The following is a 1,153,433-nucleotide window of genomic DNA, read 5'->3' as shown; positions in this document are numbered from 1 at the left end:
GTCATCATCTGAGACTGCTATAACATGAAATATATGGTAGACTGTGGGTAAAACACAGAGGAGGAGACATACAATTCTCCTCTAAGGATTTCAGTCACAGATGTAATTAACATATTATTTCTTTAATGAGCATCATCAGCATGGAAGCATGTCATCTGTAGTGGTGGCCAAAGCATGAAGGGCCATATGAATGTTTAGCATATCTGGCACGTAAATGTCAGCTAAAGAAATTCCACGCAAAAGTCTGTTCTCACTTTCAGGTGACATAAATAAGAAGTGGGCAGCATTATCTCCCATAAATGTAAACAAATTTGTTTCTCTTAGTGATTGACTGAACAAGAAGTAGGACTAAGTGGACTTGTAGGCTCTAAAATTTTACATGGTTTTGTGTTTGAGTGCAGTTACATCACACACAAAAATCTACATTTGTAAACTGTGCTTTTATGATAAAGAAATTGCACTATATGAGATTGAAAAATACTATTTCTTTTTATCATTTTTACAGTGTAAATATTTGTAATAAAAATAATGTAAAATGAGTACTGTACACTTTATATTCTGTGTTTTAATATAAATCAATATATTTGAAAATGTAGAAAAAATATCCAAAATATTTAATAAGTTTCAATTGGCATTCTATTCTTTAAGAGTGTGAATAAAAGTGTTATTAATTATGATTATTTTTAATGACAATTTTTGAGTTAATCACATGAGTTAACTGCAATTAATTGACAGTTGTAATTATTAGACTTACAGAGATAAAAACACACATCACATTTTGTTCTGGCAGAGAAGGACTTTAATTCTTTAACTTCCATCTGCACTCTGAGAGTCTGCCATGAATCCGTTACATTGAACTGTACAACTACATTTGTGTATAAAGTAAAAATGGGATATGGACCCTCAACAACAGAAACTCAGACACCTTTTGCTTTGTCTGCAAAATAAAATGTAACTCAGGAACTACAAAGAATAGAGAAGACTGGCTACATAGAACAAAATGACTCCTCACAATGAGTATGTCTAAATCAGGGTCGGCAACTTTTGGCACGTGGCCCATCAGGATAATCCGCTGATGGGCTACAAGACATTTTGTTTACATTGACCATCCTCTAGGATGTCCCCATGCAGCTCTCAGTGGCCACAGTTCACCGTTCCCAGCCCATGAGAGCTGCGGGAGGCTTGCCTGTGGACGGTCAATGTAAACAAAATGTCTTGCAGCCCGCCAGCAGATTCAGTGCATTCTGTCACAGTGCAGATGGAAGTTAAAGAACAAAAGTCCTTCTCTACCAGAATGGAAGAAACACAGCCATTCAAAAATTGAAGCTTAAAGTAGCAAAAAGTTCCATTCCAAGAATAGATACACCCATTTTCACAATTTAGAAGTCTGCAGGTACACGGTGGAATGTCACTAGCGTATTCAAGTAACCAAGTATGGGACTGCTTTCTTCAAGTACGTCATCAAACATAACTTAGGTTCTGTAAACTGTGCACTCTGAAAACATTATGGCTAAGTATGTTCAGACAGAACTGACACAGGTGAACCAATCTCTAGTAGCGCACTAGGAGTTAACTGTAGGTAGCTAAATTTGTCAAGTTGCTGTATAAAATTTTACTTGTGCCACAGTTTAGGGGAAAAAAATGATTTTTTTTTCTGATATGGCTTCTCAGCTTGTTTTCTCTCAACTTCTTCTCCAGCTATGGGAGTGAAGAGCATGCAGTAGTATCAAGGTAAAGGACTGAAGCAGTGCCCTATGGGAAGGAATAGGAGACTTGTGGGAAGAGGCAACTGCCACATGGATCTTCCTCTACTTAGCCTCCCCCTATTTCAGCACCTTGTGCTGCTTCCTACTTTTTGCTCTTCCAAATTAGGATCCACACAGGTTATCAAATGTGTTGGTAATAATCACATAATTTTGAGTTTGCTGTAGAAGTCAAAGGCCAAAAGTTAATATCCTACCTAAAGTCTGTCCCCTTGTGCATATGCATTAATATGTAGCTTTAATATTACATGAGCATACACTATTATTCTGAACACCCTTTTCTCAATCATCACTCAGCCTGCAGGCTGCGGACCATATTGTACCTATATGCTTCATGGGTGTGTGAGAAGCCCTCTGCCAGCTTGTGCAGTAGTGAGACAGTTAACAGTCCCTGGGGTACCGGGAGTCTTCCCTAATTATGGCCCTTGGGACGCAAGAAACCTCAGAGGAAGTAAGGAGGAATAGAAGTCAAGGCTACATCCTTCCTGTGCCCTGGCCAGAGGATGCACTCTCCCTGAGGTGGGTCATATCATCCTTATCCTTACTGGAAAACTGTATCTTAACAATATAATTAATCACTGAGGATCAATGATTCTGATGCTCTTACATTGAATTGTACCTTACTGCATGTGTGGAGTGGAGAGCTCTTATAGTGTAAGGTGTAAATCAGTATTAATAAGAGTGTTGAAATCTTGGCCTGGATGAAGGAGGTATGCCAAAGAAATTATAGCTGATGATCATTTAATTAGAGTATAGCATTATGCATACACTGTAGGGGTCTCAACTGAGGTTTGTATGTAAAACATTAACTGCAATCATTACTTTTAAGTATTTCACTCTGTAATTTTAATGTTGTCTTAACTTAGTTTTTTGTGTGAAATATATTATAAAATAAATATGGAGAGAATAACTTTCCGTTAAAAAAAACCCATATCTTTCTCCTTGCAGTTTTAAGAGATTTGCACAAACTGATTTTTTTTTAAATTGAGATTTTCCCAATTCAATATGTGTGTGAAATGTTTCCAAATATATGCCAAAAAATTTGAACCCTGGATGCTTAAATTTGGCACCTAAATCCATAGAGAGGTATCTAAAGGGGACCTAACTTTCAGGGGCGTTGAGCAGCCATAGCTCATGTGACCACCTATGTAATTTCAATGGCAGCTGTGCATGGTCGGGTGCTTAGGCCCCCTTTAGATACCTATCTATGGATTTAGTTGCCAAATTTAAGCATCCAGGGTTCAAATTTTGCCAACTTTCGGTATCTAGCTTCGAAAATTGTGGCCAGTTGGCAATGTTGCTAACTCGTGATTTTATCATGTCTCACAATATTTGGTATTTTTCTTGAAAAAACCAGCTCTTGGAATTATGTTGTTATGTGAGAATCTAGGCTAGTTAATTTCTAGCTCTGATTGTTGTGGAGAAAAGCTTAAGAATATAAACACTAAAGGTTAAAAACTCAAATAAGGCAAATAAAACCCAAGTAAGGCAAATAAAAATAACTCAAATTATATTATGTTTTAAAATTTCAGAGCTATTCTCATGATTTGGCTTGATCTGTTGTTTTTCAAAGCTTGGCCTGGATAATACTGAAACTATTTCAGGCCATGCTGAAGATGAATCTTTTACCATTTATGAAGCTCATCAGCTCTCATTTGCATCAGATAACAAATTCTGTTTCTTTTACCCATAATTTCATAGTGCAATGTATGGCCTTTTAGAAAGCAGTAAAAGTAATAAGGTAGAATGGATGGGATCCCAGTTTCCCATGAAAGAGAGAGATCAGAAAAAAACCAACAACTTCAGGGCCAAATCCTAACCTAAGTGTTCACAGCTCCCCTAGCCTTTGCTGGGAGATGCAGCTGCTTAAACCAGCACTAAATTTGTTCCTCAGGCTTTTTTGCTCTTAAAGTCTGTATTTTAATAAACCATTGTATGTGTTCAGTTGGTGGGTTTTGTTTTGTTTTGAAGATTCACTACATTTCCTAATTTCACTTGCCTTTTCTCCGCTTTATTTTAAAGCTATAGTCAGCTTGTTAGGGGTGGTAATGGCTTATTACTTTAAAATAGGTATCCTGTGCTCCTCTTTTTCATGTAGTTGGCCCCATACCCTGAAAAACACATAGCTAGTTATATTAATTATAGTTCCAAAAAAATTTTGATTTTGACCTTAAACAATGATCAGTAGGGAAGCTGAAATGAAGCTGTAAAAAAACAAAACAAAAAATCCCACACCACCCGCTTTTATAGAGATCGCAGACATTACCCAAACACATTGCAATATATACCTTCAATTAAAAAGGCAAAAGGCTTTGTTGTGAAGATAACAGTTGAAAATACTAATAACATAACTACAGAATAAACCAAATTGTTTTAATTATAGCATGTGGGCTTGATCTGAAACTTGCTTGCAAGTGGCAGTGAGTGTGCCTGTGACGTTTAGGGGACTAATCCCAAGCTCACTGAAGGCAATGGCAGAATGTTCATTGACTTTAGTGGGAGCAGAGCAGGGAAACAGATGTTTTTCATGCAAAAGGTGCGTGAGGAAATGCAGTCTTACCTAGATAGGGGGAGACTTTCAAATGTGTCTGTCAGTTTCAGAGGAACTGCACTTCTCTCTCTCCTTGTCACCACACCATTCTGGGAGTGTCATGTCAGGTCTCTGGTCTTCCGCTGTCCCAGTCTCTGAGTAGGGATTCTTGATCCACTCCTTTCTGGGGGAGAGGAAGGGATTGGGGAGGGGGTTAAGGCTGCATAGCTCTCCCAGCAAGTCTGTCTACCTAAAAGACAGCACCTCTTATTTGCTTTCTCTCTCTCAGGGCTATGAACAGTGTATCACCAACAGTTACAAGTTACCACACAGTTCCCTATAAGCAAGAACATTTGTAAGGTGAAAGCATTACAGAGAAAACAAAAAAAATGTTCTTGCACACATGCTAAAAGCTTACCAGAAGTCACCCATCAGTCTCATGTGGCCGTAGTAGACCAAAGTATTTCCAACCCTTCCAAAAGTCTCCCCCACCCCCACCTTGGATAGAAAGTCCTCTCAATTTGTTGGATCAGAAAGATGGTCCTGACTCAGTTTAAACCCAACCTTTTTATATCAAAAGCCCTTTATGTGCTGGTCTCTAGAAAAGCCACTTTTAACCAGTAGTACCTCTCTTGAGGTGTTTACAATATAAGGCTAGGTCTACACTGGGGGTGGAGGGTAGACCTAAGATACGCAACTTCAGCTACGCAAATAGTGTAGCTGAAGTCGGGGTATCTTAGGTTGATTTACCTGGCCGTGAGGATGGCGGTGAGTCAACCACTGCCGGTCCCCCGTCGATTCCACTTCCACCTCTGGCTGCGGTGGAGTTTCGGCGTCGATGGCAGAGCGATCGGGGATCGATTTTATCACATCTACACTAGATACGATAAATCAGTCCTCAATAGATTGATCACTACCCGTCAATCCAGCGGGTAGTGTAGACGTACCCTAAGTGATTCATCTTAATCCTCCCCATCCACACACTGTTTTTGTTCCCTGGAAGAATTGTGATAACCCTCACCACTAGAGTTGCATGCAATCCCTAACCCATAGAGATACATACATTTAATACAATATGGTCCCTGAAGATATTTCATGTTGTTGCAGTATCTATCACCACATGCAAATGACTGAGGATCCTAAGAGAAGGAGATCGACTCAGAGGGAGCTGATAGAAACACATCTATCTGTGACTTTATTGTTTGTCAGGCAGTAAAACTGAAACTAACATGAAAGTGAGGCTTTGCCCTGGGTAAGAAGGAGTGTTCAAACATTTAAAGGGACAAGAGATCACATTCTTCCATCCTACTTTAAAAAAAAACTTTCCATATATAATATATATTATCATTTACATGAATAACATGAAACACTATACACTAACTTAAAGTTGTATATGGACCACTGCAGGCTCTTAAATGTCAAAGGATTATTCTGCCCTGGAATAGCAATTTACTAGCTAAACAATTTATAAACTCAGGCTTGTCGATTTGTAGCAGAATAGCATGGAGCCAAACATAAGTGCTGAATTTAATTTGAAACTCTGAACAGAAATGAGGTCTATTGTCAGTCACTATCTGTAACAATAAATCAAATTGGTTAAACAAGGTACAAAAATGTCCAATGGTCTTGATAGGTGTAGTAGTAGTCATTCTGAAACATATGGCCATTTTGAATGGGTGTTGGCTATGACTAAAAATATATTAAGTTGTAAAGGTCTGCCAAATGCTGTGTGAAAGCACGTCCAAGGTATAGATGAGCTGGGACAGAAGAATGCTGAATTTTCTGACCTGTAGTATAGAACTTTGCCTTCCTCTCAATGTCTTTGTGAATCCTCAGCCACCAGACATAACTTGGGACTGTGGCCTTCCTGTGTACCATGCCAAAATGACCTTTGTGAAGAGCTTCCAAAACCTGAGAGTGAAGTGATTTTGGAATGATCACTCTCATTCCCCACAAAATGCAACCACAGTTCACAGATAATTCAAGTTGACATTACAATAATTTTGTAAACTGGGGATTCTTATGATCCAAAACTGTTCCTTGTAGTACCATTCCTTTCACAAGAGAAAGCTCGTCATCCTTAGCAGATTCTTTGCTGATAATGTGGTAGTGGTAGGTAACCTATCCATCAAACTGAGATAAAACAGCTTTGTCTGAGGTTTCTTTGGGCTGATTGGAGCTTGGGTACGATATGCCTGATAGCCCATCAGCATTGCAGTGCTGAGTCTCTTTATGGAATTTAATAGTACAGGAATGAGCTGAAAGTAGCAATGCCAACCATTGGATGTGAGCAGCAGCTAATGAGAGAATTCCATGCTTCAGTCCAAACATTGAAAATAATTGATGATCAGTCAGTAAGGTAAAGTGTCTACCATACAGATATAGAACTTTCAAATTCCAAAGATAATGTTGAGAGTTTTTTCCTGTGTTTGCATATAGTTTTTGTTGGGGTGGTGAGTATTCATGAAGTGAAGGTAATCAGTTTCTCCATGACACCAGGAAAAATATGAGAAAAAAACCACTCCATATGGTGAAGCATCAAAAGCTAATTACAATGGTAGCAAGGCATCAAAATGCCAAGAACATTGGCTGATGACCATAGTTTCTTCCTTAAATGCACAATCACACTCATTGTTCCATTTCTATTTTTTCTTTGCTTGTACCGTGGGAAGGAGTCAATTCATCACTGGTGCCTCCTCATGACCGAGTATGGCACAGCAGCGCTCTCTCCAGTAAGGTCTGCTGCCGGTGGCTGCCCCACCTCTGTAGTGGCCTGCTTCTTCCTGATACTTGGCTCTCTGGTCAGGTCACTTCAAAGTCCCTCCCTTTTCAGAGTAGTCTGTGAACAAAAAACAAGGGAAACTAATTCAAATTATCTGAAAGATAAAGAGGAATGGCTTCCTCTCAAGGTGTGTCAAGATCTGACCCTATCTTCTTTTATGGCAGTGCCTTCAGGCACTGGTTGTCTGGGAAGCTCCTGCCTTCAATTAGCTCTTTCCTCAGGAACTGAGGGGACAAACTTCCCTGCACCATGCTCCATTGCCTCCATGGGGGCTCACAAATATGTTTGGCACTGGGTCCCCAAAAGATTAATTTGGCCCTAATGGCCTGCCAAGATGGCTGCTTGCTTCCCCCTCAGCTCTGGCAGTAATTGCAGAACACATCTTCTTTGTTCTATCTTAATTTGCTTACTTCCCCTCTCTTGCTAGCTGGCTCATGCTGTACCTGAAGCAAACTGCTGCAGCAGTCTTCAATTTTGTTTCTAGGTGAACTTTTCCCCCTTTATATAAACAACATGCATTATCTGCCTATTGTTTCTTCTTCTTGGTCAGTCAGTCTGCACAATGGAGACTCATGGGATAGAAAATTCTTGTCGCCAGTATGTTATATTTGGACCCAGAAGTGGACAAGGCAGAGAAACATAGAGGGAACTAGGAGAAATACAGGTGTTTGGTGTGGAGTCTTTACTGCTCTTTTGGCATCGAAAATGAGGCTTTGCATGAGGGAGGGGAGAATGATCAAGTATTTAAAGGGACAGGATCATACACACCACTCAAGTGTTGATATATTCTCTCTCCCTGAGAATCTATTAGAATCTTTTCTTTCTCACTAGGAAGTATCCTGAAATGAAAGAGCATACATTTTATATCCCTCTCTGTGTATGTTGTAAAGTGATAACTGCATGCAGTCATGGATTGTTATGTGGGATTACATGTGGGGGTAAATTTTCAAAAGCACCTAAATTACTTAGAAGCCTAAATCATATTTTCAAAAAGTGAGTTAACAATTAAGAGCTTCAATCCCATTGACTTTCAGTGAAACTCAGACTCCCAAATCACTTTTGAAAATGGGATTAAGGCTCCTTAATTAATTTGGCACTTTTAAACATTTTACCAGTGCTCTTTTTATCTTATTTCTAGTCGGGTTTTTTACCAAAGTTCCTCCAAGAGACGTGAGTTTTGATTGAAGCTCTGTACTGTGGTCACAAGTACAATGTTTTAGATCCCTTGTAGATCTTTCTGAAGATATGGGCACAATCTAAATCGGCAATATCTGAAGAATACTGTTAGTTTTTCTCTTTGGATTGCTAGCCATCTTATTACTGTAGAATAAGTTCATTTTTGTATAAATGACAAAATTGTAAGTGGCGACTTTCCATCCAAGGTCCTTTCTAGAGGTTTCTCCTGTTTGACTTAGTCCTCCCATCCTTATCAAAGTGTTTTTCCAAAGGGGGCTGATTTTGACTTGCTAGTCAGTGCCACTTCTGATTATAGGTTACTTAAAGGCTCCATTCTCTCTAGTTCAAGGATCGGCAACCTTTGGCACATGGCCTGTCTGGGAAATCCACTGCAGGAAGCAGCACAGGCCGAGGGATGTGCTGGCCATGAACCATGGCCAGTGGGAGCTTTGATCAGCCAAACCTGTGGACCCTGCAGGTAAACAAACCATCCCAGCCTGCTAGCGGATTTCTCTGATGGGCCGCATGCTAAAGGCTGCTGTTCCCTACCCTATTTGATGAGCATGTTCCTTCCACAGAGTTTCCAGATCTTCTTGGTTTGTGGAGTGAGAAATAAGAAGGAATCCTGTATTTGGATTCTGTGTGTGGCAACTCAAGGATCAGTCTGGTCCTATGTTCTTTATTATTCATTATTTTTATAAATGACTTAAGTATTGCTTGCAAGTGCTCTAATATTCAGCTTCATGCAAATGACACAATTATCTTTTAGAATGGTCATAATTGATATGATTATTATGTCATTTGCAATGTGATTTTGTCCATATTTGGAGCTTATGATGATTTGTTTTTATGTGGTAAGGAAAGGTGCTTCAACATCACTCAGCTGCGACCCAAGGTTGGCCACTACTTGTTCAGGGAAATTCCCTGGCAGTCCGAGTAGGTTTGTTTACCTGTCACGTCCACAAGTTCAGAAGATCGGTGCTCCCATTGGCTGCAGTTCACCAGCCCAGGCCAATGGGGGCTGCCAGAAGGGTGGCCAGCACATCCCTTGGCCCATGCGGCTTTCTTCAGCCCCCATTGGCCTGGTGCAGTGATCCGTGGCCAGTGGGAGCTGCAATCGGCTGAACCTGCAGATGCGGCAGGTAAACAAACTGGCCCGGACCGCCAGGGGCTTTCCCTGAACAAGTGGCAGACTGGCTTTGAGAAGCACTGTTGTAGAGAATACTGCTACACTGGCATTGACTAGATGACATAATATGTCTCTTCTATCTCCAGCTCTCTTCTGATTCTTTGATACTAGGGATTACATGTGTTTTATTATTAATTGAGAGTTAACTTACAGTAGCACTCAGATCTTAGTTAAACTCTGGAATAAGTTTCCAAGGGAGGTTGTAGAATCCCTGTCATTGGTAGGTTTCAAGAATAGGTTAGACAAACATCTGTCAGGGAAGCAGGGCCAGCTCCAGGGTTTTCACCGCCCCAAGAGGGAGAAAAAAAAGCCTCGATTGGTGGCAGTTCCACCGCACCGCTTTCTTCTTCAGCGGCAGGTCCTTCCCTCCAAGAGGGACCAAGGGACTTGCAGTCAAAAAGCCCGACATGCCGCCCCTTCCCCTTGGCCGCCCCAAGCACCTGCTTTCTGTGCTGGTGCCTGGAGCCGACCCTGCAGGGACGGTCTAGGTGTACCTGGTCCTCCCTCAATATTGGGGGCTGAACTAGATGACATCTTGAGGTCCCTTCTAGCTCTACTATTTCTATGATGTTCATTTAGTCCTCAGCAATTGACTCTCTTAAGTTTCTGTACCACATGTTTCACCAAGCATGTCTGATGTAATTCTAAATCACACTAAGATAAATAATTCTACTCCAGTATATTATTATAGTCAAGAAGACCTAAGTGTAAATGCCCTGCAGGAGGAATGAGTCTTTTGTACAGGAATTCAAGGTGTTATCCCCTATGTAGACCTTTAGTTTTTGGCTCAGCTTAGGAGTAGGGCCATGTCTTTCCTTCTGTCTCTTTGTGCTCTATGCAGGCATGCAATCCAGTACCTAAGGTATTTAAAAATCAATCTTTAAAATGTCCTTGGGTTTAAGAGTTAATATCCCATTGAGAAAAATAAGGATATTTCGCACATATTGAGAAGTTATTTCTATCTTTCTGAGTGCTACTTTGGTTCACATTTTGAAGGTTTTCTTTGCAATCAAAAGATCTAGAAATTGATTTATTTTTAAAGCATAGAATCTTATATTCAGCAGAATCTGATTTTGTCATCAGGACACTACAAATTCAGCAAGCAGGCTAGATTTGGCCTGTGGAACTGGTGTTCGGCACCAGTGTTCTACTGTAACCTTAAAACATACTTTAGTCATTATTTTATACTGTGTATAGTACTGTAGTTAGAAAATTGCTCCATGTTACCAAGTAGCAACACTTGAATCCCCATTTATTAATATATATATCCTATTTGAAAGATGTTAGCAGTTTCCTAGTGAGACTGTGAGGAGGGAGGTGTTAAACACTTCATGTGAGGCCTTCATTTTATCACAGAGCATAACATGATGATTTAAGGTGTTCTGTCATTCAGCATCAGTGATCATGGGATCATTTTAATAATTCTCTTTATGCCATGCTAGAAAATTTGCTAACTTATTAATATATTATCTTATAACCCCTTCCCGGAGATCTGAAATTTTGTGCAAAGTAATTCATTAGAATTGCCCTTTCTCATTTTTATCTTTGAAGGTATTAGAGATGAACTATAAAATCTTATCACTTTTTTGTTAGTAGTAGTTGGTTAAAGGAGAATTATTGTTTTTAAGACTCTTAGTCATTACTATTTTATTAGAGATACCTAAAAAAACACACTGAATCCTATTTCAACTTCTATTAGCCAGTAGACAGAGCTAAATAGACTTAAAGCACAAAAGAATAAGTAATGCTCAACTGAACTAATCCTGTATGAGATGAATGAAGGATGACATCTTCAATTACAATATGAATTACCTTTTTGAGCAAGAATGTGATTTAATGGAAATCTGATACTCAATAAGCCAGACTTTCTTTATGATTTGTAGCAACTATCCGTTGGTGACCCAGACTTAGTGAGATATATTATTTTCTGACTTGCTCCCATGTAACAGATCTGAATTTGGTCTATAATTCATTGACCATCAACTGAAAGTAACAAAAAGTATCAGTATTTCTTTATTCTGATTCTTAGAGATGAAACATACTTAGGGTGATGTTTGGATAAAATACATCTCCACAGCAGCCCACTCTTGCTTCATTAACATTCTGGGTTACTTTAAGAAATAAAGGAATACAATGATTTCCAGCATTGTATGTGCATGCAAGCCGGTAAAATTCATTAACTTTTGTTGTGGATAACACAGAACACTGAAAAAAAGATATCACTGGAAATATTTTCATGCAGGCTAATGCTTATATTGTATTATCTGACTTTTGTGCTTTAACAGTATCTGATCCTAATTTAAGACCCCTGATCTGATCAGAGTTTATTATATATAGTATTATTAGAGCTGCATCATAGTTTCTACTTGTACTAAGAATAGACACATAACTATGTACTTCTTAGCTGAGATGACCCTATTCTAGGGAAAAAAACAAACCAAAAAAAGTTCAATTTGCAAGTTACAGTTCTTAGGGAAAAGTGCCTATCTATTTTTTTTTTGTTGTTGTTGCAACTCTATTGATTAATTGCCTCTATAGCAGAGACTCAGCCATGCCAAGCATATACATTATGTTCTTTTAAAAATAAATGAAATGACTAAGTGGCATATTTATTAACTTAAAACCCTTTTTTCACTTTCTTTATTGGAGAATGTCATAAGTAGCTATATTACCCAGCTCTCTGAGATATAGAAATTGCTGTCACTACAGCTGAAATTCCTGGGGTGTGTGTATGTTCTTGTAGTAAGTTCTAAAATAATGGAGATCATTTACATTAAAAAATTCTAGTGTCTACTCTAATTAAGATTGGCACATCTTTGCTTGCTCTTAAAGAATTCTCCCATGAGATGTACATCTGTTTTTTTTTATTTCTTCTGACAATAGCAGTTATGTCAACTTGTTCTCACAACTTCCCTTATGATAGAGAATTCAAACTGCAATTTGCAAAAGGATCTAGCTATTCTCTATACATCCATTATGCATAGTGTAAGGAAAATTCAAACTAACATCACCACATGCTTATCATTTGGCATCAGTACAAAAAATGTAGCTATTAGAAACGAAACACTGTTAGGTACTGAGCTCTGCTGCATAGGTTAAAACATATCTTAAGTAAAATGGAATAGGGCTTTTGGTCCTATTGTTAGTATGAGTAAAATTATTATTGCCAATAATGTTAGTTCTGTGGCTGCAGGTCTGCAAAATGACCTGTTCTTGACATTATGGTTGGAGGCAAAGATTTAGAGCAAAATTTTCAAACCTGAGAACCTAATTTTAAGCTCCTAAATCCATCTACATACAACTGATCTGATTCTAAGAAATGCTTAGAACCCAGTCATCTCAATGAAATCATTGGTAGCAGTAAGTGCTCAGCACTTTTGAAAATTAAGCCACTTTTATTTAGGTGTCTAGCTGTGGATTTCAGAGTTCAACATTTCAGCACCCAGGTTTAAATTCCAGACCTTTCCTTCTCTCACAAAGAATGTATTTTGACCTCCTTATCGCTGAAGCAATCTTCATGTTGTATTGATTTATAAAGTAATACAGTAACTCCACTTATTCAGATACATGAAGGCTCCAATACTGCTAAGCACAGAAGACCACCTACAAGGTGTAGAGATCTCTCAGCCCTCAAGCCAGTGGGAGATGGAGTGCAACACTTTGCATAAAGTGCTGTACTGGTGTCTCACAGCATCAGGCTTCTAATTGGGATGACTTCTGTATTGGGACGTCTCCCAGGGAATCAATTTGGCCTAATGATGAAGCTGAATTGCTGCTTCTTAATCAGGACAAAATTAGCATAAAATCTGCTTAATAGGAACACATTCCATTGATGCCCAGTCGTATCTAATAGATGTTAAATATAGAGCTCCAATCTTATAATACAGTACTAGTATTGGCACAGACTATAGATTCTATGGGAAACAATGGTTTTCAGCAGTTAATTGCACATCCAAAATTAGAGGTAATTTTGGAACTGAAATACTGAATTACATTCCTAATGTTATTTAATATTTTGGTAGTAATCAATTTATCCCGTGTTTCCAAAATCTAGCCTTTCCTAAAATAACTCCAATCCAATTTGTCTTCATTACACCTATGTGGGCAATGAAGAGATGATCTTGGTTTTTTAGACATTCATTATAAGTATCCACAGCTACATGCAGGTATTGAGCATTATAATCAAAGGCACATCTGTAACCTCAGTTCTGATTATTTGGCAGTTCAAGGCAGGGATGATACAGAACTATTTATTTTTTGAGACAGTAGCAAATACAGCATACTGAAAAGCTCTGTGATGTCAGTCATATGCTCCTCATTATCTTTGTTGCATTTGGAATTTCCTTTATGAACTGAAATGCACTTTCTGTAATTACCTAGAATGGATATTTGTATATTTCCAACTTTAACAATATTCCATTGAAAGTCCAAATTCAACACATACATGGTAGATTCACATGGAGAGAATCAAATTTCAATAGCTCAATTTTAATAGTCAAATGAAAACATTTGTGAAGTATCAGAGGGGTAGCCGTATTAGTCTGGATCTGTAAAAGCAGCAAAGAATCCTGTGGCACCTTATAGACTAACAGACGTTTTGGAGCATGAGCTTTCGTGGATGAAGTGGGTATTCACTCACGAAAGCTCATGCTCCAAAACGTCTGTTAGTCTATAAGGTGCCACAGGATTCTTTGCTGCTTTAACATTTGTGAAGTTTCTTCTCAGAGAACAGTGAGGTACTTTTCTAACTTGCTAAGCAGACATGAAAGAGGTGAATAGTTTTGGCTGAGGAAAAATGATTTCTTGAAGTTAGTGGTCCTTGCCCCTCCCCCAAATTCTCCAAGAATTCCTGATTCCTGCAGGGTGCAGAGCTGGTCCAAAAACATGGAACTTCCACATGACCAGCTGCTGATCCCTTAAGATCTAGAGAGATAGGGGCAGCCCCCAGACCTTTTCTTTGGAGGGTAACCCCACCACTCCAATGAAATGATGTGGGGGAGTCTCCCAGTGGGAACACCATGGATTTTTTCCTGTCCAATAGAGCTGATATGGAAGAGGAAGTATCAGTCTATGTCAAGACATATGGGGAAAATTGACTCTGCAGCTTCTCAGTCTTATGAAAGTGAGACTCAGAGAGACTTTGAAAAAATAAATAACTTCAATGAAATTAAAATATTGTTTATGATGAAAGGTTTCATGACAGCCATTGAGGGGTTGAATGAGTGGGTGGGAGGAAGAGTTACAGGCTCCCTCTCCAAAGACAGTCACAAACTTCATTGAAGTTACAGGCTGTTCAAAGCATTCTTTTCTCATCCCGGTGGTAAACAACTCTGCAAGGCCCTGAAATATGACTTCCCTCTCAGAGTCATAGGGTTTAAGGTCAGAAGGGGCCACTAGATCATCCAGTCTGACCTTCTGTATATCACAGGCCACCAACACCACGCAGCACCCAAAAACTGAAAAGAGATGCACAGGTGACTAGACTATTCTGTGCCACAGACAGAAAATACGAGGAATGGAGGTGCACCAATGTTCAAGGTGCCTGCAATAGAAGGGAAATGATTAAGTGAGATATATCTAGATAATTTTGACAAGTGACCCACATCCATATACTGCATAGGAAGGTGAAACCCCCTCAAGGTTATTGCCAATCTAACCTGGGGGAAAATTCCTTCATGAACCCACCTATGGTAGATGTGGTATATCTTGACTGTAGTAAGGCTTTCGATACTGTCTCACATGACCTTCTCATAAACAAACTAGGAAAATACAACCTATATGAAGCTACTATAAGATGGGTGCATAACTGTTCCCAGAAAGTAGTTATCAGTGATTCACAGTCAAGCTGGAAGGGCATATAAAGAGGGGTCAGGGATTAGTTATAGTTCTGTTCAATATCTTCATCAATGATTTAGATAATGGCATAAAGAGTAAACTTATAAAGTTTGTGGATGATACCAAGCTGGAGGGGATTGGAAGTACTTTGGGGATAAAATTAAAATTCAAAATGATCTGGACAAAAGAAGAGAAATCGTCTGAAGTAAATAGGATGAAATTCAATAAGGACAAATGCACTTATGAAGGAACAAATCAGTTGCACACATATGAAATGGGAAATGACTTCCTAGGAAGCTGTAATACTGAAAGGGATCTGGGGGATCACGAGCTAACTGTGAGTCAACACTGTTGCAAAGAAAGCAAACATCATTATGAGATATATTAGTAGGAGTTTTGTAAGCAAGAAATGAGAAGTAATTATTCTGCTCTACTCCACACTGATTAGGCCTCGGTTGGAATATTGTGTCCAGTTCTGGATGCCACATTTCAGGAAGAATGTGGACAAATTGGAGAAAGTCCAGAGAAGAGCTGTAAAAATGATTAAAGGTTATAAAAGATGCCCTATAAGGGAAGATTGAAATAAATGGGTTTGTTTAGTCTGGAGAAAAGAAGACTAAGAGTGGACATAACAGTTTTCAAGTACATAAAATCTCCATCACTGGAGATTTTTAAGAGTAGGTTAGACAAACACCATCAGGGATGGTCTAGATAATACTTAGTCCTGCCATGAGTGCAGGGGACTGGACTAGATGACCTCTCAAAGTCCCTTCGAGTCCTATGATTCTGTGGTGATCAGTTAGATCTTGAGCATGTGAACAAGAACCAGCCAGTCAAGCACCTGAGACAGAGAAGGCTTGGTGCCATCTTAGAGCCCCACCCACTATCCCATCTCAAGTTGTTGCCATCCCTAATGCTTCAGAGTAAGGAGATTAAAAAAACATCCCAGAATACACTGGGGGGAATCCCTTGCTAACCTCTTCCAGTGGCAGGCTAAACACCTGAAGCGTGAGCGTTAGGAGCATAACACACAAACTGGAAGTGAGCTCAAGGGCTATTGAGCCCACCACCCCACCATCACAAGCAACCCTCAATTCCACTCATAAATTTTTCCAGCTCTCTCTCAAAACTAATTAAGTCATTTGCCCCCACATTTCCTAATGGGATGCTGTTCCAGAACCTCATCCTTCTGATGGTTAGAAACCTATTTCTAATTTCCAGACTGAATTTGTTAATGTCCAGTTTATATCTATTTGTCCCTGTACCAACATTGTCCTTTAGCTTAATAGCTCTTCACTCTCCCTGGTATTTCTTCCCTAATGGTTTTTAAAGAGTGCAATCATATTCTCACTCAACCTTCTTTTTGCTAGACTAAATAAGCCAAGCTCTTCCAGTCTCCTCTGATAAGATAGGGCCTTCATTTCCCTGATCATTCTAATACAGGGGAGGGTCACCTTCGGCACACGGCTCATCAGGGTAATCCGTTGGCGGGCCATGAGACAGTTTGTGTACATTTACAGGCACACCCCTTCCCCCCCACACAGTTCCCAGTGGCTGTGGTTCATCATTCCCAGCCAATGGGAGCTGCGGGAAGTCATGGACAGCACATCCCTGCAGCTCACACCACTTCCTGCAGCTCCCATTGGCTGGGAATTGTGAACTACGGCCGCTGGGAGCTGCTATGGGCCATGCCTGTGGACAGTCAATGAAAACAAACTGTCTTGCGGCCCACCAGTGCATTACCCTGATGGTCTGCATGCCGAAGGTTGCCAACCCCTGTCCTAGTAGCTCTTCTCTGCACCTGTCCCAATGTAAATTAATCTTTCTTGAACATGGGTGACTTGGCCTAAAGGAGGAACAATATTCTAAAGTAAAAGTATAATTGACACTATGAATAGTTTCAAATTACATAAACTCTGTGGCCTGTACTTATTTTTTTAATGGGCCCAATTCTACCCTCTGATATTATCTGATTTCTATTGAAGTCACTAGAGAATTTTGTCTGTGAGAATAGTACAAGTTCTAGACAAATTGCTTCATCAAGTGTTGTTTGCATATATTTAAAAAGAGACTATAACTCTTAGTAAAGGAGATAGCATGAGGATCGGACACTCACTTGCAGGTTAGCAGACCTGCTTTCTATTGCTGGCTCTGCCACTAATCTGCTTTGTGACTTTTGGCTTGTCACTTCATGTTTCTGTGTCTTGTTATCTTTCACACTTTGTCTGTAGGCTCCTCAGGACAGGGACTATCTCTAATGTCTTCGTACACTCTGAGCACAATAGGGTTCATATTTTGATTTCGATACTCTAGGTGTTCCTGTAAAACAAATGATAAATGTTTTTTTAAAAAATACATATCAGTGATAATTAATAAAAATTGATTCAAGCTTGATAAGCAAATCAAGACTTTCATTCAGGCATGCAGACCTTTCCTCAGTACAGATCATATCTTGTGAGGAACAGCTGCAGCTCTAATTATGATATTGTATCAGCTGCAAGATAGCTAACATCCCATCAATATGAAGGAGAGAAGGTGTGTGTGTGAGGGGGGAACAACCAGCAGAAGACAGTAATGAAAAATCCTAAAAAAATAGGAATAAGAAAGTAACTTAAGGTTAAATGATATCTGCCATATTTAACTATCCCTTTTTCATGATGCATCATCTTGCTGAGATTCATAAAATAGTAGTTCTTTTTAAAATTTGTAACAAATTGGCCATTTAATTCAAAAGGAAATTCAATACTGCAGTGATAATTTATACATGTAATGGTCAAACTTTTTCTGAATGAGTTAAAAGAAAAAAAGAGTGTAGATAATGCATTGGAATAAAGAGAAATTGGCTTAGGTAACAAATTGGAATAAAGAGACCAAAATATCATTGTTTATATATATTAACCCCCCCAAACACACAGAGGTCAAAATTCACAATATTGATTTCCATGACAGCTGCCAGTTCTCAGTGCTTCTAAAAATCACGCTGTCTATATAGGTGTCCAAGTCTATGATCCTTTAAACACACAAATGCTTAACTTTATACTTACGAGTAGTCCTGCTGACTTTGTTGTGACTATTTAGGTGTAAATTAAAGCACATTAATAATTGTTCAGAGGACTGGAGCCTAAAAATGGAATTTGGTATCTAAGTTAAAGCATCCACATCTGAAACAGTCTGTCCCTAATTACTAGCATCTCCATAATCAAGTTTCACTTCTTGACTTAATTCAAAATATCACTTCTCACCTCATATCTCAGTTATGTAAAAGTTTTCACAATATGTATCAGTCATATGTATAATAAGTGCATGGGAATAGTGAACTAAAATACAAAAAATGAATTAAGATCTATTACTTCTGAATAGTTTTTAAGACAACAAACAAAGAACACATTTCTGTCTTTCCATCAGTTTTAGAAATATTTACCAAATACATGGGTATGGGGGGAGGGAACATTATATTTTAATGAATTGACGTTTGCAAGGCTTTAATCCCTGAAACAGATACATTACTGTGGGTATTCTAGAGGAAAACACTGTTTAAGACTTTTCATTGTGAAAGTTGACCGTGCATGTATTGTATTTTAAATATGTTCTGTTAACACAGTAAACTGATCGTTCATTTAATGAAAAACTTTTCTGTGCAGGAATATTTTACCTAATGTCTTTACCACAGAACAAACTTTTATATTTTATATTTTATCACAAAACCTATTTTTACAGTAGGTGTTTTCTCAACTTAGGGATGTTGCCCATGAATAGTGCCCTTATTATCAGTCAACATGGTGATATTAAAGTATTTTACTGAAGGTCATTATTTTTAATAGAAACTGTATGTAATATCTCATCACTGGAACAAAATGCACTTTAAAGTGGTTGAATTGTGATTGAACAACCTTAAAGTGTGTTCCATTGCTTCATTTTATTTCACCAGATTATGGGCCAAATCCTGGTCTCCTTGCTCACATGGATCTTCCATTTATAGAATACCAGTCATTCCACATGATCCCAAATTACTATCTAGTTTATCATTTAGTATATGTACACTGCCAACAGAGCATTCCAACTTCATGAGGTGAAGATAAATGCATAATTATTTGCGAGGAACTCCGAACTTTAGGTGATGGAAGCCGTTTTAAGTACCTAGCTAGAGACAGTTTGAAGCGATTTATAGACATATACGAAGACAAAGTCTGTGCCCTGAGGAGTTTTTCACCTACACAGATAAACGCAGGAGAAGGAAAGCCTTGTAAGAGATGGAGAGAGAGCTCCACAATTCTTTTATGGATTACTCTCTCATACTCACGTCTTTACAGTAGGTTAGGGAGGGCTGAAGTGAGCAAGCCAAGTTTTACGAGCCTTCTTTAAAAGTACATTTTGAGGTGGGATTGGGGGGGCAGGGAAAGAGGAGGATTGGGTCATAGTGAATTGGGTCAGGAAGAGAGTATAGAGCCACGTGGAAGAAGACTGGCAGATGAGAGTCGGAGGAGAACACAAAGGGTCTGATCCAAAGCTCACTGAAGTCTTACCATTGACTTCAATGGGCTTTCGACCAGGCCCAAAGGGTATAGCTAGCCATGCATTTTTGGCACTGTAAAGTGGAGAAGGTTGCAGATGAAAGAGATGATTGCAGAGAGACAGGCAGGAAGCAGGCAGTGTAGGACTTTGAAGGTGAGGACAAATGGGATAACATTTATTTTGGGCAGTGAGGGAATCTAATTTATTGCAACACTGAAAAAGGTACAGCTTTCTTTCCTTCCTACTTTGTGCTGACTCTGCAGGCCATAGTATTGGGGGTTGCTAGCTCTGATCTCTCTTCAAATCAGGTTAAAAATAGTGCATTTTTTAAAAAGTCCCCCGTAATGAATTGCTTCATGGCTGCTCATAGTCCTGAGTAGTGAGGCAGATGACAACGTCAGTGCTCCTCATGGGAACACTTGCTACAAAAATAATGCTGTAGTGAGTGGAAGCAGTAAAGAGGTTAAACTTCCTTGACTCCTGCCTACTGATGGTCATTTAAATTTGCATCATGTACAAGCCATGGCAGTGTCGACCCCCTAATATTTTAATTTTCCCAGTCAGCATTGTCATCGCAGACAGATGAAACATTTTAGAATGTCATCTGAGTAATATAAGTGATCCACTGAGATTCATCAATTGTATTTCATGTCAAATGCAAGCAGTCATCTGTCTTGTCCAACTTGATAGCTTATGTCTGAAGCCTGAACAGTGATGCTGGTAGCACCTGTGATCTTATCACACTAGTCAGCACCTTGACAGTGGTGTGATACTCTTTCAATGTGTATATTTTTCAGCGGTTTCAACAGTACTGTGCATAAGCTATTCCAGGGTCAAATCTCAGCTATCAAATCTGGATCCAGAGATGCACAGAAACCCAAGTGCGTCCAAATTACCTCAGATACATTCCCATTCCATATTTGTTTGAAAGATAATTTCTTTATGTAGGATATTTGAGAGTTAGTTTTTATTCCCCACTGATAACTCTGCTGTCACAAATACCAGTAAGTCTTTCTCACTGACTCCTAAGTACAGTGTCACCTTTTTTAATGATAATCTTGAATTCACTTCAATAATAATGCTATCCTAGACTGAGTAGTCACAGAAAGCAGGCCCTGTTAACTTAGTCTTATTCCTACAGTCGAAGGAAGTATTGGTCTCTGCAGTATAATTTGCAATATTTTCTTCAGGCTAGATAGCACTAAATTTAACATTAATACATTTTTTATAGCATAGGGGTTTTTTTGTTGTTTTTTTTAGCAAAAGTTGAGTGTTCAGCCAGATGCTTAGATGTTTATGTTCATCAGCAAACCCAAGTGGAGACTTTTGAAGCTGGAAAATACTAAATGCTTTGTTGCCACCCTTGGTTCACAGATGAATAATGTTGAAGCCATTCAACATTCTTTTCTTGCCATTTAAAAATAAATCACAAAACCAGCTTCAAACATTGACAAAATCACATTGTAAATAAGATGATAATCATATAAATTAGGCTCATTCTAAAAGATAATTGTGTCGTTTCAGCTGAATAGTAGAGCACTTGCAAGCCATAGTTAAATCACTTATAAAAATGGAAGATGGGGCACTTCTGCGCTCTTTATTTTTTTAGCAAGAAATACCCACTCCAAATGGGAATATTAAGAAGTATTTTCTGCAAAACTGAATGGATTTCAGTTATTGTTGTGGGTGCTCATAATTTCACGGGATCAGGCCCTTAGTTACTGTTGAGCACTGATTACTCTTGCCTCTCGCTCCACCGATATGGTCACAAGGTGCCCGTTATCTACCGGGTAATGAGCGTTGGGATAGGGCGGAGGCTCGATCACTGGATGTCCTCGAGAGGGGTGACAAGTGCCCCCGAAGGTAGCGATGGGGATAACGCAAACAATGAGTCGTGGGGTTAAAATTGAGAGTTTATTGAATGGGTCACAAGTGCGGATGAGGAACAACTTAATACTAGTTACAACTTGGGCCTACAATATAATACTAGAACAAATAATAAAAATACTGCAATCACAAACAGAAGCTGACCCTGGTACCGCTCTAGGTCCCAGTAGTTATTCAGGTCCTTCCAAGGGTTAGTAAAGGTGCTGTTGGTGCTATTATTAAGCATAAATGCAATTACTCATCTAAGTAAAAAAAATGCAGTAAGAGAGTTAAAGATTGCTGTGAGACTCCGGCCAATCCCCCTTGCGTTCAAGGTTTCCTGGTTAGTGGGTTTCCCCTCGCAGGAGCCTTGGGGCGGCTAGAATCGGCTTTCGTCTCCAGCTTACAACAGACGATTACAGGCTCAGTTAGTTAGCAGAATTAGCAGCTAGGCATACTTACACACACAAACCACAAAAGTTTCATCACCACCGGCAAACGGGTAGGCTTCTGAGAACACGGAGCCGAGGGAGACCTCGAGTTGATCAGGCTCGGTTACGGGTACGGGTTTCTGCGTTTCTCCCTGCCCACCGCTTGCACGGTGGGCAATTTATAAGGGTAATGACGTGTTCAGTTTTTTGGCCAGGTTTCTCCTAATTAGGAGATTTACAGATGCCTCGTTACCACCTTCAGGGGGGAGGTTCCTGGAACTGGCTGACCACAAAATTTGCCTAGCCCCAAAGGTTACTTTCGGGAAATGCTTCTCGTTTGAGAGTACGTGCATGCTCGTTTCCTGAACATGGAGGCCAGGGCAAAAACTGCCTAGGGCTGTGGCACTAACATGCCCCCATGCCCTGGGCTCCATGTGAACATTATGCCTATACCTTAGATTTATCATCCGACTCACCATCCCCTTCTACAAGAGGGCGTGTGTCGGGGAAAGAGGCAATGTAGGCCGACCCAATAACGCGATGGACGCAGGCTTTCAAACAGGCACAGCCAAGGCAGAGCAGGATACACCCAACCAGGAGGGAGATAAGGAGAGATTGGAAATAAGCCTTGTAGGCTCCGAGACCTAACCAGTCGAGCCAGGACCAAAATCGGAAGGTCTCCCTGGACTCACGCACAGCGGTTCCTAAAGCCCTGAGGTTATTAATTACTTCCGTTAAATTTCCAGATACAGAAGAAACAGAGACACAACACTTATCCTTAAACTGTGGGTACATGGATATGAGGGTCTTACAAAAATCCAGTGATTGCAGCAGAAATTGTATCATTAATTGGTTCTGAAAAGAATAATCTGATAATTCCATTAGCTGCTGATTAACTAAATTAAAACCCTTTGTGGTGGTATTTGCCAGTGTTTCAATAGCCAGTGATTGGAATAATACTTGCTCAGGTAAAAACATATATCCAACAGGGTTAAACGAGACCACTGAAGACACTACAGAGGACAGCGCACCCTTTGCCTTCTCCCACCAACCCCAGGAACGTCGAACCCGTCCGGCTGAGTTGGGATGCCAGGTCTTAACATAAATACCACCCCCTTTTAACAGGATAGAGCCAATGGTACATATGCCTCTAGGGTTAGGGGGGAGGGCCGTATAGGCTGCCTCGCCACACAGCCAGAAGTGACCAGGTCTGGGGGACCAAGGGGAAAAGGCAGAGTCCTGGCATGCCGAGCCTCCCTTAAAAACTAACTTCTTAATGTGGCTGTGGGATAGATATGTGTGTTTGAGGGGCTGGTAGAATCTTTTGCCGCTATAAGTGATGTCGCCGGACCTAATTTTCCGGCCGCGGCTATCGCATAAAACGGGGGGTGGGGACGTACGATTGAAAATAGGGCTGCTGGACGTCTCATTTCCGTCCACAAGCTGCCACTGGGAACAATTGGGGTAGGCCCCGACCCAAATGGTTTCTGTTTGATTATTTCCCAAAAAGGCCCAACAGTGGGATGCCATGGGCCTTCCTCCGGGTGACAAGGGGAGTGGGCCCATACGACGTACCCTACTTTCATTAAAAATAGAAAAAACAGGGGGGGAAATGGGGTCAAAAAGATCGTTTGTGCAACCTGTCCATTGTACGGTGGGGAGCCACTGAGCAAAGGGGGAGGAGCAATTAAGGGGACCATTAATGCTACTAAAATTAAACACTAAAGGCAATAAATCAAACAAAGGCCTATTTACAGACAGCCTATTGGAACATGCAAGGCAGTTATCAGGGGTCAGTGAGGATAAGTCGCTGTTTCCTCCCAGGGCTTCCTGGATCCAATAGGCTGCGAACATAAGCTGATGGGTATTTTCGCCCACAGGATACGGATGTCTCAGGTTCAGCAGATCTGGGCCCTTCTGATCGTCGTCCCGGCTTCCCGCCGTTATGGCGAGCTGCAAGACAAAGCAGAAGGCGGCCTTATTGGCCCCTGTTAGTTCGCTCCTGATTCGGAACGTTTGCTTATCCAGTTATGGTGGACCAAGGTGTGATTGCCCTGGACATCTACAACCGTATAGGTATTGGGATATTTGCCCGCAGTTACAATTTGTGCGGCATAGGGTTCCCGGTGACCTGAGGCCTGTGGCTCAGCCACCCAGACAAGTTGGTTAGGGTGATATACGGGGATCCAGGGGCCTCTGGGCCTGGGGCTGATTTCGGGCCAACGAGAATAGTTTGCCTTGAGGGAGATAAGAACCTGTGGTAATAGCGTACTCCAACCCTTATAGTCAACGTTGGGATTGACTGAACGTATCATGGTTTTTAGAACCCCGATTTTCCGCTCTACAACGCCATTACTTTCGGGGTGATATTTTAAGTGAATATGGAGGGAGGCCACCCATCCCAACACCAATGCTTCAAAACGCTTGCTGGTAAAAGGGGGTCCCCCTTCTGCTTAAACTTCAGAGGGCACACCCCATGCCGCGGCCACCTGTTGCAGTGCCCCAGCCATGGCCGTCGCCGTGGTGGTATTCAGGGGGATGCAGTGAGTTTGACGGGAGCCCAAATCCACCACGATGAGAGCTTTTCGGTGGCGATGGGCTCCGGGTAGGGGTCCCATTAAATCTATTTGCCACACTGCGCCGGGGGGAAAAAACTCTGCCGCGTACGCCCACCGCTCGTAACGAGGGTGGTTTTGGGACTTGATTTGTGCACACTTAAGGCAGGACTGTACTATTCTTTCGCAGTCCTGCCGCCGTACCTCGGGTTTTTCCTGAGCACCTAGGGCTAACTGATTGTATAAGCAGCCGCTAGGCAAATGCCCCCAATCCTCATGAAGCCATCAGAGGAATGGATCGGTTTTGAGCTGGGGCTGTTGCCCCAGACACACTTGGGGCGCTTGAATTTCCCTTATTTTTTGGTCCAATTTGGAGTGGAGGGGGTTAGAATTAGGACAATGCGACGGGCAATGGGTTATAAACCAGGGCCGGGAGAACTTACGTACAAGGCTGAAAATAGTGTCCCACAGGGGCGTAAATGCTGTGGGGTTAGCCTCTCCCGTGAGAATGCCGAGACAAAATTGTGAGTCTATGCCCAACACAACTTGAATAGAAACGGAATGGGCCTGGGTAACGTGCTGGGCAGCGAGAAGGACCCCATGGACTTCGCTATGCTGGGCCGATGAACCCGGCGGGAGGAGATCAACCTGGAAGTGGTCGCATTTAGCACAGAGGACTTCTGCCTGGGGGGTCGGGGAAGTGCCCCCATCGGACACAATCCAGGGGTCATATTTTGTTTCTATACACAAGTACTCCGAGGCTGCTGGGAATCGGACATCGTTCGGCAGCGATTTAAGCGTCCATTCCCGCCACGTGATTTCCCCCAAATAACACAGCTGTTGCCAAGTTAGGCTGGTCCCATGAAAGCTGGGGGCCCTTGAGCCGTAGGGCCCAGTTATAGACCGGTTGCCCGTCTTGTGATACTGAGTTCCCATAGTGATGTTGTGTAAAGAAAAGGGTAATGGTAAAAGGTGAGTCCCTTTTATATCGCGCCAGCCGTGGGTTAGAGGCAAACCAGGCGGCTATTTGTTCCAGGCTCTTTTGGGCCTCAGGACTCCATATTTCCCGTTTCCATTTCGACGAGAAGGGTTCCTGGATCGTTTCAAGGTCTACGAGGTGTTTATCCGGGATGAAGTGTCGGTGATAATTAGTTAGGCCTAAAAGTCTCTGTACTTGCTTTTATTCTCGGGCGGGTCTGTTACCCAAGGGTCTAGAAGTCCCGAGGTAGGTTGGCCACAGTTGTAGGGGTCATAATGTTGGCCTAAGAAGGAAAAGCTTTGAGAGGACACGAGGTGGCTTTTTGTCTCATTAATTCGCCACCCATTGGCCTTTAGCTCAGCTACCACGGTGTTAGTTACGTGTTGGACTATGTGTTCGTTGGGCCCAATTATGATTATGTCGTCCACATAGGCTAAAATGGTGGTGCCCCCAGTGGTTTCTACCCCTCTTAAGGTTTTTGCAAGAGCGGACTTGGCCAAGACGGGGGAATTACAGAACCCTTGAGGGCACACCTTCCACTGGTACTGTGCGCCCTGGAACGCAAAGTTTAGGATTTGGGGTTTGTCCTCTAACGGGATTTGATAGAACATATCCTTTAAATCCAGGGTGCAAGCCCACCTCCCACTGGCATCACTTAGCTGCTGCTGTATTTCGGGAATGGTGGCCGGGCCCGCAAATGGAAGGTGTCGGACTCGGCTGTTTGCTTGTCTATAGTCGATGACCAATCGAAATTCAGAGGGGTTGCCGGGCTTGGGGATACCCCAGCCGGGCGATAGATAGTTTGACGCGGTTGCCTGCGCTATCCGTCCCTCCTTTAATAATTGGTTGAGCAGTTGATTAATGAGGAGGATGCCTTCAGGCTTCGTGGGAATAGGGGAAAATTTCCATGAGCTGTTATTAACAAGCTCGGGGCTATAAAGGGGGGGAGGCGTCGGGCGACAGGGTGACGGGCAGGGCCTGACAGACCTGTTTTTGTAATCGTAGTCGTTTTATATCCCCAACCCCCAGCAAATTTGTTCCTCCCAACAAAGCCTTAACCTTCCGCTTGTACCCTTTATGAATTAGAGTAAAGCAGACTACGAGTTTTTCTTCAATGCTGTTAAGACCCTGAATAAACATAGTAGAACTTGTGGGTATATGCGGTACATTGGGTTTAATAACGGAGATTTGAGCTCCGGTGTCCAACAGGAAAGATACAGGGGTGTGAAGGGGTTTGGGACCGGCTACCAATAGGGTGTGATATGGTCGCTCATCCCATGTCTCCATGGAGGCCAGGGCGCACCCGGCCTCTACTCGTTTTTTGTTCTTAAATAATCGTCCCAGTCCTTCCATCCTAACTGTTTCCCCAGGTCTTGTTGTTGAGAGTTAGACATCTTCTGCAGTGCTTCCTTGGGCACCCCCTTATGTAACAGGAACCCAAAAAGCGCCCTTTCAGCCTTGGTACATTCAGGGCGCTGAGGTTGACCCTTATTAACAGGGTTCTCAGCTGGAAGGGCTGAGATGGGGCTCTTGGGGGCTTGTGGCATTCGAAGACGGGACATGGCCTCATATAGAGTAATAAGAGGTTGCCCAACCCAACCATGCAGCAACAGGGTTCCCCCTGTGTCAATCGGTGGGGCGCCGTCTATGGCTAAGTCCACTGCATCCCTGTTGACCGGGATTTGGGTCGGGTCCCCGACATAAATGAGCGGCGTGTTGGATTGGGCTTGCTGCGGATTCAAGTTCAAGGGCACCGTCTGTGGGTCCCACATTACGATGGATGCCCCGGCAATAGCCCATATGATCTCATGGGGCGTATTTATGCTGCCGGGAGGTATATACATGCCCTTAAAACTGCCCTTCATGGCTAAAGAGGCTGCGGCTGGTGTAGTAAGTGGCCAGACCCCGTTTCTTAAGAGGTTATGGCCTGAAAATCCTCCCGACCAAGTGGACGTTTTGGCCAAGAGACTAGCCTCCTCCTTGTCCACTACCTCTGCCCCGTGATCCAGGGCCAGAGGGCCGAGCCAAACGAGGGCGGCCTCGCTCTCTCCACGCCTAGTGTCTACCATAAACTCTTTCAATTCTGCTTTAGTGCGGGTATGATATTCGGTGGTAGTAGTAATTTGGCCTGTATTAGAGTCCACCTTGCTTTTTGTGATAGCGACAGGCATTGCCTCTATCCGCATCTCCTTCTCAGGAGCAGGTGGGGCTGAGGGGAGAGCGGGATAGATCGAAGGGGGGGGGCTTCAGAGGGGGGTGGGTTTCCGCCAAACTGACTCCCGTCCTCCTCCTCCTCGCCACTCATCTCGCCTTCTGCGCTATCGGTGCCGTTCGCGGCGGCCTGTTTAGCGGCAAACATAGTGCTTCCATGAAGGACCGCACAGAGGTCCAGCGCTTTGTTTAGTGCGCTGAACAAGACCGTGGACATGTCTTCCGACTTATACTCGTCTGGTCTAAGTTTCTTCGACCGCTTGGTCTGTTCTAATTCCTCCATTAATTGGGTTAGCAACCCGTGTGCTGGGTCACCCGGCTGTACCCGGGGCGGGGGTATGAGTTTAGAAACGGTGGCCCCGGATTTTTTAACGATACGGCTACACTCCTTCCAAATGCCGGACGGTGTCTCAGTCCGACTAGTATCCGCGACCCCCGTGCACTGGGGCTGCAGGGAACTATCGGCCAGCTGACATTTAAATGTAGGATGGCAATGGAGGAGACACCCTACGGCGGTCAGGGTTAACGAGGTCGTATAGCTTTTTGACCCTGACCCTGACTCTATAATGCAAACCCAATCTAGGGTGGGCCTCTCAGATTGTCTGCTGGCCACTTCGTGAAATTGGAGGTGTTGAAATTGCTCGAGCTCAGACTGTTCACGATCCCCACTACGCCACGGGCACTGGCCCTCCCGAAGGCATCCTGTTCATGACACCATGTTGATCACTGATTACTCTCGCCCCTCGCTCCACCGATATGGTCACAAGGTGCCCGTTATATACCGGGTAATGAGTGTTGGGATAGGGCAGAGGCTCGACCACTGGATGTCCTCGGGAGGGGTGACAAATGCCCCCGAAGGTAGCGATGGGGATAACGCAAACAATGAGTCGTGGGGTTAAAATTGAGGGTTTATTGAATGGGTTACAAGTGCGGATGAGGAACAACTTAATACTAGTTACAACTTGGGCCTACAATATAATACTAGAACAAATAATAAAAATACTGCAATCACAAACAGAAGCTGACCCTGGTACCGCTCTAGGTCCCAGTAGTTATTCAGGTCCTTCCAAGGGTTAGTAAAGGTGCTGTTGGTGCTATTATTAAGCATAAATGCAATTACTCATCTAAGTAAAAAAAATGCAGTAAGAGAGTTAAAGATTGCTGTGAGACTCCGGCCAATCCCCCTTGCATTCAAGGTTTCCTGGTTAGTGGGTTTCCCCTCGCAGGAGCCTTGGGGCGGCTAGAATCGGCTTTCGTCTCCAGCTTACAACAGACGATTATAGTCTCAGTTAGTTAGCAGAATTAGCAGCTAGGCATACTTACACACACAAACCACAAAAGTTTCATCACCACCGGCAAACGGGTAGGCTTCTGAGAACACGGAGCCGAGGGAGACCTCGAGTTGATCAGGCTCGGTTACGGGTACGGGTTTCTGCGTTTCTCCCTGCCCACCGCTTGCACGGTGGGCAATTTATAAGGGTAATGACGTGTTCAGTTTTTTGGCCAGGTTTCTCCTAATTAGGAGATTTACAGATGCCTCGTTACCACCCTCAGGGGGGAGGTTCCTGGAACTGGCTGACCACAAAATTTGCCTAGCCCCAACGATTACTTTCGGGAAATGCTTCTCATTTGAGAATACATGCATGCTCGTCTCCTGAACATGGAGGCCAGGGCAAAAACTGCCTAGGGCTGTGGCACTAACAGTTACCAGCAAAACTGCTTAAAAAATATAGCACATATTTCTCTTTAGATGCACGGTTACCTGGCTTGCACATGACTGCAGAGGAATTAATGTATGTATTCAAAGACAGAACACGGCCCTTTACACAGTTTCTTAGTTCTGAGTATCTTCATTATACACGTTTTCTGTTTAAGGTACTGAATCTCTTTCTCTCTCTCTCTCTTTCACATATAAAGCCCCATTATTCCTGGTCTTGTGAAAATCAGTGGGACTTTTGTCATTGACTAGTAAGGGGCAGGATCAGGCCAGCATATCTGCCCCTGGTTACATCATTATTTTTCTATATCCTCCTTCAGCCTCACCCTTTCCTGGCAAAACAAGATCAAGTTTTGTTACTTGGCTCATCCGACCCATTTTCATAATATAGTTAAAATACCTAATCATGCTAGCTGAACACTAACTCCATCACTGGAGATTTTTAAGAGCAGATTAGACAAACACCTGTCAGGAATGGTCTAGAGATAATACTTAGTCCTGCCTTGAGTGCATGGGATTGGACTAGATGACCTCTTGAGGTCCCTTCCAGTCCGATGATTCTATAAAACTAAACAGGTTTGGTTATATGTCATGGCTTATGTGTGTGACTGAGTGAACAGTGTAAAGGATACCCATGCATATTTATTTTAATGTGAAGACAGGTTTTGATTTTATCCTTTTTTATTCACTTTTTGAGCTCTCGAGCGTTACTCATGCAAGTACTCTTAAAAATTGAATTTTAAGCTTGACTACTCAGATTCACTAAAAGTGAATTTAACACTATACAGTTTCCATTTATGATGTGCTATTTAGTAATGCAAGTAAGGAGGTATTGTTCCTCTTGCCTGATTGGATGTCTGATGTAACAAACAACATGTATATTGACAATAACAAATCTTAGAACTAAGTACCCAGTTTGAAATTCTAGGTGTCCTGGTTAGCTGTGTCAGTCATCCAATCAGAACGGAAACAGTACCATGTGACTTACATAACCAACCTTCAAAAGGTGAACTACAAATATGAATAATGCCCTGATCATTAACAAACTGCAAATCAAAAAAATATTCAGAGAGGAATTTGTGAATATTTTTGAATAACTAGTAAAATTCATGATTTCTTTGTGGACACACAAAGGCAAAATTAATTGAATTAACTATTCCTTGAAAATGAGTTGCAATTCTGCAGGGGTGGCCATTATATTTGTTGCCTTCTTTGTGATAGGTGGGACTTAATTAATTATGCTAATTTCTCTCTCCCTGAGTTGCACAGAGCCTGCTCAAGTGGCTCTGCACCTGATAGAAGAGACCCTGAACTGATGCTATTCATCAGTGGGGCTTAAATCTGATTCACATCCCTTTTGTGCCAGGTGTAGGACAACAATGATTAAGGTTCTCAGTTGTCTTATCTGGAAGTTCTTTCCTGCAAACAATATACGTTCTTTCCTTCCCCTAGGGAAAAAAAATGATTTGAGAAAAGCAAGTGGTGTGTATGTGTTAGAGCTTTCTGTAGCAGATGTAACTGTATTTGTTTTATATGCCATTGTCCTTTCTTATTTACTCATGAGGATTATAGATCTAATCTTGATCTTGTGCTCATCCAGCGAATTGATCCTATTAACCCACCTTAGGTTCAGTTACTTTGTATTTGCAATAAATTCAGCAACATTTCTTAGAATCCATCACTATCCTTATCTTGCTCAAGTATTGTATACCAGAGGCATACCCATCCAGGCATTGAAGGGTTAACAAAAATCAAATTGCAATATAAAGGGAAGGAAAAAAAGTAACCCTAAATTTTATAAAGTTAACCTACATGTGCAGCAATTTTGCTTGCTCAAAAAAAATTATATTCTATTTCCCCAGACACAGAAACTGAAGCTTACTTTCCAGAAAGGGATAATTTATTTGTTCTAATTGTTATGCATAAATGTATATTTTCCTTTCCTTTAAACTTTTATTACAAAGTTCAAGTAATAACTTGTAAAGTCTATGTTCATAGAAAACTAGCACCTCCCTTAAATTGATCTAATGCTTGTGAAAGGTGCTGGACTGACAGTGCAGATGACTGAATCCATATCTTTATCCACCAAAAAAAAAAAGGCAAGAACCTCCCTACATTTGAAATACTGACCTGGAAGTGAAAGGATTCATAGACTACTTCTGTAAGTGGTCAAGGGCTCAAATCTGTGTGGTTCTGGGAGCTGATTTCAGTGGTAGTTCTGGGACCATTAGCATCTTACAGATTTGGTCTTTTAAGTCACCTGAAAATAAACACACATGCGATAACAACTCAGTTGAATGCTATTAGACTACCAGTTTCATTTACTAGAGAATTCAGTTAATTATTATTAACAGGGAGTCTGGTGGTTAGACTTATGAACTGATAGTCATGATTCCTAGTCTGTACCCACCATTGGACCTAATTCTGCAACTCTTACACATGCTGAATAGTACCATTTTGCAAGTACTCTCAAGGTTATTAGGTACTCACATTGATTCACCTTTTTCATGTCATTCAATGGGATCTGGATACCTAACTACCTTAGGCACCTTTGAAAATCTCAGCCTGTATGGCTATGGCAAAGGTGCAGTCTTCCCTATGTTACTCATCATAAAATAGGGATGATAAATTACTCCCTCATAGTGGTATGGGAAGACCTAATTATTCATGTCTGTCAAGCGCTTTAAAATACTCAGGTGAACATTGCTATGCAGATCTAAAGCATCATTGCTGTGAGCACTGTGCTCACATTTGAAAGTATAAAGAATATATAAACCATATATATGAGAAAGGTCATCCATTGAAACTAGACTTGACCACTTCCCCTCCCCACAAAATATATACATTTTAATTACTACAATCCTGTGATGATTTTGTCCCAGGATCTCCTTGTCTTTTGGAAGAGTCATAGAAATTAAAACAGCCATTTATTTGACTAGCTGAACAAAGCTGATTTATATTCTTATTTCCTTTTTTTTTATTTTGTAAAGAATGGTTAAACAGTTAGCTCCCAAAATTCTGACTTGAGCTCAACTAATGAGTATAATAATTATAAGGCAGCATTCCTGCTTGCAGTAGCGACATATTTATATTCAAGGCAATGCTTGGGACCTGTCATTATTTGGAAATGGTTCTAATTAACTTATTCTCCAGCTCCAGGATCCTATTAAGTAAACAGAAACTAATTATGAGCCTGTTACAACAGAATTAATCTCACCCATTTCATTTAGTGCGCTTCCTTCTCACAAAGTAACTCACTCTTACCAGGCAACAAAGATATCCTAGGAAAGCTCAACCCCCTTCATAAACCTTCAAGGGCAATATCTTTCTCCTTTTCTTTTCAGGAAATAAAAACCCACTTTGACTCTTGATAGCTACATATTTCTCTGGAATAGGCAATTTATACGTTTTATAGTAGTGGATTCTTTGTTCCTACATTAAACTTCTTCTCATTTATACTGAGACACTTCCCCTCCCTCAAAGCTTCTAACCTTACACAAGTATTTACATGTGATACAGTCATAATGCATATTATTCATTAGCTATGACTGATCTATAACGCAGAGAAACCTGTGTGGGTAAATTTTGCTTTCACACTGATTGATGGGCTTTTATTTTAGATTCTTTGTGTATCAAGCTTCAAACAAAGACAAAAATAATCTTATCTGTCCTATTTGCTGTGGCAACAGAAAATTCTATAAGCCTTTTCTCATTCTGTAGGTCTGTAGGCATGGAGGAGTCAGAAACAATGTAGATGAAAACAATGATGAAAACGGAATTTCTCATCAGGGCAGAGAAGGAATTATCTCTTTTTCTTTACCCACACATGCTTGATGTAGATACCTCCTATGAGAATCACTTTGTTCGCCAGGTTACCATATACCGCCCACAACCTCACTCATAATCAGAAACAAGCTCCGCAGAGACCAGGACACACCAACTCAAATTGGCACCAGACCCTGACAGAATAACAGACATAAAAGCTGCAGAAATATCTCCACTGCTATGATGATCACTATTTTCCACAATGCACCTTTCAAGATCCAAGGGTCCTACAAATGCCTAACACATCATGTGGTGTACCTAGGTTTGCCAATTTTAGTTGGATATATTTTTACATATTCCTGGAGGTCTCATCACATGAAATAATGTTTAATTAAAGATTAATCTTTCATTCCTACAGACTCCAGGCCAATCCGGGAGAGTTGGCAACCGTCGGTGTACCTCGTCCAGTACACTAAATGCTCCAATAACAATCATGTGGGTGAAACTAGAGAATCGTTACGCTCTTGAGTAACACAGGAAAATGATAAAAGATGAATACACACTATCGTCTATGACTGAACACTTGTCATGGAACGATCACTCTATATCTAACCTCATCCTCAAAGGAAACCTGCACAACACTTTCAAAAGATGAACCTGGGAGCTTAAATTTATAACTCTGTTAGACACCAAAAATTATGGTGTTAATAAAGACACTGGATTTATGGTTCCTTACAACAATCTGAAACCCACTAACCCGCCTTTGTCCTATGACTATACAGATGTTAACTGCCCACTTCACCTTGAATGGTCTCTTCTTATCTGTTCATCATGTTTTCTCCTTATCTGTCCCACTTTGTATTTAGCTGTGACACACATTTCCCAGATCTGAAGAAAAGTTCCATGTAAGCTTGAAAGCTTGTTTCTTTTACCAACAAATGTTAGCCCAAGAAAATATATTAGTTCAGTCACCTTGTCTCACTGATTAATTCACTCAAAGATTAAAGAAAATTCTGTAGTGTGCAAAGGGATTTTGGTAGTGCAAAATACTGCAAGAACATAGAGCCAAGTTTTGTGCTGACTCGCCCCTATGCATCTTCTTTAAAGTCAGTGGGGTTGCAGAGGGGTTTAAATGAGCAGAATTTTGCTCCAAGTTTTTATTGTCCCTTTTTGGTCTTAAAACTGACTTGTAAATGTTTCACACTGTCTTGACTATTCAGATTAGCTTTGACTACTGCAGGTTGGCTGCTATGTAAGAGTCCCCCATCTGTTCAGACAGTAAGGAATTATGCAGACCATACCATGTGTCATCACCTCCATTTGGCACTCTGACTACTCCTGGACAATAAAATAACGGGCAAGTCTATATGTTCTCATTTTGTAAAGCATGAGAATTTCACACAAGGTCAAACACTACCGAACAGCCACAATATTCATTTTTTCACAGAGAAAAGTTGCACAGTTCTCCAGAATATGAGCCAAAGGGCAATGTATAAGTAAAGAACACACATACACACAGAAACCTTTCAAAAATGCCTATGTGATCTCCAAATCTACATACAGTCAAACCTCACAATAATGCGCCCCCCCATAATGTGAAATCGCATATAACATGATCACAGGTTGGCTCCCCTTTAAGGTATAATACAGTACGGTACTGTACCAATGGTCCCCAACACCATGGCAGGGGAGAGCAGTTGCAGCCCCGCACCTGCTGGGGACAGAGAATTCCAAGTCTGCTGGCGCAGGAGCTCTCTGTCCCCAGCAGGAGCGGGGCTGCGGCTTCTCTCCAGCATCAAGAGGAGCCACGGCCCCCCACCTGCCGGGGACGGTGCTCGCAACAGGAGTTCTCTATTCCTGGCAGGCGGGGGGCAGCAGTTTCTTTTGAATCTGGAGAGAAGCTGCGGCCCCACGCCTGTCGGGGACAGAGAGCACCGGTGCCTGCAGCCCCGGAGTTCTCTTTCCCTGGCAGTCGGGGAGCTGCAGCTCCTCTTGAAGCCCGAGAGAAGCCTTGGCCCCGCACCTGCTGGGGAGAGAAAGCACCGGTGCCTGCAGCCGGAGTTCTCTGTCCTGGCAGGCGGGGAGCCGCGGCTCCTTTTGAAGCTGGAGAGAAGTTGTGGCCCTGCGCCTGCCGGGGACAGAGAACACCGGCGCCCATAGCCCCGGAGTTCTCTGTCCCTGGCAGGCAGGGGGGCCGCAGCTCCTCTCCCCTGCTGGCACTAGGCACCAGGGGCACTAGGCAGTGCACCTCAATGCACCACTTTGGGGACCACTGGAAAACTGACTGGTTTGAAACCCCTCTATACCGCGACCCAGCATTTAGCGCGATGCAATTTTTTGGACCCCAAAGGTCGTGTTATAGCGGGGTTTCACTTTACTATAATTTTTCATCTTCAAAGCACTTTGCAGATATTAACCAATGCATCCTCACCCCCCTAATCTTACTGTACCATCTTTTACTATCAGCTGGTTTCTGGGCTGCACTCAGGGCTGATAGATCCCATAGTATTAGCATGGTTGCAACACCTGTACTCTAGGAATTATGAAGTTTATTTTCATTTGCTAGGGAATTCATCATCCAACTGCAGGTGGTTTCCTATTAACTGCACTAGGTTATGGATATGAAAATGTTTCTGGAGAGAGGTGTGCTTTAGTGGCTACACACCCTGTATCCGTTGCATGTTCCCTTCTACCCCCATTCCTTGGCATTCTCTTCCAGTCTGTCCTCTTATTCTTATTCATATTATTTAACTTTTTTTTTATTACAGCAATACAGAAAGGCCACAAACAGGTTTTGACCCCATTATGAGAAACACTGTTCCTGTTTATCTCTGTTCCTGGCCCTCCTTCTCATGCTGCTTATCGATCTCCATTCCAGTCAGGCCTCTTCCTCTTTTCCTCACTGCCTGGAGTCCGGCAAGGTTGCAGAGAACGCAGCACTAGAGCATGCTCAGTGAGCTCAGTGTGAGTGGAGCATACTCACTGCAGACAGAATGTTCAGAGGATTTTGTTGCCAATCTCTAATAAACATCTGCTGAACAGGTGCAAATGGTGGTTTTCATGGGCTTATAATTAGGGTGGATTTTCATGGGGATGGTAAAATACACATTCTGACACCCAGTCAAACCCTTATCAGATTTCAAGTCCCTTCTCAAAAGCATGGAGGTTAGAGTTTCTTAATGGAATAGTTATAAGAATATTTTAACATGGGCAAAACAACATATTTTCCCCAGCCTTGTTCTTGAAAATAGTTGCACTTTTTTGCTGATTTTTTTTTGCCTGAGTCAGTCATATGGCATGGGAAATTTCAGCCTGGGTAAAGACACCGTAGTTTGTACACATGCATACTTGGCTGCTTGCATCAGCACTACATGCACTCATCAGGAGCACTAATGTTGATGCAAAATACCATGCACCATGGATAGGTATTCCATTTTCCACATGTTGCCCTCCTTCACAATACATTGTAAGATACTTCAGTCACATAGGGGGAGGAGGAGGACTTGAAGCAGAGTCAAGTTCTCATCATGCAACTTTCTCCATGTCATATTACCATTCCTATCCATATTTTTTGTGCCTTTTTAAATATCCTGCAAACCCACATAGCACTTGTCACTGTCTGCCATCTGAGACAGAAGCATGGAGCCCACACGGTTCTGTGCTATTGTCATGAACGTTGCTAATATAGGATGCAAGATCCTCCTCTATTTGCAGAGCTGCAGGAAGTAACTCAACATCAAGGGACGTGAAGACTTCTTTGAGGTCAGATTGCAAAGGACCATAGCAAAAAACAATTCAAGGTTGTTGGCGGCATTCACAGAACAGCTACAGACAGTAAAGACCACTTTTTGGCCCACAAAATGAGCACTGACTGGTGGGATCACAACATAATGCAGGTTTGGGAAGACAAGCAGTGACCACAGCACTTTTGGATGTGAAAAGTCACATTCCTGGATCTGTGTGCCGAGTCCACATGAGCTCTCCAACACATAGACACCAAAATGAGAGTTGCATTGACAGTTTAAAAGTGAATGGCTATTGCACTGTGGAAGCTTGCAAGGCGAGATTGCTAGCTGTCAGAGGGAAATCAAATCCACAATGGGGGATGCTGTCATGCAAGTGTGTGGTATCATTAAATATATTCTGCTATGCAGGACTGTGACTCTAGGCAACATGCTGGACATCATGGATGGATTTGTAACTATGGGTCACATTTAAACGTTTTAAGGCAGAATGCATTCATAGGCTTACCTGAAGTTCCTTCCACTGGATCAGCCTCATCTGTGCTCAACTGGTAGGACTGGTTATACTGCAGTGGCATCTCAAAAAGATTCTGGCTCACAGGATAGGTGGACCCCCATGCAATGCATCCTTCCTCTTCCTCATTGTTCACCACAGGGGTCTCTGTCTCAGTCTCCTCTGAGGTATCCATGGAGCTGGTCGAGTCTTTGCAAAGTATGGCATGCAGCTCATTGTGAAAGTGGCAGGTCAAAAATATGCATTGAAAAAATGTGCAGGAATTTTAAAGGGGATGGTGACTTCCAGTTTCCATGCCTCCTGGGGAGCGGAGTTCACAATTGTGATAAAAGCAGTCACTGTCAGGCATTGTGGGACAGCTGCCGGATTGTTAGGGTCAACATAGGTCATCCAGGGTCTACGCTCGCACTTCTTTGACCGCCGTACATTGACCATTATTCAACACTGTTCAGGAAAATGGTATTACTGTGTCACCAGAATAGGGTGCTTAAGTTGGTGGGAGATAAATTTTAGCATTTATACATGCATAGATAAGTCAATGCGAGTCAATTTAAAATGTTGACCTAACTTTGTAGAGTAGACTAGACCTAGGTGTCACTGCTGTCTCCAATTATAATAGATAAACAGCTCACTTTAATCTTTCCTAACAGTCCCCCCAAGCCATTGATTATTTCTGTTGGTTCTCTTCTTGCTGTGTGTTAATGTTTGGAACTGAGGCCTTGTCTACATTACAGAATTAAGTCAAATTAAGTTACATTGACATACAGCCACCATAGTAATTAAAGTGCTTTTGCATGTCCACACTATGCTCTTGGGGTGCCAGTGCGTGTCCACAGTAACAGTGCTTGCAACAATGCAGAGGGCAGTGCACTGTGGGTAACTTTCTCATTGTGCACCTTGAACTCTAGCATGGGGTGTTTTGGGAAAGGTTTGCAATGCCTTGCAAATGAGTTATGAAGAAGTGTCTGGGAACATGGATTCAGCATCCCATGATGCAGTTTTATCTATCCGATCATTCCATTGTCATCCTATTATATTCTGTGCTGCTTTTCAAAAGCCCTGCTAGCCTCCACATCCATCATCTCTGTGAGAAGCATGGATCCAGCACTGCTCTTCAGTATTGTGCTGAGCATTAGAACACAACACGCCTGAACATGCAGTATTTCATGAGCTGCGAGTCTGATGATGATGTCTTGGTGGCTGTCTTGCTGTGTGCCATGGAAATAAATAATTAAATATTTCTGTTGGCATTCATGGAGCATCTGCACATGATAGACTGCTGGTTCTGGGTCAGAGAAACAAGCACTGCGTCATGTGATTGCATTGTTATGCAGGTATGGGATGATGAGCAGTGGCTGCAGAACTTTCGGATGCACAAGGACACATTCCTGAGACAGTGTGGGAAGCTTGCCCCAGCCCTCTGGCACAGCAACACCAAAATAAGAGCTCCACTCATGGTGGAGAAGTGAGTGGCAATTGCTTTATGGAATCTGGCAATGCCAGTCAGTCGGGAATTGGTGGAGTTGGTAAATTCACCACCCAGGTTTCTGTGATGCAAGTATGCAGGGCCATTTGTCATGTCCTGCTATGAAGGACTGTGACTGGGCAATGTGTGGGAGATAGTGGATGGTTTTGCATCAATGGGGTTCCTGAACTAAGGTGGGGTGATAGATGGCACCCATATCCCTATCTTGGCACCAGACCATCTTGCCACAAAGCACATCAACTGAAAGGGCTACTTTTCTATGGTGTTGCAAGTGCTTGTGGATTGCTGGGGTCATTTCACTGCCATCAACATGGGCTGGTCAAGGAGGGTGCACGACACATGCATCTTTAGGAACTCAGGCCTATACAGAAAGTTGCAAGCAGGGACTTTCTTTCCAGACCAAAGGATTATCATTGGGGATATGGAAGTGTCAACAGAGATTCTGGGAGACCCTGCCTACACCTTACTCCTGTGGCTCATGAAGCCACACACTGGTGACCTTGACAGCATCAAGGAACACTTGAACAACAGGCTCAGCCAGTGCAGAATGACAACTGAATGTGCTTTTGGGCACTTGAAGGAACACTAGCGGTGTTTACTCAAGATATTAGACCTCCATGAAGAAATTATCCCCCTCACCATAGCTGCCTGCTGTGCACTTCATAATATCTTGAAGCAAATAGGAAGATGTTTCTGCAGGAGTGGAGCACAGAGGTGGATCTCCTGTCTGCTGATTTTGAGCAGTCAGATACCAGGGCTATCAGAAGAGTTCAATTGAGGGGGACTGTTTAGCTAAGCCAGGCTTTGAAGGACCATTTAAACAATGAACCATAGTAATGTGTGTTACTGTAGTGTGCTGTGCCATGCACTGTTTTTTTGCACCAGGCTATGAACATTGTAATGAGTGATGTGTGTATATTAATATAACAATTCAAATGCAACTGCTGCTGTTATCTTTGAATGTTTGCCGCAGACACCATATGTTGGAGACTAATAAAGATGAATTAAGTTTTTAAAAATAGATTTTTATTCCACAGTCATGCAAACATGCCTATTTAAAGCTGAAATAAACTTTGCACATACAGATAAAAATATCTTTAACAGGAAAGGAACAGGGAATTCACAAATGCATACACAAACACAGTCTCTGACAACTGGGTGTATGTGCGGTTGTCATTGTGTGTACTCTCCTGTGGGGTGGAGTGGCTGGGATACTGCTGTAGCCCCAGAATATATGTGGAATATTGGGGGGGAGGACTGTAGGGAGGTCCTGGAATGCAGTTGTCTATGGGATGCAGGGGGAGGTGAGCACAGATGTGTTCATCCTGGGACTGCAGCATGTCTGCTCCCTAAGCAGCGCTATCATCTCTTGCTGCCCGTTTCTCACGTCCTTGCTATCCCTTTTCATTTTGTCATTGATCATGACTCTTCAAGCCCTCAGTTTGCAATCCAAAGTGTCAGAGGGTACGTCTACACTACGGGATTATTCCGATTTTACAGAAACCGGTTTTTTAAAACAGATTGTATAAAGTCGAGTGCATGCGGCCACACTAAGCACATTAATTCGGCGGTGCGCATCCATGTACCGAGGCTAGTGTCGATTTCCGTAGTGTTGCACTATGGGTAGCTATCCCATAACTATCCCATAGTTCCCGCAGTCTCCCCCGCCCATTGGAATTCTGGGCTGTGATCCCAGTGCCTGATGGGGCAAAAAACATTGTCGCGGGTGGTTCTGGGTACAGCCTCACCCCTCCCTCTGTACAAGTAGCAGACAACCGTTTTGCGCCTTTTTCCCTGGGTGAACTGTGAAGACGCCATAGCACGGCAAGCATGGACCCTGCTCAGCTCAAGACAGCAATCATGGACATTGTAAACACCTCGCGCCTTCTCTTGCAGTCAATGCTGAACCAGGACCTGCAAAACCAGGCAAGGAGGAGGTGGCTACGGCAATGCGGCGACGAGAGTGATGAGGACATGGACACAGAATTCTCTCAAACCCCAGGCCCCTGCGCTTTGGAGATCATGCTGGTAATGGGGCAGGTTCTAGCCATTGAACGCCGATTTTGGGCCTCGGAAACAAGCACAGAATGGTGGGACCGCATAGTGTTGCAGATGTGGGACAATTCCCAGTGGCTGGGAAACTTTCGCATGCGTAAGGGCAGTTTCATGGAACTTTGTGACTTGCTTTCCCCTCCCTGAAATGCAGGTCATAGTGGATGGCTTTGCTGCAATGGGATTCCCTAACTGTTGTGAGGCAATAGATGGAACACATATCCTTATCTTGGCACCAGAGCACCAGGGCACCCAGTACATAAACCTCAAGGGGTACTTTTCCATGGTGCTGCAAGCACTAGTGGATCACAAGGGATGTTTCACCAACATCCACGTGGGATGGCCAGGAAGGGTTCATGATGCTTGTGTCTTCAGGAACACTACTTTGTTTAAATGGCTGCAGCAAGGGAATTACTTCCCAGACCAGAAAATAACAGTTGGAGATGTTGAAATGCCTGTAGTTATCCTGGGGGACCCAGCCTACCCCTTGATGTCATGGCTCATGAAGCCATACACAGGCAGCCTGGACAGTAGTCAGGAGTTGTACAATTACAGGCTGAGCAAGTGCAGAATGGTGGTAGAATGTGCATTTGGCCATTTAAAGGTGCGCTGGGGCACAATACTGACTCGCTCAGACCTCAGCCAAACCAATGTCCCCTTTGTTATTGCTGCTTGCTGTGTGCTCTACAATCTCTGTGAGGGTAAGAGGGAGACCTTTATGGCGGGGTGGGATGCTGAGGCAAATCACCTGGCTGCTGATTACGCACAGCCAGACATCAGGGCGATTAGAAGAGCACACCAGGAAGTGGTGCGCATCAGAGAAGCTTTGTAAACCAGTTTCATCACAGGCCAGGATACGGTGTGACTGTTGTGTTTGTTTCTCCTTGATGAACCCCCCCCTTGATTGACTCATTTCCTGTAAGCCACCCACCCTCTCCCTTCGATTACCGCTTCCTTTCTAAGGAAATAAAGTTACTCTCGTTTAAAAATCATGTATTCTTTATTAATTATAAAAAGAGGGAGAGAACTGACAAGATAGCCTGTGTGGGGTTTGGGAGGAGGATAGGAGGGAAGGAAAAGGCCACTAAAAAAATTTCAAAATAATGACAGCCTTTTGGTTGGACTGTCCACTGAGGTGGAATGGGCGGGTGCACGGAGCCTCCCCTCACGCGTTCTTAGTTGTCTGGTGGGTGAGGAGGCTAAGGAACATGGTGAGTGGAGAGGGCGGTTATACAGGGGCTGCAGCGGCAATCTGTGATCCTGCTGCTGTTCCTGAAGCTCCACCAGACACCAGAGCATGTCTGTTTGATCACGCAGCAGCCCTAGAGTTGCATCCCGACACTTCAGATCTTCCTGCCGCCACTTCTCAACTCGAGTGTCTCTCCTATCCTCACGTTGGTCCCTCCTGTCCTCACGGTCACTGGCATCTTTCCTGTACTTTGATACCACGTCCTTCCACTCATTCAGATGAGCTCTTTCATTGCGGGCTACTTCCATGATTTCCGAGAACATTTTGTCTCGCATCTTTTTTTTCCACCACCTTATCTGAGATAGCCTTCGGGATGGAGGAGGGAGACTTGAAAAATTTGCAACTGCAAGAGGGAGGGAAAAAAGGGAGAGAGGTATTTTAAAAGATACATTTTACAGAACAATGCTTATACTCTTTCACGGTGAACAACACTATTCACCTTACATTGCACATGTGATCTCACTACAAGGTCGCATTTTGCATCTTAATATTGAGTGCCTGCGGCTTTGGTGTTAGAGATCACAGACGCAGGTCCAGGCATCAGAATTCGGCTTCCATGTGGCCATGGTAAGCCATTGTCTTTCGGCTTCTGCAGCCTTCATAAATCCAGTGCCCTCCTTTCCCAAATAGTAAGCAAAGCCCGTTGAGTGCTGCTTCTTTCCTGTTAACATGCAGCACCAGAACCACCTCCATCCAATTCTCTGGGATGATCGCTTTACCCCTCCCCCCACCACATGGCTGGTATCATGGAAGATCTCTGCTAGCCACCCTCCCCCCCACCATGTGGCTGGTAGCAGGGAAGATCCCAACTAGCCAAACACAAAAAAGCTCAGCGCCAATCACACACCTCCCCCTCCTCCCGCTGCTTGGCTAAATGCAGGGAAGGATTTCTTTTAAGCCACAGGCAAACAGCCCAACCATCTCTGTCCGCTTAAATAAATTCCCATATTTCAACCAGGTTACCATGAATGATATCACTCTCCTGAGGATAACACAGTGAGATAAAGAAAAAGAACGGATATTGCTTGAATGCCAACAAACACCGGGACCATACACAGCTAGACTTTGTCATGCAATGATACCAGATTACTTGCTACATGCATGGCATGGTCAAGTGTCCTACCATGGAGGACGGAATAAGTCTGCCCTGCCCAGAAACCTTCTGAAAAGGCTTTTGGAGTACCTCCAGGAGAACTTCATGGAGATGTCCCTTGAGGATTTCCTCTCCATCCCCAGACATGTTAACAGACTTTTCCAGTAACTGTACTGGCCGCGAATGCATCCCAAGTCCTCAGGGCAAATTAATCATTAAAAAAAGCTTGCTTTTAAACCATGTTTTATATTTACAAAGGTACACTCACCAGAGGTCCCTTTCTTGGCTTCATTGTCTGGGATAGTGGCTTGGGAGGGTTGGGAGGGTACTTCTGTCAGGCTGAGAAAAAGCTCCTGGCTGTTGGGGAGAATGGAGTGCTGTGTGCTCTCTGCAAGCTCGTCCTTCTCTTCCTCCTCCTCATCTTCCCCGTCCGCAGAATCCTCAAGCAAGGCTAAGATTACCCCCACCTCGGAATCCACGAACAGGGGTGGGATAGTGGTGGTGCAGCCCCCTAAAATTGCATGCAACTCAGCGTAGAAGAGGCATGTTTTCGGCCCTGACCCAGACCTTCCGTTTGCTGCTTTGGTTTTCTGGTAGGCTTGTCTGAGCTCCTTAACTTTCACTCTGCACTGCATGAGTACCTGCTGTGGCCTCTCTCCATCATAGCCTTGAAAATTTTTTCAAATGATTTTTCATTTCATCTTTTGGAACGGAGTTCTGTTGGCAAAAAATCCTCTCCCCATACAGCAATCAGATCCACTACCTCCCGTGCGGTCCATGTTGGAGCTCTTTTTCGATTCTCAGACTGCATAGTTACCTGTGCTGATGAACTCTGCGTGGTCACCTGTGCTGATCAGCTCTCCACGCTGGGCAAACACAAAATGAAATTCAAAAGTTCGTGGGGCTTTTCCTGTCTACCTGGCCAGTGTATCCGACTCCAGATTGCTGTCCACAGCAGTCACAATGGTGCACTGTGGGATAGCTCCCGGAGGCCAACACCGTCGAATTGCGGCCACAGTAACCCTATTCCGAAATGGCAATACCGATTTGAGCGCTACTCCCCTCATCGGGGAGGAGTACAGATATCGATATTAAGAGCCCTTTATATTGATATAAAGGTCTTTGTTGTGTGGATGGATGCAGGGTTAATTCAGTTTAACGCTGCTAAATTCGGTATAAACCCGTAGTGTAGACCAGGCCAGAGACCTGCAAGACATTAGGAAGACATTGCCTTGTCCTCCTCTTTCTCCTCATCTGGCTCAGCTGCTCCACTGGTATGGAGGGAGACTCTCAAGGCCATTTCTGCAGCTGCTAAAGAAACAATGGACAAAAGTACTATTGTAAGTGCATTCACTCCCCTTGATTCACACAAATTACAAGCACAACATTCTCACTTCCCCTTGGGATTCTTAGAGCATGGCAGAAGTACCTGCCATGCTGAGTCTGGCCCATAGAGCAGGGGGTGAGTCAGAACAATAAAAAGGGTATAGCACTTGAGCATCAATACAAGTAGACAGAGCAATTGAACTGAATTCTGACCATTCTCCACAGGCAGTGGTGATTTTAGCTGATGGCTTACTCACAAGTGTCACCGAGACTGAAAGGGAATGGCTCCTGCACACATCTGGAGGCAGACTGGGACTGTAAGATGCTGGCATGTGTGCTGCAATGGTGCCTGCTGAAGCAATTTCTGACTGGTGTGGGAAAGTGTCCTACCATGGGGGGAAGAAATAAGGCATCCCTTCCAAGAAACCTTTGGAAGAGAATTACAGACTACCTCCAGGAAAGTTTCCTAGAGATCTCTATGGAGGATTCATGGGACATCCCTGTGCACATAAACAAACTATTCTGCAGGGCCCCTCTGGCTAGTTGATCAGGGGAATGAGAAGCAGATAGCAACTGTGCCTCCATAGGTTATTTCACTACCTCTTCTAGCCTGATTAAAAAAATTGTATAAGAAAATATATTTGTCCCTGCTGTATTGAAGCAAATGGTGTACTTAGCAGATGTCCCCTCTCCTGCATCAGGCTCTCCAGTGCTGGACTGCTGGGAATGGCTTGACTGCTCAGGATTCAAAAACAGGACTTGTCTTGCCACACCACTGGATCCCCTGGTCTTTTCTCCCCCCACAGTTCTCCTCTTCTTCCTCATCCAACACCTTGTCTTCAGAATGCACCGCAGTGATCTGTGACTCTAGCTTCCCCAATGTATCCATGGAGTGCTTGGCAGTGGAGGTAGGGTCGCTGCTGAAGATGACATGCTGCTCCCTATAGAAGCAGAATTTCTGCAGCTCACACCAAAGAGACAGTTTGCTCCCCTTGGCTTCTGGAATGCCTGCCTCAGCTCTTTGATTCTGATGTGGCAGTGCTGCATGTCACTTTCATAGTCTTTCTCCACCATGCCCCAAGCAATCTGGCCATAGATGCCTAACTTACTATGTCTGGATTGGAGCTGTGACTGCACAGCCTCCTTTCTCCACAGACCCAGGAGATCCACCACTTCTGGTGTACTTCAGGCAGGAGCGCATTTGCTGTGTGGAGCCAGCAAGATCAGCTGGGCAGTTTCTATGTTAGCTCTCAATGCCAAGCAAACCAGAAATGGAATTTCAGAAATTCCAAGGGCTTTAAAAGGGGAGTGACTTGCACCTGTGTGCCTGGGCCACTGGACAGTGAAGTTCAAAAAGGTGACCAGAGTACTCATGGTAGGACATTGTGGGACAGCTCCTGGAGGCCACTAAAGCTGATGTAAGCAATGTGGTGCCTACAGCGACACTGCATTGCTCTAAGTATGTTGCCCTAAGTGCTACGCCTCTCACCAAGGTGGATTTATTAGGTCACCATAGAAGGAAGTTACAGCAGCAGGAGGAACATTGTAGCATAGATACCTACATAATTAGATTGATGTAAACTTCTTAACGTCAACCTAATTCTGTACTATAGACCAGGCCTCAGTCTTCAAAAACTGAATCACTCAGCCAAGGAAGGCATTCAGGATGGGGCCTTATTCCTCTGCTTAGCAGAATCAGACATGGGATCAATCTAGTCATAAGTGTACATGCTTTCATTTTCCACAGTCATTTCTTGTGTCATCCTTTTTTTGAACCCTCAAGTTCTTGAGCTCAGTGATGTCTTGTGGCAGGGAGTTTTACAGATCCGTTACAAAAGCATTTTCTTTGATCAATTTTAAATTTGCTGCCTTTCATTTTCATTGGCTGACCGCCTAACTTACTTACTTACCTCCTTTCTTACTCTGAGAATGGAATTTTCTATCTGACTTGTCTAAAACATTCGTTATTTTGTATACCTCTAATATGTCCCATCTTAACAGGGCCAGCCCACAATATTTTGGCAGGGAGGCGGGGAGTTCTAATCATGCCCCCATACTCCCTTGCTTGGGCCAAAACTTTGAAAGGTGTCAATTCTGCCTTCTTCCTGTTCTACTCCTCTCATGGTACTGCTCTGCTGCCTACCCCAATAAAGGAGACTTAACAACTTAAAATACCTTGTTCAAAATATTTAAGTAACATTTAACTTTCAAATGCCTGAACAGCAAAAGTAACTTATTTTGTCTGCATAGAAAACACTGGCATTTGTATCTGTTTGAATAATCAAAGTGATGCTTTCTGTGCCTTCTTTGTCGCAAAGATTTGAACTGCTTCCTCAAGATCCACAGTCGGGCCAGCTCATGCTCTGTTGAGATGGTTGCAAGGCCGACCAGCCTCTCCTGTGTCATTGTGGAGTGTAGATGTGTTTTTATTAACTTCAGCTTGGAGAAGCTGCGTTCACCACTGGCAACTGTTACTGGAAGTGTTAGAAGTACTTACAGAGCAACAAAAGCATTTGGAAAGAGGGTGGTCATCTTATTTGTGCATATATATTCCAGAACAGCCTTTGGAGTTGATCCTTCTGAAATGTATCTTGCAAGAGCTTTCAGTTCATCACCTAAATCACTCGCATCAATATTGCGCATGTCATCATGTGTCAACGCTGTCTCTAGTGCCCTGCATTGCTGGTGTAGGTCTTCTTCAGGTATAGTGAGGAGTTTTGGAATATCATACAACATCCCAAATATACTGCTGCGTTCCTTGAGCTGCATGAAACGTTCTTCAACTGACTGTATTGCACAATCTAGCACCTGGTTAAAGAATTCAACTTTGAATTGTTGCTTGTGGTCTCTTATGAGATTATCCCGTGTCTCATAGTCAAAATGTCATCTTCTTCAGTGACTCTTCTATTCTTGAATGGGTGGGAAAATAGCTTCAGTGTGAAGTTCCTCTGCCAACTTCTGTGCATTCTTCAGAAAGTTTTGAAATCCCTCATCTGATCGGTAAGACTGTAGGTATGACTTTGCTTTGTCCAGCTGTTCCATTGCTCCAGATATATCAAGGTCAACACCTTGGAGTCTCTTGCTTACAACATTTAGTTCAAACAGTATGTCATGCCACAACACTAGGCCACACAGAAATTTGAAGTTATGTATGTTTCTGGTGATTCCATTTCCCTCTGCCACTGTTCTCCCACGAACAGTTCTTGTCATACCATTATCCTCCATAATGGCAACTATGGCATCATCTATCTTCCCAATTTAGTGTTTGATAGGCTTTATCACCTCCACTCGACTTTCCCGTCATGTGGCACTCAGAGGTTTCAGTGTCAGAGAGGACGTTCCCAGATGTAGCTTCAAAATTTGCCATTGATGAGTTGATGCAGAGAAAAACACATAGATGCTTTGAATTACATTAAAAAATTTAGCAGCCTCACTAGAAGCTGATGCTGCATCACTGATGACCAAGTTCATTGAATGAGAACTGCATGGGACAAAAAAAGCTCGAGTTTTTAACTCTCAGCTCTGTGTCTTCGCTCTTCTGTTCTTTCCTCTCATGTTGGCACCATTATTGTAGCCCTGACCTCTCATGTCAGCTATCACAATTCAAATATCTTCCAGTTTTTTAAGAAGCACATTTGTCATGTAGTATCATCAATGTCAATAAATTCTAGAAAATGCTCTCTGACAGTCACCATTGCAGGGACATTTTCATTAGGTTCTGTTGTTGTTACAAAACACACACAGTCATTTGTTCTGTATGGCTGATGTCAGGTGTACCGTCCAGAATAACAGAGTAATATCTTGCTGACTTCAGATCTGCCACAGTCTTCTGTTTGACTTTTGTTGCCAGTAACCGTATGATCTCATTTTGAATTGTTTTTCCAAGGTAGTGGAGGGTGTACATTTCTTGGGTGGTGACTCTCCTTAGATGGTCCTGGAGTACAGCATCAAACTCAGGCAACAGCTCCACAATTTTAAGGAAGTTTCCATTGTTTGGCATATACAGATGATCTGAAGTGCCACACAGTGCTAGGTTTTGGGTAGCAAGCATTCTCACAATGGCAATAAGCCTTTTCAGAACATTTTGCCAGTAAAGAGATTATGATGCACTCTTTTCTTGATGCTGATCATCTGTGGTGGCCTTTAAGCTTAGTCTCATCTCAAGCTCTTTCCACCTATGGAATGCTCTCTGGTGATTTGCTGCCTTCTCATGGCATGCCAGATTTCTAGCCAGATTTTTCCAGTCCTTTGTTCCTGTAGAACCCAATGTGGCTGCAACATTAGACTGGAAAAGTTTGCAACAAAAATAGTATGCAGCTTTCTTGGTTTTTGAGTACATAAGCCATGGCCTCTCCATTTTGTCACTATTGGGGATTTCAGGCCAGCAATGTATTGGATGGAAACTTCTATTTTCATTGTCTTTGGGGAACATGAAGTTTTTCACTTGCTGTGGCCCATGCAGTACAAGGAAGTCCCTCAGGCTACTGCTCAAGTGGGTCCACAGTCCTGGATCATCTAGACTTAAGGAACTAAACTCAACAGCAGCTGTTTTGTGCACCTCCACCACACTCTTCTCTGATCTACACTTTTCTTCAGGAATGTGCATGGTTACATCCATTTGAGATGGAGATATGGATGCTGCAGCAGCTGCCAGGTCACCTGCACTCTGACTAACTGGAAGATCAGGCATTTCCTCACCACTCACATCATCACTGGGGCCAGAATGCTCACCGTGAACATTTGTGTCTGTATCCTAGGAGAGCTCCTTCCTGCTTAGATAGAAAAGCTTCCTTTGCTTTCTTTGTTTTTCTGAATGCTGCCCCAGAGGGGTGTTTTCTTCTTTCACTCATGACTGCTGTTCTGTGACAGCTATAGTGGCTCTCAGTGCTCAGTTGAAGGGGACAAATAAGCAGGCTGGTAGCAGAGCCTGAGTGAAGGAAAATATCAGCTTCTTAAGGCCTAACTGGCTCCTACTACTTCAGTTAACTGCCTGTTCTCCTCAAGTTGGTTCAGGGAAGCAGCAGGAAACAGGAAGCTCCCTGAGAAGTTGATGTTAATCAGTTCAGGCTTTTGGGGGTGCTAGAGAGGTACATAAGAGGCTCCTCCTCCTTTCTCTCCCTGCAGCTCCTGCTGCTTTCTGTTATTCCCTCTCACCTTTTCTCCTGCCTGCCTGTTATGTGCCCTCCTTCCTCCAGCAGAGCACTCTACCATGTCTGTGCATCTAGGGCAGAGAGAATACATATGCACCAGCAGCAGACACAATTTTCTACTCTCTGGGTCCTAGTGGCAACTCCCTCGCACCAGTCTGGCACCTGAGGTGGCAGCCTTAGTTTGCCTCATGGTAAGGCCAGTCCTGCATCTTAACATGTCTCTGAACCTGTCTTTTTTCTCTCTCTTCATAGGAAATTCTTTACTCTCTCTCTTTGCCTTCATGGTTCAAATCATATTTATCAAAATATTGTTAAATGTAATAGTTTAAGTGGAAAGACATTTATAATTAGAATATTTGTATTGCATTATGGTAGCTAATAGAGGGTCTAGCTGTGATTTTTCCATAAAATTCCATAAAACATGCAGTAAGGAACAGCCACTACTCTGCAGGGCTTGCAATCTAATAAATAAGATGGAAGGTGAGAGAAAAGGAGCATTATTTCCGTTTTACAGATGGAGAACTGAGGCACAGATTGAGACTAGTTCAAGATCACACAGGAGGTCTGTAGCAGATCTGAGAATAGGTACCTGATCTCCCGACACCCAGTCTGATGTTTTAACTACAAGATCATCCTTCCTCCTTTTATTGTTTTATTTAAAAAAAAATATAGGCCAAATATAAATTGGACCCTGCTTTCAAATGGAATAGATGCAGATCCCTTGCCTTCAGTGATGGTATATTAGAGTGTTCAGAACATGAACTTTACCTCTACCACAGAGGCAACTAGCTCCTTAAAATGAAAAGTTTTCACACTTGTCTGGCTGGCCAGAAACAGATATTGGAATGTGGAAAATATATAAATTGTTAATAGCATATATTTGTTAAAAAGTCTGTAATTCAGTTACCTTATCTACATGGATCCAACCAACATTTCCAGCTGGGACTGGGAAACTTCTTTGCTCATCTCGCCTCTTGGCTGCCTGCTGAGCACTGAAAATGCCAGTGTGCAAAACCCACCTATAAACCACTGGCTTCAAAATGTGCAATGTTTTTAGTTTAATAATGTTTATGAGGTGAACTGGCTAAGATGTTCTAATCTTTGTTGTTCAACAAATGCCATCACAGTAACCCTTGCCAGGTAGAGCAGGGGTTCTCAAACTGGAGGTCAGGAGGTTATTACATGGGAGTCGCTAGCTGTCAGCCTCCACCCCAAACCCTGCTTTTCCTGCAGCATTTATAATGGTGTTAAATATATCTAAAGTGTTTTTAATTTATAAGGGGGGTCACACTCAGAGGCTTGCTATGTGAAAGGGATCATCAGTACAAAGGTTTGAGAACCACTGAGACAGAGTTTTCCTTTTAGAATGTTAATTTATGAATAACTATTTGCTCTGTTGGGTGAAATGAGAATTACTCATGTATAGGGTCTATGACACACTATTCACAGCTAATGCAGAATCTGCTTTGACTCAAGGGGTAGGGGGCTTGTGCTTTCTCAGAAGAAGGCTTTGAGTTGGATCCCCACTGCCATGATGAAGTTCTGAGTGGCCATATGGTTCACTCAATGCCAAGTGCGAAGTCCTGTACTCCAGATGGCTACATGTCTGGTATAATATATATACTTCTTGACTGCATACTGTAATTGTTCTTAGAATGATGAGGTAACTAGATGACAAATATATATGAAACAATCTAGATTACATTGCTATGGTCAAACCACTTTGCTATCAGATAAAAATTGTGCAGTTAACTGATATCACCAATACATATAGACATACTCTATTTTTAAAGTACTACCAAACAGCATTAGAGTTGCAAAGTGAAACCTTCCAAGTCTAGCATTACCAAAGTTAAGTTTGAGTGTGTAACTGGCCTGGTCTACACTGGGGGCGGGGATTGATCTAAGATACGCAACTTCAGCTACGAGAATAGCATAGCTGAAGTTGATGTATCTTAGATCGAATTAAAATTACTTAATTTGAGTCCTCGCGGCATGCTGCGGCTCCCCCATCTACTTTGCTTCCGCCTCTTGCCGAGCTGGAGTTCAGCAGTAGACAGCTACACTACACATGATAAATCGATCCCCGATAGATCGATCGCTACCCGCCAATCTGGCAGGTAGTGTAGATGTACCCTTTAACTCAGATCCCTTGTGTATTTATATTACAATGTAGTCTTTCCTTCCATTATCACATGTTATTTCCAGAAGACCCTGTCTCTCTATGAGGGCAGGACAGATGGTTGGACAACCCAATGTCTAATGGCACTGATCCAGCAATGGAATCTGCTGTTGTGGATTCCTAGGGCTCTGCATGAATAGAAAGATTCATACTGGTGGATCTATTTTCAAAGGGATAAGAATTTAGAAATATTAGATAGGTTCCAATCTTGCAAACAGAAGCACTTGTTTAAAAAGTATATGTGTGGGGTGGGGGCAGGATTTCAAATAAATAGGCATAATTTTAAAAAGTATTTTTTCATTCACTACTCTTTCCTCTGAACCTTTAAAAATAAATTGTCTTCAGACAGGGATCAGACACAAATATATTCAGCCTGGTAGGGGAAGGTTTGGAAAAAGTTATAAACAGCTGAAAAGGGGCCTTTAAGAGCCTAAGCACTTGGGTGATCTTCAAATAGCTCTTGTTATACACTACAAATATAGTACTAGAATAGTCTGACGTAATTTCTGTACACAAATACCATTGTTTTCTGCATGGATGAATGAGGTAGATAAATTCACATGGTTCAATCGTTCTGGCCAAATTGCATCTATTAAAAAAAAAAAATACCAGTCACAAATATTTTTTCCACTGCTACTAAATTAACCCACTCCTTCATATATTGTTACTTTCCTCTACTGGACTAGCACAACTCATGTGTATTCACTGAAGTACATATACTGGAAAATAAAGCACACAAACCGACCCATAACAATCATTTTTATTTTAATTTATTTTACACCACATGCATGAGGCTATCATTTGAAATTCTGTTTAAAAATACAGCCAGTCCTACAACTCTTCAAAATGAATGACAGTCTTATGTATACACCCTGACATAAGGAGACATGTCTGCATCATCCTAATCAGAGTCAGAAGGCATAGGAGCATAGGAATTGCTATACTGGATCAAACCTGTTGTCCACCTAGCTCAGCATCCTGTCTCTGACAGTGACCAGCATCAGGTACTTAAAAAGGGCAATACTTAATCCCTGGTAATTAACACTTTGTTTAAATCCGGAAGCAACAGGTTTAATATCTCTCCCCAAATTTGTTGGAATTAACTATATCAATTCTATGTATTCTTGCTGTGCATATATATGTCTGATCCCTTTTTGAATCTTGCTAAATTCTTCTCTTTAATGTCATCTTGTGGCAAGACGTTCCATAATTATTCATTATGTGAAAAAGCGTTTCCTTTTATTAGGTTTGATTTTGTTACCATTTACTTTCACTGTGTCCCCTTGCTTTTGTGCTATGAGACAGAGACTCCTGATCTATTTTCTATACCTTCCATTATTTTTACATAATCTTATAATGTTCCCCTTATTTGTCTCCTTTCAAAGGTAAACAGTCCCAATCTTTTCAATCTCTCTCCACTTGAGAGATTTTTCTATGCCCCTGTTGATAAATTGCATAGTCAATTGCTTGACTACACTTTGGTTCGTTATGACATACATTCTCAAGGCCAAATAAGCTGTATCAGTCAGGTTTATTGCTAAAAGCCAATAAAAGTATATAAAAGTAAAAAGGCTCATACCATACAAGTTTTCGGGAAGCAATCTCATGTAGCATTATTAAATTCCTTTAACATAGAAGTAAACAGGATTATAGAATAGATAGGTCAATTCAAGCCATACACTATAAATTGATATTGTGTCCTTAATGCATATCAGTATATGTGGGATGAATAATACATATTAATAATGTGATGTATATAAAAATATTAGTCCAGCATATGTTGGTCAGCACCCTAATAACATTCATCACCTTTCTCTGAACCTCTTCTAAGGACGAAGGGTTTTTATTATTATTATTATTATTATTATTATTTTAATTTTTGTTTAATTTTTGTTTTTTTTGTGTGTATGATGAGGTGACCAGTATTGCAAAAGAGTATTTTAGATGGGATTGCAACACTGATTTATATAATGAAATTATAATATTTTTGGTACTATTCTCCATCCCATTCTTTATGCATCCTAACATCTTTTTGTTTTTGTTTTGCCTGCCATTGAAGGCAGAACTGACAGCTAAGGATGGATTCAGCCTTACTTTGGAGTTCTGCCTCAGTAATACATGTAGATTTGGTTCCATAAAGATGTGACAATTATTGTATGTCTGGATTCTGCTGGCAGGTTGTTCTCAGTCAAGAGCCCTCAGCTGATTTCAAAGACCCAAATGTCCTTTAAGGCACAAAGCAAAGCTGTTCTCTTTACTTAGGCTTTGTGTGAAGGGATGTTCTTCAGTTCTTGGTCATGATATTTGAAGTCATGTCAGTATAATTTTTTTAATGCAAAACTATGTGTGTATACACACACACACTCTCTCATCATGCATCTACTATGTGGAAAATACAACAATAAGCAAATAAGTATCTTTTAGTTTTACTGTTTCCAGAACATCTGTTAGTCTGTAAGGTACCAGAGGACTCTTTGCTGCTGTTTCCAGAATGTTATCTTTATTTTACATGAATTCTAGGTACTCTTTCCTAATACTATCGCTACAACTATGATGGAATATATATTTGTAGAAGTTGTGATGATAACATGCTGCATTCACTTGTGGTTACTTGCTAATCTAGTTAGGAGGATTAAATAAAAAAGGTGTGGGTGATATACAGTCAAAAGTAGGTGAGTCTCTTCCCAGAAAGGAAAAGGAATGTTCCTATTTATTTTTAAAGTGTAAAGTCATAAAACCAGTTCTGATCAAGCCATCACTTCCTCCACTCAGCAATAAGGAGAAACTAGATTCCTGAAGATCAATATTTCCTGCCTCTCTTCTCCCCACAGCTCTCACCGCACACACCAGCTCTTCCTTTTTACGAGAAACTGTTCCTATTCTTTTAGAAATCATCTGTCATTATTTCTCTTTACTTCAAAAAATTCTCCTCATCCAACCTATGCCACAAGTATAAATGGCACTTTCCTATTCTTCTTATTAAATGTCCTTGTGTATAAACTTCAAATTGTGGTGGTATCACTTTGTCATGTACACACTCACAAGAACCCAAAGTGGCTGTACAGATGGGGAGTGTGCAACTCTTTTGTCACTATGGTAAAACAGACTTTATGGGCTGGACTTTCGGTGTGTGAGGGACAAGGAAGGGATTCACAACTCCAACCCATGTGTAAAGCTACATTTTAGTCACGGGTATTTTTAGTAAAAGTCAGGGACAGGTCACAGGCAGTAAACAAAAATTCACAGGCCATTACCTGTCCATGACTTATTCAATATACCCTAACAAACTTGGGTTGGTATTCAAGGTGGGGGGGTGGGGTGGAGGGTGCCATGGGTGCTCTGGGAGGGATGTTGCCTGGGGAGTGCTGCGGGTTCTCTGAGGGGGGGGGCGGTCTGTGACCCCCGCTGGTGATGGGGGGTGGGCAGGCAGTGGTATGCAGCCTGGGACCTCTGCTGCTGCAGGGAGGGAGGGAGTGGGGTGCTGGCAGGCCCTTTACCTGGTTCCACATGGCTTCCCAGAAGCGGTGACATGTCCCTCGGCTCCTAAGTAGAGGTATGGCTGGGGGACTCTGCAAGCTGGGAACCACAGCCAATGGGAACTGTGGGGCAGTGCCTGTGGTCAAAGGCAGCGCGCACAATCACCTGGCCACACCTCCACCTAGGAGCTGAGGGAGGAACATGTCACTAGTTCCAGGAAGCCTCCCCAGGTAAACACCACCCAAAGCCCTCATGCCCTTGTGCACCCTAACTCCCTGTCTCAGCCCAGAGCCCCCTGCCACACCTAAATTCCTGCTGCTGCTGTGGAGGGCTCAGTTGTCTGAGACTGCCTCAGCAGCGGTTGGCCCAGTAGCTGCCTGAGTTGCTCAGGCAGCCCCCAGCCCAACTGCACCGGCCGCTGCAGAAGTCACATGATAGACTTGCAGCCTTACCCATAGGGTATAGGGCAATTCTCCAAGTCCTGGGTTGACATAAGGACTACTCTCCTTACTCAGCACTTTGCATTAAGGCTTGTGGCCTCCTGAGCCACATAATCTTTCCTCAGTATTTACTTCTTTATATGTTTTGTGTGTGTGTGTATCTCCCCACTGCCATTAATTCTCCTGTACCCTGAACTATGTGGATCTAGCATAGATTCCAGAATCCTGATCCAACTTGCACAGAAGCCTCATTGTGAGATACAGTTGAGGGTGGGGGAAGATACTGTAGGACATCTGTTCTGACTTCTATGATCTATTGTATAACCCTTTTGAGGAGCTGTTTTTTGTTATTGTTGCTTTCTGTAAGTGTTGTAAAGTGATTATATCATGGGATATGAATGAACTAAACTTAACTAAAGTTAAGTTACTGCCTCTTTAAAACATTATTTTTTTTGTAGTTTTAATTTGTTTTAGAGTTTTTGTGTAGCTTTGTGGATGCAGCAATAATGCAACTTAATATCTTATTTCCTTTGTGGAGGTGTTGGTGGGTTTGTGTGCGTGTGCCCATGCCTGTAATTTTTTTAAAGTCATTTGACAGTTCAGCTTTCCAGGAATTTGTAGTGACGGTAAAAAGCAGAGTTGTTGGAGGATTTATTTCTCCACCGACTTTACTGACAGACATTCTGTACTTTTAGGGTCCTGTAGTGATGAACTTTTAAAAAGAAGGATAGGAGGAAATGCAGGTCTTTACAAATCAAACCAAACCAAATCAAGATACTGTTTTAGCAGCTACTTTCTTTTTTTTCTTTCAGTTTTGCACATCTATAGAAGTCAATCACTATATAGTAAGGTTGCATCTATGTTTTCTATTGTTTGGGATAATAGAAGGATTCATGCATTTTCATAAGAACATAAGAATGGCCATAGTGGGTCAGACCAGTGATCCATCTAGCCCAGTATTTTGTCTTCCCACAGTGGTCAGTGCCAGATGCTTCAGAAGGAATAAACAGAATAGGACAAATATTATATGACATCCCTGTCATACAATCCCAGCTCCTGACAGTCAGATGCTCAGGCTGATGTTGTATGGGATAAAACTGATCTCTGTGTGCTTGGAAAATTCACTGTAATAGCCAGGATGTTTTGGTTTTAGCAACTTCTTCCATTAAGTTCTAGAGGGAGCTGATCCAGTGGCCAGTACAGTCAGGGGAAAGATTCATGCGTGGATTTTTGAAGAAACCTCCAGGAGAGAGTTAGGTATCCAAATTCCATTGAAATTCTCTGGTATTTGGGTGCCTATCTCCCTCAAACATTTCAGCCTTGTTGATTTGACAATACTGGGCATTGGATTAGGACCACAGAGAGGTCAACAAGACAAACTCATGGTCATGTATGCCCTCTGCTTATTTAGGTGAAGAAAATGGAAAATGTAGTTTATAATCAACTCATTGTCCAGCTATATCATCAGATGTAAAAACTGCCAAACAAAGGTATAATTTCAACTCCTTCTAAAGAGATTTTTTTCATTGTCAGTAATCCATCACTTAACTTAATTTTTAAATCACTCCAATATTAATTATTTTCAGTCCTTTAACCATACTAAATTGTTTTGTCTGTCTAAAATGTTTTTAATCTACTAATTAAGGCAGTGTAACAGGACCAAGCTCAAATTTTCTAACTATAAGAGGCAAATACTATGTTTTTCATTACACTTAACAGTCCTTACTAAAGTGAGGATACTGCCTAAGTTAAATTATTGAGGTCCACAAGATTTCATCAAGGCACAGCAAACACTGTTTGAAACCAGGAGAAGCTAAAAAAGCATTCCTCACTGAATTATCCAGTTAATGAAGTGTGAAAATTATGACATTTAATATCTTATATGATAGTTGCTTCAGGGAACCTTTCAGCACTTAAGAACTGGTACCTGGTAATTTGAGTGTACCTGAGTAAACCAACACTGCAGTATAATTGATTTGTTTTTAAAACTTTTCTAGCCAGAGCTAGAGTTTGTAGGACTGGTTTGTAACATGTGAGAAAGGGTCTCTCAGAGTGAATCTGTGAAATAAGGTTTTGGAATTTTCTAACTGAAGTCATCTTGAAGCAGCGAAGATGCCAATGGCCAGAAAATAGCTGCAATTCAACAAAAGTGAAGGCATACCTTTAAACAGACAATAGTCTGTAGGGTCTACACCCAACAGGAGAAAAAGTATTTGAAGACATGTTACTTTGGCCTCATATTTCAAAACTGAGAAAAGTGGGGGCTAGATCTTCATACCTCTTTAATGTCATTCATGTCACCTGAATGGGGCAAAAGGCCTGTCAAACTCCCCAAACAGGGCAGTTTAGGATTTTTGGACATCAAGGGATTTCTTGGATGGCACATACCTGGCTTTGTGCTACTTGCCAGCTCCATCAAGTGTAAGGAGGCACAATGGAGCTGGAGTGTGATATGCTCTTTTGATCACTGGCTGATAGAATGGTCCCTAGGGAACCATACTAGCCTGTGCAAATTAGAGCAGTTCTGTGGCTGCGCTCACTTGTGCTGAAGGCTGATTCTGTCTCTGTCTGACCAAACGTCAGGGGAGTCATGAAAGTGTCGTAGGACCACATGTACTTCTTCCCTTCACTCCTCTCCCACTGTGCCAAGCATAAGCTCAATAAAGACAGGGAAGACTATCAAGTAGAAGAGCCAGCTTGACAGACTTGAGTATCATGGACTGCAAAGAAAAAGTAGGTACATACAAAATTTCTTCTGGAATAGAGAACCAGGAAAAAAAGTGATGCATTGAATAAGCAGGAACAGCTACATAGATGCAGTAGGAAACTCTGAATGTTTCATAAGTAGGAGATTGCCAGCCAGAACAATAAATAGGAGAGCAATATCTCTTTGGGGGACTTAAGTGTTAGAAGAGATACGTTTGGTCTATACATTCTGCAAACAAGAAAGCTCAAACTCCCTCTTTTCACAAGGAGTGACACCATGGACGATTACTTCATGTTTGTACCTTTTGAAGTACTGCTGAAGTCCATCCACTAAAAAAAAAAAAAAAATCACCAGCATCCAAAAAAATCACATATTTTTTTTAAAAAAATCTAATTGGCATCTTAGCTTTTTCCATTAAAACAAATTTTTAAAAATGGCAATATTTCTCTTTGGAAAATGTCATATTTCTACCTGGTTAAAAAAAATAAAAGTGTTTTGCCCAGGATGAGACACGCAAAGGCATATTGCTACTTTCACCACAAATGACTGGAGGAAAAGAGATAACATTTGGATCATATATATGAACATGGATGAAAATATTTTGCTGGTAAAATAAATAGTCACAAAGCAGAAACTGGCTGTTTCATGCAGCTTTACTACTCACTTGTTTACATTTACATCTGTGGGCTGTATGGGGGACCTCTTCAAACTCAGAACATCTGTAGATTCAGAGATGAGCTAATTTGGACTCATTTGTGTGAGACAGGCAGAAGGACTCCTGGATACAGTGTGTTTTAAAAAAAAGTGAACGAGGTCAGTGGTTTCTATCCTAAATGAGGAAAGAGATTCAAGGAATACATTCAAAACTATCTGCTTTATTCATTGTTTAGTAACTCTAGGACAAGAGAGAAGTAATTCCAGGACCGGTTTGAAAGTGATCTTTGCCTCAGTGTGTGGGGGCAGAGGGAGCATACATGGGGATTTCATGTCTCCAACACACATGCTCCTTGTCCACCCTCCACAAGGGCCTGTGACAACCACAATTACTTTAATTTGGGGAATCCAAGACCCACCCACTCTGTACCACTCTCAGGGGCACACATCATCTCAAAGGAGGGCAGGGAAAGACAGACATAGGTGAGTCTATGATGCATAAAAATGCAGCTGTGTTATTTTTTAGGAAGTATGTGGCTTCAATGGGACCATCCGGACTGTTTGTTTATCTTAGATGTTTACATCATTGTTAAACCTCTGGATCTGAAAACCATGTCAGATCCCAAAAGATCAGAGATTTTTAAAATGGCTTTTTTCCACCTGCTACTGGGAATCCTTTGGGTTGAAAGGGAACTCAGGAAGTCATCTAGTCTAACTCTCTGCTGAAAACAGGACCAATCCCGAGGTAAGTCTTTGGCCCAGATCCCTAAATAGCCCCCTCAAGGATTGAGCTCACAAGCCAGGGTTTAGCAGGCCAATGCTCAAACCACTGAGATATTTCTCCCTGTTTTCATGTTTTCAAGGGCTCTTTTAATTAACAGTTGAGATACCTCATCACATGAATCCAGGAACTGGGACTTTCAGAAAAGCCACAAATATATTGATATTTGGAATAAAATGGTGAGAGTTGGCAATTTTGCACAACCTTAGCACCTGTCTTAGTGGCTTCTGAGAATGGTAACTAACTAAGAGGATTTCAACCATGAAAATATGTATTATCTCAGTAAATAGAGCCTCAAATTGTAGGCCCACAGAGTGCCTTTACAATTTGTTGTGACTGTTATTGTTTTCATTTAATGTAGTTTCATGTGTTCTATTTCTGTTTGCATTAAAACAGATTTCTGTTTACTTATTATTTTCAAAATGAAACACAGAAGCCAGCAATGTCTACTGTACCAGAGAGACACAAGAGGCAATTCAGCTAAAATAAGAACTCATGTATTTCTGATCTGTCTGGGACCAGGCATACAGAAAATCTTGAGAGTCTATTTTTACAACCATCCTAGTCCAATTTCTAGACCCAAAGAGGTTTGCATTAGCTTCAGATAATCATCCAAAGTTTTGGAAGCTTATCCAAACCCCACAGAAATTCTGAGCCTTTTGAGGTCTGCCCATCACTAATTTATAAGTGGAAGAAATTAGTACACACAGCCTCGAACAAATCCTTGGATGCAAAGAAAGCACACTTATGCCCAAATAAGTAACATTAAGCAGCTGTGACTTGTGTAGAGAATCTATACTGAAACAAGTCAGACAGAACATTGATTTTGGGGGAGCTGGCAAGGATTGACAAGGAGTATCACTACATGGAATCTAAAGAGATTTTATATTTTAACTACATATGATCCAAAAAGACGAAGCACTATACTAAGAGTTGTTTTCAATTGTCTACTTGTTTTAGCCCAACAGGCTCTCACAGTGACAACTCTTGTTAATGAATTGTGTCTACTTTACTTTAAATATATGACTCTTTCCAGCCATCAATATTTGTCATGCTAGTTTCACAATTTTAGACCTCTTGTATATAAAGATATATAAAATATAAGGATTTAGGATAGAAAACGTGAGTTTTCTCAATGACTCGGTACTTTTTAAATGAAGCAATGTGCAAAGGGTAACGGAAGAGATCATGTGAAGGTTTGTATGTCCAGTTAGTCTTCCAGGATTCAGAAGAATACTAAACAGCATTGCTTTAGTGTTCTTTAAAGGCACAAGAATAAAGTATGAAGTATTTATTTTAGGTCTCCTTGTTTGCATAATTTGGCTGCTGGGTGTTCTACTAAGTATGGCTGGGGAAACTACAATAGGAACTTAAAATTATGACTGACTTATCAAGACTAGATAAGGACTTAAAGATCATTCTCCTTCCTTGGTAACAAAGATTTCTGTTAAGACTGTGGGAGTAAAGACTTACAATTTGTTCTTAAAAATAATAAACACAAAAACACTCTACATGCATTAATTGCAAATATATTCCAAAGGTCCTTGCAAATATGAGCATTTATCAGCACATGCAAAAAAATGTACTTGTATTATGGTTGTGTCTAGAAACTCCAATCAAGACCAGAGCCCTCTTTCGCAAGGTGCTGTATGTATGTATAATAAAAGACAATTCCTAACCTGAAGAGCTTGCTATCTAAATACACAAGGCAGACACAGTGTAGAAGAGAGAAAATATTATCTTCATTTCATAGATAGGGAACCAAGGAACAGAGAGGATGTAGGTCCTTGGGCAAGTCACATAAAATGTGACAAAGCTGAGAGAACTGAACCTTGATCTTCTTCTGAATGCCAGTCCAGTACCTTCACCATAAGACCATTCTTCCTCTCAAAATGTACTAACCTATCCTTTACTGTGATGATGATAATGACAAAAACTAGTATTTCAGTAGCCCAACCAAAGAAATTATTTGCCCTACATGATTGGTCAAGTAAAATTTTGCAAGGCTGCTTTATACTTTTAATTTGTTCCCTCAGCCAGATATACCCACTTTAAAGGTGAAAGACACAACAACATACGAAAGCAAAACTTTCTCCTCTAACTTTTAATGGATGAGAGAGAGCTCAGTTGAGAGACAAAAGTGAACAAAAAGTATGAACAAGAGTCAATATACACAGTAAAGATCCCATGGCAGCACAAATAATCTCTGCCAAGGCAGTTGTGACAACATTGCTCTGGCACTAATACAGCTGATTAAGCGTACAGATCCCCCGTAAACAGTTGACAGCCATATTTTCAGCTATAATTAAAAATAAACATGATGGCAGTAACATCTACATTTCAAATATTGACACCTCCTGCTTAAAAAAAAAGTTTAGTGTGCCTACTTTCCTCTGAATCTCTTTCCTTATCTTGATATGAACATACATTACTTCAAGATGCCTTCTTCAATGATACCACCATTTTGTTCAGGGGGTAACAAGGCTGAAACAGTCAGCACTGTACTGCAAAACTGAAGCACGGAGTATCTAAAAGAGTTCAATATCATCACTATGACACCATTTCAATTTATGCAGCAATTTTAACTGCAAAGAACATTCATGGATATATCAATTCATTTTGATTTTTTATATCATAGAGCAGTTTCACACAATATACCTGACACTTAGTATATTCATTTAGAATATGTTTCTAAGAAAGCTTTGTGTAAATTTAGGGATTACTTTAAACAGAAAATAGAGTAACATTTTTTCTCTTGTTTTGTTCTTTAAAGTATATGTGATCATTTTAAAGTATTGAAAAGACATTTTGGTACATTTACAATTCAACATATTTTTCAAATATAATTTCTGCATTTTCATTAATTTCTTAGACAAATTACCTCATGAACATTCCATGCAGCATAGTGAAAAATGTCAGATGTATATTGGGAAGCATAAGGCTAAAGCTAATTTCCTCAGGAATCCATCCACCCACTCACACATGGATTCTGGAGATACAATATGACACAATAGCACATAACATGAAATGTGTTGTTGTACTTGCAAAGTTTTATCATTCTTAATAAAAAATCTTAAGTTAAACTAGTTGTTTTAAAGTATACCTTCTGTAGGGGTGTATGGCTGAAAATAAAAGCAGAATTTGGCCTTTTATATTAGTAAATCAATATTGTTCGACTATACCGAAAAAAGGACAGGAGACACTTGAGATGGTTTTAATCAGGCCACAACTTTATTATTAGATGTCTGGGACTACCTGGCAGATAAAAGTGTACCATGCAGCTAACCCTATGTTCATTCAATAGCTACCCAGGGGGCTTCCTCCAGCCCCATTCTTTTTCAATCCAGGTCCCCCAGCCAATCCATTGCAAGGACCTTACCATACTCCCCCCCCTTAAAGAGGATTAAAGTGAGCTACAAGAATGGGGGTTGATTCCTTGCTGGGTCAGTCATAGGAGCCCTTAACCCCGCTCCCCATTCTGTTCCTTTAACCAATACCTCCTTTTAAAGTCCTTTACCAAGCTGTTTATCTGGCTGCTGTATCCCTTCCCTATGGAGCACCTGCATTGGACATCCACCCTACTCTTACATAATGAGTTGTGACATATTAGCCTAACTCCCTTCACGCCTCACATAAACAAAGCCCTTTGGGAACCCACTGTGGGGACAGCAGAAAACCCCACTCCACCTTGGCCAATCTGTCGGTGAGGGAAAAATTCCTTCCCAACCCCCCTATAAAAAACAGCTAGCATGATGCCCACAGAAGGGGCTGCCCAAACCTGGTATTTTACCACCTCCAAGGGGAAGGAGGATGGGGTTACTTCACCTGCTCTGGGAAAAGGGGCCTAGGCTTGCCCCTTTTCAACTCCTCAGCCCTTGTCGTCCTAGGAGTTGAGTCAGTGTCGCTATGCTGACCCACTTCCCCTTTTGTAGCAGCTTCTAAGCCTCTCCCCCCACCCCCAGCTGTAAAGAACTGTTCCCTCTCTCTAGGCAAGCGGACAACACCCCGTCCCCTCTCCACGCTCCCCCTTAAAGGTACAATGCGGTCAATTTTCTTTATTGACATCCTTGCAAAATTCCAGATGTGGTAATTACATGCTACTTACCTAATTCCTCCTGCAGTTAGCACTCAGATACTATGGTGATGGGGATTATATGAATTAATAAAAATTCTAGCTAGGTATTACTTTTCACTTGTAGTCCTAAATTGTTATTTAGCCATTATTTTTGTTTCCTTCTCATGTTATAGATTTGTTTTGGGCTTACTATATTCCAACCCAGAGTTGACTGCATTTCAGTGCTGAGTGAATTGATTCCTTTCTCTGGATAGTTAATAAAGTTTCTGAAGTACTTTGGGATCCTTCAGGATGAAAAGAACTGTATAAAAGTAAGATAATATTATCATCATAATCATTCTATTAGAAGTTAATCTCATTTTGTGCAATATTAATATATTCATTTATTTCACTTCCATCATTTTTCTGCTGGTCAGGAGTTTCTAAGTCATATATTCTCTTGATGTTCTCTAGTGTGAAACTGAGCATATATTTGAAAATGTCACAGTTTTGTCTCTCACAGCTCTGGCATTTAAAACTGACACCAGGACATGGGCAGGGAGACTAGTGGAGATATTTCAAAGCAGCACCTTAAAGCTTCTTCTGCTATTGCAAAATATGGAGGTTCAAAACATACAGTTCTTTTAAAATGCCACCAACTCCCTCAAGCCTGCGTGATCCCAAGCCTGTGTTTCTCTACCACAAGATGTGAAAAATGGCTATCCTGCAGAGAGATTCTTGAGGGATGGAGTTCATAAGAAATGTATTGCTTACTTGCTTGCATTGTCTTTGAGAATAGTGCTGCCTACTTCTAGCATTTACACTATTGTCTGTTCTGTGTGCCCCTTGATCATACCTCTGATGATGGTTAAAATGGAACCTTTGAATTTCGTTCAGTAGCAGTTGATAGAACTACAGCATTTCAAAGTGGTCATGGCAACTTTGAGTAAGATTGTGAGGGCCTGACAAGTACTCCCTACCCTTTCCTTCACGACTCTGCAGATGCATCTGTTTTCAGTAATACACCAGGAGAAGGAGAGAGTTGTGAGTTCCTAGCCCTTCCTTACAAATGCACTCCCACACATGGAGTCAGTGCAGAAGATAACAACATCATTCTTAGAAACTGCAAATTTCTAGGGCCTGATTCAATTCTGTTACCCAGTTTTATGGTGGTATAAATCCACTGATTTCAGTTCAATTATATTGGCCTAAAGCTGGAGTAATTAAATGGTAAATCAGGCCTATAAATATTAAGTATTGGGGTTTGTAACATAACCTAAGGGAGTTAGGCACCCTAACCCCTATTTGTTTTAAATATCAGTTGGACATGTAATGCCTTTAGGCTCCTTTGAAAATCCTAGCCTAAAAGAATATAGTGGAGGTTGCCATTAATGCCTCTAAGATGCAGATCAGTGTTAAGTGGGTTCTGTTTAATTAAGGCAGTCTGATAGTAAACCAAGGGGAAGTGTTTTATCTAAACATAGCCAATTCTTAACAGGCCTCTAAAATTACTGGGCAGAGTGCAGAGTTGGGGCACGGAGACTAACCTAGTGACAGTTATGCAGGCAGAAATCTGAGGCAGCAGAACAAACTTAAGAGCACATAGAAGCATATTTCAAAATGACAGAAAACTAAAAATTCACTGGACAACTGAAAAGAGTGTCTCTTGTTTTCTAGATCTGCGGCTGGACTTGATGAGGTCCTTTGTAGCCTTATATTTCTATGGGTCTGTGATTTTAAAAGCTCTCTTATTTAGAACTACAAATAGTTCCTATAGGAAACACCCAACCTTAAACAATCAAAGACATTTAATCTTTGAACGTAACTTTAGAGGGCTACAAAATAATTAAAAATACTTTGCATTAAGAAATGTGTATAGAAAGTAATAGCTAATACAATCATTAAAACTGCAAAGTAAAATTTATGGGCCAGATGCTCCATTGACTTCAGTGCAGCTATGCCAGTTTATATCTCCTGAGATTCTGGTCCTATGTTATGTCCAGTTCTATAGTCCTTAGGAACAGGAAGTTTGTCCTTATGGTGAAAAAACCACCCAGAAGCCAAGGTTCTCCTTTTCCTTCAAGTAGAGCTGGCAGGGGGTGGAGGAGTCTGAGGGGTTGGGATTGGTACAGGAGTTTCTTCAGAGGAGGATAAGAGCAGTGGAGGACAGTGGTGAAGTCAAGGGGATAAGGGTTTATAGGAGACACAGGGGAAAGCAGCAGGGTAACGGACAGGGGCAGGAGCTGGGGAAGGAGAGATAGTAGCAGAAGGGGACAGGGAGAAACTTGGCAGGAGCAAAAAAGGCAGAAGGATACATACCCACTGTAGCACAGTCCCCTACAGAATTTGGAATTCAACCTATTTTTCCCAAATCTTCCACTTTTCTTTGTGGTATAGCAAATAGCTATGAAAACCGATTGCAAAATGTGTCTCCATCCACCTCTAACATCAGGTCCGGTAGAGAATAACAGTCCTCTATAGCTACCAGTTACTCTGTTTAACGTAAACAGTAGAGGAGTGTGCTATGAGTTGAGAGGTCCAGTTGTGTGGGTTCCATACGATGAAAATTTTGTTTTCTCAATTTTTATTTTAAAGAAATTACATAAGTGTATGCTAAAAGGACATTAAGATTGCTAAGTGAAGCACTCAAAAGTATGGAAATGCCTGAATTAAAGTTGCCCGGATGTATTATGATACTGCGTTCTAAATGAGGCAGTAGTCATCTGGAAAAAGGAGTATGGGATCATGTATTTAAAGATTGTATCATAATGCAGACATACTGTAGAGGTGAATTAAGGTTGCATGGACATTTGCTATCTTTTGAGTGCTTGACTTTTCCTCCTTAACATTCTTTAAATGGTGGAGTGTTTTTTAAAGAGTCTGTAGATTATATAACTGTACAATAAAATACCTTAGTGGTGTAATTCATATATTCAGTACAAAACAAGAAGCAAACTTGAAGTTGGTGTCAGCATCCTGGCATGCCATTCCCTCACTTTCAAACAATAGAATTTCAGTATTCCTTCAGAATTTCAAATATTCTTCCTTTCAAATGTTTGTTTTTGATAACTATAACATTCTAATCATGTTGTATTTAGTTAGCCCCTGACTGTACAGTTTGATCCACCCAGGCTTAAGGGTTCAAGATTGGAAGGGACTTTAATGGGTAACTCTTTATGAACAGCCTTTCAATAAGTATTTCTGTTGTGATTATACCCTTCGTTGTGCACGCACACAAATTTGAAAATTCCATGAAAACAAATGACAAAAGGTTTTGTAGTGTTACAAACATATAGATTTTATTACGGTCCAGAGCTTCAGCTGGTATAAGCAGCATAGTGCCACTGACTTTGAAACAGCACACCGAACATGAGCTCTGTGGGCTGTCCAATCTCTAGATAAAAGATTCCTACAAAATATATTTTTTAAAACTTACAGAGTGCTTTAAATAGTTTGATGTGCAGATTGTAAATATATAAGCATAATGCTGCTTTTTTAATATTATGGTCTACTGTTTTATGTTTTTTCCCTAGACCTAATTGCCTAGCTGCTAAAACATTCCCCATTTTATGTGTAAATCATGAAGTTCAGAAAACAGCATTGCTTACAATAGCCAGAGGAAGCAGAAAGGGAGGGAGTGTACAGAGTAGTACTCCTCTTAAGAAAAATACTACTTATTACTCACTGTACACCTATGGTATTTCCCTTCCACCCACTATTTCAGAGACCCTACCCAGATCAACCTCTTCCATGCATATGTGCTTTGGGCACCCATCATTCTACACACTTTCAGAACATGAGGACACAAAACACTGTAGTAATGCTGTTAGAAGCTGATGAACTGCTTTGTACCACTATTATAGAATGTCTGTATGATTTAACAATAGAGAGATGGGAAAAAGTTCTACTTGAGGCTTCACAGAACTTTCCCCAACGTTAGTGGCTGTGGTGGGAAGGAGGGAGGATCTTGCACAATCCCTAATTTGAATATCCCATTATGCCTTTAGGGAAGAAATCATAGGTAATCCTTAAATACCAGCAAAATTTGCATTTACTTCACATTGTCCACTCCCCATGGGAGGACACAGGTACCCAATGGCTACACAGCAGCTGAGGGTGCTATGCTGTCAGAGAAGAGTGATGCTCACAGAAAAGCACAGATAGGCAACTGTTCCATGTAGGTACTCCAGGATTTGCTAGGTCAAAGCTGCCTTTCCCTATGGATTGCACAGGCTTTGGAGACTGGGCTATATGCACCCTTTTTAGGCCATAAATTGTTTCCTCCTGTAGGGAGTACTAAGTAGAAATTCAGGGCCAGATCCAAAGCTGATTGGAAAGGCTCCTAGTGATTTCAAATTGCCTTGGGAAAGGATCTCAATTAGTTGAACTTTAGAACTGTTTGACACACACTCCAATGGGGAGGAGGGAGGTTAGGAGACACAATATAGCCTCTTGTATTTGCTGCTTAACTTGTTAAGATAAATGAGGCCCTCTTCATTTCAAGCTATTTCTTTTAACTCGTGGAAACTATGGTGCTGCTGGCTTATGATAATTATTCTCTAGGCACCAAATTAATTATATAAAAAGCATCCACCATCAGGAGACATTTAATTAACAAGCCAGAGTGAGGAATCATGTAAAGCTTAATGCACTACAGAGAAGGATGACTGATTAGTGCATAAAAGATTAGATTTCATTGCTTGGACCACTGGCTAAAAGTCCTCAGGTTTGGTGGTCCCAGGTCAGTGGAGGCAACATGGTCCAATCGATTGGGCACTGTACAGGGAGTCAGAAAATACGAGTTCTGCCACTGATCTACTGTGTTACCTGGGGAAAGTCACTTCACTTCTTTATGCCTCAGTTTCCCCATGAGTAGAATTGAGTTAAGGATATAACTTTTGTACAGTCGGTGGAGTTATTCTGTTTTATATTCGGTATAAATGAGAACAGAATCTGGTTCTAGTAACTGAAGCTCTTGGGTCCAGCTGTTCTAGTGCACAAGACCATAGAGTTCACCTGTGCATATTCCAGCATGGGGCTCCAAAGCATCAACTGTAGCTGTACTTCATTGAGTAGCCTGGAATCCTCTGGACTGCACTAAGGATCACTTGAAAGTCCCCCTAATTGAAGAATAGGTGGTAGCTAATTCATGTTACTGTATCCCACCTAAAATGCTGACGTGCTACTGCCATGAAATCAGGTCCAGAGATAAATTAAGAGGAAATAATTTTAACTTGAAAAAAATGTTTAATTTATATCAGTGTGGTCTGTTAACAAGATATGGCAAGATCTTATTATAATGGTACTTAATTATTTTAAAAGCACTGCAGTTTATTTTTAAGTTCATAGGGAACATATGGAAACTAGTGTATTTCAGATTAAAAAAGAATCAGCACAATGCTGCTCCTTGTTAATGGTAAGTCAATGAGTGTGAGATATTTAAGAAGTATCTTTCAACCAAATTTAGAAAGAAATAATTATATTTAATGAGATGATCGTCATGTCTATCAAAAGACATTTCCTGTTTATTTTGTTACTAAATAAATGCTTTTCATATATGGCCACAAACAATATAGTTAGCATTATATCCAACTGGAGTATGTTACCCATTACTACAGAATACTGTAGTCTTTTTGTAATAAGCAGCTTGTTGGCTGCATCATGCAGCATGTCTGCTGAAATGCAGCTATCTATCATTGTATGTGTGGCAATAAAAAGAGAAACATTTCTCCTTTACTGAGCTCTGGAATCATCCTACAAATTGCTTTAAAAATTTGGATGGGTTTGTCAACACATAATGAATTTTGGCCCTCATAAATCTCAGATGCCTTCACTGAGTGAAAACAAAAATTATCACAGTTTCATAGCCTAAGCTGCCCTTGCCATATGGTGAGTGCAAATGTTTCTAAAGCAGCAAATGTTCTGTCAGGGGTTCTCAGTGATGTTTTGATTGGATTGCTCAATTATCTGAACGAGTCTGCCAAAAGAAAGCACCTGCACAATGAAAAGTGTGCAGAAGCTGCCAGTCTGTAACAGAGGAAGGATAGTGAAGCATGTAGTGACAAGTTACCTGTCAGCGGAAGATATGCTGAATAGGTTATGATAGATGCTCCTGCATACATGATTTCTCACAATGTCTCCTGGAAAAAGGGACTGCTTTAGCTTCAGTAACCTTGTGTCCTTGAAGATGCTATGTCATAGCTTACTGCAGTGTAACAGCAGCTTAGAAAACAATGGAGTCATCAGTGGCTTTTCAACCAGACTCTTTCAGAGAGGATATCAAAAAACTAATTAGCGGAGAAGTAAGATATGCTTTCTTTCACACACACTCTCTTTTTTTTGTTTTGTTTTTTAAGATGCCAAATATGTATATAGAATTTATTTTCTCTTGGATGATCTAGCCTGGAATGTATAATTCATTTATTGTAATTGATGGATGAATTTACAAAGCTTTTTAAAAACCTAGCAAAGTGCACATTTTTTTCTACCATGGAGAAACACATTACAAAGCATCCTTAAAAAAAATCACGTACGGCCCACAGTATATTAGTCTGACTCCAACTTGATTAAAGCTGTATTACAGGGATCATTATTCAGGTGATATGAAGAGTTCAAGTAAGGATTCACTCACCTGCAGTCAGGGCTAATTCAGGGCCTATAGAACCCATAACTGTCATCCACATCCTTGAGTTTTGCAGACATGGGATGATGCTGTTCAAAGAACATAGATTTCACAGCCACCCAGGATATATTAAATCTGGTTATATTGCACCCATCACCATTTCTAAGAACTAAAAATCTACCCTTCTCACCACTAGAAGACTTCTAAGATTGTCAGGACCTCCTGTCTTTGTAGTTACTTGGGTCTTCAAGGGAGTGTTGGGTGCCTGATCCCATCTTGAATGTTTTTGGGGTGATCAGGAGAGACTACTGTGACCTTTAGTTCAGAAAGGTCTACAGAGTATTAGGACAGGAAGTGATAATCAGCACTAGAAAAAAGCAAGGAAAGAGTTCCAGTTCTACTGTAGCAGTTTAGAAACTACACAGGAGCAGATAGAAACCCATGACCAAATTGAGTGTAGCTAGTGTCATGATATAATTCCCAAATCTGAACCTTAGAGTCCAAAAATATGGGGTACCAGCATGAATTTCTCTAAGCTTAATTACCAGCTTAGATCTGTTAAGTTGCCACCACCCAAAAATATATAGTGTTTTGGGGGACTCTGGCCCCACAAAAACCTTCCCTGGGGACCCCAAGACCCCAATTCCTTGAGTGTCACAACAAAGGGGAATAAACCACTTCCCTTTTCCCTCCTTTCTTCTTCCCAGTTCTTTCCCGCCCTGGGTACACTAGGAGATCACCGTGATTCAAACTCCTTGAATCACCACACAGAGAGGAATGTTATCTCCTCCCCCCTCCTCTTTTCCCCTCACCCAGAGGCAATACAGATTCAAACTCCGTGAATCTAAAACAAAGAGGAAATTCACCTTTCCCTCCTCCCACTGCTCTCTCTCCCTTCTCCCCACCAATTCCCTGGTGTGTACAGACTCAGTTTCTTTGAGCCTTAACTAGGAGAAAAAAATCAATTAGGTCTTAAAAAGCAACACTTTTAATAAAAAGAAAGAAAAAAGGTAACAGTTGTCTCTGTAATCTAGATGGTAAAAGTTACAGGGTCTTTCAGCTTATAGAAACCAGAAAGAAGCCTCCCCGCCTCCAGCAAAAATCCAATTTAAAATACTTCCAGCAACTACACATTTGCAAATACAGAATCAATCAAAAGACTATAACCGCCTTTCTTACTAAAATACTCACTATTCTGAATACATAAGAGACTGTAGCAGGGAGATTGGCAAGAAAACTGGTTGCCCATCTAGTCCCTTCCAGGACCCAGAGAGAACAAAGCCAAACCCAAAAAACACAAACAAAGGCTTCCCTCCACAGAGATTTGAAAGTATCTTGTCTCCTGATTGGTCCCCTGGTCAGGTGTTTGGTTCCCTGTTTGTTAACCCTTTACAGGTAAAAGAGACATTAACCCTTAACTATCTGTCTATGACAGCTAGTACAATCTAATTATGACCCCCAAAGCCATAATATCTGAACACCTTACAACAACCCTATGCATGGGGCAAGTATTAAACCCATTTTAGAGATAGAAACCAAAATTAATAGTGAGATTTTCAATGGAGTTTAAGAGATTTGAGCACCTACCTCCCATTAAAATCCATGGAATTTGGTATCTATTTCCCATAGGTTCCTTTGAATATCCCAACCTAAGTCACTTGCCCAGTGTCATGCAGAAAGCATTTGTCAAAGCTAGGAAGTGAAACCATGTCCCCTGAGTCCCAAACCAGTGCCTTAAGTATGACACCATTGTTTCTTTCAATGCCATTGCTCTTCTCACACCACAGGGTAGCTGTGAGTGTTGTGGCATATGAAATATTTTAGGTAAGATTCTAAGTGTGCAAAGTGTCCAAAGACCTTCTGTGGAGATCATTCAAATGCTACATATTCTGGACCTTGCTGTAACAAACCTTGGCCACCTATAGATGCCATGTTCATCAACAGGGATTGAATCTGGGACCTGTGCACCATCCGTATAAGCTCTTATTTCAACAAAGCAAGTAATTTTGTTACCCATTAGTGAGTAGCATGCATTTATTCTCCCTGGCACCGGCTAACAGAGGGAACATCATTACATGCACTAAATCAGTGTATTATATATTCACACTATTAACTAATCGAACCCCAAATTTCTGAATGATGTAAAAGTTCAGCTCCTATTTGGGTTGCTCCTTTGTCACTGGATATGTAAAGGAACCACAGCTGCCATCAGAGACCCAGCCCAGGGCCTTCAGCACCAAAACTAAAAGCTGATACTGCACTAGCTAAAACAGTAACTGTTAGTTGTCAGTAAATAGTGGGCTGTCATCTGTTCCAGGGCTAGCTGGTAGTTATGATCTAAGGCACTAACCCAATGTAATACCTTCCCTTCTTCTGACACCAGTGCTACCCTTCTGCCAAGTGGTAGCCAAATTGCAAAGCCCTCCAGGTTGGCTTGCCAGTGGAAGAGAAATCACTGACAAGGAGCCTGGATATATTTATACATATACACTGGTCCTGGAACAGAGGCTATCACAAACAGCATGCAGGCAATTCCCTCTTCCAGAATTCTGAGCCCAAACACTAGTGCCTGGTATGCAGGAAGCTACTCTGACTGTAGTTAGAATGATTAAGGCACAGAACAAACTCTCCTGTTGCTAGGCATGGCTTCTCTCAAAGGGCCCTTACATAATCAAACTTAGACAACAGTATAAGCATTTTTCCCAAGAGTTAATAAAAAAATTGCTTCCATGCTTAAAAACAGAAATGGAAGACTGTGTGTAGTACCACAAGCTGGCCTGGTGAGAGCCCATTAACAGCACAGGCATATCTAATAGCTGAAGAGACTTTTGTAGGGCTGGTTGGAAGGAGAAGATACAGATATTCTAGATACAAATTCTTAGATGGATATGGAAAAGATAGTTTAGTTCCTGAGGGTATATCTACATTTTGAGCTGGAGGTTCAAATTCTAGCTTGAGGAGACATATATACACTAGCTTGATTAGAGCTTGGGTAGTAAAAATAGAGCATAGCTTTGGCAATGTGGAGGCGAAAGGGCTAGCCACCCCACATGCATGGCTGTTACAGTGCTAAATACTATTTGGGTGGCTAGCCCCTCATGCTGCTCTTGCTGCTGAACCTAATCTCTAGTTTCAGAGCACTAACTCAATCAGAACTAGCACTGGTATGTCTCCTCAAGCTGGAATTTACATCTTTATCTTGTAGTGTAGACATGCCCCAAAATTCTAGGAGGATTATATCAGGCAGTCACAAGGATTATCTTTCCTATAAGTTTTCTGGGATTGTATCTAGAGGAACCTTCCTCTTCTGGAGATATTCGAGATTTCGGTTTTGGGCCTATGATCATGGGCGGCACATAATGTAGGCTGTGGGGAGGCTAAACCTCCCCAAATCTTGTGCCACTTTGTGGGGGGAGTCACAAATTTGGGGGCCCCAGAAAAATCTCTCTGTGCCATGGAGTGGTCTTTGGCTGCAGCAGGGGAGAGGGAAAGTAGCAAGTGGGGAGCAGGGTCTCAGGGGGAAGAGGCGGATTGGGAACAAATGGAGGCAGCTTCCCAGAGCTCCAGCCAGAGCCAATAGCCCTGCCGTGGTCCCAGCCAAGGCTGAGAGCTTGACTCCGGACGGGGCCAAGTTCTCAGCCCCTCTCTGTGGTCCTATCTGAGCTCTCAGCCCCATTCTCTGCTCCAGCAGGGCCATGGGGCGGGGGCAAGAGCAGTGAGCGGGGGCATGGCCTCAGCCATAAGAGGCAGGCAGAGAGCTAGCCTCCCCAAAGGGAAGCTTCACCCGCTGCCCATGCCTATGATACAGGAGCTCCCAGTGACCTTACTGGGGCGTTCTCTTCATTGTCTCATAATGTGTTATCATTAATGATCTGGCTGATTGGATGGATTGCACCCTCAGCAAGTTCTCAAATAACATTATGCTAGGGGTAGAGGTAGATACGCTGGAGGGTAGGGTAGGGTCCAGAGTTACCTAGACAAATTGGAGGATTGGGCCAAAATAAATCTGATAAGGTTCAACAAGGACAAGTGCAGAGTCCTGCGCTAGGATGGGAGAATCCCAGGAACTGCTACAGGCTGGGGACCAACTGGCTAACCAGCAGTTCTGCAAAAAAAAAAAAAAACCTGGGGATTGCAGTCGACGAGAAGCTGGCTATGAGTTAACAGTGTGCTCTTGTTGTCAAGAAGGCTAATGGCATACTAGCTGCATTAGTAGGAGCATTGCCAGCATATCAAGCGAAGTCATTATTCCCCTCTATTCGGCACTGGTGAGGCCACATCTGAAGTATTGTGTCCAGTTTGGGGGCCCCTCATTACACAAAGGATGATGACAAACTGGAGATAGTCTCGTGGAGGGTAACAAAAATGATTAGGAGGCTGGGGCATGTGCCTTATGAGGAGAGGCTGAGGGAACTGGGCTTATTTAGTCGGCAGAAGAGAAAGGTGAGGCGGGATTTGATAGCAGCCGTCAACTACCTGAAGAGGGGTACCAAAGAGGATGGAGCTAGACTGTTCTCAATCGTGGCAGATGACAGAACAAGGAACAATGGTCTCAAGTTGCAGTGGGCGAGGTTTAGGTTGGATATTACGAAACACTATTTCACTAGGAGGGTGGTGAAGCATTGGAATGAGTTACCTAGGGAGGTGGTGGAATCTCTATCCTTAGAGATTTTTAAGACCCGGCTTGGCAAAGCCCTGGCTGGGATGATTTAATTGGGGTTGGTCCTGCTTTGAGCAGGGGATTGGACTAGATGACATCCTGAGGTCTCTTCCAACTCTAATTTTCTATGATTCTATGATTCTATCAATGTCAGTAGCCTTGTGTTCTCTATTTGGTACTTTTGGCCTAAGGAGAACTGTGACTACAAGTCAGTTTGGCTTATAACCCGCTTTGAAGTACCATGTGTGGCATCCCTATATATGGTTTCTCCCACAAGCATGTTCTACTATCACCTTTACCTGGGTCCTCTGTTCTGGCTTTTACCTTGTCTTTGCACCACAGCTGCTCCACAGATGGAAGATTTTCATGCTAGTACTTCTAAAGATACGCAGTATCTGAATGTGTTTATCTCTCTACTTTGCAGACATGGTTAGCCCTTGTGGTCATTTTCAGAGGGCACAAAATTAATTCAGTTAAAGAGCTACAGAGAAGATATTGAGGAACTCTACAGGGACTTAACGAAAAAAGGGCCTTTAGCTTGGGCCTCCCACATCACAAGGGAGTGCTCTAACCACTGGTCTATTGGCTATTCTAGGGTCTGTGTGATTCTCTTTTTCGTGGAAAGAATTTAGAGATCTCAGTTTTTCCCCAATGTGGAATGAAACCAAATCTCAGAACCTCATTTTTTGTTTCACAAAACAGATTTCTTGCTCTCTGGCCAATGTCACCTAGGCTATTTTTTTGTTCAGTTCTGGTTCAGTTTGGGTCATGCTTTCCCCTGATTGCTCCTCTAACTCAGAAGTGTGTAGGGGAAACCCGTCTTCTTGGATCACAAGCACTCATATGGTGCCTTCTCTCTCCAAAGCCATAAGTGGCCTTCAGAAAAACAAAACTGCAGGGAGGAGCCAATGATACACTGAAGCTGACCAAGAAGCTGCACAAACAGCTTAATCAGGGACTGATAGACACTGATAATATTTTCCACAGTTTTGGCTAGGCTTTCTCTGCCCCCTGAGATAGTTGGCTGTTTGCTCTAACCCCCCTCCTGCACTCTTTCGTCCACCCCAACCAAACCTATCTCCCCCCAGAATAATGACATTAACAGGAATGTTTGCCACCACCATCACATTTGCTCTACTTGTGTGTTATAACCATTTCCCCTATCTTTAGTCGGACTTATCATTGGCCTGACTTGTCTATTTAGACTAGGGATTGGCAACGTTTGGCCTGCAGCTCACCAGGGTAAGCCCTCTGGCAGGCCAGGCCGGTTTGTTTACTTGCCGCCTCTGCAGGTTCGGCTGATTGCAGCTCCCATTGGCCGCGGTTCACCGCTCGAGGCCAATGGGGGCTGCGGGAAGCGGCGCGGGATGAGGGATGTACTGGTCACGGCTTCCCGCAGCCCCCATTGGCCTGCAGCGGCGAACCATGGCCAACTGCGATCAGGTAAACAAACCGATCAGGTCTGCCAGGGGGCTTACTCTGGCAGGCCACTTGCCAAATGTTGCCGATCCCTGCTTTAGATTGTAAGCTCTTTAGGGGAAGGACTGCCAGCTCCTCTGGTTGACTGGTGACTAGTACAATGAAGCTCCAATTTTGGTGGATTCCTAGGCATTACTGTAATAACCCAGATTAATAATGGTCCCCCTCTACCTCACCTTGAAAGGAGATAGAAGAAATAGAAAGGATTCAGAGACAGTGACAAAAATTGCTCTAGGCTTGCAGAAACTTCTCTTTGAAGAGACATTGAAAAATATTAAGAGCTAGATTTCTTCCCCTATTACAGCCCCTTTGCTCTACCAAGGTCTAGCCAGGCAGCAAGCCAGAGAGAATCAACCAGCTCCTGGAGAGCTACCCACTCTCTTCTACACAGAGCAGATCTCAGCCACAACAGGGAAATCTGGTCCTACGTTAGAGAAAAAGCAAATAAAAGATGATATGGCAGAGATATGTAAAGTAATGAAGAAAGTCAGTCAGGTGCTCCTGATTACCCTTTCTCACAGTAGAAGAACAATGGGTCATCCAATTAAACTTAAAGGCCATCGATTTATACCGAAAAAAGTGAGTACATTTTTACACAGCAGTTAATTATTTTGAACTCCTTGATACAAGATTGCATTGGGTCCAAGAGCTTAGCAAGATTCAGAATATAACTAGAAATGTGTACGGTTAAGGAGAACATAGTTATATATGATAAAATAAAACCCCGAAAGAGTATATAAACACTCAGGCTTCAATTCATAATCCATCCTCTACATGACAAGGGTTAGGGAAAAACCTTCACTACTGGGCACGTTATCCCATTGTTTTCCTTTGTGGGGATTCTGGCATGTTTCTCTGAAGCATCTCATATTGACCACTGTGGGAAACTGGAGATGAGTCTGTAGTGCTCACATGTAATTGTGTTTTTTCCATTTTAAAAGATTCTATCACTTTTGCTCTATTATAAAGGGAAATTTGGCTGGAATTGATATACTACAGAGCAGAAGAAACAATTGTGACTAGAGCTGACTAAATAACTGATTTTTTGGAACTGTGGCAATTCTGAAAAATTGAAAAAAAAAGTATTTGAGTCTCTATCTTTTTTTAAAAATGTTTGGTGAACTGAAAGTTTGTTTGGGGTAAGGATTTAAACCTGGGTCATCCACAGCTTAAGAAAGTGCCCTAACTACTGAGCTAGAGGCTATAACGGGAGATGAGCAGCTCCACCTTCCTCTCTTTCTTTAGCTGTTTTGTGAATGGCCAAAACTATTTTTCTCAAATTTGAAGATAATTTTGAGTCAACTAAAACTGCATTTTTTTTTAATGAATAAACTATTCATCTGAAAAAATTTGCCCAGCTCTAACTGTGACCACTGTAAATGGATCAGTTGTCTGATTCACTATGATGAGTTCTTTCTTTCTAAGATGCCTAACAAATTAATAATAATAAATAGTACAGCAGTGCAAGCATCTGGCACCATGCCAGTTTCTCACTGTACCTAGCCAGATTCATCAGCTGTCAGATTTAGATTAGATCACTTAAGTGCAAGTGTAACAGGGGGCTTGTAGGGCCAAGCAGCATAGTGGTTGGAAATCTTGACTTCTGGGCCCTTGCTTCCCTGGTTGAGGTGCCTCATTCTTTTTGGCAGTGAGGTAGGGGAACCTGAGCCTTCCCACTCCACCAGGGTCCTGTGTGAGTCAACCCCAGAATAGGAGACCTCCCGGCAGGGAGTCCACATCCACTGCACTGGGTTACTTCCTGCCACTGTCCTACAATTTGGTGTATGGCCCTTATAATCCAAGTTGCTGTGGTGGCTTGTCTCTAGTAGTGACCCCTCACTGACATTGGGCGGTGCTCTGCTGCAGTCCCAGTTTCCTCCAGGCAGAGCAGCTGTAAGTTTGGCTGGGCTGGAACCCCACAAGGTCTCTGTGCTTTGGTCAGTTATCCCTGAGGGAGGTTGCTCCTAGTTTTTTCCACAGTCTTCTTTATCAAGGGGGATGGTGCTTATTTCCTGGTGGCTGCCTTGGCTGGCAAGCTAGTGTTCCTTCACCTCAGGGAGGGAGGTGGCTAGCTCCCTCCCCTTCACCAGTCAGCCTTGAACTGAGCCAGGTTCTTTCCTTTTCTCCTCCTTCCAGGTCTGGCATTGGCTGCAGGAATATCGGGGAGGGACTATTTGGCCAAAAACCTTTGTTTAGTCACTTCTGGGCTGGCGGGCTGTTTCTCTGCCTTACCACAGCAAGCTTACACATTTACTCTAGTTGTTTTAAAAAATCCCACACAACTTCCAATGGTTCTTTCTGTGAGAATGATAAACATAATAGGAAAAAGTTTTTTTTCTTTCCCTCTGACTCTTTAATTCAATTATATCATAAAAAATCATTGTGTACTTCAAAAATAAATTAACTCAAGATGTTTCTCTACTCTCCATCTGCTGCATTGCCTTAAATGTATTCCATGTACTTCTGGATCACTTTAAGTGATTTTCCAACAAAAGCCACAGGCCTTTTCTTTTCTTTTCTTTTCTTTTCTTTTCTTTTCTTTTCTTTTCTTTTCTTGTCAACCGTGTTTTTGTTTCAGAAACTACCTCATAAACTCAGTGTCATCTTTTCTTTTTATCTTTCTTCTCTTTCTCATACTAAAGGAAAACATAACTGTGGAATGCAATTATGTGCTGTCTTTTTAAATCTACATTTCTCTTGTTTGTGTGTCAACCTTCCTTTTATTTTCTGTCTGGAGATTGTCTCTCGCTTTCGAAACACAAAGATGCACAGTTATAAAACAGATGATCAAAGTATAGTGGCATTGTTGTCCCGTGACACAGAGAAGCAGAATATTGCTATGGTGGGAAAGAGGCATTGAAACAACTATTGCTTTTCAGTCTGAGTTCTCAAGCATCGCTTCTGCAGAGATAGCCATTCCTTTCCAGACTGGGTTTTTGCCATGGTGTCAATTGTAATTCTAGCCTCTCTTAGTTTATGGCTACTCTGTAAAGGCCGTGCACAGGCTAGTGTACCAGAGCTAGCTTCAATCTATCTAGTATGGCTAACAATAGCAGAGAAGACCATGCAACGCGGGCTAGTGAGCAAAGAACATACCCTGGTTCTGTGCCAGGCTTGTGCTACTGGGGCTGAAGCCCAGGTTACATGGTCTTCACTGCTGTTGTTACCTGCACTAATTGTATTCAAGCTAACTTGGGTGGGCTAACCCACACACAGCTATTGCTGTGTTTACATACTCCAAATGAATAGTTGAGGGTGTCATTCTAATGGAAACTGTCCCATCCACTCTTTGTGACATGAACATAATTGAAACAATCAGAGGAAGTGGGGGAGTACTGTTGTTTCAGGGTTTTCCCATAATCTCAAAAGCCATCTGCAGTCTTAGAATAGCTTAATGTGCCTGCTAAAATAATAATTCACAGTTATACCTGTTTAAAAAAAAACAACAAGGGGAAAAACAGCAAGCTGTTTGAAATTGTTCATCAACATTTGAAATTTCATTAAAATTCAGAAAAATTGGATCATCATTATGGCTGGTCAAAAACAAACAAACAAACAAAAAACAAACTACCAGCTCTGTTCACAATATTGACATTAACATTGACATCATTAGGTTTCACAGATGATTTGAGTCTTGTTTCTCACAGCTATTGCATTCAGTTTTCAAAAGGGTATCAATGACTTTGGAGCCTAAGTCCCATTTCCAAAGGTGACTTGCAACTTATAAGCCTAAGTCTCATTGAAAGTTCAGTGGGTCTTAAGTAATGAAGTATCTAAACCCCAGGTTTTTCGAGGTACTGAGTTGTTGCTGTGCTCAGTTTTGCAATACCTAAATGATTTAGGAACTTAAATCTCATTTTCAAAGTGAGACTTTTTGAAAATGAGATTTAGGCTGAGCACAGCAACTCCTAAATACCTTTAATAATCTGGAGCTTGATCACATTTGAAAATGGGACTTAGGCTCCTAAATCTTTGAGGAGCTTCTGAAAATGTTACTTACTGTTTCTGTCTCTGTATGCTGACTCAGGAATGAAGCACAGCATCCAGACTACTTTCAGAACATTTAGTCTGCAAACAGAAGCAACTAAAACATAATTTTGCTATAAATGTATAAAAGGTTAAATTTTGGGAAAAGAAATCCCCCCAAAACACCCTGATGGAGCTAGAAGATAGAGGCCACTATGATTTTACTGGTCATTAGTAATGCCACCTGATTCAGGAATAGTTGACATAAGAAGAGTTTTTCAGGATGAATTTGAACAATGTGCTCATCCCAGCATGACTGAATTTCCAAGATAACTGCAGCATCTAGTATCTTTGATAAAGAGCTTAAACTCTATAAAATAGTCATGAGGTTTGATGCTAAAAATCTTCAAGGCAGTGCATATGGAAGTCATCAATCTTTTAAATTTGAAACTTTTAAGGAGCACAGGCCTGAAAACCATACAGCAAAGTGGTTAGTGGGACTTCCCAGAATACTGTTTCTTGCTTAATAAGTCCTTCATCTTTTCAGACACAGATTATTTCTATTTTTAGCTGCAGATATCCCCTATTTAATAAAGGAGTATGTTTTGTATCCTACTGCTTCAGTGCACTTTCTGCTCTGGTACAGAATAGTCACTGGAACTTCAAGCATTTTACAGTGACTTGTGCTGCCATAAGATAAAAAAAAGACATCAAATACATGTCTATCCTTTGCACTAATCTGTCATATTTAATGTGTTGTAATAGATACATAACCGGGGCTCAGTTGCAGACTTTGAAGCTGGACACAAATTGCCCCAACAATTTCAGAGATGTTTGCATCTAGATTTTTGATTGGACTCATTTCTAACATTATCATGGCTGTGCTACAATTACTCAAAAAAACCACTTGCTCATAGTTTGGCCCAACACTCACAAACCAATCAAAAACACACTCCATTTGAGTTAAAATGTGGTTGGTCTTTCTAATGTGATCTAACTTTGGAAATCTATGGTCCTCACCATTGTAGCATCTAAGCACATCCCAGGTGTTTCAAACAAGAACCAACGTTAAAAATAGTTATCTCTCTCCCCTCAGCCTGCCTGAGAAATAATTAGAATTATAGGGCTTTTTTCTGTGAGTGGGAAGAACATACTGAGGACAAACTAAGTCAGAGAACTGAGTTTTGCATTTAGTTCTGACAGTGGTTAGTTTTGTGTTCATCCTCGTCTCTTGTGGGAGTGAGTTCCATAGTCTAGATCCACTATAAAAGTTCTGCCTTCTGTACTCATGAACCTCCTCCTACTTGTTGACAGTTTTATTGTTCCAACAGAAAACCGTGGACATGGGATGTCAGAGTTGTTTTATTTGGACCCAGCAGAGAAGGATATAGACACAGAGAAGCTCATTTAAGAACAGCTGGCTGCTGGGGAAACTTTTATCATTCTTGCAGCAAAACTGGAACCAACCCAAAAGTGAGGTTTTGCACTGGGGAGGAGGTAGTGATTAAAGATTTAAAGGGGGTGGGATATCACAATGGTCATGGAGGGAGACACACAATCCCATGTACCTAGGGCCAGTTCCATAGAGGGATTTGGATATCAGGGCAGAGATTTTGGCCTTACTTGTATTAAATGGGGAACCAATGAAGAGAGTAGAGCACTGGTGTGATGTGCTAAGTAGGTAGAGTACTGTATTTCCTACTAGCTGGAGCTTCTTTAGAGATCCTAGACATAAAGGGTAGATCTGTTTGAAAATATTTTGACAAACGTTTTCTATTGGAAAATGCAGATTTGTCAAAATCAAAATGTTTTGTGGGAATGTGTCAGTTTTGACAACATTTTCGAAAGGAAAGTGTCAAAACCAACCATTTAGATTTGATTTTATTTCATTTTGATAATATCAACATGTTTCAGTTTGGTTTCATTTCATTTTTTTTCTCTTTTATATTACGTTATAATTTAATATTATATATACATCCTATGCTAAGGTTTTGACATTATCAAAATGTAACATTTTTACCTTATAAAAACAAAATATTTACACATTATCAAAACAAAACTTTCAGAAATATCAAATGAAAATACTTCGTTGTCCAAATTAAATGATTCAACATTATCTGAGTGCATTTTTTAAGAATACCTGCTCCATTAAAAATTATACATTTTACATTTTTTGTTCCAAAATTTTGAAGTGTCAGATATCCTATGGGCCAGAAATTCCATTTCCCAACCAGTTCTAAAAAAAGTTGCAATAATTAAGCATACAAGTCCTGAATAAATGGATCATTGCCACCAGAGCTGTGTGGCAATGATCCAGATATCTGTTCTTTTGTAGGAATGGATGTGTGTTCCCACCATTGCTATTTTGGGCATCCAGTAGCACTATGGAGTCCAAAAGAACCTCAAAGCTGAGAGCAGATGTTATAGAAGAACCATGTCTTTCAAAATATTACTTTCTTCTTGCTAGCATCACTGAGTCCTGCCTAGGTCCAGCTTGAGTTTCAGCTGCTCTTCATCCAGGCTGACTGCAATAGGTCACTGAGAAATTTGTGAGAAAGTACTGTTTACTTTTAATATGAAGATCTTCAAATTGGGTGTTATCCATATGCTGTGGGCACTTCAGCCCATTTTGTCTCACTGTGCTTTCCAACGGCTTTATATAGCTGTTGAATCATATGAACCTAATGGAATTTCACATGGCTGTAGCTTTATTGACTAAAGAAAATAGATTATTCCATTTGCAATATTGAGAAGAATGGGGAATTTGAACTTCAGAGTGAACACCCTTGATCTATATAATATGAAATGCTAGATCAAATATTGACTTGGATAATCTCTAAAAAGCTCGCTTTCCTATGTACTATACAGGACAGATTCTCCACTCTAATAAACGAGTAAGTGGATCTCATCAGGAGCAAAATAGTTATTCTTCCACCCAGTGAAAAGTACCAAAGTCTCCATTGCGAGATATGACTGTGATGCTGGCAGACCAGGTGCCAGCTCATGCTATGGCCCCCAGGTTTCACTGAACACTGACAAATGCATAGTGGGAAGCCAATCTGATTCACCTGTCTGTTGGCATTGTTAAAATAGATGTTAAACTGATAAGAATGTTTTTAGACATGCTGAAATTCTGGTATGATGCTGCATATATTGCTCTCACTTATAATAACTGTAGCCCATGGTATAGATATATTGAGTGTTTGCATTGTAAACTTCTGTAATTGTGTAACTCACCAAATGGAAAAGAAGGATTAATTGATGTAAAGTGCTGGTCCTGCACACAAAAAGACCGACTGAAACCAAATGAGCCATTGTGAAACTTCAAAGGATAAAGACTTTGTTGATTGTCTTCTCCACCCTCAACACACATTTATGAGGAGAAGGCAGGTGCCATACTTGTTTCATCGGTTTGAATTGTGGAGGAAGAGAATAAAAATCTCTGACCAGAAGGATCTGTATCACTGTGCTGCTTGGGATTTAGAGAGGCCAATATTTCTAAGCATAGTAAGAGATCCCAAAGCTGCTTGGCTTAGGTTAGCTCTAGAGGACATAGAAAGCTTTCAGCAGTTTCTGTTACCTTTAGGAACCTAAGACTGTAACTCATTTGTGAGTGCGTTTATCTGCTTTAACCTTGTAAATAACTAATTTCTTTTTCTTAATAAATCTTTTGTTATTTTATTATAGGATTGGTGACAAGCTTTGTCTTTGGTTTGAGATCTGAGACACAACTGACCTGAGTTAAGGGACTGATCCTTTGGGACTGGGAGTAACCTGAATATTGTGGTGATTTTTGGTGAAAGGGGCCATCTATCACAAAGGCAAGCTTACCTAGTTGGCAAGATAGAGCATACCCAAGGAGACTGTCTGTGAGTCCACGTTAAGGCTGTTGTAGTGTTTTAGGAGTTCACACTTGATACTTGGTAAAATCTAAGTATAGAACACACAACCAGTTTGCCCTGAGGCTGGCACTCATGATTGTGAGCCACTCTAGAAAGAATGACAGTAATGTTCCTCATTTTACTGTACTTACCAGTATTGGAGGTAATTGTGGCACTTAAATATTGTGAAAATTAAATGAACATCTTTATTAGCACACATCAGATGTCTTGGCAGCCAGTCATTGGTACATCAGCGTAGTGATGATAGGGTTATCGTCCAGAATGGCCACTTTCAGCTGTGCATTGATTATTCTTGGTTCCCTAGGGTTGTATGACAAATTACTTCCCAAATGCTGGTGTTAGGAAGGATCACTACACCTTTACTGTTGTGTGGGGGTGCTGTGCACAGCTGCTTCACTGAACTCCACATGTGGCTACATTTCAGAGATAACTAAAGTGAGCTCTGGGCAGGAAGGAACTGTTGTTGTGCATATGAAGGGGGAAATAGTGTTGTGTAAATCTAAAGTAAAAATTTAAAAATAGGGAGTATGCAGTCATTAAATAATGCTTTTAAAACCATTCATTTAATAACATTGAATAGTCTAAATATTCTGAGGTTGAGTCAAATTTTCTGACTGGGAAGTTAAATTTTTGGAATGAGTGGAGGGAGGGGTTCCAAATAGCACAAGTTATAATTTAACTTCCCAGTGTAAAAAAAATACCTGACCTAATTTGGTCCAATCCCAAAATATTTAGATTTGGAAAATGAATATGACTGTGGAGTCTCATGAGAGTTGTAGACTGCTGACTAATACTCCCTTTCTCTTCTATGAAGTAGACTCCCTATTCAGATTATATATCCCATGGTGCACTACAGTCTCTCCTCTTTATGGGGAAAAATGGTGCAACATAGGAGAGGATGGCTCATAGGGGAAACTGAACTACAGCTGTTATGACGCACTGTGGTGGCATATCCAAATCAAAATATCAAAACATTTTGCAGTGGGGGAAGGTGGCAATGAAAAAAATACTTCCACAGAAAGCAGCCATTTTTCACAAAAATAAATGTTTAATCAAAACCCAATTTTCTGTGAAAAATAGTATCAGTGGTAAATTTTTGACCAGCCTTAATTATAATATTAACATTCACAAATAGGTACCCTATTTGTACGTTTGTCCAGCAAAACATACATGTACCTGTACATCATTGCTATAGAAACTTGTATGTTGCAATGTTGCCATCATATTGTGTCAATGGTATCATATCAGTAGAAAGTGTAATAATGCAACATTGTGAGGTGATGAAATAGAGCTGGGCTTCAAGGTAGAGTTGTAAAACATGGGTTTGCCTTGGGGTTAAAACAAACAAACAAACAAAACAGAAAGGTTGATTTTATAGCTTAAGAAATGGACTGGAAATCAGGAGAGATTAATTCAACTCCTAGCTCTGCAACAGACTAAATAAGTCACATAACTTTTCTGAATTTCAGTTATGCGTGTGCACACACACATATGTAATATCAGATAACAATTATCCACTAGTCAGGAAAAATTCATTTGTTTGTGGGGTGCTCTAATATTATGACAATAGGGGCCAGGTAAATAATCTGGTTACATATTGATATTGCAGCAGGAGAAAGTTTGTTTTCTTCAGCTATGTCCATACCATAGAAAGTGCGCCAGCATAACTTATGTCCAGGGGAGTTTTCCCAAATCCTGTATGTGAATCTAATTTGCTGAAGAATTTAGATCTGGCTATCTCAGAATAAAAATTGTTCCTGGCGGGGAAATGAAAACATTCCATCTTAATGTTCTTGTTCAGCTCCTTTGGGTCTGTGCAAATGCTGATTCTGGTTCTTTTTTTTTTTCCTTTTTCTTTCTTTCTTTCTTTTTTATCATTACTAAAGAGTAAGGTTGATTGGAAAAAAAATGGAAATGAAATATTTTCTCATTGAAAAACGGGGTTTCACTGAAATTTACTACAGGAAATGATCGAATTTACTACAGGAAATTTCCATCAGGTAAACCCAAAACAAAATGTTTTGATTCAGTGTTTTTGACCAAAATGAAACATTTTGACATTCCCAAAATGAAATATTTTGTCTTCTGTCTAAATTAATCTCTGCATCTGCTTGAGTTGCCATGGTACCTCCCAGGCTTTTGTTCAGAGTCGTTTATGAGTGTAGCTGCGCCACCATCATGCATCTTTGGAGATATGATCCAGCTGTGGAGCAGGGCCCATAGGGTAAAATGGGAGTCTGAGATAGCCAGACTGAAACATTTCCAAGATAATTTTTTAAAACTTTTCTTTCTGCAAAATATCTCTATAATTTGTCTTGATTTGGGATAAAAGTGTAATGTGGAAATATCAAAATTTCCTACTGAATGGAAATTACATTTTTCAGTCAGTCTACTAAGGAATAAAATCAGTCTGGTTCTTCTATTGTATGAATGATGCCAACTGCTCAGCTTCTATTCTTTGTAAAGATTTGTAGAACATTTTAGGTGTAATTATTAACAGGATCTACATCCTCCCTTAGCTTTATTTTGTGTGTCACTAGGAGACACTTGTCTCTTGCAAACACATTTATATATGATGCAATTAGCCTATTTAGGTTTGTACCAGAGCTATTATGATAACTCTGGTATACATGGTATATGTATATTCTTTTGACTAAGACAAGCACCTTGCATGTATAAACCCAAGATTTGTTGCTTTCCTCATTGTATTGCTAAAAACACTTATTTTAGTATTTTGCCTATGTATCTGAGTCCATTATTTCTCATCTAGGAGTGGAATTTGTTCTTCACTATAGGATTTCAGTCTCACCTGCTGACTTTCCAAGCTCTGTACTGTTTTAAAACTACTTCTTCAGTTCCTGTTATTATCTTCTCTTCTGCTAACCTGACTTTTTTTAATGCCATGTGACTACCATAAGTACATATTTTAATTAGGGCTGTCAATTAATCACAGTTAACTCAAGTGATTAACACACAAAAATTAACTAAATTAAAAGAATAGTTGTGTTAATACCAATTTACATTTATTATAAATATTTTGGATGCTTTTCTGCATTTTCAAATATATTGATTTCAGTTATAACACAGAATACAAAGTGTATCATGCTAACTTTATATTTATTTTTATTACAAATATTTGCACTGTAAACAAAGATAGAAAAAGTGCAATCTACAAGTCAAAGCATGAAGGGGCATATGAAGCTTAGCAAATCTGGCATGTAAATACCTTGCAATGTCAGCTACAACAGTGCCACGTGAACACCTGTTTTCACTTTCAGGTGACATTGTAAGTAAGAAGTGGACAGCATAATCTCCTGTAAATGTAAACAAACTTGTTTGTCTTAATGATTAGCTAAACAAGAAATAGTTTAATTATGTGAAAAACAAATAATTTTACATTTGTAAGGTGCACTTTCATGATAAAGAGATTCCATTACAGTACTCGTATGAGGTAAATTGAAAAATATTATTTCTTTTGTTTATCATTTGTACATCCAAAATATTTGTAATAAATTTAAATTGGTATTCTATTACTGTTTAATAGTGTGATTAAAACTGCAATTAATTGCAATTTTTTAAATTGTTTGACACCCTAATTTTCATTGGTCATTCATTTTGAAGTTGCAGCTCCTTTGCTTGAGGAATCCTCATGTTCTGACTTTAAACCATACATTTTCCTGCTTTGTCTTCATATTTTTGCCAAGTGGCTAGGTCTATTATAATTTCTTCATTTTTTCCCTGAATGCTGGACCTCTTCTGGAATCATGTCAATTGACACATTGCTGACATCATATTTTTGTTTGATTTTTTCTTCACCGTTTTACTGTCAGTAAAGTTTCTCCTTGTTCAGATACAGTGAGTAGTCATGTGCTCTCTGCGTCTCTCTGGAGTTTTTAGCTCTACTTTTTCTTCCACTGCTTACTGTTATGCACCAAGGGCTCGATCCTATAAGGTGCTGAGCATTCTGGTACTGATGCAGCAGAGCATTTTAGTATGTATTTAATTTTAAGCATGTGAGTAGTCCTATTGAAATAAAATTTGGAATATTTATTAAAAAAATACAGTACAGTTGCTCGACCTACACACACAAAATCACTTTTGTTACCTTGCAAACTCCTTATCATTCATAAAGTGTTTTATATGTTCAGGGTAAAATTCATCCTTGTAACTTCAGAGGAATGAATTCTCCAAGAACAAATTTTGCTTTAAACATGTTTGATAAACTGTAACCCCAAATATAATTCAAAACTCATGAGGTGTGACATGCATGAAGTGAAACCACAGAAAAGTTTTCCAAGAAACTGCAAAATGAAACCTCTGAATTTTGTGCAGCTCTGCTAGAGAGTCTCTTTAAACAAGCAAACAAAACAAACAAACAATTAACTGGGTCTTCATTATGATTTACAACCTAATTCTCTGTCAAGAAAAATAGTAGCCCAGAAGCAATGCTGAAACTGATGCTGAAGTGAATACTAATTCATTTTTAAGAGGTCTGTACCTTTTATGAAAAGTAGTATACATATAATGAATTCTGCCTTCAGTCCCACTCATGCAATCCCATTGACTGAGTGTATAACTGAAGACTGGAATTGGACCACTATAGATTTGTTTTAGAATATAGCTACCATGTTCAAATATTCATATTTTTAAAATAAGTTCACTGCATCTGTTTGTTTTCCATGAAGATTATAATGAATGTCAGGTTGTTTGTTGAGTAAGTGAGTTTTAAGCAAATTCTGAAGAATATTCATGGTGAGTTTTGAATTCCTAAATATAGCTGGACAGGAAATGGTTTTTCTGTCCCATGATACTTTTGATATTTCAAAAAATTTCCTATTCTACGTTAGGATGAAACCATTCAAAGTTTTTCATGAAAAACCCAAGAGATCATAACAGAAACTCCTCCACCTCTGCATAACTAATAGTCTGATATGTAGGATACTCAAGTGGAATGTGAGATACCAAAGTACCATTCTCCCACATCCCAGATGAGTGTCTTTATCAACAGACTACTCAGGGCCAGCTTTAAGCTGATTCCCCAGAATCGGGCCCCGCGCCTACGAGGGCCCCGTGCCCATGCCAAAGAGGGCCCCGCGCCTTAGGTGTATTTTCCTTTTTCTTTTTACTCATCCAGCAGCAGGGGGCTCCACTCCGGGTCTTCGGTGACATTTCGGTGGCAGGGGGTCCTTCAGTGCTGCGGAAGATCCGGAGCGGAACCCCTGCCGCTGAAGTGCCACCGAAGCCCCAGACTGCCGCCAAGTGTTCAAATCAGGCCCCACTCTTCATAAGGCCGGCCCTGAGGCTACTGGCTCTTCTGGGGTGAGTCTCACTCAATTAAATATTTGTTAGAGCAGAAACTTTTACCTGGACCTTCCAAATCCCAGGTGGGGGCCCTAAATACTTGATTTTTGAGTCACTCTCTCTCTCTGTCCCAATGAATATTTAATTATTTATACAAAGCAGAACAGCTCTAACAGAAGAAACTGAGCAAAATTCACAGCAGAACAGCCAATAGCATAGTCTATAGAGCACTCATCTGAGATGTAAAAGACCCAGGTTTAAGTCCCTGGTTTAAATCAGGCATTCACAAAAAGTTTCAGTTTCAATGAACCAGCATTTCTTGATGAAAAATGATTTTGTGGAAACATTCATGACTGGCACTATTCATAAACTTGATTATAAGAGTTATGTTGATTCAATCATGCAAGACCAAACATATTATATGATCCAGAATATGAGGTCAAAACTTAACATCAGCATTCAGATTTCCAATTTAGAATATCACAGCATCAATGTAGCAGATATCATGAAGAATAGGAAAGCTCAGGCTCACACTCTTTAGTCACTTAATTGTTTTTATTTAGTCTGGCATGTGCATGATTCTTCAGTCCTGGAAACATTAGCTGTTTTTATTCAGGGATCATTTTAGACAGGCATACGAGTTAAATTGTCTGTTTTTAATCCTCATTCCAAGTGAAAAATCAAAATGTCTGAAATTTTGACCTGTTCTAGAATCCAGCATGTTTCAGTAAAGCCTTCTTGCTTAGTAAGCCTAATTTTTGTAACATTTATTTCCTTGTAAAAGATTGCTATATGACCATACTTTAAAATTGATCTTTCCCTTTATTTTTTCTCAGAATTAGATCTAACTAGAGATAAAGCTCTTGGAAGGAACACAACCTAGTGGTAAGAGCAAACGACTGTGTGTGAAATCCTGATCCAATTGATATTAATGAAAATTTTATTATTAACTTCACTGAGGCCAGAGTTTCTTCCAGAGGAGTAAACATTGTAGGATTCTAGTGCTTGGTTCGCATCTGATTTATTGTTTGAACTTGGGCAAATCATGCAATCTTACTGTGTCTCTAGTTGCTCTACTACAGAGTGTATATAATAATTTTGTACCTCTTGTGAGGATTATGATTCTTAATTTATTTTTGTAAAGGATTTTGTCGTCCTCAGAAGAAAGGTTATGTACAAGTGCAAAGTTTTTTTATTGCACCTGAAGGATATATAAGTATGTATACATACTATTTTAATACGTCCCTCACAAAGACAGAAACATGGGCCACTGAAAAGCCATTTGAAATTGAAATGAATGTTCGTGCACCTTGTTTTACACCCAGGTCCAGTTACTATAATGAGGATACTGAATAGATGGGAAAGGTAGTCTACAGGAGCAGCAGGTCAATATTATAATTGTTTTTTATATAGTTACTGCAATCAGACTTAACTAGAGTTATATAATATTTAGGTTTCCTCAGAACAGGGCTTTTAAGTTTTAACTGTAAATGTTAATTAGTCTCTCTATGTTTTACTCCTTTCAGAATTCTAAAGTTCTGTTTTGTTTCTTGTACAGGGAAAGCCCCTACTTCTATAAGTCAGGTCCATACAGCTTAGTGAATCTTCTGTTGCATATTAATGCTTTATCTTTCTGTGTAAGTCCATATTCAAGTAGAATTTTCAAGTGTGGGGGTTGCTGCAGGTGAGTGTAGTGTGTATGAATACTCAGTAGACAGTAACCATATGTCTAGAAACCACTTTTGTTTGTTTTGTTATGTACACAGTGTTTACAGAAAAATAACTCATCAGCTACTTCCGAGATCTTAATCAAAACCAATCTGTTGTAACGGGTGGGAGTTTTCTTTATCCAGCAACTTACTACTACAATCTGGCAGCTCCTAGAAGATTCAAGATTAAAGTCGCTGTTCCTTCAGACTGTTCCCACATCCACTGGTAGGTTTGAAAGAATTGCCAACAACCCTTGAGGAAATATATGGCCTAATGATAAAGCCCACTGAAGGCAATGGGAATCTTTTTGTTGACAACAGTGGGTTAAGAAGTAGGCCCCTATAGCATACTATAAACTCAATTTGTGTTTGAAGAGCACCCCTATATCCTTGAATCACTGAAAAATGCCCACAATTAGGAACACTATCCTTTCTTTGTCCATGTTCCATCTCCAACATTTTGCTGTATACTGAGTAGGCAAGTAATCTGGTCCATATCAAGAACCATATTTCTTGGTTCACCTGTCTGTTCACATCTTTTTTGGAGCAGGCCAGTTTTTATGGGCCTACTGATAACCTCAAGGTTTAAAACTCTACAGATGAATTACAGTGATCTCTAGCATGTTATGGAACAGGGCTTATTGATCTCGGTTTGGAAAATACATGAGCAAATCTAGATGTGCTTCAGATGCATATATGGTAAATCTTTGTTTCATATGAAATATTTCTTTAAGTGTAAATTATTAAGAACAAAAATAATGTAAACATTTTGTGTGAAATGTCTCTTCCACTATTGCATTTTGAAAATTATTTATGCTTTTAATACCCCATTGATGAAAAAATTCATTTATTGTTTCTTAATTGAATGTATGTAGGACATTTCATAAATTGAAATATGCTCTACCAAAAAAAAAAGTTTGAATAAAAGTAAATTGAAAATATGCCAGAATTACAACAAACTGTAAATTCAATATTATAAAAATTAAGAGTAAGTGGATACTGAAGTACAATATAAATGTTTAAACAAAAAGTTATTAGGGAAAATAGTAAAATTGAGTTCATGATCTCGTCAGAGAGAGAAATAGAGATGAATATGCAGAGTGCCTCATCTCTCTAATACAGATAGTTCAGCTAATATATTGGAAGTTCTTGTACATCTTCATAATAATATTAAATAACTTGTATATATTTTATATCACATTTTTATCAGTGGATCTCAAAGCACTTTATAAATACAAACAAGTTTTATTAACCCCATTTTACAGAAGGTGAAACTGAGGAAGAAAAAGGTGAAGGTACTTGCCTGCTCCAACAGGCTAGTTGTAGAACTGGGAATAGAACTGATGTCAACTGAGCCTCAGTACAGTATTTTAGCCACTAGACCATATGGCCTCTCCTGCTAGTTATATATGTCCGGAATAACTCCACTGAACTTAACGGAGTTATATCAGTTTAGAACCAGTGAGGCCATTATGTCAAGAATTTCAAAACTAGGTGATTAAAGTTGGTCTTTAAACTCCCTGTTTAGACACTTAAATAAGACCCCAGTTCCACAAGACGGTATTAGTAAGCCTCCTATACCTGTGCAAGTCTCTAAGATCTATGTAAGCTCATATGTCCACTTCTGGATGTGACTTTGTGAGATCAAGACCTAACTAACCTTTTTTTTTTTTTTTTTTTTTTGGCTAGCAGTGCTATATAACCCAACTTGACTGTCAGATCTTAGGTTGAGCTTGCAGAGCTAGCAGTATGGGTAGGGGGAGAAAAATCTTTCTGCTTGTAAATGTAGTATGTTTTATATGGAAATAATTTAGGAGGAAGATACAAGGCTTTTTTTTTAACAAATGACTTTTCAGAACACACAGACAAAGGGGTTATGTAACTTTAATGTAGTCTGTAGTAAATAACTTGGAAAATTCAATTCTGAATGGTGGGACTGATTCATACTTCCTGAACTGCTGGAGACTTATTAATTGAGGACACTGAAGGAATTAAAAAATCTCCATCTATAGTGGAGTAAGAGAGGATTGCAAAGGCAGGATATTGGGGACAGAGGAAGGAAGGGTATGGAGACAGAAAAACTTACCAGCATCCAAGTGGTCAGCTGCTGGGGAGTAGCTGAAGAATGGCTTTAAAACAGTTCCCATTCCAGGAGAAAGGAGAGCATCCTGAGACCAGATTGCAATGTCCAAGGAGCCCGGAATAAAGTTCAGTCATGGTGAGTGGGTAGTATCCTGCTTCAACTGCTGTTAGGTCCTGGGGAGCTTGTAGACATGGCATCAGAAAGGAGGAAAAGAGATGAAGGAAGCCTAAACATCATCCTTCAAGACTTCAAGGGACTGCTATGCAGCTGATGTTTTCAGAATGCCACACCAGCTGAGGATTCCTGCTCCTCTGGAATGGGAGGGAAGTAAAATGAGGTTTAGATACAAGCCACTAGATATTAAAAAATAGTCTTGGTTGACTGCCTGGGCTGGGATGATCAAGTGTTAAAATGTATTTAGTTTCTGCAAGGCAGCCTCAAGCACATCTCATGCACTCATTCCTTACAAGGTCTGCAGGATTCAATGTGAGCAAACATGAGCATAATTCTGCCTCTCTGTTGGACTCTCTGCCATGACAGGATTTGCAACCTGTCAGATCCATCCCTGTGGAATAGGCTGCTTTGCCAATACCTTGCAAGAAATGTATAACAATTGCATAAATGAGAATTTATCATCAAATGAATGACATTCTTAGCAGCAGTTAATCAGAAAACTCCATGTTTAAGAAATGGTTAAGCAACTGAATCTGATGGGATTTAAGCTCTGATTTAACAGACGGTTCAAAGGATAGAACTCAGGAAAAGCACTCCCAAACTCCTAGATTGCAAAATATGAACCAGACACTAATTTAAAATTGCTAAGAGCATTTATAAGAAGTAATATTCAAAGGGAAGAAAACAGAATCCTTGTTTTATCCATATTTAGTATGAGAGACTCCCTCCTCTCTATCCCAGGCAAATAAGACACAAACCAGAAAAGAACAGGAATACTTGTGGCACCTTAGAGATTAACAGATTTATTTGAGCATAAGCTTTCATGGGCTACAGCCCACTTCATCGGATGCATGCAGTGGAAACTACAGTAGGAAGTTACACACATATATATATATATATATATATACACACACATACACACACAGAACATGAAACAATGGGTGTTACCATGCACACTCTAATGAGAGTGATCCGTTAAGGTGAGCTATTACCAGCAGGTGAGGAAAAAAAAAACTTTTTGTAGTGGTAATCAAAATGGTCCATTTGCAGCAGTTGACAAGAAGGTGTGAGGAACGGTAGGGGAGGAAAGAAACATGGGGAAATAGTTTACTTTTAATAGTCCCCATATTTCCCCATGTTGATCCCCCCCTTACTGTTCCTCATACCTTCTTGTCAACTGCTGCAAATGGACCATTTTGATTACAACTACAAAAAGTTTTTTTCTCTCCTGCTGATAATAGCTCACCTTAACTGATCACTCTCATTAGCGTGTGTATGGTAACACCCATTGTTTCATATTCTCTCTCTTTGTCTCTCTCTGTGTATATATATTTAGCTTCCTACTGTGTTTTCCACTGTATGCATCTGATGAAGTGGGTTGTAGCCCATGAAAGCTTATGCTCAAATAAATTTGTTAGTCTCTAAGGTGACACAAGTATTCCTGTTCTTTTTGCGGATACAGTCTAATGCGGCTACTACTCTGAAACCAGAAAAGAGTTATCTGTGCATCATCTGAATTACTTAAATCCATGAATCCCAATGAAATCACCAAAGGATAGTAGCAGCAAACCAGAAAGGAACTTTGGTTCTATTGGGACACCAAAATACTTGGTTTTTTTCTCCAGCTGCAGTTCAGAAGGAAATGAACACTGATAGTAGAGTGAATTAAATAGTGGAATATCAGGAATGGAAGAGTTGCTGTTCCAAACAAATACTGAAATAGATCAAAATCATGTAGAACTCAAGGAGCAGTGACCCTATGTGGAAACAGGACCACTTAGCATTTCCTGTCTCTGCCACACATCTGGTCAGTCTTGCCATGTAAGCAAATATTGGGGTTGCCCACAGGTTGATGTTCAGACTCCAAATATGATGATGGAAATGTATTGGAAAACAATTATTTGAAAAAATAAAAAAGGAACTCTGAGGATAGAACACATATGTCATGGGTAATATATGGTAAACTCCTTAAGGCAGGGACTGGCTTTTGGGGGTGTATGTGTGTGTGTTTGTGTATGTGTATGAATACATGTACATACAGTGCCTAACATAATTGGGTGCTGGTCTATGACTACGGTTCCAAGGTACTATGGTAATACAACAATAAAATAATAGATGTGAGGATTGGAGCTTTTATTTCTCTCCGATAGCTTCCTAAGTCTACTGAGGTCAGTGCTCGCTGTCTTGAAGTTGCATCTGGATTGGAGCTGGGGCAAAGTCTCCTCAACCCTGGGCCTCCTGCCTGAACATGTCCACCAAAATTACTCTCCATTTCTCTTCAAAGTTCAGTGCAAGGACTTCCTGTATAGGTCATTTGTAATCATCACCTCTCATGGTGTCTCTCCAGTGGACAGCGGATAAACAAGACCACAAATTGGTTGCTCCCATGGAGTATCTGGAGTCCTTTTTTGTTGCACATCAGTTCCCAGTAGCATACTAGCTGAACCAGTCCCAGGCAAGTGCTGTAGGTGATTCAGTGGCTAAGGTTCTATGGGCCGTAACACCTAGCAGGTCTCATAAGTCCTAACCCCCTGCAGGTTCCAATGTGCAAAGTTCAAAGGAGTCCAATAAAACCCAAATTCTAACAGACAAAGCCACCATCAAATCATGGAATCATAGAACTGTAGGGCTGAAGGAATACCGAGAGGTCGTCTACTCCTAACCCATTTCCATATAGTTAGAAACTATTTCCTAATCTGTAACATAAATTTATCTTACCGAAAAATAAGATGATTTACTTCTTGTCATACCTTCAGAGTATAAAGAGACCAAATGATCACTGTCCTTTTTTATAACAACCTTTTACCTAATTAAAGACTTCATTTCTGTTGATTAAACTTGTACAATACTTTCAAACCTTCCTGTCATGTTTTCTAAATCTTTTATTTATTTATTTTTTGCTGTCCTCTGGATTCTCTCCAGTTTGTTCATATTTTTCTTAAAGTGTGGTGCCCAGAACTGGAACAATTACCTATGTCTTACACGTGACGGGCTTAAAAAAAAAAAACCCACACAACTCCAGTTCTTATTGGATGTCTGGAAAGAATCTAGCTTATGATGGGTGCAATAATAAACGTACTAATAACATACATTAAAATCTAATATCTAGTCATCCACATAAAACATGATAAATGGGGAATGGACCAGTCAACACTGACAGATATTTTCAAGAACAACATTCATATTTGTTATAGACCATAGCAAGTAGATGAAGGTGACAATCCACATGTTAGAAATGGAGCGAAAAGCAGACCTTGTTATGAATCTTCTATCACAGTTGCAGGGTCCCTTTCCCCACACCCTTCTGACCAAGGGTTTTTAAAACAGCTCCCCTGCATTACCATCCTACATCTCCAACAAGTCAATCTACCTAATTGCCAGTGCCTGTGCACTGAGGGCTCTGAAGAGTGTATTGCCAGCAGTCTCAAATTACCACATAGCTCCTTCTAATAAAGCACCTTTAATCTTAAGGTAAAAAACATTACAGAGAAAACTTAATAAAAACAATAAACAAATCTAAACACACACACTGAACATAATATGAGTCACCCATCAGTTTAATGGGGCCTTAGTAGGCCAAAATTCTTTACAATCCTTCCCACAAGGGTTGGCGTCCCCATTGGACAGAAGGTCCAGTCTGAGTGTTGGATCAGAAAAGAAGGCCCTGAGTCAATTTTGATATTAAAAAGTCTGTATTTAAACACCCCCTTGTTTTTTTGGTTGGTTTCTAGAGTTTGAACCAGTATATGCAAGTCTCCCCAGGAAGGGGAAGGGCAGGGAGTACCTTTCTGGAAGTGTTTACAATCTGAGTGATTTCCTTTAATCATTCCCCATTGTTTTTGATTCCTAGAGAATTTGTGGTAACCCTCTCCCTGGAGTTGAATACAGTCCCTAGCCCACAGTGAAACATAATCCTAATAAACAATATAGTCCCCAAAGATACTGCATATGGTTGCAACATCTGTCACATCTTATATCATGACAGAACGGTGCCAAAGAAAACCTCTCTGGAGCAAGTGTTCCAAAATGGCTAAAATATCCATTTCTAGCATAATTTTTATGACCTAAACCAACAAAAATTCACTGAAATAAATCTAATTCGGTTCCTCTGCAAAGTCACAGGTTGAAGTTTCTTCTTTTCAATAAAAATCCTTACAATTCAATAATAAATTAAACAGAGGCCTGTCTACACTACGCGTTTAAACCGATTTTAGCAGCGTTAAACCAATTTAACGCTGTACCCATCCACACTGCGAGGCCCTTTATATCAATATAAAGGACTCTTTATATCGGTTTCTGTACTCCTCCCCAATGAGAGTAGCGCTAAAATCGGTATTACCATATCGGATAGGGTTAGTGTGGCCACAAATGGACGGTATTGGCCTCGGGGCGGTATCCCACAGTGCACCACTGTGACCACTCTGGACAGCAATCTCAGCTCGGATGCAGTGGCCAGGTAAACAGGAAAAGCCCCGCGAACTTTTGAATTTCATTTCTTGTTTGCCCAGCGTGGAGCTCTGATCAGCACGGGTGGCAATGTAGTCCCAAATCCAAAAAGAGCTCCAGCATGGACCATATGGGAGATACTGAATCTGATCGCTGTATGGGGAAACAAATCTGTTCTATCAGAGCTCCATTACAGAAGACGAAATGCCAAAGTGTTTGAAAAAAAAATCTACAGGCTACACAGTGCTGCGTGACAAGCGTAACGGGAAGCCAGAGACTCAAACGGACGCTCATGGAGGGAGGGAGGGAGGAGGTATTGAGGACTCCAGCTATCCCACAGTCCACAGCAGTCTCTGAAAAGTTTTGCATTCTTGGCTGAGCTCCCAATGCCTGTAGGGTCAAACACATTGTCCGGCGTGATTCAGGGAATAGCTCGTCAATTTACTCCCTCCCCCCCCCACATGAAAGAAAAGGGAAAGAAATCGTTTCTTGACTTTTTTCAATGTCACCCTATGTCTACTGAATGCTGCTTGTAGACGCGATGCTGCAGCAGTGAAGAGCAGTATCCGCTCCTCTCCCCTTCCTGGTGGCAGACGGTACATGCTTGATGACTGCTGAATACTCTTGGCTGGCCTCAGGGGCGCCTGGGTAAAATAGGAATGATTCCTGGACATTCCCAGTAGATGGTACAGAAAGGCTGGTAACCGTCTTTATCATAGCCACGGGGGGCTGAGCTCCATCAGCCCCCTCCCTTTCTGGTGTAAAGAAAAGATTCTGTACTGCCTGGACTATCATAGCACGGGGAGGCTGCTTCCCCCTCATTTTATCTCACTAACAAGTCACTGTTTCTTATTCCTGCATTCTTTATATCATGACACAAATGGAGGGGACACTGCCACGGTAGCCCAGGAAGGTTGGGGGAGGAGGGAAGCAACGGGTGGGGTTGTTGTAGGGGCACCCCCCCGTGAATGGCATGTAGCTAATCACTTCTGCGGGACCTGATACGGAGCAGCTGTACTCTCTGATACACTGCTTCTCTAGTACACTTGCCTCAAATTCTAGGCAGGACTGACACTATTTTTAGAAACCATAAAGGAGGGATTGACTCGGGGAGTCATTCCCAGTTTTGCTTTTGCGCCCCCGGCTGACCTCAGTCAGGGGCACCCATGATAGCAGCAGACAGCATAGAAGGACAGATAACTGTCATCTCATTGCCAAATTACCCTGGCAGCAGACGGTACAGAACAACTGGTAACCATCTCTGCTATCATGCAAATCAAATGAATGCTGCTTTGTAGCACTGGAGTATTGCCTCTGTCCGCGACATCAAGTACACATACGGTGACTGTAAAAAAAAGAAAGCTGAACGGGCTCCATGGTTGCCATGCTATGGCATCTGCCAGGACAATCCAGGGAAAAAGGGCGCGAAATGATTGTCTGCCGTTGCTTTCCCGGAGGAAGGAATGACTGATGACATTTACCCAGAACCACCCGCGACAATGATTTTTGCCCCATCAGCCAGTGGGCTCTCAACCCAGAATTCTAAGGGGCGGGGAAGACTGCGGGAACTATGGGATAGCTACAGAATAGCTACCCACAGTGCAACGCTCCGGAAATCGACGCTAGCCTCGGACCATGGACACACACCGCCGAATTAATGTGCTTAGTGTGGCCGCGTGCACTCGACTTTATACAATCTGTTTTATAAAACCGGTTTATGTAAAATCGGAATTATCCCATAGTGTAGACGTACCCAGAGATATTCCCTTTATCATACATTGAGAATAATGGGTGGTTTTAGTGCTCAGTTTTTTTTTTCAACAGAAAAAGATAAGTGAGCATTTGTTGCTTGTAGAAATGAAAGTGTGATAAAGCAGACAATCACAAAGTTAGTGAAAGAGCAATGAATAGAGGAAACACTTTATTCTGAGGTTGAAAAGGGGCTTTTTCTCTGAGAGAGAACAAAGCACATAGCAAGAGTGAGGGGCTTTGTCACTTTGACAAGAATAAAGTGAAGTAATGTTGGGCAAATGAATATTTATACTTATCACCAGCCCCTATGTACTGAAATTACAGAACAATATAATTTATTTCTTAGTTCTTAATTAAAACAACTATTCTGTGCCCAAGAGAATCTATGAATAACTTACTAGTTACTTACAGTTTGTTTCTATACCTTTTCTTTCAATTTGAGTTAATATTATGCATTTGGTGTGATTATATTTGCTTTTATTAAAATTAGTGAATGGTAATCATTGTGTACTGGAGTGGGGGTGATAAAAGACATCAATAGTGAAAACATTTATACGGTTTCAGATAAAGTATGTTTCATGTTTTATTAATGTATATATTAAAACAGTAGCTTTAGGTAATAATTTCTGTTGCATAAAAAACAGTAAAACATATTCCGGTAGAGAGGAAGATTGCTTTAATAGTTAAGGTATTGATTGGAATTCATAGAAATCATAGAATCATAGAACTGGAAGGGACCTCGAGCGGTTGTCTAGTCCAGTCCCCTTCACTCAAGGCAGGACACTTCCTTAACTACACTTTTTCTAGTGAAACCCTCTTGAAAAAGAAATGCACAAACAAAAGACAACAACCTACCATGACTTGGAAATTAAAATACAAAAAACTTCACTGTGAAAGAGTTAATATAATTGACCTGATGCAAAATGACAAAATCAAGGAAACAACAAGTTAAGCCATATAATGTTTCATACCTTTTACTCTTCTATCCACAGGCATGCTTTTTACTATTACCAAAGTTACCATAATCCTGGAGTAGTCAATAGGTGGACTGCAGGCCAAATCCAAACCGTCAGACACTTTTGAGTGGACCCAAAATCTTTTTTTATTTACCTACTATTTTCATTATCGTTATTTTTTATTATTGTCTCTGGAGTCTGGATCTTGACTATATCTTGACCAAGAAATTTGGATCTTGACAAAAATAATTGATTACCCCCTGAATACTCCATGGAACATGCACTGCAATTTAGGGCATGCCATCTTTCCATAACCTACTTTACCGCATAAGTCCTCCTAAAATACCAACCTAGTAACTAGACATCCAACATGCAATAAACGTATGATTATGTAGTTTTAGTGTTTGTGTCCCCACATTAGATTAAACAGATTTTTAAAGACACATTTAATTTTTTCTCCTCCCACGCCCCCCATTATGTCACCATATGACAGAGTTTAAGGTTGCTTGGGTGGTCTGAACTGTTTTAATATGTTTTGATTTATTTTAAGTTTAATCTTAGCTTTTGAATTTCCTGCATCTATGATGATTCATTTTGGGATCATTACAACATTCCTCTGATGTATTTTGCCCATAATAACTGATATATGCTTTCAGCTCCATTCTCATATTAGCATAGTTTTTTGTTTGAGAATTTTAAACTGTTTTTATTTAAAAAGTCATATATGAGCTCTAAACAAGAAACTCGGAGAATGGTACCAGTAATATTTGAAGATAAGAAATATCAACCTTAAATCTGTTTTTTTTAGATATTTAACTTTTATGGTCAGACTCACCAATATGCTTTGTCTGCTTCATGACACTCTGGAGTACCTCAAAGTATACTGGCCAGTTGAGATGGGCTGTTAGGAGGGTAGGGGAGGAGAGAAGAGGTAAACAATTTTTCACAGGAGATGAGGAAGCAAAATCAGTTGGTTTTTACCCTCCTCCCTTCATGTGAAAATGGTGTTGCCTCTTTTGCCCCTGCCCCTACTTCAAAACTTCTCTGGGCTCCTGAGGGGAGGGGAAGAGAGCTTCATCTGGCTCCTACTGCAGTTGTGATTGGCTATTCTTCCACAGGGGTGGGGAAGTCAGCCCATCAAAGGTGCTTTCCTGTGGGCCATCTTAAAGTCATGTGAGGGCTGGAACTTCTCATGTCATTCTGGGACCAGTTCCAGCAGGGGCCAACATTGTGTTATAAATCAGAAGGGTTGGCAACACCCTTAGGGGAGGAGTCCTCCTATTTAATGCTGCAACACTAATCCTGGAACCAGGGAAAGGACAACCCTCTGGGAGTCGCCTTTCCCACCAGGCCTGGGGAGAGGGTGAAGAATCAGAGATATGATTGAGGATAAGAGGTAGATGTCAGGGAAAGAAGGATGCAGAATTGCTGCGTGTTTGGGTGGGTGTAGCAAATGTCAGGACCTGGGAGATACAGCATTAATGGATATAAAGATGGGATGTGTGTGCAAAGATGATGTGAGGTCTGGGATCCAAAATGAATTGTTTTACGGAGGAAGTGAACAAAAATATTTTTCACTACAAATTTGCAATAGTTGTCACACACACTCTATTGTGGTGGTGGAGGTTGAAAATCAGAAGACAGCTCAAATAACATATTTGTTTTAAAAGCCTAAATTACTTGGGGGCCAATTTCATGATTTGGGGGGGGATCTGTCATAATTTTTGAACTTCTGGAATGACAATACTTGCATACCTCATTGTGCCCTCTGAGCAAATCTGGTGAAATAGGCAGCTTTTGAAAATAAATGTATAGGATTAATAGTCATTTTTTCTGTTATCTTTCATAACTTAGTTTCTCTCTGCAGAGGCTGGTGCATCAATCTGCTCCTTCACAAAACTTGCAAAGAATTGCCTTCTTTCAAAATGGCTGCTATCTCTGATTGTTCTCAAAGGGATTAACTTCATAGTATGACATCTTTCAAAATATCCACCCAGTTGTTTCCAGTTAGAGAGATGATGGGGGTTTTTGATGCTTCTAGGATGCAAACACAGTCTCATTGAGCACATTAGGGGAAGGTGGCAGCCATTTTGAAAGATGGCAATCCTTTGGCATTCTCTTTCAAAAAAACATTGTTTGTCATCCTCTGGTGAAGAAGACATTTCTAGTTATGAATAACAGAAAAATTATTACCAATTAGTCTTTTAAAAAGGTAAATAAATCTTCAAATGTAACCTCCACACATATCAGTGAGCTTAAGCTATATAGAAAATCTGAAGTGTCTGCATTATTCTTTTACTTGGATCATTTGGGGGACAAAAAATCTGGCAAAGGACACTAAATTTCTTAAAAGATCAATTTTAAAATTAATTTGAACACCTGCACTAATTAATAGATTTACTTGTAAATTCTCCAAATATTTATTCTATATTCAAAGAGGACATGCTGTAATTTTAGGGAGAATTTGCTATAGTTTTCCATATATATAAATGAAATTAAGATATCCAACAACATAGAATTCAAAATACTCTCCAGCTACTAGAATAAATACTATTGTTGGGAATAAGCATCTCTCTGTTAGAAATATATTACCACTGTAGAATGAATAAAAATAAACAATTGACTGGATGAATTTTCCAGACAAAACTATGCTAATTATAGACAGATTTATGATAAATTTTCCCCATACGCCACAATACGGGGGCACCAAGACTGTTGTGCCTTAGCTTATTACCTGATTGGTATATTTACATATTCATCATATGGGATATATTTTGTCTGAGTGCCAGTAGGAAAGCCAGGTGCCACAGCAGTCTCTATTCTGTTTGTGTTTGTCTTTTGTTTGTTTGGGAGCTTGCCACTGCATTTGGATGGGAAGCAATTTTCATAGGCAGAGAAATGTGAGTGTGTATGCATGTGACACTTAATGAATGGTTTAGGAGTCTTTGGTGGCTCTCTTTTTTGGCTGTATTTATCATCTGCTGCTGTGGATTACTGCTGGGTGAACAAGGCCTGCTGGGGTACTATAGCCTCATGCATCTGCTGGTGGAGAATTTTGCTGGTTGTTCTTGTGTGCTTAGTTAACACAACTACTTTTAGAGGTTTTTCTTTTTTGTCATTTTGTGGGCATTACTAAGAAGCTTTATGACTGAGTATTTTTCAAGTTCCAAAATGGACAAATGGTTGCATCAGGCTCATGCTAAGCATTGTCATTTCTTTCAGAGAGTATTTTCCCCTGTGGAGTTATGAATAATTTTTTATAGTCCAGGGAACTGCAACACACTGACAGTTGACTATGTATGCATGTGGGAGGGCAAAAGTATTTGATGAATAGATATACCGTTGAAGCCAATGCTCATGCTGCCTTTGCTGCATTTTGCTGCTCTGAACTAGATGGAAGTCTGGTTTCTGATTATGGCCTTCATGTATTGTTGTTTGTGGGGATTCGGGTTTCAGTTTATTGTGTGATCAAGATAGGAGATGTGCAGTGATAAATTGTCATTTTATAAAGGTATGTGAAATTTCTATGGGACTAAATTATGTCTGGTCCAGCACAGATATTTGAGCCTCTGACCCCCTACTCTCACAGAAGACACCCATAACTTAGTCCTGTACATGGTGCAGTGTGAGGGGAATGAGGTGTGTGTGGAGCAGCTGTTGTTGTACAAGGATTTGGGTGAGAAGGCAGAGCCCAAATTTGCCTGCCATTTTTCCAGGGAGAGCTCTGGATTACAGGGAGCTGCAGACATAACAAAGCACCTGACCAAGAGCTGATATGTGACAGGGCCACCACTTGTTACACGTAGCCCCTACGTGAGTCATCAGCAGTGGTACTGAATGTGGGATCTCTGGGTCTGAAAGCTGAATCTCTACTGCCTGAGGTAAAACATCCAGTTCTCTTAGCCAAAGCTAGATTATCAATAGCTATCTGTGTCTCCTAGAGAGGAGGAAAGTGCCAGACTGAGTGGATGTGGGTTACACAGACCATAGTCATTGCCAGATTCTGATTGCTGTTATAGAGTTATGTAATGTTTAAATAAAAATAGGATAAGTGTTAAACACAAGATCTCTGCACCTTATTAAGGAAAACAACACAGAGTGGCTAGTGCTGCCAGCCACACTGAATATCTCAAGTGGGCTGTATCTTGATGCATTTCCCATAGCATGCAAGAAAGGCATTACACCTCCAGGCAAACTGCTCAGGTATTTCACCTTCTTCTGTCTCCTGGCATGACTCTGCCTCTTAATCGGTATAATCTAATCTATGGTGTATATTGGTGATTGAATTATAATCTTGAGGGTATGAACAAATTTTATATGGGGCAACCTGGGTTGTTAGAGAATAACCTTTTCACTTATTAACTTATTCAAATTTGGGTATAAGTGACAAGTGGAAGTAAGTTATATTATCTAATACAAATCCCCATTAGGGGACATCAGAAAACAAATATAATTTGGTATGATTCACATACTCTTTTTATAGAGCCATCTGTTTATTTTACAGATATAAATAACTCCTATGAATGAAGCTAAGTGCATTCCTAAATGTTTGTAAGATGGAATCCTTCATTTTCAGCTATACGGGTGCCAATAAACTTTATAAAATATGACTTTGTCCAATAATATGGTCTAGGAAGAGTAGACAGTGATGGCTATTGAGGCAACACTAGAAGTGGCTGAAGGAGAAGAGGTGAAAAAGAAGATGGTTGGATGCAGATGCTGCAGGATTTAATGGAAGCTACTGATGCATGAAATGCTGCCTGATAGACCTCATGGCAGAGAAAAATCAAGGATTAGACACATCGTTGGAGACAAAGATGGAATTCAGATGGGTATTTCAAGGTATAATGCAGGAGAGAAAAGATGGTACAGATAACTCAAGATTTGCAGACACTTGCCGAATGAAAGGACCTGCAGTGAGGACTGCCAGAAGATGAGAGTGATCTATAGGTGAGAGTGACCATGAGGTCAATGCAGAAGGAGAGACCAGTCAGTTGTGGTGAAATTAAAGTTGAATAACGGGTTTGATGCCCTGGGGAGTGTGGAGGTGAAATAGGCAGTAGACAGGATGGTGAGGAAGAAAAAGAAGGAAAACCAGTTACTACAGAGCCTAATGAAAATGAGGATGATGTATAGGGAACTGTGAACGAGAACATAAAACAGATGCATAACAACAAATCTATGTGATCAGGGACTCCATACTCAGAAGAATTGACAGGCCTGTCACCAGACCATAGCCAGAGAATGAAAGAATTGTTGTTTGCCAGGACCAACGATATGAGATAAGGATCTGAGACTGAAGAGGATCCTGATGGAGTGGAGAAAAATCCACAGATTCTACTCCATATTAGGAATAACTCTACTAGATTCCTACTAGAATGGATCAAGGATGACTATGCTTAGCTGGGTAAGATGCTTGAAAAAATGGAAACTCAGTTGATTTTCAGTTGATTACTTCTGGTTGCTAGAGAAGGAGAGCAAAGGAGTGACAATATAATGAAGATCAAGAGATGGCTCAAGGATAAGTGTTATGAGAAAGGTTAAAAGGATTAACCATTGGGAGGCATTTACAGAAAAGGGTCTTCTCAACTGATCGATGCCACTTGAGTACCTAGGGTATTAATCTTCTGAGATCAAGACTGGCATGATTGATAAGAAGGGCTTTAAACTATGAGATAGGGGAGATGGTTGGGAGAGACCGAGATTATGCAGATATAGTAAAAGATAATGAAACACCGCAGTGTAGAAAACTGGGCGAGATCTGAGGGGAAACAACTGAAATGGTTGTACACAAATTCAAGAAGTTTGGGCAATACAGTGGAGAACAGGAACTACTGGTGCAGGGTGTCAAACCGAATATTATAGGGATTACAGAAACATGCTGGAATAACACTCATAACTGGAATATAGGGCAGATGTTCAGGAAAGATAAGAATAAAGGTAAAGATGGTGGGGTAGCATTGTACATCAATGAAGAACAAACTGTAAAGAAATACAAAGCGATGGTATGGACAAAAACAGAATCTGTCTGTGTCAAAATCACTTTGGGGAACAATTGCAAAAGAGATTCTGTTGGGGTAGTGTTAGTGGTCTGTTATAGACCACCAGGGTCAGACTCAGATATGGATAGTGACCTCTTTTATATTATTAGAAGAGATAAATACTTTAGGGAACTATGTCATAATGTGATCCTTTAACTTTCAGAATATAAATTGGAGAATAAATGCAAGTAATACTAGTAGGGCTCTGTTATTCCTTGATATGATGGTTGGATATTTTCTTCATCAAATCATCACTGCACCAACAAGAGGGATGCGATTTTGGGCTTGGTTTTAGTATGTCCTGAAGGCGTCATAGAAGAGCTGGTTGTAAGAAATAACTTTTGGTGATCATGAGTTGATTCATCTTTGATGAAATGAAAGGATAATCAAAACCAGGTTGTCAACTATGATTTTTCAAGTCAAAAGACAAGACTTGCAGAAATTTAGGGAATTGATTAAAAAGTCAGCTGGACTGAGGAGCTCAGGGACTTAACTGTGGAAGAGGAATGGAATTTCCTCAGAGCAACTATCCAAAAACTCTCTTAAATTTTGATCTCAAGAAAGAAGGAAAAAAACGTATAGGGAAAGGTTTGAGGAATAATCACCTCAAAAAGGTTATTAGGAGTAAGCAAAGAACCTTTAGGGAATGAGAAAATAGGTTGATCAGCAAAGAAAGCTACACTGTGGAGGTTAGAAAATGTAGGAATAAAGTGAGAATTGCTAAAAGTCAAGCTGAATTAACTCTTGTCAAGGAGATTACAGTAAATAATAAGAGCCTTTTAGTTATATAAATAAAAGGAGAATAAGATGAGGTTGGGCAACTATGCAATGTGAAGGGGAAGGAAATGAAAGATAATCTAGGTATGTCCCCAGAACTAAATGACTATTTTGCTTCAATTTTCAGTAACAATGATAATATGGAGTATGTGCATAAAGGCAGTGCAGCTGATGGAAAGAGTGTGTAGAAATGGAAATTACTACATCTGAGATGGAATAAACAGTAAAGAGCTTAATACACTCAAATCAGGGGGACTGGATAATCTCCATCCGTGTACTAAAAGAACCGGCATGTTTGATTGCTAGTTCAGTAGTAAGAATTTTTAATAATTCTATGTATTCAGGGGTAGTACAATATGACAGGAGAATAGCTAACACCCTATCTATTTTTAAGAAAGGGGGAAAAAGTGATTTAGACAATTACAAAACTGTTAGTCTGACATCACCAGTCTGCAAGGTTTTAGAGCAAATTGTAAAGGAAAGGATACTTGAATTCATAGATGTAAAGGGGATTGAATGCAACATGGATTTAACTAGGGTAGAGCAGGCCAGACTAACCTGATTTCCTTTTTTGAGAAAATAACTGAATTTTTAGATAAGGGAAATACAGCTGATTAGTACACTAGGATTTAAGTAAAGCATTTGACTTAGTAACACATAGGAAATTATTAGTTAAATCAGGGAAGATGGGATTAGTCAAAGTATTGTAAGGTGGATAATAAACTGGCTAAAGCGGAGAAGGCAATGACTTGTGCAGAAAGGTGAATTATTGGACTGGAGAGAGGTTAGTGGAGAGTTCTTCAAAAATTGATCTGGGGACCAATTTTAATATTTTTATTAATGACCTTGGCACAAAAAGTAGGAATGTGCTAAAGAAATTTGCTGGTAATACAAAGCTGGGAGACGTCATAAGTGCAGAAAATGATCAGAATATTATACAGGTCGTTTTGGATGACCTTGAAGACTGGAGTGACAGAAATGGGACAAAATACAATATTACAAAGTGAAAGGTCTAATAGTAAGAAATTCTGATTGAAGCTGGGTGCTCATCAGCTGGAAATGACAGAGAAGAAGAAAGATCTGGGAGTTCAGGTCAATCACAGGATGATTGAGACACCAATATGATGCAGCTGTGAAAAAGGCAAATATGATCATAGGATGTATTGGGCAAGGCACTTCCAGTAGAAATAAAGAAATGTTAATGCCACTGTACACAGCAGTGTTAAGACCTCATTTAGAATACTGCGTACAATTCTGGTCACCCATGTTCAAGACAGATGAATTCAAACTGGAACAGGTCCTGAGAAGAGCTACGAGGACAGTGGTGGGCAACTTGCAGCCCGCGGGCTGCATGCAACTTGTCAGGGTACTCCACTAGTGGGCCGTGAGATATTTTGTTTACACTGACTGCCTGCAGGCACGGCCCCCCGCAGCTCCCAGTAGCCATGGTTTGCCATTCCCGGCCAATGGAAGCTGTGGAAATGGCGAACCATGGCCACTGGGAACTGTGGGCAGCCATGCAAATGTAAACAGTCTGGTGGCCCACCAGCAGATGATTCTGACAGGTTGCATGAGGCCTGTGGGCTGCACGTTGCTCATCACTGTACAGGGGAATGGAAGGAGACTGGAAGATCTTGTCTTGTTCAGTCTCACAAAAAGAAGGTTGAGAAGGCATATGATTGCTCTCTATAAATACATTATGAGGGTAAATACCAGGGAGGGTAAAGAGCTATTTAAGTTAATGGACAAAGACAACACAAGATCTAACGGGTATAACTTGGCCATGAATGAACTCAGGCTGGAAATTAGAAGTTTTCTAACCATCAGAGGGGTAAGGTTCCGGAATAGACTCTCAATAGGAGTTGTGAGAGCAAACAACTTAATTCGTTTTCAGAGGGAGGTGGACAAATTTATGAGTGTAATTGTTGTATTATGGGTTGCTTATGATGCTGGAGGCAGGGCTCAACACTCCTGGGGCTCACTTCTGGTTTATGTCATGTTCCTAAAGTTCATGTATGAGGGGGTTTCAGCTGGCCATCAGCAGTGGTCAGGAAGGGATTCTCTCCTCCACTCTCCAAAGTATTCTGGAATTTTTTTTTCCTCTCTCTTTCCTCTGAAGCATCAAGGGTGGCTGGGTCTGTAGATGGGACACTGGGTACAGTGACCCAGGGTCTGGCCTAGAGATGGCACTGAGTGTTCTCTGTTTCAGGGGCTTGGTTGGATTGTTCTTGCTCACATGTCAGCGTCTAACTGATATCCATATGTGGGGTCAGGAAAGGGTTTTACCACAGGCAATACAGGCTGTGACCTTGTTTTTTTTCCCACCTTACTCTGAAGCATAGAGTTAGAATTAGCTGGGTATATCTCATTTAATCATTTCCCTGCCATTGCTGGGGTCCTGAGCACTGGTGTATCTCAGTCCCCCCTATTCTCTGCTTGTGGCACATAATTGTCTAGTCTCCTATTGGCTGTAATACTTTGGCCTAATTCCATTGTAGGGTTTGATGTGTGGGTGGTATTGGTGGCCTATGATATTCAGAAATGGGACTATATGATTGAGTGATCCCTTCTTGCCTTACTCTCTATGATTATGACTTCTTCCTATGATGTCTGACACAGCAATGACTGGATTGAATTAAATTTATTTTCCAAGGGGGAAACTTCTAAACTAATTAACTTCACTACTAATTTAGTGCTTTCCCTTGCTAACACTCTCCTTAAGAGCCCCGAAACTGCATGTTATAGCAGGAAGCATGACATTAAGGAAAGTTTACAATCTGCTTTAGTGGGCTTGGAAGCCTTATAATAGAGAAAAAGAAGAGTGCAATATTTGTTTCTCATAAACCACTTATAGCTGCTCTAAAATTGCCATTTTATGACTCTTGAATGAATGATATACAGTTCTCGGTATTGTTTACTGAATAAGTTTGTGTTTATATTTCCTATTCTAACATGCAACTTCTATTCAACATGATCTCCTGGAAGTCAAGGTAGATAAAGGTTTAGTTTAACAGAGAAAAGAAATGTTTGCACCACCCAACATGAATTCATCTTGCATTCTTACTGTAGGAGAGGGAGTCAGGTCATCTCAGCAAAATCGTTACTGAGATCTCTACTGACATCACATAATTTAACACAATTCATCTCTAAATGGAAAATCAAATACCTGTTATCCTAAGAATGGCATCCATGTTTGGGATCAGGGCTGATAATATAGAAATATGAGAAAAAAAATGAAGTTATTTTTTTTTGCTCCCATATCTGGGTTGTTAACTGAAGTGTTTAAAAATACCTCTAATAAAAATCAAAGCATCTATTCTCAGGGACCTTTTCTGCCAACAGTTATACAATGTATAGCCCTGATTTAAAATTATGTGTGTGTATATGTGTATTTTTTCTTTTAAATAGAAATCCTATTAATAGGATTCTTTTCTATTCAGGTTCCTCTATTGCACCTATTACTGTCATGTCAGAGGATTAATCATGCTCAGTGTGGGTTAAATTGACTAAGATTTTCAGAAATTGGTGCCTAAAATAAGACGTCAATATCCTTATTTAAGCACCTAACTAAATGGCCTATTTGGGGCATTCTGCTGCGTACACAGCATTTTGTAAAGTCAGGCTACTTAATTAGATATATAAATAAGGATACAGCAATCTGTTTTTTAAAATATCTTGGTTATTGTCTTTCAGTAAGGACAGAGGAGATGCAATTCAGACTATGGGCACTAAGCTCAGATTTTACATCTTGTTTTCATTGAAATCCTGTAATTTTTTTTGTTAACTCAAAGTTCTGCTTGTGTTGACTGAAGAACCAAGGATGTTAAATGCCCTTTTATGGAAAGGAGAAAGATCAGGGCCTCAAAGTGTTTGGTCTGTCCTCCATTTCCTTTCCCTGTTTTTTTTCTTTTCATATTCTTCGTCTTCTCCATTATAGCATAGTAATAATAACTTTGTTTATATCACACTTCCTTGGCAAAATGCTTATCGTGCTGTTCAGTAGAAATGTTAAAGATATAATAACCATGCTGTAAAATTCAAATACATTGAAAACAAAAAAATAAGTTGAAGAAACATTGACGCACAGGTAAATGCAGGAGAACACAGCTCCCCCTCTGCTCCACTAAAAACAGAGAGCTCCACTTCCTTTTCTTCTCTAAGTCTTCAAGGAGCTCGGCTCTCTCTCTCTCAACTCCTGCTTCCTCATGACTGGTAAGGTGAGAAGGTATCAGGCTGCAGAATCTGGAATGAAAATAACAGGAGGAGCTGGTTCCTGGTTGGGGAGCTAATAGGCTCCAAGCCTTCCCACTAATAAGTACAGCATCCCTGGCATCTGGTGGACAGGAATCAGGGAGTCCACATCTGCAGCTGTCTTCCTCTTAGCTAGCTAAAATCCAAAGGAAATGGTCCAGTAATTTTCATCTGACCACCTACCTCTCAATAGTTGGGGGTGAGCAGTACAGGATGAAGAAGTGCTAGAGGGTGGTTTGGAGAACAAGGTTTGTTTCCTTACACAATACAGACATGCATTCACACTGCCTGTGCCCATTGTTTGGCTGGCTATAGGCCTGCTTTGGGACTCATATTTCTTTCAGATACTTTTATTCCTTAGGCCTGATCCTCTTCCCCATGCCATGTCCCATCACACAAGTTGCTATGTCACTTTACCATATGATATCAAAAGCCACAATGACATAAAACAATCTGAGTTGTTGGGCTCCCTTTTCTATTTTTAGTATATATCAAATTATTAACCACTGGGGCTGAGCCAATAACCTCAAAGAAAACTATGCTTTCCAATCAGCCCAGAAAGCTACAGGACCTGAGCCAATGATATCATAAGACTCCTGTGCCTTGACAACAACCAAACAAGCTAGAGGTTTTGAGTTTGTGAGCTCATAGAAGCATTTGACTTGATATCAGCCTAGCCACCTAGAAAAGCTGAACCGGAGTTAAAATAAGGGGGGCACGTGGGAATGCAGCTCTCCCTCCTCAGTTGAATGTAGAGGATGAGTGTGACAGGGTTTGGACTCACCACCATGGCACCTCCTGCTGGTCGCTCTGGGAATTAGCTCAGTCTTTGGCAAAGCACCCTCTGCTGGTGGTGTCCCATCCATCATCTGTTCCTTGCTGGTGTCTGGACTCACGTTGCTCCCCTTTCAGTGGCATCCTCTTCAGGCCACTGTCCTCCGGCAGTACCCCCAGTCCATCCTCATCCCCTTCCAGGGGTGGGGACTAGAAACAGTCAGTTCACTGGCCTCAGTGGCCAACCACAACCTCCAAAGTCTAGCCCCTTGTCTCAAAGGCTGGTTGTAGTTTGTTTCATCCACCCTACTGCATTGCCAGGTGAAGTACAAGGGGAAAGGGGGGAACGCAGACCCACCCACTACTCTGGGTCCCAACCCAGGGACCCTTTAGTGACAGCCTCCCTGGCCTCTTTCTCTCCCCTTGTCCATCTGTCCCTGGGCCTGTCATAAACAGATAGTTAAGGGTTAATGTCTCTTTTACCTGTAAAGGGTTAAGAAACAGGGAACCAAAAACTCCTGACCAGAGGACCAATCAGAAAACAAGATACTTTCAAATCTTGGTGGAGGGAAGCCTTTGTTTGTGTTTTTTTGGGTTTTGCTTTGTTCTCTCTGGGTCCTGAAAGGGACTAGACGTGCAACCAGGTTTCTTGCTAATCTCCCTGCTACAGTCTCTTATATATTCAGAATAGTGAGTATTAAGTAGGAAAGGAGGTTATAGTCTTTTGATTGTTTTCTGTATTTGCAAATGTGTAGTTTGCTGGAAGTATTTTAAATTGTATTTTGCTGGGGGGGGGGCTTCTCTCTAGTGTCTATAAGCTGAAAGACCCTGTAACTTTTACCATCTAAATTACAGAGACAACTTTTACTTTTTTTCTTTCTTTTTATTAAAAGTTTTGCTTTTTAAGCCCTGTTTGATTTTTTCCCCTTGTTGAGGCTCAAGGGAATTGAGTCTGTACTTACTGGGAAAGTGGTGGGAGAAGAGGGAGAAAGAAGGGAGAAGGAAAGGGGGAATCCCTTTGTTTACATTCACGGAGCTTGAATCTGTCTATCTTTCCAGGATAACCCAGGGAGGGAATGCCTGGGAGGGGGAGAGAAGGGTGGAAACCAATCTGATTTCTCTGTGTTGTTCAAGGAGTTTGAATCACAGTATCTTCCAGGGTAACCCAAGGAGGGGAAGCCTGGGAGAGGCAACGGTGAGGGAAAGGGTTTACTTTCCTTGTGTTAAGATCCAGAGGGATTGGGTCTTGGGGGTCCCCCGGCAAGGTTTTGGGGGGACCTGAGTGTACCAGGCACTGGAATTCCTGGTTGGTGGCAGCGTATCAGATCTAAGCAGGTAATTAAGCTTAGAGGAATTCATGCTGGTACCCCAATTTTTTGGACTCTAAGGTTCAGATTGGGGATAGAATACCATGACAGGGCCACCTCCCCTTTGGCCCCTTTGCACTGGCTAGGCCCGTCCCTCAGGGCCTGTAGCCTGGTAGGCAGTGGCTGGAGTTCCCTTCTACTCCCCTGAGCCTGCCCAGCACTGCACTGTCCCAGGTGCTGTTCTCCTGCTCTGGAGACAAACCTTCCCCCATGAAGGCCTGGGACAGACTGCTTGTTGCTCTTCTCGGCAGCCTTTATATATGGCCAAGCTGAGCCCCGATTGGCTGTCTCCAATCTCAACCCTGATTGGCTCTCAATAGGCCCTTCTCTGATTGGCTGCCATCCTGCGCAGCTGCTCTGGCCTACTCTAGACCCCTCTCACATGGGGGTGGGTCAGCTGCTCCACCACAATGAGTTTCACATTGACTTCCAAGTGAGCTTCCTCTCCACTTGCTGGTGAAAAATGGAGCATCAGGCGGGAGAATATGAAGGGGCAGCAGGAGAAGCTAGTGTCTGTCAGTTTGTAGGGCTTACAAGCCTTTCTGTGAGTAGGTGGGAGTAACCCTGACACCTGATGGAGAATAGGAATTGTCCAATGAGAAATTCTCTGTGTCCTTTCTCTCCCAGGGAAGATCTCTTATCCATATGTGATTCCTGTTAGCCTCTGGGGAGAGGGCAGGGAGAGAAGTAATGATGCAGATCTTGTTCCCTCTAGCTACCTCTGGGAAAACGTACTGACTCTATCAATTCCTCCTCCTCTCCGGTGTTGATCCCTTACACAAATATTCTGGTATGTGTGTGTAAAGCTCTTTCTCTCACAAACATCTGACTGTTAGAGCCATGCTTAGTACATTGACTTTATTACATCACATTTACACTCTTGTCTCTCAGGTCCTCTCTGTGCCGTGTTCCATCACACATGATAATGGAATGTCACTTGGCTACATGATGTTATCACTCGGGATGACATACAACCACCAGAAGTGGTACTTTCACATCTTATGGAGAAAAAACACAATTGATGTGATTTGTAGAACTGTCCACAGGAAAATAAACCACCTGTTCAATTCACTTAGGCTAGAAAATAGCCTTGAGTGGTGTTTAACTTGCAATCGCTACTGACGTGGTCCAGTAACTGAGAGGTAGAAATGTATCCCCTCCTCTACCTCTCCCACACCCTGATTACAAAAGCTAACCTTTTCTTGAGAACTCTTATCCCCAGACTAATTCGTAATACTTTATAAAATTCAATACATTTAATAAAACAAAAGTTTTTGTCTTCTGATGGGTAGAACATTGCCATGTTACAAAGGTGTTTCCTAATGCATCAATTAGAAAAGGGGTTCTTCTAAAGAAATGCCATCTTGTAAAGAAACAAATTTGCCTTGTGGAAAACAAGTTTTCTTTTTAGTATACTCTGGTTTTACTGCCTGAGTCTATAACATTATCTTTTCAACCTGCCCTCTAAATATATTAAAAAAATGAGACACGTCATTCAGAGATAAAGATCTGTAAATTAACTTCTTTGTGTTTTACAAGGGAAGTAGCCCTGATACAGCATAACAAAGATGGCACAGGGCAATAATGCCACCAATACTTTTTTACAGGCTGTTGGGTATATCCAGTGATAGATATACTGATATAAAATGTCACATATTTGATTAAGTAAACAGCAAGCATAATTTGTACAATTAATGTCTTTTTATTAAAAGAAAATAGATAATTTCACCAATAGCCATAGGTCACATGGGATTGCAGCCTCCAGTATTGCTTGGGAATAATAATATATGGCTTCACTTGCAGTTCTAGCAAACCACTTTAACTGTTGTACTATATAGTCTGCACCCCACTACTGAGTAAAACCGGTAGCTTTTTTTTCTGAGGTTGTTTGGTGATGTGCAGAGGCACATTATTGCCTGAAGGTTGAATGAAAAATACTCAAACTTAAATAACTGATTGGAAGGAAAGAACAACACACTTCAAATGGGAATGAAAAATTAAGGGTCAGATTCATTTCCTGGGTCTTGCTAATGGAACTGAAGCTGCAGGCCTCTGGCAGCAGAAAGTCCACATTGAGCAGCATATGTTACTTTGGTCAAATCTTGTCCTCACACCCTCTTCAATGGAATTGACTTTTCAGTTCTTTCATTTCCTGATTATTTATTTATTTGATACTTTAAGGGGCTGATTCTCCCCTGCCTTGCATCTTTGACAGCTATTTACATCATAGCAAAATGGTTACAAAATGCCACCAGTCTGATTTGGTAACATTTTAAACCCATTTTGAACAGATATACATGACTATACAAAGTGAAGTAGAAAGTCGGGCCCGAACTCTGTAAGCTTAACATTGCTTCAGGAAATGTTTTGCAGTTTCTTCCTTTCTAGAACAAAACATTCCCCAAAATGAAATAGAGGGGAAATGTATTGTTCTTCTGCTTCTGGAGCTAAAACAGTCTTTTAGTTCCACCAGATGATTTTGTCAGCTGCTTGCTCCAGAGCTATTTGGTTTCTGTGCTTTGCAACTATTCATAATTTGATTTGATAAACTCTTCTCTGGCACACACTTCCCAATGAGAGCTACTGATAGTCAAAATTTTAAATTTTAAATTTCAATTTGTAGACACTCCTGCAGTTCTGGGGGGGTGTTGGGGGGCAGAATTGGATGTTGCCACAATTTTCTTGAAATGAGAAAAACATTTGGCCTTTTTACCTTCTAAAACACGCAAAAGAATCTGATTTACATCTTTTCTTAAAAGTTTGGTCCAGAGCTGAGATATGTTACATTTCACTCAAAATTCAGATGCCTCAGAAAATTATGCCCAAATGAAGAAAAAAGGGGTTAAAAGGAAGTGGTTTTTGTAGCTTGACCTGCGCTGGTTGCTGGTGGCATAAACACTGTCATTTAGTCACATGTATGTATTAGTTAATTTCTCTGATGCCTCCAGTGCAAGACTATATTATTTTTATCTGATATCAGTGAAAGTGACGATGCTCACTGGTTTCATTGCTTCTGCCAAATGTAATAACTCCTCTCTCATCATGATATGAGAAAGATGTACACCAAACAGGATGGACATTGAAATAAATCTGAAAAAATTATATTGACTCCTTTCACTAATGAAATATATGTAGGTTGCGCAAACATGTTGGATGCAGGGCTAAGTTCACTTTCAGCTCTCTTCTGACATTTGTAAACTTCATAAGTTGTGTGTGATACATTATACCTCAAAATGGCATCTTGTTCATCATTCATATATGGTTGTAATATTTCATACAAAGCATGCCATGTAAGATATCAGATGAAAGGTCATGATCTGCTGAAAATTGTTGGTCTGTCCAAATACGTATATCATTAGTATGTTTGAAATTATGAGATTTTGCTGTATGGTTGATCCTGAAATATGCTGTGAGTTTGCTAAGGACATATAAAGGACCCCACCCCTGAGGGTTTCCAATGATCATTAATTAGCAGGGGAGTTGCAATCAAGGAATTTACAATTTAATGACAGCTGTCCAAGCACATACAATGGGGATTGCTCAATGAGGTTACTTAGCAAAGCCCACCAGGACATGTCTGGGCAAGTGTCTTCTAGCCACATAGGCTGAGGGTATAAAAATAAGAGATTGTGACATTGTGCCTTTGTCTTTCTCCTCCTCCACCAACACTGGAAGCAACAAGAATGCTGGGAAGACGAAGGCTTCATCCGAGGAGACTGGTCCAGGCTTAAGAGGGAAACTTGTGTATTACGAACTGTGACATGCTGTGGAGGGCAAAAATTGCTTGATCTAAATACTGCCTAGTTTAATAAGGTTTAAGATTTAGATTGTGCACTTATATTTTATTTTCTTTGGTAACTATCTCTGACCTTTTATGCTTACCACTTATAGTCACTTAAAATTTACCTTTCTATAGTTAATAAATCTGTGGTGTACTTTGCCTAAAACAGTGTATTTTACAAAGTCTGGTGCGTGACCTTTCCAGATTGAAGGAGGAGTGGACAGGGTAATCCCAGCTCACGAGACAGCTCATGGTGTCCGACGCCATCAGGTGGTCCAGAGACATTTATATCGAACACATCACCGGACACCACCAATACCACACTGAGTAATTGAGACAGCCAACCAGGGAAATAACCCACTTCCTTCCCTGAGCGACCAAGGGACGCACCCCACCCATGTACCTATCCACTCCACCGATACTGACTTGGACTCCTTATTCATTCCATGGGGGGCGAACCCGAGCCTACTTATTCACTGACACTTTAAAAACTCTTGCACCCCAATCTGGGTCTATGCCAGTTATGCGATATGTGTGTATTTTTTCCACCCTTGCAAACAATATCTGTAACCCCCCATAACCCAAGCCTGACCCCAGATGTACAGTACCTTCCCTCTCAACCTGTGTATATTTCATTTCAAACATTTATTTTAATAAAATTTTTAAAACTTACACTGGTCAGGCTTCTGACCAGCGGGACAGTACTGTTCTGGGTTGTAAGGCTGGAGAGCTGGGGGGAATTGGCTGGTGCCTTTCTCTGTGTGATTTGTGAGAGGCTCTGGGAACATTCATGCAATCTAGCTGAATGTTTGGCTCCACATGTGGTTGTGCTGAGTTATAACAGCACCTGGAGGGGTTTGCTGGTTGTCACTAGCAGACCATTGTGAGAGACAGCCCAGGCTGGAGAGTTAAGGGGCCACATTAGTACCCCAGTTCCAGGTTGTACCCCAGGAATCCTGTCACACTGTGTTCTCATGGTTTCTGATGTTGCCAGAGCCCCAAAAGTGAATAGCAGTATTTGCTTTGATTGCAGGGCAGGTATTCTGTATAATTACATAAGACCTAGATCATGCAGACACTTGTGTTCATAATTAACTTCAAACATGTGAGTACTCCCATTGACTTCAGTAAAAGTACTCACACGCTTAATGTTAAGCATGTAGTCAGTGTTTGCAAAAGGTGGGGGTAAGATTGCATTTCTCCTAAAAAATTTCATACATATACATGAAGAAAAAGGATGTTTAATTACTGCACAAAATTCTGTGATGGGCTTCTTATAATAAGCTAAACTGGTTCTTTTGTACGCTATGCTGCTAAATAAAGGGCAACTGACTTATCCTTCTTATTCTGAGTGAAAGAAAAACATATATAGGCATATTTCAGGACTATAGTATCTGCCACCCCTGCAATCAGCAGGTAGCAGTGTATTTTCCTGCAAAGAGTTGAGAACTCAGCAGATCTGCTAAAATCATTACTATTTTTTCTTAAGCAAGAGAGAACCTGAAGCTGTGTTTTGTGTTCATTGCACTCAGCAGGATTTTGTTTGGGCTGAAATGAGACAGACATCCTAAGCCTACTGTGCATGTTTCATGACTTTTGCTAATGAGCCAATCAGAATGAAGTCATTACTTTACTAATGTAGTTTGTTGCAGAATTTTAAGATGCTGTAGCTGATAACATATTTATTACATTGTAAAACTAAGTCTGCAGGAAGAAGTTCACATGCTGACTCTATTTCAGGGGTTAAAAACATGGGCAGAAAGTAACAAATGTGATAATACTGCTGGGGGAAAACTGTCCAAAAAGTAGGCAGAAATCCTGTTGAAAGTATGACAATAAATTAGACAACAGGTTGTAATGTGTTTTGCAGTGCTTGTACAAAAGCATCTTCCCATGGATCAGGGAGAAAATAGGACTTTTTTCATAAAAGTATTGCACTTGGACTGTTTTTTATTAATTTCTGAGCAGCATCCTACCAGAAAGATATTGACAAATTTAGAGACAGTTCACAGGAGAGCAACAAAAATTATCAGAGAGTGGAGAGATTGACTTATGAGAAAAAGATTAGAATGGCTATTTGTATAATAGTTACACACACACACATGGCATTAAAAGAATGTAAAGGTTGCAAAGTAAAATATTCAAAAGTTATGAAAAATCAAAATTAAGGCTGTACTTGGAAATTTAATTCCCCCTCTCTTGTCTGTATACATTATCATACAGTCTTTAGTTACATGATCATGTACTGTTTTTCCACAGATATTCTGCCTCAGTCAGTGCAAAGGATAGAAAATACACACTGAATTGGGAGCTATTCAGAATTTCATTTTATCTTCATCATTCAATGTATGGCCCTCTGGCTTACTTTCTGCACACTATTAAATGATGCACTGAATACAAAATTGCTAATTTCTTCATGGACTTTTCTGTGGTGCTCATCATCATCATGTGAGTACTTTATAAACATTGATGAACTTATCTTCATAACATCCCTGTGAGGTAGGGCGACATTGTCCTTCTCATCTTACAAATGTGGAACTGAGACACAGAGTGATTAATGTGAACATTGTCAAAAGTGCCCTCTAATTTTGGGTGCCTAACTTGAAATGCCTAGGGTATGATTTTTCAGAGCACTTAGCATTTTTATAGCACTTAATATGTTCAACACACAACTCAACTTCACTTGCAGATGTCAGTGCTCAGCACTTATGCAAATCTGGCCCCAGGTGTGCACAGTGACCTGTGAAAAGTTTGGTTTAAGTTACTTAGCATCAAATGGGAACTCTGGGGCAGAGGCAGGGATATAATCCATTTATCCAGGGCAGTAACCGACTATTTTTTCTTTTCCTGTTCTCCTCTGCCTCATTCACTACACATCTTCCAACTCTGACAATGGCCTCATTCTCTATACAACCCTGATTTATCCACAGAACAGGCCCCCTCTGTGAACTGAATGAAACAGAGCTAGGAAAAATGGTATGTGATCATGTAATTAAAAATTGTGTCATAATGCATGTGAACAAAGGTGGCAAATTAAAGATGCACAGGAAAATTTAGTTCTGGTATTTCCTTACTTTTTTGTGCTTGATTTTGCAAACTTGACTGTCTTAACATAATTTTTAATGTATATTTTGCATTAAAAAAAAACCCTTGAAAACCAGAAATTCCATCATGTGGAAGCATATTTCCTCCCCACATGATTTATCTGCAGGGTTGGTATGTTTGGTGAACAGTAAATACCTCTACCACTTGAGCTAATGGAATAACTAATTATTTTTTAATCATGATTAATTTTTGTAATCACTTGACAGCCCTAGAAAGTAGACTGGATGAAGCATTAGAATTTGTATATTACTGTAGAGAGTAACCCTGCATTGTGTAGGGAGTGATCCATCTCTCTATCCTACATTTCTAATGCTACCATATATATGATGATATAATAGTCATTTTGTATCTCTTTTCTGTTGTTTGTTCACATTTCTGAGGCATGGTTTAGCCCAGGGGTCTCAAACATGCAGCCTGAGGAGTTATTTCCTATCACCTGCCATAGCTCCCCTCACTCCTCCCCCCTGAGAATGCCACATCCCAGCTCCTCCCCCTACCTCCCAGCACTTCCCACCACCAAACAGCTGTTTGGTGGTGCTTAGGACTTTCTGGGAGGGAGGGAGGGGGAAGGAGCAGGTACACTTCACGCTCAGGAGAGGAGGCAGAGAAGGGGCGGAGTCAGGGCAGGGATTTGAGGAAGGGGTTGGAATAGGGATAGGGAGGGGACAGAGTTGGGTTGGGAATAGCTCAGTGGTTTGAACATGGGCCTGCTAAACCCAGGGTTGTGAGTTCAACCCTTAAGGGGGCTGTTTAGGGATCTGGGGCAAAATCAATACTTGATCTTGCTAGTGAAGGCAGCGGGATGGACTCAATGACCTTCAAAGTCCCTTCCACTTCTATGAGATAGGTATATCTCTAGGTGTTCTCTTTGAGGAAGAGGTTGGAATGGGGGAAGAGGCAGGGCCTTGTGGAAGGAGTGGGGCTGGGAACAGATGGGGGGCTTTTGTATGAAAAGGTGTCAATGAGGCAGCCCTCAGGCCAATGTAGTAGTTCTCATGTGGCCCTCGTGCTGATTTGAAATCCCTGGTTTAGCATATGCATTAGGATGCATAGAGCCCTATTACTTTATAAAACTTTGGGGTTACTTTGAGAATGAGTAGTTATAGGTTTGTTCACAATAAGCCAACTGGAGCATTTTCTTTTACAAAGTTGACTCTTGATCTTGGTCAGAAGTACTTTCCTAGGTAACCTGGGATGAACAAAATGTTTGTCCTGTAAAACCTGGCTTCTGATTTCTTCTAGGAAAACCTGTGTATATTACACTACTAGTAAATATTTTGGATATTTTTAGTAGCTGGTTCTAAAAAGACCATAGACCTAATTCTGTTCTTAGTTGTAGCCATGTAAATTGTTGATTTCCATGACGTTGCACAGGTTTAAATGAGAGCAGAACCAGCTCCTTGACTGTTTATATTAATCAGTGGTACAGCATGCTTCAGAAAATCCTTTCATTGAATATGCCTGTAGGGGACCTCGGAAGATATTGTTATGATCTAGATAGGGCCTGCACTTTCTCAAGGAGAGGTTATTAGCGGACACAGTGTGCTAGCAGCTACTGCTTATAACCGGTTAGAACTGCCCTGTGTGGGAAGCCCCGGTGTTTTGGGGAACTGCAGAAAGCCCCTGGCCAGAGGCCAGGGGAGGCAGACATTGCTGTTGGAAAGTCCCCCATTGCATATGTATGTGCTGCTTTGCATGATATTAGCATGATGCTATAATTGCTGTGGGCCACGGATTGCGCAGTGGACTTCGCACCTGGCCGAGCTTTTTGGGCGTTGGACTCCCCAAGCCAGTGGCAGCAACGCGTGGAGTCCCCGTTGTGGGTGTGTCACTTAACCTTCATTAAAGCCAATTAACTCACCTGTGTGTGGGCCTCGTCCTTGCAGAGCATCCAGGCACGAAACAATGCCTCATGTAGAATATGCCTCGTTGAATATGCTTCTACAGCCACGCCAACGTAATAGGATCTAGTTAATACTAATATAAGATGTTCCATATTGTCATGGAATGATCTTAGCACAAATGTAGTCAACTCCTTGGCTAGCATCAACTGAGTTCTTAAGTTAATTCAGAGATATGTTGCATTCTCTTAGCAATATGGGGATCTGATTGTGATGGCTGCAGACATAAGAAAAAACTTTATCCTTTTAAAGCATATCCTATATCAACTGAAATTTCAGTTAGACCTCTGAGATTTTCATAGATATATCTAGGTATTTATACAGTCCCCTTCACCATAGTATTTGAAAACCAATTTCAGTAAGATGTGGCAACATGAAAAGGCTGGTTAAAGCTGGAATAGATCATTACATAGTCTCGGAAGATATGATTTCAGCTGTTCTACCAGGCATTATAGAGACTGATTTATCTTTATCATATAGGGCTCACAGGTGGCCTTTTCTTACACATCAAACATTGAAAGAATCATCCACTTCTGAAGACTGTATATAAAACTGGGATGATTTTTTGTTTAGATTTTGATAGTCAGTGCATGTTGACATCAGTTTGGTTTTCCTTCTGAAAACCAAGGGAGGAAAAGAATAGGGATTCCAGATTTTTTTTTCCGTCAGCCTTTTCAGATTACTATTTCATAGAGCCCACTTTCTGAAATCCTAGGCCTCTCACAGTACAGATGAAGATGTGATCTCTGCCCTAAAAAGCTTAATGTTTTCAAACATTTGCCTAAGATAATCTCATGCATTTACATCTTTCATGAAATAGGTTAGGGGTGGCCAAACTTATTGACCCTCTGAGCCTTATTCGACCCTCTGAGCCTCATCTTCAGAAGTTCGAGAGCTGGGCACACCTGCCAGGGCTCAGGGCTTCTGCCCTGTGTCAGGGTAGTGGGGCTCAGGGCTTCAGCCTCATGGGAGGCACCTGCCAGTGCTGGGGCTTCAGCAAGAGTGAGGCTGAAGCCCCGAGTCCCAGCAGGTGCCTCCCATGGGGTTGAAGCCCCTAGACCTCTTCCCCAGTGAGCAGATTCTCTGAGCCTCACTGCCCCGCACAGGGCAGAAACCTCGAGCTCTGCCCATAAGTCTGTTAGGTGGAAAATGAGGAGGGACATGGGGGACTCCACGAGCTGCACTTTAACTGTAAAAGAGTCACATATGGTTCACAAGCCACAGTTTGGCCAACCCTGAAATAGGCAGTAATCACAAATTTTAATACAATGATCCATTTTCAAGGCACACGCTACTGTTCATGCAATGAAAGGACACTTGTTTCCTTCCCAATGCTCTCTCATTAGAGAGACCCTCACCACTTATATACATAAGGTAGTCTTCAGATTTGATTTGCTAATCATCCAATTTATATCCTCTGAAATATTTGATGACAACAGTTAAGTCAGAAGCCAACCATATTCTTGTCCAAAGTCAAACCAAAATATCATGTCAGTTCATTATGTATTGTGATGGACTTCTTTTCAAAAGTATTGTCAGGGTATTATGGCCACAATCACTGAAAATAAAGCTAGCAATGATTTTGTAGATTCTCAGTTGTGGGTTTGTAGTGTAATTATATTGAGACACTTCCTACAAACTGAGGAAATTCTGTGTGGTGGCCTCCATCCAGAAACAATATAATAGACCTTTATCTGATTCCACAAGAAAGAACTCTGATGTCAATGAGACAAATTTCCTCCTGAAAAAATGGGACATAAATTGTCAACCCAAGTAAGACAATTCTCAATTATACAACCAAACGCCAGGAGAATTTTCTTTACCTCAAATATGTGTTCCTGCTGGATCAGTGCTCAAGCCATATGCAGCCCTGAGGAACCTGATAAAAATGACTTCTGTAGATTTTGACCACCTCTTCTGATCACATTGTGTCTCAGACACTCAGACGTGAGACAGATGCAAAGTTCATCATGTCATTTGTGACTTCTTCCAGCAAACCTAGCTTCAACTTTAAATACACTGTGAGCAGAAACCTAAAAACGTTGTGGATTATCCCTTAGAGCAAAAACATTAAAAAGTTTTATGAACAGTTAATAGGTATTTAGGTGAATCCAGGAGCCCACAAACACATACTGAACTCATATATTTCTGTCTGACATAGCCCTCACTACAGAGTAAATATGGTACATGTGGACAGTGAATCAAACAACATCTGGCATGCATGTAGGCTTTTTTCCCCCTTCCCAGCATATACCAAGAAAACAGAAATTAAGAAAATATGTAATGAAAGACAATTTTCTTTCTCAACTTGCATTTATTCTGGCAAGATTTACCTATTTACTAGGTGACATATTGTCATGGTATAAACCCCCACTCTGAACCTTAACATCCAAAAGATGGGGTACCAGCATGAATTCCTCTAAGCTCAATTACCAGCTTAGTACTTGTAGTGCTGCCACCAACCAGGAATTCCAGTGCCTGGTACACTCTAGTCCCCCCAAAACCTTGCCCAGGGACCCCCAAGACCCAGGCCCCCTGGATCTTAACACAAGGAAAGTAAACCCTTTCCCTCACCGTTGCCTCTCCCAGACTTCCCCTCCCTGGGTTACCCTGGAAGATCACTGTGATTCAAACTCCTTGAATCTTAAAACAGAGAGGAAAATTCACCTTACCCCCTCCTTCTCTTTCCCCCTCCCAGACTCTCCCTAAGAGAGAAAGTAATCCTAACACAGAGAGAAAATTAACCTTTCTCTCCCCCTTCCCTCCTTTCTCCTCACCAATTCCCTGGTGGATCCAGACCCAGTCCCCTGGGTCTCACCAGAATAAAAAAACAATCAGGTTCTTAAACAAGAAAAGCTTTTAAATAAAGAAAGAAAAAACAGTAAAAATTATCTTTGTAAATTTAAGATGGAATATGTTACAGGGTCTTTCAGCTTTAGACACTGGGAATACCCTCCGAGCCTAAGTATACAAGTACAAATTAAAATCCTTTCAGCAAAATACAAATTTGAACTCCTTCCAGCCAAATATACATTTGCAAATAAAGAAAACAAACATAAGCCTAACTCGCCTTATCTACCTAGTACTCACCATTCTGAGTACATAAGAGCCTGTATCAGAGAGATTGGAGAGAAACCCGGTTGCACGTCTGCTCACTCTCAGAACCCAGAGAGAACAACAACCAAAAACTAACAGCACACACACAGACTTCCCTCTCTCAAGATTTGAAAGTATCCTGTCCCCTAATTGGTCCTCTGGTCAGGTGACAGCCAGGCTCACTGAACTTGTTAACCCTTTACAGTCCAAAGAGACATGAAATACTCCTGTTCTATTAACCCTTAACTATCTGTTTATGACACATATATATATAAATAAATCTTATTTTATTCCACTTTCTATGTTTGCCTGCGAAGAATGTGAATTCTGCATTTCTCTGACTTGCCAGAAAAATTGTGCTTGACAAAGATGCAGAACTTTGTTTAGGGCCGGTTTTTAATATTTCTCCTTTCTGTTGCCAACTGTAGAATTTATGTTCGTAGCAAAAATAATAATGGAGCTATACATTTTTTAGGTATTGATGGTCTTTTCTTACTTTTTAAAGAGTTAAGGACCTGTTCCCTTCTATCTCTTATTTTAGTTTTTGTTTAGATTATTTATTTAAAAGGTTCACTGACAAAGGGTTGTCTCTGCACTACCTCCTCAAGAAAAAAATATTTGTCTAAATGTTCCTTCCTACTGAGACACTTGGGAGCAGCTGGAAACGTAATGGTATAGGCTGAGGATAAATCTAACACACAACTTGATGTACTGGGCTCTTAGTAATCTCTGTGTTTTTGCAGAATGTGTTTGTGATTCCTAATTTCCTGTTCATGGATTGAAGTTTATTATGAGTTGTTGTGTGTTTATCACATTTGTGGTAGTCACGTATTTCCGCCTTTTTATAAACATTTTCATTCTTGTAATAAAATAACACTTTGAAATGAGCAAACTACAAGTGCTTCTTTTATTTCCTTCCACAAATTCCTCAATAGAATTTCGAGGAGAGTGATGGTCTGGGTGGTAGATTTTGACATCTCCTGGAGAGTGACTGAAACAATTTAACAAACTATCTCTGTTGATAGACTCCTTTATTTGGATTGAATATGTGTGGGTAAAACTGATAGCTTAGTGTCCATAGTATCATGTAACAGGGATGTGAGAATGAATTCAATTAGTTTTCTATAGTCACAAGTTGGAAATGTCCTAATTTTACTAAACCATTTGCAAAGATATATTGCACATCAACTTCTCTGGTTTCAGTGACACCATCAATATTTCTCTAAAATGATATGTACGATTAAGTCTTCCACAAGTCTGATGGTCTCACAAATGTTTGTTGTGTTCAAGTAAATCTTCATACCCCCACCTATCAGTGTAACATCCCTGTAAGTATATAAATTGAGGGAGCCAAGATCTCAGAAAAATCTGTGAAATAACAGCAGGAAGGACAGCAAGATCTGGACTGGCAATAGGAGAACATGGATTAAAAATAAGACCCTGGGCAGAAGTGTCTGGAAATGGGGCAGAAGTGCATGAAAGGGGAAAAAAATACATGGTCTGGTGGCATTTGCCAGAGTAAGAGAGTGACTCAATAGGGATGTTAATTTGCACACGACAAAGAGAAAGAGACCTTAGGAAAGAAATGAAAAGAGAAAGAGCTTGAAAGGAAGGTAGAGGCACAATGTCAAGGACACTGAAAAGCACCCAGGAGTCTGCTGTGGGAATCAGACTATGTTACACTGCAAGATCTAAAAACATCTTCCACAGTCTGGATTGATTTCCATTTATAAAATTCGGGGGTGGGGGGCATTGTGAAAGAGAGTGCATTTTCAGAGTAGTTTTTAATATGTTCTTTAGCCAATTTCCTTCTAATAACAAGACTACAACAATGTACTCTAACAATATATACCATACATGTATTCTCAGAATGACACCTGTACATATAAAAAGTCAAAAATGATTCTGGCCCTGTCACAGGACCATGCTGTACTGGTGTCAGAGCCTCTTGGGGTGGCCTCTCGATGAGCCTCAGCTTCACCTGACTGGTCCCCCCTTAGTCCTGGTCTACAGTATGCAGTTATTTCAGAATTAGCCGAGTTAATTCAAAATAAAACTGATTCCGTCCACACAACGAAACCTTTTTTTTCAAATTAAAGGGCTCTTTAATCCGATTTCTGTACTCCACCTTGGCTAGTGGAATAGCGCTAAAATCGAGATCACAGTTTTGGGTTAAAGATATTGTGGACGTAATTCAACATTATTGGCCTCCGGAATCCCAGAATGCTCCCTTGTGACCGCTCTGGACAACACACTCAACTCCGATGCACTAGCCAGATAGGCAGTAAAAGCCCCGGGAACTTTTGAATTTCATTTCCTGTTTGCTCACCATCAGCACAGGTGACCATCAGCACATCCACCATCACAGGCGACCATGCAGAGTCCATCATCACAAGAGACCACACAGTCTCAGATTCGCAGATGAGCTCCAGCATGGTCCGAATGGAAGATACTGAATCTCATCACATGTTGGGGAGACAAATCTGTTATGGCAGAACTACAGTCCAAAAAAAAATGCAAATACATATGCTAAAGTCTCCAAGGCGATGACGAAAAGAGCTTACTCCAGGGACACAGAGCTGTGTCATACAAAAATCAAGGAGGTCAGGCAAGTGTACCAAAAAGCCAGGGAGGCAAATGGGAGCTCTGGGTCACAGCCCCGTACATGCCACTTCTACAGTGAGCTGCACGCAGTTATGGGGGGTAACGCCACCACTGTCCATGGACACCTGCAAGGGAGGAGTTGCATGGAGTGAGGAGGATGAGTTATTGGAGGATGAAAAAGAGGAGAAGTAGGACCGTGCACAGGTGGCAAGTGGGGAATCCATTCCCACCTCTAGCCAGGAACTATTCTTAATGCTGGAACCAATAGCCTCCCCCAACTCCCATGGCGGGCTCCCAGACCATGACCCTGGAGAAGGCACTTCTGGTGAGTGAGAGCCTGATCGGAGCCACGCCGTAGGGGTTGGGGGGAAATCCAGCTGCACTGAGCTGTCCGCGTTTAGTTTAAAGGGCTCATTTCTGCTCAGAGCCTCATCAGAGCCATGCGGTGGGTGCAGGGAGGGGAGTGTTGTGTGAAGCGATCATCCCAGAGAGCCCACAGGCCCCCCTTTTATGTGGCAAACCCACCAGGCATTGCTTGCTGTGGGAAAGGGGACCTGGAAGCTTGAAAGCATTGAAATGAATGTGAAAGAAGCAGAACCCCGCGTGCTCTGAGGGCTTACCATGGCTGCCTGCAAGCTGAATTCTGTTGCCTGGCCACGTGTGGTGGTTTACTCACACCAAAGTGGCAGGTGCTTCAGTATAAGAGGCAAAATGCAACCTTGTACAGAAAGAACATGTGCTGTGTACTATGAATTGCCTGTTTCACTGAGAAGGAGTGTCCCCTTTGTTCTCTAAAATGTATCTTTTAAAATACTACCCTCCCTTTTTCTCCTCCTGCATGTGCTAGTGTCTCAACACGGCCCCTATCTACTCCATCCCAGAGGCTGGTCCAGATTAGAAGGCAAAAAAAATGAACTCGGGATGACATGTGCACCGAGCTCATGCAGTCCTCCCGCACTGATAGGGCCCAGCTGAATGCGTGGAGGCAAACAAATTGCGAAGTCCCATAAAGCATTACATGAACATGAACAGAGGAGGGACGCATGCGATGAGAGCAGGCAGGACATTATGGTCAAGCTCATGGGAGAGCAACTGACATGTTCTACTGTATGGTGAATCTAATGTGGGAAAGGCAGCAAGACCACAGACTGCTGCTTCAGCCCCTGTATAACCACCCTCCCTCCTCCCCAAGTTCCACAGGCTCCTCACCCAGACTCCCAAGAACACGGGGGGGAGGGCGAGGGTATGGGGACCCACACACTCAAGCCCAGAGGATTTCACAAGCAGCAGAAAGCTGGCATATCCAAAATTTTGATTTGGTTTCTGGACTTGTCCTTCCCTCCTCCTCCACCTCCAAAACCCAATACCCCCTCCCCCTGGTCTACCTTCTGATTTCTCTCAATGTGTTAAGCAACACATAATAAAGAATGTTTTTTAAACAATTGTGACTTTATTTCCTTTCATATATATAAGGGGTGGGTAACTTCAAGAGAAACAAACACAACTGTCACACCATACCCTGGTCAGTCATGAAACCGGCTTTCAAAGCTTCTCTGATGTGCAGCACACCCTGCTGCGCTCTTCTAATCTCCCTGTTGTCTGGCTGTGCTAAATTGGCCACCAGGCGAGTTGCCTTAACCTCCCACCCTGCCATAAATGTCTCCCCCTTACTCTCACAGACATTGTGGAGCACACAACAAGCAGAAATTACAATTGGAATATTGGTTGTACTGAGATCTAACCAAGTCAGTAAACTGTGCCAGCGCACTTTCAAACATCCAAATGAACATTCTACCACCATTCTGCACTTGCTCAGCCTATAGTTGATTTGCTCCTTACTATTGTCCAGGGTGCCTGTGTACGGCTTCATGAACCACGGCATTAAGGGGTAGGCTGGGTCCCTGAGGATGACTATAGGCATTTCAACATCCCCAATGGTTATTTTCTGGTCTGGGAAGTAAGTCCCTTCCTGCAGCTGTTCGAACAGACCAGAGTTCCTGAAGATGCGAGCGTCATGCACCTTTCCTGGCCATTCCACGCTGAGATTGGTGAAATGTCCTTTGTGATCCACCAGTGCTTGCAGCACCATGGAAAAGTACCCCTTGTGGTTTACATACTGGCCACACTGGTGTGCCGGGACCAAGATGGGGATATGGGTTCCCTCTATCGCCCGCCGCAGTTAGAGAATCCGAGCGCATTAAAGCCATCCATAATGGTCTCCACATTTCCCAGAGTCACTACCCTTGAGAGCAGCTGGTCAATGATTGCATTGGCTACTTGCAGCACAGCAACCCTCACAGTAGATTTGCTCACTCCGAACTGATTCCCAACTGACTGGTAGCTGTCAGGCGTTGCAAGCTTCCATGGTGCTACGGCCACTCACTTCTCAACGGTGAGGGCTGCTCTCATTTTGGTGTCTTTGCACTTCAGGGCAGGGGAGAGCAAGTCACAAAGTTCCATGAACGTGGTCCTATGCATATGAAAGTTTCGCAGCCACTGGGAATCATCCCATACCTGCAACAGTATGTGGTCTCACCAGTCTGTGCTTGGTTCCCAGGCCCGGAATCGGCGTTCCATGGCATGAACCTGGCCCAAGGCCACCAGGATCTCCTAATCACCACATGCTGTGCTTCTAGGAACATCTGTGTCCATGTCCTCATCAGGATAGCAATCATGCTGTCGTCGCTTCCTCGCTCGGTTTTGCAGGTACTGCACATACTGCTGGATACTGCACGAGGTATTTACAATGGTCAAAACTGCAGTGGAAATCTGAGTGGGCTCCATGCTTGCTGCACTATTGTGCCTGCATGGATAATCCTAGAAAAAGGGTGCAAAACATAGGAGAGCAGAGTGGCAGCGGAAGAGGTGCTGTTTGGTTCACGATAGCCAAAAGAAGGCAGGAAATGGTTGTTTTCTGTAGCTTTCACGGAGACAGGAGCCCAGGACAGACAACATGGAGAAGCTTGGTAGCACGACAAGAGCGAGAGAAGCAGCAAAGAATCCTGTGGCACCTTATAGACTAACAGATGTTTTGGAGCATGCGCTTTCGTGGGTGAATACCCACTTCTTCAGATGCATGTGGTGGAAATTTCCAGGGACAGGTATATATATGCTAGCAAGCAAGCTAGAGATAACAAGGTCAGTTCAATCAGGGAGGATGAGGCCCTGTTCTAGCAGTTGAGGTGTGAAAACCAAGAGAGGAGAAACTGGTTCTGTAGTTGGCAAGCCTGTCCTGTCCCTGGAAATTGCTCCAAAATGTCTGTTAGTCTACAAGGTGCCACAGGATTCTTTGCTGCTTTTACAGATCCAGACTAACACGGCTACCCCTCTGATACATGAAGAGCGAGAGAGCAGAGTTGGCAGTGGAAGCTGTGCTGCTCGGTTCATGATGGCCGAGCAGAGTTGGCAGCGGAATCGATCAACGAGGACGAGAAAGAGTAGATACTAATAGCGATTACATAGAAAGACGAGAGGAAATGTGAGGTGGATTCACAGTACCAGGAGAGAAGCGGTGCACCACACTGCACCGTCTGCTGAAAGCACATCTGCATGCCAAAAAGGCACGAAATGATTGTCTGCCATAGCTTTCATGGAGAGAAGAGCGACTGACAACACACAACCAGAAATACCTGCAAGATTGTTTTTGCCCCATCGTGCACTGGGAGCTTAACCCAGAATTCCAGTGGGCAGTGGGGACTGCAGGAACTGTGGGATAGCTACCCACAGTGCACCGCTCTGACATTCAGTGCTAGCCTCAGTACTGTGGATGCACTCCACCGAATTCATGTGCTTTAGTGGGGACACACAAGACCAAATGTATAAAATTGCTTCCGAATATTTGAATAGAATAATTTCAAAATAATTTCATACTCTAGACGTACCGTTTGCTTTCAAAGAGGTCAGTGTTTGGAGCCTCACCTTCCTTTACTGCTCTTAGCCCTTCACTTCTGAGGCTAATTTTCTCTTCCAGTCTGCTGGCTGTTTTCTTAGAGGCATCCTGGCACAGGGCTGTCAACACCTTGCTACCACAGGCCTTTCTGCCTTCCTTTCCTTCTTCGCACTCTTCCCTTTATAACAGGCCCTGTTTCCTTTATTGGTTGCAGCTGTGGGTGACTGCCTCCTTGATTGGCAGCTGTGGCAACTGTGAGGGGTTGTGACAAAGCTGCCTGCTTGCAAAAAGGAGGATCTCACCTCCCCACTCTATTTATGTTCAGTATGGGGTTTGTAGACCTCATTATCGCTGGTATATGTTGGTATTCTGTCTGTTTTTCCATAGTTTGAATACCTCATTGTAAGAGTTTGCCTTTAAAATGATGGGAGGGGAAACAAGTCTGTTGTCTCTGTAGAAAAATATCCCAGGAAAAGGATGAAAGAAGCTTATCTTATTGTTTGCTATACTTTCTGCCTTTGATTTCTTAAACATTATATTATAACAGCAGAGTGGTGAGCAGCTTGAATTATTAATTGTGAATAATTTATCTGATAAATTTGCGAATACAAGTTTTCATTATTCGTCCAGTTGTGCAAATGGTCAAATCCTATTTAGTGAATAATATATTTGACAAGTGATTTAAGTCAATTGTGAAATAAATTATTCACAAATACGTTATTTCATTCTACCAGCTCTAGTTTAGAGGAATTGAATTGAACCATAGTTACTCACCAGAGACTGCTCCATCTTTATGAGGTACATCCCTGAGTGTGCGATTGCCCACTTAACTGTGAATGTTCTTGCGATATGAGACATCGCTGGTCCTTTTTGCCATTCCATGTCTCCTTCCACTCCCGCAACACAAACACCTTAAGGAGCTATAAGCTTTTCTCATTGACTATTTATCACATTCAAGATTTCAAAAAGGGACTGTACAAGATTAAAAAGGGAATTAAAATGTATTCAGTTATGCATGCAGTGTGATTTGAAGAGTTAAAAAAGAATACAGAAATAACCTTTCCAAAAATATTCACACAGTAGGCCAGTGGCTCATACTCAACTCAAGTGAGTAAAAGATGCACAAGCCTGGCTTTTCCTTGATTTTAGTATTTATTTCTAGAAGATGAACAATTCTCTTAGACTATACTTGCATTTCAGATTAATTCTACAGCATATTTTAGAATTTCTGAGGCTTCAAATACAATTGTGGTATCTTAAGATTTTTTATTGTCTCACACTCTCTTTGCATAAAAACAGGCATGGTTAGAAGTCTCTCTTCTATTACTATGCTGTGCAGAGGAAACCTTGGAGATCACCTCTTTCCCATATCTGTCTATACTTCTTACATTTTCAGTAGTTTGTCAGCTGTTTCCCTACATTGGCCAAACCCGTGACACAGGAACAGCTTCACAGGACTCCTGTGTTTCTCATTGCTCTAGCACTCAATAACCATTATGGTTACATCTGGGCACTGGCTTTATCTGTGCACTGATCACACGGCAGTCATAGAGCCTGGCCCCAGGGCTCCACTTCCATTTGGAGAAATCATCAATACCCATTACGTGCAAAGTGCACCACTGAATTGGACATATCACCTGAGTGGAGAAGAGCCTTTGTAAAGAGCCATAAGAGAGCAGAGGCTTAGTAAAGGTGCATTTTTGTCACTGTTGTGAGGGGTTATTAGCTCATGGCACTAGTATATTATTTGCTGTTGGCCTGATTCTGCTGCCCTTATGTTGACTTCTGTCTCACTATAAGAATATTCTGGAACTACTCTGTATAGGGAAGAGTAGCAGAATCATACCTTGTATGATTTATCTGAAGCATTTGATTTGTTGTTTGCTTTTATTAACAGCTTTAACCTAAGCCTTTTCAACTATTTTCAAATAGATATTCAATATCTAACACCAATGGGCATTGTAGTAAGTATGTAAAATAGCAGCAAATCCTCTAGCTGTCTCAATGAACAAAGATTTTTCTCTAAATATTGTGGCACCACTGTTGAGTGGTAGTGTGTGTCAGGGCCTTAAAGCTTGGCTTTCTGTTGGAGGAGAAATAATTGACATGGAATCTGTGTGTTTTCTCGGTGTAACTTGTTTATTTCCCAGCACATATACCCAGTCCTTGAACAGAGGTGTTCAAATGGAATGCAGATAGGCCCCTCTTTCAGAAAGCTCAACCCAAACAACTCTGCTTCAAGAATTGATGCTGAGTAGGAATCTTAAGGGCAGGAGCAGACTTTCCTGCTCTTTGCCACAGTTTACTTGGAAAGCCTATGCAGCACAAAAATAACAGTACAACATTTCTCTAAACACTGTCTGCTGCTGGCAAACTAAAGAAAAAAATAAAATAAAATACATAAATAAAACTTGTAAGACTATGTATAATATTTCCCCTCTGATGACTCTTGCTACAAAAATATCTTTAAAGAGACACTGCCAAATATATGTAAAAGGCACAAAATATAGGTTTTGTTAAAGAGAAAGAAAAATCTAATCTGAACAAAATTGTTTTCCTGAGTGTTTTTTAACCATAGTAAATATTTATTGTGGATGTATTTGTTTTCTGAAACAACTGGAACTCCAAAAACAGCTTTCATTTTTCAAGCTGAGTGAAATACAAAAGAAAATGAAAAGCATAAGTTGTTTAAAGTAACCTAGATTTTAAATTCTTCCATTTTAATAATCTAAGGTTTTATGTTATTAGTGAAGTGGATAAAGATTTTTTTAAAAATGTTTCTAATTTTGACCATATCTTTTTTTTTTTTAAATGGGGGAAACTGGACAACTGTGAATGCCTGGTATTATAGCGCTGAAGAAGTACTTCAAGCTTGTTGAGAATTTTTAACATATGCTGGTAACATCCATAAAATCTTTGGATGAATGGTGCTATAGATGCATGCTAAGTATAATTACTATTCTGTTCTAAAGGCAATGCTCACTATGTGCTTCTGCATAGTTAAGTGGTACATTTTTAAACTGTAAGACTTCAGTGGGACTACTCAGGTAAGTGCTGCAGGGTCTAGGGCCATATTTATTTTATTAGCTACTGTCCAAAGGTGGAGATGAAATTATCTGCCTGTAAGGCATAAGATAACATTTTCAAAGGATCCAAAGTCTCATTTGCAAAATGACTTAGACATTTAGGATGGAATTTTTAAAAGTGCTCAGCATTGACATAATTCTGCTCAATTGACATTAATAGAAGTTTGATAGGATCAATAGTGAGCCCTTTTGAAAATCCCACTCTTATTAAATAAATGCTAATCAACAATATGAGGAAAAGGACTGTTATGGCCAGGGTGGGCATGGTGATGAGCTCCCCAAACCTATAAAATGCTTATAAAAGGCCAGCATCTTTGATAGCCTCTGACAGCCAAACTTCCCGTCACTTCCGTTCACGTGATGGGGGTGTTTTTGCTTAAAGTGGTGGTGTGAAAGGTGGTTATCTGGTGTCTTTAAATTTCCAGATAGCTCAGGTTGGGCCCTTTAGCGCAGAAGGGAAGCCTAATGAAAAGAAGGAAAACTCTGGTCTTGGTGCTGTTCAATCTAAATGCATACATAGAAAAAGATATGAAATGTGTTCAAGAAGATACAGTGTGTGAGTGGTACTATGAATGAGGAGGTTAAAGCACTATTAGGAATTTGTATTGCCAGCCAATGGATGATAACCAATAAATGGTTCCTAAAGAGAGTGAGTCATTTGGTTATGTACATTGGTGGTGGAAACAAAACCAGGTTGAAATGGTGAGGAAATCTCAGTGGATGAGTTATGGACTGCAAACTGATACTAGCGAGACAATAGTGCCGCAGTACAAACTCTTTGTGGCCAAAGTTACAGTAGAGTGTTGGACAAGGAGAGAACAAGTCTCAAAAGAATGTGCATTGCGGCAGTGGAAAAGGTTTATGGACAATACAGATGGAGAAAACCAAAGGAAAGTTGAGTGGTTGCAGACCAACAAAGTGAAAGCAGCACTTCAAAACAATCAACTGTAAGTGAAAACTAATACAAAGGATTAAAGTGAGTTGCCATTTAGGCAGTGAAGAAGGCCAAAGAGAGTGCCCAGAATGATTTGTATGCCAATCTTGTAAGCAACCTACAGCCGACTGGCAAGAAGATTATATTCTTGCAAAAATTAGATGCAAAGAAAAGAAGGATGGTATTAACCTAATTTGTAAATGATGATCAGGGAATACTGCTAGTAACACCTGAACAAGTGGAGAGGTGAAAACAATACTTTGAGAGTCTCTTAAATGAGGCAAATCCCTTCAGGGAGCAGGTGCCAACATGAGATCCTAAAATGGTAACTGAAGAGGAGGTGAGAAATGCAATCCAGGAAATATACAATGGTAAGGCAGTGGGACCAGATGAAGTGACAGCCAACCTGGTGAAAATCGTGGGCAAGAGAGGCATAAAACAGATGAGCCCAATGGATAAAGCCATATGATGAGACAAAAGAATTCCCAAAGCATGGTAAAAGTCTATCCTGGTCCCAATACATAAGAAGAGAAGCATCCATAAATGTGGAAACTATTGAGGGATAAAGCTATTGTTGCATGGGCTCAAGATGCTGGAACATATTCTGGATGCTAGGAGTAGGAAAATGGCAGAACCTCTCTTCACACAAGAACAGTTCAGCTTTAAGAAAGGACATGTCATGTTTGTAATTTGGCAATGGATAGAGAAGCAGCTGGGGTACCAACAAGATACCTTTGAGGCTTTCATAGACCTAGAAAAGGAATAATATAAAGTGGACAGAAGAATCCTCACACCAGTGCTATGGAAATATGGCGATCAGTTAGACCCTGAGCATATGGGCAAGACCCATCAGCCAGACAGATTGGAAAGAATTCTCTGTAGTAACTCAGAGTCCTCCCATCTAGTGAGAAAAGGTGAGAAGCTGCTATATACTGATCACATAGCAGTAAAGATGCAGAGGAAAGATTTAATTTTTTTATTAAAGCTAATGTTAAAAATTATATAATACATAGTTTGAGAAAAGAGCGTCTGCACATCTGGGTATAGCACTTAGATTATCCACAAATACAGAGTTTGTTTTTAAATGTCATATGATATATAGAGTACATAATCAGCAATAACCCAAATTTAGGTGAGTAGATTTAACAACACAGTTTAGATATTAGAATCCAAATACTCAGAGAAAGTGCTACAAAGACACACTGAGAGCATGTCTCAAGAAAACTGATGTGGACATCACAAGCTGGGTGGTGCAAGCCACCAAAAAATCTCAGTAGGCCACATCTTCCATTAGGCAGTGGCCCACTTTGAGGGCCTTCGAAAGTGAAATGAGAGAGAAGAGGAAGGAAGAAAGAAAGAACTTTCTCCTGGTAGACAGCTGACCTGCCAGGAAATGTCTGTACGTACTGAGGATGGATCTGTGGTTCCAGGATTGGACTCCTGAGTCATCTCAGGACCCGTATGTAAATCTGTGGTAGAGATAATCCTCAAATTGAGGGCTTGCGGATAATGATGGACCATTTGCCAAATGGATATAGGCAAATCAGTTCTGATGTATGAACCATTTGCCATAACCTACACCAAACTGAATCCAAATGTTTTGAGATCTGAAAAGTTTGGTTAGGTACTTAGGCTTAAAAAACAAAATAAAACAAAACCCAGTATGTGTGTGTGTAGAAACAGCACAAGGGAGTGTTCTAATCCAACAGAAACCAGAAATTCCAAAGCAAATCAATTCAGTTTACTATCCAAGTCAAACTGCCTAACTTGTGGAGTTTACATCACTATAAATAACTTCTATTGGAGAAAAATATAAAACCAATATGGATATAGAAACCTATAGTGATATTACATAGGTGTTCCAAACCACTTAATTGTGATCTAAGTATTTGGTGAAATGTCATATCAATCATTTGATATACAATTTGTGTATTTTATGTCTATTCAATTTACTTCTGCCTGTCATTTATGGTACCTTTCATGTTATCATGGCAATGTATTCTGTGCCTGCCATATAGCTTTTTATCTCATCTGTCACATGTCAAGATCAACATTATGCAACGTAATGAAACATGACGTAAAGCCATGAAAGCACAAAACATTGCAAATGTCATCCAATGTGTCATAAATGATGTAGTTCCAAACTATTGCTGACTTCCAATCTGAGCCTCAAATCCCGGTGTACTATATCAAATGGCCATTCAATGACTTAGTTTTATGCAAGTTTCTTACCTTTTAAAAGAATAACAGGGCTGATGTGGACAGCACTCCCCGCTTTGTCATGCGACTTTGTCTTCTCATTCTCTGTGGATTAAGGCTAATTATACTGTGCATTTCAAATATATCAACACCACTTTTGTAATTGCCTTTATTTTTTTAAAAAAATCACCTCTTTGTAATATTGGATATGGTTCCCTCCCAAAGTGATTGCTACTGAGATTAGAAGGTAATCATGCATTATTCCTAAAGCTAACAGAAGATAAACCCCCAAATGAAGGAATTTCTATCAAATGGCTGTGTAAAAAAAATCTAATAGAAAGGAAGAGACTTTCTTAGAGAGTAGCAAATGACCTTTGAAGAAGTCTTTTAAGCATAGAGACTGTCTGCTTAGGTTCTTATGTAGTGCCCATTCCCACAGTATGCAAGCACCTCACAAACATTAAAGAATGTATCCTCATCACACCCCCATGAGGGAGAGAAGTATTTTGTATCTTGATTGTTTTTTCCCCTACTAGCTAGGATACCCCTCCCTAATGCATTTTGCTGCTTCATAGTGAGTGTATTTGGCATGTTTCTGGAACACCTTCTCGTTTACATCCATATACAAGTGACATATGCCCCTTTTAATGCTATCTATACAGAAGACAGTACTTTAAATGTTGCTTTTTCCGGGCGCACCATGAATACTGTTGCTGTATGTGCAATAACTGATACAGGCTCTAGGGTAAATTTTTAAGAGTTAAGTAAAAACTATTTTTAATTTATATATGAATGATCATGCACTTGGTAGTATAAATATACAAAGATAAATATTTCATGTATTATTTATGTTCTGCTTATCAAAACACACACATAGTGTAACATCACAAATGTATAGATGCCTGGCAATACATCTACTGAAATGATTGAAGCTTTGCAGGCAGAACATTGGTAAATGTCATTAACTTCTGAAAATATTATCTCCATTTTATGAGAATGTCAGTAGATTTGGAAACCCATGAAAAAAGTCTGACAGTCAAGTTTATGAGATGGCAAAAGTCACTTTGTTCAGAAACATTAATATTTCCTTAAGTGCACCTAGAGATTGTGACAAAGGCAAATCTAAATAAACAACTCCGAATATTTAGAAATCATTTCTGACTATGAGTATTGTTACATCTGCAGTCCAGACAAGAAGCACATATTTTCAGTTACACTCAGGCAATAAAAAGCCATTCCATCTCTAGGCAGCAAAGGCCAAGTCCATGATTTGTGTATCTAAGGAAGGAAGGAGCTATCAGTGTCTCTTTTAGCTGATTTAGCAAAGGATACAACATGATGTATGAAGAATTAAACATCTGTTCTGCCCAATAACCAGGTGCAGAGGATGAGAGAAAAATTCCTGAGATTATTGTCTAGGGGAGTTCATATAAAAAAACCAAAACAAAACAAAAAAAGGAAACCTGAAAAAAACAACTCTGCAGCAAATATCCAAGTCACTCTCTTCGTAAGAATTAACAGACCTGATTCTTAGAAAGAACATAAAATATAATAAGAAAATATTATGGGTCATAAATAACCCAGTGGACTGTAATTGCTCTGTATCTTTGTGAGATCTGACTTTGACAGCTGGTGATAGTCGATATTTAATTCAGAGGTGTCAGTGCACTATTAAATATTTTATTCTCTGTAAAGCATCTCTCAGATGTTGAACAAGGGGTAGAACACAAAGTGATTATTTTTATTATTATTCATCAACATGATCCAATTCTTGCCACTCATATTCTCCATAAAGAAACTATACACTTTGTTAACTATAATTTCTGTTCACTTGGTCCTGACTCTGCATAGGGGGCTGGACATAGTGACTTCACGAGGTCCCTTTCAGTCCTACATTGCCATGATTCTGTGATTTTTCTATCTGTTAGATGACATTCCATTGTATTGACTTGTCACACTTTTTATATTACATGCTCTATGTTTGCCTACTGAAAGGTTAGCAAATTTTCTAGTGAAATCAGCCCTGAGTTTACTGGAATCTGGACCATGTTTTCAGTGAATCTTAGTCCAGCTCCTCTTCTCCTCCAAATGATCTTCTTAAAAGTCACTGCCATTCCTCATCCGGTGGAGTCTTCTGGGCAGAGTCCCTTTGGACATTTCACCTCAGATATTTTGGCTACCCCCCACTCTCTTCTTGGGTTATTTGGAAATAGCTGGCTCATCTGGTACTCCATTTTCCATCTTCAGGGGCCTCAGCAATGCAAACCAGCTTCCATCTCAGAGGTGTTCTGAGGAAAGGTTTACCTGCCTGCTTTCTTACCCTTCCACAACAGAGGGCCCTACATTGCTCTATCCTTTGCATTGGTGTGGCTGCAGTAGCTGCTTCCCCTCTTTTGGAATTGGAGGTCTGTACTATCAAAAAATTGCCATTGTAGGAAGATATATGAGACATTATGAGCATGACCCCTCATCCACCTCTAAAAATATTTTGGCATGGGGACTAAATAGGCAGATACCAGTGGAAGAGGGCGGTCTTTCTCCAAAAGGCCAAAAGTTATAGGAGCAGGAGCCCAGACCTTATGAGGGAAGTGGACGTTCCAAGAGAAGTCAATATTTTGAATAAAAACTGAGAAAAGTGATGGTGTCAAATAGTCTATAGAGGAAATGAGGGTAAGTGCAGTAAAACCCAGGGAGTGCAAACTCACATAATCTGAAACTAGAAAGAAGTTTTCTTTTGGTACAGCTGTAGTTATGACTATCTCCAAATAACTTACCTTAAAAATCAGTGTATTAAACGTGGTAAAAGGCAACTTTTGTGACAGATTGTATGTAGTTTGACTAACTGTAAGCCTGTTTGCATATTCAAGAAGGAGATGATGTGTCCTTTTATCTACTTGTACCTGTCAATGAATGAGAGAAATTGTGTGACACCAGTAGAAATGAATTTTCTATTATGACTGGCAGTATTGCCTTCAGCTACAAGTACCTAAAATAGAAAATTTTATTTTACATCATCATCTGAAACCAAACCAAGATTTTGAAAATACTTCTTATGACTCACACTTCTTACTCTCTCCAAGCTATATTCTCTAGCATCTGTACAGTATTAAGACGAAAAAAAAGAAGGAGCTGATTTCCATTATATTAAAGAGTAAAGCTGCTTTTTGGTTAGAAAGTATACAGATAAAAGTCAGCCTCATTTTAAGAGCATATTGGCAAATAATTTGAAGCTCTGTGTTTCTTAGTGTTTCTGTGAAAACAAGGTAAAGAGACAACCTAATATCTTTTTCCCATATTTACTGTTGTTCTATGTGATTTGAGTCCTGGCTATCTCTCACCTCAACTTGTGTGGTATCATAGCTCTCATATACGGACGTGCAGCCCCCAATGATAAATGGGAATCAGATTGCCGAACAACTTTTTTCAGTGAGAGGCCCTTTTCTCTAGAATTTGCTCCTTCTGTTGGTTCAAGGTAACCTGACCCTGTTGACATTCAGGGCTGATTGCAAGGCCCATGCATTGCTTCCCAGGATGTTGCCTGAGGAGATTAGCTAGCCAAGTTTGAATTCATTGTTTTTCAGTGTCAGTATTTGTTGGTTAAGTCCTGAAAATTGGCTTTATGTCAGTATGTAAAAACTGTTATTAATGGATGTATTGTTTTTAATTGCTCATGTGCCGATGGAATGTGCTGGTGGGCACATTTTATAAACTAGAAAAATAAGTAAAAATAAAAAGCCAGAAACCCTCCATATTTCTAAAGTCATTGCCAAAAGCTTTTCAGCCTGAGGTCTTTTTTTTTTTTTTTTGGTTGTTGTTGTTTAGATATTTTAATCACAGTATAACACAGCCATGATGAGCCTCAGGAATGGTGAGTTGGAGATTAGGTATGTTTACTAATCTGGGATGTAATTAAAGAATTCTATGAAGGGATGGAGGGGGAAGGATTCCTTATAATCAAAGTGTTCTAAACAAAATCCTGCTTGTTGACATTATTTTGTGTCTTTTTCTCTGAGGAGAATCAGTACGCAGTTTAAAATGAAGCCTTTTGAAGTTTTGCTGTTTCTGACCATTGAGATATAACAATAATTACTATTATTAATAATAAAAACTGAGGACAGAACTGAATTAAAAAAAATTTTTAACAAAGCTTCCTGGTTTTGACAACATTCCCTGTCTCAGTCTTTATTTCCAAGTCTCTAGCATACGATATGTTGAGAGAGTTCCATAATAGCATACCTTAAATTCATTTGCAAATTTGACACCATCAGCTCAGGATTGAACAAAGACTGTGAATGGTTAGCTAACCACAAAAGCAGTTTCTCCTCCCTTGGTGTTCACACCTCAACTGCTAGAAGAGGGCCTCATCCTCCCTGATTGAACTAACCTCGTTATCTCCAGACTGATTCTGGCCTGCATACTTATACCTGCCTCTGGAAATTTCCATGACATGAGTCTGACGAAGTGGGTATTCACCCATGAAAGCTTATGCTCCAATACGTCTGTTAGTCTATAAGGTGCCATAGGACTCCTGTCACTTTTTACAGATCCAGACTAACACGTCTACCCCTCTGATACTTGATACTTTAATGATGTGTGGGAATACTGCCAGCTATTTCGCCTTTATCATCCACTCATTTCCAACAAAACTTCATGAAGCCGAATGACAGTTATTTACTTCTCCAGATCCCAGTATCTTGGGGATTATTCCCTTTCCAATTTGACCAGTAACCCCTATGTGCTTCGAAGGAATACAGATAGACTATCTGGTTTTGATACTGTAATGATAGGGGTTGACTCTTTGCTCCATTCTAGCTCTATGATTCTATGATTGCAAAGAATGTTGAGGACTCTCATCAGCTCATAGGAGATCCAAGCTTCACCAGATTGAACCTCTGTCCTTTGATACTGAATATACTTACAACAATTGAACCATCTCTATTAAGACTGATCAGGAAGTTTTTCTAAAAAATTATATCAAACTTTGGTGCCAAAAGAATAATCCTTAAATCCACATGTCAGTAGGTAACACTGTGGTTGAATTTTCAGAGATGCTGCATACCCATATATGCTCCATTTGACATAAATTGTATTTACATACCTTGTTTTAGCCACCAACATCTTAAAATTTCAGCCATAATATCCACTTGTAAATATTACAAACAGACTTTATTAATCACTGAGAAATGTTATGTGAACTTATTTGTGGTAGCAATTTTTGTGAGTCTAAATCATTTTTAATAGTGAAACATATTGATTAGATGGCATGGCATATAATCCTTAAAGACAAACAGATTTGGAAGCTTTTGTCCAAATAAACCTGTTCGACTTTAAGGTGCCACCGGACTCCTCGTTGTTTTTGTGGGTACAGACTAACATGGTTACCCCTCTGATACATGGCATATGATAAAAACAACAACAAGTCTAGTAGCACATTAAAGACTAACAGATTTATTTGGGCATAAGCTTTTGCGGATAAAAAACCCCACTCCTTCAGATGTATGGAGTGAAAGTTACAGATGCAGGCATTATATAATGACACATGAAGAGAAGGGAGTACCTGATCAACACTCGTTCTCCACATATGAGGTAGTCCCTTCTCTTCATGTGTTCCCTGATACATGGTATATGATGTAACTTTATTCACCCTGCCATCTTAGCTGCACAGTGGACATATTGGTTGTGCAATATGTCAATCAACTGATTCTCACTTCTGCTATCCCCAACTTTTTAATTCAATGACATGAGAAATATTTTCATTTATCACTTCCTGCTGCTTTTTTTTTTCTTCCAGATTTAAACATTAATTTATTGCCTGTGAAATGGTGAAAGATTAATGTTTCTGGAAAATGAAATTCTCACTTAATCCACAAAACATAAACAGAAGCCACACAACCTTTTCCTATACCATTCTGTTATTCTTGCATCAGTTTTGTTCTGGGATGGAAATGCAGAATATGGTTGTTGGGGATAGTACAATATAGACTGATCTTCATGCTTGAGCATGGCAGAGACAATCACAAAAGGTAACAATGACAATTGTGATGCGAAATATTCAACATGAGTAAGGGTAGTAGATTCTAGCACAGTATATTCTATCTTTAATTTTAGCTTCCAACTGCAAATAAGTTTTGTTTTGCTTCAATTTTCAACTGAATATAATCTTTTTGACCTTATATTTTAATATATTTTCCCAGAGATTTTTAAAAAGAACATTCATTTTGTCATATGTGATAACTACCCCATAGATATTTTTTTCATCTCTTGAATGCACTGACTCTTTTGTATGTTTGCATATTTTTCTTCAAGAGCTTTCCTGTTTGTTTAAAGATTTTTTGCTTTTTTCCTGTGGTTTGTGTTTTTCCTTGTTACATGTGGTTGCACCCAATAATTGTATACTTTCCCCCCTAAGGTATATTAGCTTTTCATGTTTTCTTTTGACTTCATTTTCATCACAGTCTTTGCAGGCTATCCTTTGGAGGTTGTAATTTCATAGTTCCCATTTGACAAGACTCATGCCTTTATCTATTGTAGAAGCTGCTATGTTTAAAACGCACAGTGTTTTGGAATAGTTTTGGCTACCACATATTGTGCTTCCAGTGTCATTAGGACATAACTTGGTTAAATGTGTAATAAAATGCATATTGATATGAATGTTGTATTAAGGCCTGGTCCAAAGCATATTGAAATCAATGGAAAAAACTCCCACAAACATCAATAGATTTAGATCAGGACCATAATGAAATAATCATTTTAACAATTATAGCTGTAGTTTTTCTTTTAACTGATTAAAATGAACACAGGTTGTGTAGTGGGGCCAGAAGGAGTTTTTTGGCACCTCTAACTAGAATATAAAGTGACAGTAGTTTTGCATCCCATGCAAACTAGGTAGTATTGCACTATTACAAAAAGTTGTGAGAATGCAATTGTATGTGTTTGACAAACTTGCTATAAGATGGTAAGTTTCTAAGTTGTCATAGCTCGATTTTGCAGTGCATTTTTTATTTTGTTACAGTGTATTGCCTCATGATTTTGTGATCAGTTAACAATTGTTGGAGAAAAAACTTCCACACAACACTACAGAATTTTAACATTAGTACAGAAATCAGGGAGCATGGCTGACTAACATAGATCCAAATAGCAATAGAGTGTGTAGAATAATATAGGATGTTGCCTAGTATATGTATTGTTTTACTAACTTCTGTGACTCTGATATTATTTCTAACAAACAAACAAACAAACAAAAGATAACCAGACATGCTGGAAAGAAAAAAAAAAGAAAGGAATGGTATGCAAACAAATATTGGCAAGTTGGGCTTTCCTAGAGCCTGAGTTGTCAAATTGAGAGCAGAAATATAAATAAATTCAGATACTTTGTGAACACGCTCCCTTTTCCTTATATCTAAATGGAGTGCAGAGGATCCTGCAACTTTTTCGTTTGGTAACATGAGATCACAGTATGTATGGAAAGGTTGAGAACCACTCTTCTGGAGCACTGACCTACAGTCTGACAAGCTGACAAGCTGATATACAATATGCCATCAGATCTGAAAAAGAGATAGAAAAAAGAAATTGGCAATGCTGTAGCTATTTTTTTCTTTTACAGTAAAGATGTTTGGGGGCTGGAAAAGACCAACAACATCAGGTGGATTCTCTTGGGCATTCACAGGACTTTCCTCCGTGGTGCTAATGTGTGTGTTGAGATGTGACTAGATAAGATAGACTCATTCCTTACGTAACTTGGCAAAGAGCTATTTATCCTAGAGATACGTTTCTTCAGTCTCTTGTAATTCTCTCTATGTAGTTTGCAGCTTTGGGAGGAGATCATTAGTTTTTTAGTTTAGGTAGGAGGCTGTGCCAAGGACTTTTCCTCCTGCTTTCCAGGTTATAGATAGAATCTTAGCTTCGGTCAGAAAGGTTTGCTTGAAATCTGAACTTTGCCATTTAGTGATGTGCATTTCAGAGTGCCCAAACCTGGTACTCTTATGTGCAAGCTTTCTAAGAATGATTCACTTCAAACAAATGAATCTAATCTTCTCATCTTAGATGTTTATTGCAGACATCAGAATTAGGATATTGACATCAAATCAACGATATTACCATTTTCTTTTTCAATGAGGGTGAGCAGTGTAATTTAAACAGTTGATGATAAATCAGACAGCTAAAGCATATGATGACTTACAGCTGCTTATACTGAACCATTGGCACAGCACTCCTTAATTTTCTGTTGGCATGGTATTTGTAAGCTAATTAATTTGTACAGAAAACAAGCAGAGCCATGATTTTTTTTTTTTTTTTTTGCAAATCACGAGTAGCATGGATATCTGGCCAAATGCAAAAAGCATTAATACTCATTGGAAATACAAGTTGATTTACTCCCATCCCCCTCCATATTTCCACTCAATATCTTATCAAATATAATATATGCATTGCCCAATTGGCTCATTCCCTTGTTATCTTATTAAAATATTTAGTAAGCTAAAGAGTGAACAGAGAGGAGAGAGAACTCTTCAGTGGGACTCTCTAAATTGCATTTATTTTCTATGATGGAACATTTCACAAGATGGTTATTGAAAAGTATTCAATGGCTGCACAATATCAGGGCTTTTTATTGTTGTTGTTTTATTTATATGATGGTAAGGAAGTGCATTGCTGTGAAAAAATAAGGTCCTGTTCCAAAAAAGCCTACACTCTACTTAGAAGCCTACAACCTAATTCCTTAAAGATGGTCACATGAGTTCACCATCTACAATTTTATTACTCAAAAGTGGATTTAATGCTGTTGAAAACTCTAGAGATTAAAACACACAACACAAGTATATAATTATTCGGTTTTACAATAATGTCTAGAATGTTCATTTGTCATATGTGCTTTGTTGTCAGGGTCACCCCCAGATATTTTTCATATGGTATGCACCGTCCGCCCACCAGCCTGACCCTCATATTCCCCTTTTAGGTGTCTCAACCCACATCTAAACTCTTCCAGCAAAATTGGTCAACAGCCCCTACACCTAATCCCTTCCAGAAACCTTAGCTCATGGATCCCCCATTTCTGAAGCCCTTGTGTCCCCCACCCAGGTACATACTCCTTACCCTTCCCTGCTGGTGAGCTTTGGGCCCATCCTGCTTCCTGGTACCGAGAGGAATCTCAGCATGCAGGAGTCAGATGTGGCCCCACAACTCCTCTATCCTGCCCACTCTCTATTGTGCAACTGCTGTACAAATACTGATAATGTCTCCACTCCCAAGATTTGATAATCTAAATAGACAAAGACCTAGTGAAAGGAAGTACTATTATCCCCATTTTGCAGATGGGTGACTCTGGCACGTAGAGATTAAGAGACTTGCTCCGAGTCACACAAGAAGTCTGTGGGCAAAGACAGGAATTGATGACTGATCTTCTTAGTCCCAGTCCAGATCTACACCAAAAAAACTGAGGGTACCCCATATCACCACACCATTGTACTTCAGTTCTAACTTGGAGGAATGATAGTTTGGCTTACATGAATAGCTCTTGATCTTTTTTCTTTGTATGCACGCGCGCGCGCATGCGTGCGTGCGTGTGTGTGTGTGTGACTGCTGAACAAAGTTGCTGCTCCGTTTCAACTATGTTGGGCTTTTTTGTGATATGGACTCTGGTCCACTAGGAACCAGACTCAGACCATCAACTCATTTCACACAGGCCACAGAACAGCTGTTAAATGATAATTGGTTTGGGGATTGCCAACCCCAAGCTTTCAAAAATCACGAGTCACAAAAATATAATGAGAATGACTTAAAAATCATTAAAAAAACCTGTCATTCATTTTAGTTGCCTTCTGGTTTTTGAATCATTTTTAACGGTATATTCTGGTCACATTTTAAAGTTTTTCTTTCAGCCATAAGGACTAGAAAAATCTTTTCATGTTTGTTTTAAATTAAAGTGGATGTTCTCAGATAACCAAATGACACAAGGAGCTGGGGCTTTAAGAAAGCCAAATATCATGATACTCATAAGAGAATCAACAATCACTATCAACCTACATGGAATTTAAAGGAGTAAATTAGAAATGAGGTACATAGCTGATTACCACATATGTATCTAATCCTTGCAGTTCATGTGCATGTATTCTAAACTCAAATACATCTAATTTCACATATGAAGTACCATAGCTTTTATACTATTGCCCCCACATTTTTGTGCTGTCCATATTTATAAAGATGAATTTACAATAATTTTAGAACACTTCCTACCTCTCTGCCCTGTTAAATCCCATCAAGCAGCCTCATCTATGATAGACATCATTTCCTCTGTCAATGTTGATTATTTTTCCAGATTAAATGATGTCCTGCTAATGAAGAACAAACTGAAAAAATGATTTCTTTCTTTATTCAGTAATTTGGAAAACCAGAACATGGAAAATAATGATGTTGCAGCAAACTGAATGTAGTGAGTGCAGTTATGTGGGAATTGTGCTCATTGGCTCTCGTTTTGGCTTACTATCTCATGTTGCTGTTTTACCTCATTACCAATCATCTTACTCTTGTTGCATGAATTTAAAACAGCAACCAAAAAATAGCTATCTGAGTATGGAAATAGTCCTAGCAGATATACATTTTCATTCTGAGGATAAAAATGAATCAAAGTAATAATAAACGGGCCTTAGGAGATGACAATCTTAAAAAAATACCCATGCCCAGAAAAAAAAAGCTATGGCTGATAAAACTCAACTGGTCCGGAAAAACAAAGCTAATGTTCAGAGTCTGCTAAAACTGCTGAGCTGCTGCTGCCTTTTTTTGTTTTGTTTGGTTTGGTGTTTAGTTTCTTTATTCAATTTACACACACATTTTTGTAATGTAACCTTACGCCAAACAGTTAAATTTTGTATTTTTAAACATATTTGTCAATAGCTCATGCTGGTATTTGTTTCTTATGGCTCTCCTGTAGTTTCTGCTTGTAATGGTTCATTCTTAGCTAGGCTAATATTTATTCAGCTCAGGTGTGTGTATGTACAATGTGTGTGTCGAGGAAGAACGTGCCTGTCGGAATAGATTGTTTGAACCTAGCATCTCAATCACACACCCAAGCACACACTGAAATAGATGTAATTAGAGATATCCATGCTATCCAGAAATTTTTCAGGCACTGGAGCTGCAAACTTGAAGTTTTTTAACTCCTGGTTTTGCCGCCTTCGTTCTTTCTAGATAACATAAGTGGAATCCTATTGGATGTGTGACATAGGATTTTGCTTTTATTTTCTCTTATACTTGAGGTGACTATATTTTCAAAACTACAAATACAAATTACAAAATTACAATACAGATGTTGTCCATTTTATGAGTATTTCTTTACCTTAAAATAATGCACTGAAAGCACATTTTCTAAATATGTGTTGCTAAAAGCCAATTTTGGCTTGGAGCACGTTTCTCAGAATGGAGGATATTTTCCTGAGTAATTTAGGTTTGTCAATGAGTTCATCATAAAACACTGATCTACACTACGAGTTTATATCGAATTTAGCAGTGTTAAATCACATTAACCCTGCACCCATCCACACAACGAAGCCCTTTATATCGATATAAAGGGCTCTTAATACAGATATCTGTACTCCTCCCCGATGAGGGGAGTAGCGCTCAAATCAGTATTGCCATTTCAGATTAGGGTTAGTGTGGCCACAATTCGGCGGTATTGGCCTCCGGGCACTATCCCACAGTGCACCATCGTGACCGCTCTGGACAGCAATCTGAACTCAGATGCACTGGCTAGGTAGACAGGAAAATCCCCCCGAACTTTTGAATTTCATTTCCTGTTTGCCCAGCATGGAGAGCTGATCAGCACAGGTGACCACGCAGAGCTCATCAGCACAGGTAACAATGCAGTCTCCCGAAAATCGAAAAAGAGCTCCAGCATGGATAGCACAGGAGGTACTGGATCTGATTGCTACATGGGAAGAGGATTTCACGCTAACAGAACTCCGTTCCAAAAACCAAATGAAAAAACATTTGAAAAAATTTCCAAGGGCATGATGGAGAGAGACCACACTAGTGACTCAGTACAGTGCCGCGTGAAATTTATGGAGTTCAGACAAGCCTACCAGAAAACCAAAGAAGCAAACGGAAGGTCCGGGGCAGGGCCAAAAACATGCCACTTCAATGCTGTGCTGCATGCAATCCTAGGGGGGTCCGCCACCACTAACCCACCCCTGACCGTGGATTCCGAGGTGGGGGTAATCTCAGCCATGGCTGAGGATTCTGTGGACAGGGAAGATGAGGAGGAGGAAGAGAAGGACAAACTTGAGGAGAGCACACAGCACTCCATTCTCCCCAACAGCCAGGACCTTTTTCTCAGCCTGATGGAAGTACCCTCCCAGCCCTCCCAAGGCGGTATCCCAGACAATGAAGCCATGGAAGGGACCTCTGTTGAGTGTACCTTTGTAAATATAAAACATGGTTTAAAAGCAAGTGTTTTTTTAATTATTAATTTGCCCTGAGGACTTGGGATGCATTCATGGCCAGTACAGCTACTGGAAAAGTCTGTTAATGTGTCTGGGGATGGAGCAGAAATTCTCCAGGGACATCTCCATGAAGTTCTCCTGGAGGTACTCCAAAACCCTTTCCAGAAGGTTTCTGGGCAGCGCAGCCTTATTCCATCCTACATGGTAGGACACTTGACCACGCCATGCATGTAGCAAGTAATCTGGTATCATTGCATGACAAAGCCTAGTTGTGTATGGTCCCGGTGTTTGCTGGCATTCAAGCAACATCCATTCTTTTTCTTTATCTCGCTATGTTATCCTCAGGAGAGTAATATCGTTCATGGTAACCTGGTTGAAATATGGGAATTTAATTAAGGGGACAGAGGTGGCATTTCTACTGGGCTGTTTGCCTGTAGTTGAAAAGAAATCCTTCCCTGCAGTTAGCCAAGTGGGGGGAAGAGGGGGGTGACTGGCACTGAGCTGTTTGGCTAGCAGGGAGCTTCCCTGATACCAACCACGTGGTATGCTGGGTGACTAGCAGGGAGCTTCCCTGATACCAGTCATGCGGTGGGGGAAGGGGTAAAGCGATCATCCCAGAGAATTGGATGTGGGGGGTTGGTTTCTGCTGCTGCACATTAACAGGAAAGATGCAGCACTCAGTGGGCTTTGCTTGGTATTTGGCCAAGGAGGGCACTGGATATTTGAAGGCTGCTGAAGCCGAAAGACAATGGCTTACCATGGCCACATGCAAGCTGAACTCTGTTGATCGGACCTGCGTCTGTGATCTCTAATACCAAAGCCACAGGCACTCAATAATAAGATGCAAAATGTGACCTTGTACTCAAATCACATGTGCTATGTAATGTAAATAATGTTGTTCACCATGAAAGAGTATAAGCATCATTCTGTGCACGGTATCTTTTTAACTACTTCTCTCCCTTTTTTTCCCTCCCTCCCTCCCGCAGCTGCAAATTTTTCAAGCCTCTCTGATTCGTCCCAAAGGCTATCTCAGATAAGGCGGTGGATAAAAAGGACGCGAGACGAAATGTTCACTGAAATCATGTGTCAAGGTTTTTTCCCCCACTTTGAACTTTAGAGTAAAAATGTGGGCGACCTGCATGGACCCTCCTAAGCTTAATTCCTAGCTTAGATCTGGTACGCTGCCACCAGCCAGAAGTCTGTGTCTGGCACACTTCTGTTCCCCCAAAACCTTCCCTGGGGAACCCAAGACCCAAACCCCTTGTGTCTTAATACAAGGAGAATTTAACCATCCCCTTCCTTTTCCCCCCACCAACCCCTGGTGAGTTTAGACTCAATCCCTTGGATTCTACAACAAGGAAAAATCAATCAGGTTCTTAAAAAGAAAGCTTTTAATTAAAGAAAGAAAAGGTAAAATTTATCTCTGTAAAATCAGGATGGAAAATGCTTTACAGGGTACTCAGATTTATATAGACTAGAGGGACCACCCCCTCAGCCTGAGATTCAAAGTTACAGCAAACAGAGGTAAAAAATCCTTCCAGCAAAAAGACACATTTACAAGTTAAGAAAACAAACATAAGACTAATCCGCCTTGCTTGGTTATTACTTACTAGTTTGGAATATGAAAGACTGAATCAGAAAGATTGGGAAAGCCTGGGTGTACGTCTCATCCCTCTCAGTCCCGAGAGCAAACAACGAACAAAAAAAAAAGCACAAACAAAGACTTCCCTCCACCAAGATTTGAAAGTATCTTGTCCCCCTATTGGTCCTCTGGTCAGGTGTCAGCCAGGTTTACTGAGCTTCTTAACCCTTTACAGGTAAAAGAGACATTAACCATCTGTTTATGACATGCCCCCCAAATCTCAGACAGCGTGGAACCATGCTGGCGGTGATTTCTTTCTAGAACTTTAGAATAAACAGATTAATAAAACACATGCACCTTTACATATACTACTAATTATGTAAACTACAAGACTTTTCACATTTTGGATAATTTTTAACCAGTTGATTCTGGGAAACTTTCATGGGAGAGTGCATCAGGTACTTTGTTAGAAGCTCCTCAAATGTGTTGAATTCCAAAATCAAAATCTTGGAGAGCTAAACTCCATCAAAGCAATTTTTATTGTTTCCCTTGGCAGTATGAAGCCACTTAAGCGCAGCATGGTCGGTTTCTGGCTGGAAATGCCATCCCCAAACGTATGAGCGTAGCTTTTCCAGGGCATACACAATGGCGTAGCATTCTTTTTCACTGATTGACGAGTGGCTTTCCCTCTCAGACAGTTTATTGTTGAGAAACACGATAGGATGGAAGTTTTGATCTGGTCCTTCTGCATTAAAACTGTTCCCACACCACGCTCAGATACATCTGTGGTTACTAGGAATGGTTTGTCAAAGTCTGTGGCCCTTAGGACAGGGTCAGACATGAGCGTTGCCTTAAGTTGGGTAAAGGCCTTCTGACACTCATCAGTCCACTTAACTGCATTCGGCTGGGTCTTTTTGGTCAGGTCTGTTAGTAGGGCAGCGATTTGGCTGTAGTGTGGTACAAATCGCCTGTAATACCCGGCCAAGCCTAAGAAGGATTGGACCTGTTTCTTTGACTTTGGGACAGGCCACTTTTGGATAGCATCCACCTTGGCCTGTAGGGGGTTTATTGTTCCTTGAACCACCTGGTAAGTCCAAGGTAAGTCACTCTGTTTTGGCCTATTTGACACTTTTTAGCCTTAACAGTTAGTTCTGCCTGCCTGATGCGCTCAAAGACTTTTTCCAGGTGTTCCAGGTGTCCTGCCCATGAATCAGAAAAAATGGCCACATCTTCAAGCTAGGCAACTGCATATTCTCCCAATCCAGCTAGGAGACCATCTACAAGTCTTTGGAAGGTGACGGGTGCATTTTGCAGCCCGAAAGGAAGCACATTAAATTCATACACCCCTGCATGGGTGATGAAGGTGGACCTTTCTTTGGCGGGTTCATCTAGCGGTACTTGCCAGTACCACTTGGTGGGAAATGCTATGAGATAGTTAACAGCTCCCAGGCACTCTTAGACCGTGAATGGCCCTTCCCATGACTCTTCCATCTTATGGGCCTGTTGTACCTTCAAGACCATAACCTGGTCTCCTACTTTGAAGGAATGCTCTCTGGTATGTTTATCATACCAGGCCTTTTGCTCTTCCTGAGCATCCTTTAGGTTTTCTTTAGCAAGGGCTAAGGAGTGTCGGAGGGTGATTTGTAGGTTGCTTACAAAGTCTAGAATGTTAGTTCCTGGAGAAGGCGTAAACCCCTCCCATTGCTGCTTCACCAACTGTAATGGCCCCTTAACCTCGTGGCCATACACAAGTTTGAATGGTGAAAACCCTAAACTGGGATGTGGTACAGCCCTGTAGGCAAAAAGCAACTGCTGCAACACTAGGTCCCAATCATTGGAGTGTTCATTTATGAATTTACATATCATGGCCCCCAAAGATCCATTAAACCTCTCCACCAGGCCATTGGTTTGATGGTGGTAAGGGGTGGCAACCAAGTGATTCACTCCATGAGCTTCCCACAGATCTTTCATGGTCCCTGCCAGGAAATTAGTTCCTGAATCTGTAAGGATGTCGGAGGGCCAACCTATCCTGGCAAAAATGTCTGTTAAGGCCTGGCACATAGTTTTAGCCCTGGTGTTGCTTAGAGCTACTGCTTCCAGCCATCGGGTAGCAAAGTCCACAAAAGTCAGTATGTACTGCTTTCCTCTGGGGGTCTTTTTTGGGAAAGGACCCAGAATATCCCCAGCTACTTGCTGAAATTGGACCTCAATTATGGGGAGTGGCTGGGGAGGGGCTTTGACCTGCTCTTGGGGCTTTCCCACTCTTTGGCACACCTCACCAGACCGGATATAATTAGCAATGTCCTTGCCTATCCCCTCCCTGTGGAAGGACTTCCCCAACCTGTCTTTGGTTCTGTTCACCCCAGAATGGCCACTGCGATGATCATGGGCTAAGCTTAAGAGCTTTTCCGAGTACTTATCTGGAACTACCAACTGTTTTTGAGGATGCCAGTCTTCCTGGTGTCCACCAGAAGGAGTCTCCTTGTCTAAAAGTCCTTCTTCTACAACAAACCGGGATCGGTTAGAAGAGCTGAGAAGCGGTGAGGTGCTCCATGCCGCCGCCCAAGCTTTCTGAAGGCTGTCATCTGCTTCCTGCTCAGTCTGGAACTGTTCCCTTGAGGCTGGAGACACCAGTTCCTCCTTAGACTGTGGACTTGGGCTTGGTCCCTCTGGAAGCGATGTAGGTGATGGGATTGTTTTCGTTGATGGTGAACCGCTTTCCGCTGGTTCACTATGCGATATTTCAGGCTCTCGCTGAGCCTCTTGGGTAGGGTTGTTTGCTGTTTCTGCCAGTTCAGGCCCGCTCGTGCCCTCTGGCATTGAAGTGGTAGATGGGTTTGAAGCACTGGCGTCAGTGCTGGCAACGGTTCTGGTGCTGGTTGCTGTTCCAGTTCCGGTTCTGCGACTGGACGCACTGTGGCTGTTGCAGACATTGGCAGGGGATCCGGGTCCATCACCCCTGTCTGGGTCTCTGGTAACACAGACAGGGCCCTTGTAGATGGCTCACGTACAGGGACGGGTCTGGAAGCTTGCCTGGCTTGGCTGCATGTAACCATTCCCACCCTCTTGGCCCGCTTCACCTGGTTGGCCAAGTCTTCCCCCAGTAGCATGGGGAAGGGATAATTGTCATAGACTGCAAAAGTCCACATTCCTGACCAGCCTTTGTACTGGACAGGCAGTTCAGCTGTAGGCAACTCTACAGCTTGTGACATGAATGGGTAAATTGTCACTTGGGCCTCTGGGTTGATGAATTTGGGGTCCACTAAGGATTGGTGGATAGCTGACACTTGTGCCCCTGTGTCTCTCCATGCGATAACCTTCCTTCTGCCCACCCTCAAGGTTTCCCTTCTCTCCGAGGGTATTTGAGAGGCATCTGGGCCTGGAGATCTTTGGTGTGATGGTGATGTAATGAACTGCGCTCGGTTGAGGTTCTTGGGGCAGCTGGCTTTTATATGTCCCAGTTCATTACATTTAAAGCACCGCCCAGCTGACTGGTCACTGGGCCGAGATGGGTTGCTGGAGACTGATGAAGTGGGACAATAGGGTGTCTAGGGCTTTCCTTGGGCTGTAGGTGGGGTCTTGGGTTGCCCTCGGTGATAGGGTTTATTTTCGGTTTGCCCTCTGTGATATTCGCTCCCCTTGCTAGTGGCTTTTTTCTTTTCTGCCACTTCCACTCATCTGGCTCCAATCTCCCCCGCCTTGGTTACAGTTTTGGGCTTCCCATCCAGGATGTACCTTTCTATTTCCTCCAGAACACCCTCTAAGAACTCTTCCATTTGCATTAGGAGGGACAGCTCTTCCAGAGATTTAACATTTGCTCCTGATATCCAGGAATTCCAATTCTTTCTAATGTGATAGGCGTGTCGGGTAAATGACACATCTGGTTTCCACCTTAGGGCTCTGAGCCGCCGACCGGCATGCTCAACTGTTAGCCCCATTCTGATTCTGGCCTTGGTTTGAAAAAGTTCATAATCGTTCATGTGTTACTTAGGCCTTTCAGCCGTCACCTCTGCTAAGGGTCCACTGAGCTGTGGCCACAGCTCTATCATGTACTGGTCTGTAGAGATGTTGTACCCATGGCAGGTCCTTTCAAAATTTTCTAAGAAGGTCTCAGTGTCATCACCTGCCTTGTAGGTGGGGAATTTTCTGGGATGGGAAACAGTACCTGGAGAAGCGTTGTTAGGGTTGGCTGTTCCATCCAGCTTAACCTTTGCTAATTCCAGGGCCTGCTGGTGGGCCTCCCTCTGGAGCTCCAAAGCCCTGCGGTGGGCAGCCTCTTTGGCTTGTTCTTCTATTTCTTTCATTTCCAGCTTCCTCCTGTGGTCAGCCTCTTTGGCTGTCTCTTCTGCGTCCAGCCTAGCCATTTCCTGTTTAACTGCTTTCTTGGCACTCATTTTTCTGCTTTCTTGTGCTGGCCGCACTACCCTCTGCAGCTCAGGCTGCTTGGTTAATAGAGATTTTCTAACTAGCTATACCCAAGAGGTAGAAAAAAAAACAATTTAACTTGTAAATGCCTTCTGCTGGCTGTCTGCTGGCTCACAGCTTGAAGCCTCCTCTTCACAAAGATCCTTGTTAAAAAAACTTAACACCTCTGCCCTCAGACTGCTTTCCAAGCAGCTAGAAAGGAGAGAGAAAAAAATCCTACTGGCTTTTGGTTCCTAGAAATCCCAACGCTGCTCACCATTTCAAGGTTTTTTCCCCCACTTTGAACTTTAGCGTAAAAATCTGGGGGACCTGCATGGACCCTTCTAAGCTTAATTCCTAGCTTAGATCTGGTACGCTGCCACCAGCCAGAAGTCTCTGTCTGGCACACTTCTGTTCCCCCAAAACCTTCCCTGGGGAACCCAAGACCCAAATCCCTTAACCATCTGTTTATGACATCATGGAATCGGCCTGCAATGAAAGAGCTCATCTGACTGAGTGGAAGGACATGGTATCAAAGTACAGGAAAGATGCCAGTGACCATGAGGACAGGAGGGATGAACATGAGGAGAGGAGAGATGCTCAAGATGAGAGGTGGTGGCAGGAATATCAGAGATGTCGGCAGGAAGATCAGCGGTGGCAGGATGCAATGCTGGGGCTGCTGCGTGATCAAACTGACATGCTCCGGCATCTGATGGAGCTTCAGGAACGGCAGCAGGATCAGAGAGTGCTGCTGCAGCCCCTGTATAACCACCCTCCCCCCTCACCATGTTCCATAGCCTCCTCACCCAGACGTGTAAGAACGCGTGGGGAGAGGCTCCGTGCACCCACCCACTCAGGGCCAGTGCAAGGATGTTTTGCAATCTAGGTGAAACTTCCACCTTGCGCCCCCTCCGTGCCCCCACCCTGAGGTGCCCCCCCCATAGCAACTCCCCTCTCTGCCCTGAGGCACCCGCCTTGCAGCAGCTCCACCCTTAGGCACCCCCCCACCCCAGCTCACCCCCTGCTCCAAGCACAAGCACGCCAGGCATGCCGTCACTGCTTCACTTCTCCTGCCTCTCAGGCTTGCAGCACCTAAGCTGATTGGCGCCGCAAGCCTGGGAGGTGGGAAAAGTGAAGCAGTTCACTCCTACCCCCGGTGTGCTCGGGGAGGAGGTGGGGCAGGGGTGAGCTGGGGTGGGGAGTTCCCCTGCGTGCGGCCCCCTCCTTACTTGCTGCAGGCGGCCCTCCTGTGCTTCCCTGTCCCAGCTCCTTCTGCCTAAATGCCAGCGACGACTAGGGCTGCTGAAGATCCAGTCGCCTCAGTCGCTGCCTAAGAAAATGGTGCCCCTCAAGCCCCAGTGCCCTATGCAACCACCTAGGTCACCTAAATGTTTGCACTGGCCCTGCACCCACTCCACCCCAGTGGACAGCCCAAGCAAAAGGCTGTTATTAGTTTGAACTTTTTTAGTGGCCTTTTCCTTCCCTCCTATCCTCCTCACAAACCCTAGCTAGGCTACCTTGTCAGTTCTCTCCCTCTTTTTATAATCAATTAATAAAGAATACATGATTTTTAAATGAGAGTAATTTTATTTCCTTAGAAAGCAAGCTGTGATCGAAGGGGGAGGGTGGGTTGCTTACAGGGAATGAATCAATCAAGGGGGCGGGTTTTCATCAAGGAGAAACAAACACAACAGTCACACCATATCCTGGCCCGTGATGAAACTGGTTTTCAAAGCTTCTCTCTTGCGCTCCACTTTCTGGTGAGCTCTTCTAATCACCCTGGTGTCTGGCTGTGCATAATCAGCATCCTGGTGATTTGCCTCAGCCTCTCACCTCACCATAAAGGTCTCCCCCTTATTCTCACAGAGATTGTGGAGCACACAGCAAGCAGCAATAACAATGGGGATATTGTTTTGACTGAGGTCTGAGCGAGTCAGTAATGTGCGCCAGTGTCCCTTTAAACATCCAGATGCACATTCTACCACCATTCTGCACTTGCTCAGCCTATAGTTGAACAGCTCCTGACTACTGTCCAGGCTGCTTGTGTATGGCTTCATGAGCCATGGCATCAAGGGGTAGGCTGGGTCCCCCAGGATAACGACAGGCATTTCAACATCCCCAACTGTTATTTTCTGGTCTGAGAAGTAATTCCCTTGCTGCAGCTGTTTAAACAGAGTAAAAGCAGCAAAGAGTCCTGTGACACCTTATAGACTAACAGACGTTTTGGAGCATGAGCTTTCGTGGGTGAATACCTACTTCATCAGATGCATGTCGTGGAAATTTCCAGGGGCAAGTATATATATGCAGGCAAGCTAGAGATAATGAGGTAGTTCAATCAGGGAGGATGAGGCCCTGTTCTAGCAGTTGAGGTGTGAAAACCAAGGGAGGAGAAACTGGTTCTGTAATTGGCAAGCCATTCACAGTCTTTGTTTAATTCTGAGCTAATGGTGTCAAATTTGCAGATGAACTGAAGCTCAGCAGTTTCTCTTTGAAGTCTAGTCCTGAAGTTTTTTTGCTGCAGGATGGCCACCTTAAGGTCTGCTATGGTGTGGACAGGGAGGTTGAAGTGTTCTCCTACAGGTTTTTGTATATTGCCATTCCTAATATCTGATTTGTGTCCGTTTATCCTTTTCCGTAGCGACTGTCCAGTTTGGCCGATGTACATAGCAGAGGGGCATTGCTGGCATATGATGGCGTATATTACATTGGTGGAGGTGCAGGTGAATGAACCGGTGATGGTGTGGCTGATCTGGTTAGGTCCTGTGATGGTGTCGCTGGTGTAGATATGTGGGCAGAGTTGGCATCGAGGTTTGTTGCATGGATTGGTTCCTGAGCTAGAGTTCCTATGGTGCGATGTGCAGTTACTGGTGAGAATATGTTTCAGGTTGGCAGATTGCCTGTGGGCGAGGACTGGCCTGCCACCCAAGGCAGGTGATGGTCACAGGTTTCTCCTCCCTTGGTTTTCACACCTCAACTGCTAGAACAGGGCCTCATCCTCTCTGATTGAACTACCTCATTATCTCTAGCTTGCCTGCATATATATACCTGCCCCTGGAAATTTCCACTATGTGCATCTGACGAAGTAGGTATTCACCCAGGAAAGCTCATGCTCCAAAACGTCTGTTAGTCTATAACGTGCCACAGGACTCTTTGCTGCTTTTACAGATCCAGACTAACACGGCTACCCCTCTGATACTTAAACAGAGTAGTGTTCCTGAAGATGCGCGCGTCATGAACTTTTCCCGGGCATCCCACGTTGATGTTGGTGAAACGTCCCTTGTGATCCACCAGTGCTTGCAACACCATTGAAAAGTACCCCTTGCAGTTTACGTACTGGGTGGTCTGGTGCTCCGGTGCCAAGCTAGGGATATGGGTTCCATCTATCACCTCACCACAGTTAGGGAATTCCATTGCAGCAAAGCCATCCACTATGACCTGCACTTTTCCCAGAGTCACAACCTTCTGCAGCAGCAGCTTAATGATTGCTTTGGCTACTTGTATCACAGCAGCCCCCACAGTAGATTTGCCCACTCCAAATTGATTCCCGACTGACCGGTAGCTGTCTGGCGTTGCAAGCTTCCAGAGGACTATGGCCACTCGCTTCTCCACTGTGAGGGCTGCTCTCATCTTGGTATTCTGGCTTTTCAGGGCAGGGGAAAGCAAGTCACAAAGTTCCATGAAAGTGCCCTTACACATGCGAAAGTTTCGCAGCCACTGGGAATCGTCCCATACCTGCAACACTATGCAGTCCCACCAGTCTGCGCTTGTTTCCCAGGCCCAAAACCGGCGTTCAATGGTTACAACCTGCCCCATTACCATCAGGATCTCCAAAGCACAGGGGCCCGCAGTTTGAGAGAATTCTGTGTCCATGTCCTCAGCACTCTCGTCACCGTGCTGCCGTAGCCGCCTCCTCCTCGCCTGGTTTTGCAGGTCCTAGTTCAGCATAGACTGCAAGATAACACAGGTGGTGTTTACAACATCCATGATTTTTGTCTTGAGCTGAGCAGGGTCCATGCTTGCTGTGCTATGGCGTTTGCCCAGTTCACCCAGGAAAAAAGGCGCAAAATGGTTGTCTGCTGCTTTCACAGAGGGAGGGGTGAGGCTGTACCCAGAATCACCAGCAACAATGTTTTTTGCCCTATCAGGCACTGGGATCTCAACCCGGTATTCCAATGGGTGGGGGAGACTGTGGGAACTATGGGATAGCTACCCACAGTACAACACTTTTAATTAATTAAACACAAATTAATGTGCTTAGTGTGGCCGCATGCACTTGACTTTTTACAATCTGTTTCCAAATATTGGTTTCTGTAAAATTGGAATAATCCCATAGTGTAAACATACACTAAATAAGTGATGTCAATATTCACTTTGATTTAAAATAATAGTTCTGAGAGTGCATTTGTTTTTACTCAGACTCCAAACACTGTGTGTCACTCTGAGTTCTTGTTCTACTGAACTGTGTGCCTGCTAAACACGGAGCAAATCTAAATTCTTATAGCAAATCATCTTCAGTACACATTTTGTAGTGATCAAAAACCTCATCCCTTGTTTTGACTTAAATGTCCCCGTCGTTCATTTCAGTTTCCCAAAAGAAGTTCCTTGGTACACTAAAACATCATATAAAAGATGCTACTGTCTAAGCAAAACCAGCATATACAGTCACTTTACTTGAACTGCCTCACAACATAAGTGTGTTCAGTGCAAAATAATCAGATGTTTACCATCAAAGCAGCAAGGGAGAATAGTGCTTAATCATACTGGGCCACGTTCTTCCACCCTTTCCCCAAGAAACACCTTATTCTATGAGTAGTCCCATTGAAATCAATGGAATAGAATAAACAAGGAATAAGCATGAGTAAAGATGGTGGAACCTGGTCTGTGGCTGGATTGTATATAAACTTCTGGGAAAACTCACACTGAATTCAGTAGCAGTTTGCCTGAGTAAGGGCCATAGTTCCATAATCATTGTATTTTTTTTAAGGTGGGAGAGAATATGTAAGAATAAGAGTTTGCAAATTTGTGCTGCACGGTTCCTCAGAGCAAATTTTCTTTCAAGGTTTCTTCCTAGTTCTGGTGTGGCTGATATTTTTAACACTTTAATTTTAATTTCAAGTGGGGAGGGGCTTGAAAATGAAAAGAATAAGGAAAGAGTGGCATATAACTATGTTATTCCTTTGTTTTCTGTGTTTCCACTCACTTAAGTGCCTAGGAATCTAGAGTATGCTAAAGGCACTGCCATTTTGTTTTCATTTCTTATTTATCCAGTTGAAGAGCACAAAATCCACTGTTACTTTTCTCCTTCATCTAAAATAAATACACATCTTGTTACACTAGTAAAGACTCAGAGTTGTTTTCATCTAATACTGAACAAGGAATTGTATTTGGATAACTGAGACTTCCCTTTCTCTGCTTCATTACAGAGCTTCAGACTTTGTTATTCATGCCTGGTTTCCTCCTGTAGATTTAAGAAACTGCATACCCATGCAAATAGCACAGGTGTGTGATTTCTCATTGAATTTAGAACACATAACATAAGGCCAGAAGTTATCTGCACCTGGTTATAGTATTATAAAAGCTTTAGATCAAGCGTTGTTCAGGGTTTATCTGGTATTTTCATTTTTATTTTACTTTAATCATTTTGTCTGTCTATAATTGAGAGTAGTAATTGCTTCTTTCTTTCTGAATGAACAATTCCTTAATGTTGAAAATGAGGCCTGGTCTACATTACGCGTTTAAACCAAATTTAGCAGTGTTAAACCGATTTAACTCTGCACCTGTCCACACAACAAAGCCCTTTATATCAATATAAAGGGTTCTTTAAACTGGTTTCTGTACTACTCCCCGACGAGAAGAGTAGTGCTGAAATCAGTATTGCCATGTCAGATAAGAGTTAGTGTGGCTACAAATCGACGGTATTAGCCTCTGGGTGGTATCCCACAGTGCACAATTGTGACCGCTCTGGAAAGCCGTCTGAACTCAGATGCACTGGCCAGGTAGACAGGAAAAGCCCTGCGAACTTTTGAATTTCATTTCCTGTTTGGTCAGCGTGGAGAGCTCACCAGCACAGGTGACCACGCAGAGCTCATCAGCACAGGTAACAATGCAGTCTCCCAAAAATCAAAAAAGAGCTCCAGCATGGACCGCACAAGGGGTACTGGATCTGATTGCTACATGGGGAGAGGATTCCATGCTAACAGAACTCCGTTCCAAAAAACGAAATGAAAAAACATTTGAAAAAATTTCCAAGGCCATGATGGAGAGAGGCCACAGCAGGGACTCAGTACAGTGCCATGTGAAAGTTAAGGAGCTCAGACAAGCCTACCAGAAAACCAAAGAAGCAAATGGAAGGTCCTGGGCAGGGCTGAAAACATGCTGCTTCTACGCTGAGCTGCATGCAATTCTACAGGGGTCCGCCACCTCTACCCCACCCCTGACCGTGGATTCCGAGGTGGGGGTAATCTCAGCCATGGCTGAGGATTCTGCGGATAGGGAAGATGAGGAGGAGGAAGAGGAGGACAAGATTGCAGAGAGAACACAGCACTCCATTCTCCCCAACAGCCAGCTCCATTACCATCAGGATCTCCAAAGCGCAGGGGCCCGCAGTTTGAGAGAATTCTGTGTCCATGTCCTCAGCACTCTCGTCACCGTGCTGCCGTAGCCGCCTCCTCCTCACCTGGTTTTGCAGGTCCTAGTTCAGCATAAACTGCACGATAACACACGAGGTGTTTACAACGTCCATGATTGTTGTCTTGAGCTGAGCAGGGTCCATGCTTGCTTTGCTATGGCGTTTGCACAGTTCACCCAGGAAAAAAGGCACAAAACGGTTGTCTGCTGCTTTCACGGAGGGAGGGGTGAGGCTGTACCCAGAACCACTCACGACAATGTTCCAAGGGGCGTGGGAGACTGCGGGAACTATGGGATAGCTATGGGATAGCTACCCACAGTGCAATGCTCAGGAAATAGACACTAGCCTCGGTACATGGACGCACACCACCGAATTAATGTGCTTAGTGTGGTCACGTGCACTCAACTTTATACAATCTGTTTTACAAAACCGGTTTCTGTAAAATCGGAATAATCCCGTAGTGTAGACGTACCCTGACACTTTTAAAGGCTAGTGTGAAGTTACTGTCATAATTCTCTAATTTGGAGATGGGATGATCTCTTATGTTCCTTCAGTTAATAGGTAGCAGTTTCAGTAGTGAATGTTATCATAGTTTCAGACTTATTTCATGTATAATATCAAAATAATGCCTTATGTAATAAACATGATAATTATACTGCCTTATACTTCCTTGTAGAGGCTTGTGAAAAAGGTGCTGCTTACTATTAAAAATACAGTAATTTCAAGGCAAGGAAGTTGTACCCACACATAGAAGTTTAAGAATGTTTGCCTTGGTACATAAAGAAAGGAAAACCTAGTGTAATAATACAGAGATTGAAACTACCAGAAGTGTGAAAGTCACCAAATGGTGAACCATCTATGCTCAAATATCTGAGTGATGTGACAAACAAACAATGATCATAAAGAATGAGATACTTCCTGAATTATGTGAGAAGTCCTGACCCCCTTTTTAAAGAATGAGGGATGGGAGATCCAGTTTCTCTCTCCTCGCTGTGCATAATCAGGAGGATATGGATAACAAAAAAGGAATGAAAAAAGTGGGGAATCCTCAAGAGCAACAAATAGAAAATTATCACAAAGAGAATTTGGTAAATGAAAGTATCTGTGTTAAGAATTCCTGCTGAGGAGTTAGTTACCACTGAGAAATAATTAGCCAACTGAGTATTGGTAGAAGCACCAATTACATTAGGAGCGGGAGTTAAATGGAGATACTTAATCCTGACCTGCTTCTATAAGCAGGTTGATGTTTATTCGTTGCTACTTGAATTTCCAAACTATTGCATGGAATTTACAAAGGGTGCTTTTAAACAACATCTAAAATATTGACAATGATGAGTGAATCATGGACATTTTAGAGGTTCATTATGTTTTGGATTTAGCCTCCAAATTGTTCAGAAGCTTTTTCAAAGATTTATCCTAACATAGTTTGTTTTGGGAATTTGGCTGAAAATCTCATGAGAAACAGGTTCTAATGAATTTTCAAATAACATTTGTCTCTTTAATGAATTGGAGATAATGACACGAGTTGCTCTTTTTGTAGTATTTCTGTTTAGGAACCTGTGGGAAGCCAGGAAGTTTACAGGCTTATAAAAATGTAAACAAAACCAGAAAATATAACCTTTTTTTTTTCCAAATCTCCAAAAAGTTTGGGATTCTTTTCTGTTCTAATTTTAGGTGATGTTTCTAGTAATTTTTTACCTTATTCAAACTGATGTTGTTACAGCTATACTATTACTTTACCAAAGAGACTTGACAGATTGACAGATTAATTTCTTTTTTCTAGTCTGATTATTTTAATTCTCAGTTTGTAAGCATCCCTGAAGGCTACTGTACCTCTCATCTTAAATTCATTTCAAATACAATGGCTCAAACCCTTGCTGGGACTAGTGTTTGCCATCTTATCACTCCCATCCTTAAATCTCCCCATTGCCTCTCAGTAAATATCATATTGAATTCAAGATTTTCATTACTTGCTTATAGAACCCTTTAATCATAAAAACCCAATTTATCTCATAGACTTATTGCTACAATATATTCCTAGCTGTTTACTCAGATAAGCAACTGATATGTCCACAATGTAGACAAGTCCTTGGAGCTCTGAGTTTTCAGCTGCTCTGTTTTGTGTCTATGGAGTCAATAACCGAGTTTTCAAGTGAAGCAATTTACATCAGCTTTTACACCAATTAATGTTGTTTGTTACCACCTGTAGTTCTTACTTTGTGTGCTGTATGACCATAGGTAAAGAGCATGCTAAATTACAGAATAACTATGCCATTGCACAACATTAGCAAAATAAGGTTATTTTAAAATTGCAGTATTTTTATATACTGCTGCACTCTGACCTACCTCAAAAATACCCTAATGATCCTATTTTCTATGTAGTTTATTGATGTGACAATGGTTAATCATTTTTAACTGAGTTTAAATGAACTCCCACATTAATCATTTGTCACATAGATGAAATAGTATATACATTGTTGATTTGTCATCGTGCCCTAGCATCTCTGGCGAGGTTTGCTTGCCCCTAGAGCTGAGAGAAAATGGAATTTCCATCCTGTGGGAAATTTTGGCATTTTGACACCATGTTTAGTGTATGTTGGGCCAAGGGGTGGGGGGAGGAGTGTCTTACATTGAGCAGAATAGTAAAAAAAAAAACACATATTTTTTAAAAACATAAAATTCTGGGACAAAAATGATTTTGAAATGTAAATAAGTCTTTTTATGATGCTTTTGATTGAATGAAAATGTTTAAGATTGGTTAGTTGACCCAAAACAAAAGATTTCATTTCAGATGGACATCAATCTTTGTGCGTGTCTGAACTGCCATGGTGCCTTATAGAAGTTGTAGTTCTGTGTCCCTCTTGCCCCTTTCCCACTAAGGGCCCAGCTCCCTGGCCTGTCTGCATCTCCCATTATGCACTTTGTTTTTTCCCTCTGGCTGAAGCACCAAGATCTATCCCGGGAATATATTTATAATGGATTTATGGTAAAAATCGTTGCAGTCAATTTAAATATGGAGAAAATGTGGCCCAGAGAGAGGCAAGTGCCTACAAGGAACTGTGATCTAGCGAATTAGGTAAAGGCCTAGACATTTGCCTTCTGATCCTGGTTCTGCTAGGGTGGCCAACATTGCATTTCAAAAATAAGGAACTGTTTTCTTAGCACTTCTGCCCCACTCCTCCTCCTGATTAATAAAATAATAGTAATAATAATAATAATAATAATAATAATAATTACTCACCTACATTCACCAGGGGTATTTTTTGATGTTTTTTGCAGCACTCAGCAACTCCTGATCTTGCTATACAGAGAGGAAAAACAAGGGACAACCCTTGTAATAAGGGACTATTGGCAATTCTTGTTCTGACACTTACTTGATTGGTGTGTGTCTGAGCCTTAGTTTGCCTATCACTAAATGGGAACAATATATAACTACTTCATATATGCTGTTAGTGTATGGCAAAGGAGGTAGAAAGAAAACTCAAGGACTCTTGGTCTCCTAGACTTGTGCTTCACCCACTAGAACATATGGCTTTTGAGGGTCACCACCTCTCTCCCTTGCAGAATTTTGTAATATTCCTGAAAAAATCTCTGCTGTTTCTGCAAAATTGTGGTGCAAATAAGATCTTTTGAAGCTTCACCTTCCTCCCTGCATTGCAGCTGGAAGCAGTGATGAGCTGCCAAAATCTTAACAACTGGTTCCCTATAAAAAGTTCTGATTTAAGGGGGAGGAGCGGGGGAGGGGCTGGGCCAGAGGAAGACATACCCGTGGGTCCGGGGGCACCTGCAGTGCCTGGGGAAAATTGCCCCACTTGCCCCCCCCCCCCCCCGGCATCCCTAGAGCTTGCAGCCCCCTCCCCCCTTACCTTGCCAGCAGCTCAAAGCAGCAGGAAGACTCAGGAGCTCAGCTGAGCTGCCCAGCTGCTGGCCATGCTGCAGTTCTGCGGGGGGGGGGAGGACTGGGGGGAGACATCTTCGTGGGGCCAGGGGCCCAGGGAAAATTGCCCCACTTGTCCCCCCTCCCCGCAGCCCTGGAGCTTGCAGCCCCCTTACCTTGTCAGCAGCCCAGAACTCAGCTGAGCTGCCCAACTGCGGCTCTTCGGAGTGGGGGGAGAAGCGGGGGAGGAGCCGGGGGCGACATCATCGTGGGGCCAGGGGCTCCTGCAGGGCCCGGGCCAATTGCCCCACTTGCCCCCTCCCCTCCCCTCTGGCCAGCCCTGGAGCTTGCAGCAGGACACCCCCACAGACCTTGCCGGGCCTCTCTAAAAGCGGCAGCAGGACAAATTCGGAGCTCAGCTGAGCTGCCCAGCTGATGCCATGGCTGGCCACTCTGCAGCTGGGGGGACTCGGGGGAAGGGCCGGGGAAGCCTCAGCCTCCCCAGCTGGGAATCCTGGGAGCAACAGGATGGTCCGGCCTGCAGACCGGAGTTCTTTGCCCACTGCCAGACCCTTTAACAACCGATTCTCCATGGAGGTCTAATTTTAGCAACTGGTTCTTGGGAACGTGTGGGAACCGGCTCCAGCTCACCACTGGCTGGAAGATTTATTTTTACTCTGTTTTAAAGCATAATAAATTGATGAATCCATTTAAATTAGCTTGTAAATTTGTAACACCACCAGTATTTTCCAGTGACTCATCTGTTGTATTTCCAGGGCCCCTGGAATTCTGCTGCATGTCAAGGCACTCACTTTTGTTGCAATGTTAACTAAATTCTCTAGCATGCCTTTCTACAACTCTGTGGGAAGAACAACTAAATTATTTGACAGGTTGTAATAGCAGGCGAAAAAAAACATTGCCAGTTTCTAAATCAGCAGATTTTAAACACACACTGTAATAAATATAATAAGGAACATCATACATTAACAAGGCAATAGGTAATAAACATAATGCTGCTTGGAGATATTTGCTATTTAATACCTTGATACCACAGTTCGCTTGTGTTTAGAGCTGAACAAACAAAACAAAACTATTTACATGATAGGCTTTTGTGAAAGTTCCTATTGCTTTTCTGAGTAAATTATTTTCTGTAACCTGAAGCTACTTACAGTACCTGAAGAATTAATAATGGTGTTGGCATAGGTCAGCATATATGCTGCCAGTCCTCTTTCACATAGAGCGCACACAATTATGAATACAGTACGTCCAAATCCTGTGAGATTTTATTATGTTTGCTGATAATGATGGTTGCACTAAATCTTAAGTGCATAGCAAAGCAGGATGGGGCTAAGAAAGGACTCAGCAAAAATATATATAATGGTGATCAACAGAAGAGCTACACATTCAAGTTGCTGTTTCAGTAGCTGCGGCATGTTTGACTTGCAAAATGTTAGAGGTATCAGGCACCCTACTAATATAACTTGAGGTAAGAGTTTAGTTCCACCATGTGACTAAAAGAAAATGACAAAACTTTGAACCATTTTTAGCTACCTGAAAGCTTAGAGAGAAAGGGAGAAATACCCATGTAAACAAAGATGGTATTTTGTAGGCTTTTGATAAGTTAGGACATCTCTACACTGCCCCATAGTTTGGACTATGTGTGTGTGAATAGCTATGTACACCAAAATGCTATATTATAACTCCCTTGCGTGGGCGCTGCAGGCACAAACTAAAAGGTTCCTAGTTTGCATTAACATAGTCCTCTTAAAACAGGACTACATTAATGTGAAGTATGATCCTTTCTGTTCACGACCGCAACGTCCAAATCAGGGAGTTGAAGTACAGCATTTTGGTGCAAACTGATGTTCACGCCCCCGTAGTCCAAAATGTGGGGCTACCATAGACATGTCCTTCAAGTGCAAATTGGGTATGGAATTATCCTTCTGAAGAGTAGGAAAAGTTAAGTGATATTATACTGGACAATATCTCAGAGAAAAGATTCTGTCTTGTATTTGTGGAATGCTACTGCAAGGTTTCGTAGGAAAGATTCAAGTGCTTGCACTGAGGACAATTTTATTGTTGTTTGTTTGTTTGTTTATGTTGCCATAGAACTGAGATGCCAGGGCTCAACTGTGTTAGGCTCTGTACAAATACATAACAGGAAGAGCTTACATTCTAAAAAATAATTTAACATTTTAACACAATTAGCTTAAGTTATATAAATGAAATGATGGAGAAATGGATGAAGGATGCAGACTTCCCCTTTGTTCATATTAAATAATATAATAGTCTAAGTATTATGGTGTTTAGAGGTATGTGTTTGTTTTTAAATATCGATAGTTTAAATTTCTGCAACTATTTACAATAGTAAATATTCTTATGTAAAGCATTTCTATTCTTTTTTCTTTTCAGATACCTTCAACAAAGTGGTACAATTTTAAAGTGACAGACAGTGGGATATAATAAGTTACCTCAATAGTTCAGGTTATATATAGAAATAAATTATTTTTATGACAACATAAGATGACTTTTTCTTCAAACATTGAATTATTTTGCATAACAAATAGTCAAGCCTTTCTTTAGATAAACCCCCTACAAGCTAGGGCCTTTTTTGGTATTCAGAAAGCAAATTTCAGTGTCTGATCACTCTCAAGACCGGTGAATCAAATGTAAATACTCCCTAGAGATACTCATAAGAGTTTAGCTTAGATCAAGACAGCTTCTGAATCCTTAACTCCCTCATTTCTGTTTTATCCACAGTGGGATAATAGTTTAAAGTAGTTCTGCAAACACTGTTTCTTACTCAGGACTTGTCGTCACTACCAGGGAGATTGATGTTGCTGCAATCAATGCAACTGGTGTCAGTTTAGCAGGTCTAGTGAAGACCCACTAAATTGATGTCAGAGCACTCCCCAGTTGACCCCAGTACTCCACATCTCCGAGAACAGTAAGGTAAGTCAACTGGAGAGTGTCTCCCATCGACGTAGCACAGTGAAGGCATCAGGGTAAGTCAACTTAAGCTACATCTACTCCAACTACTATACTCATGTAGCTGGAGTAGCATAACTTAGGTCGACTTATCCCGATAGTGAAAACAAGCCATCAGTACAAACAGATCCTTACGTCCTGAGTGATACTACCCACATTCCTGTCTCTGAGAGAAAACAAACTTCCTAACAAAGACAAAACTATAAGATACTATAATGATAAATAGCACCTCTAACAGTCGGTAGTGCTGCACTTTTACATTAAGGCGAAAACATTATAGTCCTGTGTGCATGTATGATTACTGATATAAAACAGGTAGGCTTGAACCATACTCTAAATTTTACAAAGTTTATATCTGGATCCAGATCTGAAATTTTTGTCTTGGGCTTATTTCCAGTTTTGAAACAAATTTTCTGCCAGAGGTTCTCACTTGTGTCTGTGTTTCAATGCCTTACATTGTCACCAATAAATTTCTTCCATCAAGGGAAATAATTGTTGCAACTAGCAAACAATGGAAATTTACCAACTTTTATTATTATGCCTTGAAGCACCAAACAGGATGGAGGCCCCTTTGTGTTAGAGGAATACATTTTCTGTATCTGAGGTTTCCATGTGGTATGTATTACTGTAGTATTGAGTTCCTCAAAATCTTTCATGTATTTATCTTCATAACACCTCTGTGAGTTAGGGAACTAATACTTTATAGATAGGGAAACCAAGGCACAGAGAGAGAAACCTCAAGTGGAGCATGCAACTGAACAAAGGTCTTCTGAATCCCAGGCCAGTGCTATAACCACTGGACAACATTTCCTTTGGCCAAATACCTCCTCACTAGAAGAGTTTATGTAGATGACTGTGGAATTTGGGAATGCTTAACACATGCTGAATTATTAATCTCTCTGTCAGAGTGGTCTGAATAGGGAATTAAGTATCTGGCAGTATTTTTGGTGATGCAAAGGCCTTTTACCACCAGCTTCTCAGTGACTGTTGATTACATAAGGAGTTAAGTAAAAATTCATATAGCCACTCCAAAGAAGGACTAGCTGTTTGAAATTGGAAGACATAGAATGCCAGGTAATTCCAAGCAGGTGATCTCCCACATAATCATGTTTCTTTTCCAGTGACTGTTGCATATAGCTGTCCCTGTACTAGCAAATAAGAGATGGTCCAGGTGAAGCAAAACTTGGTGCACTGAGTCTCAAATCAGCTTTCAGAAAAGTGCCTCTGCCCAAAGACAAGTGAGGAAGGAGCCCCATGTGAAAAGTCTGTTTACAGAAGATTTAATGGGCAAACTACATGATCTGTTGGTGAAGAAGAAAAGAAAATACTTGCTAAGTCTATGGATCAGATGGTTATGTACAGGGTTCTGAATGAGAAAGCAGAGAATGGTGTTCCCTTAAATTTTTCATCTGTTAATTCCAAACCTCCTGCTAGGTTAATCTGAGCAGTATATTAAATTATTCGCCCTAGTTATTTGTCTACAAACATAAAGTATCTTCATGTTAACTTATTCATAGATTCTCTTTCATGGGACAAGAGAAATTAATTTTTAAATGCAACCCAGGCCAATGGATTAAGGCCACCCAAAATAATTGTCTAACTCAAGAGCATGGATCCCTAAAGCTAAAAGTTTTACTAAGAGTACCCATCTACACTGAGTGAGTAGCTGTGCTAGTGTGTGATAGTACGCCTTCATCAGCAACTATTCAAATAGCACACATAAAAAACTATGTGTATGGCAATGCTAAACAGAAAACCACAATATTTACTGGACTAAGCCCATAGTAATTCTACTAGTTTACAGTAAGAATTAACTTGGCAGAGGACCCATTGATGAGAACATAATAACATAAGAACGGCCGTACTGGGTACAATGGTCCATCTAGCCCAGTATCCTGTCTACCGACAGTGGCCAATGCTAGGTGCCCCAGAGGGAGTGAACCTAACAGGTAATGATTAAGTGATCTCTCTCCTGCCATCCATCTCCACCATTTGACAAACAGAGGCTAGGGACACCATTCCTTACCCATAGACATTCATGGACTTAACTTTCATGAATTTAACCAGTTCTCTTTTAAATACTGTTATAGTCCTTGCCTTCACAACCTCCTCAGGCAAGGAGTTCCACAAGTTGACTGTGCACTGTGTGAAGAATAACTTCCTTTTATTTGTTTTAAACCTGATGTTCATTAATTTTATTTGGTGGCCCCTTATCTCCCTTCATTTCCTTATCTACTTTCTCCACATCACTCATGATTTTATACATCTTTATCATATCCCCTCTTAGTCTTCTCTTCCTCAAGCAGAACAATCCTAGCCTCTTTAATCTCTCCTCATATGGACCCATTCCAAACTCCTAATCATTTTAGTTGCCCTTCTCTGAACCTTTTATAGTGCCAGTATATCTTTTTTGAGATGAGGAGACCACATCTGTACACAGCATTCAAGATGTAGGCGTACCATGGATTTATATAAGGGCAATAATATATTCTCCTTCTTATTCTCTATCCCCTTTTTAATGATTCCTAACATCCTGTGTGCTTTTTTGACCACCTCTGCTCACTGTGTGGATGTCTTCAGAGAACTATCCACGATGACACCAAGATCTTTTTCCTGATTTATTGCAGCTAAATTAGCCTCCGTCATATTGTATGTATAGTTGAGGTTATTTTTTCCAATGTGCATTACTTTACATTTATCCACATTAAATTTCATTTGCCATTTTTTTGCCCAGTCACTTAGTTTTGTGAGATCTTTTTAAAGTTCTTCACAGTCTGCTTTGGTCCTAACCATCTTGAGCAGTTTAGTATCATCTGTAAACTTTACCACTTCACTGTTTACCCCTTTCTCCAAATCATTTATGATTAAGTTGAATGGGATTGGTCCTAGGACTGACCCTTGGGGAACACCACTAGTTTCCACTCTCCATTCTGAAAAATTACTATTTATTTCTACCCTTTGGTCCCTGTCTTTTAAGCAGTTCTCAATCATGAAAGGACCTTCCCTTGTTCCCATGACAACTTAATTTACATAAGAACCTTTGGTGAGAGACCTTGTCAAAGGCTTTCTGGAAATCTAAGTACACTATGTCCACTGGATCCCACTTGTCCACATGTTTGTTGCCCCTTCAAAGTACTCTAATAGATTAATAAGACACGATTTCCATTTACAGAAACCATGCTGACTTTTGCCCAACAATTTATGTTCTTCTAGAGGTCTGACAATTTTATTCTTTACTATTGTTTCAACTAATTTGCCCGGTACTGACATTAGACTTACCGGTCTGTAATTGTCAGGATCACCTCTAGAGCCCTTTTTAATATTGGCATTACATTAGCTATCTTCCAGTCATTGAGTACAGAAGCCGATTTAAAGGACAGATTACAAACCCTAATTAATAGTTCCACAACTTCACATTTGAGTTCTTTCAGAACTCTTGGGCTAATGCACCTGCTCCTGGTGACTTGTTAATGTTAAGTTTATCAATTAATTCCAAAACCTCCTCTAGTGATGCTTCATTCTGTGACAGTTCCTCAGATTTGTCACCTACAAAAGCTGGCTCAGGTTTGGGAATCTCCCTAACATCCTCAGCCGTGAAGACTGAAGCAAGGAATTTGTTTAGTTTCTCCGTGATTACTTTATCGTCTTTAAGCACTCCTTTTGTATCTTGATCATCCAGGGCCTCCCCTGGTTGTTTAGCAGGCTTCCTGCTTCTGATGTACTTAAAAAACATTTTGTTATTACCTTTGGAGTTTTTGGCTAGCCATTCTTCAAACTCCTCTTTGGCTTTTATTATTACATTTGTACACTTAATTTGGCAATGTTTTTGCTCCTTTCTATTTACCTCACTAGGATTTGACTTTCACTTTCTAAAAGATGCCTTTTTATCTCTCACTGCTTCTTTTACATGGTTGTTAAGCCACAGTGGCTCTTTTTTAGTTCTTTTACAGTGTTTCTTAATTTGGGGTATACATTGAAGTTGGGCCTCTATTATGATGTCTTTAAAAAGCATCCATGCAGTTTGCAGGGATTTCACTTTAGTTACTGTAACTTTTAATTTCAGTTTAACTAACTGCCTCATTTTTGCATAGTTCCCCCTTTTGAAATTAAATGCCACAGTGTTGGGCTGTTGAGATGTTTTCTCCCACTGCAGGGATGTTAAATGTTATTATATTATGGTCACTATTTCCAAGCGGTCCTGTTTCAGTTACATCTTGGACCAGCTCCTGCGCTTCACACAGGACTAAATCAAGAGTTGCCTCTCCCCTTGTGGGTTCCTGTACCAGCTGCTCCATGAAGCAGTGATTTAAAGTATCATGAAATTTTGTCTCTGCATTTCATCCTGAGGTGACATGTTCCCAGTCAATATGGGAATAATTGAAATCTCCCATTATTATTGAGTTCTTAATTTTGATAGCTTCTCTAATGTCCCTTAGCATTTCATCATCACTATCACTATCCTGGTCAAGTGGTCGATAATAGATCCCTAATGTTATATTCTTATTAGAGCATGAAATTACTATCCATAGAGATTCTATGGAACATGTGGATTCACTTAAGATTTTTACTTCATTTGATTCTACATTTTCTTTCACATACTGTGCCACTGCCCGCCCTCCCTCCCACCAGCATGACCTGTTCTGTCCTTCCAATATGTTTTGTACCCCAGAATGATTGTGTCCCATTGATTGTCTTCAGTCCACAAGGTTTCTGTGATACCTATTACATCAATATCCTCCTTTATCACGAGGCACTCTAGTTCACCCATCTTATTATTTAGACTTCTAGCATTTGTGTATAAGCACTTTAAAAACTTGTCGCTGTTTATTTGTCTGCCCTTTTCTGATGTGTCCAATTTTTTATGTGAATGTTTCTAGTCTGATCTGGCCCTTACATTATCCTCTTCCATCCTCTGCTCCTGACTATAAACTAGAGACTCTCCATCAATAGACTCTCCTCTAAGAGACGTCTCTGTCCAATCCACATGCTCTTCTGCAGCATCTCCTAGTTTAAAAACTGTTCTGCAACCATTTTAATGTTAAGTGCCAGGAGTCTGGTTCCACTTTGGTTTAGGTGGAGACCATCTCTCTTGTATAGGCTCCCCTCATCCCAAAAGTTTCCCCAGTTCCTAATGAATCTAAACCCCTCTTCTCTACACCATCATCTCATCCACGCTTTGAGACTCTGAAGCTCTGCCCGCCTACCTGGCCCTGCAAGTGGAACTTGGAGCATTTCTGAGAATGCCACTATAGATGTCCTGGATTTCAGTCTCTTCCCTAGCAGCCTAAATTTGGCCTCCAGGACATCTCTCCTACCCTTCCCTATGTCATTGGTACCTACATGTACCACGACCACCGGCTCCTCTCCAGCACTACACATAAGTCTATCCAGATGCCTCGAGAGATCTGCAACCTTTGCAGCAGGCAGGCAAGTCACCATACGGTTCTCCTGGTCATCACAACCCCAGCTATCTATGTTTCTAATGATCGAATCTCCCATTACTAACACCTGCCTTTTCCTAGTGACTGGAGTTCCCTTCCCCAGAGAGGTAACCTCAATGCAAGAGGATACCCTAACACCATCTGGAAAGAGGGTCCTAATTATGGGAAGGTTTCCCTCTGCTCCTGTTGACTGCTCTGCTTCCCTGGGCCTTTCATCTCCCTCAACAGCGCAGGAGCTGTCTGACCGGAGGTGGAACAATTCTATAGTGTCCTGGAAAGCCTCATCAACATACCTCTCTGCCTCCCTTAGCTCCTCCAGTTCAGCCATCCTGGCCTCCAAAGCCGTATGCAGTCTCTGTGGGCCAGGAGCATCTTGCACTGAATGCACACATATGACACCCGCTCACAAGGCAAGTAAACATACATGCTGCACTCAGTGCAATGAACAGGATAGCGCCCACTCTGCTGCTGGGCTTCTGCCTGCATTGTCTCCTGCAGCTACCTAGTGAATGAAATAGTTTTGTTTAAATCAAGAAGTTTGAATGTAGTTTAGTTTACAGATTTTAAAAGATGGCAAGTGAACCTTGCTCCCTTCCCACACCTCTTCCAAACTCCCTTGCGAAACTCCCTGATAGCAGGCTCTGTTCGCAAAGCTCCCTGGTCAATTGTGCACTGCTTTACAAAGCCCTGGCCTTCTTAATAGCCTCACCCACTGACTAAGGCTCAGCCAATTAACAGAGCTTCAAACCTTTCTTTGAAGCTCACAGCTTCCAACTGCCAGCCACAGCACACGATCCTCCAACCAACCAACCAACCAGACAGACAGACAAACACAAGTTCAGCACACAGCAAGTAACCCCCAAACACAAATACACAGCCACTTACCCCAAGGGTGCTGTATTTGCTCCTCCTTCACCTGGAGAACTCCCTTGCAAAACTCCCTGTTAGCAGCCCCTGTTCGCAAAGCTCCTTGGTCGCTTGCACACTGCTAACACAATGGGTTGTCAGCCAGATGTGCAATAGCTCATTTTTGGAAAAAGGATAGTTCCAAAACATTTGTGGCACAGAGAAATAAAGAATGGCAAATGATTTCAGTATGAAAAATATCTGACAGTCTCTTATACGATCAAGTAGATTTTATAATGTATGATTACTGTTTTTGGAATATGAACAAAATAAAATGCCAAGGGGTTGACTAACTACAAATGTAATTTTTTAAAGAAATACCTACAGCTTATGAAAAAGATTTCGTAATACTTGGATGGAAAGTGAATGTATATTAATCAGGACAAAATAAAAAATATATGTTAGTGGGATGAGGTCAGGTTATAATGTGACACAGGTTTTTGTTTAAGGCTTTTTTCTTTAGTGCACTTGGGCTGACGAGTATTTGACTTGTCATGTTGCAGTAACTGTTAGGTTTTTTTTAAATATATTTTTACATTGTTAGCAATGTACCTGAGAGTACATTATGGTAACTCTAAGTTAGTTTAATGTGTGGGGAAAATCGCAGAGCACATTAGTGCAATGTGCTGCTTGTGTCAAACTCCACTTAATAGGGTGAACTGTATTCAGCAGAATTCTGTTTTAAGCTGCTTCAGAGGAAGAATTCCACATAGGAGGAATCAACATGACTAGCAAAAATGTTCAGCTAGTGAAACATTAGAATATGGGGGCAAAGTTGCATGTTAATGTTGTCTCACAAACTCACAGGAACCAGGACTCTAATGCAATCCATTCAGTAAATGATTGAGCAGACTCGATAGTATCCTCAGTAAAAAGGAATGAAAGACAGCAATTCAAACAGCTGTTTCTACAAATACCAACATGTTCTAAATGGAAAGCTAAAACTGAGCAGATATGATTGAGTGCAGGATTGGACAGTCCTTAAACACAAAAGTGTTCCAGTGAGGTAGGTCATATAACAGATGCCACCTATCATGCTAGCTAACATTAAAAAAAAAAGAGTTATGCTAGAGAATGGTCTCACCGAGCAATCTATGTCCCACAACTGTAATTGTCTAGAAGTTCTATGAAGACAGAGCAATGTGTGTTTAGCATAGGAGATAGTTGCCAGTTTAAGGCAGGCAACCCACACCTTAACATAGCTAACAGCTTGACTAAGATGGCAGAAGCAAGAACATTTAGCAGTATTGATTTGGTGCCTGAATGCCATCAAACTGAAATGGTGAAGGAAGAACAAGAAAAATCTCTTTGTGACACTCTAGAGATTGTTCTAGTATCAAAGGAAGGCCATTCCGCAAGCTCTTTGGGACAGGGACTGTCTTTTTGTTCTGTTTGTACACAACCTATCAAAATGAGGACCTGGTCCATCACTGGGCCTCCTAGGTGCTATGGTGATATAAATAATAATAACAGACTGAAGAATGTATCTGTGTGTTCCATTAGGAAATTAAGAGTCTATCCAAAGTCTTGAAAATTGGAGACACCTGCATCTATGCAGATTACTTAATTTGTTTCAATCAGTGCTGATTAGGAATTTTAAGTCAGAGATATTTTCCAGTGGAAAATAGAAGTGCTGAGAGGACATTTAGTCCAGTCCCCTGCACTCATTGCAGGAATAAATATTCTAGACCATCCCTGACAGATGTTTGTGTAACATGGGTTTAAAAATATCCAATGATGAAGATTCCACAACCTGCCTAGATAATTTGTTCTAGAAAAATTAGAAGTGATGGTGTAGTAAGGTGGCCTGGCTCCCAGCCACCCCAGAGAGGGACGAGCCCTTACAGATGCCAAAGTGGGTGGAGCCACAGGAGCCTGTGCCCGCCCCCCAGAGGTCAAGGCGCAGGGCAGGAAGTATAAAAGCCCAGCCCCAGGGCTCAGAAGCGGCCTGGCCACCGGAGAGGCCAGATGCTGGTGCCTTAGCTCCTGCTAGGGAGACTCCTGCCGCCTGCAACCGACTTGAGGACTGGCTGGACCTGCGAAGCCTGGATGCCGACCAGGCGCTGGAAGAGCCCCGACACTGGCCTGTACAAAGGGACCCCTAGGAGCTGCCCAGTTTACCCCTGGCTCAGTATCCTGAGGAGCACATGGTGTGGGACACTGCGGGAAGTATGGCCATTTACAATGGGACTGCACAGCGATGGAGTGCCCCAGATGGTGGCTCAGGAGCTAAGGGAGGCGTGCAAACAGTGGCTGCAGTCCAAAGACGAACTCCGGAGGAGCTCACTGAACAAATCGTGCTGGAACAATTCGTCCACATACTCCCACCGTGAGGAAGGGCCTGGGTCGTCCGCCATCTGCCTGCGATGCTAGCCGCCGCCATCGCCCTGATGGAGGACTTTCTAGCCACTGAGACACCGGTGGGTCCAACTATCGAGCAGTCCCACCCGGGTTGGGGCACCCTAACCCTGAGAGGAGGGGGGCTCCCACCCAGGCTGACTCATGAGTTTCCTGCCAGGGTCCAGAGCCCCAAACCCGCCCAGAAGAGGCCCCAAGGAGACAAGCTCCAGCACCTTCTCCAGTCGCTCGAGGGATCAACCAGATCCCTCCCCGGGGAGCCACAGGAACAAGTCCACGGCTGGGACGGGCGGATCTTGGGCCCTGTTTTTCCTGCGGGAAGTATGGCCATTTACAACGGGACTGCACAGCGATGGAGTGCAACTTTGGCCAAGTCTGCTCAGGGGAAGCTCGTGCCCAACGTCCACAAGCCGCCAAGATCACAGTGCCCGTGGTCATTGAGGGTTACCCAACGGTGGCCCTCCTTGATTCAGGCTGCGGCCAGACGCTGATCCGCCAAAACTTAGGCCCCCAGGCCAACGCCCATCTGGGGACAATCCGGCTGCTGTGCAGCCACAGGAACATACGGCCCTACCCCAGTACTTGAGCCCAGCTAACAGTAGATGGGGTTACCCGAGTGATGGTGGTGGGTCTCGCCCCGCACCTTGCATGTCCAGTGATCCTGGAGCGGGACTGGCCAGAGTTCCCAGAAGTCCTCTGCTGCAACACCGTGGAATGCCCGAGGGTCATGCCAGTCTTGGAAGGAGACCCCCCCGAGACCAGGGAAGGGGAAGGGGAAGCACTCGGCCCTACTGAACCGATGCAAGAATCGGAGGGCTCTACCCTGGAAGCTGTTGGGGAGCCCTCTCTTCACACTAACTTTTGCCGTGATCAAAGGGCTGATCCCACGCTCAAGCGGGCGTACAAGCAGTTGGCCACTGTCGATGGCACCGTCATTGATCCACACCAGGCGACCCAGTGGCCACACTTTGAACTGCAGCAGGAGTGCCTTTATCAGGTGGAGAGGGACCCCTGCACAGGGGAGTCCCAGACCCAACTCCTCGTGCCCCAATGCCATCGGCGAGCCGTCATGAAACTAGCCCACGACGTCCCGGCGGTGGGACACCTGGGTCACGAGAAGACTCTGTCCCGGATATTGATGTGCTTTTTCTGGCCGGGCATACACCAGGAGGTAAGGAACTAGTGGAAGTCCTGCCCAGACTGCCAGTTGGCTGCACCTGCACAGACCCCCAAGGTGCCCCTGGTCCCCATGCCCTTGATCAAGACCCCCTTCGAGCATGTGGCCATGGACCTGATGGGGCCTCTCCCCAAAAGCATTGCCGGGTTTCAGTATATACTGGTCATGGTGGATTATGCTACCCGGTTCCCCGAGGCAATACCCCTCCGAAACATCACAGCCCGCAGCATTGTAGGTGAGCTTGTGAAGATCTTCGCCTGCGTAGGCCTGCCCCAGGAGATTATCATGGACCAGGGCACCAACTTTACTTCTTGGCTGCTGCAGCAGGTGTGTGAGCTCCTGGGCATCAAGCAGCTACGTATGTCAGTCTACCATCCCCAGACCGACGAGTGGTCGAACGATTTAACCGTACCCTTAAGGACATGCTACGCAAGTTCCCCAAAGAAGATCTCCGCCGATGGGACCAGTTACTTCCACCTCTGCTCCTGGCGGTTCGAGAGGTTCCTCAGTCGTTTACAAAATTTTCCCCTTTTGAATTACTGTACGGTCGTCGCCCATGGGGCCTATTGTACCTAATGATGGAGACATGGGAGCAAGCCCCGTTACCCACCCAGGGCCTCTTAAAATACGTACTCCAGCTCCAGGAGTGCCTTACGCAGGCGGGGGCCCTGGCACGCAAGAATTTGAAGGCTGCCCCAGAAGCTCAGGTCCAGACCTACAACCGGGATGCCAGGATTCGCAACTTCCAACCTGGAGATCGGGTTTTGCTCCTCCTCCCCTCAAGCGAATCAAAGATTCTGGCCTGGTGGCAAGGGCCTTATGAGGTGGTCCAAAAGATCAGGCCTGTCACGTATGAGATCCACCAGCCCGACTGACGCAAGAAAAGGCAACGCTATCATGTGAACCTTCTCAAACTTTGGCGGGAGTGAGAGGGACTCTTAGTTAATCCATACCCGCTGGAACCTGAGCTAGGTACCCAGGTAACACGTTCGGAGGACTCCGGAGGGCCCCAGCTTGGAGAGACACTGACTGAGGAACAACTCAAACAGACCCAGTGTCTCCTACATGCTTTGCCCCGCACCTTCACAACCCAACCGGGATACACCACCCTCGTCCAGCACACCATTCAGACAGAGTGTGGGGTGGTGATCTGGGGCGTGACCAGGCCCTTGCCATATCACATGTGAGAGGTTGTCGAAGAGGAAGTACAGGCCATGCTGGACTTGGGAGTCATCAAAGAGTCACAAAGCAAATGGCACAGCCCGGTCGTGCTGGTACCGAAGCCCAATGGCACCTGACGGTTCTGCATCGACTTCAGGTGCATCAATGCGATCTCAAAGTTTGATGCGTATCCGATGCCTCGCGTAGATGAGCTACTCAGCCAGTTGGGAGAGGCCCACTACATTACCACCCTTGATCTGAGCAAGGGATATTGGCAGATCCCCCTCGAGCCAGCCTCCAGGGAAAAGACCGCTTTTGCCACCCCTATGGGTCTGTATCAGTTTACGTGGACGCCCTTCAGCCTCCATGGGCCCCGGCCACATTTCAGCAGCTGATGGACTGCCTCCTCCAGCCCCACCGGGACTACGCTGCTGCCTAACTGGATGATGTCATTATTTATAGTCGCCAATGGGAAAACCACCTAGAGCAGGTAGCCGCAGTCCTGAGGTCCCTGCAGGCAACCAGACTAACCAGCAACCTAAAGAAGTGCTGCATTGGCTGACCTACCTGGGGTATACCATAGGGACTGGACAAGTAAAGCCTCTCGCGGGAAAAGTTCAGGCCATTGCAACCTGCCCACTGCCAGCCACAAAATGCCAGGTACACCAGTTCCTGGGACTGGCCGGCAATTATCGGCGGTTCATCACCCAATTTGCGGTGATTGCAGCCCCCTTACCTGGACTGTTGACCAAGGACAGCCCGCGGCAAGTAGTATGGACCCGAAAGTGCGATAATGCATTCCAAATCCTCCAGGCAAGCCTCTGTCGTGAACCGGTCCTATATAGCCCTGATTTTGACCGGGCGTTCATCCTCCAGACAGACGCCTTGGAGGTAGGACTCGGGGCTGTCTTCTCCCAAGAGGTTGACGGGGAAGAGCATCTGGTCATCTATATCAGCCAGAAGCTGTTCCCCCGGGAGAGGAACTATGCGGTAGAGGAAAAGGAGGCCCTTGCAGTAAAGTGGGCTTGTGATGCATTGCGATATTATCTCCTCGGAGTCCCATTCACATTGGTCACCGATCATGCCGCACTCCGATGGCTGGCCCAAATGAAAGACCATAATATGAGACTACAACAGTGGTACCTGGCGTTACAGCCCTATGCCTTTACAGTTCGCCACAGGGCCAGGAAGGACCACTCTAATGTAGACCTTCTATCCCGCTTCGGAGGCATGGAAGGGTCTGGCCCCGCCGAACGGGAGCTAGACTTGAGTAGGGGGGCATGTAGTGAGGTGGCCTGGCTCCCAGCCTGGCTCCCAGCCGCTCCAGAGAGGGACAAGCCCTTCCTGTGTCCCTCCTGCCACCCCACTCACGGATGGCAGTCTCCCCCTCACCCCAACGCTCCAGCCCAGAATCGTGGGCTTAACACACTGAACTGTGTGCTCAGCCCCTGCCTGAGGGTCTGAGCCCCTGAACTGTTTTTTGTTGCCCCGCCCTGACCTAGGGCCTGGGCTTAATAGACTGAACTGTTTACTCAGCCCCTGCCTGAGGGCCTCAGCCCTGAGCTGTTGTTTGTTGCCCCAGGTAGTGAGGTGGCCAGGATCCCAGCCACCTCAGAGAGAGACAAACCCCTACAGCAGACCTCTACAGATGGAATGGATGAAATGGAATCTGTTTGGATCAAAATCACTTTGGGGAAGCAAGATAACAGAGATTTCAATGGATTAGTGCTTGAGATTTGCCATATAAATAAAAAGACATCAAGGAAAGAAGACGTGATACCACTAAGCACTGAGAAAGAGTTGGAATTTAAAGATAATCTAATTATGACCCAACACTTAAACAAATACTTTGCCTCAGTTTTTTAAAAAGAGTAATGAGGAGCTTGGCATATTTGGCTGGGGGTCTAATGGGAAAGAGAAAATGAAAGTAGAAATTACCACATACAAAGTGGAAGACAAACTCAAACAACTTAATGGGACTAAATGGGGGGGCCCGGATAATCTCAATCCAAAAATATTAAAGGAACTGGCACAGAAAATTACAAGCCAATAGCAAATATTTGTAGTGAATCTGTAAATATGGAGGTTGTACCCTATGACTGGAGAATTGCAAATATACTACCTATATTTAAGAAAGGGGAAAAAAAGGCGACCTGGGAAACTACAGGCTTGATATTTTGATCTCAATTGAATGCAAAGTCTTAGAGCAAATTTTAAAATAGAAAGTGGTTAAGGACTTAGAGGTAAATGGTAGATCATGTTAGACCAACCTGATCTCTTTTTTTGAGATAACTGATTTTCTATACAAAGGAAATGCTGTAGATCTAATGAATCTGGATTACAGCATGGAATCTGATATTATTCCTCCTGGGTAATTATTAGTTAAATTGAAAAAGAGGAGGATTAATATGAGAATCAAAATGTGGATAAGGTTAAAGGGGAGACTACAAGAGGTCATGCTGAAAGGTGAGGGAGGCTGGAGGGAGATTACTAGTGTAATTCTTCAAGGATTGGTCTTGGGACCAATCTTATTTTTCATTTTTGTTAATAATCTTGGCAGAAAAAGTGGGATTGTGCTAATAAAATTTGCATATGAAACAAATTTGCGTATGAAACAGAAGAGGACTGGAATATCATACAAGATTTGGACATCCTTGAAAATTGGAGTAATAGAAATTTGATGAAATGTAATAGTAAAAAGCGCAAAGTCATTCACTTAGGGACTAAAATAAAGGTATTTTGCTATAAGGTTGGAATTTATCAGCTGGAAGAGAAAGACCTGGATATATTGATTGATCACAAGATGACTATGAGCCGCCAATGTGATGAGGCCATAAACAAAGTTAATGCAATCGTAGAATACATTGTCTGATGCATCCTATCTCCAGTAGAGTTAGGCAAGTGCTGTTACCATCATAAAAGGCACTGGTGAGACCTCAACTGGAATACTGTTTGCAGTTCTGGTCTCCCATTTAAAAAAAGATGAGTTCAAATTGGAACAGGTGCAGAGATGGGCTACCAAGATGATCAGAGAAAGGAGAACCTGCCTTATGAGAAGAGATTCAAAGAGCTTGGCTTGTTTAGCCTAACCAAAAGAAGGCTGCATGGAAATATGATACTCTCTATAAATACATCAGAGGAATAAAAACCAGGAAGGGAAAGGAGTTATCTAAATTAAGAGCCAATGTTGGCAGAAGAACAAATGAATAAAAACTCCCCATCAAGAAGTTTAAGTTTGAAGTTAAACAAATGTTTCCAACTGTCAGAAGACTGAAGTTCTGGAACAGCCTTCCAAGGGAAGTAGTGGGGGCAAAAAATACAAACTTGTTTCCCAAGTGAGCTTGATAAATTTATAGAGGGGATGGTCTGATAAGATTGCCTACAGTGAAATATGTCCCATCCATGACTGCTGTTAGCAAAGATCTCCAGTTGGAGGTGGAATGCTAGAGGATGAGTGTGCATAGTTACTACAGAGAATTCTTTCCCAGGTGTCTAGCTGGTGGGTCTTGCCCACATGCTCAGGGTCTAACTGATCACCATATTTGGAGTTGAGAAGCAATTTTTCCTCATGCCAGATTGGTGGAGACCCTGGGGGGTTCACCTCCCTCTGCAGCTTGGGGTTTGGGTCACTTGCAGGTTTGAACTAGGGTAAATGGTGAATTCTCCATAACTTTAAGTCTTTAAATCAAGATTTGATCATTTCAGTAACTTGGCCAGAGGTTACAGGTCTAGTACAGGAGCTAGTAGACAAGGTTCTGTTGCCTGTGATGTGCAGGAGGTCACACTAAATTATCATAATGGTCCCTTCTGGACCAGAAATACAGGGCACACCACCTCTAACAGCTCACCTGCAAGGCTCTTGTCAATTTGTCTTTCTGTCTGCAGGGAAAAAGTGAAATGGGTAAACTTATTCAGGTGGACTGCCAGAAAAAGAAAAAAAATCCATTTTGGTTCTCCCCAGGTTAAATTTTTTACAGGAAGGGATTTCTAGAAAAAATTAATGTTTTAGACGTTTTGCCACTCTTTGAGGTGATTTTTTCCCCAAAAAATGTGATTATTTTTGTGTGGGAAGGGATTTCCATTTTCTGTCCAGCACTAGTTTCCATAAAAATTGGAAGCAACATCTTTTGGGGGCTTAGAGAGATCTATTTCTCCTGAAGGAGTTAGACTTTGAACTGTTAGGGAACAAATGTCATTTAGCATGATCTCACATAAACTTTCTTGGACAGGAAGTTGAACTAGAAGAGTCCTACAAACCTAGAGGAAGTACAGTGGTTTGTAGTTCTTCATGGCTTCTACAGATTTGGGAAAATTTTGCTGAGTGAAGAAGACCAAAGTGTCTCTTAGAAAGGCTGCTAAATCATACAGTGTTTAAACTCTCAGACCTAACCTGTTCACTTGTGGGAATATGATATATCAGAGAATTATTTTAGATTTGTATTTGAGTGGATTGAGCATGGTGCTGTGACTACAGATAGTGGTTTAGGGGAGTGAGAAATTGAGTGTAAGACCGAACAAGTATTCATCTATGGATGATGTTGGGATATTGTGGAGGCACTCAAGCATATCATCCATAATTGCTAGTAACAGTATTCATAGGCTATACAGACCACAGTACTCTACAGTGACCCCTGACAAAGCAAAATCCTGAAGAGATTTTAATACACTTTTATAGTTCACTAGAAACCTGGAAAGTATAAAGTGGTTCCAGATGCACTTAGTTAAGGAGGTGCAGTGAGAAAACACTCTGATTGGTTTAGCTCATATTCTTCCAAGAACAGTCTAAGAATTCTGAGGTTCTTCCAGTACATCAGTTCTACTAGAAGAGACACACACTTGGGAATATCAACAGAGTCCCCAGACATGTCATTCATTAATCTTGCTACAAGGGTCCTTGTGTATTAAGGTAACAGAATTGTCTTGCCACTAAACTTACAGAGAACAGTGCTGGAATATTTTCATGGTAACAATGTTGCCAACTCTTGTTATAATTCTTTAAAGCCCCAGCTCCTAGGATCTTGCAATTTCATGAGTATTTTGGGTTTCATTTTAAAAAAAAATAAGGTTCTTGCTCTCATGAGTACAGATAAAAGCTTGAAAACATGCCCAACAAGCACCGTGAAGGTTAAAGTGCCAAAAGGCAAGTATAAAGAACCCCAAATTTATCATTTATTAACCTTATGCTTTTTAATCTCAAGATTTTGGGGGCTGGGTCATGGTGAATACTTGGGGGTGGTAATACTGTAGTAACAACATAGCAGATCACATGTACAATGAAAAAGATTGAATCAGAATATCACATTCTTCTGGCTGGTTGTTGATGAAGATGTTCAGAATTGAATCCTTTCATATTTTACATCTCAGGAAATGAATTTACTAGAAAAGATATTTTGTATGCCATCGGCAAATACCAATTTGTGGCACTAAGTTCTGTGTACCTTTGCTTCCTGTTAGTTTCCTTTTTCGCTATCTGAATACAGGCCAATTGCCTATTTGTATAGGAGCAAAGGGCCCTGCTCTCTCTAGCTGTGTGAACAGCAGATCACAAGAAAATGTGGTGTATGCAGATAAAAAAACTAATCAGGAAAGCAAGTGAGAGCTAAATATTGTGTATTGTTGCTTGCAAAGACAACAAAAGATATCTTCACATCTCAATCTTGCTGTTTTTTCACCAAGTCATTGAGTTAGAAGCAATGTTGGGATTTTCACTTGCCTTTTAATTGCACAATGTGAAGCCAGGTCATCATGTTCTAATACTTACACCTATAGGTTGCTTTAGCTGGTATCAAAGAATTAGTTATGAAACAGGAAATAGCACAAATTATTGTAAAAGGCAACTCACCACAGGATATTGACAGGCTAACTAGGAGAAAGGTGTCTAATGGCTCCAGTCCAACTGTAAGAGATGTCTCAATGGCTATCCATGATCCCTTCACCTATGTTGACAAACTATATGTATCCCTAGTTTAGGAAGGACCCTTCTGTATAGGTTTAGAATGCAGATTAAATAAAGGAATTACATGTGTAATGGAAACTGTCAATGGTATCTCTAAGTATGAGTGGCTTTGTATGTTTGCTAGTTAGCTCCATTTCTAAAAATGCACCCATCCTACTGAATTAGGTATATGCAGAATAAAAATGGCAACAAATCTCACAAATGACCTGACAGCAGGTGATTAGCTCTCTTCATTCTTTTATCCTATCAGGAACAATATGTACCTCCACCTTAAATATGTTGACATCTAGCCCCTTCTGAAATGCCTGTGAAAACAGTTAAGCCTGTAACATTCTGTTCGCTGGTATTTCTGCCTAAAACACTGTTGCTGATTTTGAAAGACGAAATTCCTCTTAGGAGATTTCTCCTCCATCTCTGCATTACATAAATACTTTTTTATTGAAGTAGGTGAGTATTGCAGTTCAATTTAAAACACATTTCATAAACTATAAGGAGAGATACGTGAACTTTTAAGTCTATCAGCAAAGCAGAGGGAGGCAGTCATGACGTACTGCATTTAACTGATGAACAGGAAGGAGCACATCAGCTAGAGTGAGCAATGACTTTTGGGTACTATGTAGGAAAAAAATCCATTTCCATTTTTAAAAAAATGAACATTTCAAGCCCTTCTCTTGTGAAGATAGCCTTATAAGTGTATGTATGAAACCAATATAAATTATTATTGGGATGAAAGAAACTAGCAGCTGGGCCACAATTCTGCAAGAGGAGTCTGAATTTAATAAACACACTCATACAATTACTTCGAATGTAAAATAGTTATGTTTCAGTGCTTCTTTTATAATTGTCTTCCAAACTCTTTGCACAGTTGTGTGCATAACAATGTGATCAAAGCAGGAGGGATAGTTTTGGAGGCTCACACAAAAAAGATAATCCTGTCTCTGGTTGTAGACTTGGATTGAATGGCTGCTGTTCACTAAGAAAGTTGCAAACACACCATTTCCCTTCCTGCATCCCTACCAGAAGGCCACGAGGGGAGTGCCCTATCAGCCTTGTCTTCACTGTGAAAATGGTGTGTCCTTAATTCATAGATTTATAGTATGAATCTATGAATTTAACAGGAACAAAAGACGTGAATCAATGTGTATATATATATATATATATATATATATATATATATATAAACCACCACCAACCCACAAATATGTGCTATTAAATACAAGAATGTTAGCTCTAGAGGGAGATCCTTTAGTGGCTTTTGAAAGCACGGGTAAAACTTGCAATTCAATAGTTGTGTCTCTTCCTCAAGCATTTATTCTGCATACATTCAATACTTAGTGATGTTTACCACCCCTTCTATAAACTGCTGCTTTCGAAATGAAGCAATTGTGGTTGCAAGCTAGAATTGGAAGGCAGAAAAAAATGTCCTGGGGAAGGCCCTGCCCATTAATTGTATTTATTGCCATGGTCAATTTTGACAAAAGGGACATTTAATTGAAGCCATCATACAGAATGTGTGGCATGTGCCTCAATTTCCCAATAGCACACAGTTACTTGGAATAAGAAGGATCTAAATTTTCCTTTCTTCTTTATCAGAGCTGATCTCCTCTTCACTTTATTTGGAATTCCAAGCCATAAATCTGTTGTATTGACAGAAAACTATTCATAAAACGTAGAGATTTTGCTGTACATTCTGGAGGAAAGTCAATGTTGCAAAGTGAAGTGTAAAATTATTCCTGTCTCAGTGTTATTTTGAATCATATATCTTTACCTTTTATGAACAGCAGGCATATTTGGAAGAATTATGTCTGAGTCATAAATTCCTATTTGCCTGGGACATGACTAATAGGTATCTTTAACTCAGTAAGATGATATTGCTGTCTTATCTTGCATTTTTTAACCTCAGAAGCACACAGAAGACAGATGAAATTTAAATAGGACAATGACATTAATACAGTCTGTTGTAAAATGGTTACCAAGCTCCTTTTCTGGTCCATTGGGTCCAGCAAACTAATACTGTAATATGTAAGAGTTTCCAAATTTATTATTTCAATATTTAGCAAGGAAAATTGGCCTGTTTGCTTTTAGAACTTATAGATGGTTATGAGTTGTGAGAAAGATGGAATAAGCAGATCAGGGAAAAGAGGGCATTTTTTGGCCAAGTTTTACCTCACACAATATTCAGTGAAGCTGTAACTGAGGAAAAAAAGTCGATTTAGATGAATTATGGTGAAAAACCTTTCCAAATAGTGCTACTAACAAGCGTTCGTCTGTATTCCAGAAGGATTTACCTGTGTTACAATAGCCAAGCATCTTCAATGCCATAAACAAGATCTTTATGAGCAACTTGCTGTCACCTGATGTGTTGCTGAAAAAAGACAGAGAACAGTAATGACAAAGAGAGAACAGTAATGAAAAAAGATCTCTAGGTCCCACTATACTGCCTCCTCCTAATTTCACCTCCTCAAAAATAATAAATTATACTTGTTATACTTAATGTTGCTAGTTTAATAATAAATCAGACAATGAATGCAGTCTTTCTGTTAGCAAATTGTTTCTGAATATATCCAGAATTTAGGGCTGTCAATTAACCGCATTTAACTGACATGATTAACTCAAAAATATTAATTGTGATTACAAAAACTAATCATGATTAATCACACTTTTAATTGCACTGTTAAACAATTGAATACTAATTGAAATATATTAAATATTTTAGATGTTTTTCTAAATATATGTTATATATAAATATATTCTAAATATATTTCAAAATATATTAATTTCAATTACAACAACGAATACAAAGTGTACAGTGCACACTTTATATTATTATTTTATTACAAATATTTGAAGTGCTAAATGATAAAAGAAATAATATTTTTCAATTCACCTCATATAAGTATTGTAGTGCAATCTCTTTATCGTGAAAGATAAATTTACAAATGTCAATTTATTTTTTACATAATTGTACTAAAAAAACAAACAATGTCAAACTTTAAAGCCTACAAGTACATTCAGTCCTACTTCTTGTTCAGCCAATCACTAAGACAAACAAGTTTATTTACATTTATGGGACTCAATGCTGCCTGCTTCATCTTATTTACAATGTCACCTGAAAATGAGAACAGGTGTTTGCATGACACTTTTGTAGCCAGCATTGCAAGGTATTTATATGCCAGATATGCTTCAGCCTCCATTTCAGAGGATATGTTTTCATGCTGATTATGCTCATTAAAAAAATATGTTAATTAAATTTATGACTGAACTCCTAGGGGGAGAATTGTATGTGTCCTGCTCTGTTTTACCAGCATTCTGCCATATATTTCATGTTATAGCAATATCGGATGATAAGGCAGCACGTTGTTCATTTTAAGAATATTTTCACTGCAGATTTGCCAAAATGCAAAGAAGGTACCACAATGTGAGATTTCTAAAGATAGCTGTAGCACTTGACCCAAGGTTTAAGAATCTGAAGTGCCTTCCAAACTCTGAGAGGGATAAGGTGTGGAGCATGCTTTTATAAATCTTAAAAGAGCAACACTCTGATGCAGAAACTACAGAACCCGAACCACCAAAAAAGAAGATCAATCTTCTGTTGCTTATATCTCACTCAGATGGTGAAAATGAATGTGCAACATTTCACACTACTTTGGATCTTTACCGAACAGAACCCGTCATCAGCATGGACGCATATCCTCTGGAATAGTGGTTGAAGCAAGAAGGGACCTATGAATCTTTAGCACATCTGGTACATTAATATCTTGCTACAATATTGCCATGCAAACACCTGTTTTCACTTTCAGGTGACATTGCGAACAAGAAGCAGGCATTATCTCCTGCAAATGTAAACAAACTTGCTTTTCTGAGTGATTTGCTGAATAAGAAGTAGGACTGAGTGGACTTTAGGCTGTAAAGTTTTATATTATTTTGTTTTTTTGAGTGCAGTTTTTTTTTGTACATAATTCTACATTTATAACTTGCACTTTCATGCTAAAGAGATTGCACTATAGTATTTGTATTAGGTGAATTGAAAATATAATTTCTTTTGGGGTTTTTTTTTACTGTGCAAATATTTATAATAAAAAATAATATAAAGTGAGCATTGTATACTTTGTATTCTGTGTGGTAATTGAAATCAATATATTTGAAAATGTAGAAAACATCCAAAATATTTAAATAAATGGGATTATAATATACTTTAGCAGTGCGATTAATCATGATTAATTTTTTTAATTGCGCTATTAATCATAATTATTTTATAATCGCTTGTCAGCCTGTCATGGTATAAACCCCCACTCTGAACCTTAACGTCCAAAAGATGGGGTACCAGCATGAATTCCTCTAAGCTCAATTACCAGCTTAGTACTTGTAGCACTGCCACCAACCAGGAATTCCAGTGCTTGGTACTCTCTGGTCCCCCCAAAACCTCACCCGGGGACCACCAAGACCCAGTCCCTCTGGATCTTATCACAAGGAAAGTAAACACTTTCTCTCACCGTTGCCTCTCCCAGACTTCCCCTCCCTGGGTTACCCTAGAAGGATCACTGTGATTCAAACTCCTTGAATCTTAAAACAGAGAGGAAAATTCACCTTCCCCTCTCCTTCTCTCTCTCCCTCCCAGACTCTCCCTGAGAGAGAAAGTAATCCTAACACAGAGAGAAAATTAACCTCTCTCTCCCCCTTCCCTCCTTTCTCCCCACCAATTCCCTGGTGAATCCAGACCCAGTCCCCTGGGGTCTCACCAGAATAAAAAAAAAATCAGGTTCTTAAACAAGAAAAAGCATTTAATAAAAGAAAGAAAAAACAGTAAAAATTATCTTTGCAAATTTAAAATGGAATTGCTACAGGGTCTTTCAGCTATAGACACTGGGAATACCCTCCGAGCCTAAGTATACAAGTACAAATTAAAATCCTTTCATCATAATACAAATTTGAACACCTTCCAGCCAAATACACATTTGCAAATACAGGAAACAAACATAAGCCTAACTCGCCTTATCTACCTAGTACTCACCATTCTGAGTACATAAGAGCTTGTGTCAGAGAGATTGGAGAGAAACCCGGTTGCACGTCTGGTCACTCTCAGAACCCAGAGAGAACAACAACCAAAAACTAACAGCACACACAAAACTTCCGTCCCTCAAGATCTGAAAGTATCTTGTCCCCTGATTGGTCCTCTGGTCAGGTGACAGCCAGGCTCACTGAACTTGTTAACCCTTTACAGGCAAAAGAGACCTCATGTACTTCTGTTCTATTAACCCTTAACTATCTGTTTATGACACGCCCCCCCAAATCGCTGACAGTGTGGAACCTCACTGGTGGTGATTTCTCCCTAGAACTTTAGAATAAACAGATTAATAAACACATACACCTTTACATATACTACTAACTATGTAAAACTACAAGATTCTTTACATTGTAAGGACAATTTTTAACCAGTTGATTCTGGGAAACTTTCATGAGAGAGTGCATCAGCTACTTTGTTTGAAGCTCCTGAAATGTGTTGAACTTAAAAATCAAAATCTTGGAGAGCTAAACTCCATCGAAGCAGTTTTTTGTTGTTTCCCTTGGCAGTATGAAGCCATTTTAGCGCAGCATGGTCTGTCTGTAGCTGGAACTGCCGTCCCCAAACGTATGGGCACAGCTTTTCCAGGGTGCACATAATGGCGTAGCATTCCTTTTCACTGACTGACCAGTGACTTTCCCTCTCAGACAGTTTTTTGCTGAGAAACACGACCTGATGGAAGTTGTGATCCGGTCCTTCCTGCATGAGAACTGCTCCCACACCACGCTTAGATGCGTCGGTGGTTACCATGAATGGTTTGTCAAAGTCCAGGGCCCTTAGCACAGGGTCAGACATGAGCGTCGCCTTAAGCTGAGTAAAAGCCTTTTGACACTCATCAGTCCACTTAACTGCATTTGGCTGTGTCTTTTTGGTCAGGTCGGTCAGTGGGGCAGCGATTTGGCTGTAGTGTGTTACAAATCGCCTGTAATACCCAGCCAAGCCTAAGAAGAATTAGACCTGTTTTTTGGGACTTTGGGACAGGCCACTTTTGAATAGCCTCCACCTTGGCCTGTAGGGGGTTTATGGTTCCTCGACCCACCTGGTGTCCCAGGTAAGTCACTCTGTTTTGGCCTATTTGACACTGTTTGGCCTTAACAGTTAGTCCTGCCTGCCTGATGCATTCAAAGACCTTTTTCAGGTGTTCTAGGTGTTCGGGCCATGAATCCGAAAAAATGGCCACATCATCAAGGTAGGCAACAGCATATTCTCCCAATCCTGCTAGTAGACCATCTACCAGCCTTTGGAAGGTGGCGGGTGCATTTTGCAGCCCAAAAGGAGGCACATTAAATTCATACACCCCTACGTGGGTGATGAATGCTGACTTTCCTTGGCGGGTTCATCTAGTGGTACTTGCCAGTACCCCTTGGTTAAGTCTATTGTAGATATGAATTGGGCACATCATAACTTTTCCAATAGCTCATTGGTTCGTGGCATAGGATAGTTGTCGGGATGAGTTACCGCATTTATTTTATGGTAGTCCACGCAAAAGCGTATTTCCCCATCTGATTTGGGTACCAGAGCCACTGGAGATGCCCATGCACTCGTAGATGAGCGGATTATACCCATCTGTAGCATGTTTTGGATCTCCCATCCTATAGCAGCTTGGGCATGAGGAGACACTCAGTAAGGTGGGGTTCTAATTGGGTTAGCATTACCTGTGTCAATGGAGTGGTATGCCCGTTCAGTCCATCCTGGGATGGCTGAGAACAATGGGGCGAAGCTAGTGCACAGCTCCTTGATCTGTTGCCGCTGCAGACATTCCAGGGTTGTGGAGAGGTTCACCTCTTCCATGCCACCGTCATTTTCCCTTCATAGTAAACACCGTCAGGCCACTCAGTGTCATCTCCTCCCTGGGCTGTAAACTGACAAACCTGTAAGTCTCTGGAATAAAAGGGCTTGAGAGAATTAACGTGGTACACTCTGGGCTTTAGGGAGGAATTGGGAAATGCTATGAGATAGTTAACGGCTCCCAGGCGCTCTTGGACCATGAATGGCCCTTCCCATGATGCTTTCATCTTATGGGCCTGTTGCACCTTCAAGACCGTAGCCTGGTCTCCTACTTTGAAGGAACACTCTCTGGTATTTTTAACATACCAGGCCTTTTGCTCTTCCTGAGCATCCTTTAGGTTTCTTTAGTGAGGGCTAAAGAGTGTCGGAGGATGTTTTGTAGGTTGCTTACAAAGTCCAGAATGTTAGTTCTTGGAGAGGATGTAAACCCCTCCCATTGCTGCTTTACCAACTGTAATGGCCCTTTAACCTCGTGGCCATACACAAGCTCAAATGGTGAAAACCTTAAACTGGGATGTGGTACAGCCCTGTAGGCAAAGAGCAATTGCTGCAACACTAGGTCACAGTCATTGGAGTGTTCATTCATGAATTTACGTATCACGGCCCCCAAAGTTCCATTAAACCTTTCCACCAGGCCATTGGTTTGATGGTGGTATGGGGTGGCAACCAAGTGATTCACCCCATGAGTCTCCCACAGTTCTTTAATGGTCCCTGCCAGGAAATTAGTCCCTGAATCCATAAGGATGTCGGAAGGCCAACCTACCCTGGGAAAAATGTCTGTTAGGGCCTGGCACACAGTTTTAGCCCTGGTGTTGCCTAGAGCTACTGCTTCCGGCCATCGGGTAGCAAAGTCCATGAAAGTTAGTATGTACTGTTTTCCTCTGGGGGTCTTTTCTGGGAAAGGACCCAGAATATCCACAGCTACTCGCTGAAATGGGACCTCAATTATGGGGAGTGGCTGGAGAGGGGCCTTGACCTGGTCTTGGGGCTTTCCCACTTTTTGGCACACCTCACAAGACCGGATATACTTGGCAATATCCTTGCCCAACCCCTCCCAGTGGAAGGACTTCCTCAACTGGTCTTTGGTTCTGTTCACCCCAGAATGGCCACTGGGATGATTATAGGCTAAGCTTAAGAGCTTTCCCCAGTATTTAGTTGGAACAACCAACTATTTTTGTGGATGACAGTCTTCCCAGTGTCCACCAGAAAGAGTCTCCTTATATAAAAGCCCTTGTTCTATAACAAACTGGGATCGGTTAGAAGAGCTGAGAGGTGGTGGGGTGCTCCATGCCGCCGCTCAAGCTTTCTGAAGGCTGTCATCTGCTTCCTGCTCAGTCTGGAACTGTTTCCTGGAGGCTGGAGACACCAGTTCTTCCTTAGACTGTGGACTTGGGCTTGGTCCTTCGGGAAGCGATGTAGGTGATGAGATTGTTTTCATGGCTGGTGAAGCGCTCTCTGCTGGTGCACCAGGTGGTATTTGAGGCTCTGGCTGAGCCTCTTGGGTATGGTTGTCTGCTGCTTCCCCCAGTTCAGGCTTGCTGGTGCCCTCTGGCATTGGGGTTGAAGATGCGTTTGCAAGCGCTGGGATCAGTGCTGGCAATGGTTCTGGTGCTGGTTGCGTTTCCAGGTCTGGGTCTGGGACTGGAGGTACTGTGGCTGTTGCAGTTGTAGGCAGGGGATCCGGGTCCACTACCTCTGTCTGGGTCTCTGCTAACACAGATGGGGCCTCTGTGGACTGTTTAGGAACAGGGATGGGTCTGGAGGCGTGCCTGGCTTGGCTGCGTGTAACCATTCCCACCCTTTTGGCCTGCTTCACCTGGTTAGCCAAGTCTTCCCCCAGTAGCATGGGGATGGGATAATTGTCATAGACTGCAAAAGTCCACATTCCTGACCAGGCTTTGTACTGGACAGGCAGTTCAGCTGTAGGTAAGTCTACAGCTTGTGACATGAAAGGGTAAATTTTCACTTGGGCCTTTGGGTTGATGAATTTGGGGTCCACTAAGTACTAGTGGATAGCTGACACTTGTGCCCTCGTGTCTCTCCACGCGACAACCTTCTTTCCACCCACTCTCAAAATTTCCCTTCGCTCCGAGGGTATTTGAAAGGCATCTTTGCCTGGGGATTTTTGGTGTGATGGTGGTGTAATGAACTGCATTCGGTTGGGGTTCTTGGGGCAGTTGGCCTTTATATGTCCCAGTTCATTACACTTAAAGCATCGCCCAGCTGACTGGTCACTGGGCCGAGGTGGGTTACTGGAGATTGGTGAGGTGAGAGAATAGGGCGTCAGCGGCTTTCCTTGGGTTGTAGGTGGGGTCTTGGGTTGCCCTCGGGTATAGGGTTTATTGTCGGTGTGACCCCGGTGATATTTGCTCCCCTTGATAGTAGCTTTTTTCTTTTCTGCCACTTCCACCCATCTAGCTCCAATCTCCCCCGCCTCGGTGACAGTTTTGGGCTTCCCATCTAGGATGTACCTTTCTATTTCCTCCGGAACACCCTCTAAGAACTGCTCCAATTGTATTAGGAAGTGCATATTATCCAGAGATTTAACATTGGCTCCTGATATCCAGGCATTATAATTCTTTCCAGTGTGGTAGGCATACCAGGTGAATGACACATCTGGTTTCCACCTTAGGGCTCTGAACCTCTGACAGGCATGCTCAGGTGTTAGCCCTGTTCTGATTCTGGCCTTGGTTTGTAAAAGTTTATAATCATTCATGTTCTCCTTAGGCATTTCAGCCGCCACCTCTGCTAGGGATCCACTGAGCAGTGGCCTCAGCTCTATCATGTACTGGTCTTCAGTGATGCTGTACCCATGGCAGGTCCTTTCAAAATTTTCTAGGAAGGCCTCAGTGTCATCACCTGCCTTGTAGGTGGGAAATTTCTTGGGATGTGGAACAATAACTGGCGAATGGTTGCTAGGATCGGCTGTGTTCTTCTGCTTAGCCTGTTCTAATGCCAGGGTCTGCTGGTGGGCTTCCCTCTGGAGTTCTATCTGTCTTCTGTGGGCTGCCTCTTTGTCTTCTTGTTCTCTTTTGTGGGCCACCTCTCTTTCTCTTTCCCTCTCTTCCTTCTCTCTTTCCCTCTCTTCCTCTCTCTTTCCCTCTCTCTTTCTTTTATCTCCAGCTCTTCCTGTGGGCAGCCTCTCTTTCTCTTTCTCTCAGCTCCATTTCTTTTTCTCTCAGATCCAGCTCTTTTTGTTTTATTGCTAGTTCTTTTTGTTTCTTTTCCATGTCTCGCTTGTGGTCTGCATCTTTGATTTGTTTCTCTGCCTCCAGTTTTGCCCGTTCCTGTTTCAGGGGGTCCTTGGTAGCCATGGTTTCTGCTTTCTTGTGTTGGGGTTCTGGTGTTTACTGTCTGAAATGCTGCTTTTCTGTTGCCTTCTTCGGGTTGCTTAGCAACAGAGTCTTTTTTTTAACTCCTTCAATTAGCTATTCCCGACAGAGTTAGAAAGAAAAAAAAAACATTCATTTGCAAATGTGTTTTGCTAATGTATGGTGACTCATAGCTGGAGTCCCTTTGTTTAACAAAAGACCCTTGTTAAACTTAATGCCTCTGCCTTCAGGCAGTCTCTGCACAAACAGAAAGGAGAAAAGGAAAAAATTTTCTGGCTGCAGTTTTAAAAACCCTCTCTCCTGCTTACAAACAGCTAGCAAAGAGAATAGAGAAAGAAAAAATCCTACTGGCTTTTGCTTCTAAACCCAAACCTCAGTCTGCCTGCAGATAGCTAGCAGGGAGAGAAATAAAAACCTCGCTGGCTTTCGGATTTTATCTTATCTATCTATCCCACATGCTGCACACCATGTCATGGTATAAACCCCCACTCTGAACCTTAGCATCCAAAAGATGGGGTACCAGCATGAATTCCTCTAAGTTCAATTACCAGCTTAGTACTTGTAGTGCTGCCACCAACCAGGAATTCCAGTGCCTGGTACACTCTGGTCCCCCCAAAACCTTGCCCGGGAACCCCTAAGACCCAGTCCCTCTGGATCTTAACACAAGGAAAGTAAACCCTTTCCCTAACCATTGCCTCTCCCAGGCTTCCCCTCCCTGGGTTACCCTGGAAGATCACTGTGATTCAAACTCCTTGAATCTTAAAACAGAGAGGAAAATTCACCTTCCCTCTTCCTTCTCTCTCCCCCTCCCAGACTCTCCCTGAGAGAGAAAGTAATCCTAACACAGAGGGAAAATTAACCTCTCTCTCCCCCTTCCCTCCTTTCTCCCCACCAATTCCCTGGTGGATCCAGACCCAGTCCTCTGGGGTCTCACCAGATTAAAAAAACAATGAGGTTCTTAAACAAGAAAAAGCATTTAATAAAAGAAAGAAAAAACAGTAAAAATTATCTTTGCAAATTTAAAATGGAATATGCTACAGGGTCTTTCAGCTATAGACACTGGGAATACCCTCCCAGCCTATACAAGTACAAATTAAAATCTTTTCAGCATAATACAAATTTGAACTCCTCCCAGCCAAATACACATTTGCAAATAAAGGAAACAAACATAAGCCTAACTTGCCTTATCTACCTAGTACTCACCATTCTGAGTACATAAGAGCCTGTCTCAGAGAGATTGGAGAGAAACCCAGTTGCACGTCTGGTCACTCTCAGAACCCAGAGAGAACAACAACCAAAAACTAACAGCACATACAAAACTTCCGTCCCTCAAGATTTGAAAGTATCCTGTCCCGATTGGTCCTCTGGTCAAGTGACAGCCAGGCTCACTGAACTTGTTAACCCTTTACAGGCAAAAGAGACCTGAAGTACTTCTGTTCTATTAACCCTTAACTATCTGTTTATGACACAGCCTTACCTGAATTCTACAAAAGTTTTAATTATTTACACTGGCTCCCCATCAGCAAAGTGTCTGAGTGCTATTATTCTGCAGTATTCATTATGGGTCATTCATTAAGGCCAGTGAACCACATTCATTGACTTCTGGTCCCAATAGGCCCTAGGTATATCTATGAATGCTAGCTGCATTGTCAGTTGGTGCTATACCAATTTTCACCAGCTGAAGATGTTGACCACACCCTGTACAAACAAAATTCAACCCATTCATTGTTCATGAGTGATTAATGTCATATATATCTGGAGCTGGTCAAAAAAAATTGTCAATAGTTTTCCACCCAAAAATGTCAAATTCAACTAAACCAACTTTTTTCATGAAATATCATCTATTTTGACATTTTCCCACAAAAGTATTTTAGAAATGAAAATATTCTAAATGTCTAACACCATATTATTGAAAACAGCAGTGCCTCTAATTAGGAGTGTGAGTGCTTTTCTTATTTTCTATATCAAAGCGTAAATGTCAAACTGTTTCATTGTATTACAAACAGGAAACATTTTGATCTAGAAAATAAAATGAGATATTTTAATCAGTACCAAGTAGCAGCTATGCTTAATCATTTTAAAAATAAAAATTTAAAAGAAATTAATGGAATTTTTCAACTATTACGTTATGTCAAGACATGTTATATTATGACCTGTCAGTACTCTATAATCCTAGTGATGTGGTGAAATAATATACAAATAATAAATGAAATAATAAAATGAAAAATCATAACATGAAATACATTTTAAATCAAATTTTATTTTGAAACACGATTTCAAAAATATTTATAAAATGAAATGTTTCAAAAACTATTTTTGTCATTTCCTTTTCATGGGGAGTTTCAAAAGTAATTGTTTTTGTTCAAAATTAGAATGAAAATGAATAGTTAAATGTCAAAATTTCCCATGAAATGGAAATTCTGAGTTTTAGCCAGTTCTAAATATATTTTCAGTTGTTTGATACATAGTATTCTTGGTGTACTATTTGTCACCTGAATCACATTGTATTTTCTGCTATCTGACTAGAAGACTGAAAATTCTTAAATAGAAGAATAACTACTAAGAAATAAGAAACAAAGGGTCCTGTGGCACCTTATAGACTAACAGATGTATTGGAGCATAAGCTTTCGTGGGTGAATACCCACTTCATCAGACGCATGCTTATGCTCCAAAACATCTGTTAGCCTATAAAGTGCCACAGGACCTTTTGTTGCTTTTTACAAATTCAGACTAACACAGCTACCTCTCTGATATTAAGAAATAGCAAATAATGAAGCATGACTAATGAATAATGCAGCACTGGTTGGAAGGTAAATCACTATTCATGCCAAAATTCACGTAGCCTTCAGCAGTCATTAACATTTTTATAAATTAAAATTGGTTGTCCATGTAACCTACAAATAACATGACCCCACCACTAACAGCAGAGCAAACTCATCACATGTATTGCAAAACTATCCACAAATTACATTCTGTGCTATGTGGTCAGCTCCAATTAATTCTAAATATGACTCAGGAGAGATCCAGTTCTTCTGAACTGATTATTAGCAAAGATGAGAGCTGGGTGGTTATAATTTCTTTGCTCTCCAACCTTCAGGAAAATGAAGTAAGAAAGTGATCTGTGTATTCAAATATGACACATAAAAGAGACTCTATGCTTCTGACTAGAGAATGTGTGCAGTTTTAAATATTTTTTTCCTGCTTGGGTTTTAAACAAGAAACTTTAAGAGATATCACTGTGTAGTCTAGAACATAGGAATTGACATGCATGTATTTTAGATGCGGGCACATTAACATCTACCTCCAGATGAAGCATGCTTGAGGTTATTTAGCTTAGTACCAGTGAGGAACAATTTCTTTACATTTATATTCTTTACACTGAAAGATGATTTTGTGAGCTTCGGGCTCTGCTGGAAGAATAAATAGCATCTTGAGGTTCCAAACAGTACATGTTTAAAGACAAAGAGCTGAAGTGACAGCAGCTGCTGCCTCTGGGCTTATCAAACTAGGGACTTGAAAGAATGATTTTATTCTTTTGCTATGAAGACTGTCACTTTCTAATTTAAACAGCAAACCGATATTAAATTTCTTCTTTAGCGGTAATAATTACAGCGACCACTCCCCAAATGGGGGAAAAAAAGCAGCATTGGTACAGCTGCCAACCTCTGAAAGCTGCAAGTAGGAACATTTGCTTAGAAAGATAGAAACACCTTTTAAACTCTATTGAAATCCATTGTAGTCAAATATTTTTTTGTGGGGGAAAATGTCAAACATTAAACAATTTGTTTTTAAAAAAATCAATTCTGAGCCATCCTCACTAAAAGGAGGTGGGGCTGATTAGCTTTTATGTTTAGTTTGCTGAGTAACTCTTACTGTATTAACTTATACTTTAAATGTCTAAATAAATAATGAGAAAAACAGACATTTCACAAAATTCAGAACTTTACTACTCAAAAAATGTAGTTCTCATGCAACATGTGAGCGTGACAGGCTTAGAGACTGGAATTCTAGCTATTGAACAGGATGAAACAACAGTTCAGGCCTCTCTAAATTCTCCTGCCTCAACCTGAGGCCAGATGCAATACCTCTTTATATAGTAACATAAGAATTACTATACAGACGCTCCTCGAGTTATGCAAGGCGTTCCATTCCGGAATGCCTTGCATAAGTCAAATTTTGTGTATGTCGGGAACATATACCCAATAATTATGCAACAACAACAAAAAAAAAGCTTACAGAACTTTTTCCATAAGTGTGGATTTGCCTAAGTCAGGTTTGCATAACCCAGGCAGCGTCTGTAGTGGTAATTCTAAACCAGTGATTCATCTAGTCCACTATCCTGTATCCAAGAATAGCTAGTATTAGGTGCTTCAGAAGAAGACATAAGAATCTCCATAACAATTATAGAACAACATGCAAAAGTTGTTTGATTGGATTTCATTAGTTAATAATTAAGTTACATTCTTAAGAATGGAGAACAGTATCCTTCCTAAACTCCTAGCTCCTGTTATTTTAGATATTAGTCATATTGATGCCAATCCTTTTATGAATCATGCTACATTCTTTGCCTTAATATGTTGTTGCAATGAGTTCCACATATTACATATTCATTGAGTTCATTATTCATTACTATGATTATTTGGCTTTTACCACTATCATGGTACCTTCCATGGTATCTTCTCTCTAAACCAAAATCTTTTTAATCTAACCATTATCACAATGGAGGATAAGGTAGTTAATTTTCAATACCTATTCAATCCTTAGCCTCAGTGGAAACTGCAATTAATGCCAATATTAGTGAACTTGGGTTTTTGTATTTCACGTCCACCATGCCCACATTCTCCTCTATGTGCCTGGTTCCCTGGGAGACTACATTTCCCCTGGAGCATTGCAGTGGATCAGCAAGAGAGGAGACAGTGGTGAATGATGGGAGATGTTGTCCAGCGTTGTATTAAATTAGATAGAATAAATGGGCCAAAGGTGTTAACATAACCCAGTCATGGTCCAATATTATTGTTTTTGGATTCTCCCATCACATCGGTAGATGAGTGTTCAGCACTGTTGACTTGACTTTTGGGTTTGTTTTTATGGCATTTCACATTTATTTTATTTTGACCATTGAGTTAGTTGACCAGCCAGGAACAATAGCCCAATGGGCTGAGAAGGGGGCAAGCTGTGTTTAGGGTTCCTATCCAGGAGGGCAGGTCCAGATGCATCACTGGTACTGCCTCAGTAATACAGAGACCAGCTGGCTTCAATAGATGAACTGGGTCCCTAGGGACTCCGGGCCAGAAGGAGACATTTCTAATACTGAAGGATGTCTTTCCTCTCTTACTTGTGGTCTCCATTTCTGTCAGGCCCTGTGGTACTCAGACATTCTTACCCTGGAAGATGAACCGTTGCTGCTGTTACAGGAGAGAATGCATTCCTATCCATCACACATGAGCACTCTGGTACTGATGGTACCATCGCTTCTAATGTAAATGTCTTCAGACTTGGGGGAGTTAGGGGAAATAGCCCCACCAATGTTTCTGAGAAGGCACAGGACCCCAGATAGAGATCCAAGGCACCAAATTTTTCTGCTATGTTGCCCCAGGGACACCTGTTATCGATTCCCATGGGGACCTCCATGACTGACAGATCCCTCCTTCTGGTTGTACTGGGGCCCCTGGGATCCTTATAGTGGATACTTGAAACTATTGCAAGTGTCCTACCACTCTTCCCCCTCTCATCAGCTGGTTCCGAAAGTAGATGAGGAGGAAAATATAGACCCTGAACACTGTCTCCTGGACATCTTACAGCCACAGGGACTATCCGGGGTAGCCCTTCCAAAAAATGAGGCCATACTGGAACTGTACAGAATGGTTTTCCTTGCACCAGACAGGTTTTATGTGATGAGTACCCTGATCGCTCACATTACTCACAAGCCCCAAATTATGGTGCATCACTGTCTTTCCCTCTTGGGCTTCATGCACCTATGTGACACCTTTTGCCAGACTCCACTGGTGGTGCCTAAAAGCTTGGCTCCACTCAACCTACCGACTGACCAAGGTTCGCATCAATACCAGAGTCACTGTTTTCTTTGGAGTTCTCATCTCTCTTGCTTGGTGGTCCAGTCCAAACAGGGTCATGCTGGGGACCCCCTTTAGCCTTCCCATACTAAGGGTCACTATTGTGACGGATGCCTCCTTTAGAGGATGGGGCACTCATTTGTACATACACACCTCTAAGTGTACATGGACACCACAGGAGGTCAGACTGAATATAAACTTACCAGACCTTGGAGTAGTCCACCTAGCTTGCAAGGCTTTCCTTCCTTTCTTATTCTCACTCCACATGCAAATCCTATCAGATAAATCTCTACAGTGATATATATAAACAAAGAGGGAGGGGTAAGATCTTATTCCCTCTGTCTGGAGGCAATCACACTGTGGAACTGGTGTATCAGAAATCAGTTTATACCTCCCAGATTCTCAGAACTCCCTAGCAGACAGACTAAGCAGAAGTCTCTCCACAGACCACAAATGGGAAATACATGTTCTGACCAATATCTTTACACAGTGGGGTACTCTTCTATGGGACCTCTTTGTGTCCCAGACAAAAAGAATGCTTCTTGTGTATTACTCCAGGGGAGCTACAGGCAGTGACTCAGGGCAACGCTCTCCTGCTCCCTTTGACATATGACCTCAGATATGCCTTTTTCGCCTCCCCCCACCGATACCACAAGCTTTCCAGAATATTTTTTCACACACAGACACCGTCATCTTCCTAGCACCCTACTGGCCCAAATTGTTCTGGTTTACAGATCTCTTAAGGATGTCTACATGCCCACCAACAAGGATTCACTCATTCTCAGATCTCCTAACTTAAGACCGCAGAAGCCTCAGGCACCCCAACCTGACCTCACTCCACCTCACAGCCTAGTGTTTGGATGGGTATCAGAAATAGAATACTCATGCTCTACCTTGGGCTATGAGATCCTTTACCAAAGCAGAAAAGATTCATCCAGAGCATGCTACCAAGCTAAATGGCATTGTTTCTTGGCTTTGGCACTACACCATCATTGTTCCCTCAACACAGTGAGCATTACAATTATCCTTGACTAGCTCCTTGCCCTAAAGACATCAGGTCTAGCCCTTAGCTCACTTCATGTACGTAAGAACTTAAAAACACATTTTTTCCAAAACCCCATGTTTCTCCTGAGGACAAGAGACTGCACTCCCTCAACATCAGACATGCTTTTGCATTCTACCTGCAAAGAACCAAGCTTTTAGGAATCTCCGATACTCCTTGTCACCATGGCAGGAAAGCCATATCCTCACAGAACATTTCTAGAGTTGGTCTCAGGATGCATATTAGAATGTTATAAAATAGCAAAGCTTCTCCCTCCTGGCCTGGTGTTACAGCTCACTCCATATGAGCATGAGCAACCTCCATAGCATCCTTACCAGATGTCCCGTTGCAGGACAGTTTCAAAGCCACAACTTGGAGATCAGTCCATGCATTTACAGCACACGACACCCTGACTCAAGTGGCAGCTGCAGACGCAGCAGTAGGAATGGCTGTATTACAAGCAGCTCTGTATTACAAGCTGTATTACCAGCTTCCTTGCACCTACCTCCATGCTGATCACTGCTTGCCAGTCACCATTAGGTGGAATACACATAGGGACTGGAACTCAAAGAAGAGGAGGAGGTTACTTACTGTAACTGGAAGTACTTTGAGATATGTGGTCCCTATCTGTATTCAATTACCCATCCTCCTTCCTCTGCTTTTGACTCTATTGCATTATGGTAAAAGAAGGAATTAGAGAGGCATTGACCTGCACCACCCCTTGCACCCCTGGTTGGAAGTATAAGGGGAGATATTGCTCATATGCAGGTCAACAGTTACTGCTTGGGAAAACTTCCAGACTCAGATGCATGGAGCACATGCATACCACAGGTGTGGAATACAGATAGGAATCACACATCTGAATGAACCTTTAATTACAGTATTATTGAAAGCAACATGACTTACTTTTTATTAACATTTGCTGTTATAGGTTATTGTAACGTTTATGAACTTTCATACAATTTTTACAGTTGAGCTTACAATGAGAGTAAATTTTTAGGTCTAAATATTGCAACATCAGCTAGGGAGCTTGTCCCATAGAGGAGAATGGTGGTATATGATATCCAAAGTATCACTCCCATGAAGCTCCTTAGCAGCATTTCCAAGTTGAAGTATTTGGTTTTCAGATGAAAATTTTTGGCCAAAAAATTTCAGTTGGGAATTTATTTTTCCTGAAAAGCTCAAATTTTCTGCAGAAAAGCAAACATTTTCCAGCCTGCTTTATCAATAATATTTGATATGACCTATCCACTGAAACTTGGACTGAGAGTCCTAATGCATTCTGCATAGATTACCGAACAGCTATCAGATAGTAACAACTTTGAATCACAATCAAGTCAGACTGCACGCAAAATGGGTACCCAGATCTGAAAGACTCCATAGCTCATTACCAATCTCCTGAGCCATTCAGTCCCTCAATTAAAGAGGTTATTATATTTACTGAGTTGTCAGTCACAGATTAGAGCAGTAAACAAGCTCATGGACATTTATCTTGTCGTCTTCCTGCCACAAGACTTTTTGATTTAAGCCTCAAAATGCATCTAAAACAGTCTCCTGAAAGTTGTCCTAAGAAACCTGTGAAAAATTCAAATTACAGTTTCTGAGCATTTAAGATAGTGAGATCATACTACTGAGTGAACAAGGAGCAGGTATTTAAATTCAAATTTCTGAGAGCAAGAGGAGAGAGAAGATAGCTTTGCATGATAAGTTGAAAGCATTATCTTTTTATTCTGCTACATTTTATATATAATTTTGTCCTGTGACCAGTCAGGGAAAGAAAGATTTTGTGAGAAGAGGACAAAAATAAAACCACATTAGTTAAGCTATGGTTATAGGTAGAATAAAGTCTAGGCAAAAATGTCACCATCTTACTGAATAAAGCAACTTCCTGCTTGTCCTCCAAATGTAGCTCTGCTCTGTACTGACAAAAAAACAACAAACAAGCAGCCCTGTCCTATACTGCTAGCACTACAGAGACAATACATTGTGGAAAATTCAGATGGATTTTTCTGTGTGGTGCACCACCAAGAAAATTGTTAGGCAAAATTCCAGAAAGTGGTGATGTAAGAGGCAAGAAAAGAAACACAGCTTGATTTTTGAGGTTCTGGGCAGAATTTCCAATATTGGCAATTAGAAATACCTTGTGACTCCTAAACATATCAAATTTTACATTCAAGTAACTGAAAAGGAATAAGTATGAAACCCCCCAATGTTATTTTACAGTAAATTTACTGATTAAGTCGCAGTTCAAAGTTTAAATATTCAAAGCAAAATTGAGAGCATTTTAAACTCCCCCTTTTTTCCAATTCTCATGGCTTCCACAAACTTGTAGTATTTTGTATATCATTTTTCTTAAAAAAATTTAGGGCAGCACTGGCAGATAATGGCAATACAATGAAGTGTTTCTGTGCTGTTGTGCCACTTATTATAGAGAACTAAGGTAATCTATGATAGTGATCCAAAGCATTGTATTTGACAATAGTAATATTGCACAGTTTGTAGAGATTAATATGTAGCAATTTTTACATTAAGGTAAAAGTGCCAAACCTCCCATACCTGTCTCCCCCCACCAGTCCAAAGTTGGATTAGATAGCAGTAGGTTTGCCTGATTGGAAGTGGAGTGGGCCTGCCATGTAGCAAAAAAACCTGGGAGAGGCAGAAAGCCATCTTTTCTTTCTCATGTCTAAGATGACGACAACAAGTAGGGATGATAAATATTTGCCAGGGGATAGATCTGTTGCAAGGGAAAGGGGATTATGTGGGTCTCAATGAAATCAGAGAGTTGGAATAGACATTAAAACATCTGGATGCTTATTGAAACAAAAGCTTTTTAGTCTCATCCATCTAGCCCCACCACATGGTAGATTTGTGTGTAATTTTGCTAATTGTAGGCCACTTAATGCCTGCTCATGTATTTTTAGAGTGGCAAGACTAGTTCACTTTCTACTGTAATAGTTCTGTTTTTCAAATTTAAACAAATGCTCCTTTTGGGTAATTTAAAATAAACTACTCTATTTCCTCTGTCTTGGAAATAAAGACAAATTGATTGTTATATAGCCCTCTGTAAGGCATTATGGATATCGTGGGCCCAAAAGTCAGCAGGAACTAGCCACCTACTTTGAGGGACGTAAGGTTTTCTCCTGAAACTGCCTCTCACAAGGAGAGAAGCCCTCCATAACTATCAAAGTATTTTTGAAAATTTTAAAACCCCTGTACAGAGGCAGTTCTTGTTCTGCCAGGTTATACAAATGTCCAAAGAATGATACAATCATAAACATGTAGGACTGGAAGGGACCTCAGGAAGTCATCTAGTTCACTACTGCACTGAGGCAGGACTAAGTATTATCTAGCCTATTCCTGACAGGTGTTTGTCTAACCTGTTCTTAAAAAGCTCAAATGATGGAGATTCCACAACCTCCCTAAATAATGTGTTCCAGTGCTTAACTATCAGTTAGGAAGTATTTCCCACTGTCTATAAATCTTCCTTGCTGCAATTTAAGCCAATTACTTCTTGTCCCATCCTCAGCAGTTGAGGAGAATAATTTATCACCATCCTCTTTATAACAACCTTTTACATACTTGATGATGATTGTCATGTCCCCCTCAGTCTTTCTCTTCCACAGAGTTAACAATCCTTTTTTTAAAAAAAATATTTTCTTGCAGGTCATATTTTCTAGACCTTTAATCATCCTTGATGTTTTCCTCTGGACTTTTCCCAATTTGTCCACATCTTTCCTGAAGTGTCATGCCCAGAACTGCACGTAGTACTCCAGTTGAGGCCTTATCAGTGCTGAGTAGAATGGAAGAATTACTTCTTGCATCTTACTTACAATTCCACAACTCTCCTATATCCCAGAATGATATTTTCTGTTTTTTGCAACAGCATTACATTGTTGACTAATAGTTTATGCTCCACTATAATCCTCAGATCTTTTTCAACAGTACTTTTTCCTTGGCAGTCATTTTCCATTTTGCATTTGTGCAATTGATTAGTCCTTCTTAAGTGGAGTATGTTGCATTTGTCCTTATCGAATTTTATCCTATTTATTTCAGACCATTTCTTCAATTTGTCAAGATCATTTTGATTTCTAATCCTGTCTTTCACAGTGCTTTCAACCTCTTCCAGCTTGGTGTCATCCACAAACTTTATAAGTGTACTCTCTATGCCATTGTTCAAATCATTTATGAAGATTTAATAGAACTGGACCCAGGATAGATTCCTGTGAAACTCCACACCTTCAGCTGGACTGTGGCACACTGATAACTACTCTCTAAATAGTTTTCCAACAAGTTGTGTACCCACCTGATAATAGGTTTGTTCAGTCTATATTTCCCTAGTTTGTTTATGAGATATTATCAAAAGCCTTATTAAAGTTGAGATGTATCATATCTACTGCTTCCTCCATTTCCACAAGGTTTGTTACCCTTCCAAGAAAGATATTAGGTTGGTTTGACATGATTTGTTCTTAATAAATCTATGGTGACTGTTACTTATCACCATATTTTCTTGTAGTTTCTTACAAATTGATTGATTATTTGCTCCATTATCTTTCTGGGTAACCAAAGTTAAGCTGATTGGTCTATAATCCCCTGGGTTTTCCTTATTCCCCTTTTTATAGATAAGTACTATATTTGTCAATTTCCAGTTCTCTGGGATCTCTCTTGTCCTGCATAAGTTCTCCAAGATAATTGCTAATGGCTCAGAGATCTTTTCAGCCAATTCCTTAAGTATTCTAAGATTTACTTCATCAGGCTCTGCTGACTTGAAGACCAGTAACTTGTTTAAATAATTCTTTACATGTTTTCCCTCTTTTAGACTCAGATCCTACCCCCTTTATACTGCTGTTCACTGTGTCAGTTTTTGAATCACTGACAATCTTTTTGGTGAAAAATGAAAGAAGGCATTTAACACTTGGGCCATTGCTGTGTTTTCTGTTATTACCTTTCCTGCATCATTGATTAACAGGCCTACCCTCTCCTTGGTCTTCTTCTTGTTTCTAATGTATTTATAAAATGTTTTCTTGTTACCCTTTAGGTCCTTAGCTAGTTTAATCTAGTTTTGTGACTTGGCCTTTCTAATGTTATCCTGATGCAGTTGATATATATGTATAAATGTATACCTATATATATATATATTGGTAATTTGACTTAGTTTCTACTTTTTGTAAGACTCTTTATTTTGAGTTTCAGATCACTGAAGATCTCTTGGTTAAGTCAGAGTAGCCTCTTAGCATGCTCCCCATTTTTCCTATGCAGTGGGATAGTTTGCTCTTGTGACCTTAATAGTATCTATTTAAAAAAAAGCTGCCATCTCTCCTAAAGAACAGTACGGTTTCAGTGCCGAGTAAAACAAGGATACAGTTGAGGAGTACCAAGGACCACTATCCTTTCCTCCAAGTCTTCCTCAGTCTCATCTCTTATTGAAACTGTAAGAATGCAATAATATGTTACATATTTGGTACCTTCTAACTCCAACCAAAGCTCTCTCCTATACAATTATAGGAAATGTGACAGTAACATAGAGATGTTACTGGTAGATCTGAAAATAGTGACTCTGGTTTTCAAAAAGTCCATTTTAGAAGAAAGCAAGTGATAACAGGCCATCTTCTGCCTGAGCAGTTTTTCAAAAACCTAGTAGAGAATGGGTAACTATCAAACATAAAATCAAATGTCTATCATGTGCCATAATTTGTGTCCTGAATTTGGCCTCCCTTTTTTGATTCTTCATTAACTTAAAACAAGCTTTCTCTAGCATTGAGAGATAACAGAAGGTCTAAAGAAAAAAATTGTTTATTCACTCAGGCAGATTTCCCCCTCTTAATTACAGCTTTATTTATTAGCTGATGCTTTCAATTGTGCCTGTGTTATATTTCAATATCCGGCACCGGTAAAACAATACTTTGGGATACTGCATATCTGTATCATCACCTTCACATTGTATCATTGCTCTAAGTCTGTCTTTTGGAAGAAAGTAAACTTTATTGAGGGAGAGGAGGGGTACAGGCTGAGCACTCCAACAAAAGTAATTTCAAATGCTGACTTTAATGTGATCGCATTGTCAATGAAGCATAGAACTACAGTCAGGGAAAGAAGGAAAACAAATTGTTTTGACTGTTCTAAGCCTTCCTCTGTATAGTAACTGGTTTCCTAGGAGCAAACACTTACTGTAACAATTGTTTTTTAAAAAAGAAAAATACCAAATGCCACCATTCTAAATGAAAGCATCAAGTCAAAATCTCATACTTCAGAACTTCAGAACAGCTTATCACTATAGGGGTCAGAAAGTAATGTCCCTTTATAGACAGGATAGAACAATTGGCCATGTGCATTATAAAATCTTTTCACTTTCCTCTGAAACTTCAATTACTGGCCACTGCTGGAGGCAGATACCATATCTGGAGCATTTTTTTTTTTAATAACAACCATAGTATCCTGCAATAATAGCTCCACAACCCATTGTTGTATCTCTGTTGTAAACTCTAGTAATTAGGACCCTTAGTGTAGAATATTGTTGTAATTTTAGAAGATAGGATCAATATTCTGATCAGTATGACAATCCTATATTTCTATAAAACTAAAATACATACAGAGAACTGTGTTTATACCATAAGACATTTTCATTTCTTCAGTAGGAGAGTGAGATAGTGCTGTGCATAGCATGTAGCTGGTGCACACAGGACAGGTCCTGTACATAGCTTAGAGATAGGTATTTATTTGCTTACATTCCCTCCCCCAGTTAGAAAGCCAATCAATCTTAGTGATGAAAATTATTAGGATGATTAATCTTATACATTACAACATAAAAATATTCTTAACACCTCATAATACAGATAGAACATGTTCACTACCCTGTGGAACTATTCGTAGTCATGGCACAATCAGAAGGAGTTGAAAAAGATCAATAATTTTTTGGGGAAAAGTAATAACTTTTTAAGGTGTTTTCTTAATTGAAAATTTAATTTCTTGACAACTTTTTTGGTAAAAAAAAATTAAATTCAGAAAATTTCAACTGGCTCTACAAAGTCATCAGCCATGCAACAGTGAGTCAGCTTGCCTTGGCCATGGCTGTAGTAGGTAGATACAGGATATTAGAGAGGTGTTTTTGGTTTTTTTTATGTTTTAAAGCAGGGCATTTATTACATCAATGGTCAGCAGAATGCACATAATCCAGATCCTACTAAATATTCAGTGATAGTGTTTCAAATGCTCCTCTACACAGCTTTTTTTTTTAAGTAGCACATCACCAGGCCTACGTTCCTGTGTCAGAACTTCCCTGCTATTATCTATTCCAGAACACTTCCTTCCTTAGAATCTGGAAGGTGGGGAGAGCAGTTCATTATATTCTGATGTTTATATGGTATATTTTAAATGTATGAAATATGCACCCAGAGCACTGGAAGGGCCTACACAGAGGTTTCCAGAAAAATTTTTAAAAATAGCTAAAATATAGGAAAACATATTTTCCAATATATTATGATATAAATATACAATTTAACAAGATTTTGTGTATAGTTTCTACTCCTAGAGTTTAAGGCCAGAAGGGGCCACCAGATTATCTTGTCTTATCTTCTGTATACCATGGGCCACTAAACACCACCCAGCCATCTCCCACTCCCATCTGAAGCCCGACAACCGGACTTTGGTCAAAGTATTGCAGCCCTCAGAGAAATCCATTATTGTGTGCTACTGGCAAAGAACAGGATGGATTGAGGTGCACCAATGCTCATGGCCCTTACAATGACAGAATTGATTTAGCAAGATATACAGAGAAGATACTTTTCTTTCCTATATTTAGCAACATGATCATAGGCTTTTCCAATGCCTTAGAAAAAATATATATAATTTGCTTTTGGAAGAGTGAGATTTTTTTTTTTTGGTTTTATTTCCCATCTATTTTGTTTTGCATCTATTGGTATTACCCTGTGTTCAGTTGCAGAAAGGGATGCCCTAACCCCTATCCATCAGCAATAAACATAGTACAGAAATAAGTCCCCATCAATAGATGTTTTGTGAAATGTGAACATACATTTTGTGGGCGTGTATGCCGGAGGTCCCCTGGTGTTCCTCATGCATCTTTGTGGAGAATGTGAAATAAAATACTGCTATATCACATGTGGCATTCAGGTATCCAGTTGGTGATTAACTGTACCACCTCTAAAAAGCTTAGGAAGAGTATAATATATTTCAGGGAGATTTAGGGTACACTACCCGCCGGATCGGCAGGCAGTGATCGATCCAGCAGAGATCGATTTATCACGTCTAGTCTAGACGACTCACCACGGTGAAGTCCACCACGGAAGTCACGGTGAAGACACCACGGAAAGTCCATCTAAGTACTTCGACTTCAGCTATGTTATTCACATAGCTGAAGTTGCATAACTTAGATCGATTTTCCCCCACACACACCCAGTGTAGACCAGGGCTTAGAGGTGTTCCAGGAAAGGAAAAAAAAAAGGATACTTTGACATGAAAGATAATTTATGATGGCGCACAGACATGAATGTCCATAGACTATAAAGAACACAAACACACAGTGCGGAGCCCTGCCAACTTCCCATTGACTTCCTTGGGGCTATGATTTTTCTCCAGTGAATATACACTCATTCTCTGTGTGATATCTACACTGCATTTAAAAAAGAAAACAACACGTCAGCGAGTCTCAAAGCCCAGATCTACAGACTCAGGCTCATGCTACAGTGCTAAAAACAGCAGTGTACACATTGCGGTTTGGGCTGGAGCTCAGGCTCTGAAATCCACTCCTCTCCCAGGCATCAAAGCCAAAACTCCAGCCTGAGCCACAACATCTACACAACTACCTGTAGTGTCATAGTGTGAGTCTGTAGACCTGTGCTCTGCAACTCATTGCGGGGTTTTTAAAAAAACAGTGTAGACATACATATAGGTCTCTGAAAAATGGGCTGCCAGGGAAATCTCTGATTGCTCGGCCGGAGAAGTTATCATTGATTTCTTTGCACGTTCAGCCAGTATTTCTTTTGTCAGTCATCTTCTTGTGTTTCAGATATTTAAGGTGGCCTCAGACCAGAACATGCATAATGGTAAGTAACATTCACTCCCATTTTACAAGTTAGGTAAATGAGCCACAGAGATTAGGTAACGTGGTTAACATTGGGAAGTTTGTCATAGAGTTGGGCATAGAATGCTGATTTCTTATGCAGTGATAATAATAATACTTAGCTCTTACATAGCACTTTGTATCAGTAGATCACAAAGTGCTTTGCAAAGGAGATAAGTATCATTATCCTCATTTTACAGATGGGGAAAGCAAGTTACTGGGAGATGAAGTGACTTACCCAGGAAGCCACTGGCAGAGCTGGGAATAGAATCCAGGCCCATGAGTACAGTCCAATATTCTAACCATGTTTTTTCCACAGTGCCTCTCAAACAAATGCTTTATATTTCTCAGCACCTTCAGAGAAATGGTGCTACTAATGCTTTGTAAAGTGATTTACTAGAACGAACCACTCTATTGAGATAAAGGCTCTAAGTGCACAGTAAACTCCTTACCCTCTTTAGATGCACATTTGTGAACAGCTGTTAAGAAGTGCTGTTCATGTAGAAACACACACACGTCTTCATGTCTTTTTAAAGAGTCAGTTTTCAATTTACTTTTCCAGCTGAAAATATACAGCTAACTTTCAAATCAGTAGCAAGCAAAGAAAAATTCCATAGACAGATTCTTACATGAAAATTTTTTTAAAAAGACAGATTAACAACATTTTAAAGGAAGTATTTCCATTACTCAGAGAAAATATTATTTGCACTTTACTAAGAAGGACTGAGGATAAGTACCATGGAAACTATAAATTTCCCTATTTAGTATACAAATACACTTGCTCATTAGAGACAAGTAAAACATGAAGTGATCATAAATGGACACTATTAATATGTCTCTAATGCCATTTTTTGAGAAACAGCTTGTGAGATATTAAATCACAATTTACAGAAATCTCTGTTCTCAAAAGAAAACAATGATATATAAGTATTGACAACATTATCAAAATACGTATCTTGAAGAACAGAGTGCTTATCATTTAAAATTATAAGTCAATATAGCTATACTAGATCATTCTGACAGTGAAATTAGTATAGGTATACAAGAATAAGAAGAAAATGCTGCATAGAATCACAGAATGTAGGGCTAGAAGGGACCACAAGAGGTCATCTAATCCATCCCCCCATGATGAGGCAGGACCAAGTTTACTTAAACTATCCCTGTCAGGTGTTTAACCTGTTCTTCAAGAAACTTCCAGTGACAAGGATTCCACAATCTCCCTTGATAACCTATTCCAGTACTAAACTAGCCATACAGTTAGGACATCCCCCCCACCCCGTAAAAATCTAACCTAACTCTCCCTTCCTGAAGAGTAAGCCAATTACTCCTTGTCCCACCTTCAGTGGACATGGAGAACAAGTGATCACAGTACTCTTCATAACAGCCCTTAACATATTTGAATACTGATATCAGCCCTCTCCCCTCCGCCCCGTCTTCTTTTCTCAAGACTAAATATAGCCATTTTTTAAATTTTTTTCCTCCGGGTAAGGTTTTCTAAACCATCTATCATTTTTCTTATACTTCTCTGGACTCTCTCCAGTTTGTCTACATCTTTCTTAAAGTGTGGTACCCAAAACTGGATACCGTACTCCAACTGGGGTCTCAACAGTATTAAGTGGACCTATAGATTCATATCCCCCATTCTGTATTATTTTCCCTTCCTAAATAGTACTTTGCACTCGTCTTTACTGAATTTCAACTTGTTGATTTCGAATCAATTCTCCAATTTCCCACAGTCATACTGAGTACTAATGATGTCTACCAAAGTATTTTCAATCCCTCCCAGTTTAGTGTCTTTGCAAGACCCCAGAGGGATACAGCCTCCCAGTCTGACAGTGAAACATTAATAACTACTCTCTGAATATGGGTTTTCAACCAGTTGTGTACCTCCTTTCCTGTAATTTCATCTAGATCACATTTCCCTAGTTTGTTTCGGAGACTGTCCTGTGGGACTGTGTCAAAAGCTTTACTAAAATCAAGATATACCACACCTGTTGCTTCATTCATGTGTACCTAAGGGCCCAATCCTTCAAACACTGACTGCTGGACATAGTGCTTACTACTAGAGTTGGTTGGGGAAACAATGAATATTTTGAAATTGTGATCAAAAACAAAAGCAAGCAAGAAAAATGCTGCTCCTACTAACTGGAGGGAAGAGGTTGATTGGTGGGGCTGAGAGCGGTGGCAAACCCTGCAATGTAGTGGGAGACCCAAGAAGAGAGCAAGTTCTGCTGTATTTTCACGTGATCTCTCCTTTTCCTTTCCCTTTCCCTTCTTCACAACCGGCATGTGGGGGACTGCTGCTTCATGTTTAGTCTCCCTTCCTTATTTTGCATGGCATGCAGGGTAGGCAGGCTATGCTGCATCTAGGTAGGTCCCAGCTTCTCAGCTTGTCCTGCCATTTCACCTGTCATTGGGTAGTGGGGATGATGTGAGACCAAGTGACTCGCTCTCATCTGTTGGTGGTGTTGGGCAACGGGGTGATACGGTTTGCTTCTAGGGCAGAGTAGCAATTGTCAGTTTCATGCTTCAGTCCTACCCTTCAGCTAGTTGCTGTAACTCCTGTGATGTAGGGGTGATGATCAACGGTTTTGGGGTCTGGAGGAATTTTTTTTCCATATGCCAAAACTGTCTAGCTGCTGTGTTGGGTTTTCTCATTATTATTACCATTATTTGTATTTATTTATTTATATTATTGTAGCACCTTGGAGCCCTAACCATGCACTAAGACTAAGGCACTGCACATAGACAGAACAAGAAGATAGTCACCCACTTGGGATGGAGTGGGAGGGTGATATTTAAATGATAATTTTTGAAGCATTGGCTGGTTCCAGTGTGTTGGCAGGTAAGGAATGGTTCAGTTGAAGTCCCATAAACCACTGGCTGCTTGGATATGGGTCCTAGGTAGTCACGTGGCAAGATGAGGGGATTGCATATATGTTTTACAGGCCTTGCATCTACTCTCATATCATCTCTCCTATCTGTGGCATGCAGAAAGGGAGGGGTTTCCAGTCAGGCCGGCTGAGGGTGTACAGGTCGGATGACCCTCACCCTCGGCTGATTGTGCATTGGGGATCATTGGTACCAGTTAAGACCCACGTTAGAACAACCCTAGTGAGCAGTTTGGGGTGGTTACCCAGTTGGTGTCAGCTGATGATAAAGTTACGGCCTTTGCACTTAACCACGTTATGTTGTCTAAGTCTCATTGTTTCCATGTCCATATCAAATATTAAATTTTATTAAATGAGATGGCTCAATAGTTATAGTGAGGTGAAGGTTGGGTTGAGAGAGAAAAAACGGTTGAGTCTTTAGGATTAAACAGAGATGAGCAGCAGTAGGAAGGGCATGTTTCAGGGGAAGCCTTTTCAGTTTAACTTCCCAGAAATAGGGCAGGCAATGTGGAGAATCGAATGCCTAAACCTTCCTTGCTGCAATTTAAGCCCATTGTTTTTTGTTCTATCCTCAGAGTTTAACAAGAACAATTTTTACCCTCTTTCTTGTAACATTTGATATATTTGAAAAGTGTTATCATGGTCGCCTCTCAGTCTTCTCTTCTCTAGACTACACAAATCTATCTTTTTTAATCTTCCCTCGTAGGTCATGTTTTCTAGACCTTGAATCATTTTTGTTGCTCTTCTCTGGATTTTCTCCAATTTGTCCACATCTTTCCTCAAATGTGGTGCCAGATCTGGACACAATACTCCAACTGAGGCCTTATCACCACAGAGTAGAGGGGAAGAATTATTTCTCATGTCTTGTTTACAACACTCCTGCTAATACATCTCAGAATGATGTTCGTTTTTTTGGATATATCAGCAGGAGTGTTATAAGCAAGATGTAAGAAGTAATTCTCATGGTAAGAAATTAGAGGAGAGAGATAGGTGTAGGCTTTAAAAAAACACTTCCACCTCCTTTCTACCTCTAGGTCCCCGAAAGAGTGATGTCTGCGAGCAAATCACTTAACAACGGCTGTGCAGTTGTATGCTGTGACAAATGTTTAATATATTTAGCATAATCATCTACATTTTACCTTAGGATCACCCATCAGTTTATTGCATCCACCAGTTGTCTCTCATCTTATATGTAATGTAAATTCATTGGGGCAGGAACTGACTATACAGTACTTTGTATAATGGGACTTCAGTCCCTGAATGAAGCCTCTAGGTGCTACGATAATACAAATAATAATTAATAATTATCTGTTGGTGCTACATGTTTTTTTGTAACAATTTAAGAAAACTTTTCAATGAAAGATTTTTAAAAACCAGTGTAAATCTGATTTTAAAAATGAACATCCTCTGCAATGATTGATGTATGGAGCATAAGTAGAGATTGAACTAAAAATATAATTTTATTACATGACAAGTAGTGGTAATATTTTCAGTAACATGGTGTTTTTAGTCTACATTTTAGGATTTGTTTTTGTTTGCAACCCCCAAACTCTTGAATATAACCATAACGAAAAAATAGCTCAAACAAGCTCCAGCATGCAGTAGGTGCACTTAAAACGTTCCCACTGGTTCTAGAGATATCAGATTTGGTGGTGATATTCCCCATGTAATGTACAGGAAATATCCCTGGAGCTGATACCATCTGTAGAACTGGAATGAACTTTTAAAGGGCACCCATGTATCTTGCAATATTGTGAAATTATATAAATATGTTTCCCCCAACCTCATGAAATGGAGACACTTATGCTGAAAATAACACTTATGTATGATCTCACACAGCCTGTGTAAATGCTAGACCATAAACTCTACTCCTCACTACACTTCTCCACTGCAGTCAGCTGCACATACTTTCATGCCTTATTCACATGATGGAAAGGAAAAAGAAATTGTTTAGCTCATTGGGTACCCTGGAGTTATTTGAGTTTATCATGACACAGAGGGCTCTCTTCACACCAAATACTCCAACATCCTTTGTGGTTGTTTCAGAAGAATGCATTTCTGGACATTGTAGAAGGACACATTAATGGCTCTGGTAGTCAACTCAACATAGTCAGGAGGTGGCCTGTTTTGCATGGTGACATATTACCACTGTTAAGTACAACAAGAAAAGTGCTGCTGAGAAGGGTGCACACTGAGGCATAGGACACACATTTACCTTAGACAATAACCCTCCTCCTCCCATGCCTGTGATGGTGGGTGTGGAGTTTGGTCAAATTGACAGGGAGATGACTAGTCCTGAGGGGACAAGTGGGTAAGAGTACTCACATTCTACTACACTGGAGCTCCATACTTACCCCCTGGCCCCTGCCTCTCTTTGCGCTTCAGACTGTACATGGAAAATGTGATGCAAGGGAGGGGAGAGCTTTCTTTGCTTCCATTAGGACCCACTGGCTAACTTGAGGGGGAAGGGGCATTGGGGGACCAATTAGCTCTGATAGGCCACATTTAAAGCCCTCCTAGACATCCAGTGGCCATTTCATTGCTGTTGCTGAACCTGTCCTCCACCCTGTAGTTGAGGCACTGCTGAGCTGCATTTCTGACCAGATTGACAATTTTGGGATCAGAAAGGGATTTTTTTTCTAAGGGCCAAATTGACAGGGTGTCCAGAAGGAGGGGGATGTTGCCTACCTTGCGCAGCAACCTGAAGACCACGTTTTAGGTAAACAGCAATGGAAGTAATTGAGAATACCTCATTCATTGCAACTCATGACCAGCGTTTAGTGCAGCTAAAAGACTGAAAGGGCTGTTTCCTAGGGTAAACATGAACGAGAGATCCCAGCTGTCTGTTACTAGCCTATCAAGAGAAGGGGAAACCTTAGGTGTTTTGCAGATGGTGTAATCCTCATTTCTCCTTGTGGGTGGAGAAGTGAGAATATTTAGAGGCTGACTGAGTCCTTATTGGTTGTATATTCTAAGGTTGTTTAACCTCTCATTGCCATGATCATCTGTGTATTTTGTCATGTGCAGCATCACACACTTATTAGCTGAGAGCTAAAAAAAATGAATGTGTCTTTAAAAATCAGTTTAACTAATCTGAGACCACAAACCTTAAAATATTATAATCATAAGGATATATTTATTGCATAGGGACACTATAGGGCAGAATTAAGGGTCTTGGGATTTTTTTCTCTTTCAATATAGGCCAATTTTTAAAAAATGGGTATGTAAAGTTTGGCTCTGAAAGTTTTGCACCTAAGTGGCCTGATTTTCTAAAGTGCTGAGCATCCAGCATCTCCTACTGAATTAAAAAAAATCTTGCATATAAAATATATTTCTATGCAATCCAAAAGCAGTTTCCCTTCATACATATCTTATTATAGCTGTGTGTGCACTCATATGGCATACACTTGCTTTCAGGATTACAAATATGAGGATAAGTTTTTTTATATAGCTCCAAAATGATTAATTCCAACATTTTGGTTCAGCAGTTTTAGACTGTGTTATATTAGTAGATGGAATTGATAAATGTGTTCATAGAGTTTTGGTTCGGTGCTCTAAAAAAATCAAAGTAAATAAATATCAAAAAATGCACTTATAGAATTTGCAATAGGGTCCTGGAACTGGATCTTTGAAAAAATGTCATCATATTTTGGACAAGTTTCTTTGTCAGAAATCTACTAATGCTGAAAGGAGGGGAGAAAATACCTCAGTATTGATGATAAGCCAATGGCAGTTTGATGCGTCTGCAGTTTTTATGATATTTGGAACCTAATAGATTGCAGACATTTCAGAGCAGCAGCAGCAGCTTTTTGGTCAGTCACTAGCACTTTTAGAGCTTTTAGGTTTCACTCTGTGGAACTAGACCAGCTTTAAAGATTCCAACTGGGAATATTTTGGTCAGTCAGGGATTTTCTGAAAAACAGAAGAAAATGCAAGCTGAGGGGAGTGCCAAAAGAACAGGTTAGATTTCAAGCAATGGGTTAAAATTACTTTTCACAACTAATACAATTTCAAATGCATGCTGTGTATTTTTGAGGGAGGGGGTGACAGAAAAGGAATCCTCAATACCAATTGGCTAGACTCTATCAGCTGCAGTTGAGCTCAAGCTGCTGCTAAAGAGCAGTATTGATCTGAAGGGTAAATGTTTAGGGACCCATAGAGAGAGATACAGTCATTTCTGAGAAGGGAGACAACCTCTTCCAGTAAGAAAGTGGTTTCTACCTGTCTGCCTTGCCTGTAAGATCCTTTGTGAATGAAAGGGAACACCAGAAAGGGCAGTTTGTTTCCACAGTGATTTTGAGAAAAAAAGGCATTACCTCAGTACAAGCTACTGTGCCTGCTGCTGCTGCTGCTCTTGCTGTTGCTGCTGCAGTTTCATCTAGCAGGTAAGGCTTTTTTGCCTTTTTTTTTTTTGGTGTGTGATTGAATCTTATGATTGCATCTGTTATTATGTACAGGATTCATAAACAATGCATAGAAAGAGGTTGAGTCTCTTTAGAAGCTGGAACAGCATACACAAGAAATCTAATATCTGAATTAGCAGGTTGTTTTTCCTTTGCTTTTGTTGTTTGGAATCATAAAACTTCTATAAGTTCTAAACAAAGTGAAAAAGTCTTTGGTCTCCAGGAGATGATGTTAAAGTGAGGGAAGGGAGAATGAGATTTCTCTGCCCCTTGAAATCTAGCAGGTGCTTAACTATTAAAGGGTTTGCTAAGTGGCTTTAAAACACATAGGTATGACACACACACCTATAACTGGTGGTGAGTAGAGCACTTCTGCCAAATATTAAGATACTGTTCAAAATCTGTTGGAAAGTATATATAAATAAAATATAGTGCAAAACTTGAGTAGCTCAGGATTTCATATATTTTTTAAATTCTGTCTCTTTGGGGGTTGGAGTGGGGAGGAAAGGGGAAGCTTTAAATTGATATCTTCCATTACAGGAAGAGGGCAAGACAAAATAATTTGACTTGAAACAACTTTTGAAACAACCAGATAAATCTTTTGTTGTTTTTTATTTTATTTAGAACTATATTGCAGAATTAGAACATGGCAAGAAATTAATTCAGCCTTGGTGAATAAGGTATCAAAAGGCAAGCTTTGATTTATTATGGTCTATGTTTCAAAGTGATCATGTACAAATTAGTCATGTGGTGATAAGCAAAATATACATAATCCTTAAATAAACATTTAAATTAACAGTTTAGTACTGAATTGCAATTCATGCCTTTTAGATACAAGCATGCCTTTCAGGTACATTAACATGTTTTTTCCGTATCTTTCTGGATAAATATTTCTTGAATAATTGGTGTTTTTTTTAATGAAAAGTAGAAATGTGATGAGTTTAGTGACTTTGGTATCTTAGTTCTAAAATGTTTTCTAGATTACATTATGAAACACACATGTCTGTCATATTTGGAACATGATTTTCAGTGCAGGGGTAGGCACTGTTGGACTTTTGTGCTAATTCTGTGATCTTTTGTGATGGCTTGCAGATTTTTTTCATATATTGTGAAACATATGTACAGAGAGCTAAATAAAAAAAGACACTGTTTCAATGCTGGATAACACCCAAAAGCAATTTTTGTTTGTTTCCCCTCCCCCTAACATTTAAATTGCACTGTGTATTACGAAAGCATAACAATTCAAGCATACTGAGCAGGTGCTATAGTGCACATGCTCATCAGATTTCAGATAAAAATTATGTCAGAAGTAAAATATTTCAGTGAAACAAGGGGTTTAGAATTCAATCTTTGAGATTCATGAACTGGTCAAGAAGTCTTTATTTCATTCCTGCCAACACCTTATTAGCCATTTCACTGATCACATTTTACTGTTGAGCAGTTTCCAGGATTCTTACAAAATATCTCCTCAGACAGAGAGCCAGATGGTTATACTACAAAGTCATAAGCAGTTAATTGCTGAAATTGATTTGGAGTGCTCAGGTACATATCAGCACATAAACTAGGGGCTTACATCTTAACTAATCAAACTAGTTGCCTTATGATGTTCTGTGGTGAGATCAAAGTGTCCTTTCTGGAGAAGGTATGGAAAACGTATACTCTCTCTTCTGATAAGAAACAAAATGCTTTAATGTGAAAAGCTTCCTTGGAAAATAGCTCATTTGCCTTTCTCACAGCTATCATTAAATTACATATTTTGCTGCCTAAATTTTACTTGATTTGGATACATTTGCCAAAAAAAAAAAATCTGTATTTATTGCTAAATCTATGGCTTTTGGTGGATCGCATAGCAGTTGAAGATTATCCCACCGTGTTGTATTCACAAACAGTAGAAGGAAGTTTTCCCACTGAGAATGTTCAGATCCTACTACCTCACCACTTTTAGAGCCATATAAGAAAAAAATTATATATAAAGATGTGCCAAATCTATGTGACAGGATTGCACTAGTTTATTCAGCTTCATATTCTGGACCCATCTATGGGGCTGTTCTCTTTCTAAACAAATCCTACTAACAACCGTACATATTCAGTGGTTAGAAACCAGTTTTCAGGTAGGAAAACAAATATCCATTCATATAACAGTTTTTTTTCAAGACTTAAATAACTCATCACTTCAATGGTGGTGCTGGAAATGGGAGTGAATTCCAAAAGTTTATGGACTACAAAGAACGTAAACTACTCCCAAATAATCTTTTGGTATATACTCTTTTTTTCTCCCCAATATTTAAATGATTGCAATGACCTGATTCCCATGCGTTCTCAAATATACTTGGGAATGTTGAGAGAGAGAGAGAGAGAATGTATGTTTTTAGAGAGACGGTGTGTGTGTGAGAGAGAAGATTCTAAATTTCAACACTCATTATTTCCTTCCAGAGATTGTAGTATTATGGTCACACTTTACATTAAGGGTACATTTATAAATATTTTATAAATAGTTAATAAATGATTAATAGATGTTTTAATAAATAATTATTATAGAATTGAACAGAATAGGCTGCAAGTAACAATGGTTTATAACAATCTATAACACATGACTCATGTTTGTAACATGCTTATCACAACTATTAATCATATATTAAACCTTTTTATATTGTTCATAAATATGCCTTTAGTATAAAGTATGACCAGTATAACCTGCAGGATGTATTCAGAAATGCATTATTGAAATAAATTTTCAATAACTCTAATACTAGAACAAAAGACTTGGAATTATGTTAACTCTCTTCACAAAACTTTGTGTGTTGATGAAGCGAAGATATGTGGGCACATATCTGCGTCTGTTATACATTAACACATGTAGCCAGCTATAATGATTGGTAGTTGTGTGTGTACACACACATAAATGTCATTTATGGACCTGATCCAAAGTCCATAAATGTCAATTCAGAGACTCTTGTTAACTTTAGTGAGCATGGATCAGGCTCAATATACATAAGAAGTAATTAAATCTGACAGTCTGAAAAATATGAATATATGGAAGGCAATATTTTGTCATGCTAAGGATAACTGGCTATGAACATTAACTTTCTTTGAGAAGGATGCATATAATAATAGAATTTCTAGATTTGTATAATCCTGAAAAAGACAATATCTGCTCAAACAAAATACCCCACGTTGTTCTTGAATATTTTGGTGAGAAATGTGTGTATACGCTATACATATCTATTTCTTGGACAGATGTCATGTACCACAATAATTTGAAACTGCCATAATTAAAAACAAAAATGCTCTTACATTAAAACAGATTTTCTCTTAAAGCTATTTTTGTGGGTTTTTTTCCTAGTGGTCTTCACAACATATGCTGACATTAACAGCAAAATTCTGTGTGCACTGCCTGATAATTCCAAGTTTGATTAAAGTTAAGAGCTATCTCTGTGAATATATTACATAATTATATGTAAATAGCATTGGAAATACCAGATTTCAAGCAGGGTATGAAACCATTTTGTGCTTGGAACTTCCTGTTTGACTTTGGTAATACAACACAGCTGTCCAATTTGCACGTTTTTTTAAAGAATCACAACTTTTACCTTTAGTGCTGTTTCTGATAGGAAATCATATTGTTTCTCTGTCATGAACAGAAAACTGTTTTCTTACTTTCTTTGTTAACAAGGTGATAATAGCCAGACTGTGATTATAATTTAAAAAAATATTGAAATACCCGCAGTGTAGATCTCATCAGCTCATAGAAATCTACATTAAACATCATTAATTAAATTACAATCCAAACAAGTGGGGAAGAAAAATATTCTCTAAGAACTAAAATGTGTTTTTAATTAAATACATTGGTAAATTTTAATTTTTCTACTCACCTAATCAGACACATGTTAATTTCATTTCCACATTAGATCATTTATTTATGACAGGAAAAATATTTGAATGTACAAAGTGCAAACTGTTAAAATTCAGAGAAAGGTGGAAGATGGAAAGAGAGAATAAATTAATGTAGATCCAGTAGCATTTGGATTTAATTGTGGCTGTTCTGCTCATTGGTAAATGAAGAAAATTGTAATACGCATACACGTATCCACTGCTCTTAAATTATGTTAATGTATCCACAGAATCACTGCAGTACCAGTTTCTAAACCATTGCTTTGTAAAATGCTTGTGTATGACCGGTGCTTTATAAAGCCAAATTCTATTCTACTTCAAAAATTACTTTGAACATTTGTCCACTTAAAGCAGGGGTGGACAAACTATGACCCGAGGGCCACATCCGGCCCTCCAGGTGTTTTAATCCAGCCCTTGAGCTCCTGCCAGGGAGCGGTGGCCTGCTCCGCACAACTCCTGGAAGCAGCTGAATGTCCCCCCTCCGGCTCCTATGCATAGGGGCAGCCAGGGGGCTCGGCACACTGCCCCCACCCCATGCGACAGGTCAGCATGCACTGCCTGGCTGCGCCTCCGCTTAGGAGCTGGAGAGGGGACATGCTGCTAGTTCTGGAAGCTGCTTGAGGTAAGGGCCGCCTGGAGCCCACACCCCTGACCCCCTCCCTCAGCCCAACTCCCTGCCCCAGCCCTGAGTCCCCTCCTGCCCTCTGAACCCCTCAGTAGCAGTCTGGAATCTCCTCCTGCACCCCCAATCCCTTATCCCCAGCCCGAGCCCAGAGCCCGCACCCCCAGCCGAAGCCCTCATCCCATCCCGCACCCCAACCCACAATTTTGTGAGCATTCATGGCCTGTCATACAATTTCCATACCCAGATGTGGCCCTCAGGCCAAAAAGTTTGCCCACCCTTGGCTTAAAGTATTGGTGTGTATAAAGAAGTATGTGTGTGTATACCTATAATTAAAGTGGAGACACATACACTTTAAGTGGAGACTTTATGAGTCATTTTTTAAAGTAGAATAGAATTTGGTTTGATAGAGCACCTATCATACTCAAAGTATCACAAAGCATGCTGGTAATAGAGGCTGAATAGACAAATGATGTTAAGAAGGCATGTAGTGTAAGGCACTGGACTCTGAAAAATGCCACATGATCTTCAGCTTTTACTTATGAAGCTGACAATCAGAGGCAGGCCATCATGGGTTAAACATGTATATGAAGAATCACACCTCCAGCAGCACAGCCATGTCCCCTTCCCTTCCATGAACATCCATGTTACGCTGCTCTAAAGGTATTGTATAGGAGTCCAGGCCCTATTGTGACAACGACTTGTCACCATACACTCAGTCAGATTGGCCTACATTTGAAAACTATATGGTATTTTAAAATATCATCATGTTATAGAAGTAGTTGTGTCCAAAAAGTAGGACAACTGATGTGTGTGCACATGTACATTCACATGATCATGTGTTGTGATTCTGTCAGCTCTCAGAAAACACTGTTGACTCCTGGGTTAGATGGGAAGCATCTAAGGAAAACCTAGATATTTTAAGATGAGATAATGGGGACTCAGTCAGTATCCCTCTTACATGTGAGCAATTTTTTAATGCAGGTTCCACCTCAAGAAAGCATGTTCTTAAAACTGATCCCTATTCAGTACACCATTTAAGTGTGGATTTAAAAATGTGTGTTTAAGTCTTGAAGTCTTGAATAGGGAGGCTTTCCTGAGTTTGGGTTCCCAGTCCCCAGCGTAGTGCTAAGGGACTCTGAGCTGCAAAAAGTGCTATTATTTCAATGAGATGCAAAACCATGGTCCTAACCACTTGTGATCACTAAGGATCACACAGTACTCTTTGAAATAATAGTAGTGTAAAATCTGATGTCCTGGAAAAATGTCGTCTTAAGTAATCCTGGCCAATGTTTTTTTAATTTGTTTCACTTGGACAAGATATTCGTCTCTTCCTATCCAAAGCTATTGATGGACACTCTTAACTACCTGCTGTGTTCCACTCCAGAGGTGGTTGCATTTCACTGATGTGTCATATGACAGTATGCATATCATTTGGTTGTGGTTATAAAACACTTTCAGTTCATATACATTTTACATCTACCATTTCACTGTATGTTGAATTCTTCTATATTTTTATCTGTTTTGCCTGTGTGGAAAAATTCCTTCTACCTGCAAAGTCTGCCTTAGGCATCAGCTAAGTATTCAGCTGCCTAGAGCATGACTTCCAAGGGGGCACCTCGGGGCTAGTCACTCACCAGTAGGCTTCTCCCAATCTATGTTCTTCTGGCTGCGGTATTTTAACCTGTGATCCCTCTCCACACTCTGTTTCTGCTCATTTTTGTCCGGGTCTCCTGTGCATTGTGGAATCTTTTGGTATCACTGCAGTCAATGTGAAGGGTTATGCAATGTGTTGAGAACTGAAGATGTCCCTGCACATGACTGAGCTGAATGAGAGAGACATTTTTGAAAGAAAATAAAAATGGCCTGGATTGAGTGGGTTGCTGAGCTGGGCACATGGATGGGGGGAGGAGGGAGAGGAAGTAGAGGTGTGAGTTCGGGAAGGGACAGGTCTAAAATACCTTTTTAGTATAAAGACTCCGGCTGGAGAAGTTAATTAAACGTGATCAAATTCAACCTGGTCATCTAAATATTCCTGGAACTGATGGAGACAGCCTACCCTGGCACTGAAATTATGTGAGTCACTAAAGAGGCATCACAATTAGTAACAAGTACAAGCCTGATTCTCCAGTACCTCACACTTTGTGTTCCAGCAGTAATCATTGACACCTATGCCAACTGGACCACACCTTGAGCCCTGATTCGCTTACTTTGGACCATTCTGGAAGCACAGAGCAGGCAGAAAGGTGACTGAACCAACTTGCTGGGGATTTTCTTTTCATTGGGGAATCCTAAAGCATTATATCCAGCTGTGTTTTTGGCACATGGTAGGTATTTGTCTAGAGAAAGAAAACATGGCTAGAATGCTGCTGTTGTGCCCTGATAATCCCTGCCTGCTGGAACAGCCCCTAGTAGAGTTTTTGTAACTCCTGCAGTGTAGGACAGCCATGAGACTGCCCTCTTGTGAAATTTCTGCTGCTTCCTTCTCTGGGCTTAGCTGGATTGATGTCTGAAAATGAAAAGAACCGTAATTCTAAAATTTAGCCAAAATTTATTCACTTCAGAGAAGATTCCGTTTAAGGGTTGGGCAAGGATTTGGACCAGTACTTTATCCAGTCTAGTTAGCCTTTCTCTCTCCGTTGGTTTCACTTAGAAAATGCATTTTAGATTAAGCCCCAGATGTCCCATCATGCATTCTTTCTCTTTGATCACAAATAACCATTAGGTGGAATATTGTGGCCTAATGCTGTACATTTGGAAAACTGGGAGGCATATTTTCACAGGCAAATGCAGGACTTCACATATGATGGTAGTGCACACACATTTTGTGAGTGCACTAAATGGAGGTCCTTTGAAACTGACCTTCAGGACATGGAGATTAAAGGACCTTTTTTGTGTGTGTGTGTACCTTGCTGAAGTGCAAAGTTACTTGCAGTCAAATGTGCCAACTGGACAATTGTAAATGCAAAGGGAGTTAGGTCCTTAGGTAGCTATTTGCAGATGCAGGTATCTGTTTTCTGCACGCAGTTGCAGATGCATTTTGCCGACACATCTTTCCTGTGGGGATATTTTGAAGATGTGGACCTTTAAAGGTTGTTCTGATTGTGTGCACACCTGTTTACATACTGAAAACCTACATTTACATTTACCGTTTGCATGTAAAAACTGTGTACTATCAGGACCACCCAGAGGATTCAGGGGGCCTGGGGCAAAGCAATTCCGGGGGCGACTTCCAAAAAAAAAGTTGCAATACTATAGAATACTTTATATTCTCCTGGGACCCCTACAGGGCCTGGGGCAAATTGCCCCATTTGCGCCCAGCCCCACCCCCCCCCCGGGCGGCCCTGGGTACTATTGTCACGAATGCAATTGGTTAAATCAGGGGTTGGCAACCTTTCAGAAGTGGTGTGCCGAGTCTTCATTTATTCACTCTCATTTAAGGTTTCGCGTGCCAGTCATACATTTTAACGGTTTTAGAAGGTCTCTTTCTATGTCTATAATATATAACTAAACTATTGTTGTATGTAAAGTAAATAAGATTTTTTAAATGTTTAAGAAGCTTCATTTAAAATTAAATTAAAATGCAGAGCCCCCCTGACTAGTGGCCAGGACCTCGGCACTGTGAGTGCCACTTAAAATCAGCTCATGTGCTGCCTTTGGCACGCGTGTCATAGGTTGCCTACCCCTGAGCAGGGCCGGTGCAAGGATGTTTCGCTCCCTAGGCGAAACTTCCAACTTGTGCCCCCTCATGTCCCCTCCCTGAGGCACCCCTCCCCGTGGCAGCTCCCCCACCCACCCTGAGGCGCCCCCCTTGTGGTAGCTCCCCACCCCCCATCCTCCACACTGAGGCACTCATCCCGCTCCAGCTCACCCCTGCTCCATGCACAAGCACCCCAAGCACGCAGTCTCTGCTTCACTTCTCCCGCCTCCCAGGCTTGCGGCGTCAATCAGCTTAGGCACTGCAAGCCTGGGAAGCAGGAGAAGGGAAGCAGCCACAGCGTGCTTGGGGAGGAGGCGGGGCAAGGGTGAGCTGGGGCAGGGAGTTCCCCTGTGTGCTGCCCCCCTCCCCCCTTACTTGCTGCAGGTGGCCCTTCCCGGGCCCCTCTGCCCCAGCTCCCTCCACCTAAATGCCGGCGGCGACCAGGGCAGCCGAAGATCCGGCCGCTGCAGTCGCTGCCGAAGAAAATGGCACCCCCCAAATCCCAGTGCCCTAGGCGACTGCCTAGGTCGCCTAAATGGTTAGTGGAATGTCTGTTTGCACGTGGTGTTGGAATTGTTGCATGTGTAAATAAATGTGAGCGTACAAACTAAAAAGAGACCTAGAGAAACTGTGCACTTTAATGCATCAAAAATGTTGGTTCTGTGCTTGGAGTTCGTCAGGATTTTTTTTTTTTTGATGAACCCTTTTTCTGTCAGAAAACACCAATTCCTGAAACTCAAAGCTTTCACAAAAATGTATGTTTCAATGAAGGTTTTCTGGGAACTTTTCTCAGGTTCAGAATGGAATTTAGGTCTAACTGAGAGAAAGGCGCATCAGCTCATCATCCCAGAATAGCCCATAGCCCAGTGATTAGGACAGAGAGAGAAAATAGAGACTGGGACATGGGTCTCCCACAACCCAAGTAAAGTATCTAACTGGTGGCCTGGTGGCTATTCTGGAGTAGTAGGTGTCTCTCTTTTCTTGCAAAATATTTCAAAAGACCCCAGTACAGAACAAAAACAAATTCTGAAACCCTGGATTCTGTTTAGTTATTTCTTTGCGGGGGGGGAGGGAAGAATTCTTGATTTCTGGCTAGCCCTATCTATGATCCCATTCCTAAAAATTCTTTATTCTGGAGCTATTTCTGCAAATGACATCACATCATATCTGTGTCTGCTGAGTATTAGGAACACATATGTTGTCTAATAATATCTACAGTAATAATAAACTGCCATCAATGTGGAACTATAAAAATCTTTGTGGCAAAACTTTCCTCGTGTCAAGTTTTGTTACTAACTTAGAACTCATCCAGGCTCTTCAGAAGATAATGTGAACCTTTCAAATGAAGCTGGACCTGGTCTTGGGCCAATTCTTGGTTTCCTGTTCTTGCACTGTCAGAACAGTTGAAAATTGGAGGCTTTGATGAATAACCTCCCAACTCAAAGCAAAACACAAGAGTGAAACCACACTGATTAAAACCAAAGAAGAGTCTGCATGAATCCCTGTGAGCCTCTAGACCAGGGGTCTCCAAGCTACGGCTTGCTGGCCGGATCTGGCCTGGGGCTTCCATTTGTCCGGCCCCCCCACCAACAGGGGAGAAGCAAACAGCTGAGTAGGCACATGGAGCAGGCAGGGGGAGAGGCCGCCAGCAGCAGCTCACGCAGGGCGGCAGCACAGCTGAGCTGTGCAGAGGGGTGAATGCCCCTGGGAGCCAGTGTCCCCCCATAAGGGGAGCCAACTTAGGGGAGAGTTGCTTCAGCAGCTGAGCAGGCACAGACCCCTGCCTTAGAGTAAAAATACAAGCCAGATGCTTAATTACATCTCCAGTAAATGAAGTAAAGAAGATGGAAACTAACACTTTCATAATGGTTACATTTTAACTACAGCACTAATAGAACCAAACAGTATTTGTATGATACAAATGTGAGTTTTTAGAAATAAAATTAAAAAGTGAAATGATTTTGAATGTATTGACAAATATTTTGTGTGATTTCACAGTACCTGCATCGATTAACTTTTGAACCAGGTTTAGAATGTAATGCAACACTGACACAGTCGTGTTGTTTTTTTTAATGATTTTGCATATATTTGCATATATTTAATTTCTTTCACAGTCGCTTCGGCCCGCGAAGCCCCTTCAAGAATCTAATATGGCCCTCGTCTCATAAAGCTTGGAGACCCCCTGCTCTAGACGATACTGAGCTCACATAGGTCCCAGTTCTTCAAGCTGCTGAAGCTCTTGCCTAACAGTAAGCACTTGAATGGTTCCATTGGCTTCACTGAGACTATTCGTGTACCTCGCTGAATCAGGTCCGTATGCCGACACGTCATAGAGGATGGATTCAGGGATTGGGCCATGCACAACTAATAACATTAAATCCCATTGCCACATGTGCTCCCTCAGTCCTCTCAAAGTGGATGCGAGGCTTTAGCTCTATACCCCATCCAAAGTTGCTTTAGGCTAATGAGGCAGATTCTGTATCCCACTCAAAGGCTTTGGAACAGGAAGCTATCGGGGGAAGGTTGCAGCTTCCTGATCCTGAACCATTTTACCCTGGTCCAAGATAGAGCAGCAGGTGAGTATCTTTAACCTCCCCCATTGAGGACAGAGTGTAGCTATGCTCTGCCATGTCCTCACTCTGCACTTTCTCTGCATTGAGGTTATGTCTATAATCATGGGGAGTGTGTGCAGCTCTAGTAGACATACCCAGGCTAGCTTTAATGTAGCTAACTTGAGTCCCAGAGCAGTGAAACCATGACAACACGGGCATCAGCACATGCTGTACTAGCTTGCCCAAGACTGACTTTTTTAGTACTTGCTGGGATAGCCGACACTGAAGCATGTGCTGTGAGTACTTCACTGCTCCAGGACCTGAGCTAGCTAGACGACAGCTGGCTTGGGTATGTCTACTAGAGCTGCACACACGCCCTTTGATTGCAGTGTAGATGTACCCTGAAGGTGAAGGGGTGTGTCGGGGTCAGCTAGCGCAGAAAGTGGGGAAGCTGACTGGGAAGGGACAGTGACTACTCCATTAAACACTGCTGGCTGTTTTAAGTCTATTTCGTATACTTTGCAAATTAGTCTTAGCAGACAGGAGAATTTGGCCCATCTCACCACACATATTGCAACCTAAATGTTCAAAGGTAAATAAACTCTATAAATAAAAGTTAACAATCTGGCTTAGTTGTCTCATTATTAATGTAAGTAGCATTTCAGTTAGGTTAACTCAATATAAGTATAAGCTAGGTTTTGAAGTCAGAAGAGAGGCAGGCACAAGTACATACTCAGGTTTCTGAGATCCATGCAGAACCTGTGAGTGGTGCACAGGGGTTTATCGTGCACATGCAAGCTATTTCATTGTTTTTGGCTGTGGGTGCCAACTGTAGGATTGTTGAAGGAGTGAATCCAGTCCCCTAAGCATGCATGTTTTATTATGTTCTTGAAGCTACAGGTGGAGAAGAAAATTGCTCACCCTCGTTGATAAAAGCAGCCTGGCACAGTGAATTTCAATCCAATAGGTAAAATTTTCAGAGGAGCTTGAAGAAGAATAAAGGGAAAGAAGTGCATGGTGAATAGAAGAAATATATTTGATGGGGAAACTAACAAAACAACTTGTACAGGAGCATTTATTTATTTATTTATTTGGTGTTGCCTTAGAAACCTACAGCCAAATAAAGTCTGCCCCTGCATTGATGTCCTGGAAAGGGGAGAGTGTTCAAGAAGCCTCTTACCTCCCTGCCCGTCTACTCAAGGACAGTCATAATGGAGTTGACTGTGTTGGGGAGAACAGAAGGGGTCTGCCACCACTAGCAGGCTCCGGAGAGAGGGGGGAGTTTGTGTGTGTGCAAGTAAAAAAGCAAAGGAGCAAGGTGGGAAAGAACATGGATTACTATTGTTATGTAGGAATTTCTGCTGCCCAGCATGCTCCCACCAGCATTCCCTACATGGGGAAGGGCACCTCTAGTCCTGTAGCCCAACATGTTCCCTTTAGGCATCAATGTGTGGTCAGTGCACCGCTGCTGACTCTCAAGTGCAGCCCTACCTCCGTTGAGACAGCTGTGTGTGTAACTGTTGCCAGTCATCTCATTCACTTAGCATCCAACATGTAAACAACTTGAGTGTTTAGGTGTCATCAAGATGAAAACAAAGACTATAATTTGGATTGCAAGGCCAAATAAATAATTAATTTTATAAATTGGAGTTCAGAATAATTTAGAAGAGAAAGAATCCTCTCTTCATTCAAGACTCAACACACTCTGAGTGTAATGGCCCCAATTCTCTGTATTGTCCACAGTTAAAATAAAACTCCCATGATGGACTGAAAAGAAGAGGAAATCTTTGAAAGGTTTGGCTTAATTGGTTCTGAGGCTCAGTCCTGTTATCTGAAATGAACAGAGAAGAATCAGATTTAACACCTGGACTAATGTCTATGCAAAATCCAGAGTTCCTAAAGTAGCAATTAAATGGCTTAATCTTAAGGTCCTCCTAGGTTCAATTCAGTAGATCTGTTCAGAAGGGCAATGCTAATTCTGCATGAATTGCTGCTTCATATTAACTAGCTGTGCTTTAATTTCCACCCCATGTCAAAGTCTCTTCTGAACACCTTGCACTGTGAAATCCTGGAAGGAGTGGAAACTTTTTTCCAAAAGGTGAATTTCTTTCTTCTTTTTTTTCCTATACAAATCCTAATTTACTATTATACATAAAAATGTCTGTCCATATACTTATGTATATCCATAAATAACATGAACACGTTTGAAAAATGGCTCTGAAGTTAAATAAATCATGTGTTTCCCATCTCTCCTCCTCCTTTCCCCCACTCTTAGAGTGCTTACAATTTTACTTACACTCAGACTATATGTTCTAAAAGAACATAAATCCTTGGAGTATTAACAAATCTCTGAGTTTTTAAACTAGATTGTGACCTGTTCATTTAGAGGGCTACTTCAATAAAGCAATGGATCACTTAGGTTAATGATGGATCATGGTGCGATTTGATTTGCAGAGTGCAGACTTGCCCATTATCCCTTAGTGTTTGTGTGGGTCATGTTATCACATCCAAATAATGAGTCATGCCACCCTTTGTTCCTGGAGATATCCCAGTGATTACAGGAAAACTCGCTATGCTAAGTCCATAAAGCCTGGAGGGTTCTCCTAGCTGCTGGTGAATTATTATTTTTGGCCAGAGTATGAGAAACCAGGCAAGGGTCAGGTTTTTCTCTGACTGTGACACCTGCCTCTTGTGGTTCCATTGGGCCATCTGGCTGAACAGACGGGCTGGACATTAGCAAAAATCAGATCTTTGCCTCACTCTGTCTTTTGCTCCCTCTTTTCTCCAAAGGCTTTTTATTGGTTATGGGTGTCACATAGAACTAGGGTGACCAGATGTCCCAATTTTATAGGAACAGTCCTGATTTTTGGGGTTGTGTCTTATATAGGCGCCTATTACTCCCCACCTCCGTCCCAATTTGTCACACTTTCTGTCTGGGCACCCTATGTAGAACAGTCCTGAACTGGCACAAGCATTGTGAGGAAAGTTTTCTAACTGTGAATACACTGCAGTGCCAACATGAGATTTTCTTTTTCCGGTGCTGTCACATAGTCTTTTACTCTGCAGGACTCCTCAGAGAGGAACAGTAATCTGAAGCACTCTTAGTGACAGGAATGGATAAGTGAAAATTTGTAGAAGTATGTGAATGTTCTTAAGGTTTACCTCTTCTTCTTTCTTGTTTGTGGATAGTCTGGCTATTCTTGCCAACCACTGCATTCACACACGGTGACCATCCAGCTGCTCCAGGACTGAATCTTGTTAAATGCTTCCAACAAAAGTGCCATAACCTCATTGGCACTAAACCCTGGCTAAACATAATACAGACTGCAGCTAAAATATGAATGGCCAGAGAAATAGGTTCATTATGTTTTCTTACCTTAAATGTTATGATCAAGGAGTGAGGGATCAGAACACCAAACATCTTTGTTACCAGCTCCATAAGTAACCCTGATAAAGGAGTGATTGTTAGATATGATGCTCAATCTCCAAGTGAATTAGTTTTGTTTTTGTTTTTAACGACGCTGCATCAGTTTCTGTCACTGGGGGGGACAGAGAGAGAGCCAGGGAGAGAAATATTACATGGTACAAAGATGTTTTCCTGAGAAAAGCAACTGATTTTGTAAAATCCAAATGGAAAACCTCTGTTAACATTGTTCAGCTTTCCTTGTTGCTAGACAATGATAAATGTAACTGCAGAGAGACAAGTGTTCATTAGTGGCAGGACAAGTAGCCAATTTTTCTTCATTAATTTAAACCTGGTAATACCCTCTCCCCCCACACACCCACATCCATACATACAAGTTTCATAAACCTTGGAAATATGCCTGCTTTTTCCGGCTATGTAGATCAAAATCTGGAAACATAATTCCATGTGATCAAAATCATATTCCCTTGATGTATGGGGACTACGAGGAAAAGTTGGGGATGCACAACAAATGAATGAAGTCCTTTTATTCCTTTTATAATGCATTCATCCCTCATTATGTTATGTTTTTATTCTAATCTAAATTCATTATGCAAGGACTCTTCCTAGAAATATTAAAATATCAACATTTTAAGCAGATTTTCAAACTAAACTAGATTCCTCAGCTGCTTAATGGTACATATTTACAGTGAAATAAGAGAAAATTTTTTTGACATGTATACCACATCAAAATGATGGAATTTTGTATATTCTAATTTGCTAATAGTTGCAGTTCGTTCAGTTCTGGAAAGTCCTTCACAATGTTTATCTCTGAACTTCAGTAGAAAGGGATTTTTCTCCCCCGTACATGAGCAGCATAATCATTTTTACAGATCAATAAGTATTCACTCATTTTGAAGTTTACAGCCCATGCTAGTTTATTCTCTCAAGTACTGTTGATATTTAAGCTCTATCCTATATGGATTACTTAAACTTTTATACAATATTCAAACAGAGGTTCTCCATGCCACTTTGTGCAGGCCAAACCCCCTACTCCCAATTTCTATCTCCTGTTAATTACTGTCTCCAAGAACATTCAGGATTTCAGACATGATTGAGATAATTTGGAAAGTTTTCAGACTCAGTTCACATTATGATTAATGGCATTTTACAACATTTCCAAGGCTATCTAAAAATCGCTCGAGGGCTCCAGGAGCCATTTTGCAAGCAAAGCACTGATTTTCTCAGTGAATAACCACAGCCTTAACTCTGTCCAGTAGTTTTACAGCAGTGTACTTCTTACGTATGTTTTGTAACTCTGTGTTTTGGAAGTTTTTATTAATGTTAATAAACAAAGTGAAATTGCATAATAGATAATGGAATCTCTGTGAGGTAGGGAAGAACCATTAATATAATTTTACATATGAGGAACTGAGGGACCAGGAGACTAAAACTATGCCTACACTGAATTGTATTTCCAAATCTGTGACACTTGGGTTTCTGGACCTGGTTTTTCCAAGCCCACTCTTTAGTGTCCACGCTGCTCTGTAAACCTCACTTACAATTGCTGGACCAGTCTCACAGCTGTGCTAATGCGTCCATACAGCGCTACACAGACTCATGTCTGCAGCTTGAGCTGCATCTACACTATAAAATGACAGAGCTTGGACTTGAGTCACAGTGGGACTCAGGCTCTGACTCACTCCCCTAGCAGGGTCTTAGGACTTGAGACCTGAGTGCTTGCCAACCCAAGCTGGACTGATTGGTGTGAGGATTGGTGGGGGCTTGGCCTCAAAACAGAGTCAGAGCCCAAGCTTAGTGTGCTCTGTAGACATACTGTAAGTGTATGTTTACATTGCAGTAAAAGACCCACAGCACGGCTGCAGCTGGGCCTGGTCAGCTGACCTGGGCTCACAGGATTTGAGGCAAAAAATTGCAGTGTAGATATTCAGGCTTGGGCTGGAGCCCAGGCTATGAGACCTTGCAAGGGGAGTGAGTCTATAGAAAGATCTAAGATCTACAGAATGATTTGTGGCATTTTAATGTGTATATTGTGTGCGATTATACACTTTAGATATCACTACCCTGATGTTGTCTTTGCTGGGATAGAATTAAGGTTGTGCTTGTTATTTGAATGAGAGTTGGTGTGTTTTTTGAGATGCACACGCAGCCTTTGGAGGGTAGTGTACTGGAGAGACGAGGTGCTGGGAGGGAAACAATCTGGGATGAGATTTCCACTAACCCTTCCTGTGGATCTCCCTGATGTCAGCAGGAATGGAGTATCCCCACTGAACGTTAGAATGTTTGTTGCCCACAAATTCTTATGAGTCATAGGATGCCCTTTGGCCTAAATGGAACAGAAGAACAGTTGGTGAAAATAATTATTTTTCTACTCTCAAACTTTCCTAGTGATTGGTTTACATTTTGAAAATTCTGTGCAGAAAAAGAATTATTAGACAAGTTGGGTGAAATATCTTTTATTGGACCAACTTCTGCTGGTGAAAGACAGGCTTTCGAGGCAAACAGAGCTATTCTTCAGGTCTAGGAAAGATACTCAGAGCATCACAGCTAAATCCAAGGAAAAGAGACAGGCTTTTTGAACTCTGGTGAACACCTCTATTTGAAATATATAATAATTCAGGAACCTCTTGTCCATTTCACTTCAACTTTAGTAGAAAAGGTAAACCTCTGCCTGAGATCTTATTTGCCAATTTTGAGGGCAGTGCGACTTTTTACTGGTGTACTTTGGAATACAGGTGTGGGGCAAAATTAAGAGTGGAACTGAAGTTCTATTATAAACTCAACTTGTGGGTGGCTACTTTCACTCCAGAATTTCAGTGCAACTTCATTTTATACTCAGTTAATGAAAAAAAGGCACAAGTACCATAGATAGATAAACTTAGCATAGATCAATTGGCTGTTGACACTGGCATAACACAGCTGTTGCTGATGTTCTATGCATAATTATTTCACCTGCCAATTTCTGCATTCTGATCTTTTATAACTGTTATTTTGTATCCCACAGTTCTGGTTAAGTCACCCAATTGCAGCAATCAGAATTGGCATGGTGGGATACGAAATAACAAAAGAGGATGAAAGCATCAAACCATAAAAATAGGAAGATAGAAGGTATTCCACATTAAAAAGGGCATCTAAAACAACCAGATCCATATGCAAGAGACTGGATCCTGGTTTGGAGGGGAATTTTGAGAACAGACTCCCATGAAGATAACAGTATTTAGTAGTTGCATGCCAATGTGTATATTGAAAGCACTGTTAAAGTGTTAATTAATGACACTGCTGTAGGTTTATTAGGTAATCATGTGTTATTCTCCCCATTTTACAGATGGGGAAGTTTATAACAGGTGGCAAAGTGAGTTACCCAGAGTCAGACAGCACTGTCATCATTAGCAGAAGTTGTGATAGGGCTAATCACAATTTGTTAAAAGCTATTTTTAGCGGGAAAACTAGGATTTTCAGTAAACAAAATGTTTTGTGAAACGTGTCCTCTTTCTGTGGAAAATTTCAACTTTTCGAAAATCAAAATCCCAAATGCCTGAAACAAATTATTTCAAATTGGAAATGTCACCACGATGCATAGTGGAAATTGTAGATCAGTTGTCTCATGTCCCCTTTCTCTTCTATGGGCTAGGCTTCCCAGATAACATTCATTTCCCATGATGCACTCTGGCCATGGAACTCCTATGCTGCACTGCCTCACCTCATTATGGTGCATCATGGAAACATACTCTGACCAGGGCACCCAGTCTGTACAAGAGAAAGGGATCATGAGGCACCTAAACTACAAATCTCAGGATGCACTGGAGTTGCAGCTGTGAATTTTGGATTTTGGCTAAAATATCTCCATTTTATTTTTTTCCTCTGAAAAATGAAAATTTTTCACTGGAAAATTCTTCTTTACTGACCAGCTTGAAGTTTTAGTACTGAGGAATTCCTGACTCCAGACTCTGTGCTTATTTCTTTAGACCATGCTGACTCCTGGATACATTATATCTGTTACTGATAAATGTGATAGGATGTGGGGTGCTGTCTGGCTTTGTTCTATAGAGGACTTGCTTTTAGTTTAGTCAGCATTGCATTCTACTCCATTACTGTTCAGTCCATGCCAAGTCTTAGGGGAACATTGTGTGAGGACAATAGGCAGCCTAGGCTGTGCTAAATTCATGCATGACTTAAAGATCCAGGGATAACTATTGCACCTCAGTCTTTGGCTAGCATACTAAATAATTACCTGAGCATCAATGCCCTGACTCTCTTCCATACCCTGTGAGAGCATTGCACAATTTCATGATGGCAGACTGCTTGGGAAGATGTAAGACCATGAAGTTCTTGTAACAGCTCTGGTTAATTGTTTTCCATCCTTCCTTGAAGTCATGATTAGCTAGTTAGCTTAAAGTCTTTGTGCTTTGTGATTATCCGACAGGTGGCCATAAAACCTGATGAATTTCCCTGCCAATGAAGCAACATGTGAACCCCTGAAAAAGTTTGCAATTCCTAATAACATAGATTTGATTGATGCATGGTATGCAATTTAATTACAAGAATAAATGAGGAAGGGGAAATTTGTCACTTCCCCATTCATTATTCCTTAATTAGGCTACAACTAATCAGGATTCCTGATTGGCTAAAATAACTCCAGATATAATTTACTGCACTTGTCATTGCAACAAGATAAAGAGTAAATCATGAATTATCTCTAAGGGATAAAATATCACAAAGAACAAGGAGACAAGATAGACCTTAAAATACAGTAAACATTACTGTGTCTGCAATCTGTCAGAAAAGTAATTTATTACAGTAAATTAAATGCTTCTCTTGTAGAATGACAGAGTACAATTTTTTCAATATGTAATATTTATGCATATTCTATTTCTGAGTACTGAGTGGATCAATACTGCACCTGAAAGCAGTGCATTTATCTTGGTATTGGCTTGTATAAAATACATTTTGCATACTTTGCTTAGCATGAAAACACATCAAGTCGGACAAATGGATGATGATGATAACACATCTCTGAAGTCATTGCAGCTTAATTGTGGAGTCTAAATGCTGAGTACAAAATTTAATTTTGACTTTTTTTTTATATAAATCGATTAAATCTTACCAATTTGGTTGTGCTGTGGTACCTGCTGTACGCTTATGTTCAGTGAAAAAGCTAATCTGTGTAGTTTTAACAGGAAAAAAGAAAAAATTCTGCCTGTTTCTAAACATGTGATGGAGTCTTCTATCGAGTTCAATGGATGAGTGACAGTCACTTATTGTGGGTCCTGAGATGAGACCAAAGATCAATTTCAGACCTGCAGTCCTGCCCACAAGTGCCACAGGGGAAGACAATGTAGATGAATGTGCTCTGCTTTTAGCTTTCTGCCTCTCATGTCTCTCCTGCAATTTGCAAACTCTTGAAATCTTTCCACCTGATGTGGCAGAGCTGCTACTGTCTGATCATGTCATGGGCTGAGCTCCCAGGTGTTGAGGTCAACATTGCAAGACTGGCCTTGAGAGTGTCATTGTAATGTTTTCTTGGTCTGCTTCTAAAACAAGTTCCAGTTTGCAGTTCTCTTTAAAGGACAGACTTCGGTGTTCTGCTGTCAGGCATACATGCCACATGACCACACCATCTCAGCTGCACTCTCACTAGAAAAGTTTAAATGTCTGAGATGTTGCAGCAGTCAAAGACATTGGTGTTAGGAACCAAATCTTGCCACTTAATTCCAACTATCTGCCATAGACATTACAGGTGGAATTAGTCCAAGCATTTTATGTGGCGTTTTAAAATAGTCCACATATTGCAGCTATAGAGAAGAGTGATTCTGAATACATAGTTATGCACTATTCACTCATGTAATTTCGTTGAAGGACCGATGAAGTTTGTTTAGTGGAGTCTCAGATGCACAACAAATGCAAGAGCAAATGCACCCCCACTTGCATACCCTCAGAGTATTCGTTTGCACATCTGAATCAGGTAACTGTGCAAACAAAGGATGTATGTTCATACAGATACCATTTAGCTGATGCCTTGCACAGAAATATGCATTGCAGATCATATGTAAGTAAGCATTAACAGATAAATAGCTACCTTGGACAAACAACAACATCCCATAGTTCACTCTCTTTGAAAGTACGTTATACTGCTGGACACAGAAGCAGGTCCTGTGTGTAGGACTGAAGGCTAAATCAGTAAGTCACAGGCCCCCGTTTCTTCCCATGGCACCAGCTAAAGTGAGAGAACATATATGACCTAGGCCCATGGAGCCATCACTGCACATACAAAGATGGTCCATCTGCCAATCTATTTTAAATGAGGCTCCACTAAAAATGACTGGAAAAGTCTGTTCTGGAGCACAGTCTATTTCTGAGTTAAGTGAAGTTGCCATTTTGAGCTGATTGTCTGTCTGGATTGGTGGCTTATCCTTGATACTTTAGTTCACACCTTTTCTGGTAAAGCCCACCTGGTGATTGTTGCCTCTCCATTTTATTTGCTTGTTTTTCTGCCTATGTATTTTTCTTCCTTTTTTTTTCCTTTACTTTGTATTTCTCTTTGCTTTTTAAATTTTATACTTTTTTGTTCTCTTGTTTTGTCTGGCCAGCTCACTGTTCCCCAGCAGGCAGAAGACTGCCTGGTCTGGTAGGTGGCGACATCTGCTGTTGTCTGGCTTTATGGTAACAGGTCATACATGAATTTGTAGTGTAACTGAGTGCTATGGGAACAGAGGAGAGAAACATGGGTTGCTGGGCTGTGGCATAATCCAGCAGTCCTGTCACAGACTGCATCAGGAACTTCTGTGTGAGCAGGGATGGAATGTGGATCTTTCATGGAGGCACATGCTGCTTTACCTGCAGCCACATGAGCATATTTGAATTTGGGTCAAGGGATGGGTAGTGAGGGACAAATCCAGGATCATTTTTCTTTAGTGTTACTGTTCTGTGCCCTAAATGATCCCTTCCCACTAAGATCAAGCCTGCCTCCTCCAATCCAAGTTGGGAAACATTGATTTGAATGAAAATGAAGAACTTCCTTATTGCAGCTAGCTGACAGTACAATACAGTGTGTGAGAGAAAAATTCTTCCCTAAACTTCTCAGCTGATCTGTTTATGCCTTGAAGCATGAAATTCCATTTCCCTTATATCTACTGTTTTTTAGATTGTACAGCTGCAAATTTTAACAGCATGGAGAAACATCTAATCCTTTCAAAAATATGTACAAGGATACATGATTTGTCTTAATGGTCTCCTGCGGTAGTGAATTCTACAAGTTGATTATATGCTTCATGATGAAGTATTCTGTATGCTTAAAATGGTTGTCTTTTAATTTCATGGAACCTCCCCTTATTCATGTAAAAAGGAGCATCTGAGGCATTATTCAATATAAGTGAAATTCACCCCTAAACACCTCTTGAATGCCACATAAGCCCTACTTTGAGCATCTAAGTGGTGGTTAGGCTGTGCACTGACCTGTGAAGAGGTGAATTGCACCCTATGCTTTTGACAAATTTGGGTACCTTGTTTAAATTTCCTCTGACTCCTCACCTTCTAGGAAAAAATACTTTGTAACCTCTCATCATGTGTGAATCCATCCCTAATGTAAATAATAATAATTAATAATAAATAATTAATCTAAATTTGCACGTTTGGATCTTTGAATTAGAACTATATGGAACTTCCTGTTTCAGTCAGTGACCAGCAGGTGGCAGCTGACTGTTGTTTTACTGCTGGTAAACTCTGAGCTTCTGAGGGTATGTCTACAGCTACAATTTTGCAGAGCTGGTTGTTACAGCTGTATTAGTACAGCTGTATAGGGCCAGCGCTGCAGAGTGGCCACACTTACAGCAACCAGCGCTGCAAGTGGTTTTAGATGTGGCCACACTGCAGCGCTGTTGGGCGGCTTCAAGGGGGGGTTGGGGAACGCGAGAGCAAACCGCGGGGAAGCAGGTCTCCTTCCCCGGTTTACTCCAGTGTTCCCCGAACCCCCCTGCAAACCGCGGGGAAGGAGACCTGCTTGCAGGGAGGGGGTTCGGGGAACGCGAGAGCAAACCGCGGGGAAGGAGACCTGCTTGCAGGGAGGGGGTTCGGGGAACGCGAGAGCAAACCGCGGGGAAGGAGACCTGCTTGCAGGGAGGGGGTTCGGGGAACGCGAGAGCAAACCGCGGGGAAGGAGACCTGCTTGCTCGGGGGTTCGGGGAACGCGAGAGCAAACCACGGGGAAGCAGGTCTCCTTCCCCGGTTTACTCCAGTGTTCCCCGAACCCCCCTGCAAACCGCGGGGAAGGAGACCTGCTTGCGGGGAGGGGGTTCGGGGAACGTGAGAGCAAACCGCGGGGAAGGAGACCTGCTTGCACGGGGGTTCGGGGAACGCGAGAGCAAACCGCGGGGAAGGAGACCTGCTTGCACGGGGGTTCGGGGAACGCGAGAGCAAACCGGGGAAGGAGACCTGCTTCCCCGCGGTTTGCTCTCGCGTTCCCCGAACCCCCCTGCAAACCGCGGGGAAGGAGACCCGCTTGGGGGGGGGGGGAGATTCGGAGAACACCGGAGCACCGTGGGGAAGGAGACCTGCTTGATTACCAGAGAGGCTTCCTCAGGTATGCTGGGATACCTGCTTATTCCACGGAGGTCAAGAAAAACGCTGGTAAGTGTCTACACTTGATTACCAGCGCTGGATCACCAGCGCTGGATCCTCTACACCCGAGACAAAACGGGAGTACGGCCAGCGCTGCAAACAGGGAGTTGCAGCGCTGGTGATGCCCTGCAGATGTGTACACCTCCTAAGTTGCAGCGCTGTAACCCCCTCACCAGCTCTGCAACTTTGTGATGTAGACAAGCCCTGAGTTGTGTGTGGTGCATTCTTTCAACCGTTTAGCTAGTGCTAACAATCATCACTTCTCCTAAAAGCCATTATTGTTGTGATTTTTTTCAACCTCTGCTATGTTTTTGGGGCTGAGGTGATCAAAACTGATCACAGCACTCAAGATACAAATATACCTCTCTACTATATTCTAGTTTGTAATGCCCCCAAATGTATTGTTTGCTATTTTAATCACTGTTGAGAATTGTCCAGACATCTTTCCTGACCCATCCATGAAAGCCAGATATTTTATCTCAATGAGTGGATCTAAAGTATTTATTTCCATCTCTATCCATGTACACATGAAGATTATATTATATTTTTAGACTATATTACCTTGATCTTATATATTTTCAATTTATTTTTACAATCATGTTATAAAATCAGCTAGTATAGTTAGATCTTTTTCACTTTCTCAGAATCCACTTGAGGTTTGTTCTGTGTTTGTGCAGCACTTAGCACAATGGGGTCCTCAGGTTCCTAGGCACTACAGTGATAAAAAGTAATAATAAGAATAGGTTTCACTAACTAAATAGATTTGCATCATCAGGAAATTTTGCCAACTTGTTCTTTACTTTTACCTGGAGAAAACACTAAGTGAAGTACTTTCTCCCACATAAAATTTCACTGTAGCTAAAGCTTAATTTTTTAGTCTTTTTTCACTTCTCTTCCTGCATTTGCAGAGGCAAAACGATCACTATGCTCCTGCCGCAGCCTGCCAGGAAGAGCTAGAGCTATAAAAGCCATTTCTTTCCCTATTGCCCTGGCATCAACTTTCTTTTACACTTCATCGCTGAAGGTGGACAAAATTACACAGTGAGGAAGTGCTCGGGCCATGGTTCTGAGGTAATTTTCAGTGCCATCCTGATGGAGAAGGGAAGGTGCCAAAGACACTCTGGCACTACAAAGGAGTTGAAGAGTTGTCCTAACAAGCAGCCGGACTTCCTCCTGCTGAAGGGAGGAATATCTGAGTGTTGTAAAGCCAGCATAGCCAGTTCCATCCCACCCCACTCTCAACCTTGCTCACCTTCCCTCCCCACAGTAATAGGACTTGGTGCCAGAGAAACTCAGGCAGTGCAAAGGGAATCATGAGTTGTCTAGTAGGGCAGCTTTATGCTATTGTCATAACATTTCTTCCCAGATCTGGACCTTAGCGTCCAAAATACGGGTGTTAGCATGAAAACCTCCAAGCTTAGTTACCAGTTTGGACCTGGTAAAGCTGCCACCAGCCAGGAATTATACAGTGCCTAGCTCACTGTGGTCTCCCAAAAACCTTCCCTGGGGGACCCCCAGACTCAGATGCCTTGAGTCCTACAACAAAGGGAAATAACTCCCTCCCCTTGTTTCCTGGTTACTTCCTCCCAGGCTCCCCTCCATGGACGACCCTAGGAGATTCCCTGCTTCCAGTCCTGGAAACACAAGTACCGAGAGAGCTAATCTCTCTCCCCCGCCCTCACCCAGAGGGTATGCAAAGTCAGGCTTAGTAAATCTAACACAAAGAGATTTTCCCCCTGACTTCTTCCTCCCACCAATTCCCTGGTGAGCTGCAGACTCAATTCCCTGGAGTCCCCACTAAAGAAAAACTCCAACAGGTCTTAAAAGGAAAGCTTTATATAAAAAAGAAAGAAAAAGACATTAAACATAGTCTCTGTATCCAGGTGACAATGTACAGGGTCAATTGCTTAAAAGAAAAATGAATAAACAGTCTTATCCAAGAAGAATACACTCCAGCAACTACACACATGTAAATACAAAAAAAAAACAATATAAACCTATTGTCTTACTATCCTTGTACTTACAACTTGGAAACAGAAGATTAGAAAGCCAGGAAACAGCAAGATCAGTCTCAGAGCCGAGAGAGTCAGACACAGGACTAAGAACAAAGAACTCACACCCAAAACTTCCCTCCACCCAGATTTGAAAAAGTCTTGTTTCCTGATTGGTCCTCTGGTCAGGTGTTTCAGGTTACAGGTGTTACCCCTTTACAGGTAAAAGAACATTAGCCCTTAGCTATCTGTTTATGACAGCTATAGAGGGGAATTTCCAGGTGCTGTGAAGCTCCATGCCACCTATTCTCAACTCTGCACCCCCTTCCCCTCCCCAAGTATAGGGGGGGTTCCTATAAACGTGAGGGGGTGATCGCTGGGCAGCACACCAGCTTTTAAAAGGACTAGCCAAAATAATGTAGAACAGTCTAAATGATGCTGTAAGTTACACTAGGGATCAATTAGAACCTCAGTTGCTCTTTGAGGCACAGACAGCAGAGGTTGCCAAGCATACTCTTTTTACCATCTACATCTGCTGACAAGATTGTGTGCCCTGTACCCTCAGATGCAGACCCCATAAAAGTAGATTATGCCTTTGTCATCTTGAGGTTAGATTATTGCAATGCACTGTTTATTTAAAGCTATTCAGAAATTGCAATTAGTACAGAGCATAACTACCCATTTTCTGAACGATGTTTTCATGTACAGAATGCATTGGATGTGTGCTCTGTCATCTGCACTTACTTCTGGGTGAAGTTAAGATGTAAATTGTGATTGAGAGGCAATCAGTGAAATACTGTGGCAGTTGCTATAATCTGAGATGCCTGAGCTACCAGCCCCTGGTTTGTTAGGGAGGGGCCAATGGCAGGAGGATGACCCTGAGAGATCTTGGGTTCTGGAATTAACTTCCCCTTCCCACCTGGTTTGTCAAAACCTGGATTTTGGTTACCTTCATGGAGTGCTGCAAGAGTCATTCTCTCCTCTGTGCATCCCCTGCTTCCCTGCCCAAGCTTTTAGTGGATTGGGTTGAGAATAGGGGGTGGCCATGAATGGGAGATGGGATGGAAGCCATTTGGCGGTTGGGGAGTATTTTTAAGAGTTCTGTAATGGATATTTGATAAATGTTTGTATTTTAATTTTTGCTATGGAGTATGGCATGTACAGAACTGAAAAAATCTAAATAAATGAATAACACGTACTCACGTATTACTCATTTTAGGGAGACTTCCACTGACTTCTGTGAGAGCTGGATCAAGTCCATAGTGAACCATGGCTCTCAAACATAAGGTATTCTGAGGAAGTAGCCAGAGATCTTGTCCCCAGTAGCCCCCAAAGGAAAGAAAATATTTTGATGAAGCTACATTTGCAGCATGTTTCTTTCTTGGCAAGGATGGTTTTTACCTTTTAGTCAAGGAAGGTTTCTGGAGGATTATTTAATTGCTGCATGTATGGGTGCTATTCATGTGCAACAGAAGACAGGAAGACATGGACAATCTCATTTTGTATGTCTGTAAATACAACAAAAGCTTTGTGTAGTGAGGTCTGATCTATGAGGAAATTATTATTTTTATAAAAGCAAGGAAACTCCTGAATATGTATAATCAATATCATAATTGGATTTCTGGAGAGGTGCTGATAAGGTTTTATTGTGCCAATCTGTATCTTAATTTAATTTGGATGACTATTAATGCATTACACTTTATGATGACTCCTTTACTGTGGTAGAAATACTTAGCAAAGAAATTACTTTAGTGGAGAACCACTTGGATACTTAGGCAGCCAGAACAAAAGAAGTCAGGGAGTCTGTGGTCTAGACTGTTCCTGCATTCTTAAGGGAGCAGAATTTTTTTTATTATTATTTTCAAGAGTTGAAGCCACATCCTGTCTGACTCGGACCAACTTTTGTTACCTACAGTAAATAATTTTACAAAGTATTATCAAGAAAACCTCTGTGTATGTGTAAAATTTCTGCACACATTTAGGTTTTTTTCCCACGTGTTGTTATTTCTGATATTCTGTTTCTCATAGAATTTAAGCTTTCTATGTCAAACAACAAGGTTTCCAACAAATCCAATTTCAACAGAAATCTTCTGAATGTGATGCAGATGCAGGACTGTCTTCTCAGAAACTGAAACAATAGCTCTGCAAGTGGTGCCATTTCCCTGCATTTGTCCAAATGAGGTGTTATCTTTGAAACATAATGACGACATTAAATGTCAAATTAACTATATAATTGCTGAATATATTAACAGCAGATGTACTCATAATACTGTAAACTACTGATCATCATTCTTGACTAAAATGTGTATGCAGTGTGGTTGAATATTTCATGGTTTCTCAGCCTAGGGATGATGAGAACAGGTGTTGGCATCACAACCACACAATCCTTTCCATATTGCTATATCGGATAAGAGTTCCGGATAGATGGGAAGGGATGTCCTGGGATGGAAAGTGTTGAGATCCACTAGAATATTTCATTTGTTTGAAAGTGTGTTCCACTGAAATAAGACTCTTAAGTTTTAAAGAAGCAAATTAATGTTCCATCAGACATGTGGGTTGATTTTTTTTTCTTAGGAAAAGAAAAATGCTTTTGTAACCCACACATCTTCTGGGTGTGGTTTTGTGTCCCATCTAGTGGCACCAAACCACTTAAAGAGATAAAATGAGTCTGCTCTACAACCTTAGCTAACAGGCAGTTGGCTTTTAGCTCATGTTGTAGAGCAGGGATCAGCAACCTTTGGCACATGGCCCGCCAGGATAAGCACCATGGCAGGCTAGGCCAGTTTGTTTACCTGCTGCACCCGCAAGTTCAGATGATAGCAGCTCCCCCTGGCCGTGGTTCGCTGCTCTAGGCCAATGGGAGCTGCGGGAAGCGACAGCCAGCACATCCCTCTGCCCCGCGCCACTTCCCACAGCCCCCATTGGCCTGGAGCGACGAACCGCGGCCACTAGGAGCCACAATCAGCCGAACCTGCGGATGCTGCAGATAAACAAACCAGCCCACCAGGGTGCTTGGATTGAACCTGTAGGCAGTAACTCTATGCTTAAGAAGTTATTTAGTCAGAGAAAGACTAAGAAATTGAACAAGACAAAATTCAGCTTCTCTAAATAAAAGTACCACAGCTAACAATAAGAATTTTCCAGGATATATTTGTCTGTACACTGAATTAAACATAATGTGTGAAACTCTTTGTAGTGGCCCCACCTGGCAACTCTCAATACTATTATAATTACAATGTATTGAAAACCAGGTTTTGTCCCAGTTTCAATATAATCAGAAGGTTCCCAGACTGACTAACCTCCCCATGCTCATGAGTCCTCCCTTCCAGCCACCAACCTTGCAGCAACCAAAGCCCCAGTCAACTGCCATCTCCTCCATTGTGCACATAGGGCTACAGTGAACATGGTGCACAGCCTGGGATTTGGAAGGCCAAAATTCGTATTGCATATTCATTTCTAAATGGAAGACAGGCAAGTAATGCACGAAGCCAGCCAAGGTAAGGGTTTGGTTGTGTCATTTGTCCTGATTCTGCATCAAGGGAAGCATCAGGAAACACATTGCCTCCAGTGCACAGGGGCAGAACCATGACTCCAGTTATTACTCATCCTTACTGTCGCCCTTTGAGATACTGTACCATGAAATACAAAGAGAATAGAACTGAACCAGTTCCTGCACACACTCATGAGCACACAAAGTGGAATTCTTTCTGCCTCTTGTGTGACCTGACCAAAAGGGTGAAAAGTCCCTTATGCCCTTATACTGTGCACTTTTGTCAGGGTCAAGCCTAATCTGGCCCCAAAGTAGAAATGGAATTCAGGAGAAGAGAGGAGAAGGCTGGAAAGCAAAGGAATAAACATCACAAGGGGAAGGAGTCTGGAAAGCCAGGCAGTGTGAATAGTAACCCTGGCACAGTGACACGCAGCCTTAGAAACTATTGTCCTCATTAGACTACACACTCTTTGTGTTCCCCCACACCCTTCCGGTGACTCTTGTGGGCTTTGGACAGTTGGGTGGGTTTCTTTTTTCCAGTAACCCTGAACCTTGCTCTGCTAAAAGGGTTACTTCAAAATAAAATATTTTCTACTCTCATTAGGAAGCCCAGATTGTACTATCTCTGCAGGGCTCCTAACACTTGCTGCACTAAGGGAGTAAATAATTGGATCTGGAAACAAAAACTTGGTATCTCAGGTGGAAATGTGATGCACTCTCCACAGACAGCCATTAGCCAATCTTTTGGCTATTCAAATAACAGACACAAATTACCTTAGACATGAGAGAAACAGTGATGTGTTTAGCTCTGTGCTACAAACTCACATGTAGTCTTTTTGATTGCTTCCTCACTTCTGGCTTTCTAATAAAAGGCATTATTTTTACCCTTAGGTCTCTAAGTAGTCTCTCATGAATCCACATTTTTCCTTCTATCATTTTCAAAGGAAATGCCATCTGTATTTTCTTATAATCATATAGTCTTGTTATAGTCTATCCCCTCGGCCCCCCCCTTTATAATAATTATTTTTATTGCACCTTAATCACTAGAGTTCTTAATTCCTACAAAAAGTGCTTTTTTGAAACCTAATTCATTTGTGATTTTGTTGTACACTGAGCCCTTTCCTTACTATAGTGAAGTTGAATAGCTCATAGTGACTCCTACCAAGCTGCTTAGTCAGTTCCTCTCTGTCATTAAGGAATCCATCCAGGACATGTTCATTCCAGCTGGTTATTTTATATATGATAAAGGGATGAAAAAGATCAGGGTAACACTGGCACCACATCAGGGAAATTACTATTAGAGCGAGGTTCGTTCCAATAACAAAAGTAAATAAATTAGTTCATTCATTAAGAGCCTGGGATGTTTAATTTTTTTAAGTTATATCATGAGGCTAATTTAGGGGTTGTCAAGTTCTGGAAGAGTAAATGAAATTACGTGGATCTCATTTATCCTGAGTGGACATACTGTCTATAAAATCACCATATATTATTTAACTTAACTGAAATCACAGTTTTGAAAGACTTAGAGACTTTAAAATGTAGGGTCTGATTCTGTCAATGCTTACATTAGTTTTACAACAGTAGCACTCTGTTGATTTAAACTTCTGGTTTAAGCTAGCGTAAGTGAGATCAATACCAGGCCCCTGAGATCAAATCTCTGACTAGACATGTCACTAAGGGTATGTCTGAACAGCCCATGGCAGTGAGCCTTCCAGCCCACGTCCGCAGACTCGGGCTAACAGGGCTCACACTAGTGCTGGAACAATAGCTGTGTAGGTAACTCTTTGAAGATGAGGTTCAGGCTGAAACTTGGGCTCTGAAGCCCACTTCCTTCTCCACCCCCAGGCTTCAGAACCAGAGGTCCAGCACTAGCCACAACTTCAAAGCACTGCCTGTAAAACTATTTTAAAACCACTAGTATGAGCCCTCCTGGCCTGAGTCTGTCAACCTGGGCTGGGAAGCTCACTCCAAAATGCTGTGTATACATGCCCTAGGAGCCTGGACTGTCATTAATATGCTTTGAAGCTCTATTTGCAGGCACTGCCAGTTCTCTCTGAAATCCCAATACTATCATTACCTCAGAGCATGGTCCCTGTCCCCACACTTTTCCACTTTTTAAATATAGATTTGTTTCATTTCAGTTTATACCATGTGTCTATCAAGACACACATACACACACACACACACACACGTGTGTGTGTGTGTGTGTGTGTGTGTGTGTGTGTGTGTGTGTGTGTGTGTGTGTGTGTGCGCACGCGCTTCTGCCATCTTAACACAGGCAGAGAGTCCTATGGATGGAAAGTCATCAACTTTCCCCAGGCAAAGCCTGTAAACAATTAGGGAAACCTCAGAAATCAATGGTGCTGGATGGAGATGGAGCACAAAGAGGGATTCTTGGCTAGAGCTCTGCAAACAAAGGATTTTTCAGTTAATTACAGTTCCAAAAAATTGTAGGGGAAAAAAATTGTTTTGGCTTAACCTGAAAATGGTTTCTTTCAAAGTTTTCAGTGAATTGAAAAGTTGAAAAAAAACTCATTTTGGAACAACTGAAATGTTTTGTTTGATCAAAAATGAAATGTTTCATTTCAGTTTTAAACTTTTTTTACATTTTTGCATTTCTTTTAAAAAGGAAGGAAAATCTTTGGGAAAAAAGTTAAAATGTTTCATTTTGAAAATGTTGAAGTGAAATGTTTAGGCTTTTTTCAGATCTGTTGTTGTTTTGTTGTGTTTTCCAAAATGAAAAATTTGGTAAAACTGACATGAATTCACTTGATGCCGAATCTCCATTTTTCATTGGAAAAAAGTTTTGGCTGCAATTTTGTCCAGCTACAGTCCTGACCACAGTTTAAAGCTGCCCTCCTCTAGAAAACCCAAAGGAGGGTGGCAGTGAAAACATACTCCTGGGGACACATCTATCCTTGAGCCTGAGAAGTGTGTTTATTTGTATACCAGGTTGGGGAGTTTCCCAGGATGGAAGAAGGGATTCCAGGCCCTAGCCACACACGTCTGCACAAACACAAGCCCTCCTTCCCAGGAGATCAAAGTTAACACCTGAAACAAGCACCACACTTAACAATAGGACAACACTATTATCTAACCCAGGCAAAGCCAGGAGTAGATCCAGGTCAGAATCTCTGGCAGAAATTACACAGGCACGCTTGCCCTGGCACAGCATACAGCAGAACAGCCCCACAACAATGCAATCCCCGGAGCTCAGCCTGTCCAATCACTTTGCGCCTGGTATGCATTGTGAACTCAGACTGATGGATCTTGCTCTCCTGTCAGCTCCAGGCTGTGTGGCTGTAAGTGTCCCCTTCTGCAAGAACTAGCTGGCTCTCCTCCAAGCAGCTCCTAGTTCAAACTCGGCCTCAGCTCAATCAGTGCTGCTGCTTCTGCTGCTGCCCAGCTCTCTTTGTTGTCTCCCAAAACATTACAGGCTTCTTTCCTGTCCAGCCCCCATCTATTCTTTGGCTAAAACTCTCCCAGGTGAGTCCATACTTATTGCCATATCCATGTTTTGGAGTTACACTCTCCATCTTTCTCCCTCCAGCCAACTGGATTTACGCAGAGTAGCTGGGAGTGGGAAAAAGGAGCAGGAAAGGAAGAAGTTGGTGCTCTCTACCCAGTCCCACATATGGCTGGATTAAGCCTTTAGGTTAGGCCCTTAATATGGTCCCAGCATATAGCTGTGCCACTGCAGGAGAAACTCTAGGAAGAAACTGTGCTTTAGATACAACTCTTTGAAGCACAATTACTCCCACACAGCCATTTTATATTGAAATGGCGAGAGTGCAGCATCAGCAATTTCAAAGACTTAACATACTTTCCCTGTGAAATTGGTCGAGCTCCATTGGCTGGAGTGTCATGTGCAGAGCCATGGCTATGCCTATTTTCTGCTTCTATATACTCACTTCCTCAGATGGAGAAGCATGTCAGGAACACAGCCCATGGCCTTTTCCCCAGTCTGTACCAAAGACCTTGGTAGGTCCTCCGCAGCTGTGCAGGGAGATGGGGCAAAGGGAGGGGCTTTCTCCCCTACTTGTCCACCTAGGGCTAGGGTACGATCTAACCTCCAGTTGGTAATGATTCTGCACTCTATGGAATAATAGTAACAACTCAATAGCAAACTATAGGACAAACTTTTTAAAGCCAAGCAAAGTAATATACTGTCTGTATGCTTTATACTTAGTCCTCATATTTCAATCAATATAAAAGGGCAGCGAAGAAAAAAAAAGTTCTATCTAATCTCGCTGTTGCTGTTATTTAACTGCAGATATTTACAAGGAATTACAGTATATATAGATTCAACAGAATGTCTTCTTTTCTTCTGTTGGATACATTGGAGTGAGGAGAAGAGGTTTGCTTGATTACATTTGTTTTTATGATACTTAGTAGCACTGTGGTACTTTTTCCGCTTCAAAGCACATTACAAGCGTTAGTTAATCTCCACAATGCTCCTGTTGTTGCAAATAGTCTTATCTTTATTTTACTGCTGGGGAAGCTGAGGCAGAGAGGATAAGTGACTGGTCCAAGACCACAGAAGGAGAAAATGTCAGAATTAGTATTAAAATTCTTGACTCCCTGTTCTCTGCTGAACTCTCTACCACATATTGTTATTTTGGTACCCACTTGTTTGTGGCATCCAGACTTTGGTTTGTTCATTCCCAGACTTTAGCTCAACTAAAGACTTATTCAGACAGTTGCTGAGGATAGTCAACCCCTTTATTTTGGAGTTCTTTATTTTTCTTTTTGGCTCCATTAACTGTCTCTTCCATGGAACTCCCCTAATGTGCTGCTTATCCTTTGACATTCTCAGAGTACTCCCTCTTTATATCTCTATCAGAACAGGCAGCACGTCTCTCACGTCACACATAGGACTGGAACCCAACCACACGGCAGAACCTTTGGCAAACATGAACAGATGAGATAGCTTAACCAGCAGTGGGTAGGAAAGCCACACACACACACACACATGCAAAATACAACTAGCTAGATTTCCCCAACTACAAACTTATTCAAATGACTCTTCCTGGACACACATGCTGAACTTGAATTTAAAGTTATATTTCTTTGACACTATTGGGCCCAATAATTAAGTACTTAAATTTATTTTAGGAGAAAAATTCTGTGTTGGTGTAATTGAACAAAGGTCCACTTAAGTCACCAGCAGAGAACTTGATCCTAAATGGTTGATTCAATCCCTGGGGCCAGGCTCTAAAATAGGTATTTAACTGCCTAACTAGCCTCCAAAGTTTGAAAAATGGGTCTATTATTTTTGTAATTTTCAAAAGCCCAATTGGCAGTTTACAAGGCCACTTTGAAGGTTTTGTTGTTTAAAAAAAAAAACAATTCAACTTTTTACATGGAGACACAGTACTAAAAGAAATGATATTTAAAAGGCGCTTACTGCTTAATAAGTACATTCATTCTTATTTCAGTGAAAACAGCAATAAATTTGTTGGAGTGGAGGTGGACAGATTTGAAATGGAAGTGACAGGCAATTCATTGGTTGTCTGAAAGATCTTAACATGGGCTGAGTAAATAATGAAGCAGATACAAGTGTTTACTATGTTAGAGAATATACATGCCTTTCAGCTGAAGGGCAACTAAAGATTCTTCTCCCTCTCTCCCCCAAAAAATGATTGTTTTTCTTACATAGAAAGGAGAATCATGAGAATAAAAATTTAACTTTCTAATCAACTTCAATGCTAACCAGCAATAAAACAGTAGAATGTTGTATTAAAAATAGTAACACTTGTTTCTTCTGTTATGACAGAACAGTTAAAGTAAGAGCTGACGCTTTCAGTTTAAATTAGGGCTGTCAAGTGATTAAAAAAAGTAATCACAATTAATTGTGTGATATCATGTGATTGAAATTAATTATGATTAATTGCACAATTAATTGTGCTGTTAAATAATAATAAAATACCATTTATTTAAATATTTTGGATGTTTTCTACATTTTCAAATATTTTTATTTAAATTACAACTCAGAATTTGAAGTGTATAGTGCTCTTTTTATGTTTATTTTTATTACAAATATTTGCACTGTAAGACACAAAAGAAATAATATTTTTAATTCCCCCATTACAAGTACTGTAGTGCAATCTCTTTATCATGAAAGTTGAACTTACAAATGTAGAATTATGTACAAAAATAACTGCATTAAAAACCAAAACAAACAATGTAAAACTGTAGAGCCTACAAGTCCACTCAGTCCTACTTCTTGTTCAGCCAGTTGCTCTGACAAACAAATGTGTTCACATTGGCAGGAGATAATGCTGCCCGCTTCTTGCTTACAATGTCATCTGAAAGTCAGAACAGGCGTTCACATGGCATTGTTGTAGCTGGCATCACAGCATATTACGTGTCAGAAGTGCTAAAAATTCATATATCCCTTCATGCTTCAACCATCCTTCCAGAGGACATGTGTCCATTCTAATGATGGGTTCTGCAGGATAACGATCCAAAGCAGTACAGACTGATGCATGTTCATTTTCATCATCAGAGTCAGATGTCACCAGCAGAAAGGTTGATTTTCTCTTTTGGTGGTTCAGGTTCTGTAGTTTCCTCATCAGAGTGTTGCTCTTTTAAGACATCTGAACGCATGCTCCGCACCTCATCCAGCTCAGATATTGGAAGGCGCTTCAGATTTTTAAACGTTGAGTCGAGTGCTATATCTTTAGAAACATCACACTGGTACCTTCTTTGCATTTTGTCAAATCTGCTGTGAAAGTGTTGTTAAAATGAACATTTGCTGGGTCATCATCCGAGACTGCTATAACATGAAATATATGGCAGAATGCAGGTAAAACACAGAGCAGGAGACATACAATTCTCCCTCCAAGGAGTTCAGTCACAAATTTAATTAACACATTATTTTTTTAATAAGCATTATCAGAATGGAAGCATGTCCTCTGGAATGGTGGCTGAAGCATGAACAGGCATACAAATGTTTAGCATATCTGGCATGTAAATACCTTGCAATGCCGGCTACAAAAGTTCCATGCGAACACCTGTTCTCACTTTCAGGTGACATTGTAAATAAGTGGACAGCATTCTCTCCTGCAAATGTGAACATACTTGTTTGTCAGAGTGATTGGCTGAACAAGAAGTATGACTGAGTGGACTCGTAGGCTTTAAGTTTTCCATTATTTAGTTTTTGAGTGCAGTTATGTAACAAAAGAAATGTAATAAAAATAATATAAAGTGAGCACTGTACGCTTTGTATTATGAGTTGTAATTGAAATAAATATATTTGAAAATGTATTTAAAAATACAGAAATATTTAACACATTTCAATTGATATTCTATTATTTAACAGTGTAATGAAAGTTGCAATTAATCCCAATTCATGTTTTTAATCACAATTAAGTTTTTAATCATGATTAACTTCTTAATGAATCACGTGAGTTAACTGCAATTGATCAATTGACAGCCATTTTTAAAATACGTATGTATATTGTAACTACTGCAGAAAGGGCCAACTTCTGTTGCCTTGTGGCAGACAGTAGAATCATTCCATGTGCAGAACATTCTGTGTAAAAAACAAATATGGAGTATATCACACAAAGACTAAATATATTGCAAAATATGAAGGGGTCAGATTGACTCTTTGTGTGATTCTATTTATTTCAAAGACTCCCCTATTTCACTTCCAGCAGGGATGAATCTATCCTTCTGTAAATTTAGCAAGTTATTAATGGTTTATTAAAATTAGAGCTGGTTGAAAATGTTCATCATTTACAATTTTTTAATGAAAAAAGGTATACGTTTGGGTTTTTTGTTTTGTTATTTTTACAGAACTGTGCACCTTTTTTCTGACCAATTCTCATTACATTTACATATCACAGGCAGCTCCTGCTATCATTTTTTGTTTAGTAAAACTTAGTTAGTACTTTATTACAGGATACAAAATCTTAGTGAAAACTTGCTTGATAAATCCTTTGTCCCACACTGCAAATCATTTACTCAAACTGGTGAACAATTTACTCGCATAAATAATCCCATTGACTTCAATGGGACTATTCATGTCAGTAAGGGATTTACAATCTGGTTCAGTTTTACTAGTTTCAAGTTCTTCCACATACACTTAAATCGCTGAAAATTATTCAGGATGTGGGCTCCTGAATCAGCAAGGTTCTCATTCTTGAAGCAGGTGAGCAGTCCCATTGACTTTGATGGGATTCCATACACAGTGAATTTCAGTTTGAGATCTGTTTCTATGACTGAGGATGACTCTCTGTGTGTGACAATGCTGTGCATTTTAGGAGGAGCTCTGAAATCTCTTGCAGAGACATATTAGTCTTGTGTAGTAAGTCTATGATAACGACGAAAATATAGATAGAAAGGAAGTCACCACAAAAATGGACAGAGTGAAAATGTGTTCAGATGGGCTGATTTGTAACATGTATTTGAAAACATGTGCAGTGTTAGACATTTCTGTGCACTGCCCCAACCCTTCTTTATTTATACCATTAGGCCCTGATGCTGCAATCAGATCCACTGGGATATACCCCAGAACCCATGCAGAGTTCCATTGGAGTCAATGGTACAACTCAAATAGAGTCTCTGATTGCAGCATCAGGGCCTCAATTAACTATGGAGTCAGAGGACTTTAATATTCATGTTAATACACTACGTAGAAATGTTCAGATTAAAGAAAAAATGGTAATTTTAAAGACTATGACAATTTTATCTCAAACAGATCTTTAAAAATAGCTATAGGCACATTCTTATTCATGCACTTAGATGTGGTCTAATTACTGCACTGTAAATAAATTATGTAATGAGCTTAACACCTTTTTTTTCAGTTGTGAATCATTCATGAGTCAATCCTGAATGTTGCCATTACATTAATGATGGGTAAGTATTTACTGAAGAGTTGGCCAAACAATACTCATCATGTGGGTTGTTTGTGGAAGGTTCAATTCAGCTGTATATTCTTTACCATTTGCTATCTAATGCATGTAATTGATCATGTAAGTCACATGGTATTGTTTCAGCTCCCTGATTAGAGGACTGAAACCTTTTAGACAAGAGAATAATTAATAGTGAATCCTTTACTTTGCACATAGACACTTTGTTCATAGATGAATGCTTATTTGCATGAAGAGTAGCCATTCCCCAGACCTCTAGTTGAACAAATACCTTTTTGAGAACAGCGTATAAGAAGAGGAACAAACCTGTTGAAATCAAATAGCCATTACCAACAAATATTTCAGAATGTTATTTTTGAATTATACCACAATCTCCAGTGACCATATTGCATAAGCTACACTTTTAGATTTCTAGATCCAGGACTGACAACCACATACACTCAGAAATCATGAGTTAGGCCTTTCAAAATCATAAGATTGTCTTAAAATCTTGAGAATTTTTTTGAAATAAGGTGTGTGTGGATTTCATATTTGCCTTATGTGTCTTTGAAGCTTTAGGAGGAAACTACCTGCCCTTAAAATATGTGAGATCTTTTAAGCATCAAAATCCAGCCTTAAATTGACATTCAAAATTTTGTCCTTCTCCATGGCTGCTCAAAAGGGATTGCTCTTAATTTCTACTACTTCCAAAGTAAGGGAGCTGTCATTTTAACTCACTCCATTTTCCACCCCATTGCTATCCTTTGTAACCTCTTCAGTCTCTTCCTGTATCTCTTCACTCTCCTGCCTACTTATTATATTAACCTTTTCCTTCTTAGTCTCCTCTTGCCCCCCTCAGCCTCCTTCCTGCCCTCATAACTCTTGCTAAATCTGCATTCTGCCCTCCCCCAATCGCCTGATGCTCCTTTTACATTGTCTTTGCTGGTCCTCACAGTCCCTGTGTCCAAATAGTGTCCTATCTGCACCTTGAACCATCTCTTTTGCTCCTTGGCATGGCTTTGGTCAAATTCAAAGCAGTGGGAGATGGCTTCCATCTTTATTAAGGGCAGCATCACTTGTGGCTAGATTGGCAGCCATCTTGCTGGCTTCAGATCTGTTGACAGTAATAGGGGATGATGGCCATTCTGTGTAAGGCAAAATTAACATGTTTGTGGCCTTTTATTGTATTTTCATGAGACAGGTTAAAAAAACCCTTAAAATTGCTGGAATTATGATAAAATCACAGGGATTGGCAACATTGTAGACTCAGAAACAACACCCTTTTGGATAAAATATGAAAGAAAAACTGGTCAGATCTTCACAAAAAATTAAAAGTATTTGGTGATTCAAAACATTTCATGTCACAATAAGTTGTGCACCTCTACTGTTTGTGGCTTTGAGTAGAGCCTCAAGTGGAAATATTTTAATGTAACTGAGATCAGACTCCGGCTCATGGTATTTTTGACTTGCCTTCAACCAGGAATTAGTGTATATTTCATTAGAGCATAAGCAGCAAAGAGTCCTATGGCACCTTATAGACTAATTAAAGAGTCCTGTGGCAGGTGCCACAGGACTCTTTGCTGCTTTTGCAGATCCAGACTAACACGGCTACCCATCTGATACTTCACTAGAGCATGTTCTTTAGAGAGCTGTACCATGATTTCTTGAGCACTTCATTGTTTTCCATAAGTTCATGTAAGCATCTTAATTTTTGTTGTTTATCCAATCCAAACCAACGCAACTTTTTGAGATGTCCATTGGTAAGTAGAGTAATGAATTTTGAGTTGCACAAGGATTCTGGAGGGGGAAGAGCTTTTATTGTGGTTGAGGATTCATCAGGATTATTATGAGAGGAAGGATATGAAAGTGTTTTTTTTTCTTTCTCTTGGTTTTCTGCTTCTCCCTTTCATCCTGCCTTATCGGTCTTTCTGCCGTGGTGACACTACAACTGGACAGGTCTGTTTGGAGTAATGCTGAAGGATAAAAGGATGGTTCTTGAACCCTCTCACATTTGGATAAATATCCATTTACAAACTTTTGACCTACCTCTGCTGAGCTCCATGTCAGATACAAAGGAGTTGGGCCAAAGGTGAATTTTTACTGCCTAAACAAAGCAGAGAATACTGTAGGACAGTCAAATGTACAGCTGATTTTGGTTGAGATATGTAGATAAGCAATAGCTGCTATTATGAAACCTAGTCAGACAGGAACTCATGTAGCCTCTGTGCACCTGACCCAAAGGCTATTGAAATGAATGGCTTTGGGTCAGCTCTATAAACATAAATCATCCTTAGATATGTGAAGTGAATGAAATTATGCCGATTTACACCAGCTGGTGATCTGGGACACTGAAATGAAAAAGTATGCTGTCAAACCTAAAGGCAACCATTTCATAGGTTACAATATATACTGGACATCAGAAAAAAATACATTTCATTCCTTGACAGACCAGTTTGTGCTTGCTGAATAACATACTAATAGGGTATATATTGTTGCAAGACCAGCTCTGGAGTCAATCAAATATGTTCCATTAGAGAGATCCACATAATGTATGTAAAGGAGGCATTCTTGAGGCCATTCCTTTCACTGTAAAAACTTCTTGTAGTATCACTGTAGTTTTGCAATGCTTATTCAAACAGAGATTATTTACCATACAAATTTTGAATTTTGTATGATACTGCACACCAAGTGAATCAGATGTGGAAAACAGTTGAGCAGTCTTTACTGAGAATTTCACCTTGGACTTAATACACAGAATTGTCCAGCTGGAGCTATGCTGGATTTAACAGGACTGCTAATCTTTACAGCTGTCTGCTCTGAGTCAAAACTAGGGGGGGAGGGGAAATCAGTTAGCGTGTTTTTTTCTAAGAGCTTTAATTTTTAAATAAAAATTAAAAAATAACCAAAAGGTCCCTTAATAACAGAGAACATGCTGGACATGAAATAGTTTCAAAAGAAAGCTGGCATGTAGTGTGAAGTTTCCAAAGCACTGAATAAAAGACCTCCCCAAAATTATGCAGAATATGCTGTGTATCTACATGAAAAATCAGTGGAAAATTTGTTGGAATTAAATAGCTGCATTCAATATGCTGTACATGTCTCCTGATTTACCCAAATACCAAACTCATTCCAATTGACTCTAAAAAGAATGTTGAAGGCATTTGAACTAAGGGAAATTTTTACTTCTTTATAGCACAATGTAACATAGCTAAATCACCCTTGCATAAAAAGAAGGGTAACCCACATTTTCCCCCTGGCCTTCAAAGATAATAAATCATGTTTTGTTTTAATGCAAAGATCTAGCTAAAATCTCTCAACATGTTTTCCTGTTTTATAAGCAAAGCCTTTGCTTTATCTTAGGTTCCTTTTTTATCTTCATCCTTTCATTTTCTACATCCATCAGTTAAAATGTAATGCATCAGTTAGCTAATTTGTTATTAATATTGTGATCTTAATTCTAACTCCTCTTGCAGCCTCTTTCTTACAAGCCAGGTTCATGTTTAGCTCTGTGATTAATATACCAATTATGATTGTTCTTTTAAAGCACATAGTTGCACCAGGGTATATGGCATCAAAGGTCAGGGATACCTGAACTATAACATTGATTAAAGTGTTGAAAATCATCTATGGACAGAGATGTTGCCTTCTAAGATCAAGAGAACAAGGTGTCATTAAGCTGTCCTCTTTGATTCTTGTCACTGAACTATTTATTAACCTTAAAGCACCAAAGTGAGGTCATTTTAGATTGAAGATTGGAGGGGAAAATTATCCTGAATTTTAATCCAGTCAGATCTTGTCTGTTCCATGATTTTTTTCCCGTATATTGACAATAAATTTGGTATTGTACATAGGTGGTTTGATACTGTGATGATGAGGCTATGTAAATACCTAGACAGATACAGTGTTGTACCATTCTGTATTGCATTTTGGCAAATATATGTGCTATCTAACTTAACGACTTGTTGGTTTCAACATGTTGTTTCCAACATGAGTGAGCTGAACAACTTAGTCTGGAGCATGTAACTCTAAACATGTAAAACTTTAGTGATCCTTCAGGAAGGTTAGGTCATTAGGCTAATGCAGTTTGTTTTACTTTGAAATCAGAGGACTCTTCTATTTTGTTCTGTCCCATCTGCTGTATGGTACCAAAAGAACCAAAGCAGTTGAATTCTACTTCATTGGGACTAAAACTGCTGGAGGGAAAGAAATAGAACCAACATGGGACTATCTCCCCTTCCATGCAATTCTACTAGAGTTGCAGGTGGAAACGCAAGCTGTGAAGGGTTGTTCCCTGCAGCAGGTTCTCATTTGATACTTGTCATTTGTTCGCATGTGAGATATGATCTTCTCTTTATGTCAAAACTCCTAGGAGGCAACATTTTGTTATTTGCTCTTTATCTGGCTCACAGACATCTTGTGCTGGATTACTTCCTATGGATTCACTCACTGATATTACTTCTGTGTTTGTGGAAGCTCCCTGTTAGCACTTGCTTGTTGGTCACAGGCCAGGCTAATATCTATCTTTGGTGTCTTTTCTCTCTCCCCCCCTCAAGGGTATAATATGTTTTGTTAAGGGCAAGGTTGGGAGGCTCCATAGACATTGTTTCTCTGCCCTACTACTCTTCCTGGTTACCTTATTCCTCTATATATTTCCCTCTTCAGCATCTAGAACTTTGTCTTCAGTCACATGCTTGGTCTCAATCTGCAGTGTTCCTGACGGTGCTTTGCTTCAAAAGCCATCTGATTTGGCATCCTTGATTTCTTCCATTGATCTTCACTGCTGTTCCGTGAAGATGGATGGAGAAGAAAGAGTCACAGTGATAAGAGTTAAAATTAAATTTGGCCAATAAGCACACCACTTAATAAGGTAATGAAAGTTTAAAGAGACAGTTTCCCCCTCGAGGTACTCCTCGCCCCTCGGGACACAATAGTTTTTCTTTTCACTGTAAAGTCCGGTAATAAAGCAGATGATTAAAATGCCATCTGAGAAGGCTCAAATTGCTGTGCAAAACAGCTGAAGAGCAAATGGGAAACCAATACTGAAATTTTTTTTCTTGCATGTGAGGCATGTCATTATAGTATCCGCCCATCCTTTGTTCCCACAATCAGGTCACACCAAGCAATGTGCCAGCCAACCCCCTTCCCCGCCCCCACAAAACCACAACCTTCTCAGTAATGGAGCTTTCTTATGCAAATTGATCCTAGAGGAAGACTTTTGGCTGGTAGATTGGAATCTCATTCTTTTTCTTTCTCTCTCTCTTTTTTTTTTTTAAGACCACAGACCTCAGTGTCCTAAAAATTGACTCCGATAGTTAGGGGCTTAACCACCCTTCATGTTATACAATGAACCAGACAAACTGTGTAGTTACTTCATAAAGAGAAATCTTCTTTTAGCATTTAAAATATCTTCAGTGTTTTGTTTTATCATCCGATGATACTATAGCAGCACACAAATCTGGGTTATTATAAAACCATAAAGCCCATGAAATGTTGTGTCATCCATGAAATTAAGATATTTGAAGCTCTTTTGTGAGAATATGTAAACTCTAAAATGTTTTCCAGCAACAAAGCCTCAGATGCAGTATTAACTAAAATTCTTATGATTATATTTAATTTTCTTCTGTCAAATATAAGCATTCTAGTTTATATTCATAGTCTGAAGCTGACCTTAAATTAACAATAAAATGTATTGTTCATTGATTTTTTTTATGTTTTACATAGTTTCTATTTTTTTTTATCTTAACAGACATTTGTAAACCACCTGTGGTACCTATCTATCCATCTGAAGTACTTATGATGGCCCCAATTACTATAATATCTGATCCCCTCACAATTTTAATGTATTCACGTAAGGTAATTTGTCACAATAACCTGTCAGACGGAGACGTGGTATTATCTTCCTCTCTTTCAGATGGAGAATTGAGGAACAGAGAGACTAAATAGACTGCCCAAAATCTGACAGGAAAGTTGTGGTACAGCAGGGAATTGAATCCAGGTCTCCAAATGCTAGGCTAGTCCCCTAACCACTTGACCATCCTTCCTGTGCATCCATGCTTGTGAACCCTCCCTGGGTACTTATATGTGGTATATGAGAACTTCAGGATCATCACTGGACATATCCTCTGTAATGAGGATGGGGAACTGAAGCACTCAGAAGTTAAATGTCTTCTTTAACTGAACCCAGGTCTCCTGAACTCCAGATCAGTTCCTTAAATACAAGCCCATAGTTCCTTCCTTTTTCTGTAGAGTTCAGTGAGGTTTTGTTTTTTGTTTTGTTTTGTCTTTAAATTTATTTATGAAGAATATTTCATCTTAAAGGTGAACTGCAAAGACTTTGCTAAAAGTTAAATTGTAAAGGAAAATATGTATGCACATGTTGTATAAAACTAATTAACACTAATAATCAAATTTCCTCCCTTAGATCCTGTGAAATATTAGTAGCAGGTGTTCTATGTCTCTCCCAGAATGAGTGAAATCACTATATTATTTTAAAAAGGAATGAAAATGTGGATATAGAAGGTAATGGGTATTTCAAAGCTTTGTTTAAGCTACTTCTGATACCACTTTGGCAAAGAACCCATGAAGCAAGCTGCTGCTATACCCCAGGATCTTAGAGAACAGGTGATTTCTCAATGTTTCTTAAAATAGAGAATGGGAGGAGGTTGTTTTGTTTTGTAATAAACATGCACAAGACATGCACATAGTGTATTAGTACAGTTATGTGGGGACAAAATCAGAAGGCTAAGGCACAAAATGAGTTACACCTAGCAAGGGACTTAAAAGGCAATAGGAAGAGGTTCTCCAAATATATGAAGAGCAAGAGAAAGATAAAGGAAAGTGTAGGTTCTTACTTAGGAAGGAAGGAGAGCTAATAACAGATGACATCAAGAAGGCAGAGGTGTTTAATGCCTATTTTTGCTTCAGTTTTCACTAAATAGGTTAATTGTGACCAGATACTTAACACAATTCATAATAACAACAAGGTGGAGGAAACACAAGTAAAATATGGAAAGAATACATTAAAGAGTATTTAGATAAGTGAGATATATTAAGTCAGCATGGCCTGATGAAATTCACCCTAAAGTATATAAGGAACTAGCTGAAGTGATCTCCGAACAGTTAGCAATTATCTTTGAGAGCTCAAGAAGAACGTGTGAGGTCCCAGAAGACTAGAGAAGGGCAAACATAGAACCGAGCTTTAAAAAGGGGAACAAAGGGAACTAGGACAATTATAGACAAGTCAGATTAACGTTGATACCTGGAAAGATACTGAAACAAATTATTATTGTTATAAAGAATAGCCAACATGAATTTGTCAAGAACAAATCATGCAGTCCAAACAATTTCTATCTTTGACAGGATTATTGGCTAAATGGATATGGGGGAAGCAGTAAATGTGATATATCTTGATTCTAGTAAGGCTTTTGCTGCATTCTTATAAGAAAACTAGGGAAATGTGGGCTAGACCAAATTAGTGTAAGGTGAGTGCATAACTGGTTGAAAGACTATACTCAAAAAATAGTTGATCGATGTTTCACTGTCAAACTATGGGACATATTTAGTGGGATCCAGCAGGAGTCTGTCCTGGATCTGATATTACTCAATATTTTCATTAATTAATCGGATAATGGTGTGGAGAGGACACTTATGACATTTGTAGATGATACAAGCTGGAAGGCAAGAACAGAATTCAAATTTATTTTGAGAAATTGGAGAATTGGTCTTAAACCACAAGATGAAATTCAGTAAAGAAAAGTGCAAAGTACTACATTTAAAAAGGAAAAATTGGATGCACAGCTACAAAATGGAGATATAATTGGCTAGACAGTAATCCTGCAGAAAAAGATTGGGGCGGGTATATTGGATCATAAATCGAATATGAGCCAACAGGACTGGGGGGGAGTATATTGGATCATAAATCGAATATGAGTCAACAGTGTGATGCAGCTGCAGAAAGGGCTAATATAATTCTGGGGCATATTGCCAGGAGTGTCATATGTAAGATAGTTGTTCCATTCTACTCAGGACTGGTGAGGCCTCAGCTGGAGTGCTGTGTCCAGTTCTGTGTGCCACACTTTGAGAAAGATCCGGACAAATTGGAGAGATTCCAGAAGAGAGCAGCAAAAATGATAAAAGGTATAGAAAAACTGACTTAGGAAAAAAGATTTTAAAAAATGGGCAAATTTAGTCTTTAGAAAAGAAGACTAAGGGGGAACCTGATAACAGTCTTCAAATATGTTACAGGCTTTAATAAAGAAGATGGTGATCTCTTTGTTTCTCCATGTCCTCTGAAGACAGAAAAAGTAGCAATGGGTTTAATCTACAGCATGGGATTTAGGTTAGATGCTAGGAAAAACTTTCTGCCTTGTGGATTCCCTGTCATTGGAGGTTAAGTGGTTAAAAAAACAGCTGTCAGGGATGGTCAATGGTCTTGATATTGAGATATACCTATCTCATAGAACTGAAAGGTCATTGAGTCCAGCCCCCTGCCTTCACTAGCAGGACCAAGAACTGATTTTTGCCCCAGGTCCCTAAGTGGACCCCTCAAGGATTGAATTTATAACCCTGGCTTAGCAGGCCAATGCTCAAACTACTGAGCTATCCCTCCCCCTCTGGGCCATAATCATAGTGTTTCAGCCAAACTTGGCTGACCATGGGACAGATTGTGCTACTCAGGAAGAACCAAGAGTAAGGGATGGTGCAGAGCCATGTGGCCCAAGGGAGAGAAGAAAGAGAGAATTTCTCCAGAAATCATTGAAGGAAGCTTACTACATCCATTTATAGGGTGCAGACTCTTTCCCACTACACATAAAAGTAAGAAAATCCTCAAAACTCAGGTTGAATGCTCAAGCATAACCCTGCCTACTTGTGATGTGCTATTAAACATGTCAGATAATACAACAAAATGTAAAATACAGATTATAACTTCTACTATAACCTTAAGATACAAGGCATATCAGAAAGAAAGAAAGAAACCCACTAGTAAGAGGCACCACAAATATGCGCTCAGAACCCATTCCAGCAAAACACTTAACTGTAATCATGTGAATAGTCCCATTGATTTCAAATTAAGCATGTGTTTAAGTGCCTTGCTGAATTGCATCTTCAAATGGTTTTGGAACTGCTGCATGTCTGTAGTCATCATCTTTGCTGAGGGCAAAAGATGCCAATAGGAAATTTGTGGTATCCATCTCTGATGTGGGTATTGGATGAGCTGTGGAAATGGCAGAGTAACAGGCCTTAAGAATGGAAAGCAATGTATGTGTGCATGCCAAAGGCACACAAGCCTCTAGCACCAACAGACCCTGGGTCAGAGAAAGGGAAAGCCATCCTTCATGGACAAGGGAAACATAAAGCCCACGTGTGAAAAGTATGGATTTGTCCAATAATGGCTATAGAAGAAGCTGATGTTGAATTAGAGGATGCTGAACACATTTACAATAAGTGGAGAACAGCTCACAGCAAATCATAAATGCAGTGCACTGAGAACAAACTTGTAAGAGAAAACACAACTATCGAAGCTTACCAACAGCACTCCTTTGCATAAACTTGTGGAAAACAAAAGCAGTACAAAAACTGATATACTGCAGAGGAAATTGGAAGCCAAAATGAAGAAGCTGGAAGACGCATTGACAGAGCAGAATCAAGGCTTCAAGCACTTTTGGATTGAAAAGTAAATCCTTGAAAGGACCTTTGGAAAGAGCAGGAATAGATTAATGGGTTTCCAAAAAAGGAATAGTAAAGCATTGTTAAAACATGCACACATTCAGAATGTCAGTGAAGATTTGGTGGCAGATAGAGAGAAAGGAAAAAAATGAAACTGCTCTAGGAGGAACTCTGAATGTGTATTGAAAGTTCAATAGACAACAGGTGGAATCAGGAAGACACATACATCTTGCCTTCCTTTCCAGGTCATTTAGATAGAGACAGGAAAGGAAAATAAGTTCTTTAAGCAGGAAAGCCACAAATTATCCTGAAGAAGACCTAAAGAAGAGCTCTGTGTAGCTTGAAAGTTTCTTTCTTTCACCAACCAAAGTTAGTCATATAAAAGATATTACCTCAGCACCTTGTCTCACAAATAATCCTGGCAGACTGATGGTAAAATGATTCCAAATCACAGCCATTCATTAGAAAAATTTGAAAAGCAGACTCCCTAATACAATTACAACTATAAATAGAAAAACATTTTAAATGTGACCATGGTGAGAACACAATGATCTGTGAAAAAAGCCTTTAGGACAGTAATAGTGACAGTGCTTTGTACTCGTGAGCTACAGCTCACTTCTTCGGATGCATAGAATGGAAGACACAGACAGGAGATATTTATACATACAGAGAACATGAAAAGGTGGAAGTATGCATACCAACAGGACGAGTCTAATCAACTGAGATGAGCTATCATCAGCAGGAGAAAAAAAACTTTTGAAGTGATAATTAAGATGACCCATAGAAAGTGTGAGGAGAACTTAACATAGGGAAATAGATTCAATTAGTGTAATGACCCAACCATTCCCAGTCTCTGTTTAGGCCTGAGTTAATTGTATCTAATTTGCATATTAATTTGAGTTCAGCAGTCTCTCTTTGGAGTCTGTTTTTGATGTGTTTTTGTTGCAAAATTGCCACCTTCAAGTCTGTCACTGAGTGGTTAGAGAGGTTGAAGTGTTCTCCCACTGGTTTTTGAATGTCATGATTCCTGATGTCAGATTTATGCCCATTTATTCTTTTGTGTAGAGACTGTCCGGTTTGGCCAATGTACATGGCAGAGGGGCATTGCTGGCACATGACGGCATATATCACGTTGGTAGATGGGCAGGTGAACGAGCCCCTGATGGCATGGCTGATGTGATTAGGTCTTATGATGGTGTCATTTGAATAGATCTGTGGACAGAGCTGGCATCGGGCTTTGTTGCAAGGATAGGTTCCTCGGTTAGTGTTTATGTTGTATGGTGTGCGGTTGCTGGTGAGTATTTGATTCAGGTTGGGAGGCTGTCTATAAGTGAGGACTGGCCTGTCTCCCAAGATCTGTGAGAGTGAGGGATCATCTTTAAGGATAGATTGTAGATCTTTGATGATGTGCTGGAGAGTTTTTAGTTGGGGGCTGAATGTGGCGTTCTGTTATTTTCTTTGTTGGGCCTGTCCTGTAGTAGGTGGCTTCTGTGTACTCTTCTGGCTCTGTCAGTCTGTTTTTTCACTTCAGCAGGTGGGTATTGTAGTTTTAAGAATGCTTGATAGAGGTCTTGTAGGTGTTTATCTCTGTCTGAGGGATTGGAGCAAATACGGTTGTATCTTAGAGCTTGGCTGTAGACAATGGATCGTGTGGTGTGTCCTGGATGAAAGCTGGAGGCATGTAGGTAAGTATAGTGTTCAGTGGGTTTCCGGTATAGGGTGGTGACTATCACTTATTAGCACAGTGGTGTCTAGGAAATGGACCACTTGTGTGGATTGGCCTAGGCTGAGGTTGATGGTGGGATGGAAATTATTAAAATCACAGTGGAATTCCTTGAGGGCTTCTTTTCCATGAGTCCAGATGATGAAGATGTCATCAATGTAGCGCAAGTAGAGTAAGGGCATTAGGGAACGAGAGCTAAGGAAGCGTTGTTCTAAGTCAGCCATAAAGATGTTGGCATAGTGTGGGGTCATGCGGGACCCATAGCAGTGCCACTGATTTGAAGGTATATATTGTCCCCAAATGTGAAATAATTGTGGGTGAGGACAAAGTCACAAAGTTCAGCCACCAGGTTAGCTGTGATATTATCGGGGATACTATTCCTGATGGCTTGTAGTCCATCTTTGTGTGGAATGTTGGTGTAGAGGGCTTCCACATTCATAGTGGCCAGGATGGTGTTTTCTGGAAGATCACCAATGGATTGTAGTTTCCTCAGGAAGTCAGCACTCTCAGCTATCTTCGAGACACCACTGACTTCCTGAGGAAACTAATGCCCCTACTCTACTTGCGCTACACAGATCTTGAGAGACAGGCCAGTTCTCGCCTATAGACAGCCTCCCAACCTGAAACAAATACTCACCAGCAACTGCACACCATACAACATAAACACTGACCCAGGAACCTATCCTTGCAGCAAAACCCGATGCCAGCTCTGTCCACAGATCTACTCAAGTGACACCATCATAGTACCTAATCACATCAGCCACGCCATCAGGGGCTCATTCATCTGCACATCTACCAATGTGGTATATGCCGTCATGTGCCAGCAATGCCCCTCTGCCATGTACATTGGCCAAACCGGACAGTCTCTACGCAAAAGAATAAATGGACACAAATCTGATATCAGGCATCATAACATTCAAAAACCTTTGGGAGAACACTTCAACCTCTCTAACCACTCAGTGACAGACTTGAAGGTGGCAATTTTGCAACAAAAACACGTCAAAAACAGACTCCAAAGAGAGACTGCTGAACTCAAATTAATATGCAAATTAGATACAATTAACTCAGGCCTAAACAGAGACTGGGAATGGTTGGGTCATTACACTAATTGAATCTATTTCCCTATGTTAAGTTCTCCTCACACTTTCTATGGGTCATCTTAATTATCACTTCAAAAGTTTTTTTTCTCCTGCTGATGATAGCTCATCTCAATTGATTAGACTCGTCCTGTTTGTATGCATACTTCCACCTTTTCATGTTCTCTGTATGTATAAATATCTCCTGTCTGTGTATTCCATTCTATGCATCCGAAGAAGTGAGCTGTAGCTCACGAAAGCTCATGCTGAAATAAATTTGTTAGTCTCTAAGGTGCCACAAGTACACCTGTTCTTTTTTCAGATACAGACTAACACGGCTGCTACTCTGAAACCAGTGCTTTGTATGATAGCGACACTTGAGAGATGTTTATCTACATTTGGCGGGATTTGAAAGCATTAGGAAGAGCTATAATGATTTTTCTTTTAAAGTACACCATGATATTATAGTTTGAGAACCCTAGCAGGTGTGGTGGTTAGTCTGATGCTAGTTGCCCTGGTGTATGGCTGTTAAGTTCATGTTTTATGTGCATTTGTGTGGATTTACTCTTGAAAGGCGCTGCACATTTTTCACATAGAACTAAAGAATGAGACCTGTATGGGATATCTCTTGGCCCCATTTAAGTCAACGAGGGATTTCTTAGCATTAAAATTCACCATTGAATTGCTGCATAATGTACTAGGTTCATGGTGATGTTCTATTCATTTCAACTGTATAGCTATTCAAACTGGCAAGATATGGTCCACAGGTGAGTCCATGTTTTGCTGGATCTTTTGACAGCGAGCAGTGCTTATTTATGTATGACTCACCACTTTCTCCTAAAAAGAGTAAAAACCCTTTTTACAGAATTTTCCACGCATCTTTCAAAAAGTGTACGGAAGCAAGCTGATACTATTACTAAAATGTTTCCCAAAGACCACTGCTATTACTAAGCTCTCATTCAAGGTTTAATAGACCTTCCCTTCAGCAGAGCAGAGCCAAGAGTCTTGCTTTGATCCCCCAAAAAGTTCAAATTAATGGGACTCAAACACAACTCTCATTCTGTAAAAAAAAAAAAAAAATCAATCTATTAGTTTAATATAGAAGTGGAGAGGGCAAACTGGAAATACAGTTATCCTTGGATCACGTGGAGTTGCATTAATTTACGTTACCAGAGAATTTGCTTCACTCCCCATTGTTTAATATTTAACCATAAAAATGTCACTCACTCATCTGATGGGCTTAATTCCTGGACTTTTCGTAGATGTCAATCCACAGGAGGCTCCCCAAAAGACTGATTGACTACAGCAATACTGTAAATTTAATGAGGACTTGAGCACTTCAACATGATGAGTTCTATAGCAAGCAGGTAATAAATCCAAGATAGTATTAGTCATAAGAACCATTACTCTTGGTGACTGTCATCAGCTTCAGTAACAGTTAATCCAACTCCAAATGGCATTGAATTTTACTGGGTTCAAGGACTTCTAGCTTTTTGGGGCTTTGCTGGCTGCATGGGGATACCAAACTTGAAGTAACATACCTGTCTTAGTCCTAAAATGAGATTACTGAAACACTTTGCATACATCAAGAAAACTTTTTTTATTATTTAAAGAACCAACGCTGTAATAATCTTGCATTTGCATGTCACTATTCAATCCAGAGGATCTCAAAGAGCTTTACAGACTACTCTACAAAAACAACATTTTATCTACAACTGAAAACCATATCTTGGAAAAAAACACAGACACTATCTAACAGCACACAACATAACCATTATGACAGGAAAGGAAAAACACTTTCCCCATTTGACATTAAAGAATTTAGTGAGGAAGGATGTAATTACCCCTGTTGGGATTTAGCCTAGAACACTGTTGTTGACACTCTTACAAAAAGTGCCCTGAGGACATTTAGTGGATGGTCAATGCTGTGGAACTAGTTAATTACTAGTTTACAAGAAATTGTGCCACCTACTGAATCACCAACACCATTTCCTAGTAAAACCTGGGATTTTTCCCATGTAAATACTTCCCTATCTTAACTAATGCAAAGAGATATGGCTATGGACAAAAACAGAACTCCAGAAGATAATTTTGAAAGTTACATTTTATTTCAGGAGAAGGTTGTCACTCCATTTAACACATGCCAAATAAGTTATTTAAATTATTAGTAAATTCAGATAACAATTAGCAATATGCCATGAAATTCAGCTTTAGTGATTAACACCCATGGTAGTCATTCATATCATGCAGTTTATGGGTCAAAAAATAGAATTCCAAATATTTTCCTTCTAGTGCTGATGTTCGCCCTTGTGTTCACTTATCAAGAGGCATTTGGTTGCAAAGAAATAATGTCTTTGCTTTTCTTTGTTCTCAGTGTGAAGAGATTTGACTTGAGTGTCTCTTGGCTACAGATAAGAAACATTGCAGCTTGTGAGAATGCTAGTTAGATCCAGTTAAAGTAGGACTATCCACAGCCATATCTATGTGTGTACATATATACGTATACATCACTATATAATATTTATGTATATTCACCTACCATAGTGCAAATGTGGTAGCAATAATAATGTGAGAAATAGCAGAGCCATGTAATTAAGGCTCAGGATGCTATGGTCAGGAGGGGAGAGGCGCTGTGGTCAAGAGACTTGCCAGCCAGGGATATAGGGGGAAAAGATAAAGGGAGTTGCAAGGCGGAGCCATGTGCTCACATGCATCCCCTCTCTGCCCTTCTGGCAGCATACAGAGGCGGCTCTAGGCATTTTGCCACCCCAAGCACAGCAGGCAGGCAAGCCTTCGAACTGCCTTCGCATCGACCGGCAGAGCACCCCCAGTGTCTTGCTGCCCCAAGCATGTGCTTGGCATGCTGGTGCTTGGAGCCGCCCCGGCAGCATGACACCTGCAGTGCCGCACTGGTCCACCTGTTGCTCACTAAGAAAGAAAGTTTGCTCACGGTGCCATTTTTCCTTAGACTGATCCTGTGTATCATGGACTTTTGACCCCACCACTTGCATTGTGCCCACTATCCATCTCTGCAAGGATTTATTCTTATGTTCCAAATCTACCAACATTAATCCCCCTCTTTCTCCACGTGTCAGTTTATCCCATTAATTGTGTTTACCCAAGGCCCAAGGATGGACACTATTCATACCAGTGACAAGTTTAAAGATTGAAATATCTCAGGGGTGGGCAACCTATGTCACGGGTGCCAAAGGGGGCATGCGAGCTGATTTTCAGTGGAACTCACACTGCCCGGGTCCTGGCCACCAGTCCGGTGGGCTCTGCATTTTAATTTAATTTTAAATGAAGCTTCTTAAACATTTTTAAAACCTTATTTACTTTACATACAACAATAGTTTAGTTATATATTATAGACTTATAGAAAGAAACCTTCTAAAATGTTAAAAGTGCATTACTGGCACGCAAAACCTTAAATGAGAGTGAATAAATGAAGACTTGGCACACCATTTCTGAAAGGTTGCCGACTCCTGAAATATCTCATGATCTCGCAGGGAAGAAGGCAGTTATCAAAACAGGTCCTGAGTGCTAAGCTTCCTGCTCCTTTATTTGCCTCTGTAGAGCTGTGAGCTGCAAGCCCATTCTGGTGGCCTTTTGATATGTCACTGAGAGGAAGGGATTGTGGGGCTGGGCCCCGGCCTTCTTTGCCTTTTCTGAGCTAGGCAGTGGTCTTTTACTACTTGGATTAGGGAAAGAGGCTACTCTCAGGGCAGAAGGTTCCTTTTCTTTTCTGTCCTACTTCCAAAATTACTACATATATTTTCAGTATTCTTATGACTTGGTGGCGATAGTTTGGAATGTGACAGTGATCTATGATACAGAGCAATGACACAAATCACAGTTGGCATTCTTAATCTGCAATTTCTTTACTGCTATGGTACATTTTATAGTCAGATAAGAACAAAACAAAAAACCTCGAAGAAGGAAAAATACCATCAAGTTAGAAGGAGTTGAATACCATCTTGCTGTACAAGAAAGGGGATTGAGAAAATCTTAAGAACTATCGCCCTGTATGCCTGCTCTCTCATATCTATAAACTCTTTACAAAGGTGATAACAAACCGACTTTCACAGAGTCTGGATGAACAACAGCCGAGAGAGCAGGCAGGGTTTCAAAGAAATTTCAGCACGATCGACCATATATTTACCCTTAGCCAGCTCCTAGAAAGAGCAAGGGAATACAAACTCCCGCTGTGTATTGCTTTCGTCGACTATGAAAAGGCCTTTGATAGCGTCAAGTTGAACTCAATATTAAAGGTTCTCACACAACAGGGCATTAACATGCAGTACATCAGCTTGTTGAAGGAAGTGAATACTGGATGTACAACAGACGTTACTCTCCTCGAAACTCTCCTCTGCATCCCAGTCGAGAAAGGCGTAAAGCAAGGAAATAGTATTTCACCAAAACTATTTACCACCTGCCTTGAAATGGTTATGCACAAGATCAATTGGAGGAGTGGTGTTAATATAAATGGAGAACGATTATCTTATCTCAGATTCGTGGATGACATCATATTAATTGCTAAAAGCACCAACCAACTGCAGAGCATGCTAGGAAGACTCAACAAGAAAAGCAGTCAGGTCGATCTTAAAATGAACCATTGCAAAACGAAATACATGTGATCAGACATCTTATGAAAAGCCTGAATAATGTTAACAGGAGAAGAAATTGAAGAAGTGGAACAGTACATATATTTGGGCCAAGAAGTTAATATGCACCAAGACATGAACGGAGAACTCTAGCGAAGGATTCAGGCAGGATGGTGTGTGTTTAATTTCATCAAGGACATCCTCAAAGGAAAAATTGACAAGACCACACGTACAAATATCTTCAATTCAGCAGTACTGCCAGCCATGCTGTATAGCAGTGAAATGTGGGCACTGATGAAGAGAGAAGACCAGCGGCTGTCACTAGCTGAAAAGGCAATGGAACGTGCTATGTTGGGAATTTCCCTTCTGGATTGTATTCCAGACGAAATATCTAGAGAACACAGTGCTGTGAAAGCTATTGTTATGGAAAGCAGATAAGATACAATGGGTGGGCCACATAGCACGGTTCATGGACAATAAGTGGACTGCAATCATTACTGAGTGGTACCCATGAGAACAGAAAAAAACACCTGGTCGGCCTCCAAGACGATGGGAAGATGACAATGTAAAACGTTTTGGACGAACATGGAGAAGAAAGGCAACAATGCAAGAAGAATGGCGGATGTGTTGTGATCGGCACAGTCTTAACAACAGCTGAAGACCGATTGATCAGGGTGATCCAGGTGAAGAACATTCCATAACCTAGAACATGTGAGTGATCTACTGTCTGACTTCCTCACAAAATTAAACAATCTTTACCTTGAACTCTTTTTTAAGTTACTGCAGCAGATGCAAAATCTAATACTATTTTAAAAAGTTAAATATAAGCCACTATATTTCATTAAATGCTATTATGTTACAATATCCATATTAACACGGTGTATATAAAATTACATACAAAATATATATAGACTGCCAGAGCAGTCTATATATATTCTTCATTCAGCCCTCTTTGTGTGTATGCATTATAATACAATCTTTTATTTCATGCCTGCATACTATTTTTTCCTAGTTTTTAAATAAAACTAAAACAGAAATTCCATCGTGTGGGGTCATACTGATACCCGTATGGGTCATAGCAGGGTTGGAACCTTTAGATCGCAGCACAGACTTCTGCTATTTGAGATAACAGAATAACTGATAGAAATAGTAGGATCAATGGCCAGGATGGGCAGGGATGGTGTCCATAACCTCTGTTTGCCAGAAGCTGAGAATGCACGACAGGGGATGGATCACTTGATGATTTCCTGTTCTGTTCATTCCTTCTCGGGCACCTGGCATTAGCCACTGTTGGAAGACAGGATACTGGGCTAGATGGACCTCTGGTCTGGCCATTCTTATGTTCTTATCATTTATAGGCTCCAGTCAGAAAGGGAGGATGACAGAAGCTTTGCAAGGGGGTATCACACGTTTGCTGACAGCAGAGGAAAGGTGAAACTAGTGGTAACAGACCCTTCCTCCCCTCATAGACTCAGACCTGACCCCTACTGCTTGAGCCAGTGCTCTCTACCCCTTTGCCAGCTTCACTTTTGCCCCAAGCTTGTCATTCTAGTTTCAGTCTTCTCACCTTGGGCTTTTTATTACAGAGTACCATACTCCCTCCCTCCATGTGTCATCTCAGTCTCCTTGTCCAGCCCAGCCAGGTTCTCCCCATCCTTCTACTCATCCAGTCTCAGTCTTTTACTCCCCACCATCCTGCCTCCCTACCACTGGCTCCCAGTTCCCCTCCCTCCTCAGCTTACTTAGCTATAGAAGACAATACCAGGTCCATCTGTACAGAAGTCAGAGAAAATGAAGTGACATTTTAAATAAATAGATACATTTCAATGTGGTTTCTACAAAAAAACTATGTCTATACCTGCTGTCCCTGTAGAAATTCTACCTTTGCTTGTGCAATTGGTTATTCACTGTGTGTATGTTGAGTAATAGTCTTCCTGCCTCCTATTTACATGTGGTCTCCTGATTTGTATATTTATAGATGCTTGGATACACATGAGAGTTTTTCAGGCACAGTGGGTAGGATAGTTTATAGTTCCACACTCTGGCATTAAAACCTAGTCAGACCTGTCTTAGTACACTGCACATAATGTAAGCATCCTGCAAACACTCACCATATAAGTGCTTACTTTTTAGATGTAATTACATGTACTTGATAGTCATCATATGCCACGAAAGTGTAGGTACATCTCTGTACCAAGAATTTGACTGAATTGTAAACACAATCTGTCATACTTTCTGAACTGCCTTATTTTCAACTAGATCACGACACAGCCCCTCAGTAAGCGGCCATGAGAAGCTTCACCACCTCATGGGAAACTTGAGGAATGAGAGTGCTTCGAGGAGCCAAAATCTGTATCTGAGCTTCTAAATGCATAAAGGTAGTCATCCTTTAGGATGTACTAGCCTGATAAGTGAGGTGGTGTGGAGGAGTGGCTGGGGCCAAGGTTCTTGCTGAGATCTTCCTCTCCCCAATCCCTTTGGGACCACAGGCATCCCCTTTAGGAGAACACAGTGGGATACTCCTGTGCTCCCTTTAGCCATTGTGCAGGGTGCACAAAATGGAGGGAATGCTCTGGGCATCTTCATCCTCACAAGGGACCGGGACAATCTCCTCCTGCATTTATAAATATACTTGGTTATTTTAGCTAACATCCAGTCTGCTGGAGTACCATGTCATTACAGGTACAGATAGAATCTGGCGATATTTTGTAAACAAAAGTGTGCTTATTACATTTGTAACAACACTATAGCACTGAGACTGGACAGAGTGTGTTTTATTGATCAATTAATGCACATTCCGGGTGCATTGTGTGGTTGAGTGCTTTTTAACCACCTGAGATGTGTATTAATGCACCAATAAAACATGCCCTGAAGTGCCTTAATTCTATTACAACATGGCTCTTTAAGCTTCAATTAATTTATTTAAACTATCTTTTTTGTGGGGGAAAAATCACTCTCTGTTTTTTTTTAACATAACTTTCCACAATGTAAAAGAAATCTTAGTGGTAAGAGGATGGACTAGAAAAAGTTTTTATTGCTGTAGTGTTTGTTTGTTTGTTTCAGCTCTTTATAATTTCTTATTTTAAAGATCTCTTAATTTGAATCCCCTATTCTGTTTTTCATCTGAATACTAAGTCTTTTCCTTCCTCCTCTCTACATCCTTTTTTCCATGTCTTCATTTCCTCTCTACTTCTAATTCTTTACATATTCCCTGTCGTTCACACTCAGCAACAGTACTTTATTTAGTGCATTTCCCCCCCTTTGAGAACATGCTCATCCTCTATATGCATCATTGCTTGGTAAATTGCTAGGCTGATTTTAGTGTTGAGTTTTCAAAGTAGTCTGAATCTGGTTTCATAGGATCCAATCCGGAAAACATACACACAAACACAAGGAATATTACATAGGTGATTAAGCTCATACAGTTCAATGAGACTATCTATTTACATAAATATTTACTGTGTCAGGATTATAGTTTGTGTGCCTAAACTCCCACTAGTTTGAGGATATAAATGTGAGCAACCAAGTTGTGAATCCGCAAAATGTTCATGAACTGATACTATTGTGCTCAAATCAGTTACAGTAGTTAGATAATTTTCAATTTAGGTGTAAGTACCACTTGTGTGTGCAATGAATAATCCAGCCTGAATGCATGAAATGAACAAAACAAAGCAAAACATGATGATGCCATTTTAATTCCAGAATATTAGAGGCTGTTTTTAAAAGTGCTGCTCTTTAAAGTGTGACTATGACTTTAAGAAATAAATCAGGAAATCCCGATTTCTCTTTTTAAGTCATATCAAAACTAAAAAAAAAAAAAAAGTATCTTCACCACTTCTGAATTGCTAATGAGTCAAGCAGCTGAACTTCAAAGAAAATAGCCACCTAGTTCAAGAGTCCACCAGCTGCAGTGTTTCCTAGACAGCTAGGCTGCAGGAAGGTTTGACTTTCACCAGAGAAGTTAAATTAGTTTTCTCTGAAGTGCTACAGCCAGGTAGGAAGGGCAGTTTCTCTTTGAAGTTTGGCCACTAGCATTCTCAAGCAGCTGAACTTCAAAGAGAAATATTGTCTCTATCCCTTTTCGGCTTCTGTACTCAGTAACATTTGAGATGCAGCTAGGCTATTTCTGGAGTTTCACTGAAGGAAAAAATAGATGCTTTTGATTTATATAAAAATTGTTAAGTTCATATTTCACACCAGCTTCTCCACATGAAGAGGCACTTACGGTGGAGGGAATACAACATACTTTTAAGTGTGTAATTTAAAAAATAATTGAAAATAAGAAAGAGAGAAAATGAGGGAAAAGAGACAGTAACTGTCTCATTTCCCCATTTATCCACCTCCTTTACACTATTGGATACCCTATTGGCAAGCACAGAATCTAAACATGGAAAAGATTTATTAGGCCATCTAGTCCATCTTGTGCATGTTTTATCCAGTACACTTTTAAACATGCTAAAACATTTATTTTGGGATACTATTTCAGAGGCTAATAATCTCACTAGGGCAGATTCTAATCTCAAATGCATCGGTGAAATCTGGAGTATGCAACTAACTTCTATTGAGTTATCCTTGATTCTAATCTATGTAAGAGATCACAACCTGCTCCATGGTAGGAGATTTTCCTGATATTCATACTTGGGTCTTAATCTCACTGCTACATCTCTCAAAAACTCAGGCATTGGGCATACAGATTCTATGAAAATCTTAGTCTTAGCCAATCTCTCAATGATTTCTTTTTCTACAAGTTCTGTAGTATATTCTGAATCATCAGTTGTAATTAGACTCAGCACCTTTCAGATCATTTCTCTTTACCCTGCCCCCACCTGTCTGTTCAGAGTTCCTATTATCACTTCTATAATTGGGTAAATAAACATGCTGATTTAAAAAAAAAGAATTAAATTCCAATATTTATTTATGTCTTTAAATCAGATAGTTTTTTTTATTTACGTATTTCTAGTTCTTTACTTTCTTCACTTTTATCCTTTTGTAGTCTTAAATTTGCTACAGTGGAAGTTTTATTTTTGTTTCTTTAATTAGTTTCCTTTATGTTAGTAGAATTTGAGATTTTACATAGCAATTTTTTTTTTCTGATTAGGCATTTTAAATGTGAAAATTTCTCTCTCTGCTGGAAAAGACAAGCCTGGGGCCTAATTAAGATCCTTTCTGTGATAAAAATGCAAACTCAAACACAAAGTTGATAAGCAAGTAGTCCATACTATGTTAGCTAGGAACATAATCTTCTAATATATTGATCTTCCACAAGTCAGGAAATCCCTTTTTTCTGTCCCAAAAGGTCTCTAGTAACTATTTTGTCTCAAAATCTGGGTGACAAGAAGGAAATCTTTAAAAATAGTCCTCTTTCTTTGATTTGGATAAGAGTTTTTTTTGCTGTAAATAATGGGTTCTGTTAGAGTATTAATTAATGAAACATTAAATAGTAAACTCAACCAAATTTATTAAATGAGGTTTCGCTGACTAAAGAAAATGACAGCACATTACAGAGAGCCAACAGCTTACCAACCTCTGAGGCCAACAGGCTATCTGCATGCAGTGGGCCACATGACAACAGTTTTAATGGACTTTTATAGACAAGATCTTTATCCCATATTACAATTTGTGTCTATCACAACATGTGGTGTACCTCCTCCAGTGTACTAAGTGCCCCAGTAAGATCTATATGGGTGCAACCAGACAATCATGCTGCTCTTGAATGAGCTCACACAGGAAAATAAGAGACAAAAACACCGTATCACCCATGGATATGCCATCATATGCCAGCAATGCCCCTCTGCTATGTACATCGGCCAAACTGGACAGTCTCTATGGAAAAGGATAAATGGACACAAATCAGATATTAGGAATGGCAATATACAAAAACCTGTAGGAGAACACTTCAACCTCCCTGGCCACACTATAGCAGACCTTAAGGTGGCCATCCTGCAGCAAAAAAACTTCAGGACCAGACTTCAGAGAGAAACTGCTGAGCTTCAGTTCATCTGCAAATTTGACACCATCAGCTCAGGATTAAACAAAGACTGTGAATGGCTTGCCAACTACAAAAGCAGTTTCTCCTTCCTTGGTTTTCACACCTCAACTGCTAGAACAGGGCCTCATCCTCCCTGATTGAACTAACCTCGTTATCTCTAGCTTGCTTGCATATATATACCTGCTCCTGGAAATTTCCACTACATGCATCCGACGAAGTGGGTATTCACCCACAAAAGCTCATGCTCCAAAACATCTGTTAGTCTATAAGGTGCCACAGGATTCTTTGCTGCTTTTACAAATCCAGACTAACACGGCTACCCCTCTGATACTTGACACCCGTGGATGGATACTTTTCACTAAATGATCACTGATTTCTCAGTCCTCGTTCTCCAAGGAAACCTGCATAACACCTTCAAAAGACAAGCCTAGGAGCTTAAATTAACTTTGCTAACTTTGCTAGATGCTGAAAATGATGATCTTAGTAAATACACTGGATTTAGGCTTTATTACAGCAATCTGTAATACAATAGCCCCTCTTTTTTGTCCAATGATTGGAGAGATGTTAATTGGCCACTTCACCTTGCGTGGTCTCTTACAATTTTTGTTAATTGTTAATTGTGCATGCCATACAATCTGTTCCTCCTTGTATTTAGCTGTGACACTCTGAATGCCTTTCCCAGACCTGAAGAAGAGCTCTTTGTTGCTTGAAACCTCGTCTTTTTCACCAACAGATGTTGGTCTCATAAAAGATATTACTTCACCCATCTTGTCACTCTAATATCCTGGGACCAACATTGCTACAACAGCACTGCAAACAACTATGGAAAATGTCATTCTCTTAAACATATTTCCACTTAAGAAGCAGATTTGATTCTATTTGATAATAATTCTGTATAAACTCTTTTAGCATTACATTTTGCAAAGCTTCATGGGAGTTCTTTAGCATTACCATGATAAATGCCTAGGCTTTAGGTCTTACATAGCCTGTGTTGGGATTTGGTGGTTCCCAGTGAGTCTGATGCTGGGTAGAAATCATGGGACTTCGATCCAATGCGATTCAATTCAATTCAATAAAGCTTTATTCGACATGTGCACAAAGAGAGCCCCTGGTACAAAGAATCAGGCAGAGTCCCTCAAGCAAGGAGCCCCTCCCCTAGCTACTGTATAGCACATGGTGCTTATATAACAAGTTATATAACAACTTACATAACATGAACCTTAACCAATCAGAGTTAAACAAACACATATATGGGTTTGTTTATCACATGCTCATTGTGCTCCAGTCCACATGCTGAGCTCACACCCCTCCCTATGGCCTTCTCCAGAATGTTGCTAGGCCGGTGAGCCACAGCATGCTTCCCTATGCATAAGCACCTTGTAAACCACATTTAATTTGAAATAAACACAACCATACCCTTCAGCTCCCCCATTTGGTTTTGGGGCTAAGAACAAATCTTAGACCCCACTAACACCACTTCCTTGTATTTATTAGGAGCAATAATTAGCTTACTTAAGTATAATTTTAGGAACAAATAAACTAATACATAATATTTACAATAAAATAATAAGTCCTTATGCCATTGCGAGAACACAACCCAAATCCATTTCCATTTGTTTTTGTGTTTACAATGGCAAACCTTTTTATTCACTGAATCAGTGTAACTGCCCTACCACTTTTTTCAATATTTGTTTTAAAAGGCTTAACACAATAGGAAGAACTAGATATTTAAGCAAGGCTTGCCTGCCAAAGTTAACCACTTACATTCACACCAAATAGTAGAGTCCTTCCTCACTGCTATATCATCCATTAACTTACATTACATGCATTATTAAGTCAGGTCCCAACTTTTGAGATAAGGCTTGTCCTGACTTCAGGTTTCCCATACACAAAACCCATCCTCCTAGGATGGAACATTGGTCCCGTGGGAAAGCCATGTAGTTATCTCCGGCCTGTATGTTACACTGGTGTCTGTGACATGCAAAAGGAAGTGGGTGCCCTGGCTAAGCCTCCAGTTCAGGAATTAACATCCCTTCAAGGATGCAATGACCATCTCAACATACCCCTGTTATCGATAGGGACCACTCCTCTGCCACCATTCAAGGTGAAGACGTTCAGTTCTCAAGAACCACAGCTGTCACCCAACATGGCACTTGTGGCACGAGTGAGTCTCCTAGCAGGGCTGCAACTTTCATGTTGAACACCAGGGTGTTACCATGCCAGGATGATAACACAATTTTTCCACATGCCTAGACCAATGCTTGCTCATACATTTTAGTAGTTCTTAATAGATGGCTGAGTACAGCAGTGAGGACCTGACCAACTGTTGCTGAGTTAAGGTAATATCTAACTTGATTAGACGTGAACCCCACTTTTACCACAGTAAACTGTTATTTCTGCTACTAACAAATTTTAACCCAGTCCCTAGTATTAGATTTGAGTGATGGCATTTACAACTGATCTGGTGGCTCCTCCCCAGGTAATTAGGTCAATAAAACACTGAGAGCTACTGCAGCATTATTAAGATGACACCGCTTAAATAAACTTTCAAGTTTCAGAAACCACTTAAACAATTAGTAGACTACAAAATTCCTACATTAATTTTAAACTGGGAATATCAAATGCAAACACTTAACAATATTAAGAATGGCTTTCCAGGAGTCCATAGAGTAAATAGGGATTATTGTGCCCCATATTGGGTTTCTCCCTTGTATACTTTTACACGTGACAGGTGCACCCAAACTGGAATTCCAGTGACCCGGGCTGCTGAAGGAGTTACTAAGAGAACCGTGTGAGGCCCAGTCCAGGCTGGTTCAAATGTTCGTTTCCTATAGGCTTTCACCATCACTTGATCACCAGGCTGCACCTCACATATGTCCTCTTCGCCGGCCTTTGAGTCTGGTTCGGTTCGGGGGTCCTGTGAGACACACTGCGATAACAATTTGCAATATTCAACAAGCTGGTCACCCATGACATACAATTCCCCCCCTCCAATGCACAAATTTCCTAGCATCCTCATCGCCCGCCCTGTCAGCATTTCAAAAGGAGATAAGGAATGTGGATTAGTAGGACTGGCTCTCATAGACATGAGAACCACTTGCAGGTTGGTGACCCAGTCTTTCCCTGTAACAGAAAACATCTGTTTGGTTAATTTGTTTTTAATGGTTCGGTTAGCTCTTTCTACTAGTCCCGAACTTTGGGGATGGTAGGGACAGTGGAATTTCTGTTTGATTCCTAGTGCCCTACATACAGTTTTCATCACCTTTCCTGTAAAATGAGTACCTTGGTCACTATCAATGAAGCATGGAAGTCCCCATCGGGGAATTATTTCAGTCATCAATATTTTAGCTACATCAGCTGCAGTGGCCTTGGCCACTGGGAAAGCTTCTACCCATTTAGTAAAGTGATCTATGATCACCAGAACATATTCTTTCCCTCTGCACTTTGGCAGGGGACCAATGAAATCTATTTGTAACTGCTCGAAGGGCTGTGTTGGTCTTGGCTGATGTCGCATTCTCACTTTTATTGTGGGAGCAGAATTACATTGAGCACACGTTACACACCTTCTCACATAATCATGCACGTTTGCATTAAGCTTAGGGTGCCACCAGGTGTTTGACATACGGTGAATCACCCTCCGTGCTCCATCATGTCCCAACATGTGATACACTTGTATCATAGTTCCCATTAGCACATTTGGTAACACTAATGTGTTCCCTGGACCTCTCCAAGTGTTATCATCACACAGTTTGCCCCCATTATCCATTCATAACCACTTCTCTGCCCTCGGTGCAGTATGCTGAATGCCCTGTAATTCAAAAAAGTTTGGGGTTTTTATGAGAGGCTGTGTTGCAGCTATTTATTGGGTCTCTTTACTTTCCACTGCTGCTTGTTTAGCTAGTTCATCTGCCCTTCAGTTCCCCTTGCTATGAGGATCTGTCCCTTTTGTATGGGCCTTTACTTTTATTACTGCTACTTCAGTAGGTTTCTGCATGGCTGCATGAAGTTTCTGCACTATCCCCCCATTTTGTATTGGGGATCCTGTACTTGTCAGGAATCCTCGATTTACCCACAAGTTAAGGTAATCATGTACAACCCCAAACGCGTATCTAGAATCAGTATATATGTTTATAGCATGACCTTCCGCAGCTTCACATGCTGCAATTAATGCCTGTAGTTCTGCTACTTGGGCCGATGCTCCAGGTAAACTGCCATGCTCCACCAGCTGCCCATCTTGAGTACAAATAGCCCATCCTGTGTGTCGCTTGCCGTTGACATAGAAGGAAGAACCATCCACGTATAAGCAAGGGGCATCAGGTATTTTAGTTTCTTTTATCAATGGAAGGTCCATGGGCTCTACCTTAAGGCAACCATGATGCGGGTGTCCCTCATCTGGGCTAGGAATGAGGGTGGCAGGGTTTAGCAATGATGCTCGTTGCAGATGTACTGAAGGCATTGGCAAACTCATTTCCCATCGAGTCCATCTTGCCACATGGACTGCCGACGATTTCTTTCCTGATAAAATAGCAAGGACAGCGTGAGGCACAACAATATTTACATCCTGTGCACCAATAAGTGGTAAGGCCTGATTTAGGGCCACAGAAGCTCCTTCCACTGCCTGGAGGCATGGTGGCATTGCTTGAGCGACAGCATCTAGTTTAGAAGAATAGTATGCTACTGGGCGCTGTTTATCCCCATGTTTTTGCGTTAACACTGCTGCCATATGTCCCTCACTGACATGTGTGTACAATGTAAAAGGCATTAATGGATTAGGAAGTCCCAACCCTGGGGCAGTACTTAGCCTCTGTTTCAATGTGGTAAATGCCTGTTCACATTCAAATGTCCATTCAATTGCATCATGTGGTCCACCAGCACCCTTTAGGAGATTATTAAGGGGCTGGACAATTTTTGAATAATTTGGGATTTGAGTTTGGCAGAAATTGAATAGCCCCAAAACTTTTCTTACTCCCCTGACTGTAATCGGTCGTGGACATGCATTAATAGCCTCAATGCGGTCAACAGTTAAACGTTTGTACCCCTTGGATATTAGATACCCCAGGTATGATACTTCCTCCTTTGCAATTTGAGCCTTCTTAGCATTACACTTTACCCCACTGTCTGCCAAGTGTTGCAGGATTACTTCTAAGTCTTTCATGTGCGTTTGGCAGTCTGGTGAGGAGATAAGAATATCATCAACATACTGTACAACACAAGAAGCCATGTCTGGCAGCTTTGCCAGCACATCAGCTAAGGCTCTATGAAACAAAGTAGGTGAGTTATGAAAACCTGGCTTAGGCGAGTAAAGGTATATTGCTTTCCTTTAACAGTAAATGCAAACCAAAATTGACTGTCAGGATGCACAGGAACAGACCAAAAGCCATTGCTAATGTCCAAGGCTGAAAATACTACGTGATCATTAGGTACAGTAGAAAGAACAGTACTGGGGCCAGCAACTAGGGGGGTGAGCCTGTCTGCATGCATGTTAATATTTCGATAATCAATGGTAAGCCGCCATGATCCATCTGTCTTCTTAACAGGCCAGACAGGCGAATTACATTTTGACTGTATTTCTTTTACAACTCCCCTTTTTATTAACTCTTTGACTGTACTTTCTACTGCTGCCAGGGCCTCTGTCTTAATTGGCTAGGGACGTGCGGGAGGGGGAGGATTTCCTGTAATCACCACTGGTGGGACATTCATCAGACCACAGTCGAGTTTATCGGCTGCCCACACTCCCTCTGGTCCTGGCAGCTTTGGGAGCACCTGCACAATGCACACACGCTCACCTGGAGAAGAATAGATTAGAGGCACATTAGCACTAGACTTTTGAGATGGTATTTGCAATGAAGGTGACTCACCCAAATTTAAATGACACTCTAATATTCGTAACATGTCAATTCCCATTATTGCACTTTCGGCTTGTTTTGGCGCATAATAAAATCGCCCTATCCAAAAACATTCATCTGTTTCGATCAAGAGGGGCTTTGTCAAATATGCTTTTATACTTGCTCCCCCCAACCCTGTTAGAATAGTGAATTTAGATGTCAAAGGTAATCCTGGAATATCAGTAATAGATACTGAAGCTCCCGTATCTATAAGGATTTTACACGACATGGCCCCAACCCTAGCATTTAGATACGGACGTGCAGATGAGCCACACTGGCTCGCTGCAATGGGGGCCGAAAGCCCCTAATCAGAAGATTTTTTCATGGACTTGAGGATTTGTATTAATTGGTCCCGAGACATAGTCTCAAGAGGATCTTTACCCTTCTTACTAGGGCAATTCTTGGACCAGTGCCCTGTCTGGTCACAATTTATACACTGATCAGCTTTTCCACCTCCTTTTTTGTAACATTCCTTTTTGTCATGGCCCAACATTCCGCAGTTACTACAATTAACACCTTTCACATTTGCTGCTTTAACTGCAGCAACAAAGCTATTTTCCAAACTCATGTTCAGTTTTCCTTTTCCTTTTAGTCCTCGGGTTTGCATTCTGTGCACCTTTTCTCCTGTATCCTGTTCCTGATTATGTCTGCTAATATTTGAAGCCCATGTTAATAATTCAGCATAACCCAGAGGCTGAAAGCCAGTTTTCAGGGCTGCCTTATATGGGCCACAAACCCCATCAAGTACCCCCTCTATGAATACAGCATCTTCACGAGTAGCATTCTGTTGCCCCCCATACTGTTGATATAACTCAAACTTGTTTTCCACATATTTTTCAAGTGGCTCATTTGGCTGCTGTTTGCGGTTAGCATATAATGAGTACAAATTAGTACCCGGCCCCAAAGCCATCATTACAGCCTGTCGGAAATTCCACACTGCGGTTTCCATATCAGCTGAAGAGGCAAAAACAGCAGTTGCCCATGCAGAGTTATTAAAACCACCAGCAATCCTACTCCAGGCTGTACCAGGACATTTTGCTTTTACCATGGTGAAAACATCAAAAGCATGTAAGCCCTCCCACTACCATCCACTCTTGTACCTTTTCCCAGAAGGGTAGGTTTGGATTATTAAGCTGCAAAGATGGCAATTCCTTTAACATGCTCCGCAAATCAGATGGGCTTATAGGAGTATGCTCTAGACGACTAACAATAGCAGGATTCCCTTCCTCTTGATTAGGATTAGGGACAGTGTGCACTCTCACTGGAGCCATGAAACTAGACTGATAGCCCCATGTCCCATATGTAGGGTCCAAAGGTGCTGAGGGACAAGATCTCTTTCCCTGCAAGTCTGCTTCTTTATACCTTTTTGCTTCTGCTTGCAGTTTTTCTACCTCTGCTTCTAACTCTTCTACCCTTCCTTTTAGCATATCACTCTTTCTAACCAGCTGTTCATAATCAACAATTAAACACATACCAGCCATTTCATCCTTCTCTTTGCTGTTTTTTAACCTTGTACACCAACAAGCAACATAATAGGGATGTTTAGTTGGATAATCATCATGTGTTGGATATCCTTGTTTCAATGCCTTGTCATACTGAAACAGGACAGATTTCACAGCCAGCAACCTTACATCTACACTGAGGACATCATCTTCCTCAGATAAATATTGTGGTTTATGCACGAAATCAATGTTGCCCGCCTGTAATGGGGGGTGGTCATCCTTTATTTTAATCATACAGCCAAAATATCTCCACAAGAAAGCTAATAAACTTACAACTACAATAGTTATAAAAGCACTAACCATATACTCTTCATATTGTGGATCATTATATCCCTTCATCTTTCCAAATTTATAACTACAATTCTGTTTACAGACTAACAACAATTTATTCCAATAAAACACACCAGACTGAAATGCTCAATCAGCAGATAAATCCTTTTTCCAATTTATTTGATCTGCACAATTACAATGTCCAGTTAGGAGATCTGGGCCTGCCAACACATCAGCTAGAGGCACTTATGGCTATACCTGCCCCTACACTAACTGTTGGTCCTTACAGCCTCTTTGATTTCCCACTTCAACAGCACTTAGTCAGAGGAACTTACAGCTTGGCCAGCCCCCACACTAAGTACAATGCCTTAAGACTGCAACAAATTCCAATTAGGAGATCTGGGCCTCCCAACACATCAGCTAGAGGTACTTATGGCTATACCTGCCCCTACACTAACTGTTGGTCCTTACAGCCTCTTTGATTTCCCACTTCAACAGCACTTAGTCAGAGGAACTTACAGCTTGGCCAGCCCCCACACTAAGTGCAATGCCTTAAGACTGCAATAAACCCCCTGAATTCCCCAGCACCTAGACTTGCTTACTACAAAAGGTATGAGAGTCACCAGTCAGGTCAGAGACACACAACCAAATAAAAAATGAATAATCTCACCCTCTAATTTGTTTGTAGGTCGTGATCCTGAAGGATATTTCAAACCCTGCTCGCTGCGCCAAGAAACTGTTGGGATTTGGTGGTTCCCAGTGAGTCTGATGCTGGGTAGAAATCATGGGACTTTGATCCAATGCGATTCAATTCAATTCAATAAAGCTTTATTCAACATGTGCACAAAGAGAGCCCCTGGTACAAAGAATCAGGCAGAGTCCCTCCAGCAAGGAGCCCCTCCCCTAGCTACTTTATAGCACATGGTGCTTATATAACAAGTTATATAACAACTTACATAACATGAACCTTAACCAATCAGAGTTAAACAAACCCATATATGGGTTTGTTTATCACATGCTCATTGTGCTCCAGTCCACATGCTGAGCTCACACCCCTCCCCATGGCCTTCTCCAGAATGTTGCTAGGCCGGTGAGCCACAGCATGCGTCCCTATGCATAAGCACCCTGTAAACCACATTTTATTTGAAATAAACACAACCATACCCTTCACCTGTTTAATCATTGTGAGAAGACGTCAACAAAAATTTTGAAAAGTAACTTGTGATGTTGGGCGTCCAACTTGAGACACCTTAAAAGAGCAACAGCACTTTCTGAAAGTCAAGCCCCTACTAAGTATGTCAAGTTTAGCACCCGACATCATTAAGTCCCTTTGGAAAATCTTGGCCATCCCATTTCTTCCTGTAACATAACCACTGTAATTATTAATAATTTTTAAATTTTAGATTGTTATATTTATTTAATTAGAGCTCACTGTGCTAAGTAGTTGAGAAAAATGTGTAGACCTTGTCTGAAAAGCTTAGTCTAAAATTGCACAGAAAACACACACACACACAGAACCAGAATAAGCGGAAGGATCAAGGGTACATCTACACTACCCACCAGATTGACGGGTAGTGATTGATCTATTGGAGATTGATTTGTCGCTTCTAGTGTAGATGTGATAAATAGATCCCTGATCACTCTGCCATCGACTCCTGTACTCCACCGCGGTGAGAGGTGGAAGCGGAGTCGACAGGGGAGTGGCAGCAGTCGACCCCGTGCCGTGAGGATGTGAGGTAAATTGACCTAAGATACCTTGACTTCAGCTACGCTGTTCTTGTAGCTGAAGTTGCGTATCTTAGGTTGAACCCGTCCCCCCATCCTGAGTGTAGACCAGGCCAAAGAGTAAAGGAAGAAAGGACTTGGGTTAGATAATAAGACTATGTGGTGGTGTGTTTTGGCTGTGCATGTTTTCAAAGGCGTCCAGGTGAATTTGATTGGTTTTAAACTCACCCATTGTTAAGAACTAATATTGTTGACAGTGATTATGATTTAGGGGACTGAGTTGTAGAAAGAAGGGAGGAAGAAGCTGTGTTATTGGTGAGAGAGGAATTTGTGTGTATAAGGAGGGGAAGAGAAGCATTAAAATGGATGAAGCTAGGCAGATAAGTAAAGTGAGATGCAGGGTGGGAGGTGTGAATAAATCTAGGCAGTGGAGGGGAAAAGGAGATTAAGGTAAGGTTGACAGTTTTGATTGGACCTATTCCTGAAGTTTTAATTATATGACATAATTTTTAATTAAAGATTAATCTTTAATTCCTGGAGACTCCAGGCCACTCATGGAGGGTTGGCACCGCTATATTAAGGGCATGGCAGGAAGACAATAATTAAAACTACTCACAAGGTGAATGGTTCAGTAATGAGCCCAGAGAAAACTTCCATTGATTTCAATGGACTTAGATCATGCCCAGAAATTGGGGGCACCTGGTAGAGTGTGATGTTGGGGAATTCCTGTGGCAGTGTGCATGAGAAACTACCACATTGCTTAAGTCCCTCGCTTTTTTACAAAACTGATTTTTCTTCCACTGTTGCTAGTTCTCAAGACTTTATTATGAATCTTGTGATATTTGATGTTTTACTTAAAGCTCAAGCTCCTGAGGTCTTGAAAAGCTCAAGTTTTCATAATTAACCACAAATAAGGTTTCTAACCTCATGACAGCAGAGAAAAAGGTTAAAAGTCAGAAAGCAAGTGAAACAAAACAAACTAACTAAATATATAAAACCACCACAAAAAACGGAATTGATTGTTTTCAGTCTCACTGTATTTTGGGACTGACTCATGATTTTTGAGTTCTAGGGTTGGCACTGTTGCTCCCCTCAATTGGTTTATGCAAAGTTCTTGTATCTTATTTTAATATTTAGCTGATTATTAGTGTGCACTTACATATCCGTTTTCCTCTTCTTTCACTGTATATTTCACTGTAAAGGAGTAAGACCAGTGTGTGATCTTAAGTGATTTTAAAAGATGTCTCATTAGCTCATTCATTGCCTTTGAGACCTTTAGAAAAAAAGCATTAATTACTGTACAAATAGAGGTAGGCCTTTTTGCAGGCCATAAAATATTAAAACCACCTAGACTAACCCATTGTAGCGGATCCATTTTATATTGGGCAGGCTAAACACCATCTGCCACTTCAAACAGAATAAAGAGGAGTTTGTCATTAATAGAGCCAGTTGGAAAATCTCTGACTAAACAGGGCTTAAATAGTACTTATAGGCCTTGTGCTTGGTCTGTGCATAGTCATGGATCTCTCCCATTAATAACATTCTGAAATTCACCAGAATGCACATACATTACAGTGGATGGAGACCTAGTGACTTCCAGACATCTGGCCTAGCTGGAGAATTATTGTTTTGTGTTTAATAATTATGATCCACTCTCATTAGAAATAGATTTACAGCCTTGAAATAATATTAATTATACCTCGTTCTTATATAGAACTTTTCATCAGGGTTTTGTATGGAATGGTTAGGATGTAAAATAATATAAAAACTTTCATAATAAACCCTTTTTGATCCGTCATGTATGGGAACAATGAGAGAGACACTGGATCTCTTAGGACCTAAAAACCACTGATATTGATGGAAAAACTCTCACTGATTTCAATGGACTTTCTAATAATGACATCTCCAGTGTGGTGGATGTAAGTGGGCAAAGCAACCTGTGCTACCTATGGAGTGAGCATGCAGAAGAATTTTGGCATAGTGAATCCCTAATGAAATCAGAGTGCTTCAGTCCCAATTTTTGTTTGTTTGCTTTTGATGGAATAGGAATTCTTCCAGATTTCTGGGTTTCCTTGTGAGCAACCAACATTAAAAACAAGGTTCAACTTTCTCCTACATTCAGAAATACCCTAAACTGGATGACACTATTGTGAATGTGAAAACAGTTAAGGAACAAGCACCAAAGTGTGAAGAAAGGTTTGCTTTGATTTCTGTAATTTGAAAAATTTGTCCATTCCAGTGTCTAAATCCCGTTAAAACTCTATGGAACTTAAGACTCCTAAATCACATAGGTTCTTTTGAAATGTTACCCATAGTTTTTAAGAATGACTCCAATAGAATTGGCCATAGATTTTTTTTTTAAGGGTAAGATTTTCAAAGACTTCATTATGACACATGAAATAATTCAGCAAGACCAGTATAGTCACCTTGTATTTTGTTTTTCGTAGGAGTCTCTGTTCCATTTTGCTGTTAAATGGCCAAGAATGTGATTCATTGAGCTTTGACATTTCAAGAAGGAACCTTGTCAACCTGTATATAGGTTTGCCTGCTGGTATGGTTGATTCACCTGGAGAGGGAGGATTTGGAAAGTTTGGCCCTCACACAAATTGAATATTTATTTTTTCCCCTCCAATCTAGTTCTTTTACATAATGCTTCACTGATTTGTAAGTGTCCAGTGCCTTGATTTTATTCTGTAAAATATTTGCATTTTGGACAAAATGATTGTAAAGTAAGGCATTGTTTGAAGTGGAATTAAGAGATTTTTTCATATGGCAGGATTCAGGAGTTGGCCTGAACACCACCTTGTCTAGGTAAAATGAAGATTTTGTTGCTGAATTAAAAACATGCTGAGATCTCCTATGTCTCTAGTTCAGTTATCAGTCACAATGAAAGTCAGAGTTAAATGATCTGATGGCACAACAATTAGTTCTGAGGACCATCAAATTAAATTCCACTGGCTGTTTGTTGGGGGACAAGACCTACCTATCTCTAACAGATACCATGAAATATGGAGAGAAATGACTGTCACCATAATATTTTGGTAATAGGGACTCTAATTTAGCAAAGTAGTTAAGTATGTGAGCAATACCCTTTGACATCACTCAGACTCCTCACATGCTTTAGCACCTTGCTGAATCAGGACAAGAGCTCTGAGAGAAGACACTTAAACTCAAAGATAGCATTATTATTTGTTAACTTCAGTGCTATACGGAAGACAAACAGTGACACAGCCCCTGTTTCAAGGAGCTTGCTTTCTAACACTCTGATCCTTCAAGAACATCTGTGCAGACAGAACACTTTATCTACACTGAAGTCAGTGAGGCTTTGCATGGTGCTTTAAGGGGGATCAGGGCCCTTATACACTATAGAGATGGCTGTAATTAGATTTGTTTTAAATGAGACAAAATTTCATATTTTGACAAAAAAAGAGTTTTCATGATTTTGGGGGTGTTTTTAAACAGTTGTAATGGACAACACAAGTAGACACACAATATGCCTGGGGAGGTGCTGTCTTAGAGAAGAGATTTGTTGGTTTGTTTCTTTCACAAATGTGAAGTGATTTAAAAAAATGGTAGTAATGATCTTAGGCATAGGAATTGGAAGAGAGCAGCTGTGTGTTCCTGGTGCATACTACATACGCTTGACACAAGTGTTAACTGCTTACACTAATGAAATATGTCAAACAAATGTCGCTTATTGGCGTCATAATATTGTGCTGAATCGTGTCACCTCGCCAAAGTCCCTTAATGGGAAATGGAATAATATGATTTAGCAGAGACATTGTTGCTTCAGAGAAGTCAGTGTTATACAGTAGGTGGCTTGAAATGAATGCCAAATAGCATAAAAAAACCAAGAGCAGTTTATAAGCTTATGTTTCTCAGAATGAACTTTAAAGGTGTGACACATTGGGTTTTGGTTGTCAGCAATCTTGGTTGCTGAAACAGTTTTTTGCCTTGTAACACTAAAGTTGTTTTTCAGAAGCTCTATGCCTCATTAATCCTTGCTCGAAGCCACATAATTAAAACCTTGCAAGGTGTTCTCTGGTAAAATATGTGTATTTTATACATGATATTACACTGCAAATCCCCCTCCTAATACAATGGACCTTCTAACCTGGCACTTATAAAACTGAGATGCTGCCAAGTAAATTGGCCAATACTGCTATCAGCATCCTGCAGTGTTTTTGTTAATTATCTTGCCATAGCGTCTGATGCAGATAGCAATCTTTCCAAAAAAGCAGACAGATTTAAAGAGGCAGAATTAATTAAAATTGATTTGTGCAGTCTGTCATGTTGAGATCTACTGGGAGACTTTGCCCCCCGCACCCTCCCCTCTCTGATTCATGTTGTTTTAATACATGGAACAGGTAGGATCCTAACCTTGGAATACTAATTATGATGCTTGAATGGGATTTGTCTGTGTGATAGACAGTTCAGCACATGAAAAGCCATCAGAATTTTGTTCATTTGTGCAGTATCCAGGGGGAATAGCTCTTTCTTCCAACTTCTAGTATTGGAAAGAAAGGGGACTAGAAAGCAACCTCCAAGGTTATAAATGTGCCACTGAGGTCATACTTTGATTTCACACTTGAAAAAGTATATGGTTGTAAGTGTTCATTTCAACTAGGATAACAATTGGTGAGGTGAAAAAGCAGAATAAGAGGGAAAATATACAGAAAGTTGCAGAAGAACCAAATATGAAAACAAAAAACTATTGTCATCTATCTATGACTTGCGCGAGCAAGGAGTACTTTCCACAAGGCGTTGAGCTCCATCAGTCAACCCCACTGCTTGTAGTTGTCTGCCTATACTGGAGATGGTCAGCTGAAACCACTCTGGAAGACATCAGTGGTTGGATTAATCTGTGACCAACTATGGCCAAGATTTCTATAAGTGCCTACTGATTTTTTGGATGTCTAATTCAAGGTGCCTGATTTTCAAGAAGTGCTGAGCTCTTTTAGAGTTTCAGGGTTAGCACCTACAATCACCAGTCACTTTTGAAACTCTTAGCCTATGTCCCTATATAATCACACATTGCAAACATCTTTGGAAGATTTTTATAAATTGAGATATGATATTTTATATATGTATACAATTAAAACACATGAATATAGAAACAAATTTCTCTTTGACTATAGATATACTGTTTTCCCTAAGGAGCACTCTATGTCTTTAGAAAGAGTGAAACATTTAAAAAGAAATATGTTTGAACTGGAAGGTCATAGGGTAAAATTTAGTGTTAGGAAGTTAATTTTTAAATGACATATCTTAGTTTTCCTTTATAAGAAATCCTTTTTTTTTTTTTTTTTAAGTCTGGCTAGCTCTCCTTGAATCTTTCTCATGCTTGTGTCTCTGGTGCTGAGGTTGGAACTCAGAACTCAGATATTAATATCATTGATCTAACTTTGAAGAGGGATTATAATTTGTATTTAAAATGAGAATTTGGACATGGAGCGTATTAGGCACAAAGTTACTTTCATGTGGCACCACATTGCTTAAGCTGAAAAAATCATTTAAAAAATGAAGTGCCCACAGCAGTCAGAGCTGAAATAGCAACAGTTAAGATACCAGGAGACAGAAAAAAAACTATATTAGACAAAATACTCACCTTAAGAATGATGAATTAAATATATTTGCATAGTGACTTCGCTGGCCAACTTCATCTCATTCTATTCACTGCTACAGCTACCTCTCTCCCTCATTCTAATAACAGGATTGTTCCCCATTTTTTCCAGTGCAATTTCTTCAGGAAGGATTCATCATCAGAAGCTAAATTCTCCCATTTGGTACACTTTCACTTCAATGGGAGTTGTACATCTTTACCAGAGAACAGAATCTGGCCATAAATATAGTAATTCATGAATCCTGGGCCTGATTCTCCACTACCTTACATCTTCTCTGAGTGGCTGAAAAATGCCTACAAATTAGATTGCTGTCTTCCTGCACCCTCTGTTCATGTTTAGGTACAAATTATTAAACAAGGTACAATATAGTAGGAGATCAGTTCACATTGTTTAAGAACTAAATGTGAGACCAAAAATAGCATATTTTCTTTTATGGTTTGGTGTTTGTTTAAGAGATTTTATGAAAGTTCGAGACAGGACTGTGGTGTTTCTGGAAGATTTTTTAAATGTACTTAGCAAATTATCTCCTTTCCCAAGAGCATCTACAATAATATATAATATTTGTTCTCTGGTAACAGAATACTCAGTGTTTGATCCTCTCCTGCTTTGCATGTATGCATCATGTAGTAGAGAGTCAGATCTTTAAACACTGCCCCTATTAATGATAAAAAGATCTATAATCGCCTTTTTATATTCTCTCCAGCAAACTCGCATGTAAATCAATGGACTCTCTTGACATTCTGGGCAAACTGTAGGGACCAGCTCTTACTGCCAGTAGTGAGAGAGGGAGATCTTGAGGCACTTTGTATCTTGGCATCGGCCATTTAGTACTGTCAGGTACTTATGGTGATGGCATTCAAAGTGGGCAGCATTTTCTAAAGTGAAAGGAGTATGGTTTACTGATTTGAATGTGGGATAGTGACACAGGAACTCCCGAGTTCTAACCATAGCTGTTACACACTGAAAATGTAGTTTTTAGCAATTCATTTAGCATTATTTACCTCATCTCTACAATGAGGGTAATGTACATTTGTACAGCATGTAGAAGGTGGAAGCTCTATATAATTGTGGAGTATCATTATTATTGTTATTAACATACCCAGGAATTTATCCACAAACTACTGAGAACTCTCATCCTTTGCCCATTGCAAGCAAAAACACGAGTGGTAAAATTCAAGTCTCAACTGCATCTATGTGATCCCAGCCAGTGGAGTTTCATGCATGAAAGGAAGGGGTAAATTTTGCCTCATACACTTTTGAGACTTATCTATTTGAGGTTTTCCTGTCATAGGTCTCTACCTTCTGGCTCTTATTAGTATGCTTGTGGAAGAGGAATGCAATTAATAGTAATGTTAAAAAATCTTTTCTTATTGTTAAGCTCATGCTTAGTCATTTATGTAATGTCTCCATCGCTCCTTCCTTTTTCCTTTTTTATACTTGCTGCTTTTCTTGACTAAAATAACAATGTAATTGCAGTAAAGGAAATGTTCATCAGGACCCACATGAAAAAAGTTAACTACTAGGTGCTTCAAAAACCATTTTTGTGTTCTGATCATTTCTTGCTCTCTCTTTTTTTAATGTGTCATAGGAATTATCTAACATTTTCTCTTTCCTTTGCTTTCAGCTAGATTTGGAAATGCAAAACCCTTAAAAATCACAGAAAAAAAGAATAGCTTAAATATAATCTGCTGAATTTACATCCAAAATATCATTCATTTTGATGGACACCTCTCATTTCAGACCCAAATTTATCTCCAACCCACATGATGCTAGTGTTCTTCTCATTTATAATTAACAATAATACTGTTTGTTTTTATGTACATTCCATGGACAAAAATACATTTAAAAGGAATTAATGTTGATTGTGACATCCCTCCAATTAAAAATAAAGTCTTTCCCATATTTTAACACTCAGACATTCCCACTGACAGTGGCAGATTTCACCCATTTACAAGGAACTTTTTTTGGTGTTCCAAGAGGAAATATGCTACAGACAACACATAACTCTCTCATGTTATAACACAAAATCTAAATTGTCACAGGGGCATAGGTTATGTGTGTCGTTTGTTATATGTAGAGATGGGTGAAATATTTTATTTTGTTTTTGGCCAAATCAGAATGATTCTATAGTCCAAAACTATTTGCCAAATTCAACCTGAATTCAATAAACGGTTTAGTGGAGATTTTTAAAAAGAGTTTAAAAGTTTTGTTTTGACCATTTCGATACATTTCATTTAGACTGTTATGTTTCAATAATGTTGAAAGTTTTGCTTTGACTTTTCTATTTGAAATCAAAACTAAAAACAAACAAACAAAAATGTTTCGAGTTGAGCAAACTGTTTGTTTTTTTAACTCAAATCCAAGCAAAACACCAAAAGATAAACTTTTTTTTTTGAGTTTATGATTTGAAAAAAAAAAGAAGTGTTTTTGGTTAGAATTGAACTGACTTTTTTTGAGTTTGATCCCCGAACCAAAACTCCATTATTCGCTCAGCTCTAATTATGTGTTTGTGTGATCCTAATAAAGGTTATGTGTAATATTGTGAAGGAGGGTAGTTTGTGGCACATTGTGCATTTAACTATTGGAGTCAGAAGTAAGTTTCTTATGAAGAAGAGAAATCTGTCACTGCCAATGTACATGTACTACATGGGTTCTAAGTGCATCTTTTCAAACAGGATGAAAACATTGGTGAAATTGTTGGGAAGAGTATATACCAGACTCAACATGATTGTCTATACCAATGTCTGTCCACATTAGATAGTGAAACTGTGTTGAAACCATGCTACCTACAAATGTGTTTTAAAACAGTTATCAAATCAAAGTACTTATATTTGGCTTAAGGACTATTGGCTTAAGAACTATTCCCTTGAAACTTTACCCTCTGCAAATCTAAAATGTCTAGTGTGCTTAAAACTTTCCACGGTGTTATTACTGGAGCGGGGAGAGTTTGTGTGTGTGGGAGGTTGGGAGCGAGCACAAAGTCTATGCTGCTGCCGCAAGATCCGTTCACTGATCCAGAATCACACACTTAGCTAGTGGCAGTGCAACTGAATGACCAACAAGCAAACCATTTCAAATCAAAGGCTATGCTCTCTTCCTTTCAAACTAGGACCCGCTTGTTTGTTTGTTTGTTTGAACAACATAAATATCAAGATCTGCTCAAAATCCCCAAAGAACTGTCTGATTGTAGTTGAACAGTCAGGTACTAGCTGTCATGTTCACAATGAGGTCATTATGGTTTATCACACTACAGCCACACAAATACTGTTAGATGGAAATAGAGAACAGTGGTGCACTGAGGATATTTTTGAGATAAAAAACTGGATGCAGTTTGTGACTAGCAAACTGAGAACAGAACCGTCTACACAATTAAACAATGCAGTAAAGTTTCACTTTGGGGCCAGATCCCCAACTGATGTAAACTGTATAAAACGCTATATAAATACATTTATGATGCTTTTAGTAAATTAAAACTATTCTCTCTCTTTAACTGCAGCTATATGTTTAACAGCAGTTTTTCAGCTACACTCTCACCTAGATTAGCTTCAGAAAACCTCATTTCTGTATCTCTTCTGTAGCACAGAGAAACATTTTCCCAATTCGTACCCTTTCAAACTTCAGGAAGTTGAGGAACAAGTTTAGTGGTTTAAGACCTAGACTGGGATTCTGGAATTCTGGATTCCATTGTCATCTCAGCTACAGATCTCCTGAGTGTCCTTGGGCAAGTCACTCTTACTATGTCTCAGTTCCCTTCTGTAGGAGGATAACAATATTAATTTTCTCCTACACTTTACTTTCCTTCTCTATTTCGATTAAGGGCTTTAGGACATGGATTGTCTGTTACAATCTGTTTGTACAGTGACTAGGATAGAAGTTGGATCTCAAAGAACTATTGTAATATAAATAATAAAGTTTCTATCCTGAATTTAGGTTCTTCAGAGGATCCTTGTGTAACCCATATCTCTTCAACATGACTGCCCATTCTAGAGGCTGGATCATGTAGGAGAGAATAGGATTTTTAAGGTGTTGAACAACAAGTAATTTTATGTCCAAAACTACCATCAGTGTACAATGTAGAACAAGAAATAGCAGGCCAAATCATAAGGATTCTCTATTTAATTCTCTCTCATAATTTGGAGTTTCATTTATGTTAGTCACATAGTTTGCTTCTCACCATGCATTTAGGGGACTTGAGAATTAAGTACAAGCAAAGAATTGTGATGATCTGGGTGAAGCCTTGTTATGGGTCAAGTTAAAACCTCCCTGAGATTGATGGGTGTGAATGCATACTTCAATTAATGTAACTGTAAGGATATATTAATCACAAGTGCCCTCCCAAGGCAAAAGGGGTTGTGAAGCTTCCCAGGTGTTTGGAGTGAGTGAGCAAAGGGTTTTTGCTAAGGTGTGTGTGTGTGTGTGTGTGTGTGTGTGTGTGTGTGTGTGTGTGTGAGAGAGAGAGAGAGAAAGAGTGAGAGAGAGAAGGAGGGAAGGAAGAACACACAGGAACAGTGAACAGACAGAACACAGAGAGGCAGAGGCACAAAGCAGTAAAGCCAAACTATCGCTAGCAAGCACGGTGTGACCCTGGCAAAAACTGGAGGGAGCTTTTGGCTCTGTTGATTAAAGAGGACTGGGGCTGTAAGCTATGAAACTCCTCCTTTTGTTCTTGATTCCTTCTGCGTTCAGAGAAGCAAGACTTTGTACATTCCTTGTAAATTAATTAGATTTTATCAAAGGAATACCTGACTCTCACCTATTTCTCCTCCTAACTAGAATATCCCTGGGACACCAAACATTTACTAGCCATGTGGGTCAAAAAGAGACAACAATACTCATATTATTAACCATGAACTTTTATTAATAAAGAAAGGGAAAGAAAAAGAAAACAAAACACAAGCAGCAAATAGTGGTTACTTCAATTACAATCTTTTTGGTATGGCTTTATGTGAAGAGTTTTCAATAGAGATTATACATTGGAGGATGTCTCCACCATGGTGGGGACACACTACTCCAGGTATATGAAGACCAAATTCTATTATTTCCAAAATTAGCAGTAAGCCTGTATTAAGGTATCATAAATAAGCAAAACAGTTTATAAATGGGCAAAGATAAGAGATTGTACTAGGCCCTATGAAACTGCTGGAAATATTTGTCAATTACTTAAAAGAAGTCATTCAAGATCTCTTCAGATGAAATAGCAGTTTCTATAACCCACCAAATCACTTCAAGGAACACAGTCTTTGAGACAGGCAAACTAATAATTAATAAGAATCCTAAATTCAAAATCAAGCCACTGTTTCTCTTTGTTCACCAAGATTAGTGTATATTGCCTCCAGAGAGATTGATCTTGTCTTTCTGATTTTGATGCGGAAGTTGCTTAAAAATTTTCAGATAATTAATTAATTAATTTCCACATTAATATTAATATTTTTGTACTCAGATCGTTTTTATATTAGTAACAGCTATGTTAACATCATTTAATTTCACATTGGTGTAAAATCACATTATTCACAGAGCAGTAGTATCAGAAAGTTATTATGTTAGATGTATAGCTGAGCAAAATTTGGAATTTCTGGCCTATGAGAAATTCTGATATTTCAACATTTGTTTTCATCCTAAATGAGAGGGAAAAGGAATTAAGTATTGTGGGTGAGGTTTTCAAAGGAAACTATCTCCTCTAGATATCTTTGAAAAGATTTCTATTTTCGCTAAACTAAATTACCTTATAGGTACATGAGTTTAATTTTCTAACTTATTGCTTTTTTTCAGAACAATAAGCAGCTTTTGAGATATTAGCATGGAGTATGATTTAATGCAGCTATTCTCAAACTTTAGCAACCTGAGGAAACCCATTTTGATTTAAATTTTTTCACAGACGCCCAAGCCGCCTTTTAATTTTCCCAGGGGTGCTCAACCTCCACTCAGCCCCAGGCCCGCTCCCACTTCAGCCCTTTCCCCCAAGGCCCCATCCCTGCCCCACCTCCTCCCATCCCCACTTCATGCCTACCCCTCCTCTTCTCTGCCTCTTTTCACCTCCTCCCCTGAGTGCGCCCCTTCCCCATTCCTCCCCCTCACTCCCAGCACCTCCTGTACGCCAGTGAACAGCTGTTCCATGGCATGCAGGAGGCGTTGGGAGGATGGGGGAGGAGTTGATCATCAGAGCTGGTGGCCCTGGCTATGACTCGTGGACCCCCTGGATTACCCTCATGGACCCCCAGTGGTCCAACGACCACTGATTTAATGGATACAACCACTGATTTAATGGATACAACCAGGGCAGGTTCCAGGCACCAGCAAAGGAAGCAGGTGCTTGGGGCGGCCAATGGAAAGGGGCGGATGTCCAGGTCTTCGGTGGCAATTCAGTGTCGGGTCCCTCTGGGAGCAAAGGACCTGCTGTCGAATTGCTGACAAAGAATGAAGCGGCACAGTAGAGCTGCCACCGATTTCAGCTTTATCTTTTTTTTTTTCCCGCTTCACCGCTTGGGGCGGTAAAAAAGCTGGAGCCGGCCCTGGATACAACAGTAGATGGAGACCCAAAAGACCTGGGATCATGGGTTCAGTTTTTAGGTTTACTGCTCACTGAGTGAATTTGGGTGAGTAATTTAAAGAGACAATGTCAACCTGAATTTAAACTAGCATTTACATTTTGTAAAAAATAAGCTTTTGTAAACCTATGATCAACAGAATGGTAACTACCCATATGTGTAAAAGCAGCAAAGAATCCTGTGGCACCTTATAGACTAACAGACGTTTTGGAGCATGAGCTTTCATGGGTGAATACCCACTTCGTCAGATGTATGTTGTGGAAATTTCCAGGGGCAGGTATATATATGTAGACAAGCTAGAGATAATGAGGTAGTTCAATCAGGGAGGATGAGGCCCTGTTCTAGCAGTTGAGGTGTGAAAACCAAGGGAGGAGAAACTGGTTTTGTAATTGGCAAGCCATTCACAGTCTTTGTTTAATCCTGAGCTGATGGTGTAATAATAATATCTGATATTAGGAATGGCAATATACAAAAACCTGTAGGAGAACACTTCAACCTCCCTGGCCACACTATAGCAGACCTTAAAGTGGCCATCCTGCAGCAAAAAAACTTCAGGACCAGACTTCAAAGAGAAACTGCTGAGCTTCAGTTCATCTGTAAATTTGACACCATCAGCTCAGGATTAAACAAAGACTGTGAATGGCTTGCCAATTACAAAACCAGTTTCTCCTCCCTTGGTTTTCACACCTCAACTGCTAGAACAGGGCCTCATCCTCCCTGATTGAACTACCTCATTTTCTCTAGCTTGCCTGCATATATATACCTGCCCCTGGAAATTTCCACCACATGCATCTGACGAAGTAGGTATTCACCCACGAAAGCTCATACTCCAAAACGTCTGTTAGTCTATAAGGTGCCACAGGATTCTTTGCTGCTTTTACAGATCCAGACTAACACGGCTACCCCTCTGATACTTGACATCTGTGTAAAGTTACTTACATGATTCAGAGTTTGCAGGATTGGAACATAAATATTTGCACTCACACATTCTTCTTTTGTCAATGAATAAATTATTATAGTGGTTAAAAAGAAGAAAGTTGCTGTCTACTGAATGCTTTTAGCAAATTATCCAGGTAATGATCCAGGATAGGAAAAGATACAAATAATTCATGGTAATTTAGGGACTAATCTTCAAAAACAGTCTTAAATTCAGATATCAGTAATTACAGGCTCAGATGACTGAATAAAAATATTTAATTTTCCTGGTTTGTAAATTCAAATAATATTGCATATGAGGTTGCACTGTGCAAATTGTTTTGTGCTAGGGAGACTGAAATTAAAATCTCACATCCCCAAACATTTCTAAACCTTAAGAGAGTTCAGATCCTGATCCATATTTACAGTGTCCCCATCTTGGCTTTTCTTTTTAATTCAAAATAGGTTTCACTTTCTTTATACTGTTGAGATAGTGACTGTTAGTTACATAAAACTAGAGCAAAACACATTGCATGTCATAAGCCGAGACCATTGTTTTCTGTAGTGTGGCAAAGGATTTGATGGAGAATGGATGAAGGTTCACTTAAGCGCTATTTCAAGGGACAACAATAATATGTGTTACATATTTCACCCGTATATCTCATTGTTTATTTTAGAGTGGTGGCTAAGAGTTATTATCTCTGTTTTCATGAAGGTTAAGTGAGTTGCCTATGACACACAGTTTATTTCTTAAATCCAAATTGGTGTATAAAGTTTATAAAATCACCCTCACTATACGGGATTTATAACCCATCTTTTATATATCAGTAGTTGTTCCAATTCCACCACCCAGTCTTGTAAATCAACGTGGCATTTTATAGTTTATTCTTTTTTTCATGTATCTTGCATGAAGATTCTTTTCATTTTTTTTTCCCCAGAGAGAACAATTTTAGCTGAAGGAAAAAACATTGTTGTGCTGTCATCGATCAGACTCTTTTTAGGCTACCTGCCGAAGCATGAACAACTGCCATGCCATACTTCTGTTCAACTTCAGGTCCAAAGACCACACCACCTAGACTTACATTTCCTTTAAATTGAAACTTTTTAGTGTTGCTCATTAACAAAGTGGCAAGGTGACCTTATTATTTTTCTTCATTTTTATTTTTATTGTTGTTGTGGGACTGGAGATAATTGGCACACTTCCTAAGAGTCTCCAAAGACCAATTAACAACAGGGAGTCATGCACTGAGTCAGCCTGTGTTTCAATTAAATGTCTGCTCCAGGAGGAGCTAAACTGAAGAATAGCTTTTGAACAACACTTACATTATTGATACAGCTGAGTGCACTGTGGAGGACCAAGGTTCTTGCTTCATGACAGATGGACTAATGCTCCAGCAATTAATATATTTTCATGACTTTTTAAATCTTTCTGACCTTTTGCATTTCTCTGACTGGATTAGTAGGGTTGAACTTTATTAGGCAGAATGGAAAGTTTGAAGGCAACATTTACATTTGTGGTTTCTTATCTTTTTGGGTTACACATAAGGAATCTACTTCAGGATTTTATGTAAAGAACATTGTTAAAATATTAAATTTAGACATTACTAGATGATGTGGAGTGAACATGTGCACTTGATCATTATCTGTTAGGTTCACACCACCTGGGGCACCTGACATTGGTCACTGTCAGCAGACAGGATACTGGGCTGGATGGACCTTTGGTCTGACCCTATATGGCCATTCTTATGTTCTTATCAACTAGGGAAGCAGTGATATTACTTAGATTATGAACTTTCTGTGGTAAGGGCTGTCTTTTTGTCAGGCATTTCTAAGGTGCCTACCACTGTGAGATCTTGACTCATGACAGGGGCTCCTAGGTGCTAACTCAATAAAAATACATAAATTAATTAATAATTATAATTAATATTCAAGACCAAGGTGCAAGATTACATAAAAGTCACTTACTACTTTATTGTTACTGCTACGTTTCTAGGATGTCTATCTATCTATCTATCTATCTATCATAAATATGTGATAATGATGAAAATATCTCCTTGAAAAGTTCCAATGTATCTGCAAAAAAATAACATGCAACAATTGTTTAACTCTAATAAAATTAGTAATAATTAAGGAAAATGGATTCCCCATAACATTGTCTTTAAAGATCATTGTTACAAAAGTTGTATATTGGCCAAATCAAGACATTTGTAAATTTGCCTCTCCCTCTCTCCATTTGATCTGGGTGACTACTTAATTTTCTTTCAGAAAAGTCATTCACACCAAATAAAAATAAGAAATTGTTATGAACAGAATATACCTCCTCCAATAGCCAATGGTCTAGTTTGACACACTTTATTCTGGTCAAACTGTTCTAACCTGGATTTCTGAACTACATTTATTTTTAGGCTCTCAATGAAAGAAGTTGCTTGAATCTCTAAGATGAGGAACACCTACAAGTCTAATGGGAACTGTGCTCAGCATCTGTGAAAAATCTGACCTCTTCTTTAAATATCTACAAACATAAGTGCCAACTCTGTGGAGCATCCACAAAAAAAAATAGTGGATGATTAGTACCCACTAGCAGGCAGCTACCCTCCTTCCCCTCAGCACCTCCCACCCACCGGTGGCCCTGCCCATCAATTCCTTCCCCTCCCTCCCAGTGCGTCCTGCCCACCACAATCAGCTGTTTTACAGTGTGCAGGTGGCACTGGGGGGGAAGGAGAGGAGCAGGGCTGGGGCACATTTGCGGGAGGAGGCAGAACATAGAAGGAAGAGGCGGGGCAGGGGTGGAGCGGGAGCAGGAAGATGCAAGGGGAGTAGGGGGAAGGAGTTGAATGAGGGAGGCGCCTGGGTTGAGAGGGAGTTGAGCATCCCTAGGGAAAAAAAGAAGCCAGCACCAGTGTCTACAAATGTTTGGGAGAGTGTTTAGAAGGGACAAATGGCAATTAGGCACTTAACTCTCACTGAAATGTCATGGGAATTAGGTGCCCAAATTATATTTGTGCCTTTTAAAATCTCCCTCTAAATGCTTTATTTTAGACTCCTTATTTTGGAAATTTTGGTTGCTCTTCCTTGCCCTCACAGACCAGAATTATTCATTCCTTTAAAGAGAAAGATAGAACCAATTGAGCAGTGTATTTCATTTTACATAGAGTATATGACTAAAATAACATACCCTTTTTTTTTCAAATTATATCCAAAGCTATGCTATCCAAATTGCAAAGTCATCTGAAACATGGAATGTCATGAAACAGTCAAAATTATATATAGCATTTCTGCTATTTATGGACAACAGAAATGTTGTCAAATCTTTTAAAGTAGACATTTATATTTCAAGATCATTAATGATAAATCTAAAATCCCTTTCTAGTGCCTTCCTTGATTCCCCACTTTGTCATTTGTTAACATCAAAGCTTTAAATTAGTTTAAATTAACTCGTATTATTATCAGAGTTTGCTAATATATTCTTGACACAGGATAACTCCAGTGAGACACATGAGTGACTAGAAAGACTGAAGTGAGAGTCACAAAATGCTATAATTGTTGGTATTGTGCCACAAAATATTAATTAAGGACATTATTTTGTATTATGCACATTTCTAAAGCACCCTGCTCATGCTGATCAAGATAATACTGATTCCTTTATGTGAGAAAAGTCTTGGACATGTTAAATAATGCAGCCTTGCTAGCGGGTTAAATTCAGTTCTCTATAAGTGGGTACAGGACTGAATGTGACCCAAAGATGTCAGGTGGAGCAGGTCAGAAAAAAATCAAAAGAAATATTTTTCGTTGAAATTTTCTGATTCATAGAAATTGAAATGTGCCATGAAGGTGGTTTGATTTTGACAAAGTTCCAACAGAACCCAGGCAGGTTTCCACCATAAATCTACCTGAATCCCTGCCAGTCCTAAGAATCCTGGCTTCCAGGCTCATGGCTCCTAAGTAGCCCAACCTTTCAGGGCTCCAGGATCCACAGTTTTGAAGCATTCTGTCTGGCAGACCATCTCAGAGTCAGAGACTCCAAGGGGTCTCAGTTCTGTGGTCCAAGACACCCCACTGGGTGGTCTGCTTCAGAACCAGTACTCCATTTCTTTTCATGGAGAATTTCCGAAGTTTTATATTTGCTCAGAATCAGAATGAAAGCAAATCTGAAAATATCAAAATCCGCTATGAAATGGAATAACCTTTCTCTGCCTTATTTGATGAGATAAGATGGGTTACGTAATTTGTTGGACCAATTTCTGTTGGTGAGAGAGAAAAGATTTTAAGCTTACACAGAATTGTTCATCAGGTCTGGGAAATGGACTCAGTGAATCACAGCTAAATACAAGAGGGAATAGATTGTTTAGTGTAAGTAGTTAACACACATTTCAAGAGGCCATTCAAGGAGAAGTGGCCAGTTAATACCTCTCAAGTCACCAGCAGAAAACAGAAAAAAAATGGAGAGGAGGGGTTAGTGGGTTATAGATTGTTGTTATAAGCCTTAAATCCAGTGTCTCTATTCAGTACATGTTTTTTAGTGTCTAACAAAGCTATACATTTATTTCCAGACTCATCTTTTTGAAGGTGTCATGTAGGTTTCATTTGAAGGTGAGGACTGAGAAGTCAGATATAGAGTAACCATTTTGTGAGAAGCGTCCACCCATGGGGGATGTGTTGTTTTTGTATTTTATCAAATTTCTGTGTGAGTTCATTCATACATCTCCCCCCTATAATGTGACCTGATATAACATGGGTCTGCATATAGCGGGGTAGCAGCGGGGCTCCAGTGGCACTTTAAAGGGTCCGGGGCTCTGGCCGCTGTGGGGAGCCCAGGCCCTTTAAATCACTGCTGGAGCCCTGCTGCCGCTACCCCGGTCCTGCGACAGTGGGGCTCACTGGTGAATTAAAGGGCCCAGGGCTCTGGCTGCTCAGGGAGCCCCAGGCCCTTTAAATTACTGCGGAAGCCCTGCTACCGCTACTCCTCTGGCAATTTAAAGGGCCTGGGGCTCCCCATGGCTGGAGCCCCAGGCTATTTAAATCACCACTGCAGCCCTGCCACCGCTACCCCAATATAGCGGTGTTTCACCTATAAACCGATAGGGATTTTTGGCTCCACAATGAACCCACTCAATCAGTAAGGAACTCAAAGATACACATAACAAATGACACAAAGGTCTATGAATAAGGGTGAATTATCATCTGGCCCATCACAGTGTAATAGTCTTGAAGTTTTTCATGCTTTCAAGGGCTGGCTCTCCCACACAAATAACATTCTTAATGTTAACTACAATAGCCTCAAGATATGCCTGCGATTGTCATACCTGTCCTGCCAATAAGCTAGTATATTTGGATATAGTCTTATCTCATATGAGTTGTTTTTTTGCTTATTTAAAACACCTTTCTGATCCTCTCAGGTTGCCTCCATTCACAGAGCTTTTCTGACTCAGTTAATCTTTGTTTTGCCCTTAAGAAAACTTAGATAAGGTGTCTGTAAATTGGAACAATTTTTTAGAGTTTGTCTTTCAAATTATCTTTGTGTACAGTTTCTATTAACCGCCAGAGATTACCTTGTTCACTTGTAAGTCTGTCATCTGCTTTCTATAAAGTTACTTGTCATCTTGGGCTCAGTTGTCCTTGACTTTACTTTTATCTTTCATAGTGGTGAGTATTTGGGCAGTGGGAAATCGAACCGTTTTACTCTTCATCCATTCTTTACCCTTTACACTCTGTGATTACTGAATTGAAGGAGTCAGTTTCTACTGTATACTAAACTAAATACACTGTTAGTCAAAGATATCAGATTAACAGCACTAGAGTCTGAAGTCCTTTGTTTATCCAGAGCAGTGCTTCTCAACCCATGCACGCCCCTTGCAGCTCAATCAGCACACAGCTGCGGCCTCAGGGACATCTTCAGGGCCACACAGGTAGTGTGGATGCGGACCACATAACACATAGAGAGTTGCATATGTGGCCCACCATGGTAAGTAGGTTGAGAACCACTGATCCAGGGAACACTTATAGCACAGGCATGTTAAGTGAACATTTCCTATCCTGCCCCACCAATAAGCTTCCCCTTTCACTTGGATGTATTGCATCTGCAGGACAGAGAGCGGAAGTCCGTGTTTAAAGCCTTTTCAAGACATGTCCCCTGTGCTCAGACTTCTATCCAAAATGCCAGGTCCTTATGGTGGTTTTATGGTGCTTGGGAGTTTTGTTTGGGCTTGTGTGTACATATTTGGAAACCTGTAGAGCGCAGCAGCAGGGTCCATATGGACTGTTAGCAGGTGGCACATTATTATTCTGAAGATTTATACCCCAGCTTGCCATGCACTAATGCTTCATCTAGACAAGCCCCATGGTTTTTTTTTTTTTTTTTTTTTTTTAGGGCTGGAGGGGAGTTAAATGATTGATACTTAAAACTAATGTGATATATGCCATCATGTGTCAGAAGTGCCCCTCCGCCATGTACATTGGCCAGACCAGACAGTCTCTAAGCAAAGGAATAAATGGACACAAATCAGACATCAAGAATTATAACATTAAAAAAACCAGTAGGAGAACACTTCAATCTCTCTGGATGCTCAATAACAGAATTAAAAGTGGCAATTCTTCAACAAAAAAATTCAAAAACAGACCAGTGAAAAACCGCAGAACTAGAATTAATTTGCAAAGTGGACACCATCAAATTAGGCCTGAATAAAGACTGGGAGTGGATGGGTCACTACGAAAACCAATTCCCCCTTGCTGATACTTACACCTTGTCAACTGTTTGTAATGAGCCACCTTGATTACATTGGCCTCTTTAGTATTCACCCCTTCTTGTCAACTGTTGAGAATAGCCCACTTCCACCTTAATTGAATTGGCTCATTAGCACTGATTCCCCCCACACTTGGTAAGGCAACTCTCATCTTTTCATGTGCTGTGTATTTATACCTGCCTCTGTATTTTCCACTCCATGCATCTGATGAAGTGGGTTTTAGCCCACAAAATCTTATTGCCAAATAAATTTGTTAGTCTCTAAGGTGCCACAAGGATTCCTCGTTGTTAAAGCAGGAATGCCATCCAAAACTGAGAGCAACTCCAGATGGAGTGCATCACTCCTTGCCAACCTTTAATCATGTCTTATGTTTCTGTGCTAAGTTTAATACCTTTTCAGAGGACATTTCACTTGCAGAGCACTGGCAGCTGAGTAACAAAGTGTGTGTCAAAAACAGAAATAAGTTTACTTACAACATATTACTGTGGATCAAATAAATATTAGTTTATAAACAGTACTGAGCAGAATACAGAACAGTAGAGAAGTCTCTGTTTTTGAAAATGTTACCACTCTCATATCATTTTGTTAAGCCACACTTGTTTTGAGCTTAAAAATTTTCAAGCCTAAAGATAAGCTCAAGTATTCAAAAGCTACACGTGTTCAAAGCTTACAGATGGTCTTTTGTGTTATCTCCGGGTTCTGTATAATTATGTGTGACACAGTGTTTCACTGGGAGATGTTGCAGCGTACAGATAAATTATAATTGAAATGTTCCAGGGGGCTTTCCTTAACAGTTATTATCATCAATTTTTTAGGCTATGCACCAGAACCTCTAGGGCAAAGATTAAGTTGTTGGGCATTAGCTTCTACCTGATGCTGCAATATTTTCAGTATGGGGAAAGTCTTTACTATTAGGTTAAAAGGAATGACTGAAGACTTTTCCTTTTCTCCCTTGTAGAAAAGTCTCATAAAATTCATTAGAAAAAAATATGCTTTAAATTTTTCAAAATACTCTATAAAATGTAATAGAAAATTATCTCTCCTTACTATTTGTAAAGGGTTGTACAAAATCATATACATAATAGGTTAATTATTTAATTCAGTACATGTGAATAATTTGTATGGAACCATTTCATCTATATTAAATTGTATAGGTCTTTTTCCAAAAGGGAATAGCTGATATTATCAGATTTACTTCTAGCAGAAGTAGAATTTCCTTTCCTCCTCCCACCATAAGTAAAATAAACTAGTATGCTAATTAGTGGTTACCCCCATCTTACCTGCTTTGCTTAGTGGAGTAAAGGTGAAAGAGTTAAATGCATTAGTGCAGGCTGTGAGGATGATTGGAGAGGTCTGTGGTGAAATTTCTTATGGATAAGGAATGAATACCTGAGGATTGAAACAAAATGGAAGAGAACTAGCTTGAGTAATTTATTCTCCCAGATTTGAAACCTCTTTTCTCAAAAATATATTTTTCTATTGAATAACTAACCAATTCCCAAAGGGGTCTGTGCTGACAGTGGAATCTTATTAATTATAACATAAAGGATACGGAGGATCTTTTTTAAGCAAGCAAAACACCATACAGTATATAAGAAGGAAGGGGTGGGGGAAGGCAATGTTCCAGGCAATCTTAAATTTAAAAAAAAAAAAGGAAAGGGAGAGAGATATGCAGTGTCTTGCTTAATGCATAGTAGACTATTTTAAAGTTTCAAATCTCAGGATGCATGGGATGAATAGAGAGTAAAATACCCAACTCTTCTTTAGTTTTACTGTTGCTTGGTTATTTCTCTTTTACTACAAAGCATATATAGCCACTGTGTTGTAACCATATAATTATCCGGTAACTATTAATCATTTGTCTAAATAGTTAATTACCAGAGCCAGTAACAAGAGGACAATTAGATGACAGCTTCTGCCTTCTAAACCAGAAGGCTGGAATGAAATGTGAACACTGTTGGGAGCATATTTGTCAGCCCCTACTTGTGCATCATTCTCACTGACACTAATAGGAGTTATCTGAATGTGGAGAGGAAAATGGGCCTGGTTTTACCATCATTATTTCTAAAGCATCCTCCCAACTTCATGTTTAATTACTCAAGTCTTTGCTCAATAAAAAGTAAAATGAAAATAAATATTGGCAAAGTCATTAGAGTCTTAGGAACTTTCTGGTCAGTTTGTATTTAGACTTTACTAAGGGACACTCCTATTCAAACTGATTCTGATCTCACATGCTGATTTTACACCAGTGTGACTCCACTGACTTTCTTGGGGCTATTTCTGGTGTTCACTGAAGTGGGATCAGAATCATCAGGTCCGCTGACTGCACTGTGAATTTTGGCATCTTTTATTTTTAAAAAGGTGAAGAGGCATTTCAGTATAAAGATTTGCTCAAATGTCTTCACATTTTGTAAACTCACTATTCTTGCAATAACTGTAGTTATTTTGACAGGTTCACTTCAGCAAAATTCCAATGAAAAGGAACAAAAAATAGTTTATCCTCACTTCTCACCTAGTTCTGTGTAAGTATTATATACTTATCCAGTTACTTTAATTTGATTTTACAATTGAAACAGATCATTACAGTTTAATACAAGAGGGAAATTCAAGCTCATGCCAGATTTGTATTGCCCTCTAGCATAATTGCTCCTTTAGAATTTGAGTCTTCATAAATGAGTACATTGAGTAATTCATGGCATTAATGGAAACATTTCCATATATTCCTGGTTTTTTTAAAAAAAAATTCATTAGGAATATTTCCTGTAGAGCTGGTCAAAATCTCAACAAAGTGGATGACATTTTCATGAAAACTCTGTTCTGTTCTTTGAACTCTAGCTTGCATTAATATATCCAGGGTCAGACCCTCAGCTGGTGTTAAATTGGCACTGCTCCAGTGATTTAGATGATGCTATGCTGTTTTATACCATCTGAGGATCTGGTCCATAGAATGGGATGGATCCTAGTGAAGGCCTTCTGTACCCTGAAGGGTCTAATCTTGCAAACACTGTCCTCTAAAATCTTACTTACTTGCTTGCCTTTGTGCACTGTGGGACTAAGAAGTAAATTTGCCAAAGTGCCCCAGTGTCTGCTGGAATAGGCTCTAGAAGTGGTGTTGAGATTTCACAAGTTGGAGCTGCTGATGGAGTGTTTATCGTTAGAGCCCCTGCACACCATTTTTTCTGTGGCAGCTCCATGTGGACCTGAGGCTGGGATGTGGATCTGAGGCTGAAAAGGATTCTAACAGGAGCGGGAAAGAATCCGTTGATTGTTCTTCATGTGGGAACGAATGATATGGCTAGATTCTCGCTGGAAAGTATCAAGGGAGACTGTGCCAGACTGGGGAAGACGCTTAAGGAAATCGAGGCTCAAGTGATCTTCAGTGGGATTTTGCCTATTCCTAGAGAAGGGCAACAAAGGTGTGACAAGATTATGGTGATCAACAGATGGTTCAGGCAGTGGTGCTAGAAGGAGGGCTTTGGTATGTACGGCCACTGGGAAGCATTCATGGACATAAGACTATTCTCTCGAGATGGATTTCACCTGAGTAAGGAGTGAAATAGGCTTCTAGGATGGAGGCTGGCACAACTGATTAAGAGAGCTTTAAACTAGGAATTTGGGGGAGATTGTTGGGAGATGTACAGGTAATCTCCACGCTGGAATTCAACATTGAGAGGGAAGAAAACAAAGTAAGAGAAGATACAGCCCTGGGCAGAAGAATGGACATAAGGAGGAAGAGTAGTGTAGATATCAGTCTAATGGGTGATACTGGTGGTAGAATGTCTGTGCCTGACTCGATAAAGAATGTCAGTGAAGCCAAATGGCAAAAATTAAGATGTCTGTACACTAATGCGAGGAGCCTAGGTAACAAAATGGAGGAACTAGAGCTACTAGTGCAGAAAGTGAAACAGGATATTATAGGGATAACAGAAACATGGTGGAATAGTAGTCATGACTGGAGTATAGGTATTGAAGGCTATGTGCTGTTTAGGAAAGACAGAAATAAAGGCAAAGGTGGTGGAGTAGCATTGTATGTAAATGATTAGATTAACTGTAAAGAAATAAGAAGTGATGGAATGGATAAGACAGTCTGTCTGGGCAAAAATCACATTGGGGAACAAAGCTACTAGAACCTTCCCTGAGATAGTGCTTGGGGTGTGCTACAGACCGCCGGGATCTGATTTGGATATGGATAGAGACCTCTTTAATGATTTTAATGAAGTAAACACTAGTGAGAATTGCGTGATCATGGGAGACTTTAACTTCCCAGATATAGACTGGAGGACAAGTGCTAGTAACAATAATAGGGCTCAGATTTTTCTGGATGTGATAGCTGATGGATTTCTTCACCAAGTAGTTGAAGAACCAACAAGAGGGGATGCCATTTTAGGTTTGGCTTTGGTGAGTAGTGAGGACCTCATAGAAGAAATGGTTGTAGGGGACAACCTTGGTTCAAGTGATCATGAGCTAATTCAGTTCAAACTAGATGGAAGAATAAACAAAAATAGATCTGGGACTAGGGTTTTTTATTTCAAAAGGGCTTACTTTAAAGAATTAAGGAAATTAGTTAGGGAAGTGGATTGGACTGAAGAACTTATGGCTCTAAAGGCAAAGGAGTCATGGAATTACTTCAAGTCAAAGCTGCAGAAACTTTCAGAAGCCTCCATCCCAAGAAAGGGGGAAAAAATCATAGGCAGGAGTGGTAGACCAAGCTGGATGAGCAAGCATCTCAGAGAGGTGATTAAGAAAAAGCAGAAAGCCTACAGGAAGTGGAAGATGGGCGGGACTAGCAAGAAAAGCTACCTGATTGAGATCAGAACATGTAGGGATGAAGTGAGAAAGGCTAAAAGCCATGTAGAGTTGGACTTTGCAAAGGGAATTAAAACCAATAGTAAAAGCTTCTATAGACATATAAATAAGAAGAAAACAAAGAAAGAAGAAGTGGGACCGCTACACACTGAGGATGGAAAGGAGGTTAAGGATACTCTAGGATGGCCCAATATCTAAATAAATACTTTGCCTCAGTCTTTAATAAGGCTAATGAGGAGCTTAGGGATAATGGTAGGATGACAAATGGGAATGAGGATATGGAGGTGGATATTACCACAACTGAGGTAGAAGCCAAACTTGAACAGCTTAATGGGACAAAATCGGAGGGCCCAGATAACTTCATCCAAGAATATTAAAGGAACTGGCACATGAAATTGCAAGCACATTAGCAAGAAATCTTAATGAATCATTAAACTCAGGGGTTGTACCATATGACTGGAGAATTGCTAACATAGTTCCTATTTTTAAGAAAGGGAAAAAAAGTAATCCGAGTAACTATAGGACTGTTACTTTGACATCTGTAGTATGTAATAATAATAATGATACTAGGAGATATACCAATCTCCTTGAACTGGAAGGAACCTTGAAAGGTCATTGAGTCCAGCCCCCTGCCTTCACTAGCAGGACCAATTTTTGCCCCAGATCCCTAAGTGGGCCCCTCAAGGATTGAACTTGCAACCTTGGGTTTAGCAAGCCAATGCTCAAACCACTGAGCTATCCCTTCCCCCCAAAGGTCTTGGAAAAAAATTTGAAGGAGAAAGTAGTTAAGGACATTGAGGTCAATGGTAATTGGGACAAAATACAACATGGTTTTACAAAAGGTAGATCGTGCCAAACCAACCTGATCTCCTTTTTGAGAAGGGAACAGATTTTCTAGACAAAGGAAACACAGTAGATCTAATTTGCCTCGATTTCAGTAAGGCATTTGACACGGTTCCACCTGGGGAATTATTAGTTAAATTGGAAAAGATGGGGATCAATATGAAAATTGAAAGGTGGCTAAGGAACTGGTTAAAGGGGAGACTCCAACGGTTCGTACTGAAGGGTGAACTGTCAGGCTGGAAGGAGGTTACTAGTGGAGTTCCTCAAGGATCGGTTCTGGGACCAATCTTATTTAACCTTTTTATTACTGACCTTGGCACAAAAAGTGGGAATGTGCTAATAAAGTTTGCGGATGACACAAAGCTGGGGGATATTGCTAACACAGAGAAGGACTGGGATATCATACAGGAAGATCTGGATGACTTTGTAAACTGGAGTAATCGTAATAGGATGAAACTTAATAGTGAAAAGTGCAAGGTCATGCATTTAGGGATTAATAACAAGAATTTTAGTTATAAATTGGGGACACATCAGTTGGAAGTAACAGAGGAGGAGAAGGACCTCGCAGTATTGGTTGATCACAGGATGACTATGAGCCACCAATGTGATATGGCCGTTAAAAAAGCTAATGCAGTTTTAGGATGCATCAGGTGAGGTATTTCCAGCAAAGATAAGGAGGTGTTAGTACCGTTATACAAGGCGCTGGTGAGACCTTATCTGGAATACTGTGTGCAGTTCTGGTCTCCCATGTTTAAGAAGGATGAATTCAAACTGGAACAGGTTCAGAGACAGGCTACTAGGATGATCCGAGGAATGGAAAACCTGTCTTATGAAAGCAGACTCAAAGAGCTTGGTTTGTTTAGCCTAACCAAAAGAAGGTTGAGGGGGGATATGATGGTTCTTTATAAATATATCAAAGGGATACATAACAGGGAGGGAGAGGAATTATTTACGCTTAGTACCAATGTGGACACAAGAACAAATGGATATAAACTGGACACTAGGAAGTTTAGACTTGAAATTAGACGAAGGTTTCTAACCATTAGAGGAGTGAAGTTCTGGAGCAGCCTTCTAAGGGGAGTAGTGGGGGCAAAAGACATATCTGGCTTTAAGACTAAGCTTGATAAGTTTATGGAGGGGATGGTATGATGGGATAGCCTAATTTTGGCAATTAATCAAAGATCAATTGCCAAATTATCAGCAGGTAAGTATGCCCAGTGGTCTGGGATGGGATGTTAGATGGGATGGGATCTGAGTTACTGCAGAGAATTCATTCCTGGGTGCTGTCTGGTGGGTCTTGCCCACATGCTCAGGGTTTAACTGATCGCCATATTTGGGGTTGGGAAGGAATTTTCCTCCAAGGCAGATTGGCAGAGGCCCTGGAGGTTTTTCCCCTGCCTCTGCAGCATGGGGTACAGGTCACTTGCTGGAGGATTCTCTGCAGCTTGAGGTCTTCTAACCACAATTTGAGGACTTCAGTAACTCAGACATAGGCTAGGAGTTTGTTATAGAAGTGGATGGGTGAGATTGTATGGCCTGCATTGTGCAAGAGGTCAGACTAGATGATCATAATGGTCCCTTCTGACCTTAAAGTCTATGAGTGTATGAGTCTATAAGCTACTACACTGGAAGGTGGCTAATCTTTTTATTTTTTTATTTTTATTTTAATTCACAACTGAGGCAGTCCCAAATGATTGGAGTAAAGAAAATACATTGACTAAAAAATTATCCTGGCAATTTGTGAAGACCATTACATATCTGGAAGATAAGGAACCAGAAACAATGAAAACAGTGGATTTCTAAAGCATAGATCTTTCCAAACAAACTTTGTGTTTTTAATTAACTTTTGACAATTATTAGAGGAAGGGAACACAATAAGTGGAACATTTCTAAAAGCATATGAAGAATTGTCAGTTACCTCCGTTCACTTGAGAGATCAAGTCACAGAAGCTAATGTTAGATTCCTCAGTGGTTTCTGAATGATCACTGCTGCTGTGTGGACAACACTTTTTTTCCCGCTATCTCTGCTAGGCTAGAAAGTTGGGGCCTTTCTTTGTATGCACACTTCACTTAAGTTATTCACGCTTTTGTCATCTCTTAATTAGGCAGTTCTAACTTGCTCTAAGTGCTGGGATTCCTGAAGATAATTCAGAAAATCTCAACAAGTGCAAATGTAATGGCCTACGTTCTTATCGGTACTTTAAACATATTCTGCATTGCATCAGTGCTCCAAGATCTTCACTAGCTTCCAATTCATTTCCAAGTGTATTTCCAAAATATTGATTTTTGCTAAGATGGCCCTAAATGTGTTGAGATCTAATTACCTGAGAGGCCACCTCTCTCCCTGTGTGGCAGCTTCATCTGACAGTCTTCTTGTCCAGTTATGAAGTGGATGATAACTCTTCAAAAGTGATCATCAGTTCTGGGTTGACAGTCTGGCTGGATTTCAGGTTATGCAGCACAATTTCTCTCATTCCCCAGGCTTCCAAAAACAAGGGAAGGAGGGGAGAGGTATTTGACTGCCCTGATGGGATAACCAGTTAAAATAGTCATATCTTTTTTGTTTGATATTATTACTGTACCTGATATAGCCTTTTAGCATATAATAATCATTAAAAATTGATACTGCTTCATGAAAGCTCACTTGGAAATATCCTGTTACTTGGAATACCACTGTCATATGGGCCAAAAACTGTCTGAAGCACTTTAGAGAAAGGGGACCTATAAATCATGTGTTGTGTAATTGGGGAGAGGAAGTATCTAGTAGTGTACTGCAAGAACTGTTATTTAATATCTTCATTAGTTCTCTGGAAAAGGGAATACGCATCATAAATTTACAGATTTACACATTTGCAGTTAAATTTACAGATTATACACAACTGAGTGGAGTTGCCACCACCAGACAGGAGAGGGAAATACTAATCATAATAAGATTAGACACCTGTATAGAAAACAGGATGAGATTTAACTTGGACAAAAATACAGCTAATAGACTTGTGGAAAATAATCCAGCATGCAGACTTTCAATGGGAGGGAGGAACCTGGAAACTGTTTATACTGTAAAAGAGCTGGCCATTATAGAGAATGTCAAACTATACATTAATTTGCAATGTGACAAAACAATAGAAAGGTGAACACAATGTTGAACTATGTACACAGCATCACCAATTAACATGGAAATAATAGTTCCTCTGTAGATGATCCTGGTATGATCGCATCTTGCTATTATAGACCATATTTGGACAGAGATAAGTAATTTACAGTGTAACAACTAGGAGTAAAGGACTAGAGGTAAGAAGGGGAAAATGTAGGCTGGATATCAGGGAAAACTTCTTTACAGACAGGTTTTAAACAAAGGATTTTTCTCTCAAGTTAAGTGATGAAAAGCCCATACTTTGCTATTGTCATAGGTCTCACCCCCCACTCTGAACTTTAGGGTACAGATGTGGGGACCAGCCTGGACACTTCTAAGCTTAATTACCAGCTTAGATCTGGTCTCATTGCCACCATCCAGATTTCTGAGTACCTGGAACACTCTCTTTCCCCCAAAAACCTTCCCCTCCCTGGGTAGCCTTGAGAGACTCCTCCACCAATTCCCTGGTGAGTCCAGATCCAATTCCCTTGGATCTTAAAAACAGGGAAAAAATCAATCAGGTTCTTAAAAAGAAGGCTTTTCATTAAAGAAAAGAAAGGTAAAAGAAAGAAAAAAAACAACAACCCTGAGAGACAGCATACCAGCTAATCTCATAGACAATAGATAGAAAACACAGGATGTTCCCCTGGGCAAAACCTTAATACACACAAGAATACTCAATTTGATAATTCCCCTAATTGCACTAAGACAAGTTACAAAAAGAAAATAAACATAAACTTATTTATTCCTTTCTAAAACTTACTACTCTGATAAGAGGCTGGTTTCTTGATCTTTTCACTCCTGCTGAAACTGAAACTGTCTAAACAAAGGAAACTTCCCTCCTTCCTTTTTAAACATCTTGTTCCCTTACTGGTTCCTCTGGTCAGGTGTCAACTAGGCTAGGTGAACTTCTTAATCCTTTACAGGTAAAATAGGGATTAACCCCTAACTATCTGTTTATGACAGCTATGTTTAAAGAGACTTGACTAAATACTTGAAAAATATGCTGTAGGGACCACTCCACTGTGATAGAGTCTTTTCCATCTCTAACTCAGATGACTGTGGAAATAGAGCATAGTCACAATATTGTACATACTCAATTTATATGTTCATTGTTTAGCTAGCACCATAAGGGTACAGGCTCTATTCTTGTCTATGCTGTGGGATGGCTATGCCTTTAGACATGCCTAGTCCTATGCAGGTAGGGATTTCCCTTGTCCACTATGCCACCCAGCCTATCCCTGCAGTCTTTTATGCCATTTCCCCAGCACAGTAGGTAGCGGTGTTGTGAAAAGGATGGTGATGGGATTGATATAGAGCTGCTCTACTTGGGGGAAAGTTTAATTCCCTAGGTTGTTGCTGGATATGAAGGTCTGGCCCAGCCTATTTATAAAACAAGAACCTCCATCTGGCCCTTAGAGTATTCAAAGTGTTCTCCAGGTTAAGAAGCAAACGTTTTGGCTTTCTCCCTTATTTCTATAAAAGTGTCTCACTGCTAGCCTCTCCTTTCTACTGTGAATAGTAAGATCCTCTCAGACTGCCATGACGCTGTTTTCTTAAATCAGGTTTACCCTACTTGTGCTGCTCAGACGCACACTAAGCATTTCTGTCATGCAGGCTCAGTTTTAAATCCCTTTTCCCATTCTGGGTAGAACAAAGACCCTGCCATCCCCACCCCGAGTCTCTTCCCCCAGCCAGTCGAAGTGCTCTGCTAAGTTGAAAGTCTCCAAAATTCCCCTCACTGGAAAAGCAACTTGACAATAAAAACAGCTAGCAGCCACAGCCACCTCTCGCCTACATCCTGCACATGCACAGTATGCTCTGAGGGTGATTTCCCAGCACATGCCTTTATTGTATAAAACAGTTTAACAGCTCAGTCTTTACTTAGCAGCTTTTCAAATAGTTTCTGCTAGCGTGAGGTCCAAGCCATGGTCACAAAACCCATGGAGTGAGTAAGTGCTGCATGCCCTTTTATTCTCCACACCCCAAGCAGGTGTTTGGAGAGTGTCAGGGAAAACATAAGAACCGCCACACTGGGTCAGACCAAAGGTCCATCCATCCCAGTATCCTGTCTGCTGACAGTGGCCAATGCCACGTGCCCCAGAGGGAGTGAACCTAACAGGTAATGATCAAGTGATCTCTCTCCTGCCATCCATCTCCACCCTCTGACAAACAGAGGCTTGGGACACCATTCCTTACCCATCCTGGCTAATAGCCATTAATGGACTTACCCTTCATGAATTTATCTATTTCTCTTTTAAACCCTGTTATAGTCCTAGCCTTCACAACCTCCTCAGGCAAGGAGTTCCACAGGTTGACTGTGCACTGTGTGAAGAAGAACTTCCTTTTATTTGCCCATTAATTTCATTTAGTGGCCCCTAGTTCTTATATTATGGGAACAAGTAAACAACTTTTCCTTATTCACTTTCTCCACACCACACGATTTTATATACCTCTATCTTATCCCCTCTTAGTCTCCTCTTTTCCAAGTTGAAAAGTCCTAGCCTCTTTAATCTCTCCTCATATGGGACCCGTTCCAAAGCCCTAATCATGTTAGCTGCCCTTCTCTGAACCTTTTCTAATGCCAATATATCTTTTTTGAGATGAGGAGACCACATCTGTACACAGTATTCAAGATGTTGGTGTACCATGGATTTATATCAGGGTAATAACATATTCTTCATCATATTTTCTATCCCTTTTTAAATGATTCCTAACATCCTGTTTGCTTTCTCGACTGCTGCTGCACACTGCATGGATGTCTTCGGAGAACTATCTATGATGACTCCAAGATCTCTTTCCTGATTACTTGTAGCCAAATTAGCTCCCATCATATTGTATGTATTGTAGGAGTTATTTTTTCCCAATGTGCATTACTTTACATTTATCCACATTTAATTCCTTTTGCCATTTCGTTGGCCAGTCACTTAGTTGTGAGATATTTTTGAAGTTCTTCACAGTCCACTTTGGTCTTAAGTATCTTGAACAGTTTAGTATTGTCTGCAAACTTTATCACGTCACTGTTTACCCCTTCCTCCAGATCATTTATGAATAAATTGAATTGGATTGGTCCTAGGACTGACCCTTGGGGAACACCACTAGTTACCCCTCTCCATTCTGAAAATTTACCATTTATTCCTACCCTTTATTCCCTGTCTTTTAGCCAGTTCTCAATCCATGAAAGGATCTTCCCTTTTATCCCATGACAACGTAATTTATGTAAGAGCCTTTGGTGAGGGACCTTGTGAAAGGCTTTCTGGAAATCTAATTACACTATGTCCACTGGGTCCCCCTTGTCCACAGGTTTATTGACCCCTTTGAAGAACTCTAAAAGATTAATAAGACATGATCTCCCTTTACAGAAACAATGTTGACTTTTAGCCAACAATTTATGCTCTTCTAGGTGTCTGACAGTTTTATCCATTACTTTTGTTAATTTGCCTGGTACTGATGTCAGACTTAGTGGTCTATAATTGCTGGGATTACCCCTAAAGCCCTTTTTAAATATTGGTGTTACATTAGTTAACTTCCAGTCATTGGGTACAGAATCTGATTTAAAGGACAGGTTACAAACCATAGTTAGTAGTTCTGCAATTTCACATTTGAGTTCTTTCAAAACTCTTGGGTTAATGCCATCTGGTCCCGGTGACTTGTTTATTGTTAAGTTTATCAATTAATTCCAAAACCTCCTCTAGTGACACTTCAATCTGTGACAATTCCTCAGATTTGTCACCTACAAAAGCTGGCTCAGGTTTGGGAATCTCCCTAATATCCTCAGCCATGAAGACTGAAGCAAAGAATTCATTTAGTTTTTCCACAATGACTTTATTGTCTTTAAGTGTTCCTTTTATATCTCGATCATCCAGAGGCCCCACTCGTTGTTTAGCAGGCTTCCTGCTTCTGATGTACTTAAAAAACATTTTGTTATTACCTTTTGAGTTTTTGGCTAGCTGTTCTTCTAACTCCTTTTTGGCTTTCCTTATTACATTTTTACACTTAATTTAGCAGTGTTTATGCTCCTTTCTATTTACCTCACTAGGATTTGACTTCCACTTTTTAAAGGAAGTCTTTTTATCTCTCACTGCTTCTTTTACATGGTTGTTAAGCCACAGTGGCTCTTTTTTAGTTCTTTTACCATGTTTTTTAATTTGGGGTATACATTTAAATTGGACCTCTATTATGGCATCTTTGAAAAGGGTCCATGCAGGTTGCAGGGATTTCACTGGGAAAAGTCCAAGACTTGGCTTCATCTCATCGCCTTTACTGATCAGCACAATTCAGCCAGTACAAATTGTTATAATCTGATGCTGATAGGTGGGTAACAAATAGTTACTTCCTTCAGAGCAAGGAGGAAACAAGAGGAGAATTGTTGTTCAGAGAAGTGTGTGAAAGTCACTCTGCCTCCTGGGGGTACTTCTAGGTTGGTACTCAGAGCTGTGCTGAAAGGCACAATCTACCTTACAGGGAGGTGAAGAAGAAATGATTTATAAACTATGTGTGATAGAGTGTATTATTTATGTGGCAGTATGTGACCATATCCTCACCATGCATAAGCACAGGGAAACAAAATAAAGGTTATATGTTCTTATAAGATGCAGGAAATGAGTTTTATTATTACTTATTTGTACTGCTGTGGCACCTAGAATCCCAAGTCATGGACTAGGTACTGTGCAAACATTGAACAAACACAAAGCTCTTGAAAAAAAAAGCCTCATTTATTGTTCATTTTATTAATCTTTCATTTAGCAGTGAAGTAATCTAACAACGTACATGCAGAATACTCTACTTTTCCTCTGACTGTTGGTAAAAACTGCTAAAATCATGTCACTTGCACTATTCATATATAAAATACAGTTCTCAGCCTTAGAACTCAGTACTATCAAAACCACTTCACAGGACCCTCAAAGGCATTTCCTCTTTTATATGGCATTCTTCTGTACCAAATTCCAGCTTTCTGCCCTAGTCATTTAGCTGCTAGACTTTTTTTTTTTTTTTTTAAAGTCACTAGAATTGTTGCATGGCAAAGTGAAGGTTTTATTTTGTTTTGTTTTGTTTTTGAGACTCTTCAATCTAAAAGTGTTGACAATTTTTGCACAAGTGTGGTTTGTTTGTTTGCAGTTGGGCCTAACCTGAAAAATGTCATAATGAAAGATGAATGCTTTAGAAAACTATAGATGACTGAAAACAGGCAGTGAGAATGAAGAGGCTTAAGCAACCTTAACTACTGTGGTTATCAGTGCTCCTGTTTTTTTTCTGTGAACTTTAAAATATTTCAGTTGTAAGAGTGTTCTACATGAAAAGATCTTGCAGTAAAAGACATAAAATAGGTATACGTAGTGCCTTAGTTCTCACATTTTAGGACATGCTGATTGCCCTCAAGCACCAGGAAGCAAATATCAGAGGAAATCCCTTTTATTTGAACATTTTTAGTATCAATTGGAGAGCTCAGGATTAGAAGTAGATGAATATTTTTGGACAAATAGTTTATTTGCCAAAAAATACAGTTTATGTTGATTCAATTTTAAGAAATTTTACAATGACATTTTAAAAATGCCCAGAAACAAAATGATTTGGATCAAATTAAATGAAATTTCACTAAATCAATATAGTCTATTTTGGGTCATATGCAAAATTTAATTAAACCCAAAATGGATTTTGTCAATTTGCTGAAACTTTTGAAAACTTGTGGTTCCAAATCTAATTTTATTTCAACCTGAACCATTTTTTCCCCCCACAGAACTGCCAGAGAACCAAAAAAATTAATTATTCTCCCAGCTATACTTGTGACTTTGAATGTTTTCTTTTAAATTTCCTGCTAGAAATTGCCAATCACTGATAAATGGCTCTTTGTTTCTCTCTCACACATGAACATTTCAGAAACATAAAGGAATCTTTGTGGCACAGTTACTGTAGGTGCCACACTAAATAATGCCAATGATCCCCATTTTCTAGCTGAAGAGGAAGAATTACTCTGGCACAAGCATTTTCCATCTGTTAGGGGTATGCATATACCCACAAACTCTCATTTCCATAGGCTCCTTTAATTAATGGCTTCTGGAAATAGCAGCGAGTTCTCGCTGTTCTAAGCTTTTTCAACCTTTGTGTTTCACCTGCATGTGATCTGATAATACTTTCTAGAGAGAGAAAGACACACACACACCAACACACAGGCTTTTATGAAAAAGACACAATTCAAACAGTATATGCAGAAATCCCCATGCTCAGCACAGGGAAATGCAAGCAGCCAGTTGTAGAATGGGTTGTGGTAGTCATTCTCTGCCAGCAATATTGCACAGTGCCAAAAGCAGAAAGGCTGTTGAAGAGTGCATGATTCCACAGCCTCATGAAAAAGACCACTGAACCCATGTGATAATTAGTATATTAAATCACTTGCCACATGGTAAAGCCATCTAGTAGACATGCAACGGTTTGGAGATGAAAATTATATAACTACCTATGTAACTCTAAGAAAACAAAAACCTCACATTAAAATGCAGCACTCCAAAAATGTCAAATCTCATTCTCTCTTTCCAGAGTTATCCTCTAATATTTCTGAATGGGCAGAGAGTCATATCATTTCATTACACAATGCTAATCTAACCTAGTTGGTGGTAATGTCCCTTTTTCTTGGGCCAAACAACCCCCAGTATGTTTCAGCTACCTCTCATGTTCCTGTCAGAGATGGATGAAGATACTAGAACATTCACAAACATGTATGAACATATGAATGAATGTGTTTTGTGTGATGCACCATTTGAATTTTTCAGATGTTTTCATGGGATATTGGGAGAACATTTCCTAAGTGAAGCCTGTGAAAACTAGTGAGAACAAATCTTTTGAATGATGTTTCGGCCAGTAGATGTAGTGCACATTTTTTAAGAGACTGCAAAAATTCGAGGAAAAGGAACACTCCTATGGATGGTGTAAGGATTGTGCTAAGAGCTGTCCCTGCCTGCAGGTATATGGGATCTTGGGGAGCAATTACCACACAGGTGGGGTGCCAATTAATTTCTTTATTAAAGAAAAAAGGAAGTGGTGGGAATTTAACAATGAAATGCAATGGGATGGGGTGTATAAGGTGTTTACAATAGACAATGATAAGGGGGGGGTTCTTCTTGAACAGTGTAGGGAGTTTTTACAGTGGGGTACAGTAAGTGGGGTTCAGCACAATGGGATACAGTACAGTCAATAAGCAACTCAACTTTATATAGGAACAACTCTAGATACAGTGTGGAATGCAAAATAAAATGGTAGCTTCTATATAAAAATGGTATACGAAGTATATTAGAAAAATGGAGGCAACTAATGGGGTGTTAAAGCAGCAAAGAATCCTGTGGCACCTTATAGACTAACAGACGTTTTGGAGCATGAGCTTTCGTGGGTGAATACCCACTTCCTCAGATGCATGTAATGGAAATTTCCAGGGGCAGGTATATATATGCTAGCAAACAAGCTAGAGATAACGAGGTCAGTTCAATCAGGGAGGATGAGGCCCTGTTCTAGCAGTTGAGGTGTGAAAACCAAGAGAGGAGAAACTGGTTCTGTAATTGGCAAGCCATTCACTGTCTTTGTTCAATCCTGAGCTGATGGTGTCAAATTTGCAGATGAACTGAAGCTCAGCAGTTTCTCTTTGAAGTCTGGTCCTGAAGTTTTTTTGCTGCCACAAGTAAAATGTGAGTCACAGTTCAATAATACAATATGGGCGATAAGTAAAATTATGCAATGTAGAAAATTACTGACTTAATTTGTGAGGCTGTGATAGCAAGCGTGTACCTAAAAGCTGGGTCAAGAAGAGGGAGTGGAGTGAGTGATTAGTGGTAACTAATGAGAGGAGAGTGCAGCTGCAAGCAGCGAGAGACTCTGAAGTCCAGAGCAGCAGTCTTCAGGAGCCTGCGGGCTGGAGGTACGGGAGACAAGAGCAGCTGGAGCGCACTTAAGGGGAGTCTGGGAGCAGCAAGAGGGGAGGGCGCTTAATGTGTAAGCGATGGGAAGGCACGTGGAGAATGGGGGAGACGGCTGAGGGAAGAAGCAGGTTGCAAGCAGCGGAGAGCACTTCAGGGAAGTTGCGGAGCGGCGTGGTGAAGACAAACGGAGCAGTGTGATGGTGATCTTCGGTAGGGGAGGAGCAGCGGAGGAGCGGGGGCACGAACATAGGGGATACAGGGAGAGGCAGCAGAGAGGTGTAAAGAAGAGCTAGAGGGACACCCCCCCCCAAAAAAAGGGAAAGAAGCGGCAAAGGGTTTGGGAAGTTACACGAGGGGGGGGAGCAGCAAGGGGTTACCACAGGGAGACACGGAGAAGTATACAGAGGGGGAGATTGGAGCGGGGGAAAAACAGACACGGGAAAGTTCAGGGAGAGATTGGGACAGCGGGAAGACGAATTCAAGCAGTAAAAACCTTATCTATCCTCTAACTTAATTAAATTTATATAAATTACAAGCAGCTTATACAAAGTAATAAAACAGGTACAGAATACAACCAGGCAGTTTTTTTTAAAATCTATCTTAATCAACAACTAGGCAAAACAACAAATATCACAATTCTAAGCAAACTATAACAAGCAACTCTACAGAGCAACAACACAGCAAACTATAACAAGGCAGGTGAAACTTACAAGCTCTACAATCTTAGCAAACTATGACTTCTTAAACTAAAAAGCAAAACCTACGGTGCACCTTATGCTATGGGGAAGTCACAGAGGGCAGAGTGGTATGTGCCCAGGATACAGCTCCCAAGGCAGCCCCCAAGGAAGCCAAGGGATGGTGGCTGCAGCAGTGGATACAGCTGAAAGCAGGGAGCAGAGCTTAGCAGCGGCACAAGCTTATTTTTAGCAGCAAAGCCCCCCGGAGTTTAAGAGAGGTTTTAAGACACAGACCAAGGTTTAGCTTGAGTCTGTGTGCTAGGGAAACAGAGCCAGCAGCTAAAGTAATAAAATAAAAGTATGGAAAGTTTTACAGAGGGATTCTTACCAGTCCCTAAGGCAGCAGCAAAGGCAGAAGCATCAGTAACATCAGAAGAAGTAAGGAGGGCTCGGTACGGTCTTGATAATCAGGAGATCTCTCAGGCAGCAATTCATTCTTCGTGGGGGGGAGGTTCAAAAACCAGAGGTACGCTCAAAAATAAAACGAGAGTGGAGAAAGGACCCCCCAGAACCCCTGGCTGATCAGACCAGGCAGCAATGCAGGAACCTTTCTGACGTTTGTTTCAAAAATGTCTGTTTTTAAAGGCAAATTCAGGCAGTTGCCGGCCAGTAATCCTGATAGGTTCCCTCTGTCACAGGGGAGGAGGCACAGGGAAAAACTGCAAGTGAGCACAGAGACATGCCTGGGCAGAGTTCTGTGCAATAGCACTCAAAAGCACATGAGGCCTATGACTCATGCCCAGGATCTTAAAAACACAATAGGTCTTGCAGCTCTGGACATTGCCTGCCCTACCCCAAGCCCAGGTTCAACAAGGTGATAACAGGACTAACCCTTTGAACAGGGCAGTGGTCCCACTTAGCACACAGCACAAGTGGCCCTCCCTTTGAGAAGGGCAATGGCTCTTGGTAAACAACTTAAGGGGCCCTCCCTTTGAGAAGGGCAGTGGCCCTGGTAAACAACTTAACAGCCAGGGAAGGGTGGCCCCAGGAGGAGAACAAAAACAAAATGGAGTATGGGGACAGCTGTAAGTAACGAAATGGAATAGGGGGATAGCTGTAACAGACAAGAGCAAAGGTCCTCTGTTCTATTCTAACAGCTGTCACTGTCTCACATTAATATAGTATACAATTTTCAAAGGCTCCTAAATGACTTAGGAGCTTCAGTGCCATTTTGAAAGGTGACGTAGGCATTTAGGAGCCTAAGTCTCATTGAATGTCAATGGAAGTTGGTTTCCTAAGTACATTAGTCATTCTGAAAATGAGACTGAAACTCCTAAGGCATTTAAGCACTTTTGAAAACATTACCCTTTAAATTTACACAGTATTCTCAAAAAACTCAGTTATTATGATGAATGAAAATATAACTATAGTCCCATAGCAAATTAATGGGAGAGTCAAGATTAAAGTCCCACTCTTGAAAGCACTTAAGCAAGTATATAGTTTTGTGGCAGAAATTGTCTTGTATTATATGTTTGTACAGGGCCTAGCACAGCAGGATGGGTCCAGGCTGGTCAGGTCCTTTAAATTCTATCACAATAGAAGTGTTAGAAAGTAATTCCCAGGAGTAAAGTTAAGTAGGTAGGTAAGGGATTGCAGTTTTGGGGTCTGTGTCTTCTGGAAAACAGGTCCATAACTAATCCTTTTTCTCCTTTGAGAGATTTTTCAAAACTCAAGAATTTTCTAATGAATGGCTTAGCATTTGCACTCAATCACACGACAAAAATATTTCCCATTAAATTTGGTCCAAAACCTGTTTTTGTTTAATTTAAAAATAAATGAAATTTTGTGAGGAAAAAATGTGATGAATTTTTGCCCTTCATCAGTCCCTATGTAATGATGGTGAAAGTAATTAATTGCCACAAAGAGAGGCAGCTAACAGGAGAGTTTTGGAGGGAGTAACTGGCAAATTCTAGTACAAATTCTGGTATTTTCTATAGTCTAGAATCAAGTTAAATAAGTTGAATAATCCATCCCCCAAGAGATGTCTACACTTACTGGAGGATCAACGCATGGCAATTGATGCATTGGCGGTTGATTTAGCAGGTCTAGTGAAGACCTGCTTAATTGACCGTAGATCACTCTCTTGTGGACTACTGTTCTCCACTCGAACGAGGGTATGTCTACACTACCCACTGAATCAGTGGACAGTGATCGACCCCCAAGCACTCTCCCGTTGACTCCTGTTCTCCACCTCCACGAGAGGCACAGGTGGAGTAGACATGTGAGTGGCAGCAATCGACTCACCACAGTAAGTCAATCTAAGTACGTCGACTTCAGCTACGTTAGTCATGTGGCTGAAGTTGCGAAACTTAGTCAATCTCCCCCTGTAGTATAGACAAGGTCTAAGTGTCAGAGGTTCTCTGGCCAGTATCGCTACAATCTCTCTTGCAGGTGGTTTTATTTTGCAGAATGGGCAGCGATGCCACTGTAGTGCTTGTAATGTAGATTAGCCTAATAAGAACATAAAACTGCCCACTAGCTTTTTCGTCTTTGCACTATTAAATTCTTCATTTGCTTATTCCTATACCACAATAAAGTAGATTTAAAACAATGTGGGAGGGGAAAGGGACTAGGGTTGAGGGAAAAGATACAAGGCCACCAGTGGCGCTGGAACTGTTTTTGTAGTCAAGGTGTGGAGTTGCACCATTCTTACCCCTGTCTGCGCCCCATACTGCCCCCTAGAGCTGCGGCTGGGAGCATGGTCGTGGCTCCGGGAGGGAGAATGCGAACAAGGGTAAGCAGGGATGGTGCAACCCATTAGGCGACCGAGGCGGTCGCCTAAGGCACTGACATTTGTGGGGCGGTGACCATGGTTTTGGCCACTGCGGTCGTCAGTAGTATTTCAGGGGTGGAACCTTCCACTGCCTCTGTTGGGGTTGCCATTTTGGTGGCAGGACCTTCCGCCACCTAGGGCGCCAAAAAGTTGCTCGTGCTCCTGGGGGTAAGGCAGCAGAGGCTGTGGCCACAGCTAGGATCAGGTGCGAAGCCTCAGACATGGAGCCAGTGGCCGGGCAGGACTATGCATATGGGGCCAGTGGACAGGACCTCAGGACCGGTGATTGGGACCCTCGGGCTGGCAGCTGGGCAAGATGCTGTATGTGGGACTGGCACTCAGGGCCCCGGGGCTGACGGCCGAGACCCCACAGGCATGGCCTGCAGCTGGGACCATGGGGCCGAAAGTGGAGTCCCCAAGTGTGGGGTTGGCGGCCAGGCGGGACTCTGGGGCTGGCAGCGGAGCCCACAGTGCTGGCAGCCATGCAGGACCTGGGAATTTCGGTGGAGCCCCCGGTAGCAAGAGTACGAGGGTGGAGGCTGGGATGCCGGGCACAAAACCTGGGGGTGCAGCCTCCACACCCTACTTCCCATGGCTTTTAGGGCCACACAGTACTCAGTTGCTCAGAATTTTCATTGCAGTAGTTCTGTTAACATTGCTCTGAAGTTGCACCAAGGTAAATGAGAGTTGATTTTGGTTCTGAGTACACAGCTGTTTAGTGTTGTTTTCTCATTATTATTCACTGTTGGTAGAGCTGGGCAAATAATTAATTTTTTGATTTGGTAGCTTGAATTGAAAACCATTTCCCCCCAGGTTAAATGAAACATCCATTCAACGTGAAATACTTTGCTTTTCAAGTGTATTTTAACCCTTTTATGACAAAAAAATCTAGTTCAAATCTAGTTTCAAAACAAAAAAGTAGAATGCTGCATTTCAGAAATTGAAATGAAATTTGTAGACCTGAAAAAAATGGGATTTTTTTTCCAGCTGAATGTATTCACCAAATATTGATGCCAAATTGTGAATAGTTTTGGTCAACCGGGAACTGCATTTTTTAGTGAGTAAATTATTCATCTGAAAAATTTCACCCAGCTCTACTTGTAGGTGAAATTCAGAACATGTGCACAGGCATGAGCAAATGTGTTTTGTTTAGTGACCTCTGTGGGGTGAGGGAGGAGGAATCTACTGAAGGGTAGGAGCATGGGCTATAACACAGCAACTTCCTTGCTCAGTGACTCTACATGGAAATTGCATAAGCACAAATCCATTAATACCCACTTTCTTCCTTGAACCAGCTAAGCCAGGACCAGCATGAAGAATACCTACCATGAATGCAGGTGATATCCTTCCCCCACGCCTCTCCAGTGTGGCCTATTTATAACCATCCCCTAGACAAATCTACCACAAGAGTTGCATTGCCTTGCATTTCTGAGTGCTTTCTATGAACCCTCTGTGGTAGGGTTAATTTCATCTTAGCTATACAGCAAACATTTTAACTATAATATTCTAATAGAGTTTTTGAAGGTTTGTGCTGCTTTTTATTCACTTTAGGAGTTTAATGTGGAGTACTTCTCAGATTTGAATTAAATATTAGATTCTTTTTTTCCCTGCCCATAGGGAAAGTATATGCAAATCAGTTAGCCAGGATTAACCTCAAATTAGGATGAAACTAATTAAAAATATTGTCTTTCCTGTTGAGAGAATCTGTTCTCTGAGCATCAACTTATTTTAACTTGTAAACTTTGTAAAAAAACACATGAGTAGTTTTGGCTTAAAGAAATATGCAAACTAAAACCAAGATTTCTTTACATTAATATCAAAATAATTTTTTTAATACCTGTGTACTTGTGCTCAGAGTAGATAAAAGTATGCCTGTGTAAAGTTAGATAGCCCTTAGGAATACCAATGTGAATCAGTCATTCATGTATGTTTTTCTATTTTTTGTCATCCTAAATCCTTAGCTATATATTTTATTCACACTAGAGAATCTAATTTTGAAGTTCTTATTCACTCCTGACACAGGAAAATTTCCCATTGAAGTCACTGGGATGTTTGCCTGAGTAAAGACTGACTAAAGATTTTGAATTGGGGACGATATGAAACAAAAATATTGCATAAATAATAATTCCACATTAAAATTGTATACAGTTAATATCACAAAAAAGGCAGTGAACACAAATTTTAAGTGTCCAGAACTATAATTAATTATCTGTATTACACTTCCTGAACAGATTCTGTCACTGATAATGAATTTTGTATCTCTCTCTCTATATATGCTTATTGTTAGTTGTGATGCAGCTGTCTGTTTAGATGTCATCACCACTATAAGTTGGTTCTTTCTGTCTTATTCTATCTCTCCGGTAGAATCATTTCTTAAATGCAGAGCTACTGCTCCAAAGATACCATGCAAGAAAAATAATTTTATACATATATGTATCTATATATAAAATTATTTTTCTTGCATGGTATCTTTGGAGCAGTAGCTCTGCATTTAAGAAATGATTCTACCGGAGAGATAGAATAAGACAGAAAGAACCAACTTATAGTGGTGATGACATCTAAACAGACAGCTGCATCACAACTAACAATAAGCATTTCTCCAAACTCTAACTACATACAACGTAAAAGCAGAGAAAGAATGCCTGAGTTTGATTATTTTATTGCTTAGTTAGTCCTAACACACTTGCAGTTCTCAGAGTAGCAGCCGAGTTAGTTTGTATCCACAAAAAGAACAGGAGTACTTATGGCACCTTAGAGACTAACAAATTTATTTCACCATAAGCTTTTGTGGGCTACAGCTCACTTCTTCAGATGCATAGAAGTGAACACACAGACAGGAGATATGTATATATACAGAGAACATGAAAAGGTGGAAGTATACATACCAACTGGAAGAGTCCAATCAATTGAGATGAGCTATCATCAGCAGGAGAAAAAAAACCTTTGAAGTGATAATTGAGATGACCCATAGAAGGTGTGAGGAGAACTTAACATAGGGAAATAGAGTCAATTAGTGTAATGACCCAACCATTCCCAGTCTCTGTTTAAACCTAAGTTAATTGTATCTAATTTGCATATTAATTTGAGTTCATCAGTCTCTCTTTGGAGTCTGTTTTTGAAGGTTTTTTGTTGCAAAATTGCCATCTTCAAGTCTGTCACTGAGTGGTTAGAGAGGTTGAAATGTTCTCCCACTTGCAGTTGTTTTGCTGGACAGTTTTCTCTTTTCTCCTAGATTGGTTTAGCTGAGAGGCATCCTATTTTATTACAGTGTATTGACAGTTTTGTGGGGTAAAAAAAGCTTCAAAAAAGACTTAGAGTTTGAAGAATATTGAATAATGGTGAAGTATCAAACAGCCCACAGAGGGAATCCAGTTGAATGAATGTATTTGAGTCTCAGTTGATTCATTCAAATTCTGCAGATTCTAAGCTCTCATTTAAAAAGAGTGTTCTTCTATGAGTGCTTGCTCATGTCAATTTCATTGTAGGTATGTGCACGCCCACGTGCACAGAGACTTTTGCCCTTGCAGTATACGTAGGGTCGGCTGTGGCACCCCCTTGAGTGCTGTGCTTATGTGTCAGTATATCAGGCGACTCTGATCCTACACTACCTCGGTTCCTTCTTACCACCTGTGATGGTTGGTCAGTGTGCCTTTTCTTGCACTGCAAGAGCATTAGTGGATCTTTCAACCCATTGTTCTGTCTCCTTTGTAGTTTGTTGTAGGTACTTAATTTTACCATTAAGTTTAGTGTTAGATAGTTTTAGTAATTAATGTCCTGTCTGGAACTTTGCCATGGAGTGGGGTATGCTCCATTCCTTAGGCTTTAAGCCATGTTCATCATGTACCCAGACAAAGCCCCTTAGTGACCCCCATGATAACTGTCTGAAGGAATCACATAGAAAAGGCAAATGTAGGATCTGCAAGAACTTTCACCCTCAAACTCAGAAGGAGCAGGATATCCACTTGAGGGCCCTCCTCATGGAGGCTGTGCTTTGTCCTGCCTTGGATCCCTCCTAGTCGGACTCCAAGCCTAGTACTTTTGTGTTGACACGCAGCGTACTGCTGACACCGGAACATGCCCAGCACTGTTCCCCTTTGCTGGTGCCCAAGAAGTGTCTGAAGCCTAAGGGCCTGTTAGCATCGCAGGACAAGGACACTTCGGGCAAAGGGCTTGTGTTAGGCCAAGTGCCTGCTACAGAGCTACATGGGGATACTGCTGTGGTCAGACCCATGAGCTCAGCCAGGGTTCCGCCTCTGATTCCCAGGAGAGGCAGGGAATTCTGGCCCCTCATAGGGCCACCTGTACCCAAGGTGCCCTAGCAGCCAAGGATCAAGTAGGCCACCTGGCAGTTCAGACATCAAGCCAGGCGATGGACCCGGTTAAGGCCCAGACCTCTAAGTGCAGGCCGGTTATGGGACGTTCCTCCAAAGTGACGGAGCCTCCCATGTCCGCAGGCGTCGATCCGCATCACTACAGCCTAGGTCCTCGGTGCCGCAGCCTTGATCTCTGTGTAGAAGACCCATGTCTCTAACACCAAGGTTGTCACTTACGAGGCATGAGACACCCGAGCCATGACACTGATCCCGTACCCATGGGCCTCTCACCAGAGATCACTGTGGCACAGATCCCCATCACCTAGGCATTCCTCCCCCCGGTATTGATCCCCCTTGGTGCGGGATTACTCCCAGTTGCAGCATTGGTCTCTGACTCTCCAGTACCACTCTTTGGGCACTTCCTTGCCTTTTCCTTACCGGTTGCTGACAAGAGCCAGCCAACAGACTCAGGTATCTACAGCTCTGCCCTGGTCGCCAGAAGGGCAGTGGTCCAAGCTGGAGGGAGAGTTCAGCCCTTCACCTAGGAGAGCTGAATCACCAACAGCCCAGAAGATGGGCATGGCCCTGGGGGGGGGGCAACGTGGCAGCAAAGGCAGTGACCCACCCAATGTCAATACTGGAGCTTGTGGGTTGTACTCGTCATGCCAGTCCCATACTCCGACCATACCTCTCAGGCTGCATCAGACAAACTGCCTCCAGCTGAGCTGGCATCAGAGCACAGTGCCGAATTGGACAAAGGAGCAGTGCAGCAGGCCTTGATGCCCAAGGAGCCATCCACGAACAAGCAAGGGAAGCTGCCCCTCCCCTTGTGGTACAATCATCTTTGTTGTCTCCAGATGAGGCAGTGGAGGGCCCCTCACAAGCAAGCAGTCCCCCTGATGATTTCAATGAGCACCAACCATTGCTCAAAAGGGTGGCTGCTTACCTGAACCTGGAGGTCAAGGAGCTAGCAGAGGAGGTCAACGACCTCTTCAATGTCATACCTTCCTCGACCCTGGCCAGGTCGCATTGACCGTCCACCCAGGGGTCCTGAAAATTGCCAAGTCAGTGTGGCATACCTCATCTTCCATCTCACCTACCTCCAAGAAAGAGGAAAAGAAATATTATGTCCCGGCAAAGAGATTTGAATACCTGTATACCCACCCTCCTGCAGGGTCCCTGGTAGTGTCTACCATCAAAAAAGAGACAGGCAGGAACAGGCCAGTGGCACCTCAAAAAATAAAGATGCCAAAAGTCTAGACTTATTTGGCAGAAAAGTTAATTCAATGACCAGCCTGCAATTTTGGGTTCAACTTCTAGGTCCTGCTAGGCAGGTTCAACTTCAGCTTGTGGGACTCCATCAGCAAGTTCAAGGAGGGCCTTCTGCAGGACCAAGCCCAGGACTTTGCCACCTTAGTGGATGAGGGAAAAGCGGTGGCAAGAGGTGCCCTCCAGATTGCCTGGGACGCTACAGATTCAGCAGCCAGGGTTATCATCTCTGCAGTGGTCATGTGGCACAGCTCCTGGTTACAGTTCTCCGGGCTTTCCCAGGAGATGCAGACTACCCTCAAGGATCTTCCATTTGAGGGAGAAGGGCTTCTTGGAGCTGACCTATGCACGGCTCCACTGCCTTACAGACTCCTGTGCCACCCTTAGGTCCTTGGGTCTGCACACCCCTCAGACTAGAAAGCCATTCCAGCCACCATCTCCTCTGCCTCTATCCAGGTCGTGGGATGTCCCCCAGTCCAGCTCCTACAGAAGGAAGGAGAAAGAAAAGGGATTTAAGTGATGGAACCCTTTGTCTTCCCACTCCTCTGCCCAGCTTGGCCATTTTTAGATCAGTGCAACCAGAAGTGGGCATTTTGAGGATGCGGCCAAAGACAGCACCCCAGGCACTGCCCAGAATCCTCCTCCCTGCTTTTTCCTCAACTGTCTATGTCCCTTCCAATCAGCCTGGTTGCGGCTGACCTCTGACTGTTGGGTGCTCAACAGTTTCTTACGGCTTCACCCTAAAATTTGTATTAAGGTATTTGGCCCAAGTGGGCTTCGCTGCACTTAATCCTGGACTATCTTCTGCACCTCAGGCTTTGAGACCTGTTCCTGTCATCCATTAAGGTCCATCTGGCTGCTATTTCGGCTTTCCATCTGCTACTAGAGGGCAGTTTGATTTTTGCCCACGGCATAACTGCTAGGTTCCTCAAGGCCTTGAGTGCCTCTACCAAAATGTCAGGGACCCAGTCCCTCCTTGGGACCTAATTCTCATATTATCCCAGTTCCTGGCACTCCCTTTCAAGCCTCTGGCTTCCTGTTCTCTCCTCCTTTCTTGGAAGGTTGCATTTCTGCTTGCAATAACTTAGACTCATAGTCTCATAGACTTAAGGTCAGAAGGGACCATTATGATCATCTAGTCTGACCTTCTGCACAATGCAAGCCACAGAATCTCACCCACCCACTCCTGTTACAACCCCCTGACCTATGTTTGAGTTACTGAAGTCCTCAAATCATGGTTTAAAGACTTCAAGGTACAGAGAATCCTCCAGCAAGTGACCCATGCCCCACACTGCAGAGGAAGGTGAGAAACCTCCAGAGCCTCTGCCAATCTGCCCTGGAGGAAAATTCCTTCCCGACCCCAAATATGGTGATCAGTTAAACCCTGAGCATGTGGGCAAGACTCACCAGCCAACACCCAGGAAAGAATTCTCTGTAGTAACTCAGATCCCATCCCATCTAACATCCCATCACAGATCATTGGGCATATTTACTTTGGCCCACAGGTTCCCTGAGATTAGAGCACATACCTTGGAACCACCCTGTACAGTCTTTTTACAAGGACAAGTTCCAACTGCGTCCACACCCCACCTTCCCACCCAAGATGGTCTCCCAGCTTCATATGGGGCAGGAATGTATCTGCCCATCTTTTTTCCAAAGCCCCATAAGTCAGAGGAGCATTGGCTGCATTCCCTACATGTCAGAAGGGCATGAGACTTCTACACTGATCAGACCAAGCCAGTCCACAAATCCATGCAGCTGTTCATTGCAGTGCCCAACAGAATGAAAGGTAATCCGGTGTCTGCTGAAATAATTTCTTCTTGGATCACCGCCTGCATTCCCTACTGCTACGATGAGGCGAAGGTGCCACCTCTGGCGATTGTCACCATCCATTCAACCATGGCGAAAGTCTCTTTGGCAGCTTTCCTAGCCCAGGTGCCAATCCAGAACATCTGTAAGGCAGCCTCCTGGTTATCTGTCTGCACATTCATGTCCCATTACGCACTTACTCAGCAGGCCTGGGCCTGGCTTTGGTAGAGTAGTACTGCATTCCTCTAGGCTGTCAAGTCTGTACTTACCTCTAAGGATACTGCCTCTGAATCACCTAGAATGGAACTGACATGAGCAAGCACTCTAAGAAGAAAAAACAGTTACCTACCTTTTGTAACTGTTGTTCTTCTTCAAGATGTATTGCTCACGTCCATTCCATTACCTGCCCTCCTGAGAGGGCATAGGGTAGGTGGCACCTGATATACACTCTAGGGAGCGCCACAGCTGACTCTATGGATACTGCTAAGGAAAAGGTCTCTGAAGACTGTGTGTGTGGGCGTGCACACACCTAGAATGGAGTGGACATGAGCAACACATCTCAAAGAACAATAGTTGAGAAAGGTAGTTAACCATTTTTTCCCCTAGTTTTCTTGTTTTTAAAGAGAACCTTCACAATGTGTAGTGAGTGTAACTGTTGTAAATCTCTCAGTCTGCTTGAGTCTGCAGCAGTCTGAAACAATTCTGGACTCCCTTGCCTCCTTTATTCTATTTAGAATGTTAATTTTAAAGCCAAATAATCCTTTAAAGTAAACATTAATTCTTGAGCATTTTAGCTTATGGAGTGTGGAAGGGAGTGAGGCCCATACGGATGGGTATTGGGAAATGCTTCAGGAAAGGAAAAAACAAACAAACGGACAACATAAGGAGACACGCAAATAGTGTAATTATTAAAAGATGAAAATATTGACTAACTGAGCCATGCAGAATGTGTCAATTATGTACTGCACAAATAATAACTCTTATAAGTTTACTATACAAAGACCAGATTCCATCTTTGATGTTTGTACAAATCTCCCTTTTACATCAGTGACTAATCCACTGTAGACAGAGGTAGCATTCAGTCATAAACATATACCCTCACTCACGATTAAAACTGGAATTCATCCTTATCCATTGAATGACTTTGACAACCAAATAATACAACTAGAATATCATGCTAAAATTGCAGGATCCTTGACTCTTTTCCTTGCTTGTGATTTCCTCCTGTTCCTGATATGAGGGCAAGAGACTTTTCTGTATATTCTGTGAGACACATACATTGACATTCATGCACACTGTTCCTGCTCTAATCCCTCCTGGTCTGGTTTGTTCAACTCTCTTCCACCACTCTTGGCCTTGACTGCAGCCTGGATTTGTCTTAACTCCCCTACCTGAGGTTAGGTTTAGCACGGTCTAGCTAAGCCTGATTCAGTTCCCCTTCTTTTATCGTTTATTTTTCTGAAAAGTTGATGCTGATGTCACTTCTCCCACTCTCTCTGTGCCTTCATTCAGATCTACTGCTCATCTGTGGCTCTGCAGGCATCTTCTCCAAATTTGGGGCTGAGGCAATGAAATCTCTGTATAGCCACACGAGATACTGGAAGTAGCAGTATAGATGTGACAGGGACCCCTAGAGGTACTAATTCAGTGGAAATGGATCAGGGACCTGTTAAAAGCTCAGTTGAAAAGACAGCTGACATTTAAACAAATCTGTATTTTTTGCACCACTGAACAGTGGTGTCAAAGTCATTACAAGATAGCAACTCAGCAGTAGCGGAGGGCATAAGGATGAATCCAAGATGGCAGTAACACAGATTTCTGGGTCAGAAACTATGACTGAATTCCCACTGTCTGCTTGCCACAGTGGTAATATAGCCCATGACTATGGCTACTAGGCATTTTGATAATACAAATAATTAAACCAGAAAGTGCTGATCCCAAACAAAATAAATAAAGGTTTAGAGTTCCTGAGGCTCAAATACAGTGCAAGATTGGTGCAGCCCAAAGTTTTGGGGCAAAAGTGTCACCATGTCCATGTGGCTTGTATCAGATACATCAGAAGCAGGTGTGTCAGGGCAATGACCCCATTTCTCTTGTGTTTTATTTGCCAGGCTCCTACTTAACAGGAAATGTGTACATGTAGAGGTCAGACTGTACTTTACATAAATGTATGGTATTCTTTCTGTGTTTAACATAAAACCTTCCTTTCTGTCTCTAAACCTTGAAAAAGGCCTAGAAGGTAGGAAGTGTCATGGTTCTGTACTTCTGTTGCCAATAACTAAAACAGTAAAATGTATCAAGTATTCTGATTCTGAATTCTTTCTAAGGGGATTAACGAGCACTTGAATGCCTAAAGGAGCTGACTTCTTGTTCAGTATTAAACTCTTGTACATGATGATCTCCATATTATATTTCCCATACCTTACATCTCTCAATTTACTTAAAGTACTTAAAATATTAATAATTATTGTTAGTAGCTTGCTGCGATATTCAAGACCCAAGATCCGGATAAGTTTAATGAATTTGGTCATGTCTGACTTTATTTTCAAGATCTCGAGTATGTGTAAACAAATTAGGGAAATGAGCACACATCAGCACATGCAAAGAATTACTCATGCATTAATACTGTATTTTAAGCAGGTAAACCCCTGTGTTTAAAAGTCCTATAGAATGTAATAGGGAGGAAACCAAGTGTTCTAAGCAAGTTAACCAGGAGGAAGTTGTAGGTATTAGTTAAAAAACTTTGTAGGGTTTAATAAAAAATTGTATCCATTCTGTAAAAGTTTTAAGGCAACCAGCAGAATTTAATATAATGTTACAAAACAATTCTGTAGCTTGGTTTAAAAATGTGATGGGTTATCATTCTCCATTAAATTCTTAAGGGTTTTCTATAAGGGAACAGTTTGCCTTTCAAAAGAAAGTGATTAGTTCTGTGTCACACAAAGAAACTGTGGCAACTTGAGTGGGTAAAGTGACTATAATGGTATTTTTAGATTTCAATAGATAATTGTTGGGGCAGGTTTTATTATTGGCAGGCAAACGTAAACTGCATTTACAATGTATTTTAAATATTTTATTTTACAATATACTCTTTATAAATTAAAGCAAGGCTTCTACAATTTAGCTGCTGAAAAGTCTGTGGGCATTTGGAACAATGATAAAATGTCACAAGCTACATCCCACAGGGAGCAAAGTGAAACAGCATTAATCCCATTTTGGACCTCATTGAGAGAGGTTTAGATAGATACAAAACCACATAATTTTACCCTTTGTTAGAGCAGCTGAAAACTCAGATACCAAGGAACCACGCAAATTTCACAAGGGACAATGTGTTAGCAAAAGGCTTATTTGTAAAGCTGGTCAAAATATTTGAGAACTTTTTTTTCTGTTGAAATATGCTGTTTTGTCAAAACTAAAATATTGGTTCTGATGACAATATGATCAGGAAGGTTTCTCAGGTCCAGGATGTATTTAAGGGAGGGAGGGAGAAATATTCAGTCCTGGTCCATGACTAGGGCTTCAAAGTACTGTGGTGATACAAATAATTAATGTTAATAATAGAGTACTTGCCTGGGAAAAACTCAGCTTCAAGTCTCTATGCTGCTTGATGTGGAGCCAGAGATTGAACTTGAGTTTCCCCCAACCCAGGCCAATCTCTTATGCATCAGAGAGTGTTTCTCTCTTTTTTGTTTTGGTTCCATATTGGCATGAAAACAAATTTTGAAACATTTTACAAAGTGGAATTGCTTCCTGGCCAGCCCTATTTATTTCTATCACTAATTTCTGGTTGATCTTAGTAGCGGTAGTAGTATTTCCCTTATGCTGCAGCTACACTGAAGTTTTGTTTGTTTGTTTTTTAAATCTCCCACCTCTGCACTCAGGTTGATACAGTACCACCAGTGTTAGTAATACTGCAATCAATAGTGTAGACTGGGAGCTGATGCATGTACCAAACTCGTCTACAGCTGCTCTGAGCAAACACCGGCTGGTTAAATGTGCAAGCAGTTAGTTTATACTAGTACTCCTACAATTATTGGCATTCTACTGGTGCTAGCGTAGCAGTGGGAAGATGTCCTGAAAATTGTTAATGGAGAAAGCAGGGCTCTAGATAAACAACTGCAACAGGGAGCCATGTATGAATTTTACTTAAGACTTGATACTTTTCTATCAGATGTGGCAGCTCTAGATTTTATGGAGATATACACAGCTTGAAAATAAGAGGTTAGAAAACTTGAAAAGCAATTAATTCCTTTAAAACAGTCTAACCATGTCTGATGGCAAAAGTCTCTAGGCTCAGGTCAGCCAAATTAATTGTGTTTAAGATCTGTGTGAAGGGTCCAATGTAATAATACTTTAAAATATGTGTATAAAAGAGATTTACCCTGCAGTATTATCTAAGCATGGCCATGATTTTTAATGGGATATTTAGTTTCATATATGCTACCAGCTAACTCTAAGAGTAAGCAAACATGGCAAATAACTGTAGTAATGGTGGTGAACCATTCCTACTCCTGGTGTAAGTACTGAGGAAGCAGTATGATTCAACATGACTGAACAGCACTGCGTAGTTTCTTGGGTACAAAGGACTTCCTCTTGATTTTGCACACCTGCCACCTTCAAGTTCTATGGGTTGCTGCCCTTTTTTAGCTGAGGAGACAGCTGTTTAGATCCTTTCCTGAGTAGAACTTCTACCTTGTCCGGAATAGTCTCTGGACAATATCATAAGGTACTCCTGGGACTGATCATCCTCCTTTTGTAGCATTACCTACTTCTTCAAGTCCAGAAAGTACAACAGAAAATCAACTGTCCATCCAGGGCCATACTTCTTAGAAAAAGCGCTTCAGTTATAATAACCCAATTCAACTACAATCTGCCTAACTGAGACAAAATATGGGCTTAACACTTTGTTTCACTTAAAATCCTGCCTTATTCATTCTACGTTTTTTACATATAGGGTCCTGATTGTGTAAAAAAAACCAAAACCACACACAACACACTTATCAAAATGGGATCTGAGCACCTCAGATAGTGTAATGAATTTATCTGCCCAACAGTCTTGTGGGGCAGGAATTGTGATAAATTTCCTCCTCTATCTTGGTGGGTCCTGCGCTTATTGGTGGATTTGCTCACCTCAGAGATTCACCATGTGGGTGAGGAAACAGCCCAGAGACCTTCCCTTCTGGTAGAACCCACAGTCCAGGTCAATTCCTCCTGTGTCTGATCAGGAGTTGGGAGGTTTGGGGGAACACAGGTCTGCTCTTTACTCTGGGTTCCAGCCCAGAGCCCCGTGGACTGCAGCTGTCTAGAGTGCCTCCTGGGACTGCTGTGCGACAGCTACAACTCCCTGGGCTACTTCCCCCTGGCTTCCTCCCAACACCTTCTTTATCCTCACCACAGGACCTTTCTCCTGGTGTCTGATAATGTTTGTACTCTTCAATCCTCCAGCAATACACCTTCCCACTCTCAGCTCCTAGTGCCTCTTGCTCCCAGCTCCTCGCATGCAAGCTACAAACTGAAGTGAGGTCCTTTTTAAACTCAGGTGCCCTTATTAGCCAGCCTGTCCTAATTGATTCGAGCAGTTTCTTCTTAATTGGCTCCAGGTATCCTAATTAGCCTGCCTGCCTTAATGGTTCCAGCAAGTTCCTGCTTGTTCTGGAACTGCTCCTGTTACCTTACCCAGGGAAAAGGGATCTATTTAATTTGAGACTAATATATCTGCCTTCTAACACTCTCCTGTAGCCAGCTGGCCTGACCCTGTCACAGAATGTAGTACCTTCATTTTACAGACAGGGAATTAAGAAAGACTAAGTAAAATTTGCAGAAGTGCCTAAATTCCATTTTCAAAACTTAGTTGTCCCCCTAAGTGCCCAAGTCCCATGGACTTTTAATGAGACTTAGACAGCTAAATGCCTAAGTCCCTTTTGAAAAATGGAACTTCGGCCTCCTATGTTACGTAGCTGTTCCTATGGTCACCCAGGAAGTCTATGGCAGAGTGCAGAATTGAACCCAGATCTTATTAATCCCAGTTCCACATCTTAATCAGAGTGTTTTTGTGTGTGTGTGTGCTTTCCTTTTTACTTACTCTGTTTACCTCTTCATTTTCTTTTCCTTGTGGTTACTCCTCCTTTCTTTGTTGCCTTTTCCTTTCAGTAAGATTAATGTAATGGGTTTCAGAGTGGTAGCCATGTTAGTGGCACCAAATACATTTCTTAGTCTCTAAGGTGCCACAAGTACTCCTCGTTAATGTAATGATACCTTTCCTGTATTTCTTATTTTCTCACATCCCCCTAGATCAGGCATTTAATTGGTGTGCAGGCAAAGAGAAACTTTTCCCTTCCCAGAGGTTGAAAATGGATAACTGATTATGATGCAACTCTTCAAAACAACCTGGTTTTGTCCTGAGCCAACAAAAGTGCTTTCCAAAATTACTCTGTACATCACTTGTCAGCCTATCATTACTTTCACATCTGCTGCTCCTGACATTGTCTTCTGCATTGAAAACAGACACTTGAAATTGAAGTTGCATGCAAATGTCAGGACATTCACAAATATGATAAATGAAAACTGGCAGTAAAAGTTGCATTCAAAATTCCACAGTATGGACTCAATCTTGCAAGATGCTGAGAACTACCTCAGCGGTAAGGACAGGCTGTGCTCTCTAGGGGGATACTCAACACCTCACTAGATCCAGCCCTCTGTAAATGAAGTGGTGAAGAACTTCCCTCCAGAACTACCTGTGAGAAAAAGCTTCTTTACTTCATAGCAGAGAGAAACTTTAGGAGTAGGGAGGTGGCACAGGATTAATATGGATCTTTCACTTGGAAATACAGCTCTATTCTACCCTAAGACTCAAAATTAAACTGTGGATGTTAGCTACCTTTTGTTTTTGATGTCCTAGATGGTTTTTCATTTAATTTCAAGAGAGTAAAAAGTCATGTGTGATTCTTAAACTACTCTATGGACCAAATTCAGCCCTGGTTTAAGTGTGCACAGCTCATATGGAAGCCAAGGAGTTGCACCTGCTTATGCTGAGGCCGAATTTGATCCTAAGTCTCCAATAGCAAAACTAATAACTTTCACTAAGTCATGTTACAAAAGGTGAGTAGAGCCATTACCATTGGACTGCTATCTAAAGAAAGTACTACTTGGTCACCATTCTATTTGTAACCTCTATTTATCCTCTTGAAGTTTAGTCTCTTCTTAGTCATTTACTTCCAGTACTGTATTTGTTTTATACGCGTTCTTAATTGCAATTTCAATCCACGGGTATTGTTCCGAATTTTTTGTATGTACTTTGCTATAGTACCAGTTGGTTATTTAATCATACACAGAGATACTAGAGTTATATATACTTAATTCTGCATCACCCATTCCATTATAAGTCTCTGTTTTCAACTGCTTCTCCGCCTAATTTTAACCATTCAGTCAGAAATTGTTCATGTTTGTTGTCTTTGTCCGGTTGATTTTTGTGTGTTTCAGTTAAAATGATTCAGCCATTTCAGAGATTAGAGGAAAATAGGTAGTTTACCAATACTAAAAATATTTTCCAACTATTTCCATCATAATTAGGGGGAGACATTCCTGTAGTCATGGAGATGATGTTTGCCATGAAAATCCATTCAGATTTAGTGAAGTGATAAATCTGTCCTCTAAAAATCACCACTTGCCTGTAGTAGACCTTTATTACAAGCCTGATGCTAATATTTGTGACCATTCCATCTTCAGTGAACATGCTTCAGCCCCCAGCGAGCCTCATGCATGGTAGGCATGTAATTAGACCCCTGGGGAGGGATGGGGGGTGCAACTGCAGTCCCTTTGGCCTAGGAGAAGGTGTTGTGTCTGAGAGGAGACAATTAGTTTTAGTTTCAGCTCCTCCAGTCACTGCTGTTGATAATTCTGTGTACTTCAGACATTATTGGAAAGGTTTTATGCCCTAACTTAGGAAGCAAGCATCAGTCCCTAACTTTTACAGATGAGGTGATTGTAGAGAATTTGAATGCAAATAGACCCCCTTACCTCCAATAAGGGTGACCACAGCCTAATTCTTTGAACCATTTTCTTTCAGTGTGTTCATGGCAAATCTATGCTATCAACAACCACTAGACTGTATTTTCCTCCAGAGCCAGGAAAAGAACCCAGAATTCCTGATTCTCAGCAATCCTCCACTGTCTTGGAAATAGTTGTGTACCAAAGGAAAAGTATATTGGGATAGCACCATCTAACGACTGGTTGACAGAGTATATTACTGTAGTACTGCTCCCAGATATTCCAAGTTCAAATGGTAGAGGTTTGTACTGCGAATCTAGAGGCTTTGGGTTCCAAATCTGCTGACTACTCTTGCAGAGCAGGGTGGATAGAAGGAGAGCCGTAGATTTTCACATAAAAGGATTTATTTGTTCAGTCTATTTTCTAAAAAAACCCACACCCTAGGAATTAAACATATTAAATTTTCAAAGTTGAACACTAAAGAGTAGGAAAATGCCAGAATTAAGGTTACTTGTGCGATTCTAATTTGGCCACTTTGTACATATTCATTTTGCTATCATCATTAATAACATGCTCACATATTTATTCTACAGAGCCCCTCATTTGTTCACTATACAGGGTGGATAGTTATTCTGGCAGAGGGTTGTATGAAGAGAAAGACTCGTTACTGAAACCCAGCAGGATGGGTCTCTTGTTTCTTTCAGAAACTGCCTAAGTGATGATGGCCAAGACTATTTTAATTCATACCCAAATGAAGGCTTCACAGACAACTTGAGTCCTGTCATTTTGGCATTTTGCAACTTTAATCAAGGCATTTAATCCTTGACTTTGAAGCTTTAATGTTCTGTTGACAAAGGGGTTTTTTTCTGTGTACATGTGCGCTCTCACACACACAAACGTGCACTACCATTCTGGGAGGAAAACATGCATTTCCAAAGCACCATGCTTTTATAGATATCAGAATGTTTTATAAATAGTAAGGAATTAATCTTCACATTGTCTCCTTCGAGGCAGGTAATAGTCTCATATCACAGATGCGGAAACTAAGACTCAAATGCCTGGCCTAAGGTCACACAGCAGTTTAGTTAGTATCACAGCCTGGACTCAGATCTTCTTATTCCCAGTCCCATGATTCATCCACGAGACAATTCTTAGTCCCAAAGAATGAAACCGCTGTAATCCTCTCCTTGGTTTTTAATAAGCAGCTATCCTCACCTTTGTTCTGTATTACTTTTCTCATAGAGTTACTATTTCATCACTCAGCCTGTTAGTGACTACATGTGGGAGAAAGAACTAGAATGAGGGACAACTCCACCCCCCCTCCACACACACACTCATCACAGAAGTAGCAGGAATTAGGAAGTGAAGATTATTTTCCTTAACATTTCCTGAATCATGCTCATAACAATAATCATCTCAAACTAGGTTTGAGTGTGGGAAGGTCAATGACAGTGAAGAGACAAGAACGTTGGAGGGAATATATAATTCACAGCCTAATCAAAACATAATGTGTGCCTTCAAAAGCAGCATGCCCTGAAAAATAAGGGAGGTTTTAACATTGTCAAAATGCAAAGCATAGCCACTCAGCACTTCTGTAAATCAGACACCAGGGTCTCAAGTCAGGCACTCCGAAAATGAGGAACACACAACTAGTGTCCAATTGTGAAATGTTTGGTGTAAGTGACTTGTTCAGCATCGTATAGGAACTGAGGCAGAAACAGGGATAAAATCCAAGACTCCAGGGCAGCATTCATCTGTGTTAAATATGAGTCCATCCTTTCTCTTCTAGCACTCCCTTGCTTTCCTTTGTGATAAACCCAGTTTCTGCAGGGATCTTACAGGTAATAGTCTCATTCAGCATAGAGCCCTGAGTCAGCCTCAGAGCATATTCCATCTTGTGCACTAGATGGGGTCCTAAGGAAACAAAATAGTTTGTCATTAGAGCTGCTTGAATAATTGTGGGTGGTTTTTTTTGTCTGTTTGGTGGCCAAATTGAAAAATAAGAAGGAAAGGAAACAACACTTTGGTGGACCCTAAATACAAATTGTTTTATGTTGGTTTTGGGGTTTTTTTGTTCGCACCAAAACCAAAACAAAATAAAAACAGTTTTGTTTTCATGGTTATTTTACCCTTTTAAAATAATGACTTCTAGCTGATTTTTAAATGAAACGTTGTTTTAAAACAAAGCAAAACATTTTGTTGTGAAAATGTCAAAATGCAATATTTGACTGTTTTGAATATTCTTTTCAGCTGAAACAATTTGCTGTATTTGATCCAAATTGGTGAATAATTTCAGTTGAATTGAAACTGCACTTTTCAGCGAATAAACTGTGTATCCAAGTATTTCACCCAACTCCATATATGATCATGAAAGTAATGATTCAGTTGTAATGAATACACACAAGGGGGATAGGCTAAGTTTCTCCAGGTTTCTAGCTTGATTAAGGCCATCAGGTCCTTGGACTCTCGGCCTGCTACATTGTAGGTAAATGCCCTAACTACTGAGTTACTGGAACCTATTACTGCTGAGATTTCATCTTGGACCTATGAATTCTTTCATGATGAATGATTTGTTGAAATAACTGTTTCCGCAGAAAGTTTCAGTTTCAATCAATAAGCATTTTGCAACCAAAAACAATAAAGTAAAATTCCAACCAGCTCTACCTGCAGTCCTCCCCTCATTTCTTCCCCCATGATGTCTTGGTGCCAAGAGGAACAGGAAATAGCACATCCCTAATGGCAGGAATGCTCCCCCTACCCAGTATATTTAAAGTCTTTGCTCCTGTGCAAGAAAACACACATGTTTCTCAGTAAAATATTTGAAATATAGTAACATGGACAAACAATGTATTTTCCTCTAATCAAGTTCTCTCAAAAAGATAAACATGTTTTTGCTGAAAGCCTCCCCCCCACCCACCCCAAGAAAAATAAAACAGCCTGAAGAGGACATCCAGCCTGAAAAATTTCAGCCCATGTACTTAAAATTTGGCAGAATTTTAAGCAACTGAAAATGGGTTTTATAACAGAGAATGTTGGGCAAGCTTAACTATTTGCCATGCTACCAGTGTTATACCAATACAATAAAAACCAGCAGGATCTTATTAAGAGGGATAAGGCAAAGATGCCACATTAATTGTAAATATAATAATAAGGCAAAAGATAAAAGCAAACAAAGTTGTTTTACTACTTATTCCTATCACTACTTATTCCTTATACACACACACACATATATATATATATATATATATATATTCATTCACACAATCATTCATTCAGGTTCTGTATAGGTGTTATAGTTACCAGTCTAGAAGTTGCTCATGCCAAGTTACTGGCCAGGTATCTTGGTCATGAGGATGGAGCTGAGTCTGTGTCAGATGCACCTGATGCTCCTGGAGGTCGGCAGCAGAACCAGGGACTCAAAATCCTCAGTTTTTAGAGTCCATTTTTATAGGAATTAACTCCTATGTTAGTCTATGGGAATCGTTTCATCCTGCTGTTGTTGGCCCAATTAGCAGATGGCACATTCCTGGTGGCTCCACACTGTCTAAAGTGGCACATTCCTTCCAGGCATTTGGGGTGGATCCCAGTTTACCCTCCGGGAGTTGTCTGGTGGTCCACATGACACATTCTTTGGCCGATGGTTCCTTTCCAGGCTGGCACCTCCCTAACCATTCATGTACATCAAACATTCATCAACATACATTCCATATCTTAACCATATTTTAATGTACTGTCTCCACCACTTCTGGTGTGTGTGTTAATTCCTATGAGATTCCTGGCCCTGTAATCACAGAGGGTGGAGTCTGTTTGTTTACATTGTATCAATTACAGCTTAAGGCTAGCATAGTGTTTACTTCAAGAACAAAGCCAATTAACTTGTTTGTAAGTTTTACATAGTAATAGAGTATCTTTCACAGGACAGATACAATCAGTGTTTTCTGCAGACAGGAGCTTACAAGTTTTAACATAAGAACTTAAAAGATTTTTGTACTTGGTGAACCTGGGGGGATTTTTGTACTTGATGAACCTGGGGCATCACTGTCACTTGGGGGAATCACTGTTAGTACCTTCTTTAATATCCGTACACCAGATCTGCCTGTATTAATAAAATATAATCTCTGCCCCCAAGATTTTACAATCAAATTAGACAGACAAGAAGTGGGAGGAAAGGAAATATTGGCCTCATTATCCAAACAAGGAACTGACAAACAGAGAGATGCAGGCCTGGAAGTTAATATACTGTGGGGGATCAGGGGCCTGCCCTCACAGAACTCACTGTGGTATCATGGTCTGAGTGATTTTTCCTATTGTGTTAGAGAGTCTTTGGCAGACCTGAGAGTTGAATCAAGTTCAGTGCTTTAATTACAAGAACATTCTTGCTCTGTAATCCAAAACTCAAAGCAAGACACACTTGATACTGCAGAGTTACATTAACATAACACTCACTGTTATCTCAAAGCCACATGAATCTCATGTCATACTGAGGCCTTTATTATTTTCCAGTGGTTCTTGTAATAGGTCAGGGTCAAATTCTCTATTGACTTTCACAAGGTGTTAATCAGTAGGAATTACAGTGTGTGTAAATTACATGTGTTCGGCTCTTCAACTTTAGCTTCTAGCCAGCACTGGAGATGGCACTACTGAACTACAATAAGACTGCCTCTTTAGTAGCAGTACTAGGGAGTATTTATTATTTGTATTGCAGTGGCACCTAGAGGCGAGGGCCCCATTGTGCTAGGCACTGTACAAACATATAATAAAGACAGTCGCTGTCCCAAAGAATTTAGACTCTAAGTTACTTCTGTTTGCAATGCAAGATCAATGTTGCAGACGCTAGAGATTTGAGTCCAGTTTGGGCAGAACATCCCACTTTCAGGTACTTATTGGAACTAATCTTTGAACTTTTTGAGATTCACATATCACTCATTTATATTTACCTGCACAGTAATTTTGTGATGGTATATGTACATACACTTTACAGTACATACATTGTTTACCCCTCATTCTTTAAAGATTTACCGCTCCAGCTCCATTAACTGTAACATCAGCTCCTTGTATCTATCATCAAGTGACATCTCAGTGGTTTGAGCAGTGGCCTTCTAAACTGAAGGTTGTGAGTTCAGCTCTTGAGGGGGCCATTTAGGGAACTGGGGTAAAAATCTGTCCGGAGATTGGTCCTGCTTTGAGCAGGGGGTTGGACTAGATGACTTCCTGAGGTCCCTTCCAACCATGGGTGGCTTGCCACCCTAAGCGCACCCGGTTCCGCAGATTTGGCGGCAGGCCTGCGGGAGGTCCGCTGAAGCCGCGGACCTTCAGCAGACATGCCGCCGAAGGCAACCTGCCTGCCGCCCTCGCGGCAACCAGCAGAGCACCCCGCGTGGCTTGCCGCCCCACACTTGGTGTGCTGGTGCCTGGAGCCACCTCTGCTTCCAACCCTGATATTCTGTGATCAACAATGAGGATTGATCCTGAGATCTCTGGTTCTAGAAGCAAGAGCTAAAAACACAATTGTCTTAGCCAAGGCTGAATGAGGGAACCAGATGGGGGGGAAGGAATTACACACACTCTTTAAGTCCCTACATCTATCTTTATATTTCCCATTTTACAATCCACATTATTTTTTCTCACCTCCCCTGTTCAGGTCTTCCCTTTGCCTCATGCTCATACTGTTTTTCCTTTTCCTGCTGCCAACTGGCACTTTATCTGGGAACAGCATTTTCATGCATTTCCAGTGTGTATTGTATGACATTCTGAATTTTATTCTTCAGCTGAGAAAACATTTTACTAATTGAAGTGAGACTCACAATGTATTGTATAGCTCAAACTCATTTAGAATGAGTTCTGACATTCAGAAGGGTTTAGATTAAGCAAAATAGACTGTTCTTCCCTAGCTAAGGCTGCCTGCTAATTTAATTGAGGTCATTTAATGAGAAACAACCATAGCCTATTGTAATATCACTGTATGCCTCTTTGTCAGCTAATTTGGTGATAATTAAATAATCTCCCACCCACACACACACACACATTTTTGAAACCCTGGCTGATAAAGTCAGGTTGGAAAAACAGCCTTTTAAGTTACACTGATTAGTGTTCAGCAATCTCTTCAAACTATTAAATAATGAATGTCAAATCACTTTTCAAAATATTCATGTTTTAAAATAAACATGAATCATCCTTTTTATTACTTTTCTCATTAAAGATTTTCTGCACTAAAGATGATACCATAATAGAGGATTTTTTGTACTCTACTGAATGAAGAATGCTGAAAAAATAGGATAAAATGGGAAATCTTGCTTGGAACCTCTTTGGCACTTTAATTCTATTAACAAACATGGAGAATAATTAAATAGTTCAACCAATGTAGGAGTAAGTTTCTATGTACAACCAGCCATATCCTCATTTGGTGCAGGGGAGCAATGCCAATTTACACCTGCTGAGGAACTGGTCCAATGTCTCTTCCTTGATAGTCTATGCTTTCCAGATTTCATCTGTCTTTCTGTTTCATGTATTTATCTACCTACATCCTGGTGGCTTCTAGAGACTTTTGCATTTAGTAAGAACTTCAGTCACCAGGCTTGCAGAGCCCCTCCGCATTCTCTCCCTGTCATCAGAGCTTGTCTCAGAGATTACTAGGGGTATGCCAAAGTAAACCCCCATTGCCAAATGGATTTCAAATTCCATGATTTTCTACAATAAATATCAAGATGAATCTTACTTTCTCCAGAAACTTCTGCAATTCCTTCCTTCTTTTATACCATAGTAGGACTTGGGGATAGAAGCTGACCTTAGTAATAATTGTTCCACGCGTAGCTATTTGATAACATTATATAAGTATTATCTTGATGGGTAAAGGATAGAATCAGAGATGTTAAAGACAGATAAGTAAATATGTCCATCTCCCTGCTACTAAAGGATTGTACCCTGATGAGCAGGAGACAGCACTGAGGAGTTCCATAATAAGATTCTGCTGTCCAGTTGAAGGGAAAGCTGGGATAGTTCCTTCCCTCCAATGGAGTTCAGCCTCCGGCTGGAAACTGCTGAATCACCCCTATGATAGATGACTTACAAAACTGAAGAGCTTTGCTGAAGAACAAAACTTTTGCCTTTTGAACATGAGACACATTGCAACCAAATGAGAGATATAAAAAACCAAGTCCCAGGAGAGATTCACTTTTGACCCCTTTACAAGATCTCCATTTCAACTATTTTCTTCAGCTTACTGTGCTTTACTTACCATACCCTCACTACTTTTTGTTTCAGGAACAAAACTGAATCCATCTAGCAGCTAATGTATGTTTGGTTTTCCATGTGCACTGAGATCCACTAGCAGCTATCCTCAGGGCCTGTATTGAGCCTGACTGAAGCAAATGGTATTTTGCATGAGCCCAGGAGTCTATACTAATGGATCTCTGTGCAGGACCAGAGCATTGGTTATGATTTTGAGGCCCCACTCTTTTTAAAAATAGGAAGACAAACCAATAGATCTCCTAGTTCTACAAACAAGCTCACACCTCGACACTCTGCAAGTAAGTGGCAAACCCAGTTAATCACATGCTAAAGGGGACAATATTTGCTCAAGCTTCTTGTTTACACTTGTTTATTTACACTTATTCTGATGCAGGGTACCATTCCCTTCACTGGAGGTAATTTTGAGGAACTGCTTGTAGGATAAGGTCTGTCGCAGGATAAGTTACTCCATCAGGTCTCACTCCTGGCAGTTGAGGGCTCCCCAGATATACCCAAGGCTCAAACCTCTTAACTTCCCTTTCTGGTTTGCATGGGGCTAGTACAAGATAGGGTTAGGTGTCTGGGGAGCACATTTAACTATGTTAATTTAGATAAGTCTTGAGGCTAATTTACTCCAACAGCCATATTAGCCTCCCCAAAATTTCAGGCATAACATCACCTTTGACCTTTCAACCCTCAGGTGGGCTGAGCTAAATTCTGGCACATCTGAGGATTGAGGCATTTATCAGTTTGAGGAGTGTGCTGCTCACTCCACTGGGGGAAAGAAGAGGCAGCCCACACCAGAGACAAGTTCCTAAGTTTGCATTTTTCCAGACTGAATCTCATTTTATTTCCTCTCCTGATTTCTGTTCTCTCTAGACCCTTTCTCATTATGTGTCTGTTATCTCCAGCAGTGGGAACACTCCTCTAATTAATGAACTGTTTATACCTTCTCACAGATTATTAATGAAGTTGTTATATAAAATAAAGCCGAATACTGAAAATTGCAGCATTCCGCTGGACAAACACTGTGTCCTTCAAGAACCTTTGTCATTAGCTGCATTGACACAGTCTTTGTTACTTCCTAATTGTCTATAACACTTCCCCTTATTTTTCTTATTAAATATATATTTAAAAAGAAGCTCAATAGCCCAGCCACTATTGAATCATCAGTAACTTAGTTTTCCTCTTCACTTCTTTTTTTAAATCAATTTAAAGGTACCACATTGACAGACCTATAAATTGAAATCTTCTATTTAAATTAAGTACAGCATAGTATAGGACGCAGGAGCACAGTATTTCCCAGCCCTCACAAAGAGACTGGCCACCCTTAGGCATGAGAAGTTAGTCCAGCACCTATATTGGTTTAGTCCTTGACTTTTTCATTGTTATTGCCTACATGGCTGCCAAGTAGTGCTGATAATAGCTTAAGCAGGAGACCTATTAGCAATTCATTAATATCTCTTTTCCACTTATTAGCAATATCTTTGAACCCTTCAACCTGTAACACATTTAGCTAATACATGCAACCTTGTCCTCCTCTATCATCCTTGTGTTGAGTGTTTCGCATCTCATTCTCCATTCAGACACAGTTGTGTTCTACACCTCCATTGCATCTTGTCCTTATTTACATTATAAGATCTTTGGGACAAGGACTGTCTCAATTTATGGTTGTATAGCACCAAGCAAAATAGTGCCCTGACACTGAATGTAATAAATGGGACCTCCTCTATTTAGGAGAGCACTTGAGTACATGAACAAATCCCATTGACATCAATGGAACTCAAGTCAATGTTTAGATTTTTCCTGAATTGGGGCCTTCACAGAGCAAGTTGAATACATAAGGACAATACCACCATCTGCTCATAGAATGTGCAGGATCAAGTACCGCTCTTGCTGTTTTATAAATCTAAACTCCCTTTAAGTCAGTGGAGTTAGTCAAGATTTACGCAGTTGTAAAGGACAACAAATTTGGCCAATATACGTTCAGAATAACTTGGAATTAGAATTGAAATTCAGTCATGAACACATCACCTTTGAGCATTTAGTGCATATAAAGTAAAATGTTCATTATTATAGGACAAACTTGTAGCACTAGCTAAAGTATAGGTTGCCTTAACATATATATTGTTGGAATTTCTGTTTTCATTTTTTTCAGTTTGTCTTTAAAAATAGGAACACTTGCAAAGTCATGTAGTGAAAAAATTAGGAAACACAAGGATTAAGGTTTCCCCATCAACTTTCATTAGGCCTAGTTATGTATATGCACTATGATAGTCTTCAATTACATGATCACTTACTATGTTTTCCACAAGATCATGCCTTATTCAACGCACAAGAAGAACCTGCTTTGAGGATAAATAAAGGCTGTGTTGTGAATTGAGTGTTGTCTGCAGGTCCCCTGGCCCATTTGTTGCAGAAGCTGAACATTGTGTACTGAGTTAGGCAGGGATTTCAGGAATAGAAAGGAAGGTCCTATTGTTAATACAGTTGAACACCTCCCTGGAGAACTACATTTTGTCTGTGCCTCTGCCACAGAGATTCTATGTGATGCTAGGCAAGTCACTTAAATCAAAATGACATATATGACAACTAATGGAGTGCTCCTTATTTTCTGGGTGCCCAACTTGAGACACCTGAGGCCTGAGTTGCATGAGTGTTGAGACCTCATAACTGCAACTGAAGTTGACTGGAGCAGGGCTTTGAACATTTCTTCTTCTTCTCGTGTCCTTGTTGCAACTAGAATTTTTTTCAGAACCATGCACAAGCAATGGCTCTTTCCATCACTGCAGTGAGGTCCGCCTTCGTACAGGTTGTGACACTCTGCACCCTGTATTCAACATAGTGATATGATTGTGATATGCTTATAATATACTTATGATACATCTTGTACAAAATAGGTCATGTGAGGTGTCAATGGAAATGTTATTGTTTGCTGGATGTGATTATCCTAATTGTATGTATGTATCATTTTTGTATCTGGAGTTATAAATATTGATTACACATCTGTATTTCAAATGTGCTTGCTGATGTGTAATTCCCACAAGGTAGTCTACATCCATTCTAGCAGCACATTGTGAATGGGTTATTTTAGGTAATGGGTTATCCACAAGAACAATGGGCTATGTGAAAAGCTTATCCTCACCTGAAGGGCTTTCCTGTGGATGCTTCAGCCAATATATGCGTAATGGTGCCATGACTCAATGAAGCATGAAAGGGCATGTAACTAAATCATGTGATATTGGACTCAATTTTGCTGCCTGTACTTTCCCACAAACTGTGCTGGGGGTTTTGTTTGGGACAATGAAGTTCCCTCCACATGGAAGAAGCTGTAAAAGGGGGAAGTGACATCATCATGGGGCCTCACTCCTGCTATAACACAGCATCTAAACTGGGGAAGGGGGTTCCAGGTGGGACAGAAGAATTTCAACATGTGTATACAAAAGTTGTAACCTCCTTGTACTGTCTAACAGGTGAAACACTGTTTAATTCAAATCCTATCTAGTTTATAAGGCTTAGATTGCATTTTTGTTTTATTTCTTAGGTCATCGGCTTTAATCTGTATGCTCACAACTTGGAATCATTAAGAAACTATCTTTTTGTAGTTAATAAATTTGTTTTATATAATATATATAACAAACTATAAAACAGTGTGTAAGAAGTGCCTGGGGAATCTGCTCAGGAAAAAAAATCTGGTGCATTGTTCTCTCCACATTGAGGGAGGGGCAGATAGGGTTATAAAATTACACTGGACATACTTTTGACCAGGGCAAGACGGTACTACTCTGGGGTTCTATGCCGAGAAGTTGAGGTGGGAAGCTGGCTGGAGCCTCTCTATTGTTAGTTCATGAGTGGCTGAGGAGAAGCCTTCATGTAACTGCAGCTGGTTGTGTCCCTGCCTGTGTGCATGTTTGTGGGAGTGAAGGACCAGGAGCAGTCTGCAGCTTATTACAGCATCACAGGGAGTGAGAGAGCCCAGGCTGGTATGCCTTAGGGCTCAGCAATAGTCAAGTTCCAGGTTGTACCCTGGGAAAGTCTGTCACACAGGTCTTCTGAAGGAGTTGGCAAAAGAGCAAATGCTCCGTGGTCTGGACTTAACTGCACTCGTGTATTCATATCATTAGAGTAGCCCCATTTGATCCTGTTAGTCTTTTGATCTGCCAGTTTACGTGTGCAGGTTGTTCAGGCATCGCCATGTTGTTCAGTCTCTATTGGCCCCTCGGGGGAGGACTCCTGGGGTTCCAGATATATTTGTGTGCATCTGACTGCACATGGTCTTTCATTCCATAATCTCATTCATGCCTTGCCAGTTGTCATATCCAAAGGCTCAACACTGGTTATAAAACTCTTTCACAAATTAAGGCATTTAGTTACTTCTATTTGACCATAAAATTGATGCCTTGAGTCTTCCATCTGCCATGATCTTTCCATTTGGCTTCCCACCTTCCTCCTGACGTCTTTTGGTGCAATGCCAACCAGTAAGTACAAGCTATCCTTTGGTTTTGGTGTTAGACATCCTGTTAGCTCAACAGCTGTCATTTAAAACAGTGTCTAGTTTCTTGGCATGGATGGATCGTTCCCACACGGGACATGCATACTCTGCAATAGAGTAGCACAAGGCAATAGCAGTGGTTTGCAAAGTAGCTGGATTGGCTCTCTATTGTGAGGTGACCGATTTTTTGAGGATGTTGTTGCAGGCACTAACTTTCCCTTTCATCTTCTTCTCTACATGTGCTTTGAAGGAAAATGTTCTGTCCAATGTAACCCCAAGTAGACAGGGTTTGGGTGGTTTCAGAGTAGCAGCCGTGTTAGTCTGGATCCACAAAAAGAACAGGAGTACTTGTGGCACCTTAGAGATTAACAAATTTATTTCAGCATGAGCTTTGCTTTCATGAGCTACAGCTCACTTCTTCGGATGCATAGAATGGAACACACAGACAGGAGATATTTATACATACAGAGAACATGAAAAGGTGGAAGTATGCATACCAATAGGAAGAGTCTAATCAATTGAGATGAGCTATCATCAGCAGGAGAAAAAAAAACTTTTGAAGTGATAATTAAGATGACCCATAGAAGGTATGAGGAGAACTCAACATAGGGAAATAGATTCAATTAGTGTAATGACCCAACCATTCCCAGTCTCTGTTTCAGCCTGAGTTAATTGTATCTAATTTGCATATTAATTTGAGTTCATCAGTCTCTCTTTGGAGTCTGTTTTTGAAGTGTTTTTGTTGCAAAATTGCCATCTTCAAGTCTGGCACTGAGTGGTTAGAGAGGTTGAAGTGTTCTCCCACTGGTTTCTGAATGTTATGATTCCTGATGTCAGATTTGTGTCCATTTATTCTTTTGCGTAGCGACTGTCCAGTTTGGCCAATGTACATTGCAGAGGCGCATTGCTGGCACATGATGGCATATATCACATTGGTAGATGTGCAGGTGAACGAGCCCCTGATGGCGTGGCTGATGTGATTAGGTCCTATGATGGTCTCACTTGAAAGATATGTGGACAGAACTGGCATCGGGCTTTGTTGCAAGGATAGGTTCCTGGGTTAGTGTTTATGTTGTATGGTGAGCGGTTGCTGGTGAGTATTTGCTTCAAGTTGGGAGGCTGTCTATAAGCGAGGACTGGCCTGTCTCCCAAGATCTGTGAGAGTGAGAGATCATCTTTAAGGATAGGTTGTAGATCTTTGATGATGCACTGGAGAGGTTTTAGTTGGGGGCTGAAGGTGATGGCTAGTGGCGTTCTGTTATTTTCTTTGTTGGGCCTGTCCTCTAGTAGGTGGCTTCTGGGTACTCTTCTGGCTCTGTGAATCTGTTCTTTCACTTCAGCAGGTGGGTATTGTAGTTTTAAGAGTGCTTGATAGAGATCTTGTAGGTATTTATCTCTGTCTGAGGGATTGGAGCAAATACGGTTGTATCTTAGAGCTTGGCTGTAGACAGTGGATCATGTGGTGTGTTCTGGATGGAAGCTGGAGGCATGTAGGTAAGTAGCAGTCAGTGGGTTTCCGGTATAGGGTGGTGTTTATTTGACCATCACTTATTAGCACAGTAGTATCTAGGAAATGGACCACTTGTGTGGATTGGTCTAGGCTGAGGTTGATGGTGGGACGGAAATTGTTAAAATCACAGTGGAATTCCTCGAGGGCTTCTTTTCCATGAGTCCAGATGATGAAGATGTCATCAATGTAGCGCAAGTAGAGTAGGGACGTTAGGGAACGAGAGCTAAGGAAGCGTTGTTCTAAGTCAGCCATAAAGATGTTGGCATACTGTGGGGCCATGCGGGTACCCATAGCAATGCTGCTGACTTGAAGGTATATATTGTCGCCAAATGTGAAATCGTTGTGGGTGAGGACAAAGTCACAATGTTCAGCCATCAGGTTAGCTGTGATATTATCGAGGATACTATTCCTGATGGCTTGTAGTCCATCTTTGTGTGGAATGTTGGTGTAGAGGGCTTCCACATCCATAGTGGCCAGGATGGTGTTTTCTGGAAGATCACCGATGGATTGTAGTTTCCTCAGGAAGTCAGTGGTGTCTCGAAGATAGCTGGGAGTGCTGATAGCATAGGGCCTGAGGAAAGAGTCCACATAGCCAGACAATCCTGTTAAGGTGTCAATGCTTGAGATGATGGGGTGTCCAGGATTTCCAGGCTTATGGATCTTGTGTAGGAAATAGAATACACCTGGTTGGGTTTCTAGGCACGTGTCTGTACAGATCTGTTCCTGTGCTTTCTCAGGGAGTTTTTTGAGCAGATGGTGTAGTTTCTTTTAGTAATCATCAGTGGGATCAGAGGGTAATGGCCTGTAGAATGTGGAGTTAGGGTCTGAGTGATTAGCCAGTAGAATTCCATCCCAGGTGATGTTTAATGTCTGCTTGGCTTCTCAGTGGCACTGGTGGGAGGCCATCAGCTGTGTCTTGGTTGGATTGGCACAAAGCTGGTTCTTATTGTAATAAGCTGAGAAGTTGCTCTGTGCACAAGTCCTTCTCCTATGATGTGATGCAAAGTTCATCAACATATATGAAGCTCCTTGTATTGCTCTCTATAGGCTGGTCATTGGTATATATGTTGGAGAGGATTGGTGCTAGCACACTGCCCTGTGTGAAGGCATTTTATTGTTGTCTTCAGTGGCTCTGTTTCTTGCAGTTCTACATAAAAATGTCAGTTCTCCAGAAGAGATTGGATGAGCTGCTGTTGTGCACCATATCATAGACTTTGGCAAGCAGGTTTTAGTGGCTGACTGTATTGTATGCCGCTGGGAAGTCTATGAACGCAGAGCCTGTTATCATCCCTCTCTCGAATTCATCTTCTATATGCTGGGTGATATTTAGTATTTGGTCAGTGCAGGACTTACCTGGTCTAATTCTGGGTTTTTCTGGATACTATTAGATACTGTTCAATATGAGGTCAGAGGTGATTGAGAATAATAGAGGTAGCAGAGGAGTGATATTGGCCTGAAGTTCTTTGGGCCAGAGGCCTCCTTCGTGGCTTCAGTAGAGCTATTACATGGGCTCATCACCATAATCTGGTGTTCTAAGAATTGATGAGCAATTATTTAAAAGGCATAACCCATAAATTGGTTGCAGGACCAAAGTGCTTAATATGCTCCTTCCATATGCCATCGAGTCCAGATGCTTTGCCATTCTTCAGGTGACTTATTACAGCACTGAGTTCATCTATCATGTATGGCACACTGAATTATTTTCTTTTAGATGAGTTTGCCATCTAATTAATATTTTAGGCTACTTGTTCAGAACTCTGCCATTAAGCAGAAGGTGGTGTGTCACCTAGTTGGCTGTGATGATGTAAAAACAACAAGGAGTCCGGTGGCACCTTAAAGACTAATCAATTTATTTGGGCATAAGGTTTAGTGGGTAAAAAACTCACTTCTTCAGATGTGATGTTGTAGTATAGCTTTACTTTCTTTGGATCTGTAGTGGTGCAACAACTCATCCTGCAGTGCCTCCTGCTGGTCGGACAGCGAATTAGCTCTCCAGCCTTTGCAGCACCCTCTTCAGGCCCAAATCTCACCTGTGGCTGGCCCCATGTCCCTCTCAGACCCCGATGCCCCTTTCCCTTGGGTGCTGCTCCCTGGCAGTACCCCTTCACCTCTCTGGATCTCCCCTCCCAGAGGAACCCCCTATCCCCACCTTGCCTCAGTCTTGGGCTACTGCCAGTCACCATCTAGGCCCCGATCACTGGGGCGGACTGCAGTGTCAAAGCCACTCATCAGAGGGAAGGAGGGGTTGGACCTGCTGCCTTTGCCTACCCTGGGCCGCCCCTCTGCAACCCCAGTACCTTTCCAGCCTTTATCAAGGCCTGCAGCCTGAAGAGTTTCCAGGCTGAAGCTCCCCAGCTCTTCTAGCCTTTCTCCAGCCCTGCTCCACTTAGGTACCCTGCTAATCTCCCAGCAGCCAGGCCCTCTTCTCTCTGCAAGCTAGAGAGAGAGACTCTGTCTGAGCTCCTGGCCCACTGCCCTCTTATAAGGGCCAGCTGGGCCTTGACTGGGGCGTGGCCCCAGATGTGGCTGTTTCCTCTTTCAGCCCAGGCTTGCCTCTTTCTCCAGCAGCAGCCCTCTCGCAGCTTCAGTCCCCTCCTTGGGTAGGTTTAACCCCTTCAGGACCGGAGGGGGTGACCACCACTCTACGCACACTCCCCCTAAAAATCCCCTGGGATTGGGAAGGTTTTCTGGCTTTGATCAGTTGCCCATGTGCCTCCAGAGCTGTCCGTTTCCATTCCGACTCCTCCAGCCGCTTACGCGAACCAGTCTCCTCCTCTACAATGGCCTCATAGTCGTTAGCGAGGTCCAGGGCTCTTGCTTCGGCCTGACGGCAGGCCTGTCTTGCAGCCTCCAGCTGCGCTCACAGGCTTGAGTCCCCCAGGCCCTCTTCCTTCAGGGTCTGGGTTTCTTTACTGGAGACCAGCCCAGCAACGGTCTGGGTCCGGTCTTCCTTTTGGGTCCCCTCCATCCTGGCTACTGCCTTCTCCAGCTTTGGCCCTTCCAGGCCTCCAGACCCTTCTGTCAACTGGCCCTCAACTCCCTTGACAGGGCAGTGCCTCCTCATGTGGCTTGGTATACGGCAGGCCCAGCGGGCTCCTCATCTCTGTGCCAACTTGGGTCTTTCCTGGTCCATCTCAGGTCCCACCCTTCCGCCAGAACGGACCTGGACCTTGCCCCTTGGGCTCAGGCATCCCATTGCATGTGAACCTTTTCCCACAGGCTCAGTAGGATAGCAGTCGCCTGGATTCCCTCACCTGATGGACTGCCCTCGGGACTTGCCCCTATCTCTCTCCTGGGGGATGCGCCCTGCCCCCACCCCAGTAGGGACAATCTCTTTTTACATGTCCAGCGCTCTGCCACAGGCCTCCTGGCTCTGACTCTCAGCCTCTCATGCCCTTCTCCACCATTCCTCTGAAACTCCTTTCTAAGGAGTTTTACCAGGGCCCGCTGTTCTCTCACCAGCTTCTGTGACTTTTTGCCTTCCCCACTGTCATAAAAAAACCTGCCATCTGTCCATCAGCTGGTAAAAAGCGTGCAGGAGATGGTGCGCTGAGAAACTGATGCTAGCATATTCTGTAGGAGTGGATGACATCGATTACAGAAAGTTTTCCCAGAGAATGACAAATTGAGGCAGATACTGAAAGTATGCATTCTCGCTGTCAGTCATTCATCCATTCTCTCAGCTCAGCTGTATGCCTGGGATTGTTTCTCTTTAAATTATGGCTGCAAATGCAGGGGCAGCTCTAGACATTTTGCCGCCCCAAGCACGGGAGGTCCACCGAAGCCGCGGGACCAGCGGACTTTCCGCAGGCATGCCTCCGAAGGCACCCTGCCTGCCGTCCTAGCGGCGACCGGCAGAGCACCCCCCGCAGCTTGCCGCCCCAGGCATGCGCTTGGAGTGCTGGTGCCTGGAGCCACTCCTGGACAAATGATATATTCCAGGTGTTACACACATTTGAGCAGGTCATCCTGCTATTTATAACAAGTACACAAATTCAGGCCCAGGAGTCTTACAACAAAAAATATTGGCTGTTCTGAAGGTGTTTTGTTAATTTTAAAAGTAACACAGTTTAAGACCAGTTTCTCTTGGTGTGGGGATTAACATAGTAATGTGCATTCAGGATGTGGTGTTATACAAGTACAGTATTACTTTGAATACAAAGGCAGTGCTGCTGGTTAGTACAGTCGGTGAAACCTGCATCCTGTGAGGAATATTATGTTGTCTACACTTAAAAACCCTGCATCTAGCTTCAAACCAACCAGAAACATTATGCACTGAATCCATTTACATTATGTCACCTTGAATCTTTTCTTCCTGACAGTTTAATATAATCTGCATTGCAGTTTCATACCAGAAAAGACTGCAATACAAAAGCGTATCATTCTGTGACAGTTTTTATTGTAATATTCACTCAGAAGGAATGCTCCCTCTGAAGCGCAATGCTTGTTTAACCTCTTCCTGTTCCTGGACCACCTGAGTTGTATAGGAAGTGACTAAACACAGTAGAACATAGGCCATTAATTTTATTGGTGTTAAGCCTGAATAAACCCTAGTGTGAGACCAAATCTGACCCTAGGTCCAGATTGTAATGACCCACAAAAGAGCCAGGCACAACTGTAGCTCCTGTGTTCTCCTAATACTCCTGTGGGCATAAGCCACTCAGGAAGAGTATGGGAGTCTACAGCCCTGTTCCTTTCTGCATTGGTCAATGGAGTGGAACTGATGCATGGTGTGATGGGGAGTGTTCTAGACCCTCTTCAAGGATTATTCAGATTTCTCCTTGGGAACTGTGAAGGAATGTAGTTCCTTAAGGCACAATCTCTCCTGCAGCTCCTCTTGTATTGGGTCAGGCTCCAAACTGCCCCCTACAAGTGCCTTGTGTCTAAATGTCACAATGGAGAGATTTCTCTCTATTTTCGCATGTCACTTTCTAGAATTACATCTCAAAAGACAATAAAATCATAGAGTTGGCACTCTATATGTAGCAGTACTTAATTACAGATCTGTAGTCAAAGAAGAGATATTTATAAGTGTCAGACAGATCCCCATATAGTCTCCAACTCTGGTTGTTCAGGAGTTGAATATGGCACTGCATGAAAGTATAATATATCCACATATGAAATACTGAATAGGGTTCTTGCATTTCACATTGCATAGCCACTCCAAATCACAGTTCTGGGATCCAATACATACAAAGTGCTGCTGCCACCATCTCCCAAATATAAAAACTACAAACATGTTATCCTGACATCGGCTAACTTCATTACCTACTCATTCAATTCAAGATCCACTTACAAATTGCCTTCCTTATTTCTAAAACCCACTATGGACTAGCTGCAGCCTCCTTTGTATCTTTCCTCATTCTCCTGTCATCCTCGCTGTGCTCTTCTTCCTAATCTCACCACTGTTGGAGCAAGATGCTTTTCTTCTGTGGCTCCTGCTATCTGCAATAACTGTCCTATATCTCACATCTTCATCAGCTTTCCATTTCATTTCCTGCATTAACTGAAAATTTCTTCTTCACTCAGATATCTTACTTTATCCCTCTGTGATCTAATTTATCACTGATTATTAATTAACTCTAAAGCTTTATGTTAAGAATCTTAGCCAGATTGTGATGTCCTTACTTACCCTGGTGAGAAATGACTGGAACCGATAGGACTACTCCTCTGAGGAGCAGCTCACTGGTGTGAGAAAAGCGTTCATAGTCTGGTACTATGTAAAAGACTCTGTTCAAAATGAATACTGCTCAAGAATTTAGAACTTGACAGAAGCACTTCTCTTACAGAGATATTTATTCGGACACTTAGAGGAAGTTGATGGCATATGCAAAAAGGAAAAGAATGCAAACAGTAGATTTAATGCTAAACTTTTGTACTTGTCTGTTACTGTGGAGACATAAATGGAACACTTTGGTTAATTTTGGACAGGGAGAAAGGAAGGAAGACTGTCACGGAAGTTCACATTTTTGACCTGTTCTTATGAGGCTTGGTCTTAGTTTAAAACACTAAAAATAGTGCATTTACTTCAATGATAAACAGACAACATGCATAAGAGACCCGTACAAACTTTACGTTTCCATGTTAGAACTCTGGGAAAGGTGCCTTAAATTATACAAGAATCTCTATATGATTCTATACTTTAAAGAGAATAACTTGAGAGGAAAGCCCCTTAGAGGGGTTTGTAAGGAAGAGTGAGGGGAGTAATGTAATTAAAGTTATTACAAACAGGACTTTCAATAAATCTCCATATAACAACCAGAATCAATAAGATCTAATGCTCCTGACTATTCCTGAGTATTCCATTGCTCACTGTATGACCTGGAGCAAGTCACTTAAGGTTTCTGTGTCTCCGAAACTTTCGTGTCTGTATTTTTCCTCTGATTTGTTTGTGCAATTTAAAAAATATATACATAAAAATCAACAATTTATATTTTTGTAGCACAATAACTATTGGCTACATTCCACAAATGTCAAAGATGCTTTCATGTTTGTGTGTACCTTTATATCCCTTTTTATAGATAGTATGAACATGTACACATCAACCTAAAATATATATCAAGTGTATATTTGAATTGCAAAGAGAATAATTATCTATTATTTATAATATAATTTAATATATATATATATATATATATATAGATATAGATATAGATATAGATATAGATATAGATATATAGTGCCTGGGGGGTTTATTTGAGATCAGGGTCCCACTGTGCTGTATGTCGTGCTGTCCAGAGTAGCTCACAACTGTGAGTGGTTACATCAGGGCAGACTGTTGGAAACAGGGCAGACACCCCAAACTGGTGGTGTGTTCTATAATTATATTTCACCAATCCAGTAACAAATGTGAGTTCTCGGATCACTATACCAGACTTACCGTGGAGTCTCAGATAGTCCCCCTTAGCTTCTCCAGTCCATCTTGCCATCCAGAAAAACTAGACTTTGTGATAATGGTCACGTAAACCAAAAAAATCACACCACATCAGGTTGCTCCCAGTCCTAAGTGACCAGTCACTTACCCCAGATCAATTCATACTACAGATCTTACACCAAAGACACTGATGGCAGCCAGTTCTATAGTATACTAACTAATGGTTTAACAACTAAGAAAAAAGAATGAGAGTTATTGAGAAGTTAAAGCAGGTAAAATATACATACAGTTTGTAACTCCAGATGGTGTAAGTGGTGTAATAAATTGTCAGTTTCCCAAAAGTCTTTTCAGGTGTCCCAGATTGTTTTGGGGAATCTTTGCATCAAGTACACTTCCCTGTAAGAGTCCAAATAGTCCAGAGATGAAGGATTTTTTCCCTTTAATCCATATTTATAGCTTTTTTTCTGAAAGAAGACAAGTTGACTATTTCCACCCACATGGACTTTTCCTTTGATGATGGTGAGTGGGGAATGTACTTTGAGTGTTTGGCCTATGGTCATCACACATGATGGCCCATTGTTTTGAAATTAGCATTTTCTGTTAAAGTTCCTCATTTGCATTTCATGAGGCTTTTTTCTTGTCTGATGAGTTATTTAATTATGGAGTATTTACACTGTAAACGTTTGCTATTATATTATAGCAGAACACAGATAAGTAAAAACAATGCATGTAACGTCCCATTAGTTTCCATGAAGTTTAAATACCAAATACGCTCTTATATATTTAACAATTACTTTATTCTATACTAATACACAAATGAATAGACCTGAATACGCTCTAGCATAATGTCTGCCAGTATCACTCTGTACAAATACATAGGGAAAGAAAATCCCTGCCCTGAAGAGTTTACAATCCAAACAGACATGATAAATGAAGAGTATGGATAAGGAAGTATTACCCCAAATTTACAGATTGGAACTGAACCAGATTAAGGATAAGATTTTCTGAAAGTCAGTCGCATATAGGAGCCTAAGCCCATTATTAACTTTTGAAAACTTTAGCCAAGTGACTTTACCAATCTCAAACAGAAAGTATGTGGCAGTGTCAAGAATTGAGCCTAGATCTGCATTTCACTGCAGTGCGTCAACCACAAAACTGGCCTTCCTCTCAGATTTAAATAAATATACCATAAGGCAACCAAGTTGTGAGGTGTGCAAGGTTGTCCCAGATATTATTTACTATTTGTATTATGGTAGCACCTAGGAGCCCTAGTCATGGACCAGGACCCCATTGTGTAGATGCTGAACAAACAGAACAGAAAGACTGTTCCTGCCCCAAAGAGCTTACAGTCTAAGTATAGTGGAAAAAATTATATTTGCTTGTTACACATGGTGCTATTTATTTCAAACCATAAAAAATGTTCTGTTCTGGAAAGCGTTCGAGCTGACTTCATGACAGTAGGCTACACAGGCAGGTTAAAAGGGAATTGTGGCTGATAATTTCATACTTCTCAAGCAATTCATTTTCAAAATTTCCAATGAGCTCTGCTTTAAGGGAATGGATGGCAGCTTGAATTAAGTGAGCTCTGCAGGGCTTTGAGAGGTCAGAAGAAGGAAATATAAAGGTCAGAGAACCTCACCCAGTAATTCCTGCCTCAAGCCCATAACTTCCGTTAGAGCTATAGCACATATTTTAGAATGATATTAATTTTCATTTTACTTCAAGTCCTGGAAAATCCACCACATTCCTAAATAAGATGTTCCAATGGTTATTAACCTGTCTTAAAAATGAGTCCTATTTCTATCTGAATTTTCCCTGCTTCTGCTTGCAACTATAGGATAACATTATGTCTTTTTCTGCTAAATTAAAGAGCTGTCTGCTATCAGAAATCTCTTTCTCATATATGTATTTATAGATCATAATCTATAAATCTCTTTAAACTTCTCTTAGATAAACTAAATAGACCAAACTTCTTAAACTTCTCAATATAAAAGAAATGTTCTTGTAACTCTTTATTTAACCCTTTCCAAGTTTTAACCATTCTTTTTGAATTGCAGACACCAAAGTTAGACATAATCCAGTAATCATCAAACTCATGCTATAAACAAAGGTAGTACCTCCTTCCAACTTGTACTGTAATGACCCCTGCTTAAACAGCTAAGGTTTTTATTTGCCCTCTTAGCTGCACCTTCACACTGGAGCTTATACTCAGTTGGTTATCGACCATTAAATCATTTGCCATGTCACTGCAATCCAGGATGCTGTCTCCTGTTTTGTAAGTATGATCTACATTGTTTGTTTCTACCTGCATGACATTGATTTGGCTATATTAAAACTCATACGGTTCAAAAGATCCTACCTTACCAAGCAATCTCCATCATTGTTTACCACTCCTCCAGTCTGTAATCTGCATATTTTAACAGTAAGAATTTTATATTTTTCCAGATCACTGATAAAATATTGAATAGCATTGGGCCAAGAACATTTCCATATGAGGCCCCATTACAAGCACTCCCAATCCATGTAGGTCAGGTCCTGCTTCCTTCTCCCTAGCATAATGGGAATTAATATCTGAGTGATGGGATTAACTCACATAAAATACACACACGGTAAAGTTTTGTTTTGTTTTGTTTACCTCAAATTAGCAGATTTCCAATAAATCAAAGTAGCTATCTTCCTTGTAAAGGCTAATCTGGATATTCCCCAGTCACTTGTTTCAGAGAAAGAAAAAAACTTTTGTTCTTTACTCTAGGTATCAGCCTATAGTAAACCTAGGAAACGTCCAACTAATCTCTACAAACATCTTAAATACGTTGAGTTAATTGGCAATCAACCAACGCCATAGTAAAAATGTCTAGTGAAGACAAACTGATGGGGCTGATGATCTGTCCCTAAGCTTTATGACCAAAGGCCAGAGTCTGCCACACTTGCTCATATACCTTATTCCATGAGTATATCCAGAGTACAGATTCCAGTGTGTAGATTCCAGTGGACCTACTCACAAAATAAGATGCTACTTAGTCAATCCATTTATTATTATCTCATGTCCTCTGTTTGAAAAAAAAAGAGCAACTCAGCTACATTTAAGAGCAATCCTATTAATAACCACCACCTTTCCTGATCTTGGACCTATTTTAGTATCTTTCATTTCAATGATATTTCTGCCTGTAAAACAATAAGGTGTCAAAAGTCTTAATTGCCCACCATCTGAGTGACTTTTTCAGCTGGGATAGTATCCAGCAGTTAACTCCTTCCTGTCCCCTTTTTAGAAGATTTTGCTTCATATCAGAAATATAATGTATTTTGACTCCTTTGCCAATTTTGCATAGAATAGGCAATCCTCGGCGTTATGACACAGTCATGTCTTAAGTCAAAATCATCATAACTAAAATTTCCCATAGGAACAATGTCTGATCAAGCATCATAAAGTCAAAATACAATGAAAATTTATAAACGTAAGTGTCGTTCATTGAAACTCAAACATTTTAAAGTCGAGGACTGACTGTATATACATAAATGTAGTGGTGCCTTCTCCCAGCCCCTCCACAAATGCAGTCAGAGACCAACTGAAGTGCAGCACCCGTGTCCTTTTATTGTTTGTGTCCGTTCCCACCACCTATTATTTACAGAGATCAACACTCTGGGAGACTACTAACTTCCCAGCCAGCAGGGATCTAAAGCCCACACTCCTCCCTTTCCTGTCTCCCCCTGCTTCTTGTCTCTTAGCCAGCTTTATAGAGCAGGCTGGCTACCCAGGCCTGCAGGTGGATCCACTCTGGTAATTAGGGTGTGGCCCCTCAGCCAGTCCAACTAATACCCTTCTTTCCCTGGAACAGAGCTAACAGGGGCCTGGCTTGTTTCTCCTAGCCAGCACCCTGTTACAATAAACATTACATACATATGGCCCCTCACTTTCTCTAAACGCACTGATAAACACTTATTCACCCACACAGTCTCATTGACTGAATGGGACTAGTCGGGTCAATAACTATGCACCACTGTGATCAAGGGAGTCATACTATGTAAGTATTACAGCAACACCCATGGCATTATTACAGTTAAGGGCAGTTTTGTGTTGTTTATCATAAACCACCACTCGGGCTATATTTTAACTTAATCAAAACATTTGCTCGTCTCTCCTTAGACCTCAGAAGATTTTTTTTCACATTATAAAAGTACTGCACACTGCTGTACATAATTGCCAGTCTGTACTTGGGGAGAGGTCAAGAATTGGAAAAGCAAAGCAAGTTAAATGAACACAGTCAATTTTTTTTTGTAAATCTTTAAAAAAAAAATGAATCATAAAATACCCAGCAGTGTTATGCATTTTCTACTGTCCATGAAGCTTTGCAACCTATGTTCTGGAAATGTTTTAGTGATTTGTGATAAGATTAAATAGTAACATGAGGGTTTTTCTTGTTCCCTATTTGTTGCCATTCATTCACTAATGTTAACCTTTCCCTATCCAGTGCATTCACTACCATTCTGTTTGTGGGGGAAGAACTGCTGGGCATTTCCAGTAGCTTGCTTTAAATAAAACAAAAATCAAATATTCTTCTTTAGTTTTGTGTACATCTCTATAGAATTTAAAGCTTTATATTTCCAATAAGCCTGGTCCAAGGCAACATTTTTCCCCAAGATTTGTCCAAAATATTTGTAGTATTGTATATTGCCACAGAGTACACATGTCTTTTTATTGCCACATTTCCAAAATTCATCCCCCAATATTTGAAATATGTTTTCTTGGTATATTGGGAATTTAATTTATTCTATGTAGAAACTCAAAGCCAACTAATTTCATTGTAAAATACTCTTAAGGCACCCTAATGAATTTTGAAATATTCCCTTTTTTTCTACCTTTTGAAAACTTGACTTCTCTTCCCATTTCATCTGCCTTCTGTTCACTGTTAAACATCCTAGTTTTCTTTAGTATGTGTTCAAATTGAAGTTGTGAGTCAGCAAAGCACTTAAGCATATACTTAACTTTAAACACATCCTTAAATCCCACTGATTTCAGGGAACTGAATGGAGACTACCAAACAGCCATGAGATGGCAATAACTTTTGCTCACTAGAAAACTGAGCTGAATTTGAACCAGTAAGTGAAAGAGTGTGTGTGTTTAGAACTGGCCAAAATATGCTGTTTTGGTATAGCCAAAATGTTGCACCGAGACCTAGTTTCCACAAAAGCTTTAGTAGGAAGGTTTTGGGGTCTTCAGGTGTGGGCAACCTCAGTTCAAGTCCCTGCTCTGCCTGATTCATAGCAGAACATTTCATCATTGATCACTCCAAATCAGGGACTTAAACCTGAATGTCCTACAGCACTCTCCTAAGCACTCATTTCTAGGGCGTGGCACTGACGTACAGATGCATACTCTCACTCTCCTATGCAAAATGGTAACAAATCTCAAAAATTGCCAGAGAACAGAATTATTGTCAACCTGTAAGCTCTAAGCATAGCCTCTTATCCAACCCCTGAACCATACATTCCTCCATGCATCTTTGGTATGCTAGCAAGTTTTATGACTCGATTTAGAAATTAGAGCTGTTATTTCCACTCTTTGTTATACCTGTGCATGGGTCACTGCTTTCTTGGGGTGAGCTTCCAGAGTCTTTTTGTTCTCCTGTAGTGCTCATATACACAGTATCTAAGATATTTTTGGGGAACCACATCTGTGACAAAAAGCACCTCTGTATACATGCCCTATTGTAATATTTTTGTTCAAAATATGCCTTGCGAGGTACCAATTGAAAACTAATAACCTGCTGATCAATACTATCATGGTGAAATGTATGTAGCAACATTATATGTATGGTTATGAATTCTTCCTGGATGATGCAGTTAGCACATGTTCAAATCAAACACAGGCCTGCAAAAGTTTTTAAACAGGTCTGTCCTAAACAAAGAAATGTGTCTTTACCTCAATTTACATAAAAGTATTAAAAATGGTCCTTGAGACATCAAGATGAGGAAATGGCAGGAGACAAGGCAAATCTGCATTTCAGCACACACAGGGGAAGAGAAAGAGCATATAGTCATCTTCGCCACCAGACTCCATGTTGCCTTGTTTACTGTTTGAGTAAAGTTTGCTTTGAGGAGTAATCCTCAAAAGAATCCACTTCAAAGGGTGACTGGACTACAAAGTCAAGGACAAAAATAGCCCAAAGCATTTCTCCCTCTCTCCCCTCCCTCCCACCTCATTCTCTTTCACCTAAGAAGACAAAGGAACCATCCCTTTGACTTTGGAGGTTCCTGACCTGAGAATTTGGTCAGCCATGTTTCTGGGATGGGAACCTATGGTAAGCATTTTACCTTAAATCAAGTCTAGCTTGTTAAGTTTTAGCTACTAGAAAGCATTTTATCGTTATTGCTCTTGTAACCATTTCTGACTTCAATAACTTCCACTTCTACTCACTTAAAATCTATATCTTTGCAGTTAAATTAACTTGTTTTATTTTTTTAAAATTAAAACTAGCGTTGTGTTTAATTGAACTGTGTTGGTACCTCCACTTAAGGTAGTAAACTGATGAATACTGGCCCCTTACAGGGAGAATATACCTTTATCTGAATTGCCTGGGAGAGGGCTGAACAGTCCAGAACCAGGGCCGGTGCAAGGATATTTTGCACCCTAGGCAAAACTTCCACCTTGTAACTTCCACCCCCACCCCTCCCCTAGAGCATCGATAATAAACTTTCAAAAATGAATACTGCATAATATGGCATTGTTCATTAGAATTGATACACGCTCAGCTTGAAAATGTATTAATTTCATTATTTAGTCTAGCTGGCTGCGGACAGCGGGGTGCGGCTGGCTGCGGACAGGGGGTGTGGGGCTGGCTGTGGACAGGAGGTGCAGGGCTGGAGGCAGGGCAGAGGGTGTGGGGCTGGCTGTGGGCAGGGCAGGGGGTGCAGCAGGGGTTGGCTGGAGACGGGGTGCAGGGCTGGAGGCAGGGCAGGGGCTGCGGGGCTGGCTGTGGGCAGGGCACGGGGTGCAGTAGGGGCTGGCTGGAGAGAGGGGGTGTGGGGCTGGCTGCGGGCAGGATAGCAGGTAACAGAGCCGTTCCTAGATATTCTGGGGCTCATGAGGGGAGAGGGTGTGGTGCCCTCAGCCTCCATGGGAGGAGAGTCCTTGGGGTGGGCGGGGGGCCCTCAGGCCTCGGGGGGTGGGGCTGGCTTGGAAGATGGGGGGGAACTGCCCCCAACACTCACCGGCAGCGTGGCTAGGGCCGGGTCTCTGCACTTCCCCCTGCCGGTGAGTGCAGGCCTGACCCTGCTGCAGAGCTCAGGGGAGTGGGGGCGGGGCGGGGCTGAGCAGGGGCGGGGGCACTGGGGAAGAGCCAGAGCAGCAGGAAGCAGCGCAGCACCCCCAGTAGCCAGAGGGGGAATGACATCACTCCCTGGCTGGCCGGAGCTGATCAAAGCCGCAGCGCCCCCTCGCACAGTGGTGGGAAGAGGGTTACATGTTTAGCCGGCACTAAGTGGGCATCCCAGACATCTTGGGCACCGCTTTTTGGTGCCCTCAAATCTTGGCGCCCTAGGCAGCTGCCTAGTTTGCCTAGTGGTTGCACCGGTCCTGTGCAGAACACACATTTTGGGGAAACATCAGGACAGGGAGTGTGTTGAGGTCACCTCGCAGGTGATAACCATGGCTGCTGGAAGCCAGAATGTGGCTGATGTATTGCTAACAGGCTGCTGAGGTCAGAATTTCTGGACCAGGGCTATAAGTATACACAGACACTCAAGGTGTGACCTGCATGCTGTAAGGCTATTTGTGAGCAACCCAGGTTGGGAGCTACAACAGCAAAACATTATGAGGCATCCAAGGTTGCAGGGCAGGCAATGACACAACACTTCACTGGTCTGAACTGCACCCCGGAATGTGACACTATCACACTGAAAATGTCATCATATGGAGACATAATACATCACAGTTAGACCCATAATGTCATCAGTTCAAGAGTGCAGTGTTTTGTTTTTATTTTGCTGATAACCTGCTTGGATGGTATCAGATGATAATCTTTACTTACCTGAGTGTAGGGACCATAGGCAATATTTAGATTTGGGCCCGAGTAACTTTAATTGGCCAAACGTTTAATGAAAGTCAGCATTATTAGGCGATGTCCCAAGCAGCTTTCTGCTTTTTAGGCAAAAGCTTATTGGGATAAAGTCATCACTTGTTCCAGTCTCTTTCCCCACTTCTCAGAGTTACTTTTCCAGCGTCATAATTTACTCATTGTCATGAGGATGTGTGAGAATGAGCGGACACGTGAATGCTGACATATATGTCTTGGGCCTAACGGATGTCTGCCAACCAGCTCTTTATAATATTGCATTTTCCTGGGTCCAGTTTTCAAGATTTATCTCCTTGAGTTTATGAATGAATTGTTGCAAGACATGTACACACAAACTTTAGGGTTTCCAGGTACCCGGTCAAAAAGGGACACTGGTGGCTCTCGTCAGCACCGCTTACCAGGCTATTAAACACCTGGTCAGCAATGCAGCGGGGTTAAGGCAGACTCCCTTCCTGCCATGGCTCCACGTGGCTCCCGGAAGCAGCAGCAGCTCCGTCTCCTATGTAAAGTGGCAGCCAGGGGCTTCCGCATGCTTCCCCAACCCCAAGCGCTGGCTCTGCAGCTCCCATTGACCAGGCACCATGGCCAATGAGAGTTGTGGAGGCGGTGCCTGAAGACAGGGCAGCATGCAGAGAGGCCTGCCTGTGCCTCCGAGTAGGAGCGGGAGAGGGGACATGTCACTGCTTCCAGGTGCTGCTTGAGGTAAGTGCCGCCTGGATCCTGCACCCTTGACCCCCTCCTGCACCTCCAACTCCCTGTCCCAGTCCACATCCCCCTCCAGCCCTCCGAACCTTTCAATCCAACTCTGGAGCACCCTTCTGCACTCCAAACGCCTCACATTCAGCCCCACCCCAGAGCCTGAACCCCAAGCTGAAGCTCTCATGCCCCTCACACACCTACCCCCTGTCCCAGCCCTGATCCCCCTGCCCCAGTCTGGAGCCCCCTCCTGCACCCCAAATCCCTCACCCCCAGCCCCACACCAGCGCTCGCCCCCAGCTGGAGCCCTCATCCCTCTCCAACACTTTAACCCCCTTCACCAGCTCAGAGCCCCCTCCCGCATGCTGAACCCCTCAATTCTGGCTCCACCCTGGAACCCACACCCCCATCCCAGATCCTGTATCCCCTCCCACACCCCAACCTTCTATCGCAGCCCGGAGCCCTTCCCCATACTCTGAACCCCTCGGCTCCACCACCCCAGCCCTGAGCCCCCTCTTTCACCCCAAACCCCACCCCCCTGACCCTACCCCAGATCTTGCACCCCCACCCAGAGCCCTCACCCCCTTTCAACCCCCTGAGCCAATCTCGTGAAAATAAGTGAGTGAGTGAGGGTGAGGTGAGAGAGCAACAGAGAGAAGGGTGATGGAGTGAGTGGAGGCGGGGCAGGGGTGTTCAATTTTGTGTGATTAGAAAGTTGGCAACACTAACTAACCTGGAATCTTCCATGTGAATTCAAGATGAAGATTCTAGGCCATTCTAGGCTCACGTCAAATTACTGCTATCAGGCTGTAATACCTAATTGGCCCTTGAAGATATCAGGGTGTCACATAAAGCAGAGTAAGGGGACACTGATGCCTACAAAATACCATCTCCAAGCAAAAGGAAAGGGGTGGAGGGCTCTTTCACATCAGCAGTATCCTGCTTTCTTCCCCGGACCAGACATCCAAAGAAAGAAAGGGGAAAGACTCTGCCCATTGCCTAAGCCAAGCCTGAAATTTGAAGAGACCAATTTTTCCCCCACCCCTTGGATGCAAAAAGTTTCACTGTATCATCAAGAAAGATACTGATAAACAACACCTTAGTTCCAAATCTAGACCAACAATGTGAGTTAAGACTTAAAGAAGAAGTTGTGAAAATCCTTCTGTAAAGCAATTTGATATGCTCAAATGTCCCCAATGCTCATTGCTATGAGAGGGTACGTGTGTGTGCTTGTGTGTCTTTGTGTGTCACTATCTGTTCCCCAAAGTATGTCTGTTTCTAAATAATAAGAGCTCTCTGGGTTAAACAAGTGTAATTCTAAAGCGGCTAGAAATGTGAATTTCTAAAAATCATTTCATGTCTGTGTAAAACTGCCAGAAAGGAAGCTGCAGACATTGTGTTAAAGTGTGGATAGGAGATAGATTAAGTAAACAACAGTTTGATGTAGTGTCTGCCAACATTGAAGTTTAACAGGAGAAAACATCTGAAGTAGGAAGTTACTAGGAAAATAGTCAAAGAGCTTATAGCTATGGTAAGGACTAACCTCTAACAGACTCTTGGCTAACTTGCCTAAATCAAAAGGAACTGCTTCTCCCCTTAAAGTTCCTGGGAAATATTAAGAAAATTGTTTCCTTTAACAACGTCATTATAATTTGATTTAATTACTAATTGCTGAGCCAGATAAATTGAACTATTAACATATTGATTATACTTCCTTTCTACCCTTGATTTGATTATTGCACTCTGTTATTGTAAAGTAGGTTAGGAAAACGATAAGTTAAATTGATTAGTGAAATATTTTGCTTATACTCAATTTTGTTCTATAAATGGCTGTTTATTCTTCTAATAAATGTATAAAATATACAGTTGCTGGTTTTTCTCTTAAATTTCAGTGCAAAGTAGCCTCTCTAGAGGTAAAATGTAAAATCCATTAAAAATCATTCCTGAGTCCATCCTACATTTGAATTACTTAAAATAATACCCTCTTATCCCTATAATGTCACTCAGGCCCAGTAATAACCACCAGGGGAAAATAAATGCTGATTTGTTTGATCTATTTTTCTCTTTTTTGCCTTTACATTGTTTAGGAAACTGTATTTCAATGCAGACAAATTGCTTTTTGTGGGAAATAGCACCGCAGGTTCTGATTGTTCTGCAGGGTGTATTGTTTCCTGATATCTGTTACATGTGCAAATGAAATTTGTGTATAGCAGAATTTCCCTTATTTACTTCAGTTTAGAGCCTCTCTCTCTCTTACCTTACTAGACAGCATTTGTGCTAACAGACGTCACTGTTTACACTTATTTAACAGTATTGATTGGAACAACCCTGAATCTCCTCCAGTGAGGGATGATTTAGCTACAAATCACTGTTCCAGCACAGAGATCATTAATCAGCCTTAGGCTGGATCCATTATATGGAATTTCAGCATAGAAGAAATATTAATGGCTCCATGGAAGAAACGTTACCATCAGATTAGCTCTGACTCCCTGCTGGAGCAGCAAATTACCCTGAAGTAATAATTATAATACATTAGTAGAGGTTTAATTTCCAGTAAGTGCTGTCTGTTTAAGAGATGGCAATCTCACCATGACTCAGAGAACAATAGATCATGTTATCAGCAACCTACATGGAATTAAAAGAAAGATAATACAAAATTCATTACAGTTTGAAAACTGGAACAAAACATCCCCACAACTTTCCCAGCTGTAATTTTGTAAACAAAACTCTGTTTACAAAATATTTCCCTTAATTAATCAACAAGAAAGCATGGCGTTTTTTGTTCATTTGTTTTGTTTTGTTTCTTTTGTTTTTTAACCTATAGATAAGACATGAATCTTCTCAATTTCCAGTAGTGGTTCCAGCAATCATTTCTGGCTCTTTGTTATCATCCATGTATTTATATGTATGTATGTGGGCAAAGCAATAGAAGAAGGAAGGTGTGCTTCAGCATATTGATTATAGGTCAGACCTTTATTTGGTTCAAGTGAGCATAGTTTTGTTGATTTTTATGGTACTACACCAATTTACGCCAGCTAAGGCTTTGCCTGTCAATGTGCCTCCACAAATCTGGGTATAAAATGATCCAGTTGGTCTAAATTGATTAGAGACGTAGATCACATTGGGGAGTAATGTGTGGAAGCAGGAATCCATACTGCTAGAACAACATCTTAAATGATTTTTATCCCTATAAATCTCCAGTTTGAAACTTGTAAAGTAAAAAGTCTACTTTCAAATACAAGTCAAATCTTCATGAAGGAATTCCAGGGAGATATTCTGAGCTCTATGCACAGTATGGTATGTTTGAAATATTCAGCCCAGCTCTGGTTCAGATTTTTTTAAAAAGAAAACTAGATTACTAGAAGTATTCAAGAGACTCACAACCTGATTTGAAATTGTGAAAGCATTTGTGTGTGTTAAATTGCTTGCAAAGTGCAGTTTATTACCTTTCTCTATCCCTAAATGTTGGGGGGCCTGTGATGGAAAAATTAAAACTTTTTTTATAGCTGCTATAGACTTTGATTGCAAATGCTGTTCTCACCATCTGCTAATGACTGACTGTGCCATTTTACACAACAGATCAATGAGCCTTTCAGTGCTATCAGCAAAGGTTTCTGGGATTTTGGGCTTGTCAACCTGGGAAAATTGACCAGAATAGCTTTTATGAAATAAACTATTACAGAATAGCTCTCTGTATGGACACTCCTGTTCCAGAATGATTGTCTTTTTCTGTTCTAGCTTAATTCCTTTTGGACATGAATTAGCTAAATCAGAATGAGGTACTCTTATTCCAAAATAAGTGTCACACAGAGATATTCAGCACTAGCTGTAGCATTTTAAATTCATACTCTACTGTATTCTGGAATAACATCCCCATATAGATAAGCTCACAGCCTGTTTTTTAATGTTGGTGAATCTAGTGCATTCAAAGTACAGTAAAACCTTTGTTTTCCAGCACTTTATCAACCAGAAAACTCTATTAACCAGCAATTCTTCTCTCTCTCAATACAAATCTTCAATCTACTAACCAGGACTAGTATACTGCCCAGGAGGTTATGTAATTGCACATTCTGCACTTGACTTTTATGCAAAGGAGGCAGAAGACAAGTAAGTAAGCTGATATCAGGGATTTATTCAAAAAAGCAGCTTCCAGGGTGTGTCATTACAGTTTCAGCACAATCTCCTACACTTTCTACATCTACAATGATAATTGATGTTGATAGTGATGACCCTAAGGCACTGCAAGTTCCTGAATTGCCTTCTGAATCACCAAAGAAAGATTAAATTATGTTCAGTATAGTTTTAGAGTTGTGTATTTTTAGTGATCTGGGTGTACATCATGCACTGCCCATAGTGATATATAGTGTCATAAAATAACCTACTGTATAGAAAACTTTACCTGTATACACCGAAGTGCTTCAAGAAATCAACCACTCTGCATTGCAGCACTGCTACTGGATTGGTGAGTACCTGTATACTATTTTATACTTTATTCATTTTATTGTATTCTAATTATTTGAAAATTGATATTCTATTGGTAAAAAATATATAACTTTTATTTAACTGGAATTTGATTAACCGGCAAAAGCCCCCCCGCTGGATAATAAAGCTTTTTACTGTTATATGTTTTCAAATGCCGTTTGTTTTTTTTTTTAACTTTTAGACTTTTTTTTCATTATTACATCTATTCTAAAGACTGGGTTATGTATGTGCCAGTGGCTGAAGATTGTTCTTCAAGTTCACCCAAGTATTGATTTATGGAATCCAATGTGATTCCATTATAATGTAAAGAGATTAATATGTTTTTAATCCTGTAGGGTTTGTGGTTTGATTTATATTTCTCATGAATGTACACACTTGAAGGTTTTTTCTATTTTTCAGATTGATAGATCTGAAGTCAGATTGTCAGCTACAGATCTAAATAAAGAATGTGATGGGTCAGACCCATAGCTCTTGTGGCAGTCAGGGACACACATATTGGCTTAAGAATAAATCGTGTCAGATCAGCAAAAAATGCAGGACTGCAGTAATACGGGTATGTCTGTTTAGCTAAAATAAGAACTGGTCTATCCCCACATCCAAAATTAAATGTACACCCATGTAACTCTTCTGCCAGGTAGAGTCAGCAGCAACAAGGACTAGATTCAATATCTCTTCATATCACAAAGCAGAACAAGCTTGGGTAATCAACCAGTGATCTGGGAAAACTAAACACTACTCCTGGGTGCCTGTAAGAGGCAATACTTTCCCACTTGCACTCACTGAGTCTGTACATAACAAAAGAAAACATTCAGTAAATGGGAAATGGAACTCAGCATTAATTTGGGAAAACACCACAACCGCAATTCAAAAGCATGTCACTATAAGCAAACACCCACACCATACTATATTGGGCACTGTCCCCTGCCTCAGTTTTGTACCTTGCGGTATGAAAGTCTTCAAAAGAACGTCCCTGTAACACATCACCCGTTTCCATCTGTTGCACCCCACTCACAATGGTTGTCCTTGTCAGCAAAGACCCAAAATGCAGATGCTCATTTATACGGGTCCACTTCCCCCTTCTCGCTGCTCTGGGCTAATGCGGGCTGCTGGAAGCGGTGTGGACCGAGGGACTTACTGGTGGGCCGAGGGACTTACTGGACGCAAGGTGGAAGTATCTCCTAGGGTGCAAAATATCCTTGTACTGGCCCTGGGGCAGGGGCAGTGCAAGGATATTTTGTGCCCTAGGCGAAACTTCCACCTTGCGTCCCCCGCACCCTACTTCCCACCCTGATTGCCCTGGTCACAACCCTCAAACCCCCTCACTCCTTGTCCCCTGACTGCCCTCTCCTGGGACCCCTGCCCCTAACTGGTCCCCAGAACCCCACTGCCTACCTAAGCTGCCCTGCTCCTTGTTCCCTGACTGCCCCCTCCTGAGACCCCCCATACCCTAACTGCCCCCCTAGCACCGTACCCCATACCCTGTCCCCTGACTGCCCCAACCCTTATCCACACCCCCGCCCCCAGACAGACCCCCGAGGACTCCCACACCCCATCCAACCACTCCCCGCCCCCTGACAGGACCCCCAGAACACCTGACCCATCCAACCCTCCCCCTGCTCCATGACTGCCCCCTAGGGCTCCCCTTACCATGCCCATGGCGGTCAGAGGGGCTCCATGTGGAGGCAAATACGCTGCTGAGCTGCTGTGCGCACAGCCCCTCCCCAGCAGAGTGCTGAGGCAGCAGGGGGGTGAGGGAGCTGCGGGAGGGGCAGTGGCAGCGGCAGCTCACACTTGCAGGAGCTGCAGAACCCGAGCGTGGTGAGGGGGAGCCAGGGAGCGCGCCTCCCTGGGCTGTGACCTGGTGCCCCCACCCAGGAGGGACTCCTGCAGCGGATGCATGCATGTGGCGATCCCCGTGCGTCCCCTGGCTCCGTCTTCGCCGCCCCTGGGCTCTGCGGCTCCCAGGAGTGTGAGCTGCCGCCCCTCCCGCAGCAGGCTCAGGGCCCCGTGCCTCAGCGGCTCACACTTCTGGGAGCTGCAGAGCCCGAGCACAGTGAGGGGGAGCCGAGGGGTGCACCTGCCGCCTGTCTAGGGTCTCGGCCGCCGGCTCCGCTCAGCCTCCTGCCGCCTGGGGTTCCGTTCACTCAGCCGGCCACGCACTGAGCGGGGCTGGTGGCCAGGACCCCGGCTGGCAGCCGCGTGCCAGGCAAAATCAGCTCACATGCCAAAGGTGGCACGCGTGCCGGAGGTTGCTGACCCCTGTTCTAGACCCTGAGCCATTTTCAGTTCTTACTGGTCACAAGTGCTGTCTTGCAGTCTGTGGTGGGCAACTGGAAGTGAGTTAAAGGAGCATTCTGCAGTCTTGCAAGTTACACTTATTCTAGCTTTCTTAAGATAAGTAATTGCAGTAATCTAAATCAGGGGGGCGGGGAAGGGGACTCTCATGGGTTCCTAAAAATAATATAACTCAAGTTATATGCTGTATAAAGTTTTTCATTGTTTTATTTTTACTTTTGTTCAGGGAGTTGAATAAGCTAGTAACTACCACAGTAACTCTGAGTGTGAATAACAAGTAGAGCCAGTCAAAAATGTTTGTTGGAATTAAAAAAAAAATCATTGTTTTGAAATTTTCCAATTTTTTTAATGAAAATTTATTTTTTTGAGTTTTCTCCTCTTCTGCTTCTCTCCCTGCCTCCTTTTTTAGTGGCCAAAAGTGGGGAAACAGGAATAAGGAGGAGGAATGAAGAAAAGGGGAAAAACTGTACACTTAGAAGAAATCATTTTTTGGTTTCAAATAATGTTTGTATTGTTTTTCACTGAAAAATCTGAAATGTTTGAAACACAATGAAAACTTTTTTTATCGTGAAACATACCAGTTTTTGATCAATTCTAATAAGTGACATTCTGACATGGATCATTTGAATTACAGAGTTTCCAACACAGATCAAATTTATTTTGAATAGCTGAAATCTTCATCGGGGATCAGGGTTTGGGGCTTTCAAGTGGTTAATGGATGAATTTGGAGCCTTTGGATCAAAGCTGAACAAGCTCAACAGTAACTGTGCACATATCACAATCAGCACTTCTATTGACAATCTCAGATGCTATGAATGGAATGAACATGGACACTGAACAATCTTCTCACCTTCACCAAGAAAGTGTAACTGAATGCCTGTGGAAAAGTTATTTACTTGTTCCCATAATATAAGAACTAGGGGCCACCAAATAAAATTAGTGGGCAGCAGATTTAAAATAAATAAAAGGAAGTTCTTCACACAGTGCACAGTCAACTTGTGGAACTCCTTGCCTGCGGAGATTGCGAAGGCTAGGACTACAACAAGAATTAAATTCATGGAAGTTAAGTCCATGAATGGCTATTAGCCAGGTTGGGTAAGGAATGGTGTTCATAGCCTCTGTTTGTCAGAGGGTGGGGATGGATGGCAGGAGAGAAATCACTTGATCATTACCTGTTAGGGTTCACGCCCTCTGGGGCACCTGGTATTGGCCACTGTCGGTAGACAGGATACTAGGCTGGATGGTCCGCTGGTCTGACCCAGTACAGCCACTCTTATGTTCTTACGTAATTAGCTGTCAGTCTGTGTAACCTTCAGCCATTGCACAAGTTCTTTCACAATTTTTTCAGCAGTGTTTGTAAAAATCAAACTCAGGAGAAGGGATGTTTATTGCAGATGTACCCAGAGTGGCAGGATGATGGATTGTAGGGAGTGGAGCTGCAAATCATTTTTTGGTAAACTCTGTGCTTTTCAGAATGAGCATTGCTAAATAAAAGAAGAGATTCACCTTGCAAAAAAAGAGTCCATTCCTGTGAATTCCAGCAAGGAGCTATTTGCTCCTTTATCCTGATCATTAATGAAAATGTTACATCAGACTAGACTTAACTCTGATCCATGAAGCAAACTGTAGACATGTTCCCACAGCTCTTTTGTGACAGTCTGTCTGTCTCTTGATGACGAATATGAATGGTTTCTTCTATACAGATCATTTAATTTGTAGTGTTCAGTATGGCTCCAGTTCAAAAGCATATATTTTAATATGGTTAATGCCATCATCATTTGCTGAATTGAGTCTTAAATTTCAGTAAGAGTCTATGGCTGGTTTGATAATTAATCTGCATCAGGGATTATCTCTCTTGGTTTCACCAATTTTTCTTTGAAATATTTTGGGTTTTATAAAAAAAAGATAGCAATTTTCAATTAAAATCATTTTTTTACAATTTTTTTTTTACAAATACCATTTTTTAAAAAAAATCCCATCTCATCAAAAAGCCAATATCCGGCTGTAAAAAGTTGATGGAAAATCATGAGTTATGTCTACTGAAAACTTTTCATTAAATAGAATTCAGTATTAATGCTGGATAAGGGAAGGAAACAAAAAGTGACCATGGAGAATAGGAGAGAAACTTTTATTATATGACAACAGGGAGAAAACAACACTTTACTGTTCACTGGTGTGTTGAACATGGTAAAATATTCATATAGTAATGTAGAAAAAGACTTTTTGGGTTTAGGAAGAACAATCTGGGTCAAGATGCTAATTTTCAGGGAGACCTCTTGGAACCCAAATGATAATTGATAATCTGTTAGACTGAAGAAATATTCAAGACTGGTAATATTCAAGTTCTTCTTGTAACTCCAGTATAATACAATCTAACTAGCTATGCTTGGATTTGTGCAGTGAGTAGCCCCTACCCCTTGATTTGGTAATAAGCCTTTTGTGTTGTCTGGAGTGGCTGACAATCATAACTGCCTAAGTTTAGACTGTCAAAAACAGGGCAGACACTCCAGTCTGTTGGCATGTTCTAAAATTAGATTTCAACAAGCCAGTAACAAATGTGAACTCCTGGATCACTATAACAGTCTTACCATGGAGTTAGATTCTCCAGTCTATCTTGCCACCCAGGCAAGCTGGGCTAAGTGATAAATGGTACCAAAAATCACAAAATTCAGGTTCCTTCCAGTCCCATGAGACCAATGACTTACCCCAGACCAATTGGCACCTTAGATCTTACATCAAAGGCAACACCTGTCGCCAATCCTGTAATAAATTATCAAAAGGTTTATTAATTAGGATAAAAAGAAATAACAGAATTATTTGCAGGTTAAAGTAAGCGGAAGCAAACATATACACAAATGAGTTACCATCTATAATTCCATAAAATGACAGAGATGTGGTGAATCTGTCAATTCAAAATATCTTTCAGGGTGAACCCAGAAGTAGCCACTGGGGATCTCTGCCTCCATTTAATGTCTTTGGTCCTTTAAGAGTTCAAACAGCAAAGAAATGAGAAATCTTAATGTTTACTATTTTTATTTCCCTCTTTGAGCGTTCTACCTGATGAAGTTAGGCTTTCTGCACATACTTTTATGTGAGTGGATGGGGAAATTAACAAAGCTTTTGTTTTATGATGACCAACTTAAGTTTTGATAATCCTCCTGGATGGGTGGGGCAGGATGATTCCTGTGCCTGTGTTCACAATTTCAGAGCATACATTTTCAAAGTTATAAAACAAAACTTACGTAATTCCTATATCATGGAATACAGACTTTGTAAGTAAGATTAATGCATGCGACAACATACAGGCATTGTATAGAGTGGAAACACTAAATACATTCTTATAATACTAATATCTATTTTGAACAAAACTAACATACAGGTGAGCTGGTTTGGTTTTCAGCTATGAGTTTGTCAGTTCTTAGCTAACGCCTGTGGCCTTGGCCAGAGCTGGCACTTGGTTTACTAGGGTCACAGAGTCTCTGTTCCCTGTAGTACTACTTTAATTGCTGATATATGTGTGAACCATATCAATGTAGCCCTTTGACTACATTTACGTGCTTTTCTACTACCCCTTTCTCTACAAATGTTAATTGACTATGTAATCTTGTTTGATTGTTTTCCCTTTGTCACTTACATTATGTATGTATCAACATCAGATGTGTTAGAGTCAAAGAACAAATTCAGTCAATTGAAATGAAGAATAGGTTCAAGAAATCAAGACAGGTCACTTTCAATAAACTGTTACCTTTTACCCTGAAAATGTACAGAGATTTTTCCACCATTGTTTATTAGAGATTAAATTAGTACCGTAGGTTGATGTTTGCATCTATATTAGGTTAGAACTGGGATTGGATTTAATGATTCTGAAACATCATGAGATATCCTAATGTACAGCCCACAACAGCAGAAAACTCAGAAAATCATTTGTTTTTAGCCACGTACTCTTTGGGACCCAAAAGTTCAGATTATAAACTCCAATTTTCCCTCTCTCATCTGTTTATGCTTTTACTTTGGTTGGAGTTTGTCATAAAGTTAAATCTTTTGGGTCAGATTTGTGCTCAGTGTTAGAAGAACATGATGGGAATTCTGGTAGCTGTTCTTATAAATGTGGGAGAGACAAATAACATCAGTCCTAAAATGATCTCTTTGCATTCAGTTTCTGCAGGCTGTACATTTTTTCTCTCTGGTTGGTAAATTATTTTAGTTTGTCACCTCCACTCCAGTTTTTCTTTATTACATTTTTTTGGGGGGGAGGGGATGAAGAGTGTAGATCAGTGGTGGGCAACCTGCCGCCTGCGCCACTTCCCACACCTCCCATTGGCTGGGAACGGCGAACCGTGGCCACTGGGAGCTTCCGGCATCTGTGCCAATGTAAACAAAGTGCCTGGCAGCCCACCAGAGGATTACCCTGATGGCCTGCAAGCACCCGCAGGCCGCTGGTTGCCCACCACTAGTGTAGATCTCAGTTGTTCTTTCTAGCTATAATTTCTGGATACCTCACATTCAATGTAACAATATAAAAATCACTAAACATTATATATTTAATAAAATCCGTAACAGCCTCAACCATGGAGAAGGCTAATATTGGGATCCAGATGCCAGCTTCGTTGTTCTTGCCCATTTTTATTTGAAAGTCAGAGTATGAAGGTTTACCTCAAGCTGAGTCAATACCAGAAGTAGAAAGACCCAGAGGCAAAGATTTTTCTGGTAACATGTCTTGCTACTCGCCCTGGAAGGGCAATTCTAGGTTCAATGGACTGTAAACTCTTCATTTTTTTTGCCTTGTACAGTGCTGGATACATTGTTAGTGCTTAATAAATAACAATGCTGGTAACTGACACAGCTCTAGCAAGTCTTAACTACCATAATAGGTGATATATGTACGTCCTGCTCATTAGTTTCTTTTATATTTCCTTTGAATCCTATCTCAGCACAATTAATTCAGAATTATTTATTATTATTATTCAGAATTATTTTGTTATTACAACTTTTTAAAATTGAGCCACACAGCATATACAAGAGATTTATCCAGATTTAGCTCACTAGTCACATCATTGCCCTAAGCTAGTCAGAAGCATCCCATATGTTAAGCTTTCTAAACTCTGGCTCCATCAGGGTTATGAAATGCTTTCTTGATTTCTCTTTTATGGTAACCAGCAGAGTTTCTGTCTTTTTAGGGTGGGCGAGCAGTTCTGATAGATCAGGCTGTAAAAGCTTTCCTATTAAGGTACAGTCACACCTTCAAAAGTGCTGGGTGGCTTCATTATGTATTGTAAGATTAAAATAGTTTTCTCTGAAAAGTGTGCTGTCTCGCTGAAAAGGAGGAGGGTTTTTTTGGTTTTTTTTTTTACCTGCTAGCTAGCTAGCTGGTATCCCTTTGGGATTTTGACAAGCATTCATCCTTGTAAAGTAGATTACAATGGTGATGTTTAATTTTAGTGCTTGCAGTGTTTTGTACCCTCAGCTCGCTCACAAATCTTGGGCTACCATATTGCCATGGGCAGAATTCAGTGGGCTTTGTGGGGGTCATTTTAAATCTCTGAACTGCAAGCATACCTTTCTGACACCAGGTTGAGCTTGCATTCCAGTGCTTGTGACGGAGATTTGTGATATGGAGATCCGTCAGAACATACCTCCTGCACCTTATCTTAGAAATCAACCTCACAAACCAAGGATGGCAAGTGGCAGTATATTACATTACAAGGATCAGGTCCATAGTTGTGCTGTGATACGTGAATGTGAAAAGAGCTGGATGATCTGGAATCTGAGTGCAACACTGTTGTTGTCAAAGAGGGGAATATGTCAGAAATGTGTAGCTTTAATGGAACAAGTTGAGAGAGAGATGGTTCTGGAACTGTACAGCATGTTTTCCAGAGTAAAATGAAAGAAAAATAATGTGGCATCTAAACTTCCTATTAAATTCAAGGTAATAGCTGCCAAATGTAGTGGTGGTTGGGTATCTGAAGATTTTTTTAATGTAGGTGAATGAGTTTGAAGGAATCTGCTAAATCCCTAATCATGCAAGCTTTGTAATTTTAGATATCTGTATAGTTCCATTTCAAATCACATGTCAAGAAGGCACATTTCTTATTCTTGGCTGGTCTCTGATCTATTAATAAAACAATTAAATCCCAAATGCTTTCTCAACTGTCTGTGTGAAGATTAGGCATAAATAATCAAACCCAGTTCCACTTTCATCAGATTTAATTACAGTTCTTGAGAGAAATCATTCAGAATTTTCTTGATTAGAGTGACTGATTGCTCATTAACAGGGGATTCTAATTGGTTGGGTAGTAATTATTACAGAGCATTATGAAGTGGAGAAACCTTTGTAAATTCTAATTAACACAGAGTCACTTCAGCTTCCTAATGACTAAGAGCTCTTACTCAGGCAGCACCACTTAATGCCTTTTGTCCCATCCACAGTGAAGAAAAAAATCTAAAAATAGAGCTGTTTAAAATACATACAGCAATCGAAAGGTAGTAAAACGAAAAATGGTTGGTAACCAGATTGCAATCTGAAGACAGTAAATAGAATTGTTTCTGTTTCACTGCCTTTGATGTGGTCATATAATTTGCAAAATACACCACTTTCCTGTAGTTCTTTTATAACACGCTCATTTTATTAGTTGTGCCTCTCCATCATTTATACAGCCTTACAAACTAGAGAAGATGACATGATCAATAGTTAAGGGAGAGTAACTCCAGTCCTAACATCCTTCAAACTTTTTTTTTCAAACAGGAAAATATGTTCTCAATATATGATCTGCCAACCCATTTACCATATGCAATTCAGGCAGTGTTCTATTTTCCTGCGTGTGATAGCACTTGCCTCTTTTAAGCTGAAAGATAATGCTGGTACTGGGGTAGGGAGAATATTTGAGTAAATCAAACCTACTTCTCAATTTAGCTTTTTTTTAAAAGTGTTATTTAGCTTTTTCTCTGTCTTTTTACATACATTCTTTCTACTTTAAAGTTCTGAAAACAAACAGTGCATAAATTATAAATGAAAGGCCAAGCTGCCCCCTTTGTGGATTATTCCCATGAAGGAAACTCCACCAGTTTGGACTCAGTGGGCTTGAATATCAGCTCTGCTCAACACAGGAACTGGAGTGGAGGAAAGATGACTTTAAAGTATCGTTGCACATTCTGGGGCTGGCTGATGACTAGTTTGATTCCCAGTGCAGCCTTGAGGCTGCTGTAACTTTCACTTGACAGACTATGGTCCTAAGGGGGTATTCTGATGTTTGTAAATAGCCAGAGTTCAGTGGTGCTCTACTCCCACTGCTTTCTCTGACCATTACCCCTAAGCATGGGTCTTTGAGTATGGCAAGAATGGTGCAGGTGCAGAGCCATTACATTGTCTCAATACTTCCTAGGAAATCCCCTTCCTATTCCTCAGTGATTAGAACTGTTTGGTTTGTTGCCACACTGCACAAGTGGAAACATGTAAAAGGGAACACAATGTAATAGGCTAGAGTATTTTATTGATCCTATTCTGGGTCCCACAATCCATCCTCATTCACTCCCCTCCACAAGCCTGTGGTTATCCTGAAATCCATGTAAACCTTCGGACATGCACCAAAATCCAGGAGCTAAGTACACAGAATGGCTTCTGTGGGATTCTATGGTCTTTCCTGACAACCCCTGGCCCAGCCGAATGGTTTCTCCTGCTTTCTGAGTGCCATAGCATCTGCAGAGCATATGTCTCCAAAACTCAAAAAATATGCAATTTGCCTTTAAACATATAGGTTGTGTGTTAGCCAGTTTTAAACATTTAATATTTGAATTACATTTTCCATGACATATTTAATGTTTTTGTATATTTGTGGATGCTTTAGATAGAACTGGGACAAAATTTTAATGGCTTCCCTTGCTATCTTTTCTTGAGTTAATTTTATCAACTATTTGCTTTCTAACTAATACTGTGATTTGCAAGTGAACAAGTCTCAGAATTGCTCAAATAGCGAATTAAGAGCATTTCTTAATTCCAAGAAGAAATAGGTAATTAATCATAATAAATCATTAAGCATGGAAATAGTGATAGGTAAATGCATTTTTATAAACAAGCAGGACAAAAAATGATTTATTCGTAAACTCTTTCCACTCACAGCTGTAATGGAATGTCCAAAATGTTCTGTTTCCCAGAATACCTCTTTTCTGTGCAGTTTTGCTGCTCCAGCACCACACCCTCTACTTCCTGTAGTTATAGTGAAAATATTTTACATGCTGATTTTCAAAGATGCTGAACAGTCATGGTTATCACTGGCAGCAGGCTATTTGTTTCTTGTGGAATAATGTTAAAGACCCAGTTATGGAAGGTTAAAGATTTTTAATGGCTACTGCTATATCTATGACTGAAAAATTTTGAAGTGACTAAATTTCATATTACAATTTTATAGCATAAGGTAACAAGCATTTCTTTTCAGACTTGAACTTGAAGGGTTGCATGTGAGGGTTGTGAGAGAACAGCGCTGAGTAACCAGTAAGGTTGCTGACCACGGCACTTTACTCTGTGATGGGATGTAGGGCTACAGATTGGTAGGTTTGCAGGAACACTATAATCAGCATACATCACAAGGCAATAAGCAGGTGGCTGCAAGACATACTGTTTTTTAGAATCCTTTGATGAATTTCTCTGTCAGTGGTTGGCCTTCCTGGCTGCCCTTCTCTCAGTTTCTTCTAAGTATTATACTTGTCTAAGCTTCTAGTATGGGCTTGCAATTGAGGCTAACTGAAAAATTATAAAATGTCATTTTCATCTAAGTACCTATGTCCCAGCCATTCCCTGTCTCCACACTTTCCACTTCTTGCTCTAACACTGGTACCATTCCACTCAGGCAAACAGAGGGTTGCTCAACGTTCCTGAGCACTGTGAACACTTCTCTGTACTATACAGATGCTTTCCTATACAAGAGCTATGCAAATGCAGATTCCAAAGCAAAAGGAATTTTGACTCTACTTGTCTTACAGCAGCCCCTCAATTCAACAAAACACTTAAGTCCATTGACACCAAAGTTAAGCACATGCTTAAGTGCTTCACTGAAACAGGCCATAGGGAAAAAAGAAGTGCTTAGAATTTTAGTGTTGCCTTGTAATTATTCCTGGGAGAGACTGCATGGTGTTTTATCATCATTTTATAAGGCCCATATTTGTCATTTGCTGTTTTGATCCCTGATTCTAGTTTACATACCTATGAAGGTTCACTTGTTTATTCAGGTGTTTCTACTACAATCAGAAATGCTTGTTCAGGTTTTGGTGAGCCTAACTTACACTCTGAAATGTCTTGTTCATTAGATTAGAAAATTGTGGCAACCAAGCTTTCTGCTGTCTATAAAATTCTAGACATGAATCTGTCATTTTAAAATGTCAAAATTAGAGCTCTGACACATTGGAAAAATTTAGTTCTCACTGCAGATCTATGGAGCGCATAATTAAAGCGATATCATTAATTCTTTTCAGTAGCTTTGCATTTGTTTTGTGCTTCATGTTTTGTAAAGCCTAGAGTAGCTGGTAGTTAACTTGTATTAGTTAACATGTGGTCCCTCCTTGGTTTGCTTTGGACATCTGAAAGGGTAGCTCAAAATACAGTAGGGTCTACATGAATATTGCATTAGTATCTTGTTGATAGTGATAGAATCTGTCCTTATTGTATAGATTTTGGAAGACATTCCAAACCAAATAATAAAGTCAGTCACATTTTGGATATACTCTGCTTAACAACTTCTCTCTTTTTAAAGTCAAATGTGAAATTATTAAGAAACAACAAAATTAAGCAAATAAATGCACTAATCATGTTCTGGGCTTATGAATCTTTTTTCTGTCCTGGAATGTTCTTGCTGTCATGGAAAACACCAGTGCATCTCTGTTATAATTCCACCAATATTGGCACTTTTCAGAGCTGCTTTTTATCCAGAGCCCTGTGAGCACATAGCACCAAGTCCAAACACTATCCCCAGCAAAACTGGATGATATGGTTTACTAGGAATCCCATCTCTGGGCAACAACTGACTGTGTCTGAAGTCAAAACTTTCCTATGCCTCACTAATAATTAAAGAGATTAAATGGGCTTTGTATCATCATGACAGTATAAACAATTTTCATTGGCAGAAGGTTTGTTTTGTTTTGAAGGTTAATTATGCTTTTTTTACAATTTACATATAAATATACAAAATATAGCTGAGATCCTACAACTGGATCCATGCAGGCAGAATATTGCACCTAGTGCAGAGTTCATTGAAGTCAGTGGGGCTCTGCCCAAGTGCATCCAGTTTCGGGGACTGATGTCCACATAAGGCCCCTGTCCTGCAAATTCATGGCTCCATATAGACCCCTGCGTCTATATGGAGCCTCATTGACTTTAATGGGGCTCTGACTGAGTGCAGGGACCCATCTGCATATTGGAGTTTGCAGGATAAGCAAGGTTAAAAAGGATGCTATCCAATCAATATGTGTGTGTTGTGACCTTCTACAAAAACTTAAAGGCCCTGAGGGTACCCATAAATGTTGGAAAGGAAAGATAATTATCACTTTCTTTTCCTTTCCCTAGAAAGGTATGTGTGTGGATTTGTCACTAAAATCCTGACACTTTGGCATATAAGCTTTTAATTTTTAAAAAGGAATTATAAGGAACTTTTTTCCTTCCAAGTACATTTCCAAACAACTATTAAATCAATAATTTGCAAGTAAGACTGAATCTTCAACTGCATTCTCACTTTCTCCTGCTGGAGATGAGTAGGTTTGCCAACCCTCCCGGTTTCACCTGGAGTATCCTGGAATCAGCCTCTATATCCCGGAGGTCACTGGAGACAAACCAGGAGATTTTAGGTTGCTAAAAGTCCCACAGGGCTAAGGCAGGCTCCTTGCCTGCCATGTCTCTTCGCCGCTCCCGGAAGTGGCTGCCCCCATCCCAGGCTCCAACTCCACAGCTCCCATTGGTCTGAAACTGCAGCCAATGGGAGCTGAGGGGGCAGTGCCTGCAGGCATGGGCAGTGTACATAACCCCTTGCCCTCTTCCTCCTCAGGGGCCACAGGGATGTGTTGGCTGCTTCCGAGAGTGGTGCAGGGCCAGGGCAGGCAGAGAGCCTGCCTTAGCCCCGCTGCACCACCAACTGGGAGCTGCCCGAGGTAAACGCTGCCCAGCCGGAGCCCACATCCCTCACTCCAATGTCTGCCCCAGTTCTGAGCCCCCTCCCACACCCAAACTCCCTCCCAGAGCCCACTACCTGCATCCCCTCCTGCACCCAAACTCCCTGTCCCAAGCTCATCCTGGAACCCCCTGCCACACTCCAAAACCCTCGGCCCCAGCCCAGATTCTGCACCCCCTACCACACCTTACCTCCTACCCCAGCCCAGTGAAAGTGAGTCATGGTGGGTAGAATGACCAATGGAGGAAGGAGGATGGAGTGAGCAGGGTGGGGCCTCAGAGAAGGGGCGGGGCAGGGAGAGAGGAAAGGGTGTTTGGGTTTGTACAATTAGACAGTCGGCAACCCCAGAGATGAGACATTTTTTCTTCTATAATTGGCATAATAAGAAATCCTTGCCTTGTTCATAGTCATAGAATAAGACCCTCATGTCATCCTACTTTTGTTTGTTTAAATGTATCCTGTCTTTCCAGTTTTTGTTCCTTTTAGATAAGGAGCTGGGAATGAGACACCTCTAAATGATGGGCACCTCTAAACATGGTTGTTGTTTCCATAAGTGTCAATGTTTCAGTGTTGTGTCATGTATTTATTGTATTGCCTACCTCAGTATTTCCCAAACTTGGGACCCCGCTTGCGTAGGGAAAGCCTCTGGTGAGCCAGGCTGGTTTGTTTACCTGCCCCATCCACAGGTCTGGCCGATTGCAGTTCCCACTGGTCACGTTTCACTGATCCAGGCCAATGAAGCAGTTAGTCACTCTCCACCCCATCCCAGATGCAGAGCATTATTATTTGGGTCCTGTCCCTCACCTTGTTGGTGATAGGAATTAAGCCCCATCACATATCCCCCTCTCAAAGAAGTACCAGTCATGGTACACTCTGAGTTACTGTATTGGGCCCTACAGTCATTTCCACTCTTTTTCTAAGTCATGCACCCAAGTGAACAAACTGTTTTTCTCAATTAGCAGGTATTCAAACATTCTTTCTGATGTTATTTATCTTGCATGTATTTGCAAGGACTCCTCTGCAGCAGCTAACCTGTCCCGAAGTTCCAGGAACATGTACTCTCCACTGTTGGTCCTGCCTCCTGCAGTTGCTTTCGGGGTGACAGGTCAGCATCCATGATCAAGGCAGCGTCTCTCTCATCTCCTCATTCAGGATGTCTGCCCCCCACTAATTTGCCTTAGTAGCTTCCTCTCCTGAAAGGGCATGTTGTGGACTTCTAGAGACTGAGGTCAAATTATCACATGTTTTCGTGGTTTGCAGTGCAGCTAGTACCTGTTCAAGTTTCTGCCCACAGTTCTTCTCATGTGCCAGATCTTGTCTTGTCTGAACAAATTCTTGCTCTTTTTTTGCTGCCTCTTCATTTGTTTTCTCTCATGAAGCTTTCACCTCCTCCAGCTCCCACTGTGCCTTGTGTAACTGTGTCTCCAGGGCTTGTAACTGACTTGACATCTTCTGTTTGACTCTCTTTGCTAGCTCCACCCAGTTCTTTGACTCCTCACTCATCCTCTTTGCTGCACCATGCAGCCCAACACCTTTGTTCAGGTGAGGATTATTTTATAGCCATCTGGTCTGAATGGTAGTCTTTATCATAATGGAGCCGGGAAATTAGGCCAGTTTCTGCCTAAAATTATGGGCCAGGAAATGTCTCTTACCATGCCCAAACTCAGCTAGCTCATCCAATCTTGTACTTGTATCTCTGTCTTTGCTATACATGCATGAAATGTGCACTGGTGAATGCCAATCTATTCTCAGCACTGGGAGGCTACTTCCCCAAACTAGGATTTGGGGACCACTGGAGTCAGTCAGTGCTCTCATTTCCTGTCTGTGTACTTTTGCAGTTACCTGGTAGTGTGCCCCTACTGAGTAAACATCCCAAACCACAGAGTTGGCTGTAATAACAATCCAAATAGCTGCACTCTTTCTTATATGACCCAGTTGCCTACAGCAGAAACACACAACTGGGTTCTCCTGGTCAATTCTGGGTTTCTGTCTCAGATACCTGGTAATGACTGAGGCATTGCTACTTTTTCCAATTTCTTAGGTACAGAACTGTCTAAGAATTTCTCCCTAATTTGTCCCTTTTCCCATCCCAAGGTCAGCGTTCTCCAAAACCTTGTTTCCCTCAGAACGCTCCACTTGAACTAATTCCTTGTCTGGGTCATTTAGCATTATCAGCTTCCATACAGATCTCCGCCATCCCCATGACCTCATCAGTAGAAGATGGCCAAAATTTCTGGACATAGCTTCAGGCTCCAGCAATCGGACCCTTAAAAATTGTTCTAAGCCTTTTATGTTCACAACCTTATTTAATGAGTTTGTTTTGGGCTGCAACTGTCATGTTACCAGATCTCATAGACATTGTACTGCCACTCTAGGGTGTACACCTTGCGGAGATGGCTCTGTCTTAAATTATTTGCAATATGCTTCCGGAGGAGTCCCAGTCTATCCAAAATGGCATCTTTTACCATTTTGTAGAGCCATATCTGCTTGTCAGACAAAACTTGGTAGGCTGCCTCAGCTTCTCCTGAGATGAATGGGGCCACTTGAGCTGCCTAAGAGAATTCAGCCCACCCTGCTATGGTTGTTATCCTCTAAAAAATGCTCAATCACCTTGTCCTAATTATGTCAGGCATGATACTGATTTGGGAAAATTCCCATCTCCCAAAACTGCTTCACTCCCTTGCCTTCACTTTTCCAGACATTACAGGAAATGATCTTGTTGAGCCTGTTCTTGTTCTTCTCTTGCTGTTGTTCCTGCCCTTGTAGCAGATGCAACAGTAGAGCACACGTCTGTTCCTATTGGGCTGCCAGTGTACAAACTATGTTCTCCATCTTCCCAAAAGAAGAAGAAATGTCCCTCTGCCCCTCACCTTTAAGGTAGTGGACATCTTCCAACTTCTTCATTGGTGCAGTCTCCAAACCCACTTCTGGTACCATGTGTGGCAGCACAACCTCACCTCATGGGCACCCCTAGTCTCTGATTACATAGGGTCCTCTGCTGCACTCTCTCTTGGGCATGCATTTAATTTTCTCTACCTGGATCTTCTCCCAACTCCCCCAAGTCATGTAAAAGTCTAACCCCTTAGGGGTAGTACAATGAAGTCCAAAGATTTAAACAAATCTTCAAATTAATAGCTTTTCTGTCCCTCTTAGGTTTCATTATAATTAACTTCTTATATTCTGCCTGTTAAGCCCTATCCCAGGGCTTCTCTCAGTCAAAGGGACCTGTCTCTTCTGCTATCTCTCCCCCAACTTAGCTCCTTCAATCTACTTATAAGGCTTAGCTTCCCCTCCTCTGTCCACTCCCCTCCAAACTTCCACTGCAGAACATGAATAACTGGGTCCTTCCCCTTGCCTTGCAGGCACATGAATTGAGATAATAGTGAAGAAGAGAAAGGGGACTCCTGAATAACATTATCATTTATAATATGTCTTGGACCCTTTTTAAACCTTGCATACAACAGAGAGATTTTCAAAGGTACAAAGGGCAGTTACACACCCAGCTGCATTTGACTTTCAGTAGGAGTTAGGAAACATATTTTAAAGGTGTTTATCTGCCTAATGCTTTGGGTACCTGCGGATAGGCACCTAATGGGATTTTCAAATATGCGTAGGTGCATTAGTCCCATGGGAGTTCCACTAGATATCTATCTGCATCTTTAGGCACCTAAGAACTTTTAACAGTCTGTCCCTGGATGCTACCTCACCATTGTGCCATTGAAAATATTTCCCCACTTTCTCATATTTAGTGTCAGGTTTCATAGTGATATCTGTGTTAGTCTGTATCAGCAAAAAGAACGAGGAGTACTTGTGGCACCTTAGAGACTTAACACATTTATTTGGGCATAAGCTTTTGTGAGCTAAAACCCACTAATACACTAATCCAGGAACCTATCCTTGCAACAAAGCCTGTTGCCAACTCTGTCCACATACCTATTCCAGGGACATCATCATAGGACCTAATCACATCACCCACACCATCAGAGGCTCGTTCACCTGCATATCTACCAATGTGATATATGCTATCGTGTGCCAGAAATGCTCCTCTGCTATGTATATTGGCCAAACCAGACAGTCTCTATGCAAAAGAATAAATGGATACAAATCAGACGTCAAGAATTATAACATTCAAAAACCAGTCGGAGAACACTTCAACCTCCGTGGTCACTCAATTACAGACCTAAAAGTCACAATTCTTCAACAACAACAAAAAACTTCAAAAAACAGACTCCAATGAGAAACTGCAGAACTGGAATTAATTTGCAAACTGGACACCATTTATTTAAATTTGGCTTAAATAAAGACTGGGAGTGGATGGGTTGTTACACAAAGTCAAAACTATTTCCCCATGCTAATTTTCCTTCTACTATCAGAGGGGTAGCAGAGTTAGTCTGGATCTGTAAAAGCAGCAAAGAGTCCTGTGACACCTTATAGACTAACAGACGTATTGGAGCATGAGCTTTCGTGGGTGAATACCCACTTCATGGGATTCCTTCTACTGTTACTCACACCTTCTTGTCAACTGTTTGAAATGGGCCATCTTGATTATTACTACAAAAAGTTTTTTTTTCTCCTGCTGATAATAGCCCATCTTAATTGATTAGTCTCATTAGAGTTGGTATGGCAACACCTATTTTTTTCATGTTCTCTGTGTGTTTATATATATCTTCCTACTGTATTTTCCACTGTATGCATCTGAAGAAGTGGGTTTTAGTCCACAAAAGCTTATGTCCAAATAAATTTGTTAGTCTCTAAGGTGCCACAAGTATGCCTTGTTCTTTTTGCTCATATTTAGTGATTGCTTAGTCAACTTACCTTCTGAGACCCAGATACTACAAGAGGATCCATGCAGATAAATCCATTGAGGGGTTCTCCAATGCTTATCCTATTATGATACTGGAATATAAGCAGTTTAAAAGGAAACAGCAACAATAAAATAATGTACACATAGGTTGTTATACATTGAAAGCTATAAATTCAGGCCACACAATGATTTTTATGGCAAAAAAGCTTCTCAGAATTGACATACATAACTTAGTGCTTGGAATTTATATGTCTGGATCATTTATTCCATCTGGAAATCTTTGTGCTCACTGCATCAAGTGTTCTATGGCACCAGGTCCTTGGGCTGCAAAAGGGGAGCTTCCATCCTGATCATCATAATTTCTATAGAGTTTTCAAAACAATCTCTATTGGACTTGTTTGTTGAATGTGATGCAGGTAGATGCAGAAAGAAATAAACATGGAAGAGAACAAGTGTATCTTGACAGCAAAGTCCTTTTAAAAGTTCTGATCTATACAGACTTTGGCAATTTGGTGGTAGGAATATAAATCATATGTATAAAGTAAGGAAAACTGGGAGCCTTTGAAGGCTGTGAATTTTTACAGTGCGTCAGCAGGTAGTCAAATCAGCTGCTTCCCTTAACTGAGGTTGTTGTAGAGTGTGATGCTGCATAATGAGTATTTGATGCTGCCACAGCTGCAGTCCTCCCTATATCTGCTATGAGTCACTCTGTTCAGTATCTTGAATTTCCATTCCAGGGAACAGTGCAAACATGCTTTCCAGAAACAGTGCTGCCCCATTAAAAACATTGGAATCTGTTTTCTCTTCTGTGTGCATATTAATTGGTGATATATATGAACAAAGAGTGATAATCACAATGTTGAATCAAGAGCAAATAAGTATATGTGCTAGATCAACTCTGAGGAGGAATCTGATTTATTTACTCTTGTTCTGACAGTAAGTATCACTGGAATTTCATAATTGTTTACTGTGACTCTAACATTACCTTTCAGAATCATTTAAATAGTTGCTCAAATTGATGTGTTGGAAAATCTTTTAAAAGTGTGTTCCATACCCTGCCTTCTACGTACATCTCAAACAACTACCAGGAAGGAATAACTCCAGGAGTAAGAGGCTACCAATCTTTGGATCTGCTGAGACTGTCAGCCATGAGGAACCCATTAGTACTGATTTTGGTTATTGCTGTGTTTTGTCTAAACCTGTCCATTATGGATTGGACTGAGACCACAGACTCACTTCTCATACAATTGGCCATCCAATAGACATTGGGTGTGAATGACTTGTGTTCTCTTCTGACCTGGACTAAATTTCAATCTGTGGCCTAGAGAGGAAAGACTCCATTACCAGTTCCCTGAGTCATCCAGTCTCTCACAAACTGCTGCCTCAAAGATGTAAGAAACAAATAAACCCATCTTTTGTTGCATGTATTTAATTTATGGAGAAATGGACATTTCTCCTGTTACATTGAAGGAGTTTTGATTTATTGTTGACACATGGATGAGAAATTGGCAGAAGAGTGGAGGAGTTTTATAAAAACTTTATAGGAGTGGTGGTAGAGAGGATTCAACAGCATTCTGGAGATATTACATTTTCTTTTCTCTTGTTAGGAATTTCGCCTTTCTGAGAGAGTTCAAGTGGCTTGGGTTATCATTATTGATTTCCATGGTCTAAGAATAAAAGTAAATGAAAGGTGAATGAATTTTGCTCTTTGTCTTCCATAATAAAATCTTTTTAATTAGTTAGAAATAACTTGTCCCTTTGTTGCAATGACCCCTTCTCAGTGAGCTTTTTAATTCCATTACTTAACCATGTAAGTAATATGATTCATATCTCTCCCATATGAAAACTCTTCAAAAGGGAGTATGTCAGCTTTGATATTAGTTATTAAAAACTGTACTTTTTTGTAGACTGTATAAAACGGTTTTTAAGATCATATTATATGTATTTTGAACTGTAATTCTGGCACATTAAATGAATAGTCTGAGGGCTGGACCACATTGGGAACATACATCAGAATAGTGATGTCTCTCAGAGGTGTGAAAAATCCACACCCCTGAAAGATGTAGCTATGCTGACCTAACCCCCTGTGTAGACAGTGCTAGGTTGAAGGAAGAATTCTTGGGTGGCTTTTGGGGAGGTGGATTACCTTCTATTAGTGCAGGTCTACACTGAAGAGCTACAGTGATGCAGCTACAGCACTGCTGTTGTGTCACCATAGCAGTTTAAGTGTAGACATACCCTCAGTCTTTGCCCTTTAAGCAAAGCTCTTAATTCCTGCAAGATGTTCCATGTGAGCAGATTGTTGTGGGCCTGAGACCACCCTACTTCCTGTGAAGGGCTTCTCTTGACAGTTCAGGAGACTGGAGGGGGCAGGATAAGTTCACTGGAGTCTCCTCTTCTGGTATTTTCTTCTCTTGCCAGTCCAAGAGACCCTGAAACTGTGGAATTCAGCAACAACAGCAAGGCCTTTACTTACCCATTTCTGTCAAGAAATGGGGAGAGACAGAAGTCTCCAAAAAACGAATTGGGGACCATGTTTGAATATCTTTCCTCATCATGGAATAAGAACATAAGAATGGCCATACTGGATCAGACCAATGGTCGATCTAGACAATATCCTGTCTTCCAACAATGGTCACTGCCAGATGCTTCAGACAGAATTAACAGAACATAAGAACAGTCATACTGGGTCAAACTAAAGGTCCATCTAGCCCAGTATACTGTCTTTCGACAGTGGCCAATGCTAGATACCCAGAGGGAATGAACAGAACAGGTAATCATCAAGTGATCCATCCCCTGTCGCCCATTCCTAGCTTCTGACAAACAGAGGCTAGGGACACCATGCCAGCCCATCCTGAGAACAGGGCAATTATCAAGTAATCCATACCGTTTCATCCAGTTCTAGCTTCTGACAGTTGGAGGTTTAGGGACACCTGGAGCATGAGATTGCATCCCTGACCATCTTTGCGACTAGCCATTAATGGACTTATCTTCCATGAATTAATCTAATTCTTTATTGAAACCAGTTGTGATGCTGTGCATAAGGAAGATGACCATTTGTGTCATTGTCACTAATGTTACACAATTGCAACAACTCTTGTACAAATTATGTCATGTAAGGTGACAATGGAAATTGGAAAATGAAAATGATTTTCTGAGTATAATTATCCTGTTTATATGCATATATCATCTTTGTATCTGAAGTTATGAATATTGACTATTGTCATAAACAGATAGTTAAGGGTTAATGTTTCTTTTACCTGTAAAGGGTTAACAAGCTCACTGAACCTGGCTGACACCTGACTAAAGGACCAATCGGGGGACAAGATACTTTCAAATCTTGGTGGAGGGAAGTCTTTGTTTGTGCTGTTTGTTTTGTTCTCTGTTCTCTCTTGGGACTAAGAGGGACCAGACGTGCAACCAGATCTTTCTCCAATCTTTCTGAAACAGTCTCTCATGTTCAAAATAGTAAGTACTAGCTAGAAGGCGGATTCTTTTTGTTTGTTTTCTTTATTTGCAAATGTGTATTTTGCTGGAAGGATATTTTATCTCTGTTTGTTGTAACTTGTAACTTAAGCTAGTGGGGAGGGAGTCCCTCTAGTCTATATATAAGCTGAAGACCCTGTAAACATTTTCCATCTTGATTTTACAGAGATAATTTTTACTTTTTCTTTCTTTAATTAAAAGCTTTCCCTTTTAAGAACCTGATTGATTTTTTTTCTTGTGTAAGACCCAAGGGGATTGGGTCTGAACTCACCAGGGAGTGGTGAGGGGAAAGAAGGGGGGGGAGGTTAATTCCTCTCTGTTTTCAGATTCAAGGAGTTTGGATCACAGTGATCTCTCAGGGAAAGTCTGGGAGGGGGAAAGGAGGGGGAATGGTTTTTTTCCCTTGTTTTAAGACCCAAGGGGTTTGGGTCTTGCGTCCCCCAGGGAAGGTTTTGGGGGACAGGAAGTGTACCAAAACATTATATTTTTGGTTGATGGCAGCACTATCAGATCTAAGCTAGGAATTAAGCTTAGAAGGGTACATGCAGGTCCCCACTTTCTAGACGCTAAAGTTCAAAGTGGGAATAATACCTTGACAGCTATGTATTTTTATCTAAATCTGTGTTGTATTCTTGGGTGACACCTCCCAGATAGAATTTACATTAGGGCAAGATGCATTTTGATGGCCTATCAAGGACATTCCACTATCACAATACATCAGTAAAGAAACTCATTCTGTCCAGATAGCTCCTCCTGAGGATGCCTCAGGCAGCAAGGAGCCAATGGCCACCCTCTGTTATTCAGCAAAACGTATAAGGGAATGTGCTATGCCCATTGTGACTCTGGATTCCATTTTGGACAGTAACTTTCCACAAACAGGGGCTGTGGACTTGGTTTGGGCAAGTAAATTTACATGCACATGGCAGAGCATATAAAAAGATACTTGAAACATCTCCATGTTACCTCTTTCCTGCTGTGATTCTCTGAACTGTGGCTTTACAACTAAAAGGAGCATCTTGAGTTATGGACTGAGGACCTTCCAATCTTCTGGAAATTACCAGAGAGTCCATTCCATCACTGCTACAAACCTGATATAAGGACTTTGCATTTCTATGTATACAATCTATTAACCATTTATAACGCTCTTTACTTGTATTATTAAATGTTTTGTTCGTTTTCTAAGGATTGGCTGACAGCGTGATATTTGGGTAAGATCTGAGCTTCATATTGACATAGGGATATGTGTTTGAGCCTCTGGGATTAGAAAGAACCTCACATATATGAAATGGGTTGATGGGAGCCAAGGGCTGGAATGCCTAAAGGGGACTATGTTTGGCTTCTGGTTCACCAATGTGTTACTGCAGAAGCTCTTTTGTTACTTTTTTGGTGAATCTATAGTGTAAACCAACAGATTTGGGGATTGTCTGCCCTGTTTCTTGCAGTCTACACTGAGTGTGGCACTCTCAGTGTGGTCTATCCACTTATCTTTTTGGCCTTCACAATGTCCCCTGGCAATGAATACCACAGGATGACTGTGCACGTGTGTACAAGTACTTCCTTATGTTTCTTTTATACCTGCTGCCTATTAATTTAAGTGGGTGACCCCTAGTTCTTTCGTTATATGAGGGAGTAAACAGCACTTCCTTATCCACTTTCTCCACACCATTCGTAATTTTATAAACAGCTATCATATCCCTCCATAATCATCCCTTCTCTAAGCTGAACATTCCCAACCTTTTTTTATTCTCTCCTCATATGGAAACTGTTCCATGTCCCTAATCTTTTTTGTTGTCCTTCTTTGTACCTTTTCCAATTCTAATATATATTTTTGAAAAGGGGTGATCAGAACTGCACACAGTATTCAAGGTGTGGGCGTACCATGGATTTATATAGTGGCATTATGATATTTTCTGTGTTATTAGCTGTTATTGCTGTTGATATTTTTTTCCTATTGGATGCAATATTTGTGGGCTTTGTGAGTGGTGTTTTTTTTTATTAACACAGGCCCGAAATTCTATGTCAGATGAGTGACATATGAAACCTCTCTACCCAGTAACTCCTTTTGGGTTTACTTTAGGTTTTGAGCATTAGTAAAAACACTACATTGAAATACCTTTATTCCTTTGTTGTTGTTATTTGCTTTTGTAAATGGATGGCATTTGTCCCTTCTTCCCCCTCTAGCAAATAAGAGGGTGAGCCAGATCACAACACTAGTTGCAAAAGAAGGAAACAGGGAACATGTTTATTGTAGAATATTATTTTTAATATTTTTATAACCATGTTGGGTACTGCTGATTGTTACAAGTTATTGGATCTAAAAATAAATAATAAGGAAAGAGAAGGCAACCAGTAACAATTTATTGTATGTAGTTTTTTAGGATATGCAATTTTACTTTATTTTATTTTGTACTGTCCCAAATTGGAATAGATTTAGAATAAATTTTGGATACAAAACTCAACATACATAACAGGCACTTCTTTTTTCTTTACAATTTAACAACTCAGCCAAAAATTGCTATAGTTTGTGAATCTTCTTTATTTCATCTTGGGTTGGTTTATGGTGGTATGTTGAAACCATGCATGTTTTTGTCAAGAAATCAGATGAAATTCAGTAATTCAAATCCAAACATTGAAGCAAAACTAGATAGTGCAATTCTTATTGCCCAGTGAACTCCATGAGTTTGTATGAATATAGGGAGCAGAATTTGGTCCTATATTTATAATAATGAAATAACTAACCTTCTATAGCTTCAATTTTATCCAATTTAGAGTACGTGTTTGGGAAAAAAGAAGACTGATTCCTTCTCTGAGCTCAATCTTTACCTTACATTGTGGTCTGAGACAATTCACTTAAACTTGCCTTGACTCAGTTTACCTATTTGTAAAGTGGAGATGATGCTTTCTACCTAATACGGGTATTGCGAGCATTAATTAATGTTTGGAAAATTGTTTGGAAAATTTTGGATGAAAAGGTACTGTGCGTGTATAAAACATCACTATAATAACAAACACACTCAACTGAATAACTATCCTGTTATAAGTGGCATTGTTTTCCAAGTTTATTTTTTTTTCTTAGAGTGGGTTACATGCTGTGGGATTATTGTTATGAAAGGTTCTATGCAGAGGCAGTGTTTCTGGCAAAGGGACCCATGTAAGCAGCAGAAGAATTTCTTCTGTGCCTTAGTCTCTGGTACAGTCAATGCTTGAGGCAGAATTGCTCCTTAGGAACAGGGCATTGATATTGGACTCAGATTTCTGAAAGAACAGATTCTTGAATGATGCTTAAATGTATCAGTCTACTTTTAGGACTGATACATTATTTTTTTAAAAAGTTACATTTAGAATATAGCCAGGTCATGAAATTGAACTGCAAGGCCCTGAAAGTCTGCTATTGCTTAGCAATGGCATGATGATGATGTTAGAATGAGACACCAGTGCTGGAAATACTTTTATAAGATCTTCGATGTATCAACAGTTAGAATGGCTTGAAAGGTGCCACATTTGAACATACATGATTAGACTTATGATTATCTGAACCTCTTTGCTGTCACCAAATATATGTCTCATGGGCATTTGGGCAAAGAGAACCTAATCCAAAGTCCACTGAAATCATTGGACTGATTCCATTTCCCAGGGTTTGGATTAGTCTAAGAATCTGTTCAACAGGGAAATGTCCTCACAATTGATTAAATCGGGATGAAGCAGGTTCTAGTGTATTTCACGCTTAGTGTGCATTTTTATTTGCAGTTATTCTGTGATAGGATTTTCCATTCTTTTAGCTCACATTTTGTTTGATCTGAGAGGTTCTTAATGCATTGGTGATCTGAGAGGACAGTGAATGCATTTAATGGTTTCTACAGGTCATCTCATCTTCACACACTGACAGCATGCATACCATCTGTGTTTTTTCCTTAGGAGTTAAGAAGGGATTTTATGTCACGTTAAATTTCATGTTGAGCTTGCTGTCTTCTCCAATATGCTGATCTAAAAAAGTATTTGGGAGACTGAAGGGTAGGAGGGGAGGAGAAGTGAAGGTGTAGAAAAAAAGGTAAAGAAATTTATTTGATTTGAGTAAAGTAGCCTATCTATAGACCATAAAAAAAATACCCAGTTATCAGTTGAGGGATGAAAGGTTCTTCTTATTATATACAACACACACACAATAGGAACTCTTTTATATTTATAAATAAATAACTTATTAATACATTTAGCAAAGTGACACACACTTCCACTCAGTAAAGTAGATAGGGATAATATGGAAAGTAAATCTGAGCATCCATACATATACCATCCCTTGCAGAACAACCTGAAATGTTTGCCATCTCCTTCCTCATCTTCACCAGTGGCCATCATCCTGGCCCCTTCCAAAGGCTACCTCTCTCTCTCCTACTGTCCCCAGGCTGGGATGCCACTTTTATAATATATTAGGCTGACGTTACCATGTCTAATGCATATTCAACAGGGGTTTCTTCCCTCTTCCTTATTTCTATTCCCTCCCCATACCAATGTTAAGGTGTCCTTCTTCTATAAATTACTGTATTTATAATTTCACCGCATTATCATATATGTCAATTTGTTGCCATGGAACTCTTGCAGTCGGATGTTCCATCCAAAACCTTCCAGAAGGTGGTGTCAGTTCATGTTCTGTGGTTTGCTTATGTCATTATGGACAAAAATCCACCCCTACACTCTACTTCCAGTTCCCCAAAACTTATGAGTTACCTAAGTTTATCTGTGTCAAAGTTTGTAAACTTCAAGCCTCATGCTAACTGCTGAAGCCAATGTCTTACAGGATACAAGCCTGTAGGTTCCTTGCATTACTGCTGAATATAATAAAGCAGAATATAATGCAAAACAAAGAATAGAATAGAGGTAAGCAAACCCTCTGAGCTACTGCAGATGGGACATAAAGACTGATATTTTCAAAGCTGCCTGAGGATTTGGATGCACTGTTTCAATTAATTGAATAAAATTGGATATCTATATTCCCTAGACAATTGGGAAAATATCAGCCAGAAAGTCTTGATTTATTTAGCTCAAAGAGTTGTGATAAATTTGGTGCTTTTTCCAGGATGATCTTCCTCATCACTTATTTTGTCCCTTTATAGAATGAATTCAAGCATTCTGTTTGCTTTTCTAAATTTCTTTGCATATGGGAGAGATATATCTCTATTAAATAGTTGGTGATGACTCCTAAATTTCTTTTCTCAGAGACCCTAAAATTTCAGAGCCCAAGAGCAAATCTGAGAAGTTTAGATTAATAATGCCAATGTGCATTACCTTAGATTTAGCCAAATTACATTTTGTCTGCCATCATGCTGTTCAATCCCCTCATGTGTTCCAACTCCATCTGGTGTTTCTCACAAAACACTATGGCTTTTGCTAGCTGAAACAACTGAGTATCATCAGGAAATGTCATCAACTTGCTGTCCACTTCCTTCTCCAAATCATTAATAATGATAAAGACACTTGAGACTGCTCACTCAAAACTTACTACATCTCTATTCTTAGGAGCAGCTTTTCAACTTTAATTTCCTATTGCTTAATTAGTTTCTAAATCACAGAAAGATTTTTGTTCCTTAGAAAAGTAACCAGCCATACACATAAATAATAATACACTATAGTTATTTTTTTAAATCCTATTAATGACCTTTTGGGAAAGACCTACTAATATGATTTTGAAAACACAAGTTAATTATGACCAACTTTATCTACTTCTCCTCTAACTTAAAAAAAACAACTCCCCAACAACTCGCTATTAGGTTAAAGGTTCGAGGTCTTTCCATACAGAAATCACGCTGGGTTTGAGCCTATCAAATTATACTTATCCAACTGTTCTGCTATTCCATCTTTAATTAGACTCTTCATCAGTTTACTCAGTAATGGGGTGAATCTCAGCAGGCTGTAAATCTCAGCAGTTTTATTTAAAAATAGGCACCACATTATTGACTTTCTAGTGTTCAATAGCATTATGAGCATCTTTGTTAGGGTGTTGTACATATGTGAGTTAGTGTTTCTGCCATAGTGTTTAACACTGTATTGCCTGCTGAACTCTTGGATAAATACTAGCACAAATTAAATCCCTGTTTCTCCTACAACATGTAGCCTAGTGGATAGACACTGGACTTAGTCTCAGGAGACTTGAGCTCAGCTTCTATTCTGCTTAGTAACCTTGGGTAAGTCACTTCCTATACCTCAGATTCTCCACTTGTAAAATGAAGGTAATGAAACTGACCCTCTTTATAAGGTGGTTTGAGGTCTACAGTGAAATTACTATATAAGAACTATGTATTATTATTAATAATACTCTCATTTCTCTCCCTGCTTGGTATTGACAGCCTTCAGATACTTGCTTACCATACTCACCCTGCTCCCTCTTAGCAAAGTTATGGATATTGTAAATATAGGGAAGGTGAAAGGAGAGAAAAATATAAGGACAAAGTATGTTTTAGTGTATCTTAAGCAGTTATTTTGATTTCAGATTCCACAGCATCACACCATCAGTTACTTTTAAAATAAGACTCTCCGAATGTAAGTATTCTTTCGCTGTAGCGACCCAGCTTCAGGTGGACTATTTGTGTGGTTGGGAGGGGGAGGAGGGAAATAGACAATTTGATTTCTTCTTATTGAGAGAAAGAATTTGATTAACTCCATATTTTGAAAATCACAGTCCTCTATATCAATACGGGGGATTCAGTCTTGAGGGAGGAAAGGTTGTGTTTGAATCACCAGAGGAGAGCTGCTCTGAATGCTAATGATGGAAACTGCATAGGAAATATACTAAATCAGCACATTTTGCTTCCTAGTCATTATTCTGGGGAGTAAGAGGGTCTTGTGGTTGCAGCCCTCGACTGGGTCTCACCAGAGCTGGATTAAATTCATGGCTCTGCCACACACTGCCAGTGTGACCATGGGCAAGTCACTCAGTCACATTTCCCTTCCATAAAAGGCACATAACAGTTCTTCATTACCTCCCCGGGGTAAACTCATCATTAATTTAGGGAAGTGCTCATAAACATCAGTGAGGAAAAGGGCCAATCAATCAATAACTCTCCCAGGCAGCACTACCTACTTCCGAGGCTGGGTTTGCTGACTGTGTGCCACTGATGGAGCAGGCTTATGGCTGCCTGGCATAGCCTCAGGACCCTTGTGAGTTGCTGTCATGAGCAAGGCATGGGCAGTCTTACCTAATAGTTAGAGCCAGGAACCAGAACCACAGGCCATATTTGGAATCAGGGATCAAGCCAGGGGTCAGAGCCAGAATCAGAAGCCAATAACACTGATCTACAATTTTTGAGAAGTCGTCTGCTTCAGAGATAAAATGTGATATTTATTATGTATTTTGATGTGCTGAACTCAAATATGACAATTAAAACAACTGATTGGCTACTGTTTCTAAGATATTTAAGTTTTTACATTTTATGTCTATGTATATTGTGTAAATAGTAGAGTTTTAATCATAAATTGTAAACCTAGGTCTTTTCATGTATTTATGGTTGCTTTACATGATAATATTTCACATGTCCTGTTTATGTAACACTTTAAAAATCAGCAAAAGGGTTATATAAATAAAATTGATTATGAAACAAAAGGCAAAAAACTATTATGTAGCTAGTTTAGTCCTATTCAGTGTCTACTCGGCGCTTCTTGGCTTGTCTCTTGTATTCATTAAATGGAGCATCTCTTGTCACTGTCCAGCAATAGTCTGCAAGCATTGATAGGCTCCATTTGCCCTGATAGACTGCCAGGAGATTCCACTGCTGTAGTCTGGAGCCTAACTGCTCTGCCTTACTCTTGGGTAGTTCCAATTTCCTGACAAGGTCATTCAGTTCATCTTGTGTTATGAGGTGTGGTTCAGAGGAGGAAGATGGGAGGAAATGTGGGTCCTGTGGCATTGATGGTTCAGGACCAGAAGTTTCATCCTCTTCCTCTTCCTCATGTGACTCAAGTGAGAATGATTCTGGTGCATCAGGAACCGGCAGTCCTTCTCCGTGGTGTACTGGGCGTATAGCTCATGGAATGTTTGGATAATGCACAGTCCACTTTTTCTTCTTTGACACACCTTTCCTAACTGGAGGCACCATGCAGAAGGAACAATTGCTGGTATGATCTGTTGGCTCTCTCCAAATCATTGGCACTGCAAAAGGCATAGATTTCCTTTTCCTGTTCAACCACTGGCGAAGATTTGTTGCACAAGTGTTGCAGCATATGTGTGGCGCCCACCTCTTGTCCTGATCTCCAATTTTGCAGCCAAAAGAAAGGTGATAGGCTTTCTTAACCAGAGTGGTTATACTGTGCTTTTGTGATGCAAAAGTCACTTCACCACAAACATAGCAGAAGTTATCTGCACTGTTCACACAAGTACGAGGCATGTCTGCTCACTTTGGCTAAACAGAAATGTGTCCCTTTGCAAAATCAAACACTGACAAATAAGAGAGCATGACACTGTATGATTTCTAGAGCTGATATAGGGCAATTTGTTCAGCAGAGTGATGTAAGCTTCGTTATGATTGCATCATCCATGACTTCTAGGAATAACATGATGCAATTCATATCATGTATGATGCAATATCAGCTTCAGATTGCATCATTCATTGTTTTGCCTAAAAAGCAAGTACTGTCCAAACCCAGTCATAGATTTATTCATAGATCCAGTAAAAGATGTATTTTAATCATTTCTGGTTTAAATTGAGATCCCTTCCCTTTATAACTCACTTATCCTCCGCCATTCCCAAGTCAAGGGTTGTATATACTGACCCAATAGCACATCTTGAAAACTAGAGCCAATCAACAATCTTAAGCATCATTTTCATTCTCAGTGACCCAGAATTAGTAAAGTTGGACTACATTTATTTCAGAAGCATTTTGGCTGTAGAGCAGTGTAACTGAAGCCAGAGATCAGAACCAGACTTAGAAGCTATGCAACCAAGTACAGATAGGGTACATTGGAGCAAGACAGACACAATCACAACTGCAGGAATAAGTGGTAAGCAGCTAGTACGCACGCTGCTGAGCTTACATGTGCAGACCTGTTGGTTGCTTTCAGCCTGTCAGGCAGGCCGGCCAGTCATGTGATTCTGCCACAGTCCAGTTGGGGTCATTTACCTTCCTTTGAAGCTAACTTCAGGCTCAGTTGAGGAAACTTAACCTTATGGCTAGCTTCTCTACTGCTGGGTGCTCAGTGTCCTGGGTTTTACTGGTGCAAGGGAAATTAAGACCACCTTGTATGTACCTTTTTGTCTCTAGGTATTTTAAATTTAAACCATTTGTACATAGTAGGAAACAGATTCCCTTCCCTCTCTCTCAAAGCCCCTTCAGTGCTACAGAGCTTGTATCCAGTTGCAATTAGGAAGGTAAAAACCTTGATGTCATCTAATAAGCAAGCAAAGGGCAGAGGAGGGGGTGAGCCATGCAAGAGTCTTTAATGAGAAAATGATATTTAATTATCTGATGATCATAGGAGAAGAATAGCAATCTATGCTGCTTTGATGTCTTGAAAAGGTAATTTACTGTATTTTATTTTCTTGCTGTGAAACTGAATAGTCTGCATGCCATGCCCACACAGCAATTTGAAGCATATGGAGCCTACCATAGTAAGAGAGGACTTTTTTTTCTTAGTGCTCATCCCAAATTGAATGAATGAAGAACATATGTTTTGTAATGCTAACATGAAGTACCTCATAGGGGTTGGTGAATGTGGTTTAGAGAGAGGATTACTGCAAGGGTACATTTTTGTAAGCACTTTTTCTATAGAGAATCACTTATTCTGGCACCTCAGGCTTATTTGTTAAAGAAATAAAAAAGATCTAAACACTGAAATGAGTGAACTTAAGACAAAGCTGGATTTCATCCTAAGTACTGCGGAGTAGACTTCCCTCTGTAATCTTTGATACTAAAATACAGTGCCAGAAGTCCTTTAGCAGACAAGAGACGCACTGAAGTTACTTGTGTGCATATAAACTGGGCCCCTAATGCCTTGAAGGAAAGGTCTAATTTACACTTAGAATGGAATTGTGCTTGTTTTAGTCATAGATGCAGGCCCATTGCAGTCAATGGGCTGGTTCCTTGCTGCCTTCATCTGATGGACCCATTTACCCCTGCACAAAATGGATATGAAATGCTGACAAATCATATTGGATGTGTGCTAGCACTTGCCTGCATGGAGACAGTGCATAGCAAGCCAGGCAAATCTCCATGTGGACAAGCCCTCAGAAGCATTTTGTACTCTCTCTGAATAGGTTTAAATGACTGGAGCCAGAAATCAGAGCCAAACTTAGAAACTAGGCAACCAAGTACAGCTGGAGTAGATTGGAGCAAGACCAGAACAGGGCAGGAGCAAGACAGACACCATGACACCTTCAGGAATAAGTGGTGAGCAGCTGGCACACTTCAACATCCCTGGGCACACAATAGCAGATTTAAAGGTAGCCATCCTGCAGCAAAAAAACTTCAGGACCAGACTTCAAAGAGAAATTGCTGAGCTCCAGTTCATCTGCAAATTTGACACCATCAGCTCAGGATTAAACAAAGACTGTGAATGGCTAGCCAACTACAAAAGCAGTTTCTCCTCCCTGGGTTTTCACACCTCAACTGCTAGAAGAGGGCCTCATTCTCCCTGATTGAACTAACCTCATTATCTCTAGCCTGCTTCTTGCTTGCATATGTATACCTGCCCCTGGAAATTTCCACTACATGCGTCCGACGAAGTGGGTGTTCACCCACAAAAGCTCATGCTCCAATACATCTGTTAGTCTATAAGGTGCCACAGGACTCTTTGCTGCTTTTACAGATCCAGACTAACAAGGCTACCCCTCTGATATATTAGGCCACTGGTACCTCTTGTTTCATTTTGGTCTCCCACCTGCCCCCCTGGTGCATTGCCTTCTTTTGCCTTTGCCAACTCACCCTTCTGTGGTGTGGATATTATGAACTTTGCCTTTCTACACTGAAATAAAGGAGCGTTCTTGACTTCCCAGTCTCCTTTACCTGGCAGCCTCATCCACAGGGACCGTATCTGTGTCTCTGTCTCTCTTGTGAGACTGAAGTCCTGAGTTAGCCTTTCCAAACAGATAACAGGTTCCTTAGTAAAACAAGTTTTATTTAAAGATTAAAAGCAAAGAGTAAAAAATGGATAAAAGAAAATTACAGGCATCTCTTTTTATGACTAAGAGTTAATCTACACTGGGAACTTACATCCGCATAGCTTTGTGTGTCAGAGGTGTGAATAATCCACACCCCTGAGAGATGGGTCTATGCTGACCTAACCCCCCATTGTAGGAAACACTAGGTTGAAGGAAGTATTCTTCCATTCACCTAACTACTGCTTCTCGGGGAGATGGATTACCTACACTGATGGGAGAACCCTTGCTGTTGGCATAGGTAGTGTCTACAGTTAAGAGCTACAGCAGTTTAAGTGTAGACATTCCCTAAATTTATACTTCACTACAAGCTAAACTGGATCAGCTGTTTCATCTTAAACTACAGAAGAAGAAAATACACCTATTTATTTCATGTACCCTGAGGCCTAGTCTACACATAGATTTTTGTATTGGTATAACTAGGTTAAGGCTGTGATTTCTTACCAGTATAGTTATGCTGGGTACAACCCTTAGTGTGCACACAGTTATACTGCTATAAAACTTATTTCCTTCCTGTATGGATTAAGTGATATTAAAATAAGTACTTTTTTAATTCTGTAATTGCATCCACACTAAGGGGTGGGGTGGGGGGGTTGTATCACTTTATACCAGTATGATTAAAGCAGTACAACTTGTGTATGTAAACCAGCCCTTAGTTAGACTGACAGCCTGCAGATAGCTGTTCCTGACTGACTCTTTTGTTCCACCTGTCTCTTTAAAAAGAGAGTCATATTATCTGCTTTCCATGGAATTTTTGGTCAGAGGTATTAACAAACCTACAGGGATCATTGTATGCTTAAGAGGTATTCCTGAAATGAAATCCATTCCCACGGCCCCTGAGTTACAGTCTCCATAGGCATATTCTTTGTCTCGTACCTATCTCCAGGGAGCTGAGTACATCAGGATCAAACTAGTCCATCTAATTTTTAGCAGTTCTGACTTTGAAAATGGCCTTGGTATTGTTTTATAACAACTCATATTCAGAAACCTGATTGCTGCATCTCTGAGGGTGGCTGATCTGCAGTCATCTCCTTCCCTGCTCAGTAGGGGTTGGCTGTCTGTGGCAGACTTTGCCCTTGGAGTTGTAAAATACACTTGAGAGATAAAGCTTGTAAACTATACTTCTCTTATATATTCAAACAATAAATAATGGCTTCTTCTGTTTGCCATAGTGTGCACAATTTAAGATTAAAGGAATGCTATTACTGAATAATAATAAGAAGAATCTGTTTCAAGTCAGTCATTCCCAGTTATGACACTGATATTAATTGATAAAACATTCCATTGTTCTCTTGTACCATGAATGAGGTTGGTGCTTTCATTTTCCTGTGTGTCAATTTATATTTAATTGAAATAATTTGATTATAGGGCTTAATTGTTCCAAATTCTGGTTGGTGTTGCAGAATTTCTACCATCTCATATGGTGCTTCTGGATTTTAAAGAAGAGAGTAACTGTACCACTTTAGACTGAATGACATATTCTTTGTGGGGTCAACTCCATTTTCCAGCATAAAGAGGGAGGGGACAGATTCATGGCACCTTTACCTCCGCACCTTCAGTTGAGTCCAGTACCGGCAGAAGCTGATGACACCACACTGCTTCTGGCACTCATCCACCTTCTACAGCCCACCCAGTGGCCTGTCACAATTTTGCTGGTGTTATGGTGCTTATGTCTTTAGAAGAGTGTAATTCTGAAGTGAATGGAATAATGCTTGTAATTGCAATGTCTTTGGTGAAGTAAAATGCATGTTATCAAAACCTTGCTTAGTGGATTATCATTGTTTTTCATTATCCTGTTTAATCTTCTCTTTCATGTCAGATGACTCATCAGAACTTGATGGGAGATTGTACATGCATTTCCGTTGCTGGAAAACATTTAGTAGCAGTATCAGTCTTTGCTGTGATGAAGTTGTTTGGTGGTGTATGATGGTGGATTTTTCCATTGTGTCAGTGTGAAAATTTCCTTGAGTGTTGCTCTTCTATATTGTAATTGGCTTTGTTTGCACTTGTATAGAGAAGGTTTTGATTTTAGTGGTTGTGTTACAGCCTGTAATGTTGCATTTTCATTTCTCATGATGATTTACTATTCTTGCATATAACAATTTGTGGTTTTGCCAAAATAGTTGACACTGTAGTCCTTGCATGGTACCATGTATCTGTCATTTTCCAAATATGGTAGTGAGGTGTTGCCATTTCCTATATGGAGGCTGTTTGTTGATCTTTGCCCTTAGTCACAGATGCCTGATTAGTCTTATTCCAGTAGTTGGCATAGAGTATAACTCTGCATATTGAATATAACTAGGGTCCTACCAAATTCATGGTCCATTTTGGTCAATTTCATGGTCATAGGATTTTAAAAATTGGAATGATTTCAGGTATTTAAATCTGAAATTTCACAGTGTTGCAATTGCAGAGGTCCTGACCCAAAAAAAGAGTTGTAGAGGGGTCACGGTACTTCTATCCTTACTTCTATGCTGCTGCTGCCGTCCAAGTTAGTTGGCCAGAGAGTGGTGACTGCTGGCTGGGAGCCTAGCTCTGAAGGAAGAGCCACCATCAGAAGCAACTCAGAAGTAAGGATGACATGGTATGGTAGTGCCACCCTTATTTCTGCACTGCTCCTCGTGGGGTGCTGCCTTCAGAGCTGGGTGCCTGGCCAACAGCCACTGCTCTTTTGCTGCTGAGCTCTGAAGGCAGCGCAGAAGTAAGGGTAGCAGTACCACGACCCTTCTAAAATAACCTTGCAACTCCCCTGCAATTCCCTTTTGGGTCAGGTCCCCCAATTCGAGAAACTCCATTCTCCCCTGTGAAATCTGTATAGTATAGGGCAGTGGTGGGCAACCTGCAGCTCATGGGCTACATGTGGCCCATCAGGGTAATCCTCTGGTGGGCCGCCAGACCATTTATTTACATTTGCATAGCTGCCCGTAGCTCCCAGTTGCCGTGGTTCACCCTCCCTGGCCAATGGGAGCTGCAGGAAGCGTCATGGGTCTGGCCACCACTTCCCGCAGCCCCCATTGGCCAGGAACAGCAAACTGCAGCACCAGGAGCTATGGGCAGCCATGCAAATGTAAACAAATGGTCTGGTAGCCTACCCGCTGATTATCCTGATGGGCCATGGGTGGCCTGCGAGCCGCAAGTTGCCTATCACTGGTATAGAGTAAAAGTACACATTCTGCTGTTCAGGGTGCCACAGATAGTGGACCTTCTCTGTACATACATGGCTAGTAATATGTACCTGTTAGAATGGTCATAGCATATGAATATAGATGCAACAGCACTCTAAGATATGTTTTTGATTTTAGACTTTTTCACTGCAATCACAAACTACCTTCTCTGACAACTATTAAACTACTATAGGTAAGAGATCCATATTTTTCACTTCTTTCTTAAATTAAGTTCTATATCTGTTGAGTCATCATATTCTTTGCAGAGTGTTTGTGTATTTCACTTTTCTGAGTACTTGCTGAAAGCATATATGTAGTCTCCAGTGTAATGACTGCACATAACCTTCATTGACGCTGAGATAAAGCTGGGAAATATATGTGCTAAAATCATGAAAAAATCAATAAATAGAGATTAAAACAGACAGATGTTTATATTGACTTTATTTTAATATTATTACTTTTTTCTCTTGAGGCTCAACTTAGTCCATAACAGCAATGGATATATGTTTGAAGTCATTTTAGCAGGGCCTGCCAGGGCCACCGAAGTTAAGGACCTGCCAATATTTCTACCATCACTGCCTATTTTGCAAGGCTTAGATCCCAGATATAAAAAATAGCTCATAGCTAGATTTGGCATGAAAGGTGTCTGACTAAAGTCTGTTAATTATATTCATTAATGGCTGTTGTCTAGGAAGTTTAAACTTGAAATTAGATGAAGGTTTCTAACCATTAGAGGAGTGAAGTTCTGGAAGAGCCTTCCAAGGGGAGTAGTAGGGGCAAAAGACATATCTGGCTTTAAGATTAAGCTTGATAAGTTTATGGAAGGGATGGTATGATGGGAGAGCCTAATTTTGGGAATTGATCTTTGATTATCGCCAGATAAGTATGCCCAGTGGTTGGTGATGGGATGTTGGATGGGATGGGATCTGAGTTACTGCAGAGATTTCTTTCCTGAGTGCTGGCTGGTGAGTCTTGCCCACATGCTCAGGGTTTAGCTGATCGCCATATTTGGGGTCGGGAAGGAATTTTCCTCCAGGGCAGATTGGCAGAGGCCCTGGAGATTTTTTGCCTTCCCCTGCAGTGCGGGGCATGGGTAACTTGCTGGTGGATTCTCTGCAGCTTGAGGTCTTCAGACCACAATTTGAAGACTTCAGTAACTCAGGCATAGGTTAGGGGTTTGTTATAGAAGTGGATGGGTAGGGTTCTGTGGCCTGCTTTGTGCAGGGGGTCAGATCACATTGGTCCCTTCTGACCCTAGAATCTATGAATCTATAATAAAATACAAGATTCATCTCTGTCCCATGGTTTATCTGTCTAGATTTGTAGGTGGCCCTATCAGTACACGGGCATGTTATAAAAGTTACTTAATCCTCACAATGACTCTGTGAGATGTAGAGAAAGGATGGTCCAGTGGTTAAGGCACTTGCGAGAAATCCAGGTTCAACTCCCTGCTCTGCCACAGACTTCCTGTGTGACCCTGGCCAAGTCACTTAGGATGGGATCCAAGAAGGGACTTAGATGTTGCAATTCTGAGTATAATGGCACCTGGCCTTTAAGTACCTAGAAAACCACAAGAACAACACTGTGATCCACCTGAGTTAGGTGTCCAGGCTCCTATCCAGTGAATGGAGAGAGAGGCATCTTAGAGTGTAATCCACAAAACCAGCATGCAAGGTCAGGACCTGCCTAAGCTAGCCAATGAAATATGCTGACCACAGGGGTGTATGCTAAAACCGCCTCTCTCATGGAGTTTGGCATCTAGCGCTGCTAATGATCCACAAACAAGGGAAGATAGGCATTTGGCCACCTAAATTGCAGTTGGGCCCAAAACAAAATGCCCAGAGGGGTAGGACCCCCTCATAACTTTTAGGCTAGTAGTTTAGTTACTCACCTGGGATGTATGAAGTCGCCCACCCTGAGGGTAAGATGGGATTTGAATAAGGAATGTCCACCTCTCAGGTGAGTGCTTGTGATAATTGGGCCTACAAATGTCCTCTAATTGCGAGCTCAATTGTAAAAAGTACATGAAAGTTCATAAAATGTCACAATAACCTATATTAACAAATGCTGTTGGGACAAAGTATGAAAGGGAGACAAAGTGAATTAGTCCAAGGAACAAGGCCTACTGCTATCTGGTAAACAAGAGAAGTGTGGAACCAGAAATCAGTGAGCCAAAATTGGTGTGTCAGAAGCTAGGTATAATTGGCAGACAAAATAATGAGGTGATGGATTATTCCACCCACTGTTCCCTTTGTGGGTCATTTAAATTAAGAGATTTTAGGGAGAAAAATTGGCTACCAGAGTGAGAATCACCATTATGGCTTCCACCTCCATCATCTCCTGGGACCCCAGGCCATCGTCAGCCTGATCCTGAGAGATGTCCTGACCCGACTGGACCAGAAAGAGGGACTCCGATGACATTACAGTTCTAACTGAACCCCAAACATCACCTGGGATCAGACTTTAATGACTACAGCTACAGCAGTAGCTCCAGCCCATCTCAACTAACTTCTGGTTAGCCCAACAGGACAGTTATTACCATTTTTGATACTATAGAATAGACAGTCAGAAAAAAGGGAAGAAGGGGTTCCTTCTAAAAACTCTGGCTAAATGGAAAAGGAACTAGAGATTTTTGTAAAATGAAAGCCTCACTTAATGCTTTACATTTCAAAGGCTTTAAGTGTTTTTCTTTCTTTTCTTTATCTTTAATACAAGGTTAAAATAATTTTCAAAGTTGTGTCTGCCACCATACTAAACAGGCTGACATCTCTGTAGACCAAACCTTTGACCTTGTCTAACACTATTTAATGGTGGACAGTGACTGATTATGTTAACACCTTTGGCCCATTTATTACACCTGAATTAATACAACTGTGCCCTGACCTCTAGAGTACAGAATATTGTAATGCGGCTTTCCCTCAGTCTTGCCTGGTGAAGATGTCCTGCTTCAATTGAATAATTACATATTAATTGGCGGTCTGAAAGTTAGAATGGCTGTATAGTCTAGTGGATAGAGCACTGTAAACGTGTAGACTCACTCCCGTGGCGCCTTCTGCTGGTTGCTTCAGGGAATTAGTTTGATTCCAGCTACGGAGCACCCTCTGCAGGTCGGTGATCCACCTGTCCTCTGCTGGCCCCAGGCCCCTCCCTGGACCTCAGTGCCCCTTTAACTGGGTCTCCCCTCTCCCAGGGGAACCCCACCCCACTATCCCCACTTTGCCTCAGTATTGGCTACTGCCCAGTCATTGTCTAGCCCCCCGCCCTGGGGCAGACTGCAATATCAGCCACTCATCATGGGCAAAGGGGGTTTTGGCCTGGCTGCCTTTACCCACCCTACGGCTGCCCCTCTGCAAGCCCAGTACCCTGGAGGCCTAGAATTAGGCCCTGCAGCCTGGAGAGTTGCTGGCCTAGGGCTTCCCAGCTCCTAAGGCTTTTCCCCCCAGCCCTGCCTTCCTTTAGGTCCCCTGGGTGAGTCCCCAAGCAGTCAGGCCTGTCTCTCTCTCTCTCCAGTCAGAGAGAGACTCTTCTTCTGGCTCCCCTGGCCTTCTTATTCAGCCTTGTGGCTCAGCTTGAGGCGTGGCCCCCAGCTACAGCCACTCCCACCATCAGCCCAGGCTTCTGGCTCCAGCTACAGTCCCTTGCCAGCGCTGTTTTAACCCCTTCTCTCCTGGAGCAGGAGTCCGCCCTGCTACACACCTCCCCCCTTAAAACCCCCACCCATGGGGATAGGAGGGTTTTTTTCCCTTGACTAGCCGCCCATGTGCCTCCAGTGCCACTCGCTTCTTTTCAGATTCCTCCAAACACTTCCGCAAGCGGACCTCCTAATCTGCGAGGCTGCATACTCCTTAGCGAGGTCCACCGCACTCGCCTCAGACTCACGGAGGGCCTGCTCTGCCGCTTCAAGCCATGCCCGTAGATTTGAGTCCCCCAGGCCCTCTTCCTTAAGGGTCTGGGTCCCCTTGGTGGTCTGTCTCACAACTACCTGGGTCCATTTTGTTTCTCAGAGATGTCCGCCCTGGGACCCCATCTCCTGCGGGGCCCACTCCTTCTGGGTCCCTCTCCCCCTGAAAGGTGTGGTGATGGTTTGGGTTCTGGCCTCCTACGGGGTCCCCACGATCTCCACCTCGGCCTGTGTCATCGTCTTCAGTTCCTGCATGGCCCCTTCCGGGCCTCCAGGCACCTCCATCGGCCTACCCTCAAGTCTCTTGAGGGGGCAGTGCCTCCTAATGTGGCCTGGTTTCTGGCAGCCCTAGCAGACTCCCTGCCTCCTCGCTGCCTTAGGCCTTCTCTGTTTCTTCATGGGCCTAGACCCCCCTGGGTTGCCCTGCCCCGTGTTCCTTGGGCCCGGACAGTCCCTCCAGAAGTGGCCCGCTTGCCCACATGTCCAACATACTGGCGGCTGCCTGGGTTCCCACACCCAGCAGACTGTCCGAGGGACCTGCCGCCTCCTCTTCTCTGGGTGAGGCACCCTGCCCCCAACCCAGTACAGACAGTCCCTCCTTAAATGTCCTTGCCTGAAACAGGCATAACACATCCGGCACTCAGCTGCAGGCCTCCCAGTCCCGGCTCTCCACCTCTCCCAGCTATCTCCACCACGCCTCCAGAACTCTGTCCTGAGGACGTTCACCAGGGCCCGCTGCTCCTGTACTAGCTGGCCCACTTGTTCCCAGAGGGCCTCCTGCACCTCCCACGTGTCCTGTTAGGCCTCCCGGATCCCCTGCAGGTGGTCAGCCACCTTTCTCTGGGGCCCTGACACCGGGGCCCAACCAAGGATTCCATCGGGGGCCTCCGCATAGAAGATCCCCGTGTACCCCGGATCCATCATCCTCCGGATCCCCTCAGTCCAGGCAATAGCCCTCAGTCCTTGCCCAGGCCCCTTGTATCAGGGGTGGATCGCTATGCCCGCATTCTCCACCACGTGTAAACGTGTGGACTCACCCCCGCGGCGCCTCCTTCTGGTTGCTTCAGGGAATTAGCTCAATTCCAGCTACGGAGCGCCCTCTGCAGGTCGGTGATCCACTTGTCCTCTGCTGGCCCCAGGCCCCTCCCTGGACCTCGGTGCCCTTTTAACTGGGTCACCCCTCTCCCAGGGGAACCCCACCCCACTATCCCCACTTTGTCTCAGTATTGGCTACTGCCCAGTCATTGTCTAGCCCCTCACCCTGGGGCAGAGTGCAGTATCAGCGACTCATCACAGGCAAAGGGGGTTTTGGCCTGGCTGCCTTTACCCACCCTACGGCTGCCCCTCTGCAAGCCCAGTACCCTGGAGGCCTAGAATTAGGCCCTGCAGCCTGGGGAGTTGCTGGCCTAGGGCTTCCCAGCTCCTAAGGCTTTTCCCCCTAGCCCTGCTTTCCTTTAGGTCCCCTGGGTGAGTCCCCAAGCAGCCAGGCCCGTCTCTCTCTCCAGTCAGAGAGAAACTCTCTCTCTGCTTCTGGCTCCCTGGCCTTGTTATTCAGCCTTGTGGCTCAGTTTGGGGCATGGACCCCAGCTGCAGCCACTCCCACCATCAGCCCAGGCTTCAGGCTCCAGCTACCGCCCCTTGCCAAGGCAGTTTTAACCCCTTCTCTCCCGGAGCAGGAGTCCACCCTGCTACAAGCACTCACCTGAGAGGTGGCAGAGCTTTGATAAAATCTTTTTGCTCCCTAGGAAGAGCAGCGACTTGAACTTCGATCTCCCAGATCCGAGCTGTATGCAATCCACTAGGCCAGGGATTGGCAACCTATGGCATGTGGCTGGTTTGTTTACCTACTGCATCTGCAGGTTCGGTTGATCACATCTCCCATTGGCCATGGTTCGCCTCTTCAGGCCAATGGGGGCTGTGGGAAGCAGTGCAGGCCCAGGGATGTGCTGACTGCTCTTCCTGCAGCCCCTATTGGCCTGGAGTGGCGAGCTGCGATCGGCCGAACCTGCGGACGGGGCAGGTAAATAAACTGGCTTGGCCCGCCAGGGTGCTTATCCTGGCGGGCTGCGTTCCAAAGGTTGCTGATCGCCTTTTATCTTTAACCTAGTGCAGGGAAGTCCTCACCCATGGCTGTTTTGTGTGAACATGTCTTAGGTGCCTGATTCAGTAGGCTGCCTCTGAGCATGCCTACCGGCTCGGGCCCAGCACACAACTTAGGTTGCCACACACATATCTTATGTGGTTTATGAATCATTCTGGGGCTTAGTCTGCAGTGCACATGCACAGAAGAAAAATTCTTAGACATCAATTGAGTTTAGTTACCTACAGGATTAGGCAGCAGTCGAGTGGCAGTTTTGTGGATCACATTGGTGCCTAAAAACAGGACTTAAATACCTAAAAACCATAATAAATCTCACCTTTAGTCTTTCTGTGCCTCAGTTCTCCATCTGGAAAATGGGGATAATGGAGGTTCACTACCTCACAGGGATATTGTGAAGATAAATACATTAAAGATTGTGAGGTGCTCAGATATTACAGTAACATGGGCCCATGTAAATATCTAAGGTAGGTAGGGAAGTACTATTGTTCCCACTTTACAGAAGGGGAAAATTGACATCCTAGCCTCAGTTCACATAGGAAGGCTTTGAAAGAGAGGGGAATTGAACCTGGATCTCCTGCATCCAAGCAGTGCCTTTACCCCATGGCTATATGTCTCTCCTTATATTAGGGGGGAAGGTGTAAAAATTCTTTGATCTCTGTTACTGGCTGGCGGGCTGGCCTTTTAAGGGGAGTCAGGCTCAGCCTTGCCTGTGATCTAGCTGCTATCTCCTACCTGGTAACTGATCTGGCAGCTATGATGCCAACTGTGGAAGGGTCAGGAAAGAGTACATAAAAAGGGAGGCAGACCCAGGTGAGTGGAGTAGGGAGTTCCCTCTGTCTGAGAAGGGCTTGGGGAAGGCAAATTGAACAAGGCACAGGGAAAGAATTAATTCCTGTGGTGGACCCTCGAAAGGTGGGGGGTTGGTGTTCAGAAAAGAAAGAAGGAGCTGGGGAATCTATGAAGAAGCCAGAGGCCTGAGAATCAGAGCAAAGGCCATGTTCAGCAAAGACAGCAGTGAAGCAGCACAAAGGACATGGAGGTAGGAAGTGGCTCAGGGAAAAAGCACCATGTCTGAAGGAAACCTATCTGCTTATTAGACTGGAACCCAGAACAGAGCATGGAAATGGCTTCCAGCCCTGAGGAAGGGGCATACAAATCTGATGTAAAGATTGAGCCCATGCTGTGGCTGAAGACTAAAGCCAAGGAATAGCCCACCTCAAAGGAGACAGGAATCTTTTGTGTTGGGACTTTTTCTTTTCTTATGACTTTTAGTTGTACTGTTGTCACTCACAAAGGGGTCTAGACTAGAGGGTATTTAGCCAGCGGGTTGACTTGTGACAAAATCAGTGATAGAACCTGTCCATTGCAGAGGCAAAGAGTTGACAAACAAGGGTTGCTTGAGCTAAAGACCCCTGCAACACCCTGACCTGATGTCAGGAGGTGCCACAGTGGTGCATGCCACCGCTTACAATCCCTTTTTCAGTTAATTAAAATAACTCTTTTTATTGTCTGTAAATACTTATCCTAACTATAAGTATTGACCCTTGAGTGAAACTGAAGCAAGGAAATTTTCAGTCCAAAAGGTGAAAGTTTTAGAACATTATGAATGGTTTTTAAATGGAGGCTCAGTAACGGAAACCTTTGGGCAAACCGAAGTCTAGCTGTTATTATTTCTATAACATCCTTGTGGTAGAGCGGTGCCGGGGCTCAACCCTCCTTGAGTGGGAAGGGGAGCCACACCGGCTCACCTCACTCCTTCTGCCTCGGGCCCGTCCCTCGCTGCGGGATTGAGCGCGAGAGAACAGTATATAAGTACGCCCCGGCCCTTGGGTGGGGCGGGACAACACACACAGTCTAGGCTCAGGCCTTTCAGCAGGGGCTGAGCGAATACAAAGTCTATAGCCCAGGCCCTTGGGCAGGGCGGGGCAGCACGCAGTTCAAGCTCAGGCCTTTCAGCAGGGGCTGAGCAACAAGGTAACGGAGGCGGCCTCCTCAGGTCAGGGGAGGGGGAGTCTGCCACCCGTGAAGGGGTGGCAGGGGGAACGCAGGCCCTCCCACTCCACTGCGTTCCAGTCCGGGGCCCTAGCAGCTGCTAACGCTGCTGACGGTCAGTGGGGAATCCTGACTGAAACACACTGCCATTGGCTCAGGCGAGCCTGCAGCCTGACTGGGGTCGGCTGCCCCCGGGCCACTTCCAACCTCCCCCTCGCTGGGTACCTGCCCTCTGCCAGCGTCGTCCGGGGCGTCCCAGACCATGGGTTCCTCAGGGTGTCCGGCGTCGGGAGGTCTGATCCACTCCTCGGGGTACCGGGCGTTGGGAGGTCCAGGCAGCTCCTCCACAGGCCGAGCATCGGACCGCTCAGTTTGCTCCTCTGAGTGCTGGCCCCGGGGAGGTCAGGCCAGTACCCGTCCGGGTACCGGCACAGGGTAGGCCGGGCCCAGCGGGAGCTCAGGCCCTAGCGTCTGCTCTCTCTGGCTGCCTCCCTCTAACTGAGCCCTGGGTCCGGGCTTTTGTACTTCCTGTCCCGCCCCTTGACTTCCGGGGGGCGGGGACAGGCGGCGGTGGCCTTGGACTTCCTGTCCCGCCCCTTGACTTCCAGGGGGCGGGGACAGGCGGCGGGGGCTCTGCCCACAGCCGCGCCCTTTCTGGCTTGTTCTCCTCAGGAGCATGGGGAAGTGGGGCCCCCTCGCTACAATCCTGTTCTGTTGTAGATTGACCTGTTCTTGTAATAAGGACAAAGGTCCAAATATTCTTTGTTTTGTTAAGGATGAGGTGTTTTTTTCAGAAAATGACAGTGGCAGAGGGTTATGCTTTTCTTTACGCTTTTCTTGAGGTACTATATAGATAAAATGAATTAAACACACAACTCCCTCCTGATTTCTTCTTTTCCCCTTTCTCCCCCAACCTCCCCCCAAAGCACAAGCAGATTTATTAGGGGGGTGATTTAATTAAAAGAAAAGTAATAGGAAATATATCAGTAAAACTACAAGCATCCTCTTAGATATCATATAGAAAAACCCTTTGCTCTGAAGAGTTTGGGTGCAACTAAAACAAGAAGTAATGTGCTTACATTGCAGCAAGGGAAAAATAGATTAGACATTAGAAAAAAAAATTCCTAACTGTAAGGTTAGTGAAGCACTAGAACAAATTATGTATGGAAGCTGTGGAATATTGGTCATTGGAGGTTTTTAAGAGTAGGTTGGACAAACACCTGTCAGGGTTGGTCTAGATAATACTTAGTCCTGCCTCCATGCAGGGGACTGGACTAGATGACCTATTGAGGCCACTTCCAGACCTACATTTCTATGATTCTGTGATTTCAGGTGATTGAGTTTTTGGATAAATCTCCATTCCAGTGGTATGCATAGGCAGCAGGGGTTAAGACTGAGCTCCAGATAATGGAGAGATCCACTTCACTGGCTTTCAGTATCACAGAGCTGCGCTGTAATTACCTGCAGCAAAACAGGAAATTGTCACATCTAGCAGCACTGGAAGCAGCAGCAGGAGCTTGAATCTTGCTTGTAGCAGAAAGTTCAAGTGCCTTGTCTACAGGCTGCCTGCTCTGGCTGCTGGCCCTACATCCTAGTGATGACATAATTAAGGCTGCAATTTTTTAATGGAGGTTGTAGAAGTCAGATTCTGCGACTTTCCACAACCTCTGTGACTTCTGCAGCAGCTGGTGCGGATGTCTTCAGGGCCAGCTACTCAGGTGCCTCATGGCCAGCTGCACCAGCCATTGCTGGAGTGACCCGGGGAAAGCTGCTTGGGCAGTCCACGGGGCCAGCTGCGCCAGCTGCTGCTTGGAAGGCCCTTTGCATCAGAGGTTTTTGCGGCTGGTCCCGGGGGCCACCCAAGTAGCTGTCCTGGGGACGGCCCCAGGGAGCATCTGAGCAGCGGTCCTGGGAGCAGCCCCGGGGTCAGCCACTCCAGCCACTACTCAGGCGGCCCTGGGCATCTGGCTACAGGGACTGCCGGAACAATGGCCAGTGTGGCTGGCTCTGGAGAGCACCTGAGCAGTGGTCCTGGGGATGCCCTGCTCAACTCCCAGCATTGGAGCAGCCCCCGCCCCCCAAACAGGGTTTCTCCAGAGCAGTGGGGTCCAGAAGAAGATATTTAGTCACCAATATTTTTGGTAAAAGTCATGGACAGGTCACAGGCTGTGAATTTTTAATTATTGCCCGTGACCTGTCCATGAATTTTACCAAAACTACCAGTAAGTAAATCTTAGCCTTAAGCATAATATGCAACATCTAGTCAGGGACAGGACAACTGTGATGCTCCCTGGGGGACCTAGCATTGTAAGGCATCTCACACTACTTGCCTATAGTATGATGGAGTCTTGTGTCTGTAGTTCAGCTCCCTGAAATTAATGGCCTCTGGCCCACAGAAGCACAACCTTCCAGGTGTTGGCAGACCTCACCCTCTCTGTGCTGGTCAGTGGTAGGTACACATCAACCACCAAATCCTTGGAGCATTCACTGCAGTATTCAGCCCTTGTCTACTAGATGCTCACAAAAATTCCCAGGCAAAATATCCCCAAAGGAGCAGTGTGGCTCCAGGCACACACTAGCTTGTTTGGTTCAACTCAGGAGCACAGGTACCTTTATAACGTCGCAGCACTGAGATAGACTTATAGTGCAAACAATCACAAGTTTATTCTCAAGGCTAAAATTCGATAGTGAATAAGTGTAGTGGAAACTGAAATGGTTACATATAAAACATAAGTGTAGGCCTAGGTTTGTGTTTTATCAATAGTTAGCTTTCCTATTTAATAAAATAGTCTCCACACCCAGGATTTAGTCTTTTGCAGAGTTGCTAGTTTTCATCCAACCATTCGTGAACACACCCTTCTCTTTAAAGGGTTTCCTCAGTGAATAGATTTTTTTAAAAGGCTCTTTGCTTTCTGTTTATATTCTTCAAAGTTCTTCACTGCCCCCCCCCAAGACTGCACAATCCCCTGTGGTTTAGTCTCTCGTGTCTTCCCATTCCCTTATTTATTCTGCGTGCGGGTTTGGCTTTCATGTTTAATGTTTAATGTTCATAGCTGACAGCGAGACAGGTAAATCAATTTAGTCTGACAAAACCTGTTTGTCAACCCTGCTTTGATTTATACTTTAAAAATCACCTGTTCATACATTATACAATGATTATGAGCAGCAGTGTGAACCTCGCAATCAGTAGATACCTCACAACTCTCATTGTTTTCATAGTAATTTATCCAATATGTTGTGTGTAGTGAATTTGTCAGACCTGTCAACAGTTACTGTTTCAGAACAGTGATCCAAGCCATTTGCCTGTTGGCACTGGGGGCAGTCTCAGTATCATCCTAGGATAGGCCCAGAGGAGCCTGAAATGCAACTCAATTGACTTCAAATTTATTTGAAATAGATCAAGATCACACTCTTATTCACCCTAGCCCTTATTTTTTCTTAACAGGAGAGTCCTCCCAGAAGAGTAACTCAGGGCCTAAAGGATGATTCCATGGGGAACCCTGACTACTTACTTTGAAGGCTTCTTACCTCATGTAGTTCCTCCTGTGACTTTTATTTTACAATGCCAGCACCCTTTTTCTGATACAGCTAGTATCTTCCTCTCTAGCAGTAACACTGGGCACTTGTATAACACCTTTCATCTGAGGATATCTGAGTACTTTCACGTACCTGTCAGATAGCTCAGTGTTATCCCTATTTGATATATGGGGAAACTGGACAATTCTCTTTATCTCTAAAGGCCTAAAAGTGACAGAGTCTCATCTGGGAGTAGAATCTAAAATCCTGACTCCTGGTCACATGGATTAGCTACAAGACCAACTATTCCCTATTTGTACCTGCAATGCTTTGTTTCTTCTCTTTCTTTCAGTCTAAGTCTCTCTCTCATCTCCCCTTTCCCAGCTGTTGTCTCTCCTTTTCCCATCATCTGTTTCTTTCTCTTCAAACTTTTCCTCTAGTCCTCTGACTCCCAATGGTCTGATCCTCTCCTGATCTCCTATGCAGTCCTTGTGCTTCCTTTCTCCTGCACTCCCAGTGCACTGGACAGTTTGCCTCACCCAGTACCTTTGTCCCTCCCAGTTCTTTCTCTCCCACATGGTTCAGTTTTTCCTGCTAACACCTGCATGTTGATTTCTCCTCCCCGACTCCTTCTGGGCTGGGATGTGCTGATGCTCATGTCCAGGGGGCATGTGGGAAAGCGGGAAGAATCCAATGTCAACTCTTGTTCTTCCCACCAGTCTGTTCCAGCATGCTGTAGTAAGAGGCACACTGAGGAAGAAGTAAGATAGGGAGGTGGGAAGGAAGGGAAGCAGCAGCCTGTTGTATAGCCCTGGGAATAGTCAGGAATAGAAACTGCAAGGAGTGATCAAATTTTCCGCATAAGACTAACTATGTGTGACATTTCGTCTGGGATGAATGATAGATACATAAGACTGGCCACACTGTGTCAGACCAAGGGTCCATCTAGCCCATTATCCTGTCTCCCCACAGTGGCCAGTATCAGGTGCTTCAGAGGGAATGAACACAATAGGGCAATTTTTAGTGATCATCCCCTGTTGTCTAGTCCCAGGTTTTGGCAATCACAGGTTTAGGAACATAGAGAGCATGGGATTATGCCCCTGGCCATCTTGGCTAATAGTCATTTATGGAAGATAGGTCCATCAATTTATCTTAATCTTTTTTGAACCCACATATAACTTTGTCCTTCACAAGATCCCCTGGCAACAAGTTGCACAGATTAACTGTATTGTGGGGAAGAAGTACTTCCTTGTATTTCTTTTAAACCTGCTGCCTGTTAATCTCATTGGATGATCTCCAAATCTTGTGTTATGTGAACGAGTAAATAACACTTTCCTATTCATTTTCTATATGGTAACATTATGATATTTGCGATCTTCTTGTATATTTCTCTCCTAATGCTTCCTAACATTCTGTTAGCTTTTTTTGACTGCTGCTGCACATTGAGTTGATGTTTTCAGAGAACTATCCACAACAACTCCAAGATCTTTCTTGAGTGGAAACAGCTAATTTAGACCCCATCATTTTGTATGTATAGTTGGGATTGTTTTCTAGTGTGCATTATTTTGCATTTATCACCATTGCCATTTTGTCATACAATCACCCAATTTAGTGAGATCCCTTTGTAACTCTTCACAGTCAGTTAAGTACAAAGCTATCTTGAGTAATTTTGTATCAGCTTCAAACGTTGACACCTCAATGTTCACCCCCTTTTTTTTCAGATCATTTATGAATATATTGAACAACATAGGTCCCAGTACAGATCCTTGGGATGGAGGGGACACTATTTCTCTCTCTTGTTTGTGAAACATTACCATTTATTCCTACTCTTTGTTTCCTATCTGTCAACCAGTTATTGATCCATGAGAGGGTTTTCCCACTTACCCAATGACTGTTTAGTTTCCTTAAGAACCTTTGGTGTGAGACATTGACAAGGGCTTTCTGAAAATCCATGTACACTATAGTGACTGGATCACCCTTGTCCACATGCCTGTTGACTCCTTCCAAGAATTTTTATACGTTGTTGAGGCATGATTTCTCTTTAAAAAAGGCATGTTGACTCTACCCGCAACATATTGTGTTTGTGTCCGATAATTCTGTTCTCTACTATAGTTTCAACCAGATTGCCTGATACTGAATTTAGGCTTACTGGCCTGTAATTGACAGGATTGCTTCTGGAACCCTTTTTTATTTTTTTTTTATTTTTTGAGGTATTACATTGGCTACCCTTCTGTGATTTGGTGCAGAGGCTGATTTAAGCAATAGGTTACATGTCAAAGTTGTTACTTCTGCAATTTTATACTGGAGTTCCTTCAGATGTCTTGGGTGAATACCATTTGATTCCGGTAATTTATACTGCTTGATGTATCAAGTATAATGAGTCCTCAGATCTGCAACATAGCATATTATTTCACTATTGTCATCTATAATACAGTTCAAAACAATGACTTGAGCATTTGCTGTATATTCTGTAACAGTGCACTTTTTTGCAGCTACCTTTGGAAAACGCTTTGAGATCTATGGATATAAAAATGTTTATTTAGCTTGTGAGATATGGAACATCCTCAAGTATTATTACCATCGTCTCCTTTTTCCAATGCGAGGTTGGGTAGGGCTGAATTCTGTTTCTTGGTAAATACCCCACTGCCAGCACTAAGTCTAAAGGATTATTGTTATTATTGCAGCAGCATCAAATCAGAGCTCCATTATGCTGAATACTGGTACACACACAGAAGAGAAAATTCCTGCCCTGGTTTAGTTTTTATTTTAAATTGATGAAACAGGCAGGGGGAGTGGAAACAGAGGCACAGAAGTGAAGTGATTTTTTTTTCTACACTCACATAGCAGGTAAATAATAATGAAAATTAGCTCTTATATGATGCTTTTTTATCAATAGTCCTCAAAGTGCTTTATGAAGGCGGTCAGTATCATTAGTTTTACATGGGGAAACTGAGGCACAGAACAATGAAATGATTAGCCTAAGGCCATGCAGGAGGCCAGTAGCAGAGCTAGGAATATAACCCAGATCTCCTGAGTTTCAGTCCTGTGCTCTGTCCACTAGTCCTCCCTGACTCCCCAGATGGCTGAAACTGAAGACTTAAAAGCAAGGGAAAGCTGGCAACATATTTCATGGGATATTAGAGCTTAAAACTGCCTTTAGTTCTTCAGGGTAAAGTGCTTTTTTGGCATTGGTCCTGAACTGAATATACAAGAGCAAATCCCAGACCTTAAGCAATGTAATTTTCTATCCTTGCTGCTATTCAGTCATATTAGGACAGATTTCCTCTTGTAAATACAATATTACTCCAGAATGCGAAATAATACAAGACTTTCCATAAGTTCTGTACATTGCTTCAAGTTTCTTTGACCTAATGAACACACTTATTACTTGATCTTATATTATATAATGAAAAATCGATTTAGTTAGAAGTAATTATCTTTAAATAAAACATACATTGGTCTTCTAGTCTAACTGAAGCCAAGCTTGTAGAGTGCTGAGTTACTGCCTGTCAGAATCATTTCTACATGTGAGTGCATGGTTATTTGGTGTTGAAGAAATAATTGCTAACAGCTATGCCACATTTTAACTAAAAATGCTGACTGAAACAACATTGAAACTACATGCTACTATCTAACCCTCCGCCCTCCAGTTGATGTGTAATATACCGCGCAATCTGTTACTTAAGGAAATTCCTCTGATTAACATCATAGGTCTAATCTTTATTTCATAAGTTCAGCAGGCGGTGGGTTCATGTCAGTGAAAGACCCTCAGTTGATTATCTGTGCACAGGATCTGTATTACAATCAAATAGAGCACTTTCCCTCTTCAATTGCCAGACATGACAAACTTTGACATGGCATCCTAATTCTTAGCACTCTGTTAATGAGGTACATTGCAATCCCGATGGGAGACTGTCTGAGAGATGACAAATGCAATGTAGTGTCTTATGACTGACAAGTGTGTTTACCAGCCATCAGTTATCATGTATAATTGACAGCTGAATGCATTGCATGCTATCCCCTATAGAGTAAGGAGTTCTGATTCGAAATAATCATCAGGTTATTGCCAAACTGTATAATTCTCCCTTGAAAATATTTTGTCACTCTCTCCTTCTCCCAGCTCTTAACTACATTTTATGGCTGATCATGTTGGCTTCTGGTTTTTTTGTTGTTGTTTTTTTTTAAGGTTTCATTCTTCTGGAGACTCAGCAATTGCTTTAAAAACACATAAAATGACTGACAAGATATCTTTGGAACAACAAGGACAAGTGTTGAAAAGAGGAATGAGATTTACTTTGCCATTATTTCTATTTTTTCCTGTCCATTTGTCACTTTGGTTATTTACTAGGTCATGCTGTGTTTACCTAATTGCTGAATTATTCTGACAAGACAGTATTATGTGATGGAGAAATCGTGCCTTGATAGGATAGCCAGGTTAGGCAGGCCAGTGATTTAGTAGTGACGGAGTTCTGCAGTGAAAACAACTGCCTGTTGTTGCCTGAGCCGGAGGAAGCTGAACAGGCTGTGGAGCGAGGATAGATGTTGTTCTTCTGGGGAGTCTGAGAGAGAATGTAACTCCTCATAATTGTAGACTGTAGGTGACACAGCTGAGTTGTGGTGATAGGTGTTTTCTTGTTTTACTGCTTATGACCAGCTGTAGGGCTCAGTGGCAAATGCGTGGTCAAAAGCAGTAAGCAAAAGCTGTGCTAACTGACAAATTACATTAAGAATATTTGACAATGGCTAGGCAGATAGTGTGTCGTGACGGATGCTTGTTATATTAACCATAACTATTGCATTGTTCTGCTGTACTTTCCCAGTCTGTGTATCCACCATTGTCTCTAGTCTGATACTTTGATTACAAACCTCCTAGGGCAGGGACGGTTTTATTTTTTTTTGTGTGCAGTACCAAGCACAAGGGGACTTTGGTTCATCCACTGTGTATCACTTTACCTTTCAGGTTTGAACAACCTGCATCTACCCACCTCCCCCATTATATTTTATTTATTTATTTTGGTGGAAATCAGCACAAAATGGTACCTTTGATATGGTTGCCATTCAAAGCCATAACTTAGCCTGGGTTCCTTCAGAACTTATTAATGTATTTGTATTATTGTAGTGCCTAGGAGCTCCATTCGTGGACCGGGGCCCTATTACAAAAGGCATTATACAAACAGGGAACAAAAAGACTGTCCCTGCCCCAAAGATCTTACAATCTAAGGCTATGCTCACACTGCCCTGCAGTTCAGACTATGGAGGCGTGAATTGCAGGGCACACCAAAGTGCTGCTTTGTAACTCTCCGGTCTGGACGCTGCAGGCCCGAACTAAAAGGTTAGTAGCTTGTGTTAACATAGTCCTCTCTGAACAGAACTATATTTATGGGAACTACTTTGCAACTGCTGAGTCCACTCAGAGGAGTTATAGAGCAGCACATTGGTGTTCACTGCGATTCATGTCCCGGTAGTCTGAACTGCAGGGCAGCATAGGCACAGCCTTGGTAACTTAATGGAAAGATTCACTAGTCTCAGTGAGCCTTTCAGTGAACATCACCTGAATCTGGGGTTGCTAATGAAATTTGAAAATGAACGTTTTATCTGGTTTGGGTTTTCATTGTTTTTGTGTGTTTTTTGTACAGCTGTAGCTCTGAGTCACTTCTCAGGCAATGGTAGGACATGACCTATAGTTTTTCTTTTTCAAATATGGAATATTTCCTGTTTAAAAAGTAGAGACAGCTTTCTACATATGTTATTTACTCACTGGCCTATCATGCCTCTAAAATATGTCATTCTGTTGTGCAAAACAGTCGTCTATTTTATCTATATAAAAATAGAACACTATTATAAAATAGAACACTTGATCTATACATAAAATATCCTATTTGTGTTAGATCAATGTATAATATAGAGCAAATGAGAGCATGCCATATCAACAGTTAATTTCTGTACATGCAGAATCTCCATAACAGTGCTGCAAATAAACAGAGAACTTATTTCAGCTTAAAACTGGGATAATGTAATGGACATGGTAGGAGGAAGCAACAAGGGTAGCATGGCTCTCTCCTCATGGTGCCCAGGACCTTAAGCCACTGTGTTAACTCTGTGCTTCAGCAAAAGAGAGCTTTGTTGTAGTTTAAACAATGTCAGTTCCCTGCTGCGCCAGTCTGTCTGCCTTCCAAGTAAACTCTTCGAGACCCTGCCTATCTAAATCCAAGTAACATTCAGTGAATGCCAGTTCCTGAGTTCTCTGCAGATGTCTTTCTGCAGCATCCAGTCCCTCTCACTGGAGACTCACAGAAATTAGCTAGTCCATGCCTCCAAAGAGACAGAGCACACACCGGCCTGGTAGGTAAGCTGAGGACCCACACTTCAGTTTAATATACAGAACTGACATGATTTATAGTAAAACTCAGCATAAGCTTGATTTAAGTGATCCCAAGCAAGACAAAAAAGGCATGTGGTGGTTACAAAGATAACACACTTTTTAGTGTCTAAATTTTAGTGAGCTACAATCTTTGCCCAAAAAGCTTTCTCACTTACTTCAAGCTATCAGCATCCCCAGCACCTCAGGCAGGAGGATCCACCATTCACAGAATCAGAAGATGCTATTCCCTTTGTCCCCTAAGCGATAGGTGTCAAAATGGCTTTTTGCTTCCCTTTATATTTCCCCAAACTCATTGTTTCTTCCCTAGAGTCAATATAACTCTCCTTCTGTTCTTCTCTTCCTGTTGACTTCCCATCCCTCTGTTGACTCATATGCAAATAGGACTTCCATTGTGTTGGTTTCACAATGCTTAATTTACATTAGAGATGAGTATACAGGTACTTTCCCTCCTGACTGGGAGAGAACCTATTTCTCCCAATGTTTGGTCACAGACTTAAAAGCATAATACCATATTTCCTCATATAGTGCTAATACATACTTTTCTATTGCTATATATTACACATGCTATATAATGCTAATACATACATTTCTGTACAATGCTATTAATTACCAGTATGTCACCAGCTTTCATAAATCTGATGCACTTTCTTTTGTAGTAAAATAATATTGTATATAATCAGTTCAGTTGCTGCTTCTTTGGAGTTCAGACCCCCTGTTCAACCCCCGGGGTGTCTGGAACCTGATTGTCACAGGGAGACAAGTCAGGATTCGGAGGTGGGAGGAGCGGGAAGTGCTTGCTACATCTCTCTGCAATGGTCTTTGCTGAGTCGCAGTAAGTGTTAGGAAACAACCTCGGGCGTATCTCTGTGGATTATCTATGTAACACGCACTGGAGAGAAGAATGACTCTCATATATGGACTAAGTGAACTGAAGTCTAGAAAATCAACTGGGTTCCACACAACCCTGGCTTTTTATATCTACAGCCTTGTGTTTCTGCTGAGTTTTTTTTTTTGCCATTTAATCTCCAGCATATACTTTTTTTTTCTGTGCAATTTGTGAATTTGACTCTTATTCCTGTGTTTTGTTTTTTCCCCACTCCTAGGCCACAAATTCAGCTAACCATATTTTTAAACATTCTTAGATTTTGTTTTCATGCGTTTTGGGGCTTATAACCTTGAATATCTCCTGTTTCAGCCATGTATGTGTGTTTACAGCTGAGCTACAAACTGCTGATTCTGAATTCATACTGTACCATTTACAATAAGCTTTATAAGGAGACATAATTTTTCACAGGTTCCCAGGTATAAATAATAAGAACAGAGTAGCAAAGCTATTCTTGAAACCTGAAGTGAAGTAATCACATGAGACATCTAACATTATGTAGTGAAATCCACTGTCCGTCTGTGTCGAACCCGCTCTCGTGTTTGGTGAGCTCTCATATTAAACTTATTTACATATATTGATGATGTTAGACAAAGTTATTGATAGAGATGAGTTGGAAAGTCTCAAGGAGGCTTATGTCACCCAAAACAGCTTGAGTAGATTTTTTTCTGTTGCACTGATATAAATGTGAAGTAACTACTTAGGCTTGGTCTAAACTTATCTATGTCAAAATAATTTTTCTGTGGTGCTCAGAGTTGTGAAAAAAATCATAAATAAAGCAACTTAACTGCCAGTGTAGACATGGCTAAATCACTAGAAAAATTGTTCCTTTGACTTAGCTATCCCTGATTGAGATAACTTTAGCTATTCCTCTGTCAAGCCTGTACTGTAGACATACCCTTATTTAGGATATACATTAATGTAACTGAGATCAGAATCTCATGGTGTTCAGTGATGTATAGGTAACATGCCTTTTTGCCAGTTGACTCTGTATCTTCCTGCCTTGGATACAATCAATTTTTTTTGCCATCATTCCCAGAAAGATTCCCTTTAGAAGAGGAACATCTTGACAAGTCATCATAAATGCTAATGAGCTTATGTTGCCTTTGTATCAGTTGCAGAATTATCATCCCACTACAGGCTCAACTTCTTAGGATAGGAGCAGTTGAATAGCTTGAACCTAGTTAACAGGCACCATCAGGTAAGAGGCATTGTCTGACTAACTCGTCTCAACGACGTCATATTTCTACATATTAGTTCAATCTGTGTGAAATTTACGGGAGTTTAAGGCCTTGCAAAGCATTGTCTAATATCCTGGTTGTGTGTCACCTTCTAGCGGCTGGTCCAGAGAGGATAAAGGAAATAACTGTTAACTGCTGGCTGAGGGACATCTCCTTTAGTTCAAGTGGATAAAGTAAAAGGAATTACTCCAAATTACTCCAAATTTACACTGATGTGAATAAGAGCACAATCTGGCCAACAGATTTAATTTAAAGCTGTAAACATTTGTCCAGCAGCAGAACTGGGCCAAAGTAAATTAAATGTAATTATCAAGAACTTTGCATACACAGAGATCACCAGTACATCCTACAGAGAACTCTAGGTTTGTCATATTGAACGATTTGAATGAGAGACATCTTTTAAAAAAATGTGAATGTTAAATGTAAATATGTCACTTGAGCACATGGCAAAATACTTGCACACAAGAGATACTTGCACACAGTAATACTTAAAAAATTGTCTATCAATGAGTCCAAAATAAGGAATTTTCCTTCCAAATCGGTCTGCAGTGCTGAAAGAACTTGATAATCCTTAGTCAGTGTTTCAGTAAAAAAGTTTTCATTTATATTAGATTTCTACTGCATTAATAGAAAAATAAGGGAACCTTGTGCTGGTCAAAACAGCGTCTCTGTATTTCCATGCTGGTTAACCAAAGCATATTTAATTTAATGGATTAAGTGTCTGACATATTTCAAATGAAGTGAGTGAGAAACCTGTTGAGGTTGTACTTTAATCACAATTTTATTATCTTTTTCCACATCATTAAAATGATTTTTTATTACCATTTTTTGTTCCGTTTATGGAAGTCTATGTTCCTTAATCAGGGATTAATTTGCCTGCAACTCCCACTGACATCAAGAGGAGTCAGAGGCCTTAAAATGTTATCCCTTTTATCTCAGGACTAGATGAGGATACATGCATAGGGGAGGAGTGGGTGAGGGGAGTGTAAATGTGCTGCTACTGCCCCTCCCACACAGATGCATGAGGAATGGATATAACTACTAGTTAGTGTGTGTGACAGGTCCTCTTCTGCGCCTGATTCACTGAGGATATGTGTCTTTACAGCTTAGCTAGAGACACATGGCTCTTTAGATCAATCTGTAGCAGCTCATGCTTTTAGCCTAGACGTCCCCAATTGCATTCCTAGTGATGGTGACTACCATATAAGCAGATAGGTGTAGGGAATGGATGGATCCTTATCTCCATCACCAATGAGTTAGCAGTTGAGCCATTGTGGAATGGAAAGCAATCTGCGCCAAGTACCATATATTGCTGGTAGAGATTAATTTTGCCTCTGGGGATCCAGGGATCAAATTGTGACACTGAATTTATGACACAGCCACAGTGGAAGTCATAGATATTACAGGCCAGATTCTGCTCGGTTTCCCCAGTGCAAATCCAGATAAGTCAGTCAATTTTTATACAATTTGGCCTTTGGCTGAAGTATTCTCTCTAACTTTTTTTTTTAAAGGTGTGATTTTGTTTTTTAAAATTTTTTTTAAACAAGTAGGTATATAATCTAACGTATAGGTTCCTCTTTTAATAAATGTCTGGTATGAAAAGTACTCTCAGGATACAGAGGGTTTTAGCAGATTTTGGAGAGCATTGAGAAAAACTTAGCAAAACTTAGTTGCATCTACTTCAGGAAAAGAGGGGGCAACTTATCAATTTTAAATCAGCTACAATCATGGCAGTTATGTGCACAAATGGCAGAAGTGACTATATACCAAAGAATCTATAGACAATCCTTCATAACTTAAAATAGACAAATTCTACAATTATCAGGACAAGCAGCGGGTGGGATAAAAAACACAGTTTTGTTATCAGGCAAAATAAATACTAACAAAGTGTTGTGGAGACCAAGAAAACCAGATTCCAAAGGAACAGACAAGCCCTTATGAAGCAATAGAAAGGATTTCTGAACTGAGTCATGCCAGTGGCAATGCAAATACATTTTGTATGCTTAGGGGCAAAATAGAAAAAAACATTTGAAGAGTCTAATTAGATGGGGCTGTACTGTTTAGCATGAGTTCTTATTCTAATGAGGAGAGGGGATTTAAGAGACCCAAACCTCTTCAACGGTACATATGTCTGAGTTGCCAAGTCTACAGTTTTCCTGTTGTCTTGGGTGGGATTTAGAAACCAAGTAAGGGTATTCTTTTTTACCTGCAGGTAGGTAACATTGTACTATTTGTATAGCTACCTTTTGGGGAATACTTCTCTCAGTCAGTCAAAGCAGCAAATGGTCCAGTAACCCTAATCCATTTGAAGGGTGTGGAAGAGTGTCAGCGAAAGGAAGAATAGCTTTGATAAGGCACTGAACTGGGACACAGGAGACTTCTAAGCTGTCCAGCAAATTATTCTTTCTCACAAGTTTTGTGTTTTGCCAATTTTTCTTGGATTTTTTTTTCAGATTTTTTTAATTTGAAAAACAGAAAACAAACAAAAAACTATTTTTTGCCATTGAAAATGGATAAATGATCACATTAGTATTGCTGGCCTGCACCTTCCAGTTAGCCCCAAACTTCTGCCTGCTCTTTTGGTAGAGTCAGAATGCATAGAGAACACCCAGATATAAGTAGCAATTTCCCATCTCATTGACCATATAGATGAATAAGGAAACTCACAGTTTAGACAGTCAACCTATTATTTATTTGCTCTTCCCCAGAAAGAAATAACCCACTCCAAAAGTCCTTTAAAAAGAGAACTCTTTATGTATAGATTTGTACAACTTGCTTCCTACTGCATAGTAAGTATTGCAGGAAGAAAGTCTACTGTCCACTGAACAGAGAACAGTTAACAAATGCTAGCTAGACAGTAATAAGCCTCACAGAGATGGCCCTTCATGGAGTGATCAGAGACAAACTAGAATGAATGTCACAAATTAATACCTTTGTCATATATATGTTTCTGTAAGTGTACTTAGCACAGTACAGCAGGTAAACTGTGCATGAATATGAAGCTATGATCCAAGGAGCTTACCACCTAAAGTTATCTGGTGATTACTGATTGGTGCAATATAGACATGTGCAGTTGCACCACAAGTCTATATTGGTAGTAATTGGTAGTTACTAGTGTTTTCTTTTTTTGCTAAGGGGAAGAAGATTGCCATGCAATAATTAGGAAGCTGTTCCAAGCATGAAGTATAAAAGGTATAAAGTGAGGAATGGAAAAAGGATACAAAGGAAGCATACAAAGGAAACAATCTGATCAGCTCAGATAGAAAAATGAGTTTATAGAAGGTTATAGATGATAAAGTGCAGAAATGTATTGAAGATAGGTGCAAGGTTACAGAATATTTTGCTAAGGAAAAACTTGAATTATAAGCCAAAAAAGTATAACTTCGTTTAAAGACAGAGAAGTGAGTCTCTGCATTTGTTCTGTGCTTGATATAACATTGAGATTTGTTCAGTTTTTCTTTGGATATATAGGGGGATTTTTATATAGGTTCAAGTCACCCAGGATAGATGAGTTTGACTTCCTGACAAAAAAAAGTCTTTCTTCACACAATTCTATTTTGTTGTTTAGTTGCAGAAAACTATATGACACGACTGTCTAGTGTCAGAATGAGGTGCTAAATGGAGCTTTAGGGAGATTTATTGTCATCTGTTTTCTTGACTTGCAACTTGCTCCCAATATTTTGTTCTGATTATAAGGGTGAGGTATCTCCTCTTCCATCTCAACCCCCACAATGGAAAATGCCAGAAAAGTAGATTTTTATTTCTTTCTTAGATAGACTTACAAAAATCTGACACTGATCCCCTGCATTCAAAACCAGTCAAACTTGGAAGATGAAACCAGCCTATGTAGATTCCGGGGATATATAATATAGTACTGAGACGTACAGCACAATATCATCACCTTTCCCAGAGTTACCTTTTTAAGGGCTTGTCTACACTGGCAATGAACAGTGCTGCAACTTTCTCACTCAGGGGTGTTAAAAAACACACCCCTGAGCTCAGCAAGTTGCAGTGCTGTAAAGCACCAGTGTAAACAGTGCTCCAGCGCTGGGAGCAACTCCCCTAGTTGAGGTGGGTTTGTTAGAGCACCGCGACCACACAAGGGACATTAGTGACTTTCTGGTCCTTATTCATTCTCCCCTATATGGAACTGCTCTCTAGTAGGGGCTTCTTTTCCTGGATTGTTTTCTAAGGCTGCAGCTATGTTGCTGTGCCCAGTTTAACTTTTTCTCTTCCAGCTGATAAGTACCTGTAATGTTGTCCCTTAATTTCCTTCTTATTGTTTGAGGAGTTGGCAAACATTCCTATGAAGGTATCAGTAAATTCAAAAGTGATACCACATTCACCATTACTGTGGTCTGAATCTGTGGAGAGTGAAAGTAATTTTTGAGGGGTTAGGTGATTCAGGGTGAGTTAGTTCAAATTTGTGGTTATTACAGTGAAGAATTTACATCCAAAAAATAATGCCTACCAAATTATGGAGGTACCTTTTGTAGTTGAGTGACTTCTGCACTTAAAGCACAGTTCTAAATAAAAGCCTTAAGTGGTTTATTCATGGTTATGTATTGAGCAGGAAGCACTATTTGTAGAAAGGATCAGATGGTCTCTGAGATGCACACAGGAATGCGTGCCATAACGAGGCACTAGAGAGGGGCCCAAACCAAAAGCCAGGATATGAACGCACCTGAACTTGAAGGAAGTATGAATCTAGATCCAAATTCTGAGTAGGACTGATTCAGAGTGCCAGATCTGAACTTTAAGGCTCAGGTGCATTTCTCCATACAACACAATGAAAAGCTAGGATTTAGCTGGAACAGGCAGATGCTAGCTTCTTAACTGACAGATTCACCTGTGAACTGAACACCAACAACAATGGGAAAAGAGAAATTACTTGACTGTATTATCAAATCCAGTTAAGCGAGAGCTCTCCCAGATGTTGCTGGGATTTGTACATGCCACAGAAAAAAAATATGCTACGTACAGAAGAGCCACATGAAAAGCCTTAATACAGAACTGCTTGTGGGTAAAATCAAGTGGGAGCATTGTAGGTGGCAGGGACCTATACCTGTTTTTTGGATCTCACACTGAATCTGAATTGGCAAATACAATGTATTAAAATTTAAAATAAAAATATATACAGATTTACACCGGTGCATATATACATACACCCATGCATATGTATATCTGAATGAAATTGCCAACAAAAATTCTTTAATATTCGCTCAGCACAAGTTAGAGTGGTCAGAGCACTGGACTAGGAGACAGAAAATCTAGAATACAGTCCTGGATATGCCACTGATTTGCTGTGTGACCTTGGAAAAGTCACTTACTTCTTCTATCTCAGTTTCCCTACCTGTAAAAGGAGAATACTATCCACATATCCACTAACCTCGGATGTGTTATTAAGATTGTTCATATAGTGCTTTTAGGATGAAAAACGTTATAAAATGATTTAGATTATAAGCTTTACAACATTGTACTCCAGTGATTAACCATCTGCATTGCTTCCTCTTTGACGTTAACAGACCCTGCACACTAACGCAGCTTTCAACAGTAAATGTTTTGTGTATGTTTGTCGGGGAGGAGATTGTATAGCACAATCCAAAATAAAACCACTTCTTGTAAAGGGATTGTTTGTTAAGACAGGCATTGTGCTCTTCATGCCTTATTTATCTGATGCCCAAGTGTATAGATTGCTTAAGGGTCAATATGTTCACCTAATGACTGTTTCACTTCCTTACAATACCCACTGAAATTAAAACAAACAAACAAACTGTATAATATCCTTAAGGCAAAATACATATTTGTACTAGTTCACCTATGCCAGTGTGTAAATGTTTTCTTCTTAGTCTCTTAGGAATGAATGTAGAGTTTGCCAGACTATTTCCATATAGATATTGGTCCATCAAGTCCAATTTCTTGCCATGGGCAGTGGGCAGTAAGTGATAGATTACATGAAAGTGAAAAAGCCATAATGCAATGATCAAAGGAGTGATGGTGTATATTGAGATGGAGAGAGTGTCAGGATTCCATCCTGATTCCTCTGATGATCAGCTCACTAGCAGAGGTGCAGATGTAATAAACCAGTTAGTAGCAATACTCACAGTGCTCTATAAAGAAACAACTCCTTTAGCTACTTTTTTTTTTAGCTCTGCTTTTTCATTCAGAGAGGCAGTATTTTGCCAATGACAAACTGAAGAGGGAAGATACAGATTTGTAGTCTTACTATTTTCCTCTTGTGATGAATGTGATACTTTCTTGTGGGAGGTCACTGTTTTATATCTTAAATATGGAATATGATAGGAATGGAGTTCATTGGGAATGTTTTTGATAAAATGGCATTTTCTGGCCCCACCCAAAAAAAACAGTCAGAAATGAAAATTTTCACGAAACCATTGTGGTATCAATGAAACTGTCTCTTGGAAGGTTTCTTGGATCCAGGTTTAAATTTCTGGGGAGGCAAGCGGGGAAGAAAGAAGCAAGTCAGACCAGAACAGTCAATATGGACACGACCACTCATTGGGGATGTGGGGAAACCCATGTTCAAGTCCCTGAATTCTAAAACAGAAATAATTTTTCAATTAAAACCTGTAGGATATTGAAAACAAAAACCAAACATCTGTAGAAAGTTTCCAATATTTCATAGAACTTGTCCACAATGGTTGTGGTGATATGGAGGAGCTAGAAGTCTTTAGTTTGTTCTAGTTACTTCTTTTAGGGTGTGGGGAGAGGCACTGTCATGGCTGATTGACCTGTTTTTGGACTGGGACTGCGAACACGCTTTTCCTCCCTCCTCTGTTACTGTGAAAGGTCAGAGCAACTCACCCAAAAGTAGAAAGGAAAATGGTTTGCAAAAGAGACCTGTGAAATGTTAGCAGTATTTTGAACTATCAGCCACATCAGAAAGCAAGACAATAGTCTTTCTTGCAGAACTTTTGCAGCTCAGACCAAGGAGGTCAGTAAAATTTGAGAGGTTTTGTACAGTTGGGGTTGAAAAAGGCTGAAGTGTGGGTCAGTTTAAAGGAAAGATTAAAGTTTGGTTCACCTGTGTGGTCCTCTAGTCTGAACCCAGTCATCATGAACATTTCTATAGAGAGCTGTTTTCTGGAGATTCAAACTGTTGTCCAGAAACCTCATTAGTGATGATCAAGCCAAACATTTTCTTATCCAGGTTTGCATCAGTTATAAAAACAATTGTTTAATATAGTTGTGAAACAACATCTGTCTTTGGATTCAGTTTCTGTGGATGGGTCTGGGCAACGTATGGTCGCTCCTGCACTCCCTTCTTTCTCCAGTTAGCCCTCTACAACTATTCTTATTACTAGTCTCTTTATTTCTTTACTCCTTCATTTTGAGGCTTGTTTTATTTCTCCTCCCTACATAGTTTTAATTCATTAAAAAGTGACACTTGATCCAGCATAACCTTCTCTCTTCTGCATTCTAACCCACGAAACTATTTAATGGATTTTCTTTTTAACAAGAATTGCATACAATCCTGGTTACTCAGTGGACTGGACTTGGTTAGAGAGAGGCTTAAAAATACCCTGATAACTAATGATTTACTCACACTGAATCTGACTTCTGAACTTCTTTGTCTTATTGCTCAAGAAATACATTTTTAGCTGTGTTTGCACTGTACGTCTGACATGTTGTTTATAACCACACAGAAATAAATAAACCTTTAATCCTCATGGATTTCTTAGGATGATTTGCTTTTGACAGATGCTAGATTTGAAACTCTGCCGTGATTTTAGTGCATCTGTCTAAAAATTCCAGTGCAGGTAAGATGCAAATGAGTTTCAAGGGAAAGGCAAAATATATTGTTTATATCTGCAGTATGCTGTACGTGCAGTGTTTTTGTTTTTTCCCAAGTGTTTTTAGTTTTATTTGTCTTCCATTCCCCTAACTCCATCAAAGCAAGTGCCCTGAAGAAGTCCAAACCCTACCCAGCATATTATATAATGATAAATAATAGCAAAATACCATAGTTTCATATACATTTTTTAACAACTATATGAAACCTAGAATAAAAACCTGTTTGTTTTCTCTATGCACATGAACCTTGTACCTCCCTGAAACTCTCTCATGCTAGTGTACCAGGTAAGTTTCCATGCCTTCATTAAACTATCTCTTTAAAGAAACTCATTGACTTTCACAAGGCCCACAAACACTAACCGGTGACACTTTAGATCCTGATTCAGCAAAGCACTTTGTGTTGGCAATTCTTGCATGCACTTAAGTGTTCAAAAATCAGGAACTGGACTGAGAAAGCCTTGACTGGGTGGTTTGCTCCTCATTTCAGTTAGCAATGAAGACCTTCATATTCAGTTGCCCACTATTTATCTAGTGTTTGTATGAGAAGGATTTTTTGAACCAATGCCACACATTTATGAAGAAAAGATCAACATGACTTACATTTTGCTCTAGCACACTCACTCAAGTTAGATGTGACTCCCATGCCTGTCTCTGCTTTACCAGTTTCTTCCATGCACCTGGCACTCTGGGATATGGAGGGTTTGTTGCTGCTCTATTTCCAGCTTTTTCATTTATAAGGTCACCAGTTTGAAGGAGGCAGAGTAATTTTTCTACATCTTTATCAGGATACATCATGCTTTTTTAAAAAACATTCATTTAAATTTGAAGCTTAAAGACCAGACTCAGTTCTGCTATAAATGAGCGAAGTGCCTGCTATTGAAATCAATGGAACTGTGCCTATGGTGCATCAGCAAAGCATTTAAACCTACAAAAACAACAAGGATCCCAGTGACACCTTAAAGTCTATCAGATGTATTTGAGCCTAAGCTTTCGTGAGTAAAAAATCCATGAAAGCTTATATTCAAATAAATCTGTTAGGGTACGTCTACACTACAGGGTAATTTTGAATTAACAGCAAAGAATCCTGTGGCACCTTATAGACTAACAGACGTTTTGGAGCATGAGCTTTCGTGGGTGAATACCCACTTCCTCAGATGCATGTAATGGAAATATCCAGGGGCAGGTATATATATGTGTGCTAGCAAGCAAGCTAGAGATAACGAGGTCAGTTCAATCAGGGAGGATGAGGCCCTGTTCTAGCAGTTGAGGTGTGAAAACCAAGAGAGGAGAAACTGGTTCTGTAATTGGCAAGCCATTCACAGTCTTTGTTCAATCCTGAGCTGATGGTGTCAAATTTGCAGATGAACTGAAGCTCAGCAGTTTCTCTTTGAAGTCTGGTCCTGAAGTTTTTTTGCTGCAGGATGGCCACCTTAAGGTCTGCTATAGTGTGGCCAGGGAGGTTGAAGTGCTGTCCTACAGGTTTTTGTATATTGCCATTCCTAATGTCTAATTTGTGTCCATTTATCCTTTTCCGTAGCGACTGTCCAGTTTGGCCGATGTACATAGCAGAGGGGCATTGCTGGCATATGATGGCGTATATTACATTGGTGGATGTGCAGGTGAATGAACCAGTGATGGTGTGGCTGATCTGGTTAGGTCCTGTGATGGTGTCGCTGGTGTAGATATGTGGGCAGAGTTGGCATCGAGGTTTGTTGCATGGATTGGTTCCTGAGCTAGAGTTATTATGGTGTGGTGTGCAGTTACTGGTGAGAATATGTTTCAGGTTGGCAGGTTGTCTGTGGGCAAGGATTGGCCTGCCACCCAAGGCCTGTGAAAGTGTGGAATCATTGTCCAGGATGGGTTGTAGATCCTTGATGATGCTTTGGAGGGGTTTTAGCTGGGAGCTGTATGTGATGGCCAGTGGAGTCCTGTTGGTTTCTCTCTTGGGTTTGAATTAACATAAACCGGTTTTATAAAACAGATATTATAAAATTGATTGCACGCGGCCACACTAGGCACATTAATTCGGCGGTGTGCGTCCATGGTCCGAGGGTAGCATCGATTTCCGGAGCATTGCACTGTGGGTAGCTAACCAATAATAACAATAACAATAACTTCGATTTGCGGCCATACTAACCCTAAATTGATATGTTAATATCGATTTTAGCGTTACTCCTCTCGTTGGGGAGGAGTACAGAAATCGATTTAAAGAGCCCTTTAAATCGATATAAAGTGCATTGTAGTGTGGACGGGTACAGCGTCAAATCGATTTAACGCTGTTAAAATCAGTTTAACTGCGTAGTGTGGACCAGGCCTTAGACTTTAAGGTGTCCTTGGACTCCTTGTTGTTTTTGTGGATACAGACTACATACCAAATAATCTATAGACTACTGCTACCCCATGACACATGTAAACCTACGCATTTGTCCATTAAGAGAGAACAAAACAACTTTTTAATCTATTGGCACTGCCATTTAAAAAAATGTTTATTGGACTGTGGCATATTATCAGGGTTCTCTATAATTAAAAATGGAATATACCACTGTACACTTAAATCCTTTAAGTGCTAGATCTCCAGTTTGGAAAGGACTTTTGATATGTAGATTTAGGGATAAAAATCAGAGTGTGTATTAAGAGTGCTTATATACTGAATAAAGAAATAAAGCAACAGATAGTAATTCTCAGGACTGGCCTTAGAGAAAATGGTGCCCTGAGTGAACTTGTATTTTGGTGTCCCAGCACTCATGGTTATGGCATCGCCCTCGTTGCCCCTGTCCCCTATGAGTGCCTCACTCCTCATCACCCTTGGCCTCCGCTTAGAAACTTCTCTGTTAGTGAAAAAATATAAAATAATAATAAAAATATATAAACAAGTGCAAAAACTGCATCATAAGGGGTATAAATTTTGCTCATACATTGTCTGCTATGAAATGGTCTTTACAAAAATAATAATCTGATTATTGCAAATATCAATATTGCAAACATTTATTCCAGTGCTTATTCTGAAGAAATTACCTTTATTAGGAATTAATTTATAGGGAAATTCCTCCTGTGCAAACCTGTACATTCTAGCTTTAACGGCATTGCACATCTGCTATATCTGTCTCAGAATTGGCAAGAAAACAGGCTTTATCTGTCACAACACATGCTATATATAGCCAACAGGAGTCTGGCATATGAGTCTACTTCAGGATACAAAGACTGTGTGGTAGAACGTGGAATCAGTCTTTATTCTTCATGGCAGCAGCAAAACATTAAAATGTTGGCAGATAAATCAATTCAAATATAGTGCTGCTTCCAAAATCTGAACTGCTGAGTTACAGCAGGAGCCAGGGACAGATCATGTAACCTTCATGAGTTCAATGGGATTAAATGTATAAATAAGGACACCTTGTTTCAGGATTAAATATATAGCTTCTGCTGTTAGGTTTCTGCATGCTCTCAAGAATAAAGTAACAAAAGGAGAGAACCCAGCCCATGTTCCCCTGCCAGGAGGAAACAGTCTTTGAGTTTGCGGCACTCCCCTGCCAGCCTACAATGTGCATCTCTGTGCTGCCGCATGGCACCCCCTGACCACAGTGTCCTGGATGGTCATCCGTGTGGCCCACCCCTAAGCCCAGCCCTGGTCATTCTCATTTAAGAATGAGTTATTATACTAAATAAAACCAAACAGTGAGGTGATGGGGGGAAAAAAGCGGGGAAAGAGTGAGAAGAAATATAGTTTTCTTCATCTCCACTTCCCAAGGCAAATAATAAATGGTTAGCAAGGGAGATTCAGATTAGATATTAGGAAACAACTTTTCTAACTGTAAGTACAATTAAGTACTGGAACGGGTTACCTACAGTGGTTGTGGAATTGTCATCATTAAAGATTTTTAAGAATAGATTAAACAAACACTTGTCAGGGATGGTCTAAGCATACTTGATCCTCCTTCAGCATGGTGTGAGACCAGATGACCTATACTTCTATGATTATAAGGTAACAAGAGTTTTCAATTAAATATACAATCACAGAAAAGATCTTGAAATTGAACCTAAAGAAGCTTCTTCCATTTGATGATCTTGGTAGAGAATCTGCTCACACTATTTTACAAGACATTGAACATATTTGAAATCAGTTAATTATTAACTTCCGAGCTATTGCTGTGGCTCTCAAGTGAATTCTTTTTGCATTTAGTCAGAAAACATTATTGTTGGTATCTTCCTCTGTTTAGAAAACATCTCGAATCTTGTGAGATACCACAAATTAAGTGATAATAATATGATTGCAGCCAAATTCAAACCTGTGGGAATCCCTCAAATCAAGGAACTTCTTCTAAAAACAACCTTACACATAGGAATGCAATGGGTCAGTCTCATACCATGTACCCAAAGGTAGCATTGTCTTCACCACATTCTTGCCACTTTTTGTTTTAATATATGTATTATATGGAAATGAATTGAGTTCCTCTGGGCTGTTTCTACAACTGGTACTTAAGTAGTGGCTTTGCATAACCTCAAGTGTTTTGTATTCATCTCTGTGGGTATTACACTTGTTACTGAGGCCCCACGGTGGTCAAAATGTCACTGATGTCTGATATAACTGGCATACAGTTCCAAAAATCTATGCTGATTTACACACTGGACACACTGAAGTAATAAATCTGCACTGGTGTGCAGAGTACAAAACAATGTAATTCTGACAGTGACTTTGCACAGATGTGAGTGACTACGAAATGGGCAAGGCAGAGAAGAATTGAATCTTTTTATTGTCTCCTTCTCTAACATCCATGAAACTACCAGGATAGCATGTATTTGTTTTAGCTTACTATGACTACTTTGTATGTTTGTGGCTGTGAGGGTAGCTGTATAACTGAAATCTGTTGAACCTGCCTGCTACAATTCCAAAAATAGTACAATACTGCACTATGTCATGTATATTGATAATGTGAAAGCTGTAATCCTTATGATTGTGTTTTGCCTTTGATGGAAAAGGTATCTACTGACAATATAGAAACATCCCATAGGAACACAATAACAGAGAAGATGCCAGATGGCAAAGTATATGAGTAAACTGTTTCTATGCAAGGTTGCTTGTTCTGTTAACCTCTGTACTAAGTAATATGTCAGATCTCTCACTATGAAGTTCTGATGTTCTGGGGGTAACATGAAAGCCAAGAGTTTGACAGAGCACTTGTTTACAGATGTGGCTAATATTATTCAGTTGATAATTTAAGACATGGAATTCTACCACCTTCAAGACAATACTGGCAGAGAAAATAAAAAGGAATTAAAATGTCTTATTAATGTTTGATAGCAATTGTGCAATTACATTCACCGTGGTGATAAGTAACCAGGGCCAAAAGCATAACCCCATTAAGTGTAACAGTAAGAATAATTAATCATAATAGGAATAATTGATACAAATATGTTGAATTGTTTGCTTAGAAAGTAATTTAGTAGCAGCAAACATTGGGCATGGTGATAGGTGCTGAAATGAGCAAAAATAATTAGAAAATATTTAATCATTTTAATGACAGATTTTTAAATAACCCTGGTCCTGCATAGCAATGAAGGCTAAGTTATATCTTAATTTAGCGAAGGAATTCAGCTAATTTTCTTGGTCTTCACCTATGTAGCTTGTTTACAGGTGCTGGTAATATGCATAAGAACATTAATACTTCTGAAGATAGTCTATTTATACTTTTAATGCAATGCACACATATGCCCATGATTTTAAATGCTTGTTTGAAGATGTGCAGTAGGTATAAACTAAATGCCATAAGCTACACTTTGTAAAGTGTGTGTCGGGGAGAACCCTTCAACACCCTCCATTTTCAATGCATCTGTATGTGGTTTATTTCAGTCTTGAAAAATTGTCTTGGAAAATTGTCATGAAATACACCAGCCCAAGCACAAAGTCCCCGCATCAGCCATTTTATACCTCCCCAACCCCGATTAATACCATGGTAAACTTGTAAAATGTCACTCACCCAAGCTAATTGTTTTTACTAATCTGCTGTGAGGGAAGCAGAACCTCTAACTTACTCAGGTTGGAGTTTTGTGAACTTGTGTTTACAGATGTGTTAGTGTAGTAAGTGAGAAAGATTCGCAGATCTGTGCTTGAGGAACACAGGGTAGATGTTCAACCCATACATTTAAGTTCGTTCAGCGGTCATCATGCAGAATGGGCTCACTGGTCACAGTTTCCTGTGAAAGTTCACTGGCTTCTGCTAACTGAATAGCCATATATGAAACACATTTATATTTATTCTTAAGAGCCACCATAGACACCTAGCTTAAAAAAATAGTCATAATCAGCCAATAGTTCCATACTTTGAGATATGAGATGCCACAGTTTCCCCTAAACTTTCAATAGGAAATGGCTGTGGTATGTCAGGGTCTTCTGTTCAGCAACAAGTTGGAAAATGCTATGTTTTAAATAGTGACCAACGGGGGCCCCAACATATAACTGAAGACTGCACCATGAAGGATTACTCTAGACAGTAAGTAACAAGCATGCTGTATAGCTCAAATATAAGCCAAAGAGGTGTGATATATAAGTCACCTATTGCAGCACAAAATTAGGAGCAGAACATTCTGGACCAAGGCCCAGAAGAAGCTTGTATGAGACCCTGAAATAAAGATATCTGATTTCAAGCACAGTTTATGGATGTATTGCCATGGATGCCAGCCTTCATCCAATCACTTAACTTTCCAACAAACACCTTTGCACATTCTCCCATGCCACCTCTAAGCATGGAAAGATCTCCCTCTACTCATCTACAAAGCCACTTCATTGTCCCTCATCAAATCCCTCCTTAAAATTCACTTCTACCATGATCCCCTGGGAGAATAACATGAGAAGGAAAGGAGACCAGGAGAGCTGACTATATTTTAAAAAATCCTTATTGAGGTTGCAGGAACAAACCATTCTGATGTGTAGAAAGAATAGTAAATATGGCAGGTGAACAGCTTGGCTTAACAGTGAAATTCTTGCTGATCTTAAACATAAAAAAGAAGCTTACAAGAAGTGGAAGATTGGACAAATGACCAGGAAGTAGTATAAAGATATTACTCAGGCATGCAGGAGTGAAATCAGGAAGGCCAAATCACATTTGGAGTTGCAGCTAGCAAGAGATGTTTAGAGTAACAAGAAGGGTTTCTACAGGTATGTTAGCAACAAGAAGAAAATCAAGGAAAGTGTGAGCCCATTACTGAATGAGGGAGTCAACTTAGTGACAGAGGATGTGGAAAAAGCTAATGTACTCAATGCTTTTTTCGCCTCTATCTTCACAAACAAGGTCAGTTCCCAGACTACTGCACTGGGTAGCACAGTACGGGGAGGAGGTGACCAGCTCTCTCTGGAGAAAGAAGTGCTTCAGGACTATTTAGAAAAGCTAGATGAGCACAAGTCCATGGGTCCGGATGCACTGCATCCGAGGGTGCTAAAGGAGTTGGCGGATGTTATTGCAGAGCCATTGGCCATTATTTTTGAAAACTCCTGGCGATCGGGTGGGGTCTCAGATGACTGGAAATAGGCTAATGTAGTGCCCAACTTTAAAAAAGGGAAGGAAGAGGATCCGGAGAACTATAGGCTAGTCAGCCTCTCCTCAATCCCTGGAAAAATCATGGATCAAGTCCTCAAGAAATCAATTTTGAAGCACTTCGCGGAGAGGAAAGTGATCAGGAACAGTCAGCTTGGATTCACCGAGGGCAAGTCATGCCTGACTAATCTAATTGCCTTCTATGATAGGATAACTGGCTCTGTGGATAAGGGGAAAACAGTGGATGTGTTGTTCCTTGACTTTAGCAAAGTTTTGATATGGTCTCCCACGGTATTCTTGCCAGCAAGTTAAAGAAGTATGGGCTGGATGAATGGACTATAAGGTGGATAGAAAGCTGGCTAGATTGTCACGCTCAACGGGTAGTGATCAATGGCTCCACATCTAGCAGGCAGCTGGTATCAAGAGGAGTACCCCAAGAGTAGGTCCTGGGGCCGGTTTTGTTCAATATATTCATTAATGATGTAGAGGATGATGTGGCCTGCACCCGCAGCAAGTTTGCAGATGACGCTAAACTGGGAGAAGAGGTAGATATGCTGGAGGGTAGGGATAGCATACAGAGGGACCTAGACAAATTAGAGGACTGGGCAAAATGAAATCGGATGAGATTCAACAATGATAAGTGAAGAGTCCTGCACTTAGGACCAAAGAATCCCATGCACTGCTAGAGACTAGGGACTGAATGGCTAGGCAGCAGTTCTGCGGAAAATGACCTAGGGTTTATGGTGGACAAAAAGCTGGATATGAGTCAACAGTGAGCCCTTGTTGCCAAGAAGGCTAACAGCATTTTAGGCAGTATAAGTAGGAGCATTGCCAGCAGATCAAGGGACGTAATCATTCCCCTCTATTCAGCATTGGTGAGGCCTCATCTGGAGTACTATGTCCAGTTTTGGGCCCCACACTACAAGAAGGATGTGGAAAAAAGAGTCCAGCGAATGGTAACAAAAATAATTAGGGAGCTGGAGCACATGATTTATGAGGAGAAGCTGAGGGAACTGGGATTATTTAGTCTGCAGAAGAGAAGAATGAGGGGGAATTTGATAGCTGTTTTCAATTACCTGAAAGGAGGTTCCAAAGAGGATGGATCTAGACTGTTCTCAGTGGTACCAGATGATAGAACAAGGAGTAAGTTGCAGTGGGGGAGGTTTAGGTTGGATATTAGGATTTAGTACATGCTTAATTATACTTTGAGTTAAAGGTAACACCGGATATAGAACAAAATTGCACCATTTGAGAAAACTGTTTGTGCAGCTTCTGTGATAGTACCTCCTGGCAAGGAGAGAGTAGACATATCAGCGGTAAATAGAGCTGGATGAAATTTTCCCACTTAAAAATGCACAAATTTGGGTCAATTTTGATTAATTGTTTTTGTCATTTTGGGAGGTAGGAGTGTTTGGACTTTTTATTTCATAAGGATGTTTCCCTCAATTTTATTTAAATAATCATTTTTTTTAATCCCAAACAATTTCTTTTGACTTTTTCTGTCCACCAAGAATGCTTCCTTCCTCCTAACCCAAGAGCCATTAAACCAAAAACTTGATTATTTGCACTGCTCTAGTGGCAAGAGGATAGCAATGAGAAAGAGTATGTTAAAAGGCCAGTTGGTGAATGGTTACAGAACAGGTGAAAAAAGACAGAAACAAACTTATAGTACAGGGAGCATGTCCCTGACAGCTTTACAATACTATTGGCCTTTTCCCTTCATTGGTAAAACTGTCAGAGTAACTAGAGGTGCCAGGTAGTGGTGGTAGCTGAGGGTCTGGAGTGCTGGAGACAGACAGAACCCCCAGCATGATCAGTCAGGAGATGAAGTCCCAATGGAACTGATGCAGATTTTGGATCCAGGTATCAGAACACTTACTTGAACGTGGGTAAGGGTTTTTGTAGAGAAACCACAATGGTTCAAGGGAGAACACTAGATATATTTATGTGTAAACAAGGGAATATACCAAAGTTGTTTTCTTCAGGCTAGACCATGGGAGCTGATCATTCCGGGTTATGGGTGGTGTTCCTTGGAGGGAGCTCACAATGCAATTAGGCAGCTTCGGTATTTTGGGTACCAATAACTGATTTATTATCGGAATTGGCCTGATAACTACTGAGCTGGGAGTGTGCAGGCATGGGTTCATTAATATCTGGAGCAGAGATACCCCATAATGCGGTGCTTCCCTGGTCCCAGAATTCAGTGTGGTTCTTGCCTTGGAATCTCTGTTTTCCATTCTGTATGCTAATAGAGATGCTTCCTTGTCCCATCTTCAATGGAAATGAGGCTAGGAGAGTTTAGGTATGTCTCCCACTGCCTTTCCATTGCTTTTTATAAGTCTTTCATCTGGTGCAGATTTGGTTCAAGCAGAGGCTGGGGATGGCAGGCGGGGAAGGGAGCTCATTTGTGAATCAGACAGGCTGGGTACTGTGCTCTGGTTCCCCAACAACACAGAGCTGCTAAATAACAGATCCCCAGACACTGCATTCTCATTGGTAGCAAGTAGGATAAATCTTGTGATTTGTGATCTACTGGATGATTTTCTGAGGGCTACTGAAGCACTTAGAGCAGAGAAAAGAATCCTGGCCCAGGAATCCCCTTGAAAGAGCTAGAATCCTCTTGGAAGAGAAGGGGAAAGCGAGAGGCTAATGGGTAGATAATAAAGGACTGTAAGATTTTTTTTATTTTTTTCTGTAAGAATATCCTGGTTGCTTCTTCACATAGTTCAGCCTCAATGTTCATTATAATCCACCCTTTTGTCCACAGGGCGGGTGTGTCACAGATGCTGGTTCATCCATCTTTTTTATGATTTTCAATGCTGTATAAATTAGATTTTTCTGAATGTTGTTCTATATGGCCCATCAATTTAATGCTTCTGATGTTTATGCATCATAGCATTATGCTGTATAGGATTGCATAATACATATCAGTGACTTAAAGGAATGCAATACACCTACTTTTTTAGTAATGTCATATTGCCTAAACTGCCATGAGATTTCTGTTTCATGCCATGCCACAGCCTTACTGCTGTTGGCTGACATGTCTCTTCTTTCACTGATGTACCAGCCACACATAACACTCCCTCTCATTTTGTAAAGGCAATTTCTGTTCTGTATTGTTTGCTCACATAAAGTGTAGCAGGTTAAAATTCTTCCAATTTTATTCATTCCAGAAGTCTGCAATTTCAAAAGAGAATTCTAGGTTAGCAGTGATTTCTCAATTTACTATTGCCATTTATCTTTCAAAATAATATCAGTCACAGGTTGTAATGGAGTTACAAAGGGCATAACTAGGACCAAAGTTTCACTCTGACTGTCTCATCATCTGCTTAGTAGCTTTTATAGAGCCAAAATCTTCCATGGAATTTCAAAACTTGGCATGAAGTCACCGGGTGCTACACTTTGCCTTTGGATCTTTGATTTGGCTGACAGATTTATGAATTATACATAAACAGACAATTCCCTATTAGTTATATAGCTGAGGACACAATGAGGTAACTAAGTCTTCCTTGGTGAATCCCACCTAAATTAAACTTGAGATGTTCCCTTCAAAGCTATCTGTTTCAGAGAGTATCATGTGGATTAGTGATAACATCTGGTTTTGGCTAAGCATATCTGTTTAGGTGGCTCCATTGGAGCTGCTTGAAATTCAGATTTTCATTTCTCTGGGAAAATTTTCTGTTATCCCAAATCAGAACAAAAAAGACTTTTTTTGTTATTTGGTGGCGTGGGGTGGTGCATGCTTTTAAATTACCTCAGAATAAAACTTCTAAAATATTCTGTTTTGGTAATACTGGAATAACCTTATGGAAATGTTTTTCATTCCAACTTTATGACTTAGACTTTTCTCTTATATTACATACTAACATTTTTACATGTATATATTATAGAAAGTTGTAACAACATTTTGTCCTTATCAAAAAAAGTTTCAGTAATTTCCTTAAAAAAATTTCAACAAAATCAATACATGCCGGTGAAATGTTTCAATTTTGTCCAGTCAGCATATTCTGATGGAACAGTTTTCTACCAGAAAATTTTCTACATCCCTACTGTCAATACAAATGAGGAAGACCTAATTATATATTAAAGCCTCTCATTTTTGAGCATACCAATTTAGAGATTCTTAATGCAGCTTTGAGAATAACATCAGGTGGCAAGGGGACCAGATGGGGATGACAGGGTTAACAGATGTTCTATATACAGAATAAGAGAAAGTATACAAATGACATATTATAATGCACATAGATGCTGGGGAGCCATTGTGCTTTATCAGATTTTGCTTCTAAGGAAACAGGAAATATTGACATGATATAAATGGACATGGTATTTGTGATGAAACATGAGATTACAGATTTTGGTTTAGATAGTGCCTGTTTCTGCAGAGGCATATACGGGAGGGGAAAATTAGTCCTCTCTCTCCTGCTGCCTTTGAGTGGTCAGGCATAAAATCCCAATACTTGATGCAAGTGCACAAGGCCTGGGAATGTCTCACATCCCTTATTTATTTGCATTGCAGTAGCATTTAGAGGGTATGCCAATATCAGGCACTATTGTGCAAGATATGATACAAACAAGTGAGAGAGTGTGTCTTGGCTCTGAAAAGCCAATACTCAAGATTGACAATGGGTAGGAGGGGAAACTGAGGCACAGAGGGATGAAGTGACTTGCCTGAAGTCACACAACATGTCAGTGATAGAGTTGTGAATAGAACACAGCGGTCCTGTTTTCCAGTCCAGTGCTTTACCAGCTAGACCAAGATATTAGACTCCTTGGACTTTGTCACAAAAGGGCAGAGCCGGGACCCTGCTTCCAAAACAACCAGCTGTTCCAGGTTCACAAGAATAGGGATGTGGCCAGAACATGTGGAGACTACTAGTGCCCAGCCTCTTCCTGCCCCATCCCCATTATAGGTACTGGCTTAAAGTCAGTTTTGCTCTATAGCTTAGATAGAAACAGTCCATGGTAATTTGTACCATTCACCATCTCTTGTCAGACTGTATTATGATGGAATGCCTCTCTTCTCTTGGTTTCTTGTTGAAAGTCATAGGGCAACAATGAGTTACCAACCTCCTTCATTCTTTCCTGAAAAACATGTCTGTCTGTCCCCTTCTCCAACATGGACCCTAAGAGTGAAAAGGGGTGAGCTGAGTGCTCTCGAGCTAATGTTCTGAAAATTACTAGGTCAAGCATTTGGTGCTATAGAATTAGTTTGGGCGATAAACTAATAGGAGGTTGGGAGATAATGTGGGAAGAAGTCAATACTGTAAACTCTCTTTTTGTACTCTCTTCCTTATGGGACCTCCTTCTTAACTCAACATTAGTCACTCACTGGCATGTGGCTCTGTCTAATTAGCATGTCCTGTAGTTTGATCAAGCTAACATACAGCTGATTATAGTGAATGCAGCTGTTTGAACTCCTTGTGTCAGCTATAGTAGCCAACAGTGCAAACAGAGACAGGGGTGCTAATTAGGTTGTCAAAAACGAAACAAAACAAAACAAAAACCCCCCCAAACACTCTAGAATACAGTGAGTACTCAGCTACCTCCTTTCTATGTGGTGTGTTTCTGGTTTACTCTGTCCCACAGTGGTGGAGGAGATTCTTCTTGACAGATATTAGATGGGCATGGGGTTATAAACAGATCTCTCAAGGCTTCCAGATTGGTCTACTAAAAGTGCAAGGTTTCCTCCACCCACCCACCCCTCGAAAGAGATCTTGCTCACTTATCAGTTGATTTTAGGCCACTATCCTGTAAGCTGCCCCTCTTGGACAGATGTGTGTGACCATGCACAGTGCCACTGATTTCATTGGGCCTCCCGTGGGTCCAAAGTTCTGCCTGTGTAAAGCACTATGTAGAATTTGGGTCTAAAGCAAGCAAGCTTGAAAGGAAGTTGGGTCTCTGGTAGTAAGTCTACTGCTTGGGTGTTTTTGTTTTCTCTGCTAGACATCTTCTACTAGATGACAGGCAGTTCTTCAAGAGGTATTTGGCTATACCCTCTGACATCAGGCATAGCACCAGCAAAGGACAAATGAGCAATATTGTGCCTCTATCTGACTGAACTTTAGGGGGATCTTTTAATTTGTATAGTCTGTCCCAGCAAGAACCATAGACCTGACTCTGGCCATTACTAGATAATTTCTTTGATTTCTTCCTCTTACTACTACTGAGTACTGACTCAGATTGGCTCTAAACTAGGAGTTTACAGCAGTAGAAGTGAGATTTCATGTAAATATAAAACCTCAGACAAGAGAGACATATGACACATGGAAATGACTAAGTGACTTTATTTGCTGAAGATGTAGTGAATTGCAAGTTATACCCATTGCATGCTATATTACTGCCTAGACAGTAAGTAAATAATTCAGGTAATCCTTATGTTAGCCGGTCGTGTCGGGGCTCGTCCCTCTCAGGCGCGGCGGGGAGCCAGGGCGCCTCCTAGCATGCCGCAGTCCGGGTAGGCTTAGCCCCTCTGCAGGTGCTGAGGGGGGTACAGGGTCTGCAAACAGGGTAGAGCCTCGGCCCCCTAGCCGGGGTCGGGGCTCTCAAAGTAAATAAGCCCCAGCCCTTGGGCAGGGTGGGGCAGTAAGAGTTCTAGTTAGCCCTGGCCCTTTGGATCAGGGCAGCGCAGTGGCAAAGTCAAAGGGGCCCAGCCCTTGGTTCGGGCAGGGCACCAAACACAAGTCTAGTTCGCTCTGGCCCTCTGGGTCAGGGCAGAGCAGTGGCAATAGGCGGGAAGAGGGGGAGTCTGCCACCCGGTTACTGGTGGCAGGGGGAATGCAGGCCCTCCCACTCCACTGCGTTCCAGCCCGGGGCCCTAGCAGCGGTCAAGACCCCGCTGCGGTCAGTGGGGATCCTGGCCGCAACACACTGACATGGGTTCGGGCTCTTCAGGAGCCAAACCAGGGTCAGCTATCCCTGGGCCACTTCCAACCTCCCCCTCTCGGGGTACCTGGTCCTTGCCAGCGTCGTCTGGGGGGGTCCCAGACCATGGGCTCCTCCGGGTACCGGTCGTGGGGAAGCTCAGGCCACTCCTCGGGGTATCGGGCACACGGCAGGTCAGGCCGACATTCCTCCGGGTACCGGGTCTGAGGCAAGTCCAGCCAGTGCTCCTCTGGGTAGTGGGCGCGGGGCAGGTCCGGCCAGCATTCCTCTGGATATTGGGCGCGGGGCAGGTCCGGCCAGCGCTCCTCTGGATAGTGGGTGCGGGGCAGGTCAGGCCAGCGCTCCTCTGGGTAGTGGGCGCGGGGCAGGCTGGGCCCGGCGGGAGCCCGGGCACCAGCGTCTGTCCTCTCCAGCAGCCTGCCTCCAACTGAGCGCTGGGGCCGGGCTTTTATACTTCCTGTCCCGCCCCTTGACTTCCAGGGGGCGGGGACAGACAGTGCTGACTCCGCCCACTGAGGCACTTGCTGTGGCTCGTCCCTCTCAGGCACGGCGGGGAGCCAGGGCGCCTCCTTACACCTTGCTATCTATAATAGGTTAAATTTGAGGCCCAATCAAGAAGTTAGTGCAGATTAACATTGCATCTGTTTACACACTACATTTACATTTTACAGCTTTTGAGCACTGATATATTAGACTCAGATATCCATTCTTTTGCATACCTTAAAATATGTCCATCTTTTTATGTGAATACTTGGGACTGAGGATAAATCATTGCTTACCTGTCAGATACATAAATTAGTTTGCTTGGTGTAGACTGTGCATTACAGTGAGAGTGGCTTTTTTGTGGGAAAAGGAAATGGATTTCTTTTCGATGGTGCAGTTTGAAGAGGTTTCTGTGTATACAGGAAGCATTTATTAAACATTTCAAAATATTTTTGTCTGACTGTAAACAAGGCAGATATGTGCACAGGAGGCTCAAAGTCAAAGGGGAAATTGCACTTGTCATGAGACATCTATGTGATTAGCAGTATTTTTGCTAGCTGGAACAGCTTGAAGAAAGAAGGGATTTAGGTGCATTTCTCAGCAGAAATTATTGAAAAAAACAATGTGAAAATGGTTAAGCAGCAAATGAGAGAATATCTAATATTTTAATAAGTATTTTTTCTCTTTTGTGTGACACTTCTCCCCTTAGATTTGACTGTATTGTGAGATTAGTTTAAAATTGGTGCACACATTCTGTTTTGACATCAGCGTAATGATGCATTTTGTCACACAGTCTCTCATATTGCAACAGTATTTATCCTCATCTTCCTTAAAGGGTAAACCCTTGAAGAAATTCCAAACAGGGATAATACGGTATTCTTATGGAAGATGCAACATGTTGCAAATTTTCTACATGAAACCACAACTTTTTGATGAGAGAAAATATCTGTTACAGTGAATAAAGCCAGTTCTTTCAAATTTTGCCTTAACTACTATATCAAGATATTTAAATGTGTATTTTCAATGTACTCTGTCAACTGCTAAAATGACCCATCATGCCAAGGATGCTACTCTGATCATAATTGGCCAGCAGTTGAAACCAGTTAAAACTTAATATAATCAGATAAGACATTTACACAGTCAGTTCAAGTTAGCCATTCACATATCAAGTACCATGAAGTCAGGCTAAGACCCTTATATCTGTCTCCATTACACTTAATTTGTTAAGTCTGTGGAGACATAACACTGAAAAGGAAAAAAAAATAACCGTCTTGGTCTGAGTGCTGCTTCCACAGAATCTGCTGAATTCTTGAAATTTTTGACTTCCCCATTTCAGTCATTATGTGATTGCAATTATAGTCCTGGAATTCAATTATTAATGGATGTGCATAGCCTTAACTTTACAAAATAAATTTTCTCAGTGTAATTGTACATGACTTGTGTTGCTATCAGGGATACACGTATTAGTCCTTCTGCCAGAAGTAGAAACTGTAGCTGCTCAGTACAATCAGACAACAAATACAGAAACATAAAAGCAATCAGCTCCCCAAGGATGCTTGCAGTATTCTGGAGATTTTTGGTTTCACTGACGCAAGTAAGCAGAAATCAACTGTAGGATAATTCAGTCTCTGAATATTCTTTGTCTGGAACTGACTCTCTTCCCTCGCCCCCCATTCTATTCCACTATACATTATTTCATTTGTATTGTATATTTCTCCTCCTACCTCTAAGGCTGTGGTCCTGAAATACAGAACCATGTGTTTAAAAGTGCACTCCAAAAGGTGCAACTGGAAATGGATATGGAAAATGCCTAGTACATGTGCAAAAGTCATGAACTTATATGTATATGTAATTCTGCATGTTTTCAGTCCTAATCTGCATGCATCATCTGTTCTGCACTCCCAGCTTGGCTCATGTGAGCACATAGGGTTGTCAGCTCTCCCGGTTTTGCCAGGAGTCTCCCAGAATCACTCCATGTAACTCAGAGGATACTGAAGCCAAACTGGGAGATTTTACATGCTGAAAGTCCATCAGCGCAGCAGGGCTAAGGCAGGCTTCCTGCCTGTCATGGCTCTGTTCCACTCCCAAAAGCAGCTGGCTCATCCCTGTGGCCCTTGGGAGAGTGGGGGGGACAGGTGACTCTGTGCACTGTCCCTGCCCCCACTGCTGACTCCGCAGCTCCCATTGGCTTGGAACTGCAGCCAATGGGCGTTGCGGGGGCAGTGCTTGTGGGCACAAGCAGTGCATGGAGCCCTCTTCCCAAGGGGCCACAGTGACATGCCAGCAATCCCTTTCCCCAGCCCTAAGCCCCCTCCAGCACCCAAACTCCCTCACAGAGCTTGCACTCCGCACTCCCTCCTGCAGCCCAACCCCCTACCCCAGGCTCTTCCCTGAGTCCCCTCCCACATTCCAAATCCCTCTGCCCTAGCCCATGCTCCTTCCCCCACCCCCAACCCTCTGCCCCAGCCAGGTGAAAGTGAGTGAAGGTGGGGGAGAGCGAGGGAGGGAAGGGGGATGGAGTAAGCGGGGTGTGGCCTCAAAATGGGTGTGGCCTCAGGGAAGGGGCAGGCAGGGGGTGGGGCAAGGGTGTTTGGGTTTGTGTGATTAGACAGTTGGCAACCCTACAAGTGAGATTGGGGTCCACTTCTAAAATTTCGGCCATTTACTTAAGGGAGAGAAGGTTATAGTAAATGGAGGACTACAAAGAGTACAGTACACCCACAAATATGTTATACTTTTTAAAGATGAATGAACAAGACATTTAGAGTTGGCTGGTTTCTGACCAATCAATGGCTCATTTAAATACTCCATGGAGTATAAAGCATCTGTGTGTTCCCTCTGAAATGCTAGAAAGGCTACAGGAAACAAGGCTTATTTCTACAAGGTCCTGGAATCAAGCTGGGAAAATATGCCTAAATCTTTCTGCGCTTGCACTGTTCAACAGAATCCAAAAACAATGTACGAATAGATTTCGTGTTAATCTTAAGCCCAGTATAAATACAATGTAATCAAACCTAGCTTTGACAGAGTCATTAAATTAGTCTGGAGTAAAAATTTGACAAGCTGGTTACTGTCTGGAAAATTAATGCCCAGGGGAAAAGAATTACAGAAAAAAGGAACTCAATAGGCAAAAAGTTACTTATCAGGTCCTGATTTTACAGCGAGAACGAAATGTGCAATGAATTTTGCTTACCTGGGTTAATTTAAATAACCAAAAAGACACTGTTGTAATATAAAAGATGGATACCATTGTAACACCAACAAGTGCTACTCTGTTCCCATTAGCAATTTCTGTGTTTAAACCCACTCTAAACTTGGGGCTTAAAATTCATTGCCTTCACCTTCATTGACATTCTGAGAAAAATGGGCTGAAGTGGTCATCATAGTAAGGAAGCCAGTCAGCTAGCCTCCATCCCACAAGCTTTCTTCCTTCACGTCTCTTCCCCATACAACCAATCCCCAGGACAACCTCATAACTATATCCCTCAAGACATCAAAGGAGGATGGAAGAGAATGGTGGAGTGAGTGTATGAGCAGCTGTGGATGTTTGGTTAAGTTAACTTTTGGCTCCAAGAAATCTGTAGGGCTGGTTCATGTCCATTCACTGGGAATCACAAATCAGGGTTTAATCCATGAGCTCTTTTGCAAATAGAACTCTACAGGGTTCACACTACAGCTATCTGACTTCATCAAAAAAATCCTGAATTTTTGAGAGACTGTACCAGTTTTGACTAAATGTTCATCAGGAAATGTTTCTCAGGTCCAGCATTTCTGATTTAAATAAGGAGGGAGAGAGCACCAGCCAGCCCACTCAGAATAACCACTAGCAGTAGTTAGGATATGTGGGACACAGGGCTCAATTTTCTATTCTGCCTGCTTGAGACTAGGTACTTGAACCTAGATCTTCTATATCCCATGTGAGTGTTCTGACTATGAGACTATTAACTATTCTGGAGGTGGGTCAGTCTCAGTCTCTCCTATTTAGAGTTATTCCACTTTGGACCAGGGAGCAAGACTAACTTTATAGCACTCCCTGGGATGTGGGAGGTGCAAGTTCAAGTCCCTGCTCCAATTAATGTTTAATTAGACATACAAAATGAAACAGTTCCTAGAAGAGAGATTGAGAGCAAGAACTCTATAAAATAGCACAGTGGTCAGAGCATTCCCTTAAATGTGGGAGAAGGGGGGACTTGAACCTGAGTCTGCAAGACTGCAGTGAAGTGCCCTAAACACCAGAGTATTTGGTATTCTGGGAAGGTATATGCTCACTTTTTGTAAGTCTCTGTTTTGTCTAGAAAGGGAAAACAAATTGAAATCAGAATTTTTTATAGCACAAGAAGGACACTTCCTGCCAGCTCTACCCCTGCTTTCTCCATGAGTACAAGTTGATTAATAAAGAGCTGTCTTCTTAAGAAGGAAGTGAACCTGCTTTAGAGTCTCTGACCATCTTGCCTGCTAGTACTTGTGTGGTAAAGAAAGTGTGTAAGTTCTAACAGTGCTATTTACCAGCAGAGATTCTTTAGCTAAACCACGTGCACTATAATTAATTAAAAGCCAAATTTAGGCTTTTAGATAAGAGATTAAAGTCCAGGAATTCCATGGTAGCTTTTTCTGAAATGCTTCCAATTCCATGTACAGGGTCAGAAAGACAGGCAGAACTGTAGGGACTCAATGCATGGATGAGATGATGGTGTAGGAAGGAGGGTTTTAGGTTTCTTAGAACTGGCGAACCTTTTGGCAAAGGAGGAGCCGATACAGGAAAGATGGTCTCTACCTAAACCAGAAGAAAATCATACTGCTGGCATGTAATATTAAAAAGTTGGTAGAGGAGATTTTTAAACTAAGGGGTGAGGGAAAATCAACTGCTAGTAGCAAATATCTCCATCAGCCAGTGATGTGATGCTAGATGGAGAAGGCTCTGAGTTTTTACTGAGAATTTTTTTCCCAGGGTTCTCACTGGTGTATTTTGCCAACATACTCAGAGTCTAACTGATTGCCACCAAATGTCAAAAGAATCAGAAGTCTGTCTAATGACCTCACTCAAGTATTCTGTCCTCACTTATGTCCGTACATCCTCTTTTTCTTTAGTAACATTGCATGAGAGTAAAGGAAGATGATGGAATCTAGTCCTGCTGTTGGAACGTAGAGAACAATTCTGTTGTTCCTCATTGACCTATAAGCTGAATCGGTTCTGGAGTGCTGTCAAGTGCTTAAAAGTAGCAGAAACTTTTTTCCTTCTTTCTTTTTTTCCACAGGTTGTCTGCTGATGGAGTCAGACATCACTGCATCACTTTACACTAGTTTCACATACTATTGGTTTTCTTTGTATCTCAAAAGGTTCGAGACTTGCTTAAAAAAATAACTGAGATTCTGACCAACAACCTGATGGTCTGAGGCAGGTGCCAGTATGCAGTACTGGCCTCAATTAGGCCCCTAAGAGTAAGTATAAATGAACATTTAGACATATTTATGATTCAAGACCCAAAAATATACTCTCATCTCTTGAGTGTAGTTTTCCAAGTGCAGTGTCTGGCATGTACAGTATTTCACAGTCAGCTTTTTGTCTTTGCAAGCTTGATTCCCAGTACTAGCATTCATTGAGTGCCCTTGTGGAGCTGCTGAGAAATCTATAGGCCTGTGTTTAGATGCCAATAGTCCCCATGTGTAACAAAATACAGGATTGGGGCTTTGGACTTCGGCATGCAGGCTACAATTAGAGATAAAGTAACAAGGACAGTAGGACTAATGTATTTTGCTGCCTTTGAAGCTGGTATTTGGGAGGGGATTAGATGTTTGGGGAGGTGGAGATTATATCCTTTGCAGGGACTGTCCATCACAACTTCCATTTTAAAGGTTAGAATGAACACAATCATGACTCAAGTCTGAGTTTTTACCTGACTGTTCTCCCAGTTGCAGGCAAACTAAAGGGCTACAAAGCCAAACCTCAATTGTTCTCTTGATATAGGCCAATATGTCAGATCTGGAACTCCACATAAAAGATCCACATCACTCTGCCAGCATCTACTATTCTGTTTGGCCTGGGGGCCCCATTGTAATCCATTCACATTTCTGATATTGGTCAGAGGTAGGGATGGCTGGGAATTTTTTACAAATTTCCTTCTTCATTGAAACAGGCTGATTTATCAAAACTGAAACTTTTTTCAGGAGAGGATCAGTTTTGACACATTCCTCTCAATTCCTGATTTTTTTTTTAATATTGTCAACATATTGTTTTGACATGTTCAAAGCTAAAAATTCCAATTCTTTGGTTCAAAACAACTTTTATTACAGAAATTTGAGCCGATCAGAGTCAAGAAAAGAAAGTCAAGGTTGAAACAAAGTGTTTCAAAATTGAACATTTGGATTAATCCAAACTGATTTTTCCCCAATTTATTAGTTTGCAAAGTATTCAAGATTTTGACTGTTCATCCCAATTTTGGATGGGACATTTTTTTTGAAATGTAAAACTTTATGGGACAGGAAAACTGTTTCCTTCCCAATTCTTGTCAGAGGCTTTATCTTTCAGTTACACCATCAGAAATCAACCTAGAGTGTGTCTATTTCACACATATGGGCCAAGATTTCCAAGTGACTAGTAGTTTTTAGATGCCACAAAAGTTGTGCCTCATATAGGACTCTCAAAGCTCTGAGCAGTTAACCCCCTGAAAATGAGATCCCTTTCAGTAATTCAGATAAAACACCACAAATCAATTTTAACTTTTGCAAATGTTAGCCATATATTGTGGATACCTCCCATAATAATGTTTACTTTGAAATAATGGCTTGAAAACCCTATAGAGAGGATCTTATTCTGTATTAAATTCCATAGGCTTTTACACTAATTTATAGAATTCCCGATACATTTAAATAGAATATTATTGGCTTCATCTAAATTGTGTAGGATTGTTCCATAAAGAAGGTTTTTGGTTGTCTTCAATTACAGTGTCAGCAGGTATTATAAAATAGGGTTACTATTGATTTGTTGTTCTTACTGTTTAATGTGATTTCTGATGACCGTACTAGATGAAATAATTTCCTGATACACTGCTCTACAGCCAAAATGCTTCTGAAATAAATGTAGTCCAACTTTACTAATTCTGGATCACTGAAAATGAAAATAATGCTTAAAATTGTTGATTGGCTCTAGATTTCAGGATATGCTATTGGGTCAGTATATACGACCCTTGACTTGGGAATGGCGGAGGATAAGTTAGTTATAAAGGGAAAGGATCTCAATTTAAACCAGAAATGACTAAAATACATCTTTGACTGGATCTATGAATAAATCTATGACTGGGTTTGGACAGTACTTGCTTTTGAGGCAAAACAATGAAAGATGCAATCTGAAGCTGGTATTGTGTCATACATGATATGAATTGCATCATGTTATTCCTAGAAGTCATGGATGATGCAATCATAAGGAAGCTTACATCACTCTGCTGAACAAATTGCCCTATATCAGCTCTAGAAATCATACAGTGTCGTACTCTCTTATTTGTCAGTGTTTGATTTTGCAAAGGGACACATTTCTGTTTAGCCAAAGTGAGCAGAGATGCCTGGTACCTGTGTGAACAGTGCAGATAACTTCTGCTATGTTTGTGGTGAAGTGACTTTTGCATCACAAAAGCGCAGTCTAACCACTCTGATTAAGAAAGCCTATCACCTTTCTTTTGGCTGCAAAATTGGAGATCAGGACAAGAGGTGCGCCCCACACATGTGCTGCAACACTTGTGCAACAAATCTTCTCCAGTGGTTGAACAGAAAAAGGAAATCTATGCCTTTTGCAGTGCCAATGATTTGGAGAGAGCCAACAGATCATACCAGCAATTGTTACTTCTGCATGGCGCCTCCAGTTGGGAAAGGTGTGTCAAAGAAGAAAAAGTGGGCTGTGCATTATCCAAACATTCCATCAGCTATACGCCCAGTACCCCATGGAGAAGGACTGCCGGTTCCTGATGCACCAGAATCATTCTCACTTGAGTCAGATGAGGAAGATGAAGAGGATGAAACTTCTCGTCCTGAACCATCAATGTCACAGGACTCACATTTCCTCCCATCCTCCTCCTGTGAACCACACCTCATAACACAAGGTGAACTGAATGACCTTGTCAGGGATTTGGAACTACCCAAGAGTAAGGCAGAGCTGTTGGGCTCCAGACTACAGCAGTGGAATCTCCTGGCAGGCTGTCAGGGCAAATGGAGCCCATCAATGCTTGCAGACTATTGCTGAACAGTGACAAGAGATGCTCCATTTAATGAATACAAGAGACAAGCCAAGAAGCGCCAAGTAGACACTGAATAGGACTAAACTATGTACATAATAGTTTTTTGCCTTTTGTTTCATAATCAATTTTATTTATATAACCCTTTTGCTGATTTTTAAAGTGTTACATAAACAGGACAGGTGAAATATTATCCTGTAAAGCAACCATAAACACATGAAAAGACCTAGGTTTACAATTTATGATTAAAACTCTACTATCTACACAATATACATAGACATAAAATGTAAAAACTTAAAAATCTTAGAAACAGTAGCCAATCAGTTGTTTTAATTGTCATATTTGAATTCAGCACATCAAAATACATAATAAATATCACATTTTATCTCTGAAGCAGACGACTTCTCAAAAATTGTAGACCGGTGATATTAACTTTTTTTTTTAAATAAAATGTGATGCTGTGTTCTGGTTTATTTAATAAAATATGTTGCTGACAAACAATCCACTTCTAAAATGCTTTAGAAAGCTTTATTCTGCAGTGATCAGGTTCTGATGCATTCAGCAGGTAGCTGAATCTCTGCTTTGCTATCTGTATGGCAGATGAAATACTGGATATATTAGCTAATTTATTTTGCAGGTGCTTGAGATAAGAATAAGATAAATAGGACTGCCTCATGTAAAATTGCAAAATAATAATGCTAAAAAACACTGGAAATTATAAGCTAGGCAATAGAGAAGTAAATTTGCTTAGGCAGATTATGTAAAAGGCTTTCAATGTCTGTTTTTAACTCTGTGATGAGGATATAGGACACACTGTCACTTGGAGATGAGCAAAGTGTCATTTACCAAAGTGGCGAGATAGGGAGATTTCAGAATGTTACTTTAACTCTATGACTTTTGACACTCTATATCCTAAAATTTACACTAAAGGCACAGTACTGACCCCAAGTAAACTGTGACGAGCTCAGAAATGTGCCTATGGACGCCTTTATTTATTTGTATCTAATAGACAATGGGTAGCCGTGTGGCATGGAGGGTGTGTAATTTTTATTTGTGAAGCACAATCTACACAAAAATGCAAATCTCTAGTTTCTAACATTTGTATTTATCACCAATGGTTTTAAATTTGACATTACAGCAAACATAGATCTCATTTGCCATGGAATCTATAACAATGTACAAAGCGAACAGTAAATTCAGGCCCCCTTCTTTCCTCACCCCCCCAAAAAAAAACCCAAACAAAACCAACATGTATAAAGCTGTACATAAATCAAAGTATTCTTACTCAGTAAGAATTTTTTTTTAGAAAAATCCTCAAACACCATTACTCACTAACAAAACTGTCTTCCATACTCTTAATGATGGATTGATTCTTTTACCTTGTACATTTTGGTTATAAAATAAGAGCAACTTCTAGCAGACAACAGTCTAACTAAATTTTTAAAGCAAAATATTGAGTTGTGCAGTTACCCGCCCTCACACTCTAAAAAATATATACGTTTCCAAAGTCGTATTTATAATTGTAAGAAGTGATACTGTACATCTGCTGAGTGCAGAAGCCATTCATGTTTCTGATTCATCACCTCAATGAAATAGAAAGGAAGTGAGAGGCATATACAGTTGTTATGGGAGGTGACTCACAGTTCCTTGCCTCCAGAATTTCTTAATTTTAGATATTTATTTGCTGAAAAATACTTGCATTTATTGTTTTACCATATTAGTCAGATGTCCCACTTGGGAAGAAAAATCCAGCCATCACTCAGTTCCTTATTGTTTCTAGTTACATACATATTTGATATGGATAGAAGGAATAAGATTAGATTCTGATTAACTAACAAAAATAAATACATCTCATGTTTGAAGTAGATTGTATGATTGCTTCAGCTCTGTCCCCAAACACACTATTATTTCCCAGACTATTTTTCCCCTTACACAAGGGAGTGGTAGACATGGTATCTTCAGTGTGTCCCAGAAGCAGTGCAACATGTCACAATTCAAGGCAGCTGCATCTGTATTCTCCCTCCATCGTCCAGAGAGGGAACAATGCTCTAAGGCTTTCAGCTCCCCAGCCATCGCCTCTCTTAGGAGGAGTATTTCCGGCCCACACAGTTTCCTGTCTACATTGTGAATTCCCCAGCAAGTCAGAGTGCCTCAGCAGGTCTGCTTTTTTTTTTCCTCTACAAAGGCTATAAACAGATCTAAGTTACCACACAGATCTTTCTAAGCAAGCATATTTATTGTTAAGGTGAAAATATTGGAGAGAAAACCTGTTTAAGCAATAAAAAACCGACATGCATGCTAAACGCTTACCAGAGTTCACTGCAACAAGGTCTCCGGCGGGTGATCAGTCCTTCAAACCCCACCAAGAGGTTTTTTTTCCTATTGTCACAAATTCAGAACAAGTACACCCATGTATCTGTGAGTTATTTTTATCCAGTTTGGCTCTTTGATCTGCAGAGACCATGAGAAGAGTCCCCTCCTCAGGGAAAAGCTTCAAAATGTAGGGTCTATGCATAAATGGAGGTACTAATTTGCATTCACCTCCCCAGAAACAGAACTTAACTTTGTTTATCCTGCACCCTGTTTATTTAACATAGTCCTTTGAAGCTCATAGCACTTCCCAAGGTTTACATTGGCCACATATCCCCCATAGAGAAATTACATACAACCCCCACAATAATACAATACCTTCTCATTTTTAAAGCAATGGACTCCAAAGGTACTTAATTTAATATGATTTAATTCATTAAGATTTGTCCAGGATGTTGTAGAAAATTGCCATAACTGTCACACAGTGCAACAAATGCACAAAGTGACTTGGCTGTGTATACATTCTTGGAATTGTTAGTCATTGGCCAAGTCAATAACCTATCTCCCAAAGAGGCACTTTCCTGAGCTATTCATGAGTGAAAATAAAATTCCATCAATCTTCCTCCACTAGTGCACCTGCACACCAAAAGAGGCAAGATTTTGCCTTAGTATAACTGCTGTACATGCACACTTATTGTGGAAGATGATAATAGTCTCTCTGGGAAATTTAAGTTAAATCAGGTAGGTACTTCCTTCACAAATTGCAAATTTATTTTAATGACTTAGAGCTAGATTTCCAGGAAAAAGAGGAAAAAAATAAAATGCATGTTTTGCAAAGTGCCTAAACAACTTTCTCTTTTGGCACTTTTATTGTCTGATAACTAACAAATATTGAACTGGAAGGTTATACAGTCATACAACACCTGCATGTAATACATAGTTAACTACAGTGGGATATTGTGCAGAATAATATGAGTATAGATTTACTAGATTTTTCCCTAATAAAAATTGTGTTACAATTCATGGTTTTATTTCACTGATTGGGTACACGTGTTCTCTCTGGTCTCAAAACACCTGTCTCCATCTTGAGTTTTTCTTTTGAGTTTTACATTCAAACTAATCCCTAAACTCAGACTGGGTAAAACTCTCCCACTTATCAAAGCCACTTGATGCTATAAATTTGCCCTGATGTCTGCATAACGTCACCCAAGCATCTTTGTATGATGTGACAGACCCAGACCAGTGAGGTACAGGAGCCTGGTCCTATTGGTATCCAGGAGGTGGGCGGGCAAAGCTCGCCCACTTCTAAAGGACCTCCCCCCAGCCTAAGGGGAGGATCCACAGGTCTGTGACACCAACTAATTCCATGGGACAACTAATGAAAAAACAGGATCCGGAGTGAGGTCACAGGGCTCTGATGGGGACACTGAGGAGAGAACCCCAGACAATGCCCACTGCTCCTCGAAGGCATCAAGGGAGCCAGCGGATGCAGCCCAGAGGAACTCTGCCCAGATGCGTGAATGGCAGAGCAGAAATAGGCCCCACAGTCGCAGGAAATCCCGTCAGCCAACCTCCTCTCCCTGGTTTTGTGGATGGCTAGTTTGGCCAGGGCCAAGAGGAGGTTGACAAGGACATCTCGCGACTTGGTGGGGCCACGGATGGGGAGTGTGTAGATAAACAAATGAGGGGAAAAGTGCAACCAAAGACAACATAAGATTCAAGAGGAGCTGGAACAGGGGCTGCAATCTGGCACACTCTAAATAAATGTGCGCCAGGGTCTCTTTCATGCCATAAAAAGGGCAGGTGTTGGGGACAGGGGTAAACCATGCCAAGTACACGCCCGTGCTCACAGCCCTATGAAGGAGCCGCCAACTGACATCCCTGGTGGGCCTCAGAACCAGGGCAGAGTAAATGCTGGCCCATCAGGGCCTCTCACCCTCGAGAGGTGGCAGGAGGTCCTGCCATTTGGTTTCGGGGCGGGACACGAGGGTGAGGTAGTGGAGAGTGTGGAGCACGAGCATGTACAGGTGTTTCCTTGGCATGCCCTGGAACAGAACCGGCTGCAGATCGTGCAGTCTGCTCGCAGTGAAAGGGTGAGGGGGCCAATTGGGTCCACAGGGCGGGGGCCCAATAAAAAGGTCCACGAGGCCTGGGTTGGAGGGTGGGCGGGGCATGCCATCTTGCAGGACCCAGTCGAGGTAGGCCCGAGCAGTGGGCAGTAAAGTGGCCTTCACCTCCTGAAGTACGCGCAGGGGAGTACAAGGTCTAGAGAGCCCCATCTGCTGAGCGAGTGTCAGCGGATCCAGTGAGTCTTATCAGTCGTAGTCCAGGAGGTCTCCGACCCTGGTGACTCTCACCAAGACCAGCCTCTGGCACACCGCGGGGGACTCTGCCACCTGCACATAAAGCTGGGGGTTGTATAGCAGGGGCTCTGCGAGGAGATCGGCCCCCACAGTGGCCACCACGGACCTGGTCGTTGAAAGGAGCTTCCAGGTCCGGAGGAGGTCTTGGTAGAAGACCGGAAGCCCGGAGAGGTCTCGCGGAAGACCTCTCGGATGGAAGTAAAAGAGCTGTTGGTCGTATCGGAGCCCTCGGAAGTGGTGGAGGAAGGCGTGCGCCAATACACTCCACGTCGGACTGCCTGCACCATACAGGGGCCTCTGCAGGGTCTGGAGGCAGAAGACATGGACCTGAGTGTGTAGGCACTTCAGGCCCTGCCCCTGCTCCTCCAGGGGCACGTGGAGGACCCCTGCAGAGATCCAGTGCATCCCTGGCCCAAAGAACTCCAGAATCGCCATCCAGGGATTGGCCAGGAAACCCAGAGCCAGGACCAGGGTGTTGAGCCGGTACCAGAGTATGGACAGGACTAGCTGATTGAGCACCAATGCCCTCCCTCGAAGGGAGAGGCACCGGAGTAGTCCCATATATTTCTGAAGCCGCTTTGTCACCCTGCCCTCTAAACCGTGCCAGTTCTCCGGCAGAGACAGATGCGTGGCAGAAAGGTAAACGCTGAGATAGAGCAGTGGACCCGCGCTCCACCGGATAGTCTGAAGCGCGGGTGGGAGGGAGCTCGCCTGCCACCCGTCCCCAACCACCCAGGCCAGAGCTCTTGACCCAGTTGACCCAGGCAGAGGAGGCCACAGAGTAGATGCCCTGGCAAGCCTCCACCCGCACCAAGTCACCCAGGTCCTGGACCATGAGGAACACATCGTTGGCATATGCCGACAGGACCACCCGCAGTGTTGGCTCCCAAAGCACCAACCCCGTCAGCCTCCGATGGAGGAGACAGAAGAAGGGCTCGATTGCCAGAGAGTACAGCTGACCCGAGAGGGGACACCCCTGCTGCACTCCTCGCCCGAAGCTGACTGGCTCGGTCAGGGTCCAGTTGAGCCTGACCAGACACTCCGCAGAAGCGTACAGCACCTGGAGAAAACCCACAAACCGGGGTCCAAAGCCAAATGCTCACAGAGTGCTCAGGAGATACCTGTAGTCCACCCTGTCAAACCCCTTCTTCTGATCCAGGGACAAGAGGGCGAACGATAGACTATCCCTACACCCTAATTCCAGAAGGTCCCGGACCAGGTAGAGGTTATCAAAGATCATGCGGCCCGGGACGGTGTAGGTCTGGTCTGGGTGGATCACGTCCGCCAGCACAGACCCTAGCCGCATCAAGATGGCCTTCGCAACGATTTTGTAGTCTGTGCTGAGGACTGAGACGGGATGCCAATTCCGTAAGTCATGGAGGTCCCCCCTCTTCGGCAATAAGGTGATCACGGCTTGCCTGCACGAGAGAGGGAGGACCCCACCCTGCAAAGACTCGGCCCAGACGGTGACTAGGTCTGGGCCGAGGACGTCCCAGAACATGCGGTAGAACTCCACGGTCAGCCCGTCCCTGCCCGGAGATTTATTGGTGGGCATGCAACGGAGGGCTTCCGAGAACTTGGCCAGAGTGAGAGGCAGCTCTAGTCGGTCCCAGTCGCCCGTGCTGACTGTCGGGAGTCCGTCCCAGAGCACTCTGTAAGCCTTAGGATCGGTCAGATCCAGGGAGAAAAGAGTCGCTTAGAAGGCCCTGCCTTCTCACACATCTCCGCTGGATCCGTGAGGGAGGTGTTGTCCTCCACCAGGAGGCAGGTGACGTGCTTCTTGGCCCCCCTCCTTTTCTTCAGGGTGTAGAAGACATGGGAGCAGCGATCCATCTCCCGAAGGAGGCGGATGCAGGATCGAACAAAGGCACCCCAGGCCCGATGGTCTTCGAGGGCCCAGAGCTCCTCCTTCTTCTCCCGGCACGCTCCGCAGAGGGATGGATCCTTGAGGCTGGCAGCCAGATGCCTCTCCAGCTCCAAGACCTCCCGTTCCAACTGCCCTATCACCACATCCCTCTGTTGGCTGGCACCCCAGGTGTAATCATGGCAAAAGAGCCTGGCGCGCACCTTCCCCAGGTCCCACCACTGCCGCGCCGAGGGAAAGGCGTGCCTGTGCTCTCGCCAGGCCAGCCAGAACTCCCGGAAGGATGCCACGAAGCCTGCATCCTCCAGCAAACTATTATTAAAGTGCCAATAGGCCGGCCCCAGCCTCTCTGCACGAAGAGAGGCCGTCACAATGGCAAGGTGGTGATCTGAAAAGGGGGCCTGCCGAACGCTGAAGGAGTGGGCCTGTGAAAGGTGGAAATGCGACAGGTAAATATGGTCCAGCCGGGAGTGGCGTGACCGATGGGCCTCCACCTGGATGAAGGTGAACGTCGAGATGTCGTCTGGGTGGTGGTCGCGCCAGACGTCCACCAGGGAGTGGTGATGCATGATCTCCCGGAGGACGTCCGCAGCGGCTGGGCACTGCTCAGTCCCCGAGTGGTCTCGTTCCTCGAGGGTGGTGTTAAAGTCCCCACCCAGGACCAGGCACTCACGAGGATCCAGGGAACCGAGGAAGGCGGACGCCTGCTGATAAAAACGCAACCTCTCCAGGCCCAATGTCGAGGTGTAAACGTTGACAAGATTAACCACAAGCCCCTCCATATGGACCCAGAGGTGCAGCAGGCGGCCCGGCACAGCCTCGGTGACCCCCAGCACCTCGGGCCGTAGGTCGGAGGAGAACAGGGTCACCACTCCAGCCATGCGGACCGAGAGGTGGCTAAAGTAGATCCCGTCCCCCCACTCCAGCTGCCAGCTAGCTTCAGTGGCCGGATCCGTATGGGTCTCCTGCAGGAAAACCACAGAGTATCCCCCCTCCCGAAGGAAGGAGAGCACCTGGCTCCTGCGGAGACCCATCCTACAGCCCCAGGTGTTTAATGTGGCAAAGATGATTGGTGCTATGAGGAGGGCTGGGGGGGATCCTCGCCAGCAGACATGACCACGGCCTCCGTTGTGCCACGCATCAATCCGTGACCTACCCCCTAGGTGAGTAAAGAGTCATGGAAGAGGTGGACCCACTGGTAGGCCACGGCGGCCTGCTTCCTGATCCTCTTACCCTCCCCCATGAGGGCCCTTGCGGCCCAGAGGACCTGATGGAAATCCCCCCACCGCTGGAGCGCAAGCTGAACTTTGTTACGGGAGCCACGGACGTCCTCAAGGAACTTCTGCACCTCCTCCTTCAGCGCATGGGGGAGTGGGGTCACTGATCTACGACTGTCCCCCAGTGGGGCCCCTGTCACAGCCCCATAGCCCACCGAGGTGGGCAGGCAGGGGGCTGACGCCACGCAACCTGCCCCACTCCCTGGTTCAACAGGGGGCGTTGTAAGGAAAACAGCAGCCCTCGATGGTTCGGGATGGGGAAAAACAACTAAAGCCACTCCCTGGAGGGTATCTCCAGGGGCAGCACTGGCAGCACGGGAGGTGGAGGGGACAAGGACAGGGCTGGCATCAGGAATAGGGCAGGGGACAGGAGTAGGGTGGGGATCAGGAAGGGAACCGGGGAGGGGGGCAGAAGTAGGATCCTGAGCCTCAATAGTTGGGCCGCTGGAAGGTGGCCCCTCCTGGTTAAGCTCAGAGATCTGGGGAGTGGGAAGGAGACCCCAGCGATGCTGGGCTCAGCCACTATGGTTTGGCCGGTAGCCCCGGCATCAGGAGATGGATAGTTGTCAATGAGATCCCTGCCCGGGAAGGAGGTTGAGTGCTCCACACCCAAGAGGGACACCTCCTGGGAACCAGGTCCTGGTAGCAGGGCACCGGCCGTTGCCTCAATGGGCTCGGCGGCTGTCAGCAGGGTGCCACCTGCAGCCGGGCTGATGGAAGATTCTAGGAGACCCTCAGAGGCGGGAGCAGAAGCAGCGGTCAGGGGAAGGGAACACGGGGACAGGGGGACCGGGCTGAGGTCACCCAAATTGAGGCCCGCTGGCAGAGGGTCGTCCTCCCCCTGCGTGACCGGGGTCAGACCCAGGGCCTCGATCTCCTCATACATGGAGAGGAGATCACTGTCCACCACCCCAAGGCTGACCCCCCAGCACCCAAGGCGGCGCCCACCTCGGTGCTCGCAGGGGCCTCAGATGGAAAGGGGGTGAGAGGGGCTCCCTCGGGGGCTACCACAGGAAGGGACCCTGGAGGAGGGGTGGTGTCACCTTCCAGTGCTGCCACAGCTTCCCCAGCCGGTACCACACAACGGGAGTCGTCAGGGGGCAAGGCGGAAGGCTCGCCATTGGTGCCCCCCTTCCTGCTCTTCCAGGGGGTCTCTGAATATGAAGGATGTAACAGGGCTCGAGCCTTCTGCTTGCCCTGCTTCCCCTGCACTAAGGACCAGCCCTCCATGGCATCATCTGGGGGCTGGCTAACAGGGGTCAGGTCGGGGGGCAAGGGCGATGGCTCAGGAACTTGGGGAGGCAATGGTGGGGGTAGCAGGAATGAGGGAGGAGTATCCCTGGGGCGAGCCCTCTCTCATGCCCGGCGGTATCTCCACCGCACCCTCCTCCACAGCGGTGGACCGAGAAGGAGGAGGGGCAGCTTTGGGTGCCAGGCGGCCAGAGTCATCAGCGATTACAGGGCTGGTGCCTTGCCGGAGCTCGGGGGGGTCCAGGACGCTCCTCCATGCCGGGCCAAGGGGCAGTCCCTCTGGACGTGCCCCATCGCCCTGCAGAGGTAGCACTGGGCCTCCCCCGTCGAGTAATGCACCCGGTAGTGGGTTCCCTGGTAGGGGACCAGAAAGGACCCCTCGAGCGCCTCTCCGCCACGTGCCGACAGCGGCAGTTGAAGCTGCACTTGCTGGCGGAATGAGAGGATGTGACGGAGGGCGGGGTCCTTGCATCCCAACGGGAGATGGCTGATGACAGAGATAGGGTGCCCCAGGGCAGAAAGGACGGGCAGCAGGACGGCATTGGGCAGGAAGGAAGGGACGGAGGTCAGGACCAAGCAGACCCCCCAAGTTTTCCAACGGCTCCAGGGGGACGAACACACACCCAACCGCCAGGCCTGTCTCTACCGGCTCCTGGGCGGCGGCCTCCGATGCCAGGAAGAAGACCACCCTCTCGTACATTTTGGAGGCCGCCACGATGGCCGTGGGCCCCACCACCCTCGCCAACGCCCGCACATAGGTCTCCATGTGGGGCGAGGCAGGCACCAGGAGGCAACGGACGCTGTGCCTCCTGGTCAAGGTGGGGAAGGGGCCCCGGCTGCTATAGATGGTAGAGGAAGTGGCAGTCAGAGGAGCAGCGGCAGGCGGCAGAGCTGCTGCCACCTGGGCATATGCCTTGGGGGCCAGGGGAGGGACACCCGCAGAGCTAGTGGAGGGGGCAGCGGAGAGGGATGCCGCGGGCGGTAGTGGGGCTGTGGCAGCGTGGCAGTCTCTGCCATGGAGGTCCTGGCCTTTTTAGCATGGCCCTTGCCCTTTTTCCCACCCCGACCTTTCCCACCGGCTGGGGGGGCTCCCCCCGAATCAGAAGGGGTAAGGGACATGGCAGCAGCGGAGGCCTCCCCGGTACTTGCCACCTCCGGTGCCTCAGCGGGGGCGGTGGCAGGTGAACCGGCAGCGGCGGTCGAAATAGAGGCCTGGGGAATGGACACGGGGGTAGGTGGAGGAGGGGCAATGGGAGCATTGTGAGGGGTCTCCCCCGCCGCATCCCCCGCCATAACGAGAGTGGGGAGGGGGACAAACAGCGAGGGGAGGGGAAGGAGAGGAGGTGACCACCCCTCCCTGCTAGGCTGCAGGCAGGGGAGGAGGGTGCCAAAAAGGGAAGGCTAAAGGGGCGTAGGGAGCAACCAAGGACCTAGGGGCGGGAGGGTGTCAGGTCACCGATTCAGAGGGGATTCCGGCTTCTCCAGTTGCACTGGGGATATGGGGGGCCAACAGCATAGGGGAGTGCAGTGAATAAGGGCAAACTCAAATGGGGGAAGGGCACAAGCACATGAGAGGGGGCATGGGCGCACGAGGGAAGGGACCAGTCAGGGCTGGGGGATCACAGGGTGGGGGGGAAGGGCGAGCTGGGAATGGGATGGAGGAACCATGGGGCTAGCTGCAGGGCTGGGGCAGTACTATCAGGGCCGCAGAGGGAAACAGGTGGGGCAGACAAATGTGGCAAAGGAAAGGGGGTGAGTCCAGGGGCAGGAGGAGGTGGTGCACCCACGGGCACTTGTGCAAAAGTCAACGCTTAGCTGCTGCTGCTGCAGGCCCAAATGATGGAAGCGGGCATGGCGAGCCAGGCGAGCAGCTCAGTCCCAGCGGCAGGAGTCCGAAGCAGAAGGAAAACAGCCAGTGGAGGTTGTGCAGGGGGCAACAATGGTAGTGGGGGCAAAGGGGAACACGAATGGACTGGGGGGCAGGCTCCACGCCACTCCACGCCACTCCCCTGGCGTCCCAGCAGACACCCCTCCACCACAAGAGCACAGTTTGAAAAAGACTCAGTCCAGGAAAGCCACCTCCACAGCGGTCCTCACGTGGTCTTCCAGCAGTGAGTGATCCTCTTCTCCTCCTCAGGGCTCCAACAGCTCCCCAGCAACAGCCACAGTAGTCCCAGCAGCTCCAGGTGGTGGTGGTCTGGTGTCCAGCCAGGAGGGACCCCACTCAGATGGTATCCTCAACAACAAGAGCTAGGGCCCCTCACTCTCCTTCTTCTCTGGGAAGCAGGCCAGCAGCCTTCCTTCCCCCCCACCTGGGGCTGTAGGTGGAGCAATAGCAGCAGTTGAGGGTGAGGCGGGGGGTGAGGGGATCAGCAGCCAGCCAACTAGAGGGTAGCAGAGAAGCAGGGAGGCAGGGATGGAAGTAGTGGTGTCTGGCCCAGCCAAGGGAGCAGCAGCAGCAGCAGCAGCAGCGAGGGCCCAGTACTCAGCAGGAACAGCAACAGCAGCCCTCTCTCTCCTTCCCTCTACAGCAGAGGAATTGAAGGGAGATCTACTGGCCACTAAAGAAGCAGATTTCTGTTCCCTAAGTGACCAGAGCAGATGGGATTTCCTGCGACTGTGGGGCCTATTTCCGTTCCTCCGTCTGCTCACGCATCCGGGCAGAGTTCCTCTGGGCGGCGTCCACTGGCTCCCTTGACGCCTTCGAGGAGCAGTGGGCGTTGTCCGGGGTTCTCTGCTCGGTGTCCCCATCGGGTTCCCTTCGTTTAGCCCTATGACCTCACTCCCGATCCTGTTTTTTTCATTAGTTGTCCCCCGTAATTATTTGGTGTCCCAGACCTGTGGGTCCTCCCCTTAGGCTGGGGGGAGGCCCTTTAGAAGTGGGCGGGCTTCGCCCGCCCACCCCCGCTGGATGCCAATAGGACCAGAGCAGGGGCTGCACTAGAGTAATCAGGAATCTGCTAGAACCAATTAAGGCAGACAGGCTGATTAGAACACCTACAGCCAACCAAGGCAGGCTAATCAGGGCACCTGGGTTTAAAAAAGAGCTCACTTCAGTTTGTGGTGTATATGTGAAGAGCTGGGAGCAAGAGGTGCAAGGAGCTGAGAGTGAGCTGCTGGAGGACTAAGGAGTACAAGCGTTATCAGACACCAGGAGGAATGTCCTGTGGTGAGGATAAAGAAGGTGTTTGGAGGAGGCCATATGGAAGTAGCCCAGGGAGTTGTAGCTGCCATGCAGCTGTTACAGGAGGCACTATAGACAGCTTCAATCCACAGGGCCCTGGGCTGGAACCTGGAGTAGAGGGTGGGCCTGGGTTCCCCCCAAACCTCTCAATTCCTGATCAGACACAGGTGGAGTTGATCCAGACTGTGGGGAAGATCACTGAGGTGAGCAAATCTGCCAACAAGCGCAGGCCCCACCAAGGTAGAGGAGGAACTTTATCACAATGAAAACAAAAGGAGTTCACAATTGACAACTGACATACTGAACATCAACATTACTGGATTGGGGGGTTGTCTTTTTAGTTTTGGTTTGGGCCCATCTCAAGACAAAACTTCAAGGAAAAAGATAGCTGCTGTTGGCAGCTTCTACAAACACTTTAAAATCTGTTTGAGTTTCTAATCTTATGTGACTGTTAAAAGCTTGATTGTGCCATTTAAGAAGATCCATGACTTGGGAGATATCAGGATTTGTGACCGCACAAGGGGATGTGCAGTGGCTGACTCCTTCCTGGTGCACAAGAGAAGCATGGGCAAATTCCCTGATGGGGTGCAGTAAGCTCGTCCCTGGTGTGTTGCCTATTCTGCACCCTTCCCCAACCTCTTTGTGTCATGCACTCACAGGGAAGTAGTGGGGAGCAGGCCTTTCATTTTTTGTTCAGGCCCCTACTGAGGCAGTGCAAGGTGGGGAGTCTTCTTTGTATGGGTGTGCAGTAGTTAATACACCCTAAGGCTTCGATTCTACCTATCTAATATTATGTGAACAGTGTTCTAGACTGGCAGGTGTGGATATTATATCTAACTCTTAACAGAAAAGATGTGACAAGCAGCAGTAGTAGTATGCCAGAACTCTAATCCAAAAGGGACACCTCCTTGAAGTCAGACAATAATTAGATTCCATCTTCATTCAGCCCTTGGCCTCTCTATGTAGATTGCAAGGTGGATACTAATGATCACATGGACACACCTCCAGTAGAAACAGAACTGAAATAACCAACTCATTTCATGCAGACCACTGAGCAACCATAATTGAATAATGACTTTCAGTCATTATCAACCTCAGCAGAATTTGAGCTGATGACTTAGCAGGTAAAAGTCTTCCTTCCTCATCACCAGTGTCCGGAAAGACTCATTTTCTCATGCTTCCTCGTTTTGTTCTATATCATGCAGTCACCATTGTTGAATGCCAGCCTTGGTTCATTTTCATGGGTTCTTTTCATTGATGGGTGAATGACACCCTTACTTGTGTGAAGACCTATACCTGACACCTCATTTGTCCTGGGTGTTTACTTTACCATTATCTTATTTTCTAATGTGTACTGCTTTGTTTTTGTAGTGTACCCCTTTTTTATGTTTTTTTAATCTTTAATGCATCTATTACTTTACTCTAAAAGGAAAAATTGTAGCTGTGAAAATTAATAGCAGTGCAGCATATCACTATAATTTAATAGTGTTTCCTGCACTGTAATTGGTAGAAAATCAGTAGGTTAACAGAAATGACTGATTTTTTTTTTTCAATGAAGCCATTCAGCTGTGATTTATAGTAACTTCTTATTAAGGACATTATTAGAGCTATAAACTAATTTCAGTAATACAATAATAAGCAATGTCCTCAGCATTGATCCTGAAGGTAATGATTGGCTTGGATTAGTAGTTACCAACCTCAGCAGTGACCTATTGCTGAGGGACTCCTTAGAGGAATGGCTGTTACGACAGCTGTGTTTATCACCCTTTATCTGATAAGTTGTTAATCTTTCCATATCCACGAATGCTTATACAACGTATATCTCCTTTTATTAATGATGCATTCAAGATCCAATTAAATATTAAAAAAATAAAAAGCAAACACTGAAAATAAGTAATATTTGCAGGAGCTATTAGTTAAAGGAAATTAAAATGTTAAGTCTCCCTGTCTTTGAGTTTTAATGTTGTGCTTATGTATTGTGAGGGTCTGAATACTGCTTGAGCTTATAAACCGTAAGGTGTTTGTAAATTATCAATAGTAATTGACTTGAAAGTGAGTTATTGACAATGCTTGGAGGGTGGGAGTGTAAAAACAGGGTAAAAGAATAGCTATATGAGAGATGAATTTTTCAGAACTGATTATTATGCATATTTTGCTTAGCTTACTGTTTTAAGGCTGGGAAGTGCTCTAGTGACTTCATAATTTGTAATCTCTGTTAAATAGCCTGTTACAGGAGGTCTGTGAAGTCATCACAGAGTCTCTTGGATGTTTGTGAGACAGATGTCTTTTGTGGTGGTCTCCAGCCAGACTTCCACCCTAACCCAGCTGCAGTGACACTGTCAGGTGCTAAAGGGAACAATATCTGTCCTTCTTTCTAGAATGAAGGTTTCCAGAGGGCCTTTAATAAGTATGTGTTTTCAGGGGCAGGGAGAGAATGAAAGGATGTTCCCATATTTCATGGTGAGGATGAAGTGGGAATTGTGGCATTTTGAAAACACATATAAACTTCATAGCTTGTAACAGGTTTTTTTTACAAGGCGCTTATACATCCTGTCAACAAATATTATAGATCTAAAAAGGATACTAATCCTTTGCAGTTTTATGTACAAATCAGGTTTTTATATGTAAAGGTTTCTTCTAATCATGTGCCAGAGACCTCACATGTTTTACTATTGGCGTACAAATTAAGTGTAATTTACAGAAGCTTGGCTACAAAGTCTTTGCAAAGAAGTTGAAAGGATGCAAACATGAAACAAATTCTACCTCCGTTTTTCTTTCTGAAGTTCAAGATGCTCTTAACATTTATATTTCATTTTCACATACTGCACATCTTCATTCCAAACAGAAACATAAGGACAAAAAGCTTTTCTTCTGGAAACTTTCTCATCCAAAATGACAAGGTACCAGAAATCTCAAGAGATCTTAGAGCTTTTCATCTCAAGGTAGTTCTTCAGATTAAGCCTATTCCCTTCTGATCTCTGTACAATTGTATAATGTAAGACAGTTCGTTGATTTCAAGCTATTCCTAATGGAAAAGGGCCCACATCACAATAGGAATCATCATAATTGGCTTTAATTAGCACTTTGGTTGAAACCATCAGAGTTTAAAAACGAGGCATAAGGATAGACTTCTACCTTCTCAGAGGTGGATGTTTTACATTACCAGTATTATTATGTTACAGCTCACACAATTCTATTTCAAGGGTCACAATATTTAGTGTTTTTCCAAAAGTTCCACCTCCTGGAGTCAAATGGTGATGTAGGAATCTCAGATTTCACTCAAGAAAAGTACATTTCTAACCCTCATAGTTAGGGTTACCAACTTTCTATTTGCACAAAACCGAACACCCTTCCCCGGTCCCTGCTCAGCCCCTCCTCCAAGGTTCTACTCCTTGTCCAAAACCCCCGCACACTCACTCCACTCCTCCTCCCACTGTCACTCAGTCTCCCTGCTCTGGACTGGGACTGAGGGGTTTGGAGTGTGGGAGGGGACTCTGGGCTGGGGCTTGGGCAGAGGGGTTTGGGGTGTAGGAGGGTGTTCCGGGCTGGGACTGAGAAGTTTAGAGGGTGGAAGGGGGAATCAGGGCTGGGGCAGGGGATTGGGGCATGGGTGGGGGAAGTGAATATTTGGGCTCTGGAGTAGGGCTGGAGATGAGAGATTTAGGGTGCAGGAGGGTGCTCTGGATGGGGATCAGAGCTGGGGTAGGGGTTTGGCGCATAGGGGGGCTCTGGGGTTTGGACTCTGGGCAGCAGTTACCTCAATCATTTCCCATAAGCAGTGGCATGCCCCCTCTCCAGCTCCTACGTGGAGGTGCAGCCAGGCAGCTCGGTGCACTGCCTTGTCTGTACACGCCGCCCCCGCAGCTCCCATTGGCCATGGTTCCACTTGGGGAGGGGAGCAGTGTGCAGAGCCCCCTGGCTGCCTATATGCATAAGAGCTGGAAGAGGGACATACTGGCTGCTTCCCAGGAGCCGTGTGGTGTGGAGGCTAGCAGGGAGCTAGTGGTGCTGACCAGAGCCACCAGGATCCCTTTTTCTACCTGGTGTTCTGGTTGAAAACTGGACGCCTGGTCACCCTACTCATAGTTCAGGTAAAAAGCTTGAAAATGTGGTCTCAAGAATCCTCAGGAACTTGAGTGCAAAGAAAAACAGTTTCCCCCTCCCCCAAACTAGTTTAATACTGAAATTTTAAAACGAATCTATTGTTTTTTATTAATGACTACGTCATTATTTTTAAAGCTTGTGTTTGGCAATACTATTGTTGAGTCATGTTGTTGTGGTATGTGGGGAAATGTGTACTGACACTATTCATACTATACCTGTGTCTTGCATGAAATTCCTGTGTACCCAGAAATCAGTATGCTATGTAGTTTGCTCCTTTTTTTGAGAACTCGGACTGTAGAAAAGGGCAAAACTTGAATCACTTAATATACTCCCAAAGAAGTTTTTTTCTCTTTAGCAAATAATGATAGTGCTTTTTATATAGCTTTTCACAAATAACCCATAGTGCCTTTATATATCTAATCTTAGCCTGGATCCAAATGTTACTGGATACCCATGTCATAAACTGCAGAAACATGTGCATTTAACTTTAAATTGCAGTGTTAGACGTAATGCTAGTGTAGGTGGATTAGCAGGCAGAATGCAGGTGAAAGAGATAAATGAAAAATGCAGTTGATCACAGAGGTCTGCATTTCATCCAATAGTGATTTCTTTTGTAGTGGTATCCTGATGAACATAGACCACAGATCTTATGAACAACTAGTCATATGAACCATTTTTATCCCTTAATCAATAAAGTACACATGTATGTACTTCAGCTGGGAACAGAGTTCACACACAGTCTGAGCAAGGTGTATTGGACTTCTTATGCACTGGTGAAAATGCTTTAGTAGCATGCGTTAGAAACAAGAAAAATTCTGCAATTTCACCAGTGTCTGTAGGAGCCTACAGCACGGGATGCATGTATATCACTATATGATGTAGTGCAATCCATTTTCACAATTGCAATAGGCTCACTGTATACCTTTTGTTACCAGTCATTTAGGTACACAATGTATGAACCCTTTAATGATAAACTTATGCACTGTACCACCTATAATTGAGAGATGTTCAATTTTATGAACTTCTCAATTTTTACGCACTCCTCAATCCCCAGTTCGTGACTGAAGTAAGGGATTGTGCTGTATATATGTGATTGCATTATGGACAAATCTTCAAAGGTTTACAGTTCCAGTTCACTTCAGAAAGTTCCTGAAAAGATGTCATGACCCTTTACATCTTCTTAACACTACCCACAGACAGCTAGTCTTGGCTTCTGCTGTTTAATGTTGTTTTTTAGTGTGGAAGGGGAAGGCCAAGAGCTGTCACCTAACCTCTAATGTTTTCTTGGACAGCAGAAAATACTGTGAGAAACACTGCATGACAGTATTGCACAGAAAGTGAAAAATACCTTAGATAAATGTAAGAGGAATTCAAGCTGCATTAGGCAGAATGCAAGGAGTCAAAGTGGAACACATCCAGGAAACCAGGCTTAACGCCCCTTTTCTAATAACCAATGAGAAGAAGGATGGTCCAGAAGTTAGGGTGCTAGCTTGGTACTGTGAAGACCTGGCTTCAAGTGCCTGTTCTACTGATTGTCTGTATGACCTTTTGAAAGTCACTTAGCCTCTGTGCCTCAGTTTCCTATAGGTAACATAGAGCTATTAGTACTTCCCTACTTCAATGGGGTTGTTGTGGTGATACATACCATAATATCTGAGCACTTCACAATTTAATGTTACGGGTCTATATACATACCTAAGATAGATGTGGGCCATATTTCAGTTTTCTTTCCTGGAAGAAGGCATCTTCATCAATAACTTTCTGTATCACCATGTAGTATATTGGTTCAGTTGTGATTTAGAGCCCTTACCTATACTGACATTTTTCTTGATCTTCCACAGTTACACTACCGTCAGTGCCGCTCCACGGGCTGTAACAATGCTGGGAGTGCTAGAGCAGCCCAGCCACTGGTGCTGTAACCAACTTGTCTAGATCTACTCTGAGCAAGCTACTTGATGCAGTGTTAAAAGCATGCACACCTTGTCTATAATACCACTCCCACAGTCACTACCACTGGTGAAGCTGCACTGGCACTACAGGAAAGGTGGGAAATTCTAAGAAAAAATATTAGTGTTGACACACCCAGAGAAAGCACTAATTAGCACCATTTCTGAGCAACCAGGTTTTCTTCCTTGCAGGTTTCCCATTCTCCTATCGGTTAGCCTCAGTGCTGCTTATAATGTGGACTTTGACACGATAAAAGGTACAGAGAGTAGAGGTGTGCAGTATACACAGGTGTGTTTTGTTTGTGAGTAGGGAGGCTTGCAATTAGTCTTTTTTTTTTAATTGGGACAGTAAAATCAACTCTCTCTCTTTCTTTTTAAGAGGTTAATTGCATGAACATTCTGCTGCTGTTTCTTAATGCTTCATTCAGCTTTGTATTCAGTGAATTAAAGGAAACCAAGTGCAAAATGTGATTGGATTAAATACATTTTGAAGTTAGTCTGTTGTAAATTGTGTATTTGAGGTTTCTGGAAATACACATGTGCAAAGATTCAGGCAAAGAAAATAAGAACTTGATAGCCATTCAGGCATGTGATTGCATGTAAAATATGAATGCATAATTGGGGACCTAATTTGTGTAAGCAAATTGCTGTTGTATATTAATATTGAGGGTTTTCATATTCCAGAGAAGCATCTAAATTTATAACAGGGCATATATGTACCCAAATACTTGAGTTGTGCATACCATCAGAGTAATTGCATATGTGAACTAAGTGCACAATTATATGTGCAATTGCAGGCCTGACTTACTGAAAATCAACCCTTAAAAGGCACATTAACACCTGTCCGGCACATTAACACCTGTCCATACCTTTTTAAATATCACCTTAGAGCATGAACTTCTTAGGTTTCAGTATTTTAGGATTAAATTCTGCTGTTAGGTGTGTATGGGTCTCATGAGAATTTTGTTCCAAAGCAGAGCTGGGCCTCCTTAGCAACTTACACCTCCCTCCCCGACCCACTCCCAATCCCTTCCAAGGAAAAATCTAGGTTACTTGGGGAATTTGTAGTATTCAGTTAGCAGCAGGACTGAAACAATACCACAATATGGTGGTGGTATGAGAAACTGAGCGGCTGGATATATAGAAGTTCTGTTTTTTCTTGCGCTCAGTAAGACCTTGCATGATATTAAGGATGTAGACCAAATTACTTTCTGCTCTGCCTAATTTCCCAATCTTCTCTACAGTTTCAAATAATGCACATGAGTTTAGGGACAACAGAACAGTTCCAGTGCAGCACTACTCTCCGAAGTGACTATTGTCACTCGGGGATTCTTTGAGTTGGTAGGTGTACAGGAATGTAAAATGTTGCAATTAGTTAACAGCAGTCTGCCTCTTAGGTACATGAGACTATTGATGCCAGTGTATGTAATGGAGTTGGTTGTCCTTGGCAAACTCCAGCTTCTAAAAGTTGGGCCTTTATTTCAGTTTATTTTAAACAAAGAGAGCAGCATGTGTTCAGTAACTGGGGCACTTACCTTAATCATTTATTCCTTGTTTATAAGTACACCTTTACCCTGATATAATGCGATCCGATATAACACTAATTTGGATATAACGTGGTAAAGCAGTGGTCCGTGGAGGCGGGGCTCCGCACTCCAGTGGATCAAAGCAAGTTTGATATAACATGGTTTCACTTATAACACGGTAGGATTTTTTTTGGCTCCCAAGGACAGTGTTATATCGGGGTAGAAGTGTACTTAGCTTCTCAGCCTTATAAGCACTGAATATCATTTTAAGATGGACACTAAAAATGGAATGAAGCAAATTCAGCATCTCTTGTAGCACTGAAAAACTGGTGCACAGTCAGAAATTATGCAGTAGTAGCTACACCATAGATAATGTGTTACAGATCTCAGTTTAACAAGAGTTTTAAAAGGGGGGGGGAGGAACAAAACAGAGAATACACATATTGAATATTATTGACCTCTTATGCGCCCATATCAATTAGATCAAAAAAGATCAGCATATCTTCTTCATCACATATACCATGCATGGGAGGAGTTAATCTGCCAAAGCACCACTGAAGGTGCTGTTAAAGTATTTATTAGAGTGCAAGTTTGTTGCAGTAGGACTATGTATTACTTTTGGGTAATGGGTTGAATATGGAAGTGAGAGCCTTATGAACACAGATACAGGCTCTCTGACAGATGAATTACTTCTTCACTGGGGGCAGAAGCTACTATTTGTTTTTTCCCTTGTACTCCAAGTTTCAGATGAGACAAAATAGCTTTGTCTGGTTCATGTTATCTTAGAATAATTGCTAATTTTGGTGAAATGTAGCTTGTCTTTCTCTATGTTCATTCCTGTTCTCATGGAAGGGGCATCTGTTTTCATTCACCTTCCTTTTAATCATTTTTAAGAAGTAGTACCCACAAGTTTGCAACCAGTGTTGTAAATATGGCTTGTGGGATTTTAATCTACTATTTACCACAAAGATTGTATCTATCTATCTTTCTTTTTCACCATTTCTCTCTAAAGGTTGCCCTTTTTCATTGCAATTATAGCAACCAATGGGAAATCAAAATCCATGCATTTTGGCTCCTCTACCCTTTACACTCATTCACAAAGGCATAAGGTGGTAATCACCAAATTATTGCTCCAGGAGGTGTCTGAATTCCATTTGTATCTGACCATCATCCATAATTTTCTTCTTCTTTGTGGTAGATCTTGATGTTAAGCTACAAAAATATAGAATGAGATATTTGTAACTACTTAAACTTTTTAAATCATCCTAGTTGCTTTTTGCATTTGGGGAGAAGTGCAAGTCATAGATGACCCGTAGTTTGTGATAGTATTTGTGTGAGTGAGGTTTTTATATTTACATTTTTTATAAATGTGTGTATTTTATATGTATTTATGTGTGTGAGTGTGTATCATATAGCTTAATCTGTATTCACAGATTATATAAATACACACACACACACACACACACACACACACACACACACAAACTGTGTTATGAACAAGAAGGAATTCCAGTGTTCTTGGAGAATTCGGGTGTAGCTTTTTCTATGGTTTGCTTCAATCATGTGTCTGTATCTAAGATTTTCAAGGCAGTGATATGCAGTTCGCTTAATGACACAAATCTACACTTCTCCTTTGATTCTAGGATCAGATCAGATGCTTATTTTGGGAGTGTGTTATGTCACTCTGATTTATACATTCCTTAAGCCTCCAACTGGGCATTGTAATTGTCGGCTTAATCTCTTAAAGTGAACAATCCATGAAGAAAGAGCTAAATTTACTTGCTAGTAAATAGAGTTCTTTGCTAGTAACGGGTTTGGAAATATTTTGTAAACAGATTAAGCTATCTGTAAATACAGTTTATCATCCCTTTGGTCTTCTTTAACGATGTGAATAGCTAGGCTGATTTCTCTTAAGGATTTGGCCTTACATAAGTGAAAACAAGTTGCTTAATTCACGTTTGATTTCTGTGGCCTGGCCTCATCACATGTATTGTGAGGTGTCAGAAGATAGAAAGCATCCACAGTGTACCATCTTCCTTCTCTCCCTCTTTATATTTTGAGAATAGTGGGAGTGGTAAGTCTTCTGTAACCTTACGTAGAATGATGGTTGGTAGATGAGCGTAATCACGAGTTAATGCGTCTGAATGGTTCTGGGATTTACAAGGCACCCTCCTAAACTATGAATCATGTAACCTTCTGTCACATTTATCTTGAAATGTTTTAAAATAATATTATGTTAAAGACGAGGATGCAGTAAAAATCAACTTAGTTTTCAGGTTTGAGCCTCCAGGTCCGTTACGAAAAATCTATTTAATAGAGGACCTCCAGGTTACACACTAAATGATACAACCAAACGTTATTAAAAGGGAAAATGATTAGTTAAGCAAGCAGGCATGCAAATACTACTTATACAAATGGAAAATTATACTCACACTTATATATGAAATGATGTATGGGCGATAAGTCCACTGATAACAGCATGAAGTACAGACTTATAATCCTGAAACTTAAGGGTAGGAGCGCTCTACAATTTAGCAAAACTACTTTTATACTCCATTATAATGCTAATTAACATTAAACTCCTTTGCTATAATTATATTTCCCTTATAGGCTCTCTACATTACACATTATTTAAATTAACATCTGCACCAATACCCTTTTCATACTATCAATATAGATAATATTTTAATAAAGCAGTCACAAAAAAGCCATTAAAAACCTTGCTAAAACAAGTTATATCCAAATGTAATGGTAATGTGACCCTGGGTAACATCCTTTCTAATTATTACTTTCCCATAACACTTTGTCTCACACTAACAACTTCAATTTTTCATACTCCTATGCTTAGGTTAACTTAGGCCTCAAACTTGCCTTCCCCTTATTTCTTAACCCAAACCATTCTATAGGCTACAGTCTGCAAAGGAAATGCATTTAGAGAGGTTTCTTTCTTTCACAAAAGTAGTATCAGTAATGAAAAGCTACAGAACTTGAAGTGTGTGTGTGTGTGTGTATGTGTGTATATATATATGTGTATATATATACACATACACACAAGTGCCTATCTAGAGCTTTGGGTGCTGAACCAAAAAGTAATAACAGTAAAATTCAATAGGTCAAGACCCACAGATATCTCCCTACTGGTTATTCTCACATCTTACAACAATTATAGAAAAAGTGTGTGTGTTTGTTTTTTTTCTTTAAATAATGGAGATATCCTATCTCCTAGATCTGGAAGGGACCCCAAAGGGTAATTGAGTCCAGCCCCCTGCCTTCACTAGCAAGACCAAATGCTGATTTTGCCTCAGATCCCTAAGTGGCCCCATCAAGGATTGAACTCGGAACCCTGGCTTTAGCAAGCCAATGCTCAAACCACTGAGCTATCCCTCCCCCCCAAAAAAAGGTGTCTTAATTCAGGGCAATTACACCTGTGTTTCCCCTCAGTTGCCCAGAAAGGGTACCAACTCTCAGGTTTCCAGCTCTCTGGCTGTTGCCTGTCTTGGGTGGATCCAGCGCTGGCTCCATGCACCAGCCCCAGCAAGCAGGTGCTTGGGGCGGCCTCTTTTCAAGGAGTAATAAGGAAACTTTGCAGCCTTCACTATGCAACTTTGTGACTATCTAAGACAGTAATATTTCAAATAATTGCTAACAAAAATGTACTATGTGGAAAAAATCTCACTGTTATTGACATCATGCAGGTAAAGTTCACTAGTCTTCAGCAACAGATAAGATCCATTTAAATGGAAAAAAAAAAGTACTACCCTTTCTTTTATATAGGTATGTCACTCTATGATATGTCTTGTATTTGCACTTTAGCATCCAGATCTTCTTGGTTTTAAAGTTCTCTTTATATCCCACTGCATAATATCCTGTCCTAGCTGTTACTGTGCCACCATCTTCCTCATTGTAAGAGGTGATTTGGGAAGCCATTCATATATCAACTATTGCAAGGGAAGAAGGCTGATGGAATTTTAAAGCACCGCATCTGTCCAAGGGAAAATCAGTGGAAGAAACTCTTGGAAGAACTGTCATGAAAATATCCATTAAACTGCTTCAGAGGAATTCCTTCTAATTCTGGAAATCTTCTTCATAGGCTCTCCTTAAAACTAGAAATCTTCTGGGACTAAACTGTGTGTGTAATTTGTCCTGTCTTCCCCCTTCCAGTTGCTAGAGTTTAAGAGCTGCTCGGTTTCATTGAAGTATCAGGCTTATAATAACGTATAGCCAAAACAGAACCTGATCTCTAGTTTCATATTATGATGTCAGCTTAGCAACTTGATCATGTTCCTTGGCTTGTAAAATGTGAAGAATGTTACCATAGTGTTTTTAATTTACTCTCTTGGCCTGTATATACTACAGTTTCTGGAACATTCTATCAGTAATGATTTCCTTTTGAATACCAATAAGATTCCACTGTGGTTTCTTTTTTTAAACCTGAAAACTGAACTACAAATGATGAGGTTTTAGTAGACAAAGACTTGCATACCCATCTTAAGTACTATCTATATATTCTTTTTGTCTCATCTATCTACCTCTATAGTATTAGTGCTAGATTCCATTTTTTTCTTTTAATATATGAAACCTTATACATTAAAACATTGTAGTAATCCTTTCCAGGGAATGAATCAATATTGTTTGGAGGCAGCAAAATCCTGTAAATGAGGAAGAGACATCCAGGTGATGAGAAACAAAGTCCTATAGTGTGAGATTCTGACCTTTAACCATGTTGCTTTATTTAAATAATAATAATAATAAAAACCGCAAAGGGCCACTCAATTGTAGCAAAAAAACTTCTTAAAAATAGGTTTTGCCTTGAAAACAGCATACCAGAATTTCTAACAGAACAAGAAAAAGTAAATTGGCAGATTGTCTTTATTAGTAATGAACTGAAATCAGAAACCTTGCCAGAGACAAAAACAAAGTGACTAATTTTATGTTTTCTCGTTCTCTTCTGTGACACCCATTAAAACGAAGAAGCCAGTTAAAGATCTGCCTCATCAAATAACCCTATAAAGAAGCACTCTTTTTCACAAACATGTATGTGTCTAAACTATGTCTACTGAGACTAATGTGGGTGCTGGCTCAGTTAGCAAAGTGGTAAATGATTAAGCAAAAGCCCATTTTAAATTTTGTGAAGTAAATTCTATTCTACGAATGTGCTGCATCTCAGGTAAATATATGAACAGAACAGTCACTATTTTCAGGATAACTAGTTTATTATGCACATCTGTTTAATACTCCTTCATAGACATATATTTTATGCATGTCTCAGTATGGATCTCAAGAATTAGTTGGCTTTTGCCAGACAGAGAATTTTAGTAATGGAGCAGAAAAGTGCATTACCAAGCATCACCTTTCAGAAATCCAAGGGAGTCTTTTTCTTTTTCTTTTTTGTGGTACTCAGGTAAGTATTTTTAGCAGCTACTAACAAGGCTTGCAACTAAAGCCTTGCCTGACACAAGGATTAATTGCTGTAAACTTACCCACTAACACTTCAAAAATCACATCTCCTGCTGCAAGCAAACAATAGTGTTAGGCATTTGAGTGACAGTTTTTCTGTCAAACAACATAATGTCCCACCTGGCAGTGCAGCTGGTACAGTGCTTTGGCAGTTTGCCAGCACATCTTATTTTCATGCATTTGTCTTTTTTACTTCTAAAAACCAGAATAAGCAAAAGGAAAATTCAAATCCCCAGCCCCAATTCAGACTTTCAGGCTATTGTGTATATCTGTTCCTATGCTCCAGCTCTCTGCTGGATGTTCTTCTGCATGAAATAATTGATTTTGAGGGTGGTAAAGACATGTCCAGAGCTGGCTTGTGGTTGTGGTCTTTGATTTTTTTTTAGTTAAGGGCCACATCCAGCTCATTTTAAGGTACATGAGTTACACCATTGCAGACAATGGGGCTCAACATCATAGTTTTGTAGTGTAATTGAATTGGTTTGTGTTCTCTCTAATCTGGGGATCTAAGAAACAGGGGAATTTAAAACTGAAATGTTTAATACTCAATTGTCAAAAGAAAAATTAAGAGTTATATTCTTTTCCTGGTAGCTGCATTCTATGTCTGAATGGATCTTGAGGTAAAATAGAACTCCGGGTGCCATTTGTCTTTTTTAGACATACTTAAAATTTTAAAGAGGGAAATTAATCTGTGCAGGGATGGAAGAGGTAATTTATAAATAATTCAAATTAAGCCAATTGCTGCGCTGCTCCTTGGCCAGTCCATTGGAGCCTCTTTCATGAAGTATCAAAGGAAAATATTTTTGTAGTTAAAATTTCTATTTGCATCTCCTAAACTGGAGCTTAATTTACATATACTCTTAACTCAAAGGAAGATAGTGGTATGTATTCCATCTCAGAGATGTGAGATACCTGAATAACACAGAATGAGTGAATTGAAAACTTGAGTGAGGGGAGAGAGACTCAAGCTTCCCGAATCAGATTCTAAAACTGCACCTATGCTTTTTGACGCCTATGCTTTGTGCAACCTCAGAGCTGTGCATGTAGAATCAGATAGTAGCTTTGAAGAATCACTCTCAACATGAAAACTTCAGTTGAATACACAAAATTCTCAACATTTATGAATGCAAAACCTTAGTCGTAAAAACTTGAGGGCCTTATTCTCACTTCTGGGACACCAGTGTTTCCATAAGTGGAACTCCAGAGACTTCAACTGGAATAAATGTTTTGCCAGCCTCCTCTTGGTAAGCCATACTGATTGGTGACAATTCATGTCTGTTAACGGACTATTCTCTGATAAGCTCCCAAAAGTGAAGGAATTGTTTGAAGAGAAGCACAAATCCAATGCAGCATAGTCCTCTTGCAAATGAAATATCAGCATTATATGCCTCTTAAATTTGACCTTCACAAAAACACCAAGAGGAATCAATTGGCTTGTCTTCCGGTGACAGCTGTGTGTGGTCTGGGTAGATAAAAAATGATATGCTATTAGACCAACAAATAATAATACACAAGCTGATCTGGAATGGCCTTTTCTTTATATGTTTGCTGTGGATTTGTGGAACAACCAGTTTTAATATGGTAAGGATTAATGTGCAGAAAACAAATATTTTCTGTTGGGGAAAACTCTGTAGGATTTCAAAACTGTGAAAACATGGGTTTCTTGGGCTGTTTGGTGTCAGGGAGATTTATTTTTCACATAGATATAGCTTTAGCTGTTGCACAGCATGAAAAAACACAGTATGAAAGGGAGACTGGCCATTTTTAGGGCAAGTCAGATTTATCATTAAGATTCTGACCAAGAGTGTTCTAGGATTTAGATTCAAAGCATTGTCTAAATTACAAGAAGAACAGGCAAGAGAAGTCTCTTCCTGTCCTCAGCAGAATTTTGGAAGGAAAGATTGTTCCCTCAGACAACAGAGACTAAGGAGAGCCATTGAAGCAGTCAACCTTAACCTGAATGAACCTTTTATTAAATAGAATAAATATGATATAGGAAAGAATTTTCAATAGACTGTAAATCAGTGATACTTATGTCCTTAAATCATTTAGACACTTTTGAAAATCCCACCCACAAGTAACAAAATGAGAGATTTTCCCTCAAGATCAAGATTAGGTCCTTATATCCCTAAACGTTGCCCTGATAAGGAGTTTGGATTTGTAATTCAAAGTTTGTGGATTCATATCCATAAACTAATTGACAGAGATGAAATAATCTCTAAGGAGCTACAAGGAAGCTTCAGCAATGCTAGGGGCCTCCGTGACATTGATCCACATCAGTGATCCTGGCATTGGTATGATTGCTGATGAGTTTCCTTCCTGAAAAGGTAAAAAATGTCAGGCTGAGAGCAACCCTTCGGTAGTTATCCCTAGCAGTATTTATTTTCAGATTACCCTTGACATTTTGCACTTTTTAGGCAGGATTCTGGCCACCAATGCAGGTAAAATTGGCTGTATTCCTGGAAAAAAGACACATAAATAGGACTGGAATTTTATATGTAAGTGTTGGTAAAAGTTAATTTCACTGGACACACAGAAAACAAATAAAATATTTCCATCCTTGAAAATCAAAATTTGTAGATGGGCAAAGTAAGAAAACAAAGTCACTCAAGCTGCAGATTTATGGATACTTACTTAATATATTTTTAACCAGTGATGTTGACAATTTGTGAGTTAACACTTATAAAGCTTTTACTTCTTGAATCTGTCTACTGTCATTAGAGAACTATTGTTTGATCCACCCTGTTGTCTGACTCTTCCACATGCTTTCTTACAACAGTGAATTTAAATAGAATAAGTTAAAATAAGCATTGATATTTTAACATTGAAATTACTTTTTTTTAAAATTGATTTTTCCCAAAGTAAAATAGCTCTTGGAAACATCATGTACCAGAGGAAAAATTTAGGAGTTTCTCTCAAGTATTCCTGCATATACACACACATTACATAAATAAAATCCCAGTAGACAGACACACATTGGTTTTAGAAGCTCTGTCCATATAGTATTTTCATGCTGACAAAGGGCTTTTGGAGTGAATCTAGTATTTATCCCTAAAGTCAACTTCATCTCCCAAAAATCATGGGAGAGAGCACTGCTGTCCTTCTGTCTCAAGCCATGACACCCAAGAGAACTCTGGTGCAGCTTGGATGTCCACACAGGACTAACAATACAGTTAGATAAAACAAGAGGATCAAGCTCAATAATGCTTGGTCATCAATATTTCAGTACATAGGCACTGACTTCCTCTCTATCTCAGGGGTGCTCAACCCCACCTCCTGTGGCCCCAGGCCCTGCCCCCACTACAATATTTCCTGAGGCCCCACCCCTGCCCTGCTTCTTCCTGCCCTGTCTCTTCCCTGCCTCTTTCCACTCTCTCCCCCGAGCGTGGCCCATCCCCACTCCTCCTCCTCCCTCCCAGTGCCTCCTGCATGCTGCAGAACAGCTGATCTGCGGGAGGCACTGGGAGGGAGGGGGAGGAGAGATCAGTGAAACTGCTGGGGGGAAGGAGGCATGAAGGGGAAGGGGCAGAGCTTGAATGCTGGTGGATACTAAGCACCTGCTAACTTCCTTTTCCATTGTGTGCTCCAGCCCTAGAGCACCCACAGAGTTAGTGCCTATGTTTGGGTAGATCCCAGCTGAAAATGACAAATAACTTGTCTTCTCTTTCTGCACTCAGGCCCCACTCCCTAAGAGCAGTAATAGAATTTTGGGTTTTTAAAACAATCTGAAGGCATGCACCCAGGGCCGGCGCTTGCATTTAGCTGCTTAGGCAATCGCCTAGGGTGCCAGCATTATTAGGGGCCGGCATTTTGCCGGGGGGGGGCAGGCGGCTCCGGTGGACCTGCCACAGTGGTGCCTGTGGAGGGTCTGCTGGTCCACGGCTCCGGTGGAGCTGCTGCAGTCGTGCCTGTGGATGGTCGGCTGCTTGTGCAGCTGCAGTGGACCTCCCGCAGGCACGAATGTGGCAGCTCCACCAGAGCCGCAGGAGCAGCCGACTGTCCGCAGGCAGGACTGCGGACCCGGGGGACCAGCGCGCGGGGTGGTGAAATGGCCGTGCACCTAGGGTGCTCAAACCCCTAGCGCCGGTCCTGCATGCGCCCCATAATCCATGCATCCCTTCATAAAACTTTTCCAAACTGGCCTGCTAGGCTCTTCTGATGCTGTTTGTGGTTGGATGGTGTTTGCTTCAGTAAATTAGTAATCAGTCTATGTGCATAGTTATTTCAATTTCAGTTATATAAGGTTAAATTTTCCACAGCCTAGCTGCTCCCTGCTGACACAATCTCATTGTAGAGTCTATGGGTTTAACCATGCTGAAAAACAGAACATTTATTTCTGTTTTCCCCATAATTTTTCTTCAGGTATGGGCCACATATCTAACCTATGTTAACCTAACCCTTTTTGTTAGCTAAGTGAATCAAAGTTTTCATGCTGTGCAGTGGGCATATGCATGTTGAAAGTAATTTATAGTTTTGTCATAAGAATGCATTTGATTTAACAGGACTAAGCTTCACACCTGGCAAGCTCTTCAGCAGTGTCACTGAGCCGGGGATAAAGGGGTCTGAATTCTGTGCCCAAAGACTGAAAACACATTACAGGGTCAGTTAATCTCACTACTTGGGGAAAGGACATTGTTTTTTGGGGGCAAACATACATAAATTTTCCTAGTCCTTTTCATCATGTTAGTCAGTTTCATGTGACTATGTATTATGCATAAGCAACAAGGAATGATAAATAAGGCCCCTTGAACTACAGGGATAAAAATGATAAATTCACAAGCTGGTCATGAGATCTTTCATAGTTGAAATAATGAAAAAAATCTATAAAATCATAAGCAAAGCATTCATATGGTTGAACAATAATCCCTGGTTGGTTACAGTTATTTCCTTCTGAATATAAATAATGTCAACCTGTGATCAAGACCTTCAGGTTCTATTTTTTAAACAAAGGGAGGATTAAATTTTTTTTTCCCAGTGACAAATTATATGCTGTAGGTTCTGCTTATTAGGTACCCCTTGGTTGATGGCTAAAATCTGCCATTATTCGGCAGTTGCCAGTACATGGAAGATAGGTTTATGGGGCTGCAGCCAGGGAAGGAAATGCTGGGACATAGCAGGCTGCAGCTGTGAAAACCGGTTTTATCTGTGGAGAGGGCAGCAATGGGGAGGGGTGCTACAGCCAGGATCCTGGAGCTTTCCACAGGGAGGGGGCCTGCAGCAGAGAATGAAGGCAGTGGCACCTGCAGAACTGCACTAGTGGAGCTGAGAGGGGACTGGGCAGAGCAGCAGCAGGGAGAACTACCGTGCAGCTCCATGGCCCCCAAAACCCCTACTACTTGTGGAAAGCTCTGGCATCTGAGCTGCAACCCACCTTCCTGCTGTTACCCTGCCCAAAGCCTCCCCTCCCAGTCAGCAGTGCTGGGACTCTGACAGGGGCTCCCCCACTGAGCAGGGATGTAGATGCTCCAGCCCATTACCTCCTGTTCACTCTCCAGGAACAGGGAGATTTTTGTGAGGCTTCACACCTTCTAGTGTTTCCTTCCCTAGCTGCAGTCCCACAAACCTGCCTCCAGCCAGTGCCTTTCTTCCAAAAAAAGTTCTCAGTAAATGGCATGCCATTGCCCATATTGGAAGGGATAGGACTGGTTCCTGACAAAGTGTTGCTATTAAGTGATATCCACCCTAGGTGCGATTTCTTGATGCTGACAGTGTGTAACTGCAGAACTGTCATAGAGGGTGAACTTCACCTCGTATAGAAGGTCCTTGGAAAGCCCTATAATCACTACTGGTTTGTTGGAGGAGGGCAGGCAGGCAAGGGGAGCTGAGTACCTAATGTTCATAGCAGGGTTGGGCTTTGTAAAGACAGAGTGAAAGGAGGAGGGCCAAGATTGTAGCCATGGGCTCCACAATTATATAGCTGTGATAGACAGTTACGCATTCAGTAGCTATAAGGTACCCTGTAATGGGCTGGAGTAGTGAGTGTGGAAGGAATTCATGGCTGCTGAGGCTCCACCAGCACATAGTTCCATCTCAAAAGACTATATTTTCTTGAGCTCCATTTAGCTATGGCCAGATCTGAATTTCACCCCTCATTCTTACTTACACAAAAGAGATTACCTTTTTGAAAGTCCATCTAAGAAGAACTTTTATTTAAAAGAACTCAATGTATGTTTTCTCTTTAGAGTTCAGAGTTAAAGTGACAATGAGACTGTTGGCAGGTATGCATGTGCATTTACCACCTTTGCACACATTCACAAGTCTGGCACTTTTGCTTGAAGTTTCCAAGTAGATTCATAGCTGGCTCTTTGAATAGGCAATTTTAGTACCTGATAAGTCTCTCTCAATTGCATGTACATTTTTGAAAATGAAAAATAAAAATATCATGACACTTATGCTCAATTTTCAGACATACAGTCTCTCTCTCTCTCTCTCTCACACACACACACACACACACACACACACACACACACACACACACACACACACTCTTGTTGAGAAAATCTGGTTTTGTGCAGTATTGAGAGTATACAATCCAGTCCTGCCTCTGGGGAAACCCTTCATCCTGCCTGCAGCAGCTACTTTAATTCCTAGAGGCTACACTTCCTATGAATTCAGCCTTTGGGTGCTGAATCTGCATAATTATGGTCCTAATGACAATGTCGCCACCCCTTACTGGCCCTGCCCTCTGTTCCCTTCTGTACTATTTTTCAAGAAGCACAGCTCCACTACATAATGGTGTGCAAACACTTTTCAAAAGGAGGTCCTGTGTGAAAAGTACCCTTTGTACATTATATGCATTGGTTGAGAGCAGATGTTTTTAAACTGTTCTAAATCTGTCGGTGATTTTAAATATAAAAATATATGCTAATTCTCTTTACAATGCACAGCTATCATAGTCTTAAATTTTATTTGGATGCTATGTCATTTTTACTTCATAATAAGTTAGGTGCTTTATAGACAACAAGGTAATAACAGCTTGTTGGTGCTACATAAACAACATACATGGCATTTTTCACATCTTGGTAGTGAGTGACTGGCACTCAATAAATATCAAAGGTAGATTATACAGGAAAGTATGTGATTGCAGGCTATGAATTTTTAAAATAATTCAATTCTTTAAAATGATGAAATGTAGTGACTATTTTATTTTGACTCCAACACCTTAGTTGTCAAAATTAAGGTCTCAGGAAATACCCTTTGCTTAAAACATTGACTTCATAAACTTCTGAGCAGAACAATGGAATCTCTGAAACTATAATTCACAATCTTTGGACAGTCAGTAAAGCTCGTATGTTGTCTTTTCTGTTGTGATTGAAAATAACTTGTGCATTACAGCCTTAGCTACATGCATTAAGAAGGAGCCACTCTAACAATGCAAAGACTGCTCTAAGAAATTGCAGTTCTTTCATTGAATATGAGCTTTAGCTACACTTCAATTTACATATATATTAGGCAAGAAGAACTGAAATACCATGCCTTTTTCAGCTTTTAGGTCAGCAAAAACAAAATGTTGTTGTTTTTTACTGTAGAACATAGCAATGGGTAGTCCAAATGAGCATTCCAGTAGACTTGGTTAAAAGCTGTCAGCTGATCACTCTTAGTTTCTACTAGAGGATCCAGGAACCAGGCTACCAAAACATTTTATTGCTTTTGTTCCACTTGCTAGCTGGAACCAGTTGAATATTTTCATCTGCAAATTCCACTAGGAGGGAAATGTTTATAAAACATTTGTAGCAATTTAGTACCAATTCTTAGGAAAATGATAGCTAAGGAAGCTATATACAATGAAACCCTGCTATAACATGACATTTGGGGTCCAAAAACTTCCTTCGTGCTAAATGCGGGGTTGCAGTATAGCAGGGTTTCAAACCAGTCAGTTTGTCAGTGGTCCCCAAAGCGGCGCATTCATGTGCACCACCTAGTGCCCCATAGGGGAGAGGAGCCATGGCTTCCTGCCTGCCGGGGACAGAGAACTCCGGGGCTGCGGGCGCCGGTGCCCTCTGTCCTGACAGACGCAGGGCTGCTGCTTCTGTCCGGCTTCTCCGGGCTACAGGCGCCGGTGATCTCTGCCCCTGGCAGGCTATAGAGAAGCCATGGCCCCACGCCTGCTAGTGATAGAGAACTCCAAAATAAAAGTCTTGAAAAATTGTTGGCTCCACCAAACTTTTTTCAAAACATGAATGTGCTACTGACCACAAAAAGGTTGGACTACTGTTGTAATACTGTTTGCGTTTTGTTGGAATACTGTACTTTTTTACAACATTTATAAATAAACCATGTTTTTCCAGTCGTATAGGATAAAGTGACTTGTGGCCATTGCAGATCCATTGCACTTACTGTATTTCTCAGGTTGTACATGTGTATGGTGTTTGTCTATGAAGTTGTTGTTAGTTTTCTATATTTTAAAAATATTTTACCGTTATGGATACGCCAGTTCAGAAATGCAAGTCGTTTCTGCCCGAGAGAAATTGTATGCCCTGGATCAACTAAAGAAGGGCAAACAAACTCAGCTTGCTAGAGATCTAGGAATTAGCGAGTCCACTCTGTGAGAGTGGAAAAAAGAAGAAAAACTCCGTAGCCTACCCTGCATTCTTGAAGAGGAAACTGGTTTACAGCACTAAAAGGTCAAGTTTGCTAATGATGAAAGCCTAGATTCAGCCTTGTATCAATGGTTTGTCCAGGCCCGCTCAGAAAGAGTTCCTATTTCTGGCCCTATTCTGAAAGCTCAGAGAAATTTGATCGCCTTATCAATGGAAATGAATCCAAATTTAAGGCAAGTAATGGCTGGCTGGACAGATTCAAGAAAAGGCACACTATAAGCTAAGTTCTTGTGTCTGGGGAAATTAGCTCAGCTGATCAAGAGGCTGCTGATTCCTATCCAATTGAGCTTAAAAAGTTACTGGAGGAAGGTTGCTACACAACTGATCAAGTTTACAACTGCGACAAGACTGATTTATGCTGTAAAATGTTACCCAATCGCACCCTCGCAACCAAGACTGACAGTCACAAACGAGAAGGCTTTAAGCAGAAAAAGGACCAAGTCACTCTCTTGTTTTGTGTCAACAAGTCTGGCAGCCACAAACTCAGACCTCTGATGATCGGAAAAGTGAGATCTCCCAGATGTTAATATGAAAGCCCTTCCCTTTGAATACACCAACAGCAAGAATGAATGGAGGAATAGCTCCATATTTGAAGGCTGATTCCATAAAACTTGTACCAGCCGTTCGGGCTCATTTGCAAAAACTGAAGCAGGAGGAAAAAGCTCTTCTCCTGCTGGATAATTGGCCTGCCCACCCCCCCAGCAGAAAATCTTGTCAGTCGTGATGGTAAGATTGAAGTCTTATCTCCCGAAGAACACTACATCAGAAATCCAGCCACTGGACCAAGGCATCATATTGGTATTTAAACAAAACTATCGTCGGGAAATGATCAAGAGGATGGTAGCGGGTAACAACTCCTCTGTCCACACATCACTGGCAGCACTCAACTTGAAAGAACAGCAAAGAATCCTGTGGTACCTTATAGACTAACAGACGTTTTGGAGCATAAGCTTTCGTGGGTGAATACCCACTTCCTCAGATGCATGCATCTGAGGAAGTGGGTATTCACCCATGAAAGCTCATGCTCCAAAACGTCTGTTAGTCTATAAGGTGCCACAGGATTCTTTGCTGCTTTTACAGATCCAGACTAACACGGCTACCCTCTGAAACTTGAAAGAAGTCTGTCACCTCAGCATCCTAGGCTTTCCTGCCATCTCTGCACGTTGAATTGAACAGTGCTGGATTAAGGGTCTTGGTACAGCTTTTCCATCATCTACACTCGATGATGGCAATGATGATGAGCCTGAATTTACAAGATTCATTGAAGACATATGTTTAGCCAAAGAAGCACTGAAAGAATATGAGCACAGTCATCATGATATCCTCAACTGGTTTTCAGCAGATGACATCTGCTCCATATATGAACACATCTCAGATGATATTGTTGCAAATGTCAGCCGGAAGAATGAAGCTGCACCACCAGAGCCCGAAACTGGTGGCGATAATGATGACGACGACGATGCCACCTGAACTCCACTACCAAAAGCATCTAAGTCAGTAAAGCACCTAGAAGCCAGTTTGAGGTGGCTGGAAACTCAAGACGTGGAGAGCATCAAAATCCTCCAACTCAGAAGCATACTTGACTTTGCTAGAAGCCAACAGTCCGCAGCAAATAAGTAGACCACACTAAATAGCTTTTTTTTTTTTTAAGAAACGATGACACTTAAAATTATGAAGTCATGCAACTGGATTGACTTTGCACTCTGCACAATCATTAGTACTGTATACAGTACTGTCGTTTTCACGTTTTTTTCATGTACACTTAATTAAATTACTACTATTGTGTTGGAAACAGGCTGGGATAACCATTGGTTGTGTGTGTGGTTAAAAAAAAAAAAAAAAAAAAAAAAAAAAAAAACAAGACTTAAACCAGTGGTCCCCCACCTTTTTGTGGCCAATAGCACATCCATGTTTTGAGAAGAGTGTGGCAGAGACAACAACAATTTTTCAAGATTTATGTTGGAGTTCTCTGTCAGGTGCAGGGCCGTGGCTTCTCTCCAGCCTGCCAGGGACAGAGAGCACCAGCGGCTGCAGCCCTGAAGTTCTCTGTCCTCTGCAGGTGAGGAGCTGTTGCTCCACCTGAAGCTGGAGAGAAGCCGCAGCCCTGCAGATGCCGGGGACAGAGAGCACCGGTGCCCGCAGCCCCAGAGTTCTGTCCCCGGCAGGCGGGGGGCTGCAGCTTCTCTCCCCTGCAATGGTGTTGGGAACCACTGGCACTGTACAGTACTGTGAAAACATTATCTAAGTTGTATCTGCTTTAAAGGGGAGCCAACCTATGATCACGTTATATGCGATTTCGTATTATAGCGGAGCACGTTACTGCGAGGTTTGACTATATTTTTAGAATACTACTATTTGTAACATCATAATTATGTTTCAGCAGATATTATTTTGTCAGTTCTTAGCTTGGTTGTGATTTGTTTTGCAAAAAAATTGCATCAAATGCAGTCAGCCATATATAGATTAACCAATATTTTTCACCATTTAAAAATATTCCAACTTGTTTACATTCAGCTAACACAAAAATATTGCCACTGAAGACAATTCACATCGTCTTTGCAAAGGAGCTGCTTGAGAATGTTATAAACAAATGAAAATGAAATGGTCATTTTTAAAGAGTCAGTGTTTGTGCTACCACTGCTCTACAGTGGTAGATCTTATATTATATAGTGTTATCCTACTTAAACTAGGTTATAGCTGTGAGTTGTGTGATATCTGTTGGCAACTGCTAGTCTCTCTAAGGTGCCACAAAGGACTCATCGTTTTGACTTGTCATGGCAACTCCTGTATCATATGCATACCTCCAGATATTATTTCCTGTATTGACTTCAGGGTATACTAACTGTGGATATCCAAGCCTATTCACACACAAGCAGAAATGTACATCTCATCTATTGCAACAAATACCTTTAATTAGACACAACTAAGTACACACGGTCTGATTTTTAAAGGTGATTATCACCTCCAGTTCCTATTGATTCTAGCAGGATGGGTGGGCACTCACAAAATCAAGCCAATAGTGCATTATTTATCTCATGTAGTCTCTCTTTGACATAGGTTACATGTCTCAACAAATCTCATAAAGACCTTGATGTACTCGCAGTGGGTGTATGAACTGAGTGTTATCTATCTACAGTTTTATACTGTGACCTGTCACCCTAGTTTTGGAGTCCATTCCACATTCCTTATGTTGACGTGCGGAAGTCTTTGGTGGGTAAATTTAACTCTTTGACCTATTTATTTTCTTGCTGTGGGATCCACAATTTTGAATTTAATGAAGATTGTCACAATCTCAATGCTCACATATAATTTAGCAAAATTTTTGCAAGTTCCATGTTCAGAAAAAATCATGTTTCTTTTAGATGAAAAAAGGAAATCTACAAGTGTATTCTAGTAAATTTAAATCCTTGAACTAATATGAAGTAAAAGCTGTTGAATACTGTTGAAGGAAAAAAGCTGTGAATATTTTCAGAAATAAAAGGGCCGATACTAGATCTGTCAGTCACTATGGGATAATGAAAAATTTCTCAAATCTTGACAGTTTCACAAATTTAACACACAATTGGCTGCAAATTCATATAGGATGTGCATTCTTTGTTGTTCTGTTCAAACCATTTATCATCCAATACATGAGAGAATATCATGTGCCTAGTCACATGTATAACATGTAGTTGAAGCAATGATTGATTTACTAACTGCTAAAACAGGTGTGTGTGTGTGTGTGTGTGTGTGTGTGTGTGTGTGTGTCTAGCTTCACATTTTAGTGGTTAGCAAATCAATTATGTAGCAAGCCTGAGAGATATGGAAAATAATACTCTAATATTTTACCAAATAGTTTGTCTAGTTGTATGCAAAAGCAAAAAATTTATTTATTTATAGGTATTATATCTATAGAAATGTTTTTCTTGCAGAAATGAGACCTACAGGTTAATCAAATTGTGATTTCACAATAGCTCCTGGATTCACATCACTTCCTGCTCCTCTCTCCCGATTTTCAAATGGATCCTTACCAAGGAGAGAGCAATTCAATCTCATTCTATAGTTATGAATGAAACTGGTCAATAGGTTTCAGTTGGCATTGTGCTTTCAAACCCAGTGTTCAATGCTGTTAAATGTCCTTATAACAGATTTTTTTGGAGGGGTTAAGGGTGGTTCTTTGGATTGTTGGAAAATGATAGATAATGGCTTTTTCTAATAAATGAATTCAACATGAATATATTGTACATACGGGCAACTGGATTACAGAATCCGATGTAATCACCAGTTTGGGTATGGAATCATAATAGATTATTCCGGTATGTTATTCTGTGTGTTCTTCTTATTGCAATAAATGAGGTTGATGGGAATTCTGTTAAAGTTACTTGTTTGTTTATTTTGACATGCTGCTTTATTCTATGATTCATTGACATACAGTCTCAATTCAAATTAATAAAATGTAATGATAGGGAAACTGGCAGTAGGAACATACTTCAAATTTGGTATCATCTCTCACAAAAATCCTCCACTCCCTACTTAAACTGGGATAAAGCTGTGTCCCAGTAGTATGTATGTACACAGTTGCAGAGGGAGAGGTGAGAGAGTGGAGAATTCAATAATTTGGTTTCCCATTTAAATAAAACCATGTTCTCAGCCATTTTCCAAGAAGGAAAGTGAACCCATCTTACAAAGGAATGTGTCTAAAGTATGTTCACTGTAAAGTTGTTTTTTTTTTTTTTTTTTCCTGAAAAATGTGTTAAATATAGTACAGAGTTCAACTTTTATAACTACAAATTGAATGGGGGGTGAAGACCATGCCGGGAGAGTCTTGTAGATGATCCTCTTATTTATATTTTTAATGTACGTTACACTTGATACAATGCGGTCAATTCCAAAGATGAAAGTCTTAAGTATTTTCAGACCCAGAGATAAATCAACCTTATGAAAGATCACTTAGCAATATTCAGAGTGAATCCTTCCTTTTGGTTGTGGAATTTTAAAAAGAGCCGCCTTCTCCCTCTAGCATATGCATAAAAGTGGATTGAGATTAATGCACACTGAGAAATCCCCAGTAGTTTTGATCTGAAGATGTAGTAAACTACCATCAGGTGTTTGTGAACCAGTCTAGAATCAACTTCCCATCTTACATGTATCTGGTAATTTTATACGTATGTTGAGTACCATAGTAATGTGGTGGGCTAAATTTTCAAAAAGAGAGAGTAATTATTTTGATCTGTTAGTATTCTGGTGCCCAACTAGGTACATTTTAAAAGGGCCTGGTTTTTAGAAAGTAGCAAGCAGCTACTCATTGAAAATCATCCCCCTTTTGATGTTCCAAGTTGGGCACCCAATCATTGAAACAACCCCACATTACTTTTCCCTTCTGAAAACTTAGGGCAAAGTGTTTTGCCATCTTCAAGAAGACATACAGCACCATACAGTGAATCGACAGAATTCTCAGTCGTCTTTCTTCATGCATAGCCTGAGCAGTCAGCATTTAATTTCTTAAGAGGTATTGGTGGTAGCTGTTTTAAGGCCCTCTTGTCCCATCCTATCTTTGATAGGAAGCAGATATGGGATGAAGTCAATGTCAGACCCAAAACATTTGATTAAATTATAGTGTTAATTTTGTAAAGGAAATCAAGATAATAGAAAGAGCTGGGTGGCTCAGGAGATTGAGAAATGGCTAGAGTGCTTTTGCCCTTTGGGTCAGTAGTTCAAATTCAAGCCAAGTCAGTGGTGACTGAAAATCATTACTATCTGAAAGTGCTGCAGTTGCTATGTGGAATGTATGATTGGTCTCCCTGAAGTTCCTAGTGAGCTGGTATCCACATGGAAAAATAACTACTACCATTGTCAGCATTATAGAAGATTTAAGGATTGAGCGGGCAATGGAGCCTTAATCACCTTATCAGAAGGTAGTCCCTCCAAAATAGGGCTGAGGTATCTGGCAGTTAGTTTACAGATGCTGACACAACTATTACCCAGGCTGCTGTTCTTTAGGAAAAATTGAGAATTCCAGTTCTCTTGCACCATTGGCATCTTCTATTAGCACTAAAATGAATTAAACATGTACATAAAAAAATCATAGAAATATAGGGCTGGAAGGAACAACGAGAGGTCATCAAGTCCCATACTCTGTCCTGAGGCAGGACCAAGTAAACTTAGACCAACCCTGGCAGTAGTTTGTTCAACCTGTTCATAAAAACCTCCAATGATGGGGATTCCAGAACCTCCCTTGAGGAAGCCTATTCCAGTGCTTATCTATCCTTGTAGTTAGTTTTGTTCCTAATACCTAACCTAAATCTCTCGATGCACATGAAGTCCATTATTTCTTCTACCTTCAGAGAAGAATTGACTGTCTTCTTTATAACATCCCTTAATATATTTGAAAACTGTTATTAGGCTGTTTGTTTTTTAAAGTAACTCAATATTGTTCTTATTCCCTTCAGTATATTGGCCAGTCCTTGGCAGAGGCCTGCAAACCTCAGTAAGAAGTGCTACTACTAAGTAAGTGCCAGAAAAAAGTACTCCATGAATGATTCTTCACGTGAGCATGGACAAAACTAACTAAATGATGGTAACTTTATGTTCCTTCTTTTTCTGAAGATAAAGAAACAAGTTTCCACCTGTAATAAAGCCCCATAAGGCTTAGCCAGCGAAGTAAATGCTGCCTTGTAAAGTAGCATATAAGGGGGATGTGATGAGATTCACTCACCACTGCAGCATCTCCTGCTGGCTGTCCTGGAAATTAGCTCTGTTCACCAGCGTGCCCTCTTCTGGTGATGCCTTGCCACCATCACTTCTGCTCCAAGACCAAAGTCATCCCACGGACCATGGCATCCGCTTCAGGACACAACCCTCCAGCTGTTTTACACCTGGTTCTCCTCTCTCCTGAGGGAACTCCAGTCCACTGTCCAGCCATTGCCTTCAGTGGCAACTGCAACTAATTGTCTGGCTACTTCTTCAGTGGTGAAAAGGGGGGGACCCAAACCCCCCACTACTCTGGGTCCAGGCCCAGGGACCCTGTAGATGTCTACCACTTGCTTTGTCCCCTCCAACTCCTCTGTAGATCTCTCTGGGCCACTTCCCTATGGCCCCAACATTCCTTGCCCTCATCTCAGGGCCTTAGCCTTCAAATCCCTGTACCTTGCCAGGAGCTGCTTTTAACTCCATGAGGCCTTGGCTACACTGGCGCTTTACAGCGCTGCAACTTTCTCGCTCAGGGGTGTGAAAAAACATACCCTTGAGCGCAGCAAGTTACAGTGTTGCAAAGCGCCAGTGTGAGCACAGCTCCCAGCACTGTAAGCTAATCCTCACAGAGAGGTGGAGTACCTGCAGCACTGGGAAAGCTCTCTCCCAGCGCTGGCGCTGCGACCACACTCGCACTTCAAAGCGCTGCCATGGGAGCGCTCCTACAGCAGCGCTGTACGGCTGCAAGTGTAGCCATACCCTGAATCTCTGCCTGCAGCATTGCTCTGTCCAGAGTGCATGCTGCCTTCAGTCTGCAAGGAAACCAGTCCTCCTCCAACTCCAGGGAGTGATTGAAGCTGCTCTGTTCTGCAGCCTTTCTTATATGGGCTAGCCCATCCCTGACTGGCTGCTCATCGCAGCCCCTCTCTGATTGGCTTCCTCCAGAGCAGCCTGTCAAGGGCTCTATTAACACCTTAGATCACAGTGTGGGGAGGCACTTCATCACCAGGGGGAAATAGTGAATTAGACAATAGATTCCAAATCATTATGCATAAAGGCAGAGGGATAGCTCAGTGGTTTGGGCATTGGCCTGCTAAGCTCAGGGTTGTGAATTCAATCCTTGAGGGGCCCATTTAGGAATTTGTGGCAAAAATCAGTACTTGCTCCAATGAAGGCAGGGGGTTAGACTTAATGAACTTTCAAGGTCCCTTCCAGTTCTAGGAGATAGGTATATCTCCAATTATTAATTAAATTAAGGGTTTGTACACATGATACAAGTCATACAGTGACTGAAATGTCAGTTTGTTTGAGCAATAGTGCAACCCATGTTTCAAGGAGGCCTTAGTAAATGTTCTCCCCAGTTACCATTAGTTAGCAGGCCATTTTGAAAGTGAGAGAGTAGATGAAAAGATCTAAACATGGTTTAGGAGAAATGGATGTGACCAAAATAGCCAAGTTGCATTCAAACAGAAGTGAAAAGGATGAAAAAAGATGACCCAGCTTGGGAGGTAGGAACTGAAGCCAAGTTTCATTCAGAAAGGAGTAAAAAGAATGGGACAAACATAGCCCTCAGTCATTTAAACACCGCACACTGTGGTTCTATGAATGCCAGCAGGCCTGTGGGTATTATATGACTCCTGACATATTATGAATTAAATTACAGAGTGGAGAGTATGCTTGTAAAATTTGCAGAGGACACTAAGCTGGGAGGGGATGCAAGCAATTTGGAGGACAGGATTAGAATTTAACATAACCTTGACAAATTGGAGAATTGGTCTGAAATCAATGAGCTGGAATTCAGTAAAGTGCAAAAAACTTCACCTAGGAAGGAAAAATCAAATTCACAATAACAAAATGGGGAATAACTGGCCAGCTGGTAGTACTGCTGAAAGGATCTGAGGGTTATAGTGGAACATAAAGTGAATATTAGTCAGCAATGTGATGCATTTTTTTAAAAAGGCTAATATCATTCAAGAGTGTTATTTGTAAGACGTCAGACGTAGTTGTCTCACTCTACTCAGCTGTGGTGAGGCCTCAGTTGGAATACTGTGTCCAGTTCTGGGTACCACATTTTAGAAAAGATGTGGATAAATTGGAGATAGTCCAGAGGAGAGCAAAAAGTGATAAGTTTTCACCTATGGTGAAAGGTTAAAAAAAAAAAAAAAAAAGTTTAATGGAGCAATACTTACTACTATAGAAGTTCCTTCAAAACAAAAGGACAGTATGGACCAGATATTACTGCAACTGCAGTATTTACCTACAGGCAGAAAGATACTTTTAAAAACCTTTCTCTTCTAAGAATTCTACAGAATTTTGTGAATAAAACCATACATTTTGGAGAGATGCCTTTTTATATGGCCAAGAATGAAAACATGAGCAGCCATGGCTGCTCTATATCATACAAAACATGTTGCTTTAGTAACCAAGGTCTAATTTAGCTGAAGTGCACCTGCAACAGAAAGCACTGTTGCAACCTACTAATCACAGAAGAAATAGCAACAAAAAAAAGAGGGGAGGGACTGTGTTGATAGGAGCAGTGTGGGAAAGCGCTTCCAAAGCCTGATTTTGTACCTTTGAAGCCACTGGGAGCTTTGCTATTAATTTTGTTAGGGAGAGAATGAGGCCCTGGCAGAAGAGTAAGTGTGATTTATGTATTGATTTTTGGAGGCGCAAATATGACAACATTTTAACTGTTCCTCACCACATCTTTGTGTGAGTGTATATTTATAAAATAAACCCCCAATGGAAGTCCATTTCTCTGCAATGTGCTTTGCAGTTTCAGATAGGCCCTGTGCCATTGTGGGCAATTTCATCATACCATCCTCTCCATAAACTTATTAAATTCAGTCTTGAAACAAGTTAGGTATTTTGCCTCCACTCTTCTTTAATTTCAAGCTTAAATTCATTTTGGCCAGTTTATATCCATTTGTTCTTATGCCAGCACTGGCCCTTAACTTAATATTTCCTCTCCTTCCCTGGTGTTTCTTCCTGTAATGTATTTATGGAGACCAATCATATCTCCCCTCCACCTTCCTTTGCTTAGCCTAAACAAGCTAAACTCTTGAGTTTTCTCTCATAAAGTAGGTTTTCCATTCCTCTGATCAGCCTAGTAGCCCTTCTCTGCATCTGTTCCAGTTTGTATTAATCTTTCCTAAACACTAGAGACCAGAACTGCACATGATATTCCAGATGAGGACTCGCCAGTTCCTTTTATGATATCACTAACACTTCCCTATCTCTACTGGAAATACCTCACTTGATGTATCTTAGGATTGGATTAGCCTTTTTCACAGCCATATAACATTAGCAGCTGATAGTCATCTTGTGATATGACCAATGCACCCAGGCCTTTCTCCACTGTTGCTTCCAAGTGATATGTTCACATCTTATAGTAAAAAAAATCTTGTTGTTAGTCCCCAAGTGCATGACCTTGCACTTTACACTATTAAATTTCATCCTATTTCTATTACTCCAGTTTTCAAAGTCATCCAAATGTTCTTGTTTGAAATTCAAGTCCTCCTCCATATTGGCAATGCACCTCCCAATTTTGGGTCACCTGCAAATTTTGTTAGTACACTCCCACTTTTTGTGCCAAATTCATTACATGACAATGTTAGATAAGATCAGTCTCAAGATGATGATTTAGTAAAGTAAAGGAGGGAAAAGCCTTTCAGTCTATGATCACAGTCTGTCCTCAACTGATTTTGCATATAAGCATGATGGGTACAAAAAGACCATCTTTACCTTAGTTGAAAGTCTTTCCTTTATGAAGAATACATGCTGGTGCACAAGGACTTGACAAAGACTGCAAGCTGGAATGCCAGTCCCACAAATAATACAGCAGAAGTGAATGCATCTAAGAGGTGGACAAGTGAATTGCCCGATAAATAATTAATCCAACCAGAGTGCAATATATTTATATGCATCTATAATCAAACAATGTGAGGTCCTTTTAATCTACATTATTCATAGGTCCATATCTTTTATGAGATTGTATTTCCTAGTCACTCATCCACTAATAATGATTTATTATTTGATTTATTTGAAATGACTACAGTAATGTGCCTCATCTTCTAAACTTCCAGGAGTATTGTGATAGGTCCTCTGTGTGTGTGTGTGTGTGTGTGTGTGTGTGTATTTTTCCCTTTGTTTGATTACAGTAAGACTGACAATATCCCGGTATGTGTTGATCATTCTTTTGGATTATCAACACATTACTTATCTAATCTTTCTAGTTTTAAAGTTCTGATCTGAAGCACAGGATACTAATGTTTGTCAGATTTTTACTTTATCTTTATTTTAAGACTGCAGCCAGGTCGATGTGACATCAAAAACAGCAAGATTAGGGCTAAAAGTAATAAATGACCTGTCTTTCTTTCTCTCCTGGATAGTTGTCTCTTATATATGTGAATCAACATAAACTTTCACTGTTCACTCGTTCTGTTCATGTGTACTGTGACTCCCTTCTGACGATCATTCTGAGCACCAAGTGCAGAGGTCTAGTTTGGTTTGTCCTCAAGTGTCTGGAACATATGGCCACTTCTCTTCCCATAACACCTGTCAGGCTGTTCATGTATGGAGATTGTCTTAATTAATGCACCATGCTGTGGCTGTTCAGGAACAAGCGCTAGAATACAAAAGCTGGTGGCACTTGTGTATGTGTGTTTGTTTGTTTTTTTAAATCTTGGAGTGGACGAGACAACAGAAACTGTGGAGTAGATACCTATCAACAGTCCCAGGCCTTTGTCTGGGACATTCATCTCTTCAAGGCTGTTGGCAGACGTACAAGATCATGAGTTTGAATGTGTTTTACACCATTCTGGAGTATAATATTTTAAATAATAGTAGTTTATGTAAGATTTGGTTTTCACTCAAACAAGTAAACAGTCCTCTTCCAATTTCATTTCCAATCTTCAACCATTGTAGGTGGTATGTGTCAAGGAATTCAGCCAAAAAGGTACTGATTGGAGGGCCCCTTTTTTGCTCATCCCTAATCTCTGTCCATTTATTCTGTTTATAGTGTATATCCTGAATAAACATTCCAGCTCTCATTAATTGTTAGAAGCTTTAATGGAGTCCCAGATATGTCAAGCAGAAAGGATAGAGTAGAGAACTGTAATTTGATCTAGTCTAAGGTAGATGGCCACCAGTTAATTGTCTTGTTTAAAAAAAAAAATTCTAATTCAAATGGCAGAGTGTTCTGCCAAGTATTCAGGTTCTATATCATTTGGTTCAACAAGATTTCTCCTTCAGTTTCCTGGGGGATAACAATCTTGACAGCATTAACTTTGTTTTGTAAATGGTTTTTCTAAACTTCCCTGTGGTCATGAGTATTTTCTGGTGTATTCAAGCAGCATAGTTCTAAGTCACAGTCTAGACTTGATAATAAAACCAAACCATACATTATATTGTGTGTGCTCGTCTTTTCCTCCAGCTAGGCAAACTGAATAGTTAGAAACAAGATTTTTTTAAATTAAATCAATGTAACTAATAAAAAAAATCAGTACTACAGTACCAAAGAAGTCTTTATTTGGCAATATAAATCACTCTAATCTCTTTCCAGTTGTCAGTATTTTTCAGTAGAAAGTGCCAAGCAGAAAACAAATGGGACCGTGCACTCACTGTATGTTAAAACTAATTTTAAAAAATAAGGGTTTTCAATGTTAATGCTAAAAATCTAAATATTTTCTGGCTTTCAAAATTCCAGTATTATAATATTCATTTGTATATTAGTACACATATCCATCTTCCACATCAGCAGCCACAGTATCTCTTAAGAATAGTGTAGTGTGTGTAACCCTAAGCAAAATTTTTGACTTCTGTTTTTAACTGATATCAAGAGTTATTGATCGAGGAAGTTAATATTGCTGATACAAAGCCCAGATCAATAGTACATGACACTGACACGATGAGAAAAAAGTTTATATTATTACTGTATAAATTTGTTAGGAGAACTTCTGATGACTTCTGACTGCAGTGGAAAAGTGAAAGTGAAAATTCAATGTGTGGGTGTGCACACGCATGCATGTTTCAGCAGATCAGATGTAAAGCCTGCAAAGGCAAAACTACAGTAGACAGATCAAAGGAGTTTTTTGTCACTTTCTGTCATGTGACAGATTCTGAGAAACAAAGAGCTTCTGAAGGTTTCTTTTTTACTTCTTCTAAACATGTTCACGTTTTAATGTGAGTTAGAGAATTTTGCAGGGTCACCAGTAAATTGTTAAAAAGAAAAACATTTTTTTTTTCTGGGAGTAAAAACTTGACATCCAAATCCTTCTTGCTTTAACATTGAAGTCAATAGGATGTCTCATGAGCAAGGTGAGCAGGACATGGCAAGAGCTTGTTGAAATTCTGAACTTCCAGTTTTCAGGAAAAATTGTCATTTTGAAACGTTCCATGAAGAGGACATTCAAAAATATTTTTCTTCTGAAAACCAGAAACAATGTTTCTGAAAAGAGCTGCTCAGTGAAATTGACATAATTCATGTCAGGCTTACTGCTGCTATTCGCTACTGGGCAGCACTGAATCTCACAAGAATCATTTCAGCAGCTCTTGTGGATCTCAGGGTCCATGCCTCTTGGGCAGCCCAGTCATTCGCACTGCCCCAGGGCCATAGATCCCCTGGATTCCAAACTCCTGGACCAGTGGGCTTACTAGGCCTGTCCAGATTGTGCAACCTGAAAAACCAGCTACCCTGAGAGTTTGGCCTGAGGAGCCCTGAGATCCCTAGCTTACATCAGGTTTCAAAGGGTTTCCAGACATCCTGGTGTGGTGCCTAGATCATGAGAGCCATGGCTTTCAGGCCAGACAGGCTCCTGGAGCCAACAATAGGGAGCTTGAAATCCCTGAGAGCGCTAGTTGGAGCTGGGATTTCTAAAGTTTATAGGCTTCCAGCTGCAGGGCTGGGAGCCAAACCTAGGTTAGAAGCAATATTTTCATGGTTTTCAAGGACTTTTGTGTTTCCAAGAGAACATCTTGAGTTCCACAAATTGGTATTTTCTGACCAGTTCTAGATTTGGCTCTCCTATTACTTTTTTTGTATTAGATTCAGAGACTTTTTGAAAGTAGAAGGGATCACTGGTCATCTGGTCTGTCATCTTTCATAACATAGTCCATAGAATTTCTCCCAGCACTTCCTGCAGTAAAGGGACTTTATTCTCACTTAAGTGAACACTACCAGGCCAAATAAACTGAGGTTTAATTTGAAGTTATAAGTTAATGGCAAAATTACAAACAAGGTGGGTGAGTTAATATCATTTATTGGAACAATGTTGGTTGATGAGAGAGACAAAGTTTTGAGCTTACACAGAACTCTTCTTCAGGTCTAGGAAATGTACTGACAGCTAAATCTGTTCCACCTTGTATTTAGCTGTGACGCTCAGAGTATGTTTACCAGACCTGAAGAAGAGCTCAGTGTAAGCTCAAAAGCTTGTCTTGCTCACCAACAGAAGTTGGTCCAATAAAAGAGATTGCCTCACCCACCTTGTCTCTCTAATATACTGAGATCAACATGGCTACAACAACATGGCATACAAAATTACAAACAAATCATTTGGGACCCAGTCCTGCTTCCAGTGAAACCAATGGACATTTTGGTGCTAGCTTTTGTTTAAATGGCATGGTATTGATAACCATACACAGAAGATGGATTGCCTCTTATGGGCTCAGTGATGAAATCAGTGGGAATATAGCCCAAGTAAGGACTGCAAAATTAGGCTTTGTATTTATAAATGCATAATTAGCTCTCTAAGACAGTAGAATGCTATGTAATAAAATGCATATTTTTAAAATATAGCTAGATTTGTGGTAGTTTACTTCTCTTTTTCTGCCTATACTATGTCAGTAGGTTTCAACCTTTTTCATTTGCGGACCCTTAAAAAATTTTGAATGGAGGGGCGGACCCCTTTGGAAATATTACACATAGTCTGTGAACCCCCAAGGGTTCCACAGACCACAGGCTGAAAACCACTGCTGTATATATTTGTATGCATAGATTAACTATTTTTGCTGTGTGCATGTTTATGCCAGTGTTGTACGTGTATTGATGGACAGTGTGATCTAGTAATCAACATTTTCTATCATGCTAAAATTACATGGGATACCAAAGGTAGAAGGTGAAAAGTTGCTTGTCAGCTCAATTCTACTTCTGTCTTTGTATCTTTCCTCTTTTCACCTGGGCATTCACAGTCTTTCATTATTTTTCTCTCAGCCTTAGTTCTTGTGGGTTTTGTTTCTTTCACTTTCTTTTTCTTTTCTACTCCTTTCTGTTCTCTGTTTCTCTTTTTCATTTCATTTTCCTTCAGTGACTCCAGTGCACTAACAACTGAACAATAAATTGATGAAGGATCCTACTCTGATTAAGTCAATAGCAAAACTCCTATTGACTTCAGCTGCACCATGATTTTACCCCCGAGGTTTCTTGTTGTATTGGTAATGTAGTGAAACTGATTAGCCTTGCATCCAGTGACGGAGTGCAGGAACAGAACACTAGTAGAGTTGTTCAGTTGCCAGTGCCTTTAAGAAGTTCCAATGGTTATGCTGTTCTCTTTTTTTCCACAAGAGAATGTCAATTTCCCCATTTTGGTGCTTATGCTATTTGGTCATCACTGCACTGTTTATTGATTTTTTTGCAGTAAAATAACTCTAACTTCTTGGGGATGTGACTCTAACTTTTAACAGGGTGGTGTTCATGGAAGTCAGAAACTGATATTCTTGCTTAGCATTAGGCATAGTTTGGGATGGTGCTATGAATGTCCCACAACTCAGCTAAGCCACTTAAGCCTTATCCTCCATGACCATTTTTTTTTCTGGTGTTGGAATACACCCATGCAGAAGTAGCCAGTGTGTACATTATTTAAAAACATTATCAACATATCTTGGGTAATTTCTTTTACATTTACCATTGTGACTTGTCTGTCTTTCTCTGTCCTCTAGATCATCAAAATCTCAGGGGTGGGCACTTAGTCTTTTACAATATTAAGCACATTGTCAATCCTATAATAATCACAAGACTCTGTCTAAAGTATTTCACTCGTGCCTTATTAATTCTTTCAGCTTTGAAGCCAGAGCTCCGAAAATGAGAGAGCAACATGACCTTGCTGTGTTACTTACCCCATTATAGGCTTTTTAATTACATCTTCAGTCCAGCGGTGCACTAGTTAAGTCAGTATGTGATTCTGAACTAAATCATAGTGGTTACACAGTTTAACTTCAAAACAATCAGAACGTTAACACAGCATTTCACACTAAATATGCAATTAACTCATGTCATCACTGTGCCATCCATTAGATAAATCATTGTATGTTTATTTTCATGCTGAGATGAATAATAGTTGGCATGAAGGAAATACAGACGTAACAGTGAATCTACATTATCACAGGTTTCCTAGCATCGTGATCTTCAGTAATGGGCATTGGCAATAGAAATCCAACAGGTTTTTAGGCAGCTTGTTAGACATACAGGCACGTCAGTGCTTTTGCATGTTTTCTTAGCTGGAGTCCACATATCTCAAGGAACCACTCCCCCTCACGCTTAAGATCCAGAGAAAAAAATGCAGCTGTAATTTTTTGTTTCCCCCCTCCATAGGACTGAGTTTTTAATCAGATATTTGTTACTTCATGCATTAAACATAAACTGTTGACATTAAATATTTTACTTTTTCTTTTTGTATGTTTGCTTTGGCAGATTTTAGTGACTAACCAAGTGATGACTTTGGAGAATGAGGCCAGCTAAGGACTGAACTGTACTTCTCTAAGATCTTGGATGATGTGGCAACATAATCACAGGTAGACTCTTCTATTTTATAGATCTCTGCATCACCTGCTGGAAACCTGTGCTAAATGAAATTATTCTTTCTAAAACAAATCCATTTAATTTGTGGTTTAAAATGCAATTTTTTTTTCAATTTTGTTTGTATATAAAGTCAAGCCAGTTTTTGCTACATAAAACCAAGAAAGAAGAATCCAGATATTATAGTGTGTTTGGTGCAAGTCTCAAAAGAAATATTCTGTTCAAACCGGAGTCTTGTAAAAATGACCAGTTCTGCTCACAGAATTATATTTACAGATGCCTGTACTGTATGTCATGCATTTCAGACTGTTTCAATTTACATGCAGATTGGAGGAAATGAAAGTCCTTTTACAGCCTGCTCAGTGCCTCTTAAAGGACAAAAATTCATTTTTCTTTTTTTGAGCTTCACTTTTATAATGTTTTTTTCCTCGTAATTGCAGAGTATTACTTTTGTCAAATGAGATGCCTTATTTCAAAGTCATACCTCAGTAAAAGCTCTTTCAGAGAGGAAAAGAAGACAATGTCACAGGCTCCCTCATGTTTATTAATATTAATATGCTACTGTCTAGATCAATTGTGGAATCCAACGCCAAGCTTCTCTTCCTTTATTGATGTCAGGAATCAAATGCTGGGGAATGAGGACCATTGATAATGTTCCATACTTATTTAAAATTCAGACCAGATGGAGGTAGCTGGTTTTAAGCATTGCTGTCATATGTGTGATGGCAGTTATATTATGCACTCTGAAGGTGAAATCAAAATAAATTTGGAGTCTGCATCTCAATCCCCAGGAGATGACAATCAATTTTAGATTAGCCGTTTGGTCTAGTGAACAATTCATTCAGCAAAGAGAGTGAGGGGTGTGTGTGGGGAAGAGTAGTTGAGTTACATTTGTAATGTGGGATATTTGCAGTCATACCACCTTGGTTTGTGCTTCTGTTCAATGTAATGAGGAAAGTAAGATTCAGCCAGGTCAGCATTGGATGGGATATCTTCAAGGAATTCCTACATGAAGAGGGAAGGTTCAATAGGTGTCCGTCTTCCCTCAGAAGCAGTACTATATCGCAGTCTGAGCACAGCGCTGGGGACAGTGTGATGTTGGATGTGCCATCATTTGGATGGGATGCAAAACTAAGGACCTGATGGTTTTGGTAATTAAATAATCCTTGTATTTGTCTTCACAGTAAGATATTTGGCATGGTGGCCTGCCCAAATGCCATATTGCGTAATGCCATTCTGTATGTCTAAACCTCTCGTAGTTGCCATTCGATAGTATGTACTTCACATTCTGTCCTAAAGAGTTGAGTGGTAATGGTGTTACAGATGCCACATTCTGCCACGGAGGCAGCTGCATTTCAATAACTCTTCTGAATGCACAGTATGTAGTATGTGTAATACTTTGAATTCATCAGTGAGTCTGGGCCACACAATTCTGATGAAAAATCTCAAACACTCCAAGTTTGGGACTATCTGGAACCCTGATTTTGGTTCAGCTCTATCTCCATTTAGAATCCTTTGAGAACAGCAATATAATAAAATTGCCATATGTCCCTATGTGTGTCTCCTCATGGGACAGTGTTGTGTATGTCAAATCAAAACAGACCTGGTGATATAATACAGAGGTCCCATACCTTGATAGTTCTCTTTCCTGATGCATAATTTAAGCTTCTGATATTTAGTACCATCAACATCTTGATTAGTTTTTTTGGTAGTTGTGTTCCAGGAGCATGTTGTGCTATTAGCTGTTGAAAATACATTTCCTGCCTCATGAGAATGCCCTAGGTAACTTATTACTGTGTGGTTTACTTTGCTTGCTTAATTTTTTGACAGTGGGATTAGAGTTGGAATTACAAATCATGCCTCTTAGGAAATGTTGGTAGACAACATGGCACTAGACATTTTTCTAGTGCTGTTTGTGTCAAGACTTGACAGTGCATGCTTATCAGGAATCATGATTCATCTACAAAAGATAACAAATATAAAGAACAAATAAGAGAAGGGAAGTGCAGTTGGCTATTTCAGCATGGAGACTGTCAGCACTTATTTGCAAGCAAAACTGAAGTCGTCTTTTCACTAGAGATTTGAATGCTTGTGTACCTCAGTCCCCTTAAGCCTACTAGGAGAAGCGCATCAAATGTGTATATTCATCATAACAAATTTCCAACACTTTTATTCCTAAAATTAGGCTATAAATCAATATGTAACCATTGAAACAAGGTGTCCATTTGTCAGGTATTGAGCACTCACAACTGTCATATCAAAGGGGTGCAGGTGCTCAGCATCCTCGCAAATTCAAGTCACTTATTTAAGTGTACAAATGTAGCTTTTAGATGCCTACATTTAGACAGCTAGGTTTCAAACATTCACAATATGGTATAGGTTAACTTACAGATGTGTATACTCATATAAACATACACAAGCATATAATATGTGTATATGCATTGATATAGGAGTACATATATTTTTGGAGGGATAAGGGGGGTGTGTGTGTGTGCAATTCTAATATTGAAATAATAGTTTAGATCAGTCAGGGCAACAGAAAGATGTTGTGTATAGATGCAGAACATTCAAATGGTCCTTTGGTCACAGAATTCTCTGTTAAGTTTAGGAAAATCAGTACTAGATTTGTGAACTTTTAAGAGCTTTAAATAAAAAAGGCAGGGTGATTTCAGCTCCCACCCACTTACTGCTTTTACAGCTGTAGTAATGTTTGAAAGTTAGCATGACAGGCAGTAATCCAGGTCATCATAATATCACCCACTCTGGGGAGAAACAAACAGAGTAAGCAAACAAGGTAAAATGTAAAATCCTCTTGTTACAATCAAAGAAATATTGCAGAAGAGATGAAGAGGCAGCTCGGCTGTAAGACAACAATCCATAATTTACTTTGCAGATGTCTCTGTAATTTAAGCAGCAGGCGGAACAACCACACAGTTGTAGATGCTCTGGGGAAAGGATACCCAGAGCCTCGTAAATCATGGTGGGGATTAAAAGCAATGAACCTTCATCTTCTTAACCTCGTAAAGCAATATTGCAAAGCCAAGGATTACAACTTAGTGTGCATGTAATCTTTGTTCAGGGATAAAGTGTCAATTTTTTTAAAAGCTTCACTCAATTAGCAGTGGCATGTGCCTTCTGGGAAGAGAGCAGGAAAAATAGTTTTAAAGTTGATTTAATAAGAGTTCCTACCTATTAAAAGAAGACTTAATAAAAGCACTTTCCTTCAAGAAAAAATATATAAAGGAAGTCTGGATAGCTTGATTCCCATTAAGCTGTACTGGTGTTTTCTGTCTTATTTCCTTCTGTGGAAGCTAGATTTAATACACAAGAACTTCAGCAAAAATAGAATTCAAACATTATAGTCCTGGAGTCCTAAATCACCTCTTGTCCTACAGGATTTGTCTTTCCTCTTCACAGGAAAGGTAGAGTTTTAAGGCTTCAAGGCCAAGATTTATAATACCTAATTAGTCTCTTACTTCCCTATTTAGCCACCTACCGTGGCCTCATTTTCAAAAGTACTGAGCACCCAACATCACCCACTGATTTCAAACGTGCCCATTGAAGTCATTGTGCAGCTGGTGCTTGGCTCTTTTGCAAATCAGGTCATATATTTAGGTGCTTAAATATGGGTTTAAAATATAAATGTGGGCACATCTTTTGCAAACTTTGGCCCATGACTGTACATAGCCTCAAATTATTTTGTTTTCATCCATCTTGTTTTCTGAATGGTAAAAACAAATGTGATTTTATTTTTTTAAGTGATCCGTATCCCTTTGCATTTTAAAACTTTTAGCCACTTGAGAAGTTGGATGTCAAATTGTAAAGAAGTCTGACACTACTTAGTCTCATTCTTGCCTCCCCTTCCACCACAGTATCCTCAGCTTTGAAGTTACTATTTATTCATTTTCTTCTCAGGTTTCTAGTGATGTCACTGTAGATAGTTGTGTATGTTCTCTGTCCCCCTCAGAGGTACCCCCAGTCTAAGATGCAGATATATCCATCTCATGTGATCATAACTGGGCTTTTCCCCCCAAGTATTTGGGAGTATTAAGTATTAGATAAACAGGCACATGTGAATAATGCAGTAGTTAGGTTCAGAGGTTTTAATAGTGACTAATACTTGGACCTTTAAAACAGAGTATAACATGCACCCTCACCTATTCCAACACTCCACTCTCAGATCAGAGAACCCATTACCCTATGTTGCATTTCCTCTGCTCAACTTAACTCTTCCTCCAAGATTTTAGATATCTTTTGCCTGGGGAAGTAAACAACCTTCACCTCTGTCTTATCAGATGTCTCCTGGAACTGTATTTCCTCCTCCTCTTTCCCTCAAGTCCTTTAGGAAGGCTGGGTGCCTTTGGGGTCTTTTGAGGTTCCTAGAGTTCTAAGGGAAGTCTTATGGTGCCAGCACTGGCTGTGGGAGCCCTTGTCTGTGTATAAGAAAGGTTGGGTATGGGAGTAAGCAAGTATTGAGGTTATTTATGAGGACATTTATCATTTGGGTTGCACATGCATGTCATTCATATTGTTTGATATTGTTGTTTAAGAAATGATGTTCCCCTGGGAACTTTAAAAGAGATCAAAGACCACTTTGAGAGTAGGAAGGATAAATCTTTGAAAACAGTCATGGATAATCTTATTTCCATAACCTTAAAAATAATTATGCAAAACTTGAAAGACCTCAAACAGTTTGAGCCCAGTGTTTGGATGATGTTAGTTCCTGGTGTATCTCCATTGACTTCACTGGGAATTTGTTAGTGCTCTGCACTTGTGAAAATCTGGCCACTAAAAGCATCTAAATATGGACTCTATAGCCCAACTTTAGGCATCCAGTTGTGAAAATCTTGTCCTATGGGTCTATCTATCAGACAAATGTATTTAAAAAAAAAAAAGTTTGTATCTAAGATAGCATTTTGAGTCTTAGCATAAAGATCAATGCTTTCTATTGTAGTTCATGTGATTTGGTTCAGGTTTATTCAGGGATTTTTTTACTTTTTTACCATTGTGGATTTATGTATATTGAGTCATCTTCTTTTCCCCCTCCCTCCCCAGATCTCAATCTATCTTGAAACTTAATTCATCACTATTATTGTTTATTTAACTGTCTGTGTCTTTGTAATTTGGTATCTGATTTCCAATAAAATGAGTAAAAGGATTAAAATGGCATATTGAAAAGGAACTGGCTACTGCAGCACCACTTCTCTGGTAAGAGGGTATGAGACCTTGATCCTCCAGTTCACTCTTTACCACAAATAATCAATCCACAAAATAACTGATCATTACATTAACTGCAGGTTTATTTAACATTTGTATTGTGGTAGCACTCTCAGGGTGTTCCCTTGAGAATGGGGAATCTTTTCCGTTGGACTCCATACAAACACATAAAAAGGTGTGCTCTCTATTAGAGCTGGTCAAAATTTTGTTTTATTTGTTCCAAAAATTTAGTGAGCACCTTAATTATATTTCCTCTGGCTATGCTGCAGTCAGAGGTGTGGAAGGGATAACTCAGTGGTTTGAGCATTGGCCTGCTAAACCCAGAGTTGTGAGCTCAGGCCTTGAGGAGGCCATTTAGGGATCTGGGGCAAAAATCAGTACTTGGTCCTGCTAGTGAAGGCAGGGAGCTGGACTCTATGACCTTTCAAGGTCCCTTCCAGTTCTAGGAGATAGGTATATCTCCTATCATTATTGTCTCCACATGCTGCATACCCAAGCAAACTTTAATCTACCTAGCTTGGGTACTAATAGCAGGGAAACTGCAGCACTCTGGGCTTCAGAACAGGCTCGCTCACTGCATGTGCACTTAGGGTCCCAGGTGGGCAGCCCAGACCGAATCCTGTAATCTGACAGCTCCATTGCTATTGGTACTCACTCTAGCTAGATTAAAGATTGCTGCCCATGTAGGCGTATCTGCGCTATCACACATACCAATTATAGTAGACATATTTGTTTTTCTCCTCATTCTCTCCCTGTTGTTCTTCCCAATTCTCCTTTTCCTTTTTTCCCTTCATCATTCCTTTTCTTTCCCATTTTGTCCATGAAGAAGTGAGGGAAGGGATATTGGGAAAGGGGAAAAAAAAATCCTCCCTCTCCTGATTGTGGAGTTTTCTTTTAACAAACAAATAAATCACACAACACACCTATAAAGCTGCAATAAATACATCAACAAACAAAATGTTAATAAAATAGAGATGTGTGCAATTCCCAAAGTTTTTACTAGCTCCAATCCTGGCCTTAAAGAACTTGCAGACTAATTTAAGACAATGTATAACAAATGTGTGATGAATAATAGAAGGGGTGGGTGAGTAAAGATATGGGTAATGTCGATTAGTGGTAGTAGTTAGTTGTGTGCACAGCTTGATTCTGAATAAACTGCTGAGCTTCAGTGAAAGAGAATAATGTAAAGTGCTAAAAGCAGCAACATTTTTTTGGGAGGGAGGCAGGGAACAGTGGTGTTTTTCCTAAGCTCCACCTAGAAAGAAACTCTGCTCACTGTATATCGTTAAAATCACATTCTCTTTCCTCTTTCTTGTGTACTTTGATCAGGAGTGAAATAGTCCAGTGCTGACATTTAAAGCGTCATCATCGTTCAACTTCAGAATTAACAATGCATTGAAATGAATAAAGGGTCATTCAAAACTTTCTGGGCTATTGTTTATGCTCTCTTCAGACTCAGGCAGACATCTCTGCATCATTTTAGACTTACTTAACATTTGTTGGTTATTTTTTGCAAAGATTTAATTTGGCGGGGCAGGGCAAAGAAAGAAATCCTAGGGTTTGAAACAGAAGATAATAGTTATCAGTGTTGGTTTGCTGAAATGCTACAAGCCAGCTCAGTTTGAGCCTTGCTCCCTCCCTGCTCCCCCTCCCAAAAAAATTACAAAGCTTAAAAGGCTTCACATAATACCATTTTACCTCATTCATGAGTAATTCTATTCTTTGATAATCCAAACAGATTGCGTATGACTTGCACTTTTTTCCCTGTAATGGAATACCTGTTTTGTTTTGTTTTGTTTTTAAATGACCATTCCTTTGCTTTCTCTGAATACATAGGTTTTAATTTAATTGCCAGTATTCCCCTAGGATACTGATATTTCATTGGGTATCTGACTGATAATAGAAACTGATTAATAATACTTAGTTCTTAATCATCTGAGGGGTAGCAGTGTTAGTCTGGATCTGTAAAAGCAGCAAAGAATCCTGTACCCACTTCTTCAGATGTATCTGAAGAAGTGGGTATTCACCCACGAAAGCTCATGCTCCAAAACGTCTGTTTGTCTATAAGGTGCCACAGGATTCTTTGCTGCTTAGTTCTTAATGCTTTTCATCAGTAGATTACTATTTTACAGAAGGGGAAACAGAGGCACATGGTGGTAAAATGACTTGCCTATGATCACCCAGCAGGCCAGTGACAGAGCCAGGAACAGAACCCATGTGTCTTGAGTCTCAGTCCACTGCTCTATTCACTAGGAAACACTGCCTCTATTTGTGACTTTTTTTTTTTATTCCTTAGTGCATTTAAAACCCTATTTACATTCTGGGATTGATGGGCAGAGCCCCCCAAAGTAGTGGAAGGCTGTCTCATTAGAGGAGGAAGGGAGCACAGTACCAAGACTTAACTAAGTACAGATGAACAATGCATGAACAAACAAGAATGGAGGTTCAAGTCACAAGGACTTTGATGTTGCCCACTGCCTTGAGGAGGAGTCCACGGGATCACTGGACCCTGCCCAGTGAAACTCTGACTGCCTTGGAATGTGGAGTATCCTATTACTGAACACGGACAGTACAGTCAGGGGTTGTGCAAACTCCTCTTAAAATGTGCCACAATCCTGATTTGAAGGAAATGGCTTAGGGATGAGACTATAGTTCAATATTCATTCCATGCCCACAGCCCTTGATCTCTCTGCTGTCATTGCCAATGGGTCCATTTAATTAAGATCTATACTGACACAATCTTGTTTCATACATGCTGTGGAAGAATTATTAGCTGGTGACAGTCCAGGGTTGGACAAGGTTCAAACCAGTGGTACAGGAATGATGGATCCTGGTCTGTCAACATTCCCTTCTAAAACTTTTTTCCTGAAGTATGCATTATCCCTTGCTACAGTTCTTTGTATGCTTTTTAAAAATATATATAACATTGTTGTATAAGTTCTTTAGACCGTGGTCCTAAAAGATATTGATCCATTGAAATCACCCAGTCTGTCTGTACAAAATAACGTAAACTTGTTTCATACACAGCATTTCTAAGTATAGCACAAATAGTCTATTCCCTTTTGGGGTGTGTGAAAGTGTCAGTGGTACTTCTTGTAGTTCTACCACTTTGTATTCACTGAAATAGCCTTGCACATGAGAATTTACCAAGACTGCACTTATTTTAACTGATATTGACAGTTTGTACAATAGGTGGAGGAGCCCTGCATTTGTACTCTTACTCACCTGAGTAATCTTGATTCATGCTTGCTGAGCCCATTGGGATCAAGGGGACTACTCACCAAAAAAATACTTGTTTGCAAGGTCAGGACCTAGCTTTTCAATTACTGTACATTGTGTGCTTTTAAGAGTTATTTAAATAGGCATTACCAAGATGAGCTATTATGAGGATTCAGACTTCTGTGGTTCATTGGGTACATAGTATGTTCTATAAAAATTGTAATAAAATGTTATGGAAGAAAAATAGACAAATGATTATTGTAGAAGATATGGACTATCAATCATCTCTATTATTTTTCTACGTAAAATGTGTATTCATCTCTGAAAGGCCATAAACCAAAAGAGGAAATTAAATACATACAGACTATAATAAGTTGATAGTGTATGTGCCAAAAGCCAAGGACATTCAGAATTGGAAATCAATGGCTGCAAAAACATTGTGCTATATTCACTTTCAAATACCTGGGTGACTAAACCTGCTGTAAGATCTTCAGCTGGTGTAAGTCTATGCATTACACTGGCTGACGATCTAGCTAGCTGAATAAATAGGGAACTTCTGGAAAGTGTTTAGCACCCACCCTCTATAAATTAGGCTCCTTCAGAGTGTGTCAGGTTGAGCACATGAAAACTGAGGTATCCAAAATCACTAGTAATTTCTGAAAATCTTGGTTGTTTACTGTTGCAGTATCCTTAGTTGCACTTCATCTGAAAATTCAGTTAACCTGGCTGCATGTGTTCACATGACTAAGGCCTATTAAAGAAAGAGATACTCATTGTAGTCTGACACACGTGTAATAACAGCACTCATTGTTATACTATGCTTTTATCTCTGCTGACAAGTCACCTATCCTGTGGCATTTTGATAAAATACAGAAATATGAAATTAGGGCCAAAGAAAGTGAAGCTCTGCAATGGAAATGCACAGCACGATGAGTTAAGAATGAAGGGCTTGTGAACTGTGGGCCTGGATATGATATCTGCAGCTTCAGATTTGTATGTTAGGGTGGCTACTCATGCATCCCCAGAATATTGGGTATTCTTGTATTTCTGGGAATGGTGTGGGCCTACTCCTGCTGGCATGACCTTGTAGACACCATGTTGAAGAGCACTCGTCCCACTGGCATGACCTCACATGCACTGTATGTGCAAGGTTGCACTTTATGGAGGAGACCATTTTGAAGAGTGCACCACTCTACTCCTGCCAGTGTGATCACACACGCATTGTGTGTGCAAGGTCACGCTGGTGGAGGCAGAGTGACACACACTTTAGAATGTCATTCCTCCTTCATACCACCAGTTTGGGACATTGATTGTGTATTGATCTCTGCAATTACCCAAATTCTGGATGCTGATATAGACCTATAAGAGCTAACACAGTACTCATGAAAATTCGTAATGTCCTAGCTTTTGTAATTTTAAAATGTAACCTTTTATGCTCCCTTCATCTAGAGATATTGTATCCTTTAATGTTGATTGATTATTGATAGGAAATGTTATCCAAATTGAGAACTGGACACTCTAACTGTGCTATTCAGAGCTCATGGCCTGTTTTTTAAAATTAGTTTCCATGATGGTTTCATGCTAGGCGAGGGCTTGAGAACTTGAATATGTCTCATAGCATATAAAGTACAATCTTTTACAGATGATGCATAAACAATGTAAGGCTTTCCTGACTTCAAGCCTCTATTGTTTGCTGCCTAACTGAAAGGTAATGGGCAGGGAGGAGGAGGCAGACAATGAGGAATGTCAAGATTTGTTCAAAGACTTACTTAGCTATCGGTTTCACTACTTTTCTGTGTTAGAGTTATGTCAAATCATGTTAAAATTTAACACTGTGGTTTTACATTCTTCTTTGTTATAAGGTAATTTTGCTTGAATTACATCAGACACAACTCTAATGTTTATAACACACGTCTTTAGATGCTGCCAATAAAACACTGGTGATGAGCATGTCTTCACAATAGTTATTCAAAAGTGATGGGAGAAGTTTAAACATGTATAAGACATTTCAAAAATAAAATTAAAAAAAGTCATTTTTAAAAGCATTCAGTCCCTCCTTGTAGTATATTGCCTACGTTATGTTTTAATACTGTTTTCACCCCACCACCCTCAGTTAAGGAGCAAATACTGCTGTTCCCTCTCTGTTGGATTTGGCCCCTAGCAATCTGCCATCAGTGGGGGGTAACATATAATTTCACTGTCCAAGGAGCACAGTAGGGAAAGAATTGTAACTCAGTCACAACATACTCTCTGTTTTCCCAATGTTCTATGATATCCCTTTTCCCCGTGCAGCTGTCTGCCTCCCCTATGCCAGCTCAGCTATGTTGGCTGCTTTATTGGGAAGAAGGGATTGCAGTCAAGGATGCATCCACTTCTTGCCTACGTGTCTGTGCAGTGGGGAGAATAGCAGCTTGTATTAGCTGCTCTTCACCCACACTGTGACGTGGTACACGTAACTTATGTTAGGGATTAAGTGGATTTCTCAGGTCCCTGCTTCTCTACAGAGAGGGTCATAGGCCAGCTCATGCGTGTCTGTGGCCCTGAACACCTCATAAATACCACATTTCCACTGTCTGGGAGGCCAGGCAGTGAAATATCTGAACAAGGGAGCCTCAACTCCTGTGTCATAGCAGATGTCTCTGACAACAGTGTGTTGGATTTCGCAGTGATTGGAAGGAGGCCGTTTTTGAGGTATAACTAGTCAGCCTATGCAGAGGTTGGATCAGTGGGGCTACAAACCAGTGAGGAGGGAGGAGAGGGCTATGCCTGTTGTTTTCTCCCTGTATCCGTGGTCTCATGTTGTAGTAATATCCTTGGCCCAACAGTGAAGAGAGCCTGACAGCCCTGCCTCCTATACAGGTTGTGGGAATGATTCCATCCTCCCCTGTCTTCTTCCTACAAGCTACTTCCTTTCAGCTATGCATAGGGCCTTAGAAGGGAGAGCCACAGTATGTCTTAGAAGGAAGCCTATAAAAGCTTGCTTGCTTATTTATTTATTTATTTTTTCCCTGTGCTGGTATCAGATTGAGGATGGGGCAGAGGATGGAAGACAAAGCCAACAGGGCCCTCTCCGTGGATGATTGGGACCCTGGGGCATAGAGCTAATAGAAACCAAACTCCAGTCATGTAGAGCCACACTAACTCCCAGTACAGTCAGGAAACATTTCAGCTCATCCAGGGGACATAGACTTGCAAATGAAGTAGCAGTAATTGGGCAGTATCATTTTGCTCAGTTATTCCCTCTGCACCTTGGTTTGTGGCCTGTGGCTTCGGTTCACAATCTTAAAGCTATACCCTTTCTGTGATCCCATTCCACAGACCAAGCTGATGAAGGAGCACCAAAGGATATTTTGAGGCATATTTATTTTAAATTTTGATAGCTAGTATCTATTTTAAGCATATTTTTAAGTTTTTAGGTTCATAGTTTGTGCAAAATTATGGGTTTCCAATATTTATTTTTATTGATTTTTTTTTTTTACATGTTTATATTTGCAGAAAATTTTTGGGAGGGTCAGACAATTAATTTATTTAATGACAGTAGTCATTGAGATTCTGAAATAATGTGAGATTGAATTTGTCGAAGCCAAATAAAAGGACGTTGAAGTAATTGAGACACAAGACAATGTGAACCTTGACAAGAGTTTTAGCTGTGAATAGGAAAATCTATAGCTTAGAGAAGTTATTCAGAAAATCTTCAAGACGTAGACGTTGTCTGGATATGAAGACTTACAGAGAGGCCCGAGAAGATTTTAACTCTCAACCACCATTAATTTTAATGGCAACAAGACACCTGTTCTGCGGCTTTGACATATTCAGTATCTTTGTTTGTGAAATGTCCTTCTCTGATATCACCTCTGCCTTTTGTAATTCATTCTGTGTGTGTGTGTGTGGTGCCAAAACCCAAGTTGGAGCTTCAGTGCATATTGTTAGATATTATTATATAGTTTATCTTGTCTGATGTATTTAGAGAGTTTGTGTTTATCCGAGTGATCCATTCCCTGTCATTAGGGTTGCCAACCGTCTAATTGTACAAACGCAAACAACCTTGTCCCGCTCCCTGCTCTGAGGCCACACCTCAGCCCAGCTCTGAGGCCCTTTCCCCCACTTGCTCCACCCCCCTCCATTGCAGGAGGGTGTGCAGAGTGTGGACTGTGGAGTTCGGGCTCTGGGAGGGAGTTTGGGTGCAGGATGGGGCTCAGGACTGGGGCAGAGGATTGGGGTGTGGGAGGGGGTGCAGGCTCTGTCTCAAGCTGGGGATGAGGAGTTTGGGGTGTGAGGTGCAGGCTTTAGGAGGGAGTTTGGGTGCAGAAGGGGGCTCAGGGCTGGGGTTTGGGTGCAGGGAGGTGTGAGGGGTGCAAGCTCTGAAAGGGAGTTTGGGTGCGGGAGGGGTTTCAGGGCTGGGGTGGGGGTGCAAGGTGCAGGTTCTGGGAGGGCATTTGGGTGCAGGAGGGGGCTTAGGGATGGAGGGTGCAGACTCTGGCTAGGCGGCACTTACCTCTGGCAGCTTCCACAACGGTGACATGTCCATTGGCTCCTAGGCACAAGCAGGGGTGGCCAAGTGATTTTGCGTGTTGCTCCTGCTTGCAGGCACTACTCTTGCAGCTCCCATTGGCCGCAGTTCCCACCTAGGAGCCATAGGGACATGCTGCCACTTCCGGGAACCATGTGGAGCCAGGGCAGATAGACAGCCTGTCTCAGTCCTGCTGTGCCACCCCCACTGACTGGACTTTTGGCCTGTTAAAATCTCCTGGATTGCTTTCAATAGCAACTGGGAGATTCAGGCCGATTCCGGGAGACTTCTGGCCAATCCGGGAGACTTGGTAACCCTGCCTGTCATCCAGTGCCATCTTCTGGCAATCAGAGATTTAGGGACACCTGAAGCAAGAGGTTGCATGGCTAATAGCCATTAATGGACATAAGTTAAGAGAGAGAATATCTAATTATTTTTTTAATATAGTTATTCTTTTGGCCTTCACAGAGGCCAATGAGTTCCATATTTTGACTGTGTCATGTGAAGAAGTACTTTGTATGTTTGTTTTAAATCTGCTGCTTATTAATTTCATTGGGCAACCCCTAGTTATTGTGTTATATGAAGGAGTAAATAAAACTTCCCTATTCAGTTTTCCAATGTTCCCTATTCAGTTTTCCAATGTTCATTACTTTGACTTTATCAAAACTGTATTTTATCTGCCACTTTCTTGCTTAGTCACCCAATTCTGATGGATTCATAGTCAACTTTGGACTTAGCTATGCTGAGTAATTATATACTGTCTGCAAACTTTGCCACCTCTCTGTTTACCCTTTTTCCAGATCCTTTATGAATGTGTTGAACAACAGTGCTACCGGTACAGATTCTTCTGGGACCCCTCTATTTACCTCTTTCCATTGTGAAAACTGACCATTTACTTTTATCCTTTGTTTATCTATCAGAGTTCAAGTTCTCCCTCTGCCTGAGCAGTAAAACGGAACTCAGCTGGGATCTTTCAACTCTCACATGACAGCCCTAGTCACCGGGTTGTTCCACTGTGGAAAAATAACTTCTAGAAATAATTAGAGCAGAGAAACCAGAGCCTGGGTTACCCATCTGGCAAGTGGGTGCTCTAACCACCAAGCTACAGAGTCAGTTGCATGTTGCTTTTGTACATTTGACCACTAATTTCACAGACTGTAAGTTGCTGAACAACCATCAAATGGGCTTTCTGGACTTTTATGCCCTGGACAAGTGGAATTCAGTGGAATATAATTAGCTGTAGCTCAGTCAGCTTTATTTGACATATGGTGATTTGCATAAGCTCCTGTATTCAGACCTGGGCTGGGAGTTGACTTTGCAGCACAGGGTATCCTGGTTCTCTTTGCTGTTTTGCCATGACTGGAATAGTTTTGTTTCCTACTTGAAAGCTGAAACAGCTGCATCATGCTGAGCAAAGTGTGTGCTTGCAACTGTTTCTCATCTTTGTCAGAAATGATAAACTTTCTTAGTGAGATTTTTGAGTACTGCTTGTATTGTTGTGACACTTTTTTCCATGGTTTCAACTTTTATATCAAATGTGAAGCTCAAACCAGCTTTACCAAAAGTTTACATATTGTTTTATGAATCTGTGCAAAATTTTCGATGGATTTATGGGGCTGGGTGGAAACAATTCATAACTTTGTGACACAGACGGTATCAATCTTTGGTATCTCATCTGTTCTGGCTTAGGGTTTTTTGTTTTGTTTTTTTTGGAATTGGAGTTTATATGGGCCTGAAACTCATAAAAGCCCAGAAGTTGACATCAGAATGGGAAAAATTGTTTGCGTAAACCAAAACCGTTGCTATTCAAGACCTACCTTTTATAAAGTCTATGTTGTGGGAATGCATACACTACATACCTCAATGCAGTGGGGCTCAAATGACTCATAGCGACTGGTTAATGTACTGGGTGATCCTGAAATAAATGAAGGGGGCACTAAAATATCCCTGGGAAATAAAATGTACACATATGTACTATGATAGCATCCAATTATTCTAGAGGTTAACATTAACTGTGAACTCATTATGTTTCCTATACAATAGTTAAATGTATTAATGTACAACCATGAAAGACATTAATGCATTTCATTGTCACATGAGAGACTCTGGTTTCAGACTCAGTTTAGGCTTTCGCCCACTGGCTCAATAAGTGTTCAAAATGCTGTGGAGGGGATAGGTTCTCTCCATCTTTCAAGAGGTCACTGTACTGCTAACCAGCATCCACTATTAGTAATTCCCTATGCACTGCCAGGAGACATGTCACCTTTTCTTCACAACAGAGCTATCTATATGCTGTGTTATAGCTGTTCCTTGTAAAATGAGAGAAAGATTGGGGTGGATTAAAAATCTGTGACTCTTATCCAGACCATTCCGGATTCTTGCCTCAGCTCAGAGTTATCATAACCTTCATATGTGTCCTGGCCCAAGACAAAGGAAAACCCTTTCTCAAGTGCTTACAGACCTACCTAAGTGTAGTTTGTGGGGTGAGGGGGAAAATATAATGGGGATCTCTACACTCAGATTTGAAATCTGATTGCTTATTGTAAGGACAGAAAGGTTACAAAGATTTTTTTTTTCTAAATGGCATTGAACTCTTACACGCATTTTATATGTAAAAGATATGTGGTTGTGGGGATGAGGCGGGAGGCAGAGGAGAGAAGGTGGTAATCCTTTATATTATTAATAGGCTCCCTAGTTATTCTCAAATTATTTAGTTTTCAAAATCTGATTTCAAAGAAAATAATCCTGCAGTACTATGAGCAAGAATAGATATAAGGAGTAAAGCAGTAGGTTAATGATCCTCTGGAAGTAAAATTACATTGTTAATTGGTAAGAAAAATTAAAATTTTGTTCAGTATTTGCCTAAAAATACATTTTCAGAACAAGTATATTAAGTGCTTATATACCAGTGCTAAATGTCTAAATAATAAAATGGGTGAACTAGAGTGCCTCATATTAAATGAGGATACTGATATAATAGGCATCACAGAAACTTGGTGGAATGAGGATAATCAATGGGACACAGTAATACCAGGGTACAAAATATATCGGAAGAACAGAACAGGTTCTGCTGGGGGGGGAGTGGCATTATATGTGAAAAAAAGCATAGCATCAAATGAAGTAAAAATCGTAAATGAATCAAACCATACCATAGAATCTCTATGGCTAGAAATTGCATGCTCTAATAATAAGAATATAGCAGTAGGGATATATTACTGATCACCTGACCAAGATGGCAATAGTGACTGTGAAATGCTCATGGAGATTAGAGAGGCTATTATAATAAAAAACAGCAACAACTCAATAACAACGGGGGATTCAATTATCCCCATATTGACTGGGTACGTGTCACTTTAGGACAGGATGCAGAGATAAAGTTTCTTGACACGTACTTGGAACCAGATGGTCCTGAAACCCACCAGAGGAGAGGCAATTCTTGATTTAGTCCTAAGTGGAGCACAGGATCTGGTCCAATGGTGAATATAGCTGGACCACTTGCTAATAATGACCATAATATAATTAAATTTAATATCCCTGGGGTAGGAAAAACACGATAGCAGCCCAACACTGTAGCATTTAATTTCAGAAAGGGGAACTACACAAAAATGAGGAGGTTAGTTAAACAGAAATTAAAGGGTACAGTGCCAAAAGTGAAATATCTGCAAGCTGCACAAAAGAAGTAAAAGAAGCAGTGAGTGTCAAAAAGGCCTTTAAAAAGTGGAAGTTAAATTCTAGTGAGGGAAATGGAAAGGAGCATAAACACTGGCAAATGAAGTGTAAAAATACAATTAAGAAGGCCAACAAGGAATTTGAGGAACAGTAACCAAAGACTTAAAAAGTAATAGCATTTATTTAAGTACATCAGAAGCAGGAAGCCCGCTAAACAACGAGTGCGGCCACTGGATGATCAAGGTGATAAAGGAGCACTCAAGGACGATAAGGCCATTGCGGAGAAACTAAATGAATTCTTTGCATTGGTCTTCACAGCTGAGGATGTGAGGGAGATTCCCAAACCTGAGCCATTCTTTGTAGGTGACAGATCTGAGGAACTGCCACATATTGAGGTATTATTAGAGGAGGTTTTGGAACAAATTGATAAATTAAAAGCGATAAATCACCAGGACCAGATGCTATTCACCCAAGAGTTCTGAAAGAACTCAAATGTGAAATTGCAGAACTATTAACTGTAGTCTGTAACCTATCATTTAAATCAACTTCTCTACCAGATGACTGGAGGAGAGCTAATGTGAAGCCAATTTTTAAAAAGGACTCCAGAGGTGATCCCATCAATTACAGGCCTGCAAGCCTGACTTCAGTACCAGGCAAACTGGTTGAAACAATAATAAAGAACAATATTGTCAGACATATAGATGAATGTAATTTGTTGAGGAAGAGTCAACATGGTTTTAATAAACAGAAATCATGCCTCACCAATCTACTGGAATTCTTTGAGGGAGGTCAACAAGCATGTGGACCAAGGGGATCCACTGGATATAGTGTGCTTAGATTTTCACAAAGATGTTGGCAAGGTCCCTCACCAATGGTTCTTATGCAAAGTAAGTTGCCACAGGATAAGAGAGAAGGGGCTCTCATGGATTAGTAACTGGTTAAAAGATAAGAAACAAAGAGTAGGTATAAATGGTCAGTTTTCAGAATGCAGAGAGGTAAATAGTGGTGTCCCCCAGGGGTCTGTTCTGGGACCAGTCTGATTCAACATTCATAAATGATCTGGAAAAAGGGGTAAATGGTTAGATGGCAAAATTTGCAGATGATAAAAAATTACTAAAGATCATTAAGACCCTGGCAGACTGCGAAGAGCTACAAAAGAATCTCTCAAAACTGGGTGACTGGGCAACAAAATGGCAGATGAAATTTAATGTTGATAAATGCAAAGTAATGCACATTTGAAAAAATAATCCCAACTATACATATCAAATGATGGGGTCTAAATTAGCTGTTACCACTCAAGAAAATGATATTAGAGTCATTGTAGATAGTTCTCAGAAAACATCTACTCAATGTGCAGCGGCAGTCAAAAAAGTGAACAGAATGCTGGGAATAATTAAGAAAGGGATAGATAATAGGACAGAAAATATCATGTTGCCTCTGTATAAATCCATGGTATGCCCATATCTTGAATACTGTGTGCAGAGTGGTTCGCCTCATCTCAAAAAAGATATACTGGAATTGGAAAAGGTTCAGAAAAGGGCAACAAAAACGATTAGGGGTATGGAACGGCTTCCATATGAGGAGCAATTAATAAGACTGGGACTTTTCAGCTTGGAAAAGAGACGGCTAAAGGGAGATATGATTGAGGTCCATAAAACCATGACTGGTGTAGAGAAAATAGATAAGGAAGTGTTGCTTACTGCTTCTCATAATATAAGAACTAGGGGTCACCAAATGAAATTAATAGGCAACAGATTTAAAACAAATAAAAGGAAGTATTTCTTCACACAACACACAGTCAGCCTGTGGAACTCCTTGCCAGAGGATGTTGTGAAGGCCAAAACCATAATAGGGTTCAAAAAAGAGCTAGATAAATTCATGGAGGATAGGTCCTTCAATGGTTATTAGCCAGGATGGGCAGGAATGGTGTCCCTAGCCTCTGTTTGCCAGAAGCTGGGAATGAGCAACAGTGGATGGATCACTTGATGGTTACCTGTTCTGTTCATTCCCTCTGGGGCACCTGGCACTGACCACTGTTGGAAGACAGGATACTGGGCTAGATTGACCTTTGGTCTGACTAAGTAGGGCCATTCTTATGTTCTTATGTATTAAAATAAAAAGAATCAAATGGTTTGTAGTATTTACTGTCCAAAATTACCATATAGACAAACTGAAATTCTTCATTTTCAGGCAGGTTTTGCTAATTCATTTGTTTGTGATGCAAGGAGAGTAAACAAAACATATGCGTCTAGAGACTTACAATGTAGCTGTTAAAACTAGACCAAAATATAGTTAATGTGTGACATGACCGCGTGTGCTTGGATGTATAAACAGATTCCTTTTGGAAGTGAGGGAAGATGTTTACATTTGATGTATTTCCTCAGTCTGTAGAGGTAATGAAGACCATATGGAGCAGATAACTCAAATGGAATGATGTCCTGGACTTTGAATGAGGCAGTCTGTGTGGTGGGTGGCTAAATTCCCAAGTGTGTGGTGTGGGAAGCTCAAATAAAGATGGCTGGTGGTAGCTCAGTCACCTAATGGTTTATGCAATGTGTCCTTCATTCCCACTCTTTAACATGTACATTGAAACTGCACTGGAAGTTGAGCAAGAGGACCAGCACAAACTGTGAATTAGCACTGGCTCGAAAAACTTACGTGAAATATTTTTTTGACAGAAAATGTAGTTCTGTTTAAATATAAACACTTCAAGAAATGGTGTTGTCATAACTATAAAGGGAAGGGAACAGCCATCCTGTGTACAATACTATAAAATCCCTCATGGCCAAAGACACCAAAATCTTTTTACCTGTAAAGGGTTAAAAAGCTCAGGAAAGCTGGCTGACACCTGATCCAAAGGACCAATAAGGGGACAAGATCCTTTCAAATCTTGGTCGGGGGAAGGCTTTTGTTTGTGCTCTTTGTTTTGGGGGTTGTTCGCTCTTGGGACTGAGAGGGACCAGACATCAATCCAGGCTCTCCAAATCTTTCTGAACCAGTCTCTCATATTTCAAACTAGTAAGTAACAGCCAGGCAAGGCATATTAGTCTTATTTTTGTTCTCTCAACTTGTAAATGTTCCTGTTTGCTGAGAGGATTTTACCTCTGTTTTCTGTAACTTTGAACCTAAGGCTAGAGGGGGTTCCTCTGGGCGATATGAAACTGATTACCCTGTAAAGTATTTTCCATCCTGATTTTACAGAGATGATTTTTACCTTTCTTTCTTTAATTAAAAGCTTTCTTTTTTAGAACCTGATTGATTTTTCCTTGTTTTAAGATCCAAGGGGATTGGATCTGGACTCACCAGAAATTGGTAGGGGAAAGGAGGGGGGTGGTTAAATTCTCCTTGTGTTAAGATCCAAGGGGTTGCATTGGTGTTCACCAGGAACTTGGTGAAAAAGTCTCTCAAGGTCACTCAGGGAGGGGAAGGTTTTGGGAGGAAAGGGGGTGTTCCAGACTGAGGAATCTGGATGGTGGCAGTGAAACCAGATCTAAGCTGGTAGTTAGTTAAGCTTAGAAGTGTTTATGCAGGTCCCCACATCTGTACCTAAAGTTCAGAGTAGGGGAAGAACCTTGACAGGTGTTGAATTTGACAAAATTGTGTGCTGGTCGATGGTGCAAAGTTAGGTCAAGATAACTTCATAGCTCAGAAAAAAATCACACCCTGTGCAATGCAATTAAGCTGATTTAAGCCTTGGTGTAGACACCACTAGGTCAATGGAAAAATTCTTCTGTCGACCTAGCTACTGCATCTCAGACAGATGGATTTACTAAAGCAATGGAAGAACCTCTTCCATTCCTGCAGTAAGTGTCTGTGCTACAGTGGCACAGCAGCAGTGGCACAGCATTTTTAGTGAAGACGCACCTTTCGTTTCATAGAAAAAGGTCTGACAATGCTGAAACACCCCATTTCAACTTTTCCATAACTTTGTATGTTTTTTGTTTTCCAATGCTTTCATTTTTTTTCCAAATTTTGTATTTTATTTTGTATATTATAAAATACAATTTTAAAAAGTGGCAATCAAAACTAAATTTTGTAAGAATTGTCTTTTTCAGAGAATTTAGAGTTTCTTGGATTTTGTTTGTAATAATGAAACCAAATTTTGAAACCTCTGCTCTCTAGGCTGCTCTCCTGTATGTGAGTGTGAGTGTGTGTAATCCAGTGGTTAGGGCACTAGATTGGCAGTTGGGAGACATGCTTAATGCCCTGCTCTGACACAGACTTCCTGTGTGACAATGGACATGTAACCTAGCCTCTGTGTGCCTCAGTTCCTCGTCTGTAAAGCTGGGATAATAGCACTTCCCTATCTCACAAGAGTGTTGTGAAAACAAATACAATAGATTGTGAGATGCTCAGATACTATGTTGATGGGGACCATGCATACATTTTAGATATATAGATAGAAAAGGGTACAAGAGAAGAAATAGGAGTGAAACGCGCATAATGGGCAAAATGAAGCACAATAAGAGGAAGGGATGAGAGTGGAAGAGAGAGAGAGTACAAAAAAGGCAGAGATAGAGGAGTAAAGGGGCACCTGACATCAAAATGTCATTTTTCACATTCACATTTGGAAAGGTTCCACGTCACTGACCTCTAGCATAAAATCGCCTTTTAATAAATACTGTAAATGTAATATAACAGGTACATAATCTCCAAAGGCAAGTGGTCTGCACTGAAACTCATTGCGTACCTTTCATCCAGTGGCAAAAAGAGAGAAGATGAGTCAGGCAAAGAATCCATTAGCAGGTGTTTCAGAGAATTTCCTTCCCTGTGTCTTAGTGCATTTCATCCGTGTCTTCCTGAAGAAACAAACAAGGGACAAAAATGTTCTCCAGGTTCTCTGCTATTCAAACCTCCAGAAAGAAAGGGTAGATTGTTTTAGTTTTGGATGGGGGGGGAACGGCTTAAAAAGCAGATGGGCTTCTATTTTTTTTTTAAATCAGAAGTTAAGAGAATATGCCAAGGGATTTATTAGTGCAGAAATGTTTCAATAACATGCCAATTTGTGAAGATATTTAGAAAGAACTAAGGGGTTAAATTGGTAGTTTAATCCATGACAATATATTCTTTTTATAGTGACAGTGGGGAAAACACTTTAAAAATACAAACTAAAATGAAATTTATTTGGCCTTTGCTATTATTGAAGCTATTTGTCTCCGACCCATCTTGCAGAGAAATCAGCAAACTTGCTTATGGCATCTTTGTCTGTTGTGATGGAAATAATTGTGAAGTCACAAATCCAACAGTATGAATTCAAATCAAGAAAAATGGTATTGGAATAATAATTACAAAATGTACATGGTAGAACAAGGAAGTCAATCCAGTAAGAGGGCGTAATTGCAGATTTAATTATGATCCACAGGGGCAGAGCTACAAAGGACAAATTGTATGTTTTATTCTCAGTAACTCTGTTTTATATGTACATACTAGTGTGTGTGTGTGTATGTATGTTTGTTTAGCTATCTCTGTTACTTTGACTAATATCTGCAGTTTCCCTTTGCTCGAAATGGCTTCTCTCTCTATTAGTGTTCACTATGTTATTTTCATCTTTGGTTTATATCACTCACTGAATAATTCTCTACAAGAAATAGGAACTAAACAAGATTACATTTTGAAAACATTTTAGCATGCACTTCCATATACGATTGTCATGAAAGAGCCGCACAATCTCCCTCTGTCCTCTCTAGAACTGCATAGAAGTCACTTTCTTTCCTCCATTAAAAAGAAATAAAGGCAAACGAAACTGGTCCAATACACAATCAGCACAATAGCATTGCAAGTCTGAAAGGGCTTGGATGTATTCTTTCATTTCTCTCATGAAGCCTATTATCTATCTGTCCATAAAGATCCAACCTATGGAGGAGTTTAACTAAGGCTTGTAAAGCTGTTGCAATAGTAGGCAAAATCTGCTGAGCCACCTTCACCAAAATGATAAAAATGACAATGAGGGAAAAAAGAATTATATTACAAATAACTATTCCGCAAGAGGGTGAGAAAGTTGGATTTCAAAACTCTAGCTTAATTTAAATTTGATTACATTCAGATCTGCACTGCTCTCCCCCATAATGTTTGTATATTTTATTTGAATTTGTATGATACATTTTAAAAGTACCAGTTCTGCTCTCTATGCTCCTTTGAAATCTGCTCAAAGGACAATCCAGGTTCAAACACAAATTAGTTTGGCAGATTCCCCCAAAACAGGGTAAAAAATAGCCAAAAACAAAATAATAATAATCATTTACCCAATGTGTCCTTCCATGTCCAAAAGATTGGTTTAAGAAACGTGTTTTACATGACGTCCCAAAGGTCCATGGAAGTGGATTATTCTAGACCAGTGGTCTCCAAACTTTTTTGATCACGCACCCCATCAGTAAAAAATTTTGAGCACGTACCCTCTGCTCCTGGCTGAACTGTTGAAGCGAAAAAAAAAAAGGTGCACCTGGGCGACCTGCCAAGGGTGGGAAGCCGCTCGGACTCCCGGCAGAACTGCTGAGGGAGGGGGAAAAAAAGCGGTGCTGCTATGGTGGTGCTCCTCCTGCCGCGCGTCCTGAAGTATCCGTTTGCGCACCCCCTGGGATGTGCACACCCTACTTTGGAGATCACTGTTCTAGACCAAAGAAGAGAAGTGAATTCCAAATGCTTATCTTCTGAACTGAGGATGCCTCAGTTGTAGCAGTTCTACTGATTTCAAATACAGCACTAGGGTACATTGGGGAGCTGTTCATCCAAATTGTACGCATCCATGAAAAGCTTCACAGGATGAGAATATCATCTTAAATTTCTCCTGGAAACTGATAGGTAGGCAGTGCAGATCATGGAAAACTTGCTATATGCTTGTCATAAAAAAAAAATGCCCATAAGGTATAAGCCAATGCATTCAGCACCAGCTTCCATTTCCCTGCAGACTGAGCATTCATACAGTTTAGTCTCAAGATGTGAATCATGGTAGCAAAGTCTGTACCTGCAACTTCCTGATCAGAGATGTAGACTGAAAAAAAATCATCCTAGTTGTTGCTGCAGTGTCGCCCTTTACTAGCAATTGAGGGATCCACCCATGCCCCTAAATAATATTTGTAACCAATGACTGCAACATACCCTCAAGGAAAGTAGCAGATATAATCTCCCAACTCTTCTAGTTATTTTCTCATCCTACCTGTAATACTTCAATCTTATTCCAATTGAAGATGAACCAGCTAGACCTCTTCCATGTCCTACTGTTTACCAAACACTAGCTAAGGAATTCAGTGGCTTTGGCTTGGAGTAATGGTATACAGCTATGGAACTGGGTGTTATCAATGTACTGAAAATACCATAACCCATGTTTACTTATCATCCCTCCTAATGGCTCCTTGGCAGAGTTGCCCCCAGTCCCATATTTCAAGGGATGTCCCTTATTTAAATAGAAAATTGCCTGTCCCGTACTATATCAGTACGGGTCACCTTTTTATCCCATATTTCAGCATATTAAAAATATCATGCAAAGGCAGTTTTATTATTACCTTACCTTCCAATGATACAAAGTTTTTTCAAATTAGGCAATGTAGTAATGCAGAATTGGTCCCATGATTTACTGAAAAAATGTAGCAGAACTAATATTTAGAAATCATATTATTAGCGGCTAGCATTAGCTGCAGCACACTTTTACCACATGGTCAGTGTAAGGGTCTGGTGCTGGGGCTCGTCCCTTTCAGGTGTGGCGGGGAGCCAGGGTGCCTTGCTACACAGCAGCAATCTGTCCAGGGCTCAGACCCTTCAGCAGGGCTGAGCAAACAAACGGTCTCTAAGCAAGTCAGAGTCCCAGCCCTTTAACAGGGGCTGGGCGGACACAGAGTCCGTAAGCCCAGTCCTGGAGCAGGGCAGGACAGCAAACAGTTCAGGCTCAGGCCTTTCAGCAAGGTTGAGCAAATACAGAGTTAAACAGTTCAGAAGGCCTCCTCAGGCCAGGGGGAGAGGGAGTCTGCCACCCTCGGAAGGGTGGCAGGGGGGACGCAGGCCCTCCCACTCCACTGCGTCCCGGCCCAGGGCCCTGGCAGTTGCAAAGATTCGCTGCAGTCAGTGGGGATCCTGGCCACAACACACTGATATTGGTTCGGGGTCCCCTGGAGCCAGACTGGGGTCAGCTACCCCCGGGCCACTTCCAACTCCCCCTCTCTAGATACCTGTCTCTCGCCGGCTTTGTCCAGTGGGTCCCAGACCATGGGCTCCTCAGGATACCGGCCGTAGGGGAGCTCAGGCGACTCCTCTGGATAGCGGGTGTGGGGAAGCTCAGGTAGCTCCTCTGGATAACAGGTACGGGGAAGCTCAGGCAGCTCCTCTGGATACCGGCCATGAGGAAGCTCAGGCCAGCACTCTTCTGGATACCAGGCACAGGGAAGCTCAGGCCAGCGCTCTTCTGGATACCGAGCATGGGGCAGCTCAGGCCAGCGCTCTTCTGGATACTGAGCACGGGGCAGGCTGGGCCTGGCGGGAGCTCGAGCACCAGCGTCTGTCCCCTCCGGCGGCCTGTGCCTAACTGAGCACTGGGGCCGGGCCTTTATACTTCCTGTCCCACCTCTTAACTTCTGGGGGGCGGGAACTGGCAGCAGTGGCTCCACTCACCTCGGCATCTGTTCTGGCTCGTCCCTTTCAGATGCGACGGGGAGCAGGGGCGCCTCGCTACAGTCAGGAAAATGTACAATGCAATTAAGGGCAAAGCAGTGGGAACGCCAGACAGTCCTCCTGAACCTAAACCAAAAAAGAGACAGTGTAAATATAAAAGTCAATGTGAAGAAAAATATGACTGGGTTAAACCTGTCAGTTGTGAGTCTGGTAAAACCTTTTGTACTTTATGCCAGTGTGAATTCACTGTCAGGCATGGAGGCAAAACTGACCTGAGGAAGCACACAGCAACTGATGAACATAAGAAAAACACACAGGCTAAAACTATGATAAATATTAGCAAATTCTTTGTCTCTTCAAACACTGAAAGTGACAGAATTGCAGCATGAGAAATTACAACTGTTTCCCACACACTTAAACACAACCCAAGTTACAACAGTTTGGACTGCGGTAATAAGCTTGCCAGTGAAACGTTTTGTTTAACATATTGCGGAAAATTGTGTTGTGGAAGAACCGAAGCAGAGCTATTAGTGACCAATGTTTTGGTCTCAAATTCTGTGGGGGATTGTTTATGGGATTTATTACCATCGCCCCCAAAACAGCACTTGTATTTCTCTGTAGCAACAGATGCCTCAAATAAGGGGAACAGGAAGACGTTTCCAATGTGCCTATGATATTTCACCATACCAAATGGTGTTCAGTGCAAGTGGCTCAATTTTTATGAAGACAGTGATGAATCTGTAAATGACATTCATCATGCTGTAATGAACTGCCTCGAGAAACACCAGCTTAATGTTAATTGCATTACTGCATACTCTGACGCAAATGTGAACTACGGCAAACACAATTTAGTATATCAGTTATGTCCTGAAAGTGACCCCATTTTGAAGGTGAACTGCCCTGTCATTATACTTGCAAACATGTGAGTGATCAGTTGTCGGTTGACATAGAAACATTTGTGTTGAAAATTTATAGCTATTTTTCTGTGTCTGCAATAAGTGGAGAACAACTCTGAAGTTTTTTTTTTGAGCTTGTTGACATTGTATGGAAAGAAGTACTGAGATCCTTGAGTACAAGATGGCTATCCTTTAACCCAGCAGTTGATCAAGTTTTGAGAAACTAGCAAGCAATCAAAACATCAAGAAATGACATTTCCAAATCTATCAATTAAAAAAAATGGGTGTATGAGCTTCAGAAGTGTGGAAGAAAAAACTTGAAAAACCTGTTCTAAATTATGTTGTTTGTACTTAGTGTACCAGGATCAAATTTGTACAGAGGACTTTTTTCATTAATAGGGAATAAATGGTCTGATGTACGGAATATATGCAACAGAAATTTAATTAAAAGCAACCTCCAAATTTGCATAATCTTCCAGTTATCCTACAAAGATTTCTTTATCTCTGTACAAGATTGGGAGTTGCTGAGTGCTGCAAAAAAAAAAGGCAGCAAGAAATTGGTGAATATTACTTGATTATGAGGATAATAATAATAATTAATATTGGGAGGGGGAAGAGATGATTTGTACAGACTGGTCGTGGGGAGTAGGGCAAAGTGAGCACAGTGGCTTCAGCAGATGTTACTGAGCATGCTCAGTTGGTGTGAGCATGCTCAGTACAAGCCATTCAACAAATCTAGGGGAGCACATGACCCTGCATGCCTCTCCTTCCCCCACCACCCCCAAACACATGTCTCCTCTGGGTAAGGGTGCTAATAAAACAGTCCCATATTTTTGAAATACAAATGTTGGCAACCCTACCTCATGCACATATTGAAGAAGAGAGGGAGAGAGGATGGAATCTTGTCAAACCTTATATGAGAGAGCTCTTGGGGCAGACAAGCAACTAGCGAAAACTAAGCACAACAATAGAAACGAGGCCACAAAAGGGCAGCCACATCTATTTCCACTAGGATTCCATTCCAATCAACAAATCACAAACAGCTGTTGTAAAAGCAGTTCATAAATCTAACACTTGGGATATATGGTTAGATCTTATGCTGAACTGCACACAACATGGATTGGTAGAGTGCAAAGGTGGCATAAAGTTCATCATGGGGCCACTGAATGCAGAACCAATACCTCCAGTCAAAGTTAGAGCAACAATCGGGAACCAAATTTGTAGTCACTTTTAGCTTTTCCCCACAGTTGGACCATGCAACTTGTAAAGGAGAGTGCTGAATAAAGAATTAGTAAAGACCTCTGGATTCTTCTATAATGTTTGTTGTTTTGAGAATGTTAAAAATAAAAATGACAACGTGTTGCCTTATTATCAGGGAGGGAAAAAACACTTCTGACTTCTAATTTTCTCAATATAAACTATCAAAACAGTTTCCAAAGGATTTCAAAATCTAATCTATTCTTCAGCAAGTTGATAAGCAGAAAATGGAAAACAAAGAATTGCAAAGAGAGAGCTTGAAAATAAATCAGAATTAATTATGTGAACGAATGAATGAATTGACTAAATCTAAATGCACAATTATATCACAAATTATGCTGAAAATGCAATTGCCCACTGAAACAGACAGCAACTCTCCTGAGGCCAACTGCATGCTTCTGCACTCTCATTTAAAGTGAAGTTCTACCATGAAAAACAGCAATGTAAAAATGGCTTTGTTTTACTCAATGGATTTGCCTCCTATGTTCATCCAGAGTGAGAGCTGACTACTTTGATGGTATTTATTACACTTTTTACTGCGTCCTGATAGCACTGCAGAGCAGTACCACTCTAGGACAGCGAGCTGGATTCATTTCTCACAAAATTAGCTGGGTATTACCTAAATTCCAATTGTTTGGATGATGTGAGACCTGAAAAGAATTCAGCTTAGCTTTTAGATCCCACGCTTTTACAGAACTGGCAGATAGGAAATTCATTTTTGCATTTGTAAAAAATGAAGTGCTGATCAGGAAATCATTGAAAGATGATAAGCATGGAAACATAAGATGCCATTTTGATAGTTATATGGAAATATACTTTATACAACCGCTTGATTTTAATGGAAGTAGGAGTGAAGCCTGTATAATAAGTATAAAGTATCAGTATTTTTAAAAGAGAAGATTAAAAATGTAAGGATATGGTAAAGTCTTTTCACGCAGAACTCCCATTGACTTGAATTGGACTTATACACATGGAGTGTATGCTGGATCAGACCCATTTTTTTTATGAACAATAAAGATCATACAGGGATAACTTCATGAAATGGCTTGTGATATACAGAAGATCAAACTATATTGTCTAATGGTCTCTTCTTGTCTTAAATTCGATGAATCTCTGAACATCAGTTTTGATGGTGCTAGTGGTAATTGAAGTCTTCTTCAGTGCAGATTAGAATTGTGTAAATAACTGATTTGATTATTTTTTTTTCAGTTTTGTGGCAGTTCTGAATTTTTTTTACAAAATTTGAGGGGTTGGGTTTTTTTAACTTTTTTATTGTTTAATTTTGGCAAATCCAAAATCAGGGAAAAATCTTTTATTGCAAATGAATCATTTAGTTTCTTCTTGGGCATTTTTTTTTAAATAAAGAAAGTGAAAAGTGGTTGGAGTGGCACCAGTGGCACCCTTATAACCTTTAGTAAATGGTTAAAGCACTCACCTTTATACTTAAATAGCTATTGTGCCAGAAAGAGAGTGAGGCTGAATCCATAGCCAGGTGATTAGAGTACTCACTTGGGAGAGGAAACACCGGGGTTTCAGTTCCTGTTCCAATTAATATTATACAGACTGGAACAGCTTCTATGGGAGAGACTGAGAGACCCACAAAAATCTGCATTTTTTGCTTTAAAAGTTTCAGCTAAAAATTCACCCAGCTCTAATGTAGATACAATGGCACTTACCTAGTCACTTGTGTATTAAGAGTGGATGGAGACGTCTATTGTTGCCAAAGTAGCGTATTGTCAAGCAGCAGGACTTCTACATGCTATCTTTGTTGGGTATATCAAATCTCTTGTGGATGACAACTTTACTAAACTGTGCATGTATATATGGTTCCTTGGAAACTGTGACCCTGAATAGTAGCTGGACTGTTATAGTTAAAATTTGTTTTGCGGTTAATTACTAGATCCCTGTAATGTGTTCTTATTATTAAATTTCTGATACATACTCTCAACCTTAACTTCATTTTAACATTTTTTAAAATTTGAACTATACGTGTGTGTACAAATATCTATTCATGTTTAATTCTCACTGTTGCATAGAAATAAAAAAGTCACTTTTGGGGGAGGGCTACCATATTTTGTGATTTGTTATGGAGTACAAGTTAACAAGAAAAAAACCCCCAAACTTGGCAAGAACTATTCTGATGCCATTGATGATGTTGATACACAAATAAGAATGTAAATAAAACAGAACTGTGTTGACTTTGCTGTGTAAGAAACATTGGGAGGGGGTGATACATCAATGACTGCTAGATGAAAAGAAGATAAAACCTATAGGGAAAGAAATATTTTCAAACTTCTGAGGACGATATTATAAATAAAGAAGTGTTAAAATAGAAACCTGAAACTTTTTTAAAAAGTAGTTCAGAATTGTATTATGCCTTGGTGACTAGAAAATCATTGGGTGTGTTATAAGTTAAGGGTCAGCCACTTCCCTGGGCTTAAGGAGTAGCAAACTGTAGTTTACTGTGCTGAGAAGGTAGAGTGTTTGACTGCTAAAAGGTGGGGCCAGGTCAGGAGTCTTGCCTGCAATGATTCTTGCATTGTCTTTCTCTCCCAGGCTGCTTTCTTGCCATATTTTGATGCCAATACTCCTTCAGAGCAAAAGACATGAGGGAAGGGGCATTTGCACAGGAAAGGTATAGAAGGAACAGGGGCCATTTGAGGCAGTTTGAGGCAGTAAGGGATGAAGGTCTGGCAGGGGAAGGTGACAATGGGGCAAACATCAGTTTACGTGGTGAGGGAACCCACATTTGGAGTTCCTCAGGGGATCAGAGGAGGGCTAGGAAGGTCGTATGGTTCACATTAGGATCAGGGGAGGGAGCAGGAGAGAGGTGGAACTCTCTGGAATTGGGAAAATCAGAGAAAACAAATGTGTCAAATATGCTAATTTCACTTCCCTCAAATTAGGATCCTTGAGGCAAGAAAACTCATAGGGAGCTAAATGATAATGGGGAAAATGTTCAAAGGATGCTGAAATTTAAATATTATAATAATAGGACAGTAGTGTATTCAGGCAAGTAATGTCCTGAACCAATTTCCTTGGGAACTTTATTTTGCCGTGTAGAGTATTATAGGATTATAATTGTGAGGGCCAATTCCCCTTTCTCTTTGTTTTCAGCAGTTTATGTGGGCAATTATTTAGTAATGTTTTTTTTTCTGAGCTGTTCATCGTTTGGGGAGGGAGCTCAGAAGCAGCAGACTATTCTTTAAAGGGTCCATTCCTTAGCCATTATGACCAAATTATCTCTGCCAGAATGCTGTACTTTGCCTTTGATGAAGACAGTTCTGCCACAGATCTCTTGCAGTTTTCTTACTCCGGTCTCCAGATCTTCTTGTGGAATGTCTCATACCTCATCTTGTCAATGTCAAATCTGAAGCATGATAGTTTTGAAGAAGGACTCAAAATACAAAGCCCTGGAATCCTGGCACAGGTGAATTAGACATTTATATTTAAAGATTCATAGCAAGAACTCTTTGTGGTACCTGACCAAGAAAATTCTTTGCCTTTACACGAAGGCTAGATTTTAGATATAGCTGAGTGTAGCTAAGGAAGAGACAATGAAAAGAGGTAAGGATGGTGTGGAAGCCAATTACTGGAACCTAATGGGATTATTCCCTTGATTGGAATGTTGAAATCAATGATCAGAACCTATTTTGGAAAGATTGGACGGGCTAAAAAGGAAGGGGAGGGGTGCTCTGTCAAAAATAGTGCTGCCTGGTTCTGAGTCAGTGATAACTGAGAAGAAACTTATCTTGGATGCTCATGAATCAGTGTCCTAACAAATAAAACACATTAGTTGGTGTCTGCTATAGACCATCAATCAAACTAGGGAACAGGATGACCAGTTCCCTACACACCTAACTATAATGTGTAGGGAAAAAATCTCCTGATCAAGGGAAACTTCAGTCTGAGTGACCTATGGTGGAGGTTTCAAGCTCCTGGTACTAAAACATCCTTGGAATTTTACTAACTATTATGGATGACAATTTCCTAATTAAGGAAGTGTTTTCATCCAACTTGGGGGGAATTCTGTATTAGACGTTTTGTGTGTCGTTGTTGTGGTTTCACATCCCTTCAGTTTCACTTAAAATTTCTGTTTCGTTCAGGCAGCTAGGACTCTGGTGAAACTCCATATGAGACCCAACAATTTAAATAACCTCTGAAAGCTGCCTTTTGGTTCCTTTAGTTTCGGTCAGCTTCAGATGATGCTGGAAATAGGACTATGGGGCATCATGGAAAAAAATAATTGAATCTGACTGTAGCAAGGTCTCAGTTGGTCCGCCAAGCCGCTTGGAGGCGGTGGGGAGCTACTGCCTTGCTGAAAGGCTTTGGTCACACCTCTCCATCGACGGGGAATTAGAGGAGAGAGGAGTGCCATCATAATTGGCGTGACACAGGAGTTCTGGCCAGAGTCTGTGACACGCCCCTCAGGCCAGGGAGCACCAGCAAGAGTCCATGGCATGCCCATTGGTCAGAGGAGCACTGATAAGAGTCAGTGGCATGCCCTTCAGGCAGGGGAGTGCCGGCAAGAGTCTGTGACGTGCCCCCTCAGGCTGGGGAGCGCTGGCAAGGGTTAGTAGCATGCCCCTCAGGCAGGGGAGCGCTGGCAAGGGTCAAAGCTCTTTATCAGGATTCTGCCACCCCAAGGTGGGGTGGCAGGGGTAGAGGAACACAAGCCCACCTGATTCTACTGCGTTTCAGCCCAGGGCCCTGACAGTGATGGGAGGAGAGGGTCTCACCACTGCATCAGCAGGGATCCATCCACAACATGCTGATCAAATAGACTCACTGCACTGTGCAGTTCTGCCCCTGGGCTACTTCCTACCCAGTCTCTCGACTGGGTCCCTCTGGTTCCTCCAATTCGTCAGGATATTCAGCCGCCAGTAGCTCCGATAGCTCCAGCTTACCTTCAGTGTCAGGCCCACTCGGGCTCAGGTTGCTGCCTGGCTCCTCCAGTCTCTCAGGATACTCTGCAGCTGGCAGTCCTGGTAGCCCAAGTCCTTCCTCAAGGTCAGGTTTCTCCTGGTCCAGAGCATCCCTTGGTTCGGCAGCAGGCTCTACAGGGAACAGCCGATGGTATGTGTCTGTCTCCCTCCCTGGTGCTGCCCTCACTGGGCTAAGGGACCTGCCTTTTGTACTTCCTGTTCCATCCCTCCCCTTCCGCGGGGTTGAGTAAGCTTGGCCTTGCTCTGCCCACTCAGACTGTGAGAGCGATTCTTTACCCTCTGGTTTGGAGGGAGGCCACCCTGGCTTGCTTCACTGACCTGCTATGCAATCAGTTATATCAGGGATGATGATGAGATGGTATAATGAACCTAGGCAACTTTAGCAGCTGTGGATCTAGGACAGGCTTAGCTTTTTTCCCATCATGATCTTTGTGGTTTCAGTGCTTAATTATTCTGAAAGACATGAGCTAACACAGACATCACACCCACATGCAAACAAACCTAGTCTATGTGCCATATTCAGACATGGCATGAACTTCTGGGATGATAAGGTAATATAATTTACATGCTGAGCAGGGACTCCTCCATCAGTACGTCCCCAGGGTCATACAGAGCCCTAAAAGAAGCAAAGAGCGGCAAGGCAATGGCCCCACCCAACCTTGTCTATTGGCCAACACAGAGCAAGCTGGCTGCACAGAGGGAAGCAGCCGGCACTGTTGTCAATGATACTGCAATCTGCATAGTCCTCCTGTGCTGTGTGCCACTCAGCGAGGGGTTTTATTGCTTGATGTTTTCTTCCTTCTCAAGCTCCCTTGGGGGTGGTGCAGCTTCACACCACTCCTCACATGGTGTGTACATACTCCACCGCCCCTTAGTGCCATAGTTGGGTTTACATTCACAGTATAATGTATTTCCTAAAAGATTTTGCTGTTAAAAAAGCATAAAATACAAAAGGATGCCATTGCTGACTGTGACGGCCCTCACTCAGAGCTGGTTGGTAGGGTAGGATGGCTTATTGGTTGGGGCTTAGGCAGTGACACAAAGAGGACTTGTTGGCAGGGGAGCTCAGGCCCTCCCACTCCACCTGGCTCTGACTAAGTGCCCTTTGACAGCTATCAGTGCTCTGACAGCCAAGGAGGCTTAAGGCAGCCCTCCCTGTGCCATTTCCTACTACCTCCCTGCAACTGTCCAAAGGTCATTGTCTGGGGCATGAGGACAACTTTGTCGTCTTGGGGTATGGCCCAGCCTCCTGGACCAGCTTAGTCCAAGGCTTCCCTCTGCAGGGGTAATCCAAACAAAAATAAAGGGGATAAAGCCAATCCAGAGTTCATATGAGAGGGCAGTGCTTCCCTCTCAGGCAGTCTCTGCAGCTGGCCCTCCTTTCCCTCGGGGAGGGGCCTTTGGGCAGGCAGTTTCAAGAGACATTCTGTCTTCCCCCAACTCTTCTTCCTGGAGCTGTCTGCAGTAGGTCTGCTCTCCTCCCTGGTCTGCCCCCAAATGAGCCATTCTCCTGCCTTTTAGCTCCTTCTCAATTTAGTGCATTCACTTATAGGTGTGGCTGAGCCCAGAGTAGTTCCTTAACCCCTTGTTCCTCACTGTGAGGCTTGTACAGCCCATCACACTGACATTTCACTGAGCAGTTATCTGAACAAGTTGTATATAAAATAAAAGGCTAAGTGACATTCCTCATACAAGAAATATACTCCAATAGCCTGAAAATAGATTATAGGAGGTAATGAATTATAAATTTAAATCCAGATAAGACAAACAGTTCTAGACACTTGCAAAGTATCATTGCCATGGGTGGGTGTCTAGGGCACAACTTCTGATGGGCCACCACTGAGCTCATAAAGGAACCTCTGTGGTCACTCACCAATGGACCTAGTCCAATTGCCCTTATCTCACTGCCTCAGGTTGGAGTACTACCTATATCCACACTTTAAATAATTGATATAATAAGGTTTGGGAGTGTCCAGTTCTGCTCACTTATGCATCTACCTAGTCATAATGATTCCTTTTGTCCTTCAAATCTAGCAATCCAATTGGCACCTTTGGGTCTCAAATGCACCGAGAATTTCTTTGGTGTCATTCCAGCCAGTTATGTAATGTGTTTGGAACTAAAGCTGCCTCCTGAAAGTGACTGAGCAGAAGGAGAGGACAGGGACAGAGGTGTGAATGAGCCAGTCAGAAAGCATTCCTTCTGTTCAGGCTACTGTAGCCATATCAGAATGCATATTAGTATATTAGAAAAGGATATCTGATGACATAGGAGTGTTATCTCATGAATAATTGAGTATTTGTTTTATCATGTTGATGGTTACTTTGAAGGAATTAGAATGTATGCAGGTTACTTAGAAAGTAGATACAAATTACCAACAAAGTGAATCCATTTTACAAGGACAATTAGAGGTAAGTGTTTCATTTTCTTTTTTCTTTTCTTTTCTTTTCTTTCTTTTAAATGTCCTCTAAATTCAACCTCAGTATTTCTAGTTTACATTGCATCAAAAAAATGTCTGGTCAAAAGGATAAACTGTCACTATCTGGGCACAATTCATAAAAATTCTGAATATTCCATCTCATCCTTTGATAAATACATTTTTATTTAATCACTGTTTCTTTAGGCACTAGATTATTTTCAGTATACACAATAACTTGTATCTGGTCAACTGCTAGATGGAAATAGGGAGGCAGGGTGAGTTAGTTGATAGAGCACTGGATCTGGAGTCAGGAGACCTCAGTTCTTCTCCTTGCTCTTCCAGTTACCCAACGTGTGATCTTGAGAAATTCAGTTCACCACTCTGTGCCTCTTTTTTCCCTGTCCATTCTTCTCTATTTAGATTTTAGGCTCCTGGGAGCAGGGCCTTTCTTTCCTTCTGTGCGTGTATAGTGCCTCTCGCAATGTATCCTGATTTTGATTGGAGTCTTTAGGACGCAAATCTTATACAAATAATCAATATTGAACAAATGCTTAGTTGTCCAATTTCTATCACTTTAAAAAAAAACAACACAACATTAACTTAGATTTATTTCAATAGTTTCAAAACAGTTATATTTGCATAATTACAAATAATTCTCATTAAGACCAATAGCAGGCTTAGAAATTCAGCCAACCCTTTCATTATTACACAAAGGAAGATATTTCAAAATCAAGGCAATATTGTTAACACATCTGCACAAAACCTAAATTCTTCAACCCTTTGCACAAACTAAATAGTGCTTATGAACAGCCCCATTAACTTTATTGATTGAGGGCCTAATTCCATGTCCCTTACTGGAGTTGAATTGTAATTTACATGAGTAGCTCAATTGACCCAAATTAGACCTTTCACATAAGTGTGGAAGTGTGAAAAATACAGCCCCTTCTAGAAAATCTATGGAAAGACGTCACCATGAGCACAGGCAACAAATTTTAGGAAAAAACTGTGGAAATCTGCTTAACATATTGTTGTCAGAGGTGGTGTTGTCAGATGCTACTGGTGTGCTCTGCTCTCTCTGTTGGTATCACTCGGCTGCGTGCGTAAGCTCACCCTGTGTGCTGCCCCAGCTCTGCAGATAGCTGATACAGCAGACCCGACGAGAACCCCCAATGATCACAGACTCTAGTAAGGTGCAAAGTCACGTCTGCTAGGTTTATTGCGATCTTGGACACAATGCCAGTTCCCTGTAGGTTTCTTAGCCTAACTTAGGGCATACTATGAGAAAGTGCCTCTTGGCAATGGACCCGGCTCAGTCAGTGGCGGGACGTTCCACTGCCCCCTCGGCCAGACAAAGACATCGCCCCAGGGATACATTTTTATACACAGGTACAAACAAGTTACACATCACTCCTGACGTATTGAGGTGCAGCCCCTCTACGTAGTAAGGTACAACCCCTCTACGTAGTAAAGTGCCGCCTCTCACCTTGTACATGTTGGTTCGATCAAAACAACTCTATCCGTCATATTACCCTTTTGCCCCTGTCATTGGGATGGGTCAGTCTGTTCCTTGTTATCTGTGTGGAATGTGCAAGTATGTGAATGTTCTGATCTCTAGTGTTCAGTACCTTTTAGGTACGTATCTTCTTGCTGCATGAGCCCTTTCCTTGCCAGCTTCTGTGAGCAGGGCCTGCCTCTGGCTCACAGCTTCACCTTGCTTTATGTTAGCAAAGTCTTGGCCATTACTTTAGTTCAGGCCTCAGGCCTCATACTGGGCCTTTATCAGGGCCTTCACTTACTACATATATGTACACACCATGGCTCTGATCCTATCAAGTTGTATACCTATGATGAATTGAGTGAACTGTGAGTAGTCCTATTGAAGTTGCTTGTGTAAGTGTTTGCAAGATTGGAGTTTATTTAAATAGAAATGATCAAATTCTTCATATCTTACATCACAGGGATGATATAAAATAAGTTCACCAAAGAGACATTTTGGTAATGATGTGATCAATGCCTTCAGAAACTATGCTGACACAGAGTTAAAATATTTGGGAAATTAATTTTTCAATATATTAAAAAAAAGATGATTATGTCATTTAATTTAAATATGTCCATCAATCTCCTGGGTATGAATAATAAAAATCATAGAAGGGAAAGTAGATTCTCTTCTTAAATTTCTTTTGACTGCAGCTCATCTCTTTCTTTTGCCTCAGGCTAGAACACTTTAAATATTTAGTTTAATAACATTTTGAATGTTCTTTCGATGTATGAAATTACAAGACTGAAAAACAATTAAAAATATCCATTACTGTATTGTACTATGCAGTTTGGTCTTCTTTTACTAAATATGCAGAATCTAGCAATGATATCACAGTCATGGTATAATCCCCACTCTGAACCTTAGCGACCAAAAAATGGGGTACCAGCATGAATTCCTCTAAGCTCAATTACCAGCTTAGTACCCGTAGCACTGCCACCAACCAGGAATTCCAGTGCCTGGTACACTCTGGTCCCCCCAAAACCTTGCCCGGGGACCCCCAAGACCCAATCCCTCTGGATCTTAACACAAGGAAAGTAAACCCTTTCCTTCACCGTTGCCTCTCCTAGGCTTCCTCTCCCTGGGTTACCCTGGAAGATCACTGAGTGATTCAAACTCCTTGAATCACAAAACAGAGAGGACAATTCACCTTCCTCCCTCCTTCTCTTTCCCCCTCCCAGACTCTTCCTGAGAGAAAGTAATCCTGGCACAGAGAGAAATCAGCCTCTCTCTCCCTCTTCCCTCCTTTCTCCCCACCAATTCCCTGGTGAATCCAGACCCAGTCCCCTGGGGTCTCATCAGAATAAAAAAAAAATTAGGTTCTTAAACAAGAAAAGCTTTTAATTAAAGAATGAAAAAACAGTAAAAATTATCTTTGTAAATTTAAGATGGAATATGTTACAGGGTCTTTCAGCTATAGACACTGAGAACACCCTCCCAGCCTAAGTATACAAGTACAAATTAAAATCTTTTCAGCAAAATACCAATTTGAACTCCTTTCAGCCAAATACACATTTGCAAATAAAGAAAACAAACAGAAGCCTAACTCACTTTATCTACCTCGTACTCACTAGTCTGAACTTATAAGAGCCTGTATTGGAGAGATTGGAGAGAAACCTGGTTGCACGTCTGATCCCTCTGAGCCCCCAGAATGAACAACAACCAAACACTAACGGCACAGCACAAAAACTTCCCTCCCTCAAGATTTGAAAATATCCTGTCCTCTGATTGGTCCTCTGGTCAGGTGACAGCCAGGCTCACTGTTCTTGTTAACCCTTTCCAGGCAAAAGAGATATGAAGCAGTTTTGTTCTATTAACTCTTACTTATCTGTTTATGACAATCACAGAAATAGCTATTTTGACTTTCTTTACTCCCATCTCAAAGACAATGTTTTACTTCTGTAGGATAGCTTGTTGTGCTGACATTAACAGAGATGCCTCATATTCTTTTATTTAATTGCCTATAATTATGTTTTGTGCATCAAACTTATACATGTTGCTTATCATGTATTCACACTGTATTTATTTCCTGTTCAGATTTGTATTATATGACAATAAGTGTCTCTCTTCAGTGATACAATGTGTGTGTGTCCGCCTTTTAAAATTCTAGCAGAGAAAAATCTTAGAGGTTTGAAAAATAATGTTGTTGTGTTGATGGGAGATGGGAACCTGACAGCCTGAGCTTGGTAGACATTAACATAGAAATATTTATATATTTCTTAACCTGCCAAGAGTTCTTTTCAATTTGTAATAAAATAATTGTTCTGTACAGCATTAAAAATTTATCTTTTTTAAAAATAAAATAAAATGATAGGTGACAAAAGGAGAGCCGATGTAAATCAGCATAGCTCTAGTGATGTCAATGGGGCTACACCAAGACGCATTCGCTGAGGATCTGTTCCCATGTCCACAAGCTTATCTTATTGATCAATTGTTCTTGCTTGGGCTTTCCATCCTTTCCCAAAGTCTTGATTCAGCAAAAATGCAATATGTCAGGCCTCTGCCAAAAGAAGTCCTAAAATATGGGCTTTCACAGAAAATGTATGGGCTTGCAGTGAAGGAAGTAGATGTAGTGTCTGTTGGTAGAAGACATGTATAACACAAGATAGAAATCTTCAGGAAAGGTCTATCTACGTATTTGTGGGTAGGGAACTCTGAATACAAAATCCCAAATATATATTAGTCAACTTACTGCCTATGTTTCAAAGAAATAAAGGACAGCTGTATGAAAACTACTCTACAGAGTTTATTTTTACAGGACCGCAACCTAAAATTGCATTCATGTTACATTGTATGTCATTGTATCATTCTGTCCATGATTATTGCTGAAATAGAAGAGACATTGTGTTCTTTATATTGACTTTATATGGGATATGAGGCATCAAACAATAGATTACCCTTACCATAATGTGGATGTGGATCTTCTGTGCTATATCTTCTACTTACCCATTTATTTATAACAGCAAAATGTCATATTTATACAGTACTTTATGTCCAGAAGGATCCCAGAGTGCCTTACAGACTACACTGAGAAGAATCAGTCACTTCCCATGAAAATACAGCTGCATCCAGGGTGAACATAGTACCCAATCTGTAGCAGAAACGAAAAGCTTAAAATAGTAGTGGAGAAAGGTACCAGTGGCCAGCATTTAAAGCAAGGTAGTAGGAGAATTATTGGAGTTGATGCGGGGGAAGGAGTAGTTCAAGAGCTAGGTCACTTGAATAAGGCACTAGGCCAGGACGTATTTCAGGGTAATGGGGACAGGAGAAAAGGAGAGAACTTCGCTCATGGTTGAGGAGAACAGTTGACATGTATGCCTCCTGCATTACCTGTTAGGCTGGTAGTTCCTGGCTTAAGGCCTTAGAACATAGTGTTGCAGCCCCTGGGGTATCTGTTGGCCTGTATCCCAGGTCCTTGGGTAGATGGTTTTGGTCCCAGGATCCTTTTGCAGCCCTTTAATACGTACTGTGAAGCTGGCTTCCCCTCAGCTTCTATAGCCATGTCAGCTCCAAGATGCAGAAGGGGAAGGCAACAGCATGATGTATAACTGGAACTCTCCTTGAACCACTTGCAGAGTCTCTGTGGCTCTCCAGTGCTCCTCTGATCACAATCTGAAAACTATACATATTGGGGGGAAAAGACAACAACAATATTTAACTCTGTCTGAATTTAAATTAGAAGTGGTTGAAAAAATAAGATATTTTTAGGGGAAAAATATGTTCCATTTTTATTGACTTTCTCAAGATTTCAATGAAAATGTTTATCAAAAATAGATACAGATAATTTTGACTGTGCCTCGTTTAAATGCTGGGTTCAATAACAGTCTGTTATGTCCAGATCCCTTAAGCTAAGCAGAGTCTGGTATGACAGGTACATTAATGGTAAATCTCCAAAGAAAGTCCAGGTGCCCCAGGTGAAATGGTATTGTCAATTCAGTTGGTGGCACTCTCCCTTCTCAATCTATATTTAACCAGTTCTCCAACTTCCTATTGGGGGCAATACTCTTCTGGAGGTGCCCTTTATTGTAAAAATGAACCTGGTGTGACCTGAAGATTCTGAATCATGAGCTGAAATTAGCACAGGGTCTGTAAAGTAATTTGATATGTAAGTCATGACACATAGTGTTGTAAGGTATTATGACATTCTACTGTTCTGAACAATGGGTCACATTGGAGGTATCATTTGTAAATATAGGAAAGGAAAAAGACTCTCTCAATAGCTGTGATTTGGCCACGTCATATGGTTGATTGCTGAAAAATAGTTTTACAGTACTAAGGAGATAAAGGTATGGAAAGGAACAGAATTATAGAGACCGCTTCTGCCTCTAGAGAAAGCACGATTCTCTATTGGGGACCTTTTACATTTTGAGATGCAGAACCTTGAACAGATAAGAATTTAATTTTAGTGCTGAGGATACAGTTTAACCTTAGGTCAGTGTTTCCCAAACATCCGCAAGTTCAGCCAATCGCAACTCCCACTGGCCGCAGTTCACTGCTCCAGGCCAATGGGAGCTGCTGGAAGCGACGGCTGGTATGTCTCTCGGACCACGCCACTTTCAGCAGCTCCCATTGGCCTGGAGCAGCGAACTGCAGCCAATGGGAACCGTGATCAGCCGAACCCGTGGACGCGGCAGGTAAACAAACTGGTCTGTCCTGGCCCTCCAGAGACTTTCCCTACACAAGCGGCATCCAAAGTTTGGGAAACGCTGCCTTAGGTAATAATTAAAGCACTAAAGTTAATAATCTCATTGTGTTCAGGCTAAGACATTGTAAAGTGCTGGTAAACTGTTACCTAGATACATCTGTAGTGAAGACAGACTCACCGGTGTGGTGCTGCCTGCTGATTATCCCACAGGCACCAACTTCTGTTGGCACCGGTGGGTGCTCGCGCCTCCTGGCCCCGCCCCCTCCCTCCCCCTATTGGACCTCGCCCCAAATCCCAGCCCCAGCCCCGCCTCTTCCCCAAGTGTGCTGCGTTCCTCCTCCTCCTCCCTCCCTCCCAGGCTTGCAGCGTGAAACAGTTGTTGCCTATGGGTTATCCTGGGAATCAGCTCAATTTCAGCCCACAGTGCCCACTGCTGGCCAGTGGCTCACCTGCCTCAGACCCCCAGTGTCTCTCCAGGACTCTGTGCCCTTTACCTTGGGGTGCTGCCCCAGCAGTACCCACACACGCTGAGACTCCCCTCTCAGGGGAACCCCCAACCCTCTACACCCACCTTGCCTCGGTGGCTACTGCCGGTCATCATCTAGCCTCTGCTAAGTAGGGCAAACTGCAGTCTGTTGGCCACTCATCACTGGCAAAGAGGTTGGATCAGCTGTCTCTGCCTATTGCCAGGCTGCACCCCTGCATCCCCAGTACCTTAGGACTTAACCAAGGCCTTAGCCTGGGGAGTTGCCAGGCTGGAGCTGCCTAGCTCCTTTGCCCTTCCCGAGTACTGCTCAGCCTCAGGTACCCTTGCTCCTTCTGGCAGCTAGGTCCCCCCTTCCCCTCTCTCTCTCACACTCTACAGAGAGAGAGAGAGAGAGAGAGAGAGAGAGAATCTCTTCCAGCTCCCCCTTAGCCCTTATAAAAGGGTCAAGTGTGGCCTGATTGGGCTGTGGCCCCAGCTGTGGCTGCTTCCCTGATCAGCCTAGCTTCTCCTAGCTGCAGTCTTCTCCAGGGCTGCTTTTAACTGCTGGTTTTACTACAACATCAGATTGCCAGTAATGGAGTTTCCTTGAGCCTGAGACTGGTAGTGAAAGAGAGGGAAATCTGAAAAATAAATTAAAATGTCAATGTAAACATCTATGATTTTAACCAGAGGAAAGAAAACACTATGGAGAAGTCCATATTTTCACTAAAAAGATGTCTTTTTATAGGTGCCTACTGACCTTTTTAATGACATTGCATATAATAAATCTAACACTCAGCAATCATACAATGCTTTTCAAACATTAACTAGCTATTCTTCACACCATCTGGAAAAGTACTGTGAGCCTCACAATGCAGATAGGTATCTGAGACAAAGAAATATAGGAGAAAATTTTCAAAAGTGATCTCTAAATTTGGGTGCCCTAGTTCTTCTATTTTCCCAACTTCAGAGACCTTGATTTTCTAAAAAGGAGTACCCACAGTCTTAGGCTCACAAAATTAAAGGTCATTTTTGAAAATTTATTTCTGATGCCCTGATTTTGCAAAGACTTATGTGGATGCTTAGATTTAAGCATATGAGTAGACCGTTGAAGCAGTGGGACTACTCGTGTGCTTAAAGTTAAGCACATGCATAAATCTTTACAGGCTCAGTTTGTATGTGGTTTGTCCAGTATTTCACAAGGGAGAGGTAGAACCAGGATTAAAACTCATCAGTCTGGTCTCCTAATCCAGTGCTAATAGACCACATTGCTTCTCTAGAGTTTCTCTTTAATCCTCCCACCTCAAATGCATACTCCTCATCCTTACCTCAAAGGCTATAAACAGCTCTGTCCTTGCAAATATCTAATATGTGGTGTCACCCCTGTGACTTAAATTCTGCTAATTCCATTTTTATCTCTTCTTCAACAAGTGCCTCTGCATTTGCTTCTTTGTTGCCACCTATGTCTGGACTACCCTCCCTGATCCACTGCAGAGTGCTTTCATCATCTCTTCCTTAAATTTCCGTCAAAACCTCCACATTTCCATAATCTTTCCTGCAAAGAGTAACCCTCCCATGCCAATCAAACACTTAACTTTGTTTTTAAAATGAACTAACATGACACCCTCGTACTGTAGAAAAGAAAACTCATAACCTTATGTTGGGTAAACCTCCATCCTGTCCTCAATCTTGTCTAATGTCATCTGTCCCTGGATAGTATCATGTTGTATTGAGCAAAATGCATCTGTATTTAGGGGGTGTTATACACAAATGTAAATAATCTTTCTATCTAAGAGGTGGTATTACTGAAAGAGGAGTTGAAATATAATTAACAAGTTGTTTGGGAAGAACGGAGTTGAATTTTACGGCATTATCTGTCAGGAAATTCAGTCCTAAGTGATCAGCCATGCAGCCTGTGATCAAATTCTGCACCTTTTGAACTTTGTCCTGCATCAGTATTTGTTGGCACAGATCCCATAGTCTGTGGATTGTTCTCTTGCTAGTTTAATAAAGCTATTTGCATTATAATATTGTGTAGATGTCCTGAATGAGATCAGGGGCCCATTCAGCTAAATATTGTACCAGTATTGACAACCACAAATTTACAGAAATCTCAAGGACTGCCAAGATCATGAAATTGGCTTACAAATCAGGAGATTTAAAATATTGATAAATAACATTGAGTTATCTTTATTTGTCTTCTGCTTTCAGAGGCTTGGATAGAGATGGGATTTTGGGGGATCTGAGGTTGTCTCAGTAGAGATTTGAGATGATTATTATTTGGCGGTAAACGTTTGAGGTATATGGACCATTAATTATATTAATAGTGTGGGTATTTTGATGTTACATGGCTCTTGGAATCAAAGTCTCCCATGTAGTCTCCTGCTTGGACAATACAACTGTGTGTTGCATCTTTACTCTGGTAAAGCCATCGCAGAGCCACATATCAGAGGTATTCATTAATATCATATAGCAAAAGCACCTTTACCCACTTGAGTAGTCTTAGTGACGGGAATGCTCTAAGACCATTCTGTTTGTAGGAGAAGTTACGCTATATTAATATTCAACTTTGTTCTGCAGCAAGATACTTTTGTACTGGAGTCATCCCTTTAGGCCCTGATGGGGAATCATATGCCTTTGTGCTAGACACTGAGTGTACATACATATAATAAAAAGACCCCTCAAAGCTTATAAATATAAATGATTTTGGCATTGGTACCTGGTGATGTCAATCCATTGAATTTTAAATACAGCATTTATACTATTTGTACATTGCCACAGGTGACTGCAGACAAACAGAAAAGAGATGTCCATTCTAAGTGAAATGTAGAATGTAATTTAGACTCTATTTGTTCTGTGTTTGCATAGTGCACTATTTGAAATAGAATCCACCCCTTACTCAACACTTGCCACAGAATTGTGTTCAAAATCTAAATTTTCATTAATATGTATTTCTAGCCCTCCTGGCTACAAAGACAACTTTGAAAATGTAAAGTGAGTCTAAACTAGTACAATATTTGCTTTCTGAGTCTATAGACAGCCTGAAACAGATCTGAGTGATGCACACTGCCCCATTTATTTCAGTGACTTACTGACTCTGAAACCTCAGCATAATAATGCAAATGTCAACATTGACAACTATTTAAAGTGATCATTTTAGAAGACACACCCAACTAATGTGCGTGTTCCACAATTCTAAAATGCTTCCCAGGCCCTCTCAGGTGCTAACACTCTCAACTGTCCTTAGTCAAGTTGCCAACACATCCAGCTTCCACCATAACTACCACAGTTACATGTCATCAATACAAAAATCTGATGCATACTGAAAATAAAAAACATAGAGACAGCATAAAGACAATTTACAATCATAGCAACAATATCATTCACTTTCATATTCCATTTATTCAAAACCTCTTTTTTAAAAAAAAAAACTTACAAGAAACTGCAACAGCACTTCTAGTTTGCAACACCAGAATGATGCAGCATCCACGGACTTTGCAATAAAAAAAAAAAAAGAAAAAAGAAAAAAAAGGAGGCCCAGCTTAATTGGTTTCACTACAATAGAAGCCTATGGTTATGGCTGGTAGCTATTGTATGATGATATATGTGATTGAGGGCAATCTCGTTCAAAAAAGCAAGCTGTTCCATTGTGGAGGTAGCTGCTAGTTCATTGTAGACATTCATTTCAGGTTTTACCAGCTGTAAAGATAAATCCATTGCTAAATAAATGTTAGAAAACCTGTATACACAAGTTCCATTACTACCCTGAACAAGACCATATTTGGTGGCAAAGAATAAACTACAGATGGGTTATGGAAAAAATTACAGAAACAATATGTAAATAATTTGGATTGGATGGTAGACATACATGTGCTGTTTCTTGTACTCTGTCATCAAAATGTCTACAAAGAATGCTCTGATTACAAGTGATGTCTAGTTTACTCTATAAATATTCTATTTTTTTTGCAGAATACTAACTCTTTCATATCCTGAAGAAATTTACAGTGTTTAATTACTGCTTCTCTCATTTCCTCCTGTGCTTTTCATCATTTCTTATTTACAGAATCATGAAGGTATCTCTCAACTATACATTTTCACATCTGTAGGGTTTTTTGACATTAGTATGATTCCAGTGTAGTAGCTAAGTTCACATAAGTTTGTCTTTGATAACAGAAGCCAAAATCACCAACAATAAAGTCAATTAAAATCCATTAAAAGTGATTAAAACGGCTCTGTTGATCTGCTGATCTCTTTCGACAATTAGTACATGTGAAGTATCGAATTTTTATAATTCAAGGGATTATACCAGGGGTAGGCAATCTATGGCATGTGTGCCAAAGGTAGCACGTGAGTTGATTTTCAGTGGCACTTACACTGCCTGGGTCCTGGCCACCAGTCTGGGGGGCTCCGCATTTTAACTAATTTTAAATGAAGCTTCTTAAACATTTTAAAAACCTTATTTACTTTACATACAACAATAGTTTAGTTATATATTATAGACTTATAGAAAGAGACCTTCTAAAAATGTTCAAATGTATGACTGGCACGCAAAACCTTAAATTAGAGTGAATAAATGAAGACTCAACACACCACTTCTGAAAGGTTGCCGACCTCCGGATTATACTATAACCTTGCCAAGACCAATTTCCAGATGAGACAAGTTCAGCAAAGCGTCTACTGGCTTGGTCACCTTTTTATTTACTTGACGGAACTGTTGCTAGAGACCACAAGCCCAACCCTACAAAAGTTTACTGTTGGGTGAGACCTTAGTGCCATGAGCAGTCCTATTGAATGACCCCACCGGAGTCACAATTTGAGTCCTAAGTGAAGTAATGTGAAAGATGCACAAATAGGAAATGCAAACACTGCAAAGGAGACTTCATACAAGGACTGTAGGACCTGGGGTCTGGCATACTAGTTGATAGGCACAACACATCTCCAGCTGTATAATTCAGTAAAAAAAAAAAAAAATATTTACATGTAAGACAATTTCAGCATTTTCATTAATAAAAATATGAATCTGGGAATCTGGATAGTAAATGTTTAACACTTACATTTTCTATTTTATAGTTGCAGGCCTTCACCAGAGCTTCAATTCAGTTATACCTCTGTCTACATTCTTTTTTTTTTTTAATGCAACATCACTGGATTTGTGTTCTTCTAGTTTTAGATGATCAGGTATTAGCATTATACTTCAGACACCTGCAGTTCTGAGCAGAATTGGTCAGGAGATTATTATTTTTTCCCTATGAAAATTTTTGCCAAGGGTTTTTTTTTTTTCCCCAGAAAATCTTTGCTTCAACATTTTTATGAAACCAAACCAAAATATGACAAACAATGACATTTCAAAACAAACATTTTGTCCCCAACCCCTCCCCCCTATTCTATCAGAAAATCTTTTAGCTAGAAACATTTCAACCCTCTCTGGCAAGATTGGAGATGTTTGTGTATAATCTCTAAATTACAATGATTTGAATAAGGCAACTGAATGTACCAAGAACATATACCTCTGAATTGTGAAAGTTGAACATATTGTGTTGAGATAAAGAATACAAACAAAAGGCAACACAGTGGTACTTTACTTTTAGTACAAGCCCTGCTTTTGGTCATTTATTTTTAAAGGGAAATGTTTGTTATAACAGCCTTCAATTGTAATAGGATTTGAAATGCAGTAATGCAGAGACTTCTAAGCTTTTAAACAGTCTGTAACACAGGTTAAAAATAAAATAAATAAAATAACAGATACAGACACAAAAGGGGATTATTCATAGTGAATTTTACTGAAATCACAAGACATACTTAACTTGTTCTTGTTTCTTTTCTATTGTGTTAAAAATCCTCAGAACTAATTAAATACAACACATTAAATGTCAAGTGAACTCTTACTTCTGTTTTGAGGCATTTTGGAATTAAAATAATTGTACTGAACAAAGTAAAACTCTTGTGTACTATGGTTATGTTAATACACCACCTGGTGGTTGTGACAGAATATTATGATGCCAAACCAACTGAACCTGAATAAATAGCTGCTTTACTAGGTTATTCTTGTACCCACAATCAAAGACAGGACACTTGAATTTTGCTCACAGAGAAGTTGTCTTATTTTTGTGGTTTTTATTATTCACAGATACAGCTTCATTCACTAGTCTTCCCTTTTCATCTCTTTCTGCTCCGCAGTTGTCCATGTCCCTAGTAGATTAGGTTGGTGAATTAGAGATTGACTTTCAGCATGAGATTGAGTGAGACTCAAATCTGTGATCTTCATGATTGCAGTTGAGCATCTTAACTATTCAGCCACCTGACCCGTTGGGTCAGGACACTCAACCATGATTCTAGCCACATCACTCCCTTGTGTACTGTTGGTCACGAAACTGATGCACTTTAACCCTCCCTCCTCCAACCTAGTTAGCCATTGGCTAAGGAGAACTTTGACTAGTTGTCAAACCTCAGACACAATAGTTCTCACACTTCCTTACTCTGTAGAACATTTTAAGAGATGAATCATTTGCTTCTTCCAGCTCCTCAGTTCTACTTCCTTCCCCACTGCATTCTCTGTTTTCTCCAATGGTCTGGTGGATCAGTAGAAAGAGCCCCATGGTCCTTTGGTGGTCTGCAGGCTATTGTAAGTTCCTTGAGGCAGGGACCCCGTTTTTCTTTTATTTGTACAGTACCTAGAACAAAGGGAATCTGGTCCTTGATTAGTGCTCCTAGGTGGTATGGTAATACGAATAATAATAGTTTGAGAACACTGCTGTAACACATTATTTTTTTCTGCACTGCTTCACTCTTCATCCATTACCTTTTCTTAATGTTGGAACAAAGGAGAAGGCCAAAACACTCTCTCTCTCTCTCAGTGTTGTATTGCAATCTCCAGGGGAAACTGTGGTATGAATTATCATGGAACCAGAATATCCTGTTGAAATTATATCACTAGAGCTCATTCTTGAAAGATCCATGAGAAAATCCCTAGGGTTGCTTTGTCATGCTAACCTTGAGGGAAAGTATAATAACAATCAAGCAGTGACTGCTGTAATAACACTCCGCAAATTTGATTGAATTTGCCCTGCTCTGAAGATTTTCTGGGGGAATCCATTTATATAGTAATTGACAAATACTGCTATGAGTAAAATTATATCGGTTGCCATAAGGAAAGCTAAATTTGAACTTTTGATGTAGGCCTGTGGGTTCATGCTCATCAAATCTTTTTATTGTATCTACAATAGAACTACCGATTGTGGGACAATGTTGCAATAAGAGATAGGATAACCCCTTATTGTCCTATTTGCTATGGCTGCACTAAGCTTAATGATGGCAAGCATGTTCAGGCTTGCTGTGTAGGATGCAGAGGTATCTCACAAGGAATAAGGGTGTGTTTATATTAAGTCCAGCTAGCTTCAATCAAGCATAAATAATCAAGTGAATGTGCATAAATCAAATCAGCTGACTGAATTGTGAGCTTGATTTCTCCAACATAATATTCCATCATTAACCCTTTCTCGCAGGAATTGCTGTGGCAGATTAGTTCAATAATTTGTCAGTAATGGAAGCCAGCATTGGGTGCTTTAGAGGAAGGTGCAAGAAACCCTACATTAGGCAGCTACAGGGTAACCTGCTGCAGGGAGTTTCCTCCTAATCCCCTTTTAGTGAGAGGTCAGATTATGCCCTGAAGTATGTAGCTGATCAGTGTTGATAACTGTTCATGATTTTATTGAGCCTCCTGTTATTTCATATTTTTTCTTAAAGCCATGGCTGCTAGAATCCAGAGAATGCATGAGCAGCTCAGCTTTCTTTCTTTCTTTTTTTTTTTAAGTACGACTAGGGAGAAAAGTTTGAAAATATGAAATGAGTACACCCTGAAGGCAAATAAAAAGAACTCACACACTTGTTTATGTTTTAAAAAGTCCTCATGATTTTGAAGCTACTCTTATGAGTATTTGGTGCCTGACTCATGAGTTTTGAATGTTTGGGGTTTGCAATATTGGTTTATTTTCCTTCCAAACCATTTTTAAAAAATGGATTTTAATTATGTATTCCTTACTAGTGTAATTCTTTGTTTTTGTTAGTTATGTAAATGTTCAAACCTCTTTTGGATCTTGCTAACCTTTTTGCCTCAGTTGATGCATTGGTCCTGTCCTTGCTATTGGCTCGTCTCTGCCAATGCCAATCCTAAAGTGCAGGGAACTGAGTGGCCACCAGGCATATGGACCACCTGTGGAGACTACAAATTTAGTTCCCTCATAATACAGCTGAATAGTATTGACTACTATGGGCTGGAGCCTATAATGTGAGCAGAGAGGCAATAGACTTCATGTGCTTAAGTAGAGAAAGAGAGAATGATCTCTTACTGGGCACTCCTCCCCTGTATTAAAATCCTCATACAGCCCATCCTGGTCAGCTCCTATGGTAACTGGCGAACCAAAAGACTCCAAGGGCAACTCAGCTGCACAGGGCTCTCCTTCCTCAGGGAAAAGGAAGCAAATTTTCTCCATAATGATGAAAAATAAATGACATTTGATAGTCTGTTCTGTTCTGTTCTGTTATCCAATGAAGCATTTATCCCTTTGGTTGTTTAATTCAGTGAGGAATTCTAGGAATTTAATCAAATGCTTCATTCTCTTTTTTGTTCATTTGACCAAATGCCTAAAAGGACCCAGAAACTGACATGTATGATGCTCTATAAATAATAGACATCTATTACAAGGAAGTAGTCTAGTGTCACCAATTTGTATTTATTTTTATAGTATACTAAACAGCCAAGAGAAAATATTTTGCCAGTGCCATTCTGGATGAAATTCAGACATGTAGCTTTGCAATAAAAGGCAATGCACTTTATTTGCACATATAATAATAATTTATAATAAAACCTATCCCTTACCTAGCACTTTTCATCAGTTGATCTCAAACCTCTTTACTAAAGAGATCAGTACTGCTATCTCCATTTTACAGATGGAGAAACTGAGGAACAGGGGAGTTGAAGTGACTTGCCCAAGATCACCCATCAGGCTAGTGGAATAGTAGCCATGTCTTCTGAATCTCAGTCCACTAGGCTATGCTGCCTAAAAAAATTATCTATTCTAGACTATTGTATCTATTACAATATTATTGTATTGTATTTACTGTAATCTATCTGGAAAGACAATCTATTGTCTGTAATGGAGCTTTTAGAAAAATGGAGGGGGGATGTGTTCATGAAAACTTTCCAAAATTTTCCAACTGGATTAAGTCATTTTAAACCAGCTACATGTGTTTTCATTAAAACTTGTTGAATTTTTCCATGTTTTGATTCTTTTTGGATAAAACTCAAAATTTCTACCAAAACAGAGATGAACTTCTTTGCATTTTTTAAAAATCATCTATTTTTTTAGTCAAAAAAAGAGCTGGTCAAAATATTTGAACAACAATTGAGATGAAGTCACTTTTTGTTTTTTAACCAAGACTAGTTTGCATGAGGATACCATGATGGGAGAGGAGTGAGGGGAAAGGGCTCTGCACAAGTCAGGGACTATCAAAATATACTTTGAAGAATAGCTGTGTGACACTCATCAGTCCACTTAACTGCATTTGGCTGGGTCTTTTTGGTCAGGTCGGTCAGTGGGGCAGCGATTTGGCTGTAGTGTGGTACAAATCGCCTGTAGTACCCGGCCAAGCCTAAGAAGGATTGGACCTGTTTCTTTGACCTTGGGACAGGCCACTTTTGGAAAGCATCCACCTTGGCCTGTAGGGGATTTATGGTTCCTCGACCCACCTGGTGTCCCAGGTAAGTCACTCTGTTTTGGCCTATTTGACACTTTTTGGCCTTAACAGTTAGTCCGGCCTGCCTGATGCGCTCAAAGACCTTTTCCAGGTGTAGTAGGTGTTCGGGCCAGGAGTCCGAAAAAATGGCCACATCATCAAGGTAGGCAACTGCATATTCACCCAGTCCTGCTAGTAGACCATCTACCAGCCTCTGGAAGGTGGCGGGTGCATTTCGCAGCCTGAAAGGAAGGACATTAAATTCATACACTCCCGCATGGGTGACGAATGCTGACCTTTCCTTGGCAGGTTCATCTAGCGGTACTTGCCAGTACCCCTTGGTTAAGTCTATTGTAGAGATGAACTGGGCACGTCCCAACTTCTCCAATAGCTCATCGGTGCGTGGCATTGGATAGTTGTCCGGACGAGTTACCGCATTTAGCTTACGGTAGTCCACGCAAAAGCGTATTTCCCCATCTGGTTTGGGTACCAGAACCTCTGGAGATGCCCATGCACTGGTAGATGAGCGGATTATACCCATCTGTAGCATGTTCTGGATCTCCCATTCTATAGCAGCTTGGGCATGAGGAGACACCCGGTAAGGGGGGGTTCTGATTGGGTGAGCATTACCTGTGTCAATGGAGTGGTATGCCCGTTCAGTCCATCCTGGGGTGGCTGAGAACAATGGGGCGAAGCTAGTGCACAGCTCCTTGATTTGTCGCCGCTGCAGACGTTCCAGGGTGGTTGAGAGGTTCACCTCTTCCACGCCACCGTCTTTTTTCCCGTCGTAGTAGACACCGTCAGGCCACTCAGCATCCTCTCCCTGGACTGTAAACTGACAAACCTGTAAGTCTCTGGAATAGAAAGGCTTGAGAGTATTAACATGGTACACTCTGGGCTCTAGTGAGGAATTGGGAAATGCTATGAGGTAGTTCAAGTTCCCAGGCGCTCTTGGACCGTGAATGGCCCTTCCCATGATGCTTCCATCTTATGAGCCTGTTGCGCCTTCAAGACCATAACCTGGTCTCCTACTTTGAAGGAACGTTCTCTGGTATGTCTGTCATACCAGGCCTTTTGCTCTTCCTGAGCATCCTTTAGGTTTTCTCTAGCAAGGGCTAAAGAGTGTCGGAGGGTGCTTTGTAGGTGGCTCACAAAATCCAGAATGTTAGTTCCTGGAGAAGGCGTAAACCCCTCCCATTGCTGCTTCACCAACTGTAATGGCCCCTTAACCTCGTGACCATACACAAGTTCAAACGGTGAAAACCCTAAACTGGGATGTGGTACAGCCCTGTAGGCAAACAGCGACTGCTGCAACCCTAGGTCTCAATTATTGGAGTGTTCGTTGATGAATTTACGTATCATGGCCCCCAAAGTTCCATTAAACCTTTCCAGCAGGCCATTGGTTTGATGGTGGTATGGGGTGGCAACCAAGTGGTTCACCCCATGAGTTTCCCACAGTTCTGTTATGGTCCCTGCCAGGAAATTAGATCCTGAATCTGTAAGGATGTCGGAGGGCCAACCTACCCTGGCAAAAATGTCTGTTTGGGCCAAGCACACAGTGTTAGCCCTGGTGTTGCCTAGAGCTACTGCTTCCGGCCATCGGGTAGCAAAGTCCATGAAAGTCAGTACGTACTGCTTTCCTCTGGGTGTCTTTTTTGGGAAAGGACCCAGAATATCCACAGCTACTCGCTGAAATGGGACCTCAACTATGGGGAGTGGCTGGAGAGGGGCCTTGACCTGGTCTTGAGGCTTTCCCACTCTTTGGCATACCTCACAAGACCGGACATACTTGGCAACGTCCTTGCCCATCCGCTCCCAGTAGAAGGACTTCCCCAACCGGTCCTTGGTTCTGTTCACCCCAGCATGGCCACTGGGATGATCATGGGCTAAGCTTAAGAGCTTCCCCCGGTACTTAGTTGGAACCACCAACTGTTTTTGCGGCTGCCATTCTTCCCGGTGTCCACCAGAAAGAATCTCCTTGTATTAAAGTCCTTGGTCTATAACAAACCGGGATCGATTAGAAGAGCTGAGAGGCGGTGGGGTGCTCTGTGCCGCCGCCCAAGCTTTCTGAAGGCTGTCATCTGCTTCCTGCTCAGTCTGGAACTGTTCCCTTGAGGCTGAGGTCACCAGTTCTTCCTCAGACTGTGGACTTGGGCTTGGTCCCTCTGGAAGCGATGTAGGTGATGGGGTTGTTTCCGTTGCTGGTGAACCGCTCTCCGCTGGTGCACCTGAGGGTATTTCAGGCTCTGGCTGAGCCTTTTGGGTATGGCTGTCTGTTGATTCTGCCAGTTTTGGCTCGCTGGTGCCCACTGGCGTTGAGATTGAAGATGTGGTTGCAATTGCTGGTGCTGGCTGCTGTTCCAGTTCCAGGCCTGGGACTGGAGGTGCTGTGGCTGTTTCAGTGGTTGGCATGGAATCCGGGTCCACTACCTCTGTCTGGGTCTCTGGTAACACAGACGTGGCCCCTGTGGACGGCTCAGGAAGAGGAATGGGTCTGGAAGCTTGCCTGGTTTGGCTACGTGTAACCATTCCCACTCTCTTGGCCCGTTTCACCTGGTTGGCCAAGTCTTCCCCCAGTAGCATGGAGATGGGATAGTTGTCATAGACTGCAAAAGTCCACATTCCTGACCAGCCTTTGTACTGGACAGGCAGTTTAGCTGTAGGCAAGTCTACAGCTTGTGACATGAAGGGGTAAATTGTCACTTGGGCCTTTGGGTTGATGAATTTGGGGTCTACGAAGGATTGGTGGATAGCTGACACTTGTGCCCCCGTGTCTCTCCACGCAGTAACCTTCTTTCCGCCCACTCTCAAATTTTCCCTTCGCTCCAAGGGTATTTGAGAGGCATCTGGGCCTGGGGATCTTTGGTGTGATGGTGGTGTAATGAACTGCACTCGGTTGGTGGTCTTTGGGCAGTTGGCCTTGATATGTCCCAGTTCCTTACACTTAAAGCATCTTCCATCTGACTGGTCACTGGGTCGAGGTGAGTTACTGGAGACTGGTGAGGTGGAAGAATAGGGCGTCTGTGGCTTTACTTGGGTTGTATGTGGGGTCTTTGGCTGTCCTCGGTTGTAGGGTTTATGGTTGGTGTGCCCCCTGGGGTATTCGTTCCCCTTGACAGTAGCTTTGTTGCTTTCTGCCACTTCCATCCATCTGGCTCCAATCTCCCCCGCCTCGGTGAGATTTTTGGGTTTTCCATCTCGTATGTACCGTGTTATGTCCTCAGGAACACCATCCAAGAACTGCTCCATTTGTATCAGGAGGTGCAGTTCTTTCAAGGATTTAACATTGTGTCCTGATATCCAGGCCTCATAATTTTTCCCAACGTAGTAGGCGTGTTTGGGAAATGACACATCTGGTTTCCACTTTTGGGTTCTGAAATGCCGACGGGCATGATCCGGGGTTATCCCCATTCTGTATCTGGCCTTGGTTTGAAAAAGTTTATAGACGTTAATTTGCTCCTTAGGCATTTCAGTCGCCACCTCTGCTAACGGTCCACTGAGCTGTGGTCTCAATTCTACCATGTACTGGTCTTCAGAGATGCTGTACCCAAGACAGGCTCTTTCAAAATTTTCTAAGAAGGCCTCAGTGTCATCACCTGCCTTGTAGGTGGGAAATTTCCTGTGCTGTGGAACAATCATTGGCGCAGGGTTGTTAGGATTGGCTGTGTTTTGCTTAGCCTTTTCTAATTCCATGGCCTGTCGGTGGGCTTCCCTCTGGAGTTCCAGCTTTTTTTGGTGGTCTGTATCTTTGGCTGCTTGCTCTCTTTTGTAGGCTGCCTCTCTTTCTCTTTCTCTCAGCTCCATCTCTTTTTGTTTTATTTCTAGTTCCTGTATTTTTTTTCCATATCTCGCCTGTGGTCGGCGTCTTTGATTTGTACTTCGGCCTCCATTTTTGTCTTGTTAGGCATGGTTCCTGTTTTCTTGTGTTGAGGTGTCCTCCAGTGCTGATCGTCTGAACTGCAGGTTCTCCGTTGCCTCCTGGGGTCTGCCTAGCAAGAGTGGCTTTTTCCCTTTCTTCCTCTAGCTAATCTTTTAAATGTAAAGTAAACCAGAAAAACCACTTTATTTGCATGTGTATTGCTGGATACTTGTCTCACAATGGGAGTGCTATTGTGTGACAAAAGACCCCTAATAGTTCCTTAATGGTTCCTTGCTTAATATGCATGTCAAAAACTGCAAGAGAGAGCAGAGAAAAAAAAATTCTCTCTGGTTCCTTTTAAAACCAAACCGTTCCTCTCTGCTTAAAAGCCCCTAGCAGAGAAAAGAAAAATATAATATTTCTACTGGCTTCTGGATTCTATCTTTCCCACAAACGCTGCCACCATGTCATAACATATTTCCCAGATTTGGACCTTAGCGTCCAAAATATGGGTGTTAGCATGAAAACCTCCAAGCTTAATTACCAGCTTGGACCTGGTAAAGCTGCCACCACCCAAAAAATTAGAGTGTTTTGGGGAACTCTGGTCCCCGCAAAAACCTTCCCTGGGGACCCCAAGACCCAAATTCCTTGAGTCTCACAACAAAGGGGAATAAACGATTTCCCTTCCCACTTTTCCCTTCCAGGTGTTCCCTCCCTGGGTTCCTGGAGAGATACACAGAAGCAAGCTCCGTGAATCTAAACAGAGCGATTCCACTCTTCCTATTTCCAGTCCTGGAAAACACAAGTACTGATATAGCTAATCTCTCTTCCATCCCCTCCTTCACCCAGAGGGAATGCAAAGTCAGGCTTGTAAATCTAACACACACAGATTTCCCCCTGACTTCTTCCTCCCACCAATTCCCTGGTGAGTACAGACTCAATTCCCTGGAGTTCCCCACTAAAGAAAAACTCCAACAGGTCTTAAAAAGAAAGCTTTATATAAAAAGAAAGAAAAATACATAAAAATGGTCTCTCTGTATTAAGGTGACAAATACAGGTCAATTGCTTAAAAGAAAAATGAATAAACAGCCTTATTCAAAAAGAATATAATTTAACACATTCCAGCAACTATACCCATGTAAATACAAAAGAAAACAATATAGACCTATGGTCTTCCTATCTTTGTACTTACAACTTGGAAACAGAAGATTAGAAAGGCAGGAGGCAGAAAAATCCTCTCATAGCTGAGAGAGACAGACAGGCACAAGACAAGAACAAAGAACTCAGACACAAACTTCCCTCCACCCAGATTTGAAAAAGTCTTGTTTCCTGATTGGTCCTCTTGTCAGGTGTTTCAGGTTACTCCTTTCCAGGTAAAAGAACATTAACCCTTAGCTATCTGTTTATGACAACTTTGAAGAATAGCTGTGTGGTACTGGGGCAGAATCAGAAACAAAAAATAACAACAAACCAGGAAGCCGTGCAGATGTGCTGTAGGAAAATCCATGGAGAAGATAGGAGTAGAATCTGTAATCAAAGCCTTAAATTTTATTGTCTGTGTTTTCATACTGGGTATTTTAAATGTCCTATGCCTAGAGATTCTTCCCCCCTCCCCACTCCAATACGTCTGTTAGTCTATGAGGTGTGTGATGGGGCAAGGCCAGATGGCTACAGTAAAGTACTGAGAAACAGGTATGTTAGCCCCAGGCTAAACAAATCCCTAGTACCCTAGTAACCAAAAGGCAGTTGCTCCAGGTTAATCGAGCACCTGGGGCCAACTAAGATCTTTCTAGAAGGCAGTGGAGATAGCTACTTTAATTAGAACACCTGCAACCAATCAAAGCAGGCTAATCAGGGCACCTGGGTTTAAAAAGGAGCTCACTCTAGTCAGGCAGGGAGGAGCCAGAGGAGAAGGAGTGTGTGTGAGGAACTGGGAGCAAGAGGGCAAGGAGCTGAGAGTGAGAGTGTGTACTGCTGGAGGATTGAAGAGGATAAGCATTATCAGATACCAGGAGGAAGGTCCTGTGGTGAGGATAAAGAAGGTGTTTGGAGGAGGCCATGGGGAAGTAGCCCAAGGAGTTGTAGCTGTCATGCAGCTGTTGCAGGAGGCACTATAGACAGCTGCGATCTACAGGGCCCTGGGCTGGAACCTGGAGTAGAGGGCTGGCCCGGGTCCCCCCCCAAACCTCCCAACTCCTGATCAGACACAAGAGGAGCTGACCCAGACTGTGGGTTCCACAAGAGGGGAAGATCACTGAGGTGAACAAATCTGCCAATAAGCGCAGGACCCACCAAGGTAGAGGAGGAACTTTGACACAGGTGCCACAGGACTTTGTCACTTTTTACAGATCCAGACTAACATGGCTCTGATACATTTTTTTTTCCTGATTATTTGTGCTTTGCATACAGCTTTTGGAAGTTTCTAGACATTTTATGTTTATGTATAGTGTTTGTATTTTTTAAATAAAAAAAAGAAAGTAGCTTAGAATTGGTCTCACTGGAAAAAAAAACCTGTTCATGAACAATGTCTTTATGCCACATGGAGAGTCTGTTGATTCATTTTTAAAGATGACTGAAAACATGGAACTGATGGGAAACAATCTATTCTAATTCCAATCATGACACAACATGATACTCCTACCATCTCTGTTTGGCACATCAGAATGTTTCAAAATGAAGATTTAAAATTACTTTATAACTGCATGCAAATTTTGTCAAGAATAGTAATGAGAAGGAAACAGGGCAGGTATGTGATAAATCCTCAGACGTGATGAACATTTGTACTCTGCACTGTATTAAAAAATTACTTTTAGATAATCTTGGCTAGGATACAAGGCATGTAAATCTCACATACTCTGCCCTTAAAAAAAAAATTCTGTCTGATGGCCCTGCTGACTAAAGTCTTCTGTTTATCCACATCATTCAAATAGCATGGACAATGCCACTGCAAGATTCAACTGTATTGCCCCACCACTGGGACTATGCCCTGCCCTGGAGACACCAGATATGTGATTCTTCACAGACACCTAAAAGAGAGACGGTAAATACAGAAGTCGGACTTATGTCTACTTTGGCAGAGTTACAGTGCCAGCAGTTACAGTGCTGCTCAGAGAGAGCTGAAGGGAAACTGCTGTTATGTGTTCACATGTCAGCTGCCTGCACAATAGCGTGTTCTCAGTTGCAGTACTTGCATTGGTATTTGGAGTGGTGCACTCTGGGCAGCTATCCCACTGAACCTCTGTTTCTCTTTTGCCACTAAGAGTTGTAGGAAGGTGGAGGGGGTTGAGGGGCATTCTGGGTCCTATCCAAATGGCCCATGATGCATTGATTCACATCCCAGTAATCCCTGTGCTTCTGTCCGCATTTGGTGCCATTTTTTAACAATTTGTGTACTGCACATCCTGCCTCTTCAATCTGCAGGAATGGATCCTGGACTGTTGACCAATATGCTGCTCGCTCTCACTAACACATCACGAGTGGCAGTGGAGTTATTCCTTAAACTGCAAAGGCAAGAGAAGTTTGACATTGATCTTGCCATGCATAGTAGCTACGACACGAAATTGCTTGTAGCATTCATGGAGGTGCAGAACACAATTTAACACCGCTTTTGGGTTCGGAAAACAAGCACTGAGTGGTGGGATCACATCGTCATGCATGTCTGGGATGACGAGCAATGGCTGAAGAACTTTTGAATGAGAAAAGCCACATTCATGGGACAGTGTGATGAGCTCGCCCCAACCCTGTGCCACAAGGACTTGAGAATGAGAGCTACCCTGTCATTGGAGAAGCGTGTGGCAATTGCCCTGTGAAAGCTTGCTATTTCAGACTGCTACCGTTTGGTCACTAACCAGTTCGGAGTGGGAAAGTCAATCGTTGGACGTGTGTTGATGGAAGTGTGCAGGGCCATTAATCACATCCTGCTCCAAAAGACCGTGACTCTGGGTAACGTGTGTGACATTGTGGATGGCTTTGCACAAATGAGCTTCCCTAATTGTAGAGGCACGGTAGATGACACACACATTCCAATTCTGGCACCAAACCATCTAGCCACTGAGTACATTAATTGGAAGGGGTATTTCTCTATGGTTTTCCAGGTGCTTGTGGATCACCATGGGCATTTCATGGACATTAACACAGGTTGTTCCAGAAAGGTGCATGACACATGCATCTTTCAGAACACTGGCCTGGTCAGGAAGCTGCAAACAGGGACTTTCTTCCTGGACCAGAAGATCACCGAAGGGGAAGTCAAAAATGCCCATTGTGATCCTGGGAGACCCTGCCTACCCCTTAATGCCGTGGCTTATGAAGCCATACACAGGGAATCTTGACAGCAGCAAGGAGCAGTTCAACAACAGGCTAAGCAAGTGCAGAATCACTGTTGAGTGTGCTTTTGCCTGTGTAAAGGCTCACTGGCACTGTCTTTATGGGAGGCTGGACCTGGCCAATGACAATATTCCTATGCTTATAGTTGTGTACTGTACACTCCATAATATTTGTGTAGGGAAGGGTGAAAGCTTTATTCAGGGCTGGACTGCTGAGCCTCAGTGGCTGGAGGATGAATTTGAACAGCCAGAGACCAAGGCTATTAGAGGGGCACAACACAGGGCCATAAGCATCGGGGTTGCCTTGAGAAAGCAATTTGAAGCTGAAAGCCACAAATATTTGATGCTGTGTTCGAGCGTGCAGTGCTTCCAATCCTAGGAAGTGATTGTAATTGGTGCAGATGATGCACTGTGAAGGTTTAAGAAAACCGCCTGTTGCTTTGCATGGCTCTGTTTGCTTTCAGTTAATGGAATAAAGATTGCTTTCAAACCAAAACAATTGTTTTATTTAAAAAAAAATAGGAGGAGAGAGACCCCCCCAAAAAAACCAACCAAACCAAAAAAACCAACCCATCAGCACTGTAGGGGCTAGGGAAAGGGAGGAGGGGTCCTGGGATGGTTAAAGATTTGTGTATGTCCAGGTATCATATGAAGCCTTGTCCTTTGGAGTACAGTGCAGTGGGGACTGTACTTCAGCAGGGCTAAACTGCAGAGGGACGGGTGTTTAGTGCAGTGGGTACTGCACCTGGACTGTGACAGGGCAGGGTAGGAGGGGAATGCAGCGAGTAGAGACTGGAGCCAGGAGGTTGATAAAAGTTTTTTAGCGGTGTCTGGGTGGTGCATGGGAAAGAGTTTTGAAACAGCAGCTGCAGGGGAGGGTGGGCATGGAGCTGCTCAGTTTGCAGTGCTAGTAGCATGTGGAGCTTGTCAGCTTGGCACTCCATAACCTTTAAGGGATGCCCTATGGCTTCATTCTTGCATGCCGCATTCTCCTTTTGGTCTTTCTTCTTGCTGTCCCCCCACTCCTTCAATTCTTGTTTTTTCGGCCACGGAGTGCATCATGACCTCACGTAGAAAGTCGTCTTTAGTTCTTTGTGGCTGCTTTCTAATTCTGTGCAGCTGTTCAGCCAGCGATAACAAAGAGGGAGGCTGGGCTCCCAAGGTCATATCTGTGAAGCCAAAATGCCACATTTTACAGAAGCAGTATTGTTTGCAATACACAGACTACTGATCCAGCGATTTTAAAACACAGCCACTATTCACATACCATGTCACTAACTGGCTGACCCCAGGCAAGCACACATGAGCCATGAGACCCCCCGTGCACACACACACTCAAATAGTGCGTAACCACAGGGGCAGGGGAAATCAGTGTTCCAGGACCGTACTGTATTCTGGGCATGTGGCTCTTGGAGAGAGCCAGCACTGGGGGTGGGGGAGCTTATAATCATTCCTGTCCTCACATTTTCCACAAACTGTTTTTATTATGGAAGATATCTTGCTGCTGAGGCTGGGCAGGGAATCAAGGGCGGGTCTTCTCCAAGACTGCGGCTTCTGCACTGGCCCTTATACGGCTTGTCCATGTGCAGCAATGGTTACCCCTTCATTGACGGCACAGTGGTGCTGGAAAGTTACCCTTGATGGGGCAAGAAACAAAGCAGCTTTGCCAAAGAATGTGTGGCAGTGAATTGCCCAGTATCTCTATGAGAGTTTCATGGAGACCTCTGAGGCAGATTCTCGTGAAGTGAGGGAGTCAATCAACAGCCTGTTCCACCGCTCAGACCAGGCATGTGGTGGTAAGCGCATCATACAGACACAAGCTTGCTTTCTGCAACCCTCCTGCCCCCAACAACTCACTTCACTGATTCCCAAAATCAAAGCCACTTACCAGAGGCCTCCTCTCCTGTTTGTGCTTCACCAAGCTCCGACAGCTATGACTGGCTAGCCTCCTCCCGGGAAGAGAAGAGTTCCTGGCTGCATGCATCTCTGACCTCCAAGTCATCCTCTACCTCCACATCCTCGTCCAAGATTTCCTCCTCCTGGCTTAGTCCACCCTCGACCAGCACACAAGCCACTGAAGTATCCACAGTGACCTTCGCAGTGGAGGTGGGGTTGGCACCGAGTATTGCATTCAGCTCTTTGTAGAACCGGCAGCTTGCGGGCGCAGCACCACAGTGGTGGTTTGCCTCCTGTGCCTTGTGGTAGGTGTTCCGCAATTCCTTCATTTTGACCCTTCACTGCAGTGTGTCCCGGTCATGGCCCCTTTCTATCATGAGTCTTGAAATCTGTCCGTAGGTATCATAATTACTATGGCTGGAGCACAGCTGGGACTGGATAGCCTCCTCTCCGCAAATGCTGATGAAGTCCAGCGGCTCGGCATTGCTCCAAGCAAGGGATCTCCTGGTGCATGGAGCAGGCTTAGTCACCTGGAAAGATGTGCTGAAACCACTGCATGGATCACCAAGCAAACAGGAAGGGGACTTTTAAAATGTCCAAGGAATTAAATGGGTGGGGCTCACGGTTGGTCACCTGAGGGTAGGGCAGTAGAGTTCAAACTGATGACCAGAGAGGTAATGACAGGCATTGTGAGACAACTCCCGGAGGAAAATTGCAGCTTTATAATCAACCAGGGTGCCTACACTGACACCGCATCTCTGTAGCCCCAGCACAGAAAGCTGTATGCTTCTTGTGTTTTGTTGGGGTTTTTTGTTGTTTTTTTTTTTACAGCACTGCAATTGCACAGTTTCTTTGCACTAAGTGACTTGGCAGTATGTACACATCGGGAGTTACAACATAGAAAGCTGCTTTACTGAGCAGAAACTTGCCAGAGTAGACAAGCCATAAAATTTGTATAATTTACAGCACCTCCTGGTCCATTAAGCACACAAACTATACTAACTTTGATTCCTATTGACTAACACTCATTTACCTACATGTGTCTTAAACATGGCGATGGTGTAGCGGAGCGGAGCCGGGGCTCAACTCTCCTTGAAGGCAGGGGGGAGCCACACCAGCTTACCGCACTCCGTTGGCCCGGGGCCCGCTCCTTGCTTTGGGGCTGGGCGGCCGCCCACTGTCACTTAGGGCTCGGATGATCTGCGGCAAGGCTGAGCAAACAGACACAGTTAGCAGGTGGCTCGGGCCCTTTGTTGCAGGGCTGAGCAGACAAGCAAACAGTCAACAGGTGGCTCAGGCCCTCTGCTGCAGGGCTGAGCAAACAGGCACAGTTAATAGGGGCTCAGGCCCTTGGTTGCAGGGCTGAGCAAACAGGCAAACAGTTAACAGGGGGCTCAGGCCCTTGGTTGCAGGGCTGAGCCAACAAACACCAGGAATGACCTCCTCAGGCCAGGGAGGAGGGGGAGTCTGCCACCCTTGAAGGGGTGGCAGGGGGAACGCAGGCCCTCCCACTCCACTGCGTTCCAGCCCGGGGCCCTAGTAGCAGTCAACACTGCTGGCGGTCAGTGGGGGATCCTGACCGAAACACACTTACATCGGCTCAGGTGAGTCTGCAGCCTGACTGGAGTTGGCTGCCCCCGGGCCACTTCCAACCTTCCCCTCACTGGGTACCTGCCATCCGCTGGCATCGTCCGGTGGGTCCCAGATCATGGGTTCCTCAGGATACCGAGCGTCGGGAGGTCCAGTCCACTCCTCTGGGGATTGGGCGTTGGGAGGTCCAGTCCACTCCTCCAGGTACTGAGCATTGGGAGGTCCAGTCCACTCCTCTGGGTACGGGGCGTTGGGAGGTTCTGACAGCTCCTCCGAAGGCTGGCCGTTGGGAAGCTCAGGCAACTCGTCTGGGTACCGGGCACGGGGTAGGTCCGGCCAGTACTCTTCCGGGTATCGAGCACAGGGTAGGCTGGGCCCAGCAGGAGCTCGAGCCCCAGCGTCTGCCTTCTCTGGCAGCCTCCTCTCAACTGAGCGCTGGGGCCGGGCTTTTATACTTCCTGTCCCGCCCCTTGACTTTCGGGGGGCAGGGACAGGCGGCGGTGGCCTTAGACTTCCTGTCCCGCCCCTTGACTTTCGGGGGTGTGGGGACAGGCGGCGGTGGCTCCACCCATTGCTGCACCTGTTCTGGCCTATTCCTCTCAGGCGCGGCGGGGAGTGAGGCCCCCTTGCTACAGATGGGAAGATAAGAGAAACAATAGATAGTTAATTCCTTGGTAAATGGTACATGTGTCTTGATAGTTAACACTTTTAAAAATAGCATTTGAGCTCAGTAATTCTGAAATATTTATGGACTCATTTTCTTCTGAGGTTCTTTCAGGGTGTATGAATGCAACAGTTTAAGTAGCTTAAGTAGATTCCAAGATGAGGAAATAAAAACAATTCAGTGACAATAGGCCTCCTGCAAAAATAAATAAATAAATAAAGAAATAAATAAATAAATAAAAAAGAAGAATTAAAAAAAAAAAGCAGTCAAGGTTCCTAACTGACAAAAATATTCTTAACTGTCTCATTATTTACACCACCCAAGCACTCAAAAACAAGGAAATTAATAGTTAAGGAACTCATAAATCTTTACACTCCCACATAATAAACACATTATTCTTATCAAGTGTAGATGAATGTATATTCCATCATAACATAACAATGTTACTTCCAACTAGTTGATGGATTGTTTGTTTCTTTAATGTGTTGTTATTTCCCTTGATTTCAGTATTAAATATTTTTTAATTGGAAATATCAGTTAATATATTATCAATTGACAGTAATATTGTTGGTGGTAAATTTCTTGTAACTGGTTTTTCTCATGGTAATTTAATATGAAAGGTGGATGCCAATATCAATTTGTGGTGAAAGCATATATGCATGCAGCCTGGCATTTGTAGCTGGTCAGTGTTGCACAAGTACATATATAAGTTGTTTCTTTTGGCAGGGTTTTGTGTTGCACTTACTTTACTAATGAAAGAACCATATTTATTTTTGGGTCAGTCAAGTTTTCTGTGTTATGATACAATATTCAAAGCTTTGTATTTGAGAAGAAAGTTTTCATATTCATATTCAAATTGAGTCAAACATCCTAAAATCATGGGACTGGCTAAAATCTTATTGTTTAAAATCTTAATAAATTGTGAGTTCTGTTTATTTGCCTTCTTGTTTTGGAATTTTGAGGATGAATGTTTTAAAATTTTTCCTCTGCAATGATGAGGGCTGGAGATTTTTTTAATTATTTTATTTTAATTTTTTAATGAAAGCTGAAATTCTCATGTAATTATGACTCAGAGAATTTAAGAAAACTACAAAATATTGTGACAATTGGCAGAACTGCTTATATGTATTCATTACAGAACATGGGCAGTATTTAGCAGAATTTAAGGACAGTAGCAAGCTCTATCTGAACTAGAAGGAGAGATTATAAGAAGTCAAAATTACAAGGTAGGATAATTGTTAATGACCTGTAACTCATAAACAGTTTAACAAATGTTCTCCTTACAGTGAAGAACTACTATATTTTTGGCAGTTATCAGGGCAAATGAACTTCCTAAACATTAGTTATAAAGGGTGTGTGTGTGTGTGTGTGTGTGTGTGTGTGTGTGTGTGTGTGTGTGTGTGTAAAAAATAGAGTTTAATAATAGAAGCTGGTCCAAACCTGAACTATGGAGAAGCTACCATCTGTTTATAATATATCCTGTCAAACTAACTTTTTTTTTTTAAAATGAGATGATAACTTTGGTTCATAAATGCAAAGTAAAATGGTAGCTTCTATATGAAATGGTCAACAATCTCAGATAGAATGCATTAAGTGGTTAATAGCTATATATATAATGTAACACAGTGGCATCAATGCAAATACAAAGTATATCAGAAAAGTGGAGGCGACCAATGGGATGTTATAACCACAAGTAAGATGTGACTCACAGTGCAATGATAAGTGAAATTATGCAATGTAACAGCATAGAAGAAAATTAATGACTTAATTTGTGAGGTTGTAATAGCAGATAATCTGCAAGAGTGTACCTAAAGGCTGAGTCAAGAAACAGGAGTGGAGAGGGGAGTGAATGATCAGTGGCAACTGATGAGAGGAGAGTGCAGCTGGAAGCAGCGAGAGATTCTGAAGCCCTGCGGGGTGAAGCCCAGAGCAGTCTTCAGGAGCCTGCGGGCTGGAAGTACGGGAGACAAGAGCAGCTGGAGCGCACTTAAGGGGAGTCTGGGAGCAGCAAGAGGGGAGGGCCCTGAACGTGCAAGCGATGGGAAGGCACGTGGAGAATGGGAGAGACGGCTGAGGGAAGAAACAGGTTGCAGCAGCGGAGATCACTTCAGGGAAGTTGCGGAGCAGCGGGATGAAGACAAATGGAGCAGTGTGATGGTGATCTTCGGTAGGGGAGGGCAGCGGAGACATGGGAGCACGAACACAGGGGATACAGGGAGAGGCAGCAGAGAGGTGTAAGGAAGGACTGGAGGAACACCCAAAAAAAAAAAAAAGGAGAGAAGCGGCAAAGGGTTTGGGAGGTTACACGGGGGAGAAGCAGCAAGGGGTTACAACAGGGAGACACGGGGAAGTACACAGAGGGGAGATTGGAGCGGGGGAAAAACAGACACGGGAAAGTTCAGGGAGAGATTGGGACAGCGGGAAGACGAATTCAAACAGCAAAAACCTTATCTATCGTCTAACTTAATCAAATTTATATAAAATAACACGCAGCTTATACAAAGTAACAAAACAGGTACAGAATACAACCAGGCAATGGCTTTTTTAAATCTATCTTAACCAACGACTAGGCAAAACAACAAATATCACAATTCTAAGCAAACTATAACAAGCAACTATACGGAGCAACAAAACAGCAACTACAGCAAGGCAGGTGAAACTTACAAGCGCTACAGTCTTAGCAAACTATTACTTCTTAAACTAAAAAGCAAAACCTATGGTGCACCTTATGCTATGGGGAGGTCATAGAGGGCAGAGTAATATGTGCCCAGGATACAGCGCCCAAGGCAGCCCCCCAAGGAAGCCAAGGGATGGTGGCTGCAGCAGTGGATATGGCTGAAAGCAGTGAGCCCCGAAGCAAAGCCCACAGGAGCAGAGCTTAGCGGTGGCACAAACTTATACTAGCGGCAAAGCGCCATGGAGTTTAAGAGAGGTTTTAAGACACAGACCAAGGTTTAGCTTGAGTCTGTGTGCTGGGGAAACAGAGCCAGCAGCTAAAATAATAAAATAAAAGTATAGAAAGATTCACAGAGGGATTCCTACCAGTCCCCAAGGTAGCAGCAAAGGCAGAAGCAGCAACATCAGAAGCAGCAAGGAGGGTATGGTCTCTATAATCAGGAGATCTCTCAGGCAGCAATTCGTTCTTCGTGGGGGGGGGGGTTTAAAAAATGGGGGTACGCTCAAAAATAAAACGAGAGCAGAGAAAGGACCCCCCAGAACCCCTGGCTAATCAGACCAGGCAGCAATGCAGGAACCTTTCTGATGTTTGTTTTAAAAATGCCTGTTTTTAAAGGCAGACTCCGGCAGTTTCCCGCCTAATCCTGATAGGCTCCCTCTGTCACAGGGGAGGAGACACAGGGAAAAACTGCAGGTGAGCACAGAGACGTACCTGGGCAGAGTCCTGAACAATAGGTTTGAGTTCACACCTCAGGACTCAAAAGCACATGAGGCCTATGACTCATGCCCAGGATCTTAAAAACACATTAGGTCTTGCAGCTGTGGACATTGCCTACCCTACACAAAGCCCAGGTTTAACAAGGTGATAACAGGACCAACCCTTTGAACAGGGCAGTGGTCCCACTTAGCATGCAGCACAAGTGGCCATCCCTTTGAGAAGGGCAATGGCTCTTGGTAAACAACTTAAGGGGCCCTCCCTTTGAGAAGGGCAGTGGCCCTGGTAAACAACTTAACAGCCAGGGAGGGGTGGCCACAGGAGGAGAACAAAAACAAAATGGAGTATGGGGACAGCTGTAAGAAACAAAATGGAGTAGGGCGATAGCTGTAACAGACAATATTTGCAAATATTATCATACAGTTTAAGGCTAGAAGGGACTACCAAATGATCTAATCTGATCTCTCTGTATAACAGGCCACCAACACCACCCAGCACCTGCTACATTAGATTAGAATATGTGCCACAGGCAGAGAATAGGAGGGACTGAGGTGCACCAATGCCCAAGGACCCTGCAGTGGCAGAGAAATAACACTGCTCTACAGCCAAAATGCTTCTAAAATAAATGTAGTCCAACTTTACTAATTCTGGGTCACTGAGAACGAAAATGATGCTTAAAATTGTTGATTGGCTCTAGTTTTCAAGATATGCTATTGGGTCAGTATATACGACCCTTAACTTGGGAATGGCAGAGGATAAGTGAGTTATAAAGGGAAAGGATCTCAATTTAAACCAGAAATGAGTAAAAAACATCTTTGACTGGATCTATGAATAAATCTATGACTGGGTTTGGACAGTACTTGCTTTTGAGGCAAAACAATGAATGATGCAATCTGAAGCTGGTATTGCATCATACATGATATGAATTGCATCATGTTCTTCCTAGAAGTCATGGATGATGCAATCATAACAAAGCTTACATCACTCTGCTGAACAAATTGCCCTATATCAGCTCTAGAAATCATACAGTGTCGTGCTCTCTTATTTGTCAGTGTTTGATTTTGCAAAGAGACACATTTCTGTTTAGCCAAAGTGAGCAGAGATGCCTCATACTTGTGTGAACAGTGCAGATAACTTCTGCTATGTTTGTGGTGAAGTGACTTTTGCATCACAAAAGCGCAGTCTAATCACTATGGTTAAGAAAGCCTATCACCTTTCTTTTGACTGCAAAATTGGAGATCAGGACAAGAAGTGGGCCCCACACATATGCTGCAACACTTGTGCAACAAATCTTCGCCAGTGGTTGAACAGGAAAAGGAAATCTATGCCTTTTGCAGTGCCAATGATTTGGAGAGAGCCAACAGATCATACCAGCAATTGTTACTTCTGCATGGTGCCTCCAGTTGGGAAAGGTGTGTCAAAGAAGAAAAAGTGGACTGTGCATTATCCAAACATTCCATGAGCTATACGCCCAGTACCCCACGGAGAAGGACTGCCGGTTCCTGATGCACCAGAATCATTCTCACTTGAGTCAGACAAGGAAGAGGAAGAGGATGAAACTTCTGGTCCTGAACCATCAATGTCACAGGACCCACATTTTCTCCCATACTCCTCCTCTGAATCACACCTCATAACACAAGGTGAACTGAATGACCTTGTCAGGGATTTGGAACTACCCAAGAGTAAGGCAGAGCTGTTGGGCTCCAGACTACAGCAGTGGAATCTCCTGGCAGGCTATCAGGGCAAATGGAGCCCATCAATGCTTGCAGACTATTGCTGGACAGTGACAAGAGATGCTCCATTTAATGAATACAAGAGACAAGCCAAGGAGCGCCGAGTAGACACTGAATAGGACTAAACTATGTACATAATAGTTTTTTGCCTTTTGTTTCATAATCAATTTTATTTATATAACCCTTTTGCTGATTTTTAAAGTGTTACATAAACAGGACAGGTGAAATATTATCCTGTAAAGCAACCATAAACACATGAAAAGACCTAGGTTTACAAGTTGTGATTAAAACTCTACTATCTACACAATATACATAGACATAAAATGTAAAAACTTAAATATCTTAGAAACAATAGCCAATCAGTTGTTTTAATTGTCAAATTTGAATTCAGCACATCAAAATACATAATAAATATCACATTTTATCTCTGAAGCAGACGACTTCTCAAAAATTGTAGACCAGTGTAATTGAGATAAATGTCTCTCAGGGATGGTCTAGACAGTATTTGGTCCTTCCATGAGGGCAGAGGACTGCACTCGATGACGTCTCGAGGTCCCTTCCAGTCCTAGAGTCTATGAATACCCAGATAATCCTAACAAGTGACCCCCACTTCAGAGAAAGGTGAAAAAACCCTAAGGTTACTGCCAATCTGACCTTGGGGAAAATGCCAAATGTGGGGTTGGGAAGAAAATCAGTTAGATCTTGAGCATGTGACAGAGAAAGTCAGCCAAGCACTTGAGACAGAGGGAACTTCAATGCCACCTCAGAGCACTGACCCTCCCTGTCCAGTGCCCCATCTCTAGCCATGGCCACTTCTGGTGATTCAGAGGAAGGAAATGGGGAAAAAAGCAATTCTGGGGGAGGGAAAAATCTCTTCTTGATCCCTGCAGGGAAGGAGCCTTTCCTGACCATCTGAAACCCTGAAACAGGATTATTAATAATAAACCTAATAAGCCCTTATTAGAAACGTAAGATGTCAAACAAAACTCAGCCCTTGGGCTGTTGATACCTGCTCCCATCAGATGCAACCCCATCATACAATTGCTCTAATCAATTTGTCCAGATCTCTCTCAAAATTACTTAAGTTGTGTTCCCCAACACCTATCAGGACGCTGTTCCATAACTTCAGAAGGTTAGAAACTTTCTTCTAATTTTCAGGCCAAATTTGTTCAAGACCAGTTTAAATACATTTGTTCTTGGGCCAGTGCTGTCCTTTAACTTAAATAGCTCTTACCCCTTCCTGGTATTTACCCCACAATTTATAGAGATCAATTATATCCCCTCTTAGCTTTCGTTGTTGGTTGGTTTGTTTGTTTGTTCTGTGTAAGCAAGTCAAACTCTTTCAGTCTTCTCTAATAAGATAGGCCCTCCCTTCCTCTCATCATCATAATAGCTTTTCTCTGGACCTGCTCCAGTTTGAATTAATTGTTCTTGAACAAGCATTCCAAATGAGGTCTTACCTTGTACAATGGCATTAATACTTCTGTCTCTCTACTAGAAGTGCCTTGCAGATGCATCCTAGGATTCTATTTGCCTCTTTCCCAAATGCATCACACTGGTGGTGCATAGTCATTCTCTGATTGACCATACACACAAGTCTCTCTTGCCTTCTCTGTCACTTCTACTTGATGTGCTCTCAGCTTGTAGCAGAAATTCTTATTATTAGATCCTATGTGCATGACCTCCCACTTTGTGCTATTGAATTTCATCTCAATTCTGTTACTCTAGCCTTCAGAGAGACAAGGTGGGTGAGGTAATATGTTTTATTGGACTAACATCTGTTACTGAGTGAGATAAGCTTTTGAGCTTACACAGAATTCTTATTCAGATCTGGGAAACTAATTCAAGTATCATTATTAAAAACAAGGTTTAAACACATTTTTTAGCATAAGTTGTTAACACGTATTTCATATTGTGTTTAACTGACACTTTGAGTATGTTTCCCAGACCTTAAGAAGTGCTCTGTGTAAACTTGAAAGCTTGACTCTCTCACCAACAGAAGTTGGTCCAATAAAAGAGATTACCTCAGCCACTTTGTCACTTTAATATCCTGGGTTCAACAAGGCTACAGCTCATCTAGATCTTCCTCCATAGTGTTCCAGTCCTCTTTCGTATTGATGATGCTCCAAACTTTGTATCATCAGTAAATTTCATTAGCACGCTACTATTTTTATGTTAAGACCACTAATCAAATTATTGAAAGATTGGTCCCAAGACCGATCCCTGAAGTAATCCACTAGCAACCTTCCTCCTACCCAATAATTCAGCTGTCAGCACAATCCAGTTCCTTCTCCCCTTAAACTAGTACTTTATCCGCTTTACAATGCCTGTGCTGATAACCATCTTGTCTAATTTAACTAATAATTTCCCATGTGGTATTGTATCAAAAAGTTTACTGAAGTCCAAGTGTATTAGATCCCCTGCACTTATCCTTCTAACAAATCAGTTATTTTTTTTCAAAGAAGGTGATTAGGTTAGTTTGGCATGGTCTACCTTTACCACTTATCTTCAAGAAGTTAATTATTCTTTCCTTCATAATTTATCCTAAAGCTTTGAATATTATTGCGGTCAGACCAGCAGGTCTGTAATTGCCCAGATCATTTCTCCCCCTATTCTTAACTACAAATATGATATTAGCAATTCTCCAGTCATATGGTTCTACCCCAAAATAGATAGATTTATTAAAAATCCTTGCCATTGGACTAGCAACCTCATGAAATGGCAGAGTTCATGATTCTAAGGAATGGTAGGAGGGAAAACAGCACAATAAAGACAATGGATTTTAAGAAGGCAGACTTCAGCAAACTGAGGGAGTTGGTAGGTAAAATTCCATGAGAAGCAAATCTAAGAGGAAAAACAATTGAAGACAATTGGCAGTTTTTCAAACATTATTAAGGGCACAAGAGCAAACTATCCCACTGCGTGGGAAAGATAGAAAGTATGGCAAAAGACGACCCTGGCTTAACCAGGAGATCTTCAATTGTCTAAAACTCAAAAAGAGTCCTACAAAAAGTAGAAATTCGGTCAAATTACAAAGGATGAATATAAACAACACAAGTATGCAGTGACAAAATTAGAAAAGCCAAGGCACAAAACGAGATCAAACTAGCTAGGCACATAAAAGGAAACAAGAAAATATTCTACAAATACATTAGAAGCAAAAGGAAGACCAAGGACAGAGTAGGCCCGTTAATCAATGAGGGGAAAGACAATAATAGAAAATGTGGAAATGGCAGAGATGCTTAATGACTTCTTGGTTTTGGTTTTCACCAAGTAGATTGGTGGCGATGGGACGTCTAAAATAGTGAATGACAGTGAAATTGAGATAGGATCAGAGTCTAAAGTAGAGAAAGAACAAGTTGAAAATCATTTAGACAAGTTAGATGTCTTCAAATCACCAGGGCCTGATGAAATGCATCCTAGAAAACGCAAGGAGCTGATTAAGGAGATATCTGAGCCATTAGCAATTATCTTTGAAAAGTCATGGAAGACAGAAGACATTCCAGAAGACTGGAAAAGGGCAAGTATAATGCCCCTCTATAAAAAGGGAAATAAGGACAACCTGGGGAATTACAGACCAGTCAGTTTATCTTCTGTACCTGGAAAGATAATGGAGCAAATAATTAAGCAATCAATTTGCAAACACCTAGAAGATAATAAGGTGATAAATAACAGTCAGCATGGATTTGCCAAGAACAAATCATGTCAAACCAACCTGATAGCTTTCTTTGACAGGGTTACAAGCCTTGTGGATAGGGCTAGATGTGCTATATCTTAACTTTAGTAAGGCTTTTGATACTATCTCTCATGACCTTCTCTTCAATAAACTAGGGAAATACAGCCTAGATCATACTACTATAAGGTGGGTGCATAACTGGTTGGAAACAATTTCCAGAGAGTAGTTATTGGTTCACAATCATGCTGGAAGGGCAGAACAAGTGGAGTCCCGCAGGGATCAGTTTTGGGTCTGGTTCTGTTCAATATCTTTATCAATGATTTAGATAATGGAGAGTACACTTATAAAGTTTGTGGATAACACCAAACTGGGAGGGGTTGCAAGTGCTTTGGAGGATAGGATTAAAATTCAAAATGATCTGCACAAGTTGGAGAAATGTTTCGAAGTATATAGGATGAAATTCAATAAGGACAAATGCAAAATACTCCACTTGGGAAGGAACAATCAGTTGCATACATACAAAATGGGAAATGACTGACTAGGATGGAGTACTGTGGAAAGTGATCTGGAGGTTATAGTGGATCACAAGCTAAATATGAGTCAACAGCATAACACTGCTGCAAAAAAAAAAAAAAGCGAACATCTTTCTGGGATGTATTTGCAGGAGTATTGTAAGCAAGACATGAGAGGTAATTCTTCCACTCTACTCCACTCTGATTAGGCCTCAGGTGGAGTATTGTGTCCAGTTCTGGGCACCACATTTCAGGAAAGATGTGGACAAATTGGAGAAAGTCCAGAGAAGAGAAACAAAAATGATTAAAAGTCTAGAGAACATGACCTATGAGGGAAGATTGAAAAAATTGCGTTTGTTTAGTTTGGAGAAGAGAATACTGAGAGGGGACATGATTACAATTTTCAAGTACATAAAAGGTTGTTACAAGGAGGAGGGAGAAGAATTGTTCTTAACCTCTGAGCATAAGACAAGAAGCAATGGGCTTAAATTAAAGCAAGGACGGTTTAGGTTGGACATTGGGAAGAAACTTCCTAACTGTCGAAGTTGTTAAGTACTGGAATAAATTGCCTAGAGAAGTGGTGGAATCTCCATCATTGGGGATTTTTAAGAGCAAGTTTGACAAACACCTGTCAGGGATGCTCTACATAATACTTAGCCCTGCCTTGAGTGCAGGGGACTGGACAAGATGACCTCTCGAGGTCTGTTCCAGTCCTATGATTCTATGATTCCTATGTACCAGTTCTCTCAATATTCTGGGATGGCCTATTCCTCCTGATTTGAGTGCATTACATTTTTCTTCCACCTCAGATGGGTAACATCCATTTCTAGATGCTCATTTCTGTTTGCTGTACTGCCTTCATGCACATGTTCCATATTATCATCCTTATTGAAAACCAATGGAAAATATTCATTTAGTTTTGGGTCCATACCTAGATTCTCTCATCTGTTTCCCAGCCACACTGCATAGTAGCCCAACTTTATCCTTCCTTATTCTCTTTTTATAGATATAACTCATACCTCTGTTTATTTTAATTTCCTAGGCAAGAGCTAATCCAGTTTGGCTTTTAGCAATTCTAACTTTATTCCTACATGTTTTAACCTCCATGAAGTAGCATTTCTGGTGATTATTCATCCAGCAAAATCTGGAGCCTACAAATGTTATACCCCTTGTTTGGAATACAGTATTTTGTACAGTTGCTTTGAAGAAATTCCAGGCCTTCTCCATATTTCATCCTTGAATTCTTCAGGGAAGCTAACTTCTTTAACTAATTTTCCAAAGTCTGCCCTTTTTGAAATAAAAAAAAGCATAGTTGACAGCCTGGTTTTGATTATCATTCCATTTAATTTAAACTGAATCAACTCACCATCATTTGATTCAAGCTTATTTCCTATGATATCTCTTCTATGATGCCTTCACTACTTACCATAACCAAGTCTAAAATTACATCACTTCTTGTTGATTCAGTGACAATTTGATAAAGAAAACTGTCATCTATCACACTGAGGAATAACTAGTATTAGTAGCATTTATTCTCCAATCTATATCTGGGAAGTTAGTCTTCCCTAATAAGACAATTTCCAAAAGTATTTGTCATTCTAACAATATTAGAGACTTCTGTCCATATCCAGGTCTGACCATGGGGATCTATAGCTGTCCCCTAACACTATCTCAACAGAACCTTTTTATAATACTTCCCCAAAGTGATTTTGACCCAAATAGAGATTCTGTTTTGTCCATATTATCACTTCTTATTTATTTACAGTTTACTACTTTATTGAGGTTCGACACTACCCCACCACCTTTACCTTTATTTCTCTCTTTCCTAAACAGCACCTATCTTTCAGTACCTGCATTCCAGGCACGAATGCTATTCCACCATGCTCCTGTAATCCCTATAATACATGGGATTATTCAGGATGAAAGTCACTCTATACATGTACAAAATTATTGTTAATATTATGCCTGCAGTCTAACAATGACAGTCAAGTGTTTAAATGACAATTCCTAGTGTGAACAAAGGAGTAGACAGTTCATCAAAGAATGGAAATACATCTCACGTGTACAAGCTGTGGATAAGCTTTGCAGCTGAGCTTGTGTCTATTGTCTTTGAACTGAAAAAGCAGTTCAAAGAATGAACAGACAAAGAATGGGAAAAAAACAGTGAAAGTGTATTGCTCTAAGGATTTCTGTCTCCTTTTGAGAACTGAATGATGTGCTGACTTGTGGGGGAACTACATGTACAGATTCCATGACTTGTCTAGAGTAATTTTGTTCTACTGTATGGTAAGTGACAACTTATGAGCCTTGTGCAAGTGGGACATTGGAGGGGGAAAATATCATGAAATCATATTGATGACTAAAAATTTTTTCACACCAATTCTTAACATCGAAATTATATTATGATTAACTAGCATCCATATTATGTAAAGTGACATCTATTCATACAGGGCCAGTATAAACAGTTTTGTTCACTGTGCAATTTAGTCAGAAGACTATGTAGTGACGTGCTCAATGTACAATGTATGTCACTGAAAAATAATTTTTGAACAAAAAAAAGATATTTCTATAATGTAAAGCAGTCATGAAGTAAAACACACTCAGCTACTTATAAATGATTTTTTCCAGGTGATCTTTGAGAGCAGAAAACTTCTCAATAGTTGTCTTGTTGAAGTCTGCTATCTTTTGGATCACCTGTTTCTCCACTGACAGCATCACTAGTGTATTCAGATTGGAAGGAGGTTTCAAGTAGAGTTCTACAGGGATCTGTTCTGGGTCGGGTGTTATTTAACATCTTTATTAATGACCTGGATGTCAGAAGAGAGAGCATACTGATTAGATCTGCAGATGGCACAAAGCTAGGGTGTGTATGTGTGTATGGGGGTTGCCAACACTTTAGAGGATAGAACTAAATTTCAAAGGGATCTTGATAATTTGGAGAACTAGGCTATAGATAACAAAATGAAATTCAACAAATTCAGATATAAGGTGCTACACTTGGGGAAGAAAATGCAAATGTGCAAATACAGAATGGGGGATAACTGCCGTGGCAACAGCACTGCTGGCAAAGATCTCAGAATTGTGGTGAATCACAACTTCAACATGAGTCAACAATTTCATGCAGTTGCAAAAAAAGGCAATTGCAATTTTGGGTTGCATTAACGGAGGCATAGCATGCAAGTCATAGGAGGTAATAGTACCACTCTACTTGGTACTGGTTAGGCCTCAGCTACAGTAATGTCCAATTTTCGCCAATGCTGTATTAAAAGGAAGTAGAGAAATTGAAAAGGATTCACAAGTGACTGACAAGACGATCCAAGGGATGGAATGCAAGCCATGCGAGCAAAGGCTGAAGGGACTGGCTACGTTTTGTTTGGAAAAGAGGAGATTAAGTAGAGACATGATAGTGGCCTTCAAATACTTGAAAGGCTGCCATAAGAAATATGGAGAAAAAAGTGTTCTTTCTTGCCACAGAGGGCAGGACAAGAGGCAATGTGTTCAAACTGTAGCATAGCAGATTTAGAATAAATCTCAGGAAAAAAAACTTCCTAATTGTAAAACAAAACAAAACAAAACAGTAGGACAGTGGCACAGACTGTCTGGAGAAGTCATGGAATCTCCTACACTAGAGGTATTCAGAAAGAGTCTGTATAGCCATCTGTCTTGGATGGTTTAGACACAACACATCCTGCATCTTGGTGAGAGATGGCTAAATGACACTCACAGTCCCTTCTAACCTTATGGTTTTATGATTAATGGTAAGATTTTGTCACGGATATTTTTAGGAAAAGTCATGGAGAGGTCACAGGCAATAAAGAAAAACTCAAGAAAACCCATGACCAGTCCCTGACTTTAACTAAAAATATCCCTGAGAAAATGGGGAGGGAGGCGGGTTCAGCCCTCACCACTGCTGTGGCTCTGGGGTCTCCTGCTGCAGTGATGAGTGGGAGCTCCGGGTTCCCACCCCTCTTGGAGGCTGAGCAGCTCGGGACGGGGGACCTCTGTGGTGGCAGGGAACACCAGGCCCCTTTCCCATAGCAGGAGAGAGCTCCAGGGGGTACTCCACCTCCTGTGGGAGCTGGGCTGCTGCAGGTTCCCCTCACACACACACCTTGGCTGGGCAGCTGCAGAGGGTCCCCCCGCCACCCACTATGGCTGGGCAGCTGCAGATCCCCAACCCCCAGGGCTGGGAAGCTGTGGGGGGTCCCCTGCCATCCGTCATTTTGCAATAACTATGCACTCACCAGATGTTTTGTTAATACAAAGCTTTCATATACATGAACAATTATATTGTCACAGATATCTTGTGCCTCTTGTTTCATTGTCTTCATTTCAGTTCTACATCTGGGAAACTCAGACTTATTGACATAGGCACTGACTCCTTGGGTGATCCAGGACTGGAATACTGATGGGGAAAAAATAGTGGGTGCAGATCACCCACCAGCAGCCAGCTCCTTCCACTCCCCCCAGTGCTTCCCACCTGCTAGCAGCCCCTCTGATCAGTGCCTTCCCCCCACTTCCAGCACCTCTTACCACCATGATAAGATGTTCCTCAGTGTTTAGGAAGCACTGGGTGGGGAGGATGTGGAGCAAGGATGGGACAAGCTCAGGGGAAGGAAGAGTTGGGGTGGGGTTGGGGCAGGGTGGACAAGGTGAGATGGGGGTGGAAGCTTAGGGGTTGAGGTGGACTGCGGGTGGGGCCTGAGGCAGAGATTAGAAAGTTGGCACTGCTGCTTGTTGAGCAACTTGACACCCCGGATCCTCAATGGATTCCCACGTTTTGTTGATACTGCTCACAAACTCAGTAGTAACTCTCTCACTGTCCTGTTTTTGCAGTTGGCTGTACAGCACATCAACATGGCACATTCTATTGTGGCAGGAGGGAAGGAACTCCCTGATTTCCAGCATTCTAACAAATCCCCATAACAACTGAATTACAATCGACTCAAAAAGTTTGATTGTCTTAAAATATTCAAGAAGATTCTCTTCACACTGAGAGATGACATTAAGTGGCTAAATAATAAAGTTCCATCACATTGCAACCCCTTTCTGAAGCCTTCTAGCCACTGGCATCTGGATCTTCAGTCCTTTTTTGAGAGTATGTAAAAAAGGCTTCAAAGCCAAAGAAAATTCTCCCTTGCAATATTTTACATATTTCTTGCTCCATGTTTAGGTTTAGTTGGTGGGCATAACAATAAACCTAATGTATATTTGAGTTTCTGTCCCTTCCCTTCCTTTGGATTCTGCCAAACTCTTCAAATATTGCACTGGCAGCATCATGTTTTTGAGCAATCAATTTCTGTTTGTCACAGTGCTCAAAGAAAACTGATCAAGAAAAGCTGTAGCATTTGATTCTGCACAAGATTTTTTAAATGTATAAAACCATAAAACCTTTACCCATCTCCATCAGTAAACCAGTACTGTTGATCAGCAGCTTGTTTAGCCACATATTAGGTTCTCAACTGCTGGATAATGAACTCTTTAATCATGTGCAACATACATTCAAGTAGCTCGTTCTGCATAGTTTTTGAAAGACTCTTAAACACTTGTAGTTTTCACATTTCACATTCCATGTCTATACTGGATAGAAAATCTGCTAAACCTCAAAACACTCCTAGATTCAAAGATGATTCTGTTTCATTATGGTCAAATAATGCCAATTCAAAAGCATACACAAACAATTAATTTTGACAGAATACACTGGACATTTCAACTTCGTTGTTATGTTTTCTTATTCCTACATGATAGATTTCATGGAAATGTAGAGCAAGAAAGGACCTCAAGAAGTCATTCAATCCAGCCTCCTATGTTGTGATAGGACCAAGCAAACCTAGACCATCTATGACAGGTGTTTGTCCAACCACTTCTTAAAAAACTTCTAATTATGAGGATTCTACAACCTCCCTGGAAAGCCTGTTCCAAAGCTTAACTACCCTTACAGTTAGAAATTGTTTCCTCAAATCTAACCTAAATCTCCTTTACTGCAAACTAAGCTGATTGCTTCTTGTTTTACCTTCAATGGCCACAGAGAACAATTGATCACTGTCCTCTTTGTAACAGCCCTTAACATAGTTGAAGATTGTCATCAGGTCACCCCTTCAAGACTATTCTTCATTTGTCAAGACTAAACATGCCCAGTTTTTTAACCTTTCCTCCTCAGGTTTTCTAGACCTTTTATTATTTTTATTGTTCTCTTCTGGATTCTCTCTAATTTGTCCAAATTTTTCTTAAAATGTGGTGCCTAGAATTGGACACAATACTCCAGCTGAATCCTCACCAGTTCCTAGTAGAACAGGAAAATTACCTCTCGTGTCTTACATACGACACTCCTGTTAATACCCTAGAATGATGATAGCCTTTTTTGCTGCTGCATCACATTGTTGACATATATTCAATGTTTAATTCATTAAAATGTCCTGATCCTTTTCAGCAGTACTACCACTTAGCCAGTTATTCCCCATTTTGCAGTTGTACATTTGATTCTTCCTATGTGAAGTAATTTAAACTCTTCTTAACTGAATTTCATCTTGTTGACTTCAGACCAATTCTCCAATTTATCAAAGTCATTCTGAATTCTAATACTGTCCTCTAAAGTGCTTGCAACCCCTCTCAATGAGATGTCATCTGCACATTTTATAAATATACTCTTCACTACATTACTCAAGTTATTAATGAAAATATTGACTAGAAGCGGACCCAGGACTGGCCCCCTGTGGGACACCACTAGATACTCCCAGTTTCACAGCATACCATTGAGAACTACTTTTTGAGTACAGTCTTTCAACTAGTTGTGCATCCACCTTACAGTAATTTCATCAAGACCACATTTCCCTAAATTCCTCATGAGAATATCATGTGGGTCTTTGCCAAAATTGTTACTGAAATCAAGATATATCACATCTACTGCTTCGTTCTTATCCACTAGGCCAGTAACCTTACCAAAAACTGGAAACTAGGTTGATTTGGCATGATTTGTTCTTGACAAATTCATGCTCACTATTACTTAAAGCACTACTATATTCCAGATACTTTCAAATTGATTGTTTAATAATTTGTTCCAATATTTTTTCCAGGTATTGATGTTAGGCTGACTTATCTATAATTCCCTGGGACTTCTTTCTTTCCTTTTTTAAAGATAGGTATTACATTTGCTCTTCTCTAATGTTTTGTGACCTCGCTCATCTTCCATGAGTTCTCAAAGATAATTGCTAATAGTTCTGAGATTTCTTAAGCTAGTTCCTTCAGTTCCTTAGGATGACTTTCATCAGGCTCTTCTGACTTTGAATATATGTAACATAAATTCTCTCCAAGGTGCACGGCCGCGCAGCAGCCTATTAAGCACTGTGCATGCGCTCAGGGCTGCTGTGGGGAGAGATACCTCTCCTCTAGCCCCAGGCCTACTGCGGCAGGGAGAGGAGCCCCTCCCTTGGTCCCAACCCCAACCCAGCCTAGAACTGCCAAGGATGGGGGTGGGGTGGGGGAGGAGAGGCACCCCTCCCCCAGCTGCAACACAGGCCTGGCCTAGACCTGCCATTGCTGGGGAGAGAGGTGTCCCTGGGACCTGCCATTGCCGGGGAGAGAGGTGCCCCTCTCCCTGGCCCAATTCAGCCCTGGCCCGGACCTGCCATGATAGGGGGAGAGGCGCCTATCCCCCTCAGCCTTGGTGCTGTTTCAGGGAGATAGAGTTGAGTGGATTCGTCTCTCCCCATTTTAGCCTCAGGCATCCTGCACCTAGAGCCCTGTGCCTCCATCCTCAGTCCCATCCCAGAGCCCACACCCCAGCCAGAGCCCTCACCACAACCCCCGCACCTCTACCCCAGTCCTGCCCATGAGCCCCTCATCCTTGGCCTCACCCCAGACCCTGCACCCTGAGCTGGAGTCCTCATCCCCCCTGCACTCCAACACTCTGCCCCAGCCCTGAGCCCCCTCCCACACTCTGAACCCCTTGGCCCCACCCCATCACATGCATTTTGTTATGTGCACCAATATGGAGGTAATGTGTGACACACATATAATCACCTCCGTATTGGTGCACATAACAAAATTCATTCCGCATATGTCTGGGAAACATTAGCGGGAACACTGTATCTAACATATCTAAATAGTTTTTAAACTGTTTTATTTTCCTCCCTACTTTGGCTTCCATTTCATCCTCCTTGTTGTTAATATTAATTGTTTGAGTATCTGGTCACCATTAACCTTTTTAATGCTTCAGTGAAGACTGAAGCAAAATAGATATTAAACACCTCACCTTTCTTGGTGTCATCAGTTGTTAGCTCTCCTCTGCTAAGTAGAGATTATACACATTCTATTGTATTTCTCTCACTTCTAATGTATTTAAAAAAAACAACCTCTCTTCTTATTGCCTTTTTATGTCCCTTGCTATGTGTAACTAATTTTGTGCCTTAGCCTGTCTGATTTTTGTTCCTATATTTTTTGTAATTCTTAGCAGTTTGTCCATGCTTCCACTTTTTCTGTGATTCCTTTTTCTTTTCAGGTCATTAAAGAGCTCCCGATGGAGGTGCATTGGCCTTTTACTAGTCCTCCTATCTTTTCTTCACATCAGGATAGTTTGCAGTTGTGCCTTTAATATTATGTCCTTGAGAAGATGCCAGCTTTCCTAAAGTATCAGAGGGGTAGCCGTGTTAGTCTGGATCTGTAAAAGCAGCAAAGAATCCTGTGGCACCTTATAGACTAACAGACGTTTTGGAGCATGAGCTTTCGTGGGTGAATACCCACTTCTTCAGATGCATGTGGTGGAAATTTCCAGGGGCAGTATATATATGCTAGCAAGCAAGCTAGAGATAACGAGGTCAGTTCAATCAGGGAGGATGAGGCCCTGTTCTAGCAGTTGAGGTGTGAAAACCAAGAGAGGAGAAACTGGTTCTGTAGTTGGCAAGCCATTTACAGTCTTTGTTCAATCCTGAGCTGATGGTGTCAAATTTTCAGATGAACTGAAGCTCAGCAGTTTCTCTTTCAGCTTTCCTAAACTCCTTTTTCCCCTAGATTTTTTTTCCTGTTAGATTTTTGCCCTGCTCTGTTGCAGTATTTACACTTCCAGATATTGCCAGCTTTATTGAAATGTTGTCACTGTGCCTGAGTCGGTCACAGCTGAGAATACTAGATTCAGGACAAACTGCTGAGAAATACCAAGCCAATAACAGAAGTACACTTCTGTCTCACCACAGTGGCTAGCAAGAAGTCAGAGATGCAGTCTCCTTGGTCACCCCAGGCCTTTTTTCACCACCCAGATACCACCCTTTTTGATGAGTGGTTATTAAAACCAGTTTCATCAAACAAAGGGTTCATCTAATTCCAAGAGATCAGACATGTAGCCTGTCCAATATATAACTCAGATCTTACCCAATAATCATGTTGTTGACAATCTTTTAGTCGCTAATATCTAAAGGTTTATTTGTAAGAGAAAGGAAAGAGGAGAGAGTTAAAATGGTCATGGAAAGCAAATACATAAACTCATTGCAAAGTTCTTGGATCAATATTCATAACTTTAGATACCAAAATGATACATGCATAAAAACAGAATAATCATAATCAGCAAACTTTTCCATTGACACCTTACATGACATACAATGTACAAGATTTGTTTTATTGGGGGGAGGAATAGCTCAGTGTTTGAGCATTGGCCTACTAAACCCAGGGTTATAAGCTCTAATCTTTGAGGGGGCCATTTAGGAATCTGAGGCAAAAATCTGTCTGGGGATTAGTCCTGCTTTGAGCAGGGGGTTGGACTAGATAACCTCCTGAGGTCCCTTCCAACCCTGATATTCAACAATTCAATTGTATAACAGTGGTAGCAAAAATTATATGCATAGTCATAACTTAATCATATGTCACAGATGTCCAAGTCACATTTACATGACTTGTGTTTCTTGATATTTTTGAAAAGATGTTTTAAGTCATTCACTCCAAAAAGCAAGAAGACAAAGCAGAACAATAACTTTCTAAAATCCCATGCCACTATGCTTTTGTTACTCCTATCTTTTTGAGGACTGCTTGAGTTTTAAACAAGGCTGATGAGGTCCTAATATTTTTACCTGAAGTTTCTCTTCATTATACAGTTCCAAGAATAGTTTTGAGAGTAACTGTTCAACTGTATCCTTTGAAAGTGTCCTATTCATGATGCCTATCTAGATATTCTTAATAGAGAAGATACTAAATAGAATAGAACAGTGGTTCTCAACCAGGGATACATGTACCGCTGGGGGTACACAGAGGTATTCCAGGGGCTACATCAATTCATCTAGATATTTGCCTAGTCTTAAAACTAGCTACATAAAAAGCTCTAGAGAAGTCACTACAAATTAAAATTTAATTCAGACAATGACTGCTCTGTATACCATACACTGAAATGTAAGTATAATATTTATATTCCAATTGATTTATTTTATAATTATATCTTAAAAATGAGAAAGTAAGAATTTTTTCAGGAGTAGTGTGTTGTGACACTTTTGTATTTTTATGGCTCATTTTGTAAGCAAGTAGTTTTTAAGTGAGGTGAAACTTGGGGGTACGCAAGAGAAATTAGATTCCTGAAAGGTTGAGACCCACCAGAATATAAGTCATGGAATTGTGTGTGTGTGTGTGTGTGTGTGTGTGTGTGTGTGTGTGTGTGTGTGTATTTACTAATTCTGTTTTTGCAAGCTATTTGGAAGTAGGCACGTAAAAAAAAATCCCATGTACTTCATCTGTTGGTAAACCCACCTACCATATTTGTGTTGTTTGTACAAATCAAATTTTCATATGTTTTTAATGCAGGCTTAGTGTAATCACATTGATGATATCTCTTTAAAAAGGTCACTCAAGCTCCATTTGTGGCTAATATGTATGTCTGACAGCTTTGAAGGAACCCACAAAAACAAACTAAGAATTTAATACCAACATTCTTGCTTTCAGGAAATTGCTTTGTTTATCAACACTTAAAAAACAAACAAAATACCCCACACAAACATTTCCCTGCAGTGTTTGCAACCCAAACATTTCAGCATTTTGGTAGTGCAGGAGAACCAGAAAGTGAAATTTGTGAGCAATCATAAACTAAGATGAAACTGGCAAAAGCTAAGAAAAAATAGAAGAAGTTGAGAAGGGACTACACATTTGATCAAAAAATGATAGATTATTTTAAATTTTAAAAATTTTTCAGTGTCATTAAAAGAGGAAAGAAAACTTTTAAACACAAGGACAAAAAGATACTTGCCTCTTTAAAATACACTCTGCTCTTCTCACTACAGTACAGAATGGTACATAGGTCGCCTTCCGGCATGGGACAAGAGTCTTCTCCTGGCAGATATGGGATACAGAGGATACTCACATTGATTTAAATGAGGTTTAATGTTTAATTTTGTCATGGCTTTGTTGATAGAAATTATCAAAATTGTAAAGAAAGAGCAATTTTCTTTCAAAGTTACTGGATGAAAAGTTAAGAAACTGAATAGCTGAAAGATAAATTTACCACTCTGTCACAATGGTTTATTAGAAAATGTGTTTTTGCTTTGGGTGAGATCCTCATTAGGACACTTGTTAATAAATGAGATAGGTTCTTGGGTGACAAATGATTTGTTGTATGAAATACTTGATCTGCATAGCGAACATCCTAACTGTGCTTCACAGAGTTAAGAATTATCTTGTTCAAGGTATAAGGTGGGCTTTAGTGCATTAATTACAGAACTTTTTAGTCTAGGATCTGGCCTTAAGTTCAAGTTGCTGCTTTATGCAAAATGAGTCAACAGCAAATTGATCAGTCCCAGAGTCTTTATGAAGTCCAAGTGTAACAGATTAATTATGCAACAGTTGATGTTTAATAGTCTCAGGTGACAGCTGTCAAAGAAATGACATATTGTGTGCACCTACATTTTAAAATAGAATTAAAACTATACATCCTTTGAAAGCATAATTCTTTTATTTTTTCATGAGATCCAGTGCACAGCCCAAGAAATTCTGGGAGTTTAAAATCATATGCATATGTGTGCTTATGTACGTACATCCAGCTACTCTAAGCAATGTTAAATTTATAAAATGATCCTGGCAGGAAAAATAAAATTAAACAGACAAAACTCAATTAGGATGACACTCATTTAAGCACACATGTATGTGTGTCTATAGTTATGCCAGTTGAACACCACATCTCAGGAGATGCAATACTTATATGGTTGCTTCCATATTTTACTATCACCATTATCAAAGCAAATCCCAATGGGATGAAATCTCCTTGCAGACTGAGTGCCATCCAGATCATTCATGTTTCACCAGCTTTCTGTAAACAAAATTGAATTGCAAATGAGCTGTAAACAGCATGGAGTTTGCCACCTTCTTCTGCAACAAAAATATTGACAGATCAAAGTGTGGTGTACTTAACAGAAGGAATGATGGCATGTTCAACAAAAATAAATAATAAAAAATAAAAATAATAAAAATAAATAAAATAATAAAAAATAAAAATAATAAAAAAAAATAATACATCAGGGAAAATCCAAAATCAGTTGAGTGTGCTTTAAAATCTGCACTGTCTGTCATTTTATTTTATTTTTTCAAATTCTGGATTTCTTTATGATTCTGCCCTGCCTGCTATCCTTTTTTCTTTGGTTTTCCTATAACGTTTCTGTGAAGTATTTCTTGTTTGCATGAATATGTGAGCAGGTACTTATATTAAGAATAAATATGTGTTTTTCTAGTGCATATGTGAATATTTACATGCAAATGTGAATAGCTGTGCTGGCATAACAATATATGAATTAACCACTGCCCATACTGATTTTGTCTGTTTGTCAATGAGGATGTTAGGATGCAGGGAGAATGTTTTTAAGATCACTGGTTTCTTAAAAAATCTGCATGAGCTGCAGTGAGCAATAGAGGGAAAGACTGAATGAAAGATCCCTTGACTGGAGTGCTTGGAACTTGGTGAAAGCTTAGATCATAGGGAACAACTCCATGGGTGCTCCAGGACTGGAGCATCTACGGGAAAAAATTAGCAGGTGCTTAGCACCAACTGGCAGCCAAGCTCACCCCTTCCCTCCTCCCCTCACTGTCTTCTGCCCCACAGCAGTCCCACTGATCAACTCCTCCCCATCCTTCATAGCGCCTCCTGCGCACCACGAATCAGCTGTTCTGCGGTGTGCAGGAAGCACTGGGAGGGAGAGGGATGGGGTGGAAAGAGGTGGGGACGAGGCAGGGTGGGAAGAGATGGCATGGGGGCCTTGGAGGAAGGGGTGGAGTGGGTGCAAAGCCTGGGGCAGGGTGGGGGTTGAGCAGCCCCTGTGTAGAGAAGAAGTTGATGCTTATGGCTTAGATGTAAAATTAAACCTCTTAGATTCAGTTCATGTACAAAATAGTGGGCCATTTTCTCTGTTGGTGTACAGAGGTGCAGCTCCATGGATGTTAAGAGAGCTGTGTCCATTTATACTCGCTGGGGATCTAGACCAGTATGTTGCATGTGGAATATGACAATACACACCAGCTCCTCAAGTCCCTCTGGCCAGATGCCTGGCACTTGGCGACTGCTCAAACAAAAGATGCGAAAACAAGTGAACACATGCACTGCAGTAAGAGCACATTCACATTTATGTGAATGTGATAAGACAAAATTGAAGTCTGCTAAATAGCTGGTAAATATGATCTCTCTCTCTCTCTCTCTCTCTCTCTCTCTCTCCAGAACAGAATCTAAGTGTTCTTGAACCCGAGTTCATGAAAAAAGCCAAATATTATGATCTTGTGCACAAGGAAACAGAAAAAGATTCAGAATTTCCTAAAGTACTCTACGCGTTCTTATCTCTCTCCTCCCCCCGGCCACATATTTCCTTCCTACTTCGCTATCTGTTGGAAGAATCAAAGAACCAGTGGTTATTTCAGGCAGTCTTGCCATTTGTAAAGTGTTCCTCATATAATAAGGGAGGAGAAATAATGCCATGTGAATTAGGTGACCAGACGACTAGCCTGAATAACAAATTCCAAATGCTTGAATTAAAGATTATCACGAACATTGCTCTAACATTACATTAGTTGAAGTATGCTTGCACACATTTCTGTGTGACTAATACGTTCATAAAAGCTGTGATTTGTTCACCAAAAAACTTAGGAACAGGAAGGAAAGTGAAATTCAATTGATCAGGTTTTGTTTTTCCCCCCCCCCCATAATGAATAAATCAGCTGGTTTTAAATGGGAATATTCTTCAAACTAGTAGATAGAGTTTTACAGTTATCACATGTGCCCAAGGGAAAGATTTGAAAAAGGCAGTTAAGTAGCTGTGTGGATGAGAAATCATATATCAGTCAGGTTTAGTCACTAAATAAGAGCATCGGCCATCAAGCCAGACTGTGAGAGAAGAAAGCCTAAAGGGTGATTTCCATTAACCAAATTCTTATATATAAGCCCTCACAAAAGACAGATTTGTGAAAACTTCCTGTCCTCATGCCTGTCCTTTTCAACCAAAGCAACATTTTAACTTGAACAAAGACATCAAACTAGTAATACAGCACAGAAAGCATGTTATTTATTAATTTGCATTATTAATTAAAAGTAGTGTTTAGAGGCTCCAACCAAAATTGTGGTCCCATGTACTAGGTACTGTACAAACAGAAAGACAGCCCCTGCCCTGAAGGGTCTTATTTAAATAGACAAAACAAAGGAGGGGAGGGGAAACAGAAGTGGCCTGTCCAAGGAAACACAGACAATCAGCAGCAGAGCTGGGAATGGAATCTAAGTATTCTGGCTCCCAGTACAGTGCCCTAGCCATGCTGCCACTCAAAGCTAAGTCTGCAAAGCTATATCCATAGTGTACTGGCGACAGACGCTTGATAGCAGTGGCCAGGATCAAATCTGGGACTTTTGGAACTTAATGCATGAGCCTCTACTGCATGAACTAAAAGACACGTCTCTATTAGCCAAGGCTTATAGCATATTCACTGAACTCTAGCTGGCCTAGTTACCACTAAAGGGGGACAAAATGACACCAACCAGGCATGGGTTGTAATAGCAGCACTGGTATTTCATTACTCTAAGGAATTTTAGCTACTTTTAAAATAATTTTTAAAAGAGTTTGCTGTGTGATGAAGGTTCAGGATTGTCATTCAGCAGAATCTAGCACAAAATGAGACTATTCCATCATATTATTATTTTTTAAATACCACTTAGTTCTGAAAAAAAAAAAAGTTTGATCACACTCAAATTATTTACATTCTCCTTCTGACAGCACCTAGTAGTGGTCAGTGAATGCGCTATCCTCCCACCTTTTATATAAGACAGGGGAAAATAATGCTTGTAGCATCCTTGCAGAAATAATGTGTTTAGATTTTTTCCTTGTTCTCACTAATACATCAGGTCTGCCTCCTTTTCCTTTATCTGTTTTATTAATTCATGTTATCAGTGTTTGTTCTTTTTGAAACAAAAGTTATCAAGGGTTATTTTTCATGATCACTAGCACCAGGGCCTGTTCTCTGTGTTCTTCTTGGCTTTAAAATCTCCCAAGAGATTTAGAAGCCTAAACCAATCTTTTGGTATGTAATCACTCATTATGAAGGGTCACTGATTGTTGTATTCCTGCAATCCCATGTTGTTCAAAGGAACAGTCCCTCATGCAGCATGTTATTTACATCTTGCTTTAGGGGTTCTCCAATTTTTCCATACTGCAGGCCATCTCACTGAACCATTCTGCTTTCCCATTAGCAATTATATAACATCCTTTTGGTAACTAAACCAATTGCTTACATGGAACAGTAATATTAGGAAAGTATTGTTGAGTTGTAGCTGATTTAGCAGAAACAAGGAACTAGAACTAGCAAGCAGGCAGCTGGCTCTGCCTAGATCACCAGCAAGCCTTCTACATAGCACAGTTTGAGACCCTCTGATCTAATCTGTGCCTTTAAAGGAATTTTCATTTGTCTCTGCAGGATGTCAGAGCTCACTATATGAGGTGCTCATAAGTATCTGAAATGAAAGACTGCTCTTTTTGTACCATATCAAGTTTTACTTTCAAATTACTTACAGATTATCTTTCCTTGAGTCATTTCCAGTTGTGCATTCTCCATCAGTTTAGTCACACATCTCTGCCTGAATCTTTCTTCAAGCAATCCTGGCTGCTTTTCGAACTACCTCTTGCAAAGAGCAATATATCCTTTTAACCCTTGGACACAGAATGAAAAGGGAGTGTGGCATGATAAAGTCAAGAGTAACCTTTCTTGTTAGCAATTCGGTTTTCCTCGGAGCAATGGGGTAGTTAACCAAATTAAAAACATAAACAAAAAGGCCCAAACACCAATCTATTATCACTTGTGATCTAACCTTTAAATAACTCTTAAATCAACCCCTGCACTAGAATGTAATGACATGGCTGTAACTCTCTGGGATGAAAGCTATTGAAGTGCTATTGTGGTGTTATCCATTAGACCTGTGAACCTGTTCACTGTCAAAGGCAAGATTAGAAGAATTAAAGTTATTTCACAAGAAGTAGCAAAGCAAACACGATTTATATGCTTCGCTGACCCTGTGCTTTGTGGAATCTTCAAAAAGCTGTAAGAGCTGTAAAGAAAAAAGAACAAAGACAAACTGTATGAAATATATTTAGAATACATTTCTCCTTCATTTTACTGAAATTATATAGAATATGTGTTTATTTAAAATACACAAAAAGAGTCTATGGAACATTTAGAAACAAAAGATCCTATGATTGAAGGAGGAACTTGCCCTAATCATACCATCTCCAAATTCTCAAGTAGTTAGAGTAGGAGATAGTCTAGTGTGGTGTATGTAACTATGAAACTGGATTACCTTTGTGTTGTGTATATTGTGTCTTTTACACTTCTATAAATGAATTGTGAAGATCAGTGGCCATTTTTCCTCTCATATTTGCTACAACCTCTGCAGAGGAGAAATACACTACTCTTTCTCATGAAGAATTTACCTTTTTCCTTTCTTATTACTAATTCCAAACAAGTCCTTCAGAGTGAGAATGTCTGTCTGATCTTTGTGTGTGTATTACTGCAAACATCATGAATCCCAAGTTTTATTCCTGGCTCTCTCTGATCTTCTGCAGATCAGCTAATTTCTTTGTACCTCCATTTTCCTATCTGTAAAACTGGTGTAAAACTGTTACTCATAAGAGTAAGATTTAAATATAAGGCTTGTAAAATGATGTGAGACTCTCAAATAGAAGGTGCTACTATTGGTAGGGCAAACCCTTCTCCTCTGATCATATCAAAATGTTATGATGTTGCATTTTATGTAAAAAGTAAGAGTTTGCTTCCATGTTGAGGAATCCAGTGCTCACTAAACAGAAAGCAAGTAAACAAATAAAACTGCAAAGGAAAAGATTAAGAACAGTAAGGAAGCATCTTTTTGCTCTGCGTGCCTGAGTATACAAGTTGGGTATTGGAAAAATCTTTCTCTTGTGCCACACTCTTTCTTCACAGTGGTTTGCAGCTCATAATCTTCTAGCTGCTGCTGTAGCAGACAAGGTGTGCTTTTCCTTGTGTGCTGGTGAAGTGATACGGAAGGTTAATGACTGGGGTTATAGTGTAGATGCCTCATGATTTTATTACAGTGTCATGGTATTTTCCTGAAAACCCCTTCAGGTTATTACTTGAGAATCTCATCTTTCCTTTAAACAACATATGTTTCTATCCCTCACAGTTGTGGATAAAAGCTTGAAATCCTGAATCGTAAATGCACCAACAGCACAAGCCAATTATAAAACAAACAAACAAACAAAAAACCGTGAAATTGATTATTTTTAAAATCCCATGATTTTTTAGATCCTGACTCCTGCATTTTGAATGCTTATGGCTGGCAATACAGGGGTTTGGAGAGGTGCATGGAGTGGTCAAGTATTGGAGATGGGAAGTCTGGATTATACCCATTGTGAGTGTCATACTATATGCAGCCACAAACCTCTTTTAAAAATAGATCTCTGTTAGGGAGAACATCAATAAGGTACTAGTAAAATAGACTGGCTTCCATCTTTGCATCCAAAGACACACACCTGTTCCTGGAATTTACAATATGGCATGGAGACATCTAGTGGCTAAAGAGTACATCTACAAGTAAATATCATCACAGTGGGACCTTGCTGACCAGGTTCCTCAAACACATTTTTACATCCAATTATCTGTACCATATACTTAGACAAATGGCTAGATTTTGTCTATAGTAAATATCAGAAAAATGTCAATTTGTTTTAGGGTTCTATCCTGAAATTATATGCCCGCATCACACACTGTCATCCGTATCAACTGCTGTCTTACTCAGTAAGGATTGCTTGCTTTGTCCCATTTGTCCCGGGGTTCTTCATCATTTCCTCTTTGTGCATGACTTTGTAAGAAAAGATCTTCTAATAGTCCTTTCTTCAACCCACTTTCCACACATCATTCTCTTTCTCTTGGGGTTCTGTGGCCCACAAAAAAAAAAAAGTCTCTCTAGGCACTGGCGGATCTTCGTTTTAGAACCACTAAGATGTCAATATTTTGCTCTCAAAGAAGTGGACAGATTGTGTCATAACATTTTTCTGCATCCTGTAGCTGGTGAAATACAGTAACTGCTGTTACCGGACCGTGAGACCAATATCCTGCCAATCAGGTCACATAAGAAGACAAATGTCTGGTACGCAGAGTTAGTCTCATATTTTTTGTCAGTAAACCTTTCTCTACAGACATTACAGAGTCATTATGGTTAATGGGAAATAGTAGAATATAGATTTTCCCCCTCATTATAATTGTTTATCTGTGACTGTCGAATATGGATGGAATCCCTTAAAAATGATGGAATATTTGCAGTTTTAAAGGCTTTCTGGTTGTAAATCAATGTTAAGTTGAGGTATACGTCATGTGTTTGACAACCACCACCAGGGACTATTTAACATCAACTGTTTCATAATTGATCCATTAAGCTTAGATTTCATGATGGCTCTTGGGAGGGGTATGCATTTATGCATTTGCCATTCACTCACTCAAATTTTTGTCCTGTTGGGAATTTAGTGTGTTTTATTGTCTAGGTAGCTGTTTGTAGTCAGTGAAAAGCTGAGCTGCCTAGGTTGGGATGCTGGCTTCTTTTCACTCCAATGTGTCTTTTGGCTAAGAAAAAAACACAGAAGAAGTGCATTAATTTTCTTTCAGAATGTGATCAGTACTGGTTATGGACTGCCACCTGGGGGAAGATGTACTGAACTTTCAACATTGATATAAGCCCAGAACTTTTTCAAATTTGGGTTGTCTCATCAGCTCACCTCCTTCCCCATTCCAAAGTATCTTCTACCACGTAAATGCCAGAGTCCTTTCCACATGTTTACTGATTTTATGCGAGATCAGTAGTGGGAACTTGATACAGATGGACCCAAACCAAAGCCCTCATCAAACACTTCAGAATTTTGGCAAAGTTTGGAGCCAGATCCAAATTTCATGTTTGAAACCTAAGTCTGGGTCTTAAAAGGCCTGGCAGCTTCTACAGGGCCAGATGCTCTCTTTGCAGCCTGGGTAGTGAATGTGGTACTGGTTGATTAAAGAAAAGAAAAAAAAATAGAGAGCGAGATTGATGAGTGATCATAGAAATTATAATCTAATGATGCTTAACTCATCAACAGGGAAAAAATGCTAGGTGAGAAAATAATTAGCTATTACAAATATAACAGCTATTCAGCGATAGCAGCAAAGCAACATGACATTTGAAAGAGTACACATTATTCCTCTCTAATGTATTGGCATTTTTTGAACTTGTTAACAAAATAGTGTGTAGTAAAAACAAAGAAAATAAGAAAGTTTGTTTACACTTCAAAAAGGCTTCTGAGGAAATAACTCAACTGGAACTTATAAATAGACAGATTTTCAAAGGCCAGAAAGGTCCATTATGATCTTCTGATCTGAACTCCTGCATAACACAGGCCATAGAACTTCACTGTGTAATTCCTGCAGCAATACTGTAACTTTTTGGTATGGTAAAAATTATATTCTAGAAAAATATCTAATTTTGAGTTAAAATCTTAAAATAATGGAAGAATGTACCACATCCCTACATGTGTTGTTCCAAAGGTTAATCTCTCCCCCTTCCCCTGTCACCATGCACACTGTTGTTTTAAAGTACCATATTTCTAGTATGCATTTTACTATCTTCAGATTCTCGCCACTGGATCGTATGATGACTTTGTTAGCTGAATTAAAGAGCCCTGTACTATGAGAAATATTCTTCTCATGTAGTGACAGGTTTCAGAGTGGTAGCCGTGTTAGTCTGGATATATTCATGTACTGTGTATATATACCTATGTATTTTGCACTCCATACATCTGAGTAAGTGGGTTTCAGCCCAGGAAAGCTTATGCCCAAATTAATGCGTTAGTCTCTAAGGTGGCACAAATGCTCCTCGTTGTTTCTTCTCATATAAGTACTTTCAGACTGATGTGTCTCTTGGATGAGGTAAATATATGGAGTTTCTTTAGCCTCTTACTACATGATAGGGTTACCGGACCTCTAGTTATTCTTGTATCTCTTTTTTTGAGCCTTTGTAATTTTTAAGGATCCTTTTTTAGATGTGGACCCAAGATCTGAATTCACCATTGTTATAATGATCTCACTACTACTGAACACAGAAGTGATGCCACCTCCTTACTTATTCTTGATATTCTCCTACTTATAAGACTAAGGATTGTGTTAGCTCTTTCAGTCACTGATTTGCACTGGGAGCTCATATTCGGTTGATTGTCCGCCAGGACTCCCATTAAATCCTTTTCAGAATCACTGCTTGTGATGTGTGACCTACATTCTTGATTCCTACATGTATGGCCTCGAATTTGGCTGTATTAAAACACATGTTCAAATGAACTTGGCTTACCAAGTGATCCAGATCACTCAGTAAACTGACCTCTCCTTATAAGTATTTGCCAATCCATCCATTTTTGTGTCATTTGCAAATTTAATCAACAATAATTTATATTTTCATAAACATCATTGATAAAAATATTGAATAGCATTGGGCAGATCCCCATGGGATTCCACTAGAAACCCCTAGCCTTGTCATATATTAAAAAAAAAAATGGTTCAGCAACAGTAAACTCTGCCAAATAAGGTGATTCTTACTTTTGTATTCATCAGTTAGATACAATGGTACTTGGTACTTTAGTAAAGCTCAGACAAACAGTATACGTATATACTCGTTCATAAGCCTTTTTTTTTTAGTAAAAAAGGGAAGCACCAGAGACGGGGGTTGGCTTATGAACGGGTATAGAGAAGGAGATGTGAGACACAGCCCCTCCCCTCAACAGAGGGACCAAGGAGAAGCAGCACAGCCAGCAGAGACAGAAGGGAAGAGGTGGGGCCAGAGTCTCTCCGCTTCTGGCCACACTGCTTTCCCCCCAGCCTCCGAAGCAGCTGCAGCTCCGGGGCTGGCAGGCTGCAGCCATGCCGCTCAGCCCCGCCCCCGAGAACAGGCTGTGGCCACACTGCTGGAGCACACTGCACCGTGCCGCCCGGCCCAACCCGCTGGAACATGCTGTGTCCACGCTGCCCAGCCTGCCGGAGCAGTTCCAGCCAGGCCAGAGACATCCTCCCCTGGCCCTCCTGAGATAAGGTGGGAAGGGATGGGATTGGGAGAGTGTGAGGGTCCTGGGCTAGGGGTGGGGTCATGTGGGAGGTGGTCACAGGGGTTACTACCCTGACCTCCAGCTTCTCCCCCCAAAACATTTCCCCACCAGTTGCTGTCCCGGCCCATCATGGTAAGCAGCTGGCATGTCGGGACATTTTGTTTACTTAGGTTTATCTCTGTGCCTGCGGAGGCTCAAGGTAAACAAAGCATCTCAGCCCACCATGGCTTATCCTGATGGCTCAGGAGCCAAAGTTTGCTGACTCCTGAATTATAGGGTCGGCTTATGAATGAGTCATAACATTTTTCCATTTTTACTTATCCATCTTGGGGGGGTCGTCTTATAAACAAACCGGCTTATGATCAAGTATATACGGTATATATATTTTTGTATATGTGAAAAGGTGGGTTACTAGCATTCTGCACATGCTGATGCTGAAGATCTGAGCTGCACAAAAAGCATAGAAAGATGATGATGGTTTTCCCTCAAACCCACACTCACACCAACACTCCTGCTTTTCTGTAGTAAATAGAATATAATAGGTGTAGCTAATAGGTAAATAAACCAGTTTTCAAAGGTGGAACAAGGATATAGCACTATTATTGTCCTTTCCACTCTCACCATCTGAGATCTGGTGCAGTAATTCCATGTTGTTCCACGGAAACTAAAGGACCTACTTCAGTTTATCCCAGCTGAGGGTCTGGCCTAGTGGCTTCACTTAAAGTGCTAGCCTTACACCAATACTTTTTTTTCTTTTATTTGAACAAGCCCTCTCCCACTCCTTACAAGAAGTAGTCATGAGAGGTTCTGTAATCTGTTTGTTTGCACCATAAGGCTCCAGTGATCACCATTATCACGTAGGCGCTGCAAATGTTAACGCCTTGAATGGCTTCCTTTACTATTAAATTTCTGGAGCATGCACAAAGCTGCCTCAGGATAGAAGCTGGAATTACCAACTATGGGCTAATTTAGCGGAAAATTGATCACCACCACCAGAGGTGTCAGTACCATTTTGTAATTACTGGGTGGGGAAGTGGGGGAGGGAAGAGGGCCACAATAATATATACAATGAAATATGAAAGATTAAGAGGTGTTATTGATCATAATATTGGCTAGTTAGTCACAGCACCAAATTAGTTTGGCTGAGCTATCCTCTAACTGCTGTCATCAAACTCAACTCTCATCAGTCTCCGTTAGCCCTCTCTTGTCTCATTAAGTTATTGGCTGCAAGCTGACAATGGGAAAAGAATGCTGCACTGCAGTATAAGACTCCTTTGTACAGCTGGCATCATAAGCTGTTTGCTAATCTAAAGTGAGCTCTTCCAGTGCCCTAATGTTTTTAGATCGTCAGTGGCCCTGACATGATGCAGGTGAATAGGGCTTAAGAGAGATCAAAACACGTAAATGTGACAAGCTCCAGTGATGACTAAAGCTGAAAATAACCATTGCAGTTAACTGTATACTGTCCTCTAAATTCAGCAGCGATTACCAGAAAGCATAGCTGACCTCACAGAGAATTTGTATGTGCTTGCAAAAAGCCAGCTAATTAGAAGTAGCCTGTTTTAAGTAAGTCAAATATCCCTTTGCTTATAATGTCAGTAATTAGAGCAGGGAAGAAGACTTTAAAATGAAAATCCAACTGTCAGTCACAGTCTCACAACTGTTGGCCTCTTGCCCACAAATCTATTACTGACTGCAGTTTTACACTCCTGTGTAATTCCTATGAGGCACAGAGTTGTGCAATTAAGGCAGAGTCTTGAATGTAAAATATAGCACATTTTTGCTAACAAAGTACCCTGGATGTACAGTTTAGCAAATTAAAAAGACTAAAGATGCCTTGATATTACCCACTGGCCATCAAACACTTGCAGACTTCATGTTTTTAATCAGAGTGGATAAACCCCCATAGTTTGCTGTCTGCTCCAGCATTTTAAATTTAGAACTCACCCCTGCCGTCTTCATTCAAGTATAACTCCCCATTGATTTCAGTGGGAATTTGGCACACTTAAAGATTGCAGGATCAGGTAATTAGTAAGTCTGATAGATAACAATAACTAAGTTGTAATATTGTATTTTCCAGGAGGGCAAGGGCATTGTTGTCTATTTTTGGAAACATGCCAAGAGGCAGACATGTTGAGAAATTAAAATGGTTATGGCTTGCAGCAATCCCCAGAATTCCTTACCGTTGAATATTGAGCTGTCCAGCCATCACTGTCAGCCTGCCCTTTATGCTCTCAGTTTTGCCTTTCTACTCTTGTCTGATACCACTGGACTGCTGTTTACATGCTATTCTGATCCTGCTGACTTGCTGTGATAATGCTTTTGATTGTTCTTTTTCTACATAAATATCCTCAGATGATGTACTACAAAACTAATTGAACTATAGTAGAAAACAACTGCTTCTCTAAGTGGGCTATGTGGATTCAATATATTAAAATTATGTCTTTTCATAGAATCATAGACTTTAAGGTCAGAAGGGACCATTATGATCATCTAGTCTGACCTCCTGCACAATGTAAGCCACAGAATCTCACCCACTCACTCCTGTGTCTGAGCCATTGAAGTCCTCAGATCATGGTTTAAAGACTTCAAGGTGCAGAGAATCTTCCAGCAAATGACCCATGCCCCACGCTGCAGAGGAAGGCGAAACCTCCCCAGGGCTTCTGCCAATCTGCCCTGGAGGAAAATTCCTTCCCAATCCCAAATATGGTGATCAGCTAAACCCTGAGCATGTGGGCAAGACTCACCAGCCAGACACCCAGGAAAGAATTATCTGTAGTAACTCATATCCCACCCTATCTAGTGTCCCATCACAGGCCATTGGGCATATTTACTGCTAATAGTCAAAAATCAATTAATTGCCAAAATTAGGCTATCACATCATGATCATTATGAGCTGTATACAGACTGTGGTTATGAATTTATGTATATAGAAAATTGTGCTCATAACCCATACTACATCTTCAACTACACCTCACAATAGGTAGGAGCACCTCCCAAACCGTGAAAACCAGTTCCAAATAATCACCCACTGTCCAACTCAAGAAAAGACAATAATGGACCATTAAAGTTAATGGGAAGACAGTGAGACACTTTGGCTATCAAGTCAAGAGGAAATTTACCCACTCTAAATAACTGAGAGTCACCATGGAAAGAGATTGGGAGGTGGGGGTGGAGGCAAGAAGAGAAGGAAAAAACATTTTTAAAAGCAGACCTGGGCCTGTGGGCATTTTAAACACATCTAATATGTAAAGATGCAGAAATTGATCCTATAGCCCTGTTGTCTGTTGGATACTAAACTGAGTAGATTGTTCACCTTATCAAAAACTTTAATAGAGGTTTCCATTTAGGCCTAAACAATTAGGTTGACCCAGCTACGTTGTTCAGGAGTCTGAAAAATTCATAACCCTGAGGGGCATAGTCGGGTTGCTCTAGGGATTTTGCCACCCCAAGCACAGCAGGCAGGCTGCCTCCAGCAGTTTGCCTGTGAGAGGTCCACCGAAGCCGCGGGACCAGCAGACCCTCCGCAGGCAAGCCGCCGAGGGCAGCCTGCCTGCCACCCTCGCGGTGCCGACAGAGCGTCCCCTGCGTCTTGCCGCCCCAAGCACACGCTTGGCGTGCTGGGGCCTAGAGCCGCACCTGGGCATAGTTAAGCCGACCTAACCTCCAGTGTAGGCAGTTCTAGGTTGTGGAAGAATTCTTGTGTTGACCTAGCTACTGCCTGTCATGGAAGTGAATTAGCTACTCCATTGGGAGAACCCCTCCCCTCAGCACAGGCAATGTCTACCCTGAAGTGCTACAGCAGCTCAGCTGCAGTAGACAAGCCCTTAGTCTTAACTAAAACCTATATTTGTGGCTATGAATAGCATTTTTTTAAGTGCAGGTCCAAAGCAAGCCTTGGTGATAGTAATTATTACTTATTATTTTTTCTTGCATAGACATAGTGCTTTTTATTGTAGAATCTGTACTTTCCCTACCACACAAGTGCAGCTACTTCTGGGGTGGTATATGGAAGGTGTTAAACAGTGCATGCTGTAATACTGCACAACATTTTAAGACAGGAAGTGAACAAGAATATCATCTAAGTGGAAATGTGAGAAGAAACTGGAAAATACACCATGCAAACCAATATCTTGTAGATTTGTTTTTGTTCATTTTTGTTTGTTCATTTTAGGAAACGAAAAGCAGGATTATTTGTATTTTTTTTAAAGGAGCAGGTCATGCAGACCTTACTCAGTTTTATGTCATTCTCCAGGGTAATTCTCCCTTAGTGAGGACTGTAGAATGTGATCTATCTTCTGTATATAATATCTCTTGCAGACAGAGAAATATTGTATACGATCCACTCTTCTCAGTCTAAAGATATTTCTTCTACCTACCATTCTCCAGTAGATCCAGGGGTAAGCCAGCATGAGAGGGCAACCTTTTTCACATGAGGTTCTGAGTGCCATCTTTCCTCTGACTTGTTTCTCCTCTTTGCTTAGCTCAGTTTCTTTCTTTTCTTACAGAAGGACGAGTGGTAGCTATGTCATCTTTGAACAGGAGACTATGCCTGTTAATTGTTAGAGCTGATTGGAAAATGAGAATTTTTTTTTCAGTTTTTTTTTCAAAAATATATTTCCTCCTTCTGTTGAAATTCAAAACTTAGATAAAATATTTCATAACCCCCCTCTCCAACAAACAAAAAAACCCACCAAAATTGGGACCAGCTTTATTAGTTAGGCAGGTTCATAATTTGTAGAGCTTGTTAGATCACCAGCTGCTTTTGGATATCCAGGTGGCAACAGTGGCCATTTTTTCACCATCTAGGCTAAACTAGAAGGTAACAGTAGCAGCTATTTCTTTTGGATGTGGACCTCACTATGGCTAGCCATGCCTTCCTCACCTAGGGTTAAATCCTGGCACTATTGAAGTCAATGGCAAAACTCCCATTGACTCCAATGGAGGGAGAGTTCATCCCCGGGGTGGATCTTCAGCTGGTGTAAATGGTCATAGCTCCATTAATTTCACTGGATTTTCCATAGTGGGAATGCTGTCTATGTGAACTACACTTGCAAACCACTTAGAAACTTCAGACAGTGTGGAATGTGGCTGCCTGTTAGCCAAGCAGTGAGCCCTGTGGGCCAGATTGTATTCCACCTTGGTCCCATGGCCCACCAGGGATTTTAGTTGGCAGCTTCATCATGGAGCCATGAGCAAAGGTGTGTACCTGGCACAGTTCACCCCTATCCGCGATGCCTTTTCCTTTTGTGGCATGAGGGAAACCCTGGCACATGAGGGAGATCTCTTAGACTTGCTTTTGCTTTTTCTCCCCCCACCTTCTTGTTTATGTACACCCCATTCATGGCCCCAAGAAGTCACAGGACCTCCTCGTCAACTTCCTCTTAGTGATGGCCAAAGTGGCCATCTATAACACCAGGGAGAGGATATTGGCCGAGGAGGTTCTCTGCGACTGTGGGGCCTCTTTCTGTTCCTCTCTCCATTCACGTATCTGGGTAGAGTTCTTCTGGGCCATGTCTGCTGGTTCCCTTAACACTTTTGAGCAGCAGTGGGTGCTGTCCGGGGTTCTCTGCTTTGTGTCTCCTTCAAGTTCCCTACTTTTGACCTTTTCACCCTCACACATATCCTGTTTTTTTTTTCTTTTGTTGTTCTCCATATTTAATTGAGTCCCACACTCAGTGGTTCCTCCTCTTAGGCTGGGGGAGGGACCTTTAGCCATGAGCGGGCTTATACCCACCCACTTCCCAGAATCCAACAAGAATCAAGCAGTGAACACCATAGACCCAAGCTCCATCATCTGCACCAGGTTCCAGTTCATCTCTACATGCACTTTGAAGTGTTGGTTTGGGGCCCATGAAAATTTAAGGCCTAGTCTGCTTAGCAGCTACCTCTCTCTCATAGGGTGGAGCACAGCACTTGGGGTCAGCTGAGCCAATCAAGGTTGCACCCAGTTGGTTTAAATGGAGAGAGGGAGTAGGGCATTTTCATGAGTGTCTTTTGACTGTGGAACTCAGTTCCTTCTAGTCAATGGAAACTTGAGTCCGCTGAGCTTCAGAATACACCACATACACAAGAGCAAAGCTCCTGTTGAGATGGGAGTGGTCTGAGAGCATTTATGGGGACAGGTTACTGATCATTTTGATATAGCATCCTCTTGAGTTAATAGGACAGTGAAGAATCTATAGTTTTCTGTTATTTTAGAGTTATTAGTAATTGGTACATGAGCCTAGAGCATTTGGCTAGATGCACCATAAAAACATGTTAATAACTAATTACTTAAAAATTTTGCACAAAGAAGAGCAAATGTTTCCTAACATAAGATACTTGCTTATTTATGAATAGGCAGAAAGGCTACAGATAGTAGGTACTTTACATGCAATAAATACTTGTATAACAAATTATTTCTGACCTTCTTTTTCTTTAAAAATAATTGAAAATTTTCTTATCAGCTCAGAGTTGTGATTTTTCTGGTTTTCTGGTTCTCTCCAAATGGGAGGTTTGGAGAGAAAGTCAAACAATTTATGAGTTCTACAAAGTCCTGATTTCAAAATAGATTTTGCTTGTTTTGATGCTTTATCTCTGATTTGCAAACACTGATTGCCTAGTACTATTCATATTACTTATAGGAATTCCATTGTAATATACACGTAAAAGAATTAATCATTATTGTAAAGGGTTTCCATATTTTTAAACTTCTCAGCATTTCTTTACCAGATGATGCAGATGGCTGTCCCTTGAATATACATGCTCCAGTTTATATCAGCAAAGAAACAATAAACTTAGCTTGATTTTAGCTTTTTACTCAGAAAATTACCCTTTTAGATTACCCTTTAAATTTTGTCTGCACTTAAAAATCAGAAGAGCAGAAAAAATACATTCTTTGGTTTTGCTTTAGAGTGTAAATTAGCGTTTAGAGTGTACATATATTCCTCCATAGTTTAAAACTCCCCAAATAGTAGCATTTCACATAATTTCACCTACTGATTTACAGTGTTGAAAAAGGGACAGCAGTCCTGTTCTTCAGCAGAGGCCATTCTGAAAGCAATCAACAGCCTATCTTTGTCAGAATCCACTACTGGAGGACCTGGAATGTTGTGTAGAAATGTGTAATGTGTAATGCAGCATCTTTCAGTGTAAACAGGAATTAAACTTTGACATATTGAGCATGTTAATCATTATCCAAATGGTGGTGTCACAGTAATGCAGCTGGAAGAGGCTGAAGAAAGAGAGGTCCATCTGCCATTAAAGTGTTTATTGATTTGAAGGTTAATGTTGTGTGTCTAAAAGATCACTCTGCGTCTTTCTAATAATCAGATAAGTAGAGAATGGAATGACTGACTAAAGTGCTTGGGTGGATGTCCACTTTATTCAATATAGGATATCAGCATTGATTGTTCAGGGTAATATCCACAGAGTCTAAAAAGATTTTATTCCTAAACCTTCACAGCTGCCTGTTGACTGGAAATGTCCATATATACTCCAACCTACCAGATGGACATTAACATTTACTTACGTTGTCCATTTTTAATTTGTATTTTTATTTCCTGTTAAAGTTCTCATAAGATTTCATCCAAAAACAGGAGATTTGGGCCATTTTTTTCTTGTGCTGAGAGTCACTTGGCAAAGAAGAGGGAGGGACCCATCAGGAAACACGTTATACTTCCCTGATTCTTGTGATGCTTCTGTGCTGGCCCAAGCCTCTCGGTATAAGTCAGCGAGGTTCCTTAATGGCTCTAACATATGCCAGGTGGTTGTAGACTCTGTGGGAGTATGTAGTGGTTGTGAACTGGTACAGTGCAGGAACACACTGGCTTAACCTCAATGTCACCTCTTAATACCCACCTACCAGAAGAGGGGGCATTTGGTATAGGAGTTATCTACCTCACTTTATAACTTCTGTGAGCTCCTTTATGCTGGTAAATTCTTTGCTGGCCAGTTTTTGCCCCTGTTGACATGCTCAGATGTCACATAGTGGCTGGAACAGGACAAGATAATCTGGGCCTTTATATTTAAGAAGGGTCAAGCAAGTTTCTAGAAAAGGCTGTTTATTCCTGTCATAAGTACAACCTCTGTCAATAGTAGTGCACAACCTACTCACTGATGGTGATTCAGGAAGATTGAACTACAAGTCAATTTGGCCCTGGAGGAGTAGCATGCATGGAGAGGAGGCTAAATACATGCTTCTATAGTGATCTCTCTATGACTGATTGGCAGAAGCAGAAGCTTTTTCAGATAGCCGCAGATTGTGTACCTCCCAATAGGCTGCTTTTCTTCCAATCTTTCTCTCTGACTCTGTGTGATTTTTTTTTCTTGTTGTGGAAGACAGGCCTGAAGCTGAACACCAGATCTAGCCCTTTCGCCGTCCCAAAATATGGGGATAATTAAATTTGGATCCAGATGCTTCAACTCTTTCATAGACTGAAAGCTCCAAACTCTCTCAAATAGTCCGAACTAGAGCACTAGATCATGATGCAAACTTCATGGCTTTGGCCCATTTCTTTGCAAAATGTATGGAAAAGAGCTCTATGTCTCACAAATGTTTTAATGATCTGGTTATTTAATGGTGGTTGCTGTGATGAATCTTTCCTAGAGAATGGAGAAGGCATGCTAAGAAAACTGATTTTGAAAGAGCAGTTTTAAGTGTGCTTTTCTCTTTCTTGTGTTGCCCTGAGTTTGAATGGCTTTCCTGGCTGCATTTTGAACTGAATACTAAAACAAAAACACAAAACAATGTCACAGCATACAGGTGACTCCCCATTATCTTTCTCTCTCTTTCCTCACCCTTGATGTGAGTAACAGGCAATGTCTAGTTGGTGTGATGTGGATTTCATCAACTCTATACATTTTGATGAGTTTAATATTTAGTGATCTATAAATTATGCTATGTAACAGTTAGCTTGTCTGAACAAAGTTCTATTTCCATTTGCATGATAATTAAACCTTCTCTTGGAAGATGTCGCAGACAATCAACAAGCTAATGAGACTTTCTGAATGACCCCAGACTACACATTAGCCATGCCATTTTGATCAAATGTAACCAGTGGAAACAGTAGAAAAGCTTTAACTGAAGGTAAATATTTCAAAATAAAAAAAATAGATAAGAAACTAGTATACATCAACAAGAAAGGAGAAAAAAGGATTGAATGAAAGATACACTAATCAAGCTGGTTGTTTAAGAGGAAGAAATTATGGTATTGCTAAGTACTGACTCAGGAGCAATGATGTTTCTCCACAGTTGTGAACTGAGCTAAATAAAGACCCTGAATGTATTCTACACTGCATCTGTAGGTGGGTATCCAATCCTGAGTCCAAGGACTTGTGTCAGTGTGCCTTGTTCTAGCCTGCTAAAATAGCTGAGTAGATGTTGCTTTGGAATCCAGGCTCAAGAACCTGAGCTGCAATGTCTACACATCCAATTTTTATTGCTTGCAATGCTTGCTAGCAAAGTTTGTGGACCCAGGCAGGGAAGCTTGCTCTCAGATGCAGTGTAGACATTACCCTCAGATGTACATCAGAATAGCAGGACAACTCCTAACAAAACAGCCACTTGAGAAACTTCCCTCTTTATAAAAAGAACAGGAGTACTTGTGGCACCTTAGAGACTAACAAATTTATTTGAGCATAAGCTTTCGTGGGCGACAGCCCACTTCATCGGATGCATAGAATGGAACATATAGTGAGGAGAGATATATACACATACAGAGAACATGAAAAGGTGAGAGATGTCCTACCAAATCTAAAAGGCTAATTAATTAAGAGAAAAAACTTTTGTAGTGATCATTAAGATGGCCTATTTCAGACAGTTTGACAAGAGGTGTGAGAATACTTAATATGGGGAAATAGATTCAATGTGTGTAACAGTTCAGCCATTCCCAGTCTCTATTCAAGCCTAAATTGATAGTGTCTAATTTGCATATTAATTCAAGTTCAGCAGTTTCTAATTGGAGTCTGTTTTTCCAGCTTTTCTTTTGCAAAATTGCCACCTTTAGGTCTTTTACTGAGTGGCCAGAGAGGTTGAAGTGTTCTCCTACTGGTTTTTGAACGTTATGATTCCTGATGTCAGATTTGTGTCCATTTATTCTTTTGTGTAGAGACCATCTGGTTTGGCCAATTTATTTGGCAGAGGGGCATTGCTGGCACATGATGGCATATATCACATTGGCAGATGTGCAGGTGAACGAGCCCCTGATGGCATGGCTGATGTGATTAGGTCCTATGATGATGTCACTTGAATAGATATGTGGACAGAGTTGGCATCAGGCTTTGTTGCAAGGATAGGTTCCTGGGTTAGTGTTTTTGTTCTGTGGTGTGTAGTTGCTGGTGAGTATTTGCTTCAGGTTAGGGGACTGTCTGTAAGCGAGGACAGGTCTGTCTCCCAAGATCTGTGAGAGTGAGGGATCATCTTTCAGGACAGGTTGTAGATCCTTGATGATGCTCTAGAGAGGTTTCAGTTGGGGGCTGAAGGTGACGGCTAGTGGTGTTCTGTTATTTTCTTTGTTGGGCCTGTCTTGTAGTAGGTGACTTCTGGATACTCTTCTTTATTTGTTTTCATCGGTAATTAGATACAGCTGTCCTGTCTCCATTTCCTGAAGCAACTGCAGGAACTCTCTGGTTCCTAGTGTACTGCTGCCTAAGCAAGTTTTACTTCATTTTGTTAAGGAAGGTGGGATATGTGGACATCTTGCCCACGGGGGCCACTTCTTCTCAAAAAGTATGTCTCTTCATTCAGTGTCAATGTGAAAATAAGTTAAATATGCATAAATGGCACTCTATTATTTGGGCAATAGTAAACATTATTGTTAAAGACTGAGTAAAGTTTTCAAAAGTGACTTAGGAGCCACTTTTAAAAATTAAACTTAGGCTCCTCAGTCACTTAGGGTTTGTCTACACAGGGAAGCTAACTTGGAATAACAGCTAATTAATAGACTTGATCTTCCTGATTACCACTCTCTGTGAATGCTTTTATATTGGAATAAGAGCATATTAGGGCTTGTCTACAGCAACGTTTAGTTTGTGGCAAGCTGAGGGTGTAAATGTATCCCACATTAGCCTGCCACTGCATGTGGATCTGTTGAATTAATTTAGATGGCCTATATGGACCCAAAAAGTCAAAGGTGTTCTCACGATCCTGTAACTGTCCAACTTTAAAGAGTTTTAAGCAAGGTTTGGAATTTGGTATACAGAAACCTTTGCCTGCTTAGTACCATGGCAAACACACCAAACATCTTACATGCATTAAACATATTTAAAACCTTTGTAAATGTAAATGATTAAGGATTTCGTAAAATTTTCATTTTAACAATGTTTTGTTCCCTTTCCCTTTTGCTGTACAGAATGTTGATACGGAAAAACTCCTTGTTTGAGAGTCTTACTGGTGGTATTAAAGATGGCAGTAACTGTCCTTTACTAGGAAAAGAGAAGTTAGCTGAGATGGGCTGGAGCTCTTGTGGCTTCTGCTGTTGAAGTTCAGTCCTATTTTCTAGAAGATTAAACAAGACAAACACACACACCAGGCCGGTGCTACCATTAAGGCGAAGTAGGCGGTTGCCTAGGGTGCCAAGATTTGGGGGTGCCAAAAAACGGTGCCCCCAATTTTTTTTTTACAGCAGTTCCTCCCCTGCGTGCAGTCGCTGCTCCACTTCTCCTGCCTCCCAGGCTTGCGGCACCAATCAGCTGTTTGGCGCCGCAAGCCTGGGAGGAGAATTAGAGCAGGGCTGCATGCTCGAGGAGGACGCGGAGTAGAGGTGAGCTGGGGTGGGGAGGTGCTGCACGGCGGGGGAGGGAGCCTCAGGGCAGGGGGGGAGCTGCTGCGGGGGTGGGCGTGCCTCAGGGTGGAGGGGGAGCAGGGAGCTGTCGCAGGATGGGGGGGGCACAAGGTGGAAGTTTCGCCTAAGGCACGAAACTTCCTTGCACCGACCCTGACACACACATACACACACACACACACACACACACACACACACACACACACACGAACGCACACGCATGCACATGGGCAAAGAAAAGAAGAGCAAAGATAGAAAAGGCAGCTTCTATTCTGGTTTTCACATTCTCTTGTTGCAACCTCACTGCTTTTGTTTTTATCATTTGTCGTCACCCATATTTACTTGGGATATGGGTCTGGTAGCTTCTCCCCTTTTGTTGGGGGGAAGGGCTTTTAGATATAGGCAGGACTTGTGCCTACCCTTTCCCAGATTCTCAATAGGTGCAACCTCACTGCTGGGAACAAAACATAGGCACAGCACACAATCTAGGACATGACAAATTTGTACCAGCGTCAGGCTGTTTAGGGCATTGCTTTTGATCTGCATCTTTCTGGGGAGAGGTTCACAGTGTGGCAGAATGTGCAGTCTTGGCTGCCTGAGACAAATTCTTATCAGGCAGGAGGATAGGAAAGAGAGGGAATAAATTGAGGAAAGAAAAGACATGCTGCGTGTGTGTGCTCATGAATGTATGTGCAAAGTCTGACATCCCTGGTGGTGTTCAAGATTTTGCTGGTGGAGGTGGTGATGTTATTGTCATCTGGCTTCCCCTCTCTGGCCTGGTCTGGTCAGAACATCTCTCAGGATCAGGACAACAAAGGGTATGTCTACACTATGGGATTATTCTGATTTTACAGAAACCATTTTTTTAAAACAGATTGCATAAAGTCAAGTGCACATGGCCACACTAAGTACATTAATTTGGTGGTGTGTGTCCATGTACTGAGGCTAGCATCAATTTCCAGAGCATTGCACTGTGGGTAGCTATCCCATAGCTATCCCATAGTTCCTGCAGTCTCCCCAGCCCATTGGAATTCTGGGTTGAGATACCAATGCATGATGGGGCAAAAACAGCGTCGCGGGTGATTCTGGGTAAATGTCGTCAGACAATCCTCCCTCCATGAAAGCAACGGCAGACAATCATTTTGCACCCTTTTCTCTGGATTGCCCGGGCAAACGCTATACCACGGCAACCATGGAGCCCGTTCAGCCTTTTTTCACTGTCACCGTATGTCTACTGGATGTTGCTAACAGATGTGGTACTGCAGCGCTACTGTACCATCTGCTGCTTTGCAAGTTGACAATGACAGTGACCAGTCATACTGTACCGTCTACTGCTGTCATGGGTACTCCTGGCCGGCCTCGGTGAGGTCGGCTGGGGGCGCATGGACAAAAATGGGAATGACTCCCCAGGTCATTCTCTTCTTTAAGTTTTGTCTAAAGGGAGAGTCAGTCCTGCCTAGAATATCAGGCAAGCCTACTAAAGAACGAGAAAGGCAAACAGCCGCTCCAGGTCAGAGCCCCAGACATGCCATTCTAGGGGGTGCCCCTGTAACAACCCCACCCGTTGCTTCCCTCACCCCTCCTGGGCTACCGTGGCAGTTATCCCCCCATTTGTGTGGTGAAGTAATAAAGAATGCAGGAATAAGAAACAACACTGACTTTATTGCCTCTGCAAGCAGAGATCAAAGAGGGGAGGGAAGGGCAGCCTCCAGCCGCTATGATATTCCAGGCAGGAGTGAATCTCCAGGAGACAAAGCTTAAAGAAGAAAATGACTGGGAGTCATTCCCATTTTTGCCCAGGCGCCCCTGGCTGCCCTCACCAAGGCCAGCCAGGAGAACTCACGACGATGATGGATATCAGTCATACTGCATCGTCTGCAATCTACAAGGCAAGGCAAGGCAAGGGGATGCTGCTGTGTAGCGCTGCAGCACCGTGTCTGCCAGCAGCATCCAGTAGACATACGATGACATTGAAAAAAGGTGAGAAACGATTTTTTCCCCTTTGGTTTCGCGGTGGATGGGGTAGGGTTGATGACATATACTCTGAACCACCTGTGACAATGTTTTTGACCCTTCAGGCTTTGGGATCTCAGCCAAGAATTCATATGGTTTTCAGAGAGTGTGGGAACTGTGGGATAGCTACAGTCGTCAGTCGCCCCTCCCTCCGTGAGCATCCATTTCATTCTTTGGCTTTCTGGTACGCTTGTCTCAGCTCCTTAAGTTTCACACAGCACTGTGTTGAGTCCATCATAGCCTTGGAGATTTTTTCAAATATTTTGGCATTTTGTCTATTGAAACGGAGTTCTGATAGAACAGATTCATCTCCCCATACAGAGATCGGATTCTATATCTCCCGTACGGTCCATGCTGGAGCTCTTTTTTGATTCTGGGACTGCATGGTCACCTGTGCTGATCAGCGCTCCACGCTGGGGAAACAGGAAATGAAATTCAAAAGTTCGCGGAGCTTTTCCTGTCTTCCTGGCCAATGCATCTGAATTCAGATTGCTGTCCAGAGCGGTCACAATGATGCACTGTGGGACAGCCCCCGGAGGCCAATACCGTCAAATTGCGGCCACGCTAACCCTAATCCCAAATGGCAATACCGATTTCAGCACTACTCCCCTCATAGGGGAGGAGTACAGATATCGATATTAAGAGCCCTTTATATCAAAATCAAGGGCTTCATTGTGTGGACAGGTGCAACATTAATTCAGTTTAATGCTGCTAAATTCGAAATAAACTCGTAGTGTAGACCAGGCCTAAGATACAGGGGTGTAATGCTGGATCCTTGGGTCCCAGGGTACTGTGAGGATGACCATAATGAGAGTGAAGCTTGCTCCTTCCTTCTTTCAGTCAGCCAGCTTTCTCATCCCTGCGTCCACTTGCCAAATTTCCCTCCAGAGTTTTTTTGAGGTCCCCAAAAGTCAAGTGGCAGGTGGCATAGTCCAGCCTCTCATTATTGTGCCCATGAATTAGGCCTATTCTGGTTAATTACAGTCCACTGCCACACTTGTTTACCAGACATGACCTTAACCCAGTCTTTGAATTACCGCATTAAGCTTTTTTTTCAGACTAATACAGTCTTCCTGTCTTCCTTTTTCTCTTCAGTGTTTGTTTTTTATAGGTTATTGTGACATTTTGTGAACTCTCATTCACTTTTTCACAGTTGAGCTCACAATAAGGGTAAATTTGTAGGCTCAATTATCACAGCAGACCCCGCTGATGCACACTAATGGTTTCCTAGTTTGCTTTGATCTACCCCACTTTGAAACAAGAATAGATCAAAGAGCACTAAGGAATAATTGGCATGCATCAGCAGGGTCCACGATGACAGTGCGTATCAGGCTAGATTCACATCCCAACTTGCTGTGAACTAAATGTCAATATGGACAAGCCTTATTCTGAATTAGCTTAATCCATTTTGCAAGTGGATTAAACTAATTTGGAGTAAGGCACTCTTATTCTGGGATATGTCTACACTACGAAATTAAGTCGAATTTACTGAAGTCGATTTTTAGGAAGTGATTTTATACTGTTGATTGTGTGTGTCCCCACTAAGCACATTAAGTCGGTGGAGTGTGTCCACAGTACCGTGGCTAGCATTGACTTTCAGAGCATTGCACTGTGGGTAGGTATCCCACAGTTCCCGCAGTCTCCACCGCCCATTGGAATTCTGGGTTGAGCTCCCAATGCCCAGTGGGGCAAAAACATTGTCATGGATGGTTTTGGGTACATGTTGTCAGTCGCCCCTCTGTCTGTGAAAGCAACGGCAGATAATCATTTCGCCCCTTTTTTCCATGCAGGCGCCATACTGCTTTCAGCAGATGGTACAGTAGGACTGCTAACCATAGTCATCGAACGACTGCTTCCGCTGCCACCTTGCTCTCCTGCTCTCCTGGTGCCATGAATCCACCTCACAGGTCCTCTCGTCATTATAAATAAATATCTATTCTTGTGGCATCTGCTGCATCTCTGCTCTCCTGCTCTTGTCTTGCCATACCATGGCAAGCGTGCAGCCCGCTCAGCTAATGGACACCACCACTGTTGTGTCCTGGTGTTACTGGCAGCAGACGGTGCAATAGGTCAGCAAAACTGGCCATCCAACTACCATATCTGCTGCCACTCTGCTCTCCTGCTCTCCTGGTGCCATGAATCCACCTCGCAGGTCCTCTATATGACTGTCATCATCCACCGCTTCCGCTGCAACTCTGCTCTCCTGCTCTTGTCTCGCCATACCATGGCAAGCATGCAGCCTGCTCAGCTTAGCTAATGGGCACCATCACTGTTGTGTCCTTGCAGAAGATGGTGAAGTAGGTCTGCAAAACTGATCTTCCAACAACCGCTTCCACTGCCACTCTGCTCTCCTGCTCTTGTCTCGATGGATAGCGAATATCTCCATGTTGGCTGTCATGGGCTTCCTCTTCCGCTGCAAATCTGCTTTCCTGCTCTCATGAATCCACCTCACAGGTCCTCTCATCATTCTCTATAAATATCTATTCTTGTGGCATTTCTATATAAATATCTATTCCGTCATCCATCGCTTCTGCTGCAACTCTGGTCTCCTGCCCTCCTGCAGACGCCATACTATGGCAAGCATGGAGCCCGCTCAGATCACCGTGGCAGTTATGAACATTGTAAACACCTCACGCATTATCCTGCAGCATGTGCAGCACCAGAACCTGCAAAAGCAGGCGAGGAGGTGATGGCAGCGCGGTATTGAGAGTGATGAGTATATGGACATAGACCTCTCGCAAAGTACAGGCCCCGGAAATTTGGATATCCTGGTGGTAATGGGGCAGGCTGATGCCATGGAATGCTGATTCTGGGTCTGGGAAACAAGCACAGACTGGTGGGACTGCATAGTGTTACAGGTCTGGGATGATTCCCAGTTGCTGTGAAACTTTTGCATGCGTAAGGGCACTTTCATGGAAGTTTGTGACTTCCTTTCCCCGGCCCTGAAGCGCCAGAATACCAAGATGAGAGCAGCCCTCACAGTTCACAAGCGAGTGGTGATATCCCTCTGGAAACTTGAAACGCCAGACAGCTACCGGTCAGTCAGGAATCAATTTGGAGTGGGAAAATCTACTGTGGGGCTGCTGTAATCCAAGTAGCCAAGGCAATCAAAGAGCTGCTGATATCAAGGGTAGTGACTCTGGGAAATGTGCAGGGCATAGTGGATGGCATTGCTGCAATGGGATTCCCTAACTGTGGTGGGGCAATAGATGGAACACATATTCCTATCTTGGGACCGAACCACCTTGTCAGCCAGTACATAAATCGAAAGGGGTACTTTTAAATAGTGCTGCAAGCACTGGTGGATCACAAGGGACGTTTCACCAACATCAACATGGGATCGCCGGGAAAGGTACATGATGCTCACATCTTCAGGAACTCTGGTCTATCTGAACAGCTGCAGAAAGGGACTTACTTTCTAGACCAAAAAATAACCATTGGGGATGTTGAAATGCCTATAGTTATCCTTGGGGACGCAGCCTACCCCTTAAAGCCATGGCTCAGGAAGCCATACACAGGCACCCTGGACAGTAATTAGGAACTGTTCAACTATAGGCTGAGCAAGCGCAGAATGGTGATAGAATGTGCATTTGGACATTTAAAAGTGTGCTGGCACAGTTTACTGACTCACTTATACCTCAGTGAAACTATATTCCCATTATTATTACTGCTTGCTGTGTACTCCACAATATCAATGAGAATAAGGGGGAGACATTTATCAAAGGATGGGAGGTTGAGGCAAATTGCCTGGCCACTGATTATGCTCAGCCAGACACCAGGGTGGTTAGAAGAGCACAGCAGGGCACGCTGCACATCAGAGAAGCTTGGAAAACCAGTTTCATTACTGACCAGGCTACGGTGTGAAAGTTCTGTTTGTTTCCTCTTGATGAAAACCCTCCCCCTTGGGTCACTCTACTTCCCTGTAAGCCAACCAAGATCTCCCCCCTTCGATCACCGCTTGCAGATGCAATAAAGTCATTGTTGTTTCAAATTAATGCATTCTTTATTAATTTGTCACACAAATAGGGAGATAAATGCCAAAGTAGCCTAGGTGGAGTGGGAGAGGAGGGAAGCACTGGGTGGGGTGTGGGAGGAGAAGAGGAAGGAAGGACAAGGCCAAACTGCACTTCAAAACTTATTGAATGCCAGCCTTCTGTTGCTTGCGCAGTCCTCTGGGGTGGAGTGGTTGGGTGCCCGGAGGCCCCTCCCCCCGCGTTCTTGGGCGTCTGGGTGAGGAGGCTATGGAACTTGGGGAGGAAGGCGGTTGGTTACACAGTGGCTGCAGCTGCAGTCTGTGCTCCTGCTGCTTTTCCTGCAGCTCAGCCATATGCCGGAGCATATCAGTTTGATCTTCCAGTAGCCTCAGCATTGCATCCTGCCTCCTCTCATCATGCTGCGGTCACCTGTCATCTTGCTCCCGCCTCTCACATGTCCCTCCTGTCCTCACATTCATTTTTGTGCTTTCTTGGACTCTGACATTGTCTGCCTTCACAGATTCTGCGGGGCTCTTTCAGTGCAGGAAACCTGAATGAGCTCAGAGAACATTTCATCACAAGTGATTTTTTTTGCCTTCTTATCTGCGCTAGCATCTGGGATGGAGATAAATAGGGGGAATGTTGAAACATTTGCAGCTGCAGGAGGGAAAAAAAGGGGAGAGTAGTATTTAAAAAGACACATTTTTTTAGAGAACAATGGGTAGACTCCTTAATGGTGAACCAAGCTGTTAACATTACGTAGCACATGTGCTTTCGGTACAAAGTCGCATATTGCCTCTGAATGTCCCCTTAATAAAATTCCCCTATTTCAACCAGATGACCGTGAATCATATCACTCTCCTGAGGATAACACAGAGAGATAAAGATGTTGCTTGAATGCATTCCAGTAGCTGTACTGTCCATGAATGCATCCCAAGTCGTAAGGGCAAATTAATCATTAAACATGCTTGCTTTTAAACCAGGTATTATATTTACAAAGGTACAATCACCAGAGGTGCCTTCTCCGCCTTCAAGGTCTGAGAGCCTACCTTGGGAGGGTTGGGAGGAAATTGTCTTTGGGGTGATAAACAATTCCTGGCTGTTGGGGAGAACACTTTCTCTGCTTGCCTGCTGTGCGCTACCCTCCTCCTCATCATCATAATCATCTTCCTCGTCCCCAAATTTCTCATCCCTTACAGGATTCCGTGAACAGTGGTGGGGTAGTGGTGGGGGCACCCCCTAGAATTGCATGCAGCTCATCACAGAAGCAGCATATCTAGGGGTCTGACCCGGAGCGGCCGTTTGCCTCTTTGGTTTTTTGGTAGGCTTGCCACAGCTCCTTAAGTTTCACATGGCACTGCTGTGGGTCCCTGTTACAGTCTCTGTCTTTCATGCCCTTGGACATTTTTTTTTCAAATATTTTGGCATTTCATTTTTTGGAACGGAGTTCTGATAGCATGGATCTGTCTCCCCAAACAGCGATCAGATCCCGTACCTCCCATTCAGTCCATACTGGAGCTCTTTTGCAATTCTGGGACTCCATGGTCACCTGTGCTGATCAGCTCGCCACGCTGGCCAAACAGGAAATTAAATTCAAAAGTTTGTGAGGCTTTTCCTGTCTACCTGGCCAGTGCATCTGAGTTGAGAGCGCTGTCCAGAGCGATCACAATAGAGCACTCTGGGATAGGTCCCAGAGGCCAATTCCGTTGAATTGAGTCCACACTACCCCAAATTCAACCTGGCGATGTTGATTTCAGTGCTAATCCCCTCATCGGGGAGGAGTACACAGATAGATTTTAAGAGCCCTTTAAGTCAACAAAAATGGCTTCGTTGTGTGGACGGGTGCAGGATTAAATTAACCTAACGCTACTAAATTCGAACTAAACTTGTAGTGTAGACCAGGACCTAGAAGACGAGCATCCACATCAGGATTTAATCAGGAATAGCTGTACTGGAATAATTCCCATCTTCAAAATCCCTTAGGTCCTTTCAAAAATTGTTTCATATCACAATGGGGTTCTGGTCCATGACTCCTAGATACTAATATAAATAAATAAATAAAAATGCATAGACATAATGGACTAGAGGTTTGTTAACTTTAACTTCCATATTTCCTGACTTTCATGCCTTTAAACTTGTAATTTTAATATTAATGCCACTTTGTACTTTAACACGGTGTTTAAATGCTTTTATGGTACAGTATGTTGTTATCTGTGTTGTGATAACACTGAGAAACCCTGCCCAGGATCAGGACTCCATTGTATCAGGTAATGTACAAAGAAATGATCCATACCCCGAGGAGGTTGTAATCTATAGTGACCTACTTCTTGTTGCTGAGACTGACTGTTTCTAGTATAAACATGTCTCAGCCAAGGATAAAGTCAATTTGTATCAGATGCAGGAAAAATATCCACTGAGTTCTTTTAGGCTATAAGGATGTAAGTAAATAAATAAATAACTAGTCACGTTATTTGTTAATGTCATTTTTTTTAAGGAAATTTCATGCAGATTTCTAGCATCAGCCATAACCACTCACAGGCACAGTTTAAACATTAGACTCCTGGTATTTTATACATAGAAGCTTCTTCCTGCTAAATATATGTTTTGATTGTGTTTTTGTGGGGGTTTTTTGCACAACAATGTGTTACTTACTCATTTCTCAAGATACTGTAGCATATAATGTATCAAGCTAAGGGCCTAGTCATTACCTTGATACATGAGATTCATTTGAGTGGTTGCAAATGGTGTGGCTGGTACAGTGGCATGAATCAAATGCAGATTTTAGGCAAGAACATAAAAGGACATTTTTAAAAAAAATACATTAAAGTTATCCAGTGGCAATTTGTGTGTGTTCTTGAATACAGTTGCTAAATGTGCAATGCATGCTGGAAAGTAGAACAAAAATTTAATCTGTTTTTTTCCCCCAGTAAATTACAGAACTCTCCAGTAGGCTACATACAAGGGCATCTTTTCAGTAGCAGTTTTATTCTCAATAGAGAAAATTCCCTTCTTTAAGCTGCATCTTTCTTGCATGGTTTATACTTGCTCTGTGTATAAGACGCCCATTATATGCCAGTGGAATTTTCTCTGATGAAATTAGTGCAGGCTCTATTTCACCCATCTTTCTCTGCTATGTTCAGTGCAAACTGTGCACAAGAAAATTAGGGGCTTAGTTTGTGGTCTCTGTTATGACTACAGGCAGCAAGAGCAGAACAGAGTGACAACTTTGAAAAGGCTCATTAGTATGGGATTAAAAGACAATGTGAGCTTCAAAATGTAGAGGTAGTTGGAAAAAATAAAGGAACAAATTTCTGTGGTATAATGCATTTGTATCAAAATGGAAATATTTTCATGGGAACATGATTTTGTTGAGATTTTCAAAAGGAAAAAGTCAAAACAAATAGTTTTGACGTGTTCATTTAATTTCAATAATGTCTAAACATTTTATTGAGAAAAGGTAAACACATTTTGTTCTGTCTATTAATTTTATTGAAACTAATAGTAATATTTTCATGTAATGCAAATAATTTAATACTAAATCTATGTACACTCTTGTATAATGTTTGACATAATTGAAATAAAATGGTTCAATTTTATTAACACAAAATATGTAGATGTTTCCTAATTGAATATTTTTTGGAATTTCCATTCTACAAAAATCTTTTCATGTTGAACATGGTTTTTTTGTTTGTTTGTTTGTTTGTTGTTCTGAAAGATCAATATTTCCCATGAAATGGAAATTCTGTTTTCCAACCAGCTGTATTATAAAGCTACAAAGTAACATCCTGATTTGTTGATAACTAAGGGGGATGCTTTTTTCTATTACCAATGAAATAAACACTGCTTTCTCTCCTTCCCTAGTGAAGCATGTGTGTTAGTTTTTGTTGTTGTTGTTTTGTTTTGTTTTTTGTTGGCAGCTTTTCTGAAGCTATTGTAGATAAACAGCAATTCCACCTTTTGGTTCAATCAGGTCCTCCTTCACGCTGCTTTCATCTTATACTCCCCTGGTTATTAAGAGTCACTATGAGTAATGAGCTAAAACACAAGTAGGTCAATAAACATATATGTATGTGATTAAATAAGAACCTGCTGTGAATACAAACCTGATTAGGAGCATAAAGGTTAAGAGTCCATAAGTACTTTATTGACACTACTACTGTATAAGCTATTATGTGTATTTCTTGGTTTTGGGCTTTCCTGCATGTTGTTATAGATGCTATTGAAATATGTGTAAGAGCACACAGAAGCCATGGAATAGATGATTGAAAAATATATGAGAGAACAAAGATAAAAGGAAATGTACATCACCCAGACCTGCCCAGTGCTGAAATCAAAGGAATTGCTAACAGATCACATAAAAATATAACTCTGAAGTGGGTAGGAGATCTCATTTCTGTATTAATAATGTGTTATTCCAAGGTGTATTGCACCTTATAACAGCTGTAGGTGGTCTTGTAAGAAATAAATCTAGGTACTGAGAAAACTATCTGGATTAGTTCATAAATTATCAACTAATTATTAGCTTTTATTAATAGATAGCTTTTACCAGTGGGCTTGCAGATATTTAAACAGGTAAGTACATATGCCATCTCGGATCCTGCAAGTGTATATTTTGTTGCTATATTTAAATCTGTTCTAGCATTGGCCCTGATTTAGCAAAGCTCTTAAGTATGCACTTACCTTCCTGCAAGAGAGTAGACCCATTAGCCTGCTTAAAGTTAAGCAATCATTTAAGGGCCTGATCCAAAGCCCAGTGAAGTCAGTGGGAGTCTTTCAATTGATTTCAATGGACTTTGGATCATGCCCCAAGTCCTTTGCTAGACTTTCAAACTCCTTGTGGAGCTCTTAAGCTTCCTTTTTCCTCTGCACCCCTCTAAGCATCATAAGGGGAGATGATCATGAAAGTAAAGGAGATGAGAGAAGAGGAAACAAGAGAAAATGAGTAGACTGGCAGGTGAGAGGAAGAAGGAAATATTGAGAAGACAGGGTTACCGCTAACATATAATATTCTTGCTGGGAGGCTTTGTTTTGCTGACAAATTGTCTGTGTGTGTGTGGTGTTTGTTTTTTTTCCAACACCAGTCCTGTTCTGTCTAGCTGATTTTATTATCATCAAAAGTATTTGGGGAAAGATCTCAATATATTTAATTAAATGGGGATGGGGAATGCCAGGACAAAAGAGATTTATAATTTGTGATATATGGGGACAGGACAATGAACCATATGAAAGAAAGAAAGATTAGTAAGTTCCTGTGAGCTGTAAGTACAAATGAATAACAATGATGAATATTGTACAGGAGGTATGAATGGAGAGTGAGCCTTCTTGAAATTCTAATACTGAACTCTTTCACGATCCAACTGGATTTTTCTTCTTTACTGAGAATATTGCTTAGTAATGTCTAAGCAGTTTAGTGAAACAGGAATGTATAGATGGGTATCCCCTTATTTGGAACTGTCTGCACTTTTTAACATTAGCTTGCCTGTATTGAAACATTGTTTTTGCCTCATTCATTTTTTAACAGTACCAAATATATAAGGTTATGCAAAATTTTAGTAAACCTAGCCCTTAAAATGCTAAAATAAGATTCCATCTCACAGCCTGTCATTTACAACTTTTATCTTACCATGTTAATGAGTCTCAGGCAAAGATAATACACCTAGAGGATGTTGGTCTCAAAAGCCCAAATGCATCATAAAGGAAACAGACATTTGTTTGAGGCTTAGAACATGCTCATGGGACACTTGCAGGTATAAGCTTGCCTATAAATTGACAAGCAACCTTGTTTGCCCTTGGGCTGTCTGATATGAGAAGAGATGTTTAAAATGTTTGGGGGGAAAAAACACTTAATGGATTGCCATTTGTTTAAACTCCAGCTGTGGTATTGTGTTTTGTGTACATACTTTTCATGGTCATGGCATAAAAGATAAATCTAAGCCTGCTGGCTATAGACTTTCATAGCAAGTCGACCATGCTTCTACAATCCCCAGTATTGACTAATTTGCATAAAAAAGTTACCAGGACAACTATTTTAAAGAGATGCCAATAAACAAACATGCAAAATGTTTGCCAAAACGAACATAATATTTGGTTGTTTCAATATTCCTCTAACATCTGTGTCTGCTATGCTGCACTTCCCATGGTTCGAAGAGAGCCAGCTTTTTAAGGCTGGCTAGGCTGTGTACAATGAGGCTGAAATAAGATGTTCCAATTGCGGATGGGAAATAGGATACAGCAAGTTCTAAACCGTCTAATTTTGTTGTCTGTTTTTGAAAAAAAGGAATGCAAGAGAAAGTAGCATGAAGGGGTTTTTTGGTGTAGTGGTGATTTGGATGGTGGGGCTAGGGTTTGTGTGTTGGGGATTTCTGTTTTATTTTTCTTCTTTTTTCTTTCATAACTCATGAGTAGTTAAAAACATTACCAAGTATTTTGCTTAAGGTTAGCTATTGTTTGATAGTCATGTGGACTGAGTTTACAGGAGCAAACAATACACATGGAAAGCATAATCCTCTCCATGCCACCCCTTCCTCAAACTTACCAGCTTCCTAGTTCTTTTTCTAACAACTTTGAGTGCATCTTTATCTTCTGTTAGAAACACATCAGAAGCAATTTCTGTTGACAAATAAGTCAGATGGTATATTAACGAAGTAACGCAGAATCGATGGGAAATGCAGGTGAATTTAGTGTTACTATTCAACTAACTATGACTTGCTTGTCAGATTGGATCTTCTGTATTTTTTATAGGGAGGCATCATAGTGCAATGGATAGTGCACAAGAGAGGCAATTTCTTCCACTGACTTCCTCTATGGCCTTGAGCCAGTCACTTATCCTCTATTATTTAATACATGGATATTTTCATTTAACCTTCTTTGCTGAGATCAGTGTATGAAAAGTACTATATAGATTCTTAGTATTATTATTTTTAGATTCTATTATGCACACTACCCTGGAAACAACTATGTTGCTTTCAAGTACTGTATTTCAGAAAATAGGACAGCATTTTAATATTGGAGATGGTCAGGGCTGGCTTGAGCGTTTTTGTCATCCCAAGCGGTGGGAAAAAAAAAAGCCACGATTGGCAGCACTTCAGTGGCAGCTCTACCCCGCCGCTTCCGTCTTTGGAGGCAATTCAGTGGCAGGTCCTCCCTCAAACAGGGACTGAGCGACCCACCGCCGAATTGCTGCCAAAGAGCTGGACATGCCGACCCTTTCCGTTGGCAGCCTCAAGCACCTGCTTGCTATCCTGGTGCCTGGAGCTGGCCCTGAAGATGGTTAATTAGGATCATTATAAGCGTGCTTACTAAAAACATTGAGGACCTAATTGTGCTGCATTTGTTAGACCCCCATCATGTAGTTTGCCCAGCCCTACAAAATTGCGTGTGTTTGGTAGTTTGAGGTATATGGAGATGACATGGATTGGCCATTTTGTTTGTGTGCATGTGTATATGCTTCCAGTTATCAGGTACTATAAATAGATACATCTGCAGTATAGTTACAGAACAATGTTTGAAAAAAATAATTGCTTTTGTGCAAATAAAATGAGAAGTCAAGTGCAGGCAATATTTAAATTCTACTCAAACAAATGATTAAATAGGAATATTTGTTTACATAAATACGTCTAACTTCAAACACAGAGATGGAGGGATTATTAAAACTTTCTTAGCTTGTGTATAAGGCATTAGAATGGGACTCAAAAGATCTGAGTTTGGTTCTTGACTCTGCCACAGAATTTCCTTGTAGAACTGGGCAAATTTATTTGGCTGAAACTTTTTTAGGTAAAAAATGCAGATTCTGTGACATCAGAGCATTTCATGAATTATGTGAGTGTCACTGAACTGTTCATGTAAAAAACACCTAATAATAAGTCTCAAAAAAGTCAAAATTTTATTGGACATTTTTTAAACGAAGCAATCAATTTTTTATTGAAAATTACTTTTTGTTTAGAAATTTCTTTCAATTTTGTTTAAAAAATGTTTAAAATGCTCAGAATTGAAATGAAGCATTTTTTTCAACCCAAACCATGTTTTATACATTTTGAGTCACTGAAAATTAAAAAAAAAAAAAGAAAAAAATCATTTTGAGGTTAACCTGAAACAATTTTTTTTGGAATTGTCAGTTAACTGAGAAATCTGTTATTTGCACAACTCTTATTTCTGGGTGACTTTGGTAAGTTGCTTTATCATTCTTTGCCTTAGTTTCCGATCTATAAAATGGCAGTAATGGTATTTTCTTTGTACCTTCTTATTTTGTCTTTTCTATTTAAATTGTAAACTTTTTTGTTGCAGGGACTGTCTTACTCTATTTACTCTATTATTTTTTTTTTTGGTGGTACAGTACCAAGTACAATGAGCCCTCTTCATGGTTGGGATCTCTGAGTGCTGCCATAAATAATTATAATACTAATATTTTTTCTCACGGTTTTTCAGAAATTTGCCTCAACTACATAGATTGAAAGAGTGCGAAAATGAAAACTACAACAACTTAGTAACACGTTCAAACCTCAGAAAAGTTTGGTTATCTGGTTCAGTCTGACCTTTGAGCAGGTTGGTTCTTATTTCATCCATGCCATTTCACCCATGGCTCCTTTGAACACGGGTGTAGAATATGGGCATTTTTTCAAAGACAATGGAAGTTTGCTTTGTTCTGTGTGCTTTACATAGTATTCAGCTCCAAGGAATTTTCTTCATAACGATGCACTGTGCACAAGTGGTTAATAGGCATGAACTAGTTGGGGTAACAGGAATTGGATGGTAGAACTGCCTCAAAAGACTCCTGCTGAATGCTCTTTAGGCAGCTACTTCAGATGCTTGGAAAGCTTTAGCCTCCAGAGCCTTTGCTGCTGGCACTAATGAACTCTTTGAGTGGGACTGAACTTGCAATAATAAAAATAGTTTGGAGTTATACACCTTGAAATTACTCATAGTTCTGTATTAATCCAATACTTAATAGACTAAAAATAGAGAAGAGACTGTAAATTGCTTCTTTAGGCCTCTTCATCCTCACTGTAATTCCTCTCGCTTCTTATAGACATTTATAGTGTGCCCTTTAAATGATTCCAATCTCAACTGCTATCGCTAAGGGCCTTATTCACCCTTGACTTGTTCTGGTTTTAAACCAGTGTAATTCTTTTGAAATCAGTGGAGTTACATCAGGGTAAAAGCAGAGTAACCCTGTGGTGAATTGGGTCCCAAGTTGTCAGAAGGAAAATACTGTCTTTAAGTCATTTGAAAAGAGGTGTGCTGTACCTCTTTCTTGTTCAGAGTCTGCCCAACTCCAGCATAAACGTGAGTGGAGTTGTCATAAACAGATAGCTAAGGGTTAATGTTCTTTTACCTGGAAAGGAGTAACCTGAAACACCTGACGAGAGGACCAATCAGGAAACAAGATTTTTTCAAATCTGGGTGGAGGGAAGTTTTGGGTGTGAGTTCTTTGTGCTTGTCTTGTGTCTGTACTCTCTCTTGGCTATGAGAGGATTTCTGTCTCCTGCTTTCTAATCTTCTGTTTCCCAGTTGTAAGTACAGAAAGGACAGTGGTTTATATGTTTTTTTTTTGTATTTACATGTGTGTAGTTGCTGGAGTGTTTTGAATTGTATTCTTTTTAAATAAGGCTGTTTATTCATATTTCTTTTAAGCAATTGACCCTGTATTTGTCACCTTAATACAGAAAGACCATTTTTTATGTATTTTTTCTTTCTTTTTATATAAAGGTTTCTTTTTAAGACCTGTTGAAATTTTTCTTTGGTAGCTCACCAGGGAATTGGTGGGAGGAAGAAGTCAGGGGGAAATCTGTGTGTGTTAGATTTTCTAGCCTGACTTTGCATTCCCTCTGGGTGAAGGTGGGGGGTGGGGAGCTTGGCTCTCTCTCGGTGCTTGTGTTTTCCAGGACTGGAAATAGAGAGGGTGGAATCCCTCTGTTTAGAGTCACGGAGCTTGCTTCTGTGTATCTCTCCAGGAACCCAGGGAGGGAACACCTGGAAGGGAGAAAGGAAGGGAAATGGTTTATTCCCCTTTGTTGTGAGACTCAAGGAATTTGGGTCTTGGGGTCCCCAGGGAAGGTTTTTGGGGGGACCAGAGTGCCCCAAAACACTCTAATTTTTTGGGTGGTGGCAGCTTTACCAGGTCCAAGCTGGTAACTAAGCTTGGAGGTTTTCATGCTAAGCCCCATATTTTGGACGCTAAGGTCCAAATCTGGGAATAGGTTATGACAGGAGTAGAGGCTACCGCAAAGCAATGAGGATAGATGTGATGCCAACCACCAAATCACATTCTGTATTCTGATACAAAGATTGATGGCTTTTTTTCCTATTCAGATGAGCAAGTCACAATTAGTCTTTATTATCCTGAGAAAAAACAAATGGTGAATCATAGCTTCACATCCTAGGGCGTTTGTTATATAATACCTATTGAATTTCATTTGCATAGTTTATGAATATATTTATTGTGCTGAAAGCTGCTTAAACTGTTTCTTCTAAAGTCTTTCAAGGCACTAAGCCAGACCTTCCCAAAGTTTTCAAGCATATTGCTTTTGACAGTCAGGAGAGTTTGAGATTTCTGTATTAATTACTCTGTTTACAGAATAATGGGCTTTATGTCATTTGTGCATTCCTATTATACATATTTTAGAACTTATAGAGTAATTACACCAATTGCTAAAGCCGTATGTGGTACATAATTTAATTTAACAAGACACGGCTACATCATTTTTCACGTATCTAAAACTAGGCATATGAGATAGTGAAGTCATAACAAACTGTTAAATAAAAGATTATTTGAAGAGTTTTTAAAATATTGTATGTCAACTTTATGATGATTACTTTTATCATGAAAAATATAGGTATATTTTCACCACATGTAATATACAAAATATGCAAATAGATTTCCAGCCACTGCTTACTATCCTTCATAATATACAATCGAAGTGTTTTTTTTTCTTTAGTTCATTACACTTGCTTGTTGCAGTTCCATAACTTTAGCTGCAGTTTGTGGTAGTGCGTTTTAGTAAGCTTGCAGTGATGGTCATTTATCAGATTGGACACTGCCTCTAACGCATATAATGTGGAGGATGCTTTCTTGAATGTCTAAGTGAAGATGGTTTAAACATTACAACTCACCAACATTTTGATTCATTTGAGGTTCACTGACCTCTAAGTAACTGCCACTGTGAGAGTTTTCAATTTAAATATTACTCCAAGTAAGTGATATTTTTTTTCTTTTTATTGTTTACAACAGATGAGCAAACAGTAGGATGCTTGACCCTCGTAAGAATGAATGCGTAACCCACAAATGTACCATCTATTTGTGTATGTAATCAGAACCACTCTCTGACATGATATATTGCCACAGGATATGGTATACTCAAGAATAATGTTGCAATTTGTTAGCCAGTAGAAGGTTCTGTGAAGTGGTGATATCATTCCTGTAACTGTTACTTAGAGAGGTGGATTCTTGAATAGTGACATTATTCAAGACCTGACCACACTGTTTAGGAGGGCAGGTTGTACAGCTAAGTACTTGCAAAATAAGGATGACAGGCTGTGCTGTGTCTGGAGGATGCCTGAGTTATGATAGCCAGTCCCTAGCTGCCAATGAGCAGCAGCTCTGCCCAGAATCTCAGCAGCAATATGTGCTTCATCTCCACCTCCTCCACCTTTCTTTCACCCCGAGTCCTGCCTCTGGCAAACCGCGTATGCCAGGGTATGTGACACGGGGATTAACTCAGGTGAGCCTGGATGGGCCATGGCCCATTCCATTAGCACCCAGGCACATTCAAATTTGAGCTTGTGTGAATTCCAAGTGCCACACACTTCTCCTGGCCCTGGTCAACTTCACTGAGAACCAGGTCCCATGCAGCTGCTGACCACTCCTCCACCCAGCTCAACCAGTGCTTGCCCCTGAGTCTGTGGGGATCTCCCATTTCTGCTGAACATTTCTTGTCCCCACTATAAGTCAGGGTCCTTCAAAATTTCAACTCTAGCTACATCAGTGTAATTAGAAAACAGCCAGCAGCTGTCTGTCTCAGCTCCTGTGGTGGAAGAATAAACTTCTAAAAAAATACAGTCCAGGTGTTTTGTTTTGTTTTTTCCTTCCGAAACTCAAAAACATTGTTTTCCTTTTTTCAGCTTTTGGGTTTTATTTTTGTCCCTTTTCTCCTCCTTTTGTCTTCATCCACACTTCATTATATTGGTAAAATGAAAGAAAAATAATAAACTGAAAACTTTTGACCAAACAAACAAACAAAAACTTAAAAAAAAAGTTTTTGAAAGTTATGTTGGAAACTTTACATGAAAAATTCACTCTTTTTCAATTTTTGACCCATAGTCATATGCGTTATTCCAGCTTTACAGCTGAAGAAACCAATACATAGTGATTGTCCTGAAGCGTAGTGCTTATGAGTGAATTAAGCATGGGCCATACCAGACAAGAGACTCGGGCTCTAATCCAGGTAGTGACACTGACTTGGTTCACGATTTTGGATATATCACTAACTTTTCTGAGCCTCAGTTTCACTGACATTATTCCTAGTGTGTTAAATAGGGGAAATTTATTTTGTCCTTGTCATCTAACTAAATAAAAGACTGTCCAGTGGTATAAAACCAGGCAGTAACAAAAGTGGGACTAAAGCTCAGAGCTCATCTGGGCTGTGTGATCTGGAGGGAAGCACCGCCATGACTGTTTGTTCCTCATGATCAAATTTGAGCATGAAAAGGGCTTTTACAACTTTCACTTCCTTTACTGCACATAATTATTCCAAAACGGTGCTTACACTCCACCCAAATGTTGTCAGAAATTTTAAAAAAAGAAAAAATTAATTTCCTTAACATCTCTAATGTTTCCCTGTGCGATACCCTCAGAGTAAACTGGATTACCCTGGTTTAAATGGGAGCTGTTATTATGGTGTTTTCTGTGAGGTTTCTTTGGCTCTAGAATTTGCTCCCCTTTGCCAGACCTCAGAGTTGTTAATCCTCTAGCATTTGGGAGAGATGTGGATGGGCCTGCAGACAGTGTGTTGCTTTAGCTGGAGTCTTGGGAGTTTGGTGTGTGGTTTTATCATCTTTATTGGTCATTGAGGTTACTGGATAATTGAATAACTGAACATTTTAAATTTTGCTTTGTAGATTAAAAAATGTGGTAATGTATTTTAAATAATGTTAAGTGTCCAGAGCTTGGTACAGGACCCAGATTATAAAAATATGTCAATAAAAAATAAATACTAATAAAATGAAATACTAGTATAGTTTTTTTAATAATAACCTTCTGGAAAAAAAAACATATTCACCTTCATTATAATATCATTTAGATGCTTAAAGGAGGGGACATGCAAGAAAAGCAATGATTTTAAAATAATTTATTTTTAAGCATAAGTCACCACTTTAAAAATAATGAGTACCAAATGTAAAATATAATTGCCATTTAAAGGTTTAATGAATGAATCACCAATTAGAATATACAGAATTGCTGTACACCAAATGTGCGCAACATTTTTGCAGCTACATAATGAACATGGTTTTACTTATCAAAACTGTTTTTGCTATTTATGTCTGCTGTAGTTGAGTTATCACACTGCTTCTTCAGTTAATGGTAGCATCGAAAGACATTCATCATTAACCAAACTAAACAATATTGCATAAATATTAGGAATGGAATAGTTTCTAGGCAGGCTGAAGTAATATGTTTGATATATCTCTGCAAGGGAAAATATATGAATTTTAGGAATGAGGAAAGGTCCTTCAGCTTCTTGTCTCCCAGTACATTAATGCATTTTGTCTTGAATTTTAATAACTTCTTGAACAGCAACACGTTCAATTTGAAAATTCTGTGGGTTTAATGTTGTCCACTGAAACTCATAGAATAAGTCAAGGGATGTGATGGTTTAACAGCAATCCTCATGATACAATAATTCAAAATTAAATCACGTTTGGTGTTTGACTGTCCTCAAAAAATCAAAAACCAAATTGCATTAATCTTGAATGTCAGCTCTTCTCAACTGTAAGAAAAGTGGTGCCTCAAGAAAAGTTTGCACAAGGGTGAGACGAGTCTCTAAGCAACATTAAGTTGTTTCACAACTGGAGTTCTAGGTAATTTGATGCTTCGTCTTATTAAATTGCTGTACACGATGGATCTTCAATTGCTATGCATCAAGCATACACAATGAAGAGAGGGTGGAGAGGAGAGAGAGAGAGACAATAAAATAAATGGAAAAGGAAAGCGTGATTTATTAAAGGTAGATATTTTTCATATGCAAATATTCCAAACTGCCACAATGGTAAATTATTGAAGTAAACTGAAATGTTTTAAGTATTAAATAAATGTATGTACAAATATATATTTGCTATTTCTAATTATTAAGGCACTTCATTCCTGCCAGATCTTCAAGGCATGCCACTAGCTTTTCATGGTTTACTGTATTAAAAGCATCTGAGAGGTTTCATCAGTATAACAATAAATATTTGCCCATTGTCCATTGCAAATTATCTTCTCCTAGCATGAGCAGGCTCATTTCTGTGTCATATCTCAGTTCTAAGCCTGAAATGAAACAGTCAGGCTGTTTGGAGAAATCAGCTGTAGATGGAGATGGTTCTTTATCACCTTCTCAATCACTTTGCTCAGGAAGACAATATTAGACTCTAGGTGACAGTGAGATCACTGTGGAGATACAGGAAGAAGAGGACACACATCAGGGCCCAAATGGGGCTCTGGGTGATCACTGCTTCCCACCACCCAACACAGATGTAATGAGATTAAGTGGTGTCTGCATAAAGAAATGAAAACTACTGATTATTCCTCAAGAAAGGCTTTTAATGACTTACAGCTGTAAATGCAACACAGAAGACAAGCCCAAGTACAAGTAAACTTTTACTACTATTTTTAATACTGCAGCATTAATATTATCTGATATCAAATTATCCCAACACTACCATTCTTAATACTATAATGTCAGTACAAATTGAGATCAAAACAGCTCGAGCAACCCAGACATCTTTACTCTGTTACATTATTTTGCATGCAACCAGATTATTTTACTTTAAAACCTTACCCTGCTAGAATATGCTACCTTTTAGTTGACCACTCTTTGCATTGGCCAGGTGCAGATAGTCGGTGCAGTTCAGGTTTCCTCGGTTCAGGGGATGCAGGTCAGACCAATCAAAGAAAATAAATTCTTAGACCAAGACACACACAGACCAATCAAAGAGAATAAATTCTGAGACCAAGACACACACACACACACACACACACACACACACACACACACACACACACACACACACACACACACACACACACACACACACACACACACACACACACCCCTGAGGGTGTACAATCTCATCTGCCTGCTATGTTTTGAAGCAGGTCAACCAAATTTAGTGTTATCACTTTGGCTATATAATTCATGCTTACTTATTTTTTTTGTAGTCAATTATTGTTTTAGTTTATAAGTTATGTTTAAGGAGATAGCTTACTTCTATATAGCCCACTGTCTTGACTGTGGTTTTCCTTAGTTCTCTAGGTAACTTACCTCTAAATGGGCTATTGGCTTGATTGTGGGTAAGATTATCTTGATGACCTAGGCCTAAAGGCCTAGCCCATCAAACCTACATAGGAATCAGTTTTTTGGCTGCAGCGTTTTTTAACCACAGGTTTCAAAGGTGGTTTCAATAAGCCATACCCGAGGGCATGACCTATTATACCATATAGGAGTCAGCATAAAATGTTGTCTGGTTGCAGGCGTCTTTTGACCACAAGTTGCAGCTTAATTTTGCAAAGATTGCTGTTTTAAAGATAATTTTGCGAAGCTCATTTTATAAGGCTTCCGGAAGTTTTAGGCCTAACACTGGCAATACTGTTGTTCATCTTAAGCTTGACAAAGCTCTTGCTCAAATTAATCACAATCAGTTGCACTGAGTTATGGTTTCTTGATCACTGGTAGGGATATTGTGTATTTTAGAGTGGTTGGAAGACTGCTGCCTTCAAAAGTTATTGAGTCTGTAAGCTAGCAAAGGGCTTATAAATATTTTTTTACCAGAGTATAGATCCAAATGGCATCTGATGGTTCTCTTTCCTTCACTGTCTCCAAAACTACTTGTTGTCTGAGAAGGATGACATGTTAGTGGACCTGTGCATAATCTCTGTTTTAAGTATTCAAGAAACTGGGTCCCAGATTTTCTCTGAACAAGACTGGCAGCTAATGATACCTCACAGTGAGCAATGCTGGAGCCTGATATTGAGAGGAGGCATGTTGAGAGGACCAAATGAATCTCAGATCTCCATAGCTGTGATAGGGTCTCACTAGAGTGGAACTGGGGACACCCAAACCATAAGCCTATGGATTCCCAAATTGATTTGAAAAAAGTTGGTCTCATCTGCATTTGTTTATAGCTTCCAATATTAAACACAGCATGACTGTGGCTTCTGGTTATGTTTCTATTCCCTACAGGAATGCAGCTATTCTTTCAAAACTCTCTGATGCCTTTTTACACTGATTCCTCTACTCTTCGACTCTTGAGTTCCCTGGTATTTGTTAGCCTGCCCCTTTCTCCTATTTTTCCCTAGGTGTATTTTACTGGAACAAATGTGTGGTGCCATCTGCTATTGTTTGCCACCTCTCTGATTTTCAAAAAGGAGAAACTACCCTGCAGTCTGCTCTATTGGAAACGGTCCACAAAAATACCCAAGTTATAAGCAAAACACTAGTTAGTGGGCTCAGTACAGGAGTAGCTGAATGAAATTCTGTGGCCTATGTTATATAGCAGGTCAGACTAGATCAAGGGTTCTCAAACTGGGGGTTGTGACCTACGTTCCCTGTAAGCCGCACAGCAGGCTCTGAAGGACTGTACAGGCAGGCAGGGAGAGGGGTGCCTCCCTCAGCCCAGGTCCAGCCTATCGGAGCTGCCACAAAGAGGATCCCCTCCCTCAGGCTGGCCCAGGCCCGCCGGAGCTGCCGTGGCCAGGGAGAGGCGCTTTTCACCCAGCCCCAAGCTGCTACAGCAACAGAGGGCTTGGGAGAGTCCTCTCTCCCCACCACAGCCCCAGAGAAGCCTTCATTCCAAACCCTTCACCTTGGCCCCACCCCAGAGCCTTCACCGCTAGCTGGAGCCTGCACCGCTCCTCCCTCACACTTCAAGCCTCTGCCTCAGCCCTGAGCCCCCTCCTGCATCCCAAACTCCTCATCCCCAGCCCGCCTCAGAGTCTTCACTCCTAGCCAGAGCCCTCACCCCCTGCACCAAACCCTATGCCCAAGCCCTGAGCCCCCTCCTGAATCCCTAACCCCTCATCCCCATCCCCACCCCAAAGCCAACACCTCCAGCCCTAGCCCTCATCCTCCCACACCCCAACCCTAGCTCTGAGTCCCCTCCCACATCCCAATTGCTTCATCCTCAGCCCCACCCCAGAGTCTCCACCCCTAGCCAGAGCCCTCACACCCCCACATCCCAACACTCTTCCCCAGCCCTGAGCCCCGTTCCACACTCTGAACCCCTCAACCCTACCCCAACCATATTAATTTTGTTATGTGCACCAATATAAAGGTGATGTATCACACATCTCCTCCATATTGGTGCAACTAACAAAATTCATTCTGCACCTGGATGTAAAAAATTAGAGGGGACACTGATTGTGACCCTTCATGGAGTCATGAGCTGTCAGCCACCACTCCAAATCCTGCTTCACCTCCAGCATTTATAATAGTGCTAAATATAAAAAAAATGTTTTTAATTTGTATGGGGCAGGGGTCGCACTCAGAGGCTTGCTATGTGAAAGGGGTCACCAATACAAAAGTTTGAGAACCACTGGACTAGCTGATCTAATGGTCCCTTCTGGCCATAAAATCCAAGAAATCTATGAAATAATCCTATCCAAGGAGACTTTTAAAATTACATGTAAATGAAACTTAAAAGAAAACCATTAAAAAATCAATTCTTTTTCTCTCCCATCAGCAAAGCCTTGGGTTCTGTTCCTGCACTCAGACTTCTATTATGCTGCTCAGTAACAGAACTAACAGACCAAAAGATGTCTTCCTCATGAGATGGAAAGTCAACATTTTCAGTGGTTGCCTGTAACAGTTGCTGTTTGACTTAACCCTGTTGCTTTTCTATATTTGAATTGCTTGTCTTTAGTTCTCAAAGAGTAACAGTCTGGGTTAATTTCTTATGTTAGAAGTTCATAAGAAGAAACCATTAACGTTTTAACTTTATTTTAAAAAAAGATGACACCCCTTCAGCCCTTTTAGCAGTGAAAGTACTATGTTATGTTATATAAGTTGATTTAATGAGTTTTCTAGCAAGGACTTGAGTTCAGGATTCTGTGTTTCACCTTTGACTGCTGAGAACACCACTTACAACTAATGCAATATAAATAATACAGCCTCCTGCTCTGTTTTAGGTAGTGTTGGTGTCAAATGTTGTCCTTGGAAAAAGTACCTGTAGCTCAGATCTTAACTGATAAAAAGCCTTTCAGCTTAACCTTTTAAGTAGGGGAGCTTTCTTCTGGCACCTCATATATAAGCTAAAGTTTTGTAAATCAAATTTAGTAGATATGTGAGAGATGCTGAAGGGAGTTTCATTTTCTTTTTTAAAATGAAATTGGCACTTTCACCACTGCCTTCCAATACATGATCTGTTGCTCTTTAAGAATTAGAGAAGAGTGATTCAATAGTAACAAAGAAAGGTAGAGCAAATACAGTGTATAGCAATGTGGCAGTGCAGGGGTAACCCCACTCCCCTTTAAAGCCCTGCCAAATGCTGGCTGCAGTCTGCTCTCTGGCCAGGAGGCCAGGGTAGAGACAAAGGTATTCAGGAGGGAGCCCAGCTGCACACCCTAATCAGGGCTGGCTCAGAGGAACCTGCTGAGCTGAGTGCTGACAGCTGGGCTGAGGCATGGGAGGGCTATAAAAAACCCTGAACAAACCTCAGTGAGGAGGCTAGACTGGGAGGAGACAGGAGGGTAGTATTGCTGTCTCCTTACCAAAGAGGGGAGCCTTAAAGGCAGGAGACCGTGGGAAGGGTCTGTGGGGCGCTAGCTGTGGGGAAACTGGGGAACTGCACAAATGTTGTAAATAAAGACACTTGGGTGATCTAGCAAAAGAAGGCATGGAAGGCTTTTTATTATACCAGCCTAAACACAGAGTTTAGGCACAAAAGTGGGAGAACCTGCACCGACCCTGCGTCAAGCAACCAACAATGACAAGGTTTTCCTGTGTGATAACAACTCCTAATATTTCTTCCCTGAGTAATAAATCCTGAGTCCAGTTGTTAGTATGCATAACAGGGCAGATGGGATTGTAGCCAGGAGGTCTACACCCCACCCAGGCTGTGAAATGACTGGGATAGCCTTTACAGTTCTTTACGTGCTCTGCATCCCCCAATATGTGTGCCACACTCTCCTGAGACAGTGGTGACTATATCCCAGCCTTCTATTCCCTAACCCTCCCAAGTCCAACCCCTCCTGAAACCTACAAGCTGCCAAGCAGATCTCTCATAGACCAAGTGAACACCCTTTGTGTGCCACTCATGCACCAACGCCCCCTGTAGCACAGTGGAGCCACATCATTTTCACTGTGAAGCGGCCAGCCACAGAGTAGGTGGCTGGATGTGCCCCTTTGTGCTGTGATCATAGGTTACAGGATCGATGCAAAGGGTGCGTGATACATTATACCTAATGGATTTAGCAGTGCCTTCAGGCACAGCTGAACTGCCCCTTAGGCTCTGGGGAACTGCTCTTTAGCGTAGTGGAATTCCCTTCTGACATCACAGATGGACACCAGTCAGTGCTGCAAAGCCGCACTTGTTTGATAATATTCTTGCTGCTCAGTAAGAGTCTTATGATCCTCATCTATTCCAAAAGACCTAGAGAAGGGCTTCTCAAACTGGGGGGCGGAACCCCTCAGGAGGTCGTGAGGTCATTACATGAGGGGATGCGAGCTGTCAACCTCCACCCCAAACCCTGCTTGCCTCCAGCATTTATAATGGTGTTAAATATATTTTAAAGTGTGTTTAATTTACTATGGCGGTTGCACTAAGAGGCTTGCGATGTGAAAGGGGTCACCAGTAAAAAAGTTTGAAACTCACTGACCTAGAAACAGCTAAAAGAACAATGTGTGATTGCATGGGTGATGAAAACTTAGATGTCTGTCTTATAGAGAGTGAAAATACACAATTTGCAGAATAATGTATGTACACAAACAGTTTTGCAACAAGTAACTGACTGACACAACGTTCATGTTCTCACTGATCTGGTATCTTGAAATGTGATGTATTCATTCATTATGTGCCACAGAGTAAAGAAGAAAATCCCACATTTGAAATTTGACCTTTTCTTCTTCTTTTGGAGTATGGTTTCTGAAGGCATAAAGAGTGAATTAGATGCTAGGTAAAAGATGTAGCCCCTCTACATCAGCAGCAGCACCAGAAGATGTCAAGCACATCCATCCATCTTTAAGATCATAAGAGAGCATTTGATAACCAAATGGCACAATGTTTGTTCTTGAGCTCCACAGGGGCAGAATGGGGAGCTCAAGAAGCCCTGACTGTAAAAATGAAAGTTAAACTGTCCATGACCACAATGTATCCTATTCTAACAAAGATGCATCTTTTGGTTCATAAGGTTGTTCTGAGGGACATGCAACAGCTGATCCAGAGAGGCAGGGGATGCAGATCTGAGCTGTCCATCTGCTAAGAAATGCACCATTGACCCAAAGTATAGTCCTGCATCATCTGTTGCTGCTGCTGTTCCTTAGAAAAGTCATGTCTGATGAATTGTCTAAGACGGTCAACTATTTCAAGGAAGAGACATCTTTACTTCAGCAAATAATTTGTGTGTTTGAGATGAAATTGTGAAGTAAGATATCTTGATTGTCTGAATGCAGTAAGGAGGCCAGGGCCCTGCCTTTACACCTAATCGTCAGGGGACCAATGCCAACCGGGACCAGAAGGCTGGAGACCGGAGTTGTCCAGGTCACACCAGTGAGGATGTGAAGGGTAGAGTTGATCATTGTAACAATGACAACTGGAGCTCCATGATGCTGAACGGAGGGCGTTGGTAGATGTCCATAAGTTTGTGGCATTGGTGCTTCATGAGTTGCCAATAAAATGCAAAGAAGTGGATTCTCAAATAGATTTTAGCATATCTTCTAGGTTTATGGTTGAAAGGAGAAACAGTAGCCATGCTTCATCCCCAGATAAATTGGGTAGGGTTAAAAAATGATGGACTGATTATTTCGAAGGAACTGCAGTTGTTGATGAGCTAACCAGCTACTGTGATGTAAACAAGATGAAACAGTTTTTAGTGCATTTAGTTTAAGTCGCCACTTCAAAAAGTACTTGGTCAGTACATCAAAGTCAGATGAGAGGCAGGACTCCAGCTCTACAGAGCTTTTCTGGCTATTGCCAGGCAGTTGTCCTCAGAGTACACAAACTCAATTGTTGAGATGAGCACCCGATCAGTTGTATTTATATCAAAGAGCATGAAAGCGAGTACAGCCCCTGGGGAAGTCATTGGTTCATACAGCCTTGAACCATCTCTACACTTGATAGCACTATTCTTTCAGAAATCATCTGCATAAAAAACTCTACAAGTTTCTTGTCTGGGACCAAGGAATATGATTTTAAGACTATTTCATGGTGCCAAACTTTGTAGTATGCTGAAGAAAGGTTAACAAAAACAGTGCCAACCTGCTCTCCTGCCTCAAAGGCATCCTCAATAAACACTTCATCCTCAGTACTACAAGCTGTTTGAAACCATACCTGGTGATGAGGTAATTGTGGGTTGATTAAAGGCAAGAGTCATTTAAGTACCAGATTTTTAAGGTGATTAAAAGTGACACTGATCAGAGTGATTAGGCTAAAGTCCTTTGGGTCATCCGTCTTCCTTCCAGGCTTTAGAAGTGCCACTAAGTGTGACTTCTGCAAGATCTTTGGAACAGTACTGCATTCCAGATAAATATTATAGCATCTTAACAGAAGGTTGCAACAGGATGAGCTCCTATGATACAGGAACTCCCCATGGATGTTGACTAGCTCAGGAGCCTTGTAAGATTTTAAGAATGAAATCAGAGTTCCTGCCTAGTGAATGTCTGAGAGAAGCTAGAGTTGGCTGAGGGGGTAGATCAAAACTTTGTGAGTGGCAATACCTTACAGTCATATTCTCTATTTGAAATTAGTGGTCAGCTGTTGGCCACAGGTTGGGCTGCCACCGCATTTGTTGAGATGTGTAGGGCATCTAGGGGTTTCCTTTGCCCAAAAGTGACAAAGAAGGTCCCAAACCCTATGCCCTGAGCACATGAAGTCTAGACGTTCAAAACATTCATGCTAACTTTCTTGCCTCTTAACACTAAGACATTCCATATTAGTGGCTTTTGTGTGTGTGTGTGTCCGGTGAAGCAGACTGTATCTCTTTTTGATAGAAGTTGTCATTGACATCATCACAGCCTGGGATATATGCCCTATGAAAACATGTCAACTTTCTAGCCACACTTAATAAAGTCTCAGAGAAGACCTTGTAAGCCAGTTCATATCATCAGCTATATGCTATAATTTCCTAACTATGAGGAGTCCCTGTGTATTTCTTGTCTGAAGTGTTCCCAACTAGCACATCAGAAGTTCCATCTCTTTTATGTGTTGACCTGAGCCGGTGCAATCTCTAGACTTGCTATCTCTGTTAAAAGGGGGTGATGCTATGAGTGTGGAAAGTTTCCAAATGTATGCTGTGAGATTGAAAATGGAGTATCTGCAGAAGTAAAAAAATGAGCTCTGGTATCCCAAAAAACTGAGTGGTGAGTATGAAACTGTTTTAACTCATAAAGGCAGGATAGTTTGACAGCAATTGCCCAATCAAAGGGCATCAGGTGGCTGGCAATTGTGTAGAGGTGAAATGAAGTCTCCGCATACCACTGCAGTATTTGAAACAAAAGGCAGGGGAGGATGTTGCTACTGTTCCAAAGGGGCGGGGTGGAAGGTGGTAAATAGTCGGCATATTTACTCCATTGGCAAGTATAAAGTGCCAGGTGATGATGTTGCCTTCCTCAGATTCTCCAAGTACTTGAAACTTAAGTTCAAGTTTCACACAGCTGCAGATTCTGAACTGTTGATGATGAGTGGCAACTTCAAGCTGATAAACCCTGATTTGTAATTGAGATTCCTTGGTGGAATGGGTTTCTTGAAAAATTATCACATTAGCAGCTAGCTAATGTGAACATCTGAGGCACAGAAATCTCCTTTGCATCCTGCTGTAAAGTTGTTAGAATGCCAATGGCCATGTTGTCAAGATTATTTCCTCCCATCCTGTAGGGTTAATGGAGACACCAACACGAAAGCTCTGATATGTCCACCTTTTCATCATAGGACACCAAAATGTAAACAGTTGTTTTTATTGGATTTCAACCATCTGAGTGCACTTACATGCACCTCAGAGGTCACTGTTTACAGAAATCCATTAAATTTATTTTAAGAAGTTGGTTATGCAGTTTGGAGAAATGGAGGTCACTTTTGGGACTATGTGTATTTATCAGTACAAAAATGTACATAAATATATTTATAAGGAAGGTAATTTGAAAAATTGCAGGAATTTTACATGCTGCGATCTAGGAGATGATGTATTTGACCATGGCTAGTTGTAAGGTGCAGCAGGTCATGTTTAGTCACAGGTTCATATTCTAGAACCCTCCTTTTCAACAGAAATGACACTTCCTTGAGTATATATTGAGCCAGATTTTCTCTTGTGCCTATATGTGCAAAGTGCAGAGGTGGTTTAGGGGTTTGAGTGACCCTGGCCAGAGCAAGTGGGTTTCTCTCCCCACCCCTTACACCTGCAGTTCCCCTACTGCCCCCAGTGCTCCTGCCAGGGAGCGGGTTTGGGGCGCAGTGACTTCCCCTGCTCCCAGCAGGAGTTCCAGGTGGGTGGAACGGGACAAGCCCCTATGCCCTGATGCTGCTCCCTGGTGGTAGGGGCAGAGGCACCCATTTTTCTGGGTGCACCCAGGCACGGGCCTCATTGACCCAGTGGCTAATCTGCCACTGGCTTAGCACAGGAGAAAGGAATGAGACATCAGCATGCCAACTACAGCTCCGATTCCTTTCCCTGCTCAACACTAGCCCCATTGCTTGGCATAGATCAGAGCATTATATGTCATCTGGACCATCCACCAACAGAGAACTGGCATTGGTGATTGACGATCCAGCCACATGCACCCTTCTGCTTCCCAGTGTTATGAATGCCATGAAAAAATCCTGCACCAGGAAACCATTTGCACTGTACAATGCAACACATTTTATTGATCCTAGAAAACCCAGGAATTGTGCTAAATATTCTGAGTGTCACTGTAGCGATTCCTCACTTGCACCAGGTAGCAGTACTCGGCTCAGGTCTTGCTGGTTGGCCAGAGCAGTAAGCCGCTCATAGCCCCCAGCAGGGGTAAACAATCATTATCAGTCTGGAGTTCTAGCTCCTTCTAGGTCAGTGGTGGGCAACCTGCAGCCCATCAGGGTAATCCACTGGTGGGCCACGAGACAGTTTGTTTCATTGCATGGCTGCCCACAGCTCCCAGTGGCCACAGTTCATCATTCCTGGCCAATGGGAGCTTCGAAAAAGTGGCGTGGGTCACATGGACATGCTGGCCACTGCTTCCCGCTGTTCCCATTGGCTGGGAGCTGTGAACTGCGGCCACTGGGAGCTGCGGGTGGCCATGCAAATGTAAACAAACTGGCGCCCCACCAGCAGATTACCCTGATGGGCTGTGTGTGGATTGGGGGCTGTAGGTTTTCCACAACTCCTCTAGGCTGTGCAGAGCACAAGCAGTCTGTAGCCCATAACCTCCTGGCAGGGGCAGACAGCACTTAACATTCTATCAGGGAAGCACTGTCCCTCTGGGCGGGGCAGTGCAGGGAGTAGGCTTTTTCCTAAGCCTCATGGCTAAAGCAGATTGCAAGCAAACAGACTGTGGCCCATAATCTCCTGGCTGGGGAAGACCACAAGCAAAGCATAGGCTTTCTGGTCTAGGGGTGAATAGGCCACCATCCCAGGGTAGGGTTGGTGGCAAGGGGTAGAGGGACCAGGCCCACCCATCTCCACCAGGTCTCAACTCACCCCAGTATTTCCAGTGAGGGGAGCAGGTCAGGTTTGGCTCCACCCACCAGAGGGAGAGTTGTGGTCCCTTGCTCTCAAGTATAGAAGGAGGCCACTCCACCTCACTACTGCCATCTACTGGAACCTTATCTACTAACAAACTGTTTATGAACATTCAGGTCTCTTTCATATATATATATGTTTCTCCTGTACCACCCGTCAAGTCAGGATCTGTGATGGAGGGTGACATAAGAGCCAGCTACACAAACTTTCTGCCAGCTGAGAGCTCCTTTCCTGACCAGGGGAAATTTGATCTTCCCAAATAAAGGCAGTATCCATTTCTTTTGTGCCATCTAAGCAGTGTAAAGTGGCAAGGCCACTAGATAGACTGACCTACTGATTCTTCCAAAACTTGTTATTTGAATGATGGCTTTGGACCAAGCCCCTAGTGATATGTCTGTAACTCCCATTGATTTCATTGCAACATGCCCCTCTGATGCTGGGAGCAGTTTGACCTCTATGATAACTTTGATCTTGCATTCTGCTCTCTATATTTAATAAGTAACTACATCATGCTACCTAAAAATAAAACCTTTTTTTATGTTTTAATTAGTTGGTGTGTTTTTGATGCATCATTATTAATTTTCCATTTGGAAACAATGACAAAAATCCCAATCTAGTTTCCAAGTCAATGAGCTTCTTTTTTTTTGATGCCGGCATGGAGGAACAGATGGATCTGTAGTTTCTGGAGAACTTTCTGAACATTTTTATTTCAGTGGGGGTCAGGTCAAACCCAATGTTAAGTTTGCGAAAGCACTGTTCTCTAGCACACACCTCCAGCTGTGGTATAAGAGAAATATCCTTTTGTGACATGGAGATTTTCCCCATCACATGAAATGCCTAATCTCAGAACAATGAAAGAAATGTTGAGTGCACTGCTGTTTAATTCTTCTCCTAGCTGCTATCCAATTTTCCCATTAAAATAAATCAATTCTTGCTGTTTTTAAGTCGTAAGATGTTTTGCAGCAAATGAAGTATGCAATGAGAGGACAGCTGTGTATCCCCCACCATATTCCCAGCTCAATGATTCTATCTATCCATAGGTATTTACATTTAATGTCCACTATCATGGTATCTGAGCAACTCACAATTTCTAATGTACGTATTCTCACAACACCCCTATACATCCCCACATGTTTTTAATTCCCCGGTGTCTGGGAAAAGCTGGGTCTCGGTTCTTAGCTCTAGTCCTCTAAGGTAAACTCCTGTGGCAGACCGCTTGTCTGCCACCCTTCCTTCGGATGTAGGGCTCCATAACTGGCTCCCTGAAACTCTCAAACACAGTGCCTTAGCCCTCCTGAGCCCTCAGTTGCTTATACTTACTGCTTCAGAGTTCCAGCTCATTATGGGTACTCTGATTGTCTCAGTTAACACCTTCTGGGATAACATGGCAGGCAAGCAAGGAATACTCTCATAGCAAAATAAATATTTAATTGCAGGCACTTTTGCTCTGAAGACAGCACTAAAGAGTCACATGTATTTTCAAAATAACAAATAGTCTTTAGATGCAGCCACCTCTCTTATATGGTCTCATCCCTTCTGTAAGTGTGATATCTAGTCAACATTTCAGACAAAGCATAGTCCTTCCTGTTTTTCCTCTGTCTCCAGCATGGTGTTCTGGCATGTTATGATGGATGGTCCCATATAGCACAGGACGGTCCCCTGAGGCACTTTTAATTAACTGAATCTCAAGTTATTTTCTTTAGATTTCTTTTAGATTGGTTGACCAATGGCACCTTTTAAAATGGTTTCTAATAAAAATGTAACATAAAGTAGGTTTAAAACAGCTTCCATGGTTTCTGGTTTGCACCTTTCTATACCTGCAAATAGAGAAGGGAGGTTCCTCACATGTGGAGATCTACACCATTCTTCCCCTGCCGTCCACCTTGGCCCTGATCAAAGAGGTGTATCAGGGTCAGATTAGGACTAGATGGGAGTGGGGAGAAAGAAAGAGTGGGCATGGCTGGGGCACAATGCTGGCACAAGTGAGAGAAGCCAGGACCAGAATTAGATAGGCACAAGGGTGGGTTACAGCCTTTGCTCCCTTTTTTCCCCTCTGGTCCTGCACTAAGCTCAGAATCAGACCCATCATTCCTGGTGTCTCCAATTCTTGCTTAATTAAATAAGCATAATTTAGAGTCAGTGACAATTTGGACCTCCAGCTAACAGCTTGTCAATATTCAAACAGTTGTCAACTATGGCTGAACATAAAAATACTAAAATATAACTAACACAAGTAATCTTGTTTAATTGGCAGTAGCTGCAACCGTGTACATATAGGATTGTCTCTCTAGAGAATAATGGCTCTCTTACTACTTAGTTATTCCTGTGATTTTTCTCCTTTGTTCTCTATTATTCTTGTTGTTTATATATCTGCTATAATTTGTGTATTAGAGTCTCTGTTCCACAGCCTCCCTATTTTCTGTAGGAGAAGAGCTAGAAACATTTTAATAGACTTTCAAAGAAAATAATTACAAGTAACATAATTGCCAGTAAATAATTCCCCTTCAGTAAAAATCTTTTCTCTGCAGGGACTGAAGGAATCCCATTAGCCAGAGTAAATGTAATAGAGTTGATGATAAATATGTGCTATATTATACTGCACATAGTGACCAGGGTAGGCGTTGATAAAGTAATTGGTAACAAACTGTAATTCAGATCTATTTAATAATTAGATTAGCAGCTGTAAATTAGAATTTCTAGGTTCCACTCTTGGCTTTCTGGATGATGTTGGGCAAATCACTTGATCTCTCCCTACATATGTTTACTAATTTGTAGAACTAATATAATATTTGAGCAATTTACTGGGTATCAAGAAGCTTACCTAATTAATGTTAATAAAGTCCTTTGATGAAAGCTATTACATAACCATCAAATGTTGTTATCACGTACAAAGTCACAGAGTAATCATGTTATCTACTACAGGTAATTTATTTTAACCCAGGAGAGAGTGGTCACAATTTTCAAAAGTGGCTAGTGAGTTTGAGTACCCAAATTGAGACTCCTTAAAAGAGGCCTGATTTTCAAAGGCAGGTGTCTAGCACTTTCTGAAAATTGGGCTTTTTTGAAATAGCAAATTGAGGCATCCAAAAATTGCAAGTTATATGTAAAAACTTGGCCAATACCTTTGCCTTGATGAAAGTCTGTGTGTTTTGTTTGTATGGCTATATTTACCTTGTTAGGCCCTGTCTTTTTAATTCTCAAAGTGCTGTGACCCTGACCCCTGAATTGCAGAATTCCAGGATTGTTTTCCTCATCCATTTGTCACTCTACCATTAAAGTGGAGGTGCACTGACTGCATGCTTGAAAATGAACAAGTCAAGAGGTCTAATTTTGCAACATTTGAATTATATGTGGAATACGATTTGCAGGGCCACCCAGGGTGGGGGCAAGTGGGGCAATTTGCCCCAGGCGCCAGGCTCTGCAGGGGCCCCCACGAGCATGGCTAAGGCTCCCTCCCTTCCCCTCTTCTGGAGCCTCAGATCATCCAGCAGCGTCCCACACAGCTGCAACATGGCTCCGGCAGGGCCCTGAGCCCCCGCCCTGCTCAGAGTTGTGTGGTCAGGGGGCGGGGCTGCTAGCTCCAGGCTGAGCGGAGGGAGGGGCTCAGGCCCCACTACACGCTGCCTCTGTCGAGCAAAGCTCCTGAATCCGCTGAGGCTCCGGGTGAGAGGGGAGCTGAAGGTAAGGGGCCAGGGCTGGGGGGGGTTGGCTAATGGGCAGGGAGGGGGCAGAGGTTGAGGGGGCAGTCAGGGGACAGAGAGCAGGGGTGGGGTCCTGGGGTGGTGGTGGGGTGTCTCTGGGGGATGGTGAGGGGACAAGGAGCAGGATGGGTAGGGGATTCTGAGGGGGGCGGGCAGTTGGGGGGCAGGAAGTGGGTAGGGGTCAGATAGGGGTCAGGGCCAGGCAATTTGGGAGGCACAGCCTTCCCTACCCTAAAGCTCATTCAGCGGTTTGAGGCTTGCAGAAGAGCCAAGCTGTTAGCTTTTCCATTAGGGCTACCATCCCTTTCACTTCTCAAATGCCAAATTATAGTCTATGTTTAATCTCAGTGCCACAGAGAGATTCATGTCAGGGGAGGGTAGCTTCATTTAAAATTAGCCACTGGGGGAGGGATCACATGAGAAGAGCAATATCCTTCCCAATCCTACCAAGGGAGACCCTCCTCCCCTACATTCTCCGAGGGGATAATTCAGTGGTTCTCAAACTTGGTGACCCCTTTCACATAGCAAACCTGTGAGTGTGACCCCCCCCTTATAAATTTAAAAACACTTTTTAATATATTTAACACTATTATAAATGCTGGAGGCAAAGCAGGGTTTGAGGCGGAGGCTGACAGCTCGCAGCCCCCAGTAACAACCTTGTGACCCCCTGAGGGGTCCCAACTCCCAGTTTGAGAACCCTTGGGGTAATTTAATTCACATGCATGTGCTATTTTGAGCATTTCAGTTTTCACAGCATAGGCTCATCCCAGATTTGGAACAAGCTCAAATGCTCAGTTTGTGGAGTATGTACATAAGCTATACTAAAGACAAACCCACAGTAAACGTCTCCAGTTTGTGAGGGACCCCATGGAGCCAGTCTCTAGGAAGCAGATAAATGCATGGAGGTTAAGTCCATTAATGGCTATTAGCCAGGATGGGTAAGGAATGGTGTCCCTAGCCTCTGTTTGTCAGAGGGTGGAGATGGATGGCAGGAGAGAGATCACTTGATCATTACCTGTTAGGTTCACTCCCTCTGGGGCACTTGGCATTGGCCATTGTTGGTAAACAGGATACTGGGCTATATGGACCTTTGGTTTTACCCAGTATGGCTGTTCTTATATTCTAACCTAAATGAACCCAAAGTTATGGAGACAGATATGAGTCAAGAAAGCCAGCAGAGTATCGGAAACCTGGAAAAATCTCTGACTGGATGGGCTCAGGCGTTTGGTCACAAGCTGAGGTGGTTTAAAAAGTTTTGGATATTTTTTTAAGCAGAATTTTTTTATTATTTCTTTAAACAATCAAACACAGCGAGCAGCAGATATTTGGCCACACATTTCTGAAGCCCCAAACCATATTCAGGTTATCGCAGACTAATTTCAGCTTTTCAATTAAAAAAACCACAACAAATTTTGAAGGAAAGCAGATGTTGACTGTGATTTTTTTCTGCTTTTTAAAAACCCCTAGTTTTTGATCCAGAAACAGTTTTGACGGCACATATTTGTCCAACCCTTTTAATGAGCTTTAGTGCCTTTTAGCAGTAGCTGATGCTGAGAACCAGTGATACCTTGTAAAGAAGTTTTCTCAAAACTGGATTTGTGCCGAGATGCAGGAGGTTTATTTTTCCCAGGGCTGCCCATTGGGGGGGGGAGCAAGTGGGGCAATTTGCACCGGGCCCCACAGGGGCTCCCACGAGAATATAGTATTGTAATTTTTCTTTTTTATGGAAGGGGCCCCTGAAATTGCTTTGCCCCAGGCCCCCTGAATCCTCTGTGGCCCTGATGATTTGCATGATTTTAGAAGCAAACCAGTTCTGCATTTGTTAACAGTGCTGTTTACCTATGGGCCAATGCTGAGACAGTAGTAAATGATGGGTAACAGTTGAATGATGAGAGGGAGAAAACAGACACTCTTTCATATCATTTTGATTTGATTCTGTGTTGAATTATAACCCAGTGAATATTCTATGATCACTTGGACACTATTCCCAATGCAGTTTTGCACATACTCAAAGTTTACCAGATTCAAACATTAGATAGACTACATAGAGCATAGACACATTTTTGAATTACTATCTAGGACACTAGGAAGATATTCTACCACTGTTAGTATCTGGACGGATGACTTCTGTTGCTCAGACTATATAATGTTTCTTTGACCCATAAATGGTTGCTCTTAATGATTTTATGTTAATATTTTTTTCAAATATTTCATATCTTTTTTTCAAATGTTATACTTGTACATGTGGCCTGATTTTCAGAAGTGCTAAGTAGCAGGACCTGTGAATTGTCAGCACATCTGTAAATCAGGCCATTTATGTCTTGTCTGCTAGCCTATTGATGCTAGTCTGCAGTTTTATGTGGGAGACCTGGGTTTGCATTTTGATGATGTAGTGTTGACTGCCATCTTGGCTGACACCTGGGATTGAACAGAGGACCTCAAGAACTAAAAGCATGAGCCTCTACAATTTGAGCTAAAGTGTAAGATCTTGTACCTGGGCTGGAACCTGTATCATATTTGTATCCTTTGTGAATTGAGGACACATAATAAAAGAAACAGTGGATTTTATTTGCCTGAACATGGTTTACTTTTGGCAGGGAATGACTAACCGGTAGCCAAAATATCCATGGGGTATAATTAAATGTTGTGGGGGGGAATGAATGTTGTCATGGAGGTGAGTGTACATTTAGTGTTAGTAAGTGTTACAGTAGGTTATAGTAGTGGTAATGTTTAGCATATGTTTGACTATATTTAGCATATATCTGCTTAAAGATGTGAAATAGATTATGAAGAATTCCAAGAAAGACTGCAAGTGGTCATCTTTGGACAACCTTATTTTCACAAAAGTTATTCCCGCAAAGCTTTCTCACACTTTTAAAACTTTTAAAATTGGCTTCTACTATTAACATTGATTCTTAAATTAAATGTTTGCTATATTTTAACTGAGAGGCAGTGTTGTCCAATGGCAACTTCACTGGACTGGGAGTCAGCAAGTCTGATTGCCATTTGTGGCTCTGCCACTGACCTGTTGTGTGGCCTTGTTCAAATCACTTCACCTTTCTGTGCCTCTGCTTTGGCATGTATATAATGGGAATAATAATGCTTGTCTTCCTCAAACCTCTTTGAGACATCAGATGAAAAGTGCTATGTAAGACCTGTGTGTAATTTTTATTTTAATTAAAATGAATCCAGCTGTAACTCTAAAAGAAACAATTCCTTAATCACAATTAAAGTTCCTGCCTTAAAAAAATAAAGTTAAAAAATAGTTGTTTACTTGTAGTATCTTTGCTTTTATTTCTCTACCCATGTACTTATCTTTTTGGAGAACATGGGTTTTCATTTCAGTGTTGGTCAAACAGCTCGATTTTCATTGTCTTCAGTTCCTGTAAGTCATTACTGATATTGATGGAACCTTCTCATATAATATAACCGCTGTGGGGAACTTTCCTCATTGCCCCATTCAACTCCTATTAAAACCAATGGAAAGACTTACACTGACTTCGATGGGAGTTGCATTGAGCCTTTCACAAGCACTGAAGACATGTTCCACACAGAGAATATTCATGGACGCCTACATCACCAATCTATTATGTTGGTCCCACACAATGTTTGATAACAGAAACTGGATCAGTCACGATTACAGAGATGGAAGGCCTCATGTAATTAATATCATTACAGAATTAATTCTGACTTAATATTAGCCAAATGCCCCATTTACTTAGTCAATTTATGCACAATGAAGTATAGACACTGCATTTTTGAGGGGATTTGAAGCATATATTAACTGTAAAAATGTGTGGGCTAAATTGCATTGTATAAATACACATATAAATTACATTAATTGCTGCAACATTTTGGCTGTCATACTTAGGTGTCCCTGAAATGTATAATAAAGTATGTCAATTATAATATGTATGGAACAGGTCACTGGAGAATGGGACATTGATCCCTCTCCTATTTTTTAAATATTTTCTTTTTCAGTGAATGGTGATTTCAGGATTCCTTGAGATTGTATGGTACATTTTTGCCATGGGAAATTGCCTGAGACTGCAGTTAAATAAAAAAGACAATCTAAAGTTTAATGCAAAGGAAATCTGAGCCATGTTTATGTCAGATACATTAATATGATGGGAGGAAATATGTACCATGTCTAGAGGCTAGGGATTAGTGGAAAAAAATCCCAAGCATCAGTACTCTAAATATTTACAAAGTGCATAATAGGCTAAATCCTGAAGTCTGAACTGAGGGCCAGAGTCTCAGCTGGTATAAACTAGTATAGCTCCACTGAAGTTAGCAGAGATACATTGATTTACAAAAGCTGTGAAACTGTCTGTGTATAAGAGCTTCAGGATTTGGCCAATTATTTTTTTCTTAATCTGCCAAGCACTTTACAAACATTAATTCATTAAAAAATATATTATACACCATAGTTTTCCCATTGGATATTTTAGGATCTTATTGGTACATAGGAGACAGACGCACTACCCTGTGTATTTGAACCAGAATACCCAACTTATGGTCAAAAGGGAGAGAAGTTCTGTATTTTTCCGGCTGCAGCTCATAGGTATTATACAGAGAAGTCTAATGAATCTTCTCATCCAGAGAAGCAGACAGTGAAAAGGTTCTATCCTGTGACAGCCTAACCATTAACAGCATCCAAAACTTGATTTTATTTCTTCAGTTTTTTGGTGGAAAACACTATGGCTAAGATTTATTATGCCATAGTCATCTCTTCCTCTTTTCTCTCTCATCTGTATTCTTTATAGAGCTCATAAACATGGGCTGTCAGCAGGCTAAACTTGTCAGATTTCTACTGTTTTTCCTCCTGCTTGTCTGATATCTGTGCTGCCCGAGAAAGAAGCCTACACATTGCATCCTTAGTATGATTTTCATCATCACATCTCATTCATCACTGACTCCAAACACTGTTCAACATATTAGAAAAAAGGGTCAGGGAGATGAAAGGAAAAGAGAAATAAACAACCACCCAACCAAACTGGCTGAGCTGAAGGAGGCTTTGGGAGGTAATATCGGAGCCAGTTTCTCTGCCAGGAGCTGTAATGGGCATAGAGTACTTGTTACACAAGTTCTGTGTATTTTAAGCTGCAGGGCTGTGTAGGGGTATAACGATGCAGTTCTGGCGGGACCCAACTGAGTGCCAATTCAGGACAAATCACTTAAAACAGGGCAGTTACAGCCCAAGGCTCGGGATTTTCCACCTCTAAGGAAAACCAAACCAGCCAGACAAGGAGGACTTTGGTCTCACCCCACTGGCTAACCACAAGTCATGCAAGCAATTTCCTTAGACACTCCAGTTTCCCAGTATCACCACCAATGCCATTTGTCCTGGGGATGAATGGTTATGAAAACCAACACCCCAATACAGGAAAAAGTTTCTCTCAATCCCAAAGAATCAAGCCCCAGACCCAGTTCAATATACAAATCAGATCTTACCCACAAATCACGCTGTTGCCAATCCTTTAGAATCTAAAATCTAAAGGTTTGTTCATAAAAGGAAAAAGATATAGATGAGCGCTAGAATTGGTTACATGGAATCAATTAATACAGCAATGGCAAAGTTCTTGGTTCAGGCTTGTAGCAGTGGTAAAATAAACTGCAGGTTTAAATCAAGTCCCTGGAGTACATCCCCTGCTGGGATGGGTCATTCAGTCCTTTGTTCAGAGCTTCAGTTTGTAGCAAAGTCCCTCCAGAGGTAAGAAGCAGGACTGAAGACAAGATGGAGATGAGGCATCAGCCTTTAATAGTTTTTTCCAGGTGTAAGAGCCTCTTTGTTCTTACTGTGGAAAATTACAGCAAAATGGAGTCTGGAGTCACATGGACAAGTTCCTGCATACTTCGCTGAATACAAGGTGTATCTGCCTTCTCTCAGTGGGTCAGTTGTATAGCTGATGGTCCTTAATGGACCATCAAGCAGGCTAGGTAGAGCTAACACAAACTTGTCTGGGATGTCACCCAGAAGCGTAGCATAAGTTTGAAGTACAGACAGTACAGAGCCAATATTCATAACTTCAACTAAAAAATGATACATGCATACAGACAGTGTAATCATAACCAGCAACTCATAACCTGGTCTTAGACACCTTATATGACCCCCTTTACATAAGATTTGGTGCCATTACAGGACTTTGTTTGCAACCATGTTCTGTATGGTCCCAGATTATATCAATAACATCACAAGGGGTAAACTCTATTTTTCCCAACGCTATCGCATAATGTAGGGTCCAGAGAACCAAAAAGAAAGATCCTAAAATTTTTCATAATTGGAATAAAAATATAAGATTGGCTGCTGAGTGAAGAGGGAGCAAATAGCATCCAAGAATTGGGCTCTGAGTTCAAAAACCATATTCTTGAAATGATCAGAGAAAAAAAAACCAAAAAAAACCCCCAAAAACACCTTGGGTTGATTTAGGAGCCAAAATATTAAGAGGGGTACTTGGGGGAAAGTTTTGCATGGGGGAAAGTGGAATAAGCCTACATGAAGTAGGCAATATGTCTTTAACTGGGAGCTTTTGTACACTTCACTTCACCTGAAATACCTGCTCAGTATAACATTATTCTTTGCATTATACACATTGCAATGTAGTTTGGAGAAGTTAGGCCAAAAATATTTAGCCAAGCTTAATTGGGCTAGTGCTATCCTTGTTTTTGTTATTGTTTGGGGTGGTGTTTTCCCCATCATCAAAGATCTTTTTGATTCAGTATTAATCAAATACGTGGGATTTTTCTAAATACCACAAGAAGTGGTGTTGTGTCACACACAACAGAAGTCTTCTTTTGACATTTTCACAAGCTCAGAACAAACGAAAACCTCCTGGGACTTTCCATCATAAACAGAAAGCAGTTGACCATCGTAAAGCAGAGTGTATCATTAAATAATAGGTTATGTGACAAATAGTTCAGAATTTGATGATATGCAATCTGATTTTATAATATTTCCTCCAGAAAGCATGGTGACCTTTGGTCAAGTGCTTGATTAAGTGAATGTCAGTGCCAAATGGCAATCTTAAGCAGAAATGACTGACTGTGCTTTATGTAAAGAGGTGACTTTCTCTAACAGATTCTGCCTATGCTGAATTTTTGATACTGTTCCATGCAGAAAGTATTTATTATTTTCTGTCAATGCCAATTTTCTCAAAAATGGGTGTTTTAAATTTGGCTCCTAAAGCCAAAGTTGGGCACCTGTGCAAGCAGGCTGATTTTCAAAATTGCTGAGCAATGCAAATACTGAGTGCTCAGCAATTTTGGAAATTTGTTCCTTTATTTAGGTGCTCAGCTATAGACATAAGAGTCTGACTTTAGGCACTTGTTTTTGAAGGTCTGGTTTTCAGTCAGTGCTCTCCACCATGGTATACGGGGAATGAGGATGACTGCTGGCTAAGGCCAAATTCTGTTACACTTAAGTTGAGGAGCATGTTACACCACAAATAGTTCAATTAACTTTAGTGCAGCTACTTAAGGGGTAAGGTACTCTATCCCATTCCACAACACCCATGAGAATTTTCTCAAGAAGGTAATGAGAACCTATTTTCCCCTGCCCCCTGTGCTGTGAATCCCACACATCACCCGTCTCAAAGGGTGGCTTCAGAGAAGCAGACGGTGGAAATAACATAACAACACTGACCAGGAAGGAGCATGTTGTCACAAAGAAGTAAAGTGAACAAGTAGCAAATTGGAGGACTGCCCTATCCTGGGTGTCTGTGTCTATCAAGTAGAGAATAATTATGAGGGAATGATTTTAGTTTGTTTGTTTCAAAATGCAAAACTGAAAAAAGCTGTGTGGGTTGAACAAAATATTTTCAGTGTGAATCAAAATGACATTTTCTAAATGAAATGTGGCTTCAAATTGACGTTTTGTTTTAAATATGTTGTTTTGAATTGATTATTTATTTATTTCATTTTATTCAGATGAAACTATTTACAGAATTCTACGCCAATTTGCAAATAGTTGTGGTGTGCTAAAAAAAACCACTTGTTGGTAAATTTATTACTCACTCAAAAAACCTCAAAAAACTGCCCATCCCTGTTGCCAAACATGGCAACATTTTCCTGCCTAACTCAGGTTATATGCAGATCTGATGGATCTTGCATTTGTGCATTCAACATGGAGGCATCTCTCCCCCTCTCTACTTCTTCCTCTCTCCCACACAGAACAATAGAATGGAAATTCTTTGTGTTCAACTTGCTGAATTTCCTAGTTTCCTGTTTGGGTACTTCCCACAAAGGGGATTAGTCCCCAGACTTTTGCAGTGTCCAGCTTTTGTGACTATAAAACCTCCACTGCAACACTGCATTAACAAAGTTGATGCATTTATCTAGATTGTGCATAAATGGAGGGAAAAAAGACATGTACAATTTGAACACATGGGGTTAAGATACTCAGAAATCAGACAACACTAAGTCAAGCTGAGAATAAGACAAATTCTAGATTAATGCAAAGAGTGGGGAATGAAACAGAGTGTCTCTTGAGAATGAGAATCAGGAATGAAAGCACATTAGAAAAGGGAAGAGTATTTAGGCATATGCAACTTTCTGTATGCTGTCAAGTATAAATGCAGCCCTGTGACAGTTCAGAGCTCAAGTACTATCTTGAGTCCACTAGCCCTAATGTGAAATGAATCACATATTCCAAAATAAGACAACAAAGCACATTAGAAATTTCACTGAATCAAGAAGCAGAAGCTTTGAAAGACATACTATGCTAAGCCATAAAAGAAAAATATAGCCATGATACAATTAGGAAATAAATGTGATTGAGTCTTCATGAAGTAAATTGAACTGTAGCAGTCACAGCAGCAATGGTAGTATGAAAATGACAATCCTATTAAGGCACAAAAAAAATAAAAGTGAGGAAGAGAAAGAAAATAAATCCTGGGAAACAAATAGGAATATTTTGGAAAATAAAAAGTATCTAATAGAAATCTTTAAAAGGGGCTTAATTTGTAAAATAATAATAAACATCCTGCAATAAGGTGATAGGATACCAGCAGCAATAACAACAACCTCATGGAGGAGAAAAAAAAAGAGAGGGGGAGGAGGTATGGTCCAGGACCCAGAGCTTCCCCTCCTATGGAGATACCAGTGAGTTGAGGTTTGCAAGGAGGAAAACTCTCAGCAGGAGCCTCAACTAGTGTCAGTCAGCTGCCCTCTACTGAAGTTAATGGAGTTATGCATTTGATGCCCTCTGAGGATGAGGCCCTCAGTGAAGATCTCCTGCATAATTTCCCTGCATGGAGGAGGTTAATGGGAAAGGTCATACAGTCTGAAGTTCTGTTACCATTTCCTAGATGTCTACACAGGACTGATGTGGGGGTAGGGGGGCAGGTAATGCAAGGATTCTTCCAAAACAAACAGATTTCAAAGCTACTCAAAGGAGCCTATGCCATGTACAAAGTGAAATCATGCAGTTCTTCCTCAGGGAAAACCGCATTTGTGCTGAGCCTCAACAGTAGTGCTGTATATTGGATTTAATGAGAGTCTTGTCTCACAAAGGACAGCCAGACTTGGACCATAACTTGTCAGCTACTATCATAGTGCGGCAAAGTGCTTTGAGAAACTCATATAATGGTTGTTATATCAGGACAAATAATTATTATATACAAATGAGAATGATGAGTCTGGCAAGACCCTCAAATCTACAGTCACAAGTCCTTTCTAAATTCCTTAAAAGAATATCGCACACTCACTTCCCTGAATATACAGCAGAGCTTTTGTTATATGATGCACTCCTCTATATACATTCTATCTGCTGTTTGATTATAAATTTTGTTTAGGAGGTTGCAGTCGGCTATGAAAATTGGATTTTGGTTGACACTTGAAATGTGACCATTTTTAAGTTACACGACTGAGCAGTAGAAAGGAACATGTGAATGTGATCTATTTAATGTGGTTTTCTCGCTTCAGAGAGCTAAAATATATCTATGATGGTGAATGATTGTTCTGTGACATAGTCTAGTTGTTTTTGGTAATTTGGAGAAATAAAAAGCAGATTTAAAATCCCTGAGCTACAAAATTGTAGATGTCACTAGTGCAAATATGAAGTATTTTTCCCCAATAAGTATTTCATGAGGATTATTTTTGGCACATGGACTTCATTTTACATGCTTGGCAGCTCAATTGACTCAAATCAATAGTGCATAGACTAAGAAGGATTTGCAAAATGGCTCCCTTTGTTAGAGTCTGTCAGATTAAAAAGCCACTTTTAAAATATATGGCATAATTTAGATTTGTATGATATACCCAAAGGTCTTCCTGGTTAAGAGGGAAGCACAGCAACCTGATTCCCCACATCGTATAGTTCAGTCTTATATATAGGATATGCCACCATCCCATAGAGTGTTTGGAGGGCACTCAAGAGTCAAGAGGGCACTCAGGGGAAAAGGCACAGCACTTTTTCTGACTTTCATGAGCACTCAGCTCAATTCAAGTCTTCTCAGGCTTGTGAAAATATCTGTTCCTCACTGGGCACACTCAAAGGTTTATCACGGGAATTGGCATAGTCACGTTGTACTTATCCTCAGGGCAACCACTATGTTATGCTCTCTTTTTTTCTTTTGATTGTTTTGTTCCTCTTGAAGAGCAGTTAGGTGTCTTGTCTCTCACCCTAATCCATTCAGGAATCCTCTTCTGAGAGCATCTGGTGAAGTAATTGTACTACTCTAAGCACTATGCTACCTGATTAAATGAAAAGTGTGTGGATTCATAGCCAAATACACAGGGCCCACACAATTTTAGGCCCACACAAGAAGACTCACACAATTTTAGGCCTTCTGTGGGCCAAATTTACCCTCTCCATAGGGTAAATTTGATCTTGCATGTGCAAGATTAGATATTGGATGGTATGTCCCCTTTACAATGGCATGTGGATTATCATTATCTTTTTAGTTATGCTGTTTCCTTTAATTTATTTTTTCTTCAAAAATAATTTCAAATAAGGTCAGTATCTTTAAAATGTGTTACATCTGTTCGAATTCAGAAAAAAAAGTGTATTCTCTTTTGTATTATTATTGAGTTTCTTTTATTTTAAATGAACAACTCTAGATTGTAAAGTGGTTGGAATGCTTTGAAATCATTGATCCAGGCTGAAATAGAGTAGGAAGTACTAAATGTATTCCATTTCCAACTACCATATGCTGCCATACTTAAAAAAAAAAAAAAGACATGAATTACAGTGCCAGCCCTCAGAGTCAATTTATTTCCTGCAAGTGCTAGCCTATATTGCTTTTGAAGGATGCTATCAATGGTGGGGGCCTTGTTTTTTTATGTGATATACATAACTCAGAAAGTGGGATTTTTTAAATAAAAGCATTATCGTTTTCATATAAAACTCATTCCAATTACTTAAAATTGTGAAATTATGCAGTGGAATAGAGCACAGAATACATAAAACTTTTTTTTTAAATCCCAACTCTTTATAGCTATAATCTTACAAAAAGCTTGCAAGGCAACTGAAATGCAAACTATTCACTACATTATGCATTATATTCATTATTGGTACCATAGTAGATAAGTTCCCGGCATTGTTTTGCATATTACAATAATAGGATATGATACTCCTTTTTTTTTTTAATGCAGCAGGTGTTCAGAGTGAATTATGCAGGATTTCGCAGGCAACATTGGAACCTAGTCAATGCTGAGGCACGTTTTCTGATAGCTGAACATGCTCAACTCCCTTGTGTCACACTCCTGACACTGCTGTGCCAGAAGGGAGATCTTACTCAAACGCGGCGGTATATCCCCAGTTCTGGGCACACAGAGGATGAATGTGTTTAAAGTGAACCATTTAGTTCCCTGAGGGGAGAGTCCCAGCTACTGTATGTCTTGGCTGGAACTCTTCATAAGCGAATATCCACAAGGCAGCATGGGCATGATCTCCCGGGGGAGTTACCATCCCTCTCTTTTCCATCATCAGTAATTAAGATGCACATATGATGATGCCTGCCTGAAAAAGACAAAGCATATTTGTTAGTTGTCACAGTACAGGCCCATGAAAGCTTATGCTCAAAGACATTTGTTAGTCTCTAAGATAACACAAGTACTTCTCATTCTTTTTACAGTACAACAATGTGAGCACTAATTCCCCTTTTGTTTGTGCTACGCTTTGTAATTGAGCCCTCCCTTTTCTCTTTGTGCTATGCTTTGAAAATGAGCTCTGTTTTTGCTTGGAGAAAGCAGCCTCATCTCCCCAAATCAAAATAGACTATGGGCCATTGGCTAAGGAAGATTGTCTTTTTAATTAAAAATTCTATCAGCCCATAAGAAGTGATACAATTTCTGCTTTAATTGCAAAGGCCAGGAATCAATTTTTGATGCATCATGTTGACATGGCGCTCATTATCCCTAGCCAGGTTTCATGAGCTATTACATTGGCCACTCTTGCTCTACCTCCAGTGTAAGTGCAGTGACAAAGCAACTTGACCTGATGTGACACCAATTAGAGGCTTCCGCTGTAGTAAATTCTTTATGTCAACCAAGCAAGTCCTTTTTTTGTTTTTTTGCAAGGTTCCTTATGGTCTAAAAAAGAGAGTGATGTTGTTGTTAATGAAATGAGAAATAACTGCCATGAAATGCAATAATTACCAAGAAATGGCTTGTTTTGGATAAACTTTCCTCGGGTCTTATGTCTCGGTGCTGCTGCTCTTTGCTACTGTCTACAAGTGTTAACTAAACATTAAGGATCAAGGATTTTTCTTCATTTGGAACCGTGTTCTGGAGGCCATTCCTAGGCCAGCACTGATAGCAGGTCTTAGAGTGAAATCTAATGACCTCCAAGTGGGCTGTACAGCACTTCTTCAGCACATTAGAGTGGGTCTGCTCTAAAAGGTGATTATGAAATGGAAACTTTTTGCCCCACATATTTTTTTTTCTGATGTATTCAAGGTCAGTGATTTTAAAGAATATTTTTTTTCCTTTTCTGCTTTTTAGCCTGTGTAATCAACACAGCTAAGACACAGTGAACAGGATTCTGTTTCTTGTTGTCCATCATAAGTGGAACTATTTACTAACTTCTGATCAGGTCCATATGTCCAAACCTATTGAATAAATGGGTATTTTTCCACAAACGTCAGTGAGGACTAGAGCTGATTGAATTTCCATCCCTCGAATCAGGGTGAAAAGTCAAAATTTCATCTTTTTTCCCCATAGAAGGGAAATTCTAAAAAAAAAAAAATAATAATAAAAAAAAAAATTAGAAACATCAAAGTGACCATACTGAAATGTTTTGAGACTTTCAAAATATAAAACAAAATATTAAATATAATTCATATGAATACAAAATGGAACATTAAAATTCATATTTTATAATTTGATGTAAACTTTGAAATGAAACAAGAAAGTAACAAGAAAACAAGAAAGTCAGAATGAAATGTGAAAATCAGAGGAAAATACCCCATTTGGATTTTGAATTGCTTCAAAAATGTTCCACCAAAAGTCATCATGCTCCTGTGAAACATCATCAAAAATATTGAAATCAGCCCTATTGACATGGGCAGTGAATAACATAGGCAGGGAAAGGCTGTGCTTCCCCAAACAGACCCACGTGGCCCTGCCCACATTCTACCTTGAGGCCCCCTTCTCCTTGCTGCTAGTTGGCCCCATCCCAGGGAGGCTGCTTCTCTTCCAGGATCCAGCTGAGCCTAAGACTAGGGTGGCTGGGGCCACCCAGAGCTCCAGGGCTGGGGGATGCCACATGCAACCCAGTGCTCTGGGGCCGAGGTGGGGCTGCCTGCTGCCCACATGCTGCTTTGAGGCTCAGGTAGCTCAGGGCTGGGGGCAATTTGGCAGCTGCAGGAGGTGTGGGGTTTGGACTTCCATGGGGGAAGAGGTGTGGGAGGGGCAGGGCCTCAGGCAGAAGGGGTGAGCCAGGCCAGGAGCTAACCTCCCCAAGTCTGTAGTTCACCCACCCCCTGCCTGTGCCTATTGATGACATAATTTGAGGATAGTGGGTTGCACATCTATAGCTGAGGATCTTATCTGGTCTGCAGAGTCTTTACTGGTGAATGTGTGAAAGGAAAAGAACCCATTTTGAGTGAGACCCTAGGCCAGGGATCGGCAACCTTTCAGAAGAGGTATGCCAAATCTTCATTTATTCACTCTAATTTAAGGTTTCGCATGCCAGTAATACACTTTAACATTTTTAGAAGGTCTCTTTCTATAACTTTATAATATATAACTGAACTATTGTTGTATGTAAAGTAAATAACATTTTTAAAATGTTTAAGAAGCCTCATTTAAAATTAAATTAAAATGCAGAGCTTCCTGGACTGATGGCCAGGACCTGGACAGTGTGAGTGCCACTGAAAATCAGCTCGCATGCCACCTTTGGCATGTGTGCCATAGGTTGCCTACCCCGCCCTAGGCTGAGCTTTGATTTGCAACCTGGAAATATTTTAAGTTTAAATTACTGAAAAAACAATAACCATGTAATCTCATAAAATTGCCTTTACAGTGGGGTTGGCAGAGGAAAAAATATTTTTTAACCAGAGCTTGTTGGAAAAACAATTTAAAAATAGTTCTTTCCCCATTTTTGTTAAAAATTTCAAGTGCCATAGAAATACAAAAATAAAATCCAATCAGATGATGTAAAAGTGAAGGGAGGAGATTTATGAAAATTCCATTAAAAATTTCCTTGTTTAGTCACAATTTTGACAATTTTTGTTTGACTTTTTGAAATGTATAAAATGTATAATTTTCAGTGGTATACAAGCTGTTGTGTAGGCCCTTCTGTACTAGGTTCAACAGTGTGCTGTGGGACCATCTCTGTCTATGTGCCATGTTAAACTGAAATTCTACCTACATAAATGCAAGACATTCCCCACATAACTCCTTTGATTTCTAACAGTTCTATCTCAATCAGATAAGAGGGTGACATTTTTTTCTTCCTTGTTTATTTATTTTCATTTCCCTCTTTTCTAGTTGGCATCCTTTAATCCTTCTTTCCCCTGAAATCTGAACAATAAGGGTCTCTTGATAATTTTCTTATTTTTACGTGGACTTGAGCCCATACCAAATCTTTGAACACAGTGGATGCTTGGATCCAGATCCAAACTGTGTGACTTAGGCTAATCTCTTTTTCAATTGATTTCTTTTAGCTTCTCTCTCTACTTTATCTTTACTACTTCTTTGTGTTGTTCTTTGTCTTTCAGTGATTTTGTGCCAGTATAATTTCAGTTGCCCCTAATCAAAGAATCACATTGGCATCAGACATACGTTTTTCTTTCTTTGCTTGGAGGATATTGTACAATGATGCACTCATTGGCCTCATGTTCATAAAAAGAGATGCATGAAAGTACCCAAAACAATCTGCAGCTGAGAAAACACACTATCCTATTGTACCTTGAACAGAACAGCAGTTATTTGGTTGAAACTATTTCTCTAGCATTTTTTTCTTCTACTCTATTTCATTGCAGCAAAGAATCCTGTGGCACCTTATAGACTAACAGAGGTTTTGGAGCATGAGCTTTCGTGGGTGAATACCCACTTCCTCAGATGCATGTAATGGAAATATCCAGGGGCAGGTATATATATGTGTGCTAGCAAGCAAGCTAGAGATAACGAGGTCAGTTCAATCAGGGAGGATGAGGCCCTGTTCTAGCAGTTGAGGTGTGAAAACCAAGAGAGGAGAAACTGGTTCTGTAATTGGCAAGCCATTCACAGTCTTTGTTCAATCCTGAGCTGATGGTGTCAAATTTGCAGATGAACTGAAGCTCAGCAGTTTCTCTTTGAAGTCTGGTCCTGAAGTTTTTTTGCTGCAGGATGGCCACCTTAAGGTCTGCTATAGTGTGGCCAGGGAGGTTGAAGTGCTCTCCTACAGGTTTTTGTATATTGCCATTCCTAATGTCTGAACTCTTTTAGGTTGCATTTATGCCTGCCTTTATCCTCCTGGTAGGACAGGTATCCAAGCTGTGAAAGCTAGTAGGATCATGGTCAGAGTAACCTGTGTTTTATTCACGCCTTGCTTCCTGCACATGAGAGAGATGTCTGATATCATGAAGTGGCGCCTTCTTGTCTCAGTTTATTGCACACATTGGGTTCCATCTCAGCATCCCGATTCAGTTCCAGTTCCCCTAGAAATTGGCACTTTGTACCTAGCAGTGGTGGGGCACTGACCTAGGACTTGAAAGTCCTGAGTTCAACTACCCTTATCTAGTATGTAGCTCTATGGTAGGGAGGGAGGGTGTGATGCTGTATGGAATATGGGTGACTATTTATAATATTATGGATACCAATATTACAAAATTGCAGTGAATCTTACAAGTTACGCCATGTAAGGTATGAGTGGAAAAGAGTATGATAACCTTCTTTATATGTATGTATCATCTTTGTATTGTGAGTTATAAATATGCATGGTATATTAATATTTCAGCCTTGTGCTGTGTGTATCTTGGTGACACCCCAGAAAGATTAGCATCAGCACTATCCAGCCTGCTTGATGGCCCATCAAGGTCAATCAGCTGTACAATGAAGCCATTGAGGGAAGCCAGGAGCTATGCCTATGAGTCAGCAGGACATGCAGGGACATGCCTATGGACAGAGGACTCCAAATACTTTTCCATGCCCATTTCCTGTGAGCTTATGTATGTGACAAAGGATGTATAAGTCACGTGGCAAAGAATATAAAAAGGTAGCTGCATCTTCTCCATTTTGTCTTCAATCCTGCTTCTCACTTGTGGAGTAGTTTCTCTATTAACTGAAGCTTTGAACAAAGAACTGATAGACCCATCCATGCTTTGGGTGTATTCCAGGGAGACTTTGCAAGCTAGCAAAACTCACCAACGCTGCTGAGAACCTGATATATGAACTATGAAGTCATATGTATATATCTGATTGCTTTGACCATTTAACAAATTTATTCTTTTTCCTTTTGTTTTATAATAAACCTTTGGTTTTAGATACTAACGGATTGGCTGGAAACATAGTATTTTTGGTAAGATCCAAACTAATGTTGCTCTAGTAATGTGGCTGGCCCTTTGGGTATCAGAATAATATGTTGTGTAGTGAATAGACTTTTAAATAACTTCTCACTTTACTACACTTATTTGAGGATTGGGAGGCTGAGACTGAAATGTAATATAGGGGGCTGTGTGATTTCTTTCTTTCTTTTTTTTTTTTTTAGCTTTTTGATAACCAGTGTGGGGGATCGGGACACAGTTTGTGACTGGTTGGTGAATATATCTATAATGTTAACCCCCAGTTTTGGGAGAATCTGCTCTCCTTTTTGCAGACTGCCCTGATCTTGGGATTTTCAGTACAGGATACCCTTGGGGTACATTGGGCCACAGAGGAGGAAGACATTCATCCATTCTGCAGTTGAATGCAAAATAAATTAATTAGATAGGAAGGATGGTTCAGTGGTGAGGGCACTAGCCAAGGATTTGGGAGACCTGGGTTAAGTCCCTGTTCTACCACAGACTTTGTGTGAGCTTGAGCAGCTCACTTAGACTCTTGTGCCTCTGTGCCCCATCTGTAAAATGGGTATAATAGCACTTCCCCACCTCAAAGAGGTGTTGTGAGATAAATTAAAGTTTCTGAGGTGCTCAGATACTATATCAATGGGGTCATATGCATATCTGTGGACAGAATTGGATAGCTGGGCATCTTACTGCCTTTCTGGTCTTTGAAAATCCCAGTCAATCTCTCATTGAAAACCAGCTAGTGGCAAATTCTCATAAGCACTTTTGAAAATCTCAACCTAAATAACAAAATAATTGTTCCTGTTTCACACAAGAGAGTGTATGTGACTTTTATTTTCCTGATCCAACTTCATAATATGTCACACAGGCATTGAGAAATAGCTCTATTTTCCTAGTTTCAGAATAAATTTAAAATGCCACTCTCACTTGATTGGACGAGGAGCAGATGAAAAAAGATATTGTGGAGGATGGCAGACATTTTGAATAACAAAACTACTGAGTGATTCATACATCTTTCCACCATCCTCGCATACTGTAGTCAATAAGTAGGCACTTTAAGTTTGGAATTACTAAGGGAAGACAGAGTTTGAAACCTGGCGGTTGGTTTATTTGTACTTCTCACTATAATACCAGTAATTAACTTGTTTTGGTAGACTTAAGTGCCTTCATATAAATGAACATATGGGATTTGCACATTATATAATGTGCTTGGAGGCCTGAGGTCCTCTACTGCTGATACAACCTACAGCTTTCTGATTAAGTCAGAGAAAAAGAGAGATGGTAGTGGATGAGAGGCAGAGTAGCATCTAAGAGAAATAGTCTTATGCAAGATGCAAGAAATCACTGAGTAACACAGTTCAGCAGTTATCTGCCAAGTCTTCAACGGGCTACCTACAAACAACCATCCAGGCTAAACAATTGTTGATGTAAATGTTCCTGAATTAAGTTTTTATTTTATTTTACGAGATAAATAATATTGGATAAAATGAAAGAAATCAGAAAGAAGAGCTCAAAGGAAATAAATGAGAGAGAAAAATTGTGTCTGGCATTGGCCTCTATTTTTTTGCTTAACCCATTTGCAAAATGTTAGATTGAAACAATGCAATTTCCTGAACTATATTTTACAAAATGAGTTTTCATTTATTATTACTTATGCAATCAAAGTTTTTCCTGAATTTTACTAAATATAAAAAGGAATGGCTTTAATCAAGTCAGCCTTTATTATTTAAGATTATCAGTCCATTTGGGAACAGTGAAGATCAGTGAAGTGTGCCTTACATAAGTTCTGTTCTGAAGTTCAGGAGCTTCATTCAGTTTATTGTGAGAGTACGTACTAGCTCTGTCTATGGGAATGTCATACTACAGTTATTTAAATACTGTTGAATAAAGCTCAGTGGATTTACCTATATGAAATTAAACCAATGAGGTGCTGAATATTCTGGCTTGGATCCAGAAAAGCACTTAAACACATGCTTAACTTTCAGAGCATGAGTAGTCCTACTAAAGTCAAAGATTATTGGAAATGCTGATGAATTGAGGCCAGCATCCTCAGTCCCTAGCAGGATTGGATCCTTTAACAACATAGACAGAATATGAAAAATAACCCCACACTGGTCTGGTAGTCCCCTCATATAGCCCGGTATATCATCTTAACCATAATGATATAATCATAGAGCCATATCAACTTCAAAATGCTAAACACAAAACTATGTCAGCTTAATATATCTGTAATGTTTTTTAAATGATGATTGAAAGAGAAATAATAACACACCTTTCAACACCTCCATTTGTATCCACATATAGGGCTTGATCCAAAGCCTGTTGAAGTCTATGGGAAGACTTCCAGTGACTTCACTGGGCTTCAAATCAAGCCCATAATGACTGAAGCTGGATTATTCAGACATTATTGTAAAAAAAGACTTTTCTCTCATCCTCCCATCCCATTTATATATTTAACAATGAAGGAAAACCAAACCAGGCTTTACAATGCAGAACTACTTAAAATTTGAAAACTATTTAACTTTGATGTTTTATGCATCACTGCGTATCTGCAGTGTTCTGGTATAGTATACATTTCATGAATGTAATAAATCATTATGACATTGCTGATCAGCTGTAAATACTCAGTGTATCACCACAAACAATTCTTCTGCATGGAAGTAATGGCTTTTATTACCTGACGGGTTACCTTGCAATTTTCAGTGAGAGGGAAGTGCCAAGTATGTAGCATGGTTGTGCTTGTGCTCTTGAGATGATTGATAAGTTTTTAATTATAAATCAAATTTAATTCAGTTGCTCTGTTCACCAAAGTATAATTTATAAAATGTAATGTATAAAATATTAATATGAGTTCTAATTGAGTTTGTGTGGTGGATCCCATTGCTCAGAGTGCAGAATAGCTATCTTCAGAATTATTAGTTTTGTAACCTGAGGTCTGATCCTACAAAAACTCATGTGAATGGCCCTTCCTTCATGGGATTACTCGCAAGAATAAAGCATATAAAAGTTGACATGATTGGGCCTTTGTCAGATGCATAGGTCCCACAAGAATATAACCAAAGTGTGTAAATAGCAAAGTATAGATTTCACTAGACCAGTGTAGCAGTTGGTGTGGAATGGAATGTAAATTTTAACTTGCCTTGGGCAAATAATTCCAAAATATACAGCAGATGAAGCAACATTTTTTGTATTTAAAAATATGCATAAACACACAAGAACAGGGAAACCTAAAGCTAAGGAAAAAGTGTTCTGGCACAAAGGTCTTTAGTCCTGTTGCGTTGCTGTTGTGATCTTGCAGATGTCTAATAACAGTATTTAGAGGTATTGTGGGCCTGAGTCTCCCCTCACACAGTAGTAAATCAACAGTAACTAAAACTGTAATTTAAGTGAGAGAGGAATCAGGAAGTCTATAGGCTGTCCAAGGCAGCAGACTTTGAGTTTCCTTATCAACATAAAGGAACAGTCTCTCCTCTCGCCTATGCCAGTTTTAAGCCCTGATCCTGCAAACACTTATACACATGCTTAACTTTACTACTGGAGCAGTCCCCACTGAAGTCACAATAATCAAGTTAGGCACATACCTAAGTGTCTGCAGGATCAGAGCCATAGACTGGTGATTTCAGTGGAATTACTCTTGATTTGCACTAGAGTAACTGAGACCAGAATGAGGCCCCAAATTAGCATATATTTTGATATCATTTAACATTTTCTTTGTTCATTTTGTATAATATTGACATTTTTGAAATAATACATAGAAATATTCTTAAAGGAATGTGTGAAAATTCAGACATGAGATCTTTGATATTGTAACCTATGGTACGAATAATTATTTAAATTCTAAAATATGTTTTTACCCTATTGATCGTAATAAACTAATAATGCAAAAGAGTCATTTTACTCTATAAAGTGTTTAATGTGTACTACAGTATATGCTCAGTAAACATGATTGGCTCTTTTGAATCCAATACGGAGTATTTTAATATTGTATTTTGGAATAAAATGTGCAATGCTGTTCTATAGAAGGAATGATGTCCAGTGAGTTTCAATGCATACCAGAAAAGTGACCATGTAATTGTTACTTTGTCACTCATTATTTGTTCCCTCTCAATGACTTGCTTATCAAATTTAATCAGCATAGAAAGGATGGTTTCCTTAACTTTCAGTCCAGCAGACTGGCAAGAATTGGGTCCAAACTTTGTTCACCATATACATGTACATTATATTTAAAAGCTAATTGGAGACTGAAAATGTTCATAAAATTGGACATCACAAAATTGTAGTAGGTACGGCACATAAATTAATGCATTAAAACATCAATGATAGTGTACATAACAAACGTCTACAGTGAGCCTATTGCTATCTTTCAAATAGATTGAATTATGTCATACAGTGTTATAGGTACATACTACGCTGTAGCAACCCTGAGATCTCTAGAGAAATTGCTGATTTTTCTTTTTTTCAGCCATCATAAAAAGGAATATGGTGGGGGGAACTCACAAAGAACCCTTTTGAGGCATGACTTATCTGATACAAAGTGCTTTTACCAGTGTAAGCATGGATCTTTGTTGATTGAGGGATAAAAATGATTCAGATAACCAGTCATTCGTAAGATTGATATTCATAAAACAAGGGTCTACTGTAGTGCCGTTGATAGTTCCATACACCACAAGTAAGGAAGGAGTCTAAGTTTAGGTAAATTTATTGTTCAGGGCTGGGTTGGCATTTTGCAATTAACCCTAAACTAGGCTGTCTTGGGAGCAGAGTCACAATTCACTCCCTGCTTCCCCTTTCTTGCTCCATAGGGGCAGTGTGCTGAGCCAGCCTATTTCTTGATACAGCTTACTTCATCCTCTGTGCCTGCCAGCTCAGCTGCACTGGCTAGCACATGGGGTCGAAGCCAGAGTTGCCCACGCACCACCCTGGGAATCAGTAGCTGGGTTGTGACTGCTCTCCATCTCACTGCTGCAAGCTGCAACATGGGTAGCCTCTGCAGGCTGGTAATTATACCCTCCCCACATCTCCCAATTCCCCTTCTTTGAACAGTAGTCAGGGTTGTAATCTATCTGGTTTCCTCCTACCCCTTTCACCTTCCCAATACAAACCTACAGTGTTTGGCTCATTGAATGATTTGTATGTCCTTTTCCTGCCTCCTTGAATGCTGGTGGTGAATCAGCCGGATCAAATTGTTACACATTAGTGTATCTCAACCCTTTCAGGTTGGCATCCCATTATTTGAAGTCAAGAATTTTCAAAATAGCCTAACATTTTTCACTCTTACTTTGATAGTAAATGTATCTGTGATTGTCATAAACAGATAGCTAAGGGTTAATGTCTCTTTCACCTGAAGCACCTGACCAGAGGACCAATCAGGAAACCGGATTTTTTCAACTTTGGGTGGAGGGATTTGAGTGTCTTTGTCTTTGTTTCTGGCTGCCTGCTTTCTCTGAGCTTTGGAGAAGTAGTTCTACTTTCTAGTCTTCTGTTTCTAAGTGTAAGGACAAAGAGATCAGATAGTAAGTTATATGGTTTCTTTTCTTTGGGATTTGCATGAATATAAGTGCTGGAGTGCTTTAATTTGAATTCTTTTTGAATAAGGCTGTTTATTCAATATTCTTTTAAGCAATTGACCCTGTGTTGTATCATCTTAATACAGAGAGAACATTTGTACTTATTTTTCTTTCTTTTTATATAAAGCTTTCTTTTAAGACCTGTTGGAGTTTTCTTTACTTCAGGGAAATTGAGTCTGTACTCACCAGGGAATTGGTGGGAGGAAGAAATCAAGGGGAGAGTTGTGTGTTGGATTGCTAGCCTGACTTTGCATTCCCTCTGGGGGAATAGGAAAGTACTTTTTGTTTCCAGGATTGGGAACAGAGAGGGAGATTCACTCTGTTTGGATTCACAGAACTTGTGTCTGTGTATCTCTCCAGGAGCACCTGGAGGGGGGAAGGGAAAAAGGATTATTTCCCTTTGTTGTAAGACTCAAGGGATTTGGGTCTTGGGGTCCCCAGGAAAGGTTTTTCAGGGGGACCAGAGTGCCCCAAAACACTCTAATTTTTTGGGTGGTGGCAGCAGGTACCAGGTCCAAGCTGGTAACTAAGCTTGGAGGTTTTCATGCTAACCCCCATATTTTGGACGCTAAGGTCCAAATCTGGGACTAAGGTTATTACATGAGTGGCAGCTGGTGGGAGATAGACAGAACCCAGAAGCCAGTAGAAATATTATATTTTTCTTTTCTCTGCTAAGGGCTTTTTAGCAGAGAGAAGCAGTTGGTTTTAAAAGGGAACCAGAGAGAATTTTTTTTTCTGCTCTCTCTCGCAGTTTGTGGCTTGCATGTTAAGGGTCTTTTGTCATGCAATAGCCCTCCCATTAGGAGGCAAGTACCGGCACTTGTATGCATGCAAATAAAGTGGTTTTTCTGGTTTCCCTTCATTGAACATTAGCTAGAGAGAGAAAAGGAAAAAAGCACTGTTGCTAGGCAGACTCCAGGAGGCAACAGAACCTGCAGTTCAGAAGATAAACACCGGAGGGCACCCCAACACAAGAAAACAGGAACCATGACTTCTAAGGCAAAAATTGACGCCGAAGAACAAATCAAAGAAGCTGAACACAGGCGACAACTGGAAATAAAACAAAAAGAGATGGAGATGAAAGAAAGAGAAGAACAGATCAAAGAGGCAGCCTACCAAAGAGAACAGGCAGCCAAAGAGGCAGCCTACCAAAGAGAACAGGCAGCCAAAGAGGCAGCCAAAGAGGCAGCACACAAAAGAAAACTAGAAGAAGAAGAGGTGGCCTACCGAAGGAAACAAGCAGAAGAAGAGTTGGCCCACAGAAGGAAGCAAGAAGAAGAAGAGGCGGCCCACCACCGAAAAATGGAAAAACAACAAAAAGAGAATGAAGAGAGGGAAAAACAGAGAAAACATGAACTGGAGTTGGCAAAAGCTGGGCTGCCTGTGCCAGCCAACCCTAACAACCCGGCGCCAAATATTGCTCCACAGCCCAGGAAATTTCCCACCTACAAGGCAGGTGATGACACCGAGGCCTTCTTGGAAAATTTTGAAAGAGCCTGTCTTGGGTACAGCATTCCCGAAGACCAGTACATGGTAGAATTAAGGTCACAGCTCAGTGGACCTTTAGCAGAGGTGGCAGCTGAAATGCCTAAGCACCAAATGAATGACTATAAACTTTTTCTAACCAAGGCCAGATACAGGATGGGGATAACCCCAGATCATGCCCGTCGGCGCTTCAGAACCCAAAAGTGGAAACCAGAGGTGTCATTTCCCAAACACGCCTACTACATTGCAAAAAACTATGAGGCCTGGCTAACAGGAAACAACATTCAAACCTTGGAAGAACTGAACCTCCTCATACAAATGGAGCAGTTCTTGGATGGTGTTCCTGAAGACATCACACGGTACATACAAGATGGAAACCCCAAGAATATCGCTGAGGCGGGGGAGATTGGAGCCAAATGGATGGAACTGGCAGAAAGCAAGAAAGCTACTGTCAAGGGGAACGATTACCCCAGGGGGCACACAGACCATAAACCCTACAACCGAGGACAGCCAAAGACCCCACATACCACCCAAATAAAGCCACAGATACCCTACCCTTCAACCTCACCAGTCTCCAGTAACTCACCTCGGCCCAGTGACCCCTCAGATGGAAAATGCTTTAAGTGTAATGAACTGGGACATATCAAGGCCAAGTGTCCCAAGAACACCATGCGAGTGCAATTCATTACACCACCATCACACCAAAGATCCCCTGGCCCGGATGCCTCTCAAATACCCTTGGAGCGAAGGGAAAATTTGAGAGTGGGCGGAAAGAAGGTTACTGCGTGGAGAGACACGGGGGCACAAGTGTCAGCTATCCACCAATCCTTCGTTGACCCCAAATTCATCAACCCAAAGGCCAAAGTTACAATTTACCCCTTCATGTCACAAGCTGTAGACTTGCCTACAGCTCAACTGCCTGTCCAGTACAAAGGCTGGTCAGGAATGTGGACTTTTGCAGTCTATGACAATTATCCTATCCCCATGCTACTGGGGGAAGACTTGGCCAACCAGGTGAGGCGGGCCAAGAGAGTGGGAATGGTTACACGTAGCCAAACCAGGCAAGCTTCCAGACCCATTCCTGTTCCTGAACCGTCCACAGAGGCCCCGTCTGTGTTACCAGAGACCCAGACAGAGGTAGTGGACCCAAATTCCATGCCTACCACTGAAACAGCCACAGCATCTCCAGTCCCAGGCCCGGAACTGGAACAGCAACCAGCACCAACAAGTGCAACTACATCTTCAAACTCAACGCCAGAGGGCGCCAGCGAGCCAAAACTGGCAGAAGCCACAAACAGCCATACCCAAAAGGCTCGGCCAGAGCCTGAAATACCCTCAGGTGCACCAGCGGAAAGCGGTTCACCAGCAACGGAAACAACCCCATCACCTACATCGCTTCCAGAGGGACCAAGCCCAAGTCCACAGTCTAAGGAAGAACTGGTGACCCCAGCCTCAAGGGAACAGTTCCAGACTGAGCAGGAAGCAGATGACAGCCTTCAGAAAGCTTGGGCGGTGGCCCGGAGCACCCCACCGCCTCTCAGCTCTTCTAATCGATCCCGGTTTGTTATAGACCAAGGACTTTTATACAAGGAAATTCTTTCTGGTGGACACCGGGAAGAATGGCAGCCGCAAAAACAGTTGGTGGTTCCAACTAAGTACCGGGAGAAGCTCTTAAGCTTAGCCCATGATCATCCCAGTGGCCATGCTGGGGTGAACAGAACCAAGGACCGGTTGGGGAAGTCCTTCCACTGGGAGGGGATGGGCAAGGATGTTGCCAAGTATGTCCGGTCTTGTGAGGTATGCCAAAGAGTGGGAAAGCCTCAAGACCAGGTCAAGGCCCCTCTCCAGCCACTCCCCATAATTGAGGTCCCATTTCAGCGAGTAGCTGTGGATATTCTGGGCCCTTTCCCAAAAAAGACGCCCAGAGGAAAGCAGTACGTACTGACTTTAGTGGACTTTGCTACCCGATGGCCGGAAGCAGTAGCTCTAGGCAACACCAGGGCTAACACTGTGTGCCTGGCCCTAACAGACATCTTTGCCAGGGTAGGTTGGCCCTCCGACATCCTTACAGATTCAGGGTCTAATTTCCTGGCAGGGACCATGGAAAAACTGTGGGAAACTCATGGGGTGAATCACTTGGTTGCCACCCCATACCACCATCAAACCAATGGCCTGGTGGAAAGGTTCAATGAAACTTTGGGGGCCATGATACGAAAATTCATCAACGAATTCTCCAATAATTGGGACCTAGTGTTGCAGCAGTTGCTGTTTGCCTACAGGGCTGTACCACATCCCAGTTTAGGGTTTTCACCATTTGAACTTGTGTATGGTCACGAGGTTAAGGGGCCATTACAGTTGGTGAAGCAGCAATGGGAGGGGTTTACACCTTCTCCAGGAACTAACATTCTGGACTTTGTAAGCAACCTACAAAGCACCCTCCGACACTCTTTAGCCCTTGCTAAAGAGAACCTAAAGGATGCTCAAGAAGAGCAAAAGGCCTGGTATAACAGACATGCCAGAGAACGTTCCTTCAAGGTAGGAGACCAGGTTATGGTCTTAAAGGCGCAACAGGCCCATAAGATGGAAGCATCATGGAAAGGGCCATTCACGGTCCAAAAGCGCCTGGGAGCCGTAAACTACCTCATAGCATTTCCCAATTCCTCACTAAAGCCTAAAGTGTACCATGTTAATTCTCTCAAGCCTTTCTATTCCAGAGACTTACAGGTTTGTCAGTTTACAGTCCAGGGAGATGATGCTGAGTGGCCTAACGGTGTCTACTACAACGGAAAAAAAGACGGTGGCGTGGAAGAGGTGAACCTCTCAACCACCCTGGAACGTCTGCAGCGGCAACAAATCAAGGAGCTGTGCACTAGCTTCGCCCCATTGTTCTCAGCCACCCCAGGACGGACTGAACGGGCATACCACTCCATTGATACAGGTAATGCTCACCCAATCAGAACCCCACCTTACCGAGTGTCTCCTCATGCCCAAGCTGCTATAAAACGGAAAATCCAAAACATGCTACAGATGGGTGTAATCCGCCCATCTACCAGTGCATGGGCATCTCCAGTGGTTCTGGTACCCAAACCAGATGGGAAAATACGCTTTTGCGTAAACTACCGTAAGCTAAATGCTGTAACTCGTCCGAACAACTATCCAATGCCACGTACCGATAAGCTATTAAAAAAGTTGGAACGTGCCCAGTTCATCTCTACAATAGACTTAACCAAGGGGTACTGGCAAGTACCGCTAAATAAACCTGCCAAGAAGAGGTCAGCATTCGTCACCCATGCGGGGGTGTATAAATTCAATGTCCTTCCTTTCGGCCTTCAAAATGCACCCGCCACCTTCCAGAGGCTGGTAGATGGTCTACTAGCTGGACTGGGAAAATTTGCAGTTGCCTACCTCAATAATGTGGCCATTTTTTCAGACTCCTGGCCCAAACACCTACTACACCTGGAAAAGGTCTTTAAGCGCATCAGGCAGGCAGAACTAACTGTTAAGGCCAAAAAGTGTCAAATAGGCCAAAACAGAGTAACTTACCTGGGGCACCAGGTGGGTCGAGAAACCATAAACCCCCTACAGGCCAAGGTGGATGCTATCCAAAAGTGGCCTGTCCCACGGTCCAAGAAGCAGGTCCAATCCTTCTTAGGCTTGGCCGAATACTACAGGCGATTTGTACCCCACTACAGCCAAATCGCTGCCCCATTAACCGACCTAACCAAAAAGACCCAGCCAAATGCCGTTAAGTGAACTGATGAGTGTCAAAAGGCCTTTACCCAACTTAAGGCAACGCTCATGTCTGACCCTGTGCTCAGGGCCCCGGATTTTAACAAGCCATTCCTAGTAACCACAAATGCATCTAAGCGTGGTATAGAAGCAGTGCTCATGCAAAAAGCAACAGATCACAACTTCCATCCTGTCGTGTTTCTCAGCAAAAAACTGTCTAAAAGAAAAAGTCACTGGTCAGTCAGTAAAAAGAAATGCTATGCCATTGTGTACGCCCTGAAAAAGCTACACCCATATGTTTGGGGACGGCGGTTCCAACTACAAACTGACCATGCTGCACTAAAGTGGCTTCATACTGCCAAGGGAAACAACAAAAAACTTCTTCGTTGAAGTTTAGCTCTCCAAAATTTTAATTTTAAAATTCAACACATCAAAGGAGCTTCTAATAAAGTTGCTAATGCACTCTCCCGTAAAAGTTTCCCAAAATTCAGTAGTTAAAAAGTGTTCTTAAAATGTAAAAGTCTGTTAGTTATATACTTAGTAGTATATGTAAAGGTGTATGTGTTGTATTAATCTGTTTATTTTCAAGTTCTAAAAGAAAATCGCTGCCAGTGAGCTTCCCCACTGTCTGCAATTTGGGGGGCGTGTCATAAACAGATAGCTAAGGGTTAATGTCTCTTTCACCTGAAGCACCTGACCAGAGGACCAATCAGGAAACCGGATTTTTTCAACTTTGGGTGGAGGGATTTGAGTGTCTTTGTCTTTGTTTCTGGCTGCCTGCTTTCTCTGAGCTTTGGAGAAGTAGTTCTACTTTCTAGTCTTCTGTTTCTAAGTGTAAGGACAAAGAGATCAGATAGTAAGTTATATGGTTTCTTTTCTTTGGGATTTGCATGAATATAAGTGCTGGAGTGCTTTAATTTGAATTGGGATTTGCATGAATATAAGTGCTGGAGTGCTTTAATTTGAATTCTTTTTGAATAAGGCTGTTTATTCAATATTCTTTTAAGCAATTGACCCTGTGTTGTATCATCTTAATACAGAGAGAACATTTGTACTTATTTTTCTTTCTTTTTATATAAAGCTTTCTTTTAAGACCTGTTGGAGTTTTCTTTACTTCAGGGAAATTGAGTCTGTACTCACCAGGGAATTGGTGGGAGGAAGAAATCAAGGGAAGAGTTGTGTGTTGGATTGCTAGCCTGACTTTGCATTCCCTCTGGGGGAATAGGAAAGTACTTTTTGTTTCCAGGATTGGGAACAGAAAGGGAGATTCACTCTGTTTGGATTCACAGAACTTGTGTCTGTGTATCTCTCCAGGAGCACCTGGAGGGGGGAAGGGAAAAAGGATTATTTCCCTTTGTTGTAAGACTCAAGGGATTTGGGTCTTGGGGTCCCCAGGAAAGGTTTTTCAGGGGGACCAGAGTGCCCCAAAACACTCTAATTTTTTGGGTGGTGGCAGCAGGTACCAGGTCCAAGCTGGTAACTAAGCTTGGAGGTTTTCATGCTAACCCCCATATTTTGGACGCTAAGGTCCAAATCTGGGACTAAGGTTATTACAGTGATAAGCCTATATAATTTGTGTAATATTTTGAGAGGTTGGTAGAGAATACTGGACCTTCAAGGATAAGGGTGAGTAGTGAATGGAGGATAAGATTTTCTTTGCTTTGATTGTAATAAAACTGTCAACAGCTTACAAGCTCCCAGATGTCTTTTGTGATAACCCCCTTGGGGGTCGGGGGGGCGGGGAGGGGAAGAGGAGCTGTGACCTAGTAGTTGAGAAATACTATTATGGACAAAAGGAACAGAGATCTAGCCATTACATTAGATGAAGGAATATTCTATGTTGACTTGAAATAAGAATTGTTCCTTCTTGTTCTTTTTCTTTTTTTCTTGGGGAGGGGGGGTAGATGGGAGCAAAAGGTTTTCCCCCAGTAGTATCACCAGTTGTTTGCACATCTGAGGTGTCATCTCTAGCATTTTGCACTGCTCTTCCCCCGGTGGGTCTGTCTAATCACAAGATTGCATTCAGGATCCTCTTCATCACCATTTAGGCCACTGCCAGTTTGTTGGATATTCCTCGTGCCTATGCAGGATTTCTGGGAAACTGCAGCAGTATCTTCTCGGCTCTGCATGTGTTGGAAAACACGGTTCACAACAGCAGGAGGTGCCATGCTGAGCTTGATAGGTTTTATTGAGTCTTTTGAACACGTGGCTAGTAGTTTATTTCCAGTCTTGTTTCAGTTATTGGCAAGTAATGTTGTATTGTTGTAGATTTTACAGATGGGTAAGAAACTTGCTCTTCCAGCCCAGCTCGTTCAATGGAGTCTGCAAGGGACTTGAGTTTGGATTTCTTGCTTTGGAGAGAATAACAATAAGTCAATGTCACTTTCTGCTCCTTATATTGGAAGAATCTAGACATCATGGATGATGATTCAAGTGCTGGTTTACATATAGTTTTATTACCTTCTGTACATGAATATTTTTGAAACTCTCCATCACACTGAGTAGCTCCTATGATGTTTCATCTTTATTTGTTCACAAAACCATAATAACTAGTGTTTTGTGTTTGCTTTTATATATGTGTAGTGTACATAATGAACCAGGGGCATAGACTTCATACCCGGGGCCAGCTCTTCAGTCACCACCTCTAGACTTATATTGGCAATAACCTGTATATACCTGTTTGTATACAGACCTCAGGTAACTGCACAACCAACTACATGCTTTATGTGCACAAATGTAGAAGCTGTGCTCACAAATATATAGGCTGGCTGAAATGTGGTTCTCTGTGTGCTTGTTTGGAATAAACCTCATGTGAGTGAGTGAGTGGGTTTGTGCTCAAAATAAACACAACATTGGATGTCAACCCCAAATTAAATTAAAAGAGATAATGTCATGACTAGGTACTAGTATGACCCCCATTACAGTACTTTCTGAGCACCTCACAATTTTTAATTTACCAATGACAATGAAGATATGATAATAACTGTGGCTGCTAGATAGCACCTAGCACAATGGGGCTCTGATTCTTGGCTGGGGGAAATTTAGGAGCTTCTCTAATACAAATAATAAATTAAAATGTGTTATACAGGAGATCAGACTATATGCTCACAATGGTACTGTTTGAATTTGAAATCTATTAATTATAATAATACTAATAAGGGCTTAATACTGAACAATTTAGTTGTCTTTTAACTTTTGTGTATAGGTAAACCAGATCTGTAATGGGTGTCCAAGATAACCTGTGTTTTAAAATAAGAATAGGTGATAATTCTGCAGAATGAAACATCCAGAAAAGGGCAGGTTTTTACTTCAAAGTGTATTCCTATGTATTTTCTAAATGTGTTTACTGAGCGCTGGATTCCACCTCTGTGCCCATCCGAGATCATCTCTTTCGTTTTCAACCCAAATATAAAGACTGACCTGATGGGTTATGTTTCAAAAATAATCAACAATGAATGTGACCTGCAAGCCCATGGTGGAAACAGCCCATCTGTGAAATTATTCATTGGAATATTTACCGTGTTTCTATTGTTTAGCAAATGTTGCTACACAGATTAAAAAAATGTTATTTTGATGACCTTTCAAACAAGGAGAAATGTTGCACATGACACTTAGGCTGACAAAACATGTAGAGCCCAATTCAGTAAGGCACTGGACATGGTCAAAGGGATATTGAGTGCCTCACACTCCTGAGATGTGCTGCACCTCACAGAATTGGACCTTTAAGAATTTAAAGCTAGCCCTATGTACGGAGAGGAGCTGTACTGCCTGGAGAGCAGAAAGGCAAAGAACTCTACATCTTGGTGGCACAATACCCCATCTTCTTTCCCTCTGCACAGAGGGAAAGAGGGCCAGTATCAAATTATGGCCACTCTCCATGACAGTTCAATGTGTTGGCCAGCACACTGGAGGGTAGACTTAAGATGCCACACATTCCCTACTCCTCTCTGCCCACTCCCTGTTTGCCTGGGAGGCGGGGCGACTCTAGACATTTTGCCGCCCCAAGCAAGAAGGGTCTGCCGGTCCCGCGGCTTCAGCGGACCTCCCTCTGGCGTGCCTGCGGGAGGTCCACTGAAGCCGCGGGACCAGCGGACCCTCCACGGGCATGCCTGCGGGAGGTCCACCAAAGCTGCAGGACCAGTGGACCCTCCGCAGGCAAGCCGCTGAAGGCACCCTGCCTACTGCCCTAGCGGCGACTGGCAGAGCACCCCCCACGGCTTGCCGCCCCAGGCACGCGCTTGGAGCGCTGGTGCCTGGAGCCACCCCTACCGGGAGGATGGAAAGTATCAGTCACATAGCATCCCTTTCATTCCTATTTATGTCCTTGTAGAACCATGCTATGGTCTGGCCTATGGAATTAACTTTGAAAGCAAAGTGCTTTGTCTGTTTTACTTTGTTGTCCCAAATAAACCACTAATTGTGTTAGTTAATTCCGGTTTCTGTCTGTAGTGCTCTCATTTGCTCCACTTCTCATTTACCTGGAATTAAAGGAGTAATTTATGGGAATGTATTTACCCAGAGAATTATGGTTTGGTCCCTGGGCTGTGAGGATGATTGGAGGCATTTGGCATAGAGCCAGGCTCTGTGGATTGTGGCTGCCTATTCTTGTTGTGTAGGTTGCCAATTGTCATTTATAGTATGTGAGGAGCAGCTAATCTTTCCTTAGTGTAAGGAACAGAGCTGGGTTGCTATATACTCATGCCAGCCAGAAAGATTGCTAGACGCTCTGGGAGCTCCTTTCATGACAGTAAGGACTTTTTACTTAGTTTCTATATGTCTGTTTTTCCTGATTATCTGTTAGAGACAGGTTGTAAAAGCTCTAAGAAAATTAAATGAATAAATGAAACAGGAGTCCAGCGAGGATTTGTTTTCCCCAGAGACATAGCATTGATCTACAATGGAGTCTCACCCGACCTCGCATCTAGCCCAGAACCACATCCTGTAGAAGGATGTTACTACTGCAGACATAAGATATTTCCTTTTACAAAATCACTCTTTGGACAAAATAATCTTTATTTAGGTGATAAATTATGAATTTGGAAGGAAAAATGGAGGTATCTAAAATAAAATTGAAAGATGTTTGGGGAAACACAACTGTCAATTTAGAGGCAATCATACTGGTTTACAGCGGGGTACATTTTAGCAGTGATTATCTAGGAAAATTTAACTTTACCTATAAAACAGAGTACAGAAAATGTTATGAAAAGTGTGACTCTATCATTCTAGTTTTGTTCACATTTCTTTTAAATCTGTAGTAAAATTTTGAGTTCATGAAAGATGATGGATTACACTGATCTACAATTTTTGAGAAGTCGTCTGCTTCAGAGATAAAATGTGATACTTATTATGTATTTTGATGTGCTGAATTCAAATATGACAATTAAAACAACTGATTGGCTACTGTTTCTAAGATATTTAAGTTTTTACATTTTATGTCTATGTATATTGTGTAGATAGTAGAGTTTTAATCATACATTGTAAACCTAGGTCTTTTCATGTGTTTATGGTTGCTTTACAGGATAATATTTCACCTGTCCTGTTTATGTAACACTTTAAAAATCAGCAAAAGGGTTATATGAATAAAATTGATTATGAAACAAAAGGCAAAAAGCTATTCTGTATATAGTTTAGTCCTATTCAGTGTCTACTCGGCGCATCTTGGCTTGTCTCTTGTATTCATTAAATGGAGCATCTCTTGTCACTGTCCAGCAAAAGTCTGCAAGCATTGATGGGCTCCATTTTCCCCGATAGCCTGCCAGGAGATTCCACTGCTGTAGTCTGGAGCCCAACAGCTCTGCCTTACTCTTGGGTAGTTCCAAATCCCTGACAAGGTCATTCAGTTCACCTTGTATTATGAGGTGTGGTTCAGAGGAGGAGGATGGGAGAAAATGTGGGTCCTGTGACATTGATGGTTCTGGACCAGAAGTTTCATCCTCTTCCTCTTCCTCATCTGACTCAAGTGAGAATGATTCTGGTGCATCAGGAACCGGCAGTCCTTCTCCGTGGGGTACTGGGCGGATAGCTGATGGAATGTTTGGATAATGCACAGTCCACTTTTTCTTCTTTGACACACCTTTCCCAACTGAAGGCACCATGCAGAAGTAACAATTGCTGGTATGATCTGTTGGCTCTCTCCAAATCATTGGCACTGCAAAAGGCAAAGATTTCCTTTTCCTGTTCAACCACTGGCGAAGATTTGTTGCACAAGTATTGCAGCATATGTGTGGGGCCCACCTCTTGTCCTGATCTCCAATTTTGCAGCCAAAATAAAAGTGACAGGCTTTCTTAACCATAGTGGTTAGACTGCGCTTTTGTGATGCAAAAGTCACTTCACCACAAACATAGCAGAAGTTATCTGCACTGTTCACACAAGTACGAGGCATCTCTACTCACTTTGGCTAAACAGAAATGTGTCTCTTTGCAAAATCAAACACTGACAAAATAAGAGAGCACGACACTGTATGATTTCTGGAGCTGATATAGGGCAATTTGTTCAGCCGAGTGATGTAAGCTTCGTTATGATTGCATCATCCATGACTTCTAGGAAGAACATGATGCAATTCATATCATGTATGACGCAATACCAGCTTCAAATTGCATCATTCATTGTTTTGCCTCAAAAGCAAGTACTGTCCAAACCCAGTCATAGATTTATTCATAGATCCAGTCAAAGATGTATTTTAGTCATTTCTGGTTTAAATTGAGATCCCTTCCCTTTATAACTCACTTATCCTCCGCCATTCCCAAGTCAAGGGTCGTATATACTGACCCAATAGCATATCTTGAAAACTAGAGCCAATCAACAATTTTAAGCATCATTTTCATTCTCAGTGACCCAGAATTAGTAAAGTTGAACTACATTTATTTCAGAAGCATTTTGGCTGTAGAGCAGTGTTATTAACTCAGGATACCAAATTCCTTAGTTTATCCATGTACATGCAGAAAGTACATCATCCAAAGTGTCTTCATTCCCCTTCTATGTGCTTTGAATCTGTTTGGAGGGAGAGCAGATCTAGATGTGAATGAGGTAATTGAGATTGAATTCATGCTAATTAAATCCTTGCCTCTCAGCTGAGACTGCCAACATGATTATTGGTCTTCTTATTGTTATGAAGACTCAGGACCCAAGGAAAACAATCTTAGGGGGGGGAAAGCAGAAAAGGGTAGGTATTGCTCTTGCGATAGAGCGAGTGAGAGTTTCTGAAGTATTAGAAAGAAAAATAATGGGCTGATGTAAATTGAGGTAGTTTAATTTTCTTCAATGGGAGTAAGGCCTGCTTACATCACTGAGTATCTGGACAAAGAAGCTTAATTTTAATACCTTAATACCTTTATTTTTCTAGAGCTTTAAGTCTAGGAACACAATATGTGTCTATCTATCTATTATACCTCAGAACAGTCAGGTTGGTCCTGAAGCAGCAGGCATCGCATGTATGCAAACACTTTTATTTTTCATTTATAGTTTCAATTCATCAAGCCATATTTGGAATTTTGTAACCACCTGATTCAGCATTCAAAATAAAATAAAAGTCTATTCGGTTTAGTAACTCTAACTTGTACAGTAAATCATTGTTAATGGTTCTGTGAGTGTTTTTTCACTCTGCATAACAGATAGGCTGGTGGTGTGCAGAGACCACTGTCTATCATGCAGACCAATATTGTCCCATTATTACCTTGCACTCCCCTATTTGTCTGGCTATATGCATCTGTTGTCTCTTGTTTTATACTTAGATTGTGAGCTTCTTTGGGGCAGGGACTGTCTTTTTGTTCTGCGTTTGCACAGTGCCCAGTGGGGTCCTGGTCCGTGATTGGTGATCCTAGGTGCTACTGTAATAAAAATAAATAATAACTAGCATTTTTCTGCTTAATTTCATACAATAATAGAGTATTTTAAAGTTGCTGAATCAAATTCAGTGAGAGTTGTGCTTTCTTTCATCAGAGCCGAATTTGACATGCAAAATATAAACAAACAATATTTGCTTTAAGAAAAAAAAACAGTTTAGTATGCAGGGCTTAGCATGCACTCCAAAGTCAGGAGATGCCAAAGGTGATTGTGGCATGTGTAACTCAAACCAAGAGAATCAAGTTTTTTGCCCTCCGCTAATGGCAAGTCCACATAAGAGATTAATGAATCTGCTGCTGCTGCCAGGTAAGGCTCTTTAAGTAGAGACTCGTGCTTGCAATGCAACCTTAACTTTTCACTCATACAATTCTCATCGTCATCTATTACAATTACAACGGTAAGGACAACCTATGGAGTCGCTGCTGGAAACACTGCTTTTCTGTTCAAAGGGGGTCTATCTGTATAATAATGATTCATTAGTGTAGGTCAGCAGTCTGGTAGTACCACAGGGTGAATGAGTCTAGAAGGCAATTCTGTGTCTGTACTTTTCTAGATATGGCAGGAGTCTGATAGCATGAACTAATAACTTTTCTGCCTCTCAGGATTGTGAACCAATCTATTATACCATTAGTGTACAAGTTCTGGAAATTCAAGTCAGGGAACCTCTTTTAGTATGTTACCTTCAGCGGTCAATATGTTCTTATCACACTGAGAATATTATTTCAGTTTTTTGGCAAGGGGGATTAACTAGTTTGCATAAATAAAGTTCTATTGGTTTTTTCCTCTATCTTTTCCCTACAGAAAGAATATTCTCCTGCATGTTCCACCACTGAAAGCTATCATTTTAGGTTCACGGTTTGAAGCGATTGAAGTGCTTCCAACCTGAAACTGGAGTATTCATGTTGAAATTATACATACAATGAAATACTTACCCATTGAATGATAAATTTGTGTGAAGGGGAGACTGCTACTTTTAAAACGAAAGGGAAACCTTTGATATTCTATGACTTCTATGTGCTCTCCTGCTGCCTAATGCAGTTCTGTCCATTCTACATCAGAATAGTTACATGATTGTTAAAACATTTAACATGATCAATGGTTCATTAAAACCTCTCACAGCAGTCACTCAGATTAACTTTACTGTGGTGTTAAATTTTGGCCACTCTTTGTGTGTATGTGTCTATTTAAACAAATTAGTTTGAGAATATTTACTTTTAAAATGCACTATTTTATTCCTCTTTTTACTGCTAGTTACAATCTTATAATTCAATTGCATGACATTTTGCCTGAACAAACAGATTCCTTGGCTATTTGTTACATGGCATTACAGTCCTATATCCATTTATGGTTTTCCTTTCTTTTCTCATTAAGATCCAAGAGCGCAATTGAAGAAAGAAGCTAAGCATGTATTTAAATCCTTCCCTGATCAGCACAGCATTTAAGCACATGACTGTAAAGGGGCTTAAGCAACTGCTTAAAATTTAACACACGTTTAAATGCTAGGGATGTTTTTCTAATCTTGTTCACTTTTAAATAATGGAGTTCATCTGTAAAAGCACACAGTCAAGAAAGTAAGGTTAAAACTGATTCCACAACACAAATCATTTTGTCTTTTCCTGCTCGACTGTCTTTTCTCAGGTCCCTTGTCTGAGATGTTTCTATCTTTTAAAGGTTAGTCGGTGTCCTGAATTTGGTCTTAGGTTGGTTAAAATATGGTCTGTTAACAGGAAGATTCATCCAAAGGGAATTGTCCCTTTAAAAACAAACAAACAAAAACAACCACAAAACAGAACATAAGGTCAGAAAGGGACTGGGTACTACTGATGTTATGGTTGCCTTGCCAACAGTAAGGTGTATTATGATTCTGAATAGCTGAAAGCTGTCCTTCAAATCAACATTTTCTGAGTCCTAGTTGAAGGAAATAATAGGCATAAATAATTTCCCTGGTGTTACACTAATAAAATAATACCAACAGGATCTCATAAGAGGGATAAGACAAAATGCTGTGTTTACTGTAAATACAGAGAAAGAGAGAGAAATCAGGATATGCAGTTCAATATTATTTCACTACTATTCCTTATTCATTCACACACTCATTCATACAAATTCTGCAGAGTTGCTATAGTTACCAGCCTAGAGGTTGCTCGTGGCAGAGTACTGGCCAGGTAGCCTGCACACCAGAGTGGAGCTGAGTCAGAGGCGCATCCGATGTTCCTGGAGAGTGCTTACAGAACCAGACTCAAAGTCCCTGAGTTTTTGGTTCTGTTCTTATAGGATTTTATCCTTATACAAGTCTGTGGGAATCGCTTCATCATGCTGATGTTTGTTTGAAGTGATTATCAATCAGCAAGTGGCATGTCACTGATGGCTGGCTTGTTCTTCGAGTCTTCAGCCCTCCATGGGGCAGGGAGGGGCACTTGGGTGGATTCTGGCTTGCCTTGCAGGTCATCCGGTTACCTCCGTGCTACGCATTCTTCAGCCATGGGAGATCACAGTTATAACTCTTAGGCTGGCACCTTTGATTTGCTAGTTATTTATTTGCATCACACACATTCAATCACATTCATCCTTTATCTTTAAGTCATATATTACACTATTGTTTTACTACCTCCTCTTCCTCGACATTCTTATTTTACAATTCTGTTTTCCAGATGTGACAGACTTTCGTCAGTCTATTTAACCTTTTTAATACAATAGCAGAAAACAAGCAGGATAATAAGTGAAGGGGGTATGGGATTTCTGCAAGACTAATTTCAGAGCACAGTTGTTTTTACAACAACTCTTATCACCTCCTCAAACAGACTCTTTGTCTGTGGATGTGTAACTTTTCACATAGAGATGCAGAGAGGATAGTTTTAATTAGCTTGTCCTTGGTTCTCGAGCTTCTGTATTCGTTTCTGTTGGCTTGATTTGGTTTGAGGCCTAAAAGGGGATATATCTATACCTATGAAATTACAAAACCATGTGTATATAAAACTATCAATTTAATGCCGGCCACCTACTTTAAAATAGTGTTTCCGGGTTGTTTTGTTTTTGTTTTTGGTGGTTTTTTTGGGGTGGTGGGTTTGGAATCATAAAAGCTAAAGAAAGCAGATAATATGTGTTACCTGCTCAGTGTTGTATTTGGGACAGTGGGAAGGACAGACACTGCTGTAGTAAAGGTTGCATAATGGTTGCTGTTGTAACCTCCTAGTTTCAGACACTGATACTTTTCAGAAATTAAAAAGTATAATGTTGTGCACCACTGGAGAAATAATATCACCATCTAGTTAGAGACTGTGTTGTAGTTTACACACACAATAAAAGTAAGATATTGATAAGACATAAAAGATTCTGGTCTGATTCTAATCTTACTTTAAATTGGTGTTGCTACACTAAGCCCTCGTCCAGACTAACCCGCGGCATCGGCGGGTTAAAATCGATTGCTCGGGGATCGATATATCGCGTCTAGTCTGGACGCGGTGTATTGATCCCCGAGCGCGCTTACATCGATTCCGGAACTCCATCAATCCGAACGGAGTTCCGGAATCGACACGGAGAGCCGCGGACATCGATGCCGCGCCGTCCAGACTGGTGAGTACCTCGATTTTAGAAATTCGACTTCAGCTACGTTATTCACGTAGCTGAAGTTGCGTATCTAAAATCGATTTTAATTCCTAGTCTGGACGTGGCCTAAGTTAGTGTATTTACTCTTGATTTATATGGATGTGAACGAGAGCAAGATCTAGCTCAGTATGTATAAGTAGTGGTAAAGAAATGGTAAAGTATCCAAAATATTGATGACAAAGTAAGTTGCCCATATAAGACATCCAAATCTTTCTTGGCTTGTTAATGACATATTTAATACTGTATTGCTTCATAATCTACATTCTCCCTTCTTATCAATGAGTATGCTAATGTAATATGAAACAGATGTCTCAATTACTTTTCTATTGGGACTTTATTTTGGAGAAAAGCATGCAAACTGCTGCTGTTAACTGCATCTTCCAGATAATCCTCTAGCACCAGCTCGAAAGAAGAGAAATAATATGTTTTCCATAATAAAATACAAATGTTTCACTCCACAGCAGTCACAGAATATGGGGATACAAAATGAGGCACTGAAGTTCCCCACCATTCCGAAGAAGAACTACAGCTGAGTCTTCTTCAACAAGTGATGTGCAATGCCCACTGTTTCTATGGTAAAAATGAAAGCTCTCCAACCCGATGCTTCCAACCTTTACTGAGTAACGTTTTACTGCACAAGGGAACCCAGTGATTGCTGATACTACTCAGCATAATTAGGCATAGTTTCTGACAACACTGCTTCGTGGTTTTTGGCTTTATTTCATCCAATCATTTATATCTTATTTGACTTGAAACTCTGTAAGAGAGATGATTATAACTAGGAACCCTGTTTACTAGGACACCTATCAAACCTTTGTGTTTGAATGGTTTTTGCTGTATGCATTCTCTTTTATCTTTTTTAATCTTTGTACTGTGTAATGAAATACATTCTTTCTACTTCAGCTGCCAGACTAAATGGATTGTATGCTGAGAAAAATATACGTTTTGTTCTTCCCCATTGAATGTCTGTCGATTGGAGACAGAAAATTCTTGCAAAAAAGTTAGCATACCATTAATTTTAACTGTAATTTGTGTGCCAGTGTCCTGTGAAAATTATATTTGCTGTTCAGTGGCAACCAGCAGATTAAAATATTTATGGATATGAGATCATGGCTCTCTGAATTTAGGGAAACTGGAACATACTTTTTGTGATGAAATGTGGGGAAAGGAGATATGGCTATTCAGCATTATTACATTGCATGAACTTTCTGTATCACCAGGTATAACAGAGCAGTGCTTGGCCTACCTTTGAAAGGGTTAGGAAAAACATAAGTAGTTTCATTCCACCTTGCCACTTTCTTATAAAGGGGTCTTCCAGGAGCCAAACTGGCTCTTGGCACAATTTAAAAAGCCACATAGATGCTGCTCTACCTTGTATCAGCAGATAACAGTCCTCAGGAGGTTGCTGCACAGGTTGTGATCAACAAGTAACCCCTGTACTGGATGCAAGTAAGGGGTCAGAAGAGACAGGTACACATATGGTTACAGCAGCTCAGGATTCCCCTATGCCTTGGGAATCATCAGCTGCTGCTGTAAGGCAGCTGTATGTCTCTTTTAAGAGGGACCAAATATAAGTCCCTGAATCTATTTACTGGTGGTGTATGCTAAAGCTCTAAGTTATTTGTAGCTTTGTGAATCATTCATACAGATTATGTAGAATTTACAGCCAACATCATGTGTAAGTAAAACATGAAGACGCTCAAGCGGTGTCTTCACTAGGAAAAAAGATATGATCTTCATTCAAGTTTACTAATACAAGTTAAAATCCCAGCAAAGACAAGGCAGTTTGAATTTTTCACTTGACTCATCAGGTCAAGTTAAAGAATATGAGGACGCCTAGGGTTTACCTCAATCTTCTAATTTATATGAAAATTCAAACTGCCTTGTCTTCACTAGAATTTTACCCTGTGTAAGTTAACAACACACCTTCCCCTCACACCACCCGGGAAGACAAGACTGTTAGTTCTTTTTTTTTTTTTTTTTTTTTTTTTTTTTAACAAATTTGGCTTTTGGTGGTGATTCTGAATTTCAGACAATGACCTTGTATATGCCATGGAGCATACAAATATTACTTATCATCCTCTGAATATGATTCCCTTTCTTCTTGGGTAATAGTCAGTGTGTGGATCAGTATGTGGGCTGTCAATATACAGCTAAGAATCCTTCCTGTGTTTTAAAACATTTAGTGCTTGATATTTAAAAGGAATCATTCATCCTAATAATACAAGAATAGATTTCAGTTAGTAGATAGGATCAAATGTTTGTACTTGGTCCTGTTGATCTCCCTTCCCCCATCCCCCTTTATTAGAATCTACCTTCTCCGTTTCTTTCAAAGCTTGGATATGGTTCTCACTTTTCCCAAACATTGGGAGTAGCCTGGATCTAGATTTGGAGTTAGTCTTTACAGAGATTAACCAGATTTTCAAACAGGTGTGCATCTAAAGGTCTGCCTAGACCATATTTTAGAACATTTTCATTGAAATGTTTCATGAAAAGATATCAGTTTTCATTAAACTTCTGTCAGAGGCTTTTGGGGGAGAGACTACTGACTGACTCTATGACTGGTACTGATCTGGGATGTTGGAGACCAGATTTAAATCCCTGTGGAGAACTTGGGTCTCCCACATCTCAGACCAGTCTCCTAACAACCCAGAGAAAGACATATGCATGTGTTTTTGCAGAAGCATTGAATAGATTTTGTTTTCATTCCAGTGCAGAACAAAAACAAACTCTGAAACCACTAAAGTTGCTACAAAAAGGAATCCTCATCTTCCAGTCAGCTTTAGGTCTGAGCCAATTCCATTAACTTAAATGGACTTTGGAATAGGACCCAAGTGTGTGTGTGTGTGTGTGTGTTTTGTGCTCCCAGCTTGGACGTACATATCCCTTGTGTGTGTACATGACTTGGATTTGCATGCGTACATGTATATATGCATACACACAATGTGACTTGCTTGCACATGTTGGGGAATTGGAAGCCCTATGTCAGATCTTCAAAAACATCCTGCTGACTGAAAATGAGGGCTATAGAGACTAGCTATTAATTCAGATCTTGATCTGGTTCTGTACTCTTTCAGATTTTAATGTACTATTATTTACATTACTGTACCATTTAGTGGTCCCATCTGATGTCAAGGCCCCATTGTCCTGGGTGCTGTACAAATACACAATAATAAACAGTCCCACCCCTAAAGAGATTGCATACTATACAGATGAGGAGAAAAGAGGGTGAAAGAAACCGTAATTGTCCCTATTTTGCAAATTAGGAACTGAGGCAGAGAAGGATCAAGCTCACACCAGATGTCTGTGGGACAGATGAGAATCAGAAGCAGTTCTCAGGAGTCCAGCCCATTATCTTATCTACATGACTATCCTTCCTCAGTGTACAAAGCTGTTCAAATTCTGAATTTTGATTTGACCCTTTGTCATGCTCAGTGTCTAACTAGCATCATGTTTGGGGTCGGAAAGGAATTTTTCCCCAGGTCAGATTAGCAGAGACCCTGGGGATTTTTTGTTTTTGTTTTTTGTTTTGCCTTCCTCTGAAGTATGGGCATGGGTCACTTGCAGGTTTAAATTAGTGTAAATGGTGAATTCTCTATAACTTGAAGTCTTTAAACCATGATTTGAGGATTACAGTAACTCAAGCAGAAGTTAGGCGTTTATTACAGGAGCGAGTTGGTGAGGTTCTGTAGCCTGCAATGTGCAGGAGGTCATACTAGATGATCATTATGGCCCCTTCTGACCTTAAAGTCTATGAGTCTGAGTTATGTAAAAAGGACAATTTGTCACCAAACTAGAGGTTATAGTTGAGACCTGCATATTTTAAGTTCATGGTTTTATTAAGCAGTTCTATTTGGGCATGACTTACGGCTGTCTTTTAGAGGACATATTTTTCATAATTCAATTACTTATACAGCTCTCGGTAATTAAAATTCCCTCATAAATCACAGCAAAAACTTTTTACAGGACACAGTAAGTTGAAACATGCAATTGGATATTGATCTTTGGCTATATAGAAAACATATAAATGTAAAGCCTCCACTTAATTTAGACAGAATAAAAAAATAACATCAATGGACCCATTACAATTCCCCCCAGACTATGTTGGGAAATATAATACAATTTTCATGCTGTCCGGTGATGGTTCTGGTTAATAGAATAACCTCCTCACCTTTTTCCCTTTCTTATTCATATGCAGAGAGCTACATAAATATCATCTGTCCTTCCCCAGGGGTGTAGACCATTAAGCTAACCTGCTTTCTTCAAGGGCCAATATATTGTGGTCACAGTTTCTGTCTGATGTATTGATTGTTTTAAAATAACCTGTTATTTTAGGCACATAAAGACCAAATTCACATCTACTCTTAGATTGTGTTGGAGGGTGCAGCTATCTGAAGTCAGAGGTATGGCATTTATGCCAAGAGTGAATCAGGCTCATAAGCAAAATTATTGGTTCTTCAATCATCTTTCCCTTTTACATTTCCTCTTTCTTATCATCCTGTTTCTTTCTTTTGGAGTGCTTAGTGTGATGACTTGAGGGCCCCGTCTTTGTACAAATGATGAATTCCAGTCTGATTTTTTTGAAGTCTTTGTATGTTTATGCCTCTTGGCTGTCATTTGCTGAAGACTTGCATCACATTTCATGTATTAAGAAGAGGGGCAGGGGAATAGTGCTTGGGTGTCTCTCTGTCTGACATGGTTGTTAAGTACCATCAACAATTGAATAGGCCCTTCCCTAGCAGAACAATGGTTAACCAGTTTTTTCAAGACTGGAGTCCAGGTAGGCAGTAACCATGCAACCACCTCAGAGGGGACCTTGATCACCTGGGTGAGGAGGCAGGGGGAGGGAAAGGGTGACAGGGAACTTGAGGTTGACCAGGAGGGTTAGGTCTTCTTGGAGCAGTGTGTTCTCACTAACTAGCGAACAGGGGACCGCAAACAGGGGAGTTTCAGAGAGGGCGAGGGAGATCCCCCTGCCAAACAAACAAGGTGTGAGTACTAACCTTGGGGTGAGTGAGTTTGTTTTGCTGTTTGTGTTTTTCTTTCAGGTTATTTCAGTTACTGGGTCAGTTGGGATTGTGTGTTTGGGGACAGTTTGATCTTTTGTTTCCTTGATTATCTTGGATCAGCCTCAGTCAGGCTTGTGATCCTCCTTCTCTTGTGTGATTAGCAAGGCGTAGGACTGACCTAGGATGGAAGGCCTTAAAGCCAGAAGCTAATCGACCAAGGGGAGCTAGCGAACAGGGAGTTTGAGAGAGGGAATTTGTTGGAGGGAGTCATAATATAATTATGGTTAGGAAGGGCTGCATAGCCTCTGCCAACACTGCTGCTGTCTCCTCCACCTGCACCTGTATCCAGGCAGGGAACCTAACTATGGATGCCTTTACCCAGATCCTGGTGTGGAATTGCAGACTGTGGCCTGCATTTCCCACTCACAGAAAACCAGGCTGGGGAGACCATCCAGTGTGAGAAGTGCCTACTGGTGGAATCTCTCAGGAAGCAGGTGGGAGCACTACAGAAGGAGGTGGCTAGGCTGAGGAGCACATAAATAATTCATTGACAGTATTCATATGGAGACTTCCAAGGCTAAGAACGCTAGCCAGCTAGAGAGGATTACTGTCATGCCACTGGGGGAGGAGGATAAGGCACTGGTACAGGGAAGACACTGGCTGCTGGTTACTTTCAGCGGCAGGCAGTGCTCCACCCCTACTCCCAACCCACCCCCCATGGTGATAGAGAACTGTTATGCTGCCCTATCAATGAGTGATGAAGAATTACCCCCAAAGGTTGAAGAGGAGAAACCATGTACCCCAAAAACTGGGAGGATCACAGTCACCACTCCGAGGAGGAAATGTAGGATGGTCATGTTTGGAGACTCTTCTGAGGGGAACAGAGGCACCTATCTGTCACCCTGATGTGGCATCCCAGGAAGTATGCTGCCTGTCGGGGCCAGTATCTGAGATGTTATGGAGGGATTTCTGAGGATGATCCAGCCCTCTTACTACTGCGCCATGCTACTCTTCCATGTGGGCACTAATGATACTGTGAGGTATGACCCTCAACAGATCAGAAGTGACTACAGGGCTCTAGGAGTAAGGGTGAGGGGATTGGGAGTGCAGGCGGTGTTCTCTTCAATCCTTTCAGTCAAGGGTAGGGGCCTTGGCAGAGACAGACGCATCCTGGTGATGAATGCCTGGCTGCAAGGATGGAGTCACTAGAAGGGCTTCAGTGTCCTTGACCACAGGATGCTGTTCCAGGAAGAAGGACTGCTAAGCAGAGATGGGGTCCACCTATTGAGAAAGGGGAAGAGCATATTTGGCTACAGACTGACTAACCTAGTGAGGAGGGCCTTAAGCTAGGTTCAATGAGGGAAGGTGACCAAAGCCCACAGGTAAGTCAAAAATATGGAAACCTGGGAGAAGGGTTGGAATCTGGGGGGAGCATGGGCTGTTAATGAAGAAATAAGGGAGTACAAGACAGAAGTGAGAGGGGGGGATCAAATCAGAACTGGGAGGGGGGCAGATGTCTGTATACTAATGCAAGAAGTATGGTGAATAAGCAGGAAGAAATAAACACAATTGTGACATAGCTGGCTTCATGGAGACTTGGTGGGATAATATGCATGACTGGAATATTGGTATAAAGGATACAGTTTGCTCAGGAAGAACTGGCAGGGAAAAAGGGAGGAGTTGTTACCTTATATATTAAAAATGTATACACTTGGACTGAGGTTGAGATAGAAATAAGAGAGAGACTTGTTAAAAATCTCTGGGTAAGGATAAAAGGGATAAAACACAAGGATGATGTCATGGTAGGGGTCTACTACAGACAACCAAACCAGGAAGAAGAGGTAGATGAGGTTGTTTTTTAAACAACTAACAAAATCATCCAAAACACAGGACTTGGTGGTGATGAGGGACTTCAACTAACCAGACATCTGTTGGGAAAATAACACAGCAGGGCACAGATTAGCCAACAAATTCTTGGAATGTATTGGAGACAATTTTTTATTCCAGAAGGTGGAGAAAGCTACTAGAGGGGAGGCTATTCTAGATTTGATTTTGACAAATAGGGAGGAACTGGTTAAGAAAGTGGAAGGCAACTTGGGTGAAGGTGATCATGAAATGGTAGAATTCATGATTCTAAGGAATGGTAAGAGGGAGAATAGCACAATGAAGACAACGGATTTCAAGGGAGTTGGTAAGTAAAATCCCATGGGAAGGAAGTCTAAGGGGAAAAACAATCAGACAGTTGGCAGTTTTTCAAAGAGACATTATTAAGGGCACAAGAGCAAACTATCCCACTGCGTAAGAAAGACAGGAAGTATGACAAGAGACCATCCTGGCTTAACCAGGAGATCTTCAATGATCTAAGGGCATGGCTACACTTGCAGATGTAGAGCACTGTGAGTTAAACCCACCTTCATAGAGCACAGTAGGGACAGGGCTGCAGTCTGTCCACAAAGTTTGTAGATGATACTAAGCTGGGAGGGGTTGCAAGTGCTTTGGAGGACAGGATTAACATTCAAAATGATCTGGACAAGCTGTAGAAATGGTCTGAGTAAATAGGACCAAATTCAATAAGGACAAATGCAAAGTACTCCACGTATGAAGGAACAATCAGTTGCACCCATACAAAAAGAGAAATAACTGTCTAGGAAGGAGTACTGTGGAAAGGGATTGGAGGGGTCATAGTGGATCATAAGCTAAATATGAGTCAACAGCGTAATGCTGTTGCAAAAAAAGCAACATCATTTTGGGATGTATTAGCAGGAGTATTGTAAGCAAGACATGATAAGTAATTCTTCTGCTCTACACTGTGCTGATTAGGCCTCAACAGATGTATTGTGTCCAGTTTTGGATGCCACTTTTCAGGAAAGATGTGGACAAATTGGAGAGAGTTCAGAAGAGTGACAAAAATGATTAAAGGTTTAGGATATTGGTTCTCAAACTTGGGTCGCTGCTTGTCCAGAGAAAGCCCCTGGCAGGCTGGAACAGTTTGTTTACCTGCTGCGTCCACAGGTTCAGCCGATCGCGGCTCCCACTGGCCACAGTTCGCTACTCCAGGCCAATGGGGGCTGCAGGAAGGGCGATCAGCACATCCCTCAGCCCACACCACTTCCTGCAGCCACAGGGGCCTGGAGCAGCGAACCGTGGCCAATGGGAGACGCGATCGGCCGAACCTGCAGACGTGGCAGGTAAACACACCGGCTCGGCCTGCGAGGGGCTTTCCCTGAACAAGCGGTGGCCCAAATTTGAGAACCACTGGTCTAGAAAACACTCCCTATGAGGGAAGATTGAAAAAAAACTGGGTTTGTTTAATCTGGAGAAGAGAAGACTGAGAGGGGACATGATAACAGTTTTCAAGTATATAAAAGGTTGTTACAAGGAGGAGGGAATAAAATTAACCTCTGAAGATAGGACAAGAACCTCTGAAGACAGGAGAAGAATGGGCTCTAAATTTCTAACTGTCAGAGTGGTTAAGCACTGGAATAAATTGCCTAGAGATGTTGTGGAATCTCCATCATTGGAGATTTTTAAGAGCAGGTTGGACAAACATCTGTCAGTAATGGTCTAGATAATACTTAGTCCTGCCTTGAGTGCAGGGCACTGGATTAGATGACTTTTTGAAGTCCCTTCCAGTTCTATGATTCTATGAAAATGAAAAGAGAAGCTTGTGCTGGAGAAGTAAAGTCTAGGAAAGGGGTCCTAGAGCCCTGAAATGACACTGACTAAATCCTAAAGAATGCTCGGTACTGAGGAAACTGAGTCAGGAAATAGTGTACAGGTTTTGCTTATTTCCACATATCTTTATATCTTTCATGCTGTGTAAAAGTAGAAATAAAGAGTGATTCGTTTAGAAATCCCTCTGCAAAGTCTTTGTTTTATTTGATTCAACTTCTTCATGTCCCCAAAGGGTTAAACTATAAATAGTTGTTCCAACTAGGGTGGAACTGTGGAGAACGTATGCTTAAGCTACTGAGAATCTTGGAAGCACTAGTTTGGGACCTAGGGCATTTGGCCAGAGGGGGTCTTACTTCAGAGAAGGGATCCTATTGGGAGTGTTTGTGGCCAGGGATGATCCTAGAGGCCAAAGAAAGAAACAGCCTACTCAGGCATAGGGGAGCTTAAAGCACATGTACCCAGAAAACATGTGAGTGTCCAGCAGGGTGCACACACCCGGCACTGTGACATATAGACATGCACATATTGCATGAGGTGACAGTAGAGTTGGTACATCTCCAGCCGCGTCGGAGCAGTGTTAGGGGAGGCAACATGATGAGTTTGGGCTAAATCTAGAGGATTCTCTTAGTGGGGAGGACAGGGAGCAAAAGATGATATAAGACTGCTGCCTGTTGGTGGACAGTGCTTCTGCAGTCGAGAATGTTGTTTGTGAGGTGGGTGTTAATTTCTTGTTCTGGTCCCAATAGAACCTGGAAGCTGCCCTCCATCTCTCTGCAGAGATTTTATTTTTTTCCAAATCATCGAAATCCAGGGTTTTTCTAGTAATAGTAAGAGGGAGGGATTCTACACTTCGCATTGCAGCCTAAGAAACAAGTCTCACTTGCATATTGATTCATTGGGCTAGCTAATGTGTAAAAAGATAGGGTTCACTTTGTGCTTCTGTGTTATCAGTAAAGATAGAGTAGGCAAACCTTCAGACAGACCTGCAGTGACCAGAGTGTTACCAGATAACTATTGTCAGGGTATTTCAGCACTGTCAGGGGTGAGTAGCTGCTGATGCATGCAGTGTATAAAATAAAGTGTATTGCTGTAGTTCTATGCACAGTCTCAGATATTTGTGTGATGCATAGTAGTACAGAAGAGAGGAGAAAGGAAAGAAAATGGATTACCAAGGTCTTTTCTGCATGATTTACGAAGGAAGCAATATCTAGAAGATTGAGCATGTGTTTAGGAGCCAGGAGCTCATGTGTTCTAATTCTGGCTTGACTACTAACTCTGGGCTTGATCCTGAAAGTACTCAGCATTCTGCCCCCAATCCATAAACGTACTTGACTATATCCATGGTCCCGCTAATTTCAGTGTGCCTGGGACTAGTTACTTATAACCTTTTTTTCAGAGGTACCGAACAACTCCAGCACCTATTGACTTCAATAGAAATTGTAGGCGCTCATCTCTTCTAAAAATTAGGCCACTTATATGTGTCTGTGTGTCAAATTCAGCCCTGGAGGCAAATCAGTGGTGTGAGACTCATACACTGACTGAATATGTCCCTCTGTTTCTCATTTACTTCCCATCTGTAAAATCTGTTTGGGGATCTCTGAGGATTAATTAGTTGCATAGTCCTTCAAAAATTCAAAATTGTGTGTATATAAGTGCTGCAGTGGTCACCATAACAGTCTTTATCTTTGTAAATTATTAAAATTGCTGTGCTTAACAGCACCATGTAACACTACCTACAGTACTTGCAAATGCAACATTGTAAAGATTATAATGTTGACAATTGTAAGTTTTATGATGATTAGATTCTTTGCCCTATCTCATAGGAATTCAGTGTGTATGGCAGAATGTATTAAATACATGAAGTGCTAACTTTTCCTCCACATTCATAACAAAGGATATTAGGTTGGTAAGGATGCCTGACCCTGCAAGTGCTCTGCATGCTGAACTGGAATGTAATGAATGGAGCACATTCAAGACTGGACCCAGGAGCCTAGGAAAATAACCATAATCTAGAAAGACAACTATATACAGACATCCTTTCTATTTTTTTTAAAGCAAACACAATTAGAGACCACCTAATAGACTCAGATTCTCAGCTGGGGTAAAATGGCATAAAATGACTTCGATGAATCTCTTCTGATTAAAACCAGCTGAGGATCTAGCCCTGAAATTCGTTACCCTGCATGGCCTAAGTTGTGAAAGCAAAACTAGAGGTGTGAAATGGTTCTGGAGAGTGAGGGAGAGATGTCCAGTGCTGGGGATAAGGAGATGCTAGAACTGCAGGAGGCATAGGGCTGGAAGCAGATACAATGCCTGCTCTAACTGTAGGTTGCACAGAGGAGCAAGGTATTGTATTAGTTTGAAAGAGTGTGCCACATGAATTCCACTTTGTGTATAACCATTGACCTCCGTCTTCCTACCTCCTCTGAAGAGGCTGTTGTCAGCAATACCACTCGCTGAGCTTTCACCCAGGTTTAAAGGACTTTGTGTCAGCTCCCATCACTACATAAGCTGAGCACTGATTGTGTGTGTGTGTGTGTGTGTGTGTGTGTGTGTGTGTGTGTGTGTGTGAGAGAGAGAGAGAGAGAGAGGGTAGGGGGGTGCACCTTAGTGGTCAGATAGGCATGCTGATACTCCCTCTATGCATTATATAAAAAGTTTTTATGCTGGGCCCACACAGACTAATACAGAAGGCCACATTGAGGATAAGGACATGCTAAGCTGTGGTAGTACCCCAATACTCCATGCAACTCACATAGAGGTTCTACAGCCTCTATTGCAGACTAAAGGCTGATAGCAACAAGTACAGATGGGTTGGTGAGAGGCTGACTGCACAGTAGCTCGATATCCTGACCCTGGCTGGGTTGGAGCTGGTTATCACTTCCCCTACTACTCCTCGTTTCACCCACATAACACCTAAATGTGTTGGCTCTATATAGGTGCAGTATGCTTCACCCCCTAAGCACACACAAACACTGCCAGTACACCTACATCCTGCAAGGGGCTGAAAAGTGTCAAGGAAAGCCTCTTTATTCCTCAACATTTTGTGCACCCACACAGTGGTCAGATGCACAATCATGCCCAGGCTATTCAGTAATCAAGAAATCCTTAGTACCCATCCCACCAATTTCCACCTCTGGATTTCTAACTAGAGAAGAAGAAAGCAACCCCCAGATTAGATGTTGGACTCACAGATTTCTCCAAGTTATTCACAAACAAATATTTACAATTGTTCTGTTTGTTCATTAGACTTGAGTTCCAAAAGCGTTTGGAAGAGTCTGACTTTATAGTGCATAGCTGAAACAGATAATTTCTAGTTTAATGTTATCTTCCTGATTGCATTTACTTTTCATTTTCTTTGTCTTCCACTTGGCATAAGGTTGACTTTCCAAAATGTGGTGTGGCAAATAAATTTTCATTATGCAGTATAACATTCTAAAGAATTTGAATCTCTGAGTTTTATAACTTGCTTAATAAATGTTGCATCTGTGTTTCTTTTGTTTACTTACCTAGCCATACACAAAAAAACCCATGTTTTGCTGTACTAGTCATGCAACATCTTTAAAATTCAGTATAGAATGTATTCATGAATTTTTTGTGTGTTTTCAGTCTGCGTGAGTTCACAGGCTCTGAAATTTCAGAGGCTCTAGTTCATTTAAAAAAACAGTACTTTTTCCTTGTCACATCCCATTATGATGCCATAGGCAATGATTATTTTTGATGGCTTTGCTTACATTTGTATGAGTTTTCATCAGTTCACACAGACTATCATAGGTTCACAGGATCACTGGGAGTGGGATCAGTTTCCATATTGGAAAATACCATACAAGTTACCCAATGTGATCTTTCCAAAAGAATATAATTTTCACTTGAATTGCACTGATTGAGGAGGCTAAAAATGTTTTTAGATTCCAAAATAAAGCCATATAGTTTGCAATGAGCTTTGATTAAAAGTTTGTAGGCCTGGACAAAACACACATGAACTCCTACAGATTTAGAACTGTAGGTGGAATTTGAACCAAGTCTAATTTCAGGTACATTTAGATTTGAGTTGAATACTTTACACTCTATTACTGTACTGTCTTCTCAGTCTCTAGAAAGAGCAGCTTAATCCTAGTGAATCACACAAGTATCAAAGGTTCTTAGAATATAAAATAAGCTAGTAACACACATAGCTGAAATATATATATATACTGAAGGACTGCTTTAAAAGGGATAGGGTCCAATCCCAGGATACTTACAGTGGTTACCATTAAAGAGTCGTTTACAGTTACCTCACTGTGGCATCTTGAGATTTATTTTCTCTTTTTTCTTTGTCTCTGTCTCTTCCATGCGCCAGTCACCATGATACAGAACCTAGGCACAACTGTTTCCCATTCTCAGTATACAAAGCATTATCTCACGTACCATTTTGTGGCAACTATTGATGAATGTTGATTTTTAATGGAAATCACTGTAGAGTAGAAGCCATTAAAGAGTATATCCAGTTCTAAGTAGAGAGCAATACTGTCTTAGTTGCAAATACTATCACATGTCAACTATTGGTGAAGGCTGGCTTTTTACTATAATCTCTATATGGGTGAGCAGAAGGGCCAAAAACACCTTAAAAGCTGCATATCTGCTGCAGGAGAAGCTAAAGCAGTTGAAACCACACTAAGAGACCTTTGCAGCAGATCACAAATTTCACCATGTGGGGTGTTTGTGTGTGAGTGTCAGTGGCCTAACTAATGGGTCCAGGCACAGCATAGATGAACGTGGCCATAGACTTGCAAAGGAGGTGCAGACACTCTTGTTTGCTACTCCTTCCACCCACATGCACAGCAATGACTGGAGGTAGTTTTCCTGCACTGGACTTGTATAATTTTAATGGGAATTAGGCATCCAACTCTCTTAGTGGCTTTGAAAACGTCAGCCTTAATCATCAGGGGATGTAAGCAAAATAAGTGGTTGATCGATAATCAAATACATAGTTTAAGATATGTAGTGCTAAGATCATTCTGATTATTAACAAACAACAACAACACCTCTTCCAAATAAAACTAACCAACTGTCCAGGCATCAGGGTTAACACAAATTACTTTTTACTGACTCATCTTTTTTCAGTTGACACTGCTGTAATGATGCTGGCTTTGGTGGGACCCAACTGAGAGTACCAATTCAGGACAAATTGCTTAAAGCAGGGCAGTTACAGCCCAAGGCTGGGGTTCCTTTGCACATCAAAGCAAACCAAATCAAACCAGCCAAACAGAGAAGATTTCAGTTTTACTCCACTGGCTAACCATAGGTCACACAAGCAATTCCCTTAGACTCTTAGACACTCCAGTTTACCAGTATCACCAGCAGTGCCACTCATTATAGGTATGAATGGTTATGAAAAACAATGCCCCAGTAAAGAAAAAAGGTTCTCTCGATCCCAAAGGACCAAGCCCCAAACCTAAGTCAATGGGATCAATTACATACAGTAATAGCAAAGTTCTTGGTTCAGGCTTGTAGAAGTGATAGAATAAACTGCAGGTTTAAATCAAGTCTCTTGAGTACATCCACAGCTGGGTGGGTCATCAGTCCTGTGTTCAGAGCTTCAGTTTGTAGCAAGGTTCCTCCAGAATTAAGTAGTAGGATTGAAGACAAGATGGAGGAGCTGCAGCAGCCTTTTATAGTCTCTTGTCATGTGGCCTTCCTTTCTTTGTTCCAAAGACAAGCATTCCAGCACATGGCATGAAAAAACCTTAGAGTTCTGTCCTTAGGCATGTCCCTGCATGCCTTGCTGAGTCACAAGGTGTATCTGCCTTCTTTCAATGGGTCAGTTGTATAGCTGATGGTCCTTAATGTGCCATCAAGCAGGCTAGGCAGTGCTGTTGCCAAACTGTCTCGGGTGTCATCCAGAAGCATAGCAGAAGTTTGAAATACAGATAGTATAAAGCCAATACTTATAGCTTTAAATACAAAAATGATACATGCATACAGATAGCATAATCATAACCAGCAAACCGTAATCTTGTCTTGGACACCTTATTTGACCATCTTTATACAAGATTTGGTGCCACTACAGGACCTTGGTTGCACCAATGATCTATACGGTCCCAGTTCATGTCAATAACATCACAAACTGCAGATGTGATTGGCATCTTTATTTTTCGATCTATGGTGAAAGATCCCAGGGCATGCCAGATAATCACAGAGTGAGCATTGTGTAAAAAATGCATTAAGAGATTTTTTTGTCATTGCTGAAAGTGTAATGTGGCATGAGCTCCTGAAAGCCTTCAGTAATAAAGCATGTTTGAGATCTGGGAAAAAGAAATTATTTATATATATAATTTCAATTATGTGATAATATAAATTAGGGGCTTTCTTCCTCTATGTATGTGGAGCTGGTTTGGGATTTATTTATTTATTAAAGAAAAGTATCTGGTTTAAGTGTCCTGTTTATAGCATACTATCTGGTAAGAAAATGCTCCCATGATAAACATATTTTGAACAATATATGAAAGGAAAGAAATTAACACCTCACATACTGCATTACCTGTTCAGATTTAATTGTTTGGGAAAGCTCTGCAAAAGTTACCAAAGATTCCTACACCATTTGTAGTTTCATGTATAATTATTATATTCAAGCATAAGTTCAAAGTATTTCAATGCTGTTTCTAGGCCATTTATCAGTGTTTGTATGGCTAGTGCTCTTTTTTATTTTGTAGCTTGGGAATCTTCCTCTTTCTTGGTTGTCTCATTTAAGTACTTCTATTGTAGTCTTTCCTTTTTTACTGTAAAATGTCATCATCATGGAAACACAAGTTGGAAAAAACCTGGGACTAGGAAATTAAGAGTTATTTAAACAGTGTGTATTTCATTTTAGAAATATTACTATTTTTTAAATATAAGTTACAGTTATACACATTAATTTACAAATTAATTAATCCATTGTAAAAAGTAGCAGTACTTCTTATATGTCACCTCACTGAGCAGTAGATAAAAATTAAGCACAGCTAAATCTAGTTCTAATCCTGTCTGAGCTCTAAACCCAGCCCCAACCCCAGACTAAATCTACTGAGTCCAAACTCTCTACCTTCTTCACTCATCTCTAGTCCTAGCTGAGACAACCCTTCCAAGGTAGGTATCACTGGGGTAATATAATTAAACCCTTATCAAAATAGAGCAACAGCTTGGAGTTTTGCAAAAAAGATGAGTAACATTAATCAAACAAATTTAAGGGGTATAAACAACTACCTAATGGAGACCCGTAGATGCACTTTATCTTGAACAGCAAAGTGTCTGTCATGAGAAGTGGATAAGCAACATAGGCAGAAACAAAGATATGCATACTCTGGCCTAGTTGCTTTATCTAGCTACCTATCAATAGCACCATAACCTACTATAAGAAGGCATGCAGAGGATAGAGCAATCAATACAGAGAACATGATTAGAATTGATTGAAAAACAAGTAATTTTTTGAAAATAATTACTAGTGGTTCAAAAAATATATAAAACAAAGTTGAAAGATTTTTAATTATCAAAAAAATGACCAGGTCTATAGCTCTTTGAAGAAATCCAGAAATGTTTGACACTTTTTAATTGAAAATTCATTTTTTTCAACAAAAACAGTTTAATCAAAAACTGAACACTCATGAAATTTCAACCAGCCCCTTGAATCATAATATAGGATTGTGTAATGTTTTAATATGTGGATTTGAAATGTATAACCTTTCATGTGAAATAAAGGAACATACCTGATAAAGGGGAAGGGATAGCTCAGTGGTTTGAGCATTGGCTTGCTAAACCCAGGGTTGTGAGCTGAATGCTTGAGGGGCCACTTAGGGATCTGGGGCAAAATAAGTACTTGGTCCTGCTAGTGAAGGCAGGGGACTGGACTCAACCTTTTTCAGGGTCCCTTCCAGCTCTATGAAATAAGTATATCTCCATATATATATATATATATATATATATTTTATATTATCACTTTCATGATCATATATCTAGCACAATTAAATAAATAGCTTACTAGTACCAAGAAAGTTGTGACAGGTGGCTTGATAGGTTCAGGCAATAGGAATTGGAGCAGTAGTTATGTGGCTTGTTAGTTGTACTGCTGCCTCTGCTATGGAACTGATGTTGTGTTTATTCATACACCTTTTTTGCCTTCTAGCTGGAAGTCTTCTCAAATCAGGGGGCAAGTGGGAAGGGATTAAGGAAACTGGGAAATTTCGATCACCTCCTGACAGTCTAGCTGGATGTGGACTTCATTGGGCTGCTGATGCTTAGCCTCATTACCCTATCCTCAGATTACTCCAGTAGTAAGGAGAAACTCCACATTTGAAAGGAAGAAGGAAACAGTTTCTCTGACAGGCTGCCAAAAATATTGCAGGTTTTGAAGATGCTAAATTGTTTGGAAAGCCAGAAATAATATGAACATGGATGGATTAGTGGAAAGATTTAAAGTTTACTTGTAGAGTAACCTAAATCTCTGTGGGAGTGAGTCACCTTGCCTCCAAAACCCCTTGCATTCTGGGAAATGTCCCCTATCTATGCTCTAAATCTTTGTTTAGTGGGTAAACCATGTCAGAATTATCTTGATAAACTGGAAAATTGATCTGAAATCAATAAGATGAAATTTGAGCTGCTGATGCTTAGCCTCATTACCCTATCTTGCATCCGATGAAGTGGATATTCACCCACGAAAGCTCATGCACCGCAGTGTCTGTTAGTCTATAAGATGCCACAGGATTCTTTGCTGCTTTTACAGATCCAGACTAACACGGCTACCACTCTGAAAGATGAAATTTACTACCGTCAAATAGAAAGTACTACACTTAAGGAAGGACAAATCAAATTTATCAATAGAAATGGGAATAACTGACCAGGTAACAGTAGAACAATATTTTGTGGAGGTTATAGAGGATCACAAATTGAATATAAGTCAACATGTGATGTTAGCATGAAAAAGGCAAATGTCATTCTAAGGTGCATTAACAGCAGTGTTATATGTCAGATACAGGAGGTAATTTTCTTCTATACACAGATCTGGTGAGGCCTCAGCTGGAGTACAGGGTCAGTTTGGGACTCTGCACTTTAAGAAAGATGTGAACAAACTGAAGAGAGTCCAGAGAGAGCAACACAAATAAAAGGTTTCAAAACATGGCTTATGGGGAAGGGTTGAAAGAACTAGGCATTTTTTCACCTTGAGAAGAGGCTGAGGGAGACATAAGTCTTAAAATATATAAAGATGGTTACAAAGAGAATGGTCATCAGTTGTTCTCCATGTCTACCAAGGACAGGGCAAAATCTCATCATACTTTTCAGCAAGGGAGATTCAGGTTAGATATTGGGAAAAGCTTTCCAACTATAAGGATAATTAAGCACTGGAACAGGTTACTGAGGGAGATTGTAGAATGCCCATCATTGGAGTTTTTTAAGAACAGGTTACACGAATACCTGTCAGGGATGGTCTAGATATACTTAATCCTTCCTCAGCCCAAGGGAATGGACTAGATGACTTTTTGAGGTCTCTTCCAGACCTACGTTTATATGGTTCTATCTTCGGGTTCCACAACTTAATGTCCTTGCCTCTGGAGGAGAACAAAGACTTTCTCCACATCTCACACTCATGTTGCATTACAGGTAGCTCCTCCCCTTCATCATTTTTGAGTTTCTGGGTTCTGGGTTACTGTGGGGCCAAAACAGGCTCCAGAACAGCCTTTACCAATCTGCCTGTTAGCTGCACTATAGCTGTGAATCTTCAGAAAACTGAGCATCTAGGAACCAGAACAGCACCCAAAATTAGCTTTGAATTATGTAAAAATTGACAGAAATTATGTCTCGGTCAATGTTTATGATCACCTATCCTCTTAAATTTCTTGGGAAGGATACAACATTGGGTTGTAGTGGTTCTTCAAGAGCAAATTTATCTTTCATTTTCAAAGTCTTCAGATTTCAGTCTTTGATAGGAAAGACCATTGTGCCAGAGCCTCCTTCCAAAAAGCAAGAGTACATAAAGGCTGGATGTGAAGCAATTATATGTTTCACTGTGGCAGTGCACTTTATCAGTTTTAACCTTGATTTGTCAACTAAGAAAACAAGAGATAGAATACAGTAAGATTCCCCTTTTTATTGGGGAAAAAGAAATCATAATAATATATGTGCACTCTATGAATAGAAATTTTCTGTTCAAGTAGCTAATAACTGAATAGCATGAAATAATACAGTTTAAATCAGTTTTTCTTCATCAATAGGCCTATTGCTTACCTGACGTCTCTTATCCATGAGTAATTTCAGGTTGGAAGGGGAGGGTATTTAGGAGATGCTAAATTTAAACAGACCATTAGTTCATCTTGTCTGGCATAGTGGCCACTACCAGGTGCTTTAAAGGAAGGCATAAAACCTCAGTGATGCATCTAATTTTACAATACCGTGGGAGTAAATATTTCCCTGACTCTTGTTGCTTATTGGCTTGCACTTTGACACATGAGCATTGATCATGTAACCCACTGTTCGGTGTATGTTATGTATCCCCACTCTGTAACTGAGGCACAGAGGAGGTTGCTACTATTTTAGTCTGTAGGTGGTTGTTTGTAACCTAGAAGGTAATGTTGAAGGACCATATAGTCTCATCCTGAAATGTATCTTCTTAAGCAAGTGTTTTTGTACAGGAATTTTATATTAAAGTTTAATATTGTCTATTACTCACTGAAAACAATTTCTTGTCACTAATAATGAAAAGGCTCTGTTGCTGCATTATAAACTCTGATTTTGAGCAGGTTATTGTTCATCACATCAGGTTTAATGTTGTTAAGTAGCACATTGTCATCTTAGAATTGTGATTTATTTTCCCTGATAAAAAGGCTCAAAGATTTAAATCTTTTTTTTAAATAAGTTGGCTTATTCTAGATGTATTTTTTAACATTCTTTCACTTTAAAATCTGACATCTTGTAGGAATTTTATTCTGTTATGTAGTTGAAAGCAGCCCAAAGAATATTTAAGTGTCAAATATTACTTTTATAGTGGATTGCTTTATGCTATTTCTTTAAATAAGTTTAGATATAAACAAATAGATTTAAATAACAATTATATTAATAGCCTGGATCATTCCCCCTGCATGTGAGGCTCAGATGTTTTCGCAGCACGCTCCCTTTCTACATATGGGCTTCACAAAGGGTGCTCCAGGGGTCTGGAGCCTGTTCAAGTGGAGAGTATAAACACTGGACCAGTAGGAGAGGCAAAGTCAATGAATAGGTTGAATGTGTGTAGGATGAGGGCTCATGTTGCTTCCCCTCAAGTCCTGGAGAACTGTTCAAGAAAGTGTAATAACCTAAAGAAATATCATATATTCAGTTGTAGTCTCTCCACACTGGGTTTCCTTTGAGGAGGTCACTGGTAGTAGAAGTTCAATGGAAACTCATTATGAGACTCATTAATTTCACATTAATAATTCTTACTGAGGACAGTACGTTCATTAGCTTCAGTGGGACTATGTACGGGGTAAATAATTGCTCACGTGAGTAAAAGTTCCAGAATTGAAATTAGGCAAAGTCATCCCCTCCCCTGTACCACTCTGGTCCCAGGGTCAGTGTAGATCAGTCATGTCTCCTACAAGAAATAAAACACAATGGGTAATTTAAGGAGAAAGTGACCATTAATATAAATATTCTAACACACTGGAGATTTTTATTTTGATGTGCTGCTTATTTTGAAGAAAGATTAATATTGGGCAATCCAAGACCGTCACATCCCTCAATGGATATATAGCAGTGGTGGGCAACCTGCGGCTCACGGGCCGCACACAGCCCATCAGGGTAATCCACTGGCAGGCTGCCAGTCAGTTTGTTTACATGTGCATGGCTGCCTGCAGCTCCCAGTGGTCGCAGTTCACCATTCTCAGCCAATGGGATATGTGGGAAGCAGTAGTCAGCACACCCCTGAGGCCCTCACCTCTTCCCACAGCTCCCATTGCTGGAGATGGCAAACTGCAGCCACTGGGAGCTGCGGGTGGCTGTGCAAATGTAAACAAACTGTCTCACGGCCTGCCAGCCACAGGTTACCCACCACTGATATACAGCCCGTGTTCTGAATAGCAACATGCGGCAGCCCTATTGAGATTCCAGCTTTCAGGTGAGAGAGCACTTGTGGTCATTAGAGATTCTATTGTACTTTTCCAAAGAGAAGAGAGACTAACCACCCTCACCTAACCGAATTCACACTTTTAACCTTTCTATGTAAATAATAACTAGCTATTCTTCAAGTGATGGCCGATATGGGCATTTCACATGTGGGTATGCATGCACCCCATGCACCCAATTCCAGAGATTTTAACAATTTGGATTGCACATGCAGTAGATCTCCTGATCCTCCCAAGCAAGGGTATAAGGGCAGTGAAGATAGAAGCTCCCTGAGTTTCTTCTTACAGCTGAATGGCCTGAGTCGAAATCCAGTGTCCTTTCTTGCTTCAGCCTTTCAAAAAACCTGTAAATAAGATTGCAAATAGTTATTTTTTTAGCTTAGTTTAGTTTGTTTTTAGTATAGTTAGTGAAGTTTGTTTCCCTGGATTGGGGACTCCCTCCCCATGGTCAGAGACTATGGCAAGAGTCCCAGGCTTCAAGAATTGCTTCTCCTGCCTTTTATAGTGTTTCACAAGGAGAAAGTATCCCTTCACCTTCATCCTAAATTGCTACATAAGGTTGTCTCTGAATTCCATCTTAACCACTGTATTCACATACTATTCTCTTTCTGAAACACTATGCTTCTCCTGAAGACAAGAGACTTCACTCCCTCAATGTCAGGCAGGCACTGGCTTTTTACCTGCAAAGAACCAAGGTTTATCAGAAAGTCTGTTAGACTCTTCATTGCAATAGCAGAGAGATCCTGTGGTCAAGCTAAATCCACTCAGTGAATGTCTAAGTGGGTTTCTGGCTGCGTTATCAAATGCTAGACTTGCTTGCATCCTGCCTGTATAATAGCCCACTCTACGGGAACACAGGCTGCCACAGTAGCATCTCTGCAGGAGATCCCGATACAGGACATATGCAGAGCAGACACCAGGAGCACCATACACACATTTGATAATCATTATGCACTAGTCCATACATCTAGTGCAGATGCAGCAATGGAATCTGTGGCACTGCATGCATCTTTATTGCTGGTTTCCTTCAATCTAAGTACTGCTTGTCAATCTCTCGCATGTGGAACCCACATAAAGGTCAGCATTTGAAAAAGAAGTGAATATTATTTACTATAGTCCACTAACTGTCCTCCATCCCCTCTGCTTCAGATCTGATTGAATTTACGGTAAGAAGAGGAACTGAGCAGAGGTCAACCTGCAGGAGTATGTGGAGATCTACTGCATATGTGTGGGCCAACAGATATTGCTTGTTAAAATCTCCAGACTCAGGCTCATGGTGTGCATGCATACCAATGTATGGAATACAGATAGGAACCACACATTTCTAATAACTTCCAGTTACATTAAGTGACCTCCACTTTTGATTTCCTGTCTGTAACAGGGTCCACTCACTGCTATGACACCTCATCCTGTCTGCTCTGGGGATTAGCTCTTTACAGGTCCAACACCCCCTTCTGTTGTTTATTCACACACCCTGCCACTTCTCTCTCTCTCTCTCTCTCTCTCTCTCTCTCTCTCTCCAACACAGGGTGCTCTCCCTTCATGGCTTGCTCTTTCTCCATTGCTTGGCCCTCCGGCCAGGTCACTATAATCTTCCCCTTCCAATGTACCAAAGTCCTATTGGATAACAGCCCTAGGCAGTCTTCTACTCCACAGCCTGCTCTGTGCCACTTCCCCAGAACCCAGGCCTGCCCACTACTCTAGGTTTCAGCCCAGAGACCCTATAACCAGCAGTCATGTTGTGCACAGTCCCTGGGCTGCTCCTACTTAGCCTCTATCAGGCTCTTGCCCCACCCATCTCTGAGCACACCCTTCCCTCAGGGCCTTGATTCAAAGAGCTCTGTTCCCCCTCTCATTTCCTCCTTTCCCATTCTACAGCTAGGGAGTGACGGCTGGACTCTACATTGCAGCCCTTTTCTGATGGCTTTATCCTAACCCTATCTTTTCCTTCTCAGATAGGTTCTATTCTCAGTCCAGGGTTGCTTATCCAGCCTCATTTCCTTCACATGTAGCCTCTCAAGTTAATTTGGCTCCCTTTTCAGCCTCATTAATCCTTTCAGGGCTAGTGTGGGGGAAACATCTCCATCACACAGTCCTAAAGTGCTTTAGAGGGATGCTATGTTTTTGTTTTTTTTAAACTACAATATTCTTCCCCAGTTGCGGCTGTGTTTCAGTGATTAATGTGGCAACAAGCTTCCACTACAAACCTTTTATGGCCTTATAACTATTTATGAGTATTTGTAGCACCTTAATTTATCTATTTCAGATAGATTATCTGTTTTAGTATCCCTGTAACTTTGACTTGGCATGTCCATTTGGCCTAAAAAATGGCATATTTACCCAGAAGGCAAAGGGAAATATTTCTGCAATGTTTGAAGAAAAATGCTAAAGCTGCTTTCAAAGGACAGGTCATTAAAAGGCCAACCTGGTTTGAAATTTTGACTTTTCATCTGAGGGGTCTTGGCAATGAGCATAATCCATCCCTTCTTACCAATAGACCCAGCACCTGTGAGAGGCATCCATGGCAAAATACACACAGTATACCTAAACATGTTTTACCATAATATTTCTCTTTATGATTTTCAATTATCTACTAGAAAGATAAGTGAGGCTCAATTCTCCCCTGCATCTGATCTCCACTTGTCACAAGTTGATGACTGATGGGGAATATCAGGGAGAATGTTACGTCTCCCTGATTCAGTGTCACCCTGGCCCTGATGTTAGTTAAAGCCACCAATCGGAGAATCAGCATTTTGGACTATTGTGTTCCCTGTCCCTTTCTGCAGCACCTCCTTTCTCCTTCACATGATCCTCTGCACCAGGACAGAGTCAGACCGCTGATGCCATTCCTAGTTCTGACAGCTTTATGCCAATGCACAGTTCCCCTCTGCAAAGGGTCCTCTCAGCCAGTTTGTCTGAAATCCATGCACATTGTGCTGCTTGAGTGGATTGTACTGGGAAATTTAGACCAGCCAAATCTTGCCCTGTGTTGAGCTAAAGAGAACGGCTTGTTGGAAACTTCTTTCTCCCTCTATTGAATTAGGTATTACACTTACGCACAAGCACACACACACACACATGCACACACCAACCTCTTCATAGTTATAAAGGGATGTGCTGAAGCTCCAGTTATTTTCCTGAAGTCTGCAGCAAGTCCCAGTTAGAGGCATGCATTGTTTTCTTTTAAAGCAGCAGCATGTGCCTTATCATATATTGCCCCTCGAGCCATCCTGCTTTGGTGATAGGAGAGCTCTGGGGAACTTATAATATCCTCAGATACAGCTCTGCCCCCAACCCTCATTTGCAGCGCTGGGATTCAGTTTACAGGGTGGATTACTACGTATTGTTTCAAGGAACAGCATTATCAATTATGTTATACGGCACCTGAATAATATCTCTAGAAATCCCTCACTTGTGACTTTCAAAATTCAGTCTGGATATTCACTTTGGTTTTAACTTTCAACAGAGTACTTATAATTCACCCCAAATTATTGCATGTCAGAGTCATTTACAATAGTTGCAAACTAATGCAAAACTATCAACCCATGAAGAAAGAGGTGGGGTCTGGTGATTGAATGCGTTGGCCTTGGTGTGCAGGAAGCCAGCAATCTAGTTAGCAGTCGAAAAATTCACTGCTCACTATCATTCATCTGAAATGAATCTCTACCTACAGTATATTATGATATCAATTATACATCTGTGCTAGGCATTTATAATTAAAGGGCTTTTTTCATGTTAAGACTAGCTACAAATCTGCTGAATGTTTGTAGGGAAATGGATTATTATTTTTTTCAGATATAGGGCTGTATGAGCAGAATTCTTACATGAGTCATCAAAGCATTCAAGCATGTGAGCAATTCCATCCCCATTCAGCAAAGCAATTAAGCACATTACTTAAGTCTCATTCACTTAAGCACATCCGTGAAGTTAAGAATTTGATTATGTGTTTTGATGAATCAGGGACTTAATTGTTTATAAGCAAATTATAAGCCTGAGTTTAAGTGGTGAACTCTTATTATAGCACACTAAGCCTGGGCTCTGACTCAGTTTGGAGTTCAAGACCCCTGTCCAGCCATACACAAATCAGTCATACTCAGGCCAGCAAATACCAAGGACTCAAGGCCTAGGACCGCTGTGGAGTGAGAGGGTCATAGCCCAAGTCCTACTGTAACTCGGGCGGGCCCATGTCCTGTCATTTTGCAGTGTGGGCTCAACTCAAGGCTCAGAAGTGTGCAGAGTGCCGTACTGATGTTTTAGCATGGCTATGAGACGCAGGTCCAGCAATTGTAAGTGCAGGTTTACAGTGCAGTTTTGGATGCTCAATGGGCTTGGAAACACTGAGTCCACAAGCCTGGATCCCACTGAAGTGGGTTTACAATGTAGTGTAGACATACCCTTAGGAAAGTGGGGAGGGTCCCAGAGCTCAGGCTCCTGCCCGAGCCCAAATATCTACACCGCAAGTAACCAGCCCCTTAGCCCAAACCCTGGGAACCTGAGTCAGCTAATATGGACCCGCTGCCATTTTTAGTTGTACTGTAGACATACCCTTAGAAGCCCCAAATGAGATCAGGGCTCCATTGTGCTAGGAGCTGTATAAACATAGATGAAGAAAGACAGTGCCTGCCCCCAAAGAGCTTATGATGTATATGCATGAGGCAGACAAGGATCAGGAGAAAAGGAGTGGTATTATCTGCATTTTTAGATGGGTAGCTGAGGGGCAGAGAGTTGGTGACTTTCCCTAGGTCACACAGGATGTCAGGAATGGAACCCCAGTGTCCACAATCCCAGTCCTGTGGTTTAACTACGAACCTATGCTAAACCCATGCATTGCTACAGGCTGGGGACCGATTGACTAAGCGGCAGGTCTGCAGAAAAAGGGCCTGGGGATTGCAGTGGACAAGAATCTGGATATGAGTCAACAATGTGCCCTTGTCTCCAAGAAGGCTAATGGCACATTGGGATGCATTAGTAGGAGCATTGCCAGCAGATCAAGGGAAGTGATTATTCCCCTCTGTTCAGCACTGATGAGGCCACATTTGGAGTATTGTGTCCAGTTTTGGGCCCCTCACTGCAAAAAGGATGTGGACAAATTGGAGAGAGTCCAGCAGAGAGCAATGAAAATGATTAGGGCACTGGAGCACATGCCTTATGAGGAGAGGCTGCAGAAGGGAAAAGTGAGGGGGGATTTGATAGCAGCCTTCAACTACCTGAAGGGGGGGTTCAAAAGAGGATATAGCCAGGCTGTTTTTCAATGGTGACAGAACAAGGAACAATGGTCTCAAGTTGCAGTGTGGAAGGTTTAGGTTGGGTATTAGGAAAAACTATTTCACTAGGAGGATGGTGAAGCACTGGAATGGGTTACCAAGGGAGGTGGTAGAATCTCCATCCTTAGAGGTTTTTAAGGTTTAGCTTGACAAAGCCCTGGCTGGGATGATTTAGTTGGGGTTGATCCTGCTTTGAGCAGGGATTTGGAGTAGATGACCTCCTGATGTCTCTTCTAACCCTATTCTTCTATGACTCTATGATTCTATCCCTCCTCTCTGCAGCTAACTTTCCAAAAGGAACTATGACCAATATATTTGTTTCTTTAAATTAGCAGACAGCTAAAAGACCCAGGAAGCTTTTCAAAAAGAGGGACTTTGCTAGATTTGTTGCATTGCCTATTGTTGGAAGATTGGCATTGGTTGTGCTCATGGGAACTAAATGTTAAAATCCACATTCAGTCTTAAGGCCATTAAAATATGTCTCATTTTCTATTCCCTCAACAAGATTCTCAAAATTCACTCCTCAGGTGTCTGAATAGATAGAATTTATGGCCAGTGTCTGTCTGTTTCCTTACACTGATGTTTGTATTTTTGCTTCTAATTGAATGCCACCTGCAGGAAGGGCAAGACTAGGAGAACTCTGTCTTTTCTGCAGTGTCTGCCTGCTGACAGAAGATTGTTTAATTAGCAGCCTGTCCTGCTTAGTGTTGGATTAGATTATGTAAACCATCTCCAGCCTCCTCTTATTGCTGTCTCTACTCCCTAAGGGCAACAGCCTTCTCTGTCTCTGAAGAAAGGGGATGGTTTTCAGTCTGTTCTCTTCTTGCCTCAGATTCTGATTGCACTTACTTGAATTTGACATTTCTTTCATTTCCTGATTTGGTCTGTTCTGAATACAGCTGCTTTGGAGCAATAGCAAACATACACCCATATTCTAACTTCCCAGCAGCCAGCTCCATATGCTTCTCTCCTTACTCTGACTAAAACACATGACTTTTATTCATAATGGGCTAGATTTCTGTCTCACACCAGAGAATCTCCACTGACTTCAGAGGAGTCACTCCAGATTTATCCCAGTATAGGAGAAGAATCAGGCCCACAAATTGCAATAGTACAAGAAATGTTTCCCCATGCTTTTATATTTTCAATACCAGACGTATGAATTCCACTTCCAGTCCTGTACTTGATTTTTCCAGAGTTACTCCAGTACACATCAGTAGAAGCAGTATTCATCTCTGAGGTTACTCCAGCTTCCCAATCACATGCTGATTCTAAGCAGTGGTTCTGTTTTGTTTTTAATTAACTGGTTGCTTGGCTTTGTGACCTCTCGAAGTGGCACTGCTGATCGAAATGCATGCTGTATGCTGGATGTCATTTTGTGGAATGAATTTAAAAACAAAAAGAGGGAGAAAAGCATGTTTCCTATAAATAAATATACAAAGTTCTGTGTATGCTGTGTTTTTTTTCTAATACACCTGACTACAAATCAATCAAATTTAATCTTACAGAAAACAGACGAATATCAAGAAAATGCATGCTGCACTGGTTTATTTAAATAAAAGTGTAATGACAACAGTTGTAATTGCATCTTATAGGATAATAATAATTTACAGAAATATATTGTGATGTTGCACTCTATATGATTTTATGAAAGTCTGCTGATGAGTATGAATATAATGTAACTGGAATATGCTTCATGAAAAAGGTTTCTTGTAAGGTATCATTACAAAGCTTATAATCTACTGAGTGTGGCCATCCTATCTGTGTAAATGTACCACACTTGTATCTTAAACTAGAAATATAAAATATTACTCTGAAGGCCTATTGTAATCATGCAAAGTGTGGGCCATTAATGACGGTTTGGAATCTTGATGGCTCCCATTAACCAGGACAATTATCTGTAGATGACTCTGTGTTACTTGTAAGTCTTCCTGTATACGTGTGTGCTGGCAAGTGGGGAATGAAATCTTACAGTGACATGTGATCATGTCACCTGAACTGGAATCCATCTTTAACCTGGTGCTTTTCCATTGAGAAGTAGGGGTGGGAACCCAGAAAGGGACAAAGGATTCCCCCCTTATGTAAAGATATATAAATGAGTGGAACAGAACAATGGGGCAACCATCATGAGAAGTCCCCTAGCTACCACCTGAACTGGAACAAGGACTATACCAGGGGAAAGGATTGTGCCTAGACTAGAAAGGCATCCAGTCTGTGAAAGAAACTTATTGAAACATCTCTGAGGGTGAGATTTGAATCTGTATTCAGCTTTATTACTGTATTAGGCTTAGATTTGCGTGTTTTATTTTACTTGGTAATTCACTTTGTTCTGTCTGTTACTACTTGGAACCACTTAAATCCTACTTTCTGTATTTAATAAAATCACTTTTTACTCTTTATTTAACCCCGAGTATGTATTAATACCTTGGGGGGCCAACAGCTGTGCATATCTCTCTATCAGAGTTATAGAGGGCGGAAAATTTATGAGTTTACCCGGCATAAGCTTTATACAGAGTAAAATGGATTTTTTGGGGGTCTGGACCCCAGTGGGAGTTGGGCATCTGAGTGTTAAAGACAGGAACTCTTCTTAAGCTGCTTTCAGTTAAGTCTGCAGCTTTGGGGCATGTGGTTCAGACACTAGGTCTGTGTTGGAGCAGGTTAGCATGTCTGGCTCAGCAAGACAGGGTGCCGAATCCCAAGCTGGCAGGGAAAGCAGAGGCAGAAGTAGTCTTGGCACATCAGTTGACAGCTCCAGGGGGTTTCTGTGATCCAACCTGTCACTTATATGTTAACTTGAATATGCAGAAGTTTTTACACAAATCTGAAAGTTGACCTTTAACTACAGTTATCAGAATCAACTTGTATTGCATTCAACCCTCAAATGTTCCTGTGGAACCCAGTGAGACCCAAGTTCCATAGTGATGAATCTGAAGTAATTTCATTCTGGATTTAAGTGAACTGGAGACAAGATTGAGTCTGTCAGATCTTATTTTACGTGAAGGGGAGAACTCAAATTACTTTCCCACCCCAGCAGTGCTTACTTTTATTTATTTATTTATTACACTTGATTTTCCTCTTGACACAGTTTTCCATTCTTTCAAATGTTTCATTTATTCAGGTGCAACTGCCACCTTGGAAAAATGGCTGAGATTCAGTAACAAAGAGTGACCTAGGTCTAAACTCTATTAACGTGTTGCTAGTTTTTAAAACTAATTTTCCATTGTAATAGAAAATAGAAACACATTTTCTGCCAACATGGATTAGTGTTTTGATCAGTGCCTCCCGTTAAACCTGTTGCCACAGCTGCCTCTCCAGGAGCCTATAAGCTGGAACTATTGTTTAAACAGTTTTACATGGAGTATGTAGCTTGTCTACGGAAATAATGGAAAGCTCGTTTCAAGAAAGAGAAGGTCTAGGCAGCATTTTTTTCAACTGTTGCAAACTCTTAGATGGACAAAGCTGAGTTTAGTTTTCCCAATTGTCTTGAAATGTTTTATTACATTTAAATATGATATTTTCTAATTAATGTTTCAGTATATGCTTCATTTATTTTTCATGCCCCAAATTGCTCCCAGGCTTCGAAGTGATTGTTTTTCATCTTGGGCATGAAGGCAAGGTGTGCACTGTAGAAACAGGGCCCACGGATCTTACTTATCTTGGTACTGAGTGCCATGGAGACTGATTGCCAGGGCTACATCCCAGCTTTATTGTACCACATGTTCTCATCACTTTTTTTGCCTTGACTTCTGTTCCTTTCCCTCTGACAACCACTGTTATGGCTCTGCACATTGAACCAAAACAGCTTGATAGGCAATTAATACCTAAGCTGCTGCAACATAAGAGACTCCAGCTCTTGGCCAGGCATACTCTCGCTCTAAGGCCCCAGTTCTGCAATGAGCTCAGCATGGGCTCAGCCCTGTTGGCTCCATGTTGTGGTATGTTCTGCACCAATAGCTAGCTCCACATCTTAGATTGGTGATAAGAGTGAGTGCAGCTGCAAAGGGGGGGAAAAAAACCCTTATTTTACTCATACTTTGTCACAGTACCTCTATTGACTTTGATGGAGCTAATATTGATTTTTCACTGTGATAATCTGCTGGGGCTATCTAGAGCTGTGAGACATTGTACTACCTCTCTCAGCAAGTGGGAGATTTGCTGCAGCTATGCTCTGTGACAACTCCCTGACACACCAGCTTGTCTGTCTTGCCAGAAATCATCAGTGAACTCCCTGACCTCCTTGGTGATTCTTCTCTGTAGTGCACAACTTCTACCACTGTACATTCACAGAAGATATTTGCAGAAGTCTGCTGCTCCTTTAAAGAGATAGAAACAGATTATTATCTTGACTGGATTAACAAGCATTTCAATTCAATCAAAAGCACTTGGTTGATTTAAATAAGAATTAAAACAAGTTTATTTAATCAAAGAGAGTTAAGTGAGCTCAAGCATAAGGGATAAAGTTAGTTATGCATGTCCAGTAATTGAATAACCCTTGATCAAAGCGTGTGTTAATGTAAGAGTGTATTCAGGTGTTAGAACTTCTTGAAAATGGATGAAATATTGGCTGTATTGTTTTCACTTTTCTACTCATATTATAATATAATGGCAGGTATTTACATTATGTATATCCCTGGGACTAAATAAGTCATTGAATGCAAATGAAGAAGAGTGCTATATTAAAAGCAATTGGCCATTGTGTAGGTCCAGGCACTTGTCAGATTGTTGTCCATGAAAAAAAGCTATCAATACTAATTCAAAGAGATGCTTTATCTCTGGACTGTTTGGACTCTAACAAGTTAGAATAACTGAAAAGAAGATGGAGGTCCCCAGAGTTATTCTGGGTAGCCCTGAAAAGAATTTTGGGAAACTGTCAGACTGTTACATCTCTGCATTTATTTTGGACTTACAAATTATGACTCACCTATTAATGTATTTTACCTGCTTCAACCTCTCAGTAACTCTCATTTCTTTTTAGTTTACTATAGAAAAGGCTGCCAGCATTGTCTTTGGTGTAAAGTCTGGAGTATTAACTGGGATGGAGTAAGTGGCTAGTCCTTTGGGACTGGGAACAACCTGATGTAGTGTGATTTTTGGTTTTAATAACCTTCTATCACAAAGTTCAGTTTACCTAGGTGGCAAGATATGCCGGAGATGGTAAGGGGACTATCTGCACTCCATGGTAAGACTGATAGTGATCTGGGAGTTCACATTTGTTATCTGGCTTGGCTAAATCTAATTGTAGAATATACCAGCAGTTTGGGGAGTCTGCCCTATTTTCTGAGAGTCTGACCTAAGATTCAGACTCATAGCTGTGAGCCACTCCAGAGAGCATGACACTAAGTTTTAATTTAACAAGCTACAGTCTTTATTCAAGGTAGTTGCCTCACCAATCTTCATTTCCCGGTAATGGCTGACAAGCTTTTAGTTAGGATCCCCACAGAGTCCAAGATGCTGGTTTTCCTTTTTCCTCAGGTGAAGGATAACTTAAAGGTTCTCCCCCACTCTCTTTATAGTCCAGTAAACCTTTGAAATGTATTCTTCTGAAATGTATAGCCAGATGAAGTTCCTTTTCACTGCTGGGTGTGGACATCACACTTAGCGTAGAATCCATGCTGTCTTCTTCCCTACTGGGGATTTTGACAAAGCACATGATCTCTTCCTACAGCCTCTAGTACAAATGAATAACTCCTTGAATTTGGCCATACCTGGTTTGAAGTGTTGGCCTCTTCGTCTTAAGAAAACCCGTTAATCAACTCCCCTGATTGCCTGGTGTTATCAAGTTTTTACCATACCTTCATAATCCTTTGTAGGTTGACCATACATACATCATGCACACATATTAATGATCAGTGCATTATTAGTTTTCCAATTATATATTATTACATGAAACCTCTTTAGATATAGATTATAACAATAGTAAATTGGGATACACTGAACTGGTCAGGTTAGCTGAAACTTGCTGTTACCTATCAGAGACCCACTTGCTTGGCATAGGAGTGCTATTAGGGTCACAGGTACCCTAGGGTATAACTTATATTATCAGGATCAGAACCATTCTCACCCCGCCCCACCCTTCTGTGTCAGTTATCCAATTTGTAAAACAGTGGAAAACTGAACATCTTGTGTGTGTTTGGTTGGTTTGGTTTTGTGCAGAATTTGATTTAAAAAAAAAAAAGTTCCACCAGACTGTGGAAAAGTAACCTCACAAATATACGAGTTTAAGATAAAAGCCATTTAGTGACACTCTCTCTGCCCACCTAATAAATGCAGAAAAAGTGCCTCAGAAACAATTAAACTCACATACAGTCAATGCATTTATTTAAAGTTACTGGGAAGCAATTGTCTATCTCTGTTTCCATCTTATTCAAGAGCCACTTATACGTAGTGTTTTGATAGGCTGTAGATTTTGCTACAGTCTCAAAAGCGTCAACACAGATAAGTAGCTTGTTTATGCACAAAACTCAGAATAGGCTTTGGAACCTATTTCTGCTCACCATGATTTATTTAGCTAATCAATAAGATAACTAAAAAAAGCAACTGAAGAAAATAACTATTAATTGACCAGTCACTTTCTTTTATCTAATCTCCTCACCCCTTGATGCCCGATGACTGACTTTATTCCAAGAACCCACTTGGATGTCTGTTTTCTCCGAAGGTTGTTTTATTTAAATTTAGGCTGTGATCTTTCCCACCTTTGGAATTTCTTGGCAGGATTTGCCATAACCCTTTCACTGGCATAGGGCCTGGATTTTAAATTCTTCGATAAAAAGTATGGTTCTTCCAGGCTTCCATTGCAGATGCACACTGGTCATTCCTCCTAGATTTTCAGAGCATATAAAAAGGAATTTAAGTCCTAACAGTTAAATAACAGAAAAGGTTGATCTTGTGGTTAAGACTAGCATTTCCAACTTTCTATTTTCAGAAAACTGGACACCCTTGCCCTGCCCTGCCCCTTCTTGAGGTCATGCCCTTGCCCCATCCCTTCTCTGAGGCACTGCCTCCTGCTCACTCCATTCCCCCTTCCCTCTGTCACTCACTCTGCCCCCCGCCTGACTCACTCGCTCATTTTCATCAGGTTGGGGCAGGGCATTGGGGTGCGAGGGGAGTGAGGTCTCTGTCTGGGGGTGCAGACTCTGTGGGGAGCTGGAGATGAGGAGTTTGGGGTCTGGGAGGGGGTTCCAGGCTGAAGGTTCAGAGCTCCAGAGTTGGGCAGGTGGTTGGGGTGTAGGAGGAGGTATAGGTTCTGGGCTGGAGGTGCAGGCTCTGGAGTGAGGCCAGAAATGAGGAGTTTTAGGCTACGTCTACACTACAGCATAAAATCGAAATAACTAAAACCGGTTTTATAAAACTGATATTATAAAATCGATTTTATGCATCCACCCTAGGGCACATTAATTTGGTGGTGTGCGTCCATGGTCCGAGGCTAGCGTCGATTTCTGGAGCGGTGCACTGTGGGTAGCTACTGTAAAATGATGAGGCCAATAACTTCGATTACTGTCCACACTAACCCTAAATCGATATAGTAATATCGATTTTAGCGTTACTCCTCTCATTGGGGAGGAGTACAGAAATCGATTTTAAGAGCCCTTAAAATCGATTTAAAGTGTGTTGTAGTGTGGACGGGTACAGCGTTAAATCGATTTAACGCTGTTTAAATCGATTTAACTGCATAGTGTGGACCAGGCCTAAGAGTGTGGAAGGGGGGTCCAGGATGGGTCAGGAGGTTGGTATGGGAGGGGATTCAGGGTGTGGGTTCTAGGTGGCGCTCACCTCAGGTGACTCCTGGAAGTGGCAACATCTCCCTCTGGCTCCTAGGTGGAGGCGTGACCAGGGGGATCTGTGTGCTGCCTCTGCCTGCAGGTGCCACGCCCATCTGCAGGCACCACTCTCATCTGCAGGCACCACCCCGTAGCTCCCATTGACTGCATTTCCCGGCCAATGGGAGCTGCAGAGCCGATGCTCAGGGCAGGAGCAGCATACGAAGCCCTTGTGGCTGCCCCTATGCCTAGGAGACAGAAGGAGATGCCGGCAGTTCCCTGAGAACTGTGTGGAGGGAACCTGCCTCCTCACTGTGGTTGGCCAACTGGACTTTTAAGGGCCCAGTCAGCAGTGGTGACTGGAGCTGCCAGAGTCCATTTTTGACTGGGCGTTCCGGTTGAAAACAGGATGCCTGGCAACCCTAGTTAAGACCTTGGCCTGGGATTTAGGAGACCTAGTTTTGGTTCCCAGGTCTACTACAGACTTTCTATGTGACCTTGGGCAAGTTATTCCCCTCCATCAGTTCCCCATCTATAGAATGGGGTAGATAATATGTTCCTGCTTCACAGGAGTTCAATAAGAATATATTCCTTAATGTTTGTGAGGTGCTCAGATATATGGTAATGAAGGCCACATCAGCATCTACATGGACTGAAGGCTGAATCACTGCAGACAACAAGAACACACAAAAATGTATAGGTTCTGTATATACAGAAGCAATTTGCAGCAGCAGATAAGGATCATACAGGACTCTTTTTCAAAGCAGTGTAGGCAAACCCTGCTCTGCTTACTATCAAAGAGCCTCCCTAATTCAATAGACTCATTCTCTCAGCACTGTATGAACTGGGCAGCAATCTTGCAGAGTACAATTCATGCACAAATGAAGTGAAGAAAGAGTTTCATCCTAAAGGTAGCCTATATTGTCTCTCTTTTCTAATCCTTGGTAACTCTGGTTTTCATTATAACAAGTAATGTAATTAGGTGGCAGCTATCGTGTATTGAACTGAGCACACAGGGCTGGGAATTAAGGCATGTACTTTTTCCTCTCTCTTTCTACAACTGACTTGCTGTGTCACCTTGGGCAAGTCACTTAACCTCTCTGTGGCTCTGTTACAATAGAGCTAAAATGATTACCCTTGGCTAAGTATTATGATAAGTGTAGTAGTGATTCCAATTATTTAAGAGGCAGGTTAGGGAAATGTTGATATTATATCCCTTATTCCAGCATGACTCAGGTCAAGTCATTCTCAAAGCCACCAGTGCTGTTCCATGTACAGCACAGATTTGCCAGAAATCATCAGTGCAACATTATTCATTTGTGTATGCCAGAGTGAATTACTGATTGAATAAAATTCTGAGCTCTATTACCCATACAGAAAAACAATACATTCTCCCTGAATGTACTGTATATTATACAAAATGTATTGCACGTACTCCATGTTTAAATGCATTTGACAGTGAATAAATACAATTTACTGGAAACCTTCTATTTTGAAGTATATTCCCCCCCTTCCGCTCCCACCGAATTTCACCTGAGGCAGGCTATCACTGTGGCTTTGATGCACTGCCCACTGCAGTCAATGGAAAGACTCCCATGGGTTTCAATGGACAGAGCCTAAAACCAGAAGCATGATTGTTTCCATGCATAGCTAATCTGGGACTTCCATCCAGCATCATTATAAATGGAGCTTGACTATGTCACTATCAATAGAGTCTATGGTATACTGATATTAACAATACCATGATAATGGCCAATGTTTATGTACAAAAATAATTTCCAATATGTATTTGTGTAGCTTGAGATTTTCAGAGGTGCAAATGGGAGTTGGGTGCCTACCTGCCTTTTATGTCTCCTTTTGCATATGCAGTTGGTCCTACAAGATGTGGATACTATTGTACCTCTTAATACCTGAGTCCACAGCATTAGAGAGGAAGGATGGTGTAGTGGTTAGGGTGCTAGCCTGGCATACTGGAGATGTGGATTCAGTTCCTTCCTTTCTGGACAAACACAGGCTCCCTATGCCTCAGTTCCTCATCTTTAAAATGAGGATAATAGTACTGCCCTACCCAGGGTTGGATTAACCCCTAGGAAAAACATCCTCATATCTGTCCCCCAGTGCTCCACATCACCCGTCCCCTGTGTGGTCACTCACCACAGCTCATACTTGAAGCAAGACTTGAGGCTGTCACTGAGGAAGTCCTGTGGGCAGACAGTGGGGACGTGGGCTGCTGGAAGTGGGGTGAAGCTGGATATGCCCAGGGGTGTGGAGCCCTGGTGCAGGAGCCAACTCCACGGTGAAGAGAAGCACTGTTGGCCACCCCATGGCCTGCTCAGGTTTGATCTCATAGCCCTCCCTCATGACTGGCCTGCTGCCACTCCTTGCCATTGCCATTGGGCCAACTCCTGCACCAGTATGTGAACCAGACTAGCTGGACTTCAGGTTGGTCTGCCCAAGAAGTGAGCCCTAAGCACATCCCTGTCTTTCCTATGTCTTAGTCTGGCCTTGGCCCTACTTTATAGGGATGTTTTGTGTTTACATATGTTAAAGGTTGTGAGGTGCTCAGATACAACAGTAATTAAGGTTTATAAGTATTGGATGTTAGAGGCACAGGTATCTGAATTGCACCCACAAAAACACAAGCTTTAAAGGCACTTATTGTGCATGCAAAAAGGAGGTCATCATTTGAAACTTTTCTCCGATATTGCTTGAATACTGGCAAATTTACCACAATATTTTGATATACGTCTTAAATATATTTTCAGTAAATTAGTTTATAGAATACTTGGCATACATATGTGATGCATTGGCACTACGTTTGGAAGTTTAAAAAAAAACACACATCAAACGTGTTTTTCAAATGTGTTTAGGCACATACAGTAAACGGCATTTAAAATGTAAATGCCAGTTTTGCCTTTACTTTGTGTTTTATTCTGCAGGAAATGAGCTTGATACTGACAAAAGCAAAATACAGTAACTCCTCATTTAAAATCGTCTCAGTTAACGTTGTTTTGTTATTACATTGCAGATCAATTAGAGAACATGCTTGTTTAAAGTTGAGCAATGCTCCCTTATAATGTAGTTTTGCATCTGCCTGCTTTGTCCACTGCTTGCAGGAAGAAGAGACTGTTGGAGCTAGCTGGTGGGGGCTTGGAACCAGGGTGGACTGGCAGCCCCCCTTCAGCTCCCTGCTCTCCTAAGTTCCCTGTGCAGCAGCAGCCCAGCAGGCTATTAATTGCTGGCAGTTCAGTTGTCCCTCCCCCCACTGCCAGGTGCTGCTCCTGCCCTCTGCCTTGGAGCTGCTCCCAGGAGCCTCCTGCTTGCTGGGCGGGGGGCGGGTGACTAATGTCAGGGTGTCCCCCCCTTGCTCCTGCCCCCACTTACCCATCTCCATAGAGCGGGGGGGAGTAGGGGAGAACCAGGACAGGACTCAGGATGGAGGGAGTCTCCTGCCAGCAGCTTCTGTCTCAACTTGCTGATCTACTTAAAAAGGTACTTAGAGTGGTGTCAGCATACTTAAAGGGGCAATGCACATCTCTCTCTCACACACAGGGTGTGTCTCTGTCTCTGTCTGCCATGCTGTCTCCCCTCCCTCCATTCATGCTGCCTTGTATAATGTGAGGCTACATTAACAACAGTGGGTTAACCCTTGAGGGCTCAGCCAATTGCTAGTTCATCATTTAGCAGTAAGGCATTCCCTGGGAAATATCCCACCTTCTTCTCCCTCTGACTTCACCACCTCAACCAAGCTTCACAGTCATCATTGCTGTGTACCAGTATTAAATTATTTCTTTGAAACTTATAGTGTGTGTGTGTGTGCGTGCACACACGCGTGCCCGGTGAAAAAAATTTCCCTGGAACCTAACCCTCCCTATTTACATTAATTCTTATGGGGAAATTGGACTTGCTTAAAGTCACATTTTTCAAGAACATAACTACAAAGTTAAGTGAGGAGCTACTGTACCAACTAGGGTTGGTCAATATTTTCTGTTAAAATATTTTCCCTTGGAATTTTTTTTTCCGAATTGAAACTTTATCATGAATTTTCTTTAAATATTTTGTTTTTGTTTTTCAATTAAAACCAAAACATTCTTTTTGAAAACTAATTTATTGTGTTTTGGTTTGTTTAAACTACCCCCAATCTTTTGCTATTTCCTTTTCACTGTTGGAAAAGGGGAAGTAGGAGCCATACAGGACAAAGGAAGGTCAGGGAGAGAGGGAGAGAAAGAGAAAAAAAACTGAAACAAATCAGTTTTCCATTTTAATTTTTTCCTTTGAAATTTTGAAAAAAAAATTGTACAAAATTTTGAGGAAAAAAATATTTTTCAAAATATCCTCCCTGAAAAACAAACAAACATGAAAGTATAATGTAAACAGACAAAACCTGTTAAAATAAAACAAGGACTGAGACGATGTTGGAGTATCTTACCTGGATGAGCTAGAGAAATTAATGCTCAGGAGAAGGTCTCTCTGTTTGTCCATCTGGCCAAGCTCCAAAGGTCTAAAACAATGCTAACTTGATAGAATTGCAATTTACTATGCCTATTATATTTTCACCTGCATTGGTCACACACACAAATATTACTGGCATCATATAACATGACACCATTAAAGTGTCTCACTACTGCTCTCCAGACAGGTGTGATTTACCTTTCCAGAAGTATAGCAAAGTTGCATTGTCTGCAGGAACACCAGTTCTTTCTCAGTCTGATGCATAAATTCCTCTGAAGTCATGCAGTTACCAGCAAATCATCCCACACAAATTCCCTGCTACGGTGAAGCAAACCCCTCAAGGAACTCATCTGAGTTTTTGACACTAATATTAAGTTCTAACATGGGCCAGCTCTCTTGTGAAGACAAGAAACCTCTGTCCACTTAATGTAAAAAATAAGAACCAGTCTTAGGTTTGCCACCAGCAAAGACTGCCCAAGTGTATTATGTATGTAATGATAAGATTATCATTAAACTCATTCACAGTTATCTGAGAGCTTGTATTCCACAGTTTTTGTCTTGATGTAAGTGTATCGGATTAGAAACAGAAACGGTTAAATTGTGGCAAACCCTTAAGGTAGATGCAGTTCTGTCTGCATAAAGGTGCTTATATCCGTGTAGCCATGAATTTACAGAATTAAGCCATACTGATATAAACACTTGCTTTATAAACATGGTTTATAAGCTAATGTAATTAAATTGGTACAACTGTGGCCATGTCCACACTACAGAACTTATGGCAACATAGCTATGACAGCAGAGCCCCAAGTGTAGATGCAGTATATGCCAACAGAAGGAGTTCTTCTGCTGACAGAGTAACACCACCACTCTGAGTAACTGTATCTAAATCACAGAAACTATCTTATGTCATCAAAGCTGTATCTTCACAGAAGTTTTTGCCAGCATAGCTATGTTGGCTGTGCAGGTTTTTTTCTTTTTTTCTTTTTTTGTTCTCAGTCCCCTGACTAACAAAGCATCAAATTCATGATTCAAATAGGTGAGTGCAAAACTGTTTAAGTTAGTGGAAGTGGACCAGTGATGAATTTGGCCCAAGAACTGCCTAAGGGAGAAGTAATCATCCATTTGGATCCCCAAGTCCTCTGTTTTATTTGAAAGTACACAAGCAGTAATGCAGAGTTTAGGCTGATGAGACTAAATTCATTCCTTGGGTAACTCCATGAAAATCAATGATGTTGCATCAGGGATGAACCTGGTCCACCATTTTTAGTTTTAAATTGGTAAATCTCTATTTTGATTGATACTTGCACCACTCAAAATGGCAGAATCAATTTGTCTAAAAACTGGTAAAACAAATTTGCCTTGGGCTATGACCTTATATGCCAAGATTCAGCCCAGACCAAATTTTTGTGGTTGAAATATAAACCTCTGAAGAGCAGTTTTTATTACAGAAATGCTGACACAACCTTAACTCAAGTGGTGTGAATGGTGTGCATATAATTTTGTTAAACAGTAGATATGGGTATCTGTGGCTGTTAACAGCTAATATATCTTGAATAATAAATGCTGACCAGAGAAAAGTTGAAGACAAAAGTGCAGTGAAGAGCTGTAAGTAAGTAATTAATGCTCAGAACTAATAGAAGGGAATTGATCAGCAGTTGATGAAAGCTGAAGGAGAAACAATTTTATCAGTTATTAAATCAGTTGATTGGAACGTACTGGATACGGAAGAGGTGCATGTGTGTTTGCACAAGAAAATAATGCAAACCAGATTATGATGCAGAGATATATGAATGTCAAAAGGTTCTGTGGAAACTGTGTATTACAAGGCTGTCTCAGTTCTGTCAAGAAGTGACACATCACATTATTCTAACTTTGTAATACACAATTCAATTTTTCCAGAAGGCATTAGAGGCATTTATTATAGTTACTTCTGACCTGACTTAAAGCAGAACTTGAGCATTACTTTATTGTGCAGTACACTATTTCTGCACTTGACTAAACTTGTTCTGTCTATTTCTGGGGGATGGGTTGAAACTGGAGGAACAATTTACGTGGGCGGTGAACTGAAATAGAAAATATTTGACTAAGACATAAAGCTATTCACAATGGGTCAGATCCTAAATTCTATTCTTAGGCAAAACTCCCATTAGGTTACATTCTGCCCAATTTCTGCCAAGGAAAGAGGGCTTGCATGGATATAACTCAGAGCAGAATTTGGCCCATTGATTTCAGGGGACTTTTGGACAAATAAAGGCTTCAGAAATAGGCCAGTAAGTATTTTTTATTTCTCTCCCTCTCAAAATTAACTTATTAAAAAGCAAACACTAATTATTGTAAGCTGTTGGCTAATGATTCATACTTCCTTGTAGATGCTTAAGACATTTTTATCTGCTAGAGAGATGCTTTAGTGGGTTTGTATCCACAGCTTATGGCATAGATGCTGGAACTGTGGGTGCTGCAGGTGCTGCCACACCCCCTGGCTTGAAGTGGTTTCCACCATATACAAGATTTACAGTTTGGGTCAATGGCTTGCAGCAGCACCACTACCCAAATTATCCCAGCAGCCCGAGCTGATGGAAGCAAGTCTTTCATCCCTGGTGGACAAAATTGTGTTAGCTCAAACTAGCACACCAAAAGTAGCAATGTGGACATTCCTGCTCAGGCTAGTACTCAGACTCTGAAATCTAGGGAGGGGTTTGGGCTTCACAGCAAATGCCTACACAGTAATTTTTAGCCCACTAGCTCGAGCCCCACTAGCAAGAATTTGTCAACTTGGGCTGTGAGGTTCACTCCCAACAGTTGTATCAAACATGCCAATCAAATAAATTATCAATAAACCAGATGTATACACACATGGATAATTGTAAATACTGTATCAGGTCTACTCCTGACATAAGTGGGGCCAATAGGGTTGCTGCTTCTTTTGATGGGTTTGCACTTTGCACTTCAAATTGAATTTAAAAGGGATTAGGGACATTTAAATATTGCTTTCTTCCCAACAGACACACACATTTGACTAAGCTCTCTGTCTCATCTGACTTTGATCAACTCAATGGGTGTGACAGCTGGTGAATATTCAAGGGACATGAATTACTGGGTGCAATGTTAATGATTTAAATATGAGCATGTATATCACTGTTGCTACTACTGTTATACAAATGCAACAAATCTTGTACAAAATATGTCATGTAAGGTATCAATGGAAAACTTATGATTTGCTGAATATGATTATCCTGTTTGGATGCATATATCATTTTTTGTCTGAAGCTAACAATTTTGACTATGCACCTGTATTTCAAAAGTGTTTGCTCCTGTGATAATACCCACAAGGTAGTTAATTTACATCAAGTCTCTCCAGCATGGACTATTCAAGTTGATGACTCATTGAAGGACACTTAGCGTACACAATAGAAGATGCATATTCCCACCCCATGAGTCTTCCTGAGGACAGTTCAGCCAGAATATGGGTAATGGCTCCTCCTATGACTCATCAAAACATGAAAGGGCATGTGACTTGCTCATGTGACCCTGGACTCCATCTTGTATGTGTACTTTTCCACAAACTAAGACTAAGAGCTTTCCCTCCACATGGGAGAAAATATAAAAGGCTATGGAAGCATCTCCATTTTGCCTTTTTCCGGCTCTGATCTCTGAATTATGGACTTACATTAACAGGAGCATTACAACCAATGGACTGTGGACCTTCCAATTTTTGGAAGTTACCAGAGACATTATAAGCCAGTAGTTTATTCCATTGCTTCTTCAAGCCTGATACAGGAACTTTGCCATGAGTGTATGTATTTGATTCCTTTGACCATTTTAATTCTCTCCTCTTTCTTTTCTCTTACAAATACGCCTTTAGATATTAGATATAAAGGATTGGCAAAAGCATGATAATTGGATAGGATCTGAGTTATATATTGGCCTGGCTATATGGCTTATCTCTTGGAATTAGAAGAACCCTTTGTTTGATGAAATTGGTTTTAAATAACCACTCATCAAAAAGTCTAGTGGCTGAGTAGTGAAACAAGGGCTGAGATACCTTAGGAGGCTACATTTTTGATATACTATTAACTAGTGTGGTGAGACAGAAGTTTACTTTTGTTGCTAGGTTGTTATATCTTATGGAAGAATAGCCACTAGTTGGAGTTGGTCTGTCCCATTTCTTAGCAGTTTGTCCTGAATCTGGTATTCTCAGTTGTCACCCATGGAGGTACATTGACACTGCGTGGTTATAGTTATCCTTAAAGAAAAATTCAATTATTTCAGAGTACACCCATAGAAAATATATGTATCACTTTGATATCCGTATGTCAAATGCCTGTAAAGGTACATAAAAAGTTAAGCTTGATTACTTTTAAAAACTTTGCCAGACTGTTGCATTGACTAAGATCTCATAGCTCTAGGAGAAAAGAACATATAACTACAATCTCCCCATTTCTTTGGCTTCTGCATGAGCTGAAAATAATATCTTAAATGAAGGTAAAATCCTGGCCACACTGAAGTCAGTGGCAACGCTACTAGTCAGTGGGGCAGGACTTCCCTCATGAACTTCAAATCTCTCCTTTTGTGCAGTACTAGACAGGATGAGACATTTTACAACCAGCCTAATTTGCACTTTTCATTTCAAGGCAGATTTAGAAAAAAAATCATGTTAACACTTAGAAATAGATAAACTATCTCTATTGTAATAAAATTATTACACTTTTGCTCTGTTCCAACAATCTGCCAAGCCAAGCCATGTAGGGTCTTCAACCACTAATCAGTATGCATTTTGTATTAGTAATTTGCCTGAATTCAGATCTGAGGTTCTACAACCAGGTCAATCTGAAAGACTAATCCCAGCAACCTGAGGCTTTCTTAATCACACTTGAATAACTGGCACTTCTAGGCAAATTTTAGATATAGATATAAAAATATGGAGGATGTCATTAGCTGGCAGCATATGGGAGGAACACCTTTGTGAATTCTAAAATATTCAACAACAAGCTGATGTCAAGAGTGAGATCAAATGAAAAACAAAACATATTGTAGATGCCTTTAAGAAAATATACTGTTGCTTGAAAACAGGAATGGTTGGGGGGAAAACCTACCTTCCTTTACTCACTGGAACTGTGCCCATTCCTACAACTTGAACCTTCTGAAAAGTTGGTTAAACCTTCATTCCTTTTTTTTATAATGTTCAGGCGTGTTTGTGGTATGTGTGTGTGTGTGTGTGTGTGTGTGTGTGTGTGATGTTTTCTGTAAGCTCCTTGACATATGGAACAATGTCTACATGAATTATAATTCCTTGATCCCCTTTTTACACACCCATGTTCCCTTCATATTCTCCTCTAGCCTATCAGGGTGGCTACACTTATGCCATTTCCAATGCTACTTATCTTTGTGGACCCTTGCAATAAATCCGCAGTGTTCTTTTGTCCAAGCCTCATTGGCAGCTTTTTCATCAATATGCTTCAATTCTCTTTTAGTGGGTCTCCTGGCTCCCTTTAATTTTCCTCTGAGTCTTCTGGTCTTCATGTCAGCTTTGTACAGCAGGACATTCCCACACCTTGTTAACTTGTTCTGTCTCTAAAGACCACTGAATGTGCAAAAAAGGTTAGTCCTAGAATTGGAATTGCTTCCCAAGACCCTATGCTAGTGATACATACAAATTAACAGATCTTTGCAATTAGTTTTCAAGACCCATTGGTATGAGAAGAGAGTACCCTACAGCATATAACTATTACCTTGGAGTTTCATCAGCTCCAGTGGATTCTGTGCTTGAGGCAGTTTGAAACATTGTCAGCTCAGCAACATATTGTTTGACTTGCTTTTCAGTGCAAGTCTAATGGGGGATTAATGGCAGTGAACTCAAGAGCATTCAGGGGCTTGTTCGCCACATTTTGACTCCATTGAATAGTTCACTTCAGTTTGAAAGAAAATGGCACCATTTTAGGGTTATCTTAGCATCTCAACATTCAATTACTAACAGATACATCCTTTAGCAAATCCAACATTGTGGTGTGAGGTTACTTTGTAAACAAAATCAAGGTGCTTTATTGGAATGACTTCTTATGGTACTGATAGGAAACACTGTCTCATATACTAAGTGGTATGCTTGCAAATTCTGCCACAACCCTGGCAGTACTGCAGTACAATCCAAATAGGGCCCCAAACATAAAATATACACTTGGGCTGCAGTCTGCAAATATTTGTTAGTGGGGCTAGTTGAAAAACTTGGAATTAAACATGTCAGAAAATTGGGTTCTGTCGAAAGTTATTTTTTTCCCTCAGAAAAGATTGATTGTGAGAGAATTTTCTATTGAGTTCTCAGGATGGGAATGGGAACATGAGGGGACCTTAGCTACAATTCCCATGAGGCACTATAGCAGCTCAGGCAGAACATGAAAAGGGTTGACATTGCTGTATCTAATTTTTTTTTAACTTTCCATTTGACAAAACTTGTGATATTTTGGCTTTTCATCCTGATTTGGGACAAAAAAATGAAACATTTATGTCAGTTCATGGCAACTGCACCTGCATTCTCTTCTCACCATGGCTTAGCAAGATCTTCCACTCTGAGGTGCCTCACACCCAGCTGTCCCTTCTATTAGGTGGAGACCCACACCTCTCTCCTATTTGACCAGAGTATTTCATGCTGCACAGCTCCCTGCCTCCACTGTGAATTCCCCAGCAAAATCAGACCGCCCAAGCAGGCCTCCTCTGCTTTCTCTTTGAAGGCTATGACCAGAGTAATTGCCACTGTTATAGTTTACCACACAGCTCTTTCTAAGCAAGCACATTTATTCTTAATGTAGAAACATTACAGAGAAAACATATTAAAAAAACAAAAGTACCTGCATGCATACTAATAAGCTTATGAGAGATCATGCCCTGATTCAACACGGCCTCTGATTGGTGACCAGTTCATCATACTCCAGCAAAAGCAGCAAAGAATCCTGTGGCACCTTATAGACTAACAGACGTTTTGGAGCATGAGCTTTCGTGGGTGAATACCCACTTCCTCAGATGCATGCACCCACGAAAGCTCATGCTCCAAAACGTCTGTTAGTCTATAAGGTGCCACAGGATTCTTTGCTGCTTTTACAGATCCAGACTAACACGGCTACCCTCTGTTGGATACTATACTCCAACAAAGGATTTTTCTGTAGTCACAAGTTCAGAACAAGCATCCCCAACAATCTGCAAGTCACTGTTTTGTAGTTTTGTGTCCTTGATCTGCAGAGACCATAAATATGTAATCAGCCAGACAATGAATTTCTCCTCCTAACTTCAAAAGGATGTGTCCAGTGGTGGAAATTTGCATTCCCCTTCTCCCAGGTATATCCTAGGAATCTCACTTGACTAAAAACTCAGTCTTATCTGGCCCATTATTTTAAAAGAACCCTTTGAAGTTCACAGCATTTCCCAGAGTTTATGTCAGTCCTGCCTCCCTTTAAAGATAGGAACTACGTTAGCAATTCTCCAGTCGTACGGTACAACCCCTGAGTTTACCGATTCATTAAAAATTCTCGCTAACGGGCTTGCAATTTCATGCGCCAGTTCCTTTAATATTCTCGGATGAAGATTGTCCGGGCCCTCCGATTTTGTCCCATTAAGCTGTTCAAGTATGGCTTCTACCTCAGATGGAATAATATCCATCTCTATGGTAATATCCACCTCCATATCCTCATTCCCGTTTGTCATCCTTCCATTACCCCTAAGCTCCCCATTAACCTTACTAAAGACTGAGGCAAAGTACTTATTTAGATATTGGGCCATGCCTAGGTTATCCTTAACCTCCTTTCCATCCTCAGTGTGTAGCGGTCCCACTTCTTCTTTCTTTGTTTTCTTCTTATTTATATGGCTATAGAACCTTTTACTATTGGTTTTAATTCCCTTTGCAAGGTTCAACTCTACTTGGCTTTTAGCCTTTCTCACTTTATCCCTACATGTTCTGACCTCACTAAGATAGCTTTCCTTGCTAATCCCACCCTTCTTCCACTCCTTGTAGGCCTTCTGCTTTTTCTTAATCACCTCTCTGAGATGCTTGCTCATCCAGCTTGGTCTACAATTCTTGCCTATGGTTTTTCCCCCCTTTCTTGGGATGCAGGCTTCTGATAGTTTCTGCAGCTGCGACTTAAAGTAATTCCAGGCCTCTTCCGCATTTAGATCCACAAGTTCTTCAGTCCAATCCACTTCCCTAACTAATTTCCTTAATTCTTTAAAGTTAGCCCTTTTGAAATCAAAAACCCTAGTCCCACATCTATTTTTGTTTATCCTTCCATCTAGTTTGAACTGAATTAGCTCATGATCACTCGAACGAAGGTTGTCCCCTACAACCATTTCTTCTATGAGATCCTCATTGCTCACCAAAACAAAATCTAAAATGGCATCCCCTCTTGTCGGTTCTTCAACTACTTGGTGAAGGAATCCATCAGCTATCACATCCAGAGAAATCTGAGCCCTACTATTCTTGCTAGCACTTGTACTCCAGTCTATATCTGGGAAGTTAAAGTCTCCCATGATCACACATTTCCCATTAGTTTTTACTTCCTTAAAAACGTTAAAGAGGTCTCTATCCATATCCAGATCAGATCCCGGCGGTCTGTAGCACACCCCAAGCACTATCTCAGGGGAGGCTCTAGTAGCTTTCTTTCCCAGTGTGATTTTTGCCCAGACAGACTGTCTTGTCCATTCCATCACTTCTTATTTCTTTACAGTTAACCTCCTCATTGATGTACAATGCTACTCCACCACCTTTGCCTTTATTTCTATCTTTCCTAAACAGCACATAGCCTTCAATACCTGTACTCCAGTCATGACTACTATTCCACCACGTTTCTGTTATCCCTATATTATCTGGTTTCACTTCCTGCACCAGTAGCTCTAGTTCCTCCATTTTGTTCCCTAGGCTCCTCGTATTAGTGTACAGACATCTTAATTTTTGCCGTTTGGCTTCACTCACATTCGGTACCCTGTTAGGCACAGACATTCTACCACCAACATCACCTGTTAGTCTGTTATCTACACTACCCTTCCTTCTTATGCCAATTCTTCTGTCCACGGCTGTATCCCTTCTTACTTTGTTTACTTCCCTCTCAAGGTTAAATTCCGGCGTGGAGATCTCCCGAATATCTCCCCTAAATTTCTAGTTTAAAGCTCTCTTAATCAGGTCGGCAAGCCTCCATCCTAGAAGTCTATTTCCCTCCTTGCTCAGGTGAAGTCCATCCCGAGAGAACAGTCTTCTGTCCGTAAATGCTTCCCAATGGCCGTACATCCCAAAGCCCTCCTTATAGCACCACTGCCTGAGCCATCTGTTGATCGCCATAATCTTGTCACACCTTTGTTGCCCTTCTCTAGGAACCAGCAGAATCCCACTGAAGATCATCTGAGCCTCTATTTCCTTAAGCGTCTTCCCCAGTTTGGCATCGTCTCCCTTGATACATTCCAGAGAGTATCTAGCCATATCATTCATTCCCACATGAAGGACAATCAACGGATTCTTCCCCACTCCCGCTAGTATCCTTTTCAGCCTCAGGTCCATATCCTGTATCTTAGCACCCAGCATACAGCACACCCTTCTGTTCTCCTGATCAGCTCTAGTCACAGGCCTGTCTACTCTTCTCAGTAAGGAGTCTCCAATCACGTAGACCTGCCTTTTCCTGGTGACAGTGTGCTTCTCCGGTCTATCTCCCGTAGCCACCGGCTGCAAGTCCTCTCGATTCCTATTCCCCCTTGCAATCCTCCTGGGGCTCATATTTGGTGTTGCCTCCATTGATTCCTCCCCTCCTCTTGCAGGACTATCAGCTCTTCTCTTTTTCCTTGCCCTCTCTCCTTCAGCGACCACCTGCTGTGCCCCTTCTTCATTTTCCAACTCTGTAAACCTGTTCTTGAGTTCTATTTCTCCTTCACTGGCCCGTCTTTTCCTCTGCCTGGTTCTCTTAGTCACATGCTTTCACCGTCCACTTTCCTCCCCCAGCAGTCTCTCCTCTGAATTCTTTGGTCCTGCTTCCATCTGCACATCTGGGCTTATCCCTTCAGCCCCCTCGTGTCCATGCTCCATCATCTGCTCAAATCCCCTTCTGAACTCAACCAGAGTTTGCACCTGCATCTCCAGTCCTCGGATCTTCTCTTCCATCAGCTCTATCAGGTGGCACTTCATGCAGACAAAGCTCTTTTCAGGCGCCCCCTCCAGGATCATGTACATGCCGCAGCTTCCACATCCAGTCATCCTCATTGTGTCTTTCACTGCTGCCTCTGTAGCAGTCATGGCCTTCCCACCTGACGCCTGGTAGCCAACACAACACAAACCCCCAGCAGGCACCAGACCACCACCCTATCCCTTAACTATCTTGTCAGTTCCTCTGTCTTAGTCTCCCCTGCAACCTCTCCCTGGAAACTCCCACTGAAACTCCCCTGTTTACAGCTCTGTTGGCTGGCTCCTGTGCTGCTGCCTGACTGGCTGGCTGGCTCCTTATATAGGATCCCTAATCAGGTAAGCCCCGCCCCCTAATCAGGGCTCCGCTGCTTTCCCAGCACACTGCCCCAGCAGCCTCCACACACACACTACACAATACAATCCACACACTACAAACTACACAAACCTGCTCCTCCAACAGAACTGCCACTGAAACTCCCCTGTTTACAGCTCTGTTTGCTGGCTCCTGTGCTGCTGCAGCTGTCTGTGCTGCTGCCTGACTGGCTCCTTATATAGGACCCCATATCAGGTAAGCCCCTCCCCCTAATCAGGGCTCCTCTGCTCTCCCAGCACACTGCCCCTAGCAGCCTCCACACACACTACACACTACACAATACAAACTACAGAAATCTGCTCCTCCAACAGAACTCCCACTGAAACTCCCCTGTTTACAGCTCTGTTTGCTGGCTCCTGTGCTGCTGCAGCATATCATGCTTTAATAGCTGTGACCCAAACAAAGAGAGAAACAAGGTCTCTCCTAGACAGGAGGGAATGTCACAGCTATCTGTTTGTACCCAGAGAAATTAAGCAAGGTGTCATCAAAAATGATGGATGCTCCATTTACACAGAAATCATCAGAGGGATGAGAAAGCCACAGGAAGGGAAGATAGCATGAGAACATACTGCTTCTTGAAGCAAGTTCAATGAACTTTGAGAGAGATGCTTTTCAAATGTTAATTAAACATTAACTAAACTATAAAGGGAAGGGCAGAGAACCCCTAAGTTATCCAAAATTAAACAGATACAAGGAAACCAAGTTACTGGAACCTGAGAAAGCTGGGTCCTTCAACTGGGGTGGGGACAGATAGGATGAAGTCTCTGGGAACTGAATATAGGTGAGTAACCTGCTTAGGCAAAGATCTTTCACCTAGGAAGACAAGGGAAGCCAGCATCTTGTACTTCTGTGAAAGGTCCTGACTGAGGGAAATCAGTCATTGTTGGAAAGAATTATTACTAGTGAGAGAAACCACCTCTGAACAAAGCCTTTGCTTTGTTATATTAAGTGTTTTCATGTGTATTTCCTTCTGACCCTTTCTAACTTTATTTTTTTTAATTGGCATCACTTAACCTATCTCCTATTGTTAATAAATTTGTTTTATTTTTTTTACTATAAACCAACTCATTTTGTGTTCAAAGGAAAGGGTGTATTTACTCCAATTCAGTTAATAAGCTGTTATGCGCTTTCATCTCTTTAAACAAACAGACCTTATTATTTCCCTGAACTGTCCAGGAGAGGGCTAGACATTGCAGAGCACATGATTTTGGAAAAAATCAGGACTAGGAGAGTGTTGGAGTCACCTGGCTGATTGTGACCAAGGGTGGTGGAAGCCAGAATGGAGTTGTGGGGCTTTAAACAGGCTGGTGAACCTGGGCTGTCTAGCACACAGACACTTAGGGTATGACCTGTGTGCTTGTAAGCATCTCAGGCAGAAAGCTACTGTACCAAAGCATTGTAAGGTTCCCAGGGTTGAAGGGCAAGTGATGACACAACTCCTCATGGGTAACAGTCAGATGCTGGAACTGCACATGCTGTATATGGGGGGAAAAAACAACAATAGGCTAGGAGTATTCATTGTGTTAGCTAGAGGGGCAGCACAAAAAGCCCTGGCTGATAGGACAATAGGAGTTGATAGTCAACTTCCAGCAATGGAAGTGAACATTGGAGTAGACATGATTTAATTAATTAAAAGCTTATAAAAGCAACTACAGAGAAGACACATCCTAGTATTTCAGGAAAATACACTTATGCAACAAACATAATCAGGGTATCTGATTACTCTCCTTTGGACCTTTAAAAATAAGTCAGTAACATGTATGTTATTTATCTAAAAGGAGTCCTAAGTATGCTATCATTTATTTAAAAATGTATAATGGCTTATATTTTGGAGAAAAATCCATTGGAGCAGTAGCCCCTTCTTAAACTTAAAATTCTTATTTATTTATGAATTTTTTTTTCATTTTATTTTATTTATAAATGATCAGGTAATTTAAGGAACTGATCTCTGACCAAATTTCATTTTTTTGAACTAAATTATATATTTGCACTCATTTTACTCTAAAAACTAAGTTGCTATCATGGAGAGGAAAAGTTCAAATTGGATCACAATACAATAATGTTTAAGTACATTGCTCAATTGGCGTTCTCTTGTATATAAGCTGGGAAGTCATCAGTTGGAAATGGCAGAGAAGCAGAAAAATCAGGGCATATTTGTTGATCATAGGATGAGTATGAGCCACCAATGTGATGTGGTCATGAAAAAGACAAATTCAATCCCATGATGTATCAGGTGAGATTTCCAGTAAAGATAAAGGAAGTATTCGTGCTGTCGTATAAGCTACTGGTAAAACCTCATTTGGAATACTGTGTGCAATTCCAGTCACGCATTTCAAGAAAGAAAGTTTAGGGGAATGGAGAGCCTAAAGAGAGCTTGACTTCCTTAGTCTAGCAAAATAAATGCTGAGAGGAAACATGAGTGCTGACTATAAATATATCAGGGGCAGGGGGAAGCCATTTAAGCTAAAAGACAATGTTGACACAGGAACAAATGGATATAAACTGGTCACGAATAAACATAGGCTAGAAATTAGAAGAAGTTTCTTACCATCAGAGGAGTGGTATTCTAGAACAGCCTCCCAGTAGGAGTAGTGGTAGCAAAAAACCTAACTAGTTTTAAGATGAAGCTTGATACATTTTATTAATGGATTGTATGATGGGGTTGCCTATGATAGCCAGGGATTGGACTCCTTCCAGTCTTATGTCACATGGTAATAGTGATGATTCCTCATGAATGGGTCAAATTCTGTCTTCCTCTAAAGTGCTAGAGCATTGTCTAATAAGAAGAGATGCAACACCTTGGCCAGTAACAGTAATTTTTGGTGCCTTGACTACTTGGATATCTAGTTGTGTTGCGGAATCCAAAAAGTCCCTAAGGATATGAACCTACTTAACAAGTTAGCACCAAGCACCCTTGGATGGGGTTATAGATGATGAAGTTCTATAGACTGCTTCTTCCTCCTCATTAGCATCACCTCAGTCTTGGTTGAACATTACCTAACTAGTCATCATAAAGATTCAGATTTTGGTTGGCCATTGAGAAATCAGGAATTTGGGGCTGTTTGCATTTGAACTTGAGATGTAGAGAAGGATATTATCTGCATACAGCTGGCACTTTGGCCTGTATTTCACAAGCTCTCCCAATGACTTCAGTTGGGTGCCAGGTAGAGAGGATTGAGTCTTGTGGTACTTTCTTTGTAAGTAAGGGCTCTGTAGGTGGATGAACTGTTACCATAACAATCATAGACCAATTCCTTAAGAGGAAGGAGTTGGGACTATTCAGGGTATTTACATTCACCTCTGAAGCATCTCAGGGGAAGGATAGTAGTAATTTGTGCTCCATCATTTCAAGTACCACATAGAGGCTCAGCTGGATGAATGTGGATGTACTCCCTCAACAGTATATAGTATAGTGGCCTAATGTATATGACCATGGTGTCCTCCAGTGGCTAGTCCCAATGACTACATAGCCTACTACTATCTCACAACTAACGGAGTTTCTCTTTACCTCAGTTGGAAGGGGCCTATGCTTTTTGTGTTGAAAGCTCTGAATTCAGTCCCAGTTGATAATCATTGTGTTTGTATGTGTATTCAGCCATGGTTAATTAATGTGAAGAGCAGACAAGATCCAGGATTCTGGCATCTGACATGTCATCAGACTATTTTTTGATAATTTCTCAATTAGTTGGGTTAGTACTACAGTCCTTACTCAGGCACAACTTCCAGAAAGAGGAGAGGAACAGAGATCACACCTACACAGGAAGGACAAGAGAAAAAGAGCAAGAAATTATCCAGAAGTCAGAGTTAATGTATTGGAAATTGATTGCAATTAAGCTTGTTTGAAGTGAGGCAATGAATAAAAGATGAAAATGTAAGTGTTTGAACAAAAATGCTCCAGTATTAGAAAAGATAAAATAAACTGATATAATTAAATTATTCAAAACATATCACATATGAGATTTCTAAGAAATTCCATTACAGGAATAGTTTTAGTTATTTTAAATTAATTTATCAGACATTTTATGTTAGTTATCACCGTAAATGATAGTATGTTTACATGTTATTACAAAAGGACTAATGGTTCATAAGTTCTTTAAATTTGATGTTTCTGGTTGAGGGAGCCTAGCTGGATAAATAATGAATTTTGTTTTATATACATCTGGAGTATGGAGCTGGAATTAAACAAGTGAAATTATAAAGCAAACAGTTAAATCAGCCTTTTTCTTATGTTAATATAGTTATAAATCTTATTTGAGATGTGCAAATATTATGAATAATCTTGAAGGGTCCAGCACTAATGAATTATTGAGACTATTTAATGAAATACATTTCATATACACATGCACACCCTGTAACTCATCTTTTTTTCCCAGCTTCACCATATAACACAAGCCCACCGACATCACTGAATAACGAAGTTCCCTTCAAAGGAAACCGGGACAGCCTTATTTAAAGACGCTTAGAGGACAATTAGTTCCTCAGGCTATGTGCCTCTTTTGAAAGGTACAGAGGAGAATATATAGGCATCAGCAGCATATGTGAAATTATGAAATGGGGAATCTGATTTAATCTTTATTTGAAACACAAATTAGTCATTCTGCAACTACATCTTGCAGTATAAATTTACCATTTCAACTGGTGTCACGTACAGAATTGTTTTTCCATTTAATCCAGAAGCCAAGTGGCAGTGTCTCAAGGGTGCCTTTTCTTGTTAAAAGTATCTGTTTCCAGATTAACAAAGAAGACATTTCTTTTGAAATACCCTGTCTGAATCTTAAAGAGGAGTTTGGGGCAGAAAATTGACTGTAAAAATAGCCTTCCATAGTCAACAGATCTGAGTCCAATCTGCATACACTATTGACTGATACAGGATTTAACTAGTTATTCCTGTTCACACGGCAGAGCCAACATGGCTGTGGGAGTGTTAGTGAGATTCTGTAGGCAGTGCTCAGAGCACTGGAGAGCTCCCTTTATGTATGGGACTAAACAGAGTAGATAAACAAACTAAGGGCCTTGTTTGCCACTTTGCAGGTTTTTCCCATGTAGGGAGCAGGAAACTTCATTCATGTTGGCTTATGTAGATGCTGACCAACTGTTCCACTGGAGGTGGTTGACTTCTGCCCCTCCAAAACAGGCAAGGGCTTCATCCCTGGATATCCTGATTCGCAAGGGATGACTTTTTAATGGTGTGAATATATACTGTATATGGTGAATAAATTATGTTCTCTGTTAAAATTACAGAAGATACAACCTCCTGAGGTCCCTTCCAACCCTAATAGTCTATGATTCTATGATTCTATGAAACCTACAAGGTGATGGTCACCTCTGTGAATTGTTGGGCAACCTTGATTCCTGTTGATGTCAATCGGGCCTGAGATTGCTCAGCATTTTCCAGGATTAGCCTAAAACTAGTAATCAAATGCACTAATGCCTAATTGTATTTATAAATGGGGAGTTATTAATGGAAACATGGATACCCTCTTAATTATGTAGCTACCAGGGCACTGATATCAGAAGTCTACCCAGTAAGTATTCTAATGCCCTTCTTGTGACTCTGTGGAATATTTTTTCTCTGCTTTTATATTTCATTCACTATGGATTATTTCCAAACACTGGTGACCCCGGAGGTGACAGCTTCAATCTAATCAAACTGACTAAGGCTTGCTTAGCTTCACTTATGCAATGATACCCTCTGAGCAACGGAAAGTAAAATGACAGCTGCACCATCTTTTGTTTCATTACCACTGGAATGAAGAACATTCCTTTTCCAATTGAAACTATTTTAATAAGTCCATCTCTGCTTGTGAAAATCTCTTTGTACTTGGGTTCTGAAATAAAAATGTTGTCATTAAAAACTTAATCCAAAATAGAAAATGTGTGACACCCTATAGTGAAATGACCTACAGTACCAAAAAAAAAAAAAAAAGATGTTTTCCTTTAAATAAACTGCTCTCTTTGGTCTTGACAGAAATATATTGTATTCTTATGTACACTTGAGTGAGATTTACTCATTCCTAAAACACCATATCTCTGCCCTTAAAAAATATCTTGGAGTCAGTTAACCACAACTTTAAAAATCTTTATTGATTTATTTTTTTCTCTTTTCTACAGTCTGTTTTTTCTTTAAAGTGCTCTGATGAGCATTAAGCTCCATTTAAAGAACACATTTTCAATAGTAAGGTATTTTCAATAGTAAGGTAGCTCAGTTTTTTTTTCATTACTGCGTTCAGAGAGTTTTTGTGTATTATATGATACGTCTGTGATTTGTCTGAGGTAGTGCTGACTTCATTAACTGAGAATTTGGATTGCTTTTGCATGGCATATTACAGCATTCAAAATACATTAATCAAGCCAGAGCTATCTAACAGTAACAAAACTCCAGGATGCGAATGCATATAAACTGGCATGTTGCCCACTTGGGGGCAGACTGTGCTTCATTTACTCACTTTACATAGTACCTTACTTCTTGAGTAGCATCACTGTTTTCATTAATTACTCAAAAAATATAAAATAAAAAAGTACTGCTTAAGATGAGAAAAGATAGCAGAATCTAGTCTTTGGCTGCCAAAGTCTTGTTTGCTCTAAAAGAGGCAATCAGTAAGAACCATAATAATTTATTTGTTCAACTTGAATGTTCCTCCTATGATAATTAAAATATGATATTTCCTGTAGTCTGTAAGGGGAAGAGAAGCATTATTTAAGATTGTTTTATATTGTTAAAATAAATTTCAACTGGAAAATAGAACTGTACTGTGAGATTTAGACATGCATTCAGAAAATACTTAGAATAATTCCATGCAGACTGTAACAGATCATTATGACAGGAATTAACATTGATCAGGACACACAGGCGAATAAAAGAAAGAGAGATGGATTTAAGTGCCAACAGGCTACAACTTTATTAACAATGGTGAGGGACACTATCCATCCCCTTCTCACATACCAGGTATTTAATTGAGTTCCAAGTCTCCCACCATACAACCAATAACTCAGGGCAGACCTAGAGTCTAACAGGTAGGAATCAGCCCACTGCTGATTAATCTTGCCCTCCTACTGGCAAGAAGGTAGAAGATACTTAAAGAGGAACCTCAGCCTGCAAAGACTTGAGGTATCCCATTTGTCTTACAGGCAAAAGGTCCTTCAGCCAAATCCCAGCGCTCACTTATAATCTGAGTGGTGGCCCTTTTCGCCTTTATCCACCCTGTACACCAGCAACAAGTTGTGATGAACTGAACATACCTACATTCCTTCTAGCACTAAGATTCCTATTCTCAGTCCTTTTAACCTAAACTCTGTCTCAACAATGCTGCGAGAAAGATAACTCCACCCCTCTCACAAGACCCCTGCCAGTTTGGCCCAATAGGAAAAAAAATCCTTCCTTATCCAAAAAGCAAGTGATCAGTCAGATGTCTCAATTACACAGAGAGAGGATGGGGCAGCAATACAGCAAGATGGCTCTCAGTTGCTTGGGGAAACTTTAAATTGAGGGGAGGGGACTGCGAGAACCAATGAGCTTCTATTATCCCCCCCCAAACTGGCCGATGGGAGGCAGAGAAGCCCCATCCCCAGGCATAATCCAACATATTGCACTTTGAGGCACAAAGAGGGGCTCAGCTTGAGTATATCTGGATAGGAGCTCTCCCCTCCACCTCCCAAGGTTTGGCCATTCCCGTTCTAGTCGAACCAAACTTCCTTCCTACTGAGACAGAGAGGGGCATTCTCTGGCAAACATTCATATTCTGCACATATTCAGTATTATTGCATGGATCAAAAATAGTTTATCAGGGCACCCATGCTGAAAACACAACAGGGCAGATTTTCAGCCAGCGTAAATTGGTGGATTTCTATTGAAGTCAATGAGGCTATGCCAGTTTACACCCGTTGAAAATCTGATCCATATATTATTTTGTTATAGGCAGGCATTCAGTATATTATTTTGGTGTATATTTAAGTTTCACACCTCAGGCAATTCAAATATAAGTAGTTTATCTCTGGGCTGTACTGACCATACTTGGTTGAATATTCCACAAATTTGCACCGGAAGAAAATTTCCTCTCATAATTAACCAATATTCAATATAAATCCAGAACATGTCTCTTTGGAACTTTTGAATTACATAGTAAGACTCACCAAAGTATTCCCTTGTCCTCTACTTGACTCTGTCTAATATTTATCTCAACTCAAGAATCCTGGAAGGTTTTAATAGTACAAGAAACAAATCTCCTAACTGCCTTACACATGACCGATATTGCACATTTCATTTATAAACTCTGTATAAACTGATTAGTTATACTCCCTTACATACACTCAGACACCCTTACACTCAATGAGATTACATGCATAAGTGAATGTAAGGGATCAAAGTTAGCGTAAATGACATGCCAAGGAGTCAGAGGATGGTATATGTTTAAATATGGGTTGGCCTAATTTGGCTGACACTTTCTTGCACCCTCCTGTTAGTTGCTTTTTATGCGATTGCCCCACCCTCCACATTCTGGACTCTGAGCTTCTGAGTAATACCAACTCATATTCTGACAGATTCAGAGTTGGTAAATGGGCACAAAGTTACATGTTGTGAAGTCAATGTTTGTCTGAGGGAGTCTAAAGAATGTGATATTGATGTAGTGTATGTACGCTGTTGGGGCAGCAGAAGGTATAAATTATATCTACTTCACTCCCTTTATACTTACACTCACCTCTGACTGTAGCCCTTTATTTCTAAACCAGAATTCCCTTTTCCAGTTGATATCACTAAGTGAATACATTTGTATCCTTCTCTGACATATTAATACATTTTAATAAACTAGAAGCCCTATATTTTGTTATTAATACATTTTCATAAATTAGAATCCCGAGGTCCTCCCATCATCCCATTTAAGAGTTTGAGTCTGCACTGAGCAGGTGCAAAATGTTTCATTTGTATGTGTACAACTAAGAGTGCAAAATGCAGGAGCAGGAAGAGACCCCAATCTTTTATTAATGAGCTCAAAGCAAGTAATTCCAGCCTATAAGCATGTATAGAAACATACACCTCTAAGCACCTTATCTGCATTCTGAGAATCACACTTAGGCTGTGTCTTCAGACATGCACATTCTCTTCCCACATCTTGTCAACTTTTACCTTGTGCTCTTAAGAGTTTAAGATTGAGATTGATTTCTACTCACCATACACAGGGACAACTCCTTTGAGGTGCTCAGCATGCTTAACTCTCCCTGACGTCATTTAAAGTTGAGGCTGCTCAGCTCCTTGCAGTTCTAGTACTTAAACTGATGTGTGGCCATATATAGTTTTTGCTTGCACCTGTACTGTAATGCAACAACCTTGCACTCCACTCTACAAAAGACAGAGGATCACAGCAAAAATAAATGTCATATTAAGGGCTTTGTCCAGAGACGACCCAGGCCTGTTGATAGTGGGGAGGGGGGGCAGAGTGAGGGCAGCTGGCTTCAGCAGTGTTACTGAGCTTGCTCAGTCCCTGTGAGCATACTCAGTACAAACCAAACAGCAAATCTGGGAGTGGGGGAGAATGTGACTCCCCATTTCTCCCCCTCATGCGTCACCTTTGGCTTTGCCTATCCTCAGCTTTTCAACAGCTCTGTTATCCTAATTTTCTTTTTGCCATTATTTTGCCTTTCACGTTTCTATGAGTCATTGGAAAGACTCCCGTTTTTTTGGGCGGGGGGAACAAATGTACTTGACCAAAATGATAAGTCTTCAAGCTCTGTGCTGTCATTGGGGGAGGGATAGCTCAGTGGTTTGAGCATTGGCCTGCTAAACGCAGGTTGTGAGTTCAGTCTTTGAGGGGGCCATTTAGGGATCTGGGTCAATAATCTGTTTGGGGAGGAGTCCTGCTTTGAGCAGTGGGTTAGATTAGATGACCTCCTGAGGTCCTTTCCAACCCTGATATTCTATAATTCATCTCTCCATGTTAATATTCTTGTAAAACCTCCACATGATGCTGTTGGTATCACTGTTTGTAAGAGATGGGTTTGATTTGAATTGACTATTTTCAAAATTCTTATGAGCATGCAGGAGGAAAGAAAACAAAATACCAACCTGGCTATTACATTGAAAATATTAGTGTGATCCAATAATCTGGGTATGGTCTCTGTTCAGAGTACATCTTCAGATACATAGCGTGACTGCCTGGGTAAATCAGATTAGCTGTGTCTAATTGAGCAAAACTTTGAATGCAACCTCTCACTCAGATTTGTACCTGACATCATCAAAGAGGAATCCACAGCTTGTGACTATAATGCACTCATTTAAAAGACCTTAATTTTTGTAGCTACCTCAGATTTTAGGTTAACAAATTGAGACATTGTAATGAAGACCTATTTTCAGAAGGAAGATTCCCAATACTTTTTGTGAAAATCAGGCTCCTTCAAGGAATCTCAAGTAGAGTCAGTTGGGAATTTTTCAATAACATTTCCACCCTCACCCCCAAAAATGCAAATTAATCACCACCACCAACTTGTTTATGAAATGGTCAAGTTCGACAAAACATCAAATTCAAAATATTTGGTTTTTAAAAACGTTTTGAGATTGTAGAGTCAAAATGAGTTTTCATTTCAAAATTTTAATAAATTGACACTAATTTTTTTTAAATGGAGATAACATAAAAAATGAAATAAAACATTTTGATTGGCTAGAACTGATTTTTCCCCCCAAACTTTTGATTTGTGAAATTATTTGGGATTTCAACTTTTCCATCTGTTTCTAGATGGATTTTTTTTTTCAAATGTCAAAAATTCTTAGATGGAAAAATTGCTTCCCACCCAGCTCTAATTTCGTGATGGGTATTTTAAATCACTGGTCATTTCTAAAAAAAATAAATAAAAAAATTAGATCCCATAACAATTTTAGGCATATAAGAATATGTCTGCAGTGCAATTAAACATCTCCAGCTGGCCCATGTCTGCTGACCCAGACTCACTGCTGGTGTTTAACTGCAGTGTAGAGGTTTGGGTTTGGGATGGAGTCCAAGCTCTGGGATCCTGCATGGAGGGAGGGTCCCAGAGCTCAGGCTTCAGCCCAAGCCTGAATGTCTACACTGCAGTTTTACAGCCCCAGAGCCCAAAGCCCATGAATGTGAGTCAACTGACATGGGAGAGTTGTGGGTGTTTAATTATAGTGTAGATACACCCTGAGTGTAGTTTAAATTTGAGGAGCTATTACTGTTAATACTTGTAGATCTGAGTTTTCGCCAAAATTTTAGAAGCAAACATTTTACTCTGTGATGACAAAGATTTATTTATTTTTTTCCCTAAGGCTATGTGAACAGCATATGTGCAAAGTATGAATGTCACTAAAGCTCTCACTAATTTAATCTTACAACTTTTGCAGTTCAGATATTCCCTCCCACTGGAAAACCTATGGGAGATTGTCAAGAGAGGAGGAAATATCAGCAAAGTTCTCTGTGTGGATTGTTTTCTAAATTCTATTGTTATGAAGAGGGCTTTGCCCCTCACCATACCCCCATAAAGAAACAGAGGGTTTGACACCTATAACATCCAGTTTCCCCCAAACTCTGCTGGAAGCTCTAGAGCCTCTTGTATCAACTGGCTTCATGGTAGACCACCACTGCCTGTGGCTGTCCCAGAGAAGCTCTTTGTTGGGTTGCCGGAGTTTGATTAAGTTTCCCTTTTCACTGGTGTTGATGTGTGTATGTGCAGTGGGAGAACAAAATATTATCTTCATCTCTCCACTAGAACTAGAGTGCCTTGTGATAAAGGAGGATATTGATATAATAGGCATCACAGAAACCTGGTGGACTGAGAGCAAGCAATGGAACACAATCATTCCGGGGTACAAAATATATCAGAAGGACAGAACAAGTCATGCAGGGGGAGGAATGACACTATATGTGAAAGAAAATGTAGATTCAAATGAAGTAAAAATCTTACGCGAATCCACATGTTCCATAGAATCTCTATGGATAGAAATTTCATGCTCTAATTAAAATATAACATTAGGGATCTATTATCGAGCACCTGACCAGGATAGTAATAGTGATGATGAAATGCTAAGGGAAATAAGAGAGGCTATCAAAATTAAGAACCCAATAATAGTGGAGGATTTCAATTATCCCCATATTGACTGGGAACATTTCACTTCAGGACGAAATGCAGAGATAAAATTTCTCGATACTTTAAGTGACTGCTTCATGGAGCAGCTGGTACGGGAACCCACAAGGGGAGAGGTAACTCTAGATTTAATCCTGAGTGGAGCGCAGGAGCTGGTCCAAGAGGTAACTATAGCAGGACCGCTTGGAAATAGTGACCATAATACAATAGCATTCAACATCCCTGTGGGGGGAAGAACACCTCAACAGCCCAACACTGTGGCATTTAATTTCAAAAGGGGGAACTATACAAAAATGAGAGGGTTAGTTAAACAAAAGTTAAAAGGTACAGTGACTAAAGTGAAATCCCTGCAAGTTGCATGGGCCCTTTTTAAAGACACTCTAATAGAGGCCCAACTTCAATGTATACCCCAAATTAAGAAACACAGTAACAGAACTAAAAAAGAGCCACCGTGACTTAATAACCATGTAAAGAAGCAGTGAAAGATAAAAAGACTTCCTTTAAAAAGTGGAAATCAAATCCTAGTGAGGCAAATAGAAAGGAGCACAAATACTGCCAGCTTAAGTGCAAGAGTGTAATAAGAAAAGCCAAAGAGGAGTTTGAAGAACGGCTAGCCAAAAACTCCAAAGATAATAACAAAATGTTTTTTAAGTACATCAGAAGCAGGAAGCCTGCTAAACAACCAGTGGGGCCCCTTGACGATCAAAATACAAAAGGAGTGCTTAAAGACGATAAAGTCATTGCGGAGCAACTAAATGGATTCTTTGCTTCAGTCTTCACAGCTGAGGATGTTAGGGAGATTCCCAAACCTGAGCCGACTTTTGTAGGTGACAAATCTGAGGAATTGTCACAGATTGAAGTGTCACTAGAGGAGGTTTTGGAATTAATTGATAAACTCAACATTAACAAGTCACCGGGACCAGATAGCATTCACCCAAGAGTCCTGAAAGAACTCAAATGTGAAGTTGCAGAACTATTAACTAAGGTTAGTAACCTGTCCTTTAAATTGGCTTCTGTACCCAGTGACTGGAAGTTAGCTAATGTAACGCCAATATTTAAAAAGGGCTCTAGAAGTGATTCCAGCAATTACAGACTGGTAAATCTAACATCAGTACCGGGCAAATTAGTCAAAACAATAGTTAAGAATAAAATTGTCAGACACATAGAAAAACATAAACTGTTGAGCAACAGTCAACATGGTTTCTATAAAGGGAAATCGTGTTTTACTAATCTATTAGAGTTCTTTGAAGCGGTCAACAAACTTGTGGACAAGGGGGATTCAGTGGACATAGTGTACTTAGATTTCCGAAAAGCCTTTGACCAGGTCCCTCACCAAAGGCTCTTACATAAATTAAGCTGTCATGGGATAAAATGGAAGGTCCTTTCATGGATTGAGAACTGGTTAAAAGACAGGGAACAAAGGGCAGGAATAAATGGTAATTTTTCAGAATGGAGAGTGGTAACTAGTGGTGTTCCCCAAGGGTCAGTCCTAGAAGCAATCCTATTCAATTTATTCATAAATGATCTGGAGAAAGGGATAAACAGTGAGGTGGCAAAGTTTGCAGATGATACTAAACTACTCAAGGTAGTTAAGACCAAAGTAGATTGTGAAGAACTTCAAAAAGATCTCACAAAACTAAGTGATTGGGCAACAAAATGGCAAATGAAATTTAATGTGGATAAATGTAAAGTAATGCACATTGGAAAAAATAACCCCAACTATACATACAATATGATGGGGACTAATTTAGCTATGAGTCAGGAAAAAGATCTTGGCGTCATCGTGGATAGTTCTCTGAAGATGTCCACGCAGTGTGCAGAGGCAGTCAAAAAAGCAAACAGGATATTAGGAATCATTAAAAAGGTGATAGAGAATAAGACTGAGAATATATTATTGCCCTTATATAAATCCATGGTACGTCCACATCTTGAATATTATGTACAGATGTGGTCTCCTCACCTCAAAAAAGATATTCTAGCACTAGAAAAAGTTCAGAAAAGGGCAACTAAAATGATTAGGGATTTGGAGAGGGTCCCATACAAGGAAAGATTAAAGAGGCTAGGCCTCTTCAGCTTGGAAAAGAGGAGACTAAGGGGGGATATTATAGAGGTATATAAAATCATGAGTGATATGGAGAAAGTGGATAAGGAAAAGTTATTTACTTATTCCCATAATACAAGAACTAGGGGTCACCAAATGAAATTAATAGGTAGCAGGTTTAAAACAAATAAAAGGAAGTTCTTCTTCACACAGCGCATAGTCAACTTGTGGAACTCCTTACCTGAGGAGGTTGTGAAGGCTGAGACTATAACAATGTTTAAAAGGGAACTGGATAAATTCATGGTGGCTAAGTCCATAAATGGCTATTAACCAGGAAGGGTAAAGAATGGTGTCTCTAGCCTCTGTTCACCAGAGGATGGAGATGGATGGCAGGAGAGAGATCACTTGATCATTGCCTGTTAGCTTCACTCCCTCTGGGGCACCTGGCATTGGCCACTGTCGGTAGACAGATACTGGACTAGATGGACCTTTGGTCTGACCCAGTATGGCCGTTCTTATGTTCTTATGTTCTTATTCATTGATGGGTCCTGGACCACATGAAGAGCCATCAGTGTAGATCCTGAGAAAGAGGGTGATCACAGTTGGCTGACTTTTTTCTCATCTGTGTGTGGGCCTGTGAGGAACAAATGTATGTTAATTTTGTAATTGTTCTAGTCTGTCTTGAATTACAGCTGACTCCGTGAAGTCATTTTAATGGAAAAATCATGGTACAAAGAAATTTGAGAGGCACTTAACTCTTCAAATGTTAATTAGCCAGAAGGGGAATTCTATTGCAATTATATAAAAGATTGCACCCCTTTTAAGATTACTGTTTGTGTAGCTGGATTAATGTTTACACTTAAAATAACACTCTGCCTAAGACTTCACAAATAATTTAAACAAAGCCACCAATAAGTTGGGAAGGTCACTGTGACAGATATGGCAGTTTCCTGCAATATCCTTGAAAGACCTTATTGCATTTCGTTTATATATTATTTTGATCTAGGATTATATGTAACTTTTCTGGGAGATGACGTGACATATGTAAGACCTGGCAGTTCAATATACTATATTGAAAAAGTTCCTTGCAAGCTTGGACTTTTGGAACAAAAAATGCGAGATAGATTTTCTGGCGAGTCCCAACGGGGAGGTTCATGGAAATTACCCAACTTCAGTGATGAAAAACTCAGACTTTTGAATCTAGTCCCTGAATAAAAGGGTCCCTGTCTTCTGATAACCTTTTATAGAAGGATAATTTCAAAGGCCCACGCTGTATAAAGAAATTGTTGCTTTTGCCCAGCTTTTATTCTGGTTCTGGATCTAAGTTGGATATGAGCTTCTAACCATGGGAAAACCCAGTTGTGAATTTTGAAATACTAAAACCTACCAGAGCAGAATGTTGGAGTTGTGGGTGACTTCTGGTAAGCTTTTTTAGTGCATGTGTACGTTCCTTTATTGTTTTAATAAATTTTCTCTTTTATGATTTTACCTTAAGAATAAATGTGCTTGAGTGTGTTAACTTGTAACTTCTTGCAATTCACTGGTTGTAGCCCTTGGAGACAAGGCAAAATGCAGGCACTGTTTACACAATCTGGCTTGTTGGTTGTATCATAGCATAAGGTATGAAGCCTTAAAACCCCCAGTCAAGAGGGAAAGAGATATGAGTGTTTGCCCAAGAGAGGAGATGGTTAGAAGTCAGAAACATTTATATGGGTGCCCTTAAGTGACCAAGGAGGGAGAATAAAGGTGTAGTTACCCTGGAATTGTGACAGTTACTATAGAAACAGATTCCTGAAAAATCAGTAGATCACTGTGGAAAAATTTCAGGTGATCACGTGGTCTGGAAATAAAGCAGTTTGATATTGAAATTCTATCTTATACGTATGTCCCTAGGGACATAGGAAGAGGTACTTATCCATAAATTGTTAAGATGATACCTCAATAAATTTCCTGAAATTAATCAAGAAGGTGTCGATAGTCTGTCTGTCAGAAGATTGGCTATTTTCCTATGCAGTGAACTTGAAAAGGGAGTTAGCATTTAAAAAATTAAACTCCAGAGTCCAAAGGAACAGATTGCATTTTAACATAATAGGATAAAACTTTGTCTGTACAATCTCCTGCATAATATCCAGGCCACATTTCTTACACATTTTCTTACTTAATATATTTGTTCTTTAACCTACATTTTTGCTAGTTTGCAAATTCGTGCAATGCATTTACTTCAAACAGTTAATATTTCTTTTGCAAACATTGCTATGAGACATTGTTCTTATTAACAAAAATATATTATTAATTAATCATTTCCCATGGACTTCATCTTGAGGTAGCAGGAAGGTGTTCATGCCCCCATGACACTAGGAGCTATGCTGGTGGGAGTGTAGTCCCTTGGTGGGAGACTGGCAAAGGAGAGAAGCAGTGGTGAAGGGCCATATGTCTACATGGCATAGAGAGACATAAGAGAGAGATATCATTAATAAAGAGAAAAGATAGTGAGGCTTACAGATTTGTTCAGACTCTGAATATTATCCAAAATATTATGACAAAAAGTAGCCATGCCTTTCTATAAATAGCAACGAATAATGTCTCCCTTATATTAGCTCTCTATATATCAATAGATTTCAAAGCATTTTACAAAGGAAGTCAGCATTGTTATCCCCATTTTACAGAAGGGGAAACTGAGGCTTTAAGAAGTGAAGAGACTTGCCCCAGGTCTTCGATAAGGCCTGTTGCAGAGCCAGGAATAGAATCTAGATTTCTTGAGCGCTAGTCCAGTGCACAAATCATATACCTTTTTCCTTAGACAACACATCACACAATTCAGTTTTCCATTTATTAAGTGAAATGATGGTAGCGAACATTCATTCTGAGGAGAGCTGGTCAGGAATTTTCCATTGGGATGATTTTCTGACAGAAAATGCAATCTCTGTAGAAAAATCAAAATTCTATTTTCTGTCAGGAAAATCTATATAAAATATTTCATTTGGGGTCTGCTAGACCTGACTTGGAATATTTTGGGTATTTTAACTGACTCAAAACAGTTTCAAGTTAGTTCAACAAAAAAATTAAATAGCATTTTCCTTTGTAGTGCAATGCCTTCTGAGAGTTGCAGTTCAGGTTCCCATTCTCTCCTATAGCCTGGACTTCCTGGAGGACTACATAAGGACTACAGGTATGTGGGTCATGCTCAGGCCACGCAATGTGGAGATTGCTTGAGTTCTCTCTTCCTGCTCACCTTTGCGGGGTTCATTCATAGTCTGGCTCAAATGAGTTTGTATTTGAATATTAAAATAATGAAGTCAAAGAGTATGAATTTCCAGCTCATTTCAAATGCTGCAGAACACATCCTGCATAGACTGGGTAGCATTCAGGTGTAAAGGAGATCAGTGACCTAGAAGGTCCCCTGAACAAAGTACAAAGTTCTTCAGGCAAGCTTAGTCACTGATGGTCTGTGGAAATGTTTATGAGGCACAATGTAAGATTATCTCCAAAGCTTTTATTTCTCCATTACTTTAAGTGTGGATCATCCATTGCTTTGGTGCAGCCTTTACATTAGCAGGTACTTAATGCAAGTTTGTAACTTATTCAATAATAATGTGTCTGCTTCTCTGTTTATTGAGCCATCAGTGATGTGTACAAGGTTGCAGTGATCTTCTTTTGTTTCCTCTCTCTCTTTCTTTATACTTTATGAACAATCTTAGGGCTTCTGAAAGGTACCAGATTGTCAGCCATGGAAACCAAAGCCCTCTGTGTTATCCACAGAACAGATACTACAGAAATAGTGTCAGTGCAGCTTTCCCACACTGCCTTGCCTATATCCAAAACCCCGATCTGGCAGAAGCACCTCTGGAAGTAAAACGATGGTTAAGTCTTCATGCCTATTCAGTCCTTAGTCTCCTTGCTGAGACTGTCGAAAGGTGTGAAGGACCATTTCCTGTCAAGCACCTACCACACTGTGGGTAATAAATAATAGTATGCCAACATAATGCCAATTGCAATATTAATGCTTAGTTACAGTAGTAAATATTAATGTTTAGAGTAGCATTAACTTTTGTACTGATAACCATTAGGATATTTCTTGAGGCTTTGAGAGCAGATTGCTGTGATTTTCAGCTGCTTCTGTCATCTCCCTTCCAGACACTCCTTGTTCCTGATCCAGGAAGCCTTGAACCAATAGAATTGTACAGTCTTCTTCTGGTTGGTTGGGGAAAGAATTTCATGGAGCCACAGATCATCCCCCTCATGAAGTTTTGGCTCCTCTTTCTTGATTTTATTGAAGGTGAAATACAAGGTCTTCTGCAATTAACATGATACCTAATGAAGCTTAGGTCACAGTGTTTTCCTTAAGATCACATGAGAGGGGATGGGGAAATTGGTCCATCTTAAACATAGGGGCTAAGTAAGGAAGTGAAATAAACAAACAAAAGTGTATGCTAATGAGCCTGGTGGAAAATTAAAACTATGTAATTAAAACCAAAGACCATTTTGCAGTGCTATTAATGGAACAAACAGTTTGGTGGCTATGGACACTTCTGTTATTTTGAAAATTACCTTATCTCGCAAGCTTTTTGATTCTGTGGAAGTGACAGCAAGATAACACAGAACAAAATTCAAGGAAGCTGCTACAGATTTTCTGTTTCCTCTTAGAACTAATGACTTTCAGAGTATATCAAGAGAGTCCAGACAGCATCCTGTCTTTGTCTCTACTTATGTAGCTGTTACAAACCTCAAACCCTTCTGTATTCAAATGCTAGTGTGCTTGCCATTTTTGCAATGTTATTGAAAATGTCACTCTGTCATTTCTTGCTGATGCCGAAAACCCACACTATCGAATGATTTACTTCAAGTACTGATCCTGGGAATTAACTGGAAATATCTTTAAATTTCATCATTCAGATCCCAGATATTATGTGCTGAATATATGGTGTTTTAATTTTGTGACACAGCCTACATTTTATGGGTATATGGAAACTAAATTTCATAGTTTCATATTATTATACATGGCAGTATTTTAAAGCGTACATTTATTGTATGCCTTTTGGTCAGTCTTGCCTAGAATATTTTTTTGTAATTATTTTACTACTTCATTAGAAATACAAGTATGAGAAACACATTTAGTGTGCATCATTTTCATTGGTCCAAAATGTGTGGTCTTTCAACAGACAAAAATCTCACTAAATCAGATGAACTCAATAGGATCGTTGCCTGAGCAAGAGCTAAGAAAAATTACAGTATTTTGGCTCACTGCAACATGCTGAGCCATTCTAGTGAAGAGATGAATGTCATTAACTCCTGTCCACTCCAAAGTCAGTAGGACTTGGGAGTAGAACTGGTGATGTTTTGGTTAATTTATAATTCCATGAAGTATAACGAAAAAATAATAAAAAAAAATCTTGTGTCAAACTGAAAACAACAAAAATGGAAAATTTTGGCAAATTGAAAAGTTTTTACAAATTGCATTATTGGATGAAATAAAATGTTTTGCTTGAACCAAAATAAACATATTTTAATGGTTTTGAATTTTTAAAAATAAAGTGAAAGGAACTTTTAAAACAAAAATTTGTTTCAGAGTAAAAAAAAATCAAAATACCCCCCCCCCCCAAAAAACACAATTCAGTGAAACTAACATGATTTCACAAAAACATTTTGGTGTTGCCAAGTCTGAATTTTTTGTTGGGGCGGCAGGGGGGAACAGATAAAAATTTTACCCAACTTCATTTGATTTTGGGGGAGTTGAGAATGGTTTGGATTTTATTGGAAGTACTCAGCACCTCTAATTATAATGCTGATGGATGAATTTCATGTTTCCATATATCACAGAGTTATATTTCTAAAGCAATTCAAAGACAAAGCTATTATTTTATTTCCTCTCTGTATACCAGAGTGTTAGGCTTTTGTATCTTTTTGTTGTTGCAAAGGATCTTTCATAAATAGCATACATGGTTTAGGTCCTGCTCCTGATATCACTTACTCTAATATTACACTGATGTAAGTTGATTGATTACAGTTCATCCTAATTTACACAGTTGAAAGTGAAAAGAAAATCAGCTTTCTCTGTTTACATCTCTAGGGAAAATAAATGAAAATGTAGGTTCTAGGGTTACATTTTACTTTTGCAATTGCAATATACCCACACAGAAAGCGTATGTATTGTATTTTAAAATAGAGTGCATGATATTTGTGTTTCTCCTGTGTGGCATTGTAACGATGCTTAGTATCTCTTAAAATTTAATTTAATAACCATTATTCACTATTCTGAAATGAATGTTGGGAGATTGTGGTTCACACCCATTAAATTAAAAAGAAAGAGATTCATTAGAATAAATCAAATGGAATTACCCTTTCATAATCTGTAACTTATTGGTGTTTATTAATGCTGCAGAAATATAGCACAAAATGCTTTGTTAAAATAATAGCAACAGTATGCTGAGATTATTTCATACTTCTCTAGTACATACCTGTCTGTCTAATATGTGTGCACTATGACAGATGGGTAGATTAGATGTAATGATTGTTAAGAGGTGTGCTATTTCCTATTTTAAATTTATACATAAACTCTACGTGCATTTTATTCAGTCTGAAAACAAGAAGATTGAAACTGGGAATGGTCTAGAGATTAACATTTTTAAATTGCAATAGGATTGGTTCTGTTTGTACAATTTCCAATTATCATTACAATCATTATCATGAGAGTGGATTCATGTAGTTACATATTCTGTTCTCATTACAATATTTTTACACAGAACAATGCTATACACTGTGACAAAAACAGTAAACTATGCTAATCTGACCTTTGCCATGTGACTAAAAAATCACTGTTGCCTTCACAGCTTTTACAACGTTAGTTGCCAGCTAAAGTAGAAAACATTTAAATGGATGCACAGTAGCATTGTGTACTTCTATTTTTCATGCATTTTGTAGGCATTAGATATGTCTAATAAGACAATTCTATTTCTCACGTAACTCCATTGATTTAATTGACCCAATTTCCCATTCTTATGCTGGTTTAAAAAGAAAAAAAAGTAAAAGAAGAGAGAAAGAAAATGGCATAAGGCAGTGTTTCCCAAACTTGAGATGCCGCTTGTTTAGGGAAAGCCCCTGGCGGGCCAGGCTGGTTTGTTTACCTGCTGTGTCAGTAGATCCAGCCAATCGCGGCTCCCACTGTCCGCAATTCACTGCTCCAGGCCAATGGGAGCTGCTGGAAGCAGTGGCCATTATATGATTGATTGAAATATAATGATGAGACTAAGATTGCATAAATAGGTTATAGCATTTTATGTGGCATGTCTCAGCATCTCCAGTACAGAAGAATGTCTGTCCTATCAGCTTTATAGGAGCACTCCTGATATGTGCTTCACATTAGGATGTCAGCTTATTATATGGGAGTGTGGCTGTCGTTTCCTCAGTGAAAAGAGCTACTCTATTTCATGTGAAAGCATGGTTTCTGTCACAGTCCTTTATAGATGAAGAAATGGACCTCTAGTTATTTTTACCTACTGTCTCCAGCTGGCCACTATCAATTTCCTCACAAGCTCTTTGTTACAGCACAGCCTTGTGTTGTACCCAGTTTTGGGAAGGGCTATACTGAGTATGGTTACACAGTTTTGAAGACAAGGCATTTACAGAATAAAATTGGAAATGTTCCCTTGTTGCCTCAAAGAGCAGAGATGCTATATTTACACCCGCAATTCACATGGATCTCTTGTGAGTAAAGTAACAATACTTACTGTGATAGACCCAAGCCAGTTGGGAACAGCAGAGTAGTAGAAGGGAGATATAGTGACCACTGGATAAGCAGTTTTCTGTTCCCTGAGAGACTAGAGCAGGGGTTGCTCCAGGCTAATGAAAACACCTGACTCCAATTAACCTGCTTAGAGTCAGGTGAGGCTGTTAAGCACCTGACCTTAATTAAGGTCCCTCTGATGCTGTAAAAGGGCTCACACCAGTCAGGCCAAAGGGATCCAGAAGAGAGGAAGTGCATGTGAGGAACTGGGAGCAAGAGGCGTGCAAGAAGCTGAGAGTGAGTAAGTGTACTGCTGGAGGACTGAGGAGTACAAGTGTTATCAGACATCAGGAGGAAGGTCTGGTGGTGAGGACAAAGAAGGTGTTGGGAGGAAGCTATGGGAAGTTAGCCCAGGGAGTTGTAGCTGTTGCACAGCAGTACCAGGAGGCACTTTAGACAGCTGCAGTCCACAGGGCCCTGGACTGGAACCCGGAGTAGAGAGCGGGCCTGGGTTCCCCCCAAACCTCCCAACTCCTGATCAAACACAGGGGGAACTGACCTGAACTGTGGCCCTTATCAGAAGGGAATATGTGTGGGCTGTTTCCCGACCCACAGGGTGAATCTGTGTGGCGAGCATATCTGCCAAGGTAGAGGAGGAACTTTGTCACACTACTTATAACAAAGGCTGTCAGAAAATTGTAGGCCATGGTTTTGTTATGGAAACTTCAACTTTTAACACACACTGAAACATTTTATAGTTGTTGCATATTTGAATATTTTTGTGATCTTATGTGTCATGTTATAGTCCCACTCACATTTGGCCTAGCTGCCCCTCTGTCATGATGGAAAGTTGGCTGAACCAAATCTGAGTGAGTGACATTGTGACCTGGTACACAGTCACAACACCATTCAAATTTGGCCAGGCCACCCCTCCGTTATTCTTGACTTTGAGAGCCAAGTAGGACATATGCTTCTCTTTTGTACTGCTTCCCTACTATGGCAGGTAGGACTGAATGCCTTGGAGGAAGGTGCTTTAGTACTGATGTGTGGGTGTGTGCCCAGGGCTGCTGCTTCTTGTGGAGACTATGGAAAGGAGAGAGGTCTTAATTTCTCATCAGGAAAAAAGTGGAGAGGAAACCTGAGACTAGACCACCTGGGGAGTGTCTGCCTAGTGCCATGCTGACCTGCTGATGTCTGACCACACCAAAACAGCAACTTGAACAAACTGTCTGCAACTTTTGAACCAAAAAATCATGATTTTCTTGCAGTCTTACCTATAATTGTTTCTTTTCCCCCACACAACATTGTCAAAAATGACAGGTTATTCCTGTGACAAAACTTCAAAATCAGCCTGATATTGGGAACAAGAAAACCTTACTTATTTTCTGAATGTGTGCATGTTCTCTTCCTTCTGGCTATACCCATACCATTTAGCTTTCTCTTACCTTGGACTTACAGCAGGGTGTCTGTACGTTGGCAGTGTGCTTCATGGCTAATTAGAGGCAGAACTCCCATTACAGTGGGAGTTGAGTGGCTAATTTCTAGAGTATTGTACTGAAAATTTACCTCATAATAAAACAATATCCATGGAAGAAGAGTTAAGGAGTAGTAAAATGGTATCTTTGATTTAAGATAAAATCAGTTTACATATTCTTTCTAATCTAGAGCACACATGGAAAGTTTTTACACACAGCTTAAAATGTTAGACCTGGGCAAAACTGTAGAAATTGTTTTTGCAAACTATCAAATATTTGTGTAATTTTACAAAGGATAAAAATGGTCAACCTGGGCACACAAACTAATTTCCACTCGCATGGCAGAAAGATCTTACAAATGTATTTACATCTGAGCACAAACTCATTGAAGATTAAAAATAAAACAAAATAAATTAAAGTCACTCTTTGGAATACCACAAATCGCTTGTGTATGACATTGACTAACTGCGTGAGCTTGGGCAAGTCACTTCGGCCACCAATTCCAGACCTGTTTGCCTAAAGGTGGTGACCTAAAGCACCATCTAGGCACCTAAATAAAAGTAATTGTATTTTCAGAGCTGCTGACATCTACAAATTCTATGGACTTCAGTGGGACACAGGGGCACTGAAACAATTTATATAGTGCAGATGCTGAGAGCCATTGAACTGTAAATCCTGTATATAATGGAATCCATTTCAAGCAAGGGGATGTGGCAACACACCCAACACCTCCAGCACCTATGGTGGAACATAAAGGTACTCAACAGCTCTGAAAATGAGACAGTTTATTTAGATGCCTAAATATAGATTTAGGTGTCTAATCATAGGAAAACAAGTCAGGACATGTTGCCCTTAGTCTATTTGATCCAAGGTTCCCCATCTATAAAATGGGCGTAAAATATATGTGAGTCTAAGGTTGTTACATGAATCTCAATTCAGTAATTTTTGTACAGAGTTTTGGGGTCCTGAGTGAGCACAGCTATGGATAGTACTTTTATTATTTTTAGCTATTGGTTCTTCAGACAAAGTTTGTTCAGGCTAGAACAGCAATGGATGATGGGAACTGTAGTGTAATGCCCTTCAGTTTAACATCTGGCATAACAACATGTGAAAGGACACTGTGGAATGCCCAGGTATTCATTCAGGCAGCCAAGCTTGGCAAGCAAGGAGAACAAAGCACACTAGAAATAAGGGTGGGGTTTTTTTGGTTAATTTTATTTTATTATAAATGTTATATTTTTTGTGTCCACACAGTTGGAGGAAGCCTACAAAGACTGAGTCTTATGTAGTTTTAATAACAATATGAAGTGTTCATTGGTGTAAAAACATTTTTAATTGTGAACACTTCTGTGAGACCCTGAAGTGCAGTTCCATACATTTTGCACCCAAAGTAGTACTTTCAAAAAATTCAAAAATGTGTTGGTTCCACATTGAGAGCCAAATTCAGTGAAAATCTTTGCTCCCATGAATAGTCACAGGTTAAGTCATTGTTACAACGCACACAATCTGATTCTTAGTTGCCCAGCATTGTGTGTAGTCATTTACAGCAGTGAAAAGTGGAAATAAAAGCCTACTGCAGTAGAATGTATCATTTTCCTTCGACTCTGTGCTGATGTAGAAGGCTATGCAAGGTGTAGCATTATGAAGAATCTGTGCTCAGGTGTGTATAGATGTTTTATCAAGAGGAGAATAGTAATTTTCAGGTTCTAACATTATTTTTGATCTCTTGCAGATATTAACCTAATAAAATGCTATACTTCATGAAGAGTTTAAGCAAATTATGTGCCACAATTTGAGTACACACTGGTAGTTTCATTAAAATCTCTGCTCATTAGTTATTCACTTGCATATGTTTTTCTGGGTCAGGCTCTAAGTAAAGGGTCGGCAACCTCTGGCATGCGGCTCACCAGGGTAAGCACCCTGGCAGGCCAGGCCAGTTTGTTTACTGGTCGCATTGGCAGGTTCAGTAGATCGCGGCTCCCACTACCCGCAGTTCGCCGTACCAAGCCAATGTGGGCGACGGGAAGTGAGTGGGCAAGGGATATGCTGGTCGCGGCTGCCTGGCGCTCTCATTGGCCTGGAGTGGCGAACTGCGGCCAGTGGGAGCCGCGGTCCTCCAAACCTGCTGACTCAGCAGGTAAACAAACTGGCCCAGCCCACCAGAGTGCTTACCCTGGTGAGCCGCGTGACAGAGGATGCCAACCCCTGGTTTATAATGTATTGAGAGTGTACATTCTGCTTTGCATTGTACAAAAATGGGATATAATCCTTGTTCTAAGAACCCAGTGGTCTGGGGGCTTGACTTTGCAGACACATACTGTCAGGTGTAGAGCTTACTACCAGTCATTGCAACTATGCCTAGTATTAAGTGTTTGGAGGATCAGCCTTGTCATGGTATAATTCCCCACTCTGAACCTTAGTGTCCAAAAAGATAGGGTACTAGCATGAATTCCTCTAAGCTCAATTACCAGCTTAGTACTTGTAGCGCTGCCACCAACCAGAAATTCCAGTGCCTGGTACACTCTGGTCCCCCCAAAACTTTGTCTGGGGACCCCCAAGACCAAGTCCCTCTGGATCTTAACAAAAGGAAAGTAAACCCTTTCCCTCACCGTTGCCTCTCCCAGACTTCTCCTCCCTGGATTACCCTGGAAGATTACTGTGATTCAAACTCCTTGAATCTTAAAACACAGAGGAAAATTCACCTTCCCCTCTCCTTCTCTCTCCCCCTCCCAGACTCTCCCTGAGAGAGAAAGTAATCCTAACACAGAGAGAAAATTAACCTTTCTCTCCCCCTTCCCTCCTTTCTCCCCACCAATTTCCTGGTGGATCCAGACCCAGTCCCTTGGGGTCTCACTAGAATAAAAAACCAATCAGATTCTTAAACAGGAAAAGCTTTTAATTAAAGAAAGAAAAAACAGTAAAAATTATCTTTGTAAATTTAAGATGGAATATGTTACAGGGTTTTTCAGCTTATAGACACTGGGAATACCCTCCCAGCCTAAGTATACAAGTACAAATTAAAATCCTTTCAGCAAAATACAAATTTGAACTCCTTCCAGCCAAATACACATTTGAACTCCCCCCAGCCAAATACACATTTGCAAATAAAGAAAACAAACATAAGCCTGTCTCGCCTTATCTACCTAATACTTACTATTCTGAACTTATAAGAGCCTGTATCGGAGAGATTGGAGAGAAACTTGGTTGCACGTCTGGTCCCTCTGAGCCCCCAGAATGAACAACAACCAAAATCTAACAGCACACACAAACTTCCCTCCCTCAAGATTTGACAATATCCTGTCCCCTGATTGGTCCTCTGGTCAGGTGACAGCCAGGCTCACTGAACTTGTTAACCCTTTACAGGAAAAAGAGACATGAAGTACTCCTGTTCTATTAACCATTAACTATTTGTTCATGACAAGCATCTAATTAAGAACCAGGCAAAACGGCTCAGGCACGTAATAAAGCAAATGACATTATGAGATTGAAAGGTCCAGGTCTCATGATTGGAAAGCTATATGGAAGAAATGTATTTTGAACAAAAGGTATTTGAAGGAGGAGAAAGGTATTTGGGGGGACATGAGAGGGGGAAAGTGATTTATCTTTTGTGGAAGCCTAGGTGAAGGTATTAATCCAAGAGTGGAAGAAGGTTGTAAAGGGTATGAGTTGGATGAAAACATAGGGGAAAGAAAGGGAGCAAGAAGGAGAATACAAAGTAAGTAGATCAGTTAAAGGCCACATGCACAAGTAACTGAAGCAGGGCCTGTTTGTAAAGATCTTTGAGATTCTTTGGAATGACAGATGCTATGCAAATTCAAGTTAATGTTAGAGTTGGGTATAACTTGAAAACTCTGGCTCTGGATCCGTAACTATATTCAGATCCAGGGTTTTGTTCTGATCCATCTCTAGTTAATTTCCTTAACAATACTTTTGCTAATAATGTCTCTGATTAAAGAAAGTATTGATTTCAATCGGGCTCAAGCAAAGGCTTAATGATAAGCGCATGCTTAAATGCTTTCCGATCAAGGAATGTTTTCCTGAATTGGAGCCTGTAATAATATAAGGATTAATGTGTGTTTGTATTGTTTGACTGACTTCCTTCAGGTTCTCTTTCCTGTCTTTTATTGCTGATTTTAGACTTTGAGGTTCTTTTGTCAGTCAAGAATTTTGTCTGTGAAAAATAATGACACTTTCATTTTGAAGGTGCAACTCAGTTTTAAGGTATGGTATAGTATGTTAATTCAAAATTACAATATAGTTCTCATGCAGATGTTTACATAGGGGTTGTTATGAAAGCATTGTTCTGAGATTTGTATTTTACCAACGCTTACAAGGACAGAAAATCCTTTTTCACATATGTGGTTATATGTAGAATTATTTTCTAAATTATTTTAGAGAAATCTAATCCTGCTGTTCTGGTCTTGAAGAGGTCAGCATTATTTATTATTTATACTGCATTTTCTTGAAGAAATTAATATTTTATTATTAATATTCATCATAAATAAGTAATTTGTATCTTTTATATCATTAATGACATTGGACAAATAGACTTTCACTTGATTGGAAATGTGCTGCTATGCAAATGCCAGTTGTGATAGAATTAGTTTACTTTATTCCATTTGTGTAGTTTTAATTACGTAATAAAAAAAAGCATCGAAAATAATTATGTACTGTATTGTGGAAGAAGAGTATAAAGCCAAACCATATGGAAACATAAAGATGCTAAAAATAATAGTGACACTTTCATACTAGCTCAAAATAACCTCCAATACTTGAAAGTGTTGGCATCAGCAACATTCAGATCATATTAACAAATGTTAATTAAATATGTGCTGATAACAGTGGTTTAATTGCAGGTACCAAAGTCTGAGGACCAGCAAACACCTATATGAAAGGCTATCCACTGAGCTCTAGATAAATAGCATTATGCTACATGACACTGATTTTTTGGGTGTAGATTTGAAGCTCAATTAAGTTGTCAGTAACAACCTTGTGAGAGACATCATTCCAAAATTTCATAAATTTATGAATAAAACATAAAGCTAATTTCACAAAAATTACAAAACTCTTCCCAGTTACTTCATACTGATAGTTCATATCTTAAAATGGCTTTTTGTGCTGATATTGTTTTGCTAATGCAAATACTGCTAAAATGACACTAAAAAATACCTTATTATACAAGTAGCTTTTATTATATTAAAGGCATAGCAGCTGAGACAGGCCTTATTTCTCCAGTGCCTTAACAACTGGACTAAAGACTATAATTAGAGCTGTCTATTAATTGCAGTTAACTCATGCGATTAACTAAAAAAAAAAAACACGATTAATTGCAGTTTTAATTGCACCATTAAACAATAGAATGCCAATTGAAATTTATTAAATCGTTTGGATGTTTTTTCTATATTTTCATATATATTGTATTCTGTGTTGTAATTGAAATCAAAGTGTATATTATTTGATTACAAATATTTGCATTGTAAAAATGATAAACAAAAGAAATAGTATTTTTTAATTCACCTCATACAAGTGCTGTAGAGCAATCTCTTTGTCATGAAAGTGCAACTTACAAATGTAGATTTTTCTTTTACGTAACTTCACTGAAAAACAAAACAATGTAAAACTTCAGAGCCTATAAGCCCACTCAGTCCTACTTCCTGTTCAGCCAATCACTAAGACAAACAAGTTTGTTTACATTTACAGGAGATAATGCTGCCCTCTTCTTATTTACAATGTCATTAGAAAGTGAGAACAGGCATTTGCATGGCACTTTTGTAGCCGGTATTGCAAGGTATTTACGTTTGTATGCCCCTTCATGCTTTGGCCATCATTCCAGAGGACATGCTTCCGTGCTGATGGCGCTCATTAAAAAAATGTGTTAATTAAATTTGTGACTGAACTCCTTGAGAGAGAATTGTATGTCCCCTGCTCTGTTTTATCTGCATTCTGCCATATATTTCATGTGATAGCAGTCTCAGATGATGATCCAGCACATGTTGTTCATTTTAAGAACACTTTCACTGCAGATTTCACAAAATGCAAAGAAGGCACCAATGTGAGATTTCTAAAGATAGTTACAGCACTACCCAAGATTTAAGAATCTGAAGTGTCTTCCAAAATCTGATATAAAAAATATCTTGTGCTGCTAGCTACAACAGTGGCACAAGAACGCCTGTTCTCACTTTCAAGTGACATTGTAAACAAGAAGTGGGCAGCATTATCTCCTGCAAATGGAAACAAACTTGTTTGTCTGAGCGATTGTCTGAATAAGAAGTAGGACTAAGTGGACTTGCAGGCTCTAAAATTTTACATTTTTTGTTTTTTAATGTAGTTTTTTTAACATAATTCTACATTCGTAAGATAAACTTTCATGATAAAGAGATTACACTACAGTACTTGTATTAGGTGAATTGAAAAATACTATTTATTTTGGGTTTTTTTACAATGCAAATACTTGTAATAAAAATAAATATCAAGTGAGCACTGTACACTTTGTATTCTATGTTGTAATTGAAATCAATATATTTGAAAATGTAGAAAAAATGCAAAAATATTTAAATAAATGGTATTCTCTTATTAACAGTGCGATTAATCATGATTTGTTTTTTTAATTGCTTGACAGCCCTAATTATAGCATAGGAGGCCTTCACCTCCTTCCCCCTCAACCCTCCCGCCCCTATTCTACATGGAGATTGGCTTGATCTGAACACACCTACTGGATTAGGCCCCTCAGGTGGGATAGCTGTTCCCCCATCTATTTTCCCCTTGTTTGAGAATCACATGGGGTTCAGGTGTGGTTATAGATATCCAGACACCTGCCTAAGGCATCAGTGCATATGCCCAGAGGCAGAAATTTAGGTGCCTACTGGGCTTTTACAGAGGAAATTTAGTCACCAAGTTAAGTTGCCTACAGGGTTAAGGTTTTTTGATGTTCCCTATCCACAGGAAAATTTGAAATTTCTACTTTTCATTCTAAAACAGAATTATTATTTTTATTGGCATTTTCCACAGAAGGGAAATTCTGAATTTTGACCAGCTCTGTTCAATAGCTCATCCATATGTTCTCTCTCCAGTTCTTTTTCATATCTCCTTTCCAGCATCCACAGTCCAAATATTTCCACCCTTATCCTTTACGGTCAGTTTACAGCCTTAACTGCAGCTATCTACACATAACTCGTCAGTGACTGTACGAAACTTTATGGAAAACAAAGCCCAAACACTGACAAGTAGAGTTAGTCAAAAAATGGGAATCAGGAGGTTTTAAGTTTGTAGTGACCTGGGAAGGAGAATTTGAGGGGAAAAGAGTGTCATTTTGAGGGATCACCACTTTATTTTTTATGAGTGGAAAATAGTCTATAAAATGTTCAGACTATTTTCTAATACAGTAGTGCTGTTTTTATTTCCATCTACCTAAAGTGTCAGGTACTCTGCCTATGGCAACCCAATGTTCCAGGCAGTGGGACATGGAAATTAACACAATATTGCAATTTTAAGAAAAATCTGAAGTATCTTTTCAGTTCAGTGTGGCATAAGTAAAAATCCATGATGATGTGATAAAGTATAAAGGTTGTATTAACACTTGTTCGTAATGACTGCCGTAACTCACACTGAGTAACGTGGTAATGTCAAACTCAAGACAATCCAAACTTTATTCCACACCATCAAGTGTTCTTTCACTTTCAAGTCTGACTTTCACCTTTCTACAGGTCAGCTGCTTAAAAATAGTAAGGAAAACAACTATATTAAAAATATTATTTTCAGAATTGTTTTTCTTCTATTTGAGTGTCTTACTTAAAAAAAAAAACCCACCCCAAAAAAACCCAAGGAAAAACTGAACTGCTTTCTCTAATAATGGAATAGTCAAGGCAAAACATTGCACTCATCAACTCCCCACCCTCTCTCCACACAAGATACAAAATAGCTGCAGAATATTCCCCAGGCCCCTGTCTCCGCCCTGTCTCCCTTCAATCACACTCCGTATTACATCTTTATAGGCCTTATCTCCCTTCAGTAACAACCAACATGTAAAGTTACCCAGAATGCAGCCATTCATATTGAGATGGAAGCCTTTGAAAATCAGCATCTTTGTATTGGACACTTGTGCTGCTAACCTTCCTACTCTGTGAGTTCCATTAATATAGTCATTACTAGGGTGACCTGATGTCCCATTTTAAAGGGACAGTCCTGTATGTAAGCCCTCCTGCAGGTGTCTCGACTTTTTCTTAAAAACTGGCAAATTGTCCCCTATTTTCTGTCTCTTCCCCCTACCCCCCGCCAATCAGTACTGGCAGTCCTGCTTCTGGCCAGATCCCTGCTTGCCACCCACCAGCGGTGAGTGTGTATGGGGGGTACAGTGGCCAGCAGCCCCAAATTTGTCTCTGTTTCAATTCAATGAATATAATCAAACCAGAATCTCTAACAATAACAAAAGATGTGTCTCTTCTATATATATATATATATATACACCCATCAAAATTTTAAATTCCTTGGTTTCTGAAATGTTATCACTTGGTTTCTAGCATGAAGCCATATTCTGTAACCTAATTTTCCACAAGGCATTGTGCTATACAGAGTAGTAAGTGTTAGCAGGGTTGGACACTATTTTATTAGAAGCTATGGAGTAATTTAAAAAGAAGAAAAAACAAAACAAAATCTTCTTTTCATATAACTCTTGGTCCACCAAAGACAAAAGTGTGTGAATAGTGGATTACTCATGTGAGTAAAGTTAAACACATGTGTTGGCTTTGCTGGATTTGGCTGTAATGAATATGACATTATATATTCCAGTTTGCTGGCAGATATTTTATATTTTTCACCCCATATCAGACCAAACCAGGCAGAGCAGGGATTTGAACCTGTCTCTCACACACCCCAAGCCAGTGCTCTGGTGGCCATAAATGTTCTGACTAGCTCAACTTAAACTCTCATACAATAACACAACCCCATTTACCCAAAGTGTGTGTGTGCATGCGCGCAGCCAAAATCATCTTATTAAATTGGGGTATGTCTAGTAAAGCAGCGAGTGATTGTTGAGGCAGTCAGTTAGGAGACAGTGAGACACCCCACTGTGATCTGAATTAAAGGGAAATGTGTATTCTGAAAAAAAATATCTGAGTGGAATAGCTGCAGTTTTAAATTGTTATTTGAGATTCTGCCTCTGGAAAACTTTTTTTTAGGCCTTTGGTTTCATACAGCCTGACTTGAGAGCTGAACCAAAGCCCACTGACTTTGGATGAACCCCCCTGAAGAGGAACAGGATCTGGGTACAAAAGTTCTAGTCATTCAGCATAAGTTGTCTTCACAGTATATTATGTAGTTTGTATGTTCAATTAATTCAGTGTCTAGGAAATGAAGCCCACCATCAAATGGAATGCCAAATCAATTAGAAGGAATTTCCCAACTTCCTGACTTAAATTTTGTTCTCAGGATGTATTTTAAGATTCTTGTGGTACCTAAGAACAGATAGCATTTTGTTTACAAATGTTGCAGAAGTGTGCTTTTCTTAAAATATACATTTAATTTGTCATTTCCATATTTTTATTTGTTCAGACTTTGAAATACTGAGCAACTGCATAATGCATAATATAGTTGGCACTGCCTGGCCTCCAGTGACAAGTTAAACTCCTCACTTGAGATGCAGGACTATTTGCTGAAACATCACCATAATTGTCCCACCCACCTTCATTTCTTACTAGTTAAATACATCTTTTCCTTTGTTACTTTCGTCCATCATTCCCTTTGTGGTCTTGGGCAAGTCACTTAACCTCTCTGCTAAAGCTTTCCCATCTGTAAAATGGGAACAAGAGGGGCTGTAAAGATTAATTAGCGAGTTAGTATTTGAAAAGCACTTTAAAGATTAAAAGCACTAGATAAAGGCCACGTAGTGTAATTATTATTCTCAAAAGTGTTCCCTTAAATAGGAAAGGGAAATAAGTAAGACTGGGGTTTCTAATGATTCATTCTGATTAGGACCCTCTGAAAATTGCAATTTCGCAGACTGCATGGAAGTTGTGAAATTTTTCAATACTTCAGTTTTTCCTACAGCATCCACACAGACTCGTCTCATGCCCAGTGTGCTTTGTAGCACCCAACAACAGTTCATGAGGACTTCTTATCAGTTTTATGTGAAACCCCAAACTGCTCCTCCAATATGATGCTGTTGTGGACTATGAACCACAGTGAGTATGTGACCAGGGCATGGGGAAGCCTGCTTCAGCCTCCCTGCTGTTTGAAAAATCTCAGCAGTTCAGTTGGGATTCAGAGGTGAGTTTTATACAAAGAAATTCAGCTGCGACTTTTCACTCACTGCATTCTGTGCCTATTCAGTAAAATTTGCTAGTTTACCCATGACACCGCTGTGAATTTTCTTTTAAAAAAAAGAAAAGAAAAGAAAGAGAGAAATAAAACAACAACAAAAAATCTGTGATTTTCACAGGACCTTAGCTAAATGAAGCTTTGCACAATATACTTGATTTGGGAGATGGGAAAATATGAGTAATAACAATACCTAGCTTTTACGTAGTGGTCTTATCGGTAAATATTAAAGCATGTTACAAAGGAGGTCAGTATCATTATCCTCATTTTACAGATGGAGAAACTGAGGCACAGAGCAGGAAGTGACTTGCCCCAGGCAATCCATTAGTTGGTAGCTGACCTGGGAACAGAACCCAGGTCTTCTGAGTCTCAGTGTAGCCACTAGGTACCACTACAAGTACGTATATGTTCTGGGTGGCATTCTTTATTCAGGCTAATATACACAATACAGCTTATTGGTAATTTTTAATATAATCTGAATCCTGTCCTTAGAAGATTTCATTTCATACCACTCAGTATCTATAAAACAAAGAGAGAAAAACTGTGACCCACTGAAGGGGGGAACAAGGCCAATAAATTCTAAAATGTGGCTTTGACTACATTTTTTGTTTTTAATCTGATCCCACATATATGTATTTTAAATGTAGGTGCTTCATTCTGAATGCAAGTGGAACTGTGAGAGATATTGGGAATAAGTATTTTAAAGTAATATTATAGAGTCTGTGCATTGTATTCTGATTATGCTGTATCCTTCCTCCACCATCCCCAATTGGAGGTAATTCCATAATGCTATAATTAAAGTATCTTTCATTCTTCAGTGACCAGGACAAGGGGAAAGAGAGGCTAATGGCCCAATTTGGATATCATCACATAATAATAATGCCTGTTCAGAAGAAGGTATTATTATGAACATGAAGATTATTTTAAACATATTATAAATGATTCATTTGTCTTCTGCAGCCGGAGCATTCCATAAGGCACAACCAGTGGTATTTATCTACTCACCCTGGTCTTGGGTGGGGAAAAACCAGTCACCCTTTAGGTGACCATGATTGTGCCTCATAGAAGTGCAGTCCCAACATGAAGAGGGGCTGCATGCCCTGTACCATCCCTTATGATAATACAGCCTGTTCCTCAGGACGTTGTGGATGGAGATTGAAATCCTACATACCCTGCCAGCCTCCTCTGTGTACATTCCTTAAAGGCACACTGAGGAAAGCAGTCTGTGGAGGGACTGCAACTGTGACAAGGCCTTCAGAACATAAGAATAGCCATACCGGGTTAGACCAATGGTCCATCCAGGCCAGTTTCCTGTCTGCTGACAATGGCCAGATGCTTCAAAGGGAATGAACAGAACAGGTCAATTATTAAGTGATCCACCACCTCTCTTCTAGTCTCAGTTTCTGGCAGTCAGAAGTTTATGGACACCCAGAGACTGGGTTGCATTCCTGACCATTGCGGCTAATAGTCATTGATGGACCAATCCTCCATGAACTTATCCTAACTTTTTTGGTCTTCACAACATCCTATGGCAATGAGTTCCACAGGTTAAATTTGCATCGTGTGAAGAAGTACTTCCTTATGTTTCTTTTAAACCTGCTGCCTATGGGCCTTGGATGGGCTGCACAAGGGAAGGAAGCTCCATGCCCACTCCCTGCCTCCCTTAGCTCACACCCACGCAATGGCCTGTCACAATATGGCCCTAGTTTTTTTCTGAAATTTTAAGCATTTCTATTCATAAATGTATAGGTCTCACAAGAAACCATGTTTGCGTAGATGAGAAATTGGAAAAAAATACTTTTCATCTATAGGTACCTTCTTGCCACTTAGTCTAATTACCAGATGATTGCAAATGCTTGGCGACTTGGGTTTGGATTGGAATTTACTCTATTGAAGATCACTTGGTGCCTCCAGTACAGATACTCCTTCCAGTGCAGGGAAGCAATAGGATAATGAAGGTAGGCATTAGTTACAGAAACAGTTTGGGGACTTGTGCAGAAGGTTGAGAGAGGACAGACAACCTAATCAAAGCAGCATGAACAGTTACCTAGTAGGGTGCTACTAGATGACACTATTTGAAACAGGACAGACTTAAGGGGATTAATGTGGGAGATGAAGATAAGCAAGATTAACAAAAATAAAGCTACACAGACTCAGGCATAACTGAACAGCTGCTGTCTCTAGTTACCAAGATTGATAACTTCATGATTCCTTGGCATCAAAGGATACCATAAGGGAGCCGTAGAATTCAAGATGAGAGTCCCACAGCCGATTAAATTCTTGCAGAGAATGTAGCCGTTGTAGAAGTAATGGCTTGTATGAGGACTCACAGAGCCCATCACATTGTAATAATCTGGATTGTGTCTCCTTAAAGGCTCTGAAAATTCTGCACTATTCAGGCCGCTTAGAAGGAGATCTCTGCCGTATCTCCTTTTCCAGCATCACCCTCCAGTGTTACAGTGTGAGTATTCTGACAGCTGGAAGTGAACTAGATACTAGCCTGCCACTGCAAACCTTTAAGAGGATGTGTAGAAGCTAATGGACAGCTCAGCTTGTGGCCAATGTTCCCATCAACCCATCAGTTCATCTGCCTTGTCCACTATAATTCAAACCAAAATAACACAATAGGGTATACTGTCTCCTCTGTTTATGTGTTATACAGAAGTAAGCTGCTCTTTCTAGCTGGAGAGCTACTGTCGCTCTCAGAGGGAAATCAGTTTTAATGGGTTGAATGGGGAGACAGAAATACACATGCATAGAGCTTCACAGTCAAACTAACAGAGAAAAGTCCAGCCCATTTCGGCAACAGACAAATCTTCCAGTTCCTGTTGGTTGGGTCCTGCTGAAGACGAGCTGAGGGAGTGCTGCAAAGGAGCTGAGGGAGTGAGAATGCATCTTGCCAAACTTCCTCCTCTTCCTCAGAAAGGGGTGCTGCATACCTGTGGAATGAATGCGGTACAGATCTCCTCTCCCCTGCCTCTCCTCCACACAGCTTCCACCCAAGACAGAGAGAGACGGGGAAAGAATCCTTTGAGTAGAAGACTAAGGGTTGTTTATGGATACAGGGGAAATTGCATTATGGGAGAATGGTGGGAAAAAAAGAGATGAGGAGAGATTTGGACAGAAAGCAGATTAGAGAGATAAACAAGATGGAAAAAGAAAATACCAGAAGGATAAAAAAATGTGTTGAAGAAAGATTGCCGAGGGTTTTAGAGGAAAGAAAAATAAATAAATGATGAGATATTATATAAAATAAGTCTGAGGGAAGAAAAGACACCTTATGATACAAAAGAAAATTGTTGAGGGTTGGAAGTGAGAAAAGGTTGGGGGATGAAAAATACCTACTGACATGGAGCACCATTGTACAATATTTATTTGTTAGGAAGTTTGCTGTACTTGAGGTTTTGAATCTATTATCCAATAGTGGTTTGACTCTTTACACAAACCAAACAATACCTGAAATATTCTTACCCTTAAGTCAGGGAGAGGTGCTCTCCCGTCCCAAGACATGACCCTCTTTGCATGCTATAGAATGCTGAACATCCTAGATTTTCCTCTGAAAAAAAAATGGACTGGCATGATAGTTTATGACTCTTAAAATGTGGCCCTTAAAATGTGTTTGATTTAATATATTATTCTCAGGAAGTAGCAGAGCTGGCTTTGATTATAAAAATGCCTAGGAGAATCCTAGGAGAAAATTGTAACTTGGACTTCACACTCATGCAAGGGAGCAAGAAATCCCTCTTACATGAGTTACCTGGCAAAAATTTCCCTCCTCTCTCCCCCTCTTCATAAAACACAAAATTCCACCTGCCTGCAGAGGGTGCATTCCACTGGCTAACACTGAGTTCCTGTATAAGGCTTTCTCTCTCTAGCAGAGAGGATAGTATGTTTCACCAAAGCTGCCTTCTATAATATCCTGCTGTAAATAGTACTCCAGGCATGTAACATAGTCAAATAATTGTCTATTGTTTGTATTGGTTTTGTCACTATCTGCCATTTAATTGATGGTTTGAACCAGCACTGTAAAAATCTTTTACGATACACAATGGATGAATTTCCCATAACAAAAATAAAAATGAACCTAAGGCAATAGCAACCTACTTTAGTCTGAAAATGAGTAAATGCTATTAGCTGGGGAGGGTTTTATCCCTAGCCCAATAGAGAGATCCATTGCTGATTGTCCAATCCCTCTATGTCTGACCTGGAGAACTAAGAACATTGGTAATACACTTCCCCCCATCCCATAGAGAAAATATTTGCTGCCTTTAGGTTCTCAGCACTCCTTCCCAGCTTCAGTTGACCAAAAGATTTCCTATATCCGCCAACCCTGGGATTAAAGTAGATTTTTCCTCCTTTCTCTTTCTGATTTTCTGCCAAGGAAATACAAGAAAAGCAATGTAAATACATGAATAATTAAATTAACTCCTCCCCATGCACCCACAATATTTGCTACCCTTAACAGTGTGTGGTTTTCTTTTTCCATTTTTGTTTCCCACTTTCATCATCATCATTTTCTCTTTCTTCATGGATGGCTTTTTTGGCTATCTCCTTCTTATTATAGGTTTCTGTCCCATTCTTACCTCTTCTCCTTTCATCTTTTCCTCTTTACAGCCTCCCGACACTTCTGCCACTCAGTCTTTTTTTCTCCATCCTCTCCTGATGCCTCCTTCTCTCTCTCCTTTCTTTCTGTTATTGAGTCCTCCTCTCTCTCTTTCTACTTTTTGAACTGGTTTCCATCGTATACAGGATTTACAAGTTGGTTCAATAGCTCTCAGCACCCAGACTATAGAAATTGTTCCAGCCCTGCTGCTCCAGTCCCTCCATCCTTCGTTTCCTTTCACTCCCTATTCCTTTCATGCTTCCCTGTTTCTCTTGAGTCTCCTCTCATTGACTGTGCTCCAAAACCTGACTCAACCTGGAGCGCTGGGTGTTCCAGCCACCATTTGCCTTCCGACATCAGCTTCACTTCAAGATCTGTCCTACTCTGAGGTTTCGTGCTTTAGCATCTGCAAAGTGTTCTCTCCGTGCAGCTCATGGAACTTTTCTTAAATCCCTGCTGAGTCTCTTCCCTTTGGAGGTCTCCAACATTGTGGGCCAACCCCCAGCGAATTAAAGCAAGGGCATCAGAACTGGTATGGTTCAGTATATCACCCTGCTTAGCAAACGTGTGCCAGTTCAATTCACGTCATGAAATAAAATAATTCGATAAGTCTTGCAGCAATTGTTTGTACAACTACCCTTATTTTTAGAAGCCTGGCCTAGGTAAAGAAGGATGTTAGTGAGGATTGTTCCTGGATTGTGTTCAGGAGCAGTAGGCAGATAAGGACAAGTGTGTTTTGGAGTTAACAAGATTCCTATAGCTACCAGCAGGGAAAAGTGGATGAGTCAAGCAGTTTCAACTGAGTGTGGCTAGAAGCCAGATGCTCCCTTCCAACTAGGTAATATCTTTAACTGAACCTCAACAGCTTGTTGGACAAGGAGATGAATTAAAGTGCTGAATGTTTATGCTGACAGTGTTGCTAGATACAAAAGAAGCTTCCCGTGATGGCTGTACATCATGAAGTCCAGGCAGTTTGAAAAGGAGGCTATAAAATGGGCTACATCAAAAACTAGAAACTTTTGCAAGGGGTGCTGATGTATGGAGTCCAGCAGAATATATGGTGCTATCTCGTAAGAAGTTGCTGCAGTCCTAGGGTCAGATCCTCATCTAGCGTAAAATGTGTACTGATGTCAATGCAGCTATACTATTTTATGCTTGCTGAGGTTGTGGGGTTTAATCCTGTACTATTGAAGTCAATTAGAGCTTTATGTTGATGTTAATATGAATAGGATTAGGCACTTGGCCCCCAGAGTTACAAATACCAGCAAGAGGAGTTTCCAGGTGTTGCTGATAGGTAGCCAGCCTGGCAGCTCCCAACTCTCATGGAAAAGTTTGGGTGCTGAATTTCCCAAAAATAGGAAGATTGTTTGTCTTCAGTAATGCTTGGGCAGTTTATTGGGAAGTTTAATAGGTTTGTTATAGTTATGTTTTACTTTGGGGAAGTGAAAGACAAGGAGGTTCCCCTCCCCATTTCTCCTATTAAGCCCTGAGGTTACTTCACTTTAAGATGGTTGTCATAAACAGATAGCTAAGGGTTAATGTCTCTTTCATCTGGAAAGAAGTAACCTGAAACACCTGACCAGAAGACCAATCAGGAAACAGGACTTTTTAAAATCTGGGTGGAGGGAAGTTTGTGTCTGAGTTCTTTGTCTTCTGCCTGTCTCTCTCTCGGCTATGAGAGGATTTCTGTTTCCTGCTTTCTAATCTTCTGTTTAAAAGTTGTGAGTACAGAGATCATAAAACAATAGGGGTTATTTTTTTTTCTTTTGTATTTACATAGTGTACTTGCTGGAATGTGTTAAATTGTGTTCTTTTGAATAAGGCTGTTTATTCATATTTCTTTTAAGCAATTGACCCTGTATTTGTCACCTTAATACAGAGAGACCATTTTTATGTATTTTTTCTTTCTTTTTATATAAAGCTTTCTTTTAAGACCTGTTGGAGTTTTTCTTTATTGGGGAACTCCAGGGAACTGAGTCTGTGCTCACCAGGGAATTGGTGGGAGGAAGAAGTCAGGGGGAAATCTGTGTGTGTTAGATTTACTAGCCTGACTTTGCATTCCCTCTGGGTGAAGGAGGGGGGTGGGGGAGAGATTAGCTCTCTCTCCTTGTGTTTCCAGGACTGGAAATAGAGAGGGTGGAGTCCCTCTGTTTAGATTCACGGAGCTTGCTTCTGTGTATCTCTCCAGGAACCCAGGGAAGGGAAATGGTTTATTCCCCTTTGTTGTGAGACTCAAGGAATTTGGGTCTTGGGGTCCCCAGGGAAGGTTTTTGCGGGGACCAGAGTGCCCCAAAACACTCTAATTTTTTGAGTGGTGGCAGCTTTACCAGGTCCAAGCTGGTAACTAAACTTGGAGGTCTTCATGCTCACCCCCATATTTTGGACGCTAAGGTCCAAATCTGGGAATAGGTTATGACATGATGTGCAGTGGTGAGATACATAGAATCCAGAAGCCAGTAGGAATATTATATTTTTCTTTTCTCTGCTAGGGGCTTTTAAGCAGAGAGAAACAGTTTGGTTTTAAAAGGAACCAGAGAGAATTTTTTTTCCTGCTCTCTCTGGCAGTTGTGGCTTGCATATTAAGCAAGGAACCGTTAAGAAGCTATTAAGGGTCTTTTGTGACAATAGCACTCCCATTGAGAGTCATTACCAGCACAATACACATGCAAATAAAGTGTTTTTTCTGGTTTACTTTACATTGAAAAGATTAGCTAGAGGAAGAAAGGGAAAAAGGCACTGTTGCTAGGCAGACCCCAGGAGGCAACAAAGAACCCGCAGTTCAGAGGATAAACACCGGAGGGCACCCCAACACAAGAAAACAGGAACCATGCCTAACAAGACAAAAATGGAGGCCGAAGTACAAATCAAAGACGCCGAGCACAGGTGAGAGATGGAAAAAAAAATACAGGAACTAGAAATAAAACAAAAAGAAATGGAGCTGAGAGAAAGAGAAAGAGAGGCAGCCTACAAAAGAGAGCAAGCAGCCAAAATGCAGACCACCAAAAACAGCTGGAACTCCAGAGGGAAGCCCACCGACAGGCCATGGAATTAGAAAAGGCTAAGCAAAACACAGCCAATCCTAACAACCCTGCACCAATGATTGTTCCACATCACAGGAAATTTCCCACCTACAAGGCAGGTGATGACACCGAGGCCTTCTTGGAAAATTTTGAAAGAGCCTATCTTGGGTACCGCATCTCTGAAGACCAGTACATGGTAGAATTGAGGCCACAGCTCAGTGGACCTTTAGCAGAGGTGGCAGCTGAAATGCCTAAGGAGAACATGAATGACTATAAACTTTTTCAAACCAAGGCCAGATACAGAATGGGGATAACCCTGGATCATGCCCGTCGGCGTTTCAGAACCCAAAAGTGGAAACCAGATGTGTCATTTCCCAAACACGCCTACTACGTTGGGAAAAATTATGAAGCCTGGATATCAGGATACAATGTTAAATCCTTGGAAGAACTGCACCTCCTCATACAAATGGAGCAGTTCTTGGATGGTGTTCCTGAGGACGTAACACGGTACATACAAGATGGAAAACCCAAAAATCTCACCGAGGCGGGGGAGATTGGAGTCAGATGGATGGAAGTGGCAGAAAGCAAGAAAGCTACTGTCAAGGGGAACGAATACCCCAGAGGGCACACCGACCATAAACCCTACAACCGAGGACAACCAAAGACCCCACATACAACCCAAGTAAAGCCACAGATGCCCTATTCTTCCACCTCACCAGTCTCCAGTAACTCACCTCGACCCAGTGACCAGTCAGATGGAAGATGCTTCAAGTGTAATGAACTGGGACATATCAAGGCCAACTGCCCAAAGACCGCCAACCGAGTGCAGTTCATTACACCACCATCACACCAAAGATCCCCAGGCCCAGCTGCCTCTCAAATACCCTTGGAGCGAAGGGAAAATTTGAGAGTGGGCGGAAAGAAGGTTACTGCGTTGAGAGACACGGGGGCACAAGTGTCAGCTATCCACCAATCCTTCGTAGACCCCAAATTCATCAACCCAAAGGCCCAAGTGACAATTTACCCCTTCATGTCACAAGCTGTAGACTTGCCTACAGCTAAACTGCCTGTCCAGTACAAAGGCTGGTCAGGAATGTGGACTTTTGCAGTCTATGACAATTATCCCATCCCCATGCTACTGGGGGAAGACTTGGCCAACCAGGTGAAGCGGGCCAAGCGAGTGGGAATGGTTACACGCAGCCAAACCAGGCAAGCTTGCAGACCCATTCCTGTTCCTGAGCCGTCCACAGGCGCCCCGTCTGTGTTACCAGAGACCCAGACAGAGGTAGTGGACCCAGATTCCATGCCAACCACTGAAAGAGCCACAGCATCTCCAGTCCCAGGCCCAGAACTGGAACAGCAACCAGCACCAGCAATTGCAACCACATCTTCAAACTCAACGCCAGTGAGCCAGAACTGGCAGAAGCAACAGACAGCCATACCCAAAAGGCTCAGCCAGAGCCTGAAATACCCTCAGGTGCACCAGCGGAGAGCGGTTCACCATCAATGGAAACAATCCCATCACCTACATCGCTTCCAGAGGGACCAAGTCCAAGTCCCCAGTCTGAGGAAGAACTGGTAACGCCAGCCTCAAGGGAACAGTTCCAGACTGAGCAGGAAGCAGATGACAGTCTTCAGAAAGCTTGGGCGGCGGCACGGAGCACCCCGCCGCCTCTCAGCTCTTCTAATCGATCCCGGTTTGTTATAGACCAAGGACTTTTATACAAGGAGATTCTTTCTGGTGGACACCGGGAACAATGGCAGCCGCAAAAACAGTTGGTGGTTCCAACTAAGTACCGGGGGAAGCTCTTAAGCTTAGCCCATGATCATCCCAGTGGCCATGCTGGGGTGAACAGAACCAAGGACCGGTTGGGGAAGTCCTTCCACTGGGAGGGGATGGGCAAGGACGTTGCCAAGTATGTCCGGTCTTGTGAGGTATGCCAAAGAGTGGGAAAGCCTCAAGACGAGGTCAAGGCCCCTCTCCAGCCACTCCCCATAATTGAGGTCCCATTTCAGCGAGTAGCTGTGGATATTCTGGGTCCTTTCCCAAAAAAGACGCCCGGAGGAAAGCAGTACGTACTAACTTTCCAGCATGAAGACCTCTAAGCTTAGTTACCAGCTTGGACCTGGTAAAGCTGCCACCACTCAAAAAATTAGAGTGTTTTGGGGCACTCTGGTCCCCGCAAAAACCTTCCCTGGGGACCCCAAGACCCAAATTCCTTGAGTCTCACAACAAAGGGGAATAAACCATTTCCCTTCCCTGGGTTCCTGGAGAGATACACAGAAGCAAGCTCCGTGAATCTAAACAGAGGGACTCCACCCTCTCTATTTCCAGTCCTGGAAACACAAGGAGAGAGAGCTAATCTCTCCCCCACCCCCCTCCTTCACCCAGAGGGAATGCAAAGTCAGGCTAGTAAATCTAACACACACAGATTTCCCCCTGACTTCTTCCTCCCACCAATTCCCTGGTGAGCACAGACTCAGTTCCCTGGAGTTCCCCAATAAAGAAAAACTCCAACAGGTCTTAAAAGAAAGCTTTATATAAAAAGAAAGAAAAAATACATAAAAATGGTCTCTCTGTATTAAGGTGACAAATACAGGGTCAATTGCTTAAAAGAAATATGAATAAACAGCCTTATTCAAAAAAACACAATTTAACACATTCCAGCAAGTACACTATGTAAATACAAAAGAAAAAAAATAACCCCTATTGTTTTATGATCTCTGTACTCACAACTTTTAAACAGAAGATTAGAAAGCAGGAAACAGAAATCCTCTCATAGCCGAGAGAGAGACAGGCAGAAGACAAAGAACTCAGACACAAACTTCCCTCCACCCAGATTTTAAAAAGTCCTGTTTCCTGACTGGTCCTCTGGTCAGGTGTTTCAGGTTACTTCTTTCCATGTGAAAGAGACATTAACCCTTAGCTATCTGTTTATGACAATGGTGTTGCAGGTTGCAGGTCCAAGTGAACAAGATGTTAATCCCATCTGACCTTTGCCCTTTCCATGCACAGGGAAAGGCTAAAAGAATGACTACTTGGAAGATAAAAAGAGAAGAATACCCTTGAAAAGGGAGGACTCCACGTCCAGGGGTTACAGGACTGGCTTGAAGCGCAAGCTGAAGGATATTTTCTTTTTATTTTCTGATTTACACTAACCTTTGAGAAAAAGAGCTTGTTGACTAAAACTGTTTTGTTTTGTTTTGTTTGTTATATTTTTATTCGAGGTCACTCCTTCAGGTAACACATGGTCACCATCCTTCTAGCCAAGATGGACTAGACAATACCCACTTTGGAGTCCCTCTGTGAGTCATTCAGCCTGCTGTCAAGTGTTTAGTGTACCCCATCCATCATACTCCTCACCCCTCTTAGCTAAGGAGGAAGAAATCTGCAAATTGAAAATAGGTTTCCCAAATGGAAGTGCAGTACACTCCCACCAGGCCAGCCCATCATTGCTGTATTTATTCTGACATCACATCTGCTCTTCCCATCCAAACAAATGTCTGTCTTAAGAATATTCATCAACATTTATCACTTATCTGATGAAATGCTGTAGCCATAATAATCAAAGTAATTTTTAATGAAAAATGAATACCTAATAGCCTCTGACTGTGAGTTCTGTAACCTGAACAGTGATATAGTGGTTTGCTTTGAAGCTTTACTATTAATAAATCAAAGTACTAAAGCACAGTAGTAGGCCAGGTTATTTTCTAAGACAATAATGATTGCTACTAAAAGTCAACATCAAGGGTATCTGAAATAGGAATTGGGGAATTACCATACTGAGCCAGACCAGTGGTCCATCCTCTCTGGCATTCTGCTTCTGACAGTGGCCAATATCAGATGCTTCAGAAAAAAGTGCAATAAATCTTGTAATTGGAATTATGGAATCACTCGCCCAAAAATGATTTTTCCCCCTAACTTCTCGCTGTTAATAATTGGCTTATACCCTTAAGCGTGAGAGCATATAACTTCACATAACGCAAGAACTAGGAATCACCCAATGAAACTTATAGGCAACAGGTTTAAAACAAATATAAGGAAGTACTTCACACAATGCAGTTAAACTTGGAAAGTTGTTACCAGAGGATGCTGTGAAGGACTAAAGTATAACTGGGTTCAAAAAAGGATTAAATAACTCCATGGTGAGTAGGTCCCTCAATGGCTAGTAGCTGAAATGGTCAGGGATGCAACCCAATGCTCTGAGTGTTCCTAAGCCTCTGATGGCCAGAAGTGGGGACTGGACAGGAGAGGATGATTACTCAATAATTGCCCTTCTCTGTTCATTCCCTCTGAAGCAGCTAGATCTGGCAGTGTTGGAAGACAGGATAGTGGGCTAGGGGGGCCACTGGTCTGACTCAGTATGGCCATTCTTATGTTATAGACTTATATCCTTTATATATTTTAATGCTAATATAAATATTTTCACTAACCATATTTTCACTAATCCTTTTTTTTTTTTTGAGTTCTGCTAAATTCTTGGCCTCAATGATATCTTTTGGCAGAGTTCTAAAGATTAATTATGGATTGTGAAAAAAAAAATTTCCTTTTCTCTTTCTATAATTGTTACCTTTAATTTTCATTTAATGTCCTATTGTTTTCGTAGTACAAAGAAGGGTAAAAAGGAATATCCATTTTTTATCTATACCATTTATTATGCTATATATTTATACTCTCTACTCCTGTGGAAGTCTTTCCTCTCTTCTGATCATTTTTGTCCCTGGGGTCTATTTCTACATTTTTTTTTGTTTGTTTGCTTTTTGTGATGGGTGACCAGAAATGAACCTAGTATTTCAGGTGAAGGTGTGTCATTAATTACATATAATGACTTTAGACAATTTTCACTATTATTTTTCATACCATTCTTTATACATCCAAATACGTTGTCTCTTCTTTTGAACAAAACTGCACTGAATTTATTGAGCTGTTCACAATGCTGCCATTGGACCTTTTTACTTGAGTGGTTATAGTTAGTTTACTACTACTACTACGAAGCATTTCTTATGTGCTTGTCATGCATAAACCTCAAAGTCATGTACAAAGAAGGATACATTACACTTCCTCTTAATACAGATGAGAAACCAGAGGATGAGACAGAGAAAGATGAAGTAACTTGTCCGCATACCAGATTAGTGGCAGATGCAAGAATAGAACCCAAATCTGCTGGCTTCCAGTCTTGTGATCTGTACTCTGAATCCCTAAAAGATTTAGATCTCAGCCATTTGTCCAAGTGGTTCAGATTTATTCCTTCTAATGTGCATTACCTTATGTTTGTCAGCAATGAATTTAATGACATTTAGGCTGCCCTACTTAACAATAAGTCCCAGTGCAGTTTCTCACAGTCTTCTTTAATTATGACTAACTTAAATATTTTAGTCATTTCAAATTTTACCACTTCACTGATCATCCCTTTTCCAGAACAATATTACTATTCCAGGCCTCTACTTACCAGATAATGATACCGACTTCCTTTATCCATAGAGTTATTTCTATATGGTGTTCCCTCATCAGGCAGCCAGTGCTAATGAAGATGTTCTTTGAACTCATCTCTTTTTAGTGACCAGGTGCTTCCAAAGATAACACCCAGGGGGAAATCTTGTTAGTTGACTAGTGACAGATAGGTCATCCAAGGAGCAGGCACTTAGCAGGTGACTATGGTCGCCAAAGTTCTCATATCTGAAACAAAGTGACTGACCGCCACAATCTGTTCAATTTCTGTCCAGCATTCTAGTTTTGTTTAACTGGTGTTATTAAATATACCAGTAGAGTTTTGTGTATTAAGAACAATACAATAATGGGCCTGATTCTTCTTACAATGGTTTTCCACCTATTTAAAACCATACATTTTCATAGATTCATAGATTTCCAAGGCCAGAAAATGAATGGAATCATCTACTCTGACCACCTGTATAACACAGACTGTAGAACTTCCAGAAAATGATTCCATTCAATCTTGATTTTAAAATTGCCAATGATGGATAATCCACCATGACCATCAGTAAATTGTTCCAATGGCTAATTACCTTCATTGTTAAAAATGTTTGTGTTATTTCCAGTCTGAATTTGTCTAGCTTCAACTTCCACACATTAGATCATGTTATACCTTTGTATGCAAAGAGCCCTGTATTATATATTATTCCCCATGCAGGTATTTATAGACTGCAATCAAGTCATCCCATAAGCATCTCTTTGTTCAGCTAAATAGATTAAGCTCCTTGAGCCTATTCCTATAAGGTCATTCATCTAATTGTTTAATCATTTTCATGGCTCTTCTCTGAACTGTCTCAAATTTATCAACATCCATCTTGAATTTTGGACACCAGAACTGATCACAGTACTCCAGCAGCAGTCACACTAGTGCCAAATACAGAGGAAAAATAACCCGTCTACTCCAACTCAAGATTCCCCTGTTTATGTATCCAAGGATTGTATTAGCCCTTTTGGCCACATATTCCGCTGATTGTCCCCTACAATACCAAAATCTTTTTCAGAATCACTACGTTTCATGATAGCATTCCCCATCATGTAACTATAGTCTGCATTCGCTATTCCTAGTTACATATATTTACAATTAGCCACATTAAAAATTGTATTATCCAGATTGCTCTGTGTCAGTGACCTGTCCTCTTCATTAGTTATTATTCCCTGAATTCTTGTGTCACCTGAAAACTTTATTGGTTATGATTTTATTTCTCTTCCAGGTCATTGGTAAAAATATGAAATAGTGTAGTGTAATTTACAATGATATTTTGAGATCTGTAAGTTAGACAGCTTTTATTCCATTTAATGTGATTAGTTTTTTAGTCAAAACATTGTGGGGTACTAAGTCAAATGCTTTACAGAACTCTATGCATATTATATCAGCACCATTACCTTTATCAACCAAATTTGTAATCTCATCAAAAAAAGATATCAAGTTAGCCTGACAGGATGTAATTTCCATAAACCCATGTTGATTGCTATTAATTATGTTACCCTTCTTTAATTCTTTATGAATGTAGTCCCATGTGAGCTGTTGCATTATCTGTCCCAGGACTGATGTCAGACTGACCTGGCTGCAATTACCCAGGTCATCCCGTTTACCCTTTTTGAATATTGGCACATTAGCTTTCTTGGGACATCCTCAGTGTTCCAAGAGTTATTGAAAAACAGTATTAATGATCCATGAGCTTGTCATCCAGTTCTTCTAAAACTCTTGGATGCAAGGTATTTGGATTTGCAGTTTAGTCTGACTTTTGTAGCTCCTGTTTAGTATCCTCCTGTGGTATACCTCTACCGCAATATAATGTGACCCGGTATAACATGAGTCTGGATATAATGTGGTAAAGCAGTTCTTGTGGGGGTGGGGTTTGTGTGCTCTAACAGATCAAAGCAAATTCGATATAATGTGGTTTCACCTATAATGCAGTAAGATTTTTTGGCTCCCAAGTACAGTGTTGTATTGGGGTAGAGGTGTAGTAGTGGAATGGCAAAAGTGTTATCATAACTGCATAATGCATGACTGCATAATCTCTTTTTTCCGCAAATGCAAATCAGAAATATTTATTGACCACTTCTGCCTTTTCTGCATTATTACTGATAATTCTACCATTTCCATCTAGTAATACACAAATTCTACTGTTAGGATTTTTTGTTTGTTTCTAATACACTTTAAAAACTTTTTTTTACATGTGTATGTCCTTTACTCTGCTAGCCATAAATTTCTCCTCATGTCGCTTTGTTTCCATTATAAATTTTCTATCACTTCTGATTTATATTCATTACTATCATCCTCCTCTTTGTTCCATTTGTTATATATAGATACATATTTTGTATAGCTGCCCTCATCTCCACTCTAAACCAGGTTGTTTTTAACCAATACTTGATTTACAGTGGTGTGGGAGGCAAATCAAGCCCTGTAAAGTTTAGTTGCTTTATATTATGTTTGCTTCTTAAATTATTCTGCACATTGCTTCTTTGAAGGGGCCCTTCTGTAATGAAATAATAATTCAGCGTTCTTAATCTGTTTTATTTAAGCTATCAAATATGATTATTTACTATGTCTAGCCTGCTTTTTTTTTAACATAGACAAGTCTGGGGGCTAACACAAGCCCATCAAACTCATTTCATCTATTCTAGGCTGGAACTGAGCTCTGTTTTCCAGGGTCATAGGCAAGTGTATGAATCTATTTTATCTCTCAGATTACAGAACATTACATACAGTGAGCCTCATATTACAAAACAGCTACATCGGTCTCTAATTACTCAGATGTACCTTATGTTGAATGATGATGCAGCTTGAGAAACAGCATGCAAAAGCATATTTGTTTAAGTCCTTAGACAGTTAACATTGTGCATAACCTCCTCACAAATTACAGCCTCAGCTGCAGCATATCCATTAGGCTGAAAGAGAAAAGATTCCCAAGCGGCCCTGGTGCCTTTCCAAATTCCCTTGCAACTCACCAATCCTCTCAATGCTTTCTCTGCATGTGGGGAGTGTTCAGTGCTAATCAGGTCAATGATCATCCCACAGCTCCCGGGACATGACAGGAGCCTATCACAGCAGTTACATGATCTTCCAGACCTGAGCACATTTGCTGAGAATCTCATGTTAAGAAACAGTGCTTTGGTACTCTTTCTCTCACTCACTGGGAACCTCTGTGGATTTCAGCTTCTCTCTCTCTCTCTCTTTTAGACAGTGAGGAGTTCAACAGAAACGAAAAAAGGCAGTACAGTATGCGGCTACCTGGAGGGTGTTGATTGAAAACTTAGATTGCCCCCAAATCACTGCTGATTTGACTGATGCCTCAGCTCTATCAGAGAAAGGATTTCAATTAAGGTAAGTGCTGCTTTATCTGGGGGGACTGCATCATGCTGAATTTCTGTATTGAAAGTTCTAACTGAGTAAACTGACATTCTGCACTGCAGCAAGACAGTCCGTTTGTTATGTCAGTAAAAGCCTTAGTTTAGAGATAAGTGTCCCATAATGGAACTATTGTTTTAAGAGAATAAGATTGTTAGACAGATTCATTTGAACCGTTGGAAATATTTCTGATCAGATGGTCTTCTGAATCTTGCAAAAATAATTAGAAATAAGAAGGGGTGGGAAAGAAGGGGGAAAACACACTATCTTTCTTCTTTGCCCTTAATATATTTAAAGGAGTCTGCAAGGCAAAGATAACTTAATTTTGATTAAAGAGGTTTTGTTCATGCTAAAGTGGAAAGTTATGGTCTAAAGGCTTCAAAGTTCCACGGTATTTAAATGAGAAAGGGGTATTTCAAATGTGAGTTGAGAATATGTGTGCAGCTTCCCAGTTTAGCAATGGCATTGAGGAGTCTGAGATATTATACTAAGCATCTGACATGTTTTTGAACAGTTTCCAGTGCAGGACTAGCAGCTAGGCTGGGGAGGATGGCTGTTTCTTATGTGAGTGGTCAGAGAATTAAATCTATAGCTTTCAGCGAAAAAGTAGTCTGACATGAATCATTGTTTTGATTGAAAGGATGGGGACTGAACCTTCATAGAGTGATGGAAGCAGCATGGCATGTTGAAAGAAAGAAAGAAACTGATGATTAAGATGTTTATTTGTAAAAGAACAGAGAGCAGGTAAAAGAAGATGTCTCAAAAGATTAAATGTATTCTTAAGAAAAAGTCAGGGATGTTTACAGTAACTGCTGTTAGCCTGCCAGCCTAATGTGTCTAAAGTGAGTTGAATTTGATGGTCTCAACTCAGTCCATACTTAATGTCCACGTAGTCAGGAGCTAGATGTGAGAAGCTGGTTAAACTGTCCAAACTTTGTAATCCAGCGAGAGACCCAAAGTAAGATCTGTTGTATTAAGAATGTTACTTGGGAGAGCAATAAAAAGAAGAAAATAGGAAACATAAAATGTTCATTTAAAATTCTATCATAATAAAGAGAAAAATCCCTGTGAGATCAATGGAAAGCTAATTGATTTCATATCTTACTTTCATATGAACATATATTCATATGAAAGTAAGTAGTTTTTAAAAGTGTGATTAAATGTCCTTATTTTTCAGCCAATAGTGTTGTAAATATCATTAAAATCATTTTAGCAGGCATCAATATATATATCCATATATAATTTATCAGGTACCATTATTTTCAATAGCATTAATAGCATTTTGTCATACATTAAATATGTAAACACACTTTTGGAGAGATTTTCTTAATCTCCCCACCCCCTGAAACAAAAGTTGTTCAGGAAAATTTCAGTTATCTACAAGTTTACTGCTTGTCCCATCAGCTTTTCATGGCTGGAGCTGGTGAAAAGTTTCCTTTCTTCCATCCTGCTTTCATAAATGTAAGCGTATGTGAAACTGAACTATGGTTTTGGGGAATGTACTGAAAGCCCTGAAAATCTTAATTGGCTGTCAATATGGTCTCGTTCTTGAAAATACTAATTTCCATAGGCAGTGTATCTGAGACTAGTGTCACCGTGTAACTGTTGTATTCTTGGGAATGGAGTTGCTTTTGGAGGTAGGTACAGGCATTGACATCTAGTTTGATTTGCCACATCGGCCCATTTCTCAGCCCTTATAGTAGTGAAGAGATATTTACTCAGGCGTGTGCTGCTTCTCCCCAGAGAGGATATTTTGTCTTGACCAGGGCTGGGAGAGGATTTATTAGGATAAATCGAGCTCCTACTCTAGCTATCTGCACTGAACTGTGTTTCATGAGTAATCAATGGCTCCTCGACATAATTAGTATTAATATACATGAGTCAAAACATCTATCCAAAATTTAATCAAAAGAAAACACCCTATTACTTTACAGGAAAAAGTTCCCTAGCTTTGAGATTAAGTATTCCTTACACAGCTGCTGATTTGTGTGCTCATATGCAAACAGCAACAACTTCCTGTCTGGTTTTTTGCAAGGGCTAACTATAAACACTGTTTGACATGATGGGTTTTATTGCATTTCCATCAAAGACACTGAAGTAGATAAAAAGAAAAGCATCGCATTTAGTTTCATCACGTCTGTGGCTCTCTAAAACCATATGCACTTGTATTTCACTTATTAGAATATTTAAAAACCAAACCAAATCCAGATGCACCTTCTGTTTTTAAGTGAAGAGACCTTTTTAATTTGCTGGGATCATATATAAGGATGTTTCTCCAAACACCTGCAGATTCCACCGCTACAATCTTCTTCACATTATGAAAAAATAAAAGACGATACTAATTATTTTGAGCAACCATCTGTCTGAGGATTTCAAAGCATTTTATAAGCATTTCCCTTTCAATGTTATATCAGGGATGAAGGAGAGTATAATTATTCCCATTAAACACAGTACATAGGGAAACTGAGACACACATCTGTTGTGTGATATACTCATGGAAGAAGCCAGTGGTGGAGCTGGGAACAGAGCCCAGGTCTTCTGCCTTTGAGGCCTTTGTTTTGACCATAAGGTCATAGCAAGTAACATTAGGAGTTATATATAGGTTTCAGCTCTATTTCAGTTCTTTCTAGGTCTTTGAATGAGGCCAGTGTTCAAATCTTTGCCTCAAGCCGACTTTCATACTCGTGACAGAAGATGGAGCTTGCTATCTAGCTCATCTCAGTTGAAATGAGTATCTGATACTAACACTTTCATATCTGGGGCTTCTTTAAAGAAAGCTTGACAACCAGTGAAGTTAAAATAACACAGGTAAAAGCAATGAGCTCTGTCTACAGGCAGACAGAAATATACCTATTGTAGAGCAACAAGGCACACTTCTGATCCAAGTGTGATGATAGTGTGGGAGAAAAAAAAAGGAAATTCTTGTTAATGGCTAAAGTTAACAATTCCATGCCAGGGAATGAAAAGGGTAACTATATAATTTTAGATGGGCATGAGAAAAGACAAATAAGACTATGTTGGAGATGCTATGTGGCACCGAGTTCCAGCAGCTTCCCTTCTCTGAGCTCACAGACCATAAAGGCTCAGGACTAGTGAGAGAGAGGCTCTGAGGGCAGCTTTAAAGCTCCAGCCCCCTAGAACTCCTTACAGGAGCAGCAACAGCATCTCCAGCAGGACTTCACATGTCCAGCAGCCTCCCGCTGTCACTGAAACCTTTGAAACTGAAATCATGTCACTTTCATGTTTTGTTTCCTGGATATTCATTCATGTCTCTCTGTGGCTACCAAATTCCCTCCGATATAGCACCTCATTCCCCATCCTGACCATGCTCCTTCTCATCCTTCCACTCACAGCATCTCCTCTTTCCCCCCTTTCTTTCCCTTCCCTCCATCTCCCATATCTTTCTACTCTATCTGTCCCCATTTCCTCCTATCCATCCTTTCCTCCACTCCTTTGCTTCTTTAAATACGCCTCTTCCTTACCGTTCTACTTGCTACCACTACTCTGTCAGTGTCCTCTCCTTGAAAAATGAACTCTACAAAAATAAATAAATAAAACAAAACCCAGTATTGAAACTAACAGGACACCTGTTCTCCAACACTCTGATCATGTTGCTTGTGGACCTGATTGTGAAAACTGCTGTTTTCTGCCTCAGATATACTGGATACTCTCAGTTCACATTAACTTCACTCAGAGTGAAGATTGCCTAACACCTTTCAGGAAGTGCCCAGAACCTCACAAGACTGAGTCCTTCAAATCTAAAGTTGATGTACTCAGTGGAAGATCCTCTAAAGAAGATTGTTAGGAACAATGAATTAAAGGGAACTCTGCACTAGGTTTCTGTTTCCAGTGTTAGACTGGATTTATGACTGATCACAAACTCATTAAATCACTGATAATGTTACCACTCTGCCCAACACACCAAACATATTGACAATACAATAGTAAGTGACTCTCGATAAATAGTATTTTATTTATTTACTCATTATAATAGCTCTGGAGCCCAAAATCCTCTTCCCCCCCCCCTTCAGGTAGAGATTCATAAGACATCTGTTTTGACCTGACCCTTCCAATATGTTTTGACCCTGATCCCTAAGACCCACCAATTGGACTGACAGGTCATTGAGAATCTGTGATTATTCATTTCTTAGCCATTCTTTCAAGACTGCCAGCAAGTACCAGTCTTAATTGTAGTATTGGTGAGGTGGAATGCTTCCCACCAAAAACTGGCCTGAAACATTGACTCATTTCACAAAGGCCACTGTACAGACATTGGACCATAGCCTTTCTTTTTTTTTTTTAAATCACTACCTGTCTTTGCTCAGCTTGAAACAGTGCTCTGTGTTCTGTATCCCTCTCTCAACATTTTGAGATATCCAGCCTTCTCAGATTAATTTATTTTAAAGTGTGCAAAGCTTCTGGGCATTCTTGAAATGGTAGTTTGAGTAACTCTGTTAAGCGCCTATATGGAGACTGCGGGGTATATTTGCTAAGAAGAATCTACTTGGCATTTCTATCTTTGTACATAATGAGTCTGTTTGTGCATGTTACAGTCTTTCATATATCTATTTTGTATTTAGTTCGATATCTGTGTTCCAGGATGTGATCTAAAATATGTCTTGGTCGCAAGTTTCATTCACTTTTCCCATTTTTGAAAATAAAGCAAACAAAAAAGAATATTGGTGAATGGAATGCATGTATCAAGTAGTACAATTTAATGGTGGTGTTCTAAGAATATTTGTAGCAACTGGAGTGGAGGGAGAATAAGACTAATACATTTGACTGGGTTTCCATTGGTCTGAATAGCGAGAGTATAATTCTTTAATTTAGTATGCATGTTAAGGATTTTTATGACCAAAGCATTTCACAGATTATATTTTCAACCGGCTTTCATTTAAAGCAGCATTTTAGACATTTAACTGAGGTGCTCATTAACCAGCAAAAGCTAAAAGCCTTTTCATAGCCGTTCAAAAGAATATGTGAATGTTTTGCTTATTGCACTTAATGGTTATTGCACTTATAACTAAAATGCTAATACAAATATTAAGTTCTTTTACTAGCTGGTTACAGTAAATCTAATTTTAAATCTTTAACTACTGGTAACTTGGTAAATATAACAAGAACTCATTGCACTCTCTTTCAAAAATAGCATTTCTTACTCCATTGTCTGATAAACATGTGTGCCTGAGAACAGATAATGGACCTATTCAGTGTGAAGTTACCTCAGTGCAAGCCTATTGGCTTCACTGGAGTTACTTCTGAATTACTTTTATGATCAGAACCAGACCCTCTGCCTTTAACTGGACATTCATCATTGTACTGACTAACGATATGCATGTCTTCAAAAGTTCAGCTTTGCTTCTGATTCCCACCCTGAAGTTGAATGCTTAGGCAAACCTCCTAGGCCTACACAATTGGGCAGGACTTTACATGAGAACAGTTTTTCTTTCAGTGTTTTGACCTTTCTGCCTTTGAAACTGGGTGCTACCTTGAGGAGTAGCTGTGTACAGAAAGTGCGAGAGTGGAGGAGTTTGGGTAAGGGGAGGGAGATGTAGTTAACTAAACTTAACCACAATATGATAAGGTTAATGTCAAAAAAGATCTGCTTTTCTCTTATAGCAACTCATCTATGTCTGCAAATCAAAGGTTTGCTGAGACTAGACAATAACTAACTTCGTGTGCTTTTTTATGTTCAGTCCTTAAAATTCATCCCAGGTAAACTTTTCCATCTTGATATTTAGCACTCACTGCACATCTGTGCAGATTTGGCATTAAGAATCTTGCACTTTGTTTTGTGGGACAACTATTTTCTTATATAACATGGCTGCTTTCTTTTAGAAAGTTGTGGTCCCTTTATCTAGTTTACAGAATGAGTGAGCTTTCAAGACCATCATCAGTGCCACTTTGAATTAGCCATCATACGCTACACTGATGTAGCAATTACCTGTTACTCTCTCTAACCCTGAGACCCCAAGTGTGTCAAGTCAATGACACATCTGAGCTGCACCAGCCCATAAAATGAGGAACCTTAGGTTGGGTTCAAATGAGGTGTCCTGTGTGACAGAATAAAGCATAGCCATCAGTCCAACCATCTGAACATATTAATAGGTCAAGTTAAAAAAAGACTAAGAGAGTACTCCAAAGAAATATATTTTCCTGTTTAAAAACAAACAAAAACATAGAATCCCACATTTTTTTCTAAGCTTGTTATTTAAACTATTCAGTTGAACCCAGTCTGGAATTCCCTGGAGCACTATCTTCTAACAAACAGTAGACATTTTTTGCAAATGCTTTTTAAAGATCGCCTATTTTAATCAACTCACTTTTCTCTGTAATAACTGTGTGACATTTTTTTGCCCTATTTCTGATCAATGAGCATGCATATTTTAAATTAGAAATTCATGCACTTTGGTATCTTTCAGAAATTCTCTGTTGGACTAAAAGAGGGCTTGATCCTCGGGGGGTGCTGAATGCCCAGAACTGCCATTGATTATACAGGGTTTTGCAGGTGTTCAGATCTTTTCAGGATTATATTCCCAGGTGTATTAGCTGGGATTACTGTGTACCAGATGCAACTAGATGATTAAATTCAGTGTGCTTGGATTTTTCTTGAATACAGAAACCAGTCATTGTGTTTGTGGGGGGGGGGAGGGGGCGGGGAGGCACATGTCAAAATTGGGTTCATCATGCCCAAATAGTTAGTAGTATGCTATAATTTAAACTAAAATCCAAGATGTAACGAATTCATTTTAATGTAAGTCTTCCTCTGATACGTAACAGACAGAACTGGTCCTCTGTAGCTTACTTCAGTTGCCAGTTTCAGTGCAGAGTCACACATGGCATACAAGGCATAACACAAAGTTTGTCTATTCTGTCTATCTAGGTCCTTATATTGTCCCCGTCATCGCAGTAACTGAGTTCTCAGCTTCCCCCCTCTTTACCAGGAACTTATTTTGAATCTTTGACATCTTATTGGGACAAATGCTGTATTAGAGGATGGATTTGCAATTAATTTATCCTAAGAGTCTCTCCCTATGTTTATGTAAATAATTGATGCAATAACATAAAAACAATACATTTTGCATACTGCCTAAAAATACAAAATATTGTATACATGTAAGCTGCATCTGTATGTGGTATGGCCTTTGGATCATTCTTCTTTTCCTAAACTTTATTTTGAGAAATAATTATACCATTATCTCTGATATATCTATAATTAAGTTGTCTTTTTATGACTTGTTCTTATACATTTTCTCTTATGGCATGTTCTAAAAATCAATAAAAAAGTAAATTAATGTTTTTTAAAGTATTTCTATCACAGATATTTAACAATAATAGTCCCAAATGGTAATTGCAATTGTTGGAGAAAAATAAACTTGGGTCAGATGGCTCTAGGTCTCTCTCTGTATATTTAAAAAGATCAATTTGCAAGGCAAAAATGTGCTGTTTTAAATTGTGTTTTTTAGGAGAAAGAAGTGATTTTTTAATGCAGATCCACCAAAGACAATGCATTTTAGTAGTTTCAGTACCCCTGGAGGCAAACATTTGAAAAAGGAGAGAGAACCATAACACTAAGATAAATGTTGTAACTAGGATCTAAGAAGAAACATAATACAAAAATAATAGCTTACCACTCTTGTCAGAAGAGTGGTAAGCATGTTTATTGTTCTAGGAGTCTAAGTCCTTTCAGAAGTCTAATTAGATATCTTGCTTTTCCTTTATTATATTATTTCCTCTTCCTTTAGATATATTTTTTACAAAACAAGTACAGAGCTATACAATTATTTTTATCTTGACAAGGACTAGGATTACAGATGCAAAGATAAGCAGTTGTAAGATATATTAATAAATAACTACAGAGATGTTTTAGAAGATAAGAAATTATAACAAAAACCAAAGTTACTAAAACATAAATGTACAGAAAAGGAAATGAATGCAAAACAACCATTTGATGCATCAACATATTATGCTTTGAAGTTATATAGCTATAAAAAAGTTGGGTTTTACTAGTTTAAATTCTAAAACTTTCCAAAGTGTCCAAGGAGTTAAATGTTCTTTGATAATAAGTGTGAGATTTATTGATACCTCTTTGTTACAATATATACACTTCTGTGCAGGTATAAAGGGAACCATACTGCAGTAAGATTGTTGTCCAACACTCTCATCCAGGCAAAGAGGGATCTGTCTTTTTCATGAAAATAGATTTTGTGTCCACCAACAAAAAGTTGGAAAGAAGTTACCAAGTATTTTTAATTGTCCAGTGCCGTGTTCCTAAAGAGATCCTTAAGGCAGCAGATGGAACTTGGGGAAATCTTGGTCAGAAGATGAAAATTAGAAGGCTAATGTTTGTACCATAGAGGCAAAAAAAAAAAAAAAAAATTTGGGAGCGATCAAACCTGAGTTAAAATGCAATGAAACTCCCACTAAAGTCAATAGAAAGAGTCCTGTTGTCTTCAGTAGTAGCTGTATCAAGCCCTTTATGCAAGGCATTATGAGAAGATGATGAATAAACTATAAAAACCCAGTTCTATAGATAAATTTGATAGATATCCACAGAGACTCAAAGCTCCTGAGATTCACATATTTTTATCTAAACATATCCATAGCAACTGAGCTACTTTCTTATTAACCTTTAAAATGATATTTTATAACTGCAGTGGATAGCTTTTGATTGCTAGCATATGCTTCTGCCTGGGGTGGGATGGTGGGTCACAGTCCAGGATGCTATGATATGATCATGCTTCCTCTCTGGTGCGCACGCCAGCTACCCTGCTTGTCCCCAATACTACTGTAGGCAGAAACCCACCTTGTATGCTGGGTGGATTGTACTGAGAGATGAGACTGCTGCATACAGCTGAGTGACATTGCTGCTTACAGGGCATTACTACTGTGACTCGTTTGAGCTATCCTCAATCTGGTCATTGTCCCAGGGTCAATGTTTACAAAAGTTTACTGGTGCTGAAATAATTTCAGTGGTCTGTCTAAGTGTTCCTCTGCCTTGGGAAGTCAGTGTCTTAGGTCTTAAAATGTATGTCCCCTCCTTGCTTATTGGGCTATTTTAGTCCAATAGGTTTATTGTCATTAAAGTTAATTATTCAGAACTTCAGTTGTTTCATAAAACTGATTGAAAAGTGCATATGTATCCCTTGGCTGTGGCTGGTTCCTTCTCCTGGCAAAGTCTGAGTGGCTTGTAACCCTGAGGATTAATCTGTTGGTCTGTATAAAATGTTTTTTTGATAAATTTAAGTATTTAATGTAATAGGCTTATAAATTTATAATGCAATAGCTGTAATGCAAGAAACCTACAGGTCAAACATCCTGTATGACGCTAAGGCAACTTCAGCACATTTTGGGACCCTTATTCAGAGAAGTGATAATAAGACAAAATACCTACTCAGATATCTGGAGACCTTTAACTGAACCAATAACAGTAAAGGGTGGAAAAAGGGGATTTTTGCCCACAAATCCAACAAGTACACCACAAATGCATATATACCTGTCATTCATACGCACCCAAATGTTAACCTATGAGGCAGGTGTACCCTAACTTTTCCGTGGGGGAAAGATGAAATTTGGGCATAGGAGGAAGGATTTCCAACCAATGCTCTATAAAAAGGTGAGACAGCTCACCATCAGGGAGGCGATACATCCATCTATCTGCTCCTGTCTACTCTTCATCGCCTCCACCCTCATCTACATATCGATGCTACCCATCTACGATGGCTATTAACTATTAATAGTCTGTAGTATTATTTCTTTTCAAAACAGTAAGTAAAAAGGGATTTAATCTCCCTTATATTTCATTTTAGTTTTAGCATTTAGTGTATATATATAGAGTTAAAATAGAACGCAAACCATCTTGAAATAACTTCCTTTGCCAGAGGTGTGAAACCGCCCAAGAGGTGCTGCAACACCAAAGTGAGTATTCAAGTTTGCATAAATCATAAATCTATATCTTAAACCGATATTTTGTAACTTTGTAATCTTAAACTGTTTTAACATTTGTTTATTGCTTCATTGATTTTATTAAAAGGTCTTTATGACTATGTCTGTCTCAGTGTAAGCTCCTGTCATATACCCCGAAGTTCCTTTTATAAACTCTGTGAAGCCTGATTCAGGGTGAACTTTATCTTCTAATCAAATATATTGGCAAGCCAAACCCATACTAATTAATATCCAATAATTATTATTATTATTATGAATTAATTAAAAATTAATTAATAAAGTAAAATAAAATTAAGTGGATAGATTACAGCAACCCTACTAACCCACCCTAAATCAGGCTACAGGCTGTTTGACTCCCATGCTGCTTATAGCACGACCTCACAAGCAATTCCCGTTTCCGCATCCAAGAAGTGCTGCAACAGCCCCACCTGGAGTTCAGTGGATGTCATTATTTCCATTCCCATCCAATATTTTCTACTTTGTTGACCAGGTGTAGCACATTGGTACAACCATTGATGGAAGGAAGGAGAACTTGTCCCCTTCCCCAGCTTTTTTACCATTCTATTTATATCCTTCTTAAGGTGACTATGCTGGAATGACGCATTCTCACTCCTGGGGACTGCCATCCCAACTTTTTTAATGTGGTTGTGTGAGGACCACTAACTTGTCCAAGACCAGGTATTGAAGGTGGGGTGGCCATAAAAAAAAGCATAAGCCTCTATAGCTTGAACTAAATGACCAGGTCTGATAGCTATTTAAACAGCCTCTTAGACTTTGCGGCAGGAATGAATTGCAGCCTCTTGGAGCACAAATTAACCTACCCTTAATTTTGTTTGTGAAATTACTCAGGTTTTAAATAATTTATATTGAAAAATAATAAAAAATGTTAGGGCGAAATAATAGATGAACTCCCACTCATTATTTAAAATAGGATAATTCTAATTACTATGTTGCTTTCTCCTCACACTTCAATTCCAGTATTACTTTCACAGCCAATATTTTTACCAACTCCTAGAGCTAGATATTAATGCTTTATGCTACTTGAAAGCTATCTGAGAGTATTCAGCATTAGTTCCAGCTCTAACAGCTCGCAAGGTACAAGATGTTTAAAATCAAGTTGGAAAGAAAGTGGGAGAAAAAGGTCCAGAAGGTAATAACAATGTGATTTTGAAATCTGATATGTTACAAACTACCAAGACTAGGAACAATTATCATTAATTGAGTGAGATTCCCGGTTGTCCAATGGCATATAGTTTACTAACCCTTTTAGTTGGGTCAGCAGCTGGGACTGAAGCTGGATGATTTTTTTTTTTCAGACAACTCTGTTAATTATACAGCTGTGCCTGGGACTTGTAGCTCCAAAGAATAGACCCTCAATCACACAAGCTAAAGGAACTTTAACTGGGGAGCAGTAACAGTCACCAGTGTATCAACTGTGTTACAGTAGCATCAGTTTATAATCCCTAGTGATTCATGAGATACCATGCCTTGAAGTATTACTTTTTTAATAGAACAGGCAAAAAAATCACAAGTCATTTCCCACATATACCATGATGTTTTAAGCATCCTGAGCCAGTCCAGGCCTGACACTGGTAAGGTTTTCTTTAGCCAAAGAAGCATTTTTTCCCTTTTAAAATTGTTCCATTTATGTAGGAAAAAGTTGTCCATACTTCCCTATTTATTTGACATCATTTTTGGAGTTCTTGGAATCTCTACAATGATATTAGTAGAGATAACTTCAAGTTGCAAAAATATGTCTGTATTTTCATAAAGTTTAAGCCTATTGAGATCTGGGATTTTATATTGGGTCTCTCTCTATATATCAAATATTATATACTTAGGCTTGGCAGAATGTAATTTATATTTTTTTTTAAAAATTGACAGATAATGTCAATATTTATTTTTAAGCATTCTATATGTGTACTGATTTTAAATGTTCTCAGTTGCAGGAACTTATGGGTATGTGCAGATACTAAGAGGATGAGACAATATTTATTTAACAACAGTAGATGCTGAGATTCAAAAAGTTATAGCTTTGTAATTGTTAAAATACAAATTGCCAACATCACATGTCAAAATTCACAAAATAAATACGCTTAAATCAAATGCTAATAAGTTCTCAAGTAGCATTTTTCCGATTTTGCCTACCTCTAAATGTGTTTTTATCGATGGCAGGTATTGATAAACAAACAAGTATTTGTGTGTTTGTGTATGATAAAATCTATGTTGATCAGCATCAAATCCTTCCAAGTCTTAGTATAATCTATTAGTGGGAGAGATGAAAGGGCAAGATACATAAACAGAACAGAAAAAGTAAAGGTTTGGATGGTTTTCATGGAAAATATTTAAAATTATGAATAGTTTCTGTTTCTTAGAAATTCCTGCATTTCCTTTTAACCTGGCCTCCCCAATTTGTATTGCCCTGCAGTCTCTGACAAAATATTCTATAGTATTCCATGTTAATAGTTTATGTATCTAAGCAGACAATATATTTTTGGACTACTGGAATGGCCTATCTTACATCCATCATTGTTAAAAGGGGCTCTTTACCTCGATATTTTCAGGGGTTGGGAGGCAAGGGGGAACTTGAAGACATTCTCAGCTGCAGATGATATATTTTAATTTTCCAGCTTAAGTTAAAGTTGAGGTTAAACTGTAAGAAATAAACAGTTCTGGCCATCATACAACACATCTATAAATATTTGATACATGTCCAGGTGTTTTAAAGGAGTTTAATAAAATATATTGTGCTACGATAATAGAAGTTGTAAAAAAAAAAAAAGGGTGACTCTAACGGTACCAGATTTTCACCCAAGGTTTCTTTAGGTCTATATTGCTGAAGGGATTGTCACATGTGGTCCAGTCTGGTAGGTTTCTTAATGCTTCTTGAGTGATGCTGAATGCCAAGATCTGAATTAGTTCCAGGAAAAAATCAAGTAACCCTGTTAGGGCCTGATGCCGTATTCCTTATTCAAACAAAACTTCCATTAAATTTAATTTGATTTTCAATCCAATACTATGGATAACATGTCTGCCTTTGTCCACACTTTAAGAGCTACTTAAATAACAAAGACCAGACTTCCTATATGGTGACGTGAACCAAAGGTCTGGAGTCCCAGAGTCAGCCATCAGAAAGAGCACATATCACACAACCTTATTCTGATGCCCTGTGCTTTATAAAAGCAATGTGTAGATTGTGTGAAGTGTGTATCTCTTATATAAATGTACCATATTTTTTTACTTATCGAGAAGAAAGTTTTAAAGTAAAATGCTACACTTGCCAGAAACATACATTAGCAACCCTGCCAGAAACATTCTTTAGAAACCATAAACATACATTAGCAATCAGAAACTATCTGCTGTAGTTATAAAGCATCATGATAAACAGTAAAAGGTTAAAATAGCTCAACTGCTGTGGATTTAACATTTTCAGATGGAAATATCTGAGTTCAGGAGCTGATCTGGGCTCTGAGGACGTGTTTAGAAGCATATCTCAGACAGATCTGGGACACGTGTGCATGTGCACACACTCACATGATGTATATGAGTGACTGATGAACCTTAAAGAGTTCATTCATGTAAATTTATCATCCAAAGTATACAAGGTTTGGAATGGCATCTACACCTATGTATCGGATGGACATTTTCCTGACTTCATTCAGTTCTCTAAAGGTTTCCCTTACACCACCTCCTCTCTTCACCGATCTGTCCTCCAAATAAGACTCCCTGCTATTGTCTGCTAATACTGAAATCATCATTTTACCCGGACAGACTTCCCAAGTAGCTTGCTGTTTCTTCTCCCCTCAGCTGTTTTCCCTTGCTGGAAAGTAACTCCCACTGTCCACCAACTTAGAACAGACATCAAGTCAGATGGATATTAGTCCATGTTAACCAGCTTCCTCTGTATCATGCACCCATGTGCATTGAAATGCTTTATATTAGAAAAATCACAGAGTGGAAAGTCTTTCTATGAAATTGTTCAGGGACAACCCATGCAAAAGACAAATTGATCGGAAGACAAACTCAATCAAAAGTGCTTATTGTACCACTGTAAGATTGCTGTCCACCAATCCTCTTTAAAGCCATTTTATTATAATTATCATCCTCAAAATAATTTACTACTCCACTGGTTAGAAGGCTGATAAGGGTACAGGTCACAAAGAAATAAGAAGGGATCAACACCATAATTCCAGAAAAAAAGTATAATGATACAATATGAAGATTAAGTGTGAAAGTAATCATGTTAGTTTTCTAATTATTCAAATCTTAATTACAACTGTGTTGGCCCAATTAGTTCAGAACACAAGGCTAATGTTAGGGTTGGGTGGATACTCAGCATCTGTGCACAAGTGAGAGGCATCTGTTGCCAAGTGGTGGAGTGATGGAAAGTGTCAACTTACCAGCTGTGAAGTCAGCAAAGCTCTTACAAAAACAAATTTGAGCCAATACAATGATTTAGCACACTTAGGGGGTTGTAAAGCTTACTGCACATGTATACTTTAACTAGCAATTGTCACGTAGTGGGATTGAAGATCTAGAGCAGCATTGCATATTTAAGTCTTTGCCTGCTTCTCTAACAACGCCCTGCCTGACAAGGATCTGTGGTGAGGAAGCTGACAGTAACATCTATGCTTCAGAAGGCTGATTTTGCTTTTTGTTGAACAAACTGCAGAGCAGAATATGCCAAAGTACTAAGGTGGTGACAGATACCTTAGAAATGCCATATATAGACAGACAAAAGAGGGTATGTTATAAAAACAAAACAAAGGATTTTAAGTGGAATTATTTATGATTTTCTAACACTGCTTTCTTCCTTCTATGCAGTTCTGCAGAGAAAGGGATGAATATATTAATTATGAATTGCACCATAACTATTGTTTATAGCTATCAATTTCAGAGTAACAGGGTTTTTATGATTCTGACAATTGACACTGATCTTGGTAACTTCTAATATTACCTACCAAGATTGAGGGTATTAATAGTGTTGCTAAGTTTACAATGATGTGCTTAATATTTATGCATTATTAACATTTAATGATAACATGTAAACTTTACTAAAAGGTAATCAATTGGCAGCAAGAACAAAAGAAGAAAGAGAACATTAAAATCTCAGATGGAATTATATCGAGCACTAATGCATTCATTTTTGACCTACTTCTGAATTTGTACAGCTTTTTTGTCAGCACCTTCATCTGCATTACTTTCAAGTTTTTATTTATTCACGTTTCAGAACTTAGAGATGGAGGAGTGTTTATATTCATTGTAGTCTGATAATGTTAATTTACATGAAATGCATAGACTGTTTGGTGTTGTACTATAATGTAATGGAAAATGAGCACAACTTTCAACACTGGCTCCACAGATTTTTCAGTTACATTAAAACAAAATTAAAACAGAGTTAGAGGAGCACTTCTAGCATTCCAGATCTGAGCGTACTTATTTGCAAATAACAATAAGGCAGCTTTTGATTTCTCTGCTGTTTGAGCAAATCGCCCTCCTCAGTTGGACTTTAATAGGGATATTTCTACTTCAGAAGAATTGCTCTGCACTATTACTGCCATTGATACTTCATATTAAAGCAGCACCCTGCCTGTGTTGCTGAAGTTAAGCATCCTAGACCACCTCTATATTTTTTATAGAGGTTATATATATAAAACTGCTTCTGAGCAAAGTGTAGTGAAGTATTAACTTTCATGGCTGAAAACTAAGGATTTCAGTGACTTGTTTTTTGTTTGTTTTGAAGTGTTCAGCAACTACAGTTTATACTCAGAAAGCAATTTCAGCACTGCTGCAAGTTCTGCCATAATCTATGTGCATGTATTTGTGTGGTGATTTAATGATGCAAGTGACAGTTCATCAGACTTACCTAAGATTATCAGACCCATTTTACTTATGTCTCTGTGAAAGACTTTAGCAAAAGCTCCCAAATGATCTGAAGCTGGTACCATCACCACTCACCACCAGCATCTCAAACCACAAGTCTAACTGTAAACTGCCCATAAATGCAGAGAAAAGTTTAGTGAGACACATAGCAATTAATTATAGATGGTTTAATGTTTTGAGTTCCATTTTCCTATGACTGTTGCAGCTGTATTTCACCTGCAAAATGCCTCTTTCCCTTTAAATTATATTGACAATGTGAATAGCACATGTATACTTTAACTAAACAACTTACCAATTCAAGTGGGCTGCCTCAGCTGTAAGACATGAACTCAGAAGTGATAAAGCATGGCACTGCTTCAGTAAAATGGAATAAGAAATCATTTTGACAGAGCCTAGATCTCGGTCTGGGCTGCTGAATGCTTTTTTTTCCCTTCCCTTTCCTTTCAAGGTCGATGTTCCTTATTTCATGTGGAGTACATCTTATATGACAACACAGGAAGAAATGTGGGCAGGCTGGGTTAATGCATTTGGGGTCAAAATGGACTCTCAAATGGAGAAGCTTGTCTCCTTGAGAGATGGTACTGACACCACCCATTAAAGGGGAATGGTGGTCAAAGTTCAGTTGTTTAGGGTGCAAGCTGTGATCCTGAGATAGTACTGATTATGCATGATCTTGAAAGTAAAGATTCCCATTGTTTTAATAAATGAAATAAATCTCTCTTTATTTCCTTGACCACATGGAATTAGTTGAATACAGATAGGAGTTGTTACTCTACAGCCAATACCAGTGTTTCTCATTTATTGGGTTACACAGTGACTATAAAGTGGCAGATACATTTAGGCATATGCAATTTGAAATTAATTTCTTTTCCTCAGCCACACCCCCTTACCAAGAGTGCTATCACAAATATGCCAAGTAGATTTACCTTTCCTAAAATAATTCTAAGTATGGGGTCAGGAAAGCAAGTTATAGAACTGCCTAAAAATATTTGATAGTCATGGAAATTATTGTTTGGGAATGATTGCTGGACTATTGCTGGTGGGCCTGGCATAGGTGCTGGAATTAGGGGTGTGGTCCATCATTTACAGGTTTACAGTCTGGTTCTGTAGCTGAGATAAGTTCCCCGGGATGCCCCTCTTAACTCTCTCCAGCCTGGGCTGTCTCTCACACAGGGCCGGCTCCAGGCACCAGCTTACCAAGCAGGTGCTTGGGTTGGCAACTCCGGAGGGGGGCAGCACTTTAAGGTATTCGGTGGCAATTCGGCGGAGGGTCCCTCACTCCCACTCAGAGCGAAGGACCTCCTGCCGGATTGCCGCAGATCATGATCACGGCTTTTTTTTTTTTTTTTGGCTGCTTGGGGCGGCAAAACCCCTGGAGCCGGCCATGCTCTCACATTGCCTTGCTAGTGACAAGCAGCAAACCCCTCCAAGTGCTGTTATCACTCAGCACAACCCCATGTAGAGACCCACACCCATTTAGATTGCAAGAATGCTCCCAGAGCCACTCATGAATCGCACAGGGAAAGGCACCAGCCAGCTTCTAGCACAGTACCTCAGGAATATGCCATTTTACACTGCTCAAGATAAGCAGTACAAATGTATTAATTGGTTCACCACTTCATCAATGGAAAGTGGACATACACTAGCCTTTGCAAACCTGAGCAGTTTTGCCACACACTTAATACAAACTCACTGGTAAAGATAAACAGTAAAACAAATTTGACTACAAAAGATAGGTAAAGTCAGACTTAGTTACTAAAATAAAATATAAGCATGCAGTCTGACCTCTCACCTCTATTAAACTAGGCAATATCTAGATTAAGCAGTTTTTTTTCACTCCACTGGATATTGCAGTTCATAGTACACAGATTTCACCCTTAAAATTCGGGCCAGTCCCCTCAGTTGGAGTCTTCAGAGTGTCCTAGTTGCTTGCAGTGTACGTGGGTGAAGGAGAAAGGCCCAGCCTGGGGTGCCTGTGATCTGTTTTATATCCTCAGTTCCATGTGCTTGGGGAACACATAAGTCAAGACATGTCTGGGGGGCATTGCTGAGTCTCCAGGCAAGGTTGAGCAATTCCTCTGGTGTGTCCTCATGCAGCTGAGTCATTGAATTGTAACTCCCATGCTGGACAACAGTTGCTGATGAGTTGTTTGACACACCACTTGGGCATTGGTTACTTTCTTTGCTGCCTTCTCTGGGGAGCTAATATCTGGCTGATTCCCCAACTTACGGCATGTTTTAATTACAACCATACAATATGGTTCTCATAGCTTCAGATGCATCAATGATATACATATATGGAAGGAAAATTACTTTCAGCAGATCATAACCTTTCCCCTGATATCTCACATGCAAGATCACAATTACACACCCACCCACACACACACACACACACACACACAGATGAGGAATATGGGGGTTACAAGATGCTCCCTCAAGGTATAAAATGTCACACCCTTACTGTAGAAATTGTTCTGGCACCCCTGGGATCTCTGCCCCTTTAATGGGAGCGAGGTCCAGCCCACCTGTGACTAATTAGCACCTCCTGTCCAACCTCATGTAAGATAGCTAGCCTCTCTAAAGGTCAGAGGGAAGCCCGGTGGAGAAGACGTGAGGGAAAGCTGCCAGAGGCTGGAAAGGGTCTGGTAAGAATTCAGGTTGGGCAAGAAAGAAAGCTAGCTAGCTAACTAACTAACTAACTGTGGGCTTTCTGAGAAGAGAGCTTGCTGAGAATCCTGGATAATGCCACAGAAAATCCAGGTAGGGCAAATGATTTTCTGTTTACTATGAGGACCCGATGTAAAGCTGTATAAAGTTCTGGTGGGATGAAGGGTTGCTTTAAGAACTTAGTATAAAGCTATATCGAACCCATGTGAGGTAGAAACTGTTTTGTATCTAATAACTCTGATGGAGAAAATAAAAAAATAAAATTTGGAAGGGAAAGGGGCCTGATTTGAATCTTGAATCACAGAATACCAGGGTTGGAAGGGACCTCAGAAGGTCATCTATTCCAACCCCCTGCTCAAACAGGACCAGTCCCCAGCTAAATCATTCCAGCCAGAGCTTTGTCAAGCCTGACCTTAAAAACTTCTAAGGAAGGAGATTCCACCACCTCCTTAGGTAACCCATTCCAGTGCTTCACTACCCTCTTAGTGAAAAAGTTTGTCCTAATATTCAACCTAAAATGCCTCCACTGCAACTTGAGACCATTACTCCTTGTTCTTGTTGGAAAGAAGTGGGTTGGCAGCCAGGCAGGAGTGTTTGGAAGGCAGTGACTCTGTGACATCAACATATTCCTATATATAAATATATTTTAAATATACAAAATAATGGGTGGTGGTGGTGGAAAGGGGAAAATCCATTCTTTTTTGTTCCCATTTCACAAAGGATAAAACTGCGTGGTTTGAGGAGGCAGGAATTCACCACTCAAACCATGGGGCAGTATAATCCCTCTATGGCTGCAGTTCCATCCTACTGTCTGAAATAGTGATCACTGTCCTATATGTAAGGAGGCTACCGTATGTGTGTAAGTTGGACTCCAGTGCTTCCTCCTTTATCTCTCCTTCTTAGCACCAACTGGAGTGGGTTGGAATTTTGTGGAGTGAAAAGAGTTTTCATCGAAAAATGGCCTTTTGCCCCCAAACTGAACTATTTGGAGGAAACTCAGGGATTTGTTTACTTTTTTTCTTTGATTTTTTTTTTTTTTTTGGTAAGATTTCTTTCCTTTCAAGTGAAAATTTTTGCAGGAAATAAAAAATGTTGATCCCTTCAAAAATGTTTTCAATATAAATTTAAAACAAAGAAAACATTAAAAACTCCTGCAGAAAATTGAGTCAATTTCAAAAAACACTTTAAAATAAAAGCTTAATTCCCCCTCCCACCTCAAAAATAGCTATTTGTCCTTTGAGCAGCTCCAGTACCAACCAACGTGATTGGCGCAGTGCACATGGGTGCACAGAGCTTGGCATTATTCCCTCATTGTGCACCAAAAACTCATTTTGAAGATGGTCAGAGTTTTTTGGTTGCATGAGTACTGCAAAATCTAGTTGTTTGGCAGCTGAACTCAGTCTCCTGTACTGCAGAAGTGATTGATTATATATGCTCTTATATGTCATACATAGGTCTGATTCTTAAAATGCCTAAACCTGACCTTAAATTATGCAGGCTCAGGTTTGCTGCTGAAAACTACTTAATTTACATATTTGACCACCTGATCTGTGAGCACAAAACTGTGCAGGCAAAATTGGAGTTTGTATTTCCAAATCAGACCCCTTACATTTCCATTTTAAATTTCCTTTTACTTAGACTTTTGCAAATCTTTTAAAATCCATGTTTCAGCTTCAACTGATGAGAGAAAGTGGAGTACACAGCACATTTAAGTTAACCGTTTCAGGTAATCATGATGCTGCTCCTTTAATTCCTTTGTTCCAAAAGATGCTGGCTCACCTCTTTACGCCAGATGTTCAAGGTATCAGTCCTTCCAAGGGCTTCTCCTTAAGGAAGACCAAGGTCACGGTTAGCATTTGCAGTTTGAAAACACACTAAAACTTTATGCAGCTTGTAGACGGCTCTCTGCAGTTGACACAATGGGACGGATTCTGATCTCTGTTTTATTGACTTAACCCCAATGACTTCAGTAATGTTATTTCAGATTGACGTTGGTGTAACTGAGATCGGAATCTAGCTCATCTGTGCCTGTTCAGCCCAGTTATGACACAACAGATTCAGGTTTGTTTTTTGTGCTTTGGTATTTGAGATGAAATTGCTAGTGGTAGTGCACATGAAAAAAATGCAATATGTATTTGAAATCTAATAAAAATCTTTGTCATTATTTATATCTCACCACTAAAAGCTTGGTCCGGTTCTCATTGAGGTCAATGGCAAAACACTTCCTGGGCCAGACCCACAGCTGGTGTAAATGGATTTAGCTCCATTGACTTCACTACAGCTATGCCAATTTTTCATCAGCTGCAGATCTATTCTTCTGACTTCATTGGAGTTTTTCAAGGAAGAAAGGAGACGGAGCTAAGTCTTTAAAACTTGAGAAGAGCTGGCCTTGAAATGCGTCTTGTCTCCTCCTCGCACAAATTCATCAGTGTGGTTGCTGCTTTCAACAGCAAGCAACCCTAAAAATTAAAAAAAAAAATCAAAAAAGAAAGCATAGCTATAGATTATTGAAACTCTGATGTGACTCATTTAGTCAATATCGGGAGGCTGCATCTGCTCCCAATTTCATGACAATTATTTGACATTGTTACTGTGAGTTTGAATTTCCCAGCAAAGACCTTGAGTTACTGGCACACTGAAGCAGAGAGCAGAGTGTTAAGACAGCGTGCAAGTCTTAACATGAAATATCAATTTCAAGGGAGAAAACAAAGTGAGGCTGACCATGACAGAGCAATATGCTCCTGAGTTAATCACTGTAAACTCTTTTAAAGTCAATTAATTTGAACCTTTGCAATGTGTAATCACTAAGAAGAAAACAATTTGTTTCACAATTTTGTTTTGAAGTTCAGCAGGAACATAATTCATAAAAGAAAATAAACCATGCATTAAAATTTGGGGGTGGATATAACACAGTATGAATCAGGTCATGGCATTTCACAGAGCCATCCCACCACACTGGTAATTCAGTGAGGGATTATGCCTCAAGGAGTCACACTCTCAACCTTTTCCCTAGCTCTCTGATTCACAGTGAAATATGCACCCTTGGGATGTCACAGTCTGCTCCCCTTTCTGCCCCAACCCAGTTTCACAGGGTGATGAAGTAAAGTGTCTTCCTCTGAGGCGGATTGTGGTGCCAGGGCACAGTGAAGGGAGCAGACACTATGCTCCTCTTAATAAAGGGACCACAATTGTTCCAAGAAGGGAGAGTAGGGGGAGGATTTAATGCCCCTTGTATGCTCCCATGACCCCACATAAATGACCCTGAGATGAGACATCCCTCTATCTACAGTACTGCTATAACATTCATGTATAATTGAACTAGTTTGTTTTAGCTATGTAGAGTTGTTGTAAGAAAATTGTGAAATCTTCTCTTTTACTTTTTTTTCCCCTCTCAAATAATCCATTCCCTAAAATTAACACATCACTGGGCATTAATCTATTTATCTCAGGCTTTTATAAAGCTGGTGTGCAGTTAATTCCAGTATTGACAGAGATCATTGGTACTGCAAATGAAAGGCTCCATATCATGCTTCCTTTAGAATTTTTCTCTTGTCTTCTCCATGTTGGTCTTAGCTCAAATTGCTAACTACTCTTAGCTGCTCTCCCTATTTCCCTTTCTATTTAGTGGAGTGGCCTTGATTGTAAAAAATGCTGAAAAGAGGCTACTTAGCTGCAAATGATACTGGTTCTAATTATTCCATACTGATTGAGCTTCTGTTCATGTCATAAACTGAACAGGCAGGGAAATTAAAGTAGCAGCTGGATTTTTCTGGTGTGAATTTAGTGTCTAATTCAACACCCATTGATAGAATTGGGGTCTTCCTATTGACTTCAATGAAAGTTGTGTTGAACCTTTAGGCCATCCTTTTCTCCCAAGTTCTTTAACAGCTACTGTTGTAAGCATTAAGAACAAAACCTCAGTTCGGCTGTTAGCCACTTATCAGAAGTAGAGAGTGAAATCACAGGTATGTCATTAAAGAGGAATACAAGGTATCACTCCCAATCCAAAAGTAAATATCAAATGTACTTTATCTGAGTAAACTAGTAATACAGAAGTGCATATAAAATTAGTGCCAAAATAATACTTTACACAAATTTAATCGGCTATCAGGGTATATATCAAAGTAAGTAATCAAGGTACAGATCAGTGCTCTTAATACTCAGCTTTAAATCTTTTTCTAGGATAAACAGCTGTTGACCTACACAAAAATTCTCTGGTTTTGTTACAATGGAAACTCACTGTCATCCTCGTAATCCCTTTTGACGGTGAAGCTGTCTCTCTGCTTTATTAGACTGAGAGACGAAAATAGAGGGGAATACAGTTTCATAGTGAAATGTTCAGATGTCCCCTCTCTGCCTCCTCCTGTCCCCCAATTCCTGCAGCAGGGTGAGAGCTACTGAGAATATCATCGCCATTGAAACAAGAGAGTTGAAGTGAGTTGAGAAATCTGTCAGAGCACACAGGCCAAGGTAATAGGGGAAAGGGGCTGAATGGGAGACTAGGTTAGTTTTGGCAGCATCAGGCCTACTGCACTGGCATCGGAGTTCTATGCTCGCACCAGTGAGAACTGCTAGCATGCACTTAACTATGATGATATTTGCCTTGAAAACAGGGTAGCACAAACAAGGAACAGTACCCAGAACCATCTAATCTTTAGAGAATTCAGTTTAAGGGAGAGTTCACTGGCTTTCTCTCTCAAACAATAGCAATCAGAAACAGAGCCTTAAGGTTTAAGGTAAGCCTTCGATAAAGCTCTTTAGACCAGTGTTTTTTCAAAGTTCGGGTTGTGACCCAGTACTGGGTCGCAGCATGTAAGGCACTTGGTCGCTCTGGTCAGCGCATTAAAAGTCCCGTCGGCAGTGCTGCACAGCTAAGGCAGGCTAGTGCCTACCTGTTCTGACACCACGCTGTGCCCGGAAGTGGCCAGCAATGGGTCTGGCTTGTAGGCGGGGGGCCATGGGTGTCCATGCTCTGCCCCCACCCTGAACATCAGCTCTGCACTCCCAGTGGCTGGTTCCCGGCCAATGGGAGCTGGACAGGATGGTGCCTGCAGGCGAGAGCCGCATGGAGCCGCTTGCATGCCGCTGCCTAGGAGACAGACCTGCTGCTGGTCACTTCAGGTGCAGAACAATCAAGAGTGCCAGGACAGATGGGAAGCCTGACTCTGCACCCTGGCTATGCCGCTGACTGGGAGCCACCAGCAGTAAATCCGTGTGCCAACCCTTCACCTCAATCCCCTGCCTCAGTCCTGACCCCACCCCAACCCTGGAACCCCTTCCTTCAACCCAAACACCTCATCCCTGGCCCCATCTCAGAGCCTGCACCCCCAGCCCAGAGACCTGACCCCCTCCTGGACCCCAAACCCTGCCCCAGCCCAGATCCTCCTCCCACACCTTGAACCCCTCATTCCCAGCCCCACCCTGCAAGCCTCACCTCCATCCCCAACCCTCTGCTCCAGCCCTGAGCCTCTCCCACACCCCAGACCCCTCATCCCCTGCTCCGTTGGGTCACGGGCATCAACTAATGTCTTCAACTGGGCCCCCAGAAAATAACTTTGAAAGCTACTGCTATAGACTGTATTTTAGGGACAGTGGGGTGATATATTTTTACAGGCAGTCTGAATCATTTAATAACAATATTTAGCATTTACATCTTATTTTACATTACCAACATGATGTGCAGACATTAACTGATTAACATCATAGCATTGAGGTCTGACGCTTAGCCTTTAACCTTACTGAAAGCCAGGCCCATATCAAACAAACAAACAACGAAAAAACAAACAAAATCCCAACTTCCTGGAGAAAAATATTCTAGGATTTTACCTAGGTGAAACACTGAGGGCTGTGTTTTCTCTCTCTCTCTCACTCTCACACTCACACTCACACTCACACACGATCCATATGCAAAAGAAGTACCTTGGCAAAAGGCAGTGATAAAAATATGTATTCAGGTCATATCATAACCTGTCAATGAGAGGATTAGGAGGTGTTGAGGCCATCCTTAGGTGCTGGGTCTTTCACCAAGTCCCATCTGTAAGGATAAGTACCGTGTTACCAGTAGTGGAATGACAATAGCTAACTTAAAGAAGGAAAGTTTTGTCCCCTGCCAAAGCCTGGTTGACATAATTCTGCTACTACTTCTAGCTAAAGTACTTAGTCCTTTAATGCAAGGACTAGAGGCTCATGATATTAGTGCTGAAGGTCCCAGTTTCAAGCCTTACTATTAGCCCAAGCAGTGATCGGTTATAAAGGGGGCACACTAACATCCGGGACTTGAACTGAGTGGAGCTCAGATGTTTGAGACAAGTTTCCTCAGTCAGGATCAGTATGTAAAGCAAACTAGGAATTGCCTTCCATGATTGATTTAAGGAGGAGGATCAATATAGTGAAGACTAGCAGAACCTGGAGGTAGAGAATGCTTTAACATATGCCTTTTCTAATAACTGCATCTTATATGCAATTTTTAGTAGTTGTGAGATTTTTGGAGGGATGATCTGGGGCTCTCGAAAAGCTATGGCAAAGGGAGGCTTTATACAATCTCATGAAAGGCACCATTTCTATGAGGAATGGCTTTTCTAAATGAGAGGCACCTGGCTGCACTGTGCTTTTTCCCTGAAAGCAAATTAGAAGGTCAAATAGACTGAGCCCAACTGGGATCTCTAAGATTGCCTTCAACAATGGTTCAAAGCCCCACAAAGGGAACAGAGAGAACTAAGCTCAGTGGACTGCACTACTTCACCCTAAATCCACCAGTTACAGGAATTTATTTGTGATGTTCTGATGCTTTCATCAACAGATGAAAGCTATACTAGTGAGAAAGCTTGCTGAGTGAAGAGGGGCAGGAGGCAAAATCCCAATCTTTACTCTGTGTGAGACTCAAAACTAAGGATCTTGGGAGGAGAGAGGCAGTGCTTAGATGAAAGAAGCAGAGAAACACACCCCACATAAATAGGTTGTCTTTATAGTACTGCTTACCTGTATATACACATGGTGTCGCAGATTACCTGCTGACCCTCTATTTTGTATAGTCAATATTTCAGCTACAATAACATCATTCTTGAAATAATTGTTTTTCAGAAGCAGGATGTCCAAGCAAGGAATTGGGTTCAGGAACAAATTATTATGGGGTGGATGCTTAGAATGATGGTTGCAGAAGTTCATAGAAAACTTGTATTTGACTTTTGTTCACATGTACTACTTTCTCTGAGTTTCACTTTGAGTTTCAGATTTAAAATTGTACAAAAAAGCAAGGCCAAACTCAACCCAAACTGCCTGTGGGCTGTGTTTCAAACTTGTAAAGAAGTGAGGGACCAGATACGTTTTCGCTTGAGTTTGGGTTTCATACCTAAAGTTTTATTGAGCTCTAATGGAAGTGCAACTAGTAAAATTCCCATACAGTCCATATGTTCAGCCAAGCACAGAATAACTCAAGCCATTGCAACACCTCTAACCCCAGAAATTTTGTGTTAACTTTCAAAAAATCAACGCATGGATTAATCAGCAGGCAGCAATTTCTATCAGAGGTTTAATAGTTATTAGTAGCAATGAAGAAACAATTTATAGTCAAGTTTTATTACCTTGTGATGAGAGATACTGAACTTTTTCCATTAATATCAATAGTGTGTGTGTGTGTGAATAGTGAAAGAGACTTGGGATACGTTAGTGTTGCAGTCTAGTGTTTTGAGCTATAGAACTATGTACAGGGTCTACAAAGTTGGGCTCATGTATAAAACTGAGAATTATTAATATGAGGAATAATTTTATGGCATAACTTCCATAATCAGCAGGTCTATAAAGGCAGCCAGACAATGGCAGAGGAGAAGGAGCACAGGAGCCAGCAAACACAACTGAAAATGAAGACGTCTGAGTGTCTGTTTCTAAAAGGGATTTTGTGGGCAGGCGAGTGTGGAATTTTTGTCAGGTAGTGTGTATGTGCTTGCACATGTGTGATTTTTTTTATTTTTAAAGAAAGAGTGTTTAAGGTCATAGAGAACAGGAAAATCATACACAAAGATTTGGCCAACGTTGAAAATTGGAGTTAGAAGTGGGATGAAATTCAATAATGTAAAGTGCAATGTCATTCAGTTAGGGACTAACAATAAGAATTTTTGCTATACCTTAGGAATGTATCAGTTGGAAGCAATAGAGAAGAAGAAATACCTGGGGTGTATTGGTCAATCATAGGATGAATGAGAACTTCCAGTGTGATATGGCCATGAAAAAGGATAATGGAATTCAAGGATGCATCAGGCAAGGTATTTACAAAAGAGATAGGAAAATTTTATTACCGTTATCTGGAATACTTGTGTGCAATTCTGGTCTCTCATGTTTAAGAAAGATTAATTCAAACTGGAACAGATGCAGAGAATGGCAACTAGGACTATCAGAGGAATGGAGAACCTACCTCATGAGAGGATACTTAAGGACATTTGCTTGTTTAGCCTAAGAAAAATGAAGCCTGAGGCGAGATATGATTGCTCTCTATAAATACCTCTGAGGGATAAACGCCAAGGAAGGTGTGACAGTACCTCCCATAAGGCTTTATGGAAATATGCTTAGAATGTGTTTTATGGAAATATGCCATGTAACATACCTCCGTAAAGATTATGATCTACTGAATGTATTAACCCTATTTGTATGCATGTATCATTTTTGTATTTGAAGTTATGAATATTATGAATGTTGGCTGTGAACTGGCTTGATTTCTAAATAACCTTAGCGGAGCATTTGGTCAGTTCCTGGAGAAAGGAACGTTGAAGTTAAGTACCTAATCAAGAAACACTTAAAGGACAATGGATCTTGGAATGCTCCAATCCACATAAGAAGTCTATGTGAGGACATTCAAGGTAGCATGTAAACAATGGATGCTACCTGTAAAAAGTGTGAGTCATGCACGGACATGTGACTTGCCCAGGTGACTCCTAAACTCCATCTTGGAGCTGGACTTTGCATAGGAGTGAGGAGGAGGTCTCCACCCACAAGACAAAGTCTATTTAAATCTCTGGGAGACCCCTCTATTTGGTCTTCAGTGGCTAAAGAGAAGGCCTTTTCACCCCTAAAGATACTTGAAAGAAACTGGAACAAAGAACAGTGTGCAAGGGGTGTGAGTGATTGCTGGACCCAGGCTAAAAGGAGATTAATCTGTAAAAGGGAGCATTCTGGAACTGGTGAGGATCTTATCTGTATTCAGTTTGATTAGACATAGATTTGCACATTTTATTTTATTTTGCTTGTTGACTTACTTTGTTCTGTCTGTTACTTCTTGGAACCACTTAAATCCTACTATCTGTATTTAATAAAATCACTTTTTACTTATTAATTAAGTCAGAGTATGTATTAATACCTGGGGGAGCAAACAACTGTGCATATCTCTCTATCAGTGTTAGAGAGGGCGAACAATTTATGAGTTTACCCTGCATAAGTTTTATACAGGGTAAAACGTATTTATTTGGGTTTAGACCCCATTGGGAGTTGGGCATCTGAGTGTTAAAGACAGGAACACTTCTGTTAGCTGCTTTCAGGTATACCTGCAGCTTTGGGGCAAGTAATTCAGACCCTGGGTCTGTGCTGGAGCAGACAGTAGTGTCTGGCTCAGCAAGACATGGTGCTGGAGTCCCGAGCTGGCAGGGAAAGCAGGGCTAGAAGTAGTTTTGTCACATCAGGTGGTGGCTCCCAAGAGGGTTTCTTTGATCCAACCCGTCACAGAGGGACAGGAGTTCTTTAAGTTAAGGATCATTGTTAAAAGAACAGGGTAAAAGGACAAATGGATATAAACTGGACGTCAATAGGTTTAGGCTTGAAATTAGACACAGGTTTCTAACCATCAGAAGAGTGATGTTCTTGTCCAACCTTCCAACGGTGGTAGTGGGGATGAAAAAAACTAGCTTGTTTTAAGCTTGATAAGTTTATGGAGGGAATGGAATAATGAGGTCACTTACAATGGCATATGGCCTATCTGCAACTGCTATTAGAGAATGTCCCCAAAGAGATGCTACATGGGGTGGGCTCTGAGCTACTACAGAAAATTCTTTCCAAGTGTCTGGCTAGTGAGTCTTGTGCACATACTCAGAGTCTATCTGATAATTATATATGAGATTGGGAAGGAATTTTCCTTCTAGTCAGATTGGTAGAGACCCTGTTTGTTTTTGTTTGTTTGTTTTGTTTGCCTTTCTCTTCAGCATGCTGGTTTGAATTAAAGTAAATGGTGGATTCTCTGTAACTTCAAGTCTTTAAATCAACATTTGAGGACTTCAGTAACACAGCGAGAGGTTATGGGCCTATTACATGTTGGGGTAACTGAGTTTCTACGGTCTAGGATGTGCAGGAGGTCAGACTAGATGACCTTGATTGTCCATTCTGGCCTTAGACTCATAGAGTTTATCTATTATTTCATCTGAAACTGCCAGAACATTTTCCACATCTTTAACAGAGATTTTCAATAATAATAAATATAACATTTATATTGAAGTTTACAAATGTTATCTGATCAGTCCTTGAATGATCACAGTTAAGATAGTGAGATGTAGAAATTTAAGATAAGAGATTGCATGCATGTTAATCTAGCACAGCTTTTAAGTATGTGCTTATAGTTAAGCAGACACAAGTAGTCACATTTAATTTAATGAGACTACTCACATACTTAAATTTAAATTAATTCTTAAGTGATTTGCTGGTTTGAGGCCATATACCATGGAAAGATTCTGTAAGAAATTATTAGTTTCTGATTTGGTGTTCTCAACTCAGACCACACCCAGACATTCTTTCTGCCTTAAAATGTGAAAATCTTGGGGTGTAAATGATGCCTTCAGAGCCTGATTCTGAAAGGTGCTGAGCATCTGCAGCTCCCACAGAAAGCATCTGTTGGAATTGTGGGTGCTCGACATTTCTTAGCATTAGCACATATTTTGTAACATATTTCTTCCCTCTGCTACAGTCATATTTAAAAAAAAATCAACATCTGGAAAATAGATTTAAGGTTCAGGACAAAAATAATTTCACAATTACACATACCAGATTGTTTTCTTAGCTCCAGCTTTTAATAGGAATTTCCATATTGCCATATCAGATCAAGGAAGAGTCCTTATTTTGACAATGTATGCACAACGTATAACATGAAATTTTGATCAAGACACTGGGGCAGATAATTAATCTTGCAACGAGTGCAACTGGACAAAAGGTAGTGTGTCTAGGACCATCTGCAAACGTTCATGCACAGTTATGTATCTAGATTTCTTGAGCAATTACTGCTATATTGCACATGCAGACAGGGCCGGTGCAAGGATGTTTCATGCCCTAGGTGAAACTTCCACCTTGCGCCCTCCCCCCACGTGTCCCCACCCTAAGGCGCCCCCCCGTGGCAGCTCCTCCCCCCCTCCACCCTGAGGCGCCCCCTTGCGGCAGCTCCCCACTCCCCACCCTCCACCCTGAGGCCCCCCCCCGCCCCAGCTCACCCCTGCTCCACGCACGAGCACCCCGAGCACGCTGTGGCCTCTTCACTTCTCCTGCCTCCCAGGCTTGCGGCGCCTAAGCTGATTGGCGCCGCAAGCCTGGGAGATGGGTGAAGTGAAGCAGTTCACCCCTGCCCCGCCTCCTCCCCGAGCACACTGTCACCGCTTCAATTCTCTCACCTCCCAGGCTTGCGGTGCCAATCAGCTTAGGCGCCACAAGCCTGGGAGGCGGGAGAAGTGAAGCAGCCACGGTGAGCTCGGGGAGGAGGCGGGGCAGGGGTGAGCTGGGGTGAGGAGTTCCCCTGCATGCCGCCCCCCCCCTTACTTGCTGCAGGTGGCCCTCCCCGTGCTCCCCTGCCCCAGTTCCCTCTGCCTAAATGCTGGCGGTGACTGGGGCAGCCGAAGATCCGGCCGCCGTGGTCGCTGCCGAAGAAAATGGTGCCCCCCAAATCCTAGTGCCCTAGGCAACCGCCTAGGTTGCCTAAATGGTTGCACCCACTCTGCATGCAGATTGGGTATTTGCATTCACATTTGTGGTAACATTTTTGGCACATTAGCCCACCAATTGTGGATATAAGTGCTTTTAAATCTCTGACTAATGAGGCCTTTAACCTCCATAAACATTAGAAAATCAGTCAAGACTTCGATTTCTTTTTATAAAGGTTTAGTTCACAAGACCTACCTCCACACAGAAAACTGTGTGGCACTTATTTGTTCTGCCTCAGAAATACAAAACTCTAAGAGAACGCTCCTACCATTTGAACCTTGTTTAGATAATGTGGTTAATCCATGACTATTGAGCTGTCCCCCAACAGTGAAAGGAATGGACTAGATCTGGTCAAAGGATTAAGAGCAGTTTACTCAGCAAATTTAGCCCTCCTCCTGCATTTCTTTCATGATTTTGTTTGGTATTCTAAATTGTTCATGGAATGTTTTTGGTCAGTAAATGCTAGTCGATGGATTACTTGTGAATTGTGATAAATGTGAATATTCCCTTTTTTATACAATAATTGAAATTCACTAGTCAAACCGTGTGGGTGTGTTACTGGTTTGTTTTCTTTCTCTTATTGGATGACATAGCCAATACAGCCAGTGTTAAAAAAAATAATACATAGGTTGGGAAAAGTGGGTCTGTACATCTGGGTATAGTGCTTAGATTATCCACAAATATAAAGTTAATGTTTAAAAGTCATGTGATACATAGAGCATATAATCAGCAATAACCCAAATTTAGGTGAATTGATTTAACAATAAAGTTTAGAAATTAGAATCTGAATACTCTGGTACATCACTCATGAAAGGTTGTACAGAGATTTGATTGTGGAAAGCAAAATATCTCAGTGAGTCAAGATTGTCCCTCAGTAATTGAGAATTAGGTTGGCTGTCCATTTAGAAAATACAATCCATGAGGAAAGTATTTGTTACTTTCCTGACTGTGCTTCTCATTGGCAGTCCAGCTCATACCTTCTGGTATTGCTGATGTCCAGTGATGTGTTCTGTGTAGATGTCCCTTAACCACCTGATGGTGTCTGACACCATGAGTTGCCACATCAGCCGAGCATAGCATTGACTGATTCCACATTCTCTCAGCACTTGCTCATTACTGGGGTCCCATGCATCTAAGGCTCTGACAATCGGTGCATGCGTCTGGACCTGGTAACTCTTAGCTCTCAAAGTATTGGCCAGAGGGGCATATTTCTCTACCTTTCGAGCTCAGGCATTGTGGAAAGTCAGGTCTTCTCGAACAGCACTGTGACTTCCACCATGATGATCTTCTTCCACCCTGATGATCTTCTTCTGGTCCTCATTGGTGATGATGATATCCGGTTGAAGTTGGCTGTTGGTTCCAAGGATGGCAGAGTTTATGGCAACCTTCCCCATGGGTGGTGGGATGGCTCTGGCCAAGTGATCTTGAATGGGGTTGTGTCACAGCTTCCAAGCTCTCAAATGGGGCTCGCACTATACAGGACGTGGGTTAGTGTCTCATTGGCATAGACGCACTACCTGCATTGCTTGTCCCAATTCCTGTGGTGGATAGCTCCTTTCAATGGGACACAGTTGAGCTGGGCCCTGTGGATGAACCTCCAGCTGACAAATCAGATGAAGTTGCCCCCGGGAAGGAAGCTGTTGCTGGCTTCCCACTTGCACATCACTTAGAAGGCTTTGCCCTGGTCCGGAATATGTTTCAGGTTTTCCACATATTGACAGTGGATGGTATCCTTCAGGGTCCTCTCCGGCATGGTTCTATCTCCTGGAGTGATGATAGTGTGATCTGTATTCTTCATCTGTGGCACCAGGACTCCAAGCTCCTTGCATTCCTCACACCATGTCCAGTGGCAGCCGATATGTTTCTCCAATTGTGGCATTATATTAGTGGTTCGTTTTCTTTCTCTTACTGGATGACATAGCCAATACAAACGACTACCACTCTTGCCCCCAGAGAGTTCCATTTTCATTTTCTGACTCCTTAAAGTTAGTAGTTGGACTTGATTTTTATTTTCTGCAAATACTTATATTTTTTTTATAGTCATGGTAGTGCCGGAAGGCTGAAGCTTCACAATTCAAACACAAAAGATGTTCCCTGCCTTAAAGAGCTTATATTCTTTCCTCACAAAATTTGTCTGTCTGTAAATAAACAGGGTGGAAACTTGACATAAAATTTTCTTTCATTCCAGGGCATCTTGGCAGTCATGAGGAGTAATACAGAATCACTATTCATTCCCAGCCATGCTTGTTCCTCCATTAAGCACGACCTGGCCATGTCCCTAAGTATGATGTCCCACCACCTAGTTGGTGGGCAACTTCTGGGTTAGACTGACTTTTATTGTGCTTGCATTATTTTCTTTGGCAACCTATCAGCTTCATCCATTTTTCAATGGGGAAAAAAGGAGAGGGAAGAGAGAGAAAGTAGCTCCCCCACCACTGCTCTCCAACATAGATATAAAAATATGCTTCAAACCCATGCTGATGTCTATGCCACAGAAGGTCTTCAAAAGCTTCATCGAAAAAAGGTAGCTCGTCTCTATCTAGATATAGACATCCTTAACTAGCATCCTTCCAAAGAGTTAAAGATATATATCGTTTGAGTATGGCCTCTGCCCTCTCCATCCCACTTGTCAGGAAACTAGATATTTTAAAAACAAGTGGTAACAGCTTACCAGCCAGTCTTTTGGCAAGACTGACTGTCAGCTCCCAAAAATTGCTTCTGCGGGAGCAAAACACCATATTTTTTTTTAATCTTCTGAGTCAGAAAATTCAGCAGAGCAGGTTTTTAGCATCAGCTCTGCTTCCTAACAGCTCTCTGTGGGAAGTTCCTGTACATCATCACCAAAATACTTACATGGCTTGGTATACTTTTCTTCTGAATAATTCTGTGAGTGGAAGCCAGATCAGTAAATCTCAGCAGGTTTCACATCATTTTTTTTCAGAGCAGAATAAGGACCTGACATTCTCTTAATTCTCAGTATCCTTGCATCTTCCAATATTTAAATGAAAAGATGGTGACAAACCAAGCAGATTAATTAAATGGTTTATCTCCAGGGAAGCCTTAATTTCTATGTGAATTTTTAGAGCTTTTCTGGGATATAGTTAATTCTTTTTAAATCGGATGAAGAATTTACCAGTTAGGCAAGCAAAAGACTAAGAGCGTGGCAGAAAGTGGGCAGTTCTTTGTCAGCCAGGATAGGTACTCAGATACTATGGTGGGTGGGTACAGTATGAAAACTCAGTTTGGATAGAATAGTATGATCCTGAGCAGAAATTGACAGATGTGCAGCGTTTGCTTTAAAATGCACAATGGTTTTGAGTTGTGAACAAACCCCAACTAGAAAGTACACTGTAACCTTTGGGTTCATTTCTTTGGTGGACTTGAATCTGGATCATCAGAGATGAAAGATGAATGTATTTACTAAACATGCAATCTCATATCTATTGGGATCATCTTGTTAAGACGTATCACAATGAGTCCTTTGACTCTAATTAAGATAAAATTAATGTGAGGGCACTGTTTTGTTTACATTCAAGCTTATTTGTCCCTCAGTCTAATGTGAATAAGGTGTTTGCTTCAAAAGCTCTAGGCTCTTTGTATACATTTAGGTTAGTAAACTGAAATATGGTTCCCTTTAAAATGTTTTTAACAATTTCTCATTTTAATGCCTTCATAAATCAAGGAAACTGTATGTAATGTTAACATTTTAATTGCTAGTTATTTTCTCAATATCACCAGTGTTAAATTGCATAGCTCCACAATCCAATTTTCTCTTCTTTACAATAACTTCTGCAAAATTCGTTAAACATGCTAGCATGAATAAATAGCTCAAAAGGAAATTATTTTATTACTCTACAACAGGTGCAATGTGAATCTCAGCATTGATTTTTATATAAATATTATCACATGAAGAAGTCAGTAGTGTAATATGTTGTCTTCTTTAAAAAATACTTAATCTTCACCAGACTGAAAAAAAAATGTGTGTACTCCACTTCTTTTGCTCATTGCACCACTTATGGTCCAGGGAGAAAATGGTGTTGAAGGCAAAGAAAACAATTAGATCTGTGTGAGAGAAGGGAAATATGAGAGCCATGTGATAAATTGCAAAGATGTGATAAATTGCATTAATCATGCACTTTTGGCCACTTCAGCTGGACTCTGCTCATGAATCCAGATCTGCTGGAGCGGTGGGGCACAAGAGAGATACTTCCTTCACCAGAACACACACATGTTGATTATACCCAAAATATGACTGGGTGGGGAGGAGTGCAGAGCAATGCTTACTCATGCGCTATTGGCAGGATAAACTTCTGACATCTCATGTGTAATGAAGCCTGGAAACTGAAGCTTTGCATACCAATGAAAGGGAACATCCCCACCTTTCCAATAGGATGGCATTTTTTTTTCTAATTGGGGAGGGGGCGCAAAATATCAGCCCTTAAAATTGAAGCATTGTGTATTTTAGGTCCTATTTTTGTGTGTGTGTGTTTTACAAAAATAATAACAAGTAGATATTTTTAAAACTCTCTAAGCCACTTATAAAAAAAAATCTCATACCTGTGGCATATACAAGTATATCTAATGGCATGGTGTGGTATGCAGATTATATGGACCTTTGTTAGGGAAGACCTGCATAACCCACTCATGGCTTCACCCTACCTTCTGGCCTCACAGGACCCTGAAGTTACAATAGAACAGCCTGAAAGTGTTGTGAGTTGGATTTGTTAAAACTAAGTGTGGCAAAGTAGTCTGCTCCCTTAAGGGAAATGGTACCTGGAATCAGCCTACCCCATTCACATTTCATTACCCTTTAAGATTCCAGAAGATCTGTTATATTCAAGGACTTAGGTGATATTGATAGAGATGAAGCTGTCCTGGGAATAAGTAGTATTTGGGGAGAAATCTTCTTACTGTTTCTTTAACAGTCCAGGACCAAGAAGTGTGCAGAGTGGGTAGGACACAGCTCATCTGTCTCCCAGCTAACGGGGATGAGCTTTAGGTAGGCAACCAGCATACATTCTGCCTTCTACCACATAGCAGTAGAGACACCAGTAGGAGAAAGTTGGCCTGCTGAACCCTCTGAGCCTGAAGAATAATTAGTGAAAAAAAAGCCAGCTGATAGAGAAGTTGGCTAAGGCCCTACAGCTGGACTGAGTTCCACCCAAGTTCCAAGGAGAAGAGTTGGGGGACTTATAATCAGACATGACAACTCTCACAAATTTATCGCCAGAGACATGGTTTCTAAGTAAAAGTTAAGCTCTATTCATGGTCTCATGATAGTACTCTTGAATGTCAGGATTTTTTTTTTTCAGCCGTGACTGGAAAAAAAAAAATCCTGACATTTGAGAGTTCTATCCTGAGATCATGAATGAGGCTTACTTTTACTTAGAAATTCCTGTCAGCCCAGGTTGGCTGGTGGTCTCACTGTCAGCTTCCACTGTCCTTTCTTTGCAGGCTGAAAGCAGGAGCCCCTCTTCATGAGCTCTGGCTGTCATCCCTGGGCAGCCAGCTTCAGCTCTCAGCCTTAGAAGTGAGGGACTGGATATCACTGAAGCCCCCACAGGCCTTTGTGGGTGAAGATCCCTAAGAGGAGCAGAGGTGAGGCTGGGAGAGCTGAACTGTGGCCTTGGGGCTGCAAGGGAGCTAAAATGAGGAGGGTGGGCCCTGATGGGATGGAGGGGCTGTAGTGATGGTGGATTCTGAGTAGATAGCGTGAGAGCTGGGTGGGTGAACTGAGGGAGGGAGGGGGGTCGATGGGGTTGGGGGACTGAACTGAGAAAGGGCTGAACTGAAGTGGGGTTGGGTGGGGACAGAACTGATGGGAGACTGGAGAACAGGATTAATTGCTGGGCAGGAGACTGACAGATGTTGGGGTGAGAACTCCAGTACCAAGGCCCAAAATCATATTATACAATACATTTGGGAGAGTGGTCGACATTAATTGTCAAATGCTCATATTCTGGGGATGGGCAGGGGGAATTCAAAGTCAAGAGATTGACCTAAAAAAACCCCCATAATATAATCCTTTACAAAATATCTCTTGATTTGTGGGGATCTGACTCATGATTTTTGATCTATTGAAGATGACAATACTGTGTAATGATCAGTGGAGACAGCACCTATCAAGAGATTGTGTTTTATCTTTAGCTTAGTGTTAAGTTGTTGTCTTGTGTGTCCTTGTGGTGTTGTATCTGATCCAGGGAATTAGCAAAAAATTCAGTCCTGCCTATGTGTGTTGGAGTTGTTACTTGCAATGTTCCAGTAGTTCCCTATGATTCTATAAGTGAATATTTAAGACTCCTGTCTTCAGGAGAGACACAAGGACTGTCTAAATCAGGGGTTGGCAACCTCTGGCCCGCGCCTCACCAGGGTAAGCACCTTGTCGGACCAGGCCAGTTTGTTTACCTGCCGTGTCAGCAGGTTCGGCTGATCGTGGTTCCCATTGACTGCTGTTTGCCTTTCCAGGCCAATGGGGGCAGCGGGAAACCGCAACCAGCTCATCCCTCAGCCTGCGCCACGTCCCGCCGCCCCTATTGGCCTGGGATGGTGAACTGCGGCCAGAGGGAACCATGATTAGCCAAACCTGCCGACACGGCAGGTAAACAAATTGGCCCGGCCCACCAGGGTAAGGCTGTGTGCCAGAGGTTGCCAACCCCTGGTTTAAATAATAGTCCACAGCTTCAAGGAGGAGCTGGGGACTCTCGTGTCTTGAGTGACTGATTGTATTTCATGGAGATTAAGTTGTGTTTCAAAACAATCTCAGGTCCAGTAATGGAGTTGTGGGGTTAAGGGGACTTCTTGAAATGGAGCAAGAAAAATCTACCATAGAGTCCTAGACACAGTTACATGGACTCAGAATGGATGTGAACTTGGATGACTAAAGAAGTGAGTTATTTTCTATAGAGTTAATGAACTCAACCCTGACAAAAAGATTATGTGTTTTGAATTAATCTGGCCCGGGTGATTGACTGGAAGAGCATGAGTGAGTACTGTGAGCAGCACGCTTGCAGGGCCAGGATGGGCCACAAGTGGATGCTCTGAAGATCACCATCCCATGGTACCAGGAGTAACAACTTAACATCATACTAGGGTTGGGAGGAGAAATTTTGAAGGGGGCATCAGGGAAAAATACATGGTTCTAATCCTTCAGTTGGCTCTGCATGAGGTGCACACACACTTGAGCAAAGACCTGTGGACTTCAAATGCACATGTAAATGGCATGTCCAAATTCACACACCCTTTCTGAAAATCTGGCCCTTAACATTAGAGACTTAAGTGATCTCTAGAATGCTTCCACTGCTTAATATATTCTATAAATCATAATAAATGTAAGTTTTTGTTGTCATTTGGGAAGATATTCCCCATGCATCTGAGGGAAAATCTGAACTGTATGAAGTGGGTTCGGGAGAATGATCTCCATTACAAGAGAGACGTAGTGGCATATGTACACTTTGGTGTAGGAGTGTTTTTCTCCTCCACTCATTGAGACTGATAGCAATTCTCAAATAGAGGTCAGTGGCATAAAGAAATATGTCCTCCATTGAGTTCTTTTTTTAATATATATATATCTCACTCTGTATACTGTGTTTGGGTGCTATTTATGTAGCATTTCTAAATGATTTCCCTTGATGGTTGTTCTGTGAACAAATGTCTTTACTGAGCTTAATGTCAGGTTACTGAGAGGGTAAAAGGTGATCAAAATTTTGAAGTGTCACGAGAACTAGATGTTAGCTGACCCGTGTTTTAATAAACAAAATCAAAGTCTCTTATATAATAGAAACAGTGGCAGCTGCAAGACATTGGTACCATGGGGTCAGGGTTGAATCTTGCTTATCACATTCAGTGCTCGGTCCCCAGTAGTTTACTGTTACAAAGTCATTCCAAGTCCCTGAGGCTTTTTTTCCTTCACCCGGGGATAAATACCCTGTGAATGTTAGTCAAGGGTAACATTCTGACATGCTTCTGTTTAAAATTATTGGCCTGGCTAGAGCCCTTGCAATATAAAGTGAAAACCTCAAATGCGTTGACTCACCAGCTGCACATACATTGTACAATATTATGTGTGGCCTACACTGATTAAAATGGGTCTCATCTAAACAAATTAAGGGGCCTGATCTCTCATCCGTAATTCATGGGGTAATTCTCATTAGTGTTAATAGAAGACATGTGTATACGTGGATGGGAGAACAGACGTCTCAGAGACGTTGACTTTTCCATTGTAGTTTGGTTTATTTCTAGCAATGGCAACAAAACATTCCTTGTTAAGTGTTTTACCAATTTGGAGAAAGAACAAAAGGGAGAAGGGTCAATATTGTAATATTTCTTCTGCCTTACAGTAGTCAATAGATAAGTAGGATATAAATCTTATTTCTATTGAGCTGGAAGGCTAGTAGCACATTTTAGTAGAAATTGGCTTTTTATGGTGTCCACTAATGAATTCAGATTTATTTTCCTGTGTCTTGCGGAAGAAAAAAGAAAACACCCAAGACTGAATTCTAGCAGGTTCATACATTCAAGAGAGTGAAAACATTGTTTTATATTGAATCTCTTAATGTCATCTTTATAATTTTATGAACTATAAATATCCATTTGCGGTATTTGAGCATGTGTCTGTGCTACAGCTAATCCACTGGAATGGCATCAGAAAAACTTATGTGATTTTAGGTACTTGCAATTCAGTTAAATGTTCTTAGAACACAGTCTGTCAAAACATTTTAAGTATTTGTATAAAGCTATAAAAAATAGTGTAGTGCATATGATATCAGACAGTGTAGGCTCCAGTAAGGTTCCTAACATCCTTAACCATGCTCGGAAAAGGAAGGAAGTGCACCACACAAGTGGTGGTGCCACGGGGAATATGTTTTTGCAAATACTGTGCTTCTGAAAAGCGCAATTTATTCTGGGACTGTGGGATCACTGAAGGAAAGGTCTCCTGATCATGTAAATTGTTGGCTGCACTGGAAAGAGCACTGGCTGCGTTGTGACACACAGAGGGAGCAGGATGGTGGCAGTAATGTGACCCCTCTGGCAGCACAGGTGTTCCCCCTTGCATTATGGATTGCTGGGAGTCAGGTTATCCTGGGACCTCACGTTTCCTTTGGTATTGCACCCACATAAGGGAAGGAATAATTTTGCCCTGACATTATATTATCTTGGAAAACCTACTTTTAAACTTATTTGGTGATAAATGTATTGTCCATAGGTAGTACCTGGTGTAGCTGCTCCCCTTTCCCCTCTTTTCTGGACTGAAATGTTTAGTTTTGCTCTATGGCCTTGATGTTAACCATATTAAAAAAAGAACTTAAACTCACATCAAATTTACAGTTCTAATAGAAGTTAAAAGAACTCTTTCCCTCAACCCCAATATTCTATATTGATTCTGATCCTTCTGACTTCTTATAAAATATTTTGGACACTTCTGAAAGTAATTTGTTTACATGGATTACTTGGACTGCAATTAAAATGTTTTGTTTAGATTTTTTTTAAAAATACATTATTCTATACCTGTGAAGCATCTACTAGTACAGAGTTTTCCTCTGTTTTTACCACATGAATGCCATCTTATAAAACATACTACTTACTGAGTGTGTAATATTGAGCAATAATATTATTTTTGGGCATATGTAGGACACCTAAATTCTCACCTACATTAGCTTTGTATTTGATGGCCTCCATCCCTGAATACAGAAAGGTTGTTGCAAACATTTGAAATAAAATCTATACATCATAAGTGCAGACAAACAATATTGAAGTAATCAATAGAGCTGGTCAGAAAGTTAAGTTTATTATTATTATTATTTTATTTTATTGTTTATTTTTTTTTAATTTTTGGTTTGATTTTTTCATGGAAAATTTAGATTATTTTTATTGCAAAAAATAAACCAAAAAGGTTGACCAATTTTTTTTTAATTTAAAATATATATAGAAAGCAATCACTTTTTGCAAAATATTGAGTTTAGACAAACCACTGAAAAACAGTTTTTTGATGATTGTTTTTTGATCGGCCCTAATATTATTTAAAAAAAAAAAGTTTTAATGTACTCACCTTAAATTGACCTCATTGGGAAATATTGGATACTCAGCATATTTTCTAAAATCCAGGAAATTTATTTTGGTAATAAAAAGGGTTTAGGATCGACGTGGTATAAAAAAATCAATGAAAGATGAGGTTTCATTGAAAACAGTCCTTCATGGAGGAAAAAATATTTTGTTGAATTTCTATCACTGCACCACACACAATTTCCTCACACCCCAAAAAATGGACAATTTTTTAAATGTTTTTTGAAATTGTGGACAGAAAAAAAATCATTTTCTCTCCATTTTTTGTTTTTACTTTTTTGTGCTATATTTTTCCTAATGGGGAAAAGTGATAGTGTAAAAAATATAAAACTTATTCCTCACCATTTCCAAATAAAAAAGTTTTAAAACTTTTCATTACAAAACAAAAGAAAATCCTGAAAAAATGTCAAATGGAATGAAAATGCTTCATTTTTCCAGATTTTCACAAAACATTTTTTTCTACTAGCTGTCTTTTTATTAACAATAGTTTAGGCACCTTCCTTTATATATTCCTTTTGAAATAATTTCATTATTTTGTTTTTATAATTCTACTGCTAAGGCTGATTTATTTTTGATTAAACAGATTTGTCTCTAAAAGTATCTTATTTTCCATTACAAACTGAAGAACAAAAAGCTTCGTTTTCTTTTTTTCCTGGGATGTAGGGACTGTTAACAAAAAAAATTTAAAATTTTCTGAAGTGGGTAGGAGAACATTTCTCGGCCAGCTCTACTTACTGCGCTTCCACAAACTGTACTATAGCTAAAGTTTAGAGTGTGTCCTACAGTATGAGTGGGTCTAAGGACTATTTCAGAGTCCCCTGGTGGATATGAGGTCCTGACTGGATTAGTCTGTCAGACTCCTGTGGAGATCTAAAAAATGTAATTGTCATTTGTATTGAAACCTTCCAAGATGATGTACTTTGGCAACTTAAGTGCTGAGTTTGATAGTAGCTCTGTTAGTTCTAATAAAAGGCCAGTATAAGTTTAGGGTACTAGGATTCCCATGCGGGTCCTGTCTCTGGATTTGCATCTCATCTAAACTCATGTTGATTAATTTGCCTTTGGGGTGAGGTATCTTCTGCATCTCTGGTGAGAGGATATATGGTGACCCATGATATCACCCTTACCTTCTCTGACTTGTGGTCTAGCACATAAGTTAAGAGTAACCTCTACTACACAGGACCATTAGAATCATCTGGACATGTAGGGTTTCAGAGTGGTAGCTGTGTTATCCTGTATTAGCAAAAACAACAAGGAGTCCTTCTGGCACCTTAGAGACTAATGAGCATAAGCTTTTGTGGGCTAGAACCAACTTCATCGGATGCATGGAGTAGAAAATACAGTAGCAGGTATATTTATATATAGTACATGAAAAGATGGGAGTTGCCTTACCAGGTGGGGGGTCAATAAAACAAGACAATTCAATTCACACTAAAATACCAAGGGAGGAAAAATCACTTTTGAAGTGGTAGTGAGGATGGCCCATTTCAAGTAGTTGACAAAAAGGTGTGAGTAACAGTAGGGGAAATTAGTATGGTAAAATTAGGTTTTGTAATGACTCATCCACTCCCAGTCTTTATTCAGGCCTAATTTGATGGTATCCAGTTTGCAAATTAATTCCAATTTTGCAGTTTCGCATTGGAGTCTGATTTTGAAGTTTTTTTTGTTGAAGAATAGGCACTTTTAAGTCCATTATTGAGTAACCACAGGGGTTGAAGTGTTCTCCTACTGGTTTTTGAATGTTGTAATTCCTGATGTCAGATTTGTGCCCATTTATTCTTTTTCATAGAGACTGTTCAGTTTGGCCAATGTACATGGCAGAGGGGCACTGCTGGCACATGATGGCATATATCACATTGGTAGATGTGCAGGTGAATGAGCCCCTGATGGTGTGGCTGATGTGGTTAGGTTCTATGATGGTGTTCCTTGAACAGATATGCAGACAGAGTTGGCACTGGTGTTTGTTGCAGGGTTTAGTTCCTGGGTTAGTGTTTTTGTTGTGTGGTGAGTATTTGCTTCAGGTTAGGGGGCTGTCTGTAAGCAAGGACTGGCCTGTCTCCCAAGTTCTGTGAGAGTAAGGGATTTTCCTTCAGGATAGGTTGTAGCTCCTTGATGATGCACTGAAGAGGTTTTAATTGGGGGCTGTAGGTGACAGCTAGCAGCGTTCTGTTACTTCCTTTGTTGGGCCTGTCTTGTAATAGGTGACTTCTCTGTACCTTTCTGGCTCTGTCAATCTGTTTCTTAATTTCACCAGGTGGGTACTGTAGTTTTAAGAATTCTTGATAGAGACCCTGTAGGTGTTTGTCTCTGAGGGATTGGAGCAAATGTAGTTGTATCGTAGACCTTGGTTGTAGACAATGGATTATGTGATGTTGTCTGGATGAAAGCTGGAGGCATGTAGGTCAGAATAGCCATCAGTAGGTTTCCAGTATAGGGTGGTGTTTATGTGACCATCACTTATTAGCACTGTAGTGTCTAGGAAGTGGATCTCTTGTGTGGAATGGTCCAGGCTGAGGTTGATGGTGGGCTGGAAATTATTGAAATCCTGGTGGAATTCCTCAAGGGCCTCCTCCTCATGGGTCCAGATGCTGAAGATGTCATCAATTTAGCGCAAATAGAGTAGGGATGTTAGGGGATGAGAGCTGAGGAAGCATTGCATGGGAACTTCATTGCTTTATTTAAGATTAGGTTGAGGAAAATGCCCGTGTTAGTACTCTTGCATTTGGTTAAAAAATTGGATATATATGTTAAAGTTAATAGTAGTAATGCAGGCTTGCCAGTGTAAGAACAGAGGCCTTAAAATGCAGTTCTGGTCATTCAGCAGCTTCAGTATCAACCTTTTTCATTTAGAAAGTAAAATGATGCTGTTGTACTTAACCTGGCCAGCCATGCAAACTAACACTGAAGTCTGAAGGTCAAGCTGTTTTCTTTCATGCACTATTGCCAGTAACTGTATCCCACCTGAAGTGTATTATCGGTATAGTTAAGGTGTACGTCTGCACAGCATGAGGTAAAAAGTCTGTATTTGGAACATAGTTAACAGGTTTCTTGGTGCCTGAACCAAAAAAGAATCCAGATCACTCTCCCATAGCTGTTTAGGGTCTGTTTTGCCATTTAGAAATAGTGTAGGAAAAGCGTTTTTTTCTCACTGAAGAAAACTGAGATAGCTGTAAATTCACACAGTGAGCACATCTGTGCAGTGAACAGGTATTTATTTTACATAGTCACTTTCTGACCAGCATAATCAAAGATCAGTATTCACATTAGGATGGCTAAAGAATCAGTGCTCTCTTTTTTTTTTTTTCTTTTTTTTTTAAGGGTGCGGACAAAAAGTGCACATGGAATTCTTATTTACACAAACAATAGGGCACAATTTTCCTCTTAACTAAAGTAGACAAACGGAAGTTGGGTCAAAATATGTTCTCTGGTTAATAGGTTAAGTGACAAAGCCATCAATAAACAGTTTTATAGTTAAAAACTGAAATGAAATGGAGCTTGTTAGGAGGCCCAACACTTTGGATAGCTACTCACATGATGAGGTGATCTGATGTTGGGGAAGATAATTTTTTCTAACCAAAGCCAAAAGAATGTACATAAATAAAGCAGATCAGATTCACAGATTCTTGACAGATACATGTCCTCTTTGGTGTCTGTGGGTTTCAAACTGAACCAGAGACCATTACATTGTCTAAATTACTCCAAAAACTGGAATGAAGCCGTTAAATATAGAGTGACATGGTTTTGAAATATAACAGACAGCTCCAAGAGGTGAACCAATATGACTGACTTTCTTCTTGAAACAGAATGCCAAAGCAATCAAAGCAAAAGGAGTAAATAGAATGGGCATTTGCAGAAATTATTTATGATGGAGAAGGGAGACGAGGCACTTAACGTTTGTTTTGTGAACAAGAGATGCTCTGTGCATCAAAGTCTTCAGGCATATGCAATGATTCACTCTGCCCTTTGGACATCTCAGGAGCATTTAGTCTGATTAAACATATATACCATAGTGGTATGTCAGTGGCTCATTACTCTGCCTACGTTAGGTCCAGATTAAGCTAGGTCTGGCCTTGTGCTAATGTATTCCTGGGGGCTCTGTGTAGCCAATTTATGTATATTTGCATGTGTGCCTACATCCAGGTTGTTTGGACTGTGACAACTCTAAATAAGTGTGCAGGTTTGGTTTCTGCTGCCTATACCTGACTGCAAAGCAAGCCATTATAGTTTGCGGATAATGATTACTATTTTGTTTGCGTGAAAATTAGTTGTCATTGTACAGCTTACATCACTTATTGCAACTCTGCCCTCAAACAATTAGAAACAAACAAATATATTCTAGAAACATGGCTTTGCCCATGAATTTGGGTCAGGCTAAATTGTGCAGGTATTGTAAATTGAGGAGAAGAATTCCAATTCACATCCAGATACTCAAAGAATATAACATATAACCCAGCAAGCAATCTTATCTTTGAAGCTAAATAAAGCAAATCTGTACACTTCTCTAACTGACTACTACAAATTAGAGAGGAGAATTTAGCATTCACAATTTTCCTTTAATAAAGAGAGAGGACAAACAAAGAAGGAGTGAGAGAGGTTTATGCAGGAGATCATACATTGATTTTTGAGATACTGCACAAAGTTTGCATTGTTCAGGGCTGGCTCATCTGAGTATTTCTACTAGTACAAAGAAGACTGCTGCCAACAAGATGAGTTGCAGAATATTCTGTAGTCATTCTTTTTAGTACTTGGCATTTCTGTTGGTAATAATGTAGAGGTGGGAGGAGTAGAGTGGGTGGTGAAAGTAATATGACAGGGCAAGATTATTGATATTCATGGATTCAGATGGATATGTCATGGGAGGATATGTGATGTTTAATGCTGTTGGGCATGATAAAAGAATGGTGGACATATAGTTTGTTATATAGAAATTCAACAGAATTAGTACTTGGATAGAACATTTTGCAGATTAGGCCAACCATGAATACAGAAGTGAGGAATGACGGGGAATTTTCTCTAGAGTAGGGTTTCTCGCTAGATGGGTTATGGATAGTTGCCAGAATGATTGAAAGGATTGTGGGGCAGGCTGGGTTCAGCTCCCCGCTTCAGGCATTGCAACTTGTTGCTCAGGGTCACAGCACCATTCAATTTTAGCCCAACCATCTTTCTATCATGATGATGAGGGACTAGCCAGGCCAAATTTGAGGAGAAGGTGTTTTGACTCTGTGTACTATTCAGACGTTTGTCCTGGCTGGTGCATCTTAAGGGATCTGGGTCAACCCTGAATGGTACTGCAACCCGTGAGGTAACAATGCCTGGAGCGGGAAGCCCAGCCCAGCCAGCCCCGCGAGGCAGGAGTCAGGAGGAAGTGCTTGATGTATGTTTGCACTGGACACAGCAGGTTGCTGTGGGATACTCACGGGAGGGTGGCCTTGGGGTGGGGGGTTGCTTGCCCTTACCTGCCCCTTCGTCCCACAGGGGAAGACCAGTCTCGGATAAGTACCACCTTCCTCCCCACAACCAGGTAACATCCCATCTTCTATGTCCCCTGTTCTGCCCCCAAACTTCCCTAGAATGGGTGCCCCAATGTATACCTTCCCCATTCCACATGACTGCTCCTGTGTCATACCACCATTCCTTGATCTCCCCAGCCCTCCCCTACTTTACCCTCTGGACCCCAAGCCCCTATCCCTTTACACTTTGTCCCCCACCCCCATAGGCTGTGTGAGAGGCTGACTGTTTTTTTGGAAGATGATCTGGCTCACTGCCCCTTCACAGATCGCTCTGCCCCATATCCTTCCCCTACTCTGCCACTGCTCCCTCATACTACTCTTCCCCCAGTTCTTCCTCCAGCACCCCCATACTTCCCAGTCCTTCCTCACTACTTGCGCACACACATCTCAACCTCCCTATTTCACTTTCAGGACCCCCAAATCTCCCCAACCCTTACCCTCTGTCCTCCATGGCCTGTGAGTTGGAGGGTTGTGAATTTTTTAGGGGGTTTATTAGCTCACCATGCCTCCTTCCATTTGTTGGAGGACGGTCCCCAGCTGTTAACATCTGCCTGGAATATCTGGAATCTTAGTTCTGAGTTCCTCACCAACCCCCCTTCTCCCCTGCCCCCTGGACCCTTGTGCATGAGGGGGATCAGGTCTGGGGTGCCTCAAGGAAGTCTCTGAGTTGTGATGGGCCATCAAGTTTTACAAATGGGTCCTGAGCTGAAAAAGGTTCAGAACCATATGAAGTTTATCTTTATTGGTTTACATTTATATTCTGTGACCCTATTTTCTTATCCCAGTCTAACATTTTAACTTCAGTCCTGAAATCAGAACCAACCCTTGTGCCCATATGAAGCCACATTAACTTCATTCAGACTTCATGCAGGTGTAAGGGTCTGTTCATGCACACTCAGTTGTAGGATTGTGTCCTTTAATTTTAATATCATTCTGTAAGGCAGAGAGTAAAGACATACTCTTTTTCTTACATATGGGTGTCCATCTTGCCCTTTAAGTGATATTAGGTTAGACTAAACAAATCTTTGAGCCCAAAGCAGACCTACTGCCAAGGGACAAATGGGACTTTGGAGGGAATGCTGAGGCAAAGGGACTGTGTTGACTCCCAGGTACTCAAGCATATGTCAGAAAAGTGATTTTGTAATATGAGTTGTCTGCTACTTTTACAATGGGGATGGGCTAAGTGGACACTCTCAATGGAATCATGGAAAGCAAACTCATGTAAGTTCCTCTCATTGCCTTCCTATAGAATAATAGGAATCTTTGATGCTGAGCCTGCAACTGACAGCATGTAAGCACACCTCATGACCAGCATGCAGTCAACTGGAGAATTCAGGCCTCAGTTTTGCAAAACATAGAATCATATGATTCTATGTTTTGTATAGAATCATAGAATATCAGGGTTGGAAGGGACCTCAGGAGGTCATCTAGTTCAATCCCCTGCTCAAAGCAGGACTAATTCCCAACTAAATCATCCCAGCCAGGGCTTTGTCAAGCCTGACCTTGAAAACCTCTAAGGAAGGAGATTCCACCACCTCCCTAGCTAACCCATTCCAGTACTTCACCACCCTCCTTGTTAAAAAGTTTTTCCTAATATCCAACCTAAACCTCCCGCACTGCAACTTGAGACCGTTATTCCTTGTTCTGTCATCAGGTACCAATGAGAACAGTCTAGATCCATCCTCTTTGGAACCCCCTTTCAGGTAGCTGAAAGCAGCTATCAAATCCCCCTTCCTTCTTCTCTTCTGCAGACTAAACAATTCCAGTTCCCTCAGCCTCTCCTCGTAGGTCATGTGCTCCAGCCCCCTAATCATTTTTGTTGCCCTCAGCTGGACTCTTTCCAATTTTTCCACATCCTTCTTGTAGTGTGGGGCCCAAAACTGGACACAGTACTCCAGAGGAGGCCTCATCAATGTCGAATACAGAGGTATGATCACATCCTTCAATCTGCTGGCAATACCCCTACTTATAAAGCCTAAAATGCCGTTTGCCTTCTTGACAACAAGAGCGCACTGTTGACTCATATCCAGCTTCTCGTCCTCTGTAACCCCTAGGTCCTTTTCTGCAGAACTGCTTCCTAGCCATTCGGTCCCTAGTCTGTAACAGTGAATGGTGATTCTTCCGTCCTAAGTGCAGGACTCTGCACTTGTCCTTATTGAACCTCATCAGGTTTCTTTTGGCCTGGTGCTCTAATTTGTCTAGGTCCCTCTGTATCCTATTGCTACCCACCGGCGTATCTACCACTCCTCACAGTTTAGTGTCATCTGCAAACTTGCTGAGTGCAGTCCATGCTGTCCTCCAGATCATTAATGAAGACATTCAACAAAACCGGCCCCAGAACCGACCTTTGGGCACTCCGCTTGAAACTGGCTGCCAACTAGACATGGAGCTGTTGATCGCTACCCATTAAGCCCAATGATCTAGCCAGCTTTCTATCCACCATATAGTCCATTCATCCAGCCCATACTTCTTTAACTTGCCAGCAAGAATACTGTGGGAGACTGTATCAAAAGCTTTGCTAAAGTCAAGGAATAACACATCCACTGCTTTCCCCTCATGGATGTGTATGCTTAATTTTACTAATGTGCTAGTGCTGCTCATTGTAGTAAAGTTAAGCGCATACATGTTTGCAATACTGAGGCCTTAGTTTGGTATATAAAATAACCTAATAAACATCTGCAGTGTACAAAACTCAAAACTCTGCAGAAGGACTAGTTGGTGTACAGCAACCATTAAAACCATACTTAAAAAGTGTTCCAAATTATAATCTGAACACTTCAATAATAAATATTGATCAACAATGGAACTAAAATGATATTGCCTCTTTTTTGGTATTATTTATCACTGAGTGTTTATGTCAGCGGGACTTATTTTATATTTATGCAATAATTTACAATGAACATACTGAATCCGTATCTATTTGTGGTGACAAAAATTAAAAATAAACACTGCAAAATGGCCAATGACAATGGCTCTTTAAACTATATTTTTCTACTGTGTCCTCACTGATTTTTCCCATCCACAAGTAATAAATGTTTGCTTAACTAAAATGCTTATTTGAACAGAAATGTGTTGCACCATATCTTAAATGGTTTCCTTCTGGTTATGGCAATAGTTATGACTGTGTAGTAATATACACCCTTCATATATGAGTTTTTAATTTATTTTAAATGTTTAACTTTTCTAAATGTTGTATTAAACATGCAATTTCCCATCCTATTGATGGAGGATTTAGATAATTCATAATGATGCTTTTTGTTGTTTATCTTGAGATGTTTCATGTCGAGTTGCATGGGGGCTGGGAAATATCTTAACATGGCTATGCCATGACAGAACTTGCATGATGCTATGTAGTGCTATTTATATATTGTGACCTTCCTAAATACTGCTTCTTCAATTAGTATTATTCCATTAACTCTAAAATAGGTAGCCTGTCAACACAAATGTAGCAGGAACACTAAAAGGAAGGACAGTCTTGTATTGATGTACTGGACTGGGAATTGGGAAATCTGTGCTCTACTCCAAGCCCTACCAGAGACTTCCTTTATCTAGGTTAAATCACTTGGCCTATATTTTTTTTAATGGCCTCTTATTTTGGATGCCTCAGTTGAGGTAGATGTTTAAAATTAGTCACCCAATATGAGAAGCCTCTTCTAAAAAAAAATGGGGCTAAGTCTGTCTGCTTCAGTTTCTCCATTTGACAAATGGGGATACAAGTACTTCCCTATATCAGAAGGTTTCTTTGGAAGTATATTAATGTTTGAGAAATGATTTGACAGAAGGCACTATAAAAGTGCAAAATATTGTTAGCATAATATTGAGCACAGAATTTTGAAAGAGATAATACAACAAACTCACAAAAAACATGAGGGATATTTTATTGAACTAGAAACAAGGTTCAGTCTTTTGAATGGTGAAAAAATGGTTTGTTTTGGCATTGCATGGTAGTAGAAGCTGATCAATGATGGAATACACTCTGGAAGCAGTAAGTGAACAACTAGTGCCATTCCCTGAAAATTCTTGCTTACGAGGGCGTTTCTTTCAGAATCTTTGCTGTCAGAGAGGGACAGAGAACTACCTGATCCCACAGACAATTCCCTTTGGATAATTTTTTGTCTCACTATCTGACTTTTGGCAAAAATTTCAAAGACAGATTATTGTTTGTGTTCCATTTTCAAGTTTATGCTGGGTTGGTAGACATTTATTTATTTACTTACTTACTTACTTACTTACTTTAACTGGGTTATTAAGTAAGTATCTCCTGGCATTTCTTCACAATTCCTGATTGGTTAAGCCTAGCACAAGCCATTTTGATTTTGTTTTTCAGGACTGTGTAAGAGGGAGGTTGGGATTACAATCCCAAAATACACCAAAAGAGGAGCAAACTAGCCATATGAAAAGACACCAGGTAAATTAAGCAGGTTACATATCCCCTTGAAGACAACACTGGATAGGAGCTATTGTGGGAGATAGTGGCTAGAGGTTGTCACAGGGCTTTTTAGTGGGAGGAAGAAGTGCTGAGACTGTTTGTTTGGACTGCAAATGTTGGGAGAGTTTAGTTATACAGTCTATGTTCACATGTTTATCTGACCCAAATTCTGAAACTGTTGTCATTTCCTCATCAGTATTTTTATTTGTATTTTACCATGACTAACAGTGGTTTGCTATGTGCGCATCTTATTTTGTTTTTAAATGAAATTTTGTAATGCTGAGGCTGCATTTACACATGGTTTTGTAATAGGGAGTCTGGTTTACTTCATGCGTTTCTCTTTGGTTTTACTACTGTAACTATAGATCTGCACACCTCTATTTCATTTTGGTCTGACCCCCTACAGGTTGTTTGTGTCTCTGATGAAGGAGACAACCCCAGTTTCAATTCCATAGTCTTTACCTCGGCACCGTGTCTGTGTGATCTGCTTCTCTCAAGCCCTCAACTGGCAACAGAGTAGTATCAGCATAGATATTCTCTATCATGTGGATATTATTTATCTGGAAGTGACCCTATGCTTGGTATAATATAAAAAATGAAGACAGTTGTGCCCTGTAGTGAGGCGCCCTGGCTCTCCATCGCGCCTGAAAGGGACGAGCCAGAACAGACGCCGAGGTGGGCGGAGCCACCGCTGCCAGTCCCCGCCCCCCAGAAGTTAAGGAGTGGGACAGGAAGCATAAAGGCCCGGCCCCAGCGCTCAGTTAGGCACAGGCCACCGGAGGGGACAGACTCTGGTGCTCGAGCTCCCGCCAGGCCCAGCCTGCCCCATGCTCGGTATCCAGAAAAGTGCTGGCCTGAGCTTCCCCGTGCCTGGTATCCAGAAGAGCGCTGGCCTGAGCTTCCTCGTGGCCGGTATCCAGAGGAGCTGCCTGAGCTTCCCCGTACCTGTTATCCAGAGGAGCTACCTGAGCTTCCCCCCAGCCACTATCCAGAGGAGTCGCCTGAGCTCCCCTACAGCCGGTATCCTGAGGAGCCCATGGTCTGGGACCCACTGGACAAAGCCGGCGAGAGACAGGTATCTAGAGAGGGGGAGTTGGAAGTGGCCCAGGGGTAGCTGACTCCAGTCAGGCTCCAGGGGACCCCGAACCAATGTCAGTGTGTTGCAGCCAGGATCCCCACTGATTGCAGCGAATCTTTGCCGCTGCCAGGGCCCTGGGCCGGGACGCAGTGGAGTGGGAGGGCCTGCGTCCCCCCTGCCACCCTTCCGAGGGTGGCAGACTCCCCCTCCCCCTGGCCTGAGGAGGCCTTCTGTACTGTTTAACTCTGTATTTGCTCAACCTTGCTGAAAGGCCAGAGCCTGAACTGTTTGCTGCCCCGCCCTGCTCCAGGGCCGGGCTTACGGACTCTGTGTCTGCCCAGCCCCTGTTAAAGGACTGGGACTCTGATTGCTTAGAGATGGTTTGTTTGCTTAGCCCCGCTGAAGGATCTGAGCCCTGCACAGATTGCTGCTGTGTAGCGAGCCGCCCTGACTCCCCGCCGTGCCTGAAAGGGACAAGCCCCAGCACCGGACCCTTATATGTCCCAAAAAAGTATGATTTAAAAGATACACATGGAAGATAAGGGCATTGGGAAAAAGAGAACTGTGCAGGTTTTTTTTCATTTTTTCCCCTCCAAACTCCAGCATAATCTAAATTATTTTTTGTGGACACTGTGGAAAAAGTGACATTTTGGATGTCTTTGAACAAGGGTGAGTGGTGAAAGTGGTAAACTGGGGATTTGGGGAGGTGATTCTATCCATAGAGAGTCAGATTTGCCCCTCTGTCTGAGCAATATGCCAAGGGCATGAGGGAGCTGATTATGACTTCCTGGCCCTTAGGGCCAGCCTCAGCCACAGTCAAGGCCAGCTCCAGGCACCAGTGAAGGTAGCAGGTGTTTGGGGCAGCAGTGCGTCCGTTGTCGGGGTGGCATGTCCAGATCAGTGGCAATTTGGCGGCAGGTCCTTGGCTTGCTGTCATCCTCTTTGGCGGCAGCTCGATTGGGTTTTTTTTTTCCTTGCCACTTGGGGCAGCAAAAAAGCTGGAGCCGGCACCGGCTCCAGTGATACTTATTGCTGCTGCCAGCCAGTTCTAAATTGCATTTCCATTTGGCCCCATGCCAGTGGAGGAAAGGAGTAGTAGAGCAGAGCTCAATCACACTCCCTCCATGTCCCCAGTACTCCCTTTTCACCATGTGGGTGAGAACACAGGCACAAATATACCACAGGCTAAAAGTTAGACATGTGCTTAAGTATCTTGCTGAACTGAAGGCTTAGTGCAATGATTTATATTTGTTAAACATGTTCCTATTTTTCATAGTGCTCTTTATGTCATTTTCAGTTTATTTATTCATGATTGTGGACCCATACCACCGGGCTAAATATCCTTCATAACATACTTTTCTTTAGTGGAAGCATGTGTTTGAGGCACAGTTGCATTAAGAATGGCCACTTTGTTGTGACGTAGATGTCATAGATCAAATATAGGACTTCACTGGAAAACTAGAGGAAATTAAGTTTTGAATGACTTATTGCACTACCTGAAACTCCAAATAGTCCAGGAGGATTTCAAGTCATACTGTTCAAATGGCCATATAGTATACAAGTTAAATGTAATCCCTTTTTAAATGACTTTGCTTTGTCAGAATGCAGAAGTTTTTAAGACAAAAGGTTTTCATTTATTTTTTATCTCCCTGCATTAGAAAAGGCACTTAGGACTTCAATGTATTGTTATTGCACCAACAAATCTAAAGTGAGAATCTCATTTTTAGGAAAGAGAGAGTAAGTAATTTGAGTGCAAGAGTCTAATAAAAGAAATCTACATCTGGAGATCCTCAGATGGCAGGCACAAAAGTGCACAATATTTTTATATATTACAATTTGCAATGCATATATTTCAAAAGATCTTCTGTAAAGTAAGCTATAAACCATGTGGATTTTCATACGTGCCCCAATTGTCCCATTGGTTATTATTCTGAAGTGTTCATGTCTGAGAGTATGCTATGCATTAATAAAGCCTTCCCTTTCTCTCTGAAGGTCTTTGTTATGAGGTGCCAATGTGGAGTGGGTGTTCCATCATGATAGCATTCTCTGATAAGAGCTGGGAGTCCCACTGGCTGTCAGCATTTTCTTATCAATAATGACAATCTCAGTACAGAACTATGTGTCAAGTAGGATCCAGCGATCCATGGCTCTAGGGAAGAATGAGTGACAGTTAACTTTAGATTTTTAAGACCAACTAGACAGTTTTGTATACTTCTTGTGTGTGAATTTTATACCACCGGAAAGAATAGAGGTGATGACAGTAGAGGAAGGAAAGCATATTTCAAGCAGCTGTTGGCAGAGCTGAATGGGCAATCTGACAGTGCACTGCCTATTTCTTTCTATTAAGGCCTAACTGGACATTGCCAATTATGCTAAATTGATTGGTGGCTTTGATTGCTTTGGATTTTGTAATTAAAGTTGTAGTGTTTAGTTTTCTGTAATTATTCAAAATTAATGTGCATTATAGCACTATCACACTGCACAGCAATGGAAAAGAGGGAATCCTGTGTGGCTGAAAAGGAGAAGTGTCAGCTCTCGGGCTGGCTAAATGTGTTGTGGAATTTGTAATATGGACTAAACAGAATATTCAGCTTCAGCAGGTTAATTGAACAGAGTCTGCTTCAAAAAGTAGAGGGAATTAAATAAAATAACCATTATCATCATGATTTGAACATCTCCATGCATATGTAATTTTCATTTCCTTCTAGCTGGTATGGTTGTTCAGTGGTTCTCTCTTTCGAGTTCCTTCTCATAATGCTGTTCTCATTCTACATCTTCCTTTTCCTTTTATTTGTTTTTTGTCATCTGAGGGTTTTTCTAAGGCTTCAATGTCTTTTAATGGAGCATTGTTACCTCTTTTTTAATATGCACTAACTTTTGGGATGTAAATTCTGGCTCCATTAAAGCCAGTGGTGAAACTCCCATTGACTTAAGAAAGGTCAGGATTTCACTCATTGTGTTTAGCTTCTTAATACAAGTTATTGATATCAAAAGTGGAATATGACAATTTCTGCTCTACTGTGCTAGTAGTTACTATAGTGGTCACCATTATAAATACAATATTAACCAACAGTTAACATAGTAATTTACCCTCCCCCCCACAAGTATGGGGGAAGTCAGTGGTATCTCAGATGCTATTAGTCAGGGTCTATGGGTAGGTTGCTCCTTCCAAGGCCCTTTTCCAGTTCCACGCATACAACTCTTGAGTGACAGGACCGTTTCCACTTCTTTTTGGAATGGGATCCCAGGATCCAGTTACTCTCTGACTGGGTCTCTGGGTTGCTCCCTCATGGTTGCCAAATGTGATAGCTAGCAGGCCTAATAGGAAGAATTTCCCATTGAAAATCTGTGGCCAGTAACACTATGCAGTGTCAGAGAAACAGCTTTTTCAAACCAAAGTATGATTTGTTTTGCTAAATGGTTCGCAGCACTCAGAGAAATGGATTTAAAACAACCAAGACCTGTACATGTCATACTTACATTTGGCATTCCCCTCCTGTCCTTGGAGGCATGACATTGTGCCCCTAATCTCTTGGAGACTAAATTACAGCCTGCTTGTGGAAGACCTCTGGCTCTTAGTCAGTCTGTGTCAGCCTGCAGCAGCTGACAACTTCCCCACTCCCTCTCTGTAGGGCAAGTCCTTTAAAAGACCGGTGTCTTTGGATCTACAGATTCTCAGCCTTGGCAAAACAGCTGTCATAACGGCTGGATCCAAGGAGTTGTCTTAGCAGAGATATAAACATGGTTGTTGTGTTTGCTAGAATGCCTCTCATCTAGGTCATTGTTTCACCTAGGGGCGGCTCTACACATTTTGCTGCCCCAAGCATGGCGGCATGCCGCGGGGGGCGCTCTGTGGGTCGCTGGTCCCGCCGCTCCGGTGGACCTCCTGCAGGAATGCCTGCGAAGGGTCCACTAGTCCCACGACTCCACCGAAGCCGCGGGACCAGCAGACCCTCTGCAGGCATGCTGCCAAAGGCACCCTGCCTGCCGCTCTCCCAACGACCGGCAGAGCGCCCCCCGCGGCATGCCATCCCAAGCACACGCTTGGTGTGCTAGGGCCTTGAGCCACCCCTGGTTTCCCCTTTCCTGCTTGGTTCCTTTAAGCTTTTTTTTCCAAAAAAAAAAATCAAAATCCATAACAAGTAACTGACACAGCTGCAGTGGCACAGGAGCCAGCAGACAGAGCTGTAAACAGAGGAGTTTGAGTGGGAGTTCTGTTGGAGGAGAAGGCATTTGTAGAGGCTGCACTTAGATGGTAAGGCTATGACAGATACAGAGGAAGCAGTGGTAGTGGTTAGTGATCCAAGCAGTGGAAGACACAATGAAGATGACTGGATGTGGAAGCTGCGGTATGTATATGATCCTGGAGTGGGTACCTGAGTTTCGTCTTCATGAAGTGTTGCCTGATAGAGCTGATGGAAGAAAAGATTTGAGGACTGGAGATGCAGGTGGAAACTCTGGTTGAGTTTCAAAGGGTGTTCAAGGAGATGATGGAGCAAAGACATGAGGAGGGTCAGGGGCGGCTCTAGGCATTTTGCCACCCCAAGCATGGTAGGCAGGCTGCCTTCGGCGGCTTGCCTGCGGAGGATCTGCTGGTCCGAAGAGCACCCCCAGTGGCTTGCCACCCCAAGCACGCACTTGGCGTGAGGGGCCTGGAGGCGCCCCTGGAGGCTGAAGGAAAAATCTCAGACTTGCAGAGGGAATCAGGACCAAAGAACTCTGAGGGGAGACTGCTGGGTGAAGAAAGCAGACAGTGGAAGGATGAGACTAAGAGAACCAGGCAGAGGAAAAGATGGGATAGTGAAGAAGAAAGAGCTCAGGAACAGCTCTGCGAAGTTGGAAAATGAAAAAGGGGCAAAGCAGGTATTCACTGAAGGTGGGAGGGCAAGGAAGAAGAGAAGAGCAGCTAGTTCTCCAGGAAGAGGAGAAGAGTCAATGGGAGACAACAACAGCAAATATGAGCCCTAGGAGGATACTGGATGTTTTGCAGAGAACTGCAAGGGAGAATAGGAATTGAGAGGACTTGCAGCCAGAGGGAACAGGGGATAGACTGGAGAATCACACTGTCACCAGGAAAAGGCAGGTCTACATGATCAGGGACTCCTTACTGAGAAGAACAGACAAGCCTGTAACTAGAGCTGATCCAGAGAACAGAAGGGTGTGCTGTCTGCTGGGTGCTAAGATACGGGATGTGGACCTGAGTCTGAAGAGGATATTAACAGAAGCGGGAAAGAATCTAATGATTGTCCTTCATGTGGGAACGAATGATACGGCTAGATTCTCACTGGAACGTATCAAGAGAGACTTTGCCAGGCTGGGGAAGATGCTCAAGGAAATCAAGGCTCAGGTGATCTTCAGTGGGATTCTACCTGTTCCTAGAGAAGGGCAACAATGGTGTGACAAGATTATGCTGATCAACAGATGGCTCAGGCAGTGGTGCTATAAGGAGGGCTTTGGGATGTATAACCACTGGGAAGAATTCATGGACATAGGACTGTTCTCTCGGGATGGACTTCACTTGAGTAAGAAGGGAAATAGACTTCTAGGATGGAGGCTGGCACAATTGATTAAGAGAGCTTTAAACTAGGAATTTAGGGGAGATGGTTGGGAGATGTCCAGGTAATCTCCACACCAGATTTAAACATTGAGAGGGAAGAAAACGAAGTAAGAAAGGATACAGCCATGGGTAGGAGAATGGACATGAGGAGGAAGGGTAGTGTAGATACCAGTCTAATAGGTGATACTGGCAGTAGAATGTCTGGGCCTAATGGGGTAAAGAATGTGAGTGAAGCCAAAAGCAAAAATTAATATGTTTGTACACCAATGTGAAGAGCCTAGGTAACAAAATGCAGGAACTAGAGTTACTGGTGCAGGAAGTGAAACTAGGTATTATAGGGATAACAGAAACATGATGGAATAATAGTCATGACTGGAGTACAGGTATTGAAGGCTATGTGCTGTTTAGGAAAGACAGAAATAAAGGCAAAGGTGGTGGAGTAGCGTTGTATATCAATGATGAGGTAGACTTTAAAGAAATAGGAAGTGATGGAATGGATAAGACAGGGTCTGGGTAAAAATCACATCGGGGAAGAAAGCTACTAATGTCCCTTGGGATAGTGCTTGAGGTGTGCTATAGACCACCGGGATCTAATTCGGATATGGATAGAGACCTCTCTAATGTTTTTAAGAAAGTAAATAGTAATGGGAATTGTGGGATCATGGGAGACTTTAACTTCCCAGATATAGACTGGAGAACAAGTGGTAGTAATAACAATAGGGCTCAGATTTTCCTGGATGCAACAGCTGATGGATTCCTTCATCAAGTAGTTGCTGAACCAACAAGATTTGTTTTTGGTGAGTAGTGAAGGCCTCATAGAAGAAATGGTTGTAGGAGACAACCTTGGTTCAAGCAATCATGAGCTAATTCAGTTCAAACTAAATGGAAGGATAAACAAAAAGATCTGGGACTAGGGTTTTTTATTTCAAAAGGGCTAACTTTAAAGAATTAAGGAAATTAGTTAGGGAAGTGGATTGGACTGAAGAACTTATGGATCTAAAGGCAGAGGGGGCCTGGAATTGCTTCAAGTCAAAGTTACAGAAACTATCAGAAGCCTGCAACCCCAAGAAAGGGGGAAAAAATCATAGGCAGGAGTTGTAGACCAAGCTGGATGAGCAAGCATCTCAGAGAAAAACCAGAAAGGCTATAAGGAGTGGAAGATGGGAGGGATCAGCAAGGAAAGCTACCTTAATGAAGTCAGAACATGTAAGGATAAAGTGAGAAAGGCAAAAAGTGATGTAGAGTTGAACCTTGCAAAGGGAATTAAAACCAATAGTAAAAGGTTCTATAGCCATATAAATAAGAAGAAAACAAAGAAAGAAGAAGTGGGACCGCTAAACACTGAGGATGGAGTGGAGGTTAGGGATAATCTAGGCATGGCCCAATATCTAAACAAATACTTTGCCTCAGTCTTTAATAAGGCTAATGAGGAGCTTAGGGATAATGGCAGGATGACAAATGGAAATGAGAATATAGAGGTAGCTACTACCACATCCAAGATAGAAGCCAAACTCGAACAGCTTAATGGGACGAAATTGGGGTGCCCAGATAATCCTCATCCAAGAATATTAAAGGAACTGGCACATGAAATTGCAAGCCGATTAGCAAGAATATTTAATGAATCAGTAAACTCAGAAGTTGTACAATATGACTGGAGAATTGCTAACATAGTTCCTATTTTTAAGAAAGGGGAAAAAAGGTGATCTGGATAACTGCAGGCCTGTCAGTTTGACATCTGTAGTATGCAAGGTCTTTGGAAAAATTTTGAAGGAGAAAGTAGTTAAGGACATTGAGGTCAATGGTAATTGGGACAAATTACAACATGGTTTTACAAAAGGTAGATCATGCCAAACCAACCTGATCTCCTTCTTTGAGAAGGTAACAGAATTTTTAGATAAAGGTCTGTGGATCTAATTTACCTCAATTTCAGTAAGGCGTTTGATACGGTTCCATATGGGGAATTATTAGTTAAATTGGAAAAGATGGGGATCAATATGAAAATGGAAAGGTAGATAAGGAACTCGTTAAAGGGGAGACTACAGTGGGTCATACTGAAAGTGAACTGTCAGGCTGGAGGGAGGTTACTAGTGGAGTTTCTCAGGGGTCGGTTTTGGGACCAATTTTATTTAATCTTTCTATTACTGACCTTCGCACAAAAAGTGGGAGTGTGCTAATAAAGTTTGCAGATGACACAAAACTGGAAGGTATTGCCAATACAGGGAAGGACCAGGATATCATACAGGAAGATCTGGATGAGCTTGTAAGCTGGAGTAATAGTAATAGGATGAAATTTAATAGTGAAAAGTGTAAGGTCATGCATTTAGAGATTAATAACAAGAATTTTTGTTATAAGCTGGGAACTCATCAGTTAGAAGTAACAGAGGAGGAGAAGGACCTCGGAGAACTGGCTGATCACAGGATGACTATGAGCCATCAATGTGAGTTGGCCGTGAAAAAAGTGAATGCAGTCTTGGTATGCCTTAGGCGAGGTATTTCCAATAGCGATAAGGAGGTGTTAGTACATTATACAAGGCACTGATGAGACCTCATTTGGAATACTGTGTACAGTTCTGGTCTCCCATGTTTAAGAAGGATGAATTCAAACTGGAACAGGCACAGAGAAGGGCTACTAGGATGATCTGAGGAATGCAAAACCTGCCTTATGAAAGGAGACTCAAAGAGCTTAGCTTGTTTAGACTAACCAAAAGAAGGCTGAGGGGAGACATGATTGCTCTCTATAAATATATCAGAGGAATAAATACCAGTGAGGGAGAGAAATTATTTAAGCTCAGTACCAATGTGGACACAAGAACAAATGGATATAAACTGGCCATCAGGAAGTTTAGACTTGAAATTAGTTGAAGGTTTCTAACCATCAGAGGATTGAAGTTCTGGAACAACCTTCCAAGGGGCATAGTGGGGGGCAAAAGACATATCTGGCTTCAAGACTAAGCATGATTAATTTATGGAGGGGATGGTATGATGGAATAGCCTAATTTTGGCAATTAATTGATCTTTGACAATTAGCAATAACTATGCCCAATGGCCTGTGATGGGATATTAGATGAGGTGGGATCTGAGTTACTACAGAGAATTCTTTGCTGGGTGTCTGACTGGTGAGTCTTGCCCACATGCTCAGGGTTTAGCTGATCACCCTATTTGAGGTCAGGAAGGAATTTTCCTCCAGGGCAGATTGGCAGAGGCCCTGTTTTTTTTTTCTTTTAGCCTTCCTCTGCAGCATGGAGCACGAGTCACTTGCTGGAGGATTCTTTGCACCTTGAAGTCTTTAAACCATGAAGTCTTAGACATAGGTTAGGGCAGGGATTGGCAACCCTTGATATGAGGTTCATCAGGGTAAGCACCCTGGAGGGCCGAGCCTGTTTGTTTACCTGCCCCGTCCACAGTTTTGGCTGATTGCAGCTCCCACTGGCTGCGGTTCACTGCTCCAGGCCAATGAGGGTGGCAGGAAGCAGTGGCCAGCACATCCCTTGGCCCACACCGCTTCCCGCAGCCCCTATTGGCCTGGGATGGTGAACCGCAGTCACAGGGAGCTGCAATCAGCCGAACCTGTGGCCGCGGCAGGTAAACAAACTGGCCTGGCCTGCCAGGGTACTTACTCTGGCAAGCCGCATGCCAAAGGTTGCTAATCCTTGGGTTAAGGGTTTGTTGTGGGAGTGGATGGGTGAGATTCTGAGGCCTGCATTGTGCAGGAGGTCAGACTAGACAATCATAATGGTCCCTTCTGATGTTAACGTCTATGACTATAATAAACAAACATATCAAAGCATGTACAATAATACAGATACAGTAATGGTGAAAACTGACACGTATTGTAGTCTTTAGAAATATTGACTTTTTTTATATTCATACTTGACCACAGTACGTGATCCTATGGGAGGTCTTCCAGGACCAGTTTTTATCACTGCAGATCGAGTACCTACTGGGAAAAATCACCCCTTCACTTAGTTGCTCCACAGGTTTACTATCTTGTAATAGCCACAAAATTCATCTAGACTTTCATCTGCAGATGCATTACTGGAAAGTGAAACCTAGTGTGCGGCCCACCTTTATTGGGATGGGTGTCTGTATCAGGGAGTCCACTTCTCCTTTCGAGATGAGTCTCATTCTTGCTGCTCAGCAGGAAAATGCCAGAGTAAGTCAAGACCCTTATGAGGAGATTGTAGTCAAGAAATAAGACCTGGCTCCTCATTGCATCTTAGCCAGATGAGCTACCACACTTCAGTATTGAACATACAGATGGATAGATGTGACCTGTTCTTGGGCTGGATGAGGGCAAGAACATAAGGTGAGATGTAGTTCGACTGATATATGAGAACACATAGAAGATGCTTCTCCTAGAATGATGTGTATTATTATATTACAGTTATAGTTACCAAAAATCAGACTTTTAGGTGGCATTTTCAATAAAGCATTCTAACTACAGCTGGCCAAAAATGTTTTCACAATTTTTTGGGCAGGGACAAAAATGGCTTCTTTACTGAAAAGAATTTTTTGTGATTTTTTTTGTTTTTGTTTTGTTTTTCTTTTAAGTAACTTTTTCCCAATTTTCTTTTTTTTTTCCCCCGGGAGTCCCCCTCTTTTTTTACTTCTCTTTTCTTCCATTGGAAGAGGGAAATAAATAAATAACCCCTTAAATGTGTATGGGACAGGAAATGGGACTGGAAAATTCCACTAAAACGTTGAAACACAACAAAAATATTTTTTTCATTTGAAATCTTTTTTAGAAACTATATATCAGTTTTCAACTAGTTATGCCATTTATATTAGTATTCTGGCATATTCTAAAGCTTTAAACCTCTTAACTGATTCAGAAAATGTGAAAGCAGTCCAGTAGATGACTTTTCATGTAAAATTTTTCAACTGCTTAAGTCCTTACTCCCTCTTTCTCTGTGTGTTACACTTACCTCTACCTCCTTATTACATGTTGGGGACTGACTAGCACAGGGAGCTGTGGGGTACAGACCTAAAGCTGTGGAAGAAGGTAGGTCAGTCTAATACAGAAACAGATGTGGAAATGGAGAAAAAGGACTGCACTCAGGGGGACTGTATAGCTGAGCAAGGTATATAGGATAAGCCAAATACTCAGGAAACTCCTTGAGCTGCAACTTTGAATTTTCTGGCTTTTGTCCAGGTCTGACTCTTAATGTAGTTTCAGCAGTTTGCAGTTGTTTCAGGTTGTCTGGTTTACAATCACTTGACAAAATACAAATCAGACAAGGGACACTTTCTGTATGCTAGAACATCACCCTGCTTGTACATCTGCAATCGCACATACTTTAAAGAGCCTACTGTTTCCTTGAGTGTTTGTAACAAATTCAGTTATATTCTATAATTAAGATTATGGACTGATACAAAAGTGGATGATTTTAAATGTCTATTTACGCATTGGAACATACCAGCATTGTGCACTACAGGTAGCAGATTGAAAGAGAGGAGTTTTAGGGATGTGATCTGTAATAGTGATTTCTTTAGAACCACAATATGGATCTTTATTACGAAGAGATGAGAGAGAGAAGCAGTATGGTTTGGTGAACTGAGAGCTAGGAAACTGGGGTCTGTTCCTCACTCTGACACTGACCTGTTTGTGAGCTTGGGGAAAGTCACTTTTTCTCTATGTGGCACTTTTTCTCCTTCAGCCTTTTGTCCATTTTATCTATTTTTAGATAATCAGGAAGAGTGTACAATCTTTTACTGTGTCTGTAAAAAGCCTCACACAAGGAGATTAGGGTTGGTTGGAAAATGGGGTCTCTTTCCCCATGGAAAATGTTGAGTTTTTTGGGGTGCGGAGAAATCAAACCTGAAAATATTTGTGGCTGAAAACTGAAGTAATTTGAATCAGAAATATGCTGTGGTGCCTCACAAGAGCTGCAGTTTGAGTAACTCATGTTCCCATTCTTCTCTATAGTCCAACTCCCTGATCAGACTATAGTTCATGATGCACAATGGTTTTCTCTCTTGGTGAGGGTAGGTGGTGCATCATGGTAATTGCATGGCTATGATGCATCATGAGATAAAGTCTAGCTTGGGAGGCCAGCCCATAGAGGAGAGTGGGAGAATGGGTACTTCAAACACATGTCTCAGAGAAACATTAGAGATAATTCAGTATCTATTTTGCTATGAAGAATTTTTGCTACAAAATATCAGCTATATCTTTTTTTTCCCGTTGCTACACATTTTATCCATTCCCCCGCCCAAAGTTATGTGCCTCAGAGCAAGAATCTTGTGTAAATCCTCATCTAGAAAGAAATCTTAATAAAAGTTGCCTGTTTTTCAATTTTTGACACCTACAACTCTATCCTAATGTCACAGGACCTCTGAAAATGAAGTTATTTAGGTTTCTAAATAAGATTTTAGGAATCCAACTCGAGGTATCCACATTTGGCTTTGGGACACAGGAAGTTCACTGTTTTCTATGAAACAGAATGGTGGCTTTGTGATGGGGACACAACTCTACTGTGCAATAGGCTGAGGCCACAAAATAATTTTCAAATGGGTTTTAAGGCAGTTTTCACATTATTTCTAGGTGATTTCTTTACTTAACCCACAGTGTCACTAATAACTCTATCCCTACTGTACATTTCCTGGGACCAAACATATAAAGGGAGATGTGTTAGCTTTGTGGCAAACATGAAACAAACCTGTGTGTGTGTATGTGTGCACGCATGCGTGCTAGAAATTTAAAAATGAAGGCAATAAAGTTTTTTTGTGACCAAAATAATTTCTGTAGTGAGAATTTAAAAAGCAAAAATAGTGCTTTGGTTTTCTGTAACAACTTCCATCTGATGATTTCTAAAGGTTTTTTTTTTATAAACATTTGGTGAACTGAGCCTCCTAACAGAATACCTTGTGAGGTAGAAAAGCACTATCCTGAAAAAGATACAGTTATTGTATCTGTTTCATCTGTAGTGTATTCCTATCTGTTTAATGTCACCCAACTCAAACAGCTCAAAGAAAATTACCTTTAGCTCTATGGTTAGAGTTGTGACTTGATGGACAAAGTAGGGTTGAGAAGGGTTAATGCCCAGTAAAATTAGATAATGCGTGCACGTGCACACAGGCACGCACACACACCAAGAAAATAATTAAGAAGACTCTTGTAGGAGAGACTACCCAGACATAATTAAATCCCTATGTCCAAGCAGTCTTTATAATGAAGAAATGAAGTTTGGTAGAGCTATTGTGAATTGAAGAATATATTCCCAGCATTTGTTCCTTCTTCACAGACCAGGATGCTGGTATTTTTGTGATGGCTGCCATTTTCACTGGCACTGGAGATTGAACCATAGAACCAAAGCAAGAGTCTCTGCAGTTTGAGCTTAAGAACCAGCTTCTGTAGGAGATTGCTGTAGCAGGTCCACATCCTCTCTGTGGATGGAGCATAGAGGGGAAATCCATAACACACACTGTCAGTGAATTGCATTGTTCATCTGAACAGAGGCAGTTCATCCCAAGCATCTAAGGTGCAAGGGAATTTGTATCTTAGCTGAACCCTCGTCCCCCCACTTGGCCAATACATTATGGATTGAACTGGGGTCCAAAAGCATTAAAGTCTTAAGCTTGAATTAAAGATTCATGACCTGGGATTCTTGTACTCTTTGGATCAGGCAAAGGAGGGAGTGTGTCGTATACACAGACCGACTGGTTACATTTTCACAGAGAAGACTCAATTTAAAAAAATCATGCCATTATGGTATATGCTTGTACTCATATATTCCTTCAAAGCTGAAATGAAATTACTTGCTAGTTGATTTCACTATCAACTAAAACCTGCAATTGATCTCATTTTTGCTCTCATCCTACATTGGAGGGTATATCTATACTGCAGCTAAACACTCATGACTGGCCCATGTCAGCTGACTTGGGCTCATGGGCTTGTGATCAGGGGTTGTTTAATTGTGATGTAGATATTGGGACTCACGCTGGAGCCTGAGCTCTGGTATCCTGCCCCGTCGCAGGATACCAGAGCCCTGGCTGTAGCCCAAGCCCAAACATGTATACCACAATTAAACAGCCTCTTAGCCCAATACCCATGAGCCCAAGTCAACTGACATGGACCGATCATGGGAGTTTAGCTGAAGAGTAGACATACTCAGACACATCTTCCAGGGGCCAGGAGCCTTTGGACCAGGCCCTGGGCAGCCACATTTCTCTCTCTATCCCAAGGGGCCCTTTAGTGAAAAAAGGTCTCAAGAGGTTTAAACTGCAAAACATCACTTCTCATTTAAAGACACTGGACCACTAATATAAGACACAAATGTCACTGACCTTCCTCTTTGTTTTGTATTATTCTCAGACTCCTCCACAACATCTTCACCCTTTCTCATAGCACAAACCAAAAGAAATGCCCATGTGAGTCAAGTAGTTCTTCTGCACCTTCATATTCAGCACCCTCTTCCCCCCAACTCCAAGAAATTCTAACTTTTTAGTTAATTTTTGAATTATTGCAAATTGTAGGGTCCTTTTATGTGTGGAAAGAAAACAAACATGAATACAGAGAACAGTTGCAGCTGGGGTGTGTGTGTGTGTGTATGTGTGTGTGTGTGTGTGTGTCATAACATATTCCCAGATTTGGACCTTAGCGTCCAAAATATGGGTGTTAGCATGAAAACCTCCAAGCTTAGTTACCAGCTTGGACCTGGTAAAGCTGCCACCACCCAAAAAATTAGAGTGCTTTGGGGCACTCTGGTCCCCCCAACAACCTTCCCTGGGGACCCCAAGACCCAAATTCCTTGAGTTTTACCACAAAGGGGAATAAACCATTTCCCTTCCCCCTCCTCCTTCCCAGGTGTTCCCTCCCTGGGTTCCTGGAGAGATACACAGAAGCAAGCTCCGTGAATCTAAACAGAGGGACTCCACCCTCCCGGTTTCCAGTCCTGGAAAACACAAGCCCCGAGAGAGAGAGCCAAGCTCTCCCCCTCACCCCCCTCCTTCACCCAGAGGGAATGCAAAGTCAGGCTAGTAAATCTAACACACACAGATTTTCCCCTGACTTCTTCCTCCCACCAATTCCCTGGTGAGCAACAGACTCAATTCCCTGGAGTTCCCCACTAAATAAAAACTCCAACAGGTCTTAAAAAGAAAACTTTATGTAAAAAGAAAGCAAAATACATAAAAATGGTCTCTCTGTATTAAGGTGACAAATACAGGGTCAATTGCTTAAAAGAAATATGAATAAACAGCCTTATTCAAAAGAACACAATTCAAAACACTCCAGCAACTACACACATGTAAATACAAAAGAAAAAAAAACCAATAACCCCTATTGTTTTATGATCTTTGTACTCACAACTTGGAAACAGAAGATTAGAAAGCAGGAGAGAGAAAAATCCTTCTCATAGCCGAGAGGGACAGACTCAAGAACAAAGGACTCACACACAAACTTCCCTCCACCCAGATTTGAAAAAGTCTTGCTTCCTGATTGGTCCTCTGGTCAGGTGTTTCAGGTTACTCCTTTCCAGGTAAAAGAACATTAACCCTTAGCTATCTGTTTATGACAGTGTGTGTGTGTGTATTGTGACAAAGTTCCTTCTCTGCCTTGCTGGGTCCTGTGCTTTCTGGCGGATTTGCTCACCTCAGAGGTTCATGGCAGCCTTCAGTTTGGCTGCTTTTGCTAGAGGCTCCAACCTCCATTCACTCAGCTAACCTCATCACTGGCCAGCATGGGGGCAACGAAGAACAATCTCCGCAGTCTCTGTTGTCTCACTTAGTGGGTTGGGGACTGGCCATATCCCTTTCCATATTAGACCTTCCCCTCTGGTGTGTCTCTCAGGCCAGGACAACTCCTCCTGTATCAGATAGGGAAATGGGGAGGGACCCAGGCCCACCCTTTACACTGGGTTCCAGCCCAGGGCCCTGTGGATCACAGCTGTCTACAACATCTCCTGTATTAGCTGAGTGACAGTTACAACTCCCTGGGCTACTTGCCCATGGCCTCCCCCAGCACCTCCTTTATCCTCATCACAGGACCTTCCTCCTGAAGCCTGATAACACTTGCACTCTTCAGTCCTCCAGCTGCATAACTTCTTACTCCCCACTCCTTGCATGCCCCTCACTAACTGATGGGAGGTCCTTTTTTAAATCAGGTGTCCTAATTAGCCTGCCTGCCATAATTTAGTCTAGTAAGTTCTTAATTGGCTCCAGGTATCTTAATTAGCTTGCCTGTCTTAATTAGTTCTAGCAGGTTCCTGATTGCTCTAGGGCAGCCCCTGTTCTGAGGTCACTCAGGGAACAGAAAACTATTCATTCAGTGATCAGTATATTTTCCCTCTGCCAGACTCCTGCACCCAACTGGTTTGGGACTTTCTCATAGACTTGAAGGTCAGAAGGGACCATCATGATCTTGTAGTCTGACCTCCTGTACATTGCAGGCCATAGAACCTCACCTACCCTCTCCTATTAGAGACCCTAACCTCAAATCATGGTTTAAAGATTCCAAATTACAAAGAATCCACCAGTGCTTTAATTTGTAATGAAAGAGGTGTCAGGGCTCAAGCAATTAACTGTCGGGGCTGAAGCAATATTTTCACTTTCATAACTGACGTGGCAAGCCCAGAGGTGCTGGGGCTGTGAACTTCCAAGCCTAGAGGTGCTGGAGCTCAGCCCTGACACAAATTAAGCACTGGAATCCACTATTTCCACCATTTCCTAGGAGAACAGAATTATACTGTATAAGAGAATGGTACCGATTTCCAGGTGATATTAAAGGATTGGTTGTTGCAGTTCTTTAGTGTGAGTATTTTTCCCCCAATTTTTGCCACACAGAAATCTTTTAACTCATTTTTGTTTCTTCTTCAGCTTCTATCAAAAGCAGACATTTGCATCTTGCTGAAGGCCATTTACAAGCCTTTGAGAATAAAACTGTCTTAAAAAAGCATTAGGTGTGAGATGAATTGTGAGGTACTATTTATAAAATTATATATTTATATAACAAATCATCCCAAATGATGAGGATGGGGAATCTTGCCAAGTAACCACTTACTGTCATATATGGAATCGTTAGCAGTCAATTTGAAGTTTTGGTTGGGATGAGTTGCTAAATAGTTGGGTGGATACATGAAGCTTTCCTGATCTTATCCAAACTCATTCTGCTTGGGAGAGAAATTGGAAGAATGGCTTTCTGATGAGACTTCCTGAAAGCATTGTTGTATAAGGTTAGAGCTGAGTCAGGAGACTTGGATTATATTTCTGGCTCTATAAATGATTTCCTGTATGACCATGTGCAAGTCACTTAACCTTGCTATGCTTCCATTACTTCAGCTGTAAAATGGGGAAATAATGCTTACTCGTTTTTGAAAGCCTCATGTGAGCTGTTGTTATAATAGCTAGTATTCCATTGATTTGGAAGTCATGGTCATCTAAATTGCATAGCATTGTTTCTATTCCCCAACAGGATTACTTAAACTTCATAAACTTCTTCCATATTTCCCAAAATGAATTCTGATCCCTGAAATGAGCCCAAAACGCACCTTTCAGCAAACATTCCAAGAAAACCTTGCTCATATAGGGATACTTGAAAACTGCACATAGTAAAGGATGTAAAATGGCTGAATATAAAACCTTTCTCTAATTCAGAGGCCTGTCTGTGCGCAAGTTTTTTTTTTAAAACGATATTACCATATCTAGAGATAACCAGAAGATATATTAGAGAAAATATATATTGTAGGGAATGTTGCGTTCAAAAGGGAAGATGGACTGAATAATTGAATAAATCTTTCTCATTAGTAATCTCATACATAATTCTATTAAATCTAAGTGAACTACATAATTTAATTAACATTAGGATTATTTGAAGCCTGACTCTCTGCATCAGGGTTTCTGACATTCTGGGAAGGCACTGGTGGCCTCTTCCTGGTATCATCAATAGAGAGCTGGATTACCTCTTCCTCCCCCAAAATGCCATATTAATAAAGGGTCCCCCTTCTGGATAGTCCCAAAGCATGTTATGGGGTATCTGCTCCAGAGCGATGTAAATGTCCTAGATACCTAGCAGCAGTGGGACAAGAGAGACGTTTCTTGATGTCACAGCTGCAAGGAAAAATAATGAAGACCCTTCATCAAAAAATACAAACTAGATCTTGAGGGAGAACAGACATATTGGCTACTTTCCCTAAAGCAGAGTCAGTCAAACAACTGTCTTTTGAATCCTCAGGAGTTGGAAGGGAAAGGTCAACCAGTTTGTCCAGGGAGTTCAGATGGGATGAAAAGTTACAGCCCTTCTTGCTTCCAGCAAGAAAACCTCTCAAAGAACAGATGGGGACTAAGAAATATTGTCTAAGAGGGATTTATTATTGGGAGGAATGGTTCCGAGCCAGCCAAGGTTTTCTTTGAGATTTTCTTGATCGTCCTGAGAGTTTAATCTGATTAAGGATTTAAATATGAAAGGTTTTTATAGCTGCAATGAAAATCATTTACTTATACAGAATAACTGAAGGAATAAAGTTTAACAAACATTTTTGCTAAATGCTATATTTATTACTTCTGCTTAAAACTTTTATTGGCATTTAAAATGGATGTGGTGTTTGGATACCACAAAGCACCTTAGAAATACTTGATAGATTGTTTTATTATTCAAAAATGGATCCTATTATTTGATCAGCATGTAGCTCTCCTATTAATGGTAATACTATACTATTCAATAACTTAATTTAACCAGTTCATCTTTACAATGATTAATAAAGCATCAAAAGAGACAAAAGAATAAAGTTCACTAAATTATCACATCTATTAAAAACAAAAGTGAAGGTACAGGATGATTATACATTATAGTTCAGTAATGACAGGCTATATCCAGTGACTCTTCAAAGTGCTGTTAAACCTTAACTGTTGTAAGCAGAGGTGTTATGGGAGCGAATCACTCACTACTTTCAGGAAAGAGAGGAGTTCAGCAATATTTTTGTTATAGTTCATTTGCATAACCCACAAAGCTTAATGCCATCTAACAGGTATAACTCCCCTCCTCTAAGACATAACACGATGAACAGCATAAAGGACAAATCAGCACGTCCAGTGAAATAGTTATATCTTTGACATTGTTATTAGTCCAGTAAGTTCAAACACAAAGTTTACCTTGTTTAGAAAAAGAAACTCTCCCTATAAATCTTAACCTCATCCGTGCTGGTTCTGGTTCTTGTATAGCTTCTATGCTGTCATGGAATATGGTGCTGTCATTCTAAGATGCCCTGGTTCCATAGAAATATTGGTGCCTCAAAGTTACATTCCTGATAGATGACAGTATATGCTGTTCATTTTGCTCAATGTACCTGGAAAATCTTGCAGCATGCCAGCAGTTAACATGACAGATAATTCAGTTTCAGTAATTCTGCCTCAGAAGTCTAAATTCAACATTTACACCTACAGATCACGTGGCTGTAAATGCTACCAACTATAAATGCATTTTTGTGCCCACCAGATTAGAAGGTCACATTGCTTTTAAAATGACCTCTAAACTCAAACTTTTCATCTGTATTTCCAAGAATAAGGAAGGACTGCCAAGTGGTTAAAATATTGGACTGGAATTCAGCACACATCAGTGCTAATCCCAGCTCTGTGATAATCATACTGGCCCAGACAGACTTAAATCATATATTATCTGTGTCAGTTTCTCTTTCTGTAAAATGAATTTCCTGATATTCATGTTCCTGATAGGCCTGGTGTAATGCTTTTATTCACGAATGTTTTTCTCATAAAGTGCTATGAGATCTTCAGATAAACAGTTATTAATGAAAATATATGGGTGCATGGATGTACAGACAGATAGCACTATATACATTGGATAGAAATACTTTTATGGCCATTGAATATGACCATATTATAGTTGTAACCCTTCGGCCAGGTGGAGTTGGCAGCAAACAGGGTTGGGTTCAATATCTAGCGGTTTCTTTACAACAATACAATGCAGAACCTGCTTGAGCCCCACCCAGTAATCTGGGAAAATTACACACCAACTCTGAGTGCCTCTAAGAGGCAACACTTCCCCTCTCACAAGCACAGAATCTGAATGTAAAAAAGAAACTTTTAATGAAAGGAGGGAAATCACCTAGCATTAATTAGGGAAAACACAGTAAGCAGGATTCATAAACATAAAACCATGAGCAAAACATCCACCCCAGAATATGTTGGCCAGTGTCTTTTGCCTCAGCTTCATGAGTTCTACAACCAGAAGCTCCTTTAAGGTGCCCCTCTCTTCTCCCTCACCATACCCCACTCACAATGGTTGTCCTTAGTCAGTAAAGACCCAGAGTTCAAAGGTGCATCTGTGTGAGTTCACCTCCCACTGGAGTGAGGGAGCAGAAGCAGGGGTGGCTCTAGGAATTTTGCTGCCCCAAGCACGGCAGGCAGGCTGCCTTCCACAGCTTGCCTGCGGGAGCTCCGCCGAAGCCGCGGGACCAGCGGACCCTCCGCAGGCAAGCTGCCAAGGACAGCCTGCCTGCTGCCCTCGTGGTGCCAGCAAAGCGTCCCCCGCGGTTTGCCGCCTCAAGCATGCGCTTGGCATGCTGGGGCCTGGAGCCGCCCCTGAACAGAAAGAACCTTGCTTGCTCTGGCATCACCACCCTGCCAGGCAGCCACTGCTCCGCTGGCCATCCCACTAGCCACTCACTGCTCCACTGGCCTCCACACCAGCTGTTCTCACACTGTTACCTTCTGCTGCCACCTGCTTCTCTACCATGACCTCTATGGGTCAGCCTCTTTGGGTTCCATCCAGCTCTTAGTGATGTTCAGCTCTCAGTGACTGTCAGCAATTAGTGGGGGAACTTCATTGCTGGAGCAGGCTAGGAAGAAACACTTTCCCAAGTGGTGATTTCAGCTCTAGTTGTCACTTAACAAAAAACTCTTGATAGAGCCTTAATTAGCTCTATCTTTGAATAGCAGGGAGGGGCAGGTTAAACCATGCCATCTTAGGCAGAGTCCAACCTCCAGGCAGGGACATCTCCTCTTACCGTTTACAAGGGTCTGGCATCCGAGCCTTTTGCTTAAAGAGTTCATTTCAGTTGAGGGTAACCCCCTCAAAAAGGGCACGCTAAGCAGAGTTCTGCTGCCTGTTACTCATACAGTAAGGACAACAACATTTCATTAGCGCTGCATTCAAACTGATTTGTAACTCAGTACCAACCAATGTTGATCATTTTGGCAATATAGCTCTGTCTGCTGGATACCTAGGCAGAGTGGGTGTGTTCATATAACTACAGTCTGGTACTGAAGCCTTTTCCCTTCCCCAGCTAGCTGTCAGGTGAAAGCGCATTCAGACCCTGCTTACATAATGAATTGAGTTATGCTTGGAATGGCTAATAATTGTATCTATATAAACAACTTTTTAGCTATTCATATGTTTCTCTATTTAATATACTGCACAAATACTCCTCAAACTACTTTCTAAGTAACTATAATAATAAATTGTGAAGTTCTTGTTATGTCTACATCAGATTTTGGTCCATTAACAGTTTTTTTTCCCTCAGGGCAGAAGGAAGAGATAAAGGGCTGCAGGTGATGTTTACTTGTAATATTTTTTTCAATATTTAGTATTCAAAACAGATATCATGTTTGTCAGAGACTGTTTTTCTGTTTTTGTTTGTTTGTTGTTTTTTGCTGGACAGTTCCCTAATACTAACAGCAACAGAGAACTTATTAACATCATGGCTATAGCGTTATCTGATGTTCTAGACTTTGCAGAACATATGTGTATAAGGATGAGTGTAGAAATGACACAAACACACTATTGCAATTTAAACTTTTTTAGTTTATTTCCCAGTTAAGTATGAGATGACCTCCATTTCTGATCATTGGTATACTGAAGAGATACACATCCACCAAAATACACATTAGAACACACAAAACAAAGAGATAACCCAATGTCTTAATAATATTTGAATAAAATCTATATACTGACAACGCTGAGTGCATTTAGGTTATAATACTGTGCGTTTTTCAGACTTTTGTTTTGTTTTGTTCCTCAAACTACAAAATAGCTGAAAAATTACCACAGCCTGTCATTCTTTGTGGGTATGAAAAGTTGTGGGATTAGGGTCACTTGACAATTTTTCAGTTGTTTTATGGGTTGTATATAAAAAAAAATTGAGTGTGTGGAAGAGGCTTCTCCCTCACCTTTGACTCTACATCGATCTGAAGAACACTGGGTCCAGGGGTTGGAAAATGCTGGTTCATGAGACTGTGAAGCTGGATCCTCAGGTGAATGCTGGGTAAATGTTTAAAGAATGAGTGAGGAGTTGCTCTTGAATTGAGGGGCAGGTGAAAGTAGCAGCAGAAGGACAAGTGGGAAAGCAGTTGCCTAGTGACTCAGGGATTTTGCAGTTCTCAGCCACTCTGTGTAACTCATTGGGACCTCTATTGTGCCTCTAGCTGAGAAGCATTGTTTACAGTAGATAGAATAGCGTAATGTGTATAGAGTGGAAGCGTGCAGAAACCACAGTGTTTATACGAGGGCTGTCATGGAAGTCACTGAGTTTTTAGGACAAATTCAATTCTCATGACAGATTTTATGAAAGATTTGCCAGTGTTCATAGGTTTCTTCAGGTGACCAATTGTCTACAAACAAACTTGGTTGATATATTAATTTTCATTGAAATTATGCAAAATTTGCAATTTTTATGGGAAAAGTTAGTTCAATTTGCAGCGCTGAGTGGCTATCGTGTCTCCCTGTGTGTTTGTACAGCATGTAATATAATGGAAATCCCAGGCTGATTTTGGGAACTTGTGGTGCTGCCCAAGAAGTGAATAGAGTACTTTACAGTGGTTTTACATAATAGTACTTTTTACTGGATGTTGCCATCTTTTGCTTAGGAATCTAAGTTTCTCTGAGGTGAGTAAATCTTCCAATAAGCGCAGTACCCACCAAGGTAGAGGAGGAACTTCGTCACACTATTTTATGCTTCCTTCCTTCTATCTTTCTTCCATGCTGTGGTGTGTGTGGACTCAGATTTTGCACTTTTCACACATATATATCCTTTGAATGTTAAATATCAGTTGCTAGATTCTGATCTCAGTTATGCTGGTGTAAATCTGGAGTAACCACACTATAATCAATGGAGTTCATTTGCATTTATATCTGTGTAACTGAGGTGAGGATTTTTTTTCCTTTTTTTTGTAAGGCTTGCTCGTCTTCAAAATACAGTGGGCAAATAGCTGTATACCTATAAGCTTGTGCAGGAAAGTTTTCCAGTCTCTGACAGTCAGTTCTAAATAATGGAGTATCAAGTCTGCTGTTGCTTATAAGGAGAGTAAAGAGTGTTATAAAGAAATAAACACGTTCTTAACTTTTAAGGGACAAACATTTAGTAGGATAATAAGTGCAAAGGTCTCAGAGAAAACCATATATGGGAGGAAGCAATGACAAACACAACTAAAGCTTTTGACAAGACATTATGAAAGTGAAGTGAGTGAGGACAGAGACACTTCTTTTTATGATGTTCCATTCTCCATACTATTTATTTTTTTCTCCATCCTCCAACTGCTTGTGTAAAGATCAAAGGTGCATTCCCCGAGATAATTCTATTTCAAACAATGTTACAACCCACCCAGTCTCCCAAAGTGACACACACAGAAGAAAGACCTTCTTTCCCACCTCCTAAAAAATATTCAATGATGGAAGGGATGTGTTTGGCTCTTCTGAGTGACTTCTGCTCAGCCAAGCTAATTCCATTATCCATTAGTCATGTTTACAGCAAGCTAACAGCTAATAACTCATGTGGAACTCCGTAACCATTTTTAATCTTGCTCTTCATCCAAGTCAATGCTCAAGGAGCCTTGCTTTCTCTGATTATTAAAGATGATGTGCAAGTATCCTGTCAGCTTTCAGTTCATGGAATCTAAATGAGCATGAGGTCAGGCTTTTCAAACTGGCTGTGTGGATTGGCATATGATAATTGCAGGTACCTCTCCTCAAAAACAGTAGAACTGATTATCTAAGACAGGGCTTCAGCAGATATTAACACCACATCCAGTCTCTCACAACCCACAAAATGACTGAATTTTCACTTCTAAAAAGGATGTGGATAAAAAATGTTGAATGATGAAAATTCTCCTGTCAGTTCTGTGGAACCGTGTAAATCTTTTTGGTAGGAAAATGATCTTACAAATGATTTCTGAATCCCAACAGACAGACAGAGGCAAAGAACCAAGTCAGACTGAAGTAAAGGATGCCTGATTATTTTGAAAAGATCACCTCCTAATACACTTCTGACTGATTTACTTACATCACTCAAAATGACTTCAGTAATAGAAAGCAATAATTATTTTGTCATCGTAAAATGGTGAAAATTGTGTGCATTGTTATATACATATAGGACTGTTGAAAAACATCTGTATGTACAACATAATAATATTCACTGTAGTCATATAGAAAAAAATTGAGCCTCCCCCCCCAAGAAAAACAAAACAAGCCCTAAGAACCCAAACTTCTGTTCTCCAAAGGCTCCAAAATTTGGAGCATTAGCCTGCATTATTTTTCCAGATTATGGGAATTTTGAGTACACAATAACTGCAGGATAAGGACCTTGACGAAGAATCTATGGCATGATCTTGACCGTGCCAACCACTTAAACTTTTAGTTTTGTCATTTTTTTGCAAAAATCCGTGATCTTACCATACAAGCCTAACTGTCATGAACAAAGACTAAATACCAAATCTCAGACTCACAATGATGATCTGTGTTATGCAGGAGATCAGGATCAGAATGGTCTCTCCTTCACTTAAAACTGATTAATCTAAAAAAACCCTTATTTAATAGTACCCTATTTATAGAAAAATGAAATAAAAATTTAGACAGACTAGTAAAGGGGAAAAATCCTTGGTAACAAGATCTATTAGTTTGTGGATTAGTCTCTCAAGTGACATTGTTGAGAGATGTCAATTGTCACAGGACAATGTACCAGGTACTATACTTTAGGTAACAGCCCTGAACTGATAGTGGGTGAATATAATTACCGTCAAGATCTTTTCTGTCACTAACTTCTATTTGTCATGTAGCTAAAATATATAAAGAAAATTCACCGCCTCCTTGCTTTTTGTTGGAGAGGAAAGGCAAAAGTATTCTGTTTTTCAGAAAAATGTATATTCATGTAGATCTTCGTGAAGACTGGTGAAAAATGCTTGTGGATGAGAGTCTGATAACTATTCCTATGTAAATCTAGAAATACTTAGAATCTTGTTCAAAAAAAAAAGTAAGTACCTTGGATATATGGAGCAGACACTTTATTCATTGCACTTCAGAGTTGTTGGTTAGCAGCTATGGGAATGTGCAGGTATTGTTTTAGGTTCAAAACTATTGTGAATGAATAGACATTTTATTTTTTTGGGAAAAAAAAAGAAGAAATAAGTGTTAGGGCTAGGTTCTGATCTCACTTAGAGCCATATCAAATTAAGACTAACTACATGGATTTCAGTGGAGTTACTCTAGTTTTACGTGAATCTAACTATCATCAGAATCTGACTCTATAATTTTTCTGTTCATTTTTAAAATTTAATTTAATTGAAATATAATGGATAAAAGATCTGCTTTTTTTCAAAAGGACTGAGGTTAAATCCTGTTGAAATTGTAATCTTATAAAACATTATTCATATCATTCAGTGTGCAAAGGCATGCTACATTTTTAGCACATTTTTAAAATCGTCCTTTTACCTGACTTGATAGAGAAGCTTCCTATGGATCAGGAGTGCCAGACATTGATGGAATGCATTGAAGTCAATGGAAGAAATTTCATTTACTTCCATGAAGTTTGGCACACACCTAAAGTCTGTTTTGTTACTTCAAGTAATACTGATAAAAAGAGAAGTGTGCATGTGTAGGGAGACAATGTGGGAAAGCAGAAGCTGAGCTGATGGGCTCTTTAAGATGGCTACTGGCCTCCATGTTATTAGCAGGTGCAACTTGCCAAGAGGGAAGCTGCAGTTGTGATTGGCAGCATGCAACTGGAGAAAGCTTTGTGCTTATCAGCTCTGAGGAAGGTGAGTGTTTCATGCAGTGCATTTTGGGTAATATGAAAGGAGTCGATGGTTGTAAAATTAAATTGGCCATTTATTAAGACAACTATTTACAGAGATGCTGCATCTGCAGCTAGTTATATGACATAGACTGAATTCCTGGTGCCTCCTGTAATCTGTGCTCTCCCCTCTCCCCCCAGTTTCTTTTTAACAATTTTGTTATGTCTTTAGTGACTGTATTTGTTGGCTTATGGGGGTCAGATGTTACTAGTATGTTGCCTACCTTAGGGACATTGCTTTAACACCATCCCATTGCAGCCTCTTAGGACTCATGTCCTTCAAGTGTCCTGGTCTTCAAATGAGTCTGCCATTTTTTGTTTGTGTTGTTGGGAGATCAGTTTCTACATTGTTGATCCCTTCAGTCAGTAGGTTGGTATTCTGATGGTCCTCTGCGGTTCTCATGTACCTTGTTTCTTCTGACTCTCCTACATTGGACCAGCTGATGGCTGAGTCTCTTTCTATGTCATCCAGGTCCTGGCTCTGGCCCCGTCTGCCCAGATGCATCAGCTATCTGCCACTACTCTACACTTATCTTCAGTTTCATCTCCACTGCTGTCCTGACCCTGAGTCTGTAGCTACCTCAATTGACCTGTTTCCCACTACAGCTTGGCATGTCGCCTTTTGATGTTTCTTTGTGTGACTATCTGATGGTTGGACTCAGCCCTACTCACTTGTGCATAGTGTCCTCTGGTCTGTGGCTCCTTTGTTGTAGTGGGCTGCCTGTTTAGCTTGACATTCTCTTAACTGCTTCTGCATCACAAAAATGTTTGATTTTGATAGGAAGATTTAGAAAGCCAGAATATTTCAGCCAAAAATGGAAATGTATGTCTCATGGAGTTGGTGCGGGGAAGCAGTGCATCATGATAGTGTTTCTGTGGTACGTAGTGGGAGATGTAGTCCAGAAGGGATCCCAGAACATAGAGGAGAATGAGGACACAAGAAGTACCTCATGGGATTTGTAGTTAACTTCTTATGTCCCCATTCTCCTCTGTGTGTTGGGATCCCTTCTGGACTACATCTCCCACTATGTACCATAGCCACCATATCCATCATGTACTGCTTCTCCTCACCAAAAGAGAGGAGATGTTGTCCAAGTCGGGAGCGCAGCCCATTGAGGAGAATTACAACTCCATGAGGCACACTGTAGAAGGGTGGGACCGGGGCTCAACCCTCCCCGAGGGGCGGAGGGGAGCCACATCGACTCGCCACACGCTGTCAGCCCGGTCCCTTGGCTTCCGGGTTGAGGCAGCAACACCGAGTCACTGGAGAGTTTGGGCCTTCCTCGGCAAGGCTGAATAGCAATAGTCGGGCTTCCCTGGGTTAGTAGGCTCAGGCCCTCAGGCAGGGCTGAGCAGTAATAGTCTGGCTTCCCAGAGTTAATAGGCTCAGGCCCTCAGGCAGGGCTGAGCAGTAATCCGTGAGTTTATAAGCCGGGCCCTGGAGTGGGGCGGCCCCCAAGCAGTTCAAGCTCAGGCCTCTTAGCTGGGCTGAGCAAACACAGTGGCGGCTTGTAGAGCCCAAGCCCGGGCTCCGGGCGGGGCAACAAACACAGCTACGAGTCAGGCCCTCGAGCAGGGGCTGAACAGCAAGGTAACCGGTACAAAAGGTCTCCTCAGCCCAGGGGGGAAGGGGAGTCTGCCACCCTTGGAAGGGTGGCAGGGAGGACGCAGGCCCTCCCACTCCACTGCATCCCAACCCGGGGCCCTAGCAGTGGCACGGATCCGCTGCAGTCAGTGGGGGTCCTGGCCGCAACACACTGACATAGGCTCAGGTATATCTACAGCCTGACTGGGGTTGGCTACCCCCAGGCCACTTCCAATCTCCCCCTCACTGGGTACCTGCCAGCCACCGGTGCCATCCGGTGGGTCCCAGACCATGGGTTCCTCAGGGCACCGGACATCAGGAAGTCCAGGCCACTCCTCTGTGTACCAGGTGTGGAGAAGCTCAGGCAGCTCCTCTAGATGCCGGGTGTCGGGACACTCAAGCAGCTCCTCTGGGTACTGGGCACGGGGTAGGTCAGGCCAGCGCTCCTCTGGGTACCGAGCACGGGGCAGGCTGGGCCCGGCGGTAGCTCGGGCACCAGCGTCTGTCCTCTGCGGCAGCCTCCCCTCAACTGAGCACCAGGGCTGGGCTTTTATACTTCCTGTCCCGCCCCTTGACTTCCGGGGGCGGGGACAGGCGGTGGTGGCTCTGCCCACTGCCGCGCCTGTTCTGGCTTGTCCCTCTTAGGCGTGGCGGGGAGTGAGGCCTCCTCGCTACACACACATTGTCATTTTTGGCTGAAATATTCTGATCTTTTCCCAGAATATTTCATTTTTTTAGATTTTTCAGCAACGAATCCAAATATTTTGTGGAAAAAATTTAGCAAAAACTAAAGGCATCCTCTGCCCCAATGAAAAGTTTATTCAGGATGAAAATCATTTTCAGACCAGTTCTACCTTTTGAACTTTGAGCAGCTCTCAAAGCTAATCAGAAAACAGATTTTCCATCCGATGAAAAATTTTGAGACTTTGAGGAAAAAGAATCAGGCCCAAATTATGACAAGAAGGCAAAATTTCTATTTTTTTAACAAAATTAACTACCAAAAAACTTTATTTTTATTTCAGTTGAAACATTTTGTTTCAATGTTGATCACTTTTAGTTTTATATATAATAGAGAACATGAAAAGTTGTTTTGAGTAAAAAATCCAGATACGTTCTGTCCAAAAATATTGAAAAATCTCTTTTAATTTTGCAGAGTGAAACTTTGTCAAAATTAAACCTATTTTTTTCAGGAAATCATATAATTTGAAACAGCATTTTCCCACACAACCATTTCAACAGTGTTTTCCAACTACTTCCGATAGTCAGCATACCTCTTCAAAATAACAAATCACATAAATGTGCCAAGTAGAAAAAGAAGTTTTCACTTCTTAGTCCTTTGCTTCACCTTTTCCTACCAGAAAACATATTGCTCAATAGGCAATTCCTCAGATTTCTGTGGGAATATGTCCCTGTCTCATTTCTCCAGTATCTCATTCCACACCACTTTTCCAGAAATAAAACGGGGAACTGCCTTGTTTGAAATTCCAATGAGAACATTGTGAGAAAACAATTTTTGTGCTTTCTCAGAAATATGAGACATAATACATTTTTCCTTTTGTAGGATTTCCAGTACAGAGAGCTGAGGAAAAGTTCTAATACAAGTAATTACAAATGGAAACTTGAAAAAAAAATGTTTACCTATAAATGTAGTTAAAAAGCATGCATATCTCAGGAATTTTGATTCAGTGAATGACCTTGATTTTTGAGGACATGTATTTCTATAGATATTTTCTCTGCTGTATTTCTGCATGGATTTTTCTGTGAAGAAGAATGGGAACTAAAGAATAACAAGAAAAGGATTACATAATGTAAAGGATTTGAAAGGTGGTACAAGAAATATTTTTACAATAATATCCAATTAATATCCCAACAATCTACTGGAAAATAAAGGGAAACAAAAACAAAACAAAGACCCATTATATATTGTTCTGAACAGTAAATCTATTCAAGCATCTGAGTTCTTCTGTGATGTAAAGAAACACGAATGAAAAAATTTTTAGAATTGAATCTTTCAACTGAGTCAGTAAGATGAAGAAAAAGCCTCATGTATGCGGAGGAGGTGGAAAATATGTGTCCTGGAGGGGAAGACTGTTGCATTATGCTATTACATACAGTGCTTTTATGTACTGTGTAGTGACAGGTTGTTAAAGCATCACAATATGCAATCGAGGAAAGGTGATGAGTAGCTTGTGGCTTTCTAACTATAGGGAGCTGTTCAGATTCCCCAGAGATGGCTTACAGATTTACTTTTTGCAAATCTCATTTGATTATGTTTCATGAGAAACCTTGCAGTCATTTTTATTAACTTTCATTGTGTCACCTGTAATGTTGTTATAGTCTACTTCACATAAGATAGTGCCACAAAAAACTATGTGAAAACCAGCGAATGAAAAAGATTTCTCATGCCATTATTTTTTATTTCAGTACCATACAAATATAATCCAACCTGTAGCAAAATGTAAATTCATGAAATTGAGAATTTTGGCCTGTTAGCTCTTTATAGTGTACATCTAATATCTGTTCTTGCTAGCTCTAACTTCAACTTCCATTTTACCCTTTTTTAATTTCCTTTTCTAACTGTTAGCAGGCAAATAATTTCTGGTCAAGAATGGGAGCTCATCCACTCATCTAACCTTGGACATCAATCCCACTAACAGACTAATTCCATTAGCCTCAAAGTTGTAACTAATAGCTGTAAAGGTTCATTGAAAACAGTAATGCACTTTGGCTCATGCATCAATCTTCAGCACCTCAGAAATGAAGTGTAATGAACATTAGGTCACAACCTATTGCTTCAATAAAATTCCACAGTTAGGACAGCATATTATACATATTGGCCCTGATGCACTAAGTAGTAATGTCTGATTATTATTTCAGACACGTAGATTAAAATAGTGCCTCAGCATATGTGGTGCTATTAGTACGCCAAGAATCAGAGGAATAATGACTATGACTCCATTATGAGAACTGATTTAAAAGTTGTTTCCGGGATCACACAAAATAATCATGGCATTTATGCCAATATGTAAAGATATGTTTCTATTCTGGAAAATGCATAAAATCAAGTTGAGATTTCCAAGATAATTTTAGCCAGAATCTTTTGCTTAACAAATTATCTGCTTCATTATGCAAAGATAACACAGAAGCCAAGATCTCTGAAGTATTTTTCATTATTTGGGGCTTGGTTTTATTTTTATTAAAGTGAATTTAGTGCTAGTGCAAATTCCTGTGTTGTCAGCCCTGGAAATTCATCCTTTAGTCCTCTAAAATACATTGATTTGGAGTGTTTTGGATGGTCAAAGTATTCACCCCTGGCACTTCAATATTCTTGGCAGTATTGTCTTCCAAAGCTGTTCTTAGCTTAACTTACATAAATAACCAGGGTCCTAATAGCCTGGTGATGGGGGAAACCACACACAATTTGTGGTAATAGCTTAACGAAGCAAGGTTATGTGAGAAGGCATGTGTCATAAGATATCACCATGCTCTAGGTGTGCTGTTTGACCTGAAGGCAAAGGCCATGTTCCATAAACACAGAAGTGGTAAATTCCCAATGTGTTGTGTAAGATAAGCCAGATTCTCTGCAACAGGCAACTCCATTTAGTGTTGCAGGTGGATGAAGAAGCAGTCAGTGAACTGGTTGTGAGACTGATTCACTAGCAAGGTCCAACTCAGAGGTGACCCTCTGGGGATAACCAGAGCCTAATGTATTTTGACCATTCGTCCTCCTGACCTTTCCATGACTTTTGTCTCCATTAGGAGCTCTGGGGCCCGATTTAATATCTTCTGTGTTGCTGGTGCAAAGGAGACAGAATAGGGAAGAAAATATATCCCCTTTAGTTTTTTATTTCAATTATTGCCTTGTGAAAACATTAATGGGGGAGGGAGGAAAAAGCATGGCTGAGTGTGTGAAAAGAAAGCCATGATGATTTTAAATTGTTGCTAACTTTTTCACCCAAGCCGTTTGTGCAGGGTTTCTTCATTTAAACATCTCATCTCATCTTCAGTTGAACAAGGGGCCTTGAAATTGCTCCCAGTTCAGCTTCTTAAAGCTTCAGTGCAGCTCAGCCACCTCAACCCCTTTACCCTTCCCAGCCATAGTGGAATGAGGATACTGAATAGAGATTTAAAAAACCTTTATGTCCAAACCTTTATTTGGTGAAAAATGCATTCGTGTTGATTTTGCCAAATTGTGTCTTTTGGGAGGTAGGGGGGCAAACATAAAAAAACCCAGTGTTTTGTTTTGACATTTTTGTTGCAAAATTGCTTACAATTTTTTTAAATAAAATATTAAATGCTAAAAATCTAAATGAAATCCTTGAAAAAATATTTTCAGTTTGATCCCAAGTTTTTTTTTTCCATTTTTCACAATTACCAGAGAACCAAAATATCCATTATTTTGTCCAGATGGACTTCTTCATTCAGAACTTGGTTCCTATTTATCTCCTTACTCTCTAGGGCTTCCTCCAGTTCCTCTTTAATAGTTGTTTGTTTGTTTGTTGTTTTAAAAAGTCAGGTCACTCTTAAGGTAAAGATATATGGTTGTCATGGGTGAAAGTATTGGACCAGTGATCAGTTTTCAACCCTTTTACCAACATTCATTTACTGATATTTCCCTTTTCCTCTCCAAAATGCCATGTGTAAAATTCTTACCATAGTGGCATATTTTGTGTGTCCGCGCGTGAATGTGTCTGTGCCCACCTTCTTGACACATTAGGAGGACTCTCTTGCATAGAATTGTACACCATTTTAAATGGAATAACCTCAGCCAGTCAGAGTCCAGGGATGTTGTACAGCTACTGATGCCTAACTGTACATTTATCTTGTAATTATGCAATTCTCTGCACCCTATCTGGGAGGTTCACTTACATAATTATGGAATGGCTTTTTTTCAGTAACAGTAAAATATGTAAATCTCTGTCATCTGGCTGAAGGTGTCTGATTTGCATAATCACTGTTCAAGTTATTTCTGAAAAATGGTCCAGTATGCAAATCATTTTCCATTGATTGGCTGAGAGAAGTTACATACTTTTTAGTAAGAAATAATCATATAGTCATTCTTTCTGTTCCAGTTGTCTACTTCCCACGGAGCTCTCCATCCTACTGTCCAGCTCAAACATGGACACCATAGTTTCTGACCCTTCCCCAAAATATTGTTCCAGATACTAAATACACTAACTAACTGCTGAATTATTTTAGTACTGTTTAGATCAGGGGTTGGCAACATTTCAGCAGTGGTGTGCCAAGTCTTCATGTATACACTCTAATTTAAGTCTTCACGTGCTGGTAATACATTTTAACGTTTTTTAGAAGGTCTCTCTATAAGTCTATAATATATAACAAAACTACTGTTATATGTAAAGTAAACAAGGTTTTCAAAATGTTTCATAAGCTTTATTTAAAATTAAATAAAAATGCAGATCTTATTAGTTTAATGTGATCCTTGCCTTGCTTTTCTTTGCTGACTTTTCCAATATCTAGTGGCAGGTATTTAGATATTTTAAGCTGCACACAGGCTTCTGAGTTATAAGTTGGTAACCGGCTGGCAGCAGGTCAGCAGCTGGAACCCCAGATCGGCAGCTGAGGTGAGGTGCAGCTGGCAGCTGGTAGGGCTGAACAGAGCCGGAAGCCTGGACCCTGTCTGGCAGGAGGCCTGCGCTGGAAGCAAGGTGAGTGGGGCTGCATCGGGGACCCCGACTGGTAAGAGGCCAGCAGCCGGAATCCCAGAGCGGCAGCGGGCTGGGCGTCTCCACCAGACCCCATCTGTGGTTTCAGCTGCCAGCTCTTGCCCACTGTCAGCTGACCCCAGGTCTGAGCCCACTGTCAGACTGGGGTTCCTTCCTCCAGGCCAGTAGCGGGTGCTGAGTGGGACCGGCGCAGGACCCCAGTTAGCAAGGGGCCATCAGCGGGAACCCCAGAGCGGTGGCAGGCTGAGTGGCTCAGCCCGCCCCACGTGCCATCAAAAATCGGCTTGCGTGCCACCTTTGGCATGCGTTCCATAGGTTTCTGACCCCTGGTTTAGATATTACAGTCATGGATTCTCTACCAAAGGCAGACAAGTTTTATTTCCCCTCTGCTAACTTTCTCAAGGGATGAGAAGGAGAACTGAGAGATATTAAATAGGACAAGTCTGGTGACACATTTATTTGTCCCTCCACCAATCAAACTTTCAAGCTAACATTTATTTTGCCCTTGATACAGTTACTTTGCAAACAAATGATAACTGTATCACGCCTCTTTGGTATTTCAATTTAACATTTTACAATAACTGGTCATTTAGTGTGACCTTACAATTAGCATTATTTAAAAAAAAAAACTGTGGTATTACTACTATGGTAAATATATTGGAAAGCTATAAATGCTTCAAATAATGTAAGTAGGGAATGTACTGCCCTATAATTACCTCTGGACTGGAATGTCATCCTTAAACATAAAGACATTGTGAAAACAAAATTGTTGGTTACAAAATGCTTCTATGGATTAAATACAGTCAAATTTAAAATGATTCAGAATTTGATTTGCTTTTAGATATGCATCCTAAAGGGTGGCTACTTATCCAAAACTCTAGTGCTAAAATGAAACTACTGCATCTGCAAAACTGGGTTTTTGTTTGGAGAGAACAAGCTTGCTCTTGGATTTCCATTGCTGCCACTCCCAGATGGATACATTGTGAGAAAAAATGTTTGTAATGGTATTTAGGCTTCTGCTTTATGTTCCCAGCCAGAATGTGAAGATATAAAACACTTATCTGCCCATTACAGAACCTTAGCAGAGGTTCTGAAAATGGGCAAAATTTCCTGTTTGTTTTTCTTTTATACACGCTAGTTTTCTCATCCCTTCTACAAATCCCACAAACTTCTCAGATTCATTCACAAGTTCAATCATGAAACAAAGAATGAATAGGGTATGGAGTTGCTGATACTCTTCCTACTACTACTGATTTGAACAGTTTTTGTTTTACTGGTTACTATTGATTTTTTCCCTCTTAGTCTCTAAAAGGAGTCCTCTCTTCAGCTTTCACTCCTTGATAAATAGATAAATGTTGTGCAGGGCTACTTCTAGAGTTGCTCCGTCTTGTGTAGCAGTGTTGTAAATTTGTGATTTCAATAATCCCTTGAAATGGGGAAGTGAATGCAGTTAACTAGGGCTTGGTCTACATTCTGATTTTAAGTCGAATTTAGCAGCATTGCCTCCATTTAACTCTGGACCCGCCCACACAATGAAGCCTTTTTACTTGACTTAAAAGGCTCTTTAAATCAATTTATTTAGCCCACCTCTAACAAGAGGATTAGCACTGAAATCGGCCTTGCCGGGTTGAATTTGGTGTAGTGTGGACACAATGTGACAGTATTGGCCTCCAGGAGCTATCCCAGAGTGCGCCATTGTGACTGCTCTGGACAGTGAGCTCAACTCAAATGCACTGGCCGAGTAGACAGGAAAAGGCCCGCAAACTTTTGACTTTCATTTCCTGTTTGGCCAGCGTGGCAAGCTGGTCAGCACAGATGACCATGCAGAGCTCATCAGCAGAGATGACCATGGAGTCCCAGAATCGCAAAAAAAGGTCCAGCATGGACCGAACAGGAGATACGGGATCTGATCGCTGTATAGTAGACGAATCTATGCTATCCGAACTCCATTCCAGTAATGAAATGCCAAAACATTTGAAAAAGTCTCCAAGGGCATGAAGGACAGAGGCTATAACAGGGACTTGCGGCAGTACCGCATGAAAATTAAGGCACTCAGGCAAGCCTACCAAAAAAACAGAAAGGCAAAAGGCTGCTTGGTCACAGCCCCAAACATGCCACTTTTATGATGAGCTGCATGCCATTTTAGGGGTTGCAGCCACCAGCACCCCACCCTGTTCTTTGACTTCGTCAATGGAGTAGGACGCAACACAGAAGTGCGTTTTGGAGATGAGGAAGATGATAGCTCACAGCAAGGAAGCGGAGAAACCAGTTTCCCCAACAGCCAGGATCTGTTTCTCACCCTGGACCTGGAGCCAGTAACCCCCGAACCCACCCAAGGCTGTTTCCCGGACCCGCCAGGCGGTGAAGGGACCTCTGGTGAGTGTACCTTTGTAAATATTAGACACAGTTTAAAAGCAAGCGTGTTTAATGATTGATTTGCCCTGGCATTCGCGGCCAGCGCAGCTACAGGAAAAGTCTGTTAACGTGTCTGGGGATGGAGCGGAAATCCTCCAGGGACATCTTCATAAAGCTCTCCTGGATGTACTCCCAAAGCCTTTGCAAAAGGTTTCTGAGGAGGGCAGCCTTATTCTGTCCTCCATGGTAGGACACTTTGCCACACGAGCCCAGCAGCACGTAGTCAGGAATCATTGCAGAACAAAGCATTGCAGCGTATGGTCCCCATGTTTGCTGGCATTCAAACAACATCCCTTCTTTATTTCTCTGTGTTATCCTCAGGAGACTGATATCATTCATGGTCACCTGGTTGAAATAGGAGAATTTTATTAAGGGGACATTCAGAGGTGGCCGTTCCTGCTGGGCTGTTTGCCTTGGCTGAACAGAAATCATCCTCACTGTTAGCCGCGTGGTGGGGGGAGGGGTGAAGCCCTTGTAAAAATGCGACCTTGTAATGAAAGCACAAGTGCTATGTAATGTTAACAGCAAGGTTTACCGAGAAAGAGTGTACCCATTGCTCTATATAATGTGTCTTTTTAACTATCACTTTCCCTTTTGTTTCCTCCACCAGCTGCATATGTTTCTCCTTCCCAGAGGCTAGCAAAGATTAGAAGGTGAAAAAAATGCACTCGGGATGAAATATTCTCTGAGCTCATTCTGTCCTCCCACACCGACAGAGCACAGCAGAATGCGTGGAGGCAGACAATGTCAGAGTGCAGGAAAGAACAATATGAACACAAGGAGAAGTGGCGGGCTGAAGAGAGTAAGTGGTGAGCTGAAGATGATAGGTGGCATCAGCTTGTTGACAAAAGGCAGGAGTCAATGCTCAGGCTGCTGGAACATCAAAGTCCTATGCTCCAGTGTATGGTTGAGCTGCAGGAAAGGCAGCAGGAGCACAGACTGCTGCCACAGCCCCTGTGTAACCAACCGCCCTCCTCCCCAAGTTCCATATCCTCTTCACCCAGACGCCCAAGAACGCGGTGGTGCGGCCTCCAGCCACCCAGCCACTCCACCCTAGAGGATTGCCCAAGCAACAGAAGACTGGCATTCAATAAGTTTTAAAGACTTTAAGTTTTAATGTGCAGTGTGGCCTTGTTCTTCCTTCCTCCCCCATCCCTCCCGGGCTACCTTGGCAGTTATCCCTTTATTTGTATGATGACTTAATAAAGACTGCATGAATGTAAAGCAACAATGACTTTATTGCATCTGCAAGCAGTGATCGAAAGTTGGAGAAGAGCATGGTTAGCTTACAGGGAAGTAGAGTGAACCAAGGGGCGGGGGGGTCATCAAGGAGAAACAAACAGAACTTTTACACCATAGCCTGGCCAGTCATGAAACTGGTTTTGAAAGCTTCTCTGATGCGCACCACGGCCTCCTGTACTCTTCTAACCACCCTGGTGTCTGGCTGCGCATAATCAGCAGCCAGGAGATTTGCCTCAACCTCCCACCCTGTCATAAACATCTCCCCCTCACTCTCACAGATATTGTGGAGCGCACAGCAAGCAGTAATAACAATGGGAATATTGGTTTCGCTGAAGTCTATCCGAGTCAGTAAACTGCACCAGCGTGCTTTTAAATGTCCAAATGAATATTCTACCATCATTCTGCACTTGCTCAGCCTATAGTTGAACAGCTCCTTATTACTGTCCAGGCTGCCTGTGTATGGCTTCATGAACCATGGCATTAAGGGGTAGGCTGGGTCCCCAAAGATAACTACAGGCATTACAACATCCCCAACAGTTATTTTCCAATCTGGGAAGAAAGTCCCTTCCTGCAGCTTTTGAAACAGACCAGAGTTTCTGAAGATGTGAGTGTCATATACCTTTCCCAGCCATCCCACACTGATGTTGGTGAAACGTGCCTTGTGATCCACCAGTGTATGCAGCACTATTCAAAAGTACCCCTTGCGGTTTATGTACTCGCTGGCTTGGGGATCCGGTGCCAAGATAGGGATATGGGTTCCATCTATCACCCCACCACAGTTAGGGAATCCCATTGCAGCAAAATCATCCACTATGGCCTGCACATTTCTCAGAGTCACTACCCTTGATATCAACAGGTTTTTGAATGTGTTGGTTACTTGTATCACAGCAGCCCCCACAGTAGATTTGCCCACTCCAAACTGATGCCTGACTGACCGGTAGCTGTCTGGCGTTGCAAGCTTCCACAGAGCCATCGCCACTCACTTCTCAACTGTGAGGGCTGCTCTCATCTTAGTATTCTGGCACTTCAGGGCAGGGGAGAGCAAGTCACAAAGTTCCATGAAAGCATCCTTACGCATGTGAAAGTTTCGCAGCCACTGGGAATCGTCCCAGACCCATAACGCTATGCAGTCCCACCAGTCAGTGCTTGTTTCCCAGGCCCAGAACTGGCTTTCCACAGCATGAACCTGCCCCATTAACACCATGATGTGCACACTGCCGGGGCCTGTAATTTGTGAGAATTCTATGTCCACGTCTATGTCCTCATCACTCTCATCACTGTGCTGCCGTCACCTCCTCGCCTGGTTTCGCTTTGGCAGGTTCTGGTTCCGCATGTCCTAATATATAATGCGCGTGGTGTTTACAGTGCTCATAATTGCCGTGGTGATCTGAGCGGGCTCCATGTTCCTAGTGTTATGGCATCTGCGCAGATGATTACAATGTTGCAAATGATGAATCAATAAAAAGTTCTTGTTAATCACAGAAATTATTGTATTATATTCTGATTGCCCCATCAAAGGGGTAATAAAGGCAATAATTGTAGGTATAATCTCAAAAGTAAAACTTTATTCAATTTCTAAGTTGCAAGGTTTAGTTTTTAATACCTTTTAATGCAACAACCCATACACAAACATGTATGTGCATCAAAATAAGGTACAAAACAAAGACTTGTTTTAGTTCTTTTTGTAATGCAAAGCAAGAGTCCTCCTGGGGAGAAAGCCCTCTAGGAATATCAAAAGCTCAATCATCAGAGGGACTTTTAGCTAAAGCGAGGCATGGAAATGAAAGCAGTCTAGCTGGAATCTCTTTAAGAGAGAAATTTTTATTATCTTTCATATTCTTGATTGTTGTCAACATCTTACTGACACTACAGAAAAAGAAATACTTGGTTCTATGGAGGATGAATTATCCACCTGATATTCTTGAATAATCTAAATGCTGACAAATTATTTTAGCATCTCCAGGGAGGTGCACAACTGAATAATTTTTTTAAGACTATTGATTGACCTGAATGTTCTTAATATACTTAAAGAAAACCTCCAAATAATCTTAACTCTTAAGTTTGAAAATTATCCATATAGCATCTGTGTCACCAGCCAAGTTCTGCTAACTGCATATATGGCAAAAATATAACTCAAAACATTTTAATATATAGCAGAATAATATGTTGGATGGAAATGTTATATGCACAATATGCAAATTATTCTTTTTAACGAAATGCAAATGTTACATTCCTAAATAAAACCACATCTAATATTTATTTTAAAATATCCATATTATTATTGTATTATTTACACATACATAGCACGTTCCTCACAAAGAATTTTAGAGTTTTTATGTACTCAAATCACATCTAAAATATTAATACCTTGGTGCCTAAATTAGGCACCTGAAGTCAGCATGGGATGTGAGTACTCAGAATCTTTGAAAATCAAGCCAATTTTATTTAGATGCTTAAATTAGGTACCTATACTTTGTGTATCCAAATGTTTATATTTATATATTGATATATAGATATAAAAAATGTGGATACCCAAAGTATGTGTGTGTTTTTGTATGTATATATGTATGCTTATGTCACTCACAACTAAAATGTCCTTGTAAACCAGAAACGGGGTTAAAAATGAAATAAACCCAGACATACAATTCCCAAACCCCAGGAATTAAAATAATTAATTAAGCATCAAAGGAAGTGAAGTCACGCAAGGGGTTCTACTGGGAAAAGAAAAAAAATTCAGAAGGCACATTTAAGGAGTAAATAAAGGAAGGACTTTTATCTTGCTTCAGCTATTGGTATGGGACTTAACTTTTTGAGTCCTTACTCTTTGTGTAACAGGAAAGAACAGAGAGAAAATTAATGGGGAAGTAAGAAGAATGAATTTAAACCACTTAGGTTCTTACTTCAGAATGTATGTGGGAATGGTTTTGGCTCTGTGTGTGGAAATCTGTGTAAACGTAAATGCTCTGGCCTAAAGCTCTCGATGGTAGAAAGCTGGTTTCACCCTCTGATTTTGCACTCCATATGCTTCATGGAAATATGCTTATGAATATGACATAACTGGAATATGCTTTATGCTAAATAACCCTTGTATGGTGTCATTAGAAAGTTTGTAATCTACTAAGTGTGTTCATCCTATTTGTTTGCATGTATTATTTCTCTATCTGGATTTAGGAGAATAAGATATAAATTTGTATTACTGATGTAAACATAGTAAATGGAGGCCATTAAGGGTGCTCCAGAAACAGTCAGTTGTAAATTGCCTTAGATACTTGAAATCATTCCTTTGTATGTGTGGGCCAGTCCATGGGGAATGGAGACTAGGGGTCTTAGTGACATGTGACCATGTCACCTGATAATGAAATCCATCTTAAATCTGGTACTTTTCCATTTAGAAGGAGAGATGGAGACCCAGAGAGACGAAAGATCCTCACCTTGTGCCAAAGCTATAAAAAGGGGTGGAGCAGGACAAAAGGGGCTGCCAGTCATGAGAAAACCCCTGCTTACCACCTGAGATGTCTGCTGGAACTAACAAGGACTGTACCAGGGGAAAGGATTGGGCCCAGACTAAGGAGGAACCTAGTCTTAGCTATTAATGTCCAGCCCCTAGTAGGTATGACAGCTCCTGGCAGAGGGGTTACAAGTGTTTAGAGAAAAAAACCTGCCTCTATTTCTACCAAATAAACAGCTTTACATTGCTCCTGAAATCAAAGGAAAACTTTTTTTTAAAAATATAAATTGCGAATAAAGCCACCTTTTTTTCACATCTGAGAATTCGCCCCTTCTACTACCTGAAACTTATATCTGCCAAGTTTCTACTCAGAAGCATAGTTATGACAGGCAGGAAATGTGCCTCCTAATTTTCAATTCGAGGGAACCACATTAAAATATGCCACTAAAATTTTCAAAAGGTTTTCCATCAACAGCTTATATGACCTTTGTGCGTGTTAAGTGCTCCATATAAAGAGCTCCCAATGGAAACCATTTGGTGCAATGCACAGCATGAAGTTCCATTGGTTATTTAAAACTCAGGAGCTATGCTTTGTGTTCTTGAGCACCATCTACTGGCCCTTTATTTACCTATATATACATCACTTATATATAGAGCACTCCTATAACACTTTGACTGGTTTCTGGGAAGCATATCTCGAGAGCAGCCAAAGCCCAAATGTGGAACATAAAGCATGACACAAGCACAGAAGGAGGAACGCAAAACAAATTATTCATCCACAAAGCTTAAAATACTATGGGATTCGTTCCTTTAGTGTAAATAGCTTTTTATTTTTAAAAAAATCAGGAACAGGCATCTTTATTGCTTCCACAAATAAGATTCAACAATAAAAATGAAGGGATACCAGATCTGTATGAAACATAGAAAACGCTGAGCTTGAAATGAATGGCATCCCTAGAAAGGAGAAAATGGCTATACAGAGCCCAGCTGCAGCATTTTCTTTCCTTACCATAAGTAGGGCACAGGTAGGAGCTGATCTCTTCTGCTGGTTCTCTGCCTGCCTTTGCCTCACCAGTAGTCAACAGCAAGAGAACAAAGGGCAAAGAGAAAAGAGATCAGTGTAATGGTGAGTGGTGGGACATAGGGACCCTGGAGAGGAGCTAGTGGGAGAATGAGCATAAACTGGGACCCAAATATTGCTTAAAAACTGATGGCAAGATCTGGCTCTGTATGTGCTTTGCTGGTGCTAAAAGCATTACCACTCTCTCCCTGGCTTCTTCTCTGATACTCATGCTTCTTTGTGGAAGGCTTTTATTTATTTATTTGCTAAATCCCATAGTGAGGTTTGTCTACCCCTCTTTATGGGGAATCCAATCTAAGTTGCTCCCAAACAGATCTGCCTATCTTTCCACATATCTTGAGACTGAAACACAGTTTTCTTGAGCACAATAGGAGGATTGTACCTCAGTTATTACAGTATATCTGATTGATTGGCTACAATCTATAATATTGCAGGTATGACATTATCCTCTCCTCATAATGCTGTTGTTTGTCAGTTCAGCTAAGTTATAGTTTCACCAGGGACTATTTCTGTGCTTTGTTTCACTGAGTCTTAACTGTCCAAGTGCATTATTGATTTCATTTCTAAACCACAGTTTTGCAAAGTACAATAACAAGACATTTATGCTTATTATAAAAAATAACACAATAAGCAGACATGACTTCTGATTACTTACATTGAATTAGTTTATATATAACATAAACACATACATAACCATATAGCTGTATTTGTATTAGAATTGAATCCAAAAGGATTGGTTTGGAAGAAAACAGTTTTAATTGTTAAAAGTCATTCTGAAGATCTCAAGGATCTTTATATACATAGAAGCATGGAAATTGAGGGCAGAAGGAACCGTTAGATCCTCTAGTCTGACCTTCTATATAACCAACATAATGCATTAAGCCTCAGAACGCCCCTGAATGATGCACTGGTTGCCATTACAATGGCCAATATTTGCCAGCAGTTACAATTCACTGGTGTCTCTGTGTTTCCTATTCTTAGTATAAAGTAAAACTGCTAACTGCAAATGTTGGCTTTTATGGCCATCACTGTAGGTTAGCCTTATAATATCCATTTTTGAACCAAAGTTATTTTATCTCTGCCTTATTGGCAGGACACACAGTTCAGTGCTGGAAAAGAATATCCTATAGTTGTAGCAATGCCTCTAAAGAAGGCGATTTTTTTCAGTTCACTGTAAAATGCCTATTTCTTGTATTCATAGTATAACACTGAGAGGATGTGTATATGTGACAGAAGACAAACAGAATGAGTGAGAGATAAGAGCCTTAAGAGGTATTCATTTCTGAAATTAAAGGAGCTACCTGCATTGAGTGGAAGTATGAATATATGTTCATACCAAAAAAAAAAAAAAGTACAGGACAGCTCATTTACCATATGGAGAAAGGAAGTGTCAGACAATGAGAGACTGCAAAAAATAAATCAGTAGCCTCCTATAATTTTCTCTCAGTTTTGTTGTTGGATTAGTATACACCTGTGTCTTTTTATACTACTTTCATTTTCCCCTTTATATTTCAAATATTTGGAGGGAATGGCATTGAAATTGAATGAAAGAAATAAAGGTGAGGGTTAAATGGAGTGTGTGTTTGTAAGAATCCAGGCTGTTTCTTTAGACAAGATGCAGAATGATACTGCATTAGAAGCTGTCAAAAATGTTTCTTTTGATTTCTTCTTTCTATCACACCATATGCTGTCTGCATTAGGCCCTAAGTGCTGAAACCCAGAGCAAGCATCTGTTGTGAAATTACTCAATTCATTAGTCATGAGACTGGGAAATGTGTGGTATATACACCAGAGACATTTAAGAGTTTCTAATGATGTAGGTCAAACAAGATTCCTGTTCTACCTTACTTAGAGAGTTAATGTAAAATAGTTATTTTAAATGTGTCTAGCTGTTTAGTAGCTAACTTTGTTCTGCAAATCTGGTAGTCTCCTACAAGGACAGTAGTGGAAATTCTGTAAAGGAGAAATGAGAATACTGTGGTGTTTCATGGGCCTTCATGATATTTAGGTTCCCTCTGAAACATATCTGGTTCTTGCTTTGAAAAATTGCACAACCAAAACATGGAGATTTGTTTTGATTAGAGTCATTTATAATTGGCTGGTATCTTGAGTTAGGACCGGTGTTGCCAGTTTCAGTGGCCAGAGCCGTCTTTAGTCATAGCAGCGAGCCAGTCACCAGTGCATGGCTTATTTATTAATACATTATCCTTCAATATTCATGTTGCAATGGCAGCCAGGCCAAAGAAAAGTACTGTCAGTTTTCAAGAATAAAAGTATAAGCCGCAGAAAACAGTGACATTTTTGACACTTTCAAAACACAGAAGTTCTATTTTAATATATCAATCTTCAAAGAAGGGACGCAGACCAGAGACTTAGCGGAGCATGACATGACAGCTGAGCATCTGATCTGATAGATCTACAGAGGTGACCAAATCTAAACCCTGTGAGAACAGATGACATGTTGATAGCATGGGAGTGACTATGCTAACGTTTATGTTAAGCTTCTGAGCATGCCCTAAGTGACCTAAATTAGTTCAGAACCCCAATATGAATGTTCTTGAAGTTAGTGAAAGAACTATGCCTTCTCTTCAACCCAATGCTTACTAAATTGTAATGTTCACAGGATAAAAAGTGATGGCTTCTAGCTCTTTGTGCAAACAGGCTGTCAGTTTACCCTGGAGAGGGTATTAGCCTATGAAATTAAATAGATAACAGATTTGTTCCAATAGTGTTGGACTATTCAGGAAACCCAAATTGTAAGTGAGATAAAAATCTAGCTGTGCCACCAAGTATCTGATCTAGAAAGAGATCAAAGGGTTAAAAATCTCTTAAAATAAGGACTAAGGGGTCATAGAAATTCCTTATTTACATTGTCCCCCTAATTTTAATAATCCCTTAGAAGCTGATGCCAATATTTCCACACATGGGTGTCTAAGGTTACATATCTCAGTCCATACTTAGCCACACAGAAGTCGCTCACTCATACGTGTGCTGCACCTCTGAAAATCAGTCCCCGTATATCAAGGTTTCTCAAATGGGGTCGCCGTTTGTGCAGGGATAGCCCCTGGTGGGCCAGGCCAGTTTCTTTACCTGCCCCGTCTGCATGTCCGGCTGATCATGGATCCAGATCCGCTGGCCGTGGATCGCTGCTCCAGGCCAATGGGAGCTGCTGGAAGCGGCGGCCAGTAAGTCCCTCAGCCCACACTTTCCCTCCACAAGCAGCGACCCCTGTTTGAGAAACCCTGCCTTATATTAAAGTGCTTAAATGTGGATTGAGATGCCTAACTTTAAGCACCCTCTTTTGAACATTTTGGCTTTGCGTGTTTTGATTATTTTGATGATATAGTTTTCCTAGCAAAGGGAATTATGAAGGAATCTAATGAAATTGGATTAATTATATCAGATCATTGTAATTATATCAGAGAATTTTTAGTAAAAGAAGAACTTCACTGAAAATGTGTGTACTCACAAGGTTTTACTAGAATCATGATAACCTGATGCAACCCTCCTAAAAAAATTACAATATTGCATGTTTCAGAATAACTGGCTACAAATAGGCTCTGATTCATTTCAGTCTCACATATTGTTTGTAAAATTAAGAACACCTTTTAGTCATAGCCTGCTGTCTTCAAGTTTCTATTAATAGACATTATTAGTCTGCTGAAAGAGCTTGATATTTTCCCCCTCTATCTTAAAACATTGCTGACAGAATCAAATGAAGGATGGTTTCACGAGTGTGCACATTTTGACTTTGATAGATTCCTACCAGAAATGAAAACGTTTGTAATTTATCAAAAATTTAAGATTCTAGATCATTGACCAAGTGGCTATGTATTCTCTTCTGAAAGTTAGTACTTTTTGTGAGCGGGGGCCAACATTGCATGCACATTTATGTAAAACAGAACAGAAATAAGACTGGTGATTTCAGTGTATCACTTGACCATTTTCAGAAAATAGGCAAAAGTGTACATTACTATTAGACATTTAAAAAAAAACCACAATGAACTGACAGTTAAGCTGCAGAGTTACATAAGAGTTTGATAGAAATGCAGACTTTGTCTTGAATTCTGAGTGGTCAAGGTTTACTTGTCATCTTTAGTGGGATGTGTCAACTTGGTAATGAAACCAGGAACCAATTGTATTGAGTGTTGTTTCAGGTTTGTAAGGAAAGCTTCACCCTATTCTTTTGATTCCACTCCTCCTGCTAAGGTATTCTTATGCATATTTGTAGATTAAAATTGATTATCTCTTCACATTTGAAAAATACAGGTTTTAGGTCTTACATTTGAGACTTCAGTGTTCTGCTCTGGGTTAGATAGATGTGTTGCTGGTGTTGATGAGGTTGACACACTGGATGTGGAGAATTAGTTGTAGGCAGAGGTGGTACATTGTTCTGTAATCACATTGACTATTTCCAAACAGTGTCTTTCCATCATTTATTTTTTTGTCACTAATTGGTTTATTTGGCAGCTATAATTTACTATTACTCTAAGTCAATAATACACAGCCACAGGTTTGTCTGTGTTTTGAATCTTCAAAACAATAGCGTTATCCTTTTTCCTATTACACTTCAGAGCCATTTGTTGGAGCATGATGAGTCTATCATTAGTATTTATTGGCACTGCAATAGCTCTTAACTGTCCCAGTCATGAACCAGGGCCCCACTGTGAACAGACACTGAACAAAAAGATGGTCTCTGCCTTATTTGTTGGATGCTGGTTTCATATATCACTTATTTTTGTAATGTTAATGATGAAGTCAACATTTACAGAGCGGGTCCCAGAACATTATATAATTATATGTTCGTCTTGCTCTGAATGTGCTACGAGAACAGTCATACACAGACTAAAGGCCTCATTTTATACCAGTTCTAACTCAGTAGTTAATTCAGATTTGCACCAGTGTTACTCCTCATTTCTACCAATGTAACTGAGATCAGAATCTGGCCCTAAGTCGGTATTTGGAATTCCCACTCACTGCATTTATGGTTTGTCAGACATGAAACTGATTAAAGAGGTTGCCTGAACAGAAGCTAATCTTCATACACAGAGATCAACAAAAGGAGACTTCACTGAACATAACCATAAGACAGTGAGTCCTCCACCCTGTGTACAACATGTGTATTTTCAGAATAATCGGGTATTATTTTATCTGCAAGATAAAATTCTGTCTAAATAGATTTATCCAATCATGTGAGTCACCCTCATTATTCCAACAGACAGTGTTGACCATGCCATGCAGGCATCCATATTTTTCTCTCTCAGAAGCCTCCAAAATCCATATAACCTCACTGTTTCAAAGGTTTTTATTAGGTCAATAAAAACTTTCTTGTTCCCTCCATTTTTCCAGTTGTATTTGCCAAGCAAACAAGATAATTTTAATAGTGTTCTATTCTAATTGACAATTGCACTGTGATTCTGGTATGTTGTCTGTACTGATTCTGTCTATATAATGTTATTAATTAGTCTCTTGACAAGAACTTTTCTAACATTGGCTGCACTTCAGCAAAATTCTTAAGCATCTACTTAACTTTAAGCACCTGAGTAATCCCATCGCTGGTCAGCAAAGTACTTCAGCATATATTTGACTTTAAGCAGGTTGGTAGTCTCAAAGTTAAGTACATACTGAAGTGCTTTGGTGAACAGGGATGAGACTCCTCATATGCCTAAATTTGAGCATGTGCTTAAATGCTTTACTGCACCACGGCTTCTATTTATTATAATTTGTAATACTGAAGGACCGACCAGCCCGCAACAAAATCAAAATCCCTCCTTTGCTTGACAGTAAAAGACCTTGCCTGCCCCAAAGAGCTAATCTAAATAGAAAAGGTTGTAGGGATCTGATTATCCCAGTATTTACAGATAGGTAACTAAGGCACAGAGAGATTAAGTGACTTTCCCATAGTCACAAAGTGTGTCTGTAGCAAAAGTGGGGGTTGAACCTAGACCTCATGAGTCCCAGGCCCATCCTTCTGTTCTAATATTTTTCAAAAACTATTAGCTGTTGCAATGCTATTTCTGTTTTCCAGATGCTGCAGATAAATGAGGTTAGATGGTCATCCATTACACATTCTTACATCTTAGTAGGTTTTCCATCTGGCACAGATCTATCATTTTTCACTATTACCAAGACTTTTCAAACTTTTATATGGGTAGGAAGATGGTTGTTCTGCATTAGCTGGTGTTTCACATAAGCAAAAAATGTTCTTTCAAATAACTGATTTATGATTAAAGTGGCTGTTGAAATGTTTCCACCATCAGCGCATAATGGATACTTTGTCAGTAAGCAATTCACATCCATTCACAGTGGTGTAATTATCATCTTTGCTGGACTGAAGACAGTTTTGAGTGCTTCATGGAACTTTAGTGTTTCTTGTTAGTCTATATGGGACTATAGCTCATCTGCTGTCTTTTACTCCACCAGTTACCTTATAAACAACAAAGCTCATTTAAGTCTGTGTTTCAAAGTTCTCTCTAGATTTGACTATTATGGGCAGATTAGTGGTCACAAAGGACATATGATTGTCCTTTCCATAAAATGGTGTAGCCACTGCCATGCTCAGGGAGGATATCCTTTTGTTCTGTACCAGAATATGTTTCGCTAAAGGCTGCAATGGCAGTGTTGTAGCATGCAGGCGCTTCCACTCTTAGAGCAATCCTTCATTCAAGCTGTTCATTGTTTGTCAACTTAATTTAATTTTAGTGTTAGAATGTTTCAAGTAGTAACAATAATACTGTATTAAACTGATATTATTAATAAATTATTAGAGTCAATTTCTCAGTTGCATGTTATGAATAGAGCTGGTTGGGAATTTTTTAATAACTTTTTTTCATAAAAAATGCTAATTTATCAAAACTGAACTTTTCCACAGTGAAGTATCAGTTTCAATGAATTCTTCTACTTGGAAAACTGTTTAAATCATCTTGAAATTTAAGATGTAATGCATTTAAAAAAAATCAAAAGGAAAAGTTTCAAAATAATCCCAACAAAACATTGTAATTGACCCAAACTGAATTTTGGGGGATTTTCAGTTTGAAACAAAAAATGACATTTTGTCCTGATCCAGGAAGAGAAATGTTTCCCAAATCTCAAAACTTGAGATAGAAAAACTATTTTATGCCTGGCTCTAGTCTTGAACTACTTTACCCAGATTGTATTGACTAGGTAAATAGGAACAAGATTTCTTACATATCATGTTTCTTTGGAATGTCCCTATTTGCAGTCAGCCAGGTGCACTGTTAATAGAGAAGTTGGGTCAGGGAAAGTAACCAAATGAAAAAAGGATAAGGCCTCATTCCTGCAAAGGAGTCCATGCGTATTATGTCCCTTTGACTTCTTTAGGGTTCCAATCTTCTGAAGGTGGTCTCCCCCTGCAGATTCCTCTGCAGGTTAAAGACTTAAGTAACAATATTTAAGTCCAAATAGGACTGTGAGGGGAAACTGGTTTTCAACAAGATAAAAATCTAACCTTCTGCGCTAATATCTACTGTATAGGAAGCTAAATATCGGACAGCACACTTCGACACATGGCTTGGTGGCTAGATGAGCACCAGACTTGTGAACAGAGCACAGAGTTTAGACAAAAGTGTTCTAGGCCCAATTTTCAAACTAAGGCACCTAAACTGGTTGCCAAAATACCCCTTGCATATTTATCAGGCACATAGAGACCTGGATACCACTTTTAAACATTTAATGTTAGGATTTAGGCACCAAACTTGGGCATCCAAGTTTAAAAATTGGGCCAAGGACATAGCTGAAAAAACAAAACAAAACCACAATTCAATAAACATAAAATGCTGATACGTAAATATATATAGACAGAACTATAGAGCCATTGGACCTATTTGCCCAAAACAATTAGTGTTGTGATAAATTGGAGAGGGTCCAGAGAAGAGCCATAAGAATAATTAAAGGATTAGAAAACATGTTGTGACAGGTTCCCCGGGCTGCAGCCTGGAACTGGGTACTGCTGAGCTCTATGTCTTAACAACCTGGGCTCCCTCTCACACTGTGGTGTTGTGACAAGCTGAAAATCCCCCCCCAGTACTGCACTTACACAGACGTCTACAGGCAGGGATACACTCAAGTGAGTTACATGAACACTTTTGCAAGCTGCTCATGAACCAACAATAGAGAGGCTACAGCCAATTCCCCACAGCCTAGGATCACAGGGGTGTATCATCTTGCCCTGGTCAGAAGCCTGAACAGTGTAAGTTGATTACCCAGTCTGCCCTCCCTCAGTGCAGAGAGGACATGCACCAGCTCTTGTTCCTGCACCAGCTCTTGTTCCTGAGCAGATTTCCCATGCACTTCAAGCAAAGCCCATTGTTTTAGGTAAAATATAAAACAAATTTATTAATACAGAAAGGTAGATTTTAAGTGATTAAAAGTAGTAAATTTACAGATTAAAGTTGGTTACCTAAGAAATAAAAAGTAAAATTATAATCTGAGTTCTATAAACTGGACAGGATTTAAATCAAGTAGTGTCTCACCGTGATGGTATAGTTCATTAATACAGAAGCTAGGATTCTTCTTTCCAAGCTAGGACTGCCTCCCCAGTTCAGTCTTTCCTCTTTGGAACCCCACTTCACGTAGTTGAAGGCTAAAATCATATCCCTCCTCACTCTTCTCTTCTACAGACTAAATAAACCCAGTTCCCTCAGCCACTCCTCATAAGTCATGTGCCCCAGCCCCCTGATCATTTTCGATCCACTTTGCTGGACTCTCTCCCTTCTGGCCTCGGAATCTATGAATAATGGACTTTTCAGAAAAATAAAGGAAATAATAATTTGTGTTTGTACAAAACCAGAATTTTTGGCAAATAAACAAAAATCACAAAGGATTTTTTGTTTTGTTTTGGGGATTTTTTTAAAAAAGCAAAGGAAAAGAAATTAAAATTAAGTAGATTCAAGTGGTAGTGCTCCCAACAGCTCAGTGGCAAGGGATACTCCTGTGAGTGACCTAGGTCTGAACTGCTACTCTGGAGCAGACACTTGAATCTAGGTCTGATCAGAACAGCTTGAGAAAGCTGTGTCCTAGAATAGCCAATAGCCTTGTGGTTAGGGCAATTCCTTAGGGGATGGAAACCTGGGTTCATGTCCCTGTTTCAGAGCAGGGTTTTGAACTTGGGTCTCTCATATCCCAGGAAAGTATCCTGGCTCTTGTTCCTCTTCTTTCGTGAATGGCACCTAAATCCTCTTGTGAATCTAGTCTGAAAAATCAAAAGGATTCATTTGGACATTTCCAAAAAATAATTTCCTGAAATGTTTCATCTGAAACATTTAGCCAAAATCAACTCAAATTCACAATATGCTTTGGTTTATTTGAATCTGCAAGTGGTTTTTTTTTTGGTTTTATTTTTTGTGTTTTTTGTTTTGGTTTATTTTTTTAATTTTTTGTTGTTGTTGGTTGGGTTTTTATTTTTTTTTGGTGACCAAAAAATATGTCTGAAATACTTCTGTCAGCTTTAAGTACAATGTCAACAAAATGGGTGTCCAATGCATTGCTAAATTTACTAGTTGTTTGTCAGTTCTGCCAGTCTTCCTCTGGTGCTGTCAGCAAAAAGATTTATTTTTTTAAAGAACTATTCTTTCCTTTCTTCTGAACCTCTGCCTCAATCTCCAACTGCTCAAGTATAATCTAGCAGAAGATTCATGCAAAAGAGTGGGAAATGTGTCTGCTAAAGAGACATCTTTTAAGCTCTGGGCCTGTCCACATACAGATTTTTTTTTTCTTATGGTGAAATCTGCTGCAGCTGATGTAGAGGCTGCTTCTCAATTCCACATATCACTCCTGTCATTACCTTCCTCCCCTCTCTCCTCCCCATGCACACACAGTGACTTAGATATTTCAGGTAGAAGATGTCAGCAACACTGGGGCTTCACACTAATGCCATAACATTCTACTGCAGCTGAGATGCTGGAAAGCAGGTGAACAGACCAACAGAGAAGGGTTTAAAATCATATATTTTTATTGTATACCAACCTTCCAGACACAGGGGAACTGTTCCCCTTTCGCTAGAGTCCTTCAGTCTCTTTACATTACTTTTGGTGCCATATAACACTTTAAAAGCTCCCTGGCTGAAGGATGTGGCCGGAGGCCGAGATCTGCTGGGAGAACTATAATGTATTGACTAGAGCCTCCTCAATAAAGGACAGTGGTATAGCTGTTAAATTGAATACAGAATGATTTTTAGCTTCTCCTGGAGCTTTTTTCTGTCACTATTTATTTTCAGCTCCAATCTGGGACTGGGAATTTGGAGAAGATGTGGTTTTCTGTTTGGATGATCCATGGTTGTTGGAATTTTGTCATTCAAACTAGGTAAAAACTCAGCAACTGCAGAGCAAGAGAGGCACGAGGAGCTGGCAGTCCTGGAACTGAATTATTGATTAACACAATGCTGTATACTGTGTGTGCATTAAAGAGGGAAGCACAAAAAATTCATCTGAACTGTTAAATAAATAAAGCTGTTAAAATAAATGAATTTTATGTGTACCAATATTGAGAGTGTATGCAGAGCTGTAGTACAATAGAATCCTTTCTTATGGCTGGTGTCAATAGAAGACAACAAATAAAAAGTAGGTTGAAGTTTGAGGGAGTATTAAAGTTTGACAATCAATAATTTTCCTTTGTTACCGAAGAATATTCCATTATGCAGACCTAAAAGAGAAATGTCTTGCATAAATTTAGAAAGTATCTTTATTAAAACCAAATGTTTGGGTCAGGCTTGTGCCTTATTTTTCCCCATATTGCAAATACCAACTTTAATCCGTTCTCAAAATATAGATCAAGCAGTCATTTTAACTAAATACCTTTTCACTGCACTTTAATATCCCATTTTATTAATATCTGTGCATGTCTTTGTTTGCTCTTTAAATCTTGCAATGAGTCCAGTGTGGTGATGGTTTTGGGGGGGGGAGGGAAGAAGAGAAATATCCTTTATGATTAGGATATGTAGGTTTTTTCTACTTTATTTTTTTCTCAAAGCTTGTTACATTTCCCTAACCTCCTAATTATGTGTCTTTTTTATACTGAGAATTGAGCCTATATGTAAGAGTATGTCTACACTACCCGCTGGATTGGCAGGCAGCAATCAATCCAGCGGGCGTTGATTTATCGTGTCTAGTCTAGGCATGATAAATTGATCCCTGAGCGCTCTCCCATCGACTTCTATACTCCATCGCCGCAAGAGGCACAGGCAGAGTCTATGGGGGAGCAGCAGCAGTCAACTCACCACGGTGAAGACACTACGATAAGTTGATCTAAGTATGTCAACTTCAGCTACATTATTCACATAGCTGAAGTTGCATAATTTAGATTGATTCCCCCCCACCCCAGTGTAGCCCAGGCCTAAGAAATAATAACTGCATCATGACTACTGAAAGAACCACATTATGCACAAGGAAAAATAACTGTTGACATTGTTTGAACATGAGAAAATATATCCAGTAAGGTAGCTTGCAGTGTCATCTTTTCTAAAGGCCTTGTTGCAACATTGATTATTTATTTATTTATTTATCTATTTAGTAGCAGAAGTCTTCACTGAAATCAGTGAAGACTTCTGCTTAAAAGTCAATGGCACACTATGGCCCTAACAAAGTGGTAAATTCCATGGTGATATAAATTGCATTTTGTTTTTTTAAGATTTAAAATGCACCTCTCTTAAATCCTGGGAGAAATTTACAACATGCTTGAGAAACTGCATTTTGCCTTAGAACATCATACATAGAACTTTTGAACAACCTATCTTTGTTGTGCACAAGATCTCCATCGGAGTCCCAGTCTTGCTGGTATTGTAACTACATGATGGATGCAGGTGTAAGTTAGGCAGAAAACAACTCTGCTTCCCTGGCATGAAAATAAGAATGATTGCCTTTCCTGGCCATCAGCAGCACACAATGAAGAAGGAGCAGTCATATCAGCCCAGGAGGGAGATGCGCCAAACAGACATACTTGGGCCCCATAAAAATGCCAAGGGTCTAATCCTGACAATTCCACCAGCATATCATCATCATTATCGTAGCATCATCATCATGGCAAGAAACATTTGCTGCCTATGAATACTTACCTGTGCAAGAATATTCTCTGAATGTTTGTTCAAGCATACTTCAGTTGCTTGAATGTTAGTGGAAATCCAACACAATGGGGCTGTGTGTAGACAGGTTGTGATGTTTACCTAATTCTAAAAACCAGAGATACTCCATTGACTCCAGTGCAGATTCTGTGGATTTTCACCAGTGAAACTGAGAACAACGTTTCATCTGTTGAGCCCTGAGTTCACTTACAAGACAGCCAGATTTTGTTGGGCATGATATGGCATGAGTTAATAGGTATGGGTCTGATCCAAAGCCAAATGAAGTAAATGGGAATCTTTAGATGGACTTTAATAGGCTCTGAATCAGACTATAGGTAGGTGGTGTGGGTGCTAATTTTCACCTTTTATAGCCCACTGAATTTGGTGCAAAGACTCCTGTGATAGCTGTGCTCTGACTTTCGTTGGGCTGAACTTGATCCATTCTTTTTTAAATATTGTAACTGCTTATTTTGAATACTTCTACCATTGCCATTTTACTAACTGCTGACAATGAAACAAATAATTTCATAAATACAAAAATAATAGAGAGGGAGAGAGAACACCACTGTAATTACACTGGCTGGAAAACACAGCATTTTTTTCATCAGTCATATGAACTATTCTACACTAGGGTTCACAGTTTAATGTGTTTAATATGACTCACTGAGACAAGTACACAGACAGACAATATAATTTTTCATTGTTGGCATCTGGCTGCTACAGGGTCACTACAATTGTAATAGCTCCCTTGATATGATAGTTCTGTCTCAGCCACATAGTTACTGTGCTGATTTATTTTTTAATCTGTAGGTTTGGTATATGTCAGTGTAAATGTGTCTCAATGTCTTGCATTACCAATTTTGTGTGTGTGTGTGTGTGTGTGCAGCTTTGCAGTTTTCCCCATTTGCTGCTCTTTTGCTATTTCCCCCCTATTTTCCCCCTAGCAGGGTCTCACTGCTCCTGGTAAAAGAATATTTGATGTCTTAAATGCTGTTTTTCAGAGGCAGAGAGAAAGATTAGACAGATCAATAAGTTTGTAGATAGACTAAGAAAACAAAAAGAGAAAAAGTTCCATAAGTTAGAAATGCAGGGGGAGGGTTGGCACATAATTGTCGGGTATATGTTTTTATTTTGTTTTATTACGGTAGCAGCTCAGGACCCAGCCGACTCCTGAACTGCAACATCCCTGCCATTTAACAGTAGGCCTCTCCTGAGAAGAGACCGCCAATCATGACACATGCATTCTTAATCAGTGGTTTTATTTTATTCTGCTGTATTGGCATAGTTTCCTTTTCATCCTTTTTAGTTCCTGTGAAATTCACACACTTTCATCTGTCTGCGAATAAGGTTCAATGCAAAGCTGTCTGTGTATAGCTCCAGTTATGGTAAGAATGGGGAAATGTTTCTACGGTTTATGTTTTGTGGTGGAGATTAAAGAAAGTACAGCATCCCACCTCTTAATAATTTGGTACACTATATGTCAGTATTTTCTGCAGGAATCAAGAGTAAGTATATTAGAAATCGCTGAGGTGTAACTAATTTATTTGATAACTAGGCCAAAAAGAGCATTTGTCTTCAGACAGACACAAAAGTAATACTAAACAGAGTAAGAATGAACCATTCCTACAGTTACTGTGCAGTATCCTCCAGCAACTCAATGCTGTCAGCAAAAGGGTACTAGTTTTTTAAACTCTGCTTCCTGATCCTCTCTCTCTGTCTCAAGAAACTAACTAGGTGTGAGAATTTTGATGAACACTTCAATGTAATTTTACATAATTTAATGTTGCCATGTAAATCTCTTTTATAGGTCCCTTTAGATGGAATTTAATGCGGCAAAAACCTTGTCATCAGAAGGATTAATGTCTGCATTAGCATTTCCGCAATAAAATCTGAAGCTAAGTGGTGGAGGCCACAGACACCTCAAACCTGGATTCTACAGCTCTACATTAAGTGCTGGAGTTTTTATTACTTGCTGTAGGGAAGCCTTTGCCAATGTTTACAAGGAACTGTTTATCCCTGCTTCTCTGGGTCCTGTTTGATGGAGGTCTCCTAACACCACTGCATCCACAACTACAGCAGACTTTAGAAGTACAGACGAGAGAAAATGTTGTCACAATGCCAGGGAGGAGGTCATCCGCCCAGCGGGTCAAACGAGGCTGGGTATGGAATCAGTTTTTTGTGCTGGAGGAATACATGGGCTCTGAACCCCAGTATGTGGGAAAGGTAATTTTTTATTTTTTCTTTAAATGCTGAAGTTACACACAGATAGTAATATAAGCTATAAATGTGTACATTTTAGACAGGATGAATTTTCTCCATCCTTCCCTCCCACTCCCAACTCCCATAAAGTTAAACTGAGTCTTCTGGTGTTATATTTTGTGTATCTAGTGGATCATACAAAATATGAATGCAAAACTGTGCTTAAATTAAATTGAAATTCAGACTGTCCCTCACTTTTCCTGCTGCTTTAAAATAAGTAAATAAATAAATAACCCATATTTTGGTGTTTCGTACATGTTGCCACGTAAGCAAAGAGAACAATAAAGCTATTAATAATTCAGTTTACATACTGTATAGGGATCAGATCTTCAGCTGGTGTAAATTATCATAGCTCCATTTGTTTCTGTGCAGTTATGTTGATTTATATCAGCTGAAAATTAGACCTTATTTGTTAGAATACTAGGGTACAAACAACTCCCCACGTCAGCATATAATTAATGTGAATATCAATATTTTATCCACAAATTTTTAACCCTTACTATCTATGTTCACATCCGACTAATTTTCCTATCCCATGCTTTGGAGATGAAATAAATCTGGGAATTCTGAAACATTTTGGTGTAGTATGTATGACTAAACCTAGTAGGATCTATTATATTGCTGTTCATTGTTAGAATTAAATGTAAGATCAATTTCAGGGGTCGGATTTGGATCTGCCATTCTTGGGCAAAGGGGCAAGCATACTGCCACTTGATCCATACTTAGGTACTGTATGTGTAAACTGTCATTTCTGTGTTTGGGAACTATTACTCACATTAGTTTTTTGGCAAACAATTGCTTTTGGTCTGCTAAGGACAAATCATATTATGATATCATATGCTTCACTTTCTGAGCATTCCTACTGTTGCCATGCATGTCTGACAGGTGGACAGGTTCCCTCATATCACATGATTCAAACAAATATACTAATCTGATGCAGCTCTAGTATTGTGTGTGTGCGTGTGTGCGTGCGTGCTCAGAAACACATACACAATATAAGGACTGCATTATAAGATAAAGTTTGTTTGAGCCATGACTGTTTGTGTGTGTGTGTGTGTGTGTGTGTGTGTGTGTTACACTGATCATTATTTCTTCTGTTGTGCATGAATAAGCTGGCAACCAGCTGGGTGAGGTGGGGGCAATGATGAGAAAAGTGTCTTCAGAAATGAAAGATAAGACACAACCTAAAGTATCAGGCAGCCAATGTTCAGAGTTGCACAGAGGCTGGAGGAGTAGTTAACTGCTCCAATTAAATTTTAGTAGGATACATCAAAATCTGTACGATGCACTGGAAATTGACCAAGTGATGTTTTACCTAATTAATATTTTTCCTCTCTTCTGTTACGCATAAATTCTACTTTGACCACAGGACTTTACTCACTGGAAGTCAGAGGCCAATGATTCGTTCCTTGGGCACTCAAAACTGCCACTGAAATGAGTGTTGGAGTTTTTCTTGCAGCAGAAATGCAGCATCATGCATTGGCTCTCAGCTTATTACTACAGAGATTTTTTTTCCATCATTGTTTTAAATGTAAATAGTTCTGTCTATGTGGGGAATGAATACCATATTCTAACTGTAACCTGAATGATATTTACAACAACTTCACTTCTCTACCATTCCTGCCCCAAGCAAACCCCTCAGAACCAGGGAAAGAAGAATAGAAGACTCCATAAAATCCACTAGGGACTTTGCTTTGCCAATGTAAAGTGGAATATATACAAATATTATAGCTTTGGGCATTAATAAAATCCTAAAATAGAGAGAGAGAAAATTTTGAAATGCAAAATACATATAATGAGGACAAAACACAAAAGGTAACACGGTGAACCTATTTACCTTTCTCCCATCCCCTGCAAAAGCAAACTAATATGATGATAAAATTTGGTCCTTGATGCTGTATCTGAGATGTACTGTACCTATAGTTTCTGGAGTCATGCAGTGTTTAGTGACACCAGGAAAAGGTGCTCACATACTGTAATGATAAGAGTGCTATACAGACATGGATAGATAGACAATGTAGCTTTATATCTTATTGTCTTTTGTATTGGGTTTTTCAAATTACTTTAGGATTGTTTATTTGAGATTGGATGCTTGTTTGACAAATCCTGTCTCAATCAAAGTAGTTGAAAAATCCTGACATACTACAGTGCTGCTGATCGGACACAAGCCTGACCTTCTGAGCACACAGAGGTGGGCAATCCTGCATCTCCTCCCCCTTTTTAAAATGTAAGTAAATAATAAAAGTGATCATCAAATTTGCTACCGTTATACATTATAGTTTATCTTAATTCACTCCTTCCTCAGTCCTATACAGAAAATGCTTGAGAGGAAATCCTATTGCAAGGTTTTATATCACATCAGCTCCTGTGGTACAGGATTACTAAGCTTTCCTCTGTCGCAGCACATAGAGATGCGAACATAGCACTACCATGGCTCATAGATCTTTGTGATCTTATGTAAGATGATTGGCTAATAATTCTAGGCAATTTTAGACTGACAAGGGGATAACTGGGTCATATTAGGCTTGCATGAACAATGGGTAACATTTGTGCATCTTTACTTGTCAAACCAAAAGAACCATTATGGCTAAGGAGCAATATTGGTCATGAGTACAATTTACAGATTAACCAAGTCTGTCTTTAATTCTGAAGTTTTTTTTTTTTAACTGATTCAAGTTGCTGAAAAAAGGAGTTCTTTATCACACATAGGGGTATGGATATAATTGCACTTTAAGATAAGTAATATTGATGCATCTTGAGTACTTAGTGTACACTTTAAGGAAATGTGCCCCTAGTGTGCCACTTCTACCTAGAAGATAAAAATAAAATATGAAGGATCTGCTCGTGGAACACACAATAATTGAGAAAGGGTAATGAATGCCTCATTAACATTGAGGCAGAAAGCACAGATCTGATTCCAGGACATGAAAACTGTTTGAGCTGATCATGTATTGAAACAATGTGTGGTTCTACTTTATGCTTCTTTGCTTGATTTCCCATATAATGTGTATATATACACACCTTTGCCCCAATATAATATGACCCGATATAACAGCGGTTTGCATACAATGCAGCAACTGGTGAGTGCAGGGAGGTTGGGGAAAGGACTCCCCCCATACTCACCTGTGGTGGGAAGGGGAGTGCTGCTGCTGGGAGCTGGTGGAGTGGAGCGGCTGGCGCCGGGCTGCTCCGCTTCCACCACTGCCGGTGAATGTGGGATCTTTCTCCAGTCCCCCACCCCAGCGACACGGCTGGGGCCAGAGCAAGGAAAGTGGAGCGGGCTGGGGTCACGGCACTCTGTTTCCCGCCGCAGGTGAGTGCGGGGGGCATCCGTTCCCCAATCTCCCCACACTCACTGGCAGCAGGAATCGGAACGCCGTGGCTGGGAGCTGGTGGAGTGGAGCGGGCTGGGGCCGGGCTGCTCTGCTTCCTGCCGCTGCCGGTGAGTGCCTGTAAGGGAGCGGGTCAGTCAGGGGACAGGGAGCAGGAGGGGTGGGTTCCTGAAAGTAATTATGGATGGGAGTCTCTGGAGGGGGCAGTCAGGGGACAAGGAGCAGGGGGGCCAAAGCAAGTTTGATATAACGCTGTCTCACCTATAGTGTGGTAAGATTTTTTGGCTCCGGAGGACCGCGTTATACCGGGGTAGAGAGGTGTGTGTGTGTGTATAAAATTAACAGCTCTGTCCTAGATATACAGCTATTACTATACTTTCAGTTGGAGATTCTATCTCTATCTATCATCTCCAACTGAAACTATAATGAATTATAAATATAATCTCCAACTGAAAGTACAGTAAATAGAGTATATATCTAGAGCTGTTATTTAACCTTGGGATGCACACCCAATTGGGAAGAGGATATTCACAGACATTTCCCCACTGGATGATATGAAACTTCCATTAGCGACACAAGGTGGATGAGGTAGTATCTTTTATTGGACCAACTTTCTGTTGGTGAAAGAAGCAAGCTTTTAAGCCACACAAAGGGGAAAAAAACCATAGGCAGGAGTTGTAGACCAAGCTGGATGAGCAAGCATCTCAGAGAGGTGATTAAGAAAAGCAGAAAGCCTACAAGGAGTGGAAGAAGGGTGGGATTAGCAAGGAAAGCTACCTTAGTGAGGTCAGAACATGTAGGGATAAAGTGAGAAAGGCTAAAAGCCATGTAGAGTTGGACCTTGCAAAGGGAATTAAAACCAATAATAAAAGGTTCTATAGCCATATAAATAAGAAGAAAACAAAGAAAGAAGAAGTGGGATCGCTAAACACTGAGGATGGAATGGAGGTTAAGGATAACCTAGGCATGGCCCAATATCTAAATAAGTACTTTGCCTCAGACTTTAATAAGGCTAATGAGGAGCTTAGGGATAATGGAAGGATGACAAACGGGAATGAGGATATAGAGGTGGATATTACCACATCTGAGGTAGAAGCCAAACTTGAACAGCTTAATGGGACAAAATCGGAGGGCCCAGATAATCTTCATCCAAGAATATTAAAGGAACTGGCGCATGCAATTGCAAGCCTGTTAGCAAGAATTTTTAATGAATCGGTAAACTCAGGGGTTGTACTGTATGACTGCAGAATTGCTAACATAGTTCCTATCTTTAAGAAAGGGAAAAAAAGTGATCCGAGTAACTATAGGCCTGTTAGTTTGACATCTGTAGTATGTAAGGTCTTGGAAAAAATTCTGAAGGAGAATGTAGTTAAGGACATTGAGGTCAATGGTAATTGGGACAAGTTACAACATGGTTTTACTAAAGGTAGATCGTGCCAAACCAACCTGATTTCCTTCTTTGAGAAGGTGACAGATTATTTAGACAAAGGAAATGCAGTAGATCTAATTTACCTCGATTTCAGTAAGGCATTTGACACGGTTCCACATGGGGAACTATTAGTTAAATTGGAAAAGATGGGGATCAATATGAAAATTGAAAGGTGGATAAGGAACTGGTTAAAGGGGAGACTCCAACGGGTCGTACTGAAGGGTGAACTGTCAGGCTGGAAGGAGGTTACTAGTGGAGTTCCTCAAGGATCGGTTTTGGGACCAATCTTATTTAACCTTTTTATTACTGACCTTGGCACAAAAAGTGGAAATGTGCTAATGAAGTTTGCGGATGACACAAAGCTGGGGGGTATTGCTAACACAGAGAAGGACTGGGATATCATACAGGAAGATCTGGATGACCTTGTAATCTGGAGTAATAGTAATAAGATGAAATTTAATAGTGAAAAGTGCAAGGTCATGCACTTAGAGATTAATAATAAGAATTTTAGATATACATTAGGGACACATCAGTTGGAAGCAACATAGGAGGAGAAGGACCTTGGAGTATTGGTTGATCACAGGATGACTATGAGCCACCAATGTGATATGGCCATTAAAAAAGCTAATGCGGTTTTAGGATGCATCAGGCGAGGTATTTCCAGCAAAGATAAGGAGGTGTTAGTACCGTTATATAAGGCACTGGTGAGACCTCATCTGGAATACTGTGTGCAGTTCTGGTCTCCCATGTTTAAGAAGGATGAATTCAAACTGGAACAGGTTCAGAGACGGGCTACTAGGATGATCCGAGGAATGGAAAACCTGTCACATGAAAGGAGACTCAAAGAGCTTGGCTTGTTTAGTCTAGCCAAAAGAAGGCTGAGGGGGGATATGCTTGCTCTTTATAAATATATCAGAGGGATTAATATTAAGGAGGGAGAGGAATTATTTAAGCTTAGAACCAATGTAGACACAAGAACAAATGGGTATAAACTGGACACTAGGAAGTTTAGACTTGAAATTAGACGAAGGTTTCTAACCATTAGAGGAGTGAAGTTCTGGAACAGCCTTCCAAGGGGAGTAGTGGGGGCAAAAGACATATCTGACTTTAAGACTAAGCTTGATAACTTTATGGAAGGGATGGTATGATGGGATAGCTTAATTTTGGCAATTGATCTTTGGTTATCAGCAGATAAGTATGCCCAGTGGTCTGTGATGGGATGTTGGATGGGATGGGATCTGAGTTACTGCAGAGAATTCTTTCCTGAGTGCTGACTGGTGAGTCTTGCCCACATGCTCAGGGTTTAGCTGATCGCCATATTTGGGGTCGGGAAGGAATTTTCCTCCAGGGCAGATTGGCAGAAGCCCTGGAGGTTTTTCGCCTTCCTCTGCAGCGTGGGGCATGCATCACTTGCTGGTGAATTCTCTGCAGCTTGAGGTCTTCAAACCACAATCTGAAGACTTCAATAACTCGGACATAAGTTAGGGGTTTGTTATAGAAGTGGATGGGTGGGGTTCTGTGGCATGCTTTGTGCAGGAGGTCAGACTAGATGATCATATTGGTCCCTTCTGACCCTAAAGTCTATAAGTCTATGAGTCTAAAGCTCTTCTTCAAGTCTGGGAAAGGTACTCAGCATCACAGCAAAATGAAATAGATTTTTAGTATAATTACTTACAATATATGCTAAGGGACAATTCAAGTTAGAGTGGCCCGATAACACCTCTGCAGTCATAAGACAAAAAGAGGGGATTAGTGCATTACAGATTGTTGTAATATGCCATGAATCCAGTGTCACTGTTCAGTCCATGATTTTATGTGTCTAGCAGAGTAATGAGTTTAAGCTCCCAGGATCATCTTTTGAAAGTGTTGTGCAGGTTTCCTTTGAGGATGAGGACTTTTAAGTCAGACAGAGAGTGATCGCTTTGTGAAAAGTGTTCGCCCACAGGTGATGGGGTGTTTTTGTCTTTTATCAATTTCCTGTGTGAGTTCATTCAAGATAATAGTGATTCTATACTTTCACCCACATAGTTGTTATTGGGGAATGTAAAGCACTGGATGAGGTACACCATTTGTTGTGATAAGTATGTGTAGGATCCATGAATCTTGAAAAGTGCATTGAGGGGGCTGTTGATCATTGTGGCAGTGGAGATATATCTCAGGTTTTGCATGTGGTGCACAAATGAGTTCTTAAATATTTTCAAAAATCCAACTTTTGCTTTATTTGTAATGATTCTTTAGCATCAAGTTAAAGCTGTATATTTGGGAAACAATTCTTGACTTAGCACTACTTGATTATGTATATATCTTGAAGGTGTTATTAAGTGCATTGGAATGTCCAGGATTTTTCATGTGGCACGTAAGACTATATTTTGTGCTTGGAATTACAGCTTTTGTATCTCTTTCTTCCAGGCAGGATAACAGGACAATTCTCTGATAGGGGCACTGTTGGTTATATTGCTTATTATAGAACTGCAGCACTAACAATATCTCTGTAATTCATAAATAAAAGTTTAATGTGCTTATTAAATCAGCTGCCAATTTCACTAAACATTTAGGGATGACTACTTAATTTTGGAAGCCACTTGGAACAGAACGGAAGAGATTTACAGCAGTAATGTCAGATATTATCAATGCAAACTCTCAATCCAGTTTATGTTGGTTTTCAGGAGACTATTTTAAAAAGTGTCAGGTTGCATTTCAAAAGATAGTTGTAGAAACTGATGGGGATTAGGCTAGTTCACAGTTAGAGAACCTGAAATAGTGCTTAAAGTTGACACATTCAAAGCTGTCCGTAAAGAATTCTCTTGACAACACACTTTGGCCATTGTAAATGGAACAGTAAATCAAAGTTTCAGAAATGCTGTGCCTGCATATTGGACAGTAGTGTGGGAGCACAGTAAGAATCTGCCAGATTTACAGGCTAGAGACGCAGGGAAGTCTGTCTAGCAGTTATCTATAGCAGTTCTAGATTAAAATGCAAATATTATGCCCAGTACTGCCCTGAGTTCTATTTGTGCAAATCACGGGGATTTTTGCATGCTTATTGGATGGTAGAAATAAATCAATTTCATTTGTTGTCCTTGATGTCACTTTCTCGGCATCTTAAAGCATTAAAAATCACATAAACATTATGTGTGTGTGTGTGTATAAGTAAATAATGCTTGTGATTTTTAATGCTTCGAGATGCCAGAAAAGTGACATCAAAGACAACAAATGAAATGGATTTATATATATATGTAAACACAAATGGCAAGATTCTCTCCTCAGACCTCTGTTTGGCACAGAAAGGTGAGATATATGTGGGAACCCTGATCCTCAGGACTAGCTCTAGCGTCAACACAATGTAAAGCTGCTAGCAGGCCTCGGACATAAGGTTCTTAATGGTCCTTATGCCACTGCAGGATAGGTGTAACCCACTATTTCTCCACTATGCCCTCTCTGCATTCAGTCATGCCCCTGCTGCTCCCTCTACACCAGTGTGGGAAGGGAGATGTCCACACCAGGGAGCCATAGAGGAAATTCTCTTTATGGTTCCTGATAATCTGGCCAACAAACATGAAATTTGAACACTGGACTATACACATTCTTAATGGGAAATGAGTTGCTGGCATCAGTCCATTTAATGATGGACAGATATCAATATTACAAAAATCACCAGCATGTTTGGTGCCTGTGTTGGCAGGCTCAGAAGAGATACCAAGGACAGAATGTTCCAGGAGAGTGAACTGTCCTTTCTCATTCAGGCTGATGTCTCCAAAACAAAACAAAATAGGAAAAGAAGCTTGAACCGCATGTGCTATAATTCTCCTCTAGATAAACAGAAGATTTCTGGTTCTGGGACGCTTAATCTGACACTGTTTACAAACACTGCATTCACTTGAAGGAAATAAAACAATACAATTAAAAGGAAGATAAGTCCGTATTTTGAAACCATATTGCCCTTTAAACAAAAATCTTAGTCTAAATCTTTATTGAGGCATGTGCTGTGGCTAATCTTGATTTTCTTTTAAATTATATGTGTAATAGATTTCTATTGTTGAGTAATACCATGGTAACATTTCATTTGCCAACTGTCACTCAGCTTTTGTGCTAGCACATCTGATTCAAAACTCACGAATGAGACCAGGCTACTGAAAAAAGAAATAGGAAGCACTCTCTGTATCATTCCCATTAGTCATTCATATGATGTCACTTTCAAGGAGATAAAAGAGATGATGTTCCATGGACTATTGCTTATGACATATGTTAATTCAGTCCCTTGAGAAGGACATCCCAGTTACTCACTTGTTGGATATAAAGGATTGTGGGCAAATTGCATTTAAAGTTAAATGAACAGCTTCAGAACAGCAGTAGTTCTATTAATAAGCTATTCAGCATGTTTTCTGACCCCACCAGAAACTCTCAGCCATTTCAACCCCATGGATGACATTTCCCACAGATTTCAGTGGGAGATGAACCAATGTACTGGAGGTTAAAATTGAGACCCTTGTTTTGTAGTTTAGATGCTTCTGTTCAGTTAGGGTGTGTCTAAACAGCAGCCAGGCTGTGATTTACATCTCATGTACACATACCCACACTAACTGAAATCTAGCTAGATTGCTAAAAATAGAAGTGAGGTCAAGACAATGAGGGCTGCAGAAGCAAGTACATTCCCGGGGGTTCAGGGGGAATTGTGTAGCCCACACTGAAGCCAATGACATCACATCCTCCCTGCTGTTTTTAGTGAGCTAACTAGAGGTCAGCACAGGTATGTCTACAGAAGCTGCAAAACACATCTCCAATTACGTTTAGATAAACCTTTAATCAGTGATGTTCTTTCTTAGCTACGTGCCTCTTGTGGATATTGTTGTGATGATTGCTTTGTTCCTAACACATATACTTTCTTTTAAGAATATATGAGACATTAATAATACTTAGCACTTTTAGTCTTCAAAGGGTTTAAAAAATCAGGTAATTCTCACAATGTCCCTGTGAAGTTAACTGGCAGAGCAGCAGTATCCCAGTTTTAGATATGGAAAAATTGAGGAAGAGAGGTTCAGCAGCTTGCTCAAGATCACAGAGGGAATCAGCACTGGGATTAGAACTCATGTGACTATCCTCAGACCATTTGACCTCCCCTCTCTCCTTTAATATTAAATAGTGAAAATTGGAAGATTTTGAAAGTTTTGCATCTAATTCATTGCATAAAGTACACAAGACTCACAATATATTTGACAAATGCACATGAAATTGTGGGATGGAATTTTGTAAAGTGGATCTGTAGAAATACATAAACTCCCAGTAGCAACGTAAATTTGCTTTGAATGTTTCCCTTTGTAAGTCTATCTTTTGTATGAATTTCATAAAGACACAGTATCAGTGAAACATGTCGTAAAGGACTGTGAGTTAAATATAACACACTTGTTGCTGCTGTTGTTGATCTAGTGGATTTGCTTCTTTAATGCTTGACATCAGGCAGTTTATGTGGAAAATTAGAAACCCAGGTATCTATCACAGCAACAGTTTCTGCCTGTGGTTTTTATACTGCTAAGAATTACCTAAAGTATGTGGTGATCAAACAAACCAGATGAAACCTTCATTTTAATTTGTTTCAGGAACGGACAAAAATTTGACTTATGATGTGAGGGAGACCCAGGTGGAATGGGAGGACAAATTCTTTGAGTTGGGACACACTTTTTGATAGAGGTAAAGGGGGCTGATCAATGATCATTCCTCATACACTAAGGAGGTCACAAAAGAGAGGGGTTACAGTTGTGAGGCATCAGCAATCAATGGTGATATGGAATTCAGTCAGAGGTAGCAGAGTGTGTTATGACTGTGAGGACTATTCAGTGGTTTCCCCGCTTGGTGGCAACAGATCTCATGAGATATCTAGACATAAACTACTAGATGATGCTGAGGATAAGCCTGTGGTTGTGATCTAAGGATGTGTAAGAGAGAGTTCATGGAAGCTAAATTTAGATGACTAGTGTCATAACCTTAGTCCCAGATTTGGACCTTAGCGTCCAAAATATGGGGGTTAGCATGAAAACCTCCAAGCTTAGCTACCAGCTTGGACCTGGTACCTGCTGCCACCACCCAAAAAAATTAGAGTGTTTTGGGGCACTCTGGTCCCTCTGAAAAACCTTCCCTGGGGACCCCAAGACCCAAATCCCTTGAGTCTCACAACCAAGGGAAATAATCCTTTTTCCCTTCCCCCCTCCAGGTGCTCCTGGAGAGATACACAGACACAAGCTCTGTGAAACTACACAGAGGGACTCCCCCTCTCCGTTCCCAATCCTGGAAACAAAAGTACTTTCCTATTTCCCCAGAGGGAATGCAAAATCAGGCTAGCGATCCAACACACAAATCTCCCCTTGATTTCTTCCTCCCACCAATTCCCTGGTGAGTACAGACTCAATTTCCCTGAAGTAAAGAAAAACTCCAACAGGTCTTAAAAGAAAGCTTTATATAAAAAGAAAGAAAAATAAGTACAAATGTTCTCTCTGTATTAAGATGATACAACACAGGGTCAATTGCTTAAAAGAATATTGAATAAACAGCCTTATTCCAAAAGAATACAAATCAAAGCACTCCAGCACTTATATTCATGCAAATACCAAAGAAAAGAAACCATATAACTTACTAGCTGATCTCTTTGTCCTTACACTTAGAAACAGAAGACTAGAAAGTAGAACTACTTCTCCAAAGCTCAGAGAAAGCAGGCAGACGGAAAACAAAGACTCAGAGACACAATTCCCTCCACCCAAAGTTGAAAAAATCCGGTTTCCTGATTGGTCCTCTGGTCAGGTGCTTCAGGTGAAAGAGACATTAACCCTTAGCTATCTGTTTATGACACGCCCCCCAAATTGCAGACAGTGGGGAAGCTCACTGGCGGCGATTTCCTTCTAGAACTTGAAAATAAACAGATTAATACAACACATAGACCTTTACATATACTCCTAAGTATATAACTAACAGACTTCTACATTTTAAGAACACTTTTTAACTACTGAATTCTGGGAAACTCTCACGGGAGAGTGCATCAGCTACTTTGTTAGAAGCTCCTGTGATGTGTTGAATTTCAAAATCAAAATCTTGGAGAGCTAAACTCCAACGAAGAAGTTTCTTGTTGTTCCCCTTGGCAGTATGAAGCCACTTTAGTGCAGCATGGTCAGTTTGTAGTTGGAACCGCCGTCCCCAAACATATGGGCGTAGCTTTTCCAGGGCGTACACAATGGCATAGCATTCCTTCTCACTGACTGACCAGTGACTTTCCCTCTCAGACAGTTTCTTGCTGAGAAACACGACAGGATGGAAGTTGTGATCTGTTGCTTCCTGCATGAGCACTGCTCCTATACCACGCTCAGATGCATTTGTGGTTACTAGGAATGGCTTGTCAAAATCCGGGGCCCTGAGCACAGGGTCCGACATGAGCGTTGCCTTAAGTTGGGTAAAGGCCTTTTGACACTCATCAGTCCACTTAACTGCATTTGGCTGGGTCTTTTTGGTCAGGTCGGTCAGTGGGGCAGCGATTTGGCTGTAGTGTGGTACAAATCGCCTGTAGTATCCGGCCAAGCCTAAGAAGGATTGGACCTGCTTCTTGGACCGTGGGACAGGCCACTTTTGGATAGCATCTACCTTGGCCTGTAGGGGGTTTATGGTTCCTCGACCCACCTGGTGCCCCAGGTAAGTCACTCTGTTTTGGCCTATTTGACACTTTTTGGCCTTAACAGTTAGTCCTGCCTGCCTGATGCGCTCAAAGACCTTTTCCATGTGTAGTAGGTGTTCGGGCCAGGAGTCTGAAAAAATGGCCACATCATTGAGGTAGGCAACTGCAAATTCTCCCAGTCCAGCTAGTAGACCATCTACCAGCCTCTGGAAGGTGGCGGGTGCATTTCGAAGGCCGAAAGGAAGGACATTGAATTCATACACCCCCGCATGGGTGACGAATGCTGACCTCTCCTTGGCAGGTTCATTTAGCGGTACTTGCCAGTACCCCTTGGTTAAGTCTATTGTAGAGATGAACTGGGCACGTCCCAACTTTTCCAATAGCTCATCGGTACGTGGCATTGGATAGTTGTCCGGACGAGTTACAGCATTTAGCTTACGGTAGTCTACGCAAAAGCGTATTTCCCCATCTGGTTTGGGTACCAGAACCACTGGAGATGCCCATGCACTGGTAGATGAGCGGATTATACCCATCTGTAGCATGTTCTGGATCTCCCGTTCTATAGCAGCTTGGGCATGAGGAGACACTCGGTAGGGTGGGGTTCTGATTGGGTGAGCATTACCTGTATCAATGGAGTGGTATGCCCGTTCAGTCCGTCCTGGGGTGGCTGAGAACAATGGGGCGAAGCTAGTGCACAGCTCCTTGATTTGTTGCCGCTGCAGACGTTCCAGGGTGGTTGAGAGGTTCACCTCTTCCACGCCACCGTCTTTTTTCCCGTCGTAGTAGACACCGTCAGGCCACTCAGCATCATCTCCCTGGACTGTAAACTGACAAACCTGTAAGTCTCTGGAATAGAAAGGCTTGAGAGAATTAACATGGTACACTTTAGGCTTTAGTGAGGAATTGGGAAATGCTATGAGGTAGTTTACAGCTCCCAGGCGCTCTTGGACCGTGAATGGCCCTTCCCATGATGCTTCCATCTTATGGGCCTGTTGCGCCTTCAAGACCATAACCTGGTCTCCTACCTTGAAGGAACGTTCTCTGGCATGTCTGTCATACCAGGCCTTTTGCTCTTCTTGAGCATCTTTTAGGTTCTCTCTAGCAAGGGCTAAAGAGTGTCAGAGGGTGCTTTGTAGGTTGCTTACAAAGTCCAGAATGTTAGTTCCTGGAGAAGGCGTAAACCCCTCCCATTGCTGCTTCACCAACTGTAATGGCCCCTTAACCTCGTGACCATACACAAGTTCAAATGGTGAAAACCCTAAACTGGGATGTGGTACAGCCCTGTAGGCAAACAGCAACTGCTGCAACACTAGGTCCCAATTATTGGAGAATTCGTTGATGAATTTTCGTATCATGGCCCCCAAAGTTCCATTGAACCTTTCCACCAGGCCATTGGTTTGATGGTGGTACGGGGTGGCAACCAAGTGATTCACCCCATGAGTTTCCCACAGTTTTTCCATGGTCCCTGCCAGGAAATTAGACCCTGAATCTGTAAGGATGTCAGAGGGCCAACCTACCCTGGCAAAGATGTCTGTTAGGGCCAGGCACACAGTGTTAGCCCTGGTGTTGCCTAGAGCGACTGCTTCTGGCCATCGGGTAGCAAAGTCCACTAAAGTCAGTACGTACTGCTTTCCTCTGGGCGTCTTTTTTGGGAAAGGGCCCAGAATATCCACAGCTACTCGCTGAAATGGGACCTCAATTATGGGGAGTGGCTGGAGAGGGCCCTTGACCTGGTCTTGAGGCTTTCCCACTCTTTGGCATACCTCACAAGACCGGACCTACTTGGCAACGTCCTTGCCCATCCCCTCCCAGTGGAAGGACTTCCCCAACCGGTCTTTGGTTCTGTTCACCCCAGCATGGCCACTGGGATGATCATGGGCTAAGCTTAAGAGCTTCCCCCGGTACTTAGTTGGAACCACCAACTGTTTTTGCGGCTGCCATTCTTCCCGGTGTCCACCAGAAAGAATTTCCTTGTATAAAAGTCCTTGGTCTATAACAAACCGGGATCGATTAGAAGAGCTGAGAGGCGGTGGGGTGCTCCGTGCCGCCGCCCATGCTTTCTGAAGGCTGTCATCTGCTTCCTGCTCAGTCTGGAACTGTTCCCTTGAGGCTGGGGTCACCAGTTCTTCCTCAGACTGTGGACTTGGGCTTGGTCCCTCTGGAAGCGATGTAGGTGATGGGGTTGTTTCCGTTGCTGGTGAACCGCTCTCCGCTGGTGCACCTGAGGGTATTTCAGGCTCCGGCTGAGCCTTTTGGGTATGGCTGTCTGTTGCTTCTGCCAGTTTTGGCTCGCTGGCGCCCTCTGGCGTTGAGTTTGAAGATGGGGTTGCACTTGCTGGTGCTGGTTGCTGTTCCAGTTCCGGGCCTGGGACAGGAGGTGCTGTGGCTGTTTCAGTGGTTGGCATGGAATCCGGGTCCACTACCTCTGTCTGGGTCTCTGGTAACACAGACGGGGCCTCTGTGGACGGCTCAGGAACAGGAATGGGTCTGGAAGCTTGCCTGGTTTGGCTACGTGTAACCATTCCCACTCTCTTGGCCCGCCTCACCTGGTTGGCCAAGTCTTCCCCCAGTAGCATGGGGATAGGATAATTGTCATAGACTGCAAAAGTCCAAATTCCTGACCAGCCTTTGTACTGGACAGGCAGTTGAGCTGTAGGCAAGTCTACAGCTTGTGACATGAAGGGGTAAATTGTAACTTTGGCCTTTGGGTTGATGAATTTGGGGTCAACGAAGGATTGGTGGATAGCTGACACTTGTGCCCCCGTGTCTCTCCACGCAGTAACCTTCTTTCCGCCCACTCTCAAATTTTCCCTTCGCTCCAAGGGTATTTGAGAGGCATTCGGGCCTGGGGATCTTTGGGGTGATGGTGGTGTAATGAATTGCACTCGCATGGTGTTCTTGGGACACTTGGCCTTGATATGTCCCAGTTCATTACACTTAAAGCATCTTCCATCTGATGGGTCACTGGGCCGAGGTGAGTTACTGGAGACTGGTGAGGTTGAAGGGTAGGGTATCTGTGGCTTTACTTGGGTGGTATGTGGGGTCTTTGGCTGTCCTCGGTTGTAGGGTTTATGGTCTGTGTGCCCCCTGGGGTAATCGTTCCCCTTGACAGTAGCTTTCTTGCTTTCTGCCAGTTCCATCCATTTGGCTCCAATCTCCCCCGCCTCAGCGATATCTTTGGGATTTCCATCTTGTATGTACCGTGTGATGTCTTCAGGAACACCATCCAAGAACTGTTCCATTTGTATGAGGAGGTTTAGTTCTTCCAAGGTTTGAATGTTGTTTCCTGTTATCCAGGCCTCATAGTTTTTTGCAATGTAGTAGGCGTGTTTGGGAAATGACACCTCGGGTTTCCACTTTTGGGTTCTGAAGCGCCGACGGGCATGATCTGGGGTTATCCCCATCCTGTATCTGGCCTTGGTTAGAAAAAGTTTATAGTCATTCATTTGGTGCTTAGGCATTTCAGCTGCCACCTCTGCTAAAGGTCCACTGAGCTGTGACCTCAATTCTACCATGTACTGGTCTTCGGGGATGTTGTACCCAAGACAGGCTCTTTCAAAATTTTCCAAGAAGGCCTCGGTGTCATCACCTGCCTTGTAGGTGGGAAATTTCCTGTGCTGTGGAGCAATATTTGGCGCCGGGTTGTTAGGGTTGGCTGGCACAGGCATCCCAGCTTTTGCCAACTCCAGTTCATGTTTTCTCTGTTTTTCCTTCTCTTCATTCTCTTTTTGTTGTTTTTTCCATTTCTTTTTGTTGTTTTTCCATTTCACGGTGGTGGGCCGCCTCCTCTTCTTCTTGCTTCCTTCTGTGGGCCAACTCTTCTTCTGCTTGTTTCCTTCGGTAGGCTACCTCTTCTTCTTCTAGTTTTCTTTTGTGTGCTGCCTCTTGGGCTGCCTGTTCTCTTTGGAAGGCTGCCAGTTTGATGCTTTCTTCCTTTTTTTTCAGCTCCAGTTGTCGCCTGTGTTCAGCTTCTTTGAATTGCTCTTCGGCCTCAATTTTTGCCTTAGAAGTCATGATTTCTGTTTTCTTGTGTTGGGGTGCCCTCCGGTGTTTATCTTCTGAACTGCAGGTTCTCTGTTGCCTCCTGAAGTCTGCCTAGCAACAGTGCCTTTAGCTAATTTTCCTTTTCTCTCTCTAGCTAATGTTCAATGAAGGGAAACCAGAAAAACCACTTTATTTGCATGCCTATAAGTGCTGGTACTTGCCTCCTAATGGGAGGGCTATTGCATGACAAAAGACCCTTAACATGCAAGCCACAAACTGCGAGAGAGAGCAGAAAAAAAAAATTCTCTCTGGTTCCCTTTTAAAACCAACTGCTTCTCTCTGCTAAAAAGCCCTTAGCAGAGAAAAGAAAAATACAATATTTCCACTGGCTTCTGGATTCTGTCTATCCCGTAACCGCTGCTACACCATGTCATAACCTTAGTCCCAGATTTGGACCTTAGCGTCCAAAATATGGGGGTTAGCATGAAAACCTCCAAGCTTAGCTACCAGCTTGGACCTGGTACCTGCTGCCACCACCCAAAAAATTAGAGTGTTTTGGGGCACTCTGGTCCCTCTGAAAAACCTTCCCTGGGGACCCCAAGACCCAAATCCCTTGAGTCTCACAACCAAGGGAAATAATCCTTTTTCCCTTCCCCCCTCCAGGTGCTCCTGGAGAGATACACAGACACAAGCTCTGTGAAACTACACAGAGGGACTCCCCCTCTCCGTTCCCAATCCTGGAAACAAAAGTACTTTCCTATTTCCCCAGAGGGAATGCAAAATCAGGCTAGCGATCCAACACACAAATCTCCCCTTGATTTCTTCCTCCCACCAATTCCCTGGTGAGTACAGACTCAATTTCCCTGAAGTAAAGAAAAACTCCAACAGGTCTTAAAAGAAAGCTTTATATAAAAAGAAAGAAAAATAAGTACAAATGTTCTCTCTGTATTAAGATGATACAACACAGGGTCAATTGCTTAAAAGAATATTGAATAAACAGCCTTATTCCAAAAGAATACAAATCAAAGCACTCCAGCACTTATATTCATGCAAATACCAAAGAAAAGAAACCATATAACTTACTAGCTGATCTCTTTGTCCTTACACTTAGAAACAGAAGACTAGAAAGTAGAACTACTTCTCCAAAGCTCAGAGAAAGCAGGCAGACGGAAAACAAAGACTCAGAGACACAATTCCCTCCACCCAAAGTTGAAAAAATCCGGTTTCCTGATTGGTCCTCTGGTCAGGTGCTTCAGGTGAAAGAGACATTAACCCTTAGCTATCTGTTTATGACAACTAGAATAAAGGCTGCTTGTGTCTGTAGTGTGTTTCCGTAAAATGCTTCTGTTTGTACATGCAGGTTCAGACAGATGTGGGATTGTCAGAAGCACAATGAATGGATAAAATGTTGGTGTGAAGAAGGAGGATTTAAAAGCACTTGGAAACTTTGTGGATCAGTAAGAGTGTATGCATAAGGGATGGGCTCTAATTTTACCAAAGTGGAACATGACTGCTGGCAGAGATGATTTGCAAAGTCTGAAGGGGATTTTAATCTAGATGCTGAGGAAAAGCTAACAGATATTGAGGAACACTCAGTTTAGACATAGACATCTGGTAATCTAAAAACAACTCTGTATCCAATAAAGGATTAAAAGAGAAATTATATCAGAACTGAAGGAGGAACAGGTTGAGATCACGGAATTAAATTCTGGAATACCAGAAGAGTGTCAGGCTAGGGAGATAAAAATAGTTAGACAGCTAAAAATAAAAATGAATAAATGTCCCACCGTCCCTATATCAGTGCAAGAATCTTATACGTAAGAACTAGGGTTTCTTGAAATAGAAGGCGGTCATAACTTAATAGGAATTACTGAAACATGATGAGATGATACAAATCAATAGGATACCATAATACTGCCCTATAAACTATACCTAAAAGATTTAATAGAATCTAGTGAGATGCAATTCAGAATAGATCATACAGTAGAATTTTTATAGATATAAATCTAAAATAATAAGAATTCAGATATACTAGTAATGTTATTCTGCTGGCTTCAGTGTCACCAAAGGATACCGAGTGCACAATGTTTTTACAAACACAGCATTTTGTAGTTCCAACTCAGAAAAGAGGTGCCAGATAGAAGGTCTGCCGCCTAAATACTCTGAGATTGGGATAGTGGCTGGACTCTGTCCAGAATCTTAACACATCCCAGGGGATCCAGAGCACAGAGGATTGGGTTCCCCTCACAGCCATCCTAAAGGTGTCCAGGAAGGGGAACTCACTAGGATCTGTGACCAAGAACATCTTCCAATTCTCTCTGAAATCCGTGAAAGTTGAAGGTGTTTAAGACTTTGCAGGTTGGGCCCAAGGTGGATGTCATGTCTCCATGCTGCTATCTTGATTACAATGTTTCTATTCTTCTTATCTATTTAAATATTTAGATTTTTATATCAAATCCGGCTCTGTGATATCCTACATCTTTTATGATAGATTCTGCACTCTTAGATAGTGTAGTCTTATTTATGATGCCAATGGGATGACTCATGAAAAGAGGCCTACTCAACATGAGTAAGGATCAAACTCTGGCCCCTGTGTTTGTTCTTGATACAATAAATAGCAATAAGAAAGAGGAAGTAAACATAAGAACACATGTCTTCTATTTGCTTCTGTGGAAGAACTTTTGGTTTATTTGGTAATTTGAAAGGGTCTATAAGAGGTGTTGGAGTTTCCCACAACATTCTCTGGATCATCCTTTTAAATATTTTTTCTAGGCTCACTTGCTGGTGATGTTCTCCCAAATCCTTTCCCTTCTGCTACTTGAAGTACTGTATAGTAGATGATAATGGATGTTCACTAAAGGCCTAATCTTGTAGGTTACTGAGTACCCTTTTGGAGGTACTGAGCACTTCTCATATCACAGACGCTTAGATTTAATGTATTTTAAACAAATCACGCTTTGAAACTCACGTGCAGTTAAAAATAAATGCAACTAATTTACATAACTAACATCAATGTTTTGTGAATCTTTATGAGGAAAACTCCAAAACACAAATTAAACACCAGATAATTTTGCCATTAATATGTGCCGGATGTATGGATTGAGTAAACATTCTTGTCTATAAGGGACGTTTATACTAGACTTCTGATTTTCTGTACTCCTATGGCTGTTTAAAAATGTACTCTGATGCCCAGTTCCCAGGTGCTCTTTTAAGAAGCTTGAGGGGAGGCTTAATCATAATGATTTTTTTTTCTGTGTAAAGATAGTGAAAGTGGGGCATGTCAATAAACTTGTTTTAATTAGAAAAGGACACTCTTTTAAACTCTGGCTATGGCCATAAGCAAAAAATAATCCCTGGAAAATATGTTAAATCACTGAGTTGAGAAGATGCCAATGTTCTATTAGGGTCCTGCTAGTCATGTTGCTTCTCAGCAGTGATGAACTAGCAAGTTGTTAACCAGCTTGGAGCCCTAGACCATATTCTGAAATATTCTATTCAGTTTAATGTAAATATGGAGTATAATGCTGCTGAAGACTGTGGGGTTTGTGGGTGCTTAGCACCTTTGAAAATGAGGTCATTTTTAATTTTGGTGCCAAAGTATAGATTTTAATCACCAAGTCTGAAAATATTGAGTGGTGTGTGGGTGTGTGTATACACACACATACATACACATATTTATAACTTGCATGCACAGTAATCCATTAGGGAGGTGTAGTGAACCTTCTTCTCTACGCATTCTGATCAATCATCATCATCACCATTTGTATTGTGAGGAACCTTCTGTTTGTTCTTGCAGTAAATTTTCCTCTTGAAAGCCAGAAAAAAATCTCATTTCAATGATTAGGGCAATGTACAAATCTTGAACACTTTTTTGAGACAATAATAAAATCCAGTTAATAGCCCTTAGTTGTCAACACCAGCTGTATCAATCTGACAGCAGGTAACTGCTTCTAGTTTAACCCTGATTGATGCCAGTGGTAGAGACCTTGAATAAATCGATTAATGTCTGTGGACTCAGAATAAGATTCACACATAATCCTAATTAATTCTGGCAGCTGGCATTCGAGCAGCTTAACAGCTGTCATAAATATACTGCAAAGATGAAACAATGACCAGTTTCCTTTCAGTAAAATACACATTGCAGTTTTGTCAAGAAATAGAAAGTCATAGAACTAACTTAAAATACTTGCTTTTCATGAATAACTCTTGTGCTCTGCGGACTAGTTTCATATACCTTAAAAATTAAATGGACACAAAACAATCCTTACCTATGGTTTTTTTGTTGTTTTTTTTAAGGGGGGGAGGGTGTTAAAAAACTTGTTATATTTTACACAAAATATGAAGTAAAGCTTGACTGATTTGATTTGCTCACATAATACTACAGTATTCCAGTTGCAAATACTATGGGAGATTTATAGGGTCTGATTCTTGACTACTTTGTGTCCCTAAATAATAATTTATACCTGTGCAAACTGGATATAAATTGCTGCTACTTGTATGCTGTGTCATTTTCCACCCATTTTGCACATGTATAAATTATGGGTGCAAGACAGTGGAGAATCAGGTCCATAAATATTTTATTGGTTCATGTAAAAAAAAAAAAGACACAAACATTACTGTAAGGTTTTGTATAAGTATTTTATATATATTTGAAAATGTACCACATGAAAATTCCCTAATATTGCACTTATTCCTATCTCTCTATAAAATGTAAGCATTCATATAGGTATGTCGTCTCTGAATATCTCAGTCATTGTCCTCGCATTCCCGGATGGGGAACTGAGGAAGAGGGTAGATTCATGGACTTACCCAAGGTCATTCAGGAAGTCTGTGTCAGAACCATGTCCAGGTCTCCTGAGTCATAGTCCAATGCTCTGTATAGACCATCCTTCCTACCTCCCATCTGTACTGTAGTTAGAAAGCCAAATTCAGTACAGTGGCACGGGGTATATACATCAGTGCAGAATTTGGCCTTGTGTTTTTCATTCACGTTTAATGCTTTGTTTTATTAATTGTCTTACCAAAAAGAGTGTGTTATGTGAATAACGGCCTACAATTTGGTGGTTGGCAACTATCCTAGTGAGAATATATGCCCTGTTGAAAATGAAATAAAAGGCTTATTGAGGAGGTTTCTTTAAATCCAGTAATTATGGTTCTTATTAGATTCAGTGAACAGCTTCTAAGTCAGGCAACTTGATAGTAACACTACCAAATTTACAACTGCAAGGTGAACTAAGCTCCCGGGAGTGAAGGAGGGGGGAAGAGAGGGAAGTTGTCATCTCCAACAAGTCTACATGTATGAATCATCAAACTAAACTACATTAGTATTAGAAGAACAAGAGAAAAATATACAATAAAAAAGTACTGTGCCCTTAAAATCATAATAGTCTACTCATTCTTTTCCTTTACACTTCATATTGTGTCTTTAGCTTTTCCCCTTATTTTGCTTGGATAAGTTGCCTTGTATTTATCTTCTGTAAGAGGTGTCCAACTTCCCAAAGTTGATTCTACAGTATTTGAATAATTGTTTGCTAAACATATGTCATAAACAGATAGCTAAGGGTTAATGTCTCTTTCACCTAAAAAAAAAAAGTATCCTGAAACACCTAACCAGAGGACCAATCAGGAAACCAGACTTTTTGCAACTCTGGGTGGAGGGAAGTTTGTGTCTGAGTTCTTTGTCTTCTGCCTAAATCGCTCTCAGCTAGAGAAGGATTTTTTGTATTTCCTGCTTTCTAATCTTCTGTTTCCCAGTTGTAAGTACCAAAGATCAGATAGGGGTTTTTTATGTTCTTTTGTATTTACATGTCTATAGTTGCTGGAGTGCTTTAAATTGTATTCTTTTGAATAAGGCTGTTTATTCATATTTCTTTTAAGCAATTGACCCTGTATTTGTCACCTTAATACAGAGAGACCATTTGTATGTATTTTTCTTTCTTTTTTATATAAAGCTTTCTTTTAAGACCTGTTGGAGTTTTTCTTTAGGGAGGAACTCCAGGGAATTGGGTCTGCAGCTCACCAGGGAATTGGTGGGAGGAAGAAGTCAGGGGAAAATCTGTATGTGTTAGATTTACTAGCCTGACTTTGCATTCACTCTGGGTGAGGGGGGAAGAGAGATTGACTCTCAGTAATTCTGTTCTCCAGGCTGGGAACGGGGAGGGTGGAATCCCTCTGTTTAGATTCACGGAGGTTGCTTCTGTGTATCTCTCCAGGAATACCTGGAGGCGGGGGAAGGGAAAAGGTTTATTTCCCTTTGTTGTGAGACTCAAGGGATTTGGGTCTTGGTGTCCCCAGGGAAGGTTTTTGGGGGGACCAGAGTGCCCCAAAACACTCTAATTTTTTGGGTGGTGGCAGCAGTACCAAGTCCAAGCTGGTAACTAAGCATGGAGGTTTTCATGCTAACCCCCATATTTTGGACGCTAAGGTCCAAATCTGGGACTAGGTTATTGACAGGCACAACTGATCATTTTGTTAAATAATCTTCAAGTGTTACTAATAGCAACTTCTGGAAACAATCACATATGTAATGAGCCATCCAATCACTATTTGATCAATGGTATTACCTTTCCAACAAACTATGGGCTTGTCTACACTTAAACTACTGCAGCAGCACCACTGCAGTGCTTCAGTGCTACCTAGGACCTACATAGGACACTACTTATGCTGACAGGAAGGGTTTTCTCCAGAGGTGGTAACTAGGTCAATGGGAGAGATATCCCAACAGTTTAGCACTCTCTATACTGAGGGTTAGTTCGACTTAATTGTCTCACTCAGAGATGTGGATTTTTCATACTCCTGAGAGAGAGACGTAGTTATACTGACTTACTTTCCTAGTATAGCTCGGCCTACAGTTATATAGTTTTTGAAAAAAGTCTTTATTTTGTATTGTTATTGTCCTGTATAATTGGAAAATAATGGTTGTATACTCAATATGAGTACATTATGCAAATGCCACAAGTCAGCTGTTTTATAGAAAAGAAGTATTTACTAACTAGCAGCACATAATCCACAAAACTAGAAATAAGAGCTAATTCATTCCATTTATGGATGTCAGCTCCATTTTTATTATTATTACCAATGGAGAAATCCATATATTAGTGTAAGCCAGATGAATAGGCACATTTTTTGCTTTAGTAGTTAGTCTCCAGTGTAACTAAAGTAGCTTGCACTGCAGGAAGAAATAAGTTAAAAAAAGAAATACATGCAAAATTATGCAAAGACTTTGCTAATCCATTGATATTATATCATGATTATGTATTTAAATAGCTGAAGTTATTTACAGTCTTAATGTGCATGGGTGATATAAACTAAAGGACAGGATGAACAAAGGCCCAAAACAGTGCCTGTGCAAGAGATAATGGTGACATTTGTCAAAGTGTTGCCAATATCCTACACATGCATTTTACAGAATCTGTGTTCAGTTAGAGATAAGGATATAAATTTTCATTCCCCCCATCGAATTCCACTTCATTTCATGATCTGCTAGCACTAATTTTATAAGCAGTCAATAATAAATGTATATTCTTACTTAAGGAGAAGATACCATACATTGTAATTTAGATGTAAACTAAAGGAATAGTCACCGATGCATTGAGTTGTATGCTGGACTGAATAAACTGGAAAAAGAACAGGAGTACCTGTGACACCATACAGACTAACAATTTTGTTTGAGCATAAGCTTTCGTGGGCTACAGCCCTCTTCATTGGATGCATGCAGAGAAAATACGGTAGGAAGATTATATACATGTTCTTTGTGTATATATATCTTCCTACTGTATTTTGCACTCTATGCATCCAATGAAGTGAGCTGTAGCCCACGAAAGCTTATGCTCAAATAAATTTGTTAGTCTCTAAGCTGCCACAAGTACTCCTGTTCTTTTTGCGAATACAGACTAACACGGCTGCTACTCTGAAACCTGAATAAACTGGGTCTTTCCTTTTTTTTTCCTTTAAAAGAGTGAAATATGATCAGGATAATAGGAAAGAGTTTTTTTGTTTTTAGTTTTTTTTTCCCCAAAGACCTAGAATTCAAGAGCTAGCTAATACTTTCTCCCAGTTAATTAAAATAAAGTATGAAGGTGTTAAACAGATTGACTTTAGGGCCAAATGAACATGTTCAGATTCAGCTCTTCTTTGCTTAAGGTTTAACCAAACCCTCCAATCTTTTCAATATTTTGTGTCTCACATTGTGTTTAGCTGTACCAAACTACTCTATAGAGCTAGTGCCACAAGAAAGAATTGATGTACAAAACTCCCTTGTGAAGCCAAATTTCATCAGAAAGGGGAGAAACTATATAGAACTTCAGTACACAGTAATTTATATGATTACTATTCAGAGTCTGTTTTTAGTCCTTTGCTATTAATATTTTATTGAGAATACAGTTGAATGAATATATTTACCTAAGTTACCTATATGAAAGAGTTAAAAAAGACACTGCCATTTTTAATCTAGTCAATTAAAAAAAGAGTTAAAATTAATTTGAGTTAGGGAGCCATTCTGCCATTTTTGTTTGTTTGATGGTTTTACAGTTACATTTTCCTCTATTTAAAAGATGTTTTTTGGTCTCCTGTTGCTATGTGAAAAGCCCCCCACAAAGAACACAGGAAATAAAGGGCCAGATCTAACACCTATTGAAGTCAACATTAGTCTTTCCATATTCTTCCATGAACATTTGACTTGGCCCTAACTAATGGATTATTGAGGGAAAGAGTGAAATTGAAAATGCAAAGTGTTGCCAATCACAAAGTAAACAACTGAATAAAACTAAGGAAACACACATACTTATAACAATTATGGGTTAAAATATAGGCACTGATTGTGCAAAGACTTATATATATAGTTAACTTTAAGTGCATAAGTAGTCCCATTGAATTCATACTTAAAGCTAAGTGTACGCATAAATCTTTGCTGGATAGGCCCTCAATAACATCGGTAATTTTTAAAGTCACCAATCTCCTTTAAATTTGCAAATTTTAATGCCCCCCCACCCCAGAATATGGAAAAAGAGAAGGAGCATGTCTACTGGGGATAGGGAGGGAAGTCTGCCATGTTCTATCCTCTGCTGAAGTCTGTGAGAGAACTTTTACTAGTGGTGTAAGTTAGGGCTGTCCATGTACAGCCATAATTTACAGCACCAGCCAGACAGCCCCAAATCAGAGTACTGTAATGGGATCTCTCTAGCTGTCACTCTTCACTACATCTGAGTGCAGCTTGGGCATGGTTGAGTGTAGGACCTTTGTCTAGTAGCTTGGTATCAGACATGCCAAACCTGCAAAAAGATGCAGAAATTGGGCTTGTTTTTGGCTTAATTGGCTTGTGAGTTGCTTGTTGGCTAGTTTTTGGCTTGTAGCTTGTTTGGCTTGTAGCTTGCTGTAGCTTGTTGCTTCTTTATTTTGATTGGCTCCCGACAAGCAGGGGCAAGGGAAGGAGAAAGTTTGGGTGCACGCCGGGCCCACCACAGTCCCAGACTGCATGCCGGAGGGATCTAGTTAATAGAGTGTTGGGATTCTTAGGGATTGGCTTGTTTTGGCCTTGTTTTGAAATGGGATGAGCTTGATTTTTGGCTTACTGTGAAAGTTAGGGTGCTTATTTACCATGTGAATGTCGCCACAGTGCTTGGTATAACTGTCTTGAGAGGATGAGAAAAGTACGTGAGGTAAAGGAAAGGGCTTTGCCCCCAGAAAGACAACAATATAAAGACAAGACCTTAGTGTAGCAAGCAGTTAGGGGCTGGTAAGTGTACACAATCAATGTGAGTAGATTATTGCAGGGCAAATGGGAAATGAAAAAAAGAATATAATAATGAACTTAATTTAGGAAACAATGAAATGATGGACTTTTGTTGATGTAATGAAAGAATTGCAAGGCAAACTTCAGTTAAAAAAATAAAAGGAAAAGGAGCTCAACTCAGTAACGAATTTGTCAAGAGAAAATTATTTTCCATATGAAAAAAATTTGTAAAGGGCTATGAAGAGTGGAAATTTTTCAAGCTGTTTTTTATTTTATTTTTTTTTTAGAATGATCTTAATGCATACTGATTCCTAAGGCAATAGTTTCTCCTGAAAATATGTTAATGAAATTGCTCATTATAATTGTATCTAAAATACAAAAGTGAATCTTGCAAAGTTTTTTTTAATATATATTTAAAAGAGACAGAAAGGGATGCATATATTATTCACAACCCTTAATAGAGAGTTCTTGTACTTAGAATCCAGTTTAAAATTCCATCTGTGTTTTTTTCCATGTTCCTTTTCAAATGTGTATTTTTGAAATATTTGTCATTTTCCACATGTAAAATCCATTTGTCCCTTTGTCTGGAAACATTTACTAGCCGTTTGGTAGCCTCTATTAGTAATGCAGAATCCAGGAGATGTGATTTATATGTGTTTGATCACGTTCTGATTTTTCCCTTACAGGGAAAAGAATGAATCAGAAAGACAGTCATCCCTCCTTCCATTTATTCATCTATGTAACTGTTAGTAATGGTAAAGTTTTAATAACCACTTCATCCAGTTCTTTCCCCATGGACTGGGTTGACTTACTTTCATACTGAGGAAGGATAAGGGGCTGCTTGTGACTAAGACTGATGTGGCACGTTCCCTTCTTAGATGCTTCCAATGAAAGCTCTGTGAAGTTAGGTGGCTCTGATTCAAACAAGTTCACACATCTGATCTTCACATTGTGGTTTGTGTTAGAACAAACAACAAACAGACTGACATTCATCCAAAGTTGCCAAGTTCTGTCTGGTTTTGGAAAGCAGATGATGGATAGGGCACTGGAGTGGGTGTCAGGAAACTTGGGTTCTGTACCAAGATTCTGCCATTAACCTGCTGTATGACATTGGGTAGTCCCTTTATCCCATCAGCCTCTCTCTGATGACATACAGACTGACTTCATGTTCTTCTCACTATGACAATTGATTTTTCTCTGTTTATCATTTCCGGGTGATCATTGCAAGGGAAAAGATGTAGGGGTTATCACAGACAGTTGTTTCAACACAATCTGTCAGTAAAATTCTGTAGCAAAAAGGGCTAATGTGATCCTAGGATGTACCAAAAGGGGATCATCAAGTAGAAGTAGATAAATGATCTTGCCTTTGTACACAACATTGATAAGATCACTACCAGAATACTATGTCCAGTTCTGGTATCTACATTTCAAGAAGGATGTGGAATTACAGGAGAGAGTTCAAAGGAGGGACCCAAAAATGATCCAGGGTCTGGAAAACAAACCTTACAATGTGAGGCTTAAGGGGTTCAATTTACTCAGATTATCAAAAAGAAGGTTGAGAGTTGATCAGTATATATGGGAGTAGGGGGGAGCTCAACCTTGTTGGCAAAGACATAACAAGATCCAGTGTCTGAAAGTTGAAGTTAGACAAATTCAACCTTGAAACAATATGCAATTTTTTTTACAACTTCATCTAAAGCAGCAGAGACTTGATGCAGCTGGAGATGGGACATAGGACAGAGCAGACCAGTGCTCTGAAATGGTACAGATAATTTTTTTATTTGATTGATGTTTGGCTGGTGGGTCTTTCGCATATGCTCAGAATCTTACTGATTGTCAGATTTGGGATTGGGAAAGAATTTTCCCCCTAGATTAGTTTGGCAGGGATCACAGAAGTTCTCACCTTCCTCTGATGCATGAGGTATGGTTTTCTTCCTGGGATCACATGGACGTATTTCAGGAACTGGTAGCACCTTAGTCTCTCCTGTTCTTTGTCTGTGACAGGCATCTTACTTTTCTGAGGTTACCTATGGCTTAATATAGAAGTATCTGGGTGAAATTTAATGACCTGTGATATACAGGTGGTCAGACTAGATCATCTGATGCTCTCTTCTGGCCTTAAAAGCTGTGAAGCTCTATACAAAGGTTAGATATGTTAATGAAAGCTGGAATTCTATATTGTATGGCCCAAACTCTGGTTTGTTAATAAGTGGCTAATGCAAGCCTTGTATGGCTCATCAGTGGTTTGAGGCATTAGCACAGCTGCTCGCATATAGATCTTTCATCAGGAAGTGTCAGCTGTGACTTGTACATAGCATTGGGAGGAAGGAAAATTTATTTTGTTTTGCTTTCATTTTTCCTGAGGTCCCCATTGCTCCAGTGGTGAAAACACTGCTCTCAAAAATAATATATTCAACCAGATTTTCATCTTAATACCCTTCCTTTACCTTACTATAGTCTGACCAATTCTGCCTTCCTAATGTACAGTGGATAAGTCAAGGTACAGAACAAACATATTAATCAGCATTAGCTAGTCTGGGCAGGTGAGAAAGTTAACTAATAAATGAGCAAAGAAACCTTACTGTATTTATGAACGTCCAATTTCTAAGCAGAAGCCCCACCACCTGCTTTCTGCTCTCCAAATGTATATTTGGAAAAAACATGGAGTTTAATTGCTTTCTGTTATAACAAAATCATCAACCTCATAAGGTTGATGTTGTGCTGGGGCACAACTTATTTGTACTTTTATAGCACAAAATTTCATGTTGTGACAGGTGCTTGAGATCTCATAACAGCAATATGTGCTTCCTGTAGATGTATTATTAAAATGAAAAAGATGCACTTTTAAGGCACAGGTATAGTAAATCAAAAGCTTATTTTTGCGTAAATATTTTTCATCATCTCTGCTATATAATTTTTTTCAAAGCATATTGTACAGTGCTCAGAGCAAGGCCATCTGGATGCCAGTGCGTGATGACCCTATGCCAAATGTTTAAAAATGTACTTTATAAGTGAGTGCTTTACTTTTTCATGTTTTTAGCCAGTCTGTTGGAAAACCTAGCACAGGGATGGGCAACTTTTGGCACACGGCCCACCTGAGTAAGCTCCCTGGTGGGCTGGGCTCGTTTGTTTACCTGCCGTGTCAACAGGTTTGGCCGATCATGGCTCCTACTGGCTGCAGTTCACCGCTCCAGGCCAATGGGAGCTACTGGAAGCAGTGCAGGCCAAGGGAAGCGGCGGCCAGTATGTCCCTCGACCCATGCCGCTTCAAGCAGCCCCCATTGGCCTGCAGCAGCGAACCATGGCCAGTGGGAATCGCGATCGGCCGAACCTGTGGACACAGCAGGTAAACTAACCAGCCTGGTCCGGTCCGCCAGGAGGCTTACCCTGGTGGGACCCGTGCCAGAGGTTGCCAATCCCTGACCTAGCATTTGGGCTACATCCTCTACTCTAAGTGAGATCTGCATGTGGCCCACCATCATAGAGATGATGGTTCATTGTGCAGAGACTGACAGGGGGCATGGAAAGGTGGGTGTATTTTGGCAGGAGAGGAATGGTGGGCAGATACTTAAGGCCTAACCTTGTTCTCATTGAAACAGGTGACACAACTATCATTGATTTCAAAGGTACAGGATCAAGTCCTTAGATTGTAAGCTCTGTGGGGAAGGGATCTTTTTTGTTATGTCTATGACCAGTGAACATTGGAGCCTCGAGCCCTGCTTGTGGCTTTCAGATGTTATTACAATATAAATGATGATAAAGCTATGGAGCACAGCATAGCAGGAGAGTCCACAGTGAGTGTTCAGTGTTGACTTTTGGGGTCAGATCTATTTCTCTGAGGCTGTAGGAGGGGCTGCGTAGATGCTACAAACCTTGCCTCTTAGATAACATGAGCATTCAGACCTAGCCCCAACCTCTTGTGTTGGATTTGGCCCTGAATATGAGATTACTCTAATGAAAACTTTCATTATATATAATTTCTTCAAATAGATGATCATAAATCTTCTGTATCAAGAAATAAAGAGAAGTTTTATTTCCTATGTTAATGAAGTTACAAGCAGTAACTTTTCACATTTTAATATTTAATTAGAATATTTCGCCCAAAAACCTGGATGTGCATTTTCTTGCAAACTAATTTTCTCCAAACTCATTAGCCAATCAGTGCAACCACCTGTCTCTAATTTAATTTGCATGAAACAAAACCAAAGTTAGTTTACGTAATAAATTCCATTAAAAAATTTGGTCCTTACAGTAATTGACTTATTGTCCTATGTAAATTAGATTTCATTATTTCCCATTGTTAAATAAGGATCATTTTATGGTGCTAATATTGCTAAAGTAATAAACAAACATATGCTAATTAATTTAGGATTAGCTAATCTAATTTCAAATGGCTATCAGTGTTCTGTGATTTCATTAGTGAATATGTAGTTTCTTTATAGCTGTTTTTTCAAGTATGGTTAAGATTCATTATCTTTCAGTAAGGTTGGTGTAATGTGTTAGCTTAGCCAAGCTAATTGGTAGCACAGGTTCTCTGTTCCTCAGTGAGTGAAATATATTATTTTCTCTATAGGAAAAATGCAGAAGTTTGTTTTTATCATAGATCTTGTGAGTTTAGACTGATGATTTTTAAAGAGCAATCACTCCACTCAATATCACAAAACCACTACAATCCACAGTTTGTATTCTGATATCCTTGCATTATTTTGTTTATGAAGTTTAACACATTAGTAGTGAGTCCAGAGGTGGGGATTTTTGCAAATAAAAATATTTGCTTATAGAAGGCATATTTCTTAATCTACTTTTCCATATGTGGAGTAAGACTCTTAAGACAGCTAACATGGGGACTGTGTTGTAAATCCATGAAAATGAAAATTCAGACAGCAGTGGAAATAGGTCTTCTGTGCTGTCTAGAAGGTCTCCAGCTCATGAACTCTTATTATCTAATAGCCAATTCTGATTTTGGATTCAAAGAGGCATGAAGAGCATCTATCTAGAGCAGGGATAGGCAACCTATGGCATGTGTGCCGAAAGTGGCATGCGAGCTGATTTTCAGTGGCACTCTCACTGCCTGGGTCCTGGCCACAGGTCTGGGGGGCTCTGCATTTTAATTTTTAATTTTTAAATGAAGCTACTTAAATATTTAAAAAACCTTATTTACTTTATATACAATAATAGTTTAGTTATATATTATAGACTTATAGAAAGACCTTTTAAAAACACATGAAACCTTAAATTAGAGATAATAAATGAAAACTCAGCACACACACATCTGAAAGGTTGCCAACCTCTGATGTAGAGGGAACATTGCTCCTACTATGAACAAAGGGGAAAGTGTGCTGCAGCTTCTGGAGACATGGCTGCCTTTTTCATAAATAAAAACTTCATCAAACCCAGATGAATTCATCAGAGGCAAACCTGACTGTCAACATCTATAGCTACTTACCAGTGAGAGAAACCCTCCGCCCATATTAGTATATAGATAAGGCCAACTCCCATATAACCAACAATTCCTGCACCAATAAAGATACTTCAGAGTCATTTCAGTCTAAGAAAAGGATTATTACTAGAACTGTGCAAATCTTCCCTTGATCAAGTTTTATTCCTAACGTGATTCTCAGACCATTAGTCAAAAGTGCATAAAAGGTTGTAAACATGGGACATTGCATGGTTTTCTATCAAAATCTTGTGTCACTTGTGTGGTTTTGACATGGAACTAGTCTCTAATTAATACTTTTCTCTAAGACACAAGTTAGTCTTAGCACTTTTGAGAAAGAAGTTTATTAGTTTGAATAACAAAACCAAAATAGCCCTATTTTGTTTCCATTTGTTTCAGAGGGAAAGGACAGTATACACTTTATAGCAACTTTTCAGGAATCCATGGGTGAGATTCACTGACAATACTATGGCCAGGATTTCACCATATGAGCACAATTATGTCTTTCTGGTGCCTGGAGAGATTATGCCTTTTTAAATCGTAGGGGCTCTAGATGTTCCAGGGAGGACATGCAGAGGGACTTGGTGTACCTGTAGAACAAGCATAATCAGAGCTTCTCCAGAGCAGACCTGCCAGTCGGCAAGATGGCTGGGCCCAGGAAGACACATCCCTCCCAGCTTGCTCTACTCTTCTCCTATGCATCTCATAACCTGTAGCCAAATTATGGCTGCTTTCTGTGTACTATAGAGTAATAACTTGTCTGTTTCCTCTCTCCACACCACAGCAGTGTTGGAGATGGCCATAGTTTGGCCTCATAAGGATAAAGGAATATTGGTAGGACTGCTGGTATAGAAACTACAGGTCTTAATGGATCTATATACTTATGCCTGTTCCATTTCATACTGCTCTTTAATTTCCCAATCTATTACACTCTACTTTCCACTAATTTATCTGGGTATTTTTCATTATTCCTTAAAAACATGCAGGGCTTGTCTACACCACTGCTTAAATTGATGTAACTTTTGTTGCTCAGGGATGTGAAAATGACCCTCCCTCGTCAAGTGACGTAAATTGCATCAACTTAAAGTGATGTCCATATCACACTATGTCGCTCTCCTGCCAACATAGCTTCCACCTCTCACGGAGGTGGAGTAATTATGCCAGTGGGAGAGTGCTCTCCCATAGGCATAGTGTGTCTTCATAAGTGCTGAAGTAGCATGGTTGTGTAGAATTGCCCAAAGACATGAAAAGAAAGAAAATTGTTTATGTACTGTGACAGACCCAGGCCAATGGGGTACAGGAGTCTGGTAGAGGGCAAATATACTGGTCACTGGGTGAATAGTTTTCTGTTCCCTGAATGACCAGAGCAGGGGCTGCACTAGAGTAATCAGGAACCTGCTAGAACCAATTAAGACAGACAGGCCGATTAGAACACCTGCAGCCAATCAAAGCAGGCTAATCAGGACACCTAGGTTTAAAAAAGATCTCACTCCAGTCAGAGAAGGAGGAGCCAGAGGAGAGGAAGTGCGTGTGAGGAGCTGGGAGCAAGAAGCACAAGGAGCTGAGAGTGAGAGGGTGTGCTGCTGGAGGACTAAGGAGTACAAGCATTATCAAACACCAGGAAGGAAGGTCTTGTGGTGAGGAAAAAGAAAGTGTTTGGAGGAGGCCATTGGGAAGTAGTCCAGGGAGTTGTAGCTGTCATGCAGCTGTTACAAGAGGCACTGTAGACAGCTGCAATCCACAGGGCACTGGGCTGGAACCCGGAGTAGAGGGCGGGCCCAGGTTCCCCCTAAACCTCCCAACTCCTGATCAGACACAGGAGGAGTTGATCCAGACTGTGAGGAAGATCACTGAGGTGAGCAAATCTGCCAATAAACACAGGACCCACCAAGATAGAGAAGGAACTTTGTCACAACTGGTGTCAGAAGTGCGATTTTGTGTGCACAGCGCGGCAGAAGAAGGAGGGTGATTTTTAAAAAAAAAAGTTAGAGGGTTTGTTTTTTTTCACCACAATGGATGACTTAGTATGGGCATTGATACAAGCTATGGCAGCCCAGCAGGAGGCTACCTGTGTCCAGGCAGCTGCCCAACAGGAGGCAGTGCGGCTACAGCAAGAATCTAATCGCCTGCTGAAGGACCAGGCTTCTCAAGACTGAGCTATGTTGCGGGAACTGGTAAACCAGGTAAAGACTCTTACAGAGCTGAACTGTGGCCATGATCGGACGCAGCTCATACGGGCCAGCCATTGGCTGCAGAAAATGACGCGGGAGGATGATGTAGAGGCATACTTTCAGGCCTTTGAGAGAACGGCCCTACTGGAGGCCTGGCCTCGAGATCAGTGGTCTGGCATCCTCGCCCCATTCCTCTAGGGAGAGGCCCAGAAGGCCTGCTATGATCTGCCTGAAGAGGCTCCAGCGGACTACCCCCAGCTGAAAGCAGAGATCCTGGCCAGATCTGGAGTAACAACAGCAGTGTGGGCCTAATGGTATCATGAATGGAGGTACCAGGAAAACAAAACCCCGCAGTCCCAATTATACAACCTCATCCATCTCACACGAAAGTGGTTGCGAACGGAGTACTGGAGTCCAAAAGAGATACTAATGGTTCTAGTCATTGACCAATATATGAGGGGACTACCGCCAGACCTTCGTGCCTGGGTAAGCCAGAACGAACCCTCCACCTATGATGAGGTTCTTGCACTGGTAGAGAGGCGAAAGATGGCAAGGGAACTGACCTGCTCAGTTAAGCAAGAGGCACCCTGGGTTAAACTAGCAGCACGAAGCCCTAGAGCTTGGGTGACTGGGCCACCAGGAGGGCCCAGGTTGAAAAAGAGAGGGGCTGAAGGCCCACCAGAGGCCACAAAGAGTCGGAGCATGGAAGGAGAAGAGGATCATCATGTTAGATTGCCCAAATCAAGAGACTGGGGAATGCCTAGAGCTCCATACAGATGTTATGCCTGCGGGGAGTGGGGACATATAGCTGCACAGTGTCCCAATGCTGAGGAGCCGATGCAGTGTAACCTGGGGAACTGGGCAGACCCATGCTCTCTAATCCACGTTGTGGGGGTCTCACTAACCCCACATATGTACACCAGACCAGTGAAACTAAATGGGATAGAGACCACGGCACTGGTTGATTCGGGGAGTGCTATCACACTTGTAGACTGTCAACCCCCAGTCTTCTTTGAAATATCCCCAGATTTATTTTCCATTCCCAGACAGGGTAGAAAGTCGAAAAGGGAAAGGAGGGCAGCTAAGGCCTTGGAAACCCGAATACTGACCCAAAGTCAGAGGGTTGCTCTCGCAGGTAGGCGGACCCAAGCAGCTGAAAAGGAGGCCACCCAGGAGGGAGAAGCACCTGAGTCTAACCCCCACCCTAATGCTTCTGAACCAGTAGAGGCAACAGAGACTGGGCCCCTAGATCTTGAGCAGATTAGCCCTGGAAGAGGAAATTTTGGACGGGACCAGGCTGAAGGCCCAAGGTACGACAACATTAGAAAGGAGGTGACTGAAATGAATGGGGTCCTCATGGAAGGGAAAACCCAGGGACCAGGACTCTATTTCATAATGAAGAAGAATCTCTTATACCGGGTTGCACCAGTACAGGGGCAGAAGGTACAGCAGACCCTAGTACCTCAAAAACACCAGAACACTGTATTAAGTCTTGCTCATAGTCATCTTTTTGGGGGGCACTTGGGGATAGAGAAAACCCTGGCACGAGTCCTATGATGATTCATCTGGGCCGGAGTACACGAAGAAGTGCAGAGGTACTGTGCGTCCTGCCCGGCGTGTCAGCTGCACAGTGCCCATCCCCACCTGAGGGCACCTTTAGTACCCCTTCCCATCATAGAGGTCCCCTTTGAGCAAATAGCCATGGACCTAGTGGACCCTGGAGAAGACGGCTCAGGGCCACCAATATATACTTGTTGTTTTGGATTATGCTACTCGCTACCCAGAAGCCGTCCCCCTGCGGAACACAGCCTCTAAAACGATAGCCAAAGAGCTGATGGGGATCTTTGCCTGGAGATATTAACAGACCAAGGAGATATTAACAGACCATTTATGTCAAAGCTAATGAAGGACTTCTTTACACTGCTTCATATACATACCCTGAGAACTTCAGTCTACCATCCGCAGACTGATGGGTTGGTAGAAAGGTTTAGAACCCTCAAGGCTATGATATGGAAGGTGGTAAGTCGGGATGGGAAGGATTGGGACACTCTACTACTCTACCTTATGTTCGCTATCCGGAAGGTACCTCAGGCCTCAACTGGGTTTTCCCCATTTGAGTTATTATACGAGCGTCACTCCTGTGGCATACTAGATATTGCCAAAGAGATATGGGAAGAGGAACCCAATGAGGGGAGAAATATAATAGAACATGTAATACAGATGTGAGACCGGATAGCCCTGGTCACCCCTATTGTATGGGAAAAGCTGGAAAAGGCACAGGAGGTCCAGAGAACCCACTACAATCACCAGGCAAAAGACCGACAGTTCCAACCAGGGGATCGGGTGATGGTGTTGGTACTCACAGCAGAAAGCAAGCTTCTGGCCCAATGGCAGGGACCCTATGAGGTGGTTGAACCTGTGGGGGAAGTAACATACAATGTGCGGCAGCCAGGATGCCGAAAACAAGAACACATTTATCACATCAACCTTCTGAAACCCTGGCATGCACAAGAGGCATGCATAACTGTCCAAAAAGACCTAGCCCAGGAAAACAAGCCTTCCAAGCATGTGAGGATGTCTCCCGATTTAACACCAGACCAGAAGAATGAGGTGTCTGAGATGATCTTCCAGAACCAAGATGTGTTCTTGACAAAACCAGGTCAAAGAACCGAGACATATCACCACATCATCATGAACCCTGGGGCCAGAATAACAATGAGGCCCTATCGGGTGCTGGCGGCCAAAAGGGAGGAAATAAAAGCAGAAGTAAAAAAAATGCTGGAGTTAGGGATCATCGAAGAATCCCACAGTCAGTGGTCCAGCCCAATCGTGCTGGTGCCCAAACCTGATGGCACCACCAGGTTTTGCAATGACTTCTGACGACTAAACAAAGTATCCCAGTTCGACGCGTACCCCATACCTTGCATAGATGAGTTAGTGGATCATCTGGGGAATGCCCAGTACTTGACTACCCTAGACTTGACAAAGAGGTACTGGCAGATTCACCTTGCAGAAGACGCAAAGGAAAAGACTGCGTTCTCTACACCAAAGGGTCTTTTTCAGTATACTGTCCTCCCTTTTGGACTACATGGGGCCCCAGCTACTTTCCAGTGCCTCATGGACAAGCTATTACGCCCGCATAACAGTTATGCTGCTGCCTACGTGGACGATGTGGTCATTCATACCCCAGACTGGGAAACCCGCCTAGAGAAGGTGGAGGCAGTCCTTGATACCTTCAGGCGAGCTGGCCTTACAGCAAACCCTGCCAAGTGCGCTGTAGGGTTTACAGAGGCCAAATATCTTGGCTACATTGTGGGAAAAGGTCTGGTAAAACCCCAAGTGAACAAGTTGGAGGCCATCCAAAATTGGCCCCGACCACGTCGTAAGAAACAAGTCCGGGCATTACCGATGATTTATCCCCCACTTTGCCACGGGGCAAGCCCCTTGACAGACCTAGTGAAAGCCCGTGGACCTGATCTGGTGAGATGATCTGATGCAGCAGAGGAAGCATTCACAGACCTACGGACTGCCTTCTTCAGTAACTCCGTACTGATAGCCCCTAATTTCACCAAGGAATTTATCCTGCAGACAGATGCATCAGAAGTAGGGTTGGGGGGCCATTCTATCACAGATGGTCGGGGAGAAGGAACACCCAATTCTCTACTTCAGTAGGAAACTCCTTCTGAGGGAACAAAAATATGCAGTAGTGGAGAGAAAGTGCATCCCCGTAAAATGGGCCATGGAAGCATTGTGCTACTACTTGCTCGGGTGCAGATTTGTCCTCGTGACTGACCATGCCTCTCTTCAATGGATGCAGCGGAACAAGGAGAAGAACACAAGGGTGACCAGATGGTTCTTATCCCTCCAACCTTTCCAGTTCTGTGTGCAATACAGAGCAGGAAGCCGTCACGGTAATGCCGATGGCTTGTCACGTGTGCACTGTCTGGCATCCCAAGCTGCCCAACCCCTTGGTGTTGAGCGGGTGGGGGGAGGGATATGTGACAGACCCAGGCCAGTGGGGTACAGGAGTCTGGTAGAGGGCAAATATACTGGTCACTGGGTGAATAGTTTTCTGATCCCTGACTGATCAGAGCAGGGTCTGCACTAGAGTAATCAAGAACCTGCTAGAACCAATTAAGACAGACAGGCTGATTAGAACACCTGCAGCCAATCAAAGCAGGCTAATCAGGACACCTGGGTTAAAAAAAGGATCTCACTCCAGTCAGGGAAGGAGGAGCCAGAGGAGAGGAAGTGCGTGTGAGGAGCTGGGAGCAAGAAGCACAAGGAGCTGAGAGTGAGAGGGTGTGCTGCTGGAGGACTAAGGATTACAAGCATTATCAGATACCAGGAGGAAGGTCCTGTAGTGAGGAAAAAGAAAGTGTTTGGAGGAGGCCATTGGGAAGTAGCCCAGGGAACTGTAGCTGTCATGCAGCTGTTACAAGAGGCACTATAGACAGCTGCAATCCATAGGGCCTTGGGCTGGAACCCAGAGTAGAGAGTGGGCCCAGGTTCCCCCAAACCTCCCAACTCCTGATCAGACACAGGAGGAGCTGATCCAGACTGTGGGGAAGATCATTGAGGTGAGCAAATCTGCCAATAAGCGCAGGACCCACCAAGGTAGAGGAGGAACTTTGTCACAGTACATTGAAAGAACATAAATTCAATAACAACCAGATTTTGATACAATTGTATTGGGATAGCCTGGGAACCAGCAGAGACAATAAATAGCCAATCAAAAAAACAAACAAACAACAAAAAAAACCCACTGTTTTAGAGAAGATGCTATTCAATCTCAAGCCATGGAGGATTTTTTTTCTTCTGGTTATTTGTGCTCAGGTACATATTATAATTTTTCTTCTACTGCTATCTGAAAGACTATGAAGAGTTAAACATAGGAAAGGAAGTGGACAGTTGAGTACTTAAACAGCAATACGTTGATTCTCCTATAAACAGTTGAAATGGTTTGGGATTTATAATGCATTCAGAATCTTTGTAATAGCATAAAATTCTGTATGGTCTAGTATAAATTCTGCTTGATTTAAAAAACAAACAAACAAACAAAACCACCCAAACCTGAAGAACAAAATATGTCTGGCAGTTTACTTATACCTCAGGAGTCTGCTTTTATCAGTTTTGAAAGTAGATTGATTGATTGAAACACTCCAGTAAGAGAGACATTTATTTGTGCCTGCAAAATTTCCAGAACATATTTCAGTGAGACTAACTAGATAAAAATGCAAACTATGCAATGTCCGTTACTGTATATATAGCTTTATTTATTTATTTTTATTTATATTTACTACACTCACTGGTCCTTCATGCCTCACCTATATGAATGCACTCTACATGCAAGGTTTCATTGAAATCATTGATACTAGCCATAAAAATAGTGCTAACACATGAGTAAAACATTGCAGGATCATACATTTTGTTCTTATTTATAATATGCAAAGCTTGGTAATGAAATTTATACCTCTAGGTGTTATAGCTATGATATGTTTTCCTGTTTCTAATGGAGCTTGAATTGAATATAGCTCTTGTCCTCAGTCAGCCTGATTCTGCCATTGATATGCACTCTGCTCCCTCTAATTTCTATGGTAGTTCTGCATGTGGAATGATAATGGGGTCATCCAGTGACATCATGCTGCATGGAATGGAAACCAAGCAGATCTTCAAAGCATGCAATTCCCGTATATTTCCCTTTCTCCCCATTAATCCAACCACCTCAGCAACACAGTGCTGCTCTTTCTGTGGCAGAATCTTCTTATTCCTATTATTTCAACCTGTTTTAAGCAACAGTGCTTCAGTTTTGACTCTGTTGTTAAGCAGCCACTATTAAAACTGTGCTCACTGGCCTTTAGATGATCCATGGTGCAAAGTTCATCAGCTAATCAGACTGAAAACCAACCGCCCAGGAAGCAACACAAAACACCTCTCTTAAGGTGGTGTTGGGGCCTCCACTTATTACTGTTTGTATTACTCAGAGGCCCCAATTAGCATCACAGGCTCTTTGTGTTAGGCACTGTACAAGTACATAGTAGGACACTGTTTCTGCCCCGAGGAATTCATTCCCTCAAACTGTCCCTCTCACAGCTGTTCCCAGTTGCTTCTTTTATTTGAGTCAGCTCCCCTCAGCTCTAGCCACTGATGCTGCCTCCAGAGTAACTTCTCCATTATAACCCCCAAACAGAAATATCTTCATAGTGGTAAGAGAACTTGAGTCCTCAGCTGCTAGACCTACCCAACTCCCTTCCACCTCCAGTGCCTGACATTATCACCAGAGAAGGCATTAGAGCTCAGTTCCATTCACTCCAGCTGCCATTGCTGCCTCCATAGCTGCCTATCCTCCGTGGCAGCAACTAGCATCAGACATCATGGCTAGTGAGGGAATAACTGAACTTATAAGGGGAAGAAATATTTGAATTTTTGCTGTTTTAAACAGAACAAGAGGCTGATGTTCTCCTTTCATTAATGTTATGTTTTGTTGTGTGACATATATTATTAACATGTCTGTTTAGAAATTAAATCCCAAGTAAAAGTTTTGAAGAGAAATTCTGAAATTCTGGCCCTGTTGAAATCAATGGGAATTTATTCTCTGATATCAGTGGGGTCGAGATTGACACTTGGAAGCTCACTTGCAGTGCAGAACAAGGGACACTAGTAAAATGGAGTTACCAGATCTTCTCCTGTAGTATGATAACTCTGTGCTCCTAAAAGTGTAATCTGGCTCAATCAAACTAGAGATGGTCATGAATTAAATCCCAGATTTGTTCCAAAGACTTCAGAGGTACACATTTAGATTTAGATCTGAACTTTGTGTTTTGGACCCATCTCTGCCAAAGATCATTCTGATATTGTATCACTCTCTGATGTGTAGTTAAATACAATTTTGCAACCCATTAAGGTGCCTGAGCTACAGACAGGTGCCAAGCTGAGGTTTTCCTGAGTACAGAATAAAAGTGTGGAAAAAATTAGAGAGACAAAGTAGGTGAGGTAATATCTTTTGCTGGACCAACTTCTATTGGTGAGAGAGAGAAGCTTTTGAGCTTGTCTCTCTAATGTCCTGGGACTAATACGGCTACAACAACACTGGAAACATGGAAAAAATATACTATTAGTGAATAATAATAAATGTAAGAATTTAAATCTTGGGCTGGATAGTACCAAAAAACATGACCAGTATAGACACTACCTATAGTGAATGTAAGAACAGAAAAATGGCCATACTGGGTCAGACTAAAGGTCTATCTAGCCCAGGATCTGGTCTTCCAACAGTGACAGATGCATCAGAGGGAATGAACAGAACAGGTAGTCATCAAGTCACCCATTCCCTGCTTCTGGGAAACATAGGCTAGGGACACCATCCCTGCCCATCCTGGCTAATAGCCACTGATGGACCTATCCTCCATTAATTTAACTAGTTCTTTTTTGAACCCTCTTACAGTCTTGGCCTTCACAACATTCTCTGGCAAAGAATCCCACAGGTTGACTGTGCATTGTGTGAAGAAATACTTCCTGTTGTTTGTTTTAAACCTGCTGCCTATTAGTTTCATTTGGTGCCCCCTAGTTCTTGTGTTATGAGAAGGAGTAAATAGCATTTATTTATTTTCTCCACAAAAGTCATGATTTTATAGACTTCAATCATATCCCCCCCTTAGTCATCTCTTTTCCGAACTGAAAAGTCCCAGTCTTATTCATCTCTCCTGATGGAAGGGGTTCCTCTATTGGCATGATTAATCCACCTGCCTGAGAGGCAGTTGCTCAGTTGACAGAAGAATTCTTCCATTGCCCATATGCTGTCTACATGGGGCTTAGGTCAGCTTAACTCTGGATTTTTCACACTCCTGACTGATATAGTTAAACTGACCTAATTTTCTAGTGCAGACCAAGCCTCAGTTAAGAAGGATGTAATTGCAAATAAGTGAGATATCTTAGGGTTGGTCTACACTGGGAACTTACATTAGCATAGCTGCATCTCTCCAACATATGAAAAATCCATACTCCTGAGATGGAGTTATGCTGACCTAACCCTTGGAGTAGACAGTGCTGGGTCAAACGAAGAATTATTCTGTTTACCTAGCTACTGTCTATCAGGAAGGTGGATTAGCTATACTGATGGAGAACCCTTCCCACTGGCATAGGTAGTATCAACACTGAAGTGCTACAGTGGTGGTCTATCGTTTCTATTGCAAGGCCCCGGTACAATGAAGTCTGCTTTAAACAACCATCCAAGGAACCAACAAAGCCTCCCTATTTATTATGAGATTTGAGTGTCATAGCTTTCCCTGTTTACATTTAAGCAAAGTTCTTCTTGAATTAGACAAGATAGGCAGAAGGTGGCAGAAATGAAACATTATCCCCATTTTGTTGAGTATAAGCCAAGGCACAGAGAATTCTGCAGCTTGCCCAGAGCCACACAGCGAAATCTTTGACATGGCAGTAAATTGGATCCAGATCTCCAGAGTCACAACCCAGTGTTTTAGACTATTGCCTGAGCTTGCTTAGGCAAGACTGTGGCCTATGTATGGAGGCACGCTATTAAATGGGAACTCCTGGAGTTAGGCACATTGACTCTCACAGCTCAACAGTGTGCTACTGCTATACCACCCTTTGACAGGGGACAGGGAAAGCTTCATCATATAAAGTGTCAGTTCTTCTTACCTGTGGAAATTGGGGTGGGGGATTAAGACCAAAGCCCATTTTTGCCCCCTCTGGAGAGTCTAGCACCAGTAGGGCTTTTAGAATCATATGAACTGTGCCCTCCTATAGCATAGGAGCTGTAATTGTGACTAATCCTACACAGAGAGGCACAAGGGAGGTTTTATCCTCATACCACCATGCAGGGTTAAGATTTAGCGGACCTTGGCAGATAGGCTATTTTGCTTTTAATTTTTTGACCAAGTTGGAATTTAAAAAACTGAGAGAGAGTGTGAGAGAGATTTAGAATGCAGAGGACATTCCACAGCAGATTATGCTGTTGTATAGCAGATCCCTATTTTGGCCTTACTAAAGTACTTAACAATTTCTCATTATTATATTCAGTAAAATTATTTTTTCAACTTTGTGATCCAATATAAACTGATATTTTGTTCCTGGTTCAAAAAGAATGAGACTTGGTCAAATTATTTACTGTTCCAGGTCATATGAAACTGAGAGAGGCAGATTGAAGCAGAATTTTTCTGTTCTATTGTTCCCTACATGTTCTGAGATATCATTATCCAACAAGAATTAGATGCTTTAAATGACAGCACTTTAAAATAAATGGTTTGCATAACATCTTGTTGTTTTTAAATTCAATGGTATGGGAGGAAAAGAGATATTGTATCTATCTGGAATGTAACTAGTGAAGAGAGTAATTAAAAAAAAATAAGAAAAAAATTGCATAACTCCACATAATTCAAATATCATAATCAAGGACTCTTAATCTATACCAGCCCAAATTAAAATACTTTTGCTCTAGAACACCATACAATCTTAGTGGAATTTAACAACAAATTGAAATAAATAAACTAGTGAAAGATTTATTTGCTGCTTAGTCTCAATCAATGTCAAATTAAGCATAAGCTTTTATAATCCCTTTAAAATCTTTGACTTCTACAAATGCAGTGGACTTAAATCAATGCTGCTTCAGTGCCTGCTGCCAAGAACGTGTTTATTGAAAGAGAGCAAGGGACCACACAATTACAGTGCATATGCAAGTCTCTCTCCTCATCTTCAAGTTAAAGGGATCTTTTCTTCCCTTAATATATGAGCAGGGCCTCTCATTCACATTAATATGGGTTGAATATTTTGTCATGGAGATTCTGCTGAAACTTTCCCCTGAAATATAGTCACAGTAACATGCTTGCATTCTGTGAGGCAAGCCACAGTTTTCAACAAAGGTGTATCTGTGGAAATGCAGGAAGATTCTCTCCGGTAATCTTTGTATCCCTACTTACCATAAGGAAAACTGGGATATCAGAGATTAAAAGGAAATGATGTTGTTTTTTGTGGGTACCACACCATTAAATATGTAGGAGTCTCCCTGTCAACCACAGTGGCAGCTGTGAGGCAGCTACCATTTTGTTTGTCACTTCAGATACAGAGTGGCACAGAGCAGATCACTTTGTTCTTTCTTTCTCTCTGGCATTATATTTTTTCTCTATATATCTCTGTCATTTTCCTTAATCTGAACTGAAACACAAAATGTAGTTACCTTAAACGTCCCCTGACCTGAGGCAGGGAGACTCCTGCACATTTAAAGGTGCAGTACACACACAACAGTATGACATTTGGGACCCTAAGACTCCCTCAGTGCCAACTGGAGCAGGGCCCACTGTTCTGTAACAGTAACTCTGCTCAGGCCTGACAAATTCATTGTACCCAACATGCTGCTTTCATATTATTTATCCAGAACTTGTCTGGTAAGGTATCAAATGGAAGCCAGTGACACACTGGTGGTTAATATAATTGTGAAATACTATAAAAGGAGTTGTATATATGTAACCTACACACCTTCTGGGTGTGGTGTTCTGTCCCATCTAGTTGTACTGAGACCACTTAAAGAGAGAGATAAAATGAGTCTTACAGCCTTAACTAACAGCCAGTTGGCTTTTAATTCATGCAATAGAGGCTCATGCACTAAGCTCCTGGGGTGCCCTGTTCGATCCTGTCCACTGATGACCGAGGTCTGTCAGTGTTGCATATACACACTGAAACTATGCTTTAAAGTCTGTAACAAGGCAGAGCTAGCAACCAGGTTTTCTGCCAGACAACGCATGTCTATTCTCCTATCCCTTCTGTAAATTAAGCATTGCAAAGCCAGCACAATCTCCATTTATATGTAACAGTCAACAGGAAAAACAGGTTGATATGAGGTGTGTGGGGAGGAGGCTGTGAAACAAACAGGAGTATGGGAAGACACCTTGAAGCCAACACCCGGGAAGAGACCCACAGGGGTCAATCTGTTTTGGGAGGAGAAAACAATGATTATTGGAGAATATATGAGAAAATGCAAAAAAATATTTTGTCATCCATTCACAGAGGAAATCCCTTGAAGGGTTTGGGTATTCATGAAAACTTGGATCTTGGTTGTGACTGAAAATCAGCGGCTCTGTCAAAGGCTGCCTCCTTGAGAGAAAATATACTTTATTAAATAGGAAAGGTAACTATTGGTAAGTGTAAATTTAGGATTGCATGTTATAAGTTTTCTTTATTGTTATTGTTATCCTTGCTCACTAGCTCTTCAATCTTATCTTTGTTAATAAACTTACGTTCATTTTCACTATAAGTAGATTCCAGTGCTGTCTTGTTATAAAAAGGATCTGTCCTAAATTGTACTAGTCAAACTGTGTGTATACTCTTTCATCAGTGACAGCTTACCTGGTAATTTCTGTGAGTATCCAATGACAGGGCTGGATCCTCCTGAGGGAATGCTTTGGGGACTTGGTGGCTGTTGTGCTTATTACTAAGCTGAATGTAGAGAGTGAGGTCTGCAGAGGCCTGGAAGACAGTATTTGTGTGGCCAGAGGCTGTTGGTTTCAGAGAGCTGAGCTACAGCAGGTACAAAGACTGCTTCACACTAAGGGGAGGTAGAGCTGAGATACCTCACAAACCCCTGGAGGGTGTTGTAATATCATTTCTCTTCAGACACCTATCTAGCTACAAGGGTTCAAGCCCTGAATTTCAAGGTCATTTATTTACCTTTACTACTTTAATCTATATCTATGTAATACTATCTAGCTCTTATATAGTGCTTGTTCACCAGTAGATCTCAAAGCCTTCACAGTCTTTAATGTATTTATCCTCACCACACCCATGGTAAGGAAGTATTATTTCCACCTTTTTACAGATGGGAAACTAAGGCACAGAGAGGCTAAGGCGGGGTCCCTAGTGCAGTGCCCGTGGGTGCCATGGTGCCCGCTGGGGCACCTAAGTGAGCCCATGTGCTGGCTGGTGGATGAACGTCTGCCAAAATGCTGCCAATAAGCAGCGTCATCCAGAGGCGTCGCCACCAAAATGACATTGATTTTCAGCGGCATTTCGGCGGTGACGACGCTGGATGCTGCTGCTTGTCTGCAGTATTTCGGTGGTGACGCCTATTGATGTTGCTGCTTGTCGGCGGCATTTCAGCAGAGGCTCATCTGCAGCCACGGTCCTCTGTGGTTGGTGACCACTGGGCTAAAGGTATTCCTACACTGTAATGTAGGCCTGTGCTTGAGCCCGGACTCAAGCCTAATGCCCCTTGCAGCTACACTGCAATTGCACTAGCACAGTGCTCCAATCCAGGGTCTCAGGACCCTGCAGGGCTGGAGGGTCCAAACTCAAGTTAATCCAGGACCCAGGGTCCAAGATCTATTGCCCTCCAGCATAGATGAAGCCCCACTTGACCTGCGTCTGGGAAACAGCCAGAAGTATCCCATAATTCCATAGTACAACTTCCTTAGTCCTCTCTATTTGCAATACACTCTATTGAAAATGAAAGCCCCCTCTCACTCGCCCCTTCCCAGCAAATGGCAGCAACTCAGGCTACTGTTAAGCCATTCTCTTCTGATCACCGGTCTGTAAGCACACTGTCAGTGAGCCTCCTGGCTTTGCAATGGAGAGCAAGCAAATCAAGCCTTTTGCAAAGTGAGTTGCTTCCTGGTGACATGCAGGGTGGGGAGTAAAGTTTTGCTACAGCACTTCTAGGACTAGAGCAGCCACATTTGGGGAGGGGGGAGGGCTGGAACTAGGGACTCTGCGGTATGGGTAGTTTGACTCGGGTCTGCACACTGCAGTATGTATACCAGAGCCCTGGGTTTGAGCGCAGGTTTGAAAAGTCTTGACATAGGATTAAAATACAATGTAGATGCTCAAACCCAGGGTTCCCCGTAACATGGGTCAGCTGACTCAAGTCCACATAGGAAGTCTGTAGCAGAGCAGTGAATTGAACCTGGGTCTTCCTCTAGGCTAGTTCCCTAACCACTGGACTATCCTTTCTCTCTTAGAACTCAGAATTTGGTCGGTTAAAGAATTTTCACCCCTCGGCTGTAATAATAATCCCAGTTCTTCCTTGGCTTACATGTGATCATTAACATTTCATAATTTTCTATTTGTTTGTAGAGGTAAAAAAATTCTAGGTCAGAGTGTAGGACTCATGAATATTACTTTCTCTGCTGAATTTCTTATTATTTGTCAATATTTCATACACTGGACACAAGCAGTAACCATGCTGTTATTCCAAACTAATATTAGCAGCATATTTTAGCGGCCTAATCTGCAGCCTTTACAGAAGTATTCCTACTGAAGTCAGCCGTACAATTCATGTGAGAAAGGAAAGGCTACAGCATTGGGCAACTTTTACAGGTGGACTAAGCAGTTAAAACTAATGGAAATTGTTTATGATCAAGACCCATTATGAGATGATGTGTGAAATCTCACACATATACATGCATTTCAAATTATGTATAATTATAGTTTGTTTCCATTGTTGTTAATGATATTTTCTTTGTAAAACCTACATAGCTAATTGATAAGAAATGAGGAAAAGAACGTACATTGACATGATCTTATACCTTATAAGGCATCCATACAATATCATTCTGCAGAAAATAGGTCACCTTCACACATCCTTGAAAGAAATCAGATTTTGTAATTTCAGTATATGATCAAAAAGACACTATTTTACAGTGAAGAAACCTAACTTGGCCAGCAATTTAATTTCAGTAGCAATTTACACTACTGTATTCCTCCTTGTTCCTATCTTTGTGAGCAATTGCAATCTCTTTTCACAAAGAAAATCATCATAAATGTCAATCAGTCAGAAACATAAACTATCTTCTAAACATGTGTATTTTAAGTTTTCATTATAGATTTAACATGTTTCATATGAAAGCTTTGGAAGTAGCACCTACACACTTCTATTATATTTACTCAGGAACATAAATAATACTTTCATGTCTGTTCATAATTTATATACGTGTTACAGCAGGGAGCATGCTGTAAAAATTATATAGCTTGCTAGTAGTTGGGACACAAAAAGGTGCAGTTCTTTTCTGATATTCATACAGTGAATTCTGTTACAATAAGGAAAAAAAACTAAGCACATCATTACTAAATAAATAATTGTGCTGCAGCTCTACATTTGCCATTTTAATTATAGTAAGGTCAACAGGTTTTCTGTAGATCTAGGCCATAACCAACAACATAAATATGGAATTCAGTTTTAAATTCCAATTTATTACATGCACTTTTATCATAAGAAATACAAATTCTTTGTAGGGTGATATTTTCTAGTCAGAGCTGTGACTTCCCTCATCCCTACAAGCCCCTTTTTAGTACAGTAGTCCTTCCTCTATTCCTCAGCTTCAACCATCAGAGTTGAATTCTTCCCTACTCACTTGAAATTTGGCTTAATACTATGCCAGAGCCGAATGAGGCCTGATCCTTCCTGGGTGTAAATCAAAAGTCTACTGGTAGTGAAGATACTGATTTATACAAGGTGAGGATCTGGTCCTGACTTTTCAGCCACAAGGCAGTCAGTGTATCATAAATTGCAGGCCCATGCCAGTGAGAATTTTGGACAAGGCCCCAAGTGCTCCACAGCATGCTGTACCTAAATTCGGTATTAGGTCCCTTTTGTGTGGCTGACTGTTAATTTTGGTGGCTATTTCAGATTAATGACTAAAAAGAAAGGTTTTTTTAAACTAAGTGTGAAACTCATTAATACAATGAAATTAGTAGCCTCTGTGTAAATGATTGTCATTATATCCCTATTGGAGAAGTCAGGGAGATCATTGTAAGATGAGCACAAATGCTGGATGTTCTGCTGAGATCATCAAAAACGAACTAGTTAACAGAGTAGATATTTAAACTGTTGGGGGTAGCAGTGAGAGTTCAAGTATCTCTTTTCTGTTGGTGCTTGTAGTGAATGCACAATGACCTTGAGAAGAGATAAGCACCTGCTATTTCCCACTTCAGTGGTATCAGACCCTTTTAAAGATGGTTGTAAGCCAGCACTGAAAGCTTGAGTTGCTGATTGCTTATTTGTACAGCATCAGCAGCAAACAGCCTAGGTCAGATTGCACCTGGCCAGGTGGGAAATATTAAAACAAAACAAAAATAGGTTTTGAGAGTGTTTCATGTTTGTCATTTAAAACCAACCCCAAGTTTAAAAGTGAGTTATTGGAAACTGAAGCATGAGGCTTGACTCTGGTCTTGCTGTATACTACTGTACAGAAATGTACATTGATTCAGTGAAGTCAGTGGAATTACACAGTTGCGATCAGAATAAGGCCTTTGTCCTGAACTCAAAGCCCACATGGTACTGCCTCCTCTTTTATCGCAAGATAGTTAAATTTAGCAAGAATAACTGCAGAACTAGTAAAGGTGCCTTATCTTGTAGGGAACAAATCTATTTATAAAGTTATCTTGTCTGACTGTAAAGATTTTCAAATAAATTAGGTTTGTGCTGACATGTTGATATTGCTAAACACATACAATAGTCTTCCAGTTGCAGCTGCATCTTACAGTGAATATTGCATTACACATGTTATAGTGCAGTCATTGTGGCCCTGATTAAGGAAAGCACTGAAACATGGGCAAGTCCATCCATATGCAGGAGAACACTTAATTATACTCTTACCTTTAGTGTGTGCTGAAAAATAAGCATGTGGCCAAGTGCTGTCCTCAACAGAGGTGTTTCCTGAATTGGTGCTTATCATATATATTTGTTCATAAGCCAAATTTTTTTAGTAAAAAAGGGAAGCACCAGAGAAAGAGGTCAGCTTATGAATGGGTATAGAGAGGGAGAGGTCGGACACAGCTCCTCCCCCCAACAGAGGGAGTAGGGAGAGACAGCACAGCCAGCAGAGCCAGAAGGGAAGAGGCGGGTCCAGAGTCTCTCCACTTCTGGCCATGCTGCTCTCCCCGCAGCCTCCGATTCTGAAGCAGCTACAGCTCCAGAGCTGGCACTCGCGCCCCCATACCCCCAAAGCAGACTGTGGCCATGCTGCCCAGCCCGCCGGAGCACGCTGCTGCTGTGCCACTCAGCCATGCAGGAACATGCAGTTGCCATGCCGCCCGGTCTGGCCCGCCTGAGCAGGCAGCGGCTGCACCGCCCAACCTGCCGGAGCAGCTCCAGCCAGGTCAATGACATCCTCCCCTGGCCCTCCCCAGATAAGGTGGGAAGGGATGGCATGGGGTGTTTGTGGGGGTCCCAGGCTAGGGGTGGCGTCATGTGGGGGGTGGTCACAGGGGTTACTCCACTGACTCTCAGCTTCTCCCCCCAAAAAAATTTCCCCACCAGTTGCTGTCTCAGCCCTTCAGGGTAAGCAGCTGGTGCACTGGGATACTTCGTTTACTTAGATTTAACTCAGTGCCTGCGAACACTCAAGGTAAACAAACCATCTCGGCCCACCAGCAGCTTATCCTGATGGCCTGGAAGCCAAAGTTAGCTGACCCCTGAATTATAGGGTTGTCTTATGAACGGGGTATAAAACATTTCCATTTTTACTTATCCATCTTGGTGGGAGGGTCAGCTTATAAACGAACTGGCTTATGATTGAGTATATATGGTATATTAGTGACTAGCAAACCATATTGGAATTTTCCATTGACATTTACTGTTGATATTAAATATTTATATTGTCGTAGTGCTTGAGGTCTCGACCATGTCAGGACCCCATTGGACTAAGTGCTGTACAAACATATAGAAAATCAATCCCTGTTCCAAAGCACTTACATTCTGAAATATAAAACATAAGAGGTGGATGAGAATAACAAAGGGAGTCATGGTGACAGCAGGGGAGATGGGAATGACAAAAGTACACAAATCTTAGGATCAATAAGCACAGCTTGCCACCTGACTAACTAGAAATAGACTGAGACAATATTGCGAATTCTTGAGATCTTTGGTGTGCTTTTTCTTAAAGACTCAGCTCCTGGAGTCATGAGATTCAGTTATGGGACTGCTGGCTTTAATTATAAAAAAAAAAATTATGACAAAATTTGTAGTCTTTACAGCTGCAGAGGAAATCTTGGGACATGAACTCAAAAGACTGAAAACCAAGATGACAAATAAAAAGAATCCAAAGCTTATTATTTCTGAAGCCATATGAATTGTAAGCCTATCACATGATTTTTGAACACTTGGGTTGGTAAGATGACCACACTCATTTTCATGTTAATTACCAACCACTCCATCAGATGGTCAAATCTCTCTATCACTACTCACATGTACTGGATTTGAGCTGAGATGAAAGAACCTTTGCAAATCTTATTTTTTCAACTAGAAATGAATGTTGGTATGGATTCGAGTAAACCAAGCAATAAATAAATGTGTCATGGTTGTATTACTTGCATCCAGTAAAAATAATTTACCTCCAGAAGTAACTGCATACTGTATTAAAATAGGATTAGTAAGAAATAAGGCCAGATCTGTCTGTCTGTCTCTCTGTCTGTCTGTGTATGTATGTATATAAAAATGAGTGTGTTCCAATTTTAAATAAATGAGGAAATCTAGTTACAAAACCAAGTAATTCTTGACTAGAGTTTGGGTGTGTGTGTTTTTTTGTTTGTTTGTTTGTTTTGTTTTTTACTTTTTATATGTTTTACTAATGCTGCATTTTTTTCATTTAGAGGTACATTTTTCATGTCTGTGGGTAATTATATTTTAATAGATTCTAAAGCCAGAAGGGACCACTGTGATCATCTAGTGTGACCTCCTGCATAACACAGGCCATAGAACTTCCTCAAAATAATTCATAGAGCAAAGCTTTTAGAAAAACATCCAATCTTGATTTATGTAGGACAAGTAAAATATGTATTTTTAGAATGTGCTATGGCAGGGATCGGCAACCTTTGGCACACAGCCCACCAAGGCAAGCGCAGGCTGAGGGATGTGCTGGCCACCGCTTTCCGCTGCCCCCATTGGGCTGAACCTGCAGACACAGCAGGTAAACAAACTGGCCCAGCCTGCCAGGGTACTTACCCTGGTGGGCCATGTGCCAAAGGTTGCCGATCCCTGTGCTATGACATGCATTATTGCTGCATGCTTGATAATGCAACAGAATGGAACACACTTGTGATTATGGGAAAAAATAGGCTCTAGCGCTGAGGTCAATGAGACTCCACAATGGGTTCCTGGGCCCATAAAGGTCCATGTGCAGTATCAGGGCCAGGTCAGATCAGGTATAGTGCTGTCTCTTCCCTAATGTCTTCTTTTTTTAAAAAATCAATATTGTTATTAAAAGGCAGCTGCAGTCCTTAATGGAAAAATTGGGGATGAATTGGTGTACTTAAATTAAACCTTTGTGACAGGAGGAGATAATGTTTTGTTTAATTGGATAATTGCTGGTTTAATTTAAATCTAAATAACCTTCAGCTTTGTTTGTCAAACAGAAATAATTAGGAATGGGTTAGATGTTTAATTCCTGTCTAATACTAACAGCATCAGAAACTTCATTGGAGAGCATATGTAAAGTATCATAATCTTTACTTTAAATGGCTGTTTAAATGCTTCATATGTTCTGTTTATTTTTATAAATCTTTGAATAGATGAATCAATCTTCCTGTATAATAATGAAATGTAATAATTATACACACACACACATATTCATACACACAGCAGGAAAAGCAGCTAAAGGTATATGACACCAAAACAAAATGGTCATGGTGATGATCAATGCATAGTTTGCTGGCTTCACAAATTTAATTAATGCTGGTTATTTCTGGCATTATTTTATTATTTATTATTATTTATTATTTATTATTTGTATTATCATAGCACCTGGGAGCCACAGTCATGAACCAGGACCCCACTATGCCAGAAATGATACAAACATAAAATGATACAAAAAGACAGACCCTGGCCCAAAGAGCTTACAATCTAAGTTGTGCTTACTATCTATATAGTCATTATTTAGTTTCCCTTAACATGTATTTCAAGGTACCATTCAAGGAAAAGGTGAAATGACCTGTTAATACCTCTCCAGTCATAGGGTGAAATGGGGGAAAAGGCTGTGCTAGTGTGTTTTGGCTTAAGTGGCTTACAGATTTTTGTAATAAGCCATAAATCCAGTGTTTCCGTTCCGTCCATGATATTAGTGATTTTTGCTAATACAAATGTGTACAAAATATAGATCTTTAAACACAAAGGATAGATTTGGATCCAAACTGGAAATTTTCAGAGGTGTTCATATCAAGACTATCTATATTTCTGGTTTCTTCAATGGCCATCGCTCACACAGCCATCTACTGCACCATTTTACCAGTCATTACACAACCATTAATTTCCCCATACCTTAACTTACACAGCTAACTATTTCCATGCCTCTACACAAGCCACCATTCCATATTTTCATCACTAAGCTTCAGTTATGTTGCTTTGGTTACTTGGACTAATGTGGTTCCACAGTTTAAGGGATTGTATAATGTAACCCTTCTGCCTGTCAGAGCTGGCAGCAACAAGGGTCGGGTTCAATTTCTAGGGGTTCCGTTTCAATAACACAATTCAAAACCAGCTCGAGCCCCCACCGAGTAACCTGGGACAATTACATACCACCCCCCTGGGTGCCGCTAAGAGGCAATACTTCCCCTCTCGCAAGCATGGAGTCTGGGTGTAGCAAAAAGCCTTTTAATAAAGGAGGGAAACAATACAGCATTATGTTGGGGAAAGACCACAAACAGGATTCATAACATAAACCATGAGCAAAAGACCCACCCCCAAGTAAGTTTGGGAGTGTCCTTTTCCCCTCAGAGTCTTAAGTCCAGCAACCCAACAGTCACCCCACCCACAGTTCTGTCCTTATTCAGTGCAGCACCCCCCCACACACACTACCCCGAGTTTACCCCCCAGCGTGGGCGGAAGGGGAGAAGGTATGGGAGCACCTTATATGCTCCGCTGCTCGTGTTGACAGCCAATTGCCATGCCTCTCTGTGAGCTTCTGCTGCAGTCTTCACCACGAGCCACTCCTCCCCACCAGCCACCCCACTAGCCACTCACAGTATGCCTTCAGGTCCCCTCCCCCCACACTTAACAGAACTCTCAGTAACTTCAGCTCTTTACTGATTTTATCTGGTAGTAGGGAAGGCTCAGTGCTGGTGCACCACTAGCCCAAATTAAGTCTAATGCTTAGACCAGTGTTTCTGAAACTGGGGTCGTCGCATGTGTATGGGAAGCCCCTAGCAGGCCGGGCCGGTTTCTTTACCTGCCCCATCTTCAGGTCTGGCCGAACACGTCTCCCACTGGCTGCGGTTACTGCTCCAGGCCAAGGGGAGCTGCTGGAAGTGGTGTGGGCCAAGGGACTTAGTGGCCACCACTTCCAGCAGCCCCCATTGACCTGCAGTGGCAAACCACAGCCAGTGCAAACCACGATTGACCGGACCTGCAGACAGGGCAGGTAAACAAACCAGCCTGGCCCACTAGGGGCTTTCCCTATGCAAGCAGTGACCCCCATTTGAGAAATACTGGCTTAGACCTATGTACTAGTGATTTCAGCTTTGCAGCATGTAACAAGACTCTTGATGAAATCAAATTTAGCTCTGTTATTACACAGTGGAGAGAAAGGGTCAAAGGGGTGTTTAAGGTCCTCAGAAGGGTCCAATGCTACCAGATACAAATACTTATCCCCAACCTCTCTCAGCTGACTGGGTTTTGGAACCCATGTCCTTTGCCTAGTGAGTGCTACTTAGTTGATGGCGAGTCCCTCCATCATAAAATGCCAACTAGAGTTCTACTGTCCTTGATTCACGCAACCAGGATAACAACACTTTATTACTCCTGCCCCAATAACAAAGAGCCCAGGGATCACACAGCAGCCTAAGTGACCATTTGGGCAAGCAGTTCCATCATGCTATGCAGGGTGGGTGTGCCCATGCAGACGAGATCTGCCCCTGTAATCCTTTTCCACAGCTCTCCACTAGATATCAGGGTAGAGCCAGTTCTGCCGCTGCTTACAATAATAAAAAATGAAACTAGCAACAAGTGGCAAAGACTGAGAAGATTTAGGCATGGGCTGTATAAAAAGGAGGTCAGCACTCACATGCGAAGGTTAACAATGAAGAGTATACACCTAACACTGTTTTGCAGCCTAAACCTGCACTGTAAAAGCCTAAACCTGCACTGTTTTGCAGCCTAAACCTGCACTGCATCAAAAGAGTTAGTCTGCTATAGGAATTTTTGTCTGTACCCTTAGATAACCTTATGAAATTGGCTAATATAACCTTGCATATCAGAGTATAACAGAGGCTGTATCTGTTAGTTTGGAGTCTGATTTAGGTTTTTTTTTCCTGCTTTTAGAGCTTTCTTTTCTTTTCTTTTCCTTTTCAGAACTGTTACTGAATTCAGTAGGCGCACAAATCCATGGGAAACTTAATTATTCAGCATCCATTTTGCAGCTCCTGCGCATTTTATAAACTACATATAATCTTGGCAGGAGCATCACAGGCCTTGCACACCTTACAAAATGTGTATGAGTATATGAGCAACTTAATTATTCAGCATCTGTATCAGAGTTCCTTTGCCCTTTATGAAGTGCATTTGGCCTTTTGCCTACCTCAGGAAATGTGTACCAGCCCTTTTGAAGTTATGTTGACTTTCAGCTGTCATGAATGGAGCAAGAGTACATCGCCAAGGAACAAACACTGGTAATCCACATTACTGCCTGAAGACCATTTGGCAATTGTGCCACGACTCTTATGTACCTTATGAAGTATAAGGGCTGACATACTTGCTGAAGTTTTATGCACTTTCCAGTGTAATATGCCCCATAAAGTGTGTGGGAATAATTAACATGCTGAATAATTAAATTGTCTGAGAACAGGAATGGACTTTGTAAGGCTGTAACACATTTGTTAAGTTTCTGAAGCAGTAAAGACCTCATTCAGCAAAGTACTTAAAGACTTGTTTAACTTTGAGAAATTCTGAAGTCCATCCCTGTTCAGTAAAACACCTAGGCCTGTACTTGTTTTACTGAAGTTAGTGATACTTCAGCATGTGCTTTACTGGGACCTAGTAGTCCATAGTGTTCCTGAGAGATTCATCAGATGCCAGTTGTGTGTTATTAAGTTCCTATTCCAGAACATAATACTCCAGCACATCTACTCTTTTCTCAGATGTTATGAGTGTTCTTGTTCTTTTAAAGTTCAGTCTTGTCAAAACCCACTGCATGTGGTAGAAATGTAACTGTTTTCCAGTAAGGGCATAAAAGGTGTTTATATAAGTTAAACAAGTTGCATTTTGCAAAAGAAGAGCTTGCTCCTGCATTAGGTTGTTAGCAACTGAGCTTGCTTATAGGTATTCGTGTTGCTTGTTTGGTGGCAATCACATAAGGTATAACCCAGGATTTGTATTCACATGGGGTTAAATGATATGGAATACCAAAGACAGAATCCTGACCCTCCTAAAGTGGAGATTCCTTTATTAGAAGGATAGCACAAATTCATTAACAGAGGCAGCCAGAGACTTCTTTCATCAGTCAAGCCTTGACAATGTTCTACTGAAGCTAGGAGGTATTGTAGAAGAACTTGATCTCCATCAGCAATTAATTCAATCGGATGACTGTATGGTGCATAATAAACCTGTGAATTCACTGTTCTAGCAAGTCATGAAGTCAAATACCATGACTTTATTTTCAAAGGGAGTGAGCAATTGTATGACCACCCATTACATTTATTGCTAAGATAGCAGTAATCTTATCTCATTTTTAAAGTCATGCACTAATTGCCTGTGAGACTCAGAAAAATAATTTATCCCAGATAAACTCAATGTACATATGCATTACATAGGTGACTATATGTATTGTGGTGATTTTTACCTCCTCTGAAGCAGAGTTTTAGCTACAAGATAGCAGCCTAAATAAGATCAGATGCTAGAGTGGATGAAGCAAATCCTGATCTCATTTGGCAAATCCTCTATGGAAGGCATTCTCTCTGTTTACTGGAGTTTATTATAAAATAATGAATTGACTAAGGATAATCTATTAATTTCCAAGTACATTTAGCAAAGATATTTAACAAGCATCTCCATGATAGCATGATACAGCTGATATTTTTCACACCCAACTCCCCAGTGGTACATGTCCTTTTGTTGCATATATCAGTAGCTGATGGTATGATATGTGTGTTATGATAGGTGATAGATTCTAGCGTTCCTTTTATTAATCATTGTCTTTATTTGCTGTCATACAGAGAAATATTCATGATTTTCTGCACTAACAGTGTTTGCTGTAAGAAATCTTTAATTTTACATATGGGAAAGATTTGCCTAAACAACGATGTGACTTTAAAAATTATCTCTATGTTACTGGGATACAGAGAGCAAGAGAGCTAATTTGAATAATGCTGGGAATGAATCCTTCATGTGTTCAAAGCTTCATGGCTTTTGGAATACTCAAGAATTACAAAGAAAACACGATAGCAAAGGAAATTGGCATGGATGCAATCATTTGTAGTTACTGTACAGTAAATTCAGTTCACTCCAATATTTAAACAAAGCTGATGCTCTGAGTTGAGGGGAGGGGTCTATTCTCTTTCCCTTTAGCTTTGCTCAAAGAGCAGAAAAGCAGGTAATAGAAAATAAATAAAAGCCACAAGAAAAAAATGGAATGAAATAAAATTACTCTTGGACACAGTGATAGAAAAAGTGCTCTCTCAAATTTTATGTGCACTTTTCAACTCGGACTAGACAAGGATAAATGTCTTTTCTTTCAGTGCAGTACACTTTGCAACATATAAATCAGATACAGAATAGCAAGCACTTATTCTGTAGACTAAACTGCTTTCTGTAAAGTTTAAAGCAATGAAAGTCAAGATCAGCTTATACTCTTGTGCACACCCAGCAGATCCTAGTCTTCTCTCTCGCTCTCTTGGCATCTGATTTTCACGCACCATCTGAGCTGATGTGGGGAACATCAACAATAACACCACCACCAATAGCAAACAGCTGTCTGGATGTCGATCTATAGTTCCACCACCTACACAACTATTTGCTTATTTTTTAAATGGCTTGTTATTTGAAATCTAAGTGAATTTGGAACTCAATGGGATTAAGCCTAGGTGATGCATCTGGTTAATGTGCATTCACTTTTTCTGCTGGAGAACTTGGTTCATTTGAGATTAGTTATGGTTTATCATATTTAGGGAGATGCTGTGTATCTACAAATCACCTCATAGTTTGTATAGCTCAAAATAACTAAAAGTAAGTGCCAGGTCTGCCTGTTGTCCACTAATGGATTTCATCAGCAAAATCAAAGGACAAAACAGCTTGATGAAATAAATATAATGGACCAGATCCTCAGTTAGTGTAAAACAGCATCACTTTATTGAAATCAATGGCGCTACGCTGACTGGTGATCTAGCCCATTGCTAGTATGGAATACAATGAACATATTTTTGACAACTGAACTTGAAATGCTGCAAAATATAACACTTGCAAGGTGTATTGCTTCTGAACGAAACACGTTAATTTGCAGTTGTGCTTCTCTTCCAATTTAAGCTTCTTTTCACTCAACCATTCTCTCAGAAACTTTTATTTTCTTTTTCTCTCCCTCCATATACTTTATATTTTTCTCCCATGGCCATTTTTACACACAGCAATTTTTCATTCCTCTCTGGTAGAATGGAGACTCATAGCTACCATGTACAGTGATGTCTGGTTCATAATTAACCTGTCATGGATTCTCCAACTGGCAAACAGGAATCACAGTCTGCCATCCCTGATCCAAAGCCAGAGGAAGGGGCAGAGAAATGATGGTTGGTGTGGCTCTCCCTGTTTGCAAATTCCTGTTTCCAGACCACAAACATTTGGCTTGTGTCATTCCCTCCTTTGTCATAGCTGCTAGAACAGCTCAGCTCACATGATACACATACAAAAAAAAGCCTTAATTTCAGTAACATACATGTCAGAAAGTGTTGCAATTCTCAGTGCCATTGGCATTACTGAAACTTGGTGGGATAATACACACGACTGGAATGTTGGTGTGGATGGGTATAGTTTGCTCAGGAAGGATAGACAGGGGAAAAAGGGAGGAGGTGTTGCCTTATATATTAAAAATGTACACACTTGGACTGAGGTGGAGATGGACATAGGAGACGGAAGGGTGGAGAGTCTCTGGGTGAGGCTAAAAGGGGTAAAAAACACAGGTGATGTCGTGCTGGGAGTCTACTACAGGCCACCTAATCAGGCGGAAGAGGTGGATGAGGCTTTTTTCAAACAACTAACAAAATCATCCAAAGCCCAAGATTTGGTGGTGATGGGGGACTTCAACTATCCAGATATATGTTGGGAAAATAACACTGCGGGGCACAGACTATCCAATAAGTTCCTGGACTGCATTGCGGACAACTTTTTATTTCAGAAAGTTGAAAAAGCTACTAGGGGGGAAGCTGTTCTAGACTTGATTTTAACCAATAGGGAGGAACTTGTTGAGAATTTGAAAGTAGAAGGAAGCTTGGCTGAAAGTGATCATGAAATCATAGAATTTGCAATTCTAAGGAAGGGTAGAAGGGAGTACAGCAGAATAGAGACAATGGATTTCAGGAAGGCAGATTTTGGTAAGCTCAGAGAGCTGATAGGCAAGGTCCCATGGGAATTAAGACTGAGGGGAAAAACAACTGAGGAAAGTTGGCAGTTTTTCAAAGGGACGCTATTAAGGGCCCAAAAGCAAGTTATTCCGATGGTTAGGAAAGATAGAAGATGTGGCAAAAGACCACCTTGGCTTACCCTTGAGATCTTGCGTGACCTACAAAATAAAAAGGCGTCATATAAAAAATGGAAACTAGGTCAGATCACGAAGGATGAATATAGGCAAATAACACAGGAGTGCAGAGGCAAGATTAGAAAAGCAAAGGCACAAAATGAACTCAAACTAGCTATGGGAATAAAGGGAAACAAGAAGACTTTTTATCAATACATTAGAAGCAAGAGGAAGACTAAGGACAGGGTAGGCCCACTGCTCAATGAGGAGGGGGTAACAGTAACGGGAGACTTGGAAATGGCAGAGATGCTTAATGACTTCTTTGTGTCGGTCTTCACTGAGAAGTCTGAAGGAATGTCTAGTATAGTGAATGCTTATGGGAAGAGGGTAGGTTTAGAAGAGAAAATAAGAAAAGAGCAAGAAAAAATCACTTAGAAAAGTTAGATGCCTGCAAGTCACCAGGGCCTGATGAAATGCATCCTAGAATACTCAAGGAATTAATGGAAGAGGTATCTGAGCCTCTAGCTATTATCTTTGGGAAATCATGGGAGACAGGGGAGATTCCAGAAGACTGGAAAGGGGCAAATATAGTGCCCATCTATAAAAAGGGAAATAAAAACAACCCAGGAAACTACAGACCAGTTAGTTTAACTTCTGTGCCAGGGAAGATAATGGAGCAGGTAATCAAAGAAATCATCTGCAAACACTTGGAAGGTGATAAGGTGATAGGGAATAGCCAGCATGGATTTGTAAAGAACAAATTGTGTCAAACTAATCTGATAGCGTTCTTTGATAGGATAACGAGCCTTGTGGATAAGGGAGAAGCAGTGGATGTGATATACCTAGACTTTAGTAAGGCATTTGATACGGTCTCGCATGATATTCTTATAGATAAACTAGGAAAGTACAATTTAGATGGGGCTACTATAAGGTGGGTGCATAACTGGCTGGATAACCGTACTCAGAGAGTAGTTGTTAATGGCTCCCAATCCTGCTGGAAAGGTATAACAAGTGGGGTTCCGCAGGGTTCTGTTTTGGGACCGGTTCTGTTCAATATCTTCATCAACGATTTAGATGTTGGCTTAGAAAGTACGCTTATTAAGTTTGCGGACGATACCAAACTGGGAGGGATTGCAACTGCTTTGGAGGACAGGGTCAAAATTCAAAATGATCTGGACAAGTTGGAGAAATGGTCTGAGGTAAACAGGATGAAGTTCAATAAAGATAAATGCAAAGTACTCCACTTAGGAAGGAACAATCAGTTTCACACATATAGAATGGGAAGAGACTGTCTAGGAAGGAGTATGGCAGAAAGAGATCTAGGGGTCATAGTGGACCACAAGCTTAATATGAGTCAACAGTGTGATACTGTTGCAAAAAAAGCAAACATGATTCTGGGATGCATTAACAGGTGTGTTGTAAACAAGACACGAGAAGTCATTCTTCCGCTTTACTCTGCGCTGGTTAGGCCTCAACTGGAGTATTGTGTCCAGTTCTGGGCACCGCATTTCAAGAAAGATGTGGAGAAATTGGAGAGGGTCCAGAGAAGAGCAACAAGAATGATCACAGGTCATGTTCTCAAGACCTTTAAAGGAAGGCTGAAGGAATTGGGTTTGTTTAGTTTGGAAAAGAGAAAACTGAGAGGGGATATGATAGCCGTTTTCAGATATCTAAAAGGGTGTCATCAGGAGGAGGGAGAAAACTTGTTCATCTTAGCCTCCAATGATAGAACAAGAAGCAATGGGCTTAAACTGCAGCAAGGGAGATTTAGGTTGGACATTAGGAAAAAGTTCCTAACTGTCAGGGTAGTTAAACACTGGAATAGATTGCCTAGGGAAGTTGTGGAATCTCCATCTCTGGAGATATTTAAGAGTAGGTTAGATAAATGTCTATCAGGGATGGTCTAGACAGTATTTGGTCCTGCCGTGAGGGCAGGGGACTGGACTCGATGACCTCTCGAGGTCCCTTCCAGTCCTAGAGTCTATGAGTCTATGAAGATTTTTCTGTTTTATTCATTTCCATATTGTTTTTTTTTCTTCTCCTATTCCTCAAATGACTTTAAACCTACATTTGAAAGCAGCTTTAACTGACCAAAGTATAATGGCACAGCAGGATGCATGTGAACTAACCACTTTAATTTAAGTGATGAAGAGAGAGACATTAATTATATCAGGGCAGCAGCCATTATCGTTTCATTTCACAAACAAAGGGGTGATTGACTCACAGCAGCGGGTTGATAAGCTGCCTTTGAATCAAATATCTAAACAGTATTGTTAAATTTATTCACCTAAATTTGGGTTATTGCTGCTTATGTACTCTATGTATCATGTATCAGAGGGGTAGCCGTGTTAGTCTGGATCTGTAAAAGCAGCAAAGAATCCTGTGGCACCTTATAGCCTAACAGACGTTTTGGAGCATGAGCTTTCGTGGGTGAATACCCACTTCCTCAGATGGGCCTCATCCTCCCTGATTGAACTGACCTCGTTATCTCTAGCTTGCTTGCTAGCATATATATACCTGCCCCTGGAAATTTCCATTACATGCATCTGAGGAAGTGGGTATTCACCCACGAAAGCTCATGCTCCAAAACGTCTGTTAGTCTATAAGGTGCCACAGGATTCTTTGCTGCTTTTACAGATCCAGACTAACACGGCTACCCCTCTGATACATGATACATAGAGTACATACTCAGCAATAACCCAAATTTAGGGTTAGTCTATAAGGTGCCACAGGATTCTTTGCTGCTTCTATGTATCATATGACTTTTAAAAACAAACTCTGTATTTGTGGATAATCTAAGCACTATACCCAGATGTACAAACACTTTTCTCAACCTATGTATTACATAATTTTTTTTAACATTAGCTTTAATATTTTTTTTATACCTAGCACACAATGGGAGGAGCACGCTATGCTAAAGTGGTGAGGTAATTTAAACCCCACCTATAAGGTAGCTAGATGTAGGGTCAGCTACCCATTACCTCAGAGAGGAGCAGGGATGGGCTAAAAAAGCTTAGGAAGTGGAATCCATTTGTGTGAGTGCTTTTTCTAGCTCGCAAACCATGACCTCCTCCTGAGTCACAAGGACCTAGATTCAATTTCAAAAGAATGGGCTATAAATGTTAATAAATGTCTTCACCGCTTCCTTTGTAACTCAGCTTCTTGCCCCATTACTGAGACCATTTAGCTAGTTCTCAGTAATGCATTTTTGGTATAATTTACTTTCACTTTACATGTTTTCTGTATTGTGTTTTGCCTTCTACAATGCATAATATAAATAAAGCTTATAGCTGACTGCACGGTTTAAGAAAATTCACTCTGAGGCATTTTGAAAGTTTGTTTCCAGGCTATGTCCATTAGAGCAGATCTGCTTACCCCGTATTAGATGGGTCTAGGAGTATCTAAAATGTCCCCCTTTGTTTAAGTCTGTGGCAAACCAGGGAGTTCAGACTACTGTGACATAACTTTGGGCATCCATTAAAGTTTTCTAGCTTCATCTTAAATATGAGTGTGAAACCGATGTCAGCATGTAGAAAAGAAACCTGATGATATTATTTATTGTTACTATCGTGGTAATTCCTGTCCCCACAAACAGGGATTAAAGCCCGATTTTATTAGGCACTATTCAAACAAACAACAAAAAAGCTGGTCCTTGAGCCAGAAGTCTTGTAGTTTGGGTTTTTATCCCATTAGGAATAAACAATTACCATTCCAACAGGCTGGCAAATGTGTGGAACTGTGAAGCAGAAACTAACTGAGTTCCAGCCCTAGTTTTCCCTCTGAGGACAGGTCTACACTAGAGATTTACAGTGATGTCGGAGAAAAACTCAGTTCTCGCTTTTTTGTTTGGGTGCAGCAGATTCAGATACTTTATTCTGTTTAGCAGCTACAACAGGGAGAGAGTGCACTAGGACATAGGGTCTCCCCTTTTTAGACAGGTCTCTCCACAGGTAAACAATTACAGCAAGCATTTATACTTTTGTTACAGACAATAATAAGCAGCAGGTGCATTTTGTTTATACTTATACTTATATTTTATCCTAATATCTTATTTTTTTTACTTCTAAAAAACACCAATCTATCTACACATTATCTACACAAAATCAAAACAACTTTTTACACAATTCTCTTTTGCTCGCCTCACACAATTCTTGCTTCTACAAATCTTGTGTTATTAAAATTACAATTAGCCTAACTTTTGCTAATAAAAACTATCATGCATTAAAATCCCCTACAAATCCCTATCAATTCTTTCTATACTTCCACAATGGCACAACTGCACAGATGCAGCTGCACTGCTGTAGCACTTGTAATGAACATGCTCTAAGTCTGCCGTCGGCTTAATAACTCATCCTCCATGAGAGGCAGGAGCTATGTCAATGGAAGAAGCTCTCCCACCAACATAGCGCTGTTCACACCGGCAGTTAGGTAAATATAACTACATCACTAGGGGTCTGGATAATTCACATCTCTGAGAGATGTAGTTATACCCATAGGCTCTGACTCCGTGGGTGTTCTGTGCCCCAGGCCCCCCGCCCCAGCTCACCTCTGCCTCTGCTTCGCCTCCTCCCCTGAGCAGGCCACTGCGTCCTGCTTCTCCCCACTCCCTCCAGCACTTGCTTTGCAAAACAGCTGTTTCACATGGCAAGCCTAGGAGGGAGGTGGGAGAAGGAGGAACGCAGTACACTGGGGGAAGAGGCAGGGCCAGGGTAGGGATTTTGGGAGGGATCCAACAGAGGCAGGGAGGGGGTGGAGTTGGGGGAGGGGCCAGATGTGAGCTCTCATCAGTGCCATCAAAAGTTGGCACCTATGGTTATACCGAAGTAATTTTTATTGTAAACCAGGGCTCTCTCAGTAAAATAACTTAGACCATGTCTACACTACCACTTATGCTGGCAAAACGTATGTTGTTCAGCAGTGTGAAAAAACATCCCCCCCCGTGCAACATACATTTCACCAGCATAAGTGGTAGTGTGCATAGAGCTATGTCAGCAGGAGAGCTTCTCCCACCAACATAGCAACTGCTGCTCGTTGAGGTGGTTTTACCAGTTTCACCGTAAACCATTGTTTCTGTAAATCAACAGCACATTTGAGCACTTGCAATAAAATAAAAGTAGGATTGTTGTTTAACAAGAAATTAGAGCAAATGATGGAAATAAATGGTTACAAGACAAAGTAAAAAACAAACAAAAAAAACCCCATGGATCTACATGTATCAATAGTTCTTTCCTAGCTAATAAAGTAACCCCCCACCCCAATTCAGTTGGTTGCAGAGCTGGCTGGTTTCACAGGAACAAGAATGCCAACATTCATGAGCTCCCTGGCCATGCTCCACAAGGGGCTTCCTCAGCAAATGGCTCACCAATGCTTCTCCCTCCCTGTGTTATACTGAAAACAGTCTTTTGGTTTACAGTCACAGACAGGGTGAATCTCTCTCTTGTTCTAAAGTTCCTGCAAGTGGTTTTGATTGTTTGTCATTTATTGGGAAACTGCCAGAGGCAAAGTCCTAGTATCACACAAGGCTAAACAATTGAGCTTTGCATTGTGTCACTGGTTAAATAGGACAAGGGGAAACTTCTCCCTGCCCAAAAGGGCCATCACCGAGGCTCGTTATCCACTAGTGACTACTTTTTTTTATTACTAAAAATATTACCTGTACATACATCTTGCAATTATTATAAGCTTTCTCTAGATACTTTATGGGTAAATATCCTGTAAGATGTGTGTTTGGTGTAGTGAGACTGTGAAGTCTGAGGTGAGAGATGTTTGTAAAGAGCAGGCGGCCCTTTGCCAAGTGGTTGCTGTGTCAGGGTATAATGAAAGTACTGTAGTTCACAGTAGGGAGTGTGCTAAATGATTACTATTTGAACATTGAAGTCAAAGGGGTTGCATGGATGTAAGTGAGGGTAGAATCTGACCTTAAATGCGTTCTAATTTCAGCTTCCTGGCTTGCTTAGAATCAAGTTATAACATAGTAAATTCATTATGCCTTTTAAACAAAGTTTGGAGTTTTAAAAAACCTATCATCTAAAAGCAAAACTCAGTCATAACATCTGCATGTGTGTAAAAGCCAAAGGAATCTCATGTGTTTGACACACAATTGCAAATCAGCTCATGTTTGCTCTAAACTAGGCCGAGGTTTGCTTAAAGTGGTAGCCAACCTTCTGATGAACTTGGTTTTAGCTTTAAATTTGTAGTCAAAACCTGGTGCATTTGAGCTTTTATGGTAAGGAATTTGCATGGCTCTAATTAGTTAGGATTTTGAAATACTTCTTTTCTAGATATTAGTAACTGATACAAATGATCTTTGGTATATTGCCAGCCATTTCCTCTTATACCTAAATGACATTAAGAGGGCACAAAATAATCTGTCTTCCAGCACAGAATGACACATTAATATTCCCCCCCCACCTTCTTTTTTTCTTTTGTTAAGCTTCATTCTGACTTGGACAAGGGAGCGGGCACTGTTAAATACACCCTCTCAGGAGATGGAGCTGGCACAGTGTTTACCATCGATGAGACCACAGGGGACATACACGCCATAAGGAGCCTTGATCGAGAAGAAAAGCCTTTCTACACACTCCGTGCTCAGGCTGTGGACATAGACACCAGGAAACCACTGGAGCCTGAATCAGAGTTCATCATCAAAGTGCAGGACATTAATGATAATGAGCCAAAGTTCCTAGATGGTCCATATGTTGCCAGTGTACCGGAAATGTCTCCAGTGGGTGAGTAATAAATATACACCTCTTGATAACTAACTAGATCCTACTTACTGGTTTTCAATGTTAACTTCCTACTGAGGAAGCTGCAGGGGAAATTTAGCTGCTAAAATTCATGGTTAGAACACAGAAAATGGCTGGGTTTGTTCTTAGGAATATACAGATTTCAATTTTATTTTAGCATTATCTTCTTACATTCAAGTCTCTTCTCTTCCCCACAGTTAATACATAAGTGGCTACCAAGGGATTTAAGTCATAGCCTGCACGGAGAAGGATTGGGGGCAAGTATGTTTAGGGCTGTTCAGCAATAGGAGCCAGGATAAGTCAAACAAAATGGGTCCGTGGGCTTTGTGAGGAACACAAAAAGGAAGGGTGTTTTGCACATTGTAGTGTGCTCTCTCCTTGCACCAGCTCAGTTGTCCAGAGCAGAGGCTTGGCATAGAACCATAGCACCAGGCTATCTCCTACCCCTGCTCCACATGAGGGTGCTAGTTTCACACAGTTTTTGCACTTAGGGTGATTATGGCAGGTGCCTGTGCAGTGGTACAATGTGGAAAAGACTCTTGCTGCTTGGTCCCCACTACTTTGTGCATCCACTGGAACACAAACTGTGCTCACATCATGATCAGCTATCCATACAACCTGGGGATAGAAACAAGGATTTCAATTCAAACAAGAACCAGTTTCTCTCCCAAGGTAGCACTACCTGACCAACAATAATTTTGCTTAGTTCTGATTTATGGGGTAGGGGGAAGGAGCTTTCACATATCCATGTATAGGTTGCCTGGTTGTTGCTGTTTATTACCCCCTGCACTCACTCCAAAACCGCTTCCCCTTTTCCTAGCACATTCACAAATCAGAGTTGCTCATCACCTCCTAGGCTATAATTTAAAACTCCAAGTATGAACAATTGGTAAGGCTGTCTGTCAGGGTCTCTTTCCCACTTTGAACTTTAGCATCCAGAAAGTGGGGACCTGCCTGTTCCCTTCTAAGCTTAATTCCTAGCTTAGATCTTATCACGCTGCCACTAACCCAAAATATAGTGTTTGAGTACACTCCATGTCCCCCAAAACCTTCCCTGGGGAACCCAAGACCGAAACCCCCTGGGTCTCAAAACAAAGGGAAATAAACCATTCCCCCCTCCTTTCTTCCTCCCAGATTTTCCCCTCCCTGGGTTACACTGGGAGATCACTGTGATTCAAACTCCTTGAATCCTAAAACAGAGAGGAAATTCACCTTCCTTACCCTTCTCTCCCCCTCTCAGATTCTCCCTGAGAAGGAGACAGTGATCCTAACACAGAGCGAAATTAACTTTTCCCTCCCCCTTCTCTCCTTTCCCCCCACCAATCCCTGGTGAGTCCAGACCCCATCCCCTGGGATCTCACACAAGAATAAAAACATATCTATCAGGTTCTTAAAAGAAAAGCTTTTAATTAAAGAAAGAAAAAAGTAAAAATTATCTCTGTAAAATCAAGATGGAAAAATGTTACAGGGTCTTTCAGTTTCACCTAGACCAGAGGGATTCCCCCTCCCAGCCTAAGTATACAAGTACAGCAAGCAGAGTTAAAATCCTTCTAGCAAAATACACATTTGCAATAAAGAAAGAAACAAATGCCTAATCCGCCTGCTATCTAGTACTTACACTATTGAATAGAAGAGACTTTTTCAGAAAGACTGGAGAAATCTGGTTACATGACTGGCTTCTCTTAATCCCAAGAGAGAACAGAGAACAAAGAAAAACAGCACACAAAAAAAAGACTTCCCTCCACCCAGATTTGAAAGTATCTTGTCTCCCGATTGGTTCTTTGGTCAGGTGTCAGCCAGGTTCACTGAGCTTGTTAACCCTTTACAGGTAAAAGAGACATTAACCCTTAACCATCTGTTTATGACACTGTCTAACTCTGAAACTGTAGAGACGACTTTTCCTGGCCCTCTAACCAAACAGCGCATATAATGGAGACTGGATAGACTATCATGGGGGCAAAAAAAAAGGTTAGCCAGCTACCTAAATTGTCTTATGGAATTAACTGGGATGTATATGAAATTTGTGTATGTGATATGATCAGGCAGTCAGCTCATGTTATCATCCTGACCTAACAAGTGGGTTCAGAGAAGTTCACTGAGTTATAAAAATATACATGCAGTTCGATTAGTTAATAATAGAAAGGACTGGTTAGATTTTAAGTACAAAATATAGTTCCCATGAGAGGATGTATCAGATAGTAAATGGATGCTAATAGGATATGGTCTTACACCAAAGGACAAAAAGAAATGATGACCAATATCACTGTTTGCATGATTAGGGAATTCTTTTCCCTTATTGGTGAAAGGTATGTTTATATAGAAACTAACAAAATAGAACCAGATGTCTTGCATGAGGAGCTGCCTTCAGGTTCTGCTGTGCAGTATGTCTATTACACTGCACTAAATACCATGAGCTAGATTCACAAAGGGGCTTAGGTACCTAACTGCCCTCGTAGGTGCCCATGTCCAAAAAATAGGCACCACTGACATTCAAATACCCACTGCTCTGCTGCCGCCTAATCCAGTAAGCACCTAAATCCTCATACATGCCTAAATTTCCACTGGTATGGCTGTCCAAAGCTGCTGAAGTTCTGACAATGGTCCTACAGCTAATCTGAGTTGCTCGCAGCTCTGGGACATGTGTAAGCCCCATCAGGATTCTCAAACTAGGTGTTTCCCTGCCTATCTTGTCTCTGGGGACTGATCCAACAGGCATCTGCTGAGCAGGCCTAAAAATTTCCTAAAAGACAGCTGGGGGCAAGCAAGTCTGGAATTTTTAAGGCTGGTCAATGGATATGTCCCAGAATACCCAATAGCCCAGCAATTAGGGCATTCATCTGGGATATCAGAGACATACATTTGACTTTCCACTGTGCCTACAAAGAGGCATTCTCTGCTGGTATCCTCTTATCAGGACTCCGTGTTCTCCAGTTGTTTTCTCTGCCCCTAGACGATAAGATCGTAGCAGCTCCAACTGTACTTTAAAAGGAGAAGTTAAAAATTGTTTTCTTCTTTACCACTGTTCCTGGTGGATTTTCATACATGTCCTAAGCACACACTTTCACTTCAGTGATTGTTACTAAAGTGAGTCACAATCCTCAGCTCCTAGATTCCCAGAAATTGTCCAGAAATGCCTTCTGTCATTTATGATTAGCCAAGAAATTGGGACTTTTCTTCTCAGACGCAAATCTTATCACTGTTATTGGTGCTCTGTGGATACTTCCTGAGACAAACCTTGAAGACCTCTTGGAAATTTCAACTGTGCAGGATGTGGCTTCCTCTCTTCTAAGTAGAGTCCCCAGACAAGAAGATTATACACTTGTCCTTTGACCTCTGCCCTGGCCACTGGTTCACTTTTAGGTGAAATAAGATTGGATACCATGTACAAATCCCCCAATGGTCACAGCTTCCATTATCATCTTATATACTCAACTATTAAACTGCATTGAGATTAAGCATTTTGTTTGACTCTGCTTGTAAGCTCATTGATGCAGAGGACATGAGGATAGTACACTCATTCGCAGGCCTTCTCCCCTGGAATTCTCTTCAGCTGGAATTTACATTCTACAAACTGCTATGCACATTGAAGACTTCCTTTTTCCTTGATACTTTCCCATCATAGCCCTTGTATGTACAGTAATACATTTCAATTAATGGATTTCAGTATCTTTTTTCAGTGTTGACAGTTGATGATTTACATAACAAGTTAAAAGTGTTTATTCATAGTGTTTTATGGTGAAGAAGTTCTCGTAGAAAGGACAACTGAAGACTTAAGTTCCTTAGGGAAATACTTTTCAGAGGGTGCCAGAGTTTCTTGTTTCCTCTTTGGTTACTAATATTATTGCCTCTCCAAAATTGTAGTGGACTACGAAGTATCTATTCTAAATTGTTGTACAACCTACACAGAAAGAAGATTAGAATGTAAAACAAATATTTCAGAAATATATAAATTGTCATACTAGGTCAGACCCATTGTCCATCCACTCTGATATCCAGTCTCTAACAGTAGTCAGTACTAGAAGTTTCAGAGGAAGGTGCAAGAAGTATTATTTATTTATTTATTTTAAAATAGTAGAACACTTTCAGAAGTTTCTGTTTTTAAAGACTTTAATTATTAAGTTATAGAGCTCCACACATAACAGAAAACAAAAACACAGCAAAACAGAACCAACACATACAGACATGTACAAGTAAGGGATGCAAAGATATCTGGAGGCAGGGCATGTGTGTGTATAATTGAGCCCATTTATAAGAAAATATTGCCAGTGTTGTCCTTTAAGTTTGTGGTTTTATTTATTTGTTTAATTAAGTACAGGTGTAGGGTGACCAGATGTCCCGATTTTATAAGGACAGTCCCAATATTTGGGGCTTTTTCTTATATAGACTCCTATTACCTCCCAACCCCATCCTGATTTTTCACACTTGCTGTCTGGTCAACCTATACAGGTGACAGTGGGAATTATTCTGCTTCCGCAACTTTTAATTAATAAATATCTAAAAATGGGAGCCCTAAAATATTTATATTATTGTTTTACTTGAAAATTCTATTTGGTATAGCTTTAGTACTCACTCTGTATCATGACTGTGATAAAGCAGGACTCACCACCGTGGTGACTCTTGCTGGCCATTCTGGGAATTAGCTCTCGGCCCTTGCAATCCGCCTTCAGCTAATGGTGTCATGTCTGCTGTCACTGCTGTCTCCACTCTTTGGACCTGCATCATCCCTGGACTGCAGGGTCCTCTTCTGGGCATGGTCCTCCAGCTGTGTCCTCACTTTGGTATCTCCCCCGCTGCAGGGGACTGGCAGTCCTTAGTCCTGCCACTTGCGTCAGCGGCCAACTGCACTCCAAGATCCAGCCCCTCTCCTCACGGGCAAACTGCAGTCTGGATACTTGCCACTCTCCTCATTGTCAAGTGGGAGACCCAGGTGCACCCACTACTCTAGGTCTCTACCCAGGGACCCTATAGCTGGCAGCTACCTACTGCCCTCCTCCAACCTGTTCCCTATTTTCCCTGGGCCACTTCCCCCGTAGTCCTAGCACCATCTTAGTCCTTGTAGCAAGGCCCCAGCCTGGCAGTGGTCAGCCAGCAGCTCACCCTCACCTTCGCACTCTGCTGCCACTGCCCCTGCCCAGCACTGCTCTATCTATGACACTTCTTCAGGCACTGTCATAAACAGATAGCTAAGGGTTAATGTCTCTTTCACCTGAAGCACCTGACCAGAGGACCAATCAGGAAACCGGATTTTTTCAACTCTGGGTGGAGGGAAGTTTGTGTCTGAGTCTTTGTTGGCTGTCTGCCTGCTTTCTCTGAGCTTTGGAGAAGTAGTTTCTACTTTCTAGTCTTCTGTTTCTAAGTGTAAGGACAAAGAGATCAGATAGTAAGTTATATGGTTTCTTTTCTTTGGTATTTGCATGAATATAAGTGCTGGAGTGCTTTAATTTGCATTCTTTTTGAATAAGGCTGTTTATTCAATATTCTTTTAAGCAATTGACCCTGTATTGTATCATCTTAATACAGAGAGACCATTTGTATGTATTTTTTCTTTCTTTTTATATAAAGCTTTCTTTTAAGACCTGTTGGAGTTTTTCTTTACTTCAGGGAAATTGAGTCTGTACTCACCAGGGAATTGGTGGGAGGAAGAAATCAGGGGAGATCTGTGTGTTGGATTTGCTAGCCTGATTTTGCATTCCCTCTGGGGGAATAGGAAAGTACTTTTTGTTTCCAGGATTGGGAACAGAGAGGGGGAGTCACTCTTTTTGGATTCACAGAGCTTGTGTCTGTGTATCTCTCCAGGAGCACCTGGAGGGGGGAAGGGAAAAAGGATTATTTCCCTCTGTTTTGAGACTCAAGGGATTTGGGTCTTGGGGTCCCCAGGGAAGGTTTTTCAGGGGGACCAGAGTGCCCCAAAACACTCTAATTTTTTGGGTGGTGGCAGCAAGTACCAGGTCCAAGCTGGTAACTAAGCTTGGAGGTTTTCATGCTAACCCCCATATTTTGGACGCTAAGGTCCAAATCTGGGACTAAGGTTATGACATGAGTGGCAGTGGTGGGATATAGACAGAATCCAGAAGCCAGTAGGAATATTATATTTTTCTCTTCTCTGCTAAGGGCTTTTTAGCAGAGAGAAACAGTTGGTTTTAAAAGGGAACCAGAGAGAATTTTTTTTTTCTGCTCTCTCTGGCAGTTTGTGGCTTGCATGTTAAGCGAGAAGCCATTAAGAGACTGTTAAGGGTCTTTTGTCACACAATAGCACTCCCATTGAGAGTCATTACCAGCACTATATAAATGCAAATAAAGTGGTTTTTCAGGTTTACTTAACATTGAAAATTAGCTAAAGGCACTGTTGCTAGGCAGACTTCAGGAGGCAACAAAGAACCTGCAGTTCAGAAGATAAACACCGGAGGGCACCCCAACACAAGAAAACAGGAATCATGACTTCTAAGGCAAAAATTGAGGCCGAAGAGCAATTCAAAGAAGCTGAACACAGGCGACAACTGGAGCTGAAAGAAAAGGAAGAAAGCATCAAACTGGCAGCCTACCAAAGAGAACAGGCAGCCAAAGAGGCAGCACACAAAAGAAAACTAGAAGAAGAAGAGGTGGCCTACCGAAGGAAACAAGCAGAAGAAGAGTTGGCCCACAGAAGGAAGCAAGAAGAAGAAGAGGCGGCCCACCGCCGAGACATGGAAAAACACCAAAAAGAAATGGAAAAACAACAAAAAGAGAATGAAGAGAAGGAAAAACAGAGAAAACATGAACTGGACTTGGCAAAAGCTGGGCTGCATGTGCCAGCCAACCCTAACAACCCGGCGCCAATTATTGCTCCACAGCACAGGAAATTTCCCACCTACAAGGCAGGTGATGACACCGAGGCCTTCTTGGAAAATTTTGAAAGAGCCTGTCTTGGGTACAACATCCCCGAAGACCAGTACATGGTAGAATTAAGGTCACAGCTCAGTGGACCTTTAGCAGAGGTGGCAGCTGAAATGCCTAAGCAGCAAATGAATGACTATAAACTTTTTCAAACCAAGGCCAGATACAGAATGGGGATAACCCCAGATCATGCCCGTCGGCGCTTCAGAACCGAAAAGTGGAAACCAGAGGTGTCATTTCCCAAACACGCCTACTACATTGCAAAAAACTATGAGGCCTGGATAACAGGAAACAACATTCAAACCTTGGAAGAACTGCACCTCCTCATACAAATGGAGCAGTTCTTGGATGGTGTTCCTGAAGACATCACACGGTACATACAAGATGGAAAACCCAAAGATCTCGCTGAGGCGGGGGAGATTGGAGCCAAATGGATGGAACTGGCAGAAAGCAAGAAAGCTACTGTCAAGGGGAACGATTACCCCAGGGGGCACACAGACCATAAACCCTACAACCGAGGACAGCCAAAGACCCCACCTACCACCCAAGTAAAGCCACAGACACCCTACCCTTCCACCTCACCAGTCTCCAGTAACTTACCTCGGCCCAGTGACCCATCAGATGGAAGATGCTTTAAGTGTAATGAACTGGGACATATCAAGGCCAACTGTCCCAAGAACACCATGCGAGTGCAATTCATTACACCACCATCACACCAAAGATCCCCAGGCCCGGATGCCTCTCAAATACCCTTGGAGCGAAGGGAAAATTTGAGAGTGGGCGGAAAGAAGGTTACTGCGTGGAGAGACACGGGGGCACAAGTGTCAGCTATCCACCAATCCTTCGTTGACCCCAAATTCATCAACCCAAAGGCCAAAGTTACAATTTACCCCTTCATGTCACAAGCTGTAGACTTGCCTACAGCTCAACTGCCTGTCCAGTACAAAGGCTGGTCAGGAATGTGGACTTTTGCAGTCTATGACAATTATCCTATCCCCATGCTACTGGGGGAAGACTTGGCCAACCAGGTGAGGCGGGCCAAGAGAGTGGGAATGGTTACACGTAGCCAAACCAGGCAAGCTTCCAGACCCATTCCTGTTCCTGAACCATCCACAGACGCCCCGTCTGTGTTACCAGAGACCCAGACAGAGGTAGTGGATCCAGATTCCATGCCAACCACTGAAACAGCCACAGCACCTCCAGTCCCAGGCCCGGAACTGGAACAGCAACCAGCACCAGCGATTGCAACCCCATCTTCAAACTCAACGCCAGTGGGCGCCAGCGAGCCAGAACTGGCAGAAGCAACAGACAGCCATACCCAAAAGGCTCAGCCAGAGCCTGAAATACCCTCAGGTGCACCAGCAGAGAGCGGTTCACCAGCAACGGAAACAACCCCATCACCTACATCGCTTCCAGAGGGACCAAGCCCAAGTCCACAGTCTGAGGAAGAACTGGTGACCCCAGCCTCAAGGGAACAGTTCCAGACTGAGCAGGAAGCAGATGACAGCCTTCAGAAAGCGTGGGCGGCGGCACGGAGCACCCCACCGCCTCTCAGCTCTTCTAATCGATCCCGGTTTGTTATAGACCAAGGACTTTTATACAAGGAAATTCTTTCTGGTGGACACCGGGAAGAATGGCAGCCGCAAAAACAGTTGGTGGTTCCAACTAAGTACCGGGGGAAGCTCTTAAGCTTAGCCCATGATCATCCCAGTGGCCATGCTGGGGTGAACAGAACCAAGGACCGGTTGGGGAAGTCCTTCCACTGGGAGGGGATGGGCAAGGATGTTGCCAAGTATGTCCGGTCTTGTGAGGTATGCCAAAGAGTGGGAAAGCCTCAAGACCAGGTCAAGGCCCCTCTCCAGCCACTCCCCATAATTGAGGTCCCATTTCAGCGAGTAGCTGTGGATATTCTGGGCCCTTTCCCAAAAAAGACGCCCAGAGGAAAGCAGTACGTACTGACTTTAGTGGACTTTGCTACCCGATGGCCGGAAGCAGTAGCTCTAGGCAACACCAGGGCTAACACTGTGTGCCTGGCCTTAACAGACATCTTTGCCAGGGTAGGTTGGCCCTCTGACATCCTTACAGATTCAGGGTCTAATTTCCTGGCAGGGACCATGGAAAAACTGTGGGAAACTCATGGGGTGAATCACTTGGTTGCCACCCCGTACCACCATCAAACCAGTGGCCTGGTGGAAAGGTTCAATGGAACTTTGGGGGCCATGATACGAAAATTCATCAACGAATTCTCCAATAATTGGGACCTAGTGTTGCAGCAGTTGCTGTTTGCCTACAGGGCTGTACCACATCCCAGTTTAGGGTTTTCACCATTTGAACTTGTGTATGGTCACGAGGTTAAGGGGCCATTACAGTTGGTGAAGCAGCAATGGGAGGGGTTTACGCCTTCTCCAGGAACTAACATTCTGGACTTTGTAAGCAACCTACAAAGCACCCTCCGACACTCTTTAGCCCTTGCTAGAGAGAACCTAAAGGATGCTCAAGAAGAGCAAAAGGCCTGGTATGACAGACATGCCAAAGAACGTTCCTTCAAGGTAGGAGACCAGGTTATGGTCTTGAAGGCGCAACAGGCCCATAAGATGGAAGCATCATGGGAAGGGCCATTCACGGTCCAAGAGCGCCTGGGAGCTGTAAACTACCTCATAGCATTTCCCAATTCCTCACTAAAGCCTAAAGTGTACCATGTTAATTCTCTCAAGCCTTTCTATTCCAGAGACTTACAGGTTTGTCAGTTTACAGTCCAGGGAGATGATGCTGAGTGGCCTGACGGTGTCTACTACGACGGGAAAAAAGACGGTGGCGTGGAAGAGGTGAACCTCTCAACCACCCTGGAACGTCTGCAGCGGCAACAAATCAAGGAGCTGTGCACTAGCTTCGCCCCATTGTTCTCAGCCACCCCAGGACGGACTGAACGGGCATACCACTCCATTGATACAGGTAATGCTCACCCAATCAGAACCCCACCCTACCGGGTGTCTCCTCATGCCCAAGCTGCTATAGAACGGGAGATCCAGAACATGCTACAGATGGGTATAATCCGCTCATCTACCAGTGCATGGGCATCTCCAGTGGTTCTGGTACCCAAACCAGATGGGGAAATACGCTTTTGCATGGACTACCGTAAGCTAAATGCTGTAACTCGTCCGGACAACTATCCAATGCCACGTACCGATGAGCTATTGGAGAAGTTGGGACGTGCCCAGTTCATCTCTACAATAGACTTAACCAAGGGGTACTGGCAAGTACCGCTAGATGAACCTGCCAAGGAGAGGTCAGCATTCGTCACCCATGCGGGGGTGTATGAATTCAATGTCCTTCCTTTCGGCCTTCGAAATGCACCCGCCACCTTCCAGAGGCTGGTAGATGGTCTACTAGCTGGACTGGGAGAATTTGCAGTTGCCTACCTCGATGATGTGGCCATTTTTTCAGACTCCTGGCCCGAACACCTACTACACCTGGAAAAAGTCTTTGAGCGCATCAGGCAGGCAGGACTAACTGTTAAGGCCAAAAAGTGTCAAATAGGCCAAAACAGAGTGACTTACCTGGGGCACCAGGTGGGTCGAGGAACCATAAACCCCCTACAGGCCAAGGTGGATGCTATCCAAAAGTGGCCTGTCCCACAGTCCAAGAAGGAGGTCCAATCCTTCTTAGGCTTGGCCGGATACTACAGGCGAGTTGTACCACACTACAGCCAAATCGCTGCCCCATTGACCGACCTGACCAAAAAGACCCAGCCAAATGCCGTTAAGTGGACTGATGAGTGTCAAAAGGCCTTTACCCAACTTAAGGCAACGCTCATGTCTGACCCTGTGCTCAGGGCCCCGGACTTTGACAAGCCATTCCTAGTAACCACGGATGCATCTGAGCGTGGTATAGGAGCAGTGCTCATGCAGGAAGCAACAGATCACAACTTCCATCCTGTCGTGTTTCTCAGCAAGAAACTGTCTGAGAGGGAAAGTCACTGGTCAGTCAGTGAAAAGGAATGCTACGCCATTGTGTACGCCCTGGAAAAGCTACGCCCATATGTTTGGGGACGGCGGTTCCAACTACAAACTGACCATGCTGCACTAAAGTGGCTTCATACTGCCAAGGGGAACAACAAGAAACTTCTTCGTTGGAGTTTAGCTCTCCAAGATTTTGATTTTGAAATTCAACACATCACAGGAGCTTCTAACAAAGTTGCTGATGCTCTCTCCCATGAGAGTTTCCCAGAATTCAGTAGTTAAAAAGTGTTCTTAAAATGTAGAAGTCTGTTAGTTATATACTTAGGGGTATATGTAAAGGTGCATGTGTTGTATTAATCTGTTTATTTTCAAGTTCTAGAAGGAAATCGCCGCCAGTGAGCTTCCCCACTGTCTGCAATTTGGGGGGCGTGTCATAAACAGATAGCTAAGGGTTAATGTCTCTTTCACCTGAAGCACCTGACCAGAGGACCAATCAGGAAACCGGATTTTTTCAACTCTGGGTGGAGGGAAGTTTGTGTCTGAGTCTTTGTTGGCTGTCTGCCTGCTTTCTCTGAGCTTTGGAGAAGTAGTTTCTACTTTCTAGTCTTCTGTTTCTAAGTGTAAGGACAAAGAGATCAGATAGTAAGTTATATGGTTTCTTTTCTTTGGTATTTGCATGAATATAAGTGCTGGAGTGCTTTAATTTGCATTCTTTTTGAATAAGGCTGTTTATTCAATATTCTTTTAAGCAATTGACCCTGTATTGTATCATCTTAATACAGAGAGACCATTTGTATGTATTTTTTCTTTCTTTTTATATAAAGCTTTCTTTTAAGACCTGTTGGAGTTTTTCTTTACTTCAGGGAAATTGAGTCTGTACTCACCAGGGAATTGGTGGGAGGAAGAAATCAGGGGAGATCTGTGTGTTGGATTTGCTAGCCTGATTTTGCATTCCCTCTGGGGGAATAGGAAAGTACTTTTTGTTTCCAGGATTGGGAACAGAGAGGGGGAGTCACTCTGTTTGGATTCACAGAGCTTGTGTCTGTGTATCTCTCCAGGAGCACCTGGAGGGGGGAAGGGAAAAAGGATTATTTCCCTCTGTTTTGAGACTCAAGGGATTTGGGTCTTGGGGTCCCCAGGGAAGGTTTTTCAGGGGGACCAGAGTGCCCCAAAACACTCTAATTTTTTGGGTGGTGGCAGCAAGTACCAGGTCCAAGCTGGTAACTAAGCTTGGAGGTTTTCATGCTAACCCCCATATTTTGGACGCTAAGGTCCAAATCTGGGACTAAGGTTATGACAGGCACAGGGGCGGTTCCAGGCACCAACGCACCAAGCATGTGCCTGCGGTGGCAAGCCACGGGGGGCGATCTGCTGGTCGCCATGAGGGCGGCAGTTAGGCAGCCTTCGGCGGCATGCCTGCAGGAGTTCTGCTGGAAACACGGCTTCAGCGGCAATTCGGCAGCGGGTATGCCGAAGGTGCTGGACCAGTGGACCTCCCGCAGGCATGCTGCCAAATCCGCGTTACCAGCAGACCTTCCACAGAAACACCACCAAAAGCTGCCTGACTTCTGTGCTTGGGGCGGCAAAATACATAGCGCTGCCCCTGTTCAGGCAGCCAGTCCTCCTCTCTTGCCTTCCAGGGAAAGACTCCCTTGTGCTCTGCTGAGCATCCCTTTATATATGGTCCTTGCCGATCATGACTGCTGCTCCAGCAAGCCTTCCCCCTATTGGTGGGCTCAATAAACCCTTTCCTGATTCATGGGTTCTGTGCAGCCTCCCTGGTGCTGCTTTTTAACCCCTTCTTCTCCCTCTGTGGGGCACTTGCCCCACCACAATGATACTAAAGTTATCTATATAAATGTTTTAAATTTGGTATCCTCCTGCTGCAACAAACATCTCTTTGATAAGATTTTTGGAGAAGTCTGAGGGTATGTTGCCCACCAAGAAGGAGAGGTGCAAAGGAGTTTCTGTAAGTGGCTGGCTAGTTGCATGCCTGTTGAAATAATTAGTTCAATGCTACTGTGATTTGATTGTATTATGAATGATGTGTTAGGGCTTCTAGAGATTTGGATCGGCATTTTAAAAAAATATTATTTAAAACTAAATACATAAATAATTGAATGTGTAGTGTGTTGTTCAAAAGAATAATTATAATTTGATTCTATTTGCCAGATTCTAGATGAAGGTGTCCATACTATACAGTAGGGCAGATGGGATGACATGGTATCTATCTCTCCCTTTTCTGTGCTTCCCAGCTATTTTGTATGATGGATAGTGCCCATAAACTCATTTCTTGCATTTAACTTGGTCCTAGGGTGTAGTGTTGTAATTGCCTACCAAGAAGAAACATAGAGACCATCCAAATGAATTACAGTGTTCAATAAGCAAACTAATTAGTGAAGTGTTAGTACAAAATGCAGATGATTCCATGTTTATATATGGAAGTAAGGTGAATATGAGAAAACATGCACATTTCTCAGTTAGGACCAACAGATAAAATTACAGGGGCATATACTAGACATTCCATACATTCATATTAAATTAAAGTAAAGTCTCTTCACCATATTGCTACCCCAGGAAAATTATTCCTCTGTTTGTACCTTTAGCTCATTCTCACTTATATGATCCACCTTGCCATAATGTCACCATAATAACAAGTAATCACTTTTTAAATATCAAAGGTCAGCTCACTTAGAACAGTGTGCCCAAGCAGTTCTGGAGAGCCAAAACAGTATTTACCAAGGAAATATCAGTCCAGCTGCCCATATTATTCTTTCTGGTAGCACCCCAAAATTCCAATCAGACTCAGGCCCCATTGTGCTGTGTGCTCTGCAAATACAAATGAGAAAGTTCCTGTTCTTAAAGGCTTACAGGTTTAAAAAACCAAACAGATTAAGGGTAGGGGGTAGGATACAACATGCAGGACAGTAAACCTGATATAGAATTGCCACAGCTTTTTTATATTGCATTTTTTTTTAAGTGGGAGTGAAGGTAGAGAGGAAAAGAAAAGAAGGAAAAGCAGTAGTCACTGTCTGTCAACTGCCCAGCCGTGATCGTCAGGGTGGGTTTTATAATCTTCATAGCAGAAGAGGGAGTTGATGGAAGATGAGGTCATGGCTGCTTGGATTTTATCAGGGAATTTTTCCAATGCACAAGGAGCAGCCCTAGAAGAAAGCATAGAGGTGTTTAAGGGAGAAGAAGACAGGTAGGGCGCAAAGGCTAGGAATGCTGGTTGAACTGAGTAGGGCTTGATATCATGATAGATTAGCAGAACATATAGATACAGTGTTAAAAGTTATGAAAGGCCTTAAAGTTGACAAATAATATTGGCTACCGTGAGCCCATCTGAAATGAAAATGAAAGACATACTGGGCTGAGTCCTGCAAACCCCTTGGAGCACAGTGATTGTAAGTGAGAAATTGCTAAAACTAAAGCTAGGTGAAAACTGATTAAACAGTTCTTTCTAATTCATAGCCTTAACGTTTTGAAGGATGTGAAAACTCAAAAAGCGATATGTAGTAAAAACACACGTCCAAATAGTTGCCAGCGCTATGAAATGTACTTTTCCTATAGGTATGTGAGCCATCTCATCTGTATTTGGACACAGCCTTTGGTATGTTTAACTAGAGATATAGCAAGCCAAAATCCCATCTTGGAAGAACCTCTCAGCACTGGTGAAGTTCAGATCCAAACCTAGATCCAAACTTTGCTCCTGGCTCTTCTCAGTGTAATAGCTCAGCCAATACACTGGATCCCATCACCCCAAAATTCAGGGATCTTCAGACCCAGACCTTGAAACTCATTTGTACACTTAACCAGCTAGCATTTTGGCTCTCAGAGTCAACTATTGTTTTTACACTGAATGGACCTGTTAGGCACTTTTGATAAGCTGAATATCAGTTGCTTGCCGAGGAGTGAATACTGGTATGCATAATCATCCTGAGGTCTAGGAGAGGTTGTATTAGATAGTTACGGGTATGTGTTGCTTTTGTCACTGAAGCTGCTGTTGAAGTAAAGATACTGCAATGCGTTGGTATTGGCTTGAGATGTGTAGGAATTATTTTTGCATAGGCACAAAGCATCTCTAAACATACAACATGCATCAATAGTTGCTTTAGTAGCCACTGATCAACAGTAAATGTTAAAAATTAACAAGAAGTTTCTTTTTTCTTACCACACAACAACTCTAAACATTAAATATACTTTTTAGCAGGATCTGCTCTCTTGGTCACCAAATGGTTCTAAACATTAAACATATTTTAAAAGTATTACTTCTCCCAGCCACCGAGTGCCTGTAAACATTAAATATGTTTTATAAAAACTGCTTTTCCAGTGACTGGCTGAGTGGCTATGGACATAATTTTTCTTTAAAGTTGCTTTCCAGCTACTGAGCTAATTTTTTTCTATTAGCTGCCTTCTATTTATATTTCTCACACAAGAAAGCAAGCGCAAGACCTCATTGTCACAACTCAGCTTTTAGTTTATGACAAGCAATCATGTCCCGGTCATGGTACCCTCATAAAGACATTGTGGATAATGAGAACAAGCTGAGATTTAAACTGATTATAATAGATATACAGCATAGGCATCGGGCGCATCTTCATTCTCTCTGCCCCCTCGCCTCCCTCCCTCCCCCGCATTTTTGAGTGTATAATTCTGCAGTGAACACCAAAGAGTAAGCAGACATGAGCCATCTGCAGCATTAGGGCAAGCTGGTCTAAAAGACCAGACACTGATGGATTGCATGAATCAATTGAGGCATCAACAGCCTTAGAATAGGACAAAGCAGAAGGCAAAATGTTCTCAAGATTGCTAAGCAAATGGGAATCAGCAAACCATACATGATTAATGACTTTAATTCTAGGTGTAGAAATAACTCCATGTGGCAAACTAGCTACAATCCCAGGAAGGCTCAAAGTGACAAGATGGTGATCACAAGTAGTTGGATTAATAAGATTTTAAAGAGGAAAATCACTGATCACAAACATGACGAAAATGACAAATTCTCCTTTGTTTATGGGTTGTAAGGGTTTACAATATATAGTCCAGGTGTTGGACATAAAAGTAATCTTTTAGACAAATTACATGTAAAATAAAGTTTTAAAATCCATTAAAAATATTATAAAAAGGAGTGACAGAATACAGTACAATCTGTTTAAACGGCATGCCTAAGTGTGCCTGTCTGTGCACTTTAGTGCTTGTGAGTCCTCTGTTGAGCCACAGATCAAATACAACATGGGCAGAAGCAATAAAGATTTCCCTCATGCTGCCCTGCCCAAGCACCTTGTCCTGATCTAGAGAGAGATGTGATGAAGGTTTAAACTCTGTGCCCCTTCAGCCTTTGGCCAATAAGGTTGCCAACAGAGCTGATCAAAAAATTTCCAACAGAACAACTGGAAAATCTAGTGGAAAATATGGTTTCAACTAAATCAAAATATTCAGCAGGAACATGTCAGTTCTGTGTAAATTTTTGATGGAAACCAGGAAGGAAGACTGGTTGGACAACCTGTCTGGTTTCCTGCCAGCCAGCCATCTGCCTAGCCAACTAGTGAGCAGTTGGGCTGGCAGGAAACCAGACAGGCTGGCTAGTAGCTCATCTGGCTGGCAAGCTTGCCAGCTGCCTGACAAGCTGGCAGGGGAACTGGGCACCCCATCCACCCACGAGCCAGTTGTCTGAGAAGCCAGAGAGCCAGACAGTTCACCCAGCTGGGGGAACTGGCTGGTTTGCCTGTTGCCAAACTGGTTGGCTGGTGGAAGGGTAGGCTGGCCGGGCAGCCAGGCACACGGCCAGTCAGTAAGCCAGCCAGCTGCCGCACTGCCTGGCAAGCAATTTGGGGAGCACCAAGAAGGATAGTTCAATTTTGCTGGAAATTCCACAATGTTGATGTTTTGTTCTGATAGAAATCAAAGCATCAACAATCCGGAATTTCCTGCAAAATGGAAAATCCCCTTTCTGGTCAGCTCAGATTGCCAATGATGGCCATGTTTTTTGTTATGTGCACATCGTCCCACTAGGAAATGGCTTGAGACCATTGTTATTTATCATTTATTGAGCACTGCTGCTGTTCTTAGCATTGTACACAACATAGGGTACATGTATACAGCATTCAGGAACTGTTATTGCAGCATGTATAAACATACAATGCCATCTTGAGTAACAATAGCAGTGAAGTCAGAACATCATGGCTAGCCCCTTGAGTATGTATGTATGGTTCTGGATGAGTGGAGCTTACCTGTGCCAGCACCTCTGCTGCCTTGCTAGGTTAAAGCAACCTCAGCTCTGTCTACATGGGCTGCAATCCCACTTACTGATTGCAAGAAAATACAATCACTGCACCAAGAAGTTTATAATCTAAGTGAAACAGATAATGCAGTTGAGACACACAATACTCTGGATTTCAAAGAGAAGGCACAGTTGCTGAGTGGTGTGAATGTCACATTTTCTTTAAGTTGAATATTAAGACTTAAGGCTTGGTTCTCTCTTGCTCTACACCATATATAGTCATTTACATCAGTAAAAAGTGGGTTTGAAACAATACCAAATCAAAATGGCAACAATTTAGATCCAATTTGCACTCCCTGTGCCGTGTTCTGACTGCACAAGGTGCAACACACTGAAGGAGCTGACTTGTATTTAGGGGATTGGTATTGAAGCACATTTTAAAAAGGGATTGGAATTAACTGGTAGTTATTTAGCATACCCAAATAGGAAAGGTGTTTCAGTCATAAGGCATAGTTTGGAAGGAAGTGGGAAGATGGGTGAGAAAATGTACAGGAGAGATGTGTAAATAGATATTTTGGGAATACTGTAAGTATAGGGATATACAATACAAGAAAATGAGATCTGAAATTTATGCTTGGGTAGAGTGCACCCAGCAGAAATGTTTAAATAACTCATCAATGCAAGGTCCTTAAGAAAGCATCTCAGACTTCTAGGATTAAATAAAGCAACTAATTATTTACCCAAATAGCATTTTATTATTTGAGCCACCACTGTTAAGATTTTCAGAATAAGAAGCGGTTTTTTTTCTCCCAACTATGAGTAAGAATGGAAAGGAACTTAGGACAAGTGTATGTTATAATACCGTTAATTAGCTAATTATTTAATATAGGAAGGTTTTGTAAAAGTGGTACCTAGAGGCTGACTTCAATATTCTTTTCTTATCCTCTCTGGAGCTGCCTCTGTCTGTCTGTCTGTGTGTCTTACTTCTACTCGAGGTGGCTCTTCTCTAATATACAATAGGTATGTGACACTGAGACGGATTCGTACAAGCTGACAAAGGCTTCACTGTTCTGTAATAGCAACTCTTAACAGGCCTGACAAACTCACTACACTTATCACACTACTTTCATTGTACGTATTCATAAAGAATGTCATGTGAGGTCTGCAGTAAAAGCTGAAGTGACACTGATAATTAATACTGTCGTGAAATGTATATACTCATAACATATAAGAAGCTTTCTCTGTGTATGTGTGTACACAAAGAGAGAGAAAATATGTTCCTAAAAGTCTAAATTAAGGCAGGGTTGACAAATAGGTTTCTGCCAGACAAAGGATGTGTATTCACTTGTTTTCCTTGGTTCACATGTGTTGCTTGATCTATTGATTGTATATTGATTATATTGGCTGTATTAATTAATTCAGAATCCCCAATTAACAAATTAAACCTCTGAGATTTGATGGAGGAGGATTGCAGGACCACATAGGGACAGTGAGGTGGCTGAGTGGGGGCACAGAAACACATGGTGATGAGGGCAGGTGTTCAGAGCCACATGGGGAGAGGGAGAGTGGGTGTCTGAGTGGGTATGGAGGGACATGTGGGCAGGAGGTGCAAGAACACATGGGGGTGCAGGACACATGGGGATAGAGTCAAATGTGCCTAACTGAATGGGAGAGACTAGGGGTTAGCCAGGGTCTGCATGGGGGAAGCTCCCTAACAATCCCTCCCACACCAAAAAAACCCAGCCTGTTCTATACTTTTCCCACCCATATCCAACAACCTTCCAAGTTCACACCCAGGTTCCTTCCCAGCAATTACTTCATTCTCCCTCAGCTCCTCCATTAGCCCTGACTTCCCCAAGCTTTTGCACTGCTTCTGAGGGGTGTGGGAAATATGGTTCTGTAGTTTAAATGGATTATTACTCAGAATTCTGTATTAATAGGCCTAGTAACATGACTATTTGTCAAAAAAAACAAAACAAACAAACAAAAAAAACATTGCCTGAATCTTTTTTGTTGTCTGTATAGTTACAGATATACCTGCTAACAGGTATTTTGTAACAAATCACCAAAAATAATTGAAACTGGTGTGATTATATTGTGTTATTTTGACAAATAAAATATGCAGAATTTGAAAATATTGTGTGCAGATTTTTTTTGTTACCGAATTTTTAATGTTTTGGAACAGAATTCCCTCAGGAGTAGAGATTGTTGGACTGGATAACAGACTGATGTCAGGGAGCTGACATTCAGTTGAGCACCATCAAGTCTCCCTCTCTCTTTCTCTCTGGAGGCAGGAGGGTAACAAGATGACATAGTCTTGTACAACACCAAGAAAGTATCACAAGGCATAAGGATCACCCTTCTGTTCTTTGCTGGCCCCCCAGCATTCATCCCCATCTGTCTAGGCTACTTATTAATCCATGAGTCCTCAATGCTAATAACATTCTATCAACCAAATATAAAGCAGCTGTCACTCAGGAAGGTTTTTCTTTTAATATTCTCCACATCCAGTGTCACAGAAGGAGAAAGGAAAGAGGATACAGACACATAATGAGGACAGAACTCCCTGCATGAGCAGTATGAAAACAGATTAGAGAAAGGGAATGCTGAAGTTGAGAGTGTAAAAGAAATATTTGGTGAGCCCAGCGGGGGTCCTGGTTCAGAGTTGCACATTGAAAGTGAAAATGTAGAAGAGCTAGCAGGAAGCAGCAGTGAGACAGCTCATCAGTAGGAAGGTTGAAGTCCCTAAGGATAAGGATAGGGTGCTGGGAGCAGAGAAAGAGGAGAAACAAGTGTTGAGGTCAGAGAGGAACAAAGATGATAGCTGTATTGAGGTATAGTTAATTGGGGCAAACAAAACTCTCTTCGCAGAAGCCATTGAACAGCCATCAATAGTAACTTTCAGTAACTAATGGTCTGTGTTTGATTCAAATTGGCAATCAGAAAAGGAATGGCTGTAGATCTCATTACCAGTCCTCAGGGTCACCCAGTCCCCATTGCTGAGAGATATTTACTTTTATTTTATAATCTGCTTTAAGAATAAACAACAACCAAGATAACTCAAATAGCAACCATAAGGGAGAAGGGTAACAGCATGTAGTAAACAAAGGGACATGGAGTGGGAAATGTCTGACACACAAACACCAATTCACACCTGTTATTGACTGGTAATAAGCTTTCAAGCAACCTTCCCCATACCATTGAATTTGACCATTCACAACTAAATTCACAACACCATTACACTATTCTTCTGAGTTTATGGTGTTCATTGGAGTTGCTCTTTTCTCTGGCAACTGACCCAGTGAAGTGGGTATATCATTTCTGGGATGCAAATTAGGTGGCAATCCAGTTATAAGTCTAAATACAAAGCTTATATATTGATGTGGTAACAATATTGTCATGGATTCTACAACTGGAAAAGATCTGGTGAATCATGTAGTTCATGAGCCAGTGCAGATTTATTTATGTTAGAACAAAAAAAAAAAAAAAAAAAAAAGAGGCGTTCATCACTTAATCTGGTATAAAAGAGTATCCAAAATAACTTGAAAATACCTCATAATATGATACCCAGGATTCATATGACATGGGAACATCAGATTGGTAGTGCAGTATGCTCTCTCTGGCAGAGGCCAGTACATCAGAGGAATGTACAAAAACCCTGAAACAGATAGTTATGCAATAATCTGCCAATAAGGGAGTTTCATCAAAACAACCATTACTAATATATGCCTTAAGAATTTATATCCCTTTTTAACCCTACTGAGTGTAACTCATTGTTATAGATGTCTCATACTTTTTTTTTTGATTTCCCATAAGTCTTGGCCTTGTGATCGCTAGTGGGAGAGAGTTCTACAGGTTAATTATGTGTTATCTAAAAATTATTTCCTTTTATCATTTTTAAATTTGCTATCTATCAATTTAATTGAATGTGCCTTTGTTCTTGTACTATGAGAAAAGTTAAGTAGAAACAGCAAGTTTGCCTTCTCTGTAATACTGATTATTTTATACTCTTTGTCTCATCTCAAAACTAAACAGTAATACTCTTTTAAAACTCTCTTAATATGAAAATCTTTCCAGACCTCTGATTATTTTCATCGCTTGCCTCGGAACCTGCTATATTTCTGCTCCATCTTTTTAGCAATAAGTTAACTAATATTTTCAACAGACTCGAAATAATTCAGAAGAAAAAAAATAAACATGTTGGAAGAGCAGATTCAAATGCTCACCATTGCAGTTCATACTCCTGTGAGAGATGATACAGACACAGCTGGTCAAATTAGCAGCCCCTCTTGCTACTTCTTTGGTTCAATAATTCTAAACTCATCCAGTTTTTCCTGCTACTTGCACTCCATATCCGCCATCCCTAACAAAAACCTAACTCTGTCAGACAGCTTTTTGCTCACATGTAATGCTTACAAAAGCCTCTATTCACAGTTTTTTAGATCTAAACCAACAGTAATCACTGAACATAATCCAGTGAGACAAAACACCTTGCTGTTGAAATAACGGATGATCTTTCTTGACTTAAAGAGCTTTTCCAGCTGCTATTGCTGTAGGAAAACCTTTCTTTCCTCTAAAAGCAAGTCGGGGGGGAGGGGAAAGATTTTTGATATCAGAAACTGATAAAATCTGAGCAGTGCTCCACATATCCAAAGTCTGTATGGAGAATGACAGATACACTTACTTGTGATGATAGTGATTATTATTATTATTTATTACAGTAGCACCTAAGTATCTCAACCAAGCTGGAGACTTCATGGTGGTAGGCACTATAGAGACATGGAATGAAAGACAGTCGCTGCCCTGATGAGCCGATGTTTCTACATCAGTTAAGCTTTTATTTAAATCAAATCAATAAATAAGCTAATATTCTAGCCATTATCACTGTGAACTGAATGTTATGTGAATGCAGGGATGTGTTTCGGAATCCTCAGGTGAGCAGCTTAAAATAATAGAGAGGTGTTGAACTACTTATGGCCCATATGCTGGCCCCAAAACATAGCCCAAGAAACTGGGTGTGCACGAGGGGAGTAGCTGCAAGATTGTGGGAAAAGAATCCTTTCTTCCAGGCCACTGCATGCATGGAACTGTGTGTGTTTGACTAGGACAGAATGTGTTAGCTAATATGTTCTAACTGACACTCTAAATCTCTAGTGTAAATAAGGCATCACAGGGTACTTCTATATGCTGTAGCCACTGGTGTGATTTGTAGCTCCTGTAGATGTATTCTCCCTAGCTGTAATCTAGCTAACTTGTTAAAAATAGAAGTGAGGACATTGCAATGTAGGCTCTGCAAGTGAGTATGTACTTCAGGGTGTCAGACAGGGTTGTGCAGCCCATTCTGACACCCGCACCATGGCATCCTCACTTATGTCTAGGTGAGGTGGAGTGAACCTTCCAGCCTAGGTTGACAGACCTGGGTTAGTTGGGCTCTTGCTACTGCTCTAACAATAGTGGTATAGACAGCACTTTGAAGCTGAGATTCAGGTTCTGATGCCTGCCATCCTTCCTGGGCTTCAGAGCCAGAGCTCCAGCCTGACCCGCAATTTCAAAGCTGTCTAGACAGCTATTTTTAGAGTGCTAGCACAAGCTCCACTAACCCATATCTGTCAATCCAGGCTGGGTGCTAGGTCCTGCTTATTCTGAAATGCTTCATAGATATACCCCGGGGCAGATTTTTAAAGGCATTTAGGTGCCTAAGGATGCAGAAAGATGCCTAAGTAGGATTTTCAAAAGTTTCTAAAAACCATTGATTTCAATGAGAGGCAGGCATTTAGGCTCAGATTTTTAAAGGTTCTCAGTGTCACAATGCCTAATTGATTTAGAAGCCTAAATCTCATTTTCCAAAGGGATTTAGGCATTTAGGAGTCTAAACCCCATTGACTCTCAATGAGATTCAGGCTTCTAAGTACCTAAACCCCTTCTGCAAATGAGATGTAGACTCCTAAGTCTGTTAGGCATTGCAATGCTGAGCACAGTAATACCTACAAATCATTAAAAATTTGGCCTTTGGGCAGTTGTGAAAATCCCACTAGGATTTAAAGATGCCTGTCTTCATCTTTAGGTGTTTAAATACCTTAAAATATCTGACCCTTAGCACCAGCTATTCAAAAATGGCATCTGCTATGCCTATGTGAATATTAGGCACATTTTATTTGGATACCTGACTTTTGAAACCCAAATTAGAATTTTTTGACCTAAAAACGTGTAATGAAGTAGAGCTTCTGGATACTTCATACATTGTGTAATAGTTGCTGAGACTTCACAATCAGCTGTGTTCAGAAATCTTTTCTAAATAACTATGTCTTAAAAGTAGTTTCTTATAGTGAAGTTTGCAATTAAGACAGAAGGAACAGCAATTTGTTTTAATGGTTTTGAAAACTGTCCTCAATCACCACTTTTAAAATGTTATGCTCCATTCACGCTCAAAGCAAATCACGTTAACAGGAGCCATTTTTCAGACAGCTTTCTTTAAAATCTATATCCAAGTAGGTTAATTTTACAATCTAGAGAAATACTAAATGATTCTGTGAATCTAGAATTATTGCATAGCAGATTATATTACAGTGCTGGAGACTTGGATCTGCAAGTAACTTCAGGACTTAACTTCTGCTCATATGTCCCAGAAGGGGAAGGATAGTCCAGCGTTAGGACCCTAGCCTTGTACCCAGACATTCTGGGTTCAGTTCCCTGCATTGCTGCAGAATTTGTGTGTGATCTTGGGCAAGTCACTTGGGGCAGAATCCAAAGGATGTTGTGTATTACAATGCTGAGTTTCATGGCATATAGACAATCACAGGAACAATGCTGCTAACCACAAAGCCTGATTTAGGTGCCTAGGTTCCATGTACAATGAATGAGAAGAGATAAATACCTAACAGTGTAATTCACAAAAGACAGTACTCTAGGCAGAGAGCTGCCTAAGCTAGCTAATAGGAGAGATGCTGACAGAAAGGTGTGTTCAGTTTAGGTGCCTAAGGTGTTTCTCACAAGAATGAGTTAGGTACCTTTCTTATGCCACATAAAATGAGGTGGGAGTTCAGCCACCTTATAACTTTTAGCCCAGTTGTTAAATCAGCCACCAGCCATAGATTCATAGACTTTAAGGTCAGAAGGGACCATTATGATCATCTAGTCTGACTTCCTGCACAATGCAGCCCACAGAATCTCACCCACCCACTCCTGTATCAAACCTGTGTCTGAGCTATTGAAGTCCTCAAATCATGGTTTAAAGACTTCAAGGTGCAGAGAACCTTCCCCCTCCGCCCCCAGGGCTTCTGCCAATCTGCGCTGGAGGAAAATTCCTTCCCAACTCCAAATATGGCCATCAGCTAAACCCTGAGCATGTGGGCAAGACTCACCAGCCAGACACCCAGCAAAGAATTCTCTGTAGTAACTCAGATCCTACCCTATCTAACATCTCATCACAAAGCTATTGGGCATATTTACCGCTAGTAGTCAAACACAAATTAACTGCCAAAATTAGGCTATCCCATTATACCATCCCCTCCATAAATTTATCAAGCTTAGTCTTAAAGCCAGATATGTCTTTTACCCACACTACTCCCCTTGGAAGGCTGTTCCAGAACTTCACTCCTCTGATGGTTAGAAACCTTTGTCTAATTTCAAGTCTAAACTTAGTGATGGTCAGTTTATATCCATTTGTTCTTGTGTCCACATTGGTACTGAGCTTAAATAATTCCTGTCCCTCCCTGGTATTTATTCCTCTGATATATTTATATTTATAGAGAGCAATCATATCTCCCCTCAGCCTTCTTTTGGTTAGGCTAAAGAAGCCAAGCTCTTTGAGTCTCCTTTCATATGACAGGTTTTCCATTCCTCAGATCATCCTAGCAGCCCTTCTCTGTACCTGTTCCAGTTTGAATTCATCCTTCTTAAACATGAGAGACCATAACTGCACACAGTATTCCAGATGAGGTCTCACCAGTGCCTTGTATAACGATACTAACACCGCCTTATCTCTACTGGAAATACCTCACCTGATGCATCCCAAGACCACATTAGCTTTTCTTACAGCCATATCAAATTGACGGCTCATAGTCATCCTGTGATCAACCAATACTCCAAGGTCCTTCTCCTCCTCTGTTACTTCCAACTGATGCCTCCCTAGTTTATGACAATAATTCTTGTTATTAATCCCTAAATGAATGACCTTGCACTTTTCACTATTAAATTTCATCCTATTACTATTACTCCAGTTTACACAGTCATCCAGATCTTCCTGTATGATATCCCGATACTTCTCTGTGTTGGCAATACCTCCCAGCTTTGTGTCATCCGCAAACTTTATTAGCACATTTCCACTTTTTATGCCAAGGTCAGTAATAAAAAGATTAATTAAGATTGGTCCCCAAACCAATCCCTGAGGACAGGGCCGGTGCAGGGAAGTTTCGCACCCTAGGCGAAACTTCCACCTTGCAGCTCCCCCAGCTAACCCCGCCCCCCCGGCAGCTAACTCAGTCCCCACCCGCGGAGCCCCCCCTTGCAGCAACTACCCCCCGCCACTGCGACAGCTAATCCCTCTCCCCCACATCCCCCCATGGCAACTAACCCTGCCTGGGGAGACTTCCCCCACCCGGCAGCTAACCCTGCCTGGGGAGACTTCCTCCCTCCTCCTCCCCCCCCCCGTGGCAGCTAACCCTGCCTGGGGAGACTTCCTCCCTTCCCCCCGCGGCAGCTAACACTGCCTGGGGAGACTTCCCCCTTCCCCTGGCAGCTAACCTTGCCTGGGGAGACCTCCTGCGGAAACTAAGCCTGCCTGAGTAGCCCGCCCCAGCTCATCCCGGCTCCACCTCCTCCACTGAGCACGTGGAAGCTGCTCTAATTCTCCTCCCCGACCAGGCTTGCGACGCTGATTAGAGGAGACTTAGAGCTGGGCTGTGTGCTCAGCGGAGGAGGCAGAGCGGAGGTGAGCTGGGGCAGGGAGCGGTTCCCCTGTGCGCCTCTCCCTCGTTATTGTGGGCAACCCTCTCCGCGCGCCCCCTCCACCCAGTTCACCTCCACCTCCTCGCCTGAGGGGGCTTTTAGGCGCCCCCAACCACTAGGCGCCATAAGCGGCCACCTAGTTTGCCTAAATAGTTGCACCGGCCCTGCCTGAGGAACTCCACTAGTAACCTCCCTCTAGCCTGACAATTCATCTTTCAGTACAAATGTGGGAGACTCAGGTTCAATTCTCCTCTTTAGATGAGGGGAAGAATGGATTTGAACAGCGGTCTCACACCTCTGAAGAGGGTTCTCTAATCACTGAGCTATAAGATATTCTCATATGAGGGTCCCTCAGTCTCTCCTGTGGAAGCTGCTCCACTGTGGATAAATAATGAACAAGTGGTTGGAGCAAGGGCACTGGATCCTGGGTCTCCCACTTTGTAGGTGGGTGCCCTGACCACAGAATCTTTTAATCTCTCTCTCTCTCTATGCACGTGCACACCCAAGGACAATTTAAGTCCAACTTATCCACAGTGGAACAGCCACTGGGCAAAAAGAAAGTAGGAATTGCCTCAGTAGTCCAATGGTTAGGACATTCACCTGGAAGTTGGGAGACCCTAGATCCAGTCCCCCTGCTGCAATCACTGTTTCATTATTTATCTACAGAGAAACAACTTCAACAGGAGAGTTTGATGTTATCTCCACATAAGAATAGCTCAGTGGTTAGAGACATCTCCTGAGAGTTATGGGGGAGCCCTATTCAAATCCTTTGTTCTCCTTAGGCAGAGGAGGGAATTAAACCTGGCTTTCCCACATTCTGCATGAACATTCTTTTCACTGGGCTAAAAGTTATGAGGCGGGCACAACCACCACCTTTTCCTCTGTCCAGATTTTGAATGGGACCCAAGCTGGTAGGCGGCCTCTGAGCATGCCTGCTGGAACCGTCCCTGCACACAATTTAGGCAGCTGAACATATATCTGCCTCCAGTAGGTAGATTGCTCTGGGGCTTAGGCAGGAGTTAGGCAGCCAGACCCCTAAAGGGAGACAGCAGTGCACATGTTCAGAGAAGAAACTTAGGCTCCTAGAAAACTTATAACCTGGAAACTTAAGTGCCAACGTGAGTGTAGGCACCTACTGACTAGAGCAGCAGTTTTGTGGATCACAGTGAAGCCAGATCTGGTACTTATGTGCCTAAATCTGGGGTTTAGGGACCTAAGTACTTTTGTGGATCTGGGACTCAGTTTCCCTGCATGTTAGCTCCCTATCTGTAAAACTTGGATGATAGTATTTTTCTGCCTCACGGGGGTGTTGTTGATACATTGGAGGCAGAAAAGTGTTTAGATACAACAATAAATGGGATGGTATAAGTACCTAAGTTGTCAGGGGAGAGTATGCATTACAATGCTTGTGCACACTTGTCACTCACTGGATCCATAAATCCAGAATGATGCAGCAAAGATGGGTGGGGAAGGGAAATGGAGGAGATCCACAGGAGAGAAAATAAGTTGTGTGTGCGTGTGTGTGTGTGGTGCAGGAGGCAATCGCAAAATTAAATGTGAAAGAAAGGAACTGTAGAATGAAGAGGTAGGCAATAGCCCATAGTTGAACACCAAAGGAAAGGTGTTATGGCCATTAAACAGTCAAATAATGATTGACTCAAACATAAACGTTATAACCAATCATTTCCTGAGCATAAAGCACATTCCTAACCATGAACATCCACTCTATAGCATTTTTACTTCCCGTCTTGCTTGTGTGGCTGTTCTTTTGCTCTCTGATCTTACACTTAAATTGCAGTATCTGAAAAACAGTTCAGCATCACTATCATTTTCTTTTCTTTAGAAAAGACTTCTATCCACTCTTTGATACAGTGCCAAAAGGACTGGGAAATGCGCGGGCAAGCATAAAGCTTAGTTTGGAAAAAATCAACTCTTATTACTAAGTATCTGTGCCAGAGGAAGTGCCTGGTTGTTTTTATTTTATTTTACTTTTTTGTCCTTGTACTGGCATTTCACAAGAGGAATGATATTTAATTTCCTCTATCTGTGTTCTAAGTAATCAGTCAAGAGAATACCAATTCATAGTAGACAGTAACATGGGATCCGGCAGATTTTTTTTTTCTTTTAATCTGGGAAGGGGGTTGAAAGAGATACAGTTTGGACAATCAGTAAGTGGAATTTTAGCAACATATTTATAGATGGTCCTAAATGCATGGTAGATACTAAAGACAGGCCTGCACTGGGGGCTGATCCAGCTGCCATTGAAATCAGTGTAAAGACTTCCATTGATTATACTGGGGCCTGGATCAGACATTAAGGGTAAGATCCAACACATTTAGATGTTAATAGGAAGATTCCTCTTGATTTTCTCTGGATTATGGATCAGCTTTTATAACTCCTGGATCTAAGCACCCTTCAACCTTGCGAGTGGAAGATCAGAATCTGGCCCCAGATCTCAGTTTATCAGCTGGCCCATAGTTCAATAAAACCTGGGATCTGCACACACCCAAATTGTTTTTTGGTGGTGGTGGTGATGCTGCTGGGTTTTTGTTTGTTCATTGTCTTTTAAAATCAAGATCTAGAAGTTAGCAGTTTTGGTCCATCTTTATTAGAAATATAAAAACACGTTAAGAAAATATTTAGTGAAGAAGTAAAGACATTTGTTTGTATAACTTAAGGAATAGTCACAGGTATGTAGAAAAAAGGTGAGTTATTGAAAGTATAGAAAAGTCTTTTTTTCACCTTCAGTATTTCAGTACTTGAATATTTTGTTTATATCAAGACTCACTAATACATGTGTTGATGATATGTGTTTTAGAATTTGTGACTGTATGTAAACAAGATAAAATGAGCTTTTTTGGCTTACAATGACAAATTACTAGAATAAAATTATCACTAAAGTTAAAGGAGGGTGAAATCACACTCCAGCCTGGATGACAACCAAAGACTCTGGGCAAAGTTTTTTATTTTTTTTTTTACAATTTGAGCTTTATTTTTCATTAGTCTGTTTTTTCCCCTTTTCTTTTCTTTTCTTTTCTTTTCTTTTCTTTTCTTTTCTTTTCTTTTCTTTTCTTTAATCCTTTGCTACTGTGCAAACTAAAGCAATGTTTTATCTGGTCTCCAGAGGGGAATGATTTTGATCATCAAAATAGGAAAAAATGCAAAGTAGGGGGCAAAATTATTGCAGAGCACACACGGTATAGCTCTAACAAGAATGAGGGTTTTCAAGAATGAGGGTTTTTTATCTGTCATTATAATTTCTACAGTGCAAAAGACAAATCTAGATATTGTCTGTCCATCATAGTTATAACTACTCAAGAACGAAGGTATGTAGTACAACTATTTAAATGTTCACACCTGCATCATGAGTAGGAGTTATGTGCATGCCCTATACTGCCATTGCCTTCTGTTTGCTGTGAGCCTTTTCTTTTCGTATGAAAAGTTAATAATGGTTTTCAGTAAGCTTGGGGTTACTGCAAAAATTAACCTGTAATATGGAAGAGACTAAAATAATAATGAATGAAGAGTGCTGCAAGCTTACCAGTGGACAGACACAGGCAGTTAGGCATCTACAGTTCATCTCTGTGTCCCTTTGAACCCAACTGATTTTGGTATTCAGTGTCTTTTCTTATTCCTTTTTCAAAAGATATGTATTAAAACATGCTTATCTTTCCTAAAAAATTATATACAAAACTAAAAATGAAGAGTGCAGTATTTTTTTTAAAAAATGCATACCAATATGTATCCTGGCTAACCTCGTGGAGATGTTATGATGCTTAACCAATCATCAACGTTTGTAAAGTACTTTGAAATCCTAGTAGGAAAGGCACTATAGAATTCTCAAATATTAATAATTATTGTTAATAAAAAAAAATTTCATCCTTCTGTAGCACAACAATGACCTTGAGAGGTAGGTAAGTATTTTTGCCTCCATTTCATAGATGGGGAAACTGAAGCCGATATGTGACTTACCCAGTTCTGTAGAGGGGAAATCAGTGCCAGAGCTGGGATTTGATCTCAGAAATTCCCAGCTGCATGTTCTGCCCTTAGTCAGTAGAGGGAGAGTAGGAAGCAGAGCCAGAAAGAGGCAAAAGTAAGACAGGCAAGAGCAGTGTAAAGGGGACAGAACTACCTGTTACATAATCACACATCTTTAAATCATTCTAACAATAAATTCTGATGACTTTTGTTCACATTTAATCTTTAAGACCTGATTCAACAGTCCATTCCTTAAATCACATTGATTTCAGTGGGTATAAGAATGTTCTTAGTGATTTTCTGAATAGGAGTGTACTTAAATGTTTTGCTTGAGGCCAGATATGCGTTCTTATTTTATGCGGCTACAAGAGTATGGTTACCCAAAACAAATGGTCCTTGTATGGGGATGTCAATCTCTTCTGTTGACCCTCCCTTTTAGCTAGTTAGAATCCAGCATAAAGATAGCAAAACGTTCTGCTGACTCATTATGTCCAGTGCAAACCTGTTCCTACCACCAGAACAGTTGGGTGTGGTCCTGTGGTCAAAAGGAACAAAGGCCAAAGATAGAGAAGTCCTGTAGGAAACTTCAGGAACAGTCAGGCTTCAGAAGTACGTTTAGGCTGAACTTCATGGTCTGTTGTCATTAGGGCTTGTAAGAATTTTTCCATCAAAATGTTTTTTGACAGAAAATTTAGTTTCCACTGATTCAAAATTTTCCATGGAAAATGCAAATTTTCTTTTTTTTTTTTAATTTGGGAAAATTAAAACAAAATTTTTTTTTCAGATTGGGTTGACATTAATCTGTGTCCCCCTGAGCTGCTTTGACATTTCATCACCTTAGGGATTGTAGATCAGTCATCTGATGCCCGATGGGATGGATTTCCCCGCAGGACTATATTTTCCATTACTCACTCTTCTTGTTGAGCTGCCAAAGTTCATCCTGGGAGTCCTATGAATGCAGTTCCTCATGGGAAATGTAATCTGGCCAGAGAGTCTTGCCCTTAGGAGATAATGAGGAAATGAGACACCTGAACTGCAACCCCCATGAGGCATGGTAACTCAGGTAGATGTAGTTCAAAATCGGACTGACTCATAATGAAATATTTAGACATTTTGAATCAAAATATTTTTTTAGGAATTTTTCATTCAGTAAAAAAACTTTAATATTGTGACATTTCATCTCCATTGGAGATGAAGACAAATGTCAAAATATTACAATTACCTATGGAACTTCTTAAATGCTTATATTTGATCATCTTAAGTTATTATATAAGCTACCAATAAAAGCAAACTCCATGGATGTATAAATTTATACTTTATATATAGAATTTATTTGGAGAAGGGTAGGAAGGATATCTGGTTTCAGCCACATACTTCTTGTGTGACTTTGGGAAAATCACATAATTTACCCTGGAATTCAGTCACCTCTCTGTAAAGTGGGCAATTCACTTCCCTACCTAACAGGAGTTGTGAGAATAAAATCCATTAAAGATGCTGAATGGCTCAGATCTGGCAGTGATAAGTTCCATATAAGTAACTAGATAGCAGGTTTGGAGGATCTCACCTTATCATGGTTGTTTTTCAACATTACCTATAGTTGCTGTGCTCCAAAATTCTTCTGTATTGCAGCAACAGCCGTCTCTGTCAGCGTCACAGTATGTTTCAGTTTCTCTCCTATGGTAAGAGGCAGACACAAATAAAAGTATGTGACAGCACTTCTTTTTTACTGTCATGGATCTTCAGGGGTCACACTTCTGTTTTTCTTCTTCACAGGCTTTGTTAGCAAAATTCTGATTCCCTGTCGTGAGATTTCTTTGATGGAGAACAGCAAACATAACATTTTATATATGTATTTCTATCATCAAGAAGAAGGCTGGACAAGTTATAGAAGGGTTTCTCAAACAGGGGTCACCGCTTGTATAGGGAAAGCCCCTGGCGGGCCGGGCCGGTGTGTTTACTTGCCCCGTCCGCAGGTCCAGCCAATCGCGGCTCCCACACGCTGCGGATCGCTGCCATTGGCCCAGAGCAGTGATCCACAGCCAGTGGGAGCCGAGATTGGCCGGACCTGTGGATGGGGCAGGTAAACACAGCGGTGCGGCCCGCCAGGGGCTTTCTCTACACAAGCAGCGACCCCTGTTTGAGAAATCTTGAGTTATAGGAATGCTTTTTAAATCACATTATTATAATCTAGACTATAGAAGCTAAAATGCTCTTGTGCATTTGTGTTTTTGTAGTAAGTTTAACTTTTTGATACCTGGATTTGAGATTTCATTATGTGATATGCTGATACCAAATATGGGGCTTCGGGCTTCACTCCATAGCAGATATCTTTCTTCTTCAGGTATCCTGAGTTATATCTTATTTCATCATCTTAGTGTTTGGGCTTCTGACATTCCACAGCTATTTACATAGGGCTAGTCAAATATTTTCCATTTAAACTGATTTGTGACAGAAATGTGGGTTTTCAGCTAAATTAAATTTTTCAAGGAAAGTATGATTTCTGCAGAAAATTCATTCTGACTTTTTGTTAGGAAAAAAAAATGAACAGCTGAAAAGCAAAAAGTTTTGACCAACACAGTTTCAATTAAGCCATGGTGACCCAGGGGAGTCATATTTTTGGACTCTCATGATACCATTTTTCTCTGTGGGCTGGGTTCCCTCGCTGGACTAAATCCCCCATGATGCTCTAGAGTTATAATTCCATTATGTACCATGGTAGCTTATCAAGAGGGGAGACCGTGGTGCATCATGGGAGACATAGTCCAACCTGGGACCACAGCCCATAGATAAGAATGGAGGCATGAGGCAGCTGAATAAGAAGTCCCATGAGGTACTACATTGGCATTTTCAGATCACACATTTTCAGCTGAATATTTTCAGTGTTCAATTTTTTGCCAAAAAGTTGATATTGTCCATGGAAGTTTTCACTGAAAATGCTATTGAAATTTTCCATGGGGGTTGGGAAATTTCAGAATTTCTCAGCTCTATGTTTTCATAAAAGGAGTATTCTTCCATTTGTATTTGGTGATTTTATGTAGGTAGCTATTGTAAAGTCAATAGGAGTTGTACACTTAGATTTCCCATGTGCTGACAGGACAATAGGCAACATTTTCAAAAGCACCTAAATTACCTGTGTGTCTGAGTTTCATTGGGATTTAGGTGCCTAAATCACTTAGCATATCTGAAAACATTACCAAATATTCCTTCTTTTGCACACTTTCAGTCTTTCCCAAATATCCCTACAATTCAGCAAATAAATTAAGCATATACTTTACTTTTAAGAACATATTTAAGTTGATCACTATTCACAATAGAACTTAAGCATGTTTAACTTCAATTTTAATTACATGCCTAAGTCCCCCTAAAGTCAGTGAGATTTAAGCATCTGTGTAAGTGCTGCGCTGAATCAAGACCTCAGAATAAGTGTAGAATAAAAGGAACCCAAACTGATGACACCTTGATTAAACTAAGAATGTTGAACCAAAATCTGCGCTCAGCTACACCATTTCTCCCTCAATCCTTCCATATTCCTTTACTGAAATAATGGAAGCTGTGTCAGAAGTATGTTGCCAGATCTCACTGTCTTTAGAGTGGAACAGTCTCCACACCTTTGCTTTACTACTAGGCAATTACAGGTTATGACTCTTGGTAACATGCAGTCTTCTCTGCCAAACTGCTTCTGTCCATTGGCTGTCTATGGGTAGAGGGCCCTTGAAGGTGCCTTCCTGATTTGCCAATGTTTCTCAGGCAGAAGTTCACAGTAACTTTTCATTGTTTTTTCACCTCATCAAGTGTCATCTCATACCCTGGCAGTGACCAGTATGTATAATTTCCTTTGCCTGTTAGCCTATTTCCTGGAGCAGCTGCATTACTTATGAACTGAACTTTGTCACATTCACCCTTGTTCACTGTTCCTTCTGGTGCCAATTTCTGCCACTGCATTTATTTTTTGCAGGCTGCACATCCATGCTGCAGCATATGCATTCTGACACCTCTAGATTGTCTTGCAATGTTTCCAAGGCATTAGCTTCTTGGCATTCAGAAGTGCCCATAAATTCTATTTATCTTTCTTTCAGTCCTCCTTTTGGTGGCACAAAGATATCAATCATTGTGCTGAGATGTAACAAGGTGTGTAGTGCTAACACCACTTCAGCTGCGCTATAGGAAACTGGGGCTTCCAGAGAGAAGGTACTATGGGGTATTTATATGTGGTAACAATCTAAACCCATGGTTTCCTCTCCTTTATAACACAGAACAAAGGTTGGACAAATTTTTCTGCAGGCACAATATTGTTCTAAAGAACAGACATGAGACTGAGCTTGCAAAAAACCATGTACAATGTGTCATGTTTATAGGAATGTTTTCAAGTGTAGGACTCCCAGCCATCGATCCCAGATGTAGGGGCATATCATTACTGGAATGTGCTATTGCTGATCCCACTATAATATGTATAACTTTTTTAGTGTTAAAATATATTTGGCATGCAAATTATATTAGCAGTGTTGTTCCCTTAAAATTTCCAAGTATTATTAATGTTTTAAATGACAGAATAAGGTAGTGGCATGGAGGGAAGTTTTATTTCTTTAGTAAAAAGTAGAAAATTGCCTCGCTCCCGAAAGCTCTACTCTACCCAAACTGACAGCATTTCAGGGCTGCCCAGAGGTTTCAGGGGGCCTGGGGCAAAGCGGGGGATCTGCAGTGCTTGTACTCGCCCAGCGGCTGTCCGGGTCTTTGGCGGCATTTCAGTGGCAGGGGGCCCTTCAGTCGCTCTGCATCTTTGGCAGCTCTGAAGGCGACTGAATGGCCTCCCGCTGCCGAAATGTTGCCGAAGACCCGGAGTAACTAAGGCCCCCCCACCACCGAAATGCCGCCGAAGACCTGGACCACTACCAGGCCAGGGCTTGTGAGGCCCCTGAGGCTTGGGGCAAATTGCCCCGCTTGCCCACCCGCCACCCCTCCGGCCAGCCCTGCAGCATTTGCAAGGAACAGCATTCCAAAAGATAGGTGCATTGTAATCTCTCCCATGCTGTTTTGCTAACACATTTTCTGGGCCCCTCCTGCAACAAGCATGCTATTTCAATCTTGCGCATATCCTAAACATAAGCTCTCCATCATGCTTAACTCTAATAAAATCATAACACACTCTGATCAAATTTGTGATTAGGGACACCTTTCCTCTGCAGATTAAGTTGAGGCCCTAAACTCATTTCATCTCCAAATTTACTCACAACAGTGGATTATGCTAATTTGGGGTCTTTTAAGAAATGGCAATTAACTATGCCATTGGTCCAAAGGCCTGTCAATTAAACTTCCAGGTGTCTGAAATTGCCACCGAATTATTGGAGCCTGTAAATGGCTGCTGGTGGTATTGAAAAGTTCTTGCACTGGATTTTAAGAGGAACAGGCCAGATTTGTGAAAGAAATCATATTGCTTTCTGAGTCATATAATATTACTCATTATTGAGGATGCCTTTCATAAGACTACTGTAAAAAACACAATAAGACCACCTTTTAACTGTGAATTATATATATATATATAAATTTATTTGGGGATTCAGAAATAGAGAATAAAAATACAGTGACAGCAGCAGTTCCCCACTCCTGGCCATAGCTTTTCCCATCTGCCAGGGAAAGGTTCTGGCAGTGAGGAGACAGTGGGAGACTACACTTCTAAAAATAAGTGCTCACATGAGAGGCACTGCTTGGGTGTGTAGAAAGCCATGTAGGGTTCTGACATGTACAGAACCTAGGGTGCTGGTGTGTCTGTATTCTACTCTTCTAAGCAGTGCCTCATCATCTACACTGCTGTTTGCATGCCCAGTTAGCACAGATGCAATATCTGTACTCTACATTCTGCTGCAAGGATAGACTTAGTTTTAGGGTATGTCTACACTTCAAGCTGGAGGTGTAATCTCTAGGTCAGGTAGACATACAGGCCCCGGCTTTGATCAAGCTGTCATGCTAAAAATAGAAACATAGCCATGGTGGCATGGGGTGTGGGACGGGGTAGCTGCCCCGTGTATAGTCATGCCGGGGGCCCTAAGTACTTACCCACTATATCCAAATAACTATGAAAGTACTAGTCCAGACAAGCTTGGCACATTTAATAATAATAAAAAAATAGCCCATTTTTAGCTAGAGAATGAGGAAAAAGTAACCTTTTTTAGCCTGATGCAGACCTAAACATTATTTAACCTTTCAAAATTATTTTAGAGTGGTTTTTTTTTTTAAATAAAGGTTTGAAATTAAGTACATGAATTCAGTGTTAGCTCAATTGGATTTGAAATGGAGATCTTAAAAGCTGAAAATCAGGTTTCGAAGGAAGGGAAAAAAAACAACACTTCAGCCTAAACTGTGGTGCGTCTGCATTAGCAGCGTGAAGCTGTATGTATGTTGTTTCACTTTCTTTGTATTCACTCTTCTCTGTAATCATCACTCCCTGTAAGGTTTCATGTAAATTCTAAACACAAGTGATATTTAGCTCTTTTAGGAACATTGCATTGTACAACAGCCCCATGATAGGTGATATGATATTCCCAATGCTCAGTGATCCACAGGTTCTTGCAGCCTTATCTTTGAGTCCTCAGGGATTCAAAGCAGTATCTGCTGTGGAACTTCCTTTAATAGCTCTGTGAGAGCCTATTCTAGGTAGTTTCTAATTAGACACACCCAGATGGCAGGAACTAAGCAGCTGCACTGCCAGCTTGGTGTGTATTTGGAGAAACTTTTCCTTCTAGAACCCCATAGCTCTTCCTTCTCATGTTGTTTCCATTTTTTCCTCACATTTAGCACAGGCTTTGAACTATTCTAGCTGTTCTTTGACTATTTTTTCATAAACTCTAAATTATGAAAAGAACCATTGTAATATCAAGGGCAGATTTAATCTAAAATGCTAAAATGCTGCAGTGCTAGGCAAGGTATAAGAAGCAGGAAGATAATACTGATTTATTGTTTCTGAGATATTATTACCATGAATGGAATTGTGAATTAAGTTTCAATACCATCATCTTTATTCTTCAGGATGCATCAACCATTAAGATTCTGCTACTGACACTTAGTGAACAATTCTGTCTGTGAGATGTAAAGCTCCTGCTCTCACTCCCATAGCTATGTTAGCTGTACAGAACAAATGAAGGTAACAAGCAGGAGTGAACTCTAATCTAGTTGGTAAGGTGACCAAGTGTGACTTTGAAAACATAGGAAGCAGGAAGCTGCCATTTTTCATAGTTACTTTTCACAGCAGAACCACAGTTTCACTGCTTAACAGTATATGGCAGCAAAAGGGCACCAAGACAGAATATTTACCTACCCAGTAATTTGGCTGTCATGCCTTAGAGTATGTGTTCCATGCTTCATTTACTGCAAATGTTGAAACGTTTCACTCAGCATCCAAGTTGATTGTTTTCATGACAAAGTGCCCACACTAGTTCTCCACTCCAAACGTCATCACCTCTTTCGAGAGGGAATAAGCTTTAAAGTAGAAAACTCTCTTAATATATCTCAGATTTGTAGTGCAACATTATTTTCTGATCCATATTTCCAGATTGTTAGAAAATAAAGCGGACCATATGACATCTTCAAGTGATGCTTTCATTTTACTGTTGAATATAACTACTACACTAATTAAACATAATTTTACAATAGTGCTTTATTACAGGTACCATAGATAATTCAGTGAGATTTTGTAAAACTAAAAAAATTGCAAATGAAAGCTACATTTCAACTTTGCCACGTAGGTCACAATCAAACATTCAAAGCAAACTTAGTGAAAGTAAGTGAATATGATTTCATGTGGAATCAGTGAACATACAATACAATCCTAGCAGAAAGAATGGATGCATCTATAACTGATAAATGCCAACAACTGTGACAGACTGAATGATAATAGGTATTTGCAAGCCACATCCGGTTTAGTAAATCCCAGGCTATAGAGATATATTTCATTGGGTTCCATATTTTGATATTTCTGTGTGGTTTTGAGCATGTAGTTATAGTAACTCCTCACTTAAAGTCATCCTGCTTAACGTTGTTTTGTTGTTACATTGTTACATTGCTGATCAATTAGGGAACATGCTCATTTAAAGTTGTGCGATGCTCCCTTATAAGTTGTTTGGCAGCCGCCTGCTTTGTCCACTGCTTGCACAAAGAGCACCTCATTGGAGCTTGCTGGTGGGGGCTTGGAACCAGGGTGGACTGGCAGCCCCCCTGTCGGCTCCCCGCTCCCCTAAGTTCCCTGTGCGGCAGACGCCCAGCAGGCTATCAATTGCCAGTAGTTCAGCTGTCCCTCCCACCACTGCCATGTGCTGCTCCTGCCCTATGCCTTGGAGTTGCTTCTGGGAGCTTCTTGCTTGCTGTGCAGGGGAGGGCAGAAGAAAGGGGGGCTAATGTCAGGGTGTCCTCCTCCCCCCTACTCCTGCCCCTCGCTTACCTCTTCTCCACATAGAGCAGGATGGGGACATGATAGGGCTCAGGATGGAGAGAGCTTGCTGGCCGCAGCTGCTGTCTCAACTTCCTGATCTTTTTAAAGGCAATGTGCTTAGAGTGGTGTCAGAGTACTTAAAGGGGCAATGCACATCTCTCTCTCTCTCTCTCTCTTCCCCACACACACAGGGTATGTGTCTCTGTTTCTGTCTGCCAATCTGTCTCCCCTCCCTCCATTTGTGCTGCCTTGTAGAGAATGAGGCTATATTAACAATGTGTTAACCCTTGAGGGCTCAGCCAAATGCTAGTTCCTCATTTAGCAGTAAGGCATTCTCTGGGACTATCCCACCCTCTTCCACCCTCTGACTTCACCACCTCAACCAAGCTTCACAATCATCATTGCTGTGTAATATCATTGCTGTGTACAGTATTAAATTGTTTACTTATAGTGTGTGTGTATATAAAATATAGATTTTTGTCTGGTGAAAAAAAATTCCCTGGAACTTAACTCCCTCCCCCCTCCCATTTACATTCATTCTTATGGGGAAATTGGATTCACTTACCATCGTTTCACTTAAAGTCACATTTTTCAGGAACATAACTACAATGTTAAGTGAGGAGTTACTGTATTTAGGTTTCTAGCAGCAAGCTGTGGGCCACTTTTAAGGGCACTGTGTGAGAGACAGTAGTATACGAGTTAATTATTAACAGATGGAAGTGTAGAATGCTTAGCAAGCTTGTGTTTATCCATATCACACCAATAGGAAAGCAGATGGATAGCAGAGTTATAAGTGTGTATAGTGAGGGGGAGTGGCCTTGCACTGAGCCAGAGGGGGAGGGACCACTCTGCTCCCCTGTGGGTGGAGCCAGGTGTGGCCTGCCCCTCATGCCAGAAGCTAAGGGATGGGACAGGAAGTATAAAAGACAGGGTCTCTAGCTCATTTGAGCCTGAAACTGGAAGGAGACAGATGTCCCAAGGCTGCTGCAGACCCTGGGCTCTGGTCCTGAACCAAGAAGCACCCTGACCCCAGAGGAAGCTGAGAGCAGAGAATAGTGACTAAGATTGCCAGTGACCAAACAGTCCAATGAGACAGACGACCCATGGACTACACAACCCCTTGTCCAAACTGTTTTAGGAAGTACCTAAGAAATCCTGACTTTGGTCCAGTTTAACTGCCAGAACCCATGGCATGTTTTGGTGGGATCTCCACTGATCTAGTGGTGGAGCCCTCTGACACTGTCAGGGCCCTGGTCTGGGACCGGTAGAGTAGGGTAGGCCTTGGTTCCCCAACCTCCTGAGTCTGCCCCACTCCTAGTGTGGCAACTTACCCCCTGAGGCCAAGAGGCCTGTATCTGCCATCTGCCTGAGCCAGGAGGCCAGGAGAAAGACTGCCTATGACTATGCCCTGCCTGAGAGCCTCAATTCCTTAGACTATTTGCTACCCTGCCAAAAGGGCTTCAAGCCCTGGCACTTGATTTGCTAGTTCCCTGATATTGGGCAGTGCCCCAGTGATGCAATGAGGCAGAGTGACCTCCCACTGAGTCAAAGAGGCAGGCCAATTGCTAACCCATTACAGTGTGGGAATTTATTTCTATTTCATACATTAAAGGATATATTAGAATTCATTTGTCATTGTTATTAAATTATAAAATCTAAAGATGGAACACACCCATCACCTAAATTGCCAAAACAGGGTTGTTGAGTCCCAGTGATGGGACATAAGTATAAAACGGAGGTAAAAACAAGGAGGAGTCCTTGTGTCATCTTAGAAGCTAACAAATTTATTGGGGCATAAGCTTTCATGGGCTATAACCCACTTCATCAGACGCATGGAGTGGTAAAAAGAGTAAGCAGGTATAAATATACAGCACGTGAAAAGACGGGTGTTGCTTTACCAAGTGGGGAACTCCCATCTTTTCATGTGCTGTATAGTTATTATACCTGTTTACTGTACTTTCCACTCCATGCATCTGATGAAGTGAATTATAGCCCACAAAAACTTATGCCCAAATAAATTTATTAGTCTCTAAAGTGCCACAAGGACTCCTTGTTGTTTTTATTGATAAAGACTAACACGGCTACCCCCTCTGAAACTAATGTAAAGTCAATCTTAATACAAAATAAAGAGATACTTAAATATTCAGTACAAATTAGATATAGGCAGACAAGGTCATGAGGAAACAAAAAGCAAAAGACCCTTTAAATAAATCCTGAAACAAATCCAAAATATTTGGAAAGGTCTGAAATATTTGGTTAGTTTTATTCTCTGATATTTGCACATTCATCTGCATTTCCAGCTGAGACTAGTGCCAAATAATAAATAATAATAATAGTAATAATAATAATAATAATAATAATAATAATGCTGAAAAATCACTAACAAAGAGTGTTTTTCAGTATCCCCAAGCCTGACTGGAAGCAGAGTATTGGAAACCTTCTTGATGGAGCCTTTTTCTCATGAGATTTCAAACTCGATTTTGAAAACTCATCAGAGTCAGATAAGGTTTGGATTAGCTTTCAGACTCCTGAGGCCTTATCTGATTCAAATCCAAACTCTGAACTTTCTGAGGTACTCCTAATGCTAGTAAAAATGTGAAAAATACTTTTCCTGCATGTACAGTAAAAAGCTCTTACAGGCCCTGATCCAAAGCCCACTGAAGTCAATGGAAGGACTCAGCTTGATGGCAGATGTTTTGCATGGGGCTCATAATGTCAGGCTATGTCTATACTGCAAAGGTACAACTATAGCTTGGGTAGGTGTACTAGCACTAGCTTTAACCTAGCTAGTTCACTAAGAATAACAGTGAAGAAGCAGCAGCATGGACTAGCATCACAAGTACAAACCCATGTAGATCACATGGGCTTTTACAGCCTGCATTGAAACCCATGTCACTGCATCTTCACTGCTACTTTTAGCATGGTAACTAGATTAAAAACTAGCTTGGGTATGGCTACCCAAACTGCACGACACCTCGGATTGCAGTGTAGCCATAGTTTGCATAGTGAAAGTATGATTTGATTAAGCTATGTCTATGCTAGCAAAATTCAGATCTGCAATGCTCTACCAAAACAGCTTTGCTTGTGATAGCAATGGTGGTATCTGTACTGTAAGATGGGGTAAGTATTTTTAACCACCTTGACTTAAGGCTAGGTGGGACAGAGATAAAAATGCCTGTACCCTACCTACATGACAGTTCCACTGTTACAAATGTTAAGGAATTATGGATCATTCTTTTTACCAGGGTACGTACTTAACAGACATTCCACCACCCACCTGCCTAGTATCTTACACCACAATAATAACCACAGTGGAATATTCAAGTGAGATCATAACTAAGCAGTTTATCATTTTTATTTTGCCCTTTAAAAAGAAACGCCAAGCTTATTATGAATGTGAAGTCATAAAAGTTAGAAAAAGAAGAAAGCTCAAATTCAGCCATCAGTTACACCCATGTTATTTATTTGCATTGATTAATCCTCCTTTCATTTGAGGTTTCCAGCCCTTTCATTTCCTCCTCCTGCTCCCTTCCTTACCTTCTTTTCCTGAGAAGTTATTGGGTATCTGGTTAAATGTTAATTAGTGACTTCAGTGGGGATGCATGCATGAAACTGAGAACAGAATATTGCCCAAGGAATTTTAATTAGTCAAATTTATAATAAGAAAAGAAAACCAAAGTAGTGTACAGCTTTTAATGTAATAACCTAAAAATCTGAGCACACTTTCAGGAATCACAGTCTCTCCATCAGCACATGAGGAAAGCAGAGCCAGAGGCTGAAGTTATGCTGGTAGGGTGTCACTTCAAATTTAAATTTAATTTGATTCAATTCAAATATACAGAGATTAAAGAGAAAATAAAAATAAAGTAAATGCAGGTGTGGATTGAAGTTCCTCTGTGAATTTACTTATGAAATCTGGATCAATGTCCTGCAGTTGCTTTGCTCTTTTTAAATTAAAACTTTAAATACCCTTGTAATTTATTTATTTTAAACACAGTTATTTAAGGTGTGTGGTGTGGTGTGATATACTTGTTTCAATAGTTAATGAATGTAAAAGGCTTTGAAGAAGAAATGGCATGTGTGAATTCTAAATAAAATGTTAGGGATTTGCTTTTGCTTTTGCTTTTGCTAGCAACAGACTTACCTGAAAGCATAGACAGTGGAATTCACACATGGCACAGAGGGTAAAGCTTACAGAACCATGTAAGTCATGCACAAAGGCACCAAAAGGGTGAATTGCAGGTAGAGTGACTATATGGGGTGCCTATGCACCTTCTAGATGCCATGGAACAAGTCTGTGCATAAACTTGTGTTGAAGGCCATCAAAAGAGATTCAACAGGGAAGAGGCCCTGGGATGTGTGTTTCCTCATATCCAGTCACCCGAACACCCCATTCAAGTGGGTTATGGCTGCTATTTCAGCCCATGGAGACTAGAATACCAGCCACATGGGAGAATGGCAGCACTAGGGGATGATTTTCACCTGTATCTCCTAGAATAATTCCATATAATTTCATTATAACAAACAGTGCTAAAGGGAATTCTTCCCAATTGAAATGAGCAAAAAAGTTTACTCCCCTCCCCATAAACAGGTGATTACAATAATAGTGTCCAGTCTGCTATGCTGTCAGTCACTTGTACGCTGTCTCAGGGCTTCATCCAGCTTGCTCTGAAGTCAGTGGGGCAGGGGTATCTCCAGTGATGAGCTGCCAAAATCTTAACAACCAGTTCCCTATAAAAGTTCTGATTTAAGGGAGGGAGGAGGAGTGGGTGAGGGGCCAGGGCGTGGGGAGACATACTCGTGGGGCTGGAGGACCCTGCAGGGCCTGGGGCAAATTGCCCCACTTGCCCCCCCCCCCCCCCCCGCAGCCCTGGAGCTCGCATCCCCCTGATCCCCCTTACCTTGCCGGCAGCTCAAAGCAGCAGGAGGACTCCCAAGCTCGGCTGAGCTGCCCAGCTGCTGGCCACGCTGCAGCTCTGGGGGGGAGGGGCCGGGGGGCCACATCCTCATGAGGCTGGGGCCCAGGGCAAATTGCCCCACTTGCCCCCCCTGCGGCCCTGGAGCTCGCAGCCCCCCACCCCCTTACCTTGCCGGCAGCCCAGAGCTCAGCTGAGCTGCCCAGCTGCTGGCCATGCTGCGGCTCTGTGGGGTGGGGGAAGTGGTGGAGAGCCCGGGGGCGACATCCTTGTGGGGCCCGGGGCCCCTGCAGGGCCTGGGCCAATTGCCCCACTTGCCCCTTCCCCTCCCCTCTGGCCAGCCCTGGAGCTTGCAGCAGCGCCCCCCCCCCCACCTTGCCAGGCCACTCAAAAAGTGGCAGCAGGATGACTCCCGAGCTCAGCTGAGCTGCCCAGCTGGTGCCAGGGGCTGGCCACGCTGCAGCTGGCAGGAAGTGGGGGAGCCTCAGCCTCCCCAGCTGGAAATCCTGGGAGTAACTGGATGGTCCGGCCCACAGACCGGAGTTCTTTGCCCACCTCCTGGCCCTTTAACAACTGGTTCTCCACGGAGATCTAATTTTAGCAACCGGTTCTTGAGAACCGGTGGGAACCGGCTCCAGCTCACCACTGGGTGTCTCTCCATTGACTTAATAGGAAGTTGAATTTGGGCCCTTATTGAAGAGGAATAGGGATGAATAAGTGTCAGCATTTCAGCACATTTGATGCTGCTTACGGAAGCTTTATAAAAAGAACAGGAGTAGTTCCCTTGATAGTAAGGGATGAAAGTGCAATGTATCATGCTTAATGTGACTACATTAGTTCATGATTAGGTGGTTCATCTTCAGTCCAAATATGGTGTCACGCAACAGCCCTCCTCACCTATCTGCCATGCTAAAAGTGAAGCAAGTAATTGTGAAGCCAGTTACATCTGTTCTGTCTTTGACAAACCTCACAGCATGGACAATCCTCAGTACATCAGCTAGGAGAGGACCCCAGGCTCCATGTTCAGGAAAGAGGGATTATCGCTATAGAAAATACATTCTCGTACCAAGTTAAGGCTACATAAATTCCCCAAATTGTTTGTTATACTGAGGATACAGTTTAATTATCAACCTTCAGGTCTGTAGTGTCTTGCATTGAGAAAGCTCTGCTATACAGACTCTGTGCTAGGTTAGGTATTGCTTCATTTACCACTATGCAGCTACCTCTGGGTAGTATTTGTAATACATACCATAAACAACATTGCTGCCGGTGGTGATTGTTCCTATGCAATTTTAAAAAATAGTAGTATTGTATATTCTACCCCATCTCTGGGCCCAGTGAATATTTTCTTCTGGGGCTGGAAGCCCAAACACTGCAACATTGTACTGGTGTGTAAAAATCAGACCGTGAAACTGATGAGAGAACCTGACTAGTCCAGCAGCCAAGCTTGAGTGAAGCAGAACAAGTGCACAAGTTATTTAAAAATTATGAAAGGTCAATTTAGATTTTTTAAAAATTAAATATTTCATTTCAATGGACTAATTTTCTATTAGCAATTTTAATGAGGAGTATTTGTTTTCAATATGCTCTATCTTGACTCACTGTATCCCGTTAATTGAGAGCTGCCCCAGGTCCTCTGTGACTTCTACATTCAACACTTAGTGTATGTGGCATGTTGTCAGAAGAATTCCTGAGTCTTTCACACCACAATCCCTATAAAAGTCACCCATTAATCACACTCCATCACAGTCACATTGATAAAATAGACCAAAAATATGTACCTTTATTGTATTCTACAGTCATCACGACTTTACTTTTTCTTGTTTAAAACAATATAAGTGAGGGGCTACTTTAGCTAATTACAGGAACAATGTTACATAACAAGATCCAGTGGCTAGAAGCTGAAGCTAGGCAAATTCAGGCTAGAAATAAGGTGAACATTTTAAACAGTTCCTTTGATGTTAATTGAAAACATTATCTTGTTAAACTAGACAAATAGTGAATGACCTGGGAGTCAGCCTGTACCACAGCCTGAGTTACAACCAATTATGCAGTGGGCCCTCTTTTTTCTTCTTCTGTACTGATCTTGGTCTGGAAGAAGGAAACATTTCTGCATGAGGCCACAGGTGGTAGCAGAAGTATCAGAGGTGGAAATCACTTAGCATGCTTCTTCTGCCAACTCAAACAGAATCTATCTACATTCATTTTCAGCACTGTTGTAGCTATCATAGTGTTAGCATGATTGCAGTTTCTATTGTGGATAGAGATACTTTGAGACATTTATGCAAACAGAAATCATGCTATAGACTAGTGCTTCTTGACCAACGGGTTAGAATCCCAAAGGGCACGTGGGTCATGAAAGGAAATAGGAGTGGGGAGAAGGGTGTCATGTGGAATTGAAATTTGTATTATAGCCTAAAGCAAAAGGAAATCTCACTCCCTTACCCTACAAGATCAGGTATTCTCTAGCCTCAATTTGAAACACACATGCATGCATACAGACAAAATCAAATAAATTATATAGACTTATAACTGATACACTTTTACTATTTCTTTTATAGTAAGGCTGTTGGGGAAAATTTTGATTTTGAATAAACAGATGCAGTCCTGAAAATGTTGTGAAACACTGGTTCAGACTATTCCTCTTGCAGCTGTATAACATGCTTACAAATTTAATGCTATTTAGATCTGTGTTGCCAGTACATAAAAACCTTGTCATAACCATAAGCAATTTAAAATAAGAAAGGCATAGTATAGAGTTCCACTGAAGTTAATTTATGACATGGGTCAGCTTCCCAAGCTCAATAGAAAAAGGTTTTTAAACAATAAAAATCTTTAGGCTTCTCTTTAAAAAAAATCTAGTTAATGCTGTTGGTCATTGTTAAACATTGACCTCAAAATCAATGGGAGTTTTGACTGACAAATCCCTTGTGTGTGCACGTGTACAGTATATCCTGCATCAAATACAATTGTATCAACCTTGTATGATAGTCAGATTTTGGAGACTAGGTGTTAACAGAATTCATAGTCTGGATGGGTACTTCTATGGGGTCTTGGTTAATTTTGTTTGAGCTGATCTTTGATTCAAAGTCATTTCCAGTTTTTATCAGTTTGAGAATAAGGTCTAAAAACCACTGCTAATGATAAAAATCCCTTATTTGTCCATTACCACGACATATTTTCATGTAAATATTCTTAATGGCCTTTAGCAACATATATCCTGTTAAAGATGTCCCTTGTGCATCAAGTTTTGTGTCTAGTGACAAGTGCATGTTCAAAATTATCTCACTGGATTGTTTACTCCAAGGATTCAATGCTTGTTTATATTAGGGCCCCCTTATGTCACTCTGACAGTGTAAAAGGGCCTTAAAATGGTTGCAAATTATATTTATGCTCATTTTGTAGCCCTTTATACTACCACAGCAGTGTAAAGGGACGTTAGTGAAAAATGAGAATTGAGACCCTTTCTTTAAGGCTTTTATTTGCTATTTCAACTGTGTGTAGATGTGTGTGCACGCATGTGCATAAAAAAGAGAGAACACAGTTGATGCAAAAAGTTCCATTTAATCTTTCTCCTCAATTATGTATAGTTATAATTTTTTAAAAAGTGATTTAAAATAACAAATCAGCAAAAAGTGTGCAATTTTTCTTTCTAATGTTTAGATACATCTCATGGCAGAGCTGAATTTGATAAGCCAAAAGAGAAACATTTTAAAAATATCTTTTAGACACATCAGTGGGCAAAGAAAAAGACATTTCTAGCCGATAGATAAATGAAAAACTTGAATTGGTGGAGGGTTTTTTTTTTGGCCATCTACATCCCTGTATATTTATTATTATTATTATTATTATTATTATTATTATTATTATTATTATTATAGGGGAAATACAGAGTGACAGTGACAAAAGTGGTAGCTCTTTGCCACTTTAGCAGAGCAGAGATGCTTCAGCACATCACACAGAGATAGTGCTGATCAGCAGAGGAGAATATAACACAAAATATTATCTAAATGTTTTGATCTTTTTTTTTTAATTAAGAACATATTTACTCTTTTAACCTCAAGTGTAGAAACATAAGTGATCATCTCTGACCTGCTGCTGTAATCTCTGATGTATTCTGAACTAGGTCTGTGTGCTGAATGTTCATTCATGTCAATGTACAGTATCCAGTACAGAGCATAGCAGTTTTTCAGTGCAGAGGGTAGGGAATAATTTTCCCTTAGTGAATAACAGTAAGGAAAGTAGTTAGCAAATGATGAAAATAAGAAAATGACAACAAGCACATCTGACAATTGGAGTTATGCTGGGTCATCTCTTCCTTGTGAAATATGTTCTGTGATTGGTTACTCCCTGTAAATAAACATTGACACAGAACTCATAAATATACAAGACACAGATTAAATAGCAAACAGGCAGATATTGATTATTAAATATGGTATATGAGGAAGAACTGAAGAGTTTGCATATGTTCCGTATCCTGCTAGGAAAATGGCGCCATCTCATGGTATGAAACTCATCTTGTAAAAGGAATTGTTAAAAATTATAATGAATATCTTGTTGCTGCACTGGACTAGAATGTTTTATTGGAAGAAAAGGGAATTAACTTATAGGAGAAGGAAACTCAGAGTAGTTGACAATAGAATCACCACATTTTGAGTGGGTCTTGTGTGGTGCTAACATGAGTATTGTCTGTGCAATAAATGTCACTTAGGAAATATTTCAGATGGCAATAAATCTAATAAAAGTAAAATAATTTCTCAGGCGTTTCCGTAAGCCATCTATACATAGCTATTAATAAATAATAGAGGAGTAAAGTGCTTAGTTTTGTCTGATCACAATATTCATCATGGCCAATAAAGAAGAGAGAGAAAATCAGAAGAAAATACAAAGCTCAACTGCTTAGATATGTGTTGCCTTCTACACTATTTACCTCCATGGACTTTGTGACTTCTGTAATATTAACTTCTGTGTCTTAAACTTTTTGATCACTTTTTATCACATGTATGAACATTGTTTAAGAAAATAATCCAATGGAGAAAGATTTCATCACCCATGTCAGACGTGAGAGGATAAAAAGAAACAAACAAACCCCAGATTTCTTGGTTTTCACACCTCAACTGCTAGAACAGGGCCTCATCCTCCCTGATTGAACTGACCTCGTTATCTCTAGCTTGCTTGCTAGCATATATATACTGCCCCTGGAAATTTCCACCACATGCATCTGAAGAAGTGGGTATTCACCCACGAAAGCTCATGCTCCAAATCGTCTGTTAGTCTATAAGGTGCCACAGGATTCTTTGCTGCAAACCCCAGATACTAATTTTGGTAGTTTAAAAGAAAAATTCCAGTCTTAACAAGATTTAGATTATAGGATCAGAACCAAAATATGGCATGCTGTACTAATGAGGCTACAATGTGGCTTCAGTTACACAGAATTGTAATTTCAGGTGCAAAATCAGTCACCTATGAGATCCCCAACAGACCAAAGAATGAAATTGAAATTAATTGAAACTGACTAAGAAAATTAATTAAACATTTTTACATAATGGTCAAAGAGTGTATTCCTTCATTCACAACAACCTCCACATGCCTATAAAATGGAAACCCGACTCTATTCTACATCTCATATTTAGCGTCTTTATCTAAGAGATGAATTAGACCATTTTCTCCACTATCTGCTTATACACTTCTCCTTGAAGTGATCATTACTTTCCTTTTCTGCTTTTGATGTTAGGAAGAGCATGGTGCACCTTTAGAGAAATTCAAAATGCTCAAATTAAATGTCAAACCATTAGAAGTGACCTGACAATTCTTAGATTTCTTTTAAAATTCCACCTTGTTTCAAGTGTCACAGTAATACTCGTTTTTCCTAGTATTTTGGCATGAAGTCTGTTGTTGGCAATGGATGTTACGGGACATAAACATGGATAGACTAACTGGTAGAGCTGTGCCAATCATTTTGCACACAATACACTCCCTGGAAACGTGATATCTTCTTTTCAAGTTTCCAACTGGATTGAAAATAAATAAATAAATGTATCAATAAAAATATAACCAAAGGGAGGAAGCAAAGAGAGGAAGCAAGATATTTTGGAACAGAGGAGGAGAATGTTCCCCTGCATGCTGGGGTAGGGGACCAGGATATAAAGGAGCTCCCTTCTGTTTAGTGCAGAGAGACTTTGGGAAAGCAGCAGATTCCTGGTGGGACTTTCCATTGACTAGAATCTGGGCCAAAGCCAGCAATGGGGCTCCCAGAGGACAGAGAGTAAAACAGAATGGTTGAGTTTGGCTCAGCCAGCCATTTCACTGTTGAGGGTCTCAGGACAGAGTCCATGGTAGCAGGAGGTATAGCACATTGAGTACCAGGGTACCACCCAGACATGGTGCAATTATACCCTGCAACCAAGGGAAAGAACTTTGTAAATGCTTGCATTCAGAGGGAGAGACTTAGTGAAGTACCATTACACCTCAAAGAGGAGAGAAGATGAACAGGAAGTTAGGTGGAAGATTTGAGTTTTCATTTTGTTTGTGCTTCTTACCCCTAAATAGGGGGACTTTTTGGTTTGACTGAGGATAAAACTAACTACTGAAAGGGTGGGGAAATTGAGGCATGACTGCATTCAGACATCAGACAATATATCATCTGCAAATTTGACACCATCAACTCAGGATTAAACAAAGACTGTGAATGGCTTGCCAACTACAAAACCAGTTTCTCCTTCCTTGGTTTTCACACCTCACCTGCTAGAACAGGGCCTCATCCTCCCTGATTGAACTAACCTCATTACTCTAGCTTGCCTGCATATATATACCTGCCCCTGGAAATTTCCACTACATGCATCTGACGAAGTGGGTATTCACCCATGAAAGCTCATGCTCCAAAACGTCTGTTAGTCTTTAAGGTGCCACAGGATTCTTTGCTGCTTTTACAGATCCAGACTAACGCGGCTACCCCTCTGATACCAGACAATATAGCAACTCCTCCCACTACTACATGAGCGGGTGTGTACACCAGGGGCGGCTCCAGGCACCAGCACGCCAAGTGTGTGCCTGAGGCGGCAAGCCGCAGGGGGCACCCTGCCAGTCGCTGTGAGGGGGGCAGGCAGGCTGCCTTCGGTGGCTTGCCTGCAGGAGGTCCACTGGTCCTGCAGTGTCAGCAGCAATTCGGCCTCCCGCAGGCATGCCCCGAGGCAGCCTACCTGCCATGCTTGGGGCGGCAAAATACCAAGAGCCGCCCCTGGTGTACACGTAGCCTGTCTGTTCTGAGAAGTTCCAGAGATGTAAGTAAAGAGAAAGAAGTTCTGCTGCAGAATTACTGGTGAGTGTTCTAGTGTACTACAGTATACATCGCTTTTATGTGATATTCAGCCTGTATTTGTTTGCCCCAAATCTTTAGCAGTTAAAAAACAAAAACAAACCATAAATAAAATGTTGCATTATGCCCAAGTCCTGTTACTAAGTTTAGCTAGCTATTGTATGATTCAGTTCTCAATTGAGGGGATCAGTTAAGTTGGAAAGTGAAATTGTAACTCTTGGGAAAAAATGGTTATCAAAGAAGTTTTCTTTAGATTTGAAATAGCAACATTATTCAAATGATCCCTAAAGATTTCAAAGGATTTTCAAATGCCCTCAATGCTAGCCAAAGCTGGCTTCCATTGAAGTCAATGTTAAAACTTCCAGCATCAGTGATTTTGAATGTTTCACTGTAGGTATTCAGGATAATTGTCAAGCAAAAAATGCTTTGTTTTGTTTGTTTAAGAGCTATTAAAGAGGGATAGAGGAAGAGATTAATGTAAAACCAACTCCTTCAGAGTTTCATGTACATCTCAAAGCCATGAGTGGTCTTTGAGGATGAAAAAAGGTCTTAAAAATGCACATCTGCACTTCCACTGAAGACTAAAATATTTAAAAAATAGGTTGTGTACAATCTAGCCATGATCTCAGAAGCTGCTTCACAGGAGAGGACCCTTGGGTGAGACCCCACTGATCTTCATGAAGCTCCCAGCAGTTCAGCCTGCAGTAACAAGGTTCTGGCTTTTATTTTTATTATTTCCCAGCTGCTGCCTGGTTGGAGAGCAGAAGAAACAGGAGGATATGAAAAATTCCTTTGGAACTGAATAGAAAATGATCAAAGTAGTCAATCTACAGAAGATGACATTTTCAAAGAATTTTCAATTTTAGTACAAGCAGATTTGTACAGTAAATTCCTATTGCTCCTTTATTACTTTGCACTTAAAGTGGTAGGTAAGCCATCGAAGAAATGTTAGCGTTAAATTAAAACAAAATCAACACCTTCCACAAGTGGTATATGTTGTTCTGTGCAGTATATAAAGTAATAGTCAGCATTGCTTTCTAAACATAATTTTGCTTGTTACCACGTGAACATCATTGCCTCTTAGAAGGCTTAGCAATTTGGAGCTGGGGAGGGGAGAATGGGACCCAACAACCCAAGAGCAGAATCATCAGAACATATTTCAAACTCAAGTGGAAGATTGACTGTATCTTTTATGAAGGATTTAGCTTGAAATCTTAAGTAGCTTGTAACAAGACAACTAGCAGGTTTGGAATCAATATCCCTGAGGAACTTGCTTCTGTGTATCAGTCCATGAATAATATTGCTTAATATGTCTTGAGATCTTCTATACATTAATTTAACTTGAAGAGGGAAGGAAGAGGGAGCACATGAAAGATGGAAATGAGAATTTCTGGCACATGGAAAGAAGTTTTTGTGAGGAAAAAGTGAATTTCAAAGTGAATAGATAGCATTTGATTCAAGCATATTGGCAGAGGGAGGAGTAAATTATACCTCTCTGCACCAGCTGATTTCTTTTCTGTCTGATGGTCTTGCCATCTGCTCTTCCCTTGGGTTTCTACCAAGGGGGTGTGACTTTAAATTGTAGTTGTTTCTCAACAGAAACTGCAGAGGTGATGTGTTCCATTCTAAGGCTACCGCATCTAAGCCCCCTTCTCAACCAGTACCACTTAGGGTTATTCTGGCTGCTTAAAGACCTCCCACCATAGGAGGGGAGATTTCATCTTCTTATATTCTGCAGCAGTCTCATGACTGGCAGATTTAAAGCCACCAAGTGTGTATAGCAGCAGAAGCCAGTGTGGGACCAGAAGTGAATCTGTGCCATTCTATAAGAAATCCATTCCTGAGTCATCTAAATATCAAGCATCATCTGTATGATAGTGTACTATTATGAGATCCTCACATTAGCCTTGCAAGAGTGGAATTCATCCAGGAGGGCCCAATCAGCTAATTAGGCTTCAAACAGGGGAGCTTTTGGCTATAGGCAGCTAACTAGGAACAGACTCACCTGTGCAGGAACAGGTGGGCTCATAGAGTCAGGAAGCTGACTTCTGGAATAGCTGCTGAGAAAGGGCTATCATTCTCTGTGAAGAGGGTTCTTGGAGCTGGCACACCCCGAGAGAGAAGGGGAGCCAGAGAGGAGGAAGCAGTCCAGGGAAGGAGCAGTGAGGTTAGAGAGAGGAGGCCTATAACTGCTGAACTAAGGGCCCTGGACTGGGACCTGGAGAAGACGCCAGGCCTGGGTTCCCCTATCAGCCATTGAGGGAATGGCATGGAGGCAGTAAATGGGGAAAAAATGCCTAGGACTGTTGGTGGACTGAACCCTGGAAGGAGGAACACTGAGTGACCTAGCTGGAGGGCTAACTCAGAAAGAGGGTGCTGCAGGTCTTGGAGTGAGAGGGGCTGCAGACTAGAGTCAGAGTGATGGCATGCAAATTGCAGATGGAGGCATTAACCTTGAGAGCTAATCACCAGAGTGACCAGGAGGAGGTGCCAAACCAGGGGTGAGCCCAGCTGTCATTTCAGCACTTGCGATGAGCTAAAAGATTTTGATCTCAGGTGTGGTTGTTCATAGTATTTTGGCACAAACATAACAATATGGAGGGGAGAATATACCATGTAATTTTTAAGAAACAAGCAGCTAGTTGACTTATATTCAGCAACAAATCTGCATATGAATCTCTTCTGGCCGGCCATGAAACTGTGTGAGCCCCTGACTAAAGATGTATGTGTGACATTCTATACCTTGGGGAAGTGTACTGTAACCCCCATGTATCAGAGGGGTAGCCGTGTTAGTCTGGATCTGTAAAAGCAGCAAAGAGTCCTGTGGCACCTTATAGACTAACAGACGTTTTGGAGCATGAGCTTTCGTGGGTGAATGCCCACTTCGTCAGATGCATGCATCTGAAGAAGTGGGTATTCACCCACGAAAGCTCATGCTCCAAAACATCTGTTAGTCTATAAGGTGCCACAGGACTCTTTGCTGCTGTAACCTCCATATTCCTCATTTTCATGTAATAGTGATCTTACATATAAAGCATACCTTGTAAGGTATCAGGGGAAAGGTTATGATCTGCTGAAAGTAATTTCTCTATCCATATATATCGTTAATGCATATGAAGTTATGAGAATTGTGTTGTATGATGGTCACTAAAACATGCTGTAACTTGGGGAATCAGCCAGATCGTAGCTCCTGAGAAGCAACAGCAAGGAAATTAACCAACGTCAGGGTGAGGTGTCAAACAACCCATCACCAGCCATTGTCCAGCAAGGGAGCCTCAATGCAATAACTCACCTGCATGAGGCCACACCAGGGGAATTGCTCAACCTTGCTTGGAGAGACTCAGCAATGCCCCCAAGACATGCCTGGACTTTTGCTCCCCAAGCACATGGACTGAGGGTATAAAACAGACAGACAGAGTGGACACATACTGGGCCCTTCTCCTGCTCCCACCTATGCTGTAAGCACCCAAGATGCTGAGAAGAAGACAAGACTCCAACACAGGAGATTGGCCCAGGTTTAAGGAACAAACCTGTATATTATTGACTGCAATATCAGAGAGGTGAGGAAAAACTACTTAATCTAGTTGCTGTCCAGTCTAATAGGGTTGAAAGTTTAGACTGTGTGCTTATATTTCCTTTTCTTTTAGCAACCACTCTGACTTTTTGCCTATCATTTATAATCACTTAAAATCTATCTTTGTAGTTAATAAATCTGCTTATTTATTGTACTTAAAGCAGTGTGCTTGGTCTGAAGCTTGGTACGTATCAATTTCTGTGTTAAATTGATGAACTCATATAAGCTTGGAGTGTCCAGCGAGCATAACTTGACACTGCAAGATGGAGGTTCTTAGGGTTGTGTCTGGGACCAGAGATACTGGCTAGTGTCATTCAGTTTCACAATCCAACGAGCAGCTTACATGCCATAGGTTATGTGTGAACAGCCCAGGTGTGAGGGTTCTCACAGGAAAGCAGAGTAAGGCTGGATCCCAGAGTCAAGGCTTGGAGTGTCCTAGCACATTATCAGTCCCGATAACACCAGAGGGAAACATCACAGTATGAAGCTTTCATAAGGAAACAGAAAGCAGGCAAAACCCCTTTGATCTGATTTTCAAAATGTGCTAAGCCCCCATACTCTTAAAAGCTAGGTCCCATAAGATGTCCTGCTTGGGCACCCACGCTTATGTGCTAGGTTTGGAAATATTGGTCTAAGCAAACAAAATTAGCAAAAAGGGTCTAGTAAACTCCTGTGACATGGAACCAATGAGGTTTTTTTTCAACTCTACCCCAGAATTGCAAGCTTTATTTATCTGGGACTCCTGAGTGGTTGATACATGCATTTATTTGTAATCACTTTCAAAATTTGGACTAAACAGTTCAAACAACCAAGCCTTCATGCACAATGCTTGTATCAAATGCAAATCACAAATAAAGGCAAAGTCCTCTGAACTGCCACACACTGTGGATGACATTTATTTCAGACCCATATTTCTTTCTGTCCTGTGTAAATCTGTGGTTATCTTTCTATTAAGTACTGTGTAAATTATTTGACATTTGAAATGCTGGGGTGTGAAACTTAGCTCATGAACAACTTTACGCATTAAAGAAATGAACGTTATGCTAAGCTTCCTCCTGTGCTCTGTGTCAAGTCCATCAATTTAGGTCTGTTTGTCACAATTTATAGGCCTTTGTCACACCTTCAAGGTCTCCAGGGAGCTACTGGATGGGAAAAGTGCGTGCTGGTGCCTAAATGGTTTTAAAATATTTCATCCATTGGTACTGTTTCAGCTGGTACTTGGAGGATGGCATGGATTTTGAAAGGCATTCAGCATATAATAATGAATGTTGTGCATCTCAATGTCATTACAACCATCTAGTCACATTAATTTTCAAATGCCAGGTGTCAATTCCAGTATATTACAGTCTCCACTGAACAGACTAAATGTGGTACTCACACAACCTCTGTTCAAGCTTGCTGAGAAGCATGTTTTGATCATGGTGAGGCTGATACTGCTTTATGGAGGTGGATTATACCTTTAGTTTTATTCTGTGATGCATATTTTCACCCCAAAATACCAAAAACTAAATCCATGAAGGGATTTAGGATCCTAACTGCCACTTTAGGTGCCTTAAGTCCAAAATTTAGATCCTTAAAACCCCTGCTGAGTTGCTGTTTAACCCTGAAGGCCAGTGGTGGGCAACTTGTGGGCTGCACACGATGTGTCAGGGTAATCCACTGGCGGGCCATGAAACAGTTTGTTTACATTGACTGCTCACAGCCACGGCCACCCGCAGCTCCCAGTGGCCACGGTTTGCCAATGGGAGCTGCAGGATCAGCGCGGGCCTCAGGGACGTACTGGCCACCACTTCCCGCAGCTCCCATCCGCTGGGAACGGTGAACCACAGCCACTGGGAGCTGCAGGAAGCCATGCCTGCAGATAGTCAGTGTAAACAAACGGTCTCGCGGCCCGCCAGTTGATTACCCTGATGGGCCGCAGGTTGCCCACCACTGCTGTAGGCACCTAAGTTTCTGCACCAAACAGCTCAGTACCTAAATCCCAACAAGGTTCTCAAACTCAGAGTCTCCTCCATGAGCTATCTAGCTTGCAGGGCCCATTCTGGTAGACACTCTTAGGGCACACCTAAATCACACAAAGCATTGCTGAGGAGGAGGTAGTGTCCCCCCCCTCCCCGCCATATTTAAATATGTATCAGAGCAGGGACTGGACCCTGCGTCTCCCCAGACAGTGTTCTAACCATGAGACTATAGTGCCATTTTTCTCTCTCTCTGGCCCAATGATTATTTAAATATTGTATACAAAGTGGAAAAGCTTCAGCAGAAGACATCATCATTAGCCCAACCTACACTAGCCCATGGTCCACTGGTTAGAGCGGTAGTTCTCAAAGCCGGTCCGCTGCTTGTGTAGGGAAAATCCCTGGTGGGCCGGGCCAGTTTGTTTACCTGCTGCGTCCGCAAGTTTGGCTGATCGCAGCTCCTAATGGCCGCGGTTCGCTGCTCCAGGGAGATGAGGGCCGCGGGAAGCGGCGCGGGCCAAGGAATGTGCTGGCTGCCCTTCTCGCAGCCCCCATTGGCCTGGAGCCAGTGGGTGCCGCGATTGGCCGAACCTGCAGATGCGGCCGGTAAACAAACCAGCCCAGCCCACCTGGGGCTTTCCCCGAACAAGCGACAGACCGGCTTTGAGAACCACTGGGTTAGAGCACTCTGTTGGGACACCCAGACCCTGCTCTGAATCAGTAGAGATTTGAACCTGGGTATCCCATGTCCTGGCTGAGTCGTTGTAACATTACCCAGGGTATAATCTGGACTTCTGAACAACTGTGTCCCCTGAATTCTGCAGCATGGGTTAGGTTCCCTCTAAGCTGTGCAGCCTCACAGCTACCTATTAAGCCCTGTGCAAGGGATCAGGGGCCCAGCACAATGCTGCCACAGCAGGGAGAGGTGCCCTTCCCTGCCAGCCACATCGCGGACCTGCCCCAAACTTGCTGTGGCCTTGCCGTGGCTGGAGCAGAGACGCCCCTCTCCCCAGCCCCAATGTGGAGCTGCCCAGTATTTGCCATGGTGGAGAGAGACACCCTTGCCCTCGGCCCCAACATAGATCTTCCTCGGACTTGCTGTGGCCAGGAGACAGGAGCCCCTCCCTCAGCCCAGCCCAGTCCTGCTGGAGCTGCCACAACCGTGGGCGAGGAACCTCTCCCCGGGCCCCAAACTGCTGTGATGAAAGAGGGCTTGAGTGGGAGGAGTCCTCTCTGAGTTTGGGGTGTGGGGAGTCATTGTAGTCCCTGGGCAGCCTGCACACCAAACCCCTTATCCCCGGCCCAACCTCAGAGCCTGCACACCCCCACACCCCAAACCTCTGCCCCAGCCCAGAGCTCCCTCTCACACCCCAAATCCCTCATCCACAGCCCCACTCCAGAGCCTTCCCCTCAAGCCAGAGCCCTAAACCCCTCTAGCCCTGTGCCCCAGCCTTGAGCCTCCTCCCACACTCTGAACTCTTTGGCCCCACTCCGACCACATTAATTTTGTTATGTGTACCAATATGTGTGACACATCACCGCCATATTGGTGCACATAACAAAATTCATTCCACACATGGACATAAAAAATTAGAGGGAACTTTGAGTGTGGGGTGCATTTTACACTGTTTGCTGTCATATCATCCACTCCTGGCCTGTTTACACGCCCTTCAACATGCAAATTCATTCCCAGCTAAATATATGAGCACTCTGACCAGTCACTCATGAATTACATATAGAGCAACAACCACCCTTGTTACAAATTCTTAATACCACCCTTGTTCCCCCCAAAATGTGCACCTTGTACTATCCAGCTCATTACTGAACAATGCAAGCTTATAGAAAGTCTGTCATTTCATTGAAGGAAAATAATATATGCACCAGCCTCGTTATCTCAAATGGAGTTTCCCACACACTTTAATCCAAACACACTGGTTAAGATAAAACAGTATGATAAACTTAAGTGATTACAAATGATGGTACATAGAAGTCAGGATTGGTTACAAAAGAAAATAAGAGTAAATAATAATACCAAACTTAATCTAAGTGAACTTAAAAGCAAAAGCTTTTGTCTCACCGTACATTGCAGTAAATATCACAGGCTGGGTCCCCGTTAGCTCAGTTCTTTGAGAGTCATTGATGTCATGAGCAAGGATGAAGGAGTAGAGAACAATGCAATCCAGCGATTTCCTCGCATCTTCATAATTCAATTTATTGTGCTAGAAACATCTTTGCTGAGTCATAGTGACACACAGACAGTTGTGGATGTAACATTTGCACCATCCCTGTGATGAAATGTCATTTTTTGTCTACACCTTCCTCTTGCTGGAGAATGGCACTTAAACAGGTGATAGCTCTTTAACACTTGCCTGGGGGTGCTAGTGTGTCTGACTCTGAAAAACTGGCTTGGGCCTGCTTTTCCTAAGTGTGGAACATATTACAGCAATACTATGCAGCAGAATCTTTTAACTTTACATTCGGTGTTGATGCACATATTTTACCAGGACAATAATGTTCAACAGATTATGAGTTTTCAAATGATGCCTCACAAGGCATACTTTATACAAGATTAATCATAGTTTTCTAAAAGTGGTGAGCATAATAATGTAGATCATCACTGTCCTGTAATCACAGAGCTATTGAGTGATGGGGTATCGCCAGCACATTTTTTTTAGGTACCCATCTCACTCCCTGTATTGCACAGGGAGCCTGGGCTTCTAACAAGAGTTTGTGACTGCCACTATGCATCAGGATGCCTAAATTAGGCATTGCAATGATGAGTCTAAGTCCTTTTATTGTTCTAACACTACAATTTTCCAAACTTTTAGCATGTATGTGGCCCCATTGAAATTAACGGGACAACTCCTGTTTAAAGCTAGGCACGTAGTTAAGCCACTTGTGAAATCTGGGCTTAATGCAGTGCCACTGTGGTCATGATGATAAAAACAAACAACATGTCAAATATAGGTTTCTCTAGTCCTTAAATTCTGTTCTTTTTGAAACACCAGTCAGAGTAGCAGTTGGGGTAGTTTTGGCTTTTCACACATTTAAATTACATGAGTGACAGTGCCATAGTCCACAGAGTTGAGAATGGAGGGGACAAATCACTCTAAAAAGGCATATATTTTAAATGGCTGGGTAGCAAACCTAGTATTTCCTAATTGGAACTTGTGCTTCTCTCCCAGTGCATTATTTCTTGCAGTTATTTATACCCAACTGCTTCTTCATATGCATTTTTGGGTACAGCTTATTAACTGCTATTTTGAGCTCCTTGCTTTCTTCAGATGTGCAATGGATGTAAACGTTATGGCAGCCCTGGGACTGTGTATACAGCTAGATTGCTTTATAAATAAACAAATAATTGTAATTAATAAAAAATAATTAAATTAAATAATTATTCAAGCAGACAGAGTCACCCGTAGCTTAGACACATTTTTAGTGGCTTATATTTGACTGATCACAATGGAAGAGAACAAATGAATGCCTAACTGGTCTCTAAACAATACAATTTTCTGAAAACAAAGATCCTACTGTTATATTTTTCCACCTTCCACTCATACCTCCGTCCCAGCTACCAGCATCCAAGGGGAAAAGGGGAATTGGCCTCAACAATTTGCAATGCAAAGGTCGTGTTATAAATTTATATTTCTGCAATGAGGTAATGGGTTGACTCTTAAGTGTTCAGCCATGATTGATTTACCCTTTATACTATTTGGGGCATTTCTTCAAGTTTTGCCTTGAAATGTTGGTTTGTGTGCACTGAATATTTTGTAGATGCAATCAGAGTGTACTTATGCTGCAACCTAACTAAACCTGTTGTGAACTCCAGTCTTCATATTCCCCACTCTGTCAGCAGTATAAATCAACTTGTGTTATTCTGGAGGTATTAGGAATAGATTTAGTCATGCACTAAACACTGAAACTTGGGCCAATTGCCGCTAGCTGCGGGTGCACTGAAGGTATTAGCAAAAGGCTGCCACTCTTCATCAGTCATAATGGGGTATGGCAGCATTGCTTTTGTGGACATGGCTACTTCTGACAGCTAAGAGTGAAAAAAAAATTTATACTCAGTGTACTGTCTGAAATGCAAAACAGGACAAGAGTATGCCTTCCCAATTGTCTAGTATTCAAGATATTAATGGAGCCAGCAAGGTTGTATTATCAGGGCAGCACAGCCGTGAATGCATAAGCTAGAAACAGGCGTCTCTAAGTAAAATATTTCTTTCTCATATTACTTATGTAAGAGTCAGCTTCCAGAGTATATCTTCAGAACATATTATTGGTAATTTTTTCCTATAAAAGATAAACCCCACAAGGGCAATGTCAGCATCTCTCTTTACAGATGCAAACGCTCACACGATGCTGGAGCTTTGCTAAAACTGTCAATGATAGGTCAGGGGAATGTCTTTTTGAGACTGGGGGCCTCCTGATCTGAATTGCAGTGTAGTGCTGCAGTGAGTCATAATCTGCTCTCCACGTATTCTAAACAAGAAAAAAAAAACAAGGTAGGCAGATGTTGATTAGGTCTTATTTGAGTTCAGAAATGAAGATGAACATTGTTTTGGATGTCAGGCAGCTATTTTGAGAAATATTGATGAGGAATGTTGTTGCAAGTGTGAGGTTTCTGGGCTACCGTTTCCTTTCTCTCCCAGTGCCCTTATGAAAAATATAAAACTTAAAAAGTAATGTACGATTGGCCTGATTTTTCAAAGGTGCTGAGCACCTCAGTTCCCAGCACTGTGACAAACACACAAAATGTATAAACATAGGAAGGAACAGTTTTTACAAATGAGATGTTGGCATATCTTTTAAACCTTCAGTACAGCCAGTTGCAGCAGAAAAAAACAAAACAAAAACAAAAAACAAGCATATATAAATAGCTGACAACTGAAGGTACAGTCCCAAAAATATTTAACTACTGGTAAATAATATTCTATTATTGGTTTAACAGCGCGATTACTTGCGATTATTTTTTTTTAATCATTTTACAGCCCATGTGTGTGTGTGTGTGTGTGTGTGTGTATATAAATGCACGTTGTGTTAATACTATGCACATAATGCCTATTAATGTGGCGTATACTAGACCTAGCATATATGGGCTAACAGTAAGCATTACCCCCATGAACTACGATTGCACAAACAAGCCCTAAGAAACTAGAGGTATAATTACCACCATATTATGTGAGCTCCTTCCAGAAGTGCACTAAACAATGTGACTTCACATCTGCTATATAGTGTTTGTTAGAACATTCTCTCCCCAAGGGAGAAGCATGTACAGTGGAGAGTCTTGTTTTCTTGGGGTTTTAGGTTTGTTCGTATATATGTTGCTTTGCATTTATATTAGGAGAAGGGCAGGTAAAAGAAATGTGCCATGAACTTTCAGTGGAAGGTATTGAGGTTTGTGGTGGTCCCTAGACCTTGGAGGATTCAATCCACCATCTCAGAGCAGCCCAAAAGAAAATTTTGACTTCTGCACAAACTAACTTTACCTTTATTGTAGAGAGATCCATTGTGCTAAAGGAATGAAGTTGTTGACCATGGTCTTCATCCAAGATTTTTAAGCAGCCTTTTAGGTACTCTGAGCCCAGGCCATGAATGCTTTGGACATAAGGACTCAGACCCTGAACCTCATTCAAAATTCTATATGAAGCCAGTGTAGAGAGTGAAGGACAAGTTTGATGTGCTCATGGTAGCCTGTGTTACTAAGTAGATTCATTACAGCATTCTGTACTAGCCAGAGTTTCCTAAGTGCTGAAGGCTTCATGCCCAAGTATATCACATTGCTCTAGTCCAGTTAAGTGATGAAGGCACGAATAAATGAGGCCATATCCTCATCCTGTAGAATGGGATGCAGTCTTCTAGCCAACTGGAGATGATAGAAAGTATTAGTTATGGATGCTGCTATGAAAGATCTTAGTGTCTGCTAAGAAGCTGAGACTACTCCTAGACTGCAAACTGAATTGATCAATTTTGGATGTGTACAGTCAACCAAAGGAGACTGCACTGCTGCTGAAAACTCTTCAAAATGCTTCCCCACTAGTAATGCCTCGACTTGCTTAGGCCCAGGTTCAGCCAGCTTTTTTCATCCATGAGCTGACCTCATCTAAGCAGTTGGCCATCTTGGTGCTAGGGGTGTGGTTGTTTGTATTAAAGGGTTGGTAGAGTTTGTATTAAAGTGCATGTTCAGGGCACTTGAGTCCATGTTGTCTGACTAGTTTATCTAAAGGCTGCATGTATATGTTGAAAAGGACTGGACAGAGAATTGATGCTTCTGGAACATCACAACTGAGGGGTCTTGTGGTGGAGATGTATTTTCACATCACTGATTGTTGGATGTATCTCTCAGAAATGGATTTGAGCAATTGTAGTGCATTACTCTGAACCCTTTCCACCTCTCTCAAGTGAGACAGCAATATCTTATGGTCAGCAGTGTCAGATGTTGCATAAAGGACCAACAGGAAAAGAGTGGATGTCTGTCCTCTGGTCATGGAGAGGATCCTTTTGTGCTACAAGGCACAGAGAGTTTGACCCACCTCACTAATTGGGGCTCCTAAAGTCCCGTGGACTTCAACGTGTTAGAGGTGAGCTGTGTGAACAAAACCATATTGAGAGAAGCAGCCTGAGATGTCCACAGAGATGCTGTGGGCTCATGTAGAAGCTACTGGTGAGAAAAGGCTTGGTGATTTAGTCCTTTTTTATGCAGTTTTAATTTTTTATTGTAGAGACATTTCTGTGGGAATTGTATAACTTGAAATAATAGTAGATATGAAAACTTTATTAGTCCTGTGTCCTCATTTTTCCCCCTAAAATAAATATTTTTTTCTGGTCCCAGTGAACTGACTTCTCAGTGCTGTGGCCTTATGATTTTTAGATAGTCCCTTTTCATTTCTATGGAATAATGTCCAGCAAATAAAAAGCTCAACAGCTATTTTCTGGTGGTTAGCTGTATGTTTAAAAAAAAAAAAGAAAAAAAAATCACACAAAACGTAAACCACCCCAGTTTTATGCTGTGTTGTGAATGCTTCTCATTATTGTATACAAGTATTTGCTACAATGTAATGCTTTTCCATATCCAGAAATGTCCATGATATTTCCACAATGAGATTTGTGACACACATGGCTACAGTAGTACTGTAGTGAACTAGATTGTACCAAGGGTTAGTGAACTAGTGAATTCACTTCTGGAGACTTTGGATTAATTGTCATTTAGGGCACAAGTTTCTGTGTGTTTATGGCTCAATACTTACAGGTGTTGGGGCAGTCTGGCTTGATCTAGTGAATCATTTTAAAACATACTTCACTTTAAGCATATGAGTAATCCCCTAGTACTTGTAAAACTGAACGTTTAATTTTCAGAATTATTTGTGGCCATAATATCAGACAGTATCAGCATCCTGTTCACTGGGTGGGCCAAGGACTGGAAATGCTGCTGATCCAAACTGTGTGAGATACTTCTCCGAGCACCTACTTTACTTGCAGTAATCTTGATTTTAGCTTCTGTTTCAAGGTCCTTATGTCTATGAGCATCCACTTTACACAACCCTTGGCTTTCTATGTAGAAGTTCTCTTAGCCATCCTAATATCACCCCCTTGAACGTTTACAATACTTTTCTCTATCTTTGGTCAGGGTGGTTTAAGTCATTGGTAATGATCCTGTTCCATTTGGAATCAACATGTCTGAAGCAACCATCTGAAATATGCTAGTCCTCCACTGTCATTTGCTGTCACTTTAAAATAAAAATACTCCTGATGAACCATTAGAATGTCCATTTTCTTAAGCCTTTAAAGTTCTTTGGCATTTCAGCGCATTTAAATTTAGCCTTTTCCCACCCTTAAAAAGAAAGAGCAAGGGCTTAAGCATATCAGTCTGTTTTGCTGTATTTTACAATCTCTAAAACAAAGATTTCCAAATTACAGATCAAATATTAATGATATAAAACTTCATTTTATTCTGAATATAGTCCGACATGTCTACAGTGGAAGAAAATATAGTTTGTTTATTTTGGCCCTTTTATTATGTTTGTTTATTAATAAAGATATAAAAATAAAATGATATTTTTTATTAAAATCCCTGGGGAGGTAATAAATTTAACCCTCTATCAGTGCTTAGTAGACAATGAGTATTCACTGCTATATTGCACTGTATTATTTAGTGGAGAAATAACTAAGTTATAAAGGCTGATTTTATAATTGTTTTTTATGCTTTACTATAAAACAGTTCATTTGTTAGTCAGACAGAATGGACAATGCTTAATAACATTGAAAAGATGAGAAACTAGTTTAAAAAAAACCTGTTACTGGACATGTATGTCAGTTGTTGAAGAACCAATGAAGCCACATAAGAAAAAACTAAGCAAGAAATGACCTCTCTGAAAAACACACACTATCCATGTTTTCCAGTTTGTTTTTTGGGGAGTTGGAAGGTGAATTAATCATATCTAGATATTATTTTTCAAAACCAACACACATGACTGTTGGGATTCTCAAGCCTACCTGCATCTACTTGCCTGAGGAAAACAAGACTAAGAGTTTGCCTTAATAAAACAGTTTACTATTGACCAGTTCTACCTTATTTTGAATAATTTAGCTGGTGTGTGTATGCAGAGAGTATGTGAGAAGGAATTTAAGGTAACATATATAGGCATCTAAAATTAAACATCTACATTGATACTTGGGCACCAAATTAAGCTGCATGTTTTTCCAGAGGTTATGATTACCTGCAACTTCCATTTACTTTGAAACTCATGGTACTTTTATTTAGGTTCCTAAACATGGGTATGAATTTAGGGGCCTAATTTTGGGCACCCACCTTTGAAAACATTGGCCTTAATCCCTTCAAGATAGAACAGGTTCCAGAAACAGGTTCTTTTCCAGGGGAAACTATTTTTATTGGTGCTTCCTTTATCAGCACTCCTATCACAATTTCACAAGCAAGGCCAGTTTTCTAACAGTCTCATATATTTTTCCAGCAGAAAGCTTTTGTTTAACATGATACAACTGTTAGCAAAGTTAAAGATTGGGACCTCCAGGGACTGAATCTAATTTCAGCTGGGTTCACTCTGGTCTCTTTTTATTTAATACTTATGTCTATAAAGCCTCGTGCATGCAGCAAAGATAAATGAGCAGGTCAAATGGCATGGCTACCTTTTTTAGTCTGTAGTGATAGTAAGAGAAAAAAATATGAAAATAACTAGCTGTGCCCAATAAAATCTGTTTAATCTAATTTGGGACTGCAAACACTGAAATTCAATCATCATTGTATGGTTAATTCATGACATCACTGCAGGACAACATTAAGATTGTGTTTTGTTTTAATAGGGCATTTCTTACCAAAGCATGTTTGGATTTATTTTAATTGCAACTGCTAAATTTCCTGGGTTTTTACTGTTTAATTTGCTGAGAATTGCAATATCGCTGTAATGTTTTTATCCTTAAGTGTTCAAACTTCAATCCACCATAACATAGGTTTTGGGGGGGATTGTTTTTGTTTTTGTTTGTTTGTTTTCTGGGAATATATAGTGAGGTTCCAATCTGATTCCCATTTGCTTCAGTGAGCATTGGACTGAGCCCTTAAACAATGTTATACTGCTGTATCCTAGTGAATCTTATGACTCTTTCGTGCTGGACTTTCTTTTCTTTCAGATCTCTGAGTGAAATTAAATACCATGCTGTGTGTGCTGTAATAGCTAGGCATAATGGATTGAGTTAAAGGCAGAGTTTGCACTCTATTAACTCCAAATTTCTTTATTTTTTATGAGTTTATATCACAACTGTAATGTTGTATAAGGATAATGGGCCCTAATCATCCTTGGTGGCACTCTATTAACTTACATGCATAGAATATGAATGAGACAACATTTTGTGTGTAATCCAACAAATACAAGACCAAATTCTTACTCAGGCAAAAGGCTCATGAAAGCTACACAAGTTTTGCCTAAGTAAGACCAATGTAAAGACTGCAAGACTTGTCCCATGTAATAGTGAGGTCCCGCAGAGGTCTGTCCTAGATCTGTAACTATTCAACATGTTGGAGTGGACATTATGTGTATACAATTTGAGAATAACACCAAAGTGGTGGCAGTTTGGAGAATAGGGTTACAATTCGAAATGACCTTGACAAATAAGAGAATTGGTCTGAAATCAACAAGGTGAAATTCAAGTAAGGCAAGTGCAAAGCACTTCATTTAGGAAGGCAACATCAAATGCACAAATGTAAAATGGGGAAGAGCTGGCTAGGCAGTAATGCTGCAGAGAAGGATCTGGGGGTTACACTGGATCACAAATTGAAGATGAGCCAACAGTGTGATGCAATTGTGAAAAAGGCCAACGTCATTCAGGTGTGTATTAGTAGGAGTGTCATACATAAGACCCAGGAGGTTATTGTCCCACTCTACTAGACATTGATGAGCTCTTATCTGGAGTATTTTGTCCAGTTTTGGGTACCATACTTTCAGAAAGATGTGGACACAATGGAGAGAGTCCAGGGGAGAGCAACAAAAATGATAAAAGGTTTAGAAAACCTGACATAAGAGGGAAGGTTAAGAAAACCCTGGGTATGTTTAGTCGTGAGAAAAAAGGACAGAGGGAGGCTCTGAGTACAGTCTTCAAATATGTTAAGGACTGTTATAAAGAGGATCAATTGTTCGCCATGTCCACTGAAGCTGTGACATGATGTAATAGACTTAATCTGCAGTATGGGAGATTTAGGTTAGGTATTAGGAAAAAATATTCTAACTATAGGGGTAATTAAGCTCTGGGATAGGCTTCCAAGGGAAATTGCGGAATCCTTGTCATTGGAGGTTTTTAAAAAAACATGTTGGACAAACATCTGCCAGGGACAGTCTAGATATATTTGGTCCTGCCTCAGTGCAGGTGAGGCTGAAGTCGATGACCTTTTGAGGTCCCTTTCAGCCTTACATTCCTATGATTCTATGAATGTACCTGATCACAGTCTGCCTTGCTTTTTATGAGTATAAACTGAGGAAAACTGGCATATTCGAAGCTGTACTATAAAGTACACTATAATTAAATCTATCTTATGAACTGAGCACCTAATGATTAAAAATAATACCAGTGATGGTGATAATTATAGATGCTGTGCTGTAGTTGTAAAGGCTAGAAATGAAGTGTTACTGATTAACTAAATCAGTGCTAGTAATTTTTTTTTGATGAAATGTCTTGAAGTAAAATCAGATTTATTATTTATTTTTCCTCTTTGCAGCTACAGTGTATCAGCTAGGATTGATTTTAAATTGCAAGCTCAATACAGTATTAGAATTTCAGCTAAAGGGAAAAAAATCCTGGGGAATGGATCAATGTTATGTACTATTTTCAAGGTGTATGTGAGCTGTATTGAACCAGAGTTTCTAAATATTAATCCATAATAGAGCTTCAGGTGTATTTTCAAATGCAAGACATTACATTTCTGGTATTTTGAACTCCAGAGTGCATGAAGCAATCAAAAAATATTATCTATGTAATACACTGGAAAAATGTGCATTTCATACCCTTCTGGTAGCCGGCCAACTATATCAATAAAGGAGTTATTCTTTTAACTCAACTATTGGAGGGCTATGCCATAGTGCTTGAAAGCCCCTTGTGTTCAAACCTTTCTGATAATACATATGAGAGGGCCATTGTGGCCAAGATTTTCAAAAACAGGAGCCTAAAGTTAAGCTAAAAATCTTGGTTGATTTCAATGAGACCTACTTAGTGCCCAACACTTTTGAAAATCAGCTGACACACATTCAGAAGCCCCAGCGTAATTCACCATCTTTTGAAAAATTGGGTGTACCTCTCCATCTGGAGTAGGAGGAGAAAGCTTTTCACTCTGGGGTACAAATTCAAGGTAGCCCCCCTGCTGTTTTGTTAATGTTGGGAAAGAGCTTTGTTCTGTTACTCATATGCTCTTGCTTCCTATATGGGGTAGATAGTCTCCTACTTCTCTTAAAACCTGATATTGAGGTCTGATATGGGCTTCCCAACTCCTTTTCTCTTCCCCTCACAACAGCAGCCAACCTAAAATTTAAGGGGCAGTTTGGAGGGATTGGATTCAAAGGAGGAGATCTGTTTGGGGAGAAAGAGCCTGAAGGACCAGCCAGGCGTTTAGTGGGAATACAAATTTTGGGATGATTATTTAAATCAAACCTCTAAATCACCCAACTCTAATTCAAATCTCAGGATTCAAGGAATCAGATATTTGGGTTTAGTGTTTGAGCTGGGAACAAAAACCAGCTGTATGAGGAAAGAAAGTAGCAGGGTAGGACAAGGAGGAAAATGACACAAAGAAACATTCCCTCAGTCAAAGAATGGAATAAACTGGAGTTTTATGGTGGAAAGATAGTAAGATACTGTGTGGTGGGAAGGATATGTGGATAGATAGATAGACATAAGGGCATTTTTCAAGATAAAAGTCTCCATATTCCATTGGCAATTAGGGCTGTATGTGGGTTGTAGTTACTTGTATTTGTGTTTATTTGTATAAATAGTTGGGGTTTGCATTTTACTAGCTTCTTTAATGGATCAGGGAATACCTAAAGTCATACAGATCACACTTTTACTAGCCCTATAAATGAATTCCTGAGCATCCCCCCCCACCTCAAAAAGCCCACAAAAACTGTAAACTCTAATTGAAATACTGAAATGCCCAAGCTTATCTAAATATTTCTGTTTATTGAGGTTCCTGTGGAACCCAAATGCACAGCCTTTTTACCCAATCCCATGAAGTCCTCAATCACTGCAACTTAATACATAGTATATATTTATCCCATAGGATTATGCCCTGGTTTGATATCAAGATTTATGAATGTGACTGGATTGAGGATGTGAATTAATGTTCTAGTGTATTGTGAGTAACCTGGGTTGTGTTATATATGGCACTCCTGTTAGTGTAATTAAGCAGTAAGGGGAAAATCTTGCCTTTTCCTCTGAAATGTTAGTGGTCCCTTAGCAGAAGAACCAATGATGTTCTACTTTTCAAGGTGAGAGTTGAGGGGCACGATTCAGGAGGCATATATCATGCAATCCCTATGCATTCCCCTTCCCTAGTAGAGAATTCAGCTTTGTTGAGGTTCCTTGTATTCCAGCAAGTGCTGACAGGGTTGGGACTGGCAGATACCCTGCTACATAGACCCCTCTGTCTTTGTCCCCCTGTGGTAAGAGTCCATGGAAGGTTTTGTATGTATTGTAAAACATGCTGATCCTTATCCTGGCCAAGAGAGAGAACCTCCATACCCAATGCCTCTCCCCTGCCCCCCAGTAGAGCTACATAGTACACATTTTGTTATCTTGATTCTGTATTAGATGAGAAGTTTAGGCATAAATGTCTGAATATACAATGCTTCCATAATCATTATGTTGAACTATGACTTTGGTCTTCTGTTGCACCTCATGACCTCTAAAATGTGACATTTCCCATCCTTCAGCAAATTAAAGACTAACCTCAAGCTTCTTCTGAAAAGAGTCCAGATGATCTCTGTAGTATTATTTTATTTTTACTGCATCCCTAATCTTTCCTTTCATTGAAAGGTGACTCTAATTAACGTGCCCTCACCTTGTAAACATGAACAGCATTATTTTAAAACTGGTCTTGCTAATCAAATTGCTTTTCATTAACTCTCACGCTTCCCCATGATCATCAGTGGAGTAAAAAAAAAATCTTCTGTGGCACTTTAACATTTTTACTTTGGCCAATGACCATCTGTAACTGTAGCAACTCTACAATACTATCCAACAAGCGGTCAATTTATTTTCACTATCAGTTCCACTTCCAATTCCTCCACCAGTGCTGGTAATCATAAGTAGAGATGTGTAGGAGAGTTTAAAAAAATCACCTCAAACTTTTCCTTTGACTATATTGGACTATCTTTCACTATCAAAACAGCTGTTTATTTTTTTGAAAAATAAAATAAACATTGACATGCAAATCACTGTTAGTTCTAGTACAATGATGATGCTTAAAAACTTTCCAGTTACCTTTATAGCTAATAATTTTTCAGCATTTGCAATATTCCCTGGGGAATGCCAGGTGTGTAATATGCACCCCATACTAACAGAAAGATTGTATGATGGACCACCATGTCATATGACCTTCCTTCCCATTCACTCCCCTCTGTATAAGTGATTGTTTAAAATCATTTTGGCAACTACCACAATTAATTACATGGAGAAATAATATGAAAGTAATATAGTTTTGCATCAGAAACATGGAGGGATAGCCAGTTTGCTCTCTGTAGACCACCCTGAAGTTCTCTTCAGACCACCATTTTACAACTACTTCTCAATATGACACAGAGGGGAAATGGAGTAAACTTACTCTCTGAGTACTCCTATATGTATGAACACAAGGCAGACTATCTTACTGTAAACACATCTGATATAAGTGTCAGTACTCTATTTCTGCAGTATTCCTATCTGAAGCTGACCAAAGCAGGTAGATGAAACAAAACTCAAGCCTTGATTTCAAACTCAACTTAGTGAATAAAATACTTTGTTAATTTTAAAATGTACACACTCGTTTTTGGACTTGTATTCTAGCACTCAAAAGTTTTCTTCTAGGAGGCCGCACTATAATTCTCATGGTATTTTGTGGTCTGCCTGCAGGCAGATCACGTGGTTGCCTGCCTAAGTACTGATTTCAGTGCCAGTTTATACATTTTACTTAGCAAATGCCAGTTAGGTGCAAAAATGTTGGTTTTGAACATGCCTTGAGCTGTGTCTAGCTTTCAACATGCACTTTAGGCACCCACATTCTAAATCTGGCACTATATTTTCACCAGTGTCCATTTCATATGTGAAGGGAAGATGTTTGTAAATAAATAACTAAATCTCTTCAAAGGTCTGATGCTATTGGTAATGGCAAAATGCCCATGGCAGGAGCAGGATCAGGCCCTCGGAGAAATCTTGGAGAAATCTTCTTCTTATTATTATTGTAAGTGAGGTCTTTAGAACCAATATTATTCGTAAACATAACTGTAGAATCCCTGTTATTAGAACAAGGGAGACAGATGACACTAAAGTGCTTGATACTCCACTAAGTTGGAAACCAGAGTTTCCATGGTGAGCTGATATACAAAAGCAAGCAATATTTGTGGCTGTGTTACTAAACCTGTGAACAAAGAGGTCCAAATACACAATCTTGTCTAAAATTAAGCACCTATATCCAAATGTAGACACCTAAATATGTGACTTGTTTTTCAGTGGTGCTGAGCACTCACATGAATGTCAGCAAACCCTGCTGATGATCTTGGTTTACAAAGTGTGGGGACTCCCAAGCTGCACTTGGAGTTTGGTGTCTTTGCAAATCCAAATGCTCAAAGCCAGACTGGTAACTGTGTGGTCCCAAGTGAGTGTTGTTAAAACTGTCAAAGCACACAAGAATTACCCTCCTCTCTATCTCCCTCCTTCCAACAGGGTGTAGGCGGGCTCCCCCTTGCCTTTAGACATCTCTTAAAGGGGAAATTGATTATCCTGTTACTCTCACACCTATTTACATTTCCAAGGGTGGGCAATTGGCTTGCTTTCCCGCACATCACCCCTCACCTCCAACTTGCTGGTAAGTGTCTTCTGAAGAGTGGGTGCACCTTGCCTTCTCTTCCCCATTTGCTGCAATTGCTACTTACATTTATGTCACTGTGGTGCTGAAACGTTACATTGTTCTTTTCCTGTTTCCAAAGAAGCAGGAGCTACAGCAAATGCCTTCATCTAAAGAGGTTAAGCTATATAATATGTCAGCAATATTCCTGATCTTTGTTTTCTTTTGGAAATTAAAACATCTGTATTTTTTTTTTCTAGGAGCATACGTGCTTCAGGTTAAAGCTACAGATGCTGACGATCCAACATATGGAAACAGTGCCAGAGTGGTTTATAGCATTCTTCAGGGGCAACCGTACTTTTCCATTGATCCTAAGACAGGTAAATGTTTCATCAGCAACAATATTATCATTTCGCTTTCAAACATTTACATTTTGATTAAACAGGTGGGTGGCACCATTATTGGGGTGTATGGAAATAAATACCTGATGCTGTGATACACCCAAAGGCCAATACATAATCATATATTTGCTTTGTGCGCAGACTGGGTTTTGAATAAATTGCAATCTGCCATATAGTTTGGAATGTCTAAAGTATGTATGTGTTGAAGAGGTCTTTCCTGATGCACTCTTACTTCCACATTGTTAAGATTGCTTCTGTCTTGAAGTACTGCTCTGTTTGTGTGTTCTCTCTTGTTTTTTCTTGGATGTTTTGACTCCAAATCTCAAGTCTTCATCCTGTTGACTCAATTTGAAGTCTGCTTTCCTAGAATGAAGAATACTTTAGCAGTGATTCTTGTGCTGCATGTTCTTAATTAGAGAATGTGGACAGCTGATTGGACCCTGCCCTCTTCTTTTGCTGGGGCACAGGATATTGGTCTGAGGTTGTTAGATGTGTTGGCAGAGAAGAAAGGGAGACTGCAATATTTTATTGTTTTCTATATTTTAAATGCCATTCCTGTTTCTATATTTAATAATTCAGTGAAAGAACCAAGAATGTACGCACTAAATGCTACAAACGATTGAATGTGTACAGGAATAGTCACCCATATGCCTCTTTCAACAAATGGAATTTCTTCTCCCAGTGAAGCTGTACTTGAATGTCAGATGGCATGTTAAAGACTTTCTTACAGATTAATCAATAATTGAAGATGGGAGATGCACGACACCGTTAGTGCAGAATCTCCAAAGGTCACGTTCCTCTGTCACATGCTCCATTTAGCAGTAGATCATATTGCAGGCTGGCTCAATGACTCTACTTTGAAAATCAAAATCTGACTTTTTCAGACACCTGGAAAAAATCTTAACCTTAATGCTTCTTTTTGGATTAAATCTTGTGGGGAAATGGAGAGGAATTTAAAAGTGAACTGAAAAGCTTTAACCAGCCACAAGTTGAATGCAGGTGTCTATATTTCTCATGTAACACTTGATGATATCCCCGCTAGCATTCCCTGCATTGTTTTAGCTCTTTGGGATATATGCTGCCTTTTGTTACTCAGTACTGAGTGGAGCCGATGGGCAAAGCTTACACAAGAAGAGACCTTGAAAGTCATGCAGAGGGGAAACCTGATATATCACACATCCACCATCAACCCCTCTGAACATGCTACTCAAGTGGAACTTATATCAGAAATGAGCATATAGATTAATGCTACTCTGAGCAACATTAACTTGCAATACACAAGGGTATATGCACGCCACTAGAAGGGTTATATTCACATCAAGGGAACTGCTCAAATTAGTATTAACTCATGAACTTCCTTACAAGATCAGGTGCAGAGGCTCACATCCTTCATGTGGGCAGACCCCTGACTCTCCATCAATACCACTGTAGGGCAGTCCAGGTGCACGGCCTATCTGCATAGAACTCATGATAGGAGCTTATACTTGTCAGTCTTTTGGCAGCCTCATGAACGTTGTATATCAGTTCACATTCATTATCTGTATTTGTTGCAAAACACCCGACCGACCAACCAAACGAACAAAAAAACCTTTAAATATTATTCAATTCTGTGGCCCTCTTGGTTAACACTAAAATATTTAAAATAGTAAAAGCTGGGAACATTTAGTGCAGTACTGAATCCATGTATATCTGTTCATTACAATAAGCCTTGATTTCAAAATTCTAATATTTTTTGTGAAGAGAAAGAAGAAATGCAATGGCTTCTTTCCTGTTAATCATTACTCCATATATTGATTTGCTCTACCAAGATTCTTAAATGTGCTCTCTGAAACATCCATATAAACACGTCTTTTTATAGAAAAAGTTGTTTTTCATTTTTATTTAGTCTTTTAATATAGAGTACAAAGTGAAGGGAAAATATTGCCATTCGACTATTTTTGACATTTAAATTATTTTCATTGATTTTTATTGGAGACAGAGATCTCTTATGGGAAAAGCTACAGATGCTTCCAGCTTCCAGACAGGAAAAGCAGTAGGTGATTAGGCACTTCACTGCTAGAGTGACAGCCAATTGTTTATGTACTGTAATCTATTAGGAAGATTTTTAACAGGTTTAAAGCTAACCATTGTTATCTTAAAAATAATGTAAAAATCAAGGTGAACTGCACCTCTTGTTTGTGAAATATTCTCTGCCTCTTCCATGGAGTGCTGAACACCTCAATTTTATTTAATTTATTTATTTAACTATTATTATTTTGGTCTCTTCTGTTACCATAATAAGGGGAACAATTAATTTCCATATCTGTTTACTCCCTGGACTTGAGTATAAGAAATAAATTGTAAAACATTTCAGGATGTTAAGTCATGGAACAGGGAAGAGGTTTCAGTGGAAAACTGATAGTTTTGTTCCAATTTACAAAAGGACTTTTGCCACTTAAAAAAAAAAGGTTGAAAATACTTCCCTTTCTGTTTTCAGTCTCCAATGACTCCCATTTTTAATGATGCTAGTAGGGCTTTTTAGTATTTTATTTACTTTTAAAATATGTATATTCAGTTATTTTTATAATCCTGGAGCTTTAACGTGCAGGAGTTCTACCTTAAAAAGTAGACCCTTTTGAATAGCATCGAGTTTTTGAAAATAAAAGAATCACAACCTTTGTTTCAAGACTATGTACACATGTGCTTAATTGTTTCAGATGTTAGTTATTATTTAGTGCTTTAACTGCCATGCTGAGGAAGAAGTCAGTACATTATTTTCAATAATTGTTACTATTGTCATCAATGTTACAAATGAAAGAAAACTTCATTCTTATACAATCAATTTATTAGAATTTTTTGATATGCTGAACTGGTGGTGAATCCAAGCCAAAGTTATTTTTAGACTCCTAACAAGTATTATCATCTAATTGATTCCATTCTTACTGGTTGACACACGAGTTAATTGCAAAGAAATAACAAGCATCCCAAGAGAGAAGTTTTTTCTTATCACTCTGTGTACATTGTAACAAAAGGGAAAAAGAGATTTTAAAACCAACCAGTCTAATTTTCATAGATAATAATTTCTGAAATAATAATAATCCCTCTCCAACTGGCTTATTTTGTAACTATACTGACTGTCTGCATTAAACTGCCTGCACTGAACCATTTCTGAGAGATATTGTTTAATTATATTGCATTATACAGTGTTGGCTTATGACAAAGTAACCTACCTTTTCCCATGAATTTGGTCACAGGATCCTACATTTTTAATATAACAGAAAGAATGCTACAGAAGGTGTCGTTAGATGCCAACTGTTCAAAGTCACTGATTAATGACTAACTGTGTGTTTGCAACTGAATGTAGGATATTTACCATACCCTATTCAAAAAGTGCCTGAGCATTTTCAGCAATCACTGTATCAGGTGAACAGTGATACGTTTTGTAACGAAACACCATTGTTTGTACAGAAGGGACTTTGTCTTATCCAATGGAACCTCATTACATTGGTGGTGATAGTGGATGTTCTGTTTCAAATGCAGGAGATTCATAGAAGTAGTGAAGTCTACTCACCTCTTTCTACTTCTTTTTTTTTGTTCACCCTTCACCCCTTCTTCTCCCACTCATGTCTCTGTGCTTTTATCCACACTGCCCCTTCTGCCTTTTCCATTCTGATGTGGAGAAATTCACTCTCTTCTCATTCACATCCCTAGTCAAAATTCACTTGTCAGTCTTAATTCTCCATCCAAAATGTTGTTTATTTAAAGTGGGGCAGGGGAGACAGGCCCTGAAATACTACTGTGTAATCAAGCTTCCTTCTGGTCACCCATTGAAATCAACGTGAGTCTCTCTATGGAAGCTGCTGACTCCTGGGCTCTTTTAGAAATCTGAGCACTTCATTTAAGTGTCTAAATGGGAACTGCCAATTTATGAACTCTTTGGGGAATCTGACCATCAGCGTATGTAGGAAAGAATATTATTCTGTAAACAGAACCTTTGCCAAGGCTTTGGTTTACATGTATTGTGTTTCTCTTTTCTTTTTTTCCTCCAAGGTGTAATAAGAACAGCTTTGCCAAACATGGACAGAGAGGTCAAAGAACAATATCAAGTCCTCATCCAAGCCAAGGATATGGGAGGACAGCTGGGAGGTTTAGCTGGAACTACCACTGTAAACATAACTCTCACCGATGTCAATGACAACCCACCCAGATTTCCCAAGAGTATGTTTTATTTTACATACATTATTTTCAAAAGGAGTGTCATTTATAACATCAATGTGAAGACTCCCTTAAATGATTTCTTGGGTTGGAGGTCAGACAGAAGGGAACCCTAATGCATGATGGAAAAGTATGGAATGGATCTTTGCTAAGACAAGAACTGTTTTAAAGAACACAAGGTCCAATCTTGCAAGGTGCCAAACATCCAATGGGAAATGAGGATATGCAGGATCTTGCAAGATCAGACCCATAGCTGGTAGCAGTTATATTTTTTTATAACATAAGTTTGGGGCATATATTTTCTCCAGGGAAAGCTGATGTTACTCTTCAGATGACTCCTGCTTATAAACTTATTACATTTGAGGGTGGGTCACACTTTTCTGACCTTTTTATTAAAGGTATAAGGTGGACTTTCTCAAAAGAAAAACTAAGAAACAATATTTGGTAAAAGTACTACGAGTCAGAATAATTGTTGTCATAAGCAGGTGCAACTCTGTTGTGCCAGCTGGGCCCATTGACGTTAAGTCTGTACTGGAAAATATTTATGGAATCAGAATAGAGATCATGTACCAAAGATGTTTATATAAATTAGTTGAAATCAGGCTTTACAGAAATGTGCTCATTTAAAAAAAGGTGGTTTGATAGGGCGGTGATTTTCAGAAGCACTAGCACATGCAGATCTTTTTGAAGATTATTGGAGTTGTCAGTGCTCAGGAAATCTGAAAATTGAGTCTTTGGTATTTATTCAAAACAAGAAACTTTGAAAACATGTTGCAATTGTAAACTTCAATAGTCATGACAAACTATTAGGGTGGGATTCACAAACGTATTTAGGCACCCAACTCTTACTGGTTTCAATGGAAGATAGAAATCGAATTACTTTGGTGAATCCTGTCCTTAATCGCGAAATGACAGTCAACAAGACAAACTTCTATTAGATTAGAATATTTGAATGAACAATTTAGTGATGGCACAAGAATGTTGGTTTTACCACTATTTATATGGTTCTACCTTGTTTTGATTACATTCCTACACATTGAGGAATGCATAACATACTGTAATTACATAAAACTGGCTTTTTGATGACATAGGCTCCAGATCACACCTATGTCTTCATGAGACTGTTGTTTTTTTCTCAAACATTTGTTCTTCTCACCTTCAAGAATGGAATTCACTGCATTTCTGGAGCAATCTCAGTTCACAAAGCCCTTCTTCCAGCAGATTTTCAGGTGTACCTTTGACTTTGCTGCTATGGGCTTCAGTCAGCCCCCCAAATTACTTTATAATGTGACCATTTGGCTTAATAGACTGAAACATTTCAAATTACAAAGGAAAAAAATATACTTTAAAAAAAAATAAAGATACCAGGAGGTTATTTTTCAGACTTCCAGGAAGACAGCTTTAAAGGTCTTATTTCATGTGTGTACTATAGTGATGACTTTTTAGTCCAGTCAAGGCTGTGTGCAGTGGTTAAAATATCAACAGATCATGTTTCTCCTCTCCTCTGCATATTGAGAGTTGTAAACCTTTTCTCTCTTATTATATCAAATGTCAGAAGTCAATTAATAACAATAGCTCTTGATGAAACAGAAGGGAATAATATCTGAGATGCACAGTGTGTAATGAAAGTAACATATATTTATTATGGCCAAAGGCTAAAATGTGAGAGAATGATATGGGGTATTCCTTTCCAGTAAGGACTTGCATATTCAGGGGTAACCACATCACTGAAACAGTCTTTAATGGGTGTGTCACAGAAGGAACAGATTTAGTTTAAGGAAAAGTAATTACTGCTTTTTCAGAACAGTAATAGCAAAAGCTCTGCTTAATGGGGACTCTCCCATAGGCATAATAGCTATGGCCTCTCACAGAGGTGGATTAGCATTAGTGTGAGAATCTCTCCCACTGACATAATGCTGTCTACACCAGCGCTTAGGTCATTCTAATTACATCGTTCAAGGGTGTGCATTTTTCACATTCCTGGGTGACATAGTTATACCAGAGTAATTTTGTAGTGTGGACCTGCCCTCGATCTGGACACCCACTTGAGATGGATTCCTCACTAACAAAGTACTTAGGTGCATCACTCCTATTGAAATCAATGAGTTAGGTACCTAAGTACCTTTGTGAATCCTACCCTGGCTTGTCACAATTAATGTATTTCTAGTGTATATTTTTAGTTTGGTGTTAAGCTTCCATATTAGGCCCAGGCCTTCAAGGCCCCAAATGCCCTAATCTATTTCATTGGAATTGAGAGATAGAAGGTGGGTGAAATAGTATCTTTTATTGGACCAACTTCTGTTGGTGAAAGAGACAAGATTTTGAACTCCACAGAGCTCTTCAGGTCTGGGAAGGTAATCAGAATGTCACAGCTAAATACAAGATGGAAGAGATTGGTAAACATAAGGAGTTAACAAGTTGCAAGAAACCATTCAAGATGAAGTGGGCAATTAACACCTTTGCTGTCATAGGTAGGACAAAGGGTTAGTGGGTTATAGATTGTTGTAATGAGACACAAAACAAGTGTCTTTATGGAGTCCATGATCCATGGCAATTGAGGCATTTGACATCTCACCAAAGTTGCTCAGGACCATGCAAAATTGGGTCCATTAATGGGGCAACTACTCTTGTTGCCAAAGATGCTGCACACCACACCAGGAGCGGCAGGTTATATGGGCTCAACGTGCTTGAGCACCAGGAATATTCAAGGCTGGGGGCTGTGTTCCACCAATATTTGAAGCTGGGTTTCTCCTCTGGCCCTGCCTGGAGCTGGCCCTCCCCCACCTCGAAGCTTCCCTGCCTGAAAGAAAACAGCCGATGCCTCTCTCCTTTGCTTGTGCTGCTTCTGCCTAAGGCTATAGAGATCAGCGGCTGGCAGCCTCTTGGAGCACCGGGGGAGGGGAAGAGGGAGGGGGAGGCACACATGTGCTTGGGAGCTCTCTCCTCCACCCTCCGGCACCCACATGGAGGACACACCAAGAGGACTTCCAGCCAGGAGACGGACATCGGGGTGGACCTCACTCACCTGAGCAGCTGCTGGGGCTTCTGTGAGGTTTGACCCTGTGATCCACCCCCTTCCCCTGCAGCCGCCACTCCTGCCCAATGCTGGGCAAGGGGCAGCCCCATCCCCAGTGAGACAAGGGTGAGGGGCAGCAGGCTGCAGCAGGGGAGGAAGGAAGCCACCCACCACAGGGGAGATGGAGGAGGGGAGCTTCCTAGACCTGAGCAGCTGGGGCTTGGGTGAATTTTGTGACATCCTACCCCCCACCCCAGCCACCACCCTGCAGTCCCCACTCCTGCCCCATGCTGGGCAAGGGACAGTCCCATCCCCCATCCCCAGAGAGGCTATGGTGAGGGGCAGCAGCAGGGGAGGCCATACATGATGACAACCTCCCCCCCGTCCCCACCATAGGGGAGGCGAGTAGGCTTTCTGGACCTGAGAGAGTCCCTAGGAGCATGTGCAGTGACCATGGTGCAGAGTGAGTGTGCTGCGGGGAGGGGGGAGATGAGGGGTCCCTCCCCTGGAGCTTTCTGCTGCCAGTAAGCGAGGGGGAGTCCTCTCTGGCCCTAGCCCTGGGGAAGCCTGTCTGCATCCCAAGTCCCTTATCCTCAGCCCCACCCCAGAGCCTGTGCCCCTGCACCCCAATCCTGAGCACCCTCCTGCACTGTGAGCCCCTCATCGCCAGCCCCACCCCAGAACCCTCACCTGAGGGGAAAACCATGCAACTTAAATTTGGTGGTCAGTCTGGAATATCATTGTGTTTAGCATAATACTTGATTATTTTACACCCTTTAAAGTATATAACTAGTCGTATACAGGTGTTACAAAGTAGGAATGTTCTTAATGTTTTCTCTGAATACTGTGTGGGTGCTTCAGTTTCCCCTATGCATTTCTCAAGGATCTAGATGGTGGGATAAGGGGGCGTGATTGTTGTAGAGCCCTAGAGTGCCAGTGTGATACTGTCTGCACAGAGAATGGCCGAAACTCTGTCACAAGGCAACTGATGGCCTGGGCTGCTCTCCTGCAAGGTGCCAACTGAAAGTGTTGAAGAACAAAGAGATTAGGTGGCCTCCTAATGCTTGGAAAAGAGACAAAGGCCAGAGGAGAGAGTGTCAGTGCCTGTGCGGACTTCCGGGAAGCGCATGGTGTGGAAGGGGATGCTGGGATGCTTTGGAACTACTCTATATAAAGCCAGTCAGGACTCTGGGAGAGCCTCCTCTCTCTGAGCAGACTGTCTCCAGAGCAAGAAGCTTACACCTTCCTGGGTCTGACCTCAGAGCATTCAGCATTCCCTTCCACACCATACACTTTCTGCAGCAAGTCTGCCCAGGCAGGCCCTGGGGCAACCAGAGGTCCCTGCACCCCAACTCTTCAGTCAGATGTGACTCTCAGCCAGCCGGTAAAACAGAAGATTTATTAGACGACAGGATCATAGTCTAAAACAGAGCTTGTAGGTACAGAAAACAGGACCCCTCAGTCAGGTCCATCTTGGAGGGTGGGGAGCCTAGACTCAAGTTCTGGGCCTCTCCCCATTTCCCCAGCCAGCTCCAAACTGGCACTCCCTCCTCTAGCTTTTGTGTCTCTTCGGGAAAAGGAGGCCACCTGATCTCTTTGTCCCCAACACCTTCAGTTGGCACCTTGCAGGGGAAACTGAGGCACCCACACAGTGTTCAGAGAAAACATTAAGAACATTCACACTTTGTCACAACAGGTGCAACAAAATATAATACTATATATTGAAGCAGGCAAGTGCTGCTTCTAATTTTCCACTTTTAATTGACCCTTGTAATCTTGTGGTGCCGAAGCGTTGTAGTTTCATTTTATATTGGCTTACAGGGTGGGAGCAGGGGGAGGGGCACCACCATTTTGGGCACCACCAAACATTATACAAACCTGCCGCCTACGCAGCACAATATTGTATAGAGTGAGAAACTATTCATTATGATAGAATAAGGTTTAGGCTTATTTTCCGAATTCAGTTAGGACTTTTTTCCCAACAAAAGTGAGACAGCATATGTTATTAGTATTAGGAAGGAACTATACACTGATAAATAATGGATTTTAAGCTTGCCAAAGAAATTTCAAGCCCACACCACCACATTCATTTCACGGAGGCTCCTTAAAAGAGCCAGGTGGGTTTAGACAGAATAGCAGATTCTAGAGATCAAAGATCATTGACTGTCTTGCTGAACATGACATTTTTATTTAGGAAATATGCTTTTGAAAGTATTCAACAGAAAAGTTCCATCTTGTGTATTTTTATGTAATGAAGGTGGACCAGTGAGAAAACAGGAAAACCTTGAAGTCCCAACCCCAGCTTCAAATGAACTGCCTCCCCAAGTCTGGATGTTGCCCAGACCCCTCCCACGCAGGCTATGGGAGCTTCCCAGCCCCTGTTCTTCTCTCATGCCTGGGAAAGTAATGTTTGCCCAGCTCAAAGCTGTCTCCCCCTCCCCCATGCCCAGATCAAGCCTACCTGAAGGGCTTTTCCTCCAAGAGATGAAATGTATCCCCTCCCCTGCAGATCAGCATCCCCTCCTCCCAGTGTAAGGAAGGATTGATTCCTTTCCCCTGGATTCCCCTCTCCACCCACAGCTCCCGGGGAATTCCTTCCCTTGCATCCATCCCCCTGTATCAGCTTCAAGGAGATGCTGCCCTACTTCACCTTGTGACACCTGAGCTCCTCTTGCTTCAGGGTGCTGAGCTGCTGCACCTAGTGGAGGAGGCAACTAGCCCCCACTCCTCTGCCTTTGGCCATGGTCCCATCAGGGGCTCCCCTCCCACAAAAGTTGTAGAGTGTGCGAAGGAGTCAAAGTGGGGGTGGGCTGCAGCCCTGGGATTGAGAAGAGCTGGAGCAACACAGCAACCACACAGCAGGATGAATGAATGGGCCATTTCTGTGCTGAGATTTTGAATTAAATTTCTCTCTGTAACAGGATGTGTAGTTTCTAAGCTGGCCGCAGGGATTGGGGTTTGGGGGAGACAAGAGCTGCTTTGAGTACGTGGGTGGGAGCAGGTGCTAAACAGAGCTACCAGGAAGTGGGGAGCAGAGAGAGATGAGAAAAGGGATACAGGTGGAGAGCAAGAACCGGGAAACATCAGAAAGGGGAGATACCAATGATAGACACACTTTCAATAATTAGAATGAAAGTTGAAAATAGCCTCCCCTCAAAACTGGCAGAGTACCCCTCCAGCACCCACACCTCGCCCTGAAGGCAGGAGGAGGCAGAAAGGAGTGAGCAGCTGGTGGGAGGCATTATGGGGAGGGAATTGGCAAGAAGGTGGTGTTCGGGGGGGGTCTAGGGGGATGGGGCAGGAAGAAGTGGAGTGGTGGGCAGAGCCTTGGATAAAGGGGTGGAGCCAGGATGGGGCACCCACTGGCAAAACCAAAAATCAGCACCTATGAGTTGGGGTGACAGGGTCCCGCCCATGCAAGGTGTATTTATTGCCTGTACAAACTTCCCCAGCAGCTGCACAAAGTTGTTATTATTGTGTCACACAGTGAAACCCACACTGCTACCATGACTCCCCCTTACCCCTCCGCCTGGGCATGCCCAGCCAATCACTGCCTCCCTGGTGCTACATGTGACCTTTGACTTACATCAGTCATAGTGGTCTTCCACCATTATGCTCCAGCTTGGTTGGCGCTGTCTGCACCTGCCCTGTAAGTGCCATAATATCATTGTTCAGGGGGATATCCAAGGGGTGGGGTTTGGTGGGGACTCTGTTCTGAGCAGCGGAATGGTAATGTGGCTGAGCCGAGCTAGGGGGGTTGGATATGGACCAGAGGGTCTCGGTGGCAGCCAGAGTACAGGGAATGGGGGCGTTGGATAGGGTGTGGAAGTCCCAGAGGACCTGTCAGGGGGTGGGTATGTGTCTAGGTAGGGTGACCAGATGTCCTGATTTTATAGGGACAGTCCAGATATTTGGGGCTTTTTCTTCTATAGGCTCCTATTACACCCCCCCCCCCATCCTGATTTTTCACACTTGCTGTCTGGTCAGCCTAGGCTAGAGGTTGGGGCAGTCAGGGAACAGGGGGATTGGATAGTTGGTGGAGTCCTGGGGGGTGATTAGGGGGCAAGGGAGTCTCTGGAAGGGGGTGGTCAGGGGACAAGGAGCAGGGGAGTTTGGATGGGTTGGGAGTTCTGGGGATCCTGTCAGGGAGCAGAGAGCGGTTGGATAGGCATGGGAGTCCCGGGGGTCTGTCTGGGGTGAGGGGGGTGGCTAAGGGTCAGGACAGTCAGGGGACAAGTAGAGAATGGGGTCCTGGGGGAGAGTTAGGGGAGGGTCCCAGGAGGGGGCAGTCAGCAGGGGCGAGCAGGGGAGTTTGCAGGTTCTGAGGGGGGCAGTCAGGGGGCGAGAAGTGGGAGGGAGTGAATCGGGGCAGGGGTGGGGCTTGGGTAGGGCTTCCTGGGTGCACATCCTAATTAAATGTGCTGTGCACGCCTTTGCTATTATGACTAACTCTTCTGACCAAGCTGCCATTCTAAATTACTGAGCATGATTTGTAGATAAAGACAGAATACATTTGTAAACATGGAGACCATCTTCTCAGATCCAAAGGTTCTTTATATTACCAAAGAGGCGAGGAATTGAAAATGTGTGCATCTTCAGTGGAATATTGCTGATGTCTGGAACAATTTAATCAAGAATGTGAGGTAATACATCCTCAGGGAAAGAAAGGACAAGACTTTGGATAGAGAAGACTGAGGATCTTAAAAACACTTTAAAAATGCTACCATTGCACAGCTGAGCCTCTGTAGCACTTCAACGTAGACATTAACTATGTCAATGGGAGGGGTTCCCTCATCGGGAGGTAGGTAATCCACCTCCCTGAGATATGGTATTTTAGGCCTGGAGTACACTATGAGGTTAGGTTGAATTTAGCCGCATTAGGTTGAATTTATAAGGAATGCGTCTACACAACCAACCCTGTTCCGCTGACCTAAAGGGCTCTTAAAATCAGCTGCTGTACTCCTCCCTGACAAAATGAGTATCGCTAAAATCAACCTACCTGGATCGAATTTCGGGTACTGTAGATAAAGTGCTGTGCAATTCGATGGTATTGGCCTCCAGGAGCTATCCCAGAATGCTCCAATGTGACCACTCTGGAGAGCATTTTCAGCTCCGATGCACTAGCCAGGCACACAGGAAAAGCACCAGGAACTTTTGAATCTTATTTCCTCTTTGGTCAGCATGGCGAGCTTAGCAGAACAGGTGGGAGGAACAGCATGGAGGGAACAGGAGACACTGGCTCTGATTGCAGTATGGGGAGAAGAATCTGTGCAGGCAGAACTCTGATCCAGCATAAGAAATGTTGATATATATGCCAAAATTGCACAGGGCTTGGTGAAGAGAGGCTAAACCAGGGACACACAGCAGTGCCACATGAAAATTAAGGAGCTCAGGCAAGCCTACCAAAAGATAAAGGAGGCAAACTGTTACTCCGGGTCAGAGCCCCAAACATGCTGCTTCTACGATCAGCTTCATGCGTTTCTAGAGAGGGACCCTACCTCTACTCAACACTGTCCATGGACACCTGCAAGGTGGCAGGCTCATGCAACACGGAGGATTTTGTGGATGAGGAAGAGGAGGAGGAGGAGGAGAATATGCAGCAGGAAAGTGGAGAATCAGTTCTCCCCAGCAGCCAGGACCTTTTCCTCACCCTGGAGCCAATACCCTCCCAAGGTGAACTGTTCCCAGACCTGAAGGTGGAGAAGACACCTCTGGTGAGTGCACATTTGTAACTACACTACAGGGGCTAAAAACAAATGTGTTTAATGTTTGATTTGCCCTGAACAATTGGGATGCATTTGCGGCCAGTACAGCTACTAGAAAAGTCTGTTAACATGTCTGGGGATGAAGTGGGAATCCTCCAGGGACATCTCCATGAAGCTCTACTGGAGATACTCTGAAAGCCTTTGCAGAAGGTTTCTGGAGAGGGATGCTGTATTTCATCCTCCATGGTAGAACACTTTACCACTCCAAGCCAGTAGAAAGTAGTCTGGAATCATTGCAGCACAAGGCATGGAAGCGAATGGTCCTGGATTTTAGTTGCATTCATGCAACATTTGGTCTTTATCTTTCTGTGTCAGCCTCAGGAGAGTGATAACATTCATGGTCACCTGGTTGAAATAGGGGAATTTTTGTAAGGGAACAGTAATCACCTCTGTTTGATGATCCCTGGCATATTAGACTCCGGTCATGCTAGGCTGTTTGCGTTTGGCTAAAAGGGATCATCCTGGAGAATAGCTACGTGGAGAGCGGGGGGGGGGGTGCTTCACTTCCACCCCAAAACCACAGTCCCTCCTTTTAAACAGCAAACCCAACCAGCATTGGTTGCTACGGGGAAAGAGGGCACTGCAGTATTAAACCATTGCCACATGTTATGAACACGGAAGAAGTCAACCCTGCATACCCTTTGTCTTACCATGGCTGCCTGGAAACCGAATGTGTGTGTGTGTGATATGTCACCATACAGGCAGACACTCTGTAGGAAGGGCAAAATGTGACGTGGTACCTAAAACACATGTGCTGTCTACTGTGAATTGCTTGATTCACTGTGAAAGAGTCTCCCTTTTGTTCTCAGAAATGTATCTTCTTAAATTCTACTCTTACCTCCCTCCGCTGCAGCTGCAAATATTTCTCTGCTCTCTGTATTAACTCTGTCTCTGAGGTTATCACAGATTAGAAGGCGAAAAAAACACACTTGCAGTGACATGTTTTCAGATCTCGTGCAGTCCATCAGCATTGATTGGGCACAGCTGAATGCATGGAGGCATTCGGTGGCAGAGGCCAGGAAAGCATAGAGTGAGCATGATTGGAACATGCAGGAGGAGACGCTGAGGCTAATGGAAAATCAAATGGTCATGATGAGGCATCTGGTGGATCTTCAGGAAAGGCAACTAGAATACAGAGCCCTGCTGCATCCATTGTGTAACCACCTGCCCTCTCCACCAAGTTCCATATCCTCTTCACGCTAATGCCCAAGAACGCGGCGGGGAGGAGGCTCTGGGCACCCAGCCACTCAACTCCAGGGATGGCCCAAGCAAGAATGTCATTCAAACAGCTTTGATTCGTAGTGTGGCTACAATAAGCAATGTGGCCTTGTTCTTCCCTCTTCCCTACCCCACCCGGCCTACCTTTTACTAGTCAGTGTTGTCAATGATCTCACTTTTTTTTTAAATAAATAAAGAATGAATGGATTCAGAACAATAGGGTCTTTATTTCTTGTGTCAGCTGTGGTCGAAGATAAGGAGGGAGATTGGCTTTCAGGGAAGTACATTCACCAAAGAGGGAAAGGACAGACACACACAACTGTCACACCATAGCCTGGTCAGTCATGAAACTGCTTTTCAAAGCCTCTTTGATGCATAGCACACCTTGATGTGCTTGTCTAATTGCCTTGCTGTCTGGCTGTTCAAAATTGGTCACTAGGCGATTTGCTTCAACCTCCCACCCCACCATAAACATCTCCCTCTTAGTCTCACAGATATTATGGAGCACACAGCAAGGAGCAATAACAGTGGGAATATTGCTTTCACTGAGGTCTAACCTACTCAGCAAACAGCACCAGCACCCTTTTAAACATCCAAAGGCACATTCTACCACCATTCTGCACTTGCTCAGCCTATAGTTGAACTGCTCCTTACTGCTGCCCAGGCTGCCTGTGTATGGTTTCATGAGCCAGGGAGCAAGGAGTAGGCTGAGTCCCCAAGAATATCTATTGGCATTTCAACATCCCCAATGGTAATTTTATGGTCTTGGAAGAAAGTCCCTTCTTGCAGCTTTTTGAACAGCCCAGATTTCCAAAAGATGTGAATGTCATGCACCTTTCCCAACTGTCCCACACTGATGTTGGTGAAATGGCCCTTGTGATCCACTAGTGCTTGCATCACCATTGAGAAGTACCCCTTGTTGTTCATGTGCTGTTTGGCAAGGTGGTCTGGTGCCAAGATAGGGATATGTGTTCTATCACCCCACCACAGTTAGGGAATCCTATTGCAGCAAAGCCATCCACTATGACCTGCATGTTTCCTAGAGTTGTTACCTTTGTTAGCAGAAGGTTACCGATTGCCTTGGCTACTTGGATCTCCCACAATAGATTTGCCCACTCTGAATTGATTCCTGACTGACTGGAAGCAATCAGGCTTTGGAAGCTTTCACAGGGCTATTGCCACTTGCTTGTAATATGGAGATATACCTATCTCATAGAGCTGGAAGGGACCGTGAAAAGTCATTGAATTCATCCCCCTAACTTTACTAGCAGGGCCAAATACTGATTTTGCCCCAGCTCCCTATGTGGCTCCTTCAAGGCCTGAACTCACCACTGTGGGTTTAATAAGCCAATGCTCAAACCACTGAGCTATCCCTCCCCACAAACTGTCAGGGCAGGTCTCATCTTGGTATTCCTCTGCTTCAGGGTGGGGGAAAGCAACAAACAAAGTCCCATGAAAGTGGCCTTATGCATGTGAAAGTTTCACAGCCACTGTGTATCATGCCATACCTGCAACATTATGCAGTCCCACCAGTCTGTGCTTGTTTGCCAGGCCCAGAATTGGCATTTCACTGTATCAGCATGCCCCAATGCCACCATGATATCCCAATTGCCACATCTCTTACTTTCAGGAACATCTGTGTCTATGTCCTCCTCACAATCTTCCTCGTGCTGGCAGCTCCTAGCTAGGCTCTGCACATGCTGCAGGATAATGCGTGAAGTGTTTACAATGTTCACGAAAGCAGTGTGCTGCTGAGTAGGCTCCATGCTTGCTGTGCTATGGCGGATGCATGGATAACCCAGGAAAAAAGGTGCGAAACAATTGTTTCCCACTGCTTTCTTGGAGAGAGGGGAGACTGACAACATGTATCCAAAACCATTCGTGGCAATGTTTTTGCCCCATCAGTCATTGACAGCTTAGTCCAAAATTCCAATGAGCAGCGGGGACTGTGGGATAGCTACCCTCAGTGCACCACTCCATGAGTCGATGGTAGCCACTGTATTGAGGATGCACTCCGGCAACCTAATGCACTTAGTGGGGACATGCATGATTGATTGTATAAAAAAGGTTGCTAAAGATCAACTATAAAATTGACCTAAATTCATAGTGTGGACATGCCCTAGTTGATGGGGATTAAGGTTGTCTTACCTATAGTGCTCAAGGGTGAGTATTTTTCACATCCCTGAGAGAAGTATTTATGTTGACCTAATTTTCTAGTGTAGACCGAGCCTGGATTAAAGCAATTCACATTCAGGTGTGTTTCAGCTAATGGATCTTCTCTCTCTCAGCTAGTAATGCATAAGGAGAAGTGTTTAAGTAAAAAAGACAATTCAGAACATTATTTCTTGAAGCTAATGTGCTAACCCTTAACATGTTGGCGTTAGACTATTCTGAGCTAGGCTCTAGGATGGTTGTAGCTGACTTCCAATTGTTAAAATAAGCTTCAGAAAAATTTGATGGGAAGCATTTGCTTCAACATTTAAATGACAATAGCTGTATAATTAGCTGTTATAAATTATACATTATGGAATCAAACCAATTAAGTGAAGTGGTTAATTCATAATTTGCAATGTTATTGTGTTTTAGCTGCCCTGCCTCTTTCCTCTGCTCAGTGATGACAGAGTGAACGTGAAAGCAATTTAGAGAAATAAAATGTTATATATAATACAATAAATGCTCATAGAAACAGTCAGGTTCAAGGAAACACTTGTTTATATTATTTTAATAAGATAAATATCCTTTTAGAAGATAACATCGCCCACCTCATACAGAAAAAGAATCAATACTTTAAAATTATATTGTTTTCATTCCTATGCTAGAAAACATGAGACTACCGTAAAATGTCCATCTTGGAAGTCAGATTAGTTATTTCTTTAAATCCTGACACCCTCTTAATTCACCTTTTACTGAAAAAAACCCTCTTCAGATAAAGAGTTTTGTCACATAACTCGCAAGTCAATAAAGAACATGTGACTGAATATGCTCTTGGGTGCTTTAACTGTGAAGTTGTTTGCATAATAGTAGGATTTGAAGCTGTTTGCATAATAGCAAAATTACTTGAGTGGTGGATGGTTAAGGAAATATTAAAGTGACATAGAGCTTTTCACCTTTTGGTCACCAAAAGGTATCACCTCAATATTGATTGGTTGCTGTGTTTGGAATGTGTTGAAGCACTTACTAGGGGACAAGAGACCATATCCCAAAGAGCTCACTCTTGCCCACCTTACTGATTCAACAGTCACTGCTAGTGAAACTCCACAAATCTACTTCCATAAGGAGGGATGACAAAGGCCCACTGGCACATTTTTAACTTTTGTAACATTAAGAGGCCAAGGATAGAATGGAAACTGAACTGTTCATCCCCTGCTCTTCATCACATCTGTGAAATAAGTGGAGCTACTTGAATTTACACCAGAGTAAATACAAACCAAATTTGGTTCTAGATTTTTGAAGTTAGTTAGCATTTAGGTTTATATCCTCCTGTAAATAATGCACTGTGAGCCAGATCCAAAACCTGTTGAAGGCAGTGGGAGCCTTCTCACAGATTAAGCACTATAACAACATAGAGTTTTGTCTAGAAAAAAAAACAAAACAAACAAACAAAAAAACCTTACGTTGTTCTCCACAAATATCCAATTCGAATGGCTTCTTTTAAAATACAAATTGTCCCACAAGGAAGCCTCATTTCTTTACCCCCTATCTTCTGTATTAATCAGTCAATCATTGGCTGCTTTAGTGATTCAGATATAACCTTTTTGTTGAGGTGTGTCTCAGCATGATTCCCAAGCAAGTTCTGACAAGCAGTACTGTGGGGTTACACTCCCATGACCAAAATTAGATGCAATACCTACTGCCCCTCACATCAACAGTACAATGTTTTCCAAGGAAGTTGAATAAAATCTATTAAAAATGGGATAAGTTAAATCTAATTGGAGCTGTCACGCTATCACTACTGAACATTATATGCATGTTGACTTCAGCAATATTACAATGTGTAATACTCCTACTAAAGATACCGTCAATGTTATATAGGGATGTAATGTAATAGAATAACATCTAACATTTCTGTGGTGAGAAGAACACAACAGCCCAACACTATGTCATTTAATTTCAGAAAGGGGAACTATGAAAAAATGAGATTAGTTAAACAGAAATTAAAAGGTACAGTGACTAGAGTGAAATCCCTGCAAGCTGCATGGACACTTTTCAAAGACACCATAATAGAGGCTCAACTTAAATGTATACCCCAAATTTAAAAACACAATAAAAGAACTAAAAAAGAGCCATCGTGGCTTAACAATCATGTAAAAGAAGCAGTGAGAGATAAAAAGGCATCTTTTAAAAAGTGGAAGTCAAATCCTAGTAAGGTAAATAGAAAGGAGCATAAACACTGCAAAATTAAGTCTAAAAATGTAATAAGAAATGCCAAAAAGGAATTTGAAGAACAGCTAGCCAAAAACTCAAAAGGTAATAACAAATTTTTTTTTAAGTACATCAGAAGCAGGAAACCTGCTAAACAACCAGTGGGGTCCCTGGACGATCAAGATACAAAAGAAGCACTTAAAGATGATAAAGTCATTGCAGAGAAACAAAATGAATTATTTGCTTCAGTCTTCACGGCTGACAATGTTAGGGAGATTCTCAAACCTGAGCTGTCCTTTGTAGGTGAAAAATCTGAGGAATTGTCACAGAATTAATTGATAAACTTAACAGTAACAACTCACCAGGACCAGATGGCATTAACCCAAGAGTTCTGAAAGAACTCAAATATGAAATTGCGGAACTATTAACTATGGTTTGTAATCTGTCCTTTAAATCAGCTTCTGTACCCAATGACTGGAAGATAGCTAATGTAATGCCAATATTTAAAAAGGGCTCTAGAGGTGATCCCAGCAATTATAGACCAGTAAGTCTAACCTCAATACCGGGCAAATTAGTTGAAACAATGGTAAAGAATAAAATTATCAGGCAAAGAGAAGAACATAACTTGTTGGGCAAAAGTCAACATGTTTTCTGTAAAGGGAAATCATGTCTTACTAATCTATTACAGTTCTTTGAAGGGGTCAACAAACATGTTGGGTGATCCAGTGAACATAGTGTACTTAGATTTCCAGAAAGCCTTTGACAAGGTCCATCAAGAAAGGCTCTTACATAAATTAAGTTGTCATGGGATAAGAGGGAAGATCCTTTCATGGATTGAGAACTGGTTAAAAAACAGGGAACAAAGGGTACAAATAAATGGTAAATTCTCAGAATGGAGAGGGGTAACTAGTGGTGTTCCCCAAGGGTCAGTCCTAGGACCAATCCTATTCAACTTATTAATAAATGATCTGAAGAAAGGGGTAAACAGTGAGGTGGCAAAGTTTGCAGATTATACTAACCTGCTCAAGATAGTTAAGACCAAAGCAGACTGTGAAGAACTTCAAAAAGATCTCACAAAACTAAGTGATTGGGCAACAAAATGGCAAATGAAATTTAATGTGGATAAATGTAAAGTAATGCACATTGGAAAAAATAACCCCAACTATACATACAATATGTTGGTGGCTAATTTAGCTACAACGAGTCAGGAAAAAGATTTTGGCGTCATCGTGGATAGTTCTCTGAAGATGTCTACGCAGTGTGCAGAGGCAGTCAAAAAAGCAAACAGGATGTTAGGAATCATTAAAAAAGGGATAGAGAACAAGACGGAGAATATCTTGCCCTTATATAAATCCATGGTATGCCCACATCATGAACACTGCATACAGATGTGGTCTCCTCATCTCAAAAAAGATATACTGGCATTAGAAAATGTTCACAGAAGGGAAACTAAGATGCTTAGGGGTTTGGAACGGGTCCCATATGAGAAGAGATTGAAGAGGCTAGGACTTTTCAGCTTGGAAGAGAGGAGACTAAGGGAGGATATGATAGGCCACGTCCAGACTAGGAATTAAAATCGATTTTAGATACGCAACTTCAGCTACGAGAATAACGTAGCTGAAGTCGAATTTCTAAAATCGAGGTACTCACCAGTCTGGACGGCGCGGCATCGATGTCCGCGGCTCTCCGCGTCGATTCCGGAACTCCGTTCGGATTGATGGAGTTCCGGAATCGATGTAAGCGCGCTCGGGGATCGATACACCGCGTCCAGACTAGACGCGATATATCGATCCCCGAGCAATCGATTTTAACCCGCCGATGCTGCGGGTTAGTCTGGACGAGGGCATAGACATATATAAAATCATGTGTGGTGTGGAGAAAGTGAATAAGGAAAAGTTATTTACTTGTTCCCATAATATAAGAACTAGGGGCCACCAAATGAAATTAATGGACAGCAGGTTTAAAACAAATAAAAGGAAGTTCTTATTTACACAGTGCACAGTCAACCTGTGGAACTCCTTGCCTGAGGAGGTTGTGAAGGCCAGGGTTTAAAAGAGAAGTAGATAAATTCATGGAAGTTAAGTCCATTAATGTCTATTAGCCAGGATGGGTAAGGAATGGTGTCCCTAGCCTCTGTTTGTCAGAGGGTGGGTATGGATGGCAGGAGAGAGATCACTTGATCATTACCTGTTAGGTTCACTCCCTCTGAGGCACCTGGCATTGGCCACTGTCAGTAGACAAGATATTGGGCTCGATGGACCTTTGGTCTGACCCAGTATGGCTGTTCTTATGTTCTTTTGAGGCCTATATGTATTTTTCACATATTCCAGTTGCCTGTTCTCTTTGTATAGAAAGGAAACACATTTGTCTTAAAACCTGTCAAATGATAGAATGGGATTTACAAACAGTATTGCCTGTTTCTGATAATGGTCATTGTTTTTATGGATTCAATTATCTTTGGAAAGCGTGGTGCCTCATAAAAATCACATGCAAAATTTTGCTATGAGTTTAGTAGAAGGCCAGGGTTTTGTTTCAGCCATTTCAATAAAACAAATGACGCAGGTTCCTTTCATATAGTTTTGCTGCTTTCTCATTCCAATTTGGAATTTTCAGTCCTGATGTTGAGGGTCCATGGTGCATGCCACTCCACAAAGTATAGCAACGAGTTTTCCATTCCACAGCTTTAGATCAAGGCGGTCAAGAAACTTTCTTGAATTGGAGATATGTTGTCATTTTCCAAAGGTTGTTGATGAGGGTGATGGGCCAGCAAACCAATATAGAAGAGTCTTAGATGAGTCCAGTGTGTCAGTCATCTGCCTTCAAAGACTTCAGGAGAAAGGAACAAGGGATATCTTCCCCATACCCCACTGAAGATACCTTGAGTCAAAGAAGTATTCTGAAGCTATATGCTGGAAGAAAGGGTTAGGAAAGAGAGGGGCTGGCCAAAACATTTCTAAGATTGAATAAGGAAACCATGCAGGGGCCTTGCAATTTCATCCCCTATAACCAAAGATTCAAATGGCCTTAATTTAATGGCTATTGCTGTGTGCCTATGTCCAGATTTCACTCACTGTTCCCTCTACCAGCACAACTGTAGTAAAATCAAGAGGTGTTTGGAGGCATGGATAAATATTCACAAATCAATACTTTATACTGTTACAATATTCCCACATGAACCATGGAGCAGAATTGTAGGACAATTTTCTTGTATGCGTCCTAATTTTGCCACCCCTAAGCCACATTTCTTCTGGGCTACTAACATCCCTCATCACTCTCAGATTCCGTCCCTCTCCTTCCTCCTCGGTATTTCCTGCAAAATATGCCTTGGTCTCTCACCTCTAGCCTCAAAAACAAAACAAAAAAAAGAAAACCCACACATTGACCACACCTGCCTCTCATGCCACTGCTGTACTCTCTGCCTCCCTTAATGCCCTTCTCTCTCAAAATGCTGCTAAGATAATTTCATTTACCCTTAATTCTGACCAGATCTTCCATTGGCTTCCCCCATTTCACCACTTTAAATTCAAGCTTCATGTCCTCATCTTCCAAGCCCTGTGCAGCTCCACCTCGTCAACTCTTCTTCTTTTCTCTTATTACCCTGCCCCTCCCTTACCTTCTCTGTCCCATCATCAATTTCTTCAGCTTCAGGCTTCTGTTTGTCAGCTATTCACACAGACACCATCATGCGTTCTTCCATGTTGCCGTTTGGGGACTGAACTGTTCTGTAGGGCCCCTAGCCTCTCCAGGCTCACCTCTGCCATGAGGCTTCTAAAAAATGATCCAATTCATAATGGGGGTGAAGGCAGATGGCAACAGTTGACACTTATCTTACACAGAGTATTTTTAATTATCAAGAGAGAAAATTGCAAATGTCCATGTGTACATTAGAGCTAGTCAAAATCTGAAATGATTTTTTTTCAAAACCAAAAACATTTGTAATATTTTCTCAACATTATCAAAACTATTTGCCTATTTTTGTGTTCACTTTTATCAACATGGTTATAGAAGTTTTTCAGTTACCTTAAAATCCAGTTCAGTAAATAAAATAAAATAATAAGCTGCATTTTTTAAAAACAAAAATGAGTCCATTTTGAACCCTGTAAAATGGAAACCGCTTTAGATATTTCAAAGTTATTTAAGTTATTTTTTCCATTTTTTCCAACAGCTCCACTGTCTCTAAAATGCTTATAGATTATTCTATTTCTCCTTTCCTCCCTTTTGGCCCTGATCCTGCAAACCCACACATGCTTAACTTTATGTTCAGCTAGACTACTCATAGTGGTAAAATTAAGCACCTAATATCTATCAAAGTTTGCAGGACCAGAGCTTTAGTTTTTAAACTCATTGTAGAGGGACTATGTCTTCCTGCGTATTTGTGCAACACCTAAGCACAGCTCCAACCCTGCCTAAAACCTTTGGGCTTAGCATTTTATGAAGTTATGCAATAATTATTATATGACACTTACTGATTTTATTACGAACTAACAAATTAGCATTCCCCGCACAACTTGTAATAGGTAACAACAGTATTATAGTTTTTTCCCCATGTGTAAAATGAGACTAATTGAGACCCAGCTCAGGTATGTGATTTTTCCCAAGACTGTACAGTATGTCCAGTCAGTAGCAACATTGAGACTAGAACCTTGGTCTCCTGCCTCAGTACCAAGGCCACATTGTCTATCAGTCAAATGTAGCACTATGATTTCACAGTTATGGATGTACCTACTTGTTTAAAAAAATAACATTTTAAAAAATCCTCTAATCCAGGATATATAAATAAATAAAAGTAGCTACATCTCTATTCAGTTTTCAATTTAACTTTAAGCTAATTCTTTTTAATAGCATAGAATACCCACCCTATCATAGCAGAACTTCTCATAAGCTTCCACTGAGAGCAGCTTAGTTCTTCAACAGTCGATTCAGTCCTCCCAGAAGACTCCTAAGGCTTAGATAGTTGTTTATCTTTGATAGTCAGCTATCAACATTGTATGTTCCTGGTCATGAAGAATCTGGAAGAATGAAAAGTTCTATTTAAACTGAAGAATGCAAGGATGCCTTTAAAACATAAACTGGAAAAAAAATGGGAGGAATACTTTCAGAAATTTGGAGAGACAAACTTTCAGGTAATACATCATCTCAAAATGTTTAACATTTACCGCTTTTTTGTGTGCCATGTTCTTACTGAATTGATTTTATTTTTAGCTCTCACAAAAATACGTAATTCAGATGAAACTTTCTGAAAGGCTGTTCAGAATATTGATTGAATGAAATAAAAGCCTCTGTTACAATACTCAAACAAGATAGACTGAGCCATCAACAACATCAAAGCAGGTAAACAAAAAATGAATGGTGCTCGGCATTATGCAATGAATAACTATAGTATTTAGAGAATTTGTCAATAGATAAAATATAGTGCTGTGGTACAGTACACATTGTATTCCCAGAACAAAAATGACAATTATTTACCAAATAGTGGTTAGAAGATAAATATTATTTGTATGTTGTAAAGATGGTGTTATTAGTCTATTCTTATTCAGTTAATGAAATAGGGTTATTTTAACCTACCGCCAGCTTTAAGTGCTGGCTGGCCATTAACAGTAGAATGTCTAGGTTAATCATTGCAGGAGACTGTCTTCATTAATAATCATACCTTATGTCTGTTGTTTTCTGGATGAAAGGTATATACAAAAGTGTTTCATAGAAATTCAGCAACCTCTGAGTGGAAACATAGCAGCCATTCTACCCAGCTTGCTTTTTGTGAGGAGATATGAGGAAATTATTCTGGGGTATTTAGGGAGATGGAATGAAAATTACCCAAGTTAGACACATATCATAAACCAAAGTGAATCCCCTAGCCACTGCAATATTGGCTATGCTTTGAAGCAGGAACAATAGAAACTTGACCCCAGGTCTCCTACATACCAGCTGACTGGCCAAGCCACTGGGCTGTTCTAGGGTTTTTCTTAGTACTTCCCCCATCTTGACCTGACCTGAGAAATGTTCTTCAAAACTGATACATTTACTCAGAACATTCTGGGTGCTGACAAAATGGCATTTCTCAGTGGAAAAAAGCATAATGCAAGGTTGGTGTTTTTTTTTCAACGAGTTCTACTGATCAATTTTGAAAATCTGGCCACTTATTTATTTGTCTACATGAGAACTAAGCAGTTATGGAAATCTGGCTCCAAGTATATTGTTTCAGGCTACCTCTCAAAGAAAGCCACAAGAGAAGACCAGAGGGCAGAAAAACACTGCAAGTGATCCCTTTAGCATTTTGTATTGAATTCTCTGCAAATTCTTATTTGTTCTTTGAGTGATTGCACATGTCCATTCCACTGTAGGTATGTGCCTGAGGAGTGCACAGTTGTCAGAGAACTTTTTCCCTCAGCAGTGCCTGTAGGGATGTCTCAAGTGCCTTCTGCCACTGCACACCTTCCCCGAACTCCTCAGTTCCTTCTTACCTTCAATGACTGTTCTTGGAGTGCTTCCCATCTTGATACTGAAAATTTTTCCCTCACTCTTTGCACATAGATCATATGTTCTCTCAGTAGCTAGTTAGGTATAAAGTATACTGAATGTTAGATTTCAGATTTTGGACCAAATTTGAATCTTGATACTGGGACTGGAGCCATGCCTTGCTCTGGGGCTTCAGTCCTGCCAATTGTTTGCCAGCTGAGGTCAGTCAGGAATTCACAACTCAGCTGCCTAGAATGTTTGGGGGAGTCCCACATCAGTGACAAGTGTCACAATTATAAAGAATTTAAGCCTTGCTCTAAAAAAGACAGAGCAGTGAGATTTAAGTATTTCCTTACGGAGGCAGCACTCTGCCCTCCACCAGAGCCATCGGGTTCAGAGCTTACTCCCTTTGACACTTCATTGTATGGCTCCAGTACTGAAGAAAAGACACGGATCTTCCAAGGAGTCAGTCTCCCATTTAGCAAGATCATTGGTACCAAAGCCACCTAGAGGTAAAGACTCTTGAGGAAAAATGTTCACCAGAGCATGCCAATTCTAGGAAGCGGGGTGGGGGAATCCTTGACTCCAGAACCTGTGCCAGGGCATTGAGGCTGACACCTGAAGTTCCTATGCAAAGACATCAAACTCAAAACCCAATTCTGGGTACTGACAACAATGGAAGCATATGCAGCTGCTGGACAACTACTCAACTTTTTGGTACCAGTGTCCTCATCGGAGCAGGAGGGATTTCAGCCAATACTAATGACTGTGTTTCCTATACTAGCTCCTCAGAGCATATGGTATCAATACCCTCAGCACTTCTGGTATCAAAGAGGCTGGTAAAATTCAGAGGCAAACCGCAGATTTAGCTCTTTCCTGTCCACACAGGATCTGCTCCACTATTATCACACTACTCTGAGTTATCTTCTTTGGACTTGGAGATGGGGTCTTGTGTGTTCCATGTGAGATGGGATGCATACCCTCCATCACAGCCTTGGGGTCAGTCCCAGGAGTGAGATCTCAATATCACCCAGTTTCAACCTTCCATATAATCAGTGGGCCCTTTTTAAATGATTCCAGACTGGGCCAGGCCTCTGTGAAGCCAACCAGCACCATCGGGGTCTTTGAGACAATCCAAGCGGCACCCATGGCGCAGATCAAATAATGATACACATTGTCGAGGAGTGCCCACTAACCAAATTCAATGGTGGGCTCTCAGAGCTCCATTTGGCCACTAAAAACACTATTGCTGGGCTCAGCAAATATGCAAATACTAGATAGATAAATAAATAAGGGACAATGGTCTGCGCAAGCATGAGGCCCACCACCATCATGTCAGTGGCCCTTGTGGACACCTTAGAGCGACCCTTCCACGCTAGAACTTCCTCTCACCTACTTGAGTTGACTTCCTCAAGGATGGACCAAGATTATCAGCATCACAGACAACATTATCCTCAACATCTTGGTGTGTCTTCATCCTTATCACCAGATGAGACTGGAGAGATGGTGAGCGATTCACTGCTACCAGAGGATAACAAGAACTCACCAAGAACTGTGTAAAAGGGTGGCCTCAGTGTTACACATTCAGGTGCAGGGGCAGCTCCAAGCACCAGCTCATCAAGCGCGTGACTGGGGCGGCAAGCCACGGCAGGTGGCCTGCCAGTCGCCATGAGGGCAGCAGTCAGGCTGCCTTCAGCGGCATGCCTGTAGGAGGTCCGCCAGTTCCGCTGTTTCGGCGGCAATTCGGTGGCAGGTACACCAAAGGTGTGGGACCAGCAGACCTCCCGCCGAATCCGCGTTAACAACAGACCTCCCGCAGGTGTGCCGCCAAAAGCCACCTGACTGCTGTGCTTGGGGTGGCAAAATACATAGAGCCGCACCTGTTCAGGTGGATGAGATCTGCAAGAAATCTCACATGCTAGTGGGCATATTAGCTTCAACAGGGCCGTCTAGTGTAGCACTTCTGATTAATGAAGCAATTCTGGAGCTGATCAAAACATCTTAGCAGATCCTTCCTTCCTACAGCAAAATGGTTAGAGAGGAGATACTCTGTCCCTTCTAAGGGTTTTGAATACCTCTACTCTACCATCCCCCATCCCCCAGGTTCTTTGGTGGTGGCAGCAGCTAACAAGCAGGAGAGGTAGGGGTACCAAGCATCGACACTGAAGGGGAAGGAGTCAAATAGATTTCACTTGTTTGGTTGTAAATTTTATTCAAGGGGATGGCTGCAACTTAAAATTGCTAACCAGCAAACTCTTATTCAAGATGATTTCCCTTTGTGTAAAAACATCATGAAGTTTAAAGACAAGTTACTGGAAGTCTCTATCAGGAATTTAGTATGATGGTGGAAGAGGGCTAGCTAGTGGCCAGGACAGTTTGGACATGGCAGACTCAGGAGTTCAATCTATGTTGTCTGCCATATCTATGGGGAGATGTTCATAGTTGTAGTCTTCAAATCTCCCTTCTGAAGTACAGCAGACCATCCAAGATCTGTCCTTTGAAGGTCCCTCCTTCTTTCTGGAAAAGATGGATGATTGGCTACTTGCCTGTAAGGTTCCAGGGCAACTCTGAAGTCACCTGGAATCTATACATCAGGGACAAAGAGGAAGCTATTCCAGCGCCAGCAGGCTCACAGATGTCAGAACTTTATACCTTTGCTTACACCTTGTCAAGAAAAAGGGGCAGGAATGATAGGAGGTGACCACCTCCCATCTCCTCCTCCTCTTCAATAGAAGGTTCCTCTAAACCGGCAGCCCAAACTAAACATGTTTGTCAAGAGCAATACCAATTCCTACAGACCCCTCTGTTCCTACCCAAATGTTTTCCAATTGTCTATCTCAATTCCTCTGTGCTTGGACTGACATCAGATTGGATCGATGGGTCCTAACCATAGTGGATCTGAGATATGCCCTAAATTTGTTTTTCTTTTTCCTTCCCATGCCCTTCCATGTCCCTCTTCAGGGACTACTCTTATGACACCATTCTTCAGTGGTCGGTCCAATCTCACCTTCTAGAGGGAATGTAATAGATGGTTTGGAGGAATGGGTGGCCTAGTGGTTAGAGGGCTTGGGTCTCAGCCCTGGCATGGTTGAGGAGATTCAGTCTTTAAGGCCAGGGGCGTATGGAGACCCAGGCCCTCCCTTTCCACTGGGTCTCAGCTGAGGGCCCTGTGTACATCAGCATCTGACCAGCAGGAACTCCAAGCAAGGAGTCAGAATCTGCTGCCCTGGGTTACTCCCTACCAATCTTTTCAGTCTGAGGTGTGGCCCTCCATGGGTGCTGGAACAATTTTTATAGTAGGGGTGCGAATCATGGAAACCATGTATTTGGTGTTTGTTATTACTATTCCAAATCAGGGTGTGTGGCAACAACCCTAGTTCCAGCACTACTGGGCCTCTCTATTCCAGTTTGCTGGGTGGCTTCCTTCCTGTAGAGTCCCATCTTCAGTGGCATCTTGTTGTGGTCCCAGGCTCTTACTCCCAGATGGCTGCCGTAGTTGGCAGGCTAGTGATCCTTTCCCCCAGGTAAGGAGACAGCTAACTCCTGGACAAATGGAAACTTTTTTTTTCTATTTGGTTTCAACAAAAATGTGCCTCTCCAGTGCAAGCTTCCATCAACATCAAGATCTGACAGTTAGTTCTATTAAAGTACATTTGGCAGGTATTTCAGCTTTCCACCCTTTTTTCCCAATCCCATAACTATCAGATTTCTAAAAGTGTTAAATTTGTTATAGCCACAGATGCAAAATTTGTTTCCCCATGTGATCTCAGCCTGGTACTAACAACATTAATGGGGTCACCATTTGAATCTCTTGCTGCTTGCTCCCTACTGCACCTCTCTATGGATGTGAGTGAGTTGAGAGATTTGTCTCAGAGCCACCTTCTACAGTTTTCCATGAGGATAATGTTTACCTCCGCCCTCACTCAACATTCTTGACAAAGGTGGCTTCCAGTTTCCACATTAACCAGGCAATGTATTTGCCAGCTTTCTTCCTGAATCCTCACACATATTAATTGGATGTGAGAAGAGCTTTAGTCTTCTACTTGGACCAGACAAGGTCTTTTTTAGACCCTCATCTCAGTTATTTGTCACAGTTGAAGCAGGGTGAAAGGCCAACCAGTTTCTATTCAGAGGGTTTCCTCCTGGATTTCTTCTTGAGTTTGAGCTACCAGTTACTTCATGTCATGCCACCTCTGAGAGCAGGGATTTGTAGCCTTTGGCACACGGCACATTAAGGAAATCCACTGGCGAGCTGGGATGGTGTGTTTACCTGCAGCGTCCACAGGTTCAGCTGATCGTGACTCCCACTGGCCACGATTCACCGTTCCAGGCCAATGGGAACTGCGGGAAGCAGCATGGGCTGAAGGATATGCTGGGTGCCGTTTCCCACAGCCCCCATTGGTCTGGAATGGTGAACCACAGCCAGTGGGGGCTACAATCAGCCGAACCTGCGGATGCTGCAGGTAAACAAACCATCCCAGCTCGCCAGCAGATTTCCTTAACAGGCCGCATGCCAAAGGCTGACGATCCCTGTCTTAGAGAGTGTTGGCCCGTTCAACAAGAGCACAAGCAGCTTTAGCAGCTTTCTTCAAACAAGTATCTATTTGAAATATTTGCCAAGCTGTGACTTGGTCATCAGTTTACACTTTTACTGTTCATTATTCCATTTCCCATCAGTTCAGGAACACTGCCAGTCTTGGATGTGTTGTTCTCAGGGCCGGCGCTACCATTTAGGCAGCCTAGGCAATCGCCTAGGGTGCCAGAATAATTGGTGGGCGCCATTTTACCGGAGGGGCGGCAGGCGGTTCCAGTGGAGCTGCTGCAGTCGTGCCTGCGGACAGTTGGCTGCTCGCGCGGCTCCAGTGGACCGCTCATGGGCACCACTGCGGCAGCTCCACTGTAGCCGCAGCGCGCCGGACCCTCCACAGGCACCACTGTGGCAGCTCCATGGGAGCCGCGGGACCAGCGCGCGGGGCGGTGAAATTGCCATCCGCCTAGAGCGCTCAAACCCCTAGCACCGGTCCTGGTTGTTCTACAATCACTGTTCAGATAGACTACAAGCCCACCTCCATGGTAGTCTACTCGAGAGTCACCTACAGTGGAATGATTATGTTCAATCACTGAAGAAAAAACAGCTACCTACTTTTCCTTGATTGTTGTTCTTCGAGATGTGTTGCACATGTCCAATCCACGACTTGCAATCCCTCCCTTCCTGTCAGAAGGGACAGAGAAGATTGACGAGTGCAGCTCCATCCCCTCATACCTGCATGTGATGGCATGCAACAGCAAAGGGTATTGAAGCTGCCCTGATAGGGTACCACTGACGGAAACATTTCTCCAACAACTGTACACCTACAATGGAATGGATATGTGCAACACACCCTGAAGAACAACAGTTGCAGAAAGATAGGTAACTTTTTTTCTCTTTCAGTGACTTACACAGCAAGTTTGTACAGTATACAAAAGGTGATGGACAATATTTTCAAAGGAAGGTGTTTAAATCCATATTTAGACACCTAAATAGGTGCTTTGATTATCAAAAGGCTGAGCCCCTACCGCTCTCATTGGCTTCAATGGGAGTTGCAGAAACTCACCTTTTAGGCACACAAGTTTGAAATTTTTTTGTCATTGTCAGTAAACTGATTAAATTTGTTACAGAAGTCAGAATGAACAAATGTGAAAATCCCACCACTCCAATTTTAGAGTTATTTTTCTGACTACATCTCACTTTTAAAGTGAAAATCTGCAGAGAAAATTAGCCTAAAGAAACTGTATACAGAAAAGTCATAACTTAAGCAGAGTTAACTATATTACGTATTTGTAATCACATATATATGGATAATTACATCTGGATACATCTTAAATCTTATTTTCTGTTTCAGATCCTGTGCACACAATTTGCTGAAAAGAAGTGGACATTTCTCCATAGTAGAATCTGACTGTAGAATTGTGTGTAATGGGATGTGCAAGTTATGGTTCCATAATAAACATACTTGTGAGCAATACAAGTGTGGGATATCTGGAAAAGAATATTAAGAGATGATGGGTTAATAAAATTTTGTTATTTGTGGTTCTGTAGTGATGGAGAAAGTATGAAAAGTGCTTCCACAAGATGTTAAGAAGCAATGTACTGAAATATTAATCAGAGCAGCACAAACTCCATGTTCCATTCCAGGCAATATATTTTTATCACTTTGATGGTCTCATATACCATACTGTTTAAGTTCTATAGAAGGAATACATAAAGTTGTGTTTTTCCCCCATGGCAGTATAGCGGACTCCCCAGGAACAAAACTATTTTTCCAATTTTTCATGAAAATGTTTGAAACAAGTTTGGTTACTTTTGAGCATAATCTTTTTTGTGCCTATGAAGCACCATACATCTTTATGGTGCTTTATACATATTATAGAAATACTTACATAGAAATGTTTAATTAAAATCTTTAGAATTAACAGAAAACAAATCTTACCATATTGTTCACATTTGTGCTTAATGTCCATATGCATGGCGTCCCTAGCTTCTGTTTGTCAGAGGGAGATGGATGGCAGGAGAGAGATCACTTGATCATTACCTGTTAGGTTCACTCCTTCTGGGACACCTGGCATTGGCCACTGTCGGTAGATAGGATACCGGGCTAGATGGACCTTTCGTCTGACCCAGTATGACCGTTCTTATGTTCTTATGTTTCAAAATCTCTGGTGTAATCTATGTTAATGGAAGACATTATGTTTTCCCATTTAAGAAAGAAAATACATTTTTTTTAAGTCTAGATGGCTTTTATTTCAGATTGTGAAAAACAAACAAACAAGAAACTAAAAAAATAAAATAAAGAAGGGACTGATCCAAAGCCCATTGAAGTCAGTGAGAGTTTTCTGTAGACTTCAGTGGACTCTTTCAAAGTGCTAAACAAGTATTAATTAACATTATCCTCCTATGACCCTTCTGAATCAGGTAATCATTACTGCTGTTCTTAGTGTACACTTATTTAAGAGATTATGCGGACTATGTGTTTTTTATCCCTTTTCCCTTACCTGTTTATTTGCATAATTTAAATACTTTGCTTTTTTATCCTATCATGTTATTTGGTATAAAGAGGTTATTAACTCCAAAGTTAGGTAGTGAACTTAGTTTAAAATTACGATTGTTTTTTCCTCTGAATTACCCCCATTTTCCAAGTGAGGAAACTGACACACAGTGATTACCTGTGGTCTGTGCCACATAGTACAGAACAAAGAATTGATTTCAGGAGTTCCCATTGTCCATTAGACCACTGTCCCATATGGCTTACCTTACCAGAGTAATATTTTGCTATAGGCAAAAATATTGACCAGATTTTCAAAAAACAGTTTTCAAAATCATGCCTGAAAAACCTGTGTAGAAATCAGGTAATTGCACAGGACACCAAGTAGTTACACATATGCTCAGCCAGCTCTCCTATATCATTTAAGGCAATAGTCCAGTTGTAAGTAGTTAATTTGTCCTCCTCTCAGTCAGCACAGATCCACAATAATTTGAGGAAACTGCTTCTCACCTGTTCTTTTAAAAGCTGTACTTTAGAATCAATTTTCATTGCGTAACAACAACTTAATTGAACTTACTAATGTGAGAATATGTTGTATTGTTCATGTGTGTTAGTAAATGGTGCCTTTGGTATTAAATAACAATATATACACACACATGTTCCTCTTTTCATAACATTAATGTAATGGCTCCCAAGCAGAACAGCACTCCCTTCCTATCCTCTCCAGGTAGTCTATGAAGCCATTCAGCAATAGCTCACACAAAGGTAATGATACCAGCAGGCCAGATAAGACTACTTCCATAGTTTCAGGCCTCAGCCTTCCTCCTGCAGGCCTTTCCTTCCCCTCCCGTCTGCCGACCCCATGGAAGTTTAGATAATGGGCCTTGAATCTGAACATTGAATTTGGCTTTGTAGAACTAAAACCAGGCTGACAAAAGTTTGGTGACCTCAATACCACTCTTGTCTTTGTCTTCTGACTTTTTTATTTCAAAGATACCTAAATATCCCCAGGGGAAATGCAGTAAGGCACCAGTTAAGAAAGGTGTAAAGGCCTGTGTCTATCTTTCAGCACGTAAGGAGCCCCAATAGTTGATCGGTCTTCTAGATCCTGCAGTCCTGGTTCCAGCAAAATTCTCATGAACTGCAATTGATGGGTTCCCTCCTCCCCCGCCCAAGAAAGCTCTGAAAGACAAAGTCCTTTGAGGAGGAGATTGTAATAGTATTGAGCAGCTATTCCCATAAGTACCAGGAATAGCTACTTAAACAATATTATCACAACTGATTAGGTTACTTTTGAACATTAGCATTTCAAGGTTCATAATAAATTGAAAATTCTGCCAAACAAACATACAACCTTCCTCCCACAACAACAAATGAGATCTAGATCAAAGAGAATGCTACAGTAGGAATGATTTGTTGTTAGGTTGTCTATTACATGGCATTAATAGTGTTCAAACAGTGCTTTGGATATTACTTTTTTTTAAAAAAGCTAAAATAAATATAGCTGAAGAAACAGCAGGAAAGGATAATTTTACAAACATAAAAACACTTTTGTGGATGTCTAGAGGCCCAGAGGTTTGTTAATGAGATTTATAGCCATTATCAGGGCCAGCTCCAGGCCACAGCACGCCAAGCGCGTGCTTGGGGCGGCATGCTGCAGGGGCGCTCTGCCAGTTGCCGGGAGGGTGGCAGGCGGCTCCGATGGACCTCCTGCCGGCGTTCCTGTGGAGGGTCCGCTGGTCCCGCGGCTCTGGTGGAGCATCCGCAGGCACGCCTGTGGGACGTCCACCGGAGCCGCAGGACCAGCAAACCCTCTGCAGGAACGCCTGTGGGAGATCCACCGGAGCCACGGGACCGGCGAGTGGCAGAGTGCCCCCCACGGCGTGCTGCCGTGCTTGGGGCGGCGAAATGCCTAGATCTGGCCCTGGCCATTATGCTGAAAGACAGTTTGAATCCTGCCCCCGTTGTTAGTGACTTGGCTATGATACTATCTAATGGCTGTTTGCTGGTCTTTGTGAAATGAAATGGTGATCTCAGGTCATTGTTCTTATCATAGCTGACAACTTTTCTGGCAGGCATACCAAGGGTTGACTGGGCATAAAGGCTCTGATCCAAGTCCAAACTAGAAATCAATGGAGACACATCCACTACCTCCAGGTACAGAAAAATATTTGTGGTGGAAAACAAAACACATCAGAGCTCAGCTAGTTTCAGGCCTCAGAAAGTGAAGCTTAATCCAACTGAGCCAAAAGTGTTGCACACCTGGGCTGAGTTTCAGTCAAACATCACTGTTCTCTCCTCACTCACACAACCCTTCCCCTCTCCCAAAAATATCTGGGATCTCATCCCGTGCTTTTGAAGCTTTCTGGGTGGGATGTAGCATGTGGTTGTATTCCCATCCCTCACCTTGGCCTTGTCAGTGTCTTTGGGGGCCAGCTGAGATTCTTCATTAGCCTTTAGACCTGAGATCTTCAGTGGTATCAAGATTGCCCCGACCCCCCCTTTTCCATGAACACTGCAAATACCTCCTCAATCTGCCATTCTCCTGCATACTCACAACATAGGCTAAGAACTGGGTAGGTTGCCAATTTGTGCTCTGACAGCTGTGATGTAGAAAACCATTTTGCCTCTCTTTGTGTCTGCAGCCAAAGACATTCCTGGGGGGAGGGATAGCTGAGTGGTTTGAGCATTGACCTGCTAAAGCCAGGGTTATGAGTTCAATCCTTTACAGGGCCACTTAGGGATCTGGGGCACAAATCAGTACTTGGTCCTGCTAGTGAAGGCAGGGGGCTGGACTCCATGATCTTTTGAGGTCCCTTCCAGGTCTAGAAGATTGGTAATCTCCAATTTAAAAAAAACAAAAACAAAGCTCCTTGCGTCATAACTAGAGAATCACTGGTTTTGAGGAGGGGTTTTTGGCTACCTACTTCTGTGGGGTATAGGCTGAGTTTCAGGCAAACTCAGCTGAGATTGACAGTTTATATACCTCTGTGATTAGACACACTAACTTTGATTTGCAAGGTCCACCAACATTTAATATAATGGATCTCACACCAGTTTTACAAGTTTCAGCCAGGTTAGGGTTGAGGGGTGTTGATAGGGTGCTATGGTGAAGCCTGAACTCTCACTGGCCTTACTACACAGGACTTGTCCTGTGGCTAAATCATACCGCTTCACAGGTATACTTGCCTAAATGTGACCAAATGAAGAAATAGCTAAAAACTGACCTAGTGCTGATTAAGAACAGAAAGGGATTGATCTGCTGTATCTCTGGTAGTTCCATAATCACCTGCCCTTTACAAAAGTCAGCATCTATTTTTGATTACATGTACCAAGTCTTATACAAAAGCATTTCTTGCTAAATCTATATGTTTAACCACTTTATAGAACAGGCATGTGCTAAATTTCTGCACTGCCACTCTCCCAACAAGACCCAGACATTCACCTTCTCCCACCCACACTGCTACTGTTAAAAAGAAAACAGGAAAACAGATTGCTCTGAAATCAGCATATTTCTCCTGTCAGTCCCTATTCTCCATGGCCCTGGGAGACTGCCTGTTTGTGACAAATGCTTCTGCAGTGTAACTAGTTTCTACATAAACTTGTTTGTCCTGCTTGTCCCATGTTTCATTTTGGCTCTGGAGGACCACAGAAGGTCTCCAGAGTGTAAGGGAATAGGCTGAACAGACTGCTACTCCAGGCTGATTTCAATTTAGTGGTGCAGTGAATACATGCAGGACTGTATACAGGCAGAACTGAATATAAAAATTTACTAAAAGAAAGGTGTCACAGCAAATCCATTACTGTGGAACATTATAATCTAAAGACAGGCCAGATCTCTCCCTAAATGGTCATTCTGGTCTTTTTCACAAGCAGTCCTTATTATCTGTATTTATTCACATTTTTCTTTAAAAAGAAGCATTTTTGAGAAAAAAAAGTTTTGTTTTCATAAGTTTGTTTTCATACTCTGTTGATGCTTTTTTTCTCCTGTCTTGTCAGAAATGTACATTATTTGTGTTAATTGTTTTTACTTTACAAGTATATTCTCAAGGTATCACCATTAAGCACTTCCACATGCTATGAAGATACTATTATGGGCGCATGATGGCAGCGTGGTTACATAGTACATCTTCAGGGATCTGATTCTGATAGAGTTGAAGATCGCTTCCGATTTCAAATTAATCTGAATGACCCTAGCTTTACTGCTGTTATACTTCTGGAACTGATAAAATGTCAGGTCACTGAAAATAAATGGATGTAGCCTGAACAATCTGAAATGAGTAATGTATAGTTTCTTTGACTCCATATAAGTCCCATGCACCTCACAACCAGGCACAATATTTTATCAATAAATGTTTTGTTCTTAATGAATCTGAGTGCTTTTCGGCTCACTAAGAATATATCTACTAGGGAAAGAAGGAGGAAATTCAATCTCTTGTGTTCCTTTGCTTTATGGTTGTTAAACTTGTGGCTGTACAGAGCAATGCTGCAACAATGATTTTTGTGATATTCCCCATAAATATTTGGAGAAAACTCAGACAACAGAGTTAAAGCTAAGTGGAGGCACAGTAAATAAAACCCTGTTGGTTGACGTCAAGTTTCTCTTTTCTTTTAGCAATAACTTTCCATGTGGAGCTCAAATCTCATTAACTAATAATAAGATTTGTGATTGTACCTCCCATACACCACTTACAAAATTTACTTCTTAATCTAAATCAGTGAGGTACCACTAAGAAATAGCTGAGCCTAGTCTGACTTGATATTTCTTGTTATTTGCCTCATTATTTTGTTTTCCTGCTGAAAAACAGATCTCAGCATGTTACATCAAAAGGGAAAAAATAGTGAAAAAGTATCTGTGCAATCTTTTACTGCTTAGTGCATGCATACTACAAAGCCATACAGGTAATGTACCAAATGAGGATGCTGACCCAACTAATTTTTTACACTTGGGGATTCTCTATTAATCATGGAAGCCAGACTGTGTCCTCGCATCCACACCTCCTGAAAGGGAGGGAGAAGGCAGGCAGTGTGTAATTACACAGTACCCCCTCAACTAGGCAAGCAAATAATGCATGTACCACAGTACGGATATGAATAATTGCTGGTGTGTTGCTAACTCACAAGAAAGCAAAGGTTTGTTCTTAATCTAGCGCTGATGGAATCTCTTGAGAGAGTTTCTCTTTGCAAAACTTTGTGAAGCTGAATAAGTTGACACCAAATGTACTGTGAAGTTAAAAACCAACAAGGAGGTGGCTCTTCTGCATCCCCAAGCAGGAAGCCCTCCAACTTCTCTCAATACTGTGAATGTCTCCTGTCCTGCCTTTAGGTGGGCTATAAATTCACTCAGCCCTTACCAGTCAAGAGTGACTGAACCACTGCCTTGGTGAAGTCTTCTGTAGGTCTCTATCATATATAGTCAAAGCTGCCTATGTTGGCACTTCCTTTTTTTAATTAAAGCTTGTATAGGTTTGGTCTAACCTATCTGCATATGTAAAGAGCAATATATGAAAAATTTTGATAAGCCAAAGGAAAAACAGCGAGAGAGCTGCAAGATGGTGATTCAGCGCCACTAGAGTCCAGCACCTTCCCTGTTCGGTTGAGCATCAAGGGAGTGATAAAGTGAACCAAGCCAATATGGGCCTGCTGAACTGAACTCCTAAAGTTGCAAATTAGTTTCAGCAGACATATTGTAGTATCATGATATATGATTGAATCTTAGTGCCACCAACTCAAAAGAGCTCTGAGACCTTATTCTTAATGCAGAGAGAGGAGCTTGGCTTCACTAAAATGTATTAACATTAGGATCCCCGACTCTCCAGCATTCTCCTGGACCCAGGATTATGCAGGGGAACCCTCCACCAGTCTAGAAGCAATACCCCAGCCATGCATCCCTGTGGAAAAATTGCAGAGAGAAGCCACCCTGAGACTACAACTGGTAAGATCACAAGCAGCCAGAACAGGGATCTTAAGACATTATTCAGAAAACTTTCAAAAGTTTTAAGTGGACTTTATCTGCCCTGTGCTGATTGGCTGTTTGCTCCCACCTTCTTCCTTACCCTCCCCAATGGTCTCTCTACACCTGAGCTTCACGCCACACTTTCCCCTCTTCTCCCCTGGCAACTCTGTCACTCTTTTCTTCCCTTCCTTTTTCTTTTAATTTAGCTGGTCTCGTTCCTAAACTCTCCTCCTCACACCAAAAAAAAAAAAAAAAAAAATCATTTCATTAACAGGGCATTTGTCACCATCTCATAGTTCACTCTGTATGTTATACCCTGTCCCCCACTCTGGGTCTGGATGGTATATGTAGATTGCAAGTTCCTCAGGCAGGGACCATCTACTACTCTGTGTTTGTGCAGTGCCTAGGATAGCTATAGTGGCCCTTAGGCTGCTGTCATTTTCATGCTTTTTAATACTATCGTAATAAACACAAAAGCCAAAACTTGTTTTGGTTTTGTTGAAATGTCAATAATAATAATAATAATAATAATAATAATTGTAATGCAGAAAAGCTAAAGCTTAATGTTATAGACATTTGTCTTCCTCTTCAGTCAAGCAGTAATACCTCAAGGTAAGCCTCATAGTCCTAATTACTGGCCTACTTCTGTTGAAGTCAATGTCCAAACTCCCATTGCTTTCAAGGGGAGCAGGATTAGGTTATCTTTTAGGGTGGAATTAATGCATTCAGAAGCCCTTTTATGAAAGTTATATTAATTATGATTTTTGGCCTCAGTTCCAAGCCGCCTTTTTATGTGATAGCAAAATTTGCATAGGCATACAAAAGTGGGTGTAATTATGAATGAATATTGAAGTTTCATTCATGGTTGTCTGGTTTTTCAAATGAAAAAAAAACATTAAAAGCCCTGGTGTGCACAATTGGAGCTTTAGAAGTCTGGCCTTAAAATTTTAGTAAGAACACCCTCTGGTGGCTAATATGTTAATACCTGAAAGCTTTATGTGTTTTGCTCTAGAAATTGCATAACTTATTGGTAGGGTTGAATTTTATCAAAAATCCCAGAGCACTAACAGTAAATTTAGTAAGAGTCATACATGTGCTGGAACAGCTGCCTGATTTTAATAAGGAATGTCCTCCTCCTCATCTCACCATGGGGGCAACAACCATTATACTCAGCACTCTCTGCTACTGGGACCACAACCCCAATCCCAGCCCAAACATGATGGTAGGGAACAGCTGGAGTCACTCTTACCTCCTATGGGGTTGGGCCCAGGTCTTTGTTCCAGACATTGAATCTAACAGGTGTGCGGGCTCAGGTTTGATCTGCCCCCCCATCCCTCCCTGTCATGACAAAAAGAGGCCAGGCCAAACCTGAGCAGTAGTATGACCTGGTGCACCAGGTCATAATGCCCAGAGTGGAAAGCTAGGTGAGCACCATGGGTCAGGGACCAAAAAGCATATGTTGCTATGGAGTGAGTCATGGACAGACAAAAATGTCATGGAGAAACAGAAAAAAATCTGTAACAAATCTGATGTCCTATATACTGGATATAGTATTCCACTGGTATTTAAAGTGACAGGGTCAAATCTGTAACTAGACCTGATCGGGAGAACAGAAGAGTGTGCTGTCTGCCGGGGGCTAAGATACAGGATGTGGACTTGAGCCTGAATACGATCTTAGCGGGAGCGGGAAAAAATCCGTTGATTATCCTTCATGTGGGAACGAACGACACTGCTAGTTACTCCCTGGACTGTATCAAGGAGGACTATGTCAGACTGGGGAAGAGGCTTAAAGACATCGAGGCTCAGGTGATCTTCAGTGGGATTCTGCCGGTTCCTAGAGCGGGGCGACGAAGGAGTGACAAGATTATGGCGATCAACAGATGGCTCAGGGAGTGGTGTTATAAGGAGGGCTTTGGGATGTACGGTCACTGGGACGCATTTACGGATAGACAACTGTTTGCTCAGGATGGACTTCATCTCAGCAAGGAGGGAAATAGAATTCTAGGATGGAGGCTCGCCGACCTCATCAAGAGGGCTTTAAACTAGAAAGTTGGGGGAGATGGTTGGGAAATGTTCGGGAGATCTCCACGCCAGAACATAACCTGGAGAGGGAAGTAAACAAAGTGAGCGGGGATACCCTTGCGGCCCCAAGATTTGATCCAAGGAGGAATAGTGGAGTAGAAACCAGAGTAACGGGTGATGCTGGTGGTAGAAAGTTTGTGCACGACGGGGGAAAGAATGTCACTGACGCCAAACGCCGAAAATTAAAAGGTTTGTACACTAATGCGAGGAGCCTAGGTAACAAGATGGAGGAACTGGAGTTGCTCGTGCAGGAAGTGAAGCCGGATATTATAGGGATTACCGAAACCTGGTGGAATAGTACTCATGACTGGAGCACGGGTATTGAAGGCTATGTGCTGTTCAGAAAAGACAGGAAGAAAGGCAAAGGTGGGGGAGTAGCCTTGTACATCAATGATGAAATTAAATGTAGCGAAATAAGATGCGATGGAATGGATAAGACAGAGTCCGTCTGGGCAAAAATCACGCTGGGTAAAAAAGCAACTAGAGCTTCCCCTGAGATAGTGCTTGGGGTGTGCTACAGACCACCGGGATCGGATTGGGATATGGATAGAGACCTCTTTAATGTCTTTAATGAAGTAAACACAAAGGGGAAATGTGTGATTATGGGGGACTTCAACTTCCCGGATATAGACTGGAGGACGAGTACTTGCACGAATAATAGGGGTCAGATTTTTCTGGATGTGATAGCGGATGGATTTCTTCATCAAGTAGTTGAAGCACCTACAAGAGGGGATGCCATTTTAGACTTGGTGTTGGTGAGCAGTGAGGACCTCGTAGAAGAAATGGTGGTAGGGGACAACCTTGGTTCGAGTGATCATGAGCTGATTCAGTTCAAACTAGATGGAAGGATAAACAAATATAGATCTGTGATTAGGGTTTTTGACTTCTCGAGGGCTAATTTTAAAGAGTTAAGGAAATTAGTTAGGGAAGTGGACTGGACGGAGGAATTAGTGGATTTAAATGTGGAGGAGGCCTGGAATTACTTTAAGTCGCAGCTGCGGAGACTGTCGGAAGCCTGCATCCCGAGAAAGGGGAAAAGAACCATGGGCAGGAGTTGTAGGCCAAACTGGATGAGCAAGCAACTCAGAGAGGGGATTAGACAAAAGCAGAAAGCTTACAGGGAGTGGAAGGAAGGCAGGATCAGTAAAGAAAGCTACCTTGCTGAGGTCAGAACATGTAGGGATAAAGTGAGGAAGGCTAAAAGCCACATTGAACTGGAACTTGCAAAGGGAATCAAAACCAATAGTAAAAGGTTCTACAGCCACATAAATAAGAAGAAAACAAAGAAAGAAGAAGTGGGGCCGCTATATACTGTGGATGGAATGGAGGTTAAGGATAACCTAGGCATGGCCCAACATCTAAACAAGTACTTTGCCTCAGTTTTTAATAAGACTAGTGAGGAACCTTGCGATGATGGAGGGATGATAAACGGGAATGTGGATATGGAAGTGGATATTACTGCAACTGAGCTAGAGGCCGTACTTGAACAGCTCGATGGGACGAAGTCGGAGGGCCCGGACAATCTCCACCCGAGGATATTAAAGGAACTGGCGCGTGAAATTGCGAGCCCGTTAGCGAGAATTTTTAAGCAATCGATAAACTTGGGGGTTGTGCCGTATGACTGGAGGATTGCTAATGTAGTTCCTATTTTTAAGAAAGGGAATAAGAGTGATCCGGGTAATTATAGGCCTGTTAGCTTGACGTCTGTAGTATGTAAGGTCTTGGAAAAAATTTTAAGGGAGAAAGTAGTTAAGGACATAGAGGTCAATGGTAATTGTGACGAATTGCAACACGGATTTACTAAAGGTAGATCGTGCCAAACCAATCTGATCTCCTTCTTTGAGAAGGTGACGGATTACTTAGATAAAGGAAATGCGGTAGATATAATTTACCTAGATTTCAGTAAGGCGTTCGACACGGTTCCGCACGGGGAGCTGTTAGTTAAATTGGAAAAGCTGGGAGTGAATATGAAAGTTGTAAGGTGGATAAGGAACTGGTTAAAGGGGAGACTCCAGAGGGTCGTATTGAAAGGTGAACTGTCGGACTGGAAGGAGGTCACCAGTGGAGTCCCTCAAGGATCGGTTTTGGGACCGATCTTATTTAACCTTTTTATTACTGACCTTGGCACAAAGAGCGGGAATGTGCTAATAAAGTTTGCGGATGACACGAAGCTGGGGGGTATTGCTAACACGGAGAAGGACAGGGATACTATTCAGGAAGATCTGAACCACCTTGTAAACTGGAGTAATAGAAATAGGATGAAATACAATAGTGAAAAGTGCAAGGTCATGCATTTAGGAATTAATAATAAGAATTTTGGATATACGTTGGGGGCGCATCAGTTGGAAGCGACGGAGGAAGAGAAGGACCTTGGGGTACTGGTTGATAGCAGGATGACTATGAGTCGCCAATGTGATACGGCTGTTAAAAAAGCAAATGCGATTTTGGGATGCATCAGGCGAGGTATTTCCTGCAAGGATAAGGAGGTGTTAGTACCGTTGTATACGGCGTTGGTGAGACCCCATCTGGAATACTGTGTGCAGTTCTGGTGTCCCATGTTCAAGAAGGATGAATTCAAACTGGAACAGGTTCAGAGACGGGCTACGAGGATGATCCGAGGAATGGAAAAACTGCCTTATGAAAGGAGACTCAAAGAGCTTGGCTTGTTTAGCCTGGCCAAAAGAAGGCTGAGGGGGGATATGCTCGCCCTATATAAATATATCAAGGGGGTTAACGTCAGGGAGGGAGAGGAATTGTTTAAGTTTAGTACCAATGTAGCCACGAGGACGAATGGGTATAAACTGGATATTAGGAAGTTTAGACTTGAAATTAGACGAAGGTTTCTGACCATTAGGGGAGTGAAGTTCTGGAATAGCCTTCCGAGGGAAGTAGTAGGGGCAAAAGACTTTCCTGGCTTCTGACCTATGAGTCTATGAGTCTATGAGTCTTACTGCAGTTATATTTTTTCATTAGCCATCACTGTGAAATGGATGGATAAACTCTATCCAGTTTTCCAAACAAAACAAAATTTAGCTGTTGCAACATTATGTTAAATATTCTTCCAGGTGTTGGCAGAAGTAAACAGCTCCAGGTTCCATTTTATAAAGTGTCTGAACACTAATCCCGACCTCAGTCTTCCTTTGGCCATTGAGAGTGGCTGATGTCTTTTAGATGTCATACACGTGCTGGAACTGCTCCCCAGCTCCCACTCATGGTTAGCTGCCCTGGATTGGAGAAGTTAAAGGATTCTAGCTGGTCAGTGCTGTGGGGCTGGTTAGAGGCCCAACTAACTAACTCAGCTGGAGATGATTTCTATTTTAATTGCTAGGTAGGGAGCCTACTCCAGAATCACTTGGGTAGGCTACTGCTTTTTCTGAAGTTTCAGACCAAGCTGCCTATCCCTGCTGCTGCTCCATGCTGTATATCCCTCGAAGGTGCCACCACCACTCTGAGCCATCTGTCACCATAGAACAACTGCTGCTGCCACTTGGCACCATTCATCACCGTGCAGCCACTGCCACTACTGCCCTATACCATCTGTTGCCACCAACCTGCCGCTACTGCCTTGAAGTTTCCACCAGTCTGCACACTCCACAATACAGCAGGCTTGGCTCAGCTCTTAGAGAGAGATCATTGATATCTAGGACCTTGACAAAGCCCTTACCACTAGACAGGGTCTCCCAGTATCGGAAAATAGTCTTTTCCCCCTCCCTCTCCCTTTCCCTCTCCCTTTCTCTCTTCCTCTGCTTTGTCCAGGTTCCCTAACCCAATAGTGCCTGACAGCAGTGTCAGTTAGGGAAAGCCCAGGCATATTTAATATCAGTGTTTTGGCCTTGCATTTCCCAGCAATGTCGATTCCATTTTGTTGTCCCCCATACTCAAAATATAACTGAATTTTAACCACAATGTGCCAAACCATCACAAAACTGAAATGTAAAATGAGGCCTGGCCCTTTCTGTCTACTCTCTTTGCTCTCCAACAGATGCCAGCTCTCCAACTCTCTTGCCAGTGGAGTCTCAGCTCTTAAGCACTTCTGGGACACTCCCATTTCACCAACAGATGATTGTAGTGACCTCCTTTCAGTCTAAGTCTTCAGGCCACAGGACTTACATTAATTAAAACATCTTCAATAGACTACGTAGTAATGCTCATAAACATGCACTAACTACAAATCAAAAAGGGTCAACTATATAGACAGACTTTTAAAACATACAATTAAGCTCTCCAGGGTTCGTAAACCCATATTTGGAGGCTCTGGGAATTTAACTGTACCATGTTTAACTTGTCACATGACATGTCTTTTTCTAACTCGATCTTGCTGTGAGCACATCATCTTTACAAAGGCTGGTTTAGTTTGATACAGGATGCTTTTTCCTGATCAAATGTATTGTGTTAACTCCCAAAAAATATTGTTTAACACTTTCTCTCAGGTATCTTCCATTTGAAAGTACCCGAGTCCTCACTTGTTGGTTCAGCCATTGGAAGAATCAGAGCTGTGGATCCTGACCTAGGGGAAAATGCAGAAATTGAATACAACATTGTCCCAGGAGATGGAGGGAATTTATTTGACATCACTACAGATGAGAACACCCAGGAAGGGGTCATCAAACTGAAAAAGGTATTCATTTACTACAAATCTAGTGGCTGAAATTTGAAAATGAGTCATGATATGTGTCATATAGGGTGAAATCTTAGTACCATTGAAATCCATGGCAAAGATCTCATGGACATCAGTGGAGCCAGAACTTCACCTCGTGTCACACACAATCAACAATGACCTATGGCACATGAGTTTTATTTATATACTAATTATTAGAGCTGATCAGGAACCAAGATTTCCATACTTCAGGATATTTGGACATTTTAAAAAATATGTTCTAATTCAGAACAAAAAGCCAAAATTTACCACACTATAAAATTTTGGAAAATATATAATTCCAGGTCAATCATAACATTTTACTAAGATTTTGACATTGTTTTATTTTATTAATTTATTCAAGATGAATTTTATAGCCTCTTCCCAGTAAGGTTTCTACCCCTGCCTATGCCACATGTTTCTCCAAGTAGGTCTTCCACCTACCTGGTGTGGAGAGGTTCCTTTCAGGTACTTCAACCATGACGGTTTGCTCCCTGCTGGTGTCTCTTCCGTTATAATCTTTTGTTGACCTTTAATCATAGGACAAGGTCACCTGCAGTTTATCACCCAATACCTGACTTCAAGCTTTCATTTCCATACCTCATCATTTCCAGGACAGCCTTTTTTTCCTTCTTCATTTGCAAAAGTTTGGATATAATCTCTTTTGTCATTTTTAACTGATGAATTATTCGAAAAATTACATCTCTCACTTTAGGAAAATTCTGATTACCCATTTGCCTGAGCAGATACTTCAAAAACAGCTACATTTTTAACTGTCACACTTGTAAAAACACAGTGAGGGACACCAGACGCCAAGTTTGAACCAATAATGAGTATAAATGATTGATTGAAAAAACAAATTTGAGCAGGCATAGTAGGCTTCAGATAAGATTAAATTCTCCCTGGCCCTGGGTTTTCTCTTAAGCCTCCATTATGCTGTGTGTGAGGAGAGGGAGAGAGGTTTTCACAACCGTGTAGCTTCAGCAATGCAGCTGCCCTACAGTGTATACACACTGCACTTGTGCAAAAAAATTTGAAGAAGGGATAGGCTGCACTGTTTGAAAATTTTTCCCACACTGGAGCAACACATGAGTACAAGGGTTTGCACTGATGCAACTACACTAGTGCAAAAAAGCAAAACAAAACAAAACAAAAAAGACCATCTTAAGTGGCTTCCATGTAGAGGTGGTCAACATTTTCTGTTGCAATGATTTTTTGATGAAAAATAACCCTTTTCACAAAACTAATTTTTAATGTGAGAGAATTTCAGTTTGACCAAACAATTCATTTTTCTGTTTTGTTTTGTTTTGTTTTTTTGGGGGGGAGGACAAGAAGGATGGCTAACTGACTGCCCTTCTGTATGGCTCTTGTGAATTTCACTTTTGCGGTGAAATTGACAAAATCTTTCCTGGAAGACTGCAAAGGCAAAGAGCCAGGCACTCAGCCCCCTCACATCCCCCCTGCCCTGGGACAGAGAAGCCTGCTATGTCTCTACCATCACTTCTGAAAGTCATAGGAGCCTAAGCTCTTACTAGGGGTTGGCTTCCAGCTCCACAACAGGGAGCCTGAAAGCCCTGAGAACCCTAGCTCTAGATAAAGCTCTCAGGGTTGTTAGAGCCTAGAGGCTAGGATTCTGGGGTAGCCCTGAAATTAACAAGAATGTCAATTTCATTCAGCCACTCTCAGGTTCCCAGGGAGCAGATTTCATTTCAGAAACACCATCTGTTGGTGTTTCCAAAACAGAATTGTGTGTTGGGGGGATTTTTGGTTCACAGGATTTAAAAAAAAAAAACAGATTAATTCTAATATGAAACAAATTTCAAAAACAAAAAAAATTTTCTCACAGACCCCACTTTTTGGCTTGTGAGGAAGAGGTTAATATCTCACTGAGCCACTCATAAAAACTCATGGACACAGGTAAATCCTCAGTCTGACTATTTTGGGGTTTTAACACTATTTTTGCTGTATTTACTTATTTTAGCTTTTGCATTGTCAACCTTTACCTGTTATCTTCTGAATGCATTTACAACAATAAAACATCCCTACTATAATATATTGGCCAATCAACCTTACCTAATGCAAGCAACAGAACTCTGGCACTGAATAGGAAAAAAATAAACAAACTAAAAAACCCCACCCATAATCCCCTCTCAGTCGTTGTCACCAGAAAAAGCCTGCAGTTAGAGAGAGGCTTTGAAGGTCAAGAATTCTTGCTTTGTAGTATGAAGTAATGCAAAAGAAATAATTCCAGAGTGCAGGGCCCTCCTCTGAAGGATGCCTTTAAATAGGCCCTGATCCTGCATTTTGCCCTTTGAATGATTTTGCTCGAGTAACATTCCCATTGATTTATCCCTTCCGACTTCAATGGCTTGGGTGCTTAAAGATTCACAAGCTTAAAGTTGTGCACCGATGTAGATGCTTTACTGGAGGGAGTCATAAATAAGAGCAACATGATTTTCAGAGGTGCAGAAAACCTCCTGCTCCCTTAGTTGTCTGTTATAATAAGTGCACACATATGGTGTGATCAGGCAGTGAGATACACCCTCTATTTAGGTTCAGGAATGAGTATTTTAACTGGAATATTGTCCCAGTAAAAGGGTGCTAATATATTCAATGTTGAAGTTTGGATTTGCATTGTTCCTATAAAATACAGCAATTAGGCTCTTCAGCTGCATTTTTTATGCAGACTCCTACCTGCTGAGAGTGGGCGAGGGGAGAGAAGGAGGGAGCAGCTCCAGCAGATGTTACCGAGCATGCTCAGTACAAGCCAAGCAACAAACCTGCATTGCCTCTGTCTAGGATACCAGTAGTTACTGTATTGTTTTATGCACAATGAAATCCCTGGAAAACACACTAGCCTTTCATACTAGTTAGTCTTTACACTAAGGAACATATTTTTAAAAGGACCATCACATAGCCTCTAAAATTATTCATGAACTTTATTTATTTATGTATTTTAAATCAAGACACTTATTTGGTGGACTTCCATGGAATACCTGCAGGCTTAAAATTAAGCATAATTTCAACTGTTTTGCTAGATTCTGATCTAGGTCATGATTTTCAGAGGTGCTGAGCATTCACAACTCCCTTAGATATTTGCTACAATGTGGGTTATGCTCACTACACATATAGTCAATGGTACTACTCACACGGGCCTAGTTGTTGTGAAGTTCAACATAAAAACTGTTCAAAGTACATTCTTGACTCAACAGGACTACTTAAAATGCTTAAAGTTAGGCATATGCTTAAGTACTTTGCTAAATTTGGACCTATTAATGTGAAGGTTCATCTTTAAGACTCCAGTAACTATTTGACTAAAAATCACAATTTTCTCAGTACCACCATTTAACCAAACAAACAGTTATTGTCTGCTTGCAAAGCCAGTTTGCTTTCCCCTCTCTGCTTCCTGTATCACAGACTATTAACATCTCTGGACCACTGCTGTAGCTCAGCGCTGAGCTGTATCAAAACAAAGTCAAGCTATTTGTAAAGCTTGCTTTTATTTGCCATGAAAAGTTCCCAATGGTAGACCCTCTTATTCACCACATAAAGCTTTTTCTTTTGAATGGTTCAATTTCTATATGAAAACGAAACATGTCATGCTGAACATGTCTTTGTAAATTTGTTTGGGTAAAAAGCTACATTTGCTGGCAGAAATGACATGCCAGGTTTTTCTCTTCAGTATTCCAAGTGAATTGACAAGGAGAGGGAGTTTTGTGCTTCTCTGGCACTAGATGGATTTTGTAAGCCAATGCTTTTCATATGGAATAGGTGCACATCTTAAATTTCAGAATGGAGTTGCTGACCATTTAGTTTCAAGGTAAGATCCAGTGTATAAGCTTAGTTATTACAATGATCACTCTATGAACAAGAAACAGATTATGTTACATTCTGCAAGTCAGAGGCTCCTACTGGCATTTAGCACCACCGTGTGGTTGGTATAGGAATAGCTCCAAGGAAAATGAAAGCAATGAAGTAAAAAGTGTGTGTAGAGGGGAATTCCTTATGGTTTAAAAACAACATTCTAATCAATTTGTTTTTTAAATTCACAAATATTAGTAGTTAGACATATAATTACTCATTTTTATGCACATAAATGTATCTTTGTTTCATAGACAGTGACTATCATTTTATAGAGAAATAAGGTGGGCAAGCTAATATGTTTTATTGGACCAGCTGCTGTTGGTGAGAGAGACAAGCTTTCAAACTTACACAGAGATTTTCTTCAGCTCTGGGAAATGTATTGAGGGCAAGTATACACTACAAAATTAAGGCGACCTAAGTTATATCATTGTACATCCACCACAGTGACTGAATTGGTTTTACACGTACACACTACGCTCCTTGTGTCGGCCAAAAGATACGGAGGATTTTTCTGAGGCAGGTTTTATGGAATGAAGATAGTATGACATGTCATACTTTCTCCTTCTCCAACATTGTGCATGATAAAGTAATGTTCAAAGTACATTAAAGTTCTGATAAATCTTAATTTTGGTTTTGGTTTTTTATGTTGATGATTTCCAGACTGTATTTAAGCTCCTGAAGGTGTTCCTGGCTTTATTGATTCTGTTCCGGATATCCTGGCTTGTTCCACCATCCTGGCTGATGGTGCTGCCCAAGTATGTGAATGTTTTTACATTGGTGAGAACATAATCCTCTATCCATACCGGGGATGGTGAAGCAATATTAAAGGTCATGATATCTGTCTTATCGAGGTTAATTTTCAATCCAATTTGCTGGCTAAATGAGTTGAGTCAAGTTGTTTTTTTCTTGTATATGGCATTGGGTATGTGATAGGAGAGCGAGATCATCAGCAGAGTCCAGGTCTTCAAAGGATGAGAAGGATGTCCATTTAATGCCTCTTGACATGTCTTCTGTTGTACATTGCATTACCCAGTTGATGGCAATGTTGAAGAGAATTGCAGATATGACACAACCCTGACGTACTCCTGTTTTCACTTCAAAACTGAGCTTACTGTGATCAACATTGCATATAAAGTTGAAATAAAAGCTGGTCCTGTGAATGCTATCAAAAGCCTTCAATGATTTTACACAATACTTTGCTTGGCACAGATAGAAGTGTGATACCACGCCAGTTATCACTGAGATTTCCTTTCTTTGGTATCTTCACTATAACACCATTGGTCCACTTACCCGGCACTTTTCCCCTTTCCCAGACTGATGTAAATAGAGGGACCAGGATAGATGCTGCTAACTCAAGATTTACCTTGAACAATTCTGCATTCAAGTTATCCTTGCCAGGAGCTTTCCCATTTTTAAAGGATTTGATGGCTTGAACAATCTCTTCCTTAGTTGGGGTGTCTGTGTTGATATCAAGATCTTCTTCTGCCTCCTGGATGTTTGTTTCCTCTTTAAGTGGCTCCTTGGTCAGCAATTCTTTGAAATGCTCTGTCCAGCACATTTCTTGTTCTTTTTCTCTTGTTAGTAGGTGGCCCTGTTTGTCTCCAATGAGAGTGTCTTGGTGTCTGCTCTTTACCACTGATAAGCCATGTCATTTTATAGACTGTTTCTTGTTCACCATGAGCAGCTGCATCCTCTGCTTGTATTGCCAAATTATCCATATAATGTTGTTTATCTGCTCTCAGAAGGCATTTGATCTCCCAGTGCGCCTTGCTATACTGCTCACAGTATTTGTCCTTTAGCTTCCGGGATTCTGTGTCTAAAACTTTTTTCTTCATGGTTCGTCTGGTTTTTCCTTCTCTTCAGCTTGTATCCTAGACAGGCTTCACTGCTCTGTGTGTAAGTTATTATTTGTCCCACTTCTTGTTGATCTCCTCATCTTCATTCCCCTCCTCTTCATCAAGGTCTGCAAGTGCATGAAACCTGTTCTTTAACTGTAGAAGGAAGGCTTTCTGTATCTCAGGGGACTTTAGCTTGTCAATGTCATAACGTCTATGCCCTTTGTTTGGTGAACCACACTTCTCAGTTTTAGCTTGATGGAGTCTGTCACAAGGTGTAGTCGCTGACAACATCTGCACCCCTTCTCACTTTCACATCTGTCAGTGAACGTTGTCATTTGCCATTGATCAGGATATGGTCAATCTGGTTCTTATCTCTGCCATTTGGAGAACACTGTGTCAGTTTGTGAATTTCACGATGTTAAAATAGGGTTCCGCCAATGACTAGGTCATTCATATTACAGAAATCAACAAGCCTATCTCTTTTTTCATTCATGATACTCCACCCATGTCTTCCCATTGCTCTGTCTTTGTTTGTGTTATCCTTACCGACCTTGTCATTCAGGCCTCCCATGACAATAGTTAGGTCATGGTATGGTGGTGTCTCTAACTTCGCCTGTAATGTAAGGTAGAATTTGTCCTTTACTTCTCCATCACTTCCATTTGTCGGAGCATAGCAATGAATCAGTGTGATATTATGATGTTTCCCTTTCAGTCTGGCTCTCATAAGTCTTCTGCTGATGGACTTTCAGTCGAGTAGGGAATGCTCCACTCCTTTCTTCAAAATATTGGCAACACCCTCATGGTGTTGTCCATCATCCCGTCCAGAATACAGCAAAGTTTCTCCCAAGGCTGTTGTTAATCTTCCTGATCCCGTCCATCTGCTCTCGCTAACACCCAGTATACGTAAGCTGTAATGTCTCATCTCTGCTGTGACCTGAGCTAGTTTCCCTGTTTCGTACATTGTCCGTACATTACAAAAAACAAGTTTGGTTTTTGTCTTGGTGTTGAGCACTTCAGTCTTCATGCCAGTGGCTTCCTTTCAGCTTTCACCACTGGCAGTCATATGGGTCATTGACTCCTGAAGGCCATCACACACAGTAATGGTGGATTTCTCCATCGCTGTTCCCGTAACATATTTTGATTTTTACGGGACAGGGTTGTTAGCCCTGTGCCTAACCCCCAACCTGGAGGACCAAGATGTCTTTTTTCTCTAGCCCTTCCCCCACAGAACAATCCAGCATGGTTGAACCTACCAGGAGCAAAAAGCCCCCACTGACACAGACTCTGTTGATTGTTAGAGCATGCAAGCTGTCCTGCCACGACAAGGCATGGACACCAGAGGGCAGATTCAAGATGAAGTGGTCCATAAAACACACCTCCAGTCCTGAGAGGAAAGGAAAGGAGAAGGGAAAAAAAGCAGCTGGGGCATGGGGGTGGTGTTGGTGGCGTATCAATTGTTGTAATAAGCATCAATTCAGTGTCTCTATTCAGTCCATGATATTTAGTTTCTAGCAGTTATGAATTTAAGCTCTCAGGCTCATCTTTTGAAGACGTTGTGCAGTATGTGGATTGAGAGATCAGATACAATGATGATTGAAGCATTTGTCCACTGGTGAGAGAATTTTTTTTTCTATCTGAGCTCTTTCAAGAGTGCAGTGACTGTTTGGTTTCACCAACATAGTTGTTATTGGGGCATTTAGTGCACTGGATGAGGTACATCACATGTAATAGGCATGTGTAGGACCCATGCTTCTTGAAAGGTGTGGGACTGCTGATCATCATAGCCGTGGAAATATGTCTTTAGGTTTTGCATCTGTTGTTCTAGCAGGGTCTGGTGTTGATTTGAGTGAGTGTGTCCTTGTCTTTAGGGAACTTGATTCTAACAACCCCCTGAGTACATTTCCCAGAGATGAAAAAGTGTTCTGTGTAAGCTCCCAAGCTTGCCTCTCTCATCAACAGAAGTTGACCCAATAAAAAAATATTATCTCACCCACTTTGTTTCTCTAATATCCTGGGACCAACACAGATACAACACCACTACATAAACCCTTTTTTAAAGATTTATATAGCTTATTTCATCCCAAAGGGCTTCACAAACTACAGCAGAAACAAACAAGTTCAGTAATAGAAAGAGCCAATGCCTGTGGGTAGTAGGTTACTACTGTGCAGAATACTGCACCCCAATGTGGGAGGAGAAAATATTTCCCCATGATATCAACACATCGCCCTCATCTTACTAGAATGGAACACACCAAACAGCGAGAACCAAACACAGTAAACTGTATGACAGTAAGTTTATTTAGCTCAGTGGTTTGAGCATTGGCCTGCTAAACCCAGAGTTGTGAGATCAATCCTTGAGGGGGCTGTTTAGGAATCTGGGGCAAAAATCTGTCTGGGGATTGGTCCTGCTTTGAGCAGGAGGTTGGACTAGATGACCTTCTGAGGGCCTTTCCAACCCTGATATTCTATGATGAATATTGAGTCAGACCTATGGAATTTGCATCTGAGCTCCCAGGGTATCTCAACCTTCTTCCAGTAAGCCATAACATATCACTGGGCATATGAAACCAGACCATATATGAAAAATGGATGCTTACAAAGTGATTATAAAACAACCAGAAATTTGGAACTACCAAATCAGACATTATTTCACTACCACAGCTTCTGTAAGGCGATTTGGGGAATACAGTACTTTCAGGGCCGTCTCTAACTTTTTTGCCGCCCCAAGCAAAAAAGAAGAGAGTCACCCGCCTTACGCCCCTTGTGAGCGCCACACCACCGAAGCCCTCCCCCGAGCATCACGCCGCCTGAAGCCCCGCCCCTGAGCATCACGCCACCTGAGCACTGCGCCGTGCCAAGCCCCCACCCTCCCCGAGTGCTGCACTGCTCTAAGCCCCCTCCCCCCTCCAAGTGCCACGCTGCTCTAAGCCCCTGCCCCCTCCGAGCGACACGCCAAGCCCCCGCCCCCCTCTGAGCGATGCACTGGTCTAAGTCCCTGCCCTCCTTCGAGCGCTGCGCCAAGCCCCCGCCCTCCTTCTGAGTGACATCCAAGCCTCTGCCCCCCAGCGCCACGCCAAGCCCCTGTCCCCCTGAGCGCCCCCCCGAAGTCCTGCCCCCCGAGCACCCCGTACTGCCCAAGCGCCGCAACACCCAAAGCTCCCCCCGAGCGCTGGGCTGCAGAAACAAAAAAAAAACCGTCCAGCGCTGCCCTGAGGAACCAAAAAACAAAACAAAACCCCAAGCGCCGCCCTGCCCCAAGGTGCCACCCCAAACACGTACTTGGTCAGCTGGTGCCTGGAGCCGGCCCTGAGTACTTCCTTGCACTTCAAAGGAGTATTTTCCTTTTTAAAAATTCTCACAGTAACAAAAAAGCAAAAGTTTCATTAGCCAATAACGTTAATGACAGGACACTTGTACATGCTGCAGGATATATTACAAGAGCAGTAAAACCTATAAACTATGGTGACCCAAGGGAATGTCAAGGGTTTTTGCAGACACCGATACCCAGAATAGGACAGACAGTAAATTGTCAGAGAGGATGTTCCATGTGTGTGAAGTATGGGGAGACTTCACATTTTAACAAGGAGGAGTAGACATACCAAGCCTTTGGCATAAGTACATACCCACAATAAAGCAAAGAATGCTATCAGAAAGATGATGATGGTCATCAAAAAAGTACAAAGCTAATGAAGTGATCAAAAATAGAAGTGAAGCTCTTGAGTCCCTGAAGACCAGATCAGCCAGCGTTGCCAGGTTTTTTTGTTTGGTTGGTTGAGGCTTTTTTTTGGTAGCAGTTCAAGAACTGAAACACTGCAGAAGTTTGTATAGGCTAGTAACATTTTTGGAGCTCCCTATAGGTGAGTGGGAAATTTATCCTTTGCTTAGACATCTATCAACACCAGTTTACTTTAAACATTCTAGCTGTTATTGTGTACTGTCTGTATACATTTTGCTCGTAATTCATTATTACAAGGCTGATTAACTCCATTCTTAGCACACTGCCTGCAAAAACAAGCATTTATGTGCCACGTTGTCACGAGATCTCACCTTATAGTCATGGGAATTCAGCCATTTCCTCACTTGCTCTCACTGGCAAGTTGGATTAGATCTCCATATTAACTAGGCCACACCTTTCTGGAATAATGATAGTCCAAAAATACCAAAGTACAAAATCAACCTTCCTTTTCCCATTCTTTGCCTGGGCCACAGGCTTTTTCCTGAGCTTCTATGTTCACCTTGGTGAACTGAGTGAAGCAGAGCTTCTGTCCCATTCCAGCTACTAAAAGGAAGCCGGCACCTAGTCCAGATATCAAACTGTTTCTTCTGCTCAAGGACACTTCCTTCACCTCTGTCTACAGTCCTTGACATTTTCTGGAGTCTTAAGAAAAAGATCGAAGCCACAAAACTGCAATGTAAACAGTAAGCCCTAACCCCTTCTTTTTCTTGGCTTCCCATGGGTTGCTGAAAGCATCCCTGTCTCCAGGCTGCTTTACCCTGGTCATGTGGCTTTAGATCCTTCTCAGGCTGCCACCCTAGACCAAGAACTCCTCCTGCTGTTTCTTCTCTCCCTGTTGTGAGGGAATGGAGCTCATATGTACATCTTGTTCCTTCTCATCAATCCTGGAGGTAACTGCTAACATTTCCTAGCTGTACCTTGGACCAGAGCTCCTAGCATACTGCTTGTTCAGCACACATCAGGAACATAGGACACTGTTGGAGCTGGAGCTTTCCTTAACAAACCAGCATGTCCTGTCACTTTTATCTTTAGTTCTACTATTTCAAATCCAACGTGGGCCAGTAGTTACTGAAAAAATACAAAACAGTTACCATCCGATAGATATTTCAGAAGCCTGTGTTAAAGTTGGTGGTCTCAACCCATTTCTGTGGATCAGATGTTGAAACATTTCAAAAACATATCATCCCAATGAGCACTCATTGACTTCCTTTTTGGCAGTCTCAACAGATCACATTTTATGTTCATTCAAACCTTGGCCAACCATCCCATCCCCAAGTCCCTCCTTGACAGAATTGTGAAATATGGATGTGGCAGCTTGGGGGAAGCTTGTACTGCCTGTGTCATGCTGTACTGTTCTGTGGATAAATATTGGTGGTCATGAGGCTGCCCGTCCAGCACTTTTTGTGAGCTCTTCTTTTTCTCATTGTGAGAATGAGATGGATACATACAGTTATTTTCCCACCTATGTCATCCTTATCAGGATAACTCATTCAGCCACTTTCAATCTATGGCATGTTTTGCAACTTTAGAATTTTAGACAACCTTCTATTTGGAGAGGGAAAATTTCTATTGCATTTTACTTACACAATTTACATTAGAGTATTATTTCTCAGTATCCCTTCACTTCCATATGGGGTAAAGGAAGCAGTAATATTTCAAAATACCTTTACTTTCAAACCAGAGGGGTTGATGTGCTTTCCTGTTCACACTAAATAAACCAGTTCCTAGTAACTCCTATGAGGCTAAATAATGTGGTTTGTCATTATGTGTTCTTTCATTTTACTATTTACACAGTGACATTGCGATACACAGGTCTGCATACACTGATAATGTTTTACTAGGCATCTGTGTACAGTAGCTAATAGCCAAAAGAGAGAGAAGAAAGACAGGGCTTGCCAAGGGAGCCAAACTCCTGTTATGGGACTGACAGGACATCGTTCCAAAATGCTCCCATAACAGCTCTATAGCTACAAGGTTGAAAAAAATAGCCACATTGGTGCTAGCAGAACTGTCATTCTCTTATGGGAAAAATCCTATGAAATGTAACAAAATGATTGTCTTTCTTTATGGCAGATTTTTTGTAATGTCTATTTAAATTTAATAGAAGTCTATAGTACAGATAAGAATTTTCAATAGGTTTAAAAAAAACTGTGGAAAGGAGCTCATAACATATTCAACTCTATAGGTTTTTAGCAGAACTTTCATAGACCCTTGCTTTTTAATAGAACCTCATTTTTTTGTGTCTATTAACTTCTTTCATTAATTTTAAAGCATTTTAATCATTACATTAGAAAGAGAGATTTGACTGGGGAATCTTTTAGGTAAAGCTATCTGAGGAACCGAATATTTATCAAGTACAAATTCTGCTGTGCTCGGAATCCTTGAACATCAAACTTACTAGTTTACTAGCCCTAAGAACTTTATGTGCATAATAGGGTTTAGTTACATAGATCAGACACCAGGTGGCAGCACAGATGGGAATTTTTTTGCCAGCTAGACCATGTTAACATACTACAGTTAACTGTCAGGAGTAGGGCACTATATAGCTTCTTTTGTGATGTGAGAAGCATCCACAAAAACAATACAAAGGACTACATTCCAGACCTTGTAAAACTTGAAAAGTTTATAGAAATCTAGACTGAGAGCTAGGCAGCTCCAGGATATTCAAACATCCAATTTTCTGACAGATGCCCAATACTCCAACTGGATGCCAGGTTTTGAGGTGTATAGAAAGACTTGCACTAATTATCTGCATGGTTAAGGTCTGCAAGAAATCTCATTTACATACACCTACAGGTTGTAAAGCAAATATTTCCAATGCCCTTTCTGGAGTTGAATGAAATGGAATGAAATATCTGAGAGCACTTTGGGTAGGCAAGCAGCTAGATGAAGAGGAATGAGGACAGGGAACAGCTAATCACGCTTAAGAGCTTCTACACTTTATTTCACTTGTTTCTTTCTTATCCAAAATGATATTTATTGAGGGGGGAGGGGAGAGTGGAAAAACCCTAAAATTTGAGTCAGTTGGCATCTACAGACATACTTTGTTTTTGGTCTATATAAATCCCATTTACATTCATTTGGCAGACAGTCTTGAAAATGCAGTATTTCCATGACTAGATAGTGGAAGATGTCATCTTTTGGGCCATTTGTATTTTGTCTGAAATAGTGCACTCAACGCTACTGTATTTATTAGTATTATAGAATGTATTTTTTTGACTCTTTCAATTCAGTACAGTTTATGTTTCTGGGCAGTCCATATTACAGACTCACTATGCCAGGGAGAGAAGGTGAATCAGACATCCAGTCAGACTGGGCCATCTGTAACAGAAGTAACTTCTTTGGGTCCGAACATCATTCCTGCCTAGTGCTAGGTGAAATTTTTTGTCCACAACTTTTTTTTTTCCAATGCTAAATGCAGATTCAGCCACACAAACATTTTGCCATTTTTTTGGTTCAAAACTATTTTATTTTGCAATTTCCTTCAAATATATTTTAAAAAAATTAGAAACATTAAAAAAAATCTCAAAATCAAAACTAAATGTTTCATTTGGGTTTGAGCGAAACATTTCATTCAACCTGGAATATGGGGTTGTTGAGGTGGCACTGGAGGGGAAGGCGACTTAGGGTTATGACTACACTGTGTTAAAACACATGGTAGTGAGTCTTAGACCCTTGTCCTACTGCTTTGGGCTTGCACTGCTGTGCTAGAATATCTGTGTAGACATTTGGGACTGCAGCTGAGGTTCTGAAGCTTGGGGAGGGGAGATGGGCTTCAGCACTTGTGGCCTTAGCCACAATCTCTACACAGCTTTTTTTAGCACCATAGCACAAGCCCATATCTGTAGACCTGTGCTCAGAGACATGTGGCTACAGATTTTGAAACACCATGTAATCATAACCTTGGAGGCTATCTACTCCCCTCCCCTTGCCCCCACTGGTAACCTGGGGTCTCACAAATCATAAGGCCATGCCTAAAGCAAAACCTCTGAATATATATTTTAGGCACATGCTTTACAATTGATCCCTCTCAGTCCAGTTCTGTAGTCCTTAACCAGAAGAAATTCACACTGACTCAACAGCATTGTTTTTTTTTCCTGAATGAAGACAGCTCAGTTTGATATTAAATGCACATCATAGTCAAAGTTTTCAAGCTTGATTATTTACATGACTTAAAATGCTTAACATTAAGTCCCCAGCTTGAAAAGCTTGACCATATAGTCTGTTAAAAAAATAGAGCCTTTCACAAGGATTTAAAACAATTATACAGTGTGTTTAGCTGGTATAAATCAGCATAACTCCATTAACTTTTATGGAACTACTCCTATTTATGCCAGCCCAGCCTCTGGCCAATTCCAGTCTTGTTGCGACAAGGGCAGAAATAGCAGAGTTTAAACCCATGCTAGAAATGAAAACTGATTGGGAGACAATGTTGCAACAGTTATGATGATGGAAATGAAATAAACATCAAACTATTCTTGCTGCAATCCTACAGCTGTAACCTAGTGTTTTTCTTCAAATACCATATCCTTTTAAACTGAAATGTTCTAACTTGGCTATTATACCTAAAAGCCACTAGATGTCAGCATTATCTAAACATAAGGAGAAGGCTGTATTGATCGTAAAGCTTTTGTATCTTTCTGACTAGATATGAGTACAATAATGTACAGAATCAGGGGATAGCTGTGTTAGTCCGTATCCACAAAAACAACAAGGAGTCCGGTGGCATCTTAAAGACTAAAAGATTTATTTGGGCACAGGCTTTCGTGGATGCATCTGAAGAACTGAGGTTTTTTTTACCCAAGAAACCTTATGTCCAAATAAATCAGTTAGTCTTTAAGGTGCCACTGGACTCCTTGTTGTTAATGTACAGAATATCTCTGCAATAATGCACAGAAGAGATATCCCTGGTCACTTTACTGAAACCAAGAACACTAGATTATTTTATAATGAAAGAAATTCAAATCAAAGTAGTCTCATTTCAGTATGTATGTCTGTCAAGCAACTACAGCTTGCTGTACCCAAACTACTATGTTGTATTCAATGCACTATAGGTTAGAGCTGTTGCCAATCTGCAAAATAAAAATCTGGATTAGGACTACATCCCTACTCAAATTCTTTAGGTTTGTTGGGTGTTCCTGGCTTTTTCTTCATAATGGAAAGAAGAATTCAGGTCTAAGTTCAGATTCCAAGCCAAACCCTAAAGTTTGCTTTGAACCCATCTCTACACAGCAGGATTTTGGGTTGGATCCATTTCCATCAAGAGTGGTCTTTCTTTTGTTCCTTGTGGTGAAAGGAAAAATGGGGCTTGGGTTTACTCTACTAGAATGGGATACAGAAGATTCTGGTTCAATTCCCAGCTCTACCCTAACCCTTTCTGTGTGAACTTGGGCTTGGTTGGGAGCCAACATAATGCTAATAATAAATATTGTAATCTAACTATTTGGAGGGATCTCAAATCTACTGAGAGCATTTCGGAACTAAGCTTGCCAATCTCTGATACATCAATAGCAGGTTAAACTGTACAGTCTGCAGAGACTTTTACAAAGTGATTTTGCCAGATCTGATGATGTTTTTTGTCTGTCCTTACCACAGCCATTAGACTTTGAAACAAAAAAGGCATATACCTTTAAAGTAGAGGCCTCCAATGTTCATCTTGATCATCGATTCCACTCTGTGGGTCCATTCAAAGATACAGCCACTGTGAAGATCAATGTGTTGGATGTGGATGAACCTCCAGTTTTCAGCAAGCCTATGTACACCATGGAGGTTTATGAGGATACTCCTGTGGGGACCATTATAGGTGCTGTAACTGCACAGGACCTTGATGTTGGCAGCAGTTCCGTTAGGTAAGAAAACATTTTCCTTCTTACATACCTTTCATAAAAATCAAACTCAGAAAAGTTCAAAAAGAGAATTATATAAAGTTTGCAGAGGATAGGTCCATCAATGATTATTAGCTAGATAGTCCACAACACAGCCCCATGCTCTGGGTTTCCATAAGCTTCTGTCTGCAAGAGGCTGGGAGTGGACGACAAGGGATGGATCACTCAGCAATTGCACTGTTCTGTTCATAGCATCTGGCACTAGCCACTGTCAGAAGGCAAGATCCTGGGCTAGATGGAACATTGGTCTGACCCAGTATGTTCTTATGTTCTTTTTCTTTCTAAATTCAGTCTGAGAATGAGATTGAATGGATCAGGAGAATATATGAATATATGATATATGAACCATTTCACGTGAAAGTCAAAATCCCAGGTAATTGTTGCTGAAAGTAATTATCAAAAAAGTACATGCTGCATTGGGTGGCATATATGAAATGAGTTGGTCTATATATAGTAGATACTGGAGAACAGGAATCCATATCACAAAAAGCACCATACCAGTTGGCATTAACTAACACCCTTGACCTCAGCAGAGGTTCTGGGTACTGAACAGGTATGGAGACTTGTGTCATACCGAGATGGAGTCCATCAAAAACTGTTTAGAAGTACATTGGGGGCAAATGTGGAAAGGCAAGGTGGGGGAATTGGCAATGCTTTGGACCTAGTACATCTATATTATGCATAAATGGAGGGATATCAGTGCTACACCTTTCCCAAACAATAGTCTTTTTGTCATGCTTTATATTAAGGTTCCATTCATAAATAGTTTATAAAGAGTAATAAAGGATTAATCAATTGTTATAGATTATTAGTGTCAAAGAGGTAAATAGGCTGCATATAACAATCCATCATTAACACCTTCTAATGATGTGCTCACAACCATTTATTATGTATGGTATTCATGTCTATAACATGAATAATTTATTAAACCTTTATTTAAAAAATGGAACTTCACTATAAAGTGTGACAAGGCTCACTCTTTCTAAAACTGCCTCAGACTTCCAGAAAAAAAAGCCTGATGCTAATGATAAATATACTTTATGTAAACAGAATTAATGGTTCTGGTTTAGAAAAGGCACATTAATGATTGAATGAAATTTGATTCTCCTAAAATACCACATGTAGTTGATACGTTAAAAATAATTTACTCTACTCTAGTCTTGACACTTGAGTTCATATGTTGGTGGAGATTACATTTAACATGTGAAAATAAATTGTTAATCTTGTAATTGTCCTTAGTAACCATTGCCCAGTAGATCTCCAAAACTACAACACAATTCAACAAAAATGCCAGTCTTTTCAGAGGCGCCTAGGACAAGAACGCAAATATCGCTGGAGTTCAGGATAGCGGACATAGTAATGGGAAGGGTGATTTCATTCCCATAGGTAGCTCTTGTGCCTGCTCGTCTTGCATTCTTTTCCACCACAAGATGGTGTAGTTTCATATAGACTGGGGGGCATATGTTACATTCCCTTCCCTGCCCCCCGCCACTAACAGAGGGCCAGGTTGTGAACCCCTTCAGTGAGCTTACAAAAGTAGTCCCATCAAAACCAGTGTTATCTTGAAAATTGGACTCTCTCATAGGGTCAGAGAGTGAGTCCCTTATTCATGTTTCTGAGCAGTTTCTCACTCAAAAGGTCCCGTGTTAATCTCTTGAATAAGTAATTGTTCTCCAGTGAGAGTAACTGGCTGATAATCTGGCCCTGAGAGAGACCAGTTTTCATGCTTGAGTGTCTTAGGCCCTGATACTGCAACTGGATCTGCCTGAAGGAACCACTGGTTAAGTCTGTGGGATTTCTTGTGGGTGCAGTAGGCTGTGATATTTTTATAGTGAGCAGAGTGGTGTCAAGATAAACCCTTTATTATGTATAGAAGCTATATATATAGAAATGAAGTAACAAACTGTCTGCTACTCTGTGTAGCTGTAGCCCTTGATTGCCGTGTTCTGGGATGCTTTGTTTCTGCTCCAGAAGGAAGTGTGTCCCAGGAAACTAAAGACTGCATGAAGAATGGCATCTCTTAGTTTCCTGGAGGATTTACACTATAGTGCATCTTCCCTTTCTTGGATCCCTTTCTTGGATCCCTTTCTGAGCTTTCTTACTTAGTTAAAACATTAAATGAAAACTATGGCAAACACAATAACTGATTTAACAATCCTTTGGAGCCCACCCATGCAGAGCTCATTGCAATACTGGGGCCTATTTTAGGTTGAGGTGCTCATTTCCACATATGCCCAGTCAAGAGGTGACTTGTAGGGGAGGCATGGGGGGGGCAGGTGCTCCCCACCCCCAGATTGACCTGCTGGGGGCTGGGAAGGAGAAGGGCTCTGTCCTTCTCTCCCTGCTCTTCCCCACCCAACACACTCAACCACTGTCCCTGGCAGCTGGGAAGGCAGGTGGATGGAACCACTTTTGCCTGAGAGACCCTGGCTGGGAGGTCACATGTCCTCCCCTTTAGATTGTGCACTGCCTCTCTCCCTCCCCACCTCGCCTCATATTAGGAGTCAGAAGTTGTCTATGCCCTTAGGTGTCCAAGTGGCAGTCTGAGAATCCAAATGAGGGATTAGGTACTCTGAGTTAGCTTCCCAGATTTGAAAATTGGGCTCATAGGGCCTGATCCAAAGCCCATTCAAGTCAGTGGAAAGATTCCTATACAGTTCAGTGAGCTCTGGATCATGCCCAGAGTGTAGGACTCTTGTGCTTTAAGGACAGATAAGTGAGGCAGTGTCAGAAGGCCATAGACACACTGGGACAACAAAAAGAAAAACAACTTCTAGGTACTGTAGAAGCAGTACATCTCTCTCAGTTTGACTCTGAAAGATAATTTCTTTCAGCCAAGCCATCATGATTTTGGTCCTGAAAACACATACTTATCTCTTCTCCCCTTATAACTTCCCATCCAAATACCTTTGGCCTTGGCACAAAGCTCCTTAAGTCAACATAAAAACTCTTATTTGCTTCATTGAGCTTTGGATCAGTCCCTTAGAATTATGGAAATTAGCTGTTAAAGAACTCCTGTATTTGGGGAGTGGGGATAAGATGTTCATTGATTACTATTTAACCTGTCTGTGTTCACATATTGGTTAGTTCAAGTGAAAGAACATAGATGCAATTGTTAATTACTTACATATTAGAATTCAATATTCCATAAGGTTTATGTCCTCTAATTGAAAGTAAGAGTCAATAAAGAAAAGTTAGCAAAAGCCTGAATTAGTTACAAAGAGCTGCATGTGATTACAACTTTCAAACGGGTCTTACAGCAATTATGGTCTCTTAGTTATTTAAAATGTAGATTACCTTGTAGGAGTGGTCTGTCAGCTATACAATATTTTAAAGAAGAAGCTTAAGTAGTGTAACACTGCTTCCAAATAAAGAGACCCTCTAAGTAGACACAGAATGGCAAGAAATGTTCTCTGAGGTAATAGGCAATATAATGTGCTGGATGGTACAGTTTCTTTACAAATTAATTCATGTTCCCAGAGATGTTTTCCTAGAGCAGTTTAGCCATTATGATGCCTATTACAACAACAATCTGCAAAACAATGGAAACTAGAATAAAAGACAAATCTGCACTGTATGCAGCAGAAGTTATAACTCAACAGAACAAAGCGGTGTAAAACAGCTCACATTAAAGGATGCAACACTAATCGCAGCAACTTAATCCACTTTATCAGGCAAAAATGTTAAGTCTGTTTTGAATGTATGGGGAGGGGGAGATAGTAGCTTAATAATAGTGGAGACTGAATTTAGTGCTGGGGGGATGTGTAGGGGGGAAAGGGGAAGAGGAGACTATGTCGCTGGAAATCACTGAAAATTCTCCAGTCGATGGAATTAGGGCTGTTGAGGTTTCTGAGAAGTTCAGAGTTTGAATAAGTGTGGATTGTGAGGATGGAAGTTGACAGAAATATGGAAATAAAGAGGCTCAGAACACACATTCAGAGAAAGAGAAATAGGAACACACAGAGAAAAGAAGCTTCCTTAGGTAGTCTGCATCTGCAAAGATGACTCTCTGTGACACTGTTTCAGAACATTGCCCTAGTGGACCTGATTTTCAAACTGTGTTAAATTTAGATTTTAGTTCTCACGGGAGAGATATTCTGTCCATTTCCATTTCCTTCATACCACAGCAAGAAATGCTTGGCATAAATGTTAAGATGAAGTCCTCTCTACTTTGTGGCCATTAAAGATCCCAAAGCACTTCTCAAAGAAAAAGAAAGAAAATATTCTCACATGTGCTTATCAGATTCCTCTAGCCCATGACAGTTACAAGCCCTCCAGGACAGACAAGCATCTGTACTCAGACAAACACCTAGAATTTATGTCATTTATAAATCAGAAAATGTTGGTATCAATTAAAATTAATTTATTTTGGTGGGAGATAGCATCAGGCTTTTTTTATTAAAATTGTGCTTACATCTGCACATACTCTATATAGGTTGAGACCAACGTGACATCTTAGGGACAAAGCTAAGTGATGAACAAAAATGCCAGCATAAGTAGATGGTAGGGAAATCACAATTACATACAATGATATCTGGAGTATAGAGATTTCTTCTCTAACACTATGTGAGATTAAGCCACATTTCAAGTGGCACCTTTGAAGATGTCAAATTTCCTAGGAGATGATGTATCTTACTGGATAAAGGATTTTTACCTTTCGTCTGAACTACCAATGTGACTTCAATTAAAATTAGTTTGATATTCTCCTCCATGACACTGCCCTGCAGAACCTCCTTGCTTGACTCACATGCCCTACCTCATGAGCCACAGAACCATTTAAAGCAAAAAAGTCCTAGGGGCTGTGCATTCATCCTGCTCAGATCCAGAACTCTGGAACTAGGATATAAACCCTCCTACCTACATCCTTCTGTACTGTTAAGAACATAAGAAAGACCATACTGGGTCAGACCAAAGGTCCATGTGACGGTGCGGGGAGAAGCGTTGCTGATTCAGTCCTCTGTCAGGCCAGCTCTCATTTAGGAGAATAAATGAGAGCTGGCTGGAGATAACCTAACCCTAATTGGAGAAGCAGAAACAGCTGCCACCTAATTAGCCTGGGGCTGTATAAAAGCCTCAGGGGAAAAACGCCAGGGAAGAGCAGAAAGAAAGTGAAAAGGCAGAGAGTGGAAGCAGGGAGGTAGCCCCTTCTGCCTGCCTGAACACTGTTATAGGCCAACTGTATATGGTGAAATGGTGGTGGGAACAAGCCTGTGAATAAACTGCACCAGTAGATACTAACCCCAGGGTCTTAGAGTGACTTTGTGGACATAGCACAGGAAAGAGCCAAGGGGCCCTGCCATGCTCTGACAGTTCATCTAGCCCAGTCACCCTGTAATAGGCCCATAACCTCTGGCTGAGTTACTGAAGTCCTCAAATCGTGATTTAAAGATTTCAAGTTACAGAGAATCAACCATTTACTTGAGTTCAAACCAATAAGTGACCCGTGTCCCATGCTGCAGAGGATCCCAAGGGGATCAGCCAATCTGACCTGGAGGAAGATTCCTTCCCAACCACAAATATGATCAGTTAGACCCTGAGCCAAGGGGAGAGACCCACCCACCAGACACGTCGAAAAGAATTCTCTATAGAAACTCAGAGTTCTCCCATCAAGTATCCCATCTCCATACATTTGTTAATAGCAGTCATGGGTGGGCCATATACCATTGTAGGCAACCTCATCATACCAGCCCCTCCATTAGTTTATCAAGCTTTGTCTGAATGAAAGGTTTGGTCAGAAAATGTGTGCTGGTAGCTCAGAAGAGTGTTTAGAACTGAGGGAAAGGGGAAGAATCGGCATAGAAGGCTCCTAAATTTGGTTAGGACCAGTCAGGAAGCAGGAATGGGGGAGGTAAGCGCTCAGCAGTGCATAACGATCTGACCATGGCTTGTGATGGGATGTTAGATGGGGTGGGATCTGAGTTACTACAGAGAATTCTCTCCTGGGTGTCTGGCTGGTGAGTCTTACCCACATGCTCAGGGTTTAGCTGATTATCATATTTGAGGTCCGGAAGGAATTTTCCTGCAGGGCAGATTGGCAGTGGACCTGGTTTTTTTTCGCCTTCCTCTGCAGCGTGGGGCAAGGGTCACTTGTTGGAAGATTCCCTGCACCTTGAAGTCTTTAAACCCTGATTTGAGGACTTCAATGGCTCAGACACAGGTTTAATACAGGAGTGAGTGGGTAAGATTCTGTGGCCTGCATTGTGCAGGTGGTCAGACTAGATGATCATAATGGTCCCTTCTGACCTTAAAGTCTATGATTCTATGACTACCCACTTGTAGTTTAGTGGAGCAGCAGCATATTATACTTTTGACTTCTAGTGGCTAGATTCTGCAAAGAATATGCATTCTATAGCAATTGTAGTCTAGCTCATGTAGTAGAACTGCTGCTTTTGGATGAAAGGTCCTCATTCCAAGTCTCTGCAGCAATGGATTCCTCAAATACTATAAAATGCAATCATTGGATTAGAAACAGTGATTTCATGGGCTACAGCCATATCATCTCAAACAGTGATCTTGTCATGGCTCAAAATGTATCTTAATCTTCCTTAGGTCATTACTTAGACTAACCTCTAAAGAAACTCAGGTGCTACAGGGAATAGTGTTGGTCATTCTGTAAAGTGGTTCCCTTCCCTTAGTCAAAACTGAAATAGTTCCCCACCACATAAAACTATATCCCGGATGACTTGTGGTAATTAAAGAGACTACTGCACTTTTCACAAGAATAGTGGTTTTAGCTCTTGAATCCTGGCTGAACTCCAAATACATTCTATCTAAATTTCCCTTTTAATTAAATTGGATATGTTAGTGCTAACTTCCTGTCCAACCTGTTGTGTAGTTTGTTGGTGTATATTTCTAAACAGTTGTTCCATTTCATTTAGAGAGGTTCTTATATTTTGAGAAATTGTTTCCTTGCAGCATCATTAATGTAGTTTTAAGCTAGGATTTATTGACAGTCCCATATTTTGATCACATGCTTGGAGTACAATTTCAGCCTGGGATGTCCTTAGACTTCTAAGAGAAATGGAACTACACATAGGACAGTAGCAAATAAACTGCTGAGACCACCTCTTTGTATATGGATGACATGAAAAAGCCAACATAAAATGGGATGGCGCTATTCACATCCATCTGGAACTTACATTCACAATCTGCAGCCTGATATTAACAAACTTATTTAGGCCTTAATCCCCTAAGATATGTCCTCAGAGGTCACAGCCCAAGAGAAAGTCAAGGGGTACCAACAACCACCTTCCAGATTCTGGGTTTCTGTGGGGTTTGAACAACTTTCAATGTAAACCAGAGCAGCCTTGGGACTATTCCAATTTATGGCCACCTCCTCACGGCTATGGGCTGCACAGCACCACAGGATCCCCCACAATGTACCTGTGCCAAACCCCTCTTTCATAAACAGATAATTAAGAGTTAATAGAACAGAAGTACTTCATCTCTCTTTTGCCTGTAAAGGGTTAACAAGATCAGTAAGCCTGGCTGTCACCTGACCAGAGGACCAATCAGGGGACAGGAGACTTTCAAATCTTGAGGGAGGGAAGTTTTTGTGTGTGCTGTTAGTGTTTGGTTGTTGTTCTCTCTGGGTTCTGAGAGTGACCAGACGTGCAACCAGGCTTCTCTCCAATCTCTTTGATACAGTCTCTTATATGTCCAGAATAGTGAGTTAGTGAGTACTAGGTAGATAAGGTGAGTTAGGCCTATGTTTGTTTTCCTTATTTGCAAATGTGTATTTGGCTGGAAGGAGTTCAAATTTGTATTTTGCTGAAAGGATTTTAATTTGTACTTGTATACTTAGGCTGAGAGGGTATTCCCAGTGTCTATAGCTGAAAGACCCTGTAACATATTCCATCTTAAATTTACAAAGATAATTTTTACTGTTTTTTTCTTTCTTTAATTAAAAGCTTTTCTTGTTTAAGAACCTGATTGTTTTTTTTATTCTAGTGAGACCTCAGGGGTCTGGGTCTGGATCCACCAGGGAATTGGTGGGGAGAAAGAAGGGAAGGGGGGAGAGAAAGGTTATTTTCTCTCTGTGTTAGGATTACTTTCTCTCTCAGAGAGAGTCTGGAAGGGGGAGAGAGAAGGAGGGGAGAAGGCGGATTTTCCTCTCTGTTTCAAGATTCAAGGAGTTTGAATCACAGTGATCTTCCAGGGTGACCCAGGGAGGGGAAGCCTGGGAGAGGCAACAGTGAGGGAAAGGGTTTACTTTCCTTGTGTTAAGATCCAGAGGGACTGGGTCTTGGGGGTCCTCGGGCAAGGTTTTGGGGGGACCAGAGTGTACCAGGCACTGGAATTCCTGGTTGGTGGCAGCGCTATAGGTTCTAAGCTGGTAATTAAGCTTAGAGGAATTCATGCTGGTACCCCATCTTTTGGGCGCTAAGGTTCAGAGTGGGGAATTATACCATGACACCCTCACTGCAGAGTTTGTGAGGCTCCCATACAGGCCAGAGTAGGTAACAATCATCCCACTGTGTGGCCACAGCTCCCATTCGTGTAATTTTATCACCACTGGTCTTCAGTATGACACCCTTTCTCTCTTGGGCTTCCTTGGCTTCATTATGGTTCTGATTGCATGAGAGGGGAAGGCTAGCTCAGTGATTTGAGCACTGGCTGGCTAAACCCAGGGTTGTGAGTTCAATCCTTGAGGGGACCACTTAGGGATCTGGGGTAAAATCAGTACTTGGTCTTGCTAGTTAAGGCGGGGGCTGGACTTGATGACCCTTTGGGGTTCCCTTCTAGTTGTATGAGATAAGGGATAGACTTTATGCAATGCAAATAGCTACTGAGTTAACACATCTCAAAGACTAAGATAGGCTATTGAACACCAAATATTTACACACTGGTAAGTATACTCAAAGCAGCCAATTTCTGCTGGGTGAGACAAATATTACTAGTATGAAGCTCTGTGGCCTCCTCTACCAGATCTGCTGTCACATATGCTTGCACCACCATTTTCTGAAGTGGAAATTTGCTTCCTGATGTAAGGAGAGGAGCTGGGTATGTCAGGAGAAGGACAGAAATCAAAAGGGATATGGTATAGTGAGGCTCTGCTCCCCTTGATTCTTGGTTGGTGTTAAGACCCTGAGAACCTTATGCGTGGGTGTAAATTAAAGCTGCCTGGAGACAGGCAGCTGAGAAAGAGGGAGCCACAACCAGCTCTCTATCTGCTCACAGTTTTTTTTTTTTCTTTTAAACTTATACATCCCCAAACCATCCTCAAATGCCCCTCCTATCACCAGAGACTCTAAGATATTCTTTAATGTCCACGTCTTCTCCCATGGAAAGCTGGCAGTGAAAGAACCCTTTCACATACTCTGCTCTCCCATCTGCAGGCAGTGGAAATAAATCAGCCTGTAGCAAATAGTTCTCCCACCAATGCTGGACCAGTAGACTCAGATGGTACCATCCTTCCCTCATTATGGACAGGTTAGAGAGAGAGCGAGAGAGTGCACATGCAGAATGGCCTCCACCATTCAGGTCTGCCCCAAACCTCAACAATATATAAAGAAGCATTTCATGATCCAGTACAGTATCAAGCAGAATGAGGTTCTGAGGCTTTGTCCTTAACCTAATTTTGTTCTGTAGGTTCACCACAGTTGTACCAGCACTGGAGAGATGTTGTGTATTGTAAGCTTGTATTGAAGGGGTTAAATGCAAGATTCCTGAAGATGTAAATTTTACCCCAAACATATAAGCCTGAAATACAAGTTATGGCTTTTCATTCTCTCTCGGTCTTGCAGCGCTGGCTGCTCAGAGTACTAGTAAAAATAAAAACAATGCATTTTCCAAATGACAACAGCTTTTGCTAAGATATGCATCTCATCGTGAGAAATGCAAAGCAGACAATAGAGCTGACTGAAGATTTTGATGAGTATATGAACAGCATTTTAGATGGGGAGGGTGAGGAAGCGATGAAATTTGTAGACAGGAACAATTGGCACTTTGGAAGTGTTGATAATTGAAGTGCAGCAGATTTTGTTCCCCATTTTGTCTAGTGTGTTTTACTAAAATTCATATGTAAAATTTATAGGGCTTATGAAAAGTTTAACAGCTTCTTTCAGTTAAATCTGATGTAGTCATCAGAATCAGTGAGTGTTCCCACAGCCATTGCCTTCATGTAAATTAGTTCTGCATCATGCCAAATAAACATTCACTATTCTTATCAGAAGCTAAGAGCAAAGTGTGATTTGTTTGTATTGACATTACCTGCACCACATCAGGTGGCCTGCTAGCTGCTGAAAAGCATTAATCTTTCACCCTCATTATTTAGAAATGGAGCGAGATTGTAGCTTACTGTGAGCAAGACTTCAAGTCATATATTATAGTGTACAAAGAATTCTAGTCAGTGGAAGTGTTGAATTTCTTCATATGTTTTATATCTAATTCACATGTGAAAGAGCTAGCCATGTCATAAGATGAAGAGAAATGTTTTCTTCTTCTTATCTCCAAATGTAGAATTCTCCCTCCACCCTCCTGAAGTCACAACTACCCAATGCCACAACGTGCAAAATTCTGTCTAGTATCGTGAAGAGTTTAGGGTCTGAGGTCTCACAAAACATCAAAGCTTTATAACACTTCAAAGTCAAAACATTTCTATATCTAGAAAAGCCATTGTGGGTCATTTATACAGGGGGGTTAGGTAAGTTAGTGTTACTCTCCCTCAGAGGTTTATACAGTTTCATTTATGGATGGGATTTTTAAAAGTGCCCAACTGTGGCTATGAAGTCAATGAGAGTTGACTTGCATAGGAGAAGAGTTAGGCCAATACTTCTGAAAACCTCACAGTAACGAAGACACTTGGTTTTACAGGTGGAAGGGTACAAAAAAAAGTAATCCCATTGCACATTTTACAAACACTTTACAATATCTGTAAAACTAATTTCATGGAAAATATATGGCACATTTATAATGCTTATCCAGTGAGGTGCAAAATGAAAGGGGTTGGTTTTTTGTCATTTGTTAGACAGAACCTACCCAACACACTGTTGACTTTTCCACAGGTGAATAATGCAACCATTTCAAATTCATGCTAATAAGATGTCTACATCATTCCATACCTCACTGTTCTTGTACACATATTGTATACTTTGTGTGCTAGTAAAGACATTTAAGGGAGCATATGGGCAAAATACTGGATGCTAAGTAAGGGTTTAGTGAAGTGAGTTTGTAACCCACACTGCCTAAGAAGTCTCTGTTTGTTATCTTTGACATTTCTGCCATTTTGTTTGTATTTTGCTTGGCTAATATTCTCCTGCAAGCATTTATGCAGTGATGCTATAAATTGTTTGGGACATATTAACATAGATTGGCTTCTTTAGGGATCAAGCTGGTACCCATAGGGTTACACAGAGGATAAGATAAGAGCTGACAGCAACTCCATTAGGATTTTATTTGGTTTGACCTTTAATGAAATAACAAGGCTTTGAAAATCCTTAGCATAGGTATTGGGAGTTCATGCCCCCATTAAGAGAAGATGAGCTAGCCTCACTAAATTATTTAAAGAGGAAAAAAACTTGGGGGGAATATATTAGCCTCTTTTGAGCTCTGTTACCAATCCTTCCTGTTTCTTTGCTCAGAATAAATACAAGATAGAGAGAAAATTCAATGTTGGCTGGATATTATGAGAAACAGTATTAGGTTTAAAAAAACCAAAAAACCAAAACATTATTAGCCATTCCTATATAAGACCACATTTCCTGCATTGTGGTGGTTAAACCTACTAATTGATTTCTGTTGATATTCATAGGATTTTTATCATTTAAGTAGGAATGCTTCATTATGAAAAAATCCCAATATTAGAACTGGCATAAATCAGTGGTGTGATTTGCCCTGTAGGTTTTTAATAGGTTAAAATATGTTAACCTTCACTTAACTTCAAAATAAATATGATTTATCTAAGAAAATAGTAGTTTTATTTGATTTTATTGAAAGATACCTGATGCAGCATAGTCAGCCTAATGTATATACAAAATATATAGTACAGAGTACTGAGGAGTTGAAAAATCATGCAGAAAGGATTTGGGGGCTGCTAGCACAGAACAACTTGAATTTTATGTGGTCCACATCTGTGAAGACTTTTGTCTTCTGTGCTTATGAAAACATATTTCATCTTTGATACAGCTATTTCATAGGATCATATTAGTTAAAACACAGAAAAGGTATATTCAAATCCATCTTCCTGCAAGACCTTAGAACACAAAAGAAGATTCAACTAAACTCAAACCTTTGTAAGTACAGATAAGGATCCCAAATAATCTTAATGTTGTCCCAAATATGAAGGCCCTGTGAAAAATCCTGTCTAGCCATAATAAGAAGTTTAACAGCACCACTGACCACAGAAACCAAAATGCCTTATTTCTGATGTGTTGATTATACCAGTTCCAGCTGCCCTTAACAGCCATGAAGAACTCTCTGAGGAAGACATACTTGTAATAGAAGCTTGTGATTGAATAAATAGCAAACTGAAGGCAATCATTCATCACTCTTGATTAGAATTCCATGTGTTGCCAATTATTGAGGTGTTATTAGACACAGACCCTAGTTTACCTACCTGTGTAAATCTCCTGTGTCCACATCAAGAAATTATGCAATTTCCACAAGAAGGACAAAGGTTGGTATGATAACAAAACATCTCAGTGAACAAGATATGTATGTGTGAACCAGTGTTCCATGGTGCACATTTTTGATGCTCTAGACACAAGGTGTTTTCTCCCAAATTTATGTTCTTTATACCTTTAAAAAAAGTTTGTAATCCAAGAATAACTCATCCTATAAAGTGGATATGAAAGAACCAAAGAAATTGAGATAGGAGGCTAAGAGGACAGAGTTGCACCTTTTTAACTTCATTACTTTAAAACATTTGGATTTCTTTTGAGCATAACTTTAGAGCCAAATGTTGTCAATTTTTTCTTGTATTTTTGTTTTTTTAAAGAACTGCAATGTTTTTTCTAAGTCTTTAATTTGTTTTTATGTACTCAATTTTAATTCCAACTTAATGAAAACTTTATCTGTGAGTATTACTATATGTAATTAGATTCTTAGTGTGAAATATCTATTTCTTTATAATCAGATATCAGAGATGGCAAAGACCTAAGAAATCACCCAATACATCTTCCTGACAATGCAGTATTCTTTCATACAATAAATATATTATGATTTTGCCCAAATTAGTTTTTAAAATGTCCAGTGATAGGACTTTTGTCATTTCTCTCAGGAAACTACTCTGTAGCTTAATATGTATCACTGCCAGGAAGATTTTGTTATTGAACCTACATTTCTTTCTTAATTTCATCCCATATTCTTGTTATATCCCCTATATAATACTAAATAATAGTCTTCCTGTTTTTGGTATTTAAAACCTTCCACTATTTGTAGACCTTTGTCTTATCTCTCCTGTCATCCCTTATACAAGGTAAACATATTGTAGATCTTTTAATCTTTCCTCAACATTCACTGTTTCAAGACCCAAAATTATTTTTAATACTGTTCTCTGAACTCCCTCCCATTTGCTGATATCTTATTTGCAATGTGGTGCCCAAGACAAAATTCAGTTTTCTTGGTATCATTTACCAGAAACCGGGTCTATTAGCTCCCTGCTACATTACATAATGCCTTTTGTAGACTTTTGTGCAGCCATATCTTAAACTCAAGTTTAATTTGCTTTCTTTCAGTCCACCACCACCTGTCCTCATTGTTGCTTCCCAGGTTCTTTTCCCCTGGTAATTACATGTATAATTATACAGTGTCCTTAATTGGGATATTTAAAAAAAAAAATCAATCTTATTTTATTTTCTTCCAGCTCTTTAGGTCCCTATGTATTATTTCTCCAACCTGAATGGTGTTCATTAGAAAATAAGAACGGCCATACTGGGTCAGACCAAAGGTCCATCTAGCCCAGTAGCCTGTCTTCTGACAGTGGCCAAAGCCAGGTGCCCCAGAAGGAATGGACAGAACAGGTAATCATCAAGTGATCCATTCTGTTGCCCGTTCTCAGCTTCTGGTAAACAGAGACTAGGGACACCATCCCTATCCATTCTGGCTAATAGCCATTGATGGACCTATCCTCCATTAACTTATCTAGTTCTTTTTTTAATCCCTGTTATAGTATGGGCCTTCACAACATCTTCTGGCAGGGAGTTCTACTGGTTGACTCTGTGTTGTGTGGAAAAAAAAGGTATTGGAATTTTTTTTTCCTTAGAAGAATGGTTCAATATGCTATGAGTAAAGTAACAGCAATAGAGAAAGTGATTAAATGCTGCAACCACTGGACACAATTGTTCATTGAATTCAATGATGGTGATTCCACCCCTTTTTCAGACTATTGCCAGCACTACTAGCATAAATAGTCCATGCTGTTTTCATAAGTATGGCCAATTGTTCTCATCTCAAATTATTTTCAATCCCAGTGAAGTCAGTAGGAATTTTGTCATGGATTCAGAGAGAGCAGTGTTAGGTCCACTGTGTGGGAATTAATTGGTTAATCCTGGATCCTGTAAACAGATATGCATATGAGTAGTGTTATTGGACTCATATTCATCAAGTTAATGACATGCATTAGGATTTGCAGGCTGGAGTCCCAAGGCCTGCAAACATTTATGCATCTGCTTAATTATAAATACAAGATTAATCCTGTTGACTTCAGCAGAACAATTCACTCGCTTAAAATTAATCACAGACATAAGTGTTTGTAGAATTGGTACCTTAAACTGTAGCCTCCTGGGTCCAAGGACCTGAAGTCAATAGAAAACTCCCGCTGATTTCAAAGGGCTATGAGTCAGATCCTGACTCATCTTCTCTGACTCATGCAAAGATATTTAACCAAACATAACTGACACAGGCACCAAAGAAGGGAAGATAAACAAAGCTGCCTTCTCATGATTGTCTCTAGTATATTTCAGCAATGATTGCAAATTAAAACATGCAGCAGACACACTTTATTAAACAAGAAACTTCTGAAAGCATACTGCCACATTTCACCTATGAGAAAGACAAGGTGGTGACCTTTTACTAAACCAGCTTCTGTCTGTGAGTGAAATAAGTGTTGAAACTCCACAGAGTTCTTCTTCAAGTCACTATGAAGCTTGCAAGATTGTCTCTTTCACCAACATAGGTTAATCCAATAAAAGATATTACCCCCTCACCTTTTGTCTCTCATATCCTGGGACCAACAATGCTACAAACAGCACATTACCTATATACCGTTCTGATAAATGTTATTTAACAACTTACTTTGAACATTGACGCTCACATTTTCAAAAATGGTTGGCTAATGTCGGTCACCTACATCAGATCATTGCAATACAGTTGTATACAACTATACACCATGCCTTTAGCTAATCATTTATAAGGTTTTAAAATTAAGATGTGGACTGGCAAAGCTGGCTGCTAATCAATAATATATTTTACGTATATGTAACCCTTCTGCCCGTCTGAGTTGGCAGCAACAAGTGCTAGGTTCAGTATCTAGGGGTTCCATTTCAACAACACAATGCAAAACCAGCTCAAGCCCCCATCCAATGACCATCCCTCAAGCCCCTCTAAAAGGCAGTACTTCCCCTCTCACAAGCACAGAGTCTGAGTGTAGCAAAATGCTTTTAATAAAGAAGGGAAACAATGTGGCATTATGTTGGGGAATTACCATAAACAGCATTCATAACACAAACCATGCGCAAAAGACCCACTTCCTTCAAGTAAGTTTGGCAGTATCCTTTTCCCCTCAGGGTCTTAAGTCCACCAACCCCAAAAAATCACCCAAAGTCCCAAAAGTCCAACACCCCAAAAGTCTCTTGAATCCAGCAACCCAAAAATCACCCAAAAGTCCAACAACCCAAAAGTCTCTGTCCCTGGTCAGTGCAGCCCTCGAGATCAAAAGTTTATCTGCAGAGTTTTACCTCCCAGCCCTGGGGAGGGGCAGGCACAGCAGTGTTAAGGGGCACCTTATGTGCTCCAAGGCCAACTGCCCTGCCTCTCCCTGGGGTTCCGCGGAAGCCTTCACCATGAGCTTCTCCATCAGCCACTCCGCAAACTGCTCTGCTCCACTCCACCAGCCACTCCGCTCCACCAGCTGTCCTGCAAACCACTTCAGTCGTTCCACAAACTGCTCTGCCAGCTGCTCAGCAACATAGCTTCAGGCTCCCCCACAGCACTCAGTGATTTCAGCTCTCAGTAATTTTAGCTCTTTAGTGATTTCAGCTTGTAGTAGGGAAGCCTCAGTGCTGGCGCACCAGTGGCCCAATATGAATTCTACTCAGCAGCCTGTAACTAGACTCCTAATGGAATTAAAATTAGTTCTGATATTCCATAGTAGAGAGAGAAAGGGGTACAACTGGTATTTCAGGCCCTCAAAAGCAGCCCATGCCATCAGGTACAAATGTCTATCCCCAGCCTCTCTCAGTTCACTGGGTTTTGGAACCCATGTCTCTTGTCTAGCGAATGCTACTTAGTTGATGGTGAATCTCTCTGTCATAAAACACTTTCATTGTCCTTGATTCACATAATCAGGGTAACAACACTTTATTCTTCCTGCCCCAATAACAGAGAAACTGAGAATCCCACAGCAATCAAAGTGACCATTTAGGCTCATGCTAGGTGGGGTAGGTGTGCCTATGCAAACAAGATCAGCCTCTGAAGTTCTTTTCCACCGCTTGCCACAATTCACCACCAGATGTCAGGGTAGAGCTCATCTTCATCTTCACTCTGCTTATATATATCTTTATCTATATCTATATCTATCTATCTATCTATCTATATATCTATATCTATAGATATATATATATATTGGATTTTCTTGGCGCGTATGTACATTTGTAATGAAAGCAAACATCTCCCAAGGAATACTTCATCTCAGTCATGAAATTTAATTTAACTCTTCTCCAGTTGAAGTTCTTGAGTTTTACTTCAAGTTGATTTACTCTGCGATATGTCAAGTACCGCTTTTACTCATCACTTCATTTAGCAGTGAGGAAAAGTCTGGTATTCTACTGCTTGCCTTTACAGTACATATATTTTCTTCCTATAAATCACTCTCACTGGTTCACAAGAGAGTGGAGGGAGCATAAAATCACAAGATGTGTGAAGTCCACAGTCCTCTGATATTTATATTTTATTAAATTCACCTACAGTTATGATCAGTTTTATCCTTATTGTCTACTTTTTGCAAATGACTGTGTCCATTCCACCCTGCCTACTATTCAAGCAATGGCAGCTAGATGTGCAGCTGTTGTTACCTGATAATGAAAAAGAAAAAGGAATTAATAGCTCAGGGCACTGCATCAGAAAAAAATTATTATTATTTTATAATTGCAAACAGTACCATCAAATGAGAAATTAGACGAGAAATTAATTTGAATTCAAGGGGAATGGTTTTGGAACAAATTATCAGATTGTAAACAGAACAGTTCACAGACAAGCACATTTACTTCTTCTATTAAGTCCTTCCTAGAAGAAAAACACACAGAGCTTGATTCTCTGCTGTTCCAGGAGCTTGGCTTGGCACAGAGGGGCTCAAAGGAAGTGACAGGAAGACAGTTACAGCTCTCTGATTCCGAGACCTGACGAAAGTCAGGGTTGCTTATGGGCTGCTCTAATTTGATATATTGATACAGGGTCCTCGATGGGCTCTACACCAGTGGAGGAGAGATGTAGTGCAGTGGAGTTATAACACACCCACTTCCCACCCGTCTCCCCCCAACATGACCCCTCCTTCCCTTGATATGCCACCTAAGCCAAGAATGAGGGGACTGATAGGCACCCAGTGTGAAGTTAGTACACTCGTGCCTTCAAGGAGTTCATCTCCAACAGGGGAATTCACTCCAGGCCAGTTGCCGCCAGTTTCTGGCATTTTAGTACCTCCTGATGGTGAAAAGCGCCCATATGTGATTAGAGAATCCAGCCCTTTAATGCTGTTTCGCATCCCTTCTTCCTTTCCCCCTATAAGTCTCGCTGATACTTTCAGCAGTGATTTGCGGTAGTGATCAGAGGTCATTGAAGCTGGGTAGTATGTGATGAGTTTGCAGGTATCAAGGGCTTAAAATAATATGAACTTTAGTAGTACTAAAACTTTCATTATTTCCCATTTCCCCTTTACCTTGAAGCAAAGAAATCATTGTTTACAGGGGATGGGGTGGGGGAACAAAACACATCAAGCTAGCCTGGTATAATCAAGCTAGTATAATCATTGCACACTTGCATCTACTTTTTTCATATGCAGGTACTTCATAGATCGGAAGAGTGATTCAGAGAGCTACTTTACAATAGATGGATCTGAAGGAACCATTGCAACTAATGAATTACTGGACAGAGAAAGCACCGCACAGTACAATTTCTCTATAATTGCAAGTAAAGTTAGTAAGTATGGCATGAATTGAATTAAGATACTAAAGTGGCATCTCTCAAAATGTAATGCTCAGAAGTGAGCCTCCTATAAAATGTTTATAGGCTGAAATGATCTAAGGATGCATAAATGTATCAGTTTGGTAAAGCTAAGTATCATATTCAAATACTCACATATAGTCAGGTTTGATCCTGTACTCCTTAAGCAAGCACAGTTCCCACTAAAGTCAATGGAAATTTTATCAGAAAGAGGTTGGAGTTAAAGGATGATATTAGAACATACATTTTACTGGGACTATTGTGCTTAAACAATTGATAACTGTGATGTAACTACTATAGTTTGTGTCTCGTATGTGTACTGAACTTTTAAATGGAAAAAAGTACCTCCTTGCTGCAGAAATAGCTGCCATTTTGTCTGTGGGTGCTACAGTGGAGAGAGAGAGAGTTGGTGCTCTCACACAGAGACCTTTCTCTTGTTCTTTGTTTTGTTGTTTACTTAATAAGATCAAGTTGAGGATAGTCAAGGAGAAAGCATACCTTTCCTCTTTGTGTGGGGGAGGGTATAATGCTTATTTTAATTCCCAGACAAAAAACTATATTAGAATGCAGTTAAGGTTGAGGTGATATCAGTAATGGAAGGCTCTGCATGAATTCACCTGCCTGATCCATCTCTCCTCTCAATCTGCCCAAGCCTCCCTGCCTAATCACTCCCCTCGTTGTCTTCTCCCATGCTCTTCTTTTAGTCTGCCCTCCAATGTTGGGAACTCCCTCCTTCTCATGGGGAATCAAGCAAGCATCCCCCTCTTCATTCACATGCTTCTGTATAGCACACCTCTTTCCCTGTCAAAGTTAATTCTCCTAGGTTTGTTTCATCCTTTGGAAAAAAGCCTATTGTTTGATCATCTGGCATCTGATTCACAGAAGTCTGTCCATTGACTTAAATAGGCTGTGGATCTGGACCCCTGGTGTACTTTACAACAGTACTGTATTGTTTATCTGTTTTAGAATGTATGTTACAGAGGCAGGGACCATGTTTTCCCTTATGCATTATTCAGCAATGATTACTCAATAAACTATACATACCAATAACGTAGAAGGTAGGACTTTATATATATATATATATATATATATGTTATATATATATGTATGTGTGTTATTAAAACTTGCTTCAGCTGAAAAAAAATATATCAGTTGTAGTTATCCCAAACTGAGCCAAAGGAATATCCCTAAAGGCTGAAGGTAGAACAGGAAATAAAATAAAGTGCCTATGCACTTAAACTGAAGGAGTCATCTGATTATGTGTATATCCTAAACCTGTGACCTCTGACCTTGCCTTTGTATGGGGGAAGTACATTTTCTTGAGTGAATTAGGAAAAAAAAATAGGCCAGCAGAACTGTAATCTGATTTCAGAGAATTTGAAAGGGATGCAGAAATGGTGTTGCAGCATGGAGATCTCTTAATAGGCTGTGCTTAAGCAAAGCTTAAACATTTAGATTTATTGGTAAGTAAGGAGCATTTTTGGTTTGCGAATTTGTCCTGAAATAAGGCATTTGTTCTAGTGAACTCATTGTGAATCTATTATTCTCTCAGACTCCAGAGTAATTAAAAAAACAGGTAACAACAAAAACAAGTTCACTTCAACATGGCATATAAAGGGAAATACAGTTATAGTAATATAGTGCTTATATTAAGAGTTGTTGCATGTACCCCACATTATAAAATTCCCAATTCTAACCATTAGCCAACCTAGTAAACCTATACCTCTCATACATTTGAAATTCATATCCCCATGTACCTTAATATTTGTGCATCAAATGTTATTCATGTCATTAAAAATAAATGTTATACATACAATACAGGTATAATTGGCAATACTTTGGAGAACAAAGAAATATTACCTGTCAAAGCTTCATATAGGTCTGTCTGACTCAGAGGTAACAGAGGGTAATGCTGGGATTTCAGAAATGCAAAGTAGTAGAAGAAGAGGGGGAAAGGGAAAGTTTCTGAATTTCCCTGCCATGGAAACATTTTAAATACTTTATCAATTCACTGCCTCTGTCAGGGAGAAGTACTGAGTGGACCACTGGAAAAAGACAGAGAAAACTAATTTAATTATTTAGACTAGTTCCTGCTTTAAAACTGAACATTATGGCAGTTACTCAATACTTATGTAGGAACAGTGGAATGGCTACACCTGATCAGATTAATGGTCCATTCAGCGCAGTGTCCTGTCTCTGAAAGCAGCCATTACCAGCTGCTTCAAAGGAAAGTGAAAAATACCTCATAATGGACAATTATAGAATAACCAAGCCATCAAGAAAGTTTCTTCCGTAACCCCATCAACTGGAGGTTATCCTATGTCCTGAAGCATGAGGTTTTATATTCCTTTTGAATTGTTATCGTAGCTGTGAGCAAAAGATATTCACTTTTTTTTTCAATTCCCTTTTGCAATTTTGATGAAATAATCTCATATGTTCCCCATTCCAAGCCACCCCAGCAAAACAAAATTTATAACTTTTGAAAATTAGCACATACAAAAATTGACATTTTAATTTTAATTCTCCCAGGATGAGAGAGAATGATTTGGTTAACTGTCTCATCCATTCAAGTAGTTGTATATAGCCCTCAGTTCTAGCCTATTAAACAAAAGCCTAACCATGTGTGTATTTATGGAGTGATATACATATAGTTCAAGTATGCAAGGTATGAATTTAATAGCTAAGGGCCCAAATTTCCAAAAGCAATCTCTAGGGCCCCAGTTCTCCACATGTTTTATTTTACAGGCAGTGGTCTAAGGCACAGGTGAAGCAAACTGCCCAAGGTTACACAAGAGTTCTGTAGCCAGGAAGTGAATTCAGATGTCCCAGGTCCCCACCCAGTACCTTAAGCACAAGCCATCCTCTTGTCTTCATTAGGAATTTTCCAGCCCATAGTTACCCAAGAAGTGTTGCTCTAAGAGTAGATATGATAGACAAGATACAGGGGCTTGTACCATCATTGTCCAAGCACCTGCAGTTCCTACTGACTTCACTGGGATTTGATTGTGCTCAGCTCTTCAGAAAGTGTCAGATCACTTGTATTTAGGTGCCCAAATCAGCGTAGGCACAATGGATCACAAAAGTAAACACTTTTCTCTGCTGTCCAGAGTTTTCTCCTCTCATACAATAATCTACATTTGTGAAATGAACAAAAACAAAATAAGAAGATTGTTCTCCTCAATTTAGAGAAAATCCCACTTCTGGCTGGCTCCTAAGGCCCTATTGCAATTGACTATGTGATCTGCTTCTTGTGTTTCTCACTTAAATACTGCCCACCATCTTGGCCCCCAGCAGCTCAAAGAGAAATACAAATAAAACTGGGCTTTGCCACCATGCCATTTTGCATGGAAAATAATGTCAAGGTCATGAACAAATTTCTGTGGATCAGCTATGCCTGTCTCATCCCTGGGACACAGTCCTTATTGTTTTCCATTGCACATCTGTGGCTTCAAGAGGGGCTGTATTTAAACTCAGTGATGATACTTATCTTACCTTTCTTCCACAGCAGCTAATCTTGACTAGGAGTGATTGTGCAGGCCTCACGAAAGCTAATTACTTTTCAGTAATAGCACAAGTACAATGCAGCTCAAATTGCTAAAGATAGTGGCAGGCATTATATAAACCTGAATGCAGATATGGATGAATAATGCAGACTTTCCTTACAAGCTGATAATGCTGGCTATGGCTCATATATTGTTATTATTAGCACCAGAGGTTATATTTTTTAAAAGGAAATAGATTGAAGGACCAGAGCAAAGTCTGGTAGCCCCATTATTATTCTTATGATTATAGCTAGGCTCAGGCAGCCCCACTATTATTCTTATGATTATAGCTAGGCTCACGCAGCACTATTGTAAGGTATTAGCCAATATGAGTGAGGATAGAGGAATCTACCCCCTTCTATTATCTTTCATGATTATCAGTGACAGGCTGAAACAAGTATATTTTCAAAGTGGTGCACAGGAATTAATAAAAAAACACAACCAAACTACTCCCATTGATTTTTATGGCAGTCACTTTAATTCCTTCTAACTTTTCTTTGTTTTTCAAAAATTTACCCCATTAATTTCTGCACTGTGCTACAGAAGCTGAAAACAAAATGAAAATAATCTTTCATGTGAAACACTTCCAAAAGAAAATTCAAATCAATATGATATATAGATAGATTACCACTTTAATAGGAATTACCAAGATTTTAAATAGTTTAACTAGTCAGCTGCTTCCATTTACAAGACACTTGAAAGAACATACACCATTCACAATCAATGCATTATTAGAAAAATATTTTAATATATTTTTAGTGATAAAAAGGAACTGACAGTGATGACTGTGCCCTCATATTGTCATCTTCATCTACAACTTAGGTTCAGAACTTCTTCTGCAGCTATCTCTCATAGAATCATATAACTGGAAGGAACCTTGAGAGGTCATCTTGTCTAATCCCCTGCACTCATGGCAGGACTAAGATTTATGTAGATCATTCCTGATAGGCATTTGACTAACCTGTTCTTAAAAATCTCAGATGATGGGGATTGCACAACCTCCGTAGGCAATTTATTCCAGTGTTTAACCACCCAGACAGGAACTCATTCCTAATGTCCAACCTAAATCTCCTTTGCTGCAATTTAGCCCATTGCTTCTTGTCTTATCCTCAAAGGTTAAGAAAAACATTGTTTTTTTCTTGAAAATTGTTATTATGTCCCTCCCCAGTCTTCCCTTTTCCAGACTAAAGAAACCTAATTTTTTCAATTTTCCCTTATAGCTCATGTTGTCTAGACCTTTAATCATTTTTGTTGCTCTTCTCTGGACTGTCTCCAATTTATGGACATCCTTCCTGAAATGTGGCTCCCAGAACTGGACACAATACTCCGGTTCAGGCCTAATCAGCACGGAGTAGAGCAGAAAAATTATTTCTCGTGTCTTGCTTACAACACTCCTGCTAATACAATCCAGAATGATCTTCATTGCTTCCCCTAAAATGAACTTACAATAGACTCAAAGAATCATATATGACCAAGATATTCTGTATGAATATACAATTTTCCTTCCAGAGAGCACCACTGCATGGGCAAGATTTTTAAAATGAGGTGCTGTTCAAAGTGAAGCTGTGAAAACGACACATTCTTACTTGACCCATCTGATCTCTGTGTATTCAGAATCACTATTGCTTTCTTTAGTGACCAAAAGAAACTTTTGCTGTATTTTTAATTTTTTTTTAGCACTACAGAGACAATTCAACCTTGAGAGAGTGGGGTAGAATTTATTTTAGATTGTCTATCAACAAAATTGTCACTTAATTGCCAACTGCAGGGCCAAACTCTGTCCTCTGTTATATCCTTTTGGCTTCAGTGAGGTTCAAATGTGTAGCTGAGGATGAATTTGAAGGAAATGGGTTGCAAAGGAACAAAAATCGACTTGCACTTGTACTAGTGTTGATTCACAAGAAAAAATAACACAGCTTATATTCTTTTGTTGGTTTTTTTAGATCCTAAATTGAGATTGCAGGGCTAGCAGCAGTACTTTACTTGTATATTTACAACAACAACTTTTTACTTGCAGCTGAATGAATTTGATTTGGAAATCATTCAAGTCTATATTGTGGCTTTGTAAGAGGTAGCATACAGCTGTGCCACTGGACAGGAAAGAAATTGTACCTCTCAGAGGTATAATTCTCACCATGCTTTTATGTTGGTCTGGAGGGGGGAATTGTAAATTGCTAACCTATACACACAGCAAATTATTATATCCTCCATCCATGCTGTTGCCTGTGCTGGCCACAGATCCCAGGATTGCAGTGGCTTGTGCAAAAAATATTAAATATGGAAGTAATCCAAATAATTCAGCATTTCTGAAAGGTTCTGTTTAAATTTGGTTCTAAAAATGGCTGTAGGTGTAAGAGAGTTCTTATATTTCTTATCTCATTCTGTTCTGTCTCTGCCAGCCATGACTTACAGCACTTTTTTTTTTTATGGCTAACTGTAACTGCATAGAAACCTGAATATTTTCAATCCTGAAGGAAAAAAATTATCCTTTGATTTTCTAACCCCTGTGTAATATAGAGAATTTTGCATAGTGGAATTGTTCCTGCTTACACCAGCACTGAATTTGCACATAAATCTATAAACAACTCTCCAGTAATATCTGTAGAATACAGCAGTTTGGAAGAGTTGGAAGGTCCTTGCCGATTAACAAGATGCATACCCTTTTTAAATATTAATTTTGTGCACATGTGTATGTGTTACCTGTACAATGGATGGATAATTGTTGCAGCATAGTTCAGTGGACTAACTGTTGGTTTATAATCTAGAGACACCTGAGTTCCAAAGCTGACTATCACTGGCTTACTCTGTGGCTTTTTTGGCAAGTCACTGAACCCTTCTCTCTCATTTTCCCCATCCATACAATGTGTATATCTATTTACTTTCCTAATTAATTACCATTTGTACAGCATCTTGAAGAGGTATAGTAGCTTGTAATTATTAAGTTTTTAGATTTTTTATATTTCATCATTAGAAAAAATGAATACAGTTTTAAATCATGGGAAATGATTAGCAGTAGAATTCTTTTAAAGTGATCTAAGAAAAGTATGCACCTATAATTTCCATCTGAAGAGTCAATTTCAGATACCCTTACTTGTATTGAGTAGTTACCTTACTCCACGAATAGGAAGATACTACTCAGTGTAAGTAAGGTAATCAAGATCTGGTCCAAAACAATAAAGCCCTTGAATTGAGTCTGATCTCACACTGTTGAGAATGAAAACTAAGTCCATTGAAGTCAACGAGTTGCACTAGCGTGAAAGCTGTGTATCTGGAACCCTTGAGTGTTTCATGCAAGATAATGGGCACTGTTTTGAGAGGGACATACAGAAATAGTATTTCTTAATTCTTCTTTCTTTCTGTCTAAATTTTTTTATAGGTAATCCATTACTAACCAGCAAAGTCAATGTTATAATAAATGTCTTAGATGTCAACGAATTTCCTCCAGAAATTTCAGTGCCATATGAGACATCTGTATGTGAAAATGCAAAACCGGGACAGGTATTTTGATATTTTGATTTCCTTTTAATGTTACTATTATTTTATAAAAGTAAAAGCCAGGGTTTTTTTGTTGTTGTTGTTGTTGTTTGTGGTGGGGAGGACTGTATTTTTCATGGGACACACTTAAAAATAAAAAAATGTGGATGAGATTTTTCAAAGCTGCCTAAGAGATTTGAGCACCAAAGATTCAGCATCCAAATCCCCTAGAAAGCTTTGATAGTATCAGTTTGTAATCCTTTTGGAAATTAGCTATGTGTTCCCACTGAAAACAAGCACTGGCTTTTTGAAATTCTTATTGTTGCCCATCACATTTTCTGTTATTGGTACTATTTATTTGTATTATGGTAGCACCTAGAGGCCAGGGCCCCGTTGTAGGCACTGTACAAGTATACAGCAGAGACAATTCCTACCCCAAAGAGTTTAGGATTAAGCATAAGACTATAGACAACAGGCAGATAAAACAGAGGAGGTGGGCTCAAGGAAGCGATTAGATGATACTTGATTAGGTGTCTTTATCCATATGTTCCTTCCCTGGGAAGAAGTCTCAACAAAATGGATATATTTTCACCCAAAATCAGCAGTCTGAAATATACACATTACACTCAGGATCTGATTGTGATACCCTCACTCAGCTGAACAGCACCTTACTCCACAGGTGATTCATTTAAGTCAATAGTAAAATATGCAGAGTAAGATGTTTCTCAACTGACTGAAGCATCAGAATTTGGTCCACAATTCTTTGGTATGTGGTCCTGTTTAAGTGGTGTACAGTCAAAGGTCTGCAAAGCCCTAGGCACTAACATCTTTTGTACTGTATCAAAATTTTGCCTCAAGGAAACAGGGCTTGGAGCTTTTAACAGTTTGATTACTTCCGTTATCAGCTGTGTTCCCTCTAAGTGTGTGCCTGTGTGGCTGCACATGAGCCCATCAAGGGCCGCGCACCAGCCAGGCAGGTATGCACACAGGTGAGCATGAAGAATGTGGAGGGTGGGGGCAGTGGGGTGAGGTGATGGGGGTTTGGAGGAGCTTGGGGCATGCTGGGCTAGGGGGAAGGAGAGACGCCTCTTTCCCCCAGCCCCAGTTCTGGCTGGGGCTGCCGCAGGGATGAGAGAGACGGCAGTCACCCCCGCCCCAGATATCCCTGGGGCTGCGGCTGGGACTGGAGAAACAACTCTCTCACCTGACCCCAGTCTTGGGGCTGTGGTGGCCGGAGAGAGACTCCTCCCCCACAGCCTCGGGGCCATGGAGGGAAGAGACTTTGCGTGTGTGTGTGTTTCTTTCTCTCTCTTTCACACACACACATACACATTTTCTCTGTGTCTCACATTCACACTTTGTGTCTTACACACACACACACACACACACACACACATACAGTATTTCACACTCACCCCCACACACACATACTTGTATTATTCTTGTTGTTGTTACTTCCCATAATGCACATATATTCTCTAATTTTATTCTTTCAAAGTGTTATTTTATTTTTTTGGCTGGTCTACGCATTTCATAATTTTTATTTCTCTTTTATGCTTAAATGTAAATCTTTGAGTAGTGAGTTCTAAAATGCCTAACCTGTCCTGGCTGGAGTAATTATCCCTATGGTAATTTTTTAAAAATATATGTATTATATTTAGGTTTTCTGTTTCTACTGATGGTGCACATCTGCACATTACTTCCATACTGGTGCACATAACAAAATTAATTCCACACATGCGTGGAAAAAAATAGAGGGAACATTGGTTATCAGCTATGGAATTAGAATAATTTTGCCTGCTCTATAATTAGTGACTAGCAAAAAGAAAAACACACCTGCCTATGTAACCATCATACTCATTTTTTAAGTGACAGTTTTGTCTGTGATTTCAAAATACATGAATATATAAAAATTGACTGTCAAAAAATTGTTGGCTCCATTGAGAAGACAGGGAGCTAACCCAGTTGTTATACTTCATCCCAACGTCAGTGCCAGCCCATTTGTTTTTATTTTGGGATGAAGGCTGGGAGCTCAAAATTTACCATAAAAGGAGCATAGTGTATCAACCAGTGTCAGTGAGTTGCTGTAGTAATCAGTGAGCATCTATGGTCTGCACGTACCTCTGTCTACTAATCTGTTTTATGTATTTTACCTTCTTATTTTACCAGTATAATGTAATATATGGTGTTTATAAAGCATGTGTCTGTGTGTTATCTAGTCACTGATACTAGTGATTGGAGAATCTTAAAAAAATTGGTTCAGGTGAGCATTGCAAAGCTTGAACAGGTACCAGTATTAAGTGTTTTCTAAACTGAAGAGTTTTCTTTTTTAAAACCAATGAAAGCTCTTATAGAGGCACACATACATCAGTTTACACCATGCTTTTATGGGGCTTAGTGGATAAAGCACTGGACCAGGGACTCAGGAGACCTATGTTCTAGTCTCAGCTCTTTCCACTGGCCTGCTTTGTGACCTTGAGCAGGTCATGTCACCTGTCTGTGCCTCAATTTCCCCATGTTTAAAATGGGGACATGGTACTAACTCCTTTGTAAAGAGCTATGAAAGCTGCTGATTAAAAAGCATTTTACATAAGTTTGGTATTAGTTTGGTAATCAATAAAGCTGATGCAAAGTGACTTAAGAGCATCCATAAAGGGGTTTGTACCGGTTTTTACTAAATCAGCTTTAAAAACAATTTTACTCTAACCAGTGCAAGATGTACATGTAGATCAAGTCAGAGTCCCACACATACTCCCAAACTATTGCACCTCTGGCTTTCTCTCTGCACCTTTGCTCTGATGCTTCCCCTCTGCCATATGTGTACGAAAGAGGTCTTCTGAGACAGACTCTTGGCCATTCCCTCTAAACTAATTATAGCAAGAACCTATGGGGAGCCAAACTTCCACAGAGTTTGTGAAAGGCATTCAGAACTGGAGTTTTGATTCAAACCTGTCTCTGTTTTTAAAGTCTCATTTATTTCATCCTAATTATCATGTTTTTCTTAATGTGAACTATATAGTATGGCATTACTACTTGGCAAGAGAATATCTGTATCTATCCTGTGACTATCACTATGCTTTTTAGGTACAAGTTACAAAATATTTGTTTCCATTATTATTTTCATGGGATGATTTTATAATCTCATTCAGACAGCTCACAGTGTGACTTGCTTGGATACACCACTCTGCACGAGACTGTGGCATTCTGCCTTCATCCTCTTACTTTACAACACAGAGGAGTGGCACTTTATTCTAGCAGGAAACAGACTCTGTCGTGTCTTATTGCTTAAATGTCCATCTCTGTTGTTTCATTTGATGACTACGTTAATGTTCTTGCAAAGCTGTTTCTTTTAAAAGAGTGAACTGACCTCAAATTCAATTTCAATCTGGTTTCAGGTCATTCAGACTGTCAGTGCTGCGGACAAAGATTTGTCCCCTGCTGGACAAAGGTTTTCCTTTAGACTGTCACCTGAAGTGTCTACCAAACCAAATTTCACAGTCCAAGACTACAGGAGTAAGTTGTTTACCCATGTTATCAAGGGAAATGGTGCATTTTCAGCTCTTGATTACTTCAGATCAAGACTGGGTGCCTTTCCAGAAGATATACATTAGCCAAACATGAGTTACTGAACTCAATAGGGTGACTGGATGAAATGTAAGGATCTGTGGTGTGCAGGAGGTCAGACTAGATAATGTAATGGTCCCATTTGGCCTTAAAATTTGTTAATCTGTGTAAATAATTTACATATTTTGTAAACTGAATATTTTAATATTATTGAATATGTAAATGTAATACAGTATGTAAATAATCTCTGTTTTATATTTACATAATACATTGCCTTAATCATTCATGAGTCAAAAAAGGCCAACTAATCTGTACCAGTGTTTCTATTTTGTCGTCAAAGCCAAAGAGAACTACATAGCATCAGCATGTACGTGCAATAGCCCATTTTTGTAAGTGCATTATGATTCATGCACAGTGAAGCTTTACACAAAGAGTTTCACCTTTCTTCTTTTTTCAGGTCATTTACTTAGTGCATTTGATAGCACTTATTACACAATCACATTCACTGTTTCCCCTACATAGCCAGCCAGTGAGTCCTTTCTGATGATAGAAGGTGAAAAAGAAGAAGCTGATGATAGAGTGAGAGAAGCCCAAAAATAGGAAGGTATGGGGTTGAAGGAACGAGGTGAAGTAGAATGTAGGAGGAATACCTCAAGTTAATTTTATCAACTCTATTTAGTGCCCTGAAATTTTTTTCAAGATGTCAGAATTTTTCCCGCTATATATCAGAACAAAATGGAGACCTTTTTTTTTCCATTAAAAAAAAAGCGAAACACCCCGAAATAGCTTGAATCAAAGGGAGTTGTGTCTCTCACATCCCAGGTGAGTGCCTTTACCAGTGGGCTATTGGCTGTTCTGGGATGGCTCGCTCTCTCCATCTCCAGAAATTCCATCCTGGGTTTGAGAAACCTCTCTCATTAAAACTGTTACATTCCCACAAGAAGCCTTGGTTTCAAGAAAGCAGCACTTTGTCGTGAAAAAACTGCATCCAGTTCTGCCTCAAGTTCAGCCATGAAATGAAGAAGGAAGGCACAGAAGGGAAATGAAGCATGAACGAGTTTTTCTCATAACATTGATTTTCTCCTTTGGGCAGAGGGAGGGGAGGGGGAAGAAATCACTGGGACCAGAGGCTGAGGGGAAACCACACCAAAGTAATCTACCAGATTTTGCTCTTAAAGACATGTACTGACTCCTAGCAACTACAGTGGCAGCAGTTTTGCCAGCCACAACCATTCAAACCTTATGAATTAAGGCTCCCAAAAATCACAAATGACATAAAATCATGAGACATTAAAAGAAACAAAAAATATTTTAAGTGATTTCATGTTTTTAAGCTTCTCTCTACAACTATGAGGCTTTAAAACATTTTTAAATGAAAGCTGAGATTCTCCTAATTCCAGGAGTTTGGGTTTAAAAGGAAGAAAAAATACAAGCATTGCAAGACTCGCAATAAAATAAAAGTTACCAGAGTAGTCACCACTGTCCAGAGGCGCACACATATATCCAAAGAGCTTTTTTAGGCCTATTTTTATGCTAATTTCCCATAACAATTGATATTTGCATTTAGGACTAAGTCTTACCTGTCTGTTATTGTACTTACAAGGATTGTTCTACAATAAAAAAAAAATGGTCGGTTTAATGACATTAGTCAGGGGTGTGAAAAATCTACACCCGCAGAGCAACATAGTTGAGCTAACTTAAGTCCCCTTATAGACAGTGTTAGGTCAATGTAAGAATTCTTCTGTTGACCAAGCTATCACCTAGTGGAGGTGGATTAGCTCCACTGACAGGAGAATCCCTCCCATCAGTGTATGTAGTTTCTACACTGAAGCGCTACAGCAACACAACTGCAGTGGTGCAGCTGTGGCATTTGTAAATGTAGACCAGCTGTAAGGCACCTAATCAGAATTAGGCACCTAATCGGAACCATGGTTTCTGCTTTGTGATAAATTCCAGAATGTTTATATTCTTTGCCTTCATTCTGATTTAGAAAAAAAAAAAAGTCAAAAATTACCCATGAAGACTTTTGGGGGGGGAGGAAAGGAGCATTTTGGGACTATTGAAATCTTTTCTTTAAATTTTGACATTACTATACAAGCTACAATTATTTTCTTAATGGAATGCCATGTTGATACTAAAGAAACCAAAATGTTCAGGTCAAAAATGGAACTTTTAGATCTTATCAGATAAGCTCCATCTCCCACCCCAGAGTGACAAAATGTTGTTAAAACTGACACATTCCTGTGGGAAGTTTCAATTTCAATGAAACACCATTGTCTGACAGAAAGATGTTCAGTTGGACAATGTTCAACCGGTTTTAATCAGAATAGTATCTAGGTGCTTAAGAAAGCTGGTCTATAGATACTTGCACTCAACTCCTATCAGCTTTAATGATTGTTGAACATAGGTATCTGAGAGCCGGATGTGGCTCTTAATCTCTATATTCAGTGGCAGGATTCAAAGGGGGAAGGGAAAAAAAACATCTAGTAAGTGAACTCTTGTAATGTTGCAGCAAATGATCTGAACTAGACAGTAATGCACATGGGGGAGATGGTAAAGGGGAATGAGGACTGCAAGCTATCCCCAATTAGATCTGACAGTAAATTGCTTTCCACTCATGCTTTTCCTTTTGCCTCTACTTAATCCTTTTAATCTTCACATCATTGCTTTCCTACTCAAGTTTGCTTGATTCATGTAAAGCAGTGGGAAGTCAGCTCCTGCTGGGAAGAAGTGGCAAAACTCAGCTCCTGGGAGCTCTGTGCAGTTTGTGCACTGATTAGGGGCAAATGTACTAATGGTATAAAGGGATCAGTTGATTGCTGTAATTTTTTTCTTTAATTGTCTGTTTTCAGTGGGGTGGGGAAGTCGAGGGGCTGTTGCGCTTCCTCCAGCTGCCTCATTGTCAAATCCAAAGGGCTAAAGTGAGACATATTCATAGTGGGGACCAGATCCAAACTCCATTGCAAAGAAAGGAAAGGAAAGATTGAAATCCCCTGCTAATGGAATACCTGTAACAGAAAAAAAAAAGGAAATATATATTCTTTTTCATTTCTGCTTTGAAATGTTAGCTGTCAAGCTTAGCAGGATAAATGTACACAAACAAAAAAGATTAGTTGTTGCCTTGGAAAAAAAACCTTGGCTGCATCTGATTTGAATTTGACAGCTGCAGTAATAATGAACCAAGGGACTCACAGAGCATATATAATCCACTGATTCAGGAAGCCAGATTATTTTTCTGATGCTCAACAAAATACAAACTTTTAAATATTAAGTGAAGCACAATAAAAACAATCCTGTGATGACTGTCATGTTTTGCAGACAACACAGCTGGAATTGAAACCAGGAGAAGTGGCTACAGCCGTAGGCAGCAAGACTTGTATTTCCTCCCAGTTGTGATAGAAGACAGCAGCTATCCTGTACAGAGCAGCACAAACACAATGACTATCCATGTTTGTAGATGCGATTCTGATGGTACCATCCTATCCTGCAATGTTGAAGCAATCTTCCTACCAGTTGGACTCAGCACAGGGGCTTTGATCGCAATATTGTTGTGTATTGTTATACTTCTAGGTTAGTTTTCATCCTGTAACAAAGTAGGTCTCTGATTTTACTTGTGAATTAATTTGTCACCGTAGTTCTATTTATTGTTTAACAAAGGCCACTGAAAATGTACAACTGTTTACAAAATGAACTTTTATGCTTCTGCCTTTGTAGAAAAATATCCCAAAGCACTGACCATTAATTTGAATCCGAGCATGCAATCTGCTAACTGCTACATATTTCCTATGGAGCGGGAAAAAATACCTTACAGTTTGGTTTGAAACACCAATTTTGCTCTGAAACAGTGTTGGTTAAATACCTTTCATGAGGAACTGATTTCCATATATTTAAAATTACTAAGTCTGCACAAGCCGCTACCTGGTAGGGGCCTTTCTTCAATTATTATGAGGGATTAAGTAAGAAGAATGAAGAAATGAGACAGAAAGACATAATTATAATGTAGACTGTGGCTTACTGGACCATTGCAAAATAATATAACATTTGTACAGATTCCATAGTATGTTGTTGCTGCTTGAGTACAAACTCTCTTTACCATAAGGTCTTATTTATAAAGTGTAATTGGCAGCCTATGCTACTGCCTATCTTCCCCAGAATAAAGCCCTAGTACACTAGTAGTGTAATCAAACCTACTTTATTGCTTACACAATAGACTGGGTAACTCAGATTCTGATAGACACTTCAAGGTGTTAAATGCCCTGAATCCAAGCTTTTCAGACCAGCTCCTTACACAGAACTACTGGTGGAAGAGACTCTCCTGAACACACTCACTCTGGCATATAAGATAGTTATGCAATGGAGCAAATTAGCTATGGAGATTGTGGAATCTCTGTCCTTGAAAGTTTTTAAGAACAGGTTAGGCAAAAACCTATCAGGGATGATCTAGATTAGCGTTTCCCAAACTTGGGATGCCATTTGTGTAGGGAAAGCCCCTGGCAAGCCGAACCGGTTTGTTTACCAGCCCTGTCCGCAGGTTCAGCTGATCATGGCTCCCACTGGCCGTGGTTCACTGCTCCAGGCCAATGGGAGTTGCTGGAAGCAGTGTGGGCTGAGGGATGTGCTGGCCGCTGCTTCCATCAGCTCCCATTGGCCTGGAGCAGTGAACCACGGCCAGTGGGAGCCGTGATCGGCTGAACCTGCGGACAGGGCTGGTAAACAAACCGGCCCAGCCCGCCAGGGGCTTTCCCTACATAAGCGGCATCCCAAGTTTGGGAAACATTGTTCTAGATCACTGATTTACAACCATTTTTCATTTGCTAACCCCTAAAAAAATTCAAATGGCAGTGTGGACCCTCTTGGAAATCTTAGACATGGTCTGTGGACCCCGAAGGATCTGGGGACCACAAGTTGAAAACCACTGTTCTAGATAACACTACTGCTACTAATAGTCCTGCCTCAGTACAGGGGACTGGTCAGGTCAGGGTTTCTCAACCCTGAGGTCAGGACCTCAAATCAGGATGCCAGAATGTTTCAAATGGTAACAACTTCACTCACACAAATTTAGTCCAGTGAGGGGGATAGGCCAAACCTGAGCGGTGCTTCAACCCCAGAGGTTGCAATGCCCAGAGAGGAGAGCCAAGCCCAACCAACCTCACAGTACAGATCTGCAGGAGCTGCCACTGAGGGGCAGGTGCCTGACAAGACCTATAAGAACATAAGAACGGCTGTACTGGGTCACACCAAAGGTCCTTCTAGCCTAGTATCTGTCTACCAACAGTGGCCAATGCCAGGTGCCCCAGAGGGAGTGAACCCAACGGGCAATGATCAAGTGATCACTCTCCTGTCATCCATCTCCATCCTCTGACAAACAGAGGCTAGGGGCACCATTCCTTACCCGTCCTGGCTAATAGCCATTAATGGACTTAACCATCATGAATTTATCCAGTTCCCTTTTAAACGCTGTTATAGTCCTAGCCTTTACAACCTCCTCAGGTAAGGAGTTCCACAAGTTGACTGTATATTGCGTGAAGAACAACTTCCTTTTATTTGTTTTAAACTTGCTGCCTATCAATTTCATTTGATGACCCCTAGTTCTTGTATTATGGGAATAAGTAAATAACTTTTCCTTATCCACTTTCTCCACATCACTCATGATTTTATATACCTCTATCATATCCCCCCTTAGTCTCTTCTTTTCCAAGCTGAAGAGACCTAGCCTCTTTAATCTTTCCTCATATGGGACCGTCTCCAAACCCCTAATCATTTTAGTTGCCCTTTTCTGAATCATTTCTAGTGTCAGTATATCTTTTTTGAGGTGAGGAGACCACATCTGTACACAGTATTCGAGATGTGGGCATACCATGGATTTATATAAGGGCAATAATATATTCTCAGTCTTATTCTCTATCCCCTTTTTAATGATTCCTAACATCCTGGTTGCTTTTTTGACCGCCTTTGCACACTGCGTGGACATCTTCAGAAAACTGTCCATGGTGACTCCAAGATCTTTTTCCTGACTCGTTGTAGCTAAATTAGCCCCCATCATATTGTATGTATAGTTGGGGTTATTTTTTCCAATGTGCATTACTTTATATTTATCCACATTAAATTTCATTTGCCATTTTGTTGCCCAATCACTTAGTTTTGTGAGATCTTTATGAAGTTCTTCACAGTCTGCTTTGGTCTTAACTATCTTGAGCAGTTAGTATCATCTGCAAACTTTGCCACCTCACTGTTTACCGCTTTCTCCAGATCATTTATGAATAAATTGAATAGGATTGGTCCTAGGACTGACCGTTGGGGAACACCACTAGTTACCCCTCTCCATTCTGAGAATTGACCATTAATTCCTACTCTTTGTTCCCTGTTTTTTAACCAGTTCTCAGTTCATGAAAGGATCTTCCCTTTTATCCCATGACAGCTTAATTTACGTAACAGCCTTTGGTGAGGGACCTTGTCAAAGGCTTTCTGGAAATCTAAGTATATTATATCCACTGGATCCCTCTTGTCCACATATTTGTTGATTCCTTCAAAGAACTCTAATAGATTAGTAAGACACGATTTCCCTGTACAGAAACCATGTTGACTATTGCTCAACAGTTTGTTTTTCTATGTGTCAGACAATTTTATTCTTAACTATTGTTTCAACTAATTTGCCCGGTACTGACGTTACACTTACCGGTCTGTAATTGCTGGGATCACCTCTAGAGCCCTTTTTAAATATTGGCGTTACATTAGCTAACTTCCAGTCATTGGGTACCGAAGCCGATTTAAAGGACAAGTTACAAATCTTAGTTAATAGTTCCGCGACTTCACATTTGAGTTCTTTCAGAACTCTTGGGTGAATGCCATCTGGTCCTGGTGACTTATTAATGTTGAGTTTATCAATTAATTCCAAAACCTGCTCTAGTGACACTTCAATCTGTGACAGTTCCTCACATTTGTCACCTAAAAAAGCCGGGTCAGGTTTGGGAATCTCCCTAACATCCTCAGCTGTGAAGACTGAAGCAAAGAATCCATTTAGTTTCTCTGCAATGACTTTGTCATCTTTAAGCGCTCCTTTTGTATCTCGATCATCAAGGGGTCCCACTGGTTGTTTAGCAGACTTCCTGCTTCTGATATACTTAAAAAACATTTTGTTATTACCTTTGGAGTTTTTGGCTAGCTGTTCTTCAAACTCCTCTTTGGCTTTTCTTATTATACTCTTGCACTTAATTTAGCAGTGTTTATGCTCCTTTCTATTTGCCTCACTAGGATTTGACTTCTACTTTTTAAAGGAAGTCTTTTTATCTCTCACTGCTTCTTTTACATGGTTGGTAAGCCACAGTAGCTCTTTTTTAGTTCTTTTACTGTGTTTCTTAATCTGGGGTATACATTGAAGTTAGGCCTCTTTTATGGTGTCTTTAAAAAGCGCCCATGCAGCTTGCAGGCATTTCACTTTAGTCACTGTACCTTTTAACTTCTGTTTAACTAACCCTCTCATTTTTGTATAGTTCCCCCTTTTGAAATTAAATGCCACAGTGTTGGGCTGTTCAGATGTTCTTCCCACCACAGGGATTTGAATGCTATTGTATTATGGTCACTATTTCCAAGCGGTCCTGCTATAGTTACCTCTTGGACCACCTCCTGCGTTCCTCTCAGGATTAAATCTAGAGTTGCCTTTCCCCTGTGGGTTCCCGTACCAGCTGCTCCATGAAGCAGTCATTTAAAGTATCGAGAAATTTTATCTCTGCATTTTGTCCTGAAATGAAATGTTCCCAGTCAATATGAGGATAATTGAAATGTCCCACTATTATTGGGTTCTTAATTTTGATAGCCTCTCTAATTTCCCTTAGCATTTCATCATCACTATTACTGTCTTGGTCAGGTGGTCAATAATAGACCTCTAATGTTATATTTTTATTAGAGCATGAAATTTCTATCCATAGAGATTCTATGGAACATGTGGATTCGCTTAAGATTTTTACTTCATTTGAATCTACATTTTCTTTCACATATAGTGCCACTCCCCCATCCCCCACAGGGGACTGGATCCGACCAAAGCCACCCCACGGCCTCCACCCTCAGACTATTTACTGGGTTGAGACATGTTGTAAACTTTTACAAATGGATCCTGAGCCCAAAAAGGTTGAGAAACACTGAACACTGGACTAGATCATCTATCAAGGTCCCCTCCAGTCCGGCATGTCTGTAATTCTATGTGACACAGCAACTGGGTAATAAGGACTATAGCAACAGCTGCTAAGATAAGGGGTCAGTTTCATCATTGATTCCCACAGAACTCCGAGGCCCATTTACTTTGACTTTGTACAGAGTAGGGGATTAGGGTCTCTTAGTGGTTCTCTGCATTCCACTCAGTGTGGTAACAGTGTGCTATGTTACACTTGACCTAGGAATGTTAATTTGTCATTGACAATCTTCAGTACTCCCCATAGCCTAAAGTGATCTTCTGTATCTCAAACCCACTTCCTACTATGTATTGTTGTATCGGTAACTTAGAAGCCTACTCCAAATTGTTATTTAAGAAACCTACCTGATACAGGGATTTTAAAATCAGATATTTCAAAAGTCAACCTTCTGTACCCTTAAGATTAATTTTCACTAGACAATTACACTGAGTTAGAACACCACCTTGAAGAGCTATGTTAATTAACAAAATATTATTGGCCATGATCCTGCAGTCAGTGTAGACAGGGAGAAGTCATGTTCAGTATTGTGTCACTGGTTCCTGGTTAAATTATATGGACCTGGGTTTAAGCCCAACTAATTTATACCATGTTGAACATGATTTGTCCCTGTCTGCAAAGTCACTATCTGCATCATGTCATTAGTGTGACTCCTCAAGGTCACGTTCAAATATTATTATGAATTGTTTTTCCATCAGAATATGCTGGTTTGTGAAAAATAAAAACATATAGCAAAATATGTCACCATTAATGAAAATTAATTTCCAAACTGAAAAACAAACAAACAAATCAGTGATAAGGAACATTTTGACCTCTTTGATTGGTTTTCTGTTTCAAAACTATTTTTGTTTCAGTTATTTTAAAATGTGTTTTATAGAACACAATATGAAATTAAAAAGGCAAAATCTGAATGAAAAATTCTGATCAATCCAATCCCCCCATCCCCCAATTTCAGCTTGCAGGAAATTTTAACAATTTTCAATTTTCTTCCATCTATTTTGGAATGGAATACATTTTCACATTGTGAAACTACCTTAAAAACAAAATATATATATATGATTCCTACATGGCTCTATAGTAAAGCCAAGTCTTTTGGGGGCTTATTCATTATTCGGTGCATAGCTGGCAATGATGGGAGTTAGGTACATCAAGCTGCAAATACTACCTTACTGGTTACAGCACTGCTTAAAAAAAAAATAAAGCAGCAGGTTCATGTCTTCTAAATAAAAGGTCCCTTTGATTGCTCTTATCTGTCATAGAAGGATATATTAGTGTGTCAGCAGACAATCAAGGTATTTCCATACTTCTCTTAATATACAATTCTTCCCTTGTTCCAGTCATTGTTGTGCTGTACGTGGCACTTCGAAGGCAGAAGAAAAAAGACACCCTGATGACCTCTAAAGAAGACATCAGAGACAATGTCATCCATTATGATGATGAAGGAGGTGGAGAGGAAGACACCCAGGCTTTCGACATCGGTGCCCTGAGGAATCCAAAAGTGATTGAAGATAACAAAATACGCAGGGATATAAAACCAGACACTCTATGTTTCCCACGTCAGAGACCACCAGTGGAAGACAACACAGACATAAGAGATTTCATTAATCAAAGGCTGCAGGAAAACGATGTGGATCCCACTGCACCCCCTTATGATTCACTGGCAACCTATGCCTATGAAGGAAATGGATCTGTAGCAGAGTCTCTGAGCTCTATAGATTCACTTACTACAGAGGCAGACCAGGATTATGATTACCTGAGTGACTGGGGACCCCGCTTTAAAGTCTTGGCAGAGATGTTCGGAGAGGAAGAAAATTATAATACTGATAAAGTCACTTAAGTGAGGAGAAACCCAAAAGGAAAGAATAAGACAACTAGAACAACAAACTAAAAATAAAACCCAGGCTTTATAGGACAAGATTGATTATAAAAGACAGCACCTGTTTCCTGCAAGTTACTATATTTATCACACTGTCAGTTTTGGTTTGGTCTACAAAGGGAGGATAAACCCTGTAAGATGTACTTTTTTTGTTGGTGTTTTTTGTTACTTGGGAATAACACTGAGACAAGCTCAGGCCTATTAGCTACAATGTACTGATATGACAACTTAGACAGAAGCTAGCTTTCTGGCATCATGGTGGAAGAGTGGTAGATTTTTCTTAATTCCACTAAAGTGCCTATTGAAACTTTTATCATTTAAAGTGGTAAAGACTCTGCTATGATGGTATTACAGAACTGAGCTGTAAACTGAACATAAAGGACATTATCTTTATGTCAAGAAGCAATAGCAACATGCTGACTTCTAGTTCTTTTAAAACAAAAATGAAGATAACTTTCTGGAATATATCCAGCGACCACAACTCAAGGGGTAGTGTTTTGGATTTTTATTTTATTTTAAGGAATAATAATAATAATTGTATGCCAAGATATCACATTTCTTCTGTCTGCATTTCACTGAAAAATTGAATAAAAAATGCTATTACTCAATTTCAAGATGTAAAGCCCAAAATTAAAAACACACCACATTTTGATCTTAGCATACATAAAGGAATATTTAAAAAGTTAATCAGTTACACTTTTTCCAGGATGAAAGAGAAAATTATGAAAACATCTGTTCCTTTATAGGAAGGAAACTTCCCTTGACTCCCACTCATCATATACAGACAGATTATTTGTCCATCAGTGGTGGTTTTAAGAAGGCTAATGTATTTTTTAGTATCAGTGGGTTTTTTTTTTCATTGTAAGTATGACTAATGAAATATATATAAAGAACCTCACAACACTTTTCTTTGAAATTAGTTTGTCATTCTGTCAATATTGTAGACATACATGACAGAGAAGACATATATGTTAAACTCCTGCTGGAACCTGCACAACTGGTCCTAAAATTCAGGATATGTCATACTTTCATATCAGTGCCACTATGGTGTCAGATGTTTCAAATGTCTTAGAGCACTCTGAAAATGAAGTCTACAGTAGTCTTCAAGAAAATATTCAGCGTCAGATTAAATTATACATGTAAAATGTTTTATATACATACTCATATACTCAGAGGAGTGGATATCATTTCAATCATGTGGTACACAGGCATCATTCCACTGAAGATTTATTATGACATCATAAACAAAGTTCATGAAACTGGAAGCTCCAGCTGGCATTTCCTTGTTTTACATTTTTGACATTTTTTTCCACCTGATTTTTTATTGAATTTTTTTCTTACACTTTCAACAAACAAACAGTCTGTGAAAATATTGATCATTTTGATACTGATTGGCCTGGATGATGCCACATCAGTATTAATATTAATGTTGAATTGTCTGCTGATCTAAAGTATGGCAATTTTTTTTAGAAGCAGCAGTTTGTGGCCCAAAGCGAATACACATTTTTTTTTCTCTCTCAGGCTTCTACAGTGGTCCATAATCTGCTTGCACTGCACTTGAGGTTTATGGCATTGGCAGGGTGAGTGTGAGCCTTGAGTGAATCACAGTCTTTCATTCACCAAAGGACAATGTCTTATCCTCTGCCATCTAAAGAACTAATAAATGTCAAGCACAGTTAACACATTTTAATCAAATTTAGGGCTTGATTATAATTTACACTAAGGTCACTTTACACTGCTCTTAAAGTAGGTGTAAATTACACTGCTAAAGACGTGTTAAGGGACTATAGCATAAATGAGAATCAAGTCCCTACTGTGCAATTGTAAAACAAAACTTCATGTGAACCATTTGCTAGCATTTGCCAGGGAGGCTTGATCCAGCCAAAATTCACATGTGTGGAGGCACCCCTTTCTATTTGTTGTATATGTGATGCACAAACAATGAGGAGTCCTTGTGGCACCTTAGAGACTAACACATTTATTTGGGCATAAGCTTTTCTGAGTTAAAACCCACTTCATCATATGCCACAATCTCTCACCATAGTCTGTGTGGTGTGTTGATTGTAATGGATTTATATATGATGCTTCATCTCTGTTCCTGTGGACAGGAATTTCATCAGCCCTCTTCTGCCATAGCAAAATTAGGACTCCCATACTAACAGACGTTTTGGAGCATGAGCTTTCGTGGGTGAATGCCCACTTCGTCAGATGCATGTAGTGGAAATTTCCAGGGGCAGGTATATACATGCAGGCAAGCTAGAGATAATGAGGTAGTTCAATCAGGGAGGATGAGGCCCTGTTCTAGCAGCTGAGGTGTGAAAACCAAGGGAGGAGAAACTGGTTCTGTAATTGGCAAGCCATTCACAGTCTTTGTTTAATGCTGAGCTGATGGTGTCAAATTTGCAGATGAACTGAAGCTCAGCAGTTTCTCTTTGAAGTCTGGTCCTGAAGTTTTTTTGCTTCAGGATGGCCACCTTAAGGTCTGCTATAGTGTGGCCAGGGAGGCTGAAGTGTTCTCTTACAGGTTTTGTATATTGCCATTCCTAATATCTGATTTGTGTCTATTTATCCTTTTCCGTAGCGGCTGTCCAGTTTGTCCGATGTACATAGCAGAGGGGCATTGCTGGCATATGATGGCGTATATTACATTGGTGGACGTGCAGGTGAATGAACTGGTGATGGTGTGGCTGATCTGGTTAGGTCCTGTGATGGTGTCGCTGGTGTAGATAAGTGGGCAGAGTTGGCATCGAGGTTTGTTGCATGGATTGGTTCCTGAGCTAGAGTTCCTATGGTGCGGTGTGCAGTTACTGGTGAGAATATGTTTCAGGTTGGCAGGTTGCCTGTGGGCGAGGACTGGCCTGCCACCCAAGGCCTGTGAAAGTGTGGGATCATTGTCCAGGATGGGTTGTAGGTCCCTGATGATGCGTTGGAGAGGTTTTAGCTGGGGACTGTATGTGATGGCCAGTGGAGTCCTGTTGGTTTCTTTCTTGGGTTTGTCTTGCAGTAGGAGGCTTCTGGGTACACGTCTGGCTCTGTTGATCTGTTTCCTTATTTCCTCATGCGGGTATTGTAGTTTTGAGAATGCTTGGTGGAGATTTTGTAGGTGTTGGTCTCTGTCTGAGGGTTGAGAGCAGATGCGGTTGTACCTCAGTGCTTGGCTGTAGACAATGGATCGTGTGATGTGCCCGGGATGGAAGCTGGAGGCATGAAGTTAGGCATAGTGGTCGGTAGGTTTTTGGTATAGGGTGGTGGTAATGTGACCATCACTTATTTGACCCGTGGTGTCTAGGAAGTGGACCTCCAGTGTAGATTGGTCCAGGCTGAGGTTGATGGTGGAGTGGAAGCTGTTGAAATCGTGGTGGAATTTTTCCAGAGACTCCTTCCCACGGGTCCAGATGATGAAGATGTCATCAATGTAGTGTAGATAGAGAAGGGGCGTGAGTGGACGAGAGCTGAGGAAGCGTTGTTCCAGGTCAGCCATAAAAATATTGGCATATTGTGGGGCCACCGCGGGTGCCCATAGCGGTGCCACTGATCTGGAGATATATATTTTGTCATCAAATTTGAAATAGTTGTGTGTGAGGATAAAGGCACAGAGCTCAGCAACCAGTTGTGCTGTAGCATCATCAGGGATACTGTTCCTGATAGCTTGTATTCCATCTGTGTGTGGGATGTTCGTGTAGAGAGCCTCTACATCAATGGTGTCTAGGATGGTGTTTTCTGGAAGGTCATCAATGCATTGTAGTTTCCTCAGGAAATCAGTGGTGTCACGGAGATAGCTGGGAGTGCTGGTGGCATAGGGTCTGAGTAGAGAGTCCACATATCCAGACAGTCCTGAAACATATTCTCACCAGTAACTGCACACCGCACCATAGGACCTCTAGCTCAGGAACCAATCCATGCAACAAACCTCGATGCCAACTCTGCCCACATATCTACACCAGTGACACCATCACAGGACCTAACCAGATCAGCCATACCATCACCAGTTCATTCACCTGCACGTCCACCAATGTAATATACACCATCATATGCCTCATCCTCCCTGATTGAACTACCTCATTATCTCTAGCTTGCCTGCATATATATACCTGCCCCTGGAAATTTCCACTACATGCATCTGACGAAGTGGGTATTCACCCATGAAAGCTCATGCTCCAAAACGTCTGTTAGTCTATAAGGTGCCACAGGACTCTTTGCTGCTTTTACAGATCCAGACTAACATGGCTACCCCTCTGATACTTGACTCCCATACTGTCCATTCCCCTAGTGAACTCACAGGGCTAGATTCAGCTCCTGGTAACATTACTCAGGGTTCTTGACATATATCTCACTAGTAATCCCTACAGTAGTGTAACAGAGAGCAGATTCTGACTGTCTGACTTTACAGAGCATGAATGTCACTAAAAGTTATAATTCTACTGGATACTGGGAGACGGGATATTGGGGCTCTGGAGCAGACTGGAATTTAGTCTGGATAGTGCAGTCTGGACTCCAAGGGTGAGTAGGCAGAGAATATGATCCTTGTCATGTCATTGCTCACAATACATATTTAACAAGAGAGTTCTTATTTGCTAAACAAATATAAAACGATTATCAAATGCATATATTTTTGACATTTAAGAGGTTTGTAAATGAGATGTTCCTATCATCTAGCTAATCAACTTGCAGCAAGATTTTTAAAATTAAATGAATTAATATGAAATTATTAATATTAACTTAATTGTCAATCTTAATTAAAAATTTTATTTCAGCCACTTAATTTAAAGAGTGATCAAACAGTTTTAGCTTAGCCTGCTGAAGTTACTGTTGGACATGGATATCTGGAACAAAGGAGAAGGATGGGGATAGTTGTTAATGTGTGGTTTGGACACGCCATTCAAATCATGCCTTTACCACAGACTTCTTGTGAGACCTTGTGTGACTTTTTAGAGCCAGATTTACAAAAGGATTTAGATGCCAGAAAATGCAGCTAGGCAGCTAGTGGTATTTTGAGAAGTGCCTTGGTGCTGAACTCCCATTGAAATCAGTGGCATTTGGCACCTAAATCTTCCAAAGATTGTAGTAGGTTCGTATCTGCAGTACTTGAAAAATGTGCACATGCATGTGGACTGGGGAGGCACTATAGGTCACAGACACAGCAATAAATAAATAAATAAATACAATTAATTGAGCTGGGTGTTTGCATGGTGCACTGTAAGAACAGCTGTACCAAAGCTGCTGCTCCCAGATTATGATAGGATGCCCCCAGCCCCCCCCCCCACACTTTTTGAAGACCGTTTATGCATTGCCTATTTGTATCTTTAGGCACCTAATTACCTTTGAACATCAGGTCCTTAGTGTCAAATCCAGCTCTCATTACAGTCCACGGAGACTTGGGAGATGGATCAGGCCCTTAATCTCTCTGTGCCTCAATTCTCCATCCTTCCTGCTTCTCAGTGGTGTCATGACTGTAAATACTTAATGACTATGAGGCTATAGAATATCATGATGATGGAGGCCACGAAAGAACATAGGTAGATATCTAGGTCTACAGATCTGAGCATGACTGATGATTTTGGGTGTCTGACACATCTTAAAAACAGGCCCTTTTAAGGGGTCACAAACTGGACATCCAAAACACTCAGTAGATGTTTAAAAAAAAAAAAGGCTCCAATCCTGCACAGTCATGTGCATGTAAAGATCTCTGTGCTGGGGAGGAGCCCCACTGACTTCAATAGGATTCCTCCAAATGGGCACAGGGGCCCATCTGCATACATCTGTTTTTTTCACTTGTGTGTATTGGTACGGATTATCCTAGTGCTGCTCACCTGGCCAGCCTGTTACCGTTAGCAATTCCTTTCTCTAACACTGATGTAAGAAATTCCTATAAAGATAGAGATGTAAGGCGATCTGAGTTAGAATTAAAAAAAAGAAAATTGATGGGTTCAGATTATGACTATATAAGACTACAGACCTTTTTGTGTCATAGTCTGAAGTGTGAGTTTTATAGCACAGAAAAAAAGACTTATTTTTAAATGTCTCTGTACTGAAAAGGTTAGTAGTAAGAAAAGTTCAGATGGTTTAACTACATTATAGGAATTAAAATATGCATTGAAATGTAGACTCAAGAACATTCTCCTTTGTAAACCCGAGCTTTGTAAACATGGCTCTTAAAATGTGGATTTGCAACAGAGTCAAAAATTCAAATTGCAAGAACTTGGGAAGAGATGGAAAGAGGGTGTTTCACACACAGAGATCGGTTTGCATATGATGCAAAGGAAGTCTGGCCTAAATTGTTCAGTGTTACTCCAGTACAAATCCAGGGTTACTCTCCACTGAAGACAATGGAATTAGTTTGTATTTACATTGGAGAACATGAGAGTAGACTTTGGACAGGTCAACACTACAAATGTACATTGGTACAGCTGTGCTGATGCAGTGGCTCTGTTATAGCACGTCTGGTCATTGGGTTCGTAAGTCCACCTCCACGAGAGGTTGTAGCTATGTCAGCGGAAAAGCATGGATTTTTCACACTCCTGAGCAATGCAGTTATACTGAAGTACGTATGCAGTGTAGACCAAGCCTTTGTCTCTCAGAGTATATTATAGACCAGAGGGTATTTAAATGCGTCAAAGGACAACCTGCTGAGTTATTATGCTACAGAGGCTTCACTGAAAATATTCTTACATTAAGAGTATCCACATCTAAAAGCAAAAGAAAAAAATCTTTCTTTGAAGACTTATCAAAGCTTTATCCTACAGCGCTGCAAGCATTGTATTTATTTTAGCATTTTATTACATCTATGAAGATAAAGGAGTTCTTTAAACTGTGTCTGACATAGCACAGTAAACTGTGACTCTGTATAAAATAGAGCTAAAGAAAGAGGGTCTACTGATCCATTAAAGTGTAGCTCATCATTCTTCACATGGTATGTCTGTTTTTCCTTTGGTAACTTCCATTTGTGTAAGTTCCTTGCAATTATTTTTTTCCACTCCACATCTCCTGAACAGTGAGTGTTTTTGAGATATAGAGCATGATGAAAACAAATAATGAAATGACCCTTAATCATAACCCTAATGGGGGTAACATTTAAGTGTGCCCAAACAATCAAAATGCATTATACCACTACCTAGCCTTCTGCTAATGCAACACCAGGTTCAATAATAGCCTAGTTCATTTTTTGTTTAAATCAAGAACAGAATAAATTGTCTAAACAAAACAATAGCAATGCAAATCCTATGTAACTTTCTGTTATAACTGATTCTCTCTCTTCTAAGAGATTACATTTGATTCTGATTCAGACCAAAGAAACAACATTTCAAAATTTCCGACAAAATGGAAATGTTCATTTTTCACCAAACAATACAAATACAAACTATGTCTCCATCAACCACAAAAGGCACCAAGACTGTTGTGAGATGTCTCATGAGGCTTCATTCTTTCAACTAAATAAAAGGTTGAATGGGCCTCATTGGAGAGAAAATACTTTTGCAGTTTGTACATTGAGATTGAGACAGAGACTGTTTTAATGAGAGGTCATTTTAAAATGGTCACAGCCAGGGTCTCTGACTCAAAATTCCTGGATTCTATTCCTGCCACTGATCCACTGTGTGACCTTGGGAAAGACATTTTGCCTCACAGTGCCTTCACTTTTTCATCTGTAAAATGGATGTGTGTGTTTTTATATATATATATATATATATATATATATATATATATATATATATATATAACCCCTTTTTGAGCAAAGTGGGTAGCCAATATTCAGAGCCCTGTGGCTTGTTTTTATTAGGAGGGAAAAACTGATGATGGAATAAGGTATTTATTTGAAGAAACCCTGTTTATTTACAAAGAATGTACACTGTTCTGTTTCCCTGAAGGCAATAGGAATCAAACATCAGGGGGCAGTTTCCTTGTTCACAATTCAAAGCCTACTTTTCCAGCCAGCGCTGTGCTGAAAAAGGTCTCTTTCTTTCAGGCCCACACTCCAAACACTTTTCTGCCTGTTTCTTTCGTTTTCTGGTCCTCTCTGCCTACTTTTTTGCCTGCTTCTGATGCACATACAACACAGCACACAGTCCCTGCATTTGCAACTGATCTCCAGCCAAACCCCTCCACCCACATAGTCTGGCTTCTGGCCAGCTTTGCATGTTGCCTCTGTTTTGGAAGGTGAAGTCCATTATTTCAACTATTTTACTCCACAAAAGGGACTTAAGTGCTTCTTACATTTATACTTAATGAAGGGCAGCTAGCATGCCCTGTAGTCTAGCACCCGATCTCAGCTTTGCCCTTTGTCCTCAATGGAGCTTAACATACTGACACCCTAACCACCTATCCCAGAAAGAAAGAAAAAAACAAAAATTACAAAGTACACAATCTTAGCTATTAACGTAGTGTCTTTCTGGGGGGGATATTCACACATCACTAATCCAAAATAATTTCACATCCATCCATATTTTCCTGGAGCTTATCTCTCTCCTGGCCTAATTTCCTCTCAGTCTAGGAGGAGGCTTGTTCCATAGCTCCCCCAAAGAGTATCTATTTTTTTTCCACACAGTGATAAGAGCATTGTTTGCAATTAGCCTCACTACAAGGCTCTTTGGACAAGTCATCAGCCTACGAGCAGAATGAAACATTCATTTTTCAGTTCAGGAGCCAAACTAAAAAACAATAATAAATAATACTTACTAATAAAATCAGTTCATTTAGAATCAAAATGGAGTTGATTTTTATTTTTCTTGACAAAATGAAAACAAAACAAAAGAAAATTGTTCGGGTCAAAACAAAACATTTTGAAAAAAACTGAATTCGTTTGACTTTTTATTTCAAATGGTTTGTTTCAATTATTTTTCAAAAATAAACCATTTTGAGATGTCCAAAATTTTAATGTTCAGGGGTTTTTGTCTCCATCTATTCACCAAGTTTGACCCATATTCTCAAATAATTTTGGTATCATGAGGAGAGGGGGGAAACATTTTTGGTGAATTTACTATTAAAAAATAATTACCTATCTCTACTCGTGGGCAGCATGTGACTAAAAAAACCCTGCAGTTTTTCCAAACACCTGGCAAGTTGTCTCTTAGGATTTCTGAATCTAAAGAGCCATTGCAGAGACGCATGGTCTCTCCCGACTAGAAACTTCTTCCCATTCTATAGTGGTGAAATTTTTCTATAGATTTAACCACAGCAAGGAGTTCTTTTTGGATGGTGCACTCATTTCTCTCTGGACCACTTAGATTTTTATTGCAATACACTACTACTATTTGTGTTCTTAGATCAATACTGATGCCATGCTGTAAGGACTAGTATCTGTGTCCAATAAGAAAGGGGTTTTGAAACACAGGAAAATTAAGACAGAAGCAGTCACTACAGACTTTTTAAAATTCTGCTGACCACTGAAGTGATTGCCCTTCTTTTTCCCAGCTGACACAATGTTTTTGAAATACTAGAAAACACTTAAATAAATCTTCTGTAAAGTCCTACAAAACTCTACACATCTGCAAGTACCTGGGGAGCTGGACCAATCTTAACAGCCTTATTTTTATAGTTATCACTGGAAATCCCCCCTTCGCTGGTTGTACCCAGGGACTTTTACCTCTGTTTGAAACAACTTATATTTCTTTGGGTTCAGTTTCAGATTGGCAGCCTTTAGCTTATCACAGACCACCTGTAAATTCCTATTCAAAGTTTTTAGTATGCCTCGGGACCTCATCTATGTCTAACAAATAATTCCTGCCTTGTAATAGCCTCTTCAATGTGGTTGGTGCATTACACAAGCCAAAAGCCATCACTTTAAATTGCCACAGGCTTTGCCCTGCCATGAATACCCATTTTTAAGATCCAGTGTGGAAAGCCATACTGAACCTGCTACATCATCTATTCGCCATAATGAAGGTGAATCATTTAAAGTGACTTCATGTAGCTTTCTATAGTCCCTACACAATCTGGCACTGCCATCTTTTTCTTAACCAACACTATGGATAAACCCCAAGGACAGGTTGAAAGCTCAGTTATGCCTTCCTGAGAGGTGTCATCAATAGCCTTTAAAGTCTTTTCTCTCTTTGCTGCTGATATACAGTGATGTGACTGTTTAATGGGCTGGCGTCCCCCATTATCACTGTTGTGCTAGACCTCCCCAACCTAGCCTATACAACATACATCTTTGTTGGAATGGGAGAACTACTTCCTATTCCTAACCAGAATGTCTGACTGTTCTGTTGCTTACTTAAATGAACAGCATTGCACTGGAACAAGTCCAATAGAAACTCTGGGAACTCTCTTTTACCCCTTTCAGTTTTCTTCTGACCATTTACTAGATCCACTGGTTCACATTTTGCAGCTGAGGGTCCCTTTTTTACTATTTGCTGCTTGTCAGCAACATTCATCAAAGAAACAGGAATGCATTACTACTTCAGATCCACAAGAACTTTAGCAGATAAAAGTTCTTCAATACCCTGGGTCACAAATCTGCTCTTACTCCTGCACTGTCCTTTGCTAGAAAGCTACCTCAGCAGATAGCTATTACTATGGTTTCTGCCCGAGGAGGTAGGACAACTTATTCACTGCAAACTAATTGTATATAAGTAATTTCTCTCACCTGGGCCATATTTTTAGAGGGCATTTCCACAGACTTAATTTGTAAGACTCTTTTCCCTGCATTTAGCCATGATGAAATCCAAACCAATTATTAGCTTGTCCATTGCCTCAGAAATCCTGATTTCTTTCTTGAATTTCTGAGATCCAATTTTCAAATCATTTTTCCCCTTTTTTTTTGACTGGTGCACATTCCTCAGTCTCTGTTTTCATCTGGGACCAATTAGGTGGTTCACTTTGGATACCCTATTCTCCAACCTTTTTACAGTATTTGGTGCAATGACTTATGTTTCATCCAATGTCCATTTTCCCCACAAATTTCACACATCCTATTACACATTCAGTAGCCATTATTGTTGTTCAGCTGCTGAGACCTTAATAACGTCTGTGGGGCTGATCCTCCAAGATTTGATCTACTTCTCCATGTGATTTTTCAGTCCTTCAGCCCATATGACAGCTTCTCTGTTAGCTAGTTCCAAATTGGCCAGGCTTTCCTCATCTTCCGTAGGTCATGAGAAACCTTCTGATCCATGTCAATCAGGTTGCTGGAGATCTCTTCAATTCATTTTAGCATTCCAGATTAGGAGTGTTGCATCTGGGCTTCCTAAACTACTCAGACTCTTTGTAGCTGCTGTCATATAACAAAATTTTCATCTCTGCCTGCATTTCATTTCTCAGTCCTTTCTGGGACGCATCCAGATGTTGTTGTAATTCCTTTTTGCAAAGTGTTTAGTTCTTCTTTTTAAACTTTTGGCCATCTTTGAGTTCTGCAAGAACTTCTGTCATTTTCTCCATCACAATTCAACAGGAATACCAGCTCACCTTTTCTCACCTTGGAACCTGGATCCCACAAATGACACCAGTGTTACCCCTTTTTTGCCCAAGTGGGTAGCCAATATTCAAAGTCTTCCAGGTTGTTTCCATTAGGAGGAGAAACTGAAGATAGAGTCAGGTGTTTCCTCAAAGCAATCATATTCATATACATTCTTTGTAAATGAAGTCTTGCTTCTCTGAACATAGTAGGAATCAAACAACAGGAGACAGTTTTCTCTCTCACAATTCCAATCCTCTTTCCAGCCAGCACTCTGCCCAAAATGCTCAAGCTTGACTTCCTCCTAGGGCCACTCTCCAAGTGCATCTCTTGTTGTCCCATCCCTTTTCTGGTTCTCTCTGTCTTCTTCTTGATTGCTACTGACTCCTGCTGACAGACCCCTGAGTTTTAATCACGCCTGCCCCAGCCAAATCCTGTCACCTACATAGATCAATGTCTGATTGATGTGGCATGAGGCCTGTGTTTTGGGTGATGACTCCTACTGTTCCATCTATCTTACTCTGTAAAGGGGTTTAATTGGCTCTTATATTTATCCGGAATGTAGGGCAGCTTGCACGCTCCCCAACATACATACAGAGACGTATAGTAATATTTCTCTACCTCACATGGTTGTTGTAAGCCTTAATTCATGATAAAGTGGCTTTGAGTGTCTCAGAAGAAAGTACAATGTATAACTGACATCTTTTCTAAGAACATGAGATAATATCTTGACTACATTGGGAGTAGGGGGAGGTTGAGATCAAAGCTGAGGTTCTATGTACTATTGCTTGCAACTCTCATGTGTAACAAGCTCTTAATGCTAGCTTTTCTGCTACTAGACCTGTAGAGGAAGAAATGTGAATCAAGTAATTAATGTGAGAAACAAACATTTATAAAATGAATATTAATAATCAATGAAAGTGAGAAGCACCATTTTTTATGACAGCACAATTTATGGTGTGAACTCTTTGTAAAAACGGATTTGTTCCCAATCCACTTTCATCTTTAAAGCTATGGGTGTTCTTTTTGTAAAGGGAAATTATTTGGTTGTCCTTTCCACTTTGGCTGCAGAAGACTAGGCTATCTTGATTTTTAACATTGTTATTATAAAGCTAAAGTGCTCTTTCAGGAGTTCCCTTTCACAACCTGCAAGCACACTTTACCTTGCAAAGTCCAATGATATTAGTCTAAAGGGCAAAAGTGTGTGTTTCAAAGATCCAGAATACTACTTACTAACTGGGAGGAAAGGACAGCTCAGTGGTTTGAGCATTACCCTGCTAAACCCAAGGTCATAAGTTCAATCCTTGATGGGGCCACTTATGGAACTGGAGTGGTTTAAACAACAACTTTGTCTGGGGATTTATCCTGTTTTGAGGTAGGGGTTAGATTAGATGATCTCCTGAGGTCCCTTTGAACACTGATATTCTGTAATCTCTGTATGAATTTCATTGAATTTTCAAATTGCTTGTTGCAAAACTCCTCCCCATCTTATTGTGCAGTATCATCAGTTAGATCCATTGTCTTAGGCCCATTTTGATTATTTGTATATATGTGCATGTACATAATTTGTGATTTCCCTTGAACCATAAAATGTGACATACACCCTATAGTTATGAATATCTTTACATTGTATCTATACTAATTTGTCCTTAACATGGAAAATACACAGGTGGGTATGGACTAGTGAA

At 41.1% G+C, this 1,153,433-nt stretch overlaps 1 protein-coding gene and 2 long non-coding RNA genes across 4 annotated transcripts; 1 reads left to right on the top strand and 2 right to left on the bottom strand.

Annotated features, from left to right (window-relative positions):
• Positions 1–221,568: 221,568 nt before the first annotated feature.
• Positions 221,569–1,140,840, top strand: CDH12 (cadherin 12). Of its 2 annotated transcripts, XM_050937418.1 has the most exons (14): positions 221,569–221,627; positions 517,191–517,291; positions 796,052–796,195; positions 902,635–903,050; positions 968,909–969,203; positions 1,041,175–1,041,294; positions 1,045,345–1,045,512; positions 1,085,817–1,086,004; positions 1,101,056–1,101,309; positions 1,119,560–1,119,696; positions 1,126,639–1,126,760; positions 1,130,132–1,130,249; positions 1,133,619–1,133,870; positions 1,139,821–1,140,840. In XM_050937418.1, the coding sequence occupies exons 4-14, from the start codon at positions 902,820–902,822 to the stop codon at positions 1,140,318–1,140,320; spliced, it is 2,385 nt and encodes a 794-aa protein (XP_050793375.1). In that variant the 5' UTR covers positions 221,569–221,627; positions 517,191–517,291; positions 796,052–796,195; positions 902,635–902,819; the 3' UTR covers positions 1,140,321–1,140,840. The 2 variants fall into 2 exon arrangements, with proteins under 2 accessions (XP_050793375.1, XP_050793374.1); XM_050937417.1 differs by lacking the exons at positions 221,569–221,627; positions 517,191–517,291 and having other exon boundaries at positions 795,960–796,195.
• Positions 981,684–983,289, bottom strand: LOC127043642 (uncharacterized). The gene is made up of 3 exons (XR_007772296.1): positions 983,083–983,289; positions 982,793–982,882; positions 981,684–982,386 (listed from the first exon to the last, which is right to left on the bottom strand). It is a non-coding gene; the product is annotated as an uncharacterized LOC127043642 (long non-coding RNA).
• LOC127043640 (uncharacterized) lies at positions 1,000,072–1,045,131 on the bottom strand. The gene is made up of 3 exons (XR_007772294.1): positions 1,044,866–1,045,131; positions 1,000,765–1,000,874; positions 1,000,072–1,000,200 (listed from the first exon to the last, which is right to left on the bottom strand). It is a non-coding gene; the product is annotated as an uncharacterized LOC127043640 (long non-coding RNA).
• Positions 1,140,841–1,153,433: the final 12,593 nt, after the last annotated feature.

This window comes from Gopherus flavomarginatus, chromosome 2 (genome assembly GCF_025201925.1).
Source record: "Gopherus flavomarginatus isolate rGopFla2 chromosome 2, rGopFla2.mat.asm, whole genome shotgun sequence".
In the NCBI taxonomy this organism is placed as follows: domain Eukaryota; kingdom Metazoa; phylum Chordata; order Testudines; family Testudinidae; genus Gopherus; species Gopherus flavomarginatus.
The sequence above is the reverse complement of the archived record's forward strand: the minus strand, read 5'-3'. Positions and strand labels throughout refer to the sequence as shown.

Coding starts and splice junctions, on each gene's coding strand:
- CDH12 (XM_050937418.1), top strand. CDS start 902,820: ATGTTTACAAGGAACTGTTTATCCCTGCTTCTCTGGGTCCTGTTTGAT. Junction 1,086,005..1,101,055: donor GGGTCATCAAACTGAAAAAG/GTATTCATTTAC, acceptor TCCTTACCACAG/CCATTAGACTTTGAAACAAA. Junction 1,133,871..1,139,820: donor GTGTATTGTTATACTTCTAG/GTTAGTTTTCAT, acceptor CCCTTGTTCCAG/TCATTGTTGTGCTGTACGTG.